We start from the raw sequence: 1,032,738 nt of genomic DNA, 5'->3' as shown, positions 1-1,032,738 counted from the left end.
CCCAGTACAATAATGTACACATAGTAGAAGCTTAAATACAGGTTGAGTAATTCCACACATGGCCATAGAATCAATTTGGTTCATTGTCAGGGCTGAGAGATTGCATGACTCAAGGGAAAAAAAGATGTCATCATGCACCTTGCTGAACTTTCCCTATGGAACAACAACTTACTTTCATGATGATAAATTCTCACTATGAATCCAGCACTTCAGCAATATCACCTATTACAGTTGATTCCTAGAAGTCATTCCACTAAAGCAGGTGTGATATTTATATCAGTTCACGGTACTATTTAAGTGAATGTCAGTTCCTGAAGGAAAAGGAACAGGGATGTTTATTTTTGGTGACGGCATAGGTGGCTTCCTAAAAATGCTGTTTACAAACATAATATTGCAATGACAGGAAATAAGAGCAGGAAGCATCTCTTATTGGCCTAAACAAGAAATGTTTAACCCCATTCCAACTTCTGCCAAAATACCTTAGTTGTCTTGTCACTCTACTGAAATGCCCCGAGTTCATTTTTTTCCAAACACTTAAGGTTGAATTACGCAGCATGCGCCAGCCTCTGGAGCAAACAGTTGACAATCCAGGGGTGTGTTTGTGTGTCCCTGGCATACTTGTTTCTTTATCACACTAGATCATTTTCTAAGAGTTACTGTGTGGCTTGGTGGTCACCACAGCTTTGTCTCTTCTCCAAGACCACATGTGCCAATAGGACAGGCAGATACACCGTGATGTATGGCTGGGTTTGCTTTTTGTGGGGGGGGACAGGGGGGCCACATGAGGGGAAGCTAATCTTTGTCTCCATACTAGGAACTCTGAAATGCAAGCCACAGAGAGCAAAGAAACTCCAACAAGTGATTCTCATTGGTAGATAAGAAGGGTTGATATTATTCCATGGTTACAGGGCACTTTAAAAATAAACCACAAAAGTAACTCTTAGAAAATGATGGTTACCAGAAAAGGAAGAAGAGGGGGAAAGAGTGAATATGATAGGGGAAATGACACCAGAACTTTGATGGTGGCTATGGTGAAGCTTAACACATAGAGACGTGTGAAGCTGTACAAGTGAGCCTCAAGTTTCGCTTCATCCCATCCTGTCCCCTCCAGACTCCCTCAAACTGTGTGTGTGATTCATAAAGGCACCTTCTTACTAATTTAAAATCCCATTGGGACAATTATATTTGCAGAGATTATTTATGTAAAGTGGTTCTTTCAGAAAAAAATATTTGAGGATGGTTTTGTTCCTCATACAAATTTATTAAGAATTGTTGGGGGAACTGGCTTATAGTTGCTTGTTGATTTCGATTTTTTTCTTTCTTATAGTTATTCTTTTTCCTGGTCCCTTATTTAGGTTTTCTAGATTCCTGCTATGAGTGAGACCATCCAGTATTTTTCTTTTTCTTTCTGGCTTATTTCGCTGAGCGTGATCCCTTCCAGCGCCATCCATGTTGCTACGGGGGTGGGAGGGGGGCATGGGGAGAGGAGGGATTGGGGTCAAAATAGGGGGGGTGCAATTGTATGGGGAATATAACCAAGATGAAAATGCATACATTGTGCAAAGATGTAAAATGATGTAAGAAATATATTAAAAAAATAAAGTGGAAAAAAAAAATTGTTGGGGGATAGGAAGGGTAAGTGATGAAAGAATAGTTTAACCACAGTCCAAAGAAATTATCTCTCTACAACTGTAGCACAGAAATTCAACCTTTAAAGCAAGATCTGAATTCGCGAGGTGTAATGCTTCCCTTTCCTAGGTTTTCAATGGACTTCACATAAATCAAATCAAACATATAACAAAATACAGAATATGCAAAAAGAGAAAATCGGGTTGACTATCTCTTTCTGGAGCATTTATCAGGTTTTTCCTCCAAACAGCAGCTTCCCCTAGTGCATGTAAAATGTAGGTTTATTCAGAAACAGGAAGGAAGGAAGAAAGGGAGAGAGGGAGAAAAGGAAGAAACAAGGAAGGTGGAAAGTAAAGGGAGTAGGATTTTTCTGGAACTCATCCACAGTCAAAAAATGAAGAACACCTGAAAAGGCAACATTTGTGTTAGAATTCTAAGAACTATTTTACAAATGAAAAAAGCCTCTGCCACCCAACTACTGTTATTTTCTATTTCAAGCTCAAAACACACAAATAAACTAAAACCAAATTTCCAGCTTTACAAGAAAATTATGAGGCCCAGACAGGAAACATTTTAATCAACAACTCTTACCTGGGTACAAAACACTGAGTACAGGGTTTGATTTAAAGGGGGTTAAACACCGGCGGTTTGATACACATGACAGTAACTTGCTGTTCATTTCTTTAAGGATGCGTCAATTGACTCAGTGACTGAGTTCTCCATGATGCTCCTCCGACTTTCAGCTTCCCCTGTAAAATGTGAAATTTTGCATACCGTATGAAGTACTGAGACAAAGGCAAACTACCCAGTGCTGATTTTGCACTGCCCTGGTCAGCTTGTAGCTCCACCGTGGGTCACTTGGTCTCTGAATACCTTTTCCTTCATCCCCAAAGCAGAATGAGACGACATTAGGTTAGCAGCTATATGACCTTGGGCAGGTTAATAGGCCCTTTTGTGTATAAGAATGATGATAAATCCACCACTAGTGTTTTCAAGGGTAATACAGTCCTTGGCACATACTGAACATGCCAGAAACTGGTATTGAGCTCAACTGTGAAACATGCCCCCACCAAGTCTATTCTGTGAAACAATTTTCTTTTTTAGCATGGAAGGGGTCAGTATAGGATTAGGAGTATTCCAAATCCCCATGCTCAATGCACTGGCAGTCTCCTGCAGAGATCCTCAATCCTAAATGTACACCAGAATCTACTAAAGAACTTTTATAGAGGGCCTCCCTGGTGGCGCAAGGGGTTAAGCATTGCACTATGGAGCAATCCGCAGCCTCTGCAGCACTAGTTCGATCCCTGGGCCGGCCAGGGAGCAACCCACATGGCACAGCAGACCTCTCCTGACTCGCCTGCTGCTCCCCTCAGCAGTGTATTTCAGTCAGTCTGCTTGTTCTGCTCCCCGCTCTGTCTCTGGTGAATCCCCTCACCCCTGCATCTTTGGCCTGTACCCCAGCTCTTGTATGCATAAATAAATAAATGAATCTTAAAAAAAGAAGAACTTTTATAGAAACACCAATGTTGGAAACCACATGCAGAGATTCAAAAAAATTGGTCTGGAGTGGGGCCAAAGCACAAGTATTTTTCAAAAGACCCCAGTAATTCTAAAGCTCACTGAGGACTGCTGACCCAGGAATGCATGCAGTGATTGCCGCAGTGGTCCACTCAATTCTGACAGTACCAGGGGCTCCTGAGATGAAGGGAGATGAGTCATCACTCATTGAGTCAAAGCCCAGAAGAGCCACCAAATGACAAGTCTGTCAGAAACTGGTGACCAAATCAGGGAGGGTGTGTTCCAAAGGCTGGAACTTGGAATCTGTAGATTGGTCTGTCTGTCACTAAGGTGAACAGGGGCCTTTATGGAAGGAAGGACAATGGTTCCTGCCTGCCCAGTGGGGACAGGTGAGATTGGAAACTATATCAACCACTTTCTAAGGCGCTGAAGGTATATAGAGTTATGACACAAACAAACTAGTACTTCAATGACTTTTTTTTTTTCCTTTCCTTGGTTACTTTCTTTATTTACTATTCTTTAACCTTAGAAAAGTTTCTGAGCTACAATTTTTTTTTTTAAGATTCATCCATTTAGGAAATGGGGGCGGAGCAACATGGCGGCGAGGAGACGCTGCGAGTAAGATCTCCCATTAAAAAAAGTTAATAGGGAGGAAAAGCGGCAGGTCCCAGTGAGAACTGGGACACGGAAGATAAACGGGTGACTCCAGCAAACTACCCGAAGAAGAAAGTGGCCATAAAAGAGGACTAGAAGGGAGGGAAGCGCAGAACCCTGCTCCCCTCCCCCGCCCACAGAGTTGGCACTCTCCGACCAGCAGAGAGGAGGAAAACAACAAACTAAAACGACCCACAAGAACAAACGACGCAGCAAGCGGGACTGGGAGTGGAAAGGAACTATTGCAGCCACCACACCCCATGAACGGGAGCTGAGGCGAACCCTGCAGGATCCGCCGCGGCGGTGAGCGAATGGCTCCGGGCGCCATTAGAGAAGAACAAAGACCCCGGGAGACGCGCACACAGCCCGGGCTGCCCGTAAGCTGGCGCGGGAAAGCGGCGCGCTGGGCGCGCTTGAAAAGAAAACGCGGACCGGGATCGCAGCGGCCCAGGTCCCCGCGCCTGCGACCTAGGCTTGCGGGGAGACGCACGGAGGTCCTCACTGAGGTGAAGGTCCCTCCCTGAGTGAGCAGGAACCAGGCGCCCAGGCACGGGAGCGGTGCAAAAGGAGCCATTCCCGCGCCACTGAACTGGGCTACAGCCCGCGTCCTGGACCTGAGGGCTTTGAACTGAGACCCGGGGCACGAAATTAGGGGCGTGGGTTCCCCACGACGGTGGGGCACAAGGCAGACACAGCACCCCAAAGCTGTTGAGGTTTACCCTACCATTCCCGCTCTGTTCCCTGTCCCACGGGGTGGGGGGGGGGCGAAAAACAGCCCCCCAAGGACAATAGGAGAGATCTCTGGCGCCACCTAGCGACCAGGAAAAAAAAGTCACTAACACCCCATAGAACAGGAAATTTCTTAAGACTGCTTGAAAAGGGCAGAAGGCTTCTGGAGGACCCAGTGGCCAGCCGGGAAGTTAGCCCACCCCACGCCAGGCCCCTTCCGACCAGCAGTCTGAGCCCACAGAGGGAGCAGGCACCCATGTCCGGGGCAGACCGGGGGCGCAGAAGAGTGTGCCTGAAACCGGAGGCGCAGGGACTGCATCCCACTTCGCCATTTTAGAACAGGGACATTTCTTCAGTAAAAACTGCCTAAAACCAGCAGAAAGCTCCCCCAGAAGACAGAGATGGCTCCTGGAAGAGCCAGAGGGGAGCGGAGAAGTTCACCCAAGATGCCAGTCAGTCCGAGCAACACAGTGTCCCAACGCATACGACAAATTAGAAAACAAACAGTAGGGAGTAGAAGAACCACACGCAACCTAACAACTCCTCAGGAAAGAAGCACACCACAAAAAGAAAACCACTCCCCAGATTGCAACGACAGCAACTTGGAAGAACTTCTGAGCCTTCCAGAAAGAGAATTTAAAATTGCCATGATTAAAAAAGTGATAGATCAGAAGAAGGAAATAGAGTCCCTAAAGAGGGAAGTAAAAGAAATGCAGGAGATCAAAGAATTAATGGAGGAACTAAAGAACTCTGGGAAAAGCAATGAAAGCAGAATAGATGAAATGGAAGAACGAATAAGTACTCTTGAAGACACAGAAATAAAAAGAACCAAAACAGAAAAGGAAAGAGAAGTACGAAGGAAAAAGAATGAAGAAAGACTTCGGGAACTATCTGACTCCATGAGGAAAGGAAATATAAGAGTTATAGGAATTCCAGAAGGAGAGGAGAGAGATGTAGGAACAGAGAAAATATTCCAGGAGATAATTGAAGAGAACTTCCCAAATGCGAAGAAGGAGCTGAAAATTGATATACAAGAAGCAAGAAGAACACCAAACTTCCACGACGAAAGAAAAAACACAGCAAGACACATAATAGTAAAGCTCCCAAGAATCCAGGACAAGGAAAAAATAATGAAGCTGACAAGAGGGAAGACACAGATAACATTCAAAGGAAAACCAATCAGGCTGACATCAGACTTCTCTGAAGAAACACTACGGGCAAGGAGAGAGTGGAGGGACATAGTCAACAGACTTCAAGAAAACAGATGCCAACCAAGAATACTCTATCCCGCAAAGCTCTCTTTCCTCCATGAAGAAAGAATATGGACCTTCCCAGACAAAGAGAAACTCCGGAATTTCATTACGACTAAACCCCCACTCCAAAAAATACTACAAGGAATCCTAAAGCCAGAACCTCAGAGGGACGAATAACAACGAAAGAAGACCAAAAAAAAAGTTATTAAAAGAATAAATAAATAAAATCAAAAGAAAGACAAACATAATGGCAAATACAGATGCTAACATATCAATATTAACTCTAAATGTAAATGGACTAAACTCTTCAATAAAAAGACACAGAGTTGCAGCCTGGATTAAGAAACAAAACCCAACCTTTTGCTGTCTCCAGGAAACACAGTTAGCTACAAAAGATAAAAATAGGCTCAAAGTCAAAGGATGGAAAACAATCCTACAAGCAAATGGGCCAAAAAAGAAAGCAGGAACAGCTATACTTATATCAGATAAAACAGACTTCAAACTCAAAAAAAAAAAAGAGACCCCAATGGTCACTACATTATGATTAAGGTGACAATACTTCAAGAAGAAATAACACTCATTAACATATACTCACCAAACGAAAGAGCACCAAAATATATCAGACAACTGTTGTCCTCTCTGAAAACAGACATCAGAGAAAACACATACGTCGTGGGAGACTTCAACACATCACTATCAACAATGGATAGATCAACAAGACAAAAAATAAGTAAAGAAACTAAAGCTCTAAATAAGGACCTAGAGCATTTGGGCTTAACAGACATCTATAGAACACTAAACCCAAAAAAAACGGAGTACACATTTTTCTCAAGTGCACACGGATCATTCTCCAGGATCGATCACATATTGGGGCACAAGACAAACATCAACAGATACACCAAGATTGAAATCATACCAACCATCTTTTCTGACCACGAAGGCATCAAACTAGAAATAAATCATAAAAAGAAGGCAAGGAACTATCCTACCTCATGGAGATTAAAAACCACACTACTGGAAGACCACTGGACTAATGAGGAGATCAAAGAAGAAATTAAAAAATTTTTTGAATTGAATGACAAGGAGGACACCAATATCCTAAATGTATGGGATGCAGCAAAAGCAGTAATAAGAGGAAAATATATAGCAATAGAAGCTCACATCAAAAAACAAGAAAGAACTCAAAGAAACAACCTAATCTCGAAGCTCAAAGATCTAGAAAAAGAACAACAAAAAAACCCCAAAACCAGTAGAAGAAAAGAAATAATAAAAACCAAAGCAGAAATAAATGAAATTGAAACTAAAAAAACAATCCAAAAGATCAATGAAACCAAGAGCTGGTTCTTTGAAAAAATAAATAAAATAGACAAACCCCTAGCCAGGCTCACAAAGGAAAAAAGGGAGAAAGCACAAATACACAGGATCATAAATGAAAGAGGAGAAATCACAACGGACACAGCAGAAATCAAAAGAATAATCAGTAACTACTATGAACAGTTATATGGAAACAAGTTCAACAATCTAGAGGAGATGGACAAATTCCTACAACTCTACAATCACCCAAAGCTAGATAAAGAAGAAATAGAACACCTAAACAGACCAATTACAAGCAGCGAAATTGAAATGGTAATCAAAAACCTCCCCAAAAACAAAAGCCCAGGACCTGATGGATTTACAAATGAATTCTACCAAACATTCAGAGACGAATTAGTGCCTATCCTTCACAAACTCTTCCAAAAAATTGAGAAGAAAGGGACAATACCAAACACGTTCTATGAAGCCAATATTATACTAATACCAAAACCGAATAAGGACAACACAAAAAAGGAAAACTATAGGCCAATCTCCCTAATGAACACTGATGCAAAAATCCTCAATAAAATTTTAGCTATCAGAATCCAACAATGTATCCATAAGATAATTCACCACGACCAAGTTGGATTCATTCCAGGGGCACAAGGATGGTTTAACATCCGAAAATCAATCAACGTTATCCAACACATTAACAAAAAGAAATATAAAAACCATATGATAATATCAATAGATGCTGAGAAAGCTTTCGACAAAGTGCAACACCCATTCATGATAAAAGCCCTTGAAATTCTTGGGATACAAGGAACATACCTCAACATCATAAAGGCCATCTATGACAAGCCAACAGCCAGTATCATTCTCAATGGTGAAAAGCTGAAAGCAATTCCATTAAGATCTGGAACAAGACAAGGATGTCCACTCTCACCACTGCTTTTCAATATAATACTGGAAGTCCTAGCCAGAGCAATAAGACAAGAGAAAGACATCCAAGGAATCCAAATAGGAAAAGAAGAAGTCAAACTATCACTATTTGCAGATGATATGATAATATACATAGAGAACCCCAAAATCTCCACAGAAAAACTAATTCAACTCATCAATCAATTCAGTAAAGTGGCAGGATACAAAATCAACACGCAAAAGTCAGTAGCCTTCCTATACACAAACAATAAATCTGAAGAAGAAGAAATCAAAAAAACCATCCCTTTTATTATTGAAACAAAAAAATCAAATATTTGGGAATAAATCTAACAAAAGAGGTAAAGGACCTATACAAAGAAAACTATAAAACACTGTTAAAAGAAATAGAAGAAGACACAAAGAAATGGAAAGACATCCCCTGCTCATGGATTGGAAGAATAAACATTATTAAAATGGCCATCCTACCAAAAGCAATATACAGATTCAATGCTATTCCAATCAAAATCTCAATGGCATTCTTCAAAGAAATAGAACAATTATTGATGAAATTCATATGGAATCACCAAAAACCCCGAATAGCCAAAGCTCTACTGAAAAAAAAAGAAGGAAATGGAGGCATCACACTCCCAGACTTCAAACTATACTACAAAGCCATAATCATCAAAACTGCATGGTATTGGCACAAGAACAGACATACAGACCAATGGAATCGAATAGAAAATCCAGAAATAAACCCACAGATTTATGGTCAGCTAATCTTTGACAAAGGAGCAAAGACTATGCATTGGAGCAAAGAAAGTTTGTTCAATAAATGGTGCTGGGAAAACTGGGTCGCTACATGCAAAAGAATGAAGCTTGACCACTACCTCACACCATACACAAAAATCAACTCAAAATGGATTAAAGAACTAGACATAAGACCTGAAACCATAAAATACATAGAAGGAAATATAGGCGAAACACTACGGGATTTGCACATCAAAGACATCTTTACAGACACATCACCCAAAGCAGTGATAGTGAAGGCAAAGATAAACAGCTGGGACTACATCAAATTAAAGAGCTTCTGCACAGCAAAAGAGACAATAACAAAAACAAAGAGAAACCCCACCAACTGGGAGAACATTTTTGCACACAACACTAATGATAAAGGACTGATCACAAAAATCTGCAAAGAGCTGATGAGACTCAGCAACAACAAAGAAAATAATCCAGTGAAAAAATGGGCAGAAGAGCTAAAAAGAAACTTCTCTGAAGAGGAAATGCAAATGGCCAACAGACATATGAAAAAATGTTCAACATCACTTGTAATCAGGGAAATGCAAATCAAAACTACCATGAGATACCATCTCACACCAGTGAGAATGGCACATATTAACAAAACTAGCAACAACAAATGTTGGCGAGGATGTGGAGAAAAAGGAACTCTTGTGCACTGTTGGTGGGAGTGCAAACTGGTCCAACCACTATGGAGAGCTGTGTGGAGATTTCTGGACCTACTAAACATAGAGCTTCCATAGGATCCAGCAATTCCACTCCTAGCTATTTACCCAAAGGACACAGAAACATCAATTCCAAAGAGCACCTGCACCCCTATGTTTATAGCAGCACTGTTTACAATAGCTAAGCTTTGGAAACAACCCAAATGCCCAAAAATAGATGACTGGATCAAGAAGATGTGGTACATATATACCATGGAATATTACTCAGCATTCAAAAAAGATAAACACATGCAATTTGCAGCAACATGGATGGCGCTGGAAGGGATCATGCTCAGCGAAATAAGCCAAAAAGAAAAAGAAAAATACCGGATGGTCTCACTCATAGCAGGAATCTAGAAAACTTAAATAAGGGACCAGGAAAATGAATATAAGAAAGTGAAAATCAAAATCAACAAAAAACTATGAACCAGAGACACTTTTTGGGGGGTGGGGGGCGGGAGGGGAAGGATTGGGGTCAGAATGGGGCGTTTGCAATTGTATGGGGGAATATAAAAATAAAATTTATTATTTAAATAAATAAATAAAATAAAAAAAAAAAAAAAGATTCATCCATTTAGGGCGCCTCCCCTGGTGGCGCAGCGGTTGAGCGCTGGGTTACGAGGCTGCCCGCAGTCTCTGCAGGGCCAGTTCGATCCCCAGCCACCGGCGAGAGTCCCACAGAAAAAAATAAATAAGATTTATCCATTTATGCATACAACAGCTGGGGTACAGGGCAGAAGGTAGAAGATCTGATTTTGCCTGAGGGTTCTGGGAGGAGGGCCTTGAAGTCCATGCTTAATGTGGAATCTCAGTGAGCAACCGCAAACACAGGCAATCATTTCACACACTTGTTAAAGGCCATGACACAGTCAATGATGCCTCCCACAAGAATGTGTGTCTGTGTATGTGTTTATGGAAGATTTTTGTGGTACCAATTACATAACAAAATTCATCATTTTAACCATTATAAAGTATATAAAGGATAATCTGTCTTCTACTAAAAACACAAAGTCCCAAACCATTCAGAATCATGAGAAAAATTATATATTCCAAACACTTCTACCCATTTCTTCCACTCATTCCCTGGCCAGACAATTAGACTCATTGTTTTTAGCTCAAGAATCCATAACCTTTTTATGGAAAGGACCTACTTTTTATTTCTCTACAATTCTTGAGACCACTAGGAAACCAATGAGGGAAAGCTGATAGACAGTGAATGAACAGAAGTGGAAGGAAGGGACAGGACTGATGTTGCAAGCGAGAATCAAGGGACACAAGGTGGAAACCCCCAGAGTCTCTGCCAAACCCCCTTCACTGGGAACTATTTTCTGACTGAGGAGGTTGGCTCTCACTCTGCCATTTTAGTTTGACCTTGCTAGTTTGGATCTTCCCTGGATTGACAGAGCTACTCAGCATCTTTCTAATAAATGCCTTGTTTTTTACAGCCATGAAAACCTTCACTAACACATCCTTCCATGACCCCTGCCTCATCAGGAATCCATGACAAGGGGGATAAAGCAGAGAGTTGTATGGAGAACTTGCTGAGAAGGCCAACAAGCATTTTCCAAACCATCAGGTGGGAACTTGTGTTAAACAGGAAACCTGTTTTCTAAAACAATTTACTTTTTTTTCCCTTACTTTCTCTCTATCCTTTCACATCAATGTCCACATATTGGCTAGTTTAAGGCTTTGTATAACTTGATGTTACCTTGTTGAAATTCAATGCAATTTGAGATTTGGTAATTATGTGGGCCCTTTTCCCTAAGTGGTAATTATGTGGGCTATGTTCCGTATAACAACCTAATAAATGCCTCTATGACTGTTTTGGCAACCAGAGATTAAGTGGTCCAGAATCTGTCCTTTAATCTACCAAGCAGAACGTTCTAAGGTAGAAGCCTGCAAAATGGACAATTATAAAGCTGTCCTCCATGTTCCTTTGTGCTGAAAGCCAGGGTTCTGGCCAGCCTTGGCACAAGACAAGTTTGCCCTAAAGCATAAAAAACCCTCAAACCAGACTTTCAGGAGCCTGAACATCATGGAAACCAATTTATTTCATTCAACATTCATTTATTGTTTAAAATACACAATTATTTTGATGTTGCTAGAATGAGGAACTACATAATACAATAGCATAGGATCCTTGTGAAATACTTTCAAGTTAATGTCCCCAAACTGTGTTTACAAATAAATTGTGTTTCACTTTATGAAAGAAAAGTGCAGGCAGGGGCAAGTGTCATGGAAAGCCATGGGACCTGCAGGATAAACAGAAGTGACCCACTCAAGGTCAGGAAGTATTCCAGATAGAGAGCAACATGTGCAAAGGCCAATGGCAATAAAGAGATTATGTTCAAGGAGCTGAAAGAGGGGACATTAATGAGAGAGAGAAAGAAAAAAAAATACAAGAGAAGGCAAGATGACTGGCAGATTACATGTATGCTCTCATTATTATATGGTGCAAAGAAAGACCATGGTTCTTAGGTCTCCTCTTCGTCTCACATTCGCTAGTGTCTTAATATTGATGGTAGGAAACTAAAATTATTTTAGCAAATCAAGAAAAGAAGAAGCATGTAAGCAGCTTACTTCCATAAGCAGCAGCTTAAAAATATCTGTCTTCATGCACTGGGTATTTCTTCAGAGGGTATCTTGGTCTTTCAAAGACGTCATTTACTTCATCAATAGAATCTTCCTATAACAAAATTAATCCAGCAATTCCATTACTTAAAACGTAATACAGATCAATGATAACCAGGTATATGGTTCTGCATGGAAAAGATCTATAAACTCCACATGCATATATGTGGGGTTCACTATCTTCCTTCTTTCCTCCCTCTTTCCTTTCTTCCTCTCCTCCTCCCTCTCATGCCTCTTCCCCCCTCCTTTTGCTTTCTCCTTCCTTCCTTCCTCCTGCTCTCCTTTTCGCCTCCTTTTTCTCTCCTTTCATTGTTTTTACATTTTCAAGGGATTCACTTATTTGAGAAGGTTGACAATTAGCAAAGTACCCAGTGACTTGTTGGAGAGAAAATAGCATTCGGGTAACCAATCTAAATCTAGGCTATGCCAGTATTTTAATAAATCATGATGACCTATCCAACAATATGATATGGTTAAACCCAACAACTGGGGCACTAGTAAACTTTCATTTCAATTCTTTTAAAATCGTGACAGGTTACTTAGCTGATGGCTGTATATCTGCAGTACACAAAGTACTAGGAATATCTACCTATGGATTAGAAACACTCTCCATACTCTATAAAAGTCAAACAGCCACAGACACCTTATTGACATTTAGTTAAACTTTCTTCCATGTTGTGGCCTTACACAGACCACAGATACAACTGGGTTCTTCCCTGGATTGAGATTCCATGGGCAAGTGGAAGGGGTCAAGCTAGACCATCTTCTCTTAGGCCTTTGAAAGGACCATGTTCCCTCCCACTTAGCTACTATGTATGTCCCCGATGGAAACTCTACTGTCTCTTCCTTGGGGACTCCTGCCCTGACTCCCAATGAAGTCAATTACCCCCTTTCATACACTCTTAGGACAGCATGTACCCTCCTCAGTGAGGATCACAAATTTACACATACTGTAAATGGATTAATCTTCCCCCACTAGACTATTAAATCCCATTTCTCATATAATTCTGTCAGCAAAAATCTAGTTTTAGAAGAAGCCCTAACCTTGTTTAGGTATTTCTGAGCTCTGTGGGATGTCAGAAGATTAAATACCCTTTCATGGATCTTCTTCCATGTGGACTGAGAACTGGGGTGGAACCTGCTTAATAGATTAAACAGGGTGAGTGTTACGCAGCCACTAAAAAGAACAGTGAGAGTGCTTATCAATAAGGTGCATTATTTATAACTCAATAGTAAGAAAAAAGTAGCAATATGCACAGTAGTATATATAGTGTGGTTTCAATGCCTTTACTAAACCTATGTACAGTCGATCTGCCTGTTCTGTTCCCCACTCTGTCTCTGGTGAATCCTCTCACTCTCCACACCTCTGGCCTGGATCCCAGTTCTTGTATGCATAAATAAATAAATCTTTTTTAAAAAAAGAAAGAAAAGACCAGGTACATCATTTCTATACTCCTTTAAGAATTTTCATGAGGAAGGAATAGAAATATTTTGAAGCTATAAAGTACACATTTGAAAAATAGTCACCAATTGAACACCAAATGCTTTTTCACAGGACTTGAGTAAGCAGTGTCAAGGATATGCTTCAAAATAGCTATCTAAAAATATTATTTTCATGGTGCCACTTTCCTGCAGTAAAAATGACTAATTGTCCTGGTTTGCACAGGACAAAGGGGTTTCCCAAAATGCAAGAATTCCAGGGCTAAAACCAGGACAGCCCTGGACAAACCAGATGAACTTTTCTATGTTGCTATTGATTGTATATGGAGGACTTGTCACCTTACTAGAGAGTGTGGTTTAGAAAAAAAAGGTCCTGCTCTCCATCTTTGTGCTGCCCTACAGATTTATGCAATCTTATTTTGTTTTTGTTTTTTTATGACAATATAAATAACCAAGAAATCATGTCTAGAAAGAGAGAAACTACACCCACATCTTAATGTTAGACTTTGAGTGGCAGGACTATGGGTGATTTTTTTTTTATTCCTTTTTTTTTCTACAATTTCTAAATTTCTAAGGTGAGCACTTACATAGTGGTGAAATGAAAAGCATAAGTTTTTAAATTTATGAGATAAAAATATATAACACTTATGCCAAGTTGTATGTCTATCCCATTTCCAGCAGAATATGCAAGAGAAAGGCTCAACTCTTACCTGGAATTTACAACTTTTCATATCTAGGAGTCACTAGCTGAATAATCTTAAGGAAGAAAACTGATGAAGAAACCTGGCTTTAGTCCCTTGCTGGGCAAAGTCCCTGACTTTGTTCCCTTGCTTCTCAAAGTGCAGTGCATGGCCCAGCGACATCAACATCACCTGGAAGCTTGTTAGAAAAGGATTCCAGGTCCCACCCAATCCTCCTGAATAAGAATCTGTAATTTAACAAGATCCCCAGGTGACTCAATGCAGACAATAACGTGCTCTTCAAGCAAGAGATGGCTGCTTGCTGCTGACCTTTCTCGGAGAAGGGGCTGATCCAGAAGAGGACTGAGAGACCTGGAGTGCTGGGAAGTGGCAAATGAAGTTTCCTGGTGGAAATCAGCATCCCCTTGGTTACTGTAATTGAGCGAGAGTTTTCCAAACTTACTTGAATCTAAAGTTGATGGTGATTCATTCCTTAAAATAATCCGTTCATCTGGCTCTTTGATAACCTGAGTAACAATGTGCATTATTCTTTAGTGGTAGTTTTGTTATTGTTTGCTTAATTTAGAAATGGGGGTGGGGTAGAACACAGAAGAGAACTGGGAGAAAGATGACAGAATACCTGCCCAGAGGATCTCCAGCAATAAAAGAAGACTAGGGCAAGGTCACGGAAAGGTAACGTAATTTCTGCATGTTTGGCACATTTTAGCAAGCCAAAATAAACGGATGCACTGCACTTGATTTGTGAGGATTAGGGATATTTGGGTTTGGGGAAGATACAATTTTATAACAAAATATTTAAATGCTATGACATAAGAAGACTATACCTTTTTTTTTGGCATACATCTATTCATCAATCAAGTTTGAAGAACACATGATTTACCACTTTTATGTATAAAGAAAGGTATTTGATTAGAGAAAAAACAATAAAAATTCCTACTGACAACATAGGTATTGGGTCTGTCATCTCAATACACCCTCATCCTAAAAATGAAAAGAGCTTAAATAAGGGGGAAAACTAACTATGACAAAGTATAGAGTGGGGTTTGGGTGCCTGTTAAATTCTAGTTAAACTATAGCAATTCCATAAGCAACATTAGCTGGAAATATGCTTTCCACCATTCATTGGGAAAAGCACAATATTTGACATAAGATAGCTGGGAATAAATCATTGTACAAATGCTACTTCTAAAATTACCTTTATGTTAGCTGCAAGGCTGTCAAGAGAAGAAGCTAGAAGAAAGAGGAACAGGTGTTTCAATGACTTATTATTACCAGTTACCCCTAAAACTACAATTACATTTATTTCACAGCAGTGCAAAAATATTATACAATGAATGAACAATTAAGAACTTAAATTCTCCCTTTAAAATTACTATCACTTTTAAGTCTCCCTTCAGTCACAGCAATTCTATCTATGAATTTTTCTGTCTTCTTTAAAGTCATCAAATTTATTGTATGACAGCACATGTGGATACAGAAAGGGTAAAGAGAAAGTAAAGTGACCAATAAGTTCAGTAACTCTTAAATAGCCCGAAAAACTTCTATTTACCCAGATGCCAGAGCCTAAAAGAAAGCCATGTAGCTCTAATATAAATTTCAAATCCTGTTCCTCTTCTGATGACATCCCCTTTATACATGGTTTTTGTGGAATTCTATTTATGCAGGAAATCTTGAGTGCACTTTTCCAAGGTACACACAGATGTTAAAATTAGACAACGAATACATAAGAGTTTGTAAAACAGTGTGGCCAAAATGTAAATCATTATGATTACCCTAAATCATAATAAATAAGCAGACCTAGTGCCAGAGGAGGGTAAGAGTAACTAGGAAGTAATAATACACACAGAAAAGAACAAGACTAAATTGGCTCTCTCCAGGTTGGAAAAAAAATAAGCTATTGAATGAGTATTTGCAAGATTATGCTAAGGCCATCATAGCTTCTCCCAGTGTGACTGGGGCTTAGGCAGTGTCAAGGGGCTTTTCCTAGACTGCTGATTCCCCTCTTGCTCGCTTGAAGGAAGAAGGAGGAAGATATTAAAGGGAATTTTGAAAGCCTGGTAATTGTCACACCCTTTGAGCATGCCCATATGTGTGTATCCACCATGTCCCAGAAGACCCCTTTTCCCCACCCCTGGTGAGCAGAGAATTGACAATGCTAAAGCCCTATTCACCTATCATCACAAACCTGCCCTATGGCGTAGTAGCCCTCTTGTTACTGAATTTGGGCACTCCCTTTCACAGGGAGCTTGACTTTGTTCCCTTGCTTCTCAAAGTGCAGTGCAAGGACCAGCAACATCACATCACCTGGAAGCTTGTTAGAAAAAGGAATCCCAGGACATACCCAGTCCTCCTGAATCAGAATCTGCAGATAACCAGATCTCCAGGTGACCTAAGTGCATAGCGAAGTGTGAGAGTCACTGCTTTATTCTACTTTACGCCTGGATGAATGAGCTCGCAGGTGACCTAAGCAAAGGTCTGACTCAGAAGCCACAGGGATTCCAAGAATCTGAGCCCAGAGGTCGGAACATCTTCTCTAAATGTAGGTGTAACAAAAGCTTGGTGTGCACGGACAGTTTGTTCAATATATGGTACTGGCAAAACTGGACCACCACATGCAAAAAAATGAAACTAGACCACTACCTTTCACCATGCACAAAAATCAACTCAAAATGGATAAAAGAACTGGACATAAGACCTGAAACCATAAAATATATAGAAGAAAATATAGGTAAAACACTAAAGACGTACATCGCAATAACATCACCCAAAGCAAAGAAAGTCAAGGAAAAGATAAACAGCTGGGATTACATCAAACTGAAAATCTTCCGCACAGCAAAAGTGACATTAACCAAAACAGAAAGATACCCTACTGATTGGGAAAAAATCTTTGCACTCCAGTCAACTGATAGGGGATTGATCAAAAAGATACACGAAGAACTCACACAACTCAACAAAAACAAACAATCCAGTCAAGATATGGGCAGAAGAACTTACAAGACATTTCTCCAAAGAGGAAATGCAAATGGGCAACAGGCATATGAACAAATGTTCAACATCCCTGATAATCAGGGAAATGCAAATTAAAACCACATTAAGATAACACCTTATACCAGTAAGAATGGCACATATCAAAAAAACAAACAACAACAAATGTTGTCAAGATATGGTGAAAAAGGAACTCTCCTACATTGCTGGTGGGAGTGCAAACTGGTCCAACCACTAAGGAAAGCTGTCAGGAGGTTCCTCAGTCTACTGAAAATGGAGCTACCATAAGATCTGGCAATTCCACTCACAGGGATCTACCCAAAGGACACAAAAACAGTGATTCAAAAGAACACCTGTACCCCTATGTTTATTGCAGCACTATTGACAATAGGTAAAACATGGAAACAACTCAAATGTCCAAAAATAGATGACTGGATCAAGAAGATGTGGCATATATACACAATGGAATATTAGTCAGCAGTCAAAAAAAGATAAACATGCCATTCACAGCAACGTGGATGGAGCTAGAAGGAATTATGCTCAGTGAAATAAGCCAAAAGGAAAAAGAAAAATATTGGATGGTTTCACTTATAGCAGGAATATAGGGAAACCCAATAAGACATCAGTGTAAAAAAATAATAACAGTACAAAACACAACAAGGTAAAAACGGACAATTATAAATCAGAGACATCCTGCAGGGGAGAAGGAGGGAGAGGCATCAGAGTGAGAGAGGGAGGAGCACAGGGGACTGAGGTGATGGTGCACGGGTGCATTGGTGAAGGAAACTCTATACCTGAGGGGGTGTGAGGAAGCAAATATTGTTTAAAAATGAATAATGATGAAAAAAAAAAACTCGATGTGCAACCTAAAAACATTCTTCACCTGTCAGGATAAAGAAAAGACAAAGGCGGAGACCGCTGTGATAAATGAGTCACATTGTAATTGAACCAGCAGTAAATCTAACTTGTCCTCCCAGGGAAAGGACATTTACTGCTAGTTGATATCACAGTAAGGGGGAGGGCAGTGCTACTTTTGTAGGCTACATGGGTGATTTTCAATCCAAATGACTTAAATGTCAGAGGTGATGAAGCACTTTCTACTTGAAACCCTGTACCCTGTCCTTGGTTGACGGCTGTCTGAATAGACACAATGTTCCAAGAACACTGACTTGAGTTACCTTAAGAGACTGTACAGTCCCTTAAAAGTACAAATGTGAAAGCCTAAGATAGGAAACCTTGTAGTCAAGGATGGTGTAGGTCTGGTCCCACCAGGAATTAAGAGAATGACAACCACCATCCTTCTCTAGTTCAGGAATGACTGAACTTCACAGCTCTGGCCTTCATTGCTGACATGGTTCATGTATTTCATTCACAAGGTAACGGCCTCCAGGGGACCCCTTAACCCAGTGACTCTCAACTCAAAACTGTGTAATAATAATAAGATATGAGTTGCCTTTTTAACTTTTAACCTTTCTTAACTCTCATTCTCTCACAACTTATAATGGAGTTTTCCAAAATTACATAATGTGTCACTCTACTGGCTAATGGAATGTGTTTTAAAAATTTCTCACTTTTAATTTCTAATATTCTGAATGTTCCACAGACATCATCCATATAAACAAAAATACTTAATAGTATTTAAGAATGCAAAAGGGTCCTGACACCTAAACATTTGAGATCCCCCCTTCCTTAACCTAACTGCTTCAGATAGAGTTGACTCCCCTCCTCACTGACATGGACTCTTATAAAGCAGATATTACATCTCCTGATCTCCACTAATTCCCTGCTTTTCCCCATCCAAAGAAATGGTAAGTCTTATTTGTCTGCTATCAAAGATGCCTTTACAAGGAGCTCACACCAGTGTGCTCCCTGCTGCCACCAGAACACACTCAGTGATCACGCTACTCAGAGCAATCTCCTTCAACAGTTAGGAGAACTATGAAAGAGACCATACTTAGCTGATTCAGCCTATGGAGGACTCATACCTGGAAACTCCATGGCTGGAGGGGACTAGAGAATTAGGCCCCAAGTTTACAAGGTAATTTTTGACTCCTCAGAATGAAAGATTTATAAGGAGAAAGCATTCATTTTCCCATAGAGAAATATATAAAGGTAACAAGAAACTCAAGTACCTCTTTTCATCAGATATGGAAAGCCTGAAAAATTAGATTTTCTTCTAGACTTCTGGGAATGATAATCTGAAATATTCTCACCAAAGGGCTTTGCACTGTCCACCTAAGAGGAAAGGAAATAAATAGGACTTGAATCTACTTTTGCTACATTACCCTCTCCTCATTAGCTGTAATGCCTCTCTCCGCCTCAGCATGGGTCAAACAGGTGAGAAAAGTTGGAAGCAAATTAAATCACAGTCTCCAAGTACTTAAGAATACTATACCCAACCTGGGCCTCTCTGGTGGTGCAAGGGGGTTGAGATGCAACCTATGAAGCTAATGGCAGCCACTGCAGCACGAGTTCAATCCCCGGCCAGGGAGAAATCCACATGGCGCAACAGACCTCTCCTGACTCGCCCGCTGCTTCCCTCAGCAGTGTATTTCTGTCAATCTGCCTGTTCTGTTCTCTACTCTGTCTCTGGTGAATCCTCTCACCCCGTGCACCTCTGGCCTGTACCCCATTCTTGTATGCATAAAATAAATAAATCTTAAAAAATATACTATACCCAACAATACTTTAAATGTTATACTCACTAGGGTAACCTGACTGTTCCTATAATCAGTGAGGCTAGAACATGAAGATGTTAGCTAAATGTTAGTGTAATGAACTAAAGTTGAACACATATTACATTCTAATCACTGGTAAGGATCCAGCCCAGTGAACAACAAATGAATTTATTTCACAATCTTTTAAAATAGGACCAATTTCCAAGTTCCTAAACAGTATGGCCAGTGTTGGCCCAGGTAGGGTTTTCCTTGAAGAGAAGGGATTATCACAGTGACACTTTAATCTTCCACATTCCCTTCTCAGGGTCTATATTCTTGAGGCAAAAAAGAAATAACAGTAGTGATTATTATGTTACTTAAGGTGACCACATCTTCCTAAAGAAAAATTGGACATGATCTGCAAACAGGTCAAAATAATTCAAATAGGGATACTTCCAGGGCCTCCCCTGGTGGTGCAGGCGGTTGAGTGCTGCACTGTGAAGCTGTCGTCAGCCTCTGCAACGCTGGTTCAATCCCAGCCGGCTGGCGAGGGTCCCACATGGCACGGCTGACCTCTCCTGTCTTGCCCGCTGCTCCCCTCAGCAGTATATTTTGTCAGTCTGCCTGTTCTGTTCCCCGCTCTGTCTCTGGTGAATCCTCCCACCCTTCCGTGCATCTGGCCTGTACCCCAGTTCTTGTATAAATAAATAAATAAATCTTAAAAAAAATAGGGATACTTCCAGAGTATCTATGACATAGAGTTGCTGGTTTTTGTTTTTTATCTTGTTAATTTATTTTTGATTGTTTTTTTTAATTTCAAGAAAACAGGTCATAATGTCACTATTCATTCTACTTTAGAAATAAATTGATTAGAATTTTAATATTCACATCTAAATTTTAATGCTTTTTCTTAAAGAATCCTGAGACACCATCAGGGAATTGGACTAAATAGAGTTACTATGTATTAAGCACTTAGAAAGGGGCTTGGCACATAGTAAAAGTATGAGAACTTGTTAAATAAAATAAATACAAAGCAAATGTCATTCTCTAAAAATTCTACCAAGATTTATTTAGTAATAATGGCATAGACTACTGATTTTAGAGAATTTTATAACAAATGGAATAAATTAGATTGTCCAATAAACACAATTCAATATTTCTATGAAGCTAGGTTTTTGCCACACATTTTTATCCAGGAAAACATGAAGAAAAAAAGCTATTCTCTAGCTTCGAGCCAAACAAGATCTGTGCTCCACTTATAAGTAGACCTTATATATGCTCATCCCAACAGCACCTTGACTTTGGGACTTAACCACACTTCATATTTACATCTACTACACAAGCATTACCCCTTCTTAAAGTCAAGTAGTTAACTTGACAAAAATATCAATAGTTAATACTCTGGAGAACAAGTTATGAATTAGAATGAGGAATAATCTTCATTAAGAATAAAAAATAGGGAGCCTCCCCTGGTTGCACAGCGGTTGAGCGCTGGACTGCGAAGCTGCCCGCAGCCTCTGCAGTGCCAGTTCGATCGCTGGCCACGGGTGAGGGTCCCACATGGCATGACAGACCTCTCCTGCCGCACCCACTGCTCCCCTCAGCAGTGTATTTCGTCAGTCTGCCTGTTCTGTTCCCCGGTCTGGTTCTGGTGAATTCTCTCACCCTCCTGCACTTCTGACTGTACCCAGTGCTTGTATAAATAAATAAATAAATAAATAAATAAATAAATCCTTTTTTTTAAATTTTAAAAAAGAATAAAAAATAGGGCCTCCCTGGTGGCGCAAGGGGTTAAGCACCACACTATGAACCAGTCTGCAGCCTCTGCAGCACAAGTTCGATCCCCAGACAGCCAGAGAGAAACCCACATGGCAAAGTGGACCCCTCCTGTCTCACCCACTGCTCCCCTAAGCAGTGTATTTCAGTCTGCCTGTTCTGTTCCCCACTCTGTCTCTGGTAAATCCTCTCACCCCCTTCATCTCTGGCCTGCACCCCAGTTCTTGTATGCATAAATAAATAAATCTTTTTAAAAAAGAATAAAAAATAATATAGAAAATGTTTTTAATGTAGCATGAACTGTATATATCACAAAATCAACCTGTATATACAGTATACAGTATAATCAACCTGTATATACAAAATCAACCTGTATATACAGTATATACAGTATAATTACATTTTTTTGGTAAAAAGTCTTGTGAGTATAAAGAGTGTAAAAATGCAAAAAAATTAAATAAATTTTTTAATATATTTTTATTATGCTGGCAAGCCTATAGTTAATTCCTTTCTTGAACTTTTCATCATTTTCCACAATCTTTTTAGTGGTAAAAATAAAAATAAATTAAGGAGACTAAGAGAACTGGTATGAATAAATTTGCCCACTATTTCCTAAGGCCTACATCTAAAATAATAACATTTCAGACTCTAAGTATCATACATCACTGCTTCTTCCTGCAGACAGCATTGTTTTTTATCTGCTTTAAAGTATGGTCACTGAAAAACAATCTCAGTAAGAGCTCAAGCAGTTTTCTTTAAAATTGATGAAGCTTTAGTTTTCTATTGATAACAGAGTATATGCCAGCCTTTGTTAAGCATTTTCTACACCTGTCAGTTCATTGATTCTTCTGGATAATGACAGGTTAGCATGTATAGACATCACCCTCTACTAATAACTTTTAAAAAATTAAAAATAGCAATGGCTGACAGTTACTGAGCCAGTTTCTGTAGGAGACATCATTATAGGGTTTCCTGACAATGACTCTAGGATGTGAACCTAATATAATAATTTATTTAATTAGCTTTAATTCCCTCTTTATTTAATATTACCCATTTGTATTTATGGCCCAACCTTCCTTTATTTCACTCCCATTCATACCCTCTCCATTCCAAAGGCTCTGAAAGATAATTTTAGGCTCACATGTCTAACTACAAACGGAGGTTTGCTTTTGAAATTATTTCTAAGGTTCAACTGAGCTGGCTGGTCCTGCAGGAAACGACTGGTGGAATGTGGAGAGGGTGCCCAGGATTGCATGCCTTCGGGCAGGCTGTCCAGATTACTCTCCTTTGGCTTCATCTTTACATTACTTAAGTGGAATTTTGATCCACAGGATGTATAAAAAGGCTTTTGTGACTTATATCTTTCTTCCTGGGGGAAAAAAAAACACAATGTTTTTTAATATGAAATTTTTGAAAGAAAAGAAAATTCAATCAGAATATAACTGTATTTAACTGGCCTTTGTTTAACCAAGAAGATGGAACATACAGGTTTGCAAAATAATAACAAGACAGGTCATTTATCTAAGTTTTTCTTCAGCTCAGCTTAATATCACACTAAGATTATAACTTGCTAATACATTTCAATTAATAACAGTGAGATTATTTTGTATTAGGAGAAAGTTGGAAAATGTCAGATACCAACTCTGCATCTCCCCAAGTCAAAAGTGGGGGGAGAAAAGAAGGGGAGAGAGGCAGGAAGGGGAAGGGAGAGGAGAGGTAAGACTTCATCATATACTCGGTTCCAGCAATTCACTCAAAGGAATTTATTATAAGAAAATAATTATGGCTGTGTATAGCTACAAAACTTCTTATAACAGTCAAAAATTAGAAACCAATATATTGGTGGTAAAAACAATTTCCTCTCAGCTCCACTGTCTTTCTATCCTCAACTTTATGATAATGTGTAGCTCTCTGCAACCTTACTTTCTGCTCTCCCAGTTGTTTCATTCAACTCCAGCACTAAAAAGCATTAAAGGATCATGCTCAGCGAAATAAGCCAGAAAGAAAAAGAAAAATACCGGATGGTCTCACTCATAGCAGGAATCTAGAAAACTTAAATAAGGGACCAGGAAAAAAAATAACTATAAGAAAGAAAATATCAAAATCAACAAACAACCATGAACCAGGGACACTCTATGGGGGGTGGGAGGTGGGGAGGGGAGGGATTGGGGTCAAAATAAGGGGGTCGCAATTGTATAGGGAATATAAAAATAAAATTTATAATAAAAAATAAATAAATAAACACACACAAAAAAAAAGCATTAAAGGGAGATCACAAGATGAGGAGGAAGGAACTCATGGCTTCCAGTTTTTCATTCTATTCCTGTCAATACCACCCCAGAAGCCATTCTTCGCCTGGTAGTAACAAATGGTTCTAATGTATAGCCTCCCCTCCCCATAATGTCAGACTAGCTCACTGTGCTCCTCTCAGATAGTCCAGCACTCATAAATTTTACTCTAGTCCTACAGGATCCTTCCGCCAATCTCCAAGATACCAGTAATGAACGTGTCCTTCCTTAGAGCCCTGAGTTCCAACTCATCAGAGACCTAACTGAATTCCTAAGGAAGCACCCAGGAAAGCAGGCCCCCACACACAGAGGTCTGGGTCCCATTTCTCTGAAGTGTCTTTCTCAAGCTTCTATGTTGTTGACAGAATCTGTTCCCTTTGTTCCCACAGCCCTAGCAAGTGAAAGCTCTTTCTTGCAATTACTATCTCTATTACTCATTATTCTCCTCCTCCTCCCTCTTACCTGTATATCCTTTTTTCTTTTTTCAACATTAAGTCTTTCTTTAAAAAATAAAATGGATTTGTTTTCCTGACTGACCCTGACTGATAAATCTGTTAAGTACCAAACCCCAGAAATGATTGACCAAACAAATTATGGTACTTCCATACAATGGAATACTATGAAGCAATGAAAAACTGCCTAGCATAAGAATACATAAGGACATGAGCACACATGCATGTTATACCAACTGGAAAAAAAAAGGTACCAAATAATATGCAGTATAGTTGATCCCAATCTTTTAAAATTAAAAGTGTATGTGTATTTGTATGTATGTATAGAATACACTCAAAAAATTAATTTGTCCATTTTGTTTATCTGTATTTTCTAATTTTCTAAAATAAAAGGGATACTTTTGTTATAAGAGAAAATAATAAAATTTCTTTTTTCAAGTTTACACTTAAAAGAGAATCTAAATTAAGATTTTGAGACAAGATTAGAATAGTGGAATAAAAGAAAGACTGAAAACTCACCATACACACAAATCAGACAAATTGCAGAAAATGGTGGGTAAGAAAAAAATTAAAAAGCAGCTAATGCCTTCCTAAAAAGCACTTGCTGGTCTCCCATTATATGAGTTATTATGCCCTGAGGCTTGATGGACTTGCACAGATTGATGACCCTTATTCAGTACTGTTAATCCACAGCCCACATTTTCACAGTATCTCCCAAAACCCCGAATTAGATTTGGGATGACAAGTAAATAACTTAAATGAGCTTTACAAATTACTTTCACTCATTTGTCATTTGTTTTAGAAAAGATTTTACATGATTACCAATTTATAGACAATAAGGGAAATCAGGACTGAATGAGAGTAAAATGGAGGTAGTGCTAATGGATGTCTCAAATTCCTGACATTTCTATCACTGGCTTCATGATTACACTTACAAGAAATCTGTTTTCATGCAAAAATGCACATTCTCTGATGGCTGTCCATGTATGAAACTCTAATTTGGGAGCAATACCCTAAAAATAAAACAGCATAAAAGAAGCAAGTAAGATTATTGGAAACAGGTTCTTTACCCATCCCATCCTAATTTGAAATATGCAAGAACCTAATTGCTCTTTTTTTTGGTTGGCATACTCCACCCACATTATCTAAAATATATACAGAATAAATAGAGAATGGAATGTTATTCAGCCTTAAAAAAGAAATAAAATCTGCCCTTTGCAACAACTAAGAACCTGAAGAACATTACGTCAAGTGAAACAAGTCACTTATCTGGGGAATCTACCAATAGTCAAACTCATTGACACAGAAAATAAGAATCATGGTTACCAGGGGCTGCAGGGTGCAGGAAATAGGGTATTATTGGTCAAAGGATACAGTTTCAGTTATATAAAATGAAAAGTTCTGAAGAGCCAATGTAAGAAATTTAACTACAATTTACAATACTACATGCATACATATATAGTATATACAATATTATATTTAATATATATTGCATATTAAATATATATAAAATAATTTACAATACTACAAAATACAATATATAATACTATATATGTAACAAGTTATAAAATTTGTTAAAAGTTTAGATTTTTTTTTTAAGATTTTTTTAATTTATTTAGGTATACAAGAACTGGGGTGTAGGCCAGAGGTATGGGAGGTGAGTGAGACAGAGTAGGAAGCAGAACAGGCACATCTACAGAAATACACTGCTAAGAGGAGCAGCAGGCAAGATAGGAGAGGTCTGCTGCATCGTGTGGGTTAGCTCCCTGGCCCGGGGTTGAACTCATGTCACAGTGACTGGCGATAGCTTGATAGTGCTGAGACTTTAACCCCTGCGCCACCAGGAAGGCCCAAGAGGGTAGATTTTTAAGTGTTCTTGACTCTCCCTTCCAAATGGCCTATGTATTTTGCATATATTAATTCATCTAATCCTAACAAAAAATCCAACAGATAGGTCCTAAAAGTGTCTCTGCTTGTAGAAGTTTAAGTAACCTGTCCAGTTAGTAATGGCAGAGCTGGGAATTGAACCCAGGCATCCTGGCACTGCTGTTAATGTAGTTAACTACTCTAAATTGAATTACAGAATTGAATGAGCTCACATAGGGAGAGGATGACAGAGTTTCTCTTTCTCTACTTACTTGCTTTGAAAAACTTGCTTTATATTTTATACCCCAATTTTTTGTTCATTAGATCAATTTCCAGACCTCATTTTTTTTGCACTTCTGTGTTTAAAAGAAAAGATCTGGGAAAACCATGAACACAGATCTCCGCTAACACAAAGATGAAGTAATTGACCCAAAGTCACACAGTCATTGAGTTACAAAACTGAATGGGTGGTGGGAATTTTAACCAAGATGAAAATGCATACGCTGTGCAAAAATGAAAAACGATGTAAAAAATATATAAAATAATTTAAAATAAATGAATAAAATAAACCCAGACAATCGGAGTCCACACTTAACAATACTACAACCGCCTAGTCGGACTGCAAAGACAGAGGGTGGGGTTCCCTATCAGTAAGAATCCACACCCTGTAACACATACTTGTCAGGTTTATATAATCTCCATTCCTGCCAATGACTGACAGGCAATAAAGAGGATGTATTTGCTTTTTCACAACAGTGCTGATCTAGCATAACAGTTTAGAGTTGCAATTTACAGGTTCTATGTTGTCTGCTCTCCTTAGAGATGAGATGATGGTGACAACATTTAGATCAATAAATTAATTTAAACGTAAGATTTTTCTAGAATCATTGCAAAAAAAATAAAATTCATTGAAGTTAATTTTAAGAGATAACATTCTTTTCTGCTTACCTCATAAATTTAGTCTTCACCTAATAAGAAAATAGATTACATTCCCCAAAATAGAGAAGTCTTGATCTCAGCATGAAAAGGGGGGACTGGAGAGGCAAGGAGAGGGTGGGGACTTTTACAGTATCCAGTGAAATAAAACAAAATGTGAAAATACAAAGAAAAAGTCACATTTTAGTGAAGGCAATATATCTAATTCTTAATGAGTTAATAAAGAAAAATAAATGAAAGAAATGGTTTGCCTGACTTGTACATGTAATTCACTCCTGCTTCCTACAATATTAATGAAAAGAAAGTGTACACAGAGCCTCCCTGGTGGCCTAGGGGTTAGGGCTCAGCACTATCACCATTACAGCCTGAGTGGATCCCCGGCCAGGCAGTTAACCCACATAGGGCACAGCACACCTCTCCTGTGTCACCCGCTGCTCCCCTCAGCAGTGTATTTCAGTTAGTCTGCCTGTTCTGTTCTCCACTTGGTCTCTGATGATCCTCTTATACGAGACCCCCCCGTGAACCCCACCCCCCCACACACCTCTGGCCTATGCCGCAGTTCTTCTACGAAAATAAATAAATAAATAAATAAATAAAATTGGACACAGAGTGTAAATAATTATGAGAGAACTAGCACCATGCAGTGACCAAAAGTATAAACGCTGAAGTCCTACAGGTCAGCACAATAATCTCTGCTCCATTGCTCATCAGCTTTAAGACTCTAAGCACATTTCTTAAGTTACCTTCACCAGCTTCCCCATCCATCAAATGAGGAAAAGAAAAATAGTCACTTCGGGTTAAGGAGGATTGTGTAAAATAATCCATGTAATGAACTCAGCACAGTGCCTGCCTCTCATGAGCACACAATGAATATCAGTTACTATGAAAACTTCAGCAATTGGCTTTATTTTGCTTTGTAGAACATTTTAAAGAAATTGAGCTTTTTAGAAACTGTTTAAAATACAATTTGTGGGAAAAATCCTATGTTGTAGAAAAACAAACAAGGATGTAAAATAATAACACATCACTAATAAAAAAATGAAAGTTTGAGTAACTTCCTTCTAAGAATTGCCACTTTATGGGCCTCCTTGGTGATGCAAGGAGTTAAGAGGCAACCTGTGAAGCTGTCCACAGCCACTGCAGCACGAGTTCAATCCCCGGCCAGGTAACTGCCCACATGGCACAACAGACCTCTCCTGGCTTGCCTGCTGCTCCCCTCAGCAGCGTATTTCAGTTGATCTGCCTGTTCTGTTCCCCACTCTGTCTCTGGTGAATCCTTTCACCCCCCACACCTCTGGCCTGTACCCCAGTTCTTGTATACATAAATAAATAAATCTTTAAAAAAAATTGCCACTTTATGTCTAACGCATGAGGTTCTTTCCTCACACTTTTTTTTTAATTTTTTTTAAAGATTTATTTATTTATGTATACAAGCACTGGGTACAGTCAGAAGTGCAGGAGGGTGAGAGGATTCACCAGAGTAGCAGAGAGGTCTGAGCGCCATGTGGGACCCTCACTGGGGACCAGGGATAGAACCAGCGCTGCAAAGGCTGCGGGCAGCTTCGCAGCCCAGCACTCAACCACTGCGCCACCAGGGGAGGCCCACTTTCCTCACACTTTTGAAGTTCTTTCTCTGATGATTACCTGCACTAATAAATAACTATAAATACAATGTTCTATGCTCATAAAGTTAAACCGTGGTGACATTTGGAAAAATATAAGAAAATGTGTTTCTCTTTGTCTTGATACTTAGCTGAAATCCAGTCCAATGTTTATAGATGGTTTTTATTTAATAGAGAATTTGAGCAAACCAAAGTTAATATAAAAAGTATCTCCCACTCTATTCTCACCAGTTTTCATCCCCTTTCAGCTTCTTAAGAGTAGTATCCTGTTAACTCAAAATAATAAAGGCAAGCATCTTACAGTACCATAGATATAAGTGACATACAAAGAATATCTCTGAGAAAAAAAAAATGGTGTCAGGGATATAAATCAAATCACCATGGATTACAAAGGGCATAAAGTTATAGGAATTCTGATTAGCACAACTTTTGGTTAATTTTGCTGCTTGAAGTAATAGAATTAGTAGCTGTCATCATAAGTATCATGGAAACATGGGTCCTGCATACTCTATTCTGCACAGTATTTTCAACAAAGTAGAGAAAATAACATTTTATTAAATAATAATAGCAATTCATGGGGGCTGTAACAGGAAAGTTGAGTATTAAGTATGCTTTTTATAATTCACAAAGATGTGGCCCTTAAAATAGAGGTCACCCAAGTAAAAAAAAAATTTCAAGAAAATTTTCAAAGTTGTTGCAGTGTTAGAAATCATCACATATAACACCAAATTGAATCTTTTGAGGGCTTCCCCTGGTGGCACAGGCAGTTGAGCAAAGCTCTGTGAGGCTGTCCACAGCCTCTGCAGCGCAGGTTCAATTCTGGCCAGCCGGCGAGAATCCCACATGGTGTGGCAGACCTCTCCTGCCTCGCCTGCTATTCCCCTCAGCAGTGTACTTCAGTCGATCTGCCTGTTCTGTTCCCTGCTCTGTCATGGTGAATCCTCTCACCCTCCTGCACATCTGGACTATACCCTGGTTCTTGTATGCATGAATAAATAAATCTTAAAAAATAATAAAAAAATCTTTTGATTTGGGGTTCTAATAATGTTCCCAAAACAGATCATCAACTGAATAACCACTGTGTCTTTTAAGATCTTTCAATAAGGGCCTCCTTGGTGGCGCAGGTGGTTGAGCGCAGCGCTGTGAAGCTGTCCGCAGCCTGTGCAGTGCCAGTTCAATCCCTGCCGGCCGCACAGCAACCCACATGGCATGGCAGACCTCTCCTGTCTCACCCACTGCTCCTTTCAGCAGTGTATTTCGGTCATTCAGCCTATTCTGTTCCCCACTCTGTCTCTGGTGAATCCTCTCACCCTCCCGCACATCTGGCCTGTACTTCGGTTCTTGTATAAATAAAATAAATATTTTTAAAAAAAGATCGTTCAATAATATCAGTCTGGGAACCTCTATCAGTTTTCCCACCATTAAATGTAGACCATAACCTGCTTTGGCTGATTTGAGAATAGTTATGAAGAAAATAAGAAAACATACATGAAAAATTGAAAGCACAGAATGAACATAAGCTAGCGTTATACTATAACTACTCTATTTCACTGTTGTTTCTACTAAAACAAAAGCTATGATCAAATAAACTGATATCAAATCTTTCAGTTAATCAGTGACCTTTTAATAATTATGGAACGGTATGACTACACCAAAGATTTAGCCTGATGAGGTAGATCAAGCGTGGGAATATACTTGGGTACTTCAGGGGGTACCTAAACAGCACTGCTAAACAGAACATCAGTGGTTGTGAACCAAGATGAAGTTACCTGCCTAAGATCAAGCCGTTTATCAGGAACAAAATGTTCAGGTCCCCAAAATTTCTCTCCCAATGAAAACCCAGCTGGGCAGCATCACTTACTGGGAACCCCGCAACTGTCTTCATGAGCACCTCTCTGTACAGCCCAGTGTGTGGGGTTGTCAGCCTGGGCTCTGGAAAAAGGAAGTCCCTTGTGTTTTCTTCATAATAGGCCAACTCTTCCCACACTAGAAAGAAAGAAGGAAAGACGTAAATGGATAAACACTTTGAAAATGATGTACTACATCCCTGGGTTTAACAAAATAAAAGCTTAGATAGGAGAGTGGGATCAGATAAAAATAGATACTGAAATCATAGCATCTATTAATCAAGAAGCAGATGACTTAGACTAATTTTTATCTCAAAGATAATTTTTAAAAGCCTTCCCAAGTCACAACAAAGGGGAAAAAAGACTGTTTAAAGTGTTGTTCCACAAAATAGAACAAAGAAGAAAATCTATCTTTCCATTCATCCATCTTTTCCTTCAACAAATGCTTTCCAGGGACATAACTTGGGCAAGCTTCCAGGGAAAGAACAGAAATAAGGCAGACAATATCCTGCTCACACAGACTCTACAGTTTGGACAGGTATTCTGTGATGTAGGGATGTTAGTGTTCCAGTGGCCCTAAGAACAGCCAGGGCTATGGTTCTCAGCAGTGCTGGTACCAACCCCAGAGACATTTCTGAACTTTGCGGGAACATTCCATGCACAGGAATCAAAGGAGCTTGGGCATTCTGCAATGCTTAAGATACTCCTGCACCAAGGATAAAGAAAAATATGGGATGATTTCACTCATGTGGACCACAGAGAAGCAAAACAAAGGAGCAGACAAAACTAAACCAAAACAAACCCTAGAAATCTGATTGCAGAATTGAGACTACTAGGGGAAGGGGGAGAGAGGTTGAAGGTGGAATAAAGCGGAGAATGGCCCAGTGGTCTACAGTAGTCTTTAGTGCTTTGGTGGTGGGTGTGGTATGGTGACATACAACTGAGGAGGTGTGACCCTATTCCCCTAAATCAGATACAGTGTTATAAACCAATGTTACCTCAATAAAAAGTAAATTAAAAAAAGATACTCCAACACAACTATCTAATGTCCTACCAGACATTCTTTCAGGTGATAAACTTTTATAATTATCTGAGCCTGGAATCTAACTTTTACATATATACAGTTTTTTTGCAAAATTTTTAAAATACTCTTAATTTTCAGGGCCTCCCCGGTGGCGCAGAGGTTGAGCCCTGGGTTGCGGGGCTGCCCGCAGCCTCTGCAGTGCCGGTTTGGTCCCCGGCCACCGGCAAGGGTCCCACATGGCATGCAGACCTCTCCTGATGCCCGCTGCTCCCCTCAGCAGTGTATTTCACTGTTCCCGGCTCTGTCTCTGGTGAATTCTCTCACCCTTCCCTGCTTCTGACTGTACCCCAGTGCTTAAATAAATAAATGAATAAATCTTTAAAAAAAAATACTCTTAATTTTCAGGAGTGCTGGTATTGTGTAAATAAAGGAACAACTGAACTCTGTTTTGTTTGTATCTTTAGCAAGACCCTTTTGGCATTTTGAAAATCATACAATTTCCCCCGTATATGAAAATAGAATGTGTCTCTGAAATGGCATAAAGAAGCATTACCATTACTTTACTTGGAAAATTTTTTAACATTGCCAGACCCCCCAAGAAATGACCAAAGTATACCAAATAACATATAAAGCCTAAAATAACACTAACATTGCAAAAGCAAGAGTGATATGATAAATACACAGCCTGGATAAAGTAGTTCCCAGGGAGGAGGCTCAATTCCAACTCACTGGCCTCTCTCACTGCTCAGGGAGTGTGCTGCCTCTAGAACAGCTGCTGCAAAACAAACACTCAGTTATTTTTGCTTTTCATCATAAAAGCAAAAATTCATTTGGGGATTCTTTCAGTTAGCAAAACAGGTATGAACATAGGTCTTTCATGAACGTGAAAGTAGGGAGTACCTGTAATACAGTATGCTCAGGGATCTTAGACATGCAACCTGAAAATGGGAAATGGTGTGACAATTTCCTCACTTATCACTAGCAATAAAATACAGCTACCTGTACCTATACTGAAACCTATAGTACAGTTTTTAAGAACTCACATTTTAGGTTCAGACAGATCTGGGTTCTATTCCTTGCTCTCCCAGTTACTATCTGTGTGGCCTTGAGCAAATTATGTAAGGACTATATTACATGTGCAAGTGCACAGTGCCTGGCATTACCTGCCATTATCGTGACACAAGCCAGCAAGGGGCCCTCTACTCTGGGACCACTATGAACAGCACATGTTTTCAGTCCTATGTTCCCATTGAAAACAAATAATATGCTTAATATGATGCTCTACACATATGCTTTTCCTTTTTTCTTTGTTTTGGCCAGTTCTCATTTACTCTTAACATATTTAATAAATTACTCTTTATCTACTCAGCGAGAATTAAAAATAAGAGGTCAGAGAATTAGAGGTGAGTTCATTTACTCTCTTTGGAGTCACAGGGATAAAAAGAGACTGAAATAGTATTCAGAAAAACAGAACGCTGTGAAGCTTCTCAATACTGTCTCTCTGGTTTGGTCATTTTCTAGAAATCCAACTGTCACCCAGCATGAAAATGTCAGCAAACCAAGGGGATGTTACAGCAAGAGCGTGGGTAATAAATAATAAACATACAAGAAGAGCAAGCTCACAGGCCAAATGAAATGTATGAAATAACTCCATGTCTTTAATAGGTTAATAGTGCCACCAATGACAACTTTTCAAAAAATGAAACAAATGAGACTTCAAGAAAAAGAATAATACTAATAACAATATTCATTCAAGAAATAGCTAAATTAATAGAGCATATCAGAATTGACAGCTGTTTCCTGATAAGGGGACCCATTTGATTCCCTCTTTACAGATAAGAAACTTGAAGCTTTGAGAGATAAAGACACTTGTCATGATGCCACCTGGCAAATAAGGATTCCACGCCAGATCATCTGAGGCAGTTCTTTCCTTGCAGCCACCTAGTATCACTATCAAAGTATAAAATCAAGCTCTAATCCAGGGAATGGGTGCCTACCAAAATAGGATTTCAGCTGTACTGAATATGCATGACTTATTCCAAAGTAAGGGTTTTGCTTAAGAGGTTAATAAAAAAGAAAGCACCACAATATCAAGCAGGATTAGGCTGCCCCCCTGTGTCCATTAGCTTTTTCTCACCTTTCTAAACTGAAGAACAGGGGGAGTCTTGTTGCTTCTAAAACAAGTAACTGGATTTCTGCATTCGACAGCAATAAAGTACAGGGCATGTTCTAAGTTCCAAGTACACCCTCAAACATAACTTGGATAAAGATCAATTTGTAATGCATCTGAAGCTGAGTAAAATTTTTGCTTTGAGCAATTCAAGTTAAATTCCACTGAAACTGAAGGATTATAGACAAAAGGAAATCAAATATAATAAAGCCTAAATTTTGCAACTGATTAACTTCCAACTTATAAGAGGGCACACAAACCCAGTTTCAGTATTTTCCAGTCATCATGGTTTTGAACAATTCTTTCAATCTTCTCACAGATAGGTTTCTGGTCAAATGAAAAACATATGGTAGTCTAGGATATCCTAAATTTTATTTTGTTGTTGTTGTTGTTTTAAGATTTATTTATTTATGCATACAATAACTGGGGTATAGGCCAGAGGTGCGGGCAGTGAGAGGATTCACCAGAGACAGAGTGGGGAGCAGAACAGGTAGATCCACTGAGATACACTGCTGAGGAGAGCAGTGGACAAGACAGGAGAGGTCTGCTCACCATGTGGGTCACCTCCATGACTGGAGATCAAACTCGTGCTGCAGTGGCTGCAGATAGCTTCATAGGTTGTGTCTTAACCCCTTGCGCCACCAGGGAGTCCCCCGTTGTTGTTGTTTTTTAAGATTTATTTTATTTATACAAGAACCGTAGTACAGGCCAGATGTGCGGGAGGGTGAGGATTCACCAGAGACAGAGTGGGGAACAGAATAGGCTGAATGACCGAAATACACTGCTGAGGGGAGCAGTGGGTGAGACAGGAGAGATCTGCCATGCCATGTGGGTTGCTCTGCAGCCGGCAGGGATCGAACTGGCACTGCACAGCCTGCGGACAGCTTCACAGCACTGCGCTCAACCACCTGCGCCACCAGGAAGGCCCGGATATACTAGATTTTACAAAGCAAGTTCTATAACATGTATAGTCAACCAATGTATATAATAAACATATGTAACCTAAACACTAGAGATATTGTGTGTGTGTGTATATATATGTGTGTGTGTGTGTGTGTATCTATTTTATGGTTGATTGAGTGTACCAAATACATAATATATATGAAATACATTTTAAAAGATATAAAAAGATACACAACAAATTGTTAATAGTAATTATTTGTTGGGAGTTACTGATGAATGTGGCTTTTGATTCTTATTTTATACAATTTTGTGTCATTTCACATTTTTACAGTGAGAATTTTTAGGTAATGGGTAACTTTAAAAATTCATGTAAAATTAAATAATAACAAAATGGGCCTATTTCTATTTTAATGCACACTAAAATATAACTTGTCTGTTAACAGTGGTATATGTTTGAACATAAAACTGGGTCAAGTAAGAAAAAAACGTATTGAATAAAAACTCAATGTCCTGATTTCATCCTGTCACTTTTATGCTGAAAAACACTCAGTGAGAATTTCTGAGAGCAGCCAGAAGACATCTGTAATCTTTCTTATTCTGCCTACCTAAGAAAATAATGACATATAAAAGTTATCTACACCTAGATCCACAAGGAATGGGGTTCTTGTCTATTTCCAGGACCTGCTTCGGTCAATGAACCAAGAGGCAAAAAAAAGAGCTACAGACTCCTGGGTTCACTCCACCCCACTGGTGGCCCTTAACCAGCAGGCATAAGAGCCTCTACAGCCACTCGGCTTTAACGGAGGTATCTTCAGGCTCACCTTCCTTCTCCCATGCCTTCTTAGGAAAACGAGAAGTTTGCAACAAAATATCAAAATTATGCAATGATTTTGCAGGAAAAAATACATATACATTGAACATGACTAATTAAAAAATTGGTTAAAATATCAGGAATTTATACCAGAATGCAATGCTAATACCAAAGCATTACTCCACAAGTAATCAAAGGACACTGACAGTCATATTATACAGAAGGAGAGAAAACAAAAAACCTAATATGGGAAAATGGAAATTTTGAAGAAGTTAATTTTAAATTTAAGGTTGTCACAATCATATGTAAGAAGAAGAGGACACACCACTAAGCAAACGCACACAGAAGAGTTTCCTCCTAAATATCATGTCTAGCACAGGGTTCAAACAGTAAATATCTTAGGATTTGAAGGTCATATGGTCAAAACTATTCAACTGTGTCACTGCAGTGTGAAAGAAATTATAGAAAGTATGTGAATGAATGAACATGGTTTTGTTCCACTAAAACTTCATGGACAATAAAATTGAAATGTCATATGATTTTCATGTTGCTCAATATTCATCTTTTAAATTTTTTCCCTAATCATTTAAAAATGTAAAAACTGAACATAGTTTGGCAGTTTCTTTAAAAGTTAAACAGAATTATAACATGATTCATCAATTTCACTGCCATATATAAATCCAAAAGAACTAACAACTTGTACACTAATGTTCATTGTAATATTTCCTAATATCCAAAGATTAGAAACAATCAAAATACCCATCAACTGATGAGTGGAAAAAGAAAATGTGATTTCTCCATATTAAAGAATATTATTCTGGGCCTCCCTGGTGGCACAAGGGGTTAGAACACAATCTATGAAGCTATCCGCAACCTCTGCAGCACGAGTTCAATCCCCAGCCCACCAGGGAGCAACCCACATGGCGCAGCAGACCTCTCCTGACTTACCCGCTGCTCCCTTCAGTAGTGTACTTCAGTCAATCCGCCTATTCTATGCCTCACTCTGTCTCTTATCCCCCACACCCCTGGCCTGTACCCTAGCTCTTGTGTGCATAAATAAATAAATCTTTTAAAAAATAATAATAATAATAATAAAGAATATTATTCTGACATAAAAAGGAATGAAATTAGGCTACAACATGGATAAACCTTGAAAACATGCTGGATGAAAGAAGCTAGACTCAAAAGGCCACATCTTGTCTGATTTCATTTATAAGCAATGTCCAGAATAGGTAAATTCATAGAGCTAGGCCAGGGACTGGGAGGAGGAGGAAATGAGAAATGCATTCATATTGAAGAATATGGGATTTCCTTTTGAGGTAATAAAAATGTCCTGGAGTTAGATAGTAGTGATGATTGCACAAACTTATCAACATACTTAAACAATGGCATATACTTGAAAAAATTTTAAGAAAATGATTTTATATATAATTGCTTCAAAAAGATTCAAATGCCTCAGAATCAACCGAACTAAGAAAATGAAGGACCTATACAGTGAGACCAAGAAGACATTCTTATAGGAATCAGATAGTGACATAAGGAGATGGTGGGACATCCCATGCTCAAGGATGGGGAAAATCAGTATAATCAAAATGACTACCCTGCCTAGGGCCTCCCCGGTGGCACAGCAGGTTGAGTGCAGCACCGTGAAGCTGTCTGGAGTCTTTGCAGAGCCGTTTCGATTCCTGGCCAGCCAGGGAGATTCCCACATGGCATGGCAGACCTCTCCTGTCGCGCCCGTTGCTCCCCTCAACAGTGTATTTTGGTCGTCTGCCTGTTCTGCTCCCTGCTCTGTCTCTGGTGAATCTTCTCACCCTCCTGTGCCTCTGGCCTGTACCCCAGCTCTTATATAAAAATAATAAAATCTTTAAAAAAAAAAAAGACCACCCTGCCTAAAGCGATATATAAATTTAATGCAATCCCCATCAAAATACTAACAATATTTTTCAAATAAATTGAGCACAAAATATTAAAATTTACATGGAATCACAAGAAGCATCAAATTACAAAGGCAATTTGAGAAAATTGCCTGAGAAAAAAGGAGAGAAAACTGGAACTTAGAGATGCATTTACTGGGAAATTACCTGGAGGTACCAGCTGTATTAACTCAAACCTGGTTAGGAAGCCTAAAAAGGAAAAAATTAGATGTTAATACTCTAGAAAATTGCAGAGTTTTTCATTAACTGTAAACTTAAAATTGCCACAAACATTCCATTTACATTAATACTAAAATAGGTGCCATACCAAAAGTGGCTCTGGTATTTCCAAACTCAATATATAGAGGACTTGCAGTAAGTTATAAGTAGCATTTTGTCCCCTGAAAAGCACTGACAAAATGGATATAGTATTTCCTCTCTTAAAAATGTACTCATAAATCACTGAACTAATAAATGTCTTTGATATTAAATCAAAATACAATTGTTATCCATTAATACATAGAAGTTTATCTTGCTTAAAATCATATGCTATATGATTATACAAATTAGACATAAAATAAAACACAACTTTTTTTATATTTCCCAAGTTCAAATATATTTAGAAATAATAAGCCCTTGTGTAAAACCTATAAAGACAAGAAATAAGTGGAAATCATAAAGGCAATTTCAAATACAAATGTTGTAACAATAAAAAATCTCAAAAGATAATTCCCCCAAAATATTAAAAATGAAAATATTTAAATAAGCAATAGTGATTATAGTTAGTAAGGCTATATTATATACTTAAAAGTTTATAAGAGAGTAGATCTTAAGTGTTCTCAGCACAAAAATGAAATGGCAAAAAAGTGATGTGGTGAAGGTATTAGGTAATGATACAGTGGTCATCATTGTGCAAGATATAAGTATATCTAATCAACATATTAGACACCTTAAACTTGCACAATGCCATATAACAATCATAACAGTAAAACTGGGGAAAAAACAGATAATAAAAGTAAATTTCTCCTTTTGTGGACTCATAAAAAACATATGAATGGATGAGGACAGAATTTTAATTTTTTTTAATTTTATTTTTATATTCTTCATACAATTGCAATCCCCTTATTTTGACCCCAACCCTCCTTTCCCCGCCCCACCCCATAGTGTGTCTCTGGTTCATAGTTGTTTGTTGATTTTGATTTTTTCTTGCTTATAGTTATTCTTTTTCCTGGTCCCTTATTTAGGTTTTCTAGATTCCTGCTATGAGTGAGACCATCCGGTATTTTTCTTTTTCTTTCGGGCTTATTTCGCTGAGCATGATCCCTTCCAGCCCCATCCATGTTGCTGCAAATTGCATGTGTTTATCTTTTTTGAAAGCTGAGTAATATTCCATTGTGTATATGTACCACATCTTCTTGATCCAATCATCTATTTTTGGGCATTTGGGTTGTTTCCAAAGCTTAGCTATTGTAAATAGTGCTGCTATAAACATAGGGGTGCAGGTGCTGTTTGGAATTAATGTTTCTGTGTCCTGCACAGCAAAAGAGACAATAACCAAAACAAAGAGAAACCCCACTGACTGGGAGAAAATTTTGCACACAACACTAATGATAAAGGACTGATCACAAAAATCTACAAAGAGCTGACGAGACTCAACAAAAACAAAGAAAATAATGCAGTCAGAAAATGGGCAGAAGAGCTAAAAAGAAACTTCTCCAAAGAGGATATACAAATGGCTAACAGGCATATGAAAAATGTTCAACATCACTTGCAATCAGGAAAATGCAAATCAAAACTACAATGAGATACCATCTTACACCAGTGAGAATGGCACATATTAAAAAAACTAGCAACAACAAATGTTGGCGAGGATGTGGAGAAAAAGTAACTCTCCTGCACTGCTGGTGGGAGTGCAAACTGGTCCAACCACTGTGGAGAGCTGTGTGGAGATTCCTCAACCTACTAAAGACAGAGCTTCCACATGATCCAGCAATTCCAATTCCTAGGTATTTACCCAGAGGACAGAATTTTAAATGCCAAGAAATTTGAAAGTCAAGACAGCCCACAGGCCTCCCTGATGGCGCAGGCTGTTGAGCGCCCCACTGAGAAGCTGTCCGCAGCCTCTGCAATACAAATTCGAATCCAACATGGCTCGGCAGAACTCTCCTATCTCGCCCTCTGCTCCTCTCAGCAGTGTATTTCGTCAGTCTGCCTGTTCTTTTCCCCACTCTGTCTCTTGTGATTCCTCTCACCCTCCTGCTCATCTGGCCTGTACCCCAGTTCTTGTATAAATAAATAAATCTTTTTTTAAAAAGACAGCCCATAAGTTTAGGTTTTTCAAATGACGGAGGGAATATATCCTTGCCAATCATACCCCCAAGGCAATATTAAGCAGTTGTTTCAGACTCGAAATTCCTAATATTTATTCATTTTAACCACAACCCTGGGAGTCAAGCATAAAGATTACCCCCATTTTTATGAATGAGAAAATTAAGCCTCAAGGAGGAAAAGTGCAGTAACTAGGGCAAAACAGTAACAGGGTTTCATCTAAACCCAAGCAGTTTGCCCCTAAAGCCTGTGCTCTTATGCATAAGACACTTCACTGAAAAACTCCATTCTTCCACAGAACAAGTTAATTAAGATGTTTTATAAAATACATTTAATTGCTTGGAATAATATGCACACTTTACACTTGCTTAAACTATCAAGGACAGTAAATCACAAAGAGAGCTGTACTCATGGTCTTTTAACACATTAGTTGACCACCTGGGTTTAATATTTGGGAGTTGAAATGAAAAGATCTTGAATCTTGTATTATTAACTGACATACTGAATTTTTTCTTTAGGATTTAAAGAGACATGAGGGAAATTATTCTTACTGAGGTGAGCCATCTCAGAGAGACACTTTACCATACTGTTTCTTAAGATGAAGTCACAAAGTACCACATATTGTATAATTCCAGAATAAGAAAATCTATGGAAACAGAAAGATTAGTTAGGAGTTACCAAAGGCTGAGGGGATAAGGAAGAATACATATAGGGTTTCTTCTTATGATGACAAAAATGTACTACCACCGATTATGTAAGGGTTACATGACCATGAGACTATATACAAATCATTTTTATTCTAATAAATAAACAAGCAGAATTGTATGATCCAGAAAACTCCATCCATATCTAGGAAAGGGTCTATCATCAAATACACGACTCAAATTTTACATATGGATCAAACACAAAAGTACCACAATTTAGAAAACAGTAGAATTTTATAATAATAAATGACATACACACAGTAGGTTTTTTTTTTTTTTTGAGAGTACATACCTTCTAAAATATCTGCTACGGTTCCAGGATCAATTGCATTTTCAAATACCTGCAGGGAAAAAATGGGGGAAATACATTTTCAATGTTTTTGTGGGCATATATTAATAAAATTGTAGGTTATAATTGCCCCATTAATTAACACATGCAAAATCCAGCCATATAATATTTTAGGATTCAATAAGAGTATCTTTAGCAATCACATAGTTGAAAGTTCAACAAATGACTATAGAATAAAAATTGACATAATTCCAAGAGCAAGGGAAATCTGAGTTAGTTGAATCTGCCATATGCTCAAAATGTCATCAAATTGACCTAGCCCTACAATTTGTTGGTAAAAGCACATCTGGCAACAACCTCAAAGAGTCTTTAGCTTGAGTACCTAGAAAGAAAAACATTCCTCATACTAAGATATTCATTCATGTTGCTCACTGAAGTAAAAGGGTGTGCTAAAAGGACTATAAATTAAAATCCTATCTATGTATAACACAAAAGAAAAACTAAGTACTAATACAGCTTTCCATTTTTTTTGGAAAGTAGAGCATTCCTGCGAACCTTTTATAATTCAAAATAGTGTAAAGGATAATTATCATTAATTTATATGGGAAAATATTTGAACATTCCGATATACCCAAAAACCTACCAAATAATATGTAAAGCCTAAAATAACACTATGATGTGGAAAAATCAAGAATGATATTATAAATACACAGCCTGTATAAAGTAGTGCTTGGGCAGGGTCTTGCTGCTTAGGGTATATGATGCCTGTATAGTGACTGTTGCAAAATATATACTATTCGCTATTTTCACTTTCCCACTTTTGTCATAAAAGAAAATCCTCTTTCCATTAAACTCTCAAAAAGGGGGATCCCTGTGGCTACACTCCAACAGAATCCAAAAATAACTAGAGAGGGACAGAGTCTCATTAAGTTTTAAGTGAAGCACAAGAAAAACACTGTGATACCTCTCTACCCATTGCCAAAGCTCCATATTTTGTCCTTGAGATAAAAGTACATGGAATAATACTGAACTAAAAGGCATACCATGCCCCTTACCCTGAATTCTGGAATCCTGTATGAAACAAACATTTTAGTGGAGTTTTTTAGACATTAAAGTTCTGATTTAAATGAATTGTTGTTAAGGGGCATCCCCGGTGGCGCAGCGGTTGAGCGCTGGGTTGCGAGGCTGCCCGCAGCCTCTTCAGCGCCGGTTCGTTACCTGGCTGCTCCCGGGCCACCGGAGGAGGGTCCCACATGGCGTGCAGACCTCTCCTGCCGCCCGCTGCTCCCCTCAGCAGTGTACTTCGGTCCTTCTGCCTGCTCTGCTCCCCGCTCTGGCTCTGGTGAATTCTCTCACCCTCCCGCGCTTCTGACTGTGCCCAGTGCATGTATAAATAAATAAATAAATCTTTTTAAAAAATAAATAAATAAAAATAAAAAAATAAATGAATTGTTGTTTAGTCTTCAGCATGGCTAAATTCTGCTCTTGATCTGAAGTCAGATCTGCTTTAACTACAAAATATAACCCATTTTTGTCTTACTGATTTGGATTTATCTAGCAAATACAAGATTTTTTTTTTTTTTTCAGTTATTTCAGTAACTGTAACCCTTCACCCATGTCTAAAGATTTCCTAAAGTGTGATCTTGGAGAGTAAATGATTGATGTAAGTTGCTCAAATATAATAGTTCACACATTCTTTATGAGTAATTTCTTATTTACCTAAGTTCTTTAGAACATTTGATTCTAAATTACACAGAAGGTTTAAGAAGACATATTTTCGTTTGCTGCAAGTTTTTGCAGCTAGAGAATGGAACAGACATCAGAAAGCTCAAGTCAACTGAGAAAAAAGCAGGAATGTGAACCTAAATAACTTACACAAGAGGGAAGTTTTTCTAAACTTAAAATAGTTATTTAGTTGCATTTTACAAAATGAAAAAATGATTCATGATAAGATTGACCAGTAATTTCAAATGCACAGTCTGCAATATAGCAGTTATGGCATTTAAATTTTAACCCTGAGCTTCACGCTTTGCTTCTACAAATCGAGGAGGCTAAACTCCTAAGGTCATTTAAAGTCTTCTACATAAGCAAACTAAAAGTTGTTAAAACTAATTAGGAAATTCTTGGGGAAAAATAAACTGGATTTTATCATCCACCTTTTACCACTACTAAAATATAAATGGAAGTAATTTCTATTGGATCCTGACTGCATGTTCCAAGGAAATACCCATTTATTCCTCTCAAATCCAGCCACGTTGGTAGATCCTATTCTAATTATTATTAATAATATAATATGATGATTTTATTTAAGTATTACATAGAGCCCTAGCCCTTTATAAATTCAATTCTCACCTCCTCTCCCATTCTCATGTCTAAAAGAGAGGTAATTTTCTGGGCAACCATCCAGATCTTTAAAAGGTGATAAGCCTTACCCTTCAGGCTTCCCATAATCATCTCCTCCCCAAAAAAACCACCCCAGTGATATTTTGGGGGACAAAATCATTAAATTTATCAAGGTTAAAACTGATTCTATCTCCAAATTCCAAAACTAAACCTTCAAGGTATTGTCATTGATGTTGTATTGATGAAATAAATATTCTAAAGTGAGGAAAAGATTGGTAATATTTTTGGCTGTTTATATCATGGTCTTATTCACTGGGATGGACTTTAGACACTATCACTGTAGCTAATAAACCAGGAATGACCTAAGGAATCTCAGCAAATCTGAAGAACCTTCTAGTTTTCAGATACAGGATTTAACTAATTTGGTTTAGCTTTTCATTATTTCTTTGAGTCAAAAAAGTTTGTTTCCAAAGTCTTCTAGATTGGGCCTCCCTGGTGCCACAAGGGGTTAAGACACAACCTATGAAGCTATCCGCAGCCACTGCAGGCTGAGTTGGATCCCTGGCACAGCAGACCTCTCCTGACTCACCCACTGCTCCTCTCAGCAGTGTATTTCAGTCAATCGGCCGTTCTGTTACCCACTCTGTCTCCAGTGACTTCTCTCATCCCTCACACCTCTGGCCTGTACCCCAGCTCTTGTCTGCATAAATAAATAAATCTTTAAAAAAAAAAAAAAACCCACAAAGTCTTCTAGATTATTGATAATCTGTCATGAATGTAATGCAACCGCCTCTAACACATCCAAGAACATTCAGAAAATTCTCTCTCTGCTCCAGTTAGAAAATGCCATGGGAATTCCGAGAATAGAAAACATCCACCAGAGTATTCAGCACTAGATTGACAGAGCTTGGCTCACACCTGAGATGCAAAAGCAAAGCCTCCAACTAGGATTTTGCACTATGTTGAGGCGCCAGAAACTAATTTTTTAAAGTAAATTTATATAATAAGTTTATAAGGACTGTGTCCTTTGCAAGAACCATTAAATGATCTTTAGACAGCTAAATTTAAATTTCTCTTATTTAGCAATGAGAAAGTCAAGATTACCTTTTCAAATTTCATGCTCTGCTGAATCATAAGAGGGAATACAGGGGGGAAGCTGTCTGTCTCCAGGTACTGATTCAGAAAGTAGATCCCAAGGTACACATCTTGCTTGCCAGGAAGGAACACCCCTGGGCAAGAAATCTTAAAAACAAAGAGAAAAAATTGAAGAGTGTGTTGTGTTTTGTTTTCTAAAGGCGCCTCTACTTCTTCTAACCTCCAACAATGCGAAATACCCTCCACACCGAACCCCTTACCTGTACCTCCCACAACAGTATCCTCTCCGCCCCCCTTCTTAAATTTGGAAATTCCAGATCTTCCCCGGTCTCCGCCAGGTGTCACAATTGTCCTCTGGCCGCCGCCTGTCCCCGCCTCTCCAGGATGGTCGTGCGGAAGCGGAAGACGCTGCAGGCCCGGGAAGCCTTTCTTTAGCCCGGCCGGGTCCTGGGGTCCTGGCGGCCCGCCGCGATGCCGAGCCCCCGGAGGAACGCAGAGGGACGCCCGCTGGGCGCCCCTGCCTCGAGCACCAGCAGCAGCAGCAGCCCCAGCAGCCCGGCCCATGGCGGCGGCGGCAGGTTCGAGTTCCAGTCCCTGCTCAGCAGTCGCGCGCCGGCCGTGGACCCCACCTGCGCCCGGCTCCGCGCATCCGAGAGCCCGGTGCACCGCCGCGGCTCCTTCCCCCTGACCGGGGCCGGCCCCTCGCAGGCACCCTTGGCCCCGCCGCCCGACGAGGACCGCATGGACCTGAACCCGTCGTTCCTGGGCATTGCCTTGCGCTCCCTGCTGGCCATCGACCTGTGGCTGTCCAAGAAGCTGGGGGTGTGCGCGGGAGAGAGTTCGTCCTGGGGCAGCGTCAGGCCCCTTATGAAGCTGCTGGAGATCTCGGGACATGGCATCCCCTGGCTGCTGGGCACCCTCTACTGCCTGACCAGGAGCGACAGCTGGGCCGGGCGCGAGGTATTGATGAACCTGCTCTTCGCCCTGCTGTTGGACCTGCTGCTGGTGGGCCTGATCAAAGGGCTAGTCCGCAGGCGCCGCCCGGCACACAATCAGATGGACATGTTTTTCACTCTCTCTGTGGACAAGTATTCCTTTCCCTCGGGCCATTCCACGAGGGCCGCCCTGGTGTCACGGTTCATGCTGAACCACCTGGTGCTGGCCATTCCACTGAGGGTGCTGGTGGTACTGTGGGCTTTCATCTTGGGCCTCTCCAGGGTCATGCTGGGGAGGCACAATGTCACAGACGTGGCTTTTGGCTTTTTCCTGGGCTACATGCAGTATAGCATCGTGGACTATTGCTGGCTCTCACCGCACAATGCTCCATTCCTCTTTGTACTATGGAACCAACACTGACACCATCTTACTCATCATGGCACCAGGAGATCTGAAGATTTCCATTAGCAATGATGCCATCATAAACCAGCACTCATCTTGCTTGCCCCTTAGGACATTTCAGGCTTCCTTTGGGATTTACTGCCATCTTAATGGGATGTCCTATCATCTTGATGGGTTGAGCACATGCTGGCTGGCCATTACTGATCACAACCATATTATGGAAAGCAAAAAAATCCCTCTATTGTATATTTATTCAATAATTATATGTCCAGGACAACAGCAGAGGTGTTGTCTGGGGTGATTATAATGTTGCTCTTTTCTAAAAATTTACATAATTTGTGTTTTGTAGTAATCCCATATATCAACATATCATTTGTAAATTGAAATTTGAAAGAGAAACATGCTTATCATTCTGTAAATATACATGCAGATGAGCCACAAACGAATTCTAGTCCTTTTTCTAAAGTAGATTTTAAGCAGTATTTTAAGAGTATAAGACATAGGTTTTTCTAGTGTGCTTCTTGAAGATCTGTTGCCACATTTGGGGAGATTTCTTAATGCTGATGTTCTTGGTAAGCTATTTGACTATTGACTCTTCCGTCTTTGCAGAGTGGGTAGTGAGAAGCAAGATTATAATACATGTCTTTCTCTCTTCTCCTTATTTACCCCTACTTCCTAAAAAAATCTTTAAAGATATTTATTTCCCACTACTTAAGAGTCTTTTAGCATTTAGAAAACAAGTCAAGAACTTACTTGAAGAAACTCTTAAAAGTTGGGCATATCTGCAGTGCCCATAAAAAGGAAAGACTGGGAATATGGCCTCATGCTTGATTTTGTTGACAAGCAATAAATAGTGTGGTATGACAATGGATAGAAAAGCTAAGTTTCTGGGGAAGTCAAAATGGAGAGTTATAGAGTACAGTATGAGCCAGTATATGAGGAGATAGGGCCCTACGGCCTATCGTCTCTTTGGAAAAAATAATGCTCCTCTATTTGGGTAATAAAATGGGAAAATAATAGAATTATTTGCAATGCCAGAGCATGAACTTTTTCATATATGCCACAAGGATGATCCCACATATTGTAGTTTTTCATGTGGAATTCCATTTCCTTGTACACGGCACATTTTAGGTAACAGTATTTAACTTGAATTCATCAAGGGAAGCCTGCTGCTATACCAAGCTCAAGATATCTCTAACTCCTAAATTTTCATTAACATTGATCTTTGCATTTAAAGATTTAATCCATAGTGCCTCCTCAAATTACAAAACCAAAACCATCAAAAGCAGGGTGAATGCCTCTTTGACTAAGAAAGACTGAAGTGGTTATGTACTTTAAATGTTGCTCTATCTGAAAATAAGAATCTTTAAATTACCCATGGAAATTGGTGTCTTCGGGTACTCTTTATAATAAATGAGTTTGACATTTATAAAAAGGATTATGACCCTTGATCTGTCATACAGAGGTACTGCTAAGAGTATGGAGAATGGTTGTGATAAGTAGGTTCTCACTGGGTGGAAGCATTGAACTTTATGGATGTGAGAGGCACACTGAAATTGAAAAAGCTGCTCCTCATAATAAAGTTATTTACATCCCCACAACATCCTGAACACATACTACCTCTTCACTTGCTAAATCAACCAAACTGAAGCTCTAAGTGGTTTGCTTTGTTTAACCTTGGAAGGAGATCCTTTATTTTAATCCATTTTCAGTCCAGATCATTTGGACACAATGATATTACCTTTTGCAGTGTGTAAGTCTGAATATTGGAGTCTCGAAATTAGGTTTACCTTCTTGTTCATGGTTATACTTCTGGAATTTCCTGTTTTCATTGCTGGGGTTTTGAAGCACAGATCAATTAGCTGATGCTTTTGGAGCATTGTTAAGTACTGTAGAGTCGAAAACTGATTTCATTGTTAATAAATTGTATACTGGGGAATGCCTTTGAAAATCAAAATAAAATTGGGCCTCGCCGGTGGCGCAGCGGTTGAGCGCTGGGTTGCGAAGCTGCACGCAGCCTCTGCAGCACCAGTTCCATCCCCAGCTGCTCCGTAGCAGTTCCCCAGCCACAGGAGGAGGGTCCCACATGGCGCTCAGACCTCTCCTGCCGCCCGCTGCTCCCCTCAGCAGTGTACCTCGGTCCTTCAGCCTGCTCTGCTCCCCGCTCTGGCTCTGGTGAATTCTCTCACCCTCCCGCGCTTCTGACTGTACCCAGTGCTTGTATAAATAAATAAATAAATAAATAAATAAATAAATAAATAAATAAATAAATAAATCTTTTTTTAAAAAAAAAGTGACTTTAAAAAAAAATCAAAATAAAATTAACCAGTATTGTTGAATGAAGTGAGATGAGTTTAATTTTTGCCATAATGAGGAGGAAAACTCAGCTTCTTAAAAATTCCTTCATTCTACTGCACAATTTTGATATAGTCTGGCCCTATTTGTTGTCAGCTAAGTAGGGAGAGTGCTGGAAATTTTTATAATATTTGTTTCAGAACTACATGTATGATGAAACCATGGCATTGGTTATCTGTATGGAAGCTAACCAGATTTTCCATGGCAGTTAAGCAGTATTTGTTAGTATTGTGCTTGTAATCACTGCCAGTAGAGAAGCCCCTAGAGCTTGGAAGCGAAGCCACACAACAGTCTTTCAGTGACTACAGATGGAAGCCTTGGAAAACAGACTTTAAGTAAAAGGAATGGCTGACCCCAAACTGGAACAATGAAGTCACTCTGCCACAGGGCCACACTTAAACAGGATTTAGTGGCTAATTGCATAACTGTTGTTGATTGATTTCCCTTTTGGGATTAGCAAACCAGAGCCATCTCTAGGGGAAATAGCTTAGAAAACATTAGTTTGGTTCAGAGGTGGCATGTTATCAGAAGTAATGGGCTTTTTGAAATTAAATTCTTCCCTGGTTATTTAAAGGAGAGGGTTTTCTTGTTTTGTGGTTTTTTTTGTTTGTTTGTTTGTTTTTGGGTTTGTTTTTTTTTTGTAATCCTTTATCACATCTTTACCCTGAAAAAGAAAGAAAATTCTTCCTGGACTTAATGCAGGATTATTTTATAAACACAGAAAATTTCAGGATAAAGCTAAGAAACAAGTTTTGCTTTGGGGAGAAAAGATGGATGAAAGGTTAGGTAGTCAGGGAAGACCAATGTATAGTATCTCAGGGACATCAGTACGATTTGTCCCAAAAGATGAGGGTGTGTGTGTGTGTGTGTGTGTGTGTGTGTGTGTGTTTTGTGGGAAGGGGGTGGCGAAAACGAGCAGGGGCCCTCTAAGAAGCCTAGGGAAGGAGTCTGATTTGGGACAAGGAATAGAAGTTCGTGAATCTCTTACCGCCCGGACCTGCAGCTCCACCACCACCTCCAGAGGCATCGTTTCCTGCGTTGACGACAGTATTGAAATGAAATGATCCTTTTGTGCCTAGCCTCAGGCCGATTTTTCTTAGTGTACTTCACTCTCTAGCGCAAATGTTCCCAGCAGTTTTCCCTGCCCCCACCCCCTTTTCATCCCCCACCCCCACCCCTAGTCCAAGACCCTCCCACCGGGATGGGTCTCACACAACCGGAGCTGGAGCGCAGGTTTCCAGAAGGCAAAAGCGTCCCGTTGCCATGGACACTCAAACGCGCCACCTTCCATCCTGGAACTCAAGCTAGGCCCCGGCGCAGGCGCGCGCCCAAAGCCTGGCCTGCGTGGTCACAAGGTCGGCTTTGCAGATTGTGCGTTTGGCGAGAGAGGTTAGTCTTGTACTGGCGTGGTGGCGGGTTTGGGAGAAGCTGACAACCCTACTTTACTTTGCATTCCATCACCTCTCTTTATAGCCCCGGTCATCATGTTAAAATGTTTACAGCGTGCTTTCTGAAACTGGGATGTGATCTTAGCTCCGTCATCATTTAAGGGCTTTGCGAACTATTTTTAGTAGCTTTGCAAACCCAAACACTGGAATTTCTGTAAAATTCCAATTAAAATACTCTCTTGTCCCTAAAGGTACTTTAGGTTACGTCTGAAATGTTGTGTTCTCGTGTTTGATTCAGAAACCATTGACACCATCTATTAAGAAATTACGTGTGCTAATTAGAAATATTGGAATGATTCTTAAAGAGGTTTAAGTTTGCTATCTGTTGTTAACCACCATAGAAATATTTATCGGTCTCTCTTTTCTGGGGTGAATTAACCTAAGGCAAGGACTGAATTGCATTATCTGCCAAAGTGTAATTACCTGTTCTTTCCAAAGCCAGTTTCTCTGTAAAAAGGTGAAAAGTGGCAGGGAGAGCAAGAGTTCTTTACACATCGTAGAAATTGCTTTGTTTTCCACCATTCACTGTACATGATAGACAAAAATTAAGGGAGGAGGGAGTGACTGCCACTGGCCAATCAGAAAAATGTGCAAGGGCCAATGTTGTCTCTTGAAACAAAAATCTTAAATTGTGATGAGTCATTTATTACTAATATCTTGCACTGAAAAGTCATACAATTGCAGAAATGAAAATGAAGAAAGATATCTTGAGACAAGGATTAGGTATTCATTTTGGTAATTGGAGTTTCTTTCCCTGAAGGAAAAAAATTCAGTATCCATATAATGAAGTTATATTGCGTCCTTGTCCAATCCCTGTTGTTCCGCCTACATATCAAGAGGTAGTAGGGCACTTGTTTCCTTACAATATATGGAGCACAGATTTGTCAGCTCACAACAGCTTGCTGGCACCCAGACTAATACAGGGATATACAGGCAGAGAGTAAGTCACCAATACAAATGCTAAGACATCAGGAGGAGTGACAACAAGAGCAGATGAATAAATAAGTGGCCAGATATGTAATAGAAGGGAAAAAATCTTTGTTGAGCACCTGCAAAGTGCTAGGCACATTGCATGGCTAATTCATTTCATCCCAAAATAACCCTTCAAGGGAGATATTATTATTCCTATTTTACAGATGCAGAATCTGAGGCTAGAATGCCTTTTGCCCAAGGTCATACAACTAAAGGGTAGCAACCACATTTGCATCAAGGTGTGCCCTACCCCATTACTGCCCTTTCAGCATAGACATTGAATTGATCCCCAAAGACACCATGTCCCATCCTGTGTTCTTTTGGCCTTAACTGGACTGTCTCTGCTGAACTGAATTCTCATTGATTAAAATGGATTCTCAGGCCTCCCCGGTGGCGCAGAGGGTTGAGTGCCATGCTGTGAAGCTGTCTACAGCCTCTGCAGTATAGGTTCGATTCCCGGCCGGCCAGAGAGACCCACATGGCGCAGCAGACCTCTCCTACCTCGCCCGCTGCTCCTCTCAGCAGTGTCTTTGGTCCATCTGCCTGTTCTGCTCCCCGCTCTGTCTCTGGTGAATTCTCTCACCCTCCCGTGCCTCTGACCTGTACCCCAGTTTTTGTATAAATAAATAAATCTCTAAAAAATATATCAAAAAAAGAAAAAGAAAATGGATTCTCCTTGCTTGGTTCCTAGGGTACCCTGGAACAAACCTTTTCCTGTTTCCCTCCTACTCTCTGGTCATTCTTTCTCTGTAGATGTTTATCCTTTACCAGGCTAAGTATAATGTTTCTACGCCCTTTCCTTTCCTTACTCTATACCCTTTATCTAGGGTGCCATCCAATGTAAGTGTGGATTAACACATGTACACAGATTTACATATTCCACCATGGTGTCTTTTCTGCTCTAACATAGTGGAATATATTACAAATATATTTCTCTCTTCTTTGTAGCAACTGCCACAGTAACAGTTTTACTTTCCTTCCTGTGACTGTTGATTACTATGTTTCTCCAAAGTTGTAAACTCTGCATAGCTAAGAGTTTATCCTAAATACCTAGCATAGCAGATGCTCAATAAATATCTTTGAATAGATGTTAAATGCAGACATGGTCAAGCCACTTCTAGAGGATTTACTGTGCATAGGTAAGGGGAGTCCTACACATAATGACAGACTAAATAAGCAGAGTGAGAAAGGACCAGGCACAGCTATTTCTGCTAGTCTGCCATGGAGGTATTAAATGAGTTGACAGGAAATATTTACACTCTGTTAATTTCCCCCACCAGGGTTACCTGAGGTTCTCTGATGCCTTGAAGATGTGAAAGTTGCTACACAAAACCTCTGCCCCACTTTGCAAAGTAGTTCATCACCGAGGTGGCTGTCTCCTTGGTAGGCCAGTCAAAGTCATTCAAGGATTTGATGGATTGTCATTACTTCCGAAAATTGGCTCTATTGGCTGTGTAGGTGGCAGAAAAAAACATTCCGCTGAGCTACTTCTGATTCCAAAGTGTTCCTGCAGTGCAGCAGGCTCAGTAGTGATATTAGCATTGCAGAAATAACACATCAGCACATCCTGTTCAAATCTTGGCCACTGTTAAGAAAATGGCACATGCCCCAAATGGGAATTTTCCAAAAAGTTAATGAGCAAAGAACCAAAGTATGACAGATAATTATGACTGAGATTTTTCCCTTTAACTAAAAAAATTAATTATAGGACCTTAAGTTGCAAACTTTTCAAATGATGTAGGGAGAAATATTCATGTGAGGGAAGGAAACTATAAGAAAAAGGAGGAAGGGTTGTGGGAAAGCACAATCACACATTGTTGGTAGGAGTGTAAATATACCTAATGTATTGATTTTCTGTGGCTACTTAGCAAATTGCTACAAACTTAATGACTTAAGACAAATTTATTATGTTAGAGTTTTATGGATCAGGACGCCAACATAGGTCTCACTGGGCTAAAAGCAAAGTATCAGCAGAGTTGCATTACTTGCCTTTTCCTTTTCTTTGTTTTTCCAGTTTCTGGGCACCGCCTGCATTGCTTGGTACATAGCTCCCTTCCTCCATCTTCAAAACCAGCAACAGTGAAGTAAGCCTTATGCAGCCATCTCTCTGATTCTCATTTCAATTTTCAAGGACGTTTGTGATTACATTGAACCCACACAGATAATCCAGGATAATTGTCCCTACTCTAATGTCAGCTGGCTAATAACTTTAATTCCATCTGCAATGTTACCTCCCCTTTGCCACAGAAGATAACATCTTCATAGGTTCCAGAGATTATGATGTAGGTAACCTGGAGGCCATTATTCTGCCCAACACATGTAACTTCTCTGAGGAGCAATTTGTTAATATCTTAAAAATTTTCATTTGACTCAGCAATTCCACTGCTAGAAATAGATGTATATATGGGTATACTTTAAGATGTACATCAAAACACACATTGCAGCACGACTTGTACTCAAAATAAATACTGGAAACCACCCCCCTAATTAATTAATTAGAGTCAGACTAAGTCAATTATAGTTAAACCTCAAGGTGGAATACTATGTGGCATGGAAAAGGAAAAAACTGGAGCTTTAAGTACTACCAGTAAATACTCTGTAAAATATAAGACTAAAGGGTGGGGAGAGGATGAAAGGGAGGAAGTAAGTATGGAACAAAAACAATGTAAAATATGCTGCCATTCACAAGAGATAGGAATAAAAGTACATATGTGCTTAAAATACTCCTGAAAGGATACACTGAGAACTGTGTAGTTGATGTCCCTGGGAAGGAAACCTGGGATAAAGAGATAGAAAAGAAACTTACTTTTCATTGATTATCCTTAGGTACTTTTGAATATTTTTGCCAAGTATTTGCAATATCTAGTCCAAAAGGAAAACAAGACAAGTAGAAATCATAAAACAATAGAAAGGAATCATCTGGAAAGATAGGAAGGATCAGGAGCTGGCTTTTTGATCTTTTGTGACTGCATCCTAGATACTGCATGCCAGGAAAATATCCATGCCAGTATGTTTGCTACTTATGTCTCCAGTGCAGGGTTTCTCTTCTTATGGTCTCCAGTTGTCCCAGAAGTCCTGAAGTCCCTGAAATGACAAGCAACCTTTCCTGTACATGCACATATGCACTTTTCTGAAAAGAGTGAGCCTCTAGCTTTCATTAGTCTGGAAGGAGTAGAGTTAGTCAAACCGGGTTTTCATGTATTTAAAATATAAAAATAATTTAAAAATATTTAACATATAGTTAAATAAGAAAAGTAATCATATCAGATGGAACTCCTTCTGTACTAAAATAGCCCATGAAGAAGATTCTTAGTGGCATCACTATGAAATTTCCTTCAGTAGAAGTCATACATACACTGAAAGAGAAAATATGATGGGTGTGTTCGCCTCGAATATAGATAGGAAAATTATTGTGTAATGTGATATGTAATATTTTACAAGTAATTCAGTGGGAAACCCACTTAAGGAAAAAAGAAAACCATATTTTGCAAATAGTGGCCTCTGCATAAATGTACATAACAGGAGCTGACAATTTGAGTATTTCTTTAAGAATACATACTTCTGGAGTGATTTCTCCAAATATCAGAATGCTTTCAGGGAAAGAATTAAATTGCAACTGAACAGTTTTTAACAATCTTGAAGTTATCCATGATCTGTAGACACATATGGAATCTATTTCACAGACTTTATTAGAATTCATGAGTCAGGGGGCCTCCCTGGTGGCGCAAGGGGTTAACACGCAGCCTATGAAGCTATCCGCAGCCACTGCAGCAGGAGTTCGATATCTAGCCAGGGAGCTACCTACATAGTGCAGCAGATCTCTCCTGACTCGCTTGCTGCTCCCCTCAGCAGTGTATTTCAGTCAGTCTGCCTGTTCTGTTCCCCACTCTGTCTCTGGTGAATCCTCTCACCCTCCATATCTCTGGCCTGTACCCCAGTTCTTGTATACATAAATAAATAAATTTTAAAAAATTCATGAGTCAGGCTCACATAATACTTTTTGGCTTCGCTTCATTGACACTTGTAGACTCAACACTTACTTTATGATACCACACAAACCCTTCCATAAGGAGTGGCCTTGGGCATTCTGGACTATACAGTCCATATCCTTCCACTTTAAAGTAATTTCTACTCAGGAAAAACTAATTTGCTCCTTTCTTTGCGTTTCAGCTGGCCAATTCTATGAACATGACAGTAGTAAATTATGACCATAGCATAATTATTACCAAAGCAATTTCTAAGAAATTATATTTATTACCCAATATAAGTAGAAAAGAGTATGATTTAGTTCCAAGACTTACTAAAAAAAAAAGTACCCACTGTACCTGGGCAGCAGTATTTAGGCTCCAGAGTCAGCAATAGCTAAAATGAGGCTACTTCAGATATCATTATGTCCACCCTTCTACCAAAATAAAGTGCCTTCCATTTCCTTTCACCCTCTCTCCTATCTTTATTTAATCCAACACTATTCTTTTTCTCTCTACTAAACCATTCAATACATATTTACTGAGTACTTAACTATGTGCCATTCTGTACCCATGAGGTATAAAAGATGTACTTTATGAACCTTACATTCTAGTGAAGGAAGAAATACTATAAGTACGTGAATAAATTAGATAACTATGAAAAGTGCTAGGAAGGAAATGCCCAGGAAATTGAGATTGAAGATTATAGGTTGGACAGGGAATAAGAACCAAATTTAGACCTAGTAAACAACAGATCAGCCTGTCTAATGGTATGTACATTTGAGCTAAGATCTAAAAGGAAAAGCATGACTGCTATCAAGACATTTAAAGATTGCCTACCTATTGGCCATAAACTCTTTTTCCTTACTATTGAAAACCCAGTTTTACTGGGGTGACAATGCATATAGCTCCCGTGAATGAATCATAATTTATTTAAGCCAGTTCTCATTCATGAAATATAAGGGAAGTCACTAAGGATCATGTTTATGTCTGATATGAGACCTAAAAGTGAACAAAGGTGTCTTTAATTCCTCTCCCTTTTGCTTCAGTTATTGTCATGTTTTGATATGCTACCCAGATCTAAGGTAGTCACCATGCAAATATGAAAAGCCTGAAAAGCAAAGTCAGCAGACTTAGGATGATGGAAAGGATAGAAATAACTTGATGACATTGCCAAACTGCTAAACCAACCTTGGGACCATCTAGCTTCATCTTTTTGTTAAATAGTAAATAACTCTCCTTATGAGAGTCTTTGTTAGCTGGAGTTTTGGTTATTTGTCTTGAAAGCATATGATTGACTTAACAGGGATGTTACATGATCATATATGGGTGTACATACATATGTATATATATGTGTGTATATGTATATATATTTGGCAACTGTGTGAAAAGATTCTAAGGAGCAAAAATGGAACAGAGATGTGAAGACTACTGCAGTAGTCCCAGAGAAGGATTATGGTGTTTGGGGAGAGAGGAAGCAGTAAAGCGGGAAAGAAACAGACATATTTAAGACATATTTGCAGGTAAAAAATAAGACTTATTGGTTCAGATACAGGAGGTGAAAGACAGAGATGAGTTAAGGCTGACCTTTTTTGGACTTGATAATGGTGCCATTTATTGACATGGAAAGATATGAGTAAGTTTAATGGAGGGATGAAATCAAGAGTTCCTTTGTGTGCATTTAAAATTTATAATATGTGTGAGTCACTCAAAGAGAGATGTCAAGTCAACAGGTAGACATATGAGTCTGACATTCTGGAGTTAGGTCAGAGCTTGGATTTCATTTTGGGAGTTATCAATACACAGATGTTATTTAGAGTCAGGGGAACAGACAAGATAAGGTCCTCCCCACTGGCCAAAATTTGTGGAACTCTAAAATTATAGAGTCTATTAGAAGGGGAGGAGACTGCGAAAGAGACTAAGGGGAAGAGTGAGAGAGGTAGGAAAACCATTAACAGCAACAATACTTAACATTTATGTAGAGCTTACTTTATGCCAAGCACTGTTCAAAGCCCTTTGTACCATTTTCTCCTGTGGTTTTCATCCCTAAACTCAAAATGTTTAGGCACAGTGCTTCTCTAGTTCTATTAGTTATTGAGGCATTATATACACGTGTGTGCACATGCACACAAATTTGTTTTCACACAAATTGGATCATTCTTTCTCCAGATACAGATGATAGACAAACAGATATATCCAATTCTGGAACTGGCTTTTTTTTTTTTTTTTACTCCACACATTTTGGAGATATTTCTATGTCTGCACATTTATATCTACTTTTTTGGTAAGATTTAAATAATATTCCATTGTATTAAAATGTAATTTAAGTACCTCTATGTATGTGCAATTAGATTTTTTTTGTTATCACACACAAGTCTGGAATAAACATCGTTATAGGTAAATCATTTGCAATTGGTGCAAAAAAAAACCCTGTGGGATAATTTCCTAAAAGTGAAATTGCTGAATCAAAACCCCTAAACCTTTGGAATTGTCAAATCCCCCCCCCATCCCCCAAAGGTTGTTCAAATGACATTCTATCAGCATTTAACAGCATCTTGTCAGCATACGGCATTGGCAAATTCAAAAGTTTGCCAATCTACTAAACTGAACAAATAGCGTCTGCTTATATGAATGTCTTTAATGATAAATAGGGCAGTGAGACATGATGTTAAATATGCACATTTTGAAGTCAGGCTCCGTGAGCTGATCTCATATCTTCCCCTCTAAATGTATGACAGGGGTTATTACGGGTATATTTTTTCTTCTAAGAGGGGGATAAATGAGAGCACAAATCTTCAGGATTAAAGAAACGTAAGAAATACAGAAAAACCTCCCTGTATGTTAGCTACTAGCGTTACTCATCTCAATTTTTTTTTTTTTAAGTCCTACTCGTTCCAGTACTTCATCTGGGGCGTACTCTTCCCGGTTAAGTTTCGCAGAACTCTCGCTGCTTGTAACTCTAAACGAGAGGAAAATCAGCTCTCCTCTTCGAAATTCTCCCTGTTCTCCCCTCACCCCCGCTTCAGAACTACTGGCTCACATATCCAGGTGCGAGAATGAGTTGCAGTTTTTGAGCAATGTACAAAGTGGACGACACTTAGTCGGCGCAACTTGGGTGTCTAGAGACTTCAGAAAACAAGTATTTAACGCTGCATAATCAGCGGCGCCGCTACGGGTAAGCACCGAGCGCTGAAGGGATCAGATGACAGAGCTTTTAGAACCAGCAAGTACCCTAGGGCCACCCACTACCCGCCAGCCCCGGCGCGCACGTCCCACGTCCCCGCCCCAAGGCGGAAGTGACGTCATAAGCAGGGTCCGTCTCCCTCCGCCGTCTGTGGGTGGCGCGGCCCAGGCTAGCGGGGCGTACGTCGACGTCGCGGCCAGTGGAGGGATTCTGGGTAACGGCCCCGGCCGGCTGGGACGGCTGGCTTCGCGCTGCAGGTTCCACTCACGCCTGGTCGGTTGGCGGTGGCGGTTGTGGGGCGGGGGGCAGCTGGACATGGAGCAGCCGTGGCCGCCGCCTGGACCTTGGAGCCTCCCTCGGGCCGAGGGTGAGGCTGAGGAAGAGAATGACTTGGATGTGTCCCCCGGTTCTCCCCGCTGCCCGCAGCTGCCGGATGGCGGCACCCAGGTGAGAGGGGACGGGGTTCTGCTGGGGGAATGGGAAGGAGCCGTCGCCGGGCCCGTTGAGTCCCCAGTCTCTGTGAATCTCCGCTGTGTTCTATTATGAGCTCCCTCCTCCCTCTTGGGGACGGGTGCCTGATGCCATCGTACGGCTTTTGTAGCATCTTCTGAGGGCTCGAAGAGGAAATGATCATTTATTCCCACCCCCTACCTCCACGCACACTTTTTTTTTTTTTTTCACCTTGTCTGCATACCTCCTCACCCTTGGAAGACGGTCCTACCCGTCTCCTGACAACACCCAGGTTTTGGGGCGACTCATGCTCTAACATTGACCCTTTGTCCTCCTTGTGCATGCTTTCCTCCGAGCACTTTATTCTGTTGAAGGTTCTAATACTTGTGCACTGTTCGTAGGAACAGTGAATGGCTGTGTTTCAATAATTCACTGAGCTCCTGACAGAGAATTTTCAGATCCAATTTCACTGGCTTCACATCTGAGTAAATTCAGTAAACCTCGCTTTTGATGCTGGCCTAAATCTCCCTTTCGCGTGACCATTCCCCCTTATGATTTTTGATAAGAACATATAGACACACCTTCCCTTTTCCTTCTGACTTTCCCTCAGATTCTTGATGCTGCTTGTGGTTTTCAACCCAGTATACCTCCCTCTGAAACTTATCCAAATGTGATGTATCACTTATTTTCTGGGTCCTTTTCTTAGGGAGCAGTTACATACTCATATTGGGCCCTCGTTGTTTTTCTCCCAACCTGAGTGTGTTTTGGAAGTGTATTTCAGGATCATAGACCAAAACCTGAAATGTTCAATGAAATGGATTATAGGTGTCTGCGTTTTAGGCTTCTTGAAAAACGGGGTCCCTAAGAGCTTAACTAAATAATATAGTTTTTTTTTTAGACTCTTCTACCAGCTGTTAATGAAGATGAGTGATTTAAATCATTTGGCGATAAGTGTAGGATCATCCATACTATTCCAAACTCCTGGATTAGTTGACTTCACACAGAGAAAAGTGCTGTTTCATAACCACAGACTGTACTTCGGCCAGCCAGTCACTGGGAAATTTTTAGGAGGACAGAATGAGAGTTGATAGGTCAGTAGTCACTCACTAATTATGGATCACTAGTGTCATCTTTATATAAAAAATGCTATATAAGCACATAATGAATGTGTTACAGAGCTGAAGACAAAAGAATGAACACCACCTGCCATTGTCAATTTTGAAGGCATATAGGGGGAATAGAAAGGTTTCATGAATTTCAGTGCATTCTTGTTGACTCACAAAGGAAACATAAGGGGAAATGCTGGATTTAAAATATATCTGTAGATTAACTTTTCACTTGTGCATTTGGAATTATTAGCTTTTTTAACTGAAAGGGATTTTAGAAGTGAATAGACTTTTCTCCTTCGTGAAAAGTGAGTTCCTAGACCACATAGCTTAGTATCAGAATTAAAGATAAAACCCTTTTCTACTATGGTGTTTTTCCCCCACCAACTGCACTGCCCATCCTATGATATAATAAAAATTTTATTGGGCTGAAATTATCCTTGAATGGTATTAAAATTTGCAAATGGTTACTAATCTTAAATTAGTTCATGTGTTGTTTATTACAAATCTGCTTATTTGTCTTGCTGACTTTAAGACTTGGGAGTTTTGGGATTGAAATATTTTTGGAAAGAATAAAATTTAATTCAATTTATAAGTTCTTTATAATCTTAAAAATAATCTTTAGTTTAATATACCTGATATGGTAAATCTAAACATCTTAATGGCATATGTGAGGTATAGGTCCAAGATCCATTTAAAGAAAAGGCAGGCTTGGAATTTAGAGAGCATGTTTAAGAATTTTTTAATGTAAAGTTATATTAGTCAATCTTAATGCTAAAAGTTCCATTTTCAAATTTATGTTCATTGAAATACAATTATGTTTAATATCTCACTAAAACTTAAATTTTGTTCACAGATAAAATGACTTTTTATCGAATCATCTCTGTGTTAGTTTGCTCAAATGTTATCTCTGTCATCTGTGAAGAATTTCAGCATAAATCATTTTATGTTTGACTTGAGAAATGAGTATTTCCTCATTATAATATGAAAATGGAAGGCATTTCTGCCTTCTTGAGTATATCTTTTTTTCTTGCAAAATAAATTTTACAGCTTTTTTTTTTAAGTTTAGTTAGTCTACAGTAATTCATGATCCTAAGATAGCAAAAAATAAGGATAAATATTTTACTTGTTTGATTCAACTGCATGGCTCATGTGCTCCAAACTTGCTGAATGAGTAGATAAAACATCTGAATAGCAACACTGTCTACATTTGCCTCAATAGAAATCCAGGTTTTCCTGAAAACTCAACTAGGAGGTAGGAGCCTTGCCTGGTACTTCTTTCAGAGTTCTTTGTCACCACTAGTTTATTCTAAGAAGTAGTCATTTATTCATCTAAGATTTACTTAATTGTAGCCCCCAAAGAAACTGATAGTTGAGTAAATAATTAACCACAATATTGTATGAAAACACCACTATTGAAATATGGGTAACATGGAAGGAGGGGTAGGTATAAGAGAAAGGTTGGGGACATGGTGTCAGAATCTGAAATGGAAAGAGAAGGGTGGGTGTTTTGTTGTTTTTTTTTCCTGGGTGGGGGATTGCTACATTGAAGGGAGCATAGGCAGTGGGAAAATCACAACTGAGCCTAAAGAGGTAATAGAAAGATTATGAAGGATTATTCCATGCGCAGAGTTTGTTTTTTATCCCAAGATTTTAAGGAGAGTAAAGTTATCAGATTTGTTTTTTGGAAAGATCAGTTTAATAAGTTGAAGAATAACTTTATATAATTAAGGTGTGAAATTATAAGGCCCTGAATAGTGATGCAGATAAGGGAACAGTTTCTAATAGTTATTCTGGACACATAGTTTGAAATTGTTCTTTATTTTGATTAAGAAATCATAAAGACTGCCTTCAGCTTTTGTTTTATAGAGCTGAGGAATATAAGGAATTAAGCATCTACCACAGTGCCTTACATATAGTGGTTCAGTAAATATTAAAACTAATTTTTATTGCTTCTGAATGAAACAGAGTTTCAAGGTGGACCAGGTGACTTTTTTCTAAGTAACTTTGTTTATTTGATTAGGACTGAGTTACAGAATGTCAGATAATAGTTGATTGGAAATTTTCAAGAAAAACTCAGATCCTGAAAGATTGTGATAATACAGAAGACAAAAATGAAAAATGATTAGTTCTAATCAAATGTTCTTTGCGGTGAAGAATTTACAAAACAAAATTTAAAGGTCTAGTTTCCAACATCTTGAGTGGTAAAATGAACTAAATTTACACTGTCATACTCATTATTCTGCTGTTTCAGGTTTATGAAAACAATTAAGTGTTAGTTGGAACAACAGCAACATACAAAACACTATGCTAGTTGCCAGGCTTTTTGTTGCTGTTGTTGGGGAGGAGCACCGACTAACAAAGCAGCTTAGGAACTAGTTGATGAAACAAGGCCGATAATAAAAAACTGTAGCTAATACTTAGAAAGCAGGATGCCTGTGTAGCAGAAACATTGTACGGAAATCCTTGACTAAAAATTGAACTGTATTGTGCAAACATAACCATTGCCTTCTTCATTTCTTACAAATACTGTTTTTCATCTAGATATATAGCCATGGAATTGAACTGGCTTGCCAAAAGCAAAAAGAGTTTGTGAAGAGTTCTGTGGCGTGCAAATGGAATCTCGCTGAAGCTCAGCAGAAACTTGGTAGCTTAGCACTGCATAACTCTGAGTCCTTGGATCAGGAACATGCCAAAGCACAAATAGCAGTATCAGAACTGAGGCAACGGGAAGAAGAATGGCGGCAGAAAGAAGAAGCTCTAGTACAGAGAGAGAGAATGTGTCTGTGGAACATGGATGCCATTAGCAAGGATGTTTTTAATAAGGTATTACCTTTTATTGGACCATACTGAGAGAAGAAATAACAGAAGTGTTTGTACAAAACAGTTGTGCATATTTAGTAACAAAGCAATAGAATCCTGTAAATAGTATTCAGTTTTGACAGTTCATTAAACTCTGCTCTATCCTCAGTAGTGTCTAATGCAGATAGTCTTTAATACAACTGTATGGTGGCAGCATAGCACAGTGGATGTATGTGTGGGCTCTGGAATCAGACTGCCTCATATCTTGGCTTTATTGCATGCTGACTTTGTGAACTTGAGCAAATCACTTCACATCTCTTAAGTCTCAGCTTCCTCAACAATATAGAGTAGGTCTGAGGACTTTAAATAAGATAATGTCTTAAAAAGTATGTAGCGCTTTGGGCTATGTTAGGCTGATGTTAGGCTGATATTATGCTGTTAGCTGGCTATTAGTTTTGTAACACTGATGTATAGTTACTGCATTTGTCTTTAAGTCTTTTACTATTATTTACCAGTATATATTTATTACACTTCAGGTAGTAATCTGAAAGGTCTGATGTCTAGCATAGTACTTAATCCTTATTAGTAGTTTATTAAGAGCAGTGGTGTGTTTCTCACTGGATAATAGAAACCTTGTTCTCTGACTTTTGTATCTTAAGAAGAAATGGGCAGTGAAATAGTCATATTCTACTAATACATAAAGTTGTACCTTTTGCTGTTTGTACTATGCTTAATTTTCAAGCTTCAGAAATAGACTGCTTGCTCTATTCTAAGTCCACATTTACTTTAGCTTTAACCATCATTATTTTCTAGACCTCTTAGTCTATAACACTACTTGTTTCTGTTCTTTAGCCACTTTTAATTCACCCTCTTGAGCGCTCTTAATTTCCTTCCCCTAGACCAACTCTTGTTTTACTACAGCCATAAGTAATATACATAGGTAAATGTACACCACCACTAGATTTATCAGAGTTTTATTCTTCAATCATGAAAAACAATGAATATAATATGCTTATTGTGAAAAAATGCTTAAATATATAAAATAGAATTGAAAGACTTGCTTCACTTCCTGTTCCTTTTCCCAGAGATAATCACTGTTATCAGTCCTCTTTCTAGGCTTTTTCTATGCTTGTACCTATTTGTTTTTCCTCCCCTAAAACAGTAGCATTCTTTATCTGAATGATTTGTTATTATCTGTACATATTCTAAAGTGTGTATCTTAAGTCTTATTTATTTCACTCCAGAGTTATTTAAAATAATTTCTTATGTCAGAGAGAATGGTTGGAGCAGTGTTTCTTAATTTTATAAAGTTAATGTCTCAGTTGGTCACAAAAATTTTTTTCATTATTTCTGCTTTTAATTGTTTGTTTTTTTAAAATTAGGTTCTAACATAGCCTACATTTATACCACAAATTAATTAGGACTATCTTTATGTTCCAGTCATTTGCTCAAAATCGTACATTGATTTTGTCTGGGAGCTTGAGACTTGAGAGGACTGTTCTAGATCTGCGCTGTCCAACTCGATAGCCACTAGCCACATGTGCTATTGAGCGCTTGAAATGTGGCTAGTCCGAATTGAGATGTGCTGTAAGTGTAAAATACACACCAGATTCCAATAATTTAGTACCAAGAAAGTAAAATATTTCATTAATAATCCTTTATATTGCTTATATGTTGAAATGATAATAATATGTTGGATATGTTGGGTTACTATGTTCTTAATTTCATCTCTCTTTTTGTTTTATAATGTGGCTAATAGAAAACTTTAAATTACATTTGTGACTTGGATTATATTTCTATTGGACAGTGCTGGTCTAGATAACAGAACATACAAAGTAAAACATGCTTCTATTTTGAAATATATAAACTTTTGTGTACTTCTGGATTGTAAACTGGCAGAGAGCTAGTTTGTGATTTTCATTTTTGGCAGTGATGACCTCAAATGTGATCACAGAATATTTTGAAAAACTGCCAATTTTTCTGGCTAGATGAAAACTTAATCTTGATCTGTTTTATGACTTATTTAACTGAAAATAAGCACTTCCTTAATAGAAATTTGCACTTGATTTCAGAATCAAATTCTTTGGGCTCTCAAAGAAAAGTTTGGGTTTATGTCTTATCAAAGAATTTATAGTAAATATACTTCATTCTTTCTATGCTTTGAATTTCTGAGTTTATTTTCAGCAAGACCTTCAAAGATTAGGCTAAATAAAGTTCAAATGTTTCATGGAAATGAATAATGAAAAATATGCATTTAAGGATATTTCTGTATCTACCTTTGAAAGGGAAGGGTTAACAGAAAAGATTAATTCATTTGTTTCTCTGTGTAATTTCTAAAGTAATTCTGTGATTTTTCACACCTGTATTACTTTAAACAAAACCAGTCAAAACTCCAGTATAAGAAAACTTAATTTTTTAAATAGTTTGACATATAAATTTAATAAAATCATATCAATACTACTATACCACTTTTTTATTGTGTCTATTGGAAGGATTGCTAGACATTCAGTATCTGAAGAAGATTTCATTAGAATATGAAATCTGATCTTAACTTTAATTTTTTTCTTAGAGTTTTATTAATCAAGATAAAAGAAAAGATACAGAAGATGAAGATAAATCAAAATCATTCATGCAGAAATATGAGCAAAAAATCAGACATTTTGGTAAGTCTAATACTTGAGTTTCCTTTCTTTGTAATATTTGGTATCATACACATGTGTACAAAAAGTTGGTTTATAAAATGGGGACCAAAAAGAAGGTAAGTGGCAAGTTCTGGTTGTGTATAGTAAGTTCTGGCACAGTTGTATGGTTCTTTTTTTAGATGTTTTTGGTTTTGCTTTTTTTTTGGTCATAGAGTGACAATAGTAAATCAAGAATGAAAAGAAGCAAAATCTAATCTGTTATACTACTACTCTTTAAGACTCAGTTTTTATTTATTCTGTAGCCTCTTTCTATTTGTTTTTCTTTTTCCCTCTTTGCTGATTATCTAATTATCTTATGGGAGTAAGATTAACAATCATTTTTTTTCAGGTTTCAGATATATTGCCATACAAGTCCATAACAGATCATTGATCTATTTTACAGAAAAGTCTGGTAATAGAAATATGTCTATAAAAGAACTAAAAAATAGTTTTCTCATTGGCGAAAAAGCAGTGGAATGGGAGTTAATGTGGTGAAAGGTTCCCAAAATTGGTAACATTTGAACTAGATTGTGAGGAACACTTAAAAGAGTTTTCCATGTTGACAAGGGAAGCAAGGCAACAGAAGGTAGAGTTGGGCAACAGCATGTTATGTTCTAAGGATTTTTAAAAGCATTGTAATACTGCTGGGGTGCAAATGCTACTGAGACTTATTGGGAGTTAAGGTTCAAGGCATATGTATTTTTTAATCCCAAGTAGTATATTAATTTAGTAAACTTTGTGTTACATTAATAGGCTTTTTAAATGGAATTTTTAAAATCTTTTTCCAATAGTTTTTCCTCTCCAGAGTATTTGTAATTTCATTCATTTTCAGTTATTTCAAGATAGTGGATACTAACTTTAGATTTTTTCACCTTTTATGCAACTGATTCATAAAATACTCATTTTTCCTCATACTTGTTATTTTAAAATAAGAAAATAAGCTGTCTTCTATTTTATTCAAAAATGGCTGAAGAAAAAATAAGCAGTTATTTTTCACTTATTCAGTATTGCTTATAATAGGAAAAAAATGGATAAGCTGTCTTCCCTTGGATAGACTTAAAAATCTTTAAACAAACACACTCCTGAGTCATAAGGATAAAAAACGAAAATTTTGTAAATGAGTCTTTGGGATGATAATGTGAGTTGTTACTTCCACCTCGGCCTGTATTCTGCTGCTATAGGGAAAAGAGTCCCATAATACTGGTTGCTCTTTTAAAACCTGATTCTGTCTGATATAGTAGTATTCTTAAGGTGTTGTCACCCAGCTGGCATTTCTGTGTGCTGGTCGCTTTGGAGCCATGGAGAAAATACTGGGTTTAAAACAGTTCCCTCACTTTTGCTGTGAGCTGAATGCCCTGGTCAGAAGTGATTTTGTGTGGGAAAGTATCCCAGCTTCACAAGGTTTTACAACCTACCTGAGTCTATGTATATGAGTCTTCAACAAAACATTTCACTGTTTTATAAAACCTACTTTTTGGTTAGTGATACTCATAAGACTCACAAACCCATTGTGTTCATTTTTGCTGTAAAATGAGTTTCTGGGTTAAGAAATAAGGGGTCTAGCTTAATAAGACCACAGATGTGTACTACTGGTGGAATCTTTCAAGGAAGGAGGTCAATACCAGACCTAAAATGGGCTAGTATGAGTAAGGAACTGCTGAATTGGGACCAAGATAATCAACTTGTTTCTTGATTGATAGCTGGTCTTCAATATATGGTACCAAATTGAAGTTTGGGCTGTAGTTTCTGCCAATGATAAATTACATATTCAATGTCTATACTGGAAAATCCTTGATGGGGAGATCTCATTTATTGAATCTCTGCATAAAGCCATGCTGTTGAATCTCTGCATAATCTCAAGTTTCTACCATTACCCCTTGTTTTATAAGTTAAGGATTGTGCAAGCAATGAGAGAGCTGAGGAAAAAAGACTGGCTTTACTTCCACAAATGATAATAAGTGATTGTTTTGCCATTGTATGTTGAGGACTTCCAGTGTCTCATCCTATAATACTAACCAGAGCCTTACTGTCTTCAAAGCCAACCAGACCTGATAGCCACTCCCAGATTCACATTGTACCTGTTTCTTAGTGGAAATGCACAATGACTTTTCACTTTGGAGGAGATATCCTACTTGCTGCAACCCATTGGATCCCCAGAAATGTTACTAAGGTAGTAGGTTCCCAAATTTTTCGTATTTTATTCCCACTTTCTGACATACGTGTATCTTATCAGGACATCTGAGATAACTGCTATTTCCTGCTCACAAAGTTCCATTAGTGTGAAATCAGTCAACTTGCAGTAATGTGGGATGATGAGATCAAGTCCGTGTGGACTAAAATATGGTCCAGTGAGTTGATAGAGATCTTAGGCAAGACAGTGAAAGTTTAGCACTGTCCCTGCTAAGTGGAGCAGACATTTCTGGTGTTATATGCTTATTATAGTAAAGGGGGAAAAGCATGTGCCAGAATAATGACTACATCGATACACTTCTTTGAAGTTAACACATTTGGTATATCACCTGTAATTAAATCATCCATCAAGAGGCATTCCAAAATTGGATTGCTTTCCACACTCTTGGGAAACATGGGCTTGGTATAGGGGAGTAATTTGGAGGGCTTCATATTAGTACTTCTCTGTGATCTCCTGTACTTAATATTCTTCATAGTTCTTTGTAACTTTCCCTTATGGTATTTGTTAACTTTCTTATATTGCTCTAACTTTATAATTAAGTGGAATTTACCATCTAATGATAAATGGTACATATGGATTATTATGAAGCATTGAAATCTCAGTTTTTTCCCTAATTTGTATGTATTAATTTAGCTAATTTGTGTTTTATAAATATAAAATACTAATTTAGGAAAAAGTTTTAAATGTCACAAAAGTTTTATTCAATCATATGCATAATTTTTTTATTAAATTTTTTATTTTTTACATCATTGTTCATTTTTTTTTAAAGATTTATTTATTTATTTATACACACACTGGGTACAGTCAGAAGCATGGAAGGGTGAGAGAATTCACCAGAGCCAGAGCGGGGAGCAGAACAGGCAGACCGATGAAGTACACTGCTGAGGGGAGCAGCGGGTGTGGCAGGAGAGGTCTGCACGCCATGTGGAACCCTCGCCGGTGGCCACAGCCGAGCGCTCAACTGTTGCACCACCGGGGAGGTGGTTGTTCATTTTTAAACAATATTTGCTTCCCCACACCCCCTCTGGTGTAGTCCCAATAGTTTCCTTCACCAATACACCCTACACCCGTGCACCATTACCTCAGTCCCCTGTGCTCCTCTCCCTTCTCCTCCCCTGCAGTATGTCTCTGATTTATAATTGTCCGTTTTTGCTTTGTTGTGTTTTGCACTATTATTATGTTTTTACACTGATATCTTATTTGGTTCCCCTATAGTCCTGTTATAAGTGAAACCATCTGATATTTTTCTTTTTCCTTCTGCCTTATTTCACTGAGCATAATTCCTTCTAGTTCCATCCACATTGCTGCGAATGGCATGAGTTTATCTTTTTTGATTACTGACTAATATTCCATTATGTATATATACCACATCTTCTTGATCCAGTCATCTATTTTTGGGCATTTAGGTTGTTTCCAGTTTTTACCTATTGTAAATAGTGCTGCAGTAAACATGGGCATACAGGTATTCTTTGGAATCAATGTTTTTGTGTCTTTTGGATAGATCCCTAGTAGTGGAATTGCCAGGTCATATCAATCATATGCATCTTTGACATAACTGTCTCTTAAACATCAGAACTACCTTTTTGATGGTCTTACATTATACATCATCTGTTCTGTTCCAGCCAAAGTTAGCCATGATTTAGCATTTTTTTGAATCTATATAGGATGTTGTCATTAGATTTTATGAAAAAATGTGAAGATCTGCATAAATGCTAAGATAGAATCTTTTTCGATTGTAGTGAATGAATATGGATTTTCATTTGCCTCAGTATAATCTCTTATTTATTGCTTTTCAAATACTTCAGTATCCTATTTTTGAAAAGCATTTAATATAAATACTTTAGAATATGAAGTGAAATGGATAGAAATTAATATGTGATATAACTCGTTTTGTACTTTAAAAATTGTTTAAAAATAAGCCCAGAAAGAGTCAAAATGCTAACTTTAATTATCTCTTATAGAATTGCAGCTGATTTTTATTTTCTGGATTTTTTGAGTTTTTCACAGTGAATATATTTTTATAATCTATAAAAGAAATGTTTTAAAGGGTTTATCCTTAGAACTGAAGGATGCCTTTTAGAAAAGTCATTGATGTGATTCGCCGTATTAGCAGTTGGTTGTAGCATAGCCACAGGACTTTATTATCAGTTTTATGTGGGAGGAATGAAAATGTCAGGAATTTTTGGAATGCTTGATTCGGTTACATGTCGTCTAGAAAGCACCATAATCCATAGGGAGAAAAGAATGGATTTGGTTTCAAATAAGATGAGTTTATGTGCAGGGAGGAATAGTTTTTTGGTGGTAGGTGATTGGGAATGCAGGGGGGGAGGGAGTTTAGGAAATACAGAAAAAAGAGGTTTCATGTCTTTCGTTAAGAAATTTGCAGCCTAGTTGGGAGACTTTTAGCACATAGAGAAACTAAAATCACTATATATATTTAAAGGATTAAATTATTATTTGGAAAAGGAAATAATAAGGATGTGTATATTTGGGAACATTTTAGGAACCAGGTGGAATATTGAAGGCTGATAGATACATAATCAAAATATTTTAATTTTCTGAAGTATGGTTTTCAAGCATTCAGAGAAATTGGTTGCATAGTTTAAATGACTAGATTATTCTTAACCAAATAATTGACTTAATATTTGATGAATGAATAACTTGTTTACTAGTATGTTAGTAATACCTAACATTTAGCAGGTGTTTACTTTCTGTCAGACACTATTCTAAGTGCTTTATTTGCATTAACTCATTTAATCCTCAAGAAATCTTGTGAGTTAGCTGATGTTTTAGCTGTATTTTATAGATGAGTAAATGGAAGCATAAAGGTATAAAGGAACTTGTCCAAGGTTTAGTAAGTGGTAAGAACAATATTGAACCTAGACAGTTTCTCTCTGGTCTCTTTCCTTAGCCATCATGCTAGATTATGCTGCTACTCTTTTTTTTTTTTTTTTTTAAGATTATATTTATTTATTTATACAAGCGCTGGGTATAGTCAGAAGTGCTGGAGGGTGAGAGAATTCACCAGAGCCAGAGTAGGGAACAGAACAGGCAGACTGATGAAATAAACTGCTGAGGGGAGCAGCGGGCGGCAGGAGAGGTCTGTGCACCATGTGGGACCCTCACTGGGTGGTCAGGGATCGAACCGGCACTGCAGAGGTCGCGGGCAACTTCGCAGCCCAGCGCCAACTGTTGCACCACCAGGGGAGGCCTTGCTACTCTTTTATTTAGAAATTCCAGAATAACAATCATTTCAGGTATGTTCTATACCACTAAACTATTGTCTTTAAGTATTTTGTTCAGAAAATTCCACTCAGTAAAAAGTTTGTGTGAACTATTTGTAACCTTATTTCTCAATTTCATAAAAATTCAACGTAGTTTTTAAAATCAAGTAATGACAGCTATTTCTCAGATCAGGAAATGTTTAACCTTAAGTGTTAATTTTGTCTCAGGTATTAGATAGTTTAAAAAGTATAACATTTTGGGGCCTCTCTGGTGGCGCAAGGAGTTAAGCGTCAGCGCTATGAAGCATTCTGCAGCCACTGCAGCATGAGTTCAATCCCCAGCCAGGGAGCTGACCCACAAGGCGCAGCAGACCTCTTCTGACTCACCCGCTGTATTTGAGTAGATCTGCCTGTTCCGCTCCCCACTCTGTCTCTGGTGAATCCCCACACACACACTTCTGGCCCGTGCCCCAGTTCTTGTATGCATAAATAAATAAATCTTTAAAAAAATATATAACATTTCATGAAGGTCAGTGAGTTGGTGCAGAGTGTACCTCTGTGGGTGTGGTCGTACTGGGGATGGATTCCTTCTCAGCTTCCTCCGCCACAGGTTTGGACTAACTGGACCCGCAGCTGCAGCCTTTCATCGAGATGGATACACAGAAGCAGCGCTTCCAGCAGCAGGTGCACCAGATAACTGAACTTTGTTGGGAGGAGTGCATGGACAAGCCTGGCCCAAAATTGGACAGTCAGGCTGAGGCCTGTTGGTGAATTGTATTGAGCACTTCAGTGATACCAGCTAATTCATCCTGAATTGACTGGAACAGACCCAAAAATCCAAACCAGTCTTCTCAGACAGCCTTTCTGACTGATCTCAGCATTACTTCTTTGGAAAAGGAAGGTAGTTCAAAAAAAGAAGAGCTGTGGATGGGGCAGCTGAAGAAAAGGATATGGGAGGATTGGCTCCCACCTTTGTTACTCTTGGGACATATTCGTTCATCTAAGAATGAACAAGGACCAGTTTTGGGGGGTTGGGGACAAATGTGTACTTGGTTATATTTTTTATTGTTAATCTTTTGAAAAAATTGACAGATAAATGGAACATTTTTGGATACGTATTATTGTATGTAGGACTCTGCTTTTCTCAAAGTCGCACTACTTTCTGTAATTGTGATAGTGGAACTGCTTTCTATAATTTAATAGTGGGACCACATAGGTAAAAATTTGTCATTTATGTGTATTCATTTCATATTTCTGGGGCGATTGATCAACATCTTTGTTTCTCTCAGAAATGATGGCAGTGAGGAAAAAGTAATTTACTACTTAACTGTAGACCTTCATCTACTAATAGTTTTTGACTGTCTCTGCTGGGGGGAAAAATCTGAAATGTTCGTATAGTACACATCAACTTTCTGTTTATCTCCCTTATTCTGTGAATTATTTCAAATTCTATAGAAAGTATACTCTTAAAGCAGTACAGACAGCCTGAGAATCTAGAAACCTTTAGTTATAAAGGACTCTAGCCAGTGAACATGATTCTCATTACTAAATTGCCATAGGAAGACGCCAGCTTACAACCTTGTATATCAGGGTCCAAAAAATTCAAAAGTGCCTATAGCAGTTGTAAAGATTTACACCAGTCAAAAACTGGCAGCAATTTCAGGAAGAAATGTATGCCTGATGTTAATCAGCCTAATGTTAAGCAGTAACTGCTTACTGCATTCTTTTGATCACTGAAATAAAGGCTTCTACAAAATTAAAAAAAAAAACTTCAACATTTAATGACACCTATCTCATTGCCCCTACAAGTGTCAGTAACCCTTTCATATTATCTTTCCTGCAAAAGAAACCAAAATACATAGGATTTTGGTGCCTCAGAGAGAAACAGTGCTGCCATGAAAAAGTAAACAGATGCAGCAATGATCTCTATAATTGGTAGATAGAATTAAAAATGTTACACTTCTGAAGTGTAACAAAGCTAATGCAGAACTGTTTCATAGGATATGTCTTTAAATATCAGAAATAAGATTTATCCTTTTTTAAATCTGACCCCCAGAATGTACTCGATTCTTTAGCTATAGTTTGAGAAGTAGTTTTAAGTAACTTCCGTAATGTTTCTGTTCTCAGAATTTAAAATGACTTAATTACTGTATCCAAAGTATTGAGGAAATAACTATAAAATTAGTGTAACTCTTCATGAGACAATGTTAAAATGCTTCCTCCTACCCTCTCTTTTTTAAAAGGAAAAAGTAATTTATTAATGTGGAACTTTAATAATAAAGGAAAGATTTGCTGCCAAAGTATTGAGACAGCCTCATAAGATTTTTATGATGACCCAGACTTCCCTGAATGAGTCTTTTTTTTTTTTTTTTCCCTGAATGAGTCTTAAACTTCTAAAGTTAAAAGCTGAACTCTACTGGTTTCATGATTTTTTGGGTGGTAGTCACTTTTTTGATCAAATTTTTTACTAATTTGGATAAAAATGAAGATAAACTAAGTAGTCTTTGCATTAGTTTGATATTTCAGAGCAAAAATGGCAGCCATTTTCAAATACGCTTAACTGATTTTTAAGGTTTTTGTTTACTATATTGTATAAACATGAGAAAATGGTTAACATGATTAAAATTGTTAAAGCATATTTACTATTACAACACTGAATTGATTTCTCATGCCGTCGACATTTTACCATATATTAAGACATATATTAAGACATATATTAAGACATTTTACCATATATTAAGTTTTTAATAAATTAGAGATAATAAACTTTATGAATATTGTCTTTGCTTAGTATAGTTTCTCAAGGTTTTGCTTTCTTTTCTAATAGAAAAATTTGTATTCTGTGAATAAATTATACTGAGTTTCTTGAAATCATCTCTACTCATTTTAACCTAGGATGTCCAACCATCTCAATTTACCTAGAGCTTTGAGCATTCCCCAAATGAAGGGGTTTTGGCTTTTAACTAGTCACCCTACTTCAGTCTGACGGATTATCTGAAATAAAAGTTCCCATGACTTTTGGAAGCTATTCCCAATATACTGGGTATTACTTTAAAAGAGAAAGCCTCTTCATTTGCTTTTATCTTAGCATGTTGCTGTGATAATATGAATTCTCTAAAACATTTTAAAATGCCATTTCTTTTACAAGAAGAAAGTACTTGACATTAACTGTTTATTTTTTTTACAGGTATGTTGAGTCGATGGGATGATAGTCAGAGATTTCTGTCTGACCACCCCTACCTTGTATGTGAAGAAACTGCTAAATATCTTATTTTATGGTGTTTTCATCTAGAAGCGGAACAGGTATCATGTGAACCTTGAATTTCTGGGAACCTGAGTGAGATTTTGATGTACTCTTTTGTTCTGTTTTTCACATTACTTTAAATGAAAGCAATAAGAAATGTAAATGGAATTTCAATTTTTTTCTTTTCAGATTTTTTCAGTTTATTGTGGGAATTTTTTTAGTGGTTTCAAGTAGCATTTTTTCCATATGCTTTCCCTTCACCTCCCTTCTTTTGTCCCCATATACTATAAGTCATTTTTTTTTTTTTACCTATTAGGAATCATGTTTTAAAAATCTAAATAGTGACTATAATTTTAAATACATTTCCAGATGTGTTTCTTATAATTTTAATGTTTCTTTTCAGAAAGGGGCTCTAATGGAACAAATAGCACATCAAGCTGTTGTAATGCAGTTTATTATGGAAATGGCCAAAAACTGTAATGTGGATCCAAGAGGGTGTTTTCGTTTATTTTTCCAGAAAGCCAAAGTAAGTAACATTTTGGTATTGTTAATGGTAATCTTAGGGGCCTCCCTGTTGCGCAGCGGTTGAGCGCTGGGTTGCGAAGCTGCCCGCGACCTCTGCGGCGCCGGTTCGATCCCCGGCTGCTCCCAGGCCACCGGAGGAGGGTCCCACATGGCCCACAGACCTCTCCTGCCGCCCGCTGCTCCCCTCAGCAGTGTACTTCGGAACTTTTGCCTGCTCTGCTCCCCGCTGTGGCTCTGGTGAATTCTCTCACCCTCCCGCACTTCTGACTGTACCCAGTGCATGTATAAACAAAACAAATGAACAAGTAAAAAAATAAAATAAAAACATGCCTCTAAAAAAAAAAAAATTAAAAAAAAAAATGGTAATCTTAGCTGATATCTCTTTGGTCCATACACATTGAAATAAGCCATGCAGCCAAATTCTAAATTCTATAGCTTTTATAATGGAAAGAAAAATTATGTGTCTGATTTCACGCTAATTTAAACTTAAGGGAGCTATATAAGATGCTGTACCATAGTATGTATGTGAAATTGAGACCCTTTCAAGTGAATGAATGTATGTATTCAGGAAAATTGGGGGATTCAGTCCTTCAATAAATATTAAGTTTGAATGCAAACGCACAGCTATTTAAGATACTGAGAATACAATGTTGAACAATATAGTCCTCTATTTATAGAACTCATAGTTTAATGAGAAATCGAACTTTTGTAATTAAAAAAATTTTAAATTCTGTGTTATATTAGTATTGGACATGCACTGTGTCATTATTAATCTGCAAAGGAAACATTTATAAATGGATCTCCTGCCAATAAGTCTTTTGTATCATTGGAGGGAGTTCAGAACTTTTTTCTTTCCATATTAAAGGGAGTACTTGCTTAAACTAAGATATTTCCATAATCAGGCTGAATGTTGTTTCATTCAGTTTTCATGTTTTTACAAATAGAAAGTATAGACTCAGAGTCCTGGAAACAAGTAACAGTTTCACCTCATTACGAATATCCCTTGGTTGTTGCTTTGTAATGAAAGAGGATTGCGTGAATGTGAGTGGTTAAATAAGGAATATTTTGAATCTTGTCAAGAATCCAGATAAATCAAGAAATAAAGAAAAAGGTGTGTAAATGTATGAAAGGTTGTTTCTTGTGTTTTATTTTGCTGAAGCAGAGGAAATGGAACAAACTAACCATTAATATTTATAGAAAATGGGCAATTTTTGTAAATTTAACAGGCATCTTGGTGGTATCTACATTTAAACTGTTCACCTTGTCATTACTTCTTCCTCTTCAAACATAATGTATTTTTTATAATTTATTGTGTGGTGTGGAAGTCTGGAAAAAGAGTCTTTGTTTTTTTATGTTTTCTAGGCAGAGGAAGAAGGTTATTTTGAAGCATTCAAAAATGAACTCGAAGCTTTCAAGTCAAGAGTCAGACTTTATTCTCAGTCACCTAGTTTTCACCCTTTGGCAGTTCAGAATCATGTTCCCCATTCAGCTGTTGGATCTATAGGTTTATTAGAATCCTTGCCACAGGTAAGTTATAAAAGTAAATACTTATCTTATAAATGAATAGTTAATATAATTTTGGTCCTTTTTACTATGATATGTAATTATGTGAGGCCCTTTTAAATATTCTTGCCTTAGAAGATTACTCTTGAGTTTTATTTCACACTGTGTTTTGGCACTGAATCCCTCCCATCTTTTAGGTAGAGACACAACAAATTTTGCTCCTTTAAAGACAAAAGAGATGAATTACACTTTAGCATTCTTAATGACAAGTGTTATTATTGGTCATCGTTCATAAACTTCTCGAGATGGCTCCTGAGAAACATCTCTCTTTCTGAGTAGAACTATACTCTTAGGAAGTTACTCGGATGATTAGCTCCAGAGCATGCATCTAAGTGGCAATCAAGATGATCTGCTGAATGAGTTTATTTGATAGTATTTTGTTAAATGTTGGTGTTGTCAACTAGATTTTAAAACATTAATGTTGAATACTAAGCTGTTCTTTTGGTAATATGGACCAATTGTTTGAACTTTCTTTGGAGTCTATTAGATCAAGAAAAAACATATCGCTAGCATTAAAGAGTTTATGTCAAACAGAGGACCAGGTTAGACTACTCCACTAGTCTACCTGATACTACTTAGGATTACAATTTTAAGTTTTTATTAGAAAGTTGCTGCCCGTTTTGATTTTAGAAGCATTTTAATAGAACCCAGTAATTTCTCCTTTTCAAACCCCACAATTTTAAAATTAGCCTGTTCAGTCTGTTGCCTACACAGTGAAACGGGAAGTCATATTCAGAAGACAATATGAGAAACATCAGAATATTTACTTTTAAATCGTATTAAGTGGTAGGAATTGACATTTTTAACATCTTTACCTTATGTCTATAATATTGCCATTCTAGTTACACCTGTGATAAGCTAAAGGGACAGTTTAAGGGAAGTAATTGATCATATTCAACACAACCAAAAATATTATTCTGAAAGGCAGAAATAATCAAGACTGATTTATTAAAATAATTAGTATTGATATCCATTAGACATGTAAGCAATATTTCCCTTAATTGTGTCCTACAGATTATCTCTTAATGTTGTGTAAATACTGATCATTTTTTTTTTCTTCAGTTCCTTGAGAAACAGCCCATAGTGAGATATTCTTTCCAATATGTAAACTTCCTAAAATTAAGCTGTCACATAGTAAATACAAAGAAAAAAGAGACATTTGAAGGATGCTATTGACACTACACACAAGAGGGAAAAGGTATTAAAGTAGCATAAGAGGCATGTATTATTAAAAAATTCCTAGTTAGGGGGCCTCCCCGGTGGCGCAGCGGTTGAGCGCTGGGTTGCGAAGCTGCCCGCAGCCTCCGCAGCGCCGGTTCAATCCCCGGCTGCTCCCCGGCCACCTGAGGAGGGTCCCACATGGCGCGTAGACCTCTCCTGCCGCCCGCTGCTCCCCTCAGCAGTGTATTTCGGTCCTTCTGCCTGCTCTGCTCCCCGCTGTGGCTCTGGTGAATTCTCTCACCCTCCCGCGCCTCTGACTGTACCCAGTGCATGTATAAACAAAACAAACAAACAAATAAATAAAACATGCCTCTAAAAAAAAAAAAAATTCCTAGTTTGGGCCTCCCTGGTGGCGCAGCGGTTGAGGGCTGGGTTGTGAAGCTGCCTGCAGCCTCTGCTGCGCTGGTTCCATCCCCGGCCACCTGCGAGGGTCCCACATGGTGCTCAGACCTCTCCTGCCACACCCACTGCTCCCCTCAGCAGTGTATGTCGTCAGTCTGCCTGTTCTATTCCCTGCTCTGGCTCTGGTGAATTCTCTCACCCTCTCGCGCTTCTGACTGTACCCAGTGCTTGTATAAATAAATAAATCTTAAAAAAAAAAAAATTCCTGGTTTAAGAAAAGTAAATTCTTGTTACTACGTAATAGATATCAACTAAGATCTGCTGCTAAGACACCCCTGTGCCTGGGAATTATACAACTTTGATACTTTTGAACTGCTGGTATTACCAGGCTTTTGTTCAAACTTAATTCATCTAGTCTTGATAGATCAGTTTATTGTGGTAGGAGAAGGTGAAGATCCTTGTCTAGCCACCTGGGATGTGGGAGAGATTTTCTAGTTGAGGGAAACTGAAGGGATTCATTTGTCAATTGAGAGGAGATTTGGGGGAAAGAAGCTTACCGTACTATCTTATTTTTATTAGTTTATGGATTGCAAAACATTTTCACATGTTGATAATCTTCTCAAAACCCCTTTGGTTCATTTTCATTCATTTTATGGATGAAAAACTAAAAATCATGGAGGTTAAATAATTTGACTAACATCAGTATGTAATGGAGCTATTTTACCCTGGATTTCTATCCTACTTCACTGTTCATCAAGCTATACTAGACTATTAATGAATCATACATTAGAAATAGAACAAGACATTAGTCATGTGCTCTGGAAAAGAACTGGTCATAGACAAGAAATGTGTTTAGAATTTAACTAAATTTGAATATGGGGTAATAAGTGGAATTTATAAGTTAGGTTGGTATATTGATTACTTTTTGTTTAAGTCTCTTCATGATATCTTACAATTCCTAGGATAAATAAGTTCTGAAGAATCTCCTTACCCAACTTTAATACTGAGAACTTTCGAGGAAAACTGGAGCTCAGTCTTAGTAAAGTAATTGTAAATTTTGTCCTGAAGGTCTTTGGAATTGGGCCTGAATTGTCAGAAAAGTTCTTCAAGTTGTATTTTTGGGGAATGGGGTAACAGAACACAAGCATTATTAATAATGTTTTAAAACTAAATTTGGATTAATGCTTTAGCTTTAACTTTTTTTTAATTAACAGCAATCTTGTGAAGTACCATTATCCCTAATTTTGAAAGAACTAACCCAAGTCCTCTTGGATGGAGATCTAAGTAACAGTTACCCACATTTATCCTATTGGCTAACTTTAAATTTTATTAAATTATGAATTATCATCTTTTTGAAGACTGCACTATACTTTGTGGTAGAGGCAGGATTAAAGTATCAGAAATAGGGACTTAAGACCCAGGGCTTTAGGAAATCCTTCCCCAAGAATTCAGTTTTGGTAGAGGCAGGATTAAAGTATCAGAAATAGGGACTTAAGACTCAGGGCTTTAGGAAATCCTTCCCCAAGAATTCAGTTTTGTCTGTTTATCTGTTCTGCGTATCTTTAGTTATTAGAAATTACTGCTGCAGTACCACCTACTTTTATTTCCTTATTTTATTTAATAAAACATCAATGAGGAAAATAGTGGTAGGGGATAGATGTCTTAAACCTCCCCATCCCCTAAGGAAAAGGGTTTTCGAAAGATGCTCTTCATAAAGCACAATACTTTGTGATTCCTTTATTGTAAAAATCAGAGCTAGATAGAAATCAAATTATTTACATTCAGTTCTTTATGAAGGAAATGGCACAAATAATGGGCTGAGGTTTGGAAAAGTAAAATGACACTTAAATGTAGTTGCCTATACTGGCATAAACTGGTTATTGTACATGGTTTCTTCTCAATACTTTTTTTTTTTTTTTTTTCATTTCCAGAATCCAGATTATCTTCAGTATTCTATTAATACAGCTCTCTGCAGTTTAAACTCAGTGGTACATAAAGAAGATGATGAACCCAAAATGATGGACACTGTATAATTTGGTTAAGACTGCTGAAGCCAAGTGCTATTTTGTTACAAGAAAGGAAGAACTTGGCTATTTTCTCGACACTTTTATGGGTGCTGCACTTTATTTTTTGTTTGGTTTTTGATGGGAGGGGAAAAAAAGAGTACTGAAACGTTTTATAAACTTTTTTTTATGTGCTGCTAGGTTTTTTTTGTTGTTTTTTTTTTTTTCCCTGAAGAAAAGAGTGGTACCATATGTTGTGGGGAAGTGAAACTGGACTCTTTTTTTTTTTTTTTTTTTTTTTGGCTACTAAATTTGCCTTTAATCTTAACTGTTCTCAATTTTGGAATCAAAGTATGAAAATCTGCACAAATGCAATGTTTACAAGAACTGGTTGATTCTAGGAGGCATCTGCTACAGTCTCTTTTTATATGGATATGTACATGTCCTACTCTACGAAAATGATTAAAGATAAAAATGTACTTGTATCCTACTGCTAATTTAGCTGTCACATCTGGTGTTTCATCATATTAAAAGCAATAAATCGGTAGTTGATAATCTACTAAATAAGCTGGGTGTTACAAATTAAAAGTCTTTTCCCTTAAATAATATTACATTCGTATTTTCGACACCATCAGTTAAATCATTGACTCTAATATCAAATTGTATAGATGCCAAGTTTACCCCCTAATATTCTCAAAACTCTATTCCTTAGGAAGTGATTTTACCCTGTTGACGTTAATATTAAGGGTTATAGTGATAGAAAAAGTGATAAGGCTAATATAGATTTAAAAAAAAAAAATGAAAACACAAGATCAACTTCAAGCTCACGCTTAATTTCTTTGCTTGACATAGTCTGGGATTTCTCAGGGAGTAAGTTTTAAAAGAATACTAGTGATTTACAAGAATAAACAGGAATAATCTGATTTTTAAAATTATGTTTATTTGTTTTAATATAGCCCAAGGACTTCTTTTAAAAGGTGAAGAATCTGTAGAGCTAATTGCCTCAAACTGCCAGCTACCTATTTCTAAGAATTTCATGATCCTTATTGGTAATGATGACTTTTACTACATTTCTCATTTTTCTCTAGCTCAGTTATCTTATGAATACTCTGAGCTTTTATTACTTCCTATATAATTCACTTCAGATATACCAGGATTTTTGATGACTCTTTATTTGGAATTAGATGACATTGCTAACTGTTATCCTTATTATTTGAGGATTAATCTAACTTACAGGAACACAAACTTTGCTTTGTATTGGGTGTAGTCTGTGACTCAGTCCCATTAACACTAGTAGCAAACATTTGGAAAATGGCTAACTAGGACTGGGAATACCTGTCTCAACTTGAGAAACCATATAATGTTAAGGTACCTATATGGTGATCAGATCTGTGGCCTTGGCCTTATTTGCACCTTTTTAAAACTGAGGTGATAAAGCACTTAGTACCCAAATCTCAATTGACATCTGGAATTACTGAATCAAACTTCTGTAACACCACAGTCCTCCTGATTGCCAGAATAAAGTTTTTTTGTGCTTTTGATATAAATAAATACTCTATAATAAAATGTTTGATGAATTTATATGGTAGTATTCATCAGCCTGTAATTTTTTTTAATCCAGTGACCGAATTATAGAAGTGTTTTTTTGGTGGTCTTTTTTTTTTTTTTTCTATTCTGAAGCAATCTCTTGCTTTTCCTTTTCTATGAATTAGAGAATGGACACAGAAGAAAAATCCTCAGTTTCACAGAAATTGAACCATCACAGTAACTTGAACCATTGCTCAACTTTTCCCCAGGACTTACCTGTAAGCACCCAAATTGTTTTTATTTCATTTTGCCTACTTTAGAGGTATTAATGACTAAAGATAGGGAGGAAAGAAGTTACCAGCAAACTGAGTGAATAATTCTGAAGGGTTTCTTTTGGTTTTGTGTCTTAAAATAGGAATTATTGAAGAACAGTTTAAAATTTGGCTATATATATGTCTTCACTTAACAAAGGGAAGTGTTCCATATATTGAACGTGAAAGTATGGCTAGATTTATTTTGGGATCCTCTGACGCCATAATTTGCACTATATTTTTAGCAGTACTTCAGTATTGAACAGTAAATTGACATTCTTATTTTTCTTTATCTTGCTTCAGCAATAAGAACTCTTACAAGAATTATCTCTTAAATAAGAAGGGTATACTAAGCAAGTGCATAATTCATAGTTCAGATTGGATGATTTAATCTAAATAAACTATGCAAACTGGAGAGTCAAAACAAGACATCTTTGACATCAAATAGCTATACCTACATTTAATCCCTGTTAATTCAATGTTACTTATCTATGGTAGTGGAGATTAATACTGATTGTAAATTTTTCTTTAGGATAAATGGTAACATTCTCATCCAGTTATATTATTAGTGTACTCTGAAATTTTGTCTAATCAGTCCGTCATCTTAAAACTTTTTTTAGGAAAATGGGTCTCCTTTCAGCTTTTCTGTTACCTTTCTAAAATGAGTTGACATGCTGCCCAAGGATCATAAATCTAGTTAACTATATTTTCTTATAGGGTGAAGAAATTGCTTGTGGGTTTAGACAAAACAAACGTGAAGTTAACCTTGGTATATTTTCAGAGAAAAATAAAAAAATGTCAATTTACTGTTCTTAAAGTCAGCCTTGTATTTGATGTGAAACAAATGTACTTGTCTGGATTGAGGTCAGGCTTTTTATTTCAACTTTGCCACTATATTATTTATAATGCATCTTTTGCATCCATTTCCCATCTTTATTGGACATGTATGTACTATTTCACAGGTCTTTTGAGAAGCTGATTCATCTAATATTTGCTTGCTTACCATGTAAGCTAATGCACAGGAGAGGGTACAAAGAATAAAATTTGATAATGAATTGCTTACCATCAATAGTAAAGTCAAAACCATTCTCAAAGCCTTGAAGAATTAGACTTGAAGTTTGATCCTAAGTTTGAAAATGATAAAAATTCCCTTAATCTTTCACTTGGTTTCTCTAAATAGCATGATGACTCATGCTATTTACTCTTCAAACACTTAATTTAGAGTCCTTTGGTAAAATATGGCACATTGCCAGATTAATTTATACTATGGTAAAATCCTTCTACAATGTAATTAGATATAATTTAACTTTACTCATATATATACATATATGTTCATTAGTGAGCTAAAAATAAAAAGGCAGAAGGAGGTGTGAATGGTACAAACTATATTGACTGTTACTATTGATAGAGACTAAGTACAGGTAGGCTATGTTTAGCATTTTAACATTTTTACACTCTTAATTTCCAAAATCAAAATCTTGAATTGCAAACATAGAAGAAAGCTGTTTCTGCAGTTTACCAGTATCTGGGAATACTTTCTGTCAATGAGAAGTCACAACTTATTAAACATGTTAGAAAATACAAATTTATTCTTGCTGTTGGTTGTAAATATTACAGTAACTTACTATAACCTGAGGTCTGTAATTGCCATGATTGTTCTTAACATAGGTAAGTTCTGCCACAAATTCTTGAGTGTCCAAGATATTTTATTTTGCTATAATTGATTGTTAAAAGCTGAGGAAGGTAGGCTGTGAGCTAGGGTTTAAAATTTTGAGTCAGTATTTAACCTATTTCAAATGGGATAGAAAATTTCTTGATGGTACTGCCAATTTGCATTTCCCACAGCACACTCTGCTTATGAAAGGTGTTCCAAAATAACTGTAATACTCTAGAAAATAGGGCAGTGGGTTGAGGTGCTGTTCTCATTAGCCTTTCAAATATGGTAGCCTCTCCTAGCCATAACAGTTAGTTCCAGAAATAATCCCATGTGGCATGTAAATCATGGCAGCATTTTTTATATTTTTGTTTTTTTAAGCAGGATGCCTTCAGCAATGACATTCTTAACTCATTAAGCACGAAACACGTTCTATTTTTGTTTGTTTTAATAAAGTATTGTATCTGTAAAACTTGGGTTAAGTGTTTTGGGGGTGGGAAGGTGTAATGGCAGGAAGACCACAGGGCAGGATCTCTATGATCCGAGCAGAACAGGAAAGGAAGGAGTCCTGGAGCCCTCGCTGGCTTTTTCACGCTTTTATTGGCATTTACCAGGTACACAGCAGGTCGGAGTGCTGGGGGGCCAGGAGGTTGGCAGGCCTCCTCGCCCCCCATGAATCTTCACTCTTTCTGGGCTCTCCAGCATTCTCTCGTGGTTCATTCTCTCTCTTCTGCCGGTACTCTCCTTGTCATGGTTCTGTTCTTCTGGTGTCCCCGTGAAGCTGCCCTTTTTTTTAAGCCCATTCTCAGCCCAGGTGTACCCACCTTCTTATGCCCACACCCTACTCCAGGTATCTGCCATCAGGCACAGACTCAGGACCGCAGGGATCCATCATCAATCCTAATGGTGGGAGGGCAGAAAAGCCTGATACTTTACTTACCCTACAGAAGAGAATAGTCACATGAAAGAGGAATCTTAAGTTTCATAGCTATGTGCGTAATTTCCAAATCCCCTAAGAATGTCAAGAAGGCCAGTAGGGCTACAATACTACAGCAGGAGATAAAAGATAAAAGCATAAAATGAAACCAGCTTGTATACTATTTTAAGGTAATTATTAGAAAGCAGTCACTAATTCAGAAGCCAGTGAGACATCACGGCTGCAGAACAGAATGTGGGGTGGAGTGAGCCCTGTGAAATACCAAAAACCCAGTAATATCCACAGTTCTGAAATTTAGTTTTATTTTAATATACTAAATATAGTGATAATATTTTTAGAAAGTATATACTATTAACATACAAATAAGGCATCATAGAAAGTTTTGTAATGAATGAAATGTTTTAATTCTCTTTTTAAAAAAAACCTTGGTCCATTTGGAAAAGGTCAACATTGTATTTTTAAAAATCAAAAGAAAAGAAAAGGTACCCCCTCCCCCCCAACACACACACACATACATAAGAACCACTCATTGGCATTTGTATTTTAAGTGCCTGGATTAAAATGTAGCTGTACAAGAATTTGCTTGATTTAGCACCAAGTAAGTATAAGTATATGCCTTTGTCAATACAGTGGGGTTTCTCTAGTTCTCACATTGTCCCACTCTGTCAGGTCTCAGCACAGAAGCATGCTACTTTGTTGTCCCACTAAAGAATCAAGGCATTTTAATTTTAAAATGGCTGCTCTAATTACACTCAGCAGCAAAGTTCCCTCTTAAAATAGGATGGCATCAAATGCTAGCAAGTGTCAACTTTTTGATTAGGAATAAAAAACTCCTTCAAAACAAACTCAATCTGGTCCTCTTTGACCTATCATGTTCTTTTAACTGCTACCTCTTGTGAACACTGTTTAAATCAATGGCATCTTCCCCAGGCACTTCTATTTTTAATGACAAAGTATGCTTGCTTTGTAGTGCTATGGATTTTCTTTAATTCTTTTTTTTTTCTTACACTTCAATTTGTTACTCATCAAATTAGATCACACATCTTGGTCAGAAAGAAGAACTGGCAAGTCAATTCTAAAGTACACATTTCTTAACCTGAGTAAACATGGCAAAATAATGAATTTTAAATAACAATTTCCATTGAAGATTCACTTTGGTGTTTTTGCAAGAATTTAAAATGACAGTTTCTAACATGTCACCCCTCAAGTTATAGAATACTTTCCTATATGCTAAGTGATAAGTTGTTATAGCAAACTGAAAATTCTGAGTAAAAGTATGTTTAGTAACAAAATAAGTACAGGATATATGATTAGCTTATATGTTTCTTTATGTAAAGGCAGCAGTGAATTTGCATCTTGCAACATCTGTAGATCCAGTTGCCTCTTCTTTTTTGGAATTTTATAGACAGTATCTCACAAGATTATGTACCACAGTGCTAAAAATACCTTTATTGGCATCAGTCCATGTAAAAGCCTCTTATGTTACACTTTCCACAAATGGAATTTTTTTTCTTTACTTTTCTAAAAAAGTAAGGAAGGCTATCAACCACTATTCTTACTTAACAAAGTTAGAGTACTCCTAATTGCTCTTTTAATTATACTCCAAAAGACTTTTCAAAGTTTAGACATCTCTGACGTTTTTGAACTGTATACCCACAGAAGATAACTGTATATAAAACACACTAGACAGTTTTAAAAGATAAATCTCAGGATCTGAATCATTTGGCACATCCTTAATTTCCATAATAAAATCAGTTGAAATAAAACTAATATAATTTTCATAGAATTCATACATGTATGAGGAGCTTCTCATCTTAATAATTACATACACTTGTCTTCATGGAGTAACTGATGCTTTCTGGTTTATTTGTGGAACTTTCGTTTGTAGGAAAGCATATACATGAGGCCAGATCTTGTTGGTTTCTGTTCCGGAGAATGTTTCCAACACCCCTTTTTTCCTAAAGATGACAAAACAAACAACAAACACTGAGTCTTCCTAATGAGTTTTTTTCAGTCATTCTTAAAGGATGATAAATGTGGATTTAAGAATCTCAGTAGGACCTCCCCTGGTGGCATAGCGGTGGAGCACTGCAAGGCTGCCCGCAGCCTCTGCAGCACGGGTTCGTTCCCGGGCCACCGACAAGGGTCCCACCAAAAAAAAAAAAAAAGAATCTCAGTAGTTATAGGTCTATATGATGAAGAGAGAGCCACCTGACTGGGCACTGGAAAAACCAGAGTTCAGTTGCAGTGGGATCCTCTGGCTTACAGAAGTGGTCACTTAAAAAATAACACCTACCATTTATTGGATATGTATTCTGTTCTAAGTGCTTTACATATAATAGTTCATTGAATGATTTCCAAAGTTCAGATTTCCTTATTTTACTGATAAAACTGTATCAGAGATGTAAATGTGCCCAAATCACAAAGCTGGTAATAGGTTTCCAAACTTAGAGCCTGCCAGACACTAGAACACAACATTGGCTTTGTCAGCTTACCCACTTGCAAAACAGCTTTCTAATACTTGATTATACTTCCTTCTTTTTGCCTAGATTTATTTTTCCCTAGGCTATCCTGAATTTCAGAGGTAAGGGGAATAAAAAGGGCTGTCTTTATTGTTCCCTATTATTTTTCTTCATTTCTCTCCCCAAGCAGATTTGTCTTGTCACCAAATCAGGAACCAAAGTCTATTTTCTTCAGTTTCTTAGGGGCAGTATGGTGAGGATAATCAGAATGTCGGGGGTGCCTTTCAAAACACACATATTCCTTCCAGATAGTCTGGCATTCCTTTTGCTTATCATCTTCCAACCCACTCACTAATATTCCGGCTTAAGGCTGCATGTGAGCAACTCAAGAACTCTTATTACCTTCTAAAAAGAATCCGTTGGCAGAGATTTCACTGGGGACAACAGCCCTCCTTTTTTCCACACCTCATAAATTTGCCACAGTTTAACTTTAATTCCCACTGAGTTCATGCTAAATACAGTATCCTTTAGATGTTAGAAGCCCCCTTCCTTCTAAATATACAGGCATCTCAAAGCTTTCAAGAGAACAAGCTTGTTGTGTAAGCCTCTTGCAGAACCACTTTAAAATGAAGCCAGTGTCACAAGTGGGTTAATTACAGAGGCACCTATTCAATCCTATAGCTATACCTTGGATGAACATTGTCACTTTAAATTATATGTAATGGAATTAATTTCAATTATTGGTCCTCTTAAGGGCATCATGTTGTTTGTAAATACAATTATTCTTTCAGTGTCCCAAAAGTGAGAAGAATTTCTAAAACAACTGTGAGTATTTTTTAATTTTTTTTAAAGATTTATTTATTTATGCATACAAAAGCTGGAGTACAGGCCAGAGGTGGGGGGCAGGGGGCGGTGAGAGAATTCACCAGAGACAGAGTGGGGAACAGAACAGGCAGATTGACTGAAGTACACTGCTGAGGGGAGCAGTGGGCGAGACAGGAGAGGTCTTCTGTGCCATGTGGGTTGCTCCCTGGTGGGCTGGGAATAGAACTCGTGCTACTGGGGCTGCAGATTGCTTCATAGTGCGGTGTTTAACCCCTTGCGCCACCAGGGAAGCCCAACTGTGAGTATTTTAAAATAATATTGCCTACCACTAAGATGGTTGTTGCAAATACTACTCTGTAGCCTTCTCCAACTTCCCACATTTTATAAAACTATTCCCCACAGCCACTGTATTTCCACTGCATTTGATTAGCTCTGTTAATAGCCTTACAATGTTATCACCCAGGCAACAATGCATTATTCCTTCAGGTTACTCTTGAACAAATAACAAACTCCTTCTGGGAAACACTGTCTTCCCCAAATGCAATACAAAAGATTCAAGTGGAATTGTCCCCACTTCCCATGAATGGACATGATCGGAGCTTTTCAGTGCCAAATCCAAAACACTTGCCAGGTTAAATGAACTGATAAGAATATTGAGTGGTTCACATAAGGACAGCCCATCTGACATTGAAGCCAACACAGGAAAGTGCAGGTGAGAGTGAACCCAGGCCTGATGACACCATATGAACAATTGGATCTAATCGCCTACTTTTGCACCTTTACATGATCAATAAATTTCCCTTTTGCTTAAACCAGTATGTACTAGGTTCCTGACTGATAGACACACATATCACATTGTAGGATAAATATTGTTTACCTAGCTCTCTGCCTTACCCCTATATAGAAAGTGAGTTTCTTGGGGCCCTGGCAAGGACTGCGTCTATTTTTTTTTAAGATTTTATTTATTTTTTGTGTAGAAGAACTGGGGTGCAGGCGAGAGGTGCGGGGGGTGAGAGGATTTACCAGAGACAGAGTGGGAAGCAGAACAGGCAGATCTCCTGAAACACACTGCTGAGGGGAGCAGCAGGGCGAGACAGGAAAGGTCTGCTGTGCCATGTGGTTTGCTACCTGTCCAGGGATGGAACTCAGGCTGTCATGGGCCTTTGCAGTAATAGCACTGAGACTTAACCCATAGGCCAGCAGGGAGCCCTGGACTGGGTTGGCTGGACCAAGAGCCTGGCACAGTGTCAACAAGAGTAAATAATATAATAGCTAACAATGGATGATTTAATAGTGCCAGGACTATTTTAAGTCTTTACATGAACTCTCTCCCTTAATTCCCTTAACACCTCTAACAATAAAAATCATTGTTCTGATTTTACAAATGAAGAATAGGTGGCACAAAGGTTAAATACCTTGCTTGGGGCTTCACAGCTGATAATCTGCAGAGCCTGGCTCATACAAATCAAAATTACAGTAACACCTACTGTAGAAAGTAAATAGCCAATTCCCTTGTAATTTCACCCTCCAGAAATAACTATTAAAACAGTTTGAAGACTACTGCTTCAGATCTTGCTTCATATTTACCCTAGTGCCAGAGTAACAACAATAGTAGCTAATAATTACACTGTGTTTACTATGTGTCAGACACTATTCTAAGAATCACACATATTAATTTATCTTTCAATCCTTTATTCTCACCCCCATTTTACAGAGGGGAAAACAGAAGTTAAGCAAGAAGTTAGCACTGTATTAATAAATGGTGAGTTAGGATTTAAATTTAGTCTTGCTCCAGAGTCTGCTCTAACCACAACATGGTATGATCTTGACATTAAATCATTATTCAGTACATGAATAAATAAAAGGAAAGGGGATATAATCAATTCCCTGCAGGAGAGGGAAAGGCTGACTAAGGAAATGGAATTCTTTGCCTGAATCAAATACTAGTTCAGTATAGGTTTTATATTTGTTGTAGAGTATGAATTCCCTGAAAAGCAGAGAATATTACATTGGAATATAAGTTTTTAAAGACGTAATTATTTTATAAATAATTTTTCATATAAATACTATTTTTATAATTAATAATATTAAGACTAATTGCCATTGGAGAGTCTTCTGTGTCATTGTGTCCTTTATTATCATAGGTAGTAGGCATTATTAGGTTTGCCTACCACACATTACTCCAGCCCTCCCTCTAACCAGTCACTAGAGTTTGAATGAAATTGATCCATTCCCAAGCTCCAGGTATAGACCAATGCATGTAACCCCTCCCATTCCAGTGACTGGTTCAGGAATGGGCTAAAAAAAGTCATTCCCTCGTCATAGTAACTGTTCAAATTGGCTCAATTTGTGTGGTGTTCAGGGTATTTGTCCACTAGGAGAAGGTGATCTCTTAGCCCTGCATGAAAGAGTATGCCCAGACTGTTCCCAACAAGTGTCTGCAACTAAATAGGAAGACTGAGGAGAAAGCCAATACACAAAGTAAGGCAAAGCTGAAATGGCAAACCTCTGATCAGACCATGGGGTAACAGGGCCCAACCCACCTTCTGAACTTCTGTAACACAAACTAATAAATTTCCTTCATTATTTAAACCAAATTGAATTGGATCTTCTGGCATTTTAGCATTTTGGTTTTGCACAGACAAGCAAAACCTGAACTAGTGCTTCCCCTGGTAACAGAAGTTTCTAAAAAGCGACAAACTTACTGGTAGTATTCCAGGACCGGCTTTGTTTCGGCTTCATAGGTCTTCAGTCTCTTGTTAACTGTCTCTGGTCTGTCATCCTCACGTTGAACGAGAGGTTCTCCAGTCAAGTCATCAATGCCCTAAACAGAAGTTAGTGGAGGCTAGAATCAATTTATTTCTAAGTACTTCTGAAGGAATAACAAACCTCCATTGCTCTTGGGAATACCCTTACTACCAAGCTCAGTGGACTTCATCAAGTAGCCTGGGAATATGCCCTCAAGAGTTTTGGTCAGGCATAGGATTTCCACAGTAAAAAAAATGTATATGAAGGCAAGAACACTAGGGACAGTCTGCTCTTTAGAAGGCCATGTCATTCCACAACAACTACTCACCAGAGTTTTGGGAGGGTTGAATTCCATGTTGTAGACTCGCCCACTGGCTGGATGAATCCAACGAGCAGTGAGACGCTGCTTAATGACCTCAAAGGGCACATTCAAATTAATCACTGTGTCTATCTTATAAGTTCTGTCCAGGACTTCTGCCTGTGGAAGTGTCCTTGGAAAACCTTTACAAATTAAAAAAGAAAGAAGGGGAGAGAGGGGAAATAATTAACATTGTACTACCGGAACAAAAGAAATAATACTAAGTAGCTGATCACAACTATAGGGTAACTTTGAGAATTGGTTTAATGTGTAAACCTGACTGGGCCAATGTTGCCCAGGTATTTAGTCAAAGGTTATTTTGGGTGGGTCTTTGAGGGTGTTTTTAGAAAAGATTAACACCAAGTAGACTGTTCTCCCTAGAGTGGGGAAAACAGGCTTTATGCGAACCACTGAAGCTCTGAATAGAACAAAGCTGAGCTTCTCTTGAATAAGGAGAACAACTCTATCTGGACTGCCAGGGAGCTGCAACATCAGCTTTTCCTTCAGTCAGACTCATATTGAAACTAGCTCATCCTGGGTCTGAAGCCTATTGGTCCTTAGCCTCCCATCTTGCTGACTCGCCATGCAAATCTTGGCATTTGTAAGCCTACATAATCACCTGAGCCAATGCCTAACAATAAGCAACTCTCTTGAGAAGCTAAAGATGAACTTAGATCTTTAGCTAAAGATTGTGCCACATCTCTGGCTGGGGGAAGGTTACAGCCTACTATAACTCACTCTCTAGTCTTCTTCCTTTCCTGATGACCCTCTAATGAAGTGTTTTCAAAGGAGGGGGAGAAGAACAAAGTCATCTGAAGGGAGCTTAAAATTAATGCAGTGTGCAAGTCTCTTCCATTCAAATAAAGAACCAGCTCAAGAGAAGACTACTAACCCAACTTGTCAAGGTGGTTAGCTGAACAACTCAGGCTCCCTGTCCAACATCCATGGTGTCTGTCTGTAAACCATGAAATGCTCATTCTCCTACCTGCACTTTAGCATGCTTACAACATTCACTTACCATCCAATAGCCAGCTATGTTGGGTGAGATTTTTCAGCTCATGAAGAGCCAGCCGAGTCATGACATCATCTGGGATGAGCTTCCCTTGGTCAATGAAAGTCTTGGCCAACACACCAATTTCTACAGCAGAGGAGGGAATCTGTAAGTGCATTTTATCCCATTCCAGGTCTTAGGAACTGGATGCCTAAAAAAGGATCTCTGGATAGCACATTCAAATAAAAATATGCATCATCAACTTTTATGATAAAAACAGATGTTATACCATAAAATAATTTATTCAACAAAAAAATGGGGATAATCTCAATGTCTATTTCTAATTCTCCATTATGTGGAAATATGTAAATGTAAACAAATGTACGTGGAGAAAAATGGAAAGCTACAGACACGTGTTAACAGTAATCATCTTAGTGTGACAGAAATTATGAATTTTTAATTTTATTTTTGCATATCAGAAGTTGAAAGTTCAGAAATGATCCCCCATATTTACAGTCAATTCACTTTTGACAAGCACGCCAAGACAATCCAATAGGAGAAAGATTAATTCAACAAATAGTGCTGAGACAACTGAATATTCAGATATAAAAAAAAAATGTTGGACCTCTACCTAACATCATCAACCTATCATCAACCTAAAAGTAAGAGCTAAACTACAAAACCCTTAAAAGAAAATGGGTGTAAATCCTCAAACCTTTGCTTAAGGTAATGGTTTCTTAGATATGAACCAAAAAGCATGAGCAACAAAGAAAAAAATAAATTGGACTTCATTAAAATTAAAAGCCATCACAAAAGTGAACAGATAATCCACTGAATGAATGGGAGGAAATTTTTAAGCCATATATCTGAAAAAGAACTTGTGTATAGACTGTCTAAAGAATTCTTTCAATTCAACAACAAAAAGACAATCCATTTTTTAAAATGGGCAAAGCATCTGAATACAAAATAAAAACTACAACTGGAAACCACAATGAGATACCACTTCATATTCACTAGGGTGACTATAAAACCAGTGTTGGCAAGAATACTGAGAAATTGAAAGCCTCATGTATTGCTAATGGGATTATAAATAGAGTAGTCAACTTGGAAAACAGTATGGGAATTTTCCAGGTTAAACAGTTATCATGTGATTGAACACTTCCAATCCTAATATAAAACCAAAAGAAATAAAAGCACAGTCTACATGAAACCTATATGTGAATATTCACAGCAACATTATTCACAGTAACCAAAAACTGGGAACACAAATGTCCATTGAGTGATGAATAAATAAATTAAATGTGGCATATTCATACAAAATTTATTACTCAGCCATAAAAAGAAACATACTATTGCATTTTAGAAAGTGAATTTGAAAAAATTATACCAAGTAAAATAAGCCAGACACAAAAGACCGTATATTGTCTCATTCCATTTATATGAAATGTCCAGAACAGGAAAAGCTATAGAGAGAAAATGAAGATTAGTGGTTACCTAGGCTGGGAGTGTTGGATGAAAATGGAAAGTGATTGACAAAAGGAATACAACTTCTTTTTAAAGAAATAAAATATTCTAAAATTGATTGTAACGATGGTTGTACAACTCTATTATACTAATAAACACTGAATCATGAACTTAAGAGGGTTAATTTTATGGCATATGAAATATATCTCAATGAACATTTTTTAAAAATGCCAAGTAAAGCAAAAGAAAAAAAACTCATAATTACATCACTACTCAGGCAATTACTGTTTAAACTGATAATATAAAACATCTTGATTTTTAATATATGAATGTAGTTACATGAATAGTTAATAATCTTTTTCTTTTATCACTATCAACTTTCTATATCAATAAATATTAATCCACAATAGTTATTAAAATCTGAGGCCTGCAATGCTTCTATTGAAGCATCATCAAAGTCTAAGCAGTTTGTTTTGTACATTTCATATTTTTTACCCTCTCCCCAAATTATATGCAGACTCTTGCCTATCACATTCTTTGCACATTTGGTAAATTTTCATTCCCTTGATTGCCAATACATTAATATTTCATCTAAATAAACTCATAGGGCTTCCCTGGTGACGCAAGGGGTTAAGACGCAACCTATGAAGCTATCCGCGGCCACTGCAGCCAACCCACATGGTGCAGCAGACCTCTCCTAACTCGCCCACTGCTTCCCCTCCGCAGTGTATTTCAGTAGATCTGCTTATTCTGCTCCCCACTCTGTCTCTGGTGAATCCTCTCACCCCTGACACTTCTGGCCTGTACTCAGAAATAAATAAATAAATCTTAAATAAATAAATAAATCTTATCTGTACGCATAAATAAATCTTTTTAAAAATAAACTCATAAAAATACTTTTACCCATTTGATTCAAAAATTAAGCTATTGGGAGCTTCCAAACCTATAAAGCTTATTTTTCTAAAGTTACAAATGAATAAAAATAGGAAACGAAGGTTAGAAGAAAATAGGAAAACTTAAAACCAGCTTTTAACTTTAAGGATACTAGTCAGAAATTCCAAAACATGAAGATATTAATCAGAGATAACTGTATTAAACAGCCATTTTTCAGTCTATACCTCCTTTTAAGTCTGGTCATTCTTACAACATTACTGATGATAGCATTTTATTTTTCAAATAACTATACTATTCAATAAGCCATGAATGTCGTGACTTTTTTTTTTTTTTTTTTGCATAAAAGAACTGGGTATAGGCCAGAGGTGCAGGGGGTGAGAAGATTCACTGGAGACAGTGGGGAGAACAGGCAGATTTACTGAAATACACTGCTAAAGGGAGCAGTGGGGAGACAGGAGAGGTTTGTTGCGTCATAGGTGGATTAGCTTCCTGGCTGTGGATCAAACTCAGGCTGCAGTGGTAATAGCACTGATACTTAGCCCCTAAGCCACCAGAAAGACCCCTGAATGATGTAACTTATATCAAATATAAAATGGAGTCACCAATGTCAAAGCACAAACCCACCTTGGGGATGTAAATTAGACAGCACCCTAACGGATTTATGAACACAATGATGAGGGCAGCACCCCAGAGGAATGCCCTAAGTGGACTTCTGAGAACCTTATTTGAACATCCAGACACAATTGACCCTGGGTAGATTCTAAAATAAAGTACAAAAATGGCAACTGAGACATGAAGCAGAGCACACACTTTTCTCTAGACAAACTCATTTGTTGAGATGCTGCCACTCAATCCAGGCACTGGCTGCTCCTCTTACTGCTGGACACAGTCCACAAAGCTTGAACATAGTAAGCTACCACAGAGTGCTCACCTGAACATTAGAGGTTTGAGCAAAAACACCTCTGCCTGGACCAGACCAGCACCCTTGTCTGCGTGGACTTTGGTTCCTTAACAACTGACTGTGTTCCAGAATGTTTGACTTAGAAATGCATTAAGATCGTTATTTAGGGCCTCCCCGGTGGCCCAGCGGTTGAGCGCTGGGTTGCGAAGCTGCCCACGGCCTCTGCGGCGCCGGTTTGATCCCCGGCTGCTCCCCAGCCACCGGAGGAGGGTCCCACATGGCGCGCAGACCTCGCCTGCTGCCCGCTGCTCCCCTCAGCAGTGTACTTCGGTCCTTCTGCCTGCTCTGCTCCCTGCTCTGGCTCTGGTGAATTCTCTCACCCTCCCGTGCTTCTGACTGTACCCAGTGCATGTATAAACAAAAAACAAACAAACAAAACAAATAAATAAATAAAATAAAATAAAAAAAAAAACATGCCTCTATAAAAAAAGATCGTTAATTTACTAATAGATTGCTTGCCATGTGGATCTGTGTACTCCCAGTTCACTAGTTCTGATAATCAAGTTAGCTAGTTTTTACTTGAAACAAGATTATCATCAACCATTTGTTTAAACTGACACTGTGGGGCCTCCCCGGTGGCGCAGCGGTTGAGCGCTGGGTTGCGAAGCTGCCCGCAGCTTCTGCAGCGCCGGTTCGATCCTCGGCTGCTCCCCGGCCACCAGAGGAGGGTCCCGCATGGCGCGCAGACCTCTCCTGCCGCCCGCTGCTCCCCTCAGCAGTGTACTTCGGTCCTTCTGCCTGCTCTGCTCCCCGCTCTGGCTCTGGTGAATTCTCTCACCCACCCACACTTCTGACTGTACCCAGTGCTTGTATAAATAAATAAATAAATCTTTAAAAAAATAAAAAAAATAAATAAAAAATAAACTGACACTGTGAACAAACACACTCGTGTGTATATAGAATATCAGCACACAATTTACCCAAACCAGTCACCTCCTAACAAGCGAAAACAACTTGTTGGAGCAGCTATGAAGTACAAAAAGGGGTCTGACCAACCTATAAAAAATAGTTCTCTTGTGTATATGCTAAGAGAAAGGGCTGCCGAGAGTTAACCTGGTTCCTGCCAACACTAGCATGTTATATAATAAACAACATAAAACATTACTTTTAAAACATGTTGAAACAAAACAAAACTAGGAGAAAGACAGGGAGTGAGTTAAATGATAGCTTTATACCTAATCAGGGAGTTTTTAAGAAAACCTTTCTCAAATAATAAAGACTTCAGTCAACACAGTGGTTATGTCTGGAGGGCAGGGAGGAGACGTGATTGGTAGGGAACATATAGGGGAGCCCCAAGGTACTGTTTTTTGGCCTAGTGATGGGTAAATGGGTGTTCATTTTATTCTTCTAACTATACATAGAAATTATAATACCTCCATGCATGGACTATTTCACAATAATTATATTGAAAATAAAAACCTCCCTCAACTATTAGTCTTCCCAGCAACCACCGCCCAAACTCTCACCTCAGTGAAGCACCAAGAGAGTTCCTTCCCATTCCAGGTTTATACTAGTCAACTTCCCATTCACTCTGTTTCAAGATACTCTCAGGGTCACATGATGAAAGTTGTGTTAGACATACAGTCTTGGGAGCTGGCAAAACTTTGCAGAGAATCTACTGAGTTCACCCCCCAAATTTATAGATAACAAATGAGATTCAAAAGGGTTTGGGCCTCCCTGGTGGCGCAGGCGGTTGAGCGCTGCACTGTGAAGCTGTCCGCAGCCTCTGCAGCACAGGTTCGATCCCAGCCGGCCGGCAAGAATCCCACGTGGCAAAACAGACCTCTGCTGTCTCGCCCACTGCTCCCCTCAGCAGTGTATTTCGTCAGTCGGCCTGTTCTGTTCCCCACTCTGTCTCCAGTGAATCCTCTCACCCTCCCACACATCTAGCCTGTACCCCGGTTCTTGTATAAAAAATAAATAAATCTTTAAAAAAAAACAAAACCAGGGCCTCCCCGGTGGCGCAGCGGTTGAGCACTGGGTTGCGAAGCTGCCCACAGCCTCTGTGGTGCCAGTTCGAACCCCAGCTGCTCTCCGGCCACCAGAGGAGGGTCCCACATGGCGCACAGACCTCTCCTGCCGCCCGCTGCTCCCCTCAGCAGTGTACTTCATCAGTCTGCCTGCTCTGCTCCCTGCTCTGGCTCTGGTGAATTCTCTCACCCTCCCGTGCTTGTGACTGTACTCAGTGCTTGTATAAATAAATAAATAAATCTTTAAAAAAAAGGATTAGCCATCTAGTCCAGAGGTGCATCTTTGAGAAGCACTAAGCTACAGAGCAGTTTCTCAAATGTTGGGCAATCACATGGCAACCTTACAACATGTCATAGCTAAACAATCACTTGCTGTATGTCTTACTTTAAAGTGATTCAGCTTTTTAAATGAATAAGCAATAATGATCATGAAATTAAAGGTTTGGTGTGCTGGTTGTATTTGAAATACACATTAAAAAAAAACTGATAAGAAATTGTTTACCTAAAATTATCTTAGGAATCTCAATATAGGAAATACTGCATTATACAAAGAGTAATTGAACTGTCCTAGGAGTCCCTGTCTTTCACCCTGTCTTTTAGTTACTGCAGTTTATTATCTAGCAAGTTCTTTAACCACTCCTGAACTCAGATTCCTTATCCTTAAATAAGAGAGCTGGACTGATGTCTAAGGGTCACATTCAAGTTTCCTGACTCCAGAATGCAGTCGTCATCTGTGGACACTACTATCAACCAGTTGTGTCCAGTGTCCTTACCACATCTGCTGTGATGATTTTAAACTTTAGCTATAAAATATAGCAATGGATTATGTAACACAGCACCCTCACAAAATGATAGTTGGAAAGTAAGTTGGCACAATCCTTCTGTAGATGTATCATATTTATAGAAATCCCACACTAGGGATTTATTTGAGGGAATTAAGCAGATACTGCCAAATGTTCATGTACAAAGATAGTAATAAATTATAGCAAAGAATGATTAACAACATAAATATGCAATAATTAAAAATTGTGTAATCTTGATGAAATATGCTTAATGGTGCGTGAACATGCTCAACAATAAGTGAGAGAAAAGGTCTCTAAGCAAATTTAGAATATAACAATTTTGCAAATACATACAAATGCAACAGAGAAAAAAGAGAAGGGGGGGAAGCATACCAAAAAAAGCACCAAAAAGTTTGTTATAGTTGTCTCTGGGTGGTGGAATTACAGAGGATTTTCATTTTCTTTTCTATATTCTCAAGATAAATTTTTCTTCCTTTATACTTACTTTTGATATCAAAAGCACTAAGCAGTCTTTTAAAATAGAATACGACATCTCCCTTTTGGCTCTAATCCAGTGGGAAATATCCAATCCATTCACAAATATTTATGGAAAATATAGTCTTAGTACTGAAACACAGAACAGCTGTAATAACAATCTCATGACACCTCCCTAAATTCCATTTTCTATTTTTTGTTGTTGCTTTTAAAAAATTGCCTGCAGAGACCCAAGAATGAGCAGACTCCAAGCCAAACATCTTTCCCCATGATCCTCCCCGTGGAGCCTCCCTTTTCATGTGGAGTCAGAAAAAGGGTAGCAGATATGCCATGAGATGTTAAGGATAAACAATTGTTTTTTTGCTTTTAAAAAGTTTACTTAGTTGGCTTTAAATTTATTTTTAAAATGTTTCATGTTTTCACAAGTTAATATATCTACCCTCAAAATTATGCTTAACAGCTCAGTTGATTTTCAGGAACTAAAATTCCCATAGAAGTTACTCCTTTCACTATGGACAAGTTCACCCCAACTAATTACAGTACTAGAGACTTTTTATTGTTACCTAACTACTTCAGTATGTTGCATTCAGAATATTTAGCTAGCAAATGAAACAATTGAACCTTTTCAAGAAGTTTAATAAAGTACAAGTACTTTATGATTTTTTTTTTTTAAACACTAAGCTTGGTATTGCTTTATTTATTTATTTAATTTATACACGCACCAGAGCGAGAGCGGGGAGCAGAGCAGGCAGGCAGAAGGACCGAAGAACACTGCTGAGGGGAGCAGCGGGTGGCAGGAGAGGTCTGCACGCCATGTGGGACCCTCCTTCGGTGGCCGGGGAGCAGCCGGGGATCGAACCGGCACTGCAGAGGCTGCGGACAGCTTCGCAACCCAGCGCTCAACCGCTGCGCTACCGGAGAGGCCCACTTCATGATTTTTTTAAAGATAAATATTAGAAGAGAAAAATAAAAGTAACTTTCCAGATAAGATGCTGAATCAAAGAACTCCAAGAGACAAAGTCACTAGGGTGTTCCTTTTTTTTTTTTTTAATGTCGGTATTTTGAAACAAACTAACAAGAAGCGCCCACTTAGACATATTCTACACTCCCATAAAGGGGACTGGTTAAATAAGTCTCATAGTGTAGATTCTGCAAATAGATATCTAAAAAAACATTAAGAGAATGAACTGAGTTCCTTCGTTTTAGTGTGGAAAGATGTAAAGTGAAAACAGGTGTAAAGTGAAAACAAACTGGTGCAGAATACATATACTATGAATATACATTTCTAAAAGAAATAACATAACACTGTTTTCCTCTGAAGAATGGGACTGAGATAAGAAATGAGAGAGGCCTTTACTTTTCATTGTATGTAATTTCGTCCTGCCTCTAATCCTGTTTTACCTTGTGCAAGTATTACTTTTATAGTTTAAAAAGCAACTTCAAAATGGGGTCTGCTTTGGTTAAAAAAAAAATGAAAACAATCCTCACCCTGATATTGACTTTAAAAAAAATCTTTCTTAAGATATAATTTATGTAACACAAAATTCACCACCGTAAAGGTAGTTTGTTGACTGGATTTTGTGCTGAGTATCAGAATTTATTTGGCATGAGAAACAAAACAGTCTTTCACTGAGCCAAGCACAAGAATAGCTTTCATGTCTAAGAACCCTCTGGGGTATCAAAGATCTAAGCCAATTCTGTGAGTGCATACTGGACCTTCAGAGAATGGGGGAAAGGTCAAACCAGAAAATCCTGGAGTTTAACACCAAAAAAAATTAAAAACAAAAAAACAAAAAACCCAGCAGGTCAAACACTAGATTTCCAGGTGAAAGGGCATGTGGTGAATAAACCACAGCTCGATGGACCCTGGGGACAAGTGATTTCTTTTAATCTTTGAACTTCTAACATGCCCTGACTGCCTAGACCTTTCCTCATTAACTCGCCCCGAAGCTGCCCAAAGAAACCACAGGTTTCGGGGCGCAGTCGCTCAGCAGTCAGAGTCTGGGCGGCGGGAGAGAAATGCTGCGCCCACTTCCCAGGACTCGCAGCCCTGGGACCCGCTTCCTCCTTTCTAGCCCCTTAGGACGCAAATCCCCACCTCGGCGTCAGCGCACAGCCGCCCCTCGGGTCCCAGTTCCCACCTGTGCCCCGAAGCATGTTGTCCCGGAGCATATCCCCGCTGGAGAGGTGCTTCAGCGCGAAGTGTTTGGTGATGCGCGATGACACGGTGCCCTTGCCCGAGCCCGGGGCCCCCATGATCACGGCGCGCAGTAGCCGTGCGGACGCCCCCATGGCTGCGGGAGGCGCACGAGCGGCGAGGACCGCGCGCCTTGGGCCTACCGGCGAGCTCGCCCCGCTCCGCAGCCCCGGCCCGCAGGCTGGCAGAGCTGGAGTGGGCGGTGGCCACAGCGCCGGGCGCTCCCGGAAGTGAGGCGACGGCCCCCGGGGTCGCCCCGCCCGCGCCGTAACGGGCTGCAACGCCCGCCCCGCAGCAGGCCGAGGCGCCCCCTCCCCTGAGCCGGGCCGGGCGGGGTGGGCGCAAGTCGCTCCTCCTCCACACGCTCCGCGCCCACCTGCTCTCCGCCGCCGCCTGGAGGACCCCCCCATCCTCCTCGGCTACCCCTACTTGCACCCCCTCCTACTCTCCGCCGGTCCACCCCCTTGCCCTGGCACTGCCCTGCCCTACCCTGGGGCAGCATCCTCTCTCTACCCCTAGCAGCCCCTTGGTTACCGGATGCGATGCCTCTCCCCTCCCACCCCCCAAAATCTCCCACCCCTCCCGCCAAACACACCTTCAAGGTACCCTTTGTCCTTATCCAAATCCCGGCCAGACCCGTCGCGCCGCCCCCGCTGCGACTCCTGCACCCTCTCCTCCGCGTTGTCCCCCCTGGCGCCCTCCTCCCCGCCACCGGTGCGGCCCCTCTTGGCGTCACCAAACCCTAACCTCGGCCCCACGCGCTTCCCACCCACCCCCGTTCCCCCTTTCGTCCCTTCCCCCTTCTCAGCGCCGAACCATCTCTTCTCCCCTGCCCTTGCTTTTTGGGCTAGTTTTTGTTGTACTTTTATCTGTGCAGAATCACATTGAGTAATAATGAGCCCACAAGGCCTGCCATCTCACAGGAGAGGAAATTCAAATGAAATTGAATGAGGTACATCAAGTCACGCATTTACTGAGGGTGGCTCTCCTTCCAGGATCACACTTAAAGATTCAAAAGTACCTGTTACTTCTACCCAGCAGAGCCTAAAAGTGCTCGCAGCAACTCAGTTTACATTATTTGCTTTGGAAATGCAGTGATTCCATAAACATTTATTCAGTGCCTACTATGTGCCAGGTACTGGTCTAAGGGGCTCCTGGGGAAGTTGTGAACAGGATAAATTTCTGCTTCTTGTAAAGTCTAGTGGTGTGTAGACATCATAACAAGAAAACAAAAGAGCGACAGCCAAAAAAAAAAAAAAAAAGATAATTTGAGATAATGCTACAAAATTAAATAGAATGTATGAAAGGGTGGATGTATGAAATGTATGAACGAAAGCTAAGGTAAGAGCACTCAGTAAGGGTCTCCCTGGTGGCACAGGGGATAAAGGTAGCGCTAGCAAGCTATAGCCAGCCTCTGCGGCATGAGTTTGATCCAGGCCAGGGAGCTAACCCACATGGCAAGGCAGTTCTATCCTGGGACCTGCTGCTCCCTCAGCAGCATATTTCAGTAGATCCGCCTGTTCTGCTCCCCAGTCTGTCTCTCCCGCACTTCTGGCCTATACCCCAGTTCTTGTATACATAAATAAAAATAAATATTTAATTAAAAAATTAAAAAGAGTGCTTGGTAAAACTTGAAGAAATGGCATTTGCTCTGAATACCGAATGAGAACATGGAGGGAGACTTGACACAGGCAAGAGGAAGGTCCTAAAACAGAATGTTTCCAATCTTCTGGGAGGAGAAACACCAGCCAAACAGTTGAGTTTCTATTTCATCTGTGAAATGGGCATAGAAGAGAGAATGGATTTAAAGTACAAAGCCATTTACAGAGTAAGTGTTCAACAAAGTTTTTTTTTTTTTTTTTTTTTATTACTATCATTTCTTTGTACTAGAACACTAAGCTAAGGCAAAAAGAAGAATCTGGGAAAATAAACAACGCCATCCTACTTCACAGATTTCCAAAGGAGTCACTCAAAACTGCTTTTGATTTCAAAGACAAATTAATTCAGAGAGAGACAGTCAGGGAAAGCTTCACCCAGGTGAATCTGAGCTGGGTGCATCGAATAAATAGCCCTGTTTGTAGAAAATTAATAGCTTGTACATGTTCATTATTAAAAAAGAGTGAAAATAAATGAATTAAACATTCAGTTCATGTAGTTAGGAAAAGGACATTAAAATAACCCAATGAAAGCAAAGGAAGGGCTTAAGTAAAGAAAAATAATATAAATGAAAGGATTCGAAATTTTTTAAGAAACAAAAGCAACAAAGGAATGAAAAGTCTGGGCAAGTAAAAGTTACGAAACACTAGAAAACACAAAGGTGTGTGTGGAGAAAGTATTTCTAATCTGCAAATCGGGGAATGTTTGAGGTTTCGGCTGCAAAAGAGATCTGAAAGGAAAATTTGGCTCAGATGAATTGCTAAGGCCAACAAACAAAACAGCTGAGAAATCATCCTGTCATTGAGGAGGAAAAGTTAAGTGTTCTGGTCATATCAATCCACCCCACAAAATGTCAGCTAGCTACAGTTTGCTAAAGTTTGTTGATTACTAAGAAGTAACTGCCAAACTGGAAAATTTCCTGGCAACTAGGCCCAGCACAATCATTTCGTCATACACAGGAATTTGTATGGGCTGGTTATTCACTGCTTAATTTGCCCCAGTGTTAAAGACATTGAGTTCAAATGAATACACCAGAAAGTATAACCTTATGATTTCACTGATATGTGGAATCTAAAAAATAAAGCAAAAATCTCATCGATACAGGAATAGATTGGTGGTTACCAGAGGAGAGGGGTTTTGGGGTTTGTAAGTGAAGGAGATCAAGAGGTACAAATTTCCAATTACAAAATAAATAAGGCACAGAGATGTAGTGTAAGACTGTAATCCATAGGCAATAACATTGTATTGCAATTTTGAAAAAAATTACTAAGAGTACTTGGGAAAGTAGACTTAATGTGATCATTTGACATTGTATACAAATGTCAAATCATTATGTCATACAGCTAAAACTAATATATTGTGTGTCAAATATATTTCTATTAAAAAATGTTTGAGTCAAGAAAAGTGTTTGTGGGGCCTCCCTGGTGGTGCAGCGGTTGAGCGCTGGGTTGCGAAGCTGCCCGCGGCCTCTGCAGCGCCGATTGTCCATCTGCCTGTTCTGCTCCCTGCTCTGACTCTGGTGAATTCTCTCACCCTCCCGTGCTTCTGACTGTACCCAGTGCATGTATAAACAAAACAAAATAAATAAATAAATAAAAACATGCCTCTATAAAAAAAAAAAAAGAAAAGTGTTTGTATGTTGGAGCTTGCCCTTTACAAATCCTGAAGAAATCGGGATCTAAATGACCCAGATATAGAAGACCTAGCTGGGAAAGGTCCAGTAGTCAAAGAAGATCCAGTCATTCCAGCTGAGTTAATAGGTATAGCCACATGAGTGAACCCAGGGATAGATGGACTAGAGAGTGGAAAAAGAGTTTTTCTTTGAGCTGCTAGAAGAATAGAATTGTCATTTACTGAGATTGTGAAGACTGGACAAAACCGGTTTGGGGACAGTATTTGAGTTGTTTTGGGTAAGTTAAAGATGCCTCTGAGACATTCAGATGGAGTTGATGAGGAAACAGTTATGTGTACACATTTTGTATACATAGCATAGGTCCAGATTAGAGATATAAAATCTGGGTGTTGTTGGTATGCTTTAATTTATGAGATAGTATAACTCTCTAGGTTTAGCATTTAGATGAAAGAAGAGTTCTGAAGTCTGAGTTCTGGTGTTCTCCAACATTCAGAGGATGAGGAGAAAATATTGAAAGAACCTGAGAGATGTTAGGAAGAAAACCAGGTGAGTGTGGTTTCATGGAAGCCACCTGAAGAATGTGTTTCAACGTAATTAAATATGTCGAATTCTGCAAGAATACTTGGAAAGGCCCCAAAAGAGAAGAAAAAGAGGAAAGGCTAGCCCTACCACATCTTTAAACATTATGAAACTGGTACATTAAGAAGATGGCATTTGCACACTGATATATAGATCAATAAGACAGAAAGACAAATCCAAAAATAAATCTAATTGTATCTGGAAATTTAAAATGTGATTTTCTTCCATATCTATGGAAGAAAAAGACCTTCTTTATAAATAGTGTGGGGATAAGTGGATAGCCAGTGGATAAAGTTATGACAATATCTGACTTCCCAAGCTAAAATGAATTTCAAAGAGATCGCATAAATCTTTCACCTTAAAATGAATTCAAAGAAATCAAAAGTATAATTTTTTTTTAAAAAAGTCTGAATTAGTATGATCTAGGAATTAGGAAAACATTTATAACTCAAAGTCCAGAGGTGATAAATAAAGGAAAAGACTGAACTGGGAACTATACAAAACAACAATAGCAACAACAAAATTTTTTTCTGCATAGCAAAAGACATAAGCAAAATAAAAAGACATTCATTATAAGCTGGAAAAATATTTTCAACCTAATTTATAGATAACGGATTATATGACAATTTCCATGGTATAAATATTGCCACCAGAGCAGATTTTCAGTTACCAAGATGACAACAATGGTACCAAAATGACATCAACAGGCTCAGAAAATTCCTGAAAATTTATCAATCAACACTTAGAAATTAGCATTGCCCAGCTCCAGCACATCACTGTAAATAGCTCTACTGCGTTCTTTATCAAAAGATAAAGAAAACCACTCTGAAAAATAAGCAAAAGATATAAACACACAGATCCATAAAGAAAAAGAAATGAAATGAAAATAAAGAACCCTTGGGCCTTCCTGGTGGCGCAAGGGGTTAAGCACCGCACCATGAAGCAATCCACAGCCTCTGCAGCCTGAGTTCGATCCCCGGCTGGCCAGGGAGATACCCACATGGCACAGCAAACCTCTCTGTCTCACCCGCTGCTCCCCTCAGCAGTGTATTTCAGTCAGTCTGCCTGTTCTGTTCCCCACTCTGTCTCTGGTGAGTCCTCTCACCCCCGCACTTCTGGCTTGTACCCCAGCTCTTGTATGCATAAATAAATAAATCTTGAAAAAAAAGAAAAAGAAAGTAAAGAGCCCTTAAAAAATCAAAAGATGTTTAATTGCGCTTATTAATATAAGAATCAAATTAAACTAGTTAAATTGTATTACAGATTACATCTTAACTATCAGATTGACATAGTTCTAAGACTTAGACAAAGTAATGTGTTGACAAGGTAGTGACAAAATAAGCACTCATATTTTGCTGTTGGGAATGCAAAAATTGTACAATCCATGGGGAAGTAAATTTGACAATATCAAGCAAAATTTCAAATACATTTACATGTCATTCTAGAAATCTCACTTCTAGGAATCTAGCCTAAAGATACACTGGCAAAATGCAAAAAGACATATATATATATATACACATATATATATATATAAAGGTTATTCAATTAACACTATTTATAATACAATGTTGGAAACAATCCCAGTGTCCATTTGCCACAGAACAGAGTCAGTGGATCCATTCACACACTGGAATATTACACAGCTGTAGAAATAAGTGAGATATAGCTCTACCTACAGCTAAGACATGACCTCCAGTATGAAAAGCAAAGTGGCAAAACTGAAGGTAATATACTACCATTTAACTGAAGGGGGTGGCAAGAATATGAATCTATCTTTATATACTTTTAAAATATAAGGATAAAATAAAAGCAAAATAAGAAAATAAATAAAGCACTAATTAAAAGTTTTGTTTTATTTAAACAACCAACAACCTGATTGACTCCACAGGGAGGAAGGAATGGAGCAGAGAGCTTGGGATGAAGATGAGACTTCTCAGACTGTACTTTGACTTATAGATTTGATTTTGTTAATTATGCAACAATGGAAAAAACAAATGTGGCTGCAAATATGGAGGAAAAATGAACCCCCATCCACTGTTGGTGGGCATGTAATTTGTTGCAGCCTCTATGGGAATGAGATGAAGATACCTTAACAGAATAAAAATTGAAATACCGTATGATTCAGCAGTACCACTAGGAGAGATTTACTCAAAAAATACGAAAATTCTAATACAAAAAGATTTACACATGCCCATGTTCATACAAGCATTGTTTAATTTAAGCAAATAGTGGAATCAACCTAAGTACTTGATGACAGATGACTGGAGAAAGAAATTGTGGAATATATACTCAATGAAATACTACTCAGCTATTTAAAAAGATGAAATTGCGCCTTTTGGGAGAAAAATGGATGGCTCTTGAGGTGATAATTTTAAGTAAAATAAATCAGAAAGTGAACAAGGTTTCACTTATTTGTGGAATATAAATAAAGAAAACAAACTGACAATTTTGTTGTTGTTAATTACCAGACTGTGTGAAAGATAAACTGGTTACCAGAGGGAAGGTGACAGGTGGGCAGAGGGAGGAGGACAAAGGGGCTGGAAGGGTACAGGACATCTGCATGGGAGTTCTGGTGGAGGGTGGGTGAAATGTGCACAATGTGATGGTGTGAAAATATACCCGCGACATGATATAGTTATATAAATGACTGGCGAAAAAAAAAATGTGGGAAAAATTGTACAACAAGGCTTAATTTTAAAAAATATTTTCAAACGTCAAAGTCAAAATGAAACAAATTAACCTGGTTGTGTAATGACCTGGTTCTTTCTGGTTTTGGTTTTGGCTTTAAATGTACTGTTCTTTGAAAATCTTGCAAAAATCTGAGTAATTTTCTATTCAGGTAGGAATAGAACACATTTTCTGAAGTTTTATATTGGAATTTTCCATACCATCTCACATATCTAACTTGGGCATTCCTGCCAGGTGACAAATACCATAACCTTGGCCATGGAATATACTTCCCTGCTTATTTTTTCCTAGCCTGAGGCATCATTTGTTCTTTGAGGCAGAACTATTCCCATCATAGCATTGATTTCCTCCAGAAACAAGACAGCATAGTATTCTTCTAATAACACCCCTTCAATTCTGAAGCTGTGGTTCATTCAAAGTTTTTCTGACCCAGGAGCCAGGAGCTATGAAGGTTATCCTCCTCAAAATCCAAGAGTTCCCTGGATCGCTGGGTTTGGAGTTGCGCATAGCTAAGTTTGACTCTCTCAAGCTTAGTGAAAAAATTAACTTCTCTTCACTTCAATTGCCTCGTTTTGAAATAGGGAAAGGTGGTATCAACTTACAGGGTCATTGTGAGATTTAATAAGATTATGTATTAAAATGCCAGGTATACACTAGGTACTACTCTTCCCCTTGCCCTGTTTCCCTCTTTTAATCTTCTTTCTTGCACTTTTATTTCATTCAGTCCATCTCTTTGCATTATGAAACAAAAGGAATTAGACTAGAAAACTTTTAAAGTTCTCCTCAAACCCAGAGACCCTTAGAAATACTGATAAAGTGAAATGCTTTTAGATAGGGGCTTCATTGCTAGGATTAGAAATTCAGGGATGGATATACTAGAAATGTGAGTTTAGAGATCAATGGTGATTTTAGATGCAGAGAAGTCTAGAATCTAAAAAACAATGGAGAAAGGGTTCCTTGGTGGAACTAGTGTAGGGTCTCAATAATGTAAATTCTGCAGATTTCTCCAAGAGAAGGGAGGTAGTAGGGAAGAGAGAAGAGGGTGGAGGGAAAGAGAAAAAATTAGAAAGTAAAGAAGTTAAAATTAAGGAGTCAAATAACAATAAGTGTTGGTGAAGATGTCATGAAATCAGAATTCTCATGCACTGCTGCTAGAAGTGTAAAATGGTGCAGTCACTTTGGAAAATAGTTCCGCAATTTCTTTTTTTTTTTAAAGTGACATCTTTATGGTTGTTGTTTCTTTTTTTTAAAGATTTATTTATTTATGCAAGCACTGGGTACAGTCAGAAGCGCAGGAGTGTGAGAGAACTCACCAGAGCCAGAGCAGGGAACAGAACAGGCAGACCAACGAAATACACTTCTGAGGGGAGCAGCAGGCGTGCCAGTACTGGTCCGCACACCATGTGGGACCCTCCCCGGTGGGCTGGGGAGCAAAGCAGCACCACGGAGGCTGCGGGCAGCCTCACAGCTCAGTGCTCAACCACTGGGCCACCAGGGGAGGCCCTAGTTTTGCAATTTCTAATGATGAAACAGTTACCCACATAACCCAGTTATACTCCTAGGTATATATTCAAAGGAATTGAAAACATATGTTCACACACAAAGATACATGAATGTTTATAATAGCATTGTTCATAATTAACATAAGGAAACAACTCAAATGTTCTTCAACAGATAAATAGGTAAAAAAAAATATAATATTGTTATAGGGCAGGGAGAGGGGCACCCCAGACCCCGTAAACCTGCCTTCTCTAAATAGGTTCTGACATCCGCTGCATCAACACAAAACATATGAGACTTTAATGAAAAAGAACTTTAATACAATTAGTAAATAATACAGGAAAGGCAAAGAATATGGTTTCTAAATCAAGCACCCAAAGTTACCCATCCCCTCGTGGGTAAAAGTCCACCCAAGCAGGATTGGCCCAGAACAAGGCCCCAAAGCCTGCCACAGTCTAAAGCATCTTCCAGTGGGGACCCACAGAAAAGGATCAGAAACAACCAGACAAGTCTGGAAGGAAAAGAGCAAAATCAAACTTAAGACAAAAGCCTCCATTGTCACCTATCCATGGGTCTCTCACCCACATCTTTGTCAACCAGTCCACGACCAAAAGCAAGCGTAGTTTCTTTATGTGTCTCTAGGCTCCATGTGCCTCCTCCAGGTCTCCTTCTGCCTCTCCATCCTGCTTCCTTCCTGCCTCAGTCTCCTCTTCAGCTACTTCTCTCTCTTCTCAGCTCCACCCTCCTTTGGAGTGGGGCAGGAAACCTGGAACCGCCCCCCTTTCCTGGGGACCACCCTGTTACAATCCCCCCTTTTAATTTTGGGTGGGGCAGGAAACCTGGAACCTCCCCCTTTCCTGGGAACCACCCTGTTATAGTATAGCCACACAGTGGAATTTTACTTGGCCATTAAAAAGGATAAAGTGCTGATGTGCTATAATATGAATGAGTTATGCTAGATGAAAGAAGCCAGTTACAACTGACTACATATTATGATTTAACTCATATGTAAGTCCAGAGTAAAGAAATCTATAGAGTCAGAAAGTAGACTAGTAGTTGTCTGTTGCTAGGGTATATGAGGGGAAAGGGGAATAGGCTGGTAATAGCTGTTTCTTTGTGAGATACGAAAATGTTAAAAAATGAGCTGTGTTGACAGTTGCACATACCTGTGAATATACTAAAAACCACTGAATCCTATGGTGTGTATCTCAATGAAGTCATCAAAAAATCAATCAATGCACCTCACCATATAAGCAGATAAAAGACGAAAAACCACATGACCTCAATAGATTATTAAATTCAACACCCACTTTTTATTTTTATTTTTTAATTGTCATTTTATTTTATTTTATTTTATTAAATAAATTTTATTTTTATATTCCCCATACAATTGCAACCCCCTTATTTTGACCCCAACCCTCCCCTCCCCGCCCCTCACCCCACATAGAGTGTCTCTGGTTCATAGTTTTTTGTTGATTTTGATTTTCACTTTCTTATAGTTATTCGTTTTCCTGGTCCCTTATTTAAGTTTTCTAGGTTCCTGCTATGAGTGAGACCATCCGGTATTTTTCTTTTTCTTTCTGGCTTATTTCGCTGAGCATGATCCCTTTCAGCGCCATCCATGTTGCTGCAAATTGCATGTAACACCCACTTTTTTAAAAGATTTATTTATTTATATAAGAACTAGGTTGCAGATCAGAGGCATGGGAGGGTGAGAAAATTCACCAGAGACAGAGTGGGGAGCAGAACACAAAGATGGACCGAAAACACTGCTGAGGAGAGCAACAGGAGAGGTCTGCCATGCCATGTGGGTATCTTCCTGGCCCCCCGGGATCAAACCCGCACTGCAGAGGCTGTGGACAGCTTCACAACGCTGCGCTCAACCCGCTGGGCCACCAGGGAGGCCCTCAATACCCGCTTTTAATTAAAAATTCAAAACTAACAATAGTTTTTGGAGAGTCTTCAAACTGATAAAGATCATCTACAAAAGAAACCTAAAGCTGACATGCATCATACTTGATGGTGAGTGTATTCATCCAAATGTGAAGAACAAGACAAAGATACCTCTTTTCATCTAGTCTCTTTACCATTGTTACTCTGAGTTTGTTCTAGCAGATAGCAGAACTGTGATGCCTCAGGACATGGTGAGGTTAGGATTTGTACGTATTGGGAAGCACTTGAGAACACCTTGGTTCCTGACTTTTGATGTTTTTTTCTTAAAAGATTTATTTTTATTTATTTATGCATACAACAACTGGGGTGTAGGCCAGAGGCATGGGGGGGTGGGGGTGGTGAGAGGATTCACCAGAGACAGAGTGGGGAGCAGAACAGGCAGATCTACTGAGATACACTGCTGAGGGGAGCTGCTGGCCAGACAGGAGAGGTCTGCCGAGCATGTGGGTTAGCTCCCTGGTGGGGGATCCAACTCAGGCAATAATGATGATAGCACTGAGACTTAACCCCTGGGCCACCAGGGAGGACCAATTTTGATGTTTTTAAAGAAAGATTCTGTACAGAAAGGTGGGTGGAAGAACTTTCAAGAAAAAAATGCGCTCTATCTGCAATTTTGCCTTAGGCTTGTAATTAATTTGTCTGGAGAACAATTCAAAATATTTGGATCAGCGGGTGAAGAACAGTTCTCAGCAAACATTAATTGACAAAGTGAAAAGAAGAAAAAAAAGATGAAACTCTGTTAGAATCTAATCTATCCTAAACATTTTAAGAGTTTCCTCCAGGAAAGATCCACACACATTAACTGAACATGAAATGGGGTAAGAAATTATCAGAGGTCAAGTGGAAAGGTCTAAGCAACTGCGATGACCTAGTGCCCAGACTAAAATCAAATTGAGGGAAAACACAAATGACATCAAAGGTCATAAAGCAACTCATACTGGAAACTTGAAATAGGAAACCTGGTGATGTCTGGAGCTCCTCACCGTGGGTCAAGGTGGAGGCTCTCTGCTTTGTTGTAGTTCCTGATCTGCACAAAAGGAGGCATCATTAATGTATTAGTCCTCCTGCTCCTATCCACCGGTAATGAAGCCCCTAGTTAAAAGACTTAGTCTTATATTTATTTTTACACGTTTGAGTGCTTTCTCATTTGATCCTTACAACAGTAAGGTAATGATTTGAAGCAGATCCTATTTTCCCCTTTTTAGAGACAGAAAACTGAGCAGATTCCATGTTTAAGTGACTGACTCACTGAATGTCAAATAATTAGCATTGTTAATCTTTTGACTCTGATCCAATTTTCTTTCCATTCTGCTGTCTGGAGTCAAGCAGGGCTGTCAGGTACAACTGAGAAATGACAAAGACCCAGAACTCCCTGATGAAGGGAAAGATGATCTCTCCTGTAGTCATTCCACATAACAAATGGCTTTTGGAACAGTGCTACTCTTACTGGTTTGGAGATTAAGTTGAGGCAGTTCCTAGTTTTCAAACATAAAATTAAATTTAGTTTTACTGGGTCATTCTGTGGTTAGGGCCATGAGTTGAACTTGGTTAAGGGGAAGGAAAGGTATAAGCAGAAGTGGGTTGGGTACCTCTCACTTTTCCGGTTTAGTGTCTTTCTTTTCAGGGACATGAAGACACCCAAAGTCATCCCACAGGGGCTGCACATTGAGAAACCTCTCAAATGATTATTCTTCCCAAAGGCAAAGAAGGTGTGTTGTGAGAAATCAAGGGCACCCAGGCGGCCTCTGCTTGTAAAGAGCTTGGTATAGAGACACAAGAGCCTCTAAATTAGTGTAAAAACTTGGCCAGAGAAAGTTTTCCCATACCATTGTATTAGCTGTTAATTGTTACAATAATGTCCTATAACAATAACATTCATGTCTTAATAGCATGCAATAAAAACATTTATTTTCTTGCTTACAAGTCTTAAGTGTTGTCCAAGTACTCTCTGTTCAGGCCTGCTCCCCGGTCTTTGTCATTTTTGGCCCTGGGGTTAACAAGATCATGGTTGGTGAATGACAGAAGCCAAAGAGCAAGCCAAACCTCATGGACGTGTTTAAGACTTCTGCTTGTGTCACGTTCACTAAAATTGTATTGGCAAGGAAGTAACAGATGCAAACAGGGAAATGTAGTCTGTACTAGTGGGAGCTACTACAAAGTCATTTAACAAAAGACATAAATGTAAAAATCTAAAACATGGAGGGAATGAAGCACTGGTCTAGTGTACCACACTAATTAGTAATCTAGCAATAAACATTATTATGAATAATGTATGTGTATAAAAAGTAAAATCTATTGAGTCTTACTATGTGCCAGACACTTTTGTTAAATACTTCACATTTATTCACTAGTTTAATTATTACAATAATCCAGTAAGATAGATACTATTATGATTCATACTTTTTGAGCTGAAACAATTAGGGCATAGCAGGATTAAAGAAAAGTTAATGTGTAACAGGTAATCAATATTAATAAGTGATCAGTAAGGGCAGTGACAATTACATTAAAAAAGAACACTGTCCATTTCCTCTTTCCTTTTGTGTCTACTATTCTTCCCTGAACCTCCCCACTCTGTCCCTCCTTCTGTTTGCCTTTTCCTGGAAAATGATGACATCCTCACACCCAAGCCAGAACACTTAGCATCATCCTTGGGGGCCCTTTTCACTTACTCTCTCCAGTAATTCAGTCATTAAATTCTTCTGTGTGTACCACCTTAACTCCTCTCATCTTCCCACTTTCTCACTCCTCTTCATTATCTGCCATCACCTCTGCTCAGAGCCGGGTCTCTTCTCTCCGGAAGATCCCTATCCTGTCTTCAAGCGTGTACCCTTAGCTTTGTTGCCAGAGGGATTTTCTTAATATGTAGATCTAGTTAACTCGTTCTTTTGTTGAAAAGTTGCCTCATTGGGCCTCCCTGATGGCTCAAGGGATTAAGTCTTAGCACTGTCAAGCTATCCACAGCCACTTCAGTAGCTTGAGTTTGATCCCCAGCCAGGGAGCTAACCCACACAGCTCAGCATGATAGGGGGAAAGAATGTCCTGAGCAACAAGCAGACCTCTCCTGTCTCACCAGCTGCTCCCCTCAGCCGTGTATTTAAGTAGATCTGCCTGTTCTACTCCCCACTCTGTCTCTGGTGAATCCTCATACCCTCCACACCTCTGGCCTACACCCCAGTTCTTGTATGCATAAATAAATAAAAATAAATCTTTGGGGGGAAAAAGTTGTCTCATTTCCTGGAGCTTTTAGAATTCAAAGAAAGGCCATTCAGCTTCTGACACTGCCACTCCAGCTTCCCACACTACTTCTGGTCTGTGCAGTTTCATGTCTTCCCTTTACATATACTGCACCCTTGGTCTGGATCTTCTGTTCACCTTCTTTATCTCATCAACTTCTATTTATCTAGTCCCCCCTTCTGGGAAGCTTTCTTCACCCTATTCCTTAGTCCCTCTCTCTTTGTCACCAGTAAATTTTGCCCATTCTTTGTGGCCTTTACAGACTACATTACAGTAATGGATTCCGCTATCTGCTTTGCCATCATTAATTTTTCTCCAAATGTGATTTGTGAGCTCCCTGGTTCAGTATCACCTGGAAAGTTCATTTAAAATACAGACTCCTGGAACTTATCCCAGATTCATTAACTCAGATTTTGTTGGGCAGACCACAGGAATGTGCATTCAAAAAATTTCCTGAGATGATTCTGACTTGTGCCACCTTTAAAAAGACCACACTAGGGCCTCCCCGGTGGCGCAGCGGTTGAGCACTGGGTTGTAAAGCTGCCCGCGGCCTCTGCGGCGCCGGTTCGATCCCCGGCTGCTCCCCGGCCACCGGAGGAGGGTCCCACATGGCGCGCAGACCTCTCCTGCCGCCCGCAAAACAAATAAAGAAAGAAAGAAAGAAAACATGCCTCTATATAAAAAAAAAAAAAAAAAGTTTAAAAAAAAAAAAAAAAAGACCACACTAGGTAAAGCGGTGACTGTGCTGTCTTGCACCTCTAACACCTAGCATAGATGGCACAAAATCATCATGTCATGAATGTGTTCTGAGTTGAGCAGCAGTGGTCAAGAACACACATATTCCAGATGCCAACAGAGGGAGCTGTGTCAACATAAATGCTCTGACAGAGGGGGAAGGGAAAGGCAGGAAGTTTTGTTTTACTGGAATTCAAGCCTCAAATGTTTTATAATTGAATTAATTTTTTCCTACTCAGTGTGTCTACCATTGTCCCACTGTGTTGAATAAATTGATTTTCTGAAGGCATGAAGACTTAGACAAGAAAAACAAGTGGATGGAAGCTGGTCACGTTGGAGAGCTGAAAAGGTAATGAAGGAGATAGGAAGAGTATTTGTAATTACCCCTATTTCCATCCTGGATGATGAGAAGTTGCTCCTAGTGAGCACTAAGTGTTGTGAAATTACCCAAGGCATTCAAAAGAATATGCCATTTCAGCAAGAGGGTGGCGCCATCCTGTAATTTCTGTTAGTCATCCACTGCTTCCTTTACGGACTGTCAAATGCCTACGTGACCTTGTAAAATTGTTTCCTTTCACAACCTAGGGTCTGAAAACCTAAGTCTTGCTCCTGGGGAGAGTACTTGATTCTTCTGAGGTGTTGGAAGTGAGCTTCACAGTCAGGCCAGGGGCTCCATAGACAACTCTTTCTCCCTTTTCCAGTCTCCCTTTGCCCGCCCCACCCCTCCCCCCCATCCCTGGGCAGCCCTGTGCAAACAACTGATAGGGCTGGCTTGGGGCATTGGGATGACTATCAAGCAAGGCCAGAACTAGAGGCTGAGCTGTTTTTCTTCCTACATGGATCCTTCCTTCAGCCAGAGGCCCTCAGGAGGAAAGGGGCTGGGGGAGGGGCTTGCTGCCTTCCCAGCTCTGGGCAAAAGGAGAAAAGAGTGGTAGGTGCAAAGGAGAAAGAAGCAAAGCTCTGTTCTCAGTTCAGTCTCAATTTTATTGGGAAGGCATAACTTAAAGGCAGCACACAAATTAAGGACAATACATGGTAGAAGCAACCATCAAGTTCTGAGTAACCCGGTATAAACTCGATGGAAGTGCTTAAAAGAGCACAGAAAGTACAGTTCCCTTCTTTTTATTCCTTAAACAATTGATTTTAAAATTCATTGGGTGGAAGGTGCAAGCAAGGCTGGAAATTTATGGCCTCTTCCTGGTCACAGCAGCAGACAAGGGCATCATCCTCCCAAGTCCCCTACAAGATGTTGCATCAGCCCACTGTTACTTCTGGAGGGGTCAGTGGCCAGGTAGTTAGGGACAGGAGTCAGGAGAGCTCACATGGCAGACGTTCCTGCCTTTATTCAATGTCCTCTCCCCCAGTCTGGGAAGAATATCTGATGGCAGTTCTGGCAGCACCAATATTCTTTGGCTGGACCAAGCACTGGGCCTCAGAGAATGAACTTTTTTACATTCTGGGTAGCCTGAGTGATAATGACAGCAACACTAGCAGTACTGTCTCTCTCCAGGAAGTCAAGGGCCTCACCCTAATGACTGAGGTGAAAGTAGCCAGGCAGGAGCAGGTTCCAGGGGCCACACAGTACCTGCCATGGCCAAGGAGGCGGATCTGGTTCAGCTTGTCCACAGAGTGACATGGAGGGGGTTGGGAGCCAGTCAGTTGGTGATCCCATCCTCACAAACAAGTCCTGGCAGAATGTTGGATGGATAGGATGCCAGGACTCAGCCTTAGGATGGCTGTGGAGCAGGGAGGGGCTGACCTTGCTTTTGAAAGAGCTCACCTTCCTCATAGCAGAGAAGACACACCCTCCACATCAGAGAAAGGCAGATCTACTTCCTCCTGATGGACAGGAAATTCAGGGGAGCAACATTTCCTCCTGGAAGGGATCCCACCCTTGGGTGGAATGTAGGGAGGCACTCTCCTTTTTCGTAACCCATAAGCAGTTCTGTGAGGGCCTCTGTTGGGTGGGGAAGTCTTCATAGATAGCTTCTTCTCTTTGTCCCTCCTGCTTAAACCTGCAGAGGCTTAGGAGCAGGTGCTGCTGGGTAAGAGATTTGGCCAGACTCTTCCTGCCCTACAGGCTTAGGGTCTTCCCTATCAAAGGTAAACTCAGCAAGGCCAGGTCAAATCTGGGTCCTCAGTTGGGATGATGATTGGCCACCAGCCATCTAGAAGTTGGGCTCTGTAGTGCCAGCAAGGCACAGAGCAGGTTCTCTATGATCCAGGTAGACGGGTGAAGGAGATTCCTGGAGGCCTTGGTGGCTTGTTTAGGCTTTTATTGAACTTTTTACATCATTTGTAGTGTGGCAACCAGGTACACAGCAGGCAGAAGGACAGGGGGTGGAGGTGAGGGGGCGGGGAGGCAGGCAGGAGGTTGTTAGGCCTCCCAGACAGACCTGGCAAGTTTTCATTCTTTCTGGGCTCTTTAGCATTCTCTCGCGGGCTCTGTTCTCTACTACCGTAGCTTCTCTGCTACTGCTTCTGCTGCCGTTGCTACTACTGGCGTCCCCATGATGCCGCCCTTATATGCCCAGTCTCTCAACCCAGGTGTGCCATAGGTGTGCCACCTATGCATGCCCACACCCTCTCAGGTGTCCACCATCAGGCACACGTGTAGGACCTCAGGGGTCTATCGTTAATGCTAATGGTAGTATTAGGGGGAAAAGGATGTCCTAAGCTAATTCCATACAGGCTTTGTGGACCCCACCCCCACTCCAGACCAAAGCCATCAGGACATTGGGAAAGATAAATCCCATCACCACTAAAGGGAAGGTTGCTGGAAGCTTAGGATGGAGTTAAACAGCCAGGTTGGATATAAAAAACAAACACGTGGGCCTTGGGGGGCTCGCTATCGCTCGCCTCCTGGCTTCACCGCTCCTGGCTGGCGGCCAGCTCTCAGAGTGCCATTTTGGGATTCCTGATCAGCTGATCGGGTAGGACGCATTTAAAACTTTGTCTCCCACTTTTCTCCCTGAGCTGTACATTTCCTCATTTCCCCTTCCCTTGTAAATAAACCTTTTATTAACCTTTCGCGTGTGCCTGCAGTAGAGCATTGATAAGTCCTTTTAAGCGCGGGGGTGAGGACCCACAGTCAGGCACCCCGTTTTGTATCAGGGTTGCTCTACAACAAAACCAGACACGTGGGCCTTGGGGGTCTCCTTTTGGCTCTCTGCCAGCTCTCAGCTCTCGCCCAGCTCTCAGAGTGTTATTGGGTTTCCAGGTCAGCAGATCGGGTAGGACGCATTTAAGACTTTATTTCCCTATTTTCTCCCTGAGTTGTACATTTCCTCATTTCTCCTTCCCTTGTAAATAAGCCTTTTATTAACCTTTTGTGTGTGCCTGTAGTGGAGTATTAATAAGTCCCATTTAAGCACGCAGGTGAGGACCCACAGCCAGGCAACCCGTTTTATATCGGGGGCTGCCCTGTAACAGTAGGAGGGCAGAAAATCCTGACAATTTTCACTTACCCTACAGGATTTCTCTGGGATAGCTGGATTTAAAGGGAGAGGCCACTTTAATCTGCATTCTGATGATCCCAAGCCTGATTCCTCTTCTCTAGATGGTTAGAAACAGCATGGGACTCCTGATTCCAATCCTCCAATCTATTCTTCTCTCACATTCCTCATCTCAAAGTGGGACCACCATCTGCCTAATCGTTTAAACCAGAAACTGGACATGATCTTTGATTCAATCATCTCCCTAGCCCTTCATATCAATCCTATTAGAAAGCCCTATAATTTCTACTTCTTACCTATCCCTTCAATATGACCACTTCCCTGTCTCTCCACTGCCACCATAATAATCCAAGCTATAATAATTGGCTACCTATCCATTGACAGGAATCTCTTTAATGGACTCCCCATTTCCTCTTTCAGGATCCCCTACCCCCCCAATCTACATATCACAGAAGTGCCCTGTAATTACCCTGGTAGTTTCTTTCAGAGGGCACAAGTTACATTAATTTTGTTGTTATTTACTTTATTGCCTGTCTTCCCTACTAGATTGTCGCACCATGGAGCAGGGACTCTTGTCTGTTAAGTGCATCACTGGATCCTTCCTGCCTGGCACAGTGCTGTCACAGAGTAGATAAAAAGTTTTAGACGAGCAGAATTAGGCTGAACAGTTTAGATCTGACTCAATAAGTTATCACACATTTCATTTAAAGGACTGATAAAAAGGGCCTCCCCGGTGGCGCAGCGGTTGAGCGCTGGGTTGCGAAGCTGCCCGCGGCCTCTGCGGTGCCGGTTCAATCCCCGGCTGCTCCCTGGTCACCGGAGGAGGGTCCCATATGGCGCGCAGACCTCTCCTGCCGCCCGCTGCTCCCCTCAGCAGTGTACTTTGGTCCTTCTGCCTGCTCTGCTCCCTGCTCTGGCTCTGGTGAATTCTCTCACCCTCCCGCGCTTCTGACTGTACCCAGTGCATGTACAAACAAATAAATAAATAAAATGCCTCTATTAAAAAAAAAAAAAAAAAGAGTACTGTGCTAGGACTCAAAAGAATAATTTAAAAAAAAAAAATAAAGGACTGATAAAACTTAAGGATCTTTTAGAGGAAATAATAGAGGTAGCTAGGTGGACACTCATTTAACTCTTTCTTACTTACAGCTTCCCAGGTGATGGGGCCTAAGGTAATGGCATAAAATTCAAGGGGGAGGGATGTGATCTTATATAGAGTTTATTTATTTATTTATTTTTTTATAGAGGCATGCTTTATTTATTTGTTTGCTGGTTTGTTTGTTTGTTTTGTTTATACATGCACTGGGTACAGTCAGAAGAGCGGGAGGGCGAGAGAATTCACCAGAGCCAGAGCGGGGAGCAGAGCAGGCAGAAGGACCGAAGCACACTGCTGAGGGGAGCAGCGGGCGGCAGGAGAGGTCTGCGCGCCATGTGGGACCCTCCTCTGGTGGCCGGGGAGCAGCCGGGGATCGAACCGGCGCCACAGAGGCCGCGTGCAGCTTCGCAACCCAGCGCTCAACCGCTGCGCCACCGGGGAGGCCCTTATATAGAGTTTAAAAGAGGAATTTCTACATTATAATGTCAGCAAGATGAAAGAGAGATATTGTAAGTCTGGGGAACCAGAAATACAACACTACTTCATTTCTTAAAAAAAGAGAATGACATAACTAGGAAAAGTATCAGATTTTAGTAGAAAATTAGTTCAGTTTTTAGACATGTTGTATTTGAAATGATTGTGCTGCTTAAAATAGCCAAACTGGGAAACTTTGATAGCTTGGTGAGCAATGAAATTGTCACTTACTCCTCTTGATTACCTTATTTATAAAGTCAGGGAATTGAAATAAATTCTGTAATTCTAGCAGCAAGAGGAGAGTTAAAGGTTTAAAATTCTAAATGCTGTTAGACAAATTTTAAGGACATGGCCAAATAATCTTCAACCATAATTTTGTTACTTCAAACCTACCATTAATAGAAATGCCATTAGCTACTGAATATGCAAGGATTTTATTGTATGAGTACTGGTCATAACTGATTTAATTTCTACTTTTTTGGGGTATTTTCTAAATTTTCTATGATAGCATGCAATATTTTTATAAATCAGGAAGAAACAAGGGCACATTATTTAAAACAAAATATAAAGACTTACTGTGTCAACTCCTGAACGAAGTTCTTTGGGGGTTAGTACTTGCCTTTATACACCAAACATGTGTAAGCACAGAAGTTACTAAGTGTTCCCAGAAATCACTGGAAATTTCCCTCCAAGAAGTACACACATGTTGATGTTTCTTGGAATTCCCTGCAGCTGGATTCCCTTCTCTGGTTTCAGACTGGGTCCCCAAAATTACTCAGTTGGAATTAAACAATAAGTCTATTGTTCTGATATTCCTCCCTAAAGGCAACATTTAGAGATCTCTCTCTCTCTCTTTTTTTTTTTTTGTTATTATAATTCACAACCTAACTATTAGCCATTACTTTTTGGTGTGGTTTTGATTTCTTAGAAGACTTTTCAGAAGCATCTTTATGGGTTTACTTTACTGTGGTAGGGCTTGCATTCCAGCAGCAGCCAAGTTGGGGAGGTAGAGGAGGGAGGGAGGCTGAGAGGGTTTGGCAGGGGGAGGGGAGTTAGAGAATACTGCACACCAAATTTGGAGTCCTTTGGTTATTAGACTGAATAATAGTCCAAAGGTTAGAGACTGGAAAGAGAATGGTCTGGAATAATGATTTTGATGAATAGTGCAAAAGACTGAGTATACTTCACCAGGAGAAGGTAGTACATTAGGGCTCTATAGCAAGAGGGTTTCATTTACTCACAGAACCAATGCATTGCAATAAAAGTGAAAGAAGTCAAGTTGATACATAAAAAGTTGTTAGATAATTAGAGTTATCGAGGAATGGAACATGGTGTTTCATGTGACATGAACTGTCATCCCTAGGGATTTTCAAGAAGCTCCGAGAAAATTACTCCCCAAGAATGATACAAGTGGACTGTTTATTGGATAGGGCAGTGGACTTGGTCATCTCTAATATCCCTTTTCACTCTGAAAGCCAAAGATTCCATGAATAATTAATTGACATATATTCTGATATTAAATACACAGATTACATCCCTTGTACTTTTAGTTACAGAGAAATCCTTTGGTACCGCTGTGCAGTCTTAGTGGTAGCCTTTTCTAATGTTTTCAACTGTATTGAAACTGTATTTCAACTGTATTAGGTCACCATAATATAAAACCACATTTAAATCACTTTGCTTTATTAGTCAGAATAGTTTAGGTTTTGTTTTCACTAATAACAATCCCAAATCTCAGTAACTTAAAGCAATACAGGTTTATTTCTTACTCAGGCTATTTGTCCATAGTAGGTCAGTTGCTACATACTATTTGTCCCTACTCCAGGTCCCAGCAACTAATAACTAGAAAAATGCTGGTCACTATCGCAAAGGAAAATAAGAATTTCAGCTTGAAAGTGATACATATAATTTGTGTTCTCATTTCTTTGTTCAAAGCAAAATGCATGGTCACACCTAAAATCAGTTGGACAATGAAACAAGATGCCTAACTGTGGTTCCCCCCCACCACCCCCCTTCTCAGGATTTTGCTTGACACCCAAAGTTTCTACTGGTCAAGCTAAAATGTAGGATCAGGCAGGGGGTCTCTCATCAAGACAAAAGTCTTCATATAAGAATATCTGCTGAAAACTGGCAGACATTATGGCCAGATTACCATAACCAGCTAGACCACCTTAACAGGGAGTTAAGTGTAAATAGGGACTAGAGATAGGATGTTTTGATTAGCAATAATGGAGCCCCCCAGGCAATAGCCCCTATTCACTCCCACTAGCTTGTGCCAGACTATTATGCATCCCCAATACATATCCCCACCAGGAACATTCTTCCACACATTCCTCTACATACTTACCCACCTTCCCTGAATCTGATAACAAACAAATGTAAGACTGGCCATGGGGAAGGCACAGCATCTCCAGAGATGTGAGCCCCTCTAGGCTGGCCTCTCTCTCTCTCTCCCTCTTTCTCTTTCTCTCACTACTTGGACTTTGAGTTATCTTTCCTCCATCCCAAGCCACTCCCAAAGCTGCTGCCCCTTGAGGCGACACCTAATTTTAATGGATAAATAAAAATGATTTATAATATACTTAACACATCATTTATAATTAAGAATAATTAGGTGTGAGTAGAACTTTTGAAATGCTTCCTTTGGTTTGGAAACAATTTGCTATTAGTTTTCTTAAGTAGATTCAACATTATTGCAGTTAGAGGACAGAAGGCTTTAGGTCCCAGGGCAAGATGTAGTTATAACTCAATGGTTGTGGAAAAAGCAACATTCAGAGATGAAAACTAACAAGAACTCATGTAAAATATTATTTAATATATGTGATTGAGAAACACTGGCCAGAACAATGGATTCTGTACTCCATTCTGGTCTGTGAGCTAGTCTTCACCAACCTAGAGAAAATGAGAAAAGTAAGGATTTAGTTAGTGCAAAGCACTGAATGTTTATGTTACCCCAAAATTCGTATATTGAAATCCTGATCTCAAGGTGTTACGGAGCAGCCCTGATATAAAACGGGTTGTCTGGCTGTGGGTCCTCACCCACACGCTTAAAAGGTACTTATTAATACTCCACTACAGGCACATACAAAAGGTTAATAAAAGGTTCATTTACAGGGGAAAGGGAATTGAGGAAATGTACAACTCAGGGAGAAAATAGGGAAATAAAGTCTTAAATGTGTCCTACCTGATCCGCCCAACTGGAAACCCAACAACACTCTCAGAGCTGGCCAAGCACTGTGAGCTGGTGGAGAGCCAAAAAGGGAATCCCCCAAAGCCCACGTGTCTGGTTTTTATACCAAACCTGGCTGCTTAACCCCACCCTCAGGTTCCAGCAACTTCCCTTTGGTGGTGATGGGATTTGTCTCTTCCCAAGTCTTTTGGCTTTGGTCTGGAGTAAGGGTGGAGTCCACAAAGCCTGACCTGTATGGAATTAGCTTTAGGACATCCTTTTCCCCCTAACAATTGTAATAGTATTTGTTGGTGGTGACTTTGGGAGGCAGTTAGGTCATGAGGGTGGAGCCCTCACAAATGAGATCAATGCCTTTAAAGAAGAGGCCAAAGGGCTAGGTAGCTCCCTTTATGCCATGTGAGGATACAGCAAAAGGTGTCCCCCCAACCCCCACCTGTAAACCAGGAAGAGTGCACTCCCAGGGACCTTCCTGGTGGCACAAGGTGTTAAGTCTTAGCACTATGAAGCTATCAACAGCCACTGTAGCATGAATAGCATGAGTCTGATCCCCAGCCAGGGTGCTGACCCACATGGCACAGCAGACCTTTCCTGTCTCACCCACTGCTCCCCTCAGCAGTGTATTTCAGTCAGTCTACCTGTTCTGTTCCCCACTCTGTCTCTGGTGAATCCTCTCACCCCCGACACCTCTGGCCTATGCCCCAGCTCTTGTATGCATAAATAAATAAAATAAATCTTAAAAAAAAATATTGGCTGGGATTATGGTCACATGAAGATTTGACCAGCCTGATGATCTGCTTTCAAGATGGCTCGCTCACTTAGTTGTTGACTGGAATCCTCAGTTCCTTGTCACATGGACCTATCTATAGGGCTGCTAGAGTATCCTACTGCTATGGCAGCTGGCTTTTCTCACAGTAAGCAACTCAAAAGAAAAAACAATCAGGAGGCTGTGACCTCCTCTTAGAAGTCATGCTGTTTCTTCCCCTATTTTTTATTCACCAGAAGTGAATCACTAAGTCCAACCTATACTCCAGGGAAGGGAAATTAGGATTTGCCTATTAAAGAGAGTATTGAAGAATTTGTGAATATTCTCTAAATGGTGACAACTAGTTTCCCTTTTCCCCTTCTATTAATAGTCTACAATTTCTTAAAGTTATACAAACTCTAGTCTCAAAAACCTAGTGTAAAGGACGGCAGAGATAGTTTTCAATATATTGAGGAAGTGCAGGTTAAGGTATCTTCTTCCTTATTAGAAGAGTCGGTCCAAATGGAATCCCAATAGTCTATAATAATTATTTTTAAATGTGAAAATACATTAAAGCAATTTGAAAGGATGTAGTTTTTTGACGATGATGATGATAATGATGATGATGTTTTTAGGATGTAGGTTTTAGAAGGATGAAGGTTTTCAGTTAAGAAAGTAATGAAGGGGACATCGGGAGCAACATGGCGGCGAGGAGACGCTGCGAGTAAGATCTCCCATTAAAAAAAAGTTAATAGGGAGGAAAAGCGGCAGGTCCCAGTGAGAACTGTGACACGGAAGATAAACGGACGACACCAGCAAACTGCCCGAAGAAGAAAGTTGCCATAAAAGAGGACCAGAAGGCAGGGAAGCGCAGAACCCTGCTCCCCTCCCCCGCCCACAGAGGCGGCACTCTCTGACCCGCAGAGAGGAGGAAAACGACAAACTAAAACGGCCAACAAGAACAAAGGACGCAGCAAGCGGGACTGTGAGTGGAAAGGAACTATTGCAGCCACCACACCCTGTGAACGGGAGCTGTGGAGAACCACCGCAGGATCCTCCGCGGAGGTGAGCTCCGGGCGCCATTGCAGAGAGCCCCGCCCAGGAGGAGCCCAGCACCAGCACACAGCCCCGGCCGCCCGGTAAGCCTGCGCGGAAGCGGCGCGCCGGAAAAACAGACGCGGAGCGGGATTGCGCGGGGAAAGCGGCGCGGATTGCGCGGATCGGATCGCAGCTGCCCAGGTCCCCGCGCCTGCGACCTAGGCTTGCCGGGAGACGACCTAGGCTTGCGGGGAGACGCGCGGAGGCCCTCCCGGAGTGAGCAGGAACCAGGCGCCCAGGCAGGGGAGCGGGATTCAAAAGGCGCCATTCCCGCGCCACTGATCTGGGCTACAGCCCGCGTCCTGAACTGAGGGCTTTGGAACTGAGACCCGGGGCACGAAATTAGGGGCGTGGGTTCCGCACGACGGTGGGGCACAAGGCAGACACAGCACCCCAAAGCCGTTGAGGTGTACCCTACCATCCCCGCTCTGCTCCCTGTCCCACGGGGTGGACAATCAGCTCCCCAAGGGCTCTAGGAGAGATCTCTGGCGCCACCTAGCGACTGGAAGCCAGCACAGGCTCCTGAAGGAGATAGTGGCCAGCTGGGGAGTTAGCCCACGCCTGGCCCCTTCCGACCAGTAGTCTGAGCCCACAGGGGGAGCGAGCGCCCACAGCCGGGGCAGACCAGGCACGCAGAAGAGTGTGCCTGACACCGTACGCGCAGGGAGTGTGTCCCACATCACCATTTTAGAACAGGGACATTTCTTCAGTAAAGACTACCTGCAGAAGGCTTCCTCAGGAGCCAGAGGTGAGCGGGGGAAGTTCGCCCACGCCAGACCCCCTCTGGCCTGCAGTCCAAGCCCAGTGGGGGAGCAGGAACCCACCGCCGGGGCAGACCAGGCGCACAGGGGAGTGTGTCCCCACATCGACATTTTAGGACAGGGACCTTTCTCCAATAAAGACTGCTTGAAACTGACAGATGACTCCTGGAGGAACCAGAGGGGAGCAGAGAAGCTCACCCAAGATGCCGGCCAGTCCCAACTACACAGTGTCCCAACGCATACGGCAAATTAGAAAACAGACAGTAGGGAGGAGAAGAACCACACGCAACCTAGCAACTCTCCAGAAAAAAAGCACACCACAAAAAGAAAACCAGCCCTCAGATTGCAACGACAGTAACTTGGAAGAACTTCTGAGCCTTCCAGAAAGAGAATTTAAAATTGCCGTGATTAAAAAACTGACAGAAGTCATAAAGGAAAACAATGATAAGGGAAAAATAATCAACGATCAGAAGAATGAAATTGAGTCCCTAAAGAGGGAAGTAAAAGAAATGCAGGAGATCAAAGAATTAGTGGAAGAACTAAAGAATTCTGGGAAAAGCAATGAAAGCAGAATTGATGAAATGGAAGAACGAATAAGTGCTCTTGAAGACACAGAAATAAAAAGAACCAAAACAGAAAAGGAAAGAGAAGTACGAAGTAAAAAGAATGAAGAAAGACTTCGGGAACTATCTGACTCCATGAGGAAAGGAAATATAAGAGTTATAGGAATACCAGAAGGAGAGGAGAGAGAAGTAGGAACAGAGAAAATATTCAAAGAGATAATTGAAGAGAACTTCCCAAATGAGAAGAAGGAGCTGAAAATTGATATACAAGAAGCAAGAAGAACACCAAACTTCCACGACGAAAGAAAAAATACAGCAAGACACATAATAGTAAAGCTCCCAAGAATCCAGGACAAGGAAAAAATAATGAAGCTGGCAAGAGGGAAGAAACAGATAACATTCAAAGGAAAGCCAATCAGGCTGACATCAGACTTCTCCGAAGAAACACTACGGGCAAGGAGAGAGTGGAGGGACATAGTCAACAGACTCCAAGAAAACAGATGCCAACCAAGAATACTCTATCCCGCAAAGCTCTCCTTCCTCTTTGAAGAAAGAATATGGACCTTCCCAGACAAACAGAAACTCCGGAATTTCATTGCAACTAAACCCCCACTCCAAAAAATACTACAAGGAGTCCTAAAGCCAGAACCTCAGAGGGACGAATAACAATGAAAGAAGGCCAAAAAAAAAAAAAAAGTTATTAAAAGAATAAATAAATAAAATCAAAGGAAAGACAAACACAATGGCAAATACAGATGTTAACATATCAATATTAACTCTAAATGTAAATGGACTAAACTCTTCAATAAAAAGACACAGAGTTGCAGCCTGGATTAAGAAACAAAACCCAACCTTTTGCTGTCTACAGGAAACACATTTAGCTACAAAAGATAAAAATAGGCTCAAAGTTAAAGGATGGAAAACAATCCTACAAGCAAATGGACCAAAAAAGAAAGCAGGAACAGCTATACTTATATCAGATAAAACAGATTTCAAACTCAAAAAGATAAAAAGAGACCCCAATGGTCACTACATTATGATCAAGGGGACAATATTTCAAGAAGAAATAACACTCATTAACATATATGCACCAAACGAAGGAGCACCAAAATATATCAGACAACTGTTGTCCTCTCTGAAAACAGACATCAGAGAAAACACATACGTAGTGGGAGACTTCAACACACCACTATCAACAATGGATAGATCAACAAGACAAAAAATAAGTAAAGAAACCAAAGCTCTAAATAAGGACCTAGAGCAATTGGGCTTAACAGACATCTATAGAACACTAAACCCCAAAAAAACGGAGTACACATTTTTCTCAAGCGCACACGGATCATTCTCCAGGATCGATCACATACTGGGGCACAAGACAAACATCAACAGATACACCAAGATTAAAATCATATCAACCATCTTTTCTGACCATGAAGGCATCAACTAGAATAACCATAAAAGAAGGCAAGGAACTTTCCTACCTCATGGAGATTAAAAACCACACTACTGGAAGACCACTGGACTAATGAGGAGATCAAAGAGGAAATTAAAAAATTTTTTGAATTGAATGACAAGGAGGACACCAATATCCTAAATGTATGGGATGCAGCAAAAGCAGTAATAAGAGGAAAATATATAGCAATAGAAGCTCACATCAAGAAACAAGAAAGAACTCAAAGAAACAACCTAATTTCGAAGCTCAAAGATCTAGAAAAAGAACAACAAAAAAACCCCAAAACCAGTAGAAGAAAAGAAATAATAAAAACCAAAGCAGAAATAAATGAAATTGAAACTAAAAAAAACAATCCAAAAGATCAATGAAACCAAGAGCTGGTTCTTTGAAAAAATAAATAAAATAGACAAACCCTAGCCAGGCTCAAAGGAAAAAAGGGAGAAGCACAAATAAACAGATCATCAATGAAAGAGGAGAAATCACAACGGACACAGCAGAAATCAAAAGAATAATCAGTAACTACTATGAACAGTTATATGGAAACAAGTTTAACAATCGAGGAGATGGACAAATTCCTACAACTCTACAATCACCACAAAGCTAGATAAAGAAGAAATAGAACACCTAAACAGACAATTACAATTAGCGAAATTGAAATGGTAATTAAAAACCTCCCCAAAAACAAAAGCCCAGGACCTGATGGATTTACAAATGAATTCTACCAAACATTCAGAGATGAATTAGTGCCTATCCTTCACAAACTCTTCCAAAAAATGAGAAGGAAGGGACAATACCAAACACGTTCTATGAAGCCAACATTACACTAATACCAAAACCGAACAAGACAACACAAAAAGGAAAACTACAGGCCAATCTCCCTAATGAACACTGATGCAAAAATCCTCAATAAAATTTAGCCATCAGAATCCAACAATGTATCCATAAGATAATTCACCACGACAAGTAGGATTCATTCCAGGGGCACAAGGTGGTTTAACATCCGAAAATCAATCAACGTTATCCAACACATCACAAAAAGAAATATAAAAACCATATGATAATATCAATAGATGCTGAGAAAGCTTTCGACAAAGTGCAACACCCATTCATGATAAAAGCCCTTGAAATTCTTGGGATACAAGGAACATACCTCAACATCATAAAGGCCATCTATGACAAGCCAACAGCCAGTATCATTCTCAATGGTGAAAAGCTGAAAGCAATTCCATTAAGATCTGGAACAAGACAAGGATGTCCACTCTCACCACTGCTTTTCAATATAATACTGGAAGTCCTAGCCAGGGCAATAAGACAGAGAAAGACATCCAAGGAATCCAAATAGGAAAGAAGAAGCAAACTATCACTATTTGCAGATGATATGATATTATACATAGAGAACCCCAAAAACTCCACAGAAAAGCTAATTCAACTCATCAATCAGTTCATAAAGTGGCAGGATACAAAAATCAACACGCAAAAGTCAGTAGCTTCCTATACACAAACAATAAATCTGAAGAAGAAGAAATCAAAAAAACCATCCCTTTTGTTATTGAAACAAAAAAAATCAAATATTTTGGGAATCAATCTAACAAAAGAGGTAAAGGACCTATACAAGAAAAACTATAAAACCTGTTAAAAGAAATAGAAGAGACACAAAGAAATGAGAGACATCCCCTGCTCGTGGATTGGAAGAATAAACATTATTAAAATGGCATCCTTCCAAAAGCAATATACAGATTCAACGCTATTCCAATCAAATTTCAATGTCATTTCTTAAAGAAATAGAAACAATTATTGATGAAATCATATGGAATTACAAAAACCCCGAATAGCAAAGCTCTCCTGAAAAAAAAAGAAGGGAATGAGCATTACACTCCCAGACTTCAAACTCTACTACAAAAGCCATAATCTCAAAACTGCATGGTATTGGAACAAGAACAGACATACAGACCAATGGAATCGAATAGAAAATCCAGAAATAAACCACAGATTTATGGTCAACTAATCTTTGACAAAGAGCAAAGACTATGCATTGGAGCAAAGAAGTTGTTCAATAAATGGTGCTGGGAAAACTGGGTCGCTACATGCAAAAAGAATGAGCTTGACCACTACCTCACACCATACACAAAAATCAACTCAAAATGGATTAAAGAACTAGACATAAGACCTGAACCATAAAATTATAGAAGGAAATATAGGCGAAACACTACGTGATTTGCACATCAAAGACATCTTTACAAACACATCACCCAAAGCAGTGATAGTGAAGGCAAAGATAAACAGCTGGGACTACATCAAATTAAAGAGCTTCTGCACAGCAAAAGAGACAATAACAAAAACAAAGAGAGAAACCCACCAACTGGGAGAAACATTTTGCACCCAACACTAATATAAAGGACTGATCACAAAAATCTGCAAAGAGCTGATGAGACTCAACAACAACAAAGAAAATAATCCAGTCAAAAAATGGGCAGAAGAGCTAAAAAGAAACTTCTCTGAAGAGAAATGCAAATGGCAACAGGCATATGAAAAAAATGTTCAACATCACTTGCCATCAGGGAAATGCAAATCAAAACTACCATGAGATACCATCTTACACCAGTGAGAATGGCACATATTAAAAAACTAGCAACAACAAATGCTGGCGAGGGTGTGGAGAAAAAGGAACTCTTCTACACTGTTGGTGGGAGTGCAAACTGGTCCAACCACTGTGGAAAGCTGTGTGGAGATTTCTGGACCTACTAAACATTAGAGCTTCCATATGATCCAGCAATTCCACTCCTAGGTATTTACCCAAAGGACACAGAAACATCAATTCCAAGAACACCTGCACCCTATGTTTATAGCAGCACTGTTTACAATAGCTAACTTTGGAAACAGCCCAAATGCCCAAAAATAGATGACTGGATCAAGAAGATGTGGTACATATATACCATGGAATATTACTCAGCATTCAAAAAAGATAAACACATGCAATTTGCAGCAACATGGATGCCTGGAAGGATCATGCTCAGCGAAATAAGCCAAAAAGAAAAAAGAAAAATACCGGATGGTCTCAACTCATAGCAGGAATCTAGAAAACTTAAAAAGGGACCAGGAAAACGAATAACTATAAGAAAGTGAAAATCAAAATCAACAAAAACTATGAACCAGAGACACTTTTTAGGGGGGTGGGGCGGGAGGGGAGGGGATTGGGGTCAGAATGGGGGGGCTGCAATTTATGGGGAATACAAAATAAAATTTATTATTTAAAAAAAAAAAAAAAAAAAAAAAAAAAAAAAAAAAGAAAGTAATGAGGGAATGCTCATGGATTGGAAGAATAAACATTATTAAAATGGCCATCCTTCCAAAAGCAATATACAGATTCAATGCTATTCCAATCAAAATTTCAATGTCATTCTTCAAAGAAATAGAACAATTATTGATAAAATTCATATGGAATCACAAAACCCCGAATAGCCAAAAGCTCTCTCTGAAAAAAAGAAGGGAATGGAGCATCACACTCCCAGACTTCAAACTCTACTACAAAGCCATAATCATCAAAACTGCATGGTATTGGAACAAGAACAGACATACAGACCAATGGAATCGAATAGAAAATCCAGAAATAAACCCACAGATTTATGGTCAACTAATCTTTGACAAAGGAGCAAAGACTATGCATTGGAGCAAAGAAAGTTTGTTCAATAAATGGTGCTGGGAAAACTGGGTCGCTACATGCAAAAGAATGAAGCTTGACCACTACCTCACACCATACACAAAAATCAACTCAAATGGATTAAGAACTAGACATAAGACCTGAAACCATAAATATATAGAAGGAAATATAGGCGAAACACTACGTGATTTGCACATCAAGACATCTTTACAGACACATCACCCAAGCAGTGATAGTGAAGGCGAAGATAAACAGCTGGGACTACATCAATTAAAGAGCTTCTGCACAGCAAAGAGACAATAACAAAACAAAGAGAACCCCACAACTGGGAGAACATTTTTGCACCCAACACTAATGATAAAGGACTGATCACAAAAATCTGCAAAGAGCTGATGAGACTTAACAACAACAAAGAAAAGAATCCAGTCAAAAAATGGCAGAAGAGCTAAAAAGAAAACTTCTCTGAAGAGGAATGCAATGGCCAACAGGCATATGAAAAAATGTTCAACATCACTTGTCATCAGGGAAATGCAAATCAAAACTACCATGAGATACCATCTTACACCAGTGAGAATGGCACATATTAAAAAAACTAGCAACAACAAATGTTGGCGAGGGTGTGGAGAAAAGGAAACTCTTCTGCACTGTTGGTGGAGTGTAAACTGGTCCAACCACTGTGGAGAGCTGTGTGGAGATTTCTGGACCTACAAACATAGAGCTTCCATATGATCCAGCAATTCCACTCCTAGGTATTTACCCAAAGGACACAGAAACATCAATTCCAAAGAACACCTGCACCCCTATGTTTATAGCAGCACTGTTTACAATAGCTAAGCTTTGGAAACAACCCAAATGCCCAAAAATAGATGACTGGATCAAGAAGTGTGGTACATATAACCATGGATATTACTCAGCATTCAAAAAGATAACACATGCAATTTGCAGCAACATGGATGGCACTGGAAGGGATCATGCTCAGCGAAATAAGCCAAAAAAGAAAGAAAAATACCGGATGGTCTCACTCATAGCAGGAATCTTAGAAAACTTAAATAAGGGACCAGGAAAACGAATAACTATAAGAAAGTGAAAATCAAAATCAACAAAAAACTACGAACCAGAGACACTTTTAGGGGGGCGGGGTGGGAGGGAGGATTGGGTCAGAATGGGGGGCTGCAATTGTATGGGGAATATAAAATAAAATTTATTATTTAAAAAAAAAAAAGAAAGTAATGAAGGGAAGGTTAAATTCTGAAAGATAAATTCATTTGTAATACTCTAAAAATTCTCAATGGATTAATGGAGAGCAAATGTACCATAATGTTACAAGCAAATAGATGAAGGTCAGCTCTTAGCTTCTCCCAAATATCCCCAGGCTCATCATAATCAGAAACATTCAGGGTAGGCTGGATATAATCCTTTAGTTTCCTTAATAAGAAACCCTTTCTTGAGTACAATGCATGAGACAAGCTAACCAAGGACACTATTTCTCCTTGCCTTCCAGACATTCACATTGGTCTTGCAGCAACACTTGGGTACTTTCTTTTTTCATGCTTTTCTCCTCAATCATGTGAGAGAATCTTAGTTCCTGGACCCTGCCACAACAGGATCACCTGAAGAGCTTTTTAAAAGACATATTCTAGGGCCTCCCCAGTGGCACAGCGGTTGAGCGCTGCATTGCGAAGCTGCCCGCAGCCTCTACAGTGCCTGTTCAATCCCCAGCTGCTGGGCGAGGGTCCCACAGGGCACGCAGATCTCTCCAGCTGCCCGCTGCTCCCCTCAGCAGTGTACTTCAGTCCTTCTGCCTGCTCTGCTCCCCGCTCTGGCTCTGGTGAATTCTCTCATCCTCCCGCGCTTCTGACTGTACCCAGTGCTTGCATAAATAAATAAATAAATCTTAAAAAAAAAAAAAAAAAAAAGACATATTCTAGAATTGTCTTTATCTCTCAAATCAGAAAATCTGAGATGGCAGTTGAGGAATCTGCAGGATCACCTGAAGAGCTTTTTTTTTTTTTTTTAAATAGGAGACCCGGTCTCACCAGACAGCAACGAATGCGGTTCTTTTCCAGAACGCCTGAGGAGCCTCTTCTCTGTGCTCCGAACAACTGTGTGTGGTACCCCCGCGCCCGAAGAGGTCACCACGTCTGAGGAGGTGAACGTGCGGGCACCTGGGTGCAGCGCACTGTGGCCGACTGTGGCCCAGAACTGCCGATCAAGCGATCCTCCTGCCTCAGCCTCCCATGTAGCTTGGGATTACAGGCGCTCGCCACTGCGCCCGGCCTGAAGAGCTTTTTTAAAGACATATTCTAGAATTGTCTTTATTGCTCAAATCAGAAAATTTGAGATGGCAGTTGAGGAATCTGCATCTTTAGTAAGATACCTACCCTCCTACCCCCGCTTAGGTAAATTTTTTATATGATAAAAGCTTAAAAGCCACTGGGTTGGGCTGTGGACATCTTGAGAACAGGATCTGAGTCTTCCTCACCTCTTAGCCCTTCACTCTTTATCCTTGTGCATTTTCTGATATGCTGAGTTGAAAAAATATCGCATATTATGACATTTTAACTCCACAAAGTCATGAAGAAAGTCTATGTGATGTGACTCTTTGGCCTTGTGTGGGTTTAATGAAAGTAGCCATGCATTTTTTTGTTTTTTGTTTTTTTTGCCTATCTATCGTTTGTTGTCTCTTGTGATAACAGCACATTAATATTCCTTAAGGAAGTTACTCCTCTTTCATGTTTCATTCTTAAATTTGAGAGGCACTGTTTCTACTTTATGTACAAAGAAGGTGAGCATGTAACCCAGGTTTGGCCAATCTAGGCACCATATTCCCTCAGACTACTGTGACTAGTGTTGAAATGGGTTTTGTGAGTCAGTGGGGTCCTATGGCAGATTAGCTGGGAAGAGGGGTCTGCTTCATCCTGGGTTTGTCAAGATGATGGAATATGAGCCTGGATTTTCTTTTTTTTTTTCCCCCACTTTTTTTTTTTTAAGATTTTATTTATTTATACAAGAACCGGGGTATAGGCCAGATGTGCGGAAGGGTGAGAGGATTCACCAGAGACAGAACGGGGAACAGAACAGGCAGACTGACCGAAATACACTGCTGAGGGGAGCAGTGGGTGAGACAGGAGAGGTCTGCCGCGCCATGTGGGTTGCTCCACAGCTGGCGGGGATCAAACCCGCACTGCAGTGTCTGTGGACAGCTTCACAGTGCTGCGCTCAACCACCTGCGCCACAAGGGAGGCCCCTGAGCCTGGATTTTCTAATAAGCATCTTTGCCTCCACCTAATCTACATTCTGTATTTACAGACTTATCTATTTTGAACCCTTTCTATAAATGGAATCACACATATGTCAGTTTTGTGTATGTATGTGTATGGCTTCTTTATCTTAGCTTGCTTTCAATATTTATTCATAAGGTGGTATGTACCAGTGTTTCATTTTTTCTTATTGCCAAATAATATTCCTCTGTATGGATATATTTCATTTTGTTATCCATTCATCAGTTAATCAACATTTAGATACCTTTTGACCTTTAATACATCAATATTCCTATGTATGTATTAGTATTTTTATAACAGTCAATTGAGGCTATCAGAGGGGAGGTAGAGGATGGGGAGCAAAAAATGGGGCCCAATGGGCTATGGTGAAGGATTATAGATGTTTAGTACTAGGTGTGGTGTGGTAGTAAACATCTTAAGATGTCTGAACCTACTCCCCTAAGTCGTTTACAGTGTAATATATCAACTTCACCCAATAAAAATAAAATTTTTAAAATGTGTTATTTAAACTAAAACAACAACAACAACAGGAAAAATGTTTGGTAACATGGTTCTGAATAAAATATTGGAACATGTTATTTGATGAGTGATGAGTGCGATTTGGTGGAGCAAATGAATAAAATAAGGGAACTTAAGAAGTTTTAGAAAATCAGGGTTGTATTTTTTATGTAACAATACCACATTTGTGCTTCAGGCTTCAATTCATATTTGAATTTTCATAATTATAAATCATAATGTTTCATAATTATATATGATGGCTTCAAGATGGCAATCGGTGCTTTAAAAATTCTGCTCTGTTTATCATCTGCTGATTTTCCATTTTTCTTTTACTTTCATGATCAATGAAGATAGTTTATGTATGTCTGTGACACAAGATGCGGCTTCCTCATCCTGCTCCTCTCCTAAAGACTCTGAAACAAGGACACAGTCTTTCTCAAATGTTATCAATGCTTTTACTGCTAAGAATTACAGGAAAACAGATTAAATCTCACAGTCAATAGGTCTCTAAGAATCAAGAGAAATCTTTAAAGACATTAGTTATGGTTGTCCCTGGTTGTCATCTAAATGTAAATGGGACACAGGCTGGTATTTTCCAGCTCAATATCCCAGCCTTCTTAGATGTTCCCTTGGAAGGGGGTAGGCATCTGCTTACTGTCCCATCTATACAGAGGGACTAGACTGTATGATTTATGAATTTTGTGGTACTCTGAAAGCCTGCAATCTTCATCTAGTCCTCAGTTTACACTTTTGATAGACTTCGGAAGCCAAACAGACCTGAGTTTGAAACCCAGTATATTAGTTTTCCAGAGCTGTGTAATAAATACCACAAACTTAGTGGCTTGAACACAGTCACAGTTAGGGTGCAGTTTAGCTGGGTTCTGAGCTTCAGGACTTCTTAAGTTTGTAATCAAGGTGTCAGCTAGGACTTGGCTCTCATTTGGAGGTGCAATTTCTAACTAGTCACTGTAACTGCCTGGATAGGTAGATTTGCATATTTCATCGAGTTTGGGAAGTTTCACTCTTCAAATAATATTTCTGACCCATTTTATCTTGTCTTCTGGGATGGACTCCTTTTATGATATATTGGTACAATTTGAAGGCATCCCATGTGTTTTTTTTCAAGCTTCTCAAAGTGTGGTCCTGAGGTCAGAAGCATTAGCATCACCTGAGTAGACAGAAATGTAAATACTGAGGCCTTATCCTATTCTAGGTGTACTGAAAAAACTGTAAGAGTGAGCCCAGCTATCTATTTTACCAAGCCTTGTAAGCAATTTTGATACATGCAAAAGTTTGAGAACCACTGGTTTGAACAGTTTTATTTATCAATTTAGGCTAGTCATGCATCTTTTTATTAATTGATTAGATAATTAATTATAGTCACACTTGTTGCACTATACTAAGTGAAAAGCACCGGGGACACAACGATAAGACTCTATTTCTGTTTAAATGATAAGACACAGTTCTTACACTTACTGGATCACTTAGCATTGCTAGAGCACCAAATAACCAGGACATACAGCGGTAGATGTATAGACAAGCAGCAGTGTAGTTGTGCTTAGTTGTGGAACTATATACAGAAATTCATTCTAAAACTGGAGGAGTATAAGCATTAGTTCTGGGCTGAAGTGAGAAAAATCCCATAGATCCATGATGAGATAGTAGAGAGGATGGAAGGGTGATGTTGAGCAACTTTCTATATGAACAGGAAAGAATCATTTTCTACTCTGGCCCCTAAATCAGATATCCTAAGCAAGTGCACCTTTAGCTTTATTAAAATGGAACTATTTGTGGAAATGAGTATAAGGCAAGGTATGTGTCATTTATCATTTAGTGTGAAAGAAGGATCTATGAGCAAATAAAGAAAATTGTAATGGACAATTCCAAATATAAACAAAAGTAGAGAGGATTATATCACGAATCCCTATGTACTTATAATCCAACTTTTTTTTTTTTTTTAAAGATTTATTTATTTATTTATACAAGCACTGGGTACAGTCAGAAGCGCGGGAGGGTGAGAGAATTCACCAGAGCCAGAGCGGGGAGCAGAGCAGGCAGAAGGACTGAAGTACACTGCTGAGGGGAGCAGCGGGCGGCAGGAGAGGTCTGCGTGCCATGTGGGACCCTCCTCCGGTGGCCGGGGAGCAGCCGGGGATCGAACCGGCGCCGCAGAGGCCGCGGTCAACTTCGCAACCCAGCACTCAACCCCTGCACCACCGGGGAGGCCCTATAATCCAACTTTTGAGCTAGTTAGTATGAGAACAAATGAGATCATGCATGTTGAGCTTTTAGCATAGAGCCTTCCTCTCAGTAGACTTGCAATAATGGCTTATGTACCAATCAAGATTCAATCAAAGAAGCAGAATCACTCACTAGAGGTACATTATATGGATTTGGCTTTATGCAGCTGTGGGAGCTAGGTACACAGTGTATGTGAGGCCTTTGTCTTTGTGCCTAGAGATAGAGCCAAAATCAGCAGGATGAATTAAACCTGTTTCAGTCTCATTGACTACAAGCCTCAGACACATCTCAGTGATGTGAGTAACTAGCAGAAGATAGTGTCCTTGTCATGGAGCCATGTAAATATACATTTGGCTCAGTACTTGGCATTGCTCAAGTTGGATCACATGGGAGCAGGAGGAGCTCCAGACCTGGCTGCTTCCCCAGGGCAGTAAGGTCAACATCAGATAAGTATGTGAGGTGCAAGAGAGTCTGATACTCTGTAGTGGCCTTTAAAACATTAAAGAATGCGGCTGTGACTTCACTTTTGCCTTCCAAATCTCTTGCAAGTTGTTTCTTGGGGCTTGCTAACCCAGAACCGAAGGGAAAGAAATTCAGGGATGTGCATTTTCTGTTATCTATTACTATGTAACAAATTACCCCTAAAGCCACAATTTAAAACAGTAACAATTTATTTAGCTCAGAAATGTGCAATTTGGGCAGGGCTAAGTGAGGATAGCTCATTTGTGCTCCATATGGTGTCAGCTTGGGTGGCTCCAAAGACTGGTTAGAAGCTCATCCGGGCCAGAATCATCTAAAAGCTTGTTCACTCCCATGTCTGGTGGTTATTGCTAGCTGTCAGTGGGAACAGCTGGCACTCTATGTGTGGTCTGGGTAGCATGACAGCTTCACACTAGCCAGATTTCTTTTGGAGGTATAGGGTTCTAAAGGTATATGGTGAGAGAATAAGAGAGAAAGAGAGAGAGAGAGCATTCTGGTTTTGCCATTTACTAGCTATGTCACTTTCAGTAATTCATTTATTCTTTCTGAACCTCAGTTCTCAAATTCTAAAAATCAGGACTTATTTTGAGGTTGCAGAGAAGAAAACCCTGACACAATAAATTGAATGAAAGTTGTTTACTAGGCGTTAATTCCAGAGAATATCAGAAGGGAATTGGGAAGGGTACTTAAGAAAGTATCTTTGGGCAACCAGAGCTTAAAACCTCTGGGGAAACACTATAGCATCTGCATCTCAGTGCTGTTGAGGTAGCTGGGGTATTCATAAATCAAACCCCATCAATCATTGGTGACTTTTGGGGATATTAATTCCTTACCACCTTTGACCTGCTGATTTTGCTGCAGATGGGAGAACTGCAACCAATGGATATAAATGCTGTTGGAGGAAATTTAAGCAGGTTTGCATTAAAGAGTTAAACGGATATGAATAGGGTACTGAAAACGGTTGCCCTAGAAAGTTGTTTTTAAAGGCCTTTGGGTGCCTCCCTGGTGGCGCAAGGGCTTAAACACTGCACTGAAGCAATCCGCAGCCTCTACAGCACCAGTTTCGGTCCCCAGCTGGCCAGGGAGCAACCCACATGGTGCAGCAGATCTCTCCTGACTCGCCCGCTGCTCCCCTCAGCAGTGTATTTCAGTCAGTCTACCTGTTCTGTTCCCCACTCTGTCTCTGGTGAACCATCTCACCCCCCCACAACTCTGGCCTGTACCCCAGTTCTTGTATGTATAAATAAATAAAATCTTAAAAAAAAAAAAGGTCTTTGGGTAATTAAGATGATATGCAAAAAAACCCACTCCTGGTGTGATGAGTTGTCTTTCCTTTGTCATTCCCCATACCAGGATTCAAGGGGCCCTGGTGCCTCTTAAGGAGTGTTGACTCCTCTTCCCATCAATGTAAACTTCCTAAAAGGCAATCTGAAGAGGTAACAATAATATAAATGGACTACCCATCTCAATGACTTCAGGATTGATTTTTCTAAAATCTACCCACATCTTTAATAATCTGTCACCTTATTCAGACCTCACTGATGGTTGCTCATAACTGACTCTTGCTCACATAAGGCTGGCTACTTTTCTTTCTTTCTTTTTTTTAAAGTATTTTGTTGGATAATATTTTTATTATTTATTTATTTTTGTGTAGAATTGGGGTGTAGGCCAGAGTTGCAGGGTGTGTGTGTGTGTGTGTGTGTGTGTGTATTCACCAGAGACAGAGTGGGGAGCAGAACAGGCAGATTTACTGAAATACATTGCTAAGGGAAGCAGCCAGCAAGACAGGACAGGTCTGCTGTGCCATTGTGGGTTAGCTCCCGCACTTAGGTGGTTGGGGTGACAGAGCTAAGACTTAACCTCTAGGCCACCAGGGAGGCCCTTGGCTACCTTCTTTAATGTTATTCAAGTTCCCACTTTTTCAGTCACCAACCATGCCCCAACGCATGTATTCTGAACTCATGATCTGGTGACACTGTCCAAGAATTGCTGCAAACCCACCTTCTGACGCCGGACTTCTAAGTTTGTAGTCATTTCATAGTTAACCACACATCTTTGAAAGTTTTTGAGCAGTGACATAATTTAAACAGCCGAGACGATGTTGGTGTGTGGGGTTAGAAGAGGACAAGAAAGAGGGAGTAGCAATGTGTGTGTGTTTGTTTGTGTGTGCGTGATCACACGCGCGCGTGATCACAACTACCTGATGTTGAGGCACGTGAGATGAGAGAATCAGACTTTAGCTCGAAGACAGTGACTGCAAAGGAAGGGACAGATAAGAAAAGGGCGAAACTTGAGGTCTTATATAAAATAAGCAATGGCCTAGTGTCCTCAAACTTGAGTCCCAGTGTAGGTTGCCTCTGGGTTTGCTAACCCAGAACTGAAGGGACAGGAATTCAGGGATGTGCGCAGGGAATTCAGGGAAAGGAATTCAGGAAGGCGGCTTCTCATTGTTCCTCGGAGTCTTGCCCCATGGAGAAGATGGGAATGGCCCTATCTTGCAGGGCTTCGGGGGAATGAGAGGACAGCCCTTGAGGCGCGCTTGGCATGGTGGCTGCAACAGGGCGAAGCGCGCCAATCCAGTTTTCTTCTTTATTCAGAAAAAGGCGGCAGAGCTAACACTCTCCACAGCCCAGGGGTTGCCCTACGTGGGGAGGCTAAGTACCCAGCACGTAGTACGCTCGCATCCCCGTCCGTCGCCTCCCACTGCCCCCCCACCGGAAGAGACCCTGAGGAGACCGAGCCAGCAAGGGCGCCTCAGCGCCTCCGCTCCCCCGCGGCCCACACCGCCTCCCCACCTCAGCAGCCTCCAGCCGCGCACTGTTGCCGGGGCCCGAGCACCGCCCAGATCCACTGAGGGCCAATGGCAGCGCGGCCCGGGCACCGCCCCGCTTCAGCGCCGGCCAATGGTGGCGCGGCGGGGGCACCGCCCGGACCTGCGCGGGCCTATAGCGGCGTGGCCCGGCGCGGGGGCCTCCCCCACCCGGGCGGGGAGGCGGTGACCGGCTCCGCCCCTCTCCCCTCTGACCCGGTGCCTCGTCTCTCCGTCTTCCTGTTCCAAACCACGTGGACGCGCCGGGGGCTGCGGGGTTGCGAGAGGGAACCCCTGTCCTCACAGCCACAGCCGCGGCCGCAGCTGGGGTCGCCGCCTCCACACCCGCGCGAAGTCGCAGCGCCCCGGCCCCGCCAGCCTTTGCTGAGGGCGCGCACATGGCGACCCAGACGCACTCCCTCAGCTACGCGGGCTGCAACTTCTTGCGCCAGCGTCTGGTCTTGTCCACCCTGAGCGGGCGCCCAGTCAAAATCCGAAAAATTCGGGCTAGAGACGACAACCCGGGCCTCCGAGGTAACTCGGGGTGGGCAGCGCGCTGGGCTGAGGGGAGACGGAGCTGAAGCCCTAAGGGCCGGCGCAAGGGGAACCTCGGGGTCCCGCGGTGATTTGGGGAGGGCGAGTAGCGGGGCTCCCCTACATCAGCGCGCGCCCCAGGCTGTGGGGGAGGCGGGGTCGGGCCCTGAGGGTGCGCTCGGCTGCGCTCTGCGCTGGCGTCTCCCGGGCGCTCGTAGTAAACAGCTGCACGTTTTCCAGCATTACGCGTGACTAAAAAAAAAAAAATCACAGGCGTCGCCCCACGCTTGCCTTTCTTTCTTTCTCTCTAAACCGCTCAAAGGAGAAAAACAGCTTATTAGTCCGAAATGTGATGAATGGACAGATGCAGTGATGGAGAGCGATTTGGAGAGAAAAGTACCACTGGGTGGTTCCGTGCCCTGACCCATAACAGGTCTCAGAAGCAGCTGCCCCCTTGGACACTAGCGTCCCTGTCGCCATGATTTCCCCACTGCCCTCACACCTCCCCTTGGCTGGATTAAAGAATTTTTAAAAATTCTGTTTGTTTTCAGCCGTGACTGTGATTGATGTGCGTATGACAGGAGCTTTGGGACAAATTTTAACAGTCATCGGCCCAGTTGTCCTGACTTTAGTAAAGGGTGGTGACAAGCGCTGAATTACTGCCTTCCAAGCTCCACTTTTACTCTGCAAAGGGAGCTAGATTAAAAATAGGCCCCATTAAAAAATCTAGTTAAATGGCGGCGATTTTCAGCTGGCCCCCTGGAACAAGACACATTCATTTAAATGCTTCTGTGTGGTTATCCCAAATTAGGAGACTTGGTTAAAGAAAAAAAAGGAAAAACCTGTCAGCAAATTGGTTGGTTCTGGAAGCTTTCGGGGTCATGTCGATTTGTTTAATTTTGCACTGGCTCTTGTGCTAGGTGGCCAGCCCATTTCATTATCTGTCTAATGAATTTTTTTGACAGTTTTATTTCTGCCTCTCTTGAATGGTGATTGGTTCACATAAGAGCACAATGTGTGTCCTTGATGGAAATGCAAAGTTAGGATGGAAAGAACCAGAAGACTGTCCACAATGTAGAGAGGAACCTGGAGAGAGGATCAGAAAGACTTGTGTTGGTACATGATTCCTGCCCTCAATCTACTGTTCAGAAACACTTAGGAAGTTAAGGAGGGATGGTTAGCATGGTTACGCCCAGTGTTCTTCATTACATCTCTTGCCTTATATTGAGGCTGGCCTTTGGGTAAAGGAATTGCTTGATTGCTTTACTCTGAGGTATTACCTTAACAGCCAGCTCTCCCCTTAAGACCCAAATTACCCCAGAGAATTATCCCCTAGCTGGGTATGGTAAGAAGATAGACTTATATGAACACTAGACACAGCCTTTTTGTTTGTTTGTTTTTTTAAGACTTATTTTCCATGCATGCAAGAACCAGGGTACAGGCCAAAAGTGCAGGGGTGGGAGGGGGGGTGGTGGAGGGGTGTGTGTGAGAGGACTCACCAGAGACAGTGGGGAACAGAACAGGTGGATCAACTGAAACACACTGCTGAGGGGAACAGCAGGCGAGGCAGGAGAGGTGTGCTGTGCCATGTGGGTTAGCTCCCTGGTCGGGGACTGAACTCGTCCTGCAGCAGCTGCCGATAGCCTCACAATGCTGTCTCAACCCCCTGTACCACCAGGGAGTCCCCAAAGCTTTTTTTGTGAAAGAAATAAAAGTATTTTAGATTGCTTACCAGGGATTTCTAAAAGAGATCCAGGGCCGGTGAGATACAATTTCGTGTTTGTTTCTAGACAGATGCCCTCCAAACTAATGCTTAACCTTCTAAAGAATACTTCCCTCTCTTCCTTCATCACTGTAAGCATCTCTTCTCTGTCACACTCATGAATTCCCTTAGCCACCTGACACTTCACTGAAAGGATGCCAGACTCTAGTGCCTATGGGGCAGTAGTACTTGTTGACAGATGTATTGTTATTTCATGAGGACCGCTATGTAGAGCATTATTTGACTCACCATATTAATATACACAGGGGTAAATTAAAATAGACTTCTTTGTGCCAACTTCAAGATCTCAGGAATCTTTGAGATGTTTGCTTAATTTCTAGATATGTGTATATCAGTGAATTCATAGATATATATGTATATATATTTATGTATTACTATGAATAGGTATCTATGCATTTACATATATACATAAATACATGTAACCCTCTGCCATAATATGTGGTCATAGTCAAAAAAAGTTCTTGGTAGTTTGATTGAAGATGTAGTGTTTTGCTTTTTTACCAGTCATCTCTTTCTGACTCTTCCTGACTCAGATTCTCAGAGTTGATAAAACTCAGAACATATCCAGTAAAATCTTTAGCTTAAATACAGGAATTTCATTTCTTGAAGGAATTTGCTTAAACACCCTTCCTGGAGGGTGGGTGTGGTGCTGAGGGCTTGTGCCTCAGGAGCAGTCATTCAGAAAAAAGCTTTATTAAGCCCCCCAGTATGTGCATGACTTTGTGGGGGTATAAATGTGAGAAAGTGGTTTCACTGCTTTCGAGGAACTTCCTTAGTAGGAAGAAATTGAATAAGTAGCTAGGGTATCTTGAAGTAGGGAGACCTGAGTGTTATCTCAGTGGAGTTAGAGCAGAGAATTCCTGGGAGGCTAGGAAGGAGGGCTTTCTGGATGTGTCTGATCTGAACAGACGGGGTTGAGATAGTGCTTTTTTTAAATTTAATTCTTACATAATTTTTCATTTTGCACAATGTATGCATTTTCATTTTGGTTATATTCCCCATACAATTCCCACTCCCCTTATTTTGGCCCTAATCCCCCCTCTCCCATGTGTCTCTGGTTTATAGTTGCTTGTTGATTTTGATTTTTTCTTTATTATAATTAGTCTTTTTCCTGGTCCCTTATTTAGGTTTTCTAAATTCCTGCTATGAGTGAGACCATCCAGTATTTTTCTTTTTCTTTCTGGCTTATTTCGCTGAGCATGATCCCTTTCAGCTGCATCCATGTTGCTGCAAAGTGCATGAGTTTATCTTTTTTGATTGCTGAGTAATATTCCATTTTGTATATGTACCACATCTTCTTGATCCAGTCATCTATTTTTGGGCATTTGGGTTGTTTCCATAGCTTAGCTATTGTAAATAGTGCTGCTATAAACATAGGGATGCAGGTGCCCTTTTGAATGAATGTTTCTCTGCCCTTTGGGTAATGAGAGTGATTTTGAGAATAAAAGTTTTTTATTAGATTGAGATAAAACCTTTATTTTGGCATGGTCATACTTTTTCAGAGTTTTTAAGAACTTTTTTTTTAAGATTTATTTATTTATTTATACAAGCACTGGGTATAAATATTTATTTACACAAGCACTGAGGGTGAGAGAATTCACCAGAGCCAGAGCAGGGAACAGAACAGGCAGACTGACGAAATACACTGCTGAGGGGAGCAGTGGGCGGCAGGAGAGGTCTGCGCACCATGTGGGACCCTTGTCCGGTGGCTGGGAATCGAACCGGCACTGCAGAGGCTGCGGGCATCTTCGCAACCCAGCGCTCAACTCCTATGCCACCAGGGAGGCCCGAGTTTGATGTCTATTTTAATGCTGGTTCTGCCTTTTGCAATTAGTTCTTTGACCTTGAGCAAATCTGTAATAATTTAGCCTTGGTTTTGCACCTATCCATTGGGTCCAATACTACTGATTTCATATGGTTATTGTGAGGATTAAATGGAATACTTCAGAGTGCACCGAACAGTGCTGGTATGTGTGAAGAATAAATATTATCTGATTTTTTTATTATGTAAATTCTATCCTCTGGATATAGTTCTGCTCTTAGGCACCCAAAATCTGTTCCCATTTCTATGAGGAAACACTTCAGATATTTTAAGAGAAGGGTGCCTTTTTTTTCAGTTTAAAGTTTCTCCTTTATTTTTTTATTTTTATTTTTTAAAGATTTATTTTTTATTTATTTATACAAACACTGGGTACAGTCAGAAGCGCGGGAGGGTGAGAGAATTCACCAGAGCCAGAGCAGGAAGCAGAGCAGGCAGAAGGACCGAAGTACACTGCTGAGGGGAGCAGCGGGCGGCAGGAGAGGTCTGCGCGCCATGTGGGACCCTCCTCTGGTGGCTGGGGAGCAGTCGGGGATCGAACTGGTGCTGCAGAGGCTGCGGGCAGCTTTGCAACCCAGAGCTCAACTGCTGTGCCACCGGGGAGGCCCTAAAGTTTCTCCTTTAATAAAGTGGTGTCTCTCAAATATTTGCGTGCTGTATGTATAATGTAGTGGTTATAATCTAGAGCATTTTTTATTCCTTGGAGACGTTTGGCCATTTTTGGAGAGACTTTTGCTTCTTCACAACAGGAGGCAGCTCCTGGCATCTGGTGGGTGTATTGGACAGCTCCCCACACAAAAAATTATTATGTCCAAAATATTAGTAGTGCTGATGTTCAATATCTGGCCTGTGGACTTAATTAGTAAGTCTTACCCCCATATCCTTAAGATTGGTAATAGATTTTGTACCAAGAAAATTGTTTAAGCATTCAGAATGAGATGAGACACAGGTCATACTGACTTCAGGCATGTCAGTTAATATATCACAAAACTTCCTTCTAAGATAGAGGGATTGTAAATAATGAGAAGAATCCAAACTCCAAAGAAAAATGATGCTGGAATGTTTTTTATTTATCAGACAGCCACATGTGTAGTTTTTGCTTCACTCTTCAGAAACAGAACATTTATGTTCTTATTAGACTTTTCTATCTGTGCCAAGAACTGGGACAAAAACCAAATGTTTCTTGTTATATCACAATGATGGACCTGTACTTTTACTTTTACTGGAGTTGGGGAAGACTTGATGACTGTGCTAATTAGTGGACTGTATTAATTAGTGTAGATAGAATATTTTTTATTTGATTTTGATTGGGTACCTGCCCTTTTATACTGCTGTTGACTGTATTGACCATTAAGGTTCTCTCCATGTGATGACTATTGGTTGTCCAAAACAAGGCACTCATTATTTTTTTTTTAAAAGATTTATTTATTTATGCATACAAGAACTGGGGTACAGGCCAGAAATGCAGGGCATGAGGGGATTCACCAGACTGGGACAGAGTGGGGAACAGAACAGGCAGACTGACTGAAATACACTGCTGAAGGTAGCAGTGGGCGAGACAGGAGCGGTCTGCTGCGCCATGTGGGTTGCTCCCTGGCTGGTCGGGCATCAAACTTGTGCTTCAGAGCCTGTGGATTGCTTCATAGTGAGGTGCTCAACCCCTTACGCCACCAGGGAGGCCCCAAGGCACTCATATTTTAAATAGGAATGCCAAGAATCTTAATGTCCTATTTTTAGAAAGCGGTAAAACACTGTTCTGTATGGAACTATGTACCATCTTACTGTTTTTAAGATAATTGTAGATTCAGGGCCTCCCCATGGCGCAGTGGTTGAGCGCTGGGCTGCAAAGCTCTGCAGCGCCGGTTTGATCCCTGGCCGCTGGGTGAGGGTCCCACATGGCGTGCAGACCTCCCCTGCCTCCCACTGCTCCCCTCAGCAGTGTACTTCGTCAGTCTGCCTGTTCTGCTCTCCTCTCTGGCTCTGGTGAATTCTCTCACCCTCCCGCGCTTCTGACTGTACCCAGTGCTTGTGTAAATAAATAAATCTTTTTTAAAAAAAAGATAATTGTAGATTCATAAGCATTTGTAATAAATAATACAGAGAGATCTTGTCTATACTTTACCCAGTTTCCCCAGGGTCTCATCTGGAAAAACTATAGTATAGTGTCACAACCAGGATATTGATATTGACAAGACTGCAGAGTGCAAACCTTCCTATCTTAGGGGCTAACTGTATTTCAACACTTGAGTATAATGTTAGCTATATATAATTTTTTAGATGTTTTTATTCAGGTCTTTTTTTTTAAAGATTTATTTATTTATGTATACAAGAACTGGGGTACAGGCCAGAGATGTGGGGGGTGAGAGGATCCACCAGAGACAGTGGGGAACAGAACAGGCAGACTGACTGAAATACACTGCTGAGGGGAGCAGTGGGCGAGACAGGAGAGGTCTGCTGCGCTATGTAAGTTGCTCCTTAGCTGGCCGGGAATAGAACTTGTGCTGCAAAGGCTGTGGACTTCTTCATAGTGCGTTGCTTAACCCCTTGCTCCACCAGGGAGGCCCCTATTCAGGTCTTTTTGATCAAGTTAAGGAAGTTCCCCTCTATTCCTGTTTTGCTGAGAGTTTTTTAGAATTTATGAATGAGTGTTGTATTTTGTCAGATGCATCTTATGCACTAATCACCAGATGATTTTTCTTCTTTAGGCTGTTAATATTGCTTTGATTGTTTTTCAAATATTGAACCAGACTTTCATTCCTGGAGTAAACCCCACTTGTAGGATATAGTGTTTTTGGATGACAATTTTTATGTTTGAGTATGTTGAATATGTTATTTCATTCTCTTCTTACCTGCACACTCCTCTGGGAAATTTGACTAAATCCTGATGTGAGTACCGTCATAATTTACCTGCTTTTTTCCCCCTAGCCACCTTCAGTTTTCTTTGTCTTGAAATGTTATACTGCTACATGTGTTGGTTTAGGTCTCATTCCATTTAGATTATTAGGTGTTTTGGTTTCATGGACTTGTGTATTCAGTTCCTTCTCCAGGTTTGGGAATTATATATTATTATATTTGGAAATTATATATTATTATTTATTTGAATAAGCTCCCCATTCATCCTATTCCTACCTTCTCCCTTATCCTTCTGGATTACTCATTATCCCTATCCTTTCCTAATGGAGTTGAATGGTTCCCAAAGTGCCTCTTCATTTTTTTTTTTAAATCTTCTTTCTCTTTTTTTCCCAAAGGTTCAACTTTTTTTTAAATTAAAGATTTATTTATTTATACATGCAAGAGCTGGGGTACAGGCTAGAGGTGCGGGGGGTGAGAGAGGATTCACCAGAGACAGAGTGGAGAACAGTACAGGCAGAATGAGCAGCGGGCTAGTCAGGAGAGGTCTGCTGCGCCATGTGGGTTGCTCCTTGGCCGGCTGGGGCTTGAATTCTTGCTGCAGAGGCTGTGCGTTGCTTCACAGTGCTGTGCTCAACCCCTTGCACCAATAGGGAGGCCCATATCTTCTTTCTCTTCTTCCATCTGAGTCCTTTGTGCATTGCTGTCTTTAAGGTCACTAATTTGATCTTAGGTTTGGTCTATGCAGCTTTCACAGTTTTTACTTGAGCTCTTGATCTTATTTACTGAGACCTTTACAACCAGAATCTCTGGTGTTTTCTTATTTAAGCTTCAATTTCTGTCTTCCATTCATCAGTTTTATTTCTGAGCTCATTCATGAGTTTTTCTGAAATTTCCTGTATCTCTTTCATAGCTTTCCTGAGTTCTCATATTACTTTGACTTGTCTTTCTACATTTTTTGCTATCTATTTGATTTTCCTAATTTTGTGATTTTGAACTCTAATCTGACAGGATTAGAGATTTGTTCTCCTTTGATGCCATATTCCTTTGAGATCTTGAATTGCCATGTGTTGGTTTTTTGGTCTGTTTTGCTACTTAAAAATTTTCTTTAAAATCTGTGAATTGCCTTTTAACTTATTTTGAGAATTGGGTACATGTTTGTAATTTCTGTTTTTTGAATTTAGTGAGGAGAATAATAACTGCTAACTTCGTGTGTTAACAGTTCATTGTTTCATCTTGTAATTAATTCTCTAAATAAATTGAAATCACATTGTATGAATATTTTTAATTTTTTTCTTTATGTAGTATATTTCCTCATGTAATGAAATAGTGAGAATATATTTTAAAAGGCTACATAGCATTATAAAGATCTTTCATAGGTTATTTAAAGAGAGCAGTTTTGTTGGCTATGTAAATTGTGGTTTTTACAATTTAAGTTGTAGGTATTTTTGAAAACTTACAGATAGCAGGAAATTCAAAGTTAATAGGGGTTTATAAAGTCTGTCTCTGTCTCTTTCCCAATCTTCTTTCCTGTGAAGCAACTGGTATTACTAGTTTGCTGGGTTTTTTCTGTAAATAAATGAATTGTGAATATTTGAACACAAATGTCCATCTGCATCTTACTTTTTGGCAGTGTACCATAGAGAAAATTCATATTAGTATGTAAAAATCTCATTAATTTTAGGCTATTGAGTGATGATAAATAGGTATGCCACAATTTTTTTTAAACCAGAACAGTATTTTCAGATATTTGTTTTGTTATAATACTTTCGTGTTGAAATTGTACTTATTTGATCCTTGTTAAAGTGTGAATCATTTGTTGCTTTCCTTTCACCCCTTGTTGAGACCTGGTTTTTTGCCTTTCTCAGGAGTTGATCAGACAGATGATTGCCACTGTCTTATAGGGACACATATAAGACCTCTTTAAAGACATGATGAGCTCACATACTTTGGGTGCTAGAGAGAAGACATTAGGCACATGAAGTATTTAAGGAATCCTGAAATTAAAGATTTTTTTCTGAAGTGTGAAATAGAATAGCTTAACAAAATGTATAGCACAAAAATAGTGCTTTAAAGGATTATAAAATGTACAACAGTGTGACTCCCATCCAGGTTGAGAAATAGGATATTTCCTGCACCCCTGTGTGCTCATATCTCCCTTCCATGCCCTTACTGGTAGCCATTGTCCCAATCATTATGGTATTCATTTAGATACTCATAGTTTTAGAACCTAATTGTGTTATCTCAACGCGCTAAAGTTGTGCTTCTTTTTAGAACGGTTCCCCTAATGTTTTTAGGTACCAGAAACTTTATACTCCCTGGAGCAGTCTTGGTGAGGAAGAGTCACAAAGGGTGTATTGGAAACAACTATGAACCAGAGACACACTTTGGGGTGGGGGGGGCGGGGAAAGGAGGGATTGGGGTCAAAATCAGGGGGTTGCAATTGTACGAGGAATATAAAAATAAAATTATATAAAAATAAAAAAAAGTCATTAAAAAAAGGGTGTGTTGGAAGTGAAGAGATAAGGAATCCTGCACATCTTGTCTTAAAGAAGTTTGGGGTCTTAGGTTGTACCATTATAAGGTGAACTTGAGATCTTTGTACCAGGTGATGGAGCTATATCTTCACTATTGCCAGGATTTGGAACTAGGTTTGTATCTGGTTCTTTGAATGCTAACTCGGAAGCATTTATATGCCATGACCAGAGCATGGTCCTGTCTGGAGGTCACTTTAGATGCCACTCTCTTCCTATTCTTGTTTTTCCCCCTGGGCATTTTTAACTGTGCACATGCTTAACAGCTCTATGAATTACAAAAAGTAAATTTTATTTCTAAAACAATTATTTTCTGATCTGCCAAAGCTGTGGAATTTAATCTTGGGCTTTAATCATAAATGCTTATTATGGGGCCTCCCTGGTGGCGCAAGGGGTTAAGCTCCGCACTATGAAGCAATCTGCAGCCTCTGCAGCATGAGTTCAATCCCTGGCTGGCCAGGGAGCAACCCACATGGCACAGCAGACCTCTCCTGACTCACCCGCTGCTCCCCTCAGCAGTGTATTTCAGTCAATCTGCCTGTTCTGTTCCCCTCTCTGTCTCTGGTGAATCCTCTCACCCCCTGCATTTCTGGCCTGTACCCCAGTTCTTGTATGCATAAATAAATAAATCTTTTAAAAAAAAAAATGCTTATTATTTCCTTCCATTTAGATACCTCAAAATCTTGAGCAAATCAAGAGCTTTCCTTTTTCATGCAGAGTACCTTGCATTTGCTATATACATAAATAGAAAATAGTATGGTGTTAGAGATCATGTCTGATTTTAGAAGTGTAAAATTGTATATATAAAATGACCATTGAAATAATTTGCTTCCATTTTGTAATTGAGTTACTTTTAAACTTTTGTGATACTACTCACAAGCTTGTATAAATACAAATATTTGTAAAACTGAGACTAAAGTTTCATGAGTAGCAGCACCCTTACTGTGTACTGTTACTCTGCTCTTGTTTATTCTATTTTAATTTTGTTAAACATAAATGTTGATTGGGGACCCATTAAATTGCCTATAGGAACCTTCAATAGGTTACTGCCTACAGGTGAAAGGGTTCACGATTTTCTGGAGGAGGAAGTTAATTCTGAAGGATTGAACTGAATTGGGTAAGCTAATTGGGAATTGGCAAACCATATGGTGTGGTTCAGAGCATGGATTTTGGAAAACAGACTTGGGCTCAAATTCTGGCTCTGCCACTTGCCAGTCTTATGACAGGACAAACTGGCTGGCATTTTTTCTCAGCTTACTATAAAATGGGAATGGCATTAGCTGCCTTGTGTTTTTGAGGATTAAATGTGAGAATGTATGGCTCTAAGTTTTATACATACCAGCTGTTATTAGCCACTGTTACTTATTTTAGTGTTTAGTGGAGTATCTCTGACTTATAGCTCAGTGCTCTTTGTACAGATTGCAGAGCCTGTTGTGACAGGAGGTATGGAGAGCATTAAGTAATCAGAACAGGTGGATGAGAATTGTTTAGTTGATCTGCTCATCCTTTGGGATCAGTTCAGGTGACTGTTGGAGTCTGTGTTTGAGAATTCTACTCATTTATTGCAGGAGGGGAAACTACCTAAAAGCAGCAGACAGTTGTAATGTCATCAAAACCATTGAAGATTTGCCTTACCTGTCCTTGTTCATGGACAGGAAGTTGAGCTAGGGTTCGTGCGTGAACATGTGTATAAGATAATTCAGGGGAAAGCTAGAGAACATATTCTGTCAGAGTCTTCATTCTGTCTCCTCTTATATTCCACATTTGAAATCTGTTCCTTCCTTTGCACCTTACCCCCATTTCAAAGAAGAGCCAGCTTTTATATTTTAGGTAACAGTATGTTCATAAGAAGAATTATAGCAAAATTGAACATTAATATATAAACAAGAATATTAAATCTTGCCATGAAAAGAACCTCATTTGGTATTTCTTTCCTTCAATCTTTTTTTTTTTTTTAAAGATTTAATTATCTATGCACACAAGAGCTGGGGTACAGGCCAGAGGTGCAGGGGGTGAGAGGATTCACCAGAGACAGAGTGGGGAACAGAACAGAACAGAACAGACAGAGTGGGGAACAGAACAGAGCAGCGGGCAAGCCAGGAGAGGTCTGCTGCGCCAGTGGGTTCCTCCCCGGCCAGCCAGGGATTGAACTCATGCTGCAGAGGCTGTGGACAGCCCCACAGGTTGCATCTTAACCTCTTGTGCCACCAGGGAGGCCCTCGCCAGTCTTTTTTTTTTTTTTTTTTTAATAAGATTTATTTATACAAGCACTGGGTACAGTCAGAAACACGGGAGGGTGAGAGAATTCACCAGAGCCACAGGGGAGAGCAGAGCAAGCAGACTGACGAAACACACTGCTGAGGGGAGCAGCGGGCGGCAGGAGAGGTCTGTGTGCCATGTGGGACCCTCGCCCAGCAGCCGGGGATTGAACCAGCGCTGTAGAGGATGCGGGCAGCTTCTCAACCCAGCGCTCAACCGCTGCGCCACTCAGGAGGCCCTCACCAGTCTTTTTTTAATGCATTTTTAAAAGGAGTGACAATACTGTATGTTCACATATCTTTATAATGGTAGAAACAAATGGAATTGGCTAGATAGATCTAGGTTAGTAAGATGGTATCAATAGAAGAAAAGAGAAGGGAAAATTTGTTGAAGAGATAAGGAGTTGTTCTTACTGACTCTGAGACTGTCTTTGGCCCTCAATTTAATCTGCCCTCTTAAGATATTCTGGAAGAAGTAAGATTTTGACTTTAAACCTCTTCCTTATTTTTCTTTTTCTCCCTTAGTTGGCATGTGTTGCTGATGCAGAGCAGGTAGAAGTTAAAAAAACATGTTGCTCACAAAGTTGCTAATATTTGTAGATTCTGAAAACTGCATTATTTCTAATAGTTCTACCAAATGTGTACATGCTAGTCAGCACTAGTTAGCTGCTTCAGGTTCCTCAACTAGTGATCCTACCCAGATTCTGAAGAAGAGCTTAAGTGTGATGTAAGTAATCTGCCTTCCACTGCAATACCTGGATAGGTACTCTCTGGAAATGGTCACTTAACATGAGGCCAATCTGTTTTCTCTTTTCCCCACAGATTTTGAAGCCAGCTTCATAAGGCTATTGGACAAAATAACTAATGGTTCTCGAATTGAAATAAACCAAACAGGTAATCTCTCCTTTTCTTCCCATTCCTAAAAGCACTTACATGTACAACTTCAATATTTCTCAGCTTCTCCTCTCTGTGGGATAAATACTGTATTCAGATGGAAATATCCAGTTTCCTGTCTCTGATACAATTGCCTGGAGATGTATATGAAATCTGTCAATTAAGGTGGTATACACTTGATTTAAGGAAGGTAGAAGAGTGAAAATTTCAAATCTTTTTAGATAATAAAAGTATTTTATACCTAATATTTATGTGAATCTTTTCAAAGTTCATTTACTTATATTGTTACATTCAAATCTTTTTTTGTTGTTGAAGATTTATTTATTTATGCATACAAGAGCTGGGGTACAGGCCAGAGATGCCGGCGGGGGCCATGAGAGGATTCACCAGAGACAGAGTGGGGAACAGAATGGGCAAACTGACTGAAATACACCCCTGAGGGGAGCAGCTGGCAAGGCAGGAGAGGTCTGCTGCGCCAAGTGGGTTGCTACCTGGCCGGCCAGGGATTGAACTCAGGCTGCGGAGGCTGTGGATTGCTTCATAGTGCCGTACTTACCCCTTGTGCCACCAGGGAGGCCCCATTACATTCAAATCTTTTTTTTAAAAAAATATTTATTTATTTATTTATACAAGCACTGGGCACAGTCAGAGGGAGGGTGAGAGAATTCACCAGAGCCAGAGCAGGAAGCAGAGCAGGCAGAAGGACCGAAGTACACTGCTGAGGGGAGCAGCGGGCGGCAGGAGAGGTCTGCGTGCCATGTGGGACCCTCCTCTGGTGGCTGGGGAGCAGCCGGGGAACGAACCAGCGCTGCAGAGGCTGCAGGCAGCTTCGCAACCCAGCGCTCAACTGCTGCGCCACTGGGGAGGCCCTACATTCAAATCTTATGAGAAATTCTGTGAGATAGTTTTTTTTTTTTTATAGAGGCATGTTTATTTATTTATTTATTTGTTTGTTTGTTTGTTTTTTTTGTTTATACATGCACTGGGTACAGTCAGAAGTGCGGGAGGGTGAGAGAATTCACCAGAGCCAGAGCGGGAAGCAGAGCAGGCAGAAGGACCGAAGTACACTGCTGAGGGGAGCAGCGGGCGGCAGGAGAGGTCTGCGCGCCATGTGGGACCCTCGCTGGTGGCCGGGGAGCAGCCGGGGATCGAACCGGCGCCGCCGAGGCCGCGGGCAGCTTCGCAACCCAGTGCTCAACCGCTGCGCCACCGGGGAGGCCCCTGTGAGATAGTTTTGTATACTGAATTTTATTGTCTTTTAAATTAAGTTTACAAAAATATATACAAAAAAATATGACTGTACCTTCACCTGTTTCTTCCTCCAATCCCTTCCCCAGGGGCAGCCAGGGTCACAGCCTGGGGTGTGTGCCATTTGTATGCATTTGCTTACATGAGCATTTCTATATTCCAAACCATCACCAGGATCATGCTCTTAATACTGTTCTGCAGCCAACTTATTTTTCACTAGCACAAATATCTCAGAGAGATTTCTCTGCTGTCACATGCAGATCAATGTCACTATTTCAGTGAACCTTATATAGTGTTCTATTTGAATACATGATAATTTATTTAACTGCTTCCTTACCAAGAAACATGTAAGTTATTTCTTCTTTTTTTTTTAAGTTTTATTTATTTATGCATAGAAGAACTGGGGTACAGACCAGAGGTGCAGGGGGTGAGAGGATTCACCAGAGACAGAGTGGGGAACAGAACAGGTGGATCAACTGAAATACACTGCTGAGGGGAGCAGTGGGCGAGTCAGGAGAGATCTGCTGCTCCATTTGGATAGCTCCCTGGCCGGGGATCAAACTCATGCTGCAGTGGCTGTGGATAGCTTCATAGGTTGCGTCTTAACCCCTTGAGCCACCAAGGAGGCCCAACATGTAGCTTATTTCTAGCTTTTTGTTTTTGTTCTGTTAGACACTGTTGTATCTATCCTGTACAGTAGGTCCTGAAATAAATCTGTTCAGTCTCATTTCATTATAATGTTGATGACCAAAAAGAAAAAAAAAATGTATATCCTGACTGAAGTTGAATGAAGTAGTGAATCTACCCATAATGTTAATTGACTTATGATGTAAGACACCATGGCAAACATCCATGGCTGACTGCACGAATTATGTACCTTTGTACATATATTGAACAAAGGAAACTCTGGGCTCTCTTAAGAAAGAAGATGAACTTGGTTTCGTAACTGACCCTACACCACTTAGTGATCTGTAGCAGCATCAACTCAACCTTACAGACAATAGATTTCAAGCATGAGACATTCAGATGGCCTTTGCATGCCAAGATTCCCTTAGTATACCTTGGCATGTTTCTTTTGAAATTGGTAAGACTTTACCAGCAATTTTTATTGGTGACTAGAGGGCTGATAATTCTGTTCTTTCTTAGCCACATCGTTAGCTTAGGTTGGGAACTATCTCATGTCCCCCCCAAAACTAATGCATGTGTATGCACAGGCACACGCATGCATACCCAGACACACCCTAAGTAGAAATCTACCATCCTGATGAGCTGGTCCATTTCTCATTTGATTAATTTGTAGGCATCAACAAATTTGCAGTTTAGAGGTTATATAGTCTTTTTTTTTTTTAACCTTTTGTCCTAAGGATTGGTTTTATGGTTCTAATAGTATTTAGAATAACTGATGTGGAATTTTTTCCACTTTCTGATATGATTCTTAACATTTTGGTTTTTAATATAGTTAAACCTGCCTTTTTTATTTTTTGAGCAGCAAAAATTCCTTTTCAACCATTTGTACCCCCTAAATCATTAGAATATTTTTTTTCCCCTTCAAAATGTAAATCCAGCAAGAAACTCTTTGGATTACATGAATATGTGAAAGGGTGAACAATATATAAGTTTCCACTAAGACTGTTAAATAATTTTATGTATGTCCATTTTTTATGATTAAAATAGCTTATGTTAGTGGAATTAGTTGCCTCAAAGTGCTTGCCATCTGTGTTTGGTGAGTGCAATACGTGGGAAATCCCATTTCAAGGGCCTAGAAGAAGCTAGTTGCTGGTGTAATGATTTCAGAACCTCATTTCTAAATCCCTCATCAGTCTAGCCTGAGAGTGTGCTGTTTGGAGACCAGGGTTTTGTTAGACTCTCTCCTCTGTGCCCTGCCACAACTTTGGCATTTCAGATGGCTTCGGAAGTGGTTTAATTTATTACTGTTTATTAAATTGCACTCACAGTTTATTACTGCCACAGGGGCTTGACAGTAATGAGTCAGTATTTGGAGTAAAGTATAGGCTCTTAGGAATGACATTTTGAATTCTCTTGGATGTCCTTGTCAGAATTTCCCTTTGGGACTCACTGCCTTTGTTGCCTTTATGACACTTAGTTATTTTTTTCTGCTGATGTGCCCTTCTTTCCTGCGGTATAAGGAACGACTTTATATTATCAGCCTGGTCTCCTTTATGGTGGATCCGTGGAACATGACTGTAGTATTCTTCGTGGTATTGGCTATTACCTGGAAAGTCTTCTGTGCCTGGCTCCATTTATGAAGCACCCACTAAGAATAGTTCTACGAGGAGTGACCAATGACCAGGTTGACCCTTCGGTGAGTAATAAGGCCAAACGATGTACTATTTATTTTATTTTATTTTTTAAAATAGTTATTTATTTATTTATACAAGAACCAGGGTACAGGCCAGATGCACGGGAGGGTAAGGGGATGCACCAGAGACAGAACGGGGAACAAAACAGGCATGAAACATACTGGTGAGGGAGCAGTGGGCGAGACAGGAGAGGTCTGCTGCGCCATGTGGGACCCTCGCTGGCCAGCCGGGATCAAACCAGTGCTGCAGAGGCTGCTGACAGATTCACAGTGCTGCGCTTAACCGCCTCCGCCACCAGGGGAGGCGCCGATGTACTATTTTTTTGTCTTTTGTCACAACCCAGCTATTGCAAACGACCACCTGATCAGGCACAGGTTTATTGTTTCTTGTGTGATTTACCTTGAGATTTAGAGGTTTACCACTCAAGGAGTCAGATGAACCAAGACTCATAATTATCAAATTTAGTCACAGTTGTTAACATCCATCGAGGTGCTTTCCATTGTTGTGTCTAAGAACCTTCAGAACACATGCTTGCAGTCTCATTAAGCTTGACACGAAATATGGCTGTGTTGTCTAGGTGTGTGAGAGTAGAGTTTATCTAAGGTCATGTGATAGCTGAGGCTGCAGACCAACATTTTAGGCAGAAAATAATATCTTCCTGGTATTGGTGAAGCATAATCTGACTTATTCAGGTTTCAGCCATAAATTTGAGGACTTTTTCTGAGAAGTTTGCAAATTTTAAAAAAGGCCAAAAAGGCAGGAAAGATATATGTGAGCACTGATACTTTGTAGGCTCCAACAAGCTTCTTATTAACATGCTAGTTTGCCTGCATTTATAGGGAATTTAATGTTCAGGTAGAGTTTTCATGGGTCACTGTGGCTGCCTTAGAGCCAGTCTTGGATGGGTTTTGGTGTGTGTGGGGGGCGGCAGGGGAGGGGTGAGAGGGTGGGGTTAGTGAAGTCCTGTCCAGATCTGCCTTAGACCTCTCATAGGGAGGGAAGGATTCCCCACCTTTGGATACTCTGCCCTTCAGAGAAGGTATCTTAAAGCTGAGTTCCATGGTGTGAAGTCCTCACTGGTGATACTTATCTTTACCTCTATAGACTGTGGACCAGGATCAGTGAATGGGCAGGTTCTAAGGCAGAATGTGAAGTGTGTAGCTTTCCTAACCAGAGAAGAACAGTTAGGTGGTATAGTGAGCCCCAAACTGGAGACTGCTGATATTCACAAGACACCTGTTAAACACAATTAATGTGTTCTTAAGCATTAGAAGACATAATCCTCAATTCTTGGGAATTCAGGTACATGTACTCTTAGGATCCTGAGTACCATACAAGATCTGAAATTTCTTAAATATAAAGAAATGTTGCATAAAGCTGTTAAGAAATTTAAACTAGTTTGAAATGGTTGCCTTTGATATTGTATTTTTTGGAAGATTCTAGGAAATGCACCATTCACTTAAAGTATGAAAGGGGTGCCCCTACGCTTTTAGTTTGAAAGTGGGGGAAGGTACCTTGAATAAGGGGGAAAGGCCCGGAAGCATATAAGAGACTGGCACTATGTGTGTCCAGTTTTGTACTTTTTCTATAATGGCTAGTGATTTTTTTTTTAAAGATTTATTTATTTCTGCATACAAGAACTGGGGTATAGGCCAGAGGTGTGGGGGGTGAGAGGATTCACCAGAGACAGAGTGGGGAACAGAACAGGCAGACTGACTGAAATACACTGCTGAGAAGAGCAGCGGGCGAAGCAGGAGAGGTCTGCTGCACCATGTGGGTTTCTCCCTGGCCAGCCTGGGATCAAACTCGTGCTGCAGAGGCTGCGGATAGCTTCATAGGTTGCATCCCAACCCCTTGTGCCACCAGGGAGGCCCAATAGCTAATGATCTTAAAAACTACAATCAGTGTTTTAAAAGTTTTATGTGGGGCCTCCCCGGTGGCGCAGCGGTTGAGCGCTGGGTTGCGAAGCTGCCCGCGGCCTCTGCAGCGCCGGTTCGATTCCCGGCTGCTCCCCGGCCACCAGTGGAGGGTCCCACATGGTGCGCAGACCTCTCCTGCCACCCGCTGCTCCCCTCAGCAGTGTACTTCGGTCCTTCTGCCTGCTCTGCTCCCCGCTCTGGCTCTGGTGAATTCTCTCACCCTCCCGCGCTTCTGACTGTACCCAGTGCATGTATAAAACAAAAAACAAACAAACAAGCAAACAAATAAATAAAGAAAAACATGCCTCTATTAAAAAAAAAAAAATAAAAGTTTTATGTGTTAACAATGACAGTTTCCCAGAAATAGTGCTAATCCTTTATGCAGAATATTGAAAATAAATTTGTTTTCATATACTGCAAGACTACCTGCTTTTGCTTGCTCTATGATTAAAATGACTGCTTAAAAGTACCTGACTCTAGCCTAGGATAAAACCTAATACTGGATAAAGAATAACTTTTACTGCTTGTGACTTATTCATTTTGAGCTTTCTCTTAAATGTGTGGTTTTCCCATCAATTCATGTCTTCATCTTCCCTGCCCACAAGAATAAATATAATGAGTACTGCTCTTAGAGAACTTGGTCTCATGGGGTAAATAGCTGGGGAGACTACAGGCTGAATGCCTCTGACTTCTGACAGGGGTACAAACACAGTGCTCAGATTGAGTTTTCTAGAGGATGGGAAACCATAGACATTCTGGATTTTAGGAAGATAGCTGTGGAGGCCTGGATAGGGATGAGTTGGAGAGGTGTCATCTAATTTTAAACATGATAGAGATGGAAGGAATGGAATGGACAGGTATTAGGGATAATGTGGAGGGAGAAACTTCATAATTTGACAACTGATCAGTGCTGGGATAGGGAGCTATCATAATCTCTATGATTTCTGTCCTGGTTGACTTGAAGACTAGTGATCAGAAAGAATTTGACAGGGGGAAGGGAAAAATTGCAGCAGTGTAAATGGTGATATGTTTATTTTGTTCCTCTGTTCCCTGGGATATTGGCAGGGTATGTACATGGGGATGATCAGTTGGCCATTGGAATTTATTGTCTGTAGCCCCAGAGGTAACATCAGGATACTTAGTTCTGTAAGACTCTGAAGTTGAGCACTAGTGGTTTTTTGACTGAAAATCCTACAGGTCTTTTTCCTCTGGCTTATATAGAGTGTGGTGGTCATATGTATTACTGAACTATTTGTTCATGTTTGAAGCCCCGGATTTTATATTATTGTTGATTGATGTGGCAACTCTATATGACTGAACATCCACAGCAGACATTGGTTGGAGCTGAATAGCAGCTGTTCTCTTTGAATAAGGCATGAACTTACCAGTTGGATACAGGTCTTAGTTGACCTCATCATTCCCATTAAAATTCCCTTTCTTGACTCTGTGGGCTTTATAGGTTTTGCTTTTGGTCCCAGGGACTGAGAATAGAAGAAGAAAAGGAGAAAATCAGTGTTTAAGGTGTGAATGGAAGAACAGGAGCTATAGACAGTGACTGTGGAGGTATAAATATTAAATATTTGGAGGAGCCAAGTAGGACAAATCTAAGAAGTTGGGGATGAATCACAGAGTTGGTCTTCCAGGAGTTGAGTTGGGAGAAACTGCAGTGAGAAACTTCATTGACCATTAGGAGAGTAATATCCTTAGAGGCACATATATAAGATAGGCACAAGTTGAGTAAAGAGTAGGAAATAAAGTACCATAAAGCCTATTGTGAGCTGGGCACTAAGTGTACATACATATATCCATATTTATTTAATTTTTAAAAAAGATTTATTTATTTATGCATACAAGAACTGGGATGCAGGCCAGAGGCACGAGGGTGGTGAGAGGATTCACCAGAGACAGAGTGGGGAACAGAACAGGCAAATTGACTGAAATACACTGCTGAGGGGAGCAGTGGGCAAGGCAGGAGAGGTCTGCTGTGCCATATGGGTTACCTCCCTGGCTGGGGATCATACACCTGCTGCAGTGGCTGCGGATAGCTTCATAGTGCTGCACCTTAACCCCTTGTGCCCCCAGGGAGGCCCCATATTTATATAATTCTTGTGCCAACCCAGTGAGGTGGGTGTTCTTATCACAGTTTCAGACAAGATAACTCAGCAGCTTCTTGCCCTTTTCTATTTGGCATGAATCTGATCACATTTGTTCCTATTGATTGATTTCACTGAAGTGTCAGGGTGCTCATTTGCCTGGGGCAGGGGGGTGGTGCTTGGATCAGACTTTGGCTGTTTCTAACTGCAGAGTGAAGATTCTGTTTTTCTTATGGAAAACTTGCAGCTCATTCCTATTTGGTAAAACTAGTGTTCAGAGCACACTGACTTGTTAGATAAATGTAGTTTGAATGTCATCCTTACATTCGTTAAGGAATTCACAAACGAATACGGAAGGACCTCAGTCTTCTTGGAGCTCTGAATGGAGAGGAGATAACAGATAACTTGGTGTAGTCTGGAGCAGGAGGAGACATGTCCAGCCAAGCCCCTCATTTTACATAATAGGAACTGTTCAGGTCCCTGCCAGCAAGAGGCAGAGTGGGACTCAAGCCCATACCTGCTTTCCAGCCCTTGTCCCACCACGCCAAGTTGCCTGCCCTCTGTGTCAGATGGGGAGTGCTTTACAAGGCAGAACCATACCCTCAAAGTAAGTTTTATTTGATCCTTTATGCCTCCAGGTATAGGTAGGATGAGCTAGAGGGGTGTTGTTTTCTTGCTTTTCTTTCCCCAGAAGAGCTGGTGGCTACCAAGTTCTAGGGAGTTTTACAGGCAGAGTAACCCACATCCTAGCCTCTCCCTCCCCGACTTTTTCCAGGAATCTGTCTTGGCCTTCTCCTTAACCACCCTTAATTTCTAGCCTAGCTGAATTATTTTTGGTTCTGGCAATCCCAATTCCATGTTTTAAGTTGTGGTGTATGTTTAGCTTTAATATTTAATTGAAATCAGCTAATCTTTAATGGATTTTCCCCATAACTATTGCTATCTCACTTTGTCTATTCTGAATATGATCCTAGATCCCGTAGGTCTTTTTTTTTTCACCTCTGATTAATTTTCTGTTGTCAGGATATTTAGTTGGGGCCTGTTCTCTGCTATAATGCCTTATTGCAGTATGATTTTTTTTTTTTAAAGATTTATTTATTTATACAAGCACTGGGTATAGTCAGAAGCGTGGGAGGGTGAGAGAATTCACCAGAGCCAGAGCAGGGAACAGAACAGGCAGATTGACGAAATACACTGCTGAGGGGAGCAGCGGGTGCGGCGGGAGAGGTCTGTCGCGCCATGTGGGACCATCACAGGTGGCCGGGGATCGAACCGGCGCTGCAGAGGCTGTGGGCAGCTTCGCAGCCCAGTGCTCAACCGCTGCACCACCAGGGGAGGCCCACAGTATCATTCTTTTGAGTCTCACCATGTGGGAGTTGGTAGCAACTTCAAGACATGCAGACTGAGCTCCTTTGAGACCAGCCAAAGGAGCTGGTCTGAGGCCAGCCAGAGGCAGAGCCTGAATCAGGACCAGGGCTTTTCCCTGCATCATCTGCTTGAACTACTCTCACTGCCTCCTGATAGGGTCAGTCTCTGTGTGGGCTTGTTCCATTGGGAATAAGTAAGGGAGTAATTTTCTTTTCCTTGTTTCCTTTGAGGCTACATTCACTGACTTGTTAGATAAATGTGATTTTATTATCATTATTACATTCTATGAGGAAACCACAGGTAACTAAGAAGTAAGCCCAGGTCTCCTAGGACCTCTGAATGGAGAGGACATTAAAATAGCATTCTTGGCACAGTCTTGTGGGTGCAATCAGTTACATTTTGGGGTTTGTGCTGCTTTATTGAACCTATCATTCTCCCATGGGCCCATACTCCCTTGTAGAACCACTACCTACCTTTAGCTGCCTATGTGCTGGGTATCAGCAGAACTCTTAGGTAGTCTTTGAATAGTTCATTTGGTTTGCTTTGGCTTAGAGTGTCATCATCTCTAAACATTAAGCAACCTTGCTGGAAAAAGATGAATAAAAAAATGCTGATATTTTTTCCATAGAGTTTATATCCGTAAGAATGAACAGAGGTCCCATTTTGTTTTCTGTATTAGTCCAGGAGTTTCTAGATTCCTTTTGCAGGATGTCTGTTATGCTCAAAATGACTTCTAAGGTAGGAGTAGGTCTCCATATCATAAATGAGAAAAGCAGGGCTCAGAGAGGCCATGTGGCTTATAAAATCACAGTCTTGGGAGCAGAGTTGGCCCACCTCACTTTAAAGCCAGTGTCCTTCCTCTTTACCAGGCTGCATCATCTATCTGTTGCTAAGCCTCAGCCTGCTTCATGGGCTTTTTCTTTTTCACATCTGCTCTGGATTTTTTTTTTTAAATATTTATTTTATTTATACAAGAACCGGGGTACAGGCCAGATGTATGGGAGGGTGAGGTGAGAGGATTCACCAGAGACAGAGCAGGGAACAGAACAGGCAGACTGATGAAATACACTGCTGAGGGGAGCAGCAGGTAAGACAGGAGAGGTCTGCTTGCCATGTGGGTTGCTCTGAGGCTGGAGGGGATTGAACCAGCACTGCAGAGGCTACGGACAGCCTCACAGCACGGCACTCAACTGCCTGCGCCACCAGGGAGGCCCACATCTGCTCAGGATTTTAACTAATCTTTTTTTTTCCTGAAATAATTCTACAGGTTGACGTTCTCAAGGCAACAGCCCTTCCTCTCTTGAAACAGTTTGGGATTGATGGTGAATCATTTGAGCTAAAGGTAAGTAGGTGTGAATTCTTGGCTGTGTATATCTGTGTAAAGCATTTTCTTATGACTCCTAGTGTGTGTCACATTTGAAGTTGACATTTATGGGAAGAGCCACAGAATTCGTGAACCACATGTTACAGGTTTTGAGCTGAAAAAGGGACCCTTTCATAATGATAGTAGTAGCCAACAGTTAACTTTGTGATGGGCACTGTTGTAAGCATTCCACATATATTAACTTCCTTTGCTCCTTTAACAACTCCATTCCTGTCACTCAGTTAGTAAATAGTGGAGCCAGGATTCTGGCATACAGCCTCTCTGATCTAGATCATTTGGATATAACTTATGTCCATGGTCTTGCATTTTGGATGCCTCTGAGAATTTTCAGTATTTTTAAGACCTAGTAGAAGTAACTTAAGCATCTGTTAGCAGTAGGCAGAGTGGGACTCAAGCTGTTGAAAGAAATCATGTCAATCCAATGTGATAACACTGGATATCTTAAGATGTCTGGCATCTCTCCTTCTTATTACATTGTTATTTTTTAAATAAATAGAGTTTTGATATATCAGTTATTTGCATAGGAAGAGAAAGGGAAGTTCCTGATAGTTAAAAAATGGAATCAGTTGATGAAGTAGGCCAGTCCCTCATTTTAAGGATGAAAAAACAGGCCCTGGAGGTGAAGTGTCCTGCCTGAAATTTGACTCGGATATGCTGACATGATCTGCTCCTTTTTCTGACACACCATATGGTGTCTTTGCTCAACACTGCCCTGTTGAAACTAACATAAGGTGCTGTTGATCTCGAAGGGATTGACAAGTTGAATGTGAAAGAGCTACCTGTCTTGTAAAGAAGAGTCCTTTAGTATAAACCTTCTAGATTGGGTGTCAGGATAATGCACTTTTTGCTGTATCCTCATTTCTTCTTTCTCCCCATATATGCAGATTGTGCGACGGGGAATGCCTCCTGGGGGAGGAGGTGAGGTGTTCTTCTCATGTCCCATAAGAAAGTTCCTGAAACCTGTTCAACTCACAGATCCAGGAAAAATCAAACGAATCAGAGGAATGGCGTATCCTTTGCATTTGGATAAGATTTCTTATTTTTTTCTTACCGCACTAAGAATGGCTCATAACAACTCTACATCTCAGGGTTATTTACATTTTAGACAATAATCTTGGAAAATTCTTTTTTTTTTAAAGATTTATTTATTTTTACAAGCACTGGGTACAATCAGAAGCGCGGGAGGGTGAGAGAATTCACCAAAGTGGGGAGCAGAACAGGCAGACTGACGAAGCACACTGCTGAGGAGAGCAGTGGGCACAGCAGGAGAGGTCTGCATGCCATGTGGGACCCTCGCTGGCTGCTGGGCATCGAACCAGCGCTGCAGAGGCTACGGGCAGCTTCGCAGCCCAGCGCTCAACCGCTGCTCCACCAGGGGAGGCCCAATCTTGGAAAATTCTTGACAATGAAATTGTAATTGTTGGTTGAGATATGATGCTTTATTGTTTGCCTCAACATGACTAAATTGATTTATTCAGTTAACTCAGCAAATGATTTGTATATATGTAATACTCTCCCAAAAGCTGTGGCTTGGGGCCTTCAAATGCACTGAAATCTCTTCCTCAGAAGGGAGATCTCATTACTTGGTGAAGAAATGAAATATGCAAGCACATAGTTTTGATATAATGTGTAAAATCATGTAGATGTATGCATAGTGAGTGGGGGAAGCTAAGAGAGTGGCTAATTTTGTGTACAGGATGTAGGGAATAATATTTACTGTTTGTTTAGTGCTTACTCTGCTTAGACTTTGATAATCAATTAATTAATTACCTTAATTTTTTAAAAACTTTTTTGAGCTACAGTTATTATTTGACATACGAATGACCACACAGACTTTAATGTGTGCAACTAATGTTTGGAGATAAGTATACACTTGTGAAACCATTGACATAATCAGTACCATCAGCTTCCATGTCTGTTACCTCTGAAAGATTGTTCCTGCCATCTTAGTTTTTTTTTTTTTTTAATTTTTTAAAAAGATTTATTTATGCATACAAGAACTGGGGTGCAGGCCAGAGGTGTTGGGGGTGAGAGGATTCACTAGAGACAGAGTGTGGAGCAGAACAGGTGGATTGACTGAACTACACTGCTGAGGGGAGCAGCAGGCGAGACAGGAGAGGTCTGCTGTGCCATGTGGGTCACCTCCCTGGCCGGAGATCGAACTCTTGCTGCAGTGGCTGCAGATAGCCTTATAGTGCTGTGACTTAGCCCCTTGTGCCACTAGGGAGGCTCTGTCTTAGTTTAAAAAAAATTAATTTTTTAAATTTCTGGTGACAAGATCACAATGTAAGGTCTATCCTCTTAGCAGCTTTCTAAGTATAAATGCGGTATTCTTAGCTATAGGTACATTAAGGTGTGCAGTGGACCCTGTAGACTTATGTTGCATAACTGAAACTTTGTACTTTTTAGCAACACTTTCTCATTTTTCCTTCTCTACCCTTAGCAACCACCATTCCATTTTCCCCTCTCTAACCCCTGACAACCACCATTCCAGTCTCTGCTTCTATGAGTTTAACTACTTTAGATTATTTATATGTATAATCGGGATCATGTAATGTTTGTTCTCCTGTGTCTAGCTGATTTCACTTAATACAGGGTACTATAGATTCTATAGTACCCTGTTGTGACATTTTTAAGGGATAGATAATATTCCATTGTATGTAAATATCACATTTTCTTCATCTGTCAATGGATATTTAAGTTGCTTCTATATCTTAGCTATTATGACTAATGATGAAATGAACATACGAGTACATATGTATCTATGAGATCTTGATTTCAATTATTTTGGATGTATGTTTAGAAGTAGAATTGCTAGATCTCATGGATTTAAAAATTTTTTTTTATTAAAATAGGATTGCATTATAACATTACATACTTTTCAGATATGCATTATTATAAATCAGCATTTGTATATGTTAAGTTCACTAAAAATCTTATTTGTTGAAAATTAATTTTCATTGAGGTCTTGTTGGTTTAGAATGCTGTATATATATATGTATATATTTTTTTAAAAGATTTATTTATTTATGCATACAAGAGCTGTGGTACAGGCCAGAGATGTGGGGGGGAGAGGATCCACCAGAGACAGATTGGGGAACAGAACAGGCTGATTGACTGAAATACATTGCTGAGGGGAGCAGCGGGCAAGATAGGAGAGGTATGTCTGCCATGTGGGATCTTCCTGGCTGGCCGGAGATCGAACTCATGCTGCAGAGGCTGCGGATTGCTTCGTAGTGTGGTGCCTAACCCCTTGCACCACCTGGGAGGCCCAACACTGTATATATTTTAAGGGCATAGGTTTATACCTCTTCAGATGGATATTGCCGTAACTCCATGTCCACAACCAAAGCACTAATAATCCTCTACATCGTCCATTGTGCTCCCTAGTCTCCTAGCCCCAGCCCTTTCTGATTTATAGCCTCAATTCTACACTCAGATTTTTAGATGTTTTTTTTTTTTTTTATTTTTTTAAAAAAAGATTTATTTATTTATTTATACAAGCACTGGGTACAGTCAGAAGCGCGGGAGGGTGAGAGAATTCACCAGAGCCAGAGCGGGGAGCAGAGCAGGCAGAAGGACCGAAGTACACTGCTGAGGGGAGCAGCGGGCGGCAAGAGAGGTCTGCGCGCCATGTGGGACCCTCCTCCGGTGGCCGGGGAGCAGCCGGGGATCGAATCGGAGCTTCGTAACCCAGCGCTCAACTGCTGCACCATCGGGGAGGCCCCTGTAGGGTTTGTTTTGTCTTTCCTTTGTTTTATTTCTTTATATTCCGTATCTGAGTGAAATCATTTAACATTTGTCCCTTTTCTGATTTATTTTGCTTAGCATAACCCCTTTCAGTTCAATATGGATCTTTTTAATTTCTTGAGAAACTTCTGTATTTATTTTCATGATGGCTATATGAATTAACATTCCCACCAACAGTGTGTAAGACTTCCTTTTCTCCACACCTTCACCACATTTTTTTGTTTGTTTTTGTTTTTTTGTTTCTGTTTAGCAGTTTGAGATGACATCTCATTGTTTGATTTGTATTTCTCTGATGATTAAAAGTGTTGAGCACCTTTTCATATACCCTTTGGCCATTTGTGTATATTTGGGGAGAAACTATTCAAATCTATTCAAATCCTTTGACCATTTTTTAATCAGGTTATTTGTGTTTTGATATTGTGTTGTATGAATTCCTTATATACTTGGATAAATTTGCTGTTTCTCACTTAGGCATCTGGCTGGAGATGTTTGTTTTGATAATAGCTACAAATATTTGGGGTGGGCTGTGGCAGGGTTGGGGATGGTGAAGATTAAAATCAGTTTTATTCATGTTAAGTTTGAGGCTTCTTCAAGATGGTTACAGGGAGGTAACTTTGGTAAGGAAATTAGAAATGTAGATTTGCAACTTGGAGACAAGGTGAAGTCCAGAAATGAATGATTTGAGAAGGATTGAAACTACCATGTACACTACAAAGGAGGATGAAAATCCTGAGAGATCAGTAAAACTTGAAAGCGGAAATGAAGTAAGTGCTTCCAGGAGGCAGACTAGGAAAAGTTAAAGAGTTGGGAGGAAAATAAAGAATGCAGCTTCTTGAAGCCCAGGTCAGTGCCCCGATCCAGAGGAGTCAGCATTTGGCTGGGGAGACAGGCGAAGAACTCACAGCAGGCTGCTGCCGATTCCCTGTGAGGTACTCTTTCCAAGAGTGGTAGAAACATAGGTCAGTAACCAGTTTTGGATTGTGGAGTATCTGAGAGGGAAATTTTTTACAGGAAAGAGTAGTAAAAAGAAAGATCAGGTAATTTGATGAAGAGAGAGTTGAGAAGATTCTTTCCCTTTAAAAAAACATGAGCTGGCAATGATTTGAGTATTTATGTAGATTAGGTAAAACAGATTTAAGCCGGAGAGAGGGAGACTTATTAATCAATGTGGCAAAGTGATTAAAGCACAGATATTGCAATCACTGCTGTGGGTAGTGACTCTGGTGCTACCACTGATGATAGGATCTTGGCCCCAAGCTTTGGTTGATTCAGTTATCTTTGGACCCACTATACTATGACATGGTATAGTGTCATATCATACCTGCAATGAAGATTATATGAGGATGAGGTATTATTTAATATGATGTGCTGGGCTTGTGTATGCTGCTGTTATTTTTATTTTTTTTTTAAAGATTTATTTATTTATGCATATGAGAACTGGGGTATGGGCCAGAGGTGTGGGGGGTGAGAGGATTCACCAGAGACAGAGTAGGGAACAGAACAGGCAGATTGACCGAAGTACATTGCTGAGGGGAGCAGCGGGTGAGACGGGACAGGTCTGCTGCTCCATGTGGGTTGTTTTTTGGCTGGCCGGCCGGCAGGGCATGCTATAGAGGCTGCTACAGCTTCATAGGTTGCGTCTTAACCCTTTGTGCCACAAGCGGGGTCCCTGCTATTATTTTTATTATTGTTTGACAGGGGATGGATTAAAGATGTGATATGAAGGTCTGTGATAAGGATGGCTCTTGATCCAGCTGTCTGGAGGTGATTTGAAGCGGGTTGGGAGGAATTTTGAATTGTGACTCAGTTAGGATTTGGTCAGGGATAAAAGAGTGTGACAGTGGTGGTGGATACAGTTTGGTGTAGTAACCAAAGAAAAGAAAAAGGCTGTGGAACAACAATAAGGGCCCTGCTGAGGCTGCAGTTGTATCATGGTGCCAACTGCGTGACTGTGTGGCTGTGTATAGTAGCAGCTGGCAGCAAGAGAGAGTAGAGACAGCAGGAGGGCCAGTTTCATCCAGGGATGGTTATGATTGACTGGGTGAGTGTGTGGAAGTCTGAATTGGAGGGAGTATTGATGAGCGTTTTCTTTGTAGTGACGACCAGTGTACTCCTTACTAGTAATGTAGTAGGGGCTTGCCAGTCAAGAAACCAGGTGGTCAGGGGAAACCTTAGAAACCGTAACAGGTTAAAGATTCAGTCTAGTGAAAGTAGATATGTGTGCTGTGCAGAAGAAACAAGCAATTGTGTTGAGGGAAGTGTGTTTTTGGATTTCAGATATTAAAAGTGGTAAAATTCTATGTGCTGACAAGATCTGGGTAAGAGCAGGTGTTGGATGCCAGGGCACTTGATAGGTTTGGGGAATGACTTTCTTGGGGTTAAAGGGAAGTTTGACAAAGTAGGTAGTCTTCTCAGGATTGGGGAAGATGCTTAAGGTCAAATTTGTATTCCTCAGGGGACTTGGGAGGAAGTTTTACTTGGATGAAAAGAAGTGTGCAATGAACTAATTTTTCAGAGACCCAGGTGAACTTATTAGTAAGTGAAGAGGACGTGGAATAGGGTAGGCCTCACAACCACCAGGTAGAGAGAGCTGTTGTTGAGATAAAAGATCAAACTTACACTGTTGCTTGAAGTTCTTCTAAGGATCAGGAACAGTGAATTTATATCGAAAAACGCTGGATATGGTCTGTTCTCAGCATGGCTTTACCAGAGTCCTTCTAAGGGGCGCATCCCCTGTATGTAAAGAGAGAGGGTGAGGGAGAACCGCCTCCTGTTCTGGGAACCCCCAGGTGCGTAGTTAAATTGACTTCTGAAGGTGACGTTTAACTCTTAAATTCTCTGATTTTGAGGAGATTAAAACAGGTTATGGAGAAATGGAAATGCAATATGAGTGTTTGTTTTCTTTTACCAAATATGTCTTTTTGTTTCAGTTACTTATAACTCAAGCCTTGTTTGTATTAATGGAAACATTGTATTTCACCATATAAAGGACCCCAAATTAAACTCTTTGATGGTCATTGAATTTTCTTCTGTTTTTCACTGTTACCAAAATATTGTGGCAGTGGCCTTACACCTGAAATCCTACCTCACTGCCAGGACTATTTCAATTTGGTTATTCTCATTTGAGATTTGTTTTCTTTTTGCTGTATCATGGCAGTGAACTGTGCTGAGAATCTATCCTCGCTAGTCTAGAAATGTGATTTCCAGCATGTGTTTTTTGACAAAGTCTTCTGTTAATAACACGAGTGTGACAAGGCTGTCATACTCGAGTCCCTCCTGTACTCTCTGTACTAGGTGCACAAAACCTTCTGAGGAGGGCTTTGATGACCACACTGGGAAATGGGGAAGCCCCTGGGGTTGTATGGATGAGAATGTGAAAGCTAAGAGAACTGCTGTGCCCCTAGGCACCTGCGGTGTGACTTTGTTCCTCCCTGGCTTCTTCGTGGTTTTCTTTGAGACTTTCTTATGTGGAATCTGAGCCAGAAAGACTGGTGAAGTCCTGAGTCCCACCCCTTTCTTTTTAAAGATTTATTGTTTTTATACAAGAGCTGGGGTACAGGCCAGATGCACGGGAGGGTGAGAGGATTCACCAGAGACAGAGTGGGGAACAGAACAGGCAGAGTGACCAAGTACACTGCTGAGGGGAGCAGCGGGCAAGACAAGAGAGGTCTGCCTTGCCATGTGGGATTCTCGCCGGCCGGCCGGCCGGGATCAAAACCGTGCTGCAGAGGCTGCGGGCAGCTTCACAGTGCAACGCTCAACCGCCTGTGCCACTAGGGAGGCCCCCCACCCCTTTCTTGAGGTGGGGTGGGACATCTGAATCATCCTCAGTACACCTCTGCTTAGAGAGCCTTTCTCTGAACTCCTGAGGAAAGTTATTGCAGCACCGGTCTCAGATCCCTGTCTGCAAACCAAATGTTCCAGCCACTGACAGAACTGCCCATTTTATAAACACCTCCAAGGAATGTGGGTTTGAATTGAGATCCAACTTTCTTGGCCAGTTTTGGAGCCTAGGATAAAAGAACTCCCTTTGGAAAAACCTTTAGCTGGTTTTGTGGGTTTTTTTGGTTGTTGTTTGTTTGCTTTTTAACCACTGTTGGGCTGAGCTTGAGGTTTTGTTCCTCATAGGAGGGATCAAGGTAAGAGAACTAGCTCTACTCTTGAGTGTGTTTGTGGTTTTAACTGAGTCACCCCCCAAAATGCTTCTTTTCCCTTTGTGAGGGGCATAGGTTTAATCTTTGTTTAACGCCACCCATTCTCATTTTCTACCTACCTGATGCAGGATGAGAGAAGGGAACACTGTGTTTTAATTTTGTGATTCTGTCCCAGTAGTGATGATTTGGTATATAAGAATTAAAAGAAAAAGCTTGGGGTAGAAGCAGAAGATTGGAGAGAGTTGTAATTTTGGGGACAATTTGGTTTCCTTTCTCTAACCATGGAGGAAAGTGGTTAGAGAATCTCAATCTTTTCCCCCATTCCTACCCTCTCCCCCACTCTCCCTCTCAAATATACACAGTCTCTTTACCTTTCTCTGACCTTGAACAACAGGAAGGGAGAAGAATGGGGGGGAGCTTCTTATGGACTGTAACTATGAATCTGTCTTGGATAGAGTTCTTCATATGGTATTCATCAGTGGGCTTCAGGAGGTACACATTTCCCTGAAATGGTCTGCAGAAGGGTGTGTGTGTGTTTCAGAGAGTCGATAGCTTTTTATCACATTCCCCTGAAATTGTCTGCAGTAGGGTATATGTATAAGAGAGTCTGTAGCTTTTTATCACATTCCTAGAGGTCTCTGATTTCCAGAAGGATAAGAAACTATTTTGGATTTGAATGTCGAAGTAACAGTAAGAAAAGCAATAGTTAACATCCACTGGACTCTTGCCACCACCAGGCACTATGTGCTTTACATGCATTATTTCATTTGAGCTTCCAGACCCTGAGGAGAGTATTATGATTATTCTTCTCTTACTGATAAGGAAATGGAGGAACAGAGACCAGCATATGAGATCAGAGTGACGCACTTTGCTGGAAATGGGATTTGAAGGTGGATTGTCTGATTCTAGAACTCATAGTCATTCCTTGGTAGGGCCTCCTTTCCAAGCCAGGTGGCTCTGTGGCGACTCTGAGATGTAGCCGACTTTAAAGCTCCTTTCCTTTTTTCATTTCACTGCCTGAATTCTAGCATAGGTTCTCACTGGCCTTGAGTTGGCACTATTACCTTTTGGTTTCCACATCTCTGGAGGCATTAGGGGAGGAAGTTGTCTTTGGGAAGCTGGATCTATTTAATTTTGAATCTTAGATGTTTTCCTCAATGTGAGTTCTGGAACCAAGAATCTGTGACCCTTGCCCCAGAATTACAGTGAGTATAAAATAAGATGATTATGTACCTGAAAGAGCTTTGGGAACCATGAATGCTCTAGGTTTATGTGTTAAGATAGGACAGCTGTGCTTTCCTGGGAAGGGTGGGCAGCTTCAGAAGAAAATCATCCCCCAGGTCCAAAGGGTATGAGATCCGGGACTGTTTGTCTGAGATGCCTGTGGTCAAAGTACATTCTGGACAGAGAGGTGGTGATGTAACTGGGCTCTGTGTGCGTATTGAAAAATCCCTCTTTGCTCTTTCCTCATTTCGGGTTTGTCCTTTGAGTCAAGTCAAATATTTATCACATATTTTTGAGTACAAAACTAGTGTATTAGAGAGTTCTGAGTTATACAGAAATAGAGTCCTTTCCCTTGTGGAGTGTGTGGTCTTGTTGAAGAGCAAGAACAAAATGTGTGTGTATGAAGGAAGATGTCTGGTAAGTTCAATTAGTGACCATAGGTGGGCACTGGGCTAGAGGGTTTCAGGAGAGAAAGAGAACTCTGGGCTGGAATAATGGAGGCAGGCAGTCCAGGTTGAAGAATTTGGATAATTTGGAAGGGTGGGGGTATGATGGTGCCAGACTGGGGATGAATACTGACCAAACTGAAGAGTTTTGATAGTGAGATCTGGAAGAGCTTAGAGTTACAGGGGGATTCTCATGGAGAAGGATTGTTTTTACAGTGGGGTGTTCAGGATGGATCATAAAAGGGAAGAGATGGCGTCAGTTTCTTTGCACAGTCTCTGAGCTTTTTGTTTCTCTAGCTCAAATGGAAATTATGTTATTGAAAGTAATTTTTGTGTGCAGGGATGGGCACATCATATCCCTTGTTTTTCCTATTGGAAACCCGATTAGGATATTAGGTAGTGGGAGATGACATGTTACCTCTCTGTTTCTATAGTCCCTCATCCCACATACAGAGGAAGCTCTTGACTGTATATTGTAGATTAAAAGTGTTCAGTACATTTTTTTTTATTTGATTTGTGATTTAGGGACAGCAAGTCTCTGCATTCAAATCTAATATAAGCTACTAGTTTCCACTTTCTCAAATATCAGCCTTTTCATTTGAGTTACCAATTCCTTCCTTCCTTTGCTTCCTGAGTGTGCTGTGTTGTAAAAGTGCTAATTATCAGTGTTATGACCATAAATAGCAGGTATGGGAAGCCTGTATCATTGACAAAATGGGGTAATTGATATTTAAATAACTGAAAATAGGCTCTGTAAGTTTAAAACAAATAAACCTTTTTAGATCTTTATAAACAGCAGCTGCCTTATGCTTGGCCTGACCCAGGTAGTGTCTATCCTTTCCTTTGGTCCTGAAAAAGAAAGATTATAGCAGTGAGGGGGGTCAGAGGATATTTCACCTGGCTGTTGTCATACAGTGAGAGAGTTGTCTTTCCATGTCCCAAAATTGAGCTGAACCATTTCTAGGGGAGGGAATGTTAGCAGGAAGTCTAGAAGCAGAATTGGGAAGTACTTTATGCTTTCCAACTCTCTATATTGTTTGATTTTTTTTTTAACCAGAGCATTTTAGCCTTTTAAAATTGCAGTGTAAAAATTATAGAGTGATAAAAAAATTAGGTTGTGTTACTATAAAGTAAATATAGTTGGGAAATAGACTGTAATTAGAAGTCCTAGTTTGTTATTACAGTTCCATAGTATTTGCTAGCTTTATAACTGACTTTTCTTTGTTCTGGAGTCCCAGCAGAATGCCCTCCTTAACTCTAGGTTGCAGGTACTCTGTACGTGTATCACCTCAGATGGCTAACCGGATTGTGGATTCTGCAAGGAGCATCCTCAACAAGTTTATACCCGATATCTATATTTACACAGACCACATGAAAGGAGTCAACTCCGGAAAGTAAGTCAACTCCAAAAGTGTTTTTGGAGGCTAATTCTGAAGCTGCCCCAGCTATTTTCTAACTACTGTTCTGAATGACATTAATGCTGCCAGCTCTGAGGTTGGGCAGTCAGAGGAAGAATGATTTCAGAATTGATTTCCTTCTGACTAACTGTTGTCAGCAACAGGCATCTTTTGAGTGCCCATCATATGGAAAATGTCACAATGGCCAGCACTGGGAGTGGAGGAGTCTAGTCCCTAGGCCTAGGGCAATGAAAGCCTAGTTATTAACAAATAGTGTCTTGAACTTTAAATCCCATCTACACTCTGTACACACACACACACACACACAAGTTCTTCCACCCTGAGTAAATAAAATCTAGTGAAAAAAATCTTCTCTTGGTCTAAGTGCCAGTCATCTTCTCTCTCCATTAAGGGGAACACACCACCAAATACTTCATGAACACATGTGTTGAATTGTTAAAGGAGGCGGGTTCTGTATTGTGATTGCATATAGCCTTATTGCTGGAAAGGCTGCTGCACCTTTCCTGGTAACACATTTACTTAAAAGTCATTGGGCAGGGCCTCCCCGGTGGCGCAGCGGTTGAGCACTGGGTTGCGAAGCTGCCCACAGCCTCTGCAGCACCAGTTCGATCCCTGGCCACTGGGTGAGGGTCCCACATGGCGCACACACCTCTCCTGCAGCCCGCTGCTCCCCCCAGCAGTGTACTTTGTCACTCTTCCTGTTCTACTCTCTGTTCTGGCTGTGGTGAATTCTCCCACCCTCCTGTGTCTCTGACTATACTTAGTGCTTAAATAAATAAATAAATTAAAAAAAAAAGATTAAAAAAAAAGTCATTGGGCAAAGTAGAATCGCTGTATCAAATCTGAAAATATTATGCAACAAAACTTGCTTTTAATTGCTTATGGACTGATTTTGGTATGTGTCAAACTGGTTGTCACTAAACTCCAAGTGGTCAAGAACACTTGTGGTTTACTATAGTGGCCCAAGTTCCTTGTCCCTGGACACTTCTCCAGAAATGTTTGTTGGATGAGTGAATGAATCAGCTGAGGTTTTGGACAGCAGATGTTAGGTTCTGGATGTTGGGGGGGTAGAAATAAAACAACATGGCACCAGCTCATTGATTATATTAATTGAATTCTGAATTTAGAGACGTCCCTTAGGGACAAAAGCATAAAGGTGTTAAGCCATTTCTGGCTTCTGTTGTATTTTTTATTATGGGGGGAAAAGCCTGATATTCTCAAGAGCTGTAATCAGATTATTCTCCAGGTTTCTTATACTTTCCAAACGGGCTGTGAGTAAGGGCTGAGTAAGTGCTATGGTGGAGAAGTGGCTTAGGCTCTGGAGTCTGGAAGACCTGTGTTTGAAATGTGTCTCAGCCACTTTCTAGCTATGTGGATGTAGTTAGTTAAGTTCTCCATTTCCTCATTTGTAAAATGTGGATGATGATATCTATCCTGCAGAGTTGTAGTATCAAAGCTCCTAGCTTAGAAACTGGCACAAAATAGGTGCTAAGTGTCTGGGAGTCCTTGTTATTATATGTGTTGATGGTTAAAAATTCTCAGGGCAAGTTCTTTGACAGTGGAAGAAGGGTGTGCAAAATGCTGTTTGTCTTCTCTTATGTGGTGATTATGAACCTTATCTCATTATCCTTATTCAGTACCTATACTTTTGTATCCTCAGGTCTCCAGGTTTTGGATTGTCGCTGGTTGCTGAGACCACCAATGGCACCTTCCTCAGTGCTGAACTGGCTTCCAACCCTCAGGGCCAAGGAACAGCAGTGCTTCCAGAGGACCTTGGCAGGAACTGTGCTAAGCTCCTGCTTGAAGAAATCTATAGGGTATGTCTACAACCTCTGCAGGTTCTGAAAGAGGAACCATCAGGAAGCGTTCTTCTCTCATATTTCTTGGCAACTCTCTTACAAAAGCTTAAGCCAAGGAGTTAACCTAATCATAGCCATTAAACAATTTATCATGAACTAGTTTAGTGGATTACTAAACTAGTTTTAGAGCAGAGACCTAGCCCTGCTGGGTTGGAATGCAGGCTAGGTAAATTTTAATGGTGAGAAGAGAAAAGAACTTCAGCAGAATCATAAAGGGAGAGAAGGTAAAAAACCAAAGCAAGTGAGGTGTGACTGGCAGTTGAAGGCCACATACCACCCCGAGCAAAGTGTGTACTTTCTCTCAGTTTCCCCAGGTGCCCAATGGAAGGGGGGCATTGTTTTCCAGGGAAGCTGGAAATCTAGATTTGAATGTGACAACTGATTCAGAATCAAAATGACTTCAGCTTTTTTGATGCTGAATTAGTCCAATGTTTGATGCTAACTTTAGTGGTTGTAAAAGATGGGTAGTAACTAACTAGAAGTTGGGGTAAGTGATCAGGTTGCCCTGTTTGTTATTTTGTTCAGGAATTTGTCATCTAGACATTTGTGAGAAAAGAATGTGCATGCGTTACGTGCATCCCTATACAACTCTTGTTGACTTGGGCAGGTTTCTTTCCTCTGGTGACCTGTAGGGCCTCTGTCTGACCATGGGAACCCTTCTCTTCCAGCAGATCTGGGGGAATTGGAGGCATCACATTACAGAACAGCTCAGTGGGAGCCTATAGGCACAGCTGGAGTTGGGTTTTATATCCCTATAAATAGCAGATCATAATCCTTCCAGGCAAAAGCATAGCATGTCTGTCCACAAGAGGAAAAAAAAAAAACATGCAGTCTGGGTTAGGTTATTTAATTTTTTTCTTTAATTAACTTCTACTTCAAATCATTTCATTGTCCTTGGTCCAAGGAGTTAACCTGATCCTGTCCATTAAACAGTTTAGCATGAACTAGTTTAATGGATTACTGAACTAGTCTTAGAGTAGAGACCTAGCCCTGCTGGGTTGGAATATAGGCTAGGTAAGTTTTAATGGTGAGAAGAGAAAAGAACTTCAGCAGAAACATAAGGGGAGAGAAGGTAAAAAACCAAAGCAAGTCAGGTGTAACTGGCAGTTGAAGACCAGTTTTATTTTTTTATTTTTTGAAATCTTTAAGAAAAGTTCCTTTGTATGTGTCTAGGATTTTTAATTAAGAGGATAAAATAATGTATTTATGAATAATTCTCTATTCTGTGGCATGACTTTATTTATTTATTTATTTATTTATTTATTTATTCATTTATACAAGCACTGGGTACAGTCAGAAGAGTGGGAGGGTGAGAGAATTCACCAGAGCCAGAGCGGGGAGCAGAGCAGGCAGAAGGACCGAAGTACACTGCTGAGGGGAGCAGCGGGCTGCAGGAGAGGTCTGCGCGCCATGTGGGACCCTCCTCCGGTGGCCGGGGAGCAGCCGGGGGAGGCTGCAGGCAGCTTTGCAACACAGCGCTCAACCGCTATGCCACCGGGGAGGCCCATCATGACATAATTTAAATGAATAATAAAAATATTGCCTTTGAAGTTGTCATTTATTTTTACTTAAGTTTGAATCTTTTGATCTAGTCTCTCTTGTTCCATTTATGCCTCATCGATTACCAATACTTCTTGACTTTATTTCAGGCTTCCTATGTGCACTATTTCCTGTTGATCTTTTCTGTCGTCTCCATCCACTACCCACCTCCACCTTCCCAGACCTGGGCTACATGTACTGCCTGTCACCACTTGCAGAGATGAAGTCCTTTCCAAATCCTTTCTAACACCTTCAGTCTAAATCTTCTCCTAAAACACTGATCTAATCTTTTCACTCCTGTGTTCAGAGACTTCCATTTGCTTCTCACTTCCAAGATAAATTAAAAACTCTTGACCAGCTTAGAAAAGCCCTACCTTAATATGCCTAATTCACCTCCCTGTGTTTCATATACTTATCTGAAGACAGCATGCAGCCCCCTTTTAGTCTCTGGATCGTGTTTTTTCTCATTCCTTCTCCAAATCTGTTACTCTCCAGGAGCCACTTAAGTTCCTTCTTCCCCAAATCCTCCCTCTGGTGCAGGGTAAGAAGCACTGGCTGTCCTATTGCTCTGCATAGCTTTGGCTTCAGGTTAAATTGTGTCTAGGTTCTGCTCATATATCACTATTGCAGTGACATTGAAGCCATTCACACTAAGGATTGCATCCTTTGCTGTAGAGATCGCCCTGCTCTCTCCTTCCATGGTGTCCTATACACAGATCCTAGCATATTTGTTAGATTAAAATACTGGTCCAGTACATAATAAAAATCATTTGCGATTGGTGGAATGGCAACCATGGTGATAGGGAGCAAAGACTAAAAAGAACAGTTTAATTTAATTTAGTTTTTTTTGTGCTTTTTTTTGTTTTTAAATATTTATTTATTTATACATACAAGGCTGGGGTACAGGCCAGAAATACGGGGGGTGAGAGGATTCACCAGAGACAGAGTGGGGAACAGAACAGGCAGACTGACTGAAATACACTGCTGAGGAGGGCAGCAGGCGAACCAGGAGAGGTCAGCTTCACCATGTGTGTTGCTCTCTGGCTGGCCAGGGATTGAACTCGTGCTGCAGAGGCTGTGGATTGCTTCATAGTGTGGTGCTTGACCCCTTGTGCCACCAGGGAGGCCCGAACAGTTTAATTTTAGACACTCTTATGAAAGAACAAATTTTTATTCTCATTCTTCTCCATAGTTCAGGTTTTCCTTTTTGGACCCTCATAAATGCTGTGATTTCTCTTACTGCAAAATTTGCTAATTGAGATAAATATTGTCCTTTATTAATTCAACTAGTTTAGAAAAAGCAATAGATTTTCATAAAAACTAGTAGTAGTATAAATCCCCTTATTTTTTTACTGCATTATCTGACAGAATGGCTGTCTGTTCTTGAGAATTGTTTTATTCATTAAAAGGGGGGTGTATTTATATAAATAGCATTAAAAGGAGGGGGGTGTATTTATATAAATAGCAATGAGTGGCTACCTATTATATTCAAAATCTGGAAGAGTCTAGCCTTGGACAGTTGTGTTGTGGTCAGAAACTGGGTTTCTTACTGTGATGTCTACAAAATCTGTAGAAATTCAAGGTTATCCTGCTTTCACTTTATACAGTATTAGCTTGGGTTTTTAACTAAAATTATACTAGAAAGAATGAGCAGAAATAAAGACAGTTTTGGGCCTCCCCGGTGGCGCAGCAGTTGAGCGCTGGGTTGCGAAGCTGCCCACAGCCTCTGCAGTGCCGGTTCTATCCCCGGCAGCTCCCCGACCACCGGAGGAGGATCCCACATGGCGTGCAGGCCTCTCCTGCCGCCCGCTGCTCCCCTTAGCAGTGTACTTCGGTCCTTCTGCCTGCTCTGCTCCCGGCTCTGGCTCTGGTGAATTCTCTCACCCTCCCGTGCTTCTGACTGTACCCAGTGCTTGCATAAATCAATCAATCAATCAATCTTTAAAAAAAAGAAATAAAGACAGTTTTAAGCCACTAATTTAAACAATAGTAGTATGCATCCAAAAGAAGCAAATGCCTGAAATGTTTGAGAAATTCAAGAATGAAAGAAGAAAGAAAACCAAAGCAACTGTACTTCAGGAGAAAGTTTTTTTTTTTTTTTTTGTTTGTTTGTTTGTTTTTTTAATTTTTTTTATAGAGGCATGGTTTTTTTTTTTTTTATTTGTTTGTTTGTTTGTTTGTTTTTTGTTTATACATGCACTGGGTACAGTCAGAAGCGTGGGAGGGTGAGAGAATTCACCAGAGCCAGAGCAGGGAGCAGAGCAGGCAGAAGGACCGAAGTACACTGCTGAGGGGAGCAGCGGGAGGCAGGAGAGGTCTGCGCTCCATGTGGGACCCTCCTCCAATGGCCGGGGAGCAGCCGGGGATTGAACCGACGCCGCAGAGGCCGCGGGCAGCTTCGCAACCCAGCGCTCAACCGCTGCGCCACCGGGGAGGCCCCCAGGAGAAAGTTTTTGAAAAGACTTGTGCTTATTGATTTGGTGGGAAAAGATGAAAAAGTGGTGAAAAATAATACATAAGATATAAGAATGGAAGGATGTGATTTCAGTAGTTCTCCAATTTTAACATATACAGAAAAAGATAAAGAGGAGAAACTAATGTAATATGGCAAGCAGTTTGGATCTATTTGAATAACTATCGTTAAGGCCCTTTAAGATAAAGGTCCTTTTATTTCTGAGTGACTGTGGTGTTTTATGACAGATTAAATAAATGTAAGTCATTGAGTTAATGCTTGGTAATTAACTATACATTTCCTAGAACTGATTATATATTTTTTGATTATATGTCCTGCTGTTATTTTAATTATGAAGGGAAAGTTTTATCTTTCACAGATAGACTTGAATGTCCATTCTGTTAGTTCTAGTTACTACAATTTGCATTGATTTAACTATAGTTGATGTAAAGATTACTCTTAAAAGATCCATGTTGTATTTTATCATTGCTTGAACATCACAATCTGGTTTTATGTGGACTCTGCTATTCTGGGTATCCTTTTCTGTTTTCTTTCCTCTTCTGTTTTGTTGGTTTTCCACTCTCTTGTTGGTATAACGATTAACTTTTAAAGTGTTTATGTTTATAGGGTGGATGTGTGGACTCGACCAATCAGAGCCTGGCTCTTTTGCTCATGACCCTTGGACAGCAGGATGTTTCCAAAGTCCTGCTAGGACCACTCTCTCCCTACACGTGAGTTGTTTTTTTGAACCTCTTTATTCTGTCCAGTTTAATCTTCCAGTTGTACAAGATGACAAAGGTGTTGTACCATGTATAGCCTGGTACTGTGAACATCTGGTTGTACTGATCCTTAAATGAGTCAGAAATTGTCATTCCTGCTTATTTTGCTTCCTGTTGCTGTCATTTCCTTATTCCCATGCCATTAAATTAATGTGATATCTAGTAGACAGTACTTGTGTCTGTACTTCATTTTTTTTCCATTTTAGGGAAAGTAAACTGGTTCTATTACAGCTTGGGTTTTGTTGTTAGTTTTTTTAAAAATCCCTCTTTCCCCTAGCTTTGTCCAAGATGGTAGGATGTGAACTGACTGGAAAGAAAGAAAGAGACTGAGTTTATAGGAATGCCACTGGACTAGTAGGGAGATGGTAGAAATGAGTCTGAGACCATTACATGTTAACAGAAATTGATTGCAGAGGTATTAAATTAAGTACTCACCAAAAAGAGCAGCTCACATAGGAAGATGTGAATTATAACAGCACAGTGAAAGAAGCACTTCCCAGTGATAGTAAATGAAGTTGCTGTAAACAGCCTGTTTGAGCACTGTTATATCCCTGTGTGTGTATATACATGCTTATATACTTGAAGGTCATTATATGGCCATCTTTGGGGCAGAGGGGTTGTGTGGGAGAAAATATTAAGGTAGATATGAGACTGAACTGTCCTTTTTCGGTTATCATGGTACCGATGCTGTATATCTGAAAGGTACAGTACTGTGATAACTGAAGAATGGTGGTGCCATCACATTGAGAAAGGGGTGAGCATTGCCAACGGGCAGTGACTGTCAGAATATGGCCTGCGACTGTTGGGTGGAGGGCTGGAGCATGAAAGAAATTCTTTGGGATATTTCTTCTTTTTTTTTTTTTTTTAAGATTTATTTCTGCATACAAGAACTGAGGTACAGGCCAGAGGCATGGGGGGTGTGAGAGGATTCACCAGAGGCAGAGTGGGGAACAGAACAGGCAGAATGCCTGAAACACACTGCTGAGGGGAGCAGCGGGCGAGTCACGAGAGGTCTGCTGCACCATGTGAGTTGCTCCCTGGCTGGGGATTGAACTTGTGCTGCAGTGGCTGCGGATAGCTTCATAGGTTGCGTCTCAACCCCTTGCGCCACCAGGGAGGCCCAGTTTCTTTCTTCTTTTGAGTTGGTGTTGAGAGGCTTTTTTGGAACAAACAAATGAAAGAGAATACATTCTGTTTGGCAGTGGGGGAAGACTGATAAGCAGGAAACTGGTGAGGACCACATTATCTTCTGATAGCTTGTGTAAAGTATTTCGTAGGACAGGAAACCTGAAATTGAGTAATCCTCAGAGGCACACTAACATCAGGAATCCATCCTGCTAAAATAGACATTATAGTTAAGGCATCTGGGGAGGAGATGAGGGTTGGGAGTACCGTATCCTAGTACACAGATTCTCTTCCCTAGAGAGCATTCTGGAAGCGCCTGATAGCTCTGCAAACACCATGGCTCTCTTCACCTTTTTTGTTTCATTGTTGCTGCTTTTCCAGCCTCTTCCTCATTGCAGCTGAAGGCCTGGCTGCTTGCACAGCACGAGGCTGTGTCATGTGGCATTGGCAGAACATTGTGAAAAATGGAATATATATTTAATTTTTATTTTTCTTTGCCCTTTAGTTTTGTTTTAGACATTTTTTTCACTTTGACTTCAGGGCCTTATAAAACTTGGAAGTCAGCAAACTCCCTGGAGATGGTCAAAATGTGACTGGACATATAAAAAATTCCCTTGTCCTCCTTGACACCCTCTCTTCCTCAGCCCTTCACCCCTATCAAACATTAATGGCAATGTCTTATTGAATCCTTGCCTACATTTATTATATCTCTTGGAAGCAAAGTGTCTGTTCTGAATATAGCTTTACACAGGGAGTAGGACAAATTGCAAAACTGTTTTGAGACTAGGGTTGGGACTTGCAAGACATTCTTCCTCTGGATTACTAGCCTCTCAGGCTTCATGCAAGAGGGGCTGCCAGGCGGTGGGAAAGGGTAGCCTCCCTTTTTCATAAGTTAACACAAGAAAGGGTAAGAGATTTGGCTTTCTAAAAAGTTGCATTTTTATGGGACCCTTTTACCCTTCATTACTGTGGGAGGGGACAGTAGTTCAAAATGATAAAGGACAAGGATGGGAGGAAATGTGGGTCCTTCAGGAATGATAGGGAAAGGTAACATTGTGTGTGTACAGTTAAATGTGGGAAAGGGGCAAAATCCACTGGGGCAGTTGAGGTAGGGAAAACAGTTTATCCTAGTTGGATTCAAGAGTTTTAGAGACCAAACTATCTCACATATTTTTATGTGAAGTTAAAGTCAAAGGAATCTGTTTTTGAAGACCTCAAATTTCTCAAAGAAAAATAGAAACAAGATCTTCTTGGTTTAAGAAAATGTATTTCTCCTGGCACTTTGCACATTTTGACGTGTATAAATAGGTTTTAAAGTTTCTTTCTTTTTTTTTAAAAAAAAGATTTATTTATTTATGCATACAAGAGCTGGGGTACAGGCTAGAGATGCAGGGGGTGAGAGGATTCACCAGAGACAGAGTGGGGAACAGAACAGGCAGATCGACTGAAGCACACTGCTGAGGGGAGCAGTGGGTGAGTCAGGAGAGGTCTGCTGCGCCATGTGGGTTGCTCCCTGGCCAGCCAGGGATCGAACTCATACTGCAGAGGCTGCAGATTGCTCATAGTGTGTTGCCTAACCCCTTGTGCCACCAGGGAGTGCCGGGTTTTTAAGTTTTTGCTTAGGGAGAACTGGGATTAAAAGACGGTTTTTTTCTCCTTTCAATGTTATGTTCAAACCCTTTCTGGAAAATAAGGGTCTCTATGTTCTTTCTTTATTTTCTTCTTCCCTTCTGTCTTCAGGAGATTGCCATTGTTTATTGGTTGTGTTACTTGAGAAAGAAATTATGTATGTGTAAAATTCTTTGGGAAGGCCAGATTTTTTTTTAGTAAAATGAAATAATTTGGGGTAACACACTGGTATGTAGAGAACTATTTTGTTAAAGTTGTTGCAATTTAGGTGGTTTACATTTGCTGACAGTTGTTCTACCTTGCTCTCAAAAAGCTTAATTTTATAGTTTAGGGAGGAATTAAACTATTTTTTATTTTTATTTATTTTTTAATATTAATTTTTTAATTTTTTTACATCATTGTTCATTTTTAAACAGTATTTGCTTCCCCTCACCACCTCAGGTGTAGTCCCCATAGAGTTTCCTTCACCAGTGCACCCGTGCACCATCACCTCAGTCCTCTCTACTCCTTCCTCCCTCCCTCTAATACCTCTCCCTCCTCCTCCCCTGGAGAATTAAGCTATTTAAAAGTAGGACTAACATCAAGAAAAATGGATATCAGTGAACACTTTCATTAGCACTTTGAGAAATTGCTTATGATTGGAGCCTGAAGTTACCAGAGCTTTTTGCATTTTGCCAGTGCACTGGCTTTAGTGTCCAGCCTCTGATTTCAGTATAGTTCTACCCTCCAGTACCGTGGACAAGTTATTTAACATCTTTGGACTTCAGTCTCATCCACAGAAAAGGTCAGTGGTTCTGATATGTCATGGGCTTGTGGAGATGAGGGCAGATGCTTAGTGCTCACAGCAGTGCAGTAGGCCTGATGTAGCTTCATCAGGGCTGGATACCTCCCCCCTTACCCCAGTCTGGGAAGTCTCCCATTGAGGTCACTTTGAACACCAGGAGGTCAGATAAACTTGTTCTGGACACTTTTTTGTTTTTTAATTTAAAGATTTATTTATTTATTTATGCAAGCACTGGGTACAGTCAGAAGCGCAGGAGGGCGAGAGAATTCACCAGAGCGGGGAACAGAACAGGCAGACTGACGAAATACACTGCTGAGGGGAGCGGCGGGAGCGGCAGGAGAGGTCTGTCACACCATGTGGGACCCTCGCTGGCGGTCGGGGATCGAACTGGCACTGCAGAGGCTGCGGGCAGCTTCGCAGCCCAAAACTCAACTGCTGCGCCACCAGGGGAGGCCCTGTTTTGGGCACTTTTAAGCCTCAAATCAACTCTAAAATTGTCCGCACCTATCAGTAAATCTATCCATTAATTTTTTAATTTAAAATTTTTAAAGATTTATTTATTTATACAAGCACTGGCTACAGTCAGAAGCGCGGGAGGGTGAGAGAATTCACCAGAGCCAGAGTTGAGAACAGAACAGGCAGACTGACGAAATACATTGCTGAAGGGAGCAGTGGGCAGCAGGAGAGGTCTGCGCGCCATGTGGGACCCTCGCTGGTGGCCGGGGATCGAACCGGCACTGCAGAGGCTACAGGCAGCTTCGCAACCCAGCGCTCAACCGCTGCGCCACTAGGGAAGCCCCATTAATTTTTTAATTTATGGCTAACTTCCAACTGTCACATTAATAAGCAAACCACACATTTACTCTCCCTTAGAATTCTGCAAGGTGTTTATTTAGCAAACACTTGAAGTGTTTGTAGTATGCTAGGTGTTGTTTTAAATGCTTGTTGTTTTTTGTTTTTTTTTTCTTTTTTTTTTTTTATAGAGGCATGTTTTATTTGTTTGTTTGTTTGTTTGTTTGTTTATACATGCACTGGGTACAGTCAGAAGCGCGGGAGGGTGAGAGAATTCACCAGAGCCAGAGCAGGGAGCAGAGCAGGCAGAAGGACCGAAGTACACTGCTGAGGGGAGCAGCGGGCGGCAGGAGAGGTCTGCGCGCCATGTGGGACCCTCCTCCGGTGGCCGGGGAGCAGCCAGGGATCGAACCAGCGCTGCAGAGGCTGTGGGCAGCTTCGCAATCCAGCGCTCAACCGCTGCGCCACCCGGGAGGCCCGCTTGTTTTTTTTAAACAAATATGAACTCATTTAATTTTTATGATAACCTTGTGAGGGTAGTAGAGGCATACATTACATTTTGCATTTTAAAGGTGAGGGGGTTGAAGCACAGAGAGGTCTAATCATGTGCTCAGGGCCACACAGTCATCAAGGACGGGTCAGACCTAGACTGTCTTCCACGGTCCATGCTTCCCTGACCACTGTGCACTTGTGTAAGAGCCGGATCTCCCATATTGTTGGACTCCAGGCGCCCTCTTTTCTGAAAGAGGATGCAATGCCACATCTTTTCAGTCTTCCTTTCAAATGCTGCCCTACAATGATCTCAATCTGTGGTTGGATATCTAAAATAAACCAAAAAAATGCTATTTTTTCTGACTTCAATAGTTGACCTTTTCCCACTCCTTGTGAAGTGTGGGGAGCAAGAACCAATGTCCTTGTTAAATGCTTCCTGATGAGGCTTCTTGGCTTGTCCAATCTGCAGCATAGCTGTGTGACTATGAAGTGAGATAATTTTCCAGGAAAACTGGGACCTGCTGGCCCAGTGCACTGCTTTTAAGGTTCAGTTGCTTAACTCCTCTCTCTGAGCTAGCATATATCCCTCCACCTGACATTTGTGAAGTGGTTTAAAGTAGTTTGAGTCCCAGGATATATTTGGCATATGGTAAAAAGCAAGTGATAGCCTTACCTTTCAGGTGAAAAGGCTGGTCTTGGTTCCAAGAATGAAGTTTAAATTCAGTTATGAAGGAAGCCCGGGCTACCTTCACATAGGGAGATGTGGGCTCTGGGATGAGTTCAGTCACGAACTTGTTTTGAGCAGTCATTGAGCATTCTTGGAGCAGAGGTCATCTGAGCCTTGGGAAAGCCAGTTTGGTAGAAAAGGCACCATTAATATATTTAAAAGTTGTTGTTGTTGTGAATTGACTACAGGGGCCCCCATCTAGAGTTTCTCTTCCACTCCCAAATCATTCCCCTCGACTCCATAGCAACTCCTTAGGCCTATGAAGTCTGTACCCCAGTATCCAAATGGCTTGGTGAAGCAGGAGACAGCAACTTTTGTTGTGGTTTGTGTTTGTGGGATCACCAAAGAGAGAACTTGCCCATAATTACTCTGTACTCCTTAGCAGCTTCAGAAGATGGACCCTAGTGAGTGGGATTGTATTTACGGGTGAGCCAGGCAACCTGGTAAGTCTCAGGCTTTTGAGATTCAAAGGGCAGATGACCATGGGGCTATTGGCTTCTGCCTGTTAACTAACAGTGGTGGTAGCAGTGGAGGTGGTGGCAGCAGTAGTGGGGAACAACCTGACCTTTGAAAACACACAGGAGAAATGATCTTTGTGTCCAGAATTCTCTGATGTCTGCCTGACAGGTGAACTAGAGGCTTTTATGAAAAGTAGGATTTTTGAATTTTTTCTGAAAATAAACCATGTTGTCCTGAAAAATCCTTCACATAGGAATTGCATAGTGTCCCAGTTGCCTAAAGTTGATCTGAATAGCTGCCAATTACACTGCTAGGAACAGAGTTGCTCTCAGCATGCTGTGGGTCTCTTGTTTGCCTGGCTATGTGGTTGTGTTTCAGAAGGGTGGTCTACTACATATCTACTGTACTATGGTGTCTGGAAGAGAAGGAAAAGAAAGTGTTCTGCACTCAGGAGGTCGTACCTTGCAGTGCCTGTGCGTGCCTACAGTCTCGGGGGCCTGTGGATCAACACTGGAAGTGACTTTGTTCAACTGCACAGATATAGGCCACATTTATTCTTCATTTAAGTTTCATTTTCTTAAAGAAACTGCTGGGATTTAATATTGCCTATGGTTATTTCACACCTTCTGAACATCTTTGCTGTTTGATGTCTTAGCTACAGGAGAGGATACAGGGAGAATGGGGTTGGAGGTAGGGGGATAAACATGCTGAAACATAGCTCAACCCAGTCCCCTTACACAGTCTCCTCAGACTGGCTGAGAGGTTGGCAGAGCGTTATGTAAACAAGTGGAGCCAACTTTGCTTTTTCTAACTGATCCAAAGGCTGCAAATGTCCAAAAGGCTGCAAATATGTAGACCCGTACACTCAGGCCTGTGTTTCTCCCTTTGCCAAGAGATCAGAAGCAAACTGAGGCCCTGTAGGAATTCTGCCAGCTGGGAGGGTGTCTCGTTTTCCCAGCACAGTGAACGATTCAGTGAAGCAGGCTGGGGAAACTCTGGGGGCAGAGCGTGCCTCAGACCTGTATTATAGCTGAAGAGCAGCGAGAGAACAAGCTGTTTTCTTCTCAAAATGCAGACGAGTGGGTGAGATGGCTGGATTTTTCTGCACTGGTGCCAGCTGGAAGCTTTGCCCACAGATGTGGACTGTTTATCTATGGGCTTGATGTGTTTGTTTTCTCTTTTCCCTAGGACAAAATGGGAAGGTTGTGAGATTGGGACTGAGAGCAAAAAACTGAAAATTCCAATTGGTTAGTCAGACAGGAAAGCCAGCAGAGGAAGAACTGATTCCCCTTAATTACTAAGAATGTTGAAGTCATTTCTGAAAACTAACCCTAATTTCAACGTTCTATTCAGTGCCTATTGTAGTGTCTTATATAGAGTTCCTGTCAGGTATTATAGATAATGGCATGCGTATATCATTTACCAAGAGGAAAGGGGCAGTTGTGGAGATAACAAAACATAAGCATTTACTTAGATACCACAAGTAGGGCCAAAAATGCTACAGACATTCAGAGGGATTATTCACTCAGGAAGACTATAGGAAAGTGGGCAAATAGGATGTTATTTTAAAAATGAGCAGAAAGTAGTATCCATCCTAGGTGGAAAGGAGAGTAGAGAAGTGGGGCAGTTTATTCTTCCAGTATGTAGCTCTCACCAGAATTACTTTTCTGGTTAAGGAGTGTTTCCTCTCTTAAACCCCTGACATGCCAGTCATTTCAGTCAGACCAGGTTAAGGAAGTTGTTCAGACCCCCCTTTTGCGTTTTCCTGCCTTTAACTACATGAGCTAGGATGGGAGGATAGAAGAGAGTAGAAATTCATTGCAGCAGGCTCTATACTAAGTTTGATATATACTGTGTGAGGGTGGGAGCCAGGATCAGTCCTCTTTTAAAACCTCACAAATGCACACACGTACACACATGCACACCTACATATATATTAAAATTTATTTGTTTAGAACAGTTTCATCGAGATATTTCACATACCACGTACCACGGTTTACCCACTTAAAATGTACCATTCATTCAGCAATATTTAGTATATTCAGAGTTGTAGAACCATAACCACAGCCTAATTTTAGAACATGTTTACCACCCCGGAAAGAACCCTTTGCCCATTCATGGTTGTTCCCTATTGTCCCCTTACTCCCTACCCCCACCACCCAGCTCCAGGCAACCACTAATCTACTTTCTGCCTCTTTAGATTGGTCTCTCAGGACGTTTCCTATAAATGGACTTACACAGTATGTGGTCGTTTGTGACTGGCTTCTTAGCATGATGTTTTCAGGGTTCATCCATATTGTAATGTGTGTCAGCACTTCCTTTTTTTACCCAAATAACATTCCGTAGTACAGATATTTACCACATTTTGTTTATCCATTCACCTGTTAGTGGACATTTGGGTTGTTTTCACTTTTTGACTGTTATGAATGAAACTGTTATGAATCAGCATTTGTTTACAAGTTTTTGTGTGGGTATATGTTTTTATTTCTCTCATGCCTTGGAGTGTAATTGTTAGCTCATATGGTAACTCCTCAAAATTTTTATTTACTATTTTGAGGAGTTGCCAGACTGTTCTACAGAAGCAGCATCATTTTACATTCCCCCCAGCAATGTATGAGATTCCAATTTCTGACATTCTTGCCCACGCTTTATTATTTGTCTTTTTGATTGTAGTCATTCTCTTGGGTGTGGAGTGGTTTTGATTTCATTTCCCTAATGAAAAAGATGTTGGGCATCTTTTCATGTGCTTATTGGCTACATATGTATAATGTATTTGGGGAAATGGCTTTTCAGGTCTTTGGTCCATTTTAAAATTGAGGTTTTTCTTTTTATTATTGAATTGTAAGAACTAGACACCAGATCCTTCTTGGAAATATGCTTTGCAAATATTTTCTCCTATCTGTTGTCTTTTCATTTTCTTGACAGCATCTTTGATGCATAAGAGATTAATTTTTTTTCACTGAGGTTTTATTTTAAAATACGCAATGCTTCATGAATTCGCGTGTCATCCTTGTGCAGGGCCATCCTAATCTTCTCTGTATCATTCCCGTTTTAGTATATGTGCTTCCCAAGTGAGCACAAGCGATTTTAATTTTGATGTCCAATTTTATTTAGTTATTCGTCATGCTACTTTTGGACTTTTGGTGTTATAATTAAGAAACCATTGCCTAGTCTCACTCATAGCAGGAATTTAGAAAACCAAAATAAGAGACCAGGAAAAAGACTAATCAAAACAAAGTAAAAATCAAAATCAACAAGCAACTATAAACCAGAGACAAACTGGGGTGGTGGGGGGGGGCGGGGAAAGGAAGGACTAGAGTCAAAATAAGGGGGAGGGGGGTGCAATCGTATGGGGAATATAACCAAAATGAAAATGCATACATTGTGCAAAGATGAAAAAAGATGTAAGAAGTATATATAATAGGGCCTCCCCGGTGGCGCAGCAGTTGAGCGCTGGGTTGCGAAGCTGCCCGCAGCCTCTGCAGCGCCGGTTCAATCCCCGGCTGCTCCCCGGCCACCGGAGGAGGGTCCCACATGGTGCAGACCTCTCCTGCCGCCCACTGCTCCCCTCAGCAGTGTACTTCAGTCCTTCTGCCTGCTCTGCTCCCCGCTCTGGCTCTGGTGAATTCCTCGCCCTCCCGTGCTTCTGACTGTACCCAGTGCTTGTATAAACAAATAAATAAATAAATAAATATTTTAAAAAATAGGAATTATATAAAATAAAATATTTAAATTAATGAAAAAAAAAAAAAAGAAACCATTGCCTAGCCCAAGATCATGTGGTGTCATCCCTGTATTTTCTTCTATGAGTTTCATGTAAGCTCCTCTTACATGAAGGTGTTTGATCCTTTTTTTTTGTACAATATGAGGAATAGGCCCAGCTTCATTCTTTTGTGTCTAGATATGCATGTGGAGTTGTTCTAACACAAATTGTTGAAAAGAATGTTCTTTCCCCATTGAATTATCTTGGCACTCTTTTTGAAAATCAATTGACCCTGACCATGCGGTTTATTTCTTGACTCTCACTTCTGTTCCACTGATTGGAACAGCATCAGCATTTTGAAAGCTTGCCATCAGCATTTTGAAAGCTCCTCTATGATTCCATGTGTATTCGGGGTTAAAAACCATCTGGCTGGAGTTAAGGAGTTTGGATGGCTTGATTCGAAGGTAGCACAATACACAGTTATTGAACTCTTCATAGCATGTACGCAGACCATCTGTTATTAATTAAACCAGTATTGCACAAACTTGCCTGATAAGAATTGCCAAGGTTGCTTCTTAGCAATAGATTTCTGGCCCCTGAGCATTGTAGGGTGAGGGAAGGAATATCCTATGTGACTTGTAATTCTTATATGCACTGCATGGAAATACCTCCCACCAGTTGTCAGTTGATCAGAACTTTTAGGAATATGTGTTTTAATGAATTCTGCAGATGAGTCTCAAGGTTAACAATGGCTGGGGCAATGCAGAATCTGCTTAGCCAGATCAATAGAAGCCTGCATACCTTTACTGTGGTCCTTCCATAGAATTGCTCTTTCTTAAGGAGGATGACAAACAACCATATGATACTCCTTGCTGTTTTTATTATGAGCTCCTCCTTAGCCATCTTTAATATTGCCTCTCTCATATGCATACAAATACTATTATATTCACATTTCCCCCATCTGACTTTTTACTTTATTTAAATCTCTATAGTATCGTTCAGTTACTTAAATTGTCTTTTTCACTAAATTGAAAACTTCAGGAGAGAAGGGATTTTTAGTTGACTGTAGTATCATCATAGCAGGTGCTCAAATGTCATCAAATTGAGCATCAACATCAATAAATTCTTGGTTTTAACTCATGATGCTGTCAATAATGAGGGTGTATATATATTGTTTCTTGCATGAGCTATTCAATGCTAATGTCACATATGTCTACTCTAAACAAGTGTGTAGGATTAAATGACTTAATCTCTTTATCTCTTGTGTACTAACTTCACACCTTTTAAAAAAATGTATTTAATTTATCATGTATATATCTCTGCAAATTGCAAGTTGTTTAAATCCTTTTAAAAAGCTGGCAGGTTATAAATACTATTTAATCACCATTGATGAGTTCTTAATTTTAGTCATTCCTCTTGATTTGGGATATTAAAAGCTTGGGTTCTAGGTTGGGAAAGGAGAATTTTTTTAATATGGAATTCCATATTACTCAGAAATCAAAAAAGATAAACTCATGCAATTTGCATCAACATGGATGGAGCTGGAAGGGATCATGCTCAGCGAAATAAGCCAGAAAGAAAAAGAAAAATACTGGATGGTCTCACTCATAGCAGGAATTTAGAAAACCTAAATAAGGGACCATGAAAAAGAATAACTGTAATAAAGAAAAAATCAAAATCAACAAGCAACTATAAACCAGAGACACACTACAGGGGGGCGGGCAGGGAGAGGAGGGATTGGCGTCAAAATAAGGGGGGTGCAATTGTATAGGGAATATAACCAAGATGAAAATGCATACATTGTGCAAAAATGAAAAATGTTGTAAGAAATATATAAAATAAAATATAAAATAAATATGGAATTCCATTTTCATTCCCCCCCCCTTTTTTTGTTTTTTAGGATAGAATTTTTGCGGCATTTGAAGAGCTTTTTCCAGATTATGTTTAAAATTGAAACCAAGCCATGTGGTGAAGAACTCAAGGGTGGGGATAAAGTGCTGATGACTTGTGTTGGCATTGGCTTCTCCAACCTTAGCAAGACCCTCAAGTGATACTGTCACAATATAAGTTCTCAGTGCCTACAAGCAAAGCAGAAACTGCCAAGGATGCCAAAGGGACCAAGTCCAAATTCATCCAGGACAGGATAGCCTCTTATTTGAAGGATTTTATCAATTTCCCATTTAGAAAAATTTCAGAATATCTAAATAAAAGTTATCTCTGTATCATGTGGTTTCCAGCCATTTCTCCAGTGGCATTAATGTTCCTTAGGAGGCCCAGTCATCTTGAGAACTTCATGCCTTACCTGGACAAAGAGTGGGCCTTCAGGACATAGTTAAGCTGCTAGAATAACATCACAGCCACATTTCAGCAATACTTCTTCAGTCCACAATTCCCGGACTTCTGTCATGTGGCTGTTTTCCAGAACTGTGGAGAACTGATGTCTTTCTTTTTGCAAAACTATCTTCTTTGCACCTCAGTATCTGTGTAGATGTTATGTGAAATAATATGGATGGAAACTCATTGTTGGAAATTGATGTGTTAGACTCTTTGTCCCTTGTTTTCTGAATAGAATGCTACTCAGAGAAGATATTGCTCTCCATCTGGTTCTTTATATGTGTTTGTGGAGGTGCTGCAGAGGGTAGGGGTTCAACTAAAGTTAATGGATATTTCTTGTATCCTAAGTGCCATATTCTAATCTCATTCTAGTCTCAATAGCCCAATGATGTAGATTTTTTTCTGCGCAAGAAAATTCAAAACAGAGATTTTGTTTTCTTTGAAATTTATAATGTAAAGTACATTAGACCTCCTTATTTAAAAATGCCAGTTTGGAATTTTACCCTGTTTGCAAGCTAATAAGTTAGAGTATTACTATTTTGTGGATGCTAGGAGAAAACACAAGTGTTCTGTTCAGAAAGAACTTTATTATTCAGAGCACAGAAAGCAGCATGAGCTTCATGATCATAGTGCTCTCTCTTGCCCCCAGCATAACACAGCAGTGATGTGGGGGGACTCCTCAAGTAGATGCCATGTACACAGTGGGCCTGCATCATACCCAATGAATGTGCATGCTTGGAGTACATAATCTCTTTCATAACACATCTGCTCTTTGCACCAGATAGGGTCATGCAGCCATGTGATGCATAATGGGGTTTTAGTCAATGGCACACCACATGTGCAACATGGTCCCAAAATGGCTTAGGGATGTACTAGCTATTGTAATACAATGGTCTTTTATGCAGGGAGCAGCCCCATACATATCTATGATGTTTGCAAACATACCGTCTACGAATACATTTCTCAGAACATGTCCCAATAATTAAGAGATGCGTCACTGTATTTTACCCCTCAAGATTGCTTTCTGCAAACACAGCTTTAAGTAAAGGCTCTGGTAAAGGCCTACCCAGCAAGAATATGCAGAAATACTCGGGTTGTTTGGTGGATCATCCCTGCCAACTAATACTCTCTACATTTGGTGTGCATATGGAATCAAGTTTGGTAGAAGAGGAAATGTCGATTCCTTCATGGGTGGGCTTTTGAAGTAAGGAAAAATCTTTGCCTCATCAGTCCTCTTTATACTTTTTTCTTTTTCAGTGAAAAGAGAGCAACAGAAGTCTTCATTCTGAAGACTGGGGTCTGGGGGGGATGTGGAGGTAGAGCTAACTCTGAAGAAGGTCTGGCCATTTTGAGCTGTGGCACTGTACTTCTGAAAGCTCTGTGTACTTTGTTGGTTTTTCTGTTGCTGCTTAACGAATTACCACAAACTTAGCAGCTTAAAACAGTTTCCATTTATTAACTACAAGCCTATAGGTCAGAAGTTCAAGCTGGCTTGGTTGGTTCTCTGCTTACAATCTCACAGACTGATGTTGAGTGTTCGTCAGTCTGTGCCCCTTAACTGAAGGTTCTGGGAAAGAATATGCTTCCAGCTCATTTAGGTTGTTGGTAGCATTCAGGTTATAGGACTGTAATCCCTGTTTGTTGCCAGCTGCTAGCTGGGGACAATTCTTAACTTCAGAGGCTACTACTCAAATTCCTTGTTACAAAGTTCTTTCCATTTTTCAGCCAGCAATGGTGCATTGAATCCTCATGCTTTCAGTCTGACTCTTGTGGTTCTAGCAAGAGGAAATGTTGCTTTTAAACGACTCACATCACAGTAATGCCACCTGGATAATCTCCCTTTGTTAAGGTCAACTGATCATAGCATACTTAGATTAGTGTCTTAAAAGCCAGAGTCTGAGAATCTTGGCTGACCATCTTAGAATTCTGCCTTCTACACATGCTGTGTTCTTACTTAGAGCTGCTGATGTTTGAACTCAGATCTGCCCAAGCTTATATAAAGAATTATGGGGTCACATTGCTTTGGACATATCAAATGCTGTTCTACAGGAACTTCCCTTTTCTTGGAACAAGTTCTTGAAGTAGTACTGCTGGTCAATATAGGGTAGCATGTAGACTCCAGGCAGATAATTGCAAGTGGTTAAAGGGGTGTGTGCCCTTGTCTACTGCAAACGTGGAACTATCTAGTGGTTCCTAGCCCTCCATCTGGTATAGCTGCTTTTGAAGTGAAAACATCTGGCAGTAGTGGTAATGAGATGACATTGCCAAAAGGAAGGCACATTTAATATTTATTTAAACAGCTTGCTCCCAAACCCTTCTCAAATGTCCAGGAGATGCAATACTATTCCTTGGGTAGAAGTCATTTAGGCTGGTTGCCGGCGCAATTTAATGTCATTCAGCTCCTGCAGTCTCTGCCTTGTTCTCCCGCTTAATTCCAGTTAACTACTTCCCAGGGTAGTTTGATGAGAAATTCCAGCACTTTAAGCTTGGATTTCTGTCTTGGTCAGTCTGCTCCTTTGCTGATGAAACTGATTTCAGTGGGCATAGTGATTTTTTTTTTTTTCAGGCAGATATACCTGTGATCTTTTATTTTTGAAAAGATTTATTTTATGCATACAAGAGCTGGGGTGTACGCCAGAGTGCAGGGGGTAGGGGGTAGTGGTGGTGTTGAGAGGATTCACCAGAGACAGAGTGGGGAGCAGAACAGGTGGATTGACTGAAATACACTGCCAAGGGGAGCAGTGGGTGAGACAAGGAGAGATTTGCTGCGCCTTGTGGGTTAGCTCCCTGGCCAGGGATTGAACTCGCGTTGCAGTGGCTGCACTGCCAAAAGCTTCACAGTGCTGAGACTTAACCCCTTGTGCCACCAGGGAAGCCCCTATACCTGTAATCTTGTTAGGCATCATGGCGAATCACTGCTTTTGCCTTCCTGTCATCTTCCAGGCTCTCCTTATGTCTTTCAAGATGTTTCAAGTACATTCTGCACAAACACCAACTATTCTGCCTCCCTAATGGTTATTTTACCATATTCATCAAGACAGTTGATAAAGACTGGGAGGAAGTTAGAGGATTACAACAGGGCCTGCTGATAGGGAAACAGCAAATTGGCTTCATAGCGCAGCTGAGCCTTGTAGCTGTTTTTTTTTTTTTCTTTTTACTGTATTCTGATAAAATATGATGAAGGTCATCACTGATGATAGACCCAGTCAAAAAAAACAAAACATAATTTGTACCATGGTAACTGTTATCTTACTGTCGCTCTACAACAAAAGACGATGGGGTGGTTATTTCCCACTACATCTTTTATATTGGGAGGCTCCAGGGTGAAGCCACTGCTAGCAGTTAGGTTTATGGTGACTGAGTGCAAGAGTTCAGGATGCTGCGGAAGTAGCAGGGAAGGAAGTAGGGGGTAGAGTAAAGGAGACTTGAAGAAGTGGATAAAATCAAAGGTAGATTGTGATACTAAAGAAACACCAGAGAAACAAGAAATTTCTACTGCTTTGGCTGTGCCCAAAGTAGGGGTAGGATTCAACTGGGTGAGGTGGGGATTCAAGGTGGGTACAAAAATGGATTTATTGGGGCTTTGGTCATGGTGTGAGGCTAGAATTTGGGGTTCCATTGATGTTACCTGTTGTATTTGCTGTGGACATACAAGTGGGCTGTGATGAATGGGAAAGCTACACCACAGACATTATCACAAGCCAGTGTCTACACTGCTCCTCACCTGCTTCCAAAGTGGATGAAAACTGGCTTATATTTAGAAGTTCCATGTTCAATTTTTTTTAAAGGTTTATTTATGCATACAAGAGCTGGGGTACAGCCCAGAGATGCGGGGGGGTGAGAGGATTCACCAGAGACAGAGTGGGGAACAGAACAGGCAGACTGACTGAAATACACTGCTGAGGGGAGCAGCGGGCAAGACAGGAGAGGTCTGCTTCACCATGTGGGTTTCTCACTGGCTAGCTGGGGATCGAACTCATGCTGCAGAGGCTGAGGATTGCTTCATAGTATGGTGCTTAACTTGTGCCACCAGGGACACCCTAGAGATTCCATATTCAGACCACCCTTACCTACTTTTTAGAAGTGACTGGGAATCTCTGTAAGAAACTGGGCCTTTTTGTACTGTAGTTGGCCAGGTCTGAAAAAACATTTGAATGGAACAGTTTATAAGTGTTTGATATTGTACAGAGGCCAAGCCACATCATTCCTTTACTCAAGTAAATAAACACTGTCATTTTTGTCCAGGACTGCCTGGGTCTGAAGCTACGAACTCCTTGTCATAATTGACCCATAGCTGGCAGTCCAAACCCAAGCGTGAGCATAGGCTGCTGCTGAATCACTGTCAGAGTCTTGGCACCTGGAACATTACATTCTCTTTCTGCTTGTTCTGATACTAGTGGTTATGGATGAGGATCCTGCTCTGCTGAAACCATTCTGTTGAGTTTGCAGAGGAGGGATGTTGCTTTCAGGAGGTATGTCACAGCTTGTGCTCTGGCCCAGCTCGAGACACTAAATATGACATTAAATATTTCACCTCCCCCACTTCCTCTGTGGAATAAGGGTGGGCATGTGATGTGAGATAGTAACCAGAAGATCAATTGATGCCCCTAATTGCCTCCTCCCTCCCTCCCCATTCTCACATGTTTATTCGTGGTGCGAGGTGGTTAGTTTAGTGAGTTTATGAGTATTTTTTTAAAACACACTAGATGTTTCTCTGAGGTCAGAACAATCCCCATCCCTATCCCCTCTGAAGACCTTAACATCTAAAAATATTCAGATTAATTACTTTGTTAATAGTTTCTTCCTGCTACAATGTGTTCAAAATGCTGAAGATAGGTGAATTTCTAGAAATCAGAGGCCAACTTAAAGACAAAAAATAGTGAACCAGCCCAGCAATGACATGTGGTGGCTTCATATGTCTGCCCTGTGAGTGCCCTGTCACCACATGCATGACAATGGTGGGACTGCTGCTGGACTCAGTGGCAGCCATCTGGGCATCTAATCGCTGATACTCCAAAGAAAGGGGGATGGTAAGGGGAACTCCTCTTCCTGCTGCATCTGGGAATGGTAGGACAACTTGACATTCTTTACAGTTTTGAAGGAAAGATACTGGTGGGACCATTTAATTTAAAATGGTATCTGACTTGGTAAGTGAAGAAAGTCAGCCCACCTAAGGCTGTTGTTAGTGCTAAGTACCCTTGGTTCCTGGCCCCAATGCCATACTTCTCAGTCACAGGCTCCCTTTTTGACTAACCTACTATTTTACCCATTAGGCAATTAAAGGCATGCTTAAGATGTAAGCTTTGAAAATGTTTGCGAGAAAAACAGGAAAAATACTCCAAATTGTGCAAAGAAAAGAGCAAACTAATTAGCTATCTACAAAATGAAATGTATCCCAGATTAATTTGTCAAAGTAGTGAGAACCGTAGAGTTTCTTTGCAGGAAATTGTAGGCACACAGAAGAATTGCCAAGGAGTCAGCTGATTATTAGATGAGTTGCCGGATAACCAGCAAATTTAAAAGACTACATTGTAAAAAGTCTTTCAGAAACTTGGGCTATGTCTACATTTTAACATGTGTGGTTTGATAATGCTGCTCTGTGAGCCCACCCCTTCAAGTGAGCCACCTACTCAATCACCCAGCAGTTTCTGGGGGAGTCCTACCCCTACTACATGTTCTCATAGACCTCTGGGTGCCTCCCCTATCTTAACACTCACCACACTCAGCTGTTGATTAATTCTCTCTTTTAACCTGTGGAGGTGTGGACTGGGTTCATCTTTTAAGTTTTAGTGTAGCTAATGACTTTAAAGTTGTTTTTGATTTTCTTTTTGGAAAGCTTTCTTTTCTTTTCTTTTCTTTTTTAAGATTAATTCAGTCATTCCTGAGGAATGCTTTTGGCTTTTGGTTTCTTGAGATTTGGTGGAGCACTGTGGAAATAAAAACTTAAGAACGAGACCCATATTTGAGTACAAACCATGCGGGTTGATATGTAGCATTGGCCTTCTACCTGAGATTAATTTCCTCAAGTGTAAAATGGGAAATACCTACCTTTCAGTCTGGTCATTAGAAGATTTAATAAACAAAGGGGCTATATATTAAATGCTCAGGGTTCTTTTTAGTTCTTCAATCCTTAGTCAATATTCAAAGCAGTCTGTCATCTAACAATTTAATGTCAACATGAGTCATAGGGCTTAACTTTACATCTATAGCACTTGGATGTTTTCAGAAGTCTAGAGATAAGATGTAACTCCTATACTTGAGCTGTACTGCAGCCAGCATTCACCTAGCATTGGATGGTTTGAGGACTGTATGAATTTTCCAGGACTGTTAAAGTACCACAACTTGGTGGCTTAAAAATAACAAATTTTATAGTCTTATAGAATTTATTGTCTTAGAAGTCCAAAATCAAGATATTGGCTTATTTGGTTCCTTCTTAGGGCTCAGAGAATCATTTACATGCCTCTTTTCTAGCTCTTGTGGCTGTAGGTTTTCCTTGACTCGTGAATGCATCACTTTAATGCTTCCTCTTCACGTGGTGTCTTTTTGAGTCACTCTCTTCACCTGTTCTTATATAAGGACCCCAATTGTATTGGTCTCATATAAGGACCCACCATACTGAAGATGACCTCATCTTAACCAATTGTATTTTCAATCACCATATTTACAGATAAGATCACATTCTGAGATGCTGGAGTAACTCGTCAACATATTTTTTTTTTCTGGGGTGGGGGTGTGTGTGGGAGATATAATTCAACCCATAACAGAGACCAAAGGCTGAAGGACCTATAGCAAGTGGAGCTAGAAGGAGTTATGGCAGTATCTTGAAACCTTTATCAAAATAGTGGCCTTGTTAATTCCCTATAGGGGCAGATGTCAAAGCTACATTGTTGTATTAGTATTTTGATGGAAAAAAATAGAAATTAGCTTGTTCAAGCCAGGGCTCTTATGCTTGTAAGTGATATAAACCCAATTCCAGCTGTGCTTAAACAAAGAAATGATAAAGAAATGCTTAGGTAATTGAAAAAAAATCTAGGAATGGATCTGGTTTTAAGTAGGATAGAATCTAAGGTTCAAAAGTTATCTTCAGAGTACTCATTCTTTGAAATTCTTGTCTCTACTTAATTTCATTATGCAGCAGGTCTCTTCACCAAGAGGGTAAAATGGTGCTCCAAACTAATAATCATCTCAGTTTAACCACCCTAGCAGAAAGAGAACTTCTCTTTCCAACTCCTAGGGAAGACATTAAATCACCTTGCTTGGTCATGTGCCCATACACAGACCAATCATTGTGACCAGGAGGATGTGATACCATAATCTTGTATTCACCCTTTGGGAAGAGTGCCTGTGATGATGTATTCTACTAGAATCTCATGAAAATTGGGACAGGAATTTTCCAGGGAAATCAAACGGGGAAATATTGTTAGATAAATACTGTAGCTACTACAGTCAACTATTTAATTCAAGCCCTCTTAAAGAAAAAAGGAAGGGATTTATTTTAAGAATACAGGGGTAAGTATGGAATATAAGGGCAGACATATAGCTGGGCCTTAGGAGAGAACCGGCAAGCTGTAGGGCCAGGCAACTTCTTTTTGCTAATATTTCATTCTTTTCTCTCAGAAATCCTCTTTGCTTCTTAATTCTACCTAGTGGGAAGAAAGTGAGTTTCCCTGCAATCTTTCCATTTTTATCTCCTTCATTCAAAGAACCAGCCTACTTGAAAATTCTTAGGGAAGAAGGTATGATTAGTCTAACTTGAGTCAATTCTTACCCTCAGGTTTTAATTCCCACCCTCAAACCAATCAGTTATGCTCAGGAGAATAACAGAGCTACATATCAGAAACGTGGTAGGCACAGGAAAGCAGTCTCAGCTACCTAACATGTCTTTTAATATTCTGAAACTATTAGAGATCCTTAGAAATATCATAAACTTTATATATTCTAAGACCCTCATTTTGTAGGTGAAGAAACAGGAGCCCAAATAGGTTACAGACCCACTCAAGATGACATACCTGCACACAAAGGCTGGATAATGACTTAGCTAGAAATAGGGCCCAGATGGCAGAATTTCCTTTTCAACTTCTTCTATAACGTGATGTTTATGCTTATTATGGTTCTAGTCTATATAGGAAAGTAAAAATAAACAAATATAACCAGAAACACGCACAACAAATGCTGGTCAGGAAATTTCCCTTGTTCCTTCTGCGTCCTCCTATTCCCTCTTATCAGAAATGATCCTTTTACCTCTTAGATCTAAATCTTGGCTTAATTCCCATTCATCATTCAAAACTCCACTCAGCCATGACTTGCTTTTTTTTTTTTTTTAAGATTTATTTATTTATTTATACAAGCACTGGGTACAGTCAGAAGCGTGAGAGGGTGAGAGAATTCACCAGAGCCAGAACAGGGAGCAGAGCAGGCAGAAGGACCGAAGTACACTGCTGAGGGGAGCAGCAGGCGGCAGGAGAGGTCTGCGCGCCATGTGGGACCCTCACCCAGTGGCTAGGGATCGAACCGGCGCTGCAGAGGCTGCAGGCAGCTTCGCAATCCAGTGCTCAACTGCTGCGCCAGCGGGGAGGCCCAGCCATGAGTTCCTTTTAAAGAAACTCCCTTGACATTAACTTCCTAAGCTAGGTCACTCCCTACTCTGGTTTGTATTTTCGTAGTACACCCCTCCACACACACTTATCATTGAATTATTAATTATGAAAATTGGTGTCATTTGCCTAATGAATGTAAAGTAAGAAAACAAGAGGAAGGGAGCCTCTACCTTCACCCTTTCTATTCTTGTGACTTCTAGGAGATTGTGAAAAAAAACTGAGAGGAAGTTTATTTCAGAATTAATTTTGAGGTGTGAGGTTACAGAATTTTCTTAATAATGATAATGGCTACATCTTAGAGTAGCTATCATCTGCCAAGCGTTGTGTGTTAAAACTGCATTGTCCCTTTTAATAATCACAGAAACTCATTTTGGTACCGTAGATTCTAAGCCTGTTCATTCAGAGCAATAAATACTCTGTCAAATGATTGAGCATAGCTAAGCTTCTGGCTAGTCTCTAGACAGGTACAAAGAAGAATGAGACCTGGAAGACAGTAGTGGGTCTCATTCTTCTTTGCACCTGTCTAGAGACTAGCCAGAGGCTGGAGTATGCTCAATAAAAAAGGTCATGGGTGAGTAACTCTAAAAGGAAGTAAGAATTTAACTTAGTTCCTCTGGTTCTAGTGCAATGGTGTGTAGGATTTTTAGGAAGGCACTGATAAGTGTTTTCATGGGAGATACGACTTTATTACCCAAGGAACTTTAGAAGTGCTAAGGGAATTTTCTGGAATCCTCTAAGAGCTGAGCTGGCTTTGGGTAGGAAAACTGTGGTGTGTCTATTTTCAAGCAAATGAAAAGTCTTTGAAATACATAACTACAGCTATACACAAACTACAGTTTATTTGAATCTTCCAAATCTTTTGTTCTTAAGTGTGTACTTGTAGTAATAATGCTTGCCACCAGAAACTGGTTAATTTTTTCCAAACCTTTTGGTACCTTATGTCTCACATGGTCCTTTTAACAACAACCTCCTAAGGTGAGGGTGGAAGTACCTAAGCAGGTACCTGAAAGGATGAATGAGGAAACTGAGAACTAATAGTAGTTTCTCTCTTTGAGAATATGACAAAAAACTACTGAACCAGATATCTCAAGTCAGTAGTCCCAGGACCCCTCTGCTCTGCCACTTTCCTGTTAAAACTACCAGCATCTCATTTGAGCATCATCAACCTGCAGGTTAAATAGGTTGGCTGGTTCTGACCCAAGGAAGCCTCCACAAAAGTCAAGGTTGCCCTGGCTGAATCTTTTCCAAGAGGCACTGTGCTCTAGCTATGAGGGTATGAGCATGTATAAATTCATTTGTTTAAAAGAATGAGGCTTGACTACTACCTCATACCATGCACAAAAACCAACTCAAAATGGATTAAAGAACTAGACATAAGACCTGAAACCATAAAATACATAAAGGAAATATAGGTGAAACACTAAATGACATGCACATGAAAGACATCTTTACAGATACATCACCCAAAGCAGTGATAGTGAAGGCAAAGATAAACAGCTGAGACTACATCAAATTCAAGAGCTTCTGCACAGCAAAAGAGACATTAGCCAAAACAAAGAGAAACCCCACCAACTGGGAGAATGTTTTTGCACACAACACTAATGATAAAGGATTGATCACAAAAATCTACAAAGAGCTGATGAGACTCAACAAAATCAAAGAAAATAATCCAGTCAAAAAATGGGCAGAAGAATTAAAAAGAAACTTCTCCAAAGAGAAAATGCAAATGAAAATGCAAAAGGCATATGAAAAAATGTTCAATGTCACTTGTAATCAGGGAAATGCAAATCAAAACTACCATGAGAAACCATCTTACACTAGTGAGAATGGCACTTATTCAAAAAACTAGCAACAACAAATGTTGGCGAGGATGTGGAGAAAAAGGAACTCTCCTGCACTGCTGGTGGGCGTGCAAACTGGTCCAACCACTAGGAGAGCTGTGTGGAGATTTCTGGACCTACTAAACATAGAGCTTCCATATGATCCAGCAATTCCACTCCTAGATATTTACCCAAATGACACAGAAACAGTAATTCCAAAGGGCACCTGCACCCCTATGTTTATAACAGCACTGTTTACAATGGCCAAGATATGGAAACAACATAAATGCCCAAAAATAGATGACTGGATCACGAAGATGTGGTACATATACACAATGGAATATTACTCAGCAATCAAACAAGATAAACACATGCAGTTTGCAGCAACATGGATGGAGCTAGAAGGGATCATGCTCAGCGAAATAAGCCAGAAAGAAAAAGAAAAATACTGGATGGTCTCACTCATAGCAGGAATCTAGAAAACCTAAATAAGAGACCAGGAAAAAGACTAATCAATACAAAGTAATAATCAAAATCAACAAGCAACTATAAACCAGAGACATACTATGGGGGCTGGGGGTAGAGGAGCGGGGGGAGGAAGAACTAGAGTCAAAATAAGGCGGGGGTGCAATTGTATGGGGAATATAACCAAAATGAAAATGAATACATTGGGCAAAGATGAAAAATGATGTAAGAATTATATAAAATATTTTTAAAAAATGAACAATGATGTAAAAAATAAAAATAAAAAAATAAATTCACTTGTTTATTTTATTTTAAAAAAGATTTATTTATTTATTTATTTATACAAGCACTGGGTACAGTCAGAGGCGCGGGAGGGTGAGAGAATTCAGCAGAGCCAGAGTGGGGAGCAGAGCAGGCAGAAGGACTGAAGTACATTGCTGAGGGGAGCAGCAGGCGGCAGGAGAGGTCTGCGCGCCATGTGGGACCCTCCTCCGGTGGCTGGGGAGTAGCCGGGGATCGAACTGGCGCCACAGAGGATGTGGGCAGCTTCTCAACCCAGCGCTCAACTGCTGCGCCACCGGGGAGGCCCCATTTGTTTATTATAAACACTACTTGAGTACTTACTGTGTGTCAGGCATTGAGCTAGACACCAGTGCTACAATAATGAACACTGCCTTTACTGAGCTTACATTTCTTATGAAAAATATTAAATAATTACAAGTTATTCAGTTACAATTATAAAAAGTATGGGGAAAATTTAATAAGGAGCCCTTTTACTCTTAGTCATGGATGTGAAAGAAAGAGTAGTATGAGGTCAGAATAGAAAGTCAGGTAGAGACTAGTCATAGAGGCCTTGTTGGCTAAATTTTTCAAGGGTCTGCAGTTTGTTATTTTTTTAATTTTCTTATATCATTGTTCATTTTTGTACAATATTTGATTTCTCCCCTCAAGTGTAGTCCCCATAATTCTCTCACCACCACAGCACCCATCACCACAGTCCCTGTGCTCTTCCCTCTCCTGTTCTGATCCTTCCCATCCACCCCTTTCTATATGCCTCAGATCTATGGTTTACCTGCAAGTTTTGTCTTTTTTCCTGACTCAAGTGTCTACAGTTTACCCAAATACAATGAGAAGTCCCTGAAGGGAAGTGATATGATCTGACTTGCAAGTTTAAAAGATTGCTGTGCCAGCTTTATGGAGAAGGCCAAGAGTGGTACAAGGGATTATATGGGAAGGACTATTGGTCAGCGTTGGCTGAGATCCAACCAAACTGCTCTAGGGCAATTGGCCTCCTGACTGTCTGGCCCAAGTCTGGTGTCCTTATGCTTCTTCACTGGTCCCTGTCCATAAAGCTGTGGCCATGGTAAAATTCCCCTAAGTTTGATAGGACAGTCCATAGAAATTTAGGCAGGAAAGAATGAGTTTGATAGACATTTTTTCAAAAGGAGTGTGTTTTTGAACCAGGCAGCTAGCCTTTAATGGATTTATTACATCTTGTCCAGTAATAACACTTTAACCCAATAATCAAAATAACTTAGTAAAGACTTAACTTACTGAACATCTAATCTTTAAAAACAACAACAAAACTATAGGATTGCGTGTGAATCTCACAATCACCCCCAGAACGAAGTGCTGTCATTACTCAAGTTGGTCTGAGGAGGGGCTCAATGCAGGAAACCTACACTATTCTAGGTATTTCATACAAAAAGGGATTTAGAATAAGGAATAAGGTGCTTACAGAACCATAGGAAGGTTCGGAGGAGAGGAAACCACTGGGCTTTTTTTTTTTTTTTTTTTAATAGAGGCATGATTTATTTATTTATTTATTTATTTATTTATTTATTTGTTTGTTTGTTTTGTTTATACAAGCACTGGGTACAGTCAGAAGCGCGGGAGGGTGAGAGAATTCACCAGAGCCAGAGCGGGGAGCAGAGCAGGCAGAAAGACCGAAGCACACTGCTGAGGGGAGCAGCGGGCGGCAGGAGAGGTCTGCGCGCCATGTGGGACCCTCCTCTGGTGGCCGGGGAGCAGCCGGGGATCGAACTGGCGCCGCAGAGGTCGCCGGCAGCTTCGCAACCCAGCGCTCAACCACTGCGCCACCGGGGAGGCCCACCACTGGGCTTTTGATCTCAAGGTCATTCCACTGTAGCTGAGACCCACAGGTGTGCTAAACTGTCATTCTGTCCCTATTGTCAGGCTGTCACTGTTGTCACTGTCAGACACCAACCCCACTGTGGAGTGTGTGGAGTCTCAGCACTCTCATTGCCAGAGCCTACTTATTGGCCCCAAGCTCCATGGGAAGCTGGCAAAGTGAAATGCCTTCTTTCTACTTTCCAAGTCTCTCATGAAAATATCTATCTAACAGAGCCAATTCCCATCAAGAAGCCTAGCTGCAAGGAGACCCAGGAAATGTATTTTCAGCTTTCCAACTTTACATAAGAAATGAAATAGAATTAGTTAAAGCCAATAGAAGTACCCAGTCCACAGGACAGACCCTAGTCTGCATGTTTGCTATAATCCCTCTTTTAATTTAAGGTATAATTTTCATATAAAAACACACAATTTTAAGTGTACAATTTGATGTTTTGACAAATGCATGCACTCAGATAACTTAGATTTAAATCATGATACAGAAGATTTCCATCATGCTAGCAAATTCCCACATGCTTTTTTCTTTCAACCTTCTTCCCTCCCTCCCAGAGACAATCAGTGCTCTGATTTCATTGCTTTGTTTTGCCTTATAATTGAAAATTAGTATTGCCCATTTAAAAAATCTAAATAGAGCCATACAACACATGCTCTTGTGTCTGACTTCTTATGCTCCAAATAATATGTGAGAGAATTAACCATATTGTTAATAGCGCTAGTTTTGTCTTTTTAGTGCTGAGTATAATTCCATTGTACGAATATATCCTATCCTTTCACCAGTTGATAAATGTTAACATTGTTGTCAGTTTTTGACTATTTGAAAAATAGTTGCTTAAGTCTATTTTTTAACAAGCACCCCAGGTAATTTAGATGCAAGTGGAGCATAGTTTAAGAAAGTCTGCTTTAATACAGAAAATGGAAGCTTAGAAAAGTTATTGTCCAAAGCCACATATACAAGAAAGCTTTGATGCCAAAAGGTGAACTCAGGAGCCTAAGTGCGCAGAGTAGAACTAAATATAGCAGCCTGAAGAATTGACAGAATATCTTCAGGACTGAAACAACTCTTCCATCACAAGTCAGAAAAGGCTTTTAAAATAAGGCATATGACCAATTATATCACAAAATCACCAAAACTTAACAAATATTTTTTATGATTGTGTGGCAAGGCTGAGTGATTCTTCTGATCATCTGCCTTTCATGTGGCTGCATTCTACTAGCAGGCCCAGCTGGAAGCTGGGCTTCTGTCTCCATGATTTTTTATTCTCAAGGAACCTGAACTATACTTTCCCACTTGGCAGTAGTAGTATTCCAAGAGAAAATGCAATGTACAAGTGATTATCAAGCCTCTGCATGAGTCATGATTGCTAATCTTCCATTGGCCAAAACAAGTCACATGACTTAACTCAGGTTCATTGTAGGCCGGAAATAGCCAAGGGAATGGTATGATTAATAGGTTGTGTGCTTTATTTGGGGCCATTAATGTTAAGGGTATATCAGCCTGGAAGTATATGTTTAATAGGCAGTCACGAGTTAAAGAGAGCTAAAGAAATCATAATAGAGTACTAAAGAAAATGTCAATGAAGAAGAAAAGTTAAAAAAAAAAAATACTCTGAAAAAAGGGCCCATCATGTTCCTTCTAGTCATTTCTATGGCCCCCACACAGAACTCAAGGCAGAGTTCTACATACAGTAAGACAGTACAGTTTTATATTCAGTAGATGCTCAGGAATATTTGCCTAGTTGAATCAAGATATCAGCAATACATTGGGGGTTAGGACCTAGAGGAAGGATAATTAAATAACACATTTTTGTGTCAATATATAAAAAGTCAGACTTTATATTAATAGGAAAAAATTGAAACTGAAGTGAAGACAAACATGATAAAGGACATGAACTCATGCTTATTCCATAAACAAATTGTGTGTCAACTCTTTCAACCAATGTTTATTATCTGCTATATGTTATACACAGGACTGGAGCTATGTTTCTCCAAATGTGGGCCACCAGAGCATGTAGAATACTAAAGTATATGATTAGAAATGACTGAAGGAGGGCCTCCCCTGTGGCGCAGCGGTTGAGCGCTGGGTTGAGAAGCTGCCCGCAGCCTCTGCAGCACCGGTTCAATCCCTGGCTGCTCCCCAGCCACTAGAGGAGGGTCCCGCATGGCACGCAGACCTCTTCTGCCGCCCGCTGCTCCCCTCAGCAGTGTACTTCGGTCCTTCTGCCTGCTGTGCTCCCTGCTCTGGCTCTGGTGAATTCTCTCACCCTCCCGCGCTTCTGACTGTACACAGTGCTTGTATAAATATAAATAAATAAACAAATAAATAAATTAAAAAAAAAAAGAAATGACTGAAAGAGGCCTCTAAGTAAATGGGTTCAAGATAGGTCCCTGTTTGCATGGTGTTCCTATAATGTGTAGGAGGATCTAGAAGTCACTGCCCATTTCACTGCCCATTCCAGTGGAGGGTAATAGATATATTCGCTCTAACCTAACCATCTCACTCTTAGCACTTCAGTGCAGGACAGAGCATTCCTCTACTAGTTTCTCAGTGTTCTGTCTGCGGAATTTCTGTGGCCAGTTCTGCTTTAGAGGGAGCAGCCCTCAACGAGACTGACATGTATTGGTATAGAATATTAACACCAAGCCAGCTACTTATTGTGAACCTAGAGGCAAGGAATACCCATTATTCCAGTTGTCACAATATAAGTTCTGCTGAAAATGCAAAAGGCTAGTTTTGCTGATGCCCTTCTACTTAGATATGTTCAATGGAGATTAACAACCAAGTTCTTTGCATTTCTTTTGCTATCTCTTAGCTGGTCTCCAGATTACAATCTTATTCTCTACTAATCTACTTTCTTTCAAATGCAAATGTGATCATTAAATTTTTGTGACAAAAATGGTGTCTCGTTCTTGGCTATATTAGCAAAATGTGCACATACTAGGTACCCAAGTATTTATTGGCTGGATAGTATTGGAAACTCCCAGCTCATGAACAGGTTATAACCCCCGCCTCCACCACCACCAAATTTCTCTTATAAGGCGATTCTTTAGAATTTAAAATACATCTGTCTATTAAAAAGATAGGTGGTTTTTAGCTTGTTAGACTACCTATTGAAAACCAACTTCACCCATGATGTAGCTAACCCTAGACCAACTTTTTCTGGTACCCTCAAGCAGGCTAGCTTAAGGTTAAGGAGGGAGAAAGAAGAAATGGAAGGATATGTCTAAGGAGCCATTTGGAATTAGATAAATTATCACTGTCATCTTCTTTATTTACTCTTCCTTTTTTGCACTTTTCTGTCACTGTATGGGTGCCTTCTCTGCATCTATTCCCCACCATGCCAACGCCCAACTGCAGCACCCCCATGCCCTTACCCCATTACTCTTACTTCTCAACATACCAATCACAATCCTAATCCTTAAGTGCAAATAATTTCAAGTATTGAATATAAAGTGTCCTGATTGAGCAAACCCACAATCCAAATGGATTTTTTAAAAAGATTTTTTATTTATGCATAAAATAACTGGGGTATAGGCCAGAAATGTAGGAGGTGAGAGGACTCACCAGAGACAGTGGGGAGCAGAACAGGCAGATCTACTGAAATACACTGCTAAAGGGAGCAGAGAGGTCTGCTGCGCCATATGGGATAGCTCCCTGGCCAGGGATCAAACTCAGGCCATAGTGGTGATAGCGCTGAGACTTAACCCCTAGGCCACTAGGGGGGCTCCAAATGAATGTTTAATAGCTTTTTAACCCTCCTAGAGATATTTTTAGTTTTCTAAAAACAGTTTGCATCAAATTAATCTCTAATTAGTGGAATTCACTGTAAACAGATGAAATAAAAAAATATGGGAGTGATGTTTTGGTGCAGGTACTCTCATCAACTTTACAGCTTTTTTTCACATTCTCTCTAGTGCTAATTATCTGGATTACTATGGATTTTTATAATGTTCAGTTCTTTTTTTTTTTTTTTTTTTTTTTGTGGGACCCTCGCTGATGTCCGGGGATCGAACTGGTACTGCAGAGGCTGCGGGCAGCCTCGCAACCCAGTGCTCAACCGCTGTGCCATCAGGGGAGGCCCTAATGTTCAGTTCTTTTAAGGTTCCTCCATGTGTCTCCTTTCCCACAACTATTCCCATAGATCTGGTTGAGGAGAGGATGGTTGAGTGAGCACAGTTTACAAAGTGGTCCTTTCTGCATTGCTTTGCACATTTGCCCCATTTCTAGTAGCTTTACCTCAATAATATGTATTTTTTTTAAGATTTATTTATTTATTGTATTTATTTATACAAGCACTGGGTACAGTCAGAATTGCGGGAGGGTGAGGGAATTCACCAGAGCCAGAGTGGGGAGCAGAGCAGGCAGAAGGACCAAAGTACACTGTTGAGGGGGAGCAATGGGCGGCAGGAGAGGTCTGCGTGCCATGTGGAACCCTCCTCCAGTGGCCGGGGAGCAGCCAGGGATCAAACCAGCGCTGCAGAGGCTGTGGGCAACTTCGCAACCCAGCGCTCAACCGCTGCACCACGGGGGAGGCCCAATAATATGTATTTTTTACTTCACTCTGCCTGTGGGGACACTGGAACCAAGCCCAACAACATACTGTGGTCAGTACTCAAGGAGCAGTAGCCAGGACAGTTGGAGGGAATTTCTAACAGGACAGTCTGGGGATTTCCATTCCAACATTTGTATTCTCTTTAATTCTGCTTTAATCAAATGCATTTATTTTTTTCCTCTACCACAGAACTCTGTGACTAGGGAATTTCTGCTTTTGCAGTTACAGGAAAGAAATTTGATTAGAAAGGATTAAAGTGACACTTCCTCAACAGCACAGCTATTTAGAAGAGAGCACATTTTCTAACTCCTAATTCTGTGGGTTTTTTAAAATTAAAATACAAAGGAATCCTATCACTTAAAATGTGAGATATTCCTTAAAAGCTTATAGATTAGCTCTTTCCTCTTGAGTTAGAGAAAAATAATAAATTTATATTTGTAGCATTTCTCAAAGTATGTTTTTCCACTAAATACTAGTTTTTCCCCTACCAACTATTTTATCTTGTTTTAAAAATCAATATAATTTTGTTGGCGGGACTCCACATTACGGTGATATAAACATACAATTCAATTGTTTTGAGGTTCAGGTAACCAGGAAACTGTGGGTGCCAGGCCCTTATGGTACAGAGAGTCCCTGGTGGCTCTAACTTGTGAGGAGGAAGAGCACTGCTTTCTCAGGGAAAAGTGTTTGGAAGCTTTCACTTAGCTCTGGACAAGGTTTCAGAGACCCCTGGATCTGGAGTCCAGTGAAAATTAGTTATTTTACAAGGGTTTCAAATACAAAAGTCTACTCAATGCCATCTTAGAGACTTACTGTATACAATGTCATAGTAAAGGTTCTGGGAAGTCCAGCAACATGAAATCAAAGTCTGTTGAACTCAGCAATCTCCAGACTTACTTGCTTAACAATTTCCTTTCTTCTTCCCATCCCCATTCTCTCCTTGCTTTCTCCCTCTTCCCTTCCTGTGTTATATACTTAAAATTTTGTTAAGAGGCTATGTCTCATATTAAATGTTCTTCCCATGATAAAATACAATTAAAAAATATTTAAATATAAAAAATGTGTACTCTTAGGAAGGAAAACAACATTCTAGGATGATACCAAAGATAGAAACCATTCAAGAAAATACTTATTACAAACAGAAGCTAACAGCTATTAAGGACTTAGTGTGTACTGGGGGGTGTACTGAGAAGTTGTATTCTCAGTTCTTACATTAATCCTATGAAGTGGGTATCATTATTATCACCATATTGTTTTTTTTTTTGTTTTTTTAAAAATAAATTTTATTTTTATATTCCCCATACAATTGCAATCCCCTTATTTTGACCCCAATCCCTCCCCTCCCCATGCCCCACCCCCCATATAGTATCTCTGGTTCATAGTTTTTTGTTGATTTTGATTCTTATAGTTATTCATTTTCCTGGTCCCTTATTAAAGTTTTCTAGATTCCTGCTATGAGTGAGACCATCCGGTATTTTTCTTTTTCTTTCTGGCTTATTTTGCTGAGCATGATCCCTTACAGCGCCATCCATGTTGCTGCAAATTGCATGTGTTTATCTTTTTTGAATGCTGAGTAATATTCCATGGTATCACCATATTGTTAATAAGAAAAATGAAGCATTGAGAACTTACTTACCTTATTTAAGGTCATAATAGCTAGGGACTAAATTAAGATTTGAATCCCAGTTCTCTGACTTAAAAGACAGAAAATTTAATGGGATATGAAGGAAAATAGTATTTACTATTTATGGAAAATTGTATATACCCACCATTTCGTCAACAAAAGGGTGTGGTGGAAGTCATGAGAGTACCTGTCTGGACAAGTGCTTGCTAAACTATAAAGGTCTACCTAGTCTTATTGAGTAGGGGGTTGATTCCCTTACTGTTTGCCAGGATACAACAAGGAAGAGCCAATATCTAGTACAAAGCTACCCAGAAGCTTCTCACCTTTCTTTACATGTTTTCTTTCTGCTCCTCTCATTTAAATTGTTGCTATCCTCAACTATAAACCAGAGACACACTGGCGGGGGAGGGGCGAGGAGAGGAAGGACTAGGGTCAAAACAAGGGGGGGTGTGTGCAATTGTATGGGGAATATAACCAAAATAAAATGCATATATTATGCAAAATGAAAAATTATATAAGAATTGTATAAAATAAAATATTTTTAAAAATTAAATTGTTGCTATCCTGTTGCTCACATTGAACACCCCCAGCTAATCCAGTAGTATGAAGTACTTCCCCAATTCTGCCAAAGAACCAGGCCAAGAGCCTGCTTCATATTCTTTGTGGATAAAATGACATAAATTCCATACCTGAAAAATAAAAGAGAATTGAATCCAAGTAAACAGTAGCTCTCAATTACTTGGTAATTGGCCATTTCTTCTTTCTCTCCCACTTTTTCCAGCAGGTAGACAAACATGGTTAATTTTTACAACTTGGATACAATAAGGTTTAGAGACAGATGTTTGAGTAATTGCTTATTTAAACTAGCATTTAATTTAAAATTTATAGGAAGAAAACATTTGTAAATACAGTATTGCTTTTGCTAAGGAGTTTGTGAAACATCATATTTGGTGATGTGATACTGGAAGCTATATACACTTCCATCAACTTCCATCCATGGTCATTCTCCAAAGTTTTTGTCTTGACTTATGCTGTTAAATTTTTGAAACAGAAGGAAACACTGCCCATTTCTACAATCACTTATAAATGCAAACTATAGCGGTTGATGAGACTTGGCTTGGTGAAGAGATGGATCCCTGACAAGAATGGAAGTTGGGAATTTCCAAATCTGCTACATTCCAGTGGGTAAATGAATAGTTAGTAGTTATGAGTGGCTCCTCAGTAGTAAGATAACTGTTGGAATTACCAACCACAAAAAGAAAAGTTTCAAAATTTCCAGTTATTTGTTACTTTAGATTATTTTCTATCTCTGGGAAATTCATTCTTACCAGCACTAAATGAAGTTTTGAAGAGAAAAGAAAAGGAAATAAAAAGATGTCACTTTGAAAGATATCATTGCTTCATATTTCAAATAGCCATAAGGGGAATGTGCAACAATTTCCCTGTTAGGAGATGATCAAAGTATCCTGAGTTCTCACATCCAGACTGGAACTCTTCTGAGAGCTGGACCAATAAACCCACCACCTGACAGTAGCTGCTAAAGTTAAAAGTCAGGGAATCTCACTGGTGCCTCTCTGCACTCCCAATCCTGAAACAAAGCAGGTAAGTACTGGAGTTACGAGCTGTTTATTTTCTTTTTCTCTATACATTTTCCACAGGTAATTTCACAATATGATGGGATTATTTAGTTAATGATTATGCTGAATATCTCTTGGAAAAAATAGTCTATTAATATGTAGGACACTTATTATTGGTGTTGGGATTAAGGCTCATTACTTAATGAAATTTAATGAATTAAAAAGTTGCAATTTGCAGCATTAATGAACAGCATAGGCATAATGTAATACTTATTTGAAAAACTTTAATTTGGATATTTGCTTGAAAAGGCTACTAATTCAAGATTAGTTAACTACTGCTGTAACCTGGAAAATTAGAGAATGTGTGCCAGTTTCATACCCTAAGAATCATTTGCCATCTTTTAAGTAGCAATATTTTAAACAGCTTTATTGTAAGTACAGTGTCATGAATTATTAAAAGTGTTTACACAATTTCAAAAGTAGATGCTTTGTCTGAGTATGTCTGATTTCCAGGATTTTGACGGTGAAGCTGCTGGGTTTATTTTATTAAAAATAATGTCATTGGGGCCTCCCCAGTGGCGCAGCGGTTGAACGCTGGGTTGCGAAGCTGCCCGCGGCCTCTGCGGCGCCGGTTCGATCCCCGGCTGCTCCCTGACCACCAGAGGAGGGTCCTACATGGCGCGCAGACCTTTTCTGCCGCCCGCTGCTCCCCTCAGCAGTGTACTTCGGTCCTTCTGCCTGCTCTGCTCCCCACTCTGGCTCTGGTGAATTTTCTCACCCTCCCGTGCTTCTGACTGTACCCAGTGCATGTATAAACAAAACAAACAAACAAACAAACAAATAAATAAAACATGCTTCTATAAAAATAAAAAAAAATTAAAAATAATGTCATTGTATGGGGAATATAAAAATAAAATTTAAATAAAAAATGTCATTCTATTTCCTAATTAAAAAAGGAATTGATGTTTATTGAAGCATATTAGAAAGAAACATTAAAAATCACAGGGGTGGGGCTTCCCTGGTGGCACAGGGGTTAAAGTCTCAGCATTATTAAGCTGTCACCAGCCACTGTGGCTTGAGTTCAATTCCCGACCAAGGAGCTAACCCACATGGCGCAGCAGACCTCTCTTCTCTCACCCACTGCTCCCCTCAGCAGTGTATTTCAGTGGATCTGCCTATTCTACTCCCCATTCTGTCTCTGGTGAATCCTCTCACTCCCCACATCTCAAGCCTACTACACCCCAGTTCTTGTATGCATTGGAAAAAAAAATCTTTAAGAAAAAAAATCACAGGGATAAATGTAAATCTCATCTGTTAGCCTTAGATATAATGCCTATTAATATTTGTCTTCCAGTTGATCTTTTCCTGTCTTGTTTATTGTTTTAAAATTTTCACAAGACATGTATGCTCATTATTAAAAAATCAAGACATTATAGACAAAATGTGAAAGTCACTGTATTATGAGTTGAATTGTATTCCCATCCCCCTGCTGAAATTCATATGTTGAGGTTCTAACCCCCAGTACCTCAGCATGTTACTATTTGGAGATAGGACCTATAAAGAGGTGATTTTGTTAAAATGAGGTTTTTGGGGTGAGCTCTAATTCTATCTGTCCTTAGAAGAGGAAAGTTGGACACATAGGGAGACACGCAGGGGGATGTGCACACACACAGAAAAAGCCACATGAGGACACAGTGGAAAGGTAGTATGCCAAGGAGAAAAGCCTCAGTAGAAACCAAACCTATTGACATCTTGATTTTGAACTTCTAACATCCCAAATTGTGAGAAAATAAATTTCTGTTGTTTAAGCTACCTGTTCTGTGGTATTTTGTTATGACAACCCTGGCAAACTAATACACACCCTTTGACCTTTATCCCACTCTTCTCTCCAGAGGTAACAATGACCAACAGGCTCTTTCAGAATTATTTCTTATGCTTTCGCACACACACACACAGAGTGATATAGGAAGTTTGTTTGCATAGATGGGATATTTTGAGCATATAAATATTGCTCTGTGACTTGCCTTTTTTCATTTATTAGTATGTCATCGATAGCTTTCCATGTCAGTCCTAATAGAGAACTACCTACCACATTCCTACTGAAATTCATAGTTTGCCATTGTATGAGTATATCATGACTTATTTTTAACCATTTCTTATTAATGTGGCGGTTGCCCTATTATGATGACTTTAGATTGCTTTCATTTTTTTGTATTTTATCATCAGCAGTGATGTTGTAAATATCTTTGTATATTTGTGGTTAACTCATGTGGTAATACATCTGTAAAAATAATCTTAGAGATAGATTTAACTGGGTCAAAGAGCACATGTATTTAAAATTTGAGATTTCTGACAAATCGCCTTCCACAAAATCTTAAACAATTTCTGGTAATACTGATTTATATAAGACTCTCATTTTCTTTATTCTTTTATTTTTTTATCTTCCTCTTTATGGGTGTGAGTGTACAGATATACATATATATATATGCACACACACACATATATATAATACTTTAAAAAATAATAATGATTTTATTTTATTTTGAAATCTTCCTTCAGTATTTTAGTCATAAGCATGGTTAGTCCTTATTTCCAGACTTTCTGTATAGAATCATTCTTTTGGGGAAGTTGATGCTACATTATCTGCCATTGTTACCAAGTCTGGGTATAGGAAATTGTGGAAATATACAAGCCTTAATATAGCCCTGAACATTTTGCTCCTGTTTGGAGGTGGAAGTGAGAATTCTCTTTCCCTGGAAATGAGTGAATAAATGTTTTTTTTTAAAGATTTATTTATTTATGCATATGAGAGCTGGGGTACAGGCCAGAGATGGAGGGTGGTGAGAGGATTCACCAGAGACAGAGTGGGGAGCAGAACAGGCAGACTGACTGAAATACACTGCTGAGGGCGAGGTAGGAGAGGTCTGCTGCGCCATGTGGGCTTCTCCCTGGCTGGCCGGGGATCGAACTCGTGCTGCAGAGGCTGCGGATTTCTTCGTAGTGTGGTGCTTAACCCCTTGCGTCACCAGGGAGGCCCTGAATAAATGTTTTGAAATAGTTTGCTGAGTTATTCCTATGAAAGTTAACTTCCAATTTTCTTTTGGAATCTAGTTAAATTATTAAAATAACATTCAAACCCAGTAGGCTAACTAAATGCTTGTTAAATTGCACTGGAGTGTATATTAGTCTGCTTGGATTACCATAACAAAATACCACAAATTTGGTGGTTTGAAGAACAGAAATTTATTTTCTTATACTTCCAGAGGCTGGAAATGTGAGATTAGCATGCCAGCAGGGTGAGTGTCTGGTGAGGACTCTCCCTTTGGGTTGCAGAGGGCTGCCTTCCTGTCGTATCCTCACAGGACCTTTATGAGATGTGTGTGTGTGCATGTGTGTGCAGTGGTGAAGAAGAAGTTTTTGTAATCTCTTATAAGGACAATAAACCTTATAAGATCAGTCCCTTCCTGGGATCTCACTTAAACTTCTTTACTTCCTTAGAAACTCCATTTTCAAATCCAGCCACACTGGGGTGTTAAGGCTTCAGCATACATATTTTAGCAAGATACAAATATTCAGCCTGCAACAAAGGTTTATTTTCCTCCTTGGTGGACCTGAGAGAATATGACCCACTTCCCTACAAAGTGAGCTCTACAAAGTGAGACAATATGGATGATTTGGTTGGGATAATGTCTCCTTTTTAACCATTTCACTTGGAATACTATAAAATTATAAGAAAAGATAATCAGGAAATAAAGTGAAGTAAAACATTGTTTTTCCTCATTTATTGATGAATGTGTGTGGGAAATTTAATCTGAAGTCAATCTAACAGGTAATTGTTGATCTCTTGCCATGTGTAAAATATTGTCTAATAGCTGGGAGCAGAAGAAAAAGAGTGTCATGGTGGATGCTTCAAATGCTCATGCTTTAGTTCAGTAGTTACCAAATGTGGCATCAGATTCCACTGGGAAATAGTTTAAAGTATTCAGATTTGATAAAACTGTGTTGAAAACCTTTTTGGTAGTGTCTTCTAAAGCTAAATATATGCCTACTCGGAACCTCTCTGGTGGCGCAAGGGTTAACATGTGACCTATGAAGCAATCCGCAGCCACTGCAACATGAGTTTGATACCCCCTGCCATCCAGGGAGCAACCCACCTGGCATAGCAGACCTCTCCTGTCTCGCCCGCTGCTCCCCTCAGCAGGGTACTTCGGTCAATCTGCCTGTTCTGTTCCCCACTCTGTCTCTGGTGAACCCTCTCACCCCCATACCTCTGGCCTGTACCCCAAATCTTGTATGCATAAATAAATAAATCTTTAAAATATATATATATATATATATATATGCCTACTCTTAGATCCTGTCTATCTGTGTACCCAAAAGTAAAGTGTGTGTGTGTATGTCAAAAGATACATAAAAGTATATTCATACAGCACAATTTTTTTAAAGATTCATTTATTTATACAAGAACCAGGGTGCAGGCCAGATGCGCATGAGGGTGAGAGGATTCACCAGAGACACAGTAGGAAACAGAACAGGCAGACTGACAAAATACACTGCTGAGAGGAGCAGCGGGCGAGACAGGAGTGGTCTGCTTTGCCATGTGGGATTCTCGCCGGCCGGCGGGATTGAACTGGCGCTGCAGAGACTGTGGACAGCTTCACAGTGTGGCGCTCAACTGCCTGCGCCACCAGGGAGGCCCACAGCACTATTTTTAATAACCTTTAGAGGCTCAGGAATTTTTTGTTTGAATAACTCCTTGGGATTCTGGTGTATTTAGATACAGATCTTTTTGGGAATTACTGCTTTTATGAAGACAGCTTTAGTTCTCCTTCCCAAGATCTTATCTCTGTGTATGTACTAGGGAGGGATTTTTGTGGTGATCATTAATGCACCAGGGATTTGTTTTGGAGATGTTCAGAGAAAGTCATTGGCGGTCTAATGCATTGACTGCCAAAGTCTGATCTGGCACCTGCTTAAAGAGAAATAAGCATTTTCTCAGAGCAACATAAAGAGATGGGTGGGTCAAAAGGTAGATGTTGCAGTTTACTTAAGAGACTTGATTGTTGTGTTTCTATTCTAAAATTGTTATATTTGAGCAAACAAGAGGTTAGCTGCAAAGCAGCTGGTACTAGAGGAATATACTAAGTATTTCATGAGGATTTTGTTTGACAAATTATGACATGCAGAACTGATAGATGAGATTAATAGTATTGGTTTCTTATCATTCATGGAATCATAAAACAAAGAAAGGAACAGAGGTCACTGTTGTGAATGTGCTAATGGAGAGGAAAAATATTAATTCTTATGAATAAAGGAGGAAAACTCTTTGACAAAGAGTTTGACTTCTTGGTAATCAGTAAAGGAACTTCGAACATCAAGTAGACACCAAGCAGTATTAGATTCCATTTGACTCTTTTCCCCTCTTTTTCTCATTTGTCTCCTGCTGGAGTTTACCAATGAGATAGTCATGAAACAACTGTAGAGATTTAAAGTCTTCACATTAGAGTGTGACGCAAGTATCATAACTGTTGGATAGAGTCTTCCAATTTGAGGTAGAAACAACCAGAGTCAAGTGTTATTCAAACTCCAAGATCCTCATAAGAAATATATTTTACTTTGTAACATAGTACACACACACACACACACACACACACACACGACAGACATATCTGAAACAGACTGATCAAAAATGCTTGCCTTACTGCAAATGAGTAACTTATTCTCTACTACTCTACTATACTATTTTGTTTCTCAAGATGTAGTGATTGTGGTTCACTAAATTGATTTCATAATCCATTAATGGTTGTCAGAAGCAGTTTGCAAAGCACTTCCTATATCCTGTCCATCTCCAAAAATGGAGGCACAGAGAAGCTAAGTGACTTACCCACTGGGACACAGAAAAGAATAACAAAAAAGAAACTGGTAGAAGAGAAATTTTTGTTTTTGTTTTTTCCATTTCTTGTCAGGGAGGAATATATATCCCAGATCTATTGAGAGCTCAGGATTTAGAGACACACAGGTATAGGTATAAATTCTATCTACAACCCTCTCTAGTTTTGTGATTTATGGACAAGAAGCTTCTCCATGAATCTGCTTCCACAACTATGAGATAGGAGTAATAATAATAGCAATTGTATAGAATTGTGTGGATTTGGTAAGTGGCTCACGTGAAATATGTGTGTGTTAGTTACACAGTGTCTCAAGCATGGTAAGTACTCAATATATTTTGACATTGTGATGATGATGGCCATTAGGAAGTCTAGTCCAAGGGAAATTCTTGTGGAAAGAACCCTGAAAATTCAGGAAAGACCAATAGAAACCACCTGCAATTAAATGTGAAAAGAGCTTTATTTGGTTACCATAGATTTCCAGGTCTGTGGGGCATTCACAGGACACTAACAAACCAGGCTTTAGGTCCTGAAGACCTAGAAGTCCTGGTGGTTTTAACATGATGAGCTAAATAAGCACCATGTATGACCTGTTAGCCTCTACATTCTCTCGTAATGAAAAGGTTTTCAACTTGATATGAACTTTCCCTTCTGCTAATCACTTTAAACAGCCTTCTGATCATATACAAACATCACCACCTTCTTGTCTGGAATGGGGGAAAATATCAGTTCGCACCAAGAAGTCATTTTACATTTTTGGCTTGCTTTACCAACATTTATAACCACTCACCTGTTAATGATACTTCCAATGTAACAGAGCATCTTGCCTGGATTGGAGCTGGATTGGAGCCAGATATTGATTTGCAAAAAGGCCAAGAGCCTCCTGGAACAGAAGACTTGGATCCTGACCACCATTGCTTCAGACACCTTAATATACTGAAGATATCTATATAAAGTCAGACAGCAGAGAAATGAGTGGGGCACTTGAGAGCATACGTGCTCTAAGAGAGAAAAGAGTCTGCCATAGCGAGGCAAGTCCAGTAGCAAGACCATAATGTTTTATGGAGTGGTTACCCCTGGTGTACCACAGGGACTGCTACCAAAATTCATCTTGGTGGTTGGTAAGGGCCCCCAGTAAAATGTTTTTGTCTAAGTTAAAGGTAAGCTGTCCAGAGCAATTTGTGGATAAACCAACTTTTCTACAGAACATCTGTAACCCCCTCTCATTTTTCTAGTTTTAGATGAAAAACTATCACACAGGATGGTGTGAACTGGGTCAACTGTAATTGCCTAAATTGTCAATAAAGTGCAAATGATTGAGCTGGACTCAGCTCTTAATATTTTGAGGTTCAAGTCATTTTGCTGCAGCTTCTTTTCCTCCTAAGTGATTCAGAAGCTCATATTCATGACTTTTTAAAAAAAGATTTATTTATTTATGCATACAAGAGCTGGGGTACAGGCCAGAGATGAGAGGGGGGTGAGAGGATTCACCAGAGACAGAGTGGGGAGCAGAACATGCGGATCCACTGAAATACACTGCTGAGGGGAGCAGTGGGCAAGACAGGAGAGGTCTGCTGCCCCATGTGGGTTTCTCTCTGTCGGCTGGGGGATCGAACTCATGCATCAGAGGCTGCGGACTGCTTCATAGTGCGGTGCTTAGCCCACCAGGGAGTCCCTATTCATGACTTCTTTATAGATCTTTTTAGGTACCTTTGTAGGTTCCAGCATATAAACTTGAAGGGGAGATACTAAAAGATTGGACTTTCCCGTGATCAAGCAAATGGGAGACTTGGAGCTGGCAAGATTTTGATACTAATGCTATTACTGTGTTTGCTCTAAAGGTGAATGAGGGCTGAGCTATTTGGACCATATTAGAAGACTCATAAAAAGAATGCTGACTTCTTAAAAAAAAAATTTCAGGTCCAACACTCATTAAACTCAGGCCCTATAGCCTGTATTTTAGAAGTACTGAAAAGTACTGGTACAGTGCTAGTATATAGTAGGTGCTTAAAAGTTTGTTGGGTTTTTTTTTCAGTTGCTCAAAAATTTAGGGTAAAATTTGTTTCTGATTTCATTCTTTTGTGACATAAAGGCTTAGAGTGCGTGTTCGTGGGCTGTGGTTTTTTTCTTGCAATAATCAAATTCTTTGCTCTGACTCATATTAACAGGAAGACTGATGAAATATCTTTTCAGCAGTAACCAGAATGTGTTCTTTTCTTTATTACTTAAAAGTGCAGTAGATTCCCTAGTAGTGAAATCAGATATTGCCAAGGCTGAACAATGATAGAAAATAGTGAAACATTTTCTTAGAGAACTATGGTGAAACTTGTTTCCCCCTCCTCCTTTTTTAATCAGAGAAATGGTTAGAAGTGTAGCAACAATTATACAATGAATTAGTCTTTCTGAAAAATGTGTCTACCTGCTTGGAAGACTTTCCAAGTGAGTTACAATTATCACTAGGAATAAGCTATCCACAATAAGTATTTGTATTCTGATGCAGAACAAATATAGAATATCTGGAAAATTCACTAATTAGATACAATTGTTAGTGCCCCCTCAACCACATTACCCTATGAGTTGAGTCTCAGGGGTTTTGCTTTGTTTATCTATTGTGTAAAATACAAAAACTTTTATTACCTTCTGAGAATTTGAAGCTGTGTTGTTATTGGAGTAGGCAAAGGGAGAGATGATATCACCAGATTTTTATTCCTTTTGAGAAGCCAGTGAGTAATCTGGGTGTGTCAGTTTCGCTTAAGTTTTGGTCTAAGAACATGTTCCCATTTGAGATTTTTATTCCAAATTCAACAAGTTATTACTTAGCTAATGTCTCTGAAATAAACTATAAAGTCAGGTATATGAAGTAAAACTTTTCATGTCAATCTCTTTTATTTTAATATGGCAACTAAATTGAAGATTAAGATTTAAAATGCGGTATTTGCTCATGTATGTCTCTCCACCTTTTTTTCCACTCACCATACTCCTCTACTCATTTAGGCTGGAGGAGAGGAAAAGAAACTAGAATATGAGCTTCCTTGTTTTCTTTTTCTTTTTTTTTAGAGGCATTTTATTTATTTATTTGTTTGTTTGTTTGTTTTGTTTATACATGCACTGGGTACAGTCAGAAGCGCGGGAGGATGAGAGAATTCACCAAAGCCAGAGTGGGGAGCAGAGCAGGCAGAGGGACCGAAGTACACTGCTGAGGGGAGCAGCGGGCGGCAGGAGAGGTCTGCGCGCCATGTGGGACCCTCCTCTAGTGGCCGGGGAGCAGCCAGGGATCGAACCGGCGCTGCAGAGGCCGCGGGCAGCTTCGCAACCCAGCGCTCAACCGCTGCGCCACCAGGGAGGCCCAACCTTCCTTGTTTTCAGTCATAGTTCCCTAATAGGTGCTATTTGCTGAGTGCCTACTTTAAACTATGCATTATACTACCAATATCCTCTTTAATCACTCATTACAGCAACTTTCTGTGGAAATTGCTAGTATTGTACTCATTTCCCTGATGAGACCAATAAGGCACAGAGAGTATAAGTTGGAGACTGATTTCAACTGTTTCAATTCCACTTAATTCCCAAATATCCACTCTTTTAAAACATGAAGTGTCCTTAGTAAATATTTGATCACTTCTGACTCTTGCATTCCCACAATACAGAGCACATAACTAAGTTAGACACAAAACCAGGACCTTCTAAGCCCACTCTGACATCAAGTTTAACAGAAGAGAAGAGAGGATCTTTTAGTTGTAGGAGAAAAGGTAGGATGGAGTGGGGAAAACAGAAGAAAATAAAAGCCAAGTAGAAATGAGGTCAAGGCAAGAGAAAGAGGTATTTAGGAGAATATATGAAGGATGAAAAGGAAGGATTAATTTCACTTCTTACCAAAAAACCAGGAATGCCCTGATACTTGGTTGCTCCAAATATATGGGGGATATTTCCTAGTCTTTTCACAGGAAGATCCATGAACATTCTGCTCTAGAATTTTTATCATTTTGAAATGTAAGGAATTTTGATAATCATAAGGAATGAATAAGAGAGGCTACTACTTGTGTCCACTTACCTTTTCTGGCCACTTGTTCCTCCCTTCTCTTTAATTCTCCTTTTCCTTTATTCTTACTGATACCTTTTGCTATATTCAAGTTATAGTTATTGTGTACCTACTGTACCCAAGATAATGTGGGTATGAGACACAATGGGAAAGTTACTATAATCTAGTAGAGGAAATAAGATATACATACAAATAATTTTGATATAAAAATAATAATGCATGTGAATAAGGGTAGAATGTACTGTGAGTATTAGAAATCCCTCCCTATCAAAGGGAATAAGGTTCTTATAAGCTAATTTACAATGAAGTTCTGGTGACAAGTTAAAGTATGATAGATGGATAAGAGATACTGGTAGTGGTGGTGAGGTGAGTAGGTCTTTATGCCTCCATTTCAGGGCTTAAACGTTCATCTATTCACTGGTGCTAATATGTAAGTTTTTGTAACTAGGTCACAACGGGGTTAGTATAGAACATTGGAGTGAGCATTTAGAAAGTTAATTAAAAAGTGACATTTCTGGTGGCATCAAGCACACGATCAGTGTACTCTTTTTGAAAAGAGTAGGCAACGTTAATTGTTGAATTCACTTGGGAGTTGCATTGGCATGAGCTACATGCAAATCATGTGTAGGTTTATATACATAATATATGCATGTATGTGTGTGCTTGCATATATATGTATGTGTGTAAGTGTATGTACTATATATTATATAACATACATGTATATTTTATAATATATAATATACATGCACATGCATATATCTATATATATGTTTTCAGACAGAACAGAATTGATAGGAAAACAAGCATCACACAAATAAACAAAATCTGACCCCCCATCACGGAATGTTGAAAGTCTGATCTGTACGATGTGAATGTTCTCAGTTCAGTAGTAAGTTTATTTACCCTATTCATATATACTAACGTTGCTATGTTTTTCTCATGTATAATATAGGCTGAAGATTTCTAATCCTTTTCCATAAATTATTTTTCCCCTAAATGTTCTTTTAGCCTAGTTCTATTACCTCAGTGAAATGAAATACTGCAATGCAAAAATCACTAGGGCATCAGAGCTACTAGAGTATGGTGCCTTCAACAGCAGTTAAGTGTTGAGTTGCTTCAGATGTACTATTTTCCTTCTGGGGAGCTTTTTTTTTTTTTTTTTTTTTTAAAGATTTATTTATTTATTTATACAAGCACTGGGTACAGTCAGAAACGCGGGAGGATGAGAGAATTCACCAGAGCCAGAGCAGGGAACAGAACAGGCAAACTGAGGAAGTACACTGCTGAGGGGAGCAGCAGGCGGCAAGAGAGGTCTGCGTGCCATGTGGGACCCTCGCCCAGCGGCCGGGGATCGAACCAGCGCTGCAGAGGCTGCGGGCAGCATCGCAACTCAGCGCTCAACCGCTGCGCCACCTGGGAGGCCCCTGGAGAGCTTTTAATGCACTGATTTCTGAACTCTAACTACTTGGACTCCTTAGCCCTGACTTGCAGTTATTTTACTATCCTTGGCATCTGCTTTCAGCTTCCAACTTGGTCTTTAAATTACCCATTTCTGCACTTACTTTTCCATTCTGCTTCTGATTTCTCTTCCAAGGTTATGGAGAACTGACCCAGTTTTTCAATTTGGTGTCTTCAACTAATTCCTTTTTTAACTCTGAGCACATTGCTTCATTGTCTTTTTTCTGAATCACAAGTCTGAATCACAAGTCTTTTCTGAATCACAAGTCTTTTCCTCTCACTTCCAGGCAACTATAAAATAGTATTTGTTAATATTTATTGCAAACTCCCTACTGTACAAGTCTTTATGCTAGCTACTTGAACCATAGGCTCTCACGCAGAGGTAGGCTTCTTACTATGGTCACAGAGTCATGTAAGGTTATAAAGCGTGCTAGTGGCAGAGCCAGGATTTGAACCCAAATAGGTGGACTCAAATCCACATAGCCCAGGATTCCAGCTGTGAAGTCCCTTCTGTTTTGGCAAATGCATTGTTTTTGTAAAAAAAAAAAAATAAAGTTATGTTCTCTTTTATTTTTAATACCTTTATGAGGACATCTAATAAGTAATAAGTGCTTCCCCCCCACCCCCACATTTGTCTCTTATGGTCCCGAAGCAAAATGAATGTAAACTTTCAGCTAAAATTTCTATTCTTTTCTTTCTTTTTCTCTTAATTTATTTTGAAGTATTATTGATTTCCATCACTGTATAGCATTCAGAGGAATAGGTTCACACCTCCTCAAATGTGCATCACCACACCCTACCCACCCAGGGCACCCGTATCCCCTTACCTGCTACTGTTGGTCCCCTCCCTTCTTCATTTCCAACTTCACCCTCTCCCTCTAGAATTCTCAATTCTGCAGTCATATTTCTAGTCTTTGGCTCAATTTTGTTATTTACTTTGTTTTGTTTTCTCTATATTCTTTTTTTCTTTTTAAAGATTGATTTATTTATATAAGAACTGGGGTGTAAGCCAGGGGTGTGGAGGGTGAGAGGATTCACCAGAGAGAGGGGGGAGCAGAACAGGCAGACTGACTGAAACACACTGCTGTGGGGAGCAGCGGGTGAGCCAGGAGAGGTCTGCTGCGTCATTCCTGGCTGGCCGGGAATCAAACCCATGCTGCAGAGACTGCGGACAGCTTCACAGCGCTGCGCTGAACTCACTGCGCCACCAGGGAGGCCCTGTTTTTTCTATATTTTATATACAAGTGAAATCATTTGGTATTTGTCTTTCTCCCCTGGCTTATTTCATTTAGCATAATCCCCCAAATTCCATATATGTGGTCACAAACAGCAGGAGATCAACTTTTTTTATAGCTCAGTAGTGTTCCATTGTGCATATGTATCACATTGTCTTAATCCAGTCATTTGTTTTTGGGTACTTAGGTTGTTTCCTTAATTTGGCTATTGTACATAGTGCTGCAATGAATATAGGAGTGCATATGTCTCTTTGAATTAGTGTTTTTGAATTCTTTGGATAAATGCCAAGGAGTGAAATTTTAGCTAAGCTTTTTAAGAATCAAGGAGGCAGATTCTTTTGGTGTGTATGACCTAGAAAGATATCCATAATTGATACCTTTGAGGCTACCATCTTATACTTGATTCATAATATCAAGAGCTTTCTCTAGTTTATCACCATCCAATTAGTACTTTATCACTTGGAAGCCATAAATAATATAGATAATGTTAAATAATCAACCTTCGTACTGATACCTAGGATATAGCCATTATTAAAACTTACCACTTCTACATTAAAATTAGCCCCTCTACATTACCAGAACCACTTGGCTTACTTCATGTGTAATATAAGTTCTTTAACCTTAATGTAATACATATATTTTTCTAGATTTCTCAACTTTTTTATATCAGTTTATTAACTCAAAAAGAAAATTATTTAGGATCTAAGATTATAGGGAAAAATAAGTGTTGAAGAACCAGTGAGACACAACATTTCAATCTGGTAAGTATTCCAAATGAACTTCAATTTGAGAAATTGAACAAGGAGAAATAAAAGAATATTCAGATATTAAATAGCCTAGGCATTGAGAATATTTTACCTAAAATTGTCTTCTCAAAGAAAAATATAAAAATATGTCTAACTTTGATTCAGAGAAAACTGACACAGACTATGATAAAGAATGTATAAGAATGAGAAGAAATAGGAAATGTCAAACTTTTGCATATCTAGAATCAAACTGAGTAGGTATCATGGTGAAGTCAGTGGAAGAACTATAGTCTAATCAAGTGTCATTGTTATAAATTGTTCTTCATCAAGCTAATTCACAAAATTCCAAGCCAGAGGAAGATTATAACAGGAAATTTGAAACAATTTCTCTATAATTAATACAGTCAGTTCTTTCTCTGAGTAAGGATAGCAATACTTGTCTTTAAGTAAAACAGAAGTACATAGGACAGTGCCTGGCACAGAATTAGCACTCAATTTCCTTCTTTTCAATGGCAGGTGGACAAACTGACCGTTTTTAATCTTAATCAAAGCTAGTAAACTTGGGCCTCCTTGGTGGTGCAGGCAGTTGAGCGCCACACTGTGTAGCTGTCCGCAGCCTCTGCAGCGCAGGTTCGATCCCGGCCGGCCGGCGAGGGTCCCACATGGCGAGGCAGACCTCTCCTGTCTCGCCTGCTGCTCCCCTTAGCAGTGTGTTTGGTCAGTCTGCCTGTTCTGTTCCCCGCTCTGTCTCTGGTGCATCCTCTCACCCTCCCGCACATCTGGCCTGTAACCCGGTTCTTGTATAAATAATCTTAAAAAAAAAAAAAAAAAAGCTAGTAAACTTAAAAAAGTACAGTGAAGGGGAACTTTTCAGATAACTAGTGACCCCTCTGTTCTCTGGAGGTACAGTCTATGTAACCAGGGTGGGCAAAGGGTGTTTGATAGAGTCTTAAGTATTTCCTAGCCAGGTGCAGCGCAGGAACTGTGGCCTTTAACCTGTGGTGATTTGCCTGTAGAGCTGTGCTACTAGAAGCAAAGGACATCAGTTAGTTGTTTGTAAACTCTTTAATCAAACCAAAAGGTTTTAGTTGGTCCTTCATGGATTTTGTGGTTGTGTGTGGTAGTTTCCCATTTCAGCTCTTTCCTTTTCAACAAACCAATTCAACATCTATAGTGTGCCTATATTATACCTGTCTGTCTGCATGGCACTAGGGTTGCAATAATAAATAAGACATGGTTCATGCCCTCTAAGAGTTTAGAGTCTGGGAGAGGCAATTATTATTTTTTTTTAAGAATTATTTATTTATTTATACAAGTACTGGGTACAGTCAGAATCACGGGAGGGTGAGAGAATTCACCAGAGCCAGAGCGGGGAGCAGAGCAGGCAGACTGACGAAGTACACGGCTGAGGGGAGCAGCAGGCGACAGGAGAGGTCTGTGCGCCATGTGGGACCCTTGCCCAGTGGCCGGAGATCGAACCAGCGCTGCAGAGGCTGCGGGCAGCATCACAACCCAGCGCTCAACCGCTGCGCTACCGGGGAGGCCCTGGGAGAGGCAATTAGACATAGAACGGTATCACCTGGATCTTACAATATGACAAACGTGATAATCAAGATTCAAACACTACTGTGGGAATTTAACTCATTGGACCCAAAATCAAATTGAAAATCAAGCATGGCTTCCTAGAAAGAGTGATGCCTAAAGTGAAACTTAAGGGAAAAATTGGTATTGTTGGGGGAGAGTGAAATGAGTCTTCAATTTTCTTATCTATAAAATGAGGATTATAATACCTGTTTTACAGAAATTATGAAATAGCTATCTTCTATGTATGTTTGTATGTATGCATATCTATATAGTAGAACACTTATCAGAGTTCTACTGCATACTAAACACTTAAAAACCTGTGGTAGGGATGGATGGCCCATCAAATTAGAGACAAAAATGTGAACAAAGACAGGAAAATTCTTTTTTCTTCTTAATTTTTACTGAAGTAACATTGGCTTATAAGATAATATAGGTTTCAGGAATATAGTATTATAATCTGACATCTGTATATGCTACATTATGATCTCCACCAAAAGTCTAGTTTCCATCCATCACCATTAAATGGGCCTCTTTCTACCCAATTTGCCCACCTTCCAACCACCTTCCCATCTGCAACCACCATTTTTTTTAAAGATTTATTTATTTTTATACAAGAACTGGGGTACAGGCCAGATGTGTGGGAGGGTGAGAGGATTCATTGGAGACAGAACAGGGAACAGAACAGGCAGACTGAAGAAATACACTGCTGAGGAGAGCAGTGGGTGAGACAAGAGAGGTCTGCTGCACCATGTGGGATTCTTGCCGGCTGGCTGGGATCAAACCTGTGCTACGGAGGCTGCAGACAGCCTCACAGTGCGGAGATCAACCGCCTGTGCCACCAGAAAGGCCTTCCCACCACCATTTTTGCAGGGAAGTTCTTTTAGCTTCCTGGAGTTCAAACTTGATTCATGGTAATCTCTTTTTCCAAAAAGATAATATCCTAGAAAATGTTAATAGTTTCATTAGTAAAATTGTTAATTGCAATGTTATAGGTAAAAGCCAAACCTTGTAACCCTAATATATACCTATCCAAGATAAAATTAAGTCTAGCCCCAATACTAGAAAAATTGATGGAAAATGCTAACTTGTTCTAGAATTATTCAGCCCTTTATTGCCTCTCACACATACAACTTTGTTATATGAGCTCAATAATTCTTTCTCTGAGAAGTGATAAGAAGCTAAGTGAAAAGTTCCCTTAAAGTAAATGACTAATTTGATTCAAAAAAGTTACTGGTTACTACTGAACTTTCTGTGATGAATTTGCATTCATTATCTATTTCCACAATTATACTGCATAATAGGCAATTGTGAAGCTTTAGGGGATTAGTATAACAATACATCTTAACTCATGAATCTGTAGGGCTCTGCTGACCTATAACTCGTAAATCTCTACTGGATTTCACCTGATCTTGCCTAGGCTTGCTTGTACATTTGTGGTGAACTGCAAGTCAGCTAGGACACTCCCATGACAGGTGTGCTTATATTTCTGTGGGTTGACTGGCTGTTAACTGATCTAAGATGGTCTCAGTTGGAGTGAGTGGAATTACTGGGGTTATGTAGGTTAGTGAAGTTACAGAGAAAGCACAAATCTGAACATGCAATCACTTTTCAAGCCATTGTTTGTCACATTTGCTAATATGTCATTGCTAAGTCATGTCACTTGGCTGATTTTGGAGTCAGAGTGGGAGAGTATCACAGGGCTACAAGGCAAGGGGTGTAGATAAGGACAGGGTGAAGAATTAACTTCACTTTTACATATCACAATTTTACTTTGGACAAAAGTATTCAAATATTCTCCACATGCAGAATATGCTCAAGTCTATCCCAGGACCCTCCAAAATTTCCATCCATTCCTGTAATCAGACTTGAAATCTAGATATGATTTATGTCAAGTCTGGGTATGATTTCTTTTGATGCAGTAACTTATTAACTAAAAAGGGAAATTATCTGCTCTCATGCATCCCAAATACATGGGTAAAACAGGGACTAGATTAATATAATAAGCACTTCCATTTACAAAGTGGAAGAAAGGGAGGCACATTCATAGGTCCATAGTAGTTCTGAAGGTCTCTGAGCAAGTATTGCCTGCTTTCCCCTACTCTGGGAGTGCGAAATGTTTTTAAATCAAATCCTGGTTATACTGTTTAGGAATGGTTTGCCATTCTATTCTTCTCAGCTGTTGACTCTCCCCTCTGTTAGTTCCCCGCATTTTCCATTATAGGGACACCTCAGAGATATTGTGGGTTCAGTTCCAGACCAATACACTCAAGCAAATCACACAAATGTTTTGGTTTCCAGTGCAATACAGTAAAAGTTACTTTTATACTTAATCTTTTAAATGTACAATACATAGTGTTTAAAAAGTATACATTCTTAATTAAAACTTTTGCTATCATCAGAGGCTTCAGTGAGTCATATTCCTTCTACTGGTGGAGGGATACAATTGTAACATTAAAAATTACTGATCACAGATCACCATAACAGATATAATAATAATGGAAAAGTTTGAAATATTGTGAGAATTACCAAAATGTGACACAGAGACAAAGTGAGCACATGCTGCTGGGAAAATTATGCAGATAGACTTGCTGGATGTTGGGTTGCCACAAACCTTCAATTTGGAAAAAACAAAGAAACAAACAAAAAAAATCTCATTTTCTGGAAAGCACCATAAAACTAAATACTCCCAAAACAAAAAACTCCTGTATTCCCTTTGACTTCTTCTGAAGAGGGCCTTAGAGAGTATGCCCTCTGAACAACTTCTGTTTCTTTTCCAAAGAAGACTGGACACCTAGAGGTCTTTTTTTTACATTTTACTCAGTCTCTGTCCCTTTTAGTTTTGACTAGTGTTGCCTTTGCCATTACATGTCTTTCTTTTCAGTCTTTATCAGTGCTAATTTGGGAATGCCAACGTGCTGTGAGTTCCAGAAGCCCTTTTGTGCACAGAAAAGTTTGGTTTTGCATTACCTTGCATCTTTCAGATATCTCAGCAATGGAATAACAGCCACACCCTTGATTTGGTCTATATCCTAAGGCCTTATCTTAATTTCCCAACACTTTACTGCCTTGATAGACTAGACTTGAGAAATAATTTTATTTCCCAACCTTGCAATTTCTGGCCCTTCTTTACTGCAAAAATTTTGCTTGCAAGTTCTCTGATTCTTTTCTAAGTGCTCTTTCTTGGAGTGGGTTATTTATGTGCAGCAGCTAGTAAGAGTTGATTGATACTTTCAACATTTTTCCTGGAAATCTTTGCTCAAGTCCAAATGTTTATTTGGTAAATATTTTGTCTTCTAAGTTAACACAGACTGTGCTTTTATATTTTTCCACTATAAAACAGTGTCACCATTTTTCAAGCCTCTTCCAATAAATTTCTGACCTTTTTTTCTAGCACCATCTACTAACAATCTCAAAGCTAAATACCACAGGTTTTAAGTTTTGTTGCCACAATACCACACTTTTAAGCTTCAATTTCTCTATCAATGATCAGTCAATTATGTTTCAGAACAAATAATCCCAGTAGCATTCAAGATAAACATTTATTTAGTGTAGGAGTCTGTGTAGTTTAATTGATTCAGGTTGAGCTTAGGTAATCTTGACTGGGCTCCGTGGGTTTTATGTGGAGGAGTCCAGCATCTCATCTAGGATGGCTGTAGCTGGAATGACTCCTATGATTCAGGTGTGCTTCATGTGTCTTTCTTCCCCCAGCAACATGGGCATATTCTCATGGGAGTTACCAAGGTACATCTGTCAGAGCAAACTTCCTATACGTAAACTAAGATGGATAACCTAAATGACTATAAATGGAAGACTCATAGACCTAAACATGAAACTCAGAACCATAAGACTTCTAAAAGACTATAGAACACATTCAAATCATTAAATTAAAAATAGATAAATTGCACTTTACAAATAAATTTCTTCTCCTTAAAAGATACCATTAAAAAAATGACTAAGTCACAGATATGAGTGACAAATTTGTATCTAGAATATGTAAAGAAGTCCTAGAAATCTGCACTGAAAACAAATGACCCAATTAGAAATGGGCAAAAAACTTAGTCAGACCTTCCAAAGAAGTTAGAAAAACAGCCAGGTGAAAAGATGTTCAGATATCATTAGTTATCAAGGTAAAATGTACCTCAACCCCCACCCCCAATATTAGAAGAGAAATTTAAAAAAACTGACAATATGAAATATTAGTAAAGATGTAGAATACTTATTATTTGAGATAAAATGGTAGAACCATTTTTGAGAATTATTCATCATCAGCTACAGTTTAGTATGCTTCTGCCTTAAGTTTGGTTAATTCCTTTCCCAGTTATTTACTAAAAAAAAAAACGAGCACCTATGTCCATATAGAGACCTGTAAAGAATAGTAATAGCAACTTTATATATAATAGCTCCAAACTGGAGAAAACCCAAATGCCCTTCAAAAAAAGGGAGAAGGATGTGCCAATTTTGGTGCATCTGCACATGGGTAAATGTCAAATATATTATTAAGCAAAAGAAGCCAGACACAATAATAGAACATGTTCTATGATTTTGTCCATGAAATCTATGATGATAGAAAGTAGATGGTGGTTTCTGGGGTTTGAAATGTCCATTGACTAAAAAAGGGCATGAGGGAAATGATCTGGAAAAGTTCTTGTTTTATTATGCATACAAGAGCTGGGGTGTAGACCAGAGGTGCGGAACGTGCGAGGATTCTCCAGAGACCAAGTGAGGAGCAGAACAAGAGGATTGACTGAAATACACTGCTGAGGAGAGCAGCTGGCGAGACAGGAGAGGTCTGCTGCACCATGTGGGTTAGCACCCTGGCTGGGGATAGAACTGGTGCTGCAGTGACTGTGGATAGCTTCATAATGTTGAGACTTACCCCCTTGTGCTCCAGGGTGGCCCCCTGTTTATTACATTTTAAATTACAAAAGTAACATCTTTTCAACATTGAATAATACAAAAGTATACAAAGTTTAAAATGGCACTTCACTCTTAACTGTTTCAATCCTGGTGCAATCATTATAATAGTTCAGTGTGACTCCATGACTTTTAAGTATATGTACATGTATTACTTACAATTTTATTTTGAGGGTTTTTGGTTAAGTGAGAATGGCCACGCATCCATTCTTGAGTCACGTCCCCCAACATTGAACATCCTTTGGGTTTACCCCAAAGCCAAATTTGAGTAGAGAACTTGGGGGCAGGTAGTTTTCTTTTTTTCTCCTTTTCCTTTCTTTCATTCTCTGCCTCCTCCACCCCTTCCCCCACCTTTCGGGTTTTAGGTAATTCAAAGAAACTAGGAGGAAATAAGGCCTGCCTGGTGGCAGGGAGCGCAGCACTGTGAAGCTCTCTGCAGCGCAGGTTCGATTCTCAGCCGGCCAGGGAGATATCCACATGGCACAGCAGACCTCGCCTGCCTCTCCCATGATCCCCTCAGCAGTGTATCTCAGTCAGACTGTCTGTTCTGTTCCCCGCTCTGTCTCTGGTGAATCCTCTCACCCTCCCGCGCCTCTGGCCTGTACCCCGGCTCTTGTATAAATAAATTAAAAATAAATCTTTAGGAAAAAAAAAAAAGAAACTAGGAGGAAATATTAAGGAGAATAGTACCAAGAAGGAGGAAAAAAACAATAAATGCAGGATCGTGAACTGACTGGTGAAGTGAATGTAGGATCAATATCATGGAGACTCTATAAGAAACTATGTAGGAAGCCACTCAGAATTGTACCTCTAAAGGGCCTCCCCGGTGGCACAGTGTTTGAGTGCTGGGTTGCGAGGCTGCCCGCAGCCTCTGCAGCGCCGGTTCGATCCCTGGCTGCTCCCCGGCTGCTCCCCGGCTGCTCCCCGGGCACTGCAGGCGGGTCGCACATGGCGCGCAGACCTCTCCTGCCGCCCGCTGCTCCCAGTGTACTTCGGTCCTTCTGCCTGCTCTACTCCTCGCTCTGGCTCTGGTGAATTCTCTCACCCTCCCGTGCTTCTGACTGTACCCAGTGCTTGCATGCATGCATGCATACATGCAATAAATAAACAAACAAACAAATAAATAAATATTTGGAAAAAAAAAGAATTGTACCTCTAAAGAACAGGAGGCATCCTCCACTTGCTGAGGGTTGCCTCCAGAGGTTGATTTTCTTGCAATTCCACTGTACCCTGGGAAGGCTGTAAAAGTTCTTCAGCTTTGGAAAAGACCCTGGGGTAGAAAAGCTAAGGGACCACAGCAGGCACTTGAGTTGGGAAGCCTTCAGCATGCATGGAAATTGTCCTCTATAGCTGCAATTGAGGTCAGGGTTGAGGGAGTGTGGCATGGGGTACCACTTGTATTTGTGAGCAGTGTAATTTCATATTAGCACACTTGATCTCTGATTTTTTAAATTTTTTTTAAAGATTTATGTATTTATGCATACAAGAGCTGGGGTACAGGCCAGAGATGCAGGGAGTAAGAAGACTCACCAGAGACAGAGTGGGGAACAGAACAGGCAGACTGACTGAAATACACTGCTGAGGGGAGCAGTGGGCGAGAAAGAAGAGGTCTGCTGTGCCATGTGGGTTTCTCCCTGGCTGGCTGGGGATCGAACTCGTGCTGCAGAGGCTGTGGATTGCTTCATAGTGGGGTGCTTAACCCCTTGCACCACCAGGAAGGCCCAGATCTCTGTGATTTTTAAAGGCTGAGTATGTAAAATTCTCTGGATAAACCATAATGAACTTAGCTGGAATGCAGTAACAGACATTGAACATGTTTTCTCTTTCTTTTTTGCTGTGAAAAGTGATGCTTCTCTATCACACTCTGACCAACCAAGCCAGCTGAAAGTCTGAGTTGAAGTACAGGAAGCTGCTGAAAATGATGTAATAAAATATTTGGCATTCTTCCCAAAGGAAGAATCGATGTCATCTTTGGCTGGACTAAGTCTCTGCAAGGCAAATTGAAAAACATACTGGAATTTAGAACAAATACATTTCATTCCAATATGGTAATGTTTACACCAACACAGGTTCCCATAAGATCTGTTTGTTCATCTGTGCCTTCTTGAATAACTCTGCCCCACCTGTGTGCTACTTGTTTGCCTTATATTGCTAGTAATGTCCTTTTAAAATGAGAGGCATACCTCCTCCTTGTTGATGTCCCAGCCTTCCAGGTAGAGCCACAGCCACATCCAATTCAGCTTTCCATTTGCAGCTCTATCCCCACTCATGCAGTTTGCTTTGGGAAGAACCCAATGGCTTTTTATGACGATAGATTGTAAGAACCTGAGCTCACATCTTGCCCAAGGTCCGAGGTAAATTAAACTCATGTAGCTCTGGGGATAGCTGAAGATCAAACCTGTGCAATTAAAGTGCCAGGATCCAGAATACAAATGAGGTCAGCTCTCTGATGTTCAGGACCCCTTGAACTATATATTTTTAAATTTTCTTTTATTTTTTAATTAAAAAAATTATTTATTTATGTATACAAGAACTGGGGTACAGGCCAGAGGTACGGGGGGGGGGGTGAGAGGATTCACCAGAGACAGAGTGGGGAACAGAACAGGCAGACTGACTGAAATACACTGCTGAAGGGAGCTGCGGGTGAGTCAGGAGAGGTCTGACTGGGTAGCTCCCTGGCCGGGAATTGAACTCATGTTGTTTGCAGAGGCTGCAAATAGCTTCATAGGTTGCATCTTATCCCCTTGTGCCACCAGGGAGGCCCCTGAACCATATTTCTTAAGAACTAAAATAATCTGGAAATTCTCAGGATGGAAAGCTAAACAAACCTTTTTGAAAATGTCCCCCATTTCTGACTTTGATTGTATTTTTGTCATAGAAAATGTAGTATGAAGCAAAAAAAAAAATTCCTGCAGTTGTATAACCCCAAATTTATGCATTTCCTTATAGTTGATAGACTGTTTTTTCTTAAAATAGTTTTGAGCTTTGTAAGCAACCATTTGCTGACTTGCTTGACTAGGAGATGTAATTGCTCCAGTTCAGCAAAGTTCTGTTAAGTCTTAGACAACAGAGTAGAGACAGTATTTCCTTGTTGCCACTCTGTGTTTCAGTCAAAGATGACATCACCTGGACCATTTCACCCCAGAAGTGGTGCTTTATACCACTTCTACTAAGTGGCGGCCTGTGGGCTGAGTTAGGAGGTGCATCGTTGATCTCTCAGGTCAAGGCATAAGCAATCCAACTATTAGCTGTTTTGGGGAGGTTGCTGTTTTTGAGGTTCAGGTGACTGTCATTATTTGCAGTAGTTCTAGTTTATGGTGTTGCTGTGAATGCTGTATTAGCAAATACTGTACTATTATTGCTCCTAGGAGAAATACAGAGATAAGTTCCAGCTGCTCACTTGTTATACCTTTTATCAATTGATCAATACATAATTTAGTTTCATGTGTGTTTCTATTTAAAGACACTTTAATATCTATTATTCACCCATTCACATTGAACTCCTAGCAAACAGCACTATAACTTATGCCTGTGTGAAGCTTACCTAATATGGATTATTTTCTCCATAAGGAGTATCACAGCCTTCTTGCACTTTGGAATATCAGACAGTGCTTCAGCACTATTCTTGGGGACCATTTTAAAGAGTGAAATCATGAAGAAAAAGCACAGAAATGTGAAAAACACATCACAAATGGAACAAAAAAAGAATCTTGTTTACAGTGTGAGAGCAGAAATAAGAACATTGCTTTATACCTCCACTGGGAATGAGTACCGTCAAGTGACTCAAATCTTTTGTTGCTGTGTGCATGTCTGCAAATGACTCCCAAAATTTCTGCCACTGTTGACTTTTGGGTTACAAACAAATTTTCTAGCAAGTAGGCAAATTCCTAAATTCAGAATCCTCAAATACTGAGGCTGTATGTTACACTGAATGATAAGGAATCTTTTTCCCTTTAAATATACCCTGATGCATAATATTGCTGTCTGGCCCATAATAACACTGAAAAAGTGAGGTTAGGTATGAAAGTTGGGACAAGAGGCAAGTTTAATTTTAAATTAAGGAAGGACTCACTAGTCCCATGTATGTATTAACTCTGAAGTCTAATGTTCTTGTGACAGTTTGTTCCCACTCTTATTGGCTATTGTTTGTTTTTGATAGAAGTTTTCTTGCAATATGGTTTTTTTTAAGATTTATTTTATTTATTTATTTAATTTATTTATTTATACAAGCACTGGGTACAGTCAGAAGCGCGGGAGGGTGAGAGAATTCACCAGAGCCAGAGCGGGAAACAGAACAGGCAGAAGGACCGAAGTACACTGCTGAGGGGAGCAGCGGGCGGCAGGAGAGGTCTGCGCGCCATGTGGGACCCTCACCTGGCGGCAGGGAATCGAACTGGCGCTGCAGAGGCTGCGGGCAGCTTTGCAACCCAGCGCTCAACCGATGCACCACCAGGGAGGCCCCATTTGCACTATCTTTTAATCTATCTTTTAATCTTCTAGTCTATCCTTTGCTTTTGTTCCAAAGTGCTGTTTTATCTCTAATGTTTTTTAACTGTTAGGCATAAGTAGCTGGTTTATTGGGCATAACTGTATTCTCTCTTACTGTCACTGAAAAATGTAATTAACAAAGCCTGGTAGTTTACACAACTCATGGAACATCAACTAATATTAATCTTTGTCTTTATGCTAGACACCGGACTAGGCTAAGGTCACAATTGTCTTTTTTGGTCTAAGACAGAATCAACATTCAAACTTGAGTTTATGTGACCTCAAAGCATTTGCTGTTTATAATTAATAGGATTTGTGATCTGTGAAACTGAATGACATTATTAAGTTGACATTCATTATATTTATTTTTTTTTATAGAGGCATGTTTTATTTATTTATTTGTTTGTTTGTTTGTTTTGTTTATACAAGCACTGGGTACAGTCAGAAGCGCGGGAGGGTGAGAGAATTCACCAGAGCCAGAGCGGGGAGCAGAGCAGGCAGAAGGACCGAAGTACACTGCTGAGGGGTGCAGCAGGCGGCAGGAGAGGTCTACGCACCATGTGGGACCCTCCTCTGGTGGCCGGGGAGCAGCCGGGAATCGAACCGGCGCCGCAGAGGCCGCGAGCAGCTTCGCAACCCAGCGCTCAACCGCTGCGCCACCGGGGAGACCAACATTCATTATATTTAGAATAAGAAATTGGCTTGAAAATGTATACAAAACCAATTGTCCTGTATTTCCTCTAAAGAGTAGAAGTTTTTCCAGCTTAAGATTAACTATAGCCTCTTGGGTCAGGCACTTAATCAGTCTGAGCCTAACTTTATTCACTTATAAAATGAGGCTGTTAGACTATATAACCTGTTTTAAATTTTATTACTCGGGCCACAGCGGTTGAGCTCTGGGCTGCGAAGCTGCCCGCAGCCTCTGCAGCGCCGGTTCAATCCCCGGCCACTGGCGAGGGTTCGATATGGTGCGCAGACCTCTCCTGCCGCGTCTGCTGCTCCCCTCAGTCTGCCTGTTCTGCTCCCCACTTTGGCTCTGGTCAATGCTCTCACCCTCCCGCACTTTTGACTGTACCCCGTGCTTGTATAAATAAATCTTTTTTTAAAAAAAAGATTTTATTACTCTTTTTAGGGATCTTTATACTGAACTGAGTAGATCTTAAAACTGGCAAATAGAGATACACCAAAGATCAAAATGCTCATTAAGAGCTTTAAAACTCATTGTATATTCAGAAGAATTATTGTAAAATTTTTAGTTATAAGGATCAAAAATCCTTTACATATGTGTAATCAGGGAAATGCAAATCAAAACTACCATGAGATACCATCTTACACCAGTGAGAATGGCACATATTAAAAAAACTAGCAACAACAAATGTTGGCGAGGGTGTGGAGAAAAAGGAACTCTTCTGCACTGTTGGTGGGAGTGCAAACTGGTCCAACCACTATGGAGAGCTGTGTGGAGATTTCTGGACCTACTAAACATAGAGCTTCCATATGATCCAGCAATTCCACTCCTAGGTATTTACCCAAAGGACACAGAAACATCAATTCCAAAGAACACCTGCACCCCTATGTTTATAGCAGCACTATTTTCAATAGCTAAGCTTTGGAAACAACCCAAATGCTCAAAAATAGATGACTGGATCAAGAAGATGTGGTACATATATACCATGGAATATTACTCAGCATTCAAAAAAGATAAACACATGCAATTTGCAGCAACATGGATGCCGCTGGAAGGGATCATGCTCAGCGAAATAAGCCAGAAAGAAAAAGAAAAATACTGGATGGTCTCACTCATAGCAGGAATCTAGAAAACTTAAATAAGGGACCAGGAAAATAAATAACTATAAGAAAGTGAAAATCAAAATCAACAAAAAACTGTGAACCAGAGACACTTTTGGGGGGGCGGGGGTGGGAGGGGAGGGATTGGGGTTAGAATGGGGGGGTTGCAGTTGTATGGGGAATATAAAAATAAAATTTATTATTTAAAAAAAAAAGAGAAATATTTACTGAAAAAAAATTTTCAGTTTAAAAAAAAAATCCTTTACATATGATCCACTGTTTTCTAAGGAATCTATGTGCATTTTCTCACTTCATCCTCACAAATAACTCTGAGTTAAATTCTATTAATATTGATGAGAAAATATATTATTGAGCAAATGAATATAATAAAGATTCCAGCAGAACTTCCAGTACAGGTACAATGAACATTCCAATGAAGGCGTAATTAAGTTTGCTTAATTAAGCAAGTTAAGTTTGCTTACTTATGGCTCCTTCCCTTTCAAGATTCATGGCTGGGGCCTCAGCCAGCACGCTTATCTACAAGGTCTGGCAGCCAACCAGCTGGTTTATCTCTCCAAGGCCATCCTCAAATGCCTGCATCTTTCCCCGCCTTGCATTGCCCCCCTTGTCTGGGGACTTTGCCACAAATGGTTGTGCCTGCTGAAAAACGATGCTATCAGTGTAACAGATATGGAGACAGTTGTGTATAAAAGGACCCCTTGGTCTTTAAACTGGTGTTCAGACCTTACAGGGGCTACCCAGGTCTGGGACCTCATGCATGAGTAATAAAGCTTCTCCTGACCTCCCCATTCCTGAAGTACCGCTTGTTCTTCCTCTGCCTGGGTAAAAGGCTAGAATTTATTTTTACAACAGTATGACCCCATTTTTTAGTGATGGAAACTGACACCTGAAGAAATTAAGTAGTTTTTTGAAGGTCTCACAACTAGATTCCAAAGTTCAGCTTCTTAATCTGTTTGCTAAACTGTATTTGAAAGATTTATTTATTTATTTGTTTGTTTATTTGTTTATTTATTTATTTATTTTTAAGATTTATTTATGCATACAAGAGCTGAGGTACAGGCCAGAGGTGCAGGGGGTGAGAGGATTCACTAGAGACAGAGTAGGGAACAGAACAGGCAGATTGACTGAAGTACACTGCTGAGGGGAGCAGCGGGCAAGTCAGGAGAGGACTGCTGAGCCATGTGGGTTGCTCCCTGGCTGGCCAGGAATTGAACTCGTGCTACAGTGTCTGCGGACAGCTTCATAGGTTGCGTCTTAACCCTTTGCACCACCAGGGAGGCCCTTGAAAGAATAATTTAGATGAAAATTTAAAATCTCTTGCCTCCAAGGGTAACTGTACTCAAATAGACTCTTGAAGATTCAAATGATTTAATTAGAAGAATGGAATATCAGGCTGGTAGAGATTTTTCTTTTTCCCCCTATATCAACTCTCATTATTCCTTTTTTTTCCTACTTAAGTTTTTTATACTGTATAAGTATATTAAAATTTTTTTAATTGAATTTGTTGTTGTTGTTTTTTTTTTTTTTTAATTTTTTATTTATTTATTTATTTATTTTTTTTTTTATAGAGGCATGCTTTATTTACTTGTTTGCTGGTTTGTTTGTTTGTTTTGTTTATACATGCACTGGGTACAGTCAGAAGCGCGGGAGGGCGAGAGAATTCACCAGAGCCAGAGCGGGGAGCAGAGCAGGCAGAGGGACCGAAGTACACTGCTGAGGGGAGCAGCGGGCGGCAGGAGAGGTCTGCGCGCCATGTGGGACCCTCCTCTGGTGGCCGGGGAGCAGCCGGGGATCGAACCGGCGCCGCAGAGGCCGCGCGCAGCTTCGCAACCCAGCGCTCAACCGCTGCGCCACCGGGGAGGCCCCTTGTTGTTGTTGTTGTTTTGGTTTGTTTTTTGTGGGACCCTCGCTGGCGGCTGGGGAATGAACCCGCGCTGCAGAGGCTGCGGGCAGCCTTGCAACCCTGCGCTCAACCGCTGCGCCACCAGGGGAGGCCCAAATTGAATTTGGTTTTTACAGAAGTTTTATGTTCACAGATAATTTGAGAGGAAGGTACAGAGATTTCCCATATGTTCCTGCCTGCTCTCATGCATAGCCTCCCGACTGGAGTGTCACATTTATTATAACTGATTAACCTACACTAACAGTATTATCCAAAATAGTTTATATTAGTGTTTGTTCTTAATGTTGGACATTTTGTGGGTTTGGACAGATGTGTAATGATTTGTATCTACTGGGGGTTTTTTGCATCCTACAAAGTAATTTCACTACCCTAAAAGTCTTCTGTTTTTGTCTCTTCCTCTCTCCTAACCTTTGGTAACTACTGATCTTTTTACAGCCTCCATAGCTGTCTTTTCTAGCATGTCATTTAATTGGAATCACACATTATGTAGGGTTTTTAGATTGGCTTATTTCACTTAGTAATATGCATTTAAATTTCTTCCACACGTGCATTATTTTAAAATAGGAAAATATGTATATTTTTTTGGGGAAAAAAGGAACCTCTGCCTTAGGTGGCTGTTCTCCCTGTAAGATTGACACTGCTCTGATTTTGCCAAAAAGCTAGAGCTGTCAAGCTAGAATTGCTTGAAATATCAGGCCAAGTTCCCTCTAAGAGGAATTTGCGGTATGTTGTTGTCAGAAAAAACAAGCCGAAAGGATAATCAAGACTGCTGGTAAATGAGAAGGGGTATGTAATCAAAGCTGACTTTGGAAGACCTATTTTTAGAAGAGTTCATGGCTCTCAAGAAGACTGAGGGAATATAACAAAGCCAGCAGGACAGGAATCTGATAGAAGACTTATGGAAACTTTGTAACCCCCAGAAAACCAGTTGGTAGACCCTGAGAAATAAGTTAAGGCAGTTTTAAGTTGTGATACATACATGTGACAGTTGTAACATGATATCTTGGGCTCCTTTACAAAGTCATAGGTGGAGAGAGGTTGTTCATGCCTTTGTCACATGCTCTTTTTCAGGGTAGTTGGTTTACGTCAGGCGAAAGGAGAAAGTCTAGCTGTTGCTCCATATTCCATCCAGTCCCTTCTAGGGAAACTGGAAGTGGCTTAGCTCCCCATGTCTAATAGTTTTTGGACCTAATTTCCACTTCAGTGACCCGTATCTCTAACCACTTGAGCTGTCAATCTCCTGGCTGTCTGTGTTATCTTTTCTCTCCTCAAACCCTTCTTCAGCCCGCAGTCCTGTCTTCCTCCCTACTCTCTTTTCTTCTCACAAGGGTTGTGGGGTAAGCTGCACACAACCCCACAGGGGTCTTATCACGACCCCACAGGAGCTCAGTAAAGTTAGAAGTATCAGTCAGTTTTTAGAGGTGCCCTCTGCTGGTTGTCAGCATCTCATCCTCAGAATTTAAGTCTAAAAATAATTTCTTAGTACCTTTAATTAAAAAAATGGTGGTGGGCCTCCCTGGTGGCGCAGGCGGTGAAGCTGTTCACAGTGCTGTGAAGCTGTTCAGAGCCTCTGCAGCGCGGGATTGATCCCGGCCAACTGGCGAGAATCCTGCATGGCCTGGTAGACCTCTCCTGTCTCGCCCACTGCTCCCCTCAGCAGTGTATTTTGTCAGTCTGCCTGTTCTGTTCCCTGTTCTGTCTTTGGTGAATCCTCTCACCCTCACGTGCATCTGACCTGTACCCCAGTTCTTGTATAAATAAATCTTTAAAAAAAAAAGTCTTCTTCAAAAAAAGAAATGGTGGTGAAGTCATTAGTAGATAGGATAAGACACAAAAGAGAATGCTGTTTTGCATAATAAAAGCTCTAAATCCTCCTGAGTTGTATCTGGTTTTCTGTGGCTTGCTGTAGAATAGAAGTTCTCAACCAGGACTGTTTTTGCTGGGAGGGACATTGGGCCATAATTGGGAATATTTTGGGTTATCACAGCTTGGGGTGGGTGTATACCACTGGCGTAGAGTGAGTAGAGGTAAGGGATGTTGTTCAGTGTCCTATAATGCACAAGACAGCCCTCATTCCCCACTCCCAACAAAGAATTATCCAGCTTCAACAGAGAGAACCTAGTTTAAATAGACCCTAGAAAACTGAAATTAGACAAATAGAATTTTAAGGTTTGAATCAATTTAGAGATTTGTCAAGTGGTCCTCAACCTTGGCTGCCTATAGGAAAGCTTTAAAACATGATCTTGGGTTCCCTTTCTAGAATTGTGATTTAATTTCTGGTTTGGATATGGTGTGGCATCAGGAATTTTAAATCTCCATAGGTGATTTTAATATTCAGCCAAACTTGGAACCACTAATATCCAAACCCTCATTTTTTTGATTGAGTAATCAGACCCTGAGGGATAGGTCTTTCCTATCTAGGAAGTGTAAGAGCTAGGACTAATACACAATTTCTTGGGAGAAAAAAAACATGGCTCTAGCTGACTGCACACCACATTTCAAAGCAAAAACTGAAAATATTTTCTTATCACTTTTGAAAAACTAAATCCTTTTAATGTTATATTCTTTCTTTAATAGTTTTAATATTTTTTAAGAATTTGGTTTTTTAGTTCAAGCTTAGGGAAATATAAATTAAAAGCAGGAAATACCACCACACATATATTAATATAGTTAAAAATTAAACACACAAATAACTAATGATACTAAATGATGATGATAAAGCAGAAATCTCATACATTGTTAATGGGAACACACAAAGTTACATTACTTTGGAAAACAGTTTGGCATATCTTATAAAATAAACATACACTTACCAAGTGAAATAGCAGTCTACTCTTACGTATTTATTTAAGAGAAATGAAAACTCACACTCACACAAAAACATGCATACAAATGCTTGCAGTGTCTTAATTTATAATCACAGAAGCAAGATCAACCCACAGGTCCTTGAATTGGTGAATGGATGAACAAACCATGAATGAAAAAATACTCTGCAATGAAAGTGAAAAAATCACACACAATTACATGAATCTCAAATGGATTATGCTAAGTAAAAGAAGCCAGTAATGACAGAAGTTTGTGGGGGCTGATAAAAGTGTTCTATGGTGGTAGTTACAAGATTATACACATGTTTAAACTCAAAAAACTATATGCTAAACAGAGTGAATTTTACAGTATGTAAATTTTTAGAAGTGACTAAAGCAATAAATAAAAATTCAAGAAATACAGAGAAATAATAAGAAAAAAGCAACAAGTCACCCAAAGTCCCATATCCTAAAATGAGTGTGATATTTGATTAACATATTTTCAGGCATCTCTCTCTTTATACAGATGGGGGAAAAAAATGCATGGGTAGAAATAAATATACTTTGGGTTTTAACTATAAATAAAATTGTGTTATACACAATATTATGTTTAGTTTAATGAATTTATATATAAAATCATGCCATAAATAATAGTTTACATTTCATTCTACTTGAAACTGTGAAGGTGTTGGTGAATTTTCGATATTTTTTTACCATGAGATATTTTCTAGATTATCCTTCTCGGGTTAAGAAATAAATTCTGAAAATCACTAAGAGTCGGTAAGTTTTAAAAGAATATATGCTCAACTTTAGATAGTCCATATTTACTCTTTTTTGAAAAAAAGGAGGTAATTTAAACCCCTCTGTTTTGAGTGATTTGTTGCTTCTGATTTTTGTTGCTCATATATTTTAACTTTGTCAAGAATTATCACATTGGCATTATGATTTACAATTATAATTTTCCCAGCTGTTTATTCTTAATTTAATATTTAAAAGACTTCTGCAGTCACCATTAGACCTTTTGCCATGACTTTTCCTTTCTGAAGTTCAGTTTGACTCAATGTTGGTTGGTCAGATGATGTAGAAAAGTTTTATTTCCCAGGAGAGTTCTATGGTTCTGTGTGACACAAGGTCTCTAAAACTTTGAGAAATAGTATTTGCCTGTTTAAAGTATTTTAAGCAGTCTGTAATATTTCTGGGTTACCCTTTCCTCAGAACATTCTAAGTATTGTTCTTTTATTTTCTGACATTTAATGTTGCTTAAGACTTTTTTGCAACTGACTTGATTATTCACCTTTGTAGGTGTCCTGATTTTCTGTGCCTGAAAGGCTTTATGCTTTTATACTTGAAGCTCATTCATTCTCATTCATTTAATTGGAATATGAATTAGATATTTATTTTTTAATTTTAAATTTTTATTTAAAAAGCACTGTAGTTACTTTCAATCATTTCTGTCATCATTCCATTGATAATCTCTTCAATTATGTTTCTCAAAGTTTATTTCTATTCTGTCAGCTTTTGCAAGGGTACCAATTGTCCTTAAATAAGATTGTGTTCATTTTTCTCTTTTTCATCTTTCTTCTTCATTAATTTATTAGTTTTTCTTCAGCATTAACTGGTTATTTCCTACATTTTCTTCATGCCCTCAACTCTAATTGTCATTGTTTCACATTCACTGGCAATAGATTATATATCCCATTCAATTCCTTATGTTGTAGAAGCAACATACTGCTTTCTACCTCTTTTCTGCAAACTAAGAGTATGGGTATGGGTGTAAGGGAGGAAAGATCTAGTACAGGTTAGAGTGCAATCTTTAGTTGGGTTCTGATATGTCTGCTGAAATTTTGTGGAACCTCAGAAGAGTGAGATAAGTTGACTCCACTCAGTCAAAGGTATATTCTTGTGCAGGAGTGCTTACTCATTACTTCAATTCAGTACAATGCCTTGGAAAATGACAAGCACTATAGCCTTTCCTTTTTCTGTAAATCCTGACTTTGACTTTTCCCAGGGCTTTCAATTCATCTCTCATTCTGTCTGCAAATGAGGATAATAAGAGTTCTCATGACATTGCTGATGTGCTTTTCTTTATTGCTGTCCTGGTTTTCCCTTGGTTAACAACCATGTTTTGAAGGCTATGGCATAAGGCCCATCTTCAATAAGATTGAATTTGCTCACTCATGTTTGTGCTTTCCCATGTTTGCTTACATATTTGATAGATTTTTAAAAGTTTCTGCTGTTTTTTCCTTTATGTCAATAATATTGTGAATGAAGAGTCTGCAGTTCTGCTTTGTTGTACTATCTTTACCTGGAAGTATGTGCCACCACTTAATACCTGAAGATGAATTTTCTCTTCTAAAAATAAGAAGAAAACCTACCATTAAAGTGGTAAAAGATTAAGCAAGACTTAAGGAAATTCTGGCTCTCTCTAAGTTATTTTGCACCTAGTAATCCAAGAGTGTCTCCCACTAGAGGATCCTTTAATTCATTCGTCTGATAGCAAGAACTTAGAGCTTTGTTATCATCAGCAATATATTCCAGATGTTGGCAAATATTCTGTAAAGGGCCACATAGTATTTTCAATATTGTAGGCCAAATAGTCTCTGTTGCAACTACTTCATCTTCTGTTGTAGAATGCTGTTCTAGACAAAATCTAAATGAATGAATATGGCTGTGTGCCAATAAAACTTTATTACTCACTGAAATTTGAATTTCATATTCTTATGTGTCACAAAATAGTATGATTTTTTTCAACCATTTGAAGAATGTAAAAAAAAAGACACCCAACTTTCTTTCTTCAAGGGTTACACAAAAACAAGAGGTAGGTCAGATTGGCCCACAGGATATATTAGGTTGTGGAAAAGTCATGACACATTTTTTTTCTATGTTTTTCAAAGAAAATATGCCATGACTTTTCTGACAACCCAATAGTTGCTGATCCTAGTATACCCTTAGCATCCTAGGCCCTTACTAGAGGGAGTAATCTTTATCTTTATAGCTCCTACTAAAATCACTGTTGAAGATACTTCTCCAAAGAAGAAATGCAAGTGGCCAATAGACATGTGAAAAAATATTCATCATCACTTGTTATCTGGGAAATGCAAATCAAAACCACAATCATTGAGATACCACCTAGCACCTGTGAGACTGGCCATATTAAAAAAAAAATAGAAACAATAAATGCTGATGAGGATGTGGTGAAAAGGAACCCTTTTACAGTGCTGCTTGTAATGTCAACTGGTCCAACCACTATTGAAAGCTGTGTGGAGCGTCCTCAAAAATGAATCTACCGTATGATCCAGTGATAAGATATGTGTAGAAAATCACAAGTTAGAGCACAGTAACACAAGCAGGCAAGTTACCTTATCTACACCTGGAGGTTGTATGGACGGGGTCACTTCATGGGTCTCCAGGTGGGGAGCCAGAGGATATATGCCTTGCCTTCACTTTCCTCTTCCTTCTGTTCTCCTGCCTGGACTCTCAGGTGATCAAATCAAGCAGAAGCCACATAGGTTAGCCTCTGGGTGCGCAGGGAGCATGGGGAAGGGCAATGTATGGAGGAGCAAAAACAACAGTCAAACTCAAATACTACCTCTGTGGCAGGCCCTATTAATCATTTTACATAATTAGCTCATTTTAGCCTCATGACAGTCCTGTAAAGAAATTATAACTATTGTCCCCTTTTTGTGATGTGGTAAAGGATTAGTGATATTGAATAATTCCCCCAGGGTCACATAACTAGGAAACAGTGCTAGAATCCCCAACTATTCACTTCCAATACTTTCAGTGAAATCCTTTCATTGTTATCCTTTTAACTTTCATGGTGTTGAAAATTTTCATTGTTTACGAGTAGTGTTGCCAAATATTAAAAAAATCCCCCTAGGCCTTACTTAGCAGCTTGTATACAATACGTACTCTCTCAATGTTAATTTTCTCTTTGATTTCTGGTATGGGTGGCAGCAGTAACAGGAAGTACAGATTTAAGGTTTGGGTTAGTCATTTCCTTGCAGGAAAACAGATAAAAGACACCTGACTCAGAATCTTTGGTTCACCTGGCCAAAAGAAGGCTCATCAAGTCAAGGTTCTTGACTTGGCTCATCAAGTCAAGAGATTTAGGCACAGGTCCAAAACTCCCTTCTGTGATTCTTTTTACTAAAATCTAAGATTTCTATTTCTCAGTTAAATTTTGATGGGACTTCCTTTGCCCACTGATAACACAGAAGTGGCATTAGCCACTTTAATCAAGGAGGTTAAAGACTTTAATCTTCTTGAAAATTTGTAGTGCATCCTGAAGAAAATGCCAAGTTGAAGTACTGTTGAAATTAGTAGGAGCAAACTTAGACACTCAATTTTAAGAAGTTTCTGATATACCAAACTCAGGAGAAGGGAATATGGACTGAAAGTTTTAATTGTGAGATAAGCAATGATTCAGTTTAGTGCCCAGTGTAATTTGGAAAGTGGAAATAATGGAATGGAAAGAGTGTTTATTTCTAGGAAATGAAACAGAAAGAGATAAAAACTACGTAACTTAAAAAAAAAATCAAGCCTATTACCCACAAAAGTGGAAGTCTTTTACTTGGATTTGGAATCATTATTCCCCAGAAAAACTGTTTATAATTGAATTCGTAGTTCCTTGAGAATTACTTAAGTTATTTGCGTTATTAAATTTAATGTCATTTTATATATTGTGTGTATATTTTTTTCTGCTGACTTTTTTATATTTAGAATGTTTTAATGGAGAGGTATTTTGAGTTCAAAACTCAGTTTCAGAGGTGGTTAGGTAAAGTAGGGAGAATTTTACTTTTTTAGACTTGGCTTTCTCTCTGAGCCTATTTTGGGAGCACAATTGTTGTGGGGTGGTCCTGCAACTCCTGACTACCCATTAGCTACAACAGTGTTCCCCTTTTCTATTACCATAATACCATACCCATTCTTCTATAAAGTGCTAATCTTTATGGGCCTTCTGGTGGCACAGTGGTTAAAGTTTCAGCGCTATCAAGCTATTTCCAGGCACTGCAACATGAATTTGATCCCCGGCCAGGGAGCTAACCCACATGGCACAGCAGACCTCTCCTGTCTCACCTGCTGCTTTCCTTAACAGTGTATGCCCAAAAATAGATGACTGGATCAAGAAGATGTGGTACATATACACAATGGAATATTTCTCAGCAATCAAAAAAGATAAACACATGCAGTTTGCAGCAACATGGATGGAGCTAGAAGGGATCATGCTCAGCGAAATAAGTCAGAAAGAAAAAGAAAAATACCGTATGGTCTCACTCATAGCAGGAATTTAGAAAACCTAAATAAGAGACCAGGAAAAAGACCAATCAATGCAAAGTAATAATCAAAATCAACAAGCAACTATAAACCAGAGACACACCGCGGGGGGGGGGGGGGGGAGGGATTAGGGAGGGGCGGAGAGAGGAAGAACTAGAGTCACAATAAGGAGGGGGGGGTGCAGTTGTATGGGGACTATAACCAAAATGAGAACGCATACATTGTACAAAGATGAAAAATGATGTAAGAATTACATAAAATAAAATATTAAAAAAAATAAAGTCACTGTTTCCAAGGGGGAAAAAAAAGAAAACAAACAGTGTATGTCAGTAGATCCACCTGTTCTGCTTCTCACTCTGGTGAATCATCTCACCCCTGCACCTCTGGCTTACACCCCAGTTCTTGTATGCATAAATGAATCTTAAAAAAAAAAGTGCTTCTCCTTAAGCATATCTCTCTCCTATCTGGACCAGAAGGCCCTGCAGGTAGAAAGGACAGCTCATTTATCTCAGATGCCCAATGTACCTGGCACATTGTAAATGCTCAACAAATGTTTGTGAAGGAATGAATGGATTCTCTCATCCCCCTATTGAGGCTTCCTACCTACAAGAGCACCCCCAGAGTTGGAGGTGGCTGCCTACGTGAATTCAGGGTTGCCTGTACCTGAAACTTCCTCACCTTCTGCCTCTGTGACTTAGAACGAACAAGATCTGTTCTCCCTTAAAAATGTATTGTCTTTTGGGCCTCCCCGGTGGCGCAGCGGTTGAGCGCTGGGTTGCGAAGCTGCCCGCAGCCTCTGCGGCGCCGGTTCGATCCCCGACTGCTCCCCGGCCACATGGCGCACAGACCTCTCTTGCTGCCCGCTGCTCCCCTCAGCAGTGTACTTCGGTCCTTCTGCCTGCTCTGTTCCCCGCTCTGGCTCTGGTGAATTCTCTCGCCCTCCCGCGCTTCTGACTGTACCCAGCGCATGTATAAACAAAACAAACAAACAAATAAATAAAAACATGCCTCTATTAAAAAAAAAAGTATTGTCTTTTGAGGAGGTTCTGAAGGTATAAACCCTATCCTAATCTTATACTTTAGTGTAAATGTACTTATGACTTCCAGTTCTGGGAAAGGATTTGTTCTAAGAGAGAGTAGAATTAGAAGCAAGATGTCAGTGTCCTGAAGGAGAGTGCAGGGAAAGGGGCAAGTTGGAGATATTAAGGGAAAACCTCTGTAATTTTGTGTCACTCTTACTAGACTGATTTTACTGATTTTCAAAGGGTTCTTTAGACTATGAGATGAGAAGAGAGTCCTGAAAGCCTCTTTCCAGATTTGGGCTTTGTATCAAAGGCCTTCTAAAAATAGTGCCTGAATATTTGCTGTCTAATTCTATCTGAAAAGTAAAATAATTTAAGGAATGACTGTAATGATGAAACATGTTGGTCAGGAAGAAGGTTAGTGCTAGTAGAGGCCGTGGGTAATTTGGGAGCATGGTATGCCCTTTTTAGTAGCCTTTGAATCATACAAAGTCAATGCCAGCTTAGTCTGCCTGCTTATAAGATTGACACTGGATAATGCTGTGACTTATTTTGGGAAATAAGAGCAACCAATAGTCTTGGATTGTCTGGTATTGTCCCCATTTTGGCAATGAAAAATTGTGTATCTCAGGGAACCCCCAGTCCTGGGCAAACCGGAGCATTTGTTCACCTTATAAAATGTGAATGTAAGTGTCGATTATGCTTTCTTAATTTTAACATTAACACAGCTGCTAATATGGTCTCCAGTAACTATGGGGAAAAGATAAATGTTTAAATAAGCAAACAACTAACCCAGTTTGGGAGGATGTCTGCACTGCTATCTCTTTATGATAAGGCAATCTTATATTCATTAGAGAACTCCCAAGTGTGGCTGTAAGAGTAACAGCAGTTACATAATTAAATTTCCCTGACTAAAACCAGTTAGTAAGACAGTGCCAAATTTTAGCTTAATATGTGAAAATAAATGCCTCCATTTGAAAGATTGCTGCATTTTATAAACAAAAAGTGATTTTTTTTTTCCTGGTTAGCATACTTTTGTTTTAATTACAGGTTTCATCATGTTAATAAACACTGTTGGTTTGCTATTGTGGAATATGTTTTACAGATATGTGTGCATCTTTTACTAAACTGTGCTATCTTTTACTAAAAGTATCTCTTACTTTGTTACTTTGCACATGGTTTAACAATGTTAACATTTAATGAAGCATCCTTTCATCTTAGCTTACTTAATAGAAATTTCTGAGAGTTAGCATCTTAGAGATACAATTTACATAGAGAAAAGACATAAGAAGAGAGAGAATCACTGGGTAGCTGTTGACTTTCTAATACATAAAGTGCTACATGTATTTATAATAAAAACATAATGATAGGAAGGCTGATCACAAATCAATAATACTCACCAAAATCCTACATTTAAAACAATTAAAAGCATATTATTAGAAAATTTGTTTTTTTAAAGGATTTATTTGTTTATGCATTGAAGAACTGGGGTATAGGCCAGAGTGTGTGTGTGTGTGTGTGTGGGAAATTCACCAGAGACAGAGTGGGGAGCAGAATAGGCAGAAGTACACTGCTGAGGGAGCAGTGGGCAAGATAGGAAAGGTCTGCTGTGCCATGTGGATTAGCTCCCTACCTGGGGGAATTGGGGGATGGGGAAATCAATTCATGCTGTAGTGTCTGTCGATAGCCTTATAGTGCTGAAACTTAACCCCTGGCACCACCAGGGAGGCCCTAGATAATTTGTGGGTTTTTTTTTTTTTTTAAAAGATTTATTTATTTATTTATACAAGAACCAGGGTACAGGCCAGATGTGTGGGAGGGTGAGAGAATTCACCAGAGACAGAGCGGGAACAGAACAGGCAGGCTGACGAAATACCCTGCTGAGGGGAGCAGTGGGCAAGACAGGAGTCTGCTGCTCCATGTGGGACCCTTGTTGGCCAGCTGGGATGGAACTGGAGCTGCAAAGGCTGTGGACAGCTTCACAGCACAGCGCTCAACCGCCTGTGCCACCAGGGGAGGCCCTAGATAATTTGTTTTAAGGAGAAAATCAAATGAAAATTATAGGTCATGTAAAGATGTCTAGAGACACAGGCATTACTTTACAAAATCTGTGGGTTATAGTCAATATGCTGCTCAGAAGGAAACCTATAGCCTTAAATATGTTATTAGCAAATAAGAAAATTGAAAATAAATTAAGCGAACTTTTAACTCAAAATTTAACCCCACCACTCTGATGTTCAATGAAACAAAAATAACAAAATGAACACAAAGAAAAAAAATGGAGAAAATGTAAAATAAAGGATAAAAAAGAAATGGCAGAAAACAATGCAATAAAAAAAGGATAGCAGAGGCAACTAAAGTAGAGGAAGTCCTCTTTTTTACATAGGGTTCTCTAGTGCCCAGACTCTGCCCTGAATACTCACTGCCAAGCCCAAGGTTTATGGTTATGGCTGTTGTAACGGGGACAGAAGGAAAAGAGTAGGAAATCTATGATTGCAGTGTGCATGGAGCACTGCACAGGGAAAATAATAACTAATGTTTTTAAAGATCAATATGTCAAGCATTATGCTAAGCAGGTTATGTGCATTTTTTGTTTGTTTAATATATATATTTCTCATTTATGAAAGTGTTGAATCCTTGATATCTTTCTCGTTTATGGATGAGAATATGAAAGCACAGTAATGGCTTAGTAATTTCCTCAAGTTTGCCAAATAATAAGTAATGGAGTCTGGGCTTGAACTCTAGAAGGCCTATTTATTTGAGTCTCATTTACCTTAGGTAGTTAGTTTTTAGAAACATCTTGTTTTGTATCTGTTTAGGAAGGTCATGGGGCTATCAGTTATTCACATTTTAGAATGAAATGGTTCAAATAAATTGCTTTCCTCTCAACACCTAGTAGAGATTAGTTACGTTAATTGAATGGGACATCCAAAATGTTCAGGAGTGGGAGTGATGCAGTAGGAGTGTTCCTCTTTAGAGGCTAAGGCCTCACTGGAGTATGGGGTAACTGGGCCTTAGTGAGATGGTAAGAAAAAGTACAGAAAGGGAAGTGAAGATACCAAAGATAATCTGATATTTCAAAATTCTGGCTAGGCCCAAGCCACAACCTCAAACCAGAGAACAGCTTCTTTCTCTTTCTCCTCTGCAAATCAGTCCCCTATTTCTGGTGCCAAGAACTACATTCCAAGGTTGCTCCGCGACATTAGAGCCTATCCTTCCTATTCACACCAGGACTCTGCACACCACTATATTACCCCAAACTACTCTTGCCATCTTTGCTGGAGCAAAGTGATAAGACACCTGCACCTTCACAGGGTGTTCATTTTGAGTTTGACCTACTTGTTAGAAAGTTTCCTTCCTATCTAGCAAAATTCTTGTCTCCATTCAACTTTCCCTTTTTGGTTCTATTTCTACCTTCTGAAAATGTCCTCTCTGTATGGTTTTTGTTCAAATGGAATTTGATCTGTCATGTACTGTTGTTTTTGGCTGATTTGCTAAATTGATTTGACCCCTTTATAAACTCAGTACTTTTGAATCAAGGTGAATACTGGTAAAATAGTTTAGTAGTTATTTTTTTCAGAAAGATTTTGCCACTGTTATGTTAAGAAAACAAAACCAAAAATTTACAGGCTCATTTCATGAGAGCAGGTTTATATACAAATATGTAAAGTAACCCACATAAAGCATCTGCATAAAAATGAAACAATAAGAATGTGTTCTCTTATGGATATGTACTGTTGAAAGCTACTTCAGTTCTTTTGTGGTATAATGAATGAAATAGATATTGAGAAGAGGATATCATCTAGTTAACAAACATGGAAAAAGGTTCTACTTCACTTTTTATTTGAAAAAGTAACAATTAGAATAATAAACAGCATTTTTCCCCATTAATTTAACTACAAAACAAAACAATACCTATAACAGTAGTATTCAATATTGGTTTGGAAGGTGTAAAACTAGTACTCTCATACATTAACAGTGGTATTACAATAGAAATCAATATAGTAATATCCATATCCTTTAACCTAGTAGACTACTTTGGGAATTTCCACTTAGGAAGTAATTCAAAGATTAAAATATATATTGACAAGTTTGCAATCTATTATAGGAAAACGATTTGCAATAGCAAAAAATTGGTTAAAGTCTAAAAATCCAACAATAGAAAATGTTTAATTAGATTATGGCACATCCACTCAATGGAAGGTTAGACAGGCATTATAAATAATGATTATGAAGAAAACCCTTGTATAATCTAGTTGATATTAATGGAAATATCTCAGGGAAATCATTGGTGTGTAAGCAGAAAAATGATGTGACTTGCTAGTTTCTAACTGCATGAAAAGTTTTTAAAGTATATAAAAAAAATTGTGTATGTGAAGAAATACACTGAAATTTTTCTTATAGAAAAAATGTGAGAATTTCATAATTAATCAAAATAGTAGTGGGATAGTCAAGTAATTCTCATTAGAAGTTCAAGTAAGGAAAGGGTGACGAGTTGAAAACAATTATCTAACCTATTACAGGGGACAATCTGTGGACAAATTTATTCCAGTACTTCAAAAGGAATACCTGGGCCTCCCCGGTGGCGCAGCGGTTGAGCGCTGGGTTACGAAGCTGCCCGCAGCCTCTGCAGCACCGGTTTGATCCCCAGCTGCTCCCCGGCCACTGGAGGAGGGTCCCACATGGTGCTCAGACCTCTCCTGCCGCCCGCTGCTCCCCTCAGCAGTGTACCTCGGTCCTTATGCCTGCTCTGGTCCCCGCTCTGGCTCTGGTGAATTCCCTCACCCTCCCGTGCTTCTGACTGTACCCAGTGCTTGTATAAATAAATAAATCTTTAAAAAAAAAAAAAGGAATACCTACTGACTAACAGTAACATTATTTCTGGGTGTGGACAAATTTATTCCAAAGTCTCTTTTTTAAATAAAAAAATTCTATGTAAATTTATTTTTCTTTGGACTATTGCCACGGACTGCATCACTAACACTGACCAGCAGAAATATTACTGTAACCTTATTGGGAATGTAACAAGAGTGTAAATCTAAAAAGGCCTTCTCCAAAAAGAAGCATCTCAGTAATATATCCAACTTCTATTCTTTTTTTTTTTTTTTTAAGATTTGTAAGGACAAGGGAGGAGATGCTGACAGAGTGAAACACCCAAGGTCCACTGACACCCAGAGGAAAATTCATAGCTGGACTATATATCACTGACTCTTTAGCCAGTGGAGTGAAAGGTAGATTGTTTGGTTAAATACAAAACCTTTTCCTCACTCCAGCTGTTCCTACTGCACTCCCACAGAAGCGTTAGTTAGGATTTTCGTACATTTTTGGTTGATTCTTTTACTCTGTTTTTCTTCTCAAACATCATTGTTGAAGATTATTTTTTCTAATTTATCTGGGATCCCCACTGATAATAGGAAGAAACATTGGTTATTGTGATGTGCTTGATTATTTGCATCTCCAAATTCTTGATCATTGCAGATTCAAATATCAAAAACATGTCAATTACCACTATTTTTCCTACTATAAGTGGAGACCCAAACCCCTAACCTCAAGACAAGGATCAATTTTCCATGTTTGTGGGTCTGTAGATGCCCTAGGACTGCTCATCTTCTGTTGTAGGTCAGCTAGGCTTGTGTCAAGTCCACAGACTGAGATCAGGTCTGTTCCATGTGTCCCTATGATTTCATAGTTATCTGAGGTAAATTCTTTTCCAGGTGAATTGCCATGCAAAAGAGGCCAAGTCAAACCACTTATTTAAGGCCAGTCTTCATATCTACTATTATTTAATTAGCCAAAGCAAGTCACTTAATTGACTATACCCAATATCAATGGGATAGTCAAGTAATTCTCATTAGAAGTTCACATAAGGAAGGGGTGATGAATTGAAAACAATTATCTAACCTACTACAGGGGACAATGTGTGGACAAATTTATTCTAGTACTTCAAAAGGAATACCTACTGACTAACAGTAACATTATTTCTGGGTGAAAAAAAGATGTAAGTTCTTTTTAATGACATAAACTATCACTATATTTTAAATGACATAAACTATCACTATATTTTAATGACAGTTATGACTATGTTGGGTGTTTAGCCAAGAATGAAGTGATTCAATTAGAGTTGAATTTCTGATTTTGGCTTAGACACACACACACACACACACACACACACACACACACAGCTCGCTCTTGTTTTTTAACAAGTTTGTAATCAGTGAGTAAAATGCACCCTGATAGGAAATCACCTAAGAACCACTATTTGGTAACAAAAGGTGACTCAAGACAAGTTCCTTTTGGTTTTAAACTTCATTATGTTACAGATCTACAAAACAAGCCTCATTTAAAAAGCTGATCTAAGGCAAGAGCTTTTAACTGAAGAGTTCCATTTTAATTTTTCAAAATTAGAACTTATTTCCTGGAAATTTTTTGTATTTGTTTTCATGTATAAAGCAAAATCCAGGGATAAATAAAGTCTGAGTTCAGACTTGATAGGTTTGTTTACATTGGAACGACAACTTTAAACTCTAGGAAAGAGCTGATAACTCAGGAAAAAAAGCAAGTAATGAATTCAAAGAAAGCTTGTTAAGGAATTGTGTTTGATTTTTAAGTCAATAGAGGCTTTTCTCCAAATTTTTCTGCTTTGTAGGTTCAGTATGAAAGTTGGATAGATAAGTCAGGGAATTAGTCAACAATTAAGAGAGATATCAGGGTACTTTTGATTTCCAAAATGTGTCTAACTTTGTATATACATGGATAAATAGGGACACTGAAGCATCAGTATATTTATGTGTTCCAGCTTAAAGGACTTCTTCCTGAAAGTGAACTATCACTTTGAAGCATAATATTTAGTTGCCTTTTTCCAAAGAAAAAGAAAATTTCACATTCTGATTAACCAGGAGTTATCTGAAATTAATGAAGAAAGCACCATTTTTTGGTAGTCTCACTGTGTGGCTTTCTGGAAGTAATCAGGTGAGGCAAGATTCTCATAAGAGCTTTATTTTCTAGAAAAAACAGAAGTAAGGCAATTAAGTAACTAACCAATTATTTTTACAATCAAAAAACTTAAGTACAGTTAATTAATTCCTTGACAAATGCATAAAATTTATATGTCTGCTTTTCTAAAGATCAGCATTAACATGGACTAAAAGAGAAAAATATTTTAGTGACATCTCAGCAGAGTTTGTATCATAACTTTTTTAGAGTGCTTTCATTTGGATCATTTTATTTCACAATGTTTTGTAAAATGAGTCAGACATTTTAGTGTTCATTTTAAAGATCTCTAATAGAGAGGTTTGATGTTCTAAATAAAGTCACATATCTACTTAGTACCTATGATATAGACTGTGAAGATTTTGAGAACATCTAAATTCTCACTGATGAAGCCATGTAATGCTTTGTGAGTGCTCTATGAAAATTGCTTCAAGTAGATTTACATTCTTCTTCTTCTTCTTTTTTTTTTTTTTTTAAAGATTTTTAAGGACAAGGGAAGAGATGCTAACAGAGTGAAACACCCAAGGTCCACTGACACCCAGAGGAAAATTCATAGCTGGACTATATATCACTGACTCTTTAGCCAGTGGAGTGAAAGGTGGATTGTTTGGTTAAATACAAAACCTTTTCCTCACTCCAGCTATTCCTACTGCACTCCCACAGAAGCTTTAGTTAGGATTTTCATACAGTTTTGGTTGACTCTTTTACTCTGTTTTTCTTCTCAAATGTCAGAACTTCTAGACATTGGAAGGAAATAGTGAAATAATTTTAAAAAGGTTATATGTTCAGTGATCAATATTTTTAAAAATTAATAATTTTTGCTAATTAATCAAGAGAGTCTAAAATAAAATTGGTTGCTTCAAAAAAAAAAAAAAAAAGTCCGAGTTTCTGGTTGTGTAGAAGACAATGAATACAATGATAGCTTGGCACAACTGCCTTGACTCATGAGGAGGTCCTGGCAGTTTTTTCCTCAAAACTGGACATTTTGAATATTAAAATATGACAGTAACAGAGTCATGATTCTACTCTCTCCTCAGGGTTTGTTGGTGTTCATTTTGTGGGGTGTTCTTTACTTATTTAGTGACTTTCTGCACTATTTTTTCTAGAGTGTATACTCTGTCATGTGTGGCCACTGAAGACTGTTCTATTAGCTAATATTGTAGTACATCATGTTTTGACAGTTACCTTAAATAACTTAAAAATAATTATTGAATACCGCTGTTTTATAGCCTTGCTAGTGTACAGTATACGATTTACCACCTCAGGTGTAGTGAACCATAGTACCGAAGTTTTAACTTTTTGTTGCCTGAAGTCAACAAAATATAATAAAGAGGGAGAAAGAAAGACTTCTTCCAGTTTTTGGGTCTGTGTTGAGGTATTCATTCAATACCTTGCCAGACCATTTACAACTCTGCCTTAGCCTTTATTTTGTGCTTGCACAGAATCTACAGATGTGATGGAGGTGAAAGGTTTGTGTCTTCCTGGACCTTTCCTGATCATATGTCTGACCCTTGTCTTTTCATGACTCTCTTGATTTTCCTATGTATATGGGATGTTTAAAATACCTATTCCCTGTATCTTATTCTCCAATATCTTTCTATGGTTCTCTCTATTTTTGTCTTAAGTATTGCTTTTTGAGGGGCCTCCCCTGGTGGCACAGTGGTTGAGCACCAGGCTGCGAGGCTGCCCGCAGCCTCTGCAGCGCAGGTTCATTCCCCAGCCACTGGTGAGGGTCCCACAAAAAAAAAAAATAGTATTGCCTTTTGCTCCAGGCTGCTGTGCTCAGTATCTTTGCCTTTCAACAAACACCTCCTGGGAAGTGGCCCTAGCCCTAGGAATGTTCTAAGTAGGATGAAACAAAGGGAAGTATTGGTGCAGATCCTTGAGTGAGTCACCAGAGATACCAAGACTCATAAGTAGAATGCCTTGAAAATAAGGCTGGTATTGCTCCCCCTGTCCCTAGCAACCTGTACCAGGATGTTGCGGGTTACTATCTTCATTGCCTCTGTTAATCTGGGGCATGAGAGATGGCAGGTAGACAATATAAAACAGTGCTCTTCACTAAGTTGTAAATTTTTGGCTATGTTAAAGTTCTGAGCAGAAGCTGACTTTGAATGTTTTAGCTATGTCTTTAGTTGCTTTCACAGAGGAACAGAACTAGAATTCTTTATTCACCATTTTCAGTCCATGTTATATATTTCAATAACCATAATTTTGGTTATTGAATAAAATTCTGACAGATTGCCATAATTTACTTACCATTTCTCTGTTATTGAACATAGTTTGTTTCTTTTCTTACTATTTTAGATAAGGCTCTAATGAACATCTTTACCATATCATTGGATTCTTTTTTTTTTAGATTTATTTATTTGTTTGTTTGTTTGTTTATTTATACAAGCACTGGGTACAGTCAGAAACGCGGGAGGGTGAGAGAATTCACCAGAGCCAGAGCAGGGACCAGAGCAGGCAGAAGGACCGAAGTACGCTGCTGAGGGGAGCAGCAGGCGGCAGGAGAGGTCTGCTCACCATGTGGGACCCTCCTCCGGTGGCCAGGGAGCAGCCGGGGATCGAACCAGCGCTGCAGAGGCTGTGGGCAGCTTCGCAACCCAGCGCTCAGCCACTGCGCCACCGGGGAGGCCCTGGATTCTTCCTTTAAGTATATTTCTGACTGTATAGTTACTAAATCTGAGATTATAACCATTTTAACATTAGTGTTACTATTACCAATTTTTCTGAAAGATGTATTTATTTATGTATACAAGAACGGGGTTACAAGCCAGAGGTGCGGGCAGTGAGAGGATTCACCAGAGACAGAGTAGGGAACAGAATAGGCAGACTGACTGAAGTACACTGCTGAGGGGAGCAGCAGGAGGCAGGAGAGGTCTGCTGCACCATGTGGGTTGCTCTCTGGCTGGCCGGGGATCAAACTCGTGCTGCAGAGGCTGCGGATAGGTTCATAGCGCTGTGCATAACCCCTTGTGCCACCATGGAGGCCCTCTATTACCAAAATTTTTAAAGGATTGCAACAATTTGTACTCTGACCTCATAAGTAATCTCAGACTTTGATTTTTTTCTGCAATGGTTCTATAACTGGCATAAGTTTTTATGAGAAGTAATATATGTTTTATCTCCCTCTTAATGTTTTAGAGAAATGTTTCTCAAACTGCAGTGTGCATAAAATGTAAAACCTGATTCAGTACATCTGTGATGGAATTAACACCTTGTTTCTAGCTGGCTCTCAAATTATTCTGATGCTACGGATATGATCCCACTGTGAGTCTTAAGAATTGAGACCTAAAAGAAATAGGAGAGCCTTTCCCTGAGTTTTAAAAATGAAGTAAATGTGAAAAATCTCACATAGCAATTTTTCCAAGTAATCTCCTAAAACTGTCTAAATTAGATCAAAGATCAAGATAAGAATGCAAACTTGTTAATACTAGTAATAAGAACCAAAAATAGAAAACAAAACTAAAAATATTACTTACAGTATATTCTTTAAATGTATACTGTATACTTACAGTATACTTTTCAAAGAGTATGTTAGACATGAAACCTGGTATTAAAATTAGTGTTAGAGAGTGTTTTATCTAGATAAGCTATATTTTTAGTTTTGTCATTTAAACACATAGCTCTCATTGGAACCAACCATTTTTCTGTATAAATTTCACATAGTATACAAATATAGTTAAGAATGTTCATAACTATTCAATACCTCTTTTTTCATTTAGTGAATTTTGAAGATTGTTACCATTCTAAACAAAAAAAGTCACATTTTTTAATGGTTTATTTAACACATTGAATAATTTAATCATTTACATAATTTCATGGGGAAAAAAGGATACAATTCTATAAAATTTTCTTTAAGTTTATATCATTGTACATCATAATTTATTTATACATTATCATCATTAACATAATAGAGGAACTTTCTTTTGGTCCTTTTGACAGCCATGCTACAGAATGGGATAAAAGAATTCTTCCTATTTTTGATCCAAACATGCCATTTGGCCTTTGTATTTCTCAAGTAAATTCAATAGTATTTATTGAGCAAATACTTACTGTTCTAGGCTTTATGAGAACTGCAACTATAAGATAAAATCCTTTTCCATCAGTTGTTTCCAAAATCTTTTAACTGTGAAGTAGTTGCCTTATAATTTTGCTCAGAGAGAAATATGGCAAACAAAGCATAGCAATAATATACTTTCTGGTATTCTACAAGTTGATTTAGGTTGAGTTGAAATATTAGAAATTGTAAGGTGAAAAAATTTTGTATAACACTATTTTTCATAGATTAGGCAAACAAATGTCAAGTTTTCATTTAAGAAATGCCTGTCTTCAGATGCTCAGTGTTTTATAAGTAGACTTACCACTGTGTTGCAATGGTGAGGACACATTCCCTTTTGGAACATTGGAACAATATTTTCAACCTGTATCTTTTAAATAAGATATTCTCTCTCTCTCTCTCTCTCTCTCTCTCTCTCTCTCTCTCTCTCTCTCTCTCACACACACACACACACACATACACACACAAAATGAGACTGCTATTAACCCTCTTCCCCCTCATTGATAATAATCTCGAAACCTCTGGAATAAGCATGGTATGACAGTTGTAATTTCTTCAGTAGCCAAGTGACTTGGCTCCCTGAGGATTAATTATTAAGATTAAAGTTTCTTAAAAATATGAAATCTAGGGCCTCCCTGGTGGCGCAAGGGGTTAAGACGCAACCTATGAAGCTGTCCACCGCCTCTGCAGCAAGAGTTTGATTCCCGGCCCGCCAGGGAGCAGGCCACATGGCACAGCAGACCTCTCCTGCCTCGCCCGTTGCTTCCCTCAGCAGTGTACTTTGGTCATTCTGCGTGTTCTGTTCCCCACTCTGTCTCTGGTGAATCCTCTCACCCCCCACATCTCTGGCCTGTACCCCAGCCTTTGTATGCATAAATAAATAAATCTTAAAAAATATGAAATCTAAATAACTGCATATAGACCTAATTTCAACATTAATAGCCATACCCCTCTCCTTAGGTACTGTTAATTTGCTGGTATTGATATCGGTGCCTTGGAGTTCCATTTTTTACATTTATCCCTCAATGCTAGGAAGATAAATGAGGGTGAGAATACTTTTGCTGAACTTTTAAAATTCAGTCAGTGATTCTAAGTTTTGGGTGTTTTTTTTTTTCTCCTGCTTTTAATTATTCTGTGTCTTCTCTTCCAAGTACCCTTAATTCTTGCCCAATAAAGCTGTACCTCACATGTAAGGGTTTTGGACATTCTTGTGCTGTGAAAGAAAGATTGCCGGACTTAGTAGGATCTGGGGAAAAGAGTTTTATGAGCTGAGTGGCTTTCTTTAAACAAACTGGGTGTTCTTTGCCTGGGTCTTTAGCCTTTTGAAGACTGCTGAATGAATTGGACTGTAACTATATTCCACAGTTACAGATCTCCCATCAGAAGCATTTAGCAGTATTGCTGGCTATGCAAGGCCTGAGAAATTAAATATGAGTGCAATGGAGACTTTTTAATGCCCACTGAATTCCTAAGCTGTATGGGGTAAGAGGTAGTAAAGGTAGTTTTTCAATTCCTCCAATATAATGAATTTCATCTAAATTTGAGAATGGGGTTATCAGCACCGAGTGGTATTGTGTTTCAAATCTAACTATCCATGGTTAACAGCTGGGAAATTTCAAAAACACACCAGTGATTGTGTTTCTCCCCAGACCCATTGAATCCAAGGACCTGGAAGTAGGTGCCTTAAAACTGGTATTTAACAAGCGCTCAAGTGATCTTATATGCAACCACATGTGGGAAACTTTAGTTCAGAGCAATGATTCTCAAATGCAGTTGCACACTAGGCATCACCAGGTAAATTTTAAAATATCCTGATACACTGGCTGTACTCCAGTCCAATCAATGAAATCAGAATCTGTGACAGTGAAGTCCAAATATCAGGTTTTGTGTTTTTTTTTTAAACACTTACCAGATGATTTGGCCACTTCAAAATAGGTGGCCACATTTGGCAACATTAGAGAACACGCCTTCTTTCCATCTGAACTAGTTCACACCTAATACAAATATGTCCCTTGCTCTAAGTGAGTTATATGAATGCTTCTTAAACATCAGTATTCATATTATTACCTTGGAATCTTGTTAAAATGTAAGTTCTGAACCAGCAGGCATGGTGCTGAGATTCTTCACTTCTAACAAGATGCCAGGTACTGCTGATAAAGTGTGCCACACTTTGAGAATCAACGAGTTTAGCCTCTGCAAATGACCACCTTCAAATAACAAAATCGAAAAAAAAATAGAATATAGGATTTCATACAGTGGTCCACACTTCAGAATAGTTTATTATAGTCAGTTAGCCTGCCCAAAAAATTCTGGCAGTGACATTTTAGGTAACTTAATAAAATTAGCAGGGAAAAATGTGTAGTCTCAAATAATACTGCAGTGTTTCAGATGGAACCATTTGGCAGGCAGGTTTTTATTTTTTTGTTATTTTTATTTTTTGAAATTTATTTCTTATTTATATATATAATATATATATTAATATATATATATATATATACACACACACACACACACACACACACACATCAGGTGCGGCCCCCATAGAATTTCCATCAATTCACCCGTGCACCATCACCATAGTCCCTTGTGCTCTTCCCGCCCTCGTTTTGATCCCTCTCTCTCCCCCTCTCCTGCAGAATATCTCTGATTTATAGCTGTCTATTTTTGTTTTATTTTGTTGTGTTGGTTTTTTTCTATTGTTTATTTTTTCCCCTTATCCCTTGTTTGGCTCCCCTATATTTCTCCTATAAGTGAAACCATCCAATATTTTTCTTTTTCTTTTTCCTTCTGACTTATTTCACTGAGCATAATCCCTTCTAGCTCCATTCATGTTGCCACAAATAGCATGAGTTTATCTTTTTTGATTGCTGCATAGCATTCCATTGTGTATATAGACCACATCTTCTTGATCCACTTATCTATTTTTGGGCATTTGGATTGTTTCCAAGTCTTACCTATTATAAATAATGCTGCAATAAACATAGGGCTGCAGGTATCATTTTGAATTAATGTTTTTATGTACTTTGTGTAGATCCCTAGGAGTGGAATTGCTGGGTAATGTGGTAGCTCTGTCTTTAGTAGTCTGAGGAACCTCCACACTGCTTTCTTTCTTTTTTTTTTTTTTTAAAGATTTATTTTTATTTATGCATACAAGAGCTGGGGTACAGGCCAGAGATGCAGGGGGTGAGAAGATTCACCAGAGACAGAGTAGGGAACAGAACAGGCAGATTGACCAAAGTACACCACTGAGGGGAGCAGTGGGTGAGGCAGGAGAGATCTGCTGCACCATGTGGGTTGCTCCCTGGCGGGGAAGCAAACTCATGCTGCAGTGGCTACAGACAGCTTCATAGATTGCATCTTAACCCCTTGCGCCACCAGGGAGGCCCTCCTCACAGCTTTCCATTGTGGTTGGACTAGTTTGCAGTCCCACCAGCAGTGTAGGAGAGTTCTATTTTCACCACATACTTGCCAAAATTTGTTGTTGCTAGTTTTTTTAAATATGTTCCATTCTTACTGGTATAAGGTGGTTTTGATATGCATTTTCCTGATGATAAGGAATGTTGAACATTTTTCATATGTCTGTTGGCCATTTGCATTTCATCTTTGGAAAAGTGTCTTTTAAGTGCTTCTATCCATTTTTTGACTGGATTGTTTACTTTGTTTTTGTTGAATCGTGTCAGTTCTTTGTATATCTTTGTGATCAATTCCTTATCAGTTGTGCGGAGTGCAAAAATTTTCTCCCAATAAGTAAGGTGTCTCTTTTTTTGGTTAATGTCTCTTTTTGGACAGGCAGGTTTTTTAAAAGATTCAAGCATTTAGTCAGTTTATCATAGTAGAACAGTGTTTTCAAATTTTTATTTTTTTTTTTTAAAGATTTATTTTATTTATGCAAGAGCGGGGTACAGGCTAGATGCGCAGGAGGGTGTGAGGATTCACCAGAGACAGAGCAGGGAACAGAACAGGCAGACTGATGAAATACACTGCTGAGGGGAGCAGTGGGCGAGACAGGAGAGGTCTGCTGTGCCATGTGGGTTGCTCCGCGGCCGGCGGGGATCGAACCGGCACTGCAGAGGCTGCGGACAGCTTCACAGTGCTGTGCTCAACCGCTTGCGCCACAGGGAGGCCCTGCTTTCAGATTTTTAGCAGAGGTAGAGCGCTTCTCTAAAAAAAAATTATCTGTAAGACCCATTTTTTAAAACAGACTCATTACACAAAATTTTCCAGTGTTATTTAAAGTTTTTTGCTTGATGGGAAGATAGGCCAAAGTTTCCAGAACCCTGAACCATTTGCATACAACCTCTGTCTGTCCATCTGAGCCCAGACTAAAATATTATGGTTCAGTGTACAGAGAATATGAGAAATCTATTTTAAGGATTCAATTAGACTTAAATTGAGAGTAAGTATAATCTTTATTTGTATGATATGGCTTATGGCCATAAGACTAATTTGCTGGATGATGATTTAGTAAAAACTAAACCACCAAACTTGCATTTTTGGCTTATTGTGAGTCAGCCATAGTTCTAGGAAATGGAAATAACAGGGGGAAGATGTATTCAAATAGAGGAAATAATTTTTTATCCCTAAATTAAAACATATGAAATTATGCAAAAATTTAGAAAAATTGCATAAAACAAAATTCACAGACTAAGTCACCTACAATATCATTATTCGGAGAGAACTACTTTCAGTATCTTTCATATATGCCTTTAGACTTCCTTCACATATACATACACATACACATTTTCTTTCCTTTTGTTTTCCCTTCCTTCTTTTTTCCTGTCTTTTCTAAAGTGAGATTCTATCATATATGCTGCTCTGTAATCTGCAGTTTTTATTCAATCTAGGTCAGATTTGCCTGATGATAGCTTGGTCTGGGGTTAGGGTGAGTGTGCAGAGGTTAGTGTTTAGCCTTGTAATAATTTCTTTCAGGCTTACCTCAGTAAAAATTCAGTTCAGGTAAAAAGAGAGTGTTTGCTAGACATGGTGCTTCAATATAAGTTCCCTGGTGGGACCTGGAACCAGCCTTCCAACTAGATTGTCCCTCTTAAACCTCTTTCATGGAGCCATCACTGACAACTCCAAAGGATAAAGTTGATTAGACTGTATGACATTGGGTGAAAATGAAAAACTTTGTTTTACTGTTACCCACACATCAATGATTCACTATAGGTTTCTATGTTGTTGTTGTTTTTATATAAAAGATTTATTTATTTATGCATACAAGAACTGGGGTATAGGCCAGAGGTGCGGGGGTTGGGGGGAGGGCAGTGTGAGTATTCACCAGAGACAGAGTGGGGAGCAGAACAGGCAGACTGACTGAAATACACTGCTGAGGGGAGCAGCGGGCGAGTCAGGAGAGGTCTGCTGCGTCATGTGGAGTGCTCCCTGGCCAGGGATTGAACTTGTGCTTGTGCTGCATTGGCTGCAGCATTGGCTGCAGACAGCTTCACAGATTGTGTCTTAACCCCTTGCGCCACCAGGGAGGTCCTCTTTGTTGTTGTTGTTTCAACTGAAAGTTTCTTTTTTCTCAACTCACTTAAATGAGTGAACCCTCTTTTCTCTAGTCTATTTGTTGTCAAAGCTCATAAGAAAATGGGATGAATGTGGCTTGTTGTTCTCTGACTTCAATCGACATCCTCCAAACTCAACTAGACATTCCAGACAACAATGTGGGTACAAGAAGTGACTGTCTTAAATTTTAAAAGAATGTTACAGTGAAAAGAGCCTAATACTGATATCAATGGTTGAAGGAAGACAGTTTCTTTTTTGTCTTGGTTAACTGCCTCAATACAGAAAAGAAAATGAGAAACAGAAATATAAATGCCATTTCTTATGTATCTAGACCTATAAGAATAATTATAAGTACTTATAATTGTCAACCACAAAATATGAGGAGGAACTGTGTGCGAGAAGAATCCCCATGGTTTTCAATATAATCTATATGCCAATGACCGCCACATTTATATTTCTCTCTCAAACATCTCTCTTTTTTTATAATTTATTTTTTTATTTATATCTTTTACATCATTATGTATTCCCCGTAAAATTCCCATCACCATTTCACCTGTGAATCATCGCGATAGTCCCTTGTGCTTTTCTCTCCCCTGTTTTGATCCCTTTTCCTCCCCCTCTCTCCTCACAGAATGTCTTTTATTTATGGTTGCTTGCTAGTTTTATTGTCACACATCTCTCTCTTAATAAACTTAAATGCTTATCTGATTTTTCCTTTTGCATACCTAATAAACTTATCATGGTTAATATAGCCAAAACTGAACCTTAAATTTGCTTTTCACTCAGTCTTCTTTATCTTAGTCAAAGAACTTTGTCCTTAGAGAAGCTCAGGCCAAGATCTTGGAGTTATCTGACTACTTTCTTTCCCTCACATCCTAGATCTAATCCATTAACAAATCCCTTGACTCTATCTTAAGAATACATTCAAATGGCTTTGATTTCCAAAGCTAGCAATTTAAACAATTTGGTTATTGTAATAGGTTCCTTATAGGTCTTCTTTCTTCTACTTTTGGTATCTGCATTAAAAACATACAATAGAGGCAAGAATAGGTAGAATAGGGACTGTATAACACACTAGTGAATATCTAACATTTTCAGAGTATCTGTCCATAGTAGGTACTTAAAAAAATACTTGTTGAGAAAGGGTTCTTCCTCTCAATCTGTTGGCAGCCATCAGGTAAACCAAAATGGGTGATTACAAGTCCATCTAGGAGCTATGGAGCAAGAAGCAGTCAATGTGATGCGCTTTCTTCTCAGGGTGCCCTGCTGGCAGTACCACCAGCTGTCAGCCTTCCACAAAGCACCGCACCCCACCTGGCTGGATAAAGCCTGAAGATTGGGATAGAGTCAAGCAAGGTTATGTCAGATATCGGATTTGTGTGTGCTGTTGCAGCCGCAAACATCTGGTGCCAAAGGGTGCAGCCTTCGGCAAGCATGTCCATCATGGTGTTAATCAGCTGAAGTTTGCTAGAAGACTTCAATCTGTTGATGAGGAGTGAGTTGAATGCCCTATGGAGCTCTGAATTTTTACTGGGTTGGTGAAGTGTCCACATACACATTTTTTGAGGTTATCCTCATTGATCCATCCCATAAAGCTATCAGAAGAAATCCTGACACCCAATGGGTCACTAAACAAGTCCACAAGCACAGGGGGGCACGGGGACTGACATCTTGCCAGCGCAAGAGCCGAGGTCTAGGAAAGGTCCTCAAGTTCCACTACACTATTGCTGGTTCTTGCAGAGCAGCTTGGAGAAGGCGCAATACTCTCCAGCTCCACCATTATAGCTAATAAGCAATGTTTGTAAAATTCTTACTTGCCTAATAAACAATTTAGGACAGCTAAAAAAATACTTGTTGAACCACCAGAATGAATGTGATTTGGAATTAAAATTACCTAAAATTAAGGATTCATAATATTCAGAGTTAGTGAGAGTATAGAGAAATGGGCATTGATATACATAGATTAACTACTACTATAAGATTTTTGACACTAGGCATCAAATTTTATATATACATTTCCTTTGGTGCAGAGAGTCTAAGTGTCTATCCTAGGAAGTGTTTTCATCACCATAAAATATTTTTACTATAATAATGTTCAAATTTAGCACTACTTTTAATTGTGAAATTTGCAACCTAACTGTTCATAAGTGGGGGAATTATTTAACAAATAATTAAGTCATCTTACTCATTTGACACTGTATAAGAGTTAAAAAGAATGTGGACCTCCAGGTCATAAGTGAAAAAATAACAACAGAAAAAAGTATACAATTATCCATTTTGTGTATAGAGTTCAAAACTATATCTATAAGCAATACATAGGAAAATTCTTAGAAAAAATTCTGAAAAGGGGCCTCCCTGGTTGTGCAAGGAGTTAAACACCTCACTATGAAGCAATCCACAGCCTGTGCAGCATGAGTTCGATCGCTGGCTGGCCAGGGAGAAACCCACATGGCGAGGCAGACCTCTCCTGTCTCGCCTGCTGCTCCCCTGAGCAGTGTATTTCAGTCAGTCTGCCTGTTCTATTCCCCATGCTGTCTCTGGTGGATCCTCTCACCCCCCGCATCTCTGGTCTGTACCCCAGCTCTTGTATGCATAAATAAATAAATCTTTAAAAAAAAAGTCTGAAAAGTTACAAACCAAGTAGTTATTAGTGGTCCACTGGGAAGAAAAGAGGGCTCGGGAAGGAGGATCAATAGGAAATTCCACGTTGTACAATTTATATTCTACATTATTTGGATTTTCTGCAAGTAGTATGTATCAATGTTTACTTGTGACATCAAAAAAAGAAAAGTACCTTGCTCAACAGATATACCTCAAAACCCTTTACTAAGGATAATGGATGCTGAAATATATGAGTATGCTTTCACAGGAGTTAAAACACATCTTTTCCAGTAATTAGCATTTGTTTAAAAAATGTCAGTCATCATTTTTACTAAAAACCTTTTTACTTGTAATTCTGTTGATTCCCAGAACACTTCCTATGGGTAGTGAAAGGGCTGAATTAGCATCTGAATGGAAAGCACGCAATACAAAAATTCTTGTAGCTTTAGCTAAAAAATTTGCCTTAGGGGCCTCCCCTGTGGCGCAGCAGTTGAACGCCGGGTTGTGAAGCTGCCCGCAGCCTCTGCGGCGCCGGTTCAATCCCCCGCTGCTCCCTGGCCACCAGAGGAGGGTCCCACATGGCGGGCGCGCAGACCTCTCCTGCCACCCGCTGCTCCCCTCAGCAGTGTACTTTGGTCCTTCTGCCTGCTCTGCTCCCCGCTCTGGCTCTGGTAAATTCTCTCACCCTCCCGCACTTCTGACTGTACGCAGTGCTTGTATAAATAAATAAATAAATCTTTTTTTATTTGCTCTCACATTGATGCTCTTCTTAAGAATGGTGTTTTCATTATTTCCTCTTTTTTTTATTTTTTTAAAATCTATTTATTTATAAAAGCACTGGGTACAATCAGAAGCACGGGAGGGTGAGAGAATTCACCAGAGCCAGAGCAGGGAGCAGAACAGGCAGAAGGACCAAAGTACACTGTTAAGGGGAGCAGCGGGTGGCAGGAGAGGTCTGTGTGCCATGTGGGACCCTTGCCCAGCAGCCGGGGATCGAACTGGTGCTGCAGAGGCTGCAGGCAGCTTCACAGCCCAGTGTTCAACCGCTGCGCCACCAGGGAGGCCCCATTATTTCATCTTTAAATGGCATATTTTTTTTAATCCAAATGCAGGTATTTGCATTTGTCTCTATTACAATTCAGCTCTTATCATTTCAGCCCACACAGTTCTGTGTAATGCAATCAAATTCTTAAGGATTACTAATAAAATCCTACGTGTTCCTTATATCTCCCAGCTTGGCAAGATCTATAAATGAACTCTACCAAAACCATAAGAGGCATTTAGTAACTTCTGAGGGTTTAAAAATACACTGCATCTAATCTTCAAAACAACTCTTCAAAGAAGATGTTATTATTTCCATTATATTGATGAGGAAATGGATGTTTAGAAAATCTAAATGACTTCCTTGGTGAATGCTGTGATTCAAACCAGAATCTGTCGGACTCACAGTTTAATTTTGTAAACTTTTGGCCAATGAATTGCAATGCTGGTTTTGCATCAAAACCAGATAGAAGCCAAGGCCCCCTCTCACATACACTATATATTACAGTCTTTGGGATTGCTTGGGCAGTGGCAGTCATGAACCATTGATTGCTGCCATGTCTGCTACTATGGAAAGACAGAATCTTGTGGCATGCCATTACACACTGCCCTCTAGTTGACAATTGGCCACTAATTTTTAGATATGACTCAGACAATAGTTTTGAATCTAAACATGTTATCATCCAACTCACATTTCTTGTTTCTACATATTGTATGAAAGAATGTTGTGAAAGAATTGGTTAGATTTACTGGAATTCTCTCTTATTTTTAGATTTTTTTTTTTATACAATAGCTAGGGAATAGGCCAGAGGCGCGGGAGGGTGAGAAGATTCACCAGAGACAGAGCAGGGAACAGAACAGGCAGACAGAGCAAAAACACTGCTGAGGGGAGCAGCATGCTTGACAGGAGAGATTTACTGAGCCATGTGGGAATCTCCCCGGCTGGCCGGGAATCGAACCCATGCTGCAGAGGCTGCGGACAGCTTCATATTGCTGTGCTCAACCTGTTGTGCCACCAGGGAGACCCTGGAATTCTCTTTTATTATTACCAAAGAATAAAGGAAATTTTCTGAAATGTTTGTCCTGGGAAACCATTTTTAGCTCTGTCATACTAAGATATCCATGAAGATCCAAAAAAATAAATTCTCTATTGAACTAAAGGAGCACAACATTCTAGGGTAATATTGACTTAAAATTATAATATCATAGTGAGGAAAGGGACTTTTACTATTTGAATGACTATTGAGTTGACCATTGAATGACACTAAGCAAGTCACTACATCTCTCTGCATGGGTAGTTAGATCTTACCTATGAGTAAATGTTTTCTCTTCATGATCTTCCATATCCAATATAAAAAACAATCCTTTCCCACACAAGATACTCAATATTCACTAGTTCCAAATGGTCTGTCATTGCTAACAAACAGTGAACAATAACAGATACCATGCCTGGTTGAATAAAAAGATCTTTGCAAAATATAGAAAGGTCATTTACTACAATAAATGTATCTGCACTGTTCTATAACAGGTCTTTTTTTTCTCCACAAAAGAATACGTTTCCATTTCCATAGTTGAGATGCTCTTTATTTTAACCTTGACATTAAGATTACTTTCAGCACTTTATCTTCTTTGTGTGGATTTGTGTTCTGGTTTCTACTTTAGTAACAGTTTTATTTGCAGGAAGAGGGAATCTTATGGTGGTGGTTGTTTATAATTTCAGTATAATATTCTAAGCAGGTATTAGATTTTCCATTGAGTCACCACTCCTATTTCTAATTTCTTTTAAGAAATAAAAAGGACCTCCCTGGTGGCCTAGGGGTTAAGTCTCAGTACTATCATTACTACAGCCTGAGTTCGATCCCTGGCCATATGGTGCAGCAGACCTCTCCTGTCTCATCCACTGCTCCCCTTAGCAGATTATTTCACTAGACCTGCCTCTTCTGTTCCCCATTCTGTCTCTGTGAGATCCTCTCATCTCCTGCACCTTTGGCCTACACCCCAGTTCTTCTATGCAAAAATAAATAAATAAAATTTAAAAGAAATAAAAATACCCTCTAGCATATTTTACTTGTAAAGCACTAGCCATAGGAATGGAACTCCCATGCAAATCCCCTCCTATGAGAAAACAGGGCTCTAGTTGTTTAGTTAAAGAAGTCATTGTGAATTCAAGTCATTTACTATCCATTTATCTTTTGCTCAAAGACCTTTTGCAATGAATTTTATGTAAGAAGTTTTCAGGGCAGGGTGAGGAGCACCCTGGGATGCCCAAACCTGCCCACTCTAAATAGGTTTTGCCATCAAGACAAAACATATTCTAGTGTGTAAGACCTTTAATAGAAAGGAACTTGCATACAATTAGTGTGCAATAAAGAGAAGACAAAGAATATAGTTTCCAAATCAAACACCCAAAGTTACCCATCTCCTCATGGGTAAATGCCTGGCCAAAAAGCGTTGGCCCAAAGCCGGGCCACTGAGGCCCAAAAGTTTGCCACAAGTCTCAAGCACCTTCTGGTGGGGACCCATAGAAAAGGGGCAGAAACAGCCAGAAAAGTCTGGAAGGAAGAAAGCAAACACAAAATTAAAATAAATGCTGCCATTGTTACCGCCCCATGGGGCTGTCACCGATGTCTGTTTCAAGTATGTCCTTCCATGTGCTCCAAATCCCTGGCACAAAAGCCCAAGGCAGAAAAGCAAGTACAGCTTCTTCACCTGTCTCTCTGCTCCGTGTACGTCCTCCAGGTTTCTTTGCTCTCCATCCTTCCTCTTTCCTTCCCCAGGCTCTTCTCCAGTTTCCTCTCCAATCTGCTCAGCTCCACCTTTCCTTAGGTGGGGCAGGAACCTGGAACCTCCCCCTTTCTTGGTGACCACCCTGTCACAGAGCTGCAGGAGTCACTTTGGGGAAGTTTATTTAAAGAATCATTAATTATAAGCTAGAACTGAACTGCAACAGTATTCACTTGTGGGGAAGCAGGGGCTATAAAGACATCAGTTCTTTTAGACTGACAAAAAGAGGGCCTACTCACTTGTGACCCAGGTTACTTCTTTGGCCTCACCTCTTACCCAACTCCTTCTTCACTGTCCACAAGTGATATTGACCTCTTTCCTGTTCCTAGAACTTGCCACACACATCCCCTTCTCAGAGTCTTGCCTTTGTTAGTCCTTCTTTCTCCAGATAGTTACAGCACTAGCTCATGTTCATGTACAAATATCTTTGCTGGCAGTCCTAATTAAAATAATCCACCATATCTTCCCTTTCTTTTATATTTTTTTCCTTAGTGACAACGTACAATGTTTAAAGACATTTTTGTCCTTTATCAGAATACAAGCCCCAATAGGGCAAGGAGTATGCGGGTTGTGTTCACATAGCTTTTTTGGGGACCTGTTGCCTGGCACCTAGTAGCTTCTATAGAAATGAATGAGCTTTTTTTTTTTTTAATTTCTTTATTTATGCTTACAAGAGCTGGGGCATTTAAAAAAAAAAGATTTATTTATTTATGCGTACAAGAGCTGGGGCACAGGCCAGAGATGCGGGGGGGGGGGGGGGACGGGGTGGTGGTGGTGGTGAGATGATTCACCAGAGACAGAGGAGGAACAGAGCAAGCAGATTGACCTAACTGCTGCGCTATGTGTGTTGCACCCTGGCCGGCCAAGGGATCGAGCTCATGCTTGCAAGGACTTCGCCACATGGGTTGCTCCCTGGCAGGCCCTGGATCGAACTCGCGCTGCAGAAGCTGCGGACTGCTTCATAGTGCGGTGCTTAACCCCTTGCGCCACCCCCTGAATGAGACTTTTTGGGACGGTGGAATTTGTTTCTCCAGATAGCTGGGTGCCTCATCCCACCCTCACCCCTTTCCAGCAGAGGTGCCGGCAACGCCGGCAGGCGTTTGGGATTGCACTGGTACGAAACTGCGTGTGTGTACGGCGTTGGCCCAACCCTCAACGCCAGGGAAAGGAGTTATGCCGCGCCCAGAACGTGGAAGCGAGAGCAAAGATAAGACAGCGCGCAGGAGGGCAGTCTCCAAGCGGTGCCAGACGGCGCGCAGGGGGCGCCTTCCCGGCGGGGCTGACTCATTCCCAGCCCCCCTCTGCGAGCCTGGGCCAGCCCAACTTCCCAGCGGGGTCCCGCCCCGGGGCCGCCCCGGGAATCTCCGCGCGCGCCCGCCGGCTTCCCAAGCGGCCCTCCTCAGCGCGGCCCGCCCCCGCCAGCCCCGCGGCGCGCGCCCGGAGAAGCGCGGGCCCCGCGGACAGCGCGCGCACGCGCAGTCTGAGGGCGCGCCAGGCGCCCGCCCCCGCCGCGGCCCGGCTCTGAGGCGGGCCTCAGTGTGCCGCGAGCAGGCCGCGGGGCTGGAGGCCCGCCCGGAGGCCGAGTGCGACGCGAATTGGGCGCCCGAGCCGGCGTGGCCCGCGGCGCTGGGAAGACCGTGTGGCCGGGGCAGGGTGGGGACGAGACTGTGACGGGCTGGAAGGCCGCCCCTCCCAGGGTGTGGGCTGCAGGAAGGAGAGAGGACGCGGCGCCGGCGCGGGGAGCAGCGGCCGCCGCCAACGGCCTTCCTGCGCGCTGTCAGGCTGGGCCGGCGCCGGGCGAGCCCGGGAGTTCGCGCCGCCCCTCGGCCGCTCGGCCCCGGGGCCTGGACTTTCGGCGGGGACCTGCTGCCGTCGCGGCGAAGGAGGAACCCGAGTCCTCGCTGCGGAGGGATGTGAGGGAGCTGCCCCGCACGGGAGGGCCCGGAGGGCCCAGCCTGGCGGACCTTGGGACTGCCCCGGGGGCTTCGCCGACCTGGTCGGGCCGGGGGCGCCGGGAGGATCAGCCCCTGCTGGCTTGGAGGGCGCGTCGTCGCCTGATCTGTGCCGCGGGTAGGTGTTATTGCTGCCTCGCCTCTGGAAGGGGAGGGCAGCAGTGGATTCTGCCTACCTACTGCCTCCCGATCACCCCCCACCCCCCACCCAACCTCTTTTCTCTACTAGTCTCGGCAAACTTCACAGCAAGAAAATCTTCCTCTTTTGAGAGGAAACCCTACAGCCTGGCTGTTGCTGTTTGCATCCATGTGTCCCTGTGCTGATATCCACCCTCACCCCCAATTTCTTAGCGCTTTTTACAATTTTCTCGGCATCTAAGACTAGGAAAGAACATCTGCTTGCCCCGATTTTTCAGAGGTTCTAACTGCTGCCCTTCTTGTAGGTTTCAGAAGCCCGCAAGGGAGCAAGATGTGAGCTGTTTCTCTTCTGCAGAAAGAGAGGCCCTTCCTCCCCTTCCCGCGACTGGGTATGCGCTTCTGGGTGTTGCCCTTTATCGCTGCATGAAGGCGAGGGTGTCGTGAGCTGTGTGTTGGGTGCGTAGGAAGGTTGGAGACATGTGGAGACAGGCAGGACTCCTTGTTTCTTACTCCTCAGAAAATGGCAGTGCTGAACTTTTAATGTTGGTCTGTGAGGGTAATTTGGGGTGTTGGTTGCTGCTCTTGGAGCCTTTAAGAAATAATCATTGTTTCTCTGCTGATCATACAAGGAACACAAGGCGCACGGAGAAAACGTTGTCAGTTACACTCTCCACTCTCGCAGATTCTTACTTTTTCAAAGGGGAACCTTGTTAAGGAATAAGAAATACCTATTGAGAGACCAAATTAGCTTTTCTTGCTGGAGTTTCTGCTACCACATTGAATACTTCCTGGATAGTTTTATCAGCCTGTGTTTGCTTTGTCGGTTGACAGAACTTTCCGGTGGCTATTAATCTGTCAGGAGAAACTTATTTTGTGTGAATGAGAGGATAGAAAGAACTGAATATGTCATAGAAGGGAGGAGAAATGTGGAGAAAGAAACTGTAACTGGGAATAAGGTGATGATTGCTTTTGGTTTCATAATAGGTTTGTACCCTTGAGTTGTTGAACTACTACAAATATTCTAGTATTTGAAGATTTGAAGATGAATTAACAAATCTTTCCCCACCCCCTTCTACTTTTATCACTTTAAGTGTGAAAATCTCTTCTTTGTATTTGCACATATCTATTAGTGTGCAAAATATTAGCAAACTGGATGTGTCTAGCACTTGCCTTAATACTAAATGTATTTACCTGTCCGGGGAAACTGCATCATATGCTGTCTAAAGAAGCACATAATGCTTCATTTTGCTCTAACTGAATGTTCTGTGTTTGGAGTTTATAGCATGCTATAGGGACATGGTAAGTAAGGCAGTATGTTTCATTTGCTGGGTTTTCCTAGTGATTTGAAACAGGTGTCTCAGGAGTGGGACAGGAGCACATTGTCTTAACCTGTTTATTGCTGGAAGGTGGGATGCTTCTGAGAATAGGAAAGAGCACTGTCTTTGAATTCTGGGATTCCTGCCACTTATTAGTTGTGTTATTTTAAATCTCTGAGCCTCCCTTTTATAAGATTTTTGGGAGTATTGAATAGGATTATGCATGCAAAGTTCCACATTGCTTGGCTGCTTTAAAAATATTCACTCCTATTATGGCTGAGCAGGCAAAGGTAATTCAGAGAAGGGCAGAATGACTTTGCATAAGGTGATCTGCCAGTGACCAGTGTTTCTTCCCTTTTAAAGGACAAAAAGGACTTTTATTAGACTGGTTAAGGGTGTTTTAGCATTAAAAAAATTGTGTTGTAATTACAGAACATTTATATTAATTTGAGGTGTTAACATAATGGTTAGATATTTATATACTGTGAAATGATCACCACGATAATTTAATTACCATATTGTTTAACCTTTTTGTTTATAGCCCTTTAATGGAAAAGTTTGACTCATTTCTCTCCTTGACACCCTCCTCACCCCCATTATGTTGCCCCTACCGACTATGTGCTGCCCTCTTGTGGTTCAGTGTTCTAAGAATTTCCTTTATTCCTCCCCCTTTACATACATTTTTTTCCCCCCTCTTTATAAGCCTCTTTCCTTAGCTCAGTTTCCCAAACTGTGTGCTGAGGTGCCCCAGAACACTTGTGAGTTCAGGCTTGAATTATTAGTTTGAGAGAGTTCAGTTTCAACAGTAAATACATTCCTTCCTTTGCAAGACTATTTTTAAAGATTGCGCTGATAAAAAGCAGCTACTGCATGAAACCAATGTAAAATAGGCAGTGAGAGTGTGATGCTGTCCAATTTCATTCCAAGGTTTTGGAAAAGTTGTGCAGTGTGCAACAAGCACGGAGTTGTATTTCTTTTAGCTTAGGGGGTACTGTGAAAGAATTAATAAAAGTACTCCCTGAATGGAGAAAGTTTGGGAACCTCTACCTTAGCTTTTGGTTGACTTTTCTGATAAATTTTTTTTTTAAGATTTATTTATTATTTATGCATACAAGAACTGGGGTACAAGTCACAAATCTTATTTTTAAGATTTATTTATTATTTATGCATACAAGAACTGGGGTACAAGTCGCCACTTGGGGTACAAGTGGGGAGTGGTGAGAGGATTCACCAGAGACAGGGTGAGGAGCAGAACAGGCAGACTGACTGAAATACACTGCCGAGGGAAGCAGCGGGCAAGTCAGGAGAGGTCTGCTGCGCCATGTGGGTATCTCCCTGGCTGGGGATTGAACTCGTGCTGCAGTGGCTGCAGACAGCATCCTAGGTTGCGTCTTAACCCCTTGCGCCACCAGGGAGGCCCTCTGATAAAATTTTTTAGTGTTGGACACTAATCGATCCTCCTCCTCATGGGAATTATTGATGAGCTTATTAATGCAAAGCTATTACCAGCTGATCATGGCATAATATATTTCCCTTTCTTTTTTTTTTTTAATTTTTTTTTTTTTAATAGAGGCATGTTTTATTTATTTGTTTGTTTTGTTTATACATGCACTGGGTACAGTCCGAAGCGTGGGAGGGTGAGAGAATTCACCAGAGCCAGAGCGGGGAGCAGAGCAGGCAGAAGGACCGAAGTACACTGCTGAGGGGAGCAGCGGGCGGCAGGAGAGGTCTGCGCGCCATGTGGGACCCTCCTCCAGTGGCCGGGGAGCAGCCGGGGATCGAACCGGTGCTGCAGAGGCTGCGGGCAGCTTTGCAACCCAGCGCTCAACCACTGCGCCACCGGGGAGGCCCTAATATATTTCCCTTTCTATTTAATTTCTTTATAGCTTCTGCCTAATTCTTTCATTTAAAAACTAATCCTATTACGTACAGTTCTAGTCACCTCCTGGTTTTTTTTTTTTTGTTTGTTTGGTTTTTTTTTTTTTAAAAAGATTTATTTATTTATTTATACATGCACTGGGTACAGTCAGAAGCACCGGAGGGTGAGAGAATTCACCAGAGCCAGAGCGGGGAGCAGAACAGGCAGAGTGACGAAGTACACTGCTGACGGGAGCAGCGGGCGGCGGCAGGAGAGGTCTGCGCGCCATGTGGGACCCTCGCCGGCGGCCAGGGATCGAACCGGCGCTGCAGAGGCTGCGGGCAGCTTCGCAGCCCAGCGCTCAACTGCTACACCACCAGGGGAGGCCCACCTCCTGGTTTTTGCAGTCTTGGTGTCTTCTAGATTTTGACCATCTTCTTAAACTCATCATACCACAAATGAAAAGAATCATTGTACACCTCTTTGTATTTTCCTTCTCTCTTGGTCATATCAGCTTTAAGTTAAGCATCACCTCTTCTAGGGCCTCCCTGGTGGCCTAGGGTCTCAGCGCTATCACCTCTAGGGCCTGAGTTCCAGCCCCAGCCAGTTTGTTAACCCACAGATGGCACAGCAGACCTCTCCTGTATGGCCCACTGCTCCCCTTTGATGTGTATTTCAGTAGGTCTGGTTGTTCTGCTCCCCACTCTGTCTCTGGTGAATCCTTTCACGCCCTCACCCATGCACCTCTGGCCTGAACCCCAGTTCTTCTATGCAAAAATAAATAAATATATAAAATCTTTAAAAATTTACCTCTTATATTTTCCCATTCAACATGTCATGTTCATATTTTTTGTTTATTTCTAATAGCTCTGTTTTCTGCACTTTATCATCTGAATCCCAGTACTAGTTTCCTCACCCTAGAATTCTGGAAATCATTTGAAACTCTCAAAACCCAGTGTCTCCTCCTCCTATTTGTTCTCAATAGAAATATCACTTTAATATTCCTTATTGCGATTTTTTCTTGCTACCAAATATCTATTGGCTTCCTGCTTTCCACCTATTAAATTTAACTTCCTTTCCCTGGTTTTCAAGATACTCTGTCATCCATCCCTGTCCTATTTGTTCAGTTTTTGGTCTAAGGACCCTTTACAAGCATTTTCTGTTTTAGTCTCACAAGCTGCTTTCCACACTTTCTAAAATAGCTACGCTTATTCTGTCTTCTTCTCTTCTTCTCCTGTCTCCAATTCAGTGCCCTGTTCCATTACTTACCAGGTGTGGAACAACTGAGCAGGACCTCAGTGTCCTCATCTGAAAAATGAAAACTACTTTTTCTAAAGGGTGATAGTGAGAATTAAGTGAGTCAATATGTGAAAATTCCTTAACAAGAATAATACCTGGTACATTTTAGCTCTCTTAAAGCGTTAGTTACTGCTGTTAGTTATTATTGGATACTATCATACTGTCACTATATGCCCAGGTAAAATTCCACCTAATTTGTGAAACTTTGTTACTAATATTTCTTTCATTCCTCTCTTATGACCCAGCTGATGGTATGACCTCTAGGGTTAGCCATGTCATCTCAATTTGACTGTGTATTCTTTGAGAAACAATACCTAGATTAAAAACAAAAACAAAAACACATACACAGTGCTGATTCAAAATATAAGGCTGTCTAAATTCCTTCAACCAGCTACTAGTACGTTCATAACTATTTTGTTTTTAATCAGTACTTGTAGAACATGCAGTAAAGAAGGAACTTTATTTGGCAGCCAATCAAATATTTATTAATTCCTACAATGTAAAAAGTACTTTGTTATGTCCAACAGAAGTGCAGAAAATTATAAAATAGGTTCATTTCCCTGCAGACTTAAAATGTTATTGGGGTGAGAAGATCAAAAATAAAAGTTATAGATATTTGAGACTATTTTTTTTTTTATTTTTTAAAAGATTTATTTATTTGTACAAGAACTGGGGTACAGGGCAGAGGTGTGTGTGGGGGGTGGTGAGAGGATTCACCAGAGACAGAGTGGGGAACAGAACAGGCAGACTAACTGAAATACACTGTTGAGGGGAGCAGCGGTCTAGTCAAGAGAGGTCTGCTGCGCCATGTGGGTAGCTCCCTGGTCTGGGATCGAATGTACGTTGCAGTGGCTGTGGTCAGCTTCATATGCTGCAACTTAACCCCTTGTGCCACCAGGGAGGCCCACTTGAGACTATTTATGTTGACATGGACAGAGAAGTCTCCATAGAGGGTGTGGAATCAAAACTAGGCAGGATTTGATTTTGCATCAGAGGAAGGAACTAGTGTAGGAGGTAAACAAAAATAGAATATGCATGACATGTTCAGAGAGCAGTGCCTAGATCAACTTGACTGAAATGGTTTGTGTGGGAGAGTAGTAAAAAATCAGGTTGAAATTAAATTATGGATGGTTTTAAGTGGTAGGATGAGGAAATTGTACTCTGTATATAGGCAACAGAGAAGCTTTGCAAGTTTTGGGTTGAGAAAGAACTTACTAAAAGAAGTATTTTCAGAAAATTAGAGCAGCACTACTAGTAGGTATGGTTTAAATTGGAAAGAGAAATGATAGAACTGGGAAAGTAATATATATGCCTCATGTAATGAGAATTTGAATTTAATGAAAATAAGATTTGAGAGGTATTACATAAGACTTCATTATGGACTGAAAGAGGATGTGGTTGGGGAGGAAGAGAAATAGTCAAAGATGACTTTGAAGTTGTTATCCTCAGTGACAGAGGAAATCAAAGAGTGTTGAAACTCTAAAACAACTGAAATATCTGAACCAGTCTGTGCATTAGGAATTTGAGACCCAGAAAGATTTAAAAAGGTGTTGACAGTTGTTCAGCAAGTTAGTGACAGAGAAAGAATTCATTAATGGCAATAGTGATAGAAATAGTTATGAAAGTACTAGTAGCTGGTTGAAGGAATTTAGACAGACTTATAATTTCAATTGGTTGAGCTTGGGGTGATGTTGGCATAGGCAAGTAAAAATAGATAGCCAGATAGTGTCGTATATGACCAGAACTTGGTAGAGAAATTTAAGGCTAGAATTGTGGTGCTCCAGAAAAAGGGTAGTGGGCCTGAGATTATCCATAGTTAGAGATTGGATGAAAGAAGAGTAATTGGCAAAAGACATAGAAAACACATTTAATAAGAGAGGCAAATGGACTATTTAAGAAGGTGAGAATGATTAAAAATTTGATCACTCCCAAGAAATGAGAAAAATCCAATCTGAAAAGACTTTAAGCATGTTACTAGTATTTTTCCCAATATGAAATCTAGAGAAACAGAAAAAAGAAGAAAATTGCGTACAGTTTTTCTCATGCAGATATAATCACTGTTAATAATTTGTTCTCTTGTATGACAGACAACGTTTGGGTGATCAGTGGAAACTTCTATCCAAAGTATTCTCTTTATCTCTGGGACTGATTATGAGAATTTTAGGCATAGTAGACTGGGAGATATTTTTCCATTGATGTGATTCAACTGTGTCCTCTCATACACTACCCAGGTACTGCTATTCTTTGTGGGCATTAGCCCTGTATTTGTATTATTTGAATGAGTAGACATTCAGAAGTTAGCATTACATATTCAGTGTCCTAGCAGGTTAGAAAACTGATCTCTGGGTGGTGGTGTACTGGTAAAGGTTCAAAATGTTATGGTATTAATTTCTGAAAAGAAAGAGAAAATCTTGGTATATATCTACCAAAGTTACATCCAATCTCTAACTATGGATAATCTCAGGCCCACTACCCTTTTTCTGGAGCACCACAATTCTAGCCTTAAATTTCTCTACCAAGTTCTGGTCATATACGACACTATCTGGCTATCTATTTTTACTTGCCTATGCCAACATCACCCCAAGCTCAACCAATTGAGCTTTGAGTTATCTACCAAAGTTATCTTGGTAGATAACTTTGTAACGTTGTGGGTAGTGTGATTAAGAGTGATCAGGTTAGGAAAATGGGAAAAGGTAAAAAGAGGCATTACTTTTTTTTTTTTTTTAAAGATTTATTTATTTATTTATACAAGCACTGGGTACAGTCAGAAGCGTGGGAGGGTGAGAGAATTCACCAGAGCCAGAGCAGGGAGCAGAACAGGCAGATGGACCGAAATACACTGCTGAGGGGAGCAGCGGGCGCAGCAGGAGAGGTCTGTGCACCATGTGGGACCCTCGCCAGTGGCCAGGGATCGAACTGGCGCTGCAGAGGCTGCGGGCAGCTTCGCAGCCCAGCACTCAACCGCTGCGCCACCAGGGGAGGCCCAAGAGGCATTACTTTTGAAGCCTGTACTAATATAGCTACCAGAGGCAAACTAGTTTGAGGTAGTCCTTGAGCCATTAGTTTTGCTTTAATGCTTGTTTTGATCTTCCCAAGGACAACCTTCTGCTTGCTTTTTTTGGTTTAAGTCCCTGGAAGGAGGGTATTCATTTTAACTACACTAAAATCATTTTGGTTATGAGATATAAATGCAGTAGGTAATATTGTTGTGATATAAAATGCAATGTGATGTGAGGAAGTGCACTGCTTTAGAAATTAGGGCATCAGTGAATGACCACTGTCAACAGGGTGTGTGATTTTGAGTAAATCATATAATCATTGAACCTAATTTTTTCCCTCAATTGGAAAATGAGAGAGTAAACTAAATCTTTTTTTAAAACTTTGCTTGCTTTTAAAAGGTGGAATCACATTGTAAAATATAATTAAAAACATAATATAATAAAAGTATAAAATTTAAGAAGTAAATTGCCTATCAATGTTTATAACAAAAACAACAGCTCCTAGCCTCCTCCATTCTGTATCTGTACTCTGCTCTTTCCTCTTTTATAGTGAACAGACTGTTAAAGTGTTCTTTCTCCAAGACTTCTACATTTAATTGCATGGCTTCTCCATCCTCTTTGACCTTCAGGGACTTAGGCATTGTATTTTTCCCTTCTTTTGAATTCTCTTTTTTTCCCTTTTCTGGATCATTTCTATCAGCGTATAATCATAGAGCCACCACGGATGGCTTGTTTTTCACTCTGCAAAGTCTAGGTCTTCCTCTGGAAAGACTTGCTGACTTTGGAGTAACTTGAAGGTAGGGAACTACAATCATCTGGAGGTGTTTTCACTCACAATATTGGTAATTAATACTGGTTGTTGATCTACATTTCAGCTGGAGCTATTAACAGGAGCATGTACATATGAACTGAACTTTCTTGCAATATGGGATTCTCAGGGTAGTTGGTTTTCTTACATAATTTATAGGGGTCTACAAGCGAGTTTTTAGTGAATAAATTGATGGAAGGGGGGATTTGGGGGGATTTGGGGAGTTTAGACTCAACTTACTAATTGGGGAGTGGCATAGTTATGAGGAAGAAAACATTTGGCATTGAAGATATTGTTATGGCTATCTCTGGACAATATTGTTGCCATAGCTTGCCCTTTGCCTCACTTCACATCCTTCTTCCCACATCCAAAATACATGCATTACATGCAAAATACACTCACCCTATGAGCGACCTCTCTAATTTACAACATTACCCCAAAATTCATTATCTCATCATCTCACTCAGGTCCAGATGCAAATAAGATTTCTTGGGTATGATTTCTTGAGAATAGTTTCTCTTTAAATGAAAACCTAAGACCTATGAAGAGGCAAGTAATATACCCCCATATAATTAACACGGAAGAGCGGAAAGACATGTTAACTGCAGAAGACATTCCTGTTTAAAAAGGGAGTATAGCAATTCTGAAACCCAGCTGATATATGCTGGAAATTCTTTGATTAGGTCTTAGTCCTACTCCCTACAAGTTCTTAATGTGCCATGGCTTCTTTTGGTCTTTGGTTTCACCTGAATCTTTCTCCACCACCTTAACTGCCCCCATCTACCCTTCCCCCTTTCTCCCCACCCCCTTCCTCCCCACCCCCTTCCTCCCCACCTCCTTTGTCCCCACCCCCCTTCCAGCAGTGATCTGTGTTTGCAACTTCCTGAGCTTGCTTCTTGTCTTCTGTGGTTCAGGGTCCAGAGGCCTTCTACTATTTTATCTAGTCACTATCCTTTTCATTCTAAGTTACTATGACTTCTTTAAAAACTTTGTATACTGCTGGTATATTAGTTCATCAACTAACCCATCAGACAAAAGCCATACCTGTGTAAATACAAATTTCTTTAGAGAGGAGTTCTTTCCTACCTTTGGCTCTGTGAGGCTGCTGTGAAACAACACCCTTAAAATTCTTAGATAATCTTTTGTCAGAAAGGACCTCTGAGGTATTGATTTGGATCTTTCTGAGGTCTTGACAATGGATCTTACAGTCCCAGTCTAGATTTGATCTTTACCCTGAGGCCTTTCTTACTTTAAGAACTTTGCTCACTGAAAAGACTGTTCTGAGCCCTGTACATTTCCTTGAAATTCCACTCAAAAAAGTGAATAACTCATTCTTTAGTTCATCTCTCTGCTCTCTCAATTATAAAGGCAGCTAGAAGAAGCCAGCTGCTGCTCATTCTGCCCAAAATCTCCTTAATTCATTGAGTATTTTATTCTCTAGGTAGGCGGAGATTTGCCAAAGTATTTACTACTGTATATAACAAGAGTCTTTTTTTATTTGACTTTCAATAGCATTTTCCTAACTTTTAAATCCTCCCTGACTCTCTCCTTGAGGTTTACAGAAGGCCCTTAAATGTGAACACAGACCTCAGACAGATCCTCCTCTGTTTCTAGCTATACTGCAATTGTTTCCTAATCTAGTGGTTCTTATCAGAATTGCCTAGAGGGCTTTTAAAAACAAATTGATGGGCCTCACCCCCCAGTGTTTCTGCTTCTGTAGGAATCTGGAGTGGGACCTGAGAATCTGCATTTCTAAGAAGTTCCTAGGTGATGCTGATGATACTGTTTTGGGGACCAGACTGTGAGAATCACTAATTTAAATCAGGGGTTGACCAGTTTTTTCTAAGTAAGGACCAGATGATAACTATTTTAGCCTGATTGTCAAACAAGGTTGTTTCTATTACAACTACTCAACTCTTGCTTTTGTGATGTGAAAAGAACCATAGACAATGCACAAATGAACAGACATGTCAATCTTTATTTACAAATAGTCATCTGGATAAATTTGACTTGTGCGCTATAGTTTGCTAATTCTCAATTTATACCATTAATTGACTCCCTTTTTGATCAAAACTCTTTGAAAGAGTTGTTTGTATTTGTCTCTGTTCTCAAACATTTTATCTATTATTTGAATAGGTCACACATTTAAATGTTTTAGGATTCAAAAAGTGGTAAGTCTTTGTACACATGTCCATCTCTATGTATGTGATCATAATTACAGGTTAAGTAGAAGAGGAGTTGCTGTTTCAAAAGTTATATGTCTTATTAATTTCAATAAATACTGCCAAATTGATCTCCTAATTGTTTATACATCCCCATGTGTGTTTTCAGATAGTTTGACCTTTGCCAGTTTGAGAAAAATTGGAATCTCAACATTTTTAACTTGCTTTAAATTTTCATTTTCTGGGAATTGTTCATTCATATCCTGGCCCATTTTCTATTTGATTATTGGACTTGCACTTTGATTTGTGAGAACTCTTCTATATGAAGGAAAACAGCTCTGTGCTTGTGAAAAAAAATTGTAAATATTTTTCCCAGGGTTTTTTTTTTTTTTTTAAGATTTATTTATTTATGCATACAAGAGCTGGGGCACAGGCCAGAGATGCTGGGGGAGCGAGGAGAGGATTCACCAGAAGCAGAGTGGGAAACAGAATAGGCAGACTGACTGAAACACACTGCTGAGCAGCGGGAGAGACAGGAGAGGTCCGCTTCGCCATGTGGGTTGCTCCCTGGCTGGCTGGTGATCAAACTCATGCTGCAGAAGCTGCAGATTGCCTCACAGTGGGGTGCTTAACCCCTTGTGCCACCAGGGAGGACCCAGGTGTTTTTTTTTTCCCCAATTTTTTCATTTTATTGTGGTTTAATTTTGGTCATGCATGCATTTTTGGTTTTTATGCTGTTCTTTTTGTAAGTTATCTTTTTTATTACTTCTGCTTTTTTTTTAAGTTGTACTTAGGTCTCTTCTCAAACATGAAATTACATTTTGAAACTCTCCCTTGTTTTCTTGTTCTATCAGGAATGTATATTGGTACAAGGTATAAGGTGGGTCCCAGCTTTTTTCCCTCAACCATCTGGTTGTCTATTTGTTCCAATACTATAAAATAATCCTGCTTTTCTCTGCTGCTGTGTAAACTAATATTTTAAGTGTGCATATAAGTGAGTTTGTTTCTACACTTCGTGTTTTCCCAACAATGGCTCCTGTGAAACTGTTGTGAATTTCAAGTTAGGGAATATTTTTATTTCTTTATTTTCAGGTTCTGTGTATATGGGAGGTACTCAAATGAAAATAAAATGAAGCAGTCAACAGTTTAGGGATATAGTAGATCTTGTGTCAGTTATTTAATTTAATTATTCTATTCAATTTCCTTACTTATTTTTAAACTTAGATTTAATCTTGGTTTTTCTGTTTTTATTTACATTTTTTGTGAAGTGTCCTCTTTTTTTATTTAGTGAATGGGTAATTGCTAACTTATGAGTCTGCTCTTACTATTAATAGTTTACTTTTGGCTTTAGATTATTAAAAATTCACAGTAGGTTTTATCTGTATCAGATTTGCTTACCAATAGGTATTTGTCAATTCATAATGCCAGTTTATAGCATAGGGTGAAACATTTGAGAATTAGAACCTTATGGAGATGTTTTTAAGGGCAAATTATCAGAGCTGTGAATAATTTGACCAATCAGAGAAGACAGAATTTAAGATGAGTCTGGATTTTTTTTTTTAAAGATTTATTTATTTTTATACACGAGCTGGGGTACAGGCCAGAGCCACGGGAGGGTGAGAGGACTCACCAGAGACAGAGCGGGGAGCAGAACAGGCAGACCACCGAAATACACTGCTGAGGGGAGCAGCGGGTGAGACAGGAGAGGTCTGCCACGCCATGTGGAAATCTCCCTGGCCAGCCCAAAATCGAACCCGCGCTGCAGAGGCCATGGACAGCCCCACAGCGCTGCGCTCAACCCGCTGTGCCACTGGGGAGGCCCGAGTCTGGATTTTTTAACTGTATTTTGAAAAATTGAACTTAAAATAATATTTTAAATGTCTTTTTAATGGATGGGTATTATTACTCTCTATATAAACAGGGAATCATAATATACCCTGTCTTGTAAAAAAATTAACCCTGATTTGATTGGAATATGCTCATTACCATGAACAGTTAAATTTGTTAGAAGTAAAATAAATACACATTCAGTATAAATTTGGTTCACTATGCCTCTGGTTATGGTGGTCAGTAAAAGTAGCACTGTTTTAGGCACAGTTATCATGACTAGAATTATTTTTTCCTTTTATATTACTTCCCTTGTTGCATCTCTAACTGCTATTTTAGAGGTAACAGAATATATTGTTTTTATAAAATTTGACCAAGATTCATTCAGAGGGAATTTCAAAACTTGTGGGATGACCTCGAGAAGATAATAGGAAACTATAGTCTAAGTCTGTGTGATTCATAATGGGTTAATGAGGAAGTGGAAATTCATCCAAAACAGAAAATGCTTCACTATCTAATTATTACCGTATTATGTAATCCTGTTCTTTGTATGTGTGCTCATAGTGCTCAATTTTATCTTTACCTGATGCATTATAATCTTTAAATAATTATTCCAGAGAAGTGTCTGAAATAATGCACCGGCATAGTAGTATTTTTAAAATAAGTGGAAACTGAAATTAATTATGAATTAATAACTTTTTAAGATTTTTTTGAATGTCAGTAGCAAACAGTAGTGTTAAATACGTCAACATTGTGATTAAGTAAATTTCCCATGCAAATTTATTTTTATAGGCAAAATTGTGACTTAAAATTTTAAACAAATTGGGCCTCCCCGGTGGCGCAGCGGTTGAGCGCTGGGTTGCGAAGCTGCCTGCAACCTCTGCAGCCGGTTCAATCCCCGGCTGCTCCCCGGCCACCGGAGGAGGGTCCCGCATGGCGCGCAGACCTCTCCTGCCGCCCGCTGCTCCCCTCAGCAGTGTCCTTCGGTCCTTCTGCCTGCTCTGCTCCCCGCTCTGGCTCTGGTGAATTCTCTCACCCTCCCGCGCTTCTGACTGTACCCAGTGCATGTATAAACCAAACAAACAAACAAATAATAAATAAATAAATAAGACATGCCTCTAGAAAATTAAAAAAAAAAAAAAATTTTTAAACAAATTTTAAAAAATGTCTTGTTAATATAGTATTGAAATATGAAGGTTTTAAAATGAGATCTTAAGGGAAAAAACCCCCCAACTTTCATAGATCTATTTAAAGCACTTCCCCCCCAGCTTATAAATTATAAATCTACCTTTTCCTATGTAGTCATCATTAGCATAATTTTAACTCACAATTTGTTCCAACTGAAAATAGAGGGAGGGACTAGATTTGCAGAATGACTTACATTTCTCCCCCTTTCTATTCACACATAAAATATGATAATCAGATTTCTCAGAAAGTCTTTTAAATTGTTGCTTGCTATTTATGTACTTTTGTGACTGGCCCAGGATAAAATGATACGTTTGACTTCACTATTTATTAAATAAATAGATGTCCTTGTCCTCTTCTTTTCTGAAGCCTCAATATTAAGTATTCACCATAGATCCTTGTTTCTTGTGATCATGATGTTTTAAACATGCATATTTTACATATATTTTAAGGGACAGTAGTTAAGTATTCAAGATATTAAATAATATCTCTTCAAATATAAAAATTCAAGTGAATAAAATTGTCATTTAAAAATTACATTCATCATAGAATTGAGAGCCCAGAAGTAAACCTGCACATCTGTGGACATTTTATTTATGACAAAGGAGCCAAGAGTAAACAATAGAGAAAGGCGAGCCTCTTCAACAAATGGTGTTGGGAAAACTGGATAACCACATGCAAAAGAATGAAACTAAATCACTGTCTTATACCATACACAAAAATTGACTCAAAATGGATTAAGGATGAGGATATAAGACCTCAAACCATAAGATACATTGAAATACAAATAGGAATATACTCCATGATATTGGCCTTGTGGGCTTGTCTTTAATGGCAAAAGCAACAAAAGTGAATGTAGACAAATTGGACTACAGCAAACTAAAAAGCTTCTGCATAGTGAAAGAAAATTTTCATTAAGATGAAAAAAGACACCTGGTTGAATGGGATAAAATATTGCACATCCTGCAGCTGACAAGGGTCTGATATCCAAGACCTACAGAGAACTTATACAACTCAACAAAAAGAAATTGGATAACCCAGCCAAAAATTGGGCAGAAGAGCTAAAGAGAAATATTTCCAAAGAAGTCATACAGATGGTCCATGAAAAATGCATGAAAAAATGCTGATCAATACTTATGATCAGGGAAATACAAATCAAAACTGCAATGAGATACCATTTCAAACCTGTGAGAATGGCCTATATCAAAAAAACCAGAAACAAGTGTTGGTGATGGTGTGGAGAAAAAGGAATCCTCCTACATTGTTGGTGGGAAATATAGACTGGTCCTATCCATGTGGAAAATAGTATGGAGGTTTCTCAAAATATTAAAAAAAGATCTACCATATGATACACCATCCCACTCCTCTAGGTATCGACCCAAAGAATACAAAAACACTAATTCAAAAGGATATATGCACTCCTGTGTTTACTACAGCACTATTTACAATAACCAAGCTATAGAAACAACATAACCCAAGGACAGAGGAGGGAATTAGAAAATTTTGGCATGTATGTGTGTGTATATATATATGTGTGTGTATATATATCTGTGTATACACGCACAAGTACACAGTAGAGTACTACTTTAGCCATAAAAAGAAGATAAACTCTTGCCATTTGTAAAACACATATAGAAGTATAGGAGGTAATGCTAAATGAAATAGCTCAGATGGAAAAAGACAAATACCAAACGATTTTATATGTGGAATATGGAGAAGCAAAACAAAGAATTAAACCAATTACAAAACCTAGAAAACTCTGGAATTGAGGCTATAAAAGGGGGAGGGGGAGAACAGAGAATGGGGGACATAATGGGTTATGGTGGAGGACTGTGGGTGCCTTGGTGGTGGGTGTGGTGTGAGGACATGCCTTTGAGAAGGCCAGATCCTATTCTGTGTCATGTACAGTGTTGTAAACCAATGTTACCTCAATAAAAAAACAAAAGATATTTTAGCAATAAAAAATTGCGTTCATTAATCAAAGAGACTTCCAAGTACTTCTTGTAATTGACAGAACTTGATTAATTTTTGATATCTTTCTGAATTTCTGTGCAGTGACAAATTGAAATACACCTTTAAATTAATAGAATCTTTTTTATTCTAACTTGAGCCATTGTAACTTTACAGTGTATTGTGGCGATCTTTGCATTTCAGTGATTAGATATTCATTAATCATTTATCCCTTCATTCCATTTTTTTACTTGGAGGGTGTCACTCAACTCACTTGGTGAGTTATTTAGTCAATTGGTTACTTTCTTAGTCACTCCCTCACTCACTCCATCAGTATGCTGGTCAATTAATCACTCAAGTCACTCAGTTGGTCACTAGTTGGTAAGGGAGTCATTTACCCAGTCAGTTAGCAGTTAATCAACCATCTGTTGAGTAAATCATTAATACAATCAACCATTCAATAATCAGTATGTATTTTGTGCTGTGCACAGGTAAACTAAGAGGCATCATTTTAAATGTCTTTATACTATTCTGTTGTTATAATATACCAGATTTATTTAATGTCACTTAAATTTTTTTCATTATTATAGTGTCTTATAGATTCCTAGGTACGCAGCCTACTACTTTTGTCTTTTTAAAAATGACAAATTCTTAGATATACGTACTTTCTAAATGTCTTTGCCAGGTGGCAAGATTTGGTATTACCAGTCTTTTTAAATATTTTCCAATTTCACAGGTAAAAGCATCTCATTTTTATTTACTTTTTTCCTGATTATTAATTATGTTGTCTATGTTTTAATTTTAAGGTATACTTGCATTTATTTTGTAAAATGTATTTTTTTGCCCATTTTTTTATTGATTTGTAAGTTACTTGTATAAACATATTAACTCTTTAGTATTTTTTTCTCAGTTTTTAAAACTTTTGATTATGGTGTTTATAATTTTATGTAGTCAAGACTATCAGTCTTTACTTCCTTTACTGTCTTTCTTAGATATTAGGTCTGGAAAGCATGTTTATATGTGAAAGACTTTTTGTTATAGAAAGAATTAATTGTGGATGGATTTGAAATACATGAAAGGAATTAAAGTTGGAAATGTCCAACTTTATATGTGTAAGGGCATATGACTTGAAAGAGTTGAATGTCATCATTATTATATTAAGTTCCAAAAAATACTTGGATTTTTTCTGGATGCTCTTCTGGTTCACTGATCTGTCTGTATGTATAGCAATACTATTTTACTGATAGTTGTTTGATAGTAAATTTTAATATCTGATGGGGTAAATTTCTTTTTTTTTTTTTTAATAATAAATTTTATTTTTATATTCCCCATACAATTGCAGCCCCCCCATTCTGACCCCAATCCCTCCCCTCCCACCCCCGCCCCCCTAAAAGTGTCTCTGGTTCGTAGTTTTTTGTTGATTTTGATTTTCACTTTCTTATAGTTATTCGTTTTCCTGGTCCCTTATTTAAGTTTTCTAGATTCCTGCTATGAGTGAGACCATCCGGTATTTTTCTTTTTCTTTTTGGCTTATTTCGCTGAGCATGATCCCTTCCAGTGCCATCCATGTTGCTGCAAATTGCATGTGTTTATCTTTTTTGAATGCTGAGTAATATTCCATGGTATATATGTACCACATCTTCTTGATCCAGTCATCTATTTTTGGGCATTTGGGTTGTTTCCAAAGCTTAGCTATTGTAAACAGTGCTGCTATAAACATAGGGGTGCAGGTGTTCTTTGGAATTGATATTTCTGTGTCCTTTGGGTAAATACCTAGGAGTGGAATTGCTGGATCATATGGAAGCTCTATGTTTAGTAGGTCCAGAAATCTCCACACAGCTCTCCACAGTGGTTGGACCAGTTTGCACTCCCACCAACAGTGCAGAAGAGTTCCTTTTTCTCCACACCCTCGCCAACATTTGTTGTTGCTAGTTTTTTTAATATGTGCCATTCTCACTGGTGTAAGATGGTATCTCATGGTAGTTTTGATTTGCATTTCCCTGATGACAAGTGATGTTGAACATTTTTTCATATGCCTGTTGGCCATTTGCATTTCCTCTTCAGAGAAGTTTCTTTTTAGCTCTTCTGCCCATTTTTTGACTGGATTCTTTTCTTTGTTGTTGTTAAGTCTCATCAGCTCTTTGCAGATTTTTGTGATCAGTCCTTTATCATTAGTGTTGGGTGCAAAAATGTTCTCCCAGTTGGTGGGGTTTCTCTTTGTTTTTGTTATTGTCTCTTTTGCTGTGCAGAAGCTCTTTAATTTGATGTAGTCCCAGCTGTTTATTTTCGCCTTCACTATCACTGCTTTGGGTGATGTGTCTGTAAAGATGTCTTTGATGTGCAAATCACGTAGTGTTTCGCCTATATTTCCTTCTATATATTTTATGGTTTCAGGTCTTATGTCTAGTTCTTTAATCCATTTTGAGTTGATTTTTGTGTATGGTGTGAGGTAGTGGTCTAGCTTCATTCTTTTGCATGTAGTGACCCAGTTTTCCCAGCACCATTGAACAAACTTTCTTTGCTCCAATGCATAGTCTTTGCTCCTTTGTCAAAGATTAGTTGACCATAAATCTGTGGGTTTATTTCTGGATTTTCTATTCGATTCCATTGGTCTGTATGTCTGTTCTTGTTCCAATACCATGCAGTTTTGATGATTATGGCTTTATAGTAGAGTTTGAAGTCTGGGAGTGTGATGCCTCCATTCCCTTCTTTTTTTTTCAGGAGAGCTTTGGCTATTCGGGGTTTTTTATGATTCCATATGAATTTCATCAATAATTGTTCTATTTCTTTGAAGAATGACATTGAAATTTTGATTGGAATAGCATTGAATCTGTATATTGCTTTTGGAAGGATGGCCATTTTAATAATGTTTATTCTTCCAATCCATGAGCAGGGGATGTCTTTCCATTTCTTTGTGTCTTCTTCTATTTCTTTTAACAGTGTTTTATAGTTTTCTTTGTATAGGTCCTTTACCTCTTTTGTTAGATTTATTCCCAAATATTTGATTTTTTTTGTTTCAATAAAAAAAGGGATTTTTTTTTTTATTTCTTCTTCTTCAGATTTATTGTTTGTGTATAGGAAGGCTACTGACTTTTGCGTGTTGATTTTGTATCCTGCCACTTTACTGAACTGATTGATGAGTTGAATTAGTTTTTCTGTGGACTTTTTGGGGTTCTCTATGTATATTATCATATCATCTGCAAATAGTGATAGTTTGACTTCTTCTTTTCCTATTTGGATTCCTTGGATGTCTTTCTCTTGTCTTATTGCTCTGGCTAGGACTTCCAGTATTATATTGAAAAGCAGTGGTGAAAGTGGACATCCTTGTCTTGTTCCAGATCTTAATGGAATTGCTTTCAGCTTTTCACCATTGAGAATGACACTGGCTGTTGGCTTGTCATAGATGGCCTTTATGATGTTGAGGTATGTTCCTTGTATCCCAAGAATTTCAAGGGCTTTTATCATGAATGGGTGTTGTACTTTGTCGAAAGCTTTCTCAGCATCTATTGATATTATCATATGGTTTTTATATTTCTTTTTGTTGATGTGTTGGATAACGTTGATTGATTTTCGGATGTTAAACCATCCTTGTGTCCCTGGAATGAATCCTGCTTGGTCGTGGTGAATTATCTTATGGATACATTGTTGGATTCTGATAGCTAAAATTTTATTGAGGATTTTTGCATCAGTGTTCATTAGGGAGATTGGCCTGTAGTTTTCCTTTTTTGTGTTGTCCTTGTTTGGTTTTGGTATTAGTGTAATGTTGGCTTCATAGAACGTGTTTGGTATTGTCCCTTCCTTCTCAATTTTTGGAAGAGTTTGTGAAGGATAGGCACTAATTCGTCTCTGAATGTTTGGTAGAATTCATTTGTAAATCCATCAGGTCCTGGGCTTTTGTTTTTGGGGAGGTTTTTGATTACCATTTCAATTTCGCTGCTTGTAATTGGTCTGTTTAGGTGTTCTATTTCTTCTTTATCTAGCTTTGGGTGATTGTAGAGTTGTAGGAATTTGTCCATCTCCTCTAGATTGTTAAACTTGTTTCCATATAACTGTTCATAGTAGTTACTGATTATTCTTTTGATTTCTGCTGTGTCCGTTGTGATTTCTCCTCTTTCATTGATGATCCTGTTTATTTGTGCTTTCTCCCTTTTTTCCTTTGTGAGCCTGGCTAGGGGTTTGTCTATTTTATTGATTTTTTTCAAAGAACCAGCTCTTGGTTTCATTGATCTTTTGGATTGTTTTTTTAGTTTCAATTTCATTTATTTCTGCTTTTGTTTTTATTATTTCTTTTCTTCTACTGGTTTTGGGTTTTTTTTGTTGTTCTTTTTCTAGATCTTTGAGCTTCGAGATTAGGTTGTTTCTTTGAGTTCTTTCTTGTTTCTTGATGTGAGCTTCTATTGCTATATATTTTCCTCTTATTACTGCTTTTGCTGCATCCCATACATTCAGAATATTGGTGTCCTCCTTGTCGTTCAATTCAAAGAATTTTTTAATTTCTTCTTTGATCTCCTCATTAGTCCAGTGGTCTTCCAGTAGTGTGGTTTTTAATCTCCATGAGGTAGGAAAGTTCCTTGCCTTCTTTTTATGGTTTATTTCTAGTTTGATGCCTTCATGGTCAGAAAAGATGGTTGATATGATTTCAATCTTGGTGTATCTGTTGATGTTTGTCTTGTGCCCCAGTATGTGATCGATCCTGGAGAATGATCCGTGTGTGCTTGAGAAAAATGTGTACTCCATTTTTTTGGGGTTTAGTGTTCTATAGATGTCTGTTAAGCCCAATTGCTCTAGGTCCTTATTTAGAGCTTTGGTTTCTTTACTTATTTTTTGTCTTGTTGATCTATCCATTGTTGATAGTGGTGTGTTGAAGTCTCCCACTACGTATGTGTTTTCTCTGATGTCTGTTTTCAGAGAGGACAACAGTTGTCTGATATATTTTGGTGCTCCTTCGTTTGGTGAGTATATGTTAATGAGTGTTATTTCTTCTTGAAGTATTGTCCCCTTGATCATAATGTAGTGACCATTGGGGTCTCTTTTTATCTTTTTGAGTTTGAAATCTGTTTTATCTGATATAAGTATAGCTGTTCCTGCTTTCTTTTTTGGTCCATTTGCTTGTAGGATTGTTTTCCATCCTTTAACTTTGAGCCTATTTTTATCTTTTGTAGCTAAATGTGTTTCCTGGAGACAGCAAAAGGTTGGGTTTTGTTTCTTAATCCAGGCTGCAACTCTGTGTCTTTTTTTTTTTTTTTTTTTTTAATAGAGGCATGCTTTATTTATTTAATTTATTTATTTATTTTGTTTGTTTGTTTATACATGCACTGGGTACAGTCAGAAGCGCGGGAGGGTGAGAGAATTCACCAGATCCAGAGCAGGGAGCAGAGCAGGCAGAAGGACCGAAGTACACTGCTGAGGGGAGCAGCGGGCGGCAGGAGTGGTCTGCGCGCCATGTGGAACCCTCCTCCGGTGGCCTGGGAGCAGCCGGGGATCGAACCGGCGCCGCGGAGGCTGCGGGCAGCTTCGCAACCCAGCGCTCAACCGCTGCGCCACCGGGAGGCCCGCAACTCTGTGTCTTTTTATTGAAGAGTTTAGTCCATTTACATTTAGAGTTAATATTGATATGTTAGCATCTGTATTTGCCATTGTGTTTGTCTTTCCTTTGATTTTATTTATTTATTCTTTTAATAACTTTTTTTTTTTTTGGCCTTCTTTCATTGTTATTCGTCCCTCTGAGGTTCTGGCTTTAGGACTCCTTGTAGTATTTTTTGGAGTGGGGGTTTAGTCGCAATGAAATTCCGGAGTTTCTGTTTGTCTGGGAAGGTCCATATTCTTTCTTCAAAGAGGAAGGAGAGCTTTGCGGGATAGAGAATTCTTGGTTGGCATCTGTTTTCTTGGAGTCTGTTGACTATGTCCCTCCACTCTCTCCTTGCCCGTAGTGTTTCTTTGGAGAAGTCTGATGTCAGCCTGATTGGTTTTCCTTTGAATGTTATCTGTTTCTTCCCTCTTGCCAGCTTCATTATTTTTTCCTTGTCCTGGATTCTTGGGAGCTTTACTATTATGTGTCTTGCTGTATTTTTCCTTTCGTCGTGGAAGTTTGGTGTTCTTCTTGCTTCTTGTATATCAATTTTCAGCTCCTTCTTCACATTTGGGAAGTTCTCTTCAATTATCTCTTTGAATATTTTCTCTGTTCCTACATCTCTCTCCTCTCCTTCTGGTATTCCTATAACTCTTATATTTCCTTTCCTCATGGAGTCAGATAGTTCCCAAAGTCTTTCTTCGTTCTTTTTCCTTCGTACTTCTCTTTCCTTTTCTGTTTTGGTTCTTTTTATTTCTGTGTCTTCAAGAGTACTTATTTGTTCTTCCATTTCATCTATTCTGCTTTCATTGCTTTTCCCAGAATTCTTTAGTTCTTCCATTAATTCTTTGATCTCCTGCATTTCTTTTACTTCCCTCTTTAGGGACTCAATTTCATTCTTCTGACCATTATTTTCCCTCTCTAGGGACTCAATTGCATTCTTCTGATCGTTGATTATTTTTCCCTTATCATTGTTTTCCTTTATGACTTCTGTCAGTTTTTTAATCACGGCAATTTTAAATTCTCTTTCTGGAAGGCTCAGAAGTTCTTCCAAGTTACTGTCTTTGCAATCTGGGGGCTGATTTTCTTTTTGTGGTGTGCTTTTTCCCTGGGGAGTTGCTAGGTTGCGTGTGGTTGTTCTCCTCCCTACTGTCTGTTTTCTAATTTGCCGTATGCGTTGGGACACTGTGTAGTTGGGACTGGCCGGCATCTTGGGTGAGCTTCTCTGCTCTCCTCTGGTTCCTCCAGGAGTCATCTGTCAGTTTCAAGCAGTCTTTACTGGAGAAAGGTCCCTGTTCTAAAATGCCGATGTGGGGACACACTCCCCTGTGCGCCTGGTCTGCCCCGGCGGTGGGTTCCTGCTCCCCCTCTGGGCTTGGACTGCAGGCCAGAGGGGGTCTGGCGTGGGCGAACTTCCCCCGCTCACCTCTGGCTCCTGAGGAAGCCTTCTGCAGGTAGTCTTTACTGAAGAAATGTCCCTGTTCTAAGATGGTGATGTGGGACACACTCCCTGCGCGTCCGGTCTCAGGCACACTCTTCTGCGCACCTGGTCTGCCCCGGCTGTGGGTGCTCGCTCCCCCTGTGGGCTCAGACTACTGGTCGGAAGGGGCCCGGCGTGGGCTAACTCCCCAGCTGGCCACTGGCTCCTCTAGGCGCTTCTGCTGGCTTCAAGTCGCTAGGTGGCGCCAGAGATCTCTCCTGGAGCCCTTGGGGAGCTGATTTTCCACCCCGTGGGACAGGGAATAGAGCGGGAATGGGAGGGTAAACCTCAACGGCTTTGGGGTGCTGTGTCTGCCTTGTGCCCCACCGTCGTGGGGAACCCACGCCCCTAATTTCGTGTCCCGGGTGTCAGTTCCAAAGCCCTCAGTTCCAGGACTCAGGCTGTAGCCCAGTTCAGTGGCGCGGGAATGGCGCCTTTTGAATCCCGCTCCCGTGCCTGGGCGCCTGGTTCCTGCTCACTCAGTGAGGGCCTCCGCGCGTCTCCCCGCAAGCCTAGGTCGCAGGCGCAGGGACCTGGGCAGCTGCGATCTGGATCCGCGTTTGCTTTTCAACTGCACTGCTTTTCCGCGCGCGATCCCGATTCCGATCCGCACTTGGTTTTCCAGCGCGCCGCTGTTCCGCGCAATCCTGACCGCGATCCGCGCCTGTTTTTCCAGCGCGCCGCCTTTCCGCGCAGGCTTACCGGGCAGCCCGGGGCTGTGTGCTGGTGCTGGTCTCCTCCCCGGGGGCGGGGCCTCTCTTCAATGGCGCCCGGAGCCGTTCGCTCACCTCCGCGGTGGATCCTGGGGGGTTCTCCACAGCTCCCGATCACGGGGTGTGGTGGCTGAAATAGTTCCTTTCCACTCCCAGTCCCGCTTGCTGTGTCGTTTGTTCTTGTCGGTCGTTTTGGTTTGTTGTTTTCCTCCTCTCTGCCGGTCGGAGAGAGCCGCCTCTGTGGGTGGGGGAGGGGAGCAGGGTTCTGCGCTTTCCTCCCTTCTGGTCCTCTTTTATGGCCACTTTCTTCTTCGGGCAGTTTGCTGGCGTCACCTGTTTATCTTCCGTGTCCCAGTTCTCACTGGGACCTGCCGCTTTTCCTCCCTATTAACTTTTTTTAATGGGAGATCTTACTCCCAGCGTCTCCTCGCCGCCATGTTGCTCCGCCCCTCCTGGTAGGAGGAAAATCTTTGATGGGGTAAATTTCTTCTTTTTTCTGACAAATATATTTAGAGCTCTGATAAATTAATTATAAAACGATAAATACCTCAAAGAACAACTAGGAAAAAACAAAGACAATTCATAAAACAAAGACATGGACAACAGATATACCTATCCTCATCAATAAAAATGGAAAGTTTATTTAAAGTAAGAACTTCCTTTCTAGCCTCCTGTTTCCTCTTCTTTCCTAGCTGCTTTCTTCCTTTAAAGTATATTTCTAATGGACAGTTTGCAAAAAAACAAAGCAAAACAAACCAAAAAAAAAAATTAGCCCATGATAAATAACAAGAATCTTTAAATGCCCATTAAATATATTCAAACAAAATTTAGCAGGATCTGTATTTTAAAAAATTACCTTTTGCTTTTAATCTTGTTTATAGGAGAAACACATGTGTTTTTATGTAATAGATGAGATTCCTATATTACCCCAGCCAGTATTTGTCTTCAGTGATCCAAATAAAGTGGGTTTTTTTTGTACTATTACAGCTTTCATAAGTGTAATTTGGATGAAATTATATGCAGAGTTTGCATGTGAACAATTAAGGAAAAAAAAACCCAACTTCTTTTTGTAGTTTAATGTGTCAACTTCGCAGAACACCTTTTTCTTTAGCAAGCACTTAACAAAATCTGTATTATGAAAGTTGATAACACCTTGCCTTGTACAACCAAATTACTTTGTTTTTGAAGCATTCAAAATCCCTCTCTTTACAAAATTTAACCCATAACTTTATACTAAATATGTATATAGTCTCTCCCACTTCTTATATAAAAATTTTTATCTAACGATTGCATTCAAATGAAATGTGCAGCCTTAATGTGATTAGATGGTGTGAATATAAGATAAAAATATTTTAAAAACTTTCTCCTTTTAAAATCTTTTTTCCTAAATTAATTTTCCTGTTGTAGCTAGAATCCATTTTTGTAAGAATGCTATTTGAGGAGGGCATTCCATTTTTGACAAGAAGGAATGCCCACTCTTTAAAGACCATACCAAATACTCATTAGAATAAAAAGAACCATGTTCATTCAATTTAATGTAATTATAATTAATGTAATCCAGTGTTCAAGAAGAAATGGAAGAAAAACAAGTTCTGAACCAATTAGCCCATAGAACTGAGATCATAGCATCTCTTTTTCTCCTTTTGTCCTCTTTATATAGTGGCATAATTGTCTACTATGGCAGCAGCAGCTGATGCTGTCACTGTCTCACTCTTCTTTCCTGGGACATTCAGTGAGCTTCAGCAAGCTTCTCATTTCTAGTATTTGCATCTTTTTTTTTTTTTTAAACTATCATTAGCTTTCTATAAAATCACTAATGTTAGTCATATTTGTCGTCACAAATATATTTTTTTTAAGATTTATCTATTCATGCATACAAGAACTGGGGTACAGGCCAGATGTGTGGGAGAGTGAGAGGATTCACCAGAGGCAGAGTGGGGAACAGAACAGGCAGACTGATGAAATACACCGCTGAGGGGAGCATGTGGGATTCTTGCTGGCTGGCCGGGATCAAACCCACGCTGCAGAGGTTGTGGACATTTTCACAATGTGGCGCTCAACCACCTGCGCGGCCAGGGAAGGCCCAGTATTTGCATCTTTATCTGCCAACTCTTTTGCTTGGAAACTTAGGAAGAAGCTTCCACTTGCTTCCAGTGCTTGTAGAATGCAAGACGTGCAGTGGAATTAAGTCTTAGGAACATCCCTCAACTAATGACTCACACTGATTGGTGTTATATAAATACCCTTGAGGGTATGATCCCTTTGGTGGGAAAATTTTGAGACATTATGTTGTACACTGTTTCTTAGAACTTCTTCAAGAGATTAAGCTTCTCGTTTGCCTATTGTAGTAATTGGTTTAGAGTGGGTTTTTATTGGGCACCTTATCTTCCCTCTATCATTTGTCTTTTTCCCTACCAGTATTACCTGAATTAAAAAAAAAAAAAAAATATGTCGTGGCCATCCTGGTGGCAAAAGAGGTTAAGACGCAGCCTATGGAGCTGTCCGCAGCCTCTGCAGCATGAGTTCCATCCTCTGACCAGCCAGGGAGCTACCCACATGGCGCAGCAGACCTCTCCTGATTCACCTGCTGCTCCCCTCAGCAGTGTACTTCCGTCGGTCTGCCTGTTCTGTTCCCCACTCTGTCTCTGGTGAATCCTCTCACCCCCCCACACCTCTGGCCTGTGCCCCAGCTCTTGTATGTATAAATAAATAAATCTTTAAAACCAAAAAAACCCCATCAATGTCAAAAAATGAAACTGCTCTATAGTAGTCTTCTCATTGAAGCTTGGTCACACTATCATGAGTACATGCTATCTTAGTTTAAATATTTCAAGAAGCAAAACCCAACATAGGATTTGAGTGAAAGTAGATTTTATTTTTTTAAATTCAGGTAATACTGGTAGGGAAATAGAGAAGTGATACAAATAATGTTAGTGATTTGAAGATAGGAAACAAGATTAACATTCAATTAAAAGAATACAAAATTATAAAAGAAAATAACCAGCAGAATATATGGGATGATAGCTAGGAAAAGATGAAGAGGAGTAGTAAATTGAAAGGTGGTACTAGGGCCTCCCTGGTGGCACAAGGGATTAAGCACTGCACTATGAAGCAATCTGCAGCCGCTGCAGCATGAGTTAGATCCCCGGCCGGCCAGGGAGCAACCCACATGGTGCAGCAGACCTCTCCTGTCTTGCCCGCTGCTCCCCTTAGCAGTGTATTTTGGTCAGTCTGCCTGTTCTGTTTCCAACTCTGTCTCTGGTGAATCCTCTCACCCTCTGCATCTCTGGCCTATACCCCAGTTCTTGTATGTATAAATAAATAAATCTTAAAAAAAAAAAAAAGAAAGGGGGTACTAAGGAATTGACCCAGAAATCAGTAATGATACAGTCATAAAATAAACTGAAAATGTAGTTAAGAGACAGAGAGAAAGGACTGTGAGTGTCCAGAATGTATCTAACTGGCATTTCGAAAGAACAAATATCAAGAAAAATAATGGCTTAAAACGTTTCAAAATGCAATGAAGACATCAAGAGTCAAATGGAGTATAAAAACATGAATGCTTTGAAGTTCCTATCATACCATATTTTTCCTTTGATTTTTGAATGGGCCCAGGCATTTCCTTGTGCCAGTCTAACTTGTAGCCAATTGTGAGAGCAATTGCTTTAAATTATTTTTTTTAAAGATTTGTTTATTTATGCATACAAGAACTGGGGTACAGGGCAGTGGTGTGGTGGGTGAGAGGATTCACCAGAGACAGAGTAGGGAACAGAACAGGTAGATCAACAGAAATACACTGCTGAGGGGAGCAGTGGGCGAGTCAGGAGAGGTCTGCTGCGCCATGTGGGTAGCTCCCTGGCCGGGGATTGAACTCATGCTGCAGTGGCTGTGAATAGCTTTATAGGTTGCGTCTTAACCCCTTGCGTCACCTGCGAGGCCCTAAATTATTTTGTATAATATATTGAATCATTCTCAAGATGAAGGAAGTCAAAGAAGAAATGTGGTGAAAATTAAAAATTCACTGTGTAAAGGTTAGAGGTCAATAATCAGATTAGTAATTCATAAAATGGATGTAAATTATTTAGAAATCTATATGAAATGAAAAGTAAAAAATAGATCTTTAATAAGTTCTTAGTGCATTTTTCTTGTATATTATTTAATTGTTCGTCCTCAATAAAATCCTAGCCAACAGAATCCAACAATGTATCAAAAAGATAATTCACCAAGTAGGATTTATTCCAGGGACACAAGGATGGTTCAACATCCGAAAATCAATTAATGTATCTTGAAATTCTCGGGATAGAAGGAACATACCTTAACATAATAAAGGCCATATATGACAAGCCCATAACCAGTGTCATTCTCAGTGGTGAAAAGCTGAAAGCCTTTTCCTTAAGATCTGGAACAAGACAAGGATGTCTACTCTTACCACTGCTTTTCAGTATAATACTGGAAGACCTAGCCAAAGCAGTAAGACAAGAGAAAGACATACAGGGAATCCAAATAGGGAAAGAAGAAGTAAAACTATCACTATTTGCAGATGATATAATATACATAGAGAACCCCAAAAACTCCACAGAAAAACTATTCAAATTGATTTTATAAAGGAGAGTGTTTAGTTTGATTAAGTAGTTTAGATGATAGTGGCAGTATTGAACATTTTGGAAATATTCTGGAATATTTTACAGTATAATGACATTTTGGCTTTTTTTTGTATGAGTAGAAATAAACTTCTATATTTAGGGCTCTATATCTTTAAAGAAAAACATTTGGAGTTTATCTTATGGAAGATTTTTCTTTTAAAGATAAATGAGAAGTGAATTATTCAATACAAAGTAAAATCTGAGGCTTCATTTCCTAGTATTTTCTAATTGAATAATCTGAAAATCATCTTATTAAGAAATGCTAGATAAAATATAACAAATATTCTTTAAAAAAGCTTTTTGGTTAGGAAGAATTTTGTTTTTTTTTTTTTTTTTTTTAGGCATGTTTTATTTATTTATTTGTTTGTTTGTTTTGTTTATACATGCACTGAGTACAGTCAGAAGCGCGGGAGGGTGAGAGAATTCACCAGAGGCAGAGCTGGGAGCAGAGCAGGCAGAAGGACTGAGGTACACTGCTGAGGGGAGCAGCGGGCAGCAGGAGAGGTCTGCGCGCCATGTGGGACCCTCCTCGGGTGGCCGGGGGAGCAGCTGGGGATCGAACCGGCGCCGCAGAGGCCGCGGGCAGCTTCGCAACCCAGCGCTCAACTGCTGCGCCACCTGGGAGGCCCAGGAAGAATTTTGAACATACAAATGTAGACATGATAGTGTAATGAACTTTCATGTACTAATTAACCCCTCAATAACCTTTATAAACTGTATTCCTCTGCCATCTGCTTTCCCCACTATTGTGTTATATAGAAGTATTTTGTTGATACCATTTCTTTCAATAATATTTCACTATGTATTTCTAAAATATAAGAACCTAAAAATAAAAATTCCCAGTTCCCAATATCTTTAAATATTTAGCAAATAATCGAATCTTTAATTGTCTGATATCATAAGTGTTTTTTTTTTTTCTTTTTTTATAGTCTTTTTTTTAAAATATAGGACCCAGGTAAGATCCACACATTGCAGCTTTGTAGTCTTTCTATGTATGTTTCCCTTATCTCTTCCCTTTTTTTCCTGTTTTAAGTAGGCTGGTTATGGTTTCCTATAACCTGGATTTTGCTGATCACATCCTTGTGGTCTAATTTAATGTGTCCCTCTGTTCTCTGCATTTCCTGTAAATTGGTATTTTATAAGGATGATTAGATTCGAGATTTTCATATGCTGCTAATATTTTCTCCTATATTTTATCTTCTTTTATTTCTGCTTCTTCAGCTGATTGCCCTGCAGTCTTTTTTCTGGGCCCTTCTGAATTATGAATTCCCTAGGAGAGTCTAGAAGAATCCAAAGGGCTACAGAGTCATTTTCTTTGCTCCCTGACAGTTTGGTGAGCCAGCCAGGAGAGTTTGTAGACTGGACCCTCCTTGTTTCTGAAAGCTATCATGGAGAGATCCTGAATGTTTAACAAGAGCCAGCTAAAAAGAATTAACAAGTCTGACTCCCTAATCCCTGAGGAACAGAGGGAAGGAGTGGTGAGATTTTTGTCTCTGTCTCAAAATTTAATTAAACTTGGTGAGAGAAAATAATGGGAAGCTAATACTGTTAGAAAAGAGAGGATGCCAAGAGTGTAAGACTGAAGCGGCTTTATTGAAAGTCTGCGAGGTGAGGACTCTCTGTAGGCCAAGAGTCACGCCCCAAAATGGGAGCTCAGGTCTTTATAGGGTTAGGCTACCGCTAGAATTTTTGGTGTACTTGAGGGGGTCTTTTCTGCCGGAGGGGGTCTGCTGCAATTGTTTACACTGGGGGCAGGTCTGCTGAAGTTGTTTGTTTTTTTTTTTTTTTTTTTTTATTTTTAGATTTATTTATTTATTTATACAAGCACTGGGTACAGTCAGAAGTGCGGGAGGGTGAGAGAATTCACCAGAGCCAGAGCAGGGAACAGAACAGCCAGACCGATGAAGTACACTGCTGAGGGGAGCAGCGGGCAGCAGGAGAGGTCTGTGCACCATGTGGGACCCTCGCCCAGCGGCCAGGGATCGAACCGGCGCCGCAGAGGCTGCGGGCAGCTTTGCAACCCAGTGCTCAACTGCTATGCCACCGGGAAGGCCCTCTGCTGAAGTTTTTACTGTTGTCAGCTTTATCAATGCTTCTCTCGGGTTCCCTGGTACCTGGTTTTATGAGGGCCCTGTGTGTGCTCTATTTAACAGATATTGGGTGACTTTTTAAATATTTGGTTCCTTAATGTTGGTCTAACCTTTGAGTTTTATTTTCCCCAGAGCTTGGCTTTCCATCTGGTAGTTTGGATGACTAGCTTTTTTCCAAGTTGAGATGCTGTTCTGTTCTATTCCATGGGTAGAAAATTTGATCCAAGATTTTGCCTTTTCCCCTAGTTTTCAGGAAAGGACTACCATCTCTATACTTTGTTTTCTCTGCTGTTATAACAAGGGAAAATCTTTTTCTTTTTCTTTTTTTTTTTTTTAAAGAAAGAATGAATTTTTTTTTTTTTTTAAAGATTTATTTATACAAGCACTGGGTACAGTTAGAAGTGTGGGGGAGGTGAGAGAATTCACCAGAGCCAGAGCAGGGAGCAGAGCAGGCAGAAGGACCGAAGTACACTGCTGAGGGGAGCAGCGGGCGCCATGTGGGACCCTCCTCCGGTGGCCGGGGAGCAGCCGGGGATCGAACCGGTGCTGCCGACTCTGCGGGCAACCTCGCAGCCCAGCGCTCAATCACTGCACCACCAGGGGAGGCCCAACAAGGGAAAATCTTAATATGCACTGATATAATAGCTATTGCTATGGAAATCTTGGAAGCCCCAAACTGTAAGCTTTGGTGGACATTGGTCAAGAATTTAAAATATATTAGAGTACTTGCCATCTCAAAAAGAAGTCTCCCATAATAGGATTAGTTGGTCGTGGATTGGAGTAGATTAGCACCCACTAACTATAAGAACATGTTCATGCATTTTGAGAGGTAGTCTGTAGAACAAAACATGTGCCAGATCGCACAACATATCCCTTCTAGGTTGTAGCTATACCATTAAGAGATCCAAAACTTAGCTGAAAACTGTTAATGTATATTGAGTCTTTTTCTTGTGTTTTATACTAGCCATGAACTTCTGGATCTTTGGATAAAGAATAAAGAATGCTTACTATTTGGCGCTGAGTTGCTGTAGAATGGAAAGCTTCTAAATTGTTTATTGGACCTATGAAAAAATCAGAATTTTCTTTTTTTTTTTATAGAGGCATGTTTTTTATTTATTTGTTTGTTTGTTTGTTTGTTTTGTTTATACATGCACTGGGTACAGTCAGAAGCGCGGGAGGGTGAGAGAATTCACCAGAGCCAGAGCGGGGAGCAGAGCAGGCAGAAAGACCGAGGCACACACTGCTGAGGGGAGCAGCGGGCGGCAGGAGAGGTCTGCGCGCCATGTGGGACCCGCCTCAGGTGGCCGGGGAGCAGCCGGGGATCGAACCGGCGCGGCAGAGGTCGCCGGCAGCTTCGCAACCCAGCGCTCAACCGCTGTGCCACCAGGGAGGCCCAAATCAGAATTTTCTATACAAGTTTATTATTGAAAAAAAATTAGTAGGAAAAAAGAAGTGAAAAAAATGTAGAGAAGTATCTTGAGCCTTTGGAAATTTTTTGAGTAAGAAAAGTACAGAAATTGATTTAAAATTTTGTCTTATAAGGATTATGACCTTACTGTTACAAATTCTCTTCAATAAATTGGGCTGATATTATCAAAGATATTTTGAGTTTAGTGTGGCCACTAGGAAACTCTTGCACTTCTGAAGCTTTGTATACTAAATTCAAAGCTCTAAATTTAGAGAAGGGTTGTTTTTTCTTTTTTTTTTTTTTTTAATACAAGAACCAGGGTACAGGCCAGAGGCGCGGGAGGGTGAGAGGATTCACCAGAGACAGAGTGGGGAGCAGAATAGCCAAACGGACTGAAATACATTGCTGAGGGGAGCAGCGGGCGAGACAGGAGAGGTCTGCTTGCCATGTGGATTGCTCTGTGGCCGGCGGGGATTGAACCGGCACTGCAGAGGCCACGGACAGCCTCATAGCACCTCGCTCAACCACCTGCGCCACAAGGGAGGCCCAGAGAAGGGTTTTTTTTTTAATCCAAAGTTGATTAAGCTCAGTGAACAGCAGAATGTAAAATAAGGTATCTTAATCTATCCCCATTCTTGTTCTTCTCTACATATCCTTTTATCACTGGGCAAATTTAGGGGAATGGGGATGACCTGTTTAGTGAGTTGTCACCCATATGCTTAAGAATACAAGATAAGATACAAAAGCAGAGATACAGAGAGAAATTTTTAAAAAATCAAAGGCTTTAATATACAAGATGTGAGAAAAGAGAGGGAAGGAGAAGAAAATTTATTGACCAACATGTGGCAAGATGCTATCTGTCCTAACAGCTGAACAGAGATCAGAGTGTAAGAAGAAGCTAAAATAGAGACCCAACCCACCAATATTTAGTCTTTTTAAGCCTTATAGGGTGCCTCCACTCTGCCTCTAGTTTAGGGATTCAGGGGTTAGAGTCTGGAAAACTCCCCCTTTTACCATTGAATTGGCTATAAATGCCATCCACTATCTTGAAGGTTGTTCGTCTTACACCATAACTGCTGATCTGTCTTTTGTATTTTTTGTAAGAAATATAGGATTGAATGATATGTTTGTTTTTCTGTCTTTCTGAGAAGTGGAGTTGGTTGGTCTCAACCAAGTCCTTGAACAAAAAGCAAGAACTTTACTCCTTCTAAGTTTTCTTACCAACTCTCAGGGAAACTATCCTATAATGGTTTTTGGTTTTCTTTGGAATGGTTCTAGTGTTGTGTCCATGAAGTTTTAATTGTTGTTAAATAAGAATCTTATTTTTCCATTTTATATTGGAAACCTCATTGATATAAAAGGATACTAGAGAAAAATGTAGTTGAGTGTGCTTATATAGTTTTTTTTTTTTTTTTTAAGTTTTTTTTTCTTTCTTTTATAGAGGCATGTTTTATTTATTTGTTTGTTTGTTTGTTTTGTTTATACATGCACTGGGTACAGTCAGAAGCGTGGGAGGGTGAGAGAATTCACCAGAGCCAGAGCGGGGAGCAGAGCAGGCAGAAGGACCGAAGTACACTGCTGAGGGGAGCAGCGGGCAGCAGGAGAGGTCTGCGCACCATGTGGGACCCTCCTCCGGTGGCCTGGGAGCAGCCGGGGATCGAACCGGCGCCGCAGAGGCCGCAGGCAGCTTCGCAACCCAGCGCTCAACCGCTGCGCCACCGGGGAGGCCCGAGTGTGCTTATAATATACTGGCTTAACCTTATAATATAACCTTATAATATACTGGCTACAATCAAAATTCTTTGAGGATTTAGACTTTGTCATACAAATGGAGTCTTTGCAAGACCAAAATCAATTCAGAATCCACCTATATGAAATATCTTCCCGCTATTTAGAGAAGAAGAAAAAAATCTGACCTTAGGAAGCAAAAGTCTAAATTTTCTGCCTGTCTTTTTTTTTTAGAACCCGAGAGACATTCTTTGAAATGCAATTTAAGGAACAGTTTCTTAACTGAAGGAGCAAGTAAAAATACAATTTGGAAATTAAATTAACACAGGATAAAAATCTGTGATGCCAACTAAGTCACCTTCCTTTTAAAGAGTGATTCTGGGAGGTACTATGCAACCAACACCAACCAAATCTAGTTTGCTGTAAAACTGGTTTATGTGGCTATCCATCTGTGGGGAAGCATAGTTTTGTGTGTGTGTATATTGCTACTCACCCTATACTCCCACCCACCAAATTGGGCTTCCATGGCAAGGAAGAAGGGAAAAACACAGATTGAGTCAGTAGCTACAATCCTGTCATAAATGTTTATATTTTTAAACTTTCATTAGTGATATAACTGCTCAAATATGTCACTGCAACCCCCTAAATTATTGAAATATTTGTGCCCTCCTACTCTTCAGCATAGTTTCACTATCTCCCTATCTATCTAAATCCAATCCATTGTTCAAGATCAGTTTTAAATATGACCTCTTCTAATAAAGTTCATCAGATTGTCCCAACTTGAAATGTTATTTTTCTCCTCTAAATACCAGTAAACAATTGTAAAGTAATTCAGTTGTTGAGAAGTCATGTTGCCTCATGAGATCTCTTTTTCTTCTTTCTATAATTGATTTTGTTTGCCGTTTTGTTCATGTTACCTATTTACATTTATGGGTCTTACATATAGGACTTATAATTTTTTGTGTTCTCTCACCATACTTTATATATAGTAGTGCACAGTATTTATTCATCTAATGGATTTAACAGTGTTACTGCTATTAGTGAAGATTTCTTTGTATATGAAAGATTCCTGATCAATATTTTACTAATTTTACTTTTTCTTGCAGGCAAATGTTTTGAAAAAGACTCTTAATGGCTTGCCTTACAATGACAGAAATGGAAGGAACATCAGCATCTCCCTTACATCAGAATGGTGATATTCCTGGAAATGCTAATTCTGTGAAGCAAATAGATCCAGTCCTACAGGTGTATCTCTATCACTCTCTTGGGAAGGCTGAAGGAGATTGCCTGAAGTTTTCAACTGGGGAGTATGTTGCTGAAGAAATTTGTGTTGCTGCTTCTAAAGCTTGTGGTAAGTATTCAAAAACAACTTTTTGTGAATAGGTCGTTTCTTTAACTATGCTGCTTATGTACATTGTACATGTATAATTTATTTTGTTGAGCTTTTAGAAAGTGTTTACATGACTGATAGGTATTTTTTGCATGAATAGAAATGAGAATATCATTAGAGTAGAATTTAGGATAAATACTACTTCGGCTGGTACTATAGATTGAATGTTTGTTTTTGGGAGTCATCAGGGTGGATGATTCATGAGTGTGATTAGTGCTAATATAAAAAGGATCCTAGAGAGTTCCTTTGCCTTTTCTGCTATGAGTGGTCATAGCGGGAGATTAATTAGAAGATGAACCAGTTCTTCCTGTGCATGTTGACATAGATTTTATTGTTGGCCCCCACATTTGGCTAGAAGATCATGGTCAGAAAGAAGCCCTTGGGTGGGAAGGCAGGAAAGCCCTTCCGCAATAGGAATTTCATGCTGAACAAACCTCTTAGGTAAGGGGTTTCCTGAGGATGAAGGTGACTTGCAGGTCTGTGAGGTCCTTCTCATTGGAAAAGATCTTGATGTGGTTGGGAGGGTCAGTGGTCAGCATCTTCATCTCTTTGTAAAACAGGCAAATGATGTAGGGTGGTACTCCACATTGGCATTCAGATTGTAGTCAGAGTAGAAGTGGGGTTGCATGGGTGAGTAGATCCTCCCAACCCCTTTCTTGCACTCTTTGGTTCACAGGTTGCTACCCCTGCAGGTGCAGTTCTGCTCACTGCTGCTTCTGATTCCATACCAGGTGCTCTGTCCACCCCAAGGAGCTGTGCTAAGATTATGTTAATTGTGTCACACTTCTCTTGAGTGCCACTGGGACAGCCATATATTTAACTCTGTTGAATAATTCTCAAGATTAACTTTTGTCCAGAAATAAATGGGAGGATGGCAAATACATTGTTTTTCTTGCAGAAGGTACCTTATTGTCAAAAATACCTATAAAATTTTGTTTAGAAGAAATTCTGAGGTCCTGAAGCGTATTTGTAGAAAGTGCACTAAGCATAAAAAAGGGAAAGGCCTGCTATTTGCTTCCCTAGTCAAGATGCATCTTTATTTCTTGGTTAAGAAAAATTCACTGGTCTGACCTCAGTAGAAGCTGGATACCAGTATATGTTGAATTCAACTTAAGATAAAACTGATGTCACATTAACATATCTACTAAGTAGTAAGTCCCTTTATGCTTTTAAAGGTAAATTTTATGTTTGCAGATGTAGAAAAAACATACTGATCACTTACTGTTGCTATAAAGATACTAGGATAAAATTTTTTTTTCATACAAGAACTGGGGTACAGGCCAGAGGCATGGGAGGATGAGAGGACTAACCAGAGACAGAGCGGGGATCAGGACAGGCAGACGACCAAAATACAGCTGAGGGGAGCAGCAAGCGAGACAGGAGAGGTCTGCCACACCATGTGGGAATCTCCCTGGCCAGCCTGGAATCGAATCCGCGCTGCACAGACTGCGGACAGCTTCACAATGCTGCACTCAACTCTCTGCACCACCTGGGAGGCCCCTAGGATAAAATTTTAATTCCGTTTCTAACCTTTGTTTTTCCAAGGACATATATGTTTTTGTACTTGATTAAACATTTGAAACATCAACACAGATCTTGAATATGGACATTTTGTATGTTAACACCCACACAATGTGGCTAATAATCTAATTTATTTGGAGATAATTTTTTAAATTAAATTTATTTATTTTCTTACAGTTATTGTTAATTTTTGGACAGTATTTATTCTCCCCTCAGGTGTAGTCCCCATAATTTCCCTACTACCACAGCACCCGTTAACCATCACCATAGTCTCTTGTGCTCTGCCTTCCCTTATTTTTGCCTCTCTCTCCCCCCATCCCCTGCTGTATGCCTCAGATCTATGGTCAGCTTTTAAGTTTTGTCTTTTTCCTTATGCTTTGTTTGGTTTCTCTGTATTCCACATATAAGTGAAAGTATCTGATACTTATCTTTTTCCTTCTGACTTATTTTGCCAGCATAATCCCTTCCAGCTCCAGCCATATTGTGACAAATGGTATGAGTTCATCTTTTTTGATTATTAAGTAGTATTCCATTGTGTATGTATACCACATCTTCTTGCTCCATTAATCTGTTTTTGGGGGATTTAGGTTATTTCCATATCTTAGCTATTATAAATAGTACTGCAATAAATATAGGAATGTAGGTTTCCTGTCAGATTAGTGTTTTTGTGTTTTTTGGGCAGAGTCCTAGGAATAGAATCACTGGATCATGTGGTAGATCCATTGGGAGATAATTTAAAACCTAAAAAACAACTATGATGTTGAAAATATATGAACATAACTTATTCTTTGATTCAGGATGTACTTCATGTCTTCACAACGCTGTCTGGTCAGTTTTATGGAGATTTATTATAAGTATGGTCCTGAAACTCAGCAAAGGCAGTATGCATAATGGTAAAGAATAAGCACCATAGTAACTGGGTTTGTCTCCTTGCTCCACTATTTTTATTAGCTCTGTGCCTCAGCTTCCTCATCTCCCCACTCAGATGGGGTGTATACTATTATTACTGATAGTTCTTAAAGCACATAGAAGCCATATAGCACATAGAAAGTTCTCTATAAAGTGTTAGTTATTTTTGTCATTTTTAGTTTTAAATTAAAAAATTGACCTGAATTCCTTTGAAATTGGAAGACAGACATTGATATTGATGGTATGTGTGTCTTGGTGTGGTAAAGTATGTGCACATATATTATTTTGACAATTCATATTTTTTCCTATTAGGACTAAAATAAAGTCCTACAAATGGCAAATGTAGGGCCTCCCCTGGTGGAACAGCAGTTGAGCGCTGGGCTGTGAAGCTGCCCGCAGCCGCAGCTTCTGCAGCGCTGGTTCAATCCCTGGCCAGCGGCAAGGGTGCCACATGGCATGACAACCTCTCCTGTCTCGCCCGCTGCTCCCCTCAGCAGTGCATTTTGTCTGTCTGCCTGTTCTGTTCCCCGCTCTGGCTCTGGTGAATTTGCTCACCCTCCTGCGCTTTTGACTGTACCCAGTGCTTGTATAAATAAATAAATAAATAGATAGATAAATCTCAAATGGCAAATGTAGACATTTGTATTTCATGATATTTGACTTGTGCTAGATACATGACTGTGTAATTTGACTTACCATGTTTTGGACTGAAGGTGTTTTCTCAGAACTCATATGGTAAAACTGTACTGACCAATATAATAATAATAGAAGGTGACGTCTTTGGGAGATAATTAGAATTCAATGAGATCGTGAAGGTGGAGCCCTAATAAATAGAATTAGTGCCTTTATATGAGTGATGAGAAGGCTTACTTCCCTTTTCTGCTCTCCACTATGCGAATAACAAGACATTGTCAGTCTGAAACAGAGAAGTGTATTTTACCAGAACCTGACCATAGTAAATCCTCACTTATTTGATAGGTTCTTGGAAATTCAACTTTAAGGGAAATGATGGGTAATGAAACCAATTTTGTCATAAAGCTAATTGATATAAATAAGAGTTAAGCTCCTATGGCATTTTTCTGGTCTCAAAAACATCATCAAATTTTAAAATAAAGACCTTTAATATTAAACACTTCTAATATTAAATAATAATTTGTATTCATTCATTCCTCCATGCATTTTCCAACCTGCTAATTCCAGTGTAGGGTCTTAGATGGAAAGCAGTTCACTGGGCATATTCAGTGTACACCCAAACTCCTATTGAAACAATTTGGACATACCAACTAACCTAATGTGCATTTTTGGGAATGTGGTAGGAAACTGGAGTATCAAGAGAAACCCTACACAGGCATGAGGAGAACATGCACGTGGTCCTGGAAGTAGATTGCCTTTTTCAAAATCAACATAAAGAAATGATGTTGAATGAAATGACATTCTTTGATAACTTGCAAAACTGATAGTTTCAGACTGCCAGTCTCCAGAACTGTGATAAGTAAAATACCTATTGCTTTGGAGCCACTCAGTCTAAGGTGTTTTGTTACAGCATCCTTAACTAAGACACCATTTGATTTTTATTGATATTGATTTTCTCAAAATTATATAGGTGTTATTATCTCCACAACAGACCCAACTTACATTTTTAGGAATTATTGCAATTCACTCAGTAATAGATTTTATTCCCCTTATTATTTTTATTAGTTAAGTGGTTATAAAGTTATATCAGATACTTTAAATTTTCGTTTCCTTCAATACTAGGAATTACATTCTTTCATATGTTTATTAGTCATGCGGATTTACTCCATTATGAATAGATATTACCTTTTTTATGCCATTTTCACTTTTAATTTTACCATTTTAACCCTGACTTTTTGTTCTAAAATATTTAAAGTAATACTTCACATAGAAACACATTTATCAGTCTACCCAGCCTTTCAAATTTATCATTTCACCATTTTACTGAAAAATTTTCTCTAATACCTATGTGATGAATTGTAATTTTCTAATTTAACATCTCTTCAATCTTAGAGCAAATGAATGTTGTCATAATTTTTGAAAAGAAATATTGCTATATTTAGTTTGCTAATATTTATTGATAGTTTAGGATTTTCGTATCTGTTTTGGTATGTGAGATTTTCCTTTCGTTATGTCTTTGTATAATTTTGGTATTATGGTCAAATTAAACCCCCAAATGTGTCAAATTCTCTGTTCTCTTTGAATTGTCATTCATGTTTGGTTGAACTCACATATAAATCTCATCTTGACCTAATGGTGGTTTTTTCCTTCTACTTTCTCATTCTTCTTTTTCTTTCCTTCTTCTTCCTTTCTTTTCCTCCATTATTTTAAGTGGATAAATTGTTTTTTAATGGCTGTAGTTCTGTTGAAGTCTTTCATTCTTGAATTCATTTTAAAAGTTTTTTAAAAAAAAGTCCATTTGTGTACATTTTCAAAATTTTTGTCATAATGTTATTCTAACACTGTCTTGTCTTTATAATCAATAATTACATTTTAGGGCCTCCCAGGTGGCGCAAAGGGTTAAGCGCAGCGCTGTGAAGCTGTCTGCAGCCTCTACAGCGTGAGTTCAATCCCTGGCTGGCCAGGGAGCTACCCACATGGCACAGCAGACCTCTCCTGACTCTCCTGCTGCTCCCTTCACCAGTGTACTTTGGTCTATCTGCCTGTTCTGTTCCCCACTCTGTCTCTGGTGAATCCTCTCACCTCCCACACCTCTGGCCTGTACCCCAGTTCTTGTAATCAAATAAATAAATCTTTAAAAACTTTTTTTTTTAAATTACATTTTAAAATTGGGGCTTCCCTGGCGGCACAGTGGGTTAAGAGCAGTGCCATGAAGCTGTCTGCAGCCTCTGCAGTGCCGGTTCGATTCCCTGCTGGCCAGGGAGATCCCCACATGGTGAGGCAGACCTTTTCTGTCACGCCCGCTATTCCCCTCAGCAGTGTATTTCGGTCCCTCTGCCTATTCTGCTCCCTGCTTTGTCTCTGGTAAATTCTCTCGCCCTCCCACACGTCTGGCCTGTACCCCAGTGCTTGTATAAATAAATAAATCTTAAAAAAAAAAAATTCTTGGTGCTGGGGTCTCCCTGGTGGCACAGGGGTTAAAGTCAGCGCTATGAAACTATCGGCAGCCACTCTAGCTGAGTTTGATCCCCAAGACAGGAGCCAGCAGACCGCTCCTAGCTCACGTACTGCCCACCTCAGCAGTGTATTTTAGTAGATCTGCCTGTTCTGCTCCCCACTCTTGTCTCTGGTGAATTCTTTCCCTCCCCCATACCTCTGGCCTACACCTCAGTTCTTGTAGGCATAAATAAAAATAAATCTTAAAACAATAATAATCATAATTCTTAGTGCTTATTTATGTCTCATTTTTTTCTAGGTCAGATTTGACAAAGACTTGTTTATTTTGTTAATCATTGTAAAGAGTCAGCTTTTATTTTGTTGATTCTCTATATAAATTTTATTCTCTGTTAATTTCTACTGTGTCATTTCCTTCTTTCAACTTTTTTTGGGATTACTCTCAATATCTAACAGATTGATTTATATTACTTAGGTCATTCTCTGTTACCTTTTTATGTAAGTATATATATATATTTAAAGATTTATTTATTTATGCATACAAGAACTGGGGTACAGGTCAGAGGTGTGGGGTTGAGAGGATTCACCAGAGACAGAGTGGGGAACAGAACGGGCAGATAGACTGACATACGCGGCTGAGGGGAGCAGCAGGCGAGTCAGCAGAGGTCTGCTGTGCCATGTGGGTATCTCCCTGACCAGGGATCAAACTCATGCTGCAGTGGCTGCTGATAGCTTCAAAGGTTGCATCTTAACCCCTTGTGCCACCAAGGAGAACCCCTTATATAAGTATATTAAAGCTACAATTTTCGCTTTTGGTATCACTGAAGTTATAGTCCATATTATTAATTCATGGTATTTTAAATTTCATCATTCATTGTAAATTCTTTCACGTTCCAATTTCTCCTTTGATCTGTGAGATATTTAGAACTATTTGTAAATGCTAGGAAAAATGCAAGCTTACACTTTTATGATTTTATGTATTGTTTATTGATTACATTCTATGAGTAGACAGTGTGTTAATAATTTAAATTTTAAAAATTTAAATCTTTGGGTCTCCCCGGTGGTGCAACAGTTGATCGCCATGCTGTGAAGCTGTCTGCAGTCTCTGCAGTGCCGGTTCAATTCCCCGCCGGCCAGGGGGAACCCCACATGGCACAGTAGACCTCTCCTGCCTCGCCCACTGCTCCCCTCAGCAGTGTCTTCGGTCCGTCTGCCTGCTCTGCTCCCCGCTTTGGCTCTGGTGAATTCTCTTACCCTCCCGTGCTTCTGACCTATACCCCAGTTCTTGTATAAAATAAATAAATAAATCTTTTTAAAAAAATGTAAATCTTTGTTGTCAGTGTGATATGGTTCTGTCATTTTGGTACAATGGAAAAGAATGAAAACACAGATTTTGCCTTCTGTGAGATTATGTTTTTAAATAGATGGGATTTAAAATTTTCACTACTTATATCTGATTCAAATGAAGTGTGGTTAGAAACATGGGAGACTTGTGTTTAGCCTCCACATGATTTGTATGTGTGAATTGTTTTATATATGCTTGGAAATAATAAACATTATTAGATTTTGTGGCTGTAAGTGTTCTATATGCATTTTAGTTCAGTGACTTTCAACCTTTTGTTAATGTGCTTCCTAAAATATCTTTGAAAATAATAACATACCCTGGCACTTTAAGGTGACATTAAAATTTTCTCATTGCAGGTTTATATAATGTAAAGTGTATAGCTACCATATTATATAAGAATTGACATTTACAAATAATGCTGTTTTATTGTTCTTTTAAAAGTGACTTCTGAATATTTGAGTGAATTGATACCTTCATTACCAATTAAAATACACACAGAGATTTGAATCAATCTTTCTGTAGAAGAAAAGCAAAAAAAAAAAAAAAAAAAAAGGATAAAATCTTTTTAAAAATCTACTTAAAAGGGTTCCAACAGTCATATTTTAAAATATAGGCCAAATAGATAGTAAGAGTTCAGTTGTGTTGTTGAACCAAAATATTTCTACTGCTACTGCCTTTTGTGCTGCTTTTAAGAGTAGTTACTTCATTTAAAAAGGAAAAAAAGGGAAAAAAAAGAGTTTTTACTTTAGCTCCATTATAAATTATAGAAGTTATGTAAATGTATGTTTAACCTTCTATAATCATTTCCTTTTCTGTTTCTTTCCTAGGAATCACACCCGTGTATCATAGTATGTTTGCTTTAATGAGTGAAGAAGAAAGGATGTGGTATCCACCCAACCATGTCTTCCATATAGATGAGTCAACCAGGCACAATGTACTCTACAGAATAAGGTAATTTCTCCAGTTAAATGACTCACTGACAGTGAAAGGGCAAAGTAGAGAAATTATCAAAAAACATAATTTTCAATTGCAAGGTACTTAGTAACACAAACTAGAATTAGTTAACATTTGATCTTCATTTAATACTTTGTTTTTCCACTAAAGAAAGTGATTAGAATGCTCTGAAAATAAAGCTATTCTGATGGGATGCTACTTTACCACTTATTATAATTAAAGATATTTTTATCTTGTTTTATTTTTTTACATTTTAAAAGGGCAGGGTTATTAGGAAAAGGAGTGGTGCCTGCATAGTCACAGGTATGCAGGAGAGTTATTGCTGAAAGGGACAGGTTTGTTAAGAGATGCCTATAGGCACAGTTGGTCACTCTAGGGATGAGAATTCCCTAAAGATAATTTTAAATGTATGAGTGTGGTCTTTACTAGTAAAATCCTATGTGTTTGGAATATTGCTGATTTATCAGGAAATTCAGTGTTTTGTGCAATAAAATTAGTAATCTCACATCTCTTCTTTATAGATAACTTTTTAAAAATTATAGTAAAGGGGCCTCCCCTGGTGGCGCAGGCGGTTGAGTGCCAGGCTGTGAAGCTGTCTGCAGCCTCTGCAGTGCTGGTTCTATCCCGGCTGGCCGGCGAGGGTCCCACATGGCGCAGCAGACCTCTCCTTTTACGCCCACTGCTTCCCTCAGCAGTGTATTTCATCAGTCTGCCTGTTCTGTTCCACACTCTGTCTCTGGTGAATCCTCTCACCCTCCCACGCATCTGGCCTGTACCCTGGATCTTGTGTAAATGAAAAAATAAATCTTTAAAAAAAAAATTAAATTAAATTAAAAAAAATTACAGTGAAGGTAAGATAAGATTTTGGCAGTGTTTATTTATAGTTAATTTAATAACTTATGGGAATATTTTCTACCAATTTAGAAAAATTGAGAGATATTTTTCTACTCAAAAGGATGAAACAAAAAAAATCTGATCTGTGGCTCTTATTTATGAATAGGTATATTCCATGTAGAGTCTGTGTTGCATACTATAAAGGAGCATAGACTCATTCATAATTTTATTTATTTTATTTTATTTTTTTAAGATTTATTTATTCATGTATACAACAACTGGGGTATAGGCCGGATGTGCAGGAGGGTGAGAGGACTCACCAGAGACAGAGAGGGAGACAGAACAGGCAGACTGACTGAAATACACTGCTGAGGGGAGCAGCGGGCAAGACAGGAGAGGTCTGCTGCGCCATGTGGGATTCTGGCCGGCCAGCCGGGATCGAACCCGTGCTGCAGAGGCAGTGGACAGCTTCACAGCGCTGCGCTCAACCGCCTGCGCCACCAGGGGAGGCCCTCATTCACAATTTTAAAAGGAAAAGAAAAGGACCTTAATAAACTAAAACTCAAGATTTTTGTCCTTTACACTGATAAAGGATACTTACAAACATGATGTACTAAATAATATTCTTAAATGGTAAGGTATTGAAACATTCTCTTTAAAATCAGGAGCTAGATAAGTAAATAAAGATAGCCCCAATCATTCCTTAACTCAGGATTGAAACTGATCAAAACAGGGAAAAGAGGATGAACCAGTTGCATTTATGACTGCAAGACATGATTCAAGAACAGACATCTGACTGTAAGACTGAGGCAACTAGAGGGAGAGATGGGGGCAGTGAGAGTGTGGATGGGAAGGGGCCCACTGGAACCAGATGGAGAATTATTGGAGCACTGGTTGTTGGCAGGGTGTGAAAATAAACATTTGTAGATGTTTAACCCTATAACCTCCAAAGCAGATAGATAGAGCAGTGTAAACCTACTTTACCTCAGTAAACATTGTGAAAAACAATATTTTTATAACAATAAATCATAATTTCTGGATTTTGATAAAAAAAAAAAAAAAGGCAGGCACACCGGGAGAAACAACAATATGAGTTTGTCTTACCCCAGAGTCAGAATCCAGAGTCTAGAGTCCAGGCAGTATGGGGGTACAGGGCATCATGCCTCAGCAGAGTAAGCTGTAACCAACCTCCTTTGAGGAGAGACTGAAATCTTCTGCATGTGTGAAGAAAGAAGATAACTGCACATGAAAAGGGCCTGAAGGTAAACACAGGGAGCCAGTGGAGTAGAGTATGGCCAGCTATGGAGGTCTGAGGGCAAACCTTGAACAGGAGCCAAATACGTACAAGCCAGGAACTGAAGCTGCAGAGACTAGAGCCACACTTGTCTCTGTCCAACACATACATCACCATACCCAAAAATTAACTCAAAGTGAAGGTAAGACTAGAAACCATAAGATATATAGAATAAAACATAGCTAAAACACTCTAAGACATTGAGTTAATGGTTGTCTTTGGGAACTCAACTCCAGTGACTAGGAGAACAAAAGCAGTAATAAACAAGTAAGACTACATAAGCTAAAAATCTTCTGTGTAGGGAAAGAAACAATCATTAATACAAAAAGACACCTTACTGAATGGGAGAAATTATTTGCACATCCTACATCTGACAAGACTACAAAGATCCAAGATCTACAAAGAACTCATACAACTCAAGAAGAAGAAAACGAAGAACCCAGTAGAAAAGTGAGCATAAGAGCTAGATAGACATTTCTCCCCTAAGTCATATACAGTGTTGTAAACCAATATTACACAATAAAGAAAATAATAATAATAATAATAGTAATTATAATACGAACAAAAACATAAGGTACCTAGGTTTAAATCTATCCATAGTTAAGACTTTAATGGGCATAATTGTGTCTAGTATAACTTTACTTACAAAAACTGACAGTGGATGAAATGAAGCTTATGGACAATAGTTTGCTGACCTCTTCTCAAGAATTAAAAAATATTTTCCTTATCAATTCATGAATTACTTCTATTCTTAAACTAAGAGAGAGAGGTTACATATCCATCACTTCCCAGGAAATTCTAGTCAGAAATGATCCAAAAGGAGGTTTTTAAATAATTTTTAAAATGCCACTTTCCTGTTGTTCAAAGAGTATTTTGCATTTCTTTTATTATTTATATAGGGATTATATCAAAACAGCACAGAAGAACAATACATTTAAAACTGTTGAAGTGCTTGTGATGCATAAAGATGTAATTTGTGTTACAATAATAGCATAAAGGGAATGGATCAAAGTTTTTCTATAATATTGAAATAAAATTGATATTAATGTGAACCAGTGTTTTAAATTAAAATATTAATTGTAGTTCCCTAGAAAATTCCTAAGAAAATAAATAAAAATGTGTAGTAAAGAAATAAGTTACTTAAAGTGATAGATTAGAAAATTTCTTTTTAACATGTAAGGAAACAATAATGGAGGAATAAATAAACAGAAAAGACATAGCCATGTACAAAATGAGACAAACTAACAGACATGAATACTCTGTTAATAGTAATTGCCTTAAATGTAAATAGAATAAACTCATATCAAAAGACAGATTTTAGGCACATAGTAAACCAAAAAGGAACGGGACAGCTATGTTAATATAAGACAATATTGACTTTAAGAGAATTATCACTAAAGAGGGGATATTTTATAATGATGAAAGAGTCAATTCCTTTGGAAAATGTGACAATTATGAACATTACCTATAACTTAAATTAGATATAACTGAACAAAGCTCCAAAATACAAGAAGCAACAACTGGCATAGTAGTAGTGGGAAATAGACAATTCAACAGGGATACTTGGAGACATCAGTACCTCACTTTGAGTAATGGATAGGACCTCTAGACAGAAAATCAGTAGGAAAGTAGGAGACTTGAAGAACTCTGTAATCTAGCTGTGTGTGTATATATATATATATATATATATATATATATATATATATATATATGTATGTATGTATAGAGAGAGAGAAAGAGAGAGAGAATACCCAACAACAGCACAATCTACATTCTTTTCGAGTGTAATTGGAACATTCTCCATGATAAACTATATTTTAGAGCACAAAACAAGTCTCAACAAATTTAAAGGTTGAAAGCATACCAACTATGTCCTCTGACCACAGTGTAATTACATTAGGAATCAGTAACAGAAAGAAAACTGGAAATTCATAGATAGATGGTAATTGACGATTTCTACATTACCAGTGGGTCAAGGAAGAAATCACAAGGGAAAATAGAATATATATAATAGAATATATATTATAATTATATATAAATATATATATAAATATGTAATATATATAAAAATATTTTAAGGACAGGTTTATTTATTAAGAAAAATAGAAAGACAAAGAGATGTACCTGCATAGTCACAGACAGGCAGAAGAGCTGTGTTTTGCCAATTAAAAATAGAAAATATTTTAATGCAAATGACAAAGAAAATGCAGTTTATCTAAACTTGCAGTATGCAGTAAAAACAGTATTTATTGCTTAATTCATTACTGTAAACACTTAGGTTTAAAAAGTTCCCAAATAAGTAACTTCCATACCAAGAAAGTAGAAAAAGAACAGTAAATAAGACTTAAAGCAAGTTGAAGGAAGGAAATAATAAAGATCAAAATAGAAACAGAAAATAGAAACCCAGTGGAGAAAATCAATGAAACCAAGTTAGTTCTTTGAAAAAATCAACAGTATTGATAAATTCTTAGCTAGTTTGTCCAAGATTAAAAAAAGAGAGAGAGGAGGTTGAATTATTAAATTGAGAATAAAAGTATGAACATCTCTAAGGTCTTACAAAATTAAAAATGCCAATACAGTACAAAATCACAATGAAATGGACAAATACCTAGAAAGACCCAAACTATAGGAAGTGACAAAATAAATTAGAAAGTCTAACTATACCTATAACAAGTAAAGAAATTGAATTAATGATTTTAAATTATCTTGGCCCAAATGACTTTACTGGTCAATATTATCAAACATTTAAAGGTGAAGCACTGCCATTTATTTACAAAAAGTGAAAAGGAGGGAACATTTTCCAGTTTTTTCTCTGAGTTCAGTATTATACTGAAACCAAGTACATACAAAGACATTGAGAACAAAACTATACAGCAATATTTATTGTGAATATATGTAAAAATTTTGAACAAAATCCTAGCAAACTATATCCAACAATATATACAAAGGATTAAATAGTATGATGAGGTAGGGTTTATCCCAGAAAATATATAAAATTGCTTTAACAGTCCCAAATCAATCAATGCAACGCACCATATTAGTGAAATGAAGAACTAAAACTATATGGCATTTCAGTAGACACATACATCCAAAAAAAAAAAAAAAAGACAGAATTCAATATCATATCATAAAAATACTGAACATAATAGAATGGATAATCTGATAATGGGCAGCTATGAAAAACCCAAAGCTAACACTATATTTGATGTTGAAAGACTGAATGCTTTTTTCCCTTTTGGTCAGGAACAAAACAAGAATATTTGCTCTCACCACTTCTATATAACACTGTATCATAGATTCTAGGCAGGGAAATTAGGCAAGAGAAAGAAAGAAAAGGCATCCAATTTGGAAAAGTAAAACTCTGTTCATAGATACTATGATCTTATATATAAAAAAACTAAGAAATTAATAAATATTAGAATTATTTGCAGGAGTAAATATCAATATGCAAAAATCAATTGTATTTCTACATGCTGACGATGAGCAAACTTAATGTGAAATTAAAACAATTTCATTTACAGTAGCATAAAAAATACTTAGGAATAAACCTAATAACAGTAGTGCAAAACCTGTGTACAGAGAAACATTGAGAGAAATTAAAGAAACAAAATAAATGGGGAGCTCTCACATTTATGGAATAGAATTTTAAATTTTAGTAAGGTGGCCATAAACCATTGATGTATATATTCAATACAATCTGTACTGAAATCCCAGTTTTCATTGCAGAAATTGACAAGTGAATCTTAAAATTCATGTAAAAATCAGAGGAACTTGGACTAGAAAAAATTATCTTGAAAAAGAACAAAATTGGATGATTCACACTTCCTAATTTCAAAACTTAACTCCATAGGTGTAGTAATCAAGACCGTGTGGTACTGATTAAAGGACAGATATATAGATGAATGGTATAGAACTGAGAATCCAAAATTGCTCACTCATATTGACAGTAATTGATTTTTGACAAATGTGCCAAGACAATTTTTATGGGGAAAGAAGAGTCTTTTCAATAAATGGTGTTGAGAAAGCTGGATACCCATATTTAAAGTAATAAGTTAAACCATTACCTTATATTACAAACAAAAATATAATTTAAATTTTAGACCCAAATTTAGTAGCTAAAACTACAAAATTCATAGACTATGTGGGAATAAATCTTTGTTTACTTAGATTAGGCACTGATTTCAGTAGGACACCAAAAATTTCAGTAACAAAATCTAAAAATAGATTAATAGAAGTTCATCAAAATATGTTTGTTCTTCAAACTATACTGTCAAGAATGTGGGAACATAACTCACAGAATAGAAAAAAATGTTTGTAAATAATGTATTTGATAAAGGTTTTTTATATAGAATATATAAAGGACTTTTATAGCTAATAATCCAATGACAAATGAAAATACAGAATATTAATTTAGCAATAAAAAGGGATGAGATACTGATAAATGCTGTGTTGTGGATGTACTTACGCTATGTGAAAGGTGGTAGAAAAGGCATATATATGTGATTCCATTTATATAAAATGACCAGAATGGGCGAGTTTATAGAATTAAAATTATTAGGCTTGGAGAGTCAAGAGGGGTGATTGGTGACTACTAATGGATATAGAATTTTTTTTTGAGGGTGATGAAAATATTCTAAAATTAGATTGTGATGATATTTGTACAATGCTGTGAATATACTCAAAAACATTAAATTTTATTCTTTGAATAGGTGAACTTTATGGTATGTGAATTAAAGTTCAGTAAAACTACAAGAAATCTGGGGCCTCACTGGTGGCTCAGGGGGTTAAGTCTCAGCACTATGAAGCTATCGGCAGCCATGGCAGCATGAGTTTGATCCCCAGCCAGGGAACTAACCCACATGGCGCAGCAGACCTCTCCTGTCTTTCCTGCTGCTCCCCTCAGCAGTGTATTTCAGTCGATCTGTCTGTTCGGCTACCACTCTGCCTCTGGTGAATCCTCTCACCTCTCCGCACCACTGGCCTACACCCCAGTTCTTGTATGCATATATAAATAAATCTTTAAAAAAATCAATATAGAATATTTTTTATTTCCTTGAAAGACAAATTAACTTTCATTTATTAAAAGAAGAAGCAGTTGTTTGATTTTACAACAGATTAGCATTTTTAGACACCTCTACTGATGCTACTAGATTAGCAATTAAAAAAAATTATTTATTTTTGTGTAGAAGGAATGGGGTGTAGACCAGAGGTGCGGGGGTGAGAGGATTCACCAAAGACAGAGTGGGGAGCGGAACAGGCGGGTTTGCTGAAATATACTGCTGAGGGGAGCAGCGGGCGAGACAGGAGAGGTCTGCTGTGCCATGTGGGTTAGCTCCCTGGCCAGGTGTCAAACTGAGGCCATAGTGATGACAGTGCTCAGATTTAACTCCTAGACCACCAGGGAGACCCTTGGATTAACAATTTTTTTGCTAATGTTTTATTTCTGTATTTCTCTTTCCTATAATTGCTTCTATAGTCTATGCATGGATGAAGGCAGTATATTGATTTTATGCTTATATTTCTTGTGTTTTCTCACTATATTATTATTTAAAGTCTTATGTATAGCTATCTAGACTTCCTTTTGCCCTTAACTTACATTTGACATTGTTAGCTGTGTTTTCTAATTTATGGGAAGCTTTTGGTTTGCTGGAAGTGGTTATATATAACAGTATGTTTATATTTGAACTGTTTAGAGTCCAACTGAAGTTTTAATTGTCTTGCAGATTTTACTTTCCTTACTGGTATAGTAATGGCAGCAACAGAACCTATCGGCATGGAGTGTCTCGAGGTACTGAAGCTCCTCTTCTTGATGAATTTGTCATGTCTTACCTTTTTGCTCAGGTATGATTATGTTATATTATTTGTTAATGTGTTAAATGATAAATGTCTTACGTAGTGTGTCTTGTAATTAGGAAAATCCTCGTGGATGGGAAAATTGATGTTCTATCTTGTGTAGTAGGTGCAAATAAGTCACAAATTGAGTCTTTGTTACTAATTTTTAATTCCATTGTTTATTGATAAATTTTGTAAAGATTCTTTTTTTTTTTTAAAGATTTATTTATGTATGCATACAAGAACTGGGATACAAGCCAGAGGTGTGGGGATGAGAGGACTTGCCAGAGACAATGCGGGGAACAGAACAGGCAGACTGACTGCAATACACTGCTGAGGGGAGCAGCGGGCGAGACAGGAGAGGTTTGCTGCTCCATGTGGGTTCCCTCCCTGGCTGGGGATCGAACTTGTGCTGCAGTGGCTGCGGACAGCTTCATAGGTTGCTGCATCTTTACCCCTTGCCCCACCAGGGAGGCCCTGTAAAGATTATTTGAATTGTCCCTTTTGAATTTTCTATTTAGTAGTTCAGGTCAGTTTTTTAAGGATTTCACAAAGTTTAGACCGAATTTACAGCAGTGGTTCATGTAGATGTAATTGGTTAGAATATAAAACAGTAAAATTTCTTTAGAGAAGTAAAAAAAATATTCCTGTGCAAATTAAGTCTTCAATAATGGATACTGAACTGTAAAGAATGTAGGTAACTGCAAAGAAAAGTGAGCTATAATAGTTTTTTTTTTTTTTTTTTTTAAAAGATTTATTTATTTATTTATTTATTTATACAAGCATTGGGTACAGTCAGAAGCGCGGAGAGGCTGAGAGAATTCACCAGAGCCAGAGCGGGGAGCAGAACAGGCAGAAGGACCGAAGTACACTGCTGAGGGGAGCAGCGGGCGGCAGGAGAGGTCTGCGCGCCATGTGGGACCCTCCTCTGGTGGCCAGGGAGCAACTGGGGATCGAACCGGCAATGCAAAGGCTGCGGGCAGCTTCGCAACCCAGCGCTCAACCGCTGCGCCACAGGAGAGGCCCGAGCTATAATAGTTTGTGTAGCTTCTCACAGGAGGTTGAGCTGGATGGTGATACTTAGTTTGAAAGCTATGTTCCAGATACTTGGTTTTTTTTTGTTTTTTTTTTTTAAAGATTTATTTGTATTTATTTATTTATTTATTTATTTATACAAGCACTGGGTACAGTCAGAAGCGCGGGAAGGTGAGAGAATTCACCAGAGCCAGAGAGGGGAGCAGAGCAGGCAGAAGGACCGAAGTACACTGCTGAGGGGAGCAGCGGGCGGCAGGAGAGGTCTGCGTGCCATGTGGGACCCTCCTCCGGTGGCCGGGGAGCAGCCGGGGATCGAACCGGCGCTGCAGAGGCTGCGGGCAGCTTCGCAACCCAGCGCTCAACCGCTGCGCCACCGGGGAGGCCCCAGATACTTGTTAATTAACACTGTCATGTTAACTTTTTGTAATGTATTTGAACTTTTTTGCTTTCTTATAATTTCTTATAATGCATCCATATGTTTTGCTGTAAGATGTTACATATAGAGACTAAAGAAAAGAAAAGATGTGCTTTTGGGTAAAGGTATGTTTTTATATCTCCAAGGCATTATGTTAGGAAGTTCTAAATTAGATTTGCTAATATAGCAAATACTTAATGACTCACATTTTCAAGATATCCAGGAGAGGTAGTTTGTTTGTGGACACCATATTGAAGAATATGTCATTATTGGGGTACAGGAGCAATCAACATTTTTTGTGGTAAAATATTCTTAATAAAATTTACAATTTTAGCTATTTTCAAGTGGACAGATTAGTGGCATGTTGTTGTACAACCATCACACCATCAATCTCCAGGGCACTTTTCATCTTCCCAGCTGAAACATTATACCAGTTAAACAATAATTCCCCTTCCCCTTCTCCTCCTGACTCCTGGCATTCTACTTTGTGTCTCTATGAATTTGCCTATTCCAGGTACCTTACATTAGAGAAAGTATACAGTATTGTATAATGTATTAACATAATGTCTTCAGGATTCATCGTCAAAATTTCCTTCCTTTTCAAGGCTGTATAACTTTCTACTATCTTTATGACATTTAAAAAATGCATTCATATGTTGATGAATACTTGGATTACTTTCACCTTTTGGCTGTTGTGAATAATGTTGCAGTGATCTAGATATACAAATAGGTCTTCAAGAGTCTTTCAGTTTCTTTGGAGATATGTCCAGAAATGGAATTATTGGAGCATACAGTAATTCTGTTTTCAATATTTTTAAGAAACTGCCATGCTGTTTCATATCAGCACTATTTTGTGTTCCTATGGTAGTGCACAGAGATTCCAATTTCTCCACATCCTCATCGACACTTTTCTGGGTTTTTTTTTTTTTTTTTTTTTTAAATAGCCATAGTGATAAGTGTGAAGTAGTATCTCACTGTGGTTTTGATTTGCATTTCTCAATAATTAGTGGTATTGAGCATCTTCATCATTTGTATATCACATTTAGTGAATTTCTTTTTTTTTTAAGACACATTTTTATTTTGAATACAAGATGTAGGGGGATGGTGAGAGGATTCACTTGAGACAGAGTGGGGAGTAGAACAGGCAGATCTACTGAAATTCACTGCTGAGGGGAGCAGTGGGCAAGACAGGAGAGGTCTGCCTCACCATGTGGGTTAGCTCCTTGGCCGGAGATAGAACTCATGCTGCAGTGCCAATAGCTTGACAGTACTGACCCCAACCCCTGAGCCACCAGGGAAGCCCCATTTAGTGAATTTCTATTCCTGTCCTTCGCCCATTTTTTAATCAGGTTGGGTTTTTTGTTGTTGTTGTTATTGTTGATTTGTAAGAGTACTTTCTCTATTCTGTATATTAGCCCCTTCTCAGCTATATGATTTGAAAATATTTCTGCCATTCTATAATTTGCCCTTTAATTCTGTTGATTGTGGTCTATGATGCACAAAATTTTTTTTTTTAAAAGATTTATTTATTTATTTATACAAGCACTGGGTACAGTCAGAAGCGCGGGAGGGTGAGAGAATTCACCAGAGCCAGAGCGGGGAGCAGAGCAGGCAGAAGGACCGAAGTACACTGCTGAGGGGAGCAGCGGGTGGCAGGAGAGGTCTGCGCGCCATGCGGGACCCTCCTCCGGTGGCCAGGGAGCAGCTGGGGATCGAACCGGCACCACAGAGGCCGCGGGCAGCTTTGCAACCCAGCGCTCAACCGCTGCGCCACCGAGGAGGCCCCATTGCACAAAAAATTTTTAACTTTGTTGTAGTACCATTTATCTATTTTTTCCTTTTGTTACCTGTGATATTGATGTCATAGCCAAGAAACCATTGCCAAATCCTCTATCATGAAGCTTTCTCCTATATTTTCACAAAAGTGTTTTATAGTTTTAGTTTTCCATATAAGCCTTTCATTATTTTTATTCAATTTTTATGTGTGGTAATATGTAAGGATTTAACTTTGTTCTTTTGTATGTGAATACCCAGTTTTTCCAGCATCATTTGTTGGGCAAAAAAAAGATCTATCCTTTTTCCACTGAATGGTCTTGGTACTCTTGTCAAAAATCACATGACTGCCAACCAATTTTTGTTCAGTTTCCTTTGTTTCAGTAACTGATAACAAAAGAGAAAGACTTCTGAGAATGGTATATGAAGTTAAGCCTTTTGGTGGCTTTTAGAATTTTATTATTTTATCTATGCTGCAGAGCAAGTTTATTTTCCTGTTGTTGATCTCAAAAAGGCAATCAGCTAATAAAACCACAAATAAGGTTTATTTAGAAACAAAACAATAAGAGAAACAGAGAGAGTATGTTCATGGCCATATGCACTTCTCCCCCCTCCTACCCATACTCATCTTCAAAAACTCACTCCCATACTTCTTTTGGAGAAGGAAACAGTCAGAAAATGCTAGATATAGTTTCTGATCTATGCCTGTGTGGAACTCTCTAGCCTACTGACATCATTGAAATAGGATTCTGAATATTAATGTTAATAGTGTCATTCTCGTTAAGTGCCACTAATCAGCCAGTTTTCCTACACTTTACCTATATTTCAAGTAAATATTTTAATAATATTTAGCAATATTTTAGCTACTTTACCCTAATATTAATACTGTGATATTTCATACTTTTTGATCCAGTAACATTATGAGTGATATTCAGTTTTTTTCCTTAAGAGGGATTGTCTTGTTTAGGTTGGCAAAATAGAATCGTGAATTATGTGTGTAGACAAAAATTACAGAACTGTTTTATATTTTCTTAATGCAAAATATCAGTTATCTGTAGCTTTTTCTTAAACTTACTTACTTTCCCATTTTTGAAAGAATGGCAAATGAGTGTTTGGAATTGAGCAAGATGGGGTTGTTTTTGGTTTGTTGATATTTGACTCATTATTTTGTTTCTATTCCACATACGGGCAAATCTTCCAGTATTTGTCTTTCTCCACCTGGCTTATTTCATTTAACATAATCCCTTCCAGTTCCATCCATGTTGTCTTAGATAACAAGAGTTGATATTTTTTATGGCAGAGTAGTATTCCATTGTATATAAATACATTTTCTTTTTTATTGACTAAATGATGTTTTCATGTTTGTGTGTGTGTATGACATTTCCTTTATCCATTTATCCAGCAATGGTTTCAACATCTTGCCTGTTGTAAAAAAAAAAAAGCAAAAATAAAAATGCTGTGGTGAACATAGGAGTGCATATATTTCTTTTGAGTTATTGTTTTCATTTCCTTCAGACAAATATCCAAAAGTAGAATTCTGAAGTACTTCCATACTACAGCAGTTTACTTCGAACCAATAGTGCATGAGTGTTCCCATTTCTTCATATCCTTGACAATAGTTATTTCTTCTTCAAAAAATAATAACCATTCTAACAGGTGTGAGGTGATATCTCATTGTGGTTTTGATTTGCATTGTCTTGATGATTATATTCATATCGTCTGCCCATTTTTTTAATGGAATTTTTTTTTTTGGGCTAATGAGTTGTATGAGATTTTTAACATTTTAAATATTAACCCATTATCAGATATATTATTCACAAATATTTCTCCATTTCAGTAGGTTGCCTTTTCATTTTCTCAATGTTTTCCATAGCTGAGCAGATGCTTTGTAGTTTGATGTAATTCCACTTGTTAATTTTTGTTTTTGGTGTCAGGAAAAAAAAAAAAGAATCTTCACCAAGACCACTGTGAAGGAGCTTACCGCCTACCTTTTCTTCTAGGGGTTTTACGATTTCATTTCTTATGTTCCAGTCTTAATCTATTTTGAGGTATTTTTAGTTTTTTGTATGGTGTAAAATAGTCATCTGGATTCATTCTTTTGCATGTGGCTGGCCAGTTTTCTCAATAGCATTTATTGGAGACACTGTCCTTTCCCATTGTATCTATTCTTGACTCATTTGTTACGAATTTACTTTTGTTGTATAATTTACCATGGGTGAATTTATTTCTGGGTACTCTTCTCTTTTGATCTCTGTGCCTGTTTACATGCCATTACCATACTCTTTAATTACTCTAGCTTAATATAGTTTGAAATCAAGAATCATGATGCCTCTATCTTTGTTCTGGCTTTGGCTTTCAGGCTCTATTGTGGTTCCACACATGTGTTAAAATTGCTTTTTCTATTTCTGTGATAAATGCCATTGAAATTTGTTATAGGGATTGCTTTGAAACTGTAGGTCACTTTGGGTGTATGGGCATTGTTTTTTGTGAGTGAATTTTTGCTTTTATTTCGGTATGGGAGATGGGTTGGGAAATGTCACCTTAGGGTTACCCCATGGTAGGGGGGGAATATCCGTTCTGATCTTCCTGGGGTATTTTTTGGAAATTTCTCTTTTTTTTTGTAATTGCTGCTCTTGCTGCCAGCAGCTTCGTTAGATTCACTGCTGAAAGGCTTCTCCTTCAAAGAGAAATTCCTCTTTTTTTTGGAGACAACCCTGTTTCCTGCCTGTTCCTGATCATTAACTGGTTACTTTTTGGGGAAAGAGTTCTTCCTCTTAGAAAAACTTCCACTCTTAAGCTGTCTGTTTAGATCAATACCAATCAGCTCCTCTTTGGGAAAATTTTTTTTTTCTTTTATGTAGAGAAAAAAACAGATGGATCTTCCATTCTCCCTAGGAATCTTCTAGGGTTCTTTCTCTTTCTTTCTTTCTTTCTGTCTGTCTGTCTGTCTGTCTGTCTTTCTTTCTGTCTTTCTTTCTTTCTTTCGTCTTTTACTTGTTACCCCTGGTTGAGGATATCTGGGAGGTAAGTGAGAACAGAACACACTTGCCCAGAGAACAGATATGTGCTGCAACCAGCTCTCTGTGCTGTGAGCTAGGCACTCAACACCTGTCTTCTTACTCATACTCCTCTGAAGTATTGTTGCTGTTTTCTGGAGATGCAAATGTAATCGCAACCAACCTGTTTCTTTACATTCTTTAAGCATTTCTTCTGTTTTCTTTAGCTTCCTAGTAACCTCAGCAACCACTTCTGCCTGAACCATTGCCTACTTTATGGCATCCATTTTCTTTCCTACATTCTCTCTTGTGTCATATAAGTTGCTTATAGCTCTCCTTAACTTATTCTGAAAATGTCTCCCCAAATATACTGTGGTTACCTTAGAGAAGCAATTGATTTGTGAGACAGTACTGCATTTGTTTACCAGCTATCAGGAGATGTGGCTTTTGTTCTTAGCAGCTTTTTGGCCAATGAAGGTGGAGTGAAAAATGAGTTCATATTTTGGGGTGTTACCCCTTGTCTTCAGGGCTCTGGAAACTTGGTACCTTTGCTGGGCCCTGGGAATCACTCAGACGCCAGGACTGGCCATCACCTGTATAGCAGAAGCCTGTATAGGTCAGGAAGCCCTGGTCAGCCATCACTGTGAAGTATGAACATTTTAACAATATTCTTGCAATTGTGAGCATGCAATATAAATTTTTACTGTTTGTGTCTTCAGTTTCTTTCACTAATGTCTCACAGTTTTCAGTTTACAGGTCTTTCTCTTCCTTGGTTAAATTTATTCCTCAGTACTTATTCTTTTTGATACATTTGTAAATGGGATAGGTTGTCTGAATTCATTTTGTGTCACCAACTTTTAGACCTTTGTTTTGGTTCACAGTAGTTATTTCATAGTTTGTGCCTTTTAAGTAATATAGTTTATCTTGTACTAAAATGTCCTAATTTGTTAATAAAAAATTGACAATTATACTTTTAAATGCATGTTTATTTCTATTAATGAAATAATTGTAAAAGCATTCATATAAAACTTTTTTTTTTCATGAGATGTTAAACCAAAGGGATACATAAATAAAATATAGGAGGAGGTCCTTTTGTTTCTTCGCCATGTTTTATGTCCATCCAAACTTTCCTCATCTTCAAAGACTACATAAAAATTTGAATTTTCCTGGGCCTCCCCAGTGGCACAGCGGTTGAGCGCTGGGTTGCGAAGCTGCCCGCAGCCTCTGCAGCGCCAGTTCGATCCCTGGTTGCTCCCCGGCCACCGGAGGAGGGTTCCACATGGCGCAGACCTCTCCTGCTGCCCGCTGCTCCCCTCAGCAGTGTACTTTGGTCCTTCTGCCTGCTCTGCTCCCTGCTCTGGCTCTGGTGAATTCTCTCACCCTCCCGCGCTTCTGACTATACCCAGTGCTTGTATGTATAAATAAATAAATAAATCTTTAAAAAAATTTTTGAATTTTCCATGAAACCTTTCCCTGATTATCCCAGCTATATATGATCTCAGCTTCCTTTACAGACATGAAGCATCTATTTTGTGGCACTTCTTATACATTATCTGGCATTATAATTTTTGTTTACATATTTAGCTTTCCTATTAGCTTTCCTGCTAGATTTTAGTTTCCTTGAGGGCTAAACTTATATTTCTGCATAGTCCTTATTAAAATACTTGGAACATATTTGGAACTCAGTAAATATTTAATTAATGTCTATATTAATTTATGTAATTTTTTTTTAAAGATTTATTTATTTATTTATACAAGCACTGGGTACAGTCAGAAGCGTGGGAGGGTGAGAGAATTCACCAGAGCCAGAGCGGGGAACAGAACAGGCAGAAGGACCGAAGTACACTGCTACTGCTGAGGGGAGCAGCGGGCGGCAGGAGAGGTCTGCACGCCATGCGGGACCCTCCTCCGGTGGCCGGGGAGCAGCCGGGGATCGAACCGGCGATGCAGAGGCTGCGGGCAGCTTCGCAACCCAGCGCTCAACCGCTGCGCCACCGGGGAGGCCCTAATTTATGTAATTTTGATGTAGAAGTATAATTTGATGATATAAACAGTGAAATAAGTGGATATCATATGTATCCTATGATTGGAAACACAATTTAATAATTCAGTTTCCATTTACAAGGAGACTTTTACTGAAATTTTTTTTTTAAGATTTATTTTATTTATTTATACAAGCACTGGGTACAGTCAGAAGCGCGGGAGGGCGAGAGAATTCACCAGAGCCAGAGAGGAGAGCAGAACAGGCAGACTGACGAAATATACTGCTGAGGGGAGCAGAGGGCAGCTAGAGAGGTCTGCGCATCATGTGAGACCCTCGCCCAGTGGCCAGGGATCGAACTGGCGCTACAGAGGCTGCGGGCAGCTTCGCAAGTCAGCGCTCAACCGCTGCACCACTAGGGAGGCCCTGAAATTTTATGACAAAGTGGTAGATAATCAGGGGGGCAGCAGACTTTCTTTTTAAATGCATATGTTCTGGAAATTTTATGATAGGTTAAAATATAGTAGTAGATTAAAATGTGATAGTCACATTTAAGAGATGTTCCCTTGTAAATTTTTTTCCTTAAGTGGCGGCATGATTTTGTGCATGGATGGATAAAAGTACCTGTGACTCATGAAACTCAGGAAGAATGTCTGGGCATGGCTGTGTTAGATATGATGAGAATAGCCGAAGAAAAGAATCAAACCCCACTGGACATCTATAACTCTATCAGGTAATTTTCTCTTGAAAATTCATACGCACTAATGTGAGGGGTTAGTGTTTAAGTAATATATTTGTATTTGCTATGTTTTCTCATATCTTTGTCTTATAATAATCAAAAATCACATGGGTAACTTTCTTGCTTATGTACAACGTACTATTTGTGACGTAAATTATTTTTTGAGTTTAGTTTTTTCCAGTTTTTTTTTAAATTAATTTATTTATTTTATATAAGAACCGGGGTACCGGCCAGATGTATGGGAGGGTGAGAGGATTCACCAGAGACAGAGTGGGGAACAGAACAGGCAGACTGATGAAATACACTGCTGAGGGGAGCAGCGGGCACGACAGGAGAGGTCTGCCGCACCATGTGGGACCCTCGCCAGCTGGCCGGGATCTAACTGGTGCTACAGAGGCTGCGGACAGCTTCACAGCGTGGTGCTCAACCGCCTGCTCCACCAGGGGAGGCCCTAGTTTCTTCCAGTTTTATTGAGATAATTGACATATCACTGTGCAAGTTTAAAATGTAGAACATAATTTGATTTATGTACGTTGTGAAATGATTACCACAATAAATTTAGTTAATATCTATCATTTCATATAGATACAAAAAAAAGAGGCAAGTTTCACTTTTGTGAGCACTCTTAGGATTTAATCTTAGCAACTTTTATATGTATCATACATCAGGATTAATTATTGTCGTCATATTGTACCTTAAATCTCTAGAACGTCTCATCTTTTAACTAAGAGAGATTATTGAGAGTACTGTAAAAATATCTTAGCTGTTCAGTATTTTTATTTGATTAATTTATTATGAAAAGGCTAGGTTAGTGCAGAGGAATGAAGAGACTACATACAGGCATAATTTATGATATCAGATCTTCAGATTATGTCTATAAATAATACTGAGCCAATATTTCTCAAGTAGTGGTCCATACTTTACATGAATTAGTATCATCTAAGGTGCCTATTAAAACTGAAGATTCTTGGGCTGTAACCCAAGACTTTAGATTTAGTAAATGTAGGGCTAAGTCAATAAAAATGAATATTTTATACCTGTTCCAGGAGACTTTTTTATCAACTTTATTGAGGTATAGTTGACATACAAAATTGTAAGATTTACCGTGTACTCCATGATGACTTGATGTAGGTATATTTAAGGAAAGAATTCCCCTATTCAGTTTATTACATCCATCATCTCATATATATATATATTTTTTTAAACAATAACTTTTAATTTCTGTGCATTTTGAATTTTGACAATCAGGTCTAACAGTATTTTTTGAAACACTGCTCTTTCAACCCAGCTTTGAAACTTGTACTTCTTTTAAATGCATATATGACTATTTATAAGAATTTTTTTTCAGTTTGAAGAATTTGTTGTATGTATTTAGAAACTTTGTATTGAGGTAACTTTGAATAATTATATAAGTTTCAGATGTGGATACTTACAAATCGTCTGTATATACATTATATATTATATACAGTATACATTATATACTACATTAAGTTCACCACTGAAAGTTCAGTTTTATCATTCACATCCAACTGACTCTTTATACTGATTTATCCACCTCCCTTTCCACCTGGTTTCTGGTAAATACAAATTTGGCTTTGTAGTCTAAAAGTTTACATACCACGTATCAGTGAAATTGTAAGGTGTTTATCTTTTCTCATCAGACTTATTTCACCCAGCATACCTGTCAGGATTGCAAATGTCAGGATTTTTTTTTTCTAACTGAGTAATAATCCGCTGTGTATGTGTAGCACATCTTTTTTATCCAGTCATCTGTCAATGGCACTTAAGTTGTTTCCAGCTCTTGGCTATTGTAAATAATGTTGTGATGAACATGGGTGTTCATTTATCTCTTTGAATTAGTGGTTTTTTTTTTTTTTTTAATTCATCAGGTAAATACCCAGAAGGAGATAACTGGATAGTATGGAGTTTCTATTTTTAATATTTTTGAGGAATCTTCATACTGCTTTTCATAACTTTTACCTGTTTGCATTCCCACCAACTGTGTACAAAGGCATCCTCTATTTTCCATATCCTCTCCAACACTTGTTATTTCTTGTCTTTTTGATAATAGCTGTTCTCACGAGTATAGGGTGATATCTCATGTTTTGATTACATTTATGTAATAATAATAGATGCTGAACATCTTTTTATATTCCTTTTAGCCATGTCTTCTTTGGAGAAGTGTCTGTTCAGATCTGTTCTCCCCATGTTCAAATTGGGTTGTTTGATTTTTGTTGTTGTTGTTGAGTTTTATTGGTTCTTTATCTATTTTGTTTATTAGCCCTTCTCAGATGTAATATTTGTAAATATCTTCTCCCCTTCAGTAGGATACCTTTGTGTTTGCTGATAGTTTCTTTTACAGTGAAGAAACTGATGTAATCCCCTTTGTTTATTTTTGTTTTTGTTTCCCTCACTATTGGACTTGAGTCCCCAAAGGCATCTGTGAAAGCCAATTTTGAGGAGCCTTACTGTGAGCTCTTTTTTCTCCTATGTATTTTATTTTTTCAGGTCTTACATACAGATCTTTACTCCATTTTGAATTAATTTCTGTGTATGGCATTAGGTAGAGGTCTAGTATGTGACTGTGAAAGACTTCTGTGCTCCATTTTTATGCTCATGGTCTTTATGTTGTGAATTAGTTGTCCATGTATATGTGGGTTTATTTCTCAGCTCTCAGTTCTATTTATTTTTTATTCCAATACCATTGTTTTGATCACTCTTTAGGAATATAGTTTTGAAGTCAGGACATGTGCTAAATAACTCCAATTTTGTTTTTTCCTTAGATTAATTTTGTTATTTGGTGGTCTTTTGTAACTCCAAATAAGTTTTATTATTTTATGGTTTTATTTCTGTGAAGAATGATTTTGGGATTTTGATAGCGAGTAAAGTGAATCTATATGTTGCTTAGGTAATATGGCCATTTTTAATGATGTTAATTCATCCAGTTCATGAGCATGGAATTTCTTTCTAATTCTTTGTGTCTTCATTGATTACTTCAAACACTATCATCTTATAATTTTCAGTCAACATGTCTTTACTTCTTTGGTTAAATTTATTCCTCGGTATTTTATTCTTTTTGATGTAGTTGTAAATGGAATTGTTTTCCTGATTTCTCTTTCTGGTAGTTTATTTTTTACATGTGGAACCACAGTGGATTTATGTATGTATTAATTTGTAGCATGCAACTTTACTGTTTGCATTTATTTTAATAATTTTTTTTTTAGTGTGCCTGGGGTTTTCTTTGTATATTATCATGTTATCTGCAAATAGTGATAGTTTTATTTCTTTCTTTATAATTTGTATACCTTGTACTTCCTCTTTTTATCTAATTGCCCTGGCTAGGATTTCCAGTACTATATTGTAAATGTAAATTGGTTGAAATCACTAATCAAAGGCACAGAGTGCCTGGCCAGCGAGGGTCCCACATGGTGCAGCAGACCTCTTCTTGTCGCGCCTGCTGCTCCCCTCAGCAGTGCTTTCGGTCCTTCTGCCTGTTTTGCTCCCTGCACCTAGTGGATTCTCTCACCCTCCCACGCCTCTGGCCTGTACCACAGTGCTTGTATAAATAAATAAATCTTTAAAAGGCACTCTGTGCCTTTGATTAATGATTTCAACTAATTTACAGAGTGATTTTATATATATGAGTACTTGCTACTACCATTTTTTCTTTTGTTTTTTGATTCTACTTATTGCTTGTTCAAATTTTTGTGAACTTTTTTTTTCAATTTTGATAGAAGAATTCCTTCAACATTTCTTGTAAGGAATGTCTAGGACTGATAAAGTTCTATAGCTTGTTTGTCTGGGAAAGTCCAATGCAACACTTATCTTTATGTTATCTGCTGTTTTTCCCTTTAATATGCTTTTTTTGTCTGAAACTCTTGATAGTGTTCCTAATATGTGTCTTGTTCTAGTTGTCTTTGCATTTAGATAACCATGAGTTTTGTTAGCTTCATGGAGTTTTTTTTAAAAAATATTTATTTATTCATTTTATACAAGAACTGGGGTACAGGCCAGATGCGTGGGAGGCTGAGAGGATTCACCAAAGACAGAGCAGGGAACAGAACAGGCAGACTGATGAAATACACTGCTGAGGGGAGCAGCGGGCAAGACAGGCGAGATCTGCCACGCCATGTGGGACCCTCGCTGGCTGGCTGGTATCAAACTGGAGCTGCAGAGGCTGCGGACAGCTTCACAGCACGGCACTCAACCTCCTGCGCCACCAGAGGAGGCCCTCAGCTATTTTTTCTTCATTAGCTTTCTGTTCTCTTTTTCCTCTCTTCACCTTTTTGAATGTCCATAATTCTTGTATTTCTTTTCCTACTGGAGTCAATGATAGGACAACAACTACTACTACATCTTCTTCCTCCTCCTCCTCATTCTCCTTCTTTTCTTCCTCCAGCCCCCTTCTAAATCTCTCTGTATTATTTCTTTTTTTTTTAAGATTTTTTATTTATGCATATAAGAACTGGGGTACAGACCAGAGCTGTGGGGGAGTGAGAGGCTTCACCAGAGACAGAGTGGGGAACAGAACAGGCAGATTGACTGAAATACACTGATGAGGGGAGCAGCAGGAGAGACAGGAGAGGTCTGCTGCGCCATGTGGATTGCTTCCTGGCCGGCTGGGGATCGAACGTGTGCTGCAGTGGCTGCGGACAGCTTCATAGATTGCATCTTAACCCCTTGTGCCCCCAGGAAGACCCCTCTCTGTATTATTTCTAGGTGTCTATATTTAAACTCACTGATTTGTTCCTCCATTGGTTTATTTTATTTCCATAGTTTTGTACAGTATTCTTGAACTCATTTAATGAGTTGTTCACATCCTGAATCTCTTTTTAGTTTATTCTTTAAAGCTTCAATTTCTGTCTTCTGTTTGTTAATTTTATTCCTGAGCTCATTGAGACACTTTTCTAAGTTTTCTTGTATCTCTGTGATTTGATTTTCTGAGTATTCTTGTGTCTGAGTTTTTTTCATCATAGCTATTTTGAATTCGCTTATCTAATGGGGAGACTTGAGTTTGGTATCTGGAGGATTGTTGTATTCTACTTGTAATGTTTGTCATGTTGTTTGAGAACTCAGGTTACCTAGTGTTATCTTTTTCTATGTTCCATTAGGATATTTTACCACTTTTTAAATTCCTTGACTTCTGTTTGAAATCTGGATAAGCTACTTCAAATGGAGCTGCTTATCTTTTACTTTTACTTTTCCAGTTGTTAGTGCTATACTTTTCTTTTCTTTTCTTTCTTTTTTTTTTTTTTGATTATTTCTGGTAAGTATCTCACACAAGTGGGAGATGGTGTAGGAGATGCTGCTTAGTCAGCAGTGTGGGAGAGGGGCACAAAGAAGACTTGTCTAGCATGACACTGAAATGGGTTCATCTTCTGAACCATACACTTCTAAGGTATTGCAAAGGATTTACCTTCAATCCTTTATTTTGCGAATCAAGTTAGAAAGTCTTGTTGTATGTTGTTATCTTCACCTCTTTTTTAAAGATTTATTTATTTTTGCTTAGAACAACTGGGGTACAGACCAGAGGTGTGGGGATGAGAGAATTCACTAGAGACAGAATGGGGAACAGAACAGGCAGATTTACTGAAATACACTGCTGAGGGGAGCAGCAGGCGAGTCAGGAGAGGTCTGCTACAACGTGTGGGTCACCTCCCTGGATGGATATCAAATTCGTGCTGCAGTGGCTGTGGATAGCTTCATAGGTTGCATCTTAACCCCTGTGCCACCAGGAAGGCCCTTCAACACCTCTTTTCATCTCCAAATAAGATTCATTGTCTTATTAAATCTGGTGAAACTACAAACAATAAATCTGAAGAAGAAGAAGTCAAAAAAACCATCCCTTTTATTATCGAAACAAAAAAATCAAATACTTGGGAATAAATCTAACAAAAGAGGTAAAGGACCTATGCAAAGAAAACTATAAAATACTGTTAAAAGAAATAGAAGAAGACACAAAGAAATGGAAAGACATCCCCTGCTCATGGATTGGAAGAATAAACATTATTAAAATGGCCATCCTACCAAAAGCAATATGCAGATTCAATGCTATTCCAATCAAAATTTCAATGTCATTCTTCAAAGAAATAGAACAATTATTGATGAAATTCATATGGAATCACCAAAAACCCCGAATAGCCAAAGCTCTCCTGAAAAAAAAAGGAGGGAATGGAGGCATCACACTCCCAGACTTCAAACTATATTACAAAGCCATAATCATCAAAACTGCATGGTATTGGAACAAGAACAGACACACAGACCAATGGAATCGAATAGAAAATCCAGAAATAAACCCACAGATTTATGGTCAACTAATCTTTGACAAAGGAGCAAAGACTATGCATAGGAGCAAAGAAAGTTTGTTCAATAAATGGTGCTGGGGAAACTGGGTCGCTACATGCAAAAGAATGAAGCTTGACCACTACCTCACACCATACACAAAAATCAACTCAAAATGTATTAAAGAACTAGACATAAGACCTGAAACCATAAAATACATAGAAGGACATATAGGCGAAACTACGTGATATGCACATCAAAGATATCTTTACAGACACATCACCCAAAGCAGTGATAGTGAAGGCAAAGATAAACAGCTGGGACTACATCAAACTAAAGAGTTTCTGCACAGCAAAAGAGACAATAACAAAAACAAAGAGAAACCCCACCGACTGGGAGAACATTTTTGCACACAACACTAATGATAAAGGACTGATCACAAAAATCTGCAAAGAGCTGATGAGACTCAACAACAACAAAGAAAATAATCCTGTCAAAAAATGGGCAGAAGAGGGGCCTCCCCGGTGGCGCAGTGGTTGAGCGCTGGGTTGCGAAGCTGCCTGCAGCCTCTGCAGCGCAGGTTCAATCCCCAGCTGCTCCCCAGCCACCGGAGGAGGGTCCCACATGGCGCGCAGACCTCTCCTGCTGCCCGCTGTTCCCCTCAGCAGTGTACTTTGGTCCTTCTGCCTGCTCTGCTCCCAGCTCTGGCTCTGGTGAATTCTCTCACCCTCCAGTGCTTCTGACTGTACCCAGTGCTTGTATGTATAAATAAATAAATAAATCTTAAAAAAAAATGGGCAGAAGAGCTAAAAAGAAACTTCTCTGAAGAGGAAATGCGAATGGCCAACAGGCATATGAAAAAATGTTCAACATCAGTTGTAATCAGGGAAATGCAAATCAAAACTACCATGAGATACCATCTTACACCAGTGAGAATGGCACATATTTAAAAACTAGCAACAACAAATGTTGGCGAGGATGTGGAGAAAAAGGAACTCTCCTGCACTGTTGGTGGGCGTGCAAACTGGTCCAACCACTATGGAGAGCTGTGTGGAGATTTCTGGACCTACTAAACATAGAGCTTCCATATGATCCAGCAATTCCACTCCTAGGTATTTACCCAAAGGACACAGAAACATCAATTCCAAAGAGCACCTGCACCCCTATGTTTGTAGCAGCACTATTTACAATAGCTAAGCTTTGGAAACAACCCAAAAGCCCAAAAATAGATGACTGGATCAAGAAGATGTGGTACATATATACCATGGAATATTACTCAGCATTCAAAAAAGATAAACACATGCAATTTGCAGCAACATGGATGGCGCTGGAAGGGATCATGCTCAGCGAAATAAGCCAGAAAGAAAAAGAAAAATACCAGATGGTCTCACTCATAGCAGGAATCTAGAAAACTTAAATAAGGAACCAGGAAAATGAATAACTATAAGAAAGTGAAAATCAAAATCAACAAAAAACTATGAACCAGAGACACTCTAGGGGGGACGGGGGACGGGGAGGGGAGGGATTGGGGTCAAAATAAGGGGGTTGTAATTGTATGGGGAATATAAAAATAAAATTTATTTTAAAAAAATCTGGTAAAACTTTGGTGTTTATGTGAATCACATTCTTTTGATGATTAATGTTTTTGACAGAAGAAGGTGAAGTAGAAATAATTTGCATTTTGGTCTTAGTTTTAAATTAATTTTTCAGTGTTTAGTCTTTATGGTAGAGATTCATGGAAATGATCTTGTAGGGAAGGGGGCATGGGAAGAGTGAATAGTCAATATGGTTAGAGCTTAAAGAATTAGTTGGAGACAAGGACTAGATCATAGAGAACCTTTGAGTCACATTGATAAGGTTAATAGTACTAAGAAACCATGCAAGGGCATTAAGCCACGGTAAAATGATTAGATTTTTATTTTTAAAAAAACCCTTTGGGGCCTCCCTGGTGGTGCAGGGGTTAAGACACAACCTATGAAACAATCTGCAGCCACTACAACACGAGTTCCATTTCCAGCAGGCCAGGGAGAAACCCACATGGCAGGACAGACCTCTCCTGTCTTGCCTGCTGCTCCATTTCAGCAGTGTACTTTGTCCATCTGCCTGTTCTGTTCCCTGCTCTGTCTCTGGTGAATCCTCTCACTCCCTGTATCTCTGGCCTGTACCCCAATTCTTGTATAAAAATAAATAAATCTTTAAAAAAAAAAAACCCTTTGATTCTAGTATAGCATGCAAATCAGGGCCTCCCTGGTGGCACCTGGGTTAAAGACGGTGCTATCAAGCTATTGCCAGCCACTGCAGCAGGAGTTCTAGCCCCATCGGGCCAGGGAGCTAACCCACTGGTGCAGCAGACTTCTCCTGACTCGCCCACTGCTCCCCTCAGCGATGTATTTCAGTAGATCTGTGTGTTCTGTTCCCCACTCTCTCTGGTGAATCCTCTCATGTCCGCCCCCCTTCCCCGCACCTCTGGCTTACATCCAGTTCTTGTATGCATAAATAAGTAAGTCTTTAAAAAAAAAAGAAAGAAAGCAATTCAGAATGGTATGAGTAATATGAACTGGCCAGAGATTTGGGTTATTGCAGTTTCTTCGAGGATATGTGCTTGCACGGATTAAATGGGAAGAATGAAGAAATAAGAGAAATATTAACAAGTTTAAATCAAGGGAATATCTTGATAGATTAAGTAATGGGGGTTGAAGGAAAGGGTGGTGTAAAGGATGATTTTTGGCTTTTTATGGTTTGCAGAAGTAGATGATTTGTAGTATTAAAGAATGCTGTAAGAAGGTCTGTAGGGGGAAGTTGTTGGGGATGGTGTTTGGTGTAACACATTGGGGGAGCTTCTGAGACATGCAGATTAAATGCGTAATTTCAATTGACTGTGGAAGATATGGGTCTGGAGCTTAAATGTTAGTGCTAGATATAGAGACATGAGTGACATTTGCATATAGAATATCTCAGAGAGAAAGAGAGTATAGAAAAAAAGAGGGCCCATATTTGGAATTCTTGAGGAACTCCAACAAGAAGTTTGGACAGAATAGCCAAAGAGATGGGAATAAAATCAGAAAAGCTAAGGGGAATTATTGTCAAAGAAAGAATTATCTATAACATTGAGTGTAGCTGAAAAATGAAAAGTGAAAGAACACAGAAATTTGATTTTAGCAATATCAAAGTTTTCCTTGATTTCAGTAAGAGCTGTTTCTGTAGAATGATGGAACAGCCAGATTGGGGTGAGTTGAGAAGTAAATGGAAGTCAAGAAAATGAAAATGGTTGTATAAATTCTTCCAAAAGAGTGCAGGTAGGCTGCAACTGGAGGGAGTTGTGGTATAAAAAGATTTTACGGGGCCTCCCCGGTGGCGCAGCGGTTGAGCGCTGGGTTGCGAATCTGCCCGCGCCCTCTGCGGCGCCGGTTCGATCCCCGGCTGCTCCCTGGCCACCGGAGGAGGGTCCCACATGGCGCGCAGACCTCTCCTGCCGCCCGCTGCTCCCCTCAGCAGTGTACCTCGGTCCTTCTGCCTGCTCTGCTCCCCGCTCTGGCTCTGGTGAATTCTCTCACCCTCCCGCGCTTCTGACTGTACCCAGTGCATGTATAAACAAAACAAACAAACAAATAAATAAATAATAAAACATGCCTCTATTTAAAAAAAAAAAAAAAAAAAAAAAAAGATTTTACATTTAAGATGGGAAGAATACTTAGTATTTGTAAAACATGTAAATAAAAGAGAAATAATAGAGTAAAAGTCCAAGGCCCCCCTGGTGGCGCAAGGGGTTAAGCACCGCACTATGAAGCAATTCACAGCCTCTGCAGCGAGTTTGATCCCAGTCGGCCAGGGAGCAACCCACATGGCGCAGCAGACCTTTGCTGACTCGCCTGCTGCACCCCTCAGCAGTGTACTTAGGTCAATCTGCCTGTTCTGTTCCCCACTCTGTCTCTGGTGAATTCTCTCCGCCCACCCCCTACCTCTGACCTGTACCCCAGCTCTTATATGCATAAATAAATAAATCTTAAAAAAAAAAAAAAGAAAAAGTCCCCAAAAAGGTAGATGTATATTAGAGAGGATAAGTACAGGTCAAAGAACTGGCTTTAAACAGCAGGTTTAGGGGCCTCCCTGGGGGTGCAAGGGGTTAAGGCACAGCACTATGAAGCTAGCTATCCACAGCCACTGTGGCATGAGTTTGATCCCCGCCCACAGGGAGCTACCCACATGCCACAGCAGACCTCCCCTGCCTTGCCCACTGCTCCCCTCAGCAGTGTATTTCAATAAATCTGCCTGTTCTGTTCCCCACTCTTTCTGGTGAATCCTCTCACCTCCCCAAACCTCTGGCCTGTACCCCCATTCTTGTATGCATAAATAAATAAATGTTTAATAAAAATAAACAGCAGGTTTCTACATCATCTATTGTGAGAGGCAGCAAAGAGGAGAGAATCAATGTTGATAAGTAATATTTGCTAGCAGAATATTGAGGGAGTTTTGCTTAGAGAAGCTGTTTTTCCCTTCCGAAAAGGAAATGAAGTCATTTACTGAACTTAAGGAGGAATGTAGCTGATGCTTGAGAACCTTAGAGAAGGTTTGAAATAGTTGTGGGCGTTGGGGAAAATAGTTGAACAAACAAATGTTGTAAGAGGAAGGGTAGTGATGAAAGCCTATTTGAAATTGGTGATTATGAATTTATAATGAAACTCATCAAATGAATTTCTTCAGCAACTCTGCCTGCTTGAATACAAAACAGTTCTTCCAGGGGCTTAGGGCAGAGTGGGAAAAGAAAACAGTAGTAGTATGCTGGTAAATGTTTAAGAAACCAGGTCTTGGGAAAAAAAGAGATTTGGTTTCTTTGTAATCTTTGCTGATAGCTGTGGTATAAATAAATATTCTCTCCATGACCAATTTCAAGGTGTCAGCCTGTGATTACTGAATGCAGAATTAGAAAGAAATAAGCAATAGCAAACCCTTTCTGCTATCTCAAGAGCATACAGAGTAGTAAAAAATTTAAATTAAAATAACTTGAAAGTAGTGAGTTTGGAGTGTAGGGTGGAAACAAGGGTACAAGGGGTCTAAATGGATGGTGATAGGTATTTTTTAAATAAATAAAATCTTATTATTTTCATAAACTATAAATTAAAAAGAACAGAGGCAGGAGAATCTGACATAGTCATTGTCATCTGGAAAGGTTTCTTGGATTTGATGATACTTGAGCTGAGACTTAGAGGATGAAAAGGAGCTAACTATGTAGGAGATGGGTGATGGGAAGGATTAGCATATGTAAATACATGGACATTTATAGCCTTATCTTTAGCAATAAAATGTTCCCATTTGTCAGGTATTTCAGATGGAGGGAAATATGTAACTTCTTTAGGATATTTTACATAGATATGAAAGTGCAAAAGAGTTTGAAAATTCCCAAACTGGATTTTTTTTGATTGCAAAGGAATTAAGAGTTCTTGATGCTGGCTTAAGAAAATAATACAGGGCCTCCCTGGTGGCGCAGGGATTAAAGATAGAGCCGCGATGAAGCTATCGCCAGCCACTGCAATATGAATTCAATCCCCACATGGTGCAGCAGACTATTCCTGCCTTGCTTACTGCTCCACGCAACAGTGTATTTCAGTACATCTGCCTGTTCTACTCCCAACTCTGAATCCTCTCACCCCCCACACCTCTGACCTACACCCCAGTTCTTGTATGGAAAAATAAATGAATCCTTTAAAAAAAAAAAGAAAAGAAGTATGTTTGCATAATGACCAACAGTAGTGTCCAATAAAATGTAACAATCACTAGAATTCAGATAAATTTTGGTGTACAATATTGTAGGAAGTATTTGCAGTACTATGCGGGGAAAAAATGGTGTACAAGAGAAACCAGATTTTAGAGATTCCATTATTAACTGGACAAAGTTTTCATTTCATTAGGGGAAGAAAATTAACATCACCTAGTCTAAACACTTATGCTAATTCAGAGAAAATTTGTTTTTGTAGTCAGATATCAAATGAAACCTGAGGGTTTTATATTGTATGGGAGGTGGTGATGTCACCTTTCTCTTTGTGACTGCTGAGTTGTAACAATTATCAGGAAGAAAGTTGGTAACATCTCTTTTTTTTTTTTTGTGGGACCCTCGCCGGTGGCCGGGGATCGAACTGGCGCTGCAGAGGCTGCGGCAGCCTCACAACCCAGCGCTCAACCGCTGTGCCACCAGGGGAGGCCTGGTAACATCTCTTTTTAATGTTGTTTTTAGAGTTCTCTTTCAATAAGTTTGGCTTTTCTTTGTGTTCTCTTTGTCCCTAGCTACAAGACATTTTTACCAAAATGCGTTCGAGCAAAGATCCAAGACTATCATATTTTGACAAGAAAGCGAATAAGATATCGATTTCGCAGATTTATTCAGCAGTTTGGCCAATGCAACGTCACTGCCAGAAACTTGAAACTTAAGTATCTTATGAATCTGGAAACTCTTCAGTCTGCCTTCTACACAGAGCAATTTGAAGTAAAAGAACGTGGAAGAGGTCCTTCAGGTGAGGAGATTTTTGCAACCATTATAATAACTGGAAACGGTGGAATTCAGTGGTCAAGAGGGAAACATAAAGAAAGTGAGACACTGACAGAACAGGTAATCCTTAATGATATGTTCTCATTCTTTGTTATTTTAAGTAGAATGGTAATAGAAGCAAAGTAATTTTAGTCACTTGATACATGATCTTATACTTCTTTTCTCCCATTGCTAGAAGTGGAAGTTTTAACAGTGTGAAGCTATCAAGATCATATCTATAGTTCTTTTTTCACTGTTCTTAGAGAGTTTTTCATTTAATTTTTATGACAAAATAATAGTAATGGTTTTCATATAGTTTCAGAAAAAGCTTGAATTCTAAAACTAATTTTTAAAGTAGTGTTGCCTCCTTTTTTTTACTTTTACTATTATGTTATAGATAATAGGAGGCACAGTCATAAAAATTCAGAGATTATTTTTATTAATTTTATAGTAATGTATGCCTATTAAATAATTAATTTGGTTTATTTTATGCTTGCATTAGAAGTTTTAAATTTGTTCATATCTATGCTGTCATTATGCTATTATTAGGGTTTGTTTTTTTTTTAATTTTCATTCTTTGGCAGTTAAAACTTAAAATTTTCTGTCAATGATTCCTGTTAATGTTGACTGGATTGAGGGATATTATAACACACTTTAGATTCCTGGCACCCTTTAATATTTTTTAAAGATTTATTTATTTATGCGTATAAGATCTGGGGTGTATGCCAGAGATTCAGGGATGGGGGATGGTGGTGTGGTGGTGAGAGGGTTCACCAGAGACAGAGTGGGAGCAGAACAGGTGAATCTACTGAAATAACACTGCTGAGAGGAGCAGCAAGTGAGACATGAGAGGTCTGCTGTGCCATATGCGTTAGCTCCCTGGCTGGGGATCTAACTTGTGCTACCATGGCTGCGGATAGTTTCATAGTGCTGAGACTTAATCCCTTGTGCCACCAGGGAGGCCCAATACTTTAATTTTTAAGCCAAAGCATGATATAGCATAGTATTAGAGTTAGATTTTGGGCGAGGGAATTCCATTTAATGCTTATCTGTTACTATGAATATATTTTTTTATTTTAATCAATTTAGAATGAATGTTATGTCCTTCATTAAATCTTGTTTTAAAGGACTCCATAAATTTTACTTATTTTTAATTTTGAATACTCTTAATTATAGGAATTACAGTTATATTGTGATTTTCCTGATATTATTGCTGTTAGTATTAAGCAAGCAAACCAAGAAGGTGCAAGTGAAAGCAGAATTGTAACTATCCATAAGCAAGATAGTAAAGGTCTGGTAAGTGCATTGTAATTACATAATGGTAATGTTTTACTGTTGTCAGAAATAAAAATTTTCAAGTGTTAGTACAAAAATAATTTTCTTGCAGGAATTTTTATTTTAGTTTTAATTATATTTCTGAACATAAGTACAGTGTAGTAAGCTTTTGGATTACATCTAGTTTTTTGTATTACTACCAACACTTTTTCCCACAGTTTCTTGTAGAATAGTGTGTTTCTCAATCATTTCTGTGATAAGCAAAACATCAGTAACTTTTTCTTTTCATTTTGGTTTGTGCTCATTCCCTGTTGTAATGCTCATTCCTGACAATCTTTTTACCACTGGAGATGTACATAACACCAGTCATATTGCATGATTAAAGTAGAAAAAGAAATTAAAACTAAGCTGTCTGAAATTTGTATAGCAGAAGGTAAACCAGTCCCAGGTCAGACCTATTCACGTTGTAAGACTTGATTGTCTCTAATTAATCCTTCTTTAAATAGCTTCTTTAAATATCCTTTTTTAAATAACTTCAGAAATCCCCCTTATTTTAATCAAAAGGGAAGAAAAGAATTCCTTTATTCGCTACTCTTGAATATCTCGCTTATTTGGCTTTTTCTTTTTAATTCATGTATTTCTTTACCTGGCTTATATGTCATATTAATATTACTTATTAATTTAACCTAAATATATGTCTAACATACCTGTCTGGTCATTTCAGGTTTATATTATCAAAATTATAACTAACTTGCACCTCACTTTAGTCAGCATGGCTTCTAATTCTCAGATAAAAATATAATAGTGTATACCTATTTCCTGTTAGACTGTGAGCTACTTGAAAGTATCATATTTTCATCTGTCATTTGTTCCTGCATAGTACAGGACCTAGTTTAGAAAGAAGTTTGTAAATATTTAATGGATCAATGAGAGGAGGATTTTTAACCCCAATGTGGAATTTATAGAGTAAATTTTTATTCTATAAATATGGTATTTATAGAGTAAGTATTTCTGGAAGAGTTTATTAAGAGATGCTAATGTGAACATCCTGCAGTAATATAAAGAACTTTATTATAGGACATTGTTGGAACTTGTTGGCTTCATTTTAAGTCTGCAATATAGAGACATCAAGTAACATTCAAAGGTTGGTGTTAGTTAATTGATAGGGCCTCTGATAAACTCAGACATATGATTTGATACTCTATAAGCTCTTAAACTTGACATTGCCTTGTTTGTTGAGTATTTCCTAAAGCTCTTTAAACTATCACTTTGGCTTTTTTTGTATTCTTTAAACTTTTATTTATTTAAAAACTTTTGGGGGGGAATAACATAATTAACATAAGACTATTTGTTTCAATTGTACAAAACAATGATTTTATATTTGTGACATCTGCTACATTGACATTTTACTAGAATTTCTCTAAAGATTAGTTTGGGGTAAAGTGGTATTTCTTTACCATACTACATTTTCTATTTAAGGGATACATTATATTTCTCCTGGTAGCCAAATATTACTTGTTTTTCAGAAACTTTTCATAATTTTATTCTTATACATACCATATTTCTAGCTGAATTTTATTCATGATGTTATGCTTTTTCTGTTACTTATTAGGATTAAGAATTTTTTGTCAATGTATCTTCTCTGTTGTTGAATAGAAGAAAGTAATTAATTTTTGCTTATGATTGCATTTCTGTTATGTGTTACTGCATTTATTTTTTAATCACCATTTTATTTTTCATTCTGCCATTTTTCCCCCTGTATTTTAAAAAATGGTAAAACACACTTTATAAAATTTAGCAACTTGATCTAGCAGTTTCATATCTGGATTTCCAAAGGAAACAAAAACACTATCTCAAAGAGATAGCTACACACCATGTTCATTGTAACAGCCTTGGATGTTACCTAAATTTTAATTTTTTGTGAAACTAATGGGCAAAAATATCACTGTGTCCTAATGTTAATATTACATTTTCTCAATTGGAATCTGAAATTGAGCAGACTCTCTTGTTTTTATGGCCAGCTGTTTGTATTTCTTCCTTTGTGATTTGCTTTCTCATATCCTTTGACTAGTTTTCTATTTTCAATTGATTGGTAATTTTCAGTACCTCATTTATTACATATTAATGTATTAATCCTTTGTTGTAGTGGCTTGAAATTCTCCAAGTCTTTTGATATTGTTTGTGGGTTTGTTTTTAGTACCTATTTTTTTAAAAAAAGATTTATTTATTCATTCATACAAGAACTGGGGTACAGGCTAGATGTGCAGGAGGGTGAGAGGATTCACCAGAGACAGAGCGGGGAACAGAACAGGCAGACTGACTGAAATACACTGCTGAGGGGAGCAGTGGGCGAAACAGGAGAGGCCTGTTGTGCCATATGGGCATCTCCCCAACCAACCGGCCGGGATCAAACCCGTGCTGCTAAGGCTGTGGACAGCCTCACAGGGCTGCTGCGCTCAACCGCCTGCGCCACCAGGGAGGCCCTAGTACCTATTTTTATGGCCTAATTGTTTTAGCTAAGTACTTCTTATCATTCATATATGTCATATACTTTTTCATTAAATTGTTTGGTTTAAGTTCATATTCTGTGTTTTCTTTATGACTACATTTTGTTCATTGCTCAGCAAAGTAGTATACTATGATCACATTTCCATTCTTGTAAACCTAGTTGTTTTTCTCATTTAGTGTTAACCATTTCTTCATCTCAGATAGTGTTAACCATTTCTTCATCTTTTTCACTTTGTATAAATATTTTCTTTTTATGTCTTTTCATCCTTACATGAATGCTGCAAAATAGTACACTTCTCAGTACAGTATTTCACATAGTTAAGTATGTTCAATATTACATCACTTCTAGTTTTTTCCGGGCACCTGGGTATATCTAACCTGGACTGGATACTCTCTAGACCATGTGCACATGTAATTCTTGGGCATATCCCTTCTTTGTCCTGAAAATACCTTCTTTTCTCTTTTATATCAGATCCCTGATTTTCTGAATCTTATACTTGCTTTGCTTTTCTATGTACATCTTTCAGTACTGGTTTGGATTTTCATTGTAACTGTGACAAATCAGAAAATTGATTTAGGGATTTTAATATTTTCATGATGTTGATTTTTTTCTGTCTAAGAACATGGTAAACCTATATAACCAGGTAAAAAGTTACATCTTAGAACAATTTTGTGAATAATACGGACTTTAAAAGTAAATTTTTAAAAATCAAATGAGATATTTACAAAAAAAAAATTTGACACAGTGATATATATAGATTTAGGAGTTTAGAAGAAATGTTACCTTAATTTTACTGAAGCTTTTTAAAAAAACAGTTTAAGTTATAATCACATTACACAATAATTAGATTAGGTTATAGTTTATCATTTATATTCCAATCTATAATACTTCTAACTGTTGTATACTTACAAGAGTGTTTTGAAGTTTTTCTATAAATATCTTTTTTAATATATGTGAAATTTATTGATTTCTGTATATTGCTATTTCAATGAATTATTTTACTGCAGAGCTAATTATATAGTTGTTTTCTTTTGGGGTCCCCAATATATAATCATATAATCTCAAAATAGAGATAGTTTACCTCCTTGTTTTCAACTTCTGTATTTATATTTGTTTCTTATGGCCTATTCATGTTGGCTAAATACATCTAATTCAGTATTAAATAGTGGACTTTCTTAACCTTATTCCTGATTTTAGGAGCAGTTGCTTTGGTGTTTTCCCTTTAAGTAAGATGCTTCATTGTAGGTTGATTATATGTTCACATATGTGTATATGATGATACAAACATAGGATAGCTACATATGATTTTAGCTTTAGCATATACTACATAGATTATAGTTTTTAGCCCAAGTACTTTATTAGTCTCTACTTAGTATGTGAAAATTAATGCTAACTATTTTTTAAAGATTTATTTATTTATGCATACAAGAACTGGGGTACAGGCCAGAGGTGTCAGGGGTGAGACGATTCACCGGAGACAGAGTGGGGAACAGAACAGGCAGATCTACTGAAATATATGGTTGAGGGGAGCAGCAGGTGAGTCAGAAGAGGTCTGCTGCACCTTGTGGGTCACATCCCTGGCCAGGGATCAAACTAGTGCTGCAGTGACTGTAGAGAGCTTCACAGTGCTGTCTTAACCTGTTGTGCCACAAGGGAGGCCCCAATGCTAGTTATTTGTAATTAATACCAACTTTTATATCAGATGAGAGTGATTTTTAATTGAGATGAATGGCACATTTATCTATAGGGTTATTGGAAAACATAGCAAAATGTTGGATGTGTAGTAACTATAACTGGAACGACATGATGATAATTCTGTATATAAGAGGTTCTTAAATACCAGACATAAGAATTTGTAATTCACATTGTGCATTGGATGCATAAGAGGCATTTGAGCAATTTAGAAAAAAATTAGGAGAATTAATCTAACAATATAAATTAGGAGAATTTTCAATATGAAACATGCAGTTGACTTTTTAAATTACACTGAATTTTTTTTTCTTTTTACTTAGGAAATAGAACTTAGCTCATTAAGAGAAGCTTTGTCTTTTGTGTCATTAATTGATGGATATTATAGATTAACTGCAGATGCACATCATTACCTCTGCAAAGAAGTAGCACCTCCAATGGTTCTTGAAAATATACAAAGCAACTGTCATGGCCCAATTTCGTAAGTAATGTAGGCTTTAAAAGTAAATTTTTTAAAACCAAATAATATATTCACAAAGAAGATTTTATTCAACAGTGATATATTTAGATTTAAAAGTTTAGGAAAAAATATCAATTTGAAAAGTTCTTTTTTTTAACTAAAATATTTATAATCAGATTACATGATAATTTTATTTTGAGAAAAATTTATATGTACACTAATCTATAAACCTATCTTGTATAGGTTTAACATTAGTTGCCTAAGGTTGCTTAATCATTTTTGGGTGTTAATCTAAAAAAATAATCCTTAAATTTGTGTTTCATTAAGTATGAAATACTGCAGAGGAGCCACTATGCAAAATTTGTTGATCATTAGTATTTTTGGATGTTGAACTTCTCCTAATGAAAATGTCAAATCCAAAATGTACTGAATGTCCATTTTTTCTAGAATAGTACTATACAGTATTTCTGCTGCGATGAAAATGAAAATGTTCTGTATCTGCAGTGTTTATATAGTAGCCAGTAGACCCATATGGCTTTTAGTATTTGAAATGTGGTTAGTGCAATTGAGAACTGAACTACTTATTTAGTTTCAATAATTTTATATTTAAATAACTACATCTGTATACTAGCTACCATATTGACACAATTTGTATACCTTGCTGTAATACTGGCTAAAGCCAACTGTAATGTATAACATCTTTTGAATCCAAGTCCTGGTTATCTCTTAGCCAGGATTTGCTTTATGATTGGCACTGAGTTTGAAGAATCTGAACAGAAGAAATAATCTGGGATAGATTGTGAGCAATTGTCTCTTGACCTTACTCTATTTACTCTTAATTCAGTATTTGAGAAAATATATACTGGTTGTTATGTAAAAGTTGCCCTATTTAAACATGCTATGCTTAACATATTCAATATTTTAATAACTCCTACCATTAGTTCATTTGTTATCCATTCATTCATTCACACGTTCTTTCATCTTTTTATAGAACATATACTGCTGAGTAGCTAATATGTGCCAGGCATTAGTTTATACATGAGAAACATAATGTTAAGTAAAAAGAGAGGTGATTTTTTGCTTTCATGTAGATTATGATTTTACTTTGTCTCAAGATGTGCTACTTCAATAAAACACACAGCAAAATTTTAAAAATCAGTAGTCGTTACTTGCTCTGGGTCTGCTATTGACTTTGGCATTAACTTAAATACTGCAATAATGCACATCAATTTTTATATTAGTAATTGCTGTAGTAGAAGAGACGTAAGTATTTTGTGATAGGTTGCATAGTTAAATGATGTTTTACGAGAGTATGTTTTTTAAAATACTAAATTTATATCAAAAGATAGAAAATTAAAATGAATGAATTGTTCTTTGTGAGTTTATCTTATAGTACTAGTACCCTTTGTTTTTAAAGCAATATGGTTGCCCCTTGAATTGGTTTGAATTTGCTGCAAAATAGCTTGGTAGTTTGAATTTTTTCCTTGCAAGATTATTGATAAACATATGAAATGGAAGGGACTTCTAAAAATTCTGAGAGTTTTAGATTTGACTTCTGACCTTTCACATGAATTTTTTTGTCATATGATGGTGCTTGCTTTGTCATCATTCAAATTACTTCTTCTTTACTTTTAGAATAGATTTTGCCGTCAGTAAACTGAAGAAAGCAGGTAATCCAGCTGGATTGTATGTACTTCGATGTAGTCCTAAGGACTTTAATAAATATTTTCTGACTTTTGCAGTTGAGGTTAGTATTATTACATTAATTAATGATAGCATTTTTATATAACTTCCCCTTTATTTTTCTCTCCCATATTTCCTTTTTAATACTCAGAATTATAGCTCTGGATATGATAACTAGCACAATATGTTTAAGTTACCTTAGAGAGTCAGCATAATTAAACAATATTTTAGTTCCTAGGATTTATATACAAATATAAAAATTATCTCTGTCTTTCGGTTTTTTTATTTGGAATTTATTTACTTTTTTGATGTTTGGGTATTACCAGTGTTTCATATTTCATCAAATCTGTTGAAGTCTCTTTTTTCACAATATAGAAATCTTTACCAAAACATGTAGAACAGAAAAATATCAGAAGCAAACATTTGTATTACTAGTGATTGTTAAGGATTAGAGTAAAATAGGACAAAAACAAACATTATAGCACTTTTCACTATTGTTTTTCCAATATTAAGAATAATGATCATTGATGTATATTTTAAGTATAAACCACAATGAAACAATAATCTGTTAATACAAATCATTTTGGGTCTTATCTATGATTTACTACCCAAAATTATCTAAAAAGATACTGTGACTTATACTATGGCATAAATATTGAAAAGCTATGAAGCTTTATAGCTTTTCAGTATTTAACCTTTTAAAAGTATCAGAAGGGGCCTCCCCGGTGGTGCAGCGGTTGAGCGCTGGGTTGCGAAGTTGCCCGCAGCCTCTGCAGCACTGGTTCGATTCCCGGCTGCTCCCCTGCCACTGGAGGAGGGTCCCACATGGCGCACAGACCTCTCCTGCTGCCCGCTGCTCCCCTCAGCAATGTACATCGGTCCTTCTGCCTGCTCTGCTCCCCGCTCTGGCTCTGGTGAATTCTCTCACCCTCCAGCGCTTCTGACTGTACCCAGTGCTTGTATAAATAAATAAATAAATCTTTAAAAATGAATCAATTAATTAAAATATCAAAAGAATTTTCTTATTCAATTACTTTAATTTTTATAAATTGAGCTATCTTATATTTAGCCTATATAGAGTTATTTATAAATACAGCAGGTAAACCACTCCATAATTTTCTCATTGTGAAGTACTTATATTATATCCTAATTCACACTGTGTCTGTACTTATAATGTGTATCAATCCATTATGTTCAGCTAGCCAATCAAAATGTATATATTTATGTTTATTACATTTACTTGACTTAATATGAGACTGTGTAGTAGGGAATATATGAGATGGCCCTGATTTCAATAAACTTACTTTTGGGAAAGCAAAAATAAGAAAGTATTTTAAAAATTTCTAAATTGAACATTATAATTATCCAATATAGTCAAATATAGGCAATAACAGAAAGAGTTACAATTATCAGGCGTAGAAAGGGACTTGAGATTGACCTTGAGGTATTTAGTTAATTTTATACAAATGGTTTTAAGTAGAATAAAAATGCTTCTTAAAAGCAGCTTAAAAGTTAGGTGGAAGAACAAGTTTATAGCATAGCATATACGACAAATATTGAAAAGTGAAAAATATTAAAATTGCCATATTAGAGATACTAACACAAAATAGTGATACAATGGAATGTAACGTGTAATCACATTTCCTGTGGGTTGGGGTGAGAGTTGTTAGGGAAAACATCACAGAAAAAGTGGTACTTGAACTTGATGGAAGTGCTACTTAAGCCTTGAGTTTTAAGGAATGAATAAAAACTTACTGCTCAGAAGGAAAAGATAAAATATATCCATAGGTAGAGTGATAATATGTATAGTTATCAAGCATGAAGCATGATATTTTCTTGAAATTATTTAAATCATTTGATATAGCTAGAGCATAGGTTGTATCTTGGGAGTGAAAGACTTTGAAGTTGGAAATAGCGGCAGAGGTCAGCTAGCTCATGGAAAGCTTTATGTACTAAATTAGCTTAAGACTTTATTTTGTAAATGATAAAAGTCTATTACGGATTGTATTATCATTAATTATCCTTGATTTTTACTAAAGTCATGTTTTAAATGTGTAAATGTTCTGCTGGTTGCTTTTTTGAAATCCTTTTGGCAAAATAATCACTGTGTGTCCATTTGAATTTTCCTTCCTCACCGTATTTATAATTAAACTTAAATAGCAAGAAAATGTCATTGAATATAAGCACTGTTTGATTACCAAAAACGAGAATGGAGAATACAACCTCACTGGAACTAAGAAGAACTTCAATAATCTTAAAGAGCTTTTGAATTGTTACCAGATGGAAACTGTCCGATCTGACAGTATTATTTTCCAGTTTACTAAATGCTGTCCCCCAAAGCCAAAAGGTAAAAGAATTTTCTAGTTTTTTGAAAAAATACTTCTGGTCATGTATTATGCATGTGGTGGGAGAGATCATTTTATATTAATTTCAAAAGAAATATGAAAGCAGCAGTTCCTAAACAAATTAATTTTGTTCTGTTCTATTGTACAAGCATCCTCAGATTGGGTTTTTTTGGTTTGATTTGGGTAATCTAAAGTGAGTTGAAGTTCCATAATTCTAAAATGGTATTTAAAAAACAGTAATTGATTGGTAGAGATCAGTGAAACTGAAGACTTCAGTACCACATTTTCATGTTTTCTTCCAAGTAAAAATTTCCATATCCTTTTAAAATTTAAACTTTTGTATTTTTTGAAGTATACTGATAAAAATAAAGATCAATCCCTTGAAATAACAGACTTTCAAAAATTATTGATTCCTAACAAATTTTACTAAGTGATTATGATTTTGAGTATGAGATAACAGGCTAAAGTATATGAAAGTTTAATGAATAAACTAAAACAATTTTCTATGGAAAAGAAATGAATAGTAAAAAGAGGTTAAGTATTTCTTATATATAGAACATATTTTATTTTACTCCTTTGGAGCAATTTATATCCTCAGTGCATTTTCATTATATATATTTCCTTCCTTTTTTTTTTTTTAACAGATAAATCAAACCTATTAGTCTTCAGAACCAATGGTGTTTCTGAAGTACCAACTTCACCAACATTGCAAAGACATAATAATGTGAACCAAATGGTTTTTCACAAAATCAGAAATGAAGATTTGATATTTGTAAGTCACTAGTTAATGATTATTATCTTTTTTCCCCTTTTAAAACAAAATCTGCCTTCTTAATGTTATATTCATTATATGTATCTCTATATATCTATATCTGTTCCATATTATATTCATGTGGCATTTGGAACCATTTTATTATAAAATAACCTATATTATAAAACTTTCATAGCAATTGAAATATTTCATTTCTTGTGAAAATGTGATGCCAAATGAGTTAGAAATTTAAAAATTTAATTATTTAAGAATGTAATTTTTCTAGGAATTTAAAAATATTAATTCAAAAATTTTAAATTAAAAATCTTCCACAAAAAAAATTTGTATCTTAATTTGCAAGTTCTTTAGAAATTATTGGAAATACAGGGGTAAAAAATAAAGATTTAGCTGAAAAAAAGTAGTGCTTAAGATGTTTTAGCTTCAGAATGATTTGGGGCTGGATATTCTTAGTCTCATTAATCAAGGGTATTAAAATTTAGTGGAGTCAAAACAACATGGCAACATAGGAAGTTTCTGGTCTAACCTCCCATAGGCACACCAGTTATATAGCTCTATAGCAAACAATTTTCTTTAAAAAAAAAATCTGTGAAACCTTGGAAAGCAACATGCAGAAAGGCCATCTTGTCTATACAAGACCAGGAGTTAAAAGTGAAACCATCTCTAATTAAAGCATGACCCACAAGTAAAAGTAGTTATTGTGGGCCTCCCTGGTTGCGCAAGGGATTAAGCACTGCACTATGAAGCAATCCGCAGCCTCTGCAGCATGAGTTTGATCCCCGGCTGGCCAGGGAGAAACCTACGTGGTGAGGCAGACCTCTCCTGTCTCACCCACTGCTCCCCTCAGCAGTGTATTTCAGTCAGTCTGCCTGTTCTGTTCCCCACTCTGTCTCTGGTGGATCCTGTCATCCCCCATACCCCCTGCACCTCTGGCCTGTACCCCAGCTCTTGTATGCATAAATAAATAAATCTTAAAAAAAAAAAAATAGTTATGGTCCTCATTCCTCAGATGAAGAAACCAAGACAGCCACAGCACAGTTTAAATAACTTTTACAAGGTCACACAACAAGGAAATACATTCTGACTCCACAGATTATACTGTATTATCTTTCTTTAAAGGCATTTAGAAAAAGGCAAACAAAAAAAGTCACATGTAAATAAATTTTGGTAAACAGTGGCCTGTAAAAAAGTGTTGATTATAGCTAATTAAGGGGGTATAAGGACAGGGGGGAACAAAAATATTCTCCTGGGCCTCCCTGGTGGCACAGGCAGTTGAGCGCCGCACCGTGAAGCTGTCCGCAGCCTCTGCAGTGCTGGTTCAATCCCGGCTGGCCGGTGAGAATCCCACATGGCGCAGCAGACCTCTCCTGTCTAGCCCTCTGCTCCCCTCAGCAGTGTATTTCATCAGTCTGCCTGTTCTATTCCCACTCTGTCTCTGGTGAATGCTCTCACCCTCCCGCGCATCTGGCCTGTACCCTGGTTCTTGTATAAATAAATCAATCTTTAAAAAAAAAATTCTTTGATTAATCATTTGGTCTTTTACTACTGTGTAAGGAAGGAAATATAATTAATTTGGAGACTCAGATCTGGATTTAGTTTGTAATGGAAGTACTCGTACATGGATTTTTCTTTAACTCTTTGGCATTGAGCATATTTCCTAATACATATATTTTTCTCTATCTTTACTCAATTTTTCCTCTTTTTCTTTTAAAGAATGAAAGCCTTGGCCAAGGCACTTTTACAAAAATTTTCAAAGGTCTAAGAAGAGAGGTAGGAGACTATGGTCAGCTGCATGAAACCGAAGTTCTTTTAAAAGTTCTGGATAAAGCTCATAGAAACTATTCAGAGGTATGCATGTATGTATGTATGTAAGTATGTTCTTTGTGCAATTTATTGTTTTAAGATGTGCTCTCATGCATACAACATAGTCACTCATGGAGATTTTTTAAATTGTGATTTTTTTAAAAGTATGTATTTAAAGGACTTTTCTGAGGATGCATTCTGTTGGGGCTATAGAAAATTATATAAATTTTAAGTTTTTATTAAAAAATTAACATATTTCCAAACTAATTTCTTTTAACTTTGTGGTATGGAGATTATTACATCTCTGCATATACTGAGGCAATAGTTTTCAAACTCGGCTTTCCAGAACTTTGTGGGTTCCACAGATTTAGGCCACAATTTCATTTACTGAAAAAAAAAATTTTTGAAAAGTACTGTACTGAGGAACACTCTAGGTAAAATACAGGTGGTTCTTGGCATCATCTAGAGATACTAGTGGACAGAAATGCAGCTGTTGTTGCCAGATTTCCTTAACATAGCAAGGCATCACTGAATGATATAACATTTATGTTATTTTTAAAATGTCTTAAGGGATGCTGGTGGCAGATGATGGCAAACACATAAGCTGAGAAGTTATTCTAATCCAGAATACCACAGCATTGGTGATTGTGATCCTCTGAACAACCATAACCAGAAGTTCCTGTCAAAGTTCAGATGAGTTTGAGTGATGTTTATACATGCCAGTCTCCTAGCATAGTTGTCATACCTTATCTGCACAGAGATCATTCTTAAATCTTTAGAAAGTGTTATTTGAAATTCCCATCCATTTACTTCAGTCCCCATGTCACTCTGGTGTCTAATTCTGTTTGTGCCGTTAATTCTCTTTTCTAGGAACTGTAGATCTAAACTCATCTTTCATTATTCATGGTATCGTATGCCATTATTGTCCTCTCTCTTTGATCTCTCCATATTCTAAACTTACCCAGGGGTTTCCTCGTAACGATTTCTGGCATCAAGTTTGGTGGCAGTTGCAAGTCTATATAAGGAGACCATACACATTGTTACCTTATCTTTAGCCCTGTTAAGAATAAAAGATAGTATTTTTTTCTATTGACAGAGAGTATGTTTCTGAACTATAAATACTTAGAGTCACAAACAAAAATTCTTTTGTATTTTTCTTTTTTAGTCTTTCTTTGAAGCAGCAAGTATGATGAGCCAGCTTTCTCACAAGCATCTGGTTTTAAATTATGGAGTATGTGTTTGTGGAGACGAGAGTAAGTAATACTACTGACTTCTTATGTTAATGTTATTCAGCTATAAAAAAATGTAGAAATCCTACCATTTGTGACAAGATGGATGGACCTTGACAGGCATTATGCTAAGTGAAATAAGTGAGACAAATAAATACTGTATGGTCTTATAAGTGGAATGTTAAACATGCAAAACCAACCTTTTTGTAAGAGTATCAGACTTATGGTTGTCAGCAATGGAGGGGAATGGAAAAGGGGAAATTGGAGGAAGATAGTCAAAAGATACAAGCTTCTAATTACAAGATTATTACCAGGGATATAATATACAATATGACTGTACCTAACACTATATGATAGATAGAAAAGTAGAGTAAATCCTAGTAGTTTTTATCACAAAGAAGTTTTTTTCTTTTCTTCTTTTTGTTTTATTGTATCTGTATAAGAAGATGGATTTTAGCTTAGTCTGTTGTCATAATTATTTCATAGTATATGTAAACCAAACATCATGCTGTATGATTAAATTAAAAACAATTTTTAAATATATACTTTTTATTGCATGTATACTTGAGCCCTTGTTACTTATATTTTTATGCAGATATTCTTGTTCAGGAGTTTGTGAAATTTGGATCACTAGATACATATCTGAAAAAGAATAAAAATTCTTTAAATATAGTATGGAAACTTGATGTGGCTAAACAGTTGGCATGGGCCATGCATTTTCTAGTAAGTAGTATATTCTTTTATCAAAAACCTATTTTTTATTTTTTGAAGCAATGGAGAAAAGATTTTGACCTATGAAAAAAAATAAATCTGGAATTAGATGCTCAGTCATTTAAAATAATCTGTTAGCTGATAAAAGGAATTATTTTAGGTATATATTTATGTAAAGTCACTTCTGAAAGAAATAATTTAGTTGTTTTATCCACCTCTTAGAATTGCTAGTTTGTAGCACTTGGGCTTAGAAATTTCAACCAAAAATCCTGTGAATTCTAGGAAGCATGTTGTACTAACTATAGATAACAGAAAATTCCTGCAAAAAATACTTTGTTCTGGTGTTAGTGGACAATTTGATATTACGTACAGTGAGAAAGCAGTATTGCCAGAGAAGCAGAATACAGGAGGGCCTGCATGACCAGACCTCTTGCAGTGCCCCTGCTTTGTACTGCTTAACAGAAACAGTATTTGTTGTCGTCATCTATCACCTAGAAACACATACTGTTTTAAATCTCAGCTTTAGAAAGTGAAGTGGCATTGGGTGATTTTTATTTATTTGTTTCATCATGGGCATTGATTATTGTGTCATTTAAAATGTAAAGTAGGAAGAACAGTACAGCCATAAAATTTCCTTTTATTATCACAGAGCATGCCTCCAAGTTAATGTTTATTAATAAACAGACTTATTTTCTTTCTTAAATTAATTTTGGGACCTTGGATATATTAAGGCTTCAAATACTTATATAAGTTGATATTTGAGTTTATTTACATTTAACTTAATAGGAAGAAAAAATCCTTATTCATGGAAATGTGTGTGCCAAAAACATTCTACTCATCAGAGAAGAAGACAGGAAGACAGGAAATCCTCCTTTCATCAAACTTAGTGATCCTGGCATTAGTATTACAGTTTTGCCTAAGGACAGTAAGTTATACTTAATTGTATTTAACTTTATTAACTTGGAGAAGAGCATAAAAATCATGTTGTTAATTTTTCTTAAACTCCATTTTATTGACATGTTCTTGATTAGTAATATAACTTAGCTCCCATACTTAGCAATCTCAATTAAGTTACATTTATATCCTAGTGTCTGACCATTTCTACTTTCTTATAAGCTTATTATCATGGACTGTAAGCTTATTACTTAAAACAGTGTTAAACCCTAGTTATGTGTGGAAAATCAGATTTTATACATTTTTAATATGAAACTTTCTAGTATCTTAGAGTTATTCAACCACAAGTAAATTGTTTTAATCACTAAATAAAAATTTGAGAAGATATATTATCTAGTTTGAGATCTTATTTAGTTTAATTGTTCAGCTAATTCCAACATTTTAAAAACATTATTTTGTGATTAGCATTCTATTTAACACAATTAAATTAAAAATGTGAGTCAAATAGTTGAGAGAGGTTTTTTAGTCCAAATAGTGTTATAATTGTATTTCACTATCCTAGCTAATTTCTCTAATTGAATATTCTAGATTTAGAATCTAAATTGATCTACTTTTGTACACTGGTATGTGGTATACTATTTGGGTCAGTACTACTTAAAGTTGATGACTTACTCAATATTGAAAACAGAAAAAATAGGGCAGGAAATGTTGTACATCTTAGATCTGCTATTCAGGGAAATTTTGCCCTTTCAATGAATGGTGAAGAAGGAAAAAATGTTTTGGTATAGTGGAGAAAGGAACCTGAACTCTTAAATCTTTTTTTATGCTGCAGATATACTCACGTTGCTTTACCACTATATACCAAAGGATGCATTATCCTTCATTCTTATTTATTTACTTATCTATTTCTGTCTATGCCGTAATACCAAAAGGTGGAACTAGAGTGCCGTTGCCTTCTACAAATATCATTTTTTTATAATGGTGTCAAAGACTACAGAAACTTTACTTGGGAAATTCCATTATCTATACAGAAAATCTACCTATATCAATTCTGTACCCAGAATATTTTGGTAGATAATTTACTCATCCATTTGCCATAATAATAAATGCCTGTTGTTCCTTGTTTTCATATCAACAAGTTAGAATTACTAGTGATATTTAGTCATTAAAACAGGTAGGAATGACGTTAACATTACCTTTACTACTTATACAGTGTAAAGAAATACCAAAAAAGTATCAAGAGCCTATGTTAGGATAAATTTTATAGAACAATAAATTTTTGAATGTGGAATTAAAATGAGAAAGTAGGATACTAGTTGAGACATTATGGTTTAATGGGAAGGAAACTTAGTTATACAGAATTATAACTCTGTGCTACTAATACGTTGTACGACTTTGGGCTAATTATTCAATCTTTGTGGGTCTCATTGTTGTCATTGTTAAAGCTGAGCTATTGAATTAGAGTATCTCAAAGGTCTCTTGTAGCCCTCAAGTGTGTGCATGTGTATACACATTCTCCCACCTCTCCCCCAACAAACGAAATCTGATTACTCAAATTAGTTTGGAAATGATTTGCATGTAACAGAATTGTTTAGTTTGGGGATTATTTGACCATCCTTTTTTCCTATCATTTAAAAGTTCTTCAGGAGAGAATACCTTGGGTACCACCTGAATGCATTGAAAATCCTAAAAATCTAAACTTAGCAACAGACAAATGGAGTTTTGGCACCACTTTGTGGGAAATTTGCAGTGGAGGAGATAAGCCACTGAGTGCTTTGGATTCTCAAAGAGTAAGTTCATGTAGAGTGAGAGGTTGGAATTACTCTCTATTTGATTCCTGACATGATATGATATATTTAACCTATATAATGTTAAAAAAAAAAGTTGATATGGCATTATACAATTTATTCTCAACATGTGATTCTTTAATTATAGAAGCTACAGTTTTATGAAGATAGGCACCAGCTTCCTGCTCCAAAGTGGACAGAACTAGCAAATCTTATTAATAATTGTATGGATTATGAACCAGATTTTAGACCTTCTTTCAGAGCCATCATACGAGATCTTAATAGTTTGTTTACTCCAGGTATGTATTGAAAGAGTGATCTTACTGATTCTCTAACTGTATTTCTATCTTCTTATAGTTAAAATCCTAATTAATTCTGTAATCACTTTTTAAGTTCTTTGATGTCTTTTAGACCCTCTTAATTTCTATGTCCACCGGAATTTTCTTATTTTATATACATGTTTTAGTCTCCTTGATTGAGCGGTCTATTTATAAAAAAGTTTTTTTTCCCCTCTAACCTAATTTTAATGTCAGTTAATAAATGGTATATGAGGGCCTCCCTGGTGGCACAAGGGGTTAAGATGCAACCTATGCCGCTATCCATAGCCACTGCAGTATGAGTTCGATCCCCGGCCAGGGACCTGCCCACATGGCGTAGCAGACCTTTCCTGACTGGCCCACTGCTCCCCTCAGCAGTGTATTTCGGTCATTCTGCCTGTTTTGTTCCCCACTCTGTCTCTGGTAAATCCTCCCACACACACCCCCCACTTCTGGCCTGTACCCCAGTTCTTCTATGTATAAATAAATAAATCTTTGAAAATAAATAAATAAATAGTATATGATAAGAGTTTATTTGGTGTAATTGACTTTTTAAAAACAATTCTCAGGTTTTTTTAAAATTAGTTTTTACATATTTTATAATTGATTAGCTTTCCAAACATAAAGTAGGTTTGTTTTTCCGCTCCTCCTTAGAATATTGTACCTGAAAATGCATTTGTCTGACACATGGATATTTCCTACTCCAATGCTACATGCTATTCTCACAACAGGAATCACAACAAAAAGGCTTACTTTCAAATATTAAAGTTACCTACTTAGGAAAGTAATCATTTATCCTTTGCAAAACTTTTTCTTGAATACTTGTGGAATTATGGATAATAAATAAAGGGTCTCATTAATATAATCTAAACTGTTAGAGTTGCCCTGTATCAATTTATACTTACTATTTCTAAGTTATTCTGCTTAGTTTAGTCAGCTTGAATCCCTATCAATTTAACCAAAAGAAGATAGTTGCCATTATATGGTGGTAATATTCTTTTCCTACAGATTATGAACTATTAACAGAAAATGACATGTTACTAAATATGAGAATAGGCGCCCTAGGGTTTTGTGGTGCTTTTGAAGACCAAGACCCCACACAGTTTGAAGAGAGACATTTGAAATTTCTACAGCAACTTGGCAAGGTAAGATACAATAATTTTTAAAAGAATTAAAACATAATCATAGGCCATTTTATCTAGAAAAATAATTTCATCCCCCAAATCCACCTCTTTAACATAACAAGAGATACCTAAATAATCTCTTAAGTAAAAAGATAAGTTCTTTAAAAACTAACCTTTAAAAAAAAAATAGAAACACCTCCATAGGTAAATTTCCTGCTTTCTTGAGCAAATAAATCAAACTTTCCATTAGTTTGCTTGAGCTGCCATAACAAAATACCATAGACTGGGTGGCTTAAACAATAGACATTATCTTAGTTCTAGAGGGTGAAAGTCTGAGATCAGGTGCCCAGCAGGGTTCAGTTTCTGGTGAAGGCTTTTTTCTTGACTTATTATGACTTCCTTTTCCTTGAGTCCTCATGGAATGTAGAGTTCTGATCTCTCTTCCACTTGTATTTTAAAAAGGCACAAGCCTTGTAAGATTAAGACCTCATCCTTAGGACCACATTTATTGCCTCCTCAGAGTCTGTGTCTCAGAGGGAGTTAGGGCTTTATCATGAGAATTTTGTGGGTATAGACATTTGGTACATAACAGACTCCTGTTCCATCCACCTCACTGATGGTGACACTGATATCAAAGAGTATATTTTGAAGAAGCAAAGTTCTTCCTGGAAATCAGTGAAAAAAAAATTAGTGGTAAAGATTTGTTTAAATGCTTTTTTTAGAGGGAAGTTGTTTATATTTCAGCCTGTAATTACTTTTGAAGATATTAATATACAGGTTTCCTACCTGCCTTTGGAAATAGTATTTCCTTTTGTTCTCAAAGTTGCTTAATGTAAAGTTGCTTAGAGAGATATCTGCTAATTCTAGTTACAGGAATTACCTATATAAACTAGAATTTACTAGTAATTTTTCAAGAAAACTTGATATTTCTATCTTAATGTGATGTGTTCTTTAGGGTAATTTTGGAAGTGTGGAGATGTGCCGGTATGACCCCCTCCAGGACAACACAGGGGAGGTGGTGGCTGTGAAAAAGCTCCAGCACAGTACTGAAGAGCATCTCAGAGACTTTGAAAGGGAAATTGAGATCCTTAAATCCCTGCAGCATGACAACATTGTAAAGTACAAAGGAGTGTGCTACAGTGCTGGTATGTTGCCCATTGAAACTATTTTGAACTCAAGGTATGTCTTGGCTTCCTTGGCAATAGAAACAAATAATTCTCAAGATCTGGACCTATGAATATGCCAGTGCCCAGAGAGAGAGGCATTCAGTATGACTAGAGATTGTGCTTGGTGTATGTGGGCTATAACTACAGGATGTTTGGGCTAGTTGGTCCATTCTTTTTTAAACTTACCAACAGAATATAATTTTTAAAGAAAAATATTATTTTTACTCACATTTTCTATGAAAGTATTATTTTTAAGTAAATGCTTTTTGTTCATTATTGATGAAAATAAAGAAATTTTTCTCAACAGCATATTTTATTATGTATAAATGTTACAGAAGACTAAAAATAATTTTTAAAACTCCATTCAAAACTTTCTCATTAAAAAGCCTTTGTTCTTAAATCTGTAATTTATAATTAAGTTTTATCATCTTAGACTGAGATTTTATGTATCTTCAAGTCTTATATATATCTTTTATATATGCTTGTTTTCTAATATTTCATCAGTAAAATGTGACAAAATAAAAATTATGTTCTCATTTGTGTGTTAAAAGGCCGGCGTAATCTAAGATTAATTATGGAATATTTACCATATGGAAGTTTACGAGACTATCTCCAAAAACATAAGGAACGGATAGATCATAAAAGACTTCTGCAGTACACATCTCAGATATGCAAGGTACCTAATATCCTGGCAATTTGTTATGAAAGAAAAGAGTTTGTTGAAGTAATTGATAAAAAATCTGTAATTTTTTTTGATAATAAAGGGAATATATAGAGGTAAAACCTTTTTGATTATGTTCGTAAAACTAACAGAAAGAAAAATATTTTATCTACAGGGTATGGAGTATCTTGGCACAAAAAGGTATATTCACAGAGATCTGGCAACAAGGAATATATTGGTAGAGAATGAAAACAGAGTTAAAATTGGAGATTTTGGGTTAACTAAAGTCTTGCCACAAGACAAAGAATACTACAAAGTGAAAGAACCTGGGGAAAGTCCCATATTCTGGTGGGTATATTTTAGTACAATAAAATGAAATTTTAGAACACAAACATGAACTTTATTTTCACTATATTAAGAATTTGTCATTTATAATTTCATAATACTCTGGCATCAACTGACGTTTTTAGGTTAAAGCAATTTGAAGCTAAAGGGAATCTTTGATAGTTAAAATTATGAATCATGAACATACAAACCTAATTTTTTTGTGGTATATGTTGTTTCTAGTGATTTGTGCTTTGATGTTCAAGGTTTCCTTTATATATCTTTGTTCACTTATGGTACATTTTATTTTATATGGATAAGTCAATGAAATATCTAAAGGGTTTGTTTTTTTTTTTTTGGATGCATTTCAAATATACTTTAATTCCAGTCTATTCATTTGCTGAAATAATATTTTTAAGATTATGTTTGCTAAGGGGTGGGTTTTATTTATTTTAGTTAAGTATATTTTATTTACAATTTGGGTCTCTGACTTGAAAATATGAATTACTAATATAAACAATGTAGTTGTCCACTTATAAATATTTTGGGAGATTTATCAGGTTTATTACAAATATGTAGATTATTAATTTTGTTACTGCTAATTTCATGGATTATCCATATGTGTTAGTTATCTTCATTTTATTTTGTATCTATAAGTTATACAACTAATCCCAGTTACTGTTATTGTTTGGAAGGAAATCAGGTCAGAAAACCCCAATTTAGATTTAGAGCAAATGGATTATTCCACAGAAGAGGCAATTTAGAATGGCACTGTGAATGTATTTTAAAGAAGAGTTTTAATTTTTAGAGATGTGTACTGAAAATAATTATGAATGAAATACTATAACATCCAAAGTTCACTGCATATAAATCCAGTGGGAACAAGGTAGGGAGCAGTAGATACAATAAGATAGGCAATGAATTTAGCTAAGTGATAAGTACATGGTTGCTCCTTGTTCTCTTATTTATGTTTGAAATTTTTCTTTTTTTAAAAAAAATCTATTTATTTTATTTATTTATACAAGAACCGGGGTACAGACCAGATGCATGGGAGGGTGAGAGGATTCACCAGAGACAGAGCGGGGAACAGAACAGGCAGAATGACGAAATACACTGCTGAGGGGAGCATCGGGCGCGACAGGAGAGGTCTGCCACACCATGTGGGACCCTCGCTGGCTGGCCAGGAGCGGACCGGCAGAGGCTGTGGACAGCTTCACAGTGCTGCTCTCAACTGCCTGCACCACCAAGGGAGGCCCTGAAATTTTTCATAAAAATTAGGGCAGATTGTTTAAATTGTTTATGAATATAATTCATAAACAATTTTTAAGAAATATCCTGATGATACTTATTAGCAATATTGTCATCTAATGATCTTTAGAGTATAAGTGAAACTAGAAAATAATACTCATCTAAACTTGACTATTTGGTCATGTCCCAATTATTCATCAATTTCACTGTTTTTCCAGAATGAGAAATTAAAGAAGTTGAATGGAATTAACTGGTAACCCATAAAGACTAGTTACATGAATTTTCAGTTTGGGGCATACATAGTGAATATAATTTAATAAACATTTTTTAAGCATCTGTGGTGTTCCAAACATCATACTAGGAGCTTAGCACAAGAAGATAGGTTTAGCACAGAAAAAAAAATCTAGGAATTGTCCCTTACTACTGAGGTTGAATTAAAAGGAAAAGTTTGATATGGCAGGCAAATTCAGCTAGCAGGGTCCGCTATCCATAACATCTTCCTTTTAAAACCACATAGTTTAGGAAAAATCAAGTGTAAAATCAAATCATTGCAATGCAGTGTGCGGGTACAGTAATGAAGATGGTGGGAAAACCACAACTAAGAAATGACATCTCAACTATTGATTAGTAGTTTACCAGATAGACACAAGAAAGGACATCACATGAGGAGGACAATAAGAACAAGACAATCAGGGTCTTGCAAGTAAATGGCATAAGCACAGAACAAATTGGGAGTAATTGAGGCTGAAAAGTTATCGGGACCATTTGAACTCATCTTAATGAGTTCAGGCTTTCTTCAGTAGAACATGTAGGTGAGAAATTAGATGTTTTACCAAGGGAAGTAATATGGTAAGATTCCTATTTTGAGAAGACAGCTCCACTTTTGGTGGAGAATAGCAGTTCTCAAAGTATGGGGGTCTTCCTTTATAGGGAATCTCTGTGGTCAAAAGTTTACTTTCATAATAATAATAATAAGATGTTATTTGCCTTTGTTACTCATTTTTTCATGGGTATATAGTGGAATTTCCAGAGACTACATGATGTGTCTTCTATGAAATCAGAAGTTAAAAGAAACTTGTCTTTTCAAAAAAATTTTTTGTTTTGGAAAAAAGTTATTTTTCATAGTTTTATTTGTTAACAGTAGTTGGATTTTTTAAATGAGTACTTTACATTTCTTCATTTAATATTTTATATGATAAATAAAACAGAAGCTTTGGGGGACTTTAATAATTTTTAAGTATAAATGGGTCTGAGACTAAAAGGTTTGAGTACTACTGGTATAAAGTGTCCATTATATTTATAAGAGGCTAATAGTAGAGAGAAGACTATGTCAGGCAACTTTTTCAGGAATCTAGGCCATTGGTTTTCTAACTCTGTGTGTATGTGTACACCCACTAAAAAAACATGAAAAATTGTGTACTTTCTTGCACATTTTAAAAATGACAGCTAAATTTTTTCTTTGTAAATCTAAATAATAGTAAATTGTAAATCTAAATAGTTATAATTTTCTAAAGTATTATAAATATTAGCATCTAAATAACAGTTATATCAGTCTTGTAGGTGTGTCCAGTGAAGTCTAAATACCACTTAGAATTCATAGATATCCATTCTCACGCACTTAAAAAAGTGTAGGGACATTTTATCTTTCTTTTTTTTTTTTTAAATAATAAATTTTATTTTTATATTCCCCATACAATTGCAACCCCCCCATTCTGACCCCAATCCCTCCCTTCCCGCCCCCCACCCCCAAAAAAAAGTGTCTCTGTTTCATAGTTTTTTGTTGATTTTGATTTTCACTTTCTTATAGTTATTCATTTTCCTGGTCCCTTATTTAAGTTTTCTAGATTCCTGCTATGAGTGAGACCATCCGGTATTTTCCTTTTTCTTTTTGGCTTATTTCGCTGAGCATGATCCCTTCCAGCACCATCCATGTTGCTGCAAATGGCATGTGTTTATCTTTTTTGAATGCTGAGTAATATTCCATGGTATATATGTACCACATCTTCTTGATCCAGTCATCTATTTTTGGGCATTTGGGTTGTTTCCAAAGCTTAGCTATTGTAAATAGTGCTGCTATAAACATAGGGGTGCAGGTGTTCTTTGGAATTGATGTTTCTGTGGGACATTTTATCTTTCGAAGAAACTTTACATCATTCCTTTTTCTCCTTAAAATTTTATTTCCACTTCCCTTCTCACTCAAAATTTTGCATAAAGTGTTATATTTTGCACTTGAAAGATCTTTAGATCACCTATCTTTTTAATAACCAGAATATGTATATGAATTGAAATTAATTTTTAAATTTTTTCTCATCACAAAACTTGTAAGTATTCACATTTTTCTTCTGAATTGAGTTATTGGAGTTGTTATCAGGATGTAATTTCCCAAAGCAATATAAATTGTAAATTTGGGTAGTTTACAAATTTTTACTGTAGCATTTAATTTCTTTTTTTTTTTTAACTGTAGCATTTCTTAATATTAAAAATGAAGCTTTCCCCACCCTCCAGTTAGCTCATACACGTTTCTGAGATACATAGCAAAAAAGTACATAGTGATCTACCTTTAAAATTTATCTGTTAACTGGCAATTATGTTAGGTTCATTCTTTTTTCAATTTTATTGAAAAGAAAGAAACCTACTTGACTTTGAAAACAGATTTATTATTCAATCACTAGAGCCATTCATTTTCTCAATTTCTGGGAAGTATGCCAAAAAGATTTTTCAATTTAATTAAAATCATAGTGTTAGTCTCATTTAGACATACTTTACTTAAAGTGATACATTTAGAAAATGTTGCAAAGCAGAATATTATGAATTTCAATATGGTATTTATAATAACATCTTTAATCATTTTAAATACATGACTTAAATGTGTCAAACATTTATGCTGCCTCAAAGGTTGAGTCAGTTTATGAAGAATGTGTGTACTTCATACAGCCCATTTGGTAATACCAGGCCTCATAAGAAAATCACATTTAATTTGTTACAGAAAAAGTTTGACTTCACTTTTCAATTCAAGTAAGTATATTAATTTTATGAAATAATATTTTTAAATAAAATAAATTGCAGAGCATGTGTAGAGCCATGTTTACAATGAAGCTAGCAAAGTATATCTACTAAAGTGCCATCTTCCAAGATTGCTTCTTTCAACTTTCTAACTAGTTTTATATCCTTTATCATGAACAAATTCCCCAAATTATATAAGCTTTGGACTTTTTCTCTCCCTGCATCTCTGGAAACATAAATCATAAGAGCAATCAGGATGAGCTTAAGATGTTATAAACCTAGTAATAATAATTTCATATTGTTCAAAATAAGGTAAATCATCAATTTTCAAAAAATAATACAAGATAAAATATAGCTCAGATTCTAACTTAGGAGGTAAGGTGTATGGTAAAAGGCATGGTATTCTTTCAGTAAATAAGTTGGGGAGAGAGGAATGTATCAAACTCTGATGTTTGACTTTAGGATTCACAAAATAAGAAACTTGTATAAAAATCAGAAATAACACAGGTCATCATGATTTATCATTGATTTCATGATGATCGAAATTTTCCTATGTATTTAATGAAAAAGAAAGCTATATGGTCTCGCTGGTGGCGCAGCGGTTGAGCGCTGGGTTGCGAAGTTGCCCGCAGCCTATGCAGCTTGAGTTCAATCCCGGCCGCCGGGCGAGGGTACCACATGGCGCAGACCTCTCCTGCCGCCCGCTTCTCCCCTCAGCAGTGTACTTCATCAGTCTGCCTGTCCTGGTCTCCGCTCTGGTGAATTCTCTCACCCTTCCGTGCTTCGGACTGTACCCAGTGCTTGTATAAATAAATAAATAAATCTTTAAAAAAAAAAAAAAAGAAAGCTATATACTACTGAAAACTAGTTGGGCATTTAGCATAGTTTTATTTTTATATTAGCAAATATAAATATTAAATGCTTACTACAATGAAATGCTGTTGACTAAACTTCATATAAATATTTCAGAATATGAGTTGATAAAATGGGTTTTAGCTACCTTATTGAATAATGAACTCTAAATCTGAAGTCTGAAAAATCACATTTAATTTTTGTCTATAGGATTTAGCCATCTTATCTTTTAAAAAAATATGTTTTTATTTAATATATTGCTTTTGTTATTTAAAAGTGCCTTTCTGGCATGCCCAAGGCTTTGTTTGAGAAGAACTGAGGGGGAAATGTTTCTGCTAAAATAATTTTTTAAATTGTTAAAGCAGAGTTTTAGAGCCATGGAGGATCCTTATACTGTTCAATAGAGTATCCCTTAAAAAGTCCTTTGTATAACTTTGGTGTTACTCTTCATCTGTTTTGAAGATCCATGAACTAGTCATAAGATGAGATATGGTTCTAACAGAGGTTAGGAGACTGAGACCTTTCGAAAATATACTCTGATGGGAGTTGGTGACTCTTTAGATATTAGGTTGCGTTTTACCTTGCACCACCAGCGAGGCCCGAAGAGACAGTTTTTATTGAAAGAGAGCTCCGAGGTTACCTCTGTAGGTATGAGAGAGACTCCTAGAGTTTCTGGAGATAGGGATCTGTAAATTTTAGAGCTGGGGTTTGAAAACAAAGAAATTAAACTGTATTGGCTGGGAAAACAAGGAGAATGGATTTGAAAACTTTTGTTTGGTTTCTGTATATTCCACATATAAGTGAAACCATCTAATACTTATCTTTCTCTGACTTATTTAGCTTAGCATAGTCCTAGCAATAATTTCTTTTGCTGTGCAGAATCCTTAATCTTGATGTAGTTACATTTGTTGTTTCTTTCATTTCTTGTGCAATAGGAGTGGAGTCCCCAAAGACATCATTGAAGCAAATGTTGTGGAATGTCTTGCCTTTGTTTTCTGCTGTGTATTTTATAGTTTCAGGTCTTCCATCCAAGTCTTTAATCCATTTTGAAACACTTTTTGTATATGGTGTGAGAGAGTGATACAGTTCTTTTGCATGTCCAGTTTTCCCAACACCGTTATTTTCAACAGGGAGAATTATTCTTTCTTACCTGATTTATATTTATCCTTACATAAATGATGCAGGAGAGAAAAATAGCTTTGGAGATGATGGGAGTAAATTACAAAGAACGTTTTCATGAAAAGCAAAGAAAGAATATTTTGCAAGGGGTAGAGGGAGAAGCACTATATTCAAGGATGTCACATTCCACTTGTGGGATAAGACTAAAGTACATTTAGAAGTAAATAGGCAAATTTTTAAAAACTAAATATAGGGCCTCCCCTGGTGGCTCAGGAGGTTGAGTGCCACACTGTGAAGCTCTCCGCAGCCTCTGCAGTACCGGTTTGATCCCTGCTGGCCTGTGAGGGTGCCACATGGCACGGCAGACCTCTCCTGTCTCACCCGCTGCTCCCCTCAGCAGTGTATTTCGTCATTCTTCCTGTTCTGTTCCCCGCTGTGTCTCTGGTGAGTTCTCTCACCCTCCCACGCCTTCTGGCCTGTGCCCCAGTTCTTGTATAAATAAATAAATAAATAAATAAATGAATGAATGAATGAATGAATGAATGAATGAATAAATGAATCTTTAAAAAAAGAGATTAAATTTATGTGATTTGTATTTTTAATCTTATCAGCCTAAAACAGATCTCTCACAATCCTCTATGAAAAGAATCCACTTAGCAGTGGAAACATGATATATTTGCAATCCATTGGCCAAAATGTTGAGTATCTACTCAAATTCCTTGAGTAGATATTATTTCCTCCTATGACTTTGTTTCTTTTCTTTGCTCCTCTTATAATTACCCCCATTATGGTTAACAGGTTCTTTTGCAAGTTAATAGCTTCAAGTTTTGCTTTATCTTAGAAACCACTTTTTTCCTCTCTAGGATATTTTTGTGCATTCATTTAAAACCCAGCTTGCAAAGAGCTGCTTATTTTCTGTTCTTCAACCTACAGAGACAATTTTTTTTTTTTATTTTAGTTATCTTTGTGTGTCAGAGGTCCATTCCCAAGACTAACCTCAGGTTCCATCATTCACTAAGATGACTCAGGATACAGTCATACTCATTGCTGTTCTTCCCTATACAGGAAAAGGATACAAAGCAAAATTAGCAATGGGAAAGGTGTCTGTGGCAAACCCTGGAATAAACCAAGCACAAGTTTCCAAGGGTCCTCTCCTGGTAGTAATATGGGACACACTTAATTCCCTCAGCAGTGAGTTGTGACAAAAGACATGAAACGTCTACTAAAGAAGCTCATTAGATACACAGTGCCTGAGGTTTTTGTTGGGACTGACCTCATAGGCACTCTTTTCCTGGTACATATTAAAATTCTAAGCTCCCATAAGGAAAGCAGGTGTTCGGCATAAAGAATACTATTTGCACAGTTTAGGTACAGTGTGCCACTCTAACCATCTAAGGAATTGTGGCAACTCTTCTGAAATCTAGGTTCCCAAGTGCCAGTCAATTGTTGACTTTGCAAGCAGGCTTTTTTAAGGATGGAGGCTGCTGGACTACTGTGTTAATTCTTTTCTGTGCATCGTGTGTGTGTGTGTGTGTGTGTGTGTGTGTGTGTGTGTGTGTGTTTTCAATTCTGTGATGCCGGTAAAATCAAGAGTTGGCACATCAAGTAACTATCTTTTAAATGCTTTCCTTATTTTACAGGTATGCTCCAGAGTCACTGACAGAGAGCAAGTTTTCTGTGGCCTCAGATGTTTGGAGCTTTGGAGTGGTTCTTTATGAGCTTTTCACATATATTGAGAAAAGTAAAAGTCCACCAGCGGTCAGTATGCTGTTTATTTAGTTCCAACTTTTTTTAATATGAGAAAAGCTTTTTCCAAAGAATAATAATAAACTAAGAGCTCATTTTAGAACCTCGTTTTTACTTATAAGACTGTCCAGCAAAAATAACTCTATATAGATTAACTTGAACTTTAAAAAGGGAAGGTTGGAGCACTGTTTAGTATATTCTTTTATATAATTTTAATAAACCCAGTAAACTGATTAATTCCAGAAACTGTTAAAAAAGTTAAAATAAAAATTACTTTCAAGTCATTTCTATTCATTGCAGTATTTTTTATATAGAAAACTATGAAAAAGAAAATAAAAATAATCTAATTCAACTACTCAAAGATAATCACTTTAATATGGTATGTTTTCTTCCTGGCTTCTTTAAATTTATATATAAAAGTGAAATTTTTTTAAAAATATTCCTTTTGTAAAATAAAGGTGATACTGTAGAATTTGATTTTTTTTTCATTAGTATTATGGCATGGGTACTTTACTATATTAGTAAATATTTACTGAAAATATGACTTCTAACTTCGGGTAGTATTCTGTCATAATTTTTGCACAATTATTTTCCATTTTTCAATTTTTTTTAGAAACACTTCAATGAGTAGTGAACATCCTTACACATAAATATTTCTGTTTATTATTGGTTGCCATAAAAGTACAATTATAGGTGAAAGGTTATGAATTCTTTAAAAGTTTATTATTTGAAAATGCTTTCCAGACATGTGCTTTGCAAATTTTTATATTGGCAAGTTTTCTTACCAGTTTATAAGAACATTCTGTATCTAAAACACATAAATGATGTGTTTACAGTAAATATTTCTGTAGCTTGTTAAGTTTAATTTTATGAATTTTTAACATTTCTATGTTTTCTTTCCATTGTATTTATGCTTACATATTCATTCTGCATTTCTTTTTGCTATGTGCTTTCACATTGAACTTTTTATTTCAACTGAAATATAATATAGTATATTAAAACAACAACAAAACTCTAAAGCACATGTTTTTAGTTCATGTGTTTCTGGGCCCTTCTTGAGGAATTTGTGTTGAGTGTATTACAATTATGGAAATGGCATTTAAGAGCCTAACAGTTTTTCCTGAAATATGACTATAAAGGAAGTTTTTTATCCTTAAAGTAGTATGTTTTTAAAAGGTTTCAAACAGGGCCACCCTGGTGGCACAAGGGGTTAAGATGCAACCTATGAAGCTATCCGCAGCCACTGCAGCATGAGTTTGATCCCTGACCAGGGAGCTGCCCACATGGTGTGGCAGACCTCTCCTGATTTGCCCACTGCTCCCCTCAGCAGTGTATTTCAGTCAGTCTGCCTGTTCTGTTCACCACTCTGTCTCTTGTGAATCTTCTGACCCCCGCCCACACACACCTCTAGCCTGTACCCCAGTTCTTATATGCATAAATAAATAAATCTTAAAATAAATAAATAAAAGGTTTCAAACATAAAAGAAAACAAATACACAATATTTTCCCCATTTACTAGAGGAAATTAAGGAAAGTTCTGCATCAAATTAAATATATCCAAAAAATTTCATTGAAAAGTTTTGTGTTTCAGGAATTTATGCGTATGATTGGCAATGACAAACAAGGACAGATGATTGTGTTTCATTTAATAGAACTTTTAAAGAATAATGGGAGATTACCAAGACCAGATGGATGCCCAGATGAGGTAACAAAAAATTTCTTTATGCATAGTTCTCATGTATTAACTTCCTCTGTTTACCTAAGAATTTTAGGTTATTTTATGACCTGACCTATTTAGTTCATTTAACTTTTTGACAAAGAGCATAATCATATCTGTGGATCAACGGATTGCCATAATATATGCCTGTTCAGGAAAATTAAGGAATTCCAAATTCTTCCACCAATTCAAAGATGGCACTTTTGTGTTCAATGTAGTTTTATTTTCTCTTACAGATTTATGCGATCATGACAGAATGCTGGAACAATAATGTAAATCAACGCCCCTCTTTCAGAGACCTAGCTCTTCGAGTTGATCAAATAAGGGATAACATGGCTGAATGAAAGAAGTGAACTTCACTGTGAGACCAAAATAGACTTACATGCCAAAATTTTGTATTTCATATTGCTGTGGACTCTTATGCATATTATGTATATCATACTGCTAGCCAGCAAAGATGTGGAAATATCTGCTCAAAACCTTCAAAGTTTGGTGAATTTTTCTTCATGAGGACACCAGTAAAAGACATTGACAGAGTGTCTTTTACAAAGCAAAGAATTTGTAAAAAGTTTCATGAACAGGATCAGTCAGTGAATATCACCTTTCTTTGTCAAGAGAAAAAGACTTTTTTCCAACTCAGAATTTTAAGAGATGAAAAAACTGTAAACTTTGTAGTGTTAAAGATGCACAGAATATATATGTACAGTTTTTACCACAGTGAATGTATAATACCTTGGTATCTTGTGTGATATTTTACACAAGGACTGGTATTCATAATGTTTTCTAATTTTTCCATGGTTGATCTATAATAACTTCACTGTACAAATTATGATGATTAGATAATTGAATAAGCATCTTGGGTGTCTTTGTTCATCTATATCACTGGCCAGCAATATAAGCAGCTGTACACTTGGAGCTTGTAGTTCTTTGTACTGTAAATATTTTTAAAGTAAAGGGAACAAATGTTTAGTTTCATTTGTATTGGACATCTCTTGACCTTAAAGAATACATTTTGAAATGAAACAAGTTTACAAAGATATAACACAATCTATTTTCTTATTTGTCTCCCTTGTATTTGTTGGTGGTATGTTTTTAAAATAGAATTATCTCCAAATTTTTCTATAATTACTGTGAATAGTTTTCTTTTAAAATGTTGAGTTTAAGATTGCCAGGAATATTGTCATCCTTTGAGCTGTTGGCTGCAAATAAGATTTTTCAATCCCTGGAACATATGGTCATACATTAAATTTAAGTGTAAGCCATAAAATAGTTTTGTTTTTTAAATGTATAAATTTATTAAAATGCATAGTGTTAGGTTGGTTTTTTTTGAAGATAATGTATTTTAGAAATCTGCAGTCATAGAAGACAAGTCCTTTTGTTAGAGATCCTTATATACAAGGGGTAAAAGGGAGTAAACTGGTGAAAAACTGTGTTACTTTTATTCAACAATGCCAGTAAAAATTCATATTATATGCCTTTAAGAAAAAATGAGAGTATATATATTTCCAGTTAAATATAGAGGATGTTATTGTGATTTGTTTTAGCGCTACTCCATTTGAGACACCTTATCTAATGTGTGGTGGGGGTAAGCTTGTGGTAAGTTTGTGTTATTTATACAAAGTTAAAAATACTTGGTATTTAGTTAAAAAGAAAATTGATTTCTATTTTATTTTCAGTGATCTATACTATTTTTTTTAAAGATTTATTTATGCAAACAAGAACTGGGGTATAGGCCAGAGTGGTGAGGGGTGAGAGGATTCACCAGAGACAGAGTGGGGAACAGAACAGGCAGATTGGCGGAAATACATTGCTGAGGGGAGCAGCGGGCAGACAGGAGAGGTCTGCTGCACCATGTGGGTCACCTCCCTGGCCGGGATAGAATTCATGCTGCAGAGGCTGGATAGCTTCATAGTGCTGAGACTTAACCCCTTGCGCCACGAGGGCGGACCTATACTTGTTTTTTTAATCTTAAGATTTGTAATTTTGGTTTTTGGAGCTGGATTTAAAATGCAAAATATTTAAGAAAAATAATGCTTCACATAAAATCTGGGGGGTTTTGGCTGAATGGAAGGAGAGCATAATGTGCATTCATAGTTAAAGTATTTTTGTAATTACTGAAAGTAGAAATCATCTAAAATGATTAAATTTAAAAGTTAGATTTATAAAGATTCCTAGATGTTTGGATTAAAATTGAATATAATTTTTTTTAATTTATGAAGACTTCTCAAGGCTCAGTATATGTAATGCATATACATACTAAAGATCTTCCATTCTGCTACTTTTAAAGTAAAAAGTAGCATATCATATTATACTTGATTTCAGAATTTTGTACTTATATACTTACAGTAAATTCTTAATGTTTTATGACTTTTTTCATAAACAAGGATATTAACTAGATTTCTTTAAAAATATTTTTAATGTCTCAGTTTTTTGTTTTATGTGGCAGACTCCATATAAGCATTATTAATTTTTTAGAGTGGAATGACCACCTTATTTGAAAATTAGCTTTCAAAAGAATTATTATTCATTGAGAGTTTTTTAATTTTTTAAAATTTTAATTCTAACCATACATAAAAAGAAATGGACCCTGAAGCTGTTTAGTTCATTCTACACAAGAAACAGGTAAGTAATTATTGCATCAATTAATGTCAAAATGTTTCTTAAAATTAATATTGTTCAGAAATGATGGTAAAAATTTTCTTAGAATCCTGTAATTCTGTCAATAGTCCAGTATTTTAAGTTATACAGTCTTTCTATAGATAAGTCCCAGCATCTATGGCTACCTACTTTGGGAAATAGACATTTATTCTTTTAATTTAAATATAATGTATATATATAAATATATAGAGACACACACATATATATATGTAGTATATATAGTAGATTATTTGCTGTGGAAGATGCTTTCTTACACCTAAGACTTCTGCTTAGTGAAATTTTTATCACAACTACTCATATTTAAATTTTATTTAAATAGTTTTATTATGGAATAAGCATTAGAAAATATCTATAGTTCTAGACCAGGGGAGTCATTCTCCATGGGATGGCATTATGGTCAGTTTATTGACACTGTTGTTACTTTCTTCATTGTGCCTTTGCCATGTTCCTGCAAAACTGAAATATTGATATAATAAATATTCAGAAGTTATTTTCTTTTGTTTTGTCACCTAACCCTGGACGTGGGGGGTACACATACTGCTTTAAGAATATTTAGAGAAAGCCTTTTCTAATAGTAAGTTTACCTTTTGACATTTTAAAGAAATGCTTCCTAAGTTTGCTATCAGCTATGGTTTCGTCTTAATGAACATTGCTATATCCACCCTAATTTTAGTATTTAAGTCATTTTTAATGAAAGCTTCTCTTTTTTTTTCCAGTATAAATTACTAAAGATCTTCAATTTTGCTGTGTTAGAATAAATTACAACAGCAGTATGTATGCAGCATTCTCCAAACAAGACTAGGTTAAATGAGATAAAAGCTTCCTTTTAAGCTTTCAGGGAGAAAAAAAAAAAGCAGGAATATCAGAAAAATCTGTGTGTTCACCCCCAGATTTGGATTAGTTGTACTTAATTTCATGATAACTAGCTGCTAAGTATTTCATGATGCTGACAGCAACATTAGATTTCAGGATGACAAAGAATTTTAAAACTTACACATTAATCAAAAGTTATATAATATGCATATCATATATCCTTTAACATTTAATATTAATCAAGTCCTTAGGAAAATGCATATTATAATCATGAACATTAAAAGTGTTTAATCCTATAATCTTAACTTTATTTTACTTCATTACAATAATGTTCTTTAGGTTAAGAATTTCTGTTGTGCTTATGATTAGTTAAAGCCCTGAATATGATTCATTATTAAATGAACTTAAACATGTATAAAGAAAAGCCTTACCTCCAAGTGAAACAAATTTTTATTAATATAGTTCTACAGATTGTTAATGATCATTATTCCACTGTTAAGTCTTTCTTTGCATAACAGATTGCTTAACCTTTGATATATTTTTAACAAACTATGCCCTTATAAAATGAAAGTGTCAAAAAAGAACTCTAACACCCCCTGTTCCACTTATCCATATTCATCGATTTTATGAATAGTTTTGATTTTAATATCTGTAGTAGGAAGCAATCCTATACATGCTTTTTACTCAGGTCAACTAGTCAGTTTTGACTAGACATAGCATAGTTTTTTAGATCCGTTGGTAAATAATGACAAATAGAGAAAGGGGGTAAGGAAAAGATGGCATAAGCAAGATATTGCAGGTCACTGAGAAGGCAAATTAACAGGTGCAGATGAGAAAACATTTTCAAAACAAGTACTAAAAACATAAATGAAAATAGGCACTAGAAAAATTTGTTGATCAGCTATTTTTTAAGCACATTTGTATGCATGAAAATGTGTATGCATGCAGTTCACAGAGAAAGTAATAAAGTGAATAGTACTTTTAATGAAAAAATTTAGGGTCTTTCAAATGCTTGGACTATATATGAATCTTGTGAATTTTTTGTAGCATGTTGTTTAAGTTGGTGATAAAGCGAGAAAGATAAATCTAATACTTTAACACTCAATTATAAAAAATATCTACTTGAAATTTTCTTTTCCACTTTGACTACTTGAAATACACGATACTTTTCTTCCTCTGCATGATAATTTTGTTGAAGAGTGCTATAACGATGAATCTTTATAGCTATCCCAAATGTTAAGTATATTTAAACAAAATCTATTATTTTATGTCCTTAGTCACATTTAAGACATCTCAATATTCACTTGGAAAGTTAGAAAGTTGCAAAATCAAAGACTTCATCTTGATTATTAAGAATAACTGAATTTTCTAACAATACTGATTAACATACTTTTAATCTGCACACTAAGACATCTAAGCCTTAGATGTGCAAGCCCAGAACTAAAAGCCATATCTTAACTGGTTTGTGATGAAAGGTGCGCTTATTGAATCCTACTCAGGAAGAATTTAAAAACAAAAGTCAGTGTTTCTCACAAATCCATCTAGAACACTTTCTTTTTTCAAACAAATGCTCTAAATCCTTATTTCAATCAGTAATTTTGAGGACAGCATGAATCTCCTGGTATCACTTCTTTTCCTTTTTGTAATGAGTTTAACTGCAAAATACGCTGGAACACAAGAAGATGAACAACCTTCATAAACAGTGAAGGGAAGAATTAAAAGAACTTAGCAATCAATATGAAAGTCAAGGTATACAAAGCTCCTACAATCACCAAAATCTGGGCAGATTGAGGGTGAAGTACTTAAGGAATTAATTGAAGAAAAAGTCAAAGCTAGAATGAAGAAGTTTTGTGGGTTGTTACTGTCAACTTAGAAAAGAAGCTGAAACCACAAACAATTTACTTTGAATATGATTGCATTGATATTTTCCAAGATCCAATAGTTTACAGCATGACTCATAGTTTACAGCATGACTCATAAGGGAATATTTATTTTTCTGACTTTGGGGGGCAGATGGGAGGAATGTTATCAGAAAAGATCAGAAAGTCAAGAGAGATTGCAGAACTACCGTTTACAAATTTAGGATTATCCCAGGGTAGGGATAATACCTGTAAAAGGGTGTTTGTTACATGGACCACTAGTTACAGGAAAAACTAATAACAAGAGCTACTGTTAGTCAGCTGGACTGTCTAATGTATTTAATGTATTTCTTTAATGTATCTACTTCTATTGTACACAAGTACATTAGTGAAAGTGCTCATTTGATTAAAGAAACAAATATGCCAGGAATCATCAGCCATCCAACACTTCTACTGAAAAAATAGATGCCACTGGTGGATATTGGTTTTCTGAAAGTATTTCAGCTGATATTCCTTAATGGAGTTAATGAAATGAATGGATACAATATTGATACTTTCCCAGAGAGTTAAAATGGTCATGGAAACAAACATGTACAGTGCATCTTCCTTTGCAGTCTCCAGGTAAGTAGAAAAAGTATATTTAAAAAAATTAAGTATAAGCGGTTGAAAAACCAGAGGAGGGTCCCACATGGCGTGCAGATCCCCTCAGCAGTGTAAATTCTCTCATGACTGTACCCAGTGCATGACAAACCAGAATCATGCCTCTATAAAAAAATTAAGTATATTGAAAAATTAAGTATATTGAAAATTATGGAAATAGAATCACAAAGCATGATAAAACAGATTACTAGAAGCAATTATAAAGCTTTCAGTTGACTAATGGAGTTGACCTGAGAAATGCTTGCACTGTCTGTCTCCAGGAAAATAGGAAAAGTTCACATTAATTACAAGAAAGATTATCATATGTCCATCTGTCCATCCATCCATCCATCCAATCTGTCTTCTACTAAATTCGAAAAAAGGAAAGATTTATCTATAGTGACTGGTTGGTTGAGTCAGGATTGGCTCAAATAGGCAAGTCACTACGAATCATTTGGAATTTCCATTGAATATGAAACCATTTACCATCCTTGCCCTACAATTCAAAACCACTTTCTGAACTGTCAGGTTTTTATCATGCAAGCCCACTCAAGAAAACAGAAATCACAACAGGCATTATAACACAAAAAGTTGTTAGGCTATTAGCGGCCTGAAAAGGAAAAAGTAAAACACTAACACAGATTTTATTAAAAAAAAGTTTAGGAAGCAGCTAGCACATCTAAGGGAAGAAAGTGAGAATATGAAAACCTAAAACTTTGAGGAAGACTACCCATGGAGCTTGAACCCATATAGATCGCTTAACACAATGTGCTGCCCAACTGCTTATCATACCATGAAAGCTTGGTGGGACTCAGCCCTTTTAACAAAGGGGCACAGTCAGTTGGTGTTGGTATATCTAAGGGAAGGGGATGAAGCTGGATAAAACTGCTGCTACTAATGTGTAGAAATGTGTGTGGCTGGTGTGATGAAGGAAATGAGAAAAGAGGGAAGGCATCTCCCTCTAGTGGCTTGTTGGCAGAACCTAACAAAAAGCCAACTACTCAACATTAAAGAAGTGTGGTTAATAGGATCCAAGTCCCGGGATCACACAGCAGAGTAAGAACAAGAGATTGGGGACTGAGCCAGCAGCTTACTGACCAAACAAAACATATGCTAAATAAATAACTCCAAACAAAACATATGGATAATTCCTGCTCATGATTTTATTGATATCAGGAATATTGAACAGATGCTAGATGCTAGATCTTGATCCAGCTCTACCACAAACTAGCAAGTAGCATGAAGAAGCCTCATCAAGTTGCTTACTGTAAAGGTATTTCATTTTTCTTGCTTCAGGACTTTCTAAGGAGACCATTAAAAAAGTGGGATTTCTATCCAAATATACATTGTTAGCACAAGTATAAATATTAAAAGGTAGGCACTAAGCCAAAAAGCAAAATCAATACATTCTATATACAAATTATTAAAATATGTAGAGAAATACAAAACTTTGCTAATAACACTTGGTTAATCTCATGATTATCTAATTTGGACTTTGATAGCAAGCCAATAAACGGTACTTTTATTCTTAAAAATAAGGCCATACCTATAATTATTCAAACTGTCTCAAATGCATTGTATTTTAACCTAATCATAGGCGATTCTCAGTGGTTCATTTTCATCTGGTGCCTAGATTTACTCAATCATTCAACCATGATATAACCTGTATATAAATGTATGGCTCACTATATTTAGAAAACTAACTGAAAGTAGACTGTTCCTTGGAACTGGTAAAAAATAAATTTCAAACATTTATGTATTATAAGTATGTAATGTAGATATATGTGAAATATGACCTTGTCCTAAGAAAAAAGGTCAAATATGAATAAAAATTGTGATTGAAAAGAACATTACCCACATATTTGGGAAAGAAACTAGAGAAAGAATTTATATGATACATACTAATTAATGGTGGGAAATAAGAAATCTTTGGTTCTTTGGATTAAGTTTTGCTCTAATTTTGGAGTATTAAAAATATTTCACATGTGAACATAAAGTGGAAAACCCCAAAACTTATTATAAATTGAGTTGAGTAATGCAAGCATTTACACAGCAGGATTTAAAAAAATTCATAAAGTGGCAATTATTAGGAGTTTCTGACCTTTAACACTCTTCAGAATGACCTAGAAAACCTGTAAAAATAGACTGCTGAGCACCATACCCAGAGTTTCTCAGTCAGTCTCAGTAAGTACCTTAGAATTACTTCCCAGGTGATGCTAACATTGCTAGCTTGCTCACACTCTATTCTGAGTAAGAGAGAATAGAATGTCACATATTAGTACCTTCAAAATAAAGACAGTATCTTGGAGAGTTTTGCAACCTAAAAACGTTCACTGAATTCTCTTAAAGTCCTCAATATGAACTGTGAAAAGATTTCTGAATAATTACTATTACAAAACACAAGGAATTGAAGTGTACTTATTATTACCATTATGAAAGCCCCTACTAGGAGTGGTAGTTATTTTTAAGTTGGTGGGACAGATTTCTTAGGCATTCTCTGAAGGCAACCTATCTATCAGTCATGACTATTGGTTTGTATATCATACAAATGGAATGCAGAACATTCCATAATCTAAATGCAGTTAAAACAGTTCAACCATAATGACAAGAAAGAACACGTAATTCTTAGATGTCTAAATGCTTATACCACTTTTTGGTAACATCTTCAAATATAATAATATTTGGAAAATAGGGGTCACCAAAGAAAATATTAAGACACTTATTGCCACAATTAAGTATTGTCAAATGCTTGCAAGTACATTCAAATTTTTTTCACAACAACTTATAAGAACATTTACAAGTGAGTAATAAATATATTAAATTTTATTAAGTTAGTATAATTTCTATAATGGTTAGTATATAACAGTCACAACTGATGTTCTTTTTTCTTTAAGTTTTTATAATCAGTGTATGGTCGGCATGCAATACTCAGCTCTTCTTTTGTACATCCTTTAAGGCAACATTTTTCTGAGTATCCTCTGCGTTTTCTTTGGGGATGATCACCCCAAAACAAATCCCTTGAGGTTTTGATTTTGTCTGCATTTTTCTTTCGAAATTTTCCAAGCTTAGGAATATGTGGATTGATATCTTGTAGTGAGTGAAGTTTTCTTGTTTTATCAGGTAGCAAGTTGGCCTTTTTATGCTGGTACTCATGCAGTAACTGCATTTCCCCACTGTTTATTGCTTCTTCCCGAGAGGCAGATGTAAAGACTGTGAAGAGGCAAGAAAAAAATCTTCTTTATTAAAACCTTCCTTTAGCTGAAAGTGTAATCATGACACTGGAATACTAAATCAGTTAATTATTAAGAACTAAGTAATAACATTTTAAATAAAAGGTATTTAAAAGCAGTACATATTTTTAACTAAAATACCAATAGTTATAGGTTTAGATGCCAACAATTTTTTTTATTGAGGTATTCATATACCATAAATTTCAGTATTTTGAAGTGTACAATTCCAATCCCTGGCAACCACTAATTTACTTTCTACTTCTATGGCTTTGACTATTATGCATGTGAAATCATACCATATGTGGCCTTTTGTGTCAGCTTTCTTTCCCTTAGCATAAGGTCTTCAAAGTTCAGTCTTGTTATAGCATATATCAGCACTTTATTCCTTTTATCACAGATTAACTTTCCATTATATGATTATACCACATATTATTTACCTGTTTATCAGATGAGTAATTTGTCCAAATGGCTTTAGATACCATCTTAAACAGCATCAGACATGCTTAGAGAGGTAGATTTACCTACTTTTCAAGAACAGTAAATTTTAGTCAAATGCAAATATTGCAGGAAAATAGCAAAAGCTGCCAATTTCATATGTATTATGTATACTATTCCAAAACTAGATAACAATCTGAGAGTTTAAAAAAATCTTATAAACCCATTTTCTTACAAATATCTCTTTGACCGTCCTAAATAAGAAATTAATTGAATCAATGAACATATTTTACAAGTATATTAAGAAAGGTTTATCCCAGAAATGCAAGGATAGACTAATCTATCAACACACTTTATCACATTAATTAAATTCTCATCTTCCTTACAGCTAATTTTTCTTACTGCTCTCTGAGAAAATAGAAGGAAACAAAAAAGAACTTGCATTTACTCCCTTCAGCATCTTAAACCCACCCTAATCAGAATTTTGTTCCATCACTCCACCAAAACTTTTCTTATTGAGGTCATGATAACCTTTAAACACAATAGACAATTCTCATCTTATTTGACTTATCAAAAATATGCTTTCCTAATACACTTTCTTTCTTGGGTCCCATGACACCAAATTTTCTCTTCTTCCTATCTGTTAGTCACTTGTCTCCATCCTTTACAAGTACTGCCTCTTCTACCTTTCAATGTTGGTTGTCTCCCAGGGCCCAGTCCTTGTTTCTCTTTTCTATCTCTACTTTCTGGGGGATTTTCCTTCCAAACTCTAAATTCTTATATCCAACTTCCTACTCAACACCTCCATTTTGTCATCTCAAATATAACATGTTTAAAATTCAGTGTGAACATTTTAAACTCAACGTGTCAAAAACAGAACCACTGGTAATCTTCCAAACTTGTTCCACTTAGGGTCTTTTTTCTCTCAATTGGTCATAATCCTCTTTCTCCAGATAGTCCAAGCAAAAACTTTTGAATCATGTTTTTTTAATATATGGGCATCATTCCTGATTTCTCTCTTTTCTCAGCACTCATATAAAATCTGCCCAAATACATCTAGAATATAACAATTTTCACCTCAGTGCTACAACCCGTATCTAACCACTATCAGTTTTCTAATATGCGCCCTAACAGGTATCTGCTTCTATTCTAGCCAGAGTGAGTCTTTTTTACATATTAATGGTGTCACTACTCAAAAATCTGTAATGACCCCCAGTATTACTCAGAGTAAAAGCAAAAGCTCGTATAATGGTATAAAATACCCTAGATTCCTGAAACCTCTCTGACCTGATCTACTACTTACCTCTCACTGGCCTTACACCATGTTGGCCTCCTTGCTATCCCCTATAGGCACTCGAGTATGTTTGCTGTGCTCTTTTCTTTACCTAAATATTCTTTCCCCAGATATCTACCGGCTAATTCCTTTATCTCCTCCTTTCTGAAATCTCACCTTTTCAATCAAACCTACCTTGACCATACTATTTAATACTGTACTCCACCTTTCAACATCCTGAACTTACCTGATCTCTTATACTGTTTCACTTTTCCCTACTGTATAGCTCTTATTACCTTCTCATATTTACTTATTTATTGTTTATTACTTATGCAAGTTCTGTGAGGCTTATGCATAGTTCCATGAAACCAGGGATCTTTGTTTTACTCACTGATATACCCATCCCAAGGGTCCAGACCACTATCTGGCCCTTAACAGGTACCCAATAAATAAATTAAAAGAAAAATCATGATTATGTGAAAGGATGCCCTCACAAAAGCCTTACTTACAATGATTCAACCCTACTTATAATGATTAAAAAATGCCTTTTCGCAATCTTCCTTATTTTAGCATAGACTATATAGCATGAACCTAAATATTATACCTAATGGAGGCATTTACAAGAGCCCTCTTTAAGTTAGCAGCAAAACTAGACCATTATCACTATTTAACGGCCACTGAGAGTACCTGCCCAATGCTATGGGGGTGGGGAGGAACACAGGTGTAAAGATTAGAAAGAAAGTGACAAAACTATCATTTGCAAATGATAGAAAAATTTATAGATATAAATTATTGGAACAAGGTAGTTCAACGTAATAGATAAAAATCAAGCTATAAAAATCAGCTGCATGTTTCTAACCAACAATTGCAAACTAGAAAATAAAATTAGCAAGTTTTTATAACAGTAACAACAGAAGAGTATTAGGCATTCACTTAACCAACCATACAGAAAGTCTCCATGGAGAAAACTTTAAAATTCGAATGGTAGAATTCAAAGACAATCATGCTTTTGGTTGGGATGTGTAGGGTAAATGGTTTTCAGGCTTTTCTGCCCTCCTACCATTAGGATTGCCCTGCCAGATGGGCACCTGCAGTTGTTACATTGTTGCAAGCCATCTTGTTTCCTTCTGTGGGCCATAGGAGAGTATTGAGATAGTCAGGAGAGAACCAGAGGCAGCAGGAGAAGCAGGAGAGAGACAGGGAGAAAGAACTCCAGAGAAGCCCAGAGTGAAGACTTGGTCAGGCCTGGAGGCCTCCTGGGCCCCCCAGCACCTTGCCTGCTGTGTACCTGGTTGCTGCAGTACATGTAAATGCTCAATAAAAGCCTGAGAAACCCACCAAGGGCTCCAGGAAGCTCCTTTACCGGGTCTGCTGGAATCTTAGAAAACCTGCTCCGTGCCCGTCCTGCCCCTACCGATCACTTTACGTTGTAAAGATATAAATTTTCTTCAAATTAATCTCTATCCCATGCATCCCAATTACAATTACAGATGGGTTTTTTAAAAAGAAATTCAGTAACCTTATTTCAAATATACATGAAATAAAGGTTGACTGAAAAATATGCTGGTTACCAGAGGGGAAGGAGTTGAAGGGCAGAGCCTTTGGTAGAGGAGTCAATTTAAACACTGTGATGACACTAGAACTTTGTAGGTGAATGAAGCTGATACACTTACCAGGTATGAAGTTGCATTCCTGAAATTACGTAGTTTTGTGAGTGAATAAATAAATGAATAAAATTTGATTTAAGAAAAAGTAAAGTTTGAGAATTAGTTTAGTCACTCTTGAGAGAATAAAAATAGACACCGGAGACTTACTCTCCAAATAAATGACATTCTAGAGAGTAGTAGTATTAAAAATATTGCACTTTCACACAATAAGTTTAAACAGGTCAAACAAAAAGGTCAAACAAAAAGAACAATTAAATAGGAAGTCAAAGGGGGAAACAGATTGTTTAGTAGATGGTACTCAGAAAACTAAGTCATTATGTAGTGAAAAATGAGATTAAGAAAACAAACATTGTATCCCTAGCCAGAACAGAAAAATGGACCTCAGAAGAATTAATAACCTAATGTAAAAATTAACACTATCAAGTTAACAGAGGGACAGAAGTGGATCTAGATTTTTAATAAGTATTATAAATCAACAGGAAAATGACAATTCCAGTCAAAAATGGGCAAAATCTATAAACATGAAGCATTCAGACAAAGAAACCCAGAGGCTAATATGCATATGAAGAAGTGCTTAATTTCAGAGCAAGTTAACACAAACATGTTATGCCTCTCACAATGGAAAATGTTAAAATATGTATAAGGCTAATTACTGGCATGGATATGAGACCACAGGAACCTTCCTGCACTGTAGGTACAACTATAAATTGGTACTGCAAAGCAATCTGATACATCTCAAATTAAGCACACATATGTATTATGCTACAGCAACTAGGTGTGTATATATATATATCTCCCAGAGATATGGCCACACAGGTCCACAAGGAGATACATACAATGATGTTCAATGCAGTGTTATTTATAGTGGCACGGAGTAGAAGGCTATGTAAATTCAGTGTTTGTCACTAAAATGCAACAGTTCAATGCAATGGACTAAATGTTCACATAGCAACAATAGGATCTTGATATAAAAGTACTTTTTAGATGTGTTTTAATATAAAGTACAGAAAATACTGCACAATTTGCAAAATAAAATATAAATAAAAATATAAACACATTAGAATGGCTGCATATGGAAGGGAGAGAATGAGAGTGGACAAGAAGATATGTGAAGACAGGCTATCCTCTAACATGCTGTATTACTATGCTTATTGTCCACCCTCACTATTATGTAAGCTTACAAGCATAGGGGCCTCCTCAATAAAACTGTTCACTTTTTTTTTTTAAATAATAAATTTTATTTTTATATTCCCCATACAATTGCAGCCCCCCCATTCTGACCCCAATCCCTCCCCTCCCGCCCCCGCCCCCCAAAAAGTGTCTCTGGTTCATAGTTTTTTGTTGATTTTGATTTTCACTTTCTTATAGTTATTCATTTTCCTGGTCCCTTATTTAAGTTTTCTAGATTCCTGCTATGAGTGAGACCATCCGGTATTTTTCTTTTTCTTTTTGGCTTATTTCGCTGAGCATGATCCCTTCCAGCGCCATCCATGTTGCTGCAAATTGCATGTGTTTATCTTTTTTGAATGTTGAATAATATTCCATGGTATATATGTACCACATCTTCTTGATCCAGTCATCTATTTTTGGGCATTTGGGTTGTTTCCAAAGCTTAGCTATTGTAAACAGTGCTGCTATAAACATAGGGGTGCAGGTGTTCTTTGGAATTGATGTTTCTGTGTCCGTTAGGTAAATACCTAGGAGTGGAATTGCTGGATCATATGGAAGCTCTATGTTTAGTAGGCCCAGAAATCTCCACACAGCTCTCCATAGTGGTTGGACCAGTTTGCACTCCCACCAACAGTGCAGGAGAGTTCCTTTTTCTCCACACCCTCGCCAACATTTGTTGTTGCTAGTTTTTTTAATATGTGCCATTCTCACTGGTGTAAGATGGTATCTCATGGTAGTTTTGATTTGCATTTCCCTGATGACAAGTGATGTTGAACATTTTTTCATATGCCTGTGGGCCATTTGCATTTCCTCTTCAGAGAAGTTTCTTTTTAGTTCTTCTGCCCATTTTTCGACTGGATTATTTTCTTTGTTTTTGTTGAGTCTCATCAGCTCTTTGCAGATTTTTGTGATCAGGCCTTTATCATTAGTGTTGGGTGCAAAAATGTTCTCCCAGTTGGTGGGGTTTCTCTTTGTTTTTGTTATTGTCTCTTTTGCTGTGCAGAAGCTCTTTAATTTGATGTAGTCCCAGCTGTTTATCTTTGCCTTCACTATCACTGCTTTGGGTGATGTGTCTGTAAAGATGTCTTTGATGTGCAAATCACGTAGTGTTTCGCCTATATTTCCTTCTATATATTTTATGGTTTCAGGTCTTATGTCTAGTTCTTTAATCCATTTTGAGTTGATTTTTGTGTATGGTGTGAGGTAGTGGTCAAGCTTCATTCTTTTGCATGTAGCCACCCAGTTTTCCCAGCACCATTTATTGAACAAACTCTCTTTGCTCCAATGCATAGTCTTTGCTCCTTTGTCAAAGATTAGTTGACCATAAATCTGTGGGTTTATTTCTGGATTTTCTATTCGATTCCATTGGTCTGTATGTCTGTTCTTGTTCCAGTACCATGCAGTTTTGATGATTATGGCTTTGTAGTATAGTTTGAAGTCTGGGAGTGTGATGCCTCCATTCCCTTCTTTTTTTTTCAGGAGAGCTTTGGCTATTCGGGGTTTTTTGTGATTCCATATGAATTTCATCAATAATTGTTCTATTTCTTTGAAGAATGCCATTGAGATTTTGATTGGAATAGCATTGAATCTGTATATTGCTTTTGGTAGGATGGCCATTTTAATAATGTTTATTCTTCCAATCCATGAGCAGGGGATGTCTTTCCATTTCTTTGTGTCTTCTTCTATTTCTTTTAACAAAACTGTTCACTTTTATATCCCAAGCACCAAGAACACCTAGCACATAACAGGCATTCAATCTGATTAACAAATTAAAAGCAGAGTCCTGCCTGACCCAGTTGTGACACTAATATGTGAAAACATGAATAGAGGAATGAATACCAAGTATAGAGGATATGGCCAAAGTAATTAGAATAGGGGTTATGGATTATAAAAAGCTGGTGATGAAACATTAATAGTTTTACCTGGAAGATAGCTGGCTATTCAGTCATAATGCAGAAATATGTCAATTTCATGTGTCATATTCTGGGGTTAGTCATCAAAACAGGGCTTACACTTTCAGGATCCACTAACAAGAAGCACACAGTCTCAGATTCAAGTTATGCAAGGGTGGTTTGGTCTGGAAAAAAGTGGTTTTGAGTATTGCTGTATTAAATTATCATTTTTGTGTGTGTCAGACTCAAATAGATACACTATTCATCAGAATATTAAAACTGTTAGTAAGTGATTTGATCTAACAGAGAAATATGTCCTGCTGGTATAAGAAATAAAAGTTGATCATTTTTTTGACCACATTCATATATATAAAAGAATGGCCTAATTATATAGTCTATGTTGGAATTCTAGGTTGGAAACATACTATTATTTCTAAATTATCCACTGGAAAATCCACAGGAAATTCACAGAAATTAGATGCCATCTTCCCTTACTGATTGATAAATATTTTATAATAACAAATTATATTGATAATGAGTGTTTCCTTCTTCCACAAATTTCAAAACAACTATGGCTTTATCTCCACATATTTCCACTTCAGAAAACTGTCCTTTACATAATAATGTTTAATAGGCATGGCGATTTGAAATATTGTTGGATACATTTTTATTTCCTACAAATCTTGTTTCATTGTAGGTCCCTCCTCATTGGATTAATGACATTTGTTCAGGAGAGCAAGAAAAAGACCTGAAATAGAGGGGTCATTAGTCAGCTCTGAGTTTTAAAGTTGACTTTCGTATTATTGAAAAAATAGTCTCCAGAGAAGGCATTGTTGAGAAAATGAATTTCAAGTTCTTTTACAATAAACTCAGGCTTGGATCGCTGAAGGTAAAATTTTGACAATATATAAATAGGCAGAGAGAGCACAGTAGTTGATGTAAGAGAAATGCTCACCCAACATGCAGTAGTGGCAGTTGTGGACAAAAAGAGTAAGGAGAGATGGGTTAATTACCCATAAAGCATCATCAAACCACCAGCAACCTGGGAGCTTATGGAAATTCTGTCAGGCCCCATCCCTGAGTCAGAATGTGTGCATTAACAGTATTCCCCAGTGATCCATAAATGCATGAAAATTGTGAGAATCACTGAACTAAAAACAAGTGGAAGACTTGGGGAGAGACACTCCCTCCATTGTAATAGCAGGATAAAGCAAGTTATATGTAGGTAGGTTTGATGGTAGAAAATTATCAAGATTCAGCCCGGTGGCTCCACTGTGCCTGTATTTAGATATTTCGTGCCCTTAGCATTAAGTTCTAAGTTCCAGCCATGCATTCATTTAAAAAGAAGTTAAGGAGTGCCTACACTGTACTAGGCCTGGTTTTAGTTTGTTTCAGTCATCTATGTTAGAGCCTCTTTTTGGCATAGGCTACTCCTTTCCTTAATTTCAGAAACCTTGACTTTTGCGAAAGTTGTCCAAATCAAATCAACTAGAGTACTTTAAAAGGCATTTCAAAGAGGGCCTCCCTGTTGGCGCAGCAGTTAAGCACTGGGTTGCAAAGCTGCCTGCAGCCTCTGCAGTGCTGGTTCAATCCCCGGCTACTAGAGGAGGGTCCCACATGGCGTGCAGACCTCTCCTGCCGCCCACTGCTCCCCTCAGCAGTGTACTTCGGTCCTTCTGCCTGCTCTGCTCCCCGCTCTGGCTCTGGTGAATTCTCTCACCCTCCCGCGCTTCTGACTGTACCCAGTGCTTGTATAAATAAATCTAAAAAAATTTTTTTAAAAAAGGCATTTCAAAGATATAGACAACCTATAAAACAAGCACAAATCATAGGGTAACTAACGTGTTGGTCACAAAATAAAAACATATTTGGAAGATAACCATGGAGCTGAAGCATCAATCTTCTTCCCAAAGACTGCCTAAAAGCATTAAATATAAGCGCTATAGATATTAAGCACATACATTAGATAGTCCCTATCATATGGTATGATACATATACATACACTTAGATCTGGTGAATTTGGTGTAATGCTCAGTTGCTGGAAGTCTTGAAATTCTCAATAATTTTTTTTTTTAAGATTTATTTATTTTTATACAAGAACCAGGGTACAGGTCAGATGCACGGGAAGGTGAGAGGATTCACTGGAGACAAAGTGGGGAACAGAACAGGGAGACTGACGAAATACACTGCTGAGGGGAGCAGCAGGCAAGACAGGAAAGGTCTGCTTTGCCATATGAGATTCTTGCCGGGCCGCCGGGATCGAACCGGCGCTGCAGAAGCTGCGGACACCTTCACAGTGCGGCGCTCGACTGCCTGCGCCACCAGGGAGGCCCTCTCAATAATTTTACCTTGAACCTGTAAAGTGTTAAGCAGTCTTTTAAGTGAAGCCTGACATGACAATGGACCAGGTGTTTGAGCAGAGAAAGGAAAAAATGTTTTATATTTTAGTACCTTTAGTTTCCCTGTCCTGCCTTTTGAACAGGGAGGCTGCATTTTTATTTTGCACTGGGCCAGGCTGATCCTGTAGTCTGCCCTGATGATAGTCAAACAAGAACTATGTGTTAAATACTGTGTGTGGAGTGAGCGGCTCTGAAGGGTTAGTGATGACTTTCCAGGTAAACCATACCTAAGTTAGGCTTTGATGGACAAAATGGGGTTTGCCTCAAGGAAGGGGAAACTAGGGGAAAAGCAGCATTTTAAAATGTGTATACCTTTATATGCACACATTTCCACAAAGTAAAAAAGAAAAGCTTCACAGAGTTTTTCAGTATCTTCAACATAGAGGTTTATGCTATTTTTAGTTTACCTGTTTATTAGGCCTAAGTCCCATTTGCTGGGGAAGCTTACCGTTGGACAGGGCAGACTTGGACACAAGAAATGTACAGAGATTGGGGCCTCCCTGTGGCGCAACGGGTTAAGACACAACCTATGAAGCTGGCCGCAGTCTCTGCAGCGCAAGTTCCATCCCTGGCCGGCCAGGGAGCAACCCTCATAGCACAGCAGACCTCTCCTGACTTGTCTGCTGCGCCCCCCAGCAGTGTACTTCAGTCAATCTGCCTGTTCTGTTCCCCACTCTGTCTCTGGTGAATCCTCTCACCTCCCCCCCCCCACACCTCTGGCCTGTACCCCAGCTCTTGTATGCATAAATAAATAAATAAATCTTTTTAAAAAGAAAGAAATGTACACAGATTAACAAACGCGCCTTTGGTTTAGATTGTTACCTGGATTTGTGCCTCTTCCCCAGGCCTGGAAAGTGGTTTGGGAGCTTTGGAACTGGTCAGGGATGAAGGCTTCAACGTTAGAGGCGTGGGAAAGTAGCCGTCTGTGAGGGGGTTCCTCCCCAAAATGGCTCCAGTTAGTATTGCCACAGAGTTTTACTATTTCTTTCAGCAGGTGCCTGCCACACATCTTCCGGGCTTTGTCGCTGGTGCTCAGCTCAAGGGAGAACCAAAGACCCAGGAGCCCCACCCACAGAAGACTCAAGCAGAGGGGACCCCGCATCCCTGAGCTCCCCGGTCAAGGCCCACACGCGCCCCAACTAACTGCCCCCCTACAACGTCAGCCGCGCCTGCGCCCACACTCGCCCTCGAGCTGCGCCCGCCCAGGTGGTGGGCGTCCTCATGAGAACCCAAGGTGGGGCGTGTGCGGCCCGCGAACCTCGGCTTCCGGCACTCCCAGGCTTCGCGCATCACCTTAGGCTGCAGGTAGGAGGCGCTCCTTCGAATGAGTCATTTTTTTCTTGGTTGGCTTCCTTTCTGAAAGGACTCCTCAAATGAAAAGTGGGGCTCCCCATCACCGTTACAGCAACAAAAGATGTAGCTCCTGCTAGTCACATTTCCCCACTAATTGTTTTTTTGTTTGTTTGTAAAGATTTTTTTTTTTTTTATACAAGAACTGGGGTACAGGCCAGAGGCGCAGGAGGGTGAGAGGGTTCACCAGAGGCAGAGGGGGGAGCAGAACAGGCAGACTGACTGAAATACACTGCTGAGGGGAGCAGCGGGCGAGACAGGAGAGGTCTGCTGCGCCATGTGCGACTCTCCCTGGCCGGCCGGGAATCAAACCGGTGCTGCAGAGGCTGCGGACAGCTTAACAGCGTAACAGCGCTGCACTCAACCCACTGTGCCACCGGGAAAGGCCCTTCCCCACTGATTGTTGATGGGGCATGGCTTCCTCAGAGAAACCTCTTACTTTCTTCATGGTGTTTACCTTCATAGCTTGGTTGGTTCTCACTTATTTGTGTGTTTGTCCCATAACTTCTTCCCTCAAACTCCAAGGTGTCAGAAGTCAGTGCCAATGTCTGTTCTTGCTTTTCATTAGACCTAAGGTACGCACTCGAGGTTGGAAATCAAATACTCGAAACATCTATGCCTAGAGTATGCGTCTGTGAGTTTTATTTATTATTTATTTTTATTGGAGTAACATTTGTTTAAAACATTGCATATGGAGACTCCCTGGTGGCACAAGGGGTTGAGCACCACACTATGAGGCAGTCCACAGCCTCTGCAGCATGAGCTCGATCCTCAGCTGGCCAGGGAGCAACCCACATGGCGAGGCAGACCTCTCCTGTCTCGCCAGCTGCTCCCCTGGGCAGTGTATTTCAGCCGATCTGCCTGTTCTGTTCCCCACTCTGTCTCTGGTGAATCCACTCATTCCCCCGGAATCTCTGGTCTGTACCCCGGTTCTTGTATGCGTAAATAAATAAATCTTTAAAAAAAAATAAAACATTGCATATGATTTAGAGGCACTGAATCACACCCTTAGGTTTGTTGCCGCACCACACCCACCACCAAGACACCCATAGTCTTCCACCATAATCCCTTGTGCTCCCCCACCCCTGTTTTGTATTTTTCCTTCCCCCTCTGGTAACCTCAATTCTAATGTCAGATTTCCAGGGTTTATTCCTTTGTCTATATCTGACCTTTTGTTTTGTTTCTCTGTATTCCGAATGTAAGTGACTGCATCTAATATTTGTCTTTGTCCTGGGTTATTTCACTTAGCATCAGCTCCTCCAGGTCCATCCATCAATGTTATTGCAAATGGCAAGAGTTCATCTTTTTTTATGTAGCTTCATAATATTCTCTTGTGTGTGTGTGTGTGTGTGTGTACGACATATTCCTGACCCAGTCATCTGTCTTTGGGCACTTAGGTTGTTTCTATAACTTGACTATTAAAAATAGAGTTTCAGTGAACATAGGTGTGCGATATCACTTTGAATCAGTGTTTTTGCATTCTTTGGGTAGATCTAAGGAGTGGATTGGGGGGTTCATAAGATAGATCCATTTTGAATATTTTGAGAAATCTTCATATTGTTTTCCATAGGGACTGGACCAGTGTATATCACACCAACAGTGTACAAGTGTTCTTTTTTCTCCACATCCTCGCCAGTACTTGTTTCTGGTCTTTTTAATATGGGTCATTCTCACTGGGGTGAGATGAGCCCACCTGGCTCATCCCAACACCTTCACAGGTATCTCTCCCCGCCAGTTAGGAGTGTGCTTCTGCATGAAGCAGCTCTGCCCTCTCTAGGCTGTGCTACCACAAAAGCACAGGTGTGAAACACCAGTTCCTACCCCTAGCCATAACCTCTAAGTGTCTCTCTCCTTATACTTTTTGTTGTACAGAGTTGAATTTCCTCAGCATCTTTTTTTTAAAAGATTTACTTATTTATTTGTTTATAATAAATAAATAAACAAATACAAGAGCTGGGGTACAGGCCAGAGATGCAGGGGGGGGTGGTGAAAGGATTCACCAGAGACATAGTGGGGAACAGAACAGGCAGACTGACTGAAGTACATTGCGGAGGGGAACAGCGGCAAGACAGGAGAGGCCTGCCTTGCCATGTGGGTTGCTCCCTGGCCAGCCGGGGATCTAACTCGTGCTGCAGAGGCTGCGGATTGCTTCATAGTGCGGTGCTGTTAGCCCTTACACCACCAGGGAGGCCCTCCTCAGCATCTTTTCTTCTGAGGTCAGCACTGGTCTCTGATGTCCAGGAGCTGTTCTGGTTTTACCCCAATTCACAGGATGGATTTATCCTAGTGCCTGTCTGGATTACTTTAGATTATCCTTCATGGAGCGAAGTAGTGAACTCTTCTGTCAGCATCTTGTAAGTGAGTTTTAAAGCAAGATTCAAAGCTTCTCAGAACATTTCCATGGGAGAAATGGGTGTTAGTCTCAATCTCTAGGGTACCTGGGACGATGATCTGCCTCTTTTGGTTATAAATTGTAGCCAATCTGTGACAGGAATCCCTAAAAGTCTTGCACTCTCAAATAACAGCATTTTGCTAAATTAGGCGGGAAGGGGCAGGGAAGTGCAGTATAGTCTATACGATGGCTTTGTCATTAAATAAAATTTTATTTTATTTTATTTGTGTTGACTCGGAAGTATGAAGGATCAGCTGCAAGGGGACCATCAGGAGCCATTCAGGACTATTCAATTTCAGGATGCAAAGCTTCTGAGAGGTACTCTATGAGTTGTCAGTAACTAGATTAATTATTCTCACCTTTACCATTTTATTTTTGATTCTCCTTTCAACCTTCACACTGTCTTTTCCTCCACTTTCCACTGCCCCCAACATTGACCCGCTTCCCAGTGGCACCCATGAGAGTTGTGAAAAACCCCGGCTGGCCAGGGAGCAACCCACATGGCAAGGCAGACCTCTCCTGATTCGCCTGCTGCTTCCCTCAGCAGTGTACTTCCCTCAATCTGCCTGTTCTGTTCCCCGTTCTGTCTCTGGTGTCCCTCACACCTCTGGCTTGTACCCCAGCTTTGTATGCATAAATAAATAAATCTTTAAAAAATATATAGCTTATTGTTACATGAGAGTTCTCTACAAAAAGAATCCTACATGAAATATACTTGAATTTATATAACTCAAACTAAATAGATTAAGTGACATATCAGTTTGCCAGCAATGAATAGTTCAAGAACACAAAAGTCTTTTAAAATCTATTAGAACAATCCACTTTGTAATTCTTTCTATATCTACTCTAACAGTTAACATCAACAACAACAACAAAATATGGCTTGATTTATATTCCTGATGTTAGATGTTGTTGAAGTTGAGTTTTTAAATTTTATTTTATTTGCTATTAACAGTTTACTTAATATTAAATCATGAAAAGGTAGTTGTGCATTCTGGCTGGAGGAAAAGCAGTGTGTGACAGAGTGGAACTTATCAAATAGAAATCTCAAAAAGTTATTTTTTCTTACTAATGCAAGATAGCATTTAAGCTAACTATTTTAAATATTGTCTTTTGTGTTATTTGTGTGGTTAAAATGATACAATTTTATTGTCATTTTAAGTTAACAGCATTGAAAAAGCAAAAACATAATTATCATTTTCATAAAAAAGGCAGAAGTATTGTTATAGGACAGGGAGAGGGGCAGCCCAAACCCCGCAAACCTGCCTATTCTAAATGGGTTCTGCCATCCGCCGCATCAACACAAAACACATGAGACTAATGGGAAGGATCTTTAATAAAACTAGGAAACAATACAGGTAAGGCATAGAGTCTAGTTTCTAAATGAAGCACCCAAAGTTACCCGTCCCCTCGTGGGTAAAACTCCATCCATATGGGATCGGCCCAGAACAAGGCCCCAAAGCCTGCTACAAGTCTAAAGCATCTTCCAGTGGGGACCCACAGAAAAGGGTCACAAACAACCGGACAAGCCCGGAAGGAAAAGAGCAAAATCAACATCAAGATAAAAGCTGCCATTGTCACCTCCCCACAGGTCTCACCCACATCTGTGTCACCCAGTCCACGACCAAAAGACAAGCGCAGTTTCTTTACGTGTCTCTAGGCTCCATGCGCCTCCTCCAGGTCTCCTGGCTCCATCCTGCTTCCTTCCTTAGTCTCTTCTTCAGCTTCTCCTCTTCCTGCTCAACTCCACCCTCCCTTGGGTGGGGCAGGGAACCTCCCCCTTTCCTGGGGACCACCCTGTTACAGTATCTTAAGTGAGAGAATGATTATTAGCAGAAAATATAATAAAGCCAGGAAAATTTTCTTACATATTAAATAAGAAACCCAAATGCTAATATGATTTTACATATTTCCTAATATCAGTAGGATAACAGATCATCATGCATGTGTTAAGAATACATGTAGACATTAGATGAGGAATGCATAAGTAACTTCACTTTAGCAGAATCTAGCAATCTCTCGTCTCGTACAACCTTGAATACAACACTTTTTCTTTATTTGATGAGAGTTTAGTTTCTTTTTCTGGGAATGTTTATTAAAAGCTAAGTTGTTTGATACTAAGAGATTGTCATTTTTATGGTGTTTTGCTTTACTCAGTTTCTTAAGATTGATGTTCTTAAATTCTGCGGAGTTAAGTTTTGCATCCTGTAATCCAGATCTTTTTCCAATCCGTGAAGGTTGATTCCCAGGCAGTTCTGACTTCAGATTTTCTGGCAACATAAAACCGGATTCCACCCTAATATTTAAGCCTTCTGCATTATGATTGGTGGAGGATGATGTTTCTAAGTTATAAAAAGGAATGGGGAGAGAGGAAATACTCGTGTCAGGAACATCAGTAAAACGAAAATCTGTGTAGACGAAAAAGAAAAGCATTGCCTCAACTCCGAACAGGCAGCAACAACTCTGATAGCTAAACATCCAACTTCCGCTAGTGGGCAGCTGAGAGTAATCAGCACTCCTAAGTACTCTGCTTACACCCGCAGGCGCTGTCATCTTTCCTCAGTCACCTTCCTGCTTTCATCACAGCACTTAGACTTTTCCTGACTTCTCTGAAGTCATCTTGCTCATCGAAAACACTATTTTGACCATTGGTGAGGTTTTTTTTTTCAGTAATTTTCTTCCATTACTAAACACCTTCTGAGTTATGACAGAAATATGAAAAATTTATGAACTGTTTTGAACTCGGAAATCTCCCACGGTGACAAATTGCTGCATCAGGATAAAGTTTAAACATTAGCATTTCCAACTGCTCTGATCTATTAGACAGGGAAGAGCAGAGGCTGACATCCCTCAGACATCCATTTAGCAATTTTTCTACCTTCCTCAGAATACTTACTCCAAATTAATAGGCTTAGATAAAGAAATAGGTTAAAAGAACAGGAACCAAAATGTGACTGACTTGAAAAAGAGATTAGTATCAGTTGTGGTGCATGTGAACTAATGTACTTTGTGTGGTTTTAGTTCCATAGCAGTGGGCCAAGTGCTATGCAAGTTCTGGGTGCTCCCTAGGAAGGAAGCCTGTTCTAAACAGTGTGCCAGCATGGGCAAATATGCAGGTTGTGTCCTGTGTGACATTTTTCTAAGTCTTTCAGTTCAGAGGAACATCATTGACTGCTTCCATGTCTCTTTCAGTGCAATACAAGAGATATAAAGAAAAAGAAACATGCTTTTTACCTTCAAAAAACTTTCAGCCATGTAAACTCTCACTTAACTTCACCTATTAGTGAAGTTCACCTGTCATTAATTAGACAACCAGGGCAAATAACTGAAGTTTCTGTTTATGTTTTTTCATAGGTGTGGGGTTTTTTTTGTTTTTTGTTTTTTGTTTGTTTTTTGTTTTTAAAGATTTATTTATTTATTTATACAAGCATTGGGTACAGTCAGAAGCATGGGAGGGTGAGAGAATTCACCAGAGCCAGAGCGGGGAGCAGAGCAGGCAGAAGGACCGAAGTACACTGCTGAGGGGAGCAGCGGGCGGCAGGAGAGGTCTGCGCGCCATGTGGGACCCTCCTCCAGTGGCCGGGGAGCAGCCGGGGATCGAACTGGCACTGCAGAGGCCGCAGGCAGCTTCGCAACCCAGCGCTCAACCGCTGCGCCACAAGGAGTCCCCATAGATGTGTTTTTTATACCGTTTTTCCTCCTCACAATTTAAAAGTTTTTTAGCTTGAAATACTTTTCAAATTATGGAAATTTCACAAAATATGACAGAGTTCCATATATCTTATAAGAACATTCAAGGAATTTATATTCTTAACAGAGTTTTCAGAGTCCAGCACAGCATGATTATCTATAGGAATGTCCGATTTCTAACCAATTTATCTTGTATAATTGAAAGTGTTTAACAACTCCGCATTTCGTCCTCCTCCCAACCTCTGGTAATCACTGTTTTTTTCTTTCCTCATCAAATTTGAATATTCTAGATACTTATAAGTGCAAGCATGCAGCATCTGTCCTTCTGTGATAGGCTTTTTTCACTTAGCATACTGCTCCCCAGGGTCATCCATATGGTTAATATTTTGGGATTTCCCTTTTTTCCCCTGACTGAATAATACTCTTGAATGTGTGTGTGTGTGCATGCAAAATATTTTCTTTATCAGTGGATGGACATTTAGGCTGTTTCCACATCTTGACAATTGTGAAGACCAGTGGAGTAAGGGTGGGGTTGGCAGTATATTACAGAGACTAAATATCTTCAAGATATTATTCCAACTTTTGTGGATAAATACCCAGAGGTCAGCTTGCAGGATTACATATAATGCCATTTGATGGTTTTTTTGTTTTTGAGGTGCCTGCAAAGTTTTCCACATTGTCTATACCTGTTGTTTCCCTAGAAACAATATACAAGGGATTCAGTCTCTCTGTCTCTCTCCCTCTCCCTCTCTCTGCCCTCTTCTCCCACAAAGGAGAGTCTTTAAATCTATGGCTCTGCATATTTACTACTCAAGACCCTCTCAGGAGTTTCCAAGTTCTGCCCATATCCATTCGTGTATGTGCATTTTTGGTAATCACTTCACGCATCACTGATTGTCTCCTGCCTCTCAAGTCCACGTGTCCTATCCAGTTGTCCCAGCAGCCAGTATGCCCACTCTCTGACCTGTGACCTTGCAGCATGCTGAGTGCACCCTGCCTCCTGTGGGTCATTGGGCAGCTTCCCTCCTCTTGCTCCCTGGTTTTCCTTGGTCCTGTCACTTTGGCTGCTATTAGGTGAAAGGTACCAGGTACATTTCAGGTGAGGCCTAGTGCTACTCCCCCAGCATTTCTTCCTTAGGCGTGAACCCTGGTGAGACCCTCACAAGAAAGGAAATTACTGAAAAGCCCAAACTCCAGAATAGCAGCAGGACAGGCTGAGTACGATGAGTCAATGAGGCCTCGAGTCAGCCCGCGCTAGCCACTTTCACATTGGTCCACAACCCTAAAGGAATCAATGGGAAGTGCAGAACATGAGAAGTGAGTGATTACTCACCTGGTTGATATTTACCTGGGTGACGGTGAGCATGCTTTGACTCATTTCTGTGCCCCCTCAAATTGGCGGAGCTGCAGACCTCATTATGAAGACGGGTATATTCACGGCCACATACCTTAACAGATTTGGCCACCCTGCGACCTGGGACCTCACCGGGAAGCTGGATCAGGAGCAAACAGACTCCCAGCAGATGGTACAAGAACTGTGTCTGCATCTTGGACCTGGTGTCCCTTGCTCCACGCCACACGCTTCAGCCTTTTTCTGAAGGAAATCGCAGCTGATGTGACCAGGGGTCCTCAGCCCTGGATGCGAGGCTGCTTTACCTGCTTCCCTTAACCAGAGTTTATAGCCAGGCGTTCCACTTAGACCTTCCCCAAAGGTGCAAGCTCCACCCTCCCCCAGTCTCCTCCCTTGTTTTTCTCTTCAGTTCTGTTTCTCCCTTTCCTCTTCCTCTTGCCTTTTTTTCTGTTCTTGGTCCTTTTCCAGTTATATTTTTCTCTCTCTTCTTATACTCAAATAATTCTGTGTACTTACAAAAGTTATTCGATCATTGAAGTCTTTCCTTTATTATAGAGGTAAGAATAACCTTCACTAATTATAGCAATAAAAATGAAATTGAAATCACCCTTATTCTCAGGACTTAGAGTTCTGCAGCATTAATACTGCTGAATGACTGTCTAATCTAGATAGCAGTACATGTATGTTAAGTTAGTGTCTGCTGATTCAATTCCAAAAACAATAATGGGTGATAGGTTGTTGACGAGAGAGACAAGTGATGATTTTTTTTAATCTATCCCAGTATAAATTATCATTTTCTATGCATCAATTTCAGCAATGTTTGAAGTTTATAAAATTTCTAAACCGAGTTTCCTTTGAGTCCTCTGGTAGAAAGTTTGTGACTGGTTCCTGAAATCAGTTTAATTTGAGATTGTATTCTATGTGTGTAGCATTCAAACACACACAAATACAAACACATACACAGAGAAACTAACTAAAAATGAAGGAAAAAAGCAGTGGAATCCCACAACTGCAGAAAAAACTTTTGGTAACACATGTTACACAAAGATCCTACTTCTTTTACCACTGTATTCTGTTTGCCCTATTTAGTGAGAGGTAATTTTTTAATGCCTTCTATATTAGCATTTAAAACCTCAATACAGAGTGAGATTCTAAGTTCATTAAATAAACTTTTCTTGATGAATGTTAATCTTTTAAGGTCAAATAGGTTCATTTTTTCACAAATTTGTATCCTAGTATAACAGTATGTTCATAACATACTCAGGTTATCTCAATGCCATCAGGCAAATTGGAAGAAGTTAGGGTAACTTTGAATTAAAGTGAAAATTCAGCAACTGCTTAGTTACAAAACCAGCAATATGATAAAATCATTCTAATGTCCAGATTTCTGCTAATTTCAAAAGGGTCTACTCATCATTGGTCAAATGTTAGCACTGTGGAAATACTTAATGACGAAAACACCTTCCAAAACTATGGGGGTGATCTGGGGGCATGCTTTTAGATGTGTTTTTGCTAGGGCGAGCATATTAGGAGAAACTTCATAAAGTTGAAGTTTTATGGTACTTTCGTGGGTCGACTTTCATTATAAAATAATAATTCTTATGTGAGGTTGTCCAAAGTAAATTTCTTGTTGAAAACGTGAGTTTCTAAGGACAGGTTAGTTTTTTAACTTTTGCCTGTGTGGTCTTGTATAGTCCTCATTGCCACCCAGTGAAGTGGGCATTCTTCTGCTTCACAGAGAAAGAACAAGATGTGAGTAGTCAAGTAACTTGTCCACTGCAACTTTGGTAGCACATGTGCAGATGTGACTTACCTAGTACTGCTAAGGGAACAGGCAAATCTGTACCTTTAGCTTATAGGCACACTGCAAGCATTTTATATTCTTCAATAACAGCCTTTTCCGTTATCTGTTTATTTTTTCAAAGTAACCTTTTTAAAAAGCAAAACCCAGTGTGTCATGCACATGTCAGGGAAGTGCTGGAGGTGGGATTCCTACCTATATCTATTGGATTCCAAGTCCTCTTTCTTCTCTCTCACTACATCCCTTGGATTCGGCTCCAGTTGCAATTAATCTGCATGGTGAAGGCTAATAGATAAACATTAATGTGTCTAAATGTATCTTGAGGTACAGAGCAATAAGCATGGGTGAACCTGTGCATTCACTGCCTCAGTCTCTTTTCTAGACCCTTTCTCTCCACTCTCTAGCCTATAACTTCTAGAAATTTCCTTGTCTTTGCTGTAGGGAACAGTGTCCATGCAGAACATCTCTGCCTTTATGACATAAGCACACCTATGGAGGTTTCTGGCAAAATCTTTACTTTGCTGATCCAAACACTAAGCCTTCTTCTGTCTCCTTTTCCTGCCTGAAATGTGCACTGAGCACCACGGGTGCAGCAGCCACCTAGGGACCATCATGTAGATGACACAGGAGGAAGCCTCCATGTGAGTACATCTGAGTAAAAAGGTGTGAGGATTTGCATTTCCCTGATGACAAGTGATGTTGAACATTTTGCATGAGATACCATCTTACACCAGTGAGAATGGCACATATTAAAAAAACTAGCAACAACAAATGTTGGCGAGGGTGTGGAGAAAAAGGAACTCTTCTGCACTGTTGGTGGGAGTGCAAACTGGTCCAACCACTGTGGAGAGCTGTGTGGAGATTTCTGGACCTACTAAACATAGAGCTTCCATATGATCCAGCAATTCCACTCCTAGGTATTTACCCAAAGGACACAGAAACATCAATTCCAAAGAACACCTGCACCCCTATGTTTATAGCAGCACTGTTTACAATAGCTAAGCTTTGGAAACAACCCAAATGCCCAAAAATAGATGACTGGATCAAGAAGATGTGGTACATATATACCATGGAATATTATTCAGCATTCAAAAAAGATAAACACATGCAATTTGCAGCAACATGGATGGCACTGGAAGGGATCATGCTCAGCGAAATAAGCCAAAAAGAAAAAGAAAAATACCGGATGGTCTCACTCATAGCAGGAATCTAGAAAACTTAAATAAGGGACCAGGAAAACGAATATCTATAAGAAAGTGAAAATCAAAATCAACAAAAAACTACGAACCAGAGACACTTTTAAGGGGGCGGGGGTGGGAGGGGAGAGATTGGGGTCAGAATGGGGGGGCTGCAATTGTATGGGGAATATAAAAATAAAATTTATTATTAAAATAAATAAATAAAATAAAATGTGAAAAAAAAAGAGAAAGAAAGAAAAAGGAAAATATTTAAGTACTGAATAAAAATTCAGAAATTAAAAAAAAAGGTGTGAGGAGCCTGCTGGCCTTATTCAGATGCTGAATAGGTTTGATGGTTCCTCTGCAGGCTTGTTTAAAACTACTTGTGGATTTCTATTATATACAGAGAATACAATCCTAATTGATACTGCCAGGATTCAGGAGAAAATTTAAAAGTAATCAAAGCAGCATCAGATGGGTTTGCAAGAAAAATCAAATTAATATCATGTATGTGATGGGAGTGTGTGAGTGAGAGCCATTATTGGGTCCTGCTTTCAGTGAGGAATGTGGAATTTGATTCCTAGATGAAGGGATGATATAAGGATTCTAAGGCACTGAGGAGAGAGAACAGGAACTTCATATAACAAGGAATGATTTTTTCTTTAATATGGAATAGCATAAAGTACAAAACCAAAATGCAAACAGGGAAATAGGCTTCTGTTTCAGTTAGTCTTTACAGTAACCTTTAGAATACTCAGTTGAGTCCTTTAGATCATTAAGATCTTAACTTCTCTAAAAAGCCTTAAGCAAATGTCCAGCATTCCCACACTGAATTTCTTTGTTGAAGATGACTCATGAGATACCACCAGACTACCCATTCCACCCAAATGACGCCAGTGAGATATGACCTAGAGCACCCACTCCATCAGTGTGGGGTCAGCAGCGATCACTTCTTAGATTAGGGGTAGAGTGAGGCGATTAGGGGAAAGACCATCTCTGAAAATCTTGGTGTGGTCTAATTTGGGCACCTTCAGTACATGCAAGCACATGCACATATAAGCAAATATGCTAAAATTTTTATAAATCAATAAATTAAGATTACATTTGTCAATTTCTCGTGAAAGTTTTGGGCATATTTTAGTAGCTCTGAATTATTTATTGCAAAGGTGCTTGTGTGCTTGATGCTTTACACAGATTTTATTTGTACAACTTAGAACCAGTCTTATAATAGGAAGGAGTGAATGCACATTCTAATACTTAGAGCCCAGGCTCCAAGTATTTTGTAGAGCAGAAGATGGGGGACCCTGTGCCAGGGCAGCGCCTGGGGAGCTGTTTTGTGTGTCTGGGCCAGCATCTTTGTCCGTCCAAGCTGTAAGTTTTCTGGGTACTGTCCTTGATCTTCTGGGTTGGAATCACTGTTTCATAGAACTTTTTCCCTGGTAGCAGACAATCCGCAGATCCCTCATTGAATTCCCTTGCTCAGGGCTTCTACCTGTAACACTAACCAGTCTCTTCTGTATCCAGTTGGGGTAGGTCAATGGTTCTAAAAAGACTCACTTTTTAAAAAACATGAGACTGCTTTTTCATATTTCACCACTATTTTCTTTCCACCAGCTATATATTGGTGCAAATTGTTACTGTACTCTCTAATCTATCAATAGCAGACAATTCTACCCAGCACACATAATAATCAGTTCTGCATTGGAACTATTTTTGTTCATATATTTCTTCCAGCAATTGAAATTTGAGAGAAAATTGTGGTTTTTCTGTACAGTGAAATGTTTTTCAGTGCTATTAAGAAATGAGCTACTAAGGCTTAACAGCCTGGAGGAATCTTAAAGGTATCTTACTATGTGAAAGAAGACAATTCTAAAAGACTGATGTGCTTTGTGATAAGAGTTTTAGAAAAGGCAAAACTATGGAGATAGTAAAAAGATTGATGGCTGCCAGGGATTTAGGAGGAGGGGAGGATGAACATGTGCAACGTAGCGAATTTTTAGGGCAATGAAACTGATCTAAATGATACTGTAAGAATGGATACATGTCATTATACATTTTTAAAAACTCAGAATGTAAAACACCAATTGTGAGATATAATGTGATTTACGGGCTTGGTTGAAAATGGTATGTCATGGTTGTTGTAATAGATGTACAAATGTACAAATGGTTGGGAAGGCTTGCAAGACTCAGGGTAGAGTAAGTATGCGGGAACTTTATATTTTCCACTCAAATTTACTGTAAACCTAAAATGGATCTAGAAATCAGCAAATAATTTTTTAAAATTGTGCTGTATAACACAAAGTGAATCCTAATGTACAGTATTGATCTCAGTGAATAATAATAGTATATTAATTTTAGTTCATCAATTGATGCCAATGTACCACACTGATGCAAAATGTTAAAAATAGGGGGAATTATTTTTGTGGGTGAAGGGGAAAATGGAAATCTGTACTCTATGGTACATATTATTTTAACTGAAAAATAAGGTCAAATTAATTTAAAAAATAATAAATGTTTTAGCTAAAAGACAACAAAAACACTGTTTGAATGACAGAAAATCAATGTGCCTATGCATACTGCTGGTAAGTGCTAGATCCAAATTCCTACCCTTTTCTACTGAACACCAAACACTTCTTGTCCCCATGATATCCCTGAAATTCATCCCCAGTTGGTGTTCATCTTAATGGTAAAGGATAATGAAGATTAATGTCTTTGAAGCAAACAGCAAGCATAAGCAAAGATACAGGTTGACTGCCTCAATTTGCGTTTTAGGCCCTTCTCCTAGCCCAACTCTCTGGGCTGTAAGTGCCAGAAATAATTTCCCGTTGTCTTGTGCAGATAGCAGTGTCCATGTGACACGGTTCAGACCAGTGTGACAGAAGAACTCATGTAGAAGATTCTGACAGACTTCCCTCTTCTGATCCTGGCACTAAGCCTTCTTTCATACCTTTTTTCCCTACTGAAATATGCATTAAGACCCAGACATGCAGTGGTCATCTTGGAAACATGTGGTGGAGCGCAGGAGAAAACCTATATGCAGTCACAGTTGACTGGAAAGGTGTGGGGAGACTTCTGGTATCACTCAGATGATAAAAGCCAGATGCTTGATCTATAGGTTTCTTTGAAACCACCAATGTAGGAATATCTGTTATTTGCAGAAAACACATCTTAACTGAGAAATACAAATATTTAGTAAATGTTTTATTCCAGAAATAAGCATATAACCATCAGTTTTTCATGAGAGTTTTAGGGGTGCTTTGCTACCTTTAGAATTAGGTACATTCAAAATGTTAATTCATGTTTATAAGTATTTGTAGCAGATGGATATATTTGAGTGTTTATAGTAGATGGATTACCACAGATTTTCTTTGTACTACTTAAAAATAGTCAGAACATAAGAAGTAGTGAATGCAGGCTGTGGGGTCAGGAGCCCTGCTTCTAGGGCTTTTGGGAAGTTGCTTATGGGGTACATGGACCAGGACAGGGTCTGGAGAGTTGCTCTCTCCTCTTTAGGCTTTAGTTCTCCTGGGTTGGAATTTCCATTTCAAATAGCTCTCTTCCTGGCTTTGACCAGGTCTCTTGCAGCCTCTGAGTTTTGGGGTTTTTAAAAAAGAGTTTTATTTACTTATGCATACAAGAACTGGGGTGAAGGCCAGAGGTGTAGGGGTGAGAGGATTCACCAAAGACAGAGTGTGGAGCAGAACAGGCAGATCTACTGAAATACACTGCTGAGGGGAGCAGAGGTGAGACAGGAGAGGTCTGCTGCGCCATGTGGTTCACTGCCTCATTCTCTTTTCTAGGACCCTTTCTCTCCACTCTCTAGGCTGTGAATGCTAGGAATTTCCTTGTCTTTGTTGTAGGGAACCGTGTCCATGTAGAACATTTCTGCCTTTATGACATAAGCACACCTGTGGAGGTTTCTGGCAAAAATCTTTACTTTGTTGATCCAAACACTAAGCCTTCTTCTGTCTCCTTTTCCTGCCTGAAATGTGCACTGAGCATCACGGGTGCAACAGTCACCTTGGGACTGTTACGGGGCAACCCCAATATAAAACAGGTTACCTGGCTGTGGGTCCTCACCCACGCGCTTAAAAGGGACTTATTAATACTCCACTACAGGCACACACAAAAGGTTAATAAAAGGTTTATTTACAAGGGAAAGGGAATTGAGGAAATGTACAACTCAGGAAGAAAATAGGGAAATAAAGTCTTTAATGCATCCTACCTGATCCGCGGACCTGGAAACCCAAAGGCACTCTCAGAGCTGGCCAGACGCTGCGAGCTGGTGGAGAGCCAAAATGGGGGATCCCCTCCAAAGCCCACGTGTCTGGCTTTATACCAAACCTGGCTGCTTAACCCCACCCTCAGGTCCCAGCCACCTTTCTTTTGGTGGTGATGGGATTTGGAGTTCTCAGTGACTTTTGGCTTTGGTCTGGAGTGGGGGTGGAGTCCACAAAGTCTGTATGGAATTAGCTTTAGGACATCCTTTTCCCCCTAACAGGACCATCATGTAGATGACACAGGAGGAAGCCTCCATGTGAGCACACCTGAGTAGAAATGTGTGAGGAGCCTGCTGGCATCATTCAGATGCGAAACGGAGTTGATAGTTACTCTATAGGCTTGTTTAATGACACTGCTGTAGATATTCTGTTATGTATAGTGAATACTATCCTGATTGTTACTGTCAAGGCTTAAAGGTAAATTTGGAGTAACCAAAACAGTGTCAGATGCAATAGCATGAAGAAATTAAATTAATAACATCCTCAAAGGGGAGGGTGTTTGTAACAATAATTTTCCAGATCCCACTTTTACTCAGGAATATGAAATTTTATTCATAAACCTAGGGATGATAAAAGGGCCCCAGGTCACCATGGAGAGAGGAGGTAGACTTTATATGACAACAAGGGGATCACTTTGTCTTTAATCTGGAATGATATAAAGGGCAAAAATGAACTATATGCAAGGAAAGAGACATTTTCCTCACTTTGTCTTTACAATAACCTTTAGAATACTCAATTAAATCCCTTAAATCATTAACATCTTAACTCCCCTAAGACATCTAAACAAACCTCCAGCATTTCCCCCCCACCCTGAATTTCTTTGATGATGATGAATCATGGAATACCACCCACTATACTCATTCCTCCTCAATAGAACCAGGGAGATATGACCCAGAGTCTCCATTCCACCAGTATGGATCCAGTTTTAGAAGCAATGATCACTTCTTAGATTAGGAGAGGAAAAAAGCGTTAGGGAAAGTCAAGCGATTCTCTTTAGCAATCAAGACCTTCATTGTTTTCAGTTCAAAGTAATCTGCATGAGAGAGGAGGGCATCTTGAGGAGACTGACCCTGAAAATCTTGGGGTTGTCTAATACTCATACACAAATACACACACACAGAGATTCTTTTATTAGTAGGGTAAAATTTTATATGACAAGTAAGTTGAGCATTAATTTACCAGTTTCTCATCAAAATTTTAGGCATCCTTCAGTAGCACTTGAATTAATTTCAAAAAATGAAGTAATTATTTGAGTGCTTACATTCTAGATGCTTTACCACAGATTATAATTGTACCACTTCAAAACCAGTCATATAGTAAGAATCAGTGAATTCAGACTCTGGGACAAGAAGTGCAGGCCCCAGGGATATTTTGGAGAGATGGACCAGGCATAGACTGGGGAGCTGCTTTTTGTGTTTGGGACTGCTTCTTTGTTCTGTTCAAGCCATGAGTTTCCTGTTTACTGTCCTCTTCTGGGTTGGGATATTCAGTTCACAGACTTTTATCTCAGTTAGTAGACAGCCTGCAGCTGCTTCTTGAGACCCCTTGCTCACTGCTTTTGCCTGTACCACCCTCCAGTCTCCTCTGGGTTCAAATGATTTACATGAGTAAGCCTAAGAAAATTCACTTTTTTTCAAAGCTGTGGGAATCTGTCATTTTATATTTCATCTCTATGTTCTTTCTACCAACTTTGTATCTTTGTATCTCATTGTTGTATCTGATCTGCCAATAGCAGACAACCTCTCACAACCCCTATGATAGTCAGTGCTACATTAGATCTAGTGTTTTGTGCTTTGGGTTGTTTTTGTTTTTTTTTTTAATTTTTCCATCATTGCATTGAAACTTTCCATCATTTCATTGAAATTTCCATCAATTCTTTGGAAAGATGAGCCCTTGTATTTTTTTCAAACATCCTTATCAGAAATCATTGCTGAATCTCTAGCTCTTAGATGTTCTTGGAACCACTCTTGTGGTTACCTTTCCACTTCAGGTTTGCTTCCATGCTGCTCTGCCAGGAAGAATGAAATGAAAAGGGAAGGGAAATTGTAGTCGTCAAAATGTCCTCTTGTTAGCAAATCTTTGGAAATCTTTTAGTGAAGCTAAGAAATGATAAATAACTTCAATATTTTCTTTTCCTCAACTTTTTATTTCTGCTTCAATAATAGTATATGTGCTAAGGGAATGTTTAGAAAGATCGATACCCCTGATGGAAACTGCTTGTGAATGGGCATCTTAGTTTTGTTCATTGTTGATCCTTGTTTGTCATGCATAAGACACTCAGAAATAGGTATCTACACAATCTAGTTTTATTCATCAACATAAAGGTTAATATATTGGGCCTAAAATTAAGACCTTGACATCTGGTGTAATTGAGAGGGAATAAACAGCTTGTCCCCAGTCTGTCCCCATGAAAAAAGTCCCCTAACCAAACTACCTTCCTATAGAGAGGAGGAGGTACTACTACTGCTAATCCTGATAAGTGCTGGGTTTCAGTTTCAGGTCAGTTCTTATTCAAATAAGCCAAATTACCCTGCCTCTCAGTCAGTAGGGTTAACTGAATCCTCTTCATTTTGTAAGACCTGACTTGCAAAACTTCTGATTGTTCAGCTCCCTTTTGGCCTTGTGTGACATGCAGTTTCCTTCCTTGGGTTGTGAGTATATGTGAATGATAAACGGCTGTCAATTTAATTTCGATATATTTTGAAAATATAAGCACGGCAGACAATGCTCAATTTGTAAAGACACACAAACAAAAGTACATAATAAACACCCTGGAATGGTTGCCTCTGGGAGATGGAGAATGGTAGTGGACAAGGAGACACTTGAATACTAAAATGTCTAAAATACTGTGTTAAGCTCAAGAGAGCAGGAGGCTTCTCTGCCTCCTGAGTAAAACTGTTCACTTTTATATCCCAACCACCAAGAAGACTTAACATAATACACACTCAAATTTAATTGAATTTATATGGAAAGAGAGGGGATCATGTCTGGCCCTGTAGTGATAATGAGATTTAAGAAAATGAATGGAGGAATGATACCAAGAATAGGGGATATGGCCAGTGCAACTGGAATGGTTGTTATGGATTGTAAAAAGATGATAATAAAAGATAAATGGTTTTGTAACAGGGTGGTCCCCAGGAAAGGGGGAGTTTCCCTGCCCCACCCAAGGGAGGGTGGAGCTGAGCAGGAAGAGGAGAAGCAGAAGAAGAGACTGAGGAAGGAAGGAAGCAGGATAGAGCCAGGAGACCTGGAGGAGGCGCGTGGAGCCTAGAGACACGTGAAGAAACTGTGCTTGTCTTTTGGTCATGGACTGGGTGACACAGATGTGGGTGAGACCCGTGGGGAGGTGACAATGGCAGCTTTTATCTTGATGTTGATTTTGCTCTTTTCCTTCCGGGCTTGTCCAGTTGTTTGTGACCCTTTTCTGTGGGTCCCCACTGGAAGATGCTTTAGACTTGTAGCAGGCTTTGGGGCCTTGTTCTGGGCCGATCCCATATGGATGGAGTTTTACCCACGAGGGGACGGGTAACTTTGGGTGCTTCATTTAGAAACTAGACTCTTTGCCTTACCTGTATTGTTTCCTAGTTTTATTAAAGTTCCTTCCCATTAAAGTCTCCTATGTTTTGTGTTGATGCGGCGGATGGCAGAACCCATTTAGAATAGGCAGGTTTGCGGGGTTTGGGCTGCCCCTCTCCCTACCTATAACAGATTCACCTGAAACTGAGAACTAGGCAAATCCATATTCAGTCAGAATTCATAAATATGATGTCAGCTTTATGGTGTCATTTCTGGGCTAGGAATTGGATACAGGGCCACACCTTCAGGATCCACTAACAAGGTGTCCACAATTTCAGATGTAAGTTGTATTAGTAGCTCTGATAAAAGCCAATTTTGAGTATCACTAGTTCCAAACAGTCTTTTCCTGTGTCAGACTCATAGATCATCAGAAGAGTAACTAAGTTTCTTGATCTAACACAGAGATGTGTCCTGCTGGTATAGTTCAGGATTGGGGAAATTTAATTCCTGTTCTTCTTATACTTTCTATACCTCACCCTACTTTATATCTCTCCATACCATTCATCACAAACTGACATACTATGTATTTTAATTCTTTCTGTATTTGCTGTCTAATTCTAATACAATAAAAACTCGATGCAGGCAGGGATTTTTGTTTATATGTCTACTTTGGGTATCCCCTTGTTATTGAACAGTGCTGATTTATATAGGCTCTCAGCAATAATTTAATATTAATAATTACATTAATACTAACAACAAAGAATAAATATTAAGTATCAACATCACATAATATTTGGTAAATGAGTGAATAAATGAATAAGTGAATAAACTCACTGAGACTTAACTGCTTGTTCTTTTATATCCTGTTTCATACTTTTAAGTATAATTAGTTGCATCATACTGAATTTAAAAAGAATCATGTGATAGCTCTTCTTTGGTAGTTCTAAGATCATCCAAAGTGAAACTATTTTTGTTTCATTGTAATTATCAGTACAGTGCCTGCTAGAGTTTTCATAAATGTTTAATGAGTGAGTGAATGAATACAGTCTTAACTACTGATACTACTAGTTATTCTTATTAGCAAGATACAATGGTTTTATTTAAGTGAACAAATTATTGGAGAAATAATGATTTACTTAGAATGAATAAGATACTACTACTACTAATACATTTCTGACTTACTATTTTCCTATCCAACCTGCCTTATTCTGTAATATTGTCATAAAATGGGAGCTGGGCAATAAATCACATTTAAGTAATTATAAAGGAAAATTCCATATATGCCAGTAAAAATATGGAATTGCTAAGAATTGTACTAGAATATTTGCTACTTATTTTAGCATTTTATGTTGATACCTTGATATGAGAATGAGATTACCATGGCTTAATCCTCTAAAATTTTTTTTTTAAAGATTTATTTATTTATACAAGCATTAGGTACAGTCAGAAGCATGGGAGGGTGAGAGAATTCACCAGAGCCAGAGTGGGAAGCAGAGCAGGCAGAAGGACCGAGGTATACTGCTGAGGGGAGCAGCGGGCAGCAGGAGAGGTCTGCACGTCATGTGGGACCCTCCTCCGGTGGCAGGGGAGCAGCCAGGGATTGAACCGGCGCTGCAGAGGCTGCGGGCAGCTTCACAACCCAGCGCTCAACCGCTGCGCCACTGGGGAGGCCCTAATCCTCTAAAATTTAGTTTAGCAATGAGTTGTGTGTACAATTACTTATAATAACTACAATAATTGCTTGATTAAAGTACAAGATATGTTGCCTTTTATTTCCTTTTTCATTTTATGTTGAATTTATTATCTGTCTTCCCCACAATAAACATTGGTCTTGGTGACACTTTATTCTTGATATTTACCAAGATTAACGGAATTCAATTATGCATTCTTGAATCCACACAAATAATATGCAAAGATAGGTTTTGAAGAAATGACTATAGCATGTAATCATTTGTTGAGTAACTACGAATATCAGGCATTATTGCGCATGTTGTCTCTATGTATTCTTGAATTCATACAAACAACATGTGTTCAAACATATATTTAGAAAGAAAGATAATGATAATACATCATTTATTGAGTTGTTACCTGATGTCACATATTCTCTCTCTGGAGTGCAGACTTTTCACCTCTTTTAGATAATCATAACATGTAAAAAAAAAAAGTTATAGAAATCCAGTATCTGGTTTGGTGACAGTAACTGTATCATAATATTAAAGCAAATCTTTTGAGAACAAAATCCTGAAAGAGTTAATAACTTAAACCAGCCAAATGAAAAGCACACAAAAGCAGATGAAAACTAAGGTGATTGGCTGAGAATGGATTGAAGAATTCACTCCATTTGCTGTAAAGAAACTTAGAGGGGCCTACCCTGGTGGCGCAGCGGTTGAGCGCTGGGCTGCGAAACTGCCGGCAGCCTCTGCAGTGCGGGTTTGCTCTCCGGCCACACCAGCAAGGGTCCCACTTGGCAGGCAGACCTCTACTGCCATGCCTGCTGCTCCCCTCAGCAGTATTTTGTCGGTCTGCCTGTTCTGTTCTCCACTCTGGCTCTGGTGAATTCTCTCAACCTCCCGCATTTCTGACTGTACCCAGTAATTGAATAAATAAATAAATAAATCTTTAAAAAAAAAAAAAAAGAAACTTAGAGGCTGATCCCAACTACAAGACTGTGTAACTATATAAACTTGCAAAAGTCTTATACTTAATATGTGTCATGAGAACATCTGGTATAAGTTAAAGGTAGACAATAATAGTACCTTCTTAAAAACCTTTTAAAGGAATAAATGACATAAAACATTAAATGAGATGACAAATGAGAAAATACAGTGCCTGATACTTAATGGAAGTATTAAGTTCTAGTTATTTTCATCTCTGTTATATGAAAGTTAATAGTTAAAGTAATTAAAAGTAATCAACTCTCTTATTGATGTACAGGGTCTTTAATTCATAACAGAAAACTTCAGGCAGGAATGTGTGAGGAAAGAGTTTAAAAAGGAGAAAAGAACACAAGATATAGGATGTAAGCAGAATGATTCTGAAAACAGAATAATGTTAGAAAAACAATAGGGGAAGAAAGCTTTTAGAAGAAATGAGTTATCAATGGAGTTGGTTGTCACAGAGTTGTAAAAGAGAGTTAAGGATCAAATTTTGAGATTGGAGGCCAGTGTGGAATCTAATAGGATAAATTCTAAGAGAATAGGAATCAGGTAGAGAACAGTTCTTGGTGTGTCCTAAAAGGAATGAGAGGTGAAAACTAAGAGCAAATTCTGAGAGTTTGGCAGAGGAAGGGGTTATGTATTTTTCTTTGTTTATAAAAAATATTAATAAGAGATGAAGAGTCCCATGTAGAAGCAGAGGTTGATAGTGTAGGTCAATGTATGTAGCAAGAGATTGGCTGAAATATGACTTTTTGCCCTGTATATTTTCCATGCATGCCCTAGACCATCTCCCCACAAATTTAAACCAGTCCAGAGACTTATTGTTTCCCTACCGATAGACATTTGCAGGCCGAAAATTAAAAGCTGCTTAAAGTTCCTCCCATGACCTATACATACCTGAGCAGTTAAAACTTATTCAGTGCTCCTAATGGATGAGAGAGAGAGACAGAGAGAGGAGAGAGGAAGAGAGAGAAACAAGAGAGAGCATTTAATACTACTTATTTTGGAAAGAAGTTGGAAGGCTGGAATCCTGACATGAAAGAGTACTGCTGTGTGGTGTTCAGTGTCAGCAGTACCCTGAACAGGTGAAAACCTCAGAAAGGATGGCTGTATGGTCCACATAAGAAAACAGGACCTTGATCACAGAAACCTATGGTTAAGTTCTGCTGTCCGCAGGAAGGGAAGCAAGCCCTGAATTGAAGGAACCATGCTGACTGTGGTAGTGGCGTCATGGTGGGAGCCATTGAAATCTATGCATCCTGGGTATTTAATACTTTGGTGTGAGAAGCTGGTTTGAAGCACATCTTTTTTTTTTTAAGATTTATTTATTTATTTAAAGATTTATTTATTTATTTATTTATACAAGTACTGGGTACAGTCAGAAGCACAGGAAGGTGAGAGGATTCACCAGAGCCAGAGCAGGGAACAGAACAGGCAGACCAACGAAATACACTGCTGAGGGGAGCAGAGGGCGGCAGGAGAGGTCTGCGCGCCATGTGGGACCCTCACCCAGTGGCCGGGGATTGAACCGACATTGCAGAGGTTGCGGGCAGCTTCATAGCCCAGAGCGCTCAAACGCTGCGCCACCAGGGGAGGCCCTAAAGATTTATTTATTTATGCATATAAGAACTGGGGTACAGGCCGGAGGTTTGGGGGGATAAGAGGATTCACCAGAGACAGAGTGGGGAACAGAACAGGGAGATTGACTGAAATACACTGCTGAGGGGAGCAGCGGGCGAGTCAGGCTCTGCACCATATGTGTAGCTCCTTGGCCAGCTGGCCAGGAACCGAATTCATGTTGCAGTAGCTGTGGATAGCCTTATAGGTTGTGTCTTAAGCCCTTGTCCCACCAGGAGGCCCTGAAGCACATCTTAATGGGAGAGCTCCATAGGAATAATTTTTGATTTTAAATTACCAATGCAGTGACAGATTTCGATTTAGATGGATTTGTTAAAATTTAAGAAGTTGAATATTTCTTGCATACTACATACCGCCTGCAACTTCATTCCTGTTTAACATAGACACAATGTTTTAGGACTAAGAAAGCCTATGGGTCATAATTTACACAGGCAGGTACAGGGGATACATTTTGGAGGGCACTTGTTTATAAGCCTGACTTGTTTGTGCTGAAAATCTAGTCAGATGAGATGAGATCTTTTCCACTGAGGTAAACCAAGGCTTCACAGAAATTGTGCCATTTTTGAAATAAACTAATGAATAGTCTTAGTTCCCAATAAAAAAAAATATTATCTAGGTCCCTCTATTTGGTGGAAGGCCTAGTCATTATACTGGGCTTCATGTACTCATAATGTTAGGGGGAAAGGATGTCCTGAGTTAATTCTATACAGGCTTTGTGGACTCCACCCCCACTCTAGACCAAAACCATCCAGACACTGGGAAAGACAAATCCCATCACCACCGAAGGGAAGGTTGCTGGGACCTGAGGGTTGAGTTAAGCAGCCAGGTTTCGTATAAAAACCAGACACGTGGGCCTTGGGATCTCTCTTGCTCAGGCCTCTTGGTTCACAGGTCCTGGCTGGAGGCCAGCTCTCAGGGTGCCATTTGGGATTCCAGACCGCAGGAACGAGTAGGATGCATTTAAAACTTTATCTCCCTCTTTTTCTCCCTGAGTTGTCCATTTCCTCACTTCCTCTTCCCTTGTGAATAAATCTTTTATTAACCTTTTGTGTGTGCCTGCAGTGGAGTATTAAGTCCTTTTTAAGTGTGCGCTTGAGGACCCACAGTCAGGCAACCAGTTCTAAATCGAGGCTACCCTGTAACAATAATACCTGTCTATGGCTAAAGGATGTTTCCAGTCAGTGATTTTATTATTATTGTTATTTTTTAAAATTCTAATACATTTATTTCTGTGATTCCTAATAAAACACTTTCAAACATTCTGTACATTTGAAGTAACTCAAAACTGCATTACAGTCTATAAATATCATTGTTGCCACGAGGTGCCAAGATGGTTCTGTACAAAGATGTACAATATGCACATGACATATTAAGTGAAGCTGGGCAAAGCAGTCTAGAACATTAGTTCATGCCAACGCTTAGGAAACATTTCAAACACATAAGACTAAAGCTTGAAACTGCCTGGTGTTTTTTTGTCACATAGTTTGACTGGTCTGCTCAGTCAGCACGATGCCGCTCAATGGATACATCATAGGGCTGCTCTCCTAACCTCTTCAGGGAGCCATTTTGCCAAAAGGCTGGGGACCCCTCTGGGAGTTTGTTCCTGAAACAGGCGCTTGTCTTGCGTAATCTGCCTGGCGCTTGTCTTGCGTAATCCGCCTGGCGCGGGCCGCCACTTCCGGGCATGTCTTGATGACGTCAGCAAGGGATGGCCTGAAAAGCGGCCTACGAGCCTGCCCTGGCTCCAGCTGTTAGGAGATGTAAACCCCCCACCCGTCCGTTTTCATCAGGCAGCAGTGGTTTGCCATGAGCATAAGCAGGAAAATAGATGACAGAGAAGGTAAGGTCTCGGAGGAAACATGCTTTGGCGCCCTCATACAGACCAAAACGGCCCAGGTCCCGAAGCACTAACCCTGGGCCCTGTGGTAATTACTCCAGCCCCCTGAAGGCGAATCTCCGGTGGCTTAGAAAAGATGACCTGAGAGCCTCCAGCACCACTTCAAGCAAGGACTTAGGCAAAAAAAAAAAAAAAAAGTGGAATGGAGTCATATCTTTTGGTAAATTTGTCCCGGCCAAAGTCATTAACAGCTTAATGGCCTTTTCCTGAGCAACGGCTCTCAGGTGTGGTGTCACACCCGGGTGGAGTCCACGGTAGCCCTCATAATTCACGATTTCATTAAAACAGTCAAAACTGTTTTAGTACATCGGCTCCCCACAACAGAGCTGGTATCACGCTGGTTTTGCACACAAGTCTTCACCAGATGTATGGGATATACTTCAGTGGCTCCCTCAGCTCCAGCAACCAACCCAGGGTGAACCTGTAAGATGACTCAGCAATCTGGAGCCAGACAGGCCTGCCTAAACCGTGAGATTTCTGGCTCTGCAGGAATCTGTCTTCTGCCAAATTGTAAGGTAAGACCTCCTCAGCCAACGGGGCTGTTTTCTAAATATCTGCCAGTTAAATGCCACTATAGCATATTTAAATCTGCAAGCTAGTATAGGGTATCAATTTCTAGTGGGATGACTTGTTCAAAGCATATGACACTCAGGGCAAATTCCTCCTTTGTCACTTCAGCATCGTTTCTTGTGCCAGTTAGAGTGCTGTATATCTTTTTTTTTTTTTTTTTTTTTTTAAGATTTATTTATACAAGAACCGGGGTACAGGACAGATGTGCGGGAGGGTGAGAGGATTCACTGGAGACAGTGTGGGGAACAGAACAGGCAGAATGAGCGAAATACACTGCTGAGGGGAGCAGCGGGCGAGACAGGAGAGGTCTGCGGCTCCATGTGGGTTGCTCCGCAGCGGGTGGGGATCCAAGAGGCACTGCAGAGGCTGCAGACAGCTTCACAGCGCTGCACTCAACCGCCTGAGCCACCAGGGAGGCCCTACAGTGCTGTATATCTTAATGAGTTAAAGACCTTGAAGTAGGAGAAGCTAACCTGGTGTGAGATACTTCCTCCACCTACTTTAATTAAGTTCTCCTCCAGGACGGGAGTAAGCATGTTAGACCTAACGGTAACCACGATGTCCCTGAACTTAAGAAATCATGCCACTTTTGCTTTTGTCTTTCGGTGCAAAAGCTTGCTTTGCAATTCTAATTGTAACTCCTGGGGAAATGATGAAGTCTGTGTACTTAAGATGCTTCTTATGCTTCTATTATGCCCAACATGTAGTCCAATAAATTCACGGTCCCAGTTAAAAGGAATATGATGATGAGTAATAAATAACCCATCCAAAATTTCCTTGACATTTTCAAATGTCACTTCTCCATTTCTACTCTTGTCAAACAGTTGAAAAGCCACTGTAAACATGAAATATTGAGCACATAATTCAAATGCCAAACTCTTAATAGGAGCTCAACCCATCCTTGGTTTGATTGGCCACTCCTGCCAAGAGCCATACAATGTTCTGATTGCTATTTGGATCATTATACAGTCCAAGATAGTGTTAGAAAAGTCTCCTGGGGTCCTGTGGTGTGCGCCATCTACTTTAGTACTGGTATACTGCAGGAATATGTTTCTTAACACATGAGGATTGCCTTTCTTGGCTGACTGCACCTTGACTCCCATGATGTGTTTGGAAGCCAAGGAAGAGCAAGAGCAGTCATTGTTTTAGCAGTCATCGTAAAGACAATAAACTTGGAAAGTCTCTTCAAAAATGTATTTTTAAAGTATTTTTATGGGTTGACTGACTTTAGAGAACTGTCATGTCCAATGTTATTTTACAAAGTAATTATTAAAAAATAATGGATTTCCAGGTATCTCTTCATATTATGCTAAAAATCCATTCTAAGCAATGTCTTCTATTTTATATGTTTTGGGTATTAATCTTTATCTTGTTTATGATTTGGTAGTCTCAATTTTGAGTTTTTAATTCACTTTCTAAATACTGTGTTTTGATTCACAATTGTTTTAAAATTTTGGTGAAGTTTAGTATATCTATTATTTTGTTGCCTGTGTTTTTGGTGTCATATCCATGAAATCATTGCCATGTCCAATGTCATGAAGATTCTCCCTTATGTTTTGTTCTGAGAATGTCATTATTAACTCTTACATTTAGTTCTCTGATACCTTTTGTTTAAATAATTTGGTTTTGCATTTTTTTTTAAAGATTTATTTATTTATTTATACAAGCACTGGATACAGTCAGAAGCGTGGGAGGGTGAGAGAATTCACCAGAGCCAGAGCGGGGAATAGAACAGGCAGACGGACGAAATACACTGCTGAGGGGAGCAGCGGGCGCGGCAGGAGAGGTCTGCGCGCCATGTGGGACCCTCGCTGGTGGCCCGGGATCGAACCGGCACTGCAGCAGCTGCGCTCAGCTTGCAGCCCAGCTCTCAACTTCTGCGCCACCAGTGGAGGCCCTGGTTTTACATATTGTGTGAAGTTACATCCCAAGTCCTTCTTTTGCAGATACCCAGTTTTCCTTCTTTTGCAGATAGATAACCAGTTTTCCCAGCATCACTTATTAACAAGATTTTCCTTTCTCTATTAAGTGGTCTTGACAAGGTTTCAGAAATCATTTGACGAAATAGGCACAAGTTCTGGAATCTCTATTCTATTCCATGCATTTATATGACTTCCTTATGCCAGTACCTCACTGTTTGATTTATAGAAAGTTTCAAAGTATGGAAGTAGAATCCTCCAACTTTGTTCTTTTTTAAAGGAAAAAAGAACTTTTTCTCTTATTTATATTTGTTCTTCTATTTCTGCAACAACAAAAAAGGCATTGTCATTTTGATAGGGATGGCATTGAACCTGTATGGCACTTTGGGTAGTATTGACCTCAGCAGCCTTTTTGATTCATGAAAACAGTTTATGTTTCCATTTATATATGCCTTTTAAAATCATTTTGTAAATGTTTTATAAGTTTCTTCATGCTTTACTCTGTTTCTTTGCATTTTATTCTTTTGTAGTTTTGTAAATGGTATTGTTTTCTTCATTTCATTTATGAATACTTGATATTAATATATATAAAACACTCAATTTTTTAAGTGTTGTGTTTGTATCCTGCCACTTTACTGAAATTGTTTATTAGCCCTAAGAGGTTTTTTGTACATTCCTTAGATTTTCTATACATAAGATCATGTCTCCATCCATAGAATATTTCATATATTCTGTTCTAATTTGCATGCCACTTTTCCCCTTTATTTCTTTAATTGCTTTGGCTACTCTCTTGGATGGAAAGGGTGAAAATGGGCATCTTTGCCTTGTACGTATTCTTAGGGGATAAGCTTTTAGTTCTTCACCATTGAGAATGAGGTTAAGTGTGGGTTTTTCATAGGCAATTGATCACATTAAAGAATTCTATCCTATTTCATTGGTTTTTTTAAATCATGAAATTGTGTCAGACTTTATCAAATTCTTTTATTATATGGTTTGCCCCATTATTCCATTGATGCGATGTATTCACGTTAATAGATTTTGTGTCTTTGCATTCTAGGGATGTCTCATTTAGTCAAGGTTTATCATCCTTTTAAAATTCTACCAGGGCCTCCCCGGTGGCGCAGCGGTTGAGCGCTGGGTTGCGAAGCTAACCGGCCTCTGCAGCGCCGGTTCGATCCCCGGCTGCTCCCCGGCCACTGGAGGAGGGTCCCACATGGCGCGCAGACCTCTCCTGCCGCCCGCTGCTCCCCTCAGCAGTGTACTTCAGTCCTTCTGCCTGCTCTGCTCCCCGCTCTGGCTCTGGTGAATTCTCTCACCCTCCCGCGCTTCTGACTGTACCCAGTGCATGTATAAACAAAACAAACAAACAAACAAATAAATAAATAACATGCCTCTATAAAAAAAAAAAAATAAAAAAAAATAAAATTCTACCAAATTCAATTTGCTAGTTTTTTGTTGGGAACTTTGGCATCAACAGTCATGTGGGATATTGGTCTTAATTCCTCTCATTTTTGGCTTTGGCATCAGAATATTATCAACCCATTGAGAAGGAGTTAGTGTTTTACCTTTATGGTTTTTTAGATGAATTTGACAAGGATTTGTTTTAATTCTCCTAGTATTTGATAAAATTCACACATAAAATCATCTTGTCTGTGCTTTCTTTGTTTCCAGGTTTTTGATTACTGATTTAATCTCCTTACCAGGAATAGAATTATTTAGATTTTCTATTTATTCATAATTCATTCTTGGTAGGTAGTTTCTTTTTAGGAAGTAATCCATATGATCTATTTTTTTTTAAGATTTATTTATTTATGCATATAAGAACTGAAGTACAGGCCAAACGTGTGTGGAGGCGGGTGGTGGTGAGAGGATTCACCAGAGACAGAGTGGGGAACAGAATAGGCAAATTGACTGAAATACACTGCTGAGGGGAGCAGCGGGCAAGACAGGAGAGGTCTGCTGAGCCATGTGGGTAGCTCCCTGGCCAGCTGGCCGGGGATCGAACTGATGCTGCAGAGGCTGCAGATAGCTTCACAGTGCTGTGCGTATCCCCTTGTGCCACCTGGGAGACCCATGTCTATCTATTTTGTGTACACACAATAGTTAATATTGTTCTAATAATCTTTTACTTTTTCAGTCAGTAGCGTTGTCCCCAGTTTCATTTCTGAATTTGGTTAAGTGGGAACTTCTCTCCCTCCATTAATCATCCAGCTAAATGTTTATCAAGTTTGTTCATCTATTTTTTTTTAAATTTATTTATTTTTATACAAGAGCTGGGGTATAGGCCAAAGGTGCGAGAGGACGAGAGGATTCACCAGAGACAGAGCAGGGAGCAGAACAGACAGACGACAGAAATATACTGCTGAGGGGAGCAGTGGGCACGACAGTGGGGAGTCTACCACACCATGTGGGATTCTCACTGGCCGGCCAGGATTGAACCTGCACTGCCGAGGCTATAGACAGCTTCGCAGTGCTGCGCTCAATCCGCTGCGCCACCGGGGAGGCCCAAGTTTGTTCATCTATTTAACAAAAGTGAAAATCTCCAAATTTATGATATAGTTGTCTCTCTTTTGAATTCTGTCACTGTTTTCTTCATGTGTTTCAGAGCTCTGGAAAATGCTACATATTTGTGTATAGCTGTTATATCTTATGAATTAATAAGTCCTCTTCTTAATATATAATGTCTCTTTTGTCACAGCAGGTTTTGACTAACGTCTGTTTTATCAGATATGAATATAGAATCTCAGTCTTTTCAGTCTGCTGTTAAAAAAATTATAGATTGTGTGACATATGAAAAAAACAAACATTTCTTTCTCACAGTTCCAGAGGTTAGAAGTATGAATCAGGATGCTAGCTAGCATGGTCTGATTCTGGTGATTGGTCTTTTCTGGATTTTTGACTGTGAACTCTTCATTGTATTTATACATAATGGAAAAGATTAAGGAGCTCTGTGGTGTCTCATTTATAACAAAATTAATTCCATTCATGAGGGCTACACATCTCCTATGTAAGTCACCACACAACACCCATATTCCTTTACCATAGAACATTTCCCATTCCCCATTACCCACCCACCCCCTGAATACACAGATCAATGGTATAAAATTGAGGGCCCAAAAATTATTCTGCCAAGGCCTGACATGTCTGCACCCCTTTAGAGTTCCTCAGTTCTGTCCCTTAGACTGTCTCACTAGTGTAGATATCTTCTCATTAACTATATATCTTATTTTAAAAGGATTTCAATGTTATTTCTACATGCTTTTGTGAAAACCAATTAGCTAACAATTTATATATAAAAAGCAAATAGAAACTAACAATAGAGGTTTTAAAACTCATTGCATAATGTTGTATGTGCTTCCAAAATAATTCTTAAATAGTAATTTAATTATTTCCTCTAATACTCATTTGTATACAATGTTTTGTTAGATTACTGCAAATTAATTTATAGTGAGTAGCAAGAAGAGCACATTATATTTCTGCAAATGTTAACATTACATATAATCATTTAACATTAATATTTTCATTTTCTAATTAAATTCACATATTTTTCCAAATTCTTTAATATTTTTCATGTATTTATTTTTATTTTCTGTCTTTAATGTAAGCATATTATTTATTAAGAAAAAGTGAATTGATGAACAAATGCAGTGCATCTGGTCTTTTCTAATTTGTCACTTGATTCCTACACCCTGTGTTACTATTCCTATTAATATTATAAAAGAATTATGTAAAACTTACATTAAATAAAACAATCTCTGACCAACAATGAAGAAAAGTAATGTTTTAAGTCCTATAAAGCGAAGTAAATGTACTTAGTGTATAAAATGATTTTATGTGAGGTTCATTTATATATAACGTAGGCATATGGCTTATAAAATATATTTGTAGATTGTTAAAAATTGCATGTATATTATGCATTATATTATGAAATATAAAGCACTTAGTTATTCATAATTGAGTATGCCTTATTGAAATTCAGTATGGCTCATTATACTGATACACTAACCTATCTAGGAAAATTTCCATTGTTACTTAAACTTAATTTCTTTATAATTAACTTAATTTCTTTATAATTAATTTTTAAAAATCCATTCCAGATTTGAGGTGTGCAGCAATCTGAGGTCTGGCAATTTAAATAGAATCCACTGCAGCTTCTAAATTCTAGAAGCATCAATCAGGTCTTTGGTGGAGTTTTTCTGAAGATCAAACTTCCCTGACTCTTGGTCCCCTTTAGTTTCTCTAAGTGATCACGCCCTTTTCTTTCTCCCCATTTCCTTCTTTCACACATGAATTTTAAGACCCAGTTCAAAGAGGTGGGAGGCTAGTTTCTTCTCTCAGTGAAGTTTACAAATAAAATTGACATTTATATAAAAGAGGAAGTTTTTGATAGCAGGGTTCACACCTACCCCTACTTGGCTTTTTTTTTTTTTTTTTTTAAACAAAAGAGAGTCTTTAAATCTAAGGTCCTTCAACGTTTACTGCTAGGAGTCTAGCAGAGGTCTCCGAGTTCTGCCAAATGCCTGTCTATGTGAAACTCACTTGATAACCAGTGTACAACTCACTGCTTGCCCTAGGTAAAGTCTAAATGACCTATCCAGTTGTCCCAGAAGTCAGCTTGCCACTTATCTGGGCCTGGGAACCAATGAAGCGCCCCAAGTGCACCCAGCCTCCTGCAGGTCTTTAGGCAGCTATTCCTCATCTGAGGTTCCCCCCATTTCCTAAACCTGTCAACCTGACTGCCAGTAGGTATAGGGCACCAAATAAATTTCAGGTGAGGTTATTTGTTGTTCCTGCAGCTTTAAATTGAATTAACATTGCCTAAGTCATCTTACTGAGTCCTCTTCAGTGTCTTCTGCCATCGTCCATCAGGCCCCCTCTACATCTGCCCTGCCCTTTACCTTCCCCCCCTACCCATCTGGTAGCCTCAATTCTACATTCAGAATTTCAGGGTTTGTATTGGTTTGGATAATGTCAGGGGATAGGGAAAAATAACCCATTCCTCTGGATTCTTCTTGGACTGGTAGAGTATCCAAAACAGCATCAGATGGATTAGTAAGAAGAAATCAAGTTAATAATATACTCAGGTGGGAGTAAAATTGATTATTCAGGTCCCACTTTTATTCTGGGAGAATGGGGTTTAAATCCTAAACCAATGGATGAGGTAAGGAGGACCAAAGCCTGAAATGTGCACTGATACCCACAGAGGCAGTAACCATCTTGGGACCATCAGGTGGGGAACACAGAAGGAAACCTATATGTTAAGCACATCTGACTAGAAAGGTGTCAGGAGCCAGCTGACATCATTCAGATGTGGAATGACATTGATGCTTTCTCTACAGGCTGGTTTAGGCCACTGTTGCAGGTTTTCTGTTATTTACAGAGAACATGATTCAAAATGACTGTCAGGGCTCAGGGGAAAATTGGAGTATTCAAAACAATATCAAATAGCAAGAAGAAGTCAAGTTAATAAAATGCATGGGGGAGGCACAATGTATTCAGGTGTCAATTTTAGTTGGGCATATGGGATTTACTTCTAAAACCAAAGGATGAAGTAAGGGGTCCCTGGGCACTGAGAGGGGGAGAGAGAGATTTCACATAACAAGAAGGGGATGACTTCATCTTCAGTCTGAAAAGGAATGGAAATACCAAAACAAAATACAAACAAGGAAAGAGGCTTCTGCCTTAATTAGTCTTTACGGTAACCTATAGAAGGTAGAATTGTGCCTCTTGCACCATTAACACATTAATTACCCTAAAAGACCTAAGCAAACTTCTAATTTTCCCTTGCTGTGATTCTTTGTTGAGTATGAATCACGGAGATACCACCCATTCCACTCATAGCACCAAGGAGATATGACCGATTATCCCCCATTCTACCTAAAAGGCTCCAGACAGATAAAAGCAAGACTCTGAAAACCTCAGCTTTTCCTCAAGCTTCCCTTATACAAACCCCACCCCAAGCCCAAAAGGAGAGATAGTTTGTCTAGTGCATGAGCCTACCATCTCCCAGATTTTCTGAAAATAACTAGCTCTCCAAACCCTTGCTCTTGAACTTTATATTTACGAGTGGCATGGACACTCAGCATCAGAAAGATGTGTTTGTTAGATAGACAAGACATGTTTACTGATAAATTTACATTTCTATATGTGGATGATAATGGCCAAACAACTTCTAGGTCATTGTTCTAGGTCATTAAAGGGAGCAGTGATCCTCTTTGATTAGGGGTAAAGGCAAAGGTTTTAGGACCAGTGATCACTTCTTAGATTAGGGGTAGTAGGACAGAGGGATTAGGGGAAAGGCAAGAATTTATTTTAAGACTCTAGGGCATTCCTTGTTTTCAGGTTAAAATAATCTGCATGCCATAACAGGGCATCTGGAGGAGACTTTGAATTTTGGGTGATTTAAATTGAGAAACTTCAATACAATACATACATACACATATGCACACACATCCTGAAATTTTTATATGACAAATAAATTGAGCTTACATTTATCAGTTTTTCATGAAAGGCTTAGGCATACTTGAGATGTACTTGAATTAGTTGATTTAAAGCTTGAGGTATTAGATGGGTACTTATACAAGGTGGCTTCCACAGATTGTATTTGTGCCACTTAGAAACCAGGCATACTGCAAGAAGCAGTGAGTATAGACTCTGGGACCAATAGCCCAGTTTCCAGGACTTTGTGGAAGAGACAGTGAGGGACATAAGTAAGGGCAGGGACTAGTGAGCTGCTTTTTGTATCTGGGACTGCATATTTGTGCTCTCTAAGCTGTAAATTTCATGGGTACTGTCCTTGATTGTCTGTGTTGGAATCTCAAATTCATGGAGATTTGTTCCAGGTAACAGACAACCTGGAAAACCGTCTTTGAATTCCCTTGCTCAGGACTTCTGCTTGTACCACCCTCTAGTCTCCTTTGCTTCTAATAGGGTGAGACAATGGTTATAAGAAAACTTTTTTAAATATATGAGACTCAGGCCGCCGGGGCAGACTGACGGCACAGGGAAGCGCCTCCAAACGCGCCATATTTAAGACAGGGAGCTCTGCCTCCGGACCTCACCAGAGCTGTGTGGAACTGAGAAAGGGCCGACCCCACAGTCACAGGTGAGCTGAAAGCCCACACAAGCCAGGCCCTGTAACTGGCTGCCAGTTGGAGCCCAGAGGGGGATCCAGCCACCACCAGGGCAGTCTGAGGAAGCAGGGATGTGCCTCCCAGAGGAACCATCCTTAAGACTGGGAGCTTTAAGTCCAGACCTCACCAAAACTGTGGAACTGAGAAAGGGCTATCCCCACAGTCAGAGGTGAGCCAAAAAGGGTGCACATGCCAGGCCCCATGTCTGGCCTTGAGTTGGAACCCAGAAGGGGATCCAGCGATTAGATGCCAAGGGTTGATACAGCCACTGCCAGGGCAGTCTGAGGGACCTCATGACCCACCTCTGGTATTAAATAAATACAGAGGGAGTGGATTTCCAGGGACAGTGCCCATCAACATATCCTTAGTACCACTGCCCTACTGGAATTCTGGGTAACAGAATTGGACTTGATTGGGCCACCGGTTTCTGACATCCCAGAGGGAGCATACCAAAGAGATGTCAGCCAGTATCAGCGACACAGTATCCCAACAAACAGGACAAATTAGAAAACAAGCAGTAGGGAGAAGAAAAACTACAAGCAACCAAGCAAGTCCTCAGGGAAAAGACACACCACAAAAAGAAAATCACCCCCCAAATTGCAACAACAATGACTTGGAAGAACTTCTGAGCCTTCCAGATAGAGAATTTAAAATTGCGATGTTAAAAAACTGACAGAAGTCATAAAGGAAAACAATGATAAGGGAAAAATAATCAATGATCAGAAGAATGAAATTGAGTCCCTAAAGAGGGAAGTGAAAGAAATGCAGGAGATGAAAGGATTAATGGAGGAGCTAAAGAACTCTGGGAAAAGCAGTGAAAGCAAAATAGATGAAATGGAAGAACAAATACGTACTCTAGAAGACACAGAAATAAAGATATGAGACTCTGCTTTTTATATTTCACCACTGTGATCTTTCTACTAGTTTTTTACATTGGTGCAAATTGTGATTTATTCTCTGATTTATCAACGCAGACAACCCCACTCAACCCATAATACTTAGTGCTTATATATTTCTCCCATCGCTTCATTGAGGTTTGGGGGAAGGAGGAGAGGTGGAAGGAGGAGTTTCTATCCCTGATAGAAACTTCACGTGAACATAGATCTTAGCTTTGTTCTTTGTTCTCTCCGCTCTCCATGTGCCTCAGGTAGGCACAGTTCTACAGTCAGGTTTCTCGGGTTTGTATTGTCTTGACTTTATTTGATCCTTTGTTACTCTATGTACCACATACAGGTGACATCATGTGTTATTTGTCATTTTGACTTATTTTGCTTAGCATAGTCCCCTCCAGTTTTATCCATGTTGTCACAAATGGATAGATCTATCTATCTATCTTTCTATCTGTCTATATCTGACTACTATTCTATTATGTGTGTATACCAGTTTTCTGATCTTCTAGCTCCTTGTTTGCATATAGGGAGTCAGGTGGTTTTTGGATATTAATTTTGTATCTTGCTACTTTCCTGAACTGATTCATTGTTTAAATTAATTTTTAGGGGAGTTTTTTATGGTTTTCTGTATATATTATCATGTAAAGAATGATATCATCCATAAATAATGATAGCTTTACTTCTTTCCTAATTTGGGTACCTTTTATAGACTTCTCCTACCTAATTTCTCTGGCTAGGACTGCCAACCCTGTGTTGAATAGTAGTATTGAAAGTGGACAACCTTGTATTGTACCATATCTCAGTAGAAAAAGCTTTTTGTTTTTCACCATTGAGACTTATGTCAGCTGTGGGTTTGTCATATACAAGTATTGTCCCCTTTATTTCCATCTTGCTGGTAGTCCAATTTATCATCTTCCCTCCCCACAATAACATTGATTTTGGTAACACTTTATTCTTGTTATTTATATCTAGTATATATTTTTAGTATACATGAATAATAGGTATTCAAGGTAAGTTTCAAAATAATGATAATAAAAACATGTACTAATTTGTTAAATGATTAACAGATGATAGTCATTATATATATTCATGTTGTCTTGAACACATACATAGTTTGTATATAAAGGTATATTTGATAGAACATAGTGATAACACATAATTTGTTGAGTGATTACCTAATGTCACACATTATTCTAAGTGCTTCTACACATTATATGCCACTTAATCCTTCAGGCAATCATCATGTAGTACTGTGTTTATCCCTATTTTATACATGATGGAGTTCAGACATTCAGAGATTATGAAACTAGTCCAAGACTAAAGAGCTAGTAAAGGGGAGAGGTCTAATAAGAATTAATCTGTCCTGGTACCAAACTCTTAATCTGTTTTAGATAACCATACTATCTCAAAAAAAAAATTATGGAACTTAAGAATCTAGTTTGGCAACAGCGGTAAATAATGTAATATCAAAGCAAATCTAAATAGAATGAAACCTGAAATTAAGAGGAAATATTACTTTGGATCTCCCACACACATATGCACACACAAAAGAAAAGCATATAAAAGAAAAGAAAACTAAGTTGATTGTTTGAGAATGGGTTTAGAAATTCACTCTATTTGTTGTAAAAATTTAGAAGTTGATGCCAGCTCCACTGTAAGCTCCACCTGCTTACAGTGAAAGCAGGTTCTTGAATAACTTTTCAAGAGAGGGTCACTAAATATACCTCAGATCTCACCTATACATGATTTAGAAGATAATCAGTTGAAACTTTGGAACTGGAATTGATCTTGGAATTGGTTAAGAATTTTGGACTATTGGTATGGAGTGAATGTATTTTGCGTGTGAGTGTAACAGGGAACCTCCCCCTTTCCTGGGGACCTGTTACATGAGGACATGAATTTTGGGAGTCTAAAAGGTGGGATGTTGCAGACTCAGTTGTGTTTCCCTCAGTTGTGTTTCGTCCAGTAGGTCCTTATATAATATCGCTGGTAGACTGTAAATTTACTTTAATCAAAGTGACTTACAGTGAAAGCAGGTTCTTGAATAACTTCTCAACATCTGTCAGGATTGTTTCTTTTCTAATCAATGTTATAACAAAATGACTTTGAAGAAAATAACATTAGTCAAGGACCTGCTATACCTTAGGACATGACAATATTTGGAGATAAGCCTTGTAGGAAGTAATTATGGTTAAAATAATTTATTATAGGCCTCAATATAGGTGAGGCCCAATTGAATATGACTATTTTCCTAATAAGAAGAGGAAGAAAAGCTCAGAATGTCAATGTATAGAGGGAAGGTCATAGGAGTATATGTCAAGAAGGCATCTGTCTGCAAAGGGAAGAGGCCTCAGGAGAGACCAATCCTGCTAGCACTTTTATCTTGTACTCCTAGCATCCCAAATTATAAGAAAACATGCTTCTGTTTTTTTAAACCACCCAGTCTGTGTACTATTATTATTGCAGCCCTAACAGAGTAATACATGCAGGTTGGTAAAACAGAGTAGGGAATTTTGAGTCAGCCTGTTCAGTAAAAACTTAGGTTATACATGTGCAGGTGTGGGCTTACCTACTGTTAGGGGAATCTGTGCCTTTAGTTTATAGGCACACCAAAAGGCATTTCAGGTTCTTAAAGCATAACAGCAACAATATAACCCCCCTCCAAAAAAACTCCCACCTTTTTAAAAAGAAAAACCAAATGTGCCATGACACATCTGACAACTGCTAGAACTGGGATCCCTACCTATATCTACAGATTCCAAAGGCCCCTTTCTTCTGTTTTATTGTATCCCGTGGATCAAGCTCTAGCTGAAATCTGCATGGTGAAGACTAAAATAATAGATAAACATAATGTTTATATAATCGTTAGTTATATAACAGTGAACCTGAGTGAAGCTGTATATATACTGCCTCAGTCTCCTCTCTGGACCCTTTTCTCTTGCCTGCTTAAACTCTCTAGGTTGTAAGTACTGGAACTGATTTTCCCATGTCTGCTGCATATAACTGTCCATGTGACACAGTTCTGGTTAGTATGACACCTGTGGAGGTTTCTGGTAAAACTTTTGCTTTTCTGATCCAAACACTAAGCCTCTTCTGTCTCTGAGGCCCACAGATAGAACAAACTGTTTTGAGACCATCAGGTGGTAGACACAGGAGGAAGCCTCCTTATGAGTACATCTGAGTAGAAAGGTTTAAGGAGCCTGCTACCATCATTCAGATACTGACCAGGATTGGCGCTTACTCTGTAGGCTGGTTTAAAGCCACTGTTGTAGGGTTTTCTGTTATTTATGGAGATCACTATCCTAATTGATACTCTGAGAGCACAGAGGAATATTTGTAGTAATCAACACAGTGTAAGATGGCTTACCAAGAAGAGATAAAGTAAACATGCACAAACAGGGATAAAAATGATTATTCATTTCCCACATTCTGTTGGGGAGAATGGAATTTAAAACCTAAACCAAAGGATGAGATAAGGGGTCCTAGGGCACACAGGAAGGAGGGGGATGACTTTACATGCCGTAGAGGGTATGACGTTATCTTTAATGTGAAAGGAAATGAAAGTACACTACCAAAATACTAACAGGGGAAAAATGTCCCTGCCTCAGCTAGCAATGAAGAGAACCTTTAGAATACTAATTTTTGTTGCTTAGATGATTAGCACATTAACTCCCCTAAAAGGCCATAGCTAACTGCCAGTGTTCACTCATGAACACACAGACCACCCATTCCACTTTAATGGTTCTGGAGAAAACAGCAGAAACCTGCCAAAATTCAGCTTTTTTCTTAGGATATCCTTGTAAAATCCCTTGTAAATTCCCCCAACCTTCATGAGGACAGATGGTTTTTCTGGGGCCTGAATTCACCATACTCTTGAAATACTGGTTTTCTATATAAACCTCACTATTCTAGCCCAATCCATTAATCCTGTGTTTGATTTGTGAGTGGCAGGCAGGTGAGCATGGATATCTGGCAACAGAAAGATGTATTTGTTAGATAGACAAGATGTGTTCACTGACAAACCTGCATGTGGATGATATCAACAAACTGCATTCTTCTAGGTCATTAAAGGGAACAGTGATTGGGCAACGGTTTCAAGAGCAGTGATCATTTCTTAGATTAGGGGTAGGACAAAGGGATTAGGGGAAAGGTAAGAGATTTTCTTTAGCAACCAGGGCATTTGTTGTTTTTAGCTCAAAGTAATCTTCATAACAGAGTAGGGAATTTTGAGGAGACTGAGAATTTTGGGTGGTCTAAATTGAGCACCTTCAAAACACACCACACCACACCACCCCCACACACCTAGGCTAGAATTTTTATATGACAAATAAATTGAGCTTACATTTATCAGTTGCTCATGAAAGGTTTAAGCATACTTTAGAAGTACTTGAATTAGTTATTTTAAAGACTGAAGTATTATTTGAGTACGTATACAAGAAAGTTTAACAGATTATATTTAACCACTGTCCTTGAGCTTCTGGGTTGTAATCCCCATTTTATTTATTTTTGTGTGTTGCCTTTTATTTTTGTTTTTTTTTTTATTGACACACTCTTTAAAATTTATTGATTTATTTACTTATTTATTTTTAAAAGGATTTATTTATACAAGAACCGGGGTACAGGCCAGATGCGCGGAGGATAAGAGGATTCATAGATGACACTTATCATATTAGGATATCTTTCCAACTTCTTTCAACCTTCTATGAATTTTTTCCCTTTTATCTGATTGTCCATAGCAAGCAACCAACACTTAATCCCAATTGCCCTTAGGGCTGTTTGGGATTTTTAAAATTAATCCAAAAATTTGTAGATGCTGTAAATTCACATATATGAATATAAGAAATAATGCAGTGCTCTTGCATGCTTTACCCATCTTTTCCCAATGGTAACATCTTCTGAAATTATAGTACAGTAGCACATCTGGGATGTTGATGCTGATCTAATCAAGATATAAAACCATTCCAATATACAAAGATCCTCGTAATCACAGCCACATCAAATATTTCTCCTCTTATAATCTTGTCATTTCAAGACCATTATAAAGGAAGCATAAATTATTAATCTTTTGGCTTTTTCACTTGCCCTTATTGCTTTTATTCAATGATGTGTTCTATCACAGTTTGTTGACCTATTCACTGGGTTTATGATCTACAATGACTTATCAGAAAAAGCCATATTTCCAATGAAGTCAACCTGCTATAATCTTGATTCTCTTCCTCAGCAGCAAATCTTATGTTTCATTTCAAACTATGACTATATGACATGCCTCCCAACCTAGGCCTTCACTCTTCTCAGTATTCTCCAGTGTTACAGCACATTGGATTCCCCTGGGAGTTTTCGATAAAAATCTCAATGCTTTTGTTGTGTAAAACTAAAGAAATCAGGAAGCCATTGAAAAGGCAAAGTGCAATTATTTTGGATTCAAAAATTGCAAATCATAGAGCACAGGATCAAATTAGAAACCCAAAATGTGTTTTGAGGAGGTACCCAGGTACGGGGGTTCTTAGAGTGAAGAAGTGTGAGATGATGGATCATGAGATAATAGGGCAGGTGATAGTTAAGAGAAGAGTCACAATTAAAAACCCACAGAGTAAAAGTGGATAAAGTTCTCTTTATGAGTACTTGCCAACAGGACATTCTCATCTGTGATGGCTACTTGCAAAGCTACATGTTTGTCTCTATCCAGGGTTTGGCCCTGTTATCAGCTTTTCCTTCAGGCACTTGCTCTAACCCTATTTCTAAATAGCTACAGTCCTCTCAACATCTCACAATTGCATGCAAAAGCAATTCAGTCAGTGTGTCCCATCAGAGCCAAGCATCAGTAATTGTAATGATTTCCTCTTGTCACCTATGTGTTAAAAAGTAAGGAACCACTGGCTGGGAAATGCCCAAAAAACTGTTGCAGTATTTAAGAATTAAATATTTAATTTGGTAGCTATTGTTGCCTAGCTAGCCCTCAAGAAGTGATAAATTCATAGCATTGATAAATACAGTGAAATAGCAGAAAGGAGTAAAGGGAATCCTGCTAAGACAGCTGCTCCCACCATTTGTAAGTGCTTGGTCATCCAAAAGATTACGCAAATACTTCCACAAGGAAAAAGCCAAAGAGTATTAATGGATTGACTTTTCTTGAAGTCCTGCTTTGTGTTGTACTGTAGTGACCTTAACTTACACAGGGCATGTGGTATGTAGTGCACCTCCCTTCTTTCTTTTTCTTTTTTAGATTTATTTATTTATTTATTTATACAAGCACTGGGTACAGTCAGAAGCGCGGGAGGGTGAGAGAATTCACCAGAGCCAGAGTGGGGAGCAGAGCAGGCAGAGGGACCGAAGTACACTGCTGAGGGGAGCAGCGGGCGGCAGGAGAGGTCTGTGCGCCATGTGGGACCCTCCTCTGGTGGCCGGGGAGCAGCCGGGGATGGAACTGGTGCTGCAGAGGCTGCGGGCAGCTTCGCAACCCAGCTCTCAACTGCTGCGCCACCGGGGAGGTCCTGCACCTCCCTTCTTTCAATCATATTCAATAATTAGCTATAATTCCTTTTTTCAAATACGGATATATCTGTTATATCTCTCAAATGGCCTTACCTGAAACCTCAGACTTTTGGGACCCCAGAATTCCAGAAATATCTTCTTTGATGCTTTGGTGCTACAATATAAGGTCTTAAGGCCCAGCTTCATGGAGGAGTTGTGTTAAGATAAAGTCTGTGGGTGACATGCCCACTGAATAGCAGATGTTTGATTTCTGTCCTTTTGATAATAATGAAGAATTCAGTGTTTCTTGTAAACCAGGAACTATGCTTCTGAATTTATCCCTGTTAACTAAGAGATTTTCAGGCTACTCACTTTATCAATTGATTATATATAGTGTACTAGGTGTCTTAAACATGAAAGACCCCTAATTTATTTTTTTATTTTTCTTTTAAAGATTTATTTATATATTTATACAAGCACTGGGTACAGACAGAAGCACAGGAGGGTAGAGAATTCACCAGAGCCAGAGTGGGGAACAGAACAGGCAGACTGACGAAATACACTGCTGAGGGAAGCAGCAGGTGCGGCAGGAGAGGTCTGTGCGCCATGTGCGACCCTTGCCGGTTGCCAGGGATTGAATAGGCGCTGCAGAGGCTGCGGGCAGCTTCGCAGCCCAGCGCTCAACTGCTGCGCCACCAGGGGAGGTCCCAGACCCCTAATTTAAACAGCAACTAACATTTTGGCACAAAGATGCATATGAAATAGATTTACTGTCATGTCTGATTGTTTACAAAGAATGTTGATAAAACAAAATATGCCGCCTTTGAGTGAAGTATAAATTGTAGATTTTGTGATTGCATTGGCATATGTCTTATTGAAACTTTAAAAAAAAAATTTACATTGTTTTTTCATATGGAAGGATATGTGCAATGCCCAAGTGACTTAATGTGTTAGTTAATGTATCAAATAATTTAAGTAATTTTAAAGTTAATAAGAATAAAGAAAGTAGGCTAGTTATACTACTAATAAAAAAGACCAAAAGTTTCCTTGGTAGTGAAGGATAAGCTGTTTACATGATGTGCACTATTGAAAGACAGTTTTTAAATTGAAATGAAAATTGCACACACTCATAATGATTTTTCATGCTTTAATAATGATTTTTCATGTTTTAAGGAAGACATAATCCAGCATATTAATGAAGGTTACATAACAGCTAAATATTACCATGTCATTGATATTCTATTACGAATTTGAGTCTACATGAAATTTGAGGCAATTGAATTAACAACATAGAAGATAAAGTCCCCCCAGAACTCCCAATCCTAATGTTTCAAGTAATAACAGAACTCCACTTTTTCCTGAATGTTTTATCTTCCTTAAAGACTTCTTCTCAAGTGGTGTTATTTCCAAGCCCTGTGGCAGATTAGACACAATTTCTTCTATCTTATTTAAGATATCTGCATCAATGTGGTTAGAAAGAGATCAGGATTTCTGTGAATGTAAAAAATGGGGAAGAAAGGTAATGTAAGCAAATATTCATGTCAAAGACAATCAAGAAAATGATTACATCCATATTGAAAATTATTGCCTCACTAATTAAACATCAAATCCATTCTGGATTTGCATTCTGCCACCTGCAGGTCTTTGGGCACCCTCACCCTATCCTCTACACCTTCATTCTGGTTGGCAGGAGGAGAAGAGCACCCTCTGCCTCTCAGATGAGGCCATTGGCAATTTCTACCGCTTAACCTGGTCTGTGATATCTCCAATAAGACCCTCTCAAGGAAAGCAAGTTTCAAGGGAAAAGTCAAATCATCTAGGCACTAGCAGCCCTGGGCTGAGTGTGGGTAGCTAGTGAAGTCTTGAGCCCCTTGTTTAGACTGTGAGGGGCCCTGTTCTGATTGATCCACAGACCAAGGGCAAGCGGTGGGAAGTGTCAAGAGGGTGGAATCTCTCACTTGCTAGTGTTTCCTGTTTTAGTTTCCATTCCTCTGGATTGAGAGAATTCCTCTGCTGAGCACAGACTTTTTTTTTTATTATAAAGTTATTACATAGTGCCTTCTTTGCCTTTTTCCAATTTATCTTCGCCCTGCTTTCCCTGGGCAACTGGCTGAGGAGAAACCACACTCCTTGAAGGTGGTACAAGAACACGCATTGCATCATAAACCAGGCCTTTATCTGGTGATGATCTTTCTGTGGACACTGCAGCTGATGTGCCTACTGGTTGGCACCAGAGGGCCAATCCAGGAATTCAGGCTACTTTCCCTGCCTGCCTCTTCTGGGAATTTATACCTTCAGACTGTAGCCACAGCTACATCTGCTATCCACCCACCTCCAATAATTTTATTTCTCAGCTCACTCCCCATCCCAGTTCTGCTCTCAACATCCTACGTTCTTCCATTCTCTCAATGTCTTCTACTCTAAGCTTGTTTTAAAGCTTGAATTGCCTTCTCTCTTCTCCCTTTCCTCTAAAACTGCTTCATGCTTATACAAATATTTGAATTTTTCTCATCTCAAAAGCATGATATTGTCATAATACACTATTTAGGGAAAAGCAAAAAAAAAGAAATCTGAGTTGTAACCTCCCTACCTGATAATCTCAGTACTTGCTGCATAAACTTCTATTAATCCTTTGATTCTCCTCACATTTACTAATATTTTGTTGAAAGCATTGAAAGATTATGATTAGATTACTAGAATGCCTGGGATATCATTCCTTATCATCATCAAGAGCAAGTATATAAACATTTAACCAATGGAAGAAAATAGATAATGTTTGAACCAACTGATGTAACTGTATTAAAATTCCCAGTTAAATCACTTCAGGCCAAAAAATAATACTTAAAATGAACAGTGCACTTTCCTACCCAGTATTCCAGAAAATTGTAACCTAAGGTCAAAGGGAACTTCATGATTGGTACTTACATCTGTCCTCTAGAGACCATGATAAAGATCTCTAAAACACCGGAGATTATATTATTATCTCTTCCCTCTTGGGAGAAAACTGTACTAGAACTTCTTTTTACAGTGGTGGGAAATCAGGCTTCACTTTCCACCATTTTTTTTTTTTTTGGGACCCTCGCTGGTGGCTGGGAATGAACTGGAGCACAACTGCTGCGCCACCAGGGGAGGCCCTCCACCAATTCTTATATTTCCTCTACTGTTGTGGTTAATTGATTGATTGTATTAGTTTTATGAATGTTTTTATTGAGTTTGTATTGTTTATCTCCAGAGACTAGAGAAAACACAACATAAGAAAAAATAGTAAAATCTCACAATCTCAGGAAGACTATATGTTTGTTGGTAACACATATCCCTGAAAAATAATCAGTAATTTTATGTCAACTTGGGGATTCTATGTGTGCTATTTGTGTGTCATGGAAGAAATTTTTATCACTTTCATGATTTTGAAATGAGTAAACCAGCTTTGTAGACAATAGAGCTTTTAGATAACCATCCACTATACACTAAACTTTTAATTGTACATAGGACAACATGTTTATAGGTTTGATTTGTGTTTAATATAGTTGACTATGTTCCTTTGGGTAGATGACATAAGTTATAGTGTTTTTGAATTCAACTCATAAATGCTCTTAGTTCCATGTAAAAATTATGATCTAGTTACCTAATTCAAGGTGATTCCAGTAGTTGTTGTCAGAGGCCAGAAATCTTGTAACTCTTCAAATTTTACTGTGGTAGAGCTAGGCAATGATTACAGTCAGAGACATTAGGTGTGTTGTCACTACTGGAACCTTAGTGTGAACACTCTGAGAAATAAAAACTCCAGGAGAACCAATTTATAGGCATCCCACACACTTTGGTGAGTTTTAGCTCAGGAGCTTATAAGGTTTTGAAAGTTAATATCAGAGAAACAATTCTCTCTTATTCCAGAAGGGCAGGGGAAATATATGCCATCCCCATTGTGTTCATTTAAACAAGGCTGCACTGAAGGGAAATTATTTTTCTGGAGCCTAATTTGTTCAGGTCTTTTTCAAAATCTGACTGATTAGAGGAAGGGTAATGCCCAACACCAGCGCACTGTAGCCATCCTGTGTCAGGGGTAGGGGAAAATGAGAAGCTCTCATGAAGTTCACAGTTCAGAGAAATAGGAACTTCGACAGAATGATTTAATCATACCCCTACACAATGTATTTCCTCTCCCTTTTCTTTATCTCAGTTCTTTTTACTCAGTACATCATGTCATGAAAAATTTCAATATGTCCTAAAGAAAAAAAAACACAGTTTGAAGAGGCAGAGCAAATATCAGAATCTATCTTTGATAGTAAAGGGATATAGGAATTATTAGACCAGGAATTAAAGACCTAAGTATGTCTTAGCATATAACTATATGCTAATGACTCTAATGAATAAACAGTATGCATGAACTAATGGGAAATGTAAGTAGAGAGATGGCAAACTAAGAATGACTGCAAAAGAAATGCTCAATCATAGGGGGGCGGGGGCGGGAGGGGAGGGATTGGGGTCAGAATGGGGGGGCTGCAATTGTATGGGGAATATAAAAATAAAATTTATTATTAAAAAAAATTAAAAAAATAAAGTTTCTAAAATAAAAAAAAAAAAAAAAAGAAAGAAAGAAATGCTCAATCAAAAACACTGGAAAGATTGTAGAATGCCACTGGGTAGCTCAGTAGATTGGAAAGATGTGAAGAGAGTTCCTTAAGCTTGAAGACATCTCAATATATACATTCCAAACTGAGAAGTAAAAATAAGTAAACAACAGAATATACTGTCCATCAACTGTATCTATCAAGCTGTGATGTATGCATAAAGGCAATAGCAAAATCATCTAAGTCTTAAACTGATCTCCATAAAGGAAAAACTGCTGAGAAGGTATAACTGAAGGTTAAAGTTTTTATTTTTCTTGTTGTCAGTTGGTCTAAGAAATAATAATTCATTCAAAATAAATGTTACAAGGGCCTCCCCCGTGGCGCAGCGGTTGAGCGCTGGGTTGCAAAGCTGCCCGCAGCCTCTGCAGCGCCAGTTCCATCCCCGGCTGCTCCCCGGCCACTGGAGGAGGGTCCCACATGGCGCGCAGACCTCTCCTGCCGCCCGCTGCTCCCCTCAGTAGTGTACTTCGGTCCCTCTGCCTGCTCTGCTCCCCGCTCTGGCTCTGGTGAATTCTCTCACCCTCCCGCGCTTCTGACTGTACCCAGTGCTGTATAAATAAATAAATAAATAAATAAATAAATAAATAAATAAATAAATAAATAAATCTTAAAAAAAGAAAACATATTGAAAAATTTATGTGTGAAATATACACGATACACCTGTGTTTAAATGAAATGAATGACAACATAGATGGGGCATATAAGGATTATTTCTATTCAAAGGAAATTAAAAGACACTCACACTTCCTGTTTGGTGATATATTTATTTTTGATATAGATTAATTATAAGTGTATACTGAAGACCATCGGGCACTCAATAAAGAAAGTGAAAAAGAATTACAAATGTTATCATTAGGAAGGGAGAGCGAAAGAATCTCATAAAAGAAAAAAAAAGTCCAACTGATAGAACATAAAGGAAAGAAATTGGAATCATGCAAATGAGTCAACTAAAACCACAAAAGGCAGAAAGGGAATGAAAGAAAAATAGGAACAAGAAACCAAGGCAAGAAATTTGGAAAATCTTAATCTAGTTATATTAGTAATCACCTTAAATGTCAATGAACTAATATACCAATAAAAAGCTACGGATTGTCAGAGTAGATCAAAAAACAAGATCCAACTATGAGTCACCCAGAGATATCCCAAGTATATAAAAACACCCATGTAGATTAATTCCCACTTTTAATGACTTTATCATCTAGACAGAAAATCAGTAAGGGACAGTGTCTAAACTCATTTTGGAATAGATGGACATAAGACACATTTACAGAATATTGTATTCAAAAGCAGAGTAGCATACATGCCTCTCAAATGTACATGACTGTTCCCCTGGGTACATCACAAGACAAATAGTAATTTAACAAGACTGAAATCCTTTCAAGTATCTATTCCAACAACAATGATAAAAAACGAGTAATCAACTACAAAAGACAAATCAGAAGATTCACAAATATTTGAGAAAAACAATATACTCCTGATTCACCAATGTTCAAACAAGAAATCATTAAAAATACCTTGAGACAAATGAAAACAGTAATACAAACACCAAATATAAACATACAAAAGCTATTGTAAGCAGTGAGGGCAACTCTAAGAGGGGAGTTTATTGTGATAAACACCTGCATTTTTTTTTAAAGATTTATTTATTTATTTATACAAGCACTGGGTACAGTCAGAAGCACGGGAGGGTGAGAGAATTCACCAGATCCAGAGCAGAGAACAGAACAAGCAGACTGACAAAGTACACTGCTGAGGAGAGTACGGCCAGGGATTGAAATGGGGCTGCAGAGGCTGCGGGCAGCTTCGCAACCCAGCGCTCAACCACTGCGCCACCGGGGAGGCCCTAAACACCTACATTAAGAAACAAAAAGAGAACTCCAGTAAACTAGCAAACATTAAGTCTGAAGGAAAGGAAAGAGAATAAATGAAATCAAAGTTCATAGAAGGTAGACAGCAACAAAAATCACAGCGGAAATAAATGAAATACAGACTAAAAAGAAAATACTAAAGGTCAGTGAAACTACACACTTTTTTAAAAAGTTAAACTAGTTTACCCACTGACTAGGAGAAAATTTTTGTACACAACACTAATGATAAAGGGCTGATCACAAAAATCTACAAAGAGCTGATGAGACTCAACAAAAACAAAGAAAATAATCCAGTCAAAAAATGGGCAGAAGAGCTAAAAAGAAACTTCTCCAAAGAGGAAATGCAAATAGCCAACAGGCATATGAAAAAATGTTCAACATCACTTGTAATCAGGGAAATGCAAATCAAAACTACAAAGAGATACCATCTTATACCAGTGAGAATGGCACATATTAAAAAAACTAGCAACAACAAATGTTGGCGAGGTTGTGGAGAAAAAGGAACTCTCCTGCACTGCTGGTGGGAGTGCAAACTGGTCCAACCACTATGGAGAGCTGTGTGGAGCTTCCTCAACCTACTAAAGATGGAGCTTCCATATGATCCAGCAACTCCACTCCTAGGTATTTACCCAAAGGACACAGAAACATGTATTCAAAAGGGCACCTGCACCCCTATGTTTATAGCAGCACTATTTACAATAGCTAAGCTTTGGAAACAACCCAAATGCCAAAAGTAGATGATTGGATCAAGAAGATGTGGTACATATACACCATGGAATATTACTCAGCATTAAAAAAAAGATAAGCACATGCAGTGTGCAGCAACATGGATGGAGCTAGAAGGGATCATGCTCAGCGAAATAAGCCAGAAAGAAAAAGAAAAATACTGGATGGTCTCACTCATAGTAGGAATTTAGAAAACCTAAATAAGGGACAAGGAAAAAGACTAATTAATACAAAGTAAAAATCAAAAACAACAAGCAAAAGCAGCTATAAACCAGGGACTCACTACGGGGTGGGGAGGAGACGAGTGGAGAGAGGAAGGATCAGGGTCAAAATAAGGAGGGTGCAATTGTATGGGAATATAACCAAAATGAAAATGCATATATTGTGCAAAAATGAAAAATGGTGTAAGAATTATATAAAATAAAATATTTTAAAAAAGTTAAACTAGTTTAATCCTTATCTGGACTTACCAAGAATAAAAGAAATATCTTATATACAACTAGAAATGAAATAGGACACAATCGATACCACACATAAAAGGGTCATGAGAGATAACCATATAAACAATTGTATGCCAATAACTGGATGACCTACAAGTGGATAAATTCTTAGAAATATACGATTTACCAAGAATGAATCATGAAGAAATATAAAATCTGAACAGACCAATCACTACTATGGAGATGAGTTAGTAATCAAAAACATCCCCAACCAAAAGCAAAAAACAAAACAAAACAAAAAACCCAAGGGCCACATGACTTCACTGCTGAATTCTACTAAACATTTAAAGAAGAATTAATATCAATTTTTCTCTCAGTGCGTTCCAGTTACTTTAAGATCAAAGAGTACTTGGAATCTCATTATTCTTGATGCCAACATTACTTTGATACCAAAACCTGTCAAGTACCCTACAAACAAAGAGAATTACGGGCTAGTATCCCTGATGAACATAGATGCAGAAAATCTCAAGTAAATATTAACAAGCTGAATTCAACACTAAATTAAGAGAATCATATACCATGATCAAGTGGAATTTGTTCCATGGAAGCAAGAGTATTTTGTCATCCACAAATCAATCAATGTGGCACATCACATCAACCCAAACAAAGGACAAAATCCCAATAGATGTGAATAACTAACTAGATGTTGAAAAACCATGTGCCAAATTCAACAGCAATTCGTACATGCCTCAGTACAATCAAGGTCAGATGTGTAAACTCATAACTCAGCATTTGATTACTCATAATGGTGGGTGCATGTAATCATTTCCCATTTCTGGAGCTACCATATGACCTGGCAATTGCACTTCTAGGGATCTACCCAAAGGACACAAACACATTGATTCAAAGACCACCTGTACACTTATGTTGATTGCAGATAAAACCTGGAAACAACCTAAATACCCCAAAATAGATGACTGGATCAAGATGTGGTATATATACACAATGGAATATTATACAGCAGTCAAAAAGATAAACTCATGCCATTTGCAGCAACGTGGATGGAGCTAGAAGGAATTATGCTCAGTGAAATAAGCCAGAAGGAAAAAGAAAAATATTGCATGTTTTCACTTACAGCAGCAATATAAGGGGAACCAAATAAGACAAAGGTGTAAAAAAATAATAACAGTGGCCTCCCCGGTGGCGCAGCGGTTGAGCGCTGGGTTGCGAAGCTGCCCGCGGCCTCTGTGGCGCCGGTTCAATCCCTGGCTGCTCCCCGGCCACCGGAGGAGGGTCCCACACGGCGCGCAGACCTCTCCTGCCGCCCACTGCTCCCCTCAACAGTGTGCTTCGGTCTTTCTGCCTGCTCTGCTCCCAGCTCTGGCTCTGGTGAATTCTCTCACCCTCCCACGCTTCTGACTGTACCCAGTGCATGTATACAAACAAACAAACAAATAAATAAATAAAATAATAATAATAATAATAATAACAGTACAACACAACAAAGCAAAAACAGACAACTATAAATCAGAGACATACGCAGGGGAGGAGGAGGGAGAGGGATTAAAGGGAGGGAGGGAGGAGCACAGAGGACTGAGGTGATGGTGCATGGGTGCATTGGTGAAGGAAACTATGGGGACTACACCTGAAGGGGTTGGGGGAAGCAAATTATGTTTAAAAATGAACAATGATGTAAAAAATTAAAATAAAAAAGAATTTCCCATTTCTACTATGTTTCCATTGGAGTTTTAAGTTTCACAGTCTATACTGTGGTCTGTTTTTTGTTATTATGAAGCTAAATATTACATGCATATGTAAGACAATACTTAACAAATACACTAGTGTTTAAATTCAAAACAACATGATAGCTGTAAATGGTCATGTTTTGATATATTTTATGTTTTCCTTGTGTATCTATCACATTTTTACTTTTTTTTTTTTTTTTTGGCCCACATCATAACTTCTTCTGGAGAAGCATCTTGTTTCATCTGCAGTCAAGAAATATAATACACATAATTTTCTTTTTTATGTATATGTAGCCTATTTTTTCAATAGCTTTCACTTTCAAACTGATGTTCTGTCAGCTTTTGCAATTGAAATTACCTCAATTTTAAATTGACCTATGTAAGAAATAATTGAACAAGGCAACCAAGATTTATATGTTCAGATAATCATTTGGGTATATCATGTTATAAGAGATGCAAAGAATATGAAAAGGGTTTTTTAAATTTGAGGACTCAAAACTTTAGACATATCTCCTGACTTACGTGTTTTGATGCTTGAGAGTTAAATGGATTATTAATAATCTCTAAGCAGATCATGAGTTTGGAATTGAGAGGGTAAGAACATATATTTATTAAGTACTTTGGTTTGTGAGCCCTCTACATCGGTGGTGTAAGGGCAGGAAGGACACTGATCAGGTCCTTCCTGATCAGATCCCATGCAGACCGGGTAAAGGAGAAGTCAGAGTCCTCCGTGGTTTTTGCAGGTCTTTTACTGGGATTTACCTGGTACACAGCAGGCAAGGGTGCTGGGGGGCTGGGAGGCTGGCAGTCCTCCCAGCCCCAAGCAAATCTTCACTCTATATGGGCTCTCTGGCCTTCTCTCAGCTTCTGCTTCTCTTGCTTCTCTCTCAGCTTCTCTTTTGGCTTCTCTTTCGGCTTCTACTGGCGTCCCTGAGACACCGCCCTTAAAAAAAGCACAGTCTTAGCCCAGGTGAATCCCATCTACCTATGCCCACACCCTACTCCAGGTGCCCGCCATCAGGCATGCACTTAGGACCACAAGGATCCGTCATCTATCCTGATGGCGGGGAGGCAGAAAAGCCTGATTTTTTACCTTACCCTACAGGTGGTCTCAGGGAATCCTTACCACTGTCCACTGATTTAGTCATTTCCCATTTACAAAGATAGAACTGAGAGAGGTAAACTCACTTGTCCACTCGAACTTTGATTTACACAAGTACCATATGTGAGTTTACCCCACAGTTAGGGGTCACTGAGAAACTGAAGATCATGGCTTTGTGAGGACACAATTAAAGTGCTTTGCATGAACTTAAAATGGAATAAAGAAATTTATTTAAGTAGAAAAAATAGATATGCCAACATATAGCTGTGAGGCTACACATGGGATTGCTACACACATCTGCTGGGTTCCTACATTCCTGTTTTATTTTTGTCACTATATCTCTCTTTTTTTTTTTAGTTTTTTTTTAAATTTTTAATTTAAAAATTTTTTTAAACAATATTTGCTTCCCCCACCCCCTCAGGTTGAGTCCCCATAGAATTTCCTTCCCCAGAGCACCCATGCACCATCACCACAGTCTCCTGTTCTACCTCCCTCCCTCTAATCCCTCTCCCTCCTCCTCCTCTGCAGTGTGTCTCTGATTTGTAATTGTCTGTTTTTGCTTTGTGTTTTGTACTGTTATTATTTTTTTACATTGATGTCTTATTTGGCTCCCCTATGTTCCTGTTATAAGTGAAACCTTGTGATATTTTTCTTTTTCCTTCTGGTTTATTTCACTGAGCATAATTCCTTCTAGCTCCATCCACATTGCTGCGAATGGCATGAGTTTATCTTTTTTGATTGCTGCATAATATTCCATTGTGTATGTATACCACATCTTCTTGATCCAGTCATCTATGTTTAAGCATTTGGGTTATTTCCAGGTTTTACCTATTGTATATAGTGCTGCAATAAACAAGGTGTACAGGTGCTCTTTTGAATCACTGTTTTTGTGTCCTTTGGGTAGATCCCTAGTAGTGGAATTGCCAGGTCATATGGTAGCTCCATTTTTAGTAGACTGAGGAACCTCCAGACAGCTTTCCACAGTTGTTGGACCAGTTTGCACTCCCACCAGTAATGTAGGAGAGTTCCTTTTTTTCCACATCCTCGCCAACATTTGTTGTTGCTTGTTTTTTTGATATGTGCCATTCTTACTGGTGTAAGGTGGTATTCAGTGTGGTTTTGATTTGCATTTCCCTGATTATAAGGGATGTTGAACATTTTTTCATATGCCTGTTGGCCATTTGCATTTCCTCTTTGGAGAAATGTCTTTTGAGTTCTTCTTCCCATTTCTTGACTGGATTGTTTATTTTGTTTTTGTTGAGCCCTGTGAGTTCTTTGTATATCATTGTGATCAGTCCCTTATCAGTTGAATGGAGCGCAAAGATTTTTTCCCAGTCAGTGGTGTGTCTCTGTGTTTTGGTTAATGTCTCTTTGGCTGTACAGAAGCTTTTCAGTTTGATGTAATCCCAGGTATTTATCTTTGCCTTCACTACCACTGCTTTGGGTGATGAGTCTTTAAAGATGTTTCTGAGATGTGTGTCTTGTAGTGTTTTGCCTATATTTTCTTCTATATATTTTATGGTTTCAGGTCTTATGTCCAGTTCTTTTATCCATTTTGAGTTGATTTTTGTGCACAGTGAGAGGTAGTGGTCTAGTTTCATTTTTTTGCATGTGGAGGTCCAGTTTTCCCAGCACCATTTATTGAGCAAACTGTCCATGTTCCATTGCATGTTCTTTGCTCCTTTGTCAAAGATTAGTTGTTCATATAAGTTTGGTTTTATTTCTGGGCTCTCTGTTCGGTTCCATTGGTCTGTGTGTCTGTTTTTGTTCCAATACCAAACTGTTTTAATTATTATGTCTTTGTAGTATAGCTTGAAGTTTGCAAGTGTGATACCTCCTTTCTCCTTTTTTTTCATCAGTAGGGCTTTGGCTATTCGTGGTTTTTTGTGGTTCTATATGAATTTTATCAGTATTTGTTCTATTTCTTTGAAGATTGTCATTGGAATTTTTATTGGAATAGCACTGAATCTGTATATTGCTTTTGGGAGGATGGCAATTTTAATAATGTTGATTCTTCCAATCCATGAGCAGGGGATGTCTTCCCATTTCTTTGTGTCTTCTTCAATTTCTTTTAACAGTGTTTTATAATTTTCTTCATATAGGTCTTTTACCTCTTTTGTTAGGTTTATTCCCAAGTATTTGTTTTTTTTTGGTTTCAGTTATAAAAGGGATGATTTTCTTGATTTCTTCTTCTTCCGATTGATTGATTGTGAATAGGAAGGCTACTGATTTTTGTGTGTTGATTTTGTATCCTGCTACTTTACTGAACTGGTTGATTATTTTGAGTAGTTTTTTTCTGTGGAGTTTTTAGGGTTCTCTATGTATATTATCATATAATCTGCAAATAGTGATAGTTTTACTTCTTCTTTCTCTATTCGGATTCCTTCTATGTCTTTCTCTTGTCTTATTGCCCTGGCTAGGACCTCCAGTATTATTTTGAAGAGCAGTGGTGAGAGAGGACATCCTTGTCTTGTTCCTGATCTTAAAGGAAAGGCCTTCAGCTTTTTGCCGTTGAGAATAATGTTGGCACTGGGTTTGTCGTATATGGCCTTTATCATGTTAAGGTATGTTCCTTCTATCCCAAGAATTTCAAGGGCCTTCATCATAAATGGATGTTGGACTTTGTCAAATGCTTTCTCAGCATCTATTGATATGATCATATTTTTCTCTTTGTTGATGTGTTGGATTGCACTTATCGATTTTTGTATGTTGAACCATCCTTGTGCCCCTGGGATGAATCCCACTTGATTGTGTTGTACTATCTCCTCGATGCATTGTTGGATTCTGTTGGCAAGGATTTTTTTGAGGATTGTTGCATCAGTGTTCATTGGGGATATTAGCCTGTAATTTCCTTTTTTTGTGCTGTCTTTGTTTGGAAATGTCTGAAGTTAACCTGATCAGTTTTCCCTTATAAGTTATCTCTTTCTTCCCCCTTGCCAGTTTATTATTTTTTCCTTGTCTTAGATTCTTGCAAGCTTTACTATTAGGTGTCTTGCTGTAGTTTTCTTTTCATTGTGGTAATTGGGCGTTCTTCTCGCTTCTTGTATGTCTATATTCGTCTCCTTTTTCATGCTTGGAAGTTTTCTTCAATTATCTCCTTGAATAATTTTTCAGTTCCTTTGTCTCTCTCCTCACCTTCTGGAATGCCTATAACTCTTACATTTCCTCTCTTCATGGAGTCTGATAATTGTCTAAGAGTAACCTTATACTTCTTCATTTGCACTCCTCTCTCCTTTTCTCTTTTGGCTCTTTTTATTTCTGTATCTTCGATAGTACTGATCTGTTCTTCCATTTCATCGATTCTGTTTTCATTGCTTTTCCCAGAGTTCTTTATTTCCTATAGTAATCTTTTAATCTCCTGCATTTCTTTTCTTTCCCTTCCTAAGGTCTCAGTTTCATTCTTCAGTTCAGTGATTATTTGTCTCAAATCATTTTTTTCCTTTTTGTTTTCCTTCTGCTTTTTAATCATGATGATCATTAATTCTCTATCTGAAAGGCTGAGAAGTTCTTTCATGTCATTGTTGAGCTCTGGTGACTGTATTTCTTTTTGTGGTGTGTCCTCCTGCAGGCTTGCTTGGTTATTTATATTTTTTCTTCTCCCTGTTGTTTGCTTTGTAATTAATTCTATGTGTTGGGACATTGTGCCACTGGTGTTGGCGGGCATCTCTTTGGAGTGCTCATTTAGGGGTATCAGAAACTATTTACCAGACTGAGACCAGCACTAGTAGGCCAAAACTCCACCAGGGTGTTGATGCTGTGTTGCTGGGCACTGTCCCTTACAGTTCCCTCCCTCCGTATTTACTCAGTTCCAACAGGGAATCAGCTTGTTGGTGATTTTGTTCTGGTCACAAACAAGGTAGTGCCAGAGACCCATACTTGCTGACCTGTACTTTTTCCCAGTGGTTCTCTGAGAAACGGATGGGGGCAGAGAGGAGCACCTCAACATAGGGGATCTTATTCAAGCTGGGTGCTGTGTCTGCCCCGTGTTCACCCGGTGCTGTGCCTGCAGCTGTATGGATCCCGTGCCCTGAATTCTGCACTCTAGGTCTCAGTTCCAGGGCTATCGGATCCAAAATGCTGGCTGTCACTCTGTACAGTGCCCGCTGCTATGGTGCATCCTACACCCTGGATCCTGCACCTGGCTTTCAGTTCCAGAATGGGTTCTTGCTCCACACCTTATTTCCTTTCTTACGTTTGTGCGGCCCACCCTCTCTCAGAGCCTGAGGGTGTTTTTGGGATCCCTGATTTCCAACTATCAGGGTGTCGGTGATTTTGTTCTGGTCGCTAGGTTTCACCAGAGATCTTCCTAGTGTCCTTCCAGAACTGTTCACCCCCCATTCCACCCCCCTTCCCCCGTGGGTCGGGGGGATGAGAGTGCGGGTGGCGTGGAGCGCCTCAATGGCGTGGGGATGCTGTGTCTGCCCTGTGCCCCGCCGTCATGGGGATCCCACTCCCCGAATTTTGTGCCCCAGGTCTCAGTTCTGAAGCCCTCAGATGTAGGATGCAAGCTGTAGCCCAGTTCAGTCTCCACAGAAATGGCGCTTTTTGCACCCTGCTCCCATGTCTGGGCGCCTGGTTTTTGATTACTCAGTGAAGGACATTCACCTCAGTGACAGCTCCCGCACCTCTCCCCACAAACCTAGGTCATGGGTGTGGGGAGCTGGGCAGCCCTGATCTGCATATGCTTTTCGAGCTCACTGCTTTTCCACACGGCTGGCCTTGGGCTATTTGTAGGTCTCCTTGGAGTCCTTATCTTCCTCTAATGGTGCCTGGAGCTGTTCACTCACCTCCCTGGTGATTCCTGCATGGTTCTCCACAACTCCCATTCGCAGGGTGTGGTGCCTGAAATAGTTCTTTTCTACTCAGTGTCCCACTTGATCTGCAATTTGTTCCTGTTGGTTTTGTTCCCCTCCTTTCTGTTGATCAGAGAGTGCCGACTTTGTGGGTGGGAGAGGGTAGCAGAGTTCTGAGCTTTCCTCTCCTCGTCCTCTTTTATGGCAACTTTCCTTTTCAGGCAGTTTGCCAGAGTCACCCGTTTATCTTCTGTGTCCCAGTTCTCGCAGGGACCTGCTGCTTTTCTTCTGTATTAACTTTTTCTTTTATGGGAGGACTTACTCGCAGCATTTCCCCGCCGCCATGTTGATCCCAACTTCCCTCACTGTATCTCTTGTATCACTAGTTGGAGTTAACCAAATTGGTCAAGGTGAATAGACACAGATTAACATCTTTGAATGAGTTGTTGTTGGCATAAGACCATAAAGCAGAGCCAAAATATTGGGTTGACTGACCTAGTTGCCCTTTTCATTTCCTGCCTTGCTTACCTTAACACTTGAGGATGCCAGTACTAGAGATAATTTACATAATTTCTTGCAATGTTGTGTACTTGAGTTCCCCCAAAATTCATTTGTTGGAGGCTTACCCTGACTCCTTTGGATGTGACTATTTTGGATATGTAGTCTGTCAGGAGATAACGAAGTTCGAATGGAGTCATGAAGGTGGTCCCTTAATCCAGTATAAGTCATTCCCACAGAGAAATGGACACATGTGGATATATGAGGACAAAACTGTTGGCAAATTGAGGAGAGATGCCCTAACAGAAGTTTTCCCTGTAGGCATTTTTCACAGACTTAGGACTGAAAAAATAGATCACAAATGTTCAAGCCACCCACACTGTGCTACTTTATTAACAAACTAATACAGGTTTTGGTAGAGAGAAGTGAGGTGTTAGTGCAACAGGAACCTAAGAATGTGCAAGACATTTTGGAACTGAATATGTTTGAGACTGGAGGGGATTTGAGAGCATGCTAAAAGCAGCCTAGATAACCCCAAGGAGATTACTAGTTGTAAAATAAGTGATAATGGTGTTTCTGCATGAGATCTCAGGCAGAAATGATGAACATGTTATTGAATCCCTAGGGAAGGTGATCTGTGTTATGAAGTGGCCAAGAACTTGTCTAAATTGTGTTTTGTGTTGATGGCAGTAGGAGTTAACAGTGATGACTGTGGTTATTAAGTTGAGATTTCTAAGTGAAGTGTTGAGCTGTAGTCTGTTTCTCCTTACTGCTTATAGTACAATGCTAGAGGAGGGGGATAAATTGAGAGAATTGTTAAGGGACCAGAACTTGAAGATTTGGAAGATCCTCAGCTATTCATATTGTAGAAAATGAAAAGTGCTCTTTGGAGAGGACACCATGAATGTGGCTGTACAATCAATCCCCAATGAGAATAACCAAGAATCTAAACAGCTATTTTAGTAGAAGCCAGGAATAAGGATTGATTCTACCAGAAGAAACTCATACGATTGGACTAAAAAGACAAATGGGGAAAAAGTGAAGGAAGACTGTAGGTTTTCTGGGACTCTGCGGAATGGGACAATAGATCTCTTCATCTGTGTATTACATTATTCTTCAAAAATTAGAACAATCCAATGAATGATTTATAGATTGGAGGACTGCCCCTGTGCCGCTGGTCCAGAGGTCACATCTTTCTCCTTCTTAGTTTCCCAAGGTAAGGCTACTGACTTTGCATCATGGAGAGGCTGCTCTCCAGCACTATAGGATGTTGACTGTCCAAGGAAGAGCCCTGGTGGAGCCAAAAGACCAGTCATTCAGCCCAAAAAGATAACATTCACTCAATCAAAACTAGAAATTTGCCTTGCCATATTATAGCCTTACTTGTGACTCAACATCTTTACTTGCCCTTCCTGCTTTTAAAAATGGGGCCCAGGAAAATGAATAACTATAAGAAAGTGAAAATCAAAATCAACAAAAAACTATGAACCAGAGACACTTTTAGGGGGCGGGGGCGGGAGGGAGGGATTGGGGTCAGAATGGGGGGGCTGCAATTGTATGGGGAATATAAAAATAAAATTTATTATTTAAAAAAAAAATGGGGCCCTGCATATTTATCTTGTACTGGGCCAGACTGATCTATAGCTGGTCCTAATAATAGTCAAACAGAACTGGGCCTCCCCTGGTGGCGCAGCAGTTGAGCTCTGGATTGCGAGGCTGCCCGCAGCCTCTGCAGCGCCAATTCGATCCCCAGCCACCAGTGAGGGTCCCACACACACACAAAAAAAAATAGTCAAAACAGAACTAAGTGTTAGATACTGTAGTAGAATACAGAATGGAGTGAGTGGCTATAGAAAATCAGTGATGACTTCACAGGAAAAATGACACCTATTTTAGGCATTGAAGGACCAAATTGAGTTTGCCAGGTGATGGGATACTTTAGGAAGGGAAAAAAACAGCATTCTTAAATGTGCAGACTTATATGTATAAATTTACCCCACTAAGTTAAAGAAGAAAAGCTTCATAGAATTTTTGTATATCCTCTACGGACTAGTTTATGAAATTTTTACTTACTGTGTTTTAGGCACAAATCTCTTTTGCTAGGGCAGCTCATTATCTGGCAGAACAGACTTGGGTATAAGAAAAGTACAGAGATGAACAAACATGCCTTTGGTTTAGATTTTTACCTGAGTTTGTGCCTCTTCCCCAGACCCGGAAAGTGGTTTGGGAGCTTTCGAACAGGTTGTGAATAAAGGTTTCAACTTCCATGGCCTCAGAATGCAGCTGTGCATGAGGGGTTTCCTTGAAATGACTCTAGTTAGTACCCCCAGAGTTTACTACTTCTTTTAGCACCTGCTTACTGCACAGCTTCTTGGTTCTGCTGATGGTGCCCAGCTCAAGGGAGAACCAAATCCACAGGAGCCTGAGCCACAGCAGACACAGGAGACCCTGCATCCCTGGGTCCCTCAGCCAGATCCAGCCCACACCCTAACTGTTGTCCACTAGACATCTACCCTGCACCTGAACCTCTACCCAAGAATGTGGCTGTGTAACCATCCTGCATCTGTACCCATACTCCACTGATTTGGGTGTGCATATTTATCAGTCTTCTGAGCACATAAGCATCTGGTGAGAACGCCTCCATGTGGGACAAGGCACCAGCTCAGACTGTGCTTCTTGTGCTTCTACAGACCTCTGAGAGTATAGTGGGTAGCAGGCACCTTTTAAAATGGTAAGTCTTTTTTTTTTTTTTTTTTCTTTGCCTTCCTCACTGGGGAGACTAATTCCGTGAAATTTGGGGCTACTTCACAGATAAGATTTGGCTCCTTCTAGTGGAATGCATTTCTTGCCCTTTTGCTTGGTTGTTGAAACTACAGTTTTCTCAAAAAAACCACTCATTTCCTTTATGGTATTTAGCTCTATAAGTTTATTCACATTTATTTGTGCCCCACATCCTCAAGCTACACAAAGGCAGTGTCTGTGTCTGTTCAATGCTTCAGAGGCTGAAGTGTTGCTGGAAAAAAACATGTCAAAAATATGTATGCCCTGAGTGTGTGTATGTATGTAAATTTAAAACCCAGAACATGTTTATAGATTCTAACAAGGAGCCTCAATCTCTGAAGAAAGAGTTAACTGGGCTGGTGTGTGGTTCTTTTGGTTATAGATTATAGAGGATTGTTTACTGCTAGATTATAACTATCTTATACCAGGACTCTCTGAAGTATTTGCCCTCTAAAATAACAACATTTTGCTAAATAAGGAGAGAAAGGTTAGGGAATGCAGATGGTGGATCAGGCAGTTTTGTCAGTCAAATAAAATTGTATTACCACTGAGTCAGAAGTATGAATGACCAGCCACAAGGGGGCAGTCAGGGCTCACTGAGGAGTAGTCAACTTCAGGATGCCTCAATGATGGACTGGATCGTTTCTTTGTTTTTGTTGAGTTGTGTGAGTTCTTTGTGTATCTTCGTGATCAGTCTCTTATCAGTCATATGGAGTGAAAAAATTTTTTCCCAATCAGTGGGGTGTCTCTTTGTTTTGGTCAATATCTCTTTTGCTGAACAGAAGCTTTTCAGTTTGCTGTAATCTCAGGTGTTTATCTTTTCCTTCATTTTCTTTGCTTTGGAGCATGAGTTTTAAAAATGTTACTGAGATATATGTCTTGTAATGTTTTACCTATATTTTCATCTCTCTATATTTTTAAATATTTATTTATTTATTTATTTATTTATACAAGCACTGGGTACTGTCAGGAGCGTGGGAGGATGAGAGAATTCAACAGAGCCAGAGCAGAGAGCAGAAAAGGCAGACTAACGAAGTACACTGCTGAGGGGAGCAGCAGGTGGCAGGAGAGGTCTGTGTGCCATGTGGGACCCTCGCCCACCTCACCCTTCGGCCAGGGAACAAACCAGCATTGCAGAGGCTGCCGGCAGTTTCACAACCCAGTGCTCAACCACTGTACCACCTGGGAGGCCCTCATCTATTTATTTTATGGTTTCAGGTCTTGTGTTCAGATCTTTTACTCATTTTCAGTTGATTTTTGTGCATGGTGTGAGGTAGTGGTCTAGTTTCATACTTTTGCTTATGCTGGTCCAGTTTTCCCAGCACCACTTGAGAGTAATTCTGATTTCAGATAGCTGCTGATTTCAGAGGGTTTGCTCATCATTGTCAAATGATAGCAGTGTGTAGTTCTATTAAAACAAGTTGTTAACCTGACTATGGAAAAATCCTAAAGCACAGATTGATAGGGAAAATCTATAGGCCCAGGTGAGTGGTGGAAAATCTATAGGCCCAGGTCAGTTCTTGGGTAACATGAAACTGAGTTGTCTATTCTCCTCTCTATGTGGCTAACTTTAGAGAATCATAGATAGTAGAACTAAATGAAGAACTCCAGTTTGAATATACTTGAGTTCATGTGGCTCCAACTAAATTAACTAGATTCAATGTCCCATTTGATTGTTCACAATTAATATTATTTCAATAAGAAAAAATCTTTTAAGATAAATCAGAATTCCATTTGATGGTTATTTCTATATATGCTTTAACAGTTAATATCAACAAAAATATTTTGGTCTAATTAATGTACCTAGTGTTAGATACTGTGTATGTTATTTTTACTTATTTCATTTGCTACTAAAATAGTTTTCTTAATATTGAGCCATGAAATGATTTTGGGAATTTAGGCTGGAGGAAAAAGAGTGGGGGAATATTTTAATTTATCAAATACAGATTTCATTAATAGAGTTGTTCTTTCTCACTACCACAAGAATAGCATTTTGCTAGGCATACCTATTTTTAAATTTTTTCTTGAGTTGTTTTGTATGATTAAAATGATATTTTATTGCAACTTTAAGTTAGCAGCACTGATAACAATAACATAATTATAATTTTAATGAAAAAGGCAGAAGTCCCTTCAGTATGAAAAGCCCTTTCAGCAGAAAGTACAGTAATGCCAGGAATATTTTCTTGCACAAGTAAAAAGCCCAAATGCCAATATAATTTTTCATATCCTAATCATCAATGGGGTGACAGATCGTCATGAACGTGTCATTGAGAGTACATGTGAACATTAGATGAGTGATGCACAATTACCTTCATCTCAGCAGTATCTAATAACCTGTAGTCTGGCACAACCGTCTCTACAACACCTTGTACGCACTCCCACAGGAACTAACCAGGATGTATAGACCACTTTATCAAAGACCGAGTTGTTTAATTCTGGGAGACTATTGTTTTTTTTGTCTTCTCCTTCATTTAGTATGGTTGTGAGATTTTTCTTAGGTTCTTCAGAATTAAGACTTGCATCCTTTAATGCAGATTGTTGTAGCTCCCTCAGTGATGATTGACTCTCAGGCAGGGTGGACTCCATCTCCTCTAGCAAACTAGGATCAGATTCCAATATCCTGTTTAAGGTTCCTTCATCTTGGTGGACGGAGGATGGCATGATTTTCAAGTTTAAAGAAAGGGACAGAGGAAGAAAGAATATTTATGTCAAGGAACATCAGGAAAACAATAACATTCTGCATAGCCAAAAAGGAAAAGCATTGCCTCAACATCCAATCAGAGCAGGCAAGAATTCTGATAGCTAAACAGCCAGCTTACTTAGTTGGGCAGTTGAGATTACTAAGCACTGCTATGGTTCTGCTTACACCCTCAGACTCCATCGTCTCTCCTCAGTCACCTTCCTGTTCCATCACAGCACTTTGATTTTCCCTGACTTCTCTGAAATCATCTTGCTCATGGAAAACACTTCTCTGACCCCTGATGAATTTTTCTTAGCCAGTAATTTTTTTCCATTACTAAACAAGCTCTGTGTTATGACAGCAATTTTTGGAAAGTATATGGGTTATTTTTAATTCTGAAATGTTCTATAGTGGCAAATTATGCTTCAGAATAAAGTTTAAAATTTTGAGTTTCTGACTGACATGATCTAATAGATAGGAAATAGAGAAGACGACACCCCTTATGCATCCATTTCTCTGTTTTCCTCAGGGTATTTAGTCCATATTACTAGTGTTAAATAAAGAAATGGGTTAAAAGAACAGGAACCAAAATGTCACTGACTTGAAGAAGCGATTAGTATCAGTTGTGTTGCATGTGAACTGACTAATGTACTTTGTATGGTTTTAGTTCCATAGCAGTGGGCCAAGCGCTATGCAAGCTCTGGGTGCTCCCTAGGAAGGAAGCCTGTTCTAAACAGCATGCCAGCATGGGCAAATATGCAGGTTGTGTCCTGTGCTGAGAACCTGCAGGAACCCGCTGACATTTTCCTTAAGTTCTTCAGGTCAGTGACATCGTTGACTGCTTCCATATCTCTTGTAGTGTGGTCTAAGGGATATAAATAAATTGACCTATGTTCCTTAACCTCAAGAAAACTTTTAGGGGCCTCCCTGCTGGCACAAGAGGTTAAGTCAGCACTATGAAGCTATAGGCAGCCCTTGTAGCTCCTGGCCAGGAAGCTGACCCACGTGGCTCAGCAGACCATTCCTGTCTCACTCACTGCTCCCCTCAGCAGTGTATTTCAGTAGGTCTGCCTGTTCTGCTCCCCATTCTGTCTCTGGTGAATCCTCTTACATCCTACACCCCTGGGGTGGATCCTACACCCTGGCTCTTGTATGCATAAATAAATAAATCTTAAAAAAAAAAAGAAAACTTTCAGTCATGTAAACTCTCTCCTTAACTTCACGTATAATCCTTATGCAATTTTAAGTTTTAGTACCAAAAAAGACTCCAAACATGAATGTTATTTAATATAAAACACTTATTTTTCACAATTGTGTTTCCCTTATTAAAATTTAATTCTGACCTAGTACACACACATTAGCCTGTGTGTTGGCATTCCTGCCTATGTCTGTTGGATTCCAAGTCCTCTTCTGTCCCACTGTATCCCTTAACTCTGCCTTTCCCTACTTTGAATCATTAAATTTCTAGACCCTGTGGTGCTCTTGAATTCATCTTATAAAAATTGTGTATATCTTGCATAAATCAATGGCTGACCAACAATGTAAGAAAGTAAAGTAAATCACAATCATGTTTGAGACCCACGAAGGGGAAGTAAATGCTTGTGATGTGCACAATGACTTTATATGAGGTTACAGTCACTTGATACATACATCATTCACATATAGCCTATATTATATAGTTGTGGTTGATCATAATATATGCAATTAAACACAGAACACTTAATATTCACAATTGTGTTTCCCTTATCAAAATTTAATTGTGACCCACTGCATTTTACATTTGCCTAACTGTGAAAGTTCCCCTTGCTACTTAATTTCTTTATAACTGCTTTACATCTATTTTTCAAAAGCATTCCAGATTTGAGGAATCATTCTCAAATCTGAAATCATCATTCTGAAATCTGACTTTTTAAGAAAATCCATTGCAGCTTCCAAAGGTTTTAAGTGTCAGTCATATTATCAGTGGAATTTTTCTAAAAGGCAAACTTACCTTGACTCCCTTCTAGTTCTCTGGTATGTATTCAGGCCCTTTTCTTTCTCCTCAAGCCCCTCTCACACAAATGAACTCCAAGACCCAATTCAAAGAGTGGGAAGCTAGGCCCTCTCCTCTGGGGAAGTACACAAATAAATTAAAATTAAGGTAAAGGGGGAAGCATTTCTTGGAGTACAGGAAAGCCAGACTTCCCTCCTCCCTTCCTCGTCCTCCAAGGAGTCTTTAAATCTAAGACTCTTCCAGTTTACCACACAGTTACCTAGCAGAGGTTTCTGAATTCTGCCTCATGTCCTTCTGTGCAAACACACTTGATAAAGACTCACTCCTCCTTGCTGCCTCCTCAAGTAGAAATGCCCTATCTAGTTGTCCTACCATCCAGCATCCCTGCCGTCTGGCCCACAGACCCTGAGGCACTCAGAGAGTTTCCTACCTCCACCTGGTTTTTGGCAGCCTTCTCTCCTCTGTTTGTCCCCACCAAGCGCCACTTAACAGCCCCTACACACATTTTCCCCGGTTCTGTCTCTCTGGCTGCAGATATTGAAGAGCACCATGTGAATTTTAGGTGTAGCTATTTGGTGTTCAGTCAGCTTTCTCTTCTTTGTGTGAGACCACCGGTGAGACCCTTATTGGAAAGCAAATTATGAGGGAAAAGCCCATATTCTTCTGTCACAGCAGCTCTTGTTGAATATAGTCAGCCAGGGAACCCTGGAGCCATACCTGGGTGTCACAATTCTGACTGGGTGCAGTCAGACCACAACCAGTGAAAAGTGAAGAGTAATGGAAACTAGAGTTCTCAACTGCAGAGGGTCCCAATTTCTTTCCATGATTTAATTCTCTCTCCTTCCTCTTCTGTTGTGCAGCGGCACAAGCTTTCATTACAAAACGGATGTAATTGTGTCCCCATACATTTTAAGGATAGTACCAGTATCCTGGAGCCTCACTGGGATTCTGGATCAGTATCTGCCAGATTCTAGCAGGTGGTATAAGGACTGAGCCTGCATCTTGGACCAGGTGTCTCTTGTCCAGGCGTTTCAGCTTTTCTCTGGAGATTAGAGCTATGTGACCTAGGGTCCCCAGCCTGTTTACTAGTCCTGGACCTCAGGCTGCTTTCCCTGTCTGCCTCTACAAGCTTTTATAGGCTTGGGCTCCCATTTAGAACTTCATTCAATGGTCCAAGCTCCATCCTTTCCAAACCCTCTTGGAGTCACCACCTCTATCCCCTGCTGCCCTAAACCACCTGCCCCCCAGCCTGTGTCATCCTTTCCGCTTTTCCTACACTTGACTATCTACTGTTCCTCATCCTTTTACATTTGCAAATTACTCTCCAAATACTCAAGCAAGATTGTCCTCCAAGGCAACTACTTTTTTGCCATATAAATTTCCAACAGGAGGTTAGCTTTTTTCTTTGCCTAGGTGATCTTATACAGGTGGTACATCTGTCCAGTGAAGTGGGTGTTCTTGTCCTCTACAGAGAAATAAAACAAATTAGTTCAATTAACTTGTCTAGTAAATGTTGGAAAGCACATGTGCAGATGTGGCTTACCACTGTTAAGGGCATAGGCAAGTCTGTGCCTTTAGTTTATTGGCAAATCAAAAGGCATTCATGTTCCTAAACAACAATAATATAACAAGGAAGCTTTTTTAAAGAGAAAAACCAAATGTGCCATGCACACACATTGGCAGGTGCTGGAGTTGGCATTCCTACCTATGTCTGTTGGATTCCAAGGCCTCTTCTGTCCCACTATATCCCTCGGATCCTTTCCCTTGCCTCTCTTCATTCTCTAGGCTGTAAGCACTAGAAACATTTCCCATGTCTTTTGTAAGTAGCAGTATCTGTTTCATAGTTCTGGCCAGTGTGACATAAGCATACTTGTGGAGATTTCTGGCAAACCTTTGCTTTTCTTAGAAGTTTATTCAGCAAATATTTATGTTGTAAAACTCTGGGTTGTGGGAACAAGGTGATCACAACTTTATTTTGATTGCTATAATTTAGTGTAATGAACATGTCTACCTTTACAATAAAGACTTAAGCTCTTGCTAACTTTTGTAACTATACAATGGCTTGAGTATTTTTCCTGCCTGAAATGTACACTGGGAATAGGTGATAGGATCATAGGAGGAAGCCTATATGCTAAACACAACTGATTAGGAAGGTAGGTGGAAGCTGCAGCCACCATTAAGGTGATAAGCAGGGTTTCATTGAAGCCACTATTGTAGGGCTTACTGGTATTCAGAGAGAACACAATCCCAACTGAGAACTCTTTCAACAGGGTACATGTTTTATTTGAGAAGTCAGTTAAGCATAGAATTATCATTTTCTCATGAAAGTTTTAGGGTGTCTTTACTAGCATGAGGATTAAGTATCTTAAAGATGTTAACTGATTATGAGTGTATTAACAGTAGGTGGATAACTGCAGATTGTCTTGTACCACTTTAAACGTTACCAGATCATCAGAGGTAGTGAATGCAGTTTCCTGGGCCAGGAGCCTTGTCTCCGGGGCCTTTGTGGAGGAGGTGATGGAGGACATGGACAAGGGTAGGTTCTGGGGAGTTGCTTTTTGTGTCCAGGGGTGCCTCTCTGTCCTGTCAGGGCCATGAGTTTCCTGGTCACAGCCCTAGTTCTGATGGTGCTTAGAGTAGAAAATTTAGTATGGAAGCTTCACAAGGCCAAAAACTAAAGGTGGAGGTAGAAATGATTAACAAGTCTTTCAAATGTCAATGGAAAATCTTTAGACACAGATTGATAAGGAAATCTATAGGCCCGGATCAAAATCTATAGGCGGGTTTATGGATAATTGTCCATCATTACAAAGAAACACCAGTCCTTACAGATTAACCCAAAGAGATCTTGGAAGTGATAGAGTTCACAATAGATTTTCACAGAAGAATGAATCCCCCCACCCCCCATAGAACATAATTGAAGGACTCCTACCGTGGAAAGAGGCAGGCTTTTCCCAAGACTGACCACCTGTGTCTGCCCTGTCTCCTCTTCTTTAACCTTTTCCTAATAAACTTGACCTTATAAAATGCAACCTTTGCCTGTTTGTGTCTATGCAAACATCTTTTTCCTTAGCTACTTGCAGAGTGCCACTGAATGGAAGACTCTCCGAAACCATTCTCAGAGAGAACCCAAGGACCCCATTCACTCATTGAACCCCAACATCCAAACCCCATTAGCTCTCCTGGTTTGGAATTTCCGTATCAAATAGCTCTCTTCCTGGTTTTAACTAAGGTCTCTTATGGCCTCTGAGGTATTGCAGCCATGGAAGAAGATGGCCTTTGGTAAGGAGTAAATAAACCTTAGTTGCCTGGTAATGATTAACCATATCTGGGAGTTTGAAATATGGTAGTTACTGACTTATTCCCTTAAATATTGTTTCCTGGCATTTAATGGAGATTAATGTACTCTTGAAGTGCATTTTTCTAGAAATGCTGCCTAAAACTGTATGTATTTTAAGTCAAAGGAATTGTAAGTCAAAGGAATTGACTACTAAAATGAAAACCATCTTATGGCCCTCCCTTGGTGGAGCAGGCGATTGAGCGCCGCACTGTGAAGCTGTCCGCAGCCTCTGCAGCGTGGGTTTGATCCCGGCCAGCCGGTGAGAATCCCACATGGCTCAGCAGACCTCTCCTGTCTTGCCCACTGCTCCCCTCAGCAGTGTTTTCAGTCGTTCTGCCTGTTCTGCTCCCCGCTCTGTCTCTGGTGAGTTCTCTCGCCCTCGCGCACCTCTGGCCTGTGCTCCAGTTCTTGTATGCATGAATAAATAAAGCTTTAAAAAAAAACCAGCTTTAAAAACCAATAAAAATAAAACGAAAACCATTTAGCTTCCTATTCTACAAGCTTTCATATCATTTTACATGTATTTTCTATAGATTGCTTTCAAATCTAAAACAGTACAAATGAAGTAGGTTCCCTTGCTAAACCAATTCTTGGTCATATGACATTGAGTTGTCTGTTCTCTATATGTGATTATTCATTTGCCTCTTAAACACTTAATTAACTTTAGAGTATTTTAGAATACTCTAGTAAACTAAGTGTAGAACTCCACTTTGAAATATACTTGAGTTTATATGGCTCCAACTAAATTAACTAGATTTAATGTCCCATTTGATTGCTTGCAATTAATATTATTTCAATAAGAAAAAATCTTTTAAGATCAATTAAAAGTCCATTTGGTGATTCTTTCTATATCTGCTCTTGTAAATGGATTTTCCCCCTCAGTATGAAAAGTTTTATTAGCAGAAAATACAGTAATGCCAAAAATATTTTTTGCACAAGTGAAAAACCCAAATGCTAATATGATTTTTCATATCCTAATCATCAGTGGGGTGACAGATCATCATGAATATATGTGAATGTGTCATTGAGAATACATGTGAACATTAGATGAGAAATGCACAATTAGCTTTATCTCAGCAGCATCTAGTAATCTTTCATCTGGTACAACCATGAATACAACACTTCGAACAGATTGTACCATGGAACTGCCTCCTTTTTCCGGAATGTTTATGGCACACCCAGTTGCTTATTTCCAAAAGACTATCATTTTTTCATTGTCCTTTGCCGCATTTGGTCTGGTAAGAAGATTTAAATTCTTCAAAATTAAGAATTTCATCCTTTAATATAGATGGTTGTAGCTCCCTCAGTAATAGTTGAATCTCAGACAAAGTTCACTCCAGCTTCATGGCAAACTACTGAAAAGAATCAGATCTAATTTGAAGTTTCTGCATCTTGGTGGGTGGAGGATGGCATGATTTTCAAGTTTAAAGAAAGGGACAGAGGAAGAAAGAATATTTATGTCAAGGAACATCAGGTGAACAATAACATTCTGCATAGCCAAAAAGGAAAAGCATTACCTCAACATTCAATCAAAGTAAGCAAGAATTCTGGTAAACAGCCAGCTTACTTAGTTGGGCAGCTGAGATTACTCAGTACTGCTGTGGTTCTGCTTACACCCTCAGACTCCATTGTCTTTCCCCAATCACCTTCCTGCTTTCATCACAGCACTTTGACTTTCCCTGACTTCTCTGAAGTCATCTTGCTCATGGAAAACACTTGTCTGACCTCTGATGAATCTTTCTTTTTTTTGTAAAGATTTTTTTAGTTTTATACAAGAGCTGGGGTACAGGCCAGAGGCTCAGGAGGGTGAGAGAGTCCACCAGAGACAGAGCAGGGAGCAGAACAGGTAAAAGGACCAAAATACACTGCTGAGAGGAGCAGCGGGCACAACAGGAGAGGTCTGCCGTGCCAGGTGGGACCCTCGCCAACCGGCCAGGATTGAACTGGAGCTGCAGAGGCTGCGGACAGCTTCACAGCTCTGCGCTCAACCCACTGCACCACCGGGAGGCCCTGATGAATTTTTCTTAGGCAGTATTTTCTTCCATTACTAAACAATTTCTGTTATGATAGCAATCTTTGCAAAGTTATAAATTATTTTAACTCTGAAATATTGCATGATGGGAAATTACTGTTTCAAGATAAAGTTTAAAATTTAGAATTTCTCACTGATCTGATAGGGAAGAAATAGCAGAGAATGACATCCTTTATATATCCATTTAACAATTTCTCTACTTTCCTCAGAGTATTTACTCCATATTAATAGTATTAAATAAAGAAATGGATTAAAAGAACAGGAACCAAAATGTCACTGACTTGAAGAAGAGATTAGTAACAGTTGTGCTGCATGTGAACTGACTAATGTACTTTGTATGGTTTTAGTTCCATAGTAGTGGGCCAAGTGCTATGCAAGCTCTAGGTGCTCCCTAGGAAGGAAGCCTGTTCTAAACAGCATGCCAGCTGGGCAAAAATGCAGGTTGTGTCCTGTACTGAGAACCTGCAGGAACCTGCTGACATTTTCCTTAAGTCCTTCAGGTCAGTGGAACATCATTGGCTACTTCCATGTCTCTTGTAGTGTAGTCTAAGAAATAAAATAAATTGACCTGTTTCTTAATATCAAGAAAACTTTCAGTCATGTAATCTCTTTCCTAACTTCATCTAAACTAGTCATGCAATTTTGAGTTTTAGCACCCTTCCAAAAAAATTCCAAAACCAAATGATGTTTATTTGTTTTTTATACAAGAAAAAGACTCAAAAGATTTAATAACAACATGGAGAGACCCAGTAAAATGGTGTAACTCAAACTCAGCTGAGTTTAAATTATATTGTAAATCTAGATTATCTCTTCTTCATGGATAGCAAACCTGTTGCTTTCATTTATTAATAAGATGTCACTCTTGGATTGAGAAAGCAATGAGGCTATGAACTATCAGTCTAAGTGTGGAAGTGGATCACAGGGTAAGCACTGATGCATACTGATCAGTGAAAAACAGGCCCCCTTATGCTGGCAGGAATGGCCTCAGGCTGTCACACTTCCTGTGACTTCTGTACCAAGTCTCAGTTTTTCCCCTTTCAGTCAACAGCAGTCTTCAACAAAAACAATACTGTAGCATTTTGTATTTCCTCCTAATGCTGTCTCTCATTCAAGTTCTAAAGTGGCAGTGATAAATGGGAATTTATACCATTTATTAGTATCCAGAGCTTTGCATTTTTCCTGTGAGAGACATCCTAAGTTTAATGCAATCTCTCATGAGAAATTCTGTCCTAGCTCTAACTTATGTTTCCTCATTGGGGCCTTACTGAGTTCAAAGCAAACTTGATAGTACCTTTTTATATATTTTAAGCCAGTTAATGAACCAGAGCAAATAACTGTAGTTTCTATTACATTTTTTTCATTGGTGTGCCAGAAGCCAGCTCCAGCTAAATGTCATGTCAGGGTCCCTGCAGGAAGAGAAGGCATAGGTGAAATGGAGGGTTGAGGGGATGAGGGAATGAGGAGACACAGACTTTCGGTTGAGGTGCAAATATCTCTTGCTGAGGGTCTCAGCGGGTCTTTTTTTATACATTTCAAGCAAACCGTGGGAGTACATAAGCGTGTACTTTCAAGTAAAAGACTAATCAATCATGGCATTTTTTCAAGAACAGCCTGGGGTCTTATGATCTCTTGCTGAGGTGATAATAATCACTTCACTTTGTTCTAAAAGTAAATACAGTTACCACACAAAACGTCCTCATAACAATCTTTTATTTTCCACAACCCAGTAAATATTCTGTTAATATTAAAACCAGCAAACAACAAAACTTATATGACTAAAGGCTAACTTCCTTATAAACTCTAAATGACTAATTAATCAAAATTTTTATGAAAATTCCAAATCTTAAACATCAAAAAACATAATTACTGCAAAAATCAAAAATTTTCTATTCCCATAACTAATCTATCACATAATTCTAATTTAATACAAATAGCTAATCATTAAAAAAAATCAAAAAACACAACTAACTGCTTGTCAACTAACTGCTATCTCTAACTTCAAAGCAAAAGAATTTCCCTCTCCATATGGCCCTTGCCTTAAAAGACCACAAATCTCTATCAAAGACTTGGCTGGGAATGTTTACAGCCTTTAGTTCCCAGAAGTTTTTAGGTGTGACATATCACTTGTTATTGTAAAACCAAAATTTGAATCACTGCCTCCAAGCAGAGAAATACCAATTGTTTCAAAATGTACTGTTTGTGTCAAAGTGCCGTTGTCCTCAAATAGTTATTTAGTATTTGGTCACACAGCACTAGCAGTTTTACTTTTTAAATGCATATATTAACAATTGTCACATACAGAAGAATCAGCCATAAACAAACAAGAAGAATCTAGCAGGAGTCAGCTGTTGAGGTTTGGTCCTGACCTTTCAGGAATCTTCCCCATGCCTGGGCTTTTGTCAGACAGCATGAGTTGCATGACTTGCGCCATAGGTGTTTTTTGCACTTTTTTTTTCTGGTGATAATTTTAAAAGCTTTTTATTTGGAAATACTGTTTTTTTGTTTTTTTTTTTTAATTTTCTAGAGGCATGTCTTATTTATTTATTTATTTATTATTTGTTTGGTTTATTCATGCACTGGGTACAGTCAGAAGCGTGGGAGGGTGAGAGAATTCACCAGAGCCAGAGCGGGGAGCAGAGCAGGCAGAAGGACCGAAGTACACTGCTGAGGGGAGCAGCGGGCGGCAGGAGAGGTCTGCGCGCCATGTGGGACCCTCCTCTGGCGGCCGGGGAGCAGCCGGGGATCGAACCGGCTGCAGAGGCCGCAGGCAGCTTCGCAACCCAGCGCTCAACCGCTGCGCCACCGGGGAGGCCCGGAAATACTGTTGAGGTTACTAAAATTTCACAAAATATAATCAAGTTGTCTTCTTTGTTTTTGTTAAGAGCACTTAAAGATTTGTTTTAAAATATTTTTAAGTGTCCAATGCAGCATGATTATTTGTGTAAGTACAATATTATACATTCAATTTCTAACCAATTCATGTGGCATGATTGAAGTTTATACATGTTGATTAGCAACTCCTCATTTCTCCCTCTGGTCTTTGGCAGCCACTATTCTATTATTTACTTCTATAAGATTGACTCTTTTGGCTACTTATAAATGGAATCATGCAATATTTGTCCTTCTGTGACAGACTTTTTTCACTTAGCTTAAGCTCCTTCAGCTTCACCCATGTGGTGACATAGTAGAGGATTCCCTTTTTTCAAGCTTAGTAATATTCCATGTATGTATATACCTTATTTTCTTTATACATTCCTCTGTGGATAGATATTTAAGCTGTTTCCATCTCTTGACCATTGTGAATAACAATCAGTGTGGGATTAATAATGTCTCTTCAAGACCCTGAGATTGTTTTGCATTAATACTTGGAACTGAAATTGCTGGCTCATATGTGATGATTCCTTTTTTTTCTTTTTTACTTACCTCCCTACTGTTTTCTACAGTAATGGTATTATAGGGTAAATGGTTTTCAGGCTTTTCTGCCCTCCTACCATTAGGATTGCCCTGCCTGATGGGGTACCTGTAGTTGTTACATTGTTGCAAGCTGTCGTGTGTACTTCAGTGGGCCATGGGAAGAGTATGGAGATAGTTACCCAGAGAGGTCCAAGCAAAAGAGAAGTAAGAGAGAAAGGGGCAGGAGAGAGAAGGCCAGAAAGAAGGCCAGAGAAGCCCAGAGTAAAGGCTTGCTTGGGGCTTGGAGGCCTACCGGCCTCTTGGCCCCTGGGCACCCCTGCGTGCCACGTATCTAGTTGCTGCAATGCATGTAAAGCTCAATAAAAGCCAGCAAAAGCCACTGAGATCTCCAGGACTCCTCCTTTACCCGCCTGTCTGCTCAGATCCTAGAAAACCTGCTCTGTGACCATCCTGGCATGACGGGTATCATTTTGTTTCCCAACAATGGTATACAGGGTTTCAAGTTCTCCAGATTTTCAGTGACACCAGTCCTTTAAAAAAGAAATAATATTGAAGATACATTGCTTTATGACATTATAAATATTTCATGTGTGCAACATTGTAAATCAAAATCTATATTGTTTTTTGAATAAGAACCATCCTGACAGCGTGAAGTGATACCTGATTGTGATTTTGATTTGCATTTCCTAAATGATTAGTGCTTTGGAGCATCTTTTCTTTTTTTTTTTTTAAAGATTTTTTTATTTATTTATACAAGAACTGGGGGTATAGGTCAGAGGCGCAGGAGGATCAGAGAATTCACCAGAGACAGAGCAGGGAGCAGACGGATGGAAGACACTGCTGAGGGGAGCAGCGGGCAAGGCAGGAGAGGTCTGCCACGCCATGTGGGAATCTCCCTGGCAGGCCGGGAATCGAACACGCGCTGCAGAGGCTGTGGACAGCTTCACAGAGCTACACTCAACCCGCTGTGCCACCAGGGAGGCCCCTGGAGCAGTTTTTCTTAAACATACTGGCCATTTGTTTGTTTTCAGAAAATATATATTCAAGTAGCTGAACCACTTTTGAATTGGGATAGTGGGGGAATTTTTTTGTCTGTTGAGTTGTATGAGTCCATTATATTTTGAAAATTAATCCCCCTCATTGATAATATGATTTGCAAATATTTTCTCCCATCCATTGGTTGCCTTTTTCACTGTTGATTACTTCAAATGTGGCGCACAATCTTTTTAGTTTGATGTAGTCCCACTTGTCTAATTTTGTTTTTGTTACCTGTGTGCACCCTTTCATTAAAATTATTTTTTAAATTTGTTTTGAAACATTGTGGAACCCACAAAAACTTTAGCTTCAGGATTCTAAAGAATAGATAATAGCCTAAATGACCTGAATACATACAGACACCAAGTAATCACTGACCTCTGGGCTAGGATCTCACTTCTATAGACATCTTCTAATTAAATAGGTATGTTATTTTTGAAAGGAGTGCAGTATTATTTCTGCACATATTGTTCAGGAAAACATTTAGCTAACAATTTATTAATAAAAAAATAGAAACTAACAATAAAGGTTTTAAAACTCACTGAACAAATTATTGACTTGTTCTTACAAAATGATTCTTATTTGGTAGTAACCTCTTCTCATATCTCCTGGAAACTCTGAGCCACCTATTTAGCCAGTACTTGCTCATGAGCTTCTGATGCAACAACTTGTCTTTCTAGGTCCTGCACTTTAATAGAATACCAGTTGCTGGCCACTTAATGGCCTCTTCCAGAAAGAGTCTCTCATATACTCTGAGCCTGTGACCTTCTAAACCCAGCTGCCCATTAGGCCAATAGGTAGCACCCTACAAGCTCAAATGACTACCAAGTCCTATTTGTTACAGGATGGAAGCAAACCTGCACCTGAAGGCCAAATTGTTCTTCCTTGTCCTCAGATTCTTGCCAGTTTCCAGGATGCTGGAGTAGGTCAAACCTCTTCCATATCCTTTGTCTACCTGGACAGTCCCTTAGGGTCAACTAAGTAAACAATAATGGGAGTTTATATGCTTTATGGATGACAATATCATCATATACATGATAGAGCTACATTCAGTGGATTGTTGATGCTTTCCACCCTTTAACTGATAAAAGACTAAACTCAGCTATCAGCAAAGCTGGCCAAGCTTCAGGTAGTCTTCTTAACACTGGATGCCCTAGCCAATAAGTGACTCCATCTGCACATTTTAAAAAACACTTGGGAAATTATGTAGGAGTTGCCCCAGGACATTTCTCATCCCTACTCCCCATAATCTACACTCTTTTCTCAGTAGGATAGTGTGGCAGAGAAATAAGAGTATTAGGACATTTGTTTCCATGAATTAAAAATAATATAGTTTATTAATTTTACAATTTCATTTTTAGATATTTGTAATGCACACATAAGCAGGAAATTTGAAAATTATTAACAGTATCTCCATGATTTTATATTAAATGTTATAAATTTTATTTTATAATTAATAAAAACTCATACTTTAATATCTTAAAATTCATTATATAAAATTCTTGAACATTTGAAAAATTGTAAAAACTATGATTCAAGTCAGCAGTTCTGTGTTTTGAGATTTGGTGGGTAAACATGATTTCATTTATCTATGAAGAATTTACTCTGTTTCCTCCTGGTTTCTTCAAGGCTTTCAAATGTGATCATTCCTCCTGGTAGCTGTAGCTTTCTCTTTTCTGTTTCCAGTATGTCCTCAGCTTCACCTTAAATAAAGTATAGAAATATAGAAGGTAACAAAAGGGCCATCCATGTTTTGTAAGAAGGTCTAATTTTTATGTTCCAGGGACAAGCTGTAAAACTATGTGGAGGCATGCCCCTTAATTTCAAGGTTAAGTATTTTACCCATTGCCCTTAGGAGAGGTGACTTCTGAAAGGAAACACAGTACAGAATCCTGAAGACTCAGAGGGAAAAATCAGATGTTAAAGGTTTTGATAGATAAACATCATTTTAATAAGTAGAAGAGAAAGACCCAGTAATACTTTTTTTTTTTCCTTGTAGAAAAGTCAGTATAAGTACTGGCTGTGTTTGAAGGTGTTCAGGGTAGAGAAACCAGATACTTCTCCCTGTTGCCTCTTAATATATCATGTGGCATAAGAGAAAGTAAACTTTACTAAAACTTGTAGTATTTTAGGAAAGCTAATATTTGACCTGAAAGCACTTGTAAATACTATGGAGAGCTGTGTGGAGATTTCTGGACCTACTAAACATAGAATTTCCATATGATCCAGCAATTCCACTCCTAGGTATTTACCCAAAGGACATAGAAACATCAATTCCAAAGAGCACCTGCACCCCTATGTTTATAGCAGCACTATTTACAGTAGCTAAGCTTTGGAAACAACCCAAATGCCCAAAAATAGATGACTGGATCAAGAAGATGTGGTACATATACACCATGGAATATTACTCAGCATTCAAAAAAGATAAACACATGCAATTTGCAGCAACATGGATGGCGCTGGAAGGGATCATGCTCAGCGAAATAAGCCAGAAAGAAAAAGAAAAATACCGGGTGGTCTCACTCATAGCAGGAATCTAGAAAACTTAAATGAGGGACCAGGAAAAAGAATAACTATAAGAAAGTGAAAATCAAAATCAACAAAAAACTATGAACCAGAGATACTCTATGGGGGGTAGGGGGCGGGAGGGGAGGGATTGGGGTCAAAATAAGGGGGTTGCAATTGTATGGGGAATATAAAAATAAAATTAAATAAATAAATAAATAAAAATAAAAGGTTAAACATGTTAAAAAAATAGTGTTTTTTTTTTACTCATTACATATACAAGCACATATATACACATTTTTATACACAATTCTGCTTTCAGTAACAACTAGTAATTTCTTGGACCCAGAGGCATTTCTCAAATTTTATTATTGACAGCTAAAAGCAAAAATTTAAATATTATAGTATGCATTGTTGACATTCCATAAACTTTCGTTGGAAATGAACATAAATGTTTTTTTAAGCACGCCTTTTTTTCAGCTATATAAACTATACAAATAGTTTACACACCAAGCCCAACATGGCAGGCTACAGTTTTCAAATTGCAATAGTATTTCCACCATCTGCAACTATCTTTTCTTCCCCCACCCCCTTAGTCTTAAATAGCAAGTAAAAAGCATTATAAAAGTGTAAAATTAGGCAGACTATTGATGTTCCCAGGGACTAGATGTTTCCATGGGAGTGCTTTGCATATGGCAAATTCTCATTGTGTTTCCAGAATGGATGATGATAAATTCAATCAAGTAAGGATTGTATTTCTTGAGATTCTCACAACTTAACAGGTTATTTGTTATAACCTAAATTTCTAATATGGTAAGTTTCCTGGTGGATTCTGAAGTGTATTTTTTTTACTGGAAATCCCCACACCATGCTTTGAAAGTTTAAAATTTTATATTCTGTAGACTATGATGAACCTGAAACAGGATTATTTCAAATATATACTGTCAAAATGTTCCTATCAAACATTTCTCCAAAGAGGAAATGCAAATGGCCAACAGGCATATGAAAAAATGTTCAACATCTCTTATAATAAGGGAAATGCAAATCAAAACCATACTGAGATATCACCTTACCCCAGTAAGATTGGCACATATCAAAAAAACAAAGAACAACAAATGTTGGTGAGGATGTGGTGAAAAAGGAATTCTCCTACATTGCTGATGGGAGTGCAAACTGGTCCAACAACTGTGGAAAGCTGTCTGGAGGTTCCTCAGTCTACTAAAAATGGAGTTTCCATACATCCAGCCATTCCATTACTAGGGATCTACCCAAAGGACACAAAAACAGTTATTCAAAAGAGCACCTGTACACCTATGATTATTGTAGCACTATTTACAAAAGGTAAAACCTGGAAACAACCCAAATGCCCAAACATAGATGACTGGATCAAGAAGATGTGGTATATATACACAATGGAATATTATTCAGCAATCAAAAAAGATAAACTCGGGCCTCCCCTGGTGGCGCAGCGGTTGAGCGCTGGGCTGCGAAGCTGCCTGCAGCCTCTGCAGCACCGGTTTGACCCCCAGCCGCCAGCGAGGGTCCCACGTGGCGCGCAGCTGCCCACTGCTCCCCTCAGCAGTGTATTTTGTCCATCTGCCTGTTCTATTCCCCACTCTGGCTCTGGTGAATTCTCTCACCCTCCCATGTTTCTGACTGTACCCAGTGCTTGTATAAACAAACAAACAAACAAACAAATAAATCTTTAAAAAAAAAAGATAAACTCATGCCATTCGCAGCAACACGGATGGAGCTATAAAGAATTATGCTCAGTGAAATAAGCCAGAAGGAAAAAGAAAAATATCGGATGGTTTCACTTATAACAGGAATATAGGTGAACCAAATAAGACATCAGGGTAAAAAAAAAAAAAAATTACAGTGCAAAATGCAACAAAGCAAAAACAGACAATTATAAACCAGAGACATACTGCAGGGGAGGAGGAGGGAGAGGAGTAAGAGGGAAAGAGGGAGGAGCACAGAGTACTGTGGTGATGGTGCATGGGTGCCTTGGGGAAGGAAATTCTATGGGGACTCAATCTGAGGGGGTGGGGGGAAGCAAATATTGTCTAAAAATGTAAAAAATTATAAATGTTAAAAAAACTTGGAAAAAAATGTGACTCATCAAAAAAAAACCACAAAAAAAACAACAAAATGTTCCTATCAAAACTTGTTCTTGGGCCTTGCCTGGTGGCGCAGCGGTTGAGTGCTGGACTGTGAAGCTGCCCGCAGCCTCTGCAGCACTGGTTCGATCCGGGCTGCCATTGAGGGTCCCACATGGTGCGCAGACCTCTCCTGCCTCTCCCGCTGCTCCCCTCAGCAGTGTGTTTCGTCAGTCTGCCTGTTCTGTTCCCCGCTCTGGCTCTGGTGAGTTCTTTCACCCTCCCATGCTTCTGACTATACCCAGTGCTTGTATAAATAAATAAATAAATCTTTAAAAAAAAAAAAAAAAAAGCACAAAAAACTTGTTCTCCACTAGTAATATGTTCCAGTGAATGTTGTGTTACAGAGTTGGCATCTCTCAGTACTATTTATTAATTTTTATGTGGTACTGAGAATTCTAATGTCCACATAAGTAATGACACATAGATAATGATACATAGTGATAATGATACAGAGATGAGTAAAGTGAAACTAAGGTTATGGAAATGAATTTTATTTTATTTTATTTTATTTTTTTTTTATAGAGGCATGTTTTATTTATTTATTTATTTTATTTGTTTGTTTGTTTGTTTTTTTTGTTTATACATGCACTGGGTACAGTCAGAAGCGTGGGAGGGTGAGAGAATTCACCAGAGCCAGAGCGGGGAGCAGAGCAGGCAGAAGGACCGAAGTACACTGCTGAGGGGAGCAGCGGGCGGCAGGAGAGGTCTGCGCACCATGTGGGATCCTCCTCCGGTGGCCGGGGAGCAGCCGGGGATCGAACCGGCGCCGCAGAGGCCGCGGGCAGCTTCGCAACCCAGCGCTCAACCGCTGCGCCACCGGGGAGGCCCTATGGAAATGAATTTTAACATTAGTAAATCAGTTGTGTAGTTTCCAACTTAAAATGGATTTTACTATAAATGGTAAAGTATATTTTCTCATAGTAGTAATGCTATAAATCAATTTCTAAATCATCAGCAAAAAAACCACCATAGAGCTGGACTATGATACCAGAAGTGCCAACCCCAAAGGACATTATAACAGTTTCTATGTAGAAAATGTATTTCCATTTTCAAATGGAAAATTTTAGAATTACAATCTTCTCTACTCCCAATACCTGCAAAGGAGTCTGTGCTTCTTTTCCCATACAGAACCAGTCTCCACAAAGCTTAAAGGATGGTTTGATAAGCCGATAGTCCAGGAGAGAAAAGATGGCAAAATAAAGGCTTAGGATAGAGGTTTCTAATATATTCTGAGTAAAAGGCTCAAGAAGTGGGGACACAAGGATCCTAAGGAGAATGTAGCTCCCAGCGAGTTGATGGGAATTTGGAAGACATGGATGTCCTATGTTACACGGCAATTTTATTTTCCTGGATTAGGAATGGTTTCTGTGGCAACAGTGCTATTTTCTAGGGCAGTAAAAGTCAAGATTTTGTGACAGATGCTGGTGAATATTTAAGAACCAGCTCTCCAAAGGGTGTGAGGGAAAATACATTTTTATGTATATGTGTGTGTATGTATATATATATATATATATATATGTTTATTAGATTTGTAAGCTTATTATAAATCTTACTTATAAGACATATATGAAGCACACAATTGGTACATAATAAAATGTGCAATATACTTTATCATAAATTGTGCACCAATTTGACTCACAAAATGTTTTCATGACTTTTGCTGAACTCTTTTTTTTAAAAAAGATATATTTATTTATGCATACAAGAGCTGGGGTACAGGCCAGAGGTGTGGGGGGTGAGAGGATTCACCAGAGACAGATTGGGAAACAGAACAGGCAGACTGACTGAAATACACTGCTGAGGGGAGCAGTGGGCGAGCCAGGAGAGGTCTACTCCACCATGTGGGTTGCTCCCTGGCCTGCCAGGGATCGAACTCGTGATGCAGAGGCTGCGGATTGCTTCATAGTATGGTGCTTAGCTCTTGTGCCACCAGGGAGGCTCTGCTGAACTCTAATGTTCACAGCAAGCCTATGGTTGCAGCTGGTAAGAGAATATACTTCCAACCTGAGCAATGCCTGGTGTTTTCATTTATATTTGATGAGTAGGACAAAAGTGAAACAATGACATGTTGGACATGTACTAGTTGAGAATGATGTGACCAACTCTGCTAAATCAGACAGAGGGAGGGGGGTCAAAGGGGAGAAAGCATAATGGCCTGTGGTGAAGGACTATGGGTGATTTGGTGGTGGGAGAGCTATGATGACTGTACCTGAGGGGGTAAATCCTATACTTTCCAAACACTAACACGGATGTAAAACTATGGTACATCAAAAAAATTAACAGCAGCAGTAGCAACAACAACAAAAATCATGGAACAGTTTTTAAATACTGAGAAAGCATTTCTTTAAATTTTTATGCTATTCACAATGTAATGGCTAGGGATACAATAAAATTTTTAAGCATAATCTGCATTATTAACTTTTTCTTCATCACTTTCTTAAGTCTCAACCATGAGTTGACAAACTTCCTTATATTGCCAGGCAGTAAATATTTAGACTTGTGGGGCCTTACGACCCTGTTGCAATGACTGGACTCTCTTAGTCTTGGAAAGCAGCCATAGACAATTAATATATGAATGGGCAAGTCTGTGTTCCAGTAAAACTAGCCTGCAGGCAAAAGTTTCCCAAACCTACTAAAAACAGTTAACAAAATAATAAGTTAAGCCTTTATTTGGCATTTGTAGATTTCCATGGTGTAAACATTCTCACTATGACCAAGTTCAAGCTGCCAATGGACTGTCATTGCTGTATCTGTCAGAGTTGTATCTGTATTTTATTATGTCACCATACATATACAATAGATATTCATAACTTTAAGAGTATAGATATATATAACTTAGTATGATTACTTATTACCATTGTTTTTAATATAATTTATTTTTGTAATTTATTTAATTGTAAGTTTATATAATTTAATTTTTAACAATGATTGTATTTCACAATAAGCTCACAAAATTCCTGAAAATTTGACAGTTGGTTCTTGTAAACTGGTATGAGCTCAAAAAGCATACAACTTTTTGAGAGGAAATAGAAATTTTGATCATTGGGAGTTTGGGGGTATCTTCATAAATCAAGGGATCATAAAGAGGAGATCTTTGAGGGCCTCCCCGGTGGCGCAGCGGTTGAGCGCTGGGTTGCGAAGCTGCCCGCGGCCTCTGCGGCGCCGGTTCGATCCCCGGCTGCTCCCCGGCCACCGGAGGAGGATCCCACATGGTACGCAGACCTCTCCTGCCGTCCGCTGCTCCCCTCAGCAGTGTACTTCAGTCCTTCTGCCTGCTCTGCTCCCCGCTCTGGCTCTGATGAATTCTCTCAACCTCCCGCACTTCTGACTGTACCCAGTGCATGTATAAACAAAACAAACAAACAAATAAAATAAATAAATAAATAAATAAATAAATAAATAAATAAATAAATAAAACATGCCTCTATAAAAAAAAAAAAAAAAAAGAGGAGATCTTTGAACCAGAAAATGAATCAGGAAATAGAGACTGTGGCTTAATCAAAGACTTACCTTTCATTCTTTGTAGAATGGTTCCATAGCCCATGTCATACTGGTAAGTGAGGATGAAGCTTAATGGAACAATAGGGAAGAGGAAGACTGGCTTCTTCTTTTTTATTGCTCTGTTTCAAGAACAAAAATGAATGAATATCAAGGAGTAACCTTCAAATACATATCCATATACTCAGTTTTAAAAGCATACCTGGTTTTTGGAAGAAAGTTCTCCATTTCAGAAGTTATTTAATTCATTTGAATCTTTTATGGAAATAGGATTTCCTTATCCATAACTATTCATGAGATTCTGCAGTTTGTAAGGCAGGGTCTCTGATTTGTTCATCTTTATTTGACATTGAGGCTCAGATTACTCATTTAAAAATAGTTAAGTATTCATATTTACCATCAAGGGATTATGGAGATAAATTTTTAGGAGATTGCTTCTATCTTAGTGTCAAGTCATCCTCTTTCTAACTTAGAAAATGGGGAAAAGGTCAGGAGAAACCTAAGAAATTAAAGGCAGAATTTTCTGTTACTAATCTGGTTCTACCCCAAGGACTAAACTATTTGTGGTTCCTTTGTTTATGTGCACTAGTTGGACCAATGTCCTATATTGGACACCTTAATAATAATATAATTACAAACACACAAATAAATTATTTAAGGAAATTTAAAAGTAAATGGCAAACATACCCGGTTGTTAAAGAGATGACTGCAATGCCATAAAAGCTTCCAAAATATTTGAGGAATTCCCGAGACCAAGCAATCTGCATGGCCATTTGTCTTTCTCTCATTTCATTCTGCATCGTTAGCTGCCTTTCCAGCTGAGACAAAATAAAAGACAAAAGGAGTTACTCATCTTTTGAATCTGAGCATGAAGTTAATAATCTGTTTTTCTGATGGATTTTCATTCTTCAATTGCTTTGATTTTTTTTTTCTTAGTATCAGTAGCCTTTGACTAAAACATCTTGGCAGCTACCCCTAACCATCACCATGGCAATGAAATCTTCCCGAAAATAATCTGGATAGATACTATTTTTCTGTGTCAGGAGGTCTTGCCTGCATGAATTCTGAGATTCTATTCAAGTCTCAAAAATATGTTCAGCTTATTATATCACATGTAAGGAAAGATCTATATGTTTGTGAATGCACATACATCTTATTGGACTTTACTACAACTTGCACTGAAGTAATTTTGCCTTCCATATTTACTTAACTCCAAATATAGATCTGTTACAGGGCAGCCCCGATATAAAACGGGTTGCCTGGCTGTGGGTCTTCACCCACGCGTTTAAAAGGACTTATTAATACACCACTGCAGACACACACAAAAGGTTAATAAAAGGTTTATTTACAAGGGAAAGGGAAATGAGGAAATGTACAACTCAGGGAGAAAATAGGGAAAGAAAGTCTTAAATGCGTCCTACCCATTCTGCTGACCTGTAAACCCAATGGCAGGCTGAGAGCTGGCTGAGAGCTGAGAGCTGGCGGATAGCCAAGAGGAGCCCCCCAAGGCCCATGTGTCTGGTTTTATACCAAACCTGGCTGCTTAACTCCACCCTCAGGTCCCAGCCACCCTCCCTTTGGTGGTGATGGGATTTGTCTTTCCCAGTGTCCTGATGGTTTTGGTCTGGAGTGAGGGCGGAGTCCACAAAGCCTGTATGGAATTAGCTTAGGACATCCTTTTCCCCCTAACAGATCCATTTGCAGTAACAGGTCCATATCATATATTATGGCAGAAAGATATTATTTGGAGACATCAATAGAGATTTTTCTTTGCCACATTTTCATTTTTGCCTCAAGTCCTTCACCATTTAGTATTAACTTTCACTGCTTTGGAGTTGAAAGCAGATATAATCCAGAACACAAAAAGATTGAATTTCTTTCTTTTTTTCTTTCATTAATTAATTAATGTTTTACATTGTTGTACATATTTTTACAGTATTTGATTTCTCCCCTCAGGTGTAGTTCCATAAAATTCCCACCAGCAGTTCACCTGTGAACCATCACCATGGTCCTTGTGCTCTTCCCAACCCTGTTTTGATCCCTTTTCCCTCCCCCTCCCCTGCTTTAAGCCTCAAATCTATAGGTGCCTACAGGTTTTGGCTTTTACTTTTTATTTACCCTATGTTTTTATTTACTCTATATTCCTCCTATAAATATTATCATCTGATATTTTTCTTTTTTCCTCTGACTTATTTCACTGAGCATAATCCCTTCCAGCTCCATCCATGTTGCTACAAATGGCATGAGTTTATCTTTTTGGATTGCTTAATAGTATTCCATTGTGTGTATACAGCACTACTTCTTGATCCAGTCATCTATTTTTGAGCATGTGAGTTGTTTTCAAGTTTTACCTATTATAAATAGTTCTGCAATAAACATAGGGGTACAGGTGTTGTTTTGAATCAGTGTGTTTGTGTCCTTTGGGTAGAGCCCTAGGAGTGGAATTGGTGGGTCATATGGTAGTTCCATTTTCAGTAGACTGAGGAACCTCCACACAGCTTTCCATAGTGGTTGGACCAGTTTGCACTCCCACCAGCAATGTTCCTTTTTCACCACATCCTTGCCAACATTTGTTGTTGCTAGTTTTTTTGGTATGTGCCATTCTTACTGGTGTAAGGTGGTTTTGATTTGCATTTCCCTGATTACGAGGGATTTGCATTTCCTGATTATGAGGGATGTTGAACATTTTTTCATATGCGTGTTAGCCATTTGCATTTCCTCTTTGGAAAAGTATCTTTTAAGTTCTGCCCATTTATTGACTGTATTGTTTACTTGGTTTTTATTGAGTTGTGAGTTCTCTGTGTATCTTTGTGATCAATCCCTTATCAGTCGTATAGAGTGCAAAATTTTTTTCCCAATCACGGGGGTGTCTCTTTGTTTTGGTTAATATCTCTTTTGCTAGACAGAAGCTTTTCAGTTTGCTATAATCCCAGGTGATTATCTTTTCCTTCATTTTCTTTGCTTTGGTGGATGAGTTTTAAAAATGTTACTGAGAGATATGTCTTGTAATGTTTTACCTATATTTTCATCTATATATTTTATGGTTTCAGGTCTTGTGTTCAGATCTCTTATCCATTTTTAGTTGATTTTTGTGCATGGTGTGAGGTAGTGGTCTAGTTTCATACTTTTGCTGGTCCAGTTTTCCCAACACCATTTGAGAGTAGTTCTGATTTCTAGATTGTTGTTGATTTCAGAGGGTCTGCTCATCATTGTCAAATGATAGCAGTGTGTAGTTCTATTAAAACAAGGTGTTAAACCGACTATGGAAATATCCTAAGGCACAGATTGATAGGGAAAATCTATAGGCCCAGGTCAGTGGTAGAAAATCTATAGGCCCAGGTCAGTTCTTGGGTAACATGAAACTGAGTTGTCTATTTTCCTCTCTATGTGGCTAACTTTAGAGAATCATAAATAGTAGAACTAAATGAAGAATTCCAGTTTGAAAGGGCTTGAGTTCATGTGGCTCCAACTAAATTTACTAGATTCAATGTCCCATTTGATTGGGACATTTATCTTTTTTTTGTTTTGTTTTTTATTTAAATTTCATTTTTATATTCCCCATACAATTACAACCCCCTTATTTTGACCCCAATCTCTCCTTTCCCCGCCCCCACCCCCCATAGAGTGTCTCTGGTTCATAGTTGTTTGTTGATTTTGATATTTTCCTTCTTATAGTTATTCTTTTTCCTGGTCCCTTATTTAAGTTTTCTAGATTCCTGCTATGAGTGAGACCATCCGGTATTTTTTTTTTTCTTTCTGGCTTATTTCGCTGAGCATGACCCCTTCCAGCTCCATCCATGTTGCTGCAAATTGCATGTGTTTATCCTTTTCTTGATAAACTTGCCCTTTAAAATGCAATGTTTGCCTGTTTGTGTCTATGCAAAGCATCTTTTTCCTTAGCCACTTGTGGTGTGCTACTGAATGGAAAACTCTTCAAAACCATTCTTAGAGGGAAAACTAAAATAGTTTTCTTAAAAAAAAAAAAAAGGATAAAGGAAAAAGAGGAGACTGGACAGACATAGTTGGTCAGTCTTGGGGAAAGTCTGCATTTTTCCAGGGCGGGAGTTCTTCAACAGTGTTCTTTGGGGGATTCAATCCTTAGTGAAAATCTGTTTATTGTGAAATCTATCACTTCTAAGATCTCTTTGGGTTAATATGTAAGGACTGAACCCCAACATCTAAACCCCATCAGCTATCCTGATTTGGAATTTCCATATCAAATAGCTCTCTTTCCAGCTTTGACCAGGATCTCTTATGACCTCTGAGGTTTTGCAGCCATTGATGAAGGTGGCCTTTGGTAAGGAGTAGTGATTAATGATTAAGCACGTTTGGGAATTTGAAATATGGGAATTACTTACTTAATCCTTTAAATATCTTAAAAGAAAAAAATCTTTTAAGATCAATCAAAATTCCATTTGATGATTATTTCTATATCTGCTCTAACAGTTAATATCAACAAAAATATTTTGAACTAATTAATGTACCTAGTGTTAGATATACTGTGTATGTTATTTTTATTTATTTCATTTACTACTAAAATAGTTTTCTTAATATTGAGCCATGAAATGATTTTGGGAATTTAGGCTGGAGGAAAAAGAGTGGGGGAATATTTTAATTTATCAAATACAGATTTCATTAATAGAGTTGTTCTTTCTCACTACCACAAGAATAGCATTTTGCTAGGCATACCTATTTTCAAATTTTTTCTTGAGTTGTTGTGTATGATTAAAATGATATTTTATTGTGACTTTAACAGCACTGATAACAATAACATAATTATAATTTTAATGAAAAAGGCAGAAGTCCCTCCAGTATGAAAAGTATTTTTAGCAGAAAGTACAGTAATGCCAGGAATATTTTCTTGCACAAGTGAAAAGCCCAAATGCCAATATAATTTTTCATATCCTAATCATCAGTGGGGTGACAGATCATCATGAACATGTCATTGAGAATACATGTGAACATTAGATGAGTAATGCACAATTAGCTTCATCTCAGCAGAATCTAGCAATCTCTCGTCTGGTACAACCTACATTACAACACTTTGAACTCAATGAAATAGGAGCCTGCCTCTTTTTACGGGACTGTTTATCAAAGACCGAGTTGTTTAATTCTGAGAGACTATTGTTTTCGCCTTCATTTAGTACGGTTGTAAGATTTTTCTTAGGTTCTTCAGAATTAAGACTTGCATCCTTTAATGCAGATTGTTGTGATGATTGACTCTCAGGCAGGGCTGACTCCATATCCTCTAGCAAACTAGGATCAGATTCCAATATCGTGTTTAAGGTTCCTTCATCTTGGTGGACGGAGGATGGCATGATTTTCAAGTTTAAAGAAAGGGACAGAGGAAGAAAGAATATTTATGTCAAGGAACATCAGGAAAACAATAACATTCTGCATAGCCAAAAAGGAAAAGCATTGCCTCAACATCCAATCAGAGCAGGCAAAATTCTATCGCTGAACAGCCAGCTTACTTAGTTGGGCAGCTGAGATTACTAAGCACTGCTATGGTTCTGCTTACACCCTCAGACTCCATTGTCTTTCCTCAGTCACCTTCCTGTTCCATCACAGCACTTTGATTTTCCCTGACTTCTCTGAAATCATCTTGCTCATGGAAAACACTTGTCTGACCTCTGATGAATTTTTCTTAGCCAGTAATTTTTTTCCATTACTAAACAAGCTCTGTGTTATGACAGCAATTTTTGGAAAGTATATGGGTTATTTTTAATTCTGAAATGTTCTATGGTGGCAAATTATGCTTCAGAATAAAGTTTAAAATTTTGAGTTTCTGACTGATATGATCTAATAGATAGGAAATAGAGAAGACGACACCCCTCATGCATCCATTTCTCTATTTTCCTCAGGGTATTTGGTCCATATTAATAGTGTTAAATAAATAGATGGGTTAAAAGAACAGGAACCAAAATGTCACTGACTTGAAGAAGCGGTTAGTATCAGTTGTGTTGCATGTGAACTGACTAATGTACTTTGTATGGTTTTAGTTCCATAGCAGTGGGCCAAGCGCTATGCAAGCTCTGAGTGCTCCCTAGGAAGGAAGCCTGTTCTAAACAGCATGCCAGCATGGGCAAATATGCAGGTTGTGTCCTGTGCTGAGAACCTGCAGGAACCCGCTGACATTTTCCTTAAGTTCTTCAGGTCAGTGACATCGTTGACTGCTTCCATATCTCTTGTAGTGTGGTCTGAGGGATATAAATAAATTGACCTATGTTCCTTAACCTCAAGAAAACTTTCAGGGGCCTCCCTGCTGGCACAAGAGGTTAAGTCAGCACTATGAAGCTATAGGCAGCCCTTGTAGCTCCTGGCCAGGAAGCTGACCCACGTGGCTCAGCAGACCATTCCTGTCTCACTCACTGCTCCCCTCAGCAGTGTATTTCAGTAGGTCTGCCTGTTCTGCTCCCCATTCTGTCTCTGGTGAATCCTCTTACATCCTACACCCCTGGGGTTGGATCCTACACCCTGGCTCGTATATGCATAAATAAATAAATCTTAAAAAAAAAAAGAAAACTTTCAGTCATGTAAACTCTCTCCTTAACTTCACGTATAATCCTTATGCAATTTTAAGTTTTAGTACCAAAAAAGACTCCAAACATGAATGTTATTTAATATAAAACACTTATTTTTCACAATTGTGTTTCCCTTATTAAAATTTAATTCTGACCTAGTACACACACATTAGCCTGTGTGTTGGCATTCCTGCCTATGTCTGTTGGATTCCAAGTCCTCTTCTGTCCCACTGTATCCCTTAACTCTGCCTTTCCCTACTTTGAATCATTAAATTTCTAGACCCTGTGGTGCTCTTGAATTCATCTTATAAAAATTGTGTATATCTTGCATAAATCAATGGCTGACCAACAATGTAAGAAAGTAAAGTAAATCACAATCATGTTTGAGACCCACGAAGGGGAAGTAAATGCTTGTGATGTGCACAATGACTTTATATGAGGTTACAGTCACTTGATACATACATCATTCACATATAGCCTATATTATATAGTTGTGGTTGATCATAATATATGCAATTAAACACAGAACACTTAATATTCACAATTGTGTTTCCCTTATCAAAATTTAATTGTGACCCACTGCATTTTACATTTGCCTAACTGTGAAAGTTCCCCTTGCTACTTAATTTCTTTATAACTGCTTTACATCTATTTTTCAAAAGCATTCCAGATTTGAGGAATCATTCTCAAATCTGAAATCATCATTCTGAAATCTGACTTTTTAAGAAAATCCATTGCAGCTTCCAAAGGTTTTAAGTGTCAGTCATATTATCAGTGGAATTTTTCTAAAAGGCAAACTTACCTTGACTCCCTTCTAGTTCTCTGGTATGTATTCAGGCCCTTTTCTTTCTCCTCAAGCCCCTCTCACACAAATGAACTCCAAGACCCAATTCAAAGAGTGGGAAGCTAGGCCCTCTCCTCTGGGGAAGTACACAAATAAATTAAAATTAAGGTAAAGGGGGAAGCATTTCTTGGAGTACAGGAAAGCCAGACTTCCCTCCTCCCTTCCTCCTCCTCCAAGGAGTCTTTAAATCTAAGACTCTTCCAGTTTACCACACAGTTACCTAGCAGAGGTTTCTGAATTCTGCCTCATGTCCTTCTGTGCAAACACACTTGATAAAGACTCACTCCTCCTTGCTGCCTCCTCAAGTAGAAATGCCCTATCTAGTTGTCCTACCATCCAGCATCCCTGCCGTCTGGCCCACAGACCCTGAGGCACTCAGAGAGTTTCCTACCTCCACCTGGTTTTTGGCAGCCTTCTCTCCTCTGTTTGTCCCCACCAAGCGCCACTTAACAGCCCCTACACACATTTTCCCCGGTTCTGTCTCTCTGGCTGCAGATATTGAAGAGCACCATGTGAATTTTAGGTGTAGCTATTTGGTGTTCAGTCAGCTTTCTCTTCTTTGTGTGAGACCACCGGTGAGACCCTTATTGGAAAGCAAATTATGAGGAAAAAGCCCATATTCTTCTGTCACAGCAGCCCTTGTTGAATATAGTCAGCCAGGGAACTCTGGAGCCATACCTGGGTGTCACAATTCTGACTGGGTGCAGTCAGACCACAACCAGTGAAAAGTGAAGTTATGGAGACTAGAGTTCTCACCTGCGAAGTGTCCAGATGGGATTGCAAGATGTTGTGCTCTCTTAGCCCCTTTCCAGTTTGAACTGCCACAAACTTCCAGTACAAAGCGGACATAATCGCGTCCGCATACTTTAACAACTTCGTCCGGCTGTCCTGGAATCCCTCTGGGAAGTTGGATCATTATCAGCCCGATTCCTAGCAGGTGGTATAAGGACTGAGCCTGCATCTTGGACCAGGTGTCTCTTGTCCAAGCGTTTCAGCTTTTCTCTGGAGATTAGAGCTGTGTGACCTAGGGTCCCCAGCTTGTTTACTAGTCCTGGACTTCAGGCTGCTTTCCCTGTCTGCCTCTACAAGCTTTTATAGGCTTAGGCTCCCATTTAGAACTTCATTCAATGGTCCAAGCTCCACCCTTTCCAAACCCTCTTGGAGTTACCACCTCTATCCCCTGCCACCCTAAACCACCTGCCCCCCAGCCAGTAAGTGTCATCCTTTCCGCTTTTCCTACACTTGACTATCTACTGTTCCTTATCCTTTTACATTTGCAAATTACTCTCCAAATACTCAAACCATTGTATACTTACAAAAGTTAGCAAGAGTGTAAGTCTTTATTGTAAAGGTAGACATGTTCATTACACTAAATTATAGCAATCAAAATAAAGTTGTGATCACCCTTGTTCCCACAACCCAGAGTTTTGCAACATAAATATTTCCTGAATAAACTTCTAATCTAAATATGATTATATTTTAATTAATTAGTGTCTGCAATGTGAATTCATGAAAGTGTAATAGATTGTTGACAGAGGTATACAGCTCACATTTTTATCTGCATTCTGTAGGTAAACATTAAAAATTTTAATGCATTCATTTAGACATATACATTATGTCTGAAGTTGGCAGCTCACTTTTCTGACTTTCCTTTGAGTATTTCAGGAGATAGATTGATTGATTGCAATCTGTTACTTGAATAAATAATTTGAGATTGAATTCTCTATGTCTAGGGTTCAGCTACATGCACAGACACACACACACACGTGTGCATGCACCAATACACACATATTCAGAAAAACCAAAATGTTAAAGGAGAAAGCAGTAGAATCTCACAATTGTGAAGGAGTATTTTGTTAACATAAAGACAGCACAAAAAAATAATGTTTTTTTCTCTTTAGTGTGTTCAATTTGTGCATTTGGCTCTCATTTTTACTGCCTTCTATTTTAGCATTTAAAAATTCAACACAGTCTGTAATGATAATATGCTCAATAAATATCCTTTCTAGATAGATGATAAAGTTTTAAATTCAAATAAGTTCATTTTCAAGTAATTGATTGGCCTGTGTTCATAACAAACTCACATTACCTGAGTTTCATGTGGTGAATTGGAGGGTTAGTGTAACTTAGAATTAAGAAGTAATTCAACAATCACTCAGTTCAAATATAGCTTTGAGAATATAGCTTTGAGACAATCAAGATTGTCTGATTTTAAGAGGGTCTACTCATTATTGTCAAATTATAACAGTGTGGAAATCCATTAAAGCAAAAGCAAACGAAACATTTACCAAAGCTATGGAAGAGTCAGAGGGAGTGCTTTCAAATGTTTTTTTTTTCTAGTATAACCAGTTAGAGAAATGCTTCATAAAACTCAGGTTTGAAGGTATTTTTGTGGGTTCACGGTCACTGCAAAAAGAGAATCCACAAGCAAGATTGTCCTCCAAAGCAACTACGTTTTTGCCATATAAATTTCCAACAGGAGGTTAGCTTTTCTCTTTGCCTTGGTGATCTTATACAGGTGGTATATCTGTCCAGTGAAGTGGGTGCTCTTATCCTCTACAGAGAAATAAAGCAAATTAGTTCAATTAACTTGTCTAGTAAATGTTGGAAAGCACATGTGCAGATGTGGCTTACCACTGTTAAGGGCATAGGCGAGTCTGTGCCTTTAGTTTATTGGCAAATCAAAAGGCATTCATGTTCCTAAACAACAATAATATAACAAGGAAGCTTTTTTAAAGAGAAAAACCAAATGTGCCATGCACACACATTGGCAGGTGCTGGAGTTGGCATTCCTACCTATGTCTGTTGGATTCCAAGGCCTCTTCTGTCCCACTATATCCCTCGGATCCTTTCCCTTGCCTCTCTTCATTCTCTAGGCTGTAAGCACTAGAAACATTTCCCATGTCTTTTGTAAGTAGCAGTATCTGTTTCATAGTTCTGGCCAGTGTGACATAAGCATACTTGTGGAGATTTCTGGCAAACCTTTGCTTTTCTTAGAAGTTTATTCAGCAAATATTTATGTTGTAAAACTCTGGGTTGTGGGAACAAGGTGATCACAACTTTATTTTGATTGCTATAATTTAGTGTAATGAACATGTCTACCTTTACAATAAAGACTTAAGCTCTTGCTAACTTTTGTAACTATACAATGGCTTGAGTATTTTTCCTGCCTGAAATGTACACTGGGAATAGGTGATAGGATCATAGGAGGAAGCCTATATGCTAAACACAACTGATTAGGAAGGTAGGTGGAAGCTGCAGCCACCATTAAGGTGATAAGCAGGGTTTCATTGAAGCCACTATTGTAGGGCTTACTGGTATTCAGAGAGAACACAATCCCAACTGAGAACTCTATCAACAGGGTACATGTTTTATTTGAGAAGTCAGTTAAGCATAGAATTATCATTTTCTCATGAAAGTTTTAGGGTGTCTTTACTAGCATGAGGATTAAGTATCTTAAAGATGTTAACTGATTATGAGTGTATTAACAGTAGGTGGATAACTGCAGATTGTCTTGTACCACTTTAAACGTTACCAGATCATCAGAGGTAGTGAATGCAGTTTCCTGGGCCAGGAGCCTTGTCTCCGGGACCTTTGTGGAGGAGGTGATGGAGGACATGGACAAGGGTAGGTTCTGGGGAGTTGCTTTTTGTGTCCAGGGGTGCCTCTCTGTCCTGTCAGGGCCATGAGTTTCCTGGTCACAGCCCTAGTTCTGATGGTGCTTAGAGTAGAAAATTTAGTATGGAAGCTTCACAAGGCCAAAAACTAAAGGTGGAGGTAGAAATGATTAACAAGTCTTTCAAATGCCAATGGAAAATCTTTAGGCACAGATTGATAAGGAAATCTATAGGCCCGGATCAAAATCTATAGGTGGGATTATGGATAATTGTCCATCATTACAAAGAAACACCAGTCATTACAGAACAGATTAACCCAAAGAGATCTTGGAAGTGATAGAGTTCACAATAGATTTTCACAGAAGAATGAATCCCCCCCACCCACCATAGAACATAATTGAAGGACTCCTACTGTGGAAAGAGGCAGGCTTTTCCCAAGACTGACCACCTGTGTCTGTCCTGTCTCCTCTTCTTTAACCTTTTCCTAATAAACTTGACCTTATAAAATGCAACCTTTGCCTGTTTGTGTCTGTGCAAACATCTTTTTCCTTAGCTACTTGCAGAGTGCCACTGAATGAAAGACTCTCCGAAACCATTCTCAGAGAGAACCCAAGGACCCCATTCACTCATTAAACCCCAACATCTAAGCCCCATTAGCTCTCCTGGTTTGGAATTTCCATAACAATAATGCTCTTCCTGGCTTTAACTAAGGTCTCTTATGGCCTCTGAGGTATTGCAGCCATGGAAGAAGGTGGCCTTTGGTAAGGAGTAAATAAACCTTAGTGGCCTGGTAATGATTAACCACATATGGGAGTTTGAAATATGTCTTTTAAATTCTGCCCATTTCTTGACTGGATTGTTTACTTTGTTTTTGTTGAGTTGTGTGAGTTCTTTGTGTATATTTGTGATCAGTCCCTTATCAGTTGGATGGAGTACATAATCCCTTCTGGCTCCATCCATGTTGCTGCAAATGGCATGAGTTTGTGTTTTTTGATTGCTGAGTAGTATTCCATTGTGTATATATACCATATCTGTTTTTGCACATTTAGGTGTTCTCATATCTTAGGTATTGTAAACTGTGCCACAGTGAACATAGGAGTGCAGGTTTCCTTTTGAATTAATGTTTTTGTGTCCTTTGGGTAGATCCTAGGAGTGGAATTACTCTATCATATGGAAGATCCATTTTTAGTAATTTGAGGATCCTCCACACAGCTTTCCATGGTGGTTCATCAGTTTGCATTCCCCCCAGCAATGTAAAAGTGTTCCTTTTTCTCCACATCCTCGCCAACATTTGTTGTTGTTAGTTTTTTTTAATGTGAGCCATTCTTACTGGTGTGAAGTGATATTTCATTGTAGTTTTGATTTGCATTTTCCTCATTATAAGTGATGCTGAGCATTTTTTCATGTGTCTGTTGGAGTAATGTATTTTTAGCTTTTCTGCCTACTTTTTTACTGGATTCTTTATTTTGTTTTTGTTGAGCTGTGTAAGCTCTTTGTACATCTTTGATATCAGTCTGTTATCAGTTGTGTGGCATGCAAGTATTTTTTCTCAGTTTGTAGGATGTCTCTTCATCTTGGTTATTGTCTCTTGCTGTATAGAAGCTTTTTAGTTTGTTGTAGTCCCAGCTGTTTGAAGAGACTGAATTTCTGAATGGGGTTTTACAAAACCCAAGAAGCAGCCATCTGAAAGGCCACGTCCATTATTATGAGAGAGTCAAGATTATTGAGCAAGAAAAAATATTTTATTCTCAAATTTTGTGTATTTGGCATTTGACTTAGCAATACCTAGAAGACAGCAAGCACAGAATTCACTATGTAAACCACAGTGAGGGAGGAATAAGAAATAATCTGACTTAGTTTTTCCCTCCATGCCTTCTTTTTCTTTTGGGACAGTAATGGGAGAGGAGAATGAGATTTTAGATATAAAGGTGGGGCTTGGATGCTTGGCCTCTTTTAGGGATTGAAGACCCAAGGGATGTGGTGGAAACCCCAGGGAAATTTTGGGATTCCCAGAGAGCATGGTGGTCCTCCCTCCTTGTAAGTATTCTGGGGAGGGGAAACTAAAGTAGAATAGAATTGATTGCAAGGCATATGTAAGCTTAGAATAGACCTGAGAGAAGCCACACTGCTAAGGGGTATGGAGAAAGTCTGCAAGGATCCTGTCAAACTGGAAAGGGCACAGAAAGTAGCAAAGAATTGAAAGCAGGTGACCTACCAGGAAGTCATTAAAGCTGAGGGCCAGGGACCCCATAACAGATACTTCACTAGAGATAATAGTGCAAGGAAGGACTGGAGAGAAAGGGGCAAAGTGGCTGTATTTCAGTTGATCTGCTACACTGCAGAGCACAGAGATGATGGCCAAGTCAGCCTTCGACATGGTCAGATGCCCTCAAAGTAAGTTACCTGGCACTTCTAAGATCACATAGAAAAGACTCCTGCAACCAGTTGTGCCTTTCCACGATGCGTGCTATCTGAGATTACCTGGACCAAAACTTTTTTGTTTAGGGAAACAATGGACAGAGAAGGGTAGAAGGCCAAGGTGAATGTGATGCTTTATCTACAGAGAGCTGAATTTTAAACCAAAAGTAATTAAGTCACTTTGACCTGTCAAAGTTAAATTTTCCTTCACCAGTAGAAATAGAAGTTCATTTACAGTTCAGTTAGAGAATACACATAGTGGTTTTGCATACATGATCATTTAGCATGTGAAATTCATCCTTGGTACATTACTTATTATAATAACTACACCCAAAGTAATATAGATTTGTGTTGTTTATCAAAAAGCAATTGAATCCAGGCCTTCCCTGGTGGCACAAGGGATTAAGTCTCAGCACTATCAAGCTATAGCAGCCATTGCAGCATGAGTTTGATCCCAGGCCAGGGAGCTAACCTCTCCTGTCTTGCCTGCTGCTCTGAAAAATGGTATTTTGACTGGAAATTTTAAAACTAAGACCAAAGTAACTATACATGAACATTATACTCTAGTTGGTAAAGGAATTTCACAGTGTATGGGTTAACAATTCTGAAATTTCTTTACCCGTATACTGGAGGTAACAAACAAATAAATTGATGGCAGATGGTAGAAGCCAGATTTCTTATTAGAGAGAGTATACAAAAAAAGCAAAAAAATGAGAATGAACCATGAGGTATTGGATTACAGTCAGTGACATTATTATGAAACATGTTTTGCTTATATAATATATACAGATGGACAAAGATAAAATTATAGATATATATGTATACAAGAATGAGAGTAAGTACATATATTTCCAAGCTCTGTCCACTGAGAAGGGATAGGGACAATGAAACTCTTGTAGCCATGAGTACGTCCATTATCAGATCTTGGTTTATACCTTTCATTAAAAGAAACCAGTCTCCTTGGAAAAATGGCTGACTTAGGGCTAGTTTATGAAATCTATAAGATGGGCCTAGAGCATCTTGTAGTACCAGAAAGTAAAGAAATGCTAAAAAAAATAAAATAAAAATTATGGGGTATGTCAAAGGAACACAGGACTCAACCTAAAAGAGCTCCACAGTTTCAGCAGCAAAATATATAACATAGTATTGGATAACTATAAAAGTATAATCTAAATATCCCTGAATCCATACTGACACAAATAGAGAACACAAATATCCTAAATAGAAGAATTCCGAACCATTTGTGTTCACCTCACCCCCTTCAAGGACAAGTAATTAATTCCCATTTACTTAGTTTATTTGCTTCCAAGAAGTACAGTAGCAAAGAGCAGGGGGAGGGAAGGGGAAACATCACTACAGTGGAGAAACATGGTAAAAACTACCTTAATGAAGCGATCAAGATTTATATCATCTGTGATGAAATGTATTGATGCTTTGAGTAATATGATGGGATGAGCACAACATATCTCTTTTAAAAGAATATAAGACCTTTTTATAATGATAATTTTCCTATGCGTGCCACTTTTGATTTCTTCATAGGACAATATATAATTTAAACATTATTGATGATATGGACCTCCCTGGTAGCCTAGGGGTTAAGTCTCAGCACTATCACCATTATGGCCTGAGTAGGGTGCTAACCCACATATGGCGCAGCAGACCTCTCCTGTCTGGCCTGCTCCCCTCAGCAGTGAATTTCAATAAATCTGCCTGTTCAGCTCTCCACTCTATCTCTGGTGAATCCTCTCACCCCCCACATCTATGGCCTACATCCCAATTCCCCTATGCAAAAATTAAGAAAAAAATTCTTGATTATAACTTCAAACTGATGATTTTCCATGCTTATCTAATGCTAGTTTAACAATTATAGAATTATAATTAATTTTAAAGAAAAAAATTTTTAAAAATTTTTAAAAAAATTTTTTTAAAGCTAACTTTAAAAAAATTATTGTACATTGCAGAAGAAACCACATTCTCACAGCATTCATAAAACTGTTACATCTACTCTTTCCTGTTTATTTTATTTTTTAAAGATTTATTTATTTATTTATTTATACAAGCTCTGGGTACAGTCTGAAGTGCGGGAGGGTGAGAGGATTCACCAGAGTGGGGAGCAGAACAGGCAGAGTGACGAAGTACACTGCTGAGGGGAGCAGCAGGCGCAGCAGGAGAGGTCTGCCACGCCATGTGGGACCCTCACCGGGGGCCGGGGATTGAACAGGAGCTGCAGAGGCTGCGGCAGCTTCACAGCCCAGCGCTCAACCGCTGCGCCACCAGGGGAGGCCCTCCTGTTTATTTTAATTCTTCCATTTCTTTGTTTAAAAAATGTTAAAGCTAGCCCCAAAATTACTGATCTCAGTGATTTGGCAGTCTCTTGAGTTTCAGGAGAGGTGATTTTGTAAAGACCCACAGATCACTTCATGCAAGTTTTCCCTTACTACAACAATAAAAGTTCACTCGGTCACATAAAACAATTTCAACTCAGCTAATACATGGACCGCAGATCTGAATAGACAGTTTATCAAAGAGAATATCCAAAAGGCCAACAAAAATATAGAAAAATGTACATCATCACTTTTAGTAAGGGAGATGCAGGTGAAAACCACAGTAAGATATCATTTCCTGCCTTACAGGCACGTAAGGTATGTATGGTATGTATTAAAAAAGACTCCCAACAAGTGCTAGAAAGGATGCCAGAAGAGGAACCCTACTGCGCTACTGGTGGGAATGTAAACTGGTATAGCCATTTTTTTTTTAATTTTAAATAATAAATTTTATTTTTATATTCCCCATACAATTGCAACCCCCCATTCTGACCCCAATCCCTCCCCTCCCGCCCCCCACCCCCCAAAAAGTGTCTCTGGTTCATAGTTTTTTGTTGATTTTGATTTTCACTTTCTTATAGTTATTCATTTTCCTGGTCCCTAATTTAAGTTTTCTAGATTCCTGCTATGAGTGAGACCATCCGGTATTTTTCTTTTTCTTTCTGGCTTATTTCGCTGAGCATGATCCCTTCCAGTGCCATCCATGTTGCTGCAAATTGCATGTGTTTATCTTTTTTGAAAGCTGAGTAATATTCCATGGTATATATGTACCACATCTTCTTGATCCAGTCATCTATTTTTGGGCATTTGGGCTGTTTCCAAAGCTTAGCTATTGTAAACAGTGCTGCTATAAACATAGGGGTGCAGGTGTTCTTTGGAATTGATGTTTCTGTGTCCTTTGGGTAAATACCTAGGAGTGGAATTGCTGGATCATCCTATGTTTAGTAGGTCCAGAAATCTCCACACAGCTCTCCATAGTGGTTGGACCAGTTTGCACTCCCACCAACAGTGCATAAGAGTTCCTTTTTCTCCACACCCTCGCCAACATTTGTTGTTGCTAGTTTTTTTAATATGTGCCATTCTCACTGGTGTAAGATGGTATCTCATGGTAGTTTTGATTTGCATTTCCCTGATGACAAGTGATGTTGAACATTTTTTCATATGCCTATTGGCCATTTGCATTTCCTCTTCAGAGAAGTTTCTTTTTAGCTCTTCTGCCCATTTTTTCACTGGATTATTTTCTTTGTTGTTGTTGAGTCTCATCAGCTCTTTGCAGATTTTTGTGATCAGTCCTTTATCATTAGTGTTGGGTGCAAAAATGTTCTCCCAGTTGGTGGGGTTTCTCTTTGTTTTTGTTATTGTCTCTTTTGCTGCGCAGAAACTCTTTAATTTGATGTAGTCCCAGCTGTTTATCTTTGCCTTCACTACCACTGCTTTGGGTGATGTGTCTGTAAAGATGTCTTTGATGTGCATATCACATAGTGTTTCGCCTGTATTTCCTTCTATGTATTTTATGGTTTCAGGTCTTATGTCTAGTTCTTTAATCCATTTTGAGTTGATTTTTGTGTATGGTATGAGGTAGTGGTCAAGCTTCATTCTTTTGCATGTAGCGACCCAGTTTTCCCAGCACCATTTATTGAACAAACTTTCTTTGCTCCAATGCATAGTCTTTGCTCCTTTGTCAAAGATTAGTTGACCATAAATCTATGGGTTTATTTCTGGATTTTCTATTCGATTCCATTGGTCTGTATATCTGTTCTTGTTCCAATACCATGCAGTTTTGATGATTATGGCTTTGTAGTAGAGTTTGAAGTCTGGGAGTGTGATGCCTCCATTCCCTTCTTTTTTTTTTTAAGAGATTTGGGTTTTTTTTTGTGATTCCATATGAATTTCATCAATAATTGTTCTATTTCTTTGAAGAATGACATTGAAATTTTGATTGGAATAGCATTGAATCTGTATATTGCTTTTGGTAGGATGGCCATTTTAATAATGTTTATTCTTCCAATCCATGAGCAGGGGATGTCTTTCCATTTCTTTGTGTCTTCTTCTATTTCTTTTAACAGTGTTTTATAGTTTTCTTTGTATAGGTCCTGGTATAGCCATTTTGGAATGCAATCTAGATTGACCTTAAAAAACTAAAAATGGAAATACCCTATGACTCAATAGTCCCACTCTTAGGCATCTATCTAGAGAAGATTAGACTATCACCTTAAAAAATTATAAGCTCTACAATGTTTATTATAGCATAATTTACAGTAGCTAGGATATGGAAAAAACCGAGGTGCCCATGATAAAGGATTGGATTCAGAAGCTGTGGTATAACCACAGAATGGAATATTCAGCTATTAGGAAAAATGAAATGTTACATTTATAATAAAACGGAAGTCTGAGAGAATTATTTTGTAATAAAGCAAGTCAAAATGACAAAGACAAATATTGGACATTTACATAGATGATTTGAAAAAGTAAAATTCTTAGGGCCTCCCTGGTGGCGCAAGGGGTTAAGCACCACACTATGAAGCAGTCCTCAGCCTCTGCAGCCAGAGTTCGATCCCCGGCCAGCCAGGGAGCAACCCACATGGCGAAGCAGACCTCTCCTGACTCGCCCGCTCCTCCCCTCAGCAGTGTACTTCGGTCAATCTACCTGTTGTTTCCCACTCTGTCTCTGGTGAATCCTCTCACCCCCTGCATCTCTGGCCTGTACCCCAGCTCTTGTATGCATAAATAAATAATTTAAAAAATCTTTTTTTTTTTTTTTAAAGATTTATTTTATTTATTTATACAAGCACTGGGTACAGTCAGAAGCGTGGGAGGGTGAGAGAATTCACCAGAGCCAGAGCGGGGAACAGAGCAGGCAGAAGGACCGAAGTACACTGCTGAGGGGAGCAGCGGGCGGCAGGAGAGGTCTGCGCGCCATGTGGGACCCTCCTCTGGTGGCCGGGGAGCAGCCGGGGATCGAACTGGTGCTGCAGAGGCTGCGGACAGCTTCGCAACCCAGCGCTCAACCGCTGCGCCACCGGGGAAGCCCATTTAAAAAATCTTTAAAAAGTAATATTCTTAGAGAAACTAGTAAATGAAGTGGAAACTAGTAAATGAAGTGGAGCTTCTGAGGATAAGGTGAGGGGGGGAGAAAATGTCAAAGGAGGATAAGGGTTGGTGGTGGGGAAAATATCCCACCCCCCCTTTTTTTAAAGATTTATTTATTTTTATACAAGAATTGGGATATAGGGCAGAGGCACTGGAGGGTGAGAGAATTCACCAGAGTCAGAGTGGGGAGCAGAACAGGCAGATGGACTGAAATACATTGCTGAGGGGAGCAGTGGGCGAGACAGGAGAGGTCTGCTGCGCCATGTGGGTATCTCCCTGGTCAGTCGGGAATCAAACCCATGCTGCAGAGGCTGCGGACAGCTTCACAGCGCTGCACTCAACCCACTGCGCCACCAGGGAGGCCCTTCCCAGGCCCTTAAAGAATCATCAGTCTATAAGTTTTGCCTGAATTAACAACTAAAGAATGACAAACTTTTATGATTTGCTTTTTCCTTTTTGGTAGGGAAGAAAATATTGGCATATTCTTTTTGATAGACACTGGGACCAAACTTTAGAAAACAATTAAATGCACAGGTTTGAAGCTCAGAAAAGAATTTGTATGGCCTGGAGGGGAAGTTCAGTACCATGTAAATGTCATGGATTTGGTTTCTGGAATCATACCCTGGCACTTACAAAGTTAGGTTGCATCCTAAACTATATGAACAGTGCAGCCAGAATGAATGTTCAACTGAGCTTGTCCTAGGGGTAACTTATATTTGTTGCCTCCTGCTACAGATGCTCAATAGCAATTACTGAAACTTCACTTCCACATACCCAAAATACCAGTCACCACCTCTAGAATGATCATGAGAAGCTCTGATGTGTTCTCAATGTTTTACATTACCCACATCACCTCCCAAATCTTCAGATGTGCCTACTTGGTAGGACCAGATCAGATTTGTGAAACCCAGCTGCAAGGGAGTCTGGGAAATCTGTGTTGGGCTTCCCAACCTCTATTATAAAGACAAGCATGTTATAATGGAACTAGAATGGAACAGAAGTTGAGCAATCACTATTACTTAACCACAGAAGTATTATCTCAGTTTACAGTTGAGGAAACAAAATCAGTGTTTGACTGCTTTCCCCTGTGGCCTAATTTATTAAATGGTAGATCTGGGATTCAAACACAAACCTGCCTGTTCCAGAGTTCAAACTTGCAACCTACTATAAGTACACTTGCAATAATCAAGTCAATATGGAAAATAGGATAAAGTGAACAGATAAAGTGATTTCCATCTCCAAACCTTTAGCTTTCTATGTAATTTACACATGAATTTTATAAAGACACTGAAAAATGAGCTCTAAATTGACCTGTGGGACAGAATGACCTAATTTTTTCTGTTTAAATCTTTTTGAAAGAACCTCCACACTCACCATCTTCAATTTCTCATCAGCATTTCATGACCCTATCTCTGTACTGATTTCAGGGACCACCACTCTCCTTAGGGCCCTGCGACCTCCTCCTCTTTGCCATACTTGATTCCTTAGAGAACTAAGAGCCACCACAACATCCAAATAATGACCATGACCTGAAGACTTCACTTTCTAAACATTTCTTGGCCTCCCCTACTCTGTTGTATAAGTGTGGGCTTGTGTACAAGTGTGTGCCAAGGTCCCTAGGAGAGAACAAGGCCAGCCTGTGGCTCCATAAGCATCTGTACTCAAGATGCACGTAGAGAAGAAACTAATGAAGTTCTGAAAAGTCAGAACCTGCCACCCTTCTATAAGGGGAAAAGGTAACTCTTAAGAATGAATGTACACTAATGCCTCTTCCAGTGAAGGCCCTTCAAATCCTCTATTTCCCTCACAGAATTTCCTTCTCGGTCATGTTCTCTTGGTCTTCTCAGTTCCTTCCAGAGTCCAACTATTTCACTTGGAGAAGACTTTTGAATTCTAAATCTCTATCATGGAATTATTTCAGTGGTAGTTCATATTTCCACTGGGAGTTAGATAGCCAAGTCTTACCAAAATGTGTCTATCTCTTGACCCAGTCTCCTTTTTGCTGTCCCTGTTCAAGCTTAGATCATCATTACCCATCAACAAAAGCACTATATAAACACCAGTGGTAATACAATTGTTCCTAGTGTCTTCTGCCTCCAATTCATTTTTCATTCACTGACTTGAGATTTATACTTACAGTTCCTATCTCAAAAGTGATATCCTGTTACTTTCCCGCTTAAAAATACATATTTTTTTAACTCCTAGATATAACATAGCCTTTCAAAATCCTATTTTCTTTAGGCTTAGAGTTCATGTCCTGCCAGTCATCTCCTAGACCTCAGCCACTAATCCTCACCCAGGTCAGGCATGTTCCCATTCCCTACCTTTTTGCTTTGGAAAGACACAGATTTTGGAGTACATAAGAGGGATTCAAATTCTAGTTCTGGCACTTGCTTCCATATGATTGTAGGTAACCATCTAAATATCTTGATTTTAATTTATCTCTGGTAGCAATGTAGTACCTTACAGATTGATTTGCTAAATAAGATGGCCTTTTTGCAAGGAACTGAATCACTGTAGGCTTTGGTATGTGTTATCCCCTTTGTCTTGCTTTTGCCTCTTCTTTCCTGTCCCCAGTATTTACCTTGATTAAGGAACTTTCTTCCCTTTCTCTTTCTTGGAGAGTTCACCTGTGTTCCAGACTTCAAAGTTTCTCTCTGCTGAAGATCCCCAATCTAACAGAAGCCCTATCTCACAATGAGCAATGCTGCCTGCTACACCACTGCTCCTGGCACCTTCCTGGATTCAGCAAACCACACCTTGTAGTTGTTTCCTCTACACCAGCTCTCCTTCACTTCTTGTGTTCCTCAAAGGCTCCATGATTATCTCAGAGGAATGAAAAGTTTGGTTTCATCTTCAATTTACTCCTCTTCTTAACTCCCCAAGTATCTCATTCAGCAATTACAGTTTTTCTTTTGAAATCCCCCATTTTATCCATTTCTGCTGCCTCCTGTGAAATCCATGTCCTTATTATTACTTCAGACCTTGGCTACTGCAATAGTCCTATGCTTTCCTTATGTGTCCAGCCTATGGTATATGTCTATTAAGAAAGTTACTGTGACCTAAAGGTGAGTACTGTGGATGCTGGGGTCAGACTGCCTGCACTGGAAGCCTGATTCAAGCTGGGTGGCTGGGCAAGTTATTATATTACCTGTGTAGTTTTTTTTTTTTTCCTCATCTGTAAACTGGGGCAAATGACTATCTTAAAGGGCTGCTGTAAGGATCACATAAGCAAACATCTGCAAAGATCTTAGAGTAGAATTTTAACAGAGGTTCAATAAAAGTTAGTTTCCATTATTTTTCTAGAAAATAGCTTAAAAATTGTAAGATTGATTATTTATAATATCAATTCTACTGGTCTCTTCTTTGCTCAAAACTTTCAATGCTTCTGTTTCCTGCCACGGCATGTGTAAAGCCTCTGTTCATCTTCCAGGTCCTCAGGACCATATCTGTGCCCCAGAACAGTGTCATTTCTTCTTTGGCCCCACTATCTATGCTTTGCCTGGACTCCCACAATTTTCCAGATGTAGCTCCATCTATAAATGAACACATTATTCCTAAAAGTTAATGGTCATTTACTCCCTGTAACAGTCAGCTTAGCAGGTGTTACTCATATCTCCATTTTTCCATATGAGGAAAATGATGGTAAGAATGACAGGTAACTTGCCAGTATCTGTAGTTCTAGTATATACTGGGTGTTTCTTTATCTCTTATATGAAGAAATTATAGCCCAAAAAGGTCAAGAACATGCAAGTTTGTAGAATGAGTTGTTGGTAAGATTATACCTCCCACTTCCTCCTCTAGACTGTTAATCCAATGTTCTTTCAACAAAACCCACCTTCCCTAATATTTATTTTCAGATAAAAAAGTCCTGTTGTTCCTTTAGTAATAGTAAAATATGTTTTATATGACTGTAATTCATGAGATGTTTGCTTTGTTATAAATGTAACATCCCAACAAAATCAGTTAACTTACTCACAGAATGTACTTTAAATATTGTCATGCTTGGTTACAAATGGAGCTGCCATTACTAAAAATATTAGTATAACATCTTAAATTTTGGCAGTTGATGAGAAAAGGCCAAAAAGAAGGAAAAGAAATACAGAAATGCTACATTTTCAGCAATCTTGAGAAATAAGCTGTTAATTTTAAGTACATTTCTAGAGAGCTGAAATAAATTCCTTTAGGCAAGAACGCTTAATAATGTGAAGTATTAAGAGCCGCAGTGGCTCAGTATTGGCCTTCAGAGGGGAGCCACAGAAAAAAACAACATGGTGGAAAAGGGAAAAGTACACTTTCATGAATGAAATTGGCACCACTGACTCTGGAAGTAGATAGTTAGCATTTCCTATCTCAAATTAAATAGAAAATTAATCACATGAGTCAAAGCGCTAAATCTAACAAATAAAATTATATATTTGAACACTGTATAAGTGGTTTCAATGAAGACAGGAAACATGAAGGAAAAGATTAATGGATTTTATATATGAACATTTTACTACTTTACATCCATTAGAATGGGTATTATTTTAAAAAAAGAAAACAAGTGTTGACAAGAAGCAAGGATGTGGAGAAATTGGAACCCTTGTGTACTGCTGAGGAAAATGTATTGATAGAAAGATGCAGCTGTTGTGGAAAATGTTATGGTGATTCCTCTGAAGGTTAAATATTGAACTACAGCAATACCACTTCTTGGTATATACCCCAAAACAATAAAAGCAGGGACTTTAACAGATATATGTACACCCATATTCATATATGTACACCCATGTTCATTATTAACAGTAGCCAGAAGGTGAGAGCAACCTAAATAAATGTTCATTAATAATGAATAAATAAGGGCCTCCCCGGTGGCACCACACTGCGTGGCTGTCCGTAGCCTCTGCAGGGCAGGTTCGATTCCTGGCCGGCCAGGAAGAGACCCACGTGGTGTGGCAGACCTCTCCTGCCTCACCCACTGCTCCCCTCAGCAGTGTCTTCAGTTCGTCTGCCTGTTCTGCTCCCCGCTCTGTCTCTAGTGAATTCTCTCACCCTCCCACGCCTCTGACTGTACCCCAGTTCTTGTATAAATAAATAAGTCTTTTAAAAAAATGAATAAATAAAAGGTGGACTAATAGTCATACAGTGGACTAATAGTCATCTTTAAAATGAAATGAAATTCTAACATATGCTACAATATGAGTGAAACTTGAGGACACTGCTAAGTGAAATCAGCCAATGATAAGTGAATGAATATTATATAATTCAGCTTGTATGAGCTAACTATAGTAGTCAAATTCATAGAGACAGAAAGTAGACCAGCGGTTGCCATGGGCTGTGGGGAGAGGAGAGTGGAGAGTTAGTGTTTAATGAGTACAGAGTATACCAGTTGGGGAAGAAGAAAATGTTGTAGGGATGAATGCTGGTGAAAATTGTACAAGAGAAAGACACAGTAAAGTTGAATTAGAAATGTCTGTTAAAATTTAAAATGTTCCTGCTTCAGTTTTATGTATAGTATGAGATAGTGTTCTAGTTTTATTCTTTCACGTGTGCCTGTCCAATTTTCCCAAGCACCTATTTATTGAATAACTTCATTTTCCCCATTTTAAATGTAAAATAGTCAGGAGGGTTGGTGGAGTGTGGCTAGAAACAATAGGAAGTTTTCTTTGGGGTCAGATATTCATTGAGGAAACCCAGTGGAATCAGAGACACCAAGACAGACTGTCTAGAAAGTTCTGAAACCCTGGTGCCAGTTTTTATCTGTCTCAAGCAAGGAGGATGTTTTTGTTTAGAATCCTAGCAAATACCAACTCTGTACCTCCTTAAGTTCTTTTTTATAATTTATTTGCCTTTCCATGCAAAAATTAGACCTTTTTTGCTTTCCCTGATAAGTGATGAACATTTTTCATGTGCCTATTGGATATTTGCGTTTCTTCTCTGGAGAACTTTCTTTTTAGCTCTCCTGTCCAATTTTTTATTGGTTTGTTTGCTTTTTTTGTCATTGAGTTGTGTAAGTTCTTTGTAAATCTTCTATATCAGTACCTTACCAGATGTATGGTGAGCAAATATTTTTCCCCCTTCAGTAGGATGTTTCTTCATCTTGCACTTATGTTTATTGCAGCACTATTTACAATAGATATGAAAACAATCCAAATACCCCAAACAGATAAATGGATCAAGAAGTTGTAATATATAAACACAATGGAATACTACTCAGTTATCAAGAAAAGATAAACTAGGGCCTCCCTGGTGGCGCAAGGTGTTAAGCACTGCACTATGAAGCAATCCGCAGCCTCTGCAGCACAAGTTTGATCCCCGGCCAGCCAGGGAGCAACCCACTTGGCAAAGCAGACCTCTCCTGACTGTCTGCTGCTCCCCTCAGCAGTGTATTTGTCAGTCTGACTGTTCTGTTCCCCACTCTGTCTCTGGTGAATCCTCTCATACACCCCCGCCACTCTGGCCTGTACCCCAGCTCTTGTATGCATAAATAAATAAATCTTTAAAAAAAAAAATCAGCTCGTTTGAAATAAAAAAAAAGATAAACTAATGCCATTTGCAGCAACATGGATGGAGCTGAACAGGATTATACTAAACTGAAAAAAGTCAGGAGAGAAAAGATATCGGATGGTTTCATTTATATGCAGAATAGAGAGAACCCAAACAAAGCGTAAGGGAAAAAAAAAAGACAAAACTTGCAAGTTGACCATAGACTTAAGGCATACAGCAGGGCAGAGAGAAGAAGAGGGGTCAAAATAGGAGAGGGAAGAGCACAAGGGACTATGGTGATGGTGTATGGGTGCTATGGTAGGATAACTGTGGGGGCCACACTAGAGGAAAGAAGTCAAATACTATCCAAAAATTAACAAAGATGTAAGAAAATAAATAATACATTTTTTTTTAAAAGATTTATTTATTATTTATTTATACAAGCACTGGGTACAGTCAGAAGTGCCGGAGGGTGAGAAAATTCACCAGAGCTAGAGCAGGGAATAGAACAGGCAGAGTGATGAAGTACACTGCTGAGGGGAGCAGCGGGCGGCAGGAGAGGTCTGCACGAGATGTGGGACCCTCGCCCGGTGGCCAGGAATCGAACCGGCGCTGCGGAGGCTGTGGGCAGCTTCGCAGCCCAGCACTCAACCGCTGCACCACCGGAGAGGCCCAATAAATAATACATTTTAAAAAATAAAAATTAGCCATACAAAACCACAGGACTGGGGGGGGGGAGGGGAGAAAGGGGGCTTTAATACGTTAAAAATATTAATCAAGGTGGCCTGATACTGAACCAGTTTCAGAATCTAACAGATCAGCAGAGAAACCAAACAGAGTGGCCTCAGGCAGAGGATCAAAGAGATTTACTGCAGGAACTGGAGATCTTTCCTGCCTGGGTTATATCCTCACAGGGCCCAAGGAAAGATTGTGAATACTGTTCACCCTTCTCACCTTTCAAACTCCACAATAATTCACCAAAACAAGTTGGGGTTTGTGGCTTGGGAGTCAGAGACTCCAATTTTAAACTCAGGCTCCTTCTGGTATTAGTTGTCAGGTTTCAAATATGAAATTCTATACTATGTTTCCTCAACCTATAAAATGTAGTCAGTAACACGTACCTTGCAAGGCTCCTATGAGACTTAGAGGTAATATTTGTGAACAAAGGATGGTGAAGGCAAGGCAAATTTAATCTGTTCTACCTTTCATATCTCATGATAAGGGGAAACATTTAAGAGGAGGACTTTTATAAATGTCTTTGAAATAATAAAACGACTAAATCATTTTTTAAAAGTTCATTGACTAATAAAGTACTCAACTGTCAGAAAATTGTAGCCAAGAGGACATTTGTCCTTTTGCACTTCTGGGTTTCCCTATCTGAAAGATCAAGTGGTAGGATTTTCTAAGAGCAATTGTAGGATATATAGCATACACCCCAATAGTCATAAAAATCCTTTGCCAAGTTGATGTTGGCCACAAAAAACTTTAAAAGTTCACTCCAATACTTAAATACTTGTATGTACTTAACAGCTAGTTAAGTTTATGTAAAATCACTAATTTGAGACAACTTTGGATGATGCAATATGGTTTTGATTTGTACTAAATCAAAATAAGATCATTTAACTTTGAAGCAATTGCGGGTTTATGACATTTGGGATGGAGTAGAGAACAGCCATGATGTCCAAAAATATTGCCTGGGGGTATGGTGGGAGGCTAAGATAACAGAAAAAAGTCGTATCTGACTACAATGCTAACTTTATCTAGATTATCACAATATTTCTCGTGAGAGTAGCATGTTTTGGTTTCATGTCAGAAAATTCCGGTTTGTCACATGTAGTAAGCTGTACTGTTGAGTACAAAGATGACGCCACATTGCCCATTTCTTAGTGCAGCATCATTATAAAGAGACTTTTCCTTGTCATGTTTATTTTCCCTGTTAGTGGGTGGAGGAAGCAGGAGGGAATGAAAAATATCCTTTATTTTTTTCCTATCATCTACCCAATAACAAGAATACCTGGTTTGAAGCATGAACATTTAATAATAATGTGAAATACATTTTAAAAATTACTATATATTTCTTATACCTCCTCCTGATTTTTAGATAGGTACTCTGAAAACCGTGGGTTTAAAGAAATAGCTTTAGCGACTAAATGTTGCTGTAAAATCTCAGTAAGGCAAGGATAATAATTTTATGAAACATAACTTTTTCATACCCATATCTCCAAAATAGTTTCTTCCATAATTTAAGATGGTCTCTCAAAATTACTCTGACTTTTTACTTTCGTGACACATGATATCTGCTTCTCAAAGGGAATTTTAGATTAACAACCCTGATTTTTTTAACCTATTATTTTCTTTTGGTTCCAGATATTCTGCCACTAGTTTGTAATTATTTATTCATAGGTTTTTATTGTTCTTAACAAATTTATAATAAGGACCAGAAAACTCAAGGAATCAAGTAATTTCCTTTTAATAATATTTACCCATTTATTGATTTAAAGTAAAACTAGTTCTTTCTGGATTCCAAATTTTAAATATTTCTCAGATTGGTAATACAAAAGCTAAGCTAATCAGCCTGTGCCTCATTGAAATTGTTATAGAGCAGCCCCGATATTGAACGGGTTCCTGGCTGTGGGTCCTCACCCGCGCGCTTTAAAGGGACTTATGAATACTCTACTACAGACACACACAAAAGGTTAATAAAAGGTTTATTTACAAGAGAAAAGGAAATAAGGAAAATGTACAACTCAGGGAGAAAATAGGGAAATAAAGTCTTTAATGCGTCCTACCCAATCCGACGACCTGGAAACCCAAAGTCACTCTCAGAGCTGGCCGGAGAGCCAAAAATGGGGGATCCTCCAAAGCCCACGTGTCTGCCTTTTATATCCACCTGGCTGCTTAACCCCACCCTCAGGTCCCAGCCACCTTCCCTTTGGTGGTGATGGGATTTGGAGTTCCCAGTGTCTTTGACTTTGACCTAGGGTGGGGGTGGAGTCCACAAAGCCTATATGGAATTAGCTTTGGGACATCCTTTTCCCCCTAACAAAATGAACACCAAAAAAAACTGAATTGTGATAACTGTATAGATAACTGATGATTTGGGATAGAATTCTTCAATTGGTGAATCTATAGAAATGACCATCTCCCTAGCCCAGCAGTCTATCTGATATTACTATTTTTATTATTTTTTAAAGATTTATTTATTTATACAAGAACTGGGGTACAGACCAGATGCGCAGGAGGGTGAGAGGATTCACCAGAGACAGAGCGGGGAGCAGAACAGGCAGACTGACTGAAATACACTTTTGAGGGGAGCAGTGGGTGAGATAGGAGAGGTCTGCTCGCCATGTGGGTTGCTCCGAGGCCGGTGGGAATCGAACTGGCACTACAGAGGTTGCAGACAGCTTCACAGCGCTGCGCTCAACTGCCTGCGCCACCAGGGAGGCCCGAGATAAGCTTTTCTTAAAGTTAAATTTTTTTTTTTTAGATTTATTTATTTATTTAATGCATACAAGAACTGGGGTATAGGCCAGAGGTGTGTGGGGGTGAGAGGATTCATCTGAGACAGAACAGGGAACAGAACAGGCAGACTGACTGAGATACACTGCCGAGGGGAGCAGCGGGCGTGACAGGAGAGGTCTGCCACGCCATGTGGGATCCTCGCTGGCGGGCTGGGATGGAACCGGCACTGCAGAGGCTGAGGACAGCTTCAAAGCTCAGTGCTCAACCACCTGCGCCCCCAGGGGAGGCCCATGATATTACTATTTTTATAATTAACACCAGGTTTCATATATATTCCCTTTGTAAGGAACTGTGAACACCTTAATGGTAATTTACCTTTGTTAAGTGAATTTTTTTCCCCTAAAGATTTATTTATTTATTTATACATGCACTGGGTACAGTCAGAAGCGCTGGAGGGTGACAGAATTCACCAGAGCCAGAGCGGGGAGCAGAACAGGCATACTGACAAAGTACACTGCTGAGGGGAGCAGCAGGCAGGGCAGGAGAGGTCTGCGCCCCATGTGGGACCCTCGCCAACGGCCGGGGATCAAACCGGCGCTGCAGAGGCTGCTGGCAGCTTCTCAGCCCAGCGCTCAACCGTTGCGCCACCAGGGAGGCCCTGTTAAGTGAATTTTTAAAAAAATTTCAAATGCTTAATGGTCTAGACTTTTTGATGTCATGACTGAGGTGTTTTTTAATTCCTGGGAAGTAAGAATATGCAGCCAATATTATATGATGATCAACTAGGAGTGAGGGGAGAAGGTAGAGGAGGTAATACATATTTGCTAGTTTTTCGAACATATTCACTGAAATTAAAAAAAAAAGAATGGCCTTGGTTTAGGGAAATAAAAAATAAATGGAAAATTACCGAAAGTAATATAACTGAATGAAATGTCTCAAATAAGAACTCTTTCATAAGAACATTTTTTAAGTAACTTTTCCTTTAGAAAAAGAACCGAATATTGGAAGGTGTAAATAAAATTCACCACCAGTTCCCTCTAGCACTGACTTAAACCTTTCTTTCATCAACCCTCTTTTTGTCTGAGAATAGACCCTGAGTTGAACCATTTCCTAAAAGCCTGAAATATTGAAAATATTTGAAAATCTGAAATATTGCTGGATGCAACAGACACCTCAGTGAAGGTAACAGTTCAAAGGGCAGAGTCGGGGCAGAGGCACCTCCATTCTGCATACTCTGCAAGGCTTTTGCAGCAATGACAGTGTTAGAGATGTTTTGTTTTAGAAATTATTTTATTAATAAGTCTTTTTTACAACAAATCATTACATTCAAAATGTTACCATTAGATTTTCCCAGCTGTGAAAAGATTTTGCTAAAAAGAAGCCCTAAAGAAAGATTATCTTCAAATAGTTGTTGTATATAAAAGTTGGGGGGGTTTATGTTTTTGTCAATTCTCGAGAAGTATTCAAGAATTAATGGTAGTTAAGTACATGCACATAGATATTAAGCAGAAAGACTTTCATTAAGGGTTGTTACTTATATAAGATTTAGAAATATGGAACTGAAAAATGAATTTTTTCTTCACCATGTGATCATTACTCTGAGGTATGATATTTATTTATAGTAACTGACAATAAAACAGTCCAGTCGACTACTTAATTCAGAAGTTACTGAAAGCCTCATCGGTAGTTCTGACCATCTCTCTGTGTATATGGCTTCACAGAATCATGGAACAATTTCATTATAAAATAAGAGGAACAACAATTAGGAAATAAAGTATGGACTTACAGAGCAGGAAAAAATGAAAGAGAAGGTGAAAAGGAAATATTAAATGTAACAACATCTTTAGAACAGTGTTCATAACTTCAAGTTGCATTGTCTTTTGTCCTGATAATTGTATGAAGACCTTATAATTTACAAGCCTGTCTCTTAGAACAGGCAATTAAGGACTAAATTTGAGAAGTCCTGATTTGCATAATTCCCATTTTCCAAAATATTCTTCATGTACACATTACACCCAAAGAGGAATTTTTAAAAATCTGTCATTTCTATGAAGAAATGCATTTGGGTGGCATTTTCTAACATAATACTTTAAACCATACTTCACAATTGTAAGTGAATCTATGGGGAAAAGGCAAGGGGAAAGTGGCACTAACAGGAAAACAAAAAAAGTGTTGAAACATTTTCACATATGAAAGGCTATATTTACTATTACATCTAATCATTATACCTAGGGGTACATAAAATAAAGAACTTTTTAGGAAGGTCAAAAACCTAAGGAAAAAATATTTTTGCACTCTGGATAATTTGTCCTTGGTAAGTCATATAGAAATAAATGCTTTTTATTGCATTTATATCATCATTTGTCTCAGTGTAACAGACAGCAAATACCTTGCTTGGACAAGTCTAATGCTACAACAAAGATTGAAAAATTTTCTTACCAATATCAGGTACTTTGTTTTACTTTGTTAAGTGATCAGAGAATGGTTCTCATTCTTAAAGTTGTAAATTTCAAAGTGATTTATTCTTCATAGCAAGAATAAAGACAAAAATAGGAATATCCTTTAAAGTAGAATTTTAAGAATCACAGTTCTAACCAAAAGTTTACAATTTATATCTTGGGCCTCCCTGGTGGTGCAGGTGATTAAGTGCTGTGTTGTGAAGCTGTCTGCAGCCTCTGTAGTGTGGGTTTGATCCTGACTGGCAGGCAAGAAACCCACATGGTGTGACAGACCTCTTCTATCTCGCCCGCTGCTTCCCTCAGCAGTGTATTTCGGTCAGTCTGCCAGTTCTGTTCCCTGCTCTGTCTCAGATGAATCCTCTCACCCTCCTGCACATATGGCCTGTACCCCGGCTCTTGTATAAAAATAAATAAACCTTGAAAAATGAATAAATAAAATTTATATCTTTTTGTGGATACCAGATGCTGGTTGGTCCTCTTAAATCATTTTTGAGGTTTTTGCTTTTACCTATAAATTGAACTGGATCCTGAATTTTTGTAATATCTCGTTATGACATTCTAAACTCACCTTTCCAGTGTCTCTCCCCATCTTTTTGGCTGAAAACTAAAACTGCTGTTTTCTGAACCTAGGAAAATTGTGAATGTGGAAGAAAGTACTGAATTAAAAAATATATGCCAGATCAGCTTTTGTGGTGGTATTGACTTCTACAATAATATGTGTAAAATTCAATTCACCAAAAACCTGGAAACAAATTAACCTGTGAACAGATTAGGTATGAGGTTTATAGATGCAACTCATACTGTGTTGTTTGTGTACATTAAAAAAGATACCATATAGTTGCAAAAAGATTTTTTCAAGAGTAGAAAATCAACCATAATCCACACTGCAATATAATTTTTTAAACTTTGAAGTCTTCATGTTCAACATTAACTTAAAACAAGGATGGCTTCAAATTAATATTTTTCTTTAGGGGTACATAACTAAAAAGAATTATTGTATTCTATAATTTGGCATTCAAACCAAGGACGGTATGCCCAAATATAATAAAAATTCCAATCCTAAATGATATATTTATATTACCATATGAAATAAACTCCTAACATAATGGCCTACATATTTCTAATTTATCTTCTGTGAATCTATTTGTTTTTTTTTTTTAATAGAGGTATGTTTTATTTATTTATTTGTTTGTTTGTTTTGTTTATACATGCACTGGGTACAGTCAGAAGCGCAGGAGGGTGAGAGAATTCACCAGAGCCAGAGCGGGGAGCAGAGCAGGCAGAAGGACCGAAGCACACTGCTGAGGGGAGCAGCGGGCGGCAGGAGAGGTCTGCGCGCCATGTGGGACCCTCCTCCAGTGGCCCAGGGGAGCAGCCGGGGATCAAACCGGCGCCGCAGAGGCCGCGGGCAGCTTCGCAACCCAACGCTCAACTGCTGCGCCACCGGGGAGGCCCCTGTGAATCTATTTGAACCTATAAACCTAATATCATTAACTTACCAAAAAGATTCAGAAAGAACATGTTTCCTTACCACACATGATTCAAACATTTCTTCTTCCAAGAAAAGCACCATATGAAATAATGAGTTATTTCAGAATCTATAAATATCATAAAACTACTCAACTGTGTGTTTCCATCTTTATATCTTTATTGATTAACACAGGGCCTGGCACACTGTCAGTGCTTGTAAGCATTGAGCAAATAAATCAATATTACAGTGTTCTCTTTAGGGTTCAATCATTAATACAAATATTCAGAAGAAAAAACAAAAGAAAAAATGCCACATGTTCAATTGCATTGCTAGGCAGAAGTATAATGTAATTCTAATATATTTTTTCAGATACATTCTGAGGCACTGTTTTGTAAACTCATGCCTAAGTTTAGGGACAAATATAGGAGAAGTACATGGCCTCCCTGGTGGCGCATCCAGTTAAGACACAACCTATGAAGCTGTCCGCACCCTCTGCAGCACGAGTTCGATCCCCAGTCGGCCAGGGAGCAACTCACATGACACAGCAAGACCTCTCCTGACTCTCTTGCTGCCCCCCTCAGCAGTGTACTTTGGTCAATCTGCCTGTTCTGCTCTCCACTCTGTCTCTGGTGAATCCTCTCACCCCCCATGCCCCTGGCCTGTACCCCAGCTCTTGTATGCATAAATAAATAAATCTTTAAAAAAATATATAGGAGAAGTTAGAGAGATTTTACCATCAAACCTTTAGACACCATTTAAGTAAGACAATAAAACAATTGACTTAAAATAATGAAGAAATATTTTGAATTTAAAACTTTTTTTTAAGTCATATGACTGAAGAATCTCAGTATTTGAAAGCCATTTGTCATATGACTGAAGAATCTCAGTATTTGAAAACCAGTATTTTGTTTAATATTACTCCGATATGTATGTAAGTTGTAGTGTTGTTTTTTGGTGGTTTTTTTTGTTACTTCTCTGTACTTTAAGAGTTGTGTCTGAACGAGAACATCGGTTTTATTAAAGAAGCGGCCATTATAAATTCCATCTCCATGTTCGAGTTCTAAGTCTTTTCTCTTGGGTCAGCATATTTACTTCATTTGATGTACACAGCCGAGGTGGGGATTGTAAAAGGATTGTCATCTGGTCAGAGAGCTCAATTGAGTGCCAATTTATAGGCCGTACCAAAATTTCAATTTGTAATTTTATCATGTATCTCATACAGTTTGGGGAATATTACATTTTATCTATAATTTCCAGAAGCATTGGTGCAGTTTACTGCATATTGACTAAAGAGTGTCTGTTTTTAGTGTTCATGGTAAATGCATCTTTTAAATTTTAGATAGTCATAACAGAAACATGAACATAACCATTAGTTTGTTGGTGTGGCATTGACAAAGAGAGCACACTCCTTCAAGAGTTTAACTGAGAAGAATTTAATGAAGGGAATCTGCAGGCTGTGGGCAGGTTTAAGGTACAGTGGAACAGTGAGGGAGAGCGAGGCAACCAGCAATTGGCAGCAGCTGGAAGTCCTCACTCACTGGTTAGGAGAAAGGGTTAAGTCACAACATTAACCTGAGCCCAGTGAGAGATGCCATTATGGAAAGGATAGCCCTGAAACAAGCTCTGGGTGTAGGAACCCCCTGCTTCCTGCAGGACCACGTACCTAGATTCACTATCTTCTCAAACTCCAGGCTCCTGCTCATGCCTCTTGGAATCCAGCTGGAAGCCAGAAGGTAAGGGAGCCTGGGCTAAGATTTAGGTCCACAGGACACAGGACACAGGTCACAGAACAAGAAAGGACAGAGAATGGATCTCTGTGGGAGCAGAAAGGGGGAGAGGAATCAAACAGAATAACTGACAACAATAGTGATCTGATGCATATGAAATAATTATTTGATTATGTGTGAAAGAATGTCTTCAGAGTTCTGATTTGAAACAGATCCAAAAGTCTTAGACATTATGAAAGATGGGCAACAAATTTTTAAATGATTTTTTTATTTCAATAAGAAATTGTCGTTATAATGAATCATTTTTGTAACGTAAAAGCTAAGTGCTAGATAAAACCTCTTGACAAGAAAAACTGGGAATAGGAAATATTTTTATTCAGTGATGATAGTAAAAACATACAGTAAATTGCTATTATTGTCAGTCAAATTTAAATGCATGATTCTTAAGAAAGCACTATTTTCTTTCTAATTTCTCTGGATCTCTGAACAGTGTCTACTCACTACTTTCCTAAATTTGTGCCAATACCTTTGCAGTGCTCCACATACATCACTAATAAAATATGTATGTAAACTCTTTTTAAACAGAAATTTTTGTTGTTGTAGTTGTTATGAAATTTCCACGGGGTTAGAAAAAGCATAAGAACCCTGAAACATCATAAGTACAAAAGGAAAGGAATGAACAGTATGCAATTCCTAAGCACAAAGGGATACATCTACATCTCCAGGGTTAGGTCACAGGAACATTTTAAATGACTTAAGTTCTGCCATGGCTGTGTGGAGACACTTGCAAATGTCTTAGTGTCTCAGGACTAAGGATGCCTATGAGAGCCTGTGGGCTCATACACTAATTAATCCCCTAGCCCCAGTGTCAAGATGAGTTTTAAAAATACTAAACATGGGCCTCCCTAGTGGCACAAGGTGTTAAGCACCGCACTATGAAGCAATCTGAAGCCTCTGCAGCACAAGTTCGATCCCTGGCCCACCAGGGAGCAACCCACATGGTTAAGTAGACCTCTCCTGTCTCGCCCACTGCTCCCCTCAGCAGTGTATTTCAGTTAGTCTGCCTGTTCTGTTCCCCACTCTGTCTCTGGTGAATCCTCTCACCCCGCCCCCCCCCCAGCTCTTGTATGCATAAATAAATAAATCTTTAAAAAAAAAATACTAAACATACCGCAAGGCAGAGGGAAAAGGGAACTAGAAAAGCATGTGCCTGACCACAGAATTGAAGCTATAGAGATGGGGAAGGATAAAAAATTAATAAAATTACAGACAGAAGAAAGAACGAAACAGTTGCTATAAGCAAGTAAGAAAGGAATATAGATACATGGGAAAGAAGGGAGCTTTTTACTGAGACTCTATTCTGCCACATGATCTAGTACTTAAGTATCCTTCATTCCCATCTTGGCAATGAAGCTAAGGTGTAGAGATCCTAAGACATTTAGCCAAGGTCATACTGTTAATAAATGATGGCCCTACTTGTGTCTCAATTCCAGTGCTGGTGAACTTCATATTACATGTTAAGAGTGGATCCACAGCCCTTAGTAGCCATATCCAGGCCTTAAATCCAGCAGGCAGCAGTCTGGGCCCAAGTTTTCCCTTCTTGATTTTTCACTGTGCCTTCGCAACATGCCTGGGAAGTTCTGTCATTCTTTTCCTTCCTACTCTCTCACAAAGTAAGAATGCCCCTGCATCATATGCAATGCTAACACAGTTCTTTGCAAGAAAGGCGAGGAATTCTACTGTAGAGACATTTTTATATCATTTACAGGCTGTTCCCTTTTTGAAATTTAACTTTAAAGTTTCATTTCTTCACAATTAATTTATAAGCTCCAATTAAAATTTAAGCCCCATAATATACATGGGAAAACATCTCCTGTTCTTGGCTAGGGTGACTCAAGAGTTTTTCCTAAATGAATTTATAAAGGTATGCAATCTCAATTAAAAAGTCAATAAGTTATTTTATAGAGTGGACTCAGTGATACTAAAGTTTCAGTGGAAAAACAAACATGTAATAATGGCCAAGAAAACATTGAAAAAGAAATACTATGATGGCATACCAGTTTAACCTGGCATTAAAAATATACTATAAACATCTATAACCTTTATAATAATATGGTACTGATAAATGAATAGACAAACAAGCCACTGGGACAGAATGTCCAGAGACAGACTCAAGTATATACAGGAACCAAGTAAAAGTGACATCTCAGATCATTGGGAATAAAGATGGGCCTTTAACAAATGATATTGGTGATGCACAGTTGAAACATATAATGTTATAGATGCAATGTTACTTAATTAAAAAATAAAGTAGAATTTTCAAAGGTTTAAAAAAAACCAGATAAAATAGATAATGTTGATCCCACTAAGTAACCATTTGGGAAAAGATAAAATTAGAGCAAAATCTCACGCCATATATGAGAATAGACTCCAAGTGGAGGATTTGGAATCTAGCTATAAATAAATGAGACTATATGAGTAACATAAGGAAACATGAATGACCACCTCTTTTACTTTGGTATAGAAAAAGGGTTCGGGCCTCCCTGGAGGCGCAGGCGGTTGAGTGCAACGCTGTGAAGCTGTCAGCAGCCTCTGCAGTGCCAGTTCAATCCCCACCGGCCGCGGAGCAACCCACATGGCATGTCAAACCTCTCTTGTCTCGCCTGCTGCTCCCCTCAGCAGTGTATTTTGGTACACTGAAATACAGCAGAACAGTCTGCCTGTTCTGTTCCCCACTCTGTCTCTGGTGAATCCTCTCACCCTTCTGCACATCCAGCCTGTACCTCAGGTCTTGTATAAATAAATAAAAAAAAAATCTTTAAAAAAAGAAAAAAAGAAAAAGGTTTCTAAATAAAAACTCAAATGCACAGGCAATAAAGGGTTGATAATTTTAGTATATAAAATTAAAAAATATTCACAGAAAAAAAAACCAGAACCCCACTATACGCAAAGCCAAAAGTCAAATGACAATCTGGAAGAAAATATTTGTGACATATTTCAAATAAGAGATCAAGATACCTAGTGTATAAAAAATTCATAAAAATCAAGGAACAAAGGGATAAGGGACAAAAACCCAATGAACAAACAATTGACAAAAATAAGATATACTGATGACCCTCAAACATGTGAGAAAATGATCAAATTCACTCATAATTAAAACAAGCCCAGATGCCATCTTTTGCTGGAGACCACATGTAAGATTGGCAAAATTTAAAAAGCAGGACAAGGGCCTCCCCGGTGGCGCAGCGGTTGAGCGCTGGGTTGCGAAGCTGCCCGCAGCCTCTGCAGCGCCGGTTCGATCCCCGGCTGCTCCCCGGCCACCGGAGGAGGGTCCCACATGGCGCGCAGACCTCTCCTGCCGCCTGCTGCTCCCCTCAGCAGTGTACTTCGGTCCTTCTGCCTGCTCTGCTCCCCGCTCTGGCTCTGGGGAATTCTCTCACCCTCCCGCGCTTCTGACTGTACCCAGTGCTTGTATAAATAAATAAAAATAAATCTTTTAAAAAAAAAAAAAAAAAGGTCATTATTATTAACATCAATTAGTATATTTAAAAAAAAAAAATAAATAAAAAGCAGGACAATATACTCTGTTGGTGAAATTTGGGGATAACAGTCACTTTTAAATTGGTTCACCCTTCTAAGAGAAATACCAAACAGTATACGAAACAGAATTACATAGGACCCTGTCTTTGATCCAGCAAACCCACTTCTAGAAATGTACCCGGAAGATACATCTCCCACAGTACAAAAATATGAAAGCATGGGGCCTCCCCGGTGGCGCAGCGCTTGAGCGCTGGGTAGCGAAGCTGCCCGCGGCCTCTGCAGCGCCGGTTCGATCCCCGGCTGCTCCCCGACCACTGGAGGAGGGTCCCACATGGCGCGCAGACCTCTCCTGCCGCCCGCTGCTCCCCTCAGCAGTGTACTTAGGTCCTTCTGCCTGCTCTGCTCCCGGCTCTGGCTCTGGTGAATCCTCTCACCCTCCGGCACTTCTGACTGTACCCAGTGCATGTATAAACAAAAAAACAAACAAATGAATAAATAAATAAATAAAACATGCCTCTATAAAAAAAAAATATGAAAGCACAAGATTATTCATCACAGTACTATTTATAATAGCAAAATATTGGAAAATACTTGTAGCATAGAATAATGGCCTCCTAAAGAAGTCCACATCTGAACCCCCAGGACCTGTGACTATGTTACCTAATGTGGTGAAAAAAAAGAGACTTTGCAGATGAATTAAGTTAAGGATTTTGGGAAAGAGAGATTACCCCAGACTATTAAGGCAGGCACAATGTAAACACAAGGGTCCTTACGTTATATAAAAGATGGAGGCAGGACAAAGTTAGAGAGAAATGAAGTTGCTACACTGCTATAATAAAGAGGGAGAAAGGGAACATGAATCATGGAATTTAGGCACCTCTAGAAACCAAAAAAGGCCAGGAAAGGAATTTTCTCTTAGATCCTGCAAAAGGAATACAACTCTACAGATGCCTTGATTTTTACCCAGTAAAATCCATTTCAAACTTCTGAGCTCCATAATTGTAAGATAACTAATTTGTGTGTTATTCTAACTCAAAAGTTTGTGATAATCTGTCATAGTAACAGGAAACTGATACAGTGCCCATATATTATTTGAATAAAATTATGATTTATCCACACAATGAAATAATATGCAACTGTTAAAAAAAATCAGGAGTATCTCTATAAAGTGATTTGGAGTGATTTCCAGGATACACTAATAAATGAAAAAAGCAAGGTTACAATGGGTATCAATGGTAGGCTGCTCTTAATGTAAGAAAGAAAGGGACAAGAAAATATATGTATACTTGTTCTCTATTCAAAAGAAATGCAGTAAGAGTAAGCCACTCAATAAATGTTTCACTGAATTAATAAGTAAAGTGATACCCCTTGCTCAAGTAATGAACAAAAATGAATTTAAGTTCACCATGATCATATTTATGAAAACAGAATTATTGTTAAGGGTGGCAAAGAAAGGCTTTCTGGGGCCTCCCCAGTGGCACAGCGGGTTGAGCACAGCGATGTGAAGCTGTCCGCAGCCTCTGCAGCACGGGTTCAATTCCCAGCCAGCCAGGGAGATACCCACGTGGCGCAGTAGACCTCTCCTGTCTCACCTGCTGCTCCTCTCAGCAGTGTATTTCATCTGCCTGTTCTGTTCCCCACTCTATCTCTGGTGAATCTTCTCACCCTCCTGCATCTCTGACCTGTATCCCAGTTCTTGTATAAAAATAAATAAATCTTTAAAAAAAAAAACAAATGCTTTCTGATAGTCTATAATTGGATTCATTTGTCTCATCAAATTCTGAGTACAAACCTAAAACTAGTGTATCCCCTTTACAAAACTGAGTGCAAGAAGGACCCTGGACCCAGTATCTGCATGGAAGGACTAGACAGTAAAGGATAAATTTGGTTTGTGACTTATCTTTGTCATTTGTTTACCTTGTAGAAGCAAGTTATTATAGAACAAATGACCTTTATTCACTATTTTACTTTCATATCCTTCCACTCTTGAACATACACAACATAGAAGAAAATTTTTTTTTAATTTAAAGATTTTTATTTATTTTTATGTAAGAGCTGGGGTACAGGCCAGAGCACAGGAGGGTGAGAGGATTCACCAGAGGCAAAGCAGGAAGCAGAACAGGCAGAGCACCGAAATACACTGCTGAGGGGAGCAGCGGGCGAGACAGGAGAGGTCTGCCACGCCATGTGGGAATCTCCCTGGCCAACCAGGAACTGAACCTGTGCTTCAGAGGCTGCGGACAACTTCACAGCACTGCACTCAACCCACTGCGCCACCGGAGAGGCCCAACATAGAAGAAGTCTTAAGAGTGTTTTTAACTCCTCTAAGTGTTTGAGACATATTACTATCTTGACCCAAATTTAAAGAGACTTACTGAACATTTTTAGAAATCTCTTTAAAAGCCAAGTAATTTATTATGTTCTTTACATTTAGACCCAATGCCTCAATAAACTAATAAATTAATTGATTGTATTCTCAATTTTGGTAGAGAAAGAAACCAGTAGGTTGCCACCCTCTTGAATTTAGACACAAAGTACTAACAGGTCAAGATGCCCTTTTCAGAAGCCCTGAATTCTTCTTCTGAGTTACTTTACAGACTGAGTGTGCGAGCCCTAATCTTTACTGTGCAGTGTCTAACTCGTTTATGTTCATAAAGAAAGAAACTTCTGCTGAGATAGATACTCACATGCAAAAGAATAAAGTTGGTTTCTTCACATCATACACAAAAATTAATTCAAAGTGGATCTGAAACCTAAATGTAAGATTGAAAATATAAAACCCGGGCCTCCCCGGTGGCGCAGCGGTTGAGCGCTGGGTTGCGTAGCTGCCCGCAGCCTCTGCGGCACCGGTTCAATCCCCGGCTGCTCCCCGGCCACCGGAGGAGGGTCCCGCATGGCACGCAGACCTCTCCTGCTGCCCGCTGCTCCCCTCAGCAGTGTACTTCGGTCCTTCTGCCTTCTCTGCCCCCACTCTGGCTCTGGTGAATTCTCTCACCCTCCCATGCTTCTGACTGTACCCAGTGCATGTATAAACAAAACAAACAAACAAACAAATAAATAAATAAAACATGCCTCTATAAAAAAAAAAAAAAGAAAGAAAATATAAAACTCATAGGAAAAGGTAGAAAAAGAAAGCTCGGCAACATGGCGGCGAGGAGACGCTGCGAGTAAGATCTCCCATTAAAAAAAGTTAATAGGGAGGAAAAGCGGCAGGTCCCAGTGAGAACTGGGACACGGAAGATAAACGGGTGACTCCAGCAAACTACCCGAAGAAGAAAGTTGCCATAAAAGAGGACGAGAAGGGAGGGAAGCGCAGAACCCTGCTCCCCTCCCCCGCCCACAGAGGCGGCACTCTCCGACCGGCAGAGAGGAGGAAACAACAAACCAAAACGGCCAACAAGAAAAACGGACACAGCAAGCGGGACTGTGAGTGGAAAGGAACTATTGCAGCCACCACACCCCGTGAACGGGAGCTGAGGCGAACCCTGCAGGATCCGCCGCGGAGGTGAGCTCCAGGCGCCATTAAAGAGAGCCCCGCCCCCCAGGAGGAGACCAGCACCAGCACACAGCCCCGGCCGCCCGGTAAGCCTGCGCGGAAAGTGGCGCGGATCCAGACCGAATCGCAGCTGCCCAGGTCCCCGCGCCTGCGACCTAGGCTTGCGGGGAGACGGCGGAGGCCCTCCCTGAGTGAGCAGGAACAAGGCGCCCAGGCAGGGGAGCGGGTTTCAAAAGGCGCCATTCCCGCGCCACTGATCTGGGCTACAGCCCGCGTCCTGGAACTGAGGGCTTTGGAACTGAGACCCGGGGCACGAAATTAGGGGCGTGGGTTTCCCACGACGGTGGGGCACAAGGCAGACACAGCACCCCAAAGCCGTTGAGGTGTACCCTACCATCCCCGCTCTGCTCCCTGTCCCACGGGGTGGAAAATCAGCTCCCCAAGGGCTCTAGGAGAGATCTCTGGCGCCACCTAGCGACTTGACCCCAGCACAGGCTACTGAAGGAGCTAGTGGCCAGCTGGGGAGTTAGCCCACACCTGGCTCCTTCCGAACAAGTAGTCTGAGCCCACAGGGAGAGCGAGAACCCACAGCCGGGGCAGACCAGGCGCGCAGAAGAGTGTGCCTGAGACCAGACGCGCAGGGAGTGTGTCCCACATCACCATTTTAGAACAGGGACATTTCTTCAGTAAAGACTACCTGCAGAAGGCTTCCTCAGGAGCCAGAGGTGAGCAGGGGAAGTTCGCCCACGCCAGACCCCCTCTGGCCTGCAGTCCAAGCCCAGAGGGGAGCAGGAACCCACCGCCGGGGCAGACCAGGCGCACAGGGGAGTGTGTCCCCACATCGGCATTTTAGAACAGGGACCTTTCTCCATTAAAGGCTGCTTGAAACTGACAGATGACTCCTGGTAGAACCAGAGGGGAACAGAGAAGCCCACCCAAGATGCCGGCCAGTCCCAACAACACAGTGTCCCAACGCATACGGCAAATTAGAAAACAGACAGTAGGGAGGAGAAGAACCACACGCAACCTAGCAACTCTCCAGAGAAAAAGCACACCACAAAAAGAAAGCCAGCCCCCAGATTGCAAAGACAATAACTTGGAAGAATTTCTGAGCCTTCCAGAAAGAGAATTTAAAATTGCCGTGATTAAAAAACTGACAGAAGTCATAAAGGAAAACAATGATAAGGGAAAAATAATCAACGATCAGAAGAATGCAATTGAGTCCCTAGAGAGGGAAAACAATGGTCAGAAGAAAGAAATTGAGTCCCTAAAGAGGGAAGTAAAAGAAATGCAGGAGATCAAAGAATTAATGGAAGAACTAAAGAATTCTGGGAAAAGCAATGATGGCAGAATAGATGAAATGGAAGAACGAATAAGTAATCTTGAAGACACAGAAATAAAAAGAACCAAAACAGAAAAGGAAAGAGAAGTACGAAGGAAAAAGAACGAAGAAAGACTTCGGGAACTATCTGACTCCATGAGGAAAGGAAATATAAGAGTTATAGGAATACCAGAAGGAGAGGAGAGAGATGTAGGAACAGAGAAAATATTCAAAGAGATAATTGAAGAGAACTTCCCAAATGTGAAGAAGGAGCTGAAAATTGATATACAAGAAGCAAGAAGAACACCAAACTTCCACGACGAAAGGAAAAATACAGCAAGACACATAATAGTAAAGCTCCCAAGAATCCAGGACAAGGAAAAAATAATGAAGCTGGCAAGAGGGAAGAAACAGATAACATTCAAAGGAAAGCCAATCAGGCTGACATCAGACTTCTCCGAAGAAACACTACGGGCAAGGAGAGAGTGGAGGGACATAGCCAACAGACTCCAAGAAAACAGATGCCAACCAAGAATACTCTATCCCGCAAAGCTCTCCTTCCTCTTTGAAGAAAGAATATGGACCTTCCCAGACAAACAGAAACTCCGGAATTTCATTGCAACTAAACCCCCACTCCAAAAAATACTACAAGGAGTCCTAAAGCCAGAACCTCAGAGGGACGAATAACAATGAAAGAAGGCCAAAAAAAAAAAAAAAGTTATTAAAAGAATAAATAAATAAAATCAAAGGAAAGACAAACACAATGGCAAATACAGATGTTAACATATCAATATTAACTCTAAATGTAAATGGACTAAACTCTTCAATAAAAAGACACAGAGTGGCAGCCTGGATTAAGAAACAAAACCCAACCTTTTGCTGTCTCCAGGAAACACATTTAGCTACAAAAGATAAAAGTAGGCTCAAAGTTAAAGGATGGAAAACAATCCTACAAGCAAATGGACCAAAAAAGAAAGCAGGAACAGCTATACTTATATCAGATAAAACAGATTTCAAACTCAAAAAGATAAAAAGAGACCCCAATGGTCACTACATTATGATCAAGGGGACAATACTTCAAGAAGAAATAACACTCATTAACATATACTCACCAAACGAAGGAGCACCAAAATATATCAGACAACTGTTGTCCTCTCTGAAAACAGACATCAGAGAAAACACATACGTAGTGGGAGACTTCAACACACCACTATCAACAATGGATAGATCAACAAGACAAAAAATAAGTAAAGAAACCAAAGCTCTAAATAAGGACCTAGAGCAATTAGGCTTAACAGACATCTATAGAACACTAAACCCCAAAAAAACGGAGTACACATTTTTCTCAAGCGCACACGGATCATTCTCCAGGATCGATCACATACTGGGGCACAAGACAAACATCAACAGATACACCAAGATTGAAATCATATCAACCATCTTTTCTGACCATGAAGGCATCAAACTAGAAATAAACCATAAAAAGAAGGCAAGGAACTTTCCTACCTCATGGAGATTAAAAACCACACTACTGGAAGACCATTGGACTAATGAGGAGATCAAAGAAGAAATTAAAAAATTTTTTGAATTGAACGACAAGGAGGACACTAATATCCTAAATGTATGGGATGCAGCAAAAGCAGTAATAAGAGGAAAATATATAGCAATAGAAGCTCACATCAAGAAACAAGAAAGAACGCAAAGAAACAACCTCATCTCGAAGCTCAAAGATCTAGAAAAAGAACAACAAAAAAACCCCAAAACCAGTAGAAGAAAAGAAATAATAAAACCAAAGCAGAAATAAATGAAATTGAAACTAAAAAAACAATCCAAAAGATCAATGAAACCAAGAGCTGGTTTTTTGAAAAAATCAATAAAATAGACAAACCCCTAGCCAGGCTCACAAGGAAAAAAGGGAGAAAGCACAAATAAACAGGATCATCAATGAAAGAGGAGAAATCACAACGGACACAGCAGAAATCAAAAGAATAATCAGTAACTACTATGAACAGTTATATGGAAACAAGTTTAACAATCTAGAGGAGATGGACAAATTCCTACAACTCTACAATCACCCAAAGCTAGATAAAGAAGAAATAGAACACCTAAACAGACCAATTACAATTAGCGAAATTGAAATGGTAATAAAAAACCTCCCCAAAAACAAAAGCCCAGGACCTGATGGATTTACAAATGAATTCTACCAAACATTCAGAGACGAATTAGTGCCTATCCTTCACAAACTCTTCCAAAAAATTGAGAAAGAAGGGACAATACCAAACACGTTTTATGAAGCCAACATTACACTAATACCAAAACCGAACAAGGACAACACAAAAAGGAAAACTACAGGCCAATCTCCCTAATGAACACTGATGCAAAAATCCTCAATAAAATTTTAGCTATCAGAATCCAACAATGTATCCATAAGATAATTCACCACGACCAAGTTGGATTCATTCCAGGGGCACAAGGATGGTTTAACATCCGAAAATCAATCAACGTTATCCAACACATCAACAAGAAGAAATATAAAAACCATATGATAATATCAATAGATGCTGAGAAAGCTTTCGACAAAGTGCAACACCCATTCATGATAAAAGCCCTTGAAATTCTGGGGATACAAGGAACATACCTCAACATCATAAAGGCCATCTATGACAAGCCAACAGCCAGTATCATTCTCAATGGTGAAAAGCTGAAAGCAATTCCATTAAGATCTGGAACAAGACAAGGATGTCCACTCTCACCATTGCTTTTCAATATAATACTGGAAGTCCTAGCCAGGGCAATAAGACAAGAGAAAGACATCCAAGGAATCCAAATAGGAAAAGAAGAAGTCAAACTATCACTATTTGCAGACGATATGATATTATACATAGAGAACCCCAAAAACTCCACAGAAAAGCTAATTCAACTCATCAATCAGTTCAGTAAAGTGGCAGGATACAAAATCAACACGCAAAAGTCAGTAGCCTTCCTATACACAAACAATAAATCTGAAGAAGAAGAAATCAAAAAGACCATCCCTTTTGTTATTGAAACAAAAAAAATCAAATATTTGGGAATAAATCTAACAAAAGAGGTAAAGGACCTATACAAAGAAAACTATAAAACACTGTTAAAAGAAATAGAAGAAGACACAAAGAAATGGAGAGACATCCCCTGCTCATGGATTGGAAGAATAAACATTATTAAAATGGCCATCCTACCAAAAGCAATATACAGATTCAATGCTATTCCAATCAAAATTTCAATGTCATTCTTCAAAGAAATAGAACAATTATTGATGAAATTCATATGGAATCACCAAAAACCCCGAATAGCCAAAGCTCTCCTGAAAAAAAAAGAAGGGAATGGAGGCATCAGACTCCCAGACTTCAAACTATACTACAAAGCCATAATCATCAAAACTGCATGGTATTGGAACAAGAACAGACATACAGACCAATGGAATCGAATAGAAAATCCAGAAATAAACCCACAGATTTATGGTCAACTAATCTTTGACAAAGGAGCAAAGACTATGCATTGGAGCAAAGAAAGTTTGTTCAATAAATGGTGCTGGGAAAACTGGGTCGCTACATGCAAAAGAATGAAGCTTGACCACCACCTCACACCATACACAAAAATCAACTCAAAATGGATTAAAGAACTAGACATAAGACCTGAAACCATAAAATACATAGAAGGAAATATAGGCGAAACACTACGTGATTTGCACATCAAAGACATCTTTACAGACACATCACCCAAAGCAGTGATAGTGAAGGCAAAGATAAACAGCTGGGACTACATCAAATTAAAGAGCTTCTGCACAGCAAAAGAGACAATAACAAAAACAAAGAGAAACCCCACCAACTGGGAGAACATTTTTGCACCCAACACTAATGATAAAGGACTGATCACAAAAATCTGCAAAGAGCTGATGAGACTCAACAACAACAAAGAAAATAATCCAGTCAAAAAATGGGCAGAAGAGCTTAAAAGAAACTTCTCTGAAGAGGAAATGCAAATGGCCAACAGGCATATGAAAAAATGTTCAACATCACTTGTCATCAGGGAAATGCAAATCAAAACTACCATGAGATACCATCTTACACCAGTGAGAATGGCACATATTAAAAAAACTAGCAACAACAAATGTTGGCGAGGGTGTGGAGAAAAAGGAACTCTTCTGCACTGTTGGTGGGAGTGCAAACTGGTCCAACCACTGTGGAAAGCTGTATGGAGATTTCTGGACCTACTAAACATAGAACTTCCATATGATCCAGCAATTCCACTCCTAGGTATTTACCCAAAGGACACAGAAACATCAATTCCAAAGAACACCTGCACCACTATATTTATAGCAGCACTGTTTACAATAGCTAAGCTTTGGAAACAACCCAAATGCCCAAAAATAGATGACTGGATCAAGAAGATGTGGTACATATATACCATGGAATATTACTCAGCATTCAAAAAAGATAAACACATGCAATTTGCAGCAACATGGATGGCGCTGGAAGGGATCATGCTCAGCGAAATAAGCCAAAAAGAAAAAGAAAAATACCAGATGGTCTCACTCATAGCAGGAATCTAGAAAACTTAAATAAGGGACCAGGAAAATGAATAACTATAAGAAAGTGAAAATCAAAATCAACAAAAAACTATGAACCAGAGACACTTTTAGGGGGGCGGGGGTGGGAGGGGAGGGATTGGGGTCAGAATGGGGGGGCTGCAATTGTATGGGGAATATAACAATAAATTTATTTACAAAAAAAAAAAATAAAACTCATAGAAGAAAACATAGGGGCAAATTTTTGTGACCTTGGATTTGCCAATGGTTTCTTAAATATGACACAAAAAGTCCAAGCAATAACAAAAAATTAACTGAACTTCATAAAAACTAAAAATTTGTATGCATTAATGAGACTATCAAGAGATTAAAAATAAAATTCACAGAATAGGAGAAAATACTTGGCTAATCTGTATCTGAGAAGTATCTAACGTTCATTATATAAAAGAAACTTATAACTCAATAATGAAAAGACAATCCAATTTTAAAATGTGCAAGGGCTAGAATAGACATTTCTCCAAAGACTATAGAAAAATGGCTAACATTAATAAGAAAAAATGTTTAATGTTATTGTTGGTAGGAAAATTCAATCAAAATCACAATGAGATGCTACTTCAAATCCACTAGAACGGCTACAAATTTTTTTTAAAGAAAATAAGTGGGGCCTCCTGGTGGCACAGGGGTTAAAGACAGCGCTATCAAGCTATTGCCAGCCACTGCAGCACGAGTTTGATCCCCAGCCTGCCAGGGAGCTAACCCACCTGGGGAAGCAGACCTCTCCTGCCTCTCCCACTGCTCCCCTCAGCAATGTGTTTCAGTAGATCTGCCTGTTCTGCTCCCCACTCTGTCTCTGGTGAATCCTCTCACCACCCCCCTGCACTTCTGGCCTTCATCCCAGTTCTTGTATGCATAAAATAAATAAATATTAAAAAAAAAGAAAGTAACATGTATTGGTGAAGATGTGGAGAAATTGTAACCATCATACATTGTAGGTCCAGTGTGAAATGGCAGTCACTGTGGGGAATATTTGGTGAATCCTCAATAAATTAAACATATAATAATATAATGTAACAATTCCACTCTTAGGTATACACTCAAAAGAACTGAAAACCAAGTTTTCAAATAAAATCTTGTATAAGAATTTCCATAGTAACACTATTTACAATAACCATAAGATGGAAACAATATTTTTTAAAGATTTATTTATTCATGCATACAAGAACCAGGGTACAGGCCAGATGCGCAGGAAGGTGAGAGGATTCACCAGAGACAGAGCAGGGAGCAGAACAGGCAGATGGACCGAAAGACACTGCTAGGAGGAGCAGCGGGTGAGACAGGAGAGGTCTGCTGCGCCATGTGGGATTCTCGCCTGCTGGCTGGGATCAAACCAGAAGGCTGCAGACAGCTTCACAGCGCTGCGCTCAACTGCCTGCACCACCAGGGGAGTTTTTTTTTTTTAATGTACCTTCTTATTTTAAGATATTGGGATAGCTTTAACCTAAAACAACAACAAAAAAAAAAAAAAACCCCAAAAAACCAACAACCCATGAACAAACAGATGGCAGGGCACAGAATAACAGATGTTGGAAGTTGTAAGGGTTTAAATAATCTCAAAAAGTTCTCATAATAGTCATCTGCTGTTGTAATTTTTATATATTTGAAAAAGCATGTTGAGTACACACTATATTTTATATTGTAAAAACAGTCATATCACATGTTGCTAAACAATCATGCATTGCTTTATGTTTTGGTCAACAACAGACCACGTATACCATGGTAGTCCCAACAGATCATACCATATCAACTAGGTGTATTATAGGCTATACCATCTAGCTTTGTTAAATTACACTCTATGATATTCACACAACCACAGACTCTCTGATGACATATATCTCAAAATATATCCCTATCCTTAGGTGAGGCAATACTGTACGAATTATTATAAATCAAAGGCTTAACAAAACACAAATTATTATCTTATAATTCTACACATCAGAAGATTGATATAGTTCTGAGTGAGCTAAAAATCAAGGTGTTTGTAGAGCTGCATTCCTTTCTGGAAGTTCTAGGGGAAAATCTGTTTCCAGCTTCCAGAGATCACCCAAATTCCTTGGCTAGTGGGCGCTTTCCTCCAACTTCAAAGCCAACAGTATCGCATCTCTCTGACCCTTCTGTATTTCCCATTTACTTTTAAGAAGTCATGTTTTTAGATTAGGCCTACATGGATCATCAGGGATAATTCCCCATATCAAGGTCTGCTCCCTTAATCATATCTACAAAGTCCATTTTGCCTACAAGTAACATATTCACAGATTCCAGGAATTAGGATGTGTACATTTTTAGGGGGCCATTGGTTACCTACCACATACATACAAACACATCTGGCTATTTGCAGCATACCTCTCCTGTGTCCCCACCTTAGGAACTTTAGATAAAAAGTTTCTTGAATATAGAGCCCATGTCTTATGCATTTCTGAATTCTGCTTAACATGGAGCACATTTTATATATATATTAAATGATTATATTTTGGTTTAAAACTATAACTTATTTTTCTTAACATCAAACTCTAATAATAAGCTGGCCCTATATGTAATTTTTTAAATCTTTATTTTGTTGCCTATACATTAACCTTTAATCCGAGCATAACAGCTTTGCCTCCAAGCACTATAGCACAGCAATGAATTCTGTGGAATTCTTTAATTTATTAAAGTATTATTCCAAATTATTCATATGGAATTCTTTAATTTATTCTGTTTTATGCTGCCAGTTTCATCCTATTTTATAACATCAAAATGCCTTTCTGGTCACTCAGGTGACATAAAATTAGTGTAGGTGTGCCATCTAGTGGCATTTTAAGAAAGTATTCATTTTTACCTGAGTTGATAGTTTACTGAGTATTGCCATTTATCAAACATCATCCTCAGTAACAGGAAGCTAGAAAAAACAGTGGGAAACTGAAGTTTGCTGATGATCTGAAAACATCATTATAACTAATAATGCAAATCTTCCCCACAATAGCTTTAACCAAAGTTGTTAATAAAAAAAAGAAAGCTTTATGATTTGAGGCCTTTTATAATAACATTACTCAAATTCTAGTGAGTGACTTAACTTCATGATTAACTTAAATTCAAAACTTATTTGGTTCTATCTCCAATGTAGACTCTATTAAATCACTGCTAATTACCAATTACAATTTTGTAGCATCATAGAAAAAGAAGGAAAGGGCAAAACTTTCTAACCCAGGGTATGCATTATAATCCCCCAGAGAGCTTAAAACAACATGCCAGCCAGAAAGAAATCTGACTGGTTTGGGGTGGGATCTAAACATTGAAAAGTAAAATCATCCCTGGGTGAGTCTCTGGGGAAAGAGCCCTGAAACAGAGGCCTCCTTGGTGGTACAAGGGGTTAAGACGAAACCTACAGAAGGGCCTCCCTGGTGGAGGGGCAGGGTGGGGGGGGGGGGGGGGGGGCGTTGAGACGCAACCTATGAAGCTATCCATAGCCACTACAGCACAAGTTCTATCCCCAGCCAGGTAGACACCCGCATGTGCAGCAAACCTCTCCTTGCCGCGGACCAGCACAGCAATAGACGAGGCCGTCTCAGGGTTGAGAGAAACGTGCAGGGTGGTCAGGGCGTTGGCGAAAGAAATGACAAACAGACACAGTTCAAGAGAGAGTGTAAATCTGAGTGTAATTTTCTTTGAGTTTGTGACCAGTATATATATGTTTTCTAAAAGCATAGGAACAATGAATATCAACGAAAACAGCTTGCTCAGGGGTTTAGCTTATCACTGACAGGGCAGTGATTTACATCTGGACCTAGCCTCATTCCTAAGTAGATAGACCATTAGTTTTGTTTTTAAACTATATAATCGCATTTTTTGTTTTACTAACTACTTTTTTACCTAAAAATTATTACAGGGTTTAGTAATGTTTCATTTGAGTCAGCCTTGTTTAAGGATTTCATATGATTTTTTAATTAACAACCAATGACCTTTATAGAAGAAAAAAGGAAGTTTAGAAAGACAATAAGGGAATAAAGTTTGTAGTTCTAGAAAGACGAGATAAGGTTTTTTAGCATTCTTGTAGTGGTTCCTGGTGGTCGTTATCTTTTGATAAGCATCTGTCTTATCTATGTTTTCAGGGAACTTTGCTGTACTCCCCTGCGCTCTGGTTCCTTGCCCAGCTGGACCTAGGGACCTTGGCGAAAGCCATTAGCCCTAAAGGTCACTGCAGGGGGAGGTGCAGCATCTCCTGTCTTGCCCTCAGCTCCCCTCAGCAGTGTACTTCAGTCAATCTGCCTGTTGGTTCCCCACTCTGTCTCTGGTGAATCCTCTCACCCCCTGCACCTCTGGCCTATACCCCAGTTCTTGTATGCATGAATAGAGAAAATCTTTTAAAAAAAATAATTAATATTTTAAAATGTATATATTTAGAAATAAATCTCAGGAGGATTTAAAAAAAAAATAAAAAGACACAACCTATGGAGCCTTCCGCATCCACTGCAGCACGAGTTTGAAAAAAGCCCTCAAACAGTAACAGGATAATTTGTTATTTGGTATAGCCAGAGCTGAGAACCTCGTCAATGGTATAAGATGTAGCTGCATCTTTATTCTGGTCCTCTTCCTAGAAAGAAAGTGATAATATTGCGAATTACTGAGTTATGAGTTATCTTTTTTAAAAAAAAATTATTTAAAATAATTTTTTAAAATTTATTTTAAAATTATATATTTTAAATTTTTAAAAAGTTTAAATAAATTTTAAATAATTTAAAATAAATAATCTTATTTAAAATAATTTTTTAAATAATTATTTTTAAAAAATAATTTATTTAAAATAAATACTCTCTCGCTGGCCAGAGATCAAACTCATGCTGCAGTACCTGCGGATTGCTTCATAGTGCTTCATGTGCCACCAGGCCCTGATTTATCTTTTTTAACTTAAAAAAAAAAAAAACTGGTAAAAGGATTCCAGTTGTTAAACTTTATTTTGCTTTATTCTATTTATCCTTTTCATTGAGGTGTTGTTAAATAGGAAAAGTACCAAAAGACATGTCATTACAGGCTAAACTTATCAGTAGGGATGGTGTTTCAATTGGGATTATTTTTGAAACCTTTCCTCTGAAAAACTAAGCTAAGCTGAAAACTGATGATGCTGGTAGTGTTCCTGATGTTTGACCTGAGTGACAGCTAGAGTGGGCACTGAGATCAGTGGACAAAAGCCAAGGCTATTCTCAAAGTTCTGGTCTATCTGGTTGAGGAGCAGTTTGTCGGGAGGGGCAGTTTGACATGGGCCTGGATGTTCCTACATATTCTTACTGGATAGGTCAAGAATACATGGCTCAGACTGTCCTTTATTTGGACAGTTTCTCTGGGTTGTGTCTGCAGCAAACAACTGTGAAGAATGAGGCAGATTCCCAAACCCATTGTTCCTCTAGTGTGCTACAAACCACAGAGTGCACAGAATCCATCTTTGTCACCTATGTGAGACTTAAAAGAAATGGGGAATTGACACCAACCTCATGCTCATGCTACTTACTTTGCTGTAACTAACAAAGTCCTTTCTCTGACGAAGATGCCTCCTGTATTTGGCTAGCATCCATGAAATAGTGGCAGGTTAATTTGCTAGCTTGCAAGTAGGGTAAGATCCTAGACCCGTCGCAGATTCTTACTTTATATGGACTGATGTGAAAGACATATTTTCCAGAATTTCTAGATAAGGACTTTCTTGAGTATGGTTATACCTGGCTGCTTCATATGCCTAATATTTGGTCTCCCCTTGGACACTGTTCTGTTATAGTAATTCAGTTGTCTATTTTTTTCAGTTGTTCCACTCACCCAAAAGAAATCATTATCCTGCACAAATCACTCTCGTCTCTATTGCAGTAATAATAATAGCAGCAACAACTAATACTTATAGTGTGAAACACATTATCTAAAGACCTGAGGCATTGTTCTACACATTCTCTGTACACTCTCTTCTTTACTTCTCAAAATGACCCTCTGAAAGAGAAACATTCACTTCCAATTTATAAATTAGGACACTAAAGCACAAGTCATGCAGTTAGTCCAGGTGGGACATGGGATTCCAATCCAAGCAGTCTGACTTTAGTCCTCACTTATAACCACTCACTATGCTGTCTTACAGAAGGATTTCCACTCCCAGGGCCAAAATGAACCATTGAGGCCGAGACCTTTGTTGCAAATCTTAGGAAAATAATTGGTTAAACTTTGATTATGCAATTTTGACATACAAAATTTTAAAATATTTTTTGACAAGCTGTATTAGGCAGTTAACAATCTTCTACTTTGACTACTTTGATCCTTTCTTGAGCATTTTCTCACTCTGCAATACCTTTCTATTGCTACCATACCAAATTATCAAATTATCTCACAATTCTGGAAGTGAGAAGTTCAAAATGGACTAGAAGGACTGCATTCCCTCAGTTCTAGGGGAGAATCCATTTCCTTTTCTTTTCCAGCTTCTAAAAGTCACCTGAATTCCTTGGCTCACAGCCCTTTATTCCATCTTCAAAGCCAGTAGCACAGCACCATAATCTCCTTCTCTTTTTTCCTCTCTGAGTCTAAGTCTCTTGCCTCCCTCTTTCCCTTATAAAGACCAGTATGATGACACTGGGCCCATCCACCAACTTGCCCATCTCCTTAGTCACTTTGCAAAGTCACTTTTGCTATGTAAGGTAACATTGTCAAAGGGGATTAGAATGCAGTTATCTTTGGGGGATAAAGAGCCATTACTCTGTCTGTTATACACAATAAAGTTATTTATTGCAATATGTAAAGTTTTACACAAATATCTAGATCAGAGATTTAAAACAAACCCATTCACCAGATAATAGCAAAGCAGTTCACCTTGGCTTTGAGGATAAAGATTTTGGGGGTCAAAGAGAACACACTGCTGGAACACACATCACAGAAATCTTAATCACTCTAACAACATACATGCTTAAGAAATTGAAAATGTACCTGAAGTCGAGCATTCATAAGCATGAACTCCTGTTGGGCTTTCATGTTCTCATTCATAGATTTTGAAAGTATAAACCCCATTTTGACCTAAAATGTAAAAAAGCAAGGAGGATTACAACAATGTATTCTACATGCATCTTCAAATGCTCTGCTTCAGGCTACCATGAACTTATGACAAAGTTAGGAAAAGAAAAATTTCTTTTTTTTTTAAGATTTATTTATTTTATGCATACAAGAACTGGGGTACAGGCCAGAGGTGTGGAGGGTGAGAGGATTCACCAGAGACAGACTGGGAAACAGAACAGGCAGAATGACTGAAAGACACTGCTGAGGGGAGCAGCGGGCGAGTCAAGAAAGGTCTGCCACGCCATGTGGGCAGCTACCTGGCGGGGATCAAACTGGTGCTGCAGAGGCTGCGGATAGCTTCATAGGTTGCGTCTTAACCCCTTGCGCCACCAGGGAGGCCCGGAAAAAGAAAAATTTCTAACCTGGAAACACATTGTGGATTCTAGTCCTGGCCCCTAACTTGTATGTGACTGTGGCAACATAACCATTCTGGCCTATCATTTACTCATCTAAGAACAGCTGATTGAACTGGCTGATTTCAAGAATCTTCTCTGTTAAGTAAATGAATGACTCCATGTTTCCTGACTTTTTTCCCCACTGTAAATATTAAAGAACTGAATATCAAAAACAAAAAAACCCTCTCATTTTTGTGAGGGGCAATGTTGATGCCATTCATCCTCTTTCCTTCTGTATAGTTCTAGCGTATGTGGTGCTGAAGCAAGCACATTCCTTCTGTACAGTTGAATGGCAGATCCTTTGTTTCTAAGGAGGGGTAATTTAGATGCATTGTGAACCCTGAGGACAGATTTCTCTGTGCTCCTTTGCATTTGTGTTTTAAGAAGTTTTATGTGTCTTAAGGTCAGTATATCAGTATTCTTCCTGTAATCCCTGCCCCTTAATACACACCTCCTATCTCCATTCACCTACTGCTGATAGTCCTTAGTCATCCTTCCCTAGCTTTACCTTTGTCCTCATCAAGCTACTACTGAAGTGCTCAATAAGGGAGGGAGGGGGTGGGGATGAGGATATTCAAATATACTGGGAAATAATTTAAAATCAAGTATGTAATACTGTCTACCTTACTTATCTTACTTAAGAAGTTCTTAAATTGGCTGTCAACACTAGGTAGGCAAGAGCTCAAATTTTTGTTCTTAAGCTAACTGAGTGGGTACAAAAAGACCCTCAGTGAGTTGTTGGTTTTACTTTCAGAAGACCGCGAAACTCAGGGAAGTTAGAACTGCTCTACTCTCTTCAATACGATGATTGCTGATTTTTTTTTGTTACACTGTTGAGCAGGGTGGTAAACCTCAGGTCAGTGTGACCACTCAATGCTTCCTACCTAATAGTCACAGTATTCTGTAGGAAATCCAACAGAGGTTGTTTCCTCTATAAGAAATCCTAGGTTCTGGCTAACTAGGGAGCTGAAGGGGGAGAGAGGGATGGCATTTCATATCAGGCAGAATGGTACCCCAGATGAGTGGGAACTGCAAGCTAGACTTCAGTGGATTCCATGTAATATGACCAAAGATGCTTCTCAAGTGACAGGGATCTCTGAGCCAGAGTCAACCTCAGTGCTGGGCATGAGACCAAGCCATTTACAGGGAGCAGAGGCACTGCCCTAAACAGGGCTGGGAGGTGATGAGGTTTCCCTCCCTCTCTGCCACTGCCACATTCCATCATGTGACCAGAGTTAAGTGCATCTATTTTGGATGCTACCATGTAATATGACCAAAGATGATTCTCAAGTGACAGGGATCTCTGAGCCAGAGTCAGCCTCAGTGCTGGGCATGAGACCAAGCCATTTACAGGGAGCAGAGGCACTGCCCTAAACAGGGCTGGGAGGTGATGAGGTTTCCCTCCCTCTCTGCCACTGCCACATTCCATCATGTGACCAGAGTTAAGAGGTCACCCACCGAGAGTGAAGAGATCTAGCAGAGGTTGTCTCCTTTCTCCAAATATTTGCAGCTCATGTCAGTTGCCTCCAATAGCAGACCATAATGTTTGCAGAGTGTATGAATGATATAAGAGAAACCAAAGCTCAAGCCACTGGCTATTCCTTATTTTTCTTCTGCACATAGGAGTGGATGACTGAATTCTTCAATATGCTGTAAATGTATACAATGAAAATAACTACCTTCTAAACCCATTCCTCTTCATACACACAACCCTAAGTCACAGAGCTGTTTCCTTAGCATGTTCCCATATATAAAGTGGAGAGACAGACCTTTTGTCAGTCATCAGGGAAGAGAAATGATCTGGAAAGTTAGGATTTAGGCTTACCTCTTTCTGTGCCTTGCTTCCTGGGAAATAGGTTGTAGTTTGGATGTGTCATGGGATGCTCCCAAGGCTTAATGGGAGAAACCAAGCAGGGAGAAGAGCTTCCTTGTGGGAGCCCACTTGGGAGAATGAGTGTATCATATCTTGTCCACTTCACCAGAATTCAGAATTTTCAATCTTCTTCTCCTTTCTTACTCCTAACAAACCCATGTCCCAGGCTGGGAGTTTCATTAGGGTGTCTAGAGTACCCAACTTGCTTTCTTCCACTCACAAACTATTTGTCAGAAAATAAGCAAGAATGACTTTGCAATAGGATTATCTTTGAATTCACTCAATTTTTTAAGACTTCAAAACTCCCAACACTTCATCACTGGTGACAAATGTCTTGCTACTTACAACTTACCAGTTGTTTCAGTGGGTTGAGAATGCTGATTAGGTCCCTTCTGCTTCATTTTTCTTTTGATTACTACTAGACATTAGAAGGGTCTCTAATGTTCTAGCCTTGCCTACATTACAATGGAATGTGCTAATTCTTTTTATTTTATTTTATATATTTTTTACATCATTTTTCATTTTTTGTACAATGTATGCATTTTCATCTTGGTTATATTCCCCATACAATTCCCACCCCCCTTATTTTGACCCTAATCCCTCTCCCCCACCCCTTGTGTCTCTGGTTTATAGTTGCTTGTTGATTTTGATTTTTACTTTATTATAATTAGTCTTTTTTCCTGGTCTCTTATTTAGGTTTTCTAAATTCCTGCTATAAGTGAGAACATCCGTTTTTTTTTCTTTTTCTTTCTGGTTTATTTCGCTGAGCATGATCCCTTCCAGCTCCATCCATGTCGCTACAAATTGCATGAGTTTATCTTTTTTGATTGCTCAGTAATATCCCATTGTGTATATATACCACATCTTCTTGATCCAGTCATCTATTTTTGGGCATTTGGGTTGCTTCCAAAGCTTAGCTATTGTAAATAGTGCTGCTATAAACATAGGGGTGCAGGTGCCCTTTTGAATACATGTTTCTGTGTCCTTTGGGTAAATACCTAGGAGTGGAGTTGCTGGATCATATGGAAGCTCCATCTTTAGCAGGTTGAGGAATCTCCATACAGCTTTCCATAGTGGTTGGACTAGTTTGCACTCCCACCAGCAGTGCAGGAGAGTTCCTTTTTCTTCACATGGGATGTGCTATTTCTGAGGAGTGAAGATTCCAGACAACTTAACTCTGGTCACCCCTGGAAACCTTGGATTTGATTTTACATATTCAAAACAAAACTGAGTAATTCCATAACCCATCTCGTCTGTCATCCAGATTTTCTCACTGACTCATTTCCTGACCAAATGATGCATTAACTGCATTTATGACTGGTTGCATAATTACCATCATTTTCTAAGTCTTTCTTGTCCATTTAAACTAGGTCACTTCACGCAAATTCCACCCCGGAACCTACAGCTTCCGGAAGGTTTTCCCCGATTCAACTCCACCTTCGCTCTCTGGACCCAATTACAGTAACTTGGGTATTTCCTGCAGTGGTATGTTGGTTTCCGTTGATAGTGTTCTTCCTGCTTTCACCAACTCGATCATAGCTATACTGGATAAGCCATGGGTCCTTGCAACAGTGTTATGGAATGTGAGCTGGCAATACCGGTCAACATTAGGGGCAGGTTGAGACCCAAAGGCCAGTGCCCAGGAGCAACGCAGACCCAGCACCGCCGGGCAAGCCCGGATCCCAAAACTCGGTTCCGGTAGACTGGGCCATGTGACCAACGCTTCCCCACGCGCCGGCGGCCACCCCAGCCCCGGCCGGCGCCTACTCACGCGGCTGTGGGCGGAGATCCAGTGGTCGCAGCTGGCACCTCCGGGTCTGGGAACCCCTGAGACCTGCACAAAGACCCGGCTTCGCTCCGCAGAGCCTCGGGATTGGCTGATCAAGAATGTGGCGTCCCAGCCTCAGCCAATCCAGGCCAGCCTCGTTCTCTTAAAGCGCTCGCTGGCGCGACAGAGTCCCAGCGAGTTCTAGGCGTGGCAGCCTAGTCGGGGCGCAGATCGAAGAGGCAAATTCAAACTCGAAAACAAGTTAACTGTCAGAAGAAGGGAATGAGGAAGCCGAATGGAAACTTCTCTTGAAGTCTCCACTGAGGTCTGTCAGTTACCCAAGTATACACGCTCCTGCGCCGAGCTAAGCCTCACTAGAGTTTAATGAGCCAATTCAAGTGTTGTTCTCCAGAATTGTATCAGCCACCGCTGTTGGGTTTCTTTTCTATAAGAGAATGTATCTCGTGAGAGAGCGTCACTTAAACATATAGGCCACGGTTATAAACATGTCTAAGAGCTTTTCCACTTAGATAATAGGTTTAAGGTGGAGGGTTGCCTTTTTTTCTTTTTCCTTTGAAGTTCAACGCAGACACAGCCCAATCTGTTAAATTACCATCATTAAAGTAACAAAAGGTTAAGACATAATGTGCAGGCTTGAACAGAGTTACTAATTATTCTTTTTTGCACAAAACCATCTTTCTCCCCTGCTACTCTGAGAAGTGTCCTTTCCTCCCCATTCCCAACAGCAGTTGCTATTATGAGTAAATCAGGTCTTTTTTCCAGCCTCACTGAGAGAATACTTGAGTTGTTGGCACTCTGTTCTTTGCTATTAAATGGGAGAATAGCATGAACTTCACCAGGAATTAAGGGACATATTAGTAAAAACATTAAACACATTTTATAGGACGTAAAATCTTTTTACCTTTTTTGAAAACGTTTTTAAACTTAAGTTCAAGATTTTCTTAGTAGTATTTTCTTTTAACATAGGTGTTTTCACAAATATTGTGAATTTCTCTGTTAATCTAGGAACCAGATTTAGCCAAGAACCTCAGTCTGTGAAGGATGGCAAGTAGCAAGTATACATTGTGGGGCTGAGGTTAGAAGCTCTTCAATATTAAGCTGTTCTGGAATGGTGTTACCCATTCTTTGAAAAACACAGTTTGAATTTTAATCTTACACTTCAGTCATCGGGCATAACTATAGCCTGGGCACAATCTGAACTAGCAGAGCAGCTTTGTGTAGCCTTGTTTGGACTTTGGTCATTTCTCAACAGTAACACTATGTGGCAGTATAATATAATGGCAGCTGCAGATTCATCAGATTCTGTTCTCTCCCTACCTAGAGATTTCAAAATGAAGATATAATTTATATACTATAATTTATATACTGAATATATAATTTATATACTATAAATTCACCATTTTAAAGTGTACAACTTAGTGACTTTTTATACCTTCAAAGGGTTGTGCAACTATCATACATATCTAATTCCATAACATTTTTATAGCCCCCAAAAGAAACCATGTATCATTAGGAGTCACAACCCATCCTCCCACTTTTCTATCCACTGGCAATCCTTACCTAATCTGCTATCTCAACAGATTTATAGCTGAATAGTATTGCAGTATATGGATATATCACATTTGGTTTCCATTCAAAAATTGATGGACACTTAGATTGTTCCCAGCATTTTGCTATCGTGAATAATGTTGCTGTGAATATTTACATACAAACTTTTGTACATGTTTTTAGTTCTTCGAAAAATACACTTAGGAATGAAAAAAAGCAATATTATTTGTCGAGCCTTGCCATTAAAGTGGAGTAGTTAGAGATAACAATAACTTAAGGGGCCAGCAAATCAAGGAAAGTTTTCTTGAGCAGGCCAAGATCATATTTCAGAGTGTAACCTTAATAAAATAAGCTTCACATGGTTCAATCCAAGCATAGAATAGCATTCTCAGAGAACATAAACTGACTGCTGAAGCACTGAAGAATAATACTTAAGTTTTATTAAGGAGTCCCTGCAAATGCTTTGCACAGTATATTGAATAGGTAATGCCTCAAATCTTCTCTAGATCTTTTGCTTTCCAAATTTCTCACTCATACTGGCTGCTTATATTTCTCCTATTTCTTGACATGGTATCTCCGTGCCATTAGTTCATCCCCTATTAACTTCCTTCTGCTATAGCCCATGAGACTCCTAAGACCCTATTCTCAACTTATGACTCAGCCTGCTGCACCCCTGAGAAATTCAACCTGGCTCCTACATAAAATTTTTTTTTAATTGAAAACAGTCTCTGAATTCTGATTAATAAATGATGTATCTCATTTTTGTATTCCCTCTCCCTAATAGCCTTTACAAGAAGTATACAATTTGGGTCATCCAGGAAGAAAAAACAATCATATCCAGATCTCAGTCTTTATTTCTTTTCTCCTCCTTCTATATATAGTAAATATCCTGGAAGTATTGCACAGCTTGATCTGATAACATCCAATAAATTTCTTCCAAGCGAACCTGGAAATAACCATATAGTGTGCAACCATCCCAGGTCGGGCAGGTTCATTGTCAATTCTCTCAGGTGAAAAGAGAATTTGGAGCTTTCAGTGGATTTTGCAGTCCTTTTCATGCTGAAACGGAGAGTATACACTGGCAGGCAGAGAGAGCAAAAGAGACTCCAACTCTGAGAAAGGCAAAACAACTCCTGTGCCTAGCAAATGCAAGAACAATCTATTGTTTGCTAGAGGTCTGAATGGGGGAAAACAGCATTTAAAGGTCTAGGCCTCTGATCTTAACTCATTTTCCTTACACCATGTCAATGTTAGTACTTATTCTTGGAGGGCATCTTCCTCTTGCCTTTTAATAATATACGAATAAAGAATGAAGTAACTGGATTAAACTGATTGTGGTAACAGCTACAGTGGTAATGTTAGAACATTCATCAGGTCAATCCCCTGCTTTAAATCATGCAGTGGCTTTCCATTGCAGTTAGAATCTAACCTTCTTCCCTTGTTCTTGAAGGCCTTTCATGTATGGGATGATCTAGCAACCCTCACTTCACTCTACACTCCAGACACAATGTCCATCTTCCCCTACTTAGAATCTGCCAAGTGTATTCCTTCCTATGGGCTTTGCATCTTTGACCCATCTACCATAAATGCTTTTCTTGCAGATCTTCTAATAGTTGTCTTCATAATTTATTTCTCAACATCATCTCTTAGAATAACCTCCCCAGGACATCATAAGTGAAAGTCCTATATCTAGTAATTTCCCTGTTTTCTTTCTTTCCTTTTTTTTTTTTTTTTTTTTTTTTATAGAGGCATGTTTTATTTATTTATTTATTTGTTTGTTTGTTTTGTTTATACATGCACTGGGTACAGTCAGAAGCGCGGGAGGGTGAGAGAATTCGCCAGAGCGGGGAGCAGAGCAGGCAGAAGGACCGAAGTACACTGCTGAGGGGAGCAGCGGGCGGCAGGAGAGGTCTGCGCGCCATGCGGGACCCTCCTCTGGTGGCCGGGGAGCAGCCGGGGATCGAACCGGCGCCGCAGAGGCCCTGGGCAGCCTCGCAACCCAGCGCTCAACCGCTGCGCCACCGGGGAGGCCCTCTTTCCTTTTTTTTTTAAATAAGATTTTTCAGTATCTGAAATTTCTGTTTGTTAATTTATGTGTGGAATCTCATGGAACAGAAGGGGACTTTTCAAGAAAAAGTGGGGTAATGGAAAATTATGAGTGTATGCCATGACTTGTAGATTTAAGGGGTTGTTGATATAGTTAACCTAAATGTGAGTATAAATGAGCATAAAATACTCATAAATGAGTATAAAATAATGCTTCTGGTGGCAATTCCACAAGAGACATTCGAATTAAATATATATTTAAACTGAATGAAATGATTCAAAAGGAACTGTTTCATTTGTATAATAAAACAGTTTGAATTTGTACAATTCAGTTAATTTAAATCTAGGATATTAAATCGTAACATATTTTCTAGTATCCTCTGAAAGGGTACTTCCCAATTGTAAGATCTATTTTTGTGACTTTTGGTTCATTTAGTAAGATTTCTTGGAATTAAATAATCTACCATAGAGTGTCCCCAAATTCCCACATTTATCTGAGTCATAATTATGTATGTCTGGGTTAGTGAATTCCATGAGGAGAGGGGAAATTGTTAAAGGCCTCACCTTTGTTTAAAAGTACCCACAGCATAGGAGTCCTTTGCAGACCAGAAGTCTTCACCCAGAGATCTCTTTTCCAGTCAGGACAGGAAAGAAGAGGACAAATAGAGTGTGAAAGAAACATCTGAGTGTTGATGTCAAGTGCTGCCCCAGGGCTATCCACACATGTTAATTACCCCTATAGTTTGAACACGTATATTGCATAATCAGATCAAAGTGTTCTGTTCCATGAAGTCTGTTTGGCATAAACCTGTGGAGGCATGAGTATATGGCAAAGGTGGAGGTAACAAAAGAGGAGTTGGCAGGTAGGCACAGAAAGAAATTGGCATAACAGAGAGCAGTGGTTTAAATCCTATACAATCAAAAATAAAACATGCATATTCTTTGTTCCTTTGTCAAAGATTACTTGACCATAAATCCGTGGGTTTATTTCTGGATTTTCTATTAGGTTCCATTGGTCCGTGTTTCTGTTCTGTTCCAATACCATGCAGTTTTGATTATTATGGCTTTGTAGTATAGTTTGAAATCTGGGCATGTGATGCCTCCATTCCATTCTTTTTTTTTCAGGAGAGCTTTGGCTATTTGGGGTTTTTGGTGATTCCATATGAATTTCATCAATAATTGTTCTATTTCTTTGAAGAATGTCATTGAAATTTTTATTGGAAATAGCATTAAATCTGTAAATTGCTTTTGGTAGGATGGCCATTTTGATAATGTTAATTCTTCCAATCCATCAGCAGGGGATGTCTTTCCATTTCTTTGTGTCTTCTTCTATTTCTTTTAACAGTGTTTTATAGTTTTCTTTGTATAGGTCCTTTACCTCTTTTGTTAGGTTTATTTCTAAGTATTTGATTTTTTATGTTTCAATAATAAAAGAAACATTTTTTAAATTTCTTCTTCAGATTTATTGTTTGTGTATGGCATATGAAAAAATGTTCAACATCACTTGTAATCAGGGAAATGCAAATCAAAACTACAGTGAGATACCATCTTACACCAGTGAGAATGGCACATATTAAAAAAACTAGCAACTAGGATGTGGAGAAAAAGGAGCTCTCCGGCACTGCTGGTGGAAGTGCAAATTGGTCCAACCACTATGGAAAGCTGTGTGGAGATTCCTCAACCTACTAAAGATAGAGCTTCCATATGATCCAACAACTCCACTCCTAGGTATTTACCCAAAGGACACAGAAACATGTATTCAAAAGGGCACCTGCACCCCTATGTTTATAGCAGCACTATTTACAATAGCTAAGGTATGGAAACAACCCAAATGCCCAAAAATAGATGACTGGATCAAGAAGATGTGGTATATATACACAATGGAATATTACTGAGCAATCAAAAAAGATAAACTCATGCAATTTGCAGCAACATGGATGGAGTTGGAAGGGATCATGCTCAGTGAAATAAGCCAGAAAGAAAAAGAAAAATACCGGATGATCTCACTCATAGCAGGAATTTAGAAAACCTAAATAAGGGACCAGGAAAAAGACTAATTGCAATAAAGTAAAAATCAAAATCAACAAACAACTATAGGCCAGAGACACGCTATAGTGGGGGACAGGGGGGAGGAGAAGAGGGATTAGGGTCAGAAAAAGGGGGTGGGAATTATATGGGGAATATAACCAAAATGAAAATGCATACATTATGCAAAAATGAAAAATGATGTAAGAATTATATAAAATAAAATAATGCATAAAAAAAAGAAAAAAAGAAATTGGAGAAGATATGATTTCAAAAAAAATAAATAAAACATGGGGACAAATCTGGACTTTGTCTACATACATAATAATACAATTTATGTTTAAATATTCAGTATAGGGCCTCCCAAGTGGCGCAGCAGTTGAGCTCTGGGTTGTGAAGCTGCCCGCAGCCTCTGCAGTGCCGGTTTGATTCCCGGCCACCGGGTGAGGGTCCACATGGCACGCAGACCTCACCTGCTGCCCGCTGCTCCCATCAGCAGTGTATTTCGTTAGTCTGTCTGTTCTGCTCCCTGCTCTGGCTCTGGTGTATTCTTTCACCCTTCCGCACTTCTGTCTGTACCCAGTGCTTGTATAAATAAATAAATAAATAAATCTTTTTTAAAAAGAAAGAAAGGAAGAAAATAAAAATAAATATTCAGTATAATCAAAGAGGTTTGTCAATGTTTTGTATTTTTTATTATATCCTATTTTTGCTGATCAAGGAAGTTTATGGAAAAATTTCTCCTTCATCAGAAAACTGTAGCATCACTTCACATCTGGTTATAAGACCTGTAATCTGTCTTCCTTCTGAGATCAGGACAAGCAAGAATCCTTTCTCTTGTTTTGGGAGCAAAAGTGGAAGTGTAATTAACAGATGGAGAGCATGGTATGGTACTGATATCAAATAACCAAATTAGCTGGAGGAGAGGGAGTTATAACTGCACTTGCAAAGATTTCTTCATTCAGTTTTTTCCTTAAACATCATGCTATCAGTTTTCAGAACTTCAGTGTGCACTTGAATCAGTCAGTATACACAAGATTAATGCACCCTGGCTGTTTTGATTTTAAAATATTTTTTGAAGTGATAAAATTTATCTTTTTGAAGAAACACTTAAGAAGCTTATATATGTAAATGAATGATAAAGGATGAAAACAGGTGGGTGAGGTGAACAAAATCACAAATATTCAGATTACTAATATGTAAATCACTGGTTAACAAGTCCATTCCCATCAACAATTTCAGAGAAAGGCAAATTCCATTCACCTCTGCCTCCTTCTCTACATCCTGTAGACCCTACATTATATTAGTAACACAAAAAATTAAATACTCCAAACCCTTGTTTTAAAAATTATTCATAGGTCCTAAAGACCATCTTAGAGGCTCTTACTTAATCCTGGCTACTCAGTAAATTATTTTCCCAAGACAACTCACCTAGTTAGTGGTAGATAGTTGTAGAGATAGTTTTTTTCCTATTCAATAGTCATGACCACACTAACAGGTCATGAAATCTGTGTTCTGGGTCTTGACCATCATTTTCAGTAAAATGAAAAACTACATAGAAAAATCTAGGGGAATCATAACAGTAATTCTAATTATTGTTTCATGAACTTGTGTGTACTTATAAACAATACACATACACATGTATGCTGAATTACATGTAAAATCTATGTTTACCTGTAGCTCACAGTCACTAAAGTTGGGAAAACATTGCTCTATTCCACTACATTGCCTCAGAAAAGAGATCTGAAAGAGGACATCTGAACTGAACCTCCAAAGTCTATTACAATTTTATTGAGGCCAAAGAGAATTTCATACTCCCCATCAGATTTTTAAGGCAATATCATCGGCAATTTTCCAAGTTAGAAAAAAATTTGGTATTCTGAGAGTGTGAAAATTTTTAAGTGGAAAGCAGTGCCATAACCAAGCAAAGGAACATCTCAATAGTCATTCATTATGCAGGATAGAAGGATGGAGAGAAGGAAGAAGTACCTAGAAGTCCAAAAATAGGAAATGCTTAAACAAATTATGCCACAGTTCTCTGAATCACATGGTTTTATCTTGCACTAGTCTGGAGTTATCAGAACCTTCCTGTTTTTTTCCCCCCAAAGAGCAGAGTTTTTGTTTGTTTGCTTTGTTTTTTATTGGAGTAGCATTGGTTTAGGACATTATAGAGGTTTCAGGTGTACAGACTTACATATCAACAGCTGTATAGACTACCTTTGCTCATCACCCAGTCTCATTTCCATTCATCACTGTACAATTGATCCCTTTTACCCAATTTACCTACCCTACTTCCCCCTTTCCTTATAGTAACCACTAGTTTGTTCTTGCAGTCTGTTTATTTTTGTTTTGTTGTTTTATCTGCAACATATGAGTGAAATCATAAGGTGGTTGTCTTTTTCCCATCTGATTTATTTCAATAAACATAGTACCCTCTGGGTCCACCCATGTTGATACAAATGGCACTGGATATTCGGTATCTCTCCTGTTTTTGTATTTTCTTCAATTTCTTTCAGTAGTATCTCCTAATTTTTGGTGTACAGGTCTTTCACTTCCTTGGTTAAATTTATTCCTAGGTATTTTATTTTATTTGGTGCAGTTATACACAGGATTATTTTCCTCTGTGTCATGGTTGATTGTGTGAGTATAGAAATGCAACCAAGTTTTGTATATTGGTTGTGTAGGCTGCAACTTTGCTATGTTCCTTCATTATTTCTAATCATTTTTTCCAAAGGATTTTTTTTTTTAAGATTTATTTATTTATACAAGCACTGGGTACAGTCAGAAGTGCGGGAGGGTGAGAGAATTCACCAGAGCCAGAGCGGAGAGCAGAGCAGGCAGACTGACGAAGTACACTGCTGAGGGAAGCAGTGGGCATGGCAGGAGAGGTCTGCGTGCCATGTGGGACCCTCACCCGGCAGCTGGGCCGGGGATCGAACCCGCTCTATAGAGGCTGCGGGCAGCTTTGCAACCCAGCGTTTAATTGCTGCGCCACTGGGGAGGACCCCAAAGAATTTTCTTAACCCTCACCTACATTATGCTATTTCATTTTTTAAAAAACATTTATTTATGCATACAAGAACTGGGGTGTAAGCCAGAGGTGCAGGGGGTGGAGTGTGTGTGTGAGATGATTCACTAAACAGAGTGGGGAGCAGAACAGGCAGATCTACTGAAATACACTGCTGAGGGGAAGCAGTGGGCAAGGCAGGAAAGATCTGCTGTGCCATGTGGGTTAGGTTAAAGACAGTGCTATCAGGGGCCTCCCTGGTGGTGCAAGGGGTTAAGCACTGTACTATGAAGCAATTTGCAGCAGTTCAATCCCTGGCCTGCCAGGCAGACCTCTCCTGTCTCACCCTTTGCTCCCCACAGCAGTGTATTTCAGGCAGTCTGCCTGTTCTGTTCCCCACTCTGTCTCCCGTGTGTCTTCTCACCCTCCTATACATCTGGCCTGTACTCCAGTTCTTGTATGCATAAATAAATAAATCTTAAAAAAAAAATAAAAAAAGACAGCGCTATCCTGCAGCCACTGCTGCAGGAGTTTGATCCCTGCCGGCCAGGGAGCAACCCACATGGCACAGTATGCTATTTCAACTGGGATGAAAGGTGGCAAGATAGCAGGGAATCAGAGCAACCTTAAAAGGTGTAACTGGTGATGGGAATTTCCTTTGAATGACAAAGCAAGTGAAGCTTCATTAAATTGAGCAAATTTGAGGAAGTTAATTCATGTAATTTCTAGTAGAACAAGAACCAAATGTGGGTGTCATTTTACTTTCATACGTGATGGGCTTTTACGTGTGATGGGCTTTTACGTGTGATGGGCTTTTACGTGTGATGGGCTTTTACGTCAAGCTGTTCTGTCCTCTTGTAAAGGCTTATCGGAAAGGAGGGATACCTGATGACAAGATTTAAGCTATCTGGATTATGAAGGTAAGCCCAACATCTGGAAATCTGCGTGATGATTTCAGCATTGCTTTGCTTTAAACCTTTCTTTTAAAACATAACCGTGGTAGACTTGTTTGAACCCTTAAGCTCTTCTTTTCAAAAGCTAATTTCCTGGAATTCGAAAACGGTGGTAAGTTTCACTTTTGGTTTCACTTATATGTGTTTTTTTTCCAAGAATTAAGAAATCCCTAATTTCCCAAATTGAAAGTGCTGGGAAATCACAGTTCCAATTCGTGTTCCTGGGGTGGGGCGCGCGCGGGGCGGAGAATGCTGAGCTTGGAAAGCGCTGCAAGTTATGCTTTTATAGCCCTGCGCAGCAACCTGAGAGCTCTAGCCGGCCGCAAGTCTTCTCGCCCCGCAGGTAGGGAGCCTTCTATCCACACCCCTCTCTCTTCAGGTCGCAAGTTTTCGGGCTCTGCGACCTTCTCAACTGTCTCCCTCCCGCCGCACTTACATTAATTAAGGGCTCTCGACCCTTTCTTTGGGATGGTGAGAGGAGAAGGGAAAGGGAAAGCGCGATGATTTCGGAGCCAGTTGTCTGTCAAAGCAAATAAGAACAAGAAATACATTTGGCCTTTTACCAAGAGGGATTCCGTTTTGCTTCATGTCAGTCTTGAAGATATATATTTCTGAGTATTTCTGAAGATGACTCTGAGGTAGGTAACTGAGTGCAGAAGAAAATTCTTAGGCTGGAGGTAAGGACGCTTGAGTCCTTCCTACCGACCCTCAGCCATTCACTAGTACGATCCTCTGAATACGAAGCTCAGTACTAAGCTAAGTACTGAATTCCAAGATACCCTAATCAAGTTCTTCGCTCCATCTATTCTGAGATGCTAAAGGAATACTGAGGGGAATGTTAAGATGTCTCTTAGACTCATTGTCCTTGACCTGTGGCAAAGTTCACTTAGGGTTTGTCTTATAACACAGGGAGTAGTGCAAGTACCATTGTTCCACCAAGGTTTTTGCACCTAAAAAAATTTACTGTGAATGATTTTCTGCGAACTAGTCTTCTAAAATGTATTTTTAAAGGATTTTATTCCATTGTGTTGGATAACCAAACAGATTAATTCCCATGCTGGGCATAAAGTTTCATTTACAGTGATTCAATGTTAGCCATTCACTGAACATCGATGTATATAACTCTTTGGCACAGTGCTCAGTATTTCCTTCAGCTAAACTCTTAAGTACCTACACTTAAGTACTAAGTACTGTAAGAACTTAGTCAAAGTCTGCATATTTTAAAGATCTATTGATACAAACTGAAAATTGCCTTCCAGAAAGGTGCCATGTCTCATTAATGGCTGCTGGTAGTTTTTAAGAAGAAAAATCACACTCTGAAGCAAAGATTAGTTTCAGTGGAAGAGGGTAGGCAGAAGTTACAGGTCAGCGCTTAGAGTTTGATCTTAAAGAAAGCCATAGAAATACTGTGGGCACATAAAACCGTAATAGGGATATGTACATTTTGGGCCAGATACACCTTTGCTGTGGAGCTATCCTGAGCATTGTAGGATGTTTAGCAACATGACTGACATTTTCCACTAGATATTAGCAATTCTCCCCCTCATCTCATTTCTCATTTTGACAACAAAAATGTTTCCAGGCATTACTTGTGTTAAAATGATAGCGTAGTGAGTGGTTCCACCCCACCCCACCCCCCCTTTTTTTTTTTTCTTTTTGTAATATAGCTATATTACTTTAACAGTGAAGAAAAACATTAAAATAAACAAATGGCATTATTCTACCAGAGCTCAGATGTTTTGAGTTGTGGGGTTCTTTTTGTTGTGCTACTGTGCCTGTCAAGTATCCTGAAGTTTGGGTAGGTGAAATGGCTCAGTAAATTTTGTGGGTTTTTTTTAATTTCTTCTGATCATAAAATTAAAATATTCATTCATTTAAAAATCTAGATACAGAAAAACATCAAAGAAACCATCTACCACCTCATCTTCCCTTTTTTCTTCTTTTCTTTCTTCTGTTCTTTCTTACTATAAAAAACTGTAGAGAGGTTTAAAACCTGCCTATCCTAATTCTAATCTCACAGAGATAATCACTGTCAGCATCTTGGTATGAATTTTTCTGGACATTTCCTATGTATAAGCACATAAACACACATAGATCTTTTTTTTTCTTTTTTTAGCAAGTGTGGATGATAGACACATATGCTATTCTGGAACTTACAGTCTCCATCTTTGCAAAATCAATGCATGATTATATATTTAATGCTACCCGTAATGGTGTTACATTGTATGAATATATCACCATTTATTTAATCACTGAAGCTATCTAGGTATTCCCATTTGTGGGCTATTGTTAGCAATGCCATCCCTTTCACATATTGTTATATGTGTATGTTTCTGTTTTTCTAAGCTATAGCTCTAAGAGATAAAGTAAAGGCTCATATGACAAATACATTTAAATTTTTAATAAAGATTACCAAATTTCCGTCGAAAAAAAAGCTACACAATTTCACATTCCTATCATTAGTGAATGAGAAAAATCCATTTGTTTATATCCTCAAAAAACACTAGAAGGATCTTTATAATTGAATTTATAACTAGAATAAATCTTTATTTTGATCACTTACTAAAGAGAAAAATGTTATCGTGTCTTAAATTTATACTTTTTGTTGATTATTAAACAAATTGATTGTTTATTATTAAACAATTGATTATTTCCTATGTTTAGATGTTATTTGTATTTCTTATTCTCTAAATTATAAGTTAGAATCTTTTGTTCAAATGCCTATTGAATTGTGTATAGTTTTCTTAGTGATTTTAAGAGCTATTTATATGTTAGGAACATTAATCCTCTGCCTTATATATGTGAAGCATTGGCTAATTGATCAGGTGTGAGTTTTTTGTATGTATGCAGAAGTTGAAGAGACTCTAAGAGGGGTACCTGACTTTCTTTTCAGTGAATACAGTACAAATCATTGTTTACTCTCCTATTGGAATAAGAGCTGCAGAGAAGAATAGTTTTTCTTTACTGTTCACTGCTGTATTTCTAGTACCTAAAATGATGTCCAGCATAGAAGAAGTGCTAAATTGATATTTGCTAAATGAAAGAACTTGTAGAATGTCAAGCAGAATAATAAAATGAAAAATAATCTAACCACTATGGAAAGCTGTGTAGAGGTTCCTCAAACTATTAAAAATGGAGCTACCATATGACCCAGAAATTCCACTCCTAGGGATCTACCCAAAGGACACAAAAACATTTATTCAAAAGGATACCTGTACCCCTATGTTTATTGTAGCACTATTTATAATAGTTAAGATTTGGAAACAATCCCAATTCCCAAAAAATAGATGACTGGATCAAGAACATGTGGTATATATACACAATGAAATACTATTCAGCAATCAAAAAAGATAAACTCATGCCATTCGCAGCAACATGGATGGAGCTAGAAGGGATTATGCTCAGTGAAATAAGTCAGAAGGAAAAGAAAAAAATATCGCATGGTTTCACTTATAGGAGGAATATAGGGGAACCAAATAAGGGATCAGGGAAAATAGTAATAACAATAAAAAACAAAACAAAATTAACAGGCAACTATAAATCAGTGACACTCTGAGCAGGGGGAGGGAGAGGGATCAAAACAAAGATGGGAAGAGCACAAGGGACTGTGGTGATGGTGCACAGGTGAATGGTTTTGGGAATTCTATGGGGACTACACCTGAGAAAAGAAAGCAAACTTTGTACAAAAGTGAACAATGATGTAAAATATATATAAATAAATAAATTATTAAAAAATAAATAAAATAAAATGAAGAATAGAACACAGGCAGATACCCCCAAAAGAGTGGCTACAGATTATTTACTTCTTAGTATGACTTGGTTGAATCCAATAATTTCTCCTCACTCTCCCTGCTTCTTCTAGTGGAATCAAGTTATAGAAGAAATGGGACTTATAATTTGGAATATAAGTGAAAGACAAAAAGAAGATTTTGAAGGATAACACCTTGGGGAGAGCTGACATGGTTGTGATAACAATGTAGAAGGCTTGAATAGTTAGAGAATATGATGAAAGAATTCAGTTACTAGAGGGGAAATACACTGAATGGGTTAAGGTATGGAAGTCAGATTCTCCTTGCTGTGGAACATTGCATGGGGAAGGTTCGAAACTCTAAATATGTTATACTGCAGAAAAAACAAACAAACATGACATAATTGAGAAGATTTTGGTATAATATTTCTTTCTTGTCTTCTTTTTAGTACATATTAGCATATATTACAAGTTTTTTCCTCATGATAGAAGTATTTTTTTATTTGACTTTTAAATATCACAGAAACATCTTTTTTATGTCTCTAGTGAAGGTATTACACTTCTGAACTCTCTGCTGCATTTCCGTATTGACTGGTTATTAGAAGACTATTTGAATTAGAACTGCCAAATCTGAGTATTTCATTATTGAGTACATTACTTTTCTATTTATGTTTTCTATAATTAGGTCATTCCAGAAAGATGAGAATATTTAGTGCCTTTACATTCATGGCCTACTGTCATTTTCTGAATGGTAAGATACCAACACCTTTCATTAGGTTTTAATATTTTTTCATTAGGTTCATCATATTTTAATATTTTAACCATAAGTTAAAAATTGAAATAATCTTTAATGAATGTAATTTTTATAGAAGACATTGTGTTTCCTTTTTAGTTTTATAAACCTATTGCATAATCCATGTCATTGGACAAAGATATGGGAAATACAAACTAAAAGAAACAAATTAACCCATTATTCATTTATCAATTTTCCAGGGTTAATTACTGAAAATATCTGGGGACTTATCCTATGTGTGTACTTTTGTTTGTTTTGTTTGTTTAAAGTCAGGGTTGTTCTACCTCTGTTATTCTGTTACCTGCTTTGTGATTACACAAAGACTTAGAATGTATACTTAAAATGTCAGGGTAACATTGTACTGACATCAGCCTGAGACCCTCCCTAGATCTCCATAACCATATACCTTTGACCAGACAACCGATCAAGAGTTAGGACAGTAGAAAGAGAAGACTACTGAAAGAGAAGACTACCATTCATGTGTCAGTCAAAGGACATTCTGAGAATGTCCACATGAAATAAAGTCTCCTTAGCTATAAGTAGCCCATCACCATATACTATTTCTCCAGTAATGTATGTTTATAGATTTTGGAACAACTTGTTGAGCTAATTTTATTATTTTAAGTCAGGGATTAAGTGTATTGTCCCAAAACGTACTTCAAGCCCAGTGTATAAAAATGTATTTTAGGGAAGTAAGTCCTTATATGTAATTATCACATAAGTGACTGGATAAAATGTTTATAAACTCTGCTCTCATTCTATAATTTTTTTGAGGAATTTTCTATCTTCTGAAGGTTGGTTATATTTCTTTTTAGCATTTACTGTCAACGTTACCAAGGACCTGTATGAGGTAGAGCATGGCAGCAATGTGACAATGGAATGTATATTCCCAGTAGAAGAAAAATTAAACATGTTTTCACTAATTGTCTACTGGGAAATGGAAGATAAGAAAATTATTCAACTTGTGAATGGGCAGGAAGATCTGAAAGTTCAGCACAGTAGCTACAGGCAGAGGGCCCGACTATTGAAGGACCAGCTCTTCTTGGGAAAGGCTGCACTTCAAATCACAGATGTGAAATTGCAGGATGCTGGGGTTTACTGCTGTTTGATCAGCTATGGTGGTGCCGACTACAAACGGATTACTTTGAAAGTCTATGGTAAGAATTATTATATATAAAGAGGTTCAACTTTTGTTAAAACTGTAAGTGTTGAGAACTTTTCATTCTTGGAAGTTCAGTATTATTTCCCAACAGAACTATGGTAGCCTATTTACTCATTAACTCACATACTCATCAAATGAACATTTCTTGAGTTCTTTCTAGTTGGCAGTCCCTGAAGATCCAGAACCATGCATGACAGAGCCATATTCCACAGTATATTCAGTTTTCCTAAAAATTAATTCCTAATCTTTACTTTTTATTATTTCAAACTTACTATATGTATGTAAATAATTCAGGTACTACGAAAGCAAATAAAATGAATTGCAAAAATGTCCCTCCTTCCTTCAACACCATCTTTCATGGTATGCAAAAATAATCATTATTTGTGTGCCCCTCCAGTATTTTATTCCAATACTATTTTTTCAATTTTATTAGTGCTCCCATTATTTTCCTTCCTTTGAACCTATGTTTATTAATACATTTATTAAATACGTTTATTAAATACGTTTATTAAAATCAAAATCCATTGTAAAGTTCACATTAAAAATGACTTGAAATTAGTCGCTGAAGACGAAAAAAAATCATATCAAGTATAGAGAAAACTATTTTTCCTCAGAGATGGTATAGACTATACTCACTGAGCATACATTCAGCTTGAAAATCTATACCTTGTAATCTTGGAGTATTGAAGAGGAACTGTGAATGTCAATTCCTATGTACTAACCTACAAATGTGTCATCAGGTCACAGGAGTTCAAAGTTTTGGGTTGTTACTAGCTAAGCAAAGGAAAACACCTTAGCTGACCACCTCTCCTTTCACTGTTAAAATTCACAGAATTGAGAGCTGAAGGATCCCAGACAATAGCAGTTAATCCAAGTCCCAAAGCACAGAAATTCCCCCAAAGCATCTTCTACTCACATACTTCCCACAGTGGAACTCTTGTCATTTGGATACCTGCTACCCCAACCCCTACCCCTACCCTCTGCCCCCAGCCTATTGGAATTACTTTTGACATAAAGCTGAATTTTTCTGCTTGCTTCTTTTGTTTACCTGATGACCTTTTAGTATATGACTAAAATTAAATCATCATCCATTAATCTTTTCATTGCTGGCCTAAATATTAGCGAGGTCAATAAAATGAAGGCCAGTAATATAAGCAGAAAAACATTTACATTTATCAAAAGGGGTAACTGATCATCATAAACTTAAAATAATATAGGAATTAGGAAAAATGCACATATTTTATGGTGCATTACTGAATCTGATTGCTCGCTCAGTTAATGCTACTGTTGTCAAGAAAATGTGACTTGTCTTACAAAATACATTTCATTTTAATTGTACTTTACCATAAGCTTCTCCAGAACAGTTTTATTCATGAAAGCAAGCTTGAGATGTGGTGGGATCCCATGTTGGGATCTTTTCTTTAGTCCATCAGCAAGTGTTGGGCATCTATTGTGTTCCAAGACAATAAGAAATAAATGGTAAAGCCATAGACCTAAGAATAGCCAGTATTGCTACATCTGATATGGAGAAAAAGAACATAAACCTGGATAAGTTTCTGCTTCCAGAAGAGATCTCTTGGGCCTCCCCGTGGTGCAGTGGGTTGAGTGCAGCACAGTGAAGCTGTCAGCAGTCTCTGCAGTGCAAGGCCTCTGCAGCGTAGGTTCGATTCCAGGCTGGCCAGGGAGATTCCCACATGGCGTGGCAGACCTCTCCTGTTGCACCTGCTGCTCCCCTCAGCAGTGTATTTCGCTCATCTGCCTGTTCTGCTCCCCGCTCTGCCTCTTGGTGAATCCTCTCACCCTCCCATGCCTCTGGCCTGTACCCCAGCTCTTGTATTAAATAAATAAATAGATAAATAGATAAATAGGACTGAAAACTGCTGGGGCTGGCCCAGTATTCTTTCATTAAAAAAAAAAAAAAGAGATCTTTCATCAGCTTCAAAGGGAGTATGCAGAGAGTTGGACAGCTGTTCCTGTAGTGAAGAAAGGTGGTTTTCCAGGTCATCTGGGCTCTGTAAAGTGCCTTGTGGATCTGTGTTTTCCTTTGCTATGGTTCAACACAATAGGAAACACTAGAGGCTGTTTCAATGAAGGTTCCTGATAAAGCAGAGCAGATGACTAACCAGATTTGTACCCATTCCATTTTTTTTTTTGAAGAATTGTTTTATGTACGCATACAAGAACTGGGGTACAGGCCAGAGATGTGGGAGGTGAGAGGATTCACCAGAGACAGAGTGGGGAACAGAACAGGCAGATTGATTGAAATATACTGCTGAGGGGAGCAGCGGGCGAGTCAAGAGAGGTCTGCTGCGTCATGTGGGTTGCTCCCTGGCCGGGGATCGAACTCATGCTGTAGTGGCTGTGGATAGCTTCATAGGTTGCGTCTTAACCCCTTGCACCACCAGGGAGGCCCTGTCACCATTCCATTTTGTGTTATAAATTATGAAGTTGACACTCAATTTCAATCCATTTTGTCGCTTATATATACTAGTCTTGGGGGTTGAGTTGACCTGTTCTGATCACTAGCCCATTACCAAGCTTCAGATGCACTGAGGCATTGTCACCAATGGAAGGTGGTAAGTGATTTGTACAAATTTTAAAATTCAAAGAAGTAGAATTCCAAATCACCACACTATGCAAATAATTTCACTGTTAGGCTCCTCTTCCCATCACTGCAAACATATGGTAACATAGCTTCCCCAAGGGAGTTTACTCACCATGTGATTTTAAAAGTGAAGTATTTTCAAAACTGAAAATTAAGTTTAGTTTTGAATTAACTCAATATTATCATTTTGGGTGTTAATTGCACCTTCTTATTTTTTAATTAAATATCAGAATTTAAGAGATCTAAATTTCAATAGAAAATGCTATTTTTCCTTAAGCATTGAACCTAGTAGCAGGAAAAATAAAATGCCCATATATACCTTCAAGACCTTAAATGGGATGGGATTAAACAACTGAAACAATAAAATCTTGCTTCATTATCCTGAGAAAGCTAATCTGTTCATATGTACAAAGGATTAACTGCCCTCATTTCACACCAACCCTGTCTTTTCCCCAAATTCACCAAGTAGTACTATTTGTTTTCTTTATAACATCCCTATCTAATATATCATTTCAAATATAAGTATGCCAATTTTATTTATTGTCTTTCTCCTCCTCCTAGAATATATAGTCTATAAGGACAGGAATTTGCTCTGTTTTATTCACTGCTGAAGGGCTTGGCATATAGTAGAGTGGTGGTATGACAAGAGCACACAAAAGATATTTGTGGAATGAATGAATGAAATGTTTCCTTAAATAAGATAAGCCTAAATTTTTGAAATATGAACAGGATATATGAAAATTTATCTCCAAGAACATTCATTAGGAACTGTCATTAGTATCTAAAGACTACCACAGGAGTACACTTAAGCAGTAGTAGTAACAGGAAGAGAATGAGACACTTATGTAGTGTTACAACTCACTAAGCACTTTGCCTATGTTTACTCATTTAATCCTCAAATGACTTTATGGAGTAGGGGCTCCATCATGTCTAAAGTGCATTTTTTAATATTTACTATCACTGAAATTACAATGTGTTTTTTAATAGATGGGATCTTAGATTCAATGATATGTAGTTTGATGGATGGGGAAACTAAGGTCCAAAGAAATTAAGTAATTTCTCTAAATTCACTTATGTATTAAATGGTGAAGCCAGGTTCTAAACTCATGCAATCTGGCTCTGAAATCTGTGATGTTAACATGCATGTTTTATTGACTTTACTTATACCTCTGGAGTTTGTATTGAGTTATATATTGACTTCAGAACAGTCAGTTTCTCTTGGTCTTGATTGACCAGCATTAGCTTGGTGCACTAGATACAGAAAAACAGGGGTCTGAAGAGTTTTGATTACCCATTCCATCAGTAAAGCAAGTTAAACTAATATTCATGTTCATATGTAGATGTGAGTAGCTATAAAGAATATACTGGTGGGCCTCCCCGGTGGCGCAGCGGTTGAGCGCTGGGTTGCGAGGCTGCCGGCGACCGCTGCGGCGCTCGGCGCCGGTTCGATCCCCGGCTGCTCCCCGGCCTCCGGAGGAGGGTCCCACATGGCGCGCAGACCTCTCCTGCCGCCCGCTGCTCCCCTCAGCAGTGTACTTCGGTCCTTCTGCCTGCTCTGCTCCATGCTCTGGCTCTGGTTAATTCTCTCACCCTCCCGCGCTTCTGACTGTACCCAGTGCATGTATAAACAAAACAAACAAACAAACAAATAAATAAATAAACATGCCAAAAAAAAAAAAAAAAAAGAATATACTGGTGCTCGTATATAGATTGTATCATAAGATATTCATAATTTTGAAAGCATAATAAATCATCCATTCTATGAGTGTACAAAATAGAAATTTTTAAATGAAATGCAAAGTCTTATTAATTAGGATGTGTTACTATTGTTAGTTAATATTTCAGAGCATAATTAAAGAGTAAATCCATTAAAATCATTACCAAAGGTTAATAGTCTTGATATGAGGTTTTTAACCAACATCATGTCATGTCCAATTGTGTACTTATTTCTTTATGAGTTTTTTTTAAAGATTTATTTATTTATGCATACAAGAACTGGGGTACAGGCCAGAGGTGCCGGGGGGTGAGAGGATTCACCAGAGACAGAGTCAGGAACAGAACAACAGATGTACTGAAATACACTGCTGAGGGGAGCAGTGGGAGAGTCAAGAGAGGTCTGCTGTGCCATGTGGATTGCTCCCTGGCTGGCCTGGATTGAACTAGTGCCGCAGAGGCTGCAGATTGCTTCATAGTGATGTGCTTAACCCCTTGCGCCACCAGGGAGGCCCTCTTTATGAGTTTTTAACTCATAAAGTGTTGAAAAGTATCACTCCTGCCATTTCCTTTGGTTTGTGTGTCTTGGTGTGGTGTGTGGCTTGCATTGTATCTTTAATCCTCAGTTTCTTTGTGGGAATTTTTTTAATTAATTGTTCTTTTTGTGAGAAGCTTAGTTTAGTTAAAATTAAATATGATAATCTGAAACTCTTTAAATCTAAAGTGAGTTGTTGAGCAACCTTTGAAACTCCCCTCTTCCTACAAGACCCTCTTGTGGCATTCAAAATGAAGCTCAGTGTCAATCAGTGAAGCTGAATAAACTTAAATTATATCTAATTGTTATGATAAAAATACATATAAATGGAAGTTCTGATATTTTCCAATGTATGCGAACCACTTTAGAGACTGATGTAGTAGATATTTAATCAATGAGTTAAATGAGTACAAGTGATTTATTGGGCCCATTTATTGGAGGTACACCACATTGATTTGAGTAGGTAAGAAACAACGTTCTCTTATTTTTATTCCAATAAAATGATAATAGAAGAGTAAAATAAACATAATTTATTCTTAGTACTATGCTATTAACTGATTTTAGGCTTAAATATTTTAGTTGCCTAGAAATCCAGCTATATGCTATGTGAAATAACCTGTTATGGTAATATTGTTTCATGCATATAATAGTGGATTCTGGGCCTCCTTGGTGGCCTAGGGGTTAAATCTTAGTGCTGGCACCACAATGGCCTGAGTTAAAATCCCTGGCCAGGATGCTGACCTACCTATCTAGCAGACCTCCCCTATCCACCCAGCTGCTCCCCTTAGCACTGTATTTCAGTAAATCCACCTGTTCTGTTTCCCATTCTGTCTCTAGTGAATCCTCTCATGATCCCCATAACCCCTGCCCCACACCTCCAGCCTGCACTGCAGTTCTTCTAGGGGGAAAAAAAAAAACAGTGATTGTTTTTTATTTTTTATTTATTTTTAATTTTTATTATTAATTAATTTTTTGTTTGTATTTTTTACATCATTGTGTATTCCCCATAAAATTCCCGCCACCAATTTACCTGTGAACCATCACCATGGTTCCTTGTGCTCTTCTCTCCCCTGTTTTGATACCTTTCCTCACCCTCCCTCACAGAATATCTCTGATTTATGGTTGCCTGCTAGTTTGGTTGGTTTTTATTATTATTGTTGTTATTTTTTTCCTGGTCCTTTATTTGGTTCCCCTATATTCTTCCTATAAGTGAATCTATCCAATATTTTTATTTTTCCTTCTGGCTTATTTCACTGAACATTCTAGCTCCATCCATGTTGCTGCAAATGAGTTTATCTTTTTGATTGCTGAATAGCATTTCATTGTATATATAAACCACAACTTCTTGATCCAGTCATCTATTTTTGGGCATTTGGGTTGTTTCCATATCTTACCTATTATAAATAGTGCTGCAATAAACATGGGGTGCAGGTATCTTTTTTAATTAACGTTTTTGTGTCCTTTGGGTAAATTCCTTGGAGTGGAATTGCTGGGTCTTATGGTAGCTCCATTTTTAGTAGTTTGAGGAACCTCTACACAGCTTTCCAAAGTGGTTGGACTAGTTTGCATTTCTACCAGCAGTGTAGGAGAGTTCATTTTTCTTCACATCCCCAACAATATTTGTTGTTGCCTGTTTTTTTTTTCTTTTTTCTTTTTTTAAAGATTTATTTATTTATGCATATAAGAACTGGGGTACAGGCCAGAGGTGTCGGGGTGGGGGTGAGAAGATTCACCAGAGACAGAACAGGCGGATTGACCGAAATACACTGCTGAGAGGAGCAGCGGGCGAGACAGTCTGCTGCGCCGTGTGGATAGCTCCCTGGCTGGGAATTGAACTCATGCTGCAGTGCTGCGGATAGCTTCATAGGTTGCGTCTTAACCCCTTGCACCACCAGGGAGGCCCCTGTTGCCTGTTTTTCTAATGTGTGCCATTCTCACTGGCATAAGGTGGTAACTCATTGTGGTTTTAACTTGCATTTCCCCGATTATAAATGATGGTGAACATTATTTCATATACCTGTTGGCCATGAGCATTTAGTGGATTCTTTTTTAAAAAGATCCTTAAACATAACAGAAATGAGACAGAATTTAAGTACTCGTGAGAACAATTATTTGTGTTTTAAAATTGTAATTATGTTAATTTTCATCGTATCCAATGGTGGTTTCATCTATTTAAGAGCACAAAAACAATAAACCATTATTATATCAGTTTGGCTTGATCCCAGTTCTGTATTGTCTCTGAATTAAGTCCTATCACAAAGCCATTGTTATGTCTTTTGTAAAGGAATGAAGAATTAGATTCCAGATGTACCTCTAGTGGTTTCACTAAAGTACTAGGAGTAAAATAAAAATTATGCCAACAGAATATCATGTCAGTACTATAATAATTGGTGCACTGGGTATTTTAATCCTAAAAAGGTGACAAACCAATGATTTAAATTTAAGCAAAATTTTACCCTTGAGTATAATTATTATTTAGCTGATTTATTAAAATAGTTGGCATTGGGCCTCCCCGGTGATGCAGAGGGTTGAGTGCAGCACTATGCAGCTGTCCGCAGCCTTTGCAGCTCGAGTTCGATTCCCGGCTGGCCAGGGAGCAACCCACATAGTGGAGCAGACCTCTCCTGATTCACCTGCTGCTCCCCTCAACAGTGTATTTCAATAGATCTGCCTCTTCTTTTCCCTGCTCTGTCTCTGGTGGATCCTCTCACTTCCCACACCTCTGGCCTATACCCCAGTTCTTGTGTGCATAAATAAATCTTTAAAAAAAAAAAAGTAGCTGGCATTTTAAAAGTTTTTTAAAATAAGCTTCATAATGTGGTATAATGTGATGAGATCCTGGAACAGAAAAAGGACACTAGGATAAAACTAGTGCAACGGAACAGAAGTGAAGTTTAGTTAAAAGGAATGTACTAATCTTGGTTCCTTAGTTATGACTAAGGTACCATGGTAAGATAAGACGGTAACAATAGGGAAAACTGGATGACAGCTATGTTGAAGCTCTGTGCTGTTTTCTCATCTTTTCTGTAAATCTACAAATACTGTAAAAGGAAAAAAATGTGTTTAAACTTTAAATCCAGGAACACGTATCCATTTTTACAATGATATCACACTATTTTCATACCTAATTTTTGATCATTGACCTAAAGGAAAAAAGTAAATTGTACATCTAGATCAGATTTTTGTCTGTTTTTAAATAAAGTGTTTGGGAACTGATCAGCTGGAGTTAATGTTTATGAAGACCACTTTACAACAACAAAAAGAATATATCTAGGAGCAAGTGAGTTGACCCTAAGTAAAACTTTACCGAGAAATATATGAAGACTTGAGTAAATGGACAGACATATTCTCTATTTGGATAGAAAGACTACTGGTTTAAGATGACAATTCTATTTCAATTAATCTATACATGTATGTTAAGTGTAATAAAAATAGCAGTATGATCTTTATAGCAACATCATTATCCTTTGGACCCAAACTTGGTCCAATATGAACAGAAAAACTGAGAGAGAATTTGTAGAGGTTCCTAACTGCTCAGACATCTATCTGAACAGTAAGCTTATTTCTCTGAGAAACAGAGTGGATTGGTACTCTTTTTGATATATACACCAAGCCACGTGTCTCATTCTGTGCTAAGTAAAAGCCCTTACTTCTTTTTGCTCATGACTTAGCTCCATATCGCAAAATCAACCAAAGAATTTCTGTGGACCCAGTCACCTCTGAACACGAACTAACGTGCCAAGCTGAGGGCTATCCTGAGGTTGAAGTCATCTGGACAAACAGTGACCACCAAGTTCTAAGTGGCAAAACTGTCATCACCAATTCTAAGAGAGAGGAGAAACTTCTCAACGTGACCAGCATTTTGAGAGTTAACACAACAGCTAATGAGATTTTCTACTGCACCTTTCAAAGAACAGGCCAGGAAGAAAACAGTACAGCTGAGCTGGTCATCCCAGGTAATATTATGAATGTCTCAGTTAAATTGTGCCTACTGCCATCTCCTGGTACCCAGCACAATGCCTGTTCATTGTCAGCATTCATTATTTTTTTTTTTTTTTATAGAGGCATGCTTTATTTATTTATTTATTTGTTTGTTTGTTTTGTTTATACAAGCACTGGGTACAGTCAGAAGCGCGGGAGGGTGAGAGAATTCACCAGAGCCAGAGCAGGGAGCAGAGCAGGCAGAGGGACCGAAGCACACTGCTGAGGGGAGCAGCGGGCGGCAGGAGAGGTCTGCGCGCCATGTGGGACCCTCCTCCAGTGGCCGGGGAGCAGCCGGGGATCGAGCCGGCGCCACGGAGGCTGCGGGCAGCTTCGCAACCCAGTGCTCAACCGCTGCGCCACCGGGGAGGCCCAGCATTCATTATTTTTTAAATAAATGAATGCATAACACTATTTTTTACAAAATGCACTCTACTTCCTCACCCCCATTCATTTAAGTCACATTGCTATTTAATAGACATTCAGCAAATATTTAATATGCCCTACATGCCAGGCAGTGGAGTTCGTAGAAGAATAAGGTACTTAGCAATGTATTTCAGTAAATCTTCCTGTTCTGCTCCCCACTCTGTCTCTGGTGAATCCTCTCATCCCCCACATGTCTGGCCTGTACCCCAATTCAGTTTAAATTTCTGGCCTATACCTCAGTTCAGTTTAAATTTTTTTAAATTAAAAAAAAAGCTTAGAAAATTTAAAGAGCTGTTTAAATTTTATATGAAAATGCTCTTACTGAAATATGAGTTACTTTGGTAAGAGCAGCATTAGTGGATTCCTGTTGATTAAAAGCTGTTTTATGTCAACTTATTTCTAATACCTGGGATTACTCACCTAGGATTATTCACCTGCTTGAAGTCAGTTTCCACATCTATAACTTGAAGATTTTTCTTTAAATACTTGGTATGCCTAACTCATAAAGTTATTTTGAGATGCAAATAAAAAATATATGAGTAGGCTTTGTAAGGTACTAGACAAAGGCTGACTACTGTTGTGGCTTTAAAGCTTGAGCTAAGTAGTTAGGGATCTTGACGAATAACAGGAGGTTGGATTTAGCTGTCTCAGAGCATGAGACCCCTTTTCTTGTGTGGGATTGCAGAGATACTTACTAGAGGTACTAATGATTAGATGCCCCAAGATGTTCAAACTGTGAAGAAAGGAAAGACAGCAAACACTGGTTTCCAGTCATGACTGCAGATACTGGGAGGTAAGAACTCATTGTCAATACAGTTGACCATTCCATCTCTGCCTTGTACAATAGGCGGCTAGCTTTTATATTAAAGAAATAAGAAGAGGAGGAGGAAGAATCAAGTCTGCCATTTAGTGTTGTGATGTTAGGCTAAGTACATTATAATATTAGTTTCACAATACATTTATCATCATTTCTGTTTTGTAGGCTAGTTAAAGGACTTGCCAGAGACCTCAAAGCTAGGGAATAGCAGCAAAATTTTTTTAGCAGCAAAATTTAATCCTGGGTCCATCTGTTCAAAGACCAAGTTTCTTCTGCTTTTCTATACTGCTCCCATTTTCATATTAGAGATATCTCACCATTCCAGCCACTCACTGCCTAGAAACTTTTCGTATTTAAGAAAATCAACTTAATGTTAACCTAAATTTAATTTTAAGAATGATTTTCTTGCCTCTTTAGTCGGTTTCTTTTTGTTTTCTTTTGTTTTTCAGAATCCCCTAAGACTTTGAAAAATGAGAGAACTCGATTGACAATTTTGGGACCCATGTTTTTGTTCCTTGTAGCCATTAATCTCATCATCTGTCTTAAAAAAAACGGTATTTGCTTTAATGTGATGATATCCACTGGGGATGTAGGGAAATGTATGGGTGTGCTACTGGTGTCACAGTGGCACTGGGCAGAGCCAGAGATGCTAAATTTCCTGTAATGTGCAAGTCCCATGTTACAAGAGATTGTCCTATCCCAAGTGCTAGTCGTGCCCCTAGTAGGAAATATTAACTTAAAAAATGCAGCCTTTCTACTAGTCTTCTCTTGCAGGGCCAACTTTCATGCAAAGTAGGTTTTAAGTGAACCTGTGTAGCACCTCTTCCTCCAGTCCTGCTGATCGTTGGATTGTGGGAGCTAACCTTTGTAACATTTCCTAGAGTGTGAGAGTTGGGTCATGACTGGAGAGAAACTGGCTTGCCTTTGCAAGGTGACACAAAAGTTCCATAGTTCAATAGTGATTGTAGTGAAACTGAGCAAGATTGCTGGGTAAAGATCATTACTACAGGAATGAGGGGTGGGAGAATGGGTGTATATGGAGGTTAAAGAAGACCCATAGTCACACAATTTCTTTCCATTATGTAAAAAACACAGACTTAGAGGAGAGAAAAGGCTAAAATGCCTGTCGGTTTCAGTTGAATTTGAGTCTTACATTTTTTGCACTGTCATATTGAGCTGGTTTGGGGGCATTCTATGTAATAAAAATACTCCTTCTAGAGAGATGTGATACTTTTACCATACAGGATTTTGTACAATTTCTGACTGAGGGTGTAATACAGTTTTTGAAGTGATTTGCATGTTTTTATCTATCTGTTTACTCATGGGAACAATTAAAATCCAGGAAACAAATCTATACAAATAATTTCATCCCATTTTAAGATGATTCAGAGTAAGCATATCCCCAGTACTTTGAGAAGTATATCAAGGGATGTAATGATGATCTGTGTATAATATTAGTTGCTGTCAAATAGGGAAGTAGAAAATGGAAGGGAATTTCAATAGTTGAGAAATTCCCTATAACCCCTCAAGAGGGTGGGTGGGTCTGGGAAAGCAGTATGATTGAGGGAGTAGAGGTTAGCTGTTTCTGAAGAGTAAGTATTTAACACAAGTGAGGCAGTTAACCAGACCATAATGATCAAGGTTCAGTAAGACCTGAAGATAGAGTTGATTTGTCCAAGGAAGTGACTGTTGCCAACTTCCATTTTAGGTATTTCTCTGTGAAAAATAATTCATTGGTATTAGGAATCACTGGAAAACAATTTATAATAAAGCCCTGCAAAATATGAGTATAGTCCATCTCTGAAGAAAAGACGGAGAATAAAATTGTGTATTCCTAAAGAAAATCTAGGAGAAAAGTCATGTGCTCTCAATTACTGGAACAGATCTGTTAGAATAAACTGTGGAATAAAGACATCTACCAGGCTTCCTAGGGGATTAAAAATACTTCAGAGGAACCTGGAATTAACCTAGAATTAAAGAGTTATATTATGTGAAAATAATGATGGATGTGGAAAATAACAGCCAAGATATACACTCAGACAAAATGCTATAAATATTAGCAGGGGGTGGGAAATTGAAGGAAAAAGGAAACAAAAATGTTAAAATAATGAAGAATGTTGGCTATTGGAACTGCTGGCTTCTCTTTGCCTTAAAACTCTACTTTAATAATTCTTTCAGTAATCTGAGGAGGCCTCATATGACTGGAGAGTAGAGAGTGAGCAGCTTGGGGAGGAAGCAGCTTCTCTGCTAGTTCTATTGCTCTGCATCCTAACATTCCCCAGCCATGGGGTATCAAGTTAACTCATGTGGATGGATAATAAGATGATATATGGGTAGATGGGTGGATGGATGCGTGGATGGATGGATGGATAGATAAACGTGTGCATAAAGCACTGCGTTAACTGCACTATATACAGTACATCATTTCATTCTTGCTCCCTCCCCCAAAGTAAAAGAGATAAATACTAGGATTATCACAAAGTTATAGTATGGAAAAACAGAGATAATGTAAGTTGTCCCAGAACATATGACAAAAAAGCAGGTTTGAGAGCATATTAGCCTGACATAGACATCCTAGGGTGACCAACCATCCTGATTTTCCCAGAACTAAGGAGTTTCTCAAGACATGAGAAACTGTCTTTAAACAAGGACAGTCCTGGGCATTATTTGTCACTCTTTATCATATAAAGGTAATTGTGCATAAGTTTCTCTAGCCTTTCTCTTACTGAAAATTTATTGTATCATCGAGTAAATGTTATATTTTTCATCAGTCTTTGTTTCTTTTCTCCCAGATCTCCTCCTTCATGAAATTAATACACTTTTATCACTTTACAGATACACAAATTGAGAAGACGTAATCCAGCATTGACACTTTCGATATTAAAGTGGGGATTCTCAGCCTGTGGTTTCAGTTTATCAGGGCTAAGCGTGACCAGAGCAATATGGTGGGCCAGCAAACTGCAGATGTTGTAGGACTTCCAAAAGGCCCAAATTCTGAAAATGGAACCTGGGAAAGAAGTGACCAGGGAAAAAGGAGCAGAAGAGGTTGCCTAAAGGAAACCTTGGGACTTCAAAATGGTTGGGAGATTCCTCAGAGCATATGAAAAGGAGAAAGGACATTTCTGACTAATGAGCCTCCACTGCTCATGCACATCCACCACTCATCTCAAACAGGTTGAGATTCCCTGGTTTAAAAAATGGTCAATTCCTGCAGAAGTGCCCTTTGCCTTCACTCACTGTCTTGGTTTGTATTCTGTGTGATTGAGAGTTCTCAGTGTTACAACAGTATTTAAGTGTGAGTAGTGTGAGCTCTTTCTATTTATTTTGAGTGTGGGGAGTCTTACCATGTGAGTGGGTGGTTATGAATGCTTTCTTTTGTTTTGAAGTAAAACAAATATCAACTTAAGTATTAACTTTAAATATCAACTTTAAGACTATTTAACGCCTGTAACAACTGTGTTGTGGTAAGCACTATTTTTATACCCCTTTTGCAGCTGAGGGAACAGATAGATAAAGTAACTTGTCCAAGTCAGTAAATAGCAGACCTCAGATTTTCATGAATGTCTCCCACCCTCCTTTTAGAATACAGTTAACGAATATGTTTTACTTTAAGAAATTCATTAATTCAGCAAACATTTAGGAAGTATTTTTGCATGTTAATCACTGTGCCAGGCAGTGAGTCCATAGATGTGAGCAAGACAAAATACTTCCCCTTAAGAAGTTTGTGGTATAATGGAAAGATCAATAAGAAATTTTATTATTACAGTTTTGTGCAATGTCACAGCATGAGGCATTGGAGGAGAATGATGTTGTAAGGAGGAAAGTCTAGAGATGCTGCCAAAAGGAGAGGACATTCTGGGTGGCCAGTCAGTGTGTTTCTGGACAGTCAGAAATACTTAAACATACTACTAATCTAAACAATTTCACCTTCTGAGTAAAAGTCAGTAATTATAAAACTATGGAAAATGACTCAATTCTTTTTCCAGTGTTTTTATCCCAGATTTATTTGCCTTTGCATGTGATATGTTGTTTATTTATGAAGTCTTTGGCATGTGTAACACTTCTTTCTTTGTTATTTAAATGCTATTAATTTTGAATTCATATCTTTCCATGATTCGAAATCAAAAGGTTCAAGAAGAAACTTTCAAAAGTCACCATTCCATTCTCCTGGCCATCCATTTTCCTTTTTCAGATGCAACTTTTTGTTGTTGTTGTTGTTTATGTATTCTTCTGAAGGTATTCTTTGAATATATGTGTACATTTAGAAATTTCTTCCTCTATTTCATGTAAATGTTAACATATTATGTGCCTACTATGCACTTTTCCATTTTTATTTACTATATTATTCTTATGTAATGGTGAAGACAAACAAGTTCCCAGAAGTCAGGCATTATGTTTTATTTTATTTCTGGATCATCTTTCCCATAACATTTTAGGATCTTTCATAAGACTTAGTACCCGCTATATATCTACTATATTTACATTTAGATGATCAGGATTTGTTAAGTTCTTGCTCTCTGACTGTATTTAGATTTGGTTCATTTTGTGTTTCTCAAAAAGAGACCCAGGGGCTCTTCAGGGTATAATAGGTCAGCCTGGTCCTAAAGAGTGATCTTATTATTAACTTTGTATGACAGAATCATGCCTAAAACTTGTTTTTGTTCTATTTTCTGTTAAGTATAAACTTGACTTTGATGTTGCACTTGCAGAATTACATGTTATTTTTGGAAATCCCATTAGAGTGTCTTGATCCTATACTTTCATCTGTGCCAGAAAAGGCCCATGCTCTCTGTGCCTGAACCCTTGTGTCTCACCAGCTCTCATCACTACATAAGTCTCCTAAGATGTTGCTTTCCAAAGACTTTGAGATTCAGAGGCCGTCTTAGGAAGTTCCAGAGTTATTCATTCTTCCCTCTTAATCATTTACCTGGATTGAAGACAAGGAAAGCCTTTGCTTTGCCACATGTAAGGCTGAAGAACAGAATCTCCTGCAGAAGTCCTCTATTATGTTTTTGTATGTTTTCATTTGTACAATGTCCTTGTTTGTATGACAGTATTCCTTGTTAATGTGAGGGAAGTGAAGTGAGTATACAGGGAAGATTCTGGCTGAGCAAGATAAACAGCCTATATATTCAAACCTAAATCTTAATGATTTATAAAGCACTTTATCTCTTCATCTTGTGTTTCATTGTAAATGACATAGACAGAGTTGGTATCTAAGAGTACATTTGATTATCACTGTTTACCCCTGCATTAATTTAATAAAATATCCATATTTATTTTTTTCCTCAGTGTAGCAGCATGTCCATTTTTTTTTTTTTCCTGCATGTTTTATAGAACCTCTCCCATTTTAACATGTCAGTGGGGATATTTACTTGGAAAATCTAAAACTACCTTCCTATTTCTTTTGTTTATAACTTCTGTATTTATACAGCATGCTTTGGAATCCTGCATAATGAAAAATATTGAAAGAATTTTTTTAAAGATTTATTTATTGGGCCTCCCTGGTGGCAGAGGCTGTTGAGCACAGCGCTGTGAAGCTGTCCACAGCCTCTGCAGTGTGGGTTTGATCCCAGCTGGCCATGGAGATACCCACATGGCGCAGCAGACCTCTCCTGTCTCACCCACTGCTCCCCTCAGCAGTGTATTTCAGTCAGTCTGCCTGTTCTGTTCCCCGCTCTGTCTCTGGTGAATCCTCTCACCCTCTTGCACATCTGGCCTGTACCCCAGTTCTTCTATGCATGAATAAATAAATCTTAAAAAAAAAAGATTTATTTATTTACGCATACAAGAACAGGGGGCAGACCGGAGGTGCGGGGGTGGTGGTGGGGCGGATGGTGAAAGGATTCACCAGAAAGAGAGGGGAGCAGATCAGGCAGATCCACTGATATACACTGCTGAGTGGAGCAGCGAGTGAGACAGGAGTCTGCTGCACCATGTGGGTCACCTCCCTGGCCAGCTGGGGATCTATCATGCTGCAGTGGCTGGTGATAGCTGTGTCTTTAACCCTTGCACCACCAGAGTAGCCCAAAGAAGAAAAATTTTTTTTAAAGAATGTATTTACCATTTGCATTTTCACTCACTTGATAGTTTCTTTTAGGACAATACCAAGAAGAGTCAAAATTGTATCATCCAATTTAAAGACCTTAGGAAGAGAAGGTAGGAGAGGAAGAATGGTCCTCAAGAAAACTGAAAGGGACTTTCCTTTACAAGAATACTCTTCTCACATCAGTAAACATGGATGTGCAAGTCACCGCAGCTGAAGCTGGATGTTTTTCAATCTTCAGATTCTGAAAAGGAAGTGAGAAACCTAGAAGGAAGTCAAGTTGAGGAATAAGGCCTTGTAGATGGTGGATCATAAGAATATTTGTGATTTTTAAAACAAACATGTTAACACATCATTCAAAGATATATAGAACTTTAAATGGGTCACCTAGCTTTATTACTTATCATCATGATATCATCTTTTTAATCATTTCTCAAAATGAGACATTCTCAAAATATGATAACTGTAAAGACTGTATGTTAGATTCTAGATGTTTTAAAATATCTTTGTAAAAATGGTGATGGTATAATATTTATGCCAGCTGTTGGGCACTCAAAGCAATAAAAGTGGGTTTTGGGAATCAGGGCATCCCACCTTCTGAATAGTCTTCCTGGCTGGCTTTCGCGGTCATGGTTCTGGTTGGAATTTTGTAGCATTGAAGGGATCCATGATATAGCAAAGTTAGCCTGAAGATGATCCTTAAGTTTTCTTAAACTTTACTTTAGGCCCTTTTACAAGCATGGCTACCTGAACCAAATATATTTTATCTAAATATTTTAGGAAACATTATTATTTTAAAACTTAGAATTAAAAATGAATTTTGCATTAATGATATCTCTGGCTGAATTTGTGAAGACAAAATACAGTCTTTTTTTATAATTTTTCTCTACCTCTGGCCCCCAAGACTCAAGAAAACTAATACAATAAATTAACCTACCGTTATTATAATTAAAGTATTTTCAGAATTAATTGTATTTTAAAAGAACTTAAAATTTGACCAAACTGAGACAATTGTTAGTGGTGAGGTTTATCTATATTATTAATCATGATAATCACCATTTACTGAGCATGTTTTCTATAGCAGACACTGGGATTTACACAGAATATCTCATTTGCTATCACAGGATGGTGAGGAGGTGCACTGAAATAGGGCACCATCTTTTCCTGGTACAACCTCTGAAAAGGATAACTTGGCAGTATCTATCAAAATTTTAAATAACCCAGGAATTGCACTTACAGAAATCTACCCTTCAATTATATTCTTATGTAAAGTGACTTATGTGTAAGCATATTCATTGCAGTATTAACACTTGTGATAGTGAAACACTGGAAACAACCCAAATGTTTATCAACAGGGAATTGGTTAAATAAATGTGATAGAACACCAAACAATAGAATACTATATTAGACAGCCACATAAATAAGGAAGTTCTTTCTGATAATGAAACATCTCCAAGATTTATTCATTGTAAATAAAAAAGGAAGACATATGAGAGCACTGTACAGTGCTATACTGTACATTATATTAATTAGATACACAACATATATGCTAGGAACACTTTGCACACTAATATGTATATCATGTACCCTTACTTTGTATATTATGCACACTATGTATCTTTCCATATATAAATTTTACATTTTTGAAAGGAAAAAGATTTATTGGCACAATTTGCTTATATATGCAAAAAATATATATGTCTGAAAGGATGCATAATAAACTGTTGAAATTGGTTGCCCTTGGGATAGCATATTGGGTTCATAGTTGGAAAATTTTACTAGACGGAAAATATTTAATAAATAGCATTAATTTTTTGAGTATTCACTATATGCTAAGCAATGTTCTGAGTCCTTTACTTATATTAATTTACTCTTTCTAAAAACCCTATAAGAGGCCTCCTCTGGTGGCACAGCAGTTGAGCACTGGGCTGCGAAGCTGCCCACAGCCTCTGTAGCGTGCCGGTTGGATCCCTGGCCGCTGGCGAGGGTCCCACATGGCTCGCAGACCTCTCCTGCCGTGCCTACTGCTCCTCTCAGCAGTGTACTTCGTCAGTCTGCCTGTTCTGCTCCCTGCTCTGGCTCTGGTGAATTCTCTCACCCTCCCGCACTTATGACTGTACCCAGTGCTTGTATAAATAAATAAATAAATCTTTTTTTAAAAATTTAAAAAAAAAAACCTTTAAGGAAAATATTTTTTTAATCATCTCTCAGCAGATAAAGAAATGGAAGAACAAAATTAAGGAAACTTGGCCAAAAGCATGTGGCTAGTAAGTTATGGCCCCAGGGTTCAAACATAGTTTGAATTCAGGGTCCATATTCTTTTTATTTTAATATTCTTTTATTGAGTTAATATTTGTTTATATTATTTCCATAATAGACATTGTTGCCATAGTACCCTCACCACCAAAGGACCCATAGTCCACTACCATTGACCCTTTTTGTACTCCCTTCTTTGTTCTCACCCTTTCCTTCCTCCCTCCTACTCCCCCAATGGTTGCCCATTCAAGGGTTACTTTTTCAGTTTGGCATTATCTGATGCTTTGTTTTGTTTTTTTCTCTATTACACATATAAGTGATACCATCAGTGTATATTCTTTTTTAATTATTGTTTTGGTTTTTGTCTAATTTTATTGTATTTTTTATATGAATTTTTAAAAATTTTTACATCATTGTTCATTTTTAAACATTATTTGCTTTCCCACACCCCCTCAGTTGTAGTCCCCATAGAGTTTCCTTCACCAATGCACCCGTGCACCATCACCTCAGTCCCCCGTGCTCCTCCCTCCCTCCCTCTGATCCCTCTCCCTCCTCCTCCCTGCAGGATGTCTCTGATTTATAATTGTCCGTTTTTGCTTTGTTGTGTTTTGTACTGTTAGTAATTTTTTTTCACTGATGCCTGATTTGGTTCCCCTATATTCCTGCTGTAAGTAAAGCTATCCGATATTTTTCTTTTTCCTTTTGGCTTATTTCAGTGAGCATAACCGCTTCTAGTTCCATCCATGTTGCTGCAAATGGCATGAGTTTATCTTTTTTTGATTGCTGAATAATATTCCATTGTATATATATCCCACATCTTCTTGATCCAGTCATCTATTTTTGGGCATTTGGGTTGTTTCCAGGTTTTACCTATTGTAAATAGTGCTGCCATAAACATAGTTGTACAATAAGCAACTATAAACCAAAAACACACTATGGGGTGGGGGTGGAAGGAGTGGGGAGAGGAAGGATTAGGGTCAAAATAAGGGGGGTGCGATTGTATGGGGAATATAACCAAAATGAAAATGCATACATTGTGCAAAAATGAAAAATGATTTAAGAATTATAAAAAATAAAATATTAAAAAAAGAGAAAGAAATGGGCAGAAGAACTTAAAAGACATTTCTCCAAAGAGGAAATGCAAGTTGCCATCAGGCATGTGAAAAAATGTTCAACATCCCTTATAATCAGGGAAATGCAAATTAAAACCACACTGAGATACCACCTTACCCCAGTAAGAATGGCACATATCAAAAAAACAAGAAACACATGTTGGAGAGGATGTGGTGAAAAAGGAACCCTCCTGCATTGCTGGTGGGAGAGCAAACTGGTCCCAACACTATGGAAAGCTGTGTGGAGATTCTTCAACCTGCTAAATATGATCCGGCAATTCCATCAGTATATATTCTTAAACTCTACTTCACCTGAATAAGTGATTGAACCATATTAATTAAGAAGTTTCAAAGTATATACCATTGGAGCAGTATGGTATGTTGATAATTGCCTGGATTGGACATTTCTGGAAGCAGTCTGTTTGTTTGCCCATGTATTTTTTATTTTTTTTTTAGAGGAAATGGACAAAAACTGATTATTGCTGCTATTGATATTCTAATAGATGTCTTTGATAAATCTTTGAGTTCATTTCTAGTCAATATATATGTGGTAGTACAATTACTGAATCATTAATATATTCCTAGGAGTGGAATTTGGGGGACATGGTGTGTAACTGCTAGAAAATGCACCAATTTTACATTCCCAGCATCAGTGCACAGGAATTCCATCCTGAACTCGGTCCTGTATCCTATGGCTCAACTTTAAGACTGACATAATACCTTTTCATAGACACTTTTATTCCAATTCCTTCTTTGTGAGTTCATTGTTACTGTTCTCTCTTGGCCTTTATATTAGGAGGTTCATATTGACTTAAACATAAAGAAGAGTATTATTTCACATACCAAGAAATATACAGGTAGAATGGCTCTGTCTCTGCCTCTCTGCCATTCTCTTGATCCCACCCCATTATGGGCTGACTCTGTCTATACTCAAGTTTATAGTAAGACCACATACCCAGAAGACCACACTTCATGTCCTATTGGCCAGATCCAGATCACATACCTGCCTCCCTTCACAGGCAGTTGTTAGCAAGGATTTACCAAGGAGCCAGAGATGAGATCATCTTCCCTTGGGCTACATGAGGAAAGATCAGGGCCTTGCCTCCATGGAAGATCGGGGTTTGAATGCTAGATAGCCTACAGTATCTGCTCTGGACTCCAACCCCTCACTTTGAATAATTATAGCTACCTCCTAACCATGTTTCCTGAGTTTTGTTTTTTGCCCCCATTTTCTCAATATTTATAATGAAGTTGGTATACTCCAAGTCAAATACATTTCTGTCACCACAGCACTTTTTTGGTCAGAGTAGTTGTTTACTCACCTCTGAAGGATGAACTCTAAACATGTTTGTATCCCCATTCACGATCCTCCCCATCAGGCACCGACCTATACCCTTATCCTTTCTTCTCCCTAGCCCCTTATTATAGGAGTAGGCAAATTTTTTCTGTAAAGAGCCAATAATAAATATTTCAGGCCTTGTGGATCATGGGATCTTTGTTTAAGTATTCAAATCAGCCAGTATAGTGTAAAAGTAATCAGACAAAATTGATAAGCATATGAGAATGAATGACTGTATTCTCCCCCCACCAAAAATATTTACAAAAACAGACAGTAGACATATTTAGCCCATGGGTCACACTTTAACAATCTGCTTCATAAGAGCTTCCTTACTCCACTTGACCCTAAACTGGTAGAAGCACCACCATAATTAGAGCCACAAAGATGACAAGGTAATGCTCTGGGGCAATCTCACATATACAGAATACATGGCAGTGTTTGGGGTTCATATCTGAGACATCAAAATGTGTCAAAGATTCAACGATGCAAAGATTCTAGGTCTGTTTCCTAAGCTTTTCCAATCTGTGGTGCATGAATTTGCTGGATTAACTAAGACAGATAATTGAGTTTTATTCTCCCATTATGTAAATAATATCTTGGTAAATAATCAATTCAAGTTGTTCTTCCCACTCTGACCTGTAGATATATACCCCATTCATACAATTTAAAAAAAATTTTTTTAGAGATTTATTTATTTATTTATACAAGCACTGGGTATAGTCAGAAGCGCGGGAGGATGAGAGAATTCACCAGAGCCAGAGCAGGGAGCAGAACAGGCAGACCGACGAAATACACTGCAGCGGGCACCACAGGAGAGGTCTGTCGCACCATGTGGGACCCTCACCAGTGGCTGGGGATGGAACCTTCGCTGCAGAGGCTGCAGGCAGCTTCGCAGCCCGACGCTCAACCACTGCGCCACCAGCAGAGGCCCCAATTTTTAATTTTTTAATGAGGCTTTTGCTTTTTTTTGCTTTTTTTTATTGTGGTAAAATACACATAAAAGTTACCAGTTTAACCATTTTTAAGTATACAGTTCAGTGCTCTCAAATGCTTCACAGTGTTGTACAGCATCACCACCATCCATTTCCATAAATCTTTTCATCTTATAAAGTTGAATTTTTATACCCATTAAGCAATAACTCCCCACTCCTCTTCTCCTGGCTCTTAGCAACCATCATTCTACTTTCTGTCTCTCTGATTTTGACTACTTACTCTAAATACTCCATAAATGAAATTAAACAGTATTTCTTTTTTGTGACTGGCTTATTTTATTTAGATAATTTTCTCAAGATTCATCCATGTTTTAGCATGTGTCAGAATTCCCTTCCTTTCTAAGACTGAAAAATATTCCATAGTATGTATGCACCACATTTTCCCCATCCATTGGTAGGCTTTCATAACCAGATATAGGATTTGTAAGTATTTTCTTCCATTCTGTAGGTTGCTTTTTATTATGTTGACATTGTCTTTTGATGCACAATTTTTAAAAATATTCATGAAATCTAATTTATCTACATTTTCAGTTTGTTGCCCATGCCTTTGGTGTGATACCTAAGAAATCATTGCCAAATCCAACATCATGCAGAACCCTGAGGACCAAATTAAAGAGTTTGAATTTCATTCTAAATGCAATAGGAATGTTGAAAATTTTAAGTAAGGAAATGATTATCCATCTTGTGTTGTGAGATAGCCTGCAGTGTAGAGGGAGCATTAAAGGAGAATGGAGGCAAGGAGAATAGTTAGGTGACAGGTATCATACGCTAATAGTAGCTCAACCACAGTGAGTCTATACGTTCTGACAGGGCACTTGATTTCCTGGTCTGTGTCCAGAGGGAAGAGGGGTCGCTGGTTTGAGTTTTATTCTTACTTACCTTTCCTTCCTTGACCCACTTTTTATTTGGGCTCTTTTGTTGTAGGTTAGAGACTCTTGTAAAGATCGTAATCTTTTCTGGATATCTGGATAGCCCTATAATACTAGGATATAGATCCTTCTTTGTTCTAAAAATAATTTCATTATATTGTCTAGGAAGAAAATATTTTTTTTTCTCAAGAGAGTTGGTGTTTCTGAGTAGATTAAGATATAAAGACAGTTGGAACTTTTAAAAAAGTGGGTCTAGAAATGAAAATTGCTACTAAAACAATTTATAAATATATAAAAGATGAAGCTCATAAAGAAGTTTCTCTGATATTTTTCCTGGATAATGATAAGGCAATACTGGGAAATTCTGTGGGCAGTCTGGGAAGCCTGAAGTTTTGCTGGCTAAGAATAGTTAAAATTGGGAAGCCAGGGGTAAACATGGAAAGTGAGAAGTAAGGGAGGAAACTACTTCCTCAAAATCAGGATTGTTATGAGATCGCTGTGGTTTGAACTTTAAGAAGTTACTGGAAATGAATAATAACACAGATGTGTGCACACACATATAGCTATAAAAAGCAAGACATAGAAAAGACTTGTCTTTTGCAAGTGATATATTGTTAAGTCAAAGCACAATGATTAGCCTTTGAACTCTCTAGCTGCTGGGCCTCCCTGGTGATGCAAGGGGTTAAGCCCAGCACTGTGAAGCTATCCGCAGCCTCTGCAGCACAAGTTGGATCCCAGTGGGCCAGGCAGCAGACCTCTCCTGTCTTGCCTGCTGCTCCCCTCAGCAGTGTATTTCAGTCAGTCTGCCCGTTCTGTTCCCCCCTCTTTCTCTGGTAAATCCTCTCACCTACCCCAACCCCCCTAACACCCCTACCCCAGTTCTTGTATGCATAAATAAACAAATCTTAAAAAATAAACAAAATAAACTCTCCTGTTGAGAGCCCTATTTACAATAGGCAAGTTATGGAAATAACCTAGAGGAAACAATCCTCTGTCCTGTGGTATATATACACAACAAAATGCTACTTGGCTATTAAAAAAAAGATGAACTCTCACCATTTGCTACAACATGAATGGAACTGGAGGGGAAAATGTTAAATGACATAAATCAAAAGGAGGAAGACAAAGACCAGATGCTTTCACTTGCAAGTGGAATACAGAGAATCAAAGGGTCAGACAAATCCAAACCAGTAACAAACCCTTGAAATCTGACTACAAAACTGAGACTACCAGAAGGAGAGGGAGGTGGGCAGGCTAGCTAGGAGTGCTGAAGGGAGAGGACCCAGTGGATCTTGGTGGAGGATTACTGGGGCATTAGCGGTAGAAATGGTATAAAAACATGTATTTGTAGAGGTTTGAACTATAACCCCTAAAACAAATATAATGTTGTATACCAATTTTACCTCAATAAACATAATTGGAGATAAAATTAATAAAAGAAAAAAAAATCTGCTGGGGACAAGGGGTATTGACTGCCTAATGTGGGTATGGACAGGAAGCATATGTGCTGGCTGTTGTTTGCATGATGGAAATGCACTGCTCCTCCTGTTCAGGTCAGCACTGCCATTCATCCTAGTTTTCTCCCTTCTCATCTACTGCATGATGGCCTGCTGACCACCCACTTTTTGGTCACTTCCTCAGGTATCTCTGTCTCTTCATCCTTAATATTATATCATGTCTCAAATCTTCTGACTGGGCATCTGGCAGTCTTTGGTACCTCATTTGACTCAACTATTTTCCTGTTATCTTGGACACACATGGAGTAAAGTGTTTATCAGATGGTTATTCAATAACATTTTTTTAAAAATTGGCAATTTGTGGAGACAAATTCTGTATGTATGAAATATATATGCATGTATATATACATATATACAGCCCCAGAGCATGTACTTGCAAGAGAGACTAATAGTGTGTGTATACGTATGTATGTAGGTATGTATGTATATATAATATATATATGGTGTTTGTGTATGTGTGTGTGTGTGTGTGTGTATATATATATATATAGTACAAATCAGTTGCAGCCTATGAAAAAGGGATAGAAGAGAGATGGAAAAGGAAAGGAATAAGAGTTGACAAAGAATAAAAGCAAAGATGTCCACATACCTCCTATTTTTAATGCAAAGCATGTCACTGCCAGACAATGTTACATCTCTCCCCACTAGAATCACCATAATTTTGCCCCTAAAGATGTTCTCTTTCCCAGTCCCAGGTCAGCAAGGGCTCCATTCAGTCCTCTTTTATTTATCAGTTTTTGATTACTCTTAAGAGGTTTCACTTGGATCAGCAGACTCAACAATTCCCATTAGTTTCTCTAAGGTTACTCCTGATATATATGACTTTATAAATTTTACAATTTTTTTTCCCCATTTCAGAAGTGTCTGGTTGAAGAAAGAATTACAGATAGCCATTACTAATGAAGAGAAGCAAAAAACAGTAAGTAAAGGATTTTCAGGACTAGATTATGAAGTTAAATCTCAGTTCTTCATTTTACTCAAACTGTGACCTTTGTCTACCCTTTCTGTGCCTCAGTTTCCCTATTTATAGAATAAGATCTAGAGTACCTAGTATCTACTTCAAGATTATTGAGAGGTAAATGAATTAATATACTGAAGGCACTTCCCTGGCACGATTTAGATCTCTGTGAATATTAGCTTGTATAACTGCTTTCTTCTTCAGCTAGGAAACACTAAGAGTGAACTGCACATTCTAGCAATCCCTCCTTGTCACTCCTCTCCCATACCATGCCTGTGTGATGGAATATTCCACCCTGGAATGGTTTTTAAGGCTGGGGTGAAGTGTGGAGAGTGGTCTTTGATTTAGGGTGGAGGTCTGGGCATTTTCTCAGCTTCCATCACTTTTGAGATGAGCCAGTTCAAAATAGCCAAGTCTTGCTCAGATCCAAACTGCGTCCACATCCTTCCCATGCTCTATTCACCATTCATTTTCCTCTGGTCAGTAGAAGATTGAGTTTCATGACCACCACTCGTGTTTGTGATCACAGCACAGCTTTATTTGCTAAGAAAAATGCTCAGGATTACTGCCCAGGTAATGAGGAAAGTTTGGGACTTGGAAGAATCTTCTCCAAGTCTGACTGGAGTGAAGAAATACCCTGGTACAAAATGTGTTGAGAAGGTTCCTCAAAAGTGAAGTGACATTTTTCAGCCAATTGAACTTCCCTTATCTGGCTTCCTAGAAAAGTCAGATATTCCAAGAATTGCAGGACATTGGGAACTTGCAAAGAGGTCAGTAATTTCTCCCATGGAGTCCCTTTTCAGACCTGAAAAACTACCTGCTAGCCTAGGAACATGTTCAGAAACCGTGGGAAGGGACAGCCTCCAAATACTTGCCCTCTCAACAAACTGCCACAATGAGTTTACACAACTTGAGTTGCTGCAAAGCCTCATTCACAGCTGTCTAGACAGTTTGTTTTCCCACAATTCTGTTTTTTTTTCCAGCTACTGTACCTTAACATGTGAAAGAAATTTGAAGAAGCTCATAGCTGAGAACCACATGTTGAGATAGCCAGTTTGTCTTTGGGTTCTCACCTTTCTTTTCTCCCTTTTACTCAGTTCTCTTCATAAATATTTCCGTGACCCATCGAATCCAGGGATTCCCTACTGCTGAGCCACCAACTAGGGCAGACTGGTTCATTTAGAGGCATCTGATTAATTTTGCAGAACACAGATTTCTAGACACCCCTGGAGATTTTGAATCAAGATAGTGCCCAGGTATTTCCAGATTTCTGAGGTTCCCCAGGGGATTCTGGCAGTAGGTAGGTTTGGGAGCAACTGCTCTGTCCCTAAAACACAAGTTAGCTGTTATTTTCCACCCCTGAAACCGAAGCGTCAATGTGAAAACTTCTGGTTTCCTTTACCTAAGTTTGAATTCAGATGTTCTTCAGGTTGATGAAAGGACTATGCCTGCTTGGCCAGGTGTTAAGCCCGAAGAATGTCATTCTAGGTTTCAGGAGATGAAGTCCCTCCTCTGATTTATTCCTGGAAGCATGTTGTTGTCCTATAAGATCTGGTTAGGGAGTCCCTGAGAAAAATGATGGGCTCTTGGGATCCTTCAGTCCTGAGTTTCTGGGAACACACCAGGTTTATCTTATAGCAGACCTCGATGTCTTGCCTCCCTCTGGCCACCCACAAATAAGCCAAAACCTGGAAAAAGAACAGATTTGGGGAAATATGTAAATTGTTTAGTTCCTTAGGTTTACCTTGTGTCCTTTCCCCTCAACTACCCTAAAATGAGGTATTCTCCAAGTCAAAATGTAGTCTTAGATGAATCTCAAGCAACTCTGCTCCTTTGTGTTATTTGAACTGTCTAAAGTAACAGGGACATACCTGAGCAAAAACCATAATTCCACACAGGTATCTAGCCAAACCTGAGGCTGGGACCACAACCCAGATGGCAAAAGAGACTGGTATAGAGACTGGGAGAATCCAGTCAAGTTTGTCTTTTCTTCTCATTTGCTTCTTTCTTCAGTTCCTGTTAAAAGTCTCTACAGGTTACATGGTTGATAATGATCTATGCCCTCTCTAGTACACACACCAGCTTCCACACTCATATTCTGTGACTGTGAAAACTTGAAGTAATTAACTTGCAATTCCTTAGACTCAGTTCAAATGCCCAGGAAAAAGAATGCGACAGGCTTAAGGTCAGATGCCCACTGAGTTGGAAAATTAAGGTGACATGGTACAGATCTGGCAGGGGCCAATTTCATGATCTGGGTAAGTTTCTAGAGAAGAGGTAGATCACTGTGCCCTGAGGAGATACAAAGTTGCTTTTACTTTGGATTGTCAGATTCTCAAGACAGGGCCTGACCAGAATTTGTGCTATAACCCAGGAAAGCTGCTTAAATGGCAGAGCCCCTTATGAATATCTGAACTATAATTCCAGTCCAGGCCCATTATCTATGCTTCAATTCTTATCAGAGTTTCTATCTCCCCAGTCCCCCAACAACTTACTAGCTCTTTTAGCCAATTTTAGAGCACTATCCTTTTTCTGAGAGAAATTTCCTTCCTTCTACCTCTGTTCAAAGAGTCACCCCAGGAAGCTGTATTTCACTGTATGTGATCCACCTTTCCCCACAGCTCAGTGGGCCAAAAAACAACCACTGCATAGGTTAGTCCGTCACATAGAGTGTGACTGGCTTCAGGAGGCTGAGTCAGCCAACCAGATTTTCAGGACAGAGGTGATTAGGCCTGAGATAAAAGAGTCAGGAAGTTGCTAGAATCCATAATGGGACCTGCACAGTGTTGATGCAGCTGTTGCTGTCTTTTGCGGAGAAAGCAAAAGCAACAAGGAAGATAAAAGAGGTTCAGAGTGAAAGGGAACTGCTAACAAAAAGAAATCTTTCCCTGTTAAAGAGTCATAGACCTGCAAATGTAAATAATAAGTTTGCTTCCTGAAAGGCCATGAAGAAAAGGAGAGCCAGGCTAAATTTCTCAAAGGGAGGGAAAGTTTATTGCGCCCCCGGCGGAACTCACACACCCAAGGTGGGGGTCAATGAAGCCGTGCACTTTGTTAGGGGGAGGCAGGGTTTTATAGGGTAAGGAGGGGTCAGGTGGGAAGTTGGGCTCGTATGGCGGGAAAAGTTTGTAGGGGCGAAAAGGTTCATGGGGCAGGTAGAGGTTCTTTGTCTGAGAAGAGACTTGTAGGGGGAGGGGGGAGGCTCATTGTCTGAGTCCTTCAGGCAGGTATATCCGTATTCTTGCCCCCCAGGTGGGCTTCCTGGTAGGCTTTTGCATTCCAGCCTCCTGCATGGACCTTTCACTTCCTTAATAATATCTAAACAAGGTCTAGGCTGATTGATCTCCCAGGCCATCCTGGAAGATCTGTATCCTTCCCCTTTTCCTGTGTCAAGAATTTGTATGCTGACTAACCAACTTTATCAATGTAAAATGGTTGTGTATGAAAGAAACTCTTTGTCTCTAGACCAGTGCTCAGACCTTATGCATGAGTAATAAAGCTTTCCTGACCTCACCATTCCTAAAGTACTGCTCATTCTTCCCCTGCCTGGGCAAAAGGCTAGAATTTATTTCTGCAACAAGAGTAAAGAATGAGGAAAGAGCAGTGAGAGGGGGAGAGACAAGGCACAGAGAGCAGCAGAGACAACCAGGAACCATGAGAGTCAAGCAGGGAATGCAGCTGGTGCTACTGTTGTGGTTTTTGAAGTCTGTGGGTTTGGAGTGCGGGGTCCTTGTGTTCACGCTGGGAAAGGTTTTGTTAGGGGGAAAAGGATGTCCTAAAGCTAATTCCATACAGGCTTTGTGGACTCCACCCCCACTCCAGGCCAAAGCCAAAGACACTGGGAACTCCAAATCCCATCACCACCAAAGGGAAGGTGGCTGGGACCTGAGGGTGGGGTTAAGCAGCCAGGTTGGTATAAAGCCAGACACGTGGGCTTTGGAGGGGTCCCCCATTTTGGCTCTCCGCCAGCTCACAGCATTGGCCAGCTCTGAGAGTGCCTTTGGGTTTCCAGGTCGGTGGATCGTGTAGGACGCATTAAAGACTTTATTTCCCTATTTTCTCCCTGAGGTGTACATTTTCCTTATTTCCTTTTCCCTTCTAAATAAACCTTTTATTAACCTTTTGTGTGTGCCTGTAGTGGAGTATTAATAAGTCCCTTGTAAATGCGCGGATGAGGACCCACAGCCAGGCAACCCGTTCAATATCGGGGCTGCCCTATAACAGGTACACCTGCGCTAAGACTGTGCTTTTTAAGGGCGGTGTCACGGGATGCCAGTAGAAGCTTGAAAGAGAAGCCAAGAAAGAAGCAGCAGAAGCCAAAAGAGAAGCCGAGGAGAAGGAGAAAAAAGAAGCTGAGAGAAGGCTGGAGAGCCCAGAGTGAAGACCTGCTGGGGGCTGGGAGGACTGCTAGCCTACCGGCCCTCCAGCACCCCTGCTGCCATGTACCTGCTAAATCCCAATAAAAGCCTGCAAAAAGCCACTGAGGACTCTGACTCCTACTTTACCAGGTCTGCATGGGATCAAAGAAAACCTGCTCAGTGGTCATTCCTGCCCCTACAAAGGTTTACCCACACTATGCTTGTATCAGTACTTCATTCCCTCTGAAGGCTGAATAATGTTCCATTATATGGAGATGCAGAGTTTATTTGTCCATTCATTTGCTGGACAGTTGAGCTCTTTCCCTTTGTGATTATTGTTGTAGAGTGAATGCGTTAAAAATCAGGCTTTTTACAGCCCTCCTGCCATTAGCATCTATGACCAGCACCTGGGTCTTGCATATGCACTGGGGATTACGGAAAAGAGGGCACGGGCGTGCGCATATGTAAATTGGGCCACCTGAGGGGATAGTGGAGTCACTGGTGGTCTCTCTGAGACTCCTACATCTTTGGCATCTCTCCGTTGTAGTTCACCTTTTGCCGTAGTAACCACTGGGGTCTCAGTGGTCACTGAGGACTCAAGGAGCTGGAATGAAGACTGCTCCCATTTTCTTCATCTTGAAATGACCCTGCAGTCGCCACAGCCCCCAGACATGGGATACTCCAGTGACCCTTCCCCCTTCAGAGACTTCACGCGGTAAGCAGGTAAGCAGGTATTAATCTCTATGTAAGGGTACACTCAAACCTCATGGATGTGTGTCCAGCATGTTTGTTCTCTCCAAGAGAGTAAAGAGAACGGTATAATACCTCCAGGCCTCAGGCCCTCCTCTTTGTCTCATTTCTCTTTGTCTCCACCACTTTCATTTCCTGTCCCCACCTCTGCACCTGGGGACTCACCTGAGATATTAAGGCTGACTATGATTTCCCTTTGTGACTTCAGTAACTTTTTTTCTTTTTTTAAAATATTTATTTATGCATGCATACAAGAACCGGGGTATGGGCTAGATGTGCGGGAGGGTGAAAGGACTCACCAGAGACAGAGCGGGAAACAGAAACACACTGCTGAGGGGAGCAGTAGGCGAGACAGGGGAGGCTGCCGCGCCATGTGGGCATCTCCTGGGCCAGCCAAGATTGAACCCACGCTGCAGAGGCTGCGGACAGCTTCACAGTGCTGCACTCAACCACCTGCACCACCAGGGAGGCCCTCTGAGCTCTTGTTATTTGCCCACCTCTCAAATTCTTTCTTATCTTTCTCATCTTAGGCTGTGTCTTTTTTTTTTCTTTGTAAGACCTAACAGAGTGGGAAGTACTGGACTGATTTTTTGGGGTGTGAAATAGTTAAAACTGATTTAGTACCTGTAATGTGTTAAGCACTATTCCAGGTGCTTTACATAAACATATTATGGCACATCACATAGTGTTGCATTGCATTGCACAGATTGCATTGTATTGTATTTAGATGACAATATTTTGGTAACAAAGGGTAGAAATTATAACATTTCTTCCCCCATGCTGTCCTGTACTTGCAAAGTGATCCTAATTAAGCTATATAGTTCCTTTTCTCCTCAACTTTTCCTTCTATAAAACAGAAGGGGACTTAGAGACTGGCTTTGTATACTGGTGAGTTCATTACTATGTTTACTATACTACAATATTTTATAACCTAAATTCTAATCCCATTACCAAATATCATCACAACATTGAGGGATTTGTTTCCTACCACACGTACACACACATACACACACACACTTTTGGAGAGCTTCTGTCATAAAGGGAGCAAAGCTAAATTAAATAAGTTAGAAACACAAGCCCTTTGACAAATTCTTTTTTTTTTTAACATTTATTCATTTATGTATACAAGAACTGGGGTGCAGGCCAGAGATGTGAGGGTTGAGAGGATTCACAGATACAGAGTGGGGAACAAAAAGGGCAGATTGACTGAAATACACTGCTGAGGGGAGCAGCGGGCCAGTCAGGAGAGGTCTGCTGTGCCTTGTGGGCAGCTCCAGGGCTGGGGATCGAACTCCTGTTGCAGTGGCTGCAGATAGCCCCACAGGTTGTGTCCTAACCCCTTGCGCCACCAGGGAGGCCCTTGACAAATTCTTTACGTCTTTTCTTGTTGCTGTCATATAGCAATTTATGCTCTGCATTAGTGATTTTTAAGAATGATTTCTATGTGTATAAAAGTGATTTTGTTATAGGGCAACCCCGATATAAAACGGGTTGCCTGGCTGTGGGTCCTCACCCGCACACTTAAAAGGGACTTATTAATACTCCACTGCAGGCACACACATAAGGTTAATAAAAGGCTTATTTACAAGGGAAAGGGAATTAAGGAAATGTACAACTCAGGGAGAAAATAGGGAAATAAAGTCTTTAATGTGTCCTACCCGATCCGCCAACCTGGAAACCCAAAGGCACTCTCCGAGGTGGCCAGACGCTGCGAGCTGGTGGAGAGCCAAAATGGGGGACCCCCTCCAAAGCCCACGTGTCTGGTTTTATACCACACCTGGCTGCTTAACCCCACCCTCAGGTCCCAGCCACCTTCCCTTTGGTGGTGATGGGATTTGGAGTTCCCAGTGTCTTTTGGCTTTGGTCTGGAGTGGGGGTGGAGTCCACAAAGCCTGTATGGAATTAGCTTTAGGACATCCTTTTCCCCCTAACAATTTGTGTTTCTGGTGAGCTACTTAGAGAACAAAATACAAGCAAAAAAGAAGAAACTAAAAAATAACCTGCAAATTCTTTGCCCCCGTACACCCCTAATTAACACTTTGATATCTAGCCCTTTAGTGTTGTTGGGTTTTGTTTCTTTTTTTTTGAGGCATATAGATTTAAGAAGTAGTAAAAATGTACCCAGATAATAGTTTAAGCTTTTTTTGGCCCCAGTTGTGACAATACCAATGCCTTTCCTGGCTCTGGGATGAGTTTTTTCTTTTTTTTCTCCCCAAATCCAGACTTGTGGGGAAAGAGTTGAGATGTGCAAAGTGAAGGGAGGGTGTAGAGGAGAGGAAGCTTAGGAGAAAGGGAGGGTGAGTATATCTCCTTCCTAAAGAGGGACAGGAACTCCCCTGGGGGGGTGGGGGTGGATCACAGATATTAGAATCTCAGCCAAGGATGGGTATCTTCCTGTTGCTTAGCCAGTCATGATGCTGGGAAAGGAGGTCAGGAAAAAGCAGGCAACTGCCCTTGAAACACTTGCCTGGAACTGTGGGTGGAGAACCACATTATAAGAGAAGACTTGACACAAATACTGATCCATCCTTGGGATGTAGGTGGCTGCTGCCATTTATAGTTACTACGAATTTCATTCTTTGTGTTTAAGGGGTGGATAAAACAAACAAAAAAAGAGTGGGAAAGGAAAATTCTGCTTTTTTAAAGAAAATCAATTAGGCAGTGGAGACTTGGAAGTCAGGAAGGCATGGAGAGAGGGCAAGAAATCATTAGAGAAGTTGACTGAGAAAACAGCTTGTCTGTGCTTTGGAGCCTCATCTCTGCTGCCCCCATCCCTATGAGCTAAGTGGGAGGCAGGAATGGCATTGGTTCTCCAGGTCAGCATTCATGTTGGCCTTTTCTTGCCACCTGGTTTTAATCTCACTACTGAAAAGCCTCACCATGTAGTGAGTGGTACATACGGGCCTGAATTAAAATTCAACCACACAACTGAGGAAAGGTTTCAATCATATCCTCATGTGTAAATGAGTCTAACAGTATCTAGAACACGATTTGCTCCAAAAATTAAATGGGGCCTCTCTGGTGGCACAAGGAGTTAAGTCTCAGCACTATGAAGCTATCCACAGCCACTGCAGTTTGATCCCCAGCCAGGGACCTAACCCACATGGCACAGCAGACCTCTCCTGTCTGGCCTGCTGCACCCCTCAGCAGTGTATTTCAGTAGATCTGCCTGTTCAGCTTCCCACTTTGTCTCTGGTGAATCCTCTCACACACTCTCCCCACACCTCTGGCCTGCACCCCAGCTCTTGTATGCATAAACAAATAAGTCTTTAAAAAAAATGAAATGAAGTACTAGAGTGAGTTGAATAGTGTTCCTGTTAGGGGTGGAGTCCACAAAGCCTGTATGGAATTAGCTTTAGGACATCCTTGGCCTGGGGTGGGGGTGGAGTCCACAAAGCCTGTATGAAATTAGCTTTAGGACATCCTTTTCCCCCTAACATTCCCACAAAATTCATGACCACTTGGAGCCTCAGAATGTGATCTTATATATGAAAGGTCGATGCAGGGGCCAGGAATGAGGAAGCCCACAGAGGAAAAAACAAGATGGCCCAAACACCAGTACCACTGACACCATCAAACCGAAACTGAAGCAATAAACAGGAGAAAAACACCTCAGCTCCAAGAAAAACAACTTTGTTCCACCTAAATCTGTTTCCTGCCCTAAATAAGTTTCCTGCCTAAATCAGTTTTCCCTCCTAACCTCTCCTCACCCTCTGAAAGGACATCTCCTCCCACAATGGGCCTGACTTCTCGGACCCCCTTGGGGGTCGGCAAATCTCACCCCGGGGCGCAATAAAGTTTCTGCCTGTTAGAAACAGGCCCGGCTCTCCTTCTCTTTACTGCGCCGAACCTTTCAGTATAGAAGTAAGGTGTGCTCAGATGAAATTAAGATGAAAATATACTAGATCAGGGTGGGTACTAATCCAGTGGCTGGAATCCTTATAAGAAGAGGAAAGAACACTCTCAGATACACTTTGGGATGAAGTTCAGGTGAAGATAGAGGCAGAAATTGGAGTAACACAGCTAGAAGCCAAGAAACACCGAGGATTGCAGGCAACCATGGAAAACTATTGATAGAGGTAAGGAAGCATGATACCCTGGAGACCTCAGAAGGGCATTGCCCTGTGACACCTTGATGTCAGACTTCTGGCCTCCAGATCCAGAGATAACTGAGAGTAGTTTCTGTTGTTTTAAGTCCTCTAGTTTATGGTAATTTGTTGCTGCACTCCCAGGAAACTATAATAAAGCTCACTATGCAGTTCTTGGTGCATAACCATGAGGAGCATGCTGATGTTCTTTTCCTTTCCTCTCCCTACTCCTCATTGCACCAGCTTCTCCAGAAGCACAGCTCTAGGGGGATCTGCTTTCAGAGAAACAATGCTGAAAGTGTTATAGAGCAACCCCGATATTAAACGGGTTTCTGGCTGTGGGTCCTCACCCGCGCGCTTTAAAGGGACTTATGAATACTCTACTACAGACATACGCAAAAGGGTTAATAGGGGGGAATTGTTAGTTGGAAAAGGATGTCCCAAAGCAAATTCCATATAGGCTTTGTGGACTCCACCCCCACCCCAGGTCAAAGCCAAAGACACTGGGAACTCCAAATCCCATCACCACCAAAGGGAAGGTGGCTGGGACCTGAGGGTGGGGTTAAGCAGCCAGGTGGATACAAAAGGCAGACACGTGGGCTTTGGGGATCCCCCATTTTGGCTCTCCACCAGCTCGCAGCGTCCGGCCAGCTCTGAGAGTGACTTTGGGTTTCCAGGTCGTCGGATCGGGTAGGACACATTAAAGACTTTATTTCCCTATTTTCTCCCTGAGTTGTATATTTTCCTCATTTCTTTTTCTCTTGTAAATAAACCTTTTATTAACCCTTTTGCGTGTCTGTAGTAGAGTATTCATAAGTCCCTTTAAAGTGCGCGGGTGAGGACCCACAGCCAGGAACCCGTTTAATATCGGGGCTGCTCTATAACAAAAGCAAAACCGAAACCTCCCAACAGACTGGGCATCAGTCAGTTCCTCAGAACCACTTATGGTTTGAATGGCTCCTGTTAAGAGAAGCCTGCCTTGAATAGAGATGTCAACATCTTTTCTTCTCTTGCTTAATGTTCCTTCTCCCCACATCCAGGAGGCTTGATTGTCACCCACCTTTACTTGTCCCTCTGCTACTAGAAGTAACCCTTGTTGGAGCTACTGCTTGTTAGAACAGTCTAGTCAGCAACTTACGTTTTAATTTTTTATTTGCTTGAGCTGTTTGTTTAGTTGGGTTCTATGAGGGAATCTCACATAAAGAGCAACTTTTTTTTTTTTCCATTTTCTTTTGGGTCTTTGCTGGAGAAGCAGTATCAAATCTTGATATGATGTTCATTGTTTGCTTGTTTGTTTGAGGAGGGACTGTATCACAATGATTATATTCTTACATCTCACACAGTATTTGGCACATAGAAAATACTGAGTAAATGTTTGCTCTTCCTTGAAAGTTCCTAGCTGATTTTTTTTAAAATTGAGGTATATGTAGTTGACAGATAATATCATATTGGTCTCAGATTACATTATAATGATTGGACAGTTGTATACATTGTGAAATTATTGCCACAATATCTTTAGTTACTATGTGTCATCATTCAGCTTTAACTTTTAGGATTTATCCTTTTGACCCTCTTCACCCATTTTTCACACCCCAAACTTCCTCCTCTCAGGCAAACACCATTCTGCTCTCTGTTACGAGTTTTGTTTGTTTGTTTGTTGTTTTCAGATTCTATGTGTAAGTGAAATCATATAGTATTTGTCCTCTGTCTGATTTATTATGCTTAGCATACTTCACCTCAAGGTCCATTTGTGTTGTCACAAATGGTAAGATTCATTTTTTTATGTGCAAGTAGTATATTCCATCGCGTGTGTGTGAACCACATCTTCTATATCAAAACAACACACTTAGTGGGAGAAATAGTTACATTTATAAATTGTATCTGATAAGGGATTAACATCTAAAATGTCAAAATGCAGAGTAAGAATTTTCAGTGTGAGCAGTAATTAGGTGTCAAATACCGGTTGAGGTGACTGTTTTCTAAGCTCCCTTCCAAGCCCAAGATTCTATGAATGAATGAACCATAGTGTGCTTTTCACTGTTGCCACTCAGGACCTTGTCATTTGCCTTCATTATCTGAACACTCACTGCTGGCAGTATCTTTCTCTTCTACACTGCTTCAAGGAGTCTTCTCCCCAGGAATCTCCTATCCCTGGGCCTTTTCACTAAACTGTAGCTCCTCATAGGTAAGGACTATACCTTTTGGGTTCTCTGAGTCTGAAGAACCTAGTACAGCACCTCACAATATGCATATTATATTGTTGTTATATTGTTGAATTAATTGATTTCATAAAGTAGCAGGTGAATCACCAGATATGGGATGTTTATAAGATACAGGGGGCAACTTATGGTTGATTTGAGGAGACAGTGATGTGTCCCCAGTGACAGTATTAAGGGTCATGCTTCAGAGCTGACATGGTTTATGATGCATGGGACAGTGGCTAATAGATCATTGTGTCTTGCTTGTATATAAATACACTACAGGACTCAATTGTTGCATAATTGGCTTACTCTGTAATGACACAATTGCAGCCTGAACTCATGCTATAACATACTTTATTGTGGCAGGGAGGAGTTTCTTTCTCAGGTTATTTGTCTTTCCCTAAATATCAAATCAACTCATAGAATTCCAAGATAGATAAAAGGTAACCAGCCCCAACCACCTCAGATGCCTTTCAGACTTTTCTAAATTCTCTAGGGACTAATTCCCAGTTCTTATTCTCAGACCTCTCTTATTAACCACCTTGGGTTCTTGAGAATTTCCTCCTTTGGTTCTGAGATACTGCAATGGGGGAATTTCTCACACTGTTATGACAAAATCTGAGACATTTCTCAGGGTTTGACCTCTTATATCTCCTACTCAGAGAGTTCATTTCTTTTTTTTTTTAAGATTGATTTATTTATGCATACAAGAGTGGGGTAGAGGCCAGAGGTTGTGGGGGGGGTGAGAGGATTCACCAAAGACAGAGTGGGGAACAGAACAGGCAGATTGACTGAAACACACTGCTGAGGGGAGCAGTGGGCGAGACAGGAGAGGTCTGCTGTCCCATATGTGTTGCTCCCTCGCCAGCAGGGGACCAGGATCGAACTGGTGCTGCAGAGGCTGCAGATTGCTTTGTAGGGCTGTGCTTAACCCCTTGCACCACCAAGGAGGACCTCAGAGAGTTCATTTTTTCCCTCGTATCAACTAACACTTCCATTCAGTGTTAATATCGTTATTTATTTATTTTAATAGAGGCATGTTTTATTTATTTGTTTGTTTGTTTGTTTATACATGCACTGGGTACAGTCAGAAGCGCGGGAGGGTGAGAGAATTCACCGAGCCAGAGTGGGGAGCAGAGCAGGCAGAAGGACCAAAGTACACTGCTGAGGGGAGCAGCGGGTGGCAGGAGAGGTCTGCGCGCCATGTGGGACCCTCCTCCGGTGGCCGGGGAGCAGCCGGGGAGCAGCCGGGGATCGAACCAGCGCCGCAGAGGCCGCAGGCAGCTTGGCAACCCAGCGCTCAACCGCTGCACCACCGGGGAGGCCCAAGAATCCATAAACTTTTGAGGATTCCTCCATGTCCACACCTCCCTACATGAGACCAATGCCAGTTGCCCGTTGATCCTCACATTTCTGGCCAGTTGCTCTGCCAGAGCCCAGGCAACAAAGGTTATATAATTCCCCACGTTGTTTTGCATTACTAAAAATAAAGCATCTAAATTATTGTAAGTTTAGGTTTATATCTATATACATACCTATGAATACATTTATAACTTGGAGTTTATTATCTACATGATGTCATCTTCACTCACTTTCTAAAATCCCTTTTAAAGGGGAAAGTGAAAAGACTTCAGCTGGAATAAGGCAACTCTTAATTTTATCTTAAGTCCTGAGATCAGGGTTTCTATGCCAGTAATGGTTGCAGTAACTACAAATGCCAACTACATGCTAACATTTTGAAAAATAACAATTTTCATGGTTCATCAAAAATCTTGGTATGTTATTCATTTGACTATTATCTATCATGTTGCAACAAAATGTTTAAGCCTAGTTGTTTAGGGTCAATGACTGCACTGATGGTACATGGTAGTAATGGAAATCATTTACTTCGTCCCTTCTTTAGAAGGGAGAGTGAGTCCTATGGCATTAGGGACAAAACAAGATGAATTTGTTTCCTGATGCCTACCTCAGAACTCCTTCCACCATCCCATCAAGAGAAGCAGTTTTCCTAGTGGCCAGAAGGAAAGCAAAGGCAGGGCAGTAATCTGAGCAGGACTCTTCACAAATCTTAAAAGAGTAACTTTTGCTTTTTCTCACTATGAAGTCTGAGCTTCTCCTGATTGAGAGGCCCCTTCTTTACTTCACTTGGAGCCACCAGAATATCCTGTGTTTTTCAATTCCATTATAGATCATGACTTCACCACAACCACTAAGGCATGCTGATAGGCAGAATGATTAAGAATTACCCCACCATTCATTAAAAATTATCTAGAAATCGGGCCCCAGTGGCGCAGCTGTTGAGCGCTGGGTTGTGAAGCTGCCCGCAGCCTCTGCAGCGCCGGTTCAATCCCCTGCCACTGAGATCAGGGGTGAGGGTCCCACATGGCGCACAGATCTCTCCTGCCGCCTGCTGCTCCCCTCAGCAGTGTACTTAGTCAGTCTGTTTGTTCTGCTCCCCACTCTGGCTCTGGTGAATTCTCTCACCCTCCTGCGCTTCTGACTGTACACAGTGCTTGTATAAATAAAATAAACCTTTAAAAAAATTATCTAGAAATCAAGCAGTTCAGCTAAACTGATTATTTCACTAAAAATGCCTTTTCCACTCATTTTCCAAAGCTTTCATTAGAAGCCATACTTTGTAAGATAAAAGATAGCTACAATGAGCACTCTCTGCTTCATGGAAACTCTAGCAAAAACAAACATGTACATAAGGAATAGGCAACAAAGATGAAATGAACAGCCATGCAGGCATAGACAGTTAGATACTTATACCCAAACCAAAAGTGAATCTAAAGAGGTGGTGTAATTGTTTGAACACATTCATAAAGAAGTCATCACAGGGCCTCACTGGCGGTGCAGGTGGTTCAGTGCAGTGCTGTGAAGCTGTCTGCAGCCTCTGCAGCGCCGGTTCAATCCCAGCCAGCTGGCGAGGGTCCCACCTGGCACGGCAGACCTCTCCTGTCGCACCCGCTGCTCCCCTCAGTAGTGTATTTTGTCAGTCTGCCTGTTCTGTTCCCTGCTCTGTCTCTGGTGAATCCTCTCAACCCTCACACGCATCTGGGCTGTACCCCGGTTCTTGTATAAATAAAAAATAAATCTAAAATAAGAAGTCATCACTGGGCCTCCCCTGTGGCGCAGCGGTTGAGCGCTGGGTTGCGAAGCTGCCTGCGGCCTCTGCGGCGCCGGTTCGATCCCCGGCTGCTCCCCGGCCACCAGAGGAGGGTCCCACATGGCGCGCAGACCTCTCCTGCCGCCCGCTGCTCCCCTCAGCAGTGTACTTTGGTCCTTCTGCCTGCTCTGCTCCCCGCTCTGGCTCTGGTGAATTCTCTCGCCCTCCCGCGCTTCTGACTGTACCCAGTGCATGTATAAACAAACAAATAAACAAGAAATAAATAAATAAATAAAATACATGCTTCTTTAAAAAAAAAAAAAATAAGAAGTCATCACAATGATCTGACCAAAGAAGTGCCTTAAACATGTATTCTCTGTAAATGATGTGTTGAGTTAGAACTCATTTTTTCAGAAAATATATTTCTTCTCCTAAAGAACCCAAGAGATAGGGGAGTGGAGGAGAATCTTATCCAGATTGACCAGTATCTTGTGTAAGGATGGTGAGGGGTGTGAGATATCTGTGAAAAACTTCTGGGAGATGGCCTTGTGAATCATCTTCCTGTTACAAAAGGACCTCTTTTCACCATTGTGGAAACAATAATTTCAACGTGTACCCCTTGCTTAAATCATTCCAGGATAATGACCTCCCTATTCCATTTGCAGCTCATTCCATTATGTATGTCTCTAATCAATGGAAAGTACTTTCTTATTTGGGGCTAAAGTGAACAACCAAATTAAGATTTCAGTTTTTCCAGTAGAGGAAGGAGCCAACTGAGAATCTCAGAGTCCTGAGTATGAGGCTAAATTGTCATGTATGCAGGTACTTACTTGTCCGCTCAGCACCTAGTAAAATACAGAGAGCTCTTGTTCTAGTTTGGATGAGAGAAGTATTACTTGATTATAATAATAATTCTACATTAATATGCCAGAAATGAGTCAATTGTTAAAGCTAGAGGTAAAAAACATATAATTGAGGCAGAAAGAATAAACAAAGGCACTTTGGAAAGACTTGTTCTCTTGTGTTGAATGTGTAAGAATGTTAGGCCATTTAAGGAGATAATTATGGTTCAATGCAAAGCTCATGAAGAAATTAAGATAGAGGAAAAGTAAGATTAGAAAAAACAAGAGGAGATCAGCCATGAGAGTTGAATTCTCAAAGTAGCTGTGAAGTTCTATTCATGGAAAGTGCATGAATGTCTCTGTGGCAGAGGGAAGAGGGTCCAGATCAGGGAAAGATTTATAGGCCACACTAAGGAGGACTTTACCTTGTAAATAATAAGAGTTATTGAAATATTTTAAGCTGGAATGACATGATCAGATTTGATTATTCAGTATCAGGAAATTATTATGCTTACTAAGTAAAGAGAGCATTCTATTCATTCAGCAAATATTAGCCAAGCAACTACTTACTACAGACAGTGTTCTAGGAGCTGAAGGCATATTAGTAAGTAAAACAGAGATTGATATCCTTTTAGTCCTTATATTTTATGGAAGTCAGCAGGCTATAATATAACAAACAAATACATTGCATTATATGCTGGATGATAATTAATGTTTTGGAAAAGACAATTAAAATGCTGGAGATGTGGTCCTATTGTGTTTTTCATGAGGCAGTCTTAGGAGAAGAGCAAAGAAAATATCAGGTAGAAGAAATGCACACTGGCAAAATGTCCACTGTTGGGGTGATGGATCTGGAGGAGAAGCTGCACAGTTCTAGAAGTGGACTTAGGGTCATTTGGGCAAGTGATTCAAGCATCCCAAGATCCTGGATGGGTGGTAGGGGGAAGCCAGATGACTTATCTTGGCTCCATAACCACCTCACACTGCAGGGAGGGGCATGGTGAAGTGGGGTCCTCTAAAGTGTGGGGACTTAAGACAGAAGCCCCTCTTGGTTGGGCTAGTAGGAGGATGTAGGATTTTACTCTCAGTGACATTTTGAACCATCAGGTGGTCAGATTCTAGAGCTATTTGAAGAAAGATCCTGAAGGATTTATTAATGAATTAGGTGCAGGTGAGAAAATATGAGTTAAGTATGACACCAATGTATATGTCCTCCACCTTGACCAGTGGCAGATGAAAGAGAAAAAAACAAGAGTAGAAGGTAGAAATGGCAGTGAGGAGACTTTGATGTCGTGTAAAGAGAAATGACAAGAAACTGAATTAAGACAGAGGGGTGAAAAGAAGTGATGTGGAAAAAAAGAAGTATCAAAGATTTAAAATTAATAGGACTAGGGGGTGAACTGGATTTGCAAAATGAGCGAAGAGTAAGTTCAAGAGAATTTCCAAGATTCTGGCTTTAAGTGGGTATAATTATTGGTATTATAGGAAAATGAGGCACAGTTTTCATAAATTCTCCAAGATCTTAGAAGCTCAACATTTGCAAACCCAGGATTTGAATTCAAATATGTCTGACTTTAGAGCCTGTGTTTTACCCATTGCCTGGTGCATATTATCCCTAGGAGAAAGAAAGCTGCTAATTGAAAGCAGCTTTATAAGACTATCTCAGAAGGTGCAATGAGGCAATGTGCAAGGAAAGTCCCTTTGCATGGGCAAAGAAGAAAGGGAAGTTAAAGCCAATGGTGAGTGAAATAGGAGTTCTTTCTGTTGTCAGGATTACATGTGAAATACCATCCTTTTGTGGTCTAGAAATAAGAATGCTGAGCAAGTGCCAGGCCTTCAAGTGCAGTTCCAGACAATGAATTTTCTGCATGTATCTGCTTTTTGAGAAGTGAAAGTGTCTTCAAGTCTAGCTAAGGTGTGCCTAGAGCATTTTCCCTACAGACAGTACTTGACTCTGTTCCCAGTTTTATCTACTATAATAGCTCCCTCTTCAACTTAAAAACAAGAATATAGTCTATTGTGGGTCTCATATTCCTTTTTTTAAATTCTTCTTCTCCCTTTTATAAGCACTCTTCTCCAAAGAGTTTTTATATTGTGTTCTCATCCTTAACTCCTATTTTCTCTCAACTCCACTGACCTGCTCTTATCAGGGTTATCATGATCTCCATATTGCTAGGTCCATTTCTCAAGAGCATCTGGCTCTGTTGGTCATTCTCTCCTTGCAGAACAGTATTTTATTTTTTTTTTTGTTTGTTCGTTTATTTTTTCACACTGATTTTATTGCAGGGAACTAACATTGAGTGTTTCCCTTTGTTTTTCTTTTCTTTTTTTTTTAATTTTTTTAATAAATTTTATTTTTATATTCCCCATACAATTGCAACCCCCTTATTTTGACCCCAATCCCTCCCCTCCCCGCCCCCCCCCCCCCATAGAGTGTCTCTGGTTCATAGTTTTTTGTTGATTTTGATTTTCACTTTCTTATAGTTATTCTTTTTCCTGGTCCCTTATTTAAGTTTTCTAGATTCCTGCTATGAGTGAGACCATCCGGTATTTTTCTTTTTCTTTCTGGCTTATTTCGCTGAGCATGATCCCTTCCAGGCAGCACAGTATTTTAAACTCTAGGTTTTGTTATTATTTAGACATGTTGCGGCCACCAGATTAGGAGATGACTGCCATTAAAAATGAGTTTTTTATACTCAGATATTCTAAGATAAGGGCGCATGTCACATTACAGAGGGTTAAACAGGGAACACAGGGGGTGGAGGAAGCAGGGACAGGAGACTTCATCAAAATTAAAATAATCTGTGGTTCAAAATTAAATTAAAACTTTTATGCTTTAAAGGACACGAGAGACTGAAAACACAACTCTCAGAATGGGAGAAAGTATTTACAAATCATATATTTGACAAACAGTTTGGCTTTTACCAAAAAATTTAAACATCAGCTTACCTCTTAACCAAGTAATTCTACTCCTATAGACATACCAAAGAAAACTGGAAACATATACACAAAACCTTATTCATGAATGTTTGCAGATGCATTATTCATAATAGCCAACAAGTATAAAAACACAGAAACAACCCAAATGCCCATCAACTGATAAATGGAATTTTTAAATGTGGTATATTCATACAATGGAATATTATTTCACCTACAATCCAAGTACTGATATGTGCTACAATATAGATGAAACTTTTTCAAGGTTTTATCCTCAGTGAAAGAAGTTAAACACAGGGCCTCCCTGGTGGCACAGCAGGTTGAGCACAGGGCTGTGAAGCTGTCCGCAGCCTCTGCAGCGCAGGTTCGATTCCTGGCCAGCCCAGGGAGATTCGCACATAGCGAGGCAGACCTCTCCTGTCTTGCCCGCTGCTCCCCTCAGCAGTGTATTTCAGTCTGTATGCCTGTTCTTCTCCTCGCTCTGTCTCAGGTGAATCCTCTCACCCTCCCATGCTTTTGTCCTGTACCCCAGTTCTTGTATAAAAATAAATAAATCTTTTAAAAAAAACCAAAAACCCAAGTGTTTAAAAAAAAAGAAGTTAAACACAAAAGGCCACATATTCTAGGATTCCATTTATATGAAATCTCTGAAATAAGCAAATTGATAGTGATAGAAAGTAGATTACTGGTTGTCAGGGCCTGGGTAATTGGAGAGGGGAGAGGAACTGGAGAGTTTCTGGTAATAGATATTGGGTTCCTTTTTGGGGTGATGAATGTATGAGTCAGGTGCCCAGACCAAACTTCCATCCTAAATCAGGAACTGCCGTTTTCTGAAGCCTGTACAAAGCGGGCTTCCTGCCCCACCCCCTCCTTTCAAGTAAGAACTATGAAAAAGCTTAAACTTCTATTATTATATGGAAAAATGGTATAAAGTTAAAGAGAAAGCTTTCTTGAGAGGTGATGCAAATGATTTGTTTTGTGTCCTGAAAATTGACAGGTGCATAACTGGTGCCTTCTTGCAAATGAAATGTAAAGTACACCAAGAACTTTCTGATGAGCACCAGCATTACTAAGCCAGCTGTTTTTAATTTCTCTAAAGAATCTGCATGTATGAATTTTTCACATCACAGTAAAGTTCTTTACCTTTTAAATCAATCAAGATGCCCAAAATAATGGGAAAATCTGTTTTGTCGTGGTGGAAACTTCCTACTTTTCTTCTTTGGTTGATAACTTCAGGAATTCAATGCTGGGGTGAAGCTAATTTAATAACCACAGAGGGTAAGACATTGAAAATAAATGTTCCTTAACATAATGCTCAAGGTAGATCTTTTTTCATTCACGGATGTGGTATATACATGGCAAGGAATATATAGATTTCTCTGTATACTTGTTTATAATACAGGCCTTCAAGACACAGAGATAAGAATTGGAAATTCAGTTCCCTGAGCTACCACTGTGAATCATCCCAGCCTTGTTAAGTCAGATTCTGCTTCTCTAGGTCTAGAGAGGCACCTGAGCTTCTGCATTCATAACTAGCCCCCAGATGAAACTGAGGACACTTTGAATGGCAGGATGATGAAAGATGTTTGCAAGTTTTATTTGTCTAATTAATGGTTATCAATACTCTGCAGATTAGAAACTCCCGGAAATATTCTCACAAAAGAATTAGAATTTAATTTTATAGGACCCAAAGTTTTGCCTGAGCATTAGTATTTTTTAAAAGTCTCCCAGCAGATTCCAGTGACAGTTAAGGCTGAGGCCCTCTGCTTTGTGGTTCTAATGTGCAGCCAGGCTTGAGAAAACTGCTCAAAATTATTTGCAAGGGTTTTGACTTCCCCTGTAATTTATAGTAAGTAAGACTATTTTAGGATTTCATAAGTATATTGCATTTCCTAGACTGCACATCTTATATGAAGTAATTAAGTTCAAAGTTTTTCTTTAACATGTGTTTGTTCTCTATCCTGATTTATTGAATATCACACAGTTGTGAACTTGGGCAGCAGGGATCCCCACACCCAACAGAGGCATCTTGCCCCCTTTGTGTAAGGAAAAAATTTTTTTTTCTGTTCATGCTTGAGCAATTTTATTTTCTGGTAATGTGAATTGTGTGAGATAGATATGAAAAGTTAAATGAATGCATTTTCCTGCCCAGGTAAGCAGCTCACTATCTGTATAATGAATAGTTTGCATGAAAGCAAATGTATTTATTTATAAATAGGTAAGATTTGGAGAAAAAACAATTTTGCATGTCTTAGAAATTTTAAACAAGACAAAATCAGACCAAATAACAATTAGTTTAGTAATTCTGAGCTCCTCAGATGCATGATTCATGCATGCTAAGTACTCTTTCCTCTTGTGGATATTAGCTGAAAAGTGTCACCTGCCTGAGAGCTAGCATATGTTATACCTATAAACCCTGCACACAGATACCCTGTACAAGGCAGAGGGAAAAAGCAAGAGAAAATGGATTTTTATGAAAGGCCCAGACAGCAAAGAGGGGAGTTCTGCTGTACGATTTGGGGAATTCCAGAGGAAGTTACAGGCGTTCTCTTTCTCATGAGAAGAAAGCATAAGTGTAGTAAATAAATTTGCTACATAAGTTCAATAGAGACTACACCCAAGATCTTCTAACTGATTTTGCTATATCTCAGTCTCAGCAATAGCCTTCTTTTCAATTCCCGTCTCTCTTCCTTGTTTTCTATTTTATCATATTTAATAAAATAAAAAAAGGAATTATGAAGAGAGTAACAGTAGTATAAATCCCTGAACCTGGCAGTATAGAAGGTGATTGGTTTATTTATGAATAGGTAAGATTTGGAGGAAAAAACAATTTTGCGTGTCTTAGAAATTTTAAACCAGACAAAATCAGACCAAATAACAATTAGTTTTGTAATTCTGAGCTCCTCAGATGCATGATTCGTGCATGCTAAGTACTCTTTCCTCTTGTGAATATTAGCTCTTTCCTCTTGTGAATATCTATCCATATTTGATGGATGAATAAATAAATATTATTGTGCAGGACAGAGTGGGTTTGATATCAGGTAGCTGTCTTAGTTATCAGGGGACTTAATATCTGAAGTATTTGAAGTTGATCCCCATCGTAAAAGGACTTACCCTTAAAAGCATCCTATTAAGAAGACCCAGATTAAGAGATGTTACAAATATTCAATGGATTCCACAAAACAGTCACATGGGAATTTTGGAAGTAAATTTTTTTCACATCTATCATTCCTGAATCTTCTTAACCTGGCAAAACAAGTTCAGGTGTGATTAGCATTGTTTCACATAGAAGCAGCTGTCTTACAGACTTGCCCCATACCCATCCTGCACAAAAGAAAGCAGGGCAGATGTGAACTCCATTCTATACAATAGATCTCTTTAAAAGGCACAGGGATTAGATGCAAGATATAAGCTCATCAATCATTTTTTTTTTTTTTTTAAAGATTTATTTATTTATTATTTATACAAGCACTGGGTACAGTCAGAAGCGCGGGAGGGTGAGAGAATTCACCAGAGCCAGGGCGGGGAGCAGAGCAGGCAGAAGGACCGAAGTACACTGCTGAGGGGAGCAGCGGGCGGCAGGAGAGGTCTGCGCGCCATGTGGGACCCTCCTCTGGTGGCCGGGGAGCAGCCGGGGATCGAACCGGCGCTGCAGAGGCTGCGGGCAGCTTCGCAACCCAGCGCTCAACCGCTGCGCCACCGGGGAGGTCCCCTCATCAATCATTTTTGATCAATTTAAGTTTGTGTATCATACAGTCAGTTGTGCCTTATGGAGATTAAGAATGCAAACTTGTATGCTCTTGGGCAAATTGCAGTTTGATGAGGAAACAAAAGTGAATAGGGTAAGGGTCACTGATTTGCTAAACCCTTATTGGAACTTAGTTTGATCTAGGCACTGGAGACACCAAAATAAACCCAACCTGCTCACGCCCTCTTGCAGGCTAGTCAGATAAAAGACTTGAGTCAAAATGGAATTGCAACCTGAATAATTCAAGCAACAGAAAACAAAAAAAATTATATTATAAAATCTATTGGCTAGGAAGGTCAGGGAATGGATTATCTTGGTTGATAAACTACAGTTGCTTTGAACACTGGTCAGGTTCAGGTTGCTAGTCCAACAGTAGAAAATTCATGTATAACTTTTGATTCTCCCAAAACTTAACTACACAGTCACCCCTTGGTATGCAGGGGGACTGGTTTCAGGACCACAACCATTCCAGAATCTGCAGTTGTTCAAATCCATAATAGCCCTCAGAATGCATGGATTCAACCAACCAATGTCTGCGAGGGTGGCTGGATCTGTGAATCTGGAAGCGGAGACAAAAAAATAATCAAGTATAAGTGAACCTATGCTGTTCAAACCCCATGTTTTGCAAGGACTGACTGTTGTTATCAAAGAATGGCCATGCATTAGCACTTTCCCAGCAATTAAAACATGATATGGGAGAAAGTAACCATTGTGTGCTGACAACTTACTTCCTGCCAAAATAAGGCAATTCACATGTGCCATTTCATCTCATTTTCACCTACAGGTAGATATTAACCTTGTGCCTTTACAGATAAAGAGGCTGAAACTCATGGAGGTGAGGTGAAATGAGCATTCAAGATCAAAGGGCTAATAATCTTGATGTTGTCAGAATTTGAACCCTGTCTCATCTGTCACTAAATCCCATGCTTTTTCTATACCACATTTCATATGGAAACAACTCCTTTAACAGCATATGCTTATGAACCATTCCCTATTATATTTTGAATAATTGGATTTATTAATGAATGAAGCAACTCCACGACCCATACTTTGATCTAATCTTCCATCACGACTCAGAAACTACTTCAAGAACTTGCCCCACCAGTCAGAGTAAATATTCATTCATCACACTCACCCTTTATTCTTACATGTACTGCCTCCATTAGATTTGCCATGTTTGACTCCTCTTTATGCTATTGTTTTTATAGAATTCTTTAAATCAACTCAGCAATTTTTTTTTTTTTAGCAAAATGGTATACCTCTATGGAAAATGGAAAACCAGTATCACTAGCACTGGTAAATAGAGGTTATGAGCAAAAATAAACTCAATGAAAGTAAAGTAGCATACTTTACCCAGATACTAATATCTCTCTGGGTGATTTCAATTTTATTAAAGGGAAAAATAACCATTGTTGGGGCCTCCCCAGTGGCACAGCAGGTTGAACGCAGCACTGTGAAGTTTTCTGCAGCCTCAGCAGCACTGGTTTGATTCCCAGCCAGCCAGGGAGAAACCCACATGGCAAGACAGACCTCTCCTGTCTCGCCCGCTGCTCCCCTCAGCAGTGTTTTCCTCAGTCTGCCTATTCTGCTCCCTGCTCTGTCTCTGGTGAATTCTCTCACCCTCCCTCACCTCTGGCCTGTACTCCAGTTCTTGTATAAATAAATGAATCTTAAAAAAAAAAATAAACCATTGTTGGAGGTGTGAAAATCCAGATATAAATTATATATAATTTGAAGGACATAAAGGGAATTGAAGAGGGAATAAATTTATTTCTGAATAATCCAACCTTCTTTGGGCCTTAATTTTGCCTTAACTAGGATCATTTTGCACACTTCTAGCAGAATATAACTCATATTTTGGGAAATACTGTTTCAGTGGAAACTACAGATTTTGAAGTCAACCATCTGAATTTAGACATCTAAATTTTAAGATCACTGGGGCCTCCCTGGTGGCACAAGTTTAAGCACTGCACTATAAAGCAATCCGAAGACTCTGCAGTATGAGTTCGATCCCCGGCCGGCCAGGGAGCAACATACAAGGCGCAGCAGACCTCTCCTGTCTCGCCTGCTGCTCCCCTCAGCAGTGTATTTCAGTCTGCCTGTTCTGTTCCCCACTCTGTCTCTGGCGAATCCTCTCACACTCTGCACCTCTGGCCTGTACCTCAGCTCTTGTATGCATAAATAAATAAATCTTTAAAAATAAATAAATAAATTTTAAGATCATTAACTGTATGTCCTGGAGCAAATTTGCAGTTCCCTCAACTATGAAACAGTAATATAATGATAGATATTTCATGGTCTAAATGATATCATTATAAAGACCCTGGCACAGTGCCTGGCACGTAGTTACACTATTAGTTCCATTCTCCTTTCCCCTTGTTGAGAGAAAGGGAGTGTTTCTAAATTGGGTTGATTGGGCACGGTTGTTAAGAGCGCTTGGGACATTGTAATGCCTGACCCTGGCAATCGTAGCCAAGTTGCTAAAGTTCCCTGTGTCTCAGTATCACTTTCTAAAAAGAGATGGCACTACCTCCATGGCTTCCTTGGAAGACAGATGAGCATACATTATATGGTGAGTATTCAAAGAATTGGTTAAAAGGCCCTCAGTTACCACAGAGACAGTGACCTCTTTGTACTCAATTACCAGTGAATCATCAAGAAAGTCACTGACCTACATATATCCATTTTCTATCTTTATTGCATTTCTGACATCAAGGCATCAACTGGGAACTCAAGAATATTTATGAAACTTAGAGGAAAAGAAAGGAGGGCTACATATAGTCCATGCACCCCTAAATCACCATCCCTATGTTTTATCTCTTTTTAAATCCTGTTGTGCATCTTGGGTCTTCAGGCAATAGGGAGTCAATCATCCCACTCTTTCTGCCTGAAAGCAGCCCCTCTATCCTGGTCTTTGCCTTAAAAAAGGGGGGAAAAAGAGAAATTAAAAAGGGGAAGACACTATGGTGATGGTATATGGGTGTATTGGTGATGGGCATTTCATGGGGACTATAACTGACATGAAAAAGCATACATTGTAGAAAAATGAAGAACAATGTGAAAAATATATATAATAAAAAAAGAGGGGAGACAAAGTATGTGGAGAGGAAGTGGCCCAAGTGAAGGAATGCAGTAGTGAAAAGATGACTGTGCATGTAGTCCCTAGGCCCACAGAAAGCGTTTTATTTATTTTATATTTTAAAAGATTTACTTATTTATTTATTTATTTATATAAGCACTGGGTACAGTTAGAAGCACGGGAGGGTGAGATAATTTACCAGAGCCAGAGGGGGGAGCAGAGCAGGCAGACTGATGAAATACACTGCTGAGGGGAGCAGCGGGCGGCAGGAGAGATCTGCGCGCCATGTGGGACCCTCGCCCCATGGCCAGGGATCGAACCGGTGCTGCAGAGGCTGCCGGCAGCTTTGCAGCCCAGCGCTCAACCACTGCGCCACCAGGGAGGCCCAGAAAGCATTTTAAAGAACTTACTGATGGGACTGGATCTTTGCTCTCTGTGTGTTTTTTCACATTAGGGAAACAGAAGGAATAGGGAAATCTGGAGTTAAGAAAACAGTGTCCTGAATTTTAGAGGAGGAAAAAGCCTCTGGGAATTACAAGCTATTTAACCCAATGTCCCTCTCCAGGCTATTTAATAGATGAATTGGGATCCAGATTTCAGTGATCATTGAAAGCCTAAATAAATTCTTTTAAACCAAGTGTAAAAAACTACACTTTTCCACCTCATTTATGGTCATGATGATGATAGAGACGATAATACTACTATGCAGTTTATCTTTTTTTTTTTTTTGACAATCAAAACATAACCTTTAATTTTTTTTCTTTTGGCTTGACTTCATTATTTTTTGCCATCTTTTTAAAGAATTTAAAAAATTTTTTACATCATTGTTCATTTTTAAACAATATTTGCTTCCCCCGACCCCCTCAGGTGTAGTCCCCATAGAGTTTCCTTCACCAATGCACCCGTGCACATCACCTCAGTCCCTTGTTCTCCCTCCCTCCCTCTCATCCCTCTCCCTCCTCCTCCCCCGCAGTATGTCTCTGATTTATAATTGTCCATTTTTGCTTTGTTGTGTTTTGTACTATTAGTATTTTTTTTCACTGATGCCTTATTGGGTTCCCCTATATTCCTGCTATAAGTGAAACCATGCAATATTTTTCTTTTTCCTTCTGGCTTATTTCACTGAGCATAATTCCTTCTAGCTCCATCCATGTTGCTGTGAATGGCATGAGTTTATCTTTTTTGATTGCTGAATAATATTCCATTGTGTATATATACCACATCTTCTTGATCCAGTCATCTATTTTTGGGCATTTGGGTTGTTTCCAGGTTTTACCTATTGTAAATAGTGCTGCAATAGAAATAAGTGTACAGGTGTTCTTTTGAATCTTTTTGTGTCCTTTGGGTAGATGCCTGGTAGTGGAATTGCTAGGTCATATGGTAGTTCCCTTTTTAGTATGTTGAGGACTCTCCAGACAGCTTTCCATAGTAGTTGGACCAGTTTGCACTCCCACCAGTAATGTAGGAGAGCTCCTTTTTCACCACATCCTCGCCAACATTTGTTGTTGCTTGTTTTTTTGATATGTGCCATTCTTACTGGTGTAAGGTGGTATCTCAGTGTGGTTTTGATTTGCATTTCCCTGATGATAAGGGATGTTGAACATTTTTTCATATGCCTGTTGGCCATTTGCATTTTCTCATTGGAGAAATGTCTTTTAAGTTCTTCTGCCCATATCTTGACTGGATTGTTTATTTTGTTTTTGTTGAGTCCTGTGAGTTCCTTGTATATCTTTGTGATCAGTCCCTTATCAGTGGACTGGAGTGCAAAGATTTTTTTCCCCAATCAGTGGGGTGTCTCTATGTTTTGGTTAATGTCTCTTTGGCTGTACGGAAGCTTTTCAGTTTGATGTAATCCCAGCTGTTTATGTTTTCCTTGACTTTCTTTGCTTTGGGTGATGAATCTTTAAAGACATTATTGCGATGTATGTCTTGTAGTGTTTTACCTATATTTACTTCTTTATATTTTATGCTTTCAGGTCTTATGTCCAGTTCTTTTACCATTTTGAGTTGATTTTTGTGCATGGTGAAAGGTAGTGGTCTAGTTTCATTTTTTTGTATGTGGTGGTCTAGTTTTCCCAGCACCATTTATTGAAAACAGTGTGTGTTCCATTGCATAGTCTTTGCTCCTTTGTCAAAGGTCAATTGTCCATATAAGTGTGGTTTTATTTCTGGGCTCTCTATTCAGTTCCATTGGTCTGTGTGTCTGTTTTTGTTCCAATACCAAACTGTTTTAATTATGATGGCTTTGTAGTATAGCTTGAAGTTTGGAAGTGTGATAACTCCTTTCTCCTTTGTTTTCATCAGTAATGCTTTGGCTATTTGTGGTTCCATATGAATTTCATCAGTATTTGTTCTATTTCCTTGAAGAATGTCATTGAGATTTTTATTGGAATATTGCTTTTGGGAGGATGGTCATTTTAATAATGTTAATTCTTCCAATCCATGAGCAGGGGATATCTTTCCATTTCTTTGTGTCTTCTTCAATTTCTTTTAACAGTGTTTTATAATTTTCTTTGTGTAGGTCTTTCACCTCTTTTGTTGAGTTTATTCCCAAGTATTTGATATTTTTGGTTTCAATTATAAAAGTGATGGTTTTCTTGATTTCTTCTTCTTCTGATTGATTGTGTATAGGAAGGCTACTGATTTTTGTGTGTTGATTTTGTATCCTGCTACTCTACTGGACTGGTTGATTATTTTGAGTAGTTTTTCTGTGGAGTTTTTAGGGTTCTCTATATATATTATCATATCATCTGCAAATAGTGATAATTTTACTTCTTCTTTCCCTATCTAGATTCCTTGTATGTCTTTCTCTTGTCTTATTGCCCTCGCTAGGACCCCCAGTATTATATTGAAAAGCAGTGGTGAGAGAGGACATCCTTGTCTCGTTCCTGATCTTAAAGGAAAGAACTTCAACTTTTCACCATTGAGCATAATATTGGTGGTAGGTTTGTCATATATGGCTTTTATCATGTTAAGTTATGTTCCTTCTATCTGGAGAATTTCAAGGGTGTTCATAACAAACGGATGTTGGACTTTGTTGAATGCTTTCTCAGCATCTATTAATATGATCATATGGTTTTTATTTTTCTTTTTTGTTGATGTGTTGGATTACGCTGATTGATTTTCGTATGTTGAACCACCCTTGTGCCCCTGGTATGAATCCCACTTGATCCTGGTGTATTATCCCTTTGAGTTTATCTTCTTTTTTAATGTTAGAATTGACAGTAACATGTATCAGATTGTAAGAGACACCCAGGAAAACTGAACAATTGAAATCAGTGGAAATTTAATTCAGAAATAGTAATTCCTTTAATGGAAAGGACTGAGAAGCCAATCAGCGAACAGTGAGGCAAATCAGCTATTAGTAGTAGTAAGGGACTGCATCACCTTTAGTTTGGAGGGAAAAGGGAAGGCAGGGAGGGGCTAGAGTTACTTAACAGACACTGGAGTCCTAATGGGCTTGTCCAGTGGTAAATGGGTCCAAGGAAGAGATTCAGTGTCACTAGAGAGGTCAATAGATTATAAACCATTGGAGAGAAATGCCATAACGTTCCCATTCTGTTGCAGTTTTTTCGCCATGCCTTCTATTGACTGTCAAGTGTCTGGAGTACCCATCCCACAGGAGTCAACCTCCCTGTAGTAGAGAGCAGAGAAAAAAATTGAGGGGTGGCTCTGAGGGTAAACATGCCTAGGACCCACATAGCACACACCCTGTGCATAAAGTAGTAAAAACGTGGCATAGTAGTTTTGTTGAATGGGTCTTTATAGCAGACTGAACAACTAATAGTTGTTGACCCAGGACCAACAAAGGGTGACTAATGGTCTTCGGTAAATCTGAAAATAATCCTCAATTACCGAGGTAGTAACTAACTGAGCAGTAGATCATTTAACAAAGTTAATCTAATCAATTAGCCTGGATTAAAACCCTGTGTTAACACAAATTGAACATTTACTGTGTTCTAAGCAGTCAATTCTTGGCCTTTTGGCTAAGATTAAGTGTACTGTGTTCTAAGCAACTCATTCATTTAATCATCCTACCAGCCCTGTTAAAGACAAGCATTATCATACCTATTTATAAGTGAGAAATCTGAGGAATTGACAGTTATATAACCAATCCTTGACTCAAGCCTGGTCAAACCTATCAGACCCCAAAATTCATATTCTTGACTGCTATGATTACAATTCGTTGTATCACTAAACAAGACAAATACTGATAAGTTGAAGCTACGTGGAGACAGTTTGACTTGGCACAAAGATGCTTTTTCCAATAAGTATTTAACTTTTTTATTGTCCAATCATGACAGTGACTACTCCTGGAACCAGGGGTCGCATGCATAGATGTGTTTAACTGAAGGCAGTTACCTAGCAGGTTACTAATATCAGAGAAGTATTATTAAAGATAAATAAAATTTAATTTTCCAGGAAGGCATAGCAGTCCTAAATGTGTATACAACTAACAATATAGATTTGTTATGGAGCAACCCCGATAAAAAACAGGTTGCCTGGCTGTGGGTCCTCACCCACGCGCTTAAAAGGGACTTAATAATCCACTGCAGGCACACACAAAAGGTTAATAAAAGGTTTATTTACAAGGGAAAGGGAATTAAGGAAATGTACAACTCAGGGAGAAAATAGGGAAATAAAGTCTTTAATGCGTCCTACCTGATCCACCGACCTGGAAACCCAAAGGCACTCTCAGAGCTGGCCGGCTGGCGGAGAGCCAAAATGGGGGATCTTCTCCAAAGCCCACACATCAGTTTTTACCAAACCTGGCTGCTTAACCCCACCCTCAGTTTCCAGCAACCTTCCCTTTGGTGGTGATGGGATTTGGAGTTCCCAGTGTCTTTTGACTTTGGCCTGGAGTGGGGGTGGAGTCCACAAAGCCTGTATGGAATTAGCTTTAGGACATCCTTTTCCCCCTAACAATCCCCCCCTTTCACTTTTTGACACCATTTCCATGGTGTGGAGGTGAATCTGAAGAGAAAACAAAATATCCAGCCCAAAAGCTCATCACTGTGACTTGGGCAAAAACCACAGGTCAGCAAGATGAATATTACTTTGCTGGTTTTGCCAGCAAGTGCTGGTTTGGCAAGTCGAGTGGTTATGAAGTTTTACAGGGAAACTGAGATCTTAAAATCTTTCAGAGTGTTTGCTGGCCATGCTGATTCCCATGATTCAGAACTTCATACACCAGCAAATTTTCACTCCGGGAAGTCTCCGAGAAGTCAGTACCACACTGACTAGATGGTAAATACAACTTTGGCTGTAGTAGCATGTATCACTTGGTACAGTATCCCTTGGTAGAAGTACTCACCACTGGGGAGTGGACCTGTAACCCAGTAGAGCCTAAATTTGTGGAGATGATAAGCAAAAAACTATAATTGGTTCACGAGAAGTAGTAGTGAAATGGGCCAAGCTATTTAGGCCCTGAAATAGAAATAGCACATGTTGTGGTGAGATCTTCAGGGAATGTGAGTCAGAACACCTATCATTCAGCTACAATCAACATGGCTAAAATCAGTGGTGGGACAGAAAGGTGATTTGGGACATCAGAGACATTTGCTCTATCTCAAAGTAAGTTTTATCATTGACCAACCTGGACTGATAACTTTGTGGTGACTCAGTCCCATATAAACATTAATTTCCTAATATTTTCCCCTAGGAGAAAGAAAATCCTTCCTGATACAGTTCTCAAAAGAAGCTAGTTATAGTGTCATCTCTAATCTCCCAATTCCCCGCCTAACCGCATGTCACTACCTAATTTCCAACTCTTTCTAACTAAATTATTATAATGAAGTGAGAAAGTAAAGGGAAGTCATGCTAAGGATCTTGATAGATATAAAGACATTAAAAACACAGCATTTAGGGATCAACTTCGAGTGAAAATAATGAATTAGGCAAATTGGTCTTTCAACATTCTCTACCTCTTTATCACAACTAAGACCACAGAACTTTGCACTTTATGAAACTTAAGCTACAACTATTTCATACTAGAGTTTTAGAGGTTTGAATATTAATGGTTCCAGGAGAATTAATTTTTTCCTGGAATTGTTTGTTCTGTCCTTTGTTATGCGGAACTTCCTGCCTGGTTAAATATAATCCAGTGCTTTGGATGGAATGTGGCTTTCTAGAAGGACATTTATTTAAGGATCTCTGCAGAAAAATAGGGGCCAGGGATAATATGAATTTGAAAATAACTAGAAACTGCCTTTTGCATCAATAATTATATAAATACTTTTTGTTTATGATAGAGTTGGAAGGCAGACTAACCACTCCTATGGAAGTTTTGAGGCTCTGCGAGGCTATCATGAAGTATAGAGGTCTCTCTCTCCTTGGGAACCAACACAGCTGCCTGAATGGCCAACAATCATGGGAGAGGTCTGTGGGGTTTGAATCAGAGCTTGGATCTAAGACATCACTCATGAAAGTAACTGGGAGGGAGACAGACAAATCTTTGTGCAGTTGGAGATCTCAACTGAATTTACTTATCCTTTCCAGTTTTATATTCATTCCAACATCCCCTGACATGGGATGCTCTGCTCTGGGATGACATGCTCTGCTCCAGTCAGCAGCCCTTCCTCACCATGTTCTCCTGTGCTTGTTTGCACATCCCCTACCTCCATGATTTCTTTGCTTGGGTAGTTTCTTCCACATAAAATATCATTTATCTTCCTCACCAGCTCCTAGCCCACCAAGGGCAGCTCTGGTAATTCCAGGGTACAAATGGTCTTTCCCTCATCTTGCCTCCTAAGACCTCTACCACTTCTTAATTTGCCTGTGACTGTACTTGACTTCTCTCTTTGACTGTTATTTTATTTTCCATGTATTTAAATTTTCCACATGAATCATCTTTATACTCAGACTAAGCAAATGCAGAGTGCTCCGCACATAATAAATGCTCAATAAAAACCCGTTTGATAGGTTGAAGATTCAGTCTTGTGTCATCTCAGTCCATCCTCTTTGTTTCCAGACAGTGTGAACAGCCAGATCAAAGTAGTCAAATGACCTCCTAGTTTGTGGTACAAATACCAGCAACAAAATAACCAAAGTCATACATCTTCCCACAAGTTCCTTGCTTCTGTTTCTCAACGGCATTTTTAAGATGTCTTATGACTGTCCTTTTATACTCATTCTCATAAGCTGAGCTGCTGCTCACTGCTGACTTCTCTTACTCAGCAACAAGTTTCTCCATATGTCAATGAAAACAGCAATGAGAGTAGAATGGGAGGTACTTATGTGACTCTGGAAGGGTAACTGAACCTCTTAACTCTCATTTAGAAATTAAGGAGCAATAAAATTTGTTTTCTTCTGAAATAAGATTTCTTCTACTCAGAGTTAATTATTGCATTTTCATTAGGAAAGGTAATGGACTAGAGCACAGAAAATGAACTATAATAAGATGCTTGTGCATCTGGCAGAGAAGTCTTCTCAGGAGACCTGGGGCAGTGGTCCAGATCATGGGCACTGGTGTCAGACAGACTAAAATTTCAAAATTCTTTTTTTGCTACTGTCTTTGTGAATGAACATTTCAAATTCTCTTTTTTTGCTACTGTCTTTGAGAATGAACATATGACTGAGTTCAGTCTCTCATTTGTAGAAAGAGACAAGTAATATTAGATACTTCTAGGATTGTTGTAAGTATTAAATGAAATATGCTTGTAAAGTCCTTAGCACTCAGAAAGTTGGAAACAAAGAAAATGGTAGCTCTAGCAAGAGGCATGACTTCCTTGTGAGTACATGGGACTATGGGTAAGAATGAAATAAATCTTTTTTATTGCATTCCTCATATCATTGTGTGTATATGAGTGTGTTCCTCATATCACTATGAAGTAGCATGCAGTTATTATAAAATATTCAGAAGAATGTGTATTAGGTTATCGGCTAAGACACCTCAAAAATGTACCTATTCAAATGAGACAGAAGTATATTTCTCATATAATATTCAGAGATAGAAAGTGATTTAAAGCAGATAAGTTAACTATATTTTGTAATGTAATTCAGTGATCAAAGCTCTTTCCATGTTGTTGCTCTGCCCCTTACTGTAGTGTCAAAGTTAGATCACTAATACCTCCATGGGTCAGCCCTTAAGAAAAGAAAAAGATGTATCCAGTGTTTTATTACAAGTCTCTTTGGCTCTAGGCCTTCATGTTGAGCCTGGGAGTCTAGTCCTAACGTTCTGTCTAAAATGCTCCTTAGCCCCTCAACAGATTTACCCACCTATGTCTTAGCGACCAGCTCTGCAAACCCAGTTATGTTGGGAGGGCAGTCAATCCATAAAAGGTCCTGTTTATCACCTCTTCCCAAGAGGAACCATTACATATTTCAGAACTCCAGGGTAACTAGCTGGCTTCTGTAGAAGAAATTGGCAACTTCTATTACAAATATAATGTGAAGTTATACTACTGCTAGTTTTTAGGTTTCATGAGTATAGGGAGTGTGTTTCCCTTATTCACCAAAATATATTCAGTATCTAGGATATTATCTGTCATTTAAAGATTTTCAATAAAGTTTTAAACATTGACTCCACTTTGTGCTAGACTTGCTCATCTTTATAATAGCCATATGTGATTTTTAAAATTTAAATAAAAATGCTATTCTTCAGTCACATTTTAAGTGCTCACACATTATAGATGTTTGATAGCCCATGGGACCCAGTGACTATGGTATTAGATAGAGCAGATATACAATATTTCCATCTTCTCAGAAAGTTCTATGGGATAGCACTGTGCTAGAACTCTTTTCAGTTAAATGTCACAAAAACTGCTTGAGGCAGGGAGTAGGGTCTATTTTGCTGATGAAGAAACTGAAGGTCAGAAAATAAGTATCCCTAATGTCATACACATGGGATTTGAACATAGATTTTGCTGCTTCCAAAATTTGTGCTATTTTGTTGCAAAGTACTCAATGAAAATTGGCTCAATCTGATTATATTATCTTTGGGCTATGGAAAGAGGAAAAGGAGTCCCAACTCAAAAGAATTGAGTGATTTGTTCATTGACTTGCTGGGCTAATGACAAAACCAGGAATAGAATACAAGTAGGATTCTTCAGGTAAACCAGATCTCTAGAAACAGGTCTCCACTTCTTAAGAATAGCATTTCTCAAAATATCTGTGATGAAGAACCAATTTTCTTTTAAATTTCTAATGTTAGATTTATGGTTTTGTGACGTATACCAAAAAAATGAATTACTGATATCAATAAATATCAGAAAGATCAATACAGTAATAAAATAATTAGTATTCATTTCTAAATATTTATACTCAATTTCTGTACTTATGGAATGCTAACAAATATTTTAACTACCAGCATCAGCCCAGGTACCACATTTTGAATAATTCTGCCCTAAGAAACTTAGGCAGAACTTTGCAGAACTTAAAACAGGCCAAATATGCTGGTTTATGGTTTTATAAGAATCACAGGGCACAGCAGTCCTGACCTAAGGCTTAAGAGAGACCTTCACTGAAAATCAAAAATTCCAGGACAATTCCCATGGGCTACCTCTGGGTTCCTCTCAAATGCAAATCCTCTTGGAGGAGATTGTAATGCTGGGTAAAGGCTCTCAAATTCCATGCCAATGTCAGGATGGTCATGAGGGAATTACTAAAAATCTGATCACGAAGAAATGACTAAATTCCCTCATGGGGTCTGGTCATGAGGGAATTAACTAAAAATCTGATGTACAAAGCAAAAGCAGAATTAAGGACGGACTGAGTTCATAAACTCAGGAAACTGCTGGAGATGAGTATCAAACCCTAGATGAAAATCAGAATGGAAAGGAACATGTGAAATCAGGGGTTGAGAAAGAGAAAACCAGGGAAACAGTGGTAAGTGGCATCCTACAAGACCAACCTTTGTTTCTGCCCCTGAGTTATTGTGAACCAGTACCAGTCACTTATACCTTGGTGCAAATCTTTTCTGCGTAGGACAGACAGAAAGAAGTGGCAAATAAGCCTAAAGCAGATGAGGGAGAGATATTTCTCCAGCCAGACATTTCCTAGGCTGAATATCTAAACTACAACCCCTCAGTCTCTGAGTACCTGGGGCCTCATATAAAGGGGCAGATAAAGGAATGAGAAGTGGAGCTCTTCTTTGTTCACATTTTTTGTCTAGGGCTCAGATTTTATATTATACATTATTCATTCTGAGGTGTCGAGTCCAGGTAGATAGATATTTGGACTTCTACAATAGATGTGGACTTATTTGGATTTACTTTTGTTCGTTTTCTCAATAACTAATAACTAATTATTCCATCAATGGACTTTCTCTTTTTCAGACACAGAAAGAGATCATTCACCTCAAGGATGGAAGGGACCACGTAACCATAAATGGAGCTGAGTGGCCAGGTGAGACTGTATAACCAGGAAGACAGGTGAGCTAAAAAAAACAACAAAAGGAGAGGGGAGTTCTTGTGATTGCCCCTGACTTGTAACCCTGTGGTGCTGGGAAAGAGACATGGAAGGAGACATGTGGAGGAGAGCTATGTGGAGACATTTGGGAAGCAACATGTAGATGAGAGACACATGGGGAGCTGATAATGGCAGTTACTTTGTCCCAGCTTTCAGGAAAGGACCTGCTTCAGAGCCACTTTCCTATGAATGCTATACAAATATGCCAAAAAGTGCCTTAATTTGTGGCACGCTTTCAGGCCACAGTGACCCCACTTCAGCCACTGTTTGGGCATCTACGCATAAGAGAATGGGTAATTTGGGGTATTTTATTGTTAAAAATATGTTTTCTTCTCCTCTTTCTCTATGTATACTAGTTCTATTAATGTTCTTTCACACTAACAGTTTGCTTTGCCTTTGTGCACATAGATGGCTGGACCCCTTCAGACTGTGTGAGTTTGGGGGTCCTAGGGTACCTGTTGGTCACATGCTAGCACTCAGATTTCAGGTACTAGTCACAAACTGAGCTGGTTGCCTCTGCTTCTGACAAACTAAATATAAATCTGGTAGTAAATGGGTTTCCCAAGGCATCTAGCAAAATTAATAGAACCGAATGGAATTTTTAAGAAGAGAAAGAATGTGAATACAGAAGTACAGACAGTTGTTGAAATCAATCAGGCTGATTGTGTTACAGAGACATCTCCATAAAAGGAGGAGTACCATGTTCCCTCCTGCCCCACCCCTTCTCTCCCGCCCAGATCAGCAATCTTAGCAGCCTGGTGAAACTATATAACACAGAAGACAGGTGGGTTGTGGGGGTGAGGCAAGAAAAAAAAAAGAATTGTTCCCTGGTACTGCTGGGAAGGACACGTGGAAGGAGACAAGTGGAAGAAAGACATGTAGAGACAAGTAGGTGAGAGACAAAAGGGGAGGCTGACATTGGCAGCAATTTTCTTGATTTGTATTTTGATTTTGCTCCTTTTGCCCCAGCTTTCTGGGACCTGCTTCAAAACTCCTTTTCTATGGTTCCCTGCCAGAAGGTGCCTTAGATTTATGCCAGCTTTCAAGCCTTAGTGGTCCCACTTTAGGCCAATCTTGTTCGGTTGGGCATTTGCCTATGAGGGCATATATAGTTTGAGGTGTTTTATAGGTAAAAACATGCTTTCTTCTCCTCCTCCCTATGCATGCTAAGAGTCTTTGTTTTTATGAGGTAGAGGGCAAAACCCCTTTAATATATGCAAGTTTGGGGGTCCCTGGATACCCTTTAGACCTGCTAACAATAGGATAAAAAATCTGAGACCCTGAAGAAGCCGTGGAGCAGCAGGCCTGGGTCATGTTGTAAAATGGATATTTCTAGCTTTCTCCAGAAAGCTGCCTTCTCTTTTGTAATCTAAGAGCCACATGTTGTAACATCAAAACTGTGTTAGGTAAATGATAGAAATATCTAAACAATTTCATATCAACTATTCAGAATATGCAACTGTTCAATTTAGATTCCTACTGAATAGATCCCCAAAATTTCAGAAGCACTAATTGTAAAATTTTCAAATTCCAGATCTGTGTCTGGCTCAGATATAAAACATAACTCAGAAGCACAAAATATGACTGGGGACCGTGACAGATTGGAAAACTTCATCCCTGTCAACATGGCACTAGCCTAAATTGCTACAGAAAATGGAAATCCAGAATTTTGTATAAAATCTCCTAGCTATTAGATGCTGGCCAAAAGTATTTTAGAGGTCACACAAACCAAATAAAATATACCCATAGGCTTATTGAATGTTGTCAATGACCAGTTTGCAACTTCTGTCTCAGAGAGGAAATATTGTCAGGAAAAGAACTTAGGATCTGAGTAATGAAGGCAGAAACATCTTTTTGAATAATTAAAGAATGCTCAACAACTTGCAATCTTAAATGGCATCCCACATAGTCTTAATTGCACCATTAATAGATTAGTCTTTTGGAATAACAGGGTATCACAACCATTTTTAACCAATTCTTTTCTTTATAAACAGAAAAATCTCAACCCTCTGTTAATGGTATATGAAATTCAAAGTAAAGTAACTGTCTTGACCAAAAAAGTCCAATTACAGAAATGGGATTAATTCCCCTAGTTATAGGGGCCTCCCTGGTGGTGCAAGGGGTTAAGATACAACCTATGAAGCTATCTGCAACCACTGCAGCATGAGTTCGATCCCTGGCCAGGGAGGTGACCCACATGGTGCAGCAGACCTCTCCTGACTCGCCCACTGCTCCCCTCAGCAGTGTATTTCAGTCTGCCTGTTCTGTTCCCCACTCTGTCTGTGGTGAATCCTCTCACTCCCCCCCCATCTTTGGCCTGTGCCCCAGTTCTTGTCTGTAGAAATAAAATAAATCTTAAAAAAAAAAAATTCCCCTAGTTATATATAGTCACCTCGTCCATCCTCTAACAGAGGAGCACAGGAAAGTCAGGCAAATGAGAGAGTGATGCTCCTCCTTTCTCTCCCTCACTCCTCCCTGGCACTTGAGGACACATGCTATGATGTAAAGAAGTCAGGACCACTTAGATGTTACATAGAAGACACATATAGGGATATTGCTGCCACTATTATTTATAACACAACAAATTGCTAACAATCAAATATGTATCATAGAAGAATAGATGAATAGGAATACTATAAAATAATTAAAATGAAAGCACCAAAACTAAATGTATTTTTGAGATGGATAAATCTGAACAATATAATTTTGAGAGTAAAGACAGATCACAGATCATAGAATGATATACATAATGTAATTGTAGAGAATTTTAAAACATATAAACCCCCTTAGAAGTTTATGGAAACAACCATATGAACTAAAAGTAGCAAAACACCAAATTCAACCTCTTAAACTGGGGAGTGAGTACGCAGGTATTCATTATATTATTCTCTATATTCCTTTTTTTTTTTAAAGATTTATTTATTTATTTATTTATTATTTATTTATTTGTTTATTTATACAAGCACTGGGTACAGTCAGAAGCACGGGGGGGGGGGGGGGAGAGAATTCACCAGAGTCAGAGCGGGGAACAGAACAGGCAGACTGATGAAGTACACTGCTGAGGGGAGCAGTGGGTGTGGCAGGAGAGGTCTGTCAGGCCAGCAGCCCAGGATCGAACTGGTGCTGCAGGGGCTGAGGGCAGCTTTGTAGCCCAGTGCTCAACCACTGCTCCACGAGAGGAGGCCCTATTCTCTATATTCTTTATGAAATTTTTATTTTTATTAAGAAGAGGCCATGCTTTTAGTTAAGAGATTTGATTCAAGTTTTTCCTGTACCTCTCTTGGTTTCAGCTTTGTTGTCTGTAATTTGAGAATACACTACACTGTACTTCCTTGCTTGATCTATAAGACAACCACCCCCAACATATCTCTCTTTAATTTTCCCTCTGTATGCTACAGTCCATACTAATCTTAACTGCATGATCACAACATTATTTTCAGGCTTTTCCATACATATGCATTTTATATCAACCTGGTCAATGTAATAAAGTAATAATATTAATGCAATTACAAAATATTTAGTATTTGTCTTATGTTTTTATTTTGTGATAAATATATAAGTAGCTAATTTTGACCATGTTTGCTCATTACTAAAAGATAAATTTTGTTTAATTTTAGTTAAGAGTGCCAGTTCAAAAGAACAACATAAAATTTTAGAACATTTAAAAAATTACATTATATTTTGAATATAGAAATAGAAAATAAAAAACATAAAGTAAAATAATTAATAATGCATTGCCTAGAAATTACCATGGTTAATATTTAAAACTGGCATTTAATTCCTAATATTTTTTAATTTTTATAAAATTAATTTAATATATAGCTTAATACGTTTTATTTTACTTAATTTTTCATTAATATGAATTATATACTAAAATATGATTAATGGCTTTATGATATTTTATTGAATACATTTACTAGGATTTATCTAACTGATGCCCTATTATGGATATTTAGCATCTACCTGATAGAAGTAATTTTTTTTTTGCTTTTTAAACATTATCAATTAAACAATTAAGAGCTTTACAGACTTGTACATGAATCTTTATGTACAACTCTGAAAATTACCATGTAATAAAATCAATGATATGGAATTACTGGGGTGAAGCTCTAGGCATTCATTAAAATTCTCAAAATGTATTGCAAATTGTCCTCTAAAAAGTTGTACCAATTTATACCGGCAATATGTGAAAGAGCTTTTGTTTTGTCACACTTGTTCTGACACTGGGAATTATTGTTTTTAAATTGTGCTAATTTGAAAATTATGTCATTATTATTTTAATGTTAACTTTAAAGTTATTTGTGAAAGAAAATATACCTATGGGCTTTTGTCTTTGGGAATTGCCTGTGTATATCTTTAGTCATCATTTTATTGTCTTATATTAATGTTAACTTTTTTTTTTGCTACTATGTATTCTAGAAATTTTCCATTGACTTTTCATTTACTTTTAAATTGTTTAATGTTTTAGTAAAATTGGGATGCACAGTAGTAGGTTAGAAACATAAATGTTTCATATGCCATATATTATTAACAGAAAACAAGTGTATTATAACATTTATGATAGGTAAAAAGTTTACATCGATAGGACCTATAGTTCCCAACTTACTATGTTATATATTTCTAGGAAGCAGGTATAGCATCTTCCTTTTCCTTTGAAAGCTTCCATATTGTGTAATTACACCTGGCTTATTTCACTGAGAATAATCACTCCCAGCTCCTCCATGTTGCTACAAAGGGCATGAGTTTATCTTTTTTGATTGCTGAATAGTATTCCATTGTGTATATATGCCACATCTTTTTCACCTAGTCATCTATTTTTGCGGCATTTAGGTTTTTTCCATATCTTAGCTATTGTAAATAGTGCTGCAATAAATAAGGGAGTGCAGGTTTCCTTTCGAATTAATTTTTTCCTAGGACCTTTGGTTAGATTCCTAGGAGCTAAAGCAATTGAATTTCTCAGTTTTGAATCATGAAAATTCGTGATTCATGATTCAAGATTCATGATTCATCATCTTCCTCTTAAACTGTAAGCTCCTCGAGGGGAGGGAGTAGATTTTCTCATTCCTGCAGCATCTTATAGGTGATAAGATACTTTATGAATGATAGGCTCTGATGTTCGTACTTCTTTTTTTTTTTTTTTTTTTTTTTTAATAGAGGCATGTTTTTTTTTTTTTTTATTTATTTATTTGTTTGGTTTGTTTGTACATGCACTGGGTACAGTCAGAAGCACGGGAGGGTGAGAGAATTCACCAGAGCCAGAGCGGGGAGCAGAGCAGGCAGAAGGACCAAAGCACACTGCTGAGGGGAGCAGCGGGCGGCAGGAGAGGTCTGCGTGCCATGTGGGACCCTCCTCCGGTGGCCGGGAGCAGCCGGGGATCGAACCAGCGCCGCAGAGGCCGCGGGCAGCTTCGCAACCCAGTGCTCAACCGCTGCGCCACCGGGGAGGCCCTGATGTTCGTACTTCTTATGACCATAATGTGATTAGCTAAAAAGTATATAATGCAATCCTTAGGACAAAAGAACTAGATGAGTTCTAAATCTTTTGTTTTTAGTATTTTTTACAAAAGGAGCAAAAAAAGGAATTATGAGGAATTGAGAGACCAAACAAACAAAAATCACCTATGATCTCATCATTCAAGCATGGGTTTTCATTTTTGCTATTAATATTTGCTTTGCCCAAACATGTATATAATTTCAGCTGTAGTTATAACATCTAATTTTCTATCCTTTTTGCAAATTTGTCATTGTACCATAAGCTCACACCTATGTTGCTAACTAGTCTTCCTAATTATCATTTTTAATGGCTACATGGGTATCTGAGATGGAATTGGGTCTGATCTCTATCATCTGACCACTGTAAGTTCATCTTTTCACCAGTTGACCACAGTGGCATTTCAGTTTCCTAAAGATTAATGTCATTCAGAGCAGTATTTAGAAATCTTTGAAAAGTCTGGGTATTTCCATTTCTCCCAGTGCACAGACACCTTAGTCAATGACTTCAAATATCTTTCAGGATAGCTTGAAGAAAATCCACAGTAAGTGGCCTAGTTGCAGGGTTCTTCCTTAAGGAATCTCATCTTCCTCTTCAACAAGTAACTTCAGGTCTGTGAATTGGTAAAGTCTTGGAAATGGGGAAGAAACTGTGATTCTCAATTGTTAGAATGAAAGTCAGCTATCAATTACGTAGACTGAGTAATGCTTTGGTAAACAGATCACCTACTTAATCCTTAGGGCCACCAAAGAGTCCTATGAGTAAAAAATTATGATTATCACACTGACATCTCATCTCCACTGAAACCAGAAAATCTGTCTCATGATTTCCCATGAACACCTTTGGCCTATGAAAACTGCCACCTGGTTAATTTTTCAAATGCTTTAGGGCACAATAGGGTGAGGGAAGAACACAGGATTACACATGATAAATTACTCCATTATTCCTGTCTCCCTAAGCCTTTAGAGTCTTCCTTATACTGTTCTAGAGAAATTCTGTCAACATCACCAAATTCAGCCTATAAAGGCTGAAGTGCAGGCTTCAGCCAAAGAACTAATAAGCAAGGTGAGTGACTCTCAGCTGCTCTAACTAATAAATTTGTTTCTGTTTGCTTTTGCTATATAACAAAACTTAGTGGCTTGTGATTGTCATTTATGTTTTTAAGATTTTGCAGGGTACTATATGGGGGCTGGGCTCAGCTGGGGCAACCATTTCTGCTTTAAATAGTGTCAGCTGAACTCACTCATGCATCTGTAGTCAGGATGGCTGGTGGATGACTGGTCTCAGTCAGCTTAACTCACATCCCCCTGCAATTGGTGCTTACTGTTGATTGGGCCTTGTGTTTCCAGCAGACTAGTCTATGCTTCTTTAACATACACACTAGTCCACAAATAGAAAAAAAAAAAAAGTTGGGGGGGGGGACTGTGGGAGGGCAGAAGAGAGACAACTCCAATGTACAAGTGCTTTTCATGTTTCTGTTTGCATCACATTTGCTAATGTGTCATTGGCCAAAGCAAATTACATACATGAAGACATGATAGACAAAGTGACGTTAATTCCTAGGGGTCATTGCTGTAACAATCTAAACAGCATTAAGTCCAAAAATCTCTGGAAAGTATATTATATCAGTTATCACGTTTTAACTCTGCCCCTACATGTGTTCTTCTTGTTCAAATACCTTTAGACTCCATTGCCATAGAAATTAATCAGGTTTCTTCTAATATAAATTTAGCAAAAGATTGTCATTCTTTTGGAGTATAAGCCTTTGTCTCCTGAACCAGATGTTGCCCTTTGTCCCCATGAATATGTTGGGATCTAACTCCAGATAAAAGCCTGAAAACCATGACAATTGGGAGCACTGGGGTTTATTTTTTTTTTTTTATTTTTTTTTTTTAAGATTTTCTTTTTTTTTTTTTTTTTTTTTAATAGAGGCATGTTTTATTTATTTATTTGTTTTGGTTGTTTGTTTGTTTTGTTTATACATGCACTGGGTACAGTCAGAAGCACGGGAGGGTGAGAGAATTCACCAGAGCCAGAGCGGGGAGCAGAGCAGGCAGAAGGACCGAAGGACACTGCTGAGGGGAGCAGCGGGCGGCAGGAGAGGTCTGCGCGCCATGTGGGACCCTCCTCCGGTGGCCGGGGAGCAGCCGGGGATCGAACCGGCGTCACAGAGGCCTCGGGCAGCTTCGCAACCCAACGCTCAACCGCTGCGCCACCGGGGAGGTCCCAGCACTGGGGTTTAAAAAGAACGTTCTGGGTTTTAAAAAGAGATTCTCACACAAAGCAACTGCCTCATTGCTAATTACAGGTTTTCAAGCAAAAAAAAAAAAAAAAGACTAGCATCAACAGACAGGAAATGAAAGATTTACTAACAAGGGAAGATCATGGTTACTTTGGGGTTCAAGATTCTCTGTTTCATTCAAGTCCACCCATATGTTTCCATTCCAAGTGTCAGAGTTCTACTTCCAAATTACAACCTAAATGCTTATAGATGAGAGCTGGTAATGTGTGAATGCTTGATTCGTGTCTGATGTTTTAACCATGTCTGTCCTATAACTAGAAAGAATAAGAGATACTTTTAGCCCTTCTATGCTCTGAATATTATTTCAGCTAAAAGCTCTGAACTTATAATTTTCTTCTGCAAGCAATCTAGTGCAACTGTCCCCCATTCGTATTCTTTATAGCCATCTTTTCTACCAAAATGATCAAATGCGATATTTACTTCATCTCCAAAAGTCTACCTTCCATTGGCACTCAAATCTAGGAAGACTAAAAAATAATTTTATGAATGCTATTGTATGCTGTAGATTACCAGTGTCCCAGAGTGCTTGGCAAAGAGTTTGGCTTTGAGTTTCAGACAAATTATTTCTAGAATCCTGTTTTTAAAATAGTTTCCTAGAACCACTGTATCAGCTAGGATCTAGTCAGGAAAATAGAGTGGAGTTAAACTGGGAATTATTTATAACAATATTAGAAAACAGAAAAAAAGGGGGGATATCAAAGAAAATAAAATATTAGAAGCACACAGAATAACTATCTTTTTGCAAACTGTTGCTGCAAGAGTGACATATTCAGGAACTGGAAATAGGAAGGAATTCTACCCCTCCCATCTTTCAGTACCCTAAAGTTTCCCGTTTACCAAACTAAATAGGAAGCCAGCTTACAAGGAAGACTGGCCAATGAGGCTTGCCAAATTCCAGTCATCCTAGCACACTAGAGCAGAGCAATGGAAAGCAGGCTTGTAGCTGAAAACAGGAGGTAAATAAAACCCACACCTGAATCAAAACTTTTCTGGATAAATGGAGAAGTTATTCCTGGGGAGAAGAAAATACAAAGATTATGAATTCCAATTAGATAGTAGTACAAGGAGCTTTCCTAAACTCTGTAGTATCTGACCATGTAACAAGGGTCCAGTATATATTTATTTGTTGATTAGCTGACCAAGAAATAGCAATTGGGTAACTGCTTTGGCTATGAGTATAGGACAAAATTAATTTATTTGTACACACATTTCGCAGAGGTTGTTTCAGAATTCATTTGGTTGAAAATGAAACAAAGCCTAATGCAAACTGACTTGAATTAAGAACAGAATATAACAGGGCCTCCCCAGTGGCGCAGTGGTTGAGCGCTGGGTTGCTAAGCTGCCAGAAGCTTCTTTAGCGCCGGGTGGATCCCCGGCTGCTCCCCGGCCACCACCGGAAGAGGGTCCCACATGGCGCGCAGACCTCTCCTGCTGCCCGCTTCTCCCCTCAGCAGTGTACTTCTGTCCTTCTGCCTGCTCTGCTCCCTGCTCTGGCTCTGGTGAATTCTCTCACCCTCCCGTGCTTCTGACTGTACCCAGTGCTTCTATAAATAAATAAATAAATATTAAAAAACAATCTATAAAAAAAAAGAACAGAATATAACAGATGGCCAAGAGGCACATGAAAATGCCTATCATTTATCATTCAGGAAATGCAAATCAAAACCATGAGATACCAACTTATACCCATGAGAATGGTCATATCAAAAAGACCAGAAACAAATGCTACTGAGGGTGTGGCATAAAAGAAACATCTTACAATATTAATGGGGAGGTAGACTGGCCTGGCCTTTATGTGCCAGACATTGTTGTAATTGTTTTCATGTGTCATTGTTTTCATTTAAACTTCACAACTCAATGAAGTAGGGACTATTATTGTCTGTATTTTACATGTAAGCAAAATAAGGCCCAAAGAAATTAGACAAATTGCTCACATCACACAGCAGAACTAGTTCTTGATTCTAGTCATATTGACAAGAAGTCAGAGATCTGGGCCTGTAATGCAGTCAAGACCTCATGATATGGTATTTTGTAATTATATGTGTTTGATTTTCTCCAAAAACCTGTGAGGTGCTTTGGATCAGGAGCTGAGTTTTTATTCATTTTAGGTAGTCCTAGAACACAGTATAGGGGTTGGCACATATAAAAGATGCTTAACCAATACTGTAGAATTGAATTGAAGGCACTGTGCATGGAGTCTTTAGATAAGAGGCCAACATGGAAAAATGTGTTAGTGAAACCCAAGTATGTCCAATGGAGAGGGACCTGTCTCACTGGCCCATGTACTCCTACCACATGTCATTCCAGGGGCAATGACTGTGTTAGATCACATAGTTTGATGACATCAGTCATTAAAGTTATTCTAGTTATCACCATTCCTGCCCCATCCTTTTCCATGGCTGCTGAGCAACCTGATTATAATTTGACTTCTCATATAGACATTTTTATGAGAATAGAATGTTCAAAGCAATTTATTTATTTATTTATTTATGTATTCATACAATATTTATTTATTTATACAGACCAGAGGCGCGGAAGGGTGAGAGGATTCACCAGAGACAGAGTGGGGAGCAGAATAGGCAGACAGACCAAAAGCACTGCTGAGGGGAATAGCGGGCAAGGCAGGAGAGGTCTGCCACGCCATGTGGGAATCTCCCTGGTGGGTCGGGAATGGATCCTGCACTGCAGAGGCTGGAGACAGCTTCACAGCGCTGTGCTCAATCCACTGCGCCACCAGGGAGGCCCCCAAAATAATTTCTGATTTGCCTCAGAATAGCATGTTAATGGTATTTCTTATTATAGAAAAGTTAGGAATTTGGCTCACACAATCCAGTTTTTCAGTCTGAGGGTACAGACAAAATAAATTTCTTGGACTTTTAAGATAAGACTTGGTGATGCCAACAAGAAATTATTTTCCTATAAAATACAAATGGTGGTCATCATATAGCTAGATGCCTATGACTTACATTCTCTATAACAACGTATTCGCGATAGCAGGCTCCTCTTAAGAGAAGTAAACTCAAAGAGAGTAGCTTGTTTTCATTCTGCTTGTTCTGTAAAAAAGAATTCCATGTTAAAACAGAATAGCTGCAAGAAGTACAGGGGAAGCAACTAATGCCCAGAATTTGGGGTTGGTCAGTTTGAAGAAAAATATAATCAGTTTGCTGTCAAATCAGGAAACTGCCCAGGATCTCTGTTCCCTTTATTTTAAAATTCAAAGATCAAACATTCAGCTTACAAGTTATTTATAATTTCAATCAAAACAAAATTTAAACAGGCCTTTTAAATCATTACATTGGTAAAAGCATTTTACATTATAACATAATGCTCCAGAATGTTCTTAAAATGGCAGACTCAAATTGTTAGATATAAATCAGTGCAAATTTTTGAAAGGTGATTTGCTATAGGTCGCATACCATACAATTTTGTCATACCATTTGTTCAGTAATACTGTATCTGAAAGTCTGCTATCACCTAAGGAAATAATCCAAAAATATGGAAAAAGTTATAGACATGGAGTGTTCACTGCAAATATAAATATTTAATGATTAAAAAGAAAACTGTCATAACAGTAGATGAAAAAAGAAACATACAAAACTCTATACTCAATCTTAAATTTAAAAATAAGTTAACAAAAAATATGCAACAAAGATTCACGCATTTTCCTGAAAATAACATTCCAATAACTTCTTAAAGAAAACCCATAGACTGAAGTGAGACATGTAGTATATTTAAAATACATCAATTATGGCACTATATATATATTTATATATATAAATATATATATATATCCCCAAACTGAAAATAACTTGTCAAAATGGACATGAGTTAGTCATAGATATGTGTGTTTGCATTACAGACAACTATCTAGTCATAAAAATGACACAAAGATTACATGGAAATATGCAATAGTTGTTATGATATAATTTTAGGTGAAAAAATAGTTTCTATATATTGAACACTTACTCTGAGCTGGTAACTATTTCACTCAATTTACATACATTATCTCCTTTCATGTTCACAAAATACGATGGGTAGAGAGGGTATTATCCTTATTGTACACGTGAAAATTGAGACAAAGTTGTTTAGTAATTAGAGCCAGGATTCAAAGCTAAGTTAACTGAGGTCAAAGCTGTTTCTCCATATCCAACATATTATAAAAGTCTTAGCACCCTGAGGATAATGTGTGTGTGTGAGAGACAGGAGAATGTGAGAAAACACTGATAAGAAGTATACTAAAGCATTAATAGGGCTTTTTTAAGTGGTGGAGTTGTATGTAATCTCTGCCCTTTCTCTATTTTACATGATTCTTTGTAATGTATAGTACTTTTGTAAAGTATTTTATGTGCTCACTTCAGCAGCATATGTATAAAATTAGAACAATCCAGAGATTAGCATGATTCCTCTGCAGGAATGACACACAATTTTATAAAGCATTTCATATAAAAATGATATATATTATACTATTAATAGATGCTAGAAAGCCTTTGACAAAGTACAATACCCATTTATGATAAAGGCCCTTGGAATTATCGGGATACAAGGAACATACCTCAACATCACAAAGGGCATATATGACAAGCCCACAACCAATATCATTCTCAATGGTGAAAAGCTGAAAGCATTTCCATTAAGATCTGGAACAAGACAAGGATGTCCACCCTCATCACTGCTTTTCAATATAATACTGAAAGTGCTAGTCAGAGCAGTAAGACAAGAGAAAGACATACAAGGAATCCAAATAGGCAAGGAAGAAGTCAAACTATCACTAATGGCAGATGATATGATAATATACATAGAGAACCCCAAAAACTCCACAGAAAAACTAATTAAACTAATCAATCAGTTTAGTAAAGTGGCAGGATACAAAATCAACACACAAAAATCAGTAGCCTTCCTAAACACAAACAATAAATCTGAAGAAGAAGAAATCAAAAAAACCATCCCTTTTATTATTGAAACAAAAAAAAAAAATCAAATACTTGGGAATAAATCTAACAAAAGAGGTAAAGGACCTATACAAAGAAACCATAAAACACTGTTAAAAGAAATAGAAGAAGGGCCTCCCCGGTGGCGCAGCAGTTGAGCGCTGGGTTGTGAAGCTGCCCGTGGCCTCTGCTGTGCTGGTTCTATCCCTGGCTGCTCCCCAGCCACCGGAGGAGGGTCCCACATGGCGCGCAGAACTCTCCTGCCGCCCGCTGCTCCCCTCAGCAGTGTATTTCTGTCCTTCTGCCTGCTCTGCTCCCCACTCTGGCTCTGGTGAATTCTCTCACCCTCCCGTGCTTCTGACTGTACCCAGTGCTTGTATAAACAAAACAAACAAACAAACAAATAAATAAATAAAACATGTCTCTATAAAAAAAAAAAAGAAATAGAAGAAGACACAAAGAAATGGAAAGACATCCTCTACTGATGGATTGGAAGAATTAACATTATCAAAATGGCCATCCTAGCAAAAGCAATTTACAGATTCACTGCTATTCCAATAAAAATTTCAATGACATTCTTCAAAGAAATAGAACAAATATTGATGAAATTCATATGAATCACCAAAAATTCCAAAGAGCCAAATCTCTCCTGAAAAAAAAAGAGAAGGGAATGGAGGCATCACACGCCCAGATTTCAAACTATACTACAAAGCCATAATAATCAAAACTGCATGGTTTTGGAACAAGAACAGACACACGGACCAATGGAACCAATGGAACCAGAAATAAACCCACAGATTTACAGTCAACTATTTTTGACAAAGGAGCAAAGAATATGCAATGGTGCAAAGAAAGTTTGTTCAATAAATGGTGCTGAGAAAACTGGGTTGCTACATGCAAAAGAATGAAGCTTGACTACTACCTCACACCATGCACAAAACCAAAAATTATATAGAAGGAAACCATAAAATATATAGAAGGAAATATAGGTAAAATACTACATGACATGCACCTCAAAAACATCTTTACAGATACATCACCCAAAGCAGTGATAGTGAAGGCAAAGATAAATAGCTGGGACTACATCAAATTAAAGAGCTTCTGTACAGCAAAAGAGACAACAACCAAAACAAAAAGAAACCCTACCGACTGGGAGAATATTTTTGCACACAACACTAATGATAAAGGACTGATCACAAAAATCTACAAAGAGCTGATGAGACTCAAAAAAAAAAAAAACAAAAAACCAAAGAAAATAATCCAGTCAACAAATGGGCAGAAGAGCTAAAAAGAAACTTCTCTGAAGAGGAAATGCAAATGGCCAACAGGCATATGAAAAAATGTTCAACATCACTTGCAATCAGGGAAATGCAAATCAAAACTACAATGAAATACCATCTCACACCAGTGAGAATGGCACATATTTAAAAAACTAGCAACAACGAATGTTGGCAAGGATGTGGAGAAAAAGGAACTCTCCTGCATTGCTGGTGGGAGTGCAAACTGGTCCCAACCACTATGGAAAACTGTGTGGAGCTTCCTCAACCTACTAAAGATAGAGCTTCCATATGATCCAGCAATTCCACTCCTAAGTAGTTACTCAAAGGATACAGAATCATTAATTCCAAATGGCACCTGCACCCCTCTGTTTATAGCAGCACTATTTACAATAGCTAAGCTTTGGAAACAACCCAAATGCCCAAAAATAGATGACTGGATCAAGAAGATGTGGTGCATATACACAATGGAATATTACTCAGCCATCAAAAAAATAAACTCATGCAATTTGTAGCAACATGGATGGAGCTAGAAGGGATCATGCTTAGCGAAATAAGCCAGAAAGAACAAGAAAAATAGGAATTTAGAAAACCTAAATAAGGGACCAGGAAAAAGACTAATTATAATAAAGAAAATATCAAAATCAACAGCAACTATAAACCAGAGACACACTACCAGAGGTGGGGGGTGTGGGGGGGTAGGAGAGGAGGGATTAGGGTCAAAATAAGGGGGGTGGAATTGTATGAGGAATATAACCAAAATGAAAATGCATGCATTGTGCAAAATGAAAAATGATGTAAGAATTATATAAAATAAAATATATTAAATAAAAAATAAATAAACAATATATTTACATAGAGTATATATTTTATAAAATATATTTATCTTGTATCTATATATATTGCATATCTAATAATTATGTTATTTACATATAATCAGATCATTTATTACACAATCATATATTGTGTATATATATAAATTTTTAAATATTTGTCCTCTGTGGGGATTACTTTCAGAGTCCTCTTATTTGCTTATTTTTTACATGCTTGGAAGAGAATCTTTTTTTTTTTTTTTTTTTTTTTTTTTTTTAATTTTCTAGAGGCATGTCTTATTTATTTATTTATTATTTGTTTGTTTGGTTTATACATGCACTGGGTACAGTCAGAAGCACGGGAGGGTGAGAGAATTCACCAGAGGCAGAGCGGGGAGCAGAGCAGGCAGAAGGACCGAAGTACACTGCTGAGGGGAGCAGCGGGCGGCAGGAGAGGTCTGCGCACCATGCGGGACCCTCCTCCGGTGGCCGGGGAGCAGCTGGGGATCGAATCGGCGCCACAGAGGCCGCGGGCAGCTTCGCAACCCAGCGCTCAACCGCTGCGCCACCGGGGAGGCCCTTGGAAGAGAATCTGAAAGCTCATGTTCCTTTTTTTGTTTTTCTCCCTCCCTTCCTCTCTTTTGCTTTTTCGATTATAAATTTAAAATGGCAGTAGCAGAAATGATCTCTGTTGATGTGATAAGGTTATGGCAGTTTTAATTTCTTTTATCTTCTTATATTGGAAAGGTTTAAAAAACACATTTTAACAATCTGAAAAATAATCTTTAAGCTTACTGTTTTAAATTATTAAATTTAAATGTAAAACATTTTGAAGTTTTAGACTTTCAGTGTCTATTGAAAATATACCAAATATATGGTGTTTTTGGCAAAACTTTTATTTGCATAACCTGTTTTTTTCCCTCGCGTCAAGTACAAACTTTCACCTGTGTTTTTAGGAGGCCTTAAAGAGAAACTAAAAGGAAAGTTTACCAAATGAAAGTCTGAAAAGCTGCTGGCTTGCCAGCACCCTGCCTGCTTAATGAAATGTCACATTGGGCCTCCGCACACGATGCATGACTGGGTTGTCATGGAGCATATGACACACATGTGAGAGGATGAGCCACTCACGTCCTTTCCAAGTAGTGCTCTGGGGAGTTGTCTTCAAGAGCCACCTTCTTGAAGGCAGAAAATGTAAGAGTGGGAAATGAGAGGGGTCTTTCCAACAACTTAAAAACTTTTCTGAGTATTCCAAAAATGAAGAAAAGGAAAAAACAATGAGAGTGAGATGCTGGAATGTGACATTTACAAACTGTTAGAGAAAGTTCCAGTCTGACAGATTCCAGCTATGTCTCCTGAGAGGCAAAATGAAAAGGTCAAGTCCAGGTTGATATAGGCGGTACTTTCCTGTGTGTTCACCAACGAGACAGAGAATTTATAGGACTACCCCCCAAATTATCCCCTCCCTTTCAGGGCTGTCTGGGGAAAGGCAGTTGGTCTAGTACCCAGGGTTTATCAAGTTTCTGTCTTGGGACTTTGAATCTGCAGCTAGGACTGTGAATAATGTGAGGGATAATAAGAATGTATTAGATATTCTCACTCTTATGACAGTATTTTACATTTATAGGGCACTGAAGAAATATATCACAAACAGGGAAATTTGTATAAAAAACATGATCACACACAAGTATCTGAGGAGTAGAAACAGACCATAAAACTCTGGTATTCAGAGCAGGTGGGAGCTCCCTATGGAAGGAGAAACACAAGAGATCACGTAGAGGATGAGAAATGTGCTAGGCCTGAAAATTTTTCAGTGATGAGTAGGGAGTAGTATTGGGGGCAGGGCTGATATTCAAAAACTTCACTAACCCACCAGTAGTGGTACTGGTTAATCAAAAAGGATGCCACTCTAAATGTTGGAAAAGCATCCTTGAACTCCTGCTAAATCAGGAGTTACTGTTTGTTAGACTGGGGGCAGGGGATATCTGGGGTCTTGGAGAAGGGCCAAGGCACAGATGGCTCAGGGTGGAGCTGGGACACTCATGGCACTTGGAGAAGTAGCTATTTTCTATCTGGTTTTATCTTCTACAATAATGCAGCCATACTAGTGAGTATCTGTTGAAAAGAAGACTTTAATGGGAGTAAATGGTAATAACTAGAATATCTAATATTTGCTTTCCCATAAGGTACTTCATTTGATATACCTATCTGTCTGTCTACCTGTTTGACTAATTAGCCCTCTATCTTCCAACCTTCCTGTCTGTGTATTTGTCAGTCTATCTGTCTCTCAACTAGAGAATGAAAACACAGGCAAAGGTACAAAGTGGGGGCTTCCCCAGTGGCGCAGCAGGTTGAGCGCAGCACTGTGAAGCTGTCTGCAGCCTCTGCAGCATGGGTTTGATTTCCGGCCTGCCAGGGAGATTCCCACATAGCACAGCAGACCTCTCCTGTCCCACCCACTGCTCCCCTCAGCAGTGCTTTTGGTCCATCTGCCTTTTCTGCTCCCCACTCTGTTTCTGGTGAATCCTCACCCTCCTGCGCCTCTGGCCTCTACCCCAGCTATTGTATAAATAAAAAATAAATCTTAAAAAAAGGGGGGGGGGGCTTCCCCGGTGGCACAGCCATTGAGTTCTGGGATGCGAAGCTGCCGCAGCCTCTGCAGCGCAGGTTCGATCCCCGGCCATGGGTGAGGCACCCACATGGTGCGCAGACCTCTCCTGCAGCGCCCACTGCTCCCCTCAGCAGTGTGTTTCGTCGGTCTGTCTCTTCTGCTCCCTGCTCTGGCTCTGGTGAATTCTCTCACCCTCCTGCGCTTCTGACTGTACCCAGTGCTTGAATAAATAAATCTTTAAAAAAAAAAAAAAAAAAAGGTACAAAGTGGGAATAAAAGTGGCCTCCAGTCACCTTTCATTTGGTTATTAAGTCATTCCTTTAATAAACTAAGAGCCCCTAAGTGTTGAACACTCACCTGGGCCCCTTCAGGGGCTCTGTGTTGAAAACCTGCACAGAGTTGGAATTGTCACATGGGATTTGGACCTTAGGCAACAAACACTGATAATTTTTAAGGAAATAGAACAAAATACACTAGAATTTTTATGGAACCACAAAAGACACAGAATAGGTAAAACAATCTTGAGAAAAAAGATGGAAGCACCATGATACCCAAGTTCAAACTGTATTACAAAGTGATATTAATTTTAAAAATTATGGTATTGGAATAAAAATAGACACATGACTCAACGGAATAGAATGAGAGCCCAGAAATAAACCCACACTTATATCAATATTTAATTTATGGCAACGAAGCTATGACCATATAACAGAGAAAGGAAAATCTCGTCAACAAGTGATTTTAGAAAACTAGACAGTTCCATGCAAAAAAGAATAAAGTTGGATTACTCCTCAACTCCAAACACAAAAAATAAATTCAAAATGGATTAAAATCCTGGATATAAGCCCCAAACACCATACAATACATAAAAATAGAAGGTGGCATATTCCATTATATCAGCATCAGAGATGTCTTTGTGGAATTAACCCCAATGGCAATGGAAATGAAAGGAAAAACTGGAACCATGTTAAATAAAAAAGCCTCTGCAGAGTTAAAGAAAATATCAGCAAAACAAAAAGATAGCCTACTAAGTGGGAGAAGATACTTGCCTCATATGTCTAGTAAGGGTTTGGTACCCTGAGTATATAAGGAACTCATGCAACCCAACAACAACAACCCAAAACTTTCCAAACAACTCAGTTTTTAAAAATGGACAGAAGATTTGAATAGACATTTGCCCAAAGTGGACATACAAGTGGCCAACAGGCACATGAAAAAAATGTTTATCCTCACTGTAAGAGAAATACAAATCAAAACTTTAAAAGACACCATACCTGTGAGAATGGCTTACATTAAAAAAGGAACTCTTGTAAACTGTTGGTAGGAATGCAAATTGGTGCAACCATTTTGGAAAAGAATATGAAATTTCCTAAAAAACAAAACAAAAAACCACACTGATAGCTACCACATGACCCAGCAATCTTATTTCTAGTTAACTATCTTAAGAATATGAAATTGTTAACTCACAAAGATAAATGCACTCCCATATTCATTTAAGTATTATTCACAATAGTTAAGATACAGACACAACCTAAATGCCTAAAGGAGATGTGGAATATATACACAATGAAAAAAGATGAAAAATTGCCATTTGCAGGAAAATGGAAGAAACTCAAGGGGATTGTGCAAGTGAAATAAATCTGAAGGAAAAAAACAAAAATTGGATGATTTTACCTATATGTACAATATAAGAAAACAAAGCAGATGGATGGATAAGGCAAAATAAATACAAAGCAATGGACATTGATAATAGAACTGAGGTTACCAGAGGAAGAAAGATAGATGAGGGGCCCAATGGATAGTGGTGTCTTTTTATGGTGGTTTTGTTGAAAATAATGAACAAACAAACATGCTCTTGCAAGTCAGAAACTGCAAATGTCATCAGAAGGAAACGAGTGATAATTTGACTACGGATCTATGTCAGGTTTTGAAGGAGGCAGGTCTGACAGGGAACCAAGAACAGAAACATTGTCATTGTGTTGTCTTAAATGATGGGCTATCAAATATTGCAAACAAGAGTAAAAAGGAAACAAAGCTTAAACCAATTGCATTCGACATTAGTAACAAATCATCGTCATAATAACTTAGATTTCTGTGGCATGTTAAAATTTGTGAAGCATTTTCAAGTGCCTAGTTGAACTTTATTACTAGCTGGTAAAGGAGTAGGGCAAATATTCTCACATTATAGATAAGGAAACTTAGGTTTAGAGAAGTTAAGTAACTTGCCCAGTTTCTCTCTAGGGAGAGTTACCAGTTGGGTAGTTAATGAGATGATATAGAAACAGAATATCTTGATTTTCATCACAGCATATAGCAAAGTATTGCATTTATATGCATGTGAATAAGTTAATATGGTTGTGAGAAGAAATCAGGCTGACAAATTTAACTATTAAAAATTGGTTTCTTTTTGTTTACTTCTCTTATTGGTGACTTGGAAGAAAACGTTAAAGATGTGCTTAAAAAATTTGAAGATCAGTAAAACAAGGGAAGATAGTTAATTAGATAAAAGTTTTCTTACTTGAAATTCCAGCGTGAATCTCTAGTTCAAGACCAAGAAGGTGGAAAGTAAAATCTTATTTCTGAGCCACATACCTGCTATGGAAGGAACTTATTTTGCTGGGAGTTAATATGAAAAGTTGTGGGGGCTTAGAATAAAATGAGTATGAAATAATATAGTATAACACAATATACTCATAAACTACAAATGTGTCATAACTACAAATGTGGTTGAATTGAATCTAATTGCTGAAAAGTTAAGGAGAACTTCAGCATCCCTGATAGTTGGATATTGTTCAGAACAGCAAATAAATAGTCTTGCTGTATCTACTATATTTAAAACAGCCTTTATCTAGAATATTTTATTCTATTCTGTGCCCCACTTGTTAGTTGGGACAATGACAGATGTGAATAATCTGGAAGAAGGTACACTGTAGACTTGGAGTCCCTGGAGGAATTAAGGAGTTCAGTGTATTTCTTTTAGAAAAGAAGTATTAAGGGAAGACAGGAAAGACAAGCTTAACGGGTACAAATTACACTGAAATAGACTTTGGCCCAGAACTGGAAATAATTCACCAATAACTAGAGCTGTTCATCAAAGATTAATCTGGTTTCTGGAAAAATTCACAAAGCCAGCAACTGTCATATTTCAGGATATTCTAGAAAGTATTCTTCCTTTAGGTCTCTTGTTTGCATACAATTACATACTCTGTCAAATAGCTATAAAGTTTCTCAATCTCTTGCTTTCTTGCTTAAGTCTTTGCAAACCAGTTACCATTTGTGTATTGGCATAAATGCATAGATCACACTTTTAGAAACACTGGTATCAATTCACTTTCAGTTACAACAGCTTTACCAAGGGTTACTTCTAAGATAAATCTAGCCATTTGATCCTGTTAGTGGTCTCTACTATTAATTAATTATAATTTTTTTATTTCCTCTTTCTGTCATTTTTTTTTTTTAAATTCAACCCACAGGCCTACTTAAGACTTCCTTTAATTCTTTATGGAGGAAATAGGAAAGATTAGGAGATTTGAATTATATTTACTTTCCAGTGGTTGTTATATAACTGGTAAAACTGTTATTTTTATCATCTCAAAGAATATAAAGTTGCCTATTGCACCAGTAGGGTAAAATCTCAATATTTGCATGTTTCTTTCCCTGCTTTTTCCCTTTCCTGACCCTGCACCCACACTTTAGAGGAACCAAATACCAGTACAAATGTGGTAAGAAATGAACACGCAAGGAGAGTTACCATCTGTGATATGCATCCAATTTGGTCTTTTTGTTGTCTTATTGTCACATTTCATCTAAAAACCAGCCCAGATACCACCATATCACTCTCCAGATCACCCCTTTGTCATCCTATTTGTGGTAACATGATTTTTAAAAAAAGATTTATTTATTTATGCATACAAGTACTGGGGTACAGGCCGAGGTGTGAGGGGGGTGAGAGGATTCACCAGAGACAGAGTGGGGAACAGAACAGGCAGATTGACTGATATACAATGTTGAGGGGAGCAGCTGGCAAGCCAGGAGATGTCTGCTGAACCATGTGGGTATCTCCCTGGCCAGGTATCAAACTCGTGCTGAAGTGGCAGCGGATAGCTTCATAGTGCTGCATTTTAAACCCTTGCACCACTAGGGAGGCCCAGTAACATGACTTTTTTTAAAATCACAGTGATGATAATATCATAAACCTAAGGGGTTTCTATGCCGGTTTCCCAGAAACAGTTTGGAGGGAGTGATATTTCTCTTTTACTTCCTCTCCTACAAAGGTCGCTTCTGCCCACCTTAAACTTATTCTTCAACCTAATCTTTTTTTTTTTTTAAAGATTTATTTATTTATTTATACAAGCACTGGGTACAGTCAGAAGCGCGGGAGAGTGAGAGAATTCACCAGAGCCAGAGCGGGGAACAGAGCAGGCAGAAGGACCGAAGTACACTGCTGAGGGGAGCAGCGGGCGGCAGGAGAGGTCTGCGCGCCATACGGGACCCTCCTCCGGTGGCCGGGGAGCAGCCGGGGATCGAACCGGCGCTGCAGAGGCTGCGGGCAGCTTCGCAACCCAGCGCTCAACCGCTGCGCCACCGGGGAGGCCCAACCTAATCTTTTTAATGGGAAATTAGTTAATGATTCATAAGGATACACCCAGTATCCTACTTCAGTAGTTCACCAAAGCCATAGTCAATCCCTCACACAAATCAAGTCTAATTAATGGTCTTCAAGTGCTGAAGCCCCACTTGAACTTGGATTTTCCCCCCAGATTGAATTCCTCTTGGACAAAAAGAATCTGAGCAGCCCATCTGCAGAGGATTGAGCAAAATCCCAGAGCCAATTGCTCTGATGCCTCCAAATTCTCTTCCTAGGGTAGGTAAGAGAGTGGACAATAGAGGTTTTGGAGGGCATATCTAAGGAGATCTGGAAATGTGTAGAAACCTCACTAAACCACTTAAAAGACAAGATCTCAAAGCTCCATTTTACTAAAAGGATTCTAGTAAGTATTAGTGAAAGGAAGTGTGAAGGCTAGTCAGTACCTATCAGAACCAGCAAAGAAATAGGTTGCTCAGAATCAACACCAAATTGTCATGTCTTCAGATTTAGGGGAACATGAGGGATACTGACAATATGATTTGATCAAAAGATGTAGAGGTTAGGGCCTCCCTGGTGGCGCAGCGGTTGAGCACTGGGTTGCGAAGCTGCCCGCAGCCTCTGTGGCACCGGTTCGATCCCCGGCTGCTCCCCGGCCACTGGAGGAGGGTCCCACATGGCGCGCAGACCTCTCCTGCCGCCCGCTGCTCCCCTCAGCAGTGTACTTCGGTCCTTCTGCCTGCTCTGCTCCCCGCTCTGGCTCTGGTGAATTCTCTCACCCTCCCGCGCTTCTGACTGTACCCAGTGCATGTATAAACAAAACAAACAAACAAATAAATAAATAAATAAAGCATGCCTCTATAAAAAAAAAAAAAAAAAAGATGTAGAGGTTATTGAAAGAGGCAGTCTCTAAAATATCCTGAGAACAAAAGGAGGTAATGACAAAATCATGAATTTACATAAAGGTGCTGAATTCAGAAACAAAACAGAATGTGTTGCATTGTGAAAATGAGGTTCCCACAACTGCTAAGGGCCTGGAGTTTTGATGAAAGGCATAATCCAGGCAAAGAAGCATCTTGATCCAATCTTTTAAATGAGGCTTATTTGACCTGTTTTGCAAGATCCTTCAGTTGTTATTGGATGAGGCTCTCTCTAACAACTTGAGAACAAGATCTAGACACATTTTATCTCCATAGGTTTGTGCAATGCTCTGAAAAATGAAGTAGACACAGGATTTGCCGGGAGTTTACAGCTCCAATTGACGATAAAAAGAGGAAGTGCAAAGTGCTAGTAATCCTCAACCAAAATATCCAGAATTTCACTTTGGGACTGTGAAAGAGATTCATTCCTTTGAGAAACATTGATACCTTGCAAAAACCCAACTTGGGCTTTGCCTCTTTTACATCATCTTTTTCTCATTTAGGTCAGTTTCTGAAGATATAACTGTATTTCTGCAGTAAGGGGAAATAAGAATCTTGAATACTGTATGCAACCATGTGACTTCTGGATAAATTGTTATTCAAAGCAAAACCTAAGTATAACATACACACGCACCCACACAGAGAAAAGAAATGGGGGTAAGATCTCTAAATTTCCCTTTATCTCTTACCAAATTTTAATCTCAGGACCATGATCTCAGATCTAATGCAGTAAACAACTGGGAAGAGTTTGGGAGTGCTTGCCTTCTTTATATGGTTTTCAAAAGAAAGCTGAAGTGATCTAATTCCTTTGGATACCACATAGCAGGCTGTTAAATTTCATAATTTATGCTACGGAATTGCTTTGAGGCTGAGTTCTGTTACTTCAAACTTTTAAGCACCAAAACTATGCATGGCTTCACATGCAACAGAAAACACATGACATTCTTACCAGGTGGTTGGTGCTGTTCCTTAAACTTTACAACTACTAACTCATTTAATCTTCATAATAAATTTCTCATTTGACAAATGAGGAACAGAGAGCAATTTGTGCAAAGCCTCAGAATTAGTAAATGGCAAAGCCATTACAGGAACCTGGCAATCTTTCTCCAGGTTCCAAGCACTATACTTGATTGTCGTAGCTAGCAATTCATTTCCCCATTGAAAACCTAGGTTGACTCATTCTATCCACCCTCCTTCCCCAGTATATCTGCTTGAATAACTGAATTACAAGTTCAATAAAGTTGGATTCTCTACCAACTCTCCTTCCCAAGGTCTATGGCAGAAGCTGGCTCTTTTCCCACATAGACTTGCACACTTACCATCCAAAGAAGCACATTAGAAAACTAACACTCTGCCCTCATTAATGGGGGGAAGAAGGTGAGTTTTCTTGTTCATTTAGTAGGAAGTTTCTTAATTTGAGGGGTTTTCTTCTCCCCTCCTTCCACTACTGCCACGGAAGAAGGTCTCCTGGGTATCAGTTTCATGTGGTGGGCTTCAAATGAGACAGGTCATGTGCTCCTGATTCCGTAACTCTTTTCCTTATCTCTACTACTGACTGCATGTTCCACATGCAGAGGAGTTTAAGCATGAATTGTAAGAACTTTGCTACTTGAGAACACAGATAAACCCCATCAGCTTTCACTTTCTCAACTGGAAGTGTATCAACATGGTTAAGAAAAAGAAAGAAACCCTCAAGTTATTATATTAGTAATTTTGTCCTTTGGCTTATAGAGCTGAAATGGCATCCAACATCATCTCCCACATTTTACAGATAAGAAAGCAGACCCAGGGGGAATGCTCATGATAAAATGACAAGTTTGTGAGAGAGATATAGGTTTATTTTCTTTTAAAAATGAAAAGAATATAAATTAATTAGCCTGTCAGGATTTCTAGAAAAGACTTATGACAGGAGGTCAGCAAAAAGTTGCTTTACAGGGAAAACTTCATTTACCACCCCAACACACATTCTAGGGCTTATACAGCACCATGAAAATGGAGGAGCTCCTGACCTTTGGTTTCTTAGCTACTGAGCCACTCACTAACCATCACTAACTGGTCCTTTAGCATCTGCTGGACCCTATTGCCCTTGACAGGCTGCAGACAAAGGTCTGCACACAAGATTACAGGTCTGCCACAAGAAACTTTTCCACTGGTTTTAGAACCAACAGGCCAGGGCAACACAGTCATCTATATAAGCCTCTTCCACTAGGGACCTCATCTGCTTTGGTGTACTTTGCAAAAGTGCAATCAGATCCCCAACTCTTTTTTTTTTTAAGATTTATTTATTTATTTATTTATACAAGCACTGGGTACAGTCAGAAGTGCTGGAGGGTGAGAAAATTCACCAGAGCCAGAGCGGAGAGCAGAGCAGGCAAACTGACGAAGTACACTCTGAGGGGAGCAGCAGGCGGCAGGAGAGGTCTGCGCACCATGTGGGACCCTCGCCCGGCTGCCGGGGATCGAACCAGTGCTGCAGAGGCGGCTGGCAGCCTTTCAACCCAGTGGTCAACCGCTGTACCACTGGGGGGGGCCCAGCTCCCCAACTCTTATAGCTAGAACCTACCAGCAAATTTGTTCCTCCCAAAACTTTATCTGTGCCAGTCTCATGCATTCTCCCTTTTCCTTTGGGTCAGGCCACATCCTTTCCCCTTCCCATCCCAAACTCCAGTTCCACCAGCCCAGAGACTCCCTTAAGCAAGGATAATAATGCATCCCTGAGACTAGGAAGACCTGTTCTCCCAGAACACAGAGTTGGGTTTATATTCTCTTTTTTCCCAGGGGGGAGCCTAGAGTAAAAAGAAGGGTTCCTCTTATCCTGAGCCAATTATTTGTATAATTCTATATTTAATGGCTTAACTCTCTCAAATCTATAAATTTCATTAAGGATTAGGATTATGTTAAAGTTAGTTATGAATTTAGGTTCCTTCTGTCTCATTCACTTTTGCTTTCCTTATGCCAGCTCAAGGCCTGGTAAATAATGGTCACCAAAACATATTTGCAGGAGGAAGAAAGGGAGAGAGCAGGCAAGGGAAGGTAAAAAGAAGGAAAGGGCAGAGGATACCACTGACTGCATAGGCCCCTAGAAAAAACACAAGTCTGATTTAAGGTAGTCTCAGAGGAGGTAGAAAGGGGTGGAAATGAAGCTGAAAACTATCAAGAAGAAATAATTTACAGGGCTTGATAAACTTTTTAAGAAAAACAGCAGTCAGGGATGATTCTGAGAATCACCTGAATGTGATGTGTGACTGTTAGAGGAAAACTGGATTTGGTTTTGTTGGTAAAGGGTGGTAATTGGTAGAGGGCTTGTGAATAGTAAGTCTGGTAAGATAGCTTGTAATTGGAATCTGTAAGATATCAGAGGAGGATGTCCAACAGGCAGATAAACCTATGGGTCACTGTTTTAAATACATGTGAACAGGAAAAACAAAATGAAACTGGGAAGGGTGTGAAGTTATCTTTAGAAATGCCTTCTCTTTCAGGACCCATTTCAGGTCCCCAGCTCCCTAATTATTTGCATACCTTCCTTCATCGTCTTAACAAGTGATCTTATCTTATCATGTAGTCTGTTTAAAGGGCAAACTATTGACCAAATGCAAGACGTTAGTTCTCTCCTGTTGTATTTGTATGCTAATATGGGAGCACAAGTCTCACAGTGAAGGAGTGATACTAGCCCACCACTATAGCTACTATTGATATGCCTCTAAATATGTGCCAGGCATTCTCCTGAGTGTTTAATCCTCTCAGCAACACCACGGGTAGGAACTATTTTATAGATGAGGAAACTTAGACGCTGAGAGGCTAAGTGACTTGTCCAAGGTCACACAATCAGTAAGTAATGGAACAAGAAATATAACCTAACTTTGCTACTCTAGAGTCCAGTCTCAGATCCACTCACTACCTTGTGAATGAAGGTGGAGTAAGGATTTAAAGAAAGTGGGAATGTGCAGTAAATTTTATGGGGAGATCCTTAGCAAGATTCAGTTCCATTGTGCAAAACCCTGCAATCTCAACCTACTCATGATGACTATGATGACATGGGCCCTACCAAGAATTAACTTTAGACCATTTACTTAATCATCTCTCAGTTTCATTTCCCTCAAACATAAAATAACAAGGTTATTCCATATAGATAATAATGTTTGTAAAACAAACGACTAGAAATAACCTAAATATCTTCTTTATTAACTTTTTTATTTTTTACATCATCGTTCATTTTTAAACAATATTTGCTTCCTCCCACCCCCTCAGGTGTAGTCCCCATAGTTTCCTTCACCAATGCACCCGGGCACCATCACCTCAGTCCCCTGTGCTCCTCCTTCCCTCCCTCTGATCCCTTTCCCACCTCCTCCCCTGCAGTAAGTCTCTGATTTATAATTGTCTGAATAACTAAATATCTATTGATATGATACTGGCTGAAAAATGATTGTACACCTATAAAATAGAATATAGTGCAACCACAAAAAGAAATAAGGAAGCTCTCCATACATTGCTATCAAGTGATGTCTAGGATATAAGTTATGCCTGTACATGCACACATACAGAAAACCTATAAAAATGGTTGCTTCAGCAGAACTGGGTGGGTGGGAAAAAGAGAATTGAAGGAGACCACCAGTTAGGATCCCAGCAGAAAATGGAACGCTCAGAAGAAAAGCACTAAGGGAGTTTAATGAAAGAATTATGTGCAAAGATGTGGACAGGACTAAGACACCACACAAAGGATGGCGATGTGCCTACCCCTGGCTAGCTACAGAGGGGGAGCCATTACCATGTGCCTGGAATTTGAGGGATAAGGGAAGTAAATACTTTCCTGAACTCAAAAAGAGAAAGCTGTGTGTATAGAAGGAGCCCCTGAGCAGAAGCCATAGCTTTCTCTAGATGAACCCACAAGGGAAATATATGAGGAAATAGATATACCTGACCCCATTCTCCTCTGTCTTCCATCTCTTGCTAGTGCTACCATCCCATGGGCAAACCCTACCAGAAACCCAAGGACAGAAGAACTGTCAATGCAGTCTTAGACTCGAGCCTCCAGGGGTCCCAAAGCAGGGTGGACAGTCGATCTGGAGAGCAGACAAAATATCTACTGCAGAGACAGTACAGCCTTTTTACAGTATGAATTTAGAACATTATGAATAAGTAAGAATATATAGTTTTAAATTAGTTCTTTTTACACAAATTTACATATACAAAAGAATTAAAAAAAAGTAAAATTAGTTATTAGAATAGATGGTTTCTAAGTCTCTCCCTGCCTTCAAATTCTATTTCTTTGAAGCATGAATTTTTCACCTTATGAGAAGCCATGGCTCCATCTAGTGTCAAACAGAAGCCTCACTGTGTTCTGAGTCTTATTCTAGATTTCTGGTTCAGTCATGCATTCTGCATGTGTGTAAGCAGTTCTCACTGTGAATTATACCCACTTGGTGGATGATCTTATCCCCTTAAAGTGGAGAATAATTGTTTTGAGAAATAGACTTTTGGGGTCTTTTTGAGGTAACATTTGTTTACAACATTGCTTTTTTTCTTTTAAAATGATAGTGGTAAGCCCTTCAATTCAATTGCAAACTAAGTAGTTATGATCTTCTCCCCCCATATTTCAAACTGTTAAATATAAGACTGCAAATCTTCCAAAGCACACTTTAGAGCTCATCATTCCCCTGTTCGCATGTCCTTACTATGTGATTCTTAACTGTGGCTACAAAATAGCACCTCCCCGGAAGTATTAGGAAGTTCCTGTGGGGATTCAAACTTGGTCTGAGGGAGGAACTCATGTTGTGTTTTGCTTTTTTTTTTTTTTTTTAAAAGATTTATTTATTTATGCATACAGAACTTGCTGTGGACCAGAGGTGCTGGGGAGAGGGGAGGATGAGAGGATTCACCAGAGAGAGTGCTTTGTTTTTTAAGCTCCCCAGTAGTTGTAATGGGCAGCCAGAGCTCTTGAGTCCCTGCTTTATTGATTCCTTGTTGCCTGGGAGTTTAATTCCCTCACTATCAGAAGGGGCTCCCTCAGCTTTAGACAAACAAGGAGGCTGCTCCTGCTTCTGGTTCCAGCTCTCTCAGCCACTGTAATTCACTGAGCTCCACATACAGCCCAGGACAAGTGAGAGTAGAATAGGCAGCAGGTGACTGACTCTGTGTCTCACTGCAGAAAAATATGTAAACATAGACATAGGAGATCCTAAGAAGCCAAGAGGCAACATATCAGCATGTGCATTTTTGTGTAAACTGGCCAGGAGAAGCACAGGAAGAAGTATCCAGATGCTGCTGTCAACTTCTCAACTTTTCTAAGAAGTGCTCAGAGATGGAAGACCATCTGTGAAAGAGGAAGTTTGAAGACATAGCAAAGATGAAGACATGCATAAAATTGTTCTTGTGAGATTGTAAAAGTCAACATCAGCACACCACTGCATAGAACCCTAAAGTATTTGTTTCCAGACTACATAAAGAACCTCTTTTGTTTATCACTAATTAAATTTCAATCAATGCCATATTAAAATGAATAAAAGCTAAAAATAGACATTTTGCAGAAGAGGAAATATGGAGAATAGAAGTACAAAAATATTCTTTGCCTATATTAGTAATCATATAAATGTTAATTACATCTTCAATAAGAAACCATATTATACCCTTCACATGGGCAAAAATTAAAATGTATTAGCATACTGAGTAATTGTAAAGATTTGGCCCGATAGTAACTCTTAACAATGTTGGTTTGGGTATAAAGTGGCACAACTACTCTGGAGTAGAATTTGGCACTACCTTGTAAAGTTGAACATTCAAATAGTCTACATTCTAATTCTTAGGAACATATTTTAGAAGAATTTTTGCATAAGTGTGCTAGAAAACACAAATATAAATGTTGGTAGTGGCACTTTCAGTAATAGCAAAAAAAAGTTTCATTCAAATATATCAGTCAGGGTTTGTTCAAGGGAGAAGAACCACTGAAAAATAAACACTATACAGGACTGATTATAGGGATCTGAGTGTATGAAATCATGCGAGATGGTTAGACTGTCTATGAATAGACTGTCTATTGTGTCAGTATCTGGGGCTGGAGCTAAAACTCTCAGGACAGGTAGTTAGGATGTGAAGTGGGGGAAGCAAGAACAAACAAACCCAACAAGGATGGACTGCAAGCAGCATTTGTCTCTCAACACTTTCTAACCTCTAGTGTCATTCAACCTGAAATTAAACACACATGACCCAAGAGTTGGAGAGGCTGAAAGAGCGTATCTGGAAAGAGTTGAGAAGACCTACTCAGTTTAGGGGGAAATGGCACAAAATGTTTCCTGTGATCCATGTAATCTATTTTCACATGAGTAGTCTAAGAGCCCCTGAGAAGTGATTTGTAACCCAAAAGCCTATTTAAAAAACAAAAACAAAAACAAAATCTTTATGCATCTGAAAGTTTTCTCAAGAGAGATCATGTCAGTATATTGGATCTGAGTACATAATATGCCTCCTCTCCAAGGGACTTTAATCCTGTTGTCTTTGATGTTATCCCATAAACTAGTTTAAGTTGTTTTGCAAAAATAGTTCTACTTACACTATTATTCTTCAAAGGAAGTTCTTCATCCCACTGCAAACAGCTGTCATCTTAGGACTGATTGCCTGCTGAAACATTAAAATATAAATTTATCTTAAATTGTGCATTGCATCCAAATGGTCACTTTATTTAAATGAGAGGACTGGCTTTTAGCTAAGGCTAACTTCTCAATCCTCTATCCAAATCTGGTACCAAATTATATATGGTTACTCTGTAATAATTAATCGAGAGGAGAAAGAAAACTCTCTGGCAAAAGAGAGTAAGTATAATCCTTCATTTCTTTATTTTTAACTACTCAGTCAAGATGAAGTTTTAAATTTATTACCACAACATATTAGAATTAAAATTATTTTAGAGAGACAAGTTTTTATGAATGCATTTATTTTAGCAGCACTGATCAGGAGTTTGGCTAATCTCAAGAACTTTACAGCAATATATAACTTGAGGTGATCTTTTCTCCTCCTTTCTCTAAAACATTGGGCCACAAGTAATTAATGTTGAATGCAATTTTATATTAGCTATTTTACTGTGGTGTTTGGATTCTGACTAGAAAATACTTTAATTTAAATCATTTTCATGAGTGAAAAATCTAGTTTCTTATGTAACAAATTGGAAGGTTGTAATATAAACTGGCAAATACTCTGTAAAGCTGTTTGTCTTAGGGCCTCCCCGGTGGCGCAGCGGTTGAGCACTAGCTTGCGAAGCTGCCCACAGCCTCTGCAGCGCCGGTTCGATCCCCGGCTGCTCCCGGGCCACCGGAAGAGGGTCCCACATGGCGCGCAGACCTCTCCTGCCGCCCGCTGCTCCCCTCAGCAGTGTACTTCGGTCCTTCTGCCTGCTCTGCTCCCCACTCTGGCTCTGGTGAATTCTCTCACCCTCCCGCGCTTCTGACTGTACCCAGTGCTTGTATAAATAAATAAATAAATCTTTAAAAAAAAAAAAAATCTGAAGTTCCACTACTGACTCTAAAATATAGTTTAATTTTCAAAAATATGATTCATAGTCAACATTTTCAGGAATGTATTTTTTACAAAGTGAGATGTCTCCATACTTTTTAATTTCTATTTGTCACTCTTTTCTTTTTTACTAATTTATTTTGACTCTATTTCTTTTCTCCTTTTTTTTTTAAAAGATTTATATATTTATGCATACAAGAATGGAGGTACAGGCCAGAGGTGCGAGAGGTGAGAGGATTCACCAGAGACAGGAGAACAGAACAGACGGATTGACTGGAACACACTGCTGAGGGGAGCAGCAGGTGAGTCAGGAGAGGTCTTCTGCGCCATGTGTCAGCTCCCTTGCAGGGGATCAAGCTTCACCGGTTGCATCTTAACCCCCTGCGCCACCAGGGAGGCCCAATTTTTGACTCTATTTCTAAGGTGGCTACAAAAAAATGCTGCCACAATCATATATTTATAAATATTGTACTCATTGGGTTTTATTCTGATGTGGTTATTATTCAGTGACCTAAAAAGACAGGCAAATTTCCACCTGGAAGATAGTCATCACTGATATCACCAATCAACCGAGCACAGGGCAGTCCCACTCACGAAAATAACTGGCTGCTTGATGTTCTCTTGCTTTGTTCTTTGGGGTCTGGATTGGAAGAATGAAAGTGTCTAGCTATGTGCACCTGGGCTCTAGGTACCTGCCACAGATTGGGCTCTGAGGGAAGCAGACTGTGACACAGAGACTAGGGTACAGAAAGTTTATTCAGAAGTGCCCTTAGGGTCAAACCAGTCTGCTGTCCTTGCTTAAGCCAACATTAAAATAGGGTTAAAAGATGCAACAGTGCCCTCTACTCTAGGCTAACAGAAGATGAGTCTAGGAGGATGTAAGCTCCAGCTATTTCTCTTCATAGGGAGAGTCTCCTTCCAGAAACAACTTTGGAGGATATGTGAATGTTTTAATCAAGGAAGCAACATTAAAGAAAAAATATTAGTGGCAGAAGATTTTTAAAAATTTGAAATTCCAGTTATAATCTTCATCACTGGTGATTGATTTAGAAAAACAACATTGTACTGAAATGTTTTAGATGCTATCTTAAGAACTGAAAAATTAGTATTTTTTGAAAAATAGAAATTTTCATTTCAACTTTTTCTTTTGTTTCTTTTTATATGGCTTTATAGGACTCTCCAAGCCCTCTGCATCCATTTCCAAAATCTGTTCTTGTTAGTTATGTAGACATATTTAGCAACAAGGAAAAATCTAGGTAGAAAAATATAAATCCACCCAACTTTAAATCCTGCATGGCTGAGCTTTAATGAAAGTTTTGAGTTTCCCCAAAAGTCTGGTCTTCACTAACTGGGGAGGGAAAAGTTGGAAAAAAATGTACTGGGCATGTGAACCATGTAATTTCTTTTGAACGGAGAATTCCAAAAATACTTGCTTGTTGAAAGGGCAGTTATGTTTTTGTGTTGGAACTTGTTATGGAGAAGGATAAGTACTAGTTCTTTCCTTCCTTTTTCTCATAAACATAAAAAAAAAATTATAGACTGTCTGAGTAGCTGGTAGGAAATAGTGTGGAGAGGGTGAGTTGGACTACGAGGTGGTCCTGCCCTAGAACCTTCTTTCTCAAGAGAGATAGTTACTCTTCTGGGAGCTATATAGCCTCACTCAACTTGACACTAACCTCTCCCCCGCTGATGATAATTCAGGGCTCCATCTGGACATGCCTTCAAGACTAGTTGAACTTAGACTAAGGTTTCAACAGTTCTGCTCACTGATGCCAGTGTAAATGCTGTATTAGTAGCAAGACTGGAATTTCTGGGTCCCTATTGGGCAACCAGGTCAAGCATAGAACATTTTTAGATCATATCCAGTTTCAGTTCTTTTGAGGGGATTCAGTATTAATAATTATACAATAATATTAATGTCAGCATTTGGGGGGGACTATGTATTAGATGTCAATAACAATACTGGACATTTTTACATGAAGCACACTATATAATCTCCACAACAATTTTTTTAAATTTTTTTTATTTTTATATTCCCCATACAATTGCACTCCCCTTATTTTGACCCCTATACCTCCTTTCCCTGCCTCCTCCCCCCCACAGTGTGTCTCTGGTTCATAGTTGTTTGTTGATTTTGATTTTTTCTTTCTTTTAGTTATTCTTTTTCCTGGTCCCTTATTTAGGTTTCTATATTCCTGCTATGGGTGGGACCATCCGGTATTTTTCTTGTTCTTTGTGGCTTATTTCACTGAGCATGATCCCTTCCAGCTCCACCCATGTTGCTGCAAACTGCATGAGTTTATCTTTTTTGATTGCTGAGTAATATTCCATTGTGTATATGCACCACATCTTCGTGATCCAGTCATCTATTTTTGGGCATTTGGGTTGTTTCCAAAGCTTAGCTATTGTAAACAGTGCTGCTATAAACATAGGGGTGCAGGTGCTCTTTGGAATTAATGTTTCTGTGTCCTTTGGGTAAATACCTAGGAATGGAATTGCTGGATCATAGGGATAAAGCTCTATCTTTCGTAGGTTGAGGAATCTCTACACAGCTTCCCATAGTGGTTGGACCAGTTTGCACTCCCACCAACAATGCAGGAGAGTTCCTTTTTCTCCACATCCTTGCCAACATTTGTTGTTGCTAGTTTTTTTAATATGTGCCATTCTCACTGGTGTAAGATGGTATCTCATGGTAGTTTTGATTTGCATTTCCCTGATTACAAATGATGTTGAACATTTTTTCATATGCCTGTTGTCCATTTGCATTTCCTCTTTGGAGAAGTTTCTTATTAGCTCTTCTGCCCATTTTTGACTGGATTATTTTCTTTGTTTTTGTTGAGTCTCATCAGCTCTTTGTAGATTTTTGTGATCAGTCCTTTATCATTAGTGTTGTGTGCAAAAATTTTCTCCCAGTCGGTGGGGTTTCTCTTTGTTTTGGTTATTGTTTCTTTTGCTCCACAACAATTCTTTGAAGGGGACTTGCCATTTGACCCAGCAATTCCATTCCTAGGCATCTATCCAAAAATATTCAAAAACACTAATTTGAAAGGAAATTCACACTCCCATGTTTATTGCAGCACTATTTACTATAGTTGAACTATGGAAACAGCCTAAGTGTCCCAGTACAGATAAGTGGATCAAGAAGATATGGTACATATACACAATTGAATATTATTCAGCAATCAAAAAAGATAAATGTATGCCATTTGTGGCAACACGGATGGAACTGGAAGGGACAGTGCTGAGTGAAATAAGTCAGAAGGAGAAAGCTAAATATCAATGGCATCACTAATATGTGGAATATAAAGTAATTAAATTAAATGGTCAGATAAAGACATGCTGAAAAACTAACCCTTGGTAGCTGACAGAAGCACCAAGCAGAAGCACCTACAGAACAGAAGCACCAAGAGAGTACAGGAAGAGGGAAGGAAGAACAATGGTCTATTGTGGTGGACTACAAGTGAGTTGATGGTGGATGCCAGATGGTGGTCCTACCTGATGGAGGTACCCCAATATTACCTCAGTTAAAAATAATTTCTTAAAAATTTTATTAAAAATAAACAAAGCTTAGAGAGGTTAAGCAACCAGGTTTTGAAACAAATCTGTCTCTAGATTCTTGGATCTTCTTCTCTATTCTGTGATCCCTGACTTTTGAGAGTAAGTCTCGGTATACTAGATTTGAATCTCAGACACCAGTATAGATATTGTGGTACTTCTCTGTTGTAAATGAAGTTGGCTACCACCTGCGGCCTTGATCTGTAGAAGGCGCGTGGGAGTGGGGCACACGTGTCTGATTATGGACACCTGAGCATGGGTGTGAGTGCAGGTGCAAGTGTGCACACTTGTGCCTAGGAGGGAAGGGATAAAAGGATGGCGTCACCCTGGGGAAGAGGGCTCAAGTTGCTGTCTCCCTTCTGGCTTGTTTCCCCTGCTTACCATTAAAACCTGTGTAAATGATGTTAAGGGCCCCAAAATTATCTTTCAAATTGCTAGAACTGACCAACGGTGAACCTACCTGACATGGGATGGTAGCAAACACCGGTCTATGTTTCCTTAGGAGCTTACCAACAGCTTGCAGCTGTAGCACCTTGCGATGACTTTCTCTAATGGCTAGAGCTCCAATTGTGAACATAGAGGCTGGATGTGGAGAGATTAATATCTCCCAGGAACAGCCTACAACTAATGATCGAGAAGACATACAAATACTCTATAATGCCCTTGCTTCTCAGAGGCATGGACTTCACATTGGTTCTCAGAATTCCCCAGAGGGACCAACCGCCTGTTACCCATAGTGCTAACACTCTTAAAAACATTTCCTTTATTGGCTGCCTTCCTTTCCTTGTCTTACTTCCCCTGCTAGCATTTCCTGAGGCCACCACCCAAAGTAGTTTTACGTGTGTGTTCCTTCCCAGGACTGCTCCTGGGCACCCAAAACTAAGATGAAGAGTATGGGAAAGGTGGGTCTATGAAGGAGAAGTCAGGTGGAGGAGGTGCAACCTTGCTGAAGGAGAGCACAGGGTTGAAGTAGGTGGGAGGTAGCTTCTGATAGAATGGCTCCTTATTCTTGGAGGTGATGCAGGAGAGAAATGTTTTGGAGGATTATTAAATATTGACACACTGGATGGTTCTTTAACTGTTTGGTTGGATGAAACTTCTTTCAGAAGTTCTCTTTTGCTCTATTTTTAAAAAATATATATTTGTCCAAAATTTAATAATAGAACTTAAGGAATGCAATCACTAGTACATGGAATAAAACAAGAAGAAAATGTCAGTATGTTCTCAATAGATCAGTGCAAAAGCAAATATATACAAACAAAAGACCAAACATGCATATATAATTCTGGAGGATTTATAGCTTACACATATATCTAAATAAAATCATGCATTGTATTGTTGTAAGGGCAGGACAGGCCATGGAGCAGCTTTTCTGTGATCCCGCAGACCGGGTGAAGGAGTCAGAGTCCTCAGAGGTCTTTTGCAGGCTTTTATTGGGATTTACCCGATACACAGTAGGCAAGGGTGCTGGGGGGCCAGGAGGCTGGCAGACCTCCCAGGCCCCAGCAAATCCTCACTCTATCTGGGCTTTCTGGCATTTGTTTTGCTGCTTCTCAGCTTCTCTTTCGGCTTTTGCTGGCGTCATTGGTTCTTTTGCTGGCGTCTTAAAAGCCCAGTCTTAGCCCAGGTGAATCCCATCTACCTATGCCCACACCCTACTCCAGGTGCCCGCCATCAGGCATGCATTCAGGACCGCAGGGTTCAGTCATCTATCCTAATGGCAGGAGGGCAGAAAAGCCTGATACCTTTTACCTTACCCTACAATTGTATTTCATACTAATTTAAACTGAATTAGGATTTTTTTAAAAAAAACAACTTAAAAGATAATTCCTCAACTTGTGACTTTATGGCTATTGTTAACTGGACTTTCAGTGGTTCCTAATACATTTTCAGAGTTGAACATGGGCATTGGCAAACTTTTGCTTTGTTAAGGTTAATGGCTTTGTAAAGAGTTAACTATTGCATTGATTTATTTTAATTCCTTAATTATCTTGATTTTATATACTTAACTTCATGTCTACGTTAAGTTTTTTTGTGAGAATAGGCAAATTTAAAATTACTAATGGTAGTTAAAGGGTCTGAATAGTTTGCCTTGAAACTTTTTCTTGGGAGTATGGTTATTAGCACATTCATGATGAACCACCTTAGAAATGTCCATTGCTGTTATAAAGTCTGTAGATTAAGAGAAGATGGTAAAATCTTAAGTAGACATTTCATCTAGTGAATACTTTAGCCACAAGAGAAAACTATACGAGCAATAATAGGATATTTTGAGTTACTCTTTAGAGGATATCAGCAACAAATTCCCATTCTTTGAGTCTTGAAGTATCCCAATATGCTTGCCACATTTTAACCAAATAGCATTTTTTTTTAGATTTACTTATTTATTTATACAAGCACTGGGTACAGTCAGAAGCACAGGAGGGTGACAGAATTCACCAGAGCCAGAGCAGGAAACAGAACAGGCAGACCGACAAAATACACTGCTGAGGGGAGCAGTGAGCACGGCAGGAGAGGTCTGCGCGCCATGTGGGACCCTCGCCAGGCGGCGGGGGATGGAACCAGCGCTGCAGAGGCTGCAGGCAGCTTTGCACCCCAGTGCTCAACTGCTGCACCACCAGAGGAGGTCCACCAAATAGTATTTTCATGAGTGATCTCAGTTAAGGGCTGAAAATCCCCTCACTGCTTTTTAATAGACACTATGAGGTAAATTGGTTTTTATCTGCTTGATTATGAAAGGACAGGGACTTAGTAACAAAGTACATACAAGCAATGGCCAACTTGCTTTTCTGCATTTCCCCCAACATGGTCAAGGTAAAAATATGGTAGGGGATTTTACCATTCTTATCAATTTTCTTGTCTTTGCTGCAGAGAAATTCTGAGACAACCTAGAGCAACATGCTTGATTGAGGTTGGGGATGTGCAGGTTGAGGGGAGACGTTGGAACACTATGCTTCCTTCCGCAAGGTTCTGTGATGGAAAGCAGTAGGCAGTGACAGCACAAGACATGAATATAATTAAATCCTAGGGTCTTTGGAGCAAAGTAAAAGCCTATAGTCCATTACACTGGGCAATTTAAGAAGCGACTTGGGTAGGGAAGATTCTTCCTTGGATCTAATACATATTGAATAATATGGATAGGCTATTGTTAAGTATAATTCCATTGTTAAAAGGTTTATTCCTTGGTTCATTTATAGTCTTCAATATTCCCAGGTGATGTAATTTCTCCTTCCTTCTCTTCCTTTCACTGCTTATTTTCAAGAATTCACATGACTCTTTGAATAAATTTTTATTTTTGTCAAGGATACAAATGATGTTATTCTCCAAACGAATGTAAAAATGGTGATTTCATTCATTTTCCTAGCAGAATAATTTTTATGAATGAAAGGTTGAGTAAGAAAAAATATTCTTAGGAATAAAAAAATTAGTTAATAAGTCAGCTGTAGACAAATTATTGTTTATATTTAGTTAGTGAAAAAAGACTATGGAAAGAGACAGTATAGTGAGGTTGTTAAGGGTCTCTGGATTCAAGATTTAACCCTGCCATTTCCTAACTCTGTGAGCCCTCAGCCGCTCTGTGCTTCAGTTTCTTCATCTGTAAGATGGGCGATAATAATATTGACTTCATGGTGATTGAGAGTTTAAAGATTAAATAGCATGAAGTGGGCCTCCCCGGTGGCGCAGCAGTTGAGCGCTGGGTTGCGAAGCTGCCCGCAGCCTCTGCGGCGCCGGTTCGATCCCCGGCTGCTCCCCGGCCACCAGAGGAGGGTCCCGCATGGCGCGCAGACCTCTCCTGCCGCCCGCTGCTCCCCTCAGCAGTGCATTTCGGTCCTTCTGCCTGCTCTGCTCCCCGCTCTGGCTCTGGTGAATTCTCTCACCCTCCTGTGCTTCTGACTGTACCCAGTGCATGTATAAATAAATAAATAAATCTTTAAAAAAAAAAATAAATAGCATGAAGTGCTTAGAGCCCTACTTAGTTCATAATAAGGGCTGAATAAATACTTTTAGTAGTTGTCCTTCTTATTATCATTAATGTAACAGTACCAACCATTAGGAAGTTCTTCTTTGTGTCTGACCCAAAACATACTGCTAAGGGCATGGATTATTCTGAACTCTTGGTTTCCAGCATTTCTGAAAAATGAAAACCTTGGTGAGACAGGTATTATTTCCATGATCTCCACTCTGCACTTAAGGGTAACTTAGAGGTCTAACAGGGCAGCATGATGGTGATCATGACAAAAAAATTCTGAAGCTCAGTTTTACAACATTGTGGATATATTTTCCCCACTGAACTGTACACTTTAAAATGGTTAGGGTGATTAATTTTATGATTTTTTTTAACCACAATAAAAGAATGGAAATCATGAAAAAAGGTAGTAATAAAAAGAAAAATGTCATCTTTTTTTTATAGATTTTACAATTATAAAATACAACAGTTATTTAATGTTAAGATTTGGTTTGATAAAATATTTTCATGGAACCTGTTAATTTCTAAAATTTGTACTAATTTGGGGCTTATAATTTTTGAAACTGTTCCATTAAACCTAGGGGGAACATAAGAATAATGGATAAGAATAGGACAGAAGCCAAAACAACTATATACAAGAATGGTTTGTAAAAACGGGGCCTTAATTTGATTCTAAGCTCACTGATAAATACAAAAATAAATAGGTATGACAATGAATATATATTTTGACAAAATTGAGGGCGAAGAGGAACAGGAGGTAAGTCTGATTAAAGAGATAGGTAGGTCTTCAACTTTCATGAATTATAGGATTAAAAAATTCTCTTTCCAACTTCTCTTGCTATTTTAGTAAAAGACATATACAGAAAATTCAGGTATGGCATTTTTTGTACAGGTTGAGGCATGGTCAAAGAGAACAATTGCTATTTCTGGCTAGTTTGTTTTCAATGATTTTTAAATTTTTCTAAAACAACCAAGGGAAGCAAAGAATATTGGCTCTTTTCCACTTTGCTTGATAAGGGACAATAGAATTCCTCATTTTATTTTCTGATCTGTGTTTGTGTTCCTGTCCAGACTCTTGTTTGTGTCCATTACATTTATTAATAAGTCACCCTGCTTTTGACTAATTAAATGATTCTAAATAATATTTAATACTTTTTACTGTGAGAAGGATTGTGGGTAAGGTAAATTGGTTCATTACATATGACCAGAGTTACTGAGATGCTCTTTTTTTATTTAAATGTTCACACTTTTTATTATTGAAAATTTCAATTACATGGAAAAGTAGAGTGGGCAATACAATATATTTCCAAGTACTTATCACTCAGCTTCAAGGATTATCAACTCATGGACAATATTGTTTCATGTATATTTCTACCACCAGTAGACTAATACCCAGATTATTTTACTTTATTTATTTTTTATAATTTCTTTTAATATATATTATTTATTTATTTATTTATACACGCTTTGGGTACAGTCAGAAGCGCGGGAGGGTGAGCGAATTCACCAGACCAGAGCGGGAAGCAGAGCAGGCAGAAGGACCGAAGTACACTGCTGAGGGGAGCAGCGGGCAGCAGGAGAGGTCTGTGCGCCATGTGGGACCCTCCTCCAGTGGCTGGGGAGCAGCCGGGAATTGAACCAGTGCTGCAGAGGCTGCAGGCAGCCTCACAACCCAGCGCTCAACCGTTGCGCCACCAGGGAGGCCCTATTTTATTTATTTTTTAAAAGATTTTATTTATGCATACAAGAGCTGGGGTACAGGCCAGAGATGTGGGGGGGTGACTGGATTCACCAGAGACAGAGTAGGGAACAGAACAGGCAGCGTGACTTATATATACTGCTGAGGGGAGCAGCGGGTGAGACATGAGAGGTCTGCTGCGCCATGTGGGTTGCTTTCTGACTGGCTGGGGATTGAACTCGTGCTACAGAGGCTGCGGATTGCTTAATAGTGCAGTGCTTAACCCCTTGCACCACCAGGGAGGCCTTACCCAGATTAATTTAAAGATTTATTTATACATACAAGAACTGGGGTATAGGCCAGAGGTGTGGGGGGGTGAGAGGATTCACCAGAGACAGAGTGGGGAACAGAACAGGCAGAATGACTGAAATACACTGCTGAGGGGAACAGCGGGCGAGTCAGGAGAGGTCTGCTGAGCCATATGGGTAGCTCCCTGGCCGGGGATCGAACTGGTGCTGCAGTGGCTGCCGGCAGCTTCATCGGTTGCATCTTAACCCCTTGTGTCACCAGGGAGGCCCACCAGATTATTTTAGAACAACCCAGACATCATATATTTGTAGCTAAGATACTCATTACCAATCTTCACAAGGGAATAAATTATGACAGAGTTTAGTGTGGAAGCAAATACAAGTTGCACACATAGACAGTATAGTAAGGTAGATTGTTAAAAGCCCATTAAAGAGTCAAAAACCAAAGCAGTAACATCTTTAATGAGTATTATTTGGACTTTTATGAAAATCCCCATACATGGCAGTGGTATGCTTGGCATTAAAATCCAATCCCAGTTTTATGCCATCATTAGAAATCTGTCAACATGTGCAGAAGTGCACAGGCCCGACTTTCAGTCTGGTAACTCTGATGCTTTTCCTCCTACCTCCTTAATCTTGGGACAGTGCCTCAAATGCCACATTACTACATTATTCCTTTTGACATGCCAGCATTGCAGGCTCTTCTGAAAGCAGGGCAAGTGGGACTTTAATAATCACTAGCAATTTAACTCTGTTTTATATACCTTTTTTTTAAATTACAAAAGTGACATGAGTTCATTATATATAGGCAATTTGGAAAACACAAAAAAGGCCAAAAAAGACAGGATAAGTTCCCATAAATCAGAGAATTCACCAGAGCCAGAGCGGGGAGCAGAGCAAGCAGAAAGACTGAAGCACACTGCTGAGGGGAGCAGCGGGCGGCAGGAGAGGTCTGCGCGCCATGTGGAACCCTCCTCTGGTGGCCGGGGAGCAGCCAGGGATTGAACTGGCGCTGCAGAGGCTGCGGGCAGCTTCGCAACCCAGCGCTCAACCGCTGCGCCACCGGGGAGGCCCCAGGAATAGTTTTTAAATTACTTTCATTACTTCATAATACATATAGCGAACACACTTCCATATTCTTTTTTATGTTTGCACAATATTCCACTTAAAAAAGACCAAATAATGTCTTCTGAGGGAATATTTAAGTTATTTCCTTTTAGACATACTTTTGTGAGATACATTCCTAAATCTGAAACTGTAAATAGGGAACAGTTTTTCCTTAGGACACAATCATAGGAAAGAAATAGTTGGGGCCGAAGGTATGCATTATTTTTAAGGTCTCTCTTTTCCTAAATGTAATACCAACTATCCTTTAGAAAAAATCATACCAACAGAGTATAAATGTACCTGTTTCCATGCACCTTTTCCACCACTATGATAAAACAAAAAATCTGTTACTTTGACAGATGAAAACATGTTATTCAACATTTTTGTTAAAAGATTTATTTATTTATGCATATAAGAGCTGGGGTACAGGCCAGAGGTATGGGGGCGGTGAGAGGATTCACCAGAGACAGAGTGGGGAACTGAACAGGCAGATTGACTGAAATACACTGCTGAGGGGAGCAGTAGGCGAGACAGGAGAGGTCTGCTGAGCCATATGGGTAGCTCCCTGGCTGGCTGAGAATCTGTGGACTGCTTCACAGCGCTGCACTCAACCTGCTGTGCCACTGGGGAGGCCCTGTCAAACTGCAACTCTTACTTGGGTCTCCAGTCTGCATATTTTCAATTTGCCAGCCTCCCTAATTACATGAGACAATAGTTTAAAATAAACCTCTTTCTATAAACATCCTGTTGGTTCTATTTCTCTGGAGGACCTTAGTTTAGGAAGCTCACTTTTGAAAGTTCCTGTTTCCGTACCTCCTTTAGTAGCTTTAAAAAGTTGATGGGAAAGTACCTATACCTTTTTCCTGGATGAAAAGTATTTTCAAACGTAACTATTCCTTGGGGCCCACGTGGTGGCACAAGGGTTAAAGACACAGCACTATCAAGCTGTTGCCAGCCCTGCGGCATGGGTTCATGGGTTTGATCCTCACCTGGGAGCTAACCCACATGGTGCAGCAGACCTGTCCTGTCTCGCCTGCTGCTCCTCAGCAGTGTATTTCAGTATTCAGTAGATCCACCTGTTCTGCTCCCCACTCTGTCTGTGGTGAACCCTCTCATCCCCCACACCTCTGGCCTACACCCCAGCTTGTGTATGCATAAATACATCATTTTTTTTCTTTTTTTTTTTTAAAAGATTTTATTTATTTATACAAGCACTGGGGTACAGGCCACAGGCATGGGAGGGTGAGAGAATTCACCAGAGACAGAGCAGGGAGCAGAACAGGCAAAAGGACCTAAGTACACTGCTGAGGGGAGCAGTGGACGAGGCAGGAGAGGTCTGCCCTGCCATGTGGGAATCTCCCTGGCTGGCCAGGAATCGAACCGGTGCCGCAGAGGCTGCGGACAGCTCTACAGCTCTGTGTTTAACTTGCTGCGTCACCAGGGAGGCCCATAAATAAATAGATCTTTGAAAAAAAAAAATGTAACTATTCCCCTTGCTTACTTTCAGTCATTTGTTTATTTACATTTAAGGCTGAATTTACCTACCATCTCTCACAGCTTGGAATAATTACCACAATTCATTTCACTCCAGTCAGTCTAGAGATCCCTGAATCTCTAGATGGAGGAACAGTTTTTTTTTTAGGTCTTGTAACTTTAAGGAGGTATACTATTCAGATGCTGATTTCTCATTAAGTGAAAACAACATTACATCTACTTTGAAGACTTACTGTAGAACTAACTGAAGTCAAATCTTTTAAAAATATTTTATAAACCTTAAATGTTAAAAGGAGTTTGGTAGGGAATTAGATTCTTAAATCAGTAAGTAAAGATAAAAACTGAGTGCAATAAAAATCACTTAGAAGTTTCTTAAATTGCCTGCGAGTGAAGGAAGATGCTCACACTTGAGGCACATGAGAACAAAGACCCTTTGAAGGATAATTGAGACAAAAATGCTCTTAGTAAAATTGCCAGTGGAATCACTGCACTATAACTTATTTTACCTTCTTTTCTCTTTCTGCCAAATGCATTACTGAGTCTAATGGTGCAACCTGTGTTAATCTTCTACAATTTTATGCTGGCAAGTCAAGAAACCCAAGGGCCTCTCTTATTGATCTAATGATATAATTCATGTGCATCAGGGTTCCATTCAATGTTATTTAACAAATATTTTCAGAGTTTACTACGCTTAGTACATTAGGGCTGTTGTGCTGGATGTCAGAAAAAAACACCAGGAGGCACAGTCTGACCACAAAGAGCTGGTAAGCAGTGAAGCAATTCCTTAAATCAATTGTGATTTAAGGAATCCGGGTTTCATTGATTGGTTCCTGGGAAATGCAGTGTATCTTTAGAAAAAATTATGGAAAGTTACATATTTTGTGTGAATACCGTGCACAATTTTGTGTGAATACCAAGCTACATCTGATATGGTTGTTACTTTGTTCCCCTGGTGCTGTTTATTTTGCTACTAATTGAATGCAGGTGAACTTTTTTTTTTTTAACTCAGGCTAACCCTTAGTAGTCTTTAAAAATAAATTTTATTTATCTTTGCGTAGAACTAGAGTGCAAGCCGGAGGTGCAGGGAGTGATTCACCAGAGACAGAGTGGGGAGCAGAACAGGCAGATCTACTAAGTACACCGCTGAGGGGAGCAGTGGGCCAGACAGGAGAGGTCTGCTGCCCATATGTGGCTGCCTGGCCTGAGATGGAACTCAGGCAGTCGTGCTGCCTTCCTGTGTCTCTATTCTCTATGCCCTTCCAACCCCCTCCATCCTTGCGCGGCGGTAGTGCTAAGACTTAACCTCTAGGCCACCAGGGAGGCCCTAACCCTTAGTATTTTTTTTTTTAATTTATTTATTTATTTTTTATAGAGGCGTGCTTTATTTATTTATTTATTTCTTTGTTTGTTTTGTTTATACATGCACTGGGTACAGTCAGAAGGGCGGGAGGGTGAGAGAATTCACCAGAGCCAGAGCAGGGAGCAGAGCAGGCAGAAGGACCGAACGAAGTACACTGCTGAGGGGAGCAGTGGGCGGCAAGAGAGGTCTGCGCGCCATGTGGGACCCTCCTCCGGTGGCCGGGGAGCAGCCGGGGATCGAACCGGCGCCGCAGAGGCCGCGGGCAGCTTCGCAACCCAGCGCTCAACCGCTGCGCCACCAGGGAGGCCCCACCCTTAGTATTTTTTAATTGAAAAATAGAAACATATGGCAAAATTCAAACTGTACAAAAAAAGTAGACGAGAAGCAAGTCTTTTATTCCTGATAACCCTTTTCCCACCTCCCACTCCATCCTCACTCACGCCCAGCATATTCAGAGGTACTCTTTGTATCAATATTTAAAAAAACAGTATTTGTTACGGTGATCCCTACCATCCAAAAGTTAAACACAGAACTACAGAATCTCTAAAGTCCGTCCAGCGCTAAAATTAAGTCGTAGTCTTTGCAGCACACGCCGTACTGAGGGTACAAGCGATCGTCTCGCTTTCTGCTTTATGCGTGGTTAATAAAAAGGACTGATAAATGTAAACTGAGTCAAAAACATAACCTAGACCCAGAGCTCTGAAGGTCAGAGGACAAGACGTAGGCACTTCCATGGTAAGTGGTTTGTTGACTAAAGGTCGTCTCCAGCATGTAAACTCCACGAGGGGAGGAATCTCACTACCAGGTTTCACCTGGCGCACAGGACAAACTCCTGGCCAGACGCGTGGCCTCTCCCCGGAGCCATGTGACTCGCGCCCCGGCCTCCCCACACCCTGGGCGTCGCAGCGTCGGGCCCGCCCCAACCAGCGGCCTCACCGGTTCCCAGGGAAGTCAGATTAGGTTGGGCCAGGTGAGGGGCGTGTCCCACGAACCACAACGCCTCACAGCTGCGTCTCGTGCAGCTCATTCCACTTGCCTCCGAGTCTCGAGTGCTTGCCCCGCCTTCCCACCCCTGACACGACGCTCCAGATTGCAAATGGGAGGCGCGGAGGAGCCAGAGTGGGGCAAATGAGCATGCGTGTTGGCGCCGCGCCGCAGCCGCTCGTAAAGATAAGGGCGGAGCTTCAGGAAGCGGAGCGAGGGTGAGGCGACAAGTCCCCAGTGCGCGTGCGCGCCCGGCAGCCCTGCCCGGCTCCACACGCTCGGCGCGGCGTGGTGACGCCAGTGCGGCCCGAGGAAGGGGCGGGGCCGGGGCGGGCCTCCGCGCTCCTCCGCCCCCTCTCGCCCCGACTCTCCCTCCCCCCTCCGTCCCCCCACACTGGGCCCCGTCAGCTTGGGGGTGCCTTCGTAGCTTAGCGTTGCGTCGGCTCGGCCCGGCCCGGCCCGCGGGCAGATGCCCCGAGCTGCCACCGCCGCCGCCGCCGACTCGGCCGGTGGCGGTGTGGGAGGCTGACGTCTGGCTCGGGCCGCCGAGTGTGACCGACGGGGTCGGGGGGCGCCGGGCGTCGGCGCCTTCGCGCGGACCATGTATTTCCTGAGCGGCTGGCCCAAGAGGCTGCTCTGCCCGCTGGGCAACCCGGCTGAGGCGCCTCTTCACATTCAGTCCGACCCCCACAGGACTTTCTTCGCCGTGCTGGCCCCGGCCCGCCTCAGCATCTGGTACAGCCGAGTAAGTAGAGCCTCCCGCCGCTCCCTTCCCGGGGTCCTGGCACCGTCCCGCTCCCAACTTCCACCCGGAGTCACGGACCCCTCCCTCTCCCACCCTCTCCTCTGGCCGCATCTTCGTTCCACCTACTCGGCCCCTCGTAGCTCCCGAACACGGCCGGGACTTCGGGGTGCTGCCGAAAACCCCTGAGCCTCCCGGCGTTGGACCGACGGCCGTGCTCGGTGCAGACCCCGCGCGCTCCCTCAGCCGAGCCCAGACTTGCCCTCCTCTCCCTTCCCCCTCTCCCCGAGGAGCAAAATCTCTTTAAACTTTCCACTTTTAGAATCTGGCCTCTGTTGGGTTCCAAACCCCCCTGGCTTGAAAGGCTGTTGTTTTGGGAGTTAAGCAAAGCCTGTTGGGCTTTACCCAGTGCCAGACTTTACAGGCCTGTGATAATTTACCGCGAGAAGCTACAGCAGAGTTTTTTTGTTTTTGTTTGTTTGTTTTTAATTAAAGGTTGTCCACCTCACCCCAACACCTCCATCCCATTTTGTTGTTAGTTCTTTTTACTGCTGGTCTTAAACGCTTCGGTGGAGAATTGTAGGGGTTTAGGAGGAGCGGAAGTGGAACTCCAATCTGTCTGCGTTCCTCGCTGGTTTACACACCTGGAAATAATATTTGGGAAGATGAGGAAACAAAGTTCTGGCTCTGCTTTCTGTGAATTCTGGTTATCTTTTTTTTTTTCTTCTTCTCGTATCTAATTACTGAGTAGATAAGAAAAATAGCTTGAAAAATAAGTGATGCTTGGGATACTTCTATTCTCCGCAAACCGTGATGATTTTGTCTGTAAAAGCAGCCGAATAGAGCATAAGAACGTGCTTGTTCTTTCTTTTCTTTTTTTTAAAAAGGCAGTACTAATCGATATCAGTGAAGTTTTTCCATAGATAATTTGACAATGTGGGCATAGGTTGTGACCTTGGCCTTATTAGAACTACATGAAATACTGGCTTTGGTTAAAATCCCCAAATATTTGTGCTAACCCTCATCATTTGAGTGGTAAAAGTGATGATGGGATTGAGATGGTTTTAGTATCACCTTAATTTGACTGTCATTGACAGCAAGTCAAACAATTTGCGATTAAATTTTGGTTTATTTAATGTTTAAATATGTGTCAACAAAATAGGCTGTTAGAAAACCAGCTATGTGACTGTTCTGTCTGGTACTTGATTGCATTTTTCAGTAGTGTGTTTATGATTATACAACATTTGGTTCTTAAATGAGATAATTCATTTCCGTTGTGTATGCCAATTAAATATTTTTAATTTGTGTCTATAACTTTTAAAGGACATGGAGAAAAAAATTACACCTTGAATTTTAAATTGCCTTCCGAATTTAGTACATAATTTCACTCTAATGTAACAGATTGTAAAGCTTTTCTTAAGGGGAAGACTTCATTTTAGACACAACTAAACTTCATCTGAGGGGGTTTGTAGACCACTTTAATCCTCTATAAAAGAAACGAAAGTGTGCCTTAACTAACGCAGGTATATTGTGAATATTAAGAATATCTGTATTTTTCTTTTGGAGTTAGTTACTATATAGATCTAAGGCAGACCTGGAATTCAGAAAAGTCATAGTCCTTCAAACACCCACCCCCTATACAAATACAATAGCTCCTCACTTCAGAGGTCATGGGCTGCTACCATTAAGATCTAGCATGTGAAAAGTTAGAGCATATACGGGTTCAGAAGTATGAGGTGAAATGAAATGCAGGATTACCTAGGGGAAGCTGCATGGTACTGTATGTTTGTGAATGGTTAGCCTTGATCTTTTTTACTTTAAGACTCAAGTATTGGCTGAATTTAAGGTTCATGATTGTATAACTGGGTCAATGAGGAACAGGTGCCAGACTTCAGTCTCTAATCTCTTCGTTCTGGAATATAACTTTACTCACAAAGTTTATGTTTTTATTTTGACTTTAAACATTTTTGAGCTTCTTGGAAAAAAATGTAAGTTAAAATAAATTTAGGTTCACAACTTTTTTTTTTAAAGATTTATTTATTTATGCATACAAGAGCTGGGTTACAGACCAGAGGTGCAGGGGGTGAGAAGATTCACCAGAGATAGAGTGGGGAACAGAACAGGCAGATGTACTGCAATATACTGCTGAGGGGAGCAGTGGGCAAGACAGGAGAGGTCTGCTGCGCCATGTGGGTTGCTCCCTGGCCAGCCGGGGATTGAACTCGTGCTGCAGAGGCTGCGGATAGCTTCATAGTGCTGTGCTTAATCCCTTGCGCCACCAGGGAGGCCCCACAGACTTCTTTTAAACCAGAAACACTATAGCTGGAAGCTGTCAATTGTCCCTGCATAACTTAGAGTGAATTGTTTCAAAATAGTTGCAGTGAACATGCATGCTTTAATTTTAGAAAGCTGTATATGCATTTTTTAATAAAGATGCATTTTTAAAAAGAGAAAACTAGCCTTGTATAAGGAAAGTGCATTTAATAGTCTGATTTTTTAATGTCCAAAAGAATTGCTGTGTAAATTGTTGATTAGTCATGAGGCTGATGATTTACTTGAGTGTTGTGTGAGATGAATTGTGTTTTGTACTATAAAAGGGGGCCGAAATTTTCATCTTTAATATACCAAACTGAATAGGGAAGTATGCATATGTAAACAATAAAATAATAGCTCAAAAAACTAATTTCAAATTAGTCTTAACAGTTTTCAGGTTATAGATTACTTTTCATACATAAATTACTGTCAGATATTTTCTAACACTTCCTGTGAAAGTTACCACCAGTAGACAGTATTTGAAAGGGATGAAGAGGTATGTTACATATAAGAAAACTTACTATTCAAAGACACTAGTGTGCTAATATGATAGAGGAAAATTTTGTTTGTAAAGGTTGTTACCATAAAGCTGAATTAGGCCAGTAATTCTGGGCTTAAGAAATAAGTTGTGTCTTTGAGTGACCCTTGGAAGAAATTTTTGTTCTTATTGGTATACTAATAATGGTAAATTAAACAATGAAATAGATATCCAAAGCAGCAAATTGTGTCATCAAAACTATGGTTAACTGGATCTCATAAAAGCCATTTAATTTGTACCTACATTTCCTACCTCATTTCTCTTCCTTACATATTCATTACGTGGAAGTATTTCAGGGTTTGCTTGGTTAAAGAGTGAAGTTCAAACTCCTTAGTTTGATATCAGAGACACTCCCTTCTTGGAATGCTCTTTTATCCCATCTCTGCCTATCAGAATATTATCCATCCTTTAGCTTCTGTTGAAATCTTGCTTTATCTCTGACTCATTCTTTGTTTACCATGACCAAAAGTCTTCATTTTTTTGATGAACTACTGTTTTTAAGTTTTGCACATATGCTTTCCAGCTAGATTATAAGTTTCTGGAGGGCAGAAAGCATCTTGTTTTTTATTATTCAAAATGCTTTCCACAAAGCAGGTGCTTAATGAATATTTTTAAAACAAGTGAATTTAGGATACCTGTCCTATGCACAGCATAGAATTTTTTAAAAGGCTTAATAATTGGTAAATTTGTAAATGTCAATATGTGAATTTTGAAAAGCTGATGGAACTAAATTATAACTTAAATTCAGAAAATCTACAATTAGTGAGGGTTATGTAAGTGGAGGCAAATTAAGCACTTTATTATATATAGTCCATGTTATATTAGAAAATTAGTATGTTTTCACAATAGCAAATATATGGAAACAACCTAAGAGTACATCAATGGATGAATGGATAAAAATATGTATTTAATGCAATGAAATGTTATTCATTCTTGAGAAAGAGGGATATCTTATTGTTTGCAATAACGTGGATGGACCTTGAAGGCAATGCTAAGTGAAATAAATCAGATGAAGATAAATGCTGTATGACATTTTTTTATATGTGGAATCTTTAAAAACTGAATGCATAGGAACAGAGACTAGAATAATTGTTAGTGGAATCTGGGGGTTGGGGGGTAGGGAGACTGGGGGTCCAAGAACACAAACTTCCAGCAGTAAAATAAATTGAGGATCCTAATGCATGCATAGTGATTATAGTTAATAATATTATATATATATATATATTTGAAAGTTGCTCGGAGAGTGCATCTTAGGTATTTTCAAGGAAAGAAATGGTAATTATGTGATGCAGGTGTTAGCTTATACTGTGGTGGTAATCTTTTTGTAGGATACAGGTATCAAATCAGTATCTTAAACTTAAGCAGGGCTATATGTCAATTATAGCTCAGTAGAAATAGGAGGAAAAGTAGTACATGATAAAGGGTCCTACTTTAATTATTAAATAATCTGTATTTACCAAAACTTAAACGGATGTGTTATGTCAGCTTTATTTAGCATAGTGTTTTTGTATTACTCCTTTTTTAACTGATAAGTATTATTCCACTGTATTGATATACCACATTTTAAAAAATCCATTCTCCTGTTAATGGGTATTGTTTCTAATTTTGGGCCATTATGAATAATAGTGCTACAAATATTTGTGTTCATGTGTTTGTGGATGTGTTATCATTTCTTGTGGGGAGATACTAGGAATGAAATTGCTAGGACATGGTAAGTTTAAGTTTCACTTTTTAGGAAGCTGCCAGACTGATTGGAAGTAGGTGTAACATTTTACATCCCTACCAGCTGTGTACGAAGATTTCTAGTATCTGCACATTCTTGTCACCACTTATTATTGTCAGTCTTTATTATAACCATTTTAGTGGGTTTATAGTGGTATCTCACTGTCACTTTAATTTTTTGTTCTGATAGCTAATAATTAGCATCTTTTTATGTGCTTGTACACAGTATTTTGTAAAATGTTACTGACCTCTTAAATAGGAAGGTGGTTTTGCCTGGTGATTACAGACAATGACACAACAACCAGGCTCTGTAAAGCAGAGCAAGATGTTTTATTCTCTACCCTGATGATGTAGAAAAGGGGGAACTTGTTCCAAAGCATCTTTCTCCCCAGGCTTGGGGTGAGGTGAATGTATAAGGCTTTGGGGGCAGGAAGTGTTCCCACAGTCCTCATGTTCTGGTTGGGGAGTAATGCTTTTCTATTACATTCCTGTACTCTGGTCACATGGCTCATTATATTGTTAATTCTCCACCCTTGGACATAATTTTTAGTGTTAAATTGAAACAAAGTTCACCTTTAGGTTATTCTGGTCTCTCTCCAAGAGAGCTAATTTGGCACAATTATCCGCGATTTCTGTGTTTTCAGCTGTTTCAGGTCTCAGCATTCCTTCCCCTTCTTACAAGAGAACACAGCTGGGTACAGATAACACCTAAGCCTATAATACCTATTCATACCATTACCACTTTTTTTTAAATTGGAGATTTGTCTCACTGAGTTGTAAGTTCCTTATTTATACAAATTGTTTATCAAATATGTATTGTGTACATTTTATCACAGTCAGAATTATCTTTTCTGTTTCTTAATGATGTTTTGGAGAGCAAAGGTTTAAATTTGATGGTAGCTTACTAGTTTTCTTTTATGAATCATCCTTGTGTGTGTCTTATCGAAAAAAACTGTGCTAATCCATGGTCACAAGCTCGTTCTGTTTTCTTTTCTTTTTTTTTTAAGTTATTTTTTATACAAGAACTGGGGTACAGGCCAGAGGCGTGGGAGGGTGAGAGGATTCACCAGAAACAGAGTGAGGAGCAGTCGCTCTGTGTTTTCTTTTGTAAGTTTTATAGGTTGCGCCCTTTGCATAAGGTAAGAAATACCTAAGTTCATTTTTCCCCCAACCTATACAGCTGTTTTAGCAACATTTGTTGGGAAATTTTTTCACGTAATTGCATTGTCATTTTTGTCAGAATCAATTGACTAGAAATGTGAGGGGTTTGTTTCTGTATATTCTGTTCTATTGCTAGTATATATAATCATGCAAGCATCATATTGTAGCTTGATACTAAGTTTAGAAATTGGATGGTGAAAATTCCAACAAAAACAAGAAGTTTCTGTTTTCAAAATTAATTTGTCTGTTCTATAGTTCCGTTGCATCTAAGTGTAGATTTTAGGATCATCTTGTCACTTTCTGCAAAAATAAAAACCTGCTGGGATTATCAAGGGATTGCATTAAATCTGTCAGTAGGGAAAAATTGCCATCTGAACAATAAGGAATTTTCCAATCCATAAATATTTATTTAGATTTAAAATTTTTTTTAGCATTCTGTAGATTTCAGTGTATTGATATTTCATTTTTGTTAAGTTTATTACTAAGTATTTCATATTAATGATGCTAGTGTTTGAATATTAACTTCATTGTCAGATTGTTATTGACATATAGATATAAAATTAGTTTTTATATATTGCTATCCTGCATTCTTGCCAAATTTTCTTTTCTAATAGTTTTTCTGCTGTTAGGAAGGTGAGTTTAACAAAATTGCAGGACATAAACTCAAAAAAATCAGTGGCATTTTATACAGTAACAGTGAACACACAAAAATAAAATTAAGAAAACAATCCAACTTGTAATAATATCAAAAAAGAGTAAAATATTTAGGGCTAAACTTAATGTTGGTGAAAGATTTGTATGCTGGAACTACAAAATGTTGCTGAAAGAAATCATAGACGATGCAGATAAATGAAAGATATTTTCTGTTCATAATTAGAATGCCTAATATTATTAGAATGTTGCTACTATCCAAAGTATCAATGGAGTCAATGCAATCCCACTGACATTTTTTTAGAGCCATTTTAAAGTTATATGGGATATGAGGAAACTCCCTCATCAGTCTCACTAAAGTTTTTAGTAATATTTACTGTAGGTGTTTTATTGAACTTAGTTTACTAATTTTCTGTTTTCTGTTTTACTGATTTCTGCTTTTTCCCCTATTCCTTCTGCTTGCTTTGGGTTTAGCTTGCTTTCGCTAGTTTTAAAAGCTTAGGTTGTTAAAATTTGAGACAATCCCTTTTTTTTAATAAATATTATAAGCCATAAAGTTTATTTCCACATGTGCTTTTGGTTGTTGCCTGTAAATCTTTTGCTTTTTAAAGAGAGGTTCTAGAGTTACAATAAAGTACAGAGTAAGAATCTGATGTGTCTTGTATACACAGCAAATATTTAGATATTGCTAGTTTTTAAAAAAAATCTAGTTGGTAATCTCTGCCTTTTGATTGGAATATTTAGTCCATTTATATATAAAGTGATTGGTGTGAGTAGATTTATATTTGCTATTTTTTAAAAATTCTCATTTTGTTTACCTGTAACTCCTTTAATGGTTTTGATTTCTTAATTATACTTGTTTGAATTATTTTACTAATAGTTGCCATGGCAATTGTAATATTCATCTTTTAAAAAAAATTATTCATGTGTATAAGAACCGGGGGTACAGGCCAGATGTGTGGGAGGGTGAGAGGATTCATCAGAGACAGAGTGGGGAACAGAACAGGCAGACTGACTGAAATACACTGCTGAGGGGAGCCGTGGGCGAGACAGGAGAGGTCCACTGCACCATATGGGTTGCTCCCTGGCCGGCGGGGGATCGAACTCGTGCTGCAGAGGATTGCTTCATAGTGCTGAGCTCAACCACCTGCGCCACCAGGGGAGGCCGTGTAATATTCATCTTAATATACTGCAGGTTAATTAAATATTTAATACTGAAAGAATAGCAGTTTTTTTCAGTCCCCTTTTGCTCCCATGTTTTTAATGTGATAAAATAGGCGTAACAAAATATTTCTTTGTTAAAAGTACAGTTCTGTCAAATTAAGTTCTTCAACATTACTGTGCAACCATCACCCCCATGCAGATTTCTCATTTACCTCCTCTCCCAACACTTGCATAGCTTCTCTTATTATCAGCATCAATCATCAGAGTGGTATTTTAAATTTTTCTTACAAGAGGTGAACCTTAATAATGACACATTATGATCATCCAGAGTCCACAGTTTACCCGAATTCACTGTTGGTATTGTGCATTCACTGGGTTTGGACAAATGTGTAATGACATATACCCGTCTTTGTAATACCATACAAAGTATTTTCCCTGCCCTAAAAGTCCTCTTTGCTGTGCCTATTCATCCCTTTTGCTATGGTCACCCTTAAGTTTTTTTAAAAATTTATTTATTTATGCATACAAGAACTGGGGTATAGGCTAGAGTTGTGGGGGGTGAGAACATTCATCAGAGACAGTGGGGAACTGAACAGGCAGGTTGACTGAAACACACTGCTGAGGGGAGCAGTGGACAAATCAGGAGAGGTCTGCTGCGCCATGTGGGTCAGCTCCCTGGCTGCCATAGAACTTGTGCTGTAGTGGCTGCGGGTAGCTCCATAGTGCTGTGTCTTAACCCCTTGCTCCACCAGAGAGGGCCCTCCCCCAACTTTGACATGTTCCAATTTTGTTTTAATTCCTTTATATTTTAAAAATTTAATTGTTTTTTAAATATCATGAGTTATTTGGCAGTGTATGGTTTGACATCCAAATATTTGAGAATTTCCCAAATTTCTTTTTTATTGGTCTCAAACTTAATTGCATTATATTTGGGGAATATATTTTGAGTGAGTTTATTCTTTTAAGGTTATTAAGACTTGTTTTATGGGCTGGCATAGGTTTATGTTAGAGAATGTTCCATGTTTTCTTGTAAAGAATATATATATTCTGCTATTGTTAGGGTGTTCTCTAAATGTTAGGTTAAATTGGTTGACATAATTGTTCAGGTTATCAGTGTTCTTGCTAATATTCTGTCAGGTTCTGACAATTATTGAAGAGTGGAGATTGAAAACCAATTCTCTTCATTGTCAGTTTCTTCTTGAATTTCCTTGGATAAACTAAATCCTAAGTATTTTATTTTTTGATGCTACTATAGATAGAATTGTTTTCTTAATTTGATTTTTGGATGTTCACTATTACATAGAAATGCAGCTGATTTTTTTTTGCATGTTGATCTTTTATCTGCTACTATGCTAATAAATTTTAACACTTCCAACAGATTTTGTGGAACCTATAGTTTTCTACATATAAAAAAACAAGTTATTAGAAAACAGAAATAAGCTAGTTTTTTCCCCAATTTGAGTGCCTTTTATTGTTGGCACCATTTTGATGATTGATGTTGATAATAAGAGAAGCTATGCAAGTGTTGTGAGAGGAGGTAAATGAGAAATCTGCATGGGGGTGATGGTTGCACTGATGGTTGCACATCAGAGTAAGGGTGACCTCATAGGCTAAGTTAATAAGTGTTTGTTCTCCACTTTATTTGAAGAGCCTGAGATGGATTAGTGATAATTTTCTCTCAAATGTCTGGTAGAATTTTTTAGTGAAACCATATGTCCCTGAGCTTTGTTGGGAGGTATTAGATTACTGATCAGTCTTACTAGGTATAACTTCATTCAGATTTTCCATATCTTCATGATTCAGTCTTGGTTGTGTGTTTTAGGAATTTGTCCATTTCATCTATGTTATCCAGTTTGTCAGCATACAATTCATAGTATTCTCATACTAATCCTTTTTATTTTTTGTAAAATCAGTAATACCTCCTCTTTCATTTCTGAGTTTAGTTGATTCTTTTTTTATAGTCTAGTTATAGCTTTCTCTATTTTGTTATGTGTTCAAATAACCAACTCTTGGTTTCTTTGGTTTTCTCTGTTCTTCACATATCATTTCATTCTTTGGCTTTGGGTTACATTTCCTAGTTTAAATTTAAACAAAAGTTTAAATTTTCCTGTGCCCCAAATTAACTACATAAACTTTTTCTTAATTTTTAAAGCCAATATCCACTCAAGGTTCATGCATTCCAATGGGTTATTATATCTCTAGTTTCTTAACCTGGAATAGGCTTCTCTATCAGTTTCAGTTACACAGATATATTTTGGTAGATCAGGCTACTTTAATTACCAGCCACACATTCTGGATTTGTCTGGTTGTTAGTCTTTTCCCTAGTTCTCTATATTTCTTATATTCTGGAAGTGAGGTTTAAAAGTTTGTATGTGAATACTTTATGGATGATGTATTCATAAAGTTAGTTAAAGGTGTTGGTTTTTTTTTTTTTTTTGTATTTGTAATGACCAAAGCAAAACATTTAAAATCACAGCTTCTAGAAGAACCATTTGTTCTTGCCAGTCTTGTACCTCTCCTCAGATTTGACCTTGGTCTCTTGTCGGGCCTTGTGTTTAAGAGCAGGATCTCTGAAGACATCCTTGATGACAACAGTTTTGTCCAAGGGGATATCCACAGAGTACCTGGTGGGCATGAGGTGATTGTAGTTATACACTTTCACAAAAGACTTGCTCTTTGACCTTTTGGCAATTTTCTTCTTGCCCATGGCAGCTGTCACTTTGCGGGGATAGCGATCAATTCCAGCCACCAGAGCGTGGCTGTAAGGGCGGTTTGCGGTGCCATCATCAATGTTCTTCACAATGACCGCTTTGCGTCCAGAGTAGCGTCCGGCCAAGACCAGCACCACCTTCCTGGATTTCATGAACTTGCCCATTTCAGCAGCAACCACTTGGGCCTAGTTAAAGGTGTTTTTATTCAAGAGTACTTTTTCATAACTTATTTTTAATTGAGGTAACCATTGGCTTATATTGTTAATCCAGTTCTCTATTGTTAGACATTTAAGTTACTTTTATAGCCTAGCTGTTGTAAATAGTACTGCAGTAAATACTGTAGAGCATATAGTTTTTGACATTGATGATTTCACATTATTTGAATAGATGCCCATGAGTGTGATTGCTGAGTCATTCATTATTACCGTTGATAGTTTCTTTATTTTTTTTTTTTTTTTTTTTTAAAGATTTATTTATTGATTGATTGATTGATACATACAAGCACTGGGTACAGTTAGAAGCGCGGGAGGGAGAGAGAATTCACCAGAGCCAGAGCGGGGAGCAGAGCAGGCAGAAGGACTGAAGTACACTGCTGAGGGGAGCAGCGGGCGGCAGGAGAGGTCTGCGCGCCATGTGGGACCCTCCTCCCGAGGCCGGGGAGCAGCCGGGGATTGAACCGGCGCTGCAGAGACTGCCGGCAGCTTCCCAACCCAGCGCTCAACCGCTGCGCCACCGGGGAGGCCCCGTTGATAGTTTCTTAAGGTAAATTCAGATTATTTTCCATAATGACTGTACAAGTTTACATTTCCACCAATAATGTAATAAAGTTCCTCTTTTTTTTTTTTTTTTTTTGAAGATTTGGTTATTTATGCATACAAGACCTGGGGTACAGGCCAGAGGTGTGGGGGGGTAAGAGGATTCACCAGAGACAGAGTGGGAAACAGAACAGCAGATTGACTGAAAAACACTTCTGAGGGGAGCAGCAGGCAAGTGAGGAGAGGTCAGCTGCATCATGTGGGTAGCTCCCTGGCCAGGGATCGAACTGTTGCTGCAGTGGCTGACAATAGCTTCATAGTGCTGCGTCTCCCTTGCGCCACCGGGAGGCCCAATAAAGTTCCTCTTTATCTGTATTCTCTCCAAAACTTCTTGTGGGGAGTCTTTTTAGTATATATATTCTCACACACAGGAGATAAGATGTCATTGTGGTTTTAACCTGCATTTCTTACTGGAAAGGATGAGCTTTTTTGTGTCTGTTGGCCTTCTGGATATCCTCTTTGTTCAGATCTGCTGTCCATTTTTAAAATTGACCTGTTTTTCTGTTGTCGAATTGTATAAGTTTTCATGTATCTTTTATATTAACCTCTTGTTGGCTATGGGATGTGTATATTCTCCCATTTTAAATACCTTTTTAATCTTATGTTTTCTTTCATTGTTTACAATCTTTTTAATTTGAGGTAATCCTAACTATTTTTACTTTTATTTCCCTTGCCATAGGGGTCACGTACCCAAAGACATCTTTGTCATTCATGTCATGGAACATATCACCAATGCTTTTTATATATTTTATTGTTGCAAGTCTTGTATCTAAGTCTTTAATCCATTTGGAATTTATTTTTGTGCTTGGGGTTAGAGAGTGACCTAACTTCATTTTATGTGTTCTTTCAGTACCATTTATTAAAGAGACTCCTTTGCCTATTATATGTTCATGGCTACTTTAATGAATTAAGTTTTGATGTGTACTTGTATTTATTTTTAAGCTTTCTGTTTATTCCATTGATCCATGTGCTATGCCAAGACTTTTCGTACAGTAGCTTTATAGTATAAAGTAATGTAATATGATGCCACCATTTATTTCTCTCCATTTTTTCCCTCAGGATTGCCCTTGCTATTCAAGGCTTCTATACAAATTTCAGTATTTTTTGGTTTGATTTCTATGAAGAATTTTGTTGGTATTTTGATGGGGATTGCTTTACATTTATATATCACTTTAGGTAAGGTGGTGGTTTTGATTGGGTTGATTTTCCTCATTCATAAGATGTCTTTCCATCTCCTTGTGTCACTTACTCCTCCAATAACATTTTATATTTCTTGTCCTTCACAAACTCTTTGGTGAGGTTAATTACAAGGTATTTGATTCTTTTTGAAGCAATTGTGAATGGAATTATTAATTTCTTTTATTTCTTGATCATTGTATTGAAAACTGGATTTTTGTGTGTTAATTTTGTTCATACCACTTTAGCATATTTATTTCTAATAAATATTGGTGGACTCTTTAGAGTTTTCTAAATACATATATAATACCATATCTATGACTAGTATAGTTTTACTTCATTGCTGACTTGAAGTCTCTTACTTCCTGTTGTGTTGTCTGATTGCACTAGGCAAAACCTCTAATATTAAATTGAACAGATTTAAAACGGTGGTGGTGACAGGGGTATCCTTGTCTTATTTTCAGTTTTTCATCATTATGTAATATGCCATTAGTTGGTTTGTAATATATGATTTTATTACATTGAGGTGGATTCCTTCTTATTCCCATCTGTTTAAAGTTTTTATTGTAAGTGAATATGGGATCTCATAAAATGCTTTCTCTGCATCTGTTGATGTAATCTCCCGGTATTTATCTTTATTTTTGTTGATATGATATAGTACATTGATTTGCGTATGTTAAAATATCCATGTATCCCTGGGATTTATCTCACTTAATCATGATGTTATAATCTTTGTGATATATTGTTGAATTCTTGTTAATATTTTGTTGAAGATCTTTGCGTCAGTGTTAATCAGGGATATTGGTCAGTTGCTTCTTTTGTGCTGTCTATATTTGTTTTTGGTATTAAGCTAATGCAGTCGTCATAAAATATATTAGGAAGCATTTCCCTGGAGAATTTTTGTGTTGCCATGCAAAGTTTCTTGATTACTTTATTGTGATATAAACAATATAAGAATTTTAAATGTACAGTGCAATATTGTTAATTATAGTTGTAACGTTGTACAGTAGATCTCTAAAACTTATTCATCTTGCTTAGCTGAAACTTCATACTGTTGGTTATCAAATCCACACATTTTCCTCTCCTCTCAGCTCTTTAATACTACAAGTTTGACTTTTATAGATACCTTATATAAGTTGAATAATGTATTGTTTGTCCTTCTGTGACTGGTTTATTTCACTTAGCATATGTCCTCCCAGTTCACCCATGTTGTTGCATATTGTGGAACTTCTTTTTTTTGAAGCTGAATGATATTCTGTTGTTTAAATATACCACTTTTTTTTTTTAAATCTTTTTTTTTTTTTTTTAATAGAGGCATGTTTTTTTATTTATTTATTTGTTTGTTTGTTTTTTGTTTATACATGCACTGGGTACAATCAGAAGCGCGGGAGGGTGAGAGAATTCACCAGAGCCAGAGCGGGGAGCAGAGCAGGCAGAAGGACCGAAGTACACTGCTGAGGGGAGCAGCGGGCTGCAGGAGAGGTCTGCGCGCCATGTGGGATCCTCCTCCGGTGGCCGGGGAGCAGCCGGGGATCGAACCGGCGCGTGCAGCTTCGCAACCCAGCACTCAACCGCTGCGCCACCGGGGAGGCCCACCACATTTTCTTTATTTATCCATCGATGCACATTTGGTTGTTTCTATGTCTTGGTGCTTGTGAATATAGTAGTGCCAAAATCTTTTGCAGGTTCTGATTTAAATTCTGTGGATAAATATTCAGAAGTAGGATTGGTGGTCACATGGTAGTCCTATTTTTTATCTTCATGATCTTTTTTTTTTTTTTTTTTTTTTTTTAATACATTGACAACATGTTACATTTCCAGCAACAAGAATTCCCCTTTCTCCACATCCATGCCAGCACTTTTGTCCTTTCATTTTTGGATAATTACCATCTTGATAGGTTTAAGATCTTGTTGTGATTTCTTTTTGAATTTCCTTGTTGACTAGTAACATGTCATGTACCTGTTGGCCATGTGTTTTTCTTCTTTAGAGAAATGTCTGTTTGTATCTTTAGGCTAGTTGTAAATCAGATTATTAGTTTTTTTGCTATTTAATTGTGGGGATTTATTGAATATTTTCGCAATTAACCCCTTAATAGATTGCATATATTTTCTCCCAGTTCATAAATTGCCTTTTCACTCTCTTGATGTTTTGTTTGCTTTGCAGAAACTTTTTAGTTTAATCCTTGTTGTGATAAGTTGACCATTTATATGTGGATTTATTTCTACAGCTCTGATTGGTCTTTATGCCGGTACCATATTGTTTTAATTGCTGTATCTTTGTATTTAGAAATTAAGACTTGTGATGTCTCCAGTTTTGTTTTTATCAAGATTTGGCTATTTGAATCATTGTGGTTATATATGAATTTTAGAATTATTTTATCTATTTCTGTAAAAAATACCACTGTGATTTTGATAGGAATTATAGTAAATTTTTAGATTGTTTTGAGTAGTATGAATATTTTAAGAATGTTAAGTCTTCCAATCAGTGAACTCAGGGTGTCTTTATATTTGTGTTTTCTTTCATTGTTTTAGTTGTTTTTTTGTAGTTGTCGGGGGTACTAGTCTTTCACCTCTGTAGTGCCTGATCCTATGTATTTCATAATTTTTGATGCTATTTTTAAATGGGATTGTTTTCCTAATTTCCTTTTCAGGTAGTTTTAGTGCACTTAACTTTCATATGTTGCTTTTATAACCTTAATTTTCTGAATTATTAAATTTCTTAATGGAATTTTTAGTGTTTTTTATATATAAGATCACATTGTTTGCAAACAGCAATGGTTTTACTACTTTCTGATTGGAATACCTTTTATTTCTTTTTCTTCCCTAATTGCTCTGTGAAAGCTTTTCAGTACTATATTGAATACAAGTAGTGAGAGTAGGGATCCTAGCCTATTCCTGGGTCTTTATTGTTGTTGATTCTTTTGGATTTTCTATATGGGTAATCATGCCTTCTATGAACAAAGGCAGTTACATTTCTTTCTTCCCAATACTGTACTTTTTATTTCTTTTTATTGCCTACTGCATTAGCTAGTCCTTCTGGTAAGATTTTGAAGAGGCATTGGGAGAAGGAATGTCCTTACTTCATTCCTGTACTTAGTTGGATAACTTCTAATTTCTTACCAGTGAGTATAATGTGATCTGTAGGTTTTTTGTACAGTAAATGTTCTTTGTCAGGTTGAGGAAGTTTCTCTCTGTTCCTAGTTTACTGAAGAGTTTTTGTCACAAATCAGTGTTGGGTTTCATCAGATCTGTTTTCTGCATCTGTTGGTATAATCATGGTTTTCCTTCTTTAGTCTGCTATTGTGATGGATTATATCAGTTGATTTTTGAATGTTAAAGCAACTTTTCATATCTGGAATAAATAGTTGTTGGTAGTAGTGTACAATCATTCTATACTTCTTTGGATTCAGTTAATTGCAAATATTTGTAACTATGTTCATGAGGGATAGTGGTCTTCTGGTTTCTCTCCTTGTAATGTCTTTGGCTGATTTTAGTGTTAGGGTGATTTGGACCCTACAGAAAGAGTTACAAAGTGAAAAACTGGTGTAACTTTTTCCCTTAAATGTTTGCTAGAATTCAGCAGTGAACCTATGTGGCTTGGGTCCTTCTCTTTTTTTCCTTTGTTAATTATTGATTCAATTTCTTTATAAATATTGGCATATTCAGAATGTATTTGGAGGTGGGTCCTCTTTTAGTTGATTTGCTTGGGCTTTTTAAAACTGATGATTTAATGTTAGTGTTTTATACTTGTATAGTTAAGATTCAGAGTACTCTTATCTTTAAATTTGCGTATGTATTTCTTATGAGATATTAATAAAATACAACTTTTTTTTCTAGCCCAGTGTATTAATTGTAACCTATAAGGAACCTGCAAAATCATCTTCTCAGTTTGGATCCTACAAGCAAGCTGAATGGCGGCCAGATAGTACCATGATAGCTGTGTCGGTAAGTACATTTTTCACCTTAATAGTATTTTATTATGAAACCATTGCATTGCATTTAAGTTTTATTTTATTAGGTGACTTATTTCACTTTCATAGCCATTAGTATTTACCTTCTGTGATGTGAATTATTGTGCCCATTTCTTCTGTTCATTTTACTCTTTTTTTGTTGACTCCACTACTTCCTCCCATTCCTAGATATTATGTCTTTATCCTTTTCTGTTTATTCTTCTCACTTTCCAGTTTTGTCCTTGAAGTCTATCTAGTATGGATTTTTAAAGCTTTCATGTACATTCATACAGTCCTCCCTCATTTTAAGTTCTACTGATGTTCTCACAAAATTGATTAACTTTGTGGTTGTCATAAAAAATTCTCATTTTTATTTGGATCTGTGTCTGCATTTCTCCTGTTTTGATGATGTGCTTATATTTGGTTAATTTTATCAATTTGTTTTGTCACGTCATCGTCACCTAGTTTGAATGAGCTGTACAATCACATATAAGCATTTAAAGCCTGTGGTTATTTTAAGTTTTTGTCAGAAGTAAATTTTTGTCTATCTGACTTGTCTAGGTGATGGTTAGCAGTACTAAAGGTTTATTGTGAAATTTTTGAGTGCCGAACTAAGACTGAAATATTCTGAACCTGAAGAACCACTTATCAGATACTGAACAACTTAGGAAAATAGTTTTTGCTGTGGACTTGGTAATGTTTCCTAATGAATTCATTCTAAAACTGCAAAATAAAACAGTGCTTATCTGTGAAATTTTTACGTGATAGTCATTTCAAAGACAACTACCATGAATCACAAATAATGACAGGCTGCTTTTTGTACTTCTGCTGTCAAAAGTTAAGACAAGAAGTAAGATTGCTATTTCCAACAAAATTAGTAGTAGAACTCAAACCACAGTTCCAGTAGTGTTTTCCAGACCTTGGGTAATTGCAAAGGAAATTTCCACATTTCAAAATCCATTTAATTGTGTGAGTGAGAATTGCTTCCGCTTAACTTTCAGTTGGAAATGATTAATCTCCGTTGTGATGACATGTTGAAAAGGCAAACAGCAGGACAAGAATCTGGTAGACTTTTATAATTACCTACCAAGTGATGAATATATTCAATTAAAATCATATGCACATGAATTGATATCAGAATTTGGCAGTACTTGTGAAAAGTCATTTTCAAAAATGAAATATGTAAAATCTCATTATGGAGGAGCATTTCATTAAGAATGAAAACTTTGGACTCACTTTTGATGATAGGGAACAGTAACTTTACACTTAAGCAAAATATCTCCATAAAAAAAATTATTTTCAATGGTGGACTTGCATTCCAAAGAAACATAATACTCAGTTTTCATTGCTCTTATATTTATAATAACTATAATTTATTCATAAATTTCTAAAGATTTCTATCCTCTCTGTATTGATCATTTCTTTTTATTCTTTCTGATGCTTTTTCATCTTGGAGCCTTGCTGACCCTGGAGAGACCAGCTCTCCCAGGGCTAGCCAGTTTCTAGAAATAGTGTAGAATTCACCTGCTACTTCCCCCTTTATATGCAAACCAACACCCCAACCACTGTCTTTATGAAAGTATTCTACCCACTATTCCCCTGCCCTAATTAACCCAGGCCCAGTTACCACATAACCAGATAACTGGAGAAAGCCCCTACATCCCAGTAAAGTCATTTGGTCTATTAGCTTTATTTTTAGACAAAATAATTTCACATTTGTTTGTGTGCTATAATAAATATTAAGAAAACAGAAGTTAGAAGAATTATTCTTGTCCTCAAGGTGGGGCAATAAAATTCATACATAAAGGAGAACAAAGCAATTTTTTAGTTACTGTAAATTCAGTTTTACTTAATCTAGTTATTGCTGCATATAGTCCTTTCTAGAACTTTGTGGTGATGTAATGATGAATTTAATTATAGTTATTGTAGTATATTTTAAATATACTTGTAAATACTGACCTGCTTCAAGTGATTTATGTTAATTGTTATGTTTATAATTTATGTTAATATGTTATGTTTATGTTAATTCCTGTTTGCATAATTTAAAACATGAATTAATAGTTTAGCTTATGTGAATTTTAATATAGGATCACAAATAGATTTTTTCAAATAGGCTTACTACACTAGTTCTATATTCACAGCAATATTGAGGGGGTTGGTCACAGATTTTGAAACCTCACTTCCCTTCCTCACATATTTATAGCCATTGTCAACATCCCCCACCTGAGTGGTACAGTTGTTATAATTCATGAACCAATAGTTACCTCCCAGAGTTTAGAATTCAAATTATGGGGCACCTTAATGTTATCCATTCTCTCGGTTTGGAAAAATTTGTGATGATTGGTATTCACCATAATAGTATATACAGGTGCTTTCACTGTCCCCCACCACCCTCTGTGCTCTGCCTAGTCATTCCTATCCCATAGCAACCACTCACTTTTTTTTGTTGTCTTCATAGTTTTTTTTTTTTTTTTTCCAAGATTTCTTTATTTTTGCATACAAGAACTGGGGTACAGGCTAGAGGTGTGGGGGGTGAGAAGATTCACCAGAGACAGAGTGGGGAACAGAACAGACAGATCGACTGAAATACACTGCTGCGGGGGGCAGCGCGTGAGTCAGGAGAGGTCTGCTGCGACATGTGGGCAGCTCCCCTGGCTGGGGATCGAACTGGTGCTGCAGTGGCTGCGGATAGCCTCAAAGACTATCCTAACCCCTTGCGCCACCAGGGAGGCCCTGTCTTCATAGTTTTGCCTTTTCCAGAATGTCTTACAAAAAGAATCCGTATGTAACCTTATTTTTCATACTATTTTCTTTCACTTAGTTATATGCATTTAAAGTTTTCTTGTCTTTGCAACACTTGATATGTTCGTTTAGGCATTGGAATAACCCATTGTCTGAGTTTTATCATTTTTGTCCATTCACCTACTGAAGGACATCTTTGTTGATTCCAGGTTTTAACAGTTATATATAAAGTGCTGTAAACATTTGTATGCAAATTTTTATGTGGACCTAAACTTATTAATTCCACTGGGTAAATGCCAAGGAGTACTTTTGATGTGCTATGTGGTAAGACTGGTTAATTTTGTTAGAAATTGCCAAAATATCTTCTCCAGTGGCTTTATCAGCTTGCATTCCACCAGCAATGAAAGAGTTCTTGTTGTTCCAAATCTTCTGCAGCACTTGAGTGTTAACCATTGTTTGGATTTTGGCCATTCTAACATATTAGGAAATCCAGTTTCCTAATATGACATGATGTGGAACATGTGGAATGTACCTACTTGCTATCCATATAACTTTGGTGAAGTATCTACAAAGGTCTTTGGCCTTTTATTTAATTGGACTGTTTTCTTATTGAATTTTAAGAGTTCTTTGTTTATTTTGGGTTAATCAGCTATGTCTTTTGCAAGTATTTTTTCCTAATCTGTGGCTTGTCTTTTCATTGTTTTGACAAATCTTTTTCAGAGCAAATGTTTTCTATTCTTAAATCCAGTTTATGAGTTCGTTCTCTCATGGATCTTGCCTTTGGTATTGTGCTCAAGAAGTTATTGCCAAACACAAGGTCATCTATGTTTTCTGTTTCGTTATCTTCTAGGAGTTCGATAATTTTGAGACTTGGATTTTTAAAAAATTTACAATGTTTAAGTTATAATGGTAATACAGTTTGATGACGAAAACCTGAGAAACAAAAAAAAAAAGAAAACATCGATAGTTTTCATAAACAGAGTCATTTTTATTTATGGTCTTATATTTTTTTCCAGGAACTTTTGCAGACATTCATACTTAAAAGCCCATAGCTTTTGAAAGTTTTTTAAAAAAGATTTTTATTTATGCATATAAGAACTGGGGTGCAGGCCAGAGATGTGGGGGGTGAGAGGATTCACCAGAGGAAGAGTGGGGAGCAGAATAGGCAGATCTACTGAAATACGCCACTGAGGGGAGCAGCGGGTGAGACAGGAAAGGACTGCTATGCCATGTGGGTTAGCTCCCTGGCTAGGGATCAGACTCATGCTATGGTGGCTGGTGACATCTTGATAGTGCTGAGACTTAACCCCTAGCACCTCAAGGGAAAATACCGATGTCTATTTGGCTTTATGAGTTTTAAAATTATTTATATATATTTTACACCATTGTTCATTTTTATACAGTGTTTCCTTTCTCCTCTCAGGTGTATTCCCCATAAAATTCCCACCACCAATTCACCTGTGCACCATCACTATAGTTCCTGGTGTTCTTCCCTCTCCTGTTTTGATCTCCCCTCTCCCCTTCCCTTGCAGAATCTCTCTGGTCTATTTGATTTTAAATCCAAAGTGATAAAAGTGAGCACTAATGTCACTTCTTAATGGGGAAACAGATTTTCTAAATCTGAGTTTTGTAAGTAGATCATGCACAACATTTTTTTCTTTATAGAAAACTATCGTACATATTTATAGTCTGCTTTTTTCAGATAATACATCCTGAAAATTATTACTTCATCATTGTTCTATAACTTGATTTTGGATGTCTACATAGGATTCTAACCTACATATGAGTAGATTTTCAAATTGATAAGTAGATAAAGGAGTTTTCATGTTCACACAAATTTATAATCTTTATACATTACTCTGCAGTTTCACTTTTTTCTACTTAATATATTATGACTATCCTTTTAGATTATCTAGATTATTAATTTTAGTATTTGTATTATATTCCATTGTATGGACATTTATTTGCTATTCAATAAAATTGTTTCCCTTCCCAGAGTCCCAAGTAATGTTAAGAGTCTCATTTTGCTTCATTTATGCCGGTATTGGGTTGATGAAAAATGGTTTGGTCATTTTAATTTCCACTTCTTTTATTGCTTTTGAGGTTTGGCATCTTTTAATGTTTATTAGCCATTTGCAGTTCTTCTGTAGATTGCTTGTGTTTGTCCGGTTTCCAAACCTAGAATATTAGTTCCATGTCAGTTTGGTTTTTCACTATAGCTTTTTTTGCACATCGTAATTACATACATAATAAATAACATCTGAACATACCATTTTTTAACCATGGTGAAGTATACACAAAATTTATATTGAGATACAAAAAATTTATATTGAAATTTTTAAATTTTTTTAGCCATAAGATACTGTTCTGTTGCCCTTTGGTTTCTAATGTTACTGGTGAGAAGTCTAGTGTTAATCTGTTTCTCTTTTCTCTGCAGGCAACTGGTCTTTCTTTGTATGACTTTTCTCTTTATGACTGAAATTTAGTTTATTCCTACTTATTATCTCTAGATACTACATCTTTATTAAACTAACTTTCTTTGTCCACCTTAACCTCCCCCAAATTAATCTGAGTCTCACTTCTGAAATTTGAACATTCAGCTGTATCTGCAGCTATCGTATTTTTCTCCTATTTCTTGAAGAAGAGAAAAAGACTTGTCCTGTGTTTTTTCTTATATAACTCATTATTTGCTAGCTTCCTGATTTTGTCTTCCAAGTCTTTTACCTGGTCATTAATTATTTCATCTCCATATGTCCTGTATCTTAAAACTGAATTCACCTATTGATTTTTTTAAATTAGGAAATATTTAGCTCTGTTTATGTTCTAGTAGTATTTTCTGAAAGTTCTTAATATTTTGTCCTTAATTTGCTTATATTCTTCTGTCCCACTTATGTGACTTATTAGTAGGATTCCTGTATTTCAGCTGTTTAGTTGAGTCTTCCATTATAAAGATCTTGTGTTTCCATATGTGATAATTTTTATGTTCTGTTAGATCAGACTGTCATGTGGATCTCTCTGACAATGCAAACCAGCAAATGTTGTTAGCTAAAGTGACATTTTGCAAGGGCAGACAAGCTTACAAACTGATGGCTTTTCCAGAACATGAGGTCTAGAGGTAATTAATTTCACCAGTGAAATCTCTACTTTAATCATAGAAGTCACCTGGATTATGTACACAGCCCTATCAATGTCCACTTCTGGGAGAAGTCACATTTTGCCTTTTCTGAGAGGTACCCCTATATGATTGTGCTTTTTACATTTATTTGGGGGTTCTGAAATCCATGACCTTGACCCAGAATCTCAAAGAGCAAAAATTTCCCTCTACCTGGTCCCTCAACACTTATTCTTGCCCAGAAGAACTCGAGATCTTGATGACTCTGACAGCATCCTCCAGCATACTTTTTGGTAGTTGTACTCAGAAGAGAAGGAGGTTAGGAATATGGGCTTGGTCTTACCATCAGACCAGAATCCAAAGTTAACTTTAAGTAAACCATTTCTACCTGTTGTTCAATTTTTTATTTGCTGCTTCATGCAAATAACGTTTTTTAACGTTACAATAGAGCACCATTAGTTATTAGGTAGAAAGGTCACTAATAAATTTGTATTATCTGTTCAATAAGGCAGTCACTCTTCTATGCAACCATTTGTATTAAAGATTCTCTAGGTGAATTTTAAAATATTTTAAAGGACTTGTATATTAGCATGCTAGAGGTATTGGATAAGTGAACTTTGTAGGTAACCAAAGTTTAATTGGATTCTGTAGCTTTGCCAATTTTGATTATCCTTTCCTTCAAATGTATTTATACATTTTCTTAGCCTCTTACATGAAATATATTGATTATGAAATGACTGTTTACTTGAAGATCGAGTTGTTTTATTATGGTAGTAAATTTTGGGGTTATTTGCTACATAGTAGACACTGTTGTAAGTGCTTTATATATGTTAAAATTAATTCTTCATAGTCCTCTAAAGGTAAGTAATTTTACTATATCCATCACGCATTGAGCAAACTAAAGTGAGGTTTAGTAGCCTGCCTAGGTGACATAGATACTGTGTACCCAAATCACTTTGCTCATCATGGAATTCTAGGCAGTGAATCCTGTTTCAGAGTTTCAACCTCTGAATAATTCTTTTTATTGCCTTTGACTATAAGCATAATTGTTTCATCCTACCAGCTATTGTGGATTAAGCTGAATCTAGGTGATACTTTATGGCACTTTGTTTTACAAAAAATCATGATAGTATGTGTAGGAAAGGATATGCAGTTGTTCAGCCTGTTGAACTGTACTGGGTAACTTCTTTTTTCTGCAAATTAAGCCAAAGCCGTGTAATTTTCTTACTGCCTCATTTCCACACCCAGTCTACATTCCCACCAACAGTGTGGGAATGTTGCTTGATCATTGTGTGCCCTGACGTGTGAGTTATATCCAAAATCCAATTTCTAATTCAAAAGAAACAGTCACTTCCTTATCAAGTTACACATCAAAATGAAATTTTACTGAGACTGTTTATTAATAGAGTGTGGGAAAGATAATCCTTCTACCATTTTAGAAAATTGGATTTGGGAGAATTTTCTTTGAATATTTGAAGTAGAATATTATCTTTATAGACATGACACCAGACTGTTATTATCTTCAAAGTGTTCAACAATTAATAGATAATCAGTCACAAGGAGCATTAAAGTGAATTTTAAGTACCGTCTCATTTCTAGGACTCTATCTAATAATTGGCAGCACAATATATTTAGGCATAATAAGTATTTTTTGTTGCAACTATGATAGGGGAAGAAACCTTAGCTTTTTTTTTTTTGGTTTTGCATTCCCATCTAAGCACCATAAAGTTATCGCCTATCTCAGTCTATTTTGTTCCCTTTGTTCTTATTGCCATTATCTTACTACAGGCCTTTTATCTTTTCTAGATTGCCTAGAATGCAAAAACTTTTAGCTATGTTTTTCCTCAACTTGAAATGAATCTTAATTTTATGCATAGCTATTTCTAAATCACAGTTCTTTATTCCTATTTTCTTTCCAGTGGTTTCCCATTGTATATAAAATATTTGCTAACTGCTTAGACTAGTATGCAGGGCCTCTGATCTGGCCCCAAATAACCGTTCCATCTGTTTCCAGTACTATCATTAATATTCCTTTTAACACTCAGAAAATTGGAAGTATGGTCTCTTCTGCTAAAACATGAAAGTTACTGTCACAAGTTTAAAATGTAAATTACTTGTGAATAAGGTAAAGTTTAATTTCCCTGATTAATGTGTGTTTAAAATTAGGCTTAATTTTTGTTTTATTGTGTTTTTTCCTCCTAGCATCTTAATGCATTTGATTACCAAATGATAGGTTAAAAGAGTATTCTAATGCAATTGATGCAACATAGCGAGATGTGGAAGAATGGAGTCCTATACATAGTAGCCATTCATCTCATTTTTTTTTTAATCTTGTTGTGACCAGACTTTATTTTGGGAGTGATTATTGTGCAATTCTGACGGATTTCTTTGGATCTCTGAAATTTTGCTTTTGTCTCTATAACTTGGCATCCTTAACTTTTCCTTAAGTTATAGCTAGTTTTTGTTAGGATTCTTACTTTTCACATTATTTAATTTTTATGTTTGCTTATTAGTGATTCAGAACAACCATTTTTTTTGTCATTTTATGTTTTGAGCTGGGCTTGGTCAGTCTGGTCTCGCTTGCTGTCCCTGAATTGACTATAGTCATATAATAGCTCCACTAGTGCTGATGGGTCAACATACTCTCAGTCGCATATCTGGTAGTTCTCTGTTTTCACTGTAACTTCATACTCCAGTAGGCTTGATGAAGCTTTTATATATGATGGTAGAAGCTTTTCAAGAGAGCTTAAGTTTCTGCTATAAGTCCAACTATCACTTTCATCCTTTCCCCCTACTTTATTAAGGTACAATTGATATACAATAAACACATATTTGAATAGTATACAATTTGATGTTTTGAAACCTTTGCTGTAATCAATCATCCCCACAGATTTCCTTTTACACTTTTGTAATCCTTCACCCCTTTGCCATGACCCACCTCTCTCCAAAACCAACCACTAATATGTTTTCTGTTATGCAGATTAGTTTACATTTTCTAAAGTTTTATATGAATGGAATCATACAATATGTGCTCTTATATTTTCTGATTTCTTTCAGCATAAATCTTTGGAAATTCATATGTTGTCATGAATCAGTAGCTCATTCTGAGGAGTATTCAATCTAATGGACAATTAGTTTATCCATTCAGCTATTCATGCACATTTGAGTTTACACTTTTTGTTATTCTAAACAAAATTGCTATGAACATGTGTGTACATATATGGGTATATATTTCCTTTACTCTTGGGTAAATACCTAAGAGTGGATTCATAAGGTAGGATGTGTCTTTAATGTTTTAAGGAAATGATAAACTTTTTTCAAAGTTATGCCACTTGATGTTCCTACCAAAAGTATATAGAAGTTCTCATTCCTCTTTGCCAACAGATGACGTGTATATCTATTTATTTATGGGTGCTTTATTGCCTTTATTAGTCTTTTCTCAAAATGAATGAAAAAAATTCTTTAAAAGTAGTTTGAAAGCTCCTATGGTATTTTTCCCTCTTGCAACATCTGTTTCTCTTATAGTGCAAATTAGTGTTACCTAATTTATATATTGATTGAGTTACCTGACAGCATATAAATTAAGTGCAACGCACCATCTTCACTGTCTGGAACATACAAATACAACTCAATATAAGAAGGAATGGAAACTAGCCATCTGTAAAGTAATAGGCATATATGCTATCAGCAGAGATTTGTGTGACTTAACACTCAGTTTCTAGCCAGTGTTTGTTTATCCTGAATCAGTCTCCCAGACTAGAACCATCTAGAACATTACTGAAATGATGGCTTAACTTTGTTTATTTTAATTTTCTATCAACTTTGTATTGTAACATTGGCTACCATTGTAGTGTTTGAAGTTCAGCCTTACTGCTAAGAGCCTATAAATTGCAAAGTCAGGTTCTTTATCTTACCTCAAAGTTATGTAGTGAATCACCTTGAACAAATGCTGTAATGAATTAGGGAGTTTCTATATGTCAAAATCCTGGGTACATATTTTCTAGTGGAGTCCTCCTTTTAGTGATGCCAGTAACCACTGCCAAATACGTTTTTCAAGTATTTTATATATAAGGAGTCTCACAATGGATTACACCTGCATTCTGATTAATGACTGTAGTGCTAAAAAGTATAATTTTTGGCTCATTCCAAAATCAAACTCAGAAAATTTCACTCACTTTATATCCAACCACTTTTCTTTAAATTGAGAATTTTCTTAGATGACCAAAGTTTTTCTTAGACATTCTGTATTCACAGTTGTTTCACTGGAGTCTGCTGCCTTATATTTTACTGTACCCAGCACAGAACAGCTTATGGGAATATTTAGTGTGTATCTAATTTACTCATAATAACACTAACACTTTTTGTTACATATTGGCTTACATATTATCCTAACCACCCCCCCAATAATAACTAGGTATTAAGTAGCTCTGATCATCCATCTTCATTGTGACTAGACTAAAAGGAGTATATAAGGTAACTAAAGTTATAAGTTACCTTAAATAAGTTACTTTATAAGGTAACTAAAAATAATGCAGAGTGCCTCATTATAAAACAAAGATGCCCAGTTACTAGGTAAATTATAAATTGATTATGCAATAGCTTTTTTTTTTTTTCATAAAGGAATCTGCAGCTACCAAAAACCTATTTGGCCCCCAAATCTTTATGAACCTATTCCAGAAGAACTCATTACTTTTTTCCATTAAGTCATCAAATTCATCATATTTAATTGGCAGCTGCTGTATTCAAGGAGAGACTATCAGTTTTACAAACCATCTTAATTGCAGTAGAACACACACTACTGTTTGAAATAACTTGAAAACAAGTTTGCGGTATTTTTTTCATATGGAAAGCTTCAGTTTTCCTTTTGTTTCAAGAAGTAGCCAAACTCTCACTAAATATTTTATCTAAATTAATATATCTTATCCTACAGAGTATATTTATATCCAGTCTCTAAGACCGCATTATACCATATAAATTCCAGATGTACATCATTAAAAACCAACACATGTATGTAGTACATTAAGTTTAAAACTAAAAGTGGATTTTTATCCTTGGCATTTCATAGGATTGTCCCTTTTTACCTGATTTACCCACCTACCTCCCTTCCCTTCTAATAACCATTAATTGGTCTTAAAATCTAAAAGTTTATTTTTGTTTTATTTAGTTCATCTGTTTGTTTTTTCTGTGTACCACATGAGTGAAATTAAGATGTTTTGTCTTTCTCCATAGTATGTCTTTTTAATTTTAGCCCTTCTCTGTGTGTGTATTGGTATCTTGTAGTTTTAATTTGCCTTTTTAAATGATTGTTGATATTGAATATCTGTAATCATTTTACTTATTTTAACTTTGTAATATATTTTGAAATTACAGATTTAGTTTTCCCACTTTGGTCTTTTCCCACTTTAGTTTTCCCACTATTGTAGGACCTTTTATTTCCATATGAAAAACCACTTATGCCGCTTTTCTTCCAGTCTCAACAGTGTGGAAAATCAAGGCTCAGGTGCTAAACAGAATGCCATTTAAAAAAAGAAATGAATTTGTAATATAGCAGCCTCTCATCTAGAGAGGTGAATAACGATCCATCACTGGACTCAAAACTGGTTTTCTTTTACCAACCTTTACCTAAACCCAAGCATGCATGCATTCATTGGGTTAGCATCTGCACAGTGTGGTGTTTCCTTCTAAATTTTAGTCACTAATTGGCATAAAGGTCATGATGTCTGTGAAACATTGAAATCCATTTTTCTTTTCATTCCGTGTTCTCTACATTAGAGCACTTTTAAATTTCACATGGGAGATTAGAATGATGATCTCTGAAATCTTACCCTTTTTCTTTTTTGTATACCAGTATGTAGAACTAAAGTTTAGGAGTACTGGAAAGTTTATAGCTTAAAAAAATATGTGGCTTTGCTGGAGAAGTTTCTTTGGGTATTGCTTTAAGTGAAAACAAAGTCTGTAATGGAAAGATATTTGAAACCTTGAATAATTTTTAAAAACTTTCTTTGCTTTTTGGACAAAAGCCCACATGCCTCTAAAAATCATAAGAATTCAATATTAGTATAAAATAGCTTGGTCATTTGCTATTTCACTATAGTGCCTGGAATGTTTGGTAGGAATAGCTAAGTGTACTGTGTTTTATATTAATGTAATTGTAAATTAGTTGTTTGAGCTTCGCAAGTTATGGATATGTTCCCTGATCATATATTGGCACTGTTTTTTACAACTTACATTAACTGTGAATTATTGATCTAACTACCTATGAAATATTTTCTAATCTATAAAACCTTTTGAGAGTTATGTTAAGCAATATGGGTTATGTTAAAATCTTTTTTATGTGCATAATTTGACTCTCTAAGAGAGGGTTTTTTTAAGTGAAAGTCTTTTCAAAGTAATAAGAGATGTAAAATTCAGAGTCAGGCTTTTAGTCATAGTCTACTATGACTAAATTTATGTTAAATTTAATTTAATTTACGTTAAATGAATTTTTTATCTTTCAGACAGCAAATGGCTACATTCTGTTTTTCCATATTACCTCTACAAGAGGGGACAAGTACCTTTATGAACCGGTATATCCCAAGTGAGTTTGTTATCTTTCATTCTTTTAATATTTGATTTGCATACTTTATATTCACAAAACATAACTTTTGTATTGTCTGAAGTGATTTTCAAAAAAGCTAGGCCAGCATATCCAAAACAGTGTTTTAAGACTTATCAAATCTCTGAACTATCATTGCTTGAATAAATAATTGTGTAATTAAGTCTGGGAATTTGAATGAAAAGACTGTATCCCTTCTTGTGTATTCAGAATTATTATTAATATAATCTTTATTTGACATTCTCCAGTTTTCATTGGGTGGGAAATAAGAGCTCATGAGGGAAAGGGATAAAATGTCAGTAAGGTACAGACTTATTTACATGTTGATTTTTTTATATACATTGAAAAAAATATGTGCCCAAACAGTGGTTTAGACTTGAGAGGACCCGGACTTTTGATCTGTAAACTGTTGTTCTGTGTTGTTTTTTCCCTTATTTTGGTTTTACTTTTGAAAAAGAATGACAATTATTGAAGGAAGTTTTGAAATAAAGACATAATTTTAAGGCACGGCATCTTTTTATGAAAGTCATCAAGTTATTAAAGCTGGATGAAAATACAATTAAATTTTTATCACATATTAGATGGTGGAAGATAGCCAGAGTTTATTAGGCATATAAAAAACTGAAGTGAGGGCTCCCTGGTGGCGCAAGGGGTTAAGCACCGCACTATGAAGCAATCCGCATCCTCAGCAGCACGAGTTCCATCCCCGGCCTGCCAGGGAGAAACCCACATGGTGCGGCAGACCTCTCCTGTCTCACCTGCTGCTCCCCTTAGCAGTGTCCTTGTGGTCAATCTGCCTGTACTGTTCCCCACTCTGTCTCTGGTGAATCCTCTCACCTCCCTGTACCTCTGGCCTGTACCCCAGCTCTTGTATGCATAAATAAACAAATCTTTAAAAAAAATTGAAGTGAAACTAAATTTCATTAGATAAAAGTAAAAATTTCTGAAAAATAAAGGGCAAAAAGGGCAAGTAATACATTCAGGGAAAGTGTTTGCAATAGGTAGGACTAAGATTTACTGTTTTTACATAAAAGTCATAAATTGCTAGAGACACAAAAATTTCAAAAAACAAGTAAGTAAAAAATTTCAGGAAAATATAACTAATCAACAGCAAGAAACATATTAACTAGTAATTCAAATAAAACAAAGCAAAATTATTTAAAAATTGACAACTTTCCATATATAGAAATACTTATGTTTTTTTGTTAATTACTAAGTTGTTAGTGCTATTACTCTGTAATAAAATGTGTTCATTTTTGATAGTAAATGCAAAGGTATAAAAAAAGGAAATTCTTTTTTTAACTATAGTACATTCTCCTTAAATATTCAGTCATGAATTATAATGTCTCCAAAAATTCATAAAGTTAAAACTTGACCATATTATAATGCCAAGTGGACAAACAAGTTACAAAATTATATATGTAATATTACAACTTTGTAAAACAAAACAAAATCATGTAAAGAAAAGGTAGAACAATATCATTTAGTATATGTAAATTACTGTAATATGTATATTATATCTAAGTATTACTGGAATGATTATATTTCGGTAAAATTTTGAAGATAATTTCTCTTGAATAAGTAGATTTATAGTAATTTTTCAGCTTCTTTCAACTATTAAATTCCCCAAAATTTCTAATATGCATATATGACATTTAATGTGGTTTAAAAAACAATGTGTTTGAAAATCATGATTTTAAAAAATTGCATTGTGAAAATTTGTTTAAGTACCATTTGTCAGTATACTTGCGGGGATACACGCTGGGAAAGGATAGCATAATAGGCCATACAGAGTGTAGGATATATGCTTTTTGTCATAGATTTTTAATTAACTATCTAGATTTTCTCAGTGCTCTAACCACTTGGTTTTTTTCAGTAAATACAGTATTGAGTTTTAGAAATTTTCAGTAAAGTACAGAAATTCTTTTGATGATGGAATCAGTTTGGTTATTTTTTAATAAAATCATTAAAAACCCTTTGGCATATGTGTTGTACTATATAAAATGCTGTGGATATTGTGATGAAAAGTTGTATATTTAAAAATCTTAAGGGGCCTCCCCAGTGGCTCAGCGGTTGAGCGCTGGGTTGCGAAGCTGCCCGCAGCCTCTGCAGCGCCGGTTCGATCCCCGGCTGCTCCCCGGCCACCGGAGGAGGGTCCCACATGGCGCGCAGACCTCTCCTGCCGCTTGCTGCTCCCCTCAGCAGTGTACTTCGGTCCTTCTGCCTGCTCTGCTCCCCACTCTGGCTCTGGTGAATTCTCTCACCCTCCTGTGCTTCTGACTGTACCCATTGCTTGTATAAATAAATAAATAAATCTTTAAAAAAAAATCTTAAATTCAGTTTTGTGAGTAATCTAAAACTCATCCTTTTCATTCTCAGTGGTTATTTTATGAGCCTTCTGAAGAACTGTTGTAGTCAGTATTAAAGATTTCATTTCCTTGTGCACTTTGAACTGCTGTATCTAGCCTCATTTTGTTGCATGGTTTGGACATGCTCCTTCTATAAATAAAAAGCAATAGTCAAAATCACTTGAACTTAAATGGATTAATTTGTACTGCTATAGTTGGGCAGGGTAAGGAAATAACATCTTGAAACAGTTATTTCCGCTTACTAACATGTTTACATATTTTCATAGTGTTTTGGAATAGTATTTTGAGGCTCACTTTTTGTGTTCTAAGAGACATTATGAAAATGGTTTCTTTTTTTTTTTTTTAATTTTTTTTTTTTTTTAGATTTATTTATTTTTATTTATACAAGCACTGGGTACAGTTAGAAGCGCAGGAGGGTGAGAGAATTCACCAGAGCCAGAGCGGGGAGCAGAGCAGGCAGAAGGACCGAAGTACACTGCTGAGGGGAGCAGCGGGCGGCAGGAGAGGTCTGCGCGCCATGTGGGACCCTCCTCCAGTGGCCAGGAAGCAGCTGGGGATCGAACCAGCGCTGCAGAGGCTGCGGGCAGCTTCGCAACCCAGCGCTCAACCGCTGCGCCACCGGGGAGGCCCGAAAATGGTTTCTTTCTTACCTCCTGACTCTAAGACTCCAAGGACACCATTTAACTTAGTATTGATAGTTCTGACAATGCTTCACTGTCTCTGTGTTTGTATACGTTAGGCTAAAGAACTAAAAGAGCTCTTTTTTGTTTGATTTTTTACTTTAGGCATTTTTCCACTGTTAAAGATTTCAGATTGCAATTTGTGAGTGATAAAATACGTATTGCCTTACAGCAGCATAAATGGTGGTCAAAGTGATAAGCTTTGGCATCAGATAAACCTGGAATTGAATTTCAGCTTTGCTGCTTTCAGAAGTACGACTTCTATCAAATTATTTTATAACTCCCAGACTTCAGTTTTCTCATCTGTAGAATGAGATAATGGTGACTATTTCATAGGATTAAATGTGATTATATAATTGTGCCTAGCTTATAGGAAAAATAATAAAGGATAACTGCTGTTATTGGTAATATATATTTCCTTCACTAAATTTCTACTTAATTTTTAATAGTTTAAATGAATATATAAACCAATTTTATATACTATATGAATTATCCTTGTGTTACTTATATAAACAAATATATGTGGGATTTTATGTATGCCTTGGTAATGTATTTCTTTGGGGGAGTTTAACTTCTAGTACCTGATAACATTAAACAAAATATCTGAAGCAGATTAGAGTCAGCCTGTTATGAATTTGTATGCTGGGCTATTTTCTAGTTGGGTTATTCTGTCTAGTAAGTTTCTGAGTTTTTCTGTAGAATCTGTTTGTAAAATGAGAATAAAAATATTTTCTTAGGGCCTCCCCGGTGGCGCAGCGGTTGAGCGCTGGGTTGCGAGGCTGCCCGCTGCCTCTGCGGCGCCGGTTCGATTCCCGGCTGCTCCCCGGCCACCGGAGGAGGGTCCCACATGGCGCGCAGACCTCTCCTGCCGCCCGCTGCTCCCCTCAGCAGTGTACTTCGGTCCTTCTGCCTGCTCTGCTCCCCGCTCTGGCTCTGGTGAATTCTCTCACCCTCCCGTGCTTCTGACTGTACCCAGTGCATGTACAAACAAACAAATAAATAAATAAATAAAACATGCCTCTATTAAAAAAAAAAAAAAATATTTTCTTAAAGTGTTTGGAGATTATGAGTTTAAAATTGTATTTTTTAAAGATTTATTTATTTATGCAAGAACCAGGGTACAGGCCAGATGCGCGGGAGGGTGAGAGGATTCACCAGAAACAGAGCAGGGAACAGAATAGGCAAACTGACGAAATACACTGCTGAAGGGAGCAGCGGGCGAGACAGGAAGAGGTCTGCCGCACCATGTGGGACCCTTGCTGGCTGGTCAGGATTGAACCGGCACTGCAGAGGCTGTGGACAGCTTCACAGCGCCGCACTCAACTGTCTGCGCCACCAGGGGAGGCCCAGTTCAGAATTTTAAAGCCTGGAAAAATAGTGGTTCACATAGGGATTTTTAGTAAAAACAATGTATAGTATATCATCGTTATCCATGCCATTTGTAAACACGGTGTTCAAGACATGGTTTTGGGCCTCCCCTGTGGCGCAGCGGTTGAGTGCTGGGTTGCGAAGCTGCCCGCGGCCTCTGCGGCGCCAGTTCGATCCCCAGCTGCTCCCCGGCCACCGGAGGAGGGTCCCACATGGCGCGCAGACCTCTCCTGCCGCCCGCTGCTCCCCTCAGCAGTGTACTTCGGTCCTTCTGCCTGCTCTGCCTCCCGTTCTGGCTCTGGTGAATTCTCTCACCCTCCCGCGCTTCTGACTGTACCCAGTGCATGTATAAACAAACAAAACAAACAAACAAACAAACAAATAAATAAATAAAAACATGCCTCTATAAAAAAAAAATTAATTAAAAAAAATACATGGTTTTAAGCACTTTTTCAAACTAATTTTAATGCCTGTAGCAACCTTTGAGGTAGTTAGGTACAATTACTAGGGTTTATATATAAATGTAGTTCCAAAGTCTGTGCTTGGTCACCAGTACTATATTTCTCAACCTGTTTATGCCCACGTAGCCATCTACTACTTTGGAATTTATTTGGGAAGTAAAGAATTTGAAAACGGGGGAAAATTATTTGGAGTGGCTTATGATAGCCCTGAAGAATAGTGGCAGCATAATTGAAGCTAGTAGTTGGTCACCCTCTTTTCAATTATAGAAACACTATTGTCCTTTTTTTCCTCTCCTCTAAATCTTATGACTTCATCACATGAGTTTTTCTAGAGCATCTCAACTTCCCTGTATTATGTGACAGCATCTTAACCTTACACTGCATATCAATTTTCCATTATGCTGCATCTAAGAACAGGTCAGATGTCCCCAAGCTTTCATAGTTTCCACTTAGCATTGTTTCCAGCATCCTTCCTGTTGATGTTAGCAGCCATATTAAATGACGCTATGCTTCAAAAGTCATTTATCCTTTGATTAATGAATTTTTTTCTTTCATCTTTTGTTTTCAAATTCCATTCTGATTAAAATATTCCTTTATGGTAGTTACACAGATCAGTGGACAGACTAGTGTATTGATGGTAGTCTTTTCTTTCATGTCTTGAAACTTGTGATACTAATGAGGGAATTGCACTAGGAATAAAAAATTTGTGTTTAGTTTTATAGTATGCTTATGTTTAAATTTGAAATTTAAATGAGATTGTAAATTGCAATGCATTTAATTTCAGCATAACAAAATATCAACAAATATATGACATCATAATATATACTTTATTGAAAGCAGAGAATTTTTTCCTTATTTTTTCCTTATTCTGTCTACTTATACTGTTAATCACTTTTTTGGGGTCAAAAATCAGTATTATTGAGACTGTAATAAAAAAGCAAGGCTGTAATTAAAAAAAACCATTGTGCTAAAATTCAATACATTCCATTATCAAATATTAAAGATATGTTCCCTTAACTGAAAAAAAAATTCTATAATAGCAACAAATTTATTAGATTATGAGACATTTACTAGCCTACTGTTAAGAGAATTTGTGCTAGGTAGGAGGAAGAGAAAACTAAGCAATTTCTGTTCTTAATGTAACTCACCCTTTTAAAAACCCTGCAAGGTTAGGGAACAAACATTTATAAAATTATATCAAATTTAGAGAGACTAATCAGTCTGAATTAGTTACAGATAGGAAAGTTTTCATCAACATTTTCTTTTTGCTAATGAGTTTTGAGTATTAGTCTTCTGGAGAATAAGCTTTAACTGCTTTCTATCCTTAAGGCTCTATGGATTCAGAAAGTTATTTCTAATAATATAACTTGATCTGAATTTAGTTAATGAACAAAGTATGTTAGTTTTCACATTTTATTCCCTTTGATCTCAAAATGTTTAGTGTGTAGTTTAATTTTCTTGTGTGTGTATGGATATATGTATCATAATGTACATGTGTGACTTTTTTTTTGATTTATTTATTTATACAAGAACCGGGGTACAGGCCAGATGCGCGGGAGGGTGAGAGGATTCACCAGAGACAGAGCGGGGAGCAGAACAGGCAGACTGATGAAATACACTGCTGAGGGGAGCAGTGGGCGAGACAGGAGAAGTTTGCTGCACCATGTGGGACCCTCGCTGGCCGGGATTGAACCGGCACTGCAGAGGCTGCGGACAGCTTCACAGTGCTGCGCTCAGCCGCCTGCACCATCAGGGGAGGCCCCTGTACATGTGTGACTTTTAGCTGTTGAACTTTGTCTATTTTATGTACCCATTAGATTATCATAATTTCATTAGCACTTATTAATAACATTACTATTGGATAAATTCTAGCTGGTGAAAATGTCTTCCCTGTTGGCCACACTTTTCAGGCTGGCACCTGAATTCAAAGAATGATAAAAGGGTTCAAAACAACCTGCCCAATTCAGAGAGCCTCATATATTGTTTATATCAGAGTTAAGGCTGACTGTGTGATAATTTAAACAAAATACTTAAAAATTATTAAATATAAAAGGCCTGGTGATAAGGGTGCTACGTCTTTTAGAAAATTCTTCTGAAAAAATGTTTTTGTCCTATCACATGTTTAATGAATTTTGTCAAGCTCCAGGAATATTGTAGATGCTGGGAATGTAGCAGTGCAAAACAAAATAAAACACTAAAAGACAAAAAAAATACCAACTCTATTCATAGAGCTTGCATTTTCTAGAAGACAGTGATAAAGTGGTAAAATGCATTATAAATTAGGTGATAAATTCTGTGGAGAAAATTAAAGCAGGAAAAGGGAATGGGGAGTGGAGGTACACTTCAAAGAATGGTCAGGGTCTTCACTGAGACATTTAACAAGATACCAAAAGAAATGAAGAAATGAAACATTTATTTCCATGGGGAGATTAAGCAGGTAAGAAATACGATATTAATCAGAAGTTATCTTAAGATGATATTATGGTGAGTAACTTTTAAGTCCTATAAAATACCGTGTAGTTGTAAAGGCAAAAAAGAAAATTTTTACTAAATGTGAACATGGGAAATTACATTCTGAATTTTAAGTGATTCTGGAAAGCCAATAATTAATTTCCTTTTTTGGTAAATGGCACTGCCATTTAATTCAGTTTTTGTTCTTCCTGCTTAATAGCGCCAGTAACTAGTCTGTAGTAATTCTAGTGTATTCAGTCTTCTATACAACCTATGTATTATACCTTATATGTATTCCTCATTTCCTTCTGTCTAATTTGGGTTTTGACACTTTTCTCCTGCATTATGTCTTTTTAATTCATCATTTACAAGCTTACCCTAAATGATTTTTGTAACATAAAATTTATTTGCCATTTCCCTACATAAAATTTTTTGATGGTATTCCTTAGCTTTTAGAGTGAATCATGTTTTCTTTTTTGTGTGCATTTGTTCTATTTTATTCATTTGAAAAATGTAGTTAATGCTATCTACTTCATAAAAATGTCATTCGTTTTAAGTTAGTACAATAAAATACTTTATAGTAATTAAAACAATGCTGTAGTTTCCCGTAAGATTTTTTTTCTAAGTTCTCATCTGTTCTGCATGTTTTCCCTGACTTTCACTATTCAGTATATATGTAGTTGAGGTCCAGAACTGTTTCTTTAATGCAGTACCATTTTCTTAAACTTTAGGCTCAACTTTCCCTGTAAGTTCATCATGTCTAACTCATTTTCTCTCTACCAAGCCAAACATGCCTGTATCTATTGTGCTCTCACTTGTCTTATTAGGGACCTTCATGGCCTCCTCTTTCTGTGCTTACTCATTTCCTTTAGTCTTTTTCTTCTACATACTGAAATTTGTATTTTGCATTGATACCAGATTTACTTTTTAAAATAGAGATTTGGTGATGTTCTTTGTTGTTGATTTTTTTTTTTAAACTGTTAGTTCTACCCTAATTCATATCAGCACTTGAACCTTAAAGATAGAAAAGCATTAGCATTATACTTTAGTTCTTTCTGTACCATTATTTCAGAAAGATGCTATCAATAACTTTTATTTCTGCTTTTTTATTATAAAATATGTATAATATCAACACAACATACATTTTTTTAAGTCTGCTGTTCACTAGGATTAAACACATTCCAGTGTTGTGTTGCCATCACCATCATCCATCTCCATAACTTTTAATCTTGTAAAACTAACTGTATATTCAATTAATTTCTTCTTCTCTTTCCAGTAGCTAGCTAGCCTGTATCCTGTATTTGAAAAACTCCTTCACCCCAACCCCTGGCAATATATTTGAATTACTATTCAAATATATCTTTGCGGGCCTCCCCGGTGGCACAGCAATTGAGCGCTGGGTTGTGAAGCTGCCTGCAGCCTCTGCAGTGCCGGTTCGATCCCCGGCTGCCTCGATCCCCAGCTGCTGGGCGAGGGTCCCACATGGCGTGCAGACCTCTTCTGCTGCTCGCTGCTCTCCTCAGCAGTGTACTTCGCCAGTCTGCCTGTTCTGTTCCCCACTCTGGCTCTGGTGAATTCTCTCACCTTCCCGTGCTTCTGACTGTTCCCAGTGCTTAGATAAATAAATAAATCTTTAAAAAAAAAAAAAAACAAATATATCTTTGCGATTTTGGCCACTCTACTTCATTTTAGCATTTAAGTGAAATCATAGTGTTCAAGTTTTTGTGATTGGCTCAGTCACTTATAATGTCCTCATATTTCATCCATTTTGTAGCACATCAGAATTTCTTTCCTTATGGCTGAATAATATTCCATTGTACGTATATACCATGTCTTAACCATTCATCCGTTGATGGACATTGGGTTCCTTCTGTATTTTATCGTGAATAATGCTGTTGTGAAAATAGGTATTTGACTATTTCTTTGATACCCTGGTTTCAATTCCTTTAGGTCTATACCTCAAAGTAGAATTGCTGTATCATTTCATATTTCTATTTCTGATATTTTGAGGTGCTATGATACTGTCTTCTCCAGCAATTTTACCATTTCAGTACCAGCAAAATTATGCAAGATTCCTAATTACTTCAGTTCTTTTCAATACTTGTTATTTTCTGCTCTATTAATGTAAGTTTTCATCCTAGTGGGCATGCAGTAATCTTATTTTAGTTTGAATTGCATCTACCTAATGAGTCATGACACTGGGTATCTTCCCATGTACTTATTGACCCACCATTTGTCTATCTTTAGAGAAATGTCTGTTTAGGTTTTGAATGAGGTAGGCTTTTTTTTTTTTTAATGTTTTAGGAGTCCTCTATAGATTCAGGATATTAATACCATATTTCATAAACTTTGGTCATCCTCCTTCCCCACAAAATAGTTTAAGAGCTATAATTCCCACCACCAATTTACCTGTGCACTATCACCATAATCCCTCCCCTGTTTTGATCCCTCTCCCTCCCCTGCAGAATGTCTGATTTATAGTTGCCTGTTAAATGTTTTTTAATTTATTATTTTTTTCCTGATCCTTTATTTGGTTCCCCGATATTCCTCCTATAAGTGAAACCATCCAGTATTTTTCTTTTTCCATCTGACCTATGTCACTGAGCATAATCCCTTCTAGTTCCACCCAAGTTGCTGTGAGTGGCCTAAGTTTATCTTTGTTGATTGCTGATTGATTGATTGATTTTTTTGATTGATTCCATTGTATATATATACAACATCATCTTGATCCATTCATCTATTTTTGGGAATTGGGATTGTTTCCATATCTTATCCACTGCAAATAGTGCTGCAATAAACACAGGGGGGGGTTCAGGCATCCTTTTGAATTAATGTTTTTGTGTCCTTTGGGTAGATTCCTAGGAGTGGAATTGCTGGATCATATGGTAACTCCATTTTTAATAGTTTGAGGAACCTTCACACAGCTTTTTATAGTGGCTAGACCAGTTTGCATTCCTACCAGTAGTATGGGAGAGTTCCTTTTTCTACACATCCTCACCAACATTTGTTGTTGATAGATTTTTTTAAATGTGCCATTCTCACTGTTGCAAAGTCATATCTCGTTTTGGTTTTGATTTGCATTTTCCTGATTATAAGTGATGTTGAACATTATTTCATGTACTTATTTGGAAAAGTGCATGAATACATTCTTTTTTTTAAAAGATTTATTTTTATATTTGTACAAGCACTGGGTACAGTCAGAAGCACGGGAGGGTGAGAGAATTCACCAGAGCCGGAGCAGAGAACAGAACAGGCAGATGGATGAAACACTGCTGAGGGGAGCAGCAGGCGCGGCAGAAGGGGTCTGCGCGCCATCTGGGACCCTCACCTGTGGCCGGGGATTGAACAGGCGCTGCAGAGACTGCAGGCAGCTTTGCAGCACAGCACTCAACCGCTGCGCCACCAGGGGAGGCCCCATGAATACATTCTTTTTTTTTTTTTTAATTTAAATTTTATTTTTATATTCCCTATACAATTACAACCCCCTTATTTTTACCGCGGTCCCTCCTTTCCCCTCTCCCCAACCCCCATAGAATGTCTCTTGTTCATAGTTGTTTGTTGATTTTGATATTTTCTTTCTTATAGTTATTCTTTTTCCTGGTCCCTTATTTAAGTTTTCGAGATTCCTGCTATGAGTGAGACCACCCGGTATTTTTCTTTTTCTTTCTGGCTTATTTCGCTGAGCATGATCCCTTCCAGCGCCATCCATGTTGCTGCAAATTGCATGTGTTTATCTTTTTTGAATGCTGAGTAATATTTCATGGTGTACATGTACCACATCTTCTTGATCCAGTCATCTATTTTTGGGCATTTGGGTTGTTTCCAAAGCTTAGCTGTTGTAAATAGCGCTGCTATAAACATAGGGGTGCAGGTGCTCTTTGGAATTGATGTTTCTGTGTCCTTTGGGTAAATACCTAGGAGTGGAATTGCTGGATCATATGGAAGCTCTATGTTTAGTAGGTCCAGAAATCTCCACACAGCTCTCCATAGTGGTTGGACCAGTTTGCACTCGCACCAACAGTGCAGGAGAGTTCCTTTTTCTCCACACCCTCGCCAACATTTGTTGTTGCTAGTTTTTTTAATATGTGCCATTCTCACTGGTGTAAGATGGTATCTCATGGTAGTTTTGATTTGCATTTCCCTGATGACAAGTGATGTTGAATATTTTTTCATATGCCTGCTGGCCATTTGCATTTCTTCTTCAGAGAAGTTTCTTTTTTTTTTTTTTTTTTTTTTTTTAAACTTTTTTTTTTTTTTTTTTAATAGAGGCATGTTTTTTATTTATTTATTTGCTCGTTTGTTTGTTTTGTTTTGTTTACACATGCACTGGGTACAGTCAGAAGCACGGGAGGGTGAGAGAATCCACCAGAGCCAGAGAGGGGAGCAGAGCAGGCAGAAGGACCGAAGTACACTGCTGAGGGGAGCAGCGGGCGGCAGGAGAGGTCTGCGCGCCATGTGGGACCCTCCTCCGGTGCCCGGGGAGCAGCCGGGGATCGAACCGGCGCCGCAGAGGCTGCGGGCAGCTTCGCAACCCAGCGCTCAACCTCTGCGCTACCGGGGAGGCCCAGAGAGAAGTTTCTTTTTAGCTCTTCTGCCCATTTTTTGATTGGATTTTTTTTCTTTGTTTTTGTTGAGTCTCATCATCTCTTTGTAGATTTTTGTGATCAGTCCTTTATCATTAGTGTTGTGTGCAAAAATGTTCTCCCAGTCGGTGGGGTTTCTCTTTGTTTTTGTTATTGTCTCTTTTGCTGTGCAGAAGCTCTTTAATTTGATGTAGTCCCAGCTGTTGATCTTTGCCTTCACTATCACTGCTTTGGGTGATGTGTCTGTAAAGATGTCTTTGATGTGCATATCATGTAGTGTTTCATCTATATTTCCTTCTATGTATTTTATGGTTTCAGGTCTTATGTCTAGTTCTTTAATCCATTTTGAATTGGTTTTTGTGCATGGTGTGAGGTAGTAGTCAAGCTTCATTCTTTTGCATGTAGCGACCCAGTTTTCCCAGCACCATTTATTGAACAAACTTTCCTTATGAATACGTTCTTAATGAGAGTTTTGTAATGAGTAAAAAATGAAATTGTGAATTTTGTCTCCTCTTTTAGATTCTACTCCTATATCCTTCTTTAGTTTTATATTTCTCTTTAATGAGTACCTAGGAGTAGGTCATATTACATGTCTAGTAACTTAGATTGAATGTTGGACATTGTATTGCAGGTGATTTTTTTTCTCTTTTCCTTATGAATGTTGAGGTTTGTTTTGGATGGCAGTTAAATTGGAGATTTTCTTGGGCCTTTTAAAGATTGCTTGTATTTTTTAGGATGGGTTTATTAACCTTAATCTAGGCTAGCTTATCTCTTCTCAGTTCTCTGTTGAGAACTAGATCATCTGTAATCTGTTTCTAGTTTTGAGTAGTCACTATACTACTTTCCATAATGGTACTACCAACAGTGTATAAAGGTCCCCTTCTCACCACATCTTCTCCAATACATTTATTTTAATTGATAGATATGTCTGATATAGTAGAAGCCTGTTTTTCATTTGTGAGCCTAATGAATAAATATGTGGTTTATAAATTTAATTACATTTACTTTGATTTGGGTATGTGTTGATCATAGAGTGGAAGAGAATTCAATCCTTTTAATTTTGTGTATTTGCAAATTTTTTTAGAGGCAGTCCACAAATGAAGGGGACACCCCATTTTAAAGAAGAACAGTGTGCTCCAGCATTAAATTTAGAGATGAGAAAAATACTGGATTTGCAAGCCCCCATTATGAGGTACAGTACTGTCGTAGTTAAATTTAGCAATTTGTGATGACAATATACAATGTAGTTACTTAATCACATGACTAATAAGTTAATTTCATATCTTTGAGTATAATTTTTTAGTCCTAGAAATGCTTTGTCTTAACCCAGATTAAAAAAAAATGTGAAAATTTACAGATGGTGCATTACTATTGCAATAAAACCTGTATATTGGGAATGCCAACTCTAAGTTTATTTTGAAATTTTTATTTTTGGTAAAATGCAGAACTGTTGAATGATACAGTATATAGTCCATAGTACTTGGAAAAAAAAAATGCTGGTAATAGCCATACACATCGAACCTTCTACGCATCAGATGGGCCAACAATTCTTATCTCTAATGCCCTGACTTGCTGTAAGAAATGATTAAAAAAAAATAAGAAAAAGAAATCCTAATTCAAAATTCACTATTAGGAATCATTAAAACATTCGTGTCAAGGACCTCCCCAGTGGTGCAGCAGGTTGAGTGCAGTGCTATGAAGCTGTCCACAGTCTCTGCAGTATGGGTTCGATTCCCAGCCGGCCAGGGAGATACCCACATGGCACTACAGACCTCTTCTGTCTTGCCTGCTGCTCCCCTCAGCAGTGCTTTTGGTCAGTCTGCCTGTTCTGCTCCCTGCTCTGTCTCTGGTGAATCCTCTCACCCTCCCGAATATTTGGTCTGTACCCCAGTTCTTGTATGCATGAATAAATCTTAAAAAAAGTCAGGTATACTTTACGTAATAATGCTGTTTCTGAAAGGGAACTAGTGGTATTAGAATATGCATTGTTCTAGAAGAATACATAAGAAATGGTGTGAGAACTGAGCGTCTAGGAGACAGTTTGGGGAAAAGACTTTTTGTGAGTTCTTAGTAAACATTGTATAGTATGGATATAATATGCATGTATTGGACTGTATGTATGTGATACTTGTGTTGTCTTTTTAAGTTCTTTTGAAACAGAATTAAAAAGGCTTCTTTCACCATTTCTGTTATTAGGACAGTACAAATAATGTATGTAACTTGTTAAATTTGTATGCAAGTGACTGGCTATTGGCTTGCCTTGTTTAATCTATCTTTTTATATTCTTCTCTCATATAAAAAGAATGCTTAAAGCAGAGGGGGATGGTTATTTGCTAAAATGTGATCAAGGTTACAAAAGATTGCATTCAGGTTACTTGTGAACTTGGTCAGAAAGTTACGTTCACCTCACACTGTATTTAATTCAGCTTAGAGATCCTTTTCAATAATGTGACTTAGTGCATAAGGAATTTTGAATGTCTGGATATCAAACTACATGAAATTGCACAAGCATGAATTTCTACCTCCACCTGGTGGTAAAAACCTGTATGGTTCATGGAAATGGGATAAAAAAGGAACCTTAATAAGAATTTGTGCCATCTTGTACAAGTTTTACTTGTCAGGTGCTGGTTTTAAATCTACAAATTTAGTTGATTGGAACTCTCTAAACAAATGTAGTTGATTGGAACTTTCAAAACACCAAGTAAAATTATTGCATTCAGAATAGTGTACTTACTACAGTTTGGAGGTTTCCTGTACTATTTTGAATTGAGTCAGAAGATAAACTTTGGCTTTATAACCAGTTATTTACCCTTCCACTACCAAAAGTAATAAGTCAAATACAATTAAAGATAGTTGAAGAGGGTAGAAAGGATAATTGTCATGGTGTTGCTTGTAGGAGCAATACTGTCGTCTTTCAGTTTTTGATTGAAGAGAGAATAGAATTAATGTTAAGCATCCAACCTCTTATCAGTTGAGGAAGAGAATGTTTAAAAGGTAAAAAGCTCTAATGCATATTGTAATTAAAACGCTTAACTTATTTCTTTTTTAAAAAATATATTTATTTATACAAGAGCTGGGGTATAGGCCAGAGGCACGGGAGGGTGAGAGGATTCACCAGAGACCTAGCGGGGAGCAGAACAGGCAGACAGACTGAAGACACTGCGGGCAAGGCAGGAGAGGTCCGCCCCGCCATGTGGGTAGCTCCCTGGCTGGCTGGGAATTGAACCTGCGCTGCAGAGGCTGCGGACAGCTTCACTGCGTGGTGCTTAACCTGCTGTGCCACCTGGGAGACTCCAAAACTCTTAGCTTATTTCTTAATTTCAAATACCACAGTTTATTTAGTGTCTTCCTTTATCCTGGATATTTAGGAAGGCCCTATGTAGTAAATAGTACAAAATATTAGATAGGTATTAAATATATTTAATATATTTACATATCTTATATATGATAAAAATATTTGATTAATCAAACAGTATTCTACTTCACGTGCATAGTAGCATATGATATTCCAGCATATTCCTTTTGTGTCTATTAAATCCTTAAAACTTTCAGATCCTAAACAACAACAAAAAAGTACTTTATATACTAGGTAGTTGTTATCAAAGTCCATGAAGTTAATGCTTGAAAAAGTTTCTCTGGGGACATAATTTAGAGTGTATTTGTGTATTTTGTGTGTACTTATACCTAGGGGTGATTTTTCAAAATATTGAATAATCAGTGCAACGTGAGAATATATGGGATACTGGCTTTGTGTAGGGCCCTAATATCCTCTCCTTACCAAGAACTAATTTTTATAGTTGTTAGATCTTTATAAGGAGAGGAATGGTGAGCAGGCATTTGGGTGGTTTGGTACAATTCTTGTCTACTAACCTTTATGTCGGTATTCAGTACTTTAACAACTGATCCGGCCTTTGTTTAAATGAGTTTATTTTCCATTAAATGAGGTATCTTGTCTTGTAGATTCTTTATCATGTTTATCACAGTTATTTTAAAGTCATCTGTTAATTCCAAAGTTAGAAATATATCTGTGAATCTATTTAATGAATTTTTCTTTGACCCTGAGTCACATTTTTCTATTTATCTGTACATCTGGTGACCACTTAGCATTGTGGGTAATAATGTTGCGATTTTTGAATTCTGTTAAATGTGTTAGAAGAATGCTGAGTATTGCCTAGTAGGCAATTAAATTACTGCAGAGAAGCTTTGATCTTGTTCCTAGTGTCATATGCAGCAGTTCTTCTAGGGAGATAAAAGAGTGAAGGGAGAATATACTACTTTGTTAAAAAGTAGATTGACTCCCACTGAATGAAAATTACTGGTAACAAATGACTGCTCCACTAAATTGCCTCTAGACGTGTGCTAGCAGATCTTAAACATACTTTCATATCATATGCTACATATACATCTTATCGCTAAAATATAAATTTAAAATGAAAGAAGATACAATCCATGGACTTCCTATAAACTGGGAATTTCAAATGCTCTGAAATTCAAAAGATAGGGAGCTAGGTGAAAGGAACATGTCATTCTAATGTTTTTTCAGTATTTTTTTTAGTTGGGAAGAAAATACAGTAAGTTCTTCATTATTTAAATTCCTTGAGGAATGGGTCATTGAATTCAACTTTCCAGAGAATTGAAGGTTTAGTTTAGTAAACATTAAAAAACATTTTTTCATGGGGCCTCCCTGATGGCCAAGGGGTTAAATCTCAGCAGTACCAAGGTGAGGGTACTTTCCCCCCTCCACCACTACCCCCAACCCACCATGGCTAAGTGGCCTGAGTTCCATCCCCAGCGAGGGAGCTAACCCACATGGCACAGCAGACATCTCCTGCTTTGCTCACTGCTCCCCTTAGCAGTGTATTTCAGTGGATCTGCCTGTTCTGCTCCCCACTCTGTCTCTAGTGAATTCTCTCACCCCTTCTCCCTCTCCTGTACCTCTGGCCTACAATCCAGTTCTTCTAGGCAAAAATAAATTTAAAAATCTTGAAAGTCTCTTTAAAAAAAAAAAAACACATTTTTTTCATGGATTCAGATTTCTTTTGAAAGATTTATTCATACAAGAACGGGGGTACAGGCCAGAGTTGTGGGGGGTGAAAGGATTCACCAGAGACAGAGTGGGGAACAGAACAGGCAGATCGACCAAAATACACTGCTGAGGGGAGCAGTGGGCAAGTCAGGAGAGGTCTGCTGCGCCATGTGGGTAGCTCCCTGGCCGGGGATCGAACTCGTGCTGCAGTGGCTGCGGCAAGCTTCATGGTTGCATCTTAACCCCTTGCACCACCAGGGAGGCCCCATCGATTCAAGTATTTCTGAAATGTACTCACCTTAGTATGAAAGGAAATTTAGTGTTTATATTGTAGATGATGTATTATGTATACAATACATTTTTCATTCTTATACTTTAAATCTTTCTAGCATTTGAATTCTTTCTCGCATTTGATATTCTTTATTAAATACATCTTATTTCCTTGGCTTTCTTGGTGAAGTTTCCACTGATTCTCTTATTTTTTTCTATGCCAGTAATTTCGTGATCTTTTTTCTGAGTTACTTTTTCCTCTTGCCCTTTTCTCTTCTTTTCTTCCTTCTACATATACTTAGTGCCAGTTATAACTAGTACTGCCCAGGGGCTGGTCATATGAATGAGAAATGTATGCATTTATTTGCCTTTAGGTTAGTAAATATTAAATCTCTTTGCAAATAAACAATTAAGATCATACTATGTATTTACTTTTCAATACTTAGTCAATTGAGTGATCTTCTGAAACGATCTTTTATTTACCTTTCAGTCTTTAACACACAGCATATCACCTGCCACAGAGAATAGGCATAATAATTTGTTGAGTGAATTGAACAATATGAGACTCAATGAGTTCCTAGAAATGCAGTGGTTTAGAACTGTATTCTCCAATACAGTAAGCAGTAGTCAAATGAAGTTATTTGAATTTATGTTAGTTAAAAATGAATGAAATTTAAAATTCATTTGTCACAGTAGCCATATAGGTGTGCAGTAGCCACATGTGGCTAGTGTCTGTCTATATTGGATAGTACAAGTACAGAACACTTCCTTTACAGTTGAAGGTTCTGTTGAACAGGGCTAGAGGATTATTGCCTTTATAACCCATTCCTCCAATTTGTTACCTGTTCTTTTTATGGTTTTTCTACCTCTTTTTTCTTGTCAGCTATCACTTATATATCTGCCTTCTAATTTACTGTTTCAATATTCTAGTTTTTAACTTGGTTTATGAAGTTGTGACAATGGCTATGCATAGTCTTTATTTCTTCAAAAATTTCTGATTCTAGGTTGAATCATACCCAAATTGTAGTGAAATTGTAGGTAAAAGACAGTTTTATAAGTAGTTTCATGATCTCTGCATTAATATTCTTCATAACAATTTTATTTTGCTTTCCAAGTATGCTCTTTTAAGAGTTAATTGAGTCTAGGGCCTCCCTAGTGGCGCAGGCAGTTGAGCGCTGCACTGTAAAGCTGTCTGCAGCCTCTCCAGCATGGATTTGATCCCGGCCGGCCACAATAATCCCACATGGTGCAGCAGACCTCTCCTGTCTCACCCGCTGCTCCCCTCAGCAGTGTATTTTGTTAGTTTGCCTGTTCTGTTCCCCACTCTGTCTCTGGTGAATCCTCTCACCCTCCCGCACATCTGGCCTGTACCCCAGTTCTTGTATTAATAAATCTTTTTTTTTTTTTTCTTAAAAGAGTTAATTGATTCAAAATTGCTTACTTTCCTACAGTTTGCAGTCTGTGCTGGAAGATCTCCTGGTGGCTACTTCTGATGGACTTCTTCATCTTATTCACTGGGAAGGAATGACAAATGGAAGGAAAGCCATTAACCTTTGCACAGTGCCCTTTTCAGTGGATCTGCAGTCATCTAGAGGTAGTTAGACTTTCTGCATAGGGTAGAACCAGATATTCAATATTCATTGTAATGTAGACATTTTTCTGTGCATGAATGTAGATTTTTTTCTACTTGGGAATTAGGGAGGAGGGGAAGAGAGAATATGAGACTCGAGGAAGGGAGGGAGTGGAGGGAGGAATTTAATTGTTCAGTATTTTTAGTTCCTTTTTTTTGCCCATTTAATTATTCTTATAGGATTTGCAAGCAAAATGTGAGAGTTATTTACTATATCTATATTTTTTCATATTTCATGTACTTTTTCATCAGCAGGTTCATTCCTGGGCTTTGCAGATGTGCATATCAGAGACATGGAATACTGTGCCACACTTGATGGATTTGCTGTTGTGTTTAACGATGGCAAAGTTGGCTTTATTACACCAGTGTCGAGTAAATTTACTGCAGAGGTATGACTTACTTTGAAATGCTTATTTTCTTTACATTTCTATTTGCACTTGTTAATTTTGCTATTTGTTCTTTAGTCCCACACTTGATATTTTAGGGGTTGTTAATTTTTTTTAATCAAAACAATTAATGTAAATAGGTTAGTCTATTCTATTAGATATATCAGAGAGATGATAATTCCTACAATCATCTGCTGTCATCTTGACCATTATCCTTTTTTAAGGGAACTACTTTTTATTCCCTTACTGGTTATTTTGCTTGTGTATTGCCACTACTCTAAATATTTACTTTAATTTTCAGTTTTTAGGCCATGTTCACTGACTTCTCACTGTGGAAAATGGCCATTCAGTTTTCTTTTTCCTGCTCCAACTACCTTCATGTATTATTTCCCCCACCTTTCAACATAGGTGTTGTGATTTTCACATTATTCATTATCTATACTGTTACTTATTAAACCTTATTAATACCTGAATCGTGTAATGTGTTATTTTTCCTTTCCTGAGATTTTTTCTCCTACTGGAAATTAATAATTGTTCTTTATACATTCTTAGTTTTCATGTGTTTTTTAACGTACCACTACCTCAACCCCAAATTCTCTACTGGTTATGCCATCTTTTCAATTCTTTGAAAAGCATTAGGTGTTTTATCCATTTCATCTTCTTGAAATTTCTCCGGAGCCTTTTAGGTCTTCTCCAAACTGAACCGGTTGCTCACAATACTCATCTTTACTTTAACATGGTTATATTTTTAGGCTCTTCACTATCATCATCTTGAGGATTCTTTTTAGACTTTTATTTGTATGAGACCCTTTCCTAGTAGATAGTTAATTAGTATGGGGGATGTTAATATATGAATTTCGTTGCTCTGACAAGAGCTAAAATAAAAATTTGAACTAATTGAAAGCATTTTTGCTGTAATCTAGTTTATTCCTTTCCTTCCCTTTCTGTGTCCAATATTCATTGGAGAACAGTCTTGTAATACTTTGCACAGATTATATGCTTGTCTGGTTCAAAATTCTGGAATTTGAGTTAGGACAGAGTGAAGGGTCCAAATGCAGAACATAAACTTTCATTTACCTTGTTTTCAGTTTGGTCTAGAAACTACTGGGCTTTTGTTTTTGTTTTCTCTTGGGTGGAGGTAAGGTGTTTATTTGTTGCTCAGATTGGGGAGGTGCTCTGGGAAGACCTACCTACTTCTTCACTGGCTTTAACCCATCCTGCTTTTAGTTCATCATATCAAAAATATCTGAATTCCCTAGCCTTCTGTGTACCATGCAGTGTAAATTTATGATTCTCAACATTCTTTAAATTAGGTAAGAATTCCACTCAACTGTATGCTTCCCAGTTTCCAACATTTATTGATGCTGCCCTCTCTCCCATTCTTTGTCCTTGTCTTCTTATACTTTTTGAAAACAATCTTTTCTGTTTTTAAAGTTGGGTTTTAAGAGTCAGGGAAGCAAGATAATCATGTTCAGTCACCTCTTTTTAGAAAGGATTTTAAGTTTATGCAGGCATTATTTTTTCTCTGTGATATTATTTTAATCTTAATAATTTCCTTTTTTCCATCATCAGCTTTATTCAAATAGTAAGGCACTGAATAATGCATTTGTGATAATGTCAATGTCAATATATAAGTAAGAATTAAAATAAACTTGGAAAACCTAAATTTTTTACAATATGCATACTTATTTGTGATTATGTTTAGGATTTGTTTTTACTGAAATCAAAATATCAGAGCTGAAAAAGTCATTGACTTCCTGAGCATTAGCATTATTGGTATTTGATTGAAGAAAACTTTCTAATTTAAGGATTTAAAGTAATGAACAGTAGATGAATGTTATTAAATGAGTTTTAAATTGAAAGTATAAGTTATAATAAAAACAATACATATGTATTACAGGTAATTGAGAAATATGCTAGCAGCATATATGTATATTAACTATAAATTATAAAAATTATACTTGGCATTATTTAATATATTTAACAGATATGTTAAAATATGTCAAATTTTGACAGTTTGCTCAGGACTTTTTTGGTAGGACTAGATAATTAGGACAAAATCTGCTAAATACATTGTTTTTATTTTTAAAAAGTGCTAAGTCTTTAGAGTGCTAACAAGACAGTAAGGAATTAAAAAACTAGGGAAAGCTCAATACCCAGTGAGCCAAACCCAGTGTTTGACTCTGCAATGAGCATGAACAGATGATGCAATATGCAACATGGAGAGGTCTCTAATATATTGAGTGAAGGCAGCTAGACACAAAAGAATATGTGCTGATTCCATTTTATATAAAATTGAAGGAAATATAAAAATATAAGTAGTCTAAACGTGTGTATGGAGGCATGTTTAAGTGCAGTGGTGTAAAGGAAAAATAAGGAAATGATTAGTATGTAAATTGGTTACTTTTGTGATAGGGGTGAAGTTATAGTGATTTCGATTTGCACTGTTGGAGGACTTTGGGGTACTGATAATTTTTGACTTGAGTTGTAATTCCATGAGTGATTATAGTGTGATATCATTGCAATGTACAGTTTTGTATTTTCTTTAATGTATTATAATTCTAATGCAAAAGGTTAAAAATAATTAAAAATACTCTTGTGACCCCGTATCTAAATTGGAGAAAAAACTGTAGTTCTTATTGTGGCTTTCATGTAATAGTCTACTATGAATCTGTGCTGTTAAATTTTTTTTCTCTTTTCCCCTGTTCTACTCCATTCCATTGGCACAAGCCTTTTCAGTGTTCTTTTAATGTTAGAAATACTACTAGGAAAAGGACAAAACCTGCTAAATACAGTGTTTTTATTTTTTTTTTTAATTATTATATTTTGTAAAGATTTATTTTTATACAAGAGCTGGGGTATAGGCCAGAGGCATAGGAGGGTGAGAGGATTCACCAGAGACAGAGCCGGGAACAGAACAGGCAGACGACAGAAATACACTGCTGAGGAGAGCTGCAGGCACGACAGGAGAGGTCTGCTGTGCCATGTGGGATTCTCCCTGGCCAGCCAGGATCGAACCCTCACTTCAGAGGCTGCGGACAGCTTCACAGCACTGCACTCAACCTGCCGCGCCACTGGGGAGGCCCTGTTTTTATTTTTAAAAAGTGCTAAGTTGTTATTTCTCCAATGCTTTCATCAAAAGGCACTTTCATAGGGGAAAAAAATTTAATATTATGTCCTTTTCCCATAATCTCGCTTCCCCTTAATTTTTTTCTATAGTATTTATCAACCTCCAATATACTGTAGTTGTTACCCTCCTAATGCAAGGCAGGGATATAGGATCTTGGTTTGTTTGATATCGTAATGTCCTCAGCATCTAGAACAGGGCTGGTGAATAGTGGAAACTTTGTTATCGGAATGAATGGATGAATTTCAGTCTAAACAGTGGCCCCCCCCAAAAAAATAATGCTCAATACTGACTTCACTATTTGCAGTACATAAAATAATGTCTAGTTTTATACTAAAATGAAAGTCCTACAAAAAAGTAAATTTGGAAATTCAATAAAATTTGTAATACTGTATTTCTAATAGGTAGATCTTCAAATGGTTGGAATAATACAAAAATAAAGTACAAAACTGTAGTATGCTATTTATTGTACTCACTGCACTGACAATCATGGTGACCTTTGCCTTAGAATTTATAATCTAAGATGTTCTTAATTTGAGACATGAGACAATTGAGTTGTATCTATTCTGATTGTTTCAGAATTCAATAGCATATAAAGATAATGTTATTTATTGAATACTTAATTTTTTTGAGTGCCAGGCATGGCATTATGTGGTTTACATGTATGTATAGTCTCATTTAATTTTCAAAATTCTAAGAAGTAGTTACAGATAAGGAAAAATGAAACTTGGAGAGGTTAAATAACCATTTCAGCAAGTGAACGGTAGGCCCAAGATGTTATGTCAGGCTGTCAAATGCCATCCTATTAACCATTATGCTGATACAGAGTAAATAATAAGCCTTTGCAAGTCATGAGTCACTTCTGAAGGATAAATCAAATAAAATTCACTATTTTCCACTGATTGGGAAGTTGTAAACACTATGTGGTTGATAAGGAGAATAATAATGAAAAGTTAGATGCAGTTTCTGCTATCAAGAGATTTATATTCTAATAAGAAAGTCATCTTCATTTAATTTGAATTTGGAGATCAAGTATCCCATTTTCCACTGTTTATAAATTGTCACTGACTTGGACTCAGTTGGGAATATTCATTGAACTATTAATGAAATTGATGTTTTAAGAGTCCTTATAGGAAATTTTCCTATTCAGATTAAACCAAGTAAAACCTTAGGAAAGTGTGTGTTTATAGATGGAGAGTTATATTGACTACAGTATATTTTAGCAAACACTTTTAAACCCTAAACATTTTTTTGTGTTATAGCAGCTTCATGGAGTTTGGTCACAAGATGTTGTTGATGGGACTTGTGTTGCAGTAAATAACAAGTACCGACTAATGGCATTTGGCTGCGCAAGGTAATTGATAACAGACATCTGCATTTTAAAAATTATTGCCAAAAGTAATGTTGTTTTAAAACATAAGATGTTCTGGGCCTCCCCGGTGGCGCAGCGGTTGAGCGCTGGGTTGCGAGGCTGCCCGCAGCCTCTGCAGTGCCGGTTCGATCCCTGGCTGCTCCCCGGCAACCGGAGGAGGGTCCCGCATGGCACGCAGACCTCTCCTGCCGCCCGCTGCTCCCCTCAGCAGTGTGCTTCGGTCCTTCTGCCTGCTCTGCTCCCCGCTCTGGCTCTGGTGAATTCTCTCACCCTCCCGTGCTTCCCCAGTGCTTGTATGCATGTATGTATAAATCAATCAATCAATCAATCAATAAATCTTTAAAAAAAATAAAACATAAGATGTTCTTAATACATAGGTTAAGTTTGTAATGCCTATCATAATTTGTGAATCAATCTTAAGTAAAATCTAAATTTATTAGATTGAAGTAAATCTAAAGGGCTTATTTTGGCTATTGAGCATTTTGCTTTGTAAAAACAAGCTTTTCTTGGTAGAAAATTGAATTATCATTTAAAAAAGATTAAATTAGTTAAAAATTTAGGTTCTTTATTATTTAAAACGGGATCAGGAAGATAGATTTTCTTTATAAAAGTCCTTTCTCTATGATATCGGGGTTGTGACGTTACCTTTGCTTTAGTCAACAAGCAAATTTAAAACTAAAACAATATCATTCTCTTGCTTTAAGATAATGCAGAATTCAGAAGTAAAATTGAATTAGTTATTCATTCAAAAACTGTATGAGTCTGTCATGTATCAGGCACAGTGCTAAGCACTAGGCATCCATTATGGACTTTGTATCTTACAGTTTAGCTCAAATAAAAAAGACTATCAGACACTTATAGTAATACTTTGCAATGAGAATATAGTGCTTTGTAGTTTTCAAAACTCTGCCTAAAATGTAAAATTCCACTTTGCACTAAAATAAGACTTAGAAATACATCTAGTATAATCTCTAGCTATAGCAAGTTAAGATTAAAGTATTTGTATTAGTACTAGTAACATAATATATAAAAGTAACTAGTATGGTTATAAATTTCCACTTTCATTATATGCTCAATAATTTCTTAGTAAAGTAGGGAACCCTCATTCTTAACACACTTCTCACTGAAGAGTATGAATAAATTTAACTTGGTATGAGAGAAGGAAAATAATTTTTTTCATTTTCATGAGTTGATTTGGTCACAGTTTATTTAGAATCTTTTAATACATGTTCACAAATACATTTTGACTGTAATATTCCTTTTTCTCTTCCTTAACCATAATTAAGTAGAGGAAGGATTCTTTTCATTTACTGTTCAGCTTTGTGTGGTGGAATTTATCAGTGAAGCCATCAGACCCTTGGATTTTCTTTGTAGGAATTTTTTCCATTACTAACTGAATTCAGTTTTAAAAATAGATTTGTAAGACAATTTTAGATTGTCTATTTTTCCTACATATTTTAGCAAGTTCTATTTTTCTTTTTTTTCTTTTTGAAGATTTATTTATTTATGCATGCAAGAGCTGAGGTACAGGCCAGAGATATGTGTGTGTGTGGGAGTGGTGGTGAGAGGATTCACCAGAGACAGAGTTGGGAGCAGAACAGGCAGACTGACTGTAATACATTGCTGAGGGGAGCAGCGGGTAAGACAGGAGAGGTCTGCTTCACCATGTGGGTTGCTCCCTGGCCAACTGGGTATCGAACTCCTGCTGCAGAGTCTGTGGATTGCCTCATAGTGCGTTGCTTAACCCCTTGCGCCACCAGGGAGGCCCACAAGTTCTATTTTTCTAGGAATTGGTTTCATATATACTTTCAAATTTATTGGCATAGTTTGAAATACTCTTTTTAACTTTCATAGTGTAAGATTAAAAACATACAGGAAAATGCATAATCCAAATAGTCATAACTTATCATAATTAATTATGATACAAATACCCGTCTGTTCTCACTGGAACAAGAAATAGTACATTGCCAGTCAATGTGAGTTTTATCTCTGCTACTTCCTAATCATAGCACCATTTGACTTAATTTTAAAGGTAATCATTTACTTATTATAATCATTTACTTTTCTTTGTTTTTAATACCCTTGTATGCATTCTTAAAGATCTTAATTTAGCTTTACCTGATTTATAAAAATCACATTCTGTTTTGTGTCTTCTGTCAGTCACCATTGTGAAATTAATCCATGCTGTTTGCGGTAACTGAAATCACTTTTGATTTTATTTATTTATTTTTTTAAGATTTATTTATTCATACAAGCGCTGGGTACAGTCAGAAGCACAGGAGGGTGAGAGAATTCACCAGAATGGGGAACAGAACAGGCAGAGTGATGAAATACAGTGCTGAGGGGAGCAGCAGGCACTGCATAGCCCAGCCCTCAACCGCTGCGCCACTGGCGGAGGCCCTGAAATCACTTTTTAAAACTGATTTATAGGTGGTGTTCTAGTGTGGGAGTATACCATGATTTTTCTGATATGCTGTTAACGGAAATTTGTATTTCTTGGTTTCCAAAAAAGGAGATATTCTCTTATATTAACCCAATGTCTTTATCACACGTGGAAAAATTAATGAGAAAAATCCCAAATAAAATCTAAAATGCAGTTCATATTTGAATTAACCAACTTGTCACCAAAATTTCTTTTATTGCTCCTTTGCTCCAAACCACAGTCAATCAAAATGAATGATATTTCATTATTTCTCTTTAGCCACTTCTTGCAAAAAATGAATCATGATTTTTCCAACAACCCAGTATTATCAGTTTGATTAGATTTTGGTTAAACATTTTGTCATAGTTGATGTTGTATACTTTTTGTGGCATCATATAGCAATATTGCCAAGTGTTAATGATACTAAATTTGATCACTTAAGAGTTATAGCCATATCTGTATTAAGGGCATATATTTTTGTTTTGCTTTGAGTTTAGTAAATAATGTTTTTTTAATTGGAAAATATTTTTATTTTATAATAGTGCTAATGATAAATGTAAAGAAAAAGAATTGAAAGATTATAGTCACCATAGAGTATTATATATTTTTTTAAAGATTTATTTACGCATACAAGAGCTGGGGTACAGGCCAGACATGCTGGGGGTCAGAGGATTCACCAGAGACAGAGTGGGGAACAAAACAGGCAGACTGACTGAAATACACTGCTAAGGGGAGCAGCGGGCGAGTCAGGAGAGGTCTGCTGCGCCATGCGGGTTGCTCCCTAGCCGGCTGGGGATCGAACTCATGCTGCAGAGGCTGTGGATTGCTTCACAGTGCAGCGCTTACCATCTTCGTCACCAGGGAGGCCCTCAAGTATTACGTTTATTAACAATATTCTTATATAATTATATACGTTTTTATTAAAAATATTTGGACTCACTGACTTGTTAGAACTTAATACTTGGTAGTTTTGAAACTTGTTAGTTTCAGACACAAAGCAAACACTGATATAAGTACCTCCTAGCAACTAAATACAATCTTTGAGCGAGATACCTAATTAGTAAGTAACCTGGAAAAATACTAGCCTAGGCTTAGATGTCTGACTAAGATGGCATAAATGATGAGATTTTCTCTCCTGCCTGAATATAAAACAGCTGTTTTGAATGTAAGACTTGGGACATTCAGGCAATAAAGGATAGTGATTCCAGAGAACGAAAAACAAGAAAACTCTATAACCCAACTTTTATTACTTTTAGAGAGCTTCCAGGGCATACCACAAGGATAGAGATAGGGCCTAACGGATTCCCTGAGTGAGTACTTGGAAATGAGAGTCTGGGGAGACCAAACAAGATAGGGCTTACAGGACAGACACCAAATAAAAGAGTGGCACAAAGGGAGAACTCCAAAGAGCTGTAGAGGGTCCCATTTGAGTATTAAGCTGAGACATGGAAGATATAAAAAAGACCCAAGTCAAACAGTGTAGGATAAAAGATTAATAAATGTGAAGAATGTAGCAAGAGAAATTATCCAAAATGAAACCCGGGGAGGTGGAGGGAAGTAAAAGCGGAAGTGGCCTATTACTGCAGATATTTAGTCTTACTCCTAATTTTTGAGAAGATTAAACCCTGGCTGGGAATTAATCAAAGCTGCAGTGGGAATTAATCAAAGCTTAAATGCCAGAACATTCTGGCAGTTGTAAGCCAGCATCATCCTAATGTGTGTAAAAGCAGCATTGGATTTAATAGCATTTTTAAAAGAACATTGGTATTGTCAGTATAAATTATCTTCAACTTGAGAAACAACACATTACCTGTATTAATGAAGGGCCCTTCTCCACTCACTTGCCCCTTTCCTTTGATATTTTCCTTTCTCTATCAGGGCATTTCATTAATCTAGAATTTTTGTACATCAGTTCTTTGTTATATTTTTAACACGAATGTACTTAGCTACTTTGTTTTGAAAGTTTTTGACTATATAAAAACAATTACACTGCATATATATATTTATTTGCTGTCCACTTTAATGTACATGATTAAAGTTCATTTCATTTTCAGTGCTGTGTGGTATATGAATATGCTAAAAATATGCTATGTTTATTTTTCCTTTCTGTTATTGCTGGACATTCAGGATGTTTCCCTTTTCTTTTAGTTATACACAGTACTATAATGGACATATGCATTGTATGTGTCTCTTGATAAACATAGACAAGGATATTTCTGGGATATGTCTAGAAGTGAAATTGATAGATTATAGAATATGCATTTGTTCAAATTTATGAGACTGCAAATTATTTACAACATGATTTTCAATCTAGTTTATACTCTACCAGCAGAACGTAATTCCGTAATGCTACTTGTATGTTTCTTTTCACTAAAAGTTTGTTTTTCACAGTGGTTCTGTACAGGTTTATACAATAGATAACACCACTGGAGCTATGCTGCTGTCTCATAAACTGGAGCTAACAGCAAAACAATACCCTGGTGAGTTTTTTCTTTTAATATTTTTAATATACAGTAATGATATACATAATAAATGCTGATTTTTAAATTAAATGATGCATACTATGGTCAAATATTGTTAAAACATAATATTTTATATAGAACAAGGATTTGTGTTTAAGTAGACAAACTCCTGGGATACTTCATTTACCCTTTCAATTAGACCTCTGTATCCTCATTTAGTTTTAGCCCCTCTGTTCATTCCTTGACTGGATTTTACTCTAGTCTAAGACCTGATTTCATTGCTTCTGTTATTTCATGCCTCCTTCAATTTATTCAACAATTACTTATTGAATGCCTACTGTAGGTACACAGGAGTAAACAAAAGTCTTTCTGAATCTTTTAAAGTATCTTTAGTGAATCTTTTCCATATATGTAAGTCTTTAAACCATATGCTATTGGAAATGTTTTTGACTGATGCTAACAGAAAATCTGACTTTTGGTGGTTTAATGGGATTTATTTTTTCAACTAGCAGAAAACCCAAAGGTAAGCTATGACTGGCATTCATTTGGCCTTCATTTCATGGATACAAGGTAGCTCCCAAATTCGAAGTATTACTTCTGCATTTGGGTCAAGAAGAAGAAAGGATACAAGACATAATCTGGTTTTGTTTTGTTTTGGATCAGGAAAGCAAACGCTTTTCCTGAAGCATCTGTACCTCTTACGTACTCCAGCTATGTTCCACTTACATTTAATTGATCATAATTATGTCACATAGTTAACCAAGGCTTTTCTAAACTTTTTAAAGCCTTTAATTGGCAGACATGAGCAAAGAGAAACAAGAATGGGAATAAATGTTGGATTAATAACCAAATTATAGTGTCTGCCACATGTGTGATACATAAGGTGTTTTGCCAGATTTCTGATCTTTCCTGGTTTACTCTGCCCTTAGTGTTTCTGTAATCTTACAATACCCCATCTTAAAAGAAACACCAAATGCTCTGTTTATTAAGTAAATAGTATCTATAGTATTTATTAGGTGTAAACAATAAGTATCTGTAGCCTACAAACTAGTAGAATTTAAAGAAAATAATACACATCAATGGAATGAAAAATGTTTTTAAACATTTTCTACTAAGAGGATGTACACTGTTTAATATCCCAAAGCTTGGAGTCACATTGATTACAATTACCCACATTTCCTATTCCACCTTAAATTTTATATTCATTTTTTTAAATTACAGCAACTACTAAAATCCCATCTCCACAAAGATGTAAGTAACATCATCAAAATAAACTTAGAGCAATAAATAAAGGTAGAGTATGTTATAACTGTGAACCTCCTGGAACTAACAGCTTACATAATGTCCAACAGATACTAGATATAAATGAATTTCACTTGAAAATTATATCATAGACCCTCCACCTCCAAGAATTTTCTGCAGTGCTCTGAAGTCATCTTAGCATCCAGGCTGTGAACTGCAATCTTAAGCTTTACAAATTAAATCCTTGAGAGTTAGCCTCTGACTCTCATACTGTTTTTACCTGAAATACCCCATATTTTTACATGGAAGATACATTTTCATCTTTCAAGATACAGTTCAAGTGAAATCCCATTGTATGAACTAGATAAAATATAGTTTCCTTCTGTGTCCCATTATACCTTGTACATGACATCTTTCTTACCTCTGATATTTCTTTATTGAATATATAAGTTAAACATGTTTTGTTTCTCCTAGACTGTAAGGCTGAAGTATAGGATATATGTCTCTTCACACCAAGTTACTTTGGCAGAGTGAGAGGCACATAGTAAAAATGGAGTGAATGAATCATTATCTTTTTAAAATTAAGGCCACTTACCTTTCTGGGATTGTATTCAAAAGTTAGTAAAATCTCATTACTATATGTCTCAAAAATTTAACAATGTTCTATTTCCTATATGCATATTAGTAATAGGTGCTTTCTTCAAATAATTTTATCCCTCCCCCAAATTTAGATATGGCCCCATATTAAGAATAATTGCTTTAAGATGATACAAATTTCTGTGATGTTTGGTGTCAGAAAAAAATTCAGAGCACTCTCTAAATTGAATTTAATAATAAATAACTTATTAGCCTTAATAACAATAATAAATAACTTATATACCTCAGAAAGCTGAAGTATATCATGTCAAAATTTCAGATAAATATTAGAATATTTAACTGTTAATGTTTATAGTGTTACCATACATATACCTGTCTTTTTGGTCCATTTCCTTTAGCAGCTTACACCTTCCACTTTGAGACCATTTTGAATTTATTTTATTGAAGTTTTTGTGATGGTAAACTCTTATTTTTTTGGTCTGGGAATGCATTTATTTTGCCCTTGTGATTTAAATATAGTATACAATTTTGAATTGACAAATTTTTAAATCTATACATTGAAGAAGTTGTTCCTTTGGACTTCCATTGTTACTATTTTGTAGTCTCTCGTCAAGTTGCATTTCCTTTGAGACTCAGGCTTCATGATCCTGAGGATTCATATCTTAATTATTCTGGAAAATACTCTTTTTTTCCTCTCTAAATATTGCCTCTTCCTTAATCTCTTTGTGGAAGTTTAATTACACATATATTGCACTTTCCCCATATTTCTTAACCAGTGTTTTCAATTTCTTTATCTTTGTTTCTTTAGATTACATTCTAGGAAGTTTTCCATATTTATCCTCAAGTATACTTATTCTTCATTTGTATCTAATATGTTGCTTAATCTTTCTACTGAATTTTTAATTAAAATTTTTTCCCTAGGTTTATCTCTTTTCTAATGTGTATATATCATGCTCCTAGTTTCAGTATTCTCTTATTTCTTTACATGTAATAGAATGGTTTCTACATTCTGTATCTTTATCTGAAGCTTTTCTGAGTCAGTTTCTGTTGTCTGGGTTTCCTGGGTTCTTACTCATTTGTTTATATATATTATGATTTTTGGCAAAAAAGCTGATTGTTTTCCTTACAACTTGTGTAAAATTTAGGTTGTTACCATAACTTAGCTATTTTAAATATGGTGCATTGAACAGAGGAGTGCCTATATATCCCTTCAAATTTATGTTTTTGTGTTCTTTGGATAAATGGTAAAAAGTTGAATTGCTGTGTCATACAGATACATCTGTTTTTAACATTGTGAGAACTCTCCATACTGTTTTCCATAGGGCTGGACCAACCAGTTCACTTTCCATCAGTGGTGTACAAGGGTTCCTTTTTCTCAACACCCTCACCAGCATTTGTTGTTTCTGGTTCTTTTGATGATAGCCTTTCTCACGGGAGTGGGGTTGTATCTCATTGTGCTTTTGATTTGTATTTCCCTGATAAGTGATAGTGAACATTTTTCATGTGCTTGTAGGCCATTTGTATGTTTTTTCTCGGAATTGTCTGTTTAACTCTTCTGCCCATTTTTAGGTGAGTTCTTTATTCTCTCCTAATTGAGTTGTATGAGTACTCTGGATTTTAGTCCCCTTTGCTAAATGTATGATATGCAAATATTTTCTCCCATTCAGCAAGGTGTCTTCTTGTTTTAATCATAGTTTTCTTACGCTGTACAGAAGCTTTATACCTTGATGTATTCCTTTTTGTTTATTTTTGCTTTTGTTGCTGTTGGAGTCAATTCCCCAAAGACATTCCTGAAGCTGATTTTGTAGGAGTGTTTTCCTTTATGTATTTTATGGTTTCTAATCTTACACCCAAGTCTTTAATTCATCTTGAGTTAGCTTTTGTGTCTGGTATGAGAGAGTAGTCTAGTTTTATTTTTCTCATGTGGCTGACCAGTGGTGGTTTTTTCTTTTTTTTTTTTTTCCTCATGTGGCTGGACAGTGTTTCCAACACCAATTTTTGAAGACTCCTTCATTGTATGCTGTTAGCTTTTTTTGTTGTAGGTTAACTGTCCATATTACCTGAGTTTATTTCTGGGCACTCAATTCTATTGCATTGATCTGTGTGTGGGTTTGTTTTTTTTTTTTTTTTTTAATTCTAATACCCTATTATTTTGATTGCTGCGGCCTTGTAACATAGTTTGAAGTCTGAGAGCATGATTGTCATAATCATTTCGGCTGTTCAAGGGCTGTTGTGGTTCCATATAAATTTCAATAACTTTTGATCTATTTCTTAAAGAATGCCTTTGAAGTATTAATAGGGATGGCATTGAATCTGTAAGTCACTTTGGGTAAGATAGACATTTTGGTTATATTAATTTTTCAATCCATGAACATGGAATATCATTTCATTACCTTGTGTCTTCTATCTTCTCCAGCAGTGTCTTGCAGATTTCGTTGACTTTGTCTTTCAAAAATTCCATTTTTTCAACTTCATTTATTTTTTAAATTTTTTTACATCATTGTTCATTTTTAAACAATATTTTCTTGCCCCCACACCCTCAGGTGTAGTCCCCATGGAATTTCCTTCCCCAATGCACCATCACCTCAGTCCTCTGTTCTCCCTCCCTCCCTCCTTCTAATCCCTCTCCCTCCTCCTCCCCTGAAGTAGGTCTCTGATTTATAATTGTCTGTTTTTGCTTTGTTGTGTTTCGTACTGTTACTGTTTTTTTACACTGATGTCTTATTTGGTTCCCCTATATTCCTGCTATAAGTGAAACTGTGTGATATTTTTCTTTTTCCTTCTGGCTTATTTCACTGAGCATAATTCCTTCTAGCTCCATTCACATTGCTGCGAATGGCATGAGTTTATCTTTTTTGATTGCTGAATAATATTCCATTGTGTATATATACCATATCTTCTTGATCCAGTCATCTATTTTGGGCATTTGGGTTGTTTCCAGGTTTTATGTATTGTATTACCTGCACCCCTCTGTTCATAGGGGTGCAGGTGTTCTTTTGAACCAGTGTTTTTGTGTCCTTTGGGTAGTTCCCTAGGAGTGGAATTGCCGGATCATATGGTAACTCCATTTTTAGTAGACCGAGGAACCTCCAGACAGCTTTCCATAGTGGTTGGACCAGTTTGCACTCCCACCAGCAACGTTGGAGAGTTCCTTTTTCACTACATCCTCGCCAACATTTGTTGTTGCTAGTTTTTTAATATGTGTCATTCTCACTGGTGTAAGGTGGTATCTCAGTGTGTGTGTGTGTGTGTGTGTGTGTGTGTTTTCAAAGATTTATTTATTTTTGCATACAAGGGCTGGGTACAGACCAGAGATGCAGGGGGTGAGAGGATTCACCAGAGACAGAGTGGGGGGACAGAACAGCAGACTGACTGAAATACACTGCTGAAGGGAGCAGCGGGCAAGGCAGGAGAGATCTGCTGCACCATGTGGGTTGCTCCCTAGACAGCCGGGGATCGAACCTGTGCTGCAGAGGCTGCGGATTGCTTCATAGTGCGGTGCTTAACCCCTTGCGCTACCAGGGAGGCCCTCAATGTGGTTTTGATTTGCATTTCTCTGATGATAAGGGATGTTGAACATTTTTTCATCTGCCTGTTGGCCATTTGCATTTCCTTTTTGGAGAAAATGTCTTTTAAGTTCTTCTGCCCATTTCTTGACTGGATTGTTTACTTTGTTTTTGTTGAGTCCTGTGAGTTCTTTGTATATCTTTGTCATCAGTCTCTTATCAGTTGACTGGAGTGCAAAGATTTTTTTCCCAATCAGTGGGGTATCTCTGTGTTTTGGTTCATGTCTCTTTTGCTCTACAGAAGCTTTTCAGTTTAATGTAATCCCAGGTATTTATCTTTTCCTGACTTTCTTTGCTCTGGATGATGAATCTTTGAAGATTTTACTGAGATGTATGCTTTGTAGTGTTTTACCTATATTTTCTTGTATATATTTTATGGTTTCAGGTCTTATGTCCAGGTCTTTTATCCATTTTGAGTTGATTTTTGTGCATGGTGAAAGGTAGTGGTCTAGTTTCATTATTTGGCATGTGGTGGTCCAGTTTTCCCAGCACCATTTATTGAACAAACTGTCTGTGTTCCGTTGTATATTCTTTGCTCCTTTGTCAAAGATTAGTTGTCCATATAAGTGTGGCTTTATTTCTGGGCGCTCTATTCGGTTCCATTGGTCTGTGTGTCTGTTTTTATTCTAATACCAAACTGTTTTAATTATTATGGCTTTGTAGTATAGCTTGAAGTTTGGAAGTGTCATACCTCCTTTCTCTCTTGTTTTCATCAGTAGGGCTTTGGCAATTTGTGGTTTCAAAAACTGCATTTTAAGTTTATTCCTGGGTATTTAATACTTTGGATGATACTGTAAATGGGATTGTTTTCTTTATTTCACTCTCTTTTAGTTTATTACTTGCATATAGGAATGCAGGAGGCTTTTGTATAATGCTTTTGTAGCCTGCCATTTTCAGTAACTGATTTATCGTTTAGTTTTTTAAGATTTTTTATGTATATAAATAAAACATACATCTAAAATCATGTCATCTGCAAATAAATGATAGCTTTACTTATTTTCCAGTATGGATTTCTGTTATGTCTTTCTCTTACCTAGTTGCTCTAGCAAGGACTTCCAATATTATGTTGAATAGTACTGGTGAGAGTGGACATTCTTGTCATGTACCAGATCTTAGAGGAAAAGCTTCATTTTCTCACTGTTGAGTATATTGCTTGCTGTGGGTTTATCATGTATAGCCTTTATATGTTGAGGTATGTTCCTTCTGACCCCATTTTACTAAGGGTGATTTTTATACATGGGTGTTGAAACTTGTCCAATGCCTTCTCTGTATCCATTGATATGCTCTTTTCATTTTTCTCTTGTTAATATGGTGAATATATATTTATTGGTTTGTGTATGTTGAACCGTCCTTACATTTCTGGAATAAACCCCACTTGGTCATGATGTATGACTCTTTTAATGTTTTATTGAATTCAGTTTGCTAAGGTTTTGTTGATTTTTGCATCCGTGTTCATAAGGGATGTCTGTAGTTTTCTTTCTTTGTGAGATCTTTGTCTGCTTTTGGTCAGTTTGATATTAATTTCTCTCCTGGTAAAGTATAAAGCATATTAATAAGATATGATGTTTCTTATATATATTCCCATTTATTTTTCATCTATATAAATAATAGTTATGCATGAATTAAAGTGGGAAATGCTAATGTGGGGGTTTGAACTTTAACAGAGGAAAGAAGTTCTCTGTTCACCAAGCTGCTTCTATAGCTAAAATCTGTGTTCTTCCCTCTCTTAACAATGTACTAAGAAAAAACTTAATACCTGCAAATGGGAAGACTTCTAATTTTAAAGAAAGTTCTACTGTAGATCTTTTTGAATTGCTGGTAAGAAATGGCATGTTTAATTTAACTCTGTTGTAAAGAAACTGGTTTTATTACATAATGAGATTTTCCCCTTTAGTAATTATATAGGGGGTTAAAGAACTATTTTTAGTAAAAGAAGATGTGAGAACCTGGTATTTACCCATTTGATTCTAATATAAGATTAAACGTCAATCTACTTTAACTTGTATCCTCCTGATATTGCCAATGCACCATGAATGCAGCAGTAAAATATTTTACATTTTAAAACATCTTATTCTTTGCAGAGTACTTTCACATCTAATATTGAATCATTTAAGGGGACATTGTCCCCATTTTATAGAAACTGGTTTTCCCTAAGACAAAAACTTTTTAAAACTTCATAGCTGTAGGTATTCAAACAAGTAGTTGTCCAAAATAGCGTCTACGTCTTATAAATCACTTGGGCCCTGAATTTGTGCTGCATAGATTAAGTCAAGGTTTGTGTCCTTCCTGATTTTAATTAGTTTTCAATATGCAGGATTCATCTCATTGAAGCAGTCATCTTTTCTGTATATGACTGTTGAATCAGTCATCCTTTCTGTATATTTCCAATTGAAGAGACAGACTGTAAGATATACTAAGTATTTCTGAAGCAATTGTATAACTCTTCTCATGATTTTTTAACAGACATTTGGAACAAAACAGGAGCTGTTAAATTGGTCAGATGGTCTCCTGACAATAGTGTTGTAATGGTGACTTGGGAGTATGGAGGCCTTTCTTTATGGAGTGTGTTTGGAGCCCAGCTGATTTGTACACTTGGTGGAGATTTTGCGTGAGTCTATAAAGGAAAATTTTAGATAAAATAACTACATTATCTTTCAAACACTATACGCACACGCACATATACACACACGTACACACACACGGGAAATTTTTGTCTCAGAGCTACCCTTTTGTTTTATTTAACACTTAATCCCAAAATAGTTTGTATGGTGCAAAATTATCAAATCATCCATTGTATTAAAATTGATCATTCAATAAAAATGCATTTATTTGTTGAACCCCTGTTGTATATATAGTAGCATGTTAGATTTAAGATTAAATCAGACAGTGTTCTGCCTTCAAGTAGCTTATTCTCTTATCAGTGTTAGACATATGCATAAATAATTGCTAAAAAGTGGACAACTACATTATGTCATTGAGTTTTGGAGGGTGGGTTGATATCTCTGCCCAATTCATGTACTACTACCCTGAACCTCAGCCTTGGCAAAAATGAACACACCTACCCAAACTGCATGACCTTGTCAAGAAGATACTTAGAACCTAAAAGACTATGTCTCAGTGATATAACTGAGTATATTGATCTACAGTCTTAAATTTCATGCATATTATATAATTTGAAGATTCTTTAAAAATAAATTTCTATTCTGTTTTCAGTTATAGGTCTGATGGTACCAAAAAAGATCCCCTTAAGATCAGCTCTATGGTAAGTACTTTCTATAAAAAATTAAGTGTGAGAAACTTGAAATTTTTTCCTTCCCTTTTTTCTTAGTTTGGTCTTGCTTAGATATGTCCAACAAGCCCCTTTCAATTTTCAAATGAGCCTTTGTTTTTCAAATCATACCTCATTTCTTATTGACTGTTTCTCATGACCTTTTACCATAAAGCGAAATGCTCATTGGGTGTTTTTCCTGGAAGACATATACTCGTGCATTATTTGAATATATTTTGAAAATTTTATTACCTGTTTTCAAGTGTTTCTGTAGAAATCAGTGAAGGTGTATGTAACCCCTGTCTTCACATAAAGACATTTTCTTTTTTTTTTTTTAAGATTTATTTTTATGTATTTATTTATACAAGCACTGGGTACAGTCAGAAGCGCGGGAGGGTGAGAGAATTCACCAGAGCCAGAGCGGGAAGCAGAGCAGGCAGAAGGACCGAAGCACACTGCTGAGGGGAGCAGCGGGCGGCAGGAGAGGTCTGCGACCATGTGGGACCCTCCTCCCGTGATCGGGGAGCAGCCGGGGATCGAACCGGCACAGCAGAGGCTGCGGGCAGCTTCGCAACCCGGTGCTCAACCGCTGCGCCACCGGAGAGGCCCTAAAGACATTTTCTTAGTAAAGTCTCTGTGCATGCCATTTTTATAAAATTAGGGACTATGAGACTTATTTTGCAGAGGAAGCCTTTTCTCTGATTTCTCAAGTCATCTCACCATGATTGCCATAAAAGAGTGCTTCCCAACATTTTACCACCAAAGACCAATTTGATGTCTCTTCCTACCTTGTTTAAATTTTCAAATAAGTTTTTGAGACCTTTGAAAACTGACCCTCGATCTGAGGCAGCCAAGAGGGGTAAAAGTGATGGGGAAGGAATGAAAATGGGGAGTACATGGACTATGGTGGAGGTGAAAGCTGACAATGAAGGCCTAGTCTCACAGCTTCCATTCCACTTGTCTTTGCTTTACACAAAACTGCATTTATTTTAAGTGTCTGTCAAGCTTTCACCTGAGTAACCTGGATAAATACTCTAAGAATTTTCTTTGTATGGTTATGTACTGTTTAACAAATGCGGTATGTTCTGAGAAATGCACCCTTAGGTGATTTCATCATTGTGGGAAAGTCAGAGTATCATTACACAAACCTAGATGGTATATAACCCACTACTATATGTAGTATAATCTGTTGGAACCACTGTAGTATATGTGGTCTGTCATTGACTGATAAGTCAATTGTTAAGTAATCTTGATATATTAAAATAATGGAGAAACAACAGTACAGTAGGCATTCCTTAGGATATAGACTAAGATTATATGCAGTCTTCTCTATTCACTTTTCAAAGTAGAGAGCAGTGATGGTCCACAGAAGATGGTTAAGATGTACATGATGTAGTTGTGATTTCTTACCTGAATTTCTTGTCATGGCTTCTTCACCATAAGAAATCATTAACAATGTGGTTGTAGGTTACTTTGGAATTTGAGTATTTGAAACTAGAAATGAATAACGAGAAACTTTTCATTGCTTTGACTTTTTATCCCTCCCCCCTTTTTCTATGCTTCTTCCTATCTAAGAGCTGGGGTGCAGAAGGCTATCATTTATGGGTAATCAGTGGATTTGGCTCTCAAAATACTGAAATTGAGTCTGACCCCAAGAGTATTAAACAGCCTGGAATTCTGCTGTTTCAGTTTATCAAGAGTGTGCTCACTGTAAACCCTTGTATGGTAAGTTTAATTATAACTCTGTTTTAGTCACTTTCATTTTAGAATATTATACTCTATGTCACAGATAGGTTCAGTATATTTATAAAAGTATACTTCTAAAATTGGCATACTTTTGTGTATTTTCAGTGATTCTTGTTTCTTTTAATTTATTTGAAATTTGTACCAAAATTTTATTTATGAATAGATTTTGATTTAATAGGATCACGGTAACAACCTCAGGGAAAGCACTGTGGACAGATTTAAATAACTTCATAAAATTTAGTGTTTATTTGAATAGCATTTTCTGAAGTGTGTTCTCCTAGGCTCTAGTTAGGAGAAATATTAATAGTAGTTACACAGGGTAAGAAAAGTTCTGTTGTCATGTGAATGTGAAATAAGTTATACAAAACTGTCGATTTCTTTATTGTAGTACTCCAATTTTTTTATTATGCTAATATGCATTGTGAAGAACCCACAAGTTAGAATATACAAATCAGTGTTTCCCAAGCTTTTTTAATTATGAATTTTTTTTTTTTTTTTTATAGAGGCATGCTTTATTTATTTGTTTGCTGGTTTTTTGTTTGTTTGTTTTTGTTTATACATGCACTGGGTACAGTCAGAAGCGCGGGAGGGTGAGAGAATTCACCAGAGCCAGAGTGGGGAGCAGAGCAGGCAGAAGGACCGAAGTACACTGCTGAGGGGAGCAGTGGGCGGCAGGAGAGGTCTGCGCGCCATGTGGGACCCTCCTCCGGTGGCCGGGGAGCAGCCGGGGATCGAACCGGCGCTGCAGAGGCCGCGGGCAGCTTCGCAACCCAGCGCTCAACCGCTGCGCCACTGGGGAGGCCCTTTAATTATGAATTTTTAAGAAAGACCTTAAAAAAAATAACCTCCTTTTGGAAACACTGCCCCAAGTTATAATCATCTCATGGTTTTTAAATTTGAAATAATTATCAATATTATAAATTGTTACTATATATAAGCAGTATTTACGTGTTTGGAATACATATCTTAATTTCTGGTTGCTAATGGGCTTTTAAATATATGATATAACCAATTTCTAATAAAAATGTATAACATGTTTAGAAAGCATGTAAAAATAGCTTGGATTTCAGATTTCATTACTACAATTGAAGAATAAGCATTCCCAGGAAAACAATAGAGTATTTCTTTTTCCTCTCCCTCCCTCATCCCAAATAATAATAATATAAAAGAATCCTTGAGATTTATATCAGGACATTGGGACTGTTATGCAAGGCGATAGCGTGTTGATTTGTATGACTTTAATAGTGAAGAACCTGCCCATGTTTCAGAATACTGACCACCTCATTGATAACTTCGGCATAACACTAATTTGTCTAGATATTCCCACGATCACAACCTTAGACTATAGTTCCTCTTCCCCATGGTTTTCAGGATCCTTCAGCATCTGGCTGTCCCCATTACTAATTCACCTCTTGACTCGAAGGCCCTTGGGTGAGCATATACACACAGTCTTTGACCAGACATGTTTTTTTACCGCTATAAATGAAGTGTTTTATGTGAAATTAGTTTGTAAACTGTAGACAGTGAGAAATTATGTTTCGTTTTCAGATGGATAATCTCTCATAGCATTGCCATGTTGGAGTAGTAATAAAAGATGATGCTGTAGCAGTTGAAAACCTGGGCATATTTTGGAATCTACATGATAAAACCGATTTTAACAAAGATTTTACTTACAGTGGAATGGAATCATTAAAATATTGCATGTTCCTTCTAAGTATAACACCTAAATATGTACTCTGTACTTTGTGAGGAAAATAGATAGGCAGCTGGTACATTTCCTACAGTAAAATTAAATGGATGCTCTTAGAACTTTCCCTATCTAATATTGAATTATTTGCTTTCTCCTTTTGCCTGTCTGCTTCCTTTCCCCCTCACCTAGAGTAACCAAGAGCAAGTGTTGCTTCAGGGGGAAGATCGTTTATACTTGAACTGTGGAGAGGCCTCACAAACACAGAATCCTAGGAGTTCTTCAGCACGTTCTGAGCATAAGCCCAGTCGGGAAAAGAGCCCATTTGCAGATGGTGGTTTAGAGTCTCAGGGTTTAAGCACTTTACTTGGACATCGGCATTGGCATGTAGTACAGGTAAGTTTGTAAGTTACTCTTAACTATTGACTTAGTCACTGGTAAGATAGTACCCAGAGCAGATTTTAAAATATTTCATCTGTTACTTTAAAAAAACTAAGTACCTTTAAAATCTTTTTTGACTGTCATGTCTCTTTTCTGCTTTTCTGTGTTCCGGTCCTCTTGTCTTTTCCTTCCCCCTCCCTCTGCCACTTAATGTAGAATTTATATTCTCATTTGCTTTCTTTTAGTAGTGAATGGTTTCAAAAGCTGTTTTATGTTTATATTTTACCCTTTTTTTCTGAGCAAAACAGTTTATTTTACCTTCAGCCCTTTTTGTACAAGCTTAGCTTACTGGATTTCCATAGGCAAAAAATGTAGTAATTTCATGGAAATTGTCAATGTCAGTTAATACCCTGTGTAGCAGATCATATAGTCTGATGGAGACGCATTACAGTTAATTACCTGACTTTGAATCTAAATTGCAGACATGTGATCAATCTAGAACCATATTGTTAATAATTTCGGTGTTATTTAATCTTGCTCTAAATTATTTACTCATTCTGATATAATTTTAAATTAGCAATTTCTTTGAGTAATTCTGATAAATTGCCTTTTGACCTGGAAATTAGTTATGAATTTGTATACCAAATAAATTTAATTTGGATAAATTAACAAATTCAAGTTTCTTGAAAAAACTTTAATGTAGTTTCAAGGTCCTAAGTGTCTTCTTTCTCCTTAGATACCAAAACTTTTATGCAATTTAAAATTCCTGAGTGTTTTCTTTCTCTTTTTGATACCAGAGTTCCTTAGGTACATCAGCACCTACTCTTGGATTAGTTTTTTTTTTCAGTCAGTTCCTGTTTCTACAGTTCTTTGCCTTCTACATTCTATATTTTTACCTTACTAGCTTACTTCAGCTCCCATGTTATTTTCAGTTAACTTTGAATGGAGATAATGAGAGACAGAAAAATGGTCATAATGTGAAGAATTGAAGGAGGAAAAGCTCCTAAATTAACATGTATACACTAAAAGAAAATGTATTTAACTTACATTAATAAATTCATAAAATCAAACATTGTGCATACCATTTTATAATTAGTAACAATTACTAAATAAAACTGCATCAGCTACTTCCTTGACTAAAATTTTCCACTGCTCCCTTCTCTCCTATAGCCATTTCTCTGCTATTTTCATTTCCCCATACTTTGAACAATTCATTCTACACTGACCTAGCATCAATGCCAGTTCTGCCTAGCCAGGTCTGTGTTGCCAGAGAGCCAAGTAGAGCAGAGGATCAAAGAAGGTAGGTCTGGAATCAAAAAATCCATCAGGCAATAACAAAAATTGAATTTCCTTCCAGCTCAAAAATTCAGTGATTCTGTGATTCTTACCCCATATTAAACATATGACACTGATTTAAAACTTGAGACAAAGTAGGCATTATTAGTAAGATTCTTTAGTTATTCTGTTCTTTAGACATGTGAAATATTCAGAAAGGTGAACTTAATTCTAATTTTTGTCAGTTTTCTTAAAACTAAAAAATAACGCCAGACCATACTCCCAAAACAGTTAAATTATAATAGACTCATAGAATTTTTAGAGCTGGAAGGCCCTTAGAAATCATATAGTCCAACTGGATTTTATACATGAGAAAACTGAAGCTCAGGGAAGTTAGGCATCTTGCACAAGGTCACACAGGAGAATAGTGGCAGATTTACCCTTTCTGTGATAAATTAAAGCAACAACCTAACCATTTCAAAACCCAGGCACTAAGTGTTGAATCATATAATATGCTGCTGATCTTGAGCTAAAATCTAGAATCTGCCTATTTGGTGATTTTTAACTTAGAGTTGCCCTCTACTTTGTTTGCTGGCACTGTGGGCACGTGAATCAATGCAGTGTTGATGGTGGTGTTTTGGTAGGGTGGTTTACAGTCTCCATGTAATACTAACATTTTACTTTCTAGGCTTTGTAGCCATTAGTAAATGATTTCCTGAAGAATTATGGGTGTCTCTTTAATTTTCCTTTCAGTATATGCTCTTGTAGGATAAATGCTCACATCCTCCTTCAGGGTAATTGCATGAGTTATACTTGTTATGCTTCTTGTACAGCTTAGAGGTCATCAAATGAGCTTAAATTCTGCTGCTTTGTCTGTTTCTCATCTAGACTACTGCATATTTTGTTTAAGCCTTCTGCCTCATACTCATTTGGTTTCCTGATCAGAAGAGTATGTTAATTTTATTTTTTTCTTTAACTAACACAAAACAAATACATACTTGTCAAAAGTAAGGTTAATAACTGCTATAGATTGTGCTTTGTTTTTTAAATTTAGTTTTCTTGGCTCTATTTTTTTTAAATTTTGAAAGCAATTTGTTGGTAGAGCACAAATAACATGAAATACTTAAAAAGTGAACACCATTTGGTTTTAGGCTATGTTCCTTCTTGGACTGCCCTTTAACACTCAGTGTCTTGTATAATATAAAAATTTATTTCTGAGAGGTGTGTGATCATTATCTAGTTTTTTGACAATGTTGGTTTTACTGTTAGCCTGCCTATTTGGAAAGAATAAGCTTCACAAAATGTGGGAAATGAGCTTCACAAAATGTGGGAAATGAGCACCTACACTGTATCTGGAACTACATTAGGAATGTCAGTAGAGAAAATTTAAAAACTATTTCATATATAAATAATTTCCCCACATTTCTTCAGTGAGTATCCAGTGTACCAGGTTTGGCAACTCTACTAGGAGAATGGCTGACATAATCTCACAATTACACAAAAGTAATATGGGCAGGAGATAGGTTTTTGGCAAAATGACTTCAAAGGGATAAAAAAGGTAAATTTAGATTCTTTCAGAAACTGAAAAATCCTAAGATGTTAAGAGTAGAGATTCTGTACCTTAGCTCTTAGTTTCCCAGTAGTGTAAGCTTGACTTATGTGCCATGAGTATGCATTCATAACTGAAGTTTCTTCATTAGCTGTCTCCTTCTACCATTTTCTGTTCTCAGTAGCAGAGACAGCTCCAAGTTCAGGTAACACAAAGGTCAATAGAGGTGAGCCACTGGGGGAAATAAAAGTTTTTGTTTTCTTTTTCATAGCATCTTCAGATGGAAAAAAAATGCATGAGAAATAAAGCTTCATTTTAAAGTAATATTGAGTTTTCAAAGTAAACTGTTAGCCATTTTGTGCATCTCGTGCACTTTCGGAAGTTAAAAGAATAAGCTGTTTTCTCCCATAGGTAGTCTTCAGAGTGTGACTATATGATAAGGTTTAACCTTGGTTCCCACAGTTAGAAACTCTTCGTGTTGGAGTCTTCTTTGGCAGTTAGATCCCCTTGCCATGCTTTACCCACATACATATTTAACTTGGGAAACACCATGGTTTAGAGGATATGGAGTTAATTTTAGTGTCTTAGGTAAATTATACTTAGATCAATTATACTTAGGTACATCCTTCTTCAGGTTACTTTTTATTTTTTTTCATCCAAAAGAATTTCACTTACAGTCTCCTAGAAAACTGCTTTCAACTGTTATTTTGCTACCCAATTATTACCTCAGGTTATCATTGTTCTGAATTAATTTCATCAATCACAGTGAATTTGATTAATAAATGATACAGCATATCTGTTAAAATACATATTACACATTCTTCAAGCATATATTGTGACATTTTTATCTGTAATTCTGTAAGGTAGGCTTTCATAAACCAGCACTGGGATTAAGAACTAAGTACTAAGAACTATTAATTTACATAGACTTCAGGTTGACTTATTAAGTGAAATCTGACAAATAGCTTTATGAATAAATTTGTCACAATTCAGAAGTTTCAAGCATATTATTTTTACTTGATTTTCATTTTGTCTTCACATTGCAAAAAGAATCTTACTGGATTTTATTGTTTTTAACTGACTTCTTTTTAATGTTTCTTTGAGTATAATTGAAAATAAATTTGAATAAATCAAAGCTTCTCTTATTCCAGGAACAGAAGATTCTTCCCTGTCCTTCTGTTAATTTTCACCCCACACTCACTATGTGGTCATGAAAATTCAGTTGACTAGTAGAAAGATCACAGTATCAAGCAATTAGAATTTACCTTATCTACACTGATGTCTTACAGAGGATTCTTTCATGTTTAAAATTGTTGTTAGAGTGATATAAAGATCCATGAATAATAATACAACATAGGAAGATATATTTACTACTTATGTTGCAGATAAAGTCAGTATCTGTGTTAAGAGTAATAAGTTAAATATTTAAATACCCCAATTAAAAATAGTAGCTTATAAATACTCTTGCAGGTGTATATGGCCATTTATTTATAGATAGAATAAAAACTAACCAATGGTTATCCCTGAGCAGTGATAAAACAGAATTTCATTTTGTGGTTTGTACCTTTATACATGGCTTAAATCTTATAGGCCTGTATTGCTTCTTAATCAGAAAAATGTATAAAAACATTTTCATAACAAAACATAATTCTTGCTGAAGCTCTAATTTTGTTAAATAAAATTGTTAGGGGATGGTTCAACTTCATAAATCCAAACTACTCAGGTACACAATTGTCAGCTGCCCTTGTGGATGCTTATTGAAAATGCTTGTGTCAGTCTGTATTTATTAATTGTTCAATATTTAAAACAGAAAAAGCATAGAAAAAAAGTATTTAGAAACAATGAAATTGCTAAGATGGGAGAGGTTAAAATACTGGCTGGTATAAAAATGGAATTCCAAGCGCACTGCTACTGATACCCATTACTTGGTAGCACTATAATAAACATTGTCAGGAAAATGAATGCCATATTGTGATGTTAATTTTGCTTTAACTTGAAATACATTTCAGAAGTCTTACCAAATCGATGTTATTTTCTGTAGATTTCCAGCACCTATCTAGAGAGCAATTGGCCTATACGGGTGAGTTGTTATACTAGTCTGTTTGACACCATACTAAATTACATAATGTCCATAGGTTTACAAGGAAGAGTTCTTAATTTTCTTTTTTAATCAGTTTTCAGCTATTGATAAACTTGGACAGAATATTGCTGTGGTTGGCAAGTTTGGTTTTGCACATTATTCTTTACTCACCAAAAAATGGAAACTTTTTGGAAACATTACCCAGGTTAGTCTTTTTGAAGTTGAAAACCTATTTGTCAAGATATGAGAACTACAATATCAAATAACTATAACCGCCATTTGCTTATAAAAAATAATTTTTTTCAGGGCCTCCCTGGTGGCGCAGTGGTTGAGCACTGGGTTGCAAAGCTGCCCGCAGCCTCTGCAGCGCCGGTTCAATCCTCGGCCACCGGGCGAGGGGTCCCACATGGCTTGCAGACCTCTCCTGCCGCCCGCTGCCCCCCTCAGCAGTGTACTTCGTCAGTCTGCCTGCTCTGCTCTCCCCTCTGGCTCTGGTGAATTCTCTCACCCTCCCACGCTTCTGACTGTACCCCAATGCTTTATTTATTTATTTATTTGTATAAATAATCTTTAAAAAATAATTTTTTCAAAAGAAATAGTATCCAATAATATAAAACTGGAAGTTATCTGAGGTTCTAAGGTCCATTCTGATAAAGAATTTGCTACTTGATAAAAGATTTTATACTGAGATCGCTAATTTGTTTTTAAATCTTGTTAAGATCACTATAATTCTTTTTTTTTAAAGATTTGTGTATTTATACAAAAACTGGGGTACAGGCCAGAGGTGTGGGAGCGTGAGTGAATTCACCAGAGACCGAGCGGGTAGCAGAACAAGTGGACTGAGGAAAATACTGCTGAGGGGATTAATGGGCAAGACAGGAGAGGTCTTTCTCGCCATGTGGGTTTCTCCCTGGCTGGCCGAGAATCGAACCCACGCTGCTGAGGCTGCAGACAGCTTCACAGCGCTGCGCTCAACCCACTGCGCCCCTGGGGGAGGCCCATGATCACTGTAAATCTTTAAGTTCAGGATACTCTTACATTGCAGGTTGAGTTCATCAGATGTGATCAGAATAATTTTCCACAAAATTTGAGATCATTCCCTGCTTACCTGTGTGATTGATATAGATAGAAGCATATATATTATATGACATTTACTGTGAACCAAGCACTTTAAGGTACTTTCCCATATATTGTGAAAGTACCATATATATGTATATGTGTGTATGTATATGTTTGGGTAGCATATAAACATGTGGTTGGATTTTGTAAGAATCAAATACCAGGAAAAGAAACATTTACTGTGAACCAAGCACTTTAAGGTACTTTTACATACATTGTCTTATCACTCTTTATAACATCCCAACAAGGGCACTGTTGTTATCATTTTATGAAAGACAAACTAGGATTCAGAGTCAAACAGCTGATAAATGATAAAGCCAGAATTTAAAGTCTGCTAATTGTAAGAATAATGATGCTACATGATATTCAGTTGTTTGCATGATGTGTTTTCTATCTTTAAGGAAGTGTTTATTTTTAAAATACAGGATTCGAATCCTGATTAATAAAGGCCCTAAAGTAATGCTTAATTGGGGGATAGAGGGTAGAGAAGAAATAATTTGAGCTTTTATTGTCTGCTTAGGAATATTTTATAAATGTACTAATTATTTCTGCAGGATAAATAAAGGTCAATATGTTTGTTTTCTTTCAAGGAGCAAAATATGATTGTGACAGGTGGCTTAGCCTGGTGGAATGATTTTATTGTCCTTGCATGTTATAACATAAGTGACCGTCAAGAAGAGGTAAGTTTTTTCTAAGGAGTAACAGATTTTTATATTTTATAGATATTAAGCATTACTTGGTTTTATATAAAAATCTGTTGAAGAAAACATTTTAATCAAAAATTTGGGATTTTTAACAAATGTGACTTTCATTTCCAGTCCCTTAGATTTTTTTTTAAAGATTAATCAGGACTTCTAGGATAACTTTTTCTAAAATTTTTAGCTATTAGACATTCTCTTTTAACCTTGTAAGAAATTAAAAAGTTAAAAGCAGAAAAGCCTATAAAGATAATTGTCTGTAGAGATTTATTAAGTTACTGATCTGTATGTTTATTTTTTGAGAAACTGCTGGCCTCCTTATATAAGGAATAAATATGCAGGTTTAAAAGGAGTATCTGTAATAGTACATTCACAGTTTTGATCATTTTATCTTTTGATTACTTGTAGAGCAAACCTGTGTTAAAATAGAAATAATATCTATTATCAGTGCTCACCGTGGTTTACAACTAATGGCTTTTTAACTTTTCAAACTTTTTCTTGAACAAAAGATTAAAAAACACCTTGTCGAAAGTGTTTAATCATTCTTGGTAGGTGTCAGTGAAAAACCTGGGGTTTTTCCCCACTTCCTATGTGTAAGAAAAAAACCCAGTTCTTCCCTATGTTTCTCTTCTTGTGTGTCTTCTTTACCACAGAGAACACTTCACTTTTGATCACCATATAAGTGAAATCCCCATACCAAGCAATTCTTTGCAATACCACCTTAGTGACCTATAGTGTAACTCAATTTTGACACACTGTATCCCCAGAGATATTGTCAGATGCCATAAACTAAGGATTGAGTCCCATAAGACTAGCCCTCCACCCCCAGACCAACAGCCACACCTGTGCATCTCACCAACTGGCTACACAGATAGGAAGTTCCACGAACCCCTGCCCCCTCCTTGTGTTCTTTCAATTTACTAGGGTGGCTTTCATAACTCAGGAAAACATTTACTTATGTTTTCCAGTTTATTGAAGAATTTGATAAAAAGTCTGATGAGTAGAGATACATGGTATGGAAGGTCCCAAGCACAGGAACTTCTGTCTCCATAGAGTTGGGGTGTGTCACCCTCCTGGTGTGCATGTGTTCACCTACCTAGAAGCTCTCTAAATGCTGTCCTCTTGGAATTTGATGAAGGCTTCTTTGTGTAGAGATGATCAATCATTAACTATTCCCAGCCCGTCTTCTCGCTGAAGAACTATGGGACTTAGAGCTAGGAGTAAAAACAGTGCTGAAAATTCCTAGCTTCTAGTCATGGATTGTTTTTTCTAGTGATCATGCCCTATTCAGGAACCCACACAGAGTCACCTATGTAGAACAAAAGATACTTCTAGTGGTCTAACCACTTAGGAATTTACAAGGGCATTTAGGAACTTTATGTCAGAAATGAGTTCAAAGACAAATGTTAGAACAAGAGATGCTCCAGTGCTCCACTTAGGAAATTACAAGGATTTCAGGAACTGTATGCCAGGAACTGGGGGTAGAGATTAATATATTTTATTATCTCACAGTAGGCATCTTGTTTTTCACAATTTATCTTCAGCTCAGAGTTTACTTGCGAACATCAAATCTGGACAATGCCTTTGCTCACATCACCAAAGCACAAGCAGAAACATTACTGCTTAGTGTCTTCCGGGACATGGTAATAGTATTTAAAGCAGACTGTTCAATATGCCTTTACAGTATTGAAAGAAAATCTGATGGGTAAGTATATGACATACTACAAACCACATTTTGCTCCATTTATCTTGTTCCCTTTATAGTTTTTATTTCCTCAAAATAGTTATCCTAACTTTGTATTTAGTTCTTTTATATTAGTAGTTTACAAAGCAAGGACTTTTAATTAATGATATTCACATCGTAGTTATTTTTTAGCTACCAAAAAAAATAAAAGATCGTGTACTGATTTCTTCAGCTAATCTTACTGGTATTAATTTGAAAGTCTGGTTTGGGATGGATAAACCTTTATATACTAATTTTTTTTTCAACCTTGAAAATTAATGATTGCTAACTATTTTGGTGTTTCAGACACTTGAGGAAATTTGAAGGTGTTCCACAGCATTAAGGTTTTAAGAAGCTTGTTCTTAGCAGACTCATATTTCCACTGAGCTAGATGGCTGTACTGGAGGGCAGAAAAGACCAGCAGTCCTGTTGTTGCCTGTTATGTTACCTATGTTCTTGGCATCTGGTTGGCTTGAAGCATTCAAGACCACATTGTTGATTTTTATTTTGCTCTGGGATTTTTTTTTTCTGTTTGGCTCTTTTTTTTTTTAATAGAGGCATTTTATTTATTTATTTATTTGTTTTGTTTTGTTTATACATGCACTGGGTACAGTCAGAAGCGCGGGAGGGTGAAAGAATTCACCAGAACCAGAGTGGGGAGCAGAGCAGGCAGAAGGACCGAAGTACACTGCTGAGGGGAGCAGCGGGCGGCAGGAGAGGTCTGCGCGCCATGTGGGACCCTCCTCCGGTGGCCAGGGAGCAGCCGGGGATCGAACCGGCGCCACAGAGGCCGCGGGCAGCCTCGCAACCCAGCGCTCTACCGCTGCGCCACCTGGGAGGCCCTGTTTGGCTCTTTTTTAAACAATCATAAAATATGTATTTGCTGAGGTAGCTTAGTAATTGAAAAGTAATGTAAAAAAAAAATGAAGAAATCTTGTGAGTCTCAGAACTCTTCTTTTTTTTCTCATTTCTTTTTCCTATAGCTGCTTCCCTATTTTTTTGCTACCCTCCTAAGTCATCTTCCCTTCTTTCTCCCTCATTTCCATTTATGTTCTTGGAATGCTTCAATCTAGTCAGTCTAATATTTGAAGGATACTTTAAGGAGAGGACTTGATAGGTATAAGACATTTGATGCTTCTGTAAGCTTGAAATCTAATACTTTCAGTAGCGAAAAAGTGAAAATTAAACCTTGTTACCATTGTTGTTGAGGTGTATGGGTTTCTTTATTTTTTATTTAATTATTTATTTAGTTATTTTTATTTTTTGGGCAGTCCAAATACTACTGCTGGTGTTCAAGTTCTTCAGGAAGTCTCCATGTCACGCTACATTCCTCACCCTTTCCTGGTAGTATCTGTCACTCTGACATCAGTGAGTACAGAGAATGGAATCACCTTGAAAATGCCACAACAGGTACCATTCCATTAACACAGCTCTTTAGTGATTTTTTTCTTAGTTTTTACTTGGTATTAGGAACTATTTATTTGTTCAGCAAATACATATTAAATGACTAGAATGTACAGCATATGAAGATTGTGGATTACAGTAGCAAACTAGGTTTCTGCTCAAACAATAAATACTTCATACAAAATTAATTACAGTTATGATGTGTGTACCAGAAAGTAGTATACTGTGTATATACAAAACATGAAGAAGTTTATTTTATTTTTTTTTAAAGATTTATTTATTTTTATACAAGAGCTGGGGTACAGGCCAGAGGCGTGGGAGTGGGTGAGAGGATCCACCAGAGATAGAGCAGGGAGCAGAACAGGCAGACGACTGAAGTACACTGCTGAGGGGAGCAACGGGCACGACAGGAGAGGTCTGCCACACCATGTGGGATCCTTGCTGGCTGGCCGGGATTGAACCTGCATTGCAGTGGCTGCGGACAGAATCACAGCACCACGCTCAACCCCCTGCGCCAACGGGGAGGCCCAACATGCAGAAGTTTAAACAGAAGTTTTCTGTACAAGAACAAGTGGCATTTTTTTCTAAGTGGAAAGGCAGAGGGAAATTGGGTGTCCTCTCTACTTCCTGGAAATCCTTGCTTAATTCATTCATTAGGTTTGGGAAATGTTCAGCTGTTATTTCCTTAAATAGAGCCTCTGCTCCTTTCTCTCTCCACCTTCTGGAATACCCATTATTCTCATATTTCCTCTTCTAATTGAGTCTGGTATTTTGTGTAGTGTTTCCTCATTTTTTCCTGTGTGTTTCTAATTGTTTTTTTCATTGAGTGACTTGCACATTTGAGTCTTCTATTTCTGAAATTTGTTCTTCTGCTAGTTTAGTTCCACTTAAAGTGCTTTCTGTCATTTTGGTGAAGAAGTTTCTTTGTTCCTAGATCTCTTTTCTAAGATTTTACACTTGTTTATCTGCCTTTGACTGACCGTCCAGTAGCTTATTTAATATTTTTAATACTGTCATTTTGAAGTCTCAATCTTATAGGTCCTCTATTTCTATATTCATTATGTATGTCCCAGAACTTCTGTTCTTCTCATCTCGCTTTTGCATCTTGTGTTCAGCTGTCCCTTGTTTCCTGGACATGTGTTTTGCTTTTTTTGGTAGTTGGAGTACTGCAGGTTTAGTTTTGATTCTCAGTTTATGTTTGTTTGAGGTGGGGGCTCCTAGGAGGGGAGTCGGAGTTGAGTGAGGTTGGTCACCTCTGCCTCCTCTGCTCTCTCCACAGCAAGCTCTGTTTTTAGTACTTCAGTTGACCTGATTTCCCATCCCACCTCCCTGCTGCTCCTAACTGCTGAAAATCAAGATCTGTGAAGCTTGAGTCTCTTGGTGTGGGGGCTGGCTCGCCTGGGCCCATGGTGCTCACCTTCCAGGAGGCACCAGAGCAGGGTTTATGCCTGTGACACTGCCACAACAGCCCCCATTGCTACTTTTTTGCCTCCAAGGGACCTGGGCTGCAAGCTCTGCGTGCCAGCGTGATACTTTCCAAAGGGTTGGTGAGTTCTCTCACCAGTCCTTTCCTCTGCTGCTAGGTCGGTAGTAGAATCCTGTCTAGCTCCATCTGGTGACTCTTGATATCTTCTGGGAAGGGGTTGGTAATTTCTTTGCTAGAGCCAGTTGTGAATTTTTCGTGTCCCAGGTTGGACCCATGACTATACACACTTTCTGAAAAGTCCTTCCAGGGAGATTTACAGTGCCCTGGAGTACCCGATCATGCTGTGGATAGCCAACTCCCAGCCTCTTCTGCTGGCTTGGGTATCTACTCGCCATGCTCCCCTCTCTGTCTTCCCTTTCTTTCCCTTCAGCAAGTCACTGACCTCTGTGCAATTGCTTTATGGGAAAGTCCTAGGATTCTTTTGGTAAACTTCCAAACTTTCCTTGGAGCAAATTTTTATGATTGTTTATAGGGGAAAAGGTGAGCCTAACTTCTCTATTCCACCATGATGTGGGTTGACCCAAATTTAGGATTTTGAGGTAGTCCCTGGTTTTATATGATACAGTAAGTTACTGAAAAATTCATTAAGGTAGCCTGTTTTCACACACTTTATTTTTTTAAAGATTTATTTATTCATTTATACATGCACTGGGTACAGTCAGAAGCACAGGAGGGTGAGAGAATTCGCCAGAACAGGGAGGAGAACAGCCAGACAGACGAAGTACACTGCTGAAGGGAGCAGTGGGCCTCAGGAGAGGTCTGCGTGCCATGTGGGACCCTTGCTGGCAGCCGGGGATTGAACCGGCGCCGCAGAGGCTGCGGGCGGCTTTGCAGCCCAGCGCTCAACCGCTGCACCACCGGGGAGGCCCTATTTTTTTATTTTATTTATTTATTTATTTATTTTAAACAGTATTTGCTTCCTCCCAACCCCTCAAGTGTTGTCCCCATAGAATTTCCTTCCCCAGTGCACCATCACCTCAGTCCCCTGTGCTCCTCCCTCCGATCCCTCTGCCTTCTCCTCCCCTGAAATATGTCTCTGATTTATAATTGTCTGGTTTTGCTTTGTCTTTTGTACTGTTTTTTTTTTTTTTTTTTAATACTGATGTCTTATTTGGTTCCCCTATTTTCCTGTTATAAGTGAAACCATCTGATATTTTTCTTTTTCCTTCTGGCTTAAGCATAAGCTTAAGCTTCTGGCTTAATCTGAGCATAATTCCTTCTAGCTCCATCCACGTTGCTGTGAATGGCAGGGATTTGGAGGTAGTCCCTGGTTCACACACTTTAATATCCGCATAATGAATGGGAGAAAATATTTGTACTTTGTACCTCTGACAGGGGACTGATATTTAAGATCTACAAAGATCTCATACAACTTAACAAAACGGAAACAACCCAATCATAAAAATGGGGAAAGATCTAAATGAACACTTCTCCAGAAATGTCCTACTTATGGCCAACAGTCACATGAAAAAAATGTTCATCACTTATTTTCAGGGCATTGCAAATCAGAACCAAAATGAGATACCACCTCACACCTGTAAGAATGTCCCATATCAAAATTTAGACTAGAAACAAGTGTTGGTGAGAATATGAAGAAAAAGGAACCCTGTTACACTGTTGGTGGGAATGTGGAGTCATCCAACCCCTATGGAAAGCATTATGGAGATTTTTCAAAACATAGAAAAAGGATATACAATATGACCCAAAAATTTCACTCCTAGATATATATTTACCCAAAGAATACAAGGACACAAATTTAAAGGGATAATTGCACCTCTCTGCCTGCAGCACTATTTGCAATAACCAAGCTATGGAAACAGCCTAAGTACCCAAAAACGGATGAGGGGAGCAGGAAGATTTGGTATATATACACACTGGAACACTACTCAGCTATTTAAAAAAAAAAAAAAATGCCAGCTTTTGCTATTTGTGACAACATGGTTGGAACTGGAGGGGATTATGCTAAGTAAAATAAGTCAGATGGAGAAAGACAAATATTAGACAGTGTCATACGTAGAATATAGAGAAACTAAACAAAGGGTTATATAAAACCAAATCAGTACAGACCCTTGAAATCTGAATGTAGACTGAGGCTACCAGAGGGAAAGGGAGACGAGAGAGAACAAAGTGAGGATGGGGCATAATGCAAGATAGTAGAGGATTAGGGGTGTTTTGGTGGTAGGTGTGGTATGGGAACAACACCTACTGGGGGAGAATCCTGTCCCTCTGAGTCATGTGGAGTATTGTAAACCAATGTTACCTCAAAATATATATCAGGAAAACATTGAATATATGATTGGATACAGCTGAAGAAGAAATATTGGGTTTTTTGTTAGGTAGTGTGAAATGTATTAGTGGTGAAATTTATCTTAGAACTTGAAAGTAATTCTAATTTATTGTAATAAATGTTCTTAAGGTCTATGGAACTATTTTCTGTCCCTATGCCAGTCCCCAGTCATGCTGTGTTCATTCTTGTTTATTTCTTTATCCCCTCATTTAGTCTATTAATTCCCTCACATCTTTTGAATTCCATTTTTTTCATTTTCATACCTCCAAATTATTTGTTGTTAATTATGTGTTAGGGGTAGATATTCATACTTCTAGTGTTCATGTCATCATCTGCTGAATGGGAAATGAAGACTTCTTTACAGGTAGCTGCTGGGCTTTGTAGAAGTCTTAGAAATTCTGTGGTTTATTTATATTTTAATTTCTGCTTCTTTATAAATTAACAACAGTTCATATACATTACCTTCTTGGATGTAGTCTAAAGAAAGAAATGAATGACAAAGTCCATAAATGTTCTGAACCCTAGTCTGTTGCATTCTCATTATACACAACCACTTTTAGTATCTGAAAGCTGTGTGGAAAAAACATTTTGTATAACTTTTATAGGTAGAACACAAGGTAGCTGTTGTTTCCATGACAGAACTCTAAATGATATTGGCAACTTAAATTATTCAACCAAGTGTCAACAGTTGGGACCACATGTCTTCTCAATAGTCATAATTCCTAAAATTTATTTCCTTCTTTATCTGACATTGCGCTTTCTTGTTTCTCTTTTTGCCTTCAAAAGTTTAGATGATGCTCTTCTGTACTCTTTTACCCCTTATATACTTTGTCTCAGAAAACTCAACTTTTTCCTTCATTTTGCCAGCTGTACTTTTAAGCTGCAACTCTGGCAAATTTGTCTTTGGTTCAGTCATCTCACAACATTTTTACTTGAAAATCTTAAGATACTTTCAAATTCTGTGGGCTCTAACGTGAGACTCTTCAGTTGTTCCCTTCTTTAAACTGATTTCTCCTTCTAACTTCTAACTCCATTTTTGTAGCACCTCACATAGAGTTTTCTACCCTTCATATTTAAGCTATTATACAGTGAGTTGTTCTTGTTTGTTTTTTAACAAATGTCTTTTCTCTTTACAAGTGAAAATAACTTGATTTATAAGATTGACTAGAACAATGCTTCTCAAACTTCTGTTGAGTGATAGGATTGTATAATGGGAAATCATTATACTAGACTGACTTTTTTGGGGTTTGATTGACATTTTCCATGGTAAAAAGGCAGATTATTTCCTTCTTTCCTGAAGTCACTGAACCATGAGGTTTGCCTCTCCCCAGTCACCCACCCTGAATAACTAGATTTTTAAATAACTACTTTCAAGAATTATAGCTAGCTTATTTCCTGCTGTTCTTTTACCTACTTTCAAGCCATCCTTGAAGGTCTGTTACCCATCAACTTTTTTCTCATAGTATCCCTAATCTAGCCAGATTGTTCACACTTTCCCAAAATAAATACTCTGTCCTTTATCTTACTTCTTTGTCATTGAGATTGCATAGTTTGACTAAAATACCAACACTTCACCTTTTACCCATATATGTTTTTCCCACTCTTCAAGCCTTCTGTGGCTATACCAGTTACATCACTGAAGTGATATAACTTGTTTAACTTGTTTAACTTAAAACATTGTTTGACTCACTTGTTTAATTTAAAACATTCTCTTAAAAAATAAAACATTCTCTTTCGTTATTTTAGGGTAATTCAGTTTTACCTTCATTTTATGTTCACTTATTCAATAATTGCATTGTGTTCAGCTTGTTCTACCCTTGTAATCCTACAGAGCCTAGCCCAATCAATGACTGTACTTTTCCTCTCAATAAGTAATGGCAGTTGTTTAACCTGTCAAGTATGTATTGAGTGGGAAATGCTGAAAGTATACCTAAAATTAGTTATGAATCCAATTTATTTGCCTTTCAGGCTCGTGATGCAGAGAGCATCATGTTAAATCTCGCAGGACAACTCATCATGATGCAGAGGGACAGATCAGGCCCTCAGATCCGGGAGAAGGACAATAATCCTAACCAAAGGAAACTTGTGAGTGAAATAGAAGATATGTAGAACATTAAGAATGAAGGAATAAAAAAATATCAGAGGAGAGTATTGTTTTGTAGTTGGGAAACTAAGAAATTACATGACATTAGTGTTGAGCCTCTGGGTGTAAGACATTCTGTGAAGGGTGAAGGATAAGATCCTAAAATGATAGTAAAACCATTCTGTATTGTAAATTTTGTTGCTACGCCATTGTTTGCAAATTCTAATGTGAAAATAGGATAAATTGGTGAAGTTTGGGGGGAAGGAGTTGGTTTGGTTTGGTTTTTGTTTAAATACACAAACTTTGAAAGGCAGGCATTACTATTATTAACTCCAATTCTAAACAGAGTCCCCTAATTTAAAAAAAAGTTATTTTGAAAGATACAGGATATTAGTATCTAATAACTTAAGAGCCTGCAAATTTAAGAGGAAAAAAACCTGATTCTTGCCTCTTCTTCTGCAGCTGCCATTCTGTCCTCCTGTTGTACTTGCCCAGTCTGTTGAAAATGTTTGGACCACATGCCGAGCAAATAAACAAAAGCGACACCTTCTGGAGGCCCTCTGGCTGAGCTGTGGTGGTGCAGGGATGAAAGTCTGGCTCCCTCTCTTTCCTAGGGATCACCGCAAGCCCCATTCCTTCTTGTCCCAGCGGATCATGCTGCCTTTCCACATCAATATTTATCCTCTGGCTGTTTTGTTTGAAGATGCGTTGGTCCTTGGTGCTGTCAATGACACGTTACTCTATGATTCTTTGTATACTCGGAACAGTGCTAGGGAACAGCTGGAGGTCCTCTTCCCTTTCTGTGTTGTGGAAAGAACCTCTCAGATCTACCTCCACCACATTCTTCGTCAGCTGCTGGTCAGGAACCTTGGGGAGCAAGCCTTGCTTTTAGCCCAGTCCTGCGCCACACTACCTTACTTCCCTCATGTTCTAGAGCTCATGCTCCATGAAGTGCTGGAAGAAGAAGCTACCTCACGGGAGCCCATTCCCGACCCTCTGCTTCCCACTGTGGCAAAATTTATCACCGAATTCCCCCTCTTCCTGCAGACAGTTGTCCATTGTGCCAGGAAGACTGAATATGCCCTGTGGAATTACCTTTTTGCAGCTGTTGGAAACCCCAAGGACTTGTTTGAGGAGTGTTTGATGGCTCAGGATTTAGACACAGCTGCCTCTTACCTTATAATCTTACAGGTAACAATTCTTTTCTCATAATGGCATAAAAATTAATGAACTTAACACTTAGAAAAGTGTGGTGACCTGTGTTATCACAGTGAGTGTGTTTCAAGAAATTTAATAGGCAAGTTTACTGTGCACTGTCTTTTTTTGAAGAACTCATTGTCTTATCAAATGATGGTAGAAAGTTTCTTGTGGGATCATAAAGTATACTTCAGGGGTTTTAAAATCCTCTTTGTCCATACATAAGCCTAAAACTGGTTCAGTTTATATTATTTATTTAAGATTAAAGAAACATATAATACATATATGCACATATCATATCATAATATGCACATATTCGATAAATTATTGAAATATCACATAAGTATAATGATATTTAGAAAATAAGTGGGTTTATTTGAGCCACAGCAATAATAGATTTATTTTCTTATATTGTGGAACACTGAGAGGATTCTAATTAGAACTTGGGTCATAACAGAGCACCTTATGTTGGACTCCCCACAGCAAGCCAAGAGCACTCAACATCACAGTAATCACCTCTGTAACAGAGTTTTCCTCAAAATAGTAGGTTCCTTAAGACTCTTCAAAATTTGTTTTAGTATCTATTTGACAAAAGGGCTAGCTAGTTTTAAGGTTCTTTTCACTTAGGGCAGAGTTCTTTACAATGGTAGTGACACTGCCTGAAGCAGATTACCCATCAGCTCATTTGCTTCATGACAACCCATTAAGTACTCAAGGAGAGGCTGAATGGCCCTGAGAGAAAGTTGCAGAATTGTAACAAAAGCAGCAAAATCAATGCAGCTGGTTTTGTTTTAGGTTACTACTTAGACTTTCAGTAATCTCCCAAGAAATGGAACTTGAAACTTCTCTGCTGGAATTTCTAAGTTGGTAGAGAGGTAATAATTTGTCATTTAAACATGTCTTATTAGGCACCTGTTCATGAAGGTGAAGGCCAACACAGGCAGCAGGGTTAAATTTGTAAAGGAATTGAGGATGCTGACTGTATTTCAATACTAATTACTCTTCCCAAAGCAAGGTTTTTCAGTAGTCATATCCTCATAAAACACTGTCACAGAAAACAGAACTGAACTCTTTTGGAGTCAGACAAATCTAGATTTATGATTTTGCTTTTCTGCTGATGTTATCAAATTAGTTAAGTTTCCTCACTTTTAAAATGGGAATGATTTATCTATTTTGCAGAGTCACTAGGGGAAACAAAAGAATGTAAGGTTTATGTAAGATATCTGGCATGTAATGGGAGTGCAATTAAATCAGTTTATATTACACCAGCAGAGTGTTTTCCTCATTTTTTTCTTGTATAGTACTTTTTAATGCTCCTTTTAATCTTACTGTTGAACTAACCCCTATCTTAGAGTAGCTGCATTCCTTCTCTGGGTTTAGGCAATAAAGAGTTACTCATATCTTCCCAAATCATTTTTAGTACTAAAAAGAGGCTTGTCTTCCTTGTTTTTTTGGTAGAATATGGAAGTCCCAGCAGTAAGTAGACAACATGCCACCCTTCTGTTCAACACGGCCCTGGAACAAGGCAAGTGGGACCTATGTCGACACATGATTCGATTTCTTAAAGCAATTGGCTCTGGAGAATCTGAGACACCTCCATCCACACCTACAGCTCAGGTTAGTTGCAAAATTATAGTTGTTCTACATCACACCACCTACATGGCTTCTCTCTGACTGTGCTGCCTGTTATGTATCATCATAGGAACCTAGTTCAAGTGGTGGATTTGAATTCTTCAGGAATCGAAGCATCAGTTTGTCCCAATCTGCTGAAAATGTGCCTGCTAGTAAATTCAGCTTACAGAAAACGCTAAGTATGCCATCTGGTCCTTCGGGAAAAAGGTAAAAGAATAGAGACATCACTGCTTTTAGAGCTTTCTGTGACACTTTTCATTTCAGGGCATTTGTAAATTTGAATCTTAGGAAAATCAACTATTCATTCTAATCCCTTTTTTCCAGTCACAAAGGCTTCCCATTTCATTCCTCCAAAGTTTACTACTTTACTCTTTGCATAGTTTCTCCCTTTTTTGCTAGAATAGGTATTTATGAACCTGTTCTGAATGCAACTTTAAATTAGTAATCTCTTATAACAGAGGACCTGATAAAAAGGAAGATAAATCTGCAGATAATCCAGAAGCCTCTTAGATGTCAAAAGTTTTACTTTTCATTCCAGCTACACCTTTTGACCAAAAAAAAAAAAAAAAAAAAAGATGTATTTTTCATCTGCTTGACTCTTCTATGATTTTTCAATTGAAGGAGTCATTAAACAGTGGAAGAGACAAGAGGGAAGTGTCTTCTGGAGACTTAAAATCTGTATCGCCCACAGATGGGTTATTGTCTCCCTAGAAGTAACTCATATTTGGGATCCTCTTTCTGTTAAATATTCTTAAGCTTTTGTTTTTTCTCTTTCCTACTACTTCCTTTTACTTTATGCTTGTATTCTACTTCAGAACCTGGCACATAGAGCTTACTGAACATTGTTTATCATGATGTTTTACTGCTCTTTCATTAATAAGACTCCTACTGCCAATACACACACAAAATCTTGGGCTTTATGGAAGTCAAATGCAACCGTGGAGGACTATGGAGTTACCGGGAGAATAGTAACTTCTCAGCCATGCTCTGAATTTAAATGCTGGCTAATACAGTACCAGCCACCCTTCCAAGTATTTACATGTATGGGTCTTTTAATTATTGCAACTCTTTAAGGGAAGACATTGTTGATACCCTCATTTTACAGGTGAAAAAACAGAGGCCCAGAAAAATAAACTTAGTTATGTTCACATAAAGCCAAGATCTGAATCTACATTACCCAGTTATCAAACCAATTATATCAGCTCAAGAGTAAGGAATGATATAGCTTATATTTAGTGGTCATTACTTTTTAAAAGTTGGCTTTTTAAATTTTTCATATTTTTTTATTTTTTACATCATTGTTCATTTTTAAACAATATTTGCTTCCCCCTCTCCCCCTCAGGTGTAGTCCCCATAGAATTTCCTTCCCCAATGCACCCGTGCACCATCACCTCAGTCCCCTGTCCTCCCTCCCTCCTCCTCCCCTGCAGTAGGTCTCTGATTTGTAATTGTCTGTTTTTGCTTTGTTGTGTTTTGTACTGTTGTTATTTTTTACACTGATGTCTTATTTGGTTCCCCTATATTCCTGCTATAAGTGAAACCATGCGATGTTTTTCTTTTTCCTTCTGGCTTATTTCACTGAGCATAATTCCTTTCTAGCTCCATCCAGATTGCTGTGAATGGCATGAGTTTATCTTTTTTGATTGTTGAATAATAATCCATTGTGAATATATACCATATCTTCTTGATCCAGTCATCTATTTTTGGGCATTTGGGTTGTTTCCAGGTGTTACGTATTGTAAATAGTGCTGCAGTAAACATAGGGGTGCAGGTGTTCCTTTGAATCAATGTTTTTGTGTCCTTTGGGTAGATCCCTAGGAGTGGAATTGCCTGGTCATATGGTAGCTCCATTTTTAGTAGAGCGAGGAACCTCCAGACAGCTTTCCATAGTGGTTAGACCAGTTTGCCCTCCCACCAGCAAGGTAGGAGTTCCTTTTTCACCACATCCTCTCCGACATTTTTCATATGCCTGTTGGGCATTTGTATTTCCTCTTTGGAAAAATGTCTTTTAAGTTCTTCTGCCCAAAAAATTGGCTTTTTTTAGATGTGTCATCTCACTTTACTTCCCTGCCCTTATTTTCTTTGATCTGATCATCCTTCCTGTTTTAATTGGTCATTTCAAGTGCTACCTTTATTCCCTTTCTTTTTCAACCAGTCACCACCCTTTTCCTGGTCTGGCTTTGTCTCCTGTTTTTCCCTGTACCTTGTTCAGACACACCTTGGAAATATTGTAGTAAACGTTTAGTTAAAGACCACCTCAATAAAACGAATATTGAAATAAATTGAGTCACACAAATGTTTTTGTTCGCCAGTGCATATAAAAGTAATGTTTATACTGTAGTCTATTGTGCAATAGTTTCAGGTCTTAAAAAAATGATATATATATATATATCTTAGTTAATCTGTCATGTGGACAGTTGGCCACATGATGTTCAAAAAATGGTGGAGTTACTCAAACCAGGGTTGCCACAAACCTTTGTAAGAAATACAATGTGGGCAAAACTCAATAAAACAAGGTATGCAGGTGTGTCTACACTATATGTTTTAAGAGCTTGCTGTGTTCCAGCTATAATTCAATGAATCCTGGTATCACGTGGAGGAGCCCTGATATTTAAATTTCTCCTCAATCAGAAATCTTGGATCTCTTACCATACGACCTTGTCAGCATTATCAGCACTTCTGCATAAAGCATACGATGTTGTCAGAATAAAGATTGTTCTGTACCTTTCTTGTCTTCCCACTCACAGATGGAGCAAAGACAGTGACTGTGCTGAGAACATGTATATTGACATGATGCTTTGGAGACATGCTCGGCACCTCTTAGAAGAAGTTCGACTAAAGGACCTTGGCTGCTTTGCTGCCCAGCTGGGCTTTGAACTTATTAGCTGGCTATGCAAGGAACGCACCCGGGCTGCCCGGGTAGACAACTTTGTGTCAGCCCTGAAGAGACTCCACAAGGATTTTTTGTGGCCATTTCCCATTATCCCAGCCTCTTCTATCAGTTCTCCTTTCAAGAATGGAAAATACCGAACAGGTAATGAAGACTGTCATTTGCACAAGGAGAATTTTATTCCCACTATTAAGACATTGTGTTGTTAGTTGTTTAAGGCGGCTTTGCATTCTAAACCCAGGAGCAGTTAAAAGCCAATTTTCTGTACATTCGTTGGAACAGCCACCATTTGACCAAGGGTGTATACAAAGTAGAACCTATGTCTCTAAGTCTTGAGACCTGTAAGTATAACTTAAATATATGACTTTAGTCACCTCCAGTTATCTTCAATAACCTGAACTGGCTAAATAAAAAAACTACCACACTTGGCTTACTGTGGTAAAGAGTTTTAGAACTGGCTAGACATGGACCTCAAAATAAGCAACATTGTGACTTATCTGACAGAACTCATCCCGGACAAATAGCAAAAATACATCTTTGAGAGCTGGGGTCATCTTCTATACTAGGACAAAGTGCAACTATTTTGGTGATGGAAAAGAGAGTGTTTCAGTTCAGGTGTTTAAAGAAAACTGTTCCAAAAAAGAAAAAAAGGAAGAAAGCTGTTCCACTTATATGTATAGACTTTTCAACAAAAACCTTTTATTATGATATTTGGAAAGTTCTTGCATAATAAAAAACTAATGAAAAGTCACTTAAAAGATGAACAGAATAAAGTTTTGCTTAGTTCTGGTAAGATACGTAATGGTATGACTGCTAGATGGCATTATGTAGTTGGGTTTTTTTTTTTGTTTTGTGTTTTTTTTAACAATCCAACATCCCTGGTTTATGAGATGATACAGTATAAGACAGAAATTGACTTAGAACTTTCACATTCGGATGGAGAGAAGCTTTAAAAAAGATAAATTGGAAATGACAGTGTATGCCATCTTAAATTTCTCCCATTTTCTTTCTTTGGTTTTGGCTACCTTGCAGTGGGAGAGCAGCTGTTAAAGTCTCAGTCAGCTGACCCTTTTTTAAACCTTGAGATAGATGCTGGAGTCTCTAATGTCCAACGAAGTCAAAGCTGGCTCGGCAACGTTGGCCCAGCCCATCCTGAGATAGACACAGTCTCATCACATGGACCACAAATGCAAGATGCCTTCCTGTCACCTTTATCTAATAAAGGTAAATGTCATTTTAAATCTTAGCTCTTCTTCAGCTGCTTCAGAAGAAAGTTTAAGGACTGTAGCACTTCGGGGTTCACTCTTTTCTTTCAAGATGTGTCCTTTAGGATTAGCCACTAGTATCTGCTAGAACCATGGACAGTTACTGAAACAAAGGCAAAATGGCCTTGACTATATTTATTTCAACAGATCAGTGCTAATTGATGAACCTACACAATTTTGATGCGTCAGAAACCTCAAGGCAAAACATCATCCCCATAGGGGATTCCATTCTTCTCATAGGAAGGCCTGTATCATAAAAAATTGGTTGTCATATTTTTTATTAATGAAAATTTGTGTTAACTTTTCTTTCTCTCTTATAAGTTCCTCTATTCTTAACTTTGTTTCTTAGTCTTCCGTATCTAAAATATTTACTATCTGACCCCTTACTAAAAAAATGTATGCTAACCCGTGCTCGGTAGTAATAGGTAAATTACAAATTGAAAAGTTTAAAAGTGACTTACGTTGTTTAGGTGAACATAATTATAGGAGCTTAAGTAGCAATTGTCTGACTTTCTGCAGTTGATTCCTGTGACCAGGCATTTGCTTAGTTTGATTTTCAGTCTGCCATCAGTGTTACCTGAGATTCTGCTACTTAGAGAGACTTAATGCTGCTGCCTTTTTAAAAAATATGTGGTAGAATACAAATAGTCAAATTTACTGTCTTTTTAAGTGTACAGTTCAGCAGCGTTAGCTACATTCATTGTTGAGTAACTAACCTCTACAACTCTGATCTTGCAAAACTAATCGTCCACACACATTAAATAACAACTCCCCATTCCTGCAGCAATCAGCAACTACCATTCTGTTTTCTGTTTCTATGAATTTGACTTTTAGGTATTCCATATAAATGGAATCATACAGTATTTTTGAGGATGACTTATTTTCACTTAGCATAAAGCATAGTGTCATAAAAGCTTCCTTCCTTTTAAAGGTGAATTAAATCCCGATGTATGTATACACATTTTATCCATTCATCTGTTGGACACTGGGGTTACTTCCACCCAAGCATTGCTTCACAACCCTGCTTGCAGTTCTTTAGGCTATATATCCAGAAGTGGGATTGCCAGATCATATGGTAATTGTATTCTTAATTTTTTGAGGAACCACCATACTATTTTCCTTGGTAGGCACAACATTTTACATTCCCACCAGTGTTGACAAGGTTTCCAATTTCTCTACAAATCCCCACCAACACATATTTTTGGTTTTTTTTTTTTAAAGATTTATTTATTTATTTATACAAGCACTGGGTACAGTCAGAAGCACGGAAGGGTGAGAGAATTCACCAGAGCCAGAGGGGAGAGTAGAGCAGGCAGATCTACGAGGTACACTGCTGAGGGGAGCAGCAGGCGCTGCAGGAGAGGTCTGCGTGCCATGTGGGACCCTCGCCCGGAGGCCGGGGATCGAACCAGCGCTGCAGAGGCTGCTGGCAGCTTCGCAGCCCAGTGCTCAACCGCTGCGCCACCGGGGAGGCCCTATTTTTGGGGGTTTTTTAATAGTAGCTTTTCTAATGGGTGTGAGGTATTTGTTTTTCCTTTTTTAAATAGAGGGAAAAAATGCCATTTACTTATTTTTCATAACCTTGTCTCCTTTCCTCCTCTGAACCTCAAACATGTTTATTAATGTCCACTAGTTTGTATAAGTATTGTACTTTGTCCATTTGTCTATGTAAATGTCTGGCATTCATCTTTATTATTCTGACATGTTTTACTGCACATAATTCCCTTGAATGGTTTCCATTTTGTTTTAAACAGCAGCATTTTGGTTTTCCTTATGGCTGAATTAGTAGTCCAGTGTGATTATATCACGTCTTCTCAATCCAGTCTTTGTCAGTGGGCATATAGGTTGCTCTCATGGTCTAGGTATAGTAAATAGTGTTGCAATAAACATTGTAGAGCACTTAAGTTTCAAGTTGGTGATTTCACTTTCTTTATAGATGTGTAAGAGACGAATGCTGGTTCAAATGTTATTTCCATTTTTCAGTTTTTTAAATCCATATCATTTCCATTATGGCTGAGGTAGTTTACATTAGCACTAGCAGTGTAACAGGATTTCTCTTTCTCCATTTTCTCTCTACCACTTGTTAGAAGTCTTTTTAATATGTGCATATTCACAGGTATGAGATGGCATCTCATTGTGGTTTTAACATTTTTATGGAGATAACATTGGCTTACAATACTGTATGACTAAGGGGAGTAGGTGCACATCTCAGCTGTGTGTCACCACACTCACTGTGGCTTTAACCTGCATATCTCTTAAAAGGAAAAAATTCATCATTGGTTCCAATATCTGTTGACATGGACATTTGTTGTCAGGTCTCCCCAGAGCTGGTATCCATTTATTAAATGGGTTGATTTTCTGTTATTGGAATATATAAATTTTTTACATAATATCAACCCCTTATCAGTTGTGTAATATGTAAATATTTTTTGCCATTCAGTAAGATGTCTTTTTTTTTTAAAGATTTATTTATTTATGCATACAAGAGCTGGGGTACAGGCCAGAAGTGCGGGGGGTGAGAGGATTCACCAGAGACAGAGAGTGGAGCAGAACAGGCAGGCAGACTGAAAGCACTGCTGAGGGGAGCAGCGGGCGAGACAGGAGAGGTCTGCCGGGCCATGTGGGAAGCTTTCTGGCTGCAGTGGCTACAGACAGCTTCCTAGGTTGCGTCTTAACCCCTTGTGCCACCAGGGAAGCCTCTCAGTAGTATGTCTTTTTAATCTTACACTTTTTTCCTACTGTGTAAGGCTTTTTGATTTGAGGCAATCCCAAATATTCCTTTTTGCTTTTATTTCCATTGCCATAAGTGTCCATTTTCCAAAGGCATCTCTTACACCGATGCTTTATATATTTTATTGCTGCAGGTTTTAAATCTTTAATCCATTTGGAATTTATTATTGTTTATAGGGTTAGAGTGAGATCTGTCTTTTACACCTGGCCTTCTACTTTTTCCAGCACCACTGAAGAAATTCTCCTTTGCCTACTGCCTTTTGTATGGGCATGACTGCTTCATTATAAATTATTAATATTTGTGTGGATTTATTTCTGGGCTTTCTATTCCATTGATCAGGGTTTTTTTTTTTTTTAATATATATCAATACTGTTATTAGTGTTGCTTTATGGTATAAAGGCAGGTAAGTCAGGTAACATGGTGCTTCCATTCCTTTTTCTCAGAATTGCTCTTGTTATATGAGGCCTTAGATGGTTCCATACAAATTTCAATACTTTTCTGTTAAAAATTTTGTTGATATTTTGATGGGGACTGTGTTACATCTGCATATCACTTTAGGTGGAATAGTCATTTTAATTGTATGGAGTCTCATGAACAGGAGATGTCTTTCTTCACCTTCTAGGTTAGATTAATTCCAAGGTATGAGTCTTGTGAAATGATTGGAATTATTTTCTTAATTTCTTTGGAAAACTTCTAAAAGAGATCAAACATATTATAAAAAGTAGAGGTTGTAGTATAGTGTACACCATGACTCCAACCCCCATTTATCCATCTTCCAACTTCTATTATTACCAATATTTGTTTCATTCATTTCCCCCCTCGTGTATGTTAGTAAATCAGATTCAAAGACATTTTATTTGTGAACACATCAGTAGGTGCCTTAAAAAAATACTGTTATCATTCCCAAAAAAACCTAGGTATTCCTAATAGCCAGTATTTAAATTCTCATTGTTTCCTACGGCTTTTAGAAATTGAATGAAGAATAATATTCAGAGTCACTACTGTGTTTTAATTCTTATTTTAGTGATTATTCATCTTCCCCTCCTTGCGGTTTATTTCTTGAGAAAATTTGACTCTTATAATGTGGATTTTGGTGATTCCTTCTGTATGGTTTAGTTTCCTCAGCATTCCTTTTAAATTGGTAATTAAATCTAACACTTGATCAAATTCTACCTACATTTTTGTGGAAGAAGGCAAGACTACTTAATGGTACCGTAGTAGTATGTCATTCCATCCAAAGATAAATAACGCATAGTCACTCTCTCTAATGATACATATCTATCTTTACATTTACAACTGTAAAAATAACATGGGAATTTAAGCAGTGCATTTGATATTAAGGTTTCAAAATCCTTAGGTGAAAATTGACATTTGAGAAATAGCTAATATTTAAAATTAAGTGAAACCTATTTTCTATATGAAGCTAGTTTATAACTCTTGGCAATTCTTTACCAGGTGATGAATGCAGTATTGGTTCAGCCACAGACTTGACTGAAAGCAGTTCCATGGTGGATGGGGACTGGACAATGGTGGATGAAAATTTCTCCACACTCAGTTTAACTCAGTCGGAGCTAGAGCAAATCTCCATGGAGTTGGCGAGTAAAGGGCCTCACAAGTCCCAGGTCCAGCTTCGGTGAGTTACTAAACATTTTTAAAGCACAGAATGTCCACTTAGAATATCTGGACAAATAGGATACAGGGGCTGCCTTCCTGTTGATCACTGACCTTCTGTATATCTTTAGCATCAGTCATCTTGCTTCTGCTTATATTGTAGATATTTGCTACACATCTTCATGGAGGCGGGATGTCTGGACTGGTGCATTGTCATAGGTCTGATTCTTAGAGAATCCTCAATAATCAACCAGATTTTGGTCATTATACAGTCTTCAGAGGTAGATGGAGAGATGTTACGAAATATAAAGACAGGGCTGCATGCAGTAGACCGATGGGCTTCTACGGATTGGTGAGTGCTGATTGTCTTGAGATTATTTGGCTTTCTTTTGGTTGATCCTTTCCTTTCACACTAAGACTTAGTTCTGGTTTATGTAGTTGGAGAGTTTTAGTTTGGTTAAAAAAAAAATGCTTTCATATGTTCATTTTAAAACTGCTTTCTCTATTGTTCCATACCCAATCATTTAGATGAGTAATGTCCATCAAGATAGTGAGTTTGTTTTTATTTTTTACGCTTGTCAGTAACTTAAGATTAATGATGTGCAAAAGATCTAAGAAGTTGAGATTTATAGTTTTGTGGAATTGAAGGTAATAACCTACACGTCTATTTGAAAAGATAAAAATTTAAGGTGTACGTGGATTTAACATTCAGAAAGCCCAGATTTAAAAAGGTAAAGAGACTGCTGAATCTTGAAAGGCCAAATTAAGTGTATGTGTGCTTAAGAGCCTTAGGTTCCAGCCCTGTCTATGTGGACTTGGACCTAATTTTCCTTAATCAGCAAATTAGCTTAGAAGTTCTTTGCAGGTCTTTTTTCAAGTCAAAAAGTTCAGTTCTGTAGAATCTGAATTTTAATTTTACTTGATAGGGCCACCCTGGTGGTATAGGGGTTAAATCTCAGCTCTATCACCTCTGCAGCCTGAGTTCGATTCCCGGCCAGGGAGCTAACCCCACATATGGTGCCAGCAGACCTCTCCTGTCTTGCCTGCTGCTCTCCTCAGCACTGTATTTCAGTAGATCTGCCTGCTCTGCTTTCTCTGGTGAATCCTCTCACCTCCAACTCCTCTGGCCTACACCTGAGTTCTCCAGAAAAATAAAATCTTTAAAAATGAAGAATGGGGCCTCCCCAGTGGCGCAGCGGTTGAGCGCTGGGTTGCGAAGCTGCCTGCAGCCTCTGCAGCTCCGGTTCAATCCCCGGCCACCGAGCGAGGGTCCCACATGGCGCGCAGACCTCTCCTGCCACATGCTGCTCCCCTCAGCAGTGTACTTTGGTCCTTCTGCCTGCTCTGCTCCCTGCTGTGGCTCTGGTGAATTCTCTCACCCTCCCGCGCTTCTGACTGTACCCAGTGCTTGTATAAATAAATCTTTAAAAAAATAAAAGCCAAACTTTGCTCGTAAGTCTCAGAAATTTAAGATTAGTGCTTGTGCATCTCCATTTGTGGTAGACAACCAGTAGGGTACCTAAGAAGCCTTTCTTCCTTGTGCCACCTCCCCATAATCTTTCACTGGCCTTACTGCATCAGCGTTATAAGAATGTATGACACTATGCAGAATCTTTTGATTGTGAATGATGAGAGCTAATTTCCTTTTTTCTCTGCTTAGCCCTGGATATAAGCCATTTTTAAATATTATTAAGCCACAACTGCAGAAACTCAGTGAGATAATGGAAGAGCAGGTCCAGCCTGAAGCTTTCCAGCCAATCACGGTGGGTAAGACTCCTGAACAGACTAACCCCAGGGCAGAGGAGAGCAGGGGCTCCTCGGGCCATGGAAATATCCCTCAGGGTGAAGTTGGAAGCAGCAGTATGGTCAACCGGAAAGAGGAGGACGCAACCCCAGCAGAGGAGGAACCTTTTCAGGATGGGACTTACGACTGTTCTGTGTCCTAACAATGGTGTACCATCACCACGGGCAGTATTAATTGGCAGCAGCATGCAACTGAGGACACTGTGACGTAGTTGGATGGTTTAACCAAGGAGAGAAAGAAAGCTCAGAGACTGGTAAAGTATTACTGTATTTTAAACAACTCTCTAAGAAATCTATCTGACTCCATAAATATGTGATATCAAATCATCTTTCATTAAGAGGTGTTTTTAACTGCAATGGAAAGTAATAAAGAATATTTATTGTATGGATGTACATGAGAATATTTTGGTTTTATTCTTAAGGGTTGGTAGCTCTTCTCTTACTCCGTAGGGATTATCATGCCCCGGATGAATTTACCTTTTCACTGCTTATAGCTTCTTACATGTTTTCTAAACAGCGTGTGTGTCCCAATTACTTTTTCAAAGTGGAGGTGCTTGCTCTAGCTTATCAGAAGTTCAGCTAAGTGTTTGAGAGCACTGCACACCGTCATTGGGACTCCTGAATAGATATCTGCCTTTAAACATGTGCCAGTGTCATGGAGACTTGATGGAAGCTAGTTACCTGAGAAGTCTATGTCTGCTTTAGCAAGATTGATTCCTGCTAGGTGAGTGTAGGCAGACTCTGAGGATTTCTTATCAATTATGCTGTAGATACCCGTAAACTATTTTTATCAAAGAATCATATCTTTTTGTGAATACTCTTATGTATATATACCCAAGGATACTGTTCATATTTTTAGGCCTTGTATTATAATTTTTAAGGTTTTCTGCTGAATTCTGCATGGCTATAGCTACCCTTGGGATAAAAATAGGGCTTGCTCTTCTTTTCAAATATGAGCACTCTTCATAAAGAAAGACAGGTCTATTGGCTTAGTCATAAAGGAACCAGAAATGGTCATACTGATCATGAAATGAAACAGGCTTTGTGCAAATTAATGTTGTTTCTTATTTATTGGTTTTGTAAATTGGAATAAAAATGAACTTTAATGTAAATAGACTGCTGAATCCTGTATTATCATGGCTACTAAAAATTAGAATGTAAAGAACACATTCTTCATTGTAAGTTTTTAAATATGTATTTCTAGATATGACGGAAATTTTAGTTTTCATGTTATGAAAACATAACTGCATATCTTTAATTGCTTCCAACTAAACATATCTACTGTATGTATTTCTGATTATCTTATAAAACAGTATTAATTTAGATAGCTCGTTTGTACTGTGCAATTTGAACAAAGGAATGCAATGTTATTTTTTACAAAAACAAACTTATTTTTATAATAGTGTATTGATGAGGACCAAATTCATACCACTATGTAAAACAGCCTCTTCTCATAGTGCAATTACAGCTTAGAATTAAAACTTGGTCCTTTTACAGTAAAAGGCAAGATCAGTTGTTCTAGCCAGGTTTCCTTTGAAGGGAAACTTAAAAAACAATTTTGAAATTGCTTAGTTCAAAATTTATGAAACTATTTTAAACTATTCATTTTGGTAATTTAGTATCATTTACTCTTTACAAGTGCAATAATTTCACATACTGAAGCTCCAAAGTGAGTGGAATATGTGATTTATTGGTACCTGGTCCTTCTGGTGCTACTTTTATTTAAATCTTTGTTTTAAATCAACCACCTTTCCCTGAATCTAAGGAAAAATAATCATTTGCCATGTGAGTACATGCAGCCCAGCAAGAAATTGAAATTTGTTCTGTCCTATTGCATTAAGGAGAAGAACCAGCATTACGTTTGTCTTTGGTGTAAATATTCAGTCAATAAAAGTGATTTACCGTTGTAAACAGATGTGATCCTTTCAAATATCCTACCTAACGTGCTGCTGGGTTCATATTAAAAGCAGGACATCGTAAGTTAACTACGTTCCTGTGGTTTAAAGCCTGTAAGTGAATCTTCTATGAAATGCGTTTTTTTCAACTAACACAAATGGTCAGCCCTGAAGTAAAAATAAGAACTGGTAAGTGGACATAAAATTTCTCTTACTATATACCTTCAAAAAACCCTTATTTTACCTGGTTCACATATCAACTGTTTAAGCCATAATTTTATCCAATTAAATATTCAGTATAACTTAGAATTTTACTAGATACATTTATTTGCTGATACCAAAAGAGATCATTTTGGGGTAGAGTCAACATTAGCTTGTAATTCAAGTTGCTGCTACTTCTGTAATGTGTATTTTTTTATGTGGTAAAGGGCAATAAAACCATTATATAAACTTTCGTTTATTCATCTCAGGTTAACAGCAAATAGAGTAATTCCACCTTTTAGAATAAAAACAAGAATTGACAAATATCCTTAGATGCCTGAGAATATTAGATTGGCATAAAATATGTAAAACTGTCTTTGGTGGATAGAAATCAGTGTGTAAGTCTGTAAGAGACTATGCGTCATCTCTAAAAGGTGGAATTGAAAATGACTTTTTCTTAGTTTCCAGTATTCGTACATCTGCTTTTTATATTTACAGGTTTGCCTAATCTGGATATGTTGTAAAATGGAATCACCCATGTGGCTTTCTCTGTTTTCTTTTATTAGCATGTTTTTAAAGCTGAATAGTCATCAGTAGTTGCCTGACATTGGGTTGGTTCCACTTTTTGACTATCATGAATGTATTTTGTGAGTTCTCTAGGGGTGGAATTGCTCGGTCATATAATATGGTTAATTTTTTGAGGAAATGCCAAGCCGTATTACAAAGAACCTGTACTATTTTGTATAAAGTGGTTAACTATATAGATCTGCATTTCCCTACTGTCTTTTCACGTGATTTTAAACGTTACTATGGTGTTTGGAGAAAAATGTCTATTCATCTTTGGTCATTTACCTTATCACATCTTTTGAAATATAAACATTTTACTTTTCCAAAGTCCAATTTATTTGTGCTTTTGGTGTTGTATTGTGTAACCTAAGATTATGAAGAGTTGTGCCTATGATTCCTTCTATGAATTTAGCTCCTATATGAGGGTTTTTTTTTCCCCCCCTTATGGCATAAGTGGAGGCTCTGCAGTTCTCTGTGTGTATACCTTTTACTAAAATGATTTCCCCCCCCACTGGATTATCAGTTATAATTTATGTCCTTAATGCCAGTACTTGCTGCCTTGATTATACTTTCAAAAGTTCCTAAAAAGCAACATTACAGTCAATTTTGGTGTATATTTACAAAAGGCAGCTGGGATTTTGATGGGGATTATATTCAGTATATTAATCAATTTGAAGACTAGTTCCACCTAAATTGGTAAGCTTTCTAACCCATGAGCATGTTTTCCAGTTATGTCACCTTTACTTTCTTTCAGAAATGTCTTAATAGTATGTGAAACATTTTTAAATTCATTCATTAACTAGTAGTTTTGCATGGGTTCCCTAGGATTTTTTACAACTAACAGATGCAATCTGAACTAAAGATACCTTAAGTAATCTACACGCCTCTTGCAAAAGTGCACTGGCTAGAACTTCTAGTAGAAGTGGCAATATTATTGGACTTGTCTTACGAGGGAACGCCTCCCATACTCCCTTATGTTAACAGTTCTATGACCTTACCTTTATGAGGTTGAGGAAGTTTCCCTTCTAGTCTTTTTTCCTCATGAAAAAAATGTTGGAGGTTTGTCCAAAAATTATTTTTTGCACTTACTGAGGTGGTCCTTTATTGTCTTACATTAACGGACTTGCAGATGTTCGACCAACTTTGCATTCGTAGGATAAATCCCACTTGGTCATGCTGTTGGGTCAAACTTGGAGAAAGGCAATTTTTATTTTGTAAAAAGACAGTTTAAAAGCACTTAATGCATTTTGGCCCTAAAAGAAGGCCACTATGTGTTAAGGACTACATGCTTTCCCACACATTACAAAACTGCACCATTTATACTGTGTGGGTTATTTTTTGGGTGTAGGAATGCTAAAACTAGTAACTTACACACAATTTTATTGAGTATTCCCAGACTCAAAAAATAAGACCCACCACATACAGGAAATTCTACTTTCAAATACAGGTGGAAACCATGGAAGTTGTTTGCTTCACTATATGCTGCACTGAGGGTATTCAGTGAAATAACTTGGAAACATTTTGGAACCCCTAAACATGCTGAAGTCCAACATTTACCAAATTCTAGGTCATTTTATTTCTGCATCATTTCATTCACAGGTAAATAGGATTCCAGAAAATGAATACTTTCTAAGTGACGTTCTTTGCTTACATCTATTGGATTGTAGGGAACATGATGCATTTTTGCTTGAAAAAAAAAAGACTTTTCTGGCAACCCAATATTAAAATACCATTTATATACCCCCACTACATGCGCAATGTAAGTCTTTTAACAGCATTTTTTGGTTAACTTACAAAAAAGCTCTATATTTGAAATGCCCCCCAAAATGGGGGTTTACAGGAGAACAAAGATAAGTTTTTCTGTTAAAGATACCACCTAATAGTATATTAAAACATTTATTTCAGTAACATTGTAAGGCAGCAATGAAAAACAGACAGTATCATTCTTTCTACATCTTCCTGAGTCAACAGGGTCGCTTATGGCCCCCTTGGAGATAACATGTCAGGATCCTATCACACTTAACTGTGGAAAACAAACAATTCATGCAACAATCATTCTTAGATCAAACAAAAAATAATTTCTTCACACGTTCCCTGAATGTGCAGTACTATACTGTGGTACTTAGAATTTAAAAAGACCCTTTAAAAAATGGGTTATTCAAATCAGGTATTTTTCATCTCAGAGGCTGCTAATCTGACAGCATGCTTATTAACGGAGCCATAAATATTAGGTGCAATTATTTCTGCCATTAAAACCACCTCCCAGAGTTTTATTGCCCTGCAACTAGTGAACCTCTTGTTTCTGACCTTGCACAATATCAAAGCTTTATAATGCTAAACAAAACCATGATTACTACTAGAAAGGAATATTCAACATCCTCCCCAAAGGGGAAAAAAGGTAACAGAAAATAATTTGTTTTCTTCAACACTTGGGGTTTGGATTTTTTTTTTTCCCCTCCAACAATTTCTAATGATCTATTTCAGAATAAACACAATGAGCACAAATCTGCCTATATTTGGAAATTCACTGAGATTACTATTTCTAAGTTCTCCACAACTGTGATTCTATACAAGCTATGAACATTGCAAACCTTAAGTGCGGCAGGAGCCACACATTTAAAATATTTCAAACTTAATATATGGTTTCTACAATACCTGGGAAAAGTGGCTCCAGTATGCAGGCCACGTCATTGTTCAGCTCTCGGGCTGCAGCCCTGCTCTGTGGGTCCAGTTTTTCAGGAGTCACAAATTAGGCAGAGATTGTGAGGAGCATAATTCAGAAAATATCGTGAACACTTTGCACAAAGAGCTTCAAGTGGAGTCTCTACTTGCTAAACTCAACATTTGTTCAACTTTTTATGTATCTCGAGTAACTTAATCACTGATCTCACCAAACCTTTCCACTATTTGAGCCAAGAATTCATGAGTGGCACTGTTATGATATGCTGCATGACTGCCATTATGCAGAAATCTAAACACTAAAACTGTATGTACAGGGACCTCATTCCAGTACAAACCACAACCTCAAGTCTCGGGAAAGCCAAGTATGCTGGACAGTAAGTTACCGAAACTGTTGAAAGAGCAGGAAAACAGACAAAAACACGGACACAGTGCATTAAAAGCAAGGTCTAAATGATTAACCTTGTCTATCAGAAGACTCCTACGAAACAGGGAATGGATCTTCATAAAATGCTCTATCACTCCCAACTCTCCTCCCGCCTCAGAATAGCCACCATGGCAACTCAGCACTCTGAGGAAGTTAGGGTCATGTACTTGCACAAACAGTATTCTGAACCAGAAGGGCCTGTGAAAACCCAGAGGGAAGAGTAGCTGGGCAAATGATCCTCCTCTCCAAGCGGTAAGGTAGAGAAAGGGATCAGATGTGTTTCGGAGGAAAACAGAAAACCACAAGGTTGAATCTTGGTGACTTGTCAGAATGACAAGGCATCAACTCAGCACAGGGATCCACATCAGGAGTCCTGGGGTTCAGTGCAGAGGTGGAAAGCAGGCTGCCTGAAGAAGCAGAGCTCTTAAGCACAGCCTGGGGACACAAAAGTCCAATGGTTCTTCCCCAGTCCTCCCTGCAGTAGCTTTCCAAAGACCTAGAATGAGGCCTCAAGAGGGGAATCGTTACCACGAGGTGAATGATATTTACCTATCATCCACTGACACAAGTGGTCTCATGCTTTAAATGGATATGACATTTGTCTCATTAATAATGGTCTTACAGTACCTCATACATCATTCACCAGCCTAAGGGGACAACTACGGAAGTGGTTTGTTGGCTTCTGTTCATATAAAATGTGTGTGTAGTGGCAATACCCACATGTGCTTACTACATGCTAGAAAACTAGCATTTTCAAGTGTTGAATAGGCTGTGCATCCCTACCCCACAGTGGAACCATTAGAGCACTCTGCCTTTGGAAGGGTGTCAACTCACAAATCTCTTTGAACATATACTCATTAAGATTCATTGACTTACGTTTCATCTGTGTAACACAGGGACAAATTATGTCACATGGAGTATCCCACTGGACATGTACTTAGAGCTCATCCGCAAGATTAAAACACATAGAGGTTGTAGGTGCACACCCAGGCAGAAGGAAATGTCCAATCTGGAAACTTCTCTTTCAGAGCATCCAGCTGGGAGGATCTCTTGTCTTCCCCAGAAAAATAGTGGGCAGCAATGGCCACAGTGATCATTCCTTCAGGCTGTTCTTCCAAGACCTAGCAGAGAGAGTTAGTGAGTTCTCTACTTCTACGGAGACAAAATATTAATCCCAAGGATTTTGCCAAATACCACCTGGGAACTTGATTTATGTATGATACAAGCAGTACCGGGAAATTCCCACCTGTACTTCTATCCAAAACTGCCATGCAGAAGCCTGGAGTCCATGGGAGTAAAATACAAAGTAATCCCCTCCTTTACTTGTGACTGGGGTGCCACTGCCAAGAGACCACTGAGAAAGTGTTGACCCGTTGTGAGTTCGAATATAAAATGACATATGGCTTGGGCCTGAAAGGTAAGAGGAAGGAGGAAAAGTTAAATCTTTAAAAAGGCATCAGTAAGACAAGCAATTCATAATACATCACCCAAACCAGTCTAAAGTGATAAAAGGCATGAACCTTCAAAAAGATACTACAAACCTAATGGTGATTTACCAGCTTGGACAGTCAGTGTCCAATAACAAGGGTAGTAAGTGATAAAGTGCAGCAGAAAAGGCACAGAATTGACAAGGAGACACCCTAAGTCTTGGTCTTGTCACTTAAACATATGACATAGTATTCATGAGTCCTTCAGAAATACACTAAGCATTATCCAACCAACAAATAACTGAAAAAAGTATAGGAAAGAACTGATAGTGATGTATTTGGATATATTAAAATCCTCATTAAGACAAATACCAAGGAATGGATAAAAGACTAACCTATAAATGTTGCATATAACAAATACTGAGAAGGAAAGAAAATAGCATAAGCATATGAATATTCCAATAGTAGTAAAGAACATCATTAAAACTGTAAGATAGCAAAAGCTTAAATAATGGTGACCAAGACAAATATAAACCATCTAAATACCAGAAAACACTATTTCAAATTAAGGAGCAATGAAGACATGATTGGGAAAAGTAATGTAGCAAATACATAACCATAACACCTACAACAAATTTGAGACCATATGTATCATTTTTAAGTAAATTAAGAAACACTTCAACATGGCTTACTAAGTCAGGCATAACATACTGTATTCAAAAAACATACTTAAGATTCAGAAAGTGTAACAGTAGAGGTATGAAAAAAGGTATTTCAGACTAGTAGAAACCATTTGCAGAGCTAACCCATATATGGCACAACAGACCTCTCCTGTCTCACCCATTGTTCCCCTCAGCAGTGTATCTCAACTCACTATGCCTGCTCTGCTCCCCACTCTGTCTCTGGTGAGTCCTCTCACACCCTGCACCTCTCTGGCCTATACCTCAGTTCTTCTACACAAAAATAAATCTTAAAAAAAAACAAAAACTAAACAAAATAATCAAAATAATTGGTGAAGTAGATAGGAACATATATTCATTAACCAGAACAGTAAGTTTGATTGATACATATCTTCTCAAGTGAACATAAAACATTCATAGAAGTATTAGGTAACAAGGTATCAGAGTTCAATTAAAGTGAAATAATACAAACACTCATCAAAACTCAGTAAGACTTGATCAACAAAACAAGAAGACTCCTACCTAGAAATTAAGATTTCTATATAAAGACTTGTAGGTGAAAGAAGCAGCAAAATTAAAGAAAAAAAGATCTTAAATAATGAAAATATTCCATGTCAGAAATTATGGAATATATGCAAAGAATAAGTCACTTAAGTAGAAAACAAAGTAAGCAAAGGAGGAAATATAGGCAAAAGCAAGAATAAAATACAGAGAAAACAGACCTAATTTAAACTATCAAAAACTGCTGACTTTTGAATTAGAGCAGGGGAGAGAGAGAACAGAAAATACAAGTACACAAAAAGAACAAGTCATTTTTTAATTCACACATGATTACTTTGCCTATTTCAATACTAATAAATTTTAAAGCCCAGATGAAATAGCTTTACAGTAACAGTAAATGGCTTTAAACAGAGTAAGAAACTTAAGCAAATAAACCTCCATAGAAACAAGCTACTACACACACACACACACACACACACACACAAAAATACCAAGCACCCCTCCCCCCACCCCACCGCCAAACTGGTCCAGATGGTTTCATTTCCTTCAGGGAGGAATTCAAGTCACCTTTTCAACCACATTGTTCCAATGCATTGAAAATAAAGGAGAATTTATCAAACAGTATACTTCAAAAACACACAAACCAGTATCGTTCATGAGAGTACTATGCAAAATTTTTTAATTAAGATATTACTAAAAAAATTTAACATCACATTAAGAAAATGACAACTAATATCATGTAGAATATACCATATTAAAAGATCCAAGGCAGAAAAATCCTACAATTACCTACACACCAAAAAAACAAAACACCAAAAAAACCTCAAAACCTATTCCTTATAAAAAATAGTTCAAGACAGACACACAGACCAATGGAATTGAATAGAAAATCCAAAAATAAACCCACAGATTTATGGTCAACTAATCTTTGACAAAGGAGCAAAGACTATGCATTGGAGCAAAGAAAGTTTGTTCAATAAATGGTGCTGGGAAAACTGGGTCGCCTACAGGCAAAAGAATGAAGCTTGACCACTACCTCACACCATACACAAAAATCAACTCAAAATGGATTAAAGAACTAGACATAAGACCTGAAACCATAAAATACATAGAAGGAAATATAGATGAAACACTACATGACATGCACATCAAAGACATCTTTACAGACACATCACCCAAAGCAGTGATAGTGAAGGCAAAGAGATCAACAGCTGGGACTACATCAAATTAAAGAGCTGCACAGCAAAAGAGACAATAACAAAAACAAAGAGAAACCCCACCGACTGGGAGAACATTTTTGCACACAACATGAATGATAAAGGACTGATCACAAAAATCTACAAAGAGATGATGAGACTCAACAAAAACAAAGAAAATAATCCAGTCAAAAAATGGGCAGAAGAGCTAAAAAGAAACTTCTCTGAAGAGGAAATGCAAATGGCCAGCAGGCATATGAAAAAATGTTCAGCATCACTTGTCATCAGGGAAATGCAAATCAAAACTACCATGAGAAACCATCTTACACCAGTGAGAATGGCACATATTAAAAAAACTAGCAACAACAAATGTTGGCGAGGGTGTGGAGAAAAAGGAACTCTCCTGCACTGTTGATGCGAGTGCAAACTGGTCCAACCACTATGGAGAGCTGTGTGGAGATTTCTGGACCTACTAAACATAGAGCTTCCATAGGATCCAGCAATTCCACTGCTAGGTATTTACCCAAAGGACACAAACATCAATTCCAAAGAGCACCTGCACCCCTATGTTTATAGCAGCACTATTTACAATAGCTAAGCTTTGGAAACAACCCAAGTGCCCAAAAATAGATGACTGGATCAAGAAGATGTGGTACATATACACCATGGAATATTACTCAGCATTCAAAAAAGATAAACACATGCAATTTGCAGCAGCATGGATGGCGCTGGAAGGGATCATGCTCAGCGAAATAAGCCAGAAAGAAAAAGAAAAATACCGGATGGTCTCACTCATAGCAGGAATCTAGAAAACTTAAATAAGGGACCAGGAAAAAGAATAACTATAAGAAGGAAAATATCAAAATCAACAAACAACTATGAACCAGAGACACTCTATGGGGGTTGGGGAGCGGGGAAAGGAGGGATTGGGGTCAAAATAAGGGGGTTGTAATTGTATGGGGGATATAAAAATAAAATTTACATTAAAAAATAGTTCAAGAAATAGAACTGATACATACTTAACACAATACTTAATCCTAAGGCTAGTATTTTAATGGAAAACCACTAGATACCTTTTACTAACATCAAGAACAAGGTAAGAAGGCTGCTGACTGTCTCCACAGCTGTTCTTCCATACTACAAGTCTATACTATGCAGAAAAATTAGCCTCATAAGGCTCAGTAAAAAGCAGAACTATTTGCAGATTATATGTAGCAGTCAACTACTGATGTCTGTTTCTGGACGGTTCTCAGGCTAACAATAATTCTCACATTTTTAAAGAGCACTTAACGAAAAATATTTACTGTTTTTTGCCCTTTATAGTCTGGTGATTCCTGGTGTGCCCAGAGAACTTCTGAACATGAATGATTGACTCAGAAAATAACAGGCAGATGTCAGTTCCTTCGTAAGTGCAAAATATAGCCAGTTAAAAGACATGATAGAGAAACCCTCAATTATTGAAATGGCAAGGAAAAAATGAAAAATAAAAACTTCCAATCATTAAACTATAAACCTTCTGTAATTAGTAGTATGGTAACTGGTACACAAATAGACTGATGCATATTCAGTCAAGTAATTTCTTTCATTTTCTTTGACATTTGTAATCGTTCAAGTTGCCTACCATCGCTAAATTCTACTGGAATTCTCCAAATTATGGATATGGGATAGAGAAAGGTTTGAACTTTTCTGATTCCTTTTTATAAGAGAGTCATTATATAAAATCAGAAATAATTGCTATGGACAAGGAAAATGACTGCTGTAAAATTATCTCCAATAGAAGTTTAAAGGCCTAGAGAAAAAAAAAATTCACTTTCAAAAATGTCAGCTAACACACTTCAGTTCCCTTATTGCATTCTATTGGTTAACAATGAACTCTTGCTATTTCACTACCATCTTGGGCCCTGCACCTTTCCTTGTCTATTAGGTTTTCAAGTCCCTTCTGTGTCTATTAGAATGAAGTACACCTTAAAAAAGAAAAATATCAGATGGTTTCACTTATAGGAGGAATATAGGAGAAATTAATAAGTTATCAGAGAGAAAAAATAATACAAAACAAAACAAAAGCCAACAGACAATGATAAACCAGAGACATCCTGTAGGGGAGGAGGAGGGAGATGGAGGGAGGAGGGAGAACGCGGGACTGAGGTGATGGTGCACGGTGCACTGGTGAAGTAAATTCTATGGCGACTACACTGGGGGAAGGGGAGCAAACATTGTTTAAAAATGAACAATGATGTAAATACATAAATATTTTCAAAAATTAATAAATATTTAAACATTTTTATTTAACCAAAAAAAAAAAAGACCTTAATACAGTAGACATTTACATTCTACAATAAATACGATTTCCAGAGATCACCAAAAAATACAAAAATCAAGCTACTTGTGGAAGAGAAAGTTCAGTGAGAACTGGGCAAAAGTTAAGGTATTATACATAGTCAAATAATACGTATTTTTTACATCATTGTTCATTTTTGAACAATATTTGCTTCCCCCCACCCCTCAGGTGTACCCCCATAGAGTTTCCTTCACCAGTGCACCCGTGTATCATCACCACAGCCCCCTGTGCTCCTCCCTCCCCCTCTGATCCCTCTTCCTCCTCCCCTGCAGGATGTCTCTGGTTTACAATTGTCCAGTTCAGTAGGGAAAACGCTAAAGATGGGACTAAAACATCTGAATATCCAGAAAGAAAAAACCCTGATCTCTGCCATACATGCTCTGCCCCATAATGCTAGGGCCTCCCTGGTAGCAGAGGGGTTAAGTCTCAAGCCAATCAAGCTATCACCAGCCGCTGCAGTTTGATCCCCAGTCAGGGAGCTGACCCACATGTCCCAGCAGACTTCTCCTGTCTTGCCCTCTGTTCCCCTCAGCATTTTCAGTAGATCCACCTGTTCTGCTCCCCACTCTGTCTCTGATGAATCCTTTCAATCCCCACACCTCTGGGCTACACCCCAGTTCTTGTATGCATAAACAAAAACATAATCTATTCAAAAAAACTTAAAGTGGATTAAAAACTAAAACTATAAAGTTTCTAGAGGAAAATTTGAGAATCTGTGACCTCAGCCACACCTTTTTTGGAGCAGACATATATAAAACACTAATCCTGAAAGGAAAATGTGATAAACTGAACTTAAAAATTTTAAATTTGGGGCCTCCCCTGGTGGCGCAGCGGTTGAGCGCTGGGCTGCGAAGCTGCCCGCAGTGCAGGTTCGTTCCCAGGCCGCCAGCGAGGGTCCCACCAAAAAAAAAAAAAAAAAATTAAATCTATGCACAAAAGGCATTAAGAAAATATTGGGGGCCTCCCTGGTGGTGCAGTGGTTGAGCGCTGGGTTGCGAAGCTGCCGGCAGCCTCTGCGGCACCGGTTTGATCCCCGGCCGGCCAGCGAGGGTCCCACATGGTGGGCAGACCTCTCCTGCTGTGCCCGCTGCTCCCCTCAGCAGTGTATTTCGTCTGTCTGTTCCCCACTCTGGCTCTGGTGAATTCTCTCACCCGTCCATGCTTCTGGCTGTAACCAGTGCTTGTATAAATAAATAAATCTTAAAAAAAAAGAAAAGAAAATATTGGGCCTCTGGTGGCTGAGTTCAATCCCAGCCAGTTTGCTAACCCAGCAGACCTCTCCTGTCTCACCTGCTGTTCCCCTCAACAGTGTGTTTCTGTAGATCCACCTGCTCTGCGCCCCACTCTGTCTCTGGTGAATCCTCTCACCTCCTATACCTCTGGCCTACCCCCTATGCAAAAATAAATTTTTTTTAAAAAAAAAAAGTATTGAGTGTGTGTGTGTATGTGTGTGTGTGTGTGTATATATATATATATATATATGATAAAGATTTTTTTTAATTGGAACATACCAACTCGTGACAGTCAGTAAGCACAATTTTCTAAAGTGGAAAAAGACATGGAGAGCAAGATACGTAAATGGGCAGTAAACACTTAGGACTCTGTTCCATTATTATTGAGAAATGCAAGAGATACTACTATACACAAACGCAGCAAATTTTGGTGAAAATGTGGAGCTACTGGAACTCTTGATCTTCTACTGGTGGGAGTGAAAAGGAACAATTCTGAGGTTAGGAAACTCACGTCTACCCTATAAACTAGTAATTCCATTCATACTCCATAAAAACCTTATACAAGAATGTTCCTAACAGCTTTCTTCACGTTAACCCCAAACTGAAGACAGCCCCGGTTTCCATCAATAGGAAAATGATAAAATGTGGTATATTTAAACACTGACTGCTACTCAGCAACAGAGGAACAAACTACTGATACTCAAAACAACATAGCTCATTTTTTTTTTTTTTTAGAGGCATGTTTTATTTATTTATTTGTTTGTTTGTTTTGTTTATACATGCACTGGGTACAGTCAGAAGCGCGGGAGGGTGAGAGAATTCACCAGAGCCAGAGTGGGGAGCAGAGCAGGCAGAAGGACCGAAGTACACTGCTGAGGGGGGCAGCGGGCGGCAGGAGGGGTCTGCACGCCATGTGGGACCCTCCTCCGGTGGCCGGGGAGCAGCCGGGGATCGAACCGGCGCCGCAGCGGCCACGGGCAGCTTCGCAACCCAGCGCTCAACCGCTGCGCCACCGGGGAGGCCCACAACATAGCTCATTCTAAAAAACATGGTGCTTGAAGACTCAGGACAATATTATATACTAGATGATTCCATTTATATAAAGTTCAAGAATGAGCATAACAACTATTAACTCAGAAATTAGAAAGAGGGGTTGCTTCTCAGGGGGATACTGAGTAGAAATATGCCTAAGGGAATTTCCTGGGGTGATGGAAATTTTTTTATCTTGATAGGAATTACAGGTAAGCTTTTATTAAAACTAATGGAACTGTATTAAATCTGTATATTTCATTTTATGTAAATTCAGCCTTAAATGTTAATAAATGACTGAAAGTAAGCAAGGGGAATAGTTACATTTTTTTCCAAAGATTGATTTATTTATGCATACACGAGCTGGGGTATAGGCCAGAGGTGGGGGGGGGGGAGGTGAGAGGGTTCACCAGAGACAGAGAGAGTAGGGAGCAGAACAGGTGGATCTACTGAAATACACAGCTGAGGAACAGTGGGCGAGACAGGACAGGTCTGCTGGGGCCCATGTGGGTTAGCTCCTGGGTGGGGATCAAACCCATGAACCCATGCTGCAGGGCTGGCAACAGCTTTATAGCACTGTGTCTTTAACCCTTGAACCACCAGGTGGGCCCCAAGAAATAGTTACATTTGAAAATACTTTTCATCCAGGAAAAAGGTATAGGTACTTTCCTATCAACTTTTTTTTTAATTTATACAAAGCTGGGTACAGTCAGAAGTGCAGGAGGGTGAGAGAATTCACCAGAGCCAGAGCAGGGAGAACAGGCAGACGGACGAAATACACTGCTAAAGGGAGCAGTGGGCAGCAGGAGAGGTCTGTGCGTCATGTGGGACCCTCACCCGGCGGCCTGGGATCAAACCGGTACTGAAGAGGCTGTGGGCACCTTCGCAACCCAGCACTCAACCGCTGCGCCACCAGGGAGGCCCCCTATCAACTTCTTTTTAAAGTTAGTAAAGGAAGTACAGAAATAGGAACTTTCAAAAGTGAGCTTCCTAAACTAGGGTTCTCCAGAGAAATCGAACCAACAGGATGTGTATAGAAAGAGGTTTGTTTTAAACTATTGGCTCATGCAATTAGGGAGGCTGGCAAATTGAAAATCTGCAGACTGGAGACCCAAGGAAAAGTTGCAGTTTAAATCCAAAGGCAATATGCTGGCAGAATTCCGCCTTCCTGAAGGTCAGTCTTTCTTATAAGGTCTTCAACTAACTAAATAAATCTGAACACATAAATGGAAAACAATATGATTTTTTCAAACTCTACTTAAATGTTAATCCTATCGAAAAATATCTTCATAAAACATCTAGAATAGTGTTAGACCAAATACCTGGGTACCGTGGCAGACCCAAGTTAACACATATACGCTAACCATCATAATTGCAAAGAGACAGTCATTACAAAGGGAAAGAAACCATGCTGGTTTATTTTTAAAAATATTCAGGCGATCAAACTTTTACAATTTCTGATTATGAGAAAAATTCATGTTTTACCTCTTCATCCTTCCTTTCTCAAGCACTATTTCTGTCTCCCTACTAAGTGAAAAATGCTTCAAGGAAGCTGGAAGCTGCTTTAAAAGGATAGAGCACCAAGAATAGAGTGGTGCACCAAGAATAGAGTGGTAAATAAAACACATCCACATTTTGCCTCCCTTGTATTCTAATGGGAAATAAAAACAAGAACTAAATAATCATATTATATGGAAATCAGCTGAAACTGAGTTATATACCAAAGGGAAGACAAAGTACAATGGCAGTTGCTCAGCTTGACAGGCTGGGAGAGGAGTGTCCTATCAATCTTCATATTTTGCTAACATATGAGTAGTATTCGGGTAGGAGATAGTATCAAAAGATGTTAACTTTCATCAGGACTGTGTGCATAAATGGGGATAAAGGAACAGCTGGATGTAGCTAAAGGAACACACCAAGAGAAATGCTGGGAAAAAGCTTAAAATATATACATAAGCCAGACTACTACAGACCAAACATGCTCTGCCCAAGAAATGTGGGCTTATTCAGTAGGCAACTGGAAATCATTGAAAGATATTTAAGTAAAGAAGTGACATGATCAAATATATTTTTAAGAGATAGGAGTAGAGAGATGATTTAGAGGCCAAAACAGCAACAGAGAAGCTAGGTAGAAGAGCCAACTACTAATTTTAAACATGGAAATGTACCAAGAAAGATAAAGTCATGTTGTCTAATGCCTGGTCAAAAGGGTCTAACAGTGAACAAATATCTGATACTAAAAGCTTTCCAATAAAGCTCTTCAAGAATCATGAGCTGTCAACTTCTTTCAGAAACACTATACACTCTCAAGTTGCTAGTCACTAATAAATTTGACGGGGTAAAAAACACATACAACTGGGCCTCCCCGGTGGCGCAGTGGTTGAGCGCCGGGTTGCGAAGCTGCCCTCAGCCTCTGCAGCGCTGGTTTGATCCTGGCTGCTCCCCGGCCACTGGAGGGAGGGTCCCACATGGCACGCAGACCTCTCCTGCTGACCGCTGCTCCCCTCAGTCCTTCTGCCTGCTCTGCTCCCTGATCTGGCTCTGGTGAATTCTCTCACCCTCCCGTGCTTCTGACTGTACCCAGTGCTTGTATAAATAAATAAAAATAAATCTCTAAAAAAAAAAATAAAAAATAAAAACACATGCAACTAATGAAAAAGTTAAAGTGGAAAAAAAAGTAACAGGTCAACTTTACAGAAACCTAGGGAGGGAGGAACTGGGAAGACTATGTTATAAAGTATATATACACTACCCATTATGATATTATGGTTCTAATATTTGAAAATGAACTTTTTGCAAGCTTTAAGCACTAAAAATAATTTTTTACCAAGTATAATTGATTATACTTGATGTAAGTGATATCAAATCAGTTAAATAGGATTAATTGATATTTCTTAACTGTCAAGCTAGCCGAGATAAAACGGATAGAAATGAAGGAGAAAGAAGGGTCACACCCTTCTTTCTCCTTCTGACTTATTTCATTTAGCATAAGCCCTTTCACCTCCATCCACATTGTGCCAAAGTTAAGGTTATCTTTTTTCATAGCTGAGTAGTATCCCATTGTACATATGTACATCTTCCTAATCCACTCATCTGTCTTTGGTCACTTAGTTATGTATTATGGTGCAGGATGTGATCTGTCTTGGTGATGTTCCATGTGATCTTAAGAAGAATGTGTAATCTGGGCCTCCCCGGTGATGCAGTGGTTGAGCGCTGGGTTGCGAAGCTGCCTGCAGCCTCTGTAGCGCTGGTTCGATCCCCGGCCACTGGGCAAGGTTCCCACATGGCGCGCAGGCAGACCTCTCCTGCCGCCCACTGTTCCCCACAGCAGTGCACTTCGTTAGTCTGCCTGTTATGCTCTCCGCTCTGGCTCTAGTGAATTCTCTCACCCTCCCGTGCTTCTGACTATACCCCAGTGCTTGTATAAATAAATCTTAAAAAAAAAAAAGAAGAATGTGTAATCTGCTGCTGTTTGGTGAAGATTCTATGAATATTGATTATATTCTGTTTTTGTTTTTTTATGACCTTCCATCTACCAAATCCTTACAGATTTTCTGCCTCCTGGATTTGTTAATTTCAGTCAGAGGGTTGTTGAAATCTTCAACTATAATAGTAAATTTGACTGTTTCTCCTTCATTTCTATCTGCTTTTATCTCAGCTAGTTTGACACTGTTAAGAAACATCAATTGGGCCTCCCTGGTGGCGGAAGGGGTTAAGCACTGCACTACGAAGCAGTTCACAGCCTCTGCAGCATGAGTTCGATCCCTGGCCCACCAGGGAGCAACCCACGTGGCGCAGCAAACCTCTCCTGTCTCACCCGCTGCTCCCCTCAGCAGTGTATTTCAGTACATCTCCTGTTCTGCTCCCCACTGTGTCTCTAGTGAATCCTCTCACCCCCGTATCTCTGGCCTGTATCCGGGCTCTTGTATGCATAATTAAATAAATCTTTTTTTAAAAATCAATTAATCCTATTTAACTGATTTAATTGATATAATCACATAAGCCTTGGTATTTTATAATTATACTTGGTAAAAATTATTTTTAGTGCTTATCTTAAAACTTGCAAAACTTCATTTTCAACTGAAAAACTTCTAGAAGATAATGTTAAGAGAAAATAGAGGCTTTCCAGCAGTGACAACCTCCCCACGAGAACATGCCTCTTGCAAAGGATCTCCTTCATCCCTCTCCAGAAGAGAAGAGGAAATACAAGAAGAAGCACCTGGTGCAGAGCCCCAATTCCTATTTCATGGATGTGAAATGCCCAGGATGCTATAAAATCACCACCGTCTTTAGCCATGCACAAACGGTAGTATTGTGCATTGGCTGCTCCACTGTCCTCTGCCAGCCTACAGCAGGAAAAGCAAGGCTTACAGAAGGATGCTCCTTCAGACGGAAGCAGCACTAAACGCACCCTGAATCAAGATGAATGAGAAACACCATCTTAATAAACAAGTTTTGGATAGATCCAAAAAAAAAAAAAAAAAGAGAGAGAAAATAGAGGGATGTTGCGTTTGACAATGACTTTTAGATAACACCACCAAAAGCATGATTTGTAAAAGAAAAATTAAGGGGGACTTCATTAGATTCAAAAATATATGTTCTGTGAAAAAACACCTTTTAGAGGATGAAAAAACAAGCCAGACTGGCAGAAAAATATTTGCAAACAAGTTTAACTTTTTTCTATGGAGGTTAATCTGCTTACATTTTTTACTGTCTGTGTAAAGCCATTTACTATTACGATAAAGCTGTATGTGGGTTAGCTCCCTGGCCAGGGATCAACTCAGACCATTGTGGTGGGCCTTCACAATGGTAGCACTGACACTTACCCCCGAGGCCACCAGGGGTGACCCTTAATGAATCTTAATGTCAACTATGGACTTTAGTTAATAATGCATCAATATTGGCTTATCAGTTCTAAGAAATTTACCACACTACTGTAAGATGTTAATAACAGTGGTCACTGCACAGGCAGGTATGGGAACTCTTGCATTTTCTACTCAATTTTCCTGTAAACCTAAAACTTCTCTAAGAACTAAAATATATTAAATTTACTTTAAAAAGTCATGATCAACTGTAATTTCTTTTAGAAACATTGTAAGTTCTGTCTGAGTTCCTGGTCACTTATCAATTTGGGGCAAAAACATACACACTACTTATTAGAATTTTAAGAAATAAAGGAGAGGACAAAAACTGTCATGACTTACCAATTGCTTCAAAGGTCAACTTAATAGAATCCCAGGGTGTCTGTTCTTTGGATACAAGTCTGAAATGACTAGGAACTCTTGGAGAAACTTCCAGGGCAGGAAGATACCAGTTTTTCCTATTTGGAAAGATAGTTTCAATATTTAGGATGCATTATTAGTTGAAAAACATTTTGGAATATAAAAATAAAACTGACGGGTATGATAAACAAAGCCAGTTCCTCTGCAGTCCAGGTTATTGTGTAATGAAACTTTCCCAAAGTTAAGAACAAATGATTATATGTTATGGTGATTCTGCCATCCATCCTATTTTTCCTCTCCAATCTTTCATTGCCAAGCCATAAAAAGTCCCAGAAATAAAGTAATTTAAAATTGATGCTGTAACTGCTATCAGATCGGTTAAGATCTAATCAATCTTATGAAATTACTCAAGTTTCTAAAGGGAAAATTTCATAAATTTGAAAAAGCAAAACTATGCTTCTTCGTGCTTTATCCCACTGAAGAACTTTAGAATTGATACAAAAACCAGTATAAATAGCACTTGATACTTTTGCTACCCATTTTAAATAATAAGGTAATGATATAGTACTAGGACTTGAGGACAAACACCCCCAGTTAAAGCAGAAAAGTAACTAACCAACCTGATCAGAAAGTGCACTGGAAGATACCAAGGGAAGCCACAAAGAGGTGCATTCTCCTCACAATGAGCTCGGATGGAATCATTGATCTCAGGAATGTGAGGGGTTATGTGAGACATTCCAGTATAATCAAACCCATTGATCCATATTCCAGAGTCCTGTTTAACTATGTTTCCATCCAAATTATGAAATGTTCTGGTCATATGCTGTAAAGAACAAGACTAATGAGAAAACTATTGTTTCAACTATTTCATCCAAATCCCCACCCCAGATTAATAAAAATTATTAAGTCTGACAATACCAAGAAATATGTGGCTATAGAGCAACAGGAACCCCAATACAATGGTGGTGGAGTTATGTGCTGGCATGATCACTTTAGCATTAACAGTAAGCAAGCACATACCCTTCCAGCCAGCAATTCCACTCCTAAATATGTACCTTAGAGAAACTCTTACAAGATTATAATAGTTTTGATTCAGCACTGCCAATGTTAACAAAAACTGAAAACAACGCAAATGTCCATTAACAGTAGATGGACAAATAAATTGGGGCATTCTTCTACAACAGAAGACTTGAGCAATGAAAAATAGTGAACTACAATGACATAAATCATCATAGAAGATTCTCACATGCTGTTGGGTAAAAAGAAAAGTCACAAATACAGTTTAGCTTTTTAAAATGTTCAAAAACAGGCAAAACTTTATGCTGTTTAGGATTCATATGTATGTGATAAAATAAAAACATTTGCACTAATGATTGACTCCAAACCTCAAGATAGTGAGTACTTCACAGCAATCACAGCTCACCACTAGATGATAAACTTGTGCCTAACAGAAGTCTATGAAAAAGCACCATGTCCCACTTGGAATAGCTTTATTAATAGCAAAAAATAGACTGAAGAATATCAAATAGGAAAAGAAAAAGGAATTCATAGGTCAGGGGTTGGTAATCCACAGTCCACAGACCAAATGGCCCATTACCATTTTGCCAACTTCTGGAACTAGAGGAGAGAACGCCAAAACAAATAAGAAAAGGACATTTTAATAATATCTAGTTTTTCTTAACTACTACTAGTGTAATAAAAACAGCACATCACTGAAAACTAGCTGTTCTTCACTAAACAGTTTTCAAGTTGTAAAATTTGTCACATAAAATGTTCCCAGGACTGTAAGAAATAGTTGTTACTTTTGCAAACTCTCCTTTTAATTTCAAATAATTTATAACTTATCCAAGTCTTTGAATAATTCTCTGAGGTTATGATTCTTGACTTTTCTATCTGACCACTCTACAACCTTTAACAGAGATAAAACCTGGAAATAGGGCAACTCACTCCTTTTTCCTGTGCTTTATGAGGGCTAAAAATTTCAGAAAAACATGTAATTTTAAAAAGTTCTAAATCTCATTAATCTCTTCATAAGTTATACTTTCATTATCATGTTACTTTGAATATTACCTAAGATTAATAAACTACTTTTCCAGTTCATAGTTCAGATTTTTACTCATTCTGCAGGCATTTTTACAATCTGTACTTTTGGAAGTTTCTTATTCCATGATACGTATTTGCTCTTGTTTTTCCAATTAGGTGCATTTTTTTTATCATTTCAATAGTAATAAAACAAGCAGGCATACAATTCTGATTTAGTCTCTTGGGAGAAGCATGCCTAGCTGGTAAAAATGCCTCTTGATGATCAGTCTGTTCCTCACTGCCTTACACACAAAATAGTCACGTACAACTAAATAAGTCAACAGTGAAAAAGGCCCATAGGTTTTCCTGTTGACTAGTGAAGCTCAAAGTAATAAAGCTTTCCACTCCAGAATCTCAAACAGCTCACGCAGAAATGCTTTTACCTGAAGAAACACTCTCTTTGGCTTCGGACTTGCAGGACTGGAGCTGTATGGGAAAAAACTTCCACTGCAAACAAGGAGGAATGTAACTGAACATACCACAGTTAAAGTTAGCATGGTTCTTTTTGTGCTTTTGGCAAGATAGATGAAGTTCATCTAAAACACAAAACAAAAAAATAGAAAAATTACAAATTCAGACTACTGGCAATAATGTATTTTAAATTTTTTTCAGCAAGTATTTAACAAGTATTATCTGACAAATAATGAAGAAAATTTATCAGAATGTGCAGACTACTCCAACATCCAAAACATAAAGCTGTAATTATAAGGGATTTCCTCGCAAGTGAGAACTTAGATGAATGAAAGATGGCTGCAATCTGCTGTGATGGTGTCTTTTTGAAAGGCAGCCAGAGAACAAGTGGTAAAAAGGAAACAGCTAGTGCTACTGCTTAGCCAGCAGAGACTAAAGGATGTAGATCCATCATGCAATTAAACCAAAACCTTACTTTATTTCAAATTCCATCAATGCCCTGTCATTATTAACACTGAACAGCAGACACTATTTAAGTACCAAACAATAATCTTTTATTAACACAACCTATCTATCAGACAATCTAATTATGTAGATGTACAGGATTTTATAGCTATAAGGTAACAAGATCCCATTCAGGGTAATGCACTACACTGGTTTCCAAAGATCTTATATTTTCACAGTATAAGCCCAATAACAAGACAACATACTCAAGGACTTGAGACGCGGGAAGTTAGCAAAATAGAATTTATGACCCTGTCTGACCCTCTTCCTCCTAAAAGTCTCAATATTTAAAATGTGGCTGCTAAGTTTAGATGAAGATACTTCGTTCAAAATAAAACCTCCCTGTCATAAAGCTGTGGTTCCTACAATTCTGAAGCCTGCTACTTCCCAAAGTTTTCCTAAGATCTCCGTTTAAGCTACTGTTTCCACATCCTAATTCCCTCTTCTCCAATTCTTCTGCCTCTTCCACCCATCTTCTGGAAGATGTCTGTAAATGGTGATAAATGAAATGACAATCAGAGGGGAGAAGAGGATAATCTCAAGTGACTGTTAAGATACCACTGTTTGGATACCACTGGTCTGAAATTTCTGTTTGGATACCACTGTCTGAAATTTCGCTGCCTTCTATTTTGGTCCTAAATGTTGCATCTTATGTCACGCTAGGCTCTGAAATGGGTACAAAATAAAATAAAGATAAGGTATCCAGTGTGTGCCACTTGACTGAGCTGTTTCCTTCTGAGTTTTCTCCTGAGCCCACTCCTATCAACAGCCTCATTTAATCAATACAACCATGACAAACCCAGCAAAGGATAACCCCAGGAAACTTGCTAACTGATCATCTGACAGGAATTTAATTGCCTTCTACCAAATATATTTAATAAATCCCTGAAGCCTGAAAGCTCTCTTAAATATGCATTGTGGTTCAATTCTCCATTAATCAAGAACAGGCTCACTCTCTTTATTACTGCTACATGTAAATAAGAAAACAATGAAGAGACACAGCATCAAAGAGCAGCCAGCTATTTCACAATGAAAATTGTCAGGTTTTAAAGTATTCCAAAAGGCTTTCCTAACAATTTAGATGTTATTCTTCTGGTTTCCGAGATTTTAATGCTGGGCCTCCCTAGCGGCCTAGGGGCTAAAGCTTAGCACTACTACTGCAAAGGCCTGAGTTAGATCCCAGTCAGGGAGCTAACCCACACATGGCACAGCAGACCTCTCCTATCTCACCTGCTGCTCCCCTCAGCAGTGCATGTCAGTATATTCGCCTGTTCTGCTCCCCACTCTGTCTCTGGTGAATCTTCTCACCCCCACCCCCACACCTCTGATCTATACTCCAGTTCTTCTATGCAAAAATAAAATTTAAAAATTAAAAAAAAAAGACGTAAATCCTACAGACAAAAAAACACATTTTAGACTTTTCATCCATTCCGACAAGTAAGGACTCGATCTTATCTTAAAGGTAAATTGGATAGAATACTCAGAACTGTTTTTAGGACAGGTATAAATGACTTCAAACAATACTTGACATAAGAATTCCTGTAGAGGGCTAAATAAGCAGTCACATAGGTGGACATTTATTTAAGGAATGTCCCTGGTAATACACATACACACACACACACCCCTACAGACCCCCATTCACCTGCGGATATTCAGTAATACTTCTTAGGAATTCTAATGAAAAGAGCCATAAGGCAAACACCTGCCTCTAGAGGGACCAGACCTGGGGAGCATTAACACCATGTCTAGAGTAGACCTCTGGAGCTTGTTCTAATGAAAGGGGGATCTGCTTGTCAGCTCTGCAACTCTGGAGAATCTCAGGGAAGAGAAACTAGGATGGAAACAGCAGGACTTTCCCTGTGAGGACAGAACACCACCACAGCCAAATGAAAACTAGCATGGCCTATCACACTTTCATTACTCAGTAAATGCAGCATGTTTGGGTGTGTAAGTGTACATAATTTAAGAAATAGACTCAATTAATGAACTTTGTACTAGCAGTGAGGTAAGTGAATGATAATGGAAAGTTTCATCATATTTAGTCTTCCTTCATTAGCTCTAACAGCACTAATAAAACTAACACATTTTTATTAACATTTGCCTCTAATTAATAACTTCAAAACATACTACTGGAATCATTCTAAAAATTTATCACCAAGCAATCCTGACCAATTCTTGCTTGGTATGCATTCCACAGATTCACAGTCAGAGAGTTTGAAAAACTACTGTAAGAGTTGATATCAGTTTTAGAAGGATGAGAAGTGAAAAATAATAACAAAAATTCCACTGACAATAAAAAACCCCATTCTATATTTTCTTACCACTGACTCTACAAAATGCATAACCATTCACCATTTCTTTTGCTTAAGAGTTGGTCAATAAAGTATCAGCAACACTATTTCTTAGAATCTAGTATAGCAAAACTCATCACATCCATAATAAAACGAAGAGTTAAAAATTTTTTTCCTTACAAAATAGGAAGAGAGAATCATCGTACAGCCAGCCAGAATGGAAGCCAGCACAACATCAGGTGGAATTTCTGAACCACTTCTACCAAGGATAGGGGTAAACATCTCAAATACTGCCCAGATAAGGTACAAGGCATAAAGATATGGAACAAACATCCCCAAAAGGTAAAAAGCAATAAATTTTCCTTGGGCACCTAGGAAAAAAGGAAAGAAAATATAAAATTCTGAAATCCTACAATGAGATCTAGATTTTTATAGTACTGGTGTACTTTGGCACCTAACAGAAATCAGGTTACATGTAATTCTTGTCCATTTGCTCATGTTATCTAGTGAGATAAAAACAATTTCATTCAGAGAAGATAAAAATACTTAAGAATTAAATATGTAATATCTTAGCATGTATTCACAAATTTAAGAATTAAATGGGTATAAGGTCAAAATAAAAATATGTGTGCTAAAATTAAAAAAAAGAAAAACAAATTAGAAAGCCTACCCACACATTTTTTAAAAAGAGCCTCTAGAAGCCTTATTTCATGTATTTTAAGGTTATTATCCCCATTTGTATCAAAACCAAAAATACCCTACCATGATGCTTAAACTCCTTGTGCACACAGAGCTTTGTAAGCAATGGAAATGCCACCCAGACAGCACTAATAAATGCTGAGCAAAGTCCTCGATAAGTGAGAGTTACAAGGAAACCACAATGAACAAATAGCGAGATGTCAAAAAATACTTCTCCCAGATACCGGTCACTGGCATTCTGAAAGAAAAAATATATAGAAGTAATCTCATACACTGGTCAGTCATAAAGATCTTGCATTATAATTTTAATTACACGTGAGAGCTACATTATTTAAAGCAGGGTCTAGCCTTTAAACTTTAAAATAAACACTATCAAAGCTTCCTTCTATCATGAAGTAGGAATGAATTTACACTGTTGCACAGGAAAAGGGGGGATTTAATAAAACCAGAATAAGCAACATTTGTAAGTGTTAAAAAATAGAAGGACTCTTCTAAAAACATTCACCTCTGTAAGCGTTCCCATTAATGAAACTTCCATAGAACTTCAAGCACACTAGAGAAATAACCTGTGAAGGCGCACGCACTGCTGCAGCATCAGTAGCACACCTGGGGAATTACCTGAAGTGCAGAGCACCTGGGCTTTTGCTGAGTCTTTTCTGTCTCCAACTGGTCTTATTTTGCAACTTAACCCTTTTCCAGGATGCCTGCTGCTTTCACAATATAAAAGTTGATGTAAATTTTTTTATATTTGAAGTCTGAGGGTTCCTGTGCAGTACCTGGACTTCTTTGGAATTTGACACATGAACTTAATGCATTTTAACATCTGATAAGTGACTATATTAATAACATGAAAGTGAAGAAAATTTTTTCCTCTTCTGCTTTCTCATTTCTGTGTGCACCATGGCATATTTGCTATAAAGAACCCTACCTTCGACAGCTCAAAAGAGTTTCAGTCACATTTGCAAAAACAAGTTAATGTTCACTTGACAAGCTCCTTTGGACAATGAAAGATAGGTTGTCATGATATCATGTGATGTTTGACAGAGCAGTGATCAAAAGGCATGGCCTTTTGGGCCTCCCTGGTGGCGCAGCGGTTGAGCACTGGGTTCCTGCAACCTCTGCAGCGCCGGTTTGATCCCCGGCTGCTCCCCAGCCACGGAGGAGGGTCCCACATGGCGCGCAGACCTCTCCTGCTGCCCTCTGCTCCCCTCAGCAGTGTACTTCGGTCCTTCTGCCTGCTCTGCTCCCCGCTCTGGCTCTGGTGAATTCTCTCACCCTCCCGTGCTTCTGACTGTACCCAGTGCTTGTATAAATAAATATTTAAAAAAAAAAAAAAGGCATGGCCTTTAAAAAAAATAACAACTTGGGCCTCCCCTGGTGGTGCAGCAGTTGAGCACTGGGTTGCGAAGCTGCCCGCAGCCTCTGCAGCTCCGGTTCGATCCCCAGCTGCCAGGGAGGGTCCCACATGGTGCACAGACCTCTCCTGCTTTGCCCGCTACTCCCCTCAGCAGTGTATTTCATCATTCTGCCTGTTCTGTTCCCCATCTGGCTCTGGTGAATTCTCTCACCCTCCCGTGCTTCTGACTGTACCCAGTGCTTGTATAAATACATAAATCTTTTAAAAAAATATATATATATATATATAAAAAAACCCTCTTCGGATCCGAATTGAAAATGAATACCACTCAGATCTTTAAAAACAAAGAATGAAAACTGCTATAACTGAAATTTATATAACTTCCTAAATTGCACCCCAAGATCTAACACTCTCAAAATATTCTTCTTCTCACCTCTTGATCCTTTCCAATATTGTCTGTTCCAACCCATTCTACACGCTGTTACTGACGTTTTCATACCTAATGACAAACTATCTCACTATTCTGTTCAGAAAATTTTAACGGTAACCATACTGATATTCATTCTCATGCTCCAACTTCATTATGGCCTATTCTTCTATTACTCCATCTTCAACTCACTGAACTTCTTGACTATAGCCCAAATGCATCTTGTATACTCCCACACTTGTATATCTGGCACACTCCTACTCATGCTTCAGAAAACCAGTTCAAATGTTACCTACCTTCTCCATTAAGCCTTCTGACTTCCACAAACAAAATTCATCTCTCCTAGTCCTGTATTCCTATAGCACAGTGTGCATGTCACTCCATTTCACTTCATCTCAATGTACTATAATCATGTGGTTTCCCCATCTTCCCAAATGAAACTGACCTACTTAATGACCACATTCTTACAATTCTCTGTATCACCATGTCTTAGCACAGTACTAGTACCAGCAGGTACTTCAAAAATATTTGTATAATGAAAGTGAAACACATTACTCGTTCCACTGTGATTTCAGTCCAAAGTTTTATGTTTGAGTAACTGAAATTAGTTCAACTAAATGGAATTTTATTAAGCATTTCTGTCTCTGTCCCCCTGCCCCTTATCAGTAAAATTCAACCACACTCTGGTTATATATCATTGTACGAAGAATAAATGTGAAATTGAGCTGCTTGCTTGATATTTTTAGAAACTGATGTCACTAAGATACAAATTTTAGCTCAATCATAAGCAAATGGTTAACCTCAAAAAACCTTCAATAGGGTTTGGCAATATGAAAGAGCTCATAGGATGTTATCACAACATTAACTGATACTGAGACCAAGGTTCATCCTTGTGAAAGGATGCTGGATTATAGTCTTCCACGTCTCCATTAAAATCCCTAGCAGGACAAATAGGAAAAAAACAAGTATATATTGGCTGTCTTGAAAATAATCTGAAATCGTGCTCTTTCATCATTTCTTTTTAGTCCTATTATTTCATAAACCTAATTTCTTTTATTTTCACCAAATGGTGCATTGTAACCATAACAATATGGCAATATTCTCTAAATCAGTATAAATCATTTGAGCCCAATCTCCTTTCTTCTTCCCACAGCAATTTAACCTCATACATATGTATGCTGTCAGAATCTCCATCAATAACACACAGGTAAGAAACAAGTGAAGGAAAACTAACTGAAGCTGAACTGCAATATTCTTTTTTTTTTAATTTTTTTTTTTTTTAATAGAGGCATGCTTTATTTATTTGTTTGCTGGTTTGTTTGTTTGTTTTGTTTATACATGCACTGGGTACAGTCCGAAGTGCGGGAGGGAGGGTGAGAGAATTCACCAGAGCCAGAGCGGGGAGCAGAGCAGGCAGAAGGACCGAAGTACACTGCTGAGGGGAGCAGCGGGCGGCAGGAGAGGTCTGCACACCATGTGGGATCCTCCTCCGAGCAGCGGGCGGCAGGAGAGGTCTGCACACCATGTGGGATCCTCCTCCGGTGGCCGGGGAGCAGCCGGGGATCGAACCGGCGCCGCAGAGGCCGCGCGCAGTTTCGCAACCCAGCGCTCAACCGCTGCGCCACCGGGGAGGCCCCTGAACTGCAATATTCTTTTAGGCGGCAAATACTGTAGGTTCGCATTTCCTGTTAGATGGCCTAAGCACAGGGACTATAGCAATGAACAAAACGACCCCTGCCATCATGGAAATTACAGTCCACTGGAGAAAAGAGCTATTCAGACATAAAGACTTGGGTGAGCCCAGGGAGGGGTGATACATTTAAGAGCATGGTTACAAAAACTGCAGCATATTCAACAGAGGTTAACAAGCCTTGCGGTCACCACCACGCCAAACACTTCACAGTTTTATAATGTCATTTGAATTCTAAACAAAACAGACTAATAATAAGCCTTCCATAAAATTAACACTATTCGGGGGCTAGTTTTCTATAACCATGCCAAACTATTTCTGATAGCTCAAAAGTACAAATACATTGAATTCCATTTGACTTTCATCCTTGAAAGTAGCCAAAAACAAATAAACCCCCCCCACAAAAACTCAATAAATATGCCTAACACTTACCACATAATAAAATCTCTTTGCAAGGGTATGTATAAATATTATTTTGGCTACAGCTGCAGTTCCATAGAGACAAACAGAGACATAGAAGTGGTTGTACCATGACAGTGACTGTCCAATAAGAGAGATGAACACTGCTATAATGAGAACGGTAACCAGGCTAGTGAACCAACTTATCAGAGTGATGCCAAGTCCACAGAAGAAGTCCTTTGTGTAGTTAGCAGCTAATGAAAAGAAGAAATGAAAATCATCATCTTAAAACATTTCTTAACGAATCAGTAGATATGAATGGGCAAATGTTAAAACAAAAAATTTACCACTAATTGAAAATTACTGAAATGTTCTAAGAGTAAGGTTTGTTAGCACTACAGCATGGAAAGTATCCACAAACAATATTTAGCTAACATTCATTGAGAATCTGTGGGTGCTAAAGACATGAGGACTAGTTCAATTATATTGTTAACTAGGAAAGTGGGTAGCTTTAATCTTTATCACCTTTGAGATGCTTTGTATATAGAAATATCAGCAAGACTGGAAGATAAATTTCCTTATAAAAATCTTGCTAAAAGAAACTGACACAGGAAGAAAAGGAACATGGGAAAGTAACTGTCTAAAATAAAGAATTAAACTCTGCTAAGTATTTTATCTGGTAACAGCACATAACAAATTAAGACTATGAGACATTTAAAATAGAAGATTAATTTCACCAGAAGCATTTCACTGATACTGCAGAACAGCGTGTTATTGGTCTATAGTGTGGAGAAGACTTTTCAATGGGATTTTTCACTTAAAAGTCAACCTGTATAAACCATTTTTCAATAGCACCTAGATGATGCTTCTATGGAATGCATAAGTACAGAGAATTGCCTGCTTTACTAAGAATAAAAATACATTAATCTGATCTGCATTTAGAAATTTATTGCAATATAAATCAAATGCCATTTTTGTATGATTTTTAACTTCTCAGACAGATATAAACTGATTAAAAACTTCAGGCATATTCTATACCCATGTCAGTATTGCAAATTTAGAATTACTTACTCTTATGTTTGGGCTGCAACAACTTTCTGCCCAGGTACCAAACAACAGCCATAACCACCATGGAATTAATTATTAAGCCAACTCGAGATGGGTAGGCAATCACAAATAGGCCAAGCACATCAAAGAAGACCATGTTTCCATGTTGATACTTAGAAGAAGAAGCCAACATATCAGATGTAGCTAGATATTTAAGAACTGCTAAAATGTTGTCACCTATTTGTAAAGAAAAGAAAGATAATGAAGTTGAATACACCATCCCTGAGTAAAATAAAAAAGCTAGAAAGAATGTGAACAGAAATAGCTTTCCATCATCCTACTATTCCCCCTTACTTTTCTTAATAAATATGCCAAAGAAGGCCCATACCCGCTAGCCTATTTCCTCTCCACTTGGAACCTCAGCCCTTCCATTCCATGCAGTCTCTGATCAAACGTATCCTTGTTGCTGACAATCCAGCGGCTGCTTTTCTGTCCCCATTCATTGAATAATCATGTAGTAGACACCACTCTAGATATCAGAAATTCAGTAGTGAATCAAGAGACAAAGGCCTCTCATAAAGGTCACCAAGACTGAACAGGTATAATGATACATGTGTTAAAAATTAATAAGGAATGACAATTAAATCTGAATTAAAAATAATGAGAGGTATTAAGGGTCCCAAGGGAACATATCATGTGAAAGTAATGGAGTTTGAGAAGTCAGGAAAGCCTCTCCAAGAAAGATATTTATAGCTATAAGATGAGTTAGAGCTAGCTACAATCAGTGAAACTGTACAGACTTAAGAAACCCACAGAAAAGAATGTCCTGAGGTCCAAATACAGGGAAAAAAAGTACTGAATAAATACTGTATTCAGAAACAAAGCTGAAGAGTTGTGAGAGTCATCATAAGTTGGACCCGGGCACATCAAAGGTTTATAATGAATACTTTTTACATGAATTGATGAATATATGAGTTTGAACATTAACAGAGGAACAATAAGAACTGAATGAATGACTGACAATTCTTCCTGTTACTCAACCCATCCTTCTCTTTCTCTTCTTTTAGCTTAAAACATGACATTGCCTCACCATTAGATTTCTCTTTGGCTTCTCCTTACGATGTTTCCCCCAAGATACAGGTTTAGTCCTACCTTGGCTTCACCTTTCCAAAACACATTTATGTTCTCCATACTTCCATGGTTTTTCTCAATGCTTTAAATTCTCAAACACATTATATCCATCTCTGCCAAGAGCTCTAATGCTATGTCTATATACCGTATCTGCATTTTCCTCCATTTGTACACAAACTTCCACTTTATATGTCCAACAAGAGATAATGGTCTCCTTTCCCTACTCACTACTGCTCTGGATGAGGGATGCCTTTCCAAGTCCCTACTATAGTCGACAGCATTATCTTTCCCCAGTCAGTCAGGCTTTACACCTTGCAATCATCTTTGATGCAATCCCACTAACTCATCTCTTCTAACCTATCAAGTCTTGAATTTAATTTCAAAATTAATCTAATTTTCCATCCCTTCCCTTTCATTTCTATCTTTTGTCAACACTACAGTGCAGACCCTCATTATTCCACACATAAATTTTCAGAACAGCTTGACTCCTGGCTTTCTCCTGGCCCCCCATCCAATCTACACTACATCATCAGAGTAACAGCATTTAAAACCACCTTAATTGGTTCATTCACATACTCAGGCCTCTGATGATCACTTATTCCTACAGCTGCACCTTGCTGATTTTTAAAGTCTTCTACAATTTTCTCTATCCCATATATACACTTTGAACTCATTTTCCTCTATTTCTAAAAATACAATTTCCATTTATTGATAGAAATTGTACTCTGACTATCTGCTCATCAAGAAATCCCTCTCCTTCACACACAAATACACTCTACTCATGCTGTGCTTTTATTGGAATGTCCTCTCCTCTCCATGGGGACAAATCCTACCAACTCTAAAGATCAGCATCAGACTCAACCTCCCCTGACTCACTCTCTCTCTGGAAAGCACTTTTAATTTCCTTGTCCCTGTGTCCTTCTGACACCTATCTTATAACCTACTCACCATCCTCCTTGGATCAATGAAACTATCTTCTACACCTGGGCAAGCTTCCCAAATATGTGATGGTGCCAGGTCCAATGCACAGCTTCCGTTTTGGCCACACTCTCATTGCTTAACAATCCTACATAATGCTGGGTCAACTCTTTCCAATTGTTCACAATGAAAATTCTTAACATTCTTCATCCTTAAATTAGTCTTCAAGGATAATATTCAAGTCCTCATCTCGAATTCCAAAACCCAAGTTCACTCACACAATATACTACACCTCTCTAATGAACAGTCCACACAATATTTATAGATTTATTGGCTATTGCTAATATTCCATCTTAAAACATTTCAAAAGTCTAAATTAGAATACCAACCTGCTCTCTGAATGGAATCTGTTAGAATCCTGTCCGCTGTGTCATACTTGGTGTGATAAATGTATCCGTTCTCAATAAAAGCTAAGTCTATTCCTAAGACATACAGGGAAGGAAAAAAAAAGTCACTTTGTTTAAAGATCAACCTTCCACCTATTTTTTTAGGCCTAGTTATGTATTAAATTCCTAAGGGACAAAGTGTCAAAACATTAACATGACTGCTTTGTCATATCTACAAAAGAATGACGTAAAATTATTTTCCAAATTCTTAAAGACTCTACAACTACTATACATAATTCAATACATAATGAGTGAGAAAGTATACCACTACACAAAAAGTCATTGAAAGTGATGGCAAGGGATAGTAATATTAAGTTTGGGAGATCATCAGAACCTTGCCATCTATATCTTCTTGCTAGGCCTGCTTTAGAGAAGCTGAACAAGTCCCCAGGGGAGCTTGCAAAACAAGATAAAAATGAAAGTCAAACATCCCTAAAGATCTATTGCCATCTTTTGGCTAAAACTGTTCTCCCTTGTTCTTCTCTCATACTGTGGGGCAAGTTCTAGAAAAGGCAAATAATAATTTTGTCTGGAGTTTAAAAGTAAAGGAAAAAACCAGGAACTCTGTTTCAGGAGTCAAACTAAACATCTCTCAGAGAATCTGCGCTCAGAAAATGCTGTTTACTTTTAAACTTCCAAAAAATAAAATCTGCTTTTGATAAAACCATTGTCCCACAATAGTCCATCACCTTGACAAAATACCTGGAATATTTCCAAAATCCCTGTAGATACGAAAGTCAGTATCTGAAGGAATGATTCCACTCTGAAAAACCTCCTGAGCCACCACAGAAGCAAAAGGGTGTTTAGCTGCTGAAACATAAGCTTGGACCAACCAAGGATTTTCAGGACCTGAAATGAAACATGGCAATACAAGGTCAAATCTGGCAATGTTTTAGCATATTATTTTTTTCAACAGACCTAAAATAGGTACTGTGCTGGTTTGGGGACACAGGTACAAAGTTACAATTATTTTTCTGTATTTTCCAATGTTTCTCTAATAAACATATATGACTTTTTTGAAAAACAACATTATTTTTAATTACAAAATAGCAGCACTACAAAAAGTTTACATTTAAAAATAAAAAATTGATCCTCCCTGGTGGCACAAGGGGTTAAGACGCAACCTATAAAGCTGTCTGCAGCCACTGCAGCACAAGTTCGATCCCCCGGCCTTCCAGGGAGCAACCCACATGGCACAGCAGACCTCTCCTGACTCGCCCGCTACTCCACTTAGCAGTGTACTTTGGTCAGTCTGCCTGTTCTGTTCCCCACTCTGTCTCTGGTGAATCCTCTCACTCCCCACACCTCTGGCCTGTACCCCAGCTCTTGTATGCATAAATAAATACATCTTTAAAAAAAATAAAAAATCCAGCCCTCCCTGGTGGTCCAGGGGTTAAGTCTCACTGCTATCACCACTGCAGCCTGAGTTCGATCCCCACCCTGGGGATCGTCCACTGCTTCCCTTAGCAGTGTATTTCAGTAAATCTGCCTGCTGTGCTCCCCACTCTGTCTCTGGTGAATCCTCTCACAACTCTGGCCTACATCCCAGCTCTTCTATGCAAAAATAAAATCTTTAAACAAAACAAAAAACTTAAAAAAAAATTAAATATACACAAGTCCATCATTCTAAGATAACTTTTATCATTCTTATATCTTCAATTTTCTTACAAATGTATGATTGTGCATACATACCTGTACTCATATTTATCCTGCCGACTACTCTTTCATATAACATTATATTAAATGCATTTTCCTACACTGTTAGACATTTTAATAACTGTGTCACATTTTACTAAATATACCATAAAGTTCCTTACTACTACTGTTTATAACTTTTTATCATTATTAATAATTCTGTATTAACATCTTCATGCCCTATAGCTTTTTTCAAGTGCGAGTGTTTTTTTCTGTAAGATAGTGAGACATAGGGCCTCCCTGGTGGTGCAGGGGTTAAAGTCTCAGTGCTATCAAGCTATCATTGGCCACTATGACATAAGTTTGATCCCTGGCCAGAGAGCTAGCCCACATGGCGCAGCAGACCTTTCCAGTCTTGCCTGCTGCTCCCCTCAGCAGTGTATTTCAGTAAATCCTCCTTCTTTGCTCCCCACTCTGTCTATGGTAAATCTCTTAGCCCCCTCTGGCCTACACTCCAGTTCTTGCATGCATAAATAAAAATCTTTTTTTAAAAAGATAGTGAGATATAAACTGTATTATTGATCCAAATTATTCACTTCTTTCTTCCATATAACTTGTAATATCTCCCTGGAGAAACACAAATGCACTTCCTAATCCTATCAAGTGCAGGCTTGGTCACATGTGTTGCTCTGACCAATAGACTGTATGTGGAGAGACGTGCTTCAATCAAGAATAATTTTAAGAATCATCACATGACCTATCGCTTTCATTAACTTTGGTCATGAGATCAATACATCCCTAGTGAGGGTTTTCCTTGAGCCTGGATCTCAGAATAAGATACATGGAATATAACTGCAGTTATCCAGGAACCAAAATATAGCAAGTAAGCCTTTGCTGTTCTAACCCACTGAGACTCAGAAGATAGTTTGTGAAAACAAAATTTAGCAAAAATCTGATTGATGTAGATAGATCAATAATTGTATTTCAGGAAACCTAAGAATGTTAACATTTTTATAACTTTATAAACAAATTGTTTTCCTAACAAAAAATAATAAGGGCAAGAGTGAAGAAATACTGTAGAACCAGACATCCAGATGACCCAGATATTGAGTTACCAGACACAGATTTTTAAAACCATGACCAGATAAGTACAATCTATTTTTTTAGAACATCAAATGGAAAGCCTAGAATTGAAAAATAAACAATTGATGTTAAGAATTTTAATAGCTGGCTTAATATAAAATTAAAGAACAGAAAAAAAGTTATAAAGAATTAAAGCACAAAGGAAAAAAAGAATGGATAATAAAGAAATATGTCTAAGAAACACACAACTTACATTGAAAACACAGGGAAGTGAGTGAAATCCCAGAAGAGGGGACAGAATGAATTAGAAGCAATGTTTAAAGAGTTAACAGCCAACAATTACCAAAACTCAAAGAAAACATCAAGCTATCACATTCAAAAAGCTCTGTAGACCCTCTAAAAAGATAAATATAAGGAAATAACATTCTTAGCACCAAGATATTTGCCTCTGAATATCATTATTCACTAAAAGAACCAGTTCTCCTTAGAGAAATGACCTATTTCCAGTCTGAGGTTAGGAAAAGTTAATAAGTCAGAACATTCTGTGCCAAAAAGAAAGTGATCAAAGGAACATGTAAGAAACATGTCAAAAAGGCACTGGTTTGAAAGGGCCACTGCTGGCCCAAATTGAAACACTGCATGCATGAAAACAGTAACATAAAATAAAATACATAAAATAAAAACAGATAGAATAGCGAAATAAATAAGTAAAGGCAAATCAAAAGCCTTTCTTCTATCAGAATTCCAACTTTTAAACAGATGGAATGAGGGAGTGAGAAACTCAACAGTAAACAAACATTACAGCAAAAATGTTTTGGGGCAAGAATCATCAAGATTGATCAGCTAGATGAGAAACAGGATATTAACATAGTGTCAAAATATCTGTTGTTACAAAGGAAAAAATAGTAACCTCACCAAGTAGATAAACTTGGAAATACTAAATCAAATTATTGTAAGTAAACATCAGCAGTAGTCAGACAGACTTTACATACCTCTTGCACCGAGGACACAAAAGTAATAGGAAAAATGAAGTTGAGGAAACATTTTGAAACCATATCAGATTAAAATACTATTGTTAAAAGACTTATTACTAAAAGACTTATTACTATTTATAATCACATATTACTGTTTAAAATTATACTATTAAAATATTAAAGCCATATTTTAAAAACAAGTAAAGCTAAACTATAAAGGAAAGAAAATTATCATAAAAATGGTTACCCTTAGATGAGGGAAAAGTACATGAGTGGAGTTAGAAAATTATTTGCCTTATGATAATAAGTTCACACTTTTGTGATTTTTTTTATATGATTGTGATATATCTAATAAAACATGACAAATAAATGTTATGCTTCAGGCTTCCCTGGTGGGATTAAATCTCAGCATTATCACCACAAAGGGCCTGAGTTCAATCCCCAGTCAGGGAGCTGACCACATATTGGAGCAGCAGACCTCTGCTGTCTCATCCACTGCTCCCTTAGGAGTGTATTTCAGATCTGCCTGTTCTGCTTCCCACTCTCTCTAGTAAATCCTCTCACCCCCTGCATTCTAGCCTACACCCCAGTTCTTCTATAAATAAATAAACATGGGCCTCCCCTGGTGATGCAGGCGGTTGAGCATAGCGCTGTGAAGCTGGCCGCAGCCTCTGCAGTGCCGGTTCGATCCTGGCCCACCAGCGAGGGTCCCACATGGCACGACGGACCTCTCCTGTCTCGCCTGCTGCTCCCCTCATCAGTGTATTTCATCAGTCTGCCTGTTCTGTTCCCCATTCTGTCTCTGGTGAATCCTCTCACCCTCCCGCGCATCTGGTCTGTACACCAGTTCTTGTATAAATGAATAAATCTTTAAATAAATAAATCTTTAAGTTATGTTTCATCCTGGATTGGAAAACAGACAATATAAGACAATATAAGAATGGGCCTCCCTGGTGGCGCAGCAGTTGAGCACTGGGTTGCGAAGCTGCCCGCAGCCTCTGCAGCACTGGTTCGATCCCCAGCCACCAGATGAGGGTCCCACATGGCACGCGGAACTCTCCTGCCACCCGCTGCTCCCCTCAGCAGTCTATTTCATCAGTCTGCCTGTTCTGCTCTCCGCTCTGTCTCTGGTGAATTCTCTCACCCTCCCGCGCTTCTGACTATATCCAGTGCTTGTATAAATAAATAAATCTTTAAAAAAAAAGCCAATATAAGAAAAAGTAGGACATTACTAGAACAATTGGAGACTACTAAATGTGCCATTTATTAGATAATAGTTTTATATTAACATAATATTTGGGGCTTCCCCTGGTGGCGCAGCAGTTGAGCAATCTCCGGCTGCTGGTGAGAGTCCCACATAGTGCACAGACCTCTCCCGCTGCGCCCGCTGCTCCCCTCAGCAGTGTATTTCAGTCAGTCTGCCTGTTCTGTTGCCCACTCTGGCTGTGGTGAAACCTCGCACCCTCTCGTGTTTCTGACTGTACCCAGTGCTTGTATAAATAAATAAATCTTAAAAAAAAATTTAAAAATTTTAACATATTTGTTGAGTATGATAAATGTGCTGTTATGAAAGAGCATAAACTTTTACCTATTTAGATTATCAAGTAATTTTTTTCTTTTGTTCTGATGTGTTCAATTATACTGATTGACTTTCAAATACTACACCATCCTGTATTTCTGGAGTAAGCTCAACAGACATACATACATGCACAAACATACATTATTGGACTCCATTTGCTAATATTATAATTTAGGATTTTTGTATCTAAGTATGGCATTTACCTACCAAAAGTATATAGACTGAAAGCAGTGAGCATCATTATGGAAGTCAGATAAGATGAAGCCTGAAAAATGTGACTTTTATAAGAGCAAACTTGGAGAAGTAGAGCACCTGCTGGTGACTAGATCTGGTTTTAAAACAAGAGCAAAGGAATTCCACTCTTTCACTGAATTTTTCAGTGGCTGGGAATAGAGAAACAAGGCAGTAACTGGGAAAAGAAGTGGGTCCTGTTCTTTAATAGCGAAAAAGCCTTTCTGTGTGCTCATGGAAATGGCCTCATAGGGAGGGAAGAATGATGAGAGAGAGAAAAAAATGTTTTTAAGTCACCATTAATATAAATCATTCTCCCATGCATGCAAGGACCCAGAAGGTGTTATTTTAAGATTTATTTATTTATGCATATAAGAGCTGGGGTACAGGCCTGAGGTGTGGGGTGTGAGAGGATTCACCAGAAAGAGTGGGGAATAGAACTGGCAGATTGACTGAAATGCAGTGCTGAGGGGAGCAGCAAGCGAGGCAGGTGAGGTCTGTTGCACCACGTGGGCTGCTCCCTGGCCGGCCAGGGGATCGAACTCATGCTGCAGAGGCTGCAGACAGCGTCATAGGTTGCTTCTTAACACCTTGCATGCACCACCAGGGAGGCCCCCAGAAGGTGTTTTTAATGTTTTACTTTTTTTTTTTTAAAGATTTTATTTATTTATACAAGCACTGGGTACAGTCAGAAGCACTGGAGGGTGAGAGAATTCACCAGAGCCAGAGTAGGGAACAGAACTGGCAGACTGACGAAGTGCACTGCTGAGGGGAGCAGCGGGCGTGGCAGGAGAGGTCTGTGCGCACTGTGGGACCCCCTCGCCGGCAGCCGGGGATCGAACCGGCACTGCAAAGGCTGCGGGCAGCTTCGCAGCCCAGTGCTCAACCGCTGTGCCACTGGGGAGGTCCTTTAATGTTTTACTTTTATGTATACATCTTTGTGTACACATACAATTATTTCTCAGGATGAATTCCTAGAAGTGAACCTGCTGGACAGAAGATTCTGCACATTTTTACAAATGGTGCACAATGACCAACTGTTCCCAAATGGTATCAATTTATATTTCTATCACCAATGTACGAAAATGCCTGTCTCTATTTATCAGAACTGGCCATTATCATTCTACTTACTTTCTATAAATCTAATACTAAAAGTTCCTTCTGTTAACTTTCATTTATATTTCCTCTAAAATAAATATCGTTTAGTGTGGCAGTTTCTTGAAAGGTAAAACATAAATTTACTATATGACCCAGGAATTCCATTCCTATGCATCTACCCCAAATGAAAATATATGTCCCCATACAAACTTACACCAAATGTTCATAGCAACATTTGGTAATAGCAACTATTCATAATAGTCTAAAAGTAGAAATAATTCAAATGTCCATTAAGTAAATGGATAAATGATGTTAGCATTATCCATAGATAAAACAAAATTCAGTAATAAAAAGGAAAGGTACTGAAACATGTATTAACATAAAAAAAGCATACTCTAAGATTTATTTTAGTGATGATTACAAAACATTTTAAAACCACTGAATTTCACTTACAATACTAGAATTATAGGGTGTGTGAATAAACAATGTAATCTCAATTAGATAATAAAGTAGCAGATAGATTATGATCCCATTTTGTAAGAAAAAGCTATATAAATTAATGTATATGCATAGAAAAAAATTCATAAAGGTGGAAACTAGATTGTAACACTGGTTTGCTCTGGGTAGTAGACTTATAGGGGCATAGATATTTTCCCCAAAACATCTGTTATTTCTCTGCATATGATCTTTCTTCTACTCAAGTTTGGTAGTATGTGAGTTTTTTACAAGGTACAAACATTACTAATTTGTTTAAATTTTAAAATAATGGCTTTTATAAACCCTTCAAAATAATTATATCAAGGCTTCCTGACTCATGATATAAATCACTAGTTTGATAAATTAAGACATCCTTTCATGTATTCTAGTTCTTTCAAAAATTAGATAGTAATGGTTATTCTAGTCACTGAAAATTCCCCAAGTGAAGGTCTCTCTCTGAAGTAACAATGGAGAAGTAGAAAGCACAAAGTGTCTTAAGTGAAAAGTTTCCAGGCTAAGTGCTACTGCACAGGAAAAGAACGGGGTCTATTAAAAAAGGGAAGAACAGAACAACCTAGCATACACTCCCATGCAGAACTCCAAATACAGGAGTATCTTTATCTTTTTTTTTTTTTTTTTTTTAAGATTTATTTATTCATGCATACAAGAACCAGAGCACAGGCATGAGGATGAGAGGATTCACCAGAGACAGAGTGGGGAGCACAATAGGCAGATTGACTGAAATACACTGCTGAGGGGAGCAGCGGGCGAGACAGGAGAGGTCTGTCACGCTATGTGGGATTCTCACTGGCGGGCCAGAATTGAGCCCGCCCAGAGGCTGCAGACAGCCTCACAGCACTGCACTCAACCGCCTGCACTACCAGGAGAGGTCCAAGGATCTTTATCTTCTTTTAGTCAAATGTGAAAGGAACACTAGCAAGCTTTTTGACAGCCATCCCCATAAGAAAACTATTCTTTTGTAGAAAGTGGCCTCTGGAAATGAGAGCAGTACCAGGAAAGGTGTGGTACTGAAATGTCGAAAAATGCCCAGAGAACTTTCAGGTATTTAGTTGAGCCACAAGAATAAGCTACAAAAACCTAGAGGGAAAGCTTCTTACCAAACCTCAGAGAAAGGAGACAGTTTCAAATCTATTGTAGGACAGTCCACCAGAAAAAAAAAATTTTTGAAATATGGAGATTTTATTTTAGAATGGGTAAAACATTTAAAGGGGGGTGGAGTGTGTGTGTGTGAAAAACGGTAACTAGTAACAGGTCTGTTTTTCCTTTGTCATATGCAATGCAATGCAAAAATTTTACAACACAGAAAGCTACAAAAAATATAAAGTCGTAAAGGGAATTCTGGTTTTCTATTCATGACACGAGGAGAGATCAAAATAGCCTTTTATCTTCTGCCCCATCCTCAACTCCAGTAACCACCACAGCCAATATCCACCATCTAGTAATGACTGCTGATAATTTCAATTTTTATCTTTCCAGATAATGCAATGATAACCTAAAATGGACACAACCGTAGAATTTTTATGTAAAACTATCTACATTTAATAAAAAACAGATTGTAACATACTCAGACACAGCTTAAGTAAATATAAATGAAGGAGTTCATGAGGGTCTAGACCTCAACAACCCTAGGTAAATGTGCTTTAACTTCTCTGAACTACACACATGGAAAGCATATTAACATGCATGCATATAAAATGTATTAATGTATACACACAGAAAAAAATTCAGGATAGGTACAGACTAAACCTTAAGACTGGTTTTTCTTTGCTGCAGGGGAGTAGGGGCAGGATGCTAGATAATAAATTAAAAGTGGACCTCCCCGGTGGCATAGCGGGTTGAGTGCAGTGCTGTGAAGCTGTCTGCAGGCTCTGCAGCACCGGTTCGATTCCCAGCCAGCCAGGGAGATTCCCACATGGCAAGGCAGACCTCTCCTGTCTAGCCCACGGCTCCCTTCAGCAGTGTACTTCGGTCCTTCTGCCTGTTCCGCTCCCTGCTCTGTGTCTGGTGTATTCTCTCACCATCCTGCACCTCTGGCCTGTACCCCAGTGCTTGTATAAATAAATGAATCTTAAAAATTGAAAAAATAATAAACAATAAAAAAAATTAAAAGCATGGCTGTGAAGGCCCAGAAGGGAAAATTATAAAAAGACAACCCCTGCCCGTATGAAGCCTTGACATTTTAACCAAAGGATAGACAGTGTCGTCTTCGCTTACAGAATTTTCTTGTGTATTGTGAAGTGGTGGTAGTATTGTGCGTTCCTATCTTGATAGATGTTCAAGCGTTAGAGGGAAATACATAACAGTGTAGCAGCTACTTCTATCAATATTAGCTTCTTCTCATTCATTAAATGAAGAGTAAGAATAAGCAGAGGGCCTCTCTGGTGACTCAGGGGTTAAAGACAGCACTATCAAGCTACTGCCAGCCACCTCAACATGAGCTGGATCCCCAGCCAGGGAGCAGACCCACACGGTGCAGCAGACCTCTCTTGTCTTGCCTGCTGCTCCCCTCAGCTGTGAATTTCAGTAGAGCTGCCTGTTCTGCTCCCCATGCAATCTCTGGTGAATTGTCTCATCTCCCCATTCCCCCACACCTCTGGCCTACACCCCAGTTCTTCAATGCATAAATAAATAAATCTTTTTAAAAAAAGGAATAAGCAGAAAGTTTGAGAGCTGGAAAAATAGAACTTTTCTTCTGATTTCATAACCCTGAGATTGTCAGAGGCTTAGCTGATGTAAAACTTATTGCATTTTAAATGGTAAATGTGGGGCCACCCTGGTGGCGCAGGGGTTAAAGTCTCAGTGCTGTCAAGCTGTTGCCAGCTGCTGAAGCATGAGTTCAATTCCACCTGGCACAGCAGACCTCTCCTGTCTTGCCCGCTGCTCCCCTCAGCAGTGTATTTCAGTAGATCCTCCTGTTCCTCTCCCCACTCTGTTTCTGGTGAATCTTCTCACCCTCCCACACCTCTGGCCTACACCCCAGTTCTTGTATGCATAAATAAAAATAAATCTTAAAAAAAAGTTAGATGTGTAAAAATAAGTTGAAAGGAGGGCCTCCCCTGGTGGCGCAGCGGTTCAGCGCCGGGCTGCGAAGCTGCCCGCAGCCTCTGCAGTGCCAGTTCAATTCCTGGCCACTGGCAAGGGTCCCATATGGTGCGCAGACCTCTCCTGCCATGCCTGCTGCTCCCCTCAGCAATGAATTTCGTCCCTCTGCCTGTTCTGCTCCCTGCTCTGGCTCTGGTGAATTCTCTCACCCTCCCGCGCTTCTGACTGTATCCAATGCTTATATAAATGAATAAATAAATCTTAAAAAAAAAAAATGTTAAAAAAAAAGTTGAAAGGAGAAAATACAAACATGATATTGCTAAGTTATGAAGACACTTTGCACTCAGTATATCTTCATAACAAACAATAACATGTCTATAAAGGGTGTTAAAAAACAAGATGCCGGTGCTTCCCTGGTGGCACAGCGGGTTGAGCACTGTGCTATGGAGCTCTCTGCAGCCTCTGCAGCATGGGTTCAATTCCCGCCCGGCCAGGGAGATTCCCATATGGCGTGGCAAACCTCTCCTGTCTCGCCTGCAGCTCCCCTCAACAGTGCTTTCAGTCCGTCTGCCTGTTTTGTTCCCCGCTCTGTCTCTGGTGAATCCTCTCACCCTCCTGTGCTTCTGGCCTGTACCCCAATTCTTGTATAAAAATAAATAAATCTTTAAAAAAAACAAAACAAGATGCCATAATACCTTACTTCCCCTAGCTCAACACATTCATTATTATAACTCCTAGCAAATCCTACATCTTTGGTTAAATGTATTAACCAAATTTCTAGCAGAACATGGAAATAGCATGGAACTGCCATCAGATTTTAGTATGTCCAGACTGAATAAATCTGAGTTTCAAATATTGATTCATATTACTGTTTTTATGACATCCAAATTAATATTTTTTTAAAATTTGAACAAAAATGATCATGTTTTAAAAGGAGTCCCAATTTCATTAGAGAGATTATGTACATTCTAAAAATTTCCATTTTTAAAGACAATTACTTTAAAATATACAATGCAAGCTCACATACCTGTTTGGAACACAAGTTCTTTTCCTCCTACCCCTGCTGCCTCAAGGTTAATAAATGCACGAATCAAGCTGGCCCAGGGGTGCTGAGTAATGAAACCATGACTGGCCTGAAAGAGAAAGAAAAGCAAATACAGGTTAAACAATCTTAAACTTAACTGAAGTCTTTATTTTACTTAAAGATAGGATGTCTGTACTGACGATGAGTAGGAATACAATCTTTTTTTTTTTTTCTTTTTTTTTTTTCTTTTTTTTTTTTTCTTTTTTTTTTTTTCCAAAGGCAGGATCTAAAGATATCTATGTGTTTTTCCCTCTCTGCATAATGGCTGTGTGCAGTTTTCTCAGTGGAAAGTCACTGTCACAAAAGGCAATCTGATTTCCATGAGTGGTGACAAACAATATCTTTTCTAAGAGTGAGGGTGTGCAAAATAAAGAGCAAAAAAATAGCAGCTAAGGAAACACTCAGCAATCTATATGGTAGGGTATTCATGCTATATGCATGTCTCAAAACATCTCTGAAACTCTAGGGTCAAAGAAAACCAGAGGTAAAAAAATTTGCCATCACAGAACCCTTTTATTAAAGATTTATTTTTTATTTATTTATGCATACAGGAACTGGGGTTTAGGCCATAGGTATGGGGTGGGAGGGTGAGAGGATTCACCAGAGACAGAGGGGGGAGCAGAACAGGCAGCTCTAATGAAATCCACTGCTGAGGGGAGCAGTGGGCAAGACAGGAAAGGTCTCCTGTGCCAGGGGGTTAGCTCCCTGGCCAGGGATTGAACTCATGCTGATTAGTGGCTGGCAGTAGCTTGATAGCGCTGAGACTTTAACCCCTGCACCACTGGGAAGTCCCACAGAGCCCTTTTATTAATCAACACTGACAAGATATCTATTCTAAGTAGAATTTTCAAATACTGAACATGCGTATATAAGAGGCTGTGGACTTTTTATTTTTATTATTTTTATTATTATTATTTATTATTCAAGCTTAGTATTTAAAACGAGCATCTTACTTGCAAGACATTTTCCTCAGCACCATTAAAGAGAAATATGACAGCATGCTCTAAGGCTTCTGAAGATGTTGACAAGACGCGAAGGACTTCCAGCATCACTGAACAGCTAACTGCATCATCGCTGGCACCTTTAAATCAGAAAAACAGAATTAATTCTCAGTATTTAAAGCCATTAAGAAATAGCGTTTTCTCATTAAGGAATAGCTGCAAGAAGCAGTCTTCTCACCATCAGAGGACAATTACCCACACCAGAAATAAACTCCATGAAGGCAGGGATCTTGTCTGATTTGCTTGCTGACATTCTCTCAATGTCTGGAACCATAACTGGCCCACAGTAGTCCCTCAGTATTTGTTGAATAATCAACCATATGACACTTAATACTGAAAACTAGCATTATCATCGACCTAAACCTATTTATTTTATTCTTTATCCTCACTCCTCATTGTCTATTATATTCCCACTCCTGGTGTTCAGAGTTTCCTATATCATATCTGACTGTCACTGACTCCTTTCTGCTTGTTTTTCTGCCAAAATCATAAAAGTTACAGATGATTCTGGATTTACAGAGGGGCCAGTTTGGATGATGTAGTATTTTTTTAAGGGTTCCCTAAGGGAAAAGATGTGATGAAAAGTGCAAAAAAGACACCTAATCTACAAATATATAGAAAAAGGAACTAATGCCCTAAGCAATAACCCTAGATCCAGCACTGATAAAGCAGAGGACCTCATAAATCATTCCTTTGATTCAGAAACTGAATATTAATTAAAAGTCATTATAAAGCTGACTCTAGCACCTTGAGTTTTTTAAAAACCACTGTAATAAGTAGTTATAGGAGGGGCTTCCCTGGTGGCCTAGGGGTTAAGTCTCAACCCTATCACCACAACGGCCTAAGGCCTGAGTTCAATCTAAGGCCAGGAAGCTGACCCACATATGGCACAACAGACCTCTCCTGTCTTGCCCACCACTCCCCTCAGCAGTGTATTTCAGTAGATCCACCTGTTCTGCTCCCCACTCTATCTCTGGTGAATTCTCTCACCTCCCACACCTCTGGCCTACACCCAGTTCTTATATTCATAGATAAAAATCTTTAAAAAAAAGAAATAATTATAGGAAGCCTCCTTGGTGGCATAGGGGTTGAGTCTCAGTGCTATCACTGCTAACACCTGAGTTCGATTCCTGGCCAGGGAGCTAACCCACATATGGCATAGCAGACCTCTTCTATGTCATCTGCTGCTCCAAGAAAATGGTTTTTCATATCATTTTTCTTAGCAGTGTATCTCAGTACATCTGCCTGTTCTGCTCCCCAATCTCTGGTGAATCTTCTTACCAGCGCTCCTCTGGCCTATACCCCACTCCTGGTGTTTTGGGTAGTTTTTCTACACAAAAATTTTTTTGAAAGTAAGTGAAGGAACTGAACACACATCTGATAATATTAAAGTATTTTTGTTAAGTTTCTTAGGTGCAGCAATTCATGTTATTATGCACGTCAAAAAAAAAGTTCTCGTCTTTCAGTGACACGGACTGAAATTCAGAAGAATCTTACATAACTGAGAGCTGCTTCAAAATAGTCAGTGGATGGGGGTGTGGAGACAGAAGAAACGAGATCAGACTGTTGAAACTGAGTGATAGGTACACTTGGTTTCATTAAACAGCTCTCTGTTTTTGTATATGTTTGAAATTTTCTGTAAGAAAAAGTCTGAAGGACTATAAAAGAAAACAAAGAAAAAGCTCAGGCAATAGCATTTCTGGGTGGACATACTGGGAGACATGGTATCACTTTACCCTACTATTTCCTGATCTAGAGGGCAGGATAAATATCTACTTCACAGGTGTGCTGGAAGGATTACAAAATAATGCACAATGCCTGCATGTGGTTAAGCATTCAATGTTAGTCTTTCCTTCTCCTCTTTGCTAACTTAAAAAGGTTCTACAGCCAACTAATATGCTTGTTTAGGTGCTTTTAAATTCCAGACCCCATTCCTACTCAAAAAGAAACTACTTATTAACTATACTCATCTTAGTAATGATTACTATATTGTATTTCAATCAAAGTGAAACAGTAATAATTATCTAATTACTATGAAGCAGGAAGTATATGGCAGCTATCATTAAAAAGTATGCAGCTGTCCTGAAACCAAGTGAAATATAGGTTTCTAAGACTGAGTTACTTTAAAATAAAAACAATAAAATATTCCTTTATTCACAGAGAAAGGGGAATTGAAAGATAGAGATATCTACAGAGTATTGATTAAGAAGTTAAGCTGTCCATTTATCTTTCTTTATTATAATGGTTCTGATATCTCAGAAAAGACCTAAATAAAGATCAAGTATCCTTAAGAAAGTGAAGGAAAGTATCTTTAACAACTGTGTGATTAAACAGCATCCCTTTCCATTTAGAGTTAACTTTGAAATTGAAGCCACCCCTAAAATAATGCAAATGCCTCTTCTACCAATAACCTGTAACCACACAGCAAACCCAGAAGATATTTAAGGCCTCTCTGTGGATTGCATTACTCCTAAATGGTATCATTTCCTGAGTTCCAGATACACTGCCAAGAACTTTTAAAAAATAGCCATGTTTCAATTAGTTTATCCACTAAAAGTATTTAGGTGAGAGCATTTTATGAATTTTTTTTAACAATTTATTATTGACAGAAATTTCCTTAAAATGATTTGTATAGGCATTTTTCTTATAAAATTTTAGTTAAAAATGGGTTCCAATGATCCCCCAAAACATCATCCTTTCATTACTGGACTCCTTATACATGATTTGTAATATTTGGTACTGTGTTTGTTTCTGATATTTGTATATACAACTTTCTTGTATAATGCTCTTAAGTGGTCATGGTGTTAATTTGTCCCTTCTTAGAATTTGAACATAATAATAATGAGCATAGGGTAACATTTATGTCATTACTGCTTTGAGATAGACATAAAAAACCACTCATTTCTCTAGCACACAAAGTTATTACTGACTTTATAGAACAGATGTATATATACTGATTTTTGAAAGATACTACGTGCTAAATGCAACTGACAAGCTCTTGTTAAAAATAACCTAGTATTTATCATTTTATCAAGCAAATAAATTTTATTTTATATTTTGTATAAATCTAGATGTTCGTATTGGACCTGGTGTAAGTTCAATCAATCCAGAAGTATTACTATTAAAATATTAGTGGCAAAAAAGGGTGGGATTTTTCATATCAGGCACTATTCTACTGTTTCATTATCTTTAACCCTCTAAGCAATCCCATTAGGAAAGTACTATTAGTATCTCCATTTTACAGATCAGAAACTGAGGGAAATGCTCAGAAACTCTCCTTCCTTTCAAATGTAGCTACATGAACTGACTGACCAGGAAACCTGGCATCTGGTCTTGGCTCTCTCTCTCTGATCAGTGGTGAATAAGCTTATTCCTCTGTCAAAAAAACAAAAAACAAACACAGATGCTATCTTAAATTTGTCTAACACTAACGTGACATGATTCCATAGTAAAATGGCACTATTTTCTTCTCTACTTACAATCTCCCTAACTACTGAAAATATTTTTCTGAGGAGTCTTATTTTTTAAAAATGGAAATTTGATTTACAGGATACTCATTCATTTGACAAATATTTATTATTTCAGTACAGTACTAAACAGAAATATTCAATTTTGGTATTTTCAGAGCAAGATTTGTGAATTAATGAGGACCTGTAAGTCTGGTATCACTATGGAACCAAAATTCTTACTTTATAGGTCAACAGAAACTGCTAGGAGCAATGTCCTCTAAACCATGTATCCCTTAAAGGCAAGGACTGTCTCACAAATCCCCAAGCCTATTATAACACCTAGCTGAGTGAGTAAACATCTGAAGTGGCAAAACCTAACTCCAGGACTCAGGGATACATACTAGTAATGCTGAAAAGGCTACTCAGTCTACCAGAAATACTTCATGTCCATCATTAGATTCTTGGCAGGCACTAATGCTTAAAAAAATAAGCTAAAGCATTTGAGATAATACTGCAAGGTAGATCTTAAACTAAATGATACTTCTCTAATTTTTTAGCCCTCCATCACAGGATAGAAAGGTTTAGCCAAGAAAACTGCCTCACAATTGCCCAGGCAGCTTGACTTAGGCAAAGTTAATAAACTTTCTGGACAGTGATGATCAAAAAACACTAAAAACAGGTACATACCTGGTGAGTTTGCAACTGAGTCAAAATGACAATTAGCCAGGACAGCATGCTGGGCTCCAACTCTGGGTTCCAGTTTTACCACAACATTGGTGATGTTGTCATAGTAGCTTGTAAAACCTCCTAAGAAGTCAATGCTGAAGGATCCGGTGGGTCGTTGTACATCTACTGAAATCTTGTGAAGGCTGCTGCTTTGAACTTCAATCAGTTTGATCTGTTCCAAAATATACTGCACGGTCAGAATTTCATTTTCTGGACTTCCTGTAGTCCGAGGGCCAATGGATGTAATGTGTTCAAGATAATCCCTGGAAACAATCAAATGAATGATGATGACAAGGCATGCTAGGCTGAAAACCAAGAGCCCAGAGTAGCTTTTCCTCTACATCCTTCTCAACCAGCCCTTAAAGTAGTTCTTTGGCTTCTCACATAAAAAAACGTTGCCTTTATTGTTTCAGGCTCTCTTTGAAAATCACTTACAAAGGTCTATCATTTTATTTTGCCTCCCAGGAGTTTATTCCTTCAGAGTTTTCTCCACCCACCCCATTCCCAACTCCTCCCAATTCCCAAAAACCAACACAAAGACAAGGGATTCTAATAAAATCTGTACTGCAGAAGAGAGCTAGACAGGACAGAATACTGATAAGTAGCAGAAATCAAAGAACAAAGGTAAGTAAGTCAAGAGGTTAAATAAGCAATGAAAAATGTTTGATTGTGAATGGAGTCAGCCCTTCTAGTGTGCAGACAGGGCCTAATAACTTCAATTCAGGCCAGAATCAACTCTGCCCCCAAAACAAACATTTTTTTTCATCCTCACTGCATTCCAAGCAGGAAAAAAGGGGGTGGGGAAGGTATGTTCCAGAAAATCTTTAAGAAAACAAACTTTGTATTCAAAAGAAGAGTTTTAAAAACACAGTGGCTGTTGAAAACACTCTATGCTAATTTAAGATACAAATTTTGACACACTTAGATGACAACATCTTTGCCTTAATCACCTTTCCTAACATACTTACAGGTATTTTTTTTTTTATTTAAAAAAAAAAATCAAACCTTACACACCAGAGGCCCACGGACAAGCTCCAGGAATCTGAGAACTGAGCTTGTCAACTTCTCAAAATAAAATCTTGACAGGAGAGTCAACAGCTTTCAGGTTAGAGGACGGATGACCCTCAAGAGTAGACCCCTGCATAATCCACATCCGACCCCTCCCCGGACCCCGAATTTATAAAACAGTCCCCGCTAACAAAATTTCACTCCCCATTTCACTTGGAAAGCGGAAAGGCTAACCAAAGTGAAAAATAAAAGTTGCTCCAGAAGGCGGGAGGACTTCTAACGACCAACTACGTGCAGGTGGGCAAAATGGACGTGAGGAAACAGGCACAATCCCCCTGAAGCCCCCCACCTGCACCACAAGCTTACAGCGCGTTTCATAAACCGGGGACGCCAGAAGAGGGACGCGCAAGGCCACCCCATCCCACGAGCAGCAGCCGGGGGAGCTGGCGAGCCCGGGCGGTCCCGCAGGGGCAGGTGCTGACAGGTGTGGTGCCCCCGCCCGGTAGGGGCCGCCATGTGGGCAGCGCAGGCCCGGAGGCAGTCGCGGGTACCTGGCTTGCCGCGCATCAAACTCCCCGTGGCCCCCAGGGGTCCCGCGCAGCACGAGCTGCTGCAGCGAGAGCTGCACGAGCGCCCGCAGCGCGAGCAGGTAGAGCGCCAGCCCCAGCGCGGCGCGCGCCTCCGACAGTCCAGTCCCCGCGCCGCGGCTCGCGCCGCCGCTCTCCTCAGAGCCGCGCTTCCGCGTCCTGGCGCCGCCGCCGACGGCGTCCACCTGAGACGCCTGCTCCGGGGCCTCCTTCTGTTGGGATGCGGCCGCCGAGCCGTCCCGGCGCTCCCCTCCGACGCGGTGCCGCCTCACGGCCGCCGACTCTGAACCCCGCTCCATGTCTCCGCGCCTCAGCCTCCGCGCCAACCGCCCTTCCCCGCGCGACAGCGCCGGGAGCCGCGGCGGCCGCCGCAGCGCCTCCTAGTGAGCGGACGGAAACTGCAGAGGGCCAAACTTGTTCTGATTGGCCGCCGCGCCGCGCCGCGCCGGGACCCAGCCTCTTCAGCGAGACTGCGGGCGGGCACCGCGGCGGGCAGGCCCAGGCGGCGTCCGATGGGTGTGCCTTCGCCTGCTAGGTGTCCTCTGCCAGGTGTGGGACGAAGATATCCAAGTGGAAAGATAACTCTTAAGAGAAATGTGAGAAAAGTGAGAGATCAGTTTTAAAAGGCGGCGCATGGGGCCTCCCTGGTGGTGCAAGGGGTTAAGCACAGCACTCTGAAGCAATCCGCAGCCTCTGCAGCACGAGTTCGAGCCCCAGCCGGTCAGGGAGCAACCCACATGGCGCAGCTGACCTCTCCTGTCTCGCCTTCTGCTCACCTAGGCAGTATGTTTCAGTCAGTCTGCCTGTTCTCCTCCCCGCTCAGTCTCTGGTGAATCCTCTCACCCCCTGCATCTTTGGCCTGAACCCCAGTTCTTGAATGCATAAATCTTAAAAAAAAAAAAAAATGCACATGGGGCCCTCCCCGGTGGCGCAGTGGTTGAGCGCTGGGTTGCGAAGCTGCTCGCGGCCTCTGTGGCACCGGTTCGACCCCCGGCTGCTCCTCGGCCACTGGAGGAGAGTCCCACATGGCGTGCAGACCTCTCCTGCCGCCCGCTGCTCCCCTCAGCAATGTACTTCGGTCCTTCTGCCTGCTCTATTCTCTGCTCTGGCTCTGGTGAATTCTCTCACCCTCCTGCACTTCTGACTGTACCCAGTGCTTGTATGTATAAATAAATAAATAAATCTTTTAAAAAAAATGCACATGCCTCTTAGGGTGCACCAGGCAGATGGAGAAGGCAATGGCCTACCTTTCCTAAGAAACATTAGAAGGGGCTCTGTAAAAGGAGAAGGTTCCTGGTTCCTAAAAGTAGAAATAGGACTGAGCAGAGGACCTCCCTTTTCCACATACATAAGCTATTCACGGATCATCAAAACCTTGTTTGTTAAACACCATCATGGTTTCCATTTACACGTGAAGAAAAATATGAGTAGAGGTTGAGAGTAGAAAAGTTGGAAAGGAGGCATCATGAGACCAGAAACCTGGCCCACGCAATGCTGGGAGCTGGCTGGAGGTGGGGTAGAAGTGATTAACGTAGTTGTTAAACCAGCTATAAAATGAAAGCTTCTGAGGCACCAAGCGCTGCACTATAGCAAACATCAGACTGCCACAGATTATATCAGAGGCCCAAAACCAGAGGAAATAGAGATTGAGGGCCCTTTTAGAGAAATCACTGATCCTTACAGATTAACGTAGTCACACTGTAGAAGGGGATGAACCCCTCCCAGAGAAAAGAGAATTTGAAAATTGATGACCATTAGAGAGTCTCTGGTCCTTTTCAAATTCTGTATAGTTATTCAACGAAAGTTAACTCCACACTGGTCCAACCACTATGGAGAGCTGTGTGGAGATTTCTGGACCTACTAAACATAGAGCTTCCATATGATCCAGCAATTCCACTCCTAGGTATTTACCCAAAGGACACAGAAACATCAATTCCAAAGAACACCTGCACCCCTATGTTTATAGCAGCAATGTTTACAATAGCTAAGCTTTGGAAACAGCCCAAATGCCCAAAAATAGATGACTGGATCAAGAAGATGTGGTACATATATACCATGGAATATTACTCAGCATTCAAAAAAGATAAACACATGCAATTTGCAGCAACATGGATGGCGCTGGAAGGGATCATGCTCAGCGAAGAAAAATACCGGATGGTCTCATAGCAGGAATCTAGAAAACTTAAATAAGGGACCAGGAAAATGAATAACTATAAGAAAGTGAAAATCAAAATCAACAAAAAACTATGAACCAGAGACACTTTTTGGGGGGTGGGGGGCGGGAGGGGAGGGATTGGGGTCAGAATGGGGGCATTGCAATTTTATGGGGAATATAAAAATAAAATTATTTAAAAAAAAAAAAGTTAACTCCACAAAGGAATGAGCCCCTCCCAAGGAGAAAACTTTATCAGTGCAATTTCTGCACTGGCAAGGGGCAGCAGTCCTTCTGCCCACCTGTGACTAGGCAAGTGTTCTCTTTGCTAACCTTTTTTGTTTGTAGAGCAGGAACAGCAGCCCTCTGCCTGCCTGTGCCTATGCCGGAGCTCCTCGCCACCAACTTTCTCCCTCTGCAGGACAGCAGCCCTCCTGCTGTTAGGGGAAAAACAATGTCCTAAAGCTAATTCCATACAGGCTTTGTGGACTCCACCCCCACTGCAGACCAAAGCCAAAAGACAGTGGGAACTCCAAATCCCATCACCACCAAAGGGAAGGTGGCTGGGACCTGAGGGTGGCATTAAGCAGCCAGGTGTGGTATAAAGCCAGACACATGGGCTTTGGAGGGGATCTCCCATTTTGGCTCTCCGCCAGCTCGCAGCGTCTGGCCAACTCTGAGAGTGCCTTTGGGTTTCCAGGTTGGCGGATCGGTAGGACGCATTAAAGACTTTATTTCCCTATTTTCTCCCTGAGTTGTACATTTCCTTAATTCCCTTTCCCTTGTAAATAAACCTTTTATTAACCTTTTGTGTGTGCCTATAGTGGAGTATTAAGTCCCTTTTAAGTGCGCGGGTGAGGAGCCACAGCCAGGCAACCCATTTTATATGGGGGTTGCCCTATAACACTGACCATGCAGGTGCTTCTCTTCACTGACCTCCCTTTACAAAGCAGCAGAAGCAGCTCTCCTCCCAAGGCTGCCCGCCTGTTACTATACAGACCTCTCTTCTAGCCAATCTGTCCCTTTTGGGGGCAGCTCTCTCTGGCCACTTGTGTCTATGGAAGCATTCTTTACACTTTCCTCCCTTTTAGAATAAACCTGCTCTTTTCAATACAACGTATGTCTCTGTTTCACGGAGAAACCACCTGGGAAATTTTCCCATATCAATGGAAGGTGAGCTTTGGTGAAGCTTTTCCCACAGTTAACCAAAGGAACCCAACATCTTCAAAACCAACTTCAATGGGTATTATTTAAGCAAGCACTGTTTTGAGTGCTTTAACATATTATCTCATTTAATTCTCATAAGAACCCTGAAAAGGAAATAGTCTAGTCCCATTTAATAGATGAGGAACTTAACAGATAACAAAGAATTGAATTGGGCCTCCCCGGTGGCACAGCGTTGAGCGCTGGGTTGCGAAGCTGCCCACAGCCTCTGCAGCGCTGGTTCAATCCCCGGCTGCTCCCCGACCACCGTAGGAGGGTCCCAAATGGCACGCAGACCTCTCCTGCTGCCCGCTGCTCCCCTCAGCAGTGTACTTCAGTCCTTCTGCCTGCTCTGGTTCCCGCTCTGGCTCTGGTGAATTCTCTCACCCTCCTGCGCTTCTGACTGTACCCAGTGCTTGTATAAAATAAAATAAATAAATCTTTAAAAAAAAAAAAAAAAACAAAGAATTGAATTCAGTGGATTCCCAAAACAGTGTTCTCTTCCACAACTGGATATGGCATTCTGGAAAGGAAGGGTCACAAAAGTTACTCCTCCATGTCACCCTGGTTAGTGAGTGAAGAGAGCTCATTGGTGTTGTTTCAGATCATAGGTATCTTCTCTTTTCCCTTTCTGCCTCAAAGTTCCGTTTCCAGGATGGAGTTGCTGCAGTACCCTATTAACCTAGAGACCAACTGATAAAGTACCATTCCCTATAGGTCTAGTTCCTGCCTAACACTGGGCCTAACCTGAGGCAAGGCACTGCTACTCCCAGCTCTCCAGGCACACTGACCTCTTTCAAAGTCCTTCCTGCTCACCATCCTACCTTTATAACAAGAGCGCACATGCGTTACGAATTTCCTGGAATGTTCTTCCCTCCAATCATTGCCTAATTAACTCCTATTCATCCTTCAAATCTCAGCTTAAGTGGTAAATCCTCAAATAAGAATCTTTTAATCTGATGAAGCCAGTTTCCCCTATTTGTAGACTCACATTATATCATGCATGCTTGTATTTATTTAATCTTCCTCATTAGACTGTAAACTCCACGAAAGCAAGAATCATGTCTGGTTTTCTCTACATATAGTTTGTAGTCAGCATTTCTTGAGTGAATAAATTAAAATGTAACTTTTATGGCAGCAGCGTAATTTTAGCTCGATAAGATGCCCTTTAGTCTATAATGACCACGAGACCAAAGACAATGACTATCATATTTATTCATCAATGTGTCCACTGTGCTTAGCTCTGTACCTAGCCCATGGTTTTCAGTCACTGCATATCTATTGAATGAGCTAATGAATATACAGTATCTTTTATCAGAGCCAGGTGCCTGGCTATTCTTTCTAAAAACTCCAGCAGCTCTACTATCTTTGGAAGTTAAGTCAGCATCCACTGAAACTTAACAAGATGTAGAGGGTTCTAGAGGAAGGGCACAATCGTCTCCTTATCTTTTAAACTTTACTTTAAGCTGTCACTTGCTAGGTTGGATGAATAACACAAAACCTAGGAATAAGTTGTACCTCCCCAGGAGCTGTGCTGTCAATTAAATCATTTGATCTTTTTCTGAATGGATGTTTGTTAAGCATCACTAATACCCCATGGGAGGTAGTGTACATAGTAGGGAAAAGCCTGGCTATTGGAGTCAAATGGAGCTGAGATCCTAAGTCTTATACTTTCAGTACCTATGGCATTATGCATGGTGCAATCTCAGAGTGTCAGTGTCCTTATCTGTGATAATGGAGATTATGCCTGCCTGAAAGAGTTTCGATAATACCTGTGAAAGATAAGACATTTACACTGAAGTCTCATTAAATATTATTAAACTTCACAGATTTTCTTTCTTACGTGATTCTTTGCAGATTGAATTAAAAGCCATTTTTCTATCATGATATCATGAACCCTAGGTGATGGATTGAGCTATTTTACTTGGGGTCTTAGAAGGCAGTTTTTTTCCTAGACTTGTGTTAACTATGGTATTCACATTTGAATATTTTTAAGCTACCACTTGTTGGTATCTACTCTATGTCACATACTGATCAAGGTGGGGAAACATTGAAAAGAAATCAGTGCCATTGCCTTCACAGAGTTTACATTCTATATGGGAGACAATAAACAAAGAAAAATGAGAATTTATGGATAAATATCGGGAAAAATGCTATAGAGAATAACAAAGCAGAGAATTCAGAGTGACAGAGGCTATTTTAAGAAGAGTGACCAAGGATGATCTCTCTCAGGAAATGACATTTTAGGTGACTTGAATGAAGTGACTTGAATGAATGGGCCCTGTAAGAGTCGGGATATGATGTTTTAGGCAGAGGCAAATGAACTGGAATGTTCAGAAGTGGTTAAAGCAGACTGAGCAATGGGGGTGAGGATGGAAGGTCAGAGATGTGGGCAGGGGCAGTACAAGGAGGGCCTCCTGGGTCACAGCAAGGACTTAGGTTGTAGAAGTTTATGCTTTACGTTATAGGCTATCGATGAGTCTCAAAGCCAGGAAAGCAGCACAACAGTCGTGCCTATATCATAGAGGCTAATAAGAGACCTTGCTAATATCTGGCCTTTGAAGTGTTTGAGGCCATTGATCTATAGTTTTGTGTAGGAAGGAGACCATGATCAATTAAAACATTTACCCTGGTTTCCACATATCAAATTGCTGATGATGATCAAATGGGATGAGAAAGGCTTTAGCTGCCCCATCTGGTAAACTACTGATCGCGAGGGTTGATTCAGTTCATCTGGATTTAACAACAATTATGTTTTCCTTTTGTGTTCCTTTATGATACAGTAGATGCTAGATTGATCAATGAGCACAGGGATGTCTCAAGTCCTTTCTGTTTTGCTATCTCTTGGTATGTCAATAGTAACTTAGCCAAGGTATTGCCATGCCAGGTCTCAGGATTTGGGTGACTTGCCACTCTTTCTTCTGAGCAGGTCAACCCATTGTCTATATGCCTACAAAGGTGAAAGTTCTCTGGTACTGAAGCTGGCAGATGAATAGATTTAAATTATACATTTATTTTATAACAATTTATATTGCACTATTTTTACAATTTAAGACATTCAATATATATTGAAAAGTAATAGGAAAAATACCAACAAATCAACAAAAAAATCTATAAACCATTTACATTTCAAAGAAACACATCTAAAGATGTGAACCATTTTATTTTTATTTTTTTTATAAAGTTTTTTTTTTTTAATAGAGGCATGTTTTTTTTTATTTATTTATTTGTTTGTTTGTTTTGTTTATACATGCACTGGGTATAGTCAGAAGCGCGGGAGGGTGAGAGAATTCACCAGAGCCAGAGCGGGGAGCAGAGCAGGCAGAACGACCGAAGTACTCTGCTGAGGGGAGCAGTGGGCAGCAGGAGAGGTCTGCGCGCCATGTGGGACCCTCCTCCGGTGGCCGGGTAGCAGGCTGGGATCAAACCGGCGCCGCAGAGGCCGCGGGCAGCTTCGCAACCCAGCACTCAACCGCTGTACCACCGGGGAGGCCCAAGATGTGAACCATTTTAAACTAATCACATTGTAAAAAAAGGTTTATTGTTTTGCTTTCAACCATAATATGCACTGCTGGCAAAAGTCTGACAGGCAATTTTATATGATATACATGGGATATGTATTGGAATGATCTTTCTGGAAAGCAGTCTGACAAGGTATACCAGGAGCCTTTAAAGAATTAACATTTTTTTGATGTAGCGTTTTCATGTATTAAAGATATGAAAAATCAGATAAAGAAAAATGCAAAATAAAGCTTATCTATGAATATCAAATATTACCTACTTCAGCATTAAAAAGTAAGTTTTTGGGACTCCCTGGAGGCCTAGGGGTTAAGTCTCAGCACTACCACAGCTAAGGCCCACCACAACAGTCTGAGTTCAACCTGCACCCTAGTTCTTTTTTTTTTTTTTAAAGATTTATTTATGCATACAAGAACTGGGGCACAGGCCAGAGGTGTGGGGGGTGAGAGGATTCTCCAAAGACAGAGTGGGGAACAGAAAAGATAGATTGACTGAAATACATTGCTGAGGGGGGGCAGCAGGAGACATAGAGGTCTGCTGTGCCATGTGGGTAGCTCCTGGGCTGGGGATCAAACTTGCGCTGCAGTGGCTATGGATAACTTCATTAGTGTTGACACTTAACCCCTTGCGCCATCAGGGAGGCCCTGCACTCCAGTTCTTCTATGCAAAAATAAATAAAATCTTTAAAAAAAAAAAAAAAAGGAAAGTTCAAATAAATTATAGTATAGTCAGAATGTGGAACATCACATAGTACTAAATACATTATCAGAGTCGAGGCCTCCCTGGTGGCCTAGGGGTTAAGTCTCAGTGCTATCACCATGATGACCTAAAGTCAATCCCCAACCATGGAGCTGACTCTCATATGGCGCAGCAGACCTCTCCTGTTTCACCCACTGCTCCCCTCAGCAGTGTATTTTAGTCACTCCGCCTATTCTACTCCCCATTCTGTCTCTGGTGAATCCTTTCACCTCCCACACCTCTGACCTATACCCCAATTCTTCTACACCAAAATAAATCTTTAAAAAAAATTACCAGAGTCTATTCAAAGATGTGGGAGAAATGTTCACATTATAAATATTAAGAGAAAGAAAAAGTAAAGATAGAAAATTGGGGAGATATTAATAAACTATAGTGGCTGTTCATTAGCCATTGGGAGAAAATATACAGACGCTATGTATGTCTGGTTATCTGTGGATGATTGTCATGGTAAAGCCGTGAGCTCAGTGTTCCCTTGAAGAATCTTGAGGACTGAGATCAGGCCTACGCATCCTTGAGCCTGAAAAGACACTTAAAATCTGCTGCATTTTAATCTTTATGAAAGCAGTTTATAAAACCATTCCAGCACGGACGTGATCCGGCAGGGGAACGCAGTATCATCAAGCTCATTTCAGCATATTACTAGGCTCAGAGATTAGGGTGAAGACTTTGCAATTAATTAGTTACTGAACCAATAAAAATACTTCAAGAGATTTTTCACTTATCCTCTTTAAATTCAGCCTTTGACACAGGAGAATTGGTGTATTAAAATGGTTTTGGATTTTGAACTTTCTTTTCCCTCCTTCAGAGCACATTCCTTGTATTTGAGGAAAGGAACCCAACAAGCCAAAAGTCTCTAGGGATTTAATTGAGGGTCACATAGCAGGGCTTCCTTTGCTTTTCTCCTCTGACCACAAGGGCAGGTGAACCAGGACAGGACAGAGCAGTGACTCAGCAGTTAGGGAGCTGGAGAAGCTGACTTTATGCTGCAAGTTGGTCATTTTATTTACTAAAAAGTTAAGGAAGATGTGCATCACCAGGGCCGGCAAATCTAGGCACACACACCCAGGGACGCCAGCCTTTCCTGAGCTCCATTCTAGGTGGCTATTTCTTCCAGTATCCCCCTAACTCTGTCTTGCAGATTCTATCCTGGACCAGGTTCACTAGCTTGTGAGCAAAGACTGTAAATAGCATTTGCAATGGCTGCTTTTCTAAGATGCCCAAAAGAGAAAAGAGAAAATAGGTCTTGGAGGATGACAAATAGTTCTCAAAGTGTGGTCTGAAGCCCAGGTAACACGAGAATAACCTAAGGACCTGTCCAAACATCATATTCCTGTGTCTTGCCTACTGCATCTGACTCTGTGGAGGTAGGACCCAAGAATCTGTTATTCCTGCAAAATGGCAAAGCATGGTTTGGTTGTAGGTCTCCTATCTGCAGTTCACATGTCCAAGACAGCACACAGACTGAGTGTGAGTGGAGCCTGGAACAGACTGCTTGTCCTTCACCTTTTTGATGATTGAGTCAGTGTCAGTACTATCTGTCCTCCTGCCTGCTCTCACCGGCAATAGCCAGAAGAACCTGTCATACTACCTTATAAAGCAGGAATGCCAGAGGCAGGTGGGTGCAGTGGTTAAGAGCATGGACTCTACATTTAACCCACCATCAACCTGCTGTGTGAACTCTAGGGAATTACTTAATCTTGCTGTGACTCAGTTTCCCCATCAGAGAAATGGGGCTAATAGAACTATTTTGAGATTCCTAGATCATAAGACTGTGTAAGAGATAAAGATATATCAGCTATTGCTCTTAGTCTATGGTTGGACCTTTTTTGCCCCACAGGAAACTGGAGAAACAACATTTGTGAATCTCTGACTCAGTTTCCAAATACTTCAGTCACCACTGTTTGGGCAGCTTTGTGGGTGAAAGGAAATTAGAGAATTCTTAGCCAATCGCTAGTAGCACCTAAATTATGCAATTTACGACATAAGCCTGAAAGAAATTTGACCTCTCTTCTGTAAAGGGCAACTTTTTATCTGTTAAGTGTATGTTACTGATCTGCTCCCTCCACCCCTTGATATTCAAGCTTTTATACCCCTGTGTGGACATTCCTGTTATTCCTACCTTCTTGGTGAGAGGACATCTAAAAATCCTGTTTTTCTCTCTCTTATCCCAAGTCTTGGTCACCATTCATACTTAAGCAATCAGTGAGTAAGAAAGCAAAAGTACAAATAATAGGTCATTTGTTTTAAAATAATAAAAACTTATTCACAATGTTATTCAGTCATAAAAAGTACTGCTACACACTACAATGTGGATTAACCTCCAAATATTATGCTAAGTGAAGGAAGCCAGATATGAAAGGTGACCTGTTGTCAGACCCTGTTCATATAAACTATCCAGAATAGGCAAAGCCATATAGACACAACACAGATTGGTGGTTATCAGTAAGAGGGAGGAGGGGAGAATGGCATCAACTATTTAATGGGTACAGGATTTCCTTTTCAGTGATAAAAATATTTCGGAACTAGAGAGAGGTGGTAGCTTTGCACAACATTGTAAATACCACCAAGTTGTTCATTTTTACAAGATTTGTTTTATTTATTTATGTATAAAACTGGGGTGTGGGACAGAGGTATGGGAGGGTGAGAGGATTCACCAAAGTGGAGAGCAGAACAGGTGGATCTATTGAAATATACTGCTGAGGGGAGCAGTGGGCCATAGGAGAGGTCTGCTGTGCCATGTGGGTTAGTTCCCTGGCTGGGATGGAACTCCTGCTGCAGTGGCTGCTGATAGCTTGACAGCACTGAGACTTTAACCCCTGCACTGCCAGGGAGACCCAAGTTGTTCACTTTTAAAATATTCAGTTTTATGTTACTGAAGTTCACCTCAAAAATACTAATTTTTGAAAGTATTTACTAGGGGCACAAGGGTTAAAGACACAGTGCTATCAAGCTATTGCCAGCCACTACAACATGAGTTCTATCCCTGGCCAGGGAGCTGACCCACATGGCACAGCAGACCCTTCCTGTCTCGCCTCCTGCTCCCCTCAGCAGTGTATTTCCGTTAGTCTTCCTGTTCTGTTCCCCTCTTTGTCTCTGGTGATTCCTTTCACCGCCCCCCCCCCCCACACACACCTCTGGCATATGCCCCAGTTCTTATATACATAAATAAAATTTTAAAATGTATTTGCTATAAATTATTCACAGTTGCCTATATTAAGCAGAATTTAAAGAGAATTTTTAGCTCCAGAGATAGATGCCTGCCCAAGTTCCAAGTCACAGTCAAGTGATTTGCTTCTCCATTTCTATAAATTGTTATGGTGATAATAATAAAGACTTTTTACTTCCAAGCAACTCTAAGAACTAAATTTGGATTTCTGCTCTGGATTTTTAAAGAAAATCAATAAAAAGAACTATGGCAGAGATGTGGATTACTTGGAGAACACAAAGGAAGGGAACTTCAGTCATATCCTAAAGTTTTAAAAGTCATTACTTCCCACACATTTCCATGTTTCTAATTTCTCTATAGAGTCAATAGAGCTACCCAAATATCCTGTCCAGACGTCAGACTAATCTTTAAGGGACTCCTCCAAGGCTGGGCACTCTGATTGAGAGATTCAGAGATTCAAAACACAAGTGACAAATCGACTTTGGCTTTTCAAGCATGCTATTACGTTAGCAGGGTGGCCCTGACTTATTTGGGGTAAAACATAGCATTTACAAATTCTTTCCTGTTGTGGGCAGATAAAGTAAAAATAAACCAGATTTTCGGATTGTAGGGACTGATAGGGACTGGAGGGAACTGGAACATTGAGTCTTGCCTAAATCAATAACTGCTACATGTGGAGCAAAGCTCAGCAAGTCAGACTTTCTATTATTTCCAGAAATGGCAGAAAATCAGATATTTATGTGAAACCTGCTCTGTTAATATTGGAAACTAATTTAAAGAAGAGAAGACCATTGTTTAAGTCAAACAAAACAGGTCTGCAGACTGGATCCCTGCCCAGCAGCTGCCAGTTTGAAACTGCTGAACCCACACCTTTAAGCCCTCAAGGACACACTTGCTAAAGATAAAATATTTCCCTGAGTAAAAAGCAGGTTGTACTGGGGATTCTTATCTCAAAGATCTAGGGGAAAGTCTACAGTGCTAGAGTGGATCTGACACAGCTAAACAGTCCTTTCTCTTCTCCTCCTAAGAGGGAAATACCTCCCCACTTCCACCCCCACCAATTTCTGTTTATTTTGCACTGAGCCAGGAATATACAGAACCCTTTTTGCTGATGCAGAGCTGAAGGTTTGGAACTGTACTCTTCCCTTACATTCCCATCCTGAAACACATTACAAATTTGTTGTTTTTTTTTTTCTTTTAAAAGATTTATTTATTTTTATACAAGAACTGGGGTACAGACCAGAGGCACGGGAAGGGTGAGAGGATTCACCAGAGACAGAGCAGGGAACAGAACAGGAAGGCGGACTGAAAGCACTGCTGAGGGGAGCAATGGGGGAGACAGGAGAGGTCTGCCATGTCATGTGGGAATCTCCCTGGCTGGATGGGAATCAAACCCACGCTGCAGAGGCTGTGGACAGCTCCACAGCGCAGCGGTCAACCCGCTGCGCCACCAGGGAGGGCCTAACACAGTACAATTTTGAACACACTGAAATGCATAGTCACCCCATCCCACTTTCCTAGATTTTGGACCAAGTCAGAGGCTATGCAGCTGTATATATATTTCTTGTGTGCCCTAGGGGAAAGAAGAAAGAGCAGAGAAGAAGTGGGCCTAGTATAAAGACCGAAGAGGATTCATTTACCCCGTGGCCAAAGCAGTAGCACAGACTCTTAATTGGAAGTGTAATCTTCCATAAACTGTGAAAGCATTTACAGGAGGCAAGAGTCAGTCAAATTTACAAATTGGATCTGATGTAAAGGAAACAATTTATTTTTAAAATTAGACACCAGGAAAACACTGGACTTCCTTCCTCCAGTTTTCTAGCTCTGACATAGTGGCCTAGTAGCCACAGTGACCCAGCAGGGGAGAGTAAATTCAATTTTTGTGAGTGCTAAAGTGAAACCTCTGTAGTCCACCTTGTCAAGGAGTCAAGTGGTTCAGACAAAAATTTGCAGCTCTTGAAGAAACCTTGGTATATCAACTGCACCCTTCCTTATTCCTACTTTGTATATAGGTAGATTTTTTAGCCTTGTAGGAAAACATAAGTAAACATGCTTTCCTATTGTGTCAAGCCCAGTACCTTCTTTCCAAAGACAGACATCTGGCTGGTTATAGAGATAAAAATCAACAAATACCAAAAATGAACATTCTTTCTAACTAGCCTACCATAAATAGCAGCTGGTTCCAACATGCCAGCACTCTGGTTTTCTCCAGAGTGCAAGGTGTGTCCACCTCAGTGGTGGCTTAGCTGGGTTTCCTGTTAAAGGAACAAGAAAAAACAGCCCCTTCCAGGTTGTCCAGGCCCTCCTTGAGAACAGTGTTAGGCCTCTGAAAATTAAAATTCATCCTTTCTGAACTAAATTCTGTATCTAGGGGTTTAACTTGTTTTTGCTTTCATCAGGCAACCTTCAGTGTTTCATGTTGCTTTTCACTTTTTATTCTTAATCATTATTTCTTACTTGTAATGGCCTTGACCTGTGACCTTGAAAGTATCTGGCAACTCTTCGTGCCCTTTAAAAAATTTTTCTTAAAAGTTTGGGGAGTGAAGAGGAGAGAGAAAATTGAAGAGTAATTTTCTTAAATTATTTTCTCTCTTTTCTCTCACAAACTTTTGATTATGTGGGCTCTTCTGCCCCCTGTTAATCACAACCCTCCTCCTCTCTCTCCCCTTTGTTTGGGGCCAAATATCTTTTGTTATTTCTGCCAGAGGAGAAGGAATAAAAGATTAATTCTCTTTGATTACATCAAAGGGAGGCTGGTGGGTTCTAGGTCTTATCTTGGCCCCTCCTAGAGCAAATAGTGGGGTGAACTGTCACTTCTCCAGAGAGCACACCTTACAGAGGGTTCTTTGGGCACTTCTGTGAGGAAACCACCTTGCAGGAACTACCCACTGGAATGAGCCAGGTCTCCAAGTTAGGAAACCTTAAAGGAAAATGAGTGGGCATGAGTTCTTTTGAGGCTATAAAGACATTAACTGTAGGAGGGTAAGTTCCAAGAGAGAAGAAGTTAGCAAAAACTCCATTGTTCAGGCCCTCATGGTGTTTGGAACAGAGAGAAGGGAAGAGCCACTTTGGAGTATCAATCCATCCACAGGGGGTGGTGCCGGACAGGATGAGGGGCACCCCAGAACTCCCAAAACTGCCTGCTTTAAATAGATTCTGCCATCTACTGCATCAAGACAAAACATACTCTAGTACATAAGACCTCTAATGGAAAGGAATTTTAATACAATTAATGTGAAATAAAGAGAAGAAAAGGGAAAGACAAAGAATAGAGTTTCAAATCAAGCACCTGAAGTTACCCCCCTCTCATGGGTAAATGCCCAGCTAAACAGGGTTAGCCCAAAGCAGGGCCATTAAGGCCTGAAAGTCTGCCGCAAGTCTAAGGCACCTCCTGGTGCGGACCCATCGGAAAAGGGCAGAAGGGGCCAGACAAGTCTGGAAGGAAAAAGGAAAATCAAAATCAAGATAAACGCTGCCATTGTTAACCTCCCCATGATCTCCTAACCATGCCTGTTTCTGACACTGGGCAATAAGGGCACAAAAACGGGGCAAGGACAGTCCCAAGTAGTTTACTGCTCACTGTCTGAATTCTTCAACCATGCGCACAATTGCAAGACCACTCAGGTTCAGAGAAGAACAACACTTTATTAAATAAATGGGATTTATTTAAAAAACAAGGGAAAACAGGGGTCTCCCTGGTGGCCTAAAGTCTCAGCACTACCTCCATGACAGCCCACCATAATGGCCTGGGTTAGATCCCTGGCCAGGGAGCCAACACGCATGTTGCTCAAGGGCACAGAGCTTCCATCGCCTCTACAGGTGCTATAGTCTTCCCAGTTTCCACGTGCTCACCAGACTGGAAGCTCTTCTAATCCTATTCTTTTGGATTTTTTATGGAGGCTCATTGCCTAGACATGATTGACTCATTGACCACTGGTGATTGGATTCAATCTGTCCCTCATCCTTCTCCAGAGGGAAGTTCCAACCCTATAATCACAGAATTTGTTCTTCAGGCAATAAGCTCCTCCTCACCCCAGGTGTTTCTAAAAGTCACCAAGTTCACAAAATCAAAGTCATCTTTGTAACTCTCAACATTTAGGAAATTCCAAGGATTTTGGGCTTTGTGAGTAAGGAACTATGGAGGAAGACCAAACACATATAAGAAATATGGGACCACCCTGGTGGCAGAAGGATTAAGTTTCTGCACTATATGCTATATCCACCGCTGCAGCCTGAGTTAGATCCTTGGTCAGGGAGCTAAACCACATGGCACAGTAGACCTCTCCAGTCCCACCTGTTGCTCCCCTCAGCAGTGTATTTCAGTAGGTCCACCAGTTCTTCTCCCCACTCTCTCTGGTAAATGCTTTCACCCCCTGCACCTCTGGCCTACACCTCGGTGCTTATATGCATAAAAATAAATCTTTAAAAAAATATATATTTGGCTCATCTGAGCGATGGAATGCATATTTCTTATAAGTGCACCAGAGGATTAAACATATAAATACAATTAGAAAAAGTAAAAATAGGGGCCTCCTTGGTGGCGCAAGGGGTTAAGCACCGCACTATGAAGCAACCCACAGCCTCTGCAGTGCAAGAGTGATCCAGGGCATGCCAGGGAGCAATCCACATGGAGCAGCAGACCTCTCCTGACTCGCCCGCTGCTCCCCTCAGTGTGGAACAAGGCATAAGTATTCTTAGCCATTGCTTTGTCATTTTGTGTGTAACTGCCATTTTAGAATTTTAGGTTTTGTTGTCCCGGGAATGACGACTGCATTCCAGAGATAGTTTCAATAGTTTTGACCCTCACTTCACCCTCGCCCTCTGGTCATCAATGAGGGCGAACTTGCCATAATTGGAGCTGCATCTCGGCCGGGCCAGTTAGCTTAGAATTATAGCTGGGCAAAGTTGAAGAACGCATCCTTGTAGCCAATGAGTAACTGCCAGCATGATTTAACCCTATAAAATACCACTGCTTCCTTTGTTCGGGGCCCTCAATATCTACCGCTGCGTTGGTAGGTGCCGTGAGCCCGGACTCGAGTCTGTAATAAATTCCCTTTTGTGTTTGCATTGGCTGTCTTTGGGTTCTTAGAGGCTATGCTTGCGGAGTCTGCTGATTTTGGGCACAACACTCAGCAGTGTACTTCAGTCAATCTGTCTGTTCTGTTCCCCACTCTGTCCCTGGTGAATCCTCTCACCCCCCCCCCCCCATCTCTGGCCTATACCCCAGCTCTTGTATGCACAAATAAATAAATGTTAAAAAAAAAAAAACTTCCATAAAAAAAGAAAAAAGAAAAAACAAAGAAAACAACAATAATAAATATGAGAACACACTTTATAGCTGTCAAAGTAATTTGTCAACGGCATTTATAGCTATGTCAATAGTTTGTTCTTGATAATACTGCGAACTTTCACCTACATATGAGAAACAACCACATCTAACTACATTTCTTAGTGGGCTGGGTGAGCACTTACTCCTCTAACTGTGGAGAGGAGGAGCTAGTATTTATTTTCATCATTCCTCACAGCCTTTTCATTGCTATAGGTCCCTGTAACAGACTTTCCAACCTCTCTGACTTAATGTCAATCATGGCACTTGTTTTTTTTGGATGATTAGTCCTCTCTGAAAGGATGCAGGACATGTTTGTGTTGCTGGACACTCTTCTTTTCTATTTTGGACTATATCACATTTCACCAATACTCTTGAGCAGAGTAGTTGATTTTCCTGTTTCACATGGAACTGGAGGCCCTTTTTTTAGGAAACTCCAAATGAGTGGGTAGGCTACTAAGATGCATTGCAGATGACTTCTCTGAAAACAGGGACCATTTTCCTTCTGGTACTCCAGATAATGTGATGGCATTCTCTCAGCTGACTCAGTAGTTCTTTTCTGCAATCCCCTCAGGCAGCCCTAGGCAGGTTTAACCAGGGGACAGGTGAGAGGACTACTGTGGGTCTGCTACTCCTAGGCAGCTATGCGACTGCCATTTTGTCACCTAAACAAGGTAAAAGTGGCCTGCCCAGTTAGGACCAGGAGCACAACCCTTCAGCCCTTCAAATCAAACAAGAGCACAAAGCTGGATCACACTGGGAAGGTTATGCATAACAAGGTATGCCCAGAATGCCCAGGTAGCTGAGGACCAATGCATAACATGCACCTCACGAGGTATGTCCGGAATGCCCAGGGGGCTGAGGACCATTGCATAATACATACTCCTGACTTATACATCACAAGGTATGACAGGAAATACCCGAGGGGCCGAGGACCGATGTATAGCAAGGGACCCCAGAAGCTGATCAGTGGAGCGCCTTGTTGATTAGAACCATGGCTGGGGATTAGGGTGTGTTATCAAGTAGATAAGAAGTGCCTGGAGGGCAGACTCACAATCCCTAATCTTCTACACCCTTCCCCTTTCTTTAATCTCCTTACAACCAATTACGTGTGTCAATAAAAGGGCCAGGATCTTGCTCTTCAGCAGCATCCTCCTGCATTATGTAGCCTGCTCCACAACATGTGAAGAAGCTGTGCTTGCTTATTAGCCTTGGGCTGGTTGAAACAGATGTGGGTCAGAGACCTGTGGGGAGGTTAACAATTGCAGCTTTTGGGCCTCCCTCGTGACACAAGGGGTTAAGCACAGCACTGTGAAGCTATCCTCAGCCTTGAGCTCGATCCCTGGCCAGGGAGCTACACACATGATGTAGCAGACCTCTCCTGACTTGCCCGCTGCTACCCTGAGCAGTGTATTTCAGTCAGTCTGCCTGTTCTGTTCCTTATTCTGTCTCTGGTGAATCCTCTCACCCCCCACACCTCTGGTCTGTACCCTGTTCTTGTATGCATAAATAAATAAATCTTAAAAAAAAAACAAACAATTGCAGGTTTTATCTTGATTTTGATTTTGCCCTTTCCTCCCATACTTGTCTGGCTGTTTCTGACCCTTTTCTATGTGTCCCTGCCTGAAGGTGCCTTAGACCTGAGGCAGGCTTTTGGGCCTTAGTGGCCCTGCTTTAGGCCAATCCTGTTTGACTGGGCATTTACCCACGAGGAGAGGTGTTTGATTTGGAAAATTTATTTTTCCCCTTTTCTTTGTTGCACACTAATTGTATTAATTGTTCCTTTCCATTAAAGGTCTTATGCACTGGAGTATGCTTTGTCTCGATGAGGGGGATGGCAGAACCCATGTAGAACAGGCAGGTTTGGGGTTCTGGGGTGCCCTCTCCCTGCCTTGTAACATGCGTACTTAGGTAATTACATCATAGAGCTTATTGGTACTGGAAATTATAATTTTTAAATGCAGATTTTTTAAAAAAGATTTATTTATGCATATAAGAGCTGGGGTGTAGGCCAGAGATACAGGGGAAGGGTGAGAGGATTCACCAGAGACAGAGTGGGGAGCAGAACACGTAGGTCAGCTCCCTGACTGGCCACCGAACTCGTGCTGCAGTGACTGTGTTACAGGGCAGGGAGAGGGGCAGCCCAAACCCCACAAACCTGCCTATTTTAAATGGTTTCTGACATCCGCCGCATCAACACAAAACATATGAGACTTCAATGGGAAGGAACTTTAATACAATTAGGAAACAATACAGAAAAGGCAAAGAATATGAATATAGTTTCTAAATCAAGTACCCAAAGTTACCCGTCCCCTCGTGGGTAAAACTCCTTTCAAATGGGATTGGCCCAGAGCAAGGCACCAAAGCTTGCCACAAATCTAAAGCATCTTCCAGTGGGGATCCACAGGAAAGGGTCAGAAACAACCAGACAAGCCCAGAAGGAAAAGAGCAAAATCAAAATCAAGATGAAAGCTGCCATTGACACCTCCCCACGGGTCTCACCCACATCTGTGTCACCCAGTTCACGACCAAAAGGCAAGTGCAGTTTCTTTACATGTCTCTCCATTCCATGTGCCTCCTCCAGGTCTTCTCCTGGCCCTCATCCTGCTTCCTTCCTTCTCAGTATCCTCTGCAGCTTCTTCTCTCCCTGCTCAGCTCCACCCTCCATTTGGGTGGGGCAGGGAACCTGGAAACACCCCCTTTCTTGGGGACCACCCTGTTACAACTGTGGATAGCTTCATAGTACTGAGACTTAACTCCTTGTGCCACCAGGAAGGCCCCAGACTGGTTTTATTGATGAGGCTCCTTGAATAACAACTTTTTAAAAGAGTATGAGGTGTGGACAGGTTTATCAGGATGTCAGTTTGAGTGGAGGGAGATGCCAGAAAGAGGAGGGACCCACTTTGCTAACGATTACCATATGGGGTAATTCTGACCTAGCAAAGAAAATGAATCGATGGAGGGTAAGAATGATGGAGGGTAATGAATGATGGAGGGTAAGAATAGGAAAGTTGGAAAAGAGGCACCACAAGACTAGAAACTTGGCTCACACAACGCTAGGACCTTTAGGTGGTGGTAGAAGTTCTTAACATAACCATTAACCCAGCTATATAGGAACTGAAAATCCTAGTTGCCAAGGCACAGACCCAAGCAAAGTGTCTGACTGCCTTCAGAGTGTCCTGTGGGCAGAGACAAGGGGTAAAGATATGGAGATTGAAGGCCAGTGCAGAATCTCCTGTCCCCTTCAAATTCTACATAGTTAACCAAAATCAACAACAAACAAACCACTCCACAAAGGAATGAGCCCCTCCCAAAGAAAATACTTGTATCAGTGCAATTTCTGCACTGGCTAGGGGTAGCAGTCCTTCTGCCCATCTGTGTACTCCTTTTTACTAATCTTTTCCTTTTGTAGAGGAGGCCCTGTGGGCAGGAGACCCCTCCTGCCCACCTGTGCCTACACAGGCACTCCTCCCGTCCAACACTCTCCCTCTGCAGGGCAGCAGCCTTCCTGCCTGGGACCTGTTGACCATGCAGGTGCTTCTCTTCACTGACCTCCCTCAGCAGAGGCAGCTCTCCCCACAAGGCTGCCCGCCTGTGACTATGCAGACCTCTCTTTTAGCAAACCTGTTCCTTTCAGGGCAGCTCTGACTGTTTATGTCTGTGCAAGTCACCTGGGAATCTCGCTGGTGCCACTGAAAGAGGAGCACTGGTGAAATTTTTCCTAGAGTTAACCCAAGGACCCCACTCTCTGAACCTAACATCTCCAAAAAAACTATTTCAGAGAAAAGTTCCTGAACTTCAGTCTTGCAACCAGATAACCTGCAGGGAACAGAAGAGGGCCTAGAGATAATCATCCAGCCCTTCATTTGACAGATAGGAGCTTGATCCGAGGAAGGAAAACTCACTTGTCTAAGATACAAGTGACTAAAGCCCAGACCCAGCCCTGCACCCAGTCCCATGCTCTGCCCACTTCCCTCACTTGGGTACCTGGTGTGGTTTTATGTACACTGATTGAGTATCTCACATGCACAAAGTCATTCAGGCAGTAGAATTTGTAGACATTCTCCCAGATCAGCAAGTGATGTCCATGCTCCAACAAACTGTCCTATTAATCTTGGCTAATAAAATCCTTGTATTATAATGTGTTTATTTCAGAGCCAAATGTGTTATTAAAATAACTGTTATAGCACATCTGTGGGTTGTTCAGTTCTTGCGGAAGTGCCTATGCTGCCAGTGGCAAATTTAACCTTTCACTGTCATAAAAACCCACCCATGTTTTGACATAAGATAGATGAAACCAGGCCAAAGGGCATTCCTCCACTCAGCCCAAGCTCACAGAGGCTTGAAATAAATAAACCAAAAGACTCAGGATATCCATGCTGGGCTTATGGATTTCACTCAAGTTCCACCCCCACCCCCACACATACACAAATAAAAATGCATATCTGCTGGACTCATACATACTAATTCTTTCTAATCTGCTTTCTTAACTTAGTTCATTTCCAATTTAGTCAAGTGCCTACTATGTGCCAAGCATTGATCTAGGTGCTGGGAATACGTCAGTAATAGATCATAGTCCTTGGCAGTCCATATATTGGGAGAATTCCCATTCCAGTTGGGAGTCAATTGGAATCCTCACAGCAATATGAGATATGGGTATTGTTGGGATACAGTTTAGTAAGGTTAAAAACTAAGCTCCCCTCCTGACACAGCAGGCAGGTTTGGGAAAGTTGAATAGATAAGAGAATGGATAAGGTTGCCTTGGGGACAAGACCATAAAACTAACTACTATGACCAGAGAAATCAGCCCAGCTCCAGGAATGCAGGAGAGGCCAGAACATGCTTCTGTGTCAAAGGCCATTGCTGGAGACCAAACACCCCAGCAAATAACTGGTGCAAATGGGCACCCCAAGTTAGAAAACCTGAGTATAAAAGAGCCTCAAACTCTCCTGAGGGTGCAGACTTCTCCCATCTTTCCCACTGCTTCTCTTAGCAATGTATTTCAATAAATCCACCTGTTCTGTTCTCACTCTGTCTCTGGTGAACTCTTTCATTCCCATGCCTCTAGCCTCACCCTGATCTTCTCCCCACAACAGGAATGGCAGATTATTCCTTGAACCACTTTATCAATGAGGAAACAAAAATCAGACTGGTTAAGTAATAGGCCCAAGGTTACCAAGCTTGTGTTGCCAGAGAAGACTAGAGCCCAGGACTTTACCCCCTTTAAATTCTGTGATCTAATGTGAATGTGCAAATGGGTCATATTGGAATTCCCTGGAGTTCTTATTTAAAACACAGAATTCTCTGGCTTTCTGAGGAAAGGTTGGGAGGATTAGGAGGAAGAGTATGACTAGGAATCTGAGTTTAACAAACTCCTCAGGTGACTGATGGTTTGTCAACCTCTGAGAAGACCCAATTTTAAGTGCAGTTGTAGATATGAATTGTCTAGAGCCTTTAAAATATATATAAATCTCTGGACCTAATCCCAAGGGCTATATTCAGTTAAGTAATCTTGGAAAGTTGCCTAAGTGATTTTAATGTGCAGAGTTGGAAACCCACAACCCCGTGAACAGTGCTAACAAATAAATACCCAGTCAGGGTAACCCTCCAAGTAAATCAGGGCTATCCTTCTGTGTCCTTGCTTGCAGGCTCCCAGGAGGAAGTGGGGGCTCAGAGAGAATGCAGAATCAACAAGGAGCAAGGTGGGTCCCTGAGAACCTCAGGGTTTTGGATCAGCAACCTCATCCACAAATGGGTGAGAAAGGAACTGCCCATCTTGTAAAGGCCTCCCCTAATGACTTATTCCCAAGGGTCCCTTGGTGTTCTCTCTTTCAGGCCCATCAGGAGACATATCGGCTGTGCTCCTGTCCAGCCAAAACCTCTGGAATGTTTCCATTTTGTGGGCATGGTCAATATTATTTGCTTGTTTTGAACTTTACTCTATTATGAAGCTCAGAGAGCCACATTTGAGGCTCACCTTTAGCCATTATACAGTACCTATGGCATGTACTTTAAGTCTTGCCTCAGGGCCATAACTTATTTTTCTTTTTTCTCCAAATATTTATTTATGCATACAAGAGCTGGGGTATAGGCCAGAGGTGTGTGGGGTGAGAGAATTCACCAGAGACAAAGTGGGGAACAGAACAGGCAGATTGACGGAAGTATACACTGTTGAGGGGAGCAGCAGGCAAGACAGGAGAGGTCTGCTGCACCATGTGGGTTGCTCCCTGGCTGGCCGGGGATTGAACTCGTGCTGCAGAGGCTGTGAATTGCTTCATAGTGCAGTGCTTAACCCCTTGCACCACCAGGGAGGCCCCACAACTTATTTTTCTCCCATGGTTTTGCCTTTACTGTTTCTGTGTTTATATATTTTTCAGACAAATGTTTCCTTAATTTATTCTGACATGCTATAAATAAGTTGCCCAATTCAAAGACTTATGAATACATTTTTCCCTTTCTTAGAAAAAGAATATGCCAAAGAAGAACAGGCACACAAATAACCTATAGAAGCAGGTCTTGAGAGGATCAAGATCCTGTAACCCTGACACAATATGATACTCTCCAAGGATAAGAGGCAAGCTGCCAGTTATTTCACAAGGAGTTTTTAAAACCTCCTTTTGTTGTCAAAGCTTTTAACACTTTCATTCTTATTCAAAATCAATTCAGCCTCTCCAGCTCTCCACCCTCCCAGGACTTAAAAACCTTACAATACCAAAGTCTGGCTATTTCAACACTAGATTTTATGACTATCATCATTAACAAAAGAAAAGTATGCCTTTTGCTCACTGTAATGCTCACTCTCTGCCTCTCTCCCCACTCCAAAAACTACAATCATTGGTTGCTACCACATCATCAAAGAAGCCAACCATTTTAAGAATGTTTTAAATCAATAAGTTGAAAACACCAAGGATATCTATTTTAAAAAAAAAAGATTTATTTTTATTTATTTCTGCATACAAGGACTGGGGTGTAGGTCAGAGGTGAGAGGATTCACCAGAGACAGAGTGGGGAACAGAACAGGCAGATCTACTGAAATACACTGCCAAGGGGAGAAGCAGGTGAGACAGGAGAGGGAGGGGGGGGAAATTCTATAGAGGGAGGGGGGAAATACTTTTCCTCTTCCTATGAGTAGTAAATGTGTCAGAGATCCAATGCAGAATATAATGTTGCTAAGACATGAGAACTTAATTATTCCAACCACTAAAAAGGCCAGTTATACAGTAAGATAGAGGTGCAAATTATGCTACAACAGCAACCATGTTACAATATATAAATGTATAAAATTAATGTACTGTATATCTTACATTAATACAATGTTATATGTCAAATATATTTCTCCATTCTCTTAGTTTGTAACAGTGTGGTCCCCCCAAAAAGGGGAGGTTCCAGGTTCCCTGCCCCACCCAAAGAAGGGTGGAGCTGAGCAGGGAGAGGAGAAGCTGGAGGGGAAACTAAGAAGGAAGAAAGAGAGCAAGAAGGACTGGGAGGAGGCACATGGAGCAGAGAGACAAGAAGCTGTGAGGCACAGGGCAAACAGAGAGCCCATATTGTCAGAATAGAACAGGAAAAGCCTGGCAGGAATAAAGAGGGCAAAGAGATAAGGGCAGCAAATTCCAAAAGGGACTAATCAAACACCCCAGGACTAAGGTCAACAGGACATTCCAAATCGAGGACAATAAAGAAAAAATGAGATAAGGGCTGGGACACGGAGACTAAGCTCTGGGCACAGAGACATTTGGGCAGTGAGTGACACCACTGAGATCTAACAAATCGCAGAGACTGGTGGAGCTTTAGAATAATTAGGGAAAGAAGGTCTATGTTCCCAGAGGCACGACTCCACTTTGGAGCTTCCTTGCCCCTCCCTGGCCTGGCTCCACCAGCCTGGGAGTCCCATTTTATTTCTGTCCCTTTTCTCCTCAAACTTTCTTTATCGAAACAAATTTGCCTCTTTTCACTTGCTTGCCTGTTATCAGTGAAGTTCCTGCTGCAGCTTCATGAGACACCACTCTGTGGTGGTTCAGTGGCTGGGGCTCAGCACTGCAGCCTGGGATCCATTCCTCCCTGGGAGACTAGGCCTCAAAACCTGAAATTACGAGATCAGCTGCACTTGCTTTTTGGCCTTGGACTTGTACCAGGGACTTGGGGGACAATTAAGGAGACACTTGAAATAGACACAGGTTAAAGAACTGTGGGGAGGTTAACAATGGCAACATTTATCTTGATTTTGCTCTTTTTCCTCTAGACTTGTCTGACCCCTATGCCCCTTTTCTAGGGGTCCCCACCAGAAGGTGCCTTAGACTTATGGCAACCTTATGGGCCTCGCAGTCCTGCTTTGGGTCAAGCCTGTTTAGCATTTACCACGAGGTGATGGGTAAATTTTGGGTGACTGTTTTAGAAACTGTTTTATCTCATCTTTCCTTCCTCTTTATTGCACATTAATTGCATTAAAGTTCCTTTCCATTGAAGGTATGCACTAGAGTATGGTTTGTCTTAATGAGGCAGATGGCAGAACCTATTTAAAGGAGGTATGTTTGGGGACAGGGGGTAACCCCTCCCTCTCTGGTAACATGCAAGTTAAATTAACAAAAGACAGATTGACAAGAGAAAAAGTACCAATTTGACTGATAGCAATATTTTTTATATGTGTAGGGGCTTTCACAGAAAAGAAGTGAAAACCCAAATAAGCAGTTAGAATTGGGAGCTTACATACTATTTTAACAAAAGGAGATAATTAGTGGAGAAGTAACTACGATGGAGGCTAAGAATAGAAATTTTGGAAAGGAGGCATCGCAAGACCATAAACTGGCTGAAGGTGAGGGTAGAAATGATTAGCATAGTTGTTAAAATAGCTAAAGAAGGGCCTCCCCGCTGCTCCCTGGCTCCCGGTGAGAGTCCCACATGGAGCGCAGACCTCTCCTGCTGCCCGCTGCTCCCCTCAGCAGTGTACTTCGGTCCTTCTGCCTGCTCTGCTCCCTGCTCTGGCTCTGGTGAATTCTCTCACCCTCCCGCGCTTCTGACTGTACCCAGTGCTTGTATGTATGTATGTATCAATCAATCAATCAATAAATAAATCTTTAAAAAAAATAGCTAAAGAAAAATCCGCAGGCTCTATACAAGCACCAGACTGCTATAGAATGTATCTGGAAGCACAGACCAGAGGTGGGAATATGGAAATTGAGAGCCATTGCAGAGAATCATTGGCCCTTAGAAACAACCTAGTCACACCCAAGAAGTAATTAATTTAACAAGCGTTAGCTCCATAAAGGGATGAACCCTTCCTAGAGAAAAGAAGACTGCATCAGTGCAATTTCTGACAAGGTGCAGTAGCTCTTCTGCCTGCCTGTGGCTATGCAGCTGCTTCTCTCCTGCCTGCCTGTGGCTATGCAAGTGGCTTTGCAACCTCCCTTTGCTGTAACCTCACTCAGATGCCTGGAGTTTCAAAGCTGAACTCCCAGGGTAGTTAAATTCATCCTTCAAGGAACTGTGTTCTGCTAGTTAGGAAAGAACACCTCTATGGGAGTCAAAGGATTCTGCCTCCAATTTGTGGTTCTTAAATGTAGTTCAGCCTTGAGAAATAAGAGTCATGGAAAGTGAGCTAGATGGGAATTAGAGGTGCTGGCAAGGGGCCTGAACAACAGTTTTGGCCCTGCCCCATGCCAATTCTCCAGAAAGTGGTTCTGAAATATGAGTGTGCATACGAATCACACAGAGGGTTTATTAAAGCACACACTACAGAACTTTGCCCCCAGGGTTTATAGTCAGTAGATTGAGGATGCCAGCATTTGCATTTCTAACAAGCTCCCAAGGGATGCTCCTGCTGCTGGTCAGGAGACCACACTGAGTAGAATGTCCTAGAGTTAGGGCTACCTACTTTCAAGTTGTGTTGACAGTGGAGAGAAAGGAGTTATGTGCATAAAAGTCCATTCAGAACTGGTGGGAGGACAAGGGGTCACATACATGTTGGTAGCTATGGGTTAGAAAGAAAACAGCTGGGATTTTCCATAAACTCTCAATATTAGGATTCTGCAGGAAACAGATGTCACACTAATGGGATAAAGAAGGAATTTAATAAAAAGACCGTTTATGAAGGTATAGGCAGGATGCAGGAAATCCGCAAGGGATGGTGAAGCATCCCAGGCCTAGCAACAATGGGGACCTGTTACCACCCCAGGCACCTTAAGAGAGGGAGCTGCTATCAGAATATTGAGACAATAACTGCTGCTCTAAAAAACTGCCCTTATAGGAGCTATGCCTTTGCAAGATGGATGGAGTCAATGTCATGCCAATCCAGAGGCAGGAGCCTACCTGGGGACTAAGGAGAGTAATATACTAATGTTGATTGATTAATTTAGAACTCATGACCAAGTACAATAACTCATGCCTTGAATCCAGCCTATCTAACACAGGCAGTTTTTCATAAGGTACATCACAGCCTTCCTGAGCTGAGAAACACTAAACAACACTTTACCACTGTGCTTGGGGCCATTTTAAAACAGTGATATCAACAAAAAGCACAAAAGTACAGAAACAACTCTAAATAGACTGAAAAGGACAATTGTTTATAGCATGAGATTTGAAACAAGAAAACAGTTGCCCTTGTTTTGACTTCAGCTAAGAATGTGCACATTGGAGGAGCAAAAATTTCTACCATGCTGTGTGTGTGTGTCAATGAAAACACCATGAGTATTGATTTGGGGATTACAAGTAGATTTGAGCCAATAGAAAGTTTGCAAATATAGAATCCATTAATAAGGAGGATCAATATCTAAGCTTTATTATTCCCCTTCCCTTTAATCTCCTGGTGCCTCCCACTGGCTGAAAACAGAGGGAAAAAAAAACTTGCTGATACAGTTTTAAAAAGAGGTCAACTTCCTAGGGAGACAAGTAGGATGGGAAAAGGTGGAAAGTGGATCTGGAGAGGATCTAGAAAATAGCACATCCTTGTTATTTGTAGCCTTCACTGAGATCCCTACGGGATATGCTCATTTTATAAGCAATTCATTCATTTGCTCACTCACACATTCATTCATCAAGTTATTACTGCGCTCCTAGCACTAGAGGCTTTAAAAGGTTAGAAGACACAGTCCCCTCCCACAGGAGCTCACAGTCCAGACAGGGGAGCTAATATAGCAGCACCCAAGTACAGAGAAGTACACAGGGAGAATTCTTGCCCTGACAGAACTTACAAACAATAGAAAAAGAAATACAGGTGAATTAAGAAGTTTTTTTTTTTTTAATAGAGGCATGTTTTATTTATTTGTTTGTTTGTTTTGTTTATACATGCACTGGGTACAGTCAGAAGCACAGGAGGGTGAGAGAATTCACCAGAGCCAGAGCGGGGAGCAGAGCAGGCAGAAGGACCGAAGTACACTGCTGAGGGGAGCAGCGGGCGGCAGGAGAGGTCCCGGTGGTGCAGCGGTAGAGCGCTGGGTTGCGAAGCTGCCCGCGGCCTCTGAATTAAGAAGTTTTGCCTAGGAATGTAAGTGCTGTCCTAGAAAATAAGTGCACATTTGTTCATCGGGGACACAATGAGGGACCTCTGATTTAGACAGGGAGGGTGACCAAGCAGTCATGGGGGAGAGTGTGCTAGAGGTAGAAAAGTATGGGTTGAAGGACTCTGAGCTGGAGCCCAGAGCAGGGCAAATAAGAATGGTAATAGGAGAAGCCATGTCTGAGCAAAAGCGGATCACATTACATACGCAAAGGCTGAGAATTGCTGATGAAAGGAACAGATAAAGTGCTGCAGGAGCTACAGGAAGATATGGTCACCTTGAACTGACCCTGAAAGGATGAGCAGGCCTCAGGCACATAAAGAAGAACCAGACAAGATATTCCAGAACTTCTGATTCATTGTAATAATTTCCTAAAAGACACTCATTTCACCTCTCCCTATCCTCGGTGCTTGTTACATATAGCGCCCAAATATCACCAACTGATGGTGCTCATGAAAAATGAGCTCACAACTGCCTTTAACTGCCAAGGGAGGCCTAGCTCCTGCTGTGGAACGCAACAGTCAAAGTTAAAAAAAAAGTCCCGGAAAGAATCTCAAAATTCAATGGGGGTAAAATTGTAGGGCAAATGTGATTGAGAGGAGCTATTCAAATTACATCAAACAAAATGGTCCTCTTTGCCCTGAAGGTGGCCTTGAAGTCAGATAAAAGTTTGGCAACAATGCAAAGATTCTCCCTAATCAGCATCTTGTGGATATGCTCAGTAGAGGTTGGAAGGAAGGAGGGAGGGGAAAAAAGGATGAAAGAATGATCAGTAGGTAGGTGTCTGTATGGATGGACAGGTGGGTTGGTGAGTGGGTGGGTAGATGATGGGTAGGAATTTGGTGGGGCGGGGGGTGGATGGATGGATAGATGGAAATTCATGTAGTCGTTACACGGTGTGAGACTGAGCTGATGCCAAGCTGTGGTTCCTTCTGAGGAATCTATCTCCCACTGAGGCAAAGATTTCACCAAGTGGCTATTGTGTGCTAAGCCTTCTCAAAGACATAAGCTCATTTTATACTTCCAATAACTCAGGTGGACATTGTTTCCTCCATTTAATGTATAAGAATCCTAGTAACCCATTCCAATGCCTTGCCTTCTAAGAGGCAGATCTGAGACTTGACTAGATCTTCTAATTTTATCCGTTCTTTCTTTGTTCCTTTTCCATTTTCCTTTTGTTCCCCTCTCCTTTTTTTTTTTTTTTGAAGGACTCAAATTTTTTTTTTAGATTTATTTTATGCATATAAGAATTGGGGTAGAGGCCAGAGGTGTGGGGGATGAGAGAATTCACCAGAGACAGAGTGGGGGACAGAACAGGCAGACTGACTGAAATACACTGCTGAGGGGAGCAGGGGGCGAGACAGGAGAGGTCTGCTGCGACATGTGGGTCACCTCCCTGGCTGGGGATCGAACTCATGCTGCAGTGGCTACGGGCAGCTTAATAGTGCTGTCTTAACCCCTTGCGCTACCAGGGAAGCCCCTCCTTCTTATTAATAAGAAGGAAGTTCTCTTAAAACAGTATCTTCTTTGTTCTCAATAGGACTTAATGGAGCTTTGTCATCTGGCTCTTTTTGCTTTTATGAATTCTAGAAGCTATTGCTCCTCCTCTGGAAGAGTGCTCTGCTCCTGTAATGTTGCAAGTTCTTTCCCACCCCCCATACCAGTCAAACCTCCCAAGAGCTGTATAAATAACTATGGGAAGTTATCTTTATTTTATGGATGAGTAAAACACTGCTCATTCTGCTTCCCAGGGCATCCCTGGGGGGATGATTCCTGGTCCCTCTCTTTTCATGGGGCAGTTGGGTATCATTTTTCCTGTTACCCAAAGTAGCCAGGTGTTCAGGAGCTGCCCACTTAGACACAGCCAACTATCAATCCTTTAAAAATAGAATTAAAAAAACAATCACATATTTCATTTCACATATAGTACTGATGCCCCAACTCAGGCTCCTGCATTACAATCAAGGGTCATCAGTTAGGCCCAGATCTTTTAACTTTTTCAGGGCACAAGTTGATCACTAAAGCAAGTCCTTGTTGCAGAGGGCTATTTACTTGTTGAGGTCATAGGTCATTTGAAAGGACTTGACCCAGAGACCCCAATCAAGACCGTGTGTGACACTCCAATGGGATGTAATAGGAAAACTAGAATCTAAATATCTCCCTGAAATGTGGGAGAATTAATAGAGCAGAGGTTTGTGTGCAAGAGGAAGAGGCAGAAACAAGAGGAAGATACTGAAATAAGAGGAAGAGACTGAAACATCTGTTTCTGGTAAGACAGGAATTCAGAGAAAGATTCTTTTGAGACAATTTCTGCTTTGAGTTTGGAAACCCAGTTCCCAGGGCAGTGGAAATATCACTAGTATCCTGAATTACGGGAGTGAGAAATACAGTCTCCTTAGGGAGAGAACCAAGCCCCTGTTGTTTTAGGCTGATGCCTGTTTAAAAACCCCATTAGACACACAATGTTAGAAATGTCAAATTTCTGAGCTGGGCAGCGTCCCTGCCTTTGCACTTCACTGCAACTGCAGCACTTTCATAGAAGGAATCTCTGCAAATGTTGCAATCCAATGATTTCAAAATACACTGTGCCAAAGCTGGAAAATTCCAAAAATTGTTTTTCCATCACCATTCCCTTTTTGACCAAACCATACCAAAGCCAGTTCCCCATTTGCACTCCTTGTATCAAGTCAACTGTTGTTTTAACTAAGGAAAGAAAACGAAAGTAAGAACTATGGGGCAAAGCTTGCTCTACGCAGCAGTGATATTAATTAGGGTGTATTGAGCTTAGATGAGGGCAGAGTGCCCACATGACTTTTTAGGGCTGCAACAGGTTTCCCTCCTCTGGCTGGGTGCAGCTGTCTGCTGACAAATCTCACTGTTGACACATTCTGTAAGAAAAATTCTGGGGGCCTCCCTGGTGGTGCAGTGGGTTGAGCACCACACTGTGAAGCTGTCTACAGCCTCTGCAGCACAGGTTTGATTCCTGGCCGGCCAGGGAGAAACCCACATGGCGCGGCAGACCTCTCCTGCTTCGCCCCGCTGCTCCCCTTAGCAGTGTCTTTGGTCGGTCTGCCTGTTCATCTTTCCAGACATATATATGCCTTTTTTTTTTTTTTTACAAAAATGAGATCATTCTGTCTCATAACTTGTATCTTTTACTGAAAAGGAATACAGGATGTGCATATTTTTTGTCGACAACTATTTATTTACATCACTTTTAGTGGCTGAGTAGTAGTCCAAGAATATAGATCTAATACACTTTATTTGAAATAGTAAAGCAGATTCTTTGATCATTCCAATTTTTCACTTTTATAAACATGCCAGCAGACAGGCTGATAGCTATGTCTAACAGACCTCCAGAATATATGCTTCTACTCGTACTGAACACTTTCACTAGAAGTAAAGTATCATGTTGCCAATTCAATTGCTGGAAATTATGGACTGTTGCCTTTAGATACATATCATTGACCAATAAGGTTAAGTTTTTTTTCTTAGATTTGTTGCCTGAGGCCATTTTCTAAAGGAAATGGTGTTGTCTTAATTTATATTTTACTGCCCAGTGAGGTTAAACAGTTTCTTCATAGATTTGTTACCTGAGGCCATTTTCAAAAGGAAATGATCACTGCATGAGAACTATTATGTTCTTTTAGTGACCACTATCATCAGATGTCTGGTATCTGCTGTTACTCAGGCCAGTAAAGGGGGCTAATGTGGAGACACATTTTAAAGCAGACAAAACTCACTAGGATCACATCTTCACATTTGAGAGTCCAGTGCACCTCTTTCACCCATCAAAACACACTTTCAAGAAAAAAGATTGAAAGTTCATTTATACTAGAGTAGAAGAGATTGGTAGCAATTTTTCTGAGGTATCCTTCCCAGAGATATTTATATTTAACACATCTAAAACCCATCAGCGAAATGAACCAAGTTGTCAAAGTGACAGGATAGTAGAGATACTTTCAGAAGGTATAGAATTCAGAAAGCCTTCTTTGGGAAACTTTGTTTTGCTGTGTTTTTCCTCCAGTGAAAATTTTCTTGTCTTGAGAACAAGTAATAGGATTTAGGGTAGAACGTTTTAACTTTTTCAGAGATTAGGATACATATTTTGAAGACACAACAAATAATGGATGATTCATTGCAAATGTTGCCTGCCATGATTTCTTTTTCTTTTTTTTTTTTTAAGATTTATTGATTGATTGATTGATTGATTTATACATATATGCATACAAGCACTGGGTACAGTCAGAAGCGCGGGAGAGTGAGAGAACTCACCAGAGCCAGAGTGGAGAGCAGAACAGGCAGAAGGACCGAAGCACACTGCTGAGGGGAGCAGTGGGTGGCAGGAGAGGTCTGCGCGCCATGTGGGACCCTCCTCCGGTGCCGGGGAGCAGCCGGGGATCGAACCGGCCCTCAGAGGCCGCGGGCAGCTTCGCAACCCAGTGCTCAACCGCTGCGCCACCGGGGAGGCCCTGCCATGATTTCTTTAAGGAAATGGTGTGGTTGGTATTGGGCCATAGGGGCATTGAAGGGCACAAGCCACTAACCAGACCCTTATTGGCTGGCATTCCGCGTCCCTAATGAATCAAGCAGTGAGAGAACTAAAAGGATAGTTGAGGAACATCCATTCCGCTCCTTTCCACCAGAGTCTACACACCTTAAGATGAAGGAACAGAAACCAAAAGAGTAGAAGTGGCTTGTTCATGATTATTCAGGCAGAATAACCAGTCAAAAATAGGCCTAGGTCTCCTTACACCCAAAACAGAGCTCTGTTGAAAATCAAATATCCATTCATACAAAAATTTAAGTTTTTTTAGGCTTGAATAAGGACCTTAGTACTAAAGGTACAGATTTAGAGGCTGCAGATCTGGGGAGGATTTTAGCCTAGTAACTTGGGAAAGATCAACTTCATGACAAATTAAAATGAATGGTGTCTTTTAAATATAATTAGCAATCCTTTTACAATAGGAGAGAGATTTTTCATTAATACAAGTGGGTTAAATAAAATTAGTTTATAGTAAATAAAGTGAAGTTTGATTCAGTGTAAAAAAAAATTTAAGTTTTGTGTTGTTAATGTCTAATAGTTTAATACATATGAAGGATGGTAAGTCAGGACCAATATAGCCAGGAAACCTGTGTAAGCACTATACAATTCCAGGACTTCAGCTCCTAGTGAGGAAAAGAGAAACTTGAAGGAGATTCCACTATAGACCAGTACACCACACAAAAGTGTAAACACAGTAAAACTCACTGATTATGGTATTTGTTAATGTCTGTTCTTTGTTAGCGGCTATTGTCTAAATCCAACCTGTCTAAGGTAGGATGCTAAATTTGAGGTCACAGGGCTGAGTTCAGTTCTCTACTTCTTTTGTAACTATGTGACCTTAGATAATTACTTTCTCATCTTTAAAGTGGGTACAAGATGTGATGTATTTCAGAGGAGAAGGTTATTTTTACCTAGTAAACATGGATTTGAGATCAGACTCTAATGGACAGAGTTGTCAGTTTATTAATGTAGCATGGCTTCTGTTGAACAAGGCAGGCTGGGTCAAGCATTTGAAGATGCTTTTGAATTACTGAGGCAACACTCAGCTGGAGCTCTTCAGTACTCCCCAGATAATAAAACCACCTGCTTTTACCATTGTTCTCATGTCATAGGACATTCCAGTTGCTGTGCCATGTCACCACCAAGGAACCATTCTACAATTGGAGAACAGTACACAGTACTGTGGATCTCTATTTTGAAGGAAATATGCATCCTGAAAACCAGCTGGTACAACCTGCTGTTCTCCAACAAAAAGGAGGCAAAGTCAGGAAGAAGTTCTGTCTGAATACCCTCATGGGTTCCTGTGTATTCCAAGATGGTGTCTTATATGTAGTGGTAGATAAAACCAAAGACCTCTTTCCATTTGTAACAAAGAGGAAGAAGAGGAAGAGAAATTTTCCCAACTCTGGGGGAGGAGAAAAAGCAACCAGAAGACCAGAGAATGGCCAGAGCACAGAGGAATTATGGAAATCACCAAAATCTGATAAAGCTGACTAGCCAATTCAGTGAGGCTATTCTCCAAATACCCTCTTTCCATCTTATTGCTTAGAAAAAGAGTTCTACTCACAGTATATTCAACCTGTTTAAATGCCTGGAATGCAAATTATAATTATTCATCTGCCAATTATCCTGAGCTAAGTCTCCCTGATTGCTGAATAATGCTTACATTGTCATAATCTCCTGACATTTAAAATCCCTACAAGAAAAGTATTTTCCCCTTAAAGCAAATACTGAGGAAGAAAAAAGCAATTAACCTCACTTTTTGTCAGTGAAGAACTTTAAAATGATCAAAGTATGGAAGTATGGACTGTATATGTCCTTGCTCTTACCATCCTGGATACAATATTTTCTTCTAAATTAACAATGTCAGTAGAGATGCTCTGATTTATATATTTAAACATTTTCCTGTCATATACTAAAAAAAAAAATCACTCTAACATGTATCTGATGACTTTAAGCAACAGAACAAAAAATGATTACATATGGTAATGTTCATGCTAAAATGCATTTATGGCTTAAAAGCTTCAGTGACTTTCCTGAACCTTTATTTTCTCTGTACTTCAGACCTCATGGAATGTGGCACTATGGAAATGACAGTCAAATGAAACCATCACAGACCTTTATGATAATAAAACTCCAAAGCTTACATAACCCACAAGTAGTTTCCTTGAGTTTCTCTCTTCCCTAGGACAGATTCAGGAGCTACATTTCTTGCTATCCTGCCACTCAGCCACAGGGAGGTGCTTTTGCCCTGTGATCTTTTTGGTCCAACTTTGGAATGTGAACTCTCTCTGCTTTCCTTGAACTAGCCAGCTGAGACCAGGCTGGAACAGTGGAAGGGGGAAAAAAGACTTTGATAAAGGATACAGTCGAGCAAATATTAAACCCAGGAAGAACCAGGACTTAGGCTGTCTGACTTAAAAGCTATGGTTATTGTCCATATCCTACAAGGAATCCTGGGAAGAAACCCTTTGTTCCTTCTGGCTTGGTAGACCATGCAAATGGCATCCATAGTATCAGGAAGAAGGAGAACTTCCTAGACTACATGAGTCATTTTTAGCATAAGCCCAGAGGTCCCTGGACCCTGCCCTATCATTGCGTTGCATTTATTTTCTTCCCTTTTCCTATGTGTCTGCCTGGTAATCTTCCTTCCCCAGGGATTTTTTTTTTTTTTTTGGGTAAGATTTATTTTATTTACTTGTGCATACAAGAGCTGGGTTGTAGGCCAGAGGTGTGGGGCAGGGGGTGGGGGTTGGGGGGAGTAGTTAAGAGGATTTACCAGAGAGAGTGGGGAGCAGAACTGGCAGATCCACTGAAATATGCTGCTGAGGGGAGCAGAGGGTGAGACAGGAGAGGTCTGCTGCACCATGTGGGTCAGCTCCCTGGCCAGTGATGGCTGGAGATAGCTTGACAGTACTGAGACTTTAACACCTGCACCACCAGGTAGGTCCTAGATGGGTTTTTTTGATGACAGCCACTGTTGCTTGGCTTGCTTCTAAATAGACATCACACCTGCAGATGTGGACTCCAGAGTGTGGGGCAGAAGCAAGAAGTAGCGTACTGCTACTGCACTGAAATCTGGGCAGGGGCTAGAGCCATAAGGCCAGGTATGGAATCTGGAGATAAGTTTAATCATATCCTCTGGGGCAGCGGGATTCTATCTGACAAATGCTACTTATAAGCCTAGCAGTCTTTTCTGTGGTGGACTCAAAGTAAGCCTATAGTGGAAACTTTTATTTTTTTTTTTAAAGATTTATTTATTTATTCATACAAGAACCGGGGTACAGGCCAGATGCGCGGAAAGGGGAGAGGATTCACCAGAGACAAAGCGGGGAACAGAACAGGCAGACTGATGAAATACACTGCTGAGGGGAGCAGCAGGCGAGACAGGAGAGGTCTGCCATGCCATGTGGGACCCTCGCCGGCCGGGATAGAACCGGCGCTGCAGAGGCTGCGGACAGCTTCACAGCGCTGCGCTCAACCGCCTGCGCCACCAGGGGAGGCCCTACAGTGGAAACTTTTAAAGGAAAAACATCTCTTATTTGAAAAGATATGGTCAGAAGTAAAATAGGGAAAGGAACAGAAGAAATATTTAAGAACTTATGATTGAGAATTTTTCCAAATTAATGCAAGACACCAAACCACAGATGGAGGAAACTCAGAGGACACCAAGCACGATGAATGCTAAAAAAAAATGAAAAGTAGGCATATCGCATTCAAACTGCATAAATCAAAGATGAAGGAAAAATCTCAAAGAAGTCAGAGGAAAAACACACCTTATCTACAGAGGAGCAAAGACAAGAATTCCATCCAACTTCTCCTCAGAAACCATGTAAGCAAGAAGAGAGTGGCATGAAATATTTTGAAAATTGAAAGAAAAAAGGGCCTCCTATGTGGCACAGGGGTTAAAGTCTCACTGCTATTGAGCTATTGCCAACCATTGCAGAATGAGTTTGATCCTCTGCCAGGGAGTCTCACCCACTGCTCCTCTCAGCAGTGTATTTCAATAGATCTACCTGTGCTGCTTCCCACTCTGTTTCTGGGGAATCCTCTCACCCTCTCTACCCTCTGGACTGCACCCCAGTTCTTGTTGCATAAATAAAAATAAATCTTTGAAAAACATTGAAAGAAAAAAAATAGTCTGTATGTTGTGAAGTTACCCTTCAAAGGTGAAGAAATAAAGATTTTTCTCAGACAGGAAAAAAACAAATTCAATTGGTTACCATTAGACCAGCCTTGCATTCAAGAAATGTTAAAAGAAATTCTTCAGAGAGAAGGAAAATGATATAAGAAATTCAGATCTACATAAAGGAAATGTGTTAGAATTGGAATAAATGAAGGTAAACACACACACTCACACATGATCCCTCAGTCATGTGCTTTTGGACTGAGCATATATAGCTGGAGGGGGAAAGGAAGGTTTACTCAGAGTTGTTGCTGGGAGGACATTGCTCAAGGAAACGGTAAGGAAAGAGTCTTCTAGGGCAAAAAGCACAGTGACTTGGCCCAGGCCTGAGTGAGGGGTGCTTCCTTTTGCTTGGACTTGGGGCCTGGAACTCCCCAGTGGTAAGGGGGGCGAGAGCAGGAAGGGAGGCCCAAACCTGCCCATAAAATGTTCAGCCAGCAGTTGGATGTTTAGCTCTCAGGGAGGGATCACCTTCTAGACTGGGATGGGGGTGGATTGGAGGAGAGGAAGCAAAAGGTCATGTGTGGGAGGCCTCTGACCACAGGGAACAGCCAGGCTGAGGCTATGAGCTACAGTCACCAGAGGTACCATGAAGACTGGGGGTGGTGAAAATTTCAGACACCCCAGGAGTGGATGTTATTAGATCAAAGTACCAGGTAGAGCAGATGAGCAATCTACTGGAGCAAGCCAACACCTGGCCCTTGCCTATACTTCTATCTTGAAGTAACTTGGGGGAAAATATATGACTTATGATTTTCCTATGTTTATGCCTTGTTAGTCAAAGACAAGGAAATCCCCAGGCTGGGATTTGAGCTTCAAAGTCCCATGTTCAGAAAAATTGAAATGGAGCAAGAGGTACAGTTTCACATTTGTGGGAGAGAAGAGGAAGTTGGGCAATAGAACTACGAAGGGTCTGCTAGGTTTACCTCCAGGAGAACTGTATGTCCTCAGAGCTGTACATGTTTTGGTAATTGGTCCCTCCTGCTAGGGACTCTAGTGTCCAAAACACAATCTCCTCTGTTTGATCATCTTCTGTCACAGATAGTGGGTGTGCTTAGTTCAGAACCAATATTTTGGCTTAGGTATCTGCCTAATTAGGTCACAGGACCAGCAACCAGTGCCAAGGACAACACTTGAAGTTTTGCTGGAAAGATCTGAGTAGGTTTCAGAAGAACAGAGTTCTAGGTCTGGTCCTGTGACAGAACTTTGTGTAATCTGGGAAGCTCATCACTCTGTCTCTGACCTAGAAAGAGACCATTCATTACCTTAAATTCATTTAGACCAACCCATTATTTCTCTGGAGGGTGGTCAGAGGGAGGAGTAGGCAGAGCTGGGTTGCATGTCTTGTGGAAGGGTAGGGGTAGTCCTGTCATTAAAGCTACTGCTGCCAGATTGTGATGTGAAAAATGTTCCCACAGATGGGTAGTGTTAACAGACTAACACCTGCCCAAACATGTGAAGTTTTCAATAGACCATGCTGGGATGGACTGGCCAAGGAGGGACAGCTTAAGGGACAATCACTGTTCTCTAAGGAGTAAAAAAGGTTCAGGCCTGGGGCATTTCTGATGGCTTTTCTGGGCAGTGTAGGTGGGGTAACCAATTGGGAAGGGTTTTATCAGATGCTTTTCTCCATCAGCCTATACTTCTGTCCATGCTGCCAGAGAACTGAATAAAAATGGATGGTTCTCAAACTTGTGTTAGAGTCACCTGCAGAACTTATTAAAACACTTGGCCTTTGCCACAGATATTGGGCTCCACCCCTAATGTTTATGTTCACTATGGGTAGTGGGGCAGTGGTATTGGCTGAGAATGTATTATTCTACTCAATCCCCAGGAGCTGTTGCTGCTGCTTATTGAGAACTATAACTTGAGCACCACTGAAAATAACTGCATTTTGTGTGGCACAATGGTAGATAGCATATATACATCATCTCATAAAATGCTCACCACAGCCCTACTGGGTAGATGCTGGGCAGTCCATGAAACTCTCTGTAAAGGGTTAACTTGGGTCCCTGCCTGTTGAAGTCCTCATCCTAGTATCACCTTACTGGGAAATATGGTCATTGTAGCTACAATTAAGATGAGGCCCTATTGTAGAAGGTTATTTTCCATCTGATGTGACTAGTGTTCTTATAGGAAGACACAGATACACACAGAGAGAACACCATGTGCAGAGAGATACATGGGGAAAGACATCCATGTGATAACAGAGACAGGGATTGGTATGACTCATCCACAAGTCAAGGAATGCCAAGGATTGCCAGCAAATACCAGGAGTCTAACTTCCGGAGGAAGGAAGGATTCCTTCCTACAGGTTTCAGAGGGAACATAACCTATGAAAACTATGATTTCAGACTTGTAACTCCAGAACTGTGCAACAAATTTCTGTTGTTTAAGCCCTCTAGTTCATGCAACTTTGTTACAGCAGCGCTAGAGGAATTAAAATTCATTGGAAGCCAAACTGGCCTTAAACTGTTTCCTCCAAATGATATCGCTATTCCTCAAGTGCTGTGACTCTAAAGGCAGGACCAGGAAACCCTTCCTGAGCCAAAGAGAGCCATGAGCAAGAGGTGACCTGGGGCAAAAACATTGTCAGTGGGGGTGCTCCATTCTGGATACTGACAAACCAAGTGAATCAGATCCTTTACCTGAGTAGGAGCGGTAAGGTGGTAACAAGTGGAATCAGAAGATAAAGTGAGTGACCTCTGATGACAGTCAGTATAGTTGCAGTCACCCTCTTAATGAAGATGGGGCTTGGCCCAGACCTCCATGAAGCAGTTATTTGCCAAGCTCATTCTTGGAAATGTCCTTTCCTTCCTAAAAACACACTTCTCTGCCTCATCTGAGGACACTTGTGGGCCTTTCTGCAAAGCAGAAGAATTTAAACAAGAATAATCCTAAATAAAAAAATTATCCCTATTTTATTGTTGAGCAAACTGACTCAGAAAGGTTATGAAACACATCCAAGGCCACAGGACAGATAAACTGCAAAGACAGGACTTGAATCCTTGGTTTCTACTTTATTGCTGCATTTATATATGTTCATGGAAAAGATTCAAGCAGGGCCTCCCCGGTGGCGCAGTGGTTGAGCGCTGGGTTGTGAAGCTGCCAGCAGCTTCTGCAGCGCCGGTTCAATCCCCGGCTGCTCCCCGGCCACCGGAGGAGGGTCCCACATGGCGCGCAGACCTCTCCTGCCGCCCGCTGCTCCCCTCAGCAGTGTACTTCGGTCCTTCTGCCTGCTCTGCTCCCCACTCTGGCTCTGGTGAATTCTCTCACCCTCCCGCGCTTCTGACTGTACCCATTGTTTGTATAAATAAATAAATAAATAAATAAATCTTAAAAAAAAAAAAAAAGAAAAGATTCAAGCAGAGATTCTTGAGGTGAGGTAGATTCTATTGTTACTAGTCCACCTTCCAGTCAATGCCCCATAACAGGGCAAGGTGTTCAGTAGGTAATGACTCTGACATGCTTCTGAGAAAATGATTGTTCCCTCTCTAAATCTGGGGCCTAAAACTGGACTCAACCTTGCATATCTACATGTATTTTTCTAGTAAACATTTCTTAAATACCATCTATGTTTCCCAGCCTTTGAGAATTAATCAGGTCATTCAATTCTTTCACCTGAGGCATTTATCCTTCCAACTTTAAAAAAAAAAAAGATTTATTTATGCATACAAGAGCTGGGGTCAGGCCAGAGTGTGGGGGTGGGGGGGTGAAAGGACCCACCAGAGACAGAGTGGGGTACAGAACAGGGAGACTGAATGAAATACACTGCTGAGGGGAGCAGCAGGCGAGACGGGAGAGGTCTGCTGTGCCATGTGGGTTGCTCCCTGGCCAGCTGGGGATCAAACTCGTGCTGCAGAGGCTGTGGATTGCTTCATAGTGCAGTGCTTAACCCCTTGCACCACCAGGGAGGCCCTTATCCTTCCAACTCTTAACCATAACTCTTAGCACAGTAACCCCTTCCCAAGCTACCGATATGATTTATGTTAAGAGCAATTCATACAGGAAAGGGGCTTATGCTTTAGGTTGTCCATATAGAGTCTGAGAAAGACATTCTTTAGAAAACATGTTCTCATTAGAGCATCAGAATTTCAGAAAGGGCAGAGGCAAATCAATTTTTTTTGGTGACTACTGAATTCAATCTTTGTCATATTGTAGGTGCTCAACAAATATTTATTGATGAGTTGAAAAGATTCAGGCAAAATGTTTGCTAGGAAGTATGTGTCCCAAGGATCAGTTGTAGTTATCCCTCTAGTCATTTATAATTTTATTAACTCATTCAAGAAATATCTGGTGAGTCCTTGCTTCATGCCAGCAACTGATAACGCAAAGGTGAATGAGAGACACATCCTGCCCTTTAGAAGGTCAAGGAATAGTTGATATGACCGTCTCCTGGAACACATGTTCTAAATAAAGAACTGGCCCTGGGAATGAGTAATTAGTCTTACAGTTGTCTTATGCTGGATTGTGTTCATTCTTTGTAGCTTTCCCCTGGGGTAGCAGTATGTTTAAGAAATGGAGTTTGGGGTGGCCTCTCTGGTGGCCCAGAGGGTTAAGTATCAGCATTATGAAATTATCACCAGCCACTGCAGCATGAGTTCAATTCCTGGCCAGGGAGCTAACCCATATGGCGCAACAGACATTTCCTGTCTCACCCGCTGCTCACCTCAGCAGTGTATTTCAGTACATCTGCCTGTTCTGCTCCCCACTCTGTCTCTGGTGAATCCTCTCACACCCCACACCTCTGGCCTACCATCCCAGCTCTTGTATGCATACATAAATAAAAAATAAATTTTTAAAAACAAAAAAGAAATGGAGTTTGGCTATCTCTGTGCTGTCAATTACTATCAAGTGATCTTGAGTGCTCAGCCTTCATGGGCTCTGTCTCCTCCTCCATAAAGTGGAGGTAATAATAACAGTCTCTTGACAATGCTGGTGTGGGAATTCAGGGGAAATAAGATAATCCATATTATTCACTTTACTCACTTCACTCAGGTTCTGCTCACAATAAGAATATAGGTAATATAAACTTAGGGACTGGGTTCTTTGTAGAAAGGAACAGTATTGTAGGCTTTGATAAATAGTTGAAGGAAAAGGCCAGCCATACTAGAAGTTGAACTTTTAATGACACTTTTCAATGGTGAGGCCCAAAGGGTATCCTTGGAGCACCAGGCCCAGCAAGATTTTACTCCATGATAAAATGGTTTGAGAAACTTCTCTGGAAGTTGCCGTTGTTTTAGATTCATAATGTGTATCAATGTAACAATATTAGAAGAGTTGCACTGAAGAAATCTCTTTATATTTGTTTAGCTCAGAGTTTTCCAACCTCACTGAATCAACAACATATTTTGAAAAAACCCAGCTCCTGAAATTTAAATTTCAAGGAAATTCTGGCCAGAGAGAAATGATCAGATCCAGAATCTCTGCCTCTCTCTCTCTCTTTTTTTTTTTCCCTTTTTCTTGCTTTCTTCTGTTGCCACCCTCCTTGACTTCCAAGACTATCCTAATGCCTCGTTAAAACTCTTTGGTTCCTCAGTAAAACTGATCCTGGCTGAAATATTACAGGGAGCTCACTGAACATCTCTAGAAAAACACAAACATCAAGAAACACAGCAACAGTCCAGTTTCCGGGAGTAAGTGCCTGATCCTACCACAGCAGTTGCTTGTGTTTGATTCTGGCCCAGCTGCTTTCTTTGATCCCTACAGGGCTGCACAAATCTACAGCACAGTAACTGGCAAGAGGAAATCTGCTGTTCTATCAGATTCAATGGTAGCCCTTTAAGCCAACAGTCTGATGCTAGTCCTCCGAAGGAATCTTTCCCTTGGGCACCTCCCACGTTAGTCTTAGAGGCTGCTACTGCCTCTTTATTTTTTTAAAGATTTTTTTTTAATTTATGCATACAAGAATTGGGGTGTAGGCCAGAGGTGCAGGGGTGAGAAGACCGACCAGAAACAGAGTGAGGAAGCCTCAAACCAGGGCTCATGAAGCTTCCCCTGATTAACTGACAAACAGACACTAGATGGGACCAATAAAATAAGCTCAGGAATAACTAGCAGGAAGGAAATCAAGACAAAGCCACCAGATGATCTCATTCACAAGGACACTCTCCAGGTTTCAGCTTGTTCAGCAGCAGCATGTCAGAGGCGATGAATTTACCCAATCCAGGACTATAGTTCTAAAAAATTTTGTAGTTGGGACTGCACCTTCAGATGATTACTCAAGTCAACTAGGTTAATTTTTAACATAACAAGCAAAATTAAAATGCTAGATGAAATGTTTTTAAAAGAGAAATGAGCACTGAGTTCTTTAACTCTCAAAGCTTCAACTTAGACAACATATCCCGTTACAACATCTTCACAGACACAGACAGGATGAAATCATAAAACATGACTTTGAGCTTAGGAAACCTCAATTTCGACATCTTCCTCTGTCCCTGAAACATTACTCTTAAAATCACAAGTCAACCCACATGGATGGAATCACCTAACTCTCCATTGAAGGGGCAAGGAATTCTATCAAAGGTTTAAGTTTGTTATTTTCACCTGCACGCAGAGAAACCATTTTGCATAGAGATCTTTGGAATTTTCATCAGTTAGAGTCTAGGGGAGTTATTTTCAGTATTTGGAGGACCAGCAGGAAGGAAGAACTGAGCAGGATTTGTGGGAGAGGCACATGCCCCTCAGCTGAAACAGTCAAACGCTTCAGTTAAATTTGACCTCTCACCTGAAATAAAAATGTATGGAAACCTCAAAATGTAAATAAACCCTTAGCAAGCAGAATTTCTTGTAGGACTGAAGATTTGGTCGCTACAGAGGGAAGGGTGGAAACAGTTAACTCTAAGACTTAGGAGAAGATGGAAGCCTAATACTTCAAATATTTACACTTACAAAAACTTTCTTAGCTCTTTAATATAAAGGGGAAGGAGGAGGCTTGGAGGTTATGGCTATCTCCTCCACGAGGTGCTGGCACCCAGGAGAACCTGAGGGCTGTATTCATAAACCCTTTTCCTCTTAAGGCAAGAGCTGTTAAATTGAACAGTGATTAACGCCCCTTTCTATCATTAAACCTCCACCAAGCCTTATGAGCAGTACCTGTTAAAAAAGATAGACCTTGGGTGATGGTGGTAGGTTAGGAAACAAAATTTCTTTTAGATTTGAAAACAAAAACATACTGAAACAATTGTCCCCAGTGTTGAAATATCCCCTTTTCTCTGATGGTGCTCCTTCTTAAAAACCTCACTGGGATGAGATCTGAGCAACACTTTAGTTAACTGAGTTTCTGCGATGTGCCAGGTGGAGACACAGATATGTAACTACTACTCCCTGGAAGCTCAGGAACCAGGTGATACATCAGGGATGAACAGATTATGTCAACATCCTGCCGTTTTGGGTAGTGGGGAGTGGGGGGACCTTCCATGGTTTCCTTCAGGAGTCCCCTCATAGTACCTATTAGGAAACAATGACTAGAGACACTTCTCAGGCATGAATTCTCAATGAAAGCGTTCAATGTAACCATGAAAGCCTCCACTGTTGAATGTTTAAGGACACCTGTTTTTATGTCCTCTCTATCCCTCCCTTCTCATATTAGTAACAGCAACTGAGATTCCTTCTGAAAACTCTTATTTCCAATGCCTTGATGGGGCAGTAAACACTCTACCCATAGACCACTCCATGCTGGCGTAAGGACTTAGCATGTTACCCATTCTCCAAGGAATGGAATCGCTTACCCAAAGATAAACATAGTTAAAGCTGATTTCACTCTGATGGCAAACACCTGAAAGCCATCCACTAACCCCTTCTAGGCGTTTTCACAGAAATGCTTGATTCTATTGCTTCTGAAGCCTGGTATGCTGAGAGCTTCCCCCACCCCATACACACACTTTCATAACCTGCCATTAACTTCCCATATTCTTGATTAGTTAGATTTGAGTTTCTGTTACTCCTAACCATGCAAGTTCACGCCAGGTACACGAAGCTTCCCATAACAGCCTTCTCAAAAGACAGATACTGCGTTTCTACTCTGCAGATAAACATACTGATGCTGGGATATGCAAACAATCCATGTGGGAGCCTGTATTTGAACCAGAATCAGAATCCAAAGCCCAGGGCTTTTCCTGTTCATATCTCCATGTCACCAATCTAATGTCTTGCCATTTAAAGACAAGCTTCATCCTCTAGATCTCATTTTTAAGATAATTTACAGTTTACAAAACGTTTTCACACACAATAACACATGTAAGCCTCATAGACACCCAGGAGGTAGATATTTTCATGACACTGGAAAGTAACTGACCCTAAATCTGGTCAGCCTCACTCCCGCCCCCACCCACCGCTGCCCTTAAAACCTTTCCGTGACTCTCCACAGCCTGTAAAATAAGTCCAAAGCCTCAGCAAGGTGTTCAAGGTACTTTGAGATTCTGGACCCAGGCCTCAGGTCTACAATTCCTCTATTGTACATTGAGCTTCAGGCTTATAGACCTTACAGTTCCCCAAACAGGCAGGCCATTCTATGCTTCTGCTCAAAAGTTACCACCCCACCCCTCACCCCGTAATTACATGTTATTTTTCCTTTCTCTTCCCAAGTCATGACTACTGAAACAGCTGCTTGTCCTCCATATGGAATACCTTTTGCCCCCATCTCATCCCTGGTGAACCCCTGCTTACCTTTTGTGGTGCCAGCAAACACAAGGCAGGGCAGGTTCTCTGCTGATTCAGGAAGATGGGTAAAGGAGTCTCCTGGAGCCCTCAGTGCCTTTTTCAGGCTTTAATGCTCTTTCTATGCCAATTGTTGTGGGGCAAGCCCCACAGACTGGCCAGGCAGGGAAGCCGAGGGACTGGGAGGCTGGTAGGCCCAGAGGCTCCCAGTGAATCTTTACTCGTTCCGTTTGAGCTCTCTCTGGCGTTCTCCCGTGGTCTCTTCCTCTGCTAGCTGTTCTGCATAGCCGTTCTCTGAGTGACGCCACGCTTATGTTCTCAGGCTCAGGTGTGCCCACACCACACTCCAGGTGTTCACAATCAGGCTCCTGCCTCGCACCCACGCTCCCAAGCACCTCCTGCATTCAAGGCTGCAGATGATAGCCACAGAGGCTAGAGGCACATAAGCCTGGCCAATTCACTTATTCTACACCTTTCTAGACTCAAACCAAGTTCACTGTCCTCTGAAAAGCCTCTTCTGTTCCTTCTGCCGCCAAATAGAACCAACATTCCTGCTGTTCTCTGGGTAGTAACTGGGGATAGCTCACGCATTTTCTGACATTGTAGTGGACATTAAGGTTAACCCCTCACTATCCTTCCACCCCAGTAGTCACTACAATGCAATCCTACAATCCTACCCCTTAATAGTGACTGGCCTGCAGTGGCCATAGGATTAGTAACAAACTTGCTCTTGGGGGTCTGGGGGTTGGGGGTGGCTCTGGTTGTTCTCCAGTTGCCCCCAGGCTGCTAGAACTTCCACATTAAGGCCCCTTAGATTCATCTTTGTTCTGTTCCTGTCACACCCTCACCACAGACCCTCTAGCTTTGGAACTTCTCTGTCCTCGTTCCATTTTCAACACAGGCAACAACTGCTTACTACTTAGCAGCTATTACCACTTACTAGCTGATTACTACTTAGCAGCCATCAGCCCACAGTAGACCATAAATTACTTTATAGGCTTACCCTGCTAGGCTTCCTGCTCAAGGTTGTTTGTATACTTATAAGAAATTTCCAGAGGCATTATTAGCCTTTCTCAAGCTTCATTAATTTGCCACTAGATGATGATTTTGTATTTTTGAACTTACTCATTTCTCACAGCAATTTGGTAATTATTTATTCCCATTTTGTAGAGGAGGCTGATGAAAATCAGAGAAGTTAAGTCACTTGCCCAAAGTCATAAAGGTAATACTGGGAACTGGGATTCAAGGCCATTCTGTCTGGATCCAGGACCCCATGGGATTTAGGGAGGGATTACTGACTGCAGCCTGCCTCAATAATTGCAGAGATATCCACCTGCCTCCTCTGCTTCTGAAAAGCCCTTTTTTGTTAGTTTTGCTTCTCCTCCAAGAGGGCAGCAGCATAGAACCTCATTTAGAGTAATGCCTCTCATAGTATTCTAGTATTTTCTACATGACAGTAAGAGTCCACAGTCTTATGGGGATCAAAGAAGAAGGTTGTAAGTCCTTAGGAAGAGGAGTAACGAGGATTCTGGCACTTGAGCATTATGAGCCAGAGGTTTTGAAGAGACCTAAGAGGCCTCTCTGCAACAAGTCCCCACCCCTTCATCAGGGGAGCCTGTGGTGCAAGGGGAGCAAGGCCCACCAGGTGGCAGCAGAGAACGAGGCAGTGGCGGGCAAGGTGTCACCTGGTACAAGCTCTCTGTCACTGGAGCAGGGAAAGTGACGGCGCCTTGTTCAAACTCTAACGCAGGTCTGAGGTGGGTGGAAGCGGTTATGGGTGGGGCAACTTCATAATAACAGTTCACACTATTGTTAAATTTATTCTGTGCTGGATACTGTGCAAAGCACATGGTAAACATTATCTCTTTAACGCTTACAACTAACCTAGGAAATAAATACTAATGCTAGCTCTAATTTTTAGATTCACAATGAGGATCCAAGAGGTTCATGATTTGTCCAAGTTTATACAGATTGAAGAAATTGCAATGCAGGTAGTTTGGGTTAGAAGAGCCACTGCTGTTAGTGTTACACAACCAGAGAAGAAAGGATGTCCCTAGGAAGTGGGGGTGAGAGAAGGTAGGGCCTGGTATGGGCTGGCTATAGCCAGAAGACTGAGGCCAATCAACGGACAGTGACTAAGGGGACTTAGTCAAAGGGGACCTTTTTTTTGGGGGGGGGTGTCCAGGGAACAGGATGTGGTAGGATTTTCAGTTAAGGTCCCTGTGAACTTTAACTTGAAGAACCCATCCCTGGAAACTCAGAAGCTACAAATCAAAGACCTACGAACTTGTAAAATCTGATAAGGAACTCCCTCAGTGAGCTCCTAGAAACAAATGAGTTGGAGAATATGTCCCCAGGCAGGTCACTGTGTCACCAGCATGCTGGTCTGGCCTGTAGCCCTCTATAGGGGAGGGGTGATGTTTGGGGTCTTCACCCTGGAAAGATGTCTGGGAGTTCTCAAGGTCCCTGAATTAGCCACTTCACCAGGTTATTTGAATAAGGCCTGGGAGGTTCCCTTTACCCTGAGATTCAAGTCAGTACCTCCCTTCTCTCTGGTCTTGCTGTCAATCATCCAAGGGCCCAGGTGAATTATAGAATCTAGCTTAGTACAGACCTCATCCTCCTGTCTCAGTTGCATCCTTTCTATAGCAACACTCAACACAAGGCCTTTCTGAAATTTACCAGTCTTAACTACAAAGTTCAGTTTGAAGGTGCTTTCCTCAAATCTGTCAACAGCAGGGGCTTGGATCCTTCCTGATTTTTGCATAAACTCTTCTGAATCAGTCTCAGTTCTGGGAACCTAGACTAAATCGTATTCTACAGAAATTCTGCTCTGGGGTCCTTTGCACTGTTCTCTCTGTCTGAAACTTGTGCTGTTCTCTGTCTGAAATGCATCCCCTCCATCTTCATATGGCTGACTCCTTCTTCTCATTTAGATCTCATTAAAATAAATAACTTCCATACAATGAAACCCAGGGATTAGGGAAAACAGAGTCATGCCTTTTTGAAGTGAGGAATAAAGTTGGTTTCTTTCATGCCCATTAAGCAATCACAGATGACCCTATCACAATCCAACACTCGTGACTAACATGGGATTCAAGAGCAGGAAAAAAAGAAGATTAAGAGGCAGAGAAGCAATCTTCACCAACAGCACCAGCCTGCAGAAGAAGGACTATCCCATTCAGGCAGGTAAGAATATAGCCTCTCACCCATAGTTGTAGTTCCAGTCTTCAAAATGAGGTCTTGGAGATTCTGCTGCATTTTTTCACCCTCCCTTGGCGCCTCCCTGATGCGTGACTGTTAGCAGAATTTCTCTTCAATGTTAGTAATTCTCTAACTTCTGAGGGTTGACAAAGTGTCCTCCAAGACTCTCTATCTAGACTGACAAAGAAGCAAAGCAGAAAAGAGTAATAATCAGGCTGGGAAAACGCTTATGAGCAATAGTGTCTTCAGTTCTCTTGGTTTGGGTGGACTGATCAGCATTTGCTGTCCCTCTGTGGTTTTCCAAGGCTCTACGCTAGAAGTCTAGATTTACAAAAACAATTTAATGCAGACTTAGTTGTTCTGTATCTGCAATTTTGAACACTACATTATTCACCTAAGAAGATCAACAGTACATTATTCACCTAAATGGGTTCAAGTGCAATTTCTTTTCACAACTGGGAAGAGCAAATTACACATGAAATGTCACGGTGGAAAGGATTCATGCTATGAAGTCCCTGTTTTGCTCCTAGCTGTTTCAAATGGTGTTCATTAATACAACTCTATGGGGATAAGACCTTTCTTATTGTAAGAACAGTAAGAGGAAAGAAGAGAAATGCAGAATAGCAAGAAGAGAAGCTTCCTCTGCTGGTTTTTAATGAGCACACTTTCATCATGACCACTGCAGTTCATGAGCTTTTTGGTATTTATCCTAGTCATGAGATTTGAATGAGGGAGAAGTAGAAATTGACTTTTATGGAAGGGAAAACAAATCATTAGTGAAAGTCAGGTCAGTTTATTTCTTCAGCTTATTTGGAGTGTGGTGAGCATGGACAAACCCAGGAACCTGAATGGGGTGGTTTCCTTTGCAGGTTTGGAGGCTGCTGTGTTTGGCCACAAACACACATTAGTCATCACAGCCTTCTATTTATCTAAGGATTGATATCAAATAGCACTGTAGAGAAAAATAACTCCCTTTATTATTTATAGTCTTGGGCCAAGGAAGATAAGGAATGAATAAAAATGCTTTTTGTTTGTTTTTCTATAACGTTATGGCATGGAGTCAGATTGAAGGCAAATGAAGAGCATTTCCCCCCAATAACAACTTAATTTGCAAGTGTTTTTGCTTTTGTTTGTAGATTTTTTTTTTGAGCTTAATTTTCAGTTAGTAAAAGGGGTGGGAAACCTAAGCCAGTTCCAAAGTCCTTGATATCAGTGAAAGAAGCAGGTATAAATCCTGTCACAGAGAGAAACCAGAGGGTCAGCTGTGGCTACTCATACCAAGGGAGTATATGTTTGTGAGGCTTCATGATGGGTAAGAATTGATGGGTAAGAATGCTCTGGATGTCTTAAATGATACTCTTGTGCCCTGCTCTTAGGTGTCCTGTGGCCTGACCCTACAAAATGCCAAGAGACAAGGCTCACTTCACCTATGGTTATACCATGAAGGGGCATGGCCATTCCTACATCACAGCTGAAGAGTAAGTTCAAAACCAGACCCAGGGGGGCTTCCAATTTCCCATTTGCTGACACAGCCTACTGACTTCCACCAGTATATACCTGGTCCACAGATTACTCTAGTGTTCACGTGTAAAAACCAGAGAGTAAACACCATGGCACCAAGGTGAGGAGTCCCTTTGGTCCTATGAGCGGCTCTTGCAAACTTTTCTAAGGCCAACCAGGCAAGGAGATGAGAATGGTAAAAAGTCACTTACATCTTGCCATTTTTTTTGTCTGCGTTCTTGGCTATTAGGACTTCTACTATAGGTTATCAAATGGAAAAATACCTGTCTGAGAGAAAAATGACTTTCCTCAGGTTTTGTTCTGTTAGCTCTAATCATGCTCCTGGAGGTGATTTGCAAACAGAACAAAGGCAAGTTGCCAAAGAGAATGAAGGGCAGGTGCCAGTCTACTTGTAGACTGACTCCTGGAGGAGATGATAGTTGCAATTTTTGCACCGTTACTTTATCCTAAGGAGAGATATTTGGTACTATGAATGAATTAAAAATAAGTATTTACATAATTATTTCAAAATGCCACTGGATCAAATGCTATTGTCAATTCTGAGCAATCTTACAGTGTAGTGGGAGAATTAGGTAGAGTATAATTTCAGCAAATGTAAGTGCTGTGATGGGAACATAGGCTTCAGGGACACACTCTGCATATGTTGGAATGGGGAAGGGTGTGGCAGTGGAAGGGGGGGCCACCCTCTGATTGGGGACTGCAACCAGACAAAGAACCAGGTTTTAATATGTACCCGTTCTAAAGTGGTCTGCCAGAAGATTCTCAGTGTAACATGTAAATGGCTTTCCAGAGTTAAGTTAGTGACTGCAATATTTATCTTAGTATTTCCAACAGAACTCTAACAGCTTCTTAATATTACATGAAAATGACTTTCCACACATAGTTATTTGAAAGAATGCAAAGTTTACATTAGTTTTACCAGTAGAACCCTAACAGAATATTATTCATATTTCATGAAATCAGCTTTCGTCACAGTTATTTGAAAGACACATCTAACTTCCTGAAAACCTGCTCTATCTTTGGAAGTAACTGTAGAAAAATCTTTACTAGAATAAAGTCACAGGAGTAAGGAAGATATGGAACCCATTAAAAGCACCAAGAAAGAATTCAGGCTGGGAGTGTGTCCCCAGAAGACATGAATGGAATTCTCTAACATCCCTGCATGGTCAACTGGGAATAGATGGGAGATATCTGACAAAACATCCTAGACCAAACCTATACTCTTTGGGATGGTACTTTGCTAGATACTAAGAAGGATATTGTTTCAACTTCTGTAATATGACTCGTCAGACACTATCTCTATTTCTCTACTGAGAGAGAGGTCCTCACAAAGGACATAAGTCACCCATGTAGCTTTGACAATGCAGTTTCCCAGGTACTGTGACGTGAGAGGAAGATTCAATAGGTCTGGGTTGGGGGAGCAGGATCTATACTTTAACATGCATGTCAGGAGGTTATTTGGTGACATGCTGAGGAACCCAATCCAGCTGGGTAGTGGGTTCTTTTGGTTGTCTGGCATTTTTGGCCTTGAGTCAGTCATTCGGTGTGTGTGAGTGCAACGTGACTGTGGGTAAAGAGATGGAACAGAGCTCTGCTTGTGTGAAGATGTCCAAGGGGATGACCACAGATCTGGTGGGTAAAATTAGAATGCAAGCATGCCCGGAATTGAATCAGCTGCTTTTAGTCATGGGAGTTCACTGAATGCTACTTGTGCCATTTTCCTTTCAGGAAAAGGTGATATGGCTGGAAAGGCAATGGCCCTGGGAGATGGGAGGTCTGGGTGTGACCCAAATCTAGCAACAGTTGCGAATGCTGGTTTTGCTGCTTACTAGATGTACAATCCCGGGTATTTTACCATTGTAAAGTCTTGGGAATGTCAGCTATTAGATGGGCATCAAAAAACTATGTAAGAGGTCCTCCTTGGTGGCACAGGGGTTAAGTCTCAGTGTTATCACCCTATTGCCATTATGGCCTGAGTCTGATCCCTGGCCAGGGAGCTAACCCTTCTGTCTTGCACACTGCTCCCCTCAGCAGTGTATTTCAGCAGATCCACCTGTTCTGCTCCCCACTCTGTCTGTGACAAATCCTCTCACTGACCCCCACCCCAACTCTGGCCTATGCCCAGTTCTTGTATGCATAAATGCATAAAAATAAATCTTAAAAAATGATATAAGAAAATAAATTTAAAAAATAAATTAAATAAAATGGACATTATACATACCCCAGAAGACAGTTGTAAAGATGAAATAAAAGCCTATATTTGGGGCACAAATAGATGCTCAGCAAATGGCAGAGTAGCCACTAGGCTAATGGTAATGTTGATGAGTCTCAGCTTCATGATCTATGAAGGGAGAGGATTGATCTGCATAATGAGGACAGAGATTCCATTCTGTGCTGTCATTCTGTAGTTCTCGCTCATCTTATTTGGATAAGGACAGGTTAGGCTTGATGTCTCGGCAGCCTTGAGATAGAGGTGGTCCAGAAGTGATTTTGGATAAAGGTCTCTCTAGGAGAAGGCTCAGTTAGACCTTACTTCACCTGCAGTTGCTCGATGTCCATACAAATCACTCAGCTGCACAAAGCCTTCTTTAGCAAGTCACACATAAAAGATTCATCACTCTCCACTCTGGTCAGGCTGTGGTATGAAAAATCAAGCAGATGTTAATTGATAACTTATTCATGGAAAGCACAACCCCAGGCCCATTTCCAGGGAATTTGTGGTAATTGAAGATGTCTTCCTATGGGACATTGGACACAAGGCTTAAGAGGCTGGCTTAGATGCCCAGATTGAATCCTGAAGCTGAGAAACACATCCTTCTTAGTAAATGATGTCACAACTTTGCTCTAGCTTTAGTTCAGACGCTTCTTCCCAGGACTGAGTCTCCATGTTATTTTTTAGTCATCCATGTCTGACCAGTCAGGAGGTACTTATTTCATTTAGTAATTCATACACGGTCAGCTGGGAAGTGCTTACTAAGTATTACAGAGTGCCTTTTCATTTAGTGAGCCATGCCTGGTCAACAGGGAAGTGCTTATTAAATTTCTACAGTGCCTTAGTCCAAATGCCAGCTGGCCTCGTTGATTTGGATGCCAGGCTGGAGAGTGTAGGCTTCTTATCTCAGCATCCCCAGGGCTCTATTCAATTCCATTCTGAGATGCCACAGGATACTCAGGTGAGAACCAGAGCAACCAGCAAGCACCTACCCATCTGGTCCAGTCCTTGGTGACCCTGCACTGTGTTCCTGGAGTAAACAGAGACAACACAGGAGTCTACTAAGCTAAGCATAAACATGGGACCCATGTCCCACCAGCTGGACTGGGCTATGGCATCCCTGTGCAACTGTGATTGTCCCAGGGACCTCTGAATCCCAGGAGTCCTACTGTCACCCTGTCAATCAGAATGTTCTGTCTGTTCCATGTTCTCCCTTCTCTTCATTACCTTCTTCCTATGTGCAACTAAAACCTACTCTGTGGAAAGTTGCCAATCCCCTCATTCTCACTAATTTCAATGATCCACCAGAGGTTAAAGTAAGAGAATTAAGCTATGAGCCTCAAGGAATGAATTTTTAATGATGGTATTTCAGGTCTTCAGTTTCAATTACAAATGCAAAAAAAAAAAAGTGATTTGGGGGACTAACCTTATGGTGAAAATCCACATACTTGTAAATAATTAAAGAAGATAGGAATGGTGTATTCATTTGCAAAGACTGGTATTATGGGGGAGAGTCAGGGCAGGATTAGAGAGAGAAGATAGGCACAGAGTGAAGGGAGGAGTTAGGGGCACAGAGTGCACAACTCAAGTCCATATCCTAGCTCTTTCTTGTGCTCCTTCTATATGAGCATCAGCAAGGCACTCAACCTCTGCATGACTTTCCTCGTCTGTGAATGGGCATGATAAATGGTGCCTACCTTAAAAGGGGTTTTGTGAGAATTAAATAAATTAACATATGGAGAATGTTTAGTATAGCACTCAGCTTATAGTAGATAATTTTTTTAAAAAGATTTATTTATTTATACATACAAGAACTGGGGTACAGGCCAGAGGTTGGGGGGGCAGTGAGAGGATTCACCAGAGACACAGTGGGGAGCAGGCAGATTCACTGAAATACACTGCTAAGGGGAACAGCAGGCGAGACAGGAGAGGACTGCTGCACCATGTGGGTCAGCTCCCTGGCTGGCCGGGATTGAACTTGTGCTGCAGAGGCTGCAGATAGCTTCACAGTGCTGTGCTTAACCCCTTGCCCCACCAGAGAGGCCTTAAATAGATGATGTTAGTGCTAATTTCCATTTCAATTTTGTGGTCTAAAAGTTGGGGGAAAGCTTTAAACTAGCCCTGATGAAAAGATAATTCTGCCCCAATATAGATATTATCCACATAAGGATCAGTTGCTACTGTACCGTGTGCTTCTGGAACTTTGGTGCTTCAGTAAGGCCGTTGGCACACATCAGAGAGGCTCCCAGAGAAGGTCCTGTCCCTAGATATGGGCACTGGAAGCCTGCTGGTGCCTAGAATGGTGCTGGATGGGAAATGATTAGAGTTCTGAAAGTGCTACTCTGGACTGACAAAGCCCAGAAGAGAGAAGACTGCTGTATATTTCATGATAATCTGGAGCAAGTTCCTGTACCAAGATGAATTTGTCTGTCTTTTGGGTCAGAGCTGCAGGGATTGGCATCCTGGCAGTGATCCTGGGAATTTTACTGCTCATTGGCTGGTGGTATTGTCAGAGACGAAGTGGATACCTAACCTTGAAGGTTGGTATAGTTCCTAGTGCTGGGACCCCTGTAGATTCAAGACTCTCTTTCCCCCTTCTTTCTCTGAATTTCTAGGTAGGAGGAGAACATCCTTACAATCACTTTCAGCTCTGATCCTGCTTCTGATGAGTCTTTCAATATGCTTTTGCAGCAATCCCTTTGTTTCTGGCCAGACACAAATGCCAACTAGGAAAGTGGCCTGTTGGGTTCCACTCACAGTAAACTTGATTACATGGCTATTGTGTATAGCTGAGCACTAATAGTTTGTGCATGCAGGGCTGTGTTTTGTGCTCCTTTTGCAAAGCAAACACAAGCATATGAGCTACTCTCAAGGTCTTGGAATCTTTCTGGGGAGTCTCACTAATTCTATTACTCCAAGAAGCAGCGCTCACCTTGCCTCTTCACCCCTTTCCTCCCAGGTTGCCTGGAATCCCAAGTTCTTCTGACTCTGTTACACCAGACAATCCAGCAGATTCACGACCCATCCTGCCATCAGTGTAATGAGATAGAATCATGTTTAAATTCCCTGGCTCTGGTCCTCCCTGGTGGTGCAAGGCATTAAGTCTCAGCACTATCAAGCTATCAGCAGCCACTGTGGCCTGAGTTCGATCCCTGACCAGGGAGATACACACATGGCACAGCAGACCTCTCCTGTCTCACCTGCTGCTCCCCTCAATAGTGTATTTCAGTAGATCTACCTGTTCTGCTCTCCACTCTGTCTCTGGTGAATCTACTCACCTCCCACACCTCTGGCCTATACCCCAGCTCTTGTATGTGTAAACAAATAAAATAAACCTTAAAAAAAATAAATTCCCTGACTCCCTTAGAGTCTAAAAATGCCTTCATTTATTTTTAAAATTAATATTAAAATCTTATTTTTAAACTCTCATATCTCCTGAAAAACCTGGTTGAGAATCAGCAGTCTAATATATTTAGACAAAATCATGTAAAATCGTGCATTAAGTACTGCATTTAATTTCATAATTACCTCCCTGTCTCCTTGATGATTGTATTTTAATTTTTAAGATTTATTTTTATTTATTTATGCATGCAAGAACTGGGTATAGGCCAGAGTTGAGGAAGGTGGGGTGTGTGTAAGAGGATTCACCAGAGACAGAGTAGGGAGCAGAACAGGTGGGATCGACTGAAATACACTGCTGAGGAGAGTAATGGGTGAGATAAGAGGTCTGCTGTACCATGTGGGTAGGCTCCCTGGCTGGGATGGAACTCCTGCTGTAGTGGCTGCTAATAGTGCTGAGACTTTAACCCCTGCGCCACCAAGGAGGCCCTGATTGTATTTTCATTTTAAAGCAAAAACAAAACCAAACCCCTAAAGGGTTTCCAGTTTCTAACAACCTTAATTAAACTTTAAAATGTCTACTTTCCCACTTTAAATGACTAGAGAATGGTAGCAAGGTTGGTTGGAAACATGATCTCCTAAAATTTTTCCTTGGGTTAACAGTTATCCTTAGCCCTGAAAATAATATGTTTTGAAAGGAAGGATGTCAGGGATGAAATATTACGTTTTGGTATATGTCTGTCTTATGCCAACTGTGTGGTCCTTCGTCATGGAGGACATCACCTCTTAAACCTATGCAAAGTAGCAAACCTCCCATTAATTTAGTCTTAGAAAATTTTGCCATTGTCATTACAACAGGGCTTGGAAGCTCATAGCTAAAACCAGTGCATTTTATCACAATATGTACATTTACAATGTTGAAGATATTTTGCTGTCATTTATGGAAAAGGCAGTAGAGCCAGCATATCCTGCTGCCAAGTGACTCATATGCTTGTCCTTGCTGTGATAGTAGCTCCTGCCTCACTAGCTCTGACCTACTCCACTTGCAATCATTCTCTGAGCTCTACTTTTTAGATTCACTCTTTTTCTCCTTCCCTTTGAAAACATTTGCTGACTAATGAGTGTCAGGCACTGTGCTAGGTTCTTTACCTTTAGTTAATTCCCAGAACAAATCTGAAAGGCAGGTGTTGTCTTCATATTGTAGATGCAGAAACTGGAAGTGGCAGAACTATGATGAAAACCCTTCCTAAAATTTCAGCTTCCTTGTCTTTTTCTCAATTGGATTCAATTATTTCTTCACAATCACTGAATCATCATGAATTCACATTTCAGGATAAAAGCGTTCATGATGTTACTCGAAGTATCTTAACAGGAAGATGTCCATGTGAGGGCGCTGGTCACCAGGACAGCAAACTGCCATTTCAAGAGATCAACTGTGAACCTATGGTAGGTTGAGTGTTTTCATGTATGACTGCTTTGAACTAAATGAATAAAATTATTGCCATTTAAAAAGCAAGGAAAATGCTAATGTACTTAATGCTACTTAGCTGTACACCTAAAAATGGTTAAAATGGTAAATTTTGTTATGCATATTTTACCATAATTTAAAAAAAATTAAAAAACAAGGAAAGCACAGAGAATTTCTTAAACTGTATCCTCTCATAACCAGATTTTCCAGGGCCAATAATAAGAGAACTACATGTAAGATCTAAAGGGAAAAAATGGTTCTGGATAGATTTTTCTTTTCTAAAATTTTTTAAAAGATTTTTTTTTTTTTTTTTTGGCGAGACCCTCGCCAGTGGCCGGGGAACGAACCGGTGCTGCCGAGGCTGAAGGCAGCCTCGCAGCCCAGTGCTCAACCGCCGCACCACCAGGGGAGGCCCAATTTTTTAAAAGATTTTAAAAAAATCTATTTATGCACCGAACAATGGGGTGTAGGCTAGAGGTTCACAGGGTGAGAGGATTCACCAGAGACAGAGTGGGGAGCAGAATAGGCAGATTGACTGACATACACTGCTGAGGGGAGCAATGGGCGAGACAGGAGAGGTCAGCTGTGCCATGTGGGTCAGCTCTCTGGCTGGGGATTGAACTCATGCCACAGTAGCTGGTGATAGCTTGATATCACTGAGACTTCAACCCTGCACCACCAGGGAAACCCCAAGAATATAGACTTTTCTAAGGGAGGAAAAAAATATCTATTTCATAGAATTGTGCCATTCACATGTAGCTATTGAGCCCTTGAAGCATAGATGTTTAAATTAAGATGTGCTATAATACATACCAGATTTCAAATGCTAAGTCTGAGATAAAGATGATAAATACTTCATTAATAATTTTGTATTGATTACATGTGAAAATAATATTTTGATAAATGGAGTTAAGTATAATATTAATTTTACCTGTTTCTTTTTTTTAATGCAGCTGCTAGATATTTTTATTTTTCACCTTTAAAAAAATATATATATATATTTACAGGAACAATTTCCCATTCTCTGGAATTCTTAGAAAAAAATTAATTTTGGGGTAAAGTAAAACAAATAATGCAGGCAGAAATAGCACAGTTCCCCAAATCACCAACCCCTTGGTCTCCAGGCCCAGACTGGGCCAGTAACCACAGGAAGTGAGCCCGAGTCCTTTGAACCCACCCACTCCAGCCTGGAATTCTGACAGGACAGGCTTTTTGTCTCACTTTCCTCCCTCCCAAATCTCGGGAGACTTACAGTGTTGACAGGACCCTTAAAGGGTCCTTTGTACCCACCTGCAGGAAATTGGGGGGCTGATGTTTTTAAAACTGGAGAGTGCTGGTATAGACCCAGAATATTACAAGTGTTGAGAACACTGACTCCATAGCAAAATTACTGTATTTGATTCTTAGCTCCACAACTTACTAATTGTGTGGCCTTGGGCAAGTGACTTCTTTGTGCCTCAGTTTCCTGACCTGTAACATGAAAACAATGAAAATACTCTTAGAACTGTTGTGAACATTAAATGAAGAGCACATTTGTGTTCTGTTGATAGTGATGATGGTCCTTAGATAACAACTGCAAGAATCTTTGTGTGAAAGGTGCAATGTACACTAGTGTCTGTAAACAAGACTTGGGACTTCTACTGACATGATACGCCAGGTATAAATATGCTTTTAATATTTGGGAAAGTATTTTTTTCTAGTCTTCCCAACAATGTTCCAATATACACACCAATGAAATTTAACAATGATGACTTTTTGGGTGGAAATTGGATGCGGACACTTTCAAGTTTTAGTCCAGATCAAAAGTATAAATATGATACTGTTTCGACTTAATCCTTTCCAGAAACATGCACTATAGTCAAGTTCATACTCTTTCTCATTCTTTCAGATTCCCAATGCTCCACCTGCTTATGAGAAAGTATTTGCAGAACAGTCACCACCACCTTATTCACCGTGAGAGCCAACAAGGCCTCTGAGAATGCTGAAACGATTTCCTTCACATTGTTGCTTGAATTTAATATGGGTTTCTAATCATGTGCTTCAGAATGCTGTAGAAATACTATATATTATCTCTAGTAATAAATCTACTGTTAAGGTCTTAGCAGAGCAACTGAAAATGCTAATCAAGTAAGGAATGATGAGAAATAGTCAAAAAAAATCAATAAATGCTGCAATACATGATAGTATCTGTGCATATAGAAATATTAATAAACCTATGATGTTATTTTCCTCCCCTATCACCACCACCATCTCTTATATTCCCTTGTCCCTTTTTCTCTCTCTCCCTCTTAACCACAGAGCCCTCATTATGGATTGATATCCATTTTTTGGGAAAATACTATACATTATCAAATTGTTATATAAATCTGTAGTGTTTATCATTCTGACTTGCTTTATTACACATTATTCTTTCAAACTCTCTCCATTTTGTTGTAAATGGCTGCATTTCATCCCCTCTTAAAGTCAAAGATTACTCCATAGTGTGGATGGATTATATCTTTTTGATCCAATAATCCATCAGTGGACCTTTAGGCTGTTTGTAAGTTCTAACTATTGATATTATAAAGCTGCTATGAAAATGATATAACATGGGGGCCTCCCCGGTGGCACAGCGGTTGAGCTCTGGGCTACCCGCAGCCTCTGCAGTGCCGGTTCCATCCCCGGCCACCGGCGAGGGTCCAACATGACGCAACAGACCTCTTCTGCTGTGCCCACTGCTCCCCTCAGCAGTGTACTTCATCAGTCTGCCTGTTCTGTTCCCTGCTCTGGATCTAGTGAATCCTCTCACCCATCCGCGCTTCTGACTGTACTCAGTGCTTGTAAAAATAAATAAATCTTAAAAAAAAAATTATATAATCTTTGTGTGTGTGTGTGTGTGTGTGTGTGTGTGTGTGTGTGTGTGTGTGTCAGTGGTTTCATATTCTTTGGATTTATGCCCAAGAGTGGGATTGCTGGATCACATGGTATTTCCATTTTTAGTTTTTCAAGGAAATCCAGATTACTTTCCATAATCATTGCACCAGTTAACTTTTCCAATAGTGTAATAGGCATCCTCTCCAGCAGTTAGTTTTGGAGGTCTCTTTAGTATGTGCCATTCTCAGGCACATACTAAATGAGATGGCACCTCATTGTAGTTTTACCCTGCATCTTCTTATTGGAAGTGATGGACATTTTTTCATATGTCTGTTGGCCCCGTGGATATTCTCTTTGGTGATTGTCTGTTCATACCTGCGGCTCATTTGTTTTCTATTGTTAAATTGTGTGAGTTTTCTATCTTGAATAGTAACCCCTTATCATTTGTATTGTGAGAGATATTTCTCCATTCAATAGTGTCCTTTTAAACCTCTTGTATGTTCTTTCACTGTATAAAAGCTTTCAGACTTGAGGTAATTCCAATAGTTTTGTTTTCATTTCCCTTGCTGTAGGAGTCAAGAAACCAAAAACATCTCTTTATTTTTGTGTATTTTCATTCTTTTATGTGGCTTTCCAATTTTCCCAGCTCCATTTTTAAAGAGATTACTCTTTCTCCATCTTATGGTCATAGCTGCTTTACCATAGATTGTGAACTGATGTGTATGTGGATTTATTTCTGGGTTTTTGATTCTATTCCTTTGATCCAAGTATCTATTTTTGTGCCAATTCCATATGGTTTTAGTACTGTAGCTTCTCAGCTGAGTTCGAAATTGGGTAATATAATGCCTCTATTTCTCTCCTTTTGTTTAATGGTTGCTTTTACAATTTGAGGTCTTTTGTAGTTCTATATAAATTTCAGTATTTTTTCCTTTGAAAATATTGCTGGTATTTTAATGGTGCTTGCATTAAATTTATGTATTATTTTAGGCAGGGTAGCCATTTTGATTTTATTGATTCTCCCCAACTATGAGGTTGGGGAGGTCCCAAATCCTTATGTTGTTACAGAAGTCCTTTCACAGTATCTTATAGTTCTCATTGTATATAGGTCTTTTACCTCCTTCTTTAGGTAAATTCTGAGGGATTTAATTCTTTCTGAAGCAACTATAAATGGAGTTCCTTGTACATAAAAGAGCTATGGATTTTTGTATGTTGATTCTTTTTAACTGCCACTCTGCTGTATTTATTTTTTTCTAATAATTTTTTATGAAGTCTTTAGGCTTTTCTATATATAATATCATCTGTGAAGAATAATAGTTCTATTTCTTTTCCTACTTAGAGTCCTGTTATTTCTTGTTTCTGTCTCATAGCTCTGACCAAAAACCTCTAATACTAAGTTAAATAGAAGTGATGACGATGAGCATCCTTGTCTTGTTCCTAATTTTAAGGGGAAAGCTTTCTGTTTTCACCATTGAATATATATTGGCTGTTGGTTTGTGATATATGGTATTTATTATATTGAAGTAGGTTCATTTGATTCCCATCTTGTTTAAAGTTTTTATCATAAATAGGTGCTGAGTCTTATCAAGTGCTTTCTCTGCATCAATTGATATTTTATCTTTACTGTGGCTGATATATTACATTGATTTATGTATACTAAACCACTGTTGCATCCCTGGGATAATTTCCACTTGATCATGGTGTATAATCATTGTGGTAAAAAGTTGAATTCAATTTGCTAGAGTTTAGCTGATCTGTTTCTTCCTGGTTGGTCTTGGTAGATTGTATTGATTTAGGAATTTGTGCATTTCTTCAGGATTATTGAATTTGTTGCCATAGAATCTGTTATAATCCTTTGTATTTCTGTTATCTGTGGTGATTTCTCCTCTTTCATTTGTGATTGTTTATTAGTGTTTTTGCTCTTCTTTTCTTTGTTAGCCTGGAGGTTTGTGTATTTTTTTTTTTGTCTCAAAGACTCAACTCTTAGTTTCACTGACATTTTTGTAGTCTTTTTGATCTCTATTTCATTTATTTCTATTCTTATTTTTACTATTTCCTTCCTTTACTGAATTTGAGCCTTGTTTCTCTTTTTCAAGTTGTTTTATGTATAGTATTAGATTGTGATTTTTATTGCCGATTAATGTGGATCTGTATTGCAATTGTCTTCCACATTAAGACTACTTTTGTTGCATTCCATAGATCTAAGTAACTTGCATCATCATTTTTGTTCATCTTGAGGCATTAAAATTTTTTTCTGCTTTAATTTCTTCTCCTGTTCAGTGACTGTTAAGCAGCAAATATTGTTCAGTCTCCATATATTCAAGTTTTTCCTTATAGTGGATTTCTAACTTTATGGCATTATAATTATACCTAGAGTACTAGGTATAATTTCAATCTGAAGTTTTATCAACAGTTGACTGGTATCCTAACACATGGTCTATTCTTGAAAATATTCCATGTGCACTTGGAAAAAAATGTGCAAGCAGTGATTTTTGGGTGAACTGTAGATAACTGTTAAACCTACTTGGCCTAGTTCTTCATTTAAGGCTATTATTTCCTTTTTATATTCTTTGTCTTGTTGATCTGTCCATTGTAAGCAGGGTATTGAAATTTCCCAGTAGTATTATATTGTCAATATTTCCCTTTAGTTCTGTTATTGCCTTACATATCTTGTTTTTTTTTTTTTCCCTTTGGTAAATATGAGTATCATTTCTTGTTATATTAGGCTTTTAATCATAATATTATGTCTGTCTCTATTTCTTATGTTTTTATTTTTTGTTTTTTAAAGATTTATTTATTTATGTATACAAGAGCTGGGGTGTAGGCCAGAGGTCGGGGGTGGGTGAGAGGACTCACCAGAGACAGAGCGGGGAGCAGAACAGGCAGATCTACTGAAATACACTGCTGAGGGGAGGCGAGGGGAGAGGAGAGGTCTGCTGTGTCACGTGGGCCAGTTCCCTGGCTGGGGAGCCGCCCATATCTTCATAGTGCTGAGACGTAACCCTTTGTGCTACCTGGGAGGCCCTATTTCTTACCTTTTTAAATTAGAAAACTATTTTATCTCATATAAGTATAACAGTTTCTTGTTTTTTATTTTTTGATTGTCATTTTCTTGAATAACTGTCTTCTAGCGTTTAGCTTTGTCTGTGCTTGTATTTGTTAACAAGCTGGGTATCTTGTAAATATTGAATAGCAGAAGGTTTGCCTTTGTTTTGAAATCCATTTACCTACTACATCTTTTGAATGGTGAGTTCAGATCATTTACATTTAAGGTGACTATTTAGATGTAAGTGCACATTGCCATTTTGTTATGTCTGTTTGCTTTTTATTTTTTGAGGTCTTCCTTTTATGTTTTATAGTTTACATTTCTATTGTCTTATGTGTTACTTCTTTAAATTTTTGAGAACAGTGCTGATGTTAGCATATGATGGAATATATGTGTGGCCTGTGTATGGTCTGATCTCTGATTTGCTCTCATGGGTGACCTTTTAATCCTTCTCTTCTTCCTCCATGTTAAATGATTTAGGGCTTTTTAAAGATTTAATTTTATTTATTTATGCATACAAGAACTGGGGTGTAGGCCAGACATGTAAGGAGTAGTGTGGGTGAGAGGATTCATCAGCGACAGAGTGGGGAGCAGGACAGGCATATCTACTGAAATACACTGTTATGGGGAGGAACAGATGAGACAGGTCTGCTGGGTCATATGTGGGCAAGCTTCCTGGCCAGAGATGGAATCTAGGCCTCAGCAGTGATAGTGTGGAGACTCAATCCCTATGCCACCAGGGAGGCGATTTAGGGCCCTTTGCCTCTATATTAATTGTTCTCTTACTTTATAATAAACCCTTTAAGGTTCCCTTTATGTGCAGCTTGGTGTTGATAAATTTTTAGTTTTTGATTAACCTTCCTTCTGATTTGAATTTTAATCTTGCAGGGTAAAGGATTCTGGGCTGGAAGACTTTTTCTTTAAGTACTTTAAATATCTCCTGCCAATCCCTTTGTGCTTATCATGTTTCTACTTAAAAGTTTGACAGTTTGGTGAGTTTCATGTAGGTTGCTCTTTTTTCTCTTGATATTTTTGGTATTCTGCCCATGACTTTGGCTTTCAACAGCTTTATTATGACTGTCTTAGTGCATATGTGTACATATTATTTTGTTTGAAATTTCTGGGTTTCTCGTTAGTTTCAAAACTGAGATGGTTTTCAGTAATTACTTCTTTAAATTTTCTATTCCCTTTCTCTTTTCCTTCTGGGACCTCCAAGATATGAACATTGTTATCCCAAAAGGCACTATTTTCATTTTTAAAAATTCTTTCTGTTTTACATTATGCTTTTGAGCTCATTGAGTTTCTCCATTGTTTTTTTCTATAGTTTTTGGTCCTTGATTGTAATTTATTTTGGTGATGTTACTTAGCTCTGTTATTTCTAATTGTTTCCTGCCTCATATTTTTTTTTCCTGTTCCTGTTTTTTAATCAACTTTTTTTTTTTAGATCAATGAGCATTGTTATAATTGTTAGCTTGAACTCTGCTTCAGACATATTCTAGACTCCTCTCAAGAGTGTTTTTTTATTGCTCCAGCATTTGTGGTATGTCATTTTGTCTCTTTAGATTTTATGGGTAATAGGGGTAGACTTTCAGACTGTTTTCTTTGCATTTTAATTACTATTACAGTAATTAGAGAACTGTTACATGTGAGGGATAGTAGGTATGAAAGAGGACCAGGGCAAGAGGGCAGCAAAGGATCACTTCCAGAGAGCACCAGGGATTCAAGCTTCCTACTGTGTTCGGGTACCAAAGTTGTACGGAGGAGCTAGATAGATTCTCTAAGACTGCTGTTGTTGTAAGTGTCCCTTCCATTCCTGTGTCTGTATTCCACCATGAATTCATGGAGACTAGATGCAATGCTGGGCATGGATTACACTTGATATACAGTCATAGGCTGGGAGTTGCTCTTTCTTCTTCTCCAGCATAGAGGCTTATCCTGGGATGTGTGCTCTTGTTGCTAACAGGTACTTCAACTCTAGTTTATGCAAGTGTTTGTTATTTTGGTTGTGAGCCTTGGATTTTTTTTTTTCCCTTCAGGGGTTTTGGCTTTGTTCTACTGCAATCTAGCTGTGAATATATGGAGCAGACAAGCCCAGCATCTTTACTGACACCATCTTGCAAGACCTCCTCTATGATGTTATTTTCTGAAGGCTAGGATTCAAGGGGGTGCCCTGGGACCATTCACTTTCTTTTTAGTTGAATCTGGGTCATAATTAACAAACTACTATTTTGATTTCTGAGGAACAATCTACTGACCAACTTGAATTCTAACAGAATTCTTGCAGGTGAGTCTGTGCTATAGAGTACTCATAAAGAATCCCTTTACAGGTTTAAACACAACATTATGTTTTTACATCAGTGTGGGGTAAATGAAAAAGTATCAGGCTTTTCTGCCCTCCCGCCATTAGGATTGATGATGGATCCTTGTGGTCCTGAATGCATGCCTGATGGCGGGCACCTGGAGTAGGGTGTCGGCATGCGTTAAGTGGATACACCTGTGCTGAGAGACTGGGCTTATAAGGGTGGCATCACGGGGACGCCGGTAGAGCAGAGAAGCAGAGAGAACAAGAACGAAAGAGAGTGTGAAAGAGAAGCAGAGACCACCAGAAAATGCCGGAGAGCCCAGAAAGAGTGAAGACTTGCTGGGGGCTGGGAGGCCTTCCGGCCCCCCAGCAACCCTGTCTGCTGTGTACCCAGTAAAATCCCAATAAAAGCCTGCAAAAGCCACTGAGGGCTCCAGGACTCTCTCCTCCTTTACTCCGTCTGCTCGGGTCATAGAGATCCTGCTTTGTGTTCTCCTGCTGTTACAATCAGGGACAAACATTGAATTAAAAAAAGACCATTTTCATATATACTAAACCTGTCAGAAGACAGGTAAGACAACTTAGTATCTATCTCCATGAATTTTGACTAATAAAACAATCTTAAGAACCTCACCAAAAATAAAATCCCAAATCACACCAAAAAAAACCTAGACACCTACTAGAATTTTTATTAGTTTAGCACTAAATTCAGATTTAGGAGAGATAATAGTGTTCATGTTATTCATTGCTGTTCCCTTTTTCCAGTCATTTTATCTAAAGTTTTATTTTCTCTCACTTCTGTTGGTACCATTACTATCAAATAACAGATCTTCATACCACTGGCTTGACTCACTAGTAAAAACCTGTTATCTCTATTCAAGTGACTGATAACAGCTATTATTTAACATTTACTATATGGCAATTATTGGGCTGTTTTACATCAATACTCTCATCTAATGCTTACAAAAATTTTACAAGGTAATTTAATTGCCCTCATATTTCATGTAATTGTTACTACCTTTGCTTCAAAAGCTTCAGTAGTAATTACATAGTTAAAAAATGCCAACTACTTCCCAGAATATTTTTTAGTCTGCTACCATGCAATCCAACCTATTTACTAATCATTCCCCATTGGTCCTCTTAACCCATAATATTCCACTGAAACTGCCTTTTCAAAAAATTGAGATAGAACTGACATACAATACTGTATTTGTTTTAGGTACACACTATAATCATTTGATACATGTATATGCTATGAACTGACTATAATAAATTGTTAACTTCCATCACAATATCATTTTTTGGTTATAACTTTAAAGAACTATTCTCTCATCAGCTTTCAAATATACAATGTTATTAACACCTTTGTGCTTTTCTGACACTGAATCTTTGCAAGCCTGATTCTAAACAAAGTTTTAGTCCCAGCACAAATGCTGCCTATGAACCCTCTCCTGGAATCTCTCTGTTAAACTTTTAGTTCCTTATTTCTCTGACATTTACTTTTAATGTTATATTTTTAGTGTTGAGGACAGGGATGGGATCTTGCTCATCTATGTTTTTTCTACATCTTTTGTATTAGGTAGTTCTCAATAAATATATACAGTTAACTTATATCTCTTTCAATTTTAAGATAATTATGCTTTGAATATGTTGATAATTACTTTGAGAATGATGTTGAAGATTATATACATAAAATACATTTTTGATTCTCTAGCATTTCTTCACATTTTGTTTCTGACATTCCGATTTTGTCTCCAAGTTAAACTATAATAATCTGAAATATGCCGTGCCCTTCAGTTTTCTTGTTACCCTACTAAACGTCAAGTACCATGCTGTGCATAGTAAGTACTTACTGAATAAGTAAAATACCTGGGACTGACAAGAGCTTTATAACGAGACTTCAGAGTCAGGTGATGGCAAAACAACTTCTGGAATGACGTAAGGTAAATTGTATATCACCTCCATATTATATTTTGGATGACTAAAATCACCACCAATTTCTTAACTCTTTAATATTAAAGATTTCTAAATTTACTATCAATAATGTACTATATTGAGTAAACATTTTCATTTATATTAGTGTACACATTATAGCCATGACTAATCATAAAACTATGTCAATTATTAAATACACCAATTCGAGGCTTGAAACAGAAAAAGAGATCTAAAAGGCTACTTTATAGATTATAGTATATTATACATTTACATTTACTATTACACTTATAGATGGCTTATATATATAAAATATATACAAAATTTTTTCTAATCACAAAGAAAAAATATTTCCAGGCAACCTGCAGGAAATGAGAGGCAAGAGAAAAGCTAGCATATTAAAAGGAGGCTTAGTTAACTTCAGCATGTTTCCACTTAGCATTTAAAGTGATACTGAATATAGATATCCAAATGGCCTAATTCTATACTAAGGGTGGAAACATATCCTTCTAGTATCAACATGCCTTTCAAGTAGCATTGTGGAGACTTTTCTTCCTTTACATGAATGCCTTAATGGATGACCTTTAAAAAATACCTAATGATAACACTGGGCACAAAGAATTGAGGAATTTGACTTTGTACTCTTTGGCCAAGATACCAGAAATACATATGACCTACCAAATTGGAGACGAGGAAAAAGAATGAGGAATTTTTTTATTACATAAATCTATTAATTTATACAAATCTCTAGTAAAAATGGGGCATTCGTTTAAAAAGTATGCTAGAACTTTAATATAAATTACCTAGATTTCTTACTTATTCAACAAATGTATATTGAATGTCTACTATGTGCCAGCTACTGGAATGATGATGATGACAAATGACAAGGTCTCTCTTTAAGAAGGATGACAAGCATTAAATAACTGCATACAAATAATTTTATCACATAAGTGCTATGTTCTGCTCACTCTAAATAACTGCAACATCATGGAGGCAATGTAAAATGTAATGAGAACCTGTAACGAAATGTCAAGTCAAAGAGAACATCTGCACAGACCTTAAGGTGTCTTGAACTTCTAGGTCCTAAAAGAAGAGTACAATGAACAAGAGTGAGAGTGGGTTGAAATGAAGCTGGACGAGGTAAGCATTAAATTTTAAGACAGTATAGGCTTCACTGTAAAAATTCACCAACTCACACAGAGTTCTGAAGGTCATATTAGGAGTTTAGATTTTAGAGTTAGGAAAGAAGTAGTGTAATTCATTTAGTTACTTCACTGGGAATAAAATTGGGCAATATTTAAGATATAAAGAAAGAGCTTATAAAATTATTTTTGAGACAGAAGAGTAACAGTTTTCTATTTTGTTTTAAAAGTTGATCACATAAAGGCATTGAGTACTATGTACAATGCAATGCACTTCATACATCACTCATTTCCATTTGAAATCTGAGTTCCTGCTAAATTAGCAAGGGAAAGGAGGAATGTGACAATGCAGAAGATCACAGACCTCATTGGCAAAGTTACTGTGTTAGAGAATAAATAGGTTTCTGAGAGCCTTTTAGCAGCTTTCCAGGAACATCCTAACTGTCCTCTTCACCTTGCTAACTAACTGCTAAATGTCAATGGAAGTCTTTAGACTTACTCATTTTTAACCACAAATTTTAACTCCATGTAATAAGGTTTAACAGTATCATTATAAATGAAAGGTGGATGAGTATACAGTCTTCCAAACAAGATAATGGATATAAAGATTCAGTAAGTATAAAATCTTTTATTTAACATGAGGCATATTCTGAAATACCACAAAATCAAACCCTGAGAATTAGATGACTCATAAAAACTGCTTCACAATGGAATTAAGAATTGCTGTGTAATTAAAACAAAAAGGCAAAAATCATTGTAAATTGAAAGTGTCCACACTTGCTATTCTAAACTGAAAAAAGAATACATGCTTTAAAATATTATTTTTAAAATCAGACACTATGAACCAACACCTCAGTATAAAAGTAAACTTATCAGGGGCAAACTAGGTATTAGGTACATGGGGCCTCTCTGTACTATCATTACAGCTTTCTAAAATTATTTAAAAAAACTAAAAAATATTATGAACAGAGGCAAAATACATTAGTCTGAAAGAAGATCACTTATTTTGGTCAAAGTACACTGGTGGTTGATTAAGAGGGGAAAAAAAGAAACCTACAGTGAAATTTTGTAACAGAATTTCCATGTAAAATTATGGAAAAAGGATTTAAAGCATCAGGTTCAAATACTGGGTCAGCCACACCCTAACTGGGTGACCTTGGATATATCACTTACCCTTTCAAGAGTACTGTGAAAACCAAATGAGATGTGAAAGTAAAGTTTGTAAACCATAAAGCCTTGTACAAATGCTAGCTATTGATTCAAATTTCCCAGTCTTATTTTTTTTGGTAAAGGACTATCTTCATTTTTATATCATATACTTTTAAAGGAAAAAGAACACACTCTAAAAATGCTATTCAAACAAAGAGATACAGCAACTCAGTTTATTACATGCAGATTCTTCTGCATTGTTGCTAACAGTTCACTGGTCCAAAATTACTAAAATACTTAAAAAACTATACATTATGTAAACAAAACATAAATAAGACAGCATAGTTCTTTGTACATATAGTTTAGTACAAGTTGTAAGGGTTAGGGGTATGTACAATTTTACACCATGGACTGCATTTTCACAATGCATAAATATATATATATATATTTACAGAAACAAAAATAAGATTTCACTAATGACACAAAATACCATATCATAGATACGCTGCAATAGTCCAAATTCAAGAAATGTGTCAATGCAAGTGTGCAAAAGGCTAGCTTACTCCAAACTAGTCAAACTTGACTTTATGTTATACAGACAGGTAAATCCTGACCATCTATTTTAAACAACCTTTGAAAACATATTCATACCAATGAGTGAAATGGAACATATTTTCCCCTCCCCAAGAAAACAAAGCCTTGCTGCAAGCTAATGAAAAGATACATTAACACACACACACACACACACACACACACAACTATGTATAGTATGTTTTCAACAGTATAATAAACAGTTAAAACTTATGGGAATCAAAACAATGCCCCATTATTTAAAAACTGGCTCCTTTAGTCTAAATTCAAGATGCAGCTGTGTCAGGCTTCTCTAAGCCAGATGACTGAAAAGCAGGGAAGACAGAGGCAGGATTTCGACTGGCAGATACGACAATGTGAGAAAGAGATGAAGAGAGTGAAGAAACCTGAGATGCTGGGGTATTTATGGTATTTAAGATGGCTCCTTCTGGGCTGACCAACAATTTTTTGACAGATGTGTCCAAATGAAATACTGAAGTGCTACTTGGCAGTGGAGGATTACTTGAGCAAATGGCAGAAACCAAAGATGTCTTAGCCAAAAGAGTAGCTGGAGGAGACTTAATTACAGAAGTCAACGACACTGTTGGTGTAGGAGGTGGAACAGAATCTTTAACAGTTGTGTTTACAATTTGTGGTGTTGTATGCACTGTGGGTAGAGAACTTGCATTCCCAAGAGAGTTTACAATTTTTGTAGAGCTTCTTAGAGAATGTTTTACAGGTAGTCCACTTAAAGTATTATTTGATGCTAGTGTGATCTTCGGGGCAGGGTTATCTATGGGTGTAGGCTGAATGCCTTGAGCATTGTTAAGAACTAAGGGAGGTCCATATTTTGGGTTAGTAGATATAAGAAGAACATGGCTACCAGCTCCAAGACCTTGTGGTGGGACAATAAACCGGGTTCCATTAATCATGATCTGAGTACCAGGTGCCAAAGGTGTACTGGTGTTGATCACTATTTTTTGCTGAATGTAATGTTCACTGAACTGACCCCCTACTACATTAGTTACATTTGATGGTGCTGTAGCAGTGTGAATGGCAGAGCCACCTGGAGCAGAATTGTAACTAGGGGTTGATTTTACTAAAGCAGGAGACATTTGCTGGTTTGGCAGAGATGCATAATTAGAAATATTAATTATTTTACCTGGACTTGGTGAGAGGGATGGCAATTCAGTCTGAGGTTTATTTGTGTTTACATTAGTTGGCACTGTAGCTGAAACCCCTGGTGACTGAAACTGGACAGAAGTCCGCGATTGTCTTTTAGAAAGAGATACAGAACGTGTGGCTCCTGGTACTGTTGCCACATGTGGAACTGTGTTGATTATTTTTGGGGATACAGTCACAGGTGTAGACAAGGCAACAGTAACAGGGATTTGCAAAGCTGATGTTAAACATTTAGGAGACACTGTTGGTTGTGTAGTTGAAATCAGAACAGATGATGCAAGATGTCCTGTTTTCACAGTTGATATGGCCACAGTGTTTCCGAGATTTGATGTGCAAAGTCTATTTGACAAAATAGGCATAATTCGTGAAGAGGTATCATTTCCACTCACTAAAACAGGAGGTCGTGTCCCCACTGAAGCAGAAGTTGAAGTCACTGAAAGAGAACCCAAAGATACATTTGTTCCTGTTACTGAAAACATGTTTACTGCTCTTGATGCAGAAACCACTGATTCATTAACAGGAGTAATATTCTGACTCACAAAATCTGAGTTTACTGGAATTGAATTACCACTTGTTGACAATGGCAAAACATAGCCCTTGGTACTTTTTTCTTCTCCTTTTGAAGTTACATTTTGCAATATGTTAATTGATGGCATAGTTGGCACACTGCCTGAAGAATTTACAATAGCTTGACCTATGTTTAGTCCAATTTTCACATCTTTTATCTGAGACACAGTTGGTGACGAATTTATTTTTATTGGTGCTCCCACTGTAGATGGAATTAGTACTATCTGGGGTTGCTCTGGAGTCTTAACATACGATTTATTTAAGGGAGGAGGAAGAGTTTGTTTCAATGATTCTGCCACAATAGTTGGGGTTGAAGTGCCACTGGGAATAGGAGCATTAATAAAAACTAGTTTCTGGGAAGAAACACCTGTAGATGTTGGTGCAGGTGTCACATTAATTGTAGTTCCACTGCCAGGAGAAAGAATAGATGGGGCTGACACCAGCATAAGTTTCTGAACTGGTGTACCACTGATTACATCTCCATTTGTTGCTGCTGTTGTTTCTGATCCTGTAACAGGGTAACTTTTTGTGATATAATCTACTTGTTGCTGTTTAGTTGGAGTATGAATAACATTTGCATTGGTTTGTCCAAAATTTCCTGCTGATAAGCTGATTACACTTACTGAACTATTTGTTGTTGATGGTAGTAGAGTGCTAGAAGAAACAGAAGACTTTAAGGGAGAAGAGGACATGTGGGAAGTTTTATCTACTATGTGTCCCAAATTACCACTGCAGGAAGGCTGGCCTAATGAAAGATTGAGATTTTTCCCAAAGGATGGAGTAAAGCCAGGTGGAATGGAAACAGAAGTTGGTGTTTGGCCAAAGGGTGGGAGACTAGATGTAATAGTTGTTCCAGCTACTGGTGAAAAAGAAGAGGACGATGAAGTTGTTGATTTTGGCACTAGAAATGCCTGAAGTTGAGGAGCAAAAGTGAAAACTGAACTTGAAGATAAACTGTTGGGTGAACTTTGATCTGGGTTGGTTTGTACTTTTACAACTCCGGTGTTCCCACCTCGTGTCCTAACAAGAATTGACTGTGAGTCTCTTATACACACAGTTTTCAGTTCTTGCTTTGCTTCAGAAGAATCAGCGGTTTGTTGTGCAAAACAGTTGAGGGAACTACCAGGATTTGAAGCTCCACTTAGTGTTGTTGGTGATAACAGAGGCTGAACTGTTGAGGAAATGGTGGGTGAGGCAATGGGCTGGGGGAATGTAGATGCTGAAACTGCATTCTTGATTTTTTCTGCCTCACTCTGGTTAGATATAACTGATGGTGTTAGTAAATTACTTATGGAGGTTACAGGTGACAAAGGCTGTGGTCTAGTACTACTCACATTTGACAAAGGTGTAACTGTCTTATTGAAAACTGTATTTGGTAGTTGAGTAGAAACAGTTCCTGTTGAGTTGACAAGAACTGATGCTAAAGAAGAGTTTACATTTGATGTCTGTGGAAAAGATGAACTATGTTGTTCTGTACCTTTTTGTTGAAGTAGTGGTATTTCTTTTGCAACTGCTTTTCCTTCCTTGTGCTGGATCACAAAATTTTTAGGTAGAATGAGAACCTGCTGCATAACTTTTTCTCCTGTTTTAGAATCCAGCACAGGTTGCATCTGAATCTTTACGGAGCTGTTATGAAGATCTATGGGCAACCACTGACCAGAGGGCATTTTGTATACCATCTGTAAAGGACCTTTTGTATTGGTATGGCAGGTCAGCGCTGGTTTTATGGGACTTGCTTCTGAAGGAGATATAATTGTTTTCTCCACAGCAGGAGCACTCCTACTTGTGGACGAGGGCAGTTGATTTGTTAAGGTCACTTTGTTCCCAGTATTCTTCGCAAGCAATGCCTGAATAGGTTTGGTCCCTTTCTGGAGAGTAGATGATGGAGTTGAATCCACAGAGGCAAGTGATTCTGGAAAAAGTGCCTCTACATGCTTTGATTCATTTAAACAATCAATCTGCATATCACTTTCTACATTCTCAACTGGTGTCTCATTTGTGCTTAACTTTGCTTTCTTCCTTGGGGAAAGCTCTTTCTCTTTTGTGCTATCATCCAGAAAACTCATTTGTTTGGTCGGTCTTTTAAGTGTTTTAGGCAGTGTCTTCAGGACATCTTTAGAAGGTAATTCCTTTTTCAATAACTTGCTTCTGGCCATAGGAAAATCTATTTCTGACAATTTCATATCATCTGAAAATTATAAAAAACAAGTAATTTGTTTATATAAAACCACAACAGAATAGCAGTAAGACCAATTATAAAAAGGAATATCAATCTTTCAACTGGCAATTAATTAAATCTATAGTGTGATTCAAAAGTCTTTACCATTTATGGAGATAAAGGTAAAGTGACCTTTGACTTGGTAACCTTAACTGTTCATATATCATAATTATTCCCAAGAACAACTATTATTAATAAGAAAAAAATTTTCTTGTTAAATTCTCTAATTCTGCTGTGAATACAAGTGCAAAAGGGAATTTTACATTTCTTAAAGAAATACTCAAACCAGCAATTTAAGGTTCATAATTTTGATTTGAAAAGGAATTTAATCTGATTAAGTACTTTATTTTTCTTTCACTCTTTAAATGCGGGGGTGGTGGATGGGTCTTCCCAGTGGCCTAAGTCAATGGGAAGTCAGCAAACAGGGCACCATGATTGTTACTCATATAAGTGAGCAGGGTGGAGAAATGGGAAAGGGTATCTGAAGGGGCAAAAGGAAGATTATCTAGTACATGCACACAAAAAGATGCTCTGCATATATATGTAGCAACTACCCATTTTTCAGGAATATAGTCTTCATTAATCATTAAAATGTGAGAAGATGCCCCAGATTTATGATGACTCTTTTAGAGTATTACATAGGATCACCTGAACTTAATGTGTACATTACCAATGACTTTTTATACTTTGAGAGTAAATATATAATCCAGATACTAAGATATTAAAATGGTTATGTTGTAATTCTTGATTTGGACAAAAAACAAAAAATCTTCACTGTATTATAGATTTGCCAAATTCCATTTAAAGCACACATCAGAAACAGTGCTTCAAAAATAGCAATAATAAAAAGAAGAGAATAAATTTACTTCAAAGGGATTGCAGATCAAGGATGAGTCTGTAAAGAGCAACGGCATGCTTGTAAGTCTGGAGTCAGGCACTATTTTCTAAGAGACTCTTAGAAACACTAATGTTATAATGATGACAAAAGGACATAATACACCTGTAAAACATACCAGATTTGCCCAACCTATATTTTTCATTAACCAGATTATCCTTTATCTCCACAAGAGAGATTTAAATATCTCTTTGTGCTTTCAGTTGTGATTTAGAGAAATTTTAATGCCTACCTGAATCAAAGTGATCCTTCTCCAGGATAGCGAAAGATTCTGTCAAGTCTACAGACTTACTAACTTCTAGCTTAGGAGATTCTTTTTCAGGATCTCCTTCACTTTCTTCAGTAGTCCACAGTTCTCTAGTAAATATATCATGATCAGGCTGTCTTCTAAAATCATCATAGTCTTTCTTTAGGCGGCTCCTGAAATAAAATGTCCAATGTAACAAAGTAACACACATATATTAAACTCTTGGAAGCTAAACTAAATATTAACATTTTAAAGTATGTATCAAAATATTTTCTTTTTTTTTTTTTATTTATTTATTTATTTTTTTTATTTGTCTGTTTGTTTTTTTGTTTATACAAGCACTGGGTACAGTCAGAAGCGCGGGAGGGTGAGAGAATTCACCAGAGCCAGAGCGGGGAGCAGAGCAGGCAGAAGGCCCGAAGCACACTGCTGAGGGGAGCAGCGGGCGGCAGGAGAGGTCTGCGCGCCATGTGGGACCCTCCTCCGGTGGCCGGGGAGCAGCCGGGGATCAAACCGGTGCCGCAGAGGCCGCGGGCAGCTTCGCAATCCAGCGCTCAACCGCTGCGCCACCGGGGAGGCCCTGTATCAAAATATTTTCAATTAAGTTACTGAAAACTATGTTTTAATCTCAAGTATGTCTAAGTGTTCACTAAGTCTTGCCAGTAATTATGGTTCACGACAACAAAACCCAGGTTGTAGGCATAAGAAATGTAAAAGGATTATATCTGCAATTTCAGAATGAAGTATTTGAACATACCATCAATTTGCCATTCTAAAGGCTTAGATTTTTTAAAAAGGTTTTTCTTCAAAGTTGCACTGACGGAAATGTTTGAAAATCTTAAATTACTGATAATAATATATTTAAAATATGAAAAAAATTAAAATTCTAAAATATTGTATTTTTACAGAGTAATAAACAAAAAATGCAGCCTTTAATCCTGACTGTAACCATGTCTAAACTATTGAATCTTGCTAGAAATTTTTATTTAAATATAAGGAAAGGAAGCTGAAAAGTAATCTTTCAAAGATTCCACATACAAATATAACTGCCTATACGAAACTATGGGAAGATGGAAACATTTCTAAATGATTATATGATATTTTAGATACTCTTTATTATACCTTTTGCTTTCAAGTTTATCCTCAAGTTTTTTGTTTAAAAAATCTGACTATATGTTTTCCAATTTATTTTTGCTAAAACTTCCTATTTGCATATACTGTAGCTTAAGTCTCATCTGTCACCTAAAAATGTACTAAGACTTTGGGCAAATTCCTTAAACTTTCTAAGCATCAGTTTACTTATTGGTACAATAGGGAAAATAATAGTTCTTACCTAATGGTGTGTGTCACCTACATATTCAACTAATGAAAGTTTGTTGAAAAAACTCACTTTGTTTGAAATTATTGCTTAATTTACGGAGGGCTATTAAGACACTAGAATGGATTAACAAAGGATAATAGCAAAATGAATTCTTTTAAGAGTAGAAAGGAGAAATATCTACATGGAGGTAGAATGACATTTCTTCCTTCTGAGCCTTCTCAGTCTTAGCTGATAACTTTGTTTCTTATTTCCGGGAAAATGGAAGTAATCAGAGAATCATAAGAACATCTCTCTATCAAATATTCTGTCTTTTGCATAAGTGGAGGGGTTAGCTTAGATAGGAAGGTAGAAATATGAATACAAATAAAATATGAATACAAATAAAGGTCTTAAGTTGCAACTGAGTTGTGAATATGTGAAAGTTCTAGTTGCTTAATTTTCCCTGAAATAAGAAGCAAGGCCTTTAACTTGTTTTCATGGCACTACCTTTTTTCTTGGTTATCTTGTTATCTTACACAACATTCCTTTTTAAATCTGTCCTGCTTAGTCCTACTCATCTCTACCATCTCTAAATGTTGACTTTCTGAAGTTCAATCTGTCTTCATCTATTCTTACAGATTAGGTGATTTCTAGTAATCTCATGACTTAAACATAATCTTTACCTGATAACTTCCAAACGTACATCTTTAGCCTGGCTTTTCCCTTGAGCTGGGAATCAGATACTAAACTGCTTTCTCAGTAACTGCAACTAGGTATCTAAAGAACATCTAACTGAACAAGTTGAAATTCAAACTGCTAAATCCTCACCCCTTCAGCCCCAATCTGGTTCTCCTTAAGTTTCCCCTATATCGGGCCTCCCCGGTGGCGCAGCGGTTGAGCGCTGGGTTGCGAAGCTGCCCGCGGCCTCTGCGGCACCGGTTCGATACCCGGCTGCTCCCCGGCCACCAGAGGAGGGTCCCACATGGCGCGCAGACCTCCCCTGCCGCCCGCTGCTCCCCTCAGCAGTGTACTTCGGTCCTTCTGCCTGCTCTGCTCCCTGCTCTGGCTCTGGTGAATTCTCTCACCCTCCTGCGCCTCTGACTGTGCCCAGTGCTTGTACAAACAAACAAACAAATAAATTAATAAATAAATAAATCATGCCTCTATTTAAAAAAAAAAAAAAAAGTTTCCCCTATATCAAACTCTACCAATCCAACTTTCAAGAAACATCCAAAATACTGGTTTCCAGAACATAGTATTATCTTCTGCATACGGCCCTGGCTAAAGTCATTTTATTTTTTGCTTGGATTATTAACGTAGTATAAATGATTTCCCTGTTTTCACCTCTGACCCATTAATCTCAACACAGCAGGCAGAGTGAGTGTTTTAAACAAGTAAGATCATGTCCCTCCTCTGCTTAAAATCCTTAAATGTGTCTTATCTCACTACAGCAAAAAGTGAAAATCCTTAAAACTCACTTAGCTCTGGGTAGCTCTTTGCATTCTTCTAAATGCCAAACATGTTTTCAACCTTAAGGTTTTGTTTTAGTTCCCTCAGATATTTACTTGGTTCACCCCTTCCTTTCCTTCAGATATTTGTTCAAACATTAATTCATCAGGAAAGTTTCTCTGACAACTGGCAAAAGAGCAATCATTATCTCCTACAAATGAATCATTTGCTTTTCTCCTTACCTTGCTTTATTTTTCTTCACAGCACTTACTACTATTTGACATGAGTCTGTCTGCTTCTTCCAGAAGAATGTAAGCCACAGTTAAAGTTAGAAATCAGTAATAGAAGGGTAACTACAAAATCCTTAAACTAGAGAAATTGACCAAGTGTGAAAATTAACAAAATACTCTTAAACAAACATTGGATCAAAGAACAAATCATAAGGAAATTGGGAAATACTTCATAGAAATGAAAATACAGCATGTCAAAACTTATAGGATACAGTGAACACTCGCTAAGGGGAAAATTATAGCTATAAATGTTTACATTAAAAAATAAGAAAAATCTTGAAGCTGTAATCTAACTTTATAAGGAAATAGAAAAAGAAAATCAACTAAACCCAAAGCAATCAGGACAGAAATAAAGATTTGATTAGAAATTAATGAAAGAGCAGAAAACAAAAGAGAAAAATCAATGAAACCAAAAGTTTGTTTTTTGAAAGGATCAACAATATTGACAGACCTTTACCTAGATGGACTAATAAAAAAGGGACAAGACTCAAATTTCAAATTATCAAAATTACAAATGAAATGTGAGGCAATTACTACTGATTCTAGACAAACAGAAAGGATTGCAGGAGGACAATAAATAATTGTATCTTGACCATTTAAGTATCCTGGATGAAATAACAAACTTCTAGGAACATAAAACCTATCAAGATTAAATCACCAGAAAATAAAATACATCTAAAACTAGTAAAGTGATAATCAAAATCTCTCAACAAAGAGACCTTAAGGTTTACTAGTGAATTCTACCAAGCATTCTCAACTTTTTCAAAAATTTGAGGAGAAAGAAATAATAACTATTCTTTGAGTCTAGAATTACCCTCATACCTGTAGGTCAGACCAAGATACTACAAGAAAGCTATAGACCAGTATTTCTTATGAACATTGATACAAAATATCCTCAACAAAACATAAGTAAGCTGAATTCAGCAGCATATTAAAAGAATTCTTCATTTAACGAGGAAAGGGCAGTCTTTTCAACAACTGGTATTAGGAGAAAATATTTGCCAATTGCATATCTGATAAGGGATTAATATCTAGAATAAAGAATTTCTAAAACTTAACAACAACAAAAAACAAACAAGCTGATTCATACATGTGCAAAAGACCTGAATATTTCTCCAAAGATACACAAATGTCAATAAGCACATGAAAAAAACAATACCATTGATCATTAGGAAATACAAATCAAAACTACAATGATACTACTTCATATCCATTAGAATGACTAATATTAAAAAAAAAAAAACAAAACACAAATGTTGGTGAGATGTGGAAAGGTCAGAAACTTTGTGCACTGTTGGGAATGTAATATTTTGTAGGCACTATGGAAAATAGTGAGGAACAGTGGTTCCTCAAAAGTGAAAACATAAAAGAGTTACCATTGACCCAGCAATTCCACTTCTAGGTATATACCCCAAAAATTAAAAGCAAGATTTTGAAAGAGATATTTATACACCATGTTTATAAGGCAGCACTATTCATTATAGCTAAAACATCAAAGTCACCCAAATGTTCATGTATAGAGGACTGGAAAAGTAAACTTTGACACATATGTAGGATGGAATATTATTCAGCCTCATAAAGAAAGGGAATTCTAACATATGCTGCAACATGGATAAACCTTAAGAACACTATGCTAAGTGAAATAAACCAGTCACGAAAAGACAATTGTATTATTCCACTTACATAAAGTATTTATTTATAGTTTTTTACATGAAATATTTAGAGTAGTGAAAACACACTAAGAGGTCAGGGTCGGGGGAGAATAGGGAATTATTATTTAGTAGATTCAATTTAATAGTTTCAGTTGTATAAGATGAAAAGAATGCTGGAGATGATAGAATAATTGTAACACAACATTTTCAATATATTTAATATCACTGAACTGCATACTTAAAACTGGGTTAAGATGATAAATTTGGTTTGTTCATCTTACCACAATGAAAAAAAAAAAAAAAACAGGAAAAAAAAGAATGTAAGTTACAGAGAAGGGGTTTTGTATTTCAACTACTTTATCGAGGTTTAGGAAATGCTTTACATGTAGTAGACACTCAAAAATATCTGTTGCATTACAAGTCAATGAAAAACTACTAAATAATTCCAGAGTAAGAGCTCTGAAATAACTAAAAGAGTACAAAGTTTGAATTACCTGTTTCTTTGAAAAGCTTTCATTAACTTTGGTTCCCATGGCAGCAATTCATTTAAAAGGCGTATCAATGTACTATGCAACTCTCTTACAGCTTGCCTCCGATGATACCACTTGCCCTAAAAACATAATTTTGAAAGTAAATCCCATAGACTTACTAAAAAAGTCTAAAATGAATATCAAAACCTTATTTCCTGAGTAAATACCCAATACCCATCAATTAAATATCTTTTTTCAGAAAGCTGCAGAAAGGGGGAAATTTCCTGTAATAAAGTTTATTTGATTTAAAGATTCCCAATTCAAAAGGAGAAATCTAGAATCTATTTAATCAAACAAGGAAGCAAAAATTTCAGCAAGTATTAATTGGATCAACTGTAAATATACTAACGAATCATTTCAAATACATGTAAAAGCACAAACATTTATATAATTTATTAAATATGTTAATGATATCACTCTCTCTGTAAAGGTTTTATTTTTCTAAAGGGGGGAAAGAGAGTTGGTATTGTTATTATATCCAAAAGTAGTCTTCACAGCAAACTTCCTTAGGAAATTTTACAATGATTTTATTTAAAAATATTTCAGCACAGAAAGCAAACAAGTGGTTATCATTTTCAATACAATAATGCTACACTAAGTTAATTATTACTGACACCCCCTCCATTTGCTAAGTATTATCCTAAGTATTTCATTTATTTACCAGGCGGGGGAGGGTAAAAGATGGGAAGAGAAAGGTGGAGAGGGAGAAGATGTTGCTGAACATGAGAGTACACACCTGCTTTAGCAGCTATGGAAACTCTTCTGAGGTGTGTGCATTTTTAGTCCCACTTAATAAATGAAACTGAGTCAGAGATGACATCTTTAAGATCTATGATGAACCCAGATCTCCCTGATGCTGAATTCCAAGTTCTCAGAACCATAGCAAATATTATAATTTAGAACTCTTAAAAACAAGAATTTTATTTGACATAGGTTGTAAGACTTCTAGTAAAGATACATTTCACCAGTACTCATAAAATTACCTGAATACCATAGGAAGTGTAAGGTTATAGAAGTTACGTTTCTATCTAGCAAATTCAGATTTCTCCACAATATTAGCATACATCTATCAACACTACCATCATTGTCATTTATTGCTATATAATTATGTTGTATTTCTTTTGGATGCAGCTTTGAGATATAATTTATATGCCATACAGTCTACAGGTTTCCTTTCTTTTATAACAAAAGACACAATAACAAATGCTGTGGATCATATTTAATACGCATAAAATTAGACTTCATTCAAAAGCAACTGAGTCAATTTACACATATATAGAACATGAAGGCTTAATTAAAACCTACTGCTCCCTGGAGTAAAATGTATTGTAAATTAGGCATAAATTTCCAGATACAGATATACCTACATATCTGTCTCCTTCAACATATTGGGTCACAGAAATTTTAGTCACATAAAAAAACCTATATGACTAATAATATAGTTCCTATTTTCCCCAAAATTTGTGTTTTAAATCAACATGATGTTTATCCATGTAAAAATAAACATTTCCAACACTGAGGCTTTTATATTTTGGAAGGAGAATTGTTTATTAGAAGAGAAGGAATATGGGGATTACATATGCAGGTGCACATAATATGGATCCTAGGCTTACTGATTGTTGTGTCAGCTTGTAACAAATCATAGTATTACTAAAAAAAAATTTCAAGAAAAGTATTTTTTTAAAAAGTATTTCATTTAATATACTAACCCGGACAGACCTTTTGTCAAATGTTTTCTGAAGGTAAACACAGGGCCTGACCTAATAGTTATACTTCAGAAGTTTACTTCTCTTAAAGAAAAGTTAGGAGATGGTATAAAGTATTCTAACCCATGACAAACAAAACCATTAAACGATAAACAATAAAAGTGAACATGAAATAACATTTATCTTGGGAAATCTGATGAAGATGAAGAAAAGGCAGAATGATAGTCACTCTAACTTCTTTGTGGGATGAGGTAGGGTTTTGTTACAATAAAAAATCAAAAATCAATATATGAAAAGATGAGAGTAGAAGTAAATTTATCCTAAAGAGAGTAAAAAAATGAAAGATAAGGAAAGGTGTCAGGTGAAGATACGGAGAACATCCTTTTTGTGGTATAACTGGAAATGGGTAAGGAGCACCAGGCATGCAGAATCCCTTTAAACTGAGGGTTTTATGGGGAAGACTGACAGACGCAGTTAACCTGGGCACACGGTTGCTGTGTGGACTAGTGTGCTGGTGATAGGGTGGGGAATGCAGAAAAATCAGCAGTGTTACTGAACCTTAGGACTAGTAGATGAGGCACAGAAAAGGAGACTGTATAGTTGAATGCTGTTCTCTCAAAATATTTTGTCTCTCTCCTAAATCACAACCTGGACTTTTATAGAAAGGAATGTAAAAAAGATTAGGAAGATTTTACCTTTTGGTTCTATTTTGGTTACTAAGTTTTAATCAATACCCAGAAAACACATAACTTAACTAGGTGACTGTATACCATGAAGAGGTCATAAATAACTGAGAACAGATTTCTAACTTTCATGTAAGTCTGTGTCACCTGCTGATCTGTTGGAAATTAAATCAAAGGGCTTTCTAATTTTATATGTTTTTTGGCTATTCCCTTTCTATGGCATATTCTCAACTTTATGTGGCATATGGGGTAGTGATGGTAGAAAATGTCTATTTAACCATTCTGTATTTGGAAACATATGAAAGCCTATTATTATAGAAACAAAGTAAAGGCTGGTAAAATGCTTTGAGGAGAAAATATATATAAAAAATACAATGACCTCACGAAAGGGCATCCCCATACCTTGCTATGGAGTATGTGTCCATTGTTTTTATGTTGATTATAAGGGGGCACAGCTTGGAAAAAATGCTGAGAATCACCGCCCTCAAACTAGTATTTGAGGTAAGGTGCTTTAATCTACTTGAAAATAAAAGAGAAACTCTACCTCTTTCATTTATCATCATACTTGGTCCCTACAAACCAAATGAAATTAAAATAATGTCCCTTTCTGAGTGTCTACCTAGCAGATTTGAAGAAGCTAGAGATGGTAACAGTTTGACTGGATCTAATAGAAGCACCTATTTAAAATGAAACAAACAGGGCCTCCCTGGTGGCGCAAGGGGTTAAGATGTAACCTACGAGGCTATCTGTAGCCACAGCGGCATGAGTTCAATCCCCGGCCAGGGAGCTACCCACATGGCACAGCAGACCTCTCCTGACTTGCCCACTGCTCCCCTCAGTGCTGTATTTCAGTCAGTCTGCCTGTTCTGTTCCCCACTCTGTCTTTGGTGAATCCTCTCAACCCCCACAAATGAACTGTACCCCAGTTCTTGTATGCATAAATAAATATTTAAAAAAATAAAATGAAACAAATATTTTCTGAATTTTAAATCATATAATTAACTAAAAGGTAGTAACAGCTTTCCTGACTGATTAACTTTACTGACACAGATAAGGAAAAAAACCGAGAGAATGGCTATCATGTTTCTTCAAGGATGAAATAAGGCTAAAAGGAAACTCAGAGGACATAACTTTATAGAAGTGGCTAAAATAACACAGGGAATTGACAGAAGAGGACTTTCAGATTACAATTTTAGGTTCTCTGAATGCTAAAATCCAATCTCTTTTTTTTATTATGCAATACTATCTATCTTGGCTTATAGACAGGCAATTTCAGAAGAGACTACTGTATAAATACCTAAATTTAGATATAGGTTTCTCTGGAATGTAAAAAATTAAAATTTCCAAAATTTTAATTATACTAGTACCTAAAATTAGACTGATGTAAAGTTTAAAAGTGAATTAAAAAATGAGAAAGCAGCAAGTTCCTCTATTTTCAAACACAGAGAGAATATGAATGTAATAAAAATCAGAAAGGCTCTTAAAATCTATATTCTGCACAGATCAATACAAAAATCAAAGATAAAGATGGTAGGCAGATGGAATAATGAATATAACATGTATTACATACATTTACTATATATTTAATATGTAAAGTTAGTCCTAACTTTTCTTTTTAAAGAGGTACATGAATATGGGAATAAATTAACTGTTTCAATTGTTACAACTTTCAGTCAGAGAAGTATTTTCTAAGATAACTCCAATGTGTTATATGAATTTAATAATTCAAACATTTCTGAAAATCACTGTTAAAAAAGAGAAAAGTAGTAATTTTCTTTCATGAATTTACTATAAAATTTACTGTTTTAACATAAAGTATGAATTTTAAGCATATACACAAAACCAAAGGCATACAAGATCATCTAAATTTGAAGCTTACCTTTCAATACCTTCTCATCCAATGTCCACAGCAGCTGCAGATTGCCAGCTCCCTTTGCATGAGATGTCCTAACTTTCAAACAATGGAGGTTTTATAAACTTATAGGGATTACTACAAAAAGGAGCTGGTCTATGGTTACAAGATAAGTCCTTTATTATATTATGCAGTTTCATAAGTTTTTGAATGTATTACCTAAGGAACCATTAAGGAAAAGAAACTTTAAAATCCTTACAAAACTACACAATATTATAAAATAAAAAGCTAAGTCTATATGTGTGAAGAGAGAGGGGAGGGAAACTTACCTTACAAACTAAAGAACAACTCCATTCTGTTGCAATAATCTGGGATGTGTATGACAACACCAGCATAATGCTGGCTGGAGTGTTGCAAGAAGAGGGAGCTGGCAATCTACTGATGCTGGGGACATTGGATACCTAAGAGGAAGGAAAAGAGGAAAAGAAATAAATCCCAGTGTTATTAAGTATCTCATACCATGGACACATTTGTGCACATTTCAAATAAATTTAAATGCTTTGATAGTTAAATTTAGATAAAAGTAATGTATTTACACAAACCATAGATTTTCTTATAACACAAAAAAGTTAATAGTTATAGGAAGAAAAATTAAAATTGTATATAAATATATAAATTGTTTTTTTTAATTGAGATAGTATAGAGATAGACCTTTTTCTAAAAAAGAACACAAAAACATGATGTATATAATAAAAGCATCAATGCTATCTTTCTATAGGCTTTTACTTATGTTAGAATATAATAACAAGGATTATATGACAAAATACTTTTTTGTAGTGTGGTTCTTGTCACATACATAAAACTCATGGTGGAAAAGGGATTAAAGAACAAGTTATCATGCTTTACAAATAAAATGCAGTAACTTTTAGTAAAGCTAGTGAATTCCCACACACAGATGTCTCATTTAAAATTACTAGCAATATCCAAAGGTGGGTTGCAAATAATTTGAATTCATCTATATAAAACCACAGCACAAATCAAATCAACTGTAATTACATATCTTAAGAAACAAAATGAGATTCTCCTTAGATGAAAAGCTATTACTATATTTAATAAATATTTATTTTTTCTTATTACTTGCCTAAAGAAACAATCACAGTCATATATTCCTAAATATTCAGTTTTGATAAAAAAACCTTGCATTCATCTACTTGGTATATTGTTCCTTGAAAAAATGCTAGCTTTCATAGCCATCTCACATTAAACCACACACATAACATTCACAGTATATTCCTTCCTAAAATAGCATTAAATTAGAAAGCATGATGACAAATAACTACATTGAAGATAATACTGCAAATCAGTATCACTGGCTTTATAGAGAGGAAAAACCTGGATGACAGATCACATTCCTAATAATTTTCTGGGGGAAAAAAATCTAACAATGTATTTGTAAACATTTTCTAATTCATAAAGAAGAAAGACTCCTGGACTGGAAAGTAACTACTGGCAAAGTATCTGAATTTGATCCCTTTAAAAAAAGTAAATTGGTGGTAGCAAAGAGGCTGATTCAAATTTATAGCTGCTATCTCAAGCAATTCACTGCGCAGTCTGAATAACTACGTATGCTTCAGTTGGCATCATGAGAGCACAAAAAGTTCCACTAAGTGAAATTAAGGCTGGGACAATCTTAAAAAGAGGTATAGTATCCTATTTATTTTTACTTTCTTTGGCTTGATTACAATGTCTAGCAGAGTTGGCTAACAGCAATAATTCAAACTACAAAAAAAAATTTTTTTTTAAAAAGATTTATTTATACATGCATACAAGAGCTGGGGTGCAGGCCAGAGATGTGGAGGGGGGGGCGGTTATAGGATTCACCAGAGACAGTGGGAAGAGAACAGGCAGACTGACTGAAATATACTGCTGAGGGGAACAGCAGACGAGACAGGAGATATCTGCCTTGCCATGTGGGTTGCTCCCTGGCTGGCCAGGGACTGATTGAACTCATGCTGCTGAGGCTGTGAACTGCTTCATAATGCGGTGCTTAACCCCTTGCGCTACCAGGGAGGCCCAAAAGCACATTTTTTAGCTGAGGTTTTTCACTATGGGATGTAAAAGAGTTTTTAAAATTGATAAATATGTTCCTAAAATATATGCCATACAGATTTTCTAAACACACAATAAATATTACTATTATATTTTTGGATGGCTAAGAGCAGCTTTTGTTGTTTTTTTTTAATTGTCAGTATTTCACCCTACTATCAATAATATACTCTTGTCCTAATTAAAAGGACACAGCTATTACTCGTTATACTTACCTTCATTAAAAGAAACTCATTCTGTGTTAATGTCTTTTTCTATTTTAAAGTACTAGAGAATCCACATGTGGACTTTGTGCCCTTTATTTAGGTTCCTTTATACTCTGTGTTAGATTTTGTGTTAATTTTCCTTCCATATATAATGTATTATTTTCCCTTTTCTATTGAGTCTGGTAAAATGGTAGGAAGGGTTAATTCACATTCAATTCTCTTACTTTGTTGATGTAATCTTCCCCAATTCACAAAAGGCATTAAATTACTCTATCATTACATTTTAGGGTTTTTCTAAAGATTTTGATATCTTCTGTAATTAAAAAAGTATCCTCTAAAAAAAGAATGCTTAAAAAGGATGATTTGTAGCTCATTTCTGGCCTGAAATACAACATAGATTTAAATTCCAATTTCCAGGACACTCATCAGTGGGAGGTGGCAAAGTAACTATCGAATAGAATACAAATTTACTTAGGGCTTTAAAAAATATTTGGCATTTAAAATGTTACTCATATTTGAGTAAGTGTATGTGATATGCAATTTGAAAGGGTTTATGGCAAATTACAGAAGTCACATTATGAAGCTCTAACTATGTAAGAGTATCATCTACTCTTGAAGCTCATTCCATGTTGGGAAAATACACCATTAATTCGCCACCTGGTGTAAGAATACTAAGCAACCCTTTCCCCTTCTATTTGGAATTTTCTTTGGAAGAAAAGAAGTTTTCAAATATTGTTTTTATGAAAGTCTCCCTGATGGGATTCAAATTCCAATAAGTAGAAAGAGCACTATTAAGAAGGTTTAAAATCCAATTCTTTCTTGAGCATAGTAATTAAATGGCAAAAAAAAAAAAAAAAAAAACCCAAAACAAAATACCACCAAAAACCAAACCTGAAAGCAACACTTCCATAGACAAATAATTCATTTTCAAATAACTCAGTGACTACAGTCAATTTAAAGCTTTGTCTTGACAGTTAAATACTGTTCTAGCCCACATTTCCTGACATCTAGCTTTTTTCCCTCACTAATATTTTGCATATGTCAGTTAACATTTGATTCTTCATAAAGTCCAAATGTTATCTGCACCTCCACCCAATCCCCAACAATATACAGATGTGTAATTACAAGAACTGAACAAATATCTAGTGTTTGGTGACTTTTGAATAAACACAGCTTGAAAATAAATGATTAAATCTTAAAGGACAAGCACTAGCCCAACTGACCCTGTTTAAAACTAAAAATTTATCCCCATGGTTGGGGATAAAATCTTAAACTATGTAAGTAAATTCCTTGAGGATAAGGATTTTGTTTTAATCTCTGGATGTGTCTACACCAAGCAGGTGGTACTATGCATAGACACAGAAGAACTGAAGAAATACCTACCTAATTAATAAGACTAAGGTAAAGAAATTTATTTTATCAGTTGTGCAGTTTCCAAAAGGTTGTTCTAATTTTTATAAACTTTAAATATGACTATTTACATACAAAATACCCCCCCCATCAAGCTAAGATGGTGTTCAGTTTTGTTAACTATTAGACTACAAGAAGATCTAGAATAAGAAAGTATACATAATTCTAAAAATTTAATTGAAACTAATTTAAGGATTATAGAGATTTTGCAAACACATGTATAAGCTATATGCATTAAATAATGTTAACTAGGGCATATTCAGGACTCTATCTAAAGTTAATCGCAGCAAACTGTATTTTGTACTCTAAACAGCTTGCTATAATTTTGATTTGATGCCTAACTGTAAGAAAATGGAATATGGAACAGGGGAGAGTGAAAATCTCAGTTCATTTATAAGAGTAAAATTATAAGCATTAGACTAAGATTAATGTGTGAAAATTTCTTTGCTTTATATTATACTTTTATTGTGAACAATTATGCTTGTGGGGGTTATATAAATTCATATAATAATGATTATGTAATTTGACTGTTTTTCCATTCCTTACTATAACATTATCTTTCTAGAAATGAATAAAAAATATACAGCCCTATTTATAATTTATTTCCTATCTGAGAGGTAAAAAGTAAATTGTAAACATACTTAACAGAGAAATAAATCATACTGAATTTGAACTGAAGATAGAGGAGATGGATATGAATTTCAGTTCAAGACTTTTTAAACTATCTGATGAAATCGTAGAGAGTAAAGGTTAGTAGTAACTTTCCTAAGTTCCATCAATTATGAGTGTGAATTAGAAGTATATAATGTAATAAAATGTTCTCAATTATGGGTTATGGTATATGACTTAATTGATGTGTATTAAATGATCAAAATATGAGCATGCTTTTTCCCCAAAATAAGTTTGCAGGAACAGACAAAATGAGGACACTTAGGCAAATATGAGCGTATGCCAAGGTTTTCCAATCTTAGTTGACATTTGCAACCAGATAACTTCTTTGTTGTGGGGGTCTGTAATGTATATTCATAGATGCATTACAATGTAAGTTTCTTTTAGCAATTTTACTGGCCTGTATCTGATAAGTGCTGTAACACATTTTAAACTCTAACAGTCAAAATTATCTAAAGTCTTCTGGGGGCTGGCATAGCAAAATCATCCCTGAACAATAATCACTGGCTTAAATAGTACTCTGTAGCCAAAAATGGGGTATCAACTTTTCTAATCTAAGCTTCTGATTTCTCTAATGTTTGGTCTGGCTTATGTACAGCCTTTGGTTGTACAGAAGTATTATCATTGTATTATAAATTTTAATTATTTTAAGAACATAATAAAGATTAGTTTTATCGATTACTTTAAATTCTTTTCCACTTCTTTTTATCACAACTTTTAATATAATCATTATACATGCTTTCTAAAAAAATTTAACATTTCACAAATATTTCTATGTAATAGCAGTAATCTACAAATATTTTAATAGCTACATGACACCATATGTATATTAACACTACTGTGTTAAGATTATTGTTGGATTTGTCATCTCACTACTGTTGGACATACAAACTTTTCCTAAATTTTCATTATTAGAGGTAGTTTGCTGAACGCACCACTGTGTAAGTTACTTTGGCGGGGGGAGGAGGGGAAAGTAGGAAGAACAAAAGTTAAATTCTAAATAAAATTACAGGATCAATGAACACAGGCAGTTTTACAGCTTTTCTGACATAGTGACTATGAAATCTGTAAATGTTTGAAGTCTGTCTTACATCAGTGTCGAGTGTTGAGTGTTCAGTGTTGAGATGTTTAACACTGAAAGATATTTTAGAAAAGACATAGGCTTATATTTTGAATTTTAGTTTGTCGATTTTGGTAAGACTATCATTAATCATAATACAATTCAGACAGTTTTGTTATAACTTTTTTTGGCCAAATCTCCACTTTTCTTAATACACATTCTTTACTGCAGTTCTTTCCCTAATCAAGGAAAAAATAATGAAACCATTTTGAAAATCAAAACTAATATAACACACACTGAATTTAAGCAGATATGAGAAAAAAGGGCTCACATGAAAAACTAAGAAATACAACTACTTCTATATAAGCATGGCAAAATCTCCCAATTTCAACTATTTAGAAACCAATAATGTCTAATAAATTTCACATACAATAATGTCAGGCAATTTTACCAATATCCTAGCTCTATCTTTCTGGAAAGCTAATAAAACTTCCAAAATTGAAAAAAAAAATTCCAAATAATCAAGCAATGTGTATATTTTGTCTCTGGACTAAAACCAAAAAATAGGAACAACAAAATGTTATGATTTCTCTTTTAGAGCACTGAAGACTCCTATGATATAAATTATGAGAAAGACAAAATTAAAGAATTTTTTTAAACTACATACTTCTATTTGTCTTAACTAGATATTTCACTTTAAACAAATATCAGGTAGCTGGGTATAATACTTCAAGGTCCTCAGGATGAATAAACCAATAAAGCCTTTTGTTGAATAAACCCCTGAACAAATTAATGCTATTAGTTGTCTCTTGCAAGAGTGAATAAATAATCCAGATTTTGAAAGAGATAAATCTTCTAATACAATGAGTAGTTCAATGGCAAAACCTTTGAGAGGCTAAGAAAGTGTTTTAATGGAATGTTGATGTGGGTAAGGAAATGGGATAATTCTCCTTGTTGCTTTGGTAGGAAAAACTATCTAGAAAGCCCCTTTAGAGAAGAAGGTCCTAAGGCAGGAGGTGTTTATATGAATTAATGTTAAATCCTGTATCACATTTATTATTTCTATCTTTATTAACAGCATTTACATGATCAAATAAGTGTTTGTATGGAATACAGCCTCTTTGTTATTAGAGCCATTATTGTAGATATGAAAGCTGATGACAGAACTATTCGACTCTAGTTTTAAGAGTGATATCCCCTAATAAAAATTAATACTAATACTTCCTTTATCTTACAATAGTGAAGGAAGCCCGCAAAGTAAGCAATCAGTGAAAATGGCTATCACTATCACCAAGTTCATGCATTTCATTAATAAGAAAGTCTCTCAGAGGTCCTTACAAAGAGCCCACTTCAAATAAGTATGATTACTTGCTTTCTAATCAATAGTTTTCAGTGAGGGCAAATACACACACAAGAAATGAACATACACAAGAAATGTCAGACTTGACAACAAAGAGACAATGCAAAAGCAAAAGAACAAGCAAATAAAAACCTTCAAAATATATAGCAAAATGACCTTTTGCTAAATTGTCTACTTAGAGTTACTGATATCAACGACTTTTAGGGTCTAAGCACAATTATGGATATTCATTAATGATAATCCTTAAGTCATCACAAAGGGTTAAACTGTGTTCAGTATAGTACAAGGAAGCAGGGAAGTTTTTCATTAGGTGATGAAAACAAGAGTTTAAGGACTAATGGTTTAAGTTTCAGTTATCTAGAAAATTCAGTTAAGTGGAACACCTTATTCCCAAATGATGCCAGACAAACTGGTATTTATATCAACGTAAACACTGAATAGTTAATTTCTACAACTAACAACTATTACACTCAGCATTAGCTTTTGTAAAAAGTAAGGAATGCCACTAAGATGCAACCTTTTATTGTCTATTTTCTTTATGCTGTTGTGATCGTTTCATTTATTTATTTATGAAAACAATCTTTTAGGAAGTTTAAGTATAAAGGAAAATAGTGCATGTGTTGTAATCTTAGAAGATTATCCCACTAAGTACAGTTCCCAAAATTTCTGTTTCTTAAAGAACATAAAATGTATTTTAAAACCAATATGCAGGGCTCCCTGGTGGCGCAGCGGGTTGAGCACAGCGCTATGAAGCTGTCTGCAGTCTCTGCAGCGCCAGTTCGATTCCTGGCCGGCCAGGGAGATTCCCACATGGCGTGGCAGACCTCTCCTGTCGTGCCAGTCGCTCCCCTCAGCAGTGTATTTTGGTCCTTCTGCCTGTTCTGCTCCCTGCTCTCTCTCTGGTGAATTCTCTCACCCTCCCGTACCTCTGGCCTGTACCTGAGAGCTTGTAAAAATAAATAAATCTTTTTTTAAAAAAATAAAACCAATATGCAAACAGTTCTGGTCATGGAAAAGTCAGCAATTGAAAAAAAAAAATTTGACCAAATCTAATCAATTAAACTCTATACATAACCCTAAAACTTTCTAGTATACAGGACCTCAACGATGACAGTGTCAAATATTTGTAATTTTTGTTTTCTTTTACTCTTCTTCTAGTTGTTCCTGTGAAGGAAGGCTACATGCTTATACTTCATATCACCAATGGAAGTGAGACGTAAGGCTTAAGGAAAAACTCTCTAAGGGGTTAAAAGTATTTTACTCTCACAATATATGCTGTAAGTATTTTTATCAATTATGTGTAGAGCTATTTCAAAAAACAAAATGCTAATTTATAATACGGGAACAAATCAAGATGCATAGTTATGTTTAACTGCAGCATGAAAAAACTAGAAAATTTATTTACCAGAATTCTGTTTAAAGTCATGAAGTATGGCTATCTCACTAAAAATTAAGTCTCTGCAGAAAAAACTATAAATAACACCCTGATTAAAAGACTTATTTTTTCAGGTCTTAAGGAACAGAATCAATCCTTTAAGATCATATACGACATCAAATATATTTAAAAAAAAATGTTGACTGAAAAGAAGATATTCTCGTACACATGCTATTTGAGATATATATATACCACAGAGGTAAATTTTAAAATAACACTTGGGTTCCATATCAAGAGACTGCCATATACCAAAAGTATATATTTACATGTATGAAAACAAGGGTCTGAACCACTTTTAATGGATAGTTGTAAAACATAAAATTTTCTGTATTCTCAGACTATGTAATGAACATATGCTTACTTGGCTAATTGATGACTGTAACTATGAACATTGTTGTGTTTCTTAGATTTTTTTCCAATATTCTTATAGATATCACACAAGAGACTTCTGATATCCTTAAGGTTGTTTTAACATCTGTATTAAATAACACCAGAAGGCTGTACTTTATTTTGCTCCCTTCAGAATGCTACTAATGTTTTCTTTTTCTAGAGAGCATATAAAAAGCCACTACAAATCTTTGATATGAAGCTTGCTGTATCATTAACCTCATTTTGCAGGTAATTCTAGATTAATAGGTTTTAACAAAGATCTAAAAGTGACTTCATGTAATTCCTGAGGCATAAAACAAAAGGAATTTTTTAATGATGAGTAATCTTCTTCAATGTTTTAAGCCTTCCCCGTTTATTTTATGGTGTGTAACTGTGTTTTAAATCTGTGATATATAAAACTATAAATACATGCCAGCCAAAAGGATTTATTAAGTGTTTTACCAAATGTTGAGCGAATAAATATAATATACTTAAACTGTTCTCTCAAGAACAAAATGAAGATAAAGATTATTTGTAAATTTAGAATATATATGTGAAAGTCAAGAAAGGATTTCAATGGATAAAGGCTCTTTAAAAAAAAAACACATACTGTTTGGCATGTATCAAAAACATCTGTGATAAGATTAAACAATTTACATCTGTTACTGATGTCACAGCTAGTTAAAATGTTGTTACTAAGAAACAAATCCATACTGAAAGCATATAATTACTAATAATATTTGCAAGATAGAAACTACAAAAAAAAATTCCCAGTCAGGAAACAACCAACTAATATATTGGGAAATATCTAAAACAATACCTGATATAGATAAATCAGGCAAAGAAAATTGATTTACTTGCCTTGGCACCATTTTTGTCTATTGAAAATGAAAACTAGACCACACAGGAGAAATAAAAGAAACAATGTTTCTACTTTTCATTGCAAAATTTTATGTAATCAAGAACAAGATAAAAAAGGCTTTAGAAAAAAGCAGGAATTAATTTTAATGCTGACAATAACAGATAGAACTTTTGTATCAACACCTACCGATTTTTTTCTACTGTTTTCCAGATCTTTGAGTTCATTCTCGATTTTTGTGATTAATTCCCTGAGTTCATCAAGATTAGTGCAAATAAGCTAAAATAAAACACAAAAACACAGCTTGATAACACATAATATAAAACACCCAAAATGTGGTAACAGAAGTTGTTTTAACACACACTGAAATCACAATTATTTGTTTCTGTAACAGCAAAAAGCAAAGAAAGCTCGGCAGTTTATATTTTAAAAGAAATGTAATTGTTACTATGTATGAACTTCAGGCTGTTTAAAAGAAGTATAAAGGAAGCTGAAATTTCAACATTGATGGTTTCATCCCACATCCCCATCTCTCAGTGTTTTATAATCCAGTACTTTCTTATCATTGTTAACTTTCAGCCCAGAATGACAAAGATCTGGAAACTCACTCTAGATTTCATAGTTACTGAATCACCTTTAAGAAATGCTGCACATCATCATGGATGGAACTGGAGGGGATAATGTCAAGTAAAACTAAGTCAGAAGAAGAAAGACAAATACTGGTTTCACTTATAAGTGGAATATAGAGAAATAAAACAAAAGGTCAGACAAAACAAAACCAATAAAAAACCTAGAAACCTGACTATAGAAGTGAAAATATCAGAGAGGGAAGAGAATAGGAGAGCGCAAAGTGGGGAGGGGGCACAATGAGCTATGGTGGAGGACTGGCGGTGGGTGTGGTGACATACACCTGAGGAGTGTGATGCTATGCTCCTGAATCACATACAATGTAACCTCTATAATACATAAACAAATAACTTAGGAGGAAGGTGGAGAATACTTCATCAGGCAATCTTCTAGTACTGAAAAAATAAACTCTTGAAGAACTGTCATTTTACCTTTGATTTGGTTTGCTAACTATACAATTTAACAAATTATATTATTGCTGTTGAAAATAAAAATAAAGAACTATATGTAACATATTCAAAGTGAAATTTAGTGAAGATTCCTAATATAGTCTTAAGTAGTCTCCATAGGTAGAATCTATTTCCTAGCATAATTGGGGTGCGACATTTTATTTCACCTTGATAATGTTGGTGAATGGCCAAAATAATTGTTTTTTAGTTACTAATAATAAAACTAAAGTTTTAAACAGTAAAATATCAGCAACAACAAAAATATTAGCAGCTACATTTTAGTTCTTGTAAAGTTAGTTTTCCAAATTAGTTCAATATATTTAACTTTTTTCCTAAGAAAATTTAAAAGCTTGTATTTTAAAAAATCTAATGTGAAAAAGAACTAGGTCTCTAAAACAAAACAACAATGACAGAGGAAAACACTTAGATTAATGAAAGTTGAAATGTTTAGTACTATGTGATAATAAAAAGAACACTATACTTGTAAAGCTATTAAAGCACCATTTAGTTCTATCAGTCCCATGTTTGCTACATTCATTAATTTTTGAGTAAGGACATTGTTTTTCTAAAAGGCATACTTTCAAAAATAAACAAAAACAACAAAAGCAAAAGTGGGTTACAACAAAATCACTCCTAGTGACTGAAAGAAGAGACTAGAAGCCCCGTAAACTTCCTTTACTATTAAGACTGAATCATATGAAATATGGTTGACTTGCCTTTGATCTACAGAACTGGCAGTATGGTTTAACCTAACATACAAAGAAAAATTCATCAGAGATATAAGTTATGATTACTATTAACAATTATGTATTAGAAATATCTATGTAATTTCAAATTCACAGACGTGACAAAGCAGGGAAAATATGTATAATCCAAATCAAAGTTTCAGAGTAGAAAACAGATGTAGTAGGACAGTGTAGCTGACATTTATTACAAACTACACATTCCCAATTGCCAAATCCAGAATTATGAAAGAAACCCTAGTTATGGTCAAGAATTGGAACAGCCAGCTATGTAAGTGCCTCTAGAACTGGATAATGTCTTCAACTTTTATTATATCTATAAAGACTACACTTCCCAACGTATAATTTGCTATTATAACTACCATGTCAAATCTGCCCCAGAGCTTGTAGATGGCTAAACACCTTTTCACTGAACTTAGTGTACTAATTAATATCACAGTATAGATTTCTCATTTGCACATATGGCAAACTTCAGAGGAATTTTCACTTGCATCTTAGCTGTCTCACTATATAAGGAAGAAGAGTACATTCTGCATGCACTTTGTAGGAAATTATGTAACAAGGAAAACATAAACCCCCCACCAAACACACCCTAAAAAGTGTAACATTTTTAGCAATTAGTTATGAGATCAACAAATAACGATATTTCATTTAAGAAACAGATAACTCAGTTCTGACATTAACCATGAATTAATTCCCACAGCTTAAATGCTATTTAAAAAACACTTCAAGTGGTTTAAGTTAGTAAGTTATACTAAATCAGTGTTTCTCAAACTTGAATTTAATATAATAGATATAACCTAGAATCTTGTTCTGAGGTGGGAGCTAGGATTCTGTATTTTTAACATTCCTAGGTACTGTCTGCAGATCATATTTTTGAACAGTAAAGTACCCAATGATTATGAATTACAAATCTGCATGGTTACTGAAACATTCTGGTACTATGGAGTTACTAAGAATGAAAATTCAAAATGATTTATTTCAATAAGGGAAGGAATAATGAGTTAAAAGCACAGTAATGACATACCCTTTAAATTAAATGACAAGACCTTTAAACACATTTTTTAAATCTTGAGCATCAAATATTTTAGCAATATTTACAATGACATTATATTAAAATGACTTAATGACATAACAATTTATACTCATTATATACTAATACATACATACCTCTCTCTACAGATCTATGTAATATATGCCTAATACTGAGAATCAAAATATAGAATGTCAAGTAAAGCCATTAGAAAATTCTGTTAAGGCACATAATTATAATTTTGTTACTAATAACAAAGGGAAAAATGCTATTTAAGCCAACTCTGTCTTTTACAATGTAAGGGATATATGTGGCCTTTAAACTCAACTCCAAACAGTACTTATAAAAATAGAATCAATAAAAAAATAGAATCAATTCAATAAGTAAATTTCACCTTAATAATGTGAACAGATGCGGTTTTTTCAACAAAGCAAAATACCTTATTAAGACCTCCTTCTCATTACCTTAAATTTGAAAACATATCTGAGGTTAGGGCCTCTAGGGGTGAAAAAGGAAAGCTCCACAGAATCTTAGATTACAAGAATTTTATTCCCCAGGAGGAACCTCTGTAAAGTTGTCACACTTTCCCTCAAGAGAGGGAGTATTTGACACACCCATGGCCAAGCCACAGTCATAAATGTTAGAGCTGAAAAGGATCAAAAATATATAATTTGGTGCAAAACTCTGGCTAGGCTAAAAAGGTGTATGTCCAACTTACACAGAAGGTAGTCAAAACACAGAAGTAAAGAAACTTAAGGTGACATACTAATAGAGTAAACCACAGAAACTGGAACTTATCTTCCTCCTAACTATGTCACATTCTTTACAGGGTCTTCCTAAATAAAACAAAAGTAACAACAATTAAATATGATAGTTTTAGGATTTAATTTATATGAAGGTTTTCATTTCTACTAAATGGTAATTATTAAAAGGCCCTCTCTTCAACTTAAGCAGAAATATGAGTATGATGCAGTGGAGTTTCGTACGTAGAGATTAAAAGAACTCCATGACCAAAACGTAGAAAAATTGTGCAATAAATCATTCCTTATTTTATCATTCCTTCAAGCTAGAAAACATGTCCTTTGGATATAAACTCAATGGGTTTGAGAGGTATTTACTTTACTTGCCCCCAAAAAGGACATGAGGTAGCATACAAACATGAAATACAGTAAATTACATTTAAAAGGGAAAACCAGACAGAAAAGTCAAAATGAATAGGTCCAAATACAATGGATTATATTCATTAACATTCTAATAAAATGATTCTATAATTTACTATAAAAGTTGCAAGGGAAACCCTAAACACATGGTGGTAAATACAAAATTTATATTGTATTTAAGCAAAAGTATACTATTAGCTGTTAAAAATATGAAAAATTTCTTCTCATTCATGATCATATCAGCTATGATTACTTCAAAATCTGCAAATAAGCATATCATGTATAGCATGAAAATAACCTGAATATATCAAAATATTTTTACTATTCTATGATTAAAAATAGATGTTTTTTTAATATACCATGTTTTAAGGAAGGAAATAACTCATGCTGTTAAAAGTGAAACAAACAGTTTAACTGGATATACTCATTTTAAGAGGTAGCAATTCAAAATAACATAATCAAAATGTCCTTAGCACAGAGAAGCAGTTAAAACACTAATTTTAATTTTGGTCCCAATTTGTTACATTGAAGGTAGTATTTTATTATGAAATAAAGTCCCTTAGCTCCTACATTAGCTAAATGGACTAATGTAGCAGTTTCAGAAGTATGTTAAGGATCAGTGAGTTTAAACTTACATTGGAAAACATTACTATGTATGTAAGGCTGGATCCTGGATTTCTTCTGGAAAGCAGACTTTAGAATAAATCACACATTGAACAGAAACAAGTATACATTACATTTAAGGTGCTGGTTACCAATGAAAAGCTGAGTCATGGTAACTAACGCTCTTAAATCATTTAAAAAACCCACTGATAATTTAACACAGTGAAGTTTAAAAATACTTTCTATGGCTTTGTTAAAACTGTATAAAAGAGATTTCATGTATTAGATTTTCTCAAATATTGAACTTCTCAAATATTGAACAAATTAAAGGCTTTTTGGTAAAATTGACTATACTTAGAAAATCACTTTTCAACCTTTCCCAGTCTTTCTTACTTTAACAAAACTGACAAAGAAAAATAGTTGTTTTAACAGTCACAAGTAGCTTGAAAAAAATTCACTAATATGCTAAATACTAAAAATATTTCCTTTTGTCCCCCAACTATTGCTAGCTAAAAAAAATCTAACAAGTTCCCCTACGATGCCAACTGTGTAACCCACCATAATACTAGAGTAGGGCCAAGTCTAAGTTTTCCCTCTTATTAAATATATGATGCAAACAATATTTGTTTTTCACCTTTCAAATTCTTGTAAGCTTAGTCATGAGATTAGATTCATGAAATATGATCAAATCTGAGATTTATTTCAAGGTCTTATGTAGCTGGAAAAAGTGGCAAGAAGTCAAAAACTCACACTTTTAAGGCAATTCTTAACTGATTTCCTTACTCAGAACTCAGCATTTTTTGTCTGAAGCATCTGGCATGCTTATTTGAAAAAAGAAATTTAGTGTTAAAATAGTAAGTTCTAGGATTTAATTTTTACAACAATAATACTGTTCAGGTAGGAACTATTATTACCCCATTGTACAGATGAGGAAATGGAAGCACAGAGAGTCTAAGTAACTTACTGAAGGTTACAGAGCTACTAAATGGTAGAGTTGGCATTTAAACTCAAGTAGTTCAGCTAGCAAATCCATATGCTAATTAGCCACTCTTCAGATTACTGTTATACACCTAGACCCACAGAATCAAGGATGAAACTTGGAGGATAAAACTCAGGAATCTTTATTTTAATAAAGGCATTATATTATTTTTTATATTGCCTAAAGTTTGAGAACCACTGGCAGAATTTTAGGAAAACGTTGCATAGATATGGTTAGTCCCTTTACAATATACACCAATAAATAAATTCAATCCACATTTGAATGCCTACAGGGTACACTTAAAGGTGGGATGATTACTTTCTCATACTTAGGTATAGTGATGTGTATACACGTAAACATGGATTTTTCCTGAAGCAAATAGATAAGCTTGATTTCTAGTTTTAAAAAACTCAGTGAAACCACTATGTCACATTAAAAAAGTAGTTGGGGTCCAAACAGGATTCACCCTTTTAAATTCATTAGGTATTTAAAAAATAAATTTCATGACTTAATACCTGCACACATTTCTCTTTAAGCATGCTTTGCTATCCATTTAAAATATAGTCCTTTGGCAAATAGGTTTTGCAATGGGATCTAGTATCTATTCACCAATATTATTTTCAGTAATACATTAGAATGAGTACTATGAAGAAATTTTTCTACCTAACCATTTCCATATAAGGTAAGTTCATGCTTAATGCTATAAACATCATATTTTAGACAAAATGGAGAATATGAAAAATTTGCAGAATCTGGGGTGTTAAATGCCATCTTCAAGAATTTTTGTAAAGAAATGAATTAACTTTATTATTTTTCTTACATATGGGGAACTTTCAAATAATTAAAAAAACAAACTACATAAAATTATACTGAAAAGCAACACTAAGTTTGGCTTGTAACAAAATTTATTAGTGATTAATACTACCTCCTATTTTTCGCTTATCTGAAGCAAATAAGCTATTTCCTGAGAAAAACAACCAATTTTCTTTCTGAGTAATATCAATATTCATACTGTAAACCAGGCATAAGAACCACTGTTCTCTTAACTATTCCCCACCCCTAGTCTCTCTCTCTCTCTCTCTCTCTCTCTCACACACACACACACACACACACACACGCACACACACGTTTATGCATAGACACACACATTCTAGAATCCCTTAAGAACCAGGAAAGTGATTTAATTAGTTTATTTCAAACAGCTCAATCTGGCAAAACATGTACTTTTGACCTTATGTTTCTGTGCATGGTGAGCAAATGATCAATAACTGACTGAAAGCATCTCTCGAGACTGTTTTTCTAACTATGTTGCCCTTGGCAATGGTAAAAAACACATTTTATAATTGCATGCCAGAACACACCGATAGAAACCAAAATTTCATGAAAGAGTATTTACCATTATTATATATTATACATTCTTATAACTTCTTTTCTATTTAACTTTGCTATTTTAAGAGAGAGATGTTGGTTAGGCAATTTATTAAACTGATTTCATGCCATGCACTTTAAAAACACTGTCTATGCCACTTATTACATATAAGAGTCCATCCACCAAGATTGGAATGGAGACAATTAAGAACAGTGGGCCAGATCTATTGTGAGATCTGTAGTGCCAGGATGAATAGTTTGAGGGATTGAAGGAAAATATGAGTGGAAGAAATAGAAAAGGCTAGCATGACATCAGTGGAAGAATGATATATAGTATTATAGCACTAAATAATATGTATAACAGTGGTAGAAAGACCGTTAAGTATATAGTAAATATACATTTTTTACCATATATGCTAGGTTATTATATATAGAAAAGTTTAACAGAAACTTTCGTAATTCATCTTAAGAAAGTCATTAAAAATACTCTAAAATACCAAGAGATAAACATGTCTATTTTCACTGTTCATTTAAAAATATTAAATTTTGCCAATTAGTTTCTCTCATAAAAATACTACCCAAAATAGGATCTCTGCTGAAAAACAGATGTTTCTATAATTTTGAATATATGTAACTTAAACTCACAAATATATTACCAGTACTTCCACAGTTATTACAATTATTTTAACATCACGTTTATTTTTTGACACTGAAGTATCAGATTATACTTATAAAACTTTCAGAAATGGATTGGGCAAATTAATAAAAAGTAATTTGTTGAAGAAAACACACCTTTAAAAATAAAAAATAAAAGTATTTAATTAGGATGAGGGGCTATACACATTTTAGGGTCAGCTACAAATGAAAAACTTCACATAATCATATGAACTTCAGAGAGAATATCAAGTAAAAGTTAACTGAATCATCATTTAAACATTTTTGCAAAAGGTAAAAAGTAGTTGTTATGTACTGCCATATGATTATATAAAGTGAGTGGTAAGATTTAATCTGCTAGCATTTCAAAATTTACCTCTATTAACTTACATTAAAAAAAACTTTTAAATCTTTTTTTAAAAGTTAGTAAGTCTACCATTTCAGTGTCTAAATAAATGAAAATAGATTGCCTAGAGAATATGTCCATATACAAATTATGATTTGCTCTTGGAAGACTTTCATTAATACATTAACTTTTATGTATTTCTATTAAACTACTTCTACAAAATACTATAACATATTAAAAAAAACCCCACAGATATTTTTGACTATCAAGAGAAAAAAATACAGGTAAATTTTAAAACTACCAGATTATATCTTAGCTATGTCTGCACTTGCAGGGAAAAAGTCATAGTTGGAAATATTTTATTGAAAATATGTTACTGTAGCATTTTGTTAATCTCTTGGGGAAAGGCAAAAACAATAAACAAAAAATTAAAAATTCTGAGACAAAGTCGAAACATTTACCTGAAATTCTGGTACAGTAGGTGACTTTGTGACTGTTTTCCTCTTCTTTGTGATTGCTTTTTTAGATATGGATTTTTTTCCTTTCAAGATTAAAAGAGAAAAGCTTCATAATGCTGTTTATAGAACTTCATTAACAAAAACCAAATTACACAGAACCTTGAAAGTTAAATTATAACAGATGGCTTTTAGTGAGTCAAATAAAAATGATGAATCAAAGCAAGTCCCAGTAAGAGCAAACATTAAACTACAACTACCTGTAACAGACATATTAACAAATGCTGTTTTCTTTAAGAACCAAATTTCACATTCTCCAATGAGGTACACAGCTCACAATTTATTGCACTAAGATTAACTGCTCAGTTAAAAGTCTAATACACAAATTAAAATGAGATTACATAAGGAAAAAAACCCTTACCTTTAACAAAGTCTCCCACAGTCAGTAATTGCATACAACTATACTCTCAAGACTATGGTCTTTAGCCAACCTAAATGCGAAAATCCCCTCCACAGCTTAGGAAACAGGTTTTTCTATCCCTTTAGCTCTCTGCACTCACCTAATGGGCTGGCTGCCTTTGGCAGTACTCAATATCCAGTTTTAAAACAAGATAAACATCTCCCTTTAAAGTGCACCTAGTCATGTGTGCAATGAAAATCACTGAAAAATAAACCACATCCTTAAAGAAATCCAGTTCATAGTATAGATTGAAGTATACCTACTAAGAATTTACCTGACGAAATTACACATATCTTCTATTTTTAGTCAGAAACACGTTAAAGTAAAATAAAAAAATGTTCCCCCCTATTTGTAATTAGCAAAACCAGTTAATGAACTGCTAGCTAATTATTCAACAAACAAGATATACAGCACTGTATACATAATGGGGACAACAGAGTTATAAAATGAAAACCCTATCCTCTGGGAGCTTATAATTCTATGTAAGGGAATAAAAAAATTAATTAGAAAAACTTAAAAGTTAATTTTAGCTCACAATCATTTGGAGGTTAAAATCAGCTTAAAAGTTATTGTTTTTTCAAAAAGGAAAATGAGTATGTACACAAGGCACCTTAGCTCTACATAATCTCTAATGTTCCTTTCCAAAGATTTTCTTGTGCAGATATGATCCTCCTTGTATGAAAACAGTCTATTTGATTGCTACATTTTATTCAACTCACAGCACAAATCCAGGTCACAACAAAACTATTTTCTTCTGTATTCCTTTTTAAGCATATCAGAGAACTGTAAGCTGGATAATTTCTAACTTCTGATTCAATAAACTACAGGAATATTATGCTTGAATGCTAGAAGTTTTAAGTTGCTGACATTCACATAGGTTTTATTTTCTTTTTCTAACAAGTATCACAAAATAATCATTTATCTGCTTTTAATTAAATTAAAATAAATATGTATCTCTTTTCTATCACTATTATTTGCTTCTGTGCTTATATAGTAGTTACACCAGAACATAACTCCTATAAAAATAGGTAAATGGGTGGACAGCTTGAACAAGGAATATTCAAGGAAAGGTGACTAAATTCTTGCTCTCTCTGTAATATATCTAGTAATTGATTTCTAAACTGGATGTAATATTTCTCTCTCAAGGGAACTCATGAATGTGAACACCAGGATGGCTGGCCCTTGCCGACCTAAATCTGGGAAGGCTATAAAAACAGCAATTTGAATGAAGTGAAATCCTTCCTTAATCCTTACCCCATTGGTCCCCACTTCCCCAGCTCACCCCTGTCCTAGTACTGTTTTCATTAAAAAAATAATTGACTTTGTATTTATAAGCACAACAGAGGTTGCCCTTGATACTCCCAATGAATTTCACATTGTTGCCACATAGGCACTAAACTCAGGTACTAAATTAAATTCTCAGTTAACCTTAGCAGTCACTCTATTTGAATGGATTCAAGGTGGTTATTGGATATTTCCTCCCAGTCATATCATTAGGATATTTAAACATTATTAAGTAACTGGAAATAATCTTAGGTAGTGGTCTTAAGTATTATCTCTGACCACTTACTAGCTGCAAGACCTGAGCAAATACCATTATTTCCTAGTGCATTTTTTTCATCAGCAAAACAGGGATAATATTACCAACTTTGTGAGAATTAAATGAGCCAAAACTTGTAAAAAGCTTAGACTTAAACTTTCATCTTAATTCTCCTTGCCAAATAGGTCCTCCATGTTATCAGTTTACTTTGTAAATGTATCAATGTCATATTTATCATGCAATATTTAGTTATCTCTTTGTTTCTCTTTCTTTCTAGATTGTGGATTACTGATGAAAGAAATTACATTATTCATTTTATATTTACAACATTTAGCACATAAGTTATGAGAAATAATCCTTATACACAAGAATTATTTCATCAGAAAATTGACCAGTCTTGAGCTAGAAAAAGGAAGATAGGTAACTGTTTACAATTCTGAGCACCCATTTGAGTACATCTTATGGTGAGGAAAAGCACTGACAAAGGCTTTTAAAAAAAATTACATTAAGTAGCCAAAAGCTTTACAACATGACCTAGCAGTGGCAGCAAAACTAAACCTCCAATATTTATTGAGCGCATACTATGGGCCAGATGCTTAGTGATTTATATAAATTTACCTTAGTTAATTCTCAAAACAATCTTCTAAGGTAGGCAATACCTCATTTTAATGTGGGATAACTAAAGATAAAGATCACTTAAACATACTCAAGAGTTACACTCTAAGCAAGCACCATAGCCAGAAAGTCTAACTCCAAAGTCCAAGCTATTTCCATGATGTAATTTTAACTGCTCAAAAATCATAGTTACCATTTAATGATTCTTACCAAGGTGCCAAGCACCAATGTCAGGACCTATGCATTTGCTACTCCAAATTAGTCTTTGTAACGGTACAGAAAGTAGGTATTAACTCATGTTTCAGATTGAAAAACAGGCTATAAAATAGGCTATAAAAATAAACTGATGAAGGACTTTTAGTTAATATGTAGTAGAGCATGTATTTGCACTAGATGTGTCTCACTTAAGCTACATTCTTTTTATGATAATACTACATTCTCTGAACCTTTTGCAGGGATGTAATCTGTTTCTGGTTGATTTCAGAACATTCCTTTTGATTAGAGTTTAAAGACTTGCCAACTATTAATATTATATATCCTCCTCTCAAACTCCTGCACATCTGACCTGTACCCTGGTTCTTGTATAAATAAATAAATCTTAAAAAAAAAAAAAATAAAAATTTTTGAATGCAGATTTTTTAGTATTCTTAAGTAAAAATAAGTTCTTCCTTTTTATTACATATTACTTTAAAAACAGAGCATAGGATACTACAAAACCACATGACTTTTAACTGATACTGTTTTTGCTTCAGGGTAGTTAAGTACATAGGGCAAGTTACATTACTGCCCTCCCTGCCCATGTGGGTTCCATTCCCTTACCACTTATTTGATCACACCCTAAGAGGTCTTTAATCCCCACTGCCCTAAGTCACCTGGTCTCATAAAACAGGATATAATTCTCAGATCTTGGGAGTTTGAAGTCAGAAGTCAGCTTAGAACATAGACAGAACTTCAACACAATCTGTAAGCCTAAAATGCACACATGGACAAAAAGTGTCAATTTATATTTGGAAAATGGATAAGGAAACCTTAATGTGGCCTAATAATTAAATTATAAGTTCATCTACGGAAACTTTTTTTAAAAAAAAACTATGATTAGGGGTCCTCCCTGGTGGTGCAAGGGTTGGGATGGAACCTATGAAGCTATCTGCAGCCACTGCAGCATGAGTTCGATTCCCCGCCAGCCAGGGGAGCAACCCACATGGCGCAGCAGACCTCTCCTGACTCTTCCGCTGCTCCACTCAGCAGTGTACTTTGGTCAATCTGCCTGTTCTGTTCCCCACTCTGTCTCTGGTGAATCCTCTCATCCCCCTCCACCCCCCCCACCCCCCACGCCTCTGGCCTGTACCACAGCTCTTGTATGCATAAATAAATAAATCTTTAAAAAAAATTTAAAAAAAAACTATGATTAGAATGGCTCAAGAAAAGTCTTACTTGAAAAAAAACCTATTTCATATAACTTATAATACAACTTATAACAAAACTCTAATTTTCTAAAATGTGGAGATGCACCTCTTAGAAAAATGAAAGAAGTTATAATCCTCAAAACAACTCTTCTTTTCTCAGGCCACATCCTTATTCCTCTCCTCTCTCTCCTTTCCTTAGTTTCCCTGCCTGTCTTTACTTCTTGGCCCTTTGGAGTTTTCAGAAACTTCTATTTCAATGCTCCTCTAAATCTGGCCTTCCCATATTTAAAAATGATCCCAACACATTCACTACTCTTTCAATGTTTTCACTTTAGGAATCATGGTAATAAATGAATGCATATAAGACATTAATCATTACTAAAAGTAAAAACCCAAGAGCATTTGTATTATTAAATAGTGAATTTGGAAAGTGCCTGGAATATGAAGTCGCAAAAAAAGAATCTAAATTTTACTTTTATTTACTAAATGTTCAAGCCTTGAGCTAACATTTATACCCCACAGAAGTTTCTGGAATGTTCCATCTCTACATAAGCAATTTAACTTTAAGAAAATGCTGATTTTTCTTACCTATCAAGCAAATTTTTCATCATACCGGCAATTTTTAAACCCTATAAATTAATAAATCTTGAACACTGATTTGTTTCTGTTTAGTTTTGAGTAGTGGATCAGCTGTCAATTTCTGCTCCTTTTTTGCAAAATATCTTTCAAGTTATTTTCTTCTGTCCATGTGATAAACCACATAAACATTCCTTAATTGGATTTAGAATTTTCTCTTCCTAAAGTTATTTTCTACTTTTTCATCTAAACCCTGCCAGTTCTCCTCACAGCTTTTTAAAAATATTGTTCGAATGTTCTAATTACCTCACAAATTCCTCTCTCTTAAACCTGACACTTTCTAGCTATGTGACTCTGGACACATTAATAAATCTCACTGTATCTCAGTTTAAAATCTACAAAATGGGGAATAATATCATCGACTTTATTAGGTTTTTATGAACACTAAATTAGATAGTAAGTATAAAAGTTCAGATTAGCACCTGGTACGCAGTAAGCATTATATGAGCATTTGCTTTGTGGGGAATAAGTAGAAGGCATTAATACAAAAGAACATGATGTAGAGTTGTCATATAAGTGACACACTTATATGTCATATAACGTATATATTTTGTCATTTAAGTGACACACAGCTCTATAGCGCTATCAACACAGAACTATATACCTTTATTGCAAATATGGACCTGGATGTTATCAAATATTATAGATTTCATTCCTTTCTCAGTCCTTCTGCATAAAGCAGCTCATTGCTTTTCACACATGACTTCTTATTTCAAGCTTACTTCCTTGCACTAGGTTCATGATTCAATTATTGAAAACAGCAGAACATGCCTAGAAAGAGATCATCCCTAAATGGCATATTCCCATCATTTAAACAGCTTCAAAAACCTCAACTTTTCAACTTTTTCTCCAAGCTTTTCTCTATTGCTAAATTTTTCAGTGATACCTAGCTTAATTATACCTCCATGTTTCTTCTCACATTATTCACCATTTTTTATATAACCAGTCTCAATTATTCTTCATATTCCTTCAGCTGCTGTGAAACTTTCCCAGACTACTATAGCACACTGATTTAGCCTCTCACTTGAGCTTTTATTATGCAGTCTTTACAACATTCTTAACAAATTATTAAATGACATTATTTACCATTATTGAGCATTAGCTTCTTCAACTGTAAGAGAATAGTATCACTTGTCTTATTTATTTTAATCCATTTAGAGGTGCTACCACAAAATGATTCAATTGAAAATAATGACCATGTGAGAAGGAAAAAACTCTCCAAACTAAATTGGTAAAAATGACTAATTTAGCGCCCCCTGGTGGCAAAAGGGGTTAAGACGCAACCATGAAGCTATCAGCAGCCACTGCAGCACAAGTTCAATCCCTGGCCAGAGAGGTACCAGGGAGCTACCCACATAGCGCAGCAGACCTCTCCTGACTCACCCGCTGCTCCCCTCAGCAGTGTATTTCAGTCAATCTGCCTGTTCTGTTTCCCACTCTGTCTCTGGTGAATCTTCTCACCCCCCACACCTATGGCCTGTACCCCAGCTCCTGTATGTATAAATAAACAAATCTTTTTAAAAAATGATTAACTTAAAATATGATAAGATTTCCAAAACCATTAATGTACCTTTAATCATTTTTGTCAAGTTTTATAAAAAGTCTTATTTAAAATTTTCTAATCATATCAGCCAACTCTAGATCTGCTCTATACATAATAATATATTATTGAAAATAACCAAAATGTTCAATAAAGATGATAAAATGAACTACAAAATACACAAAATAGAATCCTATGCAGTCACTTAAAATGGTGCTGCAGAAACCTATTAGTGCACAAATATGTTCACAGCACACTATTATGTGGTGAGAAAATGAATTATAAAATGGTATGCATAGAATTATCCTATTCATTAAATTAAAAGTATTGAAAAAATATGAAAAATACATACTGGATGTTAATCTGTTATAACATGGTGAACCATACTATGTGTTCATTTATTTTTTAAATAAATTTCTACATGTGTCAGTCACTGTGTTAAATGCTATGGATGCAAAATGAGAAAAAAAACTTTCTGTTCTCAAGAATGTTGCAAAATAAAGAGGGGACAATGATCAAAATGATCTAGAAATATATGCAACTATTTTTGAACAAATTTTGTAATTATTATGAAGGAGATGTATTTGGTATTGTAAACATGAGCAACGGGGAAAATTCTGTTTTTCTATTCTATGTTGTTTCTATTCTACACTAAATAACTAAAAATAAATTTAAAATTTAAAAGGCAGGAAAAAAACTCCAATACTGAAAATAGACCAAAAAAACTAAAAGCTGCAAAACTGCCGCTAGTACACTAAAACTAAATCACTTCCAACCAATTTTTCTTTGTGCCTTCTACTAAAAATCATCTTTGAGTACAATAAAAAAGGCTTACTGAGTTTGGCAAGCCCATCAAAAATTAAAACTTAAAACGACCAACATAATTGGACCAGATTATCATATTCACATAAAATGAGCCAGATAAGTACATGAAATATAGAACCTACATGAACCTACCATCGTAAGTCATGGATGACACAGATAGCTTATCCTATGTTATACTTAACACAATACTACTGTCTAGAAAAAAACTTCTCAAATAAACTTGAAGACTACTAGGTAAACAAAGCCAAACAATTTTCGTCAAAAAATTTTCAGAATCCTAATGCCTGTAGGCCAGAATCACTTATCCACAATACTAAAATCCAAAAGATTCTAAAAACTAAAGTTTTAAAAATAATTTATATTATAACAAAGCCTGACCTTAACTGTTATATGCCCTTTATAGTCTTTTATCTCATTAAGTCTGCCTAATTCATGTATTTTCCTGTAAGAATTATGTATTTGATTATAGAGGCTGTTCAAATTTCACTGGGGATGATATTTAATAAACATATACCAAATACCTTTCCATAATATGAAGATTTCTGAAGTCTGAAACATATGTGGTAAAAGTTTCAGAAAATGCACTGTGGACGTGTACTAAAGTACAATGTGACTATTTAATAGAAACATTTCCCAAACCTGTGATCAGAGAGCTCACTTTTAAAAAGAGAAATGCGTTCTTTTTAAAGTAAGTGTTAAGAGTTAGGGTATCCCCCAACCCTATGTCTCATACTTAAAGGAGCTGAGACAAATCCTCAGAAAGACAAACATACTGAAAGTCATATAAAACAAATGTTTTGTTATTTTTTATAACATTTTATGTAACACTGTCATGACAGTAAGGAATTTTGTAAATGATGAAGAAAGAAAATTGGGCTATGCTACTCAGTGTTAATAAGGAAGAGACAAACTGTATTTGCCAGAACTATGCATTTTTGTCACTGACATTCTAAAATTTGCTCTGAAGATAAAATGAGAAATTATGTAGGCAAGTTTGTTACTTCTATTTCATGCCTGTCTTTTCTCTCCAACTAAACAGATTAAGAGGGGGTTCATAACTATAAGTTGAATCTGCTTCTGAGATTTCTCATTAACTTGTGTAGAACTGATATAAAACTCACATAAATTTTCTTTGATCTGCAAGCATTCTGAACTTCCATTTGAACAATGAAGCAAAATGATTTTTGCTTACAATATAAATTATTTTTAATCCAGTCTTTAGTAGCTAATACTTTTATTCTACCATTTGTACAGTCCATATGGGACCTATGTCAATATCCATTTTATTTTATAAACTACCATAAATCATAATTACCTTTGAACACATGAAAAGTAGGATATAAACAAACACTTAGTAAAAGGTTTTGGTGACAATGGTGTTAATAAAACAACACTACTACTTCAGAATTAGATAAATATATCACATTATTATTATTGCCAAATTCAACTAAATTTAAATGACTTAAAGGATTGTGTATAAAATCAAAGACTTATTTCTGAAAGTTACTTACAAAAATCTAACTTTTTATTGTTAGGGTCAATGTGAGCAATATTACAGTTTAGTAAATCTGTTCATGATAGTGCATTTTTTACTACTTCATTATCAATGATGCAGTACATAAATTATCACCTGTTTTTATTTTACCTATCCTCCCCATAATGGAGACAAAAACTGATTCAATGGCAGACAATATAAATAGAAAAGCACCAGAGTAATTAAAAAACAGAGCAACCAACGACTAATGATAATATTCATAGGATTTTTTGGTTGTTATTTAAATAGGTCTGTGACAGGTATATTAAGTATGGGGAAAGAAACTGAGACCCAGAAAGAAAATCTACTTGCCATGGTTTAAGAAGCTAGTTGAACATTAGTCCTGGAAATGGTATCTCTCAATCAGTGCTTTTACCATTGCACAATACTGCCTTTAACATATGAAAATATCACTTCTCATAAGTGATAAGAAGTATCACTTATGAAGAAATTGGTTCAGAGAAATGTAAAAATATAATATCCAAAGATTTTCAATTGTTAATTAAATTTAAATGTACCAATTTTTTTATAGTATTTAAACCCCTTCTGCTCTAGATTTTAATCATATGGAAAAATGTAAAATTTGATCCTTAAAAACATACACACACACACAAATGCACACATGTGTGCATTTCATCCTGTTAATCAAAGCTTTTATGATACCTAATTGAAAGAATTTGAAGTATGGTTAAATGTAATGCTCAATAATTTTGTGTTAGCTTACCAGATTTGTGCTTCTTGTGTTTTGCTTTCTTTTTGATGATCAATAACTTATTCTGGATCTCAGGTTTGTAAGACTTGAATGCAAGAGAATGAAGACCTTCACGCTTTCTCGGTAAGTTTTCATTCAAAACATCTTTCAGTTTCTTTTTTTTCTTTTTCTTCTTTTTTGCCCTCATCTTAGTTAGCTTTAGTTTCTTGTGGCTCTGCAGTGACTGCTCTAATAGAAAATCCCTTACAACTTTGTGGCAGTTAATTTCTGGATGATCACTGTGACTTCCATTTACATGTATTTGGCAAGATTTTAGAGCATTTTCTTTTAATGGACTGGATTCAGCCTTCACTCTGGAATCTTCACCATATTTTTCCTGATTTTCTATAAACCTTATTTCACCTGGACTGAGAGGCCCTCCAAAGCTGGTAACTTCCCCTGGACTCCCTGGTTTCTCTAAATTTTCCTTACAAGTATCAATTTTTTTATTTTCACAGGGTCTACAAATTCTTATTTCACAGTTGGATTTAACTTCCATTTCAACAGAAATGTCATGATTATCCAAGTTCATTTGAGCAGGGCAACAAGTTGAATCAAAATTAATTTCCTGCTCTTTCTTAAAGGCAGAGGGTAGGCCTTCTCTACTACACCTATGTTCTCCATTACTCGTACTAACATAGTCAGATTTCAATTTCTCCAGTTTAATCCGAGGTACTCTTTGTATTTTAATGGGTGGGATTGGAAATTCTGGGGCCTGAAAAGGTCTTTGTTTATAAATCCGTACATCAGCGCCACAAAATTGTGGAAAATGTACATAAGCATTCTCCAAATAATCATAACCAAGGATAACTTCCCTGCATTCATGAATAGGCTGTCCAAGTACAGCATCTTGAACTTCTTTTTGTGTTTCATACACAAAGTCACAAAGACCCTTAAGTAACCACACTTTTTGGTAGAAAGGTAGTTCATGAAAAGGTTTTTCTTCCAATGGATTAACTTCTCCAAGAACTTTAAAAAACTGAGGACACAACCCAAGTTTTTCAGCACAATTATCAGGATTTTCAGTCTGCCCTACAGCAGTGTACCACTGCTGTACTTTCTGTCTCAGTGCTGCTTCCCAGGTCCTATAAGGCAAAGTAGGTCTTCGATGTAAGGTAGGTCTGCGATGGGGAGGACTTAATAGAGAAGTCATTATTTTAGATAGAAAAGCATTACACTGAGGCATCAGAAGACAACGTTCCAACTCATAAAAGACTATTTCTGGCAAATTTAGAATTTGTTGGGCTAAACAAAGGAAATGCCCAATAGCTGGTATTTCCCACATGGTCTCCATACAAGTTGGAGCTGCTTGAGCTAGTAGTTTTCTTTCCCATTCTTCGATTTCCTTTTGACTAGCTTCTTCTGCTTCTTTTCTTTCCTGCTCCCGAAGCCTAAAGAAAATTTAACAAATTATACTATTGTTATTTAAAGTAGAGAACAGCAGATAATAAATTTTAAGTAATTATGTCATATTAATCGGCAATCAACAAAGCAATGGATTGTTCTAGCTTTCAGTATCATTACAAAGTGTCCTATTAGATCTACCACTATTCTTCCTTCAGAAGAAAATAGGCATATAACTTGACCCTGAGTTTTATTAATGGCGTTTATCACTGACATTATTGTCACTCAAAATAAAATTCAACTATAACATGTATCAACTTCAAAATTATGAAAAAAACTAAAGCATGTTTATCACATAATAGCATAGTCTAGTGCTTATAATTTCATATAAGAGCTGTAAAGATATTTACATACTTTGACCCTCATGTATTCTTTCACATAAAGTTATACTAGGAAAACAATTCAATAGAAGCAAAAAAGTGTTTTTCAGTATTAGCTGGATGTTAGCCCATAAGAAATACAAAGCTTTATTAAAGAATTGGAAAATAAGAGTGGCTATATCTGTGACCTTAAAAATTATGAATATCAGATAAACACCAGATGGTTTCATATATGTATATGCAATCTAGAGAAACCAAACAAAGGATCAGACAAAGACAAGTTGCAAGACTGGACCTTAAAAGCAGATGATAGATCTGAGACTCTCAGGAAGGGAGAGATGAGGAAGTAGAGTGGGGCAGGGAAAAGCGTGGTGGAGAGTGAAGGAGTGTGAGCACTTTGGTGGTGGAAAACTATGGTGATCACACCTGAGGGGAAAAATCCCATATTGTGAAAAATAAACAAGAATGTTTAAAAAATATTTTTAACAATTGTGACTATCATGTTTAAACACAAAAATACTGGAACACAATGTGGTCTTAACACCAAATAACAATAATAAAAATATGCATATCCTGAACAAGATGAAAGTATTGAAAAAGTAAATGGCTCTGAGGTTGATGGAATTATGAGTGCTTTTTTTCCACTTAATTTCTTATTGCTATGTTAGAAAATCTTAATTAAAAAATTAAATTAGATGAAAAGACAGACACAAATATTTGTGATTTTGGATTAGGAAATGTGTTCTTAGAATGACACTAAAAACAAGTAACAAAAGGAAAAAAATACAGTGGATATTATCTAAAAAAATTTGTGTCTTTAAAAGCCATCATCACAGTAAATACAAGCCAGAGAATGGGAGAAATATTTTGCAAATCATATATCTAATAAGAAACTTGGATAGAAATACAAAAACATTTACAACTTACTAATAAAAGAACAACCCAATTAAAAAAATGAAGGAAGGATCTGCATAGTCATTTTACAAAGAAGACATACAAATGAATTATAAAAAATAGAAAGATAATGAACATGGCTAGCCATCAAGAGAAATATAAATCAAAACCACAATAAAGATACCAATTAGATCCACTGAAATGACAATAATGAAAGAGGTAACAAGTGATCCAGCAATTCTACTCCTTAGTATATACCCAAGAGAAATAAAAATATATGTCTACATAAAAACCTGTACCACGAATGCTCACAGCAGCATTATTCATAACAGTCAAAGAGTAAAAACACCCCAAATATCCATCAGCTGCAGAATGGATAAAGTGTAGCATATTCATACAATGGAATTTTATTTGGCAACAAAAAGAATTAAGTGGCGATACATGCTACAACATGGCCGAACCTGGAAAACTAAGTGAACAAAGCTATCCAGAGAGGACCACATGATTCAATTTATATGAAATGTTCTAAAATCAACAGAGATAGAAACACCAGTAAAAATAAACATGGGGGACTATATCAACTAAAAAGCTTCTACACAGCAAAAGAAACTACACAGCAAAAGAAAAGACTCTCCTGAATGGGAGGAAGTATTTGTTCATGATATATCTGACAAGAGGCAAATCTCCAAGATCTACAAAGAAATTCAGAACTCAACAGCAACAAACCCAAACAAAAAACAATCAAAAATCGGGCAGAAGAGGGGCCTTCCCTGGTGGCGCAGGCTGTTGAGCACAGCACAGTGAAGCTGTCCGAATCCTCTGCAGCGCGGGTTCCATCCCAACCGGCTGGCAAGAATCCCACATGGTGCAGTATTTCAATCTGTCTGCCTGTTCTGTTCCCCACTCTGTCTCTAGTGAATCCTCTCACTCTCCCACACATCTGGCCTGTACCCAGTTTCTTGTATGCATGAATAAATAAATCTTTTAAAAAAATCTTAAAAAAAAATGGGCAGAGGAGCTAAATAGACACTTCTCCAAAGAAGATAAATATCTTAGTATCACTTATGATCAGGGAAATGCAAATCAAAATGAGCTACCACCTCACATCTGTAAAAATGGCCCATATCAGAATGACCAGAAATAGTAAGTATTAGCAAGGATATGGAGACACAGGAATCCTCCTACACAGTTGAGGGGGAATGTAAACTGGTGAAGACACTATGGAAAATAGTATAGCAATTTTTCAAAATGTTAAAAATAGATCTACCATAAAAATCCAGGAATTTGACTCCTAGGTGTCTACCCAAAGAAGCAAAAACACTAATTCAAAGGGATACATGCACTTCTATATTCACTGCAGCACTATTTATAATAGCCAAGCTATGGAAACAACCTAAGAGACCAAAGACAGATGAATGGATTAGGAAGACGTGGTATATATATACACAATGGAGTACTATGCAACTCTAAAAAAACCCCGAACAGATGAATTACTGCCATTTGCAACAATGTGGACAAAATGGAGAGGATCATGCTAAGTGAAAAAAGTTAGGAGAAAGCCAAATATCAGATAATTTTACTCATATGTAGAATGCAGAGAAACAAAACAAACGGTCAGACAAAACCAAACCAAAACAAACCCTAGAAATTGACTGCAAAACTGAAGCTACCAAAGGGGGAGGATGAAGGTAGAAAACAAATGGGGAAGGAACTCAGTGGCTTATGATAAAGGACTATGGATGTTTTCGTGGTGGGTGTAGTGTGGTAATATAAGCTGAAGAGATATTAACCTATACCTATACGATGTTGTATATGTTGTTTAAATGAATTTTAAAAAAATGATAAAACAACAATAAACAAACTAGAAAAAGGAGAGCAAATCAAATATTCAAAGTTGAAAGGTGACAAAGCAGAAATCAATGATAGAAATAAACCATCTAATAGAAAAATCATCAAAAGTTGTTCTTTAAAAATATAATAAAATTGGGCCTCCCCGGTGGCTGATGCGCTGGATTGCGAAGCTGCCCACAGCCTCTGCAGTACCGGTTCAATCCCCAGCCACCAGCGAGGGTCCCACGTGGCACACAGACCTCTCCTGCCGCCCACTGCTCCCTCAGCAGTGTATTTCGTTAGTCTGCCTATTCTATTCCCTGCTCTGGTTCTGGTGAATTCTCTCACCCTCCCGCGCTTCTGACTGTACCCAGTCCTTGTATAAATAAATAAATAAATCTTTAAAAAAGATATTAATAAAATTGGGGAGAGAGGGGATCAACATGGCGGTGAAAAAAATGCTACGAGTGAGTTCTCCCAAAAAGCCGATTAATAGGGAGGAAAAGCGGCAGGCCCCTGTGAGAACAGGGACACGGAAGATAAACATGGGTGACTCTCACACACTGCCTGAACGTTGCAATAAAAGAGGATGAGAGAGGAAAGCATCAGACCCCTGCTACCTCCCCCACCACAAACCTGGCACTCTCCCAAAAACAGAAAGGAGAAAGAAAAAAAAAAAATCCAAACAAAACCAAAAAACCAGAGCAAACTAGAGATCAAGCAGGACAGTGATTGGAAAGGAACTACTTGCAGGCACCACACTCCGAACGGGAACTGTGAAGAACCATGAATGACCAGCTCCGGGCGCCATTGGAGGAAGATAAGGACTCCCCGGAGAGGCCTGCAAATAGCCAAAAGCCAGACTGTAAGCTTGTGTGGAAAAGTGAGCGTGCTAGAAAAGCATACGGGATCTTGACTGCCCAGGTCCCTGGGACTAGGTTTGTGGGGAGACATGCAGGAGCCAGCACTGAGGTGAATAACCCTCACTGGGTAATCAAAAACAAGCACCCAGGCAAGGGAGCGGGTGCAAAAGGTGCCATTTCTGCAGACACTGAACTGGGCCTGAGTCCCGGATCTGAGGGCTTGGGAGCTGAGAAGTGGGCACGAATTTCGGGGCATGGGATCCCCAGAATGAGCAGCACAGGAAACACACAGCACCCCACGCCGTTGAGCCATTCCACGCCACCCCCACTCAGTTCCCCGGAGACCCACCGGAAAAAGCACAGCTCTGGAAGGATACTAGGAAAGATCTCTGTGGCCACCTAGTGATCAGAACAAAATCACCAACTTCCTGATAGTTGGAAACCAGTGTTTCCAAAACCACCCTGAGGCTGTGAGAGGGAGTGGGCCAGGCAAACAGGAGTAAGAAGGGAAACAAGGCGTGGAGCAAGACCCCATTCTGGAACTGAGAGCCGGGCACAGGATCCAGGGCATGAGACACACCGTAACAGTGGGCACTGCACAGGGTGACAGCCGAGATTTTGGATCTGAGACCCTGAGACTGAGAACTAGAGCACAGAATTCAGGGCATGGGATCCACACAGCCCCGGGCACAGCACTGGGTGAACATAGGGCAGACACGGCACTCAGCATGAGCAACAGCCCCTGTGTCGAGGTGCTCCCCTCCCCCACTCTGTTTCTCAGAGAACTACAGGGGAAAAGTACAGGTCAGCAAGTACAGGTCTTTAGTACCACCTAGAGACCAGAACAAAATCACCAACTGATTCCCTGCTGGAAATGAGTAAATACAGAGGGAGGAAACTGTAAGAGACAGTGCCCAGCAACACAGCCACAGCATCAACACCCTGGTGGAGTTTTGGCCTACCAGTGCTGGTCTCAGTCTGGTAAACAGTTTCTGACACCCCTGAAGGAGCAATCCAGAGAGTTGCCCACCAACACCGGTGGCACAATGTCCCAATGCATAGAATAAATTAGAAAGCAAACAGCAGGGAGAAGGAAAAATACAAATAACCAAGCAAGCCCGCAGGAGAAGGACACACCACAAAAAGAAAATCAGTCACCAGAACTCAACAACAACGACATGGAAGAACTTCTCTGCCTGTCAGATAGAGAATTAATAACCATCATGATTAAGAAGTATAATGAGATGAGACAAATAATCAATGAACGGAAGAATGAAAATGAGACCTTAAGAAAGGAAATAAAAGAAAAGGAGGAGACTAAAAGATTACTGGAGGAGATAAAGAGCTCTTGGAAAAGCATGGAAAACAGAACCGAGGAAATGGAAGAATGGATCAGTACTCTTGAAGATACAGAATAAAAAGAACCAAAAGAGAAAAAGAGAGAGAAGTGCAAAGGAAGAAGAATGAGAATACCCTTAGACAATTATCAGACTCCATGAAGAGAGAAAATATAAGAGTTATAGGCATTCCAGAAGGTGAGGAGAGAAACAAAGGATCTGAGAAATTATTCAAGGAGATAATTGAAGAAAACTTCCCAAGCATGAAAAAGGAGATGAATATAGAGATGCAAGAAGTGAGAACACTAAATTACCACAATGAAAAGAAAAGTACAGCAAGACACGTAAAAGTAAAGCTTGGAAGAGTCCAAGGCAAAGAAAAAATAATGAAACTGGCAAGGGGGAAGAAACAGATAACTTATAAGGGAAAATCAATCAGGTTAACCTCAGACTTCTTCAAAGAAACACTACTGGCAAGAAGAGAATGGAGTAACATATACAAGAAACTTTAAGACAGCAAATGCCAACCAAGAATACTTTACCCTGCAAAGCTCTCCTTCCTCTATGAAGAAAAAAGATGGACCTTCTCAGACAAACAGAAACTCCAGAAATTCATTACAACTAAACCCCCACTCCAAAAAATTCTACAAGAAGTCCTAACGCCAAAACCAACAAAGGAATGATTAAGAAGACTAGAATAAAGCGAGGAATAAAATCACAAAAAAGGACAAACAAAATGGCAAATACAGATGCCAACATATCAATATTAACTCTAAATGTAAATGGATTAAACTCATCAATAAAAAGACATAGAGTAGCATGCTGGATTAAAAAACAAAATCCATCGTTCTGCTATCTCCAGAAAACACATTTAACCACAAAAGATAAACACAGACTGAAAGTAAACGGTTGGAAAACAATCCTACAAGCAAATGGACTAACAAAGAAGGCAGGAACAGCAATACTTATATCAGATGAAACAGACTTCAAATTAAAAAAAGTGAAAAGAGACATAGACGGACACTGCATTATGATCAAGGAGACAATACATCAGGAAGCTATAACACTTATCAACATATACTCACCAAAAGAAGGAGCACCAAAATATATTAGACAGTTATTATCAGCTCTGAAAACGGATATTAAAGAAAACACATATATAGTAGGAGATTTCACTCCACTCTCACCAATGGACAGATCCAACGAGACAAAATAAAGACACTAGAGACCTAAATAAAGATATAGAACTCATGGATTTAACAGACATCTATAGGATACTGCACCCAAAAAAATCCGAGTACACATTTTCCTCAAGCGCACATGAATCATTCTCCAGAATCGATCACATTCTGGGCCACAAGACAAGCATCAACAGATACATGAAGATCAAAATCATTCCAACTATCTTCTCTGATCATAAAGACATCAAACTAGAAATAAATCATGAAAAGAAAACAAGGAACCCTCCCACTTCATGGAGACTGAAATCCACACTATTGGAAGACCACTGGACTTATGAGGAGATCAAAGAAGAAATTAAAAAATATTTTGAGTTGAATGACAAGGAGGACACCACTTTCCAGAATGTATGGATGCAGCAAAAGCAGTAATAAGAGGAAAATATATAGCAATACAGGCTCACATCAAGTAACAAGAAAGAGCTCAAGAAACAACCTAATCTCAATCTCAAAGAGCTACAAAAAGAACAAAAAAAAAACCCTAAAGTCAGTAGAAAGGAAATAATAAAAATCAAAGCAGAAATAAATGAAATAGAAATTAAAAAAAAAAAAAACAATCCAAAAGATCAACGAAACCAAAAGTGGTTTCTTTGAAAAAATAAGCAAAATAGACAAACCTCTAGCAAAGCTCACAAAGAAAAAATGGGAGAAAACACTTATAATAGGATTATAAATGAAAGAGAAATCACAACAGACTCAGTAGGAATCAAAAGAATAATCAGAGATTACTATGAACACTTATATGCAAACACATTCAACAATTTAGAAGAGATGGACAAATTCCTAGAATGATATAATCATCCAAAGCTGGATAAAGAAGAAATAGAGCACCTAAACAGATCAATTACAAGCAGCAAAATTAAGGCAGTAATCAAAGCACTCCCCAAAAACAAAAGCCTAGATCCAGACGGCTTCATAAATGAATTCTACCAAATGTTCAGCAATGAATTATTGTCTATCCTACACAAACTCTTTCAAAAAACTGAAAAAGAAGGAATACTACCAAATGTGTTCTATGAAGCCAACATTACACTAATACCAAAACCAAACAAAGACAGCACACAAAAAGAAAATTACAGGCCAATCTCCCTAATGAATACTGATGCAAAAATCCTCAACAAAACCCTTGCCAACGGAATCCAACAATGCATCAAAGGAATAATATACCACGATCAAGTGGGATTCATCCCATGGGCACAAGGATGGCTTAACATATGAAAATCCATCAGAGTAATCCAACACATCAACAAAAAGAAAAATAAAAACCATATGATCATATCAATAAATGCTGAGAAAGCATTTCACAAAGTCCAATATCCATTTATATTGAAGGCACTTGAAATTCTTGGGATAGAAGGAACATACCTTAATGTGATAAAAGTCATATAGGACAAACCCATAGCCAATATTATTCTCAATGGAGAAAACCTGAAGGCCTTTCCTTTAAGATCAGGAACAAGACAAGGATGTCTTCTCTCACCACTGCTCTTCAATATAATACTGGAGGTCCTAGCCAGAGCAATAAGACAAAAGAAAGACATACGAGGAATCCAAATAGGGAAAGAAGAAGTAAAACTATCACTATTTGCAGATGATATGATAATATACATAGAGAACCCAAAAGGCTCCACAGAAAAACTACTCAAAACAATCAACCAGTTCAGTCAAGTAGCAGGATAAAAAACCAACACACAAAAATCAGTAGTCTTCCTATACACAAACAATCAATCTGAAGAAGAAGAAATCAAGAAAACCACTCCTTTTATAATTGAAACAACAAAAAAAAATCAAATACTTGGGAATAAACCAAGTTCCCTCCCTCTGTATAGGTGAAGGACCTATATAAAGAAAATTATAAAACTAAACTGTTAAAAGAAATAGAAGACACAAAGAAATGGAAAGACATCCCTAGCTCATGGATTAGAAGAATTAACATTATTAAAATGACCATCCTACCCAAAGTAATATACAGATTCAACGCTATTCCAATAAAAATCTCAATGACATGCTTCAAAGAAACAGAACAAATACTGATGAAAATCATATGGAACCACAAAAAACCATGAATAGCCAAAGCCCTACTGAGGAAAACAAAAGTGAAAGAAGGTATCACACTTTCAAACTTCAACTATACTATAAAGCCATAATAATTGAAACAGTTTGGTATTGGAACAAAAACAGACACACAGACCAATGGAACCGAATACAGAGCCCAGAAATAAAGACACACTTATATGGACAATTAGTCTTTGACAAAGGAGCAAAGAGTATGCAGTGGAACATGGACAGTTTGTTCAATAAATGGTGCTGGGAAAACTGGACCACCGCATGTAAAAAAAATGAAACTAGACTACTACCTCTCACCATGCACAAAAATCAACTCAAAATGGATAAAAGACCTGGCCGTAAGACCTGAAACCATAAAATATGTAGAAGAAAATATAGGTAAATCATTACAAAACATACATCTCAGTAACATCTTTAAAGACTCATCACCCAAAGCAAAAAAAGTCAAGAAAAACATAAACAGCTAACTAAAAAGCTTCTGTACAGCAAAAGAGACATTAACCAAAAGAGAGAGACACCCCACCAATTGGGAAAAAAAATTTGCATTCCATGCAACTCATAAGGGACTGATTACAAAGATATAGAAAAAACTCACAGGACTCAACAAAAACAAAGTAAACAATCAGTCAGGAAATGGGCAAAAGAAGTTAAAAGACATTTCTCCAAAGAGGAAATGTGAATGGCCGACAGGCATATGAAAAATGTTCAACAACCCTTATCATCAGGGAAATGCAAATCAAAACCACATTGAGATACCACCTTACACCAGTAAGAATGGCACATATTAAAAAAAAACGAGCAACAGCTAATGTTGGCGAGGATGTGGTGAAAAAGGAGCTCTCCTACATTGCTGGTGGGAGTTCAAACTGGTCCAACCACTATGGAAAGCTGTCTGCAGGTTCCTCAGTCTACTGAAAATGGAGCTACCATATGACCCAGCAATTCCACTACTAGGGATCTACCCAAAGGACACAAAAACATTGATTCAAAAGAACACCTGCACCCCTGTGTTTACTGCAACACTATTTACAATAGGTAAAACCTGGAAACAACCCAAATGCCCAAAAATAGATGACTGGATCAAGAAGATGTGGTAGCTATACACAATGGAATATTATTCATCAATCAAAAAAGATAAACTCATGCCATTTGTAGCAACATGGATGGAGCTAGAAGGAATTATGCTCAGTGAAATAAGCCATAAGGAAAAAGAAAAATATCAGATGGTTTCACTTATAGCAGGAATATAGAGGAACCAAATAAGACATCAGTGTAAAAAAATAGTAACAGTATGAAACACAACAAAGCAAAAGCAGACCATTATAAATCAGAGACATACTGCAGGGGAGGAGGAGGGAGAGGGATAAGAGGGAGGGAGGGAGGGGGGAGAACAGGGGACTGAGGTAATGGTGCACAGGTGCACTGGTGAAGGAAATTCCATGGGGACTACACCTGAGGGGGTGGGGGAAATATTGTTTAAAAATAAACGACATAAAAAAATTAAAAAATATATTAATAAAATTTATAAGACCTTGATGAGATTCAGAGAAAATACAATATATATATACACAATACCCAAAATAAAAGTAGACACATCCTGCAGATCCTACAGATATAAATAATATTATTATAAAGAAGTTTTTGTAAGAGATAATTTAAATAAAATAGTTTTTTAAACAACAGAAGTCAGCAAAATCAACAAAAGAAGAATGAAAATCTGGGGTCTCCCTGGTGGCATAAAGGTTAGGTCTCAGTCTATAAAGCTATCACCAGTCACTGTCAGTCACTGCCAGTCACTGCAGCATGAGTTCGATCCCTACCCAGGGAGCTGACCCACATATGGTGCAGTAGATCTCTCCTGTCTTGCCTGCTGCTCCCCTCAGCAGTGTACTTCAGTAGATCTGCCTGTTCTGCTCCCCGCTCTGACTCTGGTGAATCTGCTCACTCCCCACATCTCTGGCCTAAACCCTGTATATGTTCAATTTATATTGCATATCTTACCATGAAACTGAGTTTCTCTATAGTTTATATACTTAGAAGTACAGTTGTTTCTTTTCCAATATCTTGCTATTAATTAGAGAAAAGGTTTTTCAAGTTATTTCTTATGAAATGTAACTCAGAGTTTGGTATAGAAAAGTGTATCTGTTAGAATATCAGCCATCACAGAGACTCAAAAAATGGGCAGACTCAAAAAATGGGCAGAAGAGCTAAAAAGAAACTTCTCTGAAGAGGAAATGCAAATGGCCAACAGGCATATGAAAAAATGTTCAACATCACTTGTAATCAGGGAAATGCAAATCAAAACTACCATGAGATACCATCTTACACCAGTGAGAATGGCACATATTAAAAAAACTAGCAACAACAAATGTTGGCGAGGGTGTGGAGAAAAAGGAACTCTCCTGCACTGTTGGTGGGAGTGCAAACTGGTCCAACCACTATGGAGAGCTGTGTGGAGATTTCTGGACCTACTAAACATAGAGCTTCCATATGATCCAGCAATTCCACTCCTAGGTATTTACCCAAAAGATACAGAAACATCAATTCCAAAGAGCACCTGCACGCCTATGTTTATAGCAGCACTGTTTACAATAGCTAAGCTTTGGAAACAACCCAAATGCCCAAAAATAGATGACTGGATCAAGAAGATGTGGTACATATACACCATGGAATATTACTCAGCATTCAAAAAAGATAAACACATGCAATTTGCAGCAGCATGGATGGTGCTGGAAGGGATCATGCTCAGCAAATAAGTCAGAAAGAAAAAGAAAAATACCAGATGGTCTCACTCATAGCAGGAATGTAGAAAACTTAAATAAGGGGCCAGGAAAAAGAATAACTATAAGAAAGTAAAAATCAAAATCAACAAACAACTATGAACCAGAGACACTCTATGGGGGTTGGGGGGCAGGGAAGGGAGGGATTGGGGTCAAAATAAGGGGGTCGCAATTGTATGGGGAATATAAAAATAAAATTTATTAAAAAAAAAGAGTATCAGCTATCATAAAGTGGGGTTAAGATACTTGACATTAAAATTGATTATGGTAAACCTGTCACAATCAATTCTGCTAGATTTTTGCTGATGTAAAAGTAACAACAGTAACAAGTGGGGAAGAAAATGAAAATGGAAGTTGGAGCAGAAAGACTAAAACACTTTTTTAAAGAGTTGCTTTTGCCTAAAGTAGTGCTATAGTCACCTTTGGTCAATATGGGTTAGTGATATGGTAATTTCAGAAGCTATTCAACTTACAGATGAAAACACTAAGGACATTCAAAGGTGAGATGACAACTCCCTCAGGCTATTTTATAGTGAGTGAGTATAAGAACCAAAATACATAGTTTGCCATTTGTAGGTGAAAGTTAGCAGCAACTGGATTACTCTTGGAAGAAGAAAATATGGCAAAAGTGTTGATGAATACACATTTTGTTGGCTCAGGTACCTAGAAAGGCCAAAATATCCCTGGGGTGTTGCCTGAAGTTACTCAAAGGCTGTGATCATACTTTTATACCTTTCAGGAGAAAACAATGGAAATCTAGTCTCAGACTATGAGTACTGAAGAGGTGTGAGGAGGAGCAACAAAGTTCAGTCTGGTGCAGCCTAGTATAAGGCAGAATAGTCTTGTAGGTGTCTCACATCTCAGTAGTATGGTGTATAGGAAATGGAGGTTGCCAAAAAAAAGTCTAGCGTTAAAATCTGCCAATATTTAAAAAAGCTGTCAAACACAAAATAAAATTAAAAATTAAAAAATGCTCTATTATGAAATAATGAAGCAAAACTCACTTTGGTGACAGTGATAAATTTTTGAAAATTAGCTTTCAAATTTATTCTCAATTTAAACATTTGTTCAAAGTATAGTACTAAAAACTAGATATGCAGTGCATGTTTCTAAAAGTCCAAAAGGTTTTCTCAAAAGATTAATGCTTCAATGTTGGGAAAATGCCAAAAGATTGCCTGAGGATAGTTACAAAAATCACTTCACTAATTTAAAAAAAAAAAAGGTGAACACCACCAAATTATTTGAACAAAAGTGGTCCAATTTTTTTTGTTTCCCTAGGCAAGTTCCATTTTTTTATGTTCCTTCTTAATGACTTGGAGAGTGTCAATCTGTTTCTGCATGAAATATAAACCATGCTATGCCCGGGGTTATTTTGGTCATGGCTTTATGAAGAAACTTATGTTTTATAATATCCTAACTTTATGAACTTTTATAGATTGTATGCCATGTGTACCATGTATAAGGATATAGAGTTTCATGAAAGCATGGACTACCACTGGCTACCCCCCACAAATATGGAGATTCAACCAAGATAATCCATTAACTGAGGAAACAATACAATAAATACAAATTGCTGGCAAGAAAAAAGGAAACCAAGATATTATTTACATCTTCAAAAATGAATAATATAAATTACTGTATTTTAGTAAAACCAATGTAAGTATTCAGTCAAGCTTCTTTGTTGCCACAAAATAATCTCTTCTGGCTAAAGCACAAAAAGGATCTACTTAAGCATTACTAGGGAGCTTATGAAACTCCACTAAAGATCTGAGTGTCAAACTTAGAAGATGTAAAGCTACGAGTCCCAAACACACTTTGAGAGCTTCTACAGAGAAAACTAGACTGCTACCACTACTTGGTACCCCTAGTTTGAGGAACCTAAAACAACCTGAAGCTGCCATCATCATCTTTGCCAAAAGATAAACTCCCAAACGGTACCTCATGCTACTCCTGTGTCATTTCCTATGATATGTATAACTGGTAACATGCCTCTATCTTACCTGTGAATTACTATGAGAATATAAATTTCTACATCTACTTTGGGGAGTCAGGACTTGTAATGTGGGGAATTGTTACAGTGTAGGGAAGCTGTTAAAAAATGCTAATGAGGGCCTCCCTGGTGGTGTTGAGCACAGCCCTGTGAAGCTGTCCACAGCCTCTGCAGTGCCAGTTCCATCCCCACCAGGAACAGAGCAGCCCACATGGCACAGCAGACCTCTCCTGTCTCACCCGCTGCTCCCCTCAGCAGTGTATTTTGGTCATTTTGCCTGTTCTGTTCCCCACTCTGTCTCTGGTGAATCCTCTCACCCTCCTGCAAATCTGGCCTGTACCCTGGTTCTTGTATAAATAAAATAAATCTTTAAAAAAAATTGCTAATGATCAGGGGTCTCCCCGGTGGTGCAGCAGGTTGAGCACAGCGCTATGAAGCTGTCTGCAGCCTCTGCAGCATGGGTTCAATTCCTGGCTGGTCAGGGAGCTACCCACATGGCGCAACAGACCTCTCCTGTCTCGCCCGCTGCTTTCCTGGGCAGTGTTTACAGTTGTCTGCCTGTTCTGCTCCCTGCATCGTCTCTGGTGAATTCTCTCATCCCACCCCCACAGTGCCTCTGGCCTGTACCCCAGTTCTTGTATAAATGAATAAATCTTTAAAAAAAATGCTGATGATCAGTGACCACAAATAATAATAAGAGTACTATATTAAGTCAGTTATTTTGTTAAAAAGAATTTGAAAATAAAGCATTTAATAGGTTAGTTTACATTTCACAAAAATGTACAAAACAATTTTGTCTTAATTCCAGTGATTTTGAAACCAGTAAAATACCAAGAAGTTTACATAAACATATGAAACAAAAATGAAAGACATATACATGTTTCTAATAATCCAAGCAACATTGCAGATATAATACTTTAGTATAGCTAAAGTATCCCTTAATAATCAAAGTTGTACCTAATAATATCATATTGCAGATAACAGAAAAGTATTTTAGAAATTCCAATTTAACTAAAAACAAACAAAAAAACCAAAAATGTATTATATACTTTTCTGCTTAATAAAGTAGGTATACAAAATATAATTTAATTTTTCCTTATTGAACCAACGTCACCATTATGAGTAGAATGGAGTGGTCACAAATAGCTCAAACTAAAGACTATTTCGGTAACTGTAATCAACCAGCTCTTTCACTCAAATTCAGTAAAAGTGTTGCTCTCTCCTCAATCAACAGGGCCTCTGTTGATGTGCTAATATTGCCTGCTGTTCTATTAGCTTTTACCTAAAGAGGGCCAGACTGCCAACATTATTCAATATGTATTACTCTTTGTTTGATATAGACCATCACCTGCTATTTTCTTTGTCTTGATTTTCAATACTGGCCAAGTAAAATAATAATAGACGAATGCTGGGACTTAGGATTTTTGCAATCTGATATATTTTTATGGCATATATTTTTCTGAAAAGGAAAAATACCTACTGTGTCAATATTAAAATACACAGTGAAGACTGTATTTGTGATCACAAATCAGACAACTAACTGTTGAACTTTAAATGTTTTTAAAAATAATTACTTATAGGTTTGCAAATAACCAGGTGACTAGCTAAAAATTATCATGTTCATGAGATAACTCAAGTATTATGGTATTAAAATAAATACTAGAATTGTTCAGTTTGCTGCCAATTTGGATTTCTGGGCAGTTCTTGTCTTTTAAGACTGTGTCTATGCAGGTGTCTCTCTTTCCTTTTTTCCCCTTTCCTCAATAAACTTGCCCCCCCCACCTCCCAAAAAAAAGCATTTCTGAAATAAAGGCTTTTTTTAAACCAAATTAACAAGACGGAAACTTAACCTTCTCACTTATTACCTCAAAGGTTTTCTTGGGGGAAAAATAAAGAGTTGTATCCCTAGGGCTAAAGCATGACTACAGTATAACATTATTTTTGCAGCCTCCCCTGCCTTACAATATGATTTTTCCTTATGATGAATTCAAAATTTTCAGGACTTAATTTTATAGTAGCTGTATTTTCAGTTAGTCTTAAACTCCTGACAGGGTATTAGATTGATACAATTATTAAGAGTGATATAATTTTAGATAGCATGATAGATGGTAACTATACACGGGGAGGGAGGCTTTGTTTAGCATTCCTATGTATCATATTATTTGTTGCTGCCTAAATGTCACATTTTCCTTCCTTCTGAGAGAAAAGAAAATCTTGGGATAAGCTCGTAAGACATTAAACAAACTCTGCTTGTTTCACTAGTTATGTGGCACTTTACAAATTTTAATACTAAAAGTGCACTCTAGTTTTAATGTAACGAATGGAGAGACTGGAATAAGACAAGCATGGGTACTGTTAAATCAATTAAGATCATATCAGATTAAGTAAGAGATGAAGGAACTGAATGGAAGCAGAGAAGACAGAGGTAAATGGCAGAATCAAGAGAGACTTAAGAAATAAAATTTCAAGATTTGGGGAGGGATATGAACTGTGGGTGAAGAAAAAGAAGACATTAAGGGGATTTCCCGGTGGCTACAGGGGTTAAAGTGTCAGTGCTATCCTGCTATCACCAGTCACTATGGCATGAGTTTGATCCCCGGCCAGATTATAACCCACATGGTGCAGCAGACCTCTCACGTCTTGCCCATTGCTTCTCTCAGCAGTGTATTTTAGTAGATCTGCCTGTTCTGTTCCCCACCCTGCCTCTGGTGAATCCTCTCACCCTAGTACCTCTGGCCTATACCCCAGTTCTTGTATGCATAAATAAAAGATAAATCTTAAAAAAAAAAAAGGCATTAAGGATGAATCCCAGATTTCTAACATGTACAATCCAACATACAGTGGTGCCATTCACCAAGATAGGAAAACTATATACAGTATGACCAAGTTTTGGGGGGAAAAGTCATGGATAAACTGTAATAGTCATATAAAGCATTTATGAAATATTTCAACACTGATATGAATTATTTCAACACTGATAAACAGAGGTTTTCCTATTGAAAACCTCCCTCTCTAGCTTTTCAGAGGAAAGTAGGGTGATATAGTTATTCTTTTTTTTTTTTTAAAGATTTATTTATTTATGTATACAAGAATCGGAGTACAGGCCAGAGGTGTATGGGGTGGGGGGTGAGAGGATTCACTAGAAGCAGAGTGGAGAACAGAACAGGCAGATCTACTGAATACACTCTGAGGGGTGCAGTGGGCAAGTCAGGAGAGGTCTACTGCACCATGTGGGTATCTCCCTGGCTGGGGATTGAACTCATGCTGCAATGGCTGCGGAATAGCTTCATAGGTTGTGTCCTAACCCATTGCACCACCAGGGAGGCCCTTAAGTATTTATTCTTTGACTCCCTCTCTGTGAAGCTGTCTTGGGTTATGTACTTTAATAGAAGGTATTCTGTCAATAAAGTGTCTTTGTAACTCTTTTCAGGGTAACAGTAATTAGCCCTTGTTGCTTGCCCTGGTTAACAGCCTCATCTCTTAATATTCTGCTATATTCCAATACCCTTGAAAACAAACCTTCTTTGAATTATTCTAATTTTAATGTGCCACCTATTGCCTGAAAGATGAAAGACACTGATACTGACACACAAATAGACAGCATATCCAGGGAACATGTTAAGTAAGCAATCAGCGCTGAAACTTAAGAGAAGTGTGAACAAGAAACGTACGTATGAGGCTTCTGCATATAATTGGCAGGGCATGGAGTAAGCATAACATGAAAAAAGGAAAGGCTTTCGAATGAAAATTTGATAATACATTTGGGCAGTTAAGAGTTAGATGGAACTAATATATTGGAAAATAATACTCAAGAAGGGTAAGAATGATTGGTGAATTAAAAAATTCAAAGATTAATGTGTGGTTGGGAAGGTAAGTAGGTATATTAAGGTAAACTTGAAGTTATTGTGTATCTTAATATGCATAAGGTATTTTATTGCTGTTATTTATTAAGTAGCTCATACAGAACTGGTAATATGTACTACTTTATGAATATAACTCTTCACAACAAATTTAAGAAGATCACATTGTGGCAACAGTCCCTAAAACATTAAAGAACTTTCCAAAACCATATGATTAAAAGCATAGGTGCTCTCTCTCACACACTTCTCTGTTTCTCAATCTTTAAGGAAGACACATACAAGAAAGCTTATTATAGCATTTCATAATAACACAACATTATAAATAATACAAAATATTTACCTCATTAGATAAATGGATAAACTGTAATAGTTATATAACAGCATTTATGAAATAATTCAACACAGATAAATCTCAGATACAAGTTGAGTGAAAACAGAAAGCTGCTATTTATATATTAAAGAACATAGAAAAACAATGCTATATTATCTATGAATATATATCAAAATTAAAAAAATACATGGAAATGACCCCTTTTTGGGGTTATGATGGAGTAACTAGGCCAAACTTAATCTTCCAGTGTAAACAAGCACAAAACTAACCAAAAATACAAAACAATTTTTTTTAGATACTAAATATCAAACTGTGACCCCCAAGAAGTGAACCAAATGAGGTGATTTCTACAGCTATCTAGCTTTCTGACTAGAAAAGGAATTTCCAGACCAAGAGTACAGGAAGGGGGAACCCAAATAATCCATTGGGGCTGAATTGATGAGGTAGAAAGAGACACCTATAACTTGTGAGATAATCCCAAAAAAGAAGGAACTACGGAAAAGAGATTTAGATCTCTAGACAGGATCCCCTTGATATTTTGCTGAACACTAGACACAATAAATCTTCACAAAGTTTGGCAAGAATCATCAGGAAACTGCAAGCTCAGTCGACTTAGACACAATGAGAAGACCAGCTGGAGTAGAGTCCTCAGTCATTACTTGATGGCATTCAATGGAGACTCCAGGGAGGTCACAGTAGTAGGCCTAAGTAGTAAGGCTGTGCTGGAATGAAGGCTATTCTAGACATACACTTACATAGCTTTAATTCATAAATGACCATGAAACTCATCTATAAGGACTTAACTCTCTGCCATTATAAAGTCCAAAGTTCTTTACAGAAAGTACATAAAGGGGCCTCCCTGGTGCCACAGGGGTTAGTCTTAGCACTATCAAGCTATTGCTAGCCACTGCAGCATAAGTTAGATCCCCAGCCAGGGAGCTAACCCATATGGTGCAACAGACCTCTCCTGTTTCACCCACTGCTCCCCTCAGCAGAGTATTTCAGTAGATTTGGCTGTTTTGCTCCCCACTCTGTCTCTAGTGAATCCTCTCACCCCCCATATCTCTGGCTTAGACCCTAGTGCTTGTATGTATAAATAAAAATAAATTCCTGAAAAAAAAAATACACAAAAATCCAGATATTCAACAAGTTAACATTCACAATGTCCACAATGAAAAAAATGCCACTCTTAAAGTGCTAACAGGAAAAAAAAATGTGCTCATAAGAAGAAAAAAAAACAAACCACTTTTAGTGATGAAAAAGTCATTTTTTCAACAAATGATACTAAGACAACTGGACACCCATATGGAAAAAAATGAACTTTTGTCCTTACCTCATATCACATACAAAAATTAACTTTAAATTGATCATAGAACTAACTACACACAAAATATGCAAATTTCGGGGTGGGGGGAGGAGAAAATCTTCGTAACCTAAGCAAGATAACTTAGGTAACTAAAAGTACAAAACATTAAAAAAATTGGTAAACTTAAAGATTTTCCCCCTCCATTTTTCCCTCAAAATTTACTGAAAATCGGGCAAGGGGTTAAGTGTCAGCACCATGAAGCTATCCACAGCCACTGCAACAGGAGTTCAATCCCTGGCAGGAAGCTAACCCTCATGGCACAGCAGACCTCTCCTGTCTTGCCCACTACTCCCCTCAGCAGTATATTTCAATCTGCCCGTTCTACTCCCCACCCTGTCTCTGGTGAATACTCTTGCCCATCCCTCCTCCCAACTTGTGGCCTGCACCCCAGCTGTGTATGCATAAATAAATAAAACAAATTTTAAAAAAAAGGTTATGTTAAAAAAAAAAAAAAAACTTACTGAAAATGAAAAGGTGGTCCATGAATGGGAAGAAAATATCTGTAAAGCATATATATATGTGTATATATATATATATCTAACATACATATATCTGACAAGACTTATATCCAGAATATATGAGAATTCTTGTAAGTTTATAATAAAAAGTCAAGATACAGCTTTCTGCTGGGGACAGAGAAAGCACAGGGAATCTTGACTATATATTTCCCTTATTAAAAAATTGCTGGATAATGGGTTGATAGGCATGTATTATAATTTTATTTATTCTTTGCTCCAAGTTTAAAAATATGAACAGGGGCCTCCCCTGGTGGCGCAGGCAGTTGAGCTCCGCACTGTGAAGTTATCCACAGCCTCTGCAGTCCGGTTCGATCCCCGCCAGCCGGCGAGGGTCCCACATGGTGTGGCAGACCTCTCCTGTCGTGCCCGCTGCTCCCCTCAGCAGTGTATTTCGTCAGTCTGACTGTTCTACTCCCTGATCTGTCTCTGGTGAACCCTCTCACCCTCCCGCACATCTGGCCTGTACCCCAGTTCTTGTATAAATAAATAAAATAAATCTTTAAAAAAAATAAAAATAAAAATATGAACAAGTGAAAAGTTAATACTACCAAAGAGATAGCTTAATCTTTATTAAAGTATCATTACGTATTATTTCATTAAATTATCAGTCACTAAAACTAAGATACTTAATGGAGGATTTTCCACTCATGTCTTATTCACCTATGTCAATGTGATGTTAAGCACAGAAAACACATAAATACATAAAATTAGAGGGAAAATCAGTTATTTCTAGTTCTCTAATAGCCATTCTTATGTGACTGTCTCCTTCATCACTCCAAACAACTTAAAACAAACAAACAAACAAACAAAAACTGGAGTTCACTAATCTTTCCCAACACCATAGATTCAAGTTCTTCCATTTTCTTTGTTGGCTCCATATTACTAGTTATAAGGATAGCATATTGCTGAGAAGTACAAGTTACACAGCCAAACTATCCAGGTTCATATTTTGACTCTACTATTCAAAAATTGTCTGACCTTGAGAAAATTACTTAATCTCTCTGTGCCTACAGATAAATGAATACATATAAGGTGCTTAGACCTAACCAAATAGCCAAATACACGTTAACCATTGTTTTTAAATATCATCTTATTGCTACTATTACAACTACTTCCTGACTCATCTTTGTCTTTTCTCTGTTCTCCCTGTATCAATGAAGATACTAAATAACTTATTTGTTCTTAGCTCAATATGACCTCTTCCTATTTCTGACCATCCTCAGTGGAGTTTTAGACTACAATATACTTCCTACAAGCCTTCTTTTTCTAAAATTTGTCTCCATTCCAATCTATTACACACTAATGTCAGATTAATTTTTATCCTTTTTCCATGAAACCCTTTTTCTCATAGCAGAAGTAGTAGCCTGAGGTACTGCACAAGGAAAAGAAGGTATTTCACAGTGGGTTTCCAATCAATAACTTCTATAAAGAGTATGACTGTAGACAGTCTTAAGGTAGAGTTTTAATTTTACAAATGTAAAAGCCACAATTATTAATATGAGAGGAACAACAATATAAGTTGCTTTTGAGTAGCAGTTAGCAGTTCCCTATTACATCAGTAATCACTCACTCCTATCAGAGATGTGATTTAGACAAAAATTATTATTATTTTTGAGTAACCACTTACCTCTCTAGGTCCTAGACTTGTTATATATGTATCATCAGTCTATTTTCTAGTCTTTGAAAGGTAATACTAATAAACACAACATTCTTTACTGACGAGCTCAGTATAAACAGAGCTATCCAGTAAATTACTATCAATGGATGAACTGGAAGAGATGAACCTATGTCATTCTGAACTACGTAATCTCTGGAGTTTCTCCTAATTTAAAAAGTTTCTAATTCTACTCTAAAGCTATATAAATCTATATGAAATTCCTCTAATTTAAAAGTTTTAATCTACTTGACAATACTTCTAGAAATCCAGAAAGCATTCTGAAATCTTTTATAAAAATTATTCTGGCATAGCTTCAAAGTAATTTGGTTAAAAATCTAAAACTGTATTTTCCAACAAATTTTACTGTGATATTCCATTATGAACTCATACTTTGGTGACGATGCTTTTGGAACACTACTAAAATAGGCCCAGAAGTTTGACATGGGCATACAAAAATTACACAGCTACTCTTTGAAAAATAGATCCTGGAAATTTGAGCAACATGAAACTTAATTTTTTTTTTTAACATTTACCTTTTTTCTTCTTTTGCTCTCAGCTGTTCTTCCTGTCTCAAAACTTGAACCATTATAGATTCAAAAACTCCACTTGTCAAGCCTGCCAAACTTCGCGGAGTTGACCGACGCCTTGTTGAAGTACATGCAGTTCCCTTCTCATCCTCCAATCCATAATAGCCTCTAGATGTAACTGCTATCGTTGTCTTTTCTCTCAAGTGCCTTGGAGAATAAGAAGTCAATTCACAAGGTCAAATCTTCTGGGTAAACAATAATCCCCCTCAACCAGTACCTCAATAATTCTTTTTGCTACCTACATAAAAGTGTTAGTTAAACCTTACTGAGGTATTCTCCAGATTTTTACCTTCCCTACATTAATTCTAATTTTCCTTACTTATGTTTTAAAATCAGTCTGATAGTCCCTTCCCTACGATAAAATACAAAACAAAACTGAAACATTAAAATTAAGAACTAACCCACTGTATCTTTAACAAAAAAAATTTTATTTTTGCAAAAGCAAATGTAGTTTATATCTCTTCATATGTTTCATGCTATCTATCATTGATATGGGAAAACATACAGTACCAAAAAATTGGGAAGAGAAAATTCACATACAGAAATGCTTTGAAGAAATAAATGAAGCACTATAATACATAACTATAAGTTGTAATTATTACAATAGATAATTGCAGTTTGGAAACCTTTTGCCAAAACTTAATCTAGGAATCTAGGATTCCTCTTCAACCTTACCACCAAATGTCTTCTTACTTTACAGTATTTTATTAATATACTTAGATGCTAATGCTTAAAGATAATGAGTCTACTTAGTTATCCATATATTCATGTAGTTAATTTGAAATCACTAAGACCATTTACAATGGAGAAATATTAATCTTATAAAGTTTTTAAGTCTAGGTTAAAAACTGACTTGAATTTTTATCTATATGACAGTTAATTGTAAAAGAGAATCAGGGAAAATATCTGCTCTTCTGCCTTTGTAAAATATGTCAGTATGAAAGGTTTTGTACAAGTAGTTTTAAATGGCAAAATGAAGTCAATATTCAAAACATTCAATATGTTGTGTAAGATACCTCTATAAATTAAAAATTGACCCTATAATCATATTTTCCTACTTCAGGCGTTTTAAAAAAACTTAACATTGGACAAAGGTTCATCAAATGATAAATCTTTATGATATGAAATAAAAATCAAACACCTTGGCCTATGTTCACATTGGTTTATTACTCTAAGTTATAATAATCCCTCTCTCATGCCATGTAGATTCTAAGAATTGTATGACTGCAAGGTTCTGAATTGTGGCACTATTATGGGTTTTCTTTGTTATAAAGGGATAACATCTAAAGTATTCAGCTTTAGACAAAACATAAACATTTAAACTGGCTTTCTAGTAATGCTGAATAATTTGGGCTAATTTATACATCCTGTTTCAAATTAATTCTTTCATGCACAATAGCTGGGAGCAAGCACTGTGGGCCCAAGGAAAGTTAGTGGGCAATAACAGATACTGAGGGGTGATATTTTAGTTCACTTTAGTATGGTTGTTATAACTGATGAACTTACCAGTTTTGCAATTTTAATTCCTCATTAATACTAATTGAAGAGAACATTAATGGACACTATTACACTGAAACATGATGACATCCTAGAAGTATCAGTGTGTGTGGAACACTGGAAATAAGGAGAGTTGAGGGAAACAGTCAGTGGCTAAACTATTTCGTAAACAAGCCTTTAATGTCCGTTAATGTCAATTTTATAAGTAGAAGATTAATTTTCAAACAGTATTTTCTTAGAAAACCAAAGAGAATTTAGTATCTTTTACTTCTCACCAGAAATAAAAATCTGTAAACTTTGATAGTTACCATTCATGATTAAAATGCAATAAGGAAAACTGTTTTCTCTAATGCCAACATGTAAACATTAAAGAGAGTGATATTACTCAAGTGCTGAAGAGGGTATAAGGAGAGAAAAATTCTCACATAGTATTAGCAGGTGTGCATAAAATTGACATAGCCTTTTTTGGGGAGGTCAATTTGGTAATATTTGTTAAGATTCAACATGCACTTATCCTTTGACCCATCATACTTGTAGGAATGTATCCAACAGACATGTCTCTGTACCTGTGAGCAATAAAACACACACACACACACACACACACACACACACACTCACTCACTCACTCACTCACTCACACACAGAGTTTGTTATTTACAAGGAACAACCTGGAAACATAAATGTCCTTCAATATAACAAAGAACAGGTCCTCCCCGGTGGTGCAGTGGGTTGAAAGCAGCGCTGTGAAGCTGTCCACAGCCTCTGCAGCACCGGTTTGATTCCCGCCTGGCCAGAGAAGAGTCCCACATGGCGCAACAGAACTCTCCTGTCTCACCCTCTGCTCCCCTCAGCAGTGTATTTTGGTCCTTCTGCCTGTTCTGCTCCCTGCTCTGTCTCTGGTGGATTCTCTCACTCTCCCACACCTCTGTCCCGTACCCCAGTGCTTGTATAAATAAATCTTTAAAAACTTAAAAAAAAAAAATAAAGGATTGTGTGCTACAACATGGAATACCATGTACCTCTTGAAAGAAATTAGGAAAGCTGTGTGCACTCCCTGTAAAAGATCTCTCTCTGTATTGCACTGTTGAGTGGGGAAAAAAAGTCTCTAAACAAAGTATAACTTTTAACCCAAAAATTATTATATACATGTATACATAAACATACATATGGTGCCAAATACTGTTTGTGTACAAGCTCAAACTTTCATCAACCATTAATATCTCTTTATGACAGGTTCCTCTTGATCTCCCTATATAGGCTATCCTCCATGCAACCCAGTAAATCAGGTCATACTGTTTCCCTGCTCTGCGTCCTCCAAAGCATTCCAATTACACTTAAAGTATAATCCAAAGTTCTAATGGTTTAGAAGATCTAGTGTGATATGGCTCCAGTTTACCTGGCTAGACCTCGTTTTCTACCTGGTTATTCTCAGTCACAATTTCTGCTTTGCAGTTGATTTCTCTCCTGGTAAGGCACTTTTCTCTTAAGATATTTATATTACTAGGAATTATTGCTTCAATCAAGTCTCTGTTCAAAATGTGACCACATTTGAGGACTTCTTGACCAATGTTACTAGTAAAGGATCCCCTGTCACTCTCTATTGCCTTATAAGGATTTTTTTCATGTTACTTATCAATATACTGCATTATATAATTATCCAATTATTTAATAATTATCTATCTCCACATCAGAACAAAAGCTCTAAGAGGATAAGAACTTTGTTTTGTTAATGGCTACATCTTCAGACCTCAAATTGTGCCATCATATCTATATCTACCTACCTACCTACCTACCTACCTACACACACACACATACACACACACACACACAGTGGAGTACTTACAAGGATACAAATCAAACTGTTTTTAATTTCAAATTTACATTCACAAAGTTGAAAAATTGCAGGCATTTCATTTGTCCATAGTAAGAGAATCCTGATGAAACATTTGTTACTACTTGCATTTCATTTATCAGAGAATAAAATGCAATAAGATATAAATTTTACCTACAAATGACAATTGTTAGATAATTAATCAAAGATCAAATAACTGCCTAAAATAACTTTCCCTTTCATAAATTCAAGTGCTTTTCCTACCTATTAGGAAAATCATCTTATAAAATTAAGCTGACAATAGCTTGCAAATAACAGATTGCTGACAAGCAAAAATTAAGCAGTAATTATGGCTAACTCATTGAGTTTTATAATTATGCTTTCTATTTTTTTTTCCTCATAAAGAATGATACACCTAACCCATGTTGTTAATACATTCCAAATTTTGGAATTCAGAGGCTCAATTCTGGTTTCGCTTATAAGAATATTAAGAAGGAAGTGAACTGATATTAAGTTTTATTTATGGTGAATATATGAATTAATGCTGGCACCCTCCAAAAAGGTGGCATTTGGAATGATTTCCATTACGTGATGTGGTGGTGTTGTTATCAAAACAATGTAAATATGTCACCTACAAAAACTGTATCTGCATAATTAAACTTAGAAACAATGCTCTAACCTGCTTTTAAATATTGTAAATGAAGAGATTCAGTCACTTTTTACTTAAAAATACTAAAATGCAACATAATCCTCAGGGTTCTAGCAAGATAGAGATAATACTAAAAAGGAGATTGTGGTTTAACGAAGGAACTATTTACAAAGGTGCAAGCAAAGTTAAGGGAAACTAGGAAGGAAAGCACTCCTGGGCTAAGCAGGAAGTTACTGTTACTCTAAGTCCAATAGGAGAAGGGGAGTGATTCATTGTTGGAACCAAAAAAAACGTCATTGATTGTGGAAAATGGTCAAACAACGATGGGGCATAGTTACTGACAATCTGCAGTTCAGCAAAGAATCAATATCCCTACCTCTCTGGCCTCCTGCCAGAGCCTTCTATTGACTAAACCCAATCAGAATCCAGAAGGCAGATCAGATGACGTAATTTAGAAATCAGACTCATGGGGTAAAAAGCAAGTCCACAAGGGTGAAGAATGGCTTTAAAGGGGTAAGTGAAGATTATCCAGTGCAACAAAACCTTGGTATTAGTTTTCTATAGCAACTATTTGAAATTAAGAAAGATAATTTACAACAAAATTTTTGCATATTTGATAAAGTATCATGAAGTAGTCAGGCTAGCATGCAACACTGTTCTTCCACATACATTCATGTATCTTTTTTTAAAATTAAGTTTATTATTTATATATATTTCACATCACTCTTCATTTTTTGTACAATGTATGCTTTCCCAAGTGTAGTCCCTATAAAATCTGCACCACCAGTTCATCCATGCACCATTACCATAGTCCCTTGTGCTCGTCCCTTCCCCTTTGATCCCTATCCCTCCCCCTCCCCTGCAGAATGTTTCTGATTTATAGTTGCCTATTAATTTTGGGTTTTTATTTATTTATTTATTTATTTCCTGATCCCTTATTTGGTTCACCTGTAATCCTCCTCTATTGAAACCATCCGGTATTTTTCTTTTTCCTTCTGACTAATTTCAGTGAGCATAATCCCTTCCAGCTCCATTCAAGGTGCTGCGAATGTAGTAAGTTTGTCTTTTTGATTGCTGAATAGTATTCCATTGTGCATATATAACACATCTTCTTGATCCAGTCATCTATTTGGGGTAATTTGGGTTTTCATATCTTACCTGTTGTAAATAGTGCTGCAATAAACATATGGGTGCAGGTTTCCTTTTGAATTAATGTTTTGTGTTCTTTGGGTATATTCCTAGGAGTGGAAATGCTGGGTCATATGGTAGCTCCATTTTTAGCAGTTTGAGGAACCTCCACACAGTTTTCCATAGTGGTTGCACCACTTTGCATTTCCACCAGCAGTGTAGGAGAGTTCCTTTTTCTCTAGATCCTCACCAATATTTGTTGTTGCTAGTTTTTTAATATGTGCCATTGTCACTGGTGTAAGGTGGTATTGTGGCTTTGATTTGCAATTCCCTGATTATAAGTGATAGCAGACATTTTTTCATATACCTGTTGGCCATTTGCATTTCCTCTTTGGAGAAGTGTCTATTTAGCTCTTCTGCCCATTTTTTGACTGGATTATTTACTTTGTTTCTGTTGAGTAGTGTGAGCTCTTTGCAGATCTTTGTGATCAGTTCCTAAGAGTTGTATGGAGTGCAAAAATTTTCTTCCAATCAGTAGGGATTCATGTATCTTTATGAGTTCTAACAAGAGTAGTCATTAAAAACAAGTACCAAAATACACTTAAAACAAGCCTTTCCAATAGCTCTACAGACAAGAATTAAACAGATTTTTAAAACTAATGAAATATCGCAATCCTCTCATCAAAACTCTTTTTGTAACATAAGGTTTAAAACTTATTTTAAAGCGTGCTTAGTCTTTTCATTTTTAAACATCTAGTAGTTTATGTTTTATAAAATAAAATGTATGTTTTACATTACATAAAACTAACAGTACAGAAGATATGCATACTCAATTTTTTTTCTGCTTGGGAAACCAGCTCATAAGTTTGGAGACCACTGTCCTCATCTGAAGCTACATATCTGCTAACCAAACACTTTTCAGAAAAGAAGTCTTCATCCCTATACCAAAAAGCATTTATTATAGACTATTAAATGTATTTCCCATTTTGTCTTTACTTCTATTCTCTCAGTTGTTACTCCTATTCCCCTGCATTTTTATCTCATGTTCACCTAGACTTCCAGTTCCTTGTTTGATTTCTTCATTTTGCTCTAACATAATTCATGCTCTTTTAGCTATTCACACAAACAACTAGATGGAATCCATCACACATGAATAATCAATACCATAGCTCATCATCCTTGACCAATTATCTTTGTTTCAGCACATACTCTCTTTCTCTGACCTAAATTTAGGCATAACTTTAGGGATAATCCAGTAATAAGGAAAAAACACTGCAAGAGAAGAAGACGACTAAAAGATATGTTCAGAAATAGCTTACGAAATAGCATAGTAGAGGACAAAGGAGAAAAGTTTTATATACTAGGTAATCTAAATTATTTCTCCAGAGAGATGGAGAAAGGACTGGTAAAAGTCAAAGATTAAGCAAGAAGGTACTCATTAGTAAAATTCAAGTGGACAACTTTAATAAGGGGTTAATTACAAAGAATCTTTTAAGTTAAAAAAATCTTCAAAGACTTTGTTATTATATTAAGTGGCACTAAATAAGTGACATAATTTTCCCCAAAACAACCGATGGTCTCAACTAATTTTTAAAAACCCGAACATTTTGTTCAGAATAAATTTCATTTCTTGATTTGGTCTTTCCAATTTAAGGATCCTACAATGGTAAATGTAAAGTTTTTATTTACGTAGAAATGGTATTTTAAAAGTACCTTAACAACATATCGACTTTGATAAGCACTTTTAAAAATTCAGGATTGTTCTGCTGAACATCCTACTACCACTCCAGCTATTCCTTACCACACAAAGCAATTTGGAGTTCTCAAATAAAGGATGAACAGAAGGATCCATAGGGGTCACTAATTCTCATGTTGTCATGTTCATGTTCCTGAGACAATACTAAAGTTGAGATAAATATGTAAAGAGGGCAGATAGATACCATGGCTTCCTGTTCTTAGCCAACTCTTTTAAATAACTGCCAAGTATTGATGAGACTTTAACATAGCAGACTGCAAATGCAAGACACTTTTCAGTTTCAGGCAATAGCACAGAGGAAAGATAGGAAAGGGAGGGTAAGTCTTACTCCCAGTCACTTGAAATAACAGGTTATAACAGAGATGTAGGCACCTGGCAAAAGCTGAAGACATAATTGAAATTAGAAGTACGTGGCAAGTGGGTATCATTACGGTGTTCATAAGTAATGTTACCAACTTCTCCATCTTTCATTTCAAGAATGGGAATGTCATTTGTACTCCCTACAGATCAGTAATTTATACTTTTTTTCTCACCTAGTGAGACCAAAACATGGGTAGTGCGAATGTTGATTCCACTATTATTAGAGAGTATACCATATTATTAAGGAGTGTCTTCTGGAAAAATAAATACATGTAAAATTTTACTTCTGGAAAATTAAAATAAAATCATTTGGGAGGCCTCATCTTACCAAATATTAAAAATAGATTGTGAAGTCACAATAATAAAACATTTAGTACCAAAAGATAAATAACCACAATAAAGAGTTCCAAAATACATCCTAATACACCAGGAATTTAACGTATTATAAAAAATATAATCAAAGCAATGGAAAAAGTGATGCTGTGAAAACTGGTTGAATGTAAGAAAAAAAATAAAGCTCAATTTCAACCTCATTCCTTGGCCAAAACAATCCAGACAGATCCATTAATTTGTTCATCCATTCACTTACTCCTTAACTCAATTCATATGAATTAAATACTTAGAGGTAGTGGGCTAACTGTTGGTATTAATACTTAACAGACAAAAGTCCAGTCCTCACTGAGCTTACATGCTAAGTGAGATGATCTACAAAACATTGAGTAAACAAATACATACATACATAAGGTATAACTGTAAGTTCCATAAAAAGTAGTCAAGGACAATTTCTCTGAGAACGTGATAGGAGGAATCAGCTATGACAAATACAGAACAAAAGCCACAGAGGATAAAGAGTTTAAGATAAATAAGCAAGTATAAAAGTGTTGAGGTGAAAACTGCCTTGGAAGGTATGTACAAAACAATAAGACAAACTCTGTTACAGCCTAAGGTGATAATGAAGTACTTTAAGTGGTGTAATGACTTATTTTAATGCATTTTTTAAAGTTCACCCTGGCTGCTGAGTACAAAAATTACTCTAGGAGAAAAAAGCAGATTAGTAGAATAAGTCAGAAAACTACAGCAGTACTCCTATGTTTATTGCAGAACTACTTACAATAGGTAAGATATGGAAACAACCTAAATCCGCAAAAACAGATGACTAGATCAAGAAGATGCGATATATATATACACAATGGAATACTATTCAGCAATCAAAAAAGATAAACTCATGCCATTTGCAGCCAACATGGATGGAGTTGGAAGGGATTATGCTCAGTAAAATAAGTCAGAAGGAAAAAAAGTAAAATGTGAGATGGTTGCACTTACAGGAGGAATCTAGGGAAACCAAACAAGGGGCCAGAAAAAAAAAAAAAAAGACAAAAGCAAAGAAGCAGGCAAACCTTAAGTCAGAGACACACAGCAGGGGAGGGGAATGGAGGGAGGGATCAAAACAGGGGAGTGAAGGGGCCTCCCTGGTGATGCAAGGGTTTAAGCATCAGCACTGTGAAGCAATCTGCAGCCACTACAGCCAGAGTTTGATCCCCAGCCAGGGAGGTGAACCATATGGCACAGCGACCTTGCCTGTCTTGCCCACTGCTCCTCTCAGCAGTGTATTTCATTTAGTAGATCTGCCTGTTCTACTCCCCGCTCTGTTTCTGGTGAATCCTCTCACCCCCCCCCATCCAGCCCCCACCCGCACCTCTGGCCTGTACCCTAGTTCCTGTATGCATAAATCAATCAATCAAAACAAAACAAAACAAAACAAGGGAGGGAGGAGTGCAACGTTCACAGATGACCTGGTGATGGGAATTTTATGGGGATTACACCTGGGGGAGAAATCAAAAATGAACAATGATGTAAAAAAAATATTAAAAATTAAAAAATGGAAACTACAGTAGTATTCCAAGCAAGATATGATAATGGTGTGTACTTAAGTCGTGACAGTGTAGAGAAATGGACAAGATTTAAAATATACTTTCAAGGAAGAAAGTTCAGAACAGGTGGATATGCTTATAAGGGAAATAACTGAAAAGAAAGAACCAATGAAAAACACTAGATTTTGGTGAGAACAACATGATAGACAGTGGAATCATTTAATCAGAAGGTAAGAATAGGCTTAGAGAAGCAAGACAAAGCAAACTAAAAGTTCAGTTTTGAGGATGCTAAAATCTGAGATGGTTATTAGACACACAAATGAATATAAGAAACTAGTAACAGTAGTAGCCCTTTAATAGTAGGGATCCAGGTGACTTACAAGATAAAGAGAAATTTTTCATTGTAGTACCAGTTATACTGTTTATTTTTGCCACCAGATGTACATTCTATTTTAATATTTTTTAAAGATTTATTTATTTTTATACAAGAACTGGAGTACAGGCCAGATGCTCAGGAGGGTGAGAGGATTCACCAGAGACAGAGTGGGGAACAGAACAGGCAGACTGAAGAAATACACTGCTGAAGGGAGCAGTGGGAGCGACAGAAGAGGTCTGCTTCGCCATGTGGGATTCTTGCCGGCCAGCTGGCCAGGATCTAACCCACGCTACAGAGGCTGCAGACAGCTTCACAGTGTGGCGCTCAACCGCCTGCACCACAAGGGAGGCCCACTATTTTAAAAATAAACAATAAGACACTTGCCACTGGATTGATAAACAAAGAACCATGTGTGTAACGATTACACTTAAACTAGGTGGATTTTCACAGTAAATGTATTTTATATGAATAATTATTTTTAATAATTTATATAGTAAATATTGTCAATCCTACCGTACACGTCTTAATGCTTCTCCTACCTTGAAATCTTTTATGAATCTTTTCTCCCAGAGTATCCTTCTCAAATGGAAAGGCTTCTTTCTCTCAGTCCCTATACCTCTTATTCATAAGGAATATAGCACAGGAATTAAGCACCTGGGTTCTGAAGCCAAATAATCTGACTTCAAATCCAGATTCTGCCACTAACTGGTTGGAACAAATTAATCTTTCTGTACCTAAGTTTCTTCATTTGTGAAGTAAGTTTTGTCACTCACTTATTACCGCGAAAGTAGTTGTGGGGATTACATAAATTAATATAGGTAAAGTCCTTCAAATAGAGGCATTATTAAAATCATAAGTATAGTGTTATTTTAAAACTTCTTTTGGGCTTTTGTGTTTTAAAAGGCAGAAAAGCAGGTTCTATTTCTATCTCTTCTGTACACTGGCAAATTAACCACCAGTACTGCTGAAAAGGATAGCTATAAAATACAGTCCCAAATTTGTTTAACTAGAAACATGGAAACATATTTTTGGGCCTCCCTAGTTGAGCGCAGTGCTGTAAAGCTGTCCGCAGCTTCTGCAGCACCAGAAGGATCCCAGCCAACCAGTGAGGGTCCCACATGGCACAGCAAATCTCTCCTGTTGCGCCCACTGCTCCCCTCAGCAGTGTATTTGGTCAGTCTGCCTGTTCTGTTCCCCGCTGTCTCTGGTGAATCCTCTCAACCTCCCGCAAATCTCGTCTGTACCCCAGTTCTTGTATAAATAAATACATAAATAAATCTTTTAAAAAAAAAAAACAACAACATATTTTTAAGGGTCTCCCTGGTGGCGCAAGCAGTTAAGCACCCCACTATGAAGCAATCCGCAGCCTCTGCAGCAAGAGTTCGATCCCCAGCTGGCCAGGGAGCAACCCACATGGCGCAGCAGACCTCTCCTGTCTCCCCCCGCTGCTCCCCTCAGCAGTGTATTTCAGTCACTCTGCATTAGGGTAAGAACCTAATCCATGCTGAAGAGACAGGAAGAGATGTGCAAAGTTTTCCTGAGATGACAATTTTGCTGATTCAAAAAAACAAGTGGGACTTTTGACTTGATATAACAGAGAATTTTATTTGATCTTTTTTCATATGCTCACTTAATTTGTTAGTTCAAGCAACTATTTATGTATGCGCAAGTTCCTGGAGATATAATGGTAGATAAGACATCCTCTTCCCTCATGAGGATCAAAATAGAGATAGGAAGAGAGATACATCCCTAACAGAGTGTGTTTTTCTTTTTTGGTTTCATTTTGTTTTTTAAGATGCCACAAACATATAAAACAAAAAAATCATGGAGCACAAGGGAAAAATATTCTGTATCAGCATTCATAGAGTGGGTGTTATCTTCAAATAATCATCAGAATTTTACTAGACATAGAAAAAAGAACTCCAAAGAGAAGGCAGTACTCCAGATGTCTTGAAACTATTCTGAATTTGATGAAGTTCATGATTAAGGACTGTGAATGGCATTCTACAGAAAGTCAATGTCTATAAATTAAAAGTATGTGAACAATCATAATATGTAGATTTATTTGAATCCTGATTCAAAAAACAAAATTTTTTTTTTAATTATAGTTTTGAAAATTTGGGAAGAACACAGACTAGATATTTGCTATTAAATTGTTTTTGGTGGGATATGGTGTTGTAATTGCTATATTCTAATGAAAATAAATGAAATTTTATTTATTTTTTAAAGATGTTATTATTTTTTAAAGATTTATTCATTTTTGCACACAGAACTGGGGTACAGGCCAGAGGTACGGGGGTAGGGGGGATGAGAGGGTTCACCAGAGACACAGTGGGGAGCAGAACATTCACCAGAGGCAGACTGACTGAAATACACTGCTGAGGGGAGCAGTGGGCAAGACAGGAGAGGTCTGCTGCACCATGTGGGTTAGCTCCCAGGCAGGGGATTGAACTAGTGCTGCAGTGGCTGTGGAGAGCTTCATAATGCTGCATCTTAACCCTTTGCGCCACCAGGGAGGGCCAATGAATGAAATTTTAAATAAAAGTATCCTCATCTCTGAGACTTACAAATAAAGCATTTACAGAATCACCTGCTATCACTTTTGACCAGTTACTTCATTGTCATATTGCATATTAAGTCTTAAGTGTATGAATCTGCTTCTCACTTCTTCCTTCTTTTAATTTCAATTGTAACCCCAAATTATGCTAATATGGTTCAATAGGGTAAAAACAATGCTAAAAATTATTTCAGTGAAAGGGAAAACTAACTTCTGAGATGAAATCAGAAATCTAACAGTGTTACTATATCCTGAAACATCAGCCCTCAGACTTTGTGAATAAAAGTCATTTAGGGAACTTACAAAAATGTAGATTCCTAATCTTCACTCTGAGACTCTGAGTTAACAGATTTATATATGCTTTTCTGGGGCCCAGGAGTCTTACTTTTTAACACCATTCTAATGCTAGTGATCTGGGAATTAACCCTCGTGAGAAATGCCCTCAAAAACCTTAGAAAACGACCTTTAGAACTTATAACCACTTACTGATTAACTGCAAGTCAACATTCATAAAAGTCAAAGTGCAACACACCATGCAGAAAAAGTCCCTGCCCTCAAAGATTTTACATTCTTGCTAAGGAGGAAAAAGATATAAATCACATTATGTTAGGCTGCAATATATTCTATGAAGAAAAACAAAGGAGGTTGTAGGGTAAGGTAAAAAGTATCAGGCTTTTCTGCCCTCCCACCATTAGGATAGATGATGGAACCCTGTGGTCCTGAATGCATGCCTGATGGCGGGCACCTGGAGTAGGGTGTGGGCATAAGTAGATGGGATTCACCTGGGCTAAGACTGAGCTTTTAAGGGTGGTGTCATGGGGACGTCAGCAGAAGCAGAGAAGCTAAGAACGAACCGAACCAAAGCCGAAAGAAGAGAAGCAGAGAGAACGCCAGACAGCGCAGATAGAGTGAGGATTTGCTGGGGGCTGGGAGGACTGCCAGCCTCCTGGCAGCCCCGCAGCGCCCCTGCCTGCCACGTGCCTGGTAAATCTAAATAAAAGACCTGCAAAAGCCACTGAGGACTCTGACTCCTTTACCCCCGTCTGCATGGGATTGTAGAGATCCTGCACTGTGCCCACTCCTGCCCCTACAGAGGTTAAGGGGGCTAATGACCAGGTAGAGGAGAGAAGAAGCTAGGGAAAAGCTTGTAGATAAGGTAGCTTCAGAGAAGAAAGGGAGCTAGAAAATGTGCTTATATGTGGCACAAAAGTAAATTTTAAACCTGCTTTTCCTCAAGCACCAGTAATTCAAGACCAATATAAAATGTTTTCAATTTTGTTTTTTAAATCTGGTATTTTTATCTTCCCATTTTAGTAATTCAGGTGTTAAAACTGGGTTTGTGAGCTAACATGGCAACAAATTATGTAACCGGTTTCTACAAGAAAATCGTTCTATATAATGTATTCTTAATGTGGTCTGCATCTTTCCAGTGCAAAATGAAGCAGACTGCTCTTATTTTCAGGGAAAAAAAATGAGAAATGGTCCTGAACTTTCTAGCAATTTTTACTATTGTCAGAAACTTGATGTCCTTTACTAATTTTTTTTTTAATTTTTATTATTATTATTTTTTTTTTTTATAGAGGCATGTTTATTTATTTATTTATTTATTTGTTTGTTTGTTTGTTTTATACATGCACTGGGTACAGTCAGAAGCGCGGGAGGGTGAGAGAATTCACCAGAGCCAGAGCGGGAAGCAGAGCAGGCAGAAGGACCGAAGCACACTGCTGAGGGGAGCAGCGGGCAGCAGGAGAGGTCCACGCGCCATGTGGGACCCTCGCTGGTGGCCGGGGAGCAGCCGGGGATGGAACCGGCGCCGCCGAGGCTGCGGGCAGCTTCGCAACCCAGCGCTCAACCGCTGCGCCACCGGGGAGGCCCTCCTTTACTAATTTTTTAATTTAATTTACCACAGAAGTTAAAAAGTAGTTTAAAAATATGAAACTGAAATGCCACAAGGGGAATAATTCCAGTATTCTAGCTATGCACACTTTGTGGGAGAGATCTTCTTTCTGATATCAACTCCAGAAGTGGAGAATTTACCAAAATCAATGCAAAAGTCTAGTATAAATTATAAAATTAAAACTAAACTAAACCTTCTGCAAGCCCAAACTAGTTTTTATAAATTGGGATGTTAACATTTGAAGCAAAACTTGTACCTAGCAAATGAAATGCATCCGAGAGATGGGGCTAACTTTGGGAAAGAGGATTGCCAAAGTATTTCTTATAGTAGATAATAAGTCAAACATTTGATGTATTATAACTAATTTAGAAGACTTAAATTCTCAGAGAAGAGCAATATTACTAAGGTATTTACAAAGTATAGCAAAAGGTTAATAAACAATTTTCACCTAAACTGGTTCATCTCCAGGTGAATTCTCATTTTTAAAAATCTTTTAATGGGTATGCCTACACAGAAATAAACACGTCTGAATTTCCAGACATAGTAATATTTGAAGAGATATTTTAAAAAGCTATCAGAAGAATTATTTTTGTCCCAGGTACTTCAGATAGCTGCACTAAAAATGTGTAAAAGTTAGGGGCAAGTTCTTAGCACTAGCTATTGCAAATCCTTAAAACTGCATATATTATGTCTGTAGATATATTTTTAATGGATTTATAAAAAACAGTGAAAAAATATCAGAAAGCATGGAAGGGAAAATTAAAAATCCACTACCCATTTACAGCAGTTGAGTGTTAACTATCTTACAACTTTGATAAGGTGTATTTTCAGCCCAATTTTCTACCTGAATAGTTTCTTAAAGGTTTATTAACAAAACATTAGTTTCCTTAAGTCTTGTTTTTATTATAAAATATGCTTATTGTAGAAAATATAGGACATAAAGAAAATAGAATACCGATGATCTTTCTACTTAGCATTAACCACTATTAACATGTTATTGGCTTTCCTGACTTTTTCCAAGTATAATATTTAATATCCTGGCTTTTCAGCATGATTAATTCTGAAACATTCACAGGTCCCAGGTGGCATATAGTATTACCAAAAAGTATGGTGACAGTTAATACGATCACTGGGGTTTATCAGCATTTTCCAATTAAAAAAATGAGAACTATCTCAAATAACAGTATGTATTTTAAAGGTTCATACTATTATACAAGTATCTTGCAAACGAAAATAGTTATTACTTGTTCTGGGTATCTCTAATTTTATGGAGATAGCCTAGAAATGATTTGAAAGCTAAAATACAATGGATACAAACTAATCTGTAAAAGCATGATTCTCTCCTCCCCCCACCCCCATATTCTTTTCTTAGAAATGAAATTACTAGGGCACCAATACTATGCTATGATAGCACCTTTATTGTATCAAATCTAAATAATTTTCAAATCAATTTTCTCAAATGGAACAAAATCTCCTAAAAGAATAGTCTACAAATTTACTATATTACATATAATACCTTTATATTTATGCCAAAATAAACTCGGCCATACCATCCTGATGTGCCTAATCATTCTTGTGGAAATAAACTCTTTTCAGCCTCATTAACAACTTAATTAAGCACTTCAGCTTTAATATACATTGTACATGTTTTTTAATCATAGGCTTAGAATCTTTTGCCTTTACAGACTGAAGACAGTCAGTCCTCACACAAAGTTCTGCCTTTGGTCACCTTGTATTTTTACTAGCATCTGTCCTAGGCAATTTCATCTCTCCTATTCAACCATCACCCTTCTGCAGCTTAATTCCTAATAAACATTTCTAGCCCTAGTCACTCTGCTGAGCCCCACATGCAGCCCTCTAATAATTCTCAGCTGTTTATCTTCAGTGATTGCCTCCTCTCATAGTCCCTCAGCATATCATCACCTGGGCTCATATCCAGGTTAGACATCATCCTTTTTCACATCCAAATCTTGCCATTTTCCCACTTTTAACCTGCTGAATTTGGTTCTTCAGTATCCTTCCCATCTTCATTTTCTCTACTTTCACTTCAGCCTTCAAAATACTAGTAAAGTCATGTCACAAAATCTATGATGGATCTACACTATCCACATTTTATATTCCTTAGCAAGCGGTCAAGAAACTCCATAATTAGCCCCAGACTATGTTTCCAAACTTAATGTGCCAACTCAGGCCTTCACCATCCTACACACTACTATTGGGTATAAACTATTTTTCTGGAGTACATTGTACTCTCCTTCATTCATACTTTTCCTTTTTCAATTTTGTTTACCTTGAAGTAAGTAGTAATGCTAGGTTTATCACTACATCTACAAAGCTTTATATATTACCTAGCATAAAAGTTCAAATAATTGTTGAAGAACACAACTGCATCTATCAATATTCTAACCACCCTCCCAAACTATGACACCTTGAATAAAATCTAATGTAGTATTTTTCAATCCCCGTTCCCTCCCAGTAGTTATTTCTCCTCTGCAACACCCTCATGCTCTATAACAAAATTCATAAAAGTAGTCCTCAAAGTTTATGCTCTTGGAAGATCACAAACTGAACCAATATGTACCATAAAAAAATTCCAAAGTGATTATGTTCTCTCCATTTGTAGGGGCAGAAAAACCTAACATACTACACAAAATCTCTTCAGTTAGTTTTCTCCCATAACTTGTTTTAAATCTTTGAATCCCCTAGTAAAAAAAAAATCATGATAAAACTAAATATATCAGTTTTTCAAGGTATTTGAATATATATATATATATATATATATATATATCAGTATTTCAAAGTTCCAAGTACTGACAATGGAACAAGTTTGAGAATCACAGTTTCCACTATTTTGCCTTTTATCACTCTGTATATATACCATCTTTTAAACTTCTTGGGGCAGGGATTCTCTCGCAAATCCTAGAACAAATTAGGTGCTCAATAATCTAGTTAGAAGAAATCCTTCATCTTTTCATCATTGTACTTATTTTCTAAACTTTCTCTAAATAACATGACTTTTTTTAAAGAATACCTCAAGTATCAAGTTTCTAATATTCGATAGTTCTGTGCGAGAGCCAAATCCAAGTTTTATCGCCAAATATTCTGGTTTTAAAATATTTAGTGAAAAAGACAGAACTACAGAATCCAGAGGAATGAGAGACGCTAGACTACTAGGAGGAAAGGAGCATCTTGTTAAAATTCTCAATTACTTTCTGGATTTTGATTTTAACTGAGTATATGCAATCCAACAAAATTTAAATTTAATATAGAAGGGGATTAAAATCAGCCCATTAAAGGGCATAGGGCTTGAAACATGGCAGATGATGGGAACCAACAACAAACATACATTGCTGAAGAACCCCTGGACCTCATCAGGCTCAGCTTGGATGAGCAATTTATCTGAAAATGAAAAATGACCAAGAGCTTTGAGGGAGATTACATGCTTATGATCAACATTTAAATAGGATACTAGGAGATGTGGAAGAAACTGTAACCACTACAGAAACTGATAAGGAAACCCATGAAGAGATCTACAAATCAACAAAATGGAGTATTCTGATACTCTTTGTCTGGGGTGGTAGTAGTTGTCCCTCCATTGAGAGCTGGCTGAAACCATTAATCCCGCATGGACAATAGAGTTTGTAGGACTGTCTCTTTAAATGTAGAGCATACTTAAAAGAGAAACCTATGCAAATTTTTTGATATTAAGAAGAAACCAAGGTTTCTTCCACTCCTGAAATGAGTTGATTTGCAAGTAACTCACAAATTCTTATGCTAAATAGCATTCTTATTTTTCTCCAACCCTTCCAGTAAATGTGGTCACCAAATCATAGAAAACTCTTTTTAGGAGTTAATCTGCTTCAGTAGTTTTTACAAACACTTTGGTGGGTTATTTCCCTTAAATTAAAATCGTTCCCTTTTTTATTTTAAAAATAAATAAATATAATCAGTCTATCAAATTTATTTGTATTTCAATTACCACCTGTACTTGGTAGTTTTTTAAATTTTTAAGGCTTCTTAATGATGCTTTTATACTCTCATCCCTCAGAAAAATATTCTGCCAACTAAAAAGCAATTACAAAACTAAATACCTTTAGTTAGATTTTTAAAAAGTCTTTTTAGCCCATAACATGCACAATTTTTAACAGCAACTTAATTCAGAAATAAATAATGTTAACAAGGATATATTATATTCAAGTTTATTTTCACCAAAATATTATTTTAAAATACCAAAATTAAAAATTTTAAACCAGCTCTGTTGTGGTCACTGACGATGCCTCTTCTATGCCTCTTCTATAACCACAACCTTTTAAAGATAAACTCATGCCATTCACAGCAATGTGGATGGAGCTAAAAGGAATTATGCTCAGTGAAATAAGCCAAAAGGAAAAAGAAAAATATCGGGTGGTTTCACTTATAGCAGAAATATAGGGGAACCAAGTAAGACATCAGTGTTAAAAAAAAAAATAACAATACAAAACACAACAACAAAAAAAACCAGACAATTATAAACCAGAGACATCCTGCAGGAGAGGGAGAGGGATCAGAGGGAGGAGCACAGGGGACTGTGGTGATGGTGCATTGGTGAAGGAAATTCTATGGGGACTACAGGTGGGGTGGGGGGGGGAAGCAAATATTGTTTAAAAATGAACAATGATGTAAAAAATAAATCAAAAAAATAATAAAGTGAATACTCCAAGTAAAATTTAAAAAACAACAATCTACAATCTTTTAAAATTAAAGCTTTCAAAAATAATTTAAAATTTTAAAGCTCTCAAAATCACCATCACTTAAAATTTGGAAGAGGCAAAAGATCTTTTTTTTTTTTAAATGATTATTTTTTTAAAGATTTATTTATTTATTTATTCAAGCACTGGGTACAGTCAGAAGCGCGGGAGGGTGAGAGAATTCACCAGAGCCAGAGCTGGGAGCAGAGCAGGCAGAAGGACCGAAGTACACTGCTGAGGGGAGCAGCGGGCGGCAGGAGAGGTCTGCGTGCCATGTGGGACCCTCCTCCGGTGGCCGGGGAGCAGCCAGGGATCGAACTGGCGCAGCCGGGGATCGAACTGGCGCCGCAGAGGCTGCAGGCAGCTTCGCAACCCAGCGCTCAACCGCTGCGCCACCAGGGAGGCCCAGAGGCAAAAGATCTTAATAAAAATTGACAGTTTCTAAACTTCTCTGCATAACTACCTAATGATTAAGTATGCTCTATTACTTTCCACATATTAGATGAATTTCTCTCTATTTCAAAGGCTAACTGTGATTTATCTCAGTTCCTCAAATAAAAGAATGAAATTCTTTTTGAAATATAACTTTCTTGAGAATAAATGTTGTCTTAGTCCTAGGTCTATCACACATGTTATATGTAACATGTTGTTACATATCAACTTATACTTATATAAATACTATATTATATATAAATACATATATTTATACATATATTGAAATATTTGTAACGTATTTACAGATTATATATGTGTGGTGCTGTTATAAATGCTACAAATAGCAAATCCAAAATAGAATATACTGAAGTTTTAATATTTTCTTTCCTTACCTCAATCAATCCTCCTGTATACTTCAGGGTACAAACACTGCTCTAAAGACCATATTGTAACCTCACAGAAGTATTTGCAGTTTAAAAAAATACTATTTATTTCATGCCATATTATTCAATATAGTTCAGCATTCTAGAATGTCCCCCTCAAATCCTCCTCCAAAAATCTAGCAGTTTCCTTCAACTCTTGCAAGAATCAGTTCAACTGCAAATTTTTCTGTGATACCTTTTAATTAATCTCTTTCCTTCTTTCTCCTTTCTTCTCTCACTTGCCATCCCCACACCTTCCCCTAGAAATCTGGGTGTCCTTCCTCTCAAATTCTTTTGTATTTTGTTCATACATAGGTCCACTATAGAATCATTATCTTTTTTTAAGAGTCTGTTTCCCTGCTCAGTTATAAACCGCCTGTGGGCAAGGAGCTTACCTTTTTAATTTAAGGACTCAAATATCTAGTTGTAGCCAGTTCTGTCCTATTCCTATAATCTACTACTCTATTCTAATACTTGTGAAGAAACTGAAATTCAAGGTATATAATGTGTCCAAGGTACTAAACCCACTGGGCTGCTCAACCACAGTAATCGTTGTAACAACAATGAGGCAACCTTTTTTTCTATATATTTCATTTTTTGCTCATGAGAAGGCTCCATGGTATGTGTGGTAACTATCAAGTTCTTCTTGCAATAAATTTGAAAATAAGTTAATTCAACATCTTATAAACATATGTAAGACAAAACTTAAATAAAAATATTTAAGTGCTTTACTACTAAAATACCACATACCACTTTAAAACATTTACTATAAGTTCTTTGTAATGACCAAAAGACATGTACAAATAAACTTGTTGAAAATCAAGTTGATGTGGACAGTCTACAGAATATTTTTCTGTAACAGCCACACATGCTAACTATATATCAAACAGCTGTAACCTATGCTTTCTCAATGTTGTACCCACTCAAACATTTGGTAATGACTCAGATTTTAGTCTTTTATTGAAAAATAACTTCCTAGTATTTACAAGTGGGCAAGCCTATTATTTACAAAATGTTTGCATACATCAAATACAAAGAAAAGCAAGGAACTCAAAATTTTATCTATATGAAATCATCAGACTACTTTTGTTACTAAAATGAACAAATTTTCTCTCTTGGATTAAGAATGTCCCTGTTTCCCTATCTGCAAAACTGGATGCTTGATCTAGATGAACTCTGTGGTCTCCAACAGGTCTAAAGTCTTGTGATACGAATTTATAGTATATTTTACACTTTAAAATTAATGACATGACGTGAATTTTTTTTATGTGAGTCACAACTATAAAGGACTGTGGTGACAAGGATAACAAATAAGTACACAAATACAATGTCACTAAATTATTAAAAGTAATTTAAAAAGCAAATTTTAAAATCATTAGATTATCAAATAATTCTACTTTATGAAAGGCTTCAAGTAGAGGCTCCTTAGCTTATATAGAGCTTTCCTAGTGGGTCAAGCACTGTAAACTAGTTTTCAATGAAAGAAGTCTCTGATATCCTTGAAAACAGCATATGGCCAGTGACAGATTAGATTACTTTTAAATTACAATTATAAATAAAGGACCAAAATAATAACACAACTTTTCAGGCCTATTCCATAAACACACTTCCAGAATGCCCAGATTTAGACATAAGATAAATATAGATTTTATTCAATTACTACTACTACTGTTACAATTAACACTTACATTGAGCTAACAGGACCAGCTGTTGTATTTACTTTGAACTCATTTGATTCTACAGCAACCCCATGAGTAGGTACTATTGTCATACAGATGAGGAAACCAGGGCCAAAAGGATAAAATAACTTGGTCAAGTTCACGCAGCTGGTAAAAACAGTCTATTTCATTTGCCCTTCCAATTCCAACCACATTCAGCTGTCTTACTATTTACTCACTACTATTCCTAAAGAATTTTCACTCGAGAAATTATTAATTTGGTTCACATCAATGTACGATTATAAAATAAGTTTATTTTTAAGAGCCTCCTGTGTTAAAATATTTCTTACCAAAGAAAAAGTTTCGTCTGTACACATACATGGAGTTCAACAAGAGTATGCTGCCATCTAATTATGATTTCTGGTAAAATAAACATATGCCTACACGTATTAAAAAATTTGTGAAGATGCAGCTACTATTATTGCTAAAATTCAATCTCCTCATATGAAGCTAAGACAAAAGACAGGAGCACACCAGTTATTGTTAACCATTTAATAAAACACTATTATTTTTTAATGGTTCGAAAACAACCACTTTTTTTTTGTTGTTAACAGAAGCCGGTTATTTTGCTTAACGACATTTCATCCTAAAACTTTCTTAAAGTTGCATGCTGAAACTGTCTAAATGTTGTGGGTTCAACTTCCAACCCACTAAAACTTTTCCTCTGCCTACCCCTGCAATTATTCCGAGAGAGGCCCCAATTCACTTCACAGGCACAAACTTTACCTGCTCGCAGGCGATCTGGATTCGGCTTCCTTCTCAGCTTCTTTTTCTGCGGAGGCTCGGTACGTACAACCCACACCCACCACACCCCTGCGGGTCCCAGCCCAGAGCGGCTGCTCCTCCTCCCGGGGTTCTCCTGCGCGACTCAGCACCTATCAGCGACGCCCCCCGGCCCCAGGCCCAACCCATCCTCGGACACGTGCGAGGGTGTGTTTGTGTCAGTCCGTCAGCCCCACCAGAGACGGGACTCACTTACCGAGAGAGAAGAGCCAACTTCTGCTCCAGCATCATCTCCAGCTTCTGGCCCTGTTTGGAGATCCAGTGGTCCACTCCGTGCAGGCGGTAACACATCTCCAGCATCAACCTGAAGTCCGCCACGAACTCGGTGATGCCTCCGTACTGGCCGCTGGCGAACTTCTCCTCCATCTTCAGCAGACACATGCCTTGCCCCGGCTGCTGCGAGAGGGCGCGACTGCCCCGGCCCCCGTGGCGCGGGCCCTCCGCGGCCTCCTCCTCCCCAGTGGCAACGCCCCCCAAGGGCTGCAGGAAGGGGGCGGTGAGGCCCCGGTGCTTCTCCTGCAGGAACTCGCCCAGGATGCGGTGTCCCTGCTGCAGCTCGTAGGTCAGCTCCTGTTCCTTGCAGCCACCACCCCCGACCACCATCGCCTCCTCCTCCTCCGGGTCGGCGGCGTCCTCCCGCGAGGCGGCACTCCTCCCTCGGCTCGAGCCTGAGGCCGGGGCCGCCGCTGCCGTCTCCTCGTCGTCCTCCTCCTCGGCCGCCGGCGGCGGCCGCTCCTCCTCCCCGGCCGGCTCCATCTCTCCCGGTGTCTCGGGCACGCTCATGCCCCCGACAGGACGAGGCTGGGCGGTGTGGAGCGGCCGCTCGAGGCCCCAGGAGACGCTTGAGCGCGGGCGGCTTCCTCAGGGTTCAGACGCGCCGCGCAGCCCCGGCCGCATCGGGCCTCGCTCTCCTCAGCCGCCGGCTCGGTGCGCGCGGGGGTCTCGAGCTCGCCGCTGGCTGGGCGGGGTTACATGGCGCGCGGGGGAGGGGGAGAGAAGAGGAGAGCCTAGGTGCCCTCCTCTCCCCTCCCCCGGCGGCAGCGCGCGCGCGGCCCTCGCCTGCCTTACCCCTCCGCGCCCCGCCCGCCTGCCCGCTCTTCACCGGCGCGGCCCGGCGAGGCCCCGCGGCCCCGGCGCCCCACCCCCTCCCGGGCCGGCTCGGGGGCTGGGAGGGGGCGAGGAGGAAAGGGGGGGTCTTCTCTCGCCTTCCCAGAGAGGGCCGCAGCGCTGGGCCGCGGCAAATCGGGCTCCTCCTCCTCTCCCTCACACCCCCTCCCGCCCCTCTCTACCTGCGGGGTACCCGGGCAGGAGGAGGCGGCGCGCGAACTGGACCCGGCGACAACTGTCAGTTAGAAGCCCCGCTGGGCGGGGGGCGGGGGGAAAGGGGAGGGGCAGGCAGAGCAGGGGGAGGGCACTCAGGCCCCCCCCACCAGGGCAAGCTATGGATGGAAGCAAAGAAAGAAGTACCGTCGCCATCCCCGGTGCGCATGCGTACTAACAGAAATCCCTTCCCCCGCCCCCAACTCGTAGCCCGCCCCTCTACGTGAAAGCGAAGATTTCAGCTCTGGTATAGGCGAGGCCTGGCAGGTTGCGCGGACCAATGATGTCATCAGCTCGTAGACGATTGTAAGGGGAGGAGTGGAAAAGGAAGCGAGGCGCCTGCGTAGCCTTAGCAGCCGCCTCGGGAGCGATTCGAGAGGGGGAGTGCTGCTAAGCAAGTGTTCCAAGAAGCTGTTTCTTTTGCGAGACCCTTATTAGCCCTAAAAACTAAAATTAATTCCAAAAGAACTTGCTAGGTAACCTTTGTTGATGGCAGATGAATAGTGAGGAGGCGCAAAATGTAAATTCTACCCTAATGTAAAATTTACGTTCTTTATGCATCGTTTTAGGACTGCCGTTTTTTAACATATAAACATATAAAACCAGAATTTTGAAAACTTTAGAGGCTTCCTCAAAGATTCGACCATCTGAAATATATGTTCACGTATATTTGAATTTCACGTAATTTCTGAAATTCCGTAATATCCCTTAATATCAACTCTTCTTTTGGAAACGAATCTCATGTTTTCTGCTAAAAAGAAAAAAAAAAATCCACCTTCTTAGATTTTTGGGTCTGCTAAGAATAAATGGATTGAACCCCTTTTCAAAACATCCTTGAGACTCAAACAGTCGTCAAAGTCTGCGCTGTAGAGCATTAGTCACGTCGTTAACGTGGCCTTACAAAATCATTTAAAGACTGTTTAGATACTGTCTAAATAGCGGGTTAGTCGCATTTAATGCATGTTGCTTAAAATAAGTGAGGCGAAAGGAACTAATGATTACATAAAGCAGATACTACGATTTTCTCATGCTCTATTTGAAAGATGCACCTACTTTTACCCCCCTAAGTATACAGAATACTCTCGCTTGAAACCTGCAATTACTTAAACATACAAAAGTCTAAGATGGATCATCTTAAAACTAAAAGCTATGTATCTAAATGGTCAGGATATTCTGACTAGAGAGTCTCACTAATATGACCTTTAAAGCACTGAAAAAATGAAAAATTTCAAAGCTTTTGGAGAGTAGGAGAGGTCTACCAAAGTAATAATCTTTGGTAAAAGTTACGTGAAACATTGAGTTTTTAGAGTATTAACACTCTTTTCCCAGCCATTTCCTTAGTGTCAAGGTCTCCTCTCACATTATAAATTTGTAACTTATTAGACATTTATAATTTCTTAGGCTTTTGCAGAGTTCTTGCTTCTCAGAGCCCATAATTTTAACTCACCTCACAATAACAAAGGCAGGGACCAGTCTTTTTTCATCAGCTGGTAACCAAAAATGTGTCTGACTCCTCATTATTCTTTTTTCTTTCACAGCTCAACACTCTGAACCTGCCTTTACTAGAGCAAATGTTACCTCTTTCTTTTTAGCCACCAACCCTATTTCATAACTCTAAGCTATTAGGTTGCATTTATTGAAGCCTGTGCCAGTAAGCACTTTATATTCATTATCTCCTTTAATTCTCACAATTGTCTGAATTAGGTATTACACCCATATTACAGATGGAGAAACTGTTTCTTAGGAAAGTAGTATGTCCGATTTCAAACCTGTCTGCCATATTTCAAAACTCTCCAGTGCTTAACTCCAAATTATTTGAAAGAATTTTCAATCCCTCATGCACAAGAAGGTAGGTATTGCTATACATGTGGATCAAGGGCTTTTTAAGTAAGGAATAGAGATAAAGAGGTATTGATGAGTTGAAGGATCTTTGGTTATAGGTTAAGGAAAGGCCATGATGACTGCCTATTAGGGAAGTAGGATCAGGACCTTGCACTTAAAAAAAACAACAAAACAAACATTATCAATACAAGAAATATGTGGGCGAAGGTAACTTAGAAAATATAGATGAGGGGAAATATGTCATTTTAACCTACTACCTCCAGAATTAATATGTTGTGGTGGGATTTTTCTATTTGTTTACCTATACTTTTTTTTTTTTTTAAAGATTTATTTATTTATTGATACAAGCACTGGGTACAGTCAGAAGTGTGGGAGGGTGAGAGAATTCACCAGAGCCAGAGGGGAGAACAGAGCAGGCAGAAGGACCGAAGTACACTGCTGAGGGGAGCAGCGGGCGGCAGGAGAGGTCTGCGCACCGTGTGGGACCCTCCTCCGGTGGCCGGGGAGCAGCTGGGATTCGAACCAGTGCTGCAGAGGCTGCGGGCAGCTTTGCAACCCAGTACTCAACTGCTGCGCCATCGGGGAGGCCCTGTTTACCTATACTTTTTATTGTAAATTTAAAATTTTGACTGTTCCATACTTAATGTACTCTTCTTTCCTCCCTTATTAAAAAAAAAAATAATTATAGGGAGCAATGAACAGGAATTGCTTATCTTAAAAAAAACTTAATTTTTGAATCTCAGTTTATAATAGCTGAGATGCTCTGCTAATCTGAAATAGTAGAAAGTGAACAAGGGAAATTCTAATATAAAAGAAATTCCAAATTATAAAAAAGAACACAGTAGAGGGCAAGCAACAACAATGCTAACAACTACCATTTATTAAGCACTTACTAGGTCTTAAATATTTGCCAAATACTTTTACATACACAGTACTCACAACAGCCCCACGAAATCATGACAGATGTATTTGTTCTTAAATTTTAGATCAGTGACTTGCTGAGTAGAAAGGTTTTTTCTACCCTAAAAAAGCTCAACATTAAAGACTGACATTTCAATTAATATATTAACCCTAGATTTAAAGAACTGTTTTTTCTTATAGTGCATATCTACTGCTAAAGACTGCTTTCAAATTTGTTTTCTTTCTCATGTCTAAAGATAAAATTAATTTTGCTTCCCTTACATTTTCCCAATAAAATACTTTTCAGTGCTACAACAGAATCTATGAAGAACATCTTCAAAACAGAAATTTATATAAGTTGCATTTCTCTTCTTGTTGAGCTTTGCTGGGGGAAAATGGCAAACACACGCAATGCAATGTTCTGCTCAAATAGATAACACTGACTGACTCCCACAAATGATTAATTACTATTTGAACATTTTGTTACAATATGTTACATGCTACCAATGTTAGATGTACCAGGGAATCTTTTTCAGTAACTATGGTTCTTAGGGTCCTGAATAAATTAGAGATCAGTATGGCTAAGGAGATTTAAAAGTTCTCATTAACTCTCCAGTGGAACAAGACTATGGATATGTCTCATCCAGTTCTCAGGAGGACATTATGAAAATGTTCATATACATTAGCGAGAAAACTCCCCCAATTCACAACAATATCTCAAAACTTCCAATTTCAGCATCCTCCCATTGCTATTAAAACAAAGAATATTAAGGAGGAATAAGCCTGTCATTATATTCTTCACTCACAATACCAAAGATACTTGTCTGGAAAGTTCTACAATTCTATTTCTGTGAGTTCTGAGCATCTCATGAAAGGCAACGGGACATCTTGACACCAAGTATATTGCTTGTCCAGCATCAATAATTTAGACAAATTGCAACAGTTCATACACTTCACATCAACTAGGGGAAAGGTGTCAAACAGTCTAAGAAGACAGAAGCACAGGTTACCACTAAGATCTGTGTTTAACAGATAAAGCATGCAAGGTAAATGGAAGGATATAACACTGACTAATACTGGAGAAACATAGGGAAGGGATGTAACTGCTCAGTAGGGAGAGAATAATTCTCTCAATTATAGTGGAATCCACTCACAACACTTATTTGGAGTTACTGTTATAGTAGATGATATTCAAGTGGTATTAAAGTGCTTCAAGCAAAATTCAGCAATTCCTGTAAGGCTTCCTGTTGCTCATCATCAAGTTGGGATACGCATTCCAACCATAATTCTTCAGAAGTCTGTACCTGACGCACAACATTAGCTAGGCGTTTGGCACAAGGATCTTCATAGTTAATAGTCTCATTAATTTTTCCTTCTGCGATTATACTGATTATTTTGGGAAGATTGGAATTATTTGGACCAAGTACAACTGGGTGGTTACTTTCAATTAAGTCACAGAGAAAACTCAAAGTCTGAATAGCTTCCTCTTTATCCTCATGCAGTGGAAGCCATGACAACCAATGTGGAAGAACTTCATCTACATTTACACAGTTAGGCTTAAACTTCAAAATCTTCCCTATTGCTGAGATACAGTTCTCTGTAGCAATGACATTTTTTTTGGTTTTGGAATTTGCACATTTAATAACTTTTACCAGCAGTGGAACGGCTTCTGAACATAAAGAACGATAATCATCACCACCATACTGTGCCATAACACCCAGGCCATAAGCAGCAGCTTGCCTGACTTCAGGGTTGTTATCTCGCATATTTAGTAGCATTGGCCACCGAAAATATTCTACATACTTAAATGAAGTTGGACTGCAGTGTTCTATGATATCATCAAATATGCACAGTCCCCACTGTCTGTCTGGCCATGGCCTACTAGAACAAATTAGATTTACAATTAATGGAAGCAGCTGTTCAAACCATGGTAAAATCTTTTCCTTATACGTACTAAATAATGAGTGCAAAATATCTGATACTTTGGTCAGAATATAAACATCACATTCATCCTCATCTTGCAGAGACATCTCAACCTGTTGGTCATAGTTTTCTTCCTGTCTTTTAACTTGTCTCAATTCTTGGTTTTTAAAGTGTCCTTCAAGTTTTGCTTTCAATATTTCTCCCAGTTCCTCCAAGTGTTCATCATTAAGGCATCCATCTCCCATTACTTCAATGGACTTTGCAAAAGAATTCATTATTTCTGAGAGTACATCTGTATCAGGTTCAGTCCCAATAGCCTTGATTAGGGGATCACATATAAATTGCCACATCTGTGCAAGATATTCTGGGCCACGAATTTTTGCACATTCCAAGAGAAAAGGCATAGACTCTGCTGCTGCCACTCGAACATTGTCATGGAAATAAAATTTCAGTAAAGGAACCATCAGTTTTACAACTTGTTCAGTATACTCCACAAATCCTTCCCTTAACTCCTTTGCATAGTAAACCAACATCTGGCAAGCAGTTGCTTTCGCTTCAAGTCCTGAAGTTTTAATTCCAAAACTTTGCTGGTCTCCAAGATTTACAAATTGCCAGCCATCATCATCACTCATATTCTCCACATCTTGTGTGTCTAAGAGAGCAACATCAGGCTTAGCTGAAGCAGTTTTAATAAGAGGCTCAATAACCAATGGAAGATACTGTTGAAAATCATTTCCAAGAATTTTACACATTCTAGCCCATGCTGAAACCATGTATGAAGTCTGAGGATCATCATCTTCCATATTATTTAAGTCTGATTGTGTCTTCAACAATAGCTGCATCACATTTGATGCATCCTGCATAAATTTTTCCTTTCCAACAGCAAGACCAACATGACTAATGCACTCAATAGTTTTTCCTTTCAGAAGCTTGAGCTCCTTCTGAATAGCAAGCTCAACAATATGCTTTAGTGAGGGCATAAATATATCATAATATGGAACAAATTTTTCTTCTATTGTATCTGCAACTGAGGCAATGGTTGTCACAAGCTGTTCCAAGGCCAACTTAGTTCCATTCCGAATCAATTCTTGAAGTTTAATCACCAAGATGGAATGCAGATTTTTCACCATACCATCCAAATATAGAACAAGCAATGATTTGGGGCAGTCTTCAATAAAAATAACAAGTGCAGAAGCTGCATGAGATTGCACACGCTGATTACCTTGATTTTCCATGGTACGCAACAGAGCTGCAATCACTGTTTCATGGAATTTCTTTTGGAAATTAGGTGCAAAATCTGTAGCCATCTGTCCAAGTGTAGTACAGGCTGCAGCCCTCACCCTTGGATGGGGATCCTGAAGAAAAAGCAAAACAGAGTTAACCGTTTCATCAAGAATCGATTCCATTTGCTGATGACATCCTTCTCCAATGGCAGATAAGGCCATTAATCCGGCATGTCGACATTTCCAGTCAGGGCTTTGAAGCATCTGCATGATATGCTCCTTAGTCATGGGTAAAACAAGTTTTCCACCAAGCCCACAAGCCAGTCGGTCTAGGGCACTCTCAGCAGCAACTGCATTGCTGTCAAAATCATCTTCTTCCATTTCATCAGCATTTACCCAGTCCTCATCATCTTGTAGATCAACCATCATTGCTAATATATGAGGAACTGCTTGTGCAATAATATTTGTATGCTTTTTCAACATTGGAGTTGCAGTTTCTGACAGGGTCACTATTACTTCAAGGGCCAGCTGGCGTTGCAGATTACTAAGTCTAGAGTCTCCACATAATCTCAGACTCAACTGCAGAGTATCTTCTAAATGAGGACCCAAATATTTAGGTACCGTATCAGCAATCTCAACAAGGGATTCTAGCACTGAATCATCATCCTGGTAGCATGAGTCATTCACAGCCTGTAAGATTCCAGGAAGCAAGTCTGCAAAGTCTTTGAAAAGAGCAATATTATTCTCATTAGCAAGTACAAATGCAGCTGCAGCTCTAGCGGATAATGTCCTGATGGCTGGATGCTCTTGATCTTGAATACACTGGTCCAACAACCGCTTGATGATATCCAAATCATGTCGCTCTTGGTTCCCAAAAATCCCAGGAAAGTGCCAGAAAACGTGAAGTGCAACTTCCCAAAGAACCACATTCTTAGAGTAGATTGCATCAATAAGGAACTTCAGACCTTCGGGCCAGTGGTTAGTGCCATCCTCATCTATCAAATTTCTGGCCAGCACTGCAAAAATATCACATAGTTTTTTCCTCATGCTAGCATGTGTTTCTAACTTAACAGCCAGTATCAGTTCAATCTTGACGTCCCTCTGAACATCAGAAGGTAGATTTGGATAGACTTCCTCAAACCCAGAGGACAAAAGCCGTCGTAGCAGTGCGGCAGCCATTTGTCTCACCTCATAACCTGCTCTTCTATTTCTGACAGCATCTAACAGGAATGTAGTCTTACACAGACCTGGGATATTTTCATAGATTTCCTCTGCTTGCCTCCGCACCATACAGCTTGGATTGATCAGGTTCTTCAGAAGCTGGTAAAACTCTTGCTTTCCCGACACGGTCGCCGGCACCCCTGCAGCCCCGGTCGCCGCCATAGCGCTCTGTCAAAGCAACCGCGACTGGGGCGGAGGGAGGGGGTTTGCGGCTCAAAGCAGTGACGTAAGCTAGGCGCCGCAGATGTGGGCGGGGCCGCTTCGACCCCGCTGCCTGGGCGCTGGGGATGCGCTCTGGGTGGTGGAGAGGTTGAGCCAGGTGGCTTGGGTAGGTGAGAGCACAGTGCCGATGAGGAACCCTCCGTTTCCAATCAGATAAAAATACTCCTGCGGAGGTGAACAAAAGAAAATTATGCTATCGATTGTGTTACACTGAGGTTATGGTGATTTCCCCCCTCTATGTCTGAACTATCTCTGTTATCCCGATAATTTTTAAAAACAAAAACTACATCTTGAAAACATACTAAGTGAAAGAAGCTGATGACAAAGGCCGCTATCGTATGATTCTACTTATATGAGGGGTTTTGAATAGGCAAATTATGCTTAAAGGTTAGTGGTTGCCAGAATAGGGGACGGGGAGAATGGAAAATGCTTTTAGATGGTTTCTTTTGGGTGATGAAAATGTTCTAAAATCGATTGTGGTAATGGTTGCACAAATGTGATTAATTTAAAAATCATTGAATTGTACAGTTTAGATGGGTGAATTGTATGGCATATGACTAATACTTCAATAAAGGTACTTATCACATAATAAGTGCAATACATGAATAAAGACCATTCCCACCCCTACCCCCTCCGCCACACCTAATGTAGTAGATCAGTGATGCTCAAACTCTGGTATGTGTCAGAATCACCTGGCTTATGGATTATGATAAAGAAGGGTATGGAGGGGGATTTCAGTAAAGTATGGTGAAAAGTGACCTAGGCTAAAAATCATTAGACTTGAATCATGGTTTCCTCCCTAATTTTGTATCAGTGGTCAAGTCACTCAAGGTTATGCTTGCATTTTGCCTAAATTGTGTAATGTTTCTACAGTTCTCCTTTTGGTAGAGAGCTACTGAAATCATTCCAAGAAACAAATGCCCCAGAGGCTAAATATTGTTTCTTTAATTCAGGCAGATGTCAATCAAAAACAATTCCTCTAAGAATGGATCCTATGTTTGTATCAGCACTTTCACACTCTGTCATTGTGACCCTTTACACAGGCTTGCAAGGTCAGTGGGATAGGTAAAATACTAATTTTAGGTAAGAAATGGAAATTGTGAAAAATTAAGGGATTTGTCTAAGAACATAGGGCTGAATCTCAAATCTGTCTCTTCTGAAAGCTACACCAATGCTCTTTTCCCATCCCACTTTCTCAAAAGTATTCTTGGTTTTGCAATGTGAGCAGAGGCCTTTACTTATTGCAAAGTTTGTCTTAAATTTTGCAAGTGGGCTTAATTTTGATTTTGTAAAATACTGCTGCACATACTTGCAAAGATATAAAACCACAGTTTCAGCATTAATCAGATGTTTCTCACAACTTACACTGTAATATACAATTATATGCTCATTTGGGAAGAAACCCTGTTCTCTAAAGTGTTTTTCATTCTGTGAACTGAAAACCAATTGCGTCAGAATCGCTGGAGATGCTTACTTTTAAATAAAAATATAAGGGCCCAAGCTATGAACTACTGAATCATCATTTCTGAGGAATGAAACCCAAGAATGTGTAATTTTAAAAAAATATACTGGGTTTTCATATGAGTACCAAAATTTGAGAACTTTTGATAAACTCAATGTTGGTTCTAATTCCAAGATTTTTTTTCTCTTAAAGATTTATTTATTTATGCATACAAGAGCTGGGGTATAGGCTAGAGGGGTGGGGGTGGTGGTGAGAGGATTTACCAGAGGTCATGTAGGGAGCAGATCAGGTGGATTGGCTGAAATACACTGCTGAGGGGAGCTGTGGGAGAGACAGGAGAGGTCTCTCCATGTGGGTAGGTCCCTGGCCCTGGAGAGAATGTGTGCTGCAGTGGCTGCGGATTGCTTCCTAGTGCAATCACCAGGGAGGCCCTAATTCTAAGATCTTGACTACAGTACTGCATCTTGCTCCAGACTCACTGGTTTTCTTAGTGTTCCTTGAGAAATTCTAACAACAGTAGCTTTGTATTTGCTGTTTCATGATATGTTAATAATTATGTATGAGGAAAAGTCTCCTCTTGACACTGTATCAATTAGCATATTAGAACTTATTAAAAACTACAATGAGATACCATCACAAACCCACCACAAAGATTCAGATTAAAAAGTCTGACAATACCAAGCGTTGGTGAAAATGTGGAACAACAGAGAAAGTTATGTTTTTGGTGGTAGTTTAAGTTAATTGGTACAGCCACTTTTTTTAATGTTTGGAAAATGCTGATTTAAGATTATGCAATTACTCATTTTTCTAAGTAGTGCACTTTGTTCAAATTCAGAGATCCTTAGAACCTGGTGTAATGAGAATTCTGGCAGTATTTCAGAATTGCTAGGACACTGGGAATGGGACCTTCATGAAACTGGAGGTGACAAAGAATGCAGGAAGAAGGAAAGCAGAAAGTTTAATAGAAGTCAGATCATGAGGGGGTCTTATAGTCTATGTTAAGAAATTAGATTTTTTTCTAAATGTAATGAATAAGGCTGTTTAAGCTTTTTAATCCAGGTCTATGAAATCATCAATTTTTAGCAAGATTACTTTGATAAGAGTGTGGAAAACAAAGTATGAAGACTAGAGGCATTTAGGAGATCAAAAGCATTGTTTAGTTAAGCTGAAAGTACAAGCCATAGGAGTAGTAAAGGAAAAGAAAAAAGAGTAAGGATTGGAGAGGTTTTAATAAGTGGAATCAATAGTATTCAGAGGGGAAGGCAAAATCTAGGAAATTTTCCTAGGTTTTGGCCTGGGCATCTGATTGGAGTTTTGGCCTGGGCATCTGATTGGAGGTGTTTAAACTTATCTTTTTTTTCCCTTTTAAATCTATATATGAATAAAGAACAGGAGAAAAATACTGCTAATTCTTTCTAAGGAAAGAGAAGTTAAGTCCTAGAATCCATATTTTCTCTAGTTGTTCTTACATGGCATATTGATGATCATTGTTTCAATAGTAGGAGCCAGATTGAATATATTTTAGGAAAATTATTTATGATCTTATATTATAGAAAAACATTCATTGACTTTGAAATCTAAAGTTAATGTTAATTCTCTTTTATTTACTTTTCTTATTATTTTCCTTCTTTTTTTTTTTACCCCAAAGGAGTGTAACTAATACCCAACATTTCAAGACTGAACTTGCAGATTTAGTTAGAGTTGAAAAACTTTATTAAATTTTGTAATTAAAGCTGGCTTTTAAATTGCACTGTTGAGGGATTATTTAAGAATGTTTCCAAAGGAGGCTCAATACCAGACAATCCAAATGGTTATTAGCAGCTTACTAAGTGGGGAAAGTGTAAAATAAGTGGCAAATCTCTTTCAAGAACTGAGGATTTAGAGTCAAATGAGGATAGAATTAAATTGAACATAATTGACATTTTCATAAGAATACTCCAGAATGAATAAAAATACAGAAAACAAATATAGGTTTCCTCTGGCCTAAGGTGGGACGATGTGGATATCAAAAATAATAATGCCTGAAATGTATTAAAATAAATATATAAGCAAAAATGGTAAGATTCTAATATAAACAAAAGCACTAGCTCATTAGTCATCTTTGGAGGTTGCTAGGTAACCAACTCCAAAAATTAATAGAGAAGTAATTAAGATTTTTCCTTCTTTTCCTATATGAACTGTATTTCAGGATAGCCAAATAGCTGATAAAGATACCTTAAAAAAATAAAACTCCAGCTAGTAAGTGCACTAAGTATGCAGAAATCAGACACTGTTAATGGGAATATAGACTGGTCCAATCTATGAAAACAGTATGGAGATTCCTCAAAATATTAAAAATAGATATAACATATGATCCAGCAATTCTATTCCTAGATATCTATCCAAAGAATACAAAATCACTAATTGGAGGGATATATGCATGCCTATGTTCATTGCAGCATTATTTACAATATAAGTTATGGAAACAACCTAAATGCCCATCGACAGAATAGTGGATTAAGAAGATGTGGTATATAAATACAATGGAATACTGCTAAGCTTTAAAAAAAAAAGATGAACCATTGCCATTTGTGACAACATGGATGAAACTGGAGGGAATTATCTTAAGTGAAATGAGTCAGAAGGAGAAAGACAAAAACAGATGATTTTACTCATATGTGAAACATAGAGGAAACAAACAAACAAACAAAAATACCTATAGAGGAACTGACAAAGCTAAACCAAAATATACCCTAGAAATATGACTGCAGAATTGAGGTTACTAGAGGGGAAGGAAGAGTAGGAGTGGAAACAAAAGTGAGGGGCCCCACGGTTTAGGGTAAATTACTATGGGTACTTAAATGGTGGGGGCGGGATGGTAAATTACATTTGAGATGTGAACCTATTCCCTTAATTCACATGCAGTGTTGTAAACCAATGTTACCTAAATAAAGGAAAAAATTAAGTAACCAAAAAATAATCCAACTATGGTTTAAAAAATTTATTAGGGGCCTCCCAGGTGGCATAGGGGTTAAGTCTCAGCACTGTCACTGAGGGCCTGAGTTCAATCCCTAGCCAGGGAGCTAATCCACATATGATGCAGCAGACCTCTCCTGTTTTGCCTCCTCTCCCCTCAGCAGTGTATGTCAGTAGATCCACCTGTTCTGCCTCCCACTCTGTCTCCAGTGAATCCTCTTACCACCTGTACTTCTGGCCTGTATCCCAGCTCTTGAATGCATGAATAAATAAAAATAAATATCTAAAAATAATTCAAAAAATTTTATTAGCTGTGGCTTTAAGAAAAAAAAGACAAAGCAGATATATTAAACTCTCATAAAGATAAAACACTCAGGGCCTCCCTGTGGTGCAAGGGGTTAAGACGCAACCTAAGAAGCTGTCCACAGTTGCTGCAGCACGAGTTCGATCCCCAGTCAGGGAGCAACCCACATGGCGCTGCAGACCTCTCCTAACTCACCCGCTGCTCCCCTCAGCAGTTTATTTTAGTCAATCTGCCGATCTGCCTGTTCTGCTCCCCATTCTGTCTCTGGGGAATCCTCTCACACCCCTGTATTTCACCTCTGGCCAGTACCCCAGCTCTTGTATGCACAAATAAATAAATCTTAAAAAAAAAAATAAAACATTAGAAAAGCATCTCTTATACTATCACTAATAAAAATTTTAAGATTATATAAATGAAAATATATATGATTGGTGGCAAATTGAATAAGCAAGACTCCTTTCATGATAAAGGAAATGGAATTGAGGATTGTAGGTCAAGAATCAAAATAAAACTATCCATACTATATTGATAGTGGAAAGGACTTAAGAGGTAGACACAAATTTAATTTGAACTTAAGAGGTGTGAGACTTGGGCCTTCCCTGTGGTGCAGCGGTTGAGCGCTGGGCTGCGAAGCTGCCTGCAGCCTCCGCAGTGCTGGTTCAATCCCCGGCCGCTGGCAAGGGTCCCACATGGCGCGCAGACCTCTCCTGCCGTGCCCGCTGCTCCCCTCAGCAGTGTACTTCGTCACTCTGCCTGTTCTGTTCCCTGCTCTGGCTCTGGTGAATTCTCTCACCCTCCCACGCTTCTAACTGTAACCAGTGTGTGCATAAATAAATAAATAAATAAATAAATAAATAAATAAATAAATAAGTCTTTAAAGAGGTGTGAGACTTTCAGCAAGATACTAAACCTCTTCCAGCCATACTTTGTTTATTTTATGTGGAAATAATACAATTAGTTTATCAATTGCATTTTAAAGTATATTGAGTATTTATTAGATGTCAAATATTGTGACATGTGCTTTGTGGAATACTAAGATGACACCGGGCAAAAAGAAAAGGAAAAAATAAAACACTGGGCCCTCCCTTTAGAAGTTGTTAGTCTAGTGGGGGAGACAGAATAATTAAAAGCATGGTAGAGATACAGCAAAGTACAGAGGGAGCCAAAGGAATAAAGTATTCCGACTTAGGGACACACAGGGTAATGGAATATAAGGAGTAAAACTTGAAGGATGGTAGAATTTGTACTTCTGGAGAAGAATAATAATTTCAGGTAAAAGGAACAACTGGAGTGGAGGCCTGAAGTCAGAAAAATATTCTTAATGTTTTATTCAAGGAATAACTTCTCTATTGTAACCAAAGTGGAAGTGTGGGGGGTGTGGAGGGGTATTGTGTGGGGCAATTAATTAGACGGGTTTACTGGGACCTGATAGTTGACAATATTAAGTCATATGGTCCTTAGTTATAGCCAAATGTGCAAAATACACTTGTACAGGGCCCTACTGAACTATGCACATACATCAGCAAAGTTTCACCAGTGGTCTTGATGTTGAAGTTAACAACCACTGACTGATAAGATGATTTGGGAGGCAGTGTGAGAAGTAAGGTGACTAGGAGAAGGCAGAGGCTTGAGGCAAATATCCAGGTAGGAGACTTGTAAAACCTGAGGAGGGTTAGGGAAAAAGAGAAGAGAAATGGAGTTCAAATTAGTGAGGAGAGTTAGGCAAAACTCTTATCCACTAAGTGTTGAGGATGACACAGAAACCATAAGCTAGAATCTAGCTTCAGCAATTTTCCCCTCTGCCTTCCTGGTTGTATGCATTTCTCTATCCTTGATTGGTGCCAGGGAATATAGTTTCTAATAGATTTGGGGTGGCGGTTTAACATAATAATTTGGAAGACTCAACCTAGAGCCAAAGGACTTACCTATTGCATAACCTGGGTTAAGTCCTTAAACTCTCTTCCCCATCTGAAAAATGGGGATAAAAGGAATAAACTTATTGAGAGAATTGAATATGAAAACATTTAAAAGTACTTAGCTGGCCATTTTAAGTTGAGTACCTGGCTGTGACAGTCAAAATAGGTTATGTTATGCTACAGTAATAAATAATTCCCAACTATCTGTGGTTTAAAACATTTATTTATCAATCATGCTACATGTTCGCTGTAGATCAGCTGGGAAACTGCCTACTGTAGTTCCTCAGAGACGAGGCAGACAGAGTAGCTGCTCTCTAGAATGTTGTCTTTCCTCTGTGAAAGGGAAAGAGAATTCTGAAGGGTTTTACACTGACACCTAAATGTTTGACCCAGAAGAGATACACATCACTCCTCATGATAATAACTCACTGTCCAGCACCAATCACAAGGCTTCCACCACAATGGGGCTGGAAAGTGCAACCCTACTATGCGCCTAGGTGACAGGAGAGCCTGATAACACTGGTAAAACTTTATATGTGTTTCTTAAAACCTAAGATGTGAAGTGTTAATTTTCTTCCTTCCAGCACTCTATCCTCTTCCTGGAGCCTTGGTATACAGTCCAATCCTCACAGTGCCCTCTAGTGGCACTTACAGTTATTTCATTAGCTCTTAGGGGAAATTTAGTTGTATAATAGTATTAATGTTCAAATTTGTCCCAATTTGTAGGTCCTATAAAAGTATTTAGGATAAGCCTTTATGCTCCAAAACCACCTCTTCAGAAGTAACCTATTAAATCAATCCTTGATTCTTAACAAGAGAATCCAAATTTCAAGTTTTTAAAGTAATAAATAATCCCCAACTACCTGTGGGGACCTGGGTATAAAACCTGACTTTCACTGTTTTTTAGACTTTTTTTACTCCATAGAAACTCCCTTTTTGTCTCTAAATACTCTCTTTCTCATATATAGCACACACATGTAGTGTGTGTGTGTATATATATATATATACATACTATATATGTATTTGTTTATATATATAATGCATGGATACTAAGCCAAAACTATTATGTAAGTCCTGAAGGCCTATCTGCAAACTCAACTAGAATAAGACCCTTAGTTATAAGAACAGAGAGGAGTTGCTTCTGAAATAACCCTAATTTCATGTTCCAAGTTCCTAATATAGCTTCTTAACTGGAGTTCATGGACACCTACCTACAACCATTTCCATATTAGTTTCCTTTGTATTGTATTTTATTTGTATTGTATTGTATTTTCCTATGTATTGTATTTTAATCTGAGAAGGGGCCCAAAACCAGATTGCTAGAGTTACTCGATATGTTGAGAACATCATAAAAAGCTTAACTTGCTGGGGTGAGGAAACATTTTAATTTACCACAGGGTGGTGCTATTGCTCTGTGAGTAAATAACAGTAAGGTCTGTTCATTGGATAAGAATACAAATATGCCAGAAAGAAAAAGAAAAATACCGGATGGTCTCACTCATAGCAGGAATCTAGAAAACTTAAATAAGGGACCAGGAAAAAGAATAACTATAAGAAAGTAAAAATCAAAATCAACAAACAACTATGAACCCGAGACACTCTATTGGGGGTGGGGGGCGGGGAGGGGAGGGATTGGGGTCAAAATAAGGGGGTTGCAATTGTATGGGGAATATAAAAATAAAATTTATATTGAAAAAAGAATACAAATTACCTCAAGAGAATCTTGAGTAACAAAGAGGTAATGTAATACAATAGTCTTAATTTTAAGAGATAGTTATAAATTCCTAGCAGATAAAGGCAAATCCCTTTACTAAGGGATGTGTTCTACTACATAAAATTCTACTACATAAAATGTGTTCTACTACATAAAATGAGATTGGTAAAGGGTTTTGCTATTTTATAGTGCATAACACAAAAATACAAGGTTTAGAGGACCTGTTAGCAAACATACACACATGCACGCATACACACACTCACACACACAACATTACAGATTTTCTTCAATATTCATATGGCTCACTATAGTATCATTTTTCTTGCCCGTGATTTCAGGGCCTTATTTTTGCCTGTTAATGACATTCTGGATTTTGCATCATATGATACTTAACATGCACTTAATTCCAACTTGATTCAATCATTTGTTGCATACACATAAGTTCAAAAGTAGAAGATATAACTCTAGAACAGAAACTGAAAATCTATTTTTAATGTTTTTCATCATTGTTCATTTTTAAACAATATTTGCTTCCCCCCACCCCTCAGGTATAGTCCCCATAGAATTTCCTTCACCATGCACCCATGCACCATCACCTCAGTCCCCTGTGCTGCTCCCTCTCTCCTCACCTTCAGTACTGATCCCGCTCTCTCCTCCTCACCTGCAGTACTGCAGGATGTCTCTGATTTATAATTGTCCATTTTTGCTTTGTTGTGTTTTGTACTGTTATTATTTTTTTACACTGATGTCTTATTTGGTTCCCCTATATTTCTGCTATACGTGAAACCATCCGATTTTTTCTTTTTCTTTCTGCCTTATTTCACTGAGCATAATTCCTTCTAGCTCCATCCATGTTGCTGCAAATGGCATGAGTTTATCTTTTTTGATTGATGAATAATATTCCATTGTGTATAGCTACCACATCTTCTTGATCCAGTCATCTATTTTGGGACATTTGGGTTGTTTACAGGTTTTACCTATTGTAAATAGTGCTGTAATAAACATAAGGGTACAGGTGTTCTTTTGAATCAATGTTTTTGTGTCCTTTGGGTAGATCCCTAGTAGTGGAATTGCTGGGTCATATGGTCGCTCCATTTTCAGTAGACTGAGGAACCTCCAGACAGCTTTCCCTAGTGGTTGGACCAGTTTTCACTCCCACCAGCAATGTAGGAGAGCTCCTTTTTCATCACATCCTCGCCAACATTTGTTGTTGCTTTTTTTTTTGATACAATTTATTAATAGTAATGTAATGCATTTAAACCAAAAATACCTGTAATCCAATTACCAATGCAATCAATGTACATGTTTATGGGGTGGGGTAACATCTTGATTACCGATTTAAATTGTCGCATTAGTAAACTGATTTTTTTGCTTTGTACCCTGTCCACCATTAAGATTCGGTGATGTTAGAGTTTGGAAGAAGGAGGATATGATTTAGAAGAAGTGGAAAGTCTGAATGTTGCCCCTTCTGATCTCTTTTAGTCAGGATTCTCCTGGGAAAGTGAACACTAGAATAGATTATAGATATAGATCTAGAGGGGTAGATATAAATATGGATATAAGGAGATTTATTATTAGAATTAGCTCATAAGATTATGAAGACTAAGGGCCTCCCCTGGTGGCGCAGCGGTTGAGCGCTGGGCTGCGAGGCTGCCCGCAGCCTCTGCAGGGCCAGTTCGTTCCCCAGCCGCAGGCGAGCGTCCCACAAAAAAAAAAAAAAAAGAAGATTATGAAGGCTAAGAAGTCCCACAGTCTTCCATTTGCAAGTTGGAGAACCAGTAACATGAGTAGTGTAATATACTTAAAGTCTGAAGGCTTGAGAACCAGGGAGGCAATTGGTAAGTTCTACTATAACTCCAAAGGTCTAAGAACCAGAAACACTGATGTTCAAGAGCAAGAAAAGATGGATGTCACAGCCCAAACAAAGAGAGCAAAATTAATCTTCTTCCAACTTTTCTTTTATTCAGACCTACAATGAATTAGATGAAGACCTCCCATGGCGATCAATTGTGGGCGAAGGGCATCTTTTTTACTTATTTTACCAATTCAAATGTTAATCTCATCCAGAAACATCCTGTTTATATACCCAGAAACAATGTTTTATCAGCTATGTGGGCATCTTTTGGCCTAAGCAAGCTGACAGATACAATTAACCATCACATGGCTTCTGGGGATTGTGTAAAAGAAGGGAGGTATTAAGGAAAGCTGAAAGGTGAGAATAAAAGGCCCTCTCTTTGTTCTTCCTCTCTGAGCTTTGGCCAGGACAAGACTACCCATGGCAGACAGCTCTGCTTCACTCTACATTTGGAGGTCCAAAAACGTTCCTATACCAGCCTGGGAGCATCCACAGCAAAGATCTTGTACAGACTTATTGAATAGAAGGTGAATCTGTATTTAGCTTTCCTAAACAACTTTTGTTTTCTAGGGGGTAAAGATGGAAGGTTCCTACTAGTCCCAGAAAGGGTACACAGGAGGTGGGCCTGCCATAGCATCTGCTATGGCCAATGACAGTTTGGGGGTAGATATCACAGTTCAGGGCTGGAAGGGGAAAAGGACTCTTCAGCTAAGCTCCTCAACTTCATTAGTTGAGACCAAGGTAGAATGATCTAGGGAGCAGGGACATTATGTTCTGTAGTACATTGGATTAATATCTCCAAATCTTGATCCTTCCCTGTATTTATGCCCTTTATCACCTAACTTTGCAATCCTTCTCCCTAAAGAGTGGGTTCTTAATCTCAACCTTATTAATATTTTGGGCTGGATAATTCTTTGCTGTGGGGGTCTATCTTGTGCACTGTAGAATAGTTAGCAGCATCTCTGGCCTCCACCTTTAAAATACCAGTATCATTTCCTGTTCCCTGCAGGTGTGACAATCAAAAATGCCTCTAGGCATTGCCAATATCCTACCCCAAGGTACTCCTTGTACCAGGATAGAATTGCACAATCTCCAGAGAGAACTGTAATAAATATTAGAGATGGAATTGTATCAATGCAAGGATTTACTCACATTTCTGAAGTCCAGCTTTGGATTACAGTGCTATCTTCTTCTTCTGCTCCTATTCCTCTGTGTTAGACTTCAGAGTATTCCTGGAAGAAATTTAAGAATAAGTTGGACTGAAATGAGGACTATCTGGTTTGCCATGATGGTCTAATTTATTTATTTTTTTTTTTATTATTATTTTTTTTAATCTTAAATTTTATTTTTATATTCCCCCATACAATTGCAAACGCCCCATTCTGACCCCAATCCTTCCCCTCCCGCCCCCCACCCCCCAAAAAGTGTCTCTGGTTCATAGTTTTTTGTTGATTTTGATTTTCACTTTCTTATATTCATTTTCCTGGTCCCTTATTTAAGTTTTCTAGATTCCTGCTATGAGTGAGACCATCCGGTATTTTTCTTTTTCTTTTTGGCTTATTTCGCTGAGCATGATCCCTTCCAGCGCCATCCATGTTGCTGCAAATTGCATGTGTTTATCTTTTTTGAATGCTGAGTAATATTCCATGGTATATATGTACCACATCTTCTTGATCCAGTCATCTACTTTTGGGCATTTGGGTTGTTTCCAAAGCTTAGCTATTGTAAACAGTGCTGCTATAAACATAGGAGTGCAGGTGCTCTTTGGAATTGATGTTTCTGTGTCCTTTGGGTAAATACCTAGGAGTGGAATTGCTGGATCATATGGAAGCTCTATGTTTAGTAGGTCCAGAAATCTCCACACAGCTCTCCATAGTGGTTGGACCAGTTTGCACTCCCACCAGCAGTGCAGAAGAGTTCCTTTTTCTCCACATCCTCGCCAACATTTGTTGTTGCTAGTTTTTTTAATATGTGCCATTCTCACTGGTGTGAGATGGTATCTCATGGTAGTTTTGATTTGCATTTCCCTGATTGCAAGTGATGTTGAACATTTTTTCATATGTCTGTTGGCCATTTGCATTTCCTCTTCAGAGAAGTTTCTTTTTAGCTCTTCTGCCCATTTTTTGACTGGATTATTTTCTTTGTTGTTGCTGAGTCTCATCAGCTCTTTGCAGATTTTTGTGATCAGTCCTTTATCATTAGTGTTGGGTGCAAAAATGTTCTCCCAGTTGGTGGGGTTTCTCTTTGTTTTTGTTATTGTCTCTTTTGCTGTGCAGAAGCTCTTTAATTTGATGTAGTCCCAGCTGTTTATCTTTCTCTTCACTATCACTGCTTGGGTGATGTGTCTGTAAAGATGTCTTTGATGTGCAAATCCCGTAGTGTTTCGCCTATATTTCCTTCTATGTATTTTATGGTTTCAGGTCTTATGTCTAGTTCTTTAATCCATTTTGAGTTGATTTTTGTGTATGGTGTGAGGTAGTGGTCAAGCTTCATTCTTTTGCATGTAGCGACCCAGTTTTCCCAGCACCATTTATTGAACAAACTTTCTTTGCTCCAATGCATAGTCTTTGCTCCTTTGTCAAAGATTAGTTGACCATAAATCTGTGGGTTTATTTCTGGATTTTCTATTCGATTCCATTGGTCTGTATGTCTGTTCTTGTTCCAATACCATGCAGTTTTGATGATTATGGCTTTGTAGTATAGTTTGAAGTCTGGGAGTGTGATGCCTCCATTTCCTTCTTTTTTTTTCAGTAGAGCTTTGGCTATTCGGGGTTTTTGGTGATTCCATATGAATTTCATCAATAATTGTTCTATTTCTTTGAAGAATGCCATTGAGATTTTGATTGGAATAGCATTGAATCTGTATATTGCTTTTGGTAGGATGGCCATTTTAATAATGTTTATTCTTCCAATCCATGAGCAGGGGATGTCTTTCCATTTCTTTGTGTCTTCTTCTATTTCTTTTAACAGTGTTTTATAGTTTTCTTTGTATAGGTCCTTTACCTCTTTTGTTAGATTTATTCCCAAATATTTGATTTTTTTTGTTTCAATAATAAAAGGGGTGGTTTTTTTTATTTCTTCTTCTTCAGATTTATTGTTTGTGTATAGGAAGGCTACTGACTTTTGCGTGTTGATTTTGTATCCTGCCACTTTACTGAATTGATTGATGAGTTGAATTAGTTTTTCTGTGGAGATTTTGGGGTTCTCTATGTATATTATCATATCATCTGCAAATAGTGATAGTTTGACTTCTTCTTTTCCTATTTGGATTCCTTGGATGTCTTTCTCTTGTCTTATTGCTCTGGCTAGGACTTCCAGTATTATATTGAAAAGCAGTGGTGAGAGTGGACATCCTTGTCTTGTTCCAGATCTTAATGGAATTGCTTTCAGCTTTTCACCATTGAGAATGATACTGGCTGTTGGCTTGTCATAGATGGCCTTTATGATGTTGAGGTATGTTCCTTGTATCCCAAGAATTTCAAGGGCTTTTATCATGAATGGGTGTTGCACTTTGTCGAAAGCTTTCTCAGCATCTATTGATATTATCATATGGTTTTTATGTTTCTTTTTGTTGATGTGTTGGATAACGTTGATTGATTTTCGGATGTTAAACCATCCTTGTGCCCCTGGAATGAATCCAACTTGGTCGTGGTGAATTATCTTATGGATACATTGTTGGATTCTGATAGCTAAAATTTTATTGAGGATTTTTGCATCAGTGTTCATTAGGGAGATTGGCCTATAGTTTTCCTTTTTTGTGTTGTCCTTATTCGGTTTTGGTATTAGTGTAATATTGGCTTCATAGAACGTGTTTGGTATTGTCCCTTCCTTCTCAATTTTTGGAAGAGTTTGTGAAGGATAGGCACTAATTCGTCTCTGAATGTTTGGTAGAATTCATTTGTAAATCCATCAGGTCCTGGGCTTTTGTTTTTGGGGAGGTTTTTGATTACCATTTCAATTTCGCTGCTTGTAATTGGTCTGTTTAGGTGTTCTATTTCTTCTTTATCTAGCTTTGGGTGATTGTAGAGTTGTAGGAATTTGTCCATCTCCTCTAGATTGTTGAACTTGTTTCCATATAACTGTTCATAGTAGTTACTGATTATTCTTTTGATTTCTGCTGTGTCCGTTGTGATTTCTCCTCTTTCATTTATGATCCTGTGTATTTGTGCTTTCTCCCTTTTTTCCTTTGTGAGCCTGGCTAGGGGTTTGTCTATTTTATTTATATTTTTTCAAAGAACCAGCTCTTGGTTTCATTGATCTTTTGGATTGTTTTTTTAGTTTCAATTTCATTTATTTCTGCTTTGGTTTTTATTATTTCTTTTCTTCTACTGGATTTGGGGTTTTTTTGTTGTTCTTTTTCTAGATCTTTGAGCTTCGAGATTAGGTTGTTTCTTTGAGTTCTTTCTTGTTTTTTGATGTGAGCTTCTATTGCTATATATTTTCCTCTTATTACTGCTTTTGCTGCATCCCATACATTTAGGATATTGGTGTCCTCCTTGTCATTCAATTCAAAGAATTTTTTAATTTCTTCTTTGATCTCCTCATTAGTCCAGTGGTCTTCCAGTAGTGTGGCTTTTAATCTCCATGAGGTAGGATAGTTCCTTGCCTTCTTTTTATGATTTATTTCTAGTTTGATGCCTTCGTGGTCAGAAAAGATGGTTGGTATGATTTCAATCTTGGTGTATCTGTTGATGTTTGTCTTGTGCCCCAGTATGTGATCGATCCTGGAGAATGATCCGTGTGCGCTTGAGAAAAATGTGTACTCCGTTTTTTTTGGGTTTAGTGTTCTATAGATGTCTGTTAAGCCCAAATGCTCTAGGTCCTTATTTAGAGCTTTAGTTTCTTTACTTATTTTTTGTCTTGTTGATCTATCCATTGTTGATAGTGGTGTGTTGAAGTCTCCCACTACGTATGTGTTTTCTCTGATGTCTGTTTTCAGAGAGGACAACAGTTGTCTGATATATTTTGGTGCTCTTTCGTTTGGTGAGTATATGTTAATGAGTGTTATTTCTTCTTGAAGTATTGTCCCCTTAATCATAATGTAGTGACCATTGGGGTCTCTTTTATTTTTTTGAGTTTGAAGTCTGTTTTATCTGATATAAGTATAGCTGTTCCTGCTTTCTTTTTTGGCCCATTTGCTTGTAGGATTGTTTTCCATCCTTTGACTTTGAGCCTATTTTATCCTTTGTAGCTAAATGTGTTTCCTGGAGACAGCAAAAGGTTGGGTTTTGTTTCTTAATCCAGGCTGCAACTCTGTGTCTTTTTATTGAAGAGTTTAGTCCATTTACATTTAGAGTTAATATTGATATGTTAGCATCTGTATTTGCCATTATGTTTGTCTTTCCTTTGATTTTATTTATTCTTTTAATAACTTTTTTTTTTTTTTTGGTCTTCTTTCGTTGTTATTCGTCCCTCTGAGGTTCTGGCTTTAGGATTCCTTGTAGTATTTTTGGAGTGGGGGTTTATTCGTAATGAAATTCCGGAGTTTCTGTTTGTCTGGGAAAGTCCATATTCTTTCTTCAAAGAGGAAGGAGAGCTTTGCGGGATAGAGTATTCTTGGTTGGCATCTGTTTTCTTGGAGTCTGTTGACTATGTCCCTCCACTCTCTCCTTGCCCGTAGTGTTTCTTCAGAGAAGTCTGATGTCAGCCTGATTGGTTTTCCTTTGAATGTTATCTGTTTCTTCCCTCTTGTCAGCTTCATTATTTTTTCCTTGTCCTGGATTCTTGGGAGCTTTACTATTATGTGTCTTGCTGTGTTTTTCCTTTCGTCGTGGAAGTTTGGTGTTCTTCTTGCTTCTTGTATATCAATTTTCAGCTCCTTCTTCGCATTTGGGAAGTTCTCTTCAATTATCTCCTGGAATATTTTCTCTGTTCCTACATCTCTCTCCTCTCCTTCTGGAATTCCTATAACTCTTATATTTCCTTTCCTCATGGAGTCAGATAGTTCTCGATGTCTTTCTTCATTCTTTTTCCTTCGTACTTCTCTTTCCTTTTCTGTTTTGGTTCTTTTTATTTCTGTGTCTTCAAGAGAACTTATTCGTTCTTCCATTTCATCTATTCTGCTTTCCTTGCTTTTCCCGGAGTTCTTTAGTTCCTCCATTAATTCTTTGATCTCCTGCATTTCTTTTACTTCCCTCTTTAGGGACTCAATTTCATTCTTCTGACCATTGTTTTCCCTCTTTAGGGACTCAATTTCCTTCTTCTGATCTATCACTTTTTAATCATGGCAATTTTAAATTCTCTTTCTGGAAGGCTCAGAAGTTCTTCCAAGTTGCTGTCGTTGCAATCTGGGGAGTGGTTTTCTTTTTGTGGTGTGCTTCTTTCCTGAGGAGTTGTTAGGTTGCGTGTGGTTCTTCTACTCCCTACTGTCTGTTTTCTAATTTGTCGTATGCGTTGGGACACTGTGATGCTCGGACTGACTGGCATCTTGGGTGAACTTCTCCGCTCCCCTCTGGCTCTTCCAGGAGCCATCTCTGCCTTCTGGGGGAGCTTTCTGCTGGTTTTAGGCAGTTTTTACTGAAGAAATGTCCCTGTTCTCAAATGGCGAAGCGGGATGCAGTCCCTGCGCCTCCGGTTTCAGGCACACTCTTCTGCTCCCCCGGTCTGCCCCGGACGTGGGTGCCTGCTCCCTCTGTGGGCTCAGACTGCTGGTCGGAAGGGGCCTGGCGTGGAATAACTTCCCGGCTGGCCACTGCAGAAGCCTTCTGCCCTTTTCAAGCAGTCTTAAGAAATTTCTTGTTCTATGGGGTGTTAGTGACTTTTTTTTTTCTTGGTCACTAGGTGGCGCCAGAGATCTCTCCTATTGTCCTTGGGGGGGCTGTTTTTCGCCCCCCCCACCCCGTGGGACAGGGAACAGAGCGGGAATGGTAGGGTACACCTCAACAGCTTTGGGGTGCTGTGTCTGCCTTGTGCCCCACCGTCGTGGAGAACCCACGCCCCGAATTTTCGTGCCCCGGGTCTCAGTTCAAAGCCCTCAGTTCCAGGACGCGGGCTGTAGCCCAGTTCAGTGGCGCAGGAATGGCGCCTTTTGCACCGCTCCCGTGCCCGGGTGCCTGGTTCCTGCTCACTCAGGGAGGGACCTTCACCTCAGTGAGGACCTCCGCGTGTCTCCCCGCAAGCCTAGGTCGTCTCCCCGCAAGCCTAGGTCGCAGGCGCGGGGACCTGGGCAGCCGCGATCCCGGTCTGCACTTGCTTTTCAAGTTCCCGGAGCGCGCCGCGTTTCAGTGCCAGCTTACCGGCAGCCCGGGCTGTGTGCGCGTCTCCCGGGGTCTTTGTTCTTCTCTAATGGCGCCCGGAGCCGTTTGCTCACCGCCACGGCGAATCCTGCAGGGTTCGCCTCAGCTCCCGTTCACGGGGTGTGGTGGCTGCAATAGTTCCTTTCCACTCACGGTCCCGCTTGCTGCGTCGTTTGTTCTTGTGGGTTGTTTTGGTTTGTTGTTTTTCTCCCTCTCTGCGGGTCGGAGAGTGCCGCCTCTGTGGGCGGGGGAGGGGAGCAGGGTTCTGCGCTTCCCTCCCTTCTAGTCCTCTTTTATGGCCACTTTCTTCTTCGGGTAGTTTGCTGGAGTCACCCGTTTATCTTCCGTGTCCCAGTTCTCACTGGGACCTGCCACTTTTCCTCCCTATTAACTTTTTTTAATGGGAGATCTTACTCGCAGTGTCTCCTCGCTGCCATGTTACCCATGATGGTCTAATTTAAATGACTTCTTGATTGTACTTTTCATTTCTCTCTACTTACTTTCTTCAGGTTCACCTTACTTTCATTTCAGTAGACAGACTCATCAGGCACAAGTACCCTTCTTTATCTCTTAGATATACTTCTATGTCTTCTGTGTTTCAAACTTCCACTCCTTACTTTTGGTCAGCTCTGAGTAATTTCATTAAACTACCCAAACATCAGCAATCACATTGGGCACTGCATAAAAATGAAGCACTCACTTCCACCAAACATTAAAAAAAAAAAAATAGTCCTAAATTTTTGACTATTGACTTGGCTGCACTTTGGAATGGCACTGGCTACTTTTCTTTTTCAATTTCAATTTTTCTTAGCAGGTATGATTTTCCAATTTGACTGTATTGCTTTCAAACTGCATTGAATAAACACATTTTAAATAAATTTATCTTAGTTCTAAAATCTTTTCCTCCTAGTTCTGTCAATGACAAAGCTCCCAACCAGTTCACCTAGGATTTCATTAGATAGCGAATAATTAAAACAGTATGGTATTGGAACAAAAACAGACACACAGATCAATGGAATCGAATAGAAAACCCAGAAATAAACCTACATATTTATGGATAACTAATCTTTGACAAAGGAGCTAAGAATATGCAATGGAACAAGGGCAGTTTGTCTAATAAATGGAACAAGGACAGTTTGTGCTGGGAAAACAGGACTGCTACATGCAAAAGAATGAAGCTAGACTACTGCCTCACATTGTGCACAAAAACAACTCAAAATGGATAAAAGACCTGAATGTAAGACCTAAAACCATTAAATACATAGAAATAATATAAGCAAAATACCACACAACATACATCTTAGTAACATCTTTAAAAACACATCCCCCAGAGCAAAGAAAGTGAAGGAAAAAAATAAACAACTGGCATCACATCAAACTGAAAAGCTTCTGGACAGCAAAAGAGACATTAACCAAAACAAAGAGACACCCTACTGATTGGGAGAAAACTTTTGCACACAATACAACTGATAAGGGGCTGATCACAAAGATGTGCAAAGAGCTCACTCAACTCAACAAAACAAAGTAAATGATCCAGTCAAAAAAAGGGCAGAAGAACTAAGAAGACATTTCTCCAAAGAGGAAATGCAAATGGCCAACAGGTATATGAAAAAATGTTCAACATCCCTTATCATCAGAAAAATGCAAATCAAAACCACACTGAGATACTATCACACACCAGTGAGAATGGCACATTTTTTTTTTTTAAAGATTTATTGATTGATTGATTGATTGATACATACAAGCACTGGGTACAGTCAGAAGCGCAGGAGGGTGAGAGAATTCACCAGAGCCAGAGTGGGGAGCAGAGCAGGTGAAGTACACTGCTGAGGGGAGCAGCGGGCGGCAGGAGAGGTCTGCGCGCCATGCGGGACCCTCCTCCAGTGGCCGGGGAGAAGCCGGGGATCGAACTGGCACTGCAGAGGCTGCGGGCAGCTTCGCAACCCAGCACTCAACCACTGTGCACCTGGGAGGCCCGAGAATGGCACATATTAAAAACACTAGCAACAACAAATGTTGGGGAGGATGTGGAGAAAAAGAAACTCTCCTGCACTGATGGTGGGAGTGCAAAGTGGTGCAACCATTAGGGAAAGCTGTGTGAAGGTTCCTCAAACTACTAAAAATGGAGCTACCATATGACCCAGGAACGGTCATATGGAATCTATGTAAAGGACACAAAAACATTAATTCAGAAAGATACCTGTACCCCTATGTTTATTGCAACACTATTTGCAATAGGTAAGTTATAGAAACAACCGAAATGCCCAAAAACAGATGATTGGATCAAGAAGATGTGGTATCTGTACACAGTTGAATACTATTCAACAATCAAAAAGATAAACTCGGGCCTCCCTAGTGGTGCAAAGAGTTAAGCACTGCATTATGAGGCAATCCTCAGCCTCTGCAGCACAAGTTTGATCCCCGGCTGCCCAGGGAGCAACCCATATGGCGCAGCAGACCTTTCCTGACTTGCCCCGCTGCTCCCCTCAGCAGTATATTTCAGTACATCTGCCTGTTCTGCTCCCCACTCTGTCTCTGGTGAATCCAAGCTATCATTCAAATATTATCTTACTGTCTATCTTGAAGAGAGAAATATGAAAAATATCCTTATCAGAAATGAATAGTAAAACTGTATTTGTAGATGATATGATATTGTATATAGAGAAAACTTTAAGACTTTACCAAAAAAAAAAAAAACAAACTGTTAGATCTAGTAAATGAAGTCAGTAAAAATACAAAATAAATATACAAAATTCTTTTGCATTTATGTACACTAATGGTGAGCTATCAAAAGTGAAATTAATAAACATCCAATTTAAAATTTCATCAAGAAGAATAAAATTCTCAGGAATAAATTTAACCAATGAAGTGAGAGAACTGTACAGTGAAAATTATAAGATACCAATGAAAGAATTTGAAGAAGACAGTGTAAATGGAATGGTATTCCATGCTTATACTTTGGAAGAATGTCCATACTACCCAAGGCAATCTACTGATTCAGTAGAGTTGCTATTGAAATTCCAGTGAAATTTTTATTATAAGTGGAACAAATAATACTAAAATTTATATAGAACCACAACAGATTGTAAATAGACAAAGCAATCTTGAGAAAGAAAAAACATGGAAGCATCACAATCCCTGGTTTAAAACTATATAACAAAGCTATAGTAATCAAAACAGTGTAGTTGGCATGTAAACAGAAATACAGTTCAATGGTATAGAACAGAGAACAGAATGGTCAATGAATTTATGACAAAGGACCCAAGAATATATAATGGGGACAGGATACTCTTTTAATAAATGGTGCCAGGAAAACTGAACAGGTACATGCAAAAGAAAAAAATCATGCCACCATACATAGAAATTAGCTCTAAATGAATTAAAGACTTGAATACAAAACCTAAAACCATAAAACTCCTAGAAGAAAATATTGGTAGTAAGCTCTTTGACACAGGTCTTAATGACAACTTTTTGAATTTGTCAACAAAAGAAAAGAGAACAAAAGCAAAAATAAACAAGTGAGACTACATCAAACTAAAAACTTTCTGCACAGCAAGGAAGCTAGCAACAAAATGAAAAGGAAACCTATAGACTACCTGACTTCTGCTCACTTTCCAAGGGCCAGGGCTCACTCACATGGTAACTACAATATAGACTAGAAAAGGAAAATGCAACCTACAGAATGGGAGAAAAAAATATTTAAATATAACATTTTATAAAGGGTTAATATCTAAAACATACAAAGAACTCATATAAAGCAATAACAAAAACAAATAATATGTAAAAGGTGGGCAGAGGATCTGGATAGATATTTTCCCAAATAGATAGCCAACAGGTATATGAAAAGGTGCTCACATCACTTATCAGGGAAAGGCAAATCAAAACCACAATGAGATATCACCTCACACCTGCTGGAAAGGTCATTATCAAAAAAGACAAAAAATGACAAGTATTGCCAAGGATGTAGGAAAAAGGGACTCCTTGTACACTGTTAGTGGGAATGTAAACTGGTATAGTCACATTGGAAAACAGTATGGAATTTCCTCAAAAAATAAAAAATAGAACTACCACATCATCCAGCTGTTTCCACTTTCGGGTATTTTTTCAAAGAAAATAAAAGCACTAACTTGAAAAGATACATGCACCCCATGTTCACTTAGCATATATACAACAGATAAGATATGGGAACAAGTGAATATTCATCAATGGATGAATGAATAGAGAAAATGTCACACACACACACACATGCTTTTCAGTCATAAAAAGGAGATCCTGTCATTTGTAAAATCTTCTGGCTTGGAATGGGCTGGTGGCGCTATCTGGGACTACTATACAATTATCCTGAATCTTGCTTTGGTACATCCAAGATCCCTCTGTGTCTCTGTTGTGTTGGATTCCCAGTTTCCTGGATCTTATGTCTTCCACTTTTTGGATATTTTCTCATTTGGTGAAGCACATTCTTCATAGCTTCCTGAAAAAGATTTATCTGGAGATAAACATTGATATTATGTATATCTAAAAAAAAAGCCTTGGTCCTAACATAACACTTGATTACTTGTATGACTAAGATGAAGATAACTTTCCCATAAAATTTGTAGGGCATTTCCCAGACATTCCATATTGAGTAATATTCTTAGGAAGTTAGGTCTATTTTTATTTCTGTCCTACTATGTGTTACTTTCTAACAAAATCTTTTAGCATTTTATGTTTATATTAAGTAAAAAAAAATCATTATGATATACTATTGAGTGGATTTTTTCCCCCTTTGGTTTCTGTTGAATGCCAGGCAGGCAGCCTTTTCAGCTTAAAAACTCATATTCCTCTCTTCTGGAATATATTCTCACATGCCTTAATAATTTCCATCTGTTCTACCCAAAGGAAACAAAAACAGTGTTTCAAAAGAGCACCTGTATGCCTATGTTTACTGCAGCACTATTTACAATAGCTAAAACCTGGAAACAACCTAAATGACCAAAAATAGATAACTGGATCAAGAAGATGTGGTAGCTATACACAATGGAATATTATTCATCAATCAAAAAAGATAAACTCATGCCATTCGCAGCAACGTGGATGGAGCTAGAAGGAATTATGCTCAGTGAAATAAGCCAGAAGGAAAAAGAAAAGTATCGGATGGTTTCACTTACAGCAGGAATATAGGGGAACTAAATAAGACATCAGTGTAAAAAAAATATAGTAACAGTACAAAACACAACAAAGCAAAAACAGACAATTATAAACCAGAGACATACTGCAGGGGAGGAGGAGGGAGAGGGGTGAGAGAGAGGGAAGGAGAAGCACAGGGGACTATGGTAATAGTGCACAGGTGCCTTGGGGAAGGAAATTCTATGGGGACTCAATCTGAGGGGGTGGGAGGAAGCAAATATTGTATAAAAAATGTAAAAAATGATAAATGTTAAAATAAAAAAATAATTTAAAAAAATTTCCATCTATTATATTTTTCTGAGTTTGTAAATTTCCCATTAGGCAGACATAATGTCAATGCACTATTTTCTTTATCTTTTTCCTCTGATTTATAAAATAAATTATCTGAGAATAATTTAGGTTTACAGAAAATTACTGAAGATAGTATGGCGTCCCCATCCAGTTTTGATTGTTAATATCTTATTATTAGTATGGTGCATTATTACAATGAACTAATATTGATACATTCAATCATCCTATTTTTACAGACTCTTGTTGATTTTACAGTGTCTCAGATTTTCCTTCTTTTAGATGACACTGGTATCAAACAGGGAGTACTTCTCAGGTATTTTGTAGAATGTTCCTCACTTGAGATTTGTCTGACTTTTTCCTTCATGTCCGACTGGGGTTATGGATTTTGGGGATGATCACATATGTAAAATGTCATCCTTAGTACATCATAACAAGAGTAGATGATATCAGCATAGTACTATCAATACCAATCTTGATCATCTGAATAAAGTAGTGTTTTTTAGGTTTCTCCATTGTTTGTTATATTTCTAAGTTCATTAATTTGATTTTTCAGTTGTGCTGTAACTCTTCAATTAGCTTTTATAAGTTCTCTTGTATCACTTTAACATGATTTTCTGAATTTTCTTCTATCATGTTTAGTTGCTTTATTAGTATAGAAATTTTGAACTTTTTCTAATAGGGAGATACAGTATCCCATATCTTCGTGGTTCAATTCTGAAGAACTGTTCTCTCCTTGTGATGTCATATTTCACTGAGTTGTATTATTTTATCTATTAATATATTGCTACTTTAACTTTCTCTATTTTAAAAAAAATCTACATCCTTCTAAAATTTTTTCATAAAATTGAAAACAAGGGAACATTTCTGAACATTAAAAGAGCCATACACCATGATCAAGTAGGATTTATGCCAGGGGTTCAAGTATGATTCAACATACACAAGTCAATAGACAAGATATTCTACATCAACAAAAGGAAGGGGAAGAAATCATATTATCCCAAAAGATGCAGAAAAATCATTTGCTAAAATACAACATCCTTTTATGATAAAACTCTCAACAAAGTAGGTATAAAGTAACATATGACAACATAATAAAGGCAATATATGACAAACCAACAGCCAATACCATACTAAATGGCAAAAGACTGAAAACATTTCCTTTAAGATCAGGAACAAGACAAAAATGTCCACTACTATTCAATATAGTATTGGAAGTCCTAGCAAGTGCAAGTAGATAATAAAAAAATATAAAAGCCATCTAACTGGAAAGGAAGAGGAAAAACTATCACTACTGCAGATGACATAATAATATATATACACACACATATATATATCCCCAAATATTCCAATAAAAAGCTATTAGAATACAGTAAATTGTCTGGTCACAAAATACATACACACATACATACATATATACATTTCTATATGCTAATAATGAACTAGCAGAAAGAGATACCAGAAAAACAATCCCATTTACAGTTACCTAAGAAAAAATTAAATACTTTTTAATATTTAACAAAAGAGCTGAGAGACATATATGAGAAAACTATAAGACACTATTGAAATAAATAGAAGACACAAAGAGAATGAAAGGTATTCTGTGTTCATGAAATTGGAGTAATTAATGTCATTAAAATGACCATGTTATCTAAAGCAATATACATATTCAGTGCAATTCATTGAAAAATTCCAATGGCTTTCTTCACAGAAATAGAAAAAAAAATCATGAAATTTATTTGGAGCTATAAGACACCTAAAAGCAAAATTAAAACACTCCTGAGAAGAATGAACAAAAATGAATGTTTCATGTTCTCTAACTTTAAACTGTACAACAAAACAGTGGTAATTAAAAACAACTTGATACTAGAATAAAAACAGACACAGATCAATGAAGTAGAATTGAGAGCCTAGAAATAAAACCACATATGTATGGACAACTAATTTATGACAAAGGAGCCAAGAGCTTACAATGGTGCAAGGTAATCTCTTCAATTCACAGTGCAAAAAGATAAAACTAGGCAACTATCTTATACCATCCACAAAAATTAATTCAACATGAATTAAAGACTTATTTTAGGCCAGAAATCATGATATGTATAGAAAAAAAACAACAGTGATTCCCTCCTTGATTTTTGGCCTGAGAGATATGTTTGGGGACTCGCCTCAAACAGCAATGAAAATACAAGTTGTTTGTTTGTTTGTTTGTTTAGTTTGATGAGGTTACATCAAACTAAAAAGCTTCTTCACAATAACAAAAAAAAAAAAAAACTCGCATCAAAATGTAAAGACATCCTGCTAAATGGACGAAGATATTTGCATACCATACATCCAATGTCTTCACAATTAGTATTTTAGATATCTGTATACAGAACTGCTCGATTTTTTAAAAAAAGATTTATTTATTTATTTATACAAGCACTGGGTACAGTAAGAAGCACGGGAGGGTGAGAGAATTCACCAGAGCCAGAGCAGGGAGTAGAGCAGGCAGACTGACAAAATACACTGCTGAGGGAGCAGCGGGCGCAGCAGGAGAGGTCTGCGCACCATGTGGGACCCTTGTCCTGTGACTGGGGATCAAAGTGGCGCTGCAGAGGCTGCGGGCAGCTTCGCAGCCCAGCACTCAACTCTGCACCACCGGGGAGGCCCAGAATTAGTCGATTTAAATAGTCTTTTCATGTGTAAGATTTTAGACACTAAGACTTCACTGAAGGCAGTGACAAATGCTAGGAGCAAATAACTGTCCCCTATGAGATCTCCATAAATTTCTCCACGTAACAAGTCTTCTGTCAAACTGGATGTTTAGACTGTCCTTAGAGTAGAGGAAGAGGAGTCAGGTTACACATGAGTTTAGGAACCACTATAATGAATGAATCACTGTGATCACTGAGAGTCCAAGTCAGAACTTCTAAAGATGGTTGAAGCTAATCCAAATAATGATTGGAATAAAGCACAAAATACAATCATTTCCCAGGAAATAGTCCCAAGTGTCCTGATCATCATCAGCACCCTGTGAGATCAGAGGTAGACAACAGGTTAAAAAAAAAAAAAAACTTCTTGGAGATAAGAAAACCCAAGTTTTATCAGTCCACTGTGAAGTAAGATAAAATAATCAGATCATTTATCTAGTACCCATAAAAACTTGCATGTTTCATGGAAAGACAGAATTACATTTAAATAATATCCTAAAACTTAGGGAAGGCCAAGCTTCCTCTGAAAAAATGACAAAGAAATGACAATTCCATGAGAACTTAAAACGCCTGAGGTTGCAGAAACTTCATTTTGTCATGCATAAAACCTAAATAAATTGACTTTTTATTAGAGCCAAAAGATAGTAAATTATATGTATTAATCATAATTGTATTTTTATGTCAAACATTACTTTTTAAATTTTAACTTATTTCTCGGTATCATTTTAGCTTCAGAGAAATGTAATGCCGTACCTTCCTAAATGAGGAGCCCACTCTAGAGAGGGATACAAATTAACTTATAAGTCAAGGGTTATCCATTAAATTCGACATGGTAGGGAGGGAATGTGTTATAGGAAGAAGACTTTGGATCTTGTGAAGTTGAAGTATGTCTAACTTTTGAAAACCAAGAGAGTCCTTTAGGGCATGCTGCCTCAATTTTAAGGGATTTTTAATCCAAAGTTGGCATCTGAATAATCATAGCTCTCTTTTGTTTTAAATAACTATTTTATTTTATTTAATTAATTAATTTTTTTTATTTATTTATACAAGCACTGGGTACAGTCAGAAGCACGGGAGGGTGAGAGAATTCACCAGAGCCAGAGCGGGGAGCAGAGCAGGCAGACTGATGAAATACACTGCTGAGGGGAGCAGCGGGTGCAGCAGGAGAGGTCTGCTGCACCATGTGGGACCCTCGCTGTTGGTCGGAAATCCAACTGGTGCTGCAGAAGCTGCGGGCAGCTTCGCAGCCCAGCACTCAACCGCTGCGCCACCAGGGGAGGTCCTTAAATAACAATTTTAATGAAGTATAGTCTATATATTCTAAAATTTACCCTTTTAAATTATGCAATTTGGTGGGTTTTTAGAATATTCAGTTGTGCAACCTATGTAGGTCCAGAACATTCTCATCACCCCAAAAAGAAACCGCATACTCATTAGCAGTCATTTCCCACTCTCACTTCCTCTTAAACGCTGCTAACCATGATATATTCTAGATTTCCATATTCTTGATAGTCTATATAAATGAAATCATAAAATATGTGGCCTTTGATTTTTTTTTCACTCACAGTAATGTTTTTAAGGAACCATTTCTTTTTGGTATTCATCTTCTAGGCAGTTTTACAAGGTGTTCCTATCTTGTCCAAGGTGCTATGTGTTTCCTATTATGATATAAATTTCCTTGAACAGTGCTTGAACCATTTCTGTCAATTCTGAGTCCTCCCAGGCCCCATTCACTGACTGTATTCTGGCTATGTCATGCCTGGGTTCAGCTTTACATATGTGACTCTACAGAGGAAATTCCCAGTCAGATCCCACATCCTCCAAGAGTGCTCAGATCCCCCACAGGAATGTTTTATTCCACTATTTCCTGTGGTTTTCCAAGATATATATAGTAGAACATATTTCAAATTTCAATTTCTAATCTTCTTTGTGGCAGATTTGGTTAGCGTGGGGGTGTTTTTGGGAAAGATTGTTAAGAGTTTGACTGATGAATATACACAGTAATATGCATATCCTTGCTTGGTCAAATGATTAAAACACTTCACATAGCTTGTTAAAAATATCAGATAATTGATAAAGCTAAAAAGTTAATAAAATAAATATAAAAATCAGTCGGAAATTGTCTGTCCAAATATTTTATAGTTAAATGTTCCTACCATCAGAAATAAAGATGAGTTTTTTATTTCCCACTATTTATATTCTTTTTTTTTTTTACCAGATAAAGTATTATTTAAGAGTCCTTTTTAGTCCAACATACTAGTTTTAATTTTGTTTCTATTTTAAGATGATGACACTACATTTTAAAAGAAAACTATTCCCTCACCCCTAGTAAAATTGTCATTAGTTTTCTTATCTTTTTACTTTTTTTTTCAGGAAAAAGAATTCCTGAATTTTTTTTCAATTAACTGCCTGAAATGCCTCTATAATATATTTTCCTCTGTATTTTTGTAGCAAAAATTTGGGAAACCTTCAGCAAGTTTCTTTGGTATATTGGCTATAAACAATTTGCTTTCTGCTGATAAGTTCATTACAAGTTTGTGCTACACAAAAGCAGTAATAAGAGGAAAATATATAGCAATAGAAGCTCACATCAAGAAACAAGAAAGAACTCAAAGAAACAACCTAATCTCAAAGCTCAAAGATCTAGAAAAAGAACAACAAAAAAACCCCAAAACCACTAGAAGAAAAGAAATAATAAAAACCAAAGCAGAAATAAATGAAATTGAAACTAAAAAAACAATCCAAAAGATCAATGAAACCAAGAGCTGGTTCTTTGAAAAAATAAATAAAATAGACAAACCCCTAGCCAGGCTCACAAAGGAAAAAAGGGAGAAAGCACAAATAAACAGGATCACAAATGAAAGAGGAGAAATCACAACGGACACAGCAGAAATCAAAAGAATAATCAGTAACTACTATGAACAGTTGTATGGAAACAAGTTGAACAATCTAGAGGAGATGGACAAATTCCTACAACTCTACAATCACCCAAAGCTAGATAAAGAAGAAATAGAACACCTAAACAGACAAATTACAATTAGTGAAATTGAAATGGTAATCAAAAACCTCCCCAAAAACAAAAGCCCAGGACCTGATGGATTTACAAATGAATTCTACCAAACATTCAGAAATGTATTAGTGCCTATCCTTCACAAATTCTTTCAAAAAATTGAGAAGGAAGGGACAATACCAAACACATTCTATGAAGCCAACATTACACTAATACCAAAACCGAACAAGGACAACACAAAAAAGGAAAACTACAGGCCAATCTCCCTAATGAACACTGATGCAAAAATGCTCAATAAAATTTTAGCTATCAGAATCCAACAATGTATCCATAAGATAATTCACCACGACCAAGTAGGATTCATTCCAGGGACACAAGGATGGTTCAACATCCGAAAATCAATCAACGTTATCCAACACATCAACAAAAAGAAATATAAAAACCATATGATAATATCAATAGATGCTGAGAAAGCTTTCGACAAAGTGCAACATGCATTCATGATAAAAGCCCTTGAAATTCTTGGGATACAAGGAACATACCTCAACATCATCAAGGCCATCTATGACAAGCCAACAGCCAGTATCATTCTCAATGGTGAAAAGCTGAAAGCAATTCCATTAAGATCTGGAACAAGACAAGGATGTCCACTCTCACCACTGCTCTTCAATATAATACTGGAAGTCCTAGCCAGAGCAATAAGACAAGAGAAAGACATCCAAGGAATCCAAATAGGAAAAGAAGAAGTCAAACTATCACTATTTGCAGATGATATGATAATATACATAGAGAACCCCAAAAACTCCACAGAAAAACTAATTCAACTCTTCAATCTGTTCAGTAAAGTGGCAGGATACAAAATCAACACGCAAAAGTCAGTAGCCTTCCTATACACAAACAATAAATCTGAAGAAGAAGAAATTAAAAAAAACATCCCTTTTATTATTGAAACAAAAAAAATCAAATATTTGGGAATAAATCTAACAAAAGAGGTAAAGGACCTATACAAAGAAAACTATAAAACACTGTTAAAAGAAATAGAAGAAGACACAAAGAAATGGAAAGACATCCCCTGCTCATGGATTGGAAGAATAAACATTATTAAAATGGCCATCCTACCAAAAGCAATATACAGATTCAATGCTATTCCAATCAAAATTTCAATGTCATTCTTCAAAGAAATAGAACAATTATTGATGAAATTCATATGGAATCACAAAAAACCCCAAATAGCCAAAGCTCTCCTGAAAAAAAGAGAAGGGAATGGAGGCATCACACTCCCAGACTTCAAACTCTACTACAAAGCCATAATCATCAAAACTGCATGGTATTGGAACAAGAACAGACATACAGACCAATGGAATCGAATAGAAAATCCAGAAATAAACCCACAGATTTATGGTCAACTAATCTTTGACAAAGGAGCAAAGACTATGCATTGGAGCAAAGAAAGTTTGTTCAATAAATGGTGCTGGGAAAACTGGGTCGCTACATGCAAAAGAATGAAGCTTGACTACTACCTCACACCATACACAAAAATCAACTCAAAATGGATTAAAGAACTAGACATAAGACCTGAATCCATAAAATATATAGAAGGAAATATAGGCGAAACACTGCGTGATTTGCACATCAAAGACATCTTTACAGACACATCACCCAAAGCAGTGATAGTGAAGGCAAAGATAAACAGCTGGGACTACATCAAATTAAAGAGCTTCTGTACAGCAAAAGAGACAATAACAAAAACAAAGAGAAACCCCACCAACTGGGAGAACATTTTTGCACACAACACTAATGATAAAGGACTGATCACAAAAATCTGCAAAGAGCTGATGAGACTCAGCAACAACAAAGAAAATAATCCAGTCAAAAAATGGGCAGAAGAGCTAAAAAGAAACTTCTCTGAAGAGGAAATGCAAATGGCCAACAGGCATATGAAAAAATGTTCAACATCACTTGTAATCAGGGAAATGCAAATCAAACTACCATGAGATACCATCTTACACCAGTGAGAATGGCACATATTAAAAAAACTAGCAACAACAAATGTTGGCGAGGGTGTGGAGAAGAAGGAACTCTTCTGCACTGCTGGTGGGAGTGCAAACTGGTCCAACCACTGTGGAAAGCTGTGTGGAGATTTCTGGACCTACTAAACATAGAGCTTCCATATGATCCAGCAATTCCACTCCTAGGTATTTACCCAAAGGACACAGAAACATCAATTCCAAAGAACACCTGCACCCCTATGTTTATAGCAGCACTATTTACAATAGCTAAGCTTTGGAAACAGCCCAAATGCCCAAAAATAGATGACTGGATCAAGAAGATGTGGTACATATATACCATGGAATATTACTCAGCATTCAAAAAAGATAAACACATGCAATTTGCAGCAACATGGATGGCACTGGAAGGGATCATGCTCAGCGAAATAAGCCAAAAAGAAAAAGAAAAATACCGGATGGTCTCACTCATAGCAGGAATCTAGAAAACTAGGAAAAAGAATAACTATAAGAAAGTGAAAATCAAAATCAACAAAAAACTATGAACCAGAGACACTTTTTGGGGGTGAGGGCGGGGGAGGGAGGATTGGTGTCAGAATGGGGGGCTGCAATTGAATGGGGAATATAAAAATAAAATTTATTATCTAAAAAAAAGAGAAAGAAATAGAAAAAGGAAATAAAAAGTACACCTCAAACTTTAAAAAAAAATAAAAAAATAAAATAAAAATTAAAAAAGTGCAATTTCTCAAAAAAAAAATAAATCTTTAAAAAAAAAACAAGTTTGTGCTACAGATGCAAGACTCTGATAAATTCTATTTTACAGGATTATGGTAATAAGAATTCCTTCTTCCATGGGTCTTTCCATAGAGCTTCTTAACCATGTCAGCTGGCTTCATCAGAGAGTGCAAGCAAGAGGGCAAGAAAAGAGCACCAGTATGAGAACATGCTCTTTCCTCCGTTTTATATGTACAATTTCTCATAGCTGTGACACAGCTGTGAATAATTTTTTGTTTTTCCTTTTCCATTTAACTCAGTTATTTTAACTTAGCCCATGGATAATACAATTGCTTTTAGAGGCTCATAATAACTTATTCTATATGTGACATAAGGTTTTGCTTGCAAAATTTCTACTTTGGGGTAATATGATTGTTTCAAAATTTTCAAATATATAATTTGAATAAGGGACATATTGAGACTAGTTGGGAGTAGAAATGAAGGGCACTTTGGGCATGGGCAGGGTCCCATACACTGAGTTTAAGAGTCTCCATCAAATAAAGGAAGAGAAGGTTATCCTAGGTTTGTAGCCTGGATGTAGTAGTATAGGTGGGAGATATGGGGTGAAACTAGGACCTCTTGCTGATGTCAGAAGGAATTGGGTCCCTTCTTAGATCCTAGGGTTACCTTAGAGGAGTTCACAAAATCATCCCTCTTCTATCACACACTTGCCAAAGAACTGATGATTCCTCTCTAGGAGCAGTCCTAAACTTAAGTTGACTATTGAAGGGTAATTCACTTAAGAGTCATTTTCCCCAAGAGCTTGTAGAAGAGCTGACCCATCTCTTGACAGTGACATTTATTTTTATCTTTTGAAGCTTACTTATCTTTTCTCATACTCTGTCTGGGTTCAGTTCTTCTGCGTTGGTTTCCTACTTTAGGGCAGGGCCCACCATCTGTAGTCACCCAAATCGCCCGATGTCTGTGTAACACTTTCTTCAACTCCTCAAATCCAGTCATTTAAAAAGACCTTGAGAATTATGACCAACTATTTCCAAGCATATAAAAACATTTCAGAAAATAAAAAATCATGATAACAAAAGTTCCCTTCTACATGTGGCTTTCATAGACCTTCTTATGTCAGCTGGCTCTATCAGAGAGTTCAAACATGAGGACAGTCTGGGCCTCCCTGGTGGCACAAGGGGTTAAGCACTGCTCTATGAAGCAATCTGAAGCCTCTGCAGCATGAGTTCGATCTCTGGCCGGCCAGGGAGCAACCCACATGGCGCAGTAGACCTCTCCTGACTCGCCCGTTGCTCCCCTCAGCAGTAATCTGCCTGTTCTGTTCCTCACTCTGTCTCTGGTGAATCCTCTCACCATATATCTCTGGTCTGTACCCCAGCTCTTATATGCATAAATAAATAAATCTAAAAAAAAAAAAAAGAGGACAATCTAATTCATGACCAATAATGCCAAGTGGCGAAGTGGATTATTGCATAAGTCAAATGACACTTACTAAAGATTTTACTGTGTGAAGCATGTGGAAAACTGTGGATATTTATGAATATGTTTATTAGTATACTCTTCCATTGAGATTAAACTTCAATTACAATGATTCTGACCAATCACAGTTTACTTACATCTGGCATATAAAAAGAGTTTAGTTAAGCTGGTTTGGTTTTCACATAATATTCACAACTTCTGGTACTCTTGTTTTATGTATTTATTTCTAAAGATTTCATTTATTATTTATACAAGCACTGGGTGCAGTCAGAAGCGCGGGAGGGTGAGAGAATTCACCAGAGCCAGAGTTCTCCTTCCACCATAGGAGAATAGAACAGGCAGACTGACGAAATACACTGCTGAGGGGAGCAGTGGGCGGCAGGAGAGGTCTGCGCGCCATGTGGGACCCTCGCCCGGTGGCCGGGGATTGAACCGGCGCTGCAGAGTCTGCGGGCAGCTTTGCAACCCAGCGCTCAACTGCTGCGCCACTGGGGAGGCCCTCTTGTTTTATTTCTAACTGAAGACAGTGTTTTTTGGCCATGTTTAAAACACTAATATTTTTAACATTCTAGCATGGTTTCTTTAACAAATAAATACCAAGGGTATAAAGAAGGAATGGCAAACCTATAGAAAACTAGAGAAACTTAAGAGATGTAATAATCAAATGCAAGAGGAGAGGCCTCCCTGGTGGTGCAAAGGGTTAAGTCTCAGCACTATGCCAGGGAGCTAACCCACATGGCGAAGCAGACCTCTCCTGTCTCACCCACTGCTCCCCTCAGCAGTGTATTTCAGTAGATTTACCTGTTCTGCTCCCCACTCTGTTTCTGGTGAACCTTCTCACCCCCTGCACTTCTGGCCTACACCCCAGTTCTTATATGCATAAATAAATAAATAAATAAACAAATAAATAAATCTTTTAAAAAACAGAGGGGAAAAGGTCCTTATATTTTGTAGAAACAATGAATTATTGACCTATGAATGAAGACAACGTCTGAGATTTGCTTCAAACAATCAAATTGGATGGTGGAGAGTTGGTTGGTGGAAAGTGAATGAAACCAGTCTAACTCATGTGACTGATTGGCCATGACCCCTCATTCTTCTACTCTACCTCATAGCTGTTAGGCTCTCTACTTCATGAGTACCTTGAGTCCTTTTGACTTCAGCATCTGCTGGTAAATAACTCAGTTACTAATTCAGAGGTAGCGAAAACTTGGAATCAAATGCCCCCATCTCTTCTATCCTTGGATTTGATAGTTTATACTATTCTTGGCACGGTAGAAAAGATATTTTCCATCCATTTGAGAGGGTTAATTTAATTTACCAGATCTCTGTGGCAGAAGCCCTCAGGGAAAGCCAGGTTTGTTGGTGCAAAAGGCCCTTAGATTGTACAATCAGAGGGTCAGAAAGTAATTTGTGCATTAACTTTACTTAAGAGGTCATGGGAAAAGAGAGGGATTTAATGCACTTTCATGTAAAGAAAACTATGTTGGAAATTAGTATCACCAAGTTGGCATTCCAGAAGTTATGAGAAGGCTTTCTGTTGTGGCCTTCCTATAACTTCAGTGACTGCTACAGTCCTTTTCTTGACCCAAATAAATTTAGAACTCAAGCCTAAATAGATTGCTCTAATGTCTACCAAAAAAATCAATCAAACGATCCTCTGTGGTGAGAGTTACCCAGTCTTTTAGGGAATTATCATAGTAGGCTTTTATAGAGTAGAGCCCTTGGGCTTCCTAGTCTTCATCTGAAACCCTACTCTGTACTATCATTTATCTCCTTTCCTCCCTCCGTGCTTCTTCATTCCTTCTATTCTGCCTGTATTCCCTTCTGTGACCCATCATTTTGTGCCATCATCTGCTTCCTTTGTTTTCCTCTTATTTTCTCATCTTTTCTCCCCTTTCTTGCTTCCAGTATGGGACCTGTCCTTCCAATGTCCCTCTTTCTTGTGATAAGCACACAGATTCTTCCTTAAAGGTTTGCTTCTACTTCCTTTCCATCTCCTTTCTCTGTTCCTCTTAAATCCTGTTTTCTCTTCTCTCTTTTTGAAAATGGTTACAGGCCTAGATCTTGCATTCTATACTCTAAAGGCTATATCCACCAATTGCTAAGGACTCAACTCTACAACACCTTCTCACTTGGTTAATTTCAGTTGTGGCCTTCCCACAACTCTTTATGTACCAGAGTACTCTGCCAAATGAATGTCATTTTATTATTATTTTTAAGCTTTTTCCCCCCAAAAATTTATTTTTATTTATACATGCAAAAACTAGGATGTAGGCCAGAGGTTTGGGGTGGGGGGAGGCAGGGGTGAGAGGATTCACCAGAAACAGAGTGCAGAGCAGAACATTGGATCTACTGAAATACACTGCTAAGGGGAGCAGTGGTCAAGATAGCAGAGGTGAGCTATGCCATATGTGGGTTAACATCCTGGCCAGGGATTGAACTCAGGCCACAGTGGTGATTGTGTGATAGCACTGAGACTTAACCACTAACTATGCCCCCAGGGAGGACTATAATGTCATTTTAATCATCTGATGATATTCTGGAGCATCTGGATTCACATCTGTGAAAGTACTATAAAAATGGATAATCATTTCAAGACCTTAGATAATCCTTGTTGACTTTTTGCTGAAGGTATCTTACCCAAATTCTTTTGCTTAGACATTCCCTTCCTTAGCCCTACTAATAAGCATTTCTTATTGTGTTTCATCCTTACCATTCCCCCATTACTAGTGTCCTAGTTAGAGTGTACCATTGGTATAGCCTATTTTGGCTCTAGGGTTTCTGGATCATCCCAGTGGAGATAATGAGCCATTTCATGAGTTTTCCCTAATACCATTCTCCACTCATCTCACATTAATAGTGTGTGTAATATGTTTTGTATTTCCAACCATGTAGGCTTATGAGAGGTAAACATAAGGCAAACAAATTAGCCATCCTTTGAAGATCTTGCCAGTATGAGGGGATTGATTTCTTTTAATTCAGGAAGTCCCTAGTGGAAACAGGAGTTTATGACCAATACTGTCCAGCAGGTTGTCCCTGTTTGTTCAATTCATCCACCAATGATTAGTGAAGGAGGCACTATCCTATCTCAAGGTAGCTCCTTTGGTCAAATCGAGTGTTCTGTCTGGTATGAGAAGGAGAAACCGCTCAGTCCTATTCGGCGGAAACCACAAGGTCTGCATAGCCTTTATGGCTTCCCCAGGTGGTGTGCTGGCCTCTTCAAAGGGATTCTCCATTGGCAGGTACAAAAGCTCCAGTAAGTGGTGTTCCTCTTCTTTCTCCTCCTCCTCCCTTTTTACTGCAATTAGGAAAAGGGGACAGCTGCTTTGTGACTTCAAATTCATCTCTATCTTTTCTACTCTAGCTTATAGAGGGGAGTCAGAATTTGCCCAAGCAGAATCTTAGTCAAAGTAGGTTTACCTTCTTTTAAACCAAAAACAAAGTTATAGAAAATACTTACATACACCCTCCCTAAAAAATAATCCCCAGAAAAAATAATCCTAAATTGGAAATTGAAACTGAACCGCATATATATGCCTATACGACCTCCCATAAAACCAAAATTATTTTCCATACACCAGACTACCAGATTACCCAAAGCAAAGCTTAAAGAAAAATATGCAGAACTGCCTAAATTAATTGTTGAACTCAGGCCTAAATCAAAACACACTCACACACACACACACACACACACACACACACACACACACAGCTATACTGATGTAAAACCAATGTCCTCTAAATTAGAGATGAAAAATCCCACCAAGTATTCCATAATCATACTGTGCTTCCATAATCAAAGGAAGGTACTTTGGACTGGACAACACAGGCATGATGGTTCCATTTTAGGCACCACACTGTTAGAGAGCAATTCTGGGGGAAACAGGGGTGACCTGGGTTGTGAGTCCTCACCCATGAGATATTGTTGGTGTGGATATAGGGGTGAAATCCATTCAGGACCTCATTAATTGGCTTGAATTTTGTTTCTCACAGTTCCTCTGACAGTAAAATGACTGGTATGTGGTAAATAAATAAATAAATAAATAAATAAATAAATAAATGAACAAGTAAAGGAAGAAGTATAATGTTGGTAGTGTTTGAAATGACTCTAAAATTTTCTCCATATTTGGTTATTTTCCATTTAAAACCACAGGATCTAGGTAATTTGTTAACTGAGAAATAAAGTCTCAAGAACAGTTAGACAAAAATTTTTCTAGATAAGCAAAGGAAGATTTGAACCCCAGAAACAATCAACAGATTTATTCTCTGGAACTGTTCCCATAAATATAAATTTAAATTCAGTTTATATTGCCAGAAACAATAAGCCATCAAAACCAAGGACATAACTATCATGATAGGCAGGGGTTCCAGATCTAAATGGTTCCAATCCAAAGACATGTTGATGCTAGAGGAAGGCAATATAGACCCAATTCCCTCCCCTTGGAAGAATGTCCTGAAGAGATACAAATGCAGAACACCCATTGTTAAATCTTATTTTATCTGAAAAGACTAATTCAAATCTTCATTCCGCATATTTTTGCACACAAGATAGAATCTATTAATTTATCCCCCACACCAGGAGCTGCATCCCCAGAAAATTTTACATTATGTTTACAAACTCACAGAACTTGTAATGTCCCTAGATAAAGACCTCCATTCTCTCACAGGCTGGACTGTGGCCACTGCTTAGTTGTAGCAAAGCCTCAATTCAGTTACTTAGAAAATACAATGTAAGCTAAGGCTTTGACTTGTCCCTACTTTATTAAAAAGTCTACTTTACTCACTAATGTCCCTTAACCCTTTCAATTTGATTACTCCATTGCTGCCATAATTCTCTTGACCCATCACCCCCATTAAGAATGTTTCCAAGACCCAGAAGTTCTTCCAAATGGCAGTCCTGCCAAGTGCAAATAGCTTAGTTACAATAAAGTTGTCTGTTAAGTTTGAGGGAGGGTGTGGAAAGGTGAATTGTGACAGTGACATTTAATGCCTGTCTGGTACATGCACAGTATAATCTCCTTGATGAACCAAGGCTCTCAGGTTGGGGCTCTTTGTTATAAAGTGTTTTCCGTTTTTTTTTTTTTTTAAGGTGTCTACTATCCTTGCCTATTGGCACATGACTCAGAAACAAATAGGAACTTTTAGTCCCTTTAGTATACAAGTTCAGTCTTATGGTCATATTTAGAGCAGGAGAAAACCTTCATTCACCCTGCCTAAATTGTGCTTAACTCTGTATTTCAGAGGAAGGAGGTAATTTCCTGTTTTCACAGTTTATAGCTCTATTTGGCAAGCAACGTCATCCAGGAACAAATATAAACATTCACTCTGTTGACAAAGATTAACTAAAGATTAACATACTAAGGTCATGTTAAGCTATAGAAGAAAATATACTCATAATTCAACTTATTGATTTCATTCCCCTGTCCCCCATGACAATTATTTACTCATGAGAAGCATATAGAGAAAACAAACAAGTTCACACTCTTCTTTTGACTTGTCTAGTCAATCTAATTTCATTTTCTATGCATTCATTTATTAACTACTTTTTATGTTCTATATTTAAGTGGGCCTAGCTGGGCTTGATTCCAGGCTGCAGGTCAGCCCAGTGAGCTACCCAGAACAAGCTTTTTCTCATGTGATAGCAGAAGTGCAAGAGATCAAGCCTAAGTGCACAGATATATTTCTAAGCTCTGCCTATGTCATGTCTTCTAGCATCTATTGACCAAAGTAAGTCTTATAGTCAAGCTCAAAGTCACCTGACTAATGTACATATTCATGAAGAAATAAATAAAACAATTACACAATCACACTGACAATCATGATACAGTTTCAAAAAGCCCTATGAACCTGAGGAAATATAGAGTACCTAAAAAGACAATGTAGGCAAGTCATAATAAACGTTTGGAATGCCAAAACTCAGATTTTATTATTATTTAGGTATGGTGAGTTTAATAGAGGAGGAGATGATTGTCATTGAAAAGATAGTTTGTTACTCACAATTTCCAAGAGGAGGCCATGCCATGTAGAATCATACAGGGAAACACTGCAGGTCAGTCAGAAGGTAAAAGGAGCAAGGGGAAACATGGGTAAGAGTTTATTGTGTTTTTTGCAGGAAGGAATGTAAACAGGTTAGTATTAGTTAGTTTCAACAATTTCAGTGGGTTCTGGAGTAGAAACCAACTCTACTTATCATGGGGTGATTAGGGCAGGGGAATAGTATTTTGATATTATGAAAGCCCAGTAAAGGAGATGGTTGGAACATGGGCTCTGAACTGGTTAGTATTCTTATGAAAAACTCTCAAGTCAATTACATATAGCAAGTCCGTTACTGTCTCCAGAAACTAGCTAGACCTTGAGGTAGTATAGTTTCACCAGGGTCAGCAAGACCTTAGATGCCAAAGCATCAGAAATACAGAAAAATAAAAAGAAAAAACACAATAAATATATGAAAATCATATCTTAAAAAAAGTCAGTGAAAGATACAGGGAGTTTTTTTTTTTCTTCAATGAGCAAAAAAACCACAGGCGACATCTCAACAGAAAGAAGAACACAATAGAAAGATATCTTCAGTGTGTGGGAAAAGAATTGCTAATCTAAACATTCTATGTTAAGAGGAAATATTTTTCAAAAAGGAAGTTCAAATAAAGATATTTTCAGACAAGTAAAACCTTTGAGAATTTGTCAGTGCCAAAGGAAATACTTCTTCAGGAAAAAGAAAAATGAAACTATAGATGTACAGAGATACAGAAAGAATAAAAAAAAAATTAGAAGGGAAATGAATTGACAGATTGAATGTTGACTGTATAAAAAAATAGAATGTTATGGATATAGAAACATAATGTAAATGAAAATAGATAATTTAACACATTATATGTTCTCAAAAATGAGAAATAATTGTTCTCAAATATGAAAACAATTCCATTTCGAAAAGCATCAGAAAAATAAATTATCTAAGAATAAGTTTAACAAAAGAAACATAAATTAACATTCTTAAAACTATAAACTGTTGCTGAAGGAAAGTATTGCCCAAGACGACCTAATAAGTAGAAATATATCCCATATTCAGGAATCATAGTACTTGATAGTGTTAAGTAGGCACTGTTCCTACAAATTCATCAACAATTTCAATGCAATCCCTATCCAAATCTCTCTGACTACTTTGTGGAAGTAGCAAACTAATCCCAAACTATACATGAACTGCAAGAGACCTAAAATCTTCTCTTTTTTTAAAAAAGATTTATTTATTTATGCTTACAAGAACTGGGGTACTGGCCAGAGGTGTGGGGGGTGGGTGAGAGGATTCACCAGAGACAGAGTGGGGAGCAGAACAGGTAGATCAACTGAAATACACTGCTGAGGGGATCAGCTGGTGAGACAGGAGAGGTCTGCTGTGCCATTTGGGTAGCTCCCTGGCCGGGGATTGAACTTGTGCTACAGAGGCTGCAGGCCACTTCATTGGTTGTGTCTTAACCCCATGCGCCACCAGGGAGGCCCAAAATCTTCTTTTTTTCAATCTTGAAAAAGAACACAAAATTTAAATACTCACACTTTCCAATTTCAAAACTTATACAAAGTTACAATAATCAAGTGTGGTAGTGCCATAAACATAGCAGAGAGGTTAACAGAATAAAATTTTGTGTTTAGAAATAAACTCTCATATTTACAGTCAATTGATTTTCAACAAGGAGGCCAAGAGAACTCAATGGGGGAAAGAAAAGTCATTTCAACTTGAATCAGGGACAAATGGATACCTACGTACAAAATAATGAAGTTGGACCCATGCCTTTTGTAACATTAGCTGAAAATGGATATTAAAACTAAATGTAAGAGCTAAAACTATAAAATCCTTAGAGGAAACATAGACACAAGACTGCGTGACCTTGGATTAGCAATGGATAAAGGGAATAATGTTTCTTTTGGGGGGTTAAGATAAATATTTTTTAAATTGATTGTGGTGATGTTTGCACAATTTTATGAATACCTTAAAGCCCATTGATTTTTTTTTGAAGATTTATTTATTTATACAAGAACTGGGGTACAGGTCAGAGGTATGGGAGGGTGAGAGAATTCACCAGAGAGAGCAGGGAGCAGAACAGGCAAACAGACCGAAGACACTGCTGAGGGGAGAGGTGGGCGAGACAGGAGAGGTCTGCCACACCATGTGGGTTTCTCCCTGGCTGGCCAGGAATCGAACCCATGCTGCAGAGGCTGCAGACAGCTTCACAGCGCAGCGCTCAACCTGCTGCGCCACTGGGGAGGCCCAAGCCCATTGAATTTTATATTTAAAATGAGTATATAAGTTGTATCTCATTAAAACTGTTTCCAAAAAGAAAATAAAAGCAAGTTGCAAATAAGAAGAGAAAACTGCAATATGGAACAGAGAAAGAAAATCTACAAATTAATAATGAAAAGACAAATGAGCCAATAAAACTGTAAAGAAAAAAAAGACTTAAAAAAGCAGTACTCCAAGAAAGATATCCAAAAGGCCAATAAGCATGAAAAGGTGCTTGACGCTACTAGTCAGTGGTAAAATGCAACTTAAAAATCACAAAAGCCACTCTATAGCCTCTAGAATTAGTAAAATTAAAAAGACTGATGTGTTGCAAAAGGACTGTCATTCACTGATGGTGGGATGTAAAAACAGTATAACAACTTTGGAAATCTATTCAATCATACATACCTGCTTTGATAGTTTTTTTTTTTCCCAAAAAGTAAACTGATATGGAAATAATTATGAAATGATGAATATGTTCATAAAAAGATTTGTACATGGATGATCATAGCAGCTTTATTTATAATAGGCCCAAAGAGGAAATCAATTAAACAGTCAATTAAACAGTCATCAGCAAGTGAATGTATAAACAAATTTTCATACATTTAATTAGTGGTGTTTAATCCCTAGTTGTAGTGAAAGAAATCAGAGAGCCCTTCCAATATCACTGTCATCCCAGGCTGACTAGGCATAACCAAAGCTGAACCTCTCTGAGGAACAAGATCAGAGACTTAACACTGTGTCTATATGTGTGTGTGTGTGTGTGTGTGTGTGTGTGTATGAATAGACTTCACTAAAATTATCTAGCCAATAACTAGATAAACAAGCAAAAAACAATAACAAGGAATGGAGTGGAAACAGGGGAGGACCACTATCAAGAGTTGCCACAATACATTGTCTAAAATATCCAATTTCCAAGGAAAAATATAAAGCATGCAAGTAAGCAGGAAATACAACCAATAACCTGGAAAAAAGAAGACAACAGAAACAGGCTGAGTACAACCAGATACTTTTTTTTTTTAAAGATTTATTTTATTTATACAATAGCTGGGGTATAGGCCAGAGGGGGGGAGGGTGAGCGGACTCACCAGAGACAGAGGGGGGAGCAAAACAGGCAGATGGACCAAAAGCACTGCTGACCAACCAGATACATTTAACAAGACTTTGTAGTAGCCATAATAAATATATCTACAGAACTAATGGAAAAACAGGATTAAAGAACAAAGGAAGATAATGTTGGGGTATCATTAAATGAAGTTAAAATCATTAAATGAAGTTTAATGTATCATTAAATGAAGTTAAAATCTAAGTCTCCACCTCTTGGCAGGCAGGAAGTTTGGGAAGCTTAAATAGATAAAGGGAATTGATAAGATTGCTGTGGAAACCAGATCATAAGACTGATCACTGTGACTATGAATGTGGAAGTAGGGCCAGGACACAATCTGTGTCAAAAGGCAACACCTGAGATAAGACATGGCAGCACTAACTGGCATAGAAACTCTGTAACCTTTCTTCATACCATGCCTTTTCCATCTCATCCAACTAGCTTTTCCTGAGTTATTTCCTTTATAATAAATCAATAATCTAATAAGTATATGGGTTTCTGTGAGCTGCTCTAGCAAATTAATTGTACCTAAGCAATTAATTGTTCCTGGGTGTCCCAGGAACTGCTGATTTGCAGCCAGTTGGACAAAAGTGCAGATAACATTGGTGGCTGACAACAGGCATGTAAAATGGTGGGCAGTTTTGGAAGGCATAGCCTTTAACTTGTGGAATTTGACACTATCTTCAAGGTAGATAGTGTCAGATTTTATTTTATTTTTTTTAAAGATTTATTTACTTATGCATATAAGAACTGGGGTATAAACCAGAGGTGCGGGGGGTAAGAGGATTCACCAGAGAGAGTGGGGAGCAGAACAGGCAGATCTACTGAAATACACTGCTGAGGGGAGCAGCAGGCAAGACAGGAGAGGTCTGCTGTGCTATGTGGGTTTCTCCTTGGCCAGCCAGGGATCGAACTCGCGCTATAGAGGCTGTGGACAACCTCACAGTTCTGTGCTTAACCCCTTGCACCGGCAGGGAGGCCCAGATTTTAATTGAATTCCTGTGTACACTGGTGTCTAAGAATTGCTTTTTGGTATAAAGATGCCTTCTCTCTCTCTCTCTTTCTCTCCCTCTCTCGCTCGCTCGCTCTCTCTCTCTCTCTCTCTCTCTCTCTCTCTCTCTCACACACACACACACACACACACACAAATACACACACGCGTGAAAACTGTGCCCAGAAACCCATTTCACCTAGCAAGAACAAACTTATTTTTATTTCTTTTGAATGCATTTTAAAACACTGTCTTAAGAATAAACCATATTTTTTGTGTCATTCTCACAACTATATACCACATAGCATCTTCCTCATTCTAACCCACTCACTTTCCTGCCTACCTCTGCCCCTCATTGAACTATTAACATTTTAGAATAGGAACTATATCTAATTATCTTCATTTTTTTTGAAGATTTATTTATTTATACAAGCACTGGGTATAGTCAGAAGCGCAGGAGGGTGAGAGGATTCACCAGAGCCAGAGCGGGGAACAGAAAAGGCAGACTGACGAAATACACTGCTGAGGGGAGCAGCGGGCACGGCAGGAGAGGTCTGCTGGGCCATGTGGGACTCTCGCCAGCCACCGGGGATCGAACCGGCGCTGCAGAGGCTGTGGGCAGCTTCACAGCCCAGCGCTCAACCTCTGCGCCACCAGGGAAGGCCCTAATTATCTTCATATTGCCATCTTCTAACACAGTCTCTGAAACATACAGTACTCAAAGAAATGCCTAGTGAACAAATAATTGTTTTTGTGCTTGTGTGGCTATTACAAATTGAAGGATGCTGCAGTTTTTGAACTAATATTTTGAAAAAAGTTTTAACATAATTTCACTTATATGCTAATTTTTCCTAGAAATATACATATTATCTCTTTATCAAATTTCCAATTTTAATTCCCTCATGACTAGGAGGATATCTACTGATGTCATTTTTGGAGTCAGTGGGTTTGGAGAGTGGGGTTCTTGGGTTCACTCTGGGAAAGGTTTCACCAGAGCTCCCCTTTCAGCAGCACGTGGCAAGTTCCCCAGGCGGGTTTCTCCACGAGACAGAGATACTAGTTATATTTAAAAGAGCAGGTTTTGCTCATGGATTGGAAGAATAAACATTATTAAAATGGCCATCCTACCAAAAGCAGTATACAGATTCAATGCTATTCCAATCAAAATTTCAATGTCATTCTTCAAAGAAATAGAACAATTATTGATGAAATTCATATGGAATCACCAAAAACCCCGAATAGCCAAAGCTCTCCTGAAAAAAAAAGAAGGGAATGGAGGCATCAGACTCCCAGACTTCAAACTATACTACAAAGCCATAATCATCAAAACTGCATGGTATTGGAACAAGAACAGACATACAGACCAATGGAATCGAATAGAAAATCCAGAAATAAACCCACAGATTTATGGTCAACTAATCTTTGACAAAGGAGCAAAGAATATGCATTGGAGCAAAGAAAGTTTGTTCAATAAATGGTGCTGGGAAAACTGGGTCGCTACATGCAAAAGAATGAAGCTTGACCACCACCTCACACCATACACAAAAATCAACTCAAAATGGATTAAAGAACTAGACATAAGACCTGAAACCATAAAATATATAGAAGGAAATATAGGCGAAACACTACGTGATTTGCACATCAAAGACATCTTTACAGACACATCACCCAAAGCAGTGATAGTGAAGGCAAAGATAAACAGCTGGGACTACATCAAATTAAAGAGCTTTTGCACAGCAAAAGAGACAATAACAAAAACAAAGAGAAACCCCACCAACTGGGAGAACATTTTTGCACCCAACACTAATGATAAAGGACTGATCACAAAAATCTGCAAAGAGCTGATGAGACTCAACAACAACAAAGAAAATAATCCAGTCAAAAAATGGGCAGAAGAGCTTAAAAGAAACTTCTCTGAAGAGGAAATGCAAATGGCCAACAGGCATATGAAAAAATGTTCAACATCACTTGTCATCAGGGAAATGCAAATCAAAACTACCATGAGATACCATCTTACACCAGTGAGAATGGCACATATTAAAAAAACTAGCAACAACAAATGTTGGCGAGGGTGTGGAGAAAAAGGAACTCTTCTGCACTGTTGGTGGGAGTGCAAACTGGTCCAACCACTGTGGAAAGCTGTATGGAGATTTCTGGACCTACTAAACATAGAGCTTCCATATGATCCAGCAATTCCACTCCTAGGTATTTACCCAAAGGACACAGAAACATCAATTCCAAAGAACACCTGCACCCCTATGTTTATAGCAGCACTGTTTACAATAGCTAAGCTTTGGAAACAACCCAAATGCCCAAAAATAGATGACTGGATCAAGAAGATGTGGTACATATATACCATGGAATATTACTCAGCATTCAAAAAAGATAAACACATGCAATTTGCAGCAACATGGATGGCGCTGGAAGGGATCATGCTCAGTGAAATAAGCCAAAAAGAAAAAGAAAAATACCGGATGGTCTCACTCATAGCAGGAATCTAGAAAACTTAAATAAGGGACCAGGAAAATGAATAACTATAAGAAAGTGAAAATCAAAATCAACAAAAAACTATGAACCAGAGACACTTTTAGGGGGGTGGGGGTGGGAGGGGAGGGATTGGGGTCAGAATGGGGGGGCTGCAATTGTATGGGGAATATAACAATAAAATTTATTTAAAAAAAAAATAAAAAATAAAACATACATAGCATTAAAAAAAAAAAATAAAAGAGCAGGTTTATTAGGGAAAGAGGACAGAAGAATAAAGGACACTTGCATAGACACAAGCAGGCAGAAAGAGTTGCTCCAAAAGGGACAGGTTTGCTGAGAGACCTGCATGGCCACAGGCAGGTGGCCCTGAGGAGAGCTACTTCTGCTGAGGGAGGTCAGTGAAGAGAAGCCCTGGCATGATACAGGTCACGGGCAGTCAAGAAGGCTGCTGCCCTACAGAGGGACAGAGAGTTGGTGAAGAGGCACAGGTGGGCAGAAGGACTGTTGCCCCACGTCAGTGCAGAGAGTGCACTGATATAGCCTTTCCTTTGGCAGGGACTCACTCCTTCATGGAGTAGTTTGTTTGTTGTTGACTTTGAATAAACTATATAGAATTTGAAAGGTGCCAGATTTCTACAATGGCCCTCAGTCCCCATATCTTCACCTTCAGGTCTGTGCTTTTGACACTCCCTACAGAAGTCTGATACCTGCTGGGGTCTTGTGCCTCCTGACCTAGGCGTTGGTTTCTAAGGATCTTAGTTTCTATAGTGGGGTGATGGCTAGGTTAATCCCTTCTACCCCCACCTCCGTGTGTGAGTCAGATTCTAGTCTTGTGATATCTCCTTCAGATTCTCTATTCTTTCCCCCATTATCTATGAATGGGTTGGAATTTAGGGTATCTAATGGTCTCAGTTAACAACTCCAACCAAATAGAAAACCAGTGGAATGTTCAATGTAAAAGAATTCAAAACCTTCAATACAGGGTTACTTAGCTAAAGTTAAGGGAGGAGAGCTTATTACACAGCATAGCATGTGAAAAGGTATTTGAATGATCAAAAAAATCCCAAGTAGAGCCCCAGTTCCTGGTCAAATGCACATGAAGGACACACAGTGTAAGACAAAGACACAAGAAAGACCTCTAGGAACACAAATTACAGCAGTTTCATTACAGCTTCCCAGAATGACAACAACCCAAGAAAACACTGCTCAGCAAAATAAATAAATAAATAATAAACAAACAAATAGATAGATAGATAGATAGATAGATAGATAGATAGATAGATAAAGGTGCAGTGGGTCTGGGGGCTCTGCTTGATTCGAATAGGCCTGACCGAACAAAGAATCAGAGGATCTGGGTTGTAGTTCTGGGACTGCCCTTACTAATTGTGTGTATGTGTGTGTATTTTCGTGTTTCCTAATAAGATTCTTTTAAGTGAATATCACTGACTATATATTTTTTCAAAATATAACATAATTTTTTAATAAAATAGAACAAATAATTTTTAAAAATCACAGTTAACATTTGGTGAACATAAAGATGCCCTTTATGTGTGTGCATTCACACATACACAATTTTACATTACTGTGATCATAGCTTATTCAATTTTGTAAACTGCTTTTCTCTTTGAACATATTGCTGAGTTAATCAAATTTTTAACTTGTTATGGATATCTCATAATTCATTTACCCATACCTCCATTAATAGAATTTTAGACTTTTTCAATTCTTCATTTGTTATCAACAATATTGTGATGAATATCTTTAAGTATTTTGTATGCTTGTCTAATTTTCTCCTTAGACTCTTCTAATAGATAGAATGGCCACCCTTACTATACTTAGTTTTGGGTTTCCTTTCATTCATATGGGAGACAATGGTTAATATTCTATTTCAGGGTAGAAATTGCCATGTGACAGGATGAAATCCTCCTCTTGTTTTTTATTTAGAGAGTATCTAGTATCTACCCAATTAGAGTAAGAAGGCTGGGGCATGGAAACTTGTACTGTGAGTTGATGGAGGCAAACCAAGCCTGATGAGTTAGAGATAGGGTTAGCTTTCCCAAGACTAGGTCAAGGTTTTAGGGTTTTTATGAATTTATGAATGACAAAGACTGTGCACCAGTTGCCATTGCACTTTCAGTGGGGCGTGGCTAAGAGAGAACTGAAGAGTTGTGCCTGTTGTCAATGGAATGAGTAACTATAGGGCACTCTCTGAGGCCACTAGAGCAGCAGGATAAGACAGATAGTTCAGAACCACGCTTGAAAGTAGACACATTTGGTGAGAAAAGCAAAAGGAGCAGAGATAACTGATACAGACAAAGGTCTGAATTCTCTTCATTGCTTGGTTACTTGTCCATGTTCTCATAGTTAAGCACAGAAATAAGCTTGAACTAATAGGTTGAACAATACAAAAATATAAATATTTTATTATGTCTGTGCTACATAAAAGGCAATTTCATAAAGTTGAACTGAGTAGTCATAAACAATTTCAAAGTTTTTGCTATTATAAAAGGGTTGGAATGTTTAATGTTTCTCAAACTTTAGTTATATAAGAATCAATTTTATGATTTCTCCCTCTTCTGTGTACTACCTCTAGCATTATGGGTATTTTTTTAGATTCATTCTTTCCCCTTCAACTTTATTGAGTAATAATTGCCAAACATAACTGTAAACATTTAAAGTGCACGTGATGCTTTGTTATACATATACACTGTGGAAGATTATCGAGATCAAGATAATTAACAAACTGATCATGTTATATAGTTAACTGCTTTTTGTATGTATGTGGTAAGAACACTTACGATCTCTCAGCACCATTCAAGTATATAAAATGCAGCATCATTAACACCCTGCTGTGCTCTGAACATATTCTTTTTTTTAAAAAAAAAAATTTATTTATTTATCCATACAAGCACTGGGTACAGTCAGAAGCGCGGGAGGGCAAGAGAATTCACCAGAGCCAGAGCGGGGAACAGAACAGGAAGACTGATGAAATTCACTGCTGAGGGGAGCAGCAGGTGCAGCAGGAGAGGACTGCATGCCATGTGGGACCCTTGCCGGGGGCCAGGGACGGAACCAGCGCTGCAGAGGCTGCAGGCAACTTTGCAGCCCAGCGCTCAACCGTTGTGCCACCAGAGGAGGCACTGAACATATTCTCATAGCTGAAAGTTTGTACTCTTTGACTAACATCTCCTCATATCTCCCATCCTCCAGCCCCAAATAACCACTATCCTATTCTGTTTCTATGAAATCACCTTTTTTTTTTTTTTTCAGATTCCACTAATAAGTGACACCATACAGTGTTTGTCTTTCTTTGAGCACTTATTTTACTTAACATAATGCCCTCCAGGGTCATCTATGTTGTTAAAAATGGCAGAATTTCCTTCTTTTATGGCTATATAATATTCCACCATATATGATTACCACAGTTTGGATGTCTTATTTCTTTTTTGCCTTATTGCCCTTATGTATATATGTGTATATGTGTGTGTGTTTGTCTGTGTATACTGCATTTTATTTTCTTCTTCCAATTTTATTGACATATAATCAATGCATAACATTGTGTGAATTTAAAATGTATAATGTATTATTTATGTATACATTCTAAAATGACTACTACAATAAATTTAGTTAACACATCTATCACCTCACAGTTACATATTTTTATGGTGGGAACTTTTAAGAGCTTCTCTTTTAGCAACTTTCTAATGAACAATGCAATATTTTTAACTATAGTCAATGTGCTATATGTTATATCCCCAGAACTCATTCATCTTACAACTGGAAGTTTGATCTTTTTACTACCTTCATCCATTTCTCCATACCCAATCTTCTTTCTCTTTTATGAGTTCAAATTTAATATTTAAAAAATATTCAGATCATATAATAGTTATCTTTCTCTAATTTATGTCACTTAGCAAAATGCCCTTAAATTCATACTTGCTATATCAAATGTTCAATTTTCTTTCTTTTATGGTTAAACAATATTTCATATCATCATTTAGAAATGATCGGTGAAACATTTTTCTCACAGTGGCTTTTCTGCCTAGAGAGTATTTGACTTTTCCTCTCTAAACCTCAGCCTCAGGGCCTAATCTTCCTGCCTGACTGTAGAGAAAAGAAATACATTAAAGAAATACACAAAAGAAAATACTTCAGATGATATTTTGACATGATTTCAGAACACAAGAAATGACTAGACCCACTTCTCAGCTAAAAGGGTACCGTGACCCTCCTCAAATCCACATACTCTAGGTCTTGGGCTAGTTCTATTTAAGGTGCATCAGGAGGGACATGCTGGATTTCAAAATCCTTCTTTTCAAGTCCACATGATTCCTTATACCTGCTATTTCTATGACCTTGAAAACAGCCTCTGATTCATTTTTTCCTGGTATCCTTTGAATTTTGAAGATATATGGGTGCAGAGAGAACCACTGTATTTCTGCCATTCTAGATTCAGTGAATCAAATTAATTAATTTTCTTAATCCTCTTCCACACCAGAAAAAAACCCTTTTGGGGAATCCCTTTGCCTAGAGAGCTGAAAAATAAATTGGAAAGAATTCTTTTTGCAGTGTCTAATTATTTGTTAAGCTGATGATAAAATTATTTGAATCATTAGCTATATTCAAGCATCTGTCGAAGTCTTAGATTACCAGCTCTTGTGGTAAGAATGAGAATTCTTATTCTCCTCTATCCCATTGAAACAATAATTAAAGTTCAACTTACATTTAAAGAAAAATAATAGCAATAGAATTTGTGATGCCTGTGGTAACTAAAATAGGAGGCAATAAAGTTGAAAACTGAAACTGTATCAGATATCACTTCTAAGTGTTACCTCTGTTTATTTATTTATTTTCATAAGCAATTGTTGGGCCTCCCCTGGTGGTGCAGTGGTAGAGCGCTTGGCTGCAAAGCTGCCTGCAGCCCCTGCAGCGCCGGTTTGAACCCCAGCCACCGGCGAGGGTCCCACATGGCATGCAGACCTCTCCTGCAGTGCCCGCTGCTTCTCTCAGCAGTGTACTTTGGTCCTTCTGCCTGTTCTGCTCCCTGCTCTGGCTCTGGTGAATTCTCTCATCCTCCTACGCTTCTGACTGTACCCAGTGTTTGTATAAATAAATAAATAAATCTTAAAAAAAAATAAAGCAATTGTTGGTCAATGCAAGTCAGAAAAGTTGGACTGGGTGTAGTAGTCATTAACAGCATGATCAAATTGAAGAATCACTCAGAACATACAGCAAAAACACAAAGAGATGGAGATTTTAAGAGAATAAACAAAAGACTAAAAGCTAGGTAGAAGTAACCTATGAACTGAAATTCTACAATGAAAAATAAAAATAGACCCTTTCACTTGTTTCTTCTACCATCTAGCTGTGTGCACTTGACTTCTTCCCCCTCATGTCTTCTCACAAGACTTCGAGGATCAGTTGATTCCTGGCCAAGAAACAAAACCAGAATCATCTCATTCCCCAATGTGTTCAAATAAAAACTGGTAATAAAATTAGGTATAATTCCAAAAGGAGATATCGGAGAAGAACCAAGCTGGGTCTGTGAGGTATCACATGTGAGATGGCGTGCATACACTGTATCAAGATCAGTGGCATCTTATCATATACATATCACACATTTTCCTGAAATTAAGAGAAATTTGAATCTACAGAATAAAAGTGTTCAAGTTTGAACTGGAATTCTGGGGGTACAGGGAGAATCACAAAGCTAAAATTATCTTGGTAAAATTCCTAAACTTTCAGGATAAATTAGAAAGCTCCAGAAAAAAGAACCTATGCCTATTATACTGGAAAAGATGTTTTTGGATACAAGTATCAGAAACCCAATGGTGCGCACGCACACACATACACACACACACACACACACACACCCTCCAAGAGTAAGAACACTCCGGATTAATTCAGTAATAATTAATGATATTTTTCAGACTCAGTATTCTGTCTTTTATCTTCAGACGATCTTTTTTCATGGCAACAGTTACAGAGTCACAATGCCCAGAGTCATCAAATAAGTTGTTTTCCCCCTGTCTTAGTGGGAGTACTAACTCATTTCCCATCCAAAATCCACCCTCAAATCTTCCCTAATAGGAGAACCTTGGTTTAGTGCCCAGCTAATTACTTTCCCAGTGCTTTTGGCCAGGGATTGTCATTTGGCCACAGATTTAAACAGAAGTTTGTGTGGGGGTTAATTTGATATGTCAACATGACTGGAATATGATATGCCCAGGTACTTGTTTTTATTGTTGTAGTTTTTTGATTTTTATTATTTTGTATGCAAATATTTGGTCAAACATTATTCTGGTTGTTTCTGGAAGAAGTTTTTGGATGAGATTAACAATTAATTGGTAAAGAAGTTGCCCTCTGTATGGGCCTTATCTGATTAGTTGAAAACCTGAATAGAACAAAACCTGAACTTCCCCTAAGTGAAGAATTCTCCAGAATACTGCCTTTGGACTTCATTAGCAACACTGGCTTTTTCTGCCTGATGGCCTTTGAACATTGGTTTTCCCTGGGTCTCCAGTTTGCCAGCCTACTCTGCAAATTGGACTTGTCAGCCTCCATAATTTTTTGAGCCAATTCCTATAATCTATCTGAGAGAGATGACTGGTTATTGAGCTGTTCCTCTGGAGAATCCTGACTAATAGGTGATTTGTGGGAAAGCATTAGCTTTCCTGATCTGAGAGGACAGTAGCATATAGTACCACCATCATCTCATCTCTTTTTCCTCCTTGCTTTGTAGTGATGAATGGAAATGCAGTAGCCACATTACAACCATGAAGAAAAGGTTAAAGAAATTGCAGAGATGTGTGCTCTGACATCCATCAAAGTTGTCAATACCAGTGACTACCTCTGGGCTTTTCGCTATGTGAGAAAAATGTCTCCCAATTTGTTTAAAACATTTTTGTTAGGCTTTATGTTACTTCCAATTGAAACTTTGCTAATTGATAACATGTTCCTAAGAAACATTTCCCAACAAAATTTCTTGATTTATCATTGACCATAGCAGTCAAATACTCAGTATTTTCCCTCTCTTCTCCTTCCCCTCCTCCACTCCTTCATTCCCAAGATCCATAAAACTACAGAAGACCTTTGCTTGAGGCTTCTATAACAATGAGTCAAACTCACCAGCACATCATTACATGGAGAAAAATGAAATCGGTTTACCTTCTTCCTTGAATAATTGTAGTGATTAAAGACTCGGCTGCTACTTTCAGTGTAGGCTCATTTAAAATCAGCTATTCCAACACCTAATGCTCAAGTCTCTCATGCTCAGATGAACTTCTGATAGTGTTGCATGTGGATTTTTCAGAGATATTTGGAAGACAAAATCAATAAGTTCAACATTAGATTTGAAGTGGAATGGGTGGAGAAGATAAAGGGAAAATAAGAAGCCAAGGTAGTTGCCTAAGTTTCTTATTTGGGCAACTGAGTGGATGGTGCTGTCATTCACTGGAATTGAAACAGGGAGTTGGAGCAGAGGTCAAAGAAGGTAGTTAAAATTTCATTAAGATGTTTGTTTGCATCCAAGCAAAATTCCATTTAGCTCTTCTAGGGCTGCATTTCTCAGGGGAAAGAATGGATACCATTATCTCAGAGGAATGGACTCAGGGTGTAGGAAAGAAAATGAAGAAAATACCTACTAATAGGGGTTGCATGGTAGCTGGTTTTGTTTATCAGTTTGTATATTTGATTGGATTGCTTTCTATTCAGATCTCTATTTAACTTTGGGAAAATTACTTTCCTTAGTGAAGTCATCATCCTTTCTAAGACTAGCCAATATTGTTATCTTCACCTAGATGTTGAATCTACAATAGAAATTTTAAAAAAGTGGTTAGAGTGAATTTCTCTAAACTGTGCCCTTATACTCTCCCTACTCGTATTACTCCTGATTCCCAGAGCTTGTTGTTTCTTAAACTGGTATTCCAGGTTTCCCTTCAGATTCCTTCCAGTAAATCTCTTTTCTGCTTCATGACGTCAAAGATGGAAATCCTAGTACTCAATAGAGGCATTAAATCACATTGCAGTTTATGAGAAAGAGTCTTTAAAATAAAGGAATAATGGGAGTTAATACTATGATACTACTCCCTGGGAAAACTGGTTTTTAGCTTCATTTCTGCCCTTTTGCATTTTCTATATATAGGGTGCTGGAAATCTACAAAATAGATTTTCCAGGTTTCTTTGTTAGGTGGTTTCCCATTAGATTACACAAATGAGAAAGATGAGAAGGTAAGGGAAAGAAAGAACACATCTGTGTGGAGATTTCTGGACCTACTAAACATAGAGCTTCCACAGGATCCAGCAATTCCACTCCTAGGTATTTACCCAAAGAACACAGAAACATCAATTCCAAAGAACACCTGCACCCCTATGTTTATAGCAGCACTATTTACAATAGCTAAGCTTTGGAAACAGCCCAAATGCCCAAAAATAGATGACTGGATCAAGAAGATGTGGTACATATATACCATGGAATATTACTCAGCATTCAAAAAAGATAAACACATGCAATTTGCAGCAACATGGATGACGCTGGAAGGGATCATGCTCAGTGAAATAAGCCAAAAAGAAAAAGAAAAATACCGGATGGTCTCACTCATAGCAGGAATCTAGAATACTTAAATAAGGGACCAGGAAAATGAATAACTATAAGAAAGTGAAAATCAAAATCAACAAAAACTATGAACCAGAGACACTTTTTGGGGGTGGGGGGCGGGAGGGGAGGGATTGGGGTCAGAATGGGGGGATTGCAATTGTATGGGGAATATAAAAATAAAATTTATTAATTAAAAAAAAAGAAAGAACACATCATTTTCATTTTTTGCTTTGTATCTATCAGCAGGCAACCACAAGCTCCAAAAGTCCTGGCAGTGAGTCTAGCAGCATTAGCAGGACTGTGGGCTCCAAAGCTATTGCAGCTTTGCTGAAAGTGAATACTCTCAGCTTTTCTAGAAGATAACAGCAGCAGTTGTTTCAACAGTAGCAGCAACCATAGAAGGACCTCAGCAGCATAGTCTCAGTTATGTCGCCCTGTGAGCTCTTGGTATCCTAATTGGCCCCGCTGGATTTTGTTTCCTCTATTGGAAATCCCTAGAATAATACTGCTTTTCTGATTGGACACTAATAGATAATTGAGAGAAATTTAATATTAAACTTTTGGTGGGGATGTTAACATATGAGTAGAATCAGTGAAATGTAGTATAGTCAGACAGATGTGAGCTGTGTTTAAACCTGGCTCTGCCACCTATAAGCAGCATTATTTTAGGCTAGTAACTTGATCATATCTCAGTTTCCTTATCTGTAAAATGGAGATGACAGGATTCCCAAAGAGACATAACATACATTATTTTTTTAACATATATTTTATAGAGGCATGTTTTATTTATTTATTTATTTGTTTGTTTGTTTGTTTATACATGCACTGGGTACAGTCAGAAGCGCGGGAGGGTGAGAGAATTCACCAGAGCCAGAGCGGGGAGCAGAGCAGGCAGAAGGACCGAAGTACACTGCTGAGGGGAGCAGCGGGCGGCAGGAGAGGTCTGCGCGCCATGTGGGACCCTCCTCCGGTGGCCGGGGAGCAGCCGGGGATCGAACTGACACTGCAGAGTCTGCGGGCAGCTTCGCAACCCAGCGCTCAACCGCTGCGCCACCGGGGAGGCCCATAACATACATTAAATAATGTTTTATATGTAATGGTATAATATAGGTAAAGTGTGTGATTCTCAGTAGGCACACAACAAATTTTGCTTTCCTATGTATTGTTCCTCCAGCACTTGCCTGAGAATGGTTTGGGTGTGTAAGCATATACACATTTCAGAGATTTTTACTTTAGTCAGGTTTTCCTCAAGAACTAGAACATAACAGAATTGGACTTTAAGAGGAAGTCAGATATGGAGAGGAAATTAAGTAGTTGCTGACAGGGAACGAAGCAAATTTCCAAAAAAGGATGCTTCTCAGAAGAGAAATATGGTACCAAAATATTTAAAAATCCTCACTTCATGTCAATCTAATCCAAATCATAAACACAGACTTATACTCAAAAATAATGTTTCTACACAAGCATGGGAATTAAATTTTCATCTGAAAGAGAAGAAAATTTGATACTGAGCCAGTTATGCATATTTTTATAATCCTATTTGGGAGATGGGATAAATTATTTTTGACCTATCAGCTTAGACATTTCGCATTTCTTATGGTCAACGAATCTATGACAAAGAAACAAAGAATAAACACTAGAACAAGGAAAGCCTCTTCAATAAATGATGCTGGAAAAACTGGACTACAACATACAAAAGAATGAAACTAGACTACTATCTCACAATATATAAAAATCAACTCAAAATGAATAAGACTTCAATGTAAGACCTGAAACCATAATGTAGTCCCCGTTGTCTATCTTTTCCTTTATTTTCTTTGTTTCTAGAGATGAATTCTCAAAGAAGTTTCTGAGATGTATGTCATGGAGTGTTTTGCCTATGTTTTCTTCTATATATTATCATATGGTTTTTATATTTCTTTTTTTTTTATATTTGTTTGATCAACAAAAAGATGTGTTTGATCAACAAAAAGAAATATAAAAACCATATGATAATATATAGAAGAAAACATAGGCAAAACACTCCATGACATACATCTCAGAAACTTCTTTGAGAATTCATCTCTAGAAACAAAGAAAATAAAGGAAAATATAGACAACGGGGACTACATTAAACTAAAATGCTTCTGTATAGCAAAGGAGATAAAATTCAAAACTAAAGGACATCTTACATTTAGGAAGTCCCCATAGTTCTCCTGCTGCCATAACAGCCATGAACCATCACCATATTTTCATGTTTTCTTCCCTTCTCTGTTGTGACCCTTTTCCTCCTTCCCCTCCCTTACTGAATGGGAGAAAATATTTGCACTCCATACAACCGATAAGGGATTGATATCAAAGATGTACAAAGATCTTACACAACTCAACAAAAACAAACAACCCAATCAAAATATGGGCAGAAGAACTAAAAAGATGCTTCTCCAAAGAAGAAATGCAAATGGCCAACAGGCATATGAAAAAATGTTCAATATCACTAATTATCAGAAAAACAAATGCAAATCAAAACCTCAATGAGATACCACTTCATTCCAGTAAGAATAGCCCATATTAAAAAACCAGACACAGCAAATGCTGGAGAGGATCTGGAACCCTCTTACATTGCTGGTGGGAATGTAAACAGGTACAGTCACTATGGAAAGCTGTGTGTGGAGGTTTCTCAGAAAACTAAAAATGGATTAGGCCATATGATCCAGAGATTCCACCCTAAGGAATCTACCCAAAGGATACAAAAACACTAATTTGAAAGAAAACCTGCATTCCTATGTTTATTGCAGCACTATTTACAATAGCCAAGATATGGAAAAAACCCAAGTACCCCCAAATAGACAAATGGATCAAAAATTTGTGGTATTTATACACAATGGTATATTACTCAGTGATAAAGAAACTCATGCCACTTGCTGCAACATGGATGGAGCTGGAAGGGATTATGCTCAGTGGAATAAGTCAGAAGGAAAAAGATGAATATCAGATAATCTCACTTATATGCAGCATACAGAGGAACCAAACAAAAGGTCAAGATAAAGTTAAAATGAGCAAGCTGACCATACAGCAAGGGAGGGGAAGGAGGAAAAGGGTCACAACAGAGAAGGGAAGAAAACATGAAAATATGGTGATGGTTCATGGCTGTTATGGCAGCAGGAGAACTATGGGGACTTCCTAAATGTAAGAAAAAAATTAATTTATTAATGAGAAATTTCACATTTCTTATAATTTAGTATGTGTGTATGTTAATGTTAGGGGGAAATGATGTCCTGAGCTAATTCCACACAGGCTTTGTGGACTCCACCCCGACTCCTGACCAAAGCCATCCAGACATTGGGAAAGACAAATCCCATCACCACCAAAGGGAAGGTTGCTGGGACCTGAGGGTTGAGTTAAGCAGCCAGGTTTGGTATAAATACCAGACACGTGGGCCTTGGGGGGTCTCTCTCTCTCTCTCTTGCTCGCCTCCTGGCTTCCCGGCTCATGGCTCGGGTCC

The 1,032,738-nt window shown here is 38.5% G+C and overlaps 17 protein-coding genes, 3 long non-coding RNA genes, 2 other non-coding genes and 7 pseudogenes across 60 annotated transcripts; 14 read left to right on the top strand and 15 right to left on the bottom strand.

Annotated features, from left to right (window-relative positions):
• Positions 1–232: 232 nt before the first annotated feature.
• On the bottom strand, positions 233–49,949 carry SPATA6L (spermatogenesis associated 6 like). 10 transcript variants are annotated; one of them, XR_005121926.2, is made up of 15 exons: positions 49,848–49,949; positions 48,965–49,009; positions 44,293–44,430; positions 40,849–40,897; positions 37,693–37,734; positions 30,715–30,839; positions 25,365–25,442; positions 22,831–23,058; positions 19,389–19,491; positions 15,467–15,501; positions 14,581–14,777; positions 13,175–13,271; positions 12,080–12,185; positions 2,221–2,378; positions 233–311 (listed from the first exon to the last, which is right to left on the bottom strand). XR_005121926.2 is itself a non-coding variant. In XM_037493424.2 (14 exons), the coding sequence occupies exons 1-13, from the start codon at positions 49,944–49,946 to the stop codon at positions 12,096–12,098; spliced, it is 1,326 nt and encodes a 441-aa protein (XP_037349321.1). In that variant the 5' UTR covers positions 49,947–49,949; the 3' UTR covers positions 2,171–2,378; positions 12,080–12,095. The 10 variants fall into 10 exon arrangements, 8 of the variants coding, with proteins under 8 accessions (XP_054545793.1, XP_037349321.1, XP_037349322.1 ...); XR_005121925.2 differs by lacking the exon at positions 233–311 and adding an exon at positions 1,982–2,034; XM_037493424.2 differs by lacking the exon at positions 233–311 and having other exon boundaries at positions 2,171–2,378.
• On the top strand, positions 44,755–47,810 carry PLPP6 (phospholipid phosphatase 6). Its single transcript, XM_037493432.2, has one exon. The coding sequence runs from the start codon at positions 44,755–44,757 to the stop codon at positions 45,637–45,639; it is 885 nt and encodes a 294-aa protein (XP_037349329.1). The 3' UTR covers positions 45,640–47,810.
• LOC119231710 (uncharacterized) lies at positions 49,280–52,954 on the top strand. The gene is made up of 3 exons (XR_005121927.2): positions 49,280–49,365; positions 51,677–51,779; positions 52,411–52,954. It is a non-coding gene; the product is annotated as an uncharacterized LOC119231710 (long non-coding RNA).
• Positions 52,955–57,685: 4,731 nt separating this feature from the next.
• CDC37L1 (cell division cycle 37 like 1, HSP90 cochaperone) lies at positions 57,686–132,130 on the top strand. 5 transcript variants are annotated; one of them, XR_008549766.1, is made up of 11 exons: positions 57,762–57,992; positions 61,646–61,927; positions 64,473–64,566; positions 73,187–73,302; positions 73,647–73,769; positions 75,131–75,295; positions 78,826–79,007; positions 79,854–79,946; positions 80,610–80,702; positions 113,691–113,800; positions 131,963–132,130. XR_008549766.1 is itself a non-coding variant. In XM_037495376.2 (7 exons), the coding sequence occupies exons 1-7, from the start codon at positions 57,861–57,863 to the stop codon at positions 78,925–78,927; spliced, it is 1,014 nt and encodes a 337-aa protein (XP_037351273.1). In that variant the 5' UTR covers positions 57,686–57,860; the 3' UTR covers positions 78,928–79,453. The 5 variants fall into 5 exon arrangements, 1 of the variants encoding a protein (XP_037351273.1); XR_008549764.1 differs by lacking the exons at positions 113,691–113,800; positions 131,963–132,130 and having other exon boundaries at positions 80,610–83,623; XR_008549765.1 differs by lacking the exons at positions 79,854–79,946; positions 113,691–113,800; positions 131,963–132,130 and having other exon boundaries at positions 80,610–83,623.
• LOC129144928 (mitochondrial import inner membrane translocase subunit Tim8 A-like) lies at positions 70,088–72,734 on the top strand (annotated as a pseudogene).
• On the bottom strand, positions 83,674–99,658 carry AK3 (adenylate kinase 3). The gene is made up of 5 exons (XM_037495375.2): positions 99,418–99,658; positions 90,738–90,857; positions 89,690–89,862; positions 89,319–89,437; positions 83,674–85,284 (listed from the first exon to the last, which is right to left on the bottom strand). The coding sequence occupies exons 1-5, from the start codon at positions 99,566–99,568 to the stop codon at positions 85,164–85,166; spliced, it is 684 nt and encodes a 227-aa protein (XP_037351272.1). The 5' UTR covers positions 99,569–99,658; the 3' UTR covers positions 83,674–85,163.
• Positions 132,131–139,467: 7,337 nt separating the features above from the next.
• On the top strand, positions 139,468–219,923 carry RCL1 (RNA terminal phosphate cyclase like 1). Of its 2 annotated transcripts, none has more exons than XM_037491903.2 (9): positions 139,468–139,784; positions 151,851–151,922; positions 155,318–155,493; positions 162,139–162,213; positions 163,140–163,264; positions 173,098–173,223; positions 174,908–175,064; positions 179,725–179,828; positions 191,488–191,809. In XM_037491903.2, exons 1-9 carry the CDS (start codon positions 139,649–139,651, stop codon positions 191,636–191,638), a joined length of 1,122 nt encoding a protein of 373 aa, XP_037347800.1. In that variant the 5' UTR covers positions 139,468–139,648; the 3' UTR covers positions 191,639–191,809. The 2 variants fall into 2 exon arrangements, with proteins under 2 accessions (XP_037347800.1, XP_054545794.1); XM_054689819.1 differs by lacking the exon at positions 191,488–191,809 and adding an exon at positions 219,411–219,923 and having other exon boundaries at positions 139,509–139,784.
• Positions 188,858–188,963, bottom strand: LOC119233089 (U6 spliceosomal RNA). Its single transcript, XR_005122255.1, has one exon. It is a non-coding gene; the product is annotated as a U6 spliceosomal RNA (small nuclear RNA).
• A 47,700-nt stretch (positions 219,924–267,623) lies between the features above and the next one.
• LOC119231344 (60S ribosomal protein L15-like) lies at positions 267,624–268,225 on the top strand (annotated as a pseudogene).
• A 6,476-nt stretch (positions 268,226–274,701) lies between these two features.
• On the top strand, positions 274,702–379,441 carry JAK2 (Janus kinase 2). 3 transcript variants are annotated; one of them, XM_054689815.1, is made up of 25 exons: positions 274,702–274,932; positions 275,258–275,341; positions 309,094–309,338; positions 317,067–317,190; positions 325,045–325,162; positions 333,941–334,086; positions 346,654–346,975; positions 348,071–348,190; positions 352,691–352,848; positions 354,463–354,574; positions 356,671–356,857; positions 357,500–357,627; positions 359,338–359,472; positions 360,593–360,680; positions 361,252–361,379; positions 362,154–362,292; positions 363,900–364,051; positions 364,197–364,347; positions 365,374–365,510; positions 366,445–366,634; positions 367,207–367,331; positions 367,492–367,664; positions 375,503–375,620; positions 377,200–377,313; positions 377,562–379,441. In XM_054689815.1, exons 3-25 carry the CDS (start codon positions 309,119–309,121, stop codon positions 377,667–377,669), a joined length of 3,393 nt encoding a protein of 1,130 aa, XP_054545790.1. In that variant the 5' UTR covers positions 274,702–274,932; positions 275,258–275,341; positions 309,094–309,118; the 3' UTR covers positions 377,670–379,441. The 3 variants fall into 3 exon arrangements, with proteins under 3 accessions (XP_054545790.1, XP_037350987.1, XP_054545791.1); XM_037495090.2 differs by lacking the exon at positions 275,258–275,341; XM_054689816.1 differs by lacking the exons at positions 274,702–274,932; positions 275,258–275,341 and adding an exon at positions 308,215–308,372.
• LOC119233182 (small nucleolar RNA SNORD86) lies at positions 331,936–332,021 on the bottom strand. Its single transcript, XR_005122332.1, has one exon. It is a non-coding gene; the product is annotated as a small nucleolar RNA SNORD86 (small nucleolar RNA).
• A 5,089-nt stretch (positions 379,442–384,530) lies between the features above and the next one.
• On the bottom strand, positions 384,531–396,511 carry INSL6 (insulin like 6). Its single transcript, XM_037494413.2, has 2 exons — positions 396,183–396,511; positions 384,531–386,504 (listed from the first exon to the last, which is right to left on the bottom strand). The coding sequence occupies exons 1-2, from the start codon at positions 396,460–396,462 to the stop codon at positions 386,161–386,163; spliced, it is 624 nt and encodes a 207-aa protein (XP_037350310.1). The 5' UTR covers positions 396,463–396,511; the 3' UTR covers positions 384,531–386,160.
• Positions 396,512–399,401: 2,890 nt separating this feature from the next.
• Positions 399,402–613,786, top strand: CD274 (CD274 molecule). 13 transcript variants are annotated; one of them, XR_005121922.2, is made up of 10 exons: positions 420,906–421,625; positions 547,312–547,368; positions 551,835–551,900; positions 552,758–553,099; positions 561,629–561,913; positions 563,631–563,735; positions 566,017–566,355; positions 578,171–578,231; positions 583,176–583,351; positions 613,657–613,786. XR_005121922.2 is itself a non-coding variant. In XM_054689627.1 (8 exons), the coding sequence occupies exons 4-8, from the start codon at positions 551,849–551,851 to the stop codon at positions 566,037–566,039; spliced, it is 807 nt and encodes a 268-aa protein (XP_054545602.1). In that variant the 5' UTR covers positions 420,906–421,053; positions 421,414–421,625; positions 547,312–547,368; positions 551,835–551,848; the 3' UTR covers positions 566,040–568,458. The 13 variants fall into 13 exon arrangements, 10 of the variants coding, with proteins under 10 accessions (XP_054545606.1, XP_054545603.1, XP_054545602.1 ...); XR_008549727.1 differs by lacking the exon at positions 583,176–583,351 and having other exon boundaries at positions 613,657–613,784; XM_054689627.1 differs by lacking the exons at positions 578,171–578,231; positions 583,176–583,351; positions 613,657–613,786 and having other exon boundaries at positions 420,906–421,053; positions 421,414–421,625; positions 566,017–568,458.
• RLN2 (relaxin 2) lies at positions 401,101–404,339 on the bottom strand. The gene is made up of 2 exons (XM_037493126.1): positions 404,126–404,339; positions 401,101–401,510 (listed from the first exon to the last, which is right to left on the bottom strand). Exons 1-2 carry the CDS (start codon positions 404,337–404,339, stop codon positions 401,101–401,103), a joined length of 624 nt encoding a protein of 207 aa, XP_037349023.1.
• LOC119231342 (electrogenic aspartate/glutamate antiporter SLC25A12, mitochondrial-like) lies at positions 420,939–421,828 on the bottom strand (annotated as a pseudogene).
• Positions 422,100–459,335, bottom strand: LOC129144640 (electrogenic aspartate/glutamate antiporter SLC25A12, mitochondrial-like; annotated as a pseudogene).
• On the bottom strand, positions 472,547–537,903 carry PLGRKT (plasminogen receptor with a C-terminal lysine). 2 transcript variants are annotated; one of them, XM_037492815.2, is made up of 5 exons: positions 537,805–537,903; positions 533,640–533,726; positions 480,021–480,151; positions 479,346–479,455; positions 472,547–472,871 (listed from the first exon to the last, which is right to left on the bottom strand). In XM_037492815.2, the coding sequence occupies exons 2-5, from the start codon at positions 533,718–533,720 to the stop codon at positions 472,750–472,752; spliced, it is 444 nt and encodes a 147-aa protein (XP_037348712.1). In that variant the 5' UTR covers positions 533,721–533,726; positions 537,805–537,903; the 3' UTR covers positions 472,547–472,749. The 2 variants fall into 2 exon arrangements, with proteins under 2 accessions (XP_037348712.1, XP_054545607.1); XM_054689632.1 differs by lacking the exon at positions 537,805–537,903 and adding an exon at positions 535,986–536,602.
• Positions 517,624–531,017, bottom strand: LOC129144914 (uncharacterized). The gene is made up of 3 exons (XR_008549729.1): positions 530,215–531,017; positions 529,531–529,590; positions 517,624–517,724 (listed from the first exon to the last, which is right to left on the bottom strand). It is a non-coding gene; the product is annotated as an uncharacterized LOC129144914 (long non-coding RNA).
• LOC129144913 (uncharacterized) lies at positions 600,597–659,779 on the bottom strand. The gene is made up of 4 exons (XR_008549728.1): positions 659,617–659,779; positions 644,256–644,323; positions 624,549–624,635; positions 600,597–600,862 (listed from the first exon to the last, which is right to left on the bottom strand). It is a non-coding gene; the product is annotated as an uncharacterized LOC129144913 (long non-coding RNA).
• Positions 659,780–660,055: 276 nt separating this feature from the next.
• On the top strand, positions 660,056–767,652 carry RIC1 (RIC1 homolog, RAB6A GEF complex partner 1). 3 transcript variants are annotated; one of them, XM_037493495.2, is made up of 26 exons: positions 660,056–660,409; positions 676,495–676,602; positions 688,959–689,038; positions 702,053–702,160; positions 707,716–707,858; positions 708,147–708,283; positions 712,670–712,761; positions 717,593–717,681; positions 725,532–725,676; positions 726,282–726,330; positions 727,912–728,061; positions 729,962–730,165; positions 735,016–735,054; positions 735,149–735,259; positions 736,764–736,853; positions 738,416–738,576; positions 739,866–740,004; positions 745,740–745,856; positions 746,317–747,045; positions 748,510–748,668; positions 748,754–748,890; positions 751,431–751,717; positions 752,606–752,797; positions 757,025–757,202; positions 757,344–757,532; positions 758,841–767,652. In XM_037493495.2, the coding sequence occupies exons 1-26, from the start codon at positions 660,266–660,268 to the stop codon at positions 759,124–759,126; spliced, it is 4,263 nt and encodes a 1,420-aa protein (XP_037349392.1). In that variant the 5' UTR covers positions 660,056–660,265; the 3' UTR covers positions 759,127–767,652. The 3 variants fall into 3 exon arrangements, with proteins under 3 accessions (XP_037349392.1, XP_037349393.1, XP_037349394.1); XM_037493496.2 differs by having other exon boundaries at positions 660,200–660,409; positions 708,150–708,283; XM_037493497.2 differs by having other exon boundaries at positions 660,200–660,409; positions 712,673–712,761.
• On the bottom strand, positions 670,420–670,832 carry LOC119231746 (60S ribosomal protein L27-like). Its single transcript, XM_037493499.2, has one exon. It carries the CDS (start codon positions 670,828–670,830, stop codon positions 670,435–670,437), a length of 396 nt encoding a protein of 131 aa, XP_037349396.1. The 5' UTR covers positions 670,831–670,832; the 3' UTR covers positions 670,420–670,434.
• On the bottom strand, positions 760,233–810,098 carry ERMP1 (endoplasmic reticulum metallopeptidase 1). Its single transcript, XM_037493493.2, has 15 exons — positions 809,739–810,098; positions 808,141–808,442; positions 803,957–804,084; positions 802,947–803,052; positions 792,482–792,628; positions 791,723–791,815; positions 789,309–789,521; positions 788,271–788,491; positions 784,428–784,602; positions 783,846–784,036; positions 780,843–780,995; positions 778,998–779,200; positions 778,360–778,475; positions 765,999–766,162; positions 760,233–765,873 (listed from the first exon to the last, which is right to left on the bottom strand). Exons 1-15 carry the CDS (start codon positions 810,071–810,073, stop codon positions 765,709–765,711), a joined length of 2,712 nt encoding a protein of 903 aa, XP_037349390.1. The 5' UTR covers positions 810,074–810,098; the 3' UTR covers positions 760,233–765,708.
• On the top strand, positions 777,288–777,603 carry LOC119231743 (40S ribosomal protein S27-like). The gene has a single exon (XM_037493494.2). It carries the CDS (start codon positions 777,309–777,311, stop codon positions 777,558–777,560), a length of 252 nt encoding a protein of 83 aa, XP_037349391.1. The 5' UTR covers positions 777,288–777,308; the 3' UTR covers positions 777,561–777,603.
• A 32,812-nt stretch (positions 810,099–842,910) lies between the features above and the next one.
• On the top strand, positions 842,911–843,592 carry LOC119231742 (transcription factor Spi-C-like; annotated as a pseudogene).
• A 14,246-nt stretch (positions 843,593–857,838) lies between these two features.
• MLANA (melan-A) lies at positions 857,839–868,831 on the top strand. The gene is made up of 5 exons (XM_037492844.2): positions 857,839–857,970; positions 859,362–859,463; positions 864,162–864,258; positions 866,390–866,503; positions 868,414–868,831. The coding sequence occupies exons 2-5, from the start codon at positions 859,387–859,389 to the stop codon at positions 868,480–868,482; spliced, it is 357 nt and encodes a 118-aa protein (XP_037348741.1). The 5' UTR covers positions 857,839–857,970; positions 859,362–859,386; the 3' UTR covers positions 868,483–868,831.
• KIAA2026 (KIAA2026 ortholog) lies at positions 863,905–967,827 on the bottom strand. Of its 7 annotated transcripts, none has more exons than XR_008549433.1 (12): positions 966,531–967,202; positions 944,274–944,474; positions 921,259–922,676; positions 911,985–912,064; positions 903,751–903,840; positions 894,417–894,548; positions 889,811–889,926; positions 884,611–884,798; positions 880,679–883,453; positions 867,946–867,995; positions 864,651–864,744; positions 863,905–864,023 (listed from the first exon to the last, which is right to left on the bottom strand). XR_008549433.1 is itself a non-coding variant. In XM_054688687.1 (9 exons), the coding sequence occupies exons 1-9, from the start codon at positions 967,115–967,117 to the stop codon at positions 879,804–879,806; spliced, it is 6,462 nt and encodes a 2,153-aa protein (XP_054544662.1). In that variant the 5' UTR covers positions 967,118–967,201; the 3' UTR covers positions 879,166–879,803. The 7 variants fall into 7 exon arrangements, 5 of the variants coding, with proteins under 5 accessions (XP_054544662.1, XP_037350801.1, XP_054544663.1 ...); XR_008549432.1 differs by lacking the exon at positions 863,905–864,023 and adding an exon at positions 866,207–866,470 and having other exon boundaries at positions 864,728–864,744; XM_054688687.1 differs by lacking the exons at positions 863,905–864,023; positions 864,651–864,744; positions 867,946–867,995 and having other exon boundaries at positions 879,166–883,453; positions 966,531–967,201.
• LOC119232710 (U6 snRNA-associated Sm-like protein LSm3) lies at positions 961,563–961,870 on the top strand (annotated as a pseudogene).
• A 2,518-nt stretch (positions 967,828–970,345) lies between the features above and the next one.
• On the bottom strand, positions 970,346–974,972 carry RANBP6 (RAN binding protein 6). Of its 2 annotated transcripts, XM_037493790.2 has the most exons (2): positions 974,790–974,932; positions 970,346–973,674 (listed from the first exon to the last, which is right to left on the bottom strand). In XM_037493790.2, the coding sequence occupies exons 1-2, from the start codon at positions 974,802–974,804 to the stop codon at positions 971,608–971,610; spliced, it is 2,082 nt and encodes a 693-aa protein (XP_037349687.1). In that variant the 5' UTR covers positions 974,805–974,932; the 3' UTR covers positions 970,346–971,607. The 2 variants fall into 2 exon arrangements, with proteins under 2 accessions (XP_037349687.1, XP_037349686.1); XM_037493789.2 differs by having other exon boundaries at positions 970,346–974,972.
• A 51,081-nt stretch (positions 974,973–1,026,053) lies between these two features.
• On the top strand, positions 1,026,054–1,026,209 carry LOC119232725 (60S ribosomal protein L39-like; annotated as a pseudogene).
• The last annotated feature ends 6,529 nt before the right edge of the window (positions 1,026,210–1,032,738 follow it).

Source organism: Talpa occidentalis, unplaced genomic scaffold (genome assembly GCF_014898055.3).
Source record: "Talpa occidentalis isolate TD23 unplaced genomic scaffold, MPIMG_talOcc4v2.1 talOcc4.7, whole genome shotgun sequence".
Lineage (NCBI taxonomy): Eukaryota > Metazoa > Chordata > Mammalia > Eulipotyphla > Talpidae > Talpa > Talpa occidentalis.
The sequence above is the reverse complement of the archived record's forward strand: the minus strand, read 5'-3'. Positions and strand labels throughout refer to the sequence as shown.

Bases quoted from the DNA above. Each gene is read 5' to 3' on its own strand.
- PLPP6 (XM_037493432.2), top strand. From the start codon at position 44,755: ATGCCGAGCCCCCGGAGGAACGCAGAGGGACGCCCGCTGGGCGCCCCT.
- SPATA6L (XM_037493424.2), bottom strand. From the start codon at position 49,946: ATGGTGGAAAACAAAGCAATTTCTACGATGTGTAAAGAACTCTTGCTC. The intron at 37,735-40,848 runs GTATGTACTCTC...TTTCCTTTTTAG, and splicing joins CGTAGCAGATATTTTAGAAG to GCTTCCTAACCAGGTTTGAG. The intron at 14,778-15,466 runs GTAATTTTAGAA...ATTGTTACTCAG, and splicing joins GCCTTGCAGCTAACATAAAG to GTTATCAAAGAGCCAGATGA.
- CDC37L1 (XM_037495376.2), top strand. From the start codon at position 57,861: ATGGAGCAGCCGTGGCCGCCGCCTGGACCTTGGAGCCTCCCTCGGGCC. The intron at 73,303-73,646 runs GTATCATGTGAA...GTTTCTTTTCAG, and splicing joins TTCATCTAGAAGCGGAACAG to AAAGGGGCTCTAATGGAACA. The intron at 73,770-75,130 runs GTAAGTAACATT...TATGTTTTCTAG, and splicing joins TATTTTTCCAGAAAGCCAAA to GCAGAGGAAGAAGGTTATTT.
- AK3 (XM_037495375.2), bottom strand. From the start codon at position 99,568: ATGGGGGCGTCCGCACGGCTACTGCGCGCCGTGATCATGGGGGCCCCG. The intron at 90,858-99,417 runs GTGGGAACTGGG...CCTCTGCTGTAG, and splicing joins CAACATGCTTCGGGGCACAG to AAATTGGTGTGTTGGCCAAG. The intron at 89,863-90,737 runs GTAAGTGAATGT...TAATTTGTAAAG, and splicing joins ACATAGCTGGCTATTGGATG to GTTTTCCAAGGACACTTCCA.
- RCL1 (XM_037491903.2), top strand. From the start codon at position 139,649: ATGGCGACCCAGACGCACTCCCTCAGCTACGCGGGCTGCAACTTCTTG. The intron at 139,785-151,850 runs GTAACTCGGGGT...TTTTCCCCACAG, and splicing joins CGACAACCCGGGCCTCCGAG to ATTTTGAAGCCAGCTTCATA. The intron at 163,265-173,097 runs GTATCCTTTGCA...TCTAGGTTGCAG, and splicing joins AAACGAATCAGAGGAATGGC to GTACTCTGTACGTGTATCAC.
- JAK2 (XM_037495090.2), top strand. From the start codon at position 309,119: ATGGCTTGCCTTACAATGACAGAAATGGAAGGAACATCAGCATCTCCC. The intron at 352,849-354,462 runs GTAAGTAATGTA...CTTTACTTTTAG, and splicing joins AACTGTCATGGCCCAATTTC to AATAGATTTTGCCGTCAGTA. The intron at 377,314-377,561 runs GTAACAAAAAAT...TTTCTCTTACAG, and splicing joins CAGATGGATGCCCAGATGAG to ATTTATGCGATCATGACAGA.
- INSL6 (XM_037494413.2), bottom strand. From the start codon at position 396,462: ATGCGGGGTCCCCTCTGCTTGAGTCTTCTGTGGGTGGGGCTCCTGGGT. The intron at 386,505-396,182 runs GTAACAATCTAA...GCCTCTTCACAG, and splicing joins GGGAAGAGGCACAAATCCAG to TCTTTACATCTGCCTCTCGG.
- RLN2 (XM_037493126.1), bottom strand. From the start codon at position 404,339: ATGCAGACACAGTTCTTGTACCATCTGCTGGGAGTCTGTTTGCTCCTG. The intron at 401,511-404,125 runs GTGAGTAATCAC...TCGTCTACACAG, and splicing joins CCCAGGTAAATATCAACCAG to ATTTTCGTTTTACTGATGTT.
- PLGRKT (XM_037492815.2), bottom strand. From the start codon at position 533,720: ATGGGGTTTATACTTTCAAAATCTATGAATGAGAACATGAAAGCCCAA. The intron at 480,152-533,639 runs GTACATTTTCAA...ATTTTGTCTCAG, and splicing joins TTATGAATGCTCGACTTCAG to CTGGAAAGGCAGCTAACGAT. The intron at 472,872-479,345 runs GTAAGTCTTTGA...ACTTTATTTAAG, and splicing joins CATTCTACAAAGAATGAAAG to GTGAAGCTGAGGACATACTG.
- CD274 (XM_054689631.1), top strand. From the start codon at position 551,849: ATGAGAATATTTAGTGCCTTTACATTCATGGCCTACTGTCATTTTCTG. The intron at 553,100-561,628 runs GTAAGAATTATT...CTCATGACTTAG, and splicing joins GATTACTTTGAAAGTCTATG to CTCCATATCGCAAAATCAAC. The intron at 561,914-563,630 runs GTAATATTATGA...TTTGTTTTTCAG, and splicing joins AGCTGAGCTGGTCATCCCAG to AATCCCCTAAGACTTTGAAA.
- RIC1 (XM_037493495.2), top strand. From the start codon at position 660,266: ATGTATTTCCTGAGCGGCTGGCCCAAGAGGCTGCTCTGCCCGCTGGGC. The intron at 728,062-729,961 runs GTAAGTTTAATT...CCCCTCACCTAG, and splicing joins TCACTGTAAACCCTTGTATG to AGTAACCAAGAGCAAGTGTT. The intron at 736,854-738,415 runs GTAAGTTTTTTC...ATTTATCTTCAG, and splicing joins TAAGTGACCGTCAAGAAGAG to CTCAGAGTTTACTTGCGAAC.
- LOC119231746 (XM_037493499.2), bottom strand. From the start codon at position 670,830: ATGGGCAAGTTCATGAAATCCAGGAAGGTGGTGCTGGTCTTGGCCGGA.
- LOC119231743 (XM_037493494.2), top strand. From the start codon at position 777,309: ATGCCTCTTGCAAAGGATCTCCTTCATCCCTCTCCAGAAGAGAAGAGG.
- ERMP1 (XM_037493493.2), bottom strand. From the start codon at position 810,073: ATGGAGCGGGGTTCAGAGTCGGCGGCCGTGAGGCGGCACCGCGTCGGA. The intron at 792,629-802,946 runs GTATGTGAGCTT...GTTTCATTTCAG, and splicing joins AGAACTTGTGTTCCAAACAG to GTCCTGAAAATCCTTGGTTG. The intron at 789,522-791,722 runs GTTGGTATTCTA...CTTTACAAATAG, and splicing joins AGATTCCATTCAGAGAGCAG to GTGACAACATTTTAGCAGTT.
- MLANA (XM_037492844.2), top strand. From the start codon at position 859,387: ATGCCAAGAGACAAGGCTCACTTCACCTATGGTTATACCATGAAGGGG. The intron at 864,259-866,389 runs GTTGGTATAGTT...TTCACATTTCAG, and splicing joins GTGGATACCTAACCTTGAAG to GATAAAAGCGTTCATGATGT. The intron at 866,504-868,413 runs GTAGGTTGAGTG...TCATTCTTTCAG, and splicing joins AGATCAACTGTGAACCTATG to ATTCCCAATGCTCCACCTGC.
- KIAA2026 (XM_054688687.1), bottom strand. From the start codon at position 967,117: ATGAGCGTGCCCGAGACACCGGGAGAGATGGAGCCGGCCGGGGAGGAG. The intron at 894,549-903,750 runs GTAGGTGTTGAT...CCTTCCTCTTAG, and splicing joins AAAACAGTAGAAAAAAATCG to GTATCCAATGTCCCCAGCAT. The intron at 889,927-894,416 runs GTAAGTTTCCCT...TTATGTTTTTAG, and splicing joins GTTGTTCTTTAGTTTGTAAG to GGCAAGTGGTATCATCGGAG.
- RANBP6 (XM_037493789.2), bottom strand. From the start codon at position 974,925: ATGGCGGCGACCGGGGCTGCAGGGGTGCCGGCGACCGTGTCGGGAAAG.